The sequence below is a fragment of the Leopardus geoffroyi genome, chromosome C1, assembly GCF_018350155.1.
Source record: "Leopardus geoffroyi isolate Oge1 chromosome C1, O.geoffroyi_Oge1_pat1.0, whole genome shotgun sequence".
NCBI classification, from domain to species: Eukaryota; Metazoa; Chordata; class Mammalia; order Carnivora; family Felidae; genus Leopardus; species Leopardus geoffroyi.
In genome coordinates this window covers 57,348,893-58,502,325 of record NC_059328.1, presented here as the reverse complement: position 1 = coordinate 58,502,325, position 1,153,433 = coordinate 57,348,893, and the positions used below count along the sequence as shown (strand labels likewise).

At 35.6% G+C, this 1,153,433-nt stretch overlaps 5 protein-coding genes, 2 long non-coding RNA genes, 2 other non-coding genes and 3 pseudogenes across 32 annotated transcripts; 7 read left to right on the top strand and 5 right to left on the bottom strand.

Annotated features, from left to right (window-relative positions):
• Positions 1-26,947: 26,947 nt before the first annotated feature.
• Positions 26,948-27,054, top strand: LOC123600136. Its single transcript, XR_006713515.1, has one exon. It is a non-coding gene; the product is annotated as a U6 spliceosomal RNA (small nuclear RNA).
• A 2,135-nt stretch (positions 27,055-29,189) lies between these two features.
• Positions 29,190-31,037, bottom strand: LOC123596809 (annotated as a pseudogene).
• Positions 31,038-31,582: 545 nt separating this feature from the next.
• Positions 31,583-45,409, bottom strand: LOC123598056. Its single transcript, XR_006712372.1, has 2 exons — positions 45,348-45,409; positions 31,583-31,675 (listed from the first exon to the last, which is right to left on the bottom strand). It is a non-coding gene; the product is annotated as an uncharacterized LOC123598056 (long non-coding RNA).
• A 50,105-nt stretch (positions 45,410-95,514) lies between these two features.
• On the bottom strand, positions 95,515-119,641 carry CTH (cystathionine gamma-lyase). Its single transcript, XM_045477833.1, has 12 exons — positions 119,273-119,641; positions 116,150-116,231; positions 113,486-113,581; positions 111,653-111,762; positions 109,493-109,624; positions 105,204-105,261; positions 104,670-104,747; positions 102,975-103,127; positions 101,758-101,879; positions 100,299-100,351; positions 96,560-96,698; positions 95,515-96,092 (listed from the first exon to the last, which is right to left on the bottom strand). The coding sequence occupies exons 1-12, from the start codon at positions 119,438-119,440 to the stop codon at positions 96,066-96,068; spliced, it is 1,218 nt and encodes a 405-aa protein (XP_045333789.1). The 5' UTR covers positions 119,441-119,641; the 3' UTR covers positions 95,515-96,065.
• Positions 119,642-155,604: 35,963 nt separating this feature from the next.
• On the top strand, positions 155,605-277,580 carry ANKRD13C (ankyrin repeat domain 13C). Of its 3 annotated transcripts, none has more exons than XM_045477822.1 (13): positions 155,605-156,377; positions 179,056-179,097; positions 196,996-197,100; positions 202,841-202,926; positions 204,103-204,148; positions 208,212-208,278; positions 213,133-213,277; positions 218,994-219,125; positions 222,241-222,402; positions 232,606-232,685; positions 234,364-234,462; positions 239,610-239,710; positions 277,549-277,580. In XM_045477822.1, the coding sequence occupies exons 1-13, from the start codon at positions 155,933-155,935 to the stop codon at positions 277,563-277,565; spliced, it is 1,527 nt and encodes a 508-aa protein (XP_045333778.1). In that variant the 5' UTR covers positions 155,605-155,932; the 3' UTR covers positions 277,566-277,580. The 3 variants fall into 3 exon arrangements, with proteins under 3 accessions (XP_045333778.1, XP_045333776.1, XP_045333777.1); XM_045477820.1 differs by lacking the exon at positions 277,549-277,580 and adding an exon at positions 244,672-247,300; XM_045477821.1 differs by lacking the exons at positions 234,364-234,462; positions 277,549-277,580 and adding an exon at positions 244,672-247,300 and having other exon boundaries at positions 155,610-156,377.
• Positions 252,144-297,769, bottom strand: SRSF11 (serine and arginine rich splicing factor 11). 9 transcript variants are annotated; one of them, XM_045477824.1, is made up of 13 exons: positions 297,663-297,769; positions 280,836-281,060; positions 274,246-274,379; positions 270,384-270,493; positions 268,343-268,435; positions 267,563-267,612; positions 266,041-266,168; positions 263,928-264,009; positions 259,468-259,599; positions 256,924-257,013; positions 254,177-254,293; positions 253,643-253,781; positions 252,144-253,537 (listed from the first exon to the last, which is right to left on the bottom strand). In XM_045477824.1, exons 2-13 carry the CDS (start codon positions 281,033-281,035, stop codon positions 253,340-253,342), a joined length of 1,473 nt encoding a protein of 490 aa, XP_045333780.1. In that variant the 5' UTR covers positions 281,036-281,060; positions 297,663-297,769; the 3' UTR covers positions 252,144-253,339. The 9 variants fall into 9 exon arrangements, with proteins under 9 accessions (XP_045333780.1, XP_045333785.1, XP_045333788.1 ...); XM_045477829.1 differs by having other exon boundaries at positions 254,177-254,272; XM_045477832.1 differs by having other exon boundaries at positions 252,144-253,534; positions 254,177-254,272.
• On the top strand, positions 277,330-277,429 carry LOC123600156 (annotated as a pseudogene).
• Positions 297,770-297,791: 22 nt separating the features above from the next.
• On the top strand, positions 297,792-348,863 carry LRRC40 (leucine rich repeat containing 40). 2 transcript variants are annotated; one of them, XM_045477818.1, is made up of 15 exons: positions 297,792-298,052; positions 308,819-309,000; positions 310,406-310,479; positions 312,247-312,376; positions 315,562-315,685; positions 319,325-319,467; positions 320,708-320,880; positions 322,861-322,948; positions 323,065-323,110; positions 329,595-329,703; positions 332,365-332,472; positions 335,831-335,941; positions 337,996-338,073; positions 340,617-340,802; positions 343,014-348,863. In XM_045477818.1, exons 1-15 carry the CDS (start codon positions 297,902-297,904, stop codon positions 343,117-343,119), a joined length of 1,809 nt encoding a protein of 602 aa, XP_045333774.1. In that variant the 5' UTR covers positions 297,792-297,901; the 3' UTR covers positions 343,120-348,863. The 2 variants fall into 2 exon arrangements, with proteins under 2 accessions (XP_045333774.1, XP_045333775.1); XM_045477819.1 differs by having other exon boundaries at positions 297,848-298,052; positions 340,617-340,783.
• Positions 348,864-363,033: 14,170 nt separating this feature from the next.
• LRRC7 (leucine rich repeat containing 7) lies at positions 363,034-915,062 on the bottom strand. Of its 13 annotated transcripts, none has more exons than XM_045477806.1 (27): positions 914,133-915,062; positions 809,161-809,258; positions 718,921-719,123; positions 672,106-672,223; positions 649,910-649,988; positions 640,579-640,668; positions 634,283-634,339; positions 568,575-568,638; positions 513,038-513,112; positions 506,921-507,065; positions 501,774-501,846; positions 482,667-482,796; positions 481,548-481,663; positions 476,391-476,460; positions 474,330-474,429; positions 472,291-472,415; positions 470,038-470,286; positions 464,939-465,139; positions 456,924-457,035; positions 456,531-456,711; positions 453,050-454,730; positions 448,960-449,100; positions 439,770-439,889; positions 408,781-409,002; positions 395,185-395,277; positions 380,261-380,335; positions 363,034-364,197 (listed from the first exon to the last, which is right to left on the bottom strand). In XM_045477806.1, coding segments are annotated over exons 1-27 (4,728 nt in total). In that variant the 5' UTR covers positions 914,135-915,062; the 3' UTR covers positions 363,034-364,089. The 13 variants fall into 13 exon arrangements, 10 of the variants coding, with proteins under 10 accessions (XP_045333762.1, XP_045333763.1, XP_045333766.1 ...); XM_045477807.1 differs by lacking the exon at positions 914,133-915,062 and adding an exon at positions 772,497-772,572 and having other exon boundaries at positions 809,161-809,238; XM_045477811.1 differs by having other exon boundaries at positions 364,087-364,197; positions 380,261-380,318.
• On the top strand, positions 367,059-367,188 carry LOC123600251. The gene has a single exon (XR_006713610.1). It is a non-coding gene; the product is annotated as a small nucleolar RNA SNORA51 (small nucleolar RNA).
• LOC123598054 lies at positions 404,111-409,219 on the top strand. The gene is made up of 2 exons (XR_006712371.1): positions 404,111-404,390; positions 408,606-409,219. It is a non-coding gene; the product is annotated as an uncharacterized LOC123598054 (long non-coding RNA).
• Positions 868,730-870,530, top strand: LOC123598053 (annotated as a pseudogene).
• Positions 915,063-1,153,433: the final 238,371 nt, after the last annotated feature.

The window sequence follows — 1,153,433 nt, the reverse complement described above, 5'->3', positions numbered from 1 at the left end:
TCCAGAAGTTAAAAATTGTTGGATGTGTATTATCTATCAAGTTATTTAAAAACAAAAAACAACAAACAAAACCTCACCCTACTTTGCAGTGTTAAATTAATTGGACAAGCAGGCCATTAGCTTGAGATGGTTCTTTTTTTCCCTTTAAAAAAAAAAAAACAAAAACGGAGATCATTCTACTGCCTTGGCAAATTACATAAGCAAACCCAGATCTAGCCTGTAAATACTTCAAGGTTAAGAAATCAAAACTTAAAGACAACTGATTGCAAATAGCTAATGAGGCTTTCCAAATAAGGCAACCATTTAAACTATAACCAATCAAATAATTTCCTTGCTTTCCTTCCATGTCTTCTCTATAAAAGTCTTACCCCTAGCTCCTGTCAGTAGAGCACTACGAACCACTTCCAGTTTGGTGCTGCCTGATTCAAACTGACATTTGATCAAATAAACTCTTAATGTGTTTAACATGCCTCAGTTTATCTTTCAATAGCAGTATGTCTCACATTTTAATACAGAAATAAATCTAGAAGTCATCCAAGACACCTACATCTCCCTTGCATCTAGCCTCCCTCTTAATTCATCACCACATCAATTGGTTTTTATTTTTAAAGTTTATTTATTTATTTTGAGAGAGACAGAGAGCATGAGTGGGAAAGGAGCAGTGAGAGAGGGACAGAGAGAGAACCGCAAGCAGGTTCCACATTGTCAGCATGGAGCCCACATAGAGCTCGAGCCCACAAACCATGAGAGCATGACCTAGAGCTGAAATCAAGAGTCCTACACTTAATCCACTAAGCCACTCATGCACCCCAACTGTTCCTTGATAAATGTGCCAAATATATTCACTTCTCTTTCTCTCCATGGTCATTATTCTATCCAGGGCAAGACCAAGATATTTATACATCCTATAATAGTTAATAATTTGGTGCCACTCAAAAATTATTCTTGGGGCACCTGGGAGGCTCAATTGGTTGAGTGACTGGTTTCAGCTCAGGTCATAATCTCACAATTCCTGGAATCAAGCCCCATGTCAGGCTCTGCACTGGCAGCTCAGAGCCCACTTGGGGTTGTCTTTCTCCCTTTGTCCCTCCCCTGCTCTCTCTCTCTCTGACAAAATAAATAAACTTAAAAAATATAAAATGCATGATGTGGTATATATATATGATGGAATAGTACAGAGCCTTAAAAAAGAATGAAATCTTGCCAGTTGCAACAACATGGATGGATCTAGAGACTATAGCGCTAAGTGAAATAAGTCCATCAGAGAAAGACAAATACCATATGATTTCACTCATATGTGGGATTTAAGAAATAAAACAAATGAAAAAGGCAACCACTCAGAGAAACAGTGCAGCTTTATCTACTAGAGTGGAAGATGTCCATTTCTATGATTTAATGATTCTACTCTAAAGTGGTGAATATAGTACGACATTGTGTGCACATGTACTCTGAGTGCTAGGTACAAGGATACTTTATATCAGTAATATGCAGGATAGTAAAAAATTGGAAATGACAAAAATGTTCACTGACACTACAGCAGTTAAATAAATATGGCATATTCATACAATGGAGAATTACACAACATTGCAAATGAACAGATAACAACTACACGCAACATGAATTCCACAAACAATACTGAGTGAAAGACACCAGATACCAAATAAAACATTTTGTATGATTTCATTTACATTAAATTTGAAAGAGGCAGAATAATCCATAATGCTAGAAGTAAAGATAATTGTTACTTTAAGGGATAGAAGACTGATTGAGCACTCATGAAATGTTCTAATATAGTGGCAGCGTTTTATTTCTTGACCAATATTTACTGAGTATTCATGGTTGTGTTCCTGAAACATTCTAAATTTCATTTGTGAACTGGAATTATGTCTATCTCAAGAGGTCATTGCAAGGATTAAATAGTAATGTATGTAAAAGACGCACATTGTACCTGATACCTGCTCAGACAGTTGTAATTGTCATTGCTGTTATTAACAATGCTGTGCATACAATAAATTTGAAAACTTAAATAGTTAAAAAAAAAAGAAATAAAACAAATTAACAAAGAAAAAAGAGGCAAACAAAAAAACCCCAGACTCTTAAATACAGATGGTTGCTAGAGAGTTGGTGGCTTAGCGAGATGAATGAAATAGATAATAAGCAATTAAAAGTACACTTATCTTGATGAGTATTGAGTAATGTATAGAATTGTTAAATCATTATATTGTCCACTTGAAACTAATATAACACTGTATGCTAATACCCTGCGACCCACCAATTGCACTGCTAGGTATTTATCCAAAGGACGCAGGTGTGCTGTTTCGAACGGGCACATACACTCCAATGTTTATAGCAGCACTATCAACAATAACCAAAGTATGCAAAGAATCCAAATGTCCATCAACAGATGAATATATAAAGAAGATGTGGTGTATATATATACAATGGAGTATTGTCAATCAAAAGGAATAAAATCTTGCCATTTCCAACAACATGGGTGGAACTAGAGTGTATTATGCTAAGTGAAATTAGTCAGAGAAAGACAAATATCATATGACTTCACTCCTATGTGTAATTTAAGATACAAAACAGATGAACATAAGGGAAAAGAAGCAAAAATAATATAAAAACAGGGAGGGGGGAAACATAAGAGACTCTTAAATATAGAAAACAAACTGAGAGTCACTGAAGGGGTTGTCAGTGGGGGATAGACTAAATGGGCAAGGGGCATTAAGGAGGACACTTATAGGAATGAGCACTGGGTGTTACATGTAGGGTATGAATCACTGGATTTTACTCTTGAAAGCATCATTGCACTATATGCTAACTAACTTGGATATAAACTAAAAATAAATAAATAACAAAAAGAAGGAAAGAGAGAGAGAGAAAGAAAGAAAGAAAGAAAGAAAGAAAGAAAGAAAGAAAGAAAAAAGAAAGAAAGAAAAGAAAGAAGAAAGAGATAGAGGGGAGAGAAAAAAAGAAAGAAAAACAAAAACTGAACCAAAACTGTTCCCTATACTTCACTCTCAAAAGTGTTTCTAGATTTTCCTTAGGCCCTTTACATAATTTCATCACTGTGAAAATAAATGAATGAAAATGGTTTGTAAAACTTAAGTCACATCAAAAAGAGATCAAATACTATTTTGCTAATTAGCAAAGTTGAAAAAAACACTGTATGTTCATTGTACTTCAATAAAAAATGTGTAATTAAAAAATCTCTTAATAAACTAAATGTATGCTTTACCTAATAAATTAGAAAGAATAAAGGAAAAGTCCAGACTACATAAAGACTCCCTTTGACAGTGGGGTGTGTGGGACAGGGAGAGGAAGAAGAGAAGAGACAGTGAAAGCAAGAAGGCTACATGCTTTCGTCCCCTAAAAATGAGCCCTTGGAGTCTTGGGAGTTGGAAGCAGAGCAACCCTGGAATCTGAGAGGAGAGGGGGGTCTGTATTCTCTGAGAAGATTTGACAGCTATGTTCTCCTTCTTCAGCATAGTAGGAGAGTAGTAGACAGAATATTTGCAAGGTTTGTCAAGTTGGAGACATTCCCTGTTCATCACTGTGGTCCAGGCACAGAACCAGAGGTTTCTTATATACTACATGGGGCTCACAGGCCATGTGATTCAGACACATATGTCTCAATGAACACGTAAGTGACACACATGAAAATAGAATTACCCTATGGTCCAGCAATTGCACTATTAGGTATTTACCCAAAGGATACAAAAATACAGATTTGAAGGGGTACATGCACCCCAATGTTTATAGCAGCACTATCAACAATAACTAAACTATGAAAAGAGCCCAAATGTCCATTGACTGATGAGTGAATTAAGAAGATGGGGGAAGGTAAGAGAGGGAAACAAACCACGAGAGCCTCTTAATGATAGAGAACAAACTATGGGTTGACAGAAGGAGATAGGTGGGAAATGGGCTAGATGGGTGATGGGTACTAAGGAGGGCACTTGTTATGATGGGTGTTGTATGTAAATGATGAATAACTGAATTCTACACCTGAAACCAATATTGCACTGTATGTTAACTAAAATTTAAATTTAAAAAAGTGACACAGATGGACTGATTACTAAAAGTGAGAAAATTAATGTAGATCTCAGCTAATAATCATAGTGGATACATGACAATAACCAAGGATGAGAAAAAACACTCCCAGAGCCCCCATAAGTCCTCTAGAACTTAGATACAATACAGGGGAAATATGTAGGAGGGACGGTACCCCGGAAATGATTAAATTAAGATTTGATCTTCACCAGCAGGCAGTATAGGGGTTCAAAATCTGAATTGGTATAAAAAAAAAATAAGAAATTTTTTTATTTGTTCTTGTACTTCATGGCCTGAAGTCTGCACTTCCTAGGCCTGCATATCTAAAACAATCAATTTTAAGGATACATTTACTGTGATTCATCATTTAGGGGGAAAAAAGGGAAAATTATGTGTTCTTTTATATTCCTTGCCAGAGTCTCCTGAATTTTTCAGCTCTCATTATTGATGGATTCCCAGAACTGCAGTGAGATTGAAATCATGATGGAGTCCACCTGACATTATTTCTACAGCAAAGACAATTTTAAAAATTACATCTAGCTAAACAACTGAGAGTCATATAAATAATGGAAACTATTCTCCACCTCACTCTACCCTCTGGTGACTATTACTACTTTGCAGACACAGGGAATTGGCAATTTCAACTTGATATACATTTCCTCTGTATAAGTGGATAAAAGAAATTTTATTTACAAGAGTGTCAATTTCACATGTAAAATTAATGCCTATACCATATTACTCAGAGCCTGAAGAAATTTAAGATTGTGTATTTTCCAAATCTCTCTGCATTCTTTCAAAACTGTAACTTAAGGGGTCCATCTTTATCCCAATATATTTTGAAAACAAAAATGTTAAGTGAAACTAGAAAACTAGAAAATTTACAGTCTTCTGTGAAGCTTTTTCTTCTAGAAAAAAATAATCAGTTTTTATAACAACCAAGCAGCAATTCCAAAGACTAAATTATTGGAGGGTGGGGGTGGGGAAGGTGTTTGGTAACAGTAAATATTTATTTAGATAAGCCAAAGGTTAAGTTAATTTTAAAGTTTCTACCAAACCTGGACATGCTAAAGAGGTTACTTATTTAGTTAAGTCCATAAAGGAACTGAAGGTGACAAGAACAAAAGAGAGAAAAATTATATGATTTAAAATAGAGCTTGAATTCCTAGGTACCTCAGTCAGTTAAGCGTCCAACTCTTGATTTCAGCTCAGGTCATGATGTAACGGTTATGAGATCAAGTCCCACTTTGGGTTCAGCTCTGGGTATGAAGTCTGCTTAAGATTCTCTCTCTCGCTCTCCCCCTCTCTCAAAAAGATAAACAGATACGAATAAAAAAATAAAAGAGAACTTGACATAAAGCAGTAACCAATCCCCAGGTAAAGCTTCTACTTGAGAGACAAATGTGTAGAGTAAAATTTTACTTCCCCTACACAAATCTTTCACAAACCTGCTTTGTATAATATGAACCTCTTTCCCCAATATCTATGGTATTCCTGTATTATAGTAATGTTGTAATGATCTATGAAATGCTCTCTACTGTTGTTGTCCCCCATTTCTGCCCTTCTTTTCATTCATGTATAAATCTTCTAATAATCTCTTAAGTCCTAATCACACACACACACACACACACACACACACACACACACACACACACACATCACACACACATCTCCAGTGGCCCTAACGAATATCTCCCCACTGATAAACCCAAAAGACATCTATAGCTCTTGTTGCCAGACCAGTAACACCTTTCTCATCCTCCAATTCATTTATGCCTGACCTATCCAATGGATCTTGATGTTATTTGAGGGTTGAAAATATGACTACTATAGTTTTCTTATTCCCCAAACACTCCAACCCCTTGTTGAGACTCCATAATTGAAGCAACTCTGAAAAATCTTCCAGAGTTTAATAAAAATTAAATTCCTCAATTCTACTGAGAAAGTATTGCAATCTTCTGGAAAGCAGAATTTACTAGAAGAATGACCCCAGTTTATATCAATTTCACATAGTGGCTAACTTGAAGAGATGCCCAAACATACCAATTACAACTTTGGATTTAGGGCTTTTGGACTCGATTTCCAATGCTTTTCCTTAAGAAAGTTAAAAGAAAACTGAATTTAGCTGCTCCTGAAGCCCTCTATTTCAGAGATTATGTTGCAAATAAAATAGTTAGTTGGCTAGTAAAGTGGAAATAAACCAGAAACAGATGGTTGATATTTCCTTCAAATCAGACATAATTTTAAAAGTTTAGGACAAAGGTGATTTGCAAAACAACAATAGCAACAACAAAAACATGATTCTGAGTTTAATACCTTCCAGAAACTTGTATAAGCTATCTTGATAGTACAAAATCATTTGGATTCATCCATCCATGACAAAGAGTACGTAAATATAGCCTGTAATATCTTCTTTATTAGCCTTCAAGATATATTTCTCCTTGAGTAAATTCACATCCCTTACTTCTAATCTAATCTCTCCAATTCTTTCCCAATTGTACATTTCTTGTGCTTAGCATCGTGATATCTTGGTAACCAGTTATACAGAGCAAAGAAATAAAAGTTTTTAAAAAGACAGAGATTTATTTTTCTTACAATGAAGAAACAAACAAGAAAAACCTCACACACGCAAAACTATGCATGAAGTTCAAATCAATACACCTAACCTTATTCTGACTTCAGTTTTCAGGTAAAAGGGCTTATTTGTTGCCTAACACTTTTAAAATACATACATTACAAGTATCAACAGGCATTTATGTTCACTGAAAATTATGTTAAGAATTATTCTCATCTTGGTAAAACACTTCAAGTGTAAACATGTTAATGAAACAAACAAATAATGCTAAAACCCTATAATGATGGTGATGATAATGATAATGATATGATGGAATGTTAAAGACCAGGTTTCATATCTAAGCACCTCTATATACCATCTGTGTAACCCTAGGCTAGTTACTTAAATTCTGAGTCTTAGTTTCCTTATTTTTGAAATGCTCTTATAAGGGTTAAATAAAATAATATATGTGAAGCTCCTTCTAGAGAACCATCTGTGAATGTTAGTTTCCTTCAGTATCAGTTATATTACTTGCAGTCATATGTTACAATTATCGTGGATCTACCCAAGTAGGGGTTTATTTTTATCACATAACAAGAAGACTAGAGGCACAAAGTCCAGGGCTGGTGCAGTGCTTAAGAAAGTCATCCAATGGCCAACAGGCACATGAAAAGATGTTCAGCGTCGCTCCTTATCAGGGAAATACAAATCAAAACCACACTCAGATATCACCTCACGCCAGTCAGAGTGGCCAAAATGAACAAATCAGGAGACTATAGATGCTGGCGAGGATGTGGAGAAACGGGAACCCTCTTGCACTGTTGGTGGGAATGCAAATTGGTGCAGCCGCTCTGGAAAGCAGTGTGGAGGTTCCTCAGAAAATTAAAAATAGACCTACCCTATGACCCAGCAATAGCACTGCTAGGAATTTATCCAAGGGATACAGGAGTACTGATGCATAGGGGCACTTGTACCCCAATGTTCATAGCAGCACTCTCAACCATAGCCAAATTATGGAAAGAGCCTAAATGTCCATCAATTGATGAATGGATAAAGAAATTGTGGTTTATATACACAATGGAATACTACGTGGCAATGAGAAAAAATGAAATATGGCCTTTTGTAGCAACGTGGATGGAACTGGAGAGTGTGATGCTAAGTGAAATAAGCCATACAGAGAAAGACAGATACCATATGGTTTCACTCTTATGTGGATCCTGAGAAACCTAACAGGAACCCATGGGGGAGGGGGAGGAAAAAAGAAAAAAAAAAAAAAAAAAAAAGAGGTTAGAGTGGGAGAGAGCCAAAGCATAAGAGACTGTTAAAAACTGAGAACAAACTGAGGGTTGATGGGGGGTGGGAGGGAGGGGAGGGTGGGTGATGGGTATTGAGGAGGGCACCTTTTGGGATGAGCACTGGGTGTTTTATGGAAACCAATTTGACAATAAATTTCATATATTATAAAAAAAAAAAAAGAATTAAAGGGTATATACAAAAAAAAAAAAAAAAAGAACTGGAATATGGTAAAAAAAAAAAAAAAAAAATAAGAAAGTCATCCAAGACCCAGGTTCCTTGCTGATCTCTGGTTGACCCACTTTAACAAGTGGCTTTAACCTTATGACCACAAGATTGCTGCTCTACTTCCGGACAACACTTCTGATTTATATTAGCATACAATCTTTTTACCTTTAAGTGAGTTCCTTATAGACAATATAGTTGGGTCAAGTCTTTTGAATGTATACCCAGAAGATAGATTTCTGGGTCATATGATAATTCTACGTTTAGTTTTTTGAGGAACCTCCATACAGTGTTGTATGGTGTCTGTACCAGTTGGCATTCCCACCAACAGTGTAGAAGTGTACCCATTTATTCACATCCTTGTCAACACTTACCTTTTTTATACGCAATGGCCCTTGTACCTTGGGTGAGGAGATACTTCATTGTGGTTTTGCTTTGCATTTCCCTGATGATTAGTGACGCTGAGCATCTTTTTATTACCCATTGGCCATTTGTATATCTTTTTTGGAAAAATGTCTGTTCAATTCCTTTGCCCATTTTTAAATCAGGTTATTTGTGAGTTTTTTTTGTTTTTTGTTTTTTGCTGTTGAGTTGCAGGAAGTCCTTGTTTATATTGGATATTAACTCCTTATCATAAGATATATGATTTGCAAACATTTTCTCCGAATCCATAAATTGCCTTTTTATTTTGTTGATTGTTTCTTTTGCTGCACAGAAGTATTGTAGTTGATGTAGTCACACTTTATTTTTCTTTTTGTTACTTGTGTTTTTGATGTCATATCCAAGAAATCTCTGACAAGACAATGTTAAAAAGCTTGTTCCATAAGTGTTCTTCTGAAAGCTTTCAAGTTTCTGGTCTTACGTTTAAATCTTTAATTCATTCTGAGTTTACTTTTGTGTATGATGTAAGGTAAGAATCCAATTTCATTATTTTATGTGGATATACAGTTTTCTGAGCACCATTTGTTGAAGATACTATCCTTTTCCCATTGTATATTATTGACTCCTTTGTCAAAGATCAAGAATGTATATGCATGAATTTATTTCTGGGGACTCTAAAATGTTCCAGTGGTCTATTTTATTTATTTTTTAATTTTTTAACGTTTATTACTGAGAGACAGAGCATGAGCAGAGTAAGAGCAGAGAAAGGGGGAGACACAGAATCCAAAGCAGGCTCCAGGCTCTGAGCTGTCAGCACAGAGCCCGATGTGGGGCTCAAACTCACAGTGGCTCAAACTCACAAACCACGAGATCATGACCTGAGCTGAAGTCAGAGGCTTAACTGACTGAGCCACCCAGGCACCCCTCCAGTGGTCTAAATGTCTATCTTTATGGCAACACCATACTGTTTTAGCTACTGCAGCTTTGTAATATATTTTGAAATGAGGAAGTGTGATGCCTCCAGTTTTAACCTTCTTAAGATTTCTTTGGCTCTTTGAAGTCATTCCATATGATCTCAAGTGATTCCATATGGATTTTAGGATTTCTTTTTCTATTTCTGTTAAAAATGCCATTGTTGGGGCGCCTGGGTGGCTCAGTCAATTGAACATCTGACTCTTGATTTCAGCCACACTGCTAGAGCAGAGCCTGCTTGGGATTCACTCTCTCCCTCTCTCTCTCTGTCCCTCACTGCTCTCTCTAGCTCTCTCTCTCTCAGAATAAATAAATAAACTTTAAATAAATAAACACATACATACATACATACATACATACATACATACATACATAAAATTTTGATAAGAGTCACATTGAATCTGTAGATCACTTTGGGTAGTACGGACATTTGGACAATACTAAGTCTTCCAGTCTGTAAACATAAGATGCCTTTCCATTTATTTGTGTCTTTAATTTCATTCAGCAATGTTTTATAGTTTTCAGTACACAAGTCTTCTACTTTCTTGGTTAAGTTTAAAGTATTTTGTTCTTTTTGAAGTTATTGTGAAAGATTATTTTCTTAATTTCATTTTTGGATAGTTCATTGTTGATGTATAGAAATGAAGCATTTTTGTATGTTGATTTTTGTAGCCTACAACTATACTAAATTTGTTTATTTTTAATAGATTTATTGTGTAGTCTTTAGGGTTTTCTACATATCGGTTCATGTTATCTGCAAACAAAGAAAATTTTACTTTTTCCTTTCTGATTTTTGTGACTTTTATATCTTTTTCTTGCCTAATTGCTCCAATAAGGACTTTCAGTACTATATCGAATAAAATTGGTGAAAGTGTGCATTCTTGTCTTCTTTCTGATTTTGGAGGAAAAGCTTTCAGTTATTCACTGTTGAGTATAATGATATTGTGGGCTTTCCACATTTGACTTTTATGACATTGTGGTAAATTACTTTTAAAACTATACCATGGAGAGTTTGTATCATGAAAGGATGTTGAATTTTGACAAATGATTTTTCTATATCTATTGAGAGGACCAGGAGACTTTTATCTTTCAGTTAATATGGTGTATGAAATTAATTTATTTTCCTATGTTGAACCATCCTTTCCTCCCAGGGATAAATACCACTTGATCATGGTGTATGATCCTTTTAATGTGCTGTTGAATTTGGTTCTCTATTGTTTCGTTTGCAATTTTTGCATCTATCTTCATTGGAAATATTGGCCTAGAGTTTTCTTCTCATGTGGTGTCTTTGTGAAGCTTTGGCATTAGTAATGCTGGCCTCATAAAATGAGTTTGAAGCTGTACTTTCTTCTTCAAATTTTTGGAAGAGATTGATAAGAATTGGTGTCATTTCTTAAAATGTTTGGTGTAATTCACCAGTGAAGCCATCTGATCCTGGGGTTTTCTTTTTAGAATCTTTTTTATTACTGATTCAAACTACTTATTTGTTATTAGTCTGCTCAGGTTTTCTGTTTCCTGTAGAGTTCAGTCTTGGTAGGTTATATGTTTCTGAGAATTTATTCATTTCTTCTAGGTCATCCAATTTATTGGTACATAATTGTGTATAATTGTTTATTATGATCCTTTTTTTAAACTGACTTAAACTGTAATGTCTCCTCTTTCATTTCTGATTTTGAATCTTCTCTCCTTTTTCTTAAATAGTATAGCTAAGGGTCTGTCAGTTTTGTTTACCTTTTCCAAAAATCAGCTCTTAGTTTCATCAGTGTATTTCTAGGTTTCTATTCTCTATTTCATTTATTTCTACTCTGATTTTATTATTTTTTTCCTTCTGATAACTTTGGGCTTAATTTGTTCTTTTTCTAGAAACTTGAGGTATAAAGTTATACTGTTATTTGAAATCTTTCTTCTTATAAATGTAGGCATTTATCACTATAAATGTTCCTCTTAGTACTGTTTTTGCTACATCCCAAAAGTTTTGGTATGTTGTGTTTTTATTTTCATTTATCTTGAGATATTGTGTAATGTCTAGTTTTTCTTTTCATTTCTTCTTTGAGCAAATAGATTGTCAAGAGTGTGTTTTTAATATCTGTGGCTTTTCCAGTTTTCCTTCTTTATTAATTTCTAGTTTCATTCCACTGTAGTCAGAAAAGATATTTGGTATAATTTCAACCTTCTTAAAATTTGTTTTGTGACCTAACCTGTGATTTATTCTGAAATATATTCTGCATGTGCTTAAACAGAACATGTATTCTCTTGTTGGTTACCATGTTTTGTATATGTGTGTTAGGTTCCTTTGGTCTATAGTGTTGTGGAAGTCCACTGTTCCCTTATTGATTTCCTGTTTTAATGTTCTGCCCCGTATTGAAAGTAGGATATCGAAGTGTCCTACTATTACTAAATTGCTATAATTTCTCCCTTCAGATCTGTCAATTTATTTTTGTTTTATATATTTAGGTGGTCTGATGTTGGGTCCGTATATGTTTATAATTATGATATATTCCTGATGAATTGACCATTTTATCATTATATAATGATTTTTTGTGACAGCTTTTAACTTAAAGACAGTTTTGTCTAATATAAGTACAGCCACCCTGCTTTCTTTTGGGTATCATTCCAATGGAATATCCTTTTCCAACTTTTTACTTTTAGCTTGTATGTGTCCTTAAATCTAAAGTGAGTCTCAGGGCACCTGGTGGCTCACTCAGTTAAGTGTCCAACTTCAGCTCAGGTCATGATTTCGCAGTTGGTGAATTCAACTTCCGCATCAGGCTCTGTGCTGACAGTTCAGAGCCTGGAGCCTACTTTGGATTCTAGGTCTCCCTCTCTCTCTGTTCCTTCTCCGCTTGTGCTTTCTCTCTCTCTCTCTCTCTTTCTCTCTCTCTCTCTCTCCCTCTCTCTCTCTCTGTCTCAAAAGTAAAGAAACATTAAAAAAATAAAAATAAAATAAAGTGGGTCTCTTATAGACAGCATATAATTAGATGTTATTTTTTAAATTCATCTGCCATTCTATGTCCTTTGATTGAGGAGTGTTTGTGCCCTACCCCCACCCCAAATTTGAATCTTGAAATCCTAACTTCCAAAGGTGATGATATTAGTAGGTGGGGCCTTTGGGAACTGATCAGGTCTTGAAGGGGTAGCCCTCATGAATGGGATTAGTGTTCTTGTAGAAGAGACCCCACAGAGCTTCCTAGACCCTTCCCCATGTGAGGATACCATGAGAAGTCTGCAACCCAGAAAAGAACCTTCACCCAAACATGCTGGTACCCTGATCTTGGACTTCCAGCGTCCAGAACTATAAGAAACAAATTTCTGTTGTAAGCTACTCAGTCTGTGGTACTTTATTATAGCAGCCCCAAGGGACTCAGACTGCTTCTTTAAAATGATTATTTTTACTTCTTTATCAGAAGATTCATATATCTCAATTTCTTTAGGGTCAATTGCTAGAGATTTATTTTATTCCTTAGGATGTATCATGTTTTCCTAATTCTTCATGTTCCAGTAGCCTTAGGTTGATATCTGCACATTTGAAGAAACCATCACTTCTACCAGACTTTTTGAACTGGCTTTGACTGGGAAAGACTTTCACCAATCAACCTAGCTAGATTCTGGCCTTTGTGCCTAGCTGTGCCAGGCATTCAATCTTTTATCTTTCTTTCCTTTTCTTTTCTTTCTTTCTTTCTTTCTTTCTTTCTTTCTTTCTTTCTTTCTTCGTTCTTTCTTTCTTTCTTTTTGCTGGAACCCATAATCTCTTGCTCCCTCTGGCGTCTGACTATATTGGTTCCTTTGGCATTTATTGTGAACAATCAACAGTAACTGGCCTCCAGGGAGTGCACTAAAGCACTGGAGATGTTAGAGACATGTTCTATTTCTCTCCCTCAGTTCTGAGTCTTTTCCCAATCTCTCAGAGCTGGGCCAGATGCAGAAAGCCACCTTCCCACTTTACTTTGTTCTTAGCTGCCTCAAAAGTCCAGAAGTGCCAGTATCTTCAGCTCTCCAAGGCAGGACAGAAACCAGGCCTTCAGGAAATGCACTGAAACACTAGGGACATTGGAGGCACACTCCATTCCTTTCCTTCTCTACCCGGGGAGAAGCCTCAGTTCTGTGCCTTTTCCCAATCTTGCAGATCTATGCTGGCCTCAGGGAGATTCCCTCCCTTTTTCCTTTCTGGTACCTGTTCAAGGCATCCAGACAATGTCAGTTATTTCAGCACTCAGAGAGAGGTAAGATGGAAAACCAGTCCTTTGGGGTGCAACTAAAAGAGAAGGAGGTCAAGTGCATGCTTCACTCTCCTCACCCTCAACACACAACTGAGAAGTCACAGGCTGACCTCACCTCTCTTGGCACTGAGCTGTGCCAGTTTGGGGGAGGGGGTGCTAACACAGATAAAATGAAATTGCTCTTCTTACCCATTTCAGTGCAGCTGTTTTCAGTTTTATGTTTGTCTGAGGTGCTGCAACTTCTTCATTAGATTCTTGACTTCTCATAAAGATAGGCTGGGACCACCTATTCCACCATCTTCCTGACATCGCTCAGAAAAATCAGGCAAAATTAGTTTCATTTATTCCAATATATCCAAAATCTTACTTCAACTTATAATCAACATGAAGAAGTATTAATTAGATATTTTATATTCTTTTTACATACTAAGTCTTTGGGACCTAGTGTATAATCTACATTTATAGCACATCTCGATTTTGGTAATGACCACAGTCACTTCGTTGATAGCACAACTCTAGATCTTCTGCCTACCCATGGCCATCCACAGAGTTTAATTCTTTTCCAAGGGGGGGCATTCTCTTCATCTATCACCCTCCAGGGCTATAAATGAGGTGAACATTATAGAGAATGTCTTTCCTGGAGTTGCATGGTTTTCACCACCCCCTTGTATCTTATGTATGTTTGGAAGGTCTACTGATAACCTTAGAGGTTGAGTAATTGTAGTCTGTTGCTTGTTAAGTTTGTGTATCTTTGGCAGTAGAATTCACTCAAAAAATAAGTATTGCTTCTGTTCAGTTCTTTATAAAGCAATCATAATCAAAGATCTTGTGTAGACAGTTTCTTAGGATGTCTTAGGAGAGACCTGAACTTAGAAGAGAAGTAGGGCCTCAGTATGATGCTTGCATTGGCTTTGGTGACAGACATTGAAGCAGTTGGCATTTTTAACCTATCAGTCAATATAGATTGCAGGCTGAGATAAAGAGTATCTCCCATATTAAAGATGGACTTCCTTCTACCTTTGTTTGCAGTAAGGTGGCCCACCATCTGGTTTGCCTAAGACTAAGAGGGCTCCTAGAATGCAGAGCTTTCCATTTTAAGACTGAAATAGTCCCAGGCAAACACTAGTTTGCAGATAAGTCAAATCTAGACTTAGGTTGTCTCTGTTGGGATTTTTTTCCCCAAAGTCCCATCCCCACTGTATTTTAGGATTTGTATTTATAGCAATCACTTCCAGGTTTTAGATGCTTTATTGGTTACACATTGTATTTGAATGCATACAATCAGAAACTTAATTACAGAAGTTTAACTAAATAGAAGACTATTTTTCTCAATAACTAGCAGTATGAAAGCAGATAGACCAAGTCTGCCATGGCAACTCCATAAAACTATAAAAGACTCAGGTTCACTCTTTTTCCCACTTAACTTGAGCATTTGGCTTCAGTCCTTATTATCACAAAATGACTGCTCCATCTTCAGGACCTGCATATGTATTTTAGGCAGGAAGTAAATTTAAGGTAAAGTACCAAAAAAAATAAAAAAAGAAAAAGAAGGAGAAGGAGAAGGAGAAGAAGAAGAAAAAGAAAGAAGAAGAAGAAGCGTGCCAACTGAGGCTGTGCTATTAACCAAAAAAATTTTTAGAAGTCTTTCTCAGAAGCCCCATCTAGTTGAATTCTACATATATCTCATAGAGCTACTCCAAGCTGCAAAGAAGTCCGGAAGATGAGTAGTTTTCAGTTTCATTGATGCTTCAAAAAACTACATCTTCTGTTAGTAAAGGAGAACTGCATAGTTAGTAAAGAATACTGCATAAAGGATAAAGAATAAAGGACAAGGATAAAGGATAAATCAACTGATTTATAACTAAATTAATACCCTGCTATATAATAAAGGTAAAATTTATCTTATCTTATTTATCTTATTAAATTCAAAAGAAAAATACATAAACTTTTTAAAGATAAAGTAACAATGGAAGGGCCTACTTTTGCACATAATTCTTCACAAATGAATTTGTTCAGTGATTCAATTAAATTCATGAGTTTTATGTGAAAAACTTCAAAGAAATGCGGGTGACCCTAAAGGAATTAGACTGAATCCAAGGGAATTTTGGGAACTTGAGTCCTTGTTCTTTTTAATTAATTCTACCAAGTCGGTGACTACTCCAAAGCCAAAGTCATAAACTCTGTCACCAGAGCGGTAACACAAATTAGTGAAAAATATTGGTATAAGACACATATTTTGATTGCTTGTTAAAAATTGCTTAATATTCTTGACAGCTAGAGAAAAATGTATTTTCTTCCATTTTTCTTGAAGCACAATGACCTTTAGGTCTATTTTTCATTTTCCCACTTGTAAGACATAGTACAGAGAAATAGTTCTCTACTGTGAGAAAATAACAGTGCAAGCACAATGGTAAATGACAACTGGCATTTGGTCTAGATTTGGAAGGCCAATTATGCAGGTTTGTGTCTGGCAAATAGGAGAGAACCTACCCTATGTAAAGGGGGACGTACTACCAAGAGCTAGGCATTCTTACCTATAGAAGTTCAGATCTAGAACATGCTGTCAGATTATGTTTAGGATCCAGATGTTTTCTATCAAATTTCCTGAGTCTTAACTATTGGTTCAAAAAACATAAAAATAATGGACAAAGTAGATAGACCAGTTCTGTAAATCAGATTTGGATTATGAACCATCAGCTGAATACTTTTGCTCTCCAGAAAACCTCAGAAATTTTCCAAAATCCTACATCTTTGGAAAGCAGTACAAGGACATTAGGTGTTCAGACATGGGGCAGAGAAAATAAAACTGGTAGACCAGAGTTGGAAAAGAGGAAAAACAGAGTTCACACATTTTATGTTCTGATGTCATAAAGATGTAATAGATGCTTTAATTATATTTTGCAAGGACTCTATGTATAGACTTCAGACTGATTTTAATCACTTTTCAAGTAATGGTAGTAATTAATGCACTTCAATGAAAACAGGGCTGGCCAAAGTGGTCAGCACCAATAAATATTAACGAGGGTCAGTAAATGTTTTGCAGACAAAGGGCTAAGTCTTAAATTTTGAACTACAAAAGTCTGCAAGGCTGTATATGAAATAGGAGCAGGAATGTTTGGGAGAAAGAAAAGGAAACTACAAGCTGGATAAATAAAAACTTAAACAGTACAGCAGCATGGTTTAAAAAAATAGGCTTTGGAATCAGGCAGATCTGGTTTAAAAGCTAGGTCTTGGCACCTATAGTTCTATGAAATGTAATAATTACCTTACTTCTTCAAGTATCAATTTTCTCATGTACAAAATCTCACTAATGATAATCCCTATCTTAAGCATTGCTGTAATGCTTAAATTAGTGTTTAGGCAATATATGTAAAGCACTTAGCAAATTACCCAGCACAGACTGAGAACTGCTATACCTGATATTTACATTCTCCGAGGATATGCACATCTTCTTGTATATTTTTATATATACTATTCAAGAAAGCAATCACATGCAATGAAATTCCACCAGTTTTTACCAGTTTGCATTATTTTTCCTTGAAGATTCTAAGTATTTATAGCATATTCATTTTGTAGCATTTAGTTTAATAGGAGCATATTGATTTAATATATGTTTTCCCTGGTTTCACCAGCCATTTTTTTTTCTTAAGAAGAAAAAATATGTGCCCTAAAAAACAGGGTAAGTTTTACTGTTCTTTAGCTACAATCTCATTTTTACATGGTCTCAACAAACCAGGGTGCTTTTCTTTCAAGCAAAAGATGAGAGTCTGAATGACAGCATTTGATAAGTATCATGTGAAATGCCTAGAAATCATTTGATAAGTATCATGTGAAATGCCTAGAAATCAATTAACCATGTTTCTCTCATTGAGCAATGCAGACAAGACAGAACATGCCTGTCATCACAGGCCTCCCCTTGGGGTTCTTTTAAGTGTAGAGGAAAAGAGTACCACGTTAGTAATCATTTTTTGCAATCTCAGAAATTGCCTTTTAGTGGAACACTGTGTTCCCTCAAAAACCCTTTACAAAGTTTTTCCCAGCATTGTCCAGGCAAGACAAACTTTGTGTTATTCACAGTTATATTCCATAATATATGGAAAGTGCTCACCAAGCATTCGTGTGAATGAACTAAACTCTTTCTATGTTGATAATTCTCCTGGCAGACAAAAGAAAAGTTAAAATGTCCAAAATAGCACTTAAAGTTTGCACCATTGTTTTGAATGATTGATGACTCTACTCATGTCAGTTTTGAGTGACATAAGCAGTCATTTTTTATGTTTTCTTCTCCTCTCAACAACAAGCACATATTAGATGTTTAATAAATATCTACTAGACTAAACTAATATTTTCCATTTCCTTTTAACAATGACTAGGGGCACCTGGGTGGCTCAGTCAGTTAAGCATCCAACTTGGGCTCAGGTCATAGTCTCGCAGTCTGTGAGTTCCAGCCCTGCATCAGGCTCTGGGCTAACAGCTCAGAGCCTGGAGCCTGCTTCAGATTCTCTCTCTCTCTCTCTCTCTCTCTCTCTCTCTCTCTCTCAAAAAAAGAATAAACATAGGGACGCCTGGGTGGCTCAGTCTGTTGACAGCTCAGAGCCTGGAGCCTGCTTCAGGTTCTGCGTCTCCCTCTCTCTCTGCCCCTCCCCCACTCATGCTCCGTCTCTCTCTGTCTCAGAAATAAATAAATATTAAAAAATTTTTTTAAAGAATAAACATTTTAAAAAATTAAAAACAATGACTAGCAGTGCAAATTTTATACTAATGTAATCCAAGCTGTACACAGCTTGTTCTTGAAAATAAAATGACAATGTAATGAATTCATGAGATTGGAAATCTATAACCACAAAATCAGACATAATTCTATTAAAAGAAGTAGAGTACAAGTTTTGAGTTGAGAAACAATAAAACCTTCTTATTCTAGACTAATACTAATGTTTCCTTAACTATGAGGATGTTGAAGAAATAAAGTAATGAGCCCATCTGGTTTAAAGTTCAAAATGATTGTGTTAAATAAGAACACCAGGATATTCTATGACTGCAAACCTCATTTGGTTACCTGTTATAGCAACCTATTTTGAGCAATTTGAACAAGGCAATTGAGGTTTCATAGGAGAAAATGACAGCAATTCCAGTTACATAAAAGTAAGTAATTCAATAAAATAGAATTTCTTCCCTAGAATTTATTAGCATAGCAAATAGATGAAATCAGTCTATACACAGTTCCCATTAGTAACCTCCCTGATAATAAAACAGATGGCATCATTCTGAATAATGTAAAAGGCAAGGCTCCTTAAAAAGACAGATGTAGCTGCAAAATATTAAGGTACAACTAAACAAAACCTGAGCCCTGAAATTTTAGGAAAACTTTTTTCTGATTTATTGAGTGCTTTCCACCAATTCTTACATGTATGTCTGAAATACTGCATATATGTTTCAACTCGTACTAGGTAGGAATTTGGTTTTTGCCATTTACACTTTCTACTCCACTTCTCTGTGAGGAATGCGTAACTGTTTTTCCCTTAAATATGTATATCTACATTTATATTTAATTTTGTCTAACATATTTTGCTTTGAATTTGTAGTGGGATGAGCAAACTTGAGAAAATGCATTAGAAAATGTATTTATTTCCTAAACCATGTGAATTCCAAAGAGGAAAATATTTCTTTATTTCTTCTAATGTAAACTAACAATAAAAAGTAAGGAAAGGAAGACATTTGTGTGATTAAATAACATGACAACAGAGAAAAAGTTCATTGGAAAATTCTAAAATTCTCCTCTTTGAATGAATGCCTCTTCCTTCTTTGTCTCTATGAGAGAGCAATCATGAGAGAACATTTCACATACACCAAATTTTGTAAATACAGCCTAAATCTTAATAAACTTCTTGATCCTCTGTTTCTGTTTCTTATTTTATTCATTTCTCTTATCTTTCTTATTTCCTTTCATCAATTTTCTTTAGCTTTTCAAGTCCTTCCTTAAATAATTCGAGCTATTTTCAAATTGAGCTGTAAATGAACTTCTACGCACTTTTCTTAGCAACTTGGATGAATAGAACTTTCATTGTCACTCAATTCTAAATAGATTGTAATTTTCATTTTGATTTCCCCTTAATTTCTTATGCAGTCTTACTTTTTTGGTTTATAAATCTATAGAGTTTTTCTAAATAGTTTTTTATTCTTGATTCCTAATTTAATGTACTGTGTTCAGAAGACACGTTCCAACCTTACTGGAACTTCTTTTGACAACTAATACCTGACCAATGTTTATTACTGTTTCATGTATCCTTAAAAAGAATGTATATTTTCTATTTTGGGGTGTAGATCAAGCTATTTATTCAAAATCATTACTTTTTTATCTACTTGATCTATCAATTCCTTGTAAGTTTTATTAAAAACCTCCTAGTGTATTTGTGAATTTGTCAGATTTACTGTATAATTGTGTCAGCTTTATATTTTGAGACAATGTTATGTACACAGAAGTTCATAATTTTTATATCTTCTTGCTAAATTCTTCCCTTTTTATTCTGTGATAACCTTTATCTCTACTAATGCTTTTTGTCTTGGTTTCTACTTTGTACTATTTTGTTTTGCTAACTTTCTTTTAATTATAGTTTTCTTAATATGTATTTTAATAACCCTTTTATTTTTTTCATCTTTCTGTGTGGTTTAATTCCAGATTTGACTCTTGGATACATCATATAGCTAGATTTTGTAATGTTTACCCAATCTAATTATCTCTCCTTTAATAGTGAAGATTAATCAACACACATTTATTGAATCTTCATATGTACTATCACACTAGTCATAGTTTTATCATTTTCTTTTTTGTCTTCACTTTTTCTCCTTTGCCACATTCTACTGAATTGATAGTTTTGTATAATTATAATGACAGCTAAAATTGATGAGCATTTAGTATAGACTAGTTACAGTAAGGGCTTTGCATGTATGAATTCATTTAACCTTCACAATAACTCAGTAAGGGAGGAACTGTTAATATCTCCACCTTACATTTGAGGAACTTAAGGCACAGACAGGCTAAGTAACATGTTCCACATCATACGGCCAGTAAGAGGTGAAGTTGGATCTGAACTTGGCAGCCAGGTTCCAAAGTTGCTCTCTGAACCACCATGTGTATTCTTCTTATAGTACCTTTTACAATGATTTTTAAATGATTTTTTGGTTTCAGAAAAAACCTACACTTACATCTACAATAATATCCAAACTGTGAATGTTTTAGAATCTAACATCAACAGTGGAAAATAAGCAAATGTTTTCTGAAAACCTGGTATAATGTTACTCTTCTATTGATTGCCTGAAACTGGGAGAAATAGGGGAGAAAACTCAACACATAGCCTTATGATTGTTTTAAGTTACATTTTCAAAGTCCAAACCATTTACAAATTAAATCCAAAGGAAATTTATTTTCAAAGGAAAATTATAATTTATAAATCAAAGGAAAATTATATGGAGCAAATGATGATCTTGAACTTCATAGCCTAGGCTTTAAGAAGGTCCAGCAGCTTCTGCTTCATGCTCTTTGGTCCCGGAGGTGGCATGTAAGAAGGTTAAGCAACTAGAGAAAGTGGCCCTGAGGATGAGATGCAATTTGGAGCAAAAGTCGCATGAAGAAGATCAAGTGCCAGAGATATGAATGAAGAAGCCGTCCTCAATATTCCAGCCCCCAGCCGTTCCAAGCATCCCAGCTGGAGCCCCAGACGTTGTGGAGATTAAACAAACCATCCCCATGTGCCTTGCCCAAACTCTTGACAGAATTATGAGAAACATTTAAGTTATTGTTGCTTTAAACCACCTTTTCCTCCTTTCTCATTTCCACATCAAGTCCCACACTTTGCATATGATCGCTGAAGCCAATGTCACATGCCTGTGGCAGCAGCAAGGATGTCCACTAATCTGCATCCTGACTCTTCCATTAGAGGTGGGACACAACAACAAGATTTCTCCAGTACATGAAAAGATAGTAGCACCCATGAATAAGACACATGAGTACTACACATACCTTATAGCCATGATACAAAAAATATGAGCAGTTAACCATGGATCATGCATAAATTAGATGCAACTTGACGGCAGAGACTTTATCTGCCAAACTCACCTAGAAAAGAGCCTAGCAAATGTATAGTAGACACTATTTGTTAAAAATTACAGAATTATGGAAATATACATTTAGCATATCTCTCATTCCAATAGATATTAATATGTCTTTCTTGTTGACAAGAAGTTTCCTATACATTTTTTTCTTTTTGATGACTGTCACAGGGTAGGGATGGGATAAGTAGTAACAGCTTCTGGGACTCTTTGATTAAATTGTTTAAGGGAAAATGGACATAGAATAATTAATAAAACCCAGTTGAGTTATTGAATTTCAAAGACAAAGAAATAATACTTTACTTACCCAAAGGAGAAAACACATTTGATGGGTAATTTTATGTGTCAACTTAACTAGGCCATGGAGTGTCCAGACATTTGGTCATACCTGATTCTGGATTGTCTGTGAGGTGTTTCTGGATGAGATTAACATTTGAATCAGTAGACTGAGTAAACAAACTGTTCTCTTTAATATGGATGGAACTTATCCAATCAATTGAAGACCCGAATAGAACAAAATGACTGAGTGAGAGGGAACTTTTCCTTCCTGTTGAGCTGGGACATCAGCTTTGTCCTGCCCTCAGTAAATTTACAACCCATCACCTCAAAATCTACCAATTTTTAAATATTACACAGTAACTCTTAACCCAATTCTAATCAAGCCCCTACACTGAAAGTCCAGGCTTAACCTGGACTTCAAAACTCTCATAAATATCCCAACTTTGTCCTCCCTCTAAGATGTGAAGACATTGTCAACACAGTACTCTCCCTAACCATGGTAAGAATAAATTCAGTGTTTCCTTCTCAATGAGTTGTTTAGGTGACATTTTGAGCAAGCCAGTATTTAACAAAAATAATGACTAAATAAGAAAAACAACATAAATCATCTAGGCAAGAAAGTAATTACAAACAAGAAAATTCAATGATACCTCAGAAGGTCAGGATGGGGATGAGGAGGAATGAAGTACATAAGAGCTAGAGGCAAATAAGACTACCAAGGACAAGATTCCCTAACAAAGGTCTGAGGTGGGTTTAACTTCTTTAAAAATAGAGTTTTAAAGGTAGCTGTTGTATTCCTTCTTGGGAGGCTGAGGGAACAAAGATCAATATAACACCTTTGCCTTCTGTCTCAAGCAGTATTTATCAGAAATGTGAGTCATGGACTGCCTACCTCAGAATCATCTGGAATGCTTGATAGAAATGCATTCTCCTAGGTCTTATCAGGTTCTGAAAGAAGGCCTTGAAACTGGCAGGTTTAATAAGCACTGCACTTTGGTAAACTCTCACACCAAATTAGAAAGTCACTGAACTAAAGGGTACAATTATCACATTAAAATCACTCTTTCCAACATTACCATTTATTATGGGAGGTATGACTCTTTAATTAAAACTGCTGAGGGACACCTGGGTAGCTCATTCAGTTGAGCATCCTACTCTTGACTTCAGCTCAGGTCATGATCCCAGGGTGGTGGGATCAAGCCCCACATTGGACTCCGCACTGAGCATGGAGCCTGCTTAGATTCTCTCTCTCTCTCTTTCTCTCTCTCTCTCTCTCTCTGTCTCTCCCTCTGTGCACTCTCCCACCCTCACACTCTCTCTCTCTGTTTAAAATAATAAAAAATAAAAAATAATTAAAAAAAATAATTTAAAAAAACAGCTGAGAACTTCTGGACAGAATAAGTAGTAGTAAGGTAACGTTCAACAAATCACATGGCTAAACTTTCTCTCCCTTAACCAAACTCCCTTCTCACTTCCATGTACCACACCCCTGACTAAGTGTTGACTTATTGGGAAAAAAAGTCATTTACTAGTAACACTACAGCAACTTGACTTCTTTGGAGTAATATCATGATTCCATTCTTTTTATTGTTCAACTATTTGTTTAAAGTTTGTTTGCTGGATAGTAATCTCTATAAGAACAGAGAAAATTTGCCTGATACCCAGACATTTTTAAAACAAAACTTATTCATGATACTTGTTAAAGAATAGTAAGGCAGATTTATTCAAGAGAACTATCATGATAGTGCTGGAGAGCACAGCAATAGAGTTTTACAGTAGGACAGAGTGATTGGACTCAACTCTAAATATAACAAGGAAAATGGAAATTTATAGCAAAGGAGTGGAGTGAGAGATGGAGGGGAGTCAATAAAATGGAAAATTACTAAGAGGAAATAGCAGGCATAAGGGAAATTCTGGCTAAACTGTCCTACTGGGATTCTTGCTGAATGTAGATCATGGTAATCAGACATCACTTGAGGGATGATGCAAGATGAAGGAGCCAGTCAAGTATACCCCCAGAATACCCCAACAAGAATGGGGGATTCTGGTTAAACTGATACAGCAGTGTTCTTGCTAAAACTGGACAATGCAGAGATTAACACAAAAATCAAAAAGTCAAAGCCTAGTTGAAAAAATCTCAAAAGAACCTGACAAGAATTTGATCAAGGGAAAAATCTTTGAACAAAAAAGAGAGGGGGAAGAATTTTTGTCACTATGTCTCCAGATCCTAGCAGAGTGCTTTGCACATGGTAGATCTTCAATAAATATTTGTTAAACTAATTAGCATAATAATGAAAATGTTGGTCAAATGCATTGATTTCCGTTTTAGTGGAATCAATGGTTAGATAGTCTTTCAAACAGTAATTTGTCAACAAGTTATATTATTACGTAGGATCACTCCTCATTTGTGACAATAAAACAGTAAAAAAGATCAAATCTGAGAAGAATCAGTGCAATGAAAAGATTAATAGTTTTTGAATCTTATAAGAACTTTTTAAAATCCAAGATAATACATTTATTCTCTGTGTGACGTAGGCAAGTTATTAAACTTTTCTGAGATTCCAGTTATCTGTGGAAATTGGTGGTTGTATTAACTAGGTCACTTACCTATGAGCTAGAAGTGTTGACAAATGATAATTTATGGGCCAAATCTGGGTTTTACAGTCCAATCTTGTTCAGTCTGGGAACAAAGAATGGTTTTCACATTGAATAGAAAAAGGAGAAGGAGGATAGACTCTATGTCGCCCACAAAGCCCAAAATATTTACTATCTGGGCCTTTAGAGAAACAATTTGCTAATCCCTGTATGATAATTAAATTTATGTGTCAACTTGAATGGGCCAAGGAATGCCCAGATTAAACCTTATTATGGGGTGTGTCTGTGAGGGTGATTCTGGATAGCTTAGCATTTGAATCAGTGGACTTGATAAAGTAGATTGCCTTCCCCAATATGTGTGGGCTTCATTTGATCTATTGACAGCCTTCAAAAAGAACAAAATAGAACAAAAAGGCAAAGGAATGAGAAATTTGTTCTTTTGTGTTTCCTACCTGGCAGCCTGCTGAGTTGAGACATCAGTCTTCTGCCCTTGGAATGAAATGTACACAGTGGGCTCCCTGGTTCTCAGGTCTTCAGATGTAGACTAGGATCACACCACCAGCTTTTCTGGGTCTCCAGCTGGCAAGTAGCAGATCTTGGGACTTCTCAACCTCCAAAATTGTGTGAGCTAATTCCTCATAATAAATCTCTTCCTATATTCTATGTATCCAATTGGTTTTTTATGTGAAGAACCTTGGTAATACACCCTAATAATGGTAAAATGCTAGAGAGTTGATACAGATAGTTGAGGTAGGATAATAAAGGGGTTGAGTCAAAGCAAATTGGTTTTGTTAACAATTTTATTAATTAGTATAGAGAAAAAAAGCATTCAATAGGTCAATAATTACCAAATGCCAGAAGGTGTATTGATTTTCTCCAGTGACAAATTTCATCTGTAAAGGGAGCTGCTGGATTCACTACCAGATTAAGTTTACAGTAATCCACTTTCATTCTCCAAGATCTGCCTGTCTTCCAAACAGACCAAACAGTGAATTGAATCAAACCGTGGTTGAAATGATTATTTCTGCATCTTCCAAGTCCTTGCAGGCTCTAATTTCTGCAATCAAGTAAACGCTGTCATAGAACACTTTAGTGAATATAAACTCTTCCTGGTTTGCCTGGGACTTTCCTAGTTTGGGCATTCTAGGATTCCTCTCAGTCCTGAACAAATCAGGAGTTTAATAGAGTGTTTTGGTTGGTTCTGAGTGACCTGGACAACTAGGGGAAAGAAAATTGTAAACTCAGAGTTTTAAATTCCCCACTCAAAGCCTTGTTCAGGACCCAAAATTCTATAACTGCCCTGAAAGGAGCCTCTGCCTTACATAGGGATTGGATTATAAGTGTCTATTGCTGACAGTTTAAGTACTATTTCGCCACTGCATGTCATGAAAAACAAGTGCTCTTTTTACCAATGGAAACAAGGTTATTACTGCCTTTAAATCTAATCACACTTGGGGCGCCTGGGTGGCGCAGTCGGTTAAGCGTCCAACTTCAGCCAGGTCACGATCTCGCGGTCCGGGAGTTCGAGCCCCGCGTCGGGCTCTGGGCTGATGGCTCAGAGCTTGGAGCCTGTTTCCGATTCTGTGTCTCCCTCTCTCTCAGCCCCTCCCCCGTTCGTGCTCTGTCTCTCTGTGTCCCAAAAATAAATAAACGTTGAAAGAAAAAAAATCTAATCACACCCAAGAACCAATTCCAAAAAACATCCAGAGCCAATTCATGATACCAATCCTTAAGGTTCTCTTCTTCTGGAACCGCATCCAACATCAACTTCTATAATAGGGTTCAATCAGAGAAAAACAACTGCCGTGACTGATACAGAAAAAGGAATTTATTAAGAGATTAGACCTTGCAGTATTCTGGGAGTTGGTGGTGCTGAGAGCTGTATTTGAAAACGGGAAACAAAATTTTACTACTTTAAGAGTAAATTCAGGGACACCTGGGTGGCTCAGTTGGTTAAGTGGCCGGCTCTTGGTTTTAGCTCATGTCATGATCTCACAGTTCATGAGTTCAAGCCCTGCATCAGGCTCTGTGCTGACAATGCAGAGTCTGGTTGGGATTCTCTCCTCTCCCTCTCTTTAAGCCCTCACCCCCACCCCATTCGCTCTCTCTTAAAATAAATAAACTGTTTTTAAAATATAGTTTAAAAAAAAAAGAGTAAATTCAGCCATTCCAGGTTAAATTCAACCAATTTAGAATTTGTCATCTCTGCTTTTCTCAGAGAAATAGCATGTAAGTTCCCAAAGAAGGGTCATCATAAGAAGCAGGAGTAGGAATGCTTGCTTTGGCAGCATGTATACTAAAACTGGAACCATACAGAGAAGACTCGCCTGGCCCCTGCCCAAAGATGACACACAAATGCATGAGGCCTTCCATATTTTTATCCTGTTATATGCCCTGTGTCTGTTTTCCAATAAAAATAAATAAATAAAAAAGAAAGAAAAGAAACTGAAGGAAAAATAAAAAGAAGCAAGGGTGGGAAGTAGGAGCTCAGAGGTGAAGGGAAGGTAGCTGATTCTCCCCTATAGATCCTGGGTCCTACACTCTGCTGCCATCTAGTGAGATTCCAGTCCCAGTCAATGCTCAGATGTGTCTTCAGTCCACACTGGCATTCGCTGAGGCAGCCAACTTCCCACTTGGTCTTTGATTTTATGGTCCACACTTCTTTCCTCTGTAGTGTCCCTCATCAAGGATATGAGACTTTCTCAGATCTATCAAGTCTCTCTCTCTCTCTCTCTCTCTCCCTCTCACAGCTAACAGCTGTCCTCCTTAAGAATATGGAGAAAAATTAGCACACTATGCCACCCCAGTACCACTAGAGTTCCGTTAAACCCTCTGCCCCTAACTCTATTTTATGGCATTCCTGACATGGTGACATGGGGACTCCATGATACTGAGAAGTGGCCTTCTTGTGTGACTCCAGGCAGGAAGTGAGAGAGAAAACAGACACTCATACTTCCTGGGGAGTCCATCCTCCCTCCTTCTCAGAGACCTTTTCAGAGACCTTCACACCCGTTCAGCATTACCATTATCTCCTCAACTCATCTCCTTTTTCTAGCCCACAGAAGGTGCATCATTCCTGTTTTGACTGGGTTTATTTTCATTTGTGCGGGATTTATGTTTTACAACTTTAATAAAATATTTTAAATATTTCATACACATTGAAAACCCTACAGTACGTTACAAATGTGTGTAAGGCAAGGCATTCTCTACATGCCCGGTGATGATGCTGATGTTCTACTAGTGCCCTGCCAACAGACTGCTGCCATACATTTGAACATTCGGCACGTCAACCGAGAAACAGATTGTACCAAATCCAGGGCTTTCAAAGCAAAGTAAAATAGAGCAGTTGAGAAATGAAAGTATTACTGATAAAACAAGAATTTAAATTTATGGTTCAAAATGAGAAATTTATACTTTCTATTCTAAGCTTCTCAACACTAGTTGAGAAATAAAAAAAAAAAACTAATAAAACCTGACTCTTGGTTGCAGCCCATTTAATTTTTAACTGCAAAATCCAGCCTGTATATTATGAAAACAATTCTTCTCCTTCAATAGCTATTGGCAAGAAGATGAAGATTTTCTGCACAGACCCCTCACAATGATTAATAGACACCATTTCCTTCTGGACCAAGTTACCAGACCTTTGGTCACAAACATAGCTTCATAAATCTTGAAGATAAGCAATAGCCTAAGTGAAAGTGCCTACAAACAAGATTTTAATATATATGAGGATGAACCCACAAAGAAGCACACAAAAGCCAGTGTACCCTCTTTCCCCCACTCACCCCATTCTCTGAAAAATTCAAACTGTGCAGTGTGAAAATGTAAGAAGAACATGAATTTACTCAACTTGGCTTGTCTGGCTGGTTAGCATAAATACACATATGAAGTGGTTTTTACATGAAGCAGGTTTTAGTTGCTGGAAAGAAAATGTGGAATTTTTCTAAAGAAGCAAAGAATAAATTCTTTTGCTGGAGTGTTACAAAAGATTCTAAGAACCTCTGAACCACACTAGCATACTATCATCCCTATTTGTCTAGTGACCATTCCAACACTACGGTCTCCCCTGCCATGCCCAACCTCAATGTGGTTTCTATTAGGTCCTCCCTCAGTGCAGGGCCTGAAAAGATCACCTATGTTGGTACCCAAGCCCCTAGAAAGTGCTGTAAGAGCTTTATTTCTATTTCTGATAACATTTCAGTGACAAGCAAACTTTTAAAAGGAGGAAGGAAGTTAAAATGAAAACCATTGAGTCGTAAAGAAGTTATTTGTAAACACTGTCAATAAGAATTATTGTAGCAATGACTGAATCCCCGCCTACTGAGCCTGGTGCCCTGACATATCCATTACCTGTTCAAGCTTCACAATAGTGTACTTGCTTCTTCCTGCTGCATGCATTCAGTGGGTTGGGTAGCTTTTTTTTCTAGAAATGTATGAAAGGTACACAGTCAAAAAATTACAATCAGGGTCAACTTCAGCATTATCCAACTTTTCCTCCTTCCTCTTTCTATAACCTATTCTTCTCCTTTCTCACCTTCCTCAAACTTATCAGTATGTCTATGGCTTCCCCAGAAAAGTAATACACAGTATGTGGAACCATGTTTTCCAGAAGTGTCTAGTTTCAAAATCCAATGTTAATGTGAATTCTGAACCTTCGTTCAATGACTCTTCATCTCCAGATGCTATCTGTAGGCTGAAGAAGTTAATTTTTAAAAAAATGAATCACTCCAGAGTTGTTCAGTAATTGTTCTAACAGTGCCTAGACACCATGTTTCTGTTTTTCTGATTGTTTTAACTGTAACAATTTTCCTTTTTAGCAATTTTATAATCAGTATTACACCCAGCTGTCAACTATTTCAGGGCCTTTAAAACAAAAATGTTCTGCCTTATCTGGGTCTGATTTTATCTTGTAAGTTTTTGTCAGAACTTTCTTGGTAAAGTAGTCACTGGGTTCCACGTGGAAATCTAAAACAAGACACAGCTCAACCAGATCTGAAAATTCTACCCTGCAGGTTGTTCAAGATTTGTTCATCGTATTTCTGTGCTAATTCACTTACCTACCTAGAGGTTGGAGAATATATCTAGAGCAGGGAAACCAGAACTTTGAAATTCATTTGGGATCTGGGTTTCCTACTGTTGCTGCTTTTACTTCTGGTTTGACTTGTTTATTTTTCAGAACTGTTTCAGATTGTTTGAGCCACTATAACAAAATATCAGAGACTGGGTGAATTATATGCAACAAACATTTATTTCTTATAGTTCTGGAAGCCTCAAAGTCCAAGATCAGGATGCCACCACACTTGGGTTCTGGTGAGAGCCCTCTTCTGGGTTGTAGACTGCCAACTGCTCACTATGTTCTCACATGGTGAATGACTGCACTAGATCTCTGGAGTTTCTTTCATAAGAGTACTAATCCTATTTGAGTGCCCCCCTTCATGACCTCATCATCTCCCAAAGGCCCCAGCTTCTAATGCCATTAATTCAGGGTTTAAGATTTCAACATATAAATATTGAGAGGCCATAAACATTCAGACCATAGCAAGGACTCCAGCCAATTTATTCTCTACATCATTTTCACTGTTCCAGTCTACCTCTGCTTCTAGAAGTTCAACATTACCACAGAAATTTTTTTTTCCCTTGCCAAGGAAAGATTGGGTTTAATGCTGCATACTTTATTTCTAAGTATAATTTCTTCATAGATCTTGGTTTCCAGATGAGCACATTTCACCTGAAGGTATCTCAGGGCATTGGTCTTCTTACTGCTTAGGTAGAGTTTCAATGTCGCTTAAAGGAATGAAAAGATGATTTTAAGTTGTTCTCAAAAAAAAATCCCAAAACGTGAAGATCCTGCATCACCAGGATTTTCATCTAATTTACACTAGATTTTCTTTATTATCTTGCATTTTTAGCAGCTTCTAAGAAATCCAAAGGAACATCATTAGTTGTCAGAATGCTTTTAGCCCTCATGACTCTTCCAACAGGGCAGCACCGTGGCTGTGCTCACTCTTTGGGCATGGCCCCCAGTGACATGCTCGTGTGCAAGGGAGAGATTTTAAACACCTATTTGTCACATTAACCTAGCTTACAATCTCCCAAAATATAATTTATATACCCATGAGAGGTGCTTTTTTTTTCACTTAAAAGCAATAATATTCATATACATTTATTCATGTGTACCTGTGTTCTGTTTTCAAGGGGCAATGGGGTTCTCAAAGGCCTCAAATCTAGTAGTACATGGGGAAGAATCCTGCACTTAAAAGGAGTGATTTGGGTGGAAAGGGGGACATATGCAGTCATGCTTTACAGTATCATCCCACCATACGACCTACAGTCCGGTGTCCTTTGTCCACAAGGCAGTCCATGTTCCGACCCCTGCCAAGGATTCCATCCTTATATCCTGTCACTCCTAACCCTTCCCTTCACACATGTACAAACCTGTGCCCCTACAGTACATCATCTACAGATCATCACACTCTAAGACCAGGATGTACTCTTGTTTTCTCTTCTCCACTAGAGTCTTTAAGAGGAAGGTTGATAAAGTAAGTACCCCCTCTATCTAATAATACATATAATAAGTACTCAGTAAATATAAATGAATTAATAAAACAAACGAACATTACTATCTCATACAGGATTTATATTAATTATTGTTTTAAAATTTTTTAATGTTTATTTATTTTTTGAGAGAGAGAGAGAGACAGAGTGCGAGCAGGGGAGGGGCAGAGAGAGAGGGAGACACAGAATCCAAAGCAGGCCCCAGGCTCTGAGCTGTCAGCACAGAGCCCGATGCAGGGCTTGAACCCACGAATCGTGAGATCATGAGACCACAACCGGAGCCAAAGTTGGATGCTCAACCAACTGAGCCACCCAGGCACCCCAGGATTTATTTTAATTATTGATTACTTACCTTACCTTGTCATTTGACAAATAGATGTCTGCTCACTTCCACCATGGCCACTGTCCAGCCTCCACTTCTATTATCACCACTTAATTGTGGGGTCTTTGGGGACAAGAAAACATGTCATTAGCTAGTGTCCTCTGAAGCACATATCACACTGCCTGGCACAAAATTAGTATTTTAACTGCACTCACAGTATTATCTCAAGCTTGCTTTTACACTTTGTATGTCACTAAATGGACACCACTTGTATCTTCCATAACAGGCTTTAAAATGCATTTTACAGTCTTCTCACTTTATCTCCTAAGATTTATTGCAAATGGAAGTCACTGTGAGTGATTCAACACTTATCATCAAGATATTATGAAGATTCCAAAATGCTTTAAAATTGATTCAGCAGTTAAATAATTCTCCATTGCTCCTTGGAGAGGCTCTAAAAGTCTTCCTCTTTTCCTTCTCCCTGTGACTTTATCTTCTTTTGATTTCTAAACATGTTTTCAGGACATTAAAACAAACCACTGAGAAAAATCTATGAGGCAGTTTAAATGAATTGGAATTTGTAAGAACTTTCCTTTTAAATCTGGGACCTCTAGGGACTAGTAAAGGCAACATTTTGCTCTTGGAATTAAATTCACTCTGTCTTTTTCTTTAGAAGCAATAGAGATTCCAGTATCATGGTTCATTATTTCAGCTTCCATAAGAGTTTAAATACATCTGAAAAGGTGGCTAGCTTTGTGAGGAATGAGATATGAAGAACTAGGAAATCCATGACATAAAGTTGGAATTGAAGATACAAATTAAAGATAGAAATCTGATAGTCAGATAACACCCTTTTGGAAAACTACTAGAATTTAGTCAGTGATGGGGTTCAGTGTTATATTAAAAACATAATTCTTGGGGTAACTGGGTGGCCCAGTTGGTTGAGCATCCAACTCTTGGTTTTGGCTCAGGCTATGACCTCACAATTCATGAGGTCAAGCCCTGAGTTGGGCTTTGTGCTGATAGCGTGGAGTCTGCTTGGGATTCTCTCTCTCTCCCTCTCTCTCTGCCCCTCTCCCACTCACTGTCTCTCTCTCTCTCAAAATAAATAAATAAACTTTTTAAAAATGAAGACGTAATGCTTGCACAAAGGTCAAAAACTACTGTTCTTTGTTTTTTGTCCTCTCCTCCAATCTTGTTAATTTCCTCACATGGCATTTGGGTTCATTACCAAAATATACCATGACGTGGATAGGCTTCCAGAACCTTCTAACTACCAGCAGTGGCAATGAGATATTCGACTTGAAAGTACCCCCAAGAAATCAAATAACTTTAATTTGTTACTAAGGACTTCAGATTCTTAATATATAATAGCATTTCAATACTCTATGCAAGAGCTATATCAGAAATTTAGTGTAGATATTTTGTTTTCTGAAGTAAAAAAAAAAAGTTAAATAAGAAGATGTGAGGAACAAAATCAACTTTAATTTATCATGTTGTAGGGTTGGGGGATGAGTGAATAGGTGATGGGAATTAAGGAATGCGCTTGCTGTGACAAGCATTGGGTGTTGTACGGAAGTGTTGAATCACTATGCTGTAAGTTGAAACTAACAAAACACTGTACACAAACTACCTGAAATTAAAATAAAAACTTAAACAAAATAAGTTTACAAACACTTAGAAAAAAACTTACTGTGTCCTAAAGAAAAAATTACCACTGTATAATAAAAGTTACACCTCCCTCTTCTTTTACAACCAAGTCACATCTCACTAATAGGAATTTGATATTCAAACAATGTGAAAAATCAGATTGTCAAATTTTGTTGAAGAAGTAAGCACTGAAAACGTAGCTGAGGGGCACCTGGGTGGCTGAGTTGGTTGAGTGCCTGACTTTGGCTCAGGTCATGGTCTCTCGGTTTGTGAGTTCGAGCCCCACTTCAGGCTCTGTGCTGACAGCTCCAAGCCCAGAGCCTGCTTTGGATTCTGTGTCTCCCTCTCTTGTTGCTCCTCTCCCACTCACGCTCTCTCTCTCAAAATAATAAACATTTTTTTTAAAAAAAGAAAGAAAATGTAGCTGAACCTTTTGGATTCAACTAAAGTGAAAAGTTCTACTGCTTTATTTTATTTATCAAAAAATCATATATTAGACCGTATTTGGGAATTACCTCTCAAGTTAAGCAAACATAAAACTTGTAACACAAACACAGAAGAACTTTTATGAAAGGATTCCAGCAGAAGCAGGAAGACATTGGTACCATTACTTAACTAAAAGAAAAAGGAAGTTGCAAGGTTTCAAGCCAAATGTTTGTGGCACCCAATGTTTGAAGCTAGAGTAAACTTCTTTGTCCACCAGAGTTAACCATTTACCTTATTCCCAAAGACTCAAGTGAATCACAGCAACACAGACATCCGAGCAATATCCTTCTGGGAGATAAAAGGAATAAAAGAAAGCAAATACTAATCTTTGGGATCCAGATTCCTTCAAGCACAGAGTAATGTGTGTTGTGTTCCAAATTTGCAAAGTCCTGGTGTAAATATTAAGAATCTTAGGGAATATTCACTGCTTTGTATCCCCTTTGATTTTTGTTATTTCCATTATGTATCATCAGAAAAAAATAATAAAGTTTATCATTCCATAAAACTAACTTATTAAATAGTCACAAAAGATTATAAAATTAACTTTCTCTGAAGTAGATCATTAATTTTTACATCAATCAATTAAAACGTGGTGCTGAAATACACACGACATTCGGGGGGACTTGGATCAAGCCTGAAACAGCACTTTAAGACCCAAGAACTGAGAAGTCTACGAACTCAAAATGAGTGACAGTGAGCATCAAATGACACATTTATGCACCTCTTGAATCTCTGATAGTCTAGTCATCTATGTTCCCTTTAATGACACTTGTCACTAAAGTTTCTGTACATAAGAACCTGAAAGATATAATTGTGTGATTTTTATAAATATTCAATTAATGTGTATTTCATAATTTTGAAAGTTTTGTGACCAAATAAGGACTCTTATCTTGCAACAATTGTTTGGTCTACCCTTTTCTTTCTTTAAGAATACAATACCAGCTTGCTTTAAAAAAGAAAAAAAAAAAAAAAAAAGCACCGTCATGGAATGAAAACACCAAAAAAGAAACACTTTTGGAGGTTGGTATAACAGAATAGAAATTCTTAATATTAGAGATTAGAAATTCTCTCAATTTATCATTTTTCTCCTCTTATTCACGGGAAAAAATCCTCAATCCCAAGAACCAGTTTTAGTTTATCAAGTAGATAAACAAAAGAATCCATAATTTATAATGTAAGAATGATAATAAATTAGAATGCCATCATGTATATTCCCTGTGGCATTTTTTTATCTAGCAGCTGTCTCCTCTGTCTCTGCTAATTCTCAAAAACAACTAAACCTAGATAGTCCCCTAATAAATTGTGATATATTTCTGGGAACATTAGAAAATCCTCAGCTACACTGCAATTGTGTCACACTATATATAGTAAGAAAATTATTACATTTTTGTTAACTTCCTGGTAACTGTTGGAATTAAGTCAGGCTTTTATGAAAAAGCACCAAAGAAACTTTTCTAATTATGGATTTGTCAATTGAGTAACTGATCATAAATTCTATTTTTTCCAGTATCCTATTAATTTTTTCTAAATATTAACCGTGTTGTTGGATAACAATAAAGGCATTTTGTAGTGCTTAGGAAAATGCCTGATACAAAATAGACAGTTAATAAATATTTTTTTAATAAATGACAGAAAGGTTACTCCTAATTTTATTATCTGCCTTCATGTCAACCAAAGTTGTATTTTCTTTGGTTACTGTAATACACAAATATAAAACGTTCCATCTGATATGAACCTAACCCTACCTTAAAATAATCTGAAACTTTAAATTTAGCCAGTGCAATTTATCCAGATCCACTATGTTCTTAGTGGACACAGACCATGCAGGGGAAAAAAAAACAAAACAAAACAAAACTGGAGGGATATAACAGTCAGCCCCCTCCCCCTGCAGAGCATGCAAAATAGGAAGGACAACATGTACATTAATAACTATAAGACTAGGGAAAATGTAAGCATCAGAAGACAAGGGAATATACAACAGTTTAGCAGGGACCTCAGAAAAGGTGTCATGGAAAAGGTGACATTTGAAATAAATTATGAAAAAAGGTCACAAGTCTTTGGCATATGACATTATGCCTTGGGATATCTCAAGCAAAGAAAGCACAATGTACTTTTTCAGGTCTATTCAAGGAACTATGACTAACCCACTTGTACTGGAACAAATGGTCAATGTAGGAATAAAGAACAAGAGGAGCCTGAAAGTTGATGTTCAGCTTGGGGCTGGGGAGTCTATACTTACTGTAGTAGGTAATGGTTTAGGGTTTGTATCAGACAGAGTCTAAAGCAAATAGCACATTCCAGTGGTATCAATGGGTACAGTGGGATGAAGACAATATCTACAAAGGGTGTGGGCTGAGTAAGGGACACCAACAAGGGATGGGAACAACATCCTGCCACAACAGCACGGTCAGCAGCACTAGTCCCAAAGGGGGAAGTGGAAGGAAATATTACTAGAACCTGCAGAGAGAAACTATAACCATAAGAAAATGCCTCCTGACATGAAGCAAGGCCTTCTGTGGAGGTGGGCAAGCAACCTATAGCTGAGCAAGGAGAAAACCAGGGGAATAAATACCCTAACTTCCTGTTTGCTCCTTCCAATCTGCTGCTAGTGCCCCCTACTGGCTAACCCCAAATGGAAGCCAGAGGCAAGAAAGCTCACTGATGCAGTCCAAATAGGTCCTCCTCCCAGGGCAGAGAAGGGAATGGATCTGGAGGGGCAGAAGGGAAATATCCAGCACAAAGTTTCTGAGCATAACTCTTCTTAGAAAAATTAATCCAACAGTACTGGTATTAATGCAATAGAATCAATGGATGTGCAGATTAAGAAACTAAGAATATAATAGAGAAGACTAGTAAAGACAGTCAGAAATTGGGCCATGGCAGTGGAAAAAGAAGTGAAAAATTGTCTCTGAGAAATATTACGGTGATAGATTTGGGGGCTTCTAAAGGATTAAATGTATGGGGAAAGGAAAATTAGAGGGTCAAAATTTTCAATCTCAGTTCTTGGGAGAACAGGCCATTGTTAGAAACATAAAAATTAAGTGCTGGATTTTAGAGTAAAATAGGTAGAGTTACTAAGTCCTTCTCATGGGAATGGGGTAAACGGGAGAATGTGTGCTAAGAGTAGTATCTTAGAAATCAGGCACAACCCAGGGTCATGTCAAAAAGCACAAGAGAAAGAATCCAAATCAATTTTGGGCCTAATATCATATACCCTTCATGAAAAAGCTGCTTTAAAACCTAATACTGCTGGAGGGCCTGGGTGGCTCAGTCAGTTAAGTGACCAACTCCTGATTTTGGTTCAGGTCAAGATCTCACAGTTCATGGGATTGGGTCCCGTGTGGGGCTCTGCACTGACAGGATGGAGCCTGCTTGGGATTCTCTCTCTCCCTCTCTCTCTGTCCCTCTCATGATTGTGCTCTCTCTCAAAATAAATAAACTTAAAAATAAAAATGAATACTGCTGATTCCTCTCCCAAAAAATATTCCAAAAACCATGTAAATGGGAGGACAAGTGGGAAGTACTAACATAGAATGAAAGGCAAACAACTGTACTGATTGTGGTTATAAAACAGATGGCACAGTCAAAACTCTTGAAAGGCTGCATAAAGTAAAATCAGTAATTTGGCAATAAAACAAATAAAAATCCAAGAAAATACCAACCAAAGCAAAGAGTAGAAGGACGAGAAGAAACATGACTGTCAGCAATTAAAACAGTGTGGTAGTGTCACAGGACTAAGCAAACAGATAAAGAGAAAAGAATGATGCATCTGGAAAAGGTATGTGTGCATATAAGAACTGGAACATGATTAAAATCTATTTAAATTAGGGAAAGGGAATATGGATTACTTGATAAATTGTTTGGAAACAGCCAATCTTTAAGAAAAGATGCACATGAGATTTGGTATCATTTAGGAATGACGTCATGTGCAAGTAGCCAAAATCCCAACTAACAGTTGCTTAAATAATTTAGGCAGGGGGTGGTTACATGGTTGGCCAACAAGAACTCTGGGGATAGGCATTTCAGATCTGACAATGACTTAACAATATCACCAAGAACCAGGTTGTTTCTCTTGCCCACTCCACCATCACTACTCTGCTGGCTTTTGTTTTCATCCATGTTGGCTGAACCTCATGACCTCAGGCCTGTGTCCCAGGCAAGCAGAAAGGGGAAAGGCAAAGAGCAAAATGGCCATACCAGTGGCACATGCACCCAAATCTTACTGTTGGTGACATCTGTAACTGGAAGATTTTATGATTGGTTTCTTTGCTTAATCTGAATCTTTCCAAATGATCATGCATTGAATTTTGCCAGAAATTCATGAACCTGTTACTATTTTGCAGAAAGATTAATTAATCAAGGAAATCATAAACTTCTTCCTAATTCAGCAAGCTTCCACTGTTCTGTGATTCTCAGTATTTTGATTCATCTTAAATTTTATTTTTAGCATAGACCATTTACTAGATTTCTTCTTCTGGAAAATGAGCTGCAGTGAAAATTTACTTTTATGTACCAAACCCTTGGGAGCACAAAAATTATAGGTTGTCTTAGAAATAATGCTGAGTCTCTAAGAACTTTATTTAATGCATTTAGATAAGCTGTGTATTTCCAAGTATCTAATTGCAACTTTTAAAAATCATTCCCAGCATGATCCTCCCAGAAGGGGAAGATCTGGGAATGAGAAGAGAAAAATCAACCTACAATGAACTTTTCAATACTTCTCTCCATTTTCCTATTTTGTTTAAATATTCTGTTCTGCCATAGAATATTTCATATGCCATAGAATATAGAAATATAAATTTATTTTTACCACACAGATGAATATAACTTTTAAGAATCCAATAATATCATATAGTACCAAAAAGATTGCTAGAATTTGGAAAGAACAGAAATGTCTGTGCTTGAATTAGAAATACACTCTCACTGTCCCCTAAACTAAAATGGTTCTTGTGATTAATTTACATGATATAGTGAGGATTTAAATCAGGTTAATTATCTCATATGTGTAGGTTAATCATACTAACATTGGTGGCAGGAAAGCAGTTAAAGTCCAAAAGAAGAAAATGGTATTTAATTTGGGGTGACAGATTTTTCTTTCTTCCTTATCTTCAAATAACTCAAGAAAATCATTTTCCACATACCATTTCTTTTCCATATGCAGTCCTTTAATAACCACTTTGGTCTTCCAGTTAGGAATTTCTAGAAGTGGTGGAGAGAATGGACATCTGACCAGGCTGCTTTTCAACCCTAGCATGCCACTCAGTCATTTCTTGTAAACAGAAAGAAGTTGGGAACTGGCATGTTATGTTCTCTTTTTTAAAAACATTTTATTTGACATTTGTTTTTATTTTTGGGAGAGAGAGCATGAATGGGTCAGGGGACAGAGAGAGAGGGAGACAGTATCTGAAGCAGGCTCTGTGCTGAGAGCCGAGAGCCAGTTGTGGGGTTCAAATTCACAAACCATGAGATCATGACCTGAGCTGAAGTCAGAGGCTTAACCAATTGAGCCACCCAGGTGCCCCATGATGTTTTATATTCTCTTTATCCTCTTCTCCATCAGTGGGATTCTGTCTGATTCATGGAAAAGGGTCGATTGCTACATTGACCAAAGCTATTTCTGATATCACTGTAATGTTAGTGTGAATCCTAGCTCTCCACTAAGGAGGTTCCTGATCTTTAACAAGTCAGTTAATAACTTTGGCTCTCAGTTTCCTCACCAGTAAAATAGGTGCCACTGGAAAGATTAAGAAAGATCATGTTTCAACAGTGCCTTGCACATAATAACCATTTAATATGTTTTAGCTGTAATATATATTATTTTATGTTATATTGCATTATATTATTAAAATCCTATCCATTTTCAATACTCTTACATTCATGTCCAGCTTTCTCAATGAAACCATCACCCCTATAAGGTAGTCTAAACAATCTGCCCTTACTGATTTTTGTAAGACATAGTATCTTCCCTATTTGAGAATTTAATTACATCCTGTCTTATAAGTCACTCCCCAATTTTCTCATGTTGTCCCAGAAGGAGACCTTGATCCTACAGGGTCTGATGTCTTGTCCTAATCCTGACCAAAGTAGGAGAAACACACACTGTCGTCCAATATCTTTCTGGAATAATTCTATGCCCTATACTTCATGCAAATGGATGAGCTCCATTCAATTTGCTTGTTAATTAAACAGATTTTCCTTCTTATTCAGATTTCCTTGCATGTAAGATCAGGTGTCCAGAGCCTGGCATCTTTTCTTAAACCCATTCTCCTTTGTTTGTATCTCTTACTATTTCCTGCCAATCTTCTCCCCCAAAAAGGAGTGAGGCTATTTATTTCTGCTTCCTGCTTCCATCTTCCAGTCATAGGTAAGGATTATGTTAAAAATATCGATCACATAAGGTCGGTATAATTATGCTAGCAATGCCTATTCAAGCTTTCTTCGGTTTCTAAATTCTCTTTGTCATCTCTCCCATCCTCCCTGTGAGTTCATCAACATGACTTTGATTATGGCTTATTTAACTTGTCCACACTCCCACGTGAGGCCAGACCTGCAGCTTGACAGATTCTGTGACAAAATGATTGAGATTGTCCAGACCCTTAAGGAGAAGTAAACAAGCTTATACTTTGTCATAATGAGAAGCCCTTGAGGGTTTTAAAAAGGGAAGTAACAGGATAAAATATGCCTTTTAGGAAGATCTGTCCGAGCACAGTGTGAAGACATCTGGATGATATCTTTTTATTATAAACATCAAGCCAGTTATGAAAGGAAGGAAAAACCTGGAGGACAAGAAGGCCCAAAGAGGGTGAAAGGAAAAGGTCTGGTGTTAGAAAGTGGTGTGCAGGTGGAGAGAAAAGGAAGGAAATGTTACAGATGTTGAATCAACAGAATTTGATGACTATTTGAATATGTCATAGGGTAAGAGAAATGAGAAAAATGAAATAACTTGCTTAAGGTTGAATATCACATGCATGTTTCTTGCCTCATCAACTACGACAGGAATGATCTCAAATGTTTTCATACACACTTCAGTGCCCAGTAAACATGTGTTCAGTTAACCAACAAAGAACCAATCAATCTGCCTATGTTATCTGCAGCAAGCCTTGTCTATGAGGAATTGTCTTATCGAAATCCGGAATGTAAGCTGCAAAGCAATTGTAGCCAGTTTTTCCAAGTTTGCACTGGAAAACAGTGCTGACAAAAAATTGCAGAGATGCCTGGAAACTAGAATATCAATTCACTCATTGTTTTAGAGGTAATATGCTGACCCGAGCCTTCTCAATGTGATTAATAATCATTAGAATAAATTTGGATAGGTGCTAATTAAGTTTATCTCATTTAAACTAAACTTAGGTTATCTAATTTAAGATACACCAGTGGTCCTCAAACTGCAGTGAGCATCAAAACCATCTGGAAGGCTTTGCTTTCCTTTTAATTAAAAAATCAGTTTCTGATTAAGTTGCTTTAGAATAGTATCCAAGAAATCACTTTGAGAACCACTGCCTTAGTACAGTGTTTCCAAAACTTCGATTATGAAAAACGCCTACAGTACTTATTAAAAATAAAGTGCCCCAGTATCTCCTTGGATCACCTCTGAATCAGAGAGTTCAGGCGAGGTGTTCAGGTATCTGATTTTTTGTTAAATGCTTCATATGATTTTTAGAATCAGCCAAGTTTTTGAAACACTGCCTTAATGCAGCCCTGAGGTAGATTCTATTACTATTCATATTGTACAAAACAAAAAGCAGAGGATTAGCAAGCTATAATACCAATAAATGGCAAAGTTCTTAACCCTTCCAATAGAGAGCCTAAACCACTGTTCATGATCAAATACAAAAAGTTTCTTATAGGGAAGTACTATGAACACTTTGATAAAAGGAATTTTATCTTATTTATCTTGGTATTCTAAAACCTGGCAAGGTAGATGGATACTGAATGGTTGGTTAGAGCCAAGCCCTATAAAATAACGCTATGCTGATACAAAATTTAAAACACAGAGCAGGGGTGCCTGGGTGGTTCAGTCGGTTAAGCATCTGACCCTTGGCTTCACCTCAGGTCATGATCTCACAGTTCATGAGTTCAAGCCCCATACTGGGCTCCTCGCTGACAGCACAGAGCTTGCTTGGGATTCTTTCTCTCCCACTCTCTCTCTGCCCCTCCCCCACTCACTGTCTCTGTCTCTCTCTCTCTCTCAAAATAAATAAACTTAAAAAACAACAGAGCAGCTAACAACAAACAGACAAAGAAAAAAAAAAACTCAGCTCAAACAACGAGTGAAATTCAGGAAAGCAGAATCAAGTCTTCATTTGAATGAATTGACCGAAAACTTAAAATTCTCAACTCAGTAACTCTTAGTAAGCAGAGAAAAGAACCATATATTGACTTTGATGCCATAATAAATGTATTTTATTAAGCATTTTATAAATGGCTTGATATTTACAATAAAAAGATATTTATTACCCAGATGTTAAAAGCCTTAAAAGTGACTTCTAGGGGTGCCTAGGTGGCTCAATCAGTTAAGCAGCCAACTTTTGATTTTGGGTCAGGTCCTGATCTCACAGTCATGAGTTCAAACCTTGCATCAGGCTCCACACTGGACAAGGAGCATGCTTAAGATTCTCTCCCTCCCTCACCCTGTGCCCCTCCCTCCCTTTAAAAAAAAGCGGGGGTTGTGCGCCTGGGTGACTCAGTAAGTTGAGCATCTGATTCTTGATTTCCGCTGAGGTCATGATCTCATGATCGTGAGATCAAGCCCCAAGTCGGGCTCTGCTGAGCGTGGAAACTGCTTGGAATTCTCTCTCTTCTTCTCTCTCTCTGCCCCTCTCCTGTATGCTATCTCTCTCTCTCTCAAACTAAATAAATAAGCATTTTTTTAAAAACACCTTACACATTTTTTACTAGATATTTCAGGATTTTCAGAAAATGAAATATCACTGTTTGCCACAGTGGTTTACATGCGCCAACTATCCAAAAAAATTTTTCCTCTGAAATGTTCCACAATTTGATTGAATGACTTATCTTTTATTATTATTTTTAGAGAAAGAGAGAGAGTGAGAGTGAGGGAGAGGGGCAGAGGGAAAGAGAGAATCTTAAGCAGGCTCCATGCTCAGAGCAGAACCCAATGTGAGGCTCCATCCCACAACCCTGGAATCACGACTTGAGCCAAAATCAAGAGTCAAATGGTTAACCGATTGAGCCACCCAGGCACCCCAGATTACGTGACTTAAAAAAAAATTTTTTTTTATGTTTATTCATTTTTGAAAGACAGAGAGAGACAGGGCACCAGCAGGGGTGGAGCGGAGAGAGAGAGGGACACAGAGTCTGAAGCAGGCTCCAGTCTCTGAGCTGTCAGCACCAGAGCCCGACGCAGGGCTCGAACTCACGGAGGTGAAATCATGACCTGAGCCGAAGTCGGATGCTCAACCGACTGAGCCACCCAGGTGCCCCAGATCAAGTGACTTTTAAAATATTTAGGATTTTATATTATTTGACTATAAACTTATGTAAATAATAACAGCTAATATTGATTATACTCTATGTCTTTTAACACATTTAGTTCTCACAAGTATTTGAAGCATGTATTATTATTTTCATCATTTACAGATGAGGAAACACAGGCCCAGAGAGGTCTGAGGCTGCCCATGGTTCGCTTAGCCAGAAAGTGGTGGAGCCAGGCAATAAAACCAGGCCGTCTGGGTCTAGAGTTCACATGCTGTTCGACCATGATGTTATGCCGTCGCCTATATTTGGAATAAAGAACAGATATCCTCATTTCACTTACTTTCTGAATTTGTATCTCCCGGTGTCATTATTTGCAATAATAGAAGTATATTAGAGATGAAATGGGGACAATAAATAAACAATAATAAAGAATCATCTCTCAAAAAAAAAAGTGCTTAATCTGGGCCACACCTAAAAAGACAAAGAAGGAATTAGTAGCCAATACAGTTATAGGGATTAGAACACTAGCGGCCAATTATTTTTTCAAAGAGCAGCTCTACAGGGACAAGCAAATTCTGCCAAAACATTTTGAAAATTTCTTAACACAGCCTTGCTACAATGCTTTCCTAGAGGATCTAGTCAAAGAATCATGCTCCAGGTGGCTTGACAGATGCTGATTTTTGGTGTTCAGTCCCACATTCACCCTCTGGGGTTATGGGATGGCAGTGTAAGCCAAAATCCCTGCCTTTCAGAATTGCAGTGGAAATTTTGAACAGATCCAGACAATTGAGAAACCTAAATCCCCAAACCCATTGTGCTTCTCTCGCCGGTAAAAGCAGAACTCCCTGCCATCTCCCTTCTCCTGCCCGAAGATCCTGAAATGACCCCATTGAGAGAATTCCAGTTCTTCTCAATTTCTGATTTCCTGACTGAAAACACACTGACATAGCAGAGTCACATTTTAGACATAATGGCAATAAATTTCATTAGTTTTACAATGCAAGGTACACAGCACATGCATAATGAATATTTGTTGAGTGGAAAGTTAGACAAAGTCCTAAGCAAGCCCATCTACACTATCAAATTCTAGACTTTGATGAGGCATATTACAGTAAAAATCTAGTAGGCTCCAATATTTTCTTCCTAAGCTTATTTTTCTAAGTCCAATCTGATGAAAAGGAAGATAATTATACTAAATTTATAAATGTTGAATCTCCTTTCTGAACAAAAGAGCCCTTAACTTTCAATTAATAAAAATAAGAACAAAGACTGATTTTCCTAATAGAAGAAAAGCTTAAGGTAAAATTTATTAATTTTACCTACAGTGGCTTTTTATTTTCTAAAATATTTTTTTATTTTTATCAAAGTAATACATGAATACAGTTCAGAAATAAAATAAGATCAAAAGACTTATAAGGAAAAACAATTGTCTTCTATGTTACCCCCTCCACCTATCCATTTTACTTTCTAAGGGGAAACACTTCTGTTTTGTTTTGTTTTTTTTTTCTAAATTTTATTTTAAATAGGTTCCACACCCAATGTGGGCTTGAACTCACAACCCTGAAATTAAGAGTCCCGTGCTTTACCGACTGAGCCAGCCAGACACCCCAGGAGAAACATTTCTGAAGTCCTTTCAGTATTTATTTTGGCAGTTAGTGTCAAATCTCCAAATATTTTTAGGTTGCTGTTCGTTGTTTAGCTATTCTAGATTTTATTTATCCACTACTATAATGTATGCATATTTAAATTCTCCCACCCTCTGTCTATTCTCCATCTTTCTCCCAACACAGTTATATAAAGTTTTAGTTAAAATTGCTAAGCTCTGTTTATAATTTTAGGAATTTGTGAAGCCAAGAACTTTACAGTGATTATATTTCCTTTCCTGAACAGATTTCCTGGAGTTTCTCAGTGTTTTTCTTCTCTTCATAAAATTTATTTTTTATACTAATCTCTCTCTCTGTTTTTAAGTTTCAATGGAGCAGATCCTCTGTGTAATCTCTATTTGTCCAGAGACCTCCTCCCTGGAGTCTTCTGTCTTCCTGCTGCCAACCAGGCTGTTTCTCAGATTTATTTCATGACTATCATCCCAATGATTTTTGCAGACTGAGCTTCTGGATCCCACTCTGCCTCATGTTGGTTTACTTCTCTATTTTACTAGGATATATTTTCATAGAATTCTACTGAGAAATAAAAGTCATTCAGGTAAGATACTCTTCCATACCTAAAAATGCATTTGAGCTGCCCTCCACTTGAGTTACAGTTTGAATAAAGAACACTTAGTTAAAAATCACTTTTCTTCTGGGGCGCCTGGGTGGGGTAGTCGGTTGAGCGTCCGACTTCAGCCAGGTCACGATCTCGCGGTCCGTGTCCGTGAGTTCGAGCCCCGCGTCGGGCTCTGGGCTGATGGCTCAGAGCCTGGAGCCTGTTTCCGATTCTGTGTCTCCCTCTCTCTCTGCCCCTCCCCCATTCATGCTCTGTCTCTCTCTGTCCCAAAAATAAATAAAACGTTGAAAAAAAAATTAAAAAAAAAAATATCACTTTTCTTCTGAAAACTGTACCAGTGCTATACCCCCAGAACCTCCTAGAACAATTCCTAGTGCATATTTGGCACTCAATAAGTATTTGTTAAATGGGTGAATGAATGAATGTGATGCTTGTTCAAAGCTCCTTTTAATTCTCTTCTGTTTCCTGCCATGTTTCTTATTTTTCATTGCTCAAGATTCTCTCCCCAAAATACAGTGATCCTTCTTTGTCTATGCATATTTAAGAAAAAAAGCTCTGAAGAACTGATTGAGAGTGCTATCCACATGAGTGGTTCTCAAAATATGCTCTTCAGCTTTACCTGGAAACTTGTTAAAAGGAAAATTCTCTAGCTTCATCCCAAACTTAGTGAATCAGAAACTCCAAAGTTGAGACCAAGAAGTCTGAGTTTTAATAAGCCCTCCAACTGATCCCAATGCACACAAATGTTTGAGAACCATGTAGGTAGGACCACTGCTTTTGGGTTATCTGGGGAGGAGTGAGCATTCATATAGGGAGATCTTTTATATAGGATTGCTAAGTTCTTCAGGGAAGAAATCTTGGGTTTCTCGCCCACAAGCTAAATATCTAACTGCTAGTGTTTTGCTGGATGGTTGAGAGTGGGACACAATGACTCACTCCTCTGATATGATGACAAGATGGACAAAGTGACTCTTGGATCCTTAGCACTGCTGTAACTTTTCTACAAAGAGCCATCGTTCCAATTCTCTAAGATAACTGTCATTTGGACCACTAATTCAGTTTCCTGTACCTCCTTTTTTGGACCCTATCTTTTCCATAAACTGTACCCACTTGAGGTAATTGAGTATGTCTCTGCTCTTGCCACTTGCAAGAACATGACAAACATAGTTGAAAATTATAAATACTTGTCAGTATATGTACTATTTGAATTTCTTGCAACTCAAAAAATTTGTGTTGGGAAACAACAAAATAATTCCAGCTCTTCACTTTATTATAAAGTACATTTCACATATTTCTGAGAAAGACCACTAGGTGGCACTTTCTGCTCTTCTTATATTCACAATTTTCTCCTTTCCTTTAGGGTAAACTTTTTATGGAGTTCCTTTGCCTCTTGTGGCACCTCCTCAAGATCTCCTGAAAGAAGGGTTGCACTTTGGTGACTCAATTAGTCTTTGGTGACTCATTCAATTAGTTCTGCTGCATCAGTAAAGAGTCAAGTAATGTCTTCTAATTGTTCACCACCCTGTCACAAGTCGCGTGTATTTTTACCTTGCCTGGTGGGAAATCTGAACACTAAACCCCCAATTCAACAAACTACAAAACAATTGCCTCCATCTGAAATGTAAAATGTTAGTAAGCTTATCACTCTGAGGATATTTCTGTCCTTGCAATAGGGTCCAACCAAATGAAGTTCAAAAGGGAAAAAATGGTTCCAACAAATAAACACGAGTTCCTTACACAGAGTGGTAACAATGATCCTTTGCCTTTTATAAAAATTTTTGTCTTACAAGTTTAAACAATGTGTAAATCAATATTTCATTGATCATCAGTGGATTTTTTTTCTTATTTGAGAGGATTTCCTAAAGATTTTTCTTCAAATTTTTCCTATGTATTTAATGCTACTCATCCTTTAAGAATCTGCTCATTTGGGGTGCCTGGGTGGCGCAGTCGGTTAAGCGTCCGACTTCAGCCAGGTCACGATCTCGCGGTCCGTGAGTTCGAGCCCCGCGTCAGGCTCTGGGCTGATGGCTCAGAGCCTGGAGCCTGTTTCCGATTCTGTGTCTCCCTCTCTCGTTGACCCTCCCCCGTTCATGCTCTGTCTCTCTCTGTCCCAAAAATAAATAAACGTTGAAAAAAAAAATTAAAAAAAAAAAAAGTATCTGCTCATTTGATCACGTCTGACAAATCTTTACCAAAATCTTGCTCTGTTTGAAGCTGAATTAGGGGTCCCATCTCAGTGCTCTGCATACCTCTACATGGCACTTCCCACATTGTCTTAGAATTGTCTTTTTGTGAGTTAGACCCCCTTAAAGTGCAGGGCTGTATGAGAATCATTTCGATATCCTATTTCTATGGTGCACATTGCCATAGTGCACAGTAGGGTGTCTAGTTAGATTTTCATTTGAAAAGCAAGATAGGTCCTTAATTATTTGATGAGAATCTTTTAGTGTTCACTCATTTTCTTAGAAGTCAGCAATCCAGTTAATTAGCGAAGCATATTACAAAGCAATACCAGCTAACATAAAGTGAGATTGGGAAAGAAAAAATGAGATTACCGAAATGGTAGAGATGACCAGAAGGAGACGTGTATCTTGTGCAAGTGACAGGTTATTTGGTTGTGTCCTCTTCTCTAAAATGCCATGGGGTGTTAAAATATGTGAGTTCGGTCCTTTGAGGTCTTTCCTTAAAACCCTCACCTTAGGTCACTTTATGTCTTACTAAATGACATATTTTTCATAAACATGAAGCAGTGCAAAACAGTCATCCAGTTGCTCCAAGTTTCCCCAAAAGTTCAGCAGCATTCAAAGGTGAAACATACAAATTATAGTCACTGGCATACAAATTATCACCTGCTGGCAGTTTCACAAAGTAAAATATAAATGTGCTTCCTCTGAACTTCAGCAGGTTATCTATTATTGGATTTGAGGGATTTTAGTTATTTTTAGGGAAATGGATAGGGACATTCTAAACAGGGGTAGTAAAATGTGGTTTCAGTAGAATAAATGAATTTTACCATGAATGATTTGTTTTTAATTTTTGAATGTTTATTTATCTTTGAGAGAAAGAGAGAGTGTGCAACTGGAGCAGGGGCAGAGAGAGAGGGAGACAGAAAATCCAAAGTAGGTACTTTTCTGTCAGTGCCAAGCCCAACATGGGGCTTGAACCCAAAGTCAGACACTCACAGCTGAGCCACCCAGGCACCCCACCATCAATGATTTTTTAACATCTCAGGGGATGAACTGTGAAAACAAACTGACCAGATGACTAAATATAAGAGAAAATATTATTTATGACTCCTTCTATGTCTTGTCAGCTGAAAAATGCTGAGCCTTTCCAAAGAGATACTAAGGGAAGACAAGACAGTAACCAGTCTTCTTCCTCCGCCAGAAAAAATCCCTGCTTTCAGTGTATAAAAATGTGTGAAACTGACCCAGAAAAGACCCTCTCGCTGGAACATAGCCCAGCTTTCCGCCTCTTGTGCTGGCTTCCAGGCAGCCTGACACTGAGACTAGACAAGAACCAGAACTGAGTTAGGGAGAAGAGAAAATGAAGAATGTGAGTGACCAAGACTTTACTTTTGTTTATGTGAAACTTCTCTTCATCAAGCTCTTCTCAACAGTTTTGTTTAAGATGAACCTACAAAGAGTAAAACTGTACAAAATAAACTCCTTATTTGGTTTCAATCATATATCATCTCTAAGAGGCTTAAATAGGCAGATTTAAATATAATTTTATTTCATTTTCCTGCACTGTGTTGTTTGGAGAGGAAGCAATGGACTGTGTAATCCCCATTCTGGGATGCATTGCGGTCTTCTGAATGATAGGGAACAACTTGTCTTTTAGTTTTAAGAGTCAGAAAGCTCAGAGGCCATGGATTCAAGTCCTGGTGCAGACATGACTTTGAGACTTGGGCAAGTCATTCTATGAGCTCTGATATCTCCTAAAATAGCAATGATGGGAATAATTACTTCATATGACTTCTGCATGAGTCAGAAAAGGTAATACTAATAACCACCAAAATTTATCATCTTGGAATAAATTTCTAAAGGGTAATTGTGCATTGAGAGGTAGAATTATAGACTGCTCTATTGTAGTCAGGAGGACTCTGACAACAGCCTTTCTTTTTGGAGAACAGACAAAAAAAAAAAAAACGGAAGAAAGAAGCTTAATTAAAATCAGTAATAAATCTAACTAGTGTACCCAAGAAAAGGTAGGCATAGCTTGCCCACAAAAATCACTCGGGGAGGGATATACAGATCTGGGCTTTCTATTCAAAATGTTATGCCATTGGGTATGCATTCCTGAAACCTGGCTTATAGGTTTCCTCCAAAAAGTCTTGAGCCTATAGTCACCCTATAGTCACATACACTATTCAGTTTACTTAACCTCCTACTGTGAGCAGAAGTGGCTCAGTTATTTCTACTGTCACCTGCCAGAGGATTAAATTCAGAGTAGAGCTAAGGACCCCTGAAGCTTGAGCAATTTTTCTCCTCAGTATGACCTAAATGATACATCTTCACCATAAGAAATTATAATGCTATACAGATGAAATAAAAAACTCTCACCATTTTCAAATGTTTCAGTTTTATACAAGCATCCAAAGAACAATTTTTTCAGTTTATTTCTTTGAGGGAGAGAGAGAGAGAGAGAGAGAGCACATGCAATTGGGGGAGGGGCAGAGAGAGTGGGAGAGAGAGAATCCCAAGCAGGTTCCACTGTCAGCACAGAGCCCAACTCAGGGCTTGAACTCAAGAACCATGAAATCTTGACCTGAGCTGAAATCAAGAGTTCGATACTTAACCCACTGAGCCACCCAGGTGCCCCCATCCAAAGAACAATTTTAAAATAACAGTTAATCCCTTTGTAGAAGCCTTTCCACAAGTACTATTTCAATTTACTACTGATGGACTTTAACGAAAAAGAAATGTCACAAGAAATCTCAGTCAGTGTGCCTATGCAATGAAATCTCCATTAAAAACCCTGAACAATGGGGTTCAGAGAGCTTCCAGTTTGGTGAACACATGGAGGGACTGGGAGAGTAATATGTCCAGAGAGGGCACCCAACCAGCCTCTCCACATCTTGCCCTATACATCTCTTCCATTTGACCGTTACTTTGTTGTATCCTTTTATAACAAACTGGTAATAGTAAGTAGTGCCTTGCTGAGTTCTATGAGCCATTTTAACAAATTATCAAATCTGAGGAGGGGGTGGGAACCTATAATTTGTAGGTCGTCATTGCGGTGGGGACTTGTGAATGGCATCTAAATTGGGAACGGTCCTGTGGGGCTGAGATCTTAACTCATGGGACCTGAAGCTAATTCCAGAGAGGTAGTGTCAGAATTGAATTGTGGGCACCCAGTTGGTGTCTGGAGAAATGGAGGATTGGTTGATATGAGAAAAAAAAACCCCACACATTTGGTATCACAAATGATATAAGTAAAAATAGCTTAAGTATTAAGAAAATTTTGAAAGGAAAAAAATTTTAATATGTTAGAGCTGAAAAATAAATAAAATGAAAATTTATGTTCACGTGGAATGTTTATAACACATGAATGTTTATAACAGCTTTATTTGTAAGAGCAAAGTACTGGAAGCACAAATGTCCATCAATGGTCAAATTGTTCAATAAACTTTACATATTGTAAAGTACATATTGTACATATAGTACAATAGAGTACTATTTATCAATAAAAAAGAAAGAGCTATATATAGATACCCATGACAACCTAGGAGGTCCTCAAGGGCATTGTGCAGAGTGAAAAACAAGTCAATTTCAAAAAGTTGTATTCTGTATGATTCCATTTCCATAATTTTCTCAAAATACCAAGACTATGGCAATGGAGAACAGATTAGCAGTTTGCAGAGGGCAGGAGTGTCAATGGGGGGTATCAAATACAAAGAAGTAGCGTGATGAAATTCTTTTGCGATGGAATAGTTCTGTATCTTAACTGTGGTGATGTTGCATGAATCTATACATGGGATTAAATTGCACAGAGCTACACACACAAAAGAATGCAGGTTAAAATTGGTGATGGGCAAATGAAGTCTGGTTTATTTAACCAGACTACTTAATATTCTGCTTACTAGCCTAGTTCATTTTAATAGTTTAGTTAACAGCAATTTTAATAGTTAAGATTTAACAGCCTAGTTAACAGTAATGTACCAATGTCAATTTCCTGGTTTTAATATTGTACTATAGCAATATAAGATGAAACCACTGGAGGAAGCTGGGGGAAGGGTACATGTGTGAGATTCTGTGCTATTTTGTAACTTTCCGTAAGTCTATAATTATTTCAAAATACACAGTTAAAATATAAAAAATAATAGTTAAAATAATACTTATATTAGGTTGTTGCTAACATTTGCTTTGAATTTCATTAATTTTTAAGAAAACAGGAATTTTTTCCCAATGTGTTAAACAAATGTCACTGTCTTCCCTTGGGCCATTTCTGATTTCACTTCATTCTGACCTGAAAGTCAGATTCAGCATTCTACTGACCCCCCCCCATTAAAAAAAAAAAATCCATTTCAGGAGGCATTGATGAACAATACAGATTTTATTAAAAATTTTATATAGGAGGGGCGCCTGGGTGGATCAGTCGGTTAAGCATCTGATTTCAGCTCAGGTCATGATTTCACGGTTCGTGAGTTCAAACCCCACATCAGGCTCTGGGCTGGCAGCTCAGAGCCTGGAGCCTGCTTCGGATTCTGTGTCTCCCTCTCTCTCTGCCCCTCCCCTGCTCGTGCTCTGTCTCTCTCTCAAAAATAAAATAAACATTAAAAAAAAATGTTTATATAGGAAACATTGCATAATGCACAATATTAAGTTCCCAGTTAGAAAATATAGAAGGATCCTATTCACAATTGCAATAAAACCCATAAAATTAATAGGAAAAATGTAACAAAAAATGTATAAAACCTATACCAACAAAATTATAAAATCTTCTAAAAGATATAATTGAAAATTTAATAAATTGACAGAAAAATATAAAAGTTCCAGATGGGAGAAGATAAAGCCAGAAAGATGCACTTCTACTGTAATAATCTTCAAAGCCAAAGTAATTACAATAAAAAATCATGAAGATTTTTTAGAAAATTCAATAAGTTTGTTATAAAGTTGATATGGAAAAGAAGGTGCATAATAATAAAAACAATGGCTAAAATCTCCGATTACTTAATATTCTCCATGTCACAAATTATCTTATAATCCTTATTGCAAGGATCATAAATCATCATTACAAATGAGGAAATTGGGTTTTAAGGAAGCTAAATCACTTGTCTGTTATCACCAAATGAATGAGATGAAGCATTACCTCTGACCCCAGCTGGTTTGACCCAGAGTCTCTGCTTTTAGCCACTAGATTCTTCTTCCTCAGAAGATAGGAGTCAACAAATTCCTCTTTTTTTTTTTTTGAGTAAACAAATTCTTTTATTTTTTAAAATGTTTATATTGAGAGAAAGAGAGAAAGAGATAGTGCAGAGAGGCAGAGAGAGAGAATCACAGTCTCCGTGCTGTCAGTGCAGAGCCTGACATGGGACTCCACCTCACAAAGTGAGATCATGACCTGAGCAAAAACCAAGAGTTGGATGCTCAACCAACTGAGCCACCCAGGCGCCCCTGAGTCAACAAATTCTTAAAAAGAACAAAAATGGAGCTCCTGGGTGGCTCAGTCAGTTAAGCATCACTTCAGCTCAGGTCATGATCTCGTGGTCTGTAGGTTCCAGCCCCATGTCAGGCTGTGTGCTGACATCTTGGAGCCTGGAGCCTGCTTTGGATTCTATGTCTCCCTCTCTCTCTCTCTGCCTCTCCCCCACTCATGCTCTGTCTCTCTGTCAAAAATAAATAAACGTTAAAAAAAAAGAAGAAAAATGAGGAACGTGGAATGGTAATAGTTACAATTAATTAAATAATGTGTATATACAAAAATAAACAATAGAAAATAGAGCCCAAGAAAGGATCAGTAGTGATATAGATGAAAACTTAGCTTATAACAAAGGTCGCATTTCATATTAGTGGAGAAAAGATGGCCTAGTTGGTAAATGGTGTTAGTATAATTGGAAAATATAGAGTTTCAGAGAAAGTTTGGAAATCAATGTTTGGTTAAAAAAAAAAAAATACTAGCCCTACCTCATGACACACAGTAAATGCATTAAAGATATGAATGTATTAAAAATCATAGCAATACCTAAATATCTATAAAAGAATATTTTCTTTTTCTTTTTTTTTTTTTAACGTTTATTTATTTTTGAGACAGAGAGAGAGAGACAGAGCATGAACGGGGGAGGAGCAGAGAGAGAGGGAGACACAGAATCGGAAGCAGGCTCCAGGCTCTGAGCCATCAGCCCAGAGCCCGACACGGGCCCGAACCCACGGACCACGAGATCGTGACCTGAGCTGAAGTCGGACGCTCAACCGACTGAGCCACCCAGGCGCCCCTCTATAAAAGAATATTTTCAAATATTCAGGTAGAAAGAAACATCTTATATAAGGCATAACTCCATAAAACATAAATAAAAAATAAACTGATTTGTCCTAATAAAAATTCAGAACTTGTGTGACAGAAGAAACCATTAACTAAATTGAAATGCATGTGACAGATAAGAGATTTGTAAAATATATAATAACCATCAATAGCCAGTTTCTGTAAAGTATTTTTTAAATAAGAAAATCCAACATGCTCATAAAAAATGTGTGTGTATGGATGTATGTTGTACATGGAAAGATAGAAAGTAGATAGAAGTTTCAGGCAATTCACATAAAAATATTATTTTCCATTAAAATTTTAAAAAGATGTTTAACCTCATCATTAATCAGAGAAAACCAAATCAAAAACAAAAATGAAATATTATTTTGGCCAATCTGAATGGCAAATTTATTACAGATTGATAATAACAAGTAATACTTTAAGAAAATGACCATTTTTTTTTTTTTGGAGGTGAAAAAGAAAGGAATTTATTTCCATGAGGCCAACACCAGAAAGACAGCTGACTAACATCTCAAAGACTGCCTCCAAAGTGCTGAAAATACTTCTAGGTTTATATAAGGAAAATGTGGGACAAGGGTGGGGGGGTACCTGCAGTTGGGCAATAGAGGTCAGGTTGGTCATTGTCTTGGGGTCAATCACACCGGGTCTTGCTAGCGTCAGAGCGGTCCCTATTGCTTGAGGGGGTAGTTTCAGTTCCCATTATGGGATGCTTTGCCAGCTGGGTCTTTTGCTTGAGTTAAAAGGTAAGCTGGGGCTCCTGTGGGGAAATCTGAAGTGGGCGGTTTAAGTCCAGGAGAGCCCCTAAGTCCCTTCAAGATGATTTAGGAGGTGCTTCATTTTGAACCTCATAAGGAGGTAGCCCAACAGCTTGGGGTGCTTTTTTGCTCCTCAGTAGTGAGGGTAGGGGGCGCAGGAGCAGATGGTGGCAGAGGCACTGAGGATGATTTAGGAGTTGGCTACCAAAAGTGAGCATTCTTTTTTTTTTTTTTTAAGTATTATTTATTTATTTTGAAAGAGAAAGAGTCATGGAAGGGCAGAGAGAGTGGGAGGGAGAATCCCAAGCAGGCTCCATGCTGCAGAGCCCGATGGAGGGTTCAAACCCCTGAACAGTGAGATGAACCTGAGCTGAAGTTGGACACTTAACCAACTGAGCCACTAGGTGACCCGAAAGTGAACATTCTTAAGCAGTATAATTCCAGAATAAATTGAAGATGTCTTTCAAAAATACATTTTTGGCAATATCTTTTCAACTTTTTCAAGCTTCTGTTCTCTGCCCAAGCAACCTCACTGTTAGAAATGTTTCCTAAAAAGAAATACTTTCACTTGTGCCCTAAGACCTATGCACAGGTATGTTTGATGCAACAATATGAAGCATGAAAAATTTAGAAACAGATGTGTAAATATAAGGTATTTACATAAGGTGTTTACAAAAGCATCCCTCAGAAGAGTCACTTTATAATTGGCTTCCCACCTATTCAAATTTACATTTCTCTGTGCCTTTTCAATCACATTCTTTTGAACAGCCAAATAATGTTTAAAGACGTATTAGCGTAACAAACTCTAATCAGTTAGAAAGACTGAGAGAAAGAAAGATTTAACACAGCTGTTGTAATTATTCCCTCAAGTATGACTCACAATTAGAAGTGTTGGATATCCCAATTAACAAGCCTTTTAAAGACTTTTAAAAAATAATTCACTAAAGTAGGTTATGCAGAGGAATAATAAAAAATGCAGCTGTCCTACCATTATGCTGATATTATGTGCTTTCAGTTTGGCTGGGTACTCAATTTCAAATAATGGCATCACAAACAGGTTTAAAAAAATAAGTGAAATCTTAGCATAGAAATGAAGATGTTTTGCTTTAGAAAAGTGTCAAATGAGTCAAAAAGTGGTTCAATGATAGATAAGGATAACAAGGCAACATTAGAAGAGTTTGGATTCAATTGTTTTAGGGGCGCTTGAGTGTTTCAGTTGGTTGATCATCCAATTCTTGATTTTGGCTCATGTCATGATCCCCAGGGTCATGAGACTGAGCCTGGCATAGGGCTCCGTACTGAGCGTGGAGCCTGCTTAAGATTCTCTCTCTATCCCTCTGCCCTTTACCCCAGCTCATGCTCTCTCTCTCTCCTTTTTTCTAAAATAAATAAATAAATAAATAGTTTCATAATAATATAATAATGACCAAAATCAGCTACTAAGTTAATATCCTAGAAATATGCATGATATTAAGTATTTGCAATAACTAAATTAGTATTACAAGTATTTCTCACTTCATCTTTACCTTGAAGGTTTATGTATTCACTATGACCAAAAGAAATGGGGGTTCTCATTACAAGAATGAGAGGAGTTGCTTTATTTGGAGAGTCACCCTACTTTAGGGTAATAATTGCCCAGCAGTAAGAGAGTCATTAAATAAACTATATCCAAACCATTAGTAGAATAAAATGCAAACGTTACAAAGAATGTTAGACCTACATGATGTGACATGGAAATTTTTCCAAGAGAGTTAAAAATAAAACAAAACACAGTTGACCCTGGAACAAAGAGGTTTGAACTGCATAGATTCACTTACATGCAGATTTTTTTCAATAAATACAGCACAATGGGGCACCTGCATGGCTCAGTTGATTAAACATCCTACTTCAGCTCAGGTCATGATCTCACAATCCATGAGTTCAAAGTCCCTCATCAGGCTCTGTGCTGATAGCTCAGAGCCTGGAGCTTGCTTCAGATTCTGTCTCCATCTCTCTCTGCCCCTCCCCCACCTATGCTCTATCTGTGTGTGTGTGTGTGTGTGTGTGTGTGTGTGTGTGTGTGTCTTTTAAAAATAAATAAACATGGGGGCGCCTGGGTGGCGCAGTCGGTTAAGCGTCCGACTTCAGCCAGGTCACGATCTCGCGGTCCGTGAGTTCGAGCCCCGCGTCGGGCTCTGGGCTGATGGCTCAGAGCCTGGAGCCTGCTTCCAATTCTGTGTCTCCCTCTCTCTCTGCCCCTCCCCCGTTCATGCTCTGTCTCTCTCTGTCTCAAAAATGAATAAAACATTAAAAAAAAAATTTAAAAAAAAATAAATAAATAAAAATAAACATTAAAAAATAAATAAATGAATAAATAAATGACAACACAGTGCTGTAAATGCATTTTCTCTTCCTTATAATTTTCTTAATATTTTTCTTAAGCTTTCTTTATTGTAAAAATACAGTATATAATATAAATAATGTACAAAAACATGTGTTATTGTTTGTTATCAATAAGGCTTCTGGTCAACAGCAGGCTATTAGTAGTTAAGTTTTTAGAGAGTCAAAGTTGTACTTAGATTTTAGATTGTATGGGGGTCAGTGCACCTAACCCCCACGTTGTTCAAGGGTCAACTGCACTTGCTTTGTGTGTTCATTTAAATGACTCTAGAAAGATGTACATGACATTGTCAGCAGTTACATCTGGAAAATGAGAGTGGGTAAAGAGGGACCTTAACAGTTTGCTCATACTTTTTTTATTCTACGAATCTTACAAAAACTATATTTGTGTGCTTCTTATGTAAATTTTAACAGAAAAAAAGGAAACTGATATAGATATAATGACATGGAAATATGGCAAAGATAAGTTGCTAACTTTTTCAATGTGATGGAATAATGTTTATGAAATCATGAGTATATGTATATGCATGTATAGATATATATTCCTCAAAGGTGTGTGTGTGTGTGTATGTGTGTGTGTGTGTGTGTGTGTGTGTGTGTGCGTGTCCAAACAGATTAGCATGATTACCTCTAAAAAAAGAGGATGGGGTAGTAGGTTTTGGAAAATGGAAGTGACAGTCAATATTACAGTTTTGCTTAAATTTTTCTGATATGTATATATTATTTGGTAATTTAAAAGTTTAAGATAAAACTTTTTGCCTATAATTCACAACCCTCTCTAATTGGCCTTAAACCACATGTCCAAGCTTTTCTTTCACATCTAAAACTTGTATGTATAGTCCTTCACTCAGCTCAAAACTGCTATTTACATAAAGCCATATGTAACCACCCCAAGCCAAGACTGCAAGGTGCAGTTATACAGGATGTACAGGATGTGCCCTGTACAAGAGCATCTAGTCAATGGAGTAAGTGGGGACCCACCAAGGGGGTGAGGAGCTCATGCTCACCAATTCTGCCATAGGCCTGACAACCTCCCTGACCTCAGCTAAGAGTGAACTTGCTCTCCTATGAATTCTTATGACTCAGTCACCATCCTTTATAGAACATCCATTTGTTAACTTTCTTTTCCCCCCTATTACACAGTGAAAATTCCTGAGGATGAGAAAGTGCATTTTACTATCCTTCCAAGTAGAAGGATAGTAAAGGATGTGTTCTATCCGAGAACACATACAATTTGGCAAGAAATTTCTGCTAAATGATGAATGTATTTATAAATGTGCCATTATACACCAAAGTAGCATGAACCTTTCAGTATATGAATTGATATATAAACTTTTACTATAACTGAGGATTTATATATTGCAGCAATATCATACTGCCAAAACTTTGAGCTAAGTAGGTCATGAAAAATGGCATAAGGCAATATCCAACTTATAAAAGAGCAAAATGGCATAGTTTAACTCCCAGCTGAGACCAAAATATAATTAGTTATTTATTAAAACATAGAATACTGGGGCTCCTGGATGGCTCAGTTGGTTGAACGTTCAATTCTTGATTTCGGCTCGAGTCACGATCCTACAGTCATGGGATGGAGCCTGGTGTCAGGCTCTATGCTGTGCGGAACCTGCTTAAGATTCTCTCTCTCTCTCTCCCTCTGTCCCTCTCCCCTGTTCTCTCTCTCTCTAAATTAAAAAATTAAAACACACACACACAAAACACTTTGCCCCTTGAATATATAAGTGAGCCAGATAAGAGAAATAAGACTTCTAAACAAGTAACAATGCAGGATTGGAGAAAATCAAAGGGAAAAAATTATAATTTACATATGAAGGCAAATTAATTCCATAAAGTATGCCACAAATATGATGGCATTCAAACATGTTATGTGAACTAAATAAAGATACTTAACCCAACTCAGTAATTGGGCTCTGTTAATAGGTTATTCTCCTGGAGCTCTTATGCTATGATTCAGATCAACAAGTATCATGAAGCAGGAACATGCTCCAATCTGTAGTCTACATTCAAACCAGGATGTGTTCATTTAGCTCCAAAGATTGGACTACAGGGAGCTATATAGTTAATAATCTCCAGGGATCCTTTTTCAGTATCTCGGCCAATTTAATTAATGTCTTTAGGTGCCAGCTTCCTTATACAATGTGTTTGTGCATTTCTGGTACATTAATCACACTAGATAGACCTGGATGCTTGATCTTAACTTTAGAGCTCTGGGATTTAATACCAGGATATCAGGGGATTATATAGTGGATGAAATGAAAATTATTTGAATAGAAATTAAATCATCCTGCTATTCCTTAGCCAAAATGCCCATGTTGATTACTTATAATATATTGGTAATGATTAGAATCTTACTCGATTGCCAGTGAACTTTATTCCTTATTGGCAAGATTGCCTAGGAAATGTGCTGAAATTTACAGATAATTTTATTTGGTCTCCATAGTTTAGGCCCAAGAACTAGCTTGAACTCAGGTGCACAAAGCTAAATACCTAGTCTGCATCATAAAAGTAATTCATTGAGATTAAAGTCCCTTAAGGTGTTTCATATTAATTTCATTATATTTCAAAGCAAATAAGCATATAAGACAAATAATTTTATAAACAGAAATAGAAAACTTCCTGCAGAGGATACAGCTGGGCCCATGGACTCAATTTCTTGATGTATGCCAGTCTGATATAAGGGGGTGATCAATGGCTCATGGAGTCCTGTCATACCCATAAGAGAAGTAGATGGAGTATCTCTATTATCCTTACCTCATTGCTACAATTTCTCAATTTCTGCCCTCTCCAAAGATCCATCTTTTCTTAAATATCTGGATTTTGATGCTTGATATTTTTTAGGACATGGAACATTCAATCGAGGAACTAATTCACATTAAAGTACTCATTACTCAAACATTTTATATTCTTTCTCTGTCATCACCCTGATTCCAATTTTAACATCGATGATACTTGAACCTTTTGCTGATGCCACATCTTTCCCAGTATATCTGTGTTCCTTAAGACTCATTCTCGTGAACACTTTACTCTCCAATTCCTAGTATTAGGAGAATCTCCACATCGCCTCATACAATTCGTTCTTTCTTTCAGTTCTACACTTACTTAAATGTGGTAGTCAGCCATTTTTCCTTGTTTTGTTAGAAGGCATTTCTTATATAGCAGACATTACTGAAGGTTCGGGAAATGCATAAGGTCTATGTCAATGCAACATAAATGACCTAAAATTAAATGTTAGACTTACCTGTACTTAAAAATAGTTCCTCAATTTGTTTCTACCTACTTAAACTGCAATTTTCAATACTGCTACTCTGTTGGTTTGCTAATCCCCAAGCCCCATTACTCCTGCTTGATTGGTGTAGGCAAATTCCTCTGTCTTCAAAGCCAGGAATGTCATCTCTCTCTCTGACCCTACTTCTGTTTTCTGCTGTCATGTCACTCTGACCATAGCCTCTTCCTAGCTCAAGGTCGTTATCCTTAATCACAATGTCAAAGTCCTTTTGGCCAAGTAAGGTAACCTATTCACAAATTCTGGGCATTAGGACATAAACATCTTTATAGTGTGTGTGGTGCAATCAGTGGACACTTTTCAGGTGTATGTGGTGCTGGAAGTGGCACTATTTGTGCCTACCAAACTGCCCATTCATTTGTAGCCTTGGCATTCTTATATACAGTTAGCAGAACTTGGCAAGTTCATTTTAGAGGTTGGTTTCAAATATATCAAAATTAAATATGTACATTCTCTTTGACTGCATATACCTCCATATCTATGAAATTTATGCCACAGAAATATTTATTTATTTATTTATTTATTTATTTATTCAACAAATAATTATTATAAGTATATTATATGCCAGGTATTCTTCTAGTTTCTAAGAATAAAGAGAAAGCCCTTGATCTCAAACCACTAGTGGAAGAAGGCAAAAAACAAACAAGCATGTATTATACAAAAGGGTGATAGATGCTTTTTTTAACTGATGAGAACAAAAGCTTTAATCTTTCTTAATTCTTCTCCTTTCCATACAAACCAACACATCTTAGTGGTTCTATCTTCAAAACATGTAAGAATCTGACCATGTTCTGTTCACAAATATGTATTTACAAAAATATTTCCCAAAATAAACCAACACATTATTACCAGATTATAGGAGAGCAAACATTGGGTAGGATACAAACAAGCGTTTACCACGATATCTTATCCACATATCCAAATGTGTATAACACAAAGTCTAGCCGAGTAATTTGCAGTTATGGCACACTGGCATATCATGAAGTCTTCACAGCTATCTATCAAATTTTTATTATTGCATAGATATTTTTATACCCTACCTTCTGAAGATACATTCTACTATGACGATATCTGTTGAACAGATCATTGAGCTAAATGAGTGATATAAAGCAGTACTTTACCACATACAAATTGCTGTAAGTAAAAGCTAGAGTGATAATTCAGTATTAGGATAGCATCAAAGTTAGATTTCACATTTTCTAGAACATATGAGAACCTTGTTTCTTAAACATGGAAGCAAATCCAGTCAAGACCATAACCCGCATATTGGCAAATTTTTCTATAACAAGGTATTAAATATTTTAGGCATTGCAAGGACAAGTCATTTGGAATCTGCCACAACCACTGGGCTCTACTGTTAGAGCACAAAAGTAGCCACAGATAATACATAAAAAATTGACCATGGCTATGTTCTTTTTTTTTTTTTTTAAGCTTATTTATTTATTTTGAGAGAGAGAGAAAGAACAGGAGAGGGACAGAGAGAGAAGGAGAGACAGAATCCCAATCAGGCACTGAACCACCAGCACAGAGACCATCTTGGGGCTTGAACTCATGAGCCATGAGATCATGACCTGAGCCAAAGTCAGTTGCTTAACCAACTGAGCCACCTACCTACCATGGCTATGTTCTGATAAAATACCCAAGTGTCATATAATTTTATTATCAAAAGGTTAGTATTAATATCTAAAAGAACCTCACTTTTAAAAACATAACAATGTTTTTGGCAGTTGATGGGCCAGGCTATAGTGTAAAGATCCTTGCCATAACCAGTTCTGTTCAAATAACATAATATTGAAAGACATGAAAGTACATAGCCCAATAAATATCAATTAAGTGCAATTTAATTACATCAAGTATGCCTAAAACATTCCTATGTTTAAAAGTGTGCTATTAAAAAATAAAAAACAAAAGTGTGCTATGAATACGGTTGAGAACCACCCAAGTTCCCATTTGCCCCTGCTAGATGTGACTAAGTGCTTGCTGCTATGATTCAGAACAGTAAGTGTCATAAGGTAAGAGCAGGCTCTAATCCTTGGTCTATATTCAGAACAAAAATACCTTGACTCTTCTCAAAAGAGCATCTTATTTGAAGCTCAGTAGTCAGGGAACTTCAGGGTACTCTATTTTAGTATAAGTGCCCAGCTAATTAATACTCTTAGCTGACATTTCAAAAAGGTTTGAAAATAAGTGCACTAATCCTTCCAGTATCTGTACTCCTGATCTTCCCTTCAAAGAAGCAGGATTTAATACCTAGATATAATGAGGTTTAAGTAATGGCTGTAGGGCACACCAGAGCATTTAAAAATCACTTGGACAGAAACTGACTTTTCAGTTGACTCAATAGCTGAGACTTATTTACTATGATCTATTAATTCTATCCAGACCATTTTGGCTGTCATCATTTTTGGCTGTAAAATTATTTTTCTTCAGTGACAGGATTGCTAAGTGAATGAACTCAGAAATTTTATTGACCACAATTTTAGCTTAAGAGCCAGTTCAAACAGTTGCACAAAGCTACATTACACAATTTAAATCATTAAAATAGTTGGATGAGGATCAAACTTTCTAAAGACATTCCACATGGATTTCATTTTACTTAAAGCACATTTTACAGCAAACAAGCATCAAAAGTTAAGTATCTTATTAGATGATAATTGCACTTTTCTGCAAATGTCATTGCTAGGCCCTCAGATTCAGTGGTCTGTCTCTTTCTAACATGAAATAAAGTAGAGGCCAAAGACCCAGGGAGCACCACATTTGAAAGAAAATCTCTCTTTTATAAGCCTCTTTCAAGTATTGTATACCCCTTTCTCAGAAATACCTGTGCCCCTTCCTACAGCTCTTTTTCCTCATGGGTACCTACAGGCATTAATGTTGCCCAGGACCCTTACCCCTTGCTTAACAGAATTAAGCCTCTGATAAAACTGTTTCCAACAAAACAGTAGTGACTTAAATACATTAGCTTCATCCTCCTTTTTGACACAACCAATACTAATTTTAACTCACATGTCATATATCCAGCCTCCAGTGGAATCCTTGATCCTTTCTCTCAGGATTATTGAGCATTCCTGTGATTAACCCTCTCCTGTCACCACTAATGCGTTTGTTCCTGAGTCCTTCATTATCGCCTTCCTTGACTGAGGTGTTCCATCATGTGAAACTCAGATTTATTTTCTTGTTTTCTGCAAACAGAAAAAGAGGAAAATGAAAAAGAAATCATTTGTGTGATAGCCTTTTGTGAAGATATAAGGACAATAAATGAGGTTAGGTAGCAGTGACACACACAGTTCAATATTATCCCCACCAACTTTGAGAGAAGCATCTTCTCATGTTGCTCACCTCTCTCTTTCCCTCTTTACAAACACCAGCATTTCAAAAATACCACCTCTGGGTTTCCTTTTATATATCCAAAGACTCTTCCATATGCTCTGGTAAATCATAGTCATTTTGTCTGAATCTAACTTTTCTCTCCAACTCCCCAGTCTCTAAAAGCAAGAGAGCTGAATGGAGATTTAGTCACTGATATGAATTATCAGTGAACCCTCTACATTGTAGGGCCAGCTAGCATTAATTTTTATTCTAAATAACCACTATTTCATTCTGTAACATTATATATCCTTGCTACTGGGTTCAGTGTTTCTCCTCGTAATGTGTTTAAACTATCTGTTTGGGTCTCTCTTCCCTCTTGGCACTATGAGCTTTTCAAAGTCAGGAACCAAGTCTTACTGTTTTGTTCTTAACTGTTTATCATGCAAAATAGTCTAATGAACCCATCTTCATTAGTACTCATCACCCAACTTCACCAGTTATCAATTTACGGCCAATTTGGCCATTTTTAGAAAAATTTTTGTTTTTACATGTATTTATTTTTGAGAGACAGAGAGAGTTAGAGTGTGAACGGGGGAGGGGCAGAGAGGGAAGGAGACACAGAATCTGAAGGAGGCTCCAGGCTCTGAGCTGTCAGCACAGAGCCCGACGTGGGGCTTGAACCCACAAACCACAAGATCATGACCTGAGCCAAAGTCGGGCACTCAACCGACTGAGCCACCCAGGTGCCCCCCGATCTGGCCATTTATACCTTGTCCCTTGCTCTCCCCAATATATAATTTTGAAGAAAATCCAGTTATCATATAATTTTACCTGTAAATCTTTTAGTATGGGTCTCTTAAAGATTCAATAAAAACAATACAAAAAAACAATAAAAAAAAAACATGACCATAATGACACTATCATAAAAATATTAAAAATAATGGTTTCATGGGGCATTTGGTTGGCTCAGTTGGTAGAGCATGCAACTCTCAATCATGAGGGGGTGAGCTCAAGCCCCATGTTGGGCATGGAGCCAACTTAAAAAAAATTAAAAAACAAAACCATTGCTTCATTTAATCATGGTTTGCTTTCTAAGTTTCCATTCCTACACAACACAACATGGAAGTGCTCAACTACTGTCTCTTGAAATATTGAGCTCTCAGGAAATTTTGAGGATGCAATACTCAGTCTCTCCTTTTTTCCCCAATAGATTCTGCGAACATTTCAAAATTCAACCCAATATTACCTTTTCTATGAAGACGTCCCTAATTCTCCCAAATACAGTTAATCACTTCCTCTTGAGGGCTTTTGTAATTCATCATTCATATTATTTGTATGTATTTCAATACTATGTATTGTAATTATACATTTACTTGTCTGTGTTCTTGAATTCCGGCATTCTTTTAAGGCAATAATTGTACCTTGTTTATCACAGTAACCTCAACTTCCAGAGAGCCTGGTTATAAGAGAGATTATCTAAGTATTTGAAGAAAACAAGGAAGGGAGGGAGGACATAAGAAGCTGGGGCTCAGTTATGCTGCCTGTCATAAGAAGTCTGTGGGAGCATTTGCATGGCCCCCACATACCCTGACTTCACTCCTAAGTAAGCAATAAGGCAGAGGTGTTTGTCTGTTTTACTTATTGTTTTATCTCTAGCACCTGGAGTAATACCTAGTAAGAGTTTAATAAATATTGGAGGAAGGAAGGAAGGAAGGAAGGAAGGAAGGAAGGAAGGAAGGAAGGGAGGAGGGAGGAAAGGCCCTACATAAAAGATTGATGAGTTAAATGTGCACTTGTAAATTAAAATAAAATATCTATTATATTAACATTTTTAATGATTTCCAGCTTTCACAAACCTTTTGAATAAACCAGATATTTATACAAGTGTCCACCACTTGTGTTCAAACCAGGATGTATTCCTCTCAGATGAAGTATATATTATTTATTGTCTTAAACAATGCCTACCTAACAATCAGTGACCTGCTAGGAACTTGATTTCAATGTGAAAGCCACCAACATAATCAATGCCCTTGATTGCCAGATCCAATGGTAGATGGTATTTCTGGGTGTACTGATCTTAATGCAAATGGCAACTCAACAAACAGAATTCTTGCTTCTTCCTTCAGGGTAACTGGATCCATTACCCAGATCTGGCAGGCAGAGCAGAGTAGTTGGCAGACTGATCTAGATGATTTAATTTACTGAGATAAAAATTACATTCTCCTTTGTTTCCTTGGCTCAGGAGTGCAGTTTGATTTACTTTGACCTGGAGATATTATTTGTATACTTGTTTGGCTGTCAGTGAGCTTTGGGCAATGGAGTCAAAAACCTTTTATGAATCCTATTGGTCTCCCTTTTCCCAGCCTAATAGTCAATAGCTTCGAGTGGTCACATGCAAATCACCTGATTTACCATTTAAAAAGACAAATATCCTTAACTTCCAAGATAACATCTCTAAGTTCCCATCATATTTGGGTACTTAGCCCTCCAGCTATTAATTATTTGGCACCTGCCAGCCTGAAAGAAAAGAAATACAGAATAGTGAGGGGCAAAATGTCAGAATGAAATCTGTGAGATTTTTGTCAACCCCCATCCTCTTTTAAACACTCTTCCCACATGGCCCAGCTACCTTTCTTTCAGTAGCCTTTCTTTCCTAGAGTGCTTCAAGTTTTGACTTTTTTTTATATTGTATCCTGGAGTAAAATAATCTGATAAACAAATTTATGCCAAGATTTTCACGACATCCTACTTTATTCTACACACACACACACACACACACACTTTTTTTTTTTTTTTAACCAGGGGACTTCCAATTCATCCTTCAATTTTCAGTTCAGTAATTATTTCTCTGAGCTACTCATCACTGAATAAATGCCCCTTCTCATTAGAATTAAAATGATCTCAATAGCAAAATGGAAAGGTGAGCCACAAATATTTGCAAATTACGTATCTTGTAATGGACTTACATCTAGACTGTATAAGAAACTCTCAAAATGCAATAATAAGAAAACAACTAACTCAATAAAAAAAATAGACAAAAGATTTGAACCAATACTTCACTAAAGAAAATACAGAGGTGGAAAACAAGTACCTGAAAAGATGCTCATCATTATTAATAATTAACAAAGGAAATTAATACCATAATAAGATGCTTCCACGTACTTATTAGATCGCCTAAAGTTAAAAATTCAGACTATACCAAATGTTAGCAAAGATATAGAGTGAGTGGAATTCTCATATACTGGTGGTAGGAAAGTAAAATGGTATAATGGCTTTGGAAATCAGTTTGGCAGTTTTTTAAAAAGTGTAATATTACCTACCATATGACCCAGCCATTCCATACCTAGGTATTTACCCAAGAAAAAAATGAAAAAATATTATTTACATAAATACTTATACATGAACCATCATAACAGCTTTATTTATAATAGCCCCAAAGTGAAAACAACCCAAATGTCCATCAATGAATAAACAGATAAATTGAGGATTAGCTTTGCAATTGTATACTTCTAGCAATAAAAAAAGACTACTGATACACACAGAAACATGAATAAATCTCAAAGTAATTATGCCAAGCAAGAGAAGCCAAGCAAAATGAAATACATACAATATTCCCGTTTATATAAAATTTTTAAAAATACAGAGTAAACTACAGTGACAGAAAACAGACCAGTAGTTGTTTGGGGCAGGGGGAAGAAAAGATAAAGGGGAGAGATTACAAAGAAACACAAGGATATTTGGGGGAGTGATGGTTGCAATCACTGATTGCAGTGATGGTTTCATGGTTGTCAAAACTTCTAATTGTATATTTTAGATATATGGGATTTCTTTTAAGTTCAATTACACTTCCATAGATGCGTTAAAACAATTTATTTCTTTCATGATAGGGACAAAATATTAATTATATTTGTATCCTTGAGTTCTGGATGCTGCCTGCCCTTGGTACATAGTAAGCAGACTATACACAACAATTCGTAGCAATTGGCAAATGAGATAAGACGGGGATGGTGTCCAGCTCCTATGGAGAAACCTCACAGTACTGTGGTCATGTAGATTGCTTCTAAGCAAATAGACTCATCTCAGTTTCTGCAAGTGGTTACAGAACATTTATGGTGAAGCCTGTTTCATGGGAATACTTTTGGTTTTTAATAAATGTTTAAAAAGGATTTACTATCAGAAATATCACTATCATTCTTTGGGTGGAACCTTAGTACTGTTTTCTGTTATTAATTTCAGATTTTCATTGTCTTTTAGCCAACTCTTCATTCAGATCAATAGAAAAGAAAAATATCTCAGTTACAAAGTATGAAAAGAAGGAAGAAAAAGCAAAACTATTTTATCTATTTTATCTTTAATTAGAACTTGATGGTGAGTAAAATTATAAAATGTTTAAACTCCATTAAAAACATTCGGCAATACATATAGTAGGGAACAATTCTGTCACTTTACAGCACAAAAAGAAATAACTATGAAATAGAATACATTCATTTAATCTAGGTTAAAATTTTATAATAAAAATGTAAATCATCCATATGGTAAAATTCACTCTTTGGCACTTCCATCTTTAAAAAAATCACCTGACTCTATAAATCTATGTTTATTGTTAATGTTGGATTTGAATATAGAGTGATAAGAATGCTATCAGTTGAACTGAAATCTTTGCCAAGGCATTTCTCATCCAGAAGTAAAATGGGAAAGACAAAGAGTTGGTAGAAAAGAAAATACAAATGACTCTTAAATATATGAAAAGATGTTCACTAAATGTAAATTAAAACTATAATGAGACATCATTTTTCGTGCATCAGATATTAGCAAGGATAAAAAGATCTGATAACTTCCTATGTTGGCAAGTGTTGGGGAAAGAGGCACTTTTATTCCTCTCTGTGAGCCAGCAAATTAATGCACAACACCCATGGATGACAATCTATCAAAATTAAGAAGCACATATCCATTGGTCTAGCTGATATGTACAGTCTGCTCAGTATAGTACTTCAAATTTATGTTCTGGGAATAAATGCCAGTCATACAAGTATCCTTTTTCTTAATATATTATTTACTGTTAATGTAATTGCATGAATAGAAGAGAGCCCATCTAAAATAAAATTTAAACTATGATATAGATTGTCTTGGTTAAAGTTTCTACATCATAACTTTTCCCACTTGGTCTATAAATTCTCACCAAATGTGTCTTTTTTTCCCCCTAAATGACCTAGCAACACTATTTGAAAAACAGAGACAGTACATCCCCATAGCTACACAATATTGGACCCCAAATGTCTATTTTATCTTCGTTCCTGCTGTGCCTAGCACAAGCACAGCACATCTGAAGATTTCATTACAGATTTGTTAAATTAATCCAGAGACTGGAGGGATTTAAGAAACACTAAGGAACTTTTGCTAGCAAGGAATTTTTAATCTTACAACATCCGTGATTTTGCATAGGGACAGGAGAGGCCTATTTTTGATTCAGAGTCTAAGCAGAATTTGCCAAAGCAAATTTAAAACACACCCCCTACAAACACGGAACTATAACATGAAGAAGTCATTTTTATATACTAGTGCAAATAAGAAGACAGCTAGTGGTTTGAGGAAACATATTAGAGGAAAGCATACCCTTTTGTAAAAAGACTATTAATAAGGGCTTGATCCTTAAAGACTGTACTTTAAGTAAGTACATAATCAAAGGCTGGTTTTGTAATAAGAGCCTTAAAGGAAGAAACTGACAGATCATATTTGTAGGATAAGATCCATATGGGACATACTCAACAGAATAAAGATAGGACCAGAATGGAAACTATTTCTCTGCCACAATAGATAAGGGATGTCACTAGATTCTTAGCAAAGAGAATTGAGGATTATTTCTGAAACAACTAAGAATCCTTTAAGGTGTGTTATATGTAAGTACATAAGGTAAACATTTCTTCTTACAAAGTCTGTTTATTTATTCCCAACAAATCATTTTATTAAGTCTCCAGTTAGAGATAACAGAGTAGTGCAAGACTCCTGACCATGTTGCAAATCAAGGAATAGCCTGCACTGAAAAATTGTAATGAAGCCTATTTCGATCTTAAAAGGTAAAAGGTATTACAAATTTAGATTTTTCCAGACTGTATTTTTTGAAAAATTAGACATGGCTGATGCTCCCTGGTTTTGGGGTGAAGGAGAGAGGGCCAAGAGAGTGAACTGAGCATAAGTTCCTTAGTTCAAAAATGCTTACTATAGACCTCTTTTGGAAATTGATAAAGTACGCTAGCTTATGAATGGTGGAGAATGGCTGCACTAAAGAAACGTCTTTAACTTTAACATAACTTTCTCAAAGTTTGTTTTTTTTTTTTACATATATTCAATAATACACAGAAAGATCTACTATTTCACAAGACAAGCTTTGGAAGAGCTTTGTGATAACTAGAGATGGGAGTAAGGTGCCTAGAATATAATTAGGCCCCAATAAATGGGAACTGTTTTCTCCCATACCAAATTATAAATTTGTTAAAAACAAAGACTGATGGTTTAATAACTAATATCCAAGAACATGAGTATGATTTGAAATATCTTGGATAGAATGACTTCTTGGGGAGTCTGTGTTCAAGAGTTTGGTCAGAGAGGGGCACCTGGGTGGCTCAGTCACTTAAGCGTCTGACTTTGGCTCAGGTCATGATCTCGTGGTTCATGAGTTCAAGCCCCATGTCAGGCTCTGTGCTGACAGCTCAGAGCCTGGAGCCTGCTGTGAATTCTGTGTCTCACCCTCTCTCTGCCTCTCTCCTGCTCACACTATGTCTCTCTCTCTTTCTTTCAAAAATAAAAAAAGAAAAAGAAAAAAGAAAGAAAAGTCTCAGGATACAAAAAAAAAAAAAAATGAGTTTGGGTAGGGAGAAACACTGCTAGACTGTATTGCTTAACAAATTGTAGGCGTAGGGTAGAGTGTAACGACTCATAAAAAGGAACAAGTCATAAGACATCTAATGTGGTTTTGGAAAGCACAATCTAAGTAAAAAGGCTTTAAAGGGAGAGAAGTTGTTCAAGCCCCAGTAGGAAATTTCCTGAGATAAGAAAGTTTAAAGGTTAAGAATTATGGTTAGGAGATCATTGGAGAAATTAATTCTAGTTTACAAATATATGTTGACAGAGGAGGAGCCAACATGGAGGAACAGCATGGAAGTTTTTTGTGTCTCCCGTCCATGAAATACAGCCAGACCAATACTAAACCATCCTACACACCTAAAAAACTGACTGGAGGATTAACACAACAATCTGCACAACCTGAACCACAGAATTCAGAAGGTAAGCAGCGGGGAGAAGTGAACTTGGGGAGTGAGAGGTGCAGGAAGGGAGGTGCTTTTGTGAGGGGAGAGAGGATGGAGACTGGGGAGGGGGAGAATATGGAAAAGCACCCCTCCCCAAAAGCATCTGGAGAGAAAGTGGAAAATTGGAAATAGCTGCAGGGACTAAACTAAAAAGGTAGAAAGGAGAAAGGAGGGAGTTTAAATTCCATTAAAACTGTAAACAAGGGGAGCGAAGTCTGCAACTCCACAGCTCCATACCTGGTGGTGCTCTGGTGGGAAGGGCAAAAACCCAGGAACAGAGTGGGGTCCAGGAGGATCTCGGGCCACACGGGGAAAAGTGGTTCCACTGCTGGAAGGTCATTTGGTAGAGACTGTTGAAGCCACCTGGTCCCAGCAGACTCCAGAAAGCGGCCACATTCACTGGGGCTAGAACAAGGTCATTCATTAAGGGTGAAGCCTGGTGCCAGATGTGTGTTGTGATCATCCATAATCCCTGAAACGCTGCTGATACACTGTCTCGTGAACTTTTTGGGGGGGCGGGCTGGCACCTGGCCACAGTCTCTGGGCACCTGCAGCAGCAGGGTCCAGCAAACATTCCTGGGTGCAGCTGACATTCAGCCATTGCTCTTTAGGCCATTGCTCAGTGAGACCCTCCCGCAGAGGAGCAGAATGGGTCAAAGCCGCAGTCCTTCAGAAGTAAGGGGCCGGGAAAAGCAGCCGCATCTGAGACAAAACTCTGGAGAGAGGTACTGCCTGGGGCCTGGTCACAGAGAGTGAAAAAGCAGGCAGTGGACGAAAGCTGGAGACAGAGGATGGGTGCACGATTGCTGATCCCGGAGAACAGACTGGGTAGCTGGGTACGCGAGTTTCACCGCTCCCGCGCATGCGCATACGCACCTACAGGCGCCACAACACTCCACCTCAGTAAGCTAGCAGCGCCATCTAGTGGAAAGCAGAACTGTTACACTGAGCCCCACCCAACTGGGCCAACCTGGCTCTTCAAGAACACAAGTCTCACTGCCGTCTTAGTTTATGGAATATAAAGTGCTTCATAGAATGACTTCTAGGGGAAAACAATTTCAGTCCTACTTCAATCTAGTCCGTCTATTGAATTTGGACCTTCTAGCAGGTCCATCTATTCAATTTTCTTTCTTTTTTTTTCTCTTTTACACTTCTTTTTCTTGAATACAGAAAGAGAAAAAATTCATTTTTACCTTCAATTTCTATTAAAAATATTTTTCTTTAAGTTTTTTACTATATTTTTTGCTTTTATGTAAATTTTTTTAAATTCTATTTTACTTCCATCATTTTATTTTAGTCTACTACAGTGTATTCGCTTTTTCAAATTTTCAAACGATTTCGTTTTTTCCTTTTTTTTCTTCTTTTTTCTCTTTTTTGTTTCTTTTCTTTTTGTTGAATATAGAAAAAGAAAAATTCATTTTTATTTTTAATTTTTAATAAAAATATTTTCTTTAGTTTTTTCTACTGTATTCTTTACTTCTGTGTATATTTTTTCAAATTCTATTTTACCTCCATCATCTCATTTTAGTCTACTTCAGTGTATTCATTTTTTTCAAATTCTCAAACGACTTCCTTTTTTTTTCTTCTCTCCCTCTTTTTTTTCCTCTAATCTGTCAAACCACTTTCAACACCCAGACCAAAACACACCTAGGATCTAGCATAATTTATTCGGTTTGTGTGTGTGTGTGTGTTTAATTTTTTTTTTTTCAACGTTTATTTATTTTTGGGACAGAGAGAGACAGAGCATGAACGGGGGAGGGGCAGAGAGAGAGGGAGACACAGAATCGGAAACAGGCTCCAGGCTCTGAGCCATCAGCCCAGAGCCCGACGCGGGGCTCGAACTCACGGACCGCGAGATCGTGACCTGGCTGAAGTCGGACGCTTAACCGACTGCGCCACCCAGGCGCCCCAATGTGTGTGTTTAATTTTTTAATTTTAATTTTTTTTTAATTTTAATTTTTTTAATTTTAATTTTTCTACCTCATTAATTCCTTTTCTCCCCTTCAAAATGATAAAACGAAGGAATTCACCCCAAAAGAAAGAGCACAAAGAAACGACAGCCAGGGATTTAACCAACACAGAAACAAGCAAGATGTCTGAACCAGAATTTAGAATCACGATAATAAGAATACTAGTTGGAGTCAAAAATAGATTAGAATCCCTTTCTGTGGAGATAAAAGAAGTAAAAAATCGCCAGAATGAAATTAAAAATGTTGTAATTTAGCTGCAATCACAAATGGATGCAGTGGCAGCAAGAATGGATGAGGCAGAACAGAGAATCAGCGATATAGAGGACAAACTTATAGAGAATAATGAAACAGAAAAAAAGGAGATTAAGGAAAAAGGAGATTAAGGCAAAAGAGCTCGATTTAAGAATTAGAGAAATCAGTGACTCATTAAAAAGGAATAACATCAGAATCATAGGGGTCCCAGAAGAGGAAGAGAGAGAAATAGGGGTAGAAATGTTATGTGAGCAAATCATAGTGGAAAACTTTCCTAACCTGGGAAAAGACACACACATCAAAATCCAGGAAGCACAGAAGACCCCCATTAGATTCAACAAAAACTGACCAAAAACAAGGAATACCATAGTCAAATTCACAGAATACTCAGGCAAGGAGACAATCATGAAAGCAGCAAGGGAAAAAAAGTCCATAACCTTCAAGGGAAGACAGATCAGTTTTGAGCAAACCTATCCACAGAAACTTGGCAGTCCAGAAAGGAGTGGCAGGATAAATTCAGTGTGCTGAATCAGAAAAATATGCAGCCAAGAATTCTTTATCCAGGAAGGCTGTCATTCAAAATAGGAGACATAAAAAGTTTCCCAGACAAACAAAAATTAAAGGAACTTGTGACCACTAAACCAGCCCTGCAAGAAATTTTAAGAGAGACTCTCTGAGGGGGAAAAGATGAAAATATATATATAAATAAATACCAAAAGCAACAAAGATTAGAAAGGACCAGAGAACACCACCAGAAACTCCAACTCTACAAACATCATAATGGCAATAAATTCATATCTTTCAGTACTCATTCTAAACATCAATGGACTCAATGCTCCAATCAAAAGACATAGGGTAACAGAATGGATAAGAAAACAAGATCCATGGGGCGCCTGAGTGGCCCAGTCGGTTGAGCATCCAACTTTGGCTCAGGTCATGATCTCACAGTTCGTGGGTTCAAGCCCTACATCGGGCTCTGTGCTGACCCCTTGCTCAGAGCCTGGAGCCTCCTTCAGATTCTGTGTCTCCTTCTCTCTCTGCCCCTCCCCCGCTCACACTTTGTCTAACTCTGTTTCTCAAAAATAAATAAATGTAAAAAAAAAAAAAAAGAAGAAGAAAAGAAAAGAAAACAAGATTCATCTCTATGCTATTTACAAGAGACACACTTTAGACCTAAAGACACCTTCAGACTGAAAATAAGGGTATGGAGAACCATCTATCATGCTAATGGTCAACAAAAGAAAGCCGGAGTAGCCATACTGATATCAGACAATCTAGACTTTAAAATAAACATTGAATCAAGAGATGCAGAAGGGCCTCATATCATAATCAAGGGGTCTATCCACCAAGAAGAACTAACAATTGTAAATATTTATGTGCCAAATGTGAAAGCACCCAAATATATAAATCAATTAATCACAAACATCAAGAAACTCATGGATAGTAATACCATAATAGTAGGAGACTTCAACACCCCACTCACAGCAATGGACAGATCATCTAATCAAAAAATCAACGAGGAAACAATGGCTTTGAATGACACACTGGACCAGATGGGCTTAACAGATATATTCAGAACATTTCATTCTAAAGCAGCAGAATATACATTCTTCTCCAGTGCACATGGAACGTTCTCCAGAATAGACCATATACTGGGACACAAATCAGCCCTAAGTAAGTACAAAAAGATCGAGATCATACCATGCATATTTTCAGACCACAATGCTATGAGAAATCAACCACAAGAAAAAATTTGTAAAGGTAACGAATACTTGGAGACTGAAGAACATCCTACTAAAGAATGAATGGGCTAACCAAGAAGTTAAAGAAGAAATTAAAAAGTGTATGGAAGTCAATGAAAATGATAACACCACAACCCAAAACCTCTGGGACGCAGCAAATGCAGTTCTAAGAGGAAAGTACATAGCAATCCAGGCCTTCCTAAAGAAGGACGAAAGATCTCAGATACACAACCTAACCTTATGCCTTACAGAGCTGGAAAAAGAACAGCAAATAAAACTCCAAATCAGCAGAAGACAGGACATAATAAAGATTAGAGCAGAAATTAATGCTATTGAAACCAAAAAAAAAAAACCACAAAAAAACAACAAAAAACAACAACAGTAGAACAGATCAATGAAACCAGAAGCTGGTTCTTTGAAAGAATTAACAAAATTGATAAACCCCTAGCCAGTCTGATAAAAAAAGAAAAAGGAGGGGCGCCTGGGTGGCTCAGTTGGTTGAGCGTCCCGACTTCGGCTCAGGTCACGATGTCACAGTCTGTGGGTTCGAGCCCCGCGTCAGGCTCTGTGCTGACAGCTCAGAGCCTGGAGCCTGTTTCCAGTCCTGTGTCTCCCTCTCTCTCTGCCCCTCCCCCAGTCTCACTTTGTCTCACTCTGTCTCTCAAAAATAAATAAATATTTAAAAAAAAAAAAAAGAAAGAAAAAGGAAAGGACCCAAATAAATAAAATCAAGACTGAAAGAGGAGAGATCACAACCAACACAGCAAAAATAAAAACAGTAATAAGAGAATATTATGAGCAATTATATGCCAATAAAATGGGCTGGGCAATATGGAAGAAATGGACAAATTCCTAGAAACATATACATTACCGAAACTGAAACAGGAAGAAATAGAAAATTTGAACAGACCCATAACCAGTAAGGAAATCAAATTAGTATTCAAAAATCTGCCAAAAAACAGGAGTCCAGGGCCAGATGGCTTTCCAGGGGAATTCAACCAAACATTTAAGGAAGAGTTAACACCTATTCTCTTGAAGCTGTTCCAAAAATTAGAAACGGAAGGAAACTTCCAAACTCTTTCTATGAAGCCCCCATTACCTTGATTCCAAAACCAGACAGAGACCCCACTAAAAAGGAAAACTATAGACCAATTTCCCTGATGAACATGGATGCAAAAATCCTCAACAAGATATTAGCCAACCGGGTCCAGCAATACATCAAAAAAATTATTCACCACGACCAAGTGGGATTTATACCTGGGCTGGTTCAATATCCACAAAACAGTTAACGTGATTCATCACATCAATAAAAGAAAGGACAAGAACCATATGATCCTCTCAATAGATGCAGAGAAAGCATTTGACAAAATACAGCATCCTTTCTTGATAAAAACCCTCAAGAAAGTAGGGATAGAAGGAGCATACCTCAAGATCATAAAAGCCATATATGAACAACTCAACGCTAATATCATCCTCAATGGGGAAAAACTGACAGCTTTCCCCCTAAGGTCAGCAAAAGACAAGGATGTCCACTCTCACCACTGTTATTCAACAAACTATTGGAAATCTTAGCCTCTGCAATCAGACAACACAAAGAAATAAAAGGTTGGGGCGCCTGGGTGGCTCAGTCAGTTGAGCGTCCAACTTCGGCTCAGGTCACGATCTCACGTTTCGTGAGTTCGAGCCCCATGTCAGGCTCTGGGCTAATGGCTCAGAGCCTGGAGCCTGCTTCCGATTCTGTGTCTCCCTCTCTCTCTGCCCCTCCCCCATTCATGCTCTGTCTCTCTCTGTCTCAAAAATAAGCATTAAAAACAAATTTTAAAAATAAATAAATAAATAAATAAATAAAAGGCATCCAAATCAGCCAGGAGGAGATCAAACTTTCACTCTTCGCAGATGACATGATACTCTATATGGAAAACCCTAAAGATTCCACCAAAAACTTCTAGGATTGATTCATGAATTCAGCAAAGTTGCAGGATATAAAATCAATGCACAGAAATCAGTTGCATTCCTATACACCAACAATGAAGCAGCAGAAAGAGGAATCAAGGAATCAATCCCATTTACAGTTGCACAAAAAAACCATAAAATACCTAGGAATAAATCTAAGCAAAGAGGTGAAAAATCTATACACTGAAAACTGTAGAAAGCTTATGAAAGAAATTGAAGAAGACACAAAAAAATGGAAAAATATTACATGCTCCTGGATAGGAAGAACAAATATTGTTAAAATGTTGATACTACCCAAAGCAAACCACATATTCAATGCGATCCCTATCAAAATAACACCAGCATTCTTCACAGAGCTAGAACACATAATCCTAAAATTTGGATGGAACCAGACAAGACCCCAAATAGCCAAAGCGATCTTGAAAAAGAAAACCAAAGCAGAAGGCATCACAATCCCAGACTTCAAGCTATACTACAAAGCTGTAATCATCAAGACAGTATGGTACTGGCACAACAACAGACACTCAGATCAATGGAACAGAATAGAGAACCCAGAAATGGACCCACAAACGTATGGCCAACTAATCTTTGACAATGCAGGAAAGAATATCCAATGGAATAAAGACAGTCTCTTCAGCAAGTGGTGCTGGGAGAACTGGACAGCGACATGCAGAAGAATGAACCTAGACCACTTTCTTACACCATACACAAAAATAAACTCAAAATGGATGAAAGAACTCAATGTAAGATAGGAAGCCATCAAATCCTCAAGGAGAAAGCAGGCAAAAACCTCTTTGATCATGGCCGCAGCAACTTCTTACTCAACGTGTCTCCACAGGTAAGGGAAATAAAGCAAAAATGAACTACTGGGACCTCATCAAAATAAAAAGCTTCTGCACAGCGAAGGAAACAATCAGCAAAACTAAAAGGCAACCGACAGAATGGGAGAAGATATTTGTAAATGACATATCAGATAAAGGGTTAGTATCCAAAATCTACAAAGAACTTATCAAACTCAACACCCAAAAAACAAATAATCCAGTGAATAAATGGACAAAAGACATGAATAGACACTTCTCCAAGGAAGACATCCAGATGGCCAACTGACACATGAAAAAATGCTCAACATCACTCATCATCAGGGAAATACAAATCAAAACCACAATGAGATACTACCTCACACCTGTCAGAATGGCTAACATGAACAACTCAGGCAACAACAGATGTTGGTGAGGATGTGGAGAAAGAGGATCTCTTTTGCTTTGTTGGTGGGAATGCAAGCTGGTGCAGCCACTCTGGAAAACAGTATGGAGGTTCCTCAAAAAACTAAAAATAGAACTACCCTACGATCCAGCAATTGCACTACTAGGCATTTATCCACGGGATACAGGTGTGCTGTTTCAAAGGGACACATACCCCCATGTTTATAGCAGCACTATAGACAATAGCCAAAGTATGGAAAGAACCCAATTGTCCATTGACAGGTGAATGGATAAAGAAGATGTAGTGTGTATACATCTATGTATGCACACAATGTATGGTATATATATATAGTATATATGTATACTCAGTTACTCAGCAATCAAAAAGAATGAAATGCTGCCATTTGCAACTACGTGGATGGAACTGGAGGGTATTATGCTAAGTGAAATTAGCCAGTCAGAGAAAGACAAAAATCATATGACTTCACTCATATGAGGACTTTAAGAGACAAAACAGATGAACATAAGGGAAGGGAAACAAAAATAATATAAAAACAGGGAGGGGGACAAAACAGAAGAGACTCATAAATATGGAGAACAAACTGAGGGTTACTGGAGGGGTTGTGGGAGGGGGGATGGGCTAAATGGGTATGGGGCACTAAGGAATCTACTCCTGAAATCATTGTTGAACTATATGCTAACTAATTTGGATGTAAATTTTTAAAAATAAAAAATAGAACTCAAAAAAGAATATATATGTTGACAAACTGACCTTATGTCGTAATTTGTAATTTACACCTATTGTCTCAGCAGGACAAGTAAAAGCATTCACTTTTGCTCTCAAAGGTGTTTCAATTTGGGTACAAATTATATGGAGACCCCTTATCTATTGAACAGCTGCTATGTGCCAGTTGCACTAAGCAGTAATAAATTACCAAAAAAAACTAAAACAATAAAAAAAGGCAGGTTCCTTGCATCAAAGAAGTGAACAACCTCATTACAGAGGCAAGAACAGCATGTCTGAAACAAAGTGTAAACAAGAACAGGTTTTCTAATTTAAGGTTAGTGTTTAGTACAGCAAAGATAGTACAAAAAAAAAAAGCAGCAAGGAGAGAGGGTATAATGTACTCAAGGTGTTGAGGAAGGTTGATGGACAGGCTGGACCCTGGAACCCACACCTGAATCACTGTGCCCTAAGTGGAAAAAGGGTGCACACAGACATAACCCACTGACTCCACACAATGACCTTCAGGATGCCTTTCCTGCAGCAAGCAAACTAAGACTACATTCTCAAAGGAGGCTCAATTATTAAACCAGTTTCTTTGGATTAGGTCAGATACTGCTTCTACAGTAAATGCACCCCAACTATAAACAAGGACTTTCTCTTGTCTCCTTCAGACCATGAATATACCAAATTGGGAATTCTATTTATTTCCCCCAAGAACCTTTTAACTTCCAGAAAAGGGCACATTTTTGATATCCGGAAACCAAACCGTAGGACTGTTTTGCTCTCAGAACCTTTTCCATGTCTGGGGAGCCTCTGGTTCTTGATCTCATCATTTTCCACTATGTCAGTAGTCCCTTGCTGAGTGTCAGCTCCTAAATTAGATCTTGCCCCCCATGGCCTTGTGGGTTGAACCATGCCATTTTTCTAAAAAGTACATTTTCATTTTAACAGGTCTTATTTCTGAGTAGAGCCACAGAAGAACACAGCCATAGCTCATAAAAAGCAGACTTATATATTTTATGAACTTGGGTGGTTTAGGAAGAAGACACCTGCTGAGCGTGGCACAGAAGTCCACGGTTTTCACAGGGAAAGATGAATGAGGACATGTAATCATCCCCTCTGCAAGCAGCAGACCTGATGAAGAAAAGAGCCCTCTCATGTGGGTGCTTCCTAATGCTTTTTGCTGACTTCACACAGCAACTTCAAAGCCCTCCTCTGCCAAGAGTAATTCTCCAATTTGAAGAGCAACACACAGTCTTTTCACAGATCCACAGTCCCCTTCAGACCTCAGGCCATCTGGATGTGGATACTGGATAGCACTTCATTCCTAGTAAAGGAAACAAGTTCCTCATTCAGCCAATGCAGGAGGAAGGGGAATATTTTCAATTAAACATTTCCCAAAGAGTTATGTCCTTGGTGTTGGCCTGCTACTCACAGTGGTCCAAGAGCCCAAGTTAGTACAACTTGAAATTAAAAGAAAGTATTAATTCTTGGATCACTGAAACAGAATCCTGGTGTGTGGGGCAACTCTTATATGAGCAAATCAATCCTAATGCTATATAAGACACAATAAACTAACTAATAAAATGAACAAAATGCTGATTTGTGCAACCTTAATTTAGTCCCTCAATAGTACTATTGTGTAAAAAAACCACTTGATTCTTCAAACAATTACTGTCTGTGAAACAAAATATAATTCACATTTTCTTCAAAGGCAGTAGAAATTTCTTCAACATGTGATATTTTTTTACTAATTTTTTTAATGTTTATTTATTTTTTTTGGGGGGGGGAGGGCAGAGAGAGAGGAAGACACAGAATCTGAAGCAGGCTCCAGGCTCCAACCTGTCATTACAGAGCCCCATACAGGGCTCGAACTCACGAATAGCGAGATCATGACCTGAGCAGAAGTCGGACGCTTAACTAACTGAGCCACCCAGGTGCCCCTCAACATGTGATATTTTTAAAGAACAAATGATAAAATATGAAAGGATTTTGGGATCCCAAATTGTTCTAATGTGCAATCTTTTGCATAGGGATTTTGATCATTTTAGTGCATCTTGCTAAAAGATACGAAAAGTGTGTGAAGGCTGTTACCCATTGTGAATTAACTTTCCTAGGGTCCCATGCTTTTTTTTTTTTTTTTTTAACATTTATTTATTTTTGAGAGAAAGCGAGCAAGCGGGAAGGGGCAGCGGGTCAGGGGAACAGAGTATCTGAAGTGGGCTCTGTGTCAACAGAAGAGAATCCAATGCGAGGCTGGAACTCACAAACCATGAGATCATGACCTGAGCCAAGGTCGGATGTTGAACCGACTGAGCCACCCAGGTATCCCAGATTTCATGTTTTTAATTATTCACTAGTGGTACCTTTACATCTAAATTCTAGAAATAATTGCTAAATTTCTACTAGCATTTCTTTTATGTGGAACTGATTTGAAACCAGCAAGAATCAGCTATGCACAGAACCTTTTCCCAACACATTGTTTTAATTAATTCTAATTTTTAATCAAAGTATTATATTTGAAGCATTTTTTTCTGGTATTGAAATGCCGTGATGATTAGCCTTGAAAAAAGTGTGTCATTATTTCTTGTGCTGGAAATTTAGTGGGCTTTTCCAATCTGGAGTCATAAGTCTTTCAATTCTGGGAAATTTTCCAGTATAGTATCTAATTGAAAATGTATTCATTTCTGTTTATTCTCTCTTGCTGGGACTTATCTCAGTAGGATGTTAAGCCTTCAGAAATAAGGTTATCTTTACTTTCTTATTTTCTTATCTTTTCCCTCTTATTATCTATCTCTTTGTCTTTTTTATTTTTCTAGGGATTTTCTTTTTTTATGTTTATTCATTTTTGAGAGAAACAGAGAATGTGTGGGGAAGGGGCAGAGAGAGGGAGAGAGAGGGAGACACAGAATCCAAAGCAGGACCCAGGCTCCAAGCTGTCAGTACAGAGCCCAACACGGGGCACAGGGGCATGAACCTACCAACCGTGAGATCATGACCTGAGCCGAGATTAGACGCTTAACTAATTGAGCTACCCAGGTGTCCCTTAGGGATTTTCTTAGATTTATCCATTGATTCTCTTTTGAGTTTGTTTTTATTCAGCTTATCTTAATTTCCTGGAATCCTTCCATATTCTGATTGTACCTTTTTTATTGTATTCTGTTCTTGATTAATGGATGTCATACATTTATTATCTCTCTAAGGATAATGACTTTAGTTCCTTTGATGTTTCCTTCTGCTGTCTGCATCATCTCTGCTTCCTCCAATGATTTCATTTTTTAGGTTGATTTGTTTCGATATCTAGTGCTCCTTAACTATCAGGGTCAGCCCTAGGGCTAAACGTATCCCACAGCATGTTTTTGTAAATACACTTGGTTTCACTTTCTCTAAAGACTAAGTCTCTAGTCTTCTGTAGGAATGAAGAGGGTTAGTAACCTAATTAGCCAGTAAAGGGGAGAAGACAGGATCAATCTAACTCCTTCTTTTACAAACTCTTAAATAATCCCCTATCTTGGGGCCCCTTTAATACCACTTATGCCTACATTATGAATTATATTTCCAATTTTTGACGTTTCTCAGGGTTCTGCAGGGCAAATTAATTGGCTCATCCAAAGGGAAATTGCTATCCCTTCTGGAAGTAAGACATTCATTCAATACACAAGGTCATCTTCTTGGTCTTTGAAGAGCCTAAGGAAATGTCACCTATAAAACAGAGAGCTGGATTGTGTGCTAAAATTACTATATTGAGGAACCCAACTCAGGATCAATACATTCTGTGATGCAAAGATTTCCTAGAGGCATAATTGTTTACTGCAGACAGAACCCCATAAGGATGAATAGGGGTAAAGAAATAAAAATTGAAACATAACCAGAATGAAACCATCTGGTAGTGATGTTGCCAAATACAATCTAGAGTGTAATTGGACATCTGCTTAATGACCTTTGAGAGCTCCAGGGAATGTCTTTTAGCCACTGAGCCAAGGATGTCACTAACCACATTGCAAGCAGCCCAGAGTATGTCCAGAGGAATGATTTTCTAGTTAAGCAGAGACCTCTTGAGCTTTCACACTAAATTAGACTGACACTAGAGTGGGTATGGTAATGGAAATCTTTGAAAATAGATAGAATACTTAATCCAATTTTGCAAAGACTGATTTGTTCTTAACAAATCCCATGTTCTGCTCTTAAAATACTCTTGAGCTCAGAAACGCTGGCTTCACAGCATGTAAAGCATTTTGTCCTAATTTTAATTCCAACTAGCCATGAAACAGAGGAAAGAAATTGAGAGAAGAGGGACAGGCACAGAGGCAGAGACAGAGAAAAACAGAGTAAGAGAGACAGAATAATAAACTGTAATAAAAGATGACTCCCATGAATAAAACAATCATACACCTCCATTCAAAGATAGTTTATATAATAGAAGAATAAGACAAACCCCTTGCTCACATGAAGACTAGATCCTAGTATAAAGACATAAGATGTATATATCAGAAATATGGGATCACAGAAGCTTTTTATCTTCATGAGGTCTCAATAGTTCATTTTTGCTTTTATTTCCCTTGCCTTCAGAAACATGTCAAGTAAGAAGTTGCTGCGGCCGAGGTCAAAGAGATTGTTGCCTGTTTTCTCTCTAGGGTTTTGATGGTTTCCTGTCTCACATTTAGGCCTTTCATCTATTTTGAGTTTATTTTTGTGTATGGTGTAAGAAAGTGGTCCAGTTTCATTCCTACATGTTGCTGTCCAATTCTCCCGACACCATTTGCTAAAGAGACTGTCTTTTTTCCATCGGATACTCTTTCCTGCTTTGTCAAAGATTAGTTGGCCATACATTTGTGGGTCCAATTGTGGGTTCTCTCTTCTATTCCACTGGTCTCTGTGTCTGTTTTTGTGCCAATACCATACTGTCTTGATGATTACAGCTTTGGAGTAGAGGCTAAAGTTTGGGATTGTGATGCCTCCCACTTTGGTTTTCTTTTTCAACATTACTTTGCCTTTTCGGAGTCTTTTGTGGTTCCATACAAATTTTAGGATTATTTGTTCTAGTTTTGAGAAGAATGCTGGTGCAATTTTGATTGGGATTGCATTGAATGTGTAGACTGCTTTGGGTAGTATTGACATTTTAACAATATTTGTTCTTCTAATCCATGAGCATGGAATCTTTTTCCATTTCTTTGTGTCTTCTTCAATTTATTTCATAAGACTTCTATAGTTTTCAGCATGCAGATCTTTTACATCTTTGTTAGGTTTATTCCTAGGTATTTTATGGTTCTTGGTGCAATTGCAAATTGGATTTATAATTTTATAAGTTATTTGTTTGTTTGTCCCCTTGTATGTTTAAAATATTATCTCCTAAAATTAATTATCTGAGAGAACGACTAAAAGAAGGAAGAAGGAAAAAGAAAAAAGAAGGAAATTCCTAAAATAATCTCTCTTGACAAGTGTGGATGTGCTTCTCTAGAAACAAATTTATTGACAATATAATCTTGCTGAATATGTTTGCTGCAAACTTCAGTGAAATACATCTCATCAGTGGGTTACTTTGTCTGAAGTTTAGGTACTTTTGGTTGGGGATTCCCCTCAACCCTCTATGAGCTGACTGTAGTTTGCTGTTTCTGACACTGTTAATAAAACTCTGGGCACCAGACCAGATGTTCTTGAAGATCTACCAAGGATTAGTAATACAGTAAGTCTTTTTGTAAACAAAGAACCAAGGAAACACGTTATCAAAATACCCAGCAACTTTAAAAACATTACCAGTTTGAAAAAGTGAAAAGTCAGAAGAGAGGGGGATTTTGAAGTGTCTTTTGTAACAGCAAAGCAAAAATGTAGTCAAATTTGGTTATAACTGATTTGAGGCATAGAGAGAAAAGATAAATACTTCTCTCCTACAGATTTTTCCCTAAGATGAGGAGAAAAAATATCACCCAACATCGCCGCATACACAGGCTATGTGGAGATTCAGAAACAAGAGCATGGATTAGGGTGCAGGCAGGAAATGACCTCTGATCTTGGATCCACCATAATTGGCCATGTAACCACTTTCAAGCTCCTTCTCAATACCCTCGAGATAATAACAGTGCTCTTTCAACAATAAGTTCTCATATATATGTCAGACACTGTGCTAAGCACTTTACAAGTATTCAATCAGTTATGGTTCAAAATAATCCAGAAAAGTAGGTGACATTATCATCCCTGTTTTAGAAATAAGGAAACAGAGAGGAGAATAAGTAATTTGCTGACAGTCCCATGAAAGGTAAAAACAGAATTCAAATTCAGGACATTTGGCTCCAGAGTCCATACTTGCAATCCCATTTTGTATTTGAAAAAAAGTATGATGTATTCTAGAGACAGTATGTGATGTATAATATTGAAGTATATTTCACAGTGTTGCAAAATACGTGGTATTACAAGTTAAAATGTTAATCTTTTAAGTTAAAATTGTATTTCATACAATTTATGTTAAAACAATACTTTGCACAATTTTCCCCTTCTCTACTTCTGATAATACATTTTCTTGAAGACTGGTGAGTGGGGCAGTAGAGGGACATCTAGATATGAATTCAGGAAATCTGGCCTCTGGTATCCAGGTGAAAGAATCAAGCTTATTGTTTCAGATTCGTTATCCCTCACCAAAATGGGGATGTTTTTCTAAATGACCTTGCTCCTACCTACCACCCGGTTAGATTCAGCCCAATACAGAGGGTAGGCCCTGGTTTTGTAGGTCTGAGGAGCAAGGAGAAATCAACTAAGAGTTGAGAAAGATTTTTTGTTTTTTGAGAGAGAGTTCAAGAAAGTGCATGAGCAGAGGAAGGGCAGAGGGAGAAAGGGGAGAGAGAATCTTAAGCAGGCTTTATGCCCAGCACAGAGCACTATGTGGGGCTCGATCTCAGGATCATAAGACCATGACCTAAGCCAAAATCAAGAGGTGGATGCTTAACTGACTGAGCCACCAGGCACCCTAGAGTTGAAGACTTTAAGACTCAGTCAACCTTGAACCTGACCTGGAAGTAGGAAGGAAGCAGTGTTGGAGATCATTACCCCAATTTTGGTGAGGGATAAACAATATAAAAACATAATCCCCTTGATTCTGAACCTGAAGTCCAGATGCCAGGCTAGAGAATACACATGCAGGTTGTAAACTTTTCCAGAATAACCTGAATATATAACACCTTGGATTATCCAAGTGAGCCCAATCTAATCATATGAGCTTTTAAAAGTGGAAAATCTTTCCCAGCTGAGTCAGAGAGATGAGCCGGAAAAAGAAGAGATTCAAAGCATGAGAGGCACTCAAACCACTTTTTCTGGCTTTGAAGATGGAGGGAAGGAAGCCCTGTGCCAAGGCATGTGGTGGCCTGCAGAAGCTGGGAACAACCTACAGATGACAGCCAGCAAGAAAACGGGGATCTTATTCCTACTATTACAAGAAGCTGAACAATGAAATGAATTCTCCCCTGGAGCCTCCAGAGAGGAACACAGCTTGGCTGATAATACCTTGATTTTAGTGCAGTGAGACCTGTCAGTCAGACTTCTAAACTTCCTAACTGTAAAACAATAAGTGTGTGTTATTTAAGCTGGTAATTTTGTGGTAATTTGTTATGGTAGTGATATAAAACTAACACAGAAGCGATCTTAGTGATGTTTTAGCTTAGTCCTTAATTTTAACCGGTGAGAAAACTGTGTCCTAGCTATGCTGTAGAATGTTCTTCCAATCCTGTTCATCTGGCTAATACCTACTCTGCTCTCAAGATTCAACTTGGACATCTTTCGTTCCAGGTGTTTTCCCTGGCTTCAGGACTTTGGTTAGACATTCCTGCTGTATGGTGTCATGACACTCCATGCATGATTTAGCACATCTACTTCCCAGAAGTCCCACTAAATTTTTAAGAACTAGGACTTTGTCTTACTTAACGTGGTATCTCCTAAACATAACGTATTTCTAGCAGTTATAGCTCAAAAACACTGAATGAAAAAAAGACATTTTGTCTCCTGATTACCAATCCCAGACTCTTTCTCCCATGCTGCCAGAGTATTCTACTAAAAAGGATGAAAGCATGGCAAACAAATTGGTAATCTTGAAGTAGCAATATGGCTTGTTTGTTAAGAGCATGGCCTTTAGGAATCATACAAACCAGGTTCATGTCCTGGCTCTACCATCTACTAGATGGCCTAGGCAAGTTTTTTAAAGGTTAGTTTCCCTTAGTGTTAGTTCCTCATTTATAAAAAGAAGACAGTGATAGCATCTGCTCAAATAATTGTATGAGAATTCATTGAAATGATGCTTGTAAAAAGCTTAGTCAAGTACCTAGCACATAGGAAAAGCTAAATGAAAATTGGCCATTACTACTAGATATCTGTGATAGTTAATTTTATAGGTTTATTTGGCTGGGCCACACTGCCCAGATATTTGATCAAACATTATTCTGGATGTTTCTGAGGGTGTTTTGGATGAGATTAAAATTGAAATTGGTGTACTTTCAGTGAAGCAGATTGCTGTCTATAACACGAGTGGCCTCATCCAATCAGTTGAAGGCCAGAATAGAACAAAAGACTGACTTTCTTCAAAAAGAAAGAATTCTTCAGCAGATGGACTTCAGACTTGAACAGAAACACTGACTTTCCCTGCATCTCCATTCTGGCAACACACACACACACACACACACACACACACACACACTCTCACATCCTACTGGTTCTGTTTCTCTTGAGAACTCTAATATAATATCAAATCTGTAAATATAATATTATTATGTACAACCTGTAAAAATAAAAATATGAAGATAAGTAAGATTCCCATTATCCTTTGTAAATAAATATTTCCTTCATTCCAATATCAGAGGGGGTTATTTCTGTTCAGAAAATCAGTAACAAGATAACAAAAGAGAAAGTAGCCTAACCAAAAAAAAAAAAAAAAAAAAAAAAAAAAAAAAAGAGGAAAAGAAGGTTAAATGGATGCCAGGCAGTCAAAAACAAAAGGCAGCCACTCTAACTGCTTAACAAAATCACTCTTTGCAATTTTGGTTATTCTGTCTTTTACAAAAGCTATTTGATTTTTGAGAGCCAAAACCACAAGAGAATATCTGGCACTAAATAATTTTAAATCTTCCATGCTGTAAACTCATCCAACATAGAAAATTTTTAACAATGAATTTCCTTTCTTGGCACCTTCAAAACAAGAGCAACTTCAGGGATGTCTGGGTGGTTCAGCTGGTTAAGCGTCCAACTTCGGCTCAGGTCATGATCTCAGAGTTTGTGAGTTCAAGCCTCGCATTGGGCTTTGTGCTGACAGCTCAGAACCTGGAGGCTGCTTCAGACTCTGTATCTCCCTCTCTCCCTGCCCCTCCTCTGTGCTCTCTCTCTCTCTCTCTTTCTCTCTCTCAATAATACAATAAAACATTAAAAAAAAATTAAACAAGAACAACTTCAAACCTTTCCGCAATATTACAGTGAACATTATTGCTATTTGGTGATGATTAAGCTTTTAATCTTGCTTTGTATTTCAAAATACTCTGTTATAATTTGTATTAGCCACCACATATGGGTTAGCCAGATCCTCTGACATTTCTTTCTGCAATATTTAACTAAAAACGAAGAGGAAGAAGAAGGAGGAGGAGGAGGAGGAGAAAGAGGAGGAGAGGGGGAAGGAGAGGGAGAAGAATTCCCCCACACCAGTTGGTTGGAAGCAGCATGTGGCTAAACTAAAATGAAAAAAAACCTCCCCGCTTCTCCCTCCAACCAGAATAACCAGTCTGTAACTTAATAACAAAGTGTTGTAAATCTAAACTGCAACAGGAGTTGAACCACAGTTTTTATTTGCCATGACTCCACTATTCAAAACAGTCTATAAAAGAACTTGAAGGTGTACACACAGAAATTTTACGATGGTTATAACTAAGCCAAGGGATAGCTAACGATGACTGAGGACCTACCACACGTGCTTTACATTTATTATGTCAGTTGATTCTCATAACAACTCTATGAAGCAAACATTGTTATTATCTCCATTTTACTTACAAGGACAGACAGTGATGCTTCAAGCATTTAAATAAGCTGCTCAAAACAAGGTCAAGTAGCTGGTAAACACATGAGCTGGGGTTTTGAACAGTCTGATTTCCACTTTTCATAATGGAAGCCTTTTTTTTTTTTTTTTAATGTTTAGAGAGTGAGTGTGTGTGCACATGCTAGTGGGAGAAGAGCAGAGAGAGAGGGGGACTGAGGATCTGAAGCTGGCTCTGCTCTGGCAGCAAAGAGCCCAATGTGGAGCTCGAACTTGCAAACTGTGAGATTATGACCTGAGCTGAAGCCAGACACTTAAACAACTGGGCGCCCCTGGAAGCCTATTTTTTTTTTTAATTGCCTTTATGGTGTTGGGGAACAAGAATTTCCTGTCCTTTTCAAGGTCCTTTTAGTTGGACTAAGAGTCAAATTGACATGAGACAGATAAACAGGAGAAAATAAAATTTAATTTCGTTCATATGGGGAATTTACACAGACATGGACATTCCAAAGACAGTCTGGAAAATATATAAAATTATATATATATGATATATATATATATGTATATATATATATGATATATATATATGTCTTTCTGACATATTATTATTATATATATATGATATATATATATGTATATATATATATGATATATATATATATGTCTTTCTGAACTAAGGAAAAGGGGTAGGAGTCTGGAACTTTAAAGTGAAAACATGCAATTCACAGGAAGATGAAAAAGAGTAAATGTTTGGCAAACAAATATTTCCTGGACCAAAAGGAAACAATGGGGTATAGAGGGTTTTGGTCAAACAGGCCTTACTAGGTTCTTCCTTGTCTAGCACTCCTAGTTTATAGCATAATGTAGTTATCTATGGTGATAACTCTTTTCCTAGAGCAGGTCCTCTATCTAAATTGGGGGGGGGGGGTCAAAACCTTTTTCTGAAGCTGCTGAGTTTTGATTGCTTTATTATTTTTATTTATTTTTAATTATTTTCATGTTTATTTATTTTGAGAGAGAGAGAGAGAATGAGCAGCAGAGGGGCAGAGAGAGAGGGAGAGAGAGAGAATCCCAAGCAGGTTCCATGATGTCAGCACAGAGCCCAACTGGGGGCTCAATTTCATGAACCACGAGATCATGACCAGGGCCGAAATCAAGAGCCGGATGCTTAACCAACCAAGCCACCCAGAGGTTCCTGATTGCTTTTGTTTTTTTAAGATTTTTTAAAAAGTTTATTTATTTATTTTGAGAGAGAAAGAGCAAAGGAGGAGAAGAGACAGAGGAGAGAGAGAATCCTGAGCAAGCTTCGCACTGTCTGTGAGCTCAGAGCCCTCCATCAGGCTCCAACCCATGAATGGTGAGATCATGACCTGAGCCGAAATCAAGAGCCGGATGTTTAACCAACTGAGCCACCCAGGCGTGTATCCTTGATTGCTTTTTAACTAAAAAATAATCTTCATGCCAAAGTGGCCCATCTGGAGGTCGCCTATCCCTGGCCTCTGTATCTATAACTCCCTAAACTCTATAGAACAAATCCTTTTGCCAAAAGAGAAAAAAAAAAATACTATGGGAAGGAGAAATTTTATCATATTCCAATAATCACATCACAGCCTCAGTAACTTTTTTAAATTTTTTTTTTTTCAACGTTTATTTATTTCTGGGACAGAGAGAGACAGAGCAGGAACGGGGGAGGGGCAGAGAGAGAGGGAGACACAATCGGAAACAGGCTCCAGGCTCTGAGCCATCAGCCCAGAGCCCGACGCGGGCTCGAACTCACGGACCGGACCGAGAGATGGTGACCTGGCTGAAGTCAGACGCTTAACCGACTGCGCCACCCAGGCGCCCCAGTAACTTTTTTAGACTAGCTTGGAGGTTGTCAGATATAAATGGACAAGGAATAACTTAACACTTGTAGTGGATACTCTAATATCCAGTGGATAGCCTCTACCATACCAGGGCACCCATCCACCCGTCTCCAAAGAATTGCCTTGTGCTGGCTGGAGTCACTTCAGCAGGGAAGTTACCCAAACCCTCTCCCACCACCACCACCTTCCCTGTCCCCTCTCCATCCCCAGTTCATAATTAATGACTGAATAATACAGGACTGTAAAAGGCCAGTCCTCTTTCCCCATTTCTGTAGGGCATTTATTTCAGAGACCAACCCTTAAGAAGCAGTCCAAGGCTAGACTTTGCTAGACTCTTATTCAAAATAAAATAAACTGTACGAATCAAATACATGTCTTAGAGAGTTCCCACCCTATTCTCTTCCCCCACCAGAAACTAGGGTTTTCCTTATAATGACTTGATCACATAATAACAACTTTCACAATTTCAAGAGTGGTTTGCTAATCTGTTTAGGAATTCTCTTATGCTGGACTAAGGAATGGTGTCCTAGAACAATGAAATGAGGTCAGAAGACCAGAGTTCCAGCCCTGGTTCTGCTATATGATAAGGATCACAAGACCACTCCGAATCTTCCTTTGCTTCTCTGTAGAAAATGGATTATACTTGTACCTTCCAATTTAACAGGGAAGTGTGAGAACAAGAGAGCTAATAAATGAAAACAAAAACCCATCAAACAATCAGGCCTGAGCATTTTTCTAATTGAAGAAATTGAGATATAACGTTTAGTAAAAATAATAATGAAGTAAGTAATCTCTAATTCCTAGTACTATATACTACATGTGTTCTGTCAGAGGCATTTTACTCAAAAGATGGGGAATGTTTGCAATTTCAACAGTTCCAGTGGGAACAAATTTATTTATTTATTTTAATTTATATTTTACCATACTTTCTTCAAATTTATTTACTTTGAAAGAGAGACAGTTCGAGTTGGGGAGGGGCAGAGAGAGGGAGAGAAAGAATCCCAAGTAGGCACCACACTGCCAGGGCGGAGCCCAATGCGGGGCTCGAACTCACAAACCTGAGATCATGAGCTAAGCTGAAATCTAGCAGAGTCAGACACTTAACCAACTGAGCCACCCAGGCCCCCCCTTGTGGGAAAAAATTTGAATTGACTCTGTGACCAATAAGTCAAAATTGAATCAAAGGTGAATCTTAAAAAAATAATAATACAGAAATCCTTTTCTCAACTCATCTTTAATTTCTAACCCAAAGCAATTATATTTTTCATTATACTTTTTTTTTTTTTTCTAAGTTCACATTTGGATCATGAAGCAAATGGAATCAGGGTTTCTTTTATTGTGGAGATGGAAATTCTTTTTTTTTTCTTGTTTATCTTTGGGTAGTTCCTAAGAGAATTTCCCTTATTTTGAATAATACTACTTTTGTAGTATTTCTCTCTCTCTTTTTTTTTTTGCTATTGGCCTGAGGGTTTTCTTATAAAGCATTTATGTTGTTTTTCTAAAGTGCATTACAAGCTTTATTTCCTTTGCCCTAAAATTTTCTTTAGGTCCACCTGAGTAATTAAGTGACATTATTTTCATTTTGTAAAAATACAGGATATTAGATTCCCATTTTTGTTAAAATAAATGTATAGTTCCCAAGTGTTTCCTGGCTTCTCTGTGGAATTCAGGTCATTTAAGTCTACTCTTGTTAAAAAGGATGTCTTGATTTTTAAAAAATGTTCCAGATTTCATGGTTACTTTTTATTTACTCCTCACATCTCAGAGCTGGTAGTCTTTGGCACAAAATTCCAAAATCATGGACCACCTTACCAACCTTACCTATAATAGAAATCTCTAAAAAACTAAGAAAACCTACAAGAACACCTAGAGGAAGGGTAAGTGCCATTTCTTTTGTTATGTAATAGAAAGCAGCCAGAAGCCAGCTATGAATAAGCTCTCAGGTACAAATATATGACTAAACTGAGTCATAAGCAAAAGAAATGAGCTTGTTATACTCTGTAATATTTTCTCTTAAATGTCATCTAGCTGAATATAATAAACATACTGCTGTATGCCTACTTAAGATAGTACCCACTGGCTTTGGTGTAAGATACTAATTTCATTCAGAATTCCAACAGTGAATGTAGTAAACACGAGGGTAGAATGGTATTTTGGATAAAGTGCCCTATAAAGCAACTCAGTGAAAACAGTGTTCTGGCAGCCTGACTTCAGCTAACCCAACCAGAAGGTGACTGTCTAAGTATTATTTCCTTCTTACAAGGCCAGTTGTATTATGAAAGGGGGTGGAAGGTGGAGGGTGCAGTGTTTAAATACTAAGTCACTGCCTCAGTGTAAACTATATTAATGGAGAAAGATATGCTTGCAGACAACCAAAAGTTGTAGATAAACCTCATAAACCCTAATAAACATAATGGTGACTTCTCAGGCAGTAAGTAAGGAACAGTGCCTAGGACGTGTTTGTGATGGTTAATCATGCGTCAACTTGACTATGCTTATGGTGCCCACTGTTTGGTCAAACACCAGTTTAGATGTTATTGGGAAGATAACTTTTAGATGTGATTAGCATTAAATTAGTAGATTTTGAGTAAGGAGACCAGTCTCTATGTTGGGGGCCTTCACCCAGTCAAAAGCAAAGCATTTAACATAAAACTAAGCCTCAAGCCTGCAACACAGAAACCCTGCCTGAGACTGCAGATTCTGGACTCAAGACAGCAACAACTCTTAATGAATCTCTAGCTGGACCCACAGATTTCAGACCGGCCAGCCCGAGTAACATTAGCCAATTACTTAAAATTAATCTCTTTCTCTTTCTCTCTCTGTTCTGTTCCTCTAAAGAACCCTAATACAAGGGTAGTTACTGCTCACGAGAAGCTCTGAGAGACTGAATACACAAATGGACCACGGATAGACCTTATACAAACATGGAACTTTGACCTACAATCTGCAGCAATCTCTGCAGAAAACCAAACCCTTTATCTACAAACAAGAAACAACTGAGGAAGCCAGCCAGCTAGAAGTCAGACCTGCTATCTCTAGTGACAATCCAGGAAGCTAAATATTAACTTCTGTAACAATCATCCCCAAATGGCCAGCACTTGATTAGTAAGTGACAAAGTGACAGCTCCCCTAAGTTTGTCTGTTTTAAACTGAAGACCAAACCTAGAAAACCACATATGCACCCCTAACCAATGGCATTGGACATCCCACTTCAAATTAGGTTGCCTACAGCTTCCCCATGCCAACAGCCCGCAACCACGGCATACTGAAACCTTCACTTTTTCACACTATAAAGCTTTTCCACTCCTGTCAGCCATAATTTTTCAGCTTTTTTTTTTTTTTTAACATTTCTGACAGTGGCTTAATGTTTTCCATTTAAAAGTCTTCTGAGTTTAAAAAAAATTTTTTTAGTGTCTATTCATTTTTGAGAGAGAGACTGAGTGTGATTGGGGTAGGGGCAGAGAGAGACACACAGAATCTGAAACAGGGTTCCAGGTTCTGAGCTGTCAGCACAGGGCCCGATGCAGGGCTCGAACTCATGAACCACCAGATCATGACCTGAGCCAAAGTCAGATGCTTAACCGAATGAGCCACCCAGGTGCCCCTGCTTTTTTAATAATATATTTTAAAAAGAGTAAGTAAGTGGGGGGCAGGGGCAGGAGAGAGAGAATCTCAAGCAGACTCCATGCTCAGTGCAGAACCCAACCCCACGACCCTGGGATTACGACTTGAGCCGAAATAGAGTCAGATGCTCAACCGACTGAGTCACCCAGGGGGCCCTTCTGACAGTTTTAAATATGGAAATCTTAGTTTCTCATCCACATCAACAGATACTAAATTTTCTACAATTCTCTTTGTTGTTAAGTAAGCTTCATGCCTAGCACAGAGCCCAACATGGGGTTTAAACCCACAACCCTGAGATCAAGACCTGAGCTGAGACCAAGCTTCGGATACACACTTAACCGACAGAGCAATCCAGGCACCTCTAAAATTCTACAATTCTTTTTTTTTTTCAAGTTTATTTATTTATTTTGAAAGAGGGAGGCTAAGAGAGAGAGAGAGAACATGAACAGGGGAGAGGCAGAGAGAGAGGGAAAGAAAGAAAATCCCAAGCTCCGTGCTGGCAGGGCAGTGCCCAGTGAGGGGGTTGAACTCATAAACTGTGAGATCATGATCTAAGCCAAAATCAAGTCAGATGCTTAACTGACTGAGCCACCCAGGTACCCCCTAAATTTCTACAATTCTTTATGCTCTGCTTGCCTTTGAGTCTCTGTCAAAACACAAGTGACAGTACCTGACTCCCTTGTAAGCTTAGTATAAATAGTCCTTGCTTTTCTGATTTGGTTGGTTGTTGTGATTTCCACAGCCCTAAGGTACTAAGATAGGACCTGCCTCAAAATGCTGCTGCCTACAGAGTCAGAATTTCCAGACTTTTATCATGTAATTCAGAATATGCACAACATATAATATGTATTCTTGTGTATTCGCCGCCTACCTGGCATTATTAATCAAGTTCAACAATATGCTTTTTTAAGGTGAAACAAATGGCAAGAGCAGACAAATGACTAAAAGCCTTTAATATAAAAGCAATTTAAAACATCTAATTATTTGATTTATGGCTTCTTGACAATAACTTGCTGACAATGCACTTAATTCTATAAGATTCTTTTTTAAGCATTTCTTTAGACTCAGTAAATTTACCATTACAGATAAAAATATAAATAGTATGTCTCTCTATAAAAGTGGCTTTTGACCTCCCCTGCTAGAATCTATAACGAATCTGCAAACACTAAGATTTGGACATGACAGTTACACAATTGAATTTACAAAAATTACTGTAAGTGGCTGAGACCTTTAATGCTGAGGATTAAAAGGGCCCAGGAATCCAAGTTAATGCCACATAATATAGGAATATCACAATAGGATGCATTTGATAATTAGATTTATTTATTTTTTTAAATAGTAAGTACAACGTTAAATCAGCAGAATTTCACAGTAGGCTTCTCAAGTATTTGATTTTTGGCTTATGGTAATTAAGTGTAAACCATTGCTTTAAGTGCTGTTTTCAACAATATGCAAAAATCACACTTGATTTAAGAACATTCATTTAATAATTTAAATTCTTCAGAAAAACCTCAAAAATGAATTATCACTATATTGTAAACATGATCAATATAAACCTTAAGCTATGAAAAAAAGATCACAATCCCAAAAAGCAGCACAAATCTCACCTCCTTCAGAGGGAAATGCATACCAAAATTATCAAAAAGAGAATAACAGAATTGACCTGTCAATTACAACAAGAGAAAGAGGAAACTTTTTAACAAGGATGATCCCTGTAAGGTTACAGCTGTGAAAGGTAATGAGGTGCCTTAAAATTTTCACTTGAAAATCCTGCAAAGGCTCTTTAATTGTCCATCTGATTACGCAGAGTTGACCTTCTCAGGAAGCAACTTCTACTAGCAGTCCTGGAATGCTAGTTATGACCTGCGTTTGGAGGGTGCTGTATTAAAAGTGCACAAGAAAAATGTTATTAGACCCACAGGCAGAGACTTCACTTCTTCTAAGGACTCTTTTCTGAATACTACCATTTTTTTTTTTAATTTTTTAATGTTTATTTTATTTTTGAGAGAGAGAGAGAAAGACAGAGCGCTAGTGGGGAAGAGACCGAGAGATAGGGAGACACAGAATCCAAAGCAGGCTCCAGGCTCTGAGCTGTCAGTACAGAACCCGATGCGGGACTGGAACCTGTGAACTGCGAGATCATGACCTGAGCCAAAGTCGGTCGTCTAACCAACTGAGCCACCCAGGCGCCCTGAATACTACCATTTTTTAAATCTGCCCTTCTACTGAGTTCCCTGTCTATTGTAGGAAGAGAAGAAACCTTTAGAGTTTACAGTGAGGCCACTCTAGAAAACAGTGACCACCCCCTCCAAGATGAGGCATACAAACACCCCAAAATCAACTTACTGCTGCCTTCAAAGCTTGATCTAGATCTTCAAGTATGTCTTTTTTATCCTCTAAGCCCACAGAGAGGCGAATCAGTGTGTCACTAATTCCAAGGGCATCTCTATCGCTCTTAGGCACTGATGCATGGGTCATGATTGCCCTAAAAGAAAGAATAAGCAAATTTTAGATCACTATATGGTATCTTATTAACAAATTACAATTATCTTCCACTTTTTTCTACTCTAGATGCCAAATTCTTCATATGTCTATAATTTTTCACAGGCAAAAAAAAAAAATTTGTGAAAATTATCTTTTCTAGTCATTAAGTGAAAACGAAGATCTTTTATTGTTTTTACACCATCAGTGTTCTCAATCCAGACACTGAAGGTGCCAATCAAGCACTCCCATGCAGGAGGGAAAAACAGCCTCCTGTGTATGCGTTTTAACACCTGCCTGAATGAGGCTTTGGCCAAGTCATAAATCCCATGACCAAGCAGCTAGACTTATGGAGGGTCCACTGGACTGAGAGCCAGCCAGAATTAATTCCCTCTGAATCAATGGATTAATCCAGAATGGCACCTTATGAGGCTGATCAGGGAAAGTCAACCCAGGAACACCAGCAGTGGCCAGCAGTGAGCATTAGGAATTCCAGCACATATCCTATGAATGTAGAGGCTTGAAAGGATTTTCAAAACTACCTAGCAACCCATCATCATCAACATGTGTAAAGGTAAAGCACCTACCTAAAGGTCAGGCACTATAATAAGAATTGGGAAACCAAAAAAAGGAGATATTTTCTCCACTCTAGCTAACAAAGCAGAAGCTAAAGATGATGACAATTCATGGAACAGAATAGTCTGCAGCAAATGCCAAACAAGTATGGACAGTAAGGATTGCCAGAATTCAGAGGAGGGAGAAACCTGTGGGCAGAGGCATCATGGAGGAGAGAGGCTTGTAGCCTTGCTGAGCCCTACATACATACGCTGTCACCAATACTCATCCTTTCCCTACAAAAAAATGCTTCTACCCGCAAAATCAATGCCTTAGTTGCTTTGTCCTGTCTCACTTCAGATCCATGGATAGAAAATCTCAGACGTGGTCAACGTAAATGAGTATCTTCTTTTATCACTCTACTGAAGGTCTACATGCAAACACCCTTCTTAAAATGTTGACTTTTCAGGCTTTTAATTCCTTAAAAGAGAGTATACACATAAAAATAAGCACTTAGGCCTCTGAGACCAACAGACCTATGCATGAATCAGTCCCTCCACACACTGGCTGAGTGGGCTTGTAAAAGTTACTTGTCCTCAGCATCGATGTCCTTATCTAAAATAATAATAGCTATCACTTATTATATGCTTACCATAAGGCAGGTACTCTATGAGGTCATTTGTGTGCATTAACTCATTTTTAAAAAGTGAATACACATTGGATATAACACCTATTTCAAAGTTTGGCACAGTCATTAATAGAATAAACACATATAAAGCATTTACAAGTGTAAATGTACAAAAGTATGGAGTGTATTAGATGCCTAATAAAAAATAGTAATTCCTGGTAATAGGTGACATTTATGGGGCACCTGCTATGAATCAAGGCATTGGGTTTGGGATATTTTTTTCCCCATATTTCCATAACAACCCTAAGAGCTGAGTACAGTGCTATCTACATTTCACAACTCAGGACAGGAGAGATTAAGAGAGCATCGGTAACTTTTCTGAGGCCATGGAGTGAATATGTGTTGTCAGGCTGGCAGACCAAGGCTGTGCACATTGGCTTCACTTCCTCCCTCCCTTTTTGCAATGCTGTAGTCATTGCAGTGATTGGGAGTCACAGAAGGAGGGGGATAGAACAGACAAGCCCTGACCTAAATTCACTCATCCACTGGCAGGCATTGAGGTTATGGCGTAGCTGGAATATCTGAGGGCCAAGCAACTTTAAACCAAATCCCCAAATAAATCAAGAGGGCTCTATTTTTAAGAGAGACCTAAAGTAATACACATTTCTTTACTATGAAAAATAACCCAATTTCATATGCGGAGTGTGCCCTCTTGTGCATCCAGACTTACTAGCAGGCATCTTCGTGAAGACTCACAAAAACCTATTTTTGTTATCTTAATTATTTGAACAATTATTTGGGCATCATAGATTTTTTTTTTTTAACTTTCTGTGAAACTGCCTGACTCTTCCCAGAAACTGTAAACTACTTACTGTGAGAGGGCAGGGCAGCAAATGTGCCTAATTTTGGCAATCCCTGACACTCCTCAACACAGTGCTTCCAGAACATTGTTATTCCAGAAATGTTTATGAAAATTGAAACACAGAAACATACCAGGGACATTTAGTACACTTGATAACTATTAGGTAATGATGGTGAATTACCACTGCAATAATTACAATCTGTGGGCAGAGTGACACATAATAAACTCAGGACACAGCTCAGGAAGGCTAGGAGGGACAGGTAATCAATAAATGGCAATTATTATTTTAATTATCAATCACATTTTATGGATGAAAAACACTGAAAGCTTAGAGGTGAAGTAATTGGTGGGGCAAATCTCAAACCCAGATCCAGGCTGCTTTTACCTCCTCTCACTGTTTCCATGGGAAGTTTCAAGAGTGAAGTTGCTAACATTTTCCCATGTTAGGAGTAATCAGCAAAACTTGCTGAATCTTTGTTTCCTTGTCTATAAAATAAGTTGTTGGACTGATGGATCTCAGGCTGCACATTCTAACATCCTCTAGTGCTTTGATAAAATTAAGATGAATTGACTGGATCAAGAACACCAAGTTAAATATGGGGTCTGTCTTGCAAATAACAGGAAGTCATTCAGGGTTTACCCAGAGGAACAGAAAATAATAGTATCTAGTAGGGCCCTCCTCTGACCATCGAGGGCATGGAGGTACTTTATCAGAGACACAGTTCCCATTTCAACATTTCAAGGAGATTTGAAATCTGACCTTTTTTTTTTTAAATATATTCTTTTTTTTAAAGTTTATTTATTTTGAGAGAGAGAGAGGGAGAGAGTGAGGGGCAGAAGGAGAGGGAGAGAGAATCCCAAGCGGGTTCTGTACTATCAGTGCAGAGTCTGACATGGGGCTCGATCCCATGAACCATGAGATCATGATCCCAGCTGAAAACAAGAGTCAGATGCTTAAATGACTGAGCCACCCAGGCGCCCCTGAAATCAGCCCTTCCAATACAAAGTCTCCAACCTCCCTTCTAGAGTGGAGTGGGATAGAACAGTCAGAGCTCAGAGGTCCTAAGATACAAGTCCCCTGGAATTGCCTTCAGGCTGAAGGGGGAAAGAAGCAACATTGGGCGCGGGCGGGGATACATATAGCTCACTGAGATTTTATCAGGGTCTCCATTCTATTGGGTTAAGAGTCCATTCTGATTAGATACCAAGATGCTGTTCTTATTGTTCAGTATCTTTTTAAAAAAAATTTTTTTTTACTGTTTATTTATTTTTGAGAAAGAGCACGCACACAAGCAGCAGAGGGGAAGAGAGGGAGACACAGAATCCAAAGCAAGCTGCAGGATCTGAGCTGTCAGCACAGAGACCGACATGGGGCTCGAACCCACGAACTGCAACATCATGACCTGAGCTGAAGTCGGATGCTTAATCAACTGAGCCACCCAGGCACCCCTTATTGTTCAATATGTTGAATTATTCCTGATTTTACCACACTCTTTTTCTAAACAATTGTTAAAGCTGACATCAAAGTTGAAACACGGAGAAAACAGAAATATACTCACGGAAGCTCAGCAAGACTTTCGTATCCTCCCAAGCTCTCAGCCAGAGTAAATAACTATGGCAAAGAAAACATTCGTTTAGATCTTTCACTAAAATAAAACTACAAAACTAAATATTTTTAATAGAATGGCCCTGGACAGACAGTGAAAAATGGGGATTATGAAGAAAACACCAGTCGGGCAAGAAACCCAGAGAAAAAAATGAAAATAAAATCCGTAACACTGATTTCACCCATTAGACATATTATGTGCAAACTTATAAAACATTAGAAGTTGAGGAAAGTGAATTTCCCATACCTTCCTAATTTGGTCCTATACTTAAGTAATAATTAACATGAGCCCTAAAACCTCAGAATTATTGCATTTGAGACCTAGTTCTGTGGTTACTCTTAAATAAAACCTCTATAGGTCTACCAAGTTACATACGTTTACTTGTTAGTATATATCACTTACTAAATTAATACATCCATTTAACTGCCTCCTGGAGTAGAAGGGAAAAAAACCTGTTTTTGTATTTATTTAGTGTTATAGTGTCATAGAATTTTACAAATATTTTAAAATTACTCTCATAACCGTATTTAATTAAATATATGCTATCTTTCTGCTTTTAGTACAACTGTTAGTTACCAGTAGGCTTTGACTAATCTGGCAGCAGCCTATTCATTGACTTGCAGTATTTAAAACTCAGAGTCTGCTGCATGAGCTCTGTAAGCCCAGTGTATGTAGTTACATACACCTCTCTCCCAGGGCCCCTGAGAGCCCCCTGCTACCATGAAAATTAGACAAAGGCCTCCCTTCCTTCACCACAGGCAGATGCAGCCGGGAGGCACAGGGTTTAGAAAGCCCTTCGTAGGCTGGATTTCAGAATAGCCTTTATGCAGTGCCCTGACCACACATTAATTTGAAGTTTCATGTACTATTTCACTTGAAAGTGAATTTTTAAAGTGAATTTTTAAAATAAATTTGAAAAACCAATGCATCAGAACATTCTGTCTCTCTCAAGTTCATGGCTATGACTCGAGAGTTAAGTAAATAAACATATTCAGATGTCTGCTACTGAGCCAAAGTCATTTTCCAACCCAATGCATTTCATGATAAGGAGGTTTGTGGGTGTGACTTGCAGGTACAAAAATATTAATCCGAGTTGGGTGGAAATGACAGATAATGAACTGCTGTAATTTATCTCTATTACTTATTTACTTTTAAATGTTTATTTATTTTGAGAGAATGAGAGAGCATGCATGTGCAAGCAGGGGAGGAGTAAAGAGAGAGAGAGAGGGGGGGAGAGAGAGAGAGAATCCCAAGCAGGCTCCACACCGCCAGTGCAAAGCCCAATGCGGGGCTTGATACCACTAACCATAAGATCATGACCTGAGCCAAAATCAAGAGTCGGACACTCAACCAACTGAGCCACCCAGGAGCCCCTACCTCTATGATTTAAATATCTCTTTTGAAAGTTTACCTTTAGGTTCTTGAGAAAAGTCTCAGCATGTTGAAGAGTGCCCTTAATATAAAAGGTGATCATCCCTGGACAGCCTGTGCACTGACGCTTTGCCAGCTCATGCTGGGGATGAGAGGGCAGTCCTATAATCATGAGGCATAATAAAAGTCTTATTTATAGTCAAACATGTAATTTCAGAACAAAAAAAAAATCACTGTTTGCCAAAGCAAACTGCAAATAAGCCTAATAATGAGCTTTATGCCATGGTCACATCTGACGACTTGTTCTGGCCCCTGTCTCTATGTCTCTGGCTTCATTTTGACCTATCTTTTCTACCCTCTCCATGCTGGAGCTACATTGGCCTTCTTTACATTGATTACCCCAGCCACTCTGTTACTTATATCATTCTTTAATTTCTTGCTTAACATCTGTCTTATCCACCAGACTAGCTCCGTGTGGAGAAATCCATTTCTTTTGTTAATAATTGGATCCCAGTTCCTAGTACAAAGCTTGGTCCGTAGTTGGCAATTGATAAGCATTCACTGAATGAATCTGAATGCCTGTTCATGCCCTTCTAACAAGTGCTACCCATTCTTCAAGACACAGCTCAAAACTTTTCTCCCTCCTTCCATTTAAAATATACACCAGTCAACAGCTCTTTACCTAGGGTACATATGTAGTTCTGTCTTGGCTTACCTAAGCTCCTTGAGGGCAGGGATCAGGCTTAATTCTCCTGTCCACCCAGACTATATGGCAAATACCTCAAAGGGTTTAAAATAACTATTTACTTAAGACCACCACAATTTAAGTAAAATAAATTCAAAGAGTAATACAGAAGTCTGCTAACTCCACATGAGCATTCTAGATGTTGCCAGAGGTAAAAAATTCAAAAAGCAAGAGAGCTTCGGGGGAACTTTGGTACGTAAGTATCAAGTCTGAATTTGACGAATATCAAGTCCCAACCTAAATCAGATAAAAGTTAGAGCTAATGCAAAATAGTTGACTGACAAGACTATAAGCAAATCAACTGAAAAGTAAAATGGTGTAATCTTGGAATAAACACAAACTTCCAAGCTAAAGGCCATCACAGGAACATCTAACACATAAAATCAATTTCCTAACATCCAAGCAGCCACTAGACTATATTCAACACAAGGCCACAGATCAGGTCTATCTTCTTCGCCACCAGACCCACCACAGAGCCTGCCCATGAAACCCTAGGAGTCTCATTAACGTACCAGGATAAATAACCTTTTCTACCCTAGGATTAGATTCCAGAAACCGAGCAACTGCCATCCCATTTTCGAAATGCTTCTCCATTCGGACCTGTAGAGTCTTCAGACCTCGATTGCAGAGGTAACAGTCAACAGGAGATGGAACTGCTCCAAGAGCTGGAAAATGAACATATTCTGGGTTAGTCTGAAAGGTGGGAGAGACCCAGAAGATTCTCTCACTTTTTTTCATCATTGTGACTCTGAGAAGCCAGCTACAAAGGCCAATGTTTGACTTCTCAGGGGGGAATTAATATATCCAATCAGAAGCATGAGAATGAAGTATAAATTATGCTTAAAGAGGAGCATCAGGGTGGCTCTGTTGGTTAAGTGTCCAACTTCGGCTCAGATCACGATCTCACCATTTGTGAGCTCAAGCCCCGTGTCAGGCTCTGTGCTGACAACTCTGAGCCTGGAGCCTGCTTTGGATTCTATGTCTCCCTGTCTCTCCGCCCCTCCCCTGCTCATGCTCTTTCTTTCAAAAAAAAATAAACATTAAAAAAAAACTATGCTCAAAGAAATGGGCTTTTAAAATTTTTTTAACATTTATTCATTTTTGAGAGTTGGAGAGAGACAGAGCATGAGTGGGGGAGAGGCAGAAAGAAAGGGAGACACAGAATCTGAAGCAGGCTCCAGACTCTGAGCTGTGAGCACAGAGCCCAACATGGGACTTGAACCCACAGACCTTGAGATCATGACCTGAGCTGAAGTTGAATGTTTAGCTGACTGAGCCACCCAGGTGGCCCAGAAACGGGCTTTAAAATGAGAGGGGAAATGAATATCCTCCAAACTACACATGAATACAATATGAACTTTTCAAATATGAAGTAAATAATCCTATGGCTTTGATTAAATGACATAGTGCACATAGTTTAACCTCACATTTCTTTGAAAAAGTAGAGAAAAATAGCAGTTCAGCTCCTATTGTTACTGAATGTTCTTCTAGCATTCTATTTAGCTTTTGTCTAAAGCAGCCTAGGAGTTAATATGCCTCCAGGGTACATAACTTGCCTCTACTTTATATAAATGAAAGGAATTTATCAAGCAATAAGTTTTGCTTTTCCTCCTTGGTGCTTCCTTGTTTTACTTTAATACTTACTTCCTAGGGAGGCATTTTTATTCCTAATTATGTTTCTCTCTTATCTGTCAAATTGCAATGGTTAACGAAGTGTCTTCAAATAAACCCTTACCTATACTTGAGATAACTAAACTATCTAAACAGGACGTGTTTAGACATCTGTTGAAAAATATAAATTCACATATTAAGTGCTATTTAAAATTAACCACCATTCTAGATATAAAAGGCATAGTATAAGAAAGCCATTATTCCAAAGGTTTTATTTAAAAACAAATCTAGTAAGTTTGAAAATGAAAAATTCATGTAGGCTTTACCCAATCACAGTCAAAATTAACATGGATTTGAAAAATAACAAAATTGATCCCTTGAGTCATGTTATAAAGCCCTGCTATGATCTCTCTAACTATATTTTTATATCCCAATTTTTCTACTTTCCTTTAAAACTCAGAATCTTTCTCCCCCACATCTCATTTCTTCCTAATTTAGTAGAAAGCTATCACTTCTCAACATTTAGTGGAAATACAAATTATCAAATGTAGTCCCTCTGAGGGGTTAAGGGGAATTCTGGACTTTTCAGTACTTACAATTTTGTAAGAAGCGGAGCCTATCATGGAGGCTCTCAGAATTAAGAGACACTAAGCCCATTACAACATCACTGTGGCCTAAAACAAAACAAAAACCTTTAAGTTAAAAACAATGCACGTCTATTCTTCATTCTGGAATTTCTAAAATAAGACTTTCACTTGAAAAAACTCTTTTGGAAAATGATAGAATAAGTTTAAATAAACTGTATTTAATTTGATAGTACCAAAAGCTATACCTATAATAATAAAATAAAAATCATATAAAAATTAAATGTTTCTTTTTAAGCTGTCAGTAGGATAAAAATGTAACTTTTTTTAGTAAATTTCAATCCTCTGTTCATAAGTCATGAGCATAGTTTTGTCTGCTATAAAATGGAATCCCATATTTAACCAAAGTATAATTTTTTACTTTCTACATGAGTCACAGAGAAAACCAGAATAATAGAAGAAAAAAATATCAAAATATCAAACCCTATGGTATTATCATGTATCCATGGAAAGGAACACTCAAAGTGTAGACTATGTATGTCTTACCATTCATGTATTTTGTTGCTGAATACATACAAATATCAGCTCCCAGAGCCAAAGGCCGCTGAAAGGAACAAAAGATTTTCATTTTCAATGGTAAAGCACTTGAAAATATGCTTCATTACATGCTTATTTGCTATTGTAAATTTCATTCCTAGTCTAACTTTTCAAAAACACATGCGTCTTAAAATTTTCCAGGATCTCTGATGCTATCTTTTCCCTTTCTCCCCCCACCAAATAAAAATACAAAGTATTGGACCCAGTATTCAATCCAAAAAGCACACATTTTCTGGAAATAGCAGATAAACTCAGGTCAACTGGTCTCCTGAACTTGTTTCTTTAGAGCAGTTGCTAGCTGGCCCTAAGTGTATTACTAAATTTACAATGCAGAGATGCTGGCATTTTATGACTCAGTAAACACAAAAGTAGTTGACATAAACATTCAGCAACTGTTTCATCAAGTGAGTATAAAACTAATATGCTTAGATCTTTGATCATTAAAACCTTATAATGTATGCTGTAATTATTCACTTGATGTGCCATGATCTTGACTCTTAATTACTCTTTTATTGTACCAGTTGTGCCAAGTGTAAAGTCACTTAGTAAGAAAGTTGTTTGGATTGTTTTCCCTCACCCAACTTTCCTGCAAATCAATCCTTTAGTCTTAAAATGTCTTTGTTTATAGTGAGAGTTAAAGTTATAATCAACTTATTCACTAAACAATATATTATCAGCATCTTTCCATTTATACATTCTCTCTTTTTTTTTTTTTTTTTTTAAAGTAAGCTCTATGCCCACTGTGGGGCTTGAGCTCACAACCCTGACATCAAGAGTCACATGCTCTACTGACTCAGCCAGCCAGAAGCCTATTCACATTCACATTTTCTGTAAAAGAAAGTGTGGGCGTGTGTGTGTGTGTGTGTGTGTGTGTGTGTGTGTGTGTGTGTATTAATTAACCTCACCAGTTGTTTAGTCTTTGGAAGGTGTTACTATAAGGGGCCATAGGGCTTTTTCATTTGAGGTATTTCAAAAACAGGATATTTTAAATCTGGTATTACTCAAAGCACTCTCTACATAGGTGCTTGCTCATCTTCAAAGTGATGGAGTCAAACTAGATGATGGTCTCTTCCAATGCTAACATTCTGTAAACTCTGGCCAAAAGGAAAGGAAAAATGAAGACCAATAACTAACACCTGTTGAGCTTAATATGTGCTAAGAACTATGTTAAATACTTTACCTATCCCAGGGAAGCACAGTACAAAATATTTTACCCGGCTCAATAAAATCAGTACCTTAAGATTCTAATTGTACAGATGAGGAAAAAGGACTGAGAAAAACAAAATAGATCACTCAGATTAAAAAGCTGGGAGAGCTGGCACTCACACCCCGACTACATGAATCTAGAGGTTCTATCCTGAAACACTGAAACTTTATGCTGGTATGTCCATTTTGCCTTTTGTGACGTTTATAGAAGATCCAGAAGACAAAAAGTAGGGAAGAAGGAGAATGTATCCAGTTTTCAGGAGGGCAAAATAATGAGAGGACCTCTTCAGAAGATTTGATTTATGGAATTAAGACATGCAGTTCTTTATGGACAACATGATTCTGATTAACTGAACTGGAATGAATCCAGGTTGAAATGGAGCCAACTGTAGTCCCTGGCATGAGGAAATGTGATGTGGGCTTCAGAAAGGTAGAAAGACTGGACCTATTTTAGTGACAGTAATAGCGAAAAAAAGGGCCAGGCGTGATGAGTAATCTGGGCAGGCCCAGGCTAAAACAATTCATGTAGTCTCCATGGGAATATACAGGACTTAATGTGACTCAGCTAGAGCAATGCTATGCTGTGTTAACTGGCCTAGTGTAAGTAGTATATGGGGTAAGAAGTTGGGATAAAGAATCCAAGAGTGAAAATCACCTGGGACAAATAGAGAACTCCAGGAGCTTTTCACTTGGAAACAGACTGTTTTACCTGATACAAGAAGAAGCTAAAGATATATTGTGAGCCAAATGTAGGTGGCCCATGAAGCTATCCAATCAATGTAGCCAGTAAACATGTTTGAGGAAAAGAAAAGAAAATATGGTAGTGCCTTCTCACTAAAACAGAAGAAGGTGAAGAACAGGTTTATATAAACTCCCAGGAAATTGGCCAGTCACATGAAGGCAGCAGCCTGCGCCAACTTCAGGGACCCAGAAAAAAAGGGGGCAAGTATAAACAATTGGCTATAAACATCTGCCTAATTTAAGAGTAGCAGAAAATGAGCTGGGCTTTCAGAAACTCTGCAGGAAGTGCTTTAAGAATGAGCATAAGGTACAAGCAGGAAGGAAAGAGCAAGGAGAAGGTAAGCTCCTAATAAGGAAAGGAAACAGATTGGGCTACTCCAAGGAAAGAGAGAGAACATGTGGGAAAAGGGCAGACAACTAGTCAATTGTAAGGAGATCCCTAGATGATCTACCAAAAGGAGCAAAACAGAAAGAAGAATATGGAAAAAAGTAGGAAGAAAAAGAAAAGGAATGGAGGGTGAATGGGAGGGCTTGAAGTGGGTGGGGTAGGAAAAGAGATAGCTTAAAAGGAGCACTGCTGGGATGCCTGGCTGGCTCAGTCAGTTAAGTGTCTAACTCTTGATTTTGGCTCAGGTCATGATCTCAATAGTTCATGAGATTAAACCCTAAGTCAGGCTCAGTGCTGGGTGTAGGGCCTCCTTGGGGTTCTCTCTCTCCCTCTCTCTCTGCCCCTCACTTGCTCATGTGTGTACGTACACACACTCTCCCTCTCTCCAAAAAAAAAAAAATTTAATTTAAAAAAATAAAGAAATTCATAATATAAATAAGGTAAAGCTATAAAGAGCTGGACACTGAGGCACTGAAAGAAGAGAAACTAGAAAGGAGGAAAGTGGAGAAATAATATGTGTGACATATGAGATGTCATGGAGTGTAGCCTGTGTTTTCCATTTATTTGGAAGGTTAGCCAGGTTTAATTATATAATGCATTTTATATATATATATATATATATATATATATATATATATATATATAATGTAGTACATTTAAATATACATTAAATTATATAGCTTAAGATTTAATTATATATTTTAATAATATATTAAAAAATAAACACATAATACATACATTAAATATATAACATATCTGTTTTTCAGTCACACCATACATATAAAAAATAATATAACTGACTTGTAACCAGCACATAAACATTGAAGTCCCTACTATTTATAAAGCACTGACAAAAAAAAAAAAAAAAAAAAAAAAATTAAAAAAAAAAAAAAAAAATAAGAAGGGGCGCCTGGGTGGCGCAGTCGGTTAAGCGTCCGACTTCAGCCAGGTCACGATCTCGCGGTCCGTGAGTTCGAGCCCCGCGTCAGGCTCTGGGCTGATGGCTCAGGGCCTGGAGCCGGTTTCCGATTCTGTGTCTCCCTCTCTCTCTGACCCTCCCCCGTTCATGCTCTGTCTCTCTCTGTCCCAAAAATAAATAAATGTTGAAAAAAAAAAATTTAAAAAAAAAAAAAAAAAAAAAAAAAGCACTGACAGATAAAATCACATAAGGTCAGCTCTTCAGAGAGTTTACACATCCTAAGAGAACTTAAAAGCTTTAATTAAGACATTTAAAACACACAAAGTCCCATACCACATATTAACCTCGGTTTCAAAAGATATTAACTAATGGCAGAAGGGTCCAATTAAAAAAAATTTTTTTTAATCTTCATTTTTGAGAGAGAGACAGAGTGTGGGCAGGGGAGGAGCAGAGAGAGGGAGACACAGAATCCGAAGCAGGCTCCAGGCTCCGAGGCATCAGCCCAGAGCCCGACACGGGGCTCAAACTCACGAACCATGAGATCATGACCTGGGACGAAGTCGGACGCTCAACCGACTGAGCCACCCAGGCGTCCCTAGAAGGGTCCAATTTTAATTTTTTGTGTAATCAAGAACTATGATTATATTCCATGAGTTTGATAATGATTTTTTTTTTAATTTTTTTTTTTTTTAACCTTTATTTTTGAGACAGAGAGAGACAGAGCATGAACGGGGGAGGGGCAGAGAGAGAGGGAGACACAGAATCAGAAACAGGCTCCAGGCTCTGAGCCATCAGCCCAGAGCCCGACGCGGGGCTCGAACTCACGGACCACGAGATCGTGACCTAAGCCGAAGTCGGATGCTTAACCGACTGAGCCACCCAGGCACCCCTGATAATGATTTTAATGGAAGCAAGTCTTTCCTTTCCTAGTTACAGGTATCTGTGTGGTCTACTAATAATGCCAAAAAATTTATTTTCATTTACCTGGAAATATGCCGACATGAAAGTGTTATCCACAACCAAAATTATGTCGCCGTGTTTATGGACGGTATGTGCACAGGCTTCAATGTCAATCATCTTCAAGTTAGGGTTTGTGGGGGTTTCAATCCAAACAAGCTAAAACAATTCAATAAATGACAATAGTTTATAACAATCCACTGCACAAACATACATCTCATATATTGTAACCATCTGGCAGACTACAGTGGAAGAGTGTGGGTGATGAAGTTGCAAGGTTTGAATCTGAAATCTAGGCCCCATTAATTTCTGAAAAGTCATAGCTAAGTAACTTACCCTCCATATTCCTCAAATTTTACATCTGTACAATGGGGTTGATAATATTTATCTTATGGAGTTGTTATAAAGATCAAATGAGATCATGTTACATAGAAGCAGAAAAGTGCTCAAGTTAATTATTGTAATTACTTTCCATTATAAAGAGGATGAATTTCAAAGACATAGTTCAGTGTCTAGGAATTTTGTTCTCAAAGGTAAATAACACAGAACACTAAGATTATTACAGCCTAGAATTTTCATTAAGGAGAACTACCCCTAAGCTATCAAACATCTTCTAAATATTAACTTAAAAAGTGCCATATGCATTAGAAACTGTAAAATAAGTATCCAGAACTTGAACAGCATGGGTTTTAAAGTAAAGGAGAGAAGTTACACACAACAGAAAACCTGCTCACAGCTCATTTAAGAGACAGTATCATACCCCAAAACTTAGGACAATTCAGGCACTGAATAGTGGATGCTTGATAGTGATTGAAAAGACCAAAGAAAAGAATTGTTTATTAAACAAGATGCCATTGCATTAAATGACATTACCTATAGCTTTCTTTTTAAAGGGGTTAATGATTCTTTATTACTATGTAAATGAGCAAGATATCTAGTTCAGTATTCTTCTGAGTCAAGAGTTTTACCATGGAAAAGATAAGGGAGTTAATGCATATTCTATAAGAATTGAATTATTTTAAAAATAAAAAAATACTTTGGGTAAGAATTTATTACTCCCATTCACAATAAAAAATTAGTTAAAATAAAAATAAGTAAATAAATACCAAGTTGATTTTACAGGGACTTGAAAAATCTACTTCATATGACGAAGCAGATATTTCAGGGGGGAAAATGTATTAATTCAAGTCAGTAAAGAGCCACTACATAAAGTTCTGTTGACAAGAATTAACATACTCACAATTTGCTTTCCTCCCTTAGAAAGACTCAGACCAGCTATTTTAATAAGTATCTTTTCTCCTAAGCAAGATAAAAAACAAGTTCCTTTGAAAACAAACCTTAATCACTCAAAGCTCACCCCTGTGTTAATCTTCAAAGTAATACTTTGTGTGAGAAAAGGTTTTCGTTTTTTAGCATTCACCACAACATAATCTTAGATACAATTGAAACCTTTTAATCATTAGCAAAATGTTGGAAAAGGCTGACTTATAAAAGACACTGGTCCTTCTTTTACCCATGCAGAATTTAAATGAGGCCCCAAGAAAGAATATCACATATGCCATTCACTCAGGCACAAAACACCTTCCGGTGGCATACAAGATTCCCAGGACAGAGGCTGAAGATTGTTTGTGGCCTATTCTCTACTTGTAACTATTATTTTGCTGAAGTATCACTTAGAATTCTTAAAAAGCCAGTATGCTGAGGGTTTGGGTCTGGCAAGCTTCCTTTTCTGCAATCCAATCTCTGTGATGACTGTTACCAGTACCAGCTTGATAATGCAGTACAGAATTGTATGCTTTTGCTAACAAATCTTTTTCACAGTTTTTATGTGTTAGATACAATCCTAAGCATTTCATAAGCCTTACTTCATCTACTTTACACAACCACCTTTCTATAAAGCAGGTGCAATTATCCCCATTTTGGAAATGAAGAAATTGAGACTTTGCTTAAATAATTTGCCCCTGATAATACGCCAACTATGATACAGAGTTAGAACTTGAACCCTGCTATGGAATTCATGTTCCTGAACATCACGAGAAGCCAGACCTATCTTAATCTTGTTGATGGTTTCCAATGGCTTCTAATAAAATATGTTGTGCAAATTTAAATTATGTCCTCTAGTAAACAAAATTATAAAAACACAACATCACACAGAAAACAGACAAAACTGAAAACTAACTAAGTTACCTTGGTTTCGGGTGTAATGGCTGCCTCTAGCAACTTGGTTTTGGAACAATCAACAAAAGAAATCTTTAATCCAAATTCAGCTGCCACCTGCCTGAAGTACCTGTTTGTACCTGAGGCAGAAGAGAATCAGACAAAATGGAAAGGACACTGTACTGAGAAATGTTTATTCCTTATAGGTATAAATACTTTAAAAATATAAGGAAGTGTCAATCACCAATAAAAACAAAATCAACAATTCTACTTTGGTCAAATAATTTAGCTATCTTGTATAATAAAGAAGATAAGGCTTGGATTTTAAACTAAGAGTTAAAGGGTCAAATTAAACACACTTGATATCTGCACCAAGAACATGAAGTGAAGCAGAAAATATTTCTGAAAACATACAATCTCTGCTCTTTAAACATTAAGTGGCATGCATGCATCAGTATCTTTTTAACAATTTTTTCGTAGTAATCAAATTTAAAATGACTGAACCACTGTCAGTAAAACGTTCAAAATAAATTTTCAGTCTGATTATGCTTTGATAATAGAAAAAAACAGGTTATTATTTTTTGTACTTTCTCAATCTTTTTGTTATGTGGTTCTAAAAGCTTTAATGATAAATGAGGCAAAAAAATCAAACTACTAGCTTATAGTTTTACAGTGAAAGAGAGAAGTCATTCAACCTAGAATAATTTCTTTCATAAACACTGTTCTGGATTTGATTTTTACATATGCAAATTTAAAGGAAAAATTTCTATTATTGCTAGTCAAGAAAAAAAAAAATACTCTATGACCAAAGATATACTGAACTTTGATGTTATAAAGACCAACCCTAAGTAACGTAAGATTGAAAAAGAATGTAAAGAATTGTTAAAAATCAACAGCAATTTTCAAGATTTTATACCTAAGTGTGCCATGAGGTTTTTATAATGCATTATAAAAGCAACTAAGTGTTTGCTATTTTTATAATTTCTATTCAACAAACTATCATAGGGAACAACCATAAATACCAAGCAGTTGGCAAATTTCTAGGAGGGTTAAATGATTATTAAAAGTAAGATTTAACTTTTTGTTAATAGGAGATAGATAAAATAATATTCTAGAAGTTTCATTTTAATTATCTGGAAGCATGTGGAATATATATATATATTTACAACATTTTTGCTATTGTTTTGAACACAAAATCAGTCTTGCTTACAGGGCAACCTGTCTCCTTTACCTTCCTGTCCACCACTTTAAATAACTTGCATTTATTTATTTATTTTTAAGTTACTCGCATTGAAATTGTTTAAAATTTGAAGTTCTTAAATTTGGATCCATGATGGACTTCAAGAGGTAAGACTTCTTGACCCTAAATTTAAAATGATAAACATTGGGTGTAATCTTAAGTACACTTTTTGGGGGAAAGGGGCCCATAGTTTTCGATAGATTCTTAAAAGGTTAAGTGTGTGGCAGGGATACAGGGGTGGGTAGAGGTAAACTCTTGAGGGGTTATAGCTCATTCTAATTACAGGTAAAAATCCTAAATAACACTAGAATACTCTCTCTTTAAACACTATCTTCTCTGTAGTAGAATATATGTAGAAGGTAAATCAGGTCCAACATCCTCATTCTAGCAGTTTAAATAAAATTATTATTAAGCAATCTCTCTTATAAGCAGTTCCAGAGCATGGATCCTAAATGTTTACACTCTTCCTTTACCAGGTCTGGGCCAGCATGGAGGTGTCCCTCACACCTTTAAAAGACAATAAATAATCAATAAGCCTGGTAACATTGTTCATATAATTCTGGACCTACTTTATTGTCTTTAACATATCAGTTGACACAACATGAATGAGAGAGGTCACCTACCTCCATATACATCATCCATACAAATAATTTGGTCTCCTGCTTTTAAGAGATGGGTAATAGTCACAGTGGCTGCTAAACCTGAAGCAAAGGCCAAACCTAAAATAAAAGCCAAGTTAGAGTAAGCCAAAAAGTTAAACCTAAAAGTTGAAAAACACCTAGAGTATTTACTTGCTTTACTTTATGTACCTCTCTCTGCTGTTAAGGACAGCCGTTACTACTGAGTCACCAGAAGTCCTCCAGTTAATAAAATTGCCACATTCCCTTGCTGCTTAGGATAAAGTATCTTTTTTTTTTTTTTTTAAGTTTATTTCTTTCTTTTGAGAGAGACAGAGAGAGACAGAAAGAGAGACAGAGAGAAGGGCAGAGAGAGAGAATCCCAAGAGGGTTCCACACTGTCAGCATGGAACCAGAGTCCAAGTCAGGGCTCCATCCCACGAAGCCTGAGATCAGGACCTGAGCCAAAATCAAGCACTGGATGCTTAGCCAATTGAGCCACAGAGGTGCCCCAAAGATAAAATATCTTTAACATCAAAATGTATAATTCGGCTTTCATTATAAAATTTAAACATTTCAAAGAAATAATTCTTTACAAAATTCTGAGATTAAAGGCCAATTGCCAATTAAGTTACGGTTTAAAAATAACTCTAAAAAAATTTCAAGCCTGAAGAACAGAGCTAAGATAGGATCACTCATTAACTATATGGATATCTCAAAATCAGACTTGAGATGTATCTGGTAAATTCTAAAAATATGAGTTTTTGAAGATTTTTTAATGTGGAATCTCTTTTAAACAAATATGATCCTGAAATCTCATATAGAACAAAAATAATGAAAACAACTTAAAAACAAAACCTGGCATTGTATACATTAAACACTGTAAAAGAAAATATCCTGACAAAATGTCAATACATCACTGTGATGATAAAAATCACTATATGGTAGAAAGGATAATTCAATAACTTGAAAAACTAGTTATTATAAAATCTTCTCATAAGTGTTTAGGTTGGGATTACAGTTCTCTTCTCAGCAGACCTGTGATCCAGCAATGAATTCATATAGAAGGCTAAACTTTAAGCCCAGTTAAAAACAACCATGTTTTCTATATCCCACTTGAAAAACTTGTTGGCAAAACATATATAAATACTCAGCCTTTATACCTCTGACAGGAGGAAATAATGTTCCCCATACAGTACTAAAGTATAGTACAAGTTTAGTGTTTAAAAAGAACTCCCCTAATGCTAACTAGTGCAGCCACTCTGGAAAACAGTCTGGAGGTTCCTCAAAAAATCAAAAGTAGAACTATTCTACACCCCAGCAATTGCACTACTAGGTATTTAACCAAAAGATATAGGAGTGTTGTTTCGAAGGGGCACATGAACCTCAATGTTTATAACAGTGTGTCGACAATAGCCAAAGTATGGAAAGAGCCCAAATGTCCATCAACTGATGAATGGATAAAGAAGATGTGGTATGTATATATATATATATATGTATATGTATATATACATATATATATATACACATATATATATATATATATATAGTGAGAGAGAGAGAGAGAATAGAATACTACTTGGTGATCAAAAAGAACGAAATCTCACCATTTGCAACAACATGGATGGAACTAGAGTATACTATGCTAAGCGAAATAAGTCAGAGAAAAACAAATATCATATGACTTCTCTCATATGTGGAATTTAAGATACAAAACAGATGAACGTAGGGAAGGGAAGCAAAAATACTATAAAAACAGGGAGGGGGACAAACCATAAGACTTTTAAATACAGAGGACAAAACAGAGGTTTTGTCTTTTAAATACAGAGGTTGCTGGAGGGTTTGTGGGTGGGGGAGATGGGCTAAATGGGTAAGGGGCATTAAGGAAGAGACTCGGAATGACCACTGGCTGTTATACACTGGGGATTAATCACTGGAATCTACTCCTGAAATTATTGCATTATATGCTAGCTAACCTGGATGTAAATTTAAAAAATTAATAATAAAAAAAACCTCCCCTCATCCAAAACAAAAGGAAATCCCCCCAAAAAATCCCAACAGCTCTTATTAAGATTTCTAACCCCTACACTCTTGCAATGAGAAAACTCAGAAGACTCTTATTTTCTATTCACTATTCTGCCCTCATTTAGTAACATTTATATAAAAAGTACAAAGATGATTTAACGGTAATCCACTCCTCTCATGAAAAAAAAAAGATTCAAGGAGTTAATCCCTCATCTCTGAGGTCACATTATCAAGGGTACCTGGGTATTGCAAATGTTCCCCGATGTTATTCTCAAGCATTATCAGGTGACTGAACCAGAGTATAAGAAAGTTTATATTCTCAGAGGCAGTGTTATAAAACTCAGTTAATATTTATCTATTTACACTGACAGCTCCAGATGGAGAGTGTATTTACACAAATACTAGATGGCAAATTCTGCCATTTTGCCTCTAATCATATTTATTTTTATCTAATAATTACACATATGCATATCATGCCATCTGTGGGAACTTAGACAAAAAAATTCAATGTCTTAGTAAAATAAAAGTTTTTAAGTAGCTAATCCTTACTTCTTTCCAATTTAAAATTCTGTGTCTCTTTGATTTTGTCTACACAGAGAAGACTGGGTTCTAGGCTTCACAAACTTTGAAATGGAAATCACTTACTGTACTTGGCCCCATCTAGTGCTGCCACTGCTTTTTCCAAGCAATTCCTGGTGGGGTTTCCAGAACGACTATATTCAAAACCCTGAAGAAAAAGAAATGAGAGTTAATCCTAAGAGATTTAAGTTTAGTTATCAGTGTCCTAACACAGCCACCTCCACAACTACAGGTTCATCCTACCATAATGAACTTCTATTATTTAGTTATGACATGTCTTGCCATTAAACAGGAACAATACTGTGGCTGCAGCCAGTGTGATTAGAATTAGGTATCTGCCGCTTATGAGCTGTATGCCAAGTAGGTAAGTTACTTAACGTTTCCTAGAGTGAGCTCAGTACCTATAAAATGGGAATAAAACACAGAAAAATAATTCGTAAAACTGTTGTGATGATAAAACTATGTAATGTATAATACATTTGCTCCATGGTGACTGGCACATGCTAACTACTAGAAAAGTGGTTGTTTTTATTAGTAGTAGTATTACTATGTTAGACTCACCTTTACCCGTTCACCTGGGGGCATCAGGAAAAGGGAATGACCAGAGCAAACAGACTAAACTTACTTCTACCCTATATTTCATTTTCTAAGAAATCAGTGGTACAAGTCCTGTTTAGCAACCTACAAGAAACTATCAACAGATCCCACAAATGCTCAAAGTTCAGATCTTGGCTCTCCAGAGCAACTTGAAAATATGGAGAGTAATTCTTGGCAAAGTAGCTACATATAATTTTTTTAATTTGCTCCTTTTACATGCACCGTACTAGCTATGTTCATCTAGTCATTTCATTTAATCCTCGTGCTCTGCTTTTACAAAAGTGAAGCCAAAGACCATGGAGAACATCAGAGCCAGTATTCAAACCCAGGATGTAAACATTGACTAAAAATATAATTTTCTCCCCAGGCCTCATATACCACATGACAAAACACATGGTTTCTGATTTGGGAGCCCAGGTATTAATAATATACACATATATATATATTTTGAAGTTCTGTTGCTTTGTCTGTTTCCTTGTTTTTGACAAACTGAGTTGGCCTATTTTATAGGGTTCCAAGATAACCTCCACCCTCCCTCCCATCACCTCCTTGATGTCACCTGCAGCTGTACTCCCCAGACAAAAAAATGTTTGGATTCATGTGGCCACTGCCACAGAAAGGCACCCCATGTTTCCATAATTATTCACTGCAGAGATTTAACTTTTTTTGCGGGGGGGAGGGAAGGAGAAGTATATCTCAGTGGCAAATTCCCACCCTCTCACCCATTCTATGGCTTTCCAAATGGAACAGGAGAAATAGATGCTTCTCATTCAGCTCCTCAGATTGTCTTTAGCGCTCTCAACTGAGTTTTTAAAGGTATTAACAGGATTTTACCTGGATTTTACCATCCCTGCTGGATCTCTGAAAATACTTAATTATTAATATCTAGTTAAATGGTTAATTTTCCACCAAGAGCTCAAAATTGGGCAGCCACACATTCACAAAATCCTACATCAGCAACAGACTGCATGCTTGGAAAACAGATTGTATAACACGTTTTGATTCCAAAATACAGTAGCTAGAAGTATCCTAAACCAACTGTAGAAATGCTCTTTCAATTCTATCTCACAGGGGCTCAGTAGGTTAAGTGTCCAACTTCGCCTCAGATCATGATCTCACGGTTCCTGGGTTTGAGCCCTCCTTTGGGCTCTGTGCTGACAGCTCCGGGCCTGGAGCCTCCTTCTCACACTCTTCACTCTCTCTCAAAAATAAATAAACTTTAAAAAAAAAAAAAAAAAAAAAAAAAAAAAAAGGTTTTTTTGAAAAGAATTCTACCTCACAAAACAAAGAGTTAAGTTTAAAATAATTTTTCTAGATTTATATAACATAACACAATAAAGAGGTTTTTGAAATATAATCAAGGCTTTGGACCTAGCAAGGTTTATTTAATCAATTTCCTTAAAAGCTCAGCAATTTTAAATACTTCAAGATCGCGTCAATGTGTTATCAAAAGGGAGTAACAAAAAGAATCCTCCTTCAGAGCCTTGTAAGTCATTTATCTCTAACTCTGGGTCAGTTCCTTCTGTATAAAACTTGTATAATACCTGTCCTGCCCTCTGACCTGGGGGAAGTGTGAATGTGAACACCGTGAAATACCCACCTACTGAACAATTATAATGTACGATAAAGCTTAACTTATGTATCAACAATTCATGTGGTAAATACTATTATTAACCCATTTACTCAGGATCAACCTGAGGCTTGGATAGGTTAAGCAACTTGCTCAAGGTCACCCAGATCAGAAGAAGTGGTGTTAGAATTCAAACCTAGCTCCTCTGACCAGGTGATTTGTGCTCTTAATCACTAAGCCTCATTGCATAAATGATGCAATGGGTTAGATTATTACTAGTATTATTGGAGTAGAGCAGAGTGTAGCCTAATGTCTAAAAGCAGGGTTCTAGAGCAGAGTTGGAATCCTAGCTCCACCACTTACTAGCCATGTGGCCTTAAGCAATAGTTACTTAACACTTTTAAATCTGTTTCTTCCTGAGAAAAATGAATACCTAGTTCACACTAGGGCTGTTGTGAGAATTATCCCAGAGCATACCTGAAATACATATGATATACGATGTGTAAGTCTGTATCTAGCCCATAGCGAGTACTCAATAACTATTAATAACAATACAGCCATTGGGCATGATCTTGATTCTAGGTGAGTTATCAGATCCCGAGTTGTTTTTTGGTTTTTTTTTTTTTTTTTGGTTGACTCCCTAGTATGTCTTTATAATTTCTGCTGCTGAAAGTAATTCAACAAAGTTATGACCCTCAGTTTTGAAGTGCAAATTTCCCCAAATTACATGAATTTCAGTTTAAATCTACATGGCAAGTTGGACATACTGTTCCTTCCAGTCCTGCTTTATCAAAAGAAATGTGATCACTTGACCATCAAATACAAAGATTTAATGCAAGGAAGATTACAGGTGTGGTAAACATCTTTTGGGGGATGCAAAGTGGCTACACACAATATTTTTTTTAATTTGTATAAGTCATCTTATAAATTATTTACATGCCTTTTTATGTATAAGCCATCTCTCATTTCCCGCCCAACCCTTGACCCCCATCAACCCACCTCCCCAGCCAGACCCAGCTCACCGAGTGATGGCCGGGAGCCTCTTGCTTGAACGTGGTGGACAGTGAAATGGGGGGCACCACAGCATGGGAGGTCCATTGCTCGGGTTCCTGGCCCACATGGATGGCCTGCGTGGCGAAATGTTGGAAGCGAGGCTGGAAACCGTACGGGGAGGCGTCTTTTTCCTGCATCCTGAGCTGCGCGGGAGGGAAAGAGAAAGAAGGCGAGGAAGATAAAACTAGACAACTGGTACGACGGGCCTGAAAGAGACACAAGACTAGACGAACGAGAGCCAAAGAAACGGCGGGTGAACCACCGCGAGCGCACAAAAACCGGGCTCCCCGATTCAGTGCCTGACACTTTAGTAGCCGGCCGGGAGCTTTGCGTTCACCGCAGGCGGAACCAGAGAGACCCAATGAGCTAAGGCCCCGACGCGACCCCTGTTCCTCATTGGCCGGAAGCGGAGGCGTTGCCTGGAGCGTCGTTGGGACCGCCTTTCCCGGTGCTGAAAGTGGAGTGAAGCGGGAGTCAGTGTGTCCACGTGGTGTTAGTCCCTGCGGGCGAAATTCCTGAGTCCGGCCCTGCGGGAGGCTGCCATACTGGCTCCAGAGAGCCACCGAGGCGTCTGTGTGACCTGAGGGCAGAGGTTCGCCGGAGACCGGGAGAAAGGCTGGCTCAGTTTGAAACCGAGTAACCTGTAAACAGGCCACACAAATAGCTTCCCCTTACTGTGCAGCCAGTGTCCCTGACCCCATCCCCAACCCCCTTTGCCCTAGGGCGATGCTGACCTGACGCTAGCAACCAAGTGGAGATTCCAACGAAAACCGCGGCGCAATCTGCCATATCTACAGCTTGGATTCTCATTAACTTCGGCAGCCTGCCTTTTTAAAGTACACTGAACTTTGTAATGACACAGTACTTGCAATGATGGAAACATGAGTGAGGGTCATATTTTTCTTGAAGGCAAAGCTGCTGTAGTGAGGATCTCTAATCAGAATTTTGGCAGCTTAATTTGAGCTTAAAATTAAAAGCTTAAAAGCCGAATTTGAGTTTTTTTCGAGCATCATTTTCTTCTTTTCAAGACCCGGAGAAACTCTCCCTGATGAAAAAGAGTGTGTGGCTTCAAAAAACTTATTGGAGCCTGAAATCCTTACACAAAATGACTTCACTGTTGCACAACTGACAGCCACATCCTGGTAGGAAAAAGGAAGCAATCCCCTGTGGCGATTTACTACTCACCTGCACCCAGAGTCCTACTCTCAAGGATCACTCATTTAAAAGAAACAACAAAAATCTCCTTGTTCCCTAAACAATACAGATTTGACCTACTTACTATTGTGACTGTTTTCTAGGATTGGGGAATTTAGGAATATTTCTGTTCCCACAAAATATTAGCTAAAGATCTGAAAACTTTATTAAGCCATCAAGAAAGAGGAGATTACAGAATAAACAGTACTTAAAATTTTACTGGAAAGACCAAGGCAATTTGCTTTTCAAATAAGCTTCAGGGACACTCAGCCATTAAACACTAGAGGAGCAGTGTGAGAGGGTCTGAAAACTTTTAGAGGCCTACCAAAATGTGTATGCCTGGGAGAAAAAAATGGATGGACTCCAAAACACTAATAGATATTAATATCTATTTAATTAATATTTTCTATTTAAAATATAGCATGTCAACTCAAGAGGTATACGTAACTATACATGGGTATGTTTTTATGTGATATGCTTAGGGACCGGGAGGTTCCAAATAGTCCTCATTAGTTTACCTCCTAATATTTATGAGCAAAACCTGAATTGTATAAATTTGGATTTTTTTTTTAGTGTTACTGTAAGAAAGGATTCTTTAAAAGATAGCACCAATATAAATGTTCTATGTTATGCCTTCTTTTACTCTTATAAACTGAGGAGACTGGGGGTGCCTGGAGCGGCTCAGTCAGTTAAGCGTCCAACTTTGGTTCAAGTCATGATCTTTCAGGTTCGAGCCCCACAAGTTGGAGCCCTGCGTCTGGCACTGTGCTGACAGCCCAGAGCCCGGAGCCCGCTTTGGATTCTGTGTCTCCCTCTCTCTGCCCCTCTCCTACTCAAGCTCTGTCTCTCTCAAAAATAAGTAAACATTAAAAAAATTTTTTTAAAACATTAAAAAAATAAAATTAAAAAATTGTTTAATAAATAAATTGAGGAGACTTTCTTCGATGATCGTTTAGTATTCTGTATCAGGGATTCTTATGACTCATGAATTGTAGGAATTTATCTTTCATATGTATTCCTACATGTGTGTGAAGATGAGCCAGGACGTTCTTTATACCTGTTTTTTGCCATTTTTAATATCAAAAGAATAGAAAACAGCTTAGCTTCCAACCATAGGAGACTGGTCAGTCAGTTATGGCATAGTTCTGTGATAGGTACAGTTTGGCAGAGAAGCAGGAGATGAGATGAGGTAGTATGATGTGATCTCTAATTTCTGAGACAGCAAAGCAAAGTATATGTTATGCTTCCACTTTTGTCAAAAGAGTATATAACGTGCTGCATTATTTTTAGACAGATATATATGATTTAATGTGTATAAAAATCGTTCTGGTAGTAGAGACCATGGATCTGTAGTAGAAAGAGAACGTTCTTTACGTTTTATTTGCTCTGGTGTTCAAGTTTTATGCCATGGGCATATTTTACCTTTTCAACAATAATAATACCAAAAGTCCTAAGTTTGAAATTGTAGTTAAGCAAGTTATTTAGCAAAAAAGTTTTTAAATAAATATAAAAGCTAGCCGCTTTATAGTAGATGCTACATAGTTTGGGGTGTATGCTCATTTTTCATGTAAATTAGCTTGTAAACAACAAAATAGCATCAACATACCTACTGAAATACTATTAATTCCTCCTGAGACTGAGATTCAGCATGGGCATATATTTTAGAGGAAATGGGAGACTTCTCATTGTTTACATGTTTTCACTCTTTAATCGTTTTATGTAACACAAAGTTCATTACTACTTTTATAGTATATACTTTGTAAAAACTATGAAAATGTCACTGTGCTTCTTGCATATATACACAGAGACCTCAACTACTCTCATTAAAGGCAGGCTGTAAATAAAATACTGTGACTGAATAGCAAAAACAGCACAGTAAGGACCCTGGAGGGATGTTCACATACTACGTTATTGTCAGTATACATATGGGAAATGATTAGATCTATTTTGTTTTACCTCAAAGGAAGAAAAGTTTTGCTCTTCCTTAGGCTTTTGCCAATGAAATTATTAGAAGGGAATTTAGGGCATGGGGAGAAATCCTGAGGAACAGTGCACAAGTCCTTAATTTGTGGGTTTGTAGATCACTGCAGCCGGCCAAAGCCCTCCAGGTGACACCCACTTTCACTTGCTGGTGAGAACAACTTTTTTTTTTTTTTTTAACATTTATTTATATATTTTTTGAGACAGAGAGAGACACAGCACGAACGGGGGAGGGGCAGAGAGAGAGGGAGACACAGAATCGGAAGCAGGCTCCAGGCTCTGAGCCATCAGCCCAGAGCCCGACGCGGGGTTCGAACACCCAGACCGCGAGATCGTGACCTGAGCTGAAGTCGGACGCCCAACCGACTGAGCCACCCAGGCGCCCCGAGAACAACTTTTAAAAATAACATCAAAAGGAAGCAATCTGGTTTTGATATGACATAACTGAAAGTGATGTATCTTGAGAATGAAAGATTTAATACTGTTGATGGGATTACTAAATGTAATATCAAGAGAGACATTGGACAGTGAGTTTCTAACACAGTTGCTTTGTTTGAATGATGAGATGCAGAAAACAGAAGTGACATGCTCATGCTAACATATACAGTGAATATCTAATCTTAGAATAGAACAGAACTTCATTGGGATAAGAAGAAAAAAAAACACAGAAATCATTAGAATGCATTCAACAATGATATAAATGTTGCCAAAAATGACTGAAAACATAATGAAGTACTGACTCAGGCACTTTTGACTAACACTAAAGCAGCTGAGTTTTGGAGTCAGAATGCTTGGGTTTGAAACTCAGCTCTAGTACCCTAGTACCTACTATCTCGGTGACCTTGAGGAGTCAATTTACTTAACCACTGTCAGTCTCAGTTTCCTCCTCTGTAAAATGAGGAAACTATTAATACTTGACAGTTCTCAAAAAAAAAAAAAAAAAAGTCCTTAGAAGCTCACGGCAGGGCAGAGATAGGGTAAGGGCAAATAGACTGAGTGAATAGCACATAGGTCAGAAAGCCACTTTTTTATATTTTTAATATTTCAATATCTTTGCAAAAGAATACTATTCTTAGGCCATGTGGTCCGATGGAGAAAGTGGGTGAGGTCTTTTTGCACAGCTCATAAACCACCACAGAGATAAAATATAAGACATAAGATAAGGTGACTTGAACTATCCAGACATGCAGAAGTCTTATTCAACTGGTGATACAACAATTGAAAAGCTCTTGACTTTCTTGCTGACAATTTTATATCACAGAGAAAACATTTTAAAAGAAGAGAGAAAGGGAAAACACTTAAATTCTCCGTGTTTCAGGACTGTCTGGCTTACTGCAGAGCAGTTAACCTTCCTGGTGGCCAGTGGCACACCCCCACGTTATTTCATCAACCCCAGCTGAGAACCATGGCGCTTGGAACTAAAAGACTGCTCTGAAGTTAGTCTTTCCAACAAAAAAATGGGTTGGTAATGGATAAAATGGAGAACTCTGCCTCTAGGAATATCTGTACAAAACAAACATTTCTGTGGCCAAACGCATTTGGAAAACACCACGTAATCAGCCATGTTTAGATTCCTAATGCCTGCTATTGGCATGACAAAAGGTCAGAGAAGTCTAAGAGCAGGAAACCAAGTAAGAAATATTTAAAAAGGGAAAACTCTTTTTTTCCATACGCCTCTTAAAGATGTACTCTTCCTATGGCCCCTTTCCCATTTCTGCTGTAACTGTGTTCGGTTAGCAATTTAAAATGAGCTTCTCTGCAGTTTTTAAAATATTTAAGAAAAAGTATAAAATAATTCTAGTGTAAAAGAAGACAGATCAAGGGGCACCTCCGTGGCTCAGTTTGTTAAGCATCCGACTTCAGCTCAGGTCATGATCTAACAGTTTGTGGGTTTGAGCCCCGTGTCAGGCTCTGTGCTGACAGCTCAGAGCCTGGAACCTACTTCAGATTCTGTGTCTCCCTCTCTCTGCCTCTCCCCCACTCAATCTCCATCTCTCTCTCTCTCTCTCTCTGTCTCTCTTTCTCCCTCAAAAATAAATAAACATTAAAAATAATTTTTCTTTAAGAGAAAAGAAGTCAAGAAAGTAGTAGAGGAACTCCAACTCTTCCACTATTTTTTTTTTTTAATGCAAAAGGAATGTAGTATTTTAAGATTCTTTCCTCTGATTCTTTAAACCAATCACAAATTCCCTGGGATGTCCACAATTGGTCAGTTTATTTTCTGAATGGCCACTACAGCTACAGTAGGCTTTCACCACTCTTTTTCAAACCCCTACCCCAAGACTCTCTTCCTTCTTCTCTTCTTCATATCTTCACAGAAAAGTGTGAGCTCACTTAAATTTCCTTTCTGTGCCCCAGCTTTTTTTTTTTTTTTTTTTTTTTTTTAAATTTTTTTTTTCAACGTTTATTTATTTTTGGGACAGAGAGAGACAGAGCATGAACGGGGGAGGGTCAGAGAGAGAGGGAGACACAGAATCGGAAACAGGCTCCAGGCTCTGAGCCATCAGCCCAGAGCCTGACGCGGGGCTCGAACTCACGGACCGCAAGATCGTGACCTGGCTGAAGTCGGACGCTTAACCGACTGCGCCACCCAGGCGCCCCTCTGTGCCCCAGCTTTTATCACCCCTTTATTGTACTTGTCTTATCTGAAAGTCACACTCTTATAATAATAATAGTTATAATAACTACCTTTTGTTGAATGCCTTGCTTATTCTAAGGACTCTGCATAATTACAGTTGAACTTTGAGCAATGCAAATTTTAGGGTGGCTAATACTCCCCACTCCATGCTGTCAAAAATCTGCATATAACTTTTGACTCCCCCAAAACTGAACTACTAATAGCCTACTGTTGACTAGAAGCCTTGCTGATAAGATAAAGTCGATTAACACGTATTTTGTACATTATATGGACTATATATTGTATTCCTACAATAAAGTAAGCTAGAGAAAAGAAAATGTTATCAAGAAAATCGTAGAAAAGAAGATGCATTTACATTACTGTAGTACACAAAAACCACATATAGGGGCACCTGGGTAGCTCCGTTGGTTAAGCGAACCACTTTGGCTCAGGTCATGATTGGCTCAGGTTGGTGAGTTAGGGCACCACATGGGGCTCTATGCTGGCATTGCAGAGCCTGCTTGGGATTCTCTCTCTCTCTCCCTTTCTTTCTGCCCCGTCCCTATGCATACTCTCTCTCCCTCTCAAAAATAAGTAAACTTAAAAAAAAAAAAAGCCACATGTAAGTGGACCCATGCAGTTCAAACACATGTTGTTCAAGGACCAGCTATAATTTCTAATCCTTAGAACAGTTTCAGAGGGTGGAAATTACCTCAATTTTATAAATGAGTAAACTGAAGTTCAAAGAGGTTATATAACTAGCTCCAGTCATAGAGTCAGTGGATGAAGATTCTAAGACTCCAGATCCTATCCTTACCTTCTTCTCCTACATTTTATTATATCCTTCCATCCAACTCCTTACCCTCAGGGTGCAACCATGCTCAAACTCCTCCTGTTTAAAAAAAAAAAAAAAATCCTGAATCTCTTCATCCTTCTCTAGCAACAACCCTAATTCCCTTAATCTTTTCATAATCAATGCATCTTTTAAATGTTTTTGTGTTTTAAATGTTTTTTGTGCCCATTGCAGCATTCTTGATCAGGTTCTACTGTGTACTTCACTCTGTTCCCTTTTCAGTTGACATTGCACATTATGGGCAGAATCATTTTTCTAAAGTGCAGTTTTGATCATGTCAGCACTCTCGAGTCGCTTCTCCTAAGAAAGGACTTTGTGGGGCACCTGGGTGACTCAGTCAGTTAAGAGTTTGACTCTTGATTTTTGCTTTGGTCATGATCTCACAGTTTGTGAGATCAAGACCCTTATTGGGCTCCATGCTGATGGCAGGGAGCCTACTTGGGATTCTCTCTCTCTCCTTCTCCCTCTCTCTCTCGCTCTCTCTCGCTCTCTCTCTGCTCCTCCTCTGCCCATGCTCTCTAAATAAATAAATAAATAAATAAATAAATAAATAAATAAACTTAAAAAAAAAAAAAAAAGGACTTTACCCCTAGAGCTATATATGCATGTTTGGCAACTACCAACATTAACCTATATTCATTCTTTGTTAATTTATTCATTCAATAAACGACTATTCAATGCCAATTATGTGCAATCACAATGCTTTGTCTTGTCTTAAGTCTTTTACCTGTCACCTGGACTATTTGTAATGCTTCCATTCAACCAGAAAGAACATTAAAAGTTAAGGTACAAAACTTCATGGCCTGTCCTGCCTAGAAAAAGTTTAAATTCCTTTATCTGGTGTCCCAGAACCTTGGTTATCTTGCCCATCTTGTTGGGGAATGTCATTGAAAAGACATGACTGCCAGTTGAGTTGTGAGTTGGATCCCAGCACTTGCACACTTGCAGGCTCCTTACTCCCTGCCCTGTTCTTGGAATGTGGGTTCTGCTTGTCCTTCCCACTCCCAGAGCCTGCTCCAAGAACACAGCCTTGAGCTAGAGATGTGGTGTTGAGAACACCTACACAGTGTATGTGACTAAACCCAGTTAAGGCCTCTATAAACTTTAAAGATTTGGTGGGTGGGTCCAGGGATCTATTTGTCTTGTCGCCTCCTGAGACAAGCCTCATATGTAAGTTCTCTCTGCTTATTAAAATTGCCACTACCAACCTCTAGTGGCCTGCCTCTTTCTTCTGGTCTCTCCCTGTCCTCTGAATATAGGGTCCAGTTTCATATTACAACAGAGAAGATTCTTAGAGGGTTGCAAACCAACACATCCCTACTCTTCTCCAGCCACACCAAGCTATATCTATTTGAATATGCCAATGTCCTTTCATGATTATGGGTCTATATTGTTATCCTGGGATTTTCTTCCCCCTTCTTCACCAGGTGAACTAACTCATATATATCTCAGGTCAAGCTTTTCCTCTTCTGGCAAAATTTATCTGAAGCTGCTATCCCTAGAGTTAGTTCCTTCCCACAGACGTGGGTTCCATAACAGTTCTTAGTGTTTTTAATAGAAATTTCTTGTCTAAATGTCTTTTGCTAAATTATATATTCCTGGAAGGAAGGGAGCAATATTTTGTCTTAGTATCACCAGCACCTACATCTGTTTCTGGCATAAAAAATGTTCAGTAAACTTTTATTAAATGACAGAATAAACACTAGGCAATCAAGGGAATACCAGCACGTAGTCTTTGCCCACAAAAAGTCTAAAAAGTAAATAGTGGAAGCACACCAGTATTGCCACACTATTTACTGTGTTTTTTTACTTGTTTTAAATAAAACTAACTTCTTTATAAAGGAACTTTGTTCCCAAGTGAATTATAAAGAGCTGATTATAAGACAGCTGTAGATATATCCATAGATCTTTGGTTGTCTGTACGAGTGATTCTTCTGAAGTACAAATCTGACCATAGAAAGAAATTAATGTGAAAATATAGGGAGAGTTGTTAAGAAGCAATGGAAAATGGGAGAATAGGAAAAAAGTAAGCTAGCAGATTAAACTGTTCTTCCGATGGTTGTAGTTCAAGAAAAAGGAGGAGAAAAGATAAGCATAATATCTGCTGTTGCTCTTAAGTCTTCTGTCATCAAGTTATCACTCATATACTTTGTCTTCTACATGACTCTTATCTAATCATCAACAAAACAAATTAGTCAACCTGAAAGACCATTGGGTAATTTTATTCAATAACATTGGAGCACTGTTGAATTCCTCATACCGTTGTGTTTATTCTAAATGGGCAGAAAGTCATGGTCCTCCATTTATAAATCCATGGTTATTTATTAAAAAATTCCTTTAACCTTTGCAGAAAATTTTTCATGACAAGATATATTCCCTGAGATACCATAAACAGAAATTCTAAGTCCATTTATTTGTGCTAAATGTTCACTTATTAACAGAAACTTAAGCAAAAGATTGAGTCACAACTATTAGGGTTGATAATATCACCATCCAGTCATTCATTGAACATTATTTATTGAATTCAAACTATGTGCCAAGTACTGTGCAAGATGCTGGGTACATATAGATCCAGTGATAAGCAGAATACACGTAGTCCCCAACCTCAAAGACCAAACAAATAATCTTAACATGTTTCTTAACACAGAAAGTCATTTTTAAAAGACATTCTTATTTGTTATGTCATCACCCAACTGATATTATGAACGATCCTTCCATTTTAACCATTAAAGACACAAGTATTTCCACTGCCTTTCACCACTGTCTCTCTGATGGATTACTGTCTTGGCCTCCCTTTTCCAGCTTACACTCCATACAACACAGCAGCTTGAGTGATCATTTCAATATATAAGCTAAAACACGTCCTTCCTCCTTAATACTTTTACTCTTAACACTCAGGGTAAAAGCCAAAGTTCTTAAATTGTCCTACAAGACCTTAAGTTGCTCTCATCTCCTACTCTTCTGCCCTCCATTCACAGTGGTCTTCTTGTTGTTCTTTGAACAAGCCAGACATGCTCCTGCCTTAGGGCCTCTGCACCAACTATTCCCTCATTCGGTGTACCTAAAGGAACCTTCCTCCAAATAGTCCATGGATGATAACTTTATCATCTTCAGGTCTTTGCTCAAATGCCACCTTATCCTCAGTAAGATTACCCTGACCACACTATTTATTTAGTGTTTAAAAAAATTTTTAATGTTTATTTATTTTTGAAAGACAGAGCATAATTGGGGGAAGAGCAGAGAGAGAGGAAGACAGAATCCAAAGCAGGCTCCAGGCTCTGAGCTGTCAGCACAGAGCCTGATGCAGGGCTCGAACCCATGAAACATGAGATCATGACCTGAGCCAAAGCCAGACGCTTAATCTACTGAGCCACCCAGGTGCTCCTGACTATACTATTTAAAATCTTGGGGCGCCTGGGTGGCGCAGTCGGTTAAGTGTCCGACTTCAGCCAGGTCACGATCTTGCGGTTCGTGAGTTCGAGCCCCGCGTCAGGCTATGGGCTGATGGCTCAGAGCCTGGAGCCTGTTTCCGATTCTGTGTCTCCCTCTCTCTCTGCCCCTCCCCCGTTCATGCTCTGTCTCTCTCTGTCCCAAAAATAAATAAATAAATGTTGAAAAATAAATAAATAAATAAATAAAAATAAATAAATAAATAAATAAAAATTACCCCCCCCCAAAAAAAATAAAATAAAATCTCAACCATTTTCTCCCCCAACTCTGATCTCCTTTATTTTGCCCTAAATTTACCATAGCATTTGTTGTCTTCTAGCAGACTACATAAATTCCTTATTTATTATGTTTATTAGATATCATCTTTCTCCTCACTAGAATTAAAATCTTTGGGACAACACTTTTTATCTTGTTTACTCACATATATCAGCAGCTAGTACAGTATCTAGTAGATACTAGGTATGCTATACCTATTTATTGAATAAATAAACATAGAAAAACTACTGCATTCCAGTTAGATAAAAGGCAGACTACTTTTTACTTGTATATTGATTCAGCCAAATTTATTAAGCATAAGTCATGACTTAGACACTCAAAGTAGAAGGTGAAGATGAATAGAACCAGGTTCTTTCCATGCAAGTGTTCATATACACACTAGTGGGGGAAACACATAATTTCGTTTTGTCAGGTTAAGTATCACAATAGAGGATACCATATGAGCACAGAAGTCAGAGTAGCTAAGTTTTGGAGATGCTCATAGGATGCAGAGAGATAATTTCAGCTCATAATAATTGCACTCATTGTATGGCTGTTTGTGGGGGGTGGTAGGAATCTTGCTCTAAGGAGGCTGGATGTATAAAATAGTGGTTGAGTTACTGAGGTCTGGAATTAACATGCTTGAATTAAAATTCTAGTTCTACTCCGTGAGAGTTCTGTGATGTTGGGAATAACATCAAATATATCTTACAAGCACTATTATTACTTATCTTGACACAAGAGGTGCTATAACAAACACTCTTACATATCGATTTAAAATAAAGAACTCATCAAAGCAATAGATTTGCTTCACCTTTATGGACAAAAGGAAAAGAATAAATTCTAAGGCCCTTCTGTCTAAAATACCAAGCTGATCAATTTTTATACCTTTAGAAATCAGAGGTGTTCATCTGAGTACTATTACTGGAGACAACCAGTTAACAAGTGAAACAGGCAATACAATAAGCAAAGCTCTTTAGAGAATAAAGGATGCATTTCATATAATCTTTGAAGCTTATGTATATTAAATAACTTATTTTCCTGCTAATATCAAAAGGGTATTTTTAAAATAACAGAAAAGTGAACAGGATGGTTATAAATATAAATTTTCTATTGTGTCTATATATTAGACAAAGACAGGTATTCTTGAAATGTTCTCAAGTTGATGCCTTTATAAGGAGCTTAAACTAGCTTCACTGTTCAGAATTCTGTCTACAGAAATTCTGCAGCCTCAGAAAGAACAATTTCCTTTTCTTTACTTCTATAAATTCCTTTCACTTATGGTTGTTCACTAGGATGCCTTGCATTTTTAAAGGCCAAGTACAGGGATTACTTTTGTTAGTATAAAGAAAATGAAAACTTATTTAAAATTGCAAAATGTATGCATTTTTAAAAACTGGAATATGTGACATGGAACACTCTGCTTCTTCGTCTAGTTTTGGGGGATATTAAGTGAATTAATGCAGTAACATTTTTCTTTTTTAATTTTTGTTTATTTATTTTATTTGAGAGAGAGAGAGAAAGTGCAAGTGGGGGAGGTGGGGAGGGGGAGAGAGAAAGAGAGAGAGAGAGAGAGAGAGAGAGAGAGAGAGAGAGAGAGAATCTTAAGCAGGCTCCGTGCTCAGAGCTGAGCATCACATGGGACTTGAACCTATGACCCGGGATCATGACCTGAGCCAAAATCAAGAGTTGGATGCTCAACTGACTGAGCCACCCAGACACCCCACAAGTAAAGTTTCTAGAACAGTAACTGGCACACAGTAAATGCTCAATAAATGTTATCTATTATAATCATGCATAGTCTGTTTGCCAAAAAATGTACTCCCAAAGAGGTAGAAAAATGCTAACAAGTCCATTAAAAGTGTTGTGAAGAAATCTCATGTGTTGATTCACTCTGATTTTTAAAACCAAATCAAGACAAAAATATTTATTGAGTACCTACTATATACAGAACACTATACTTTGCCCTATGTTTGTAAGTTATTATCAGTTTCATATTTGGCTTCTAATTTCGCCACAGATCCTTAGGGAGAGGTCCTAGAAATCTTAACATGCTAGAACAGCAGTTTAACAATGACAAAACAAAAACTACAATAATAAGTACATGCATGTTTAAAAAAAAATTAGTTTCCAAATACTTATTTCACCTTCCCCTCCTCCCATATATCTTTTGCCCTTCTCTTTTGAATTTCAGTGAACTTCTATAAGAAATTTTGATAATCGAATTAAAAGATACAATTTCATTAAAATATCTGAAATCTGGAAATTTTTGATTATTTGTATTAAAAGGATTTTAAAAATTAAAAGAATAGGGGTACCTGGCAGACCCAATCAGTAAATAGAGCATGCAGCTCTTGATTTTGGGGTTGTGAGTTCAAGCTCCACGTTGGTAACAGAGTTTGCTTTAAGAAAATAAAATAAAGTAATAAAATAAAATAAAATAAAATAAAATAAAATAAAATAAAACAAAACAAAACAGTAAGATCTTGGAGAGGCGCCTGGGTGGCTCAGTCAGTTAAGTGTCTGACTTCGGCTCAGGTCATGATCTCCTCACAGTTTTGTTTTTTGTTTTTTTTTTTTAATTTTTAATGTTTATTTAGTTTTTGAGAGAGAAAGAGAGAGAGAGAGACAGAGTGTGAGTGGGGGAGGGGCAGAGAGAGAGAGGGAGACACAGAATCTGAAGCAGGCTCCAGACTCTGAGCTGTCAGCACAGAGCCCGACGTGGGGCTCAAACCCACAAGCTGTGAGATCATGACCTGAGCCCAAGTCAGATGCCTAACTGACTGAGCCACCCAGACGCCTCTCCTCACAGTTTTTGAGTTCAAACCTCATGTCAGGCTCTGTGCTGACTGCTCTGAGCACGGAGCCTGGTTCAGATTTTGTGTCTCCCTCTCTCTGCCCTTCCCCTGCTCACACTCTCTCTGTCTCTTTCAAAAATAAATAAACATTAAAACAAATTTTTAAATAAATAAGTAAATAAGTAAATAAATAAATAAATAAATAAATAAATAAATAAAATAAATGAGTAGGATCTTGGAAATCTGCTGCCCTGAATGAGGTTTCTTGACCTCTACACATAATTTCCATCCTTATGCTTCTTCCTTGCCAAATGATGACATAGGGCCTATAGGAAGCTTGAAGCAGACAGGAATCAACATGAGTGCCCTAGTAGGAGTGGGAGTGCCTGGTCCTCATGACCTTCCTGTGGCTGGGAGAGTATGGGGAGATAAGGGCACATAGAGGCAGCAAAGCCTCATGAGGGACTGGCAGACAACCACCAGCCCATGCAGGGAAAGATAGAATTGCCTTCGTCCACCTGCAGTACTATCATATCTCAGCTACCATTACAACCAGACTTAAAACTCAAAGCTGACAAAGGAAAATACAGTTCATTCAAGGGACCATGGTATACCAGTTTCCCCTAGAAACGGTTTCTGCAACTCTAAGATTCATGTGTTGGGGTGGGGGGAGGGGTAGTGAAGATTCCAGGTAGCAACAGCTGTGATGTAAGAGAAAACTGTGCAGAAGGAAAAGTTGAACTGCTGTGCCGTTGCAACAGAGGCTCCAGTAGTAACTATTGGGCACTCAGCACCTGGAATAGACCTTCAACGTTGTCCTGCCTTGAGGCAAGATGGATGGACTTGCCCCCTCGTGTACCAGTGGCTAGATATAGACTATCCCCAGGGAGGGGGTACATTGTTGGGTGAGGTGACTCTCTTCAGCTGTGGGCAATTCCTTGAGGGAGATTCAGTAGTGACTCATTGGTCACCAACATTCAAAGCAGCTGGGAGAATGAGTGTGTTCTGTAGGGAGATCTGAGTGGCATACCATGGCATCCACCCAACTTTAGCCTGGGACCTAAACAGAGTGAGATCAATCTGGTCAAAGAGGATAAACATGCAGTGAAAGAGAACTGATGCCATCTTTAGTTCTCTCTTGGCTGTCGAATGTACTTAGTCTTGGTAGTCGTCCAAATGCTAACTCTCTTGTGGGAACCTTTCATGACCACCTCTAACACACATTATTAAGGATTATCCCTTATAGGTCCCTGATACAGACTTGTAACTTGTAACTTCTCAGTCTAATGGTTTCTGGTGATACACCTGGCACATAGACTCTCTCTCATCCCTCCAGATAGATTTCTTGGGTAGTTTTCTTATTATAGCTTTTTCTGTGAGGACCACATCATGCTCTGAGAAATAATTACCTTTGCCCATCTATGGCAGGACTGCAATACTTCTACAATGGGAAGTAGCAAGTGAAAGGGAAACAAGTGCAGGACCCAGAGGAACAATGGTAAAGACCAACCATGCTGCCTCTCTACCTTCTCAGTTCCAAGCTTGAGTTAGGCATAAGCTTGGGATAAGCAAGGTTATTTATCAACATTTGAATGAAAATGACAAAACAATCTGGCTCTATTGCATCTGACTGAGATTTCATGGACATGGAGGTGAGAGGCAGAAAAACCATTTGACATAATGGGTTTAAAAGTACAGAGATGATGCAACTACGTGAATGGAACTAGAGGGTAATTATGCTAAGCAGAATTAGTCAGAGAAAGACAAATATCATATGACTTCACTCATATGAGGACTTTAAGAGACAAAACAGATGAACATAAGGGAAGGGAAGCAAAAATAATATAAACACAGGGAGGGGGACAAAACATAAGAGACTCTTAAATATAGAGAATAAACAGAGGGTTGCTGGAGGGGTTGTGGGAGGGGGGATGGGCTAAATGGGTAAGGGCATTAAGGAATCTACTCCTGAAATCATTGTTGCACTATATGCTAACTAAATTGGATGTAGATTAAAAAAATAAATTAAATAAAAATACCATAAAATAAAAATAAAAAATAAATGTACAGAAATGAGAATAATGTTGCTTCTGCTTGTACCCTATTAATTCTAGTTCTTTCAATTAACTGCTTTCATGATTTCATAGATATGGTACTAGAATAGGAGTAAAAGGAACAGTGAGCAGAAGTGAGAAAAAAAATTACATCCATGGTAAAACGATGGATCACTTAGTAAATTTTGCTGCAGTATAATCTAGGAAACTGCAAGGACAGGCCTGGAGTTAGAGAGCTCACCACTGATAACCTTGAAACTCAGAAACAAAAACCATGTTTGATTCTATAAAAAATAAAAGATTTTGGTATGACAAAAGAAACCCTGGGGTGCCTGGGTGACTCAGTAGATTAAGTGTCTGACATTGTCTCAGGTCATGATCTCACAGTTCGTGGCTTCAAGCTCCGCATGGGGCTCTGTGCTGACAGCTCAGAGCCTGGAGCCTGCTTAGCATTCTGTGTCTCCCTCTCTCTCTACCCCTCCTCCACTCATGCTCTGTCTCTCTCTGTCTCAAAAATAAATAAACATTAAAAAAAATTTTTTTAAAAAACTGACAAGAGATAACTGCTGTGGATATTGACTACTTATTTTATTTAGGCCCTACTCTATATAATTTGTATGAATTGGCTCATGTAATCCTACAACCCCATGATGAAAGTATTAGTATTATCCTTAAGAATAAGACAACCTAGCCACAGAGAATTGGAAGAAATTGACATTGTTTATCCAGATAGTAAATAGCAGAGGAAAGACTCACACTTTAGCAGCTAACCCCAGTATGAACCTTGCTTCCCACTACACTATTTTATCTCTCTGGAGTGTGGGAAAGTGTACCCCACACATTACTGATGATATGATGACAGCCTTTGGAAAACCATCTGACAACATCCATTAAAAGTATATGTGTGTGTGTGTGTGTGTGTGTGTGTGTGTGTGTGTCTGTGTGTGGCTATTGAACCTATAATTCCAAACCTGGGAATCTAGCCCATATAAGTAAAACAATCAGCACATAAAAATAAATGTATAAGAAATGGGGAATGATGAATTAAATGATGAGATATCCAGAGAATGGAATACTATGATCACAACAAAAAAGAATGAAGTAAACTAAATTGACTAAAAATTTTCTTTAAGGTATTACTGAATGAAAAAAGCAAGATGAAAATAATTGTACATATAATCCCACACTTATAAAATTGACCAAAAAAACTTTGTGTGTGTGTGTGTGTGTGTGTGTGTGTATGATAGAATTACAGAAGCCTGGAGAAAAATAAAGAACTAAAGAAAACTATAAACAGTCATAAAATAATGGTTAGGAGCTTCAGTTTAGAGTCAAACTTTACAGGTTCAGACATGAGATGCACCACTTAATGACTATGTTACTTTAGACAAGTCACTTAACCTCTTAGTTCCTAAGTTTCTTTATCTACAAAATGGAGATGATTCCAGTATAGACATCATACAGTTGTTAGGATGAATAAACCAGTTAATGTACATGAAGTAAATACATGTACATGAAGATAGTGCCCAACACATAGTTCTCACTAGAGGTTATTTATTATTATTATTATTATTATTATTATTATTATTATTATTGAGAAATGGGAGGAGTCAAGTAAAAAGGAATTTTTAGATGACCTGATGAAAGTATTTTACAATTGCATTTACATAAAATTATGTCCATATATGTCTACATATTTTAATAGACTTTATTTTTTAGAGCGGTTTTAGGTTTACAGCAAAACTGAGTTGAAGTTCTAGAGATTTCCACATAGCCCTTGCCCTTGCTTATGCATTGCCTCACCCATTATCAGCATCCCTCACCAGAATGTCACATTTTTACATTTGAGGAACGTGCATTGACACATCAAAATCAACCAAAGTTCACAGTTTACATTAAGTTTCACTCCTGCTATTGTACGTATTTTGGGCTTGAACAAATGTATAATGATGTGTATTCACGGTAGTATCCTAGAGTAGCTTTGCTTCCCTGAAGATTCTCTGTGCTTCACCTATTCATCTGTCCCTTCCCCTAACTCCTGGCAACCACTGATCTTTTTACCGTCTCCATGGCTTTTGCCTTTTCCAGAATGTCATATAGTTTGAATTATACAGAGTTTATCCTTTTCCAATTGATTTCTTTTACTTAGTAATATACATTTTAAGTTTCTATCATGTCTTTTCATGGCTTGATAGCTCATTTCTTTTTAACACTGAAATATATATTGCATTGTCTGCATGTTCACAGTTTATCCAGTCACCTACTGAAGGATGTCATGGTTGCTTACAGGTTTTGGGATTATTAATAAAACTGCTGTAAATATCCACATACAGGTTTTTATGTGAACATAAGATTACAACTCCTTTGGATAAATACCAAGGACAGAGATTGCAGGCTTTTATAGTATGTTTCTTTTTATTATTTTTTTAATGTTTATTTATTTTTAAGAGAGAGACAGAGCATGAGCAGTGGAGGGGCAGACAGAGAGGGAGACACAGAACTGGAAGTGGGTTCCAGGGTCCAGGCTGTCAGCACAGAGCTCGACACGGGGCTTGAACTCACAAACTGTGAGATCATAACCTGAGCCGAAGTCAGAGGCTTAACTGACTGAACCACCCAGGCGCCCGGAGTATGTTTCTTTTTGTAAGACACTGTCAAACTGTTTTCCAAAGTGACTGCACCGTTTTACATTCCCACAAGCAATGTTTGAAAATCCCTGTTACTCCGAATTTTTATCATCATTTGGTGTTGTCAATGTTCTGGATTTTGGCCATTCTAATAGGTATGTAAGTGTATCTCATTGTTATATTTTGCAATTTTCTGGTAACATCTGGTAAGATGCAGCATCTTTTTGTATTCTTATTTGTCATCTGTATATCTCCTTTGTGAAATGTCTGTTGAGATCTTGGCCTATTTTTAAATTAGACTGTATTCTTGGTTTGAGTTTTAAGAGTTCTTTGTATATTTTGGATAATAGTCCCTTATCAAATGTGTTGTTTGCAAAGATTTTCTTTCAGTCTGTGGTTTGTCTTCTGATTGACATTGTCTTTCACCGAACAAAAGTTTTAAATTTTAGTAAAGTCCAGCTTATCAATAATTTATTTCATGGATTCTGCCTTTGAATTTTTTTTTTTTAACGTTTTATTTATTTTTGAGACAGAGAGAGACAGAGCATGAATGGGGGAGGGGCAGAGAGAGAGGGAGACACAGAATCGGAAGCAGGCTCCAGGCTCTGAGCCGTCAGCCCAGAGCCCGACGTGGGGCTCGAACTCACGGACCGCGAGATCGTGACCTGAGCTGAAGTCGGACGCTTAACCGACTGAGCCACCCAGGCGCCCCGGATTCTGCCTTTGGTGTAGCAACTAAATAGTCATTGTCATATGCAGGATCATCTAGGTTTTCCCATATGTTATTCCCTAGGAGTTTTGTAATTTTTGTGTTTTATGTTTAGGTCTATGATTTATTTTCAGTTAGTTTTTGTAAAGGGTATAAGATCTGTGTCTAGATTTTTTTTTTTTTTTTTTTTTTGCATGTGGATGTTGGGTTGCTCCTGTACTATTTGTTGGAAAGATTATCTTTGCTTCATTGTATTGCCTTTGCTCCTTTGTCAAAGATCAGTTGGCTAATTAACAACTCAGGCAACAACAGATGTTGGTGAGGATGCTGAGAAAGAGGATTTCTTTTGCATTGTTGGTGGGAATACAAGTTGGTGCAGCCACTCTGGAAAACAGTATGGAGGTTCCTCAAAAAACTAAAAATAGAACTACCCTATGACTCAGCAATTGCACTACTAGGCATTTATCCACGGAATACATGTGTGCTGTTTCGAAGGGACACATGCACCCCCATGTTTATAGCAGCACTATCACCAATAGCCAAAGTATGGAAAGAGCCCAAATGTCCATCAATGGAGAAATGAATAAAGAATAAGTGGTATATATATACAATGGAGTGTTATTCGGCAATCAAAAAAGAATGAAATGTTGCCATTTGCAACTACGTGGATGGAACTAGAGGGTATTTTGCTAAGTGAAATTAGTCAGTCAGAGAAAGACAAACATCATATGACGTCACTCATATGAGGATTTTAAGAGACAAAACAGATGAACATAATGGAAGGGAAGCAAAAATAATATAAACACAGGGAGGGGGACAAAACAGAAGAGACTCATAAATATGGAGAACAAACAGAGGGTTACTGGAGGGTTTGTGGGAGGGGGGGATGGGCTAAATGGGTAAGGGGCACTAAGGAATCTATTCCTGAAATCATTATTGCATTATATGCTAACTAATTTGAATGTAAATTTAAAAAATAAAATAAAATTTAAACAAACAAACAAAGTCTCTTCTGGTTTGCCTGCTGCCTTGTTTTTATCTTATTTTTCCTTTCCTTCCCCTATGTTCATCTGTTTTGTTTCTTAAATTCCACATATGACTAAAATCATGTGATATTTTTCTTTCTCTATAATAATCCCTTTAAGGAGGATTCAACAATGTGTTCCACAATAATAAAATAAACAACTATCTGAAATATAAAAATTAAATGAAAAGTTGATCCCTCTTTCTTTTTTTAAGTTTATTTATTTATTTTGAGAGAGAGAGAGAGAAAGAGAGCACAAGCAGGGGAAGGGCAGAGAGGGTAAGAGGGAACCCCAAGTAGGCTCCGTGCTGTCAGCACAGAGCCTGACGCCGGGCTCAATCTTGTGAACTGTAAGATCATGACCTGAGCTGAGACCAAGAGTCAGAGGCTTAACCTACTGACCACCCAAGTGCCCCTGATCCTCATCTTCTGATAAATAAGACCTTAAGAAGTACTTTAGATGACGCTACTCAGTGAATTATAAATAAGATTCTGATATGACTTACAAAGTAACCAATATTTGTATTAGACCAGATCCAGTAATATCACATGACATCATCTCAAAAAGTAGGGTGGTTTATTGATTATGAACCGGAACACTGAAGCCAGTCTGCATGGGCTCACGATAATGCACTTTAGGCAAGTTATTTGATCCCTTTCTATGCTTCAATTTCCTTATTTATAAAATAAGGGTTATAATAGTTTATATCTCAATGTTTATTATGAGGATTAAAGAGTGAATGCATGTGAAACACTTAGAACAGTGCCTTGCAAATAATTATTCAGTAGGTGTTAATTATTGTAATTTCTGAGGGGGAAAACCCATTTTGCAAAAAACTCAAATCTGTATGAAAAATGCATATTTGCAAGTTCCATTAAGTTGACACATGAAACTTTGTTTTTTAAAAGGGCTTCAGCCTAATAATCAGGCTTTGGGTATGAGTTCCCTTGAATTATACAATGAAATTCCATCTCCTGACCAAGAATCAATTCATTAACAACCTAAATCATGTGACTCCAACTGGTGATTTTTGAGGAAGGAGATTTTGGCAGTGCCGGGAGGAAGGAGGAATGTGGTATGGTTATTGCAACCCTGCATAGTATTTGGTAAAAAAAAAAAAAAAAAAAAATACAACGCCTTATCCAACAAATTCCGGTTCTGACTCAGTGGATAACAAACTGCCACCCCTAATTCCAATACTAATGGTCAACTGAGTATAAGTGTAATTTTTAAAGCCGTTGGTATGCCCTTCAAAGGTTTCCCTGTTAGGAGGTTTTTCTCCATCTTGGAGAAACAGCAATCCTGTTAAATCAAAGCAATCCTTCATTTACATTGTCTTCACACCAGCATTTTTACTCTATTGCTTTTTGGCATATTTATTATTCCCTAAAGTAGCCTCCAAACACATTGGGCTGCCTGACTGTGTTGTTCAAAGTTTCTTCTGAAGCACCAACTATTTTCTTGATACCATTCTGGCCATAGGGTTGCATAGGTTTTGAGTGGTCTGCTTCAACCCAATGTTGTTATTTTTATTGCATAATATTGCAGATTGTGAGGGTTGTAGTGGCATATATATGATACATAAGGTATGGCATAACCCCAACATCTTGAATAATCATCATCCCAAACTTATTGTTATCATTCCAAGTTTAGCATTTTCATCATCATAAACATTTGTATGGTCACAGCACTAGACTAGTAGTTTCGAATAAAGATGATACAAAAGTTATACAAAAAATAATTCCTGCCAATAAGATATCTGAAATCAATAAGGGAGAGAGAATATATACATTAAAAAGACAAATAGCAAAGTATACTTAAGTATAAATTTAACAAAATATGTACAAGATCTATAAAAGGAAAACTAAAACTCTGATGAAAGATATCAAAGAACAATGAGATAAAAGGAGAGATTCCATGTTAAAGGCTAGGAAGACTAAATATTGTTAAGATAGAAGTTCCTCCCAACTTGATCTATAGATTTAATACAATCCCAACCTAAGTATTTCATTTTTGGGTGTGCTTCCATAAATAATGTTGTATTTTCTTTCTTTCTTTCTTTCTTTCTTTCTTTCTTTCTTTCTTTCTTTCTTTCTTTCTTTTTTTCTTTCTTTCTTTCTTTCTTTTTCTTGCTTGCTTGCTTTTAAATTCTATTTATTTATTTATTCATTTAATTAATTAGTTAATTAATTTAAAGAACAAGGGAATAGGGAAGGAGCAGAGAGAGAGGGAGAGAGAATCTTTTTTTTTTTTTTTTTAATCCAAGTTAGTTAACATATAGTGTAATAATGGTTTCAGGAATAGAATTTAGTGATTCATCACTTACATATAACACCCAGTGCTCATCCCAACAAGTGCCCTCCTTAATGACCATTACCCATTTAACCCATCCCCCCACCCAACACCCCTTCAGCAACCCTCAGTTTGTTCTCTGTATTTAATCTTATCTTATTTTTTATCCTATTTTTTATTTTATTTTTCTTTCCCTTCCCCTGTGTTCATCTGTCTTATTTCTTAAATTCCACATGTAAGTGAAATCATATGACATTTATCTTTCTCTGGCTGACTTATTTCACTTAGCATAATACATTGTAGTTACATCCACATTGTTGCAAATGGCAAGATTTCATTCTTTTTTTTTTTTTTAATTTTTTTTTTTTTTAACGTTTATTTATTTTTGAGACAGAGAGAGACAGAGCATGAACAGGGGAGGGGCAGAGAGAGAGGGAGACACAGAATCGGAAACAGGCTCCAGGCTCTGAGCCATCAGCCCAGAGCCTGACGCGGGGCTCGAACTCACGGACCGCGAGATCGTGACCTGGCTGAAGTCGGACGCTTAACCGACTGCGCCACCCAGGCGCCCCAAGATTTCATTCTTTTTGATTGCCAAGTAATATTTCATCATGTATATACCATATCTTCTCTATCCATTCATCAGCTGGTGGACATTTGGAGTCTTTTGGTAATTTGGATATTGTTGATAGTGCTGTTATAAACACTGGGATCCACGTGCCCCTTCAAATAAGCATTTTTGTATCCTTCGGATAAACACCTAGTAGTGTAACTGCTGGGTCATAAGGTAGTTCTATCTTTAATTTTTTGAGGAAATGGTGTTATGTTTTCAATTTCCAGTTCCATTTGTTAATTACTGGTATATTAAAAAGTGATTAACTTTTATATGTGTACATATAAATTTAAGAATGTCAGACACAGTGTTTAAGGACAAAAGAGTCACGCTAAAGGGATTCCCAGCCACCAGGGATTCTGGACCCAGGCCCAGAATTGTGATGCCTCCAGCTTTGGTCTTCTTTCTCAACATTACTTTGGCTATTTGGGAGTCTTTTTCTGGATCCCATACAAATTTTAGAATTGCTTGTTCTAGCTCTGTGAAGAATGCTGGTGTTATTTTGATAGGGATTGCATTAAATGTGTAGATTGCTTTGAATGGTATAGACATTTTAACAATAGTTGTTCTTCCTAACCATGAGCATGGAGTGCTTTTCCATTTCTTTGTGTCATCTTCAATTTCTTTCATCAGTGTATTATAGTTTTTAGAGTACAAGTCTTTCACCTGTTTGGTTGGGTTTCTTCCTAGGTATTTTATGGGTTTTGATGCAATTATAAATGGGATTGATTTCTCTTTCTGCTGCTTCATTATTTGTGTATAAAAGGCAACAGATTTCTGTATGTTGATTTTGTATCTTGAGACTTTAGGGAATCTGTGTATTAGTTCTAGCAGTTTTGTTTTGTTTTGTTTTGTTGTGGAGTCTTGGATTTTCTACATAAAGTATCATGTCATCAGCAAATAGTGACAGTTTCATTTCTTCAATGCTGATTTGAATGCCCATTATTTCTTTTTGTTGTTTGATTGCTGAGGCTAAGGCTTCTAGTACTATGTTAAATAACAGTGGTGAGAGTGGACTTCTCTGTCCTGTTCTTGACCATAGAGAAAGAGGTCTCAGTTTTTCCCATTAAAGAGGGTTTTTATCAAGAATGGATATTCTACTTTGCCAAATGCTTTTTCTACATCTATTGAGAGGATCATATGGTTCTTATCTTTTCTTTTATTAATGTGGTGTATCACATTGATTGATTTGTGAATATTGAACTACCCTTGCAACCCCAGAATAAATCCCACTTGATCATGGTGAATGAATTTTTTAATGTATTTTTGCACTTGGTTTGCTGGTATTGTATTGAGAATTTTTGCATCCGTGTTCATCAGAGATATTGGCCTGTTGTTCTGTTTTTCAGTGGAGTCTTTATCCTGTTTTAGTATCAGGATAATGCTGGCCTCATAGAATGAATTAGGAATTTTTCTTCCTGTTTCTGTTTCGGAATAGTTTGAGAAGAATAGGTATATATTTTAATTTTTTTAACATACTGTATACTGTGTATACGGAATGCCTTAATTACTAATTAGCAAATGTGTAATAACAACAATAAAAAAGATTATTATAATTGTATGAATGAAATATACCCAATCAACAGGTTTTAATTACAAAGGGGTCATTCAGAGAATATATGTGCTTGATAAGATCTGTGAGTAAAGGATCTTGGGGAAGAAAGAAAGAAATGCTGAAGTAACATATCTTGGATATGAAAAAAATACAGGTATAGCAAAACAACATGTATGATGAACAGCCATGGCATCAAACAAACTGAAATTATATTCAAAATTCAAGGGGTACCTGGGAAGCTTAGTCAGTTGAGCATCCTGAGTCGGTTTGGCTCAGGTCATGACCTCGCTGTCTGTGAGTTTAAGCCCCGCATAAAGCTCTGTGCGGACAGCTCAGAGCCTGGAGCCTGTTTCAGATTCTGTGTCTCCCTCTCTCTGCTCCTCCCCCACTCATGCTCTGTCTCTGTCTCTGTCTCTCTCTCTCTGTCAAAAATAAACATTAAACATTTTTTTAAAAAATTCAAAATGAATTAATTTTGTATAATGAATAGTAGAACATTGAAAGGAACAAAAGCATATATGTAGGACTTGTTGAAAATTCAGGAAAGAGAATGATAGGAAATGCCTGCATTATGAAGGGGCACTTGGATGTTTAAAAATTAGAGATTGATTTATCAAAATGAAGCTGTACATATGTCCTAATATGTTTTGTTTAAAATTAATCTGAATATGTTTCTTCTTTTTTTCCTTCCACTTCCCCTCCCCCCTCCCCCCTCTTCCTCTTTATATTATTCATGGTTATTTAAGAACTAATTAGAAAAGCTTTGAGAAATAAGAATAATTGTCCTGTATTTTGTGTGTGTGTGTGTGTGTGTGTGTGTGTGTGTGTTTTGCACACAGGTACCCGTGTACATGTAAAAGGGTTGTTTAAAAAGTTTAACAAATATTTCAATTAGTACATCACATTTGTTAGTAATTTTCCTAATTCCTACTTCCTGAGATGAAATATTAAAAATATTTTTGCTTTTTATTTTATGTGTTAACAGTATATGGACACACCATTGAAAAGCCTCCCCAAAACATAAAAATAAGGGAATAAATAGTTACTTGAATTAAAATTTGAAATGATCACAGCATAATATATAGACTTGTTGAATCACTATGTTGTATGCTGAAACTAGTGTAACATTGTGTCTCAACTACGCTTTAATAAAAAAAAAATACCTTATTAAAAGATACAATTAAATATAATTATCTAAAGTAAAAAAAATTGGAATCATCACATAATACATATGAGTAGAGATGTGCAAAGTCATCTAAAGAAATATAATGGCTTTCTGGATTGGACTGGACAATAATCACAGGGAATGTTTGTTTTTGTGTTTGTTTCTCTATTGAAGTATAGTTGACACAGAATGTTATATTAGTTTCAGGTGTACAACACAGTGATTTGACAACTCTCTTTTTTTTTTATTTTAGAGAGAGAGAGAGAGAGAGAGAGAGAGCATGCAACTAGGGGAGAGGGGAGAATCTTAAGCAGGCTCCACTCTCAGCACAGAGCCCAACACAGGGTTCAATTCCACGACCATTGGATCATGACCTGAACCAAAATCAACAGTGATGCTCAACCAAATGAGCCACCCAGGTGTCCCGATTTGACAACTCTAAACCTTGTGCTATCCTCACCCCAAGTGTAGCTACCATCTATCAATGTACAATGCTATTACACTACCATTTACTATATTTTCTGTGCTGTTCCTTTCTTTCTGGTGATTTAGTCATTCCATAATTGAAAGCCTGTATCTCCCACTCCCTTTCACCCATTTTGCCTATACCCCTACTTACTCCATCCCCTCTAGCAACCACCAGTGTGTTTTCTGTAATTATGGGTCTGTTTCTGCTTTTTTTGTTTGTTTGTTCATTTGTTTTGTTTTTTAGATTCCACATGTAAGTGAAATCATAACGTATTTGTCTTTCTCTAAGGTATTACATTTAGCATAATACTCTCTAGGTCCATCCATGTTATTGCAAATGGCAAGACCTCACTCTTTTATATGGCTGAGTAATATTCCAATGTGTGTGTGTGTGTGTGTGTGTGTGTGTGTGTGCACATTTTTATACATTCATTTATTGATGGGCACAGGTTGCTTCTATATCTTAGCTATTATGTAATACTACAATAAATGTAGAGATGCACATATCTTTTCAAATTAGTGTTTTTGTTTTATTTGAACACCCAGTAGTGGAATTACTGGATAGTGTGGTATTTCCAATTTTTAATATTTTGAGGCACGTCCATCCTATTTTCCACAGTGGCTGCACTAATTTATATTCCCACCAATAGTATACATAGATTCCCTCACATCCTCTCCAAAGACTTGTTATTTATTGTCTTTTTGATACTAGCTATCCTGACAGGTGTAAGATGGCATCTCACTGTGGTTTTGATTTGCATTTTCCTGATGATTAGTAATGTTGTGCATCTTTTCATATCCCTGTTTGGCCATCTGTATGTCTTCTTTAGAAACATGTTTAATCAGGTTCTCTGCTCATTTTTTTTTAAATCAAATCGTTTTGTTTTGTTTTGGTTTGGTTTGGTTTGGTTTGGTTTGGTTTGGTTTTGAGTTGTATAAATTCTTTGTATATTTTGGACATTAACCTCTTATTGAATATATCATTTGCAAATACCTTCTCCAATTCAGTAGGTTGCCTTTTGTTTTGTTGGCGGTTTCTTTTGCTCTACAAAAGCTTTTTATTTTGGTGTAGTCCCAATAGTTTAATTTTGCTTCTGTTTTCCTTGCCTTAGGAACCATATCAAGAAATATGTTGCTAAGGCCCATGTCAAAGAGGTTACTGCCTATGTTTTCTTCTAGGAGTTTTATGGTTTGAGGTCTCATGGAATGTTTTAATATATCTAAAGAAAAAAGAAGCAACATGTAGATGCATATGAGATTGGGGATGGAAGTGTTAGTAAGAAAAATGAGTCACAGAGGCACAAGTTGGCCCTGGCCATCAAAGCATGGTATGCTGGTGAGGAGTGGGTTATTTCTTCTTAGGTCTTGTGAGTGTCCATATGCCTCACAGACTGAATTTCATTCTTGTGGAAGTGTGCACATCAGGCTTTCAGAATGCAATGCCATTAAAAATTAGAATCAAACACCTGACCCCTCTTATTCTGATTCCATGCTCACTAAGCAGCCTTCTGCTTATTTGGCTTTGTATGCAGTTTGTCTACAGGGGGGTGTGCTGATGGATAATTCTAGTGTACTCAATGATTAATTTTAGATTAGAATTCTGATACATTATTCTGTTATCCTTGGTGATCTCAATTCCATCCCTAGAAAATGGACTCACTCTCAGAAAGCTGACAAAATTAAATTTCTTTACTTGTCACCCTGAAGACAAGCTCACAGACTATGGTGAATCCAACATAGTAAGTGCAACTAAAGAATGCTCTTGACTCTTAGCCAATATTCTGCAAACAATAGCTCTTTGCATTCCCTGGGCCAAACGTTTCTAACAGTCAAGGAACCACAGTAGGTTTAAATTTTAGCAACAGGGGTCCTCAGTAATTATATGATTGCTTAGTTTATTTTTCTTATTTTTTTCTACTCTTGATTTTGTCCCCAAATGACCCAGGTAATATTATTTTGGAAGCCACAAAGGTAGAATGTGAAGATAGGAGTTACCTGAGTAACTGGAATTAGAGTGCTGGAATTAGAAAGCCTGAGAAATGGAAATAAACAGGGTGCCGTTGGAGTAAAGACGGCATCCTTATGATACTGTACTTATGACATCAGTTTCACATATTGTTTTATCCTGTTCAGCATGTTCCAGACTCTTCACCGGTATCTGTCTTTTCTTCCGTTAATGAGAATGAGGGAATGTTAAGGAGCAAGATTCTAAGAAGCATCTTAAAATCAGGTAAAGTTCCTCTGCTATTTGAAGGAAGTGTTGTAAAGTTAATAATGGTGTCTAGAAAACTGATGAACAAGAAGGAGAAAGCTCGAGGAAGCAAACCCAAGGAAGTAAAGGAAAGTTTTATTCTTTTAGTAAGGTAGCAATGCATTGATGTTTACACATGGGATTAGGAGCTGTTAGTACATCACAATCTTTAGGTAGCACATGGACTTTAAGGGAAATGAAGGGAATTTAAGGGAAAAGAGCAGACTGAGAAGAAAATACAGGTAACAATAAAATTTTCAATAGAGCCCATAAATGCAAGTGGAAAGTATCAATGCATAATACCTATTGTATAATGTAATAATACCTACTATATTGACCAAATTTGGATTTATAGATACACAAAGTACTTTTCAGAAATGTAATATGTAAGTCTAAATGTGGTTTGTATAACCCTAGGAACACTTGCTATGGGTTTATTCTAAACAACAAAAGCGAGACCTAGTTTAGGTGACAGGTGATATTGAAACCAAACTTTGCAATATAAATGACAGAAGAGAACTTTATTCCAGGTAATGACTTCTAACCCGCATATTGTGAGGTGGCAACCTTTATGTTTACATCTAGATACTGATTATAAAATGGGGTTCATATTAAAGTAAAATTATAACACACCTCAAGAATGTTAAATAAACCAGCCATGAGTGTTAACTAACTAATTCATTCCTAAAGAAAATATTTATTGATGGTCCATTAGTGCCAGGCACTGGGTGGGGGCCATAGGTGTTAGGATGAGTTCAACACAGTCACTGTATTTTTAGAGTTTATATTCTAATGGGAGATACAGAGAAATAAGTCAGCATTTACACTTGGTGAAAATAAATGGGAAGCGGTGGTAAAAGTGCTGGTTTCCCTGGAAGAACATAGAAGTACCTAAGCCAGATAGAGATGAGGTGCCAGTGAAGTACTAATAACTAACTTAAAATTTAGGGACAAGAGCAAGAAGGGTGGGGCTAAGTTCTTGAAAGAGGGAATAGAATGGATGCTCTTTCGAGGGAAATTGTTCAGGACAAACAGACTGTTGCGTAAAGAACTAGAAGTGCCAAGATTAGAGAGGTAAACAGAGTCAGTGAAACCATGGTGATGTTTGTAAACCATGTTCAGTTCTTTGGACTTCATTTACACGGCTGCTAAAGATTTTTAAAATATATTTTATATATTTGACACACACAAAAAGCATAGTACTATAAAAAATCTGTGTATACATTACTAAGCTTAAGAAATGAATCATAAATACTCTTTAAAAAGGGAATAAAACCCCCAAAACAAAAATTAGATATACATGCTTAACACAAATACACCTATGATCGAATTTCCATATGGAAATGGCACATTTTCCCTTCATGCTCCACAGAAACCACTATCTTGAATTTGCTGTTGTTATTCCTACACTTTTGGATTTGTATTTTAACTACATATGTAACTCTAAATAGCACAAATGGTTGAGAGGTGGGTAAGTTTGCCAGATAAAATACAAGATTAGTTAAATGTGAGTTTCAGATAAACAATAAATAATCTTTTAGTATAAGTATGTTTCAAATATTGAATGAATATTTTCAATGCTTGCAATGTTGTCCAATGCAATATGTGGGACATACTTATACCAAAAATAGTTTACCTGAAATTCAAATTTAACTGGACGTCTTGTAATTTTACTTGGTAAATCTGGCACTCCAAGGGGTAAATGGATGTAGGCTTCTGCATATGCATGTACAAGTGGGAAATGGAAGCTGGAGACACAGCGATTTGGAGGCAGTTTCAAGTGGTAGCTGCCTGAACCCAAGGATGGCCACTGTAAAATCAAGAGAAATGGTTCAACTTTAGAGCTATGTGAAAAGTATAAAGGTCAAGATTTGGTAACTGCTTGAATGTGGAGCTGAGAGAGAGGGAGGAATTTAGGATAGTGGAAATTATACACAATTTTGGCCAGTGGGATTGCTGATGGAAATCAGCTCTACTTTGGACATGTTGGAGTTGGTTGTTCTCTTGAGGAACATTTAGGTTAATTGATACAGCATGTAGTTGAATGTACTTTAGGCAATAAAACAGAACCAGGAAGCCATGGACACAAATAACTGACCCTTATCCATCTATTCCACTTAATCTCTTACATATCTACTTACTGTATCTTAACCTCTTTCACTGAAAAATCCACTCATATCCCTATTCTATCTCTTGTTCCAAGTCTTTGTTGGTAATCTAAAAATAATTTCACTTATAAATGTTGCAATGTATCTTTTCATATTCATCTCATATTGGCTTATTTTCTCATTATGCTCCTGGCATCTTTCCTCTCTCTCCCCTGCATAAATCTGTGTGTTTTATCTGTCTCAGAGGAATTCCTTCCCTCGTTCTGGAACTTCACAGCTATTGGCTCTGGTTTCCTTGGCAACCTCTGCCTCTCTGATTTTTTTCTGATTATTTAAAAGAAATCTGACTAAATCACTGATAGTCACTGATCAGAAATAGTAGAAAAAAAGGAAAGTGCCCAACATTGCCTCAGAGAAAGGAATTGGGAAGATTGAGAGGAAACAGAAAAATACTGAGACCTAGAGAGATGGATGTAAAATGTGTGATGAAGGTATTGATCTACATGGTTTGTTATTTTCATTTTCAGTGCACTGTTAGGAATATTGTCAGGGGATGCTCACGATGATAACCTCATTAGTCAGGCAGCTGTATCATCTATCCAAACAAAATTCTCCTAGACCTAGCTCAACCAATATGGAGTGCAGGAAATAATATTTCAGATTATTGTGAAAATATGAAATACAAGCTTTTAGAGAAAGAGGAAAAAAAGATGTAAACTGAACTTGCTTTAATTTTTCTATTAGAAATGTGTTTCTCGAGTAAGATTAGTAACTACCAATTTTAATTGTAGGTCTCTTGACGTATTTATAAAATATAACCAGTGAGATATTAGTTTTTTTAACGTTTATTTATTTTTGAGACAGAGAGAGACAGAGCATGAACGGGGGAGGGTCAGAGAGAGGGAGATACAGAATCCGAAACAGGCTCCAGGCTCCGAGCTGTCAGCACAGAGCCTGATGCGGGGCTCGAATTCACGGACTGAGAGATCGTGACCTGAGCCGAAGTCGGCGGCTCAACCGACTGAGCCACCCAGGCGCCCCAAGTGAGATACTATTAATGTGTACAGTACATTCTGTGTTTCAGACTGTGATACGATTGCTCTCATTAAACCAGACAATGGGGATTAGGTGCTTTGTCTAAAGCTAAAACAGATACATACATTTCCAAAAAAAATTCAGAAATATGGATTCTTAGCTACACCAGGGGGGAGATTAAGGACTAGATTATTACCTAGTAAGCTCAATAGTTGAGTTATACAGTTCACTGTTGTATTGAATTCTGTCTTGGTAATATTTGAATAAAAAGTAAATTTGTTGTTGGATGGTGTAGTTATTCACCTGTTTATGTAATTGATAATCACAATGTATTTCATCATATTGAATTCAAGACACAAGTTTTTTTTTCCCAAGTAAAATCTCATTTTACATCTGAATGTAGTACTTTTGCTGACTGCTCTTGTCTGTCTCCTTTTCATCTTTCCCACCTATTTCCCATTATGACATAGTTTTTATAGTTTGTGAGTGTTTATCCCCAACTTGCCCAGTTCAGAAATGAGTGCTGATTGGCAAAACTAATCAGTAACCACCTCCCCCCCAGGGAGTTGTTTAGGTAACGCAGGCCTGAGCCAATCAGCACTCTCCTAGCTACAGGGATTGGACAGGGTCCTTTTATGAATGTCAAGCACCACACTTCTATGGTCATGGGCCCTGTTTCAGGAACTGAAGGAGGGAACACATGGCCCCTGTTAACTGCTGGCAGGCATCTTCTTCCCTGAGGGAAACTGGCCTTTCAGGGGGGACATGCCAAACAGGGAGAGGCATACTAAGAGTCACCTAGAAACTGACATGTAGTTTGGATCAGGCCCCTCTTGAAGACATATCTTTGCCCCTTTCTGTAGTATAAGTTGATAAATCAACTTAATTTAAGCCAGTTTTCATTGAATTTGTTGTTATTTGTAAATGAAAAAACAATCCAAGATGAAATATTTTCTCTTGGGTCTCACATAAGAATCCAAGAGAGTAGTAGTCAACTTCAATGTAGTCAGACTGGGATTATTTGTTTATTTAGCATCTCATCACTTAGTTTACAATTGTCTTGGTACATTGTAGATACTTTGGGGTTTTATGTTCTAATTGATTGGTTAATCCAACAACTGTTAATTATTAATATTAAGCATTCACTATTTCACTATCTGAAAGGCACTGTGCATACAGAAATGATAAACATAGTTCTGGGACTCAGAGAGCTCAAAGGACTAGTTGAGGAAGCAGACAAGATATAACTTGCAAAAATTAAAATGGGAAATCAGAAAGAAGGCAAAGGAAGGACACCTAATTCAGAATGGTGGCATGTTGGATAGGAGGAGAGAGGAGGTGTCATTAGAGACTCCTAAAAAGGAGTAACTTAAAAAATTTTTTTTTTTATTATTTAAGTGTAGATGACATGCAATGTTATACTAGTTTCAGGTGTACAATGTAGTGATGCAACAGTCCTATGCATTACTCAGGGTTCACCATAGTAAGTGTAGTCATCATTTGTCATGCAACGCTATTATGTTATTGACTATATTCCCAGGCTGTGCTTTTCATCTCTCTGACTTATTTATTTTACAAGTGGAAGTTTGCACTAACTTTTGTTTTCGTGCCAAGAACCTCTTTGGCAGTATGGTGAAGCCTAGAGAGCCATTTTCAGAACAATGTTTTTAAATGCATAAAATACTTTGGGTTACAAAAGGAAATAGCTAATGAAATAAAACAAATCAAATCAAAATAAAACAAATCAAATAGCTTTTGAAATCAAATAAAAATGTGATATAGTAATTAATGTGCTTTATTAACTCATTAAAAAACAAGATCAAGTAGTGGACATATTAATTAATGCAAGTTTGAGATAGTGATGAGCGTAAATGGTATTTTGGGATATCTGTAACAACTGTAATGTGGCCCAAAAATGTGTTTTCTTGTGATTGCAAAGGCACAAGTGCTGCCAATACTATTGTGGTTTGTGACCTACATTCATAATAGAAAGCCATGGTAAAATGAATTTTATTTAGAGGTTTAGTTCAATGTAATTTCCTGGACCCCTGAATTCTATGTCAAGTTAAAAAAAAACAAAAAACCTTGTGCTAAGAAGAGAGAAAATTTAAACTAATTTTGACAGACTGAAGGAGGTATCTAGGTGAATGAAATAGAAATGGGTTTAGGACATATGGAACGGCATGTGCAAAGGCATGGAAACATGAGAGAGGATCAGGGACTGCCAGCAGATTGTTTTGGTTAGAATGAGGAATGAATCTGGAAATGTGGGAGGAGGCGAAGCTGGAAAGTTTGGCAGAATCTCCTATTTTTGGAAGATGGGTTGATTATACATTATGGTGATTACATGTGGTCCTGTCTTTACTGTGTTTGAAATCTTTTGCAAACTCTCCACTGCCTAGTATATACCATCCAAGTGTCTTACGGTTGCTCTTTATAACCTATCTCCTGCTTTGTTTTCTAGTCTTATTTACGACCACATTTCCTGTCACATACTATGCTCCAATGGTTCTAAAATATAATGCTGCATTTATACCTACTATTTTTTCACCTCTACTAATCAGCTGGATGATCATTTCCTGTGCCTCAGTTGCCTCATCTGTAAAATGGGGACAGTAAGTACCTCATAGAGTTGTTGTGTGATTAAATCAAACAGTTATTGAAACTTGCTTGGAACAATGCCTAATACATGGTAAGCTCTCAGTAAATGATAGCTGTTATTATTATAATTATTGTTATTACCTATCTTTTTCCCCTTGCCCAGTTGGCCAACTCTATACATTCTTTAAAACCTAATTCAGACTATTATCTCCTTCAGAAAGACTTGCTAATCACTTGACTTTCATTTCCTTCAAATAGAATTAATAACTTCTGTATTATATCAGGATCTCATATAATTTCTTGTACTTTTCACAATGTGTTGCAATCTTATATTTCTACACCACTTTTCACTATTATATTGTTGAACCCTTAAAAATAAGGGCTGAATATTACTTTTGATGTCTGCAGTGTTTGATTTTACTAGAGGGACACAGGAATTTTCATTTCTATCTACAAATGGCAGTCACTAATAAGGTACTTTTAAATTCTAGATCTAGTGATAAGATACTTCTTAGCTATGATGGTAGACTATTTGGTGTAGGTTTTTGATTACAATGGGATATTGGCCACTCTTTTTATACACAAGCTTTACATATTGGTATTTTATTCTAGACTGGACCTTAATTTCTCACACTATGCACTACACACTGTTCCTTGGGGGAATTCAAAGACTTCTGTGGCATCAATTACTGTGTAATGATAACTCCTGAATCTTAACCCTGATCTCTGTCTTCTAGGGTAATTTCAAAATATCCAAAATGTAAACCATCTTACTTCTCCTGGTTGAGCAACAAGAAGCTTCAAATCAATATGCCAAAAGTGAACAAAAAAATTTTTTTAACTCTTGCACCTTCTCTAGCATCACTCTTACTAATTTGGTTCATGCTCTCATAATTTCTTACCATCTGAATTACTGCAAACTTCTTTAAAAATTAATTAATTGTTTCTGAAATAAAAACTAATCCTTTCCCTTTGTAAATAAACATTCAAGCAATGTAGGAAATATGTGCTTTGGCAATCCCATCTTCCAAAGCTAACCACTGTTCACTCTGTGTGATAGGTATATTCTGCCATACTTCTACATGCATTTACTAACACATTTATTTTTTGATTTATGCAGTAGTCTGTCAGTTTCTTTGTCTCTAGAGTAGCCTCCTTGTAGTCTATTCTTGATACATGTTTTTCTAAAGTATGAGTGAGTGAATGGCTCTTCTAAAAGGCAAATCTCATCATCCTATTCCCCTATTCAATGTCTCCAAAGGGCTGTCCATTTCCTGTGGGCTAAAGTCTAAACTTTGAAGAAGACATACAAAATCCTGCATGATCTGGCTCCTTCCTAACTCTCTAGCTCTAGAATCAGGCCGCATTGTGCTGCATCCCAGCTTTGAAGCATTGGGCAAGTTTTTTCAACTGTCCAGTGAAGATTAAAAATAATATCACAAGGAGATAACAGCATATAAAGTGGCAAGCATATTGGCTGCCTTAGAGTTAATAAATATTGGCTATTGTGGAAGAACAAAGTGTTTTTGTATGTATGTGTTCAGTATCTCTTGCTTTATGACTAGGATAGGATCCTTTGAGATGTTGATTAGGTAATGGTTGAAGATAATTGGAACAACCTTCATCCCCCTCCCCCCTCCCCCCCCGCCCCCTCTAAAAAAAGAAAAGAAAGCAGGGTAGAAATAAATCGATTTGACTAGATGTGGAAGAAGATGGGAGGTGAAAACCTGAATGGCAGGGAAGGATAAAGAGATCCCAGCTCCCACAGGTATTTATTTATTTGCCGAGGAATGGAGGTGGCAATAAAGTTTAAGAAAGAAGAGATTTGAGAGAAGCAGCTGTCAGTGTAAACGGGACTTCGAAAAGATAAAACGAGTGAAGGAAGACTTCGAGGATGTTTTTGCTAACTACCCCACTTCAAGTTCCCCACAACTTTAGTTATTTGGTCCAGACTTCAGATTTACGTTTCTTCAGAATTTGACGATGGGTCGAGTTTGGCCATGAACTAGTCCAAGGATATTCCATTTACACAATTATTATTTGCCATCCTTTAGCGTCCATTCCATGTTTGAAACTCTGACACCTGTTTGTAACTCATTTATCTAACAAAAATCTGACTTCCCTTCACCCCGTTTGCCGAATAGCCTGTTTTCCAAGGTCAGCCCCTAAACTGTTGTCTTTTCTGACACCCCAACGCGAAAATTTTTCTCTTATTTGTTTAGTTTTTTGTTTTCAACCCAGCTCCCAATTGTTTATCGTCCCCCCGCCCCCCCTCCGCGTTGATCTCTTTGGAGCCAGGAGTGGCGTCTTGGAAATCTAGTAGCTCAGTGTATGATACAAAGTAGATGCTTAGTAAATGTTGATTGAATGAGTATCTTGTGCAACATCATACTGACATCACATCCTGTGTGCAGTGGCGTCAGTTTGCATTACTCTGCTGGAGACCCAGAGGTCTGAGGGTTTCAGTCATTGTTTACAAACTGCATCGAATATCTCAAACACAAGTTAAGGTTTTACACCGCCCATCAGAAGCGCCAATTGTCAGGTCCTAAACTAGGGGCGGAGCTCGGTTACTCACCGGGACTAGACGGTGCGAGGGAGGGAGCGGCCAGTTCACTTATCGCGGTGTTTCCTCCCTCCTCCCGAGGGAGCTCTCGCGAGAGAAGTCAGGGTAAGATGGCCGTGCCCTGTTTTCCGGCGTGAGGTAGTGGCGGCGGCTGCGGCAGCGGGGACAGGGATCCTGGTGTCGTGGGCACCTGAGCTCTAGCTCCCCCCAGCGAGCGCGCGTCCCTTCGTGCCTAGGCGAGAGCCGGCGCTTCTCCCTCCAGGAGATGCGTTTGTCCCGGGCTCGGGGGCGCCCTGAGAGTTCATGCTGCGCTGGAGGATCCTGGCCACCGCTCTAATCGCCTTGCGCCGCCGCAGCGCCAGCTCCGTCGCGGGCGGTGAGCCTCCCGGATCCCCTCTCTGCCCCTGGCGGCGATGACCGGGGAGAAGATCCGCTCACTGCGGAGAGACCACAAGCCCAGCAAAGAAGAGGGGGACCTGCTGGAACCCGGGGATGAGGAAGCGGCGGCTACCCTAGGCGGCACCTTTACGGGAGGCAGGCTTGGGACAGGCGGCGGCGGCAAGGGCGGCAAAGCCTGTCATAAGATCTTCAGTAACCATCACCGCCGGCTGCAGCTGAAGACAGCTCCGGCCTCCTCCAACCCCCCTGGCGTCCCGGCCCTGCCGCTGCACGGTTCCTCCGTGACTACCACCTCCCAGTCCCCGGCTCTTCTAGCGGGCACCAACCCCATTGCTGTCGTCGCAGATGGAGGCAGTTGTCCCGCACACTACCCGGTACACGAGTGCGTCTTCAAGGGGGATGTGAGGAGACTGTCCTCTCTCATCCGCACGCACAATATCGGGCAGAAAGATAATCACGGTGAGGAGTGCTCGTCCCTCTCCACCTCTCCTTTCCCGAACGTAGGGTGTGCCTTCCCAGGCCTCTGGAATCCTAGGCTCCTCTCCAACAGACCTTTCTTTCCTCTCCTTTGCTCGTCATCCGGGCCAAATGCCTGTAAATCATGACCGTTTCAGTAATAGCATGCCAGTGGTCAGGGGATTGATGCTTGTGGGTGCAAAGGAATGTTTCCTCCTTGCCCACTTCAAAGTTTCCTCTGAGAAGCTGTTTTGTTTATTTTTGAGACAGGCCTTCAATGTATTGATTTTTTACAAAGAAATTGAAAATTGCCCCATGTCCAACCTGGCCTTCCTATGTTTATGTAACTGTGTTTCTTTTCTTTCTCTCCCCTTCTCTCACCTGGGGATCTCGAATTTTGTACATATAAAATGGCCCACCTCCCTTTCATTATTCAGGTACAGATCCCAACTTGACTGCAACTGGTTGTGATTTCTACCTGCCCTCAGATTGTCTGTTTCTTTTTCTCTGCTTTCAGGAAACTTAGTTTGATACAAAGTGTCTACACTTTGCATTTAAGATGGGATATAGAATGCTTTGATTTCTAACAGCCAAAATGTAGAAAGTTGTTGGCATTTGATACCTAGAGTGAGTAAAGTGACTTAAGTAGCTAAAATTTTGGAGTAGAGTTTTGAGTGTTTTGCTTGTTTTACATAATTGCTAATAATGTTTCATCTTGATGACTGTGACTAAAAATAGTACTACAGTTTTTCATAGTAACTTCATCATAACCTATATGGCAAAATAGAGTATCATTTATTATTCAAGGACTGTATTTCTACTTTCTGTCGTTAACTCATCAGCTGAACTTTTTGTTTTTTTAATTTCAAAAATGTGATGTAATTGAGTTGACTTCCAAGCAGCAATACATTTATTAATGAAAACACGTCAACACTGACATTTTCAACATTTAATAAGCCATTTTAAATTGAGTAGTTGACAAATACTATTTATAGCTCTGCTTTTAACTGAACATGACTATTGTATACATTCATTTAAGACACACTCAACTCTGTTCAAAATAATATATAACACATTAATGAAATGCTTGCCTGAGGAATAAGCTCCCTTAATTCCAGTGGACTCTAGGCTTCTTATGTGAAATTAGGGCAAAAATTTAGATTAAAAAAATAAGATTTCTATTGGTTGTATAATTCTCTAGCAATTGCACTTGTATCTGAATTTCCAGTATTGTTTTTTTTTTTTAAATAGTTGCCTTTTTTAAAATGTTTATTTTTGAGAGAGAGACAGTGCGGGGCAGAGGCAGAGAGAGAGGGAGACGCAGAACCCGAAGTAGGCTCCAGGCTCTGAGCTGTCAGCATAGAGCCGGATTTGGGGCTTGAACTCATGAACGGCAACATCATGACCTGAGCCGAAGTCGGATGCATCACCAACTGAGCCACCCAGGCGCCCCTGAATTTCCAATATTGTAATAATATCACTGTCATTGATCATAATTCAAATCCTCAAAAAAGTACCTGAAAGCTGCACCCGGTTTTTCATTCCTACATTTATTTAATCATTTCACTGTTATTGCAACAAGCATAATATTGTTTGTTGTTGGTAATGAAGTAATTAGAATCGTAAATCCCTTATACTCTTGTCCTTAGCCTACTGAACTTCTCTTTTTACATTGCTTTGATGTACCAAATGTTTGCAGTGAACTTAGCTGCCCTTGTATTGTTGGTATTTCTGATGACTGTAACCAGTGGTTCACATATCTATAGAAAGTGTAATTTTTCCCCCTTCAATACATATTTTCATCTCTCACCATGAAGTCAACTAGGAAGAGTAGCTTATATTTAATGTGCTACTTCTTTAGTCCCTTTTCTTTCTGTAGCTGCATAATTTCCCCATTACATTACATTACATGACTTTTATTCCTGATATTTTACTAACCTGGATACTTATATAGATTTTAAGGATATATTTTCCTTCACATTACAAAAGATAAATGCTTTTAAAATCACCAAACAAATGCAAGCTGTATATTATATTTGGATTGTTGTAACATGATAAGTGCATAGCAGTTTCATACACTCATGCAGGTGCATAGCAGAGCCATGCAGTCATACCACATCATACCACATAGTTAGTTTTATATTCACCAGAGAGATACCTTCTACAACATGATGATGATGATGATGATGATGATGATGATTATCATCATCATAGATACAATTTACTGAGTGTGTCAGCACTATGCTAAATGCTACCTATATTATCACATTTAATTTGCACAATCACCTTGCAAAGCAGATTCTTTTATCCTTATTTTAAAGGTGAAAAAAGTGAAGCCTAGAGATACAAGGAAACTTTGCTAAAGTTGCATACTTGGTATAAATTGCAAAGCTGGGAACTGAACTAATAGCTAGGACTCCAGAGTCCGTGGTCAGCCTCGGTAAATATTTCTGTTAGTCAGGACCCACTATACTGTACAGAAGTAAATTCTAGTAATGTGTAATGTGGAAATTTACAACAAAGTTCTTTAATATGTATTTTCTCATTTAGTCCTTATAGTAGGCTTATGGAAAGATTTTGCCATTGGACAAATTTCAGAGTTGCTATAGAGCCCAAACCGGTCACTCTTGTTTGTTCCGTTTCCTTTTTATGTAATAGCACAAATAAATGGGCTACCTCATCCACATGATAGCCCTTTAGATCTTTGACAAGAGGTGTCATGTTCTTATCTTTAAGTTAAACATTCCTAACTTCTGCATCCATTCTTCATTTGGCATGGATCATAAAGTGCTTAGATGGTCCCTGAAACATTAAATACTAGATATGTGTGTTAAATAAGTAAATGAAAGTCTTAATCATTGTCTTTTAGTGAAACTCAGTTTGTTGATTCTTCCCTTTGAGGATGGTGCTAAGAACTAACCTTAGTGTTAGAGCTATAGTAGCCTCATAAGCAAAGACAAAAAGGAGAGCATATTCGTTGCTTTAAGCAATGTATGTTTAGAGCTGAACAGTGTGCCAATGTGTACTAAAAAACACACATTAAGTAATGCAGTGCAAGAGTATGTTAAATTTTTAATATTGCTTTTTCTCAAGTGATTGGCTGTCTCTCCATGCTGTCCCTTCTTACAGTTATTTTTTTAACCTAAAATAGGACTTTACATTTATTAAATCATACTTTGTTCGTTTTGATCCTTTATTCTATCTAGCTGGAAAGCTTACTGTGCCCTAATCTGGTCATTTAGCTCACTGTTCGTTAGCTCTTTCAGTTTCCAGTGATGTCTTATTCGATAAACTTTTTAAAATGTGTTTTTGTGTATTTTTGTGTGTTTACAAATTACTGACTTGAATAGGAGCAAGGATTGAACTTTTTCTTTTGTGATAAAATGTTCATTGAGTATGAGTTGCTTTTTCTGAGTCATCAGTTATCTTGAGGAATACTGTCTTTGGATCCAAACAAATCTTTGGAAATATAAGTTAAATACAGTAATAGCTATAACATCGTGAGTATACTGTGTTCACATATGCCAAATGATTGTGACTCATTGTATATTTAGTAAAGTTTTGGGGGGGTGGGAAAAAAGATACACTACATTAAATGTTCACAAATTTATTTTTATTAATTTTTTTTAAGTTTATATATTTATTTTGAGAGAGAGAGAAAGTGCAAGTGGGAGACGGGCAGAGAGAGACGAATGTAAGAATCCCAAGCAGGCTCTGTGCTGTCAGTGCAGAGCCCAATGTGTCGCTTGATCTCACAAACCATGAGATCATGACCTGAGCCGAAATCAAAAGTTGGACACTTAACTGACTGAGCCATCCAGGCGCCCCTAATATACACAAATTTATTAAATTTTATATCCTTAGTATATCTTTAGTTATGTACTATTTTTTCTTTAGTATGGAATAAAGTTTAAGTCTAAGCCTCTCTTCACATTGTAAAAAATTTTCTGAATTACTTTTTGACATTGGTAGTTAAAGCATCATGGTGAAATGCTATTTTTTAGTTGATGGTAATGATTTTTACTTCTTTAGCACTTTCAGAATTGAGAATGCTTATGAAGCATATAGAAGACTTTCTTGATTTTTGACTGCACTTCTCATTTGTTAAACTTGTAATTTTGTTTTTTCCCTTGAGTTAAATATCCTCAGACATAAATTATTTTTCTTTGGACATTAATCAGAAGCTCTTAGGTACCAGAGTGATTGAAATCCTTGATATACGAATTGATTAAACCAGCTTTTCCTAGATGTGAAAAATTCCTGATATATTCTGAGAAATTTGGCAGTTTCTGCTGCCTGTAATTACATTGCCTGGCATGTGACAAGCCATCTTCTGTATACAGTTAATTTTCATTTAAAAAAAATTTTTTTTTTTTTAACGTTTATTTATTTTTGAGACAGAGACAGAGCATGAACGGGGGAGGGTCAGAGAGAGGGAGACACAGACTCTGAAACAGGCTCCAGGCTCCGAGCTGTCAGCAAGAGCCCGACGCGGGGCTCAAACTCACGGACCTCGAGATCATGACCTGAGCTGAAGTCGGCCGCTCAACCGACTGAGCCACCCAGGTGCCCCTTAATTTTCATTTTTAATGAGTTGTAATGTAATCTTTGTGTAGCTATTACACACAGTGATTGGAGATTTCAAATGCAAGTTAAATCTCTACTGAGAGTATTGCTGCCAATGCTGGAAACTCAAAGGAATGGTAATGAAGTGGTTAACATGTGTAACCTCTCTGCCCAGTGGCTGGCAGATTTCTTCAGACAGGGATTTTATTTATTTATATTTTTACTTCTTTTTTTTTAATTTTATTTTTTATTTTTTAAAATTTACATCCAAATTAGCATATAGTGAAACAATGATTTCAGGAGTAGATTCCTTAATACCCCTTATCCATTTAGCCCATCCCCCCTCCCACAACCCCTTTAGTAACCCTGTTTGTTCTCCATATTAATGAGTCTCTTCTGTTTTGTCCCCCTCCCTGTTTTTATATTATTTTTGTTTCCCCTCCCTTATGTTCATCTGTTTTGTCTCTTAAAGTCCTCATATGAATAAAGTCATATGATTTTTGTCTTTCTCTGACTAATTTCACTTAGCATAATACCCTCCAGTTCCATCCACATAGTTGCAAATGGCAACATTTAATTCTTTTTGATTGCCGAGTAATACTCCATTGTATATATATATACCACTTCTTTATCCATTCATCCATCGATGGACATTTGGGTTCTTTCCATACTTTGGAAAGTAGTTGATAGTTGAAAGATTGTTGATTAGTGCTGCTATAAACATGGGGGTGCATGTGTCCCTTTGAAACAGCACACCTGTATCCCATGGATAAATGCCTAGTAGTGCAATTGCTGGGTTGTAGGGTAGTTCTACTTTTAGCTTTTTGAGGAACCTCCATACTGTTTTCCAGGGTGGTTGCACCAGCTTGCATTCCCACCAACAATGCAAAAGAGATCCTCTTTCTCCGCATCCTCGCCAACATCTGTTGTTGCCTAAGTTGTTAATGTTAGCCATTCTGACAGGTGTGAGGTGGTATCTCACTGTGGTTTTGATTTGTATTTCCCTGATGATGAGTGACGTTGAGCATTTTTTTGTGTCGGTTGGCCATCTGGATGTCTTTGGAGAAGTGTCTATTCATCAGACAGGGATTTTAAAACATCAGAAAGATTAAAAACATGTTTGGGAATTGAGGCAATAGGATAATTTGATGCCTGTATGGTATGTTTGTTTTGGCTTATTCTATATAAATCTTTAAATTTCATTTTGATATTATTTTCTCTGCTTTGTTTTTGTCACTAAAATCTTTATGATGGGTGATGCAAGAAAATACTGCATTTTATGTCTGTTTGAGAAGAGGTGACTATAAAGCTACACTTTGCTTTCAAAAAAATTTTAGAATTAAGTGTTAGATGAACAGTTTTAGCCAGGAAGGTTAAAATGCTGGCACATCTTTAAAAGAACAGCAATAACTTTGTATTTTTCTCCTGTGTTTTGTGGTGTTTTCTGGACTTTGTTTTTGAAAGGCAGACCTCAGTGTCTCTTAGAAAAAAAAAGTGAAGTACTTTTTGGAGGCCCAAGATAATCCATTAAAGCGTCATGTACCTTCACTTGGCATGAAGGTGGATTGGCAGTGAAATCTGTCATTTCACTGATCTGTCAGGGTTGATTCAGTTGATCTTCATGTCTATGTGAATATGACCTTCCTCTTACCTCTCTTCCCCCATATGCATCTCCCAACAGAGTAGGACTGTCCTTGGGTTAAGTGGCTATGTTTGTTGATGGCATTGTTATAAGTATTAGAATGTGACTTGACACTTAGAATTGTTACGTGAACACATCTGCAGAGCTACCTCATAAGAGGTTAGAACGAGTCCTCTTCTCCCCTTTCCTGTACTGAACTGTAATAGGCGCAGGAATCCCTGACCTTTCAGCTTTGGCAAAAAAAAAGGAAGCAGAAATGAGCAGTTATTTCATGTTGTGTCCTTTGCATCCTCAATAAGGCAGGAGAATTCTGGAGGAGTCCTTGAAGAATTGAATTCTAGGCAGTCTGTCCCAAGTTAATGTCGTTCTTAAGTCATAGAAATCTAATGTGGAGTATAGTATAATTGTCAGGATGCTTTGGATTCTAGAAAATGAACATAGTTCTTCAAAAATTGAGTGAGGGCTGGGTAGTCAAACAACATGTTCCTGTTCATATACTATTTATTTCATTGGGGGACAGATGGAACCTTAGTTTTATTAGAGCAAGACTGATATTGCTGAGGGTAGGAAAAAGAAAAAAGGTCTTCTTTCTGTTTGAAGATTATGAATGGTGTTTGTTATCAGGATATATTAGGTTTAACTGTATGGCTTGGTTGAATTTCATCTGTTCTTGAGCCTGTCACTCTTGTTGAAACCTCAAAGATGATCTGCAAAACTAGGAGGCCATCTCTATATTTGGAATTAGATCTTAGTTTGAGGCCACACTTCTCTACAAAGAGGTTTTTATGAAATTCTATTTGCTTGACTACTGAAATAAGAAGATACAATAATATCTACCCCTTGGGGGTACTGTAGTCTTGAATGGGAGACTGCATTTGAAACTGTTTTTAACTCTGAAGGCTCATTTAATAGTAATACCCATTGATACCAATATCTTATTCTCGGTTTTCATGTTAAGTGTCTTCCAGCAGAAGACATTCTTGTTTCTGAGGTTTAGATAGTACTTCAGTTGAGGTTTTTATCTGATACTTGAATTTATACTGTCAGTCTTCTAAAGGGTTAGGTTTATTTGACTCTCATAGAAGTCATCTTTGATCTACTGGTGTAGTGTGTTTTGATTCTTGGCTGTAAGTATTTATCAGGCATGTTAATGCATGTGCTCTCTTACTCAGTACTATACTGAATTCTGTAAAACCATCTATATGCTGTGTTGAATATCCTCTTTAGCACATATATCCTTTGATTGGCTTTCATAGAGAATCATGTGGAAACCTGCATTGTTCTGTGATTGAATGCTTTTTGGAAAGTTAAAAACAGATTTTAACACCATTCTTTTTTTTTTTAATTTTTAACGTTTATTCATTTATGAGAGACAGAGAGCACAAGCAGGGTAGGGGCAGAGAGAGAGGGAAACACAGAATTGAAGCAGGCTCCAGGCTCTGAGCTGTCAGCACAGAGCCCAACACGGGGCTCGAACTCACAAGCTGTGAGATCATGACCTGAGCTGAAGTTGGATGCCCAACCGACTGAGCCACCCAGGTGCCCCAATTTTAGCACCATTCTAATGATTCTTTATAATTATTTATTTTTTCTTCTCTTTGTTCATTCTTTCCTTCATTTAACAGATACATACTGAGCTCCTACTATGTGACAGTATTTTAGGTGCAGGGGTTGCAGCAGTACCTAAAGAAAATTAGGGAGCAGATATCTGGCAGAACAGTTTCAGATCGAGAATAACAAACATAAAAGCCCCATGTTCAAAGGGGTAGAAGGAAGGCCAACTGTGACTGGTACAGGGGAGAGTGGTAGGAGATAGGAGACTTGAGAGGTAGTAGAGGGGGTTAAGCCTGTGGAGCTTTTGTAGACCAAAAGGATTTTGGCTTTTACTCTGAGTAAATAGGAAGTGAGGATTTTGAGCAGAGAAGTAACACAATCTGATTTGAAAAGGCTCCATCTGCTGCTATATGAAGCAAAGCTTGGATGGGCAAGGGTTTAACATGCTATTGTAACTAGGGGTAGCTGTGGAAATAAGGAAAAAGTAGACCTGGTTTGGAGTCTAATATTATGTGTGTGTGAGTTTTAGTAGTATAGTACTGTTTATGAGAGAAAATACAGGAATTCTCCCTTTTTAATGCTTGCTTGGATGGGATTTGAAGGTGTCTAGAAGCTGGAGCTTCCTGTTTTCTCCCTAATTAGGGAGCGGGTGAAATCAAAACTATTTTTGTAATAAAACAAAGTCATTGCTTGCCTTTTTCACTGTGCTGACACTTTTGCTGATGTCACAAAAGCAGTGGTGGGTAAAGTTATCAGAACCTGAGTATGAATCAAAGACCAAACTTGCTGGTATTTACTGTGTAGTCACATAATGAGTATGCCACATATTCGAGTTAAAAAAAAAAAAAAGCCAGTTTCACTTAATGTCTTTGTTGAAGCTGTAGAAATGATTAATCAAGTCTTAATCTTGAGTGCATATCTTTTTGATATTCTTTGTGACATAATACAGATTTTTCATGATGCTCTTCTGCATACTGAAGAGAAAATAAGGGAAAACATTTGTATAGTTCTTTGAGTTGTAAGCCAAACTAGCAGCTTTTGTCATAGAACACCATTTTTACTTGAAAGAACAGCTTCCAGACAAACTATGGTTTTTCCAATTTAGATACTTGGCAGACATTTTTCTGGAAAGTGAATGACTTCACAGAAGACAATTGGTAGTATTTATTGCCAATGAAGAAATTCAGACTTTGGATCAAAAATTACAATTTGGGAAACTTGTCTTTGTCACTTTAAGTTTGACAGTTTTCCAGGATCCAAAGACTTTTTTGGTTGGATTGATGGTATTTTGATTTTTTTTTTCTTTGTATAATGAAATATGTTGATATTTGGAAGATCTGCGTAACTCAATCAACTGGTATTTTTCAGATGATCAGAGCATGATGTTTCAAAATCATGTAAAAGATCCATTTAAAGTACAAGAGAAACCAATGGGTTTCAGTATAACTCAATGCAAAAAGTTTATTGATACAGTTTTAGATTTCACATTGCAGCTAACCTTTAAGACATGACTACTTACTGGGGTGTCTGGGTGGCTCAGTTGGTAAAGCATCCGACTTTGGCTTAGGTCATGATCTCACAGTTTGTGAGTTTGAGGCCCGCATTGGGCTCTGTGCTGACAGCTCAGAGCCTGGAGCCTGTTTTGGATTCTGTGTCTCCCTATCTCTCTGTCCCTCCCCTGCTCTTGCTCTGTCTCTCTCTCTCTATCTCAAAAATAAATATTAAAAAAAAAAAAAAAAAAAAGAAATGACCACTGAGTTTTGGTATAGTAGCAAAGAGCACCTCCAATTATTCAACTGCGTAGCTTCTGAATGTAGGTTTTCTTCAGACCAAAGCAAAATTTACACATTATTGAATGCAGAAATAATTATAAAAATCTAGTGTCTTCTATTAAGCCAGACATTAAAGAAATTGATTTTAATTTTTAATTAAAGAGTTTAAAATAGCACCATTCCTGTCATTTATTTTTTGTTTTGTTTTGGAAAATGTAATTATTTTTCTCATAAAAAATTTTATTAGTTTGTAATAGAGTGATTGTAATTTTAAAATTAATAAAATTCTACATTTAATTTTAATTTCTAATATGGTAAATATCGATAGTTTTGTCCATATAAATAATCCACATAAAAGATCTTTTTTAAAAAAAAGATCTTCAATAATTCTTTTTTTTTAATAAGATTTCATTTTAAGTTATTTATTTTGAGAGAGAGTGAGCGAGCAAGGGATGGGCAGAGAGAGGGAAAGAGAGCGAACCCCAAGCAAGATCCACACTGTCAGTGCAGAGCCCGATGCGGGGCTTGAACTCATGAACCAAGACATCATCACCTGAATGAAATCAAGAGTAGGATGCTTAACTGACTGAGCCACCCAGGTGCCCCAAGATCTTTAAGAGTATAAATGGGATCTTGAGACAAAAAGTTTGAAAACTGTTCGTTCAGTAAAAAATTAACATACAGATTTCAGAGTCATGACTCATACAATTTCTAGATATATAATTTTAGGAAATTATCTAACTACTGTTAGCTTTATTCTTTACCTGCAAAATAGGAATAATATTTGTCTCACAGAGTATTGGGGTAAGATAAGGTTTATGAAGTATATATAGTACAGTACTGGGCACATACAATAGATGCCCTGTAAATCTAGCCTTTTGGTTGATAATTTGCATACTTTAGCACTGCAGTGGTCTTAATGTTACTGGAATATTTTTTATTCATTTGACAGAACAGAATTCAGTTTATTTACCAAGTTAGAACCACAGCATCTGATTTCAGATTTAAAAACTACATTGTGGAAAATTGGCAGAAGGTTATTTTAAGTTTTTAGTATCTTTTATGTAACAAATTAGCTTAAGCAGCAGGTTGAGGTCTTAGAAAACTGAAGGGATAGTCGATGAAGCTTAACTAGGACATTTGAGCACTTAGTTTCATGGCATACTTGGCCAATAAAGCAAATCCAGTGTTGGCTAGAGAAGGAGTATGATGAAAAAATGATGATGATTTGCTTTTAAAATATTGAAGTCAAAGCATGATGTTTGGTATCTTTAATTAGAATATATTATTTCTGATTATGTACTTACCTATAAAATGAGAGGGATTGGATAGTTGAATGCAAAGTCATTTCTAGTTCATAAATCTTCTAAAAATGTGATTAATTTAAACTTGTTACAGTAATTTTAATTTGTAAGCATCAGTAGGTACTGATGCTTTTGCCCTTTCACCTTTATTTTCCTTGAAAGCTTAAGAAAATAGAGTAATAATGTAGGTGCATAAAGGCCTGCTTTCTTTACCTAGGTGCTCTGTCTAGACTCTGGTAAGTTCTCCTTAATTTGTGTAGTTTCTTGAATAGTTATTACATTCACATGCTACAAAATTATAAAAAGATGTAAAAGATACATTGTAAAAATAGTTTGCCTCCCACTCATCTTTACCCACTCAAGTTACCCTTCTTAACAGCAACTGGTGTTATCAGTGCCTTGTTTTCTTCTTGTCACCATTTAGAACATGGTCCTTTGTTTTTTCTCCTGGAAGATAGAGAAGTGAAGAAAGATAACTATTATTACCTTTTATACTATTAGGGCAAAAGTGGATATTCACAAATTTCTTATGTTTGATTTTAAATGTCTCTTTTTTTACTGTCAAATTTGCATATACCTCCAATCTAGACTTCTTGGAGTTCCCATATTTTATAATTATCTCCACTTGGGAATCTCAGAGATACTTCAAAATTCATTTGTCAAAATGTTATTATTATTTTCCACCTTATCCCCTCCTACTTGGCCATCCAGTCCTTTATTAAATCACATCATTAATTATCTGGGTGCTCAAGCCTCAATTATTGGGATCATTCTTTGTCTCACCTCCTCCTCCTATCCACGCATATCTAATTAACAACTTATTTTGCATCATTCTACTTTCTGTCTCCATTGCCACCATTTTAAACACAATTTTTATTTTTTTTCCCTTGGAATGCTACACAGGACTCATATCTGGTCCCATGTCCCCCTTCCTTCACAAGAGTGATCTTGGAATGTCATTTTTATCATGTCATGTCCCTGTTCAAGATTCTTAGTGCCTTCTCCACTAAAAAGTAAGTTCATATTTCTTACCATAGTTATAGAGCTTCACATGATCTGGCCCTTGCCTGCTTCTCTGATATAATCTTTTGTACAAATGTCTCTTTTTTTTCTTTTCTGGCAATACTTGTTTTCTTTTAGTTCCTTGAACATGCTAGGTTATTCCTGGTCTCTGACTGTAATGCTTTTCTTCTTATTCTTTGATTTCTTAGTTTCTACTCCTCTTTAAGATCTCATTTTAAACATTGTCTCATTAGAGAGGTTTTCCTGCCTGAAGAATCAGAAAGTTATGTATCCCTTTATTAATTTTTGTCTTAGCTCTTTGTTATTTTTCTGAACACCTATCATAATCTGTTTTGTCTCATTTTCTGTTTTTCTGCTCTCTTTTGTTAACATAAGCTCCTTGAGTACAAGAATTATTTCTAATCCTAGTGGTTGACTCTTTAATATCTAGCACTATGCCTAGAACATAGTAATGCTCAGTAAATCTTAAGTGAAGATGAATGGATTTTATCTCTGGGTAAAATGTTGGGAAAAATAACAGAACCTTTGAACTTCTAATTTACATTAAACTATAATAATGACTCTAGAATCAAGTAAACTAGATTATGAGAAAAAATTTTAATAATAGTAATATGTGATTATATATAGAAATTATATTGACTGACAGGTGTTCTATCCTGGAAGCAATGCAATATGACATGAAACCCTTGCTGATCGGAGCAGGGGTCTGCATACATAATTAAAGGGCAAGATAGTTATACAGTTGTTGAATCACTCTGTTATATACCTGAAACATTGTGTGTGAACTATACTTCCATTAAAATTTTTTTTTTTTAAAGTGCAAGATAGTAAATATAGGCTTGCAGGCCTTACCATCTGTTGTGTGAAAGTAGCCATCAACAATGAGAAAGAATGAAATCTTGCCATTTGCAACAACATGGATGGAACTGGAGGGTATTATGCTACATGAAATAAGTTAGTCAGAGAAAGATAGATATCATATGTTTTCACTCATATGTGGAATTTGAAAAACTTAGGAGAAGACCATGGGGTAAGGGAAGGGGAAAAAATAGTTTCAAACAGAGAGGGAGGCAAATCAGAAGAGATTCTTAAATACAGAGAACAAACTGAGGGTTGATGGAGGGGGGTGAGGGAGAGGAGAAAATGGGTGATGGACATTGAGGAGGGAACTTGTTGGGGTGAGCACTGGGTGTTGTACGTAAGCGATGAACCATGGGAATCTACTCCTGAAGCCAAGAGCACACTGTATACGGTGTATGTATACATTGACAATAACTTGATAATAAATTATATTAAATTTTTTTTCAATTTAAAAAAGAGAGAGTAGCTATCAACAATTCATAAACAATCAGCAGGTGGTTATATTCTAACAAAACTTTATTTATGTCATATCCCTGAATTAGAGGATGAGAATGTATCTATATGGGAAACAGATGGCAAGTTTGTGCCCTACAATAAGCCTACCCCTTCTTTTTGCCTTCATTTATTGCTATCCTTAGGATTATAGCAGTAGAAAAATAATAAAGCTATTTCTAGTATCTTAGAAATATTCACATCAAAGAAGCAAGTGGGCAAGTAAGCTTATTTTAGTCAGGCAACATACCTGGGTGATGATTCTTTAGGTAAAATAAGATGTCCAGTACAAAGGCTTTTGTAAGGAAGACTTTTGCTTTTAAAATCGTTAGGGACATGAATAAATATTTGCTGCAATTCTAGCAACCTTACTTATCCCCCATTTATCTTCTATTTATTTTTAAGCAGCATATTGTAATATTATTCACATACCATACATTTGAACCATTTAAATTATACAGTTAAATGGTTTTTGTTGCATTCAAAGTTCTGTAGCCATCACCACAATTTGAGAACATTTTCATTCCCTAAGAAGTCCTGTACTCTTGACCTTTTACGTCCTCCTCCCCCCACCATTTGCCTCAGCCCTAGATAGCCACTAATCTGCATTCTCTATAGATTTGATTATTCTAGACATTTCATATAAATGGAATCACAATATATGGTCTTTATGACTGGCTTCTTTCACTTAGCACATTGTTTTCAAGGTTCATCCATGTTATAGCATGTATCAGAACTTTATTCCTTTCTGTTGCCAAATAATATTCCATTGCATAGATGTACCTCATTTTATTTATAGTTAATGGGCATTTGAGTTGTTTCTACTTTTTGACTATTATGAATAACACCGCTATCAACATTTGTATGGAAGTTTTTGTGTGAACATGTTTTCATTTTCTTGGATATATACCTTTGGCTGGGCCATGTGGTAACTGTGTTTTTCAAAGTATTTTACTTTGTATGAGGATTTAGTTCAATTTCTCCTCCTTGCCAATACTTGTGTTATGTCTTTTTGATTATAACCATCCTAGTGAATGTAAAGTTGTATCTCATTTTAATGGCTAATGATTTTGAGCATCTTTTCATGTGCTTATTGGCCATTTGTGTATCTTCTTTAGAGAAACAGCTATTCAGATCCTTTCCTGTTTTTAAATTGGGGTTTTTTAATTATTTAGTTGTAAGAGTTCTTTATATATCTGGATACTATCAAACTTATAATTTGCAAAATATTTTCCTCTCTAGGTTCTCTTTTCACTTTCTTGATGCCATTCTTTGGAGCAAAAAACATTTTAATTTTGATGAAAGCCAATTTATTTTTGCTTTTGTGCTGTGCTTTTGATGTATCTGAGAAGTCATTACCTAATTCAAGGTCACAAAGATTTACTCCTTTGTTTTGTTTTGTTTTCCAAGGGTTTTAATAGTTTTAGCTCTTATAGTTAGGTCCATGATCTATTTTTTTTAATTAATTTTAAAAAATGTTTATTTATTTATTTTTGGGACAGAGAGAGAGAGAGAGAGTAAGTAGAGGAGAGGCAGAGAGAGAGAGAGAGAGAGAGAGAGAGAGAGACACACACACACAGACAGAATACCAAGCAGGCTCCTTGCTGTCAACACAGAACTCAACGTGGGGCTCAAACTCACTAACCAGGAGATCATGACCTGAGCCAAAACCAAGAGTTGGACGCTTAACCAACTGAGCCACCCAGGTGCCCCTAAATTTAGTTTTGAGAGAGAGAGAGAGACACACAGAGAAATGCATGCAGGGGAGGGGCAGAGAGAGAAGGAGAAAGAGAATCCTAAGCAGGCTTTGTGCTGTCTTGTGGAGCCCTACATAGTGCTCAAACTAATGAACCATGAGATCATATGACCTGAGCCTAAATCATGAGTCGGACGCTTAACTGACTGACACCCAGGTGCTGCCTGTCCATGATCTATTTTGAATTAATTTTTGTGTATGGTATGATTGATCTGTTGATATTTAGGAGTGTCTTTATGCAAGTACATACTGTTTTGGTTACTGTGGTTTTGTAGTAAGTTTTGAAATTTGTAAGCCTTCCAACTTTGATGTTCTTTCTCAAGATTGTTTTATATATTCTGGGTACTCTGAATTTTTATATGAACTTTAGGATCAGCTTGTCAGTTTCTTCAAAAAAGCCAGTTGGGATTTTGATGGAGATCGTTTTAAAATTATAGACCAATTTGGGGAGTATTGTCATTTTACCAGTATTTAAATCCATGACTTCAGGATGTCTTTCTGCTTATTTAGGTATTATTTAATTCCTTTCATCGATATTTTATAGTTTTAGGAATATGTCTTGCACTGTTATTTTTATCTTTGATTTCTATGTAACAACTCCTCTGTCTCTCAACTATCTGATACTCTTTGTTTTATCTAGAGTATTAGAATAGAGTGTCACAGGAAAATGCTTAGATATCAGCTTGTTCATTTAGCTTCAGAGTTTAGAAAGCATTTTTTACTTTGGTTCATTTTTTGAATGAGAGGAAAGTGGGGGAAGTCTGATTGTCTTTTCCCATACTAGATTTGAATAAATCTTCATTCCAGGATGGATGAGCAGGAAAAAAAAAGTCATTTGGTAGTCTTTGAAAAATACTCATTTAAAAGAAGTGTCATCAAAGTATCCTGAAGATACTGTTAAGTAAAGGCTTGACAGTATAGAAAATTAAATGAATGATGTAAAAAAAAATAATTTGAAAACAGACTGTAGAGGAAAAAGAAAAATTAATGAGGGATAAGTTATAAATACAGAGTTATACCTCTATAGATTTCACTTGATGAGTAATATGTATTTTCAGATAATAAAACAGAATAACTAGAACAGAGGCAATACTCGAAGCTATAAGTAAAGAAGAAAAACATTTTTTGATCTAAAATTGGTTCAGACTCCAAAGTTACAACTCATAGAAAATTAATGAATAGGGATTCTGTATATTTTGGTGATATTTTAAATTTTAATGAAGAGTTCTATACATATATAAGTAAAGAGCACAGATTGCTATTGAACAAATGAATATCAGTTTGGCCTCAGACCTCTGCAATATTAGATCATACTTGCTGTAACATCCTCTAACTGTAGAATTCTTTCTAGTCAGGTATTCATTTGTGAAAGCAAGAATAACATTCTAGAAAATAGATTAACCACCATGCTATCATTCCTGAAAAGTATTATTCAAAGAAATATCCCAAATCATAAGAGATGAAGTTACATGATTAACCCAAGAAAGGAGGAGTTGTGTCAGAAAAGCGTTGATAGTGAACATTGAAACCACTTAAATGTACCATAGATGAAATCTAATAATCATAGTAAATATGATTACAATCTTGACAGCAAATTTCCAAAAAAAAAAAAATCTTTTGCTTCAAAATTTAAGACATACATTCTATAAAGGGTAAGAAAAAGGTTTATAACTATTGATTAAATTAGTGAAATAAAAATGGAGATGAGAAATAAAAGCATTAATTTCTTCATTTTTTGTAAAAGGGAATCAAATGTATGGTTTATTTTTTGACTGTTAGATAAATGTTAAGTTTAAAAGTATTTTCTAAAAAGGTGTAAATTTTACTGCAAATAGAATTTAAAATCTGTCTATATTCTGTGTTACTGCAGAAAATAAATGCCATTTTATTTATTTATTTTTTAATGTGTTTTTATTTTTGAGAGAGAGAGACAGAGCGTGAGTGAGAGAGGGAGACACAGAATCTGAAGCAGCTCCAGGCTCTGAGACGTCAGCACAAGAGCCCAAATTGGGCTTGAACTCATAAACCACGATATCATGACCTGAGCCAAAGTCGAATGCTCAACTGACTGAGCCACCCAGGCGCCCCCCATTTTAAAAGCCCAGATAAAGACAGAATAAAAAGCAAAAGCACTTTTAAAAAATAGAAATTTCCCAAACTGTGATTATGGCAAATAAGGCTTTATATTCTTTTATTGTATTAGTAATGGTTTTTGCCATTGCAAGTGAAACTCACTGCAAACTAGATTAAGCCCAAAGGTATTTATTGATTCGTATAACTGAAAGTGATAGAGTAAGAGCTAATCTTGGGTTTGTATGTATCCGGATCTCCTGCAGTGTTGTGAGGACTTTTAAAAATTTTTTTTCTTTTTCTAATAATCTCTTAGCTTTGCTATTAGGTAAAGCTCCATTTTTTCCTTTTGCAGTTGGGCTTTATCTATTTCAGTTTTTTAGCCTCTGCTCTTGACATTTTGTGCCAGAGAATTATTTGTGGGATGAAATTGTCCAGTGCATTGTAAGGTATTTAGCAGTATCCTTGGCCTCTACTTTCTAGATGCCATTAGCACCCTCACTCCTCAATTTTGACAAGAAATGTGCCAGACATTGCCAACTGTTCCCTTGGCATAAAATTGTCCCTGATTTAGAACCAGTAACTGAGGTGGTAGAGAATATGAGAACCACCTTAAAACATTGTGGTTCCAGCAGCAAAAGACAGTCTTCCCAGCCAGTTCTAGCACCAAAATAAAAATGCAGAAAATAATTTTCTAGTACAGAAAGAAAGCAAGAAAGAAAGAAAGAAAGAAAGAAAGAAAAGTCAGTCAGTCCCAGGTGGGAATTGTGCCTTTCCCTGAAATAGTATTCTAGCTGGGTCTAAAAATAGTAGCTATGGCATCTACTAAAAGGAAGGGAAAAGACTTTTACAGACACATCTAAAGGAGATTGGAAAAAATGGAAAATTTATGGCTGAGTCAATGGCAAAGACTATGAATGGAAAGATTAGTTACTGATAAAATTGAACTTGAGATAAGAATGATTTAAAAGTACTAAGAATAATTATATTTTGATTGAAGTTATGATCATTAGTGCTCATAAAATTATCTCATTTTTATGCATTAATAGTACCAAAGAATAGAAGGCATAGTATTACAGATATGGAGAAAAGTTAAGAAATAAAATTGAAGTATCATTTCTGCCTTAGTAATGATGGACTAGATTAGGATTAGTCTTCCTTAGAAACAAATAAGAATCAAATATTTAACTTAAGGTTATTGGAAATCTAACAAGGTAGGAAGTAATTACTGGGCCAAGTTCTGGCAGAAGATGGAAATCCAAAGATTTAAGCCTCCCATTTTAGGTTATTTTGCCCCAGTAGCTTTTGTAAAGCCAAAAGAAGTAGTTAAGAGGCTGAGCAGCACTTTTGATGGCCTCACTGAGGTAAGAGGACAAGAGGTGGAGGCCAGTGCCTACTAAGTGTGAATATCTCTTTAGTACTCTGCTCTTTTAGCATGTAACTTGAAGAACTGCACCTTAGGAATAAGGGTGAACTGAAAGTAAATCAACTCTGATGGAGGCTGAAGCACAACTTTGTGTCATTATGAGGGCCAGAAAAAATGTTAGCCCCTGGATTAATGAAGTCTAGTAGTTCCGGCCACATGTGAAAAGCAAATGAAAGTATCTGGGTGGTTTGTTTCTTATGCTTCAAATTTTTATAGAGAGAGCTCATTAAATACTATATCCAGTATATTATTAGAGATGCCTGGGTGGCTCAGTTGGTTGAGCTTCAAACTCTTGATTTCAGCTCAGGTCATGATCCCAAGCTTGTGGGATCAATGCCTGCGTTGGGCTCCATGCTGAGTGTGGAGCCCTCTTAGGATGCTCGCTCTCTCTCTCTCTCTGTCTCTGTCTCTGTTTCTCTCTGCCCCTCTCTCCCACTCATGCTCCCTCTAAAATAAAAAAATAAAAAATTAAAATCATTTATAATTAAAGATGACCAACATTATAAGGAAACTGAACAACATGATGAAAACTGGGGTTCCGGGGGGGAGGAATTAAAAGAAGCCCATCAGAACTTCATTTATTGTAAGTATTATTAGAGGCTTTAAATAACAACATTTATTATGTTCTTGGGGGATAAGAGATCAGTTTGAATATTTTAGCAGAGAACTGGAAACTATAAAAATTGAAATCACATATTTGAGCCAGCGGCGCCTGGGTGGCTCGGTTGGGCGGCTGACTACAGCTCAGGTCATGATCTCGCGGTCTGTGAGTTCTAGCCCTGCATCAGGCTCTGTCCTGAGAACTCAGAGCCTGGAGCCTGCTTCCGATTCTGTGTCTCCCTCTCTTTCTGCCCGTTCCTGCTTGCTCTCTTTCTCTCTCTCTCAAACATAAACAATAAAAAAATTAAAAAAGAAAGAAAATGAGCTAAATAAAAATTCTCAAATGGAAAAATATAATAACTGGAATTTAAAACTATATAAATAGGCTTACTAACAGTTTTAGACCCTGAAAAAGAATTCGTGATGTTGGAAATAGGTTAGAAGAAAATATCTTTAATGAAAAATGGAAAGGGAAAGAAGTTTTTAAAAAAATAGAAAGGGTAAGGGGTGCCTGGGTGGCTCAGTCAGTTGAGCATCTGACTTCGGCTCAGGTCATGATCTCACAGTTTGTGGGTTTGAGTCTCCCGTCGGGCTCTGTACTGACAGCTCAGAGCCTGGAGCCCACTTCGGATTCTGTGTCTCCCCCTCTCTCTGCCCCTCCCCTGCTCATGCTCTGTCTCTCTCTGTCTCAAAAATAAATAGAAACATTAAAAAAAACTTTTTTTTTAAATAGAAAGGGTAAGAAGTTTTACATTAATTGAACCCCAAGAGAGAAGAGAGGAAATGGAACTAAAGCAATATTTGGAAAGATACTTGCTAAGAATTTTACAAAGTTTGTGAAAGACACAGATTCAGGTATTCAATGAGTCCAACCCAAGTAGAATAAACAAAGGAATCCACACTGGAGTGAAAAGGCTGATTAATTTGAAAAACAAAACAAAACATACACATAAGTGCAGCCAGAAATGTCACATTACTTTCAAAGGAGCAGTAGAAAGTTCTATGGCTGGCTTCTCAACAAAAAAGGAAACCATAAGACCACGTAGAATGTGAGGAAAAAATAGCATCCAATCAATAATTATATACTCAGTATAATATCCTTTTAAGATTGAAGTTGAATACACATTTACAAACAAAAACCTGAGGGAAATCACTTATCAAACTATCACTAAAGGTAATCCTGAAGGATATGTTTTGAGTAGAAGAAAAATTCTAATGGAAGGTTGGAGATGAAGGAAGGAATGAAGAGCAGCAAAAATGGTAAGTAAATCTAAATGAATATTGACTCAATAAGATAAAAATAAAACCTCATAGGACTAGATAATAGCATAAAAGAAAATTGCTAGCTCCCTAAAAGGTCTGGAATTTTTGGAGAACTGGTTTGTTTTTTTGGAAAATAGCCTATGCCAGTAACTTGGCAACTCATAAAGTTTACTTCTTAAATAGTGTTGTGAGCAAAACTTCTTATCTGGGGACATGCTTCAGTGTATGATTATTAACAATGTGGGGCACCTGGGTGGCTCAGTAGGTTGGGCATCCGACTTCAGCTCAGGTTGTGATCCCATGGTTGTTTGGTTCAAGCCCGACATTGGGCTCTGTTCTGACAGTGCAGACAGAGCCTGCTTGAGATTCTCTCTCCTTCTCTCTACCCCTACCTGACTCACTCTTTTTTGAAATAAATAAATAAACTTAAAAAAAAAAACGTGTATTATAGAGGTTTCCATATCTCAAGTAAAATTAGTTATGAGGTATGAAAACTGGGGAGTAGATTGCCTAGTTGCTAGTGGAAATTTTATTTTGGGAAAATATAATGTGAATTATGTCCCCAAATCTGTCTTTTTGTTGTTGTTGTTGTTCCTAATAGTGAAGACTAAGAAATTTACTGTAGTCCAGGTTTTTGTTTTGTAAAATTACTTACAGAGAAAATTTAAGTTTATTGAATTTATTAAACCTATAAATTTTGCGCAAAATACTATCTGGCTATCTTTACAGACAGTTCTTATTCCACTGTGCTTTTATTCAGCAAAAGATTGTGTATGTGTGTCTGTGTGTGTCTGTGTCTTAACCATCTGGACAGGTTTTGTCAAACTAAGAATGGGATAGATCATATACAAGGTTTTAAAATTTTTTTGGGGGGGGGAGCCTGAGTGGCTCACTTGGTTGAACATCCAACTTTTGATTTTGGCTCAGGTCATGATCTCCTGGTTTGTAGGATAGGGCCCCGCATTGGGCTCTGTGCTGGCAGCACGGAGCCTGCTTAGGGTTCCCTCTCACTCTCTCTCCTCTGCCTCTCCCCTGCTTGTGCGTGTGTGTGTTCTCTCTGTCTCTCAAAATGAATAAGAAAGATTTTTTCTTTTGGATAGAGAGAGAGCACATGTGTGCATGCGTGATGGTCAAGCAGGGGAGGGGCAGAGGGAGTAGGAGACAGAATCTCAGGCAGGTTCCACACCCAGTGTGGAGCCCATCCCTGGTGCTCCATCTCATTACTATGAGATCATGACCTGAGCCAAAATCAAGAGTCAGACACCTAACCTACTGAGCCACCCAGGTGCCTTAGATCATATATAAGGTTTTTAGAACAAGTAGTTAAATCTTGTTTTATGCTGTATATGATTTCTTGATAAGTGTGCAGCTCATTTTATAGGCAAAAACTGTTCATGTGATGCCTTCTGTAAAAATGCTAATACTGAATCTGAAAATTAGTATACACAAATTTATTTAGTAACTTTATTTGCAAATATTACTATAGGTTTTCTTTCTTTTATAATCAAGAGGTTTTTAGGCTACTAGTGTGGCTTAGGGTATCATTTTGAAATTAAATTAGTCATTGTATAACATCAACTAAAAGGATATATTCCAAACTTCATAGTGTAGCCTTTTGCTTATCTTACCAATTTCATTATTTACTATTCTCTTTACCCCCACTGGCCATAAACATTTTTTGTTGTTTTTGTTGTTTGCGAAGTATGAACTGTTCTTGCATTTGAATGTAATTTGGGGGAATTGTTTTTAATTTTTAAATTGTTTTTAACACAGTATAATAGTGAGTTGCTTTATTTGCCTATAAATTTTTAACCCATTCAAGACTTGTTTCAACATGGTCCCTCTTTAATAGTTAATTGTTTGCACAGACAAAATTAGGAGCTCTGTTCTTTATTCCATTATCATGCTATACTCTCTTTTATTCTAATAAATAATAGCAATTATTTATTTTCCTATCAGTCTCTAACAGAAGACTTCTCAACGACTTGAGGGATTGGGTATTTTTGATATCTGTCCCCAAAGATGAGTATATAGTAGGTATTTAAATTGTTTGCTGAATGAACAAAGAATGATATGATACAGAAATTAGCAGAAAGGAATCTGTGAAATCTCTTGGGAGAAGAAATCTCAAAAGCAAACTGGGTATCCTTTTTTTTTGGTGGGGGTTGGTTTAGAATGCATTGTGTTTAGAAATCATGGCATCCTCTGACTTTGAATTTGCCATGTAAACAGGGTCATTTTGCAGTCACATTTTACTTAAATCTGTCAGTGAAATTTCTGAAGGAGCTAAAACCACTTTTAAATAACAATTTTCTATGTTTTTACACTAATTTAATTTTTTTTTAATTTTAGGAAACACTCCTTTACACCTTGCTGTGATGTTAGGAAATAAAGGTTAGTAAATATTTCCTTTCTTATGTTTAACTTCATTCATGTATTTTCACATTTAGTTAAAGCTTTTTAAGATGAATTTTGTCTTTTGAGTTTTTCGAAATTAACCTGATTATTTTATTTGCTAATTGAGTTAAGAATCAATATATTAAAAATAATAACATTTTCTCATTTTCTGTAGTTCACCTCAAGAATTAGTGGAAATCCTGTACTAACTTTATGCTTTTTGAAACTGTGTGTTTTTTCTTATTTGGTTATTTTATCAAGGAAGTATTTATAATTTCCAAATATTAAGATATGTTAACTTTTATAATACTTTTAATATTCAGAGAGTTTTATAAGATTCTTTAATATGGACTGTTTTATATATCTAAATGCAGAAGTCTACACCTTTTGTATATTAGATGTTTGTAAAATCTTAATATTTACTTATTCTTTAAAACAAAAACTTCATAGATGATTTAAAAGATGTACTTTGAGAGAGAGTAAGACAGAGTGTGAGCAGGATAGGGGCAGAGAGAAAGGGGAGACACAGAATCGGAAACAGGCTCTGGGCTCTGAGCTGTCAGCACAGAGCCTGATGGGGGGGCTTGAACTCACGAACGGTGAGATTATGACCTGAGCTGAAGTCAGACGCTTAACCAACTGAGCCAGCCAGGCGCCCCTGAAATATTTACTTTTTAAGGTTATTCCTAGAAGTGATAAAATCTTTGTTATCTGGCTTCCCAATAATCCTGGAGAGTGAGGATTTCAGATAGCTGATTAGTAACATTTTGAGTGCTGGATTTTTAAATTTTAGATGTGTTTGATAAAAACCTTTTAAAAACATAATCTTAAATTTTTAAACAGGCTAATGAATTTTTGTTAACATTTTTTCTTTCTGATAACCTAGAAGTATAATTTTGGGACAACTATTATTGATACAAAGTATAATACAGTTAGTGTAAACATTTGATCTGAATGTATGCAGATCCCAGGGGTGTTATCAGTACTTGCTTTGTTGAAAAACAAAAATTTTTTGTCAGTTTGGTTTTTCAGTTTATATGCTTAAGCACATGATCTGTAGGATAATTTAATATTGACTTTAATTCTGTATAAATTGGTGACTCGTATTTTGTTTTCATTTTTAAATTTATTTTATGCTGTTTTTTTTTTACCTTCTTGCAAGAAATATGAGTAACTTCAAAGTTAAGAGAGATTTATTAAGAGGCTACATATTGTAGAAACTCAAGAAATGGGGACTACCTATGTCTCAGGAAGAGAAGTAACTGAGATCATTTGGGAAATCAGCCATTCTCCCCCCACTCTGTCTGTGTACCTACTTACCCACCATCTGTCTATCTCTTCTGGTGTGTCTGCTGTTCTTTATGTATATGTAAATTATAGATATAATATTTATAACACTAAGAGGAGACAAAGCAAATATGATAAAATGTTAACAACTATTGAACCTAGGTAGAGAGTATTTAAATGTTCATTGAGATCATCTGTTTTTCTGTATGTTTGAAATTTTTTATAGTATTGAAAGAGAAACAGAAATGGTATTGTTATGCTTTATCATAGGTTTACATTTTTGTTGTTGTTGACATTTATTCATTTTTGAGAGACAGAGCATGAGCGGGGAAGGGGCAGAGAGAGAGGGAGACACAGAATCGGAAGCAGGCTTAGGCTCTGAGCTGTCAGTACAGAGCCCGACATGGGGCTTGAACTCTCAAATTGCGAGATCATGACCAGAGCCAAAGTCGGACGCTCAACCGACTGAACCACCCAGGTGCCCCTATCATAGGTTTATATTAGCATGTCTAAATTATGTTTCACAGAACATTAGTTTTATGGCATACTAATAATATTTAGGGGAAAATAATATTTCCAGGTCAAATCGATTTGGAAAATAGTGGGTTTAATAACTATTAAGCAGTTTTCTTTATTATGGACTTTCTTAGAACTTTGATACGCTTATATGCACTGTGACCTTCTGAGTTGGGGCAAGTGTTGGATATAGAGTCATTATTCCCCAAAGTTATCTGATTTTTTTCCACATGTATCCTGAGAGATTAGAGTTCGGTGGAAGGTATTTTGGGGAAACATTTTGGTTAAGTGATTCAGGATCTGCACATGATGTCAATATTTGCTTTTTCTGAGTCCTTTTCATATAAGGTAGGTCCAACCATTAATAATACTGATCCATTTTACATTAAAACAATTTTTTTAATGTTTATTTATTTTTGAGAGAAAGAGAGACAGAGCATGAGTGGGGGAGGAATAGAGAGAGACAGAGACACAGAATCCAAAGCAGGCTCCAGGCTCTGAGCTGTCAGCACAGAGCCTGACGCAGAGCTTGAACTCATGAGCTGTGTGATCATGACCTGAGCCAAAGTCAGATGCTTAACTGCCTGAGCCACCCAGGCACCCCCCATTTACGTTTTTTTACTTGTATATTCTTTTTTGCTTTTTTCTTTATGACCTTTAAACATTTTTGAAATTTGATTACACAGGAGTGTTATTGAAATGTGTAGTGGAAGATAAAACATCTACCTTATTGGGGTGCCTGGGTGGCTCACTTGGTTAAGCATCTGACTTCAGCTCGGGTCATGATCTCATGGTTCATGACTTTGAGCCCCACATCAGGCTCTCTGCTGTCAGCACAGCACCCGCTTTGGATCCTCTGTCACCCACTCTCTCTGCCCTCCCCCACTCATTCTCTCTCTCTCTCTCTCTCTCTCTCTCTCTCTCTCTCTCAAAAATAAACATTAAAAAAATATATAAGGGTTCCTGGGTGGTTCAGTTGGTTAAGTCCAACTCTTGGTTTCGCTCAGGTCATGATCTCATGGTTTTGTGACTTCAAGTCCGGTGTCAGGCTCTGTACTGATGGTACAGAACCGGCTTGGGATTCTCTGCCTCCCTGTCGCTCTGCCCTGCCCTCTCCAACTCTCATTGTCTCTGTCCCTCTTAAGATAAATAAACTTAAAAAAAAAATATATATATATATTATATATACATATATATATACACACATGTATATACATATATATATATATATATATATATATAAATCTACCTTATTAATTCTGTAATTTAATTTTGCATGGTACCATTGTTCAGTCTATGCCACTCCATTTCATCTTCTTCTTTAGAGAGAAATGTACTGTACCTTTACTGATTCATTGTTGAAGGAGCACTTGCTGTTTGTATACTTATTTGTAAACACAGTAAAAATACCCAAACAATATTTGTTGATTGATTTAAAGAGAAGTACCCCAGGACTTTTGCACTTTTATTTACTTCTGTCATTCATCTTAACTTAATAACTGTTCCTTTCACCATTGAAATCTGATTTTTTTCTGTATTTCTGGGTCTATTGACTATGTTGGCCTTTGAGGCTGGGAAGTTGTTGAACTATAGATTTGAACTGAAATGGAAAGAACATCATACTTAAAGAAGGTTTCAGGAATCTTTAGAAGAAGAAATAGAAAAGAAATCTTTTCTTATCATTTTGGTTAGACATCATAAAAAGGTTCTTCAGATCAGTTGCTTCAACTTTTTTTTTTTTTTTTAATTTTTTTTTTTAACGTTTATTTATTTTTGAGACAGAGAGAGACAGAGCATGAACGGGGGAGGGTCAGAGAGAGAGGGAGACACAGAATCCGAAACAGGCTCCAGGCTCCGAGCAGTCAGCACAGAGCCCGACGCGGGGCTCGAACTCATAGACCGCGAGATCATGACCTGAGCCGAAGTCGGACGCTCAACCGACTGAGCCACCCAGGTGCCCCCAGTTGCTTCAACTTTTAATTCATTCTTTTGGATCTGCAGTTTTAAATTTTTTGTCTGAAATAACTGTAGGGTTATTATGATTTCTCACTCTCATAAGAGTGTGTCTGGATGTTCTCTTTTGTTTGCACTGTCCTATTTATCTTATTCTCTCTCTTTGTATTTTATTACCTTTATAAATCTTGCTTATTTATATGTGATTTCTGTTCCTCATAATTTCATTTTATCCATATTCCTTAAGGCCCAGCTTCTTTGTTGCATTTATATATTTTCTTTAAAAAATAATTTATTGTCATGTTGGCTAACATACAGTGTATATAGTGTAGTTTTGGCTTCAGGAGTAGATTTCTGTGATTCATCACTTACATACAACACCCAATGCTCATCCCAACAAATGCCCTCCTCAATACCCATTTCCCATCTTCCCTTCTCCCCCAAGCTCCCTCCCCCATCAACTATTAGTTCTCTGTCTTTAGAAGTATGTTATGGTTTGCCTCCCTCTCTGTAATTTGTTTTTCTTCCCTTCCCCTATGGTCTTCTGCTAAGTTTCTCAAATTCCACATATAAATGAAAACATACAATATCTGTATTTTTCTGACTGGTTTATTTCACTTAGCATAATACCATCCAGTTCCATCCACGTTGTTGCAAATGGCAAGGTTTCATTCTTTTACATTGCTGAGTACTATTCCATTGTATAAATATACCACATCTTCTTTACCCATTCATCAGTTTATGGACATTTGGTTCTTTCCATAATTTGGCTATTGTTGATGGCACTGCTATATATAAACATTGGGGTTCATGTGCCCCTATGAATCACTCCTGTATCCTTTGGATAAATTCTAGTAGTGCTATTGCTGGGTCATAGGGTAATTCTATTTTAATTTTTTGAGGAATCTCCACGTTGTTTTCCAGAGTGGCCGCATCAGTTTGCATTCCTACCAACAGTGCAAGAGGGTTCCCATTTCTCCACATCCTCGCCATCATCTGTTGTTTCCTGAGTCGTTAATTTTAGCCACTCTGACTGGTGTGAGATGGATCTCAATGTGGTTTTGATTGTATTTCCCTGATGACGTGGGATGTTGAGCATCTTTTCATGTGTCTGTTAGCCATCTGCGTATCTTCTTTGGAAAAGTGTCTTTTCATGTCTTCTGCCCATTTCTTCACTGGATTATTTGTTTTTCAGGTGTTGAGTTTGGTAAGTTTTGATACTAACCCTTTATCTGATAGGTCATTTGCAAATACCTTCTCCTATTCTGTTGGTTGACTTTTAGTTTTGTTGATTTCTTTCCTTTGCCGTGTAGAAGCTTTTTATCCTGATGAAGTGCCAATAGTTCATTTTTGCTTTTATTTCACTTGCTGTCAGAGACCTGTCAAGTAAGAAGTTGCTGCGGCCGAGGTCAAAGAGATTGTTGCCTGTTTTCTCTCTAGGGTTTTGATGGTTTCCTGTCTCACATTTAGGCCTTTCATCCATTTTGAGTTTATTTTTGTGTATGGTGTAAGAAAGTGGTCCAGTTTCATTCCTACATGTTGCTGTCCAATTCTCCCGACACCATTTGCTAAAGAGACTTTTTTCCATCGGTTATTCTTTCCTGCTTTGTCAAAGATTAGTTGGCCATACATTTGTGGGTCTAGTTGTGGGTTCTCTCTTCTATTCCATTGGTCTGTGTGTCTGTTTTTGTGCCGATACCATACTGTCTTGATGATTACAGCTTTGGAGTAGAGGCTAAAGTTTGGGATTTAGTGATGCCTCCCACTTTGGTTTTCTTTTTCAACATCACTTTGTCTGTTCAGAGTCCTTTGTAGTTCCATACAAATTTCAGGATTATTTGTTCTAGCTTTGAGAAGAATGCTGGTGTAATTTTGATTGGGATTGCATTGAATGTATAGATTGGGAAGTGTTGACATTTTAACAATATTTGTTCTTCCGATCCATGAGCATGGAATGTTTTTCCATTTCTTCGTGTCTTCTTCAATTTCTTTCATAAACTTACTATAGTTTTCAGCATATAGATCTTTTACCTCTTTGCTTAGGTTTATTCCTAGGTATTTTATGATTCTTGGTGTAATTGTAAATGGGATCGATTCCTTGATGTCTCTTTCTGTTGCTTTATTATTGGTATGTAGAAATGCAACCAATTTCTGTACATTGATTTTATATCCTGAAACTTTGCTAAATTCATGTATCTGTTCTACCAGTGTTTTGGTGGAGTCTTTCAGGTTTTCCATGTAGTGTATCATGTCATCTGTGAAAAGTGAAAGTTTGACTTCTCCTTTGCCAGTTTAGATGCCTTTTACTTCATTTTGTTGTCTGATTGCTGAGGCTAGGACTTCTAACACTATGTTAAACAACAGTGGTGAGAATGGACGTCTCTCTCTCTCTCTCTCTCTCTCTCTCTCTCTCCTTGCCCCTCCCATACACACACACTTTCTCTCAAAATAAATACATAAGCTTAAAAAAAAATAGCCTAGTGGGTATCCTTGCACATCTTCCTTCTTTTTTATATAACAGAGGGGATTAGTTTGTTTTTAATGAAGTTAAATCACTATATACAGTACTATGCTATATTTTTGTTTTCATTCAAAAGTTTATCATGAAATAGTTGTGCAAGTTCATAGATCTTTATGAATGTTTATGTTCCTCTAACTTCTTTATATGTACACACATACACACTTATTTGCATAAAACTTGATGGTAGGTTTCTTGAAGGGAGAATCCATTTTACTTACTTACTTGTTTATTTATTTATAAAATTCTTTTTAACTGAAAAAAAATTCTTTCTTTTCAGTTTTTTCCAAGTTTTTATTTATTCTGGTTAACATACAGTATAATATTTGTTTCAGGTATAGAATTTAGTGGTTTATCACTTACATACAATACCCAGTGCTCATCAGAGCAACTGCCCTCCTCAATACCCATCACCCATTTAACCTATCCCACTGTCCAGTAACCCTCAGTTTGTTCTCCTTGGTTGAGAGTCTGTTTTGTGATTTGCCTCTCTCTTGTTTTCCCCCTATTGTTCGTCTCTTTTGTTTCTTAAATTCCACATATGAGTGAAATCATATGGTATTTGTCTTTCTCTGACTGACTTATGTCATTTATTGTAATAGTCTCTGGCTCTATCTATCCCTATCATTGCAAATGGCAAGATTAAATTCTTTCTGATGACTAATATTCCCATTGTGTGTGTGTGTGTGTGTATACATACACATAATTACACACCACATCTCCTTTATCCATTTATCAGTCGATGGGCATTTGGGTTTTTTTCCAGAATTTGGTTATTGATAATGCTGCTATAAACATTGATGTGCATGTATACCTTTGAATTAGTATTTTTGTATCCTTTGAGTAAATATCTAGTCTTGCAATTGCTGGATCATAGGGTAGTTCTAGTTTTAACTTTTTGAGGAAACTCCATATTGTTTTCCACAGTGGCTGCACCATTTTGCATTCTTACCTACAGTGTAGGAGGGTTCCCTGTTTTCCACATCCTTGTCAACATCCGTTGTCTCCTGTGTTGTTAATTTTAGCCATTCTGACAGGTGTGAAGTAGTATCTCATCATAGTTTTGATTTGTATTTTCCTAATGATGAATGATGTTGAGCATCTTTTCATGTGTCTGTTGGCCATCTGGATGTCTTCTTTGGAAAAATGTCTATTCATGTCTTTTGCCCGCTTCTTAACTGGATTGTTTGTTTTTTGGGTGTTGAGTTTAATAAGTTCTTCATAGATTTTTGGATATAACCCTTTATAAGATATGACATTTATAGATATCTTCTCCCATTCTATAATTTTCCTGATTGATTCCTTTGCTGTGCAGAAGCATCTTATCTTGATGAGGTCCCAGTAGTTCATTTCTGCTTTTGTTTCCCTTGCTTCTGGAGACATGTCTAGTAAGATGTTGCTGTGGCTGATGTCAAAGAGGTTTCTGCCTGCATTCTTCTCTAGGATTTTGATGGTTTCTTGTGTCACATTTGGTTCTTTCATCTATTTTGAATTTATTTTTGTGTATGGTGTAAGTAAGTAGTCTAGTTTCATTCTTTTGCATATTGCTGTCCAGTTTTCCCAACACCATTTCTTAAAGAGACTGTCTTTTTTCCATTAGGTATTTTTTCCTGCTTTGTGAAAGATTAGTTGACCATATAGTTGTGGGTCTTTTTATGGGGTTTCTGTTCATTCCATTGATCCATGTGTCTGTTTTTGTGCCAGTACCATACTGTCTTGATTACTGCAGCTTTGTAACATAACTTGAGGTCTAGAATTGTGATGCCTCCAGCTTTGCTTTTCTTTTTCAAATTGCTTTAACTCTTTGAGGTCTTTTGTGGTTCCATACAAATTTTAGGATTGTTTGTTCTAGCTCTGTGAAAAATGCTGGTGGTAGTTAGATAGGGGTTGCTAAAAATGTGTAGATTGCTTTGGGTGGTATAGACAATTTAACAATATTTGTTCTTCCTGTCCGTGAGCATGGAATGTCTTTCCATTTCTTTGTGTTATTTTCAATTTCTTTCATCAGTGTTTTATAGATTCAGAGTACAGATCTTTTACCATTTTGGTAATGTTTATTCCTAGGTATCTTACGGTTTTTGGTGCAATTGTAAATGGGATTGATTCCTTGATTTCTCTTTGTGCTGCTTCATTATTGGTATACAGAAATGGAACAGATTTCTCTATGTTGATTTTGTATCCTGTGACTTAATTCATGTGTCAGTTCTAGCGGTTTTTGGTGGAGTCTTTTGGGTTTTCTATATAGAGTATCATGTCATCAGCAAATAGTGAAAGTTTGACTTCTTCCTTGCCAGTTTAGATGCCTTTTATTTCTTTTTGTTATCTGATTGCTGAGGTGAGTACTTCCAGTATTATGTTAAATAACCGTGGTGAGAGTGGGCCTCCCTGTCTTGTTCCTGGCCCTAGAGGGAGAGCTCTCAGGTTTCCCCATTGAGGCTGATACTAGCTATTTTCATATATGGCTTTTACTATGTTGAGATATGTTCCCTTTATCTCTACTTTGCTGAAGGTTTTTATCATGAATGGATATTGTACTTTGCCAAATGCTTTTTCTACATCTAATGAGAGGATCATATGTTTCTTATCCTTACTTTTATTAATGTATCACAGTGATTGATTTGTGAAAATTGAGCTACTCTTACAGGCCAGGAATAAATCCCACTTGATCATGGTGATTGATTCTTTTAATGTACTGTTGGATATGATTTGCTGGTATCTTTTTGAGAATTTTTGCATCCATGTTCATCAGAGATATTGGCCTGTAGTTCTTTTTTTAGTGGAGTCTGGTTTTGGAATCAGGGTAATTCTGGCCTCATCAAATGAGTTTGGAAGTTTTCCTTCCATTTCTATTTTTTGGAATAGTTTGAGAAGAATAGGTATTAACTCTTTAAATGTTTGGTAGTATTCCCCTGTGAATTCCTTCTGGCCCTGGACTTTGGTTTGTTGGGTGATTTTTGACTACTGATTCAATTTCTTTCCTTTTTATCAGTTTGTTCAAATTTTCTATTTCTTCCTGTTTTAGTTTTAGTAGTTTATATGTTTCTAAGACTTTCCATTTCTTCCAGATAGTCTGATTTGTTGGCATATAATTTTTCATAATATTCTCTTATAATTGTATTACTGTGGTGTTGGTTGTTATTTCTCTTCTCTCTTTTGTTATTTTATTCATTTGGGTCCTTTTTCTTTTCTTTTTGATAAGTCTGGCAAGATTTTATTAATTTTTATTAATATTTTTATTAATTTTATTAATTTTTTAAGAGAACCAACTCCTGGTTTAATTGATTTGTTCTGCTTTTTTGTTTGTTTCTATATCATTTATTTCTGCTCTAATTTTTATTATTTCCCTTTTTCTGCTGGTAGGTTTTGTTTGTTGTTCTTTTTATAGCTCTGTTAGTAAGGCTAGGTTGTTTGAGATTTTTCTTGCTTTTTGACATAGACCTGTATTGCTATATATAGTTCTCTCTTATGACTGTTTTACTATATCCCAAAGGTTTTAGATGACTGTGTTTTCATTTTTATGAGTTTCCATGTATTTTTTAATTTCTTCTTTAATTTTCTGGTTGACCCTTCATTCTTTAGTAGCATGTTCTTTAACCTCCATGTAGTTGTGGTTTTTCCACTTTTTTCTTATGGTTGACTTCAAGTTTCATAGCTTTGTTGTCAGAAAAGATACATGGTATGATCTCAATTTTTTTGTATTTATTGAGGTCTGATTTGTGACCCAGTATGTGATCTATTCTGGAGAATGGTCCATGTGCATTTGAAAAAAAATGTGTATCATTTAAAGCTAGTTTTTTATTTAAAACTAGTATTTCCTTGTTTTTCTGTTTAAGATGATCTGTCCATTGATGTAAGTGGGGTATTAAAGTTGCTTACTATTATTGTATTATTATCAATGAGTTCTTTTATGTTTTTTTTTATTTTAAGTTTATGTATTTTGAGAGAGACAGCAGACGTGTGAGCTGGGGAGGGGCAGAGAGAAAGAGAGAGAAAGAATCCCAAGCAATTCCACACTGTCAGTGCATAGTCTGACTTGGGGCTCAAGCCCTGGAACTGTGAGATCATGACCTGAGCTGAAATCAAGGGTTGATCACTTAACCACTTGAACCACCCAAGCACCTCTTTTGTTTGTTATTGTTTTATCTGTTTGGGTGTTGCCAATTTGAGGGCATAAATATTTCAATTGTTGCATCTTTTTGTTGGATAGTCCCTTTATTATGATATAGTGCCCTTCTTCATCTCTTGTTAGAGTCTTTGTTTTGGAATGTAGCTTGTCTGGGAGTACCTGTGTGACTCAGTCAGTTGAGCGTCCAACTCCTGATTTCAGATCAAGTCCTGATCTCATGTTCATGAATTTGATCCCTGCTTTGAGCTCTGTGCTGGGAGCACAGATCCTGCTTGGAATTCTCTCTCCCTCTCTCTGCCCCTCACCCACATTCTCTCTTTCTCTCTGTCTCACTCTGTCTCTCTCAAAATAAATAAAACGTAAAAAATGTAGTTTGATATAAGTATTGTAACTCTTGCTTTCTTTTGACAACCATTTGCATGATAAATATTTATCCTCTCATTTTTGATCTGCAGGTGTCTTTAGGTCTAAAATGATTCTCTTGTAGGCAGCATATAGATGGTTGCTTTTTATTTTTTTTTACCCATTTTGACACCCTGTGTCTTTTGATTGGAGCATTTAGTCCATTAATTTCAGAGTAATTATTGATATGTGTTAGTGCTGATTTATTACCTGTTTTGTCATGATTCCTGGAGATTTTTTCTGTTCCTTTCTAGTCTTGTGTGACTTTTGGTCTTTCCATCCCACTCAAAGAATCCCCTTTAACATTTCTTGTAGGGCTGATTTAGTGTTCATGAACTCCTTTGGTTTTTGTTTGTATGGGAAACTCTTTATCTCTCCTTCTATCTGAATGAGTATTCTTCTTTGCAGATTTTTCTCATTTAGCATGTTGAATATATTATGCCACTCCCTTCTGGTTTGCCAAGTATCTGTGGAAAGATATGCTACTAACCTTATGGGTCTTACCTTGTGAGTTAGGGATTTCCTTTGTCTAGATGCTTTTAGGATTTTTTCTTTATCACTAGATTTTGCAGATTTAACTATAATATGTCTTCGTGTTAGCCTGCTTTTTATTGATTTTGATGGGAGTTCTCTCTACCTCCTGGATTTGGATGCCTGTTTTTTGCCCCAGATTAATAAGTTTTCAGCTGTTATTTCCTCCAGTAAACCTGCTCCCTTTTCATTCTCTTCTTTTTCTGGGACTCCTATGATAAGGATGTTACTAAGTTTGATGGAGTCACTGAGTTCCCTAAGTCTATTCCTGTGATACATCATTCTTCTTTCTCTTTTGTTGAGCTTCATTATTTTACATGATTCCATTTCTGTATCACTTGTTCATTCCTGTGCTGCTTCTATCCTTGTGGTCATTACAACCAATTAGTTTTGAATCTCAGATACTGCATTTTTTTCATTTTTGCCTACTTGTTTTTTAGCTCTTTTATGTCTGTGGTAAGTCATGTGCCTGATGTCTTCCATGCTTTTCTCAAGTCCAGTTAGTATCCTTATGACTGTTGCTTTAAATTTTGCATCAGGCATATTATATGTGTTTCAATTTAATCTTTGGCTATGACCTTTTCTTGTTCTTTCTTTTGGGATGAATTCCTCTGGCTTGGCATTTTGTCTTGGTCTCTGTCTTCTCTCTGTGTTAGAAAATCCTGTTTTGGGGCGCCTGGGTGGCATAGTCGGTTAAGCGTCCGACTTCAGCTCAGGTCACGATCTCGCGGTCCGTGAGTTTGAGCCCCGCGTCGGGCTCTGGGCTGGTGGCTCAGAGCCTGGAGCCTGCTTCTGATTCTGTGTCTCCCTCTCTCTCTGCCCCTCCCCCATTCATGCTCTGTCTCTCTCTGTCTCAAAAATAAATAAAACGTTAAAAAAAAAAAAAAAGAAAATCCTGTTTTGTTTCCTGTTCCTGTGTTTAATGGCTTTATGAAGAAGAGATCATTTAATGTCCAGGGCCTGGTGCTTCAGGAAGTGTCTCTGGTGTTTGCTGTGTGCACTCTGCTGCTGTATTTTGGCTGCTCTCTCCCTTAGGTCAGTCATCTGCAGAGGCTCTCCTTGCCTGCAATAAACAGTGTTTGGATCTTGGCCAGAGTTTTAATAGGTGTGTTGTGGTCTGCCTGTTAAGTGAGACCTGATGCTATTTCCACTAGAACTGAAGCTTTGCGGAACTCTTTGGTCAATAGATGAGGTGCATGCAAGGGTTTGTGCTGGTCTCGTGGAGAAGGGGCCTGCTGCTGTGGTCCTTAGGCACATTTGCCCAAGAAAAGCAGCACCAGCAGAACAGAGGGGCTGGGGACCTGTTGTAATCAGGTTAAGCAGACAGTGTTGACACTGTGCTATTTACTGAAGTTGGTTTATGCTGAGGGTTGGGGAGGAGGGTGGGGGAGAATGGCACCAGCCAGCACCTTTTTCCCTAGAGAGGGGATCCCATGCTTGCTGTCCTCAGGATAGCCCTCCCAGTAGAGTGCATTATTTCCCCTCATGCATCCTAGGTGTTTTTCAGATTGCTGTTTTCACACTGTCTCCAGGTTGCTTGCTTGCTTGTCTGGAACAGTGCTGTGCACTTTGGGCTCTATCACAGCCAAACTTGCTGACTTTTAAAACTCCAAACTTTAGGTACCTGGTGTGGCAGGGCCTGTATTGGTCTTCCGGGTGAGGGTCTCACTGTGCTGGGACAGATGCAGGTTTGACCCAGAAGGGTAGTCACGACAGCATGCAGCGGCATGGGATTTGGACCGAAGCAGGCTAAACAGCCATTTTCCTAGTTAGCCACCCTCAGTAGGTGCCTCTGCACTTATGCTGAGGGATGGAGGAGTGAAATGACACTCACTAACTCCTTTGTTCACAGAGAGGCAATGGCACCTATCACAGATACCTCCACGAAGAGGGAACAGTCTCCCTCCATGTGCTCTAGGCAATCCTCAGATTGCACTGTCTGCCCTGGGGTTTCTTGCCTGACTTCTTTCCAGAAGTAGGGCAGTGCCCTCAGGTCTCTATCCCAGCCAAGCCCACAGGGCTCCAAAACTCCAGTCTTTGAGCCCTGCTGTTTGCAAAAACTCATGAAAATCAGCCCCTTTTGTTTTCCCAGCCAATGGCTTTGGGGAAGTATTCTCCTTGTGCTTATTCCTGTTCACTCCACTCTCTTGTCTTTCTCTATGACCAGGGCTCCCTCCCTTCCCCAGCACCTGCAGTCCTTTTCAACCCCAAACCACTTCTCTGGGCTTCCTACCTTCCTCAGTATGCCCCCTCTCCCCCAGTTGTGCAGTGTTTTCTTTCAGTCCTCAGGTAAATTTCTTGGGTATTTAGAATGATTTGATAGTTATCTAGTTGTGTTTGAGGGACGAGGCAAATCTAAGTTCCTCCCACTATACTGCCATCTTAGCTTCTGCCCCTCTTACCTCTCTTCTTTCAGTAAACATGTTAGCAATCTGCTGGATATTCTTCCGTACTTTCCCCCATGTTTATTATTACATATAAAAGTGTATGTGAATCTAAACACATACTTACAAAGGTAATTAAGTTATTTTCTAAAAAATGGGATCATAATACACTTCTGTGTGAGCAGATTTGTGATATCATTCAGCAGTACAACGTGGACATTCTTTTATATCTGTTGGGATGGCTTAAATTCATTCTTTTTTTTTGTTTGTTTGTTTTTTTTTTTCAACGTTTATTTATTTTTGGGACAGAGAGAGACAGAGCATGAACGGGGGAGGGGCAGAGAGAGAGGGAGACACAGAATCGGAAACAGGCTCCAGGCTCTGAGCCATCAGCCCAGAGCCCGACGCGGGGCTCGAACTCACGGACCGCGAGATCGTGACCTGGCTGAAGTCGGACGCTCAACTGACTGCGCCACCCAGGCGCCCCTAAATTCATTCTTTTTATTTTATTTTTTTTTAAATTTTTTTTTTCAACGTTTATTCATTTTTGGGACAGAGAGAGACATAGCATGAACGGGGGAGGGGCAGAGAGAGAGGGAGACACAGAATCGGAAACAGGCTCCAGGCTCTGAGCCATCAGCCCAGAGCCTGATGTGGGGCTCGAACTCACGGACCGCGAGATCGTGACCTGGCTGAAGTCGGACGCCTAACCGACTGCGCCACCCAGGCGCCCCTAAATTCATTCTTTTTAAACATGTGTCTTTTGGGGTACCTGGCTGGCTCATTTAGTAGAGCATGTGACTTCTGATCTCAGGGTCATGAGTTCAAGCTTTACGTTGGGTGTAAAGCTTACTTAAAAAGTTAAACAAAATAAAAATTTGTCTTGTTTCCATTCTTTTTTCTTTCAGTGCTTCATTATGAAAAATTACATATATTCAGAAAAACAGAAATCTGATCACAATGAACATTCAGATACTCTGTACCTAGCTTCAGTGTTTGATAACATTTTGTCAGATTTGCTTTGTCTTTCTCTTAGTGTTATATATATTATTTTTTCTGTTTCGTTTGAAAGTTTCACATAGACATCATGACATTTTACCTCCAAATACTTTAGCATGCATCTCTAAGAATAAGGACATTCTCTTTCATAACCACAATATTCTTATCACTTAAGAAAATTAATATTATTATAATCTCTGATATCTAATCCATATTTAAATTTTTCCAGTTGTTCCAAAAATGTCCTTTATATGTCCTTTATATTGAGTCAAAACTCAATTAATTGAGGTTAGTCATTGCATTTGGTTGTTATATCACATTATTTTAATATAGAAAAGTTTGCCTACTTTTTTTTCTTCCTTTATACCTTACTTTTTGAATTGCATGCCCAATTTGTAGAATGTCCTTCATCTCAGATTTGCGTGATTATTTTCTCATGATGTGATTTTACTTATTCCTTGTATCTTTCTTCAAATTGAAAATTAGCTATCAAGATTTGATTAGATTCAAGTTAAACATTTCTGGACAAAATACTACATAGGTGACATTTTGAACTTTATATTGAATCACATTAGGAACACAAACCTGGTTGCTTTTCCTTTAATATGACACTATACTTAAAAAATGGCTGTATAACTCTCAACAATAGCCAAATTATGGAAAGAGCCTAAATGTCCATCAACTGATGAATGGATAAAGAAATTGTGGTTTATATACACAATGGAGTACTACGTGGCAATGAGAAAGAGTGAAATATGGCCCTTTGTAGCAACATTGATGGAACTGGAGAGTGTGATGCTAAGTGAAATAAGCCATACAGAGAAAGACAGATACCATATGGTTTCACTCTTATGTGGATCCTGAGAAACTTAACAGAAACCCATGGGGGAGGGGAAGGAAAAAAAAAAAAGAGGTTAGAGTGGGAGAGAGCCAAAGCATAAGAGACTCTTAAAAACTGAGAACAAACTGAGGGCTGATGGAGGGTGGGAGGGAGGGGAGGGTGGGTGATGGGTATTGAGGAGGGCACCTTTTGGGATGAGCACTGGGTGTTGTATGGAAACCAATTTGACAATAAATTTCATATATTGAAAAAAAAAAAAAAAGGATTCCGGACCTCAGTTTCCCCAACTGTAAAACAGGGATAATGATGGTACTTACTTCATAGGGTTAGTAAAGATTAATGAATTAATAGAAATAAAGTGCTTAGTAGCTGGCATGCTGTAGGTGTTCAGTAAACACCAGCAACTGTTAGTTGTCTCCTTATGTGAACCAATAAAGCCCAAATGGACAAAAAAAAAAAAAAAAAAAAAAAAAAATGGCTGTATATTACTCTAGTGGTGTAGATACATCCTATTAATCAGTCATTCTCCCATGATGGATATTCACTTAGTTTCCAGTGTATTTTCCATTATAAACTGCTAAAATAAACATTCTTATACATGTATTCTTATACACTGCTACAGATGTTCCTAAGTACCTCTGTGAAATTTCTATTTTACTTTATCTTAATAAAATTTAGTATAGTTATTCCTAGTGCTGTGTGCTAATATAGTTATTCCTTCTATGACTAGGAATCACATTCTTCTTCCACCTCAGTTAACCTACATCACACTATCATAACACTCTTATTTCCTTCAGAGCACTTACCATTTACTGAGATATATATATATATATATATATTTCTTAATAGTTTACTTATTTTCTTCTAACAAAGGATGTAAGCTCTGTCTCTCTCTTTTTAAAATTTATTTATTTATTTTGAGAGAGACAGAGAGAGTACTAGCAGGAGAGGGCCAGAGAGAGAGAGGGAGAATCTCAAGCAGGTACCACTCTGCCAATGCAGAGCCCAATGCAAAGCTCAAATTCACAAAACCGTGAGATCATGACACAAGCCAAAATTGAGTTGAACACTCAACTGACTAAACCACCCAGGCACCCCAAGATGTAAGCTTTCTGATAGCAAATCCTTATCTTTTTTCTCACTGCTTATATCCAGGACTTAGTGCTTAGAAATGGCATATAACAGGGACTTAGTTAATATTTGTTGAATGATGGATTGAATGAATGAATTGTTCATTTAGGAAATTTAGAATGGATAGCCATCCTAAATTTCCCATGAGCCTTAGTTTTGAATTTTTTGCCTGTTAATATACTTCTTATTTCTACTTTTTAAGAAGCATATCCTCAACCTATAGAAAGGATTATACCTTAGACTTACTTTGACTACTGGAAGGACTGTCCAGGGGTACCTGGGTGGCTCAGTTGGTTAAATGTCAGACTTCAGCTCAGGTCATGATCTCAGGGTTCGTGAGTTCGAGTCCCAGGTCAGGCTTTGCGCTGATAGTGTGGAACCTGCTTCAGATTCTCTGTCTCTTTCTCTCAAAAATATATAAACATTAAAAAAAAAAAAAGACTGTCCATATTTGTTCTTGTAATCATAAACAGATGTGTTCCTCTTTTGGGTTTTATTCTTGAAGTAAAAGAATCGTAACATTTGAAAAGAAGTGTTTATGGAAACATTACTGGTCCTTTTTGAAAGCACATTTTTTTTCTGAAATAAATTAGGAAGTTTCCATTTGACATTCCATACATACACGTCCCCTTTTGATCTTGATTAATAGATAATTTGATTTAAATTACTTTTGGGGATCTTGTTATCTTTTAGACTATGAAAATATTTTCAGAATATTCTTGGGAACAATTATTAAGGAACATAATACTTCCTTGTAGAGAGATCCAATTTATTTTTAAGTAATAGCATGGAGACTCCTTGAATCTGAGATCTAAGGTTTTGAAATAATCTTGTTTAGATATTTTGGCTTTTAAAAATTATTTTTCTCCATAATACAGTGTTTATTTTATAGATCTATTTATGCTAAAATTTGTTTGTTTCTTTCTTTGAGAGAGAGACAGAGACAGAGCGTGAGTGGGAGGGGCAGAGAGAGAGGGAGACACAGAATCCCAAGTAGGCTTCAGGCTCTGAGCTGTCAGTACAGAGTCCAATGTGGGGCTTGAACTCACAAACCATGAGATCATGACCTGAGCTGAAGTTGTATGCCCAACCAACTGAGCCACCCACGCGCCCCTTAAATTTGTTTCTTAAATTCTTAAATGATTTTTATATTTAGAGATTCTAAAAATTGCATGATTTTTGATATTATTACCACTTTATGTTTCAGAATGTGCTCATTTACTTTTGGCTCATAATGCTCCAGTAAAGGTGAAAAATGCTCAGGGATGGAGCCCGCTGGCGGAAGCCATCAGCTATGGAGATAGACAGATGAGTAAGCAACATAAATTATGTTGTTGATATATATGCTAAAAATATGAAGTGATTTCATTTGACATAATTTTCATTTAGGGTAACTTTCCATAGTATGAAAGGTTTGTAGTTATTTGTAAACTTGTATGTGAATTGTTCATGACTTAGGAACTTGAACATTGGGTAGTACACAAAAAGAATTGAGGAATCGTGTTTAAAAGTATGTTATTATTTTTTCTTCTTTTACAGTATTCTGCTCTTGATATTTTTCCATTGTTTTACTTATTCAATATGAAGTATTTTTAAAAACACTGAGACCCAACTGTCTTTTTTGGCAACTAAGTTATATGGGAACATTAATTGGAACTGAAAATAATCACAGTGTGTTATAACAGTTATCTTTTTGCTTTAATTGCTGGGTATAGGCTGTGCTGAAAGTGAGAAGCAAATCTCTTTGTTTTAGTCTTTGAGAATTAAAAAAAAGTCACGTATTTTCTCACAGTATACGGAGTGTTCAGTTACTCTACCTCCCCTATTCCTAAGTTTTCTTTTTTCAACTTATACAGGTCTTATTTATGTCAAGCACATCTCAATAGTTGAAAATTCTATAAAATTTCAATCTGGATGAATAAGAATATTATTTTTCTGGTAATATCTTTTTATAATTTGAGGCTGAAAATAATTAAATCTAGCCTTGTGGAAGGAACGGTAAAAAAAAATTGGGCAGTTTATTAAAGTGTATAACATTGAACATTCTCAGAATGTTACCATGGATTTGGTTCTATTTGATGCTACATTTTGGGCTCTTATGCTTTAGCTTTTATGTAATCCACATAGTACATGTTTGTGGACTTTCTGAACACTTTGAGCAACTTTTAATGGTGAAGTTACATTTGGGCTTAAGATGTAATGAGATAAAATAGTGATGATTTAACAATTATATAGTATATATATTTTTTGTTATTTATTGTCCTTTCTGGACAAACATCAAGAAGGCCTTATGAAAGTAAGAAACCATACTAATTCTAGAATTATGTCAGGGAAAAGATGAAAATATACAGATCTAGTAAACTAAGAATAAAGTCAGAGTTGCAGCAACCAGTCTGAAGAAACTTTCTCTGATGTTTCTAAGCCATTAGCAGAATGGAGAGGAAACCGGATAGATTCCTGGGCTTCTGACTTACACTGAGACTTTTGTGGCTTTCACATAACTTTTTTGTTTTGCACTTGATCTTAGCCAAAAGGCTGAGAAGTGATAACTTTTCTTTTTATGTTTGTATTTATTTATTTTGAGAGAGAGAGAGCAAGTGAGCATGTGAGTGAGCGGGGGAGGGGCCAAAGAGGTAGAGGAGAGAGAGGATCCTAAGCAGACTCCGTGCTGTCACCATAGAGCCCATTGAAGGGCTTCATCTCATGAACCGTGAGGTCATGACCTGAGCTGAAATCAAGCCACCCAGGCATCCCAATAACTTTTATTTAGAGTCAGTGAATTTTTAATGAGTCCTTACTATAAAGCATGTATATAGGGTAAGATGTAGAGAATGAAAACATGGCCTCTGCTCTTGAGGAATTATAGTCTATTGGGTAGCCCAAGAAATAGTTTTCCTGGAAAATCAGTTACTGGATTTTAATTTAAAAGATTGAGCCCCATAGTAGTTGAGGTTTGCTTTTAAAGTGATTTTCTTCTATAGAGTGATGGCTTGGATACACATTCTGAATAGTATTCCATTGTCAATCATTGAATAATTATATATCCATAATTCTTCAGTGGTTTTAAAAAATCATTTCCCATCACATGAAATGGAAATATTTAACTGCTAACTTAAAGGATAATAAACGTAACAACTCTTATGCTACTCTTAAGTATTTAGAAATATTAATATATAACTCTTAAGTACTTAGAAATATTAGTATAAAAATATGAATGTGTTTATAATGGTGTTAAATTGGTCTTTACTTTGAGATTGTTTTAAGTATTATGATTTAAGTTTTTGATAGCTTGTGTTACATTAAAACATTCTGGGCATAGAAAGTTACATTATTTGAAAAATCAGAGATAATCTAATATTATAAATTATTACCGAAATATCTAATTAGCAAAATATAATCTAATATTATACATTATTAGAAAAAACTGTGATCTGTTTCTTTTTTGGTCTAATTTCTGCTAAAGTTTTTGTGCTACAGAACAGTGAGATAATGCTAAACTATTCATCTGAGACTTTTTAGAATTATTTCACTTGAGGGGCACCTAGCTGGCTTAGTCAGAAGAGCATGCAACTCTTGATCTCAGGGTCATGAGTTCAAACCCCATGTTGGGTGTAGTGATTACTAAAAAAAAAAAAAAAAAAAAAAAATTAAAAAAGGAATTATTTTATTTTAAAATTAATTTAGGATTATGTTGCTTTCCAGCTTTATGCTGGTTGCAGTGGTGAACAGTGATCAGTGCAGGCCAGTGTTACAGATCAGTCTGGGATTTAATTAATTTGATGTTAGATTTGTTGAGTTTGAGTTATCTGTGGTATATCTAGGTAGAACTAAGAAATGGGAAATAATTATTCTGGAGCATAGAAAGAAGTAGAGGGCAGAAAGATCCAGATTTAGGTGTACTGAATACTTAAAAAATACTTTATATGGGAAAACAAGGAAAGAGAAAGATAAGTTGTAGTTTATTGGAGTTCTTCATTGGAGTCTTTGTGTGAATTCTAATATTATTTAAATCCTCTAAAACTAATTTTATCTTTATTATCAGTCATCACTAATGAGATTCTTCTAATATGGGAGTACACATACTGATTCCCCCTGAAAGATTGGTCATTTTTTATAATTGCATTTTGAATGTATGTTTCTAAGAAGGTTTGAATTGATATTTTATTTTATTTTATTTTATTTTATTTTATTTTATTTTATTTTATTTTATTTTATTTTTTAAAATTTATTTATTTATTTTGAGAGAGAGAGAGAGAGAGAGAGGAAGAGAGAATCCTAAGCAGGCAGCATGCTGCTAGAGTACAGCGCGAATCAGGGCTCGAAACCATGAATCTCGAGATCATGACCTGAGCCGAAATCAAGAGTCAGATGTTTAACCAACTGAGCCACACAGGTGCCACCACAGTGTTATTTTTTAATGTGAAGTTTCATAGAACAAGAATCTCTTTGTCACTATCTTTTTAATAATGTTTGGGCATTCTAATCTAATTATTATTTAGTGCATGCCTTTAGTCAGTTCAGTATATTTACCTGGTGAAAAATATGTGGCTTCTGCTTTTCATTAAGCTATCTTTTCTATCTACAAATTGAATTCTTTCCATTTTTTACATTCACAGAGGTTTGTTTGAATTTGAAGGCAAATTGCCTTCCTTGAAGGCAAGGAAGATTAAAGTATTTGAGCTTAGTATTAAAGTATTAAAGTATTTGAGTGGAGAAGAATTATAAAAAGAATTCTACTAGGGGTGTTTGGGTGGCTCAGTCGGTTAGGCATCAGACTCTTGATTTCGGCTCAGGTCATGATCTCTTGGTTGGTGAGATCCTGCCCCGTGGGGGGCTCTGCGCTGACAGAGCCTGGCATGGGACTCCCAACTCAGGAATTAGAAATCATGACCTGAGCCAAAGTTGGATGCTCAACTGGCTGAGTCACCTAGCCACCGTTAGCATCTAAGAGCTTTAAAAAAGAGAATTACTTTCTTCTGTGATCACCATTTCATTTAAAAAAGACATTTTGAAACAAAAAATGGTATAAAGATTAGTCCTTAAATTGAAAAAAAAGTATATAACTTATAAATAAAGAAGAAACACCAACCTGATTCCAAGTCTTTTTCATTTTGCTGCACATCACTGGAAAGTTGAGAGTTTGGCACTGAAATGTAGACTTGTATTTGGAAACTACTAACCTAGGTCACAGAGCTAGTGTATAACTGAGATGAGGTCCCGTGTTCCTTGGCTTCTAGGTCTCAGCCTCTTCTCTTGTTCCAAAAGACCTTGAGTAATTGAAATGTGCTCTTTGAATTTTTTTTTTTTTTTCAACGTTTATTTATTTTTGGGACAGAGAGAGACAGAGCATGAACGGGGGAAGGGCAGAGAGAGAGGGAGACACAGAATCGGAAACAGGCTCCAGGCTCTGAGCCATCAGCCCAGAGCCCGACGCGGGGCTTGAACCCACGGACGGCGAGATCGTGACCTGGCTGAAGTCGGACGCCCAACCGACTGCGCCACCCAGGCGCCCCTGAAATGTGCTCTTTGATTTTTGCCTTTTTGAATACAGTGGGGGTATGGTTAGACCTGTGGTTAAAAGTAAGAATAGATTACACTAATTTTCAGATTCTTCTCTGGGCTTTTCCTAATTTGGCCAGTGTGGACAGAACAAATCTCGTCCAAGCTTTCACTGCTGTCTTCTTTCCTTTTACTTAAAAAAAAAAAAAAATTTTTTTTTCAATGTTTATTTTTGAGAGAGAGAGCAAGCGAGTGCTGGGGAGGGGCAGAGAGAGGGAGACACAGAATCTGAAGTAGGCTCCAAGCTCTGAGCTGTCAGCTCAGAGCCTGATGTGGGGCTTGAACCCATGATCTCTGAAATCCTGACCTGAGCTGAAGTTGGATGCTTAACCGACTGAGCGACCCTTTTTACTTTTTTTTTTTTAACCTTTTGCTTCTGTATTCCACATAAAGGTTTAAGTAGCTTATAAGAATACATACTATAAAATAGTAAAAACTAACATTTTTTAATGTATATGAATGTATACATGTACATATACATATGTATATACATAATGTATGAAAATATGTCAGGACTAGGAGGAAATCAGCATGTAATGATACATACATTTTTTTCCCCAATGCATATTTTCCATCTTCTCATCTTCTGTAAGGTTTATTTCATTTAAGTATAATATTTTCCCTTATTTCAATACATGTTAGGGATTGATTGGTTTTTGCAAGTCAGTTTTAGACCTTCATTCTAGTAGCTAAAAATTATATTTACTTAATTACAGGCATAGTAGTAACCAATTTATATTGAGCCTTTATATAAATTCCACATGGATTTTATTTTATTTTTACTTAACAAGTGAAAAAAAAAAAGAAACTGAAATTATGGGAAATTAAGTAACTTGTTCACATTTACATATAGCTAATAAGTAGTGAAGCTGGAGTTGCACTTCGGCATTGTAGCTAAATCTCAATCTGAACTATTAAGAAAATACTATGGAGGGCTTCAGGTTTTCTTAGATTCAGAAACGCTTTTCACAGATAAAATAGGATCCATTTTTATATTTTTTTCTGCTATGTGGGGATGTGGAGATGTTTTTTCTGCTATGTGGGGATGTAGAGATCTCACAGTCTCTAGTGAGAAAAGAACAGATACACCCAGTAACAATTACAAATAATTACATTTTTATATAAGTGATATCCAGTGGGATCTTTGAGATCTTCTTTTAGATCAGTGTTACAATAGGACATTGTATCATCTGACTGAGATTGATAAATCTTGGCTCACTCACGTAAATACTTACTGATAATTAAAAACTAGGAAAACTAGTGTGAATATAAGTTCATGTTGAGGTGTCTCTTCTCAATTTTCCTTGGGGTTCATAACAGTTTTATTAAACTTATTAATATAGTATTTATATCTATATATATCTTTGTATAATAAGTAAGTGATGTTTTCTAGCATGATAAAAATTTTTTTTGTATAAGTCTTTTTAATTGGGCTATAATTAACAGTCTAGCATGGTGAAAGTTATTTCAAATTGAAACTTTTTAAATTTTAGTTACAGCTCTTTTAAGGAAGCTTAAGCAGCAATCCAGGGAAAGTGTTGAAGAAAAACGACCTCGATTATTAAAAGCCCTGAAAGAGGTAGGCTATATCTCTTTGCTGATCTTTACCTAAAGAGTAATTGTAAGTGTACTTTAAGGCATTTTTAAAAATGCAGTCTAATGCTTACTGATTATTAAGAGTTAAGAAATGGTTTGTCAAAATCCTGTTTGAATTAAGCAATAATGATAAAACAAAATACTCTGATTATAAGGTATAAATTTAATTTTAGGGAAGCACCATTTACTTTGAACTAGGAAGGTAGATAAAGAATTACTGTTTTCAGCAAATTAGATAAGAGATCCAAGAATAAGGGGGTAAGCCATAATTAATGGCAATAAAAGATTCCCTAAGAGCTGAAGCCACTACCTGCTAGCGGGAACAGCATCTTCTTTATCTAACAAAACTCTTATTATCTTCATAATGGTAGGAGCTGGGTGTGTTGGCTCAAAAAAGGAAGAGAGCTTTGTTTTCTCTTATTCTCTTACACTGTAGTTTTGATGTCTGAAATAACTGTGGGAGAAAGATAGACCTATCATGATAACTGTCTCCTCTTAAGTATGCCTTTTTTTTTTTTTTTTTTTTTTTTTAATCTCAAGCGATAGATTTTTTTTGGGAATATTTGATCACAGTAGTTTCCTTAACAGTTATAGGCTTTGGTTTTTAACTTCTACTTTGTAAAATTCAGACTTTTACTATACATCTCATAAGATGACATATTATTTTAGATTTAGTAAACTTGTGTTACCATTTTATAGAAAAAAGTTTCTATTTCAGCGTGTGATTTTCGTAATCCGTTATGAGGCTGCACAAATAGTCATTTTGGAAGTTGTATTTTTTAACACATCTAAAGTTATGAGCTATTTTTACAACGATAGTTACTGTTATTTTGGCCATGCTGGGAAAATGGACTGTTTATTGATGCAAATTTAAATGCCTGTCAGTTTCAGATACTCCTGTGTGGTTAAAATGGTCTTGTAAAATCCGTAGTTGGTGCATATTTTCCTTTGTAGTTAAGTATAATAATATGTGCTATTGTAATGTTTTAAGTTATTTAATCATATGTTTTTGTTCTTTCAACTCCAAACTTTTAAACTACTTTCTATTTCTGTCTATAGACCTTTAATGATGGTAGATTTTTTTTTTTTAAGTAAAATATTCAGTAAATATAAGGACTGCTTATTAAGGTGCATTCAGTAATTGTATTTTGTTTCTCAGCTAGGTGACTTTTATCTGGAACTTCACTGGGATTTTCAAAGCTGGGGTAAGAGTGTACTATGTTTTACTATAAAATATGTGCACTTGCAAAAATGCAAGTGCAAAAATAGCTATTATATGGAAATGTTAACACAACAAATTTGTTACTTGCCCTAAGGAAAATTAAATATTTCTCATCACATTGAATGTAATAGTTATAAAGCCCTGTAGTAATAGTTATCCGAACTTGATTAGTAACTTTTAAGATTCTTATTTTTAAGATTGAAAATTACCTTTTTTTAACCAAATGAAATTAAATATTACATTAATTAAATATAAGCAATTCTCAAAGAGAAGAGAGTAATAATTATGGGATTATTAGATTACTGAATTTAAGGAAGTTTGAAATATAGTACTCGGATCCTGAATGAGAAGAATTTGGTTAACATTATTTGATTTTGTATATTTTGTCAACTTTCAATAATTTTTACCATTTTTATTGTGTACTTTATAGCTACTCTCTTAACATATTTTTTGGTTGTGCACTGTTTCAATTTTTCAATTATTTATAAAACCTTAATCCCTAGATATTTTGCAGTCATTTAATGGTTTATCTTGGCAAGGTAAGTTTCTCTCCTCCCCATTTTAAACCTGAGTCCATTTAGGGAGAAAACCTTCATGTCTAAGTAGGAAGTTTGATCCTAGTGACCTTTACTAATTAAACAACTACTAAAGCAACTAAATTTAGGTTTTTTTTTTTTCTTGAAGATTTAAAACCAATGTAATCTGTATATAGATTTGAATATAATGAGCTTACATGTGTTTTTTTAAGCATCTGCATTAATTTTTGTGATGTAAAGATATTTGAATGCTCAGTGATAATTATAAAACTAATCAGATTTGACAACTATAAAAATCACTGTTAATGTTTCACGAGAATGCTTTCACATCCTTTTCAAAGTTTACACAGCATATGTGTGAATACATATATATGTGTGTATATATCCTCAGAATTAGTTGTTTTTTTTATGGGATCATGCCATTATATCATTATGCAATTTGTCATTTTTACTTAATGTATCATTAGGCATTAATTCCATATTAGTTCATGACGAAGTACTTCAACCGTTGCATAATAATGTATATAGAATCAATGATTAAAGTTTTCCTAGTGTGTTTATTCTCTACATGTAAAGTTTTGATGTGTGAAATAATCAGTTCTTTCCAACATTGTTACAACTCTAGCAAATCAGGTTAGTTTGGGCTCTATCAAAACCACACATGATTTTGTTACTTTGTAGGCCTACCTTGCCTTTATGCTTTATATATCATTCAGAAGCCCAGCTGTCTTAGAACACTGAGGGAAAAAGGTTTGTAGTAGCTTTGTATAATAAAAGAACTCCAAGTTAGATTGGTTTAAAGCCTGATTACTGTTTTTTTACCCAGTTTGTTTGTTTTTTTTAACATCTTTAGAAACCCTAGTCCTGCTTGGTAAGCTTATATTCAAGGTTGTCCCTTGAGTATATTGGCTTTTTAACTGATTCTCTTAGAAACTGTTAGTGGTGTAAATTTAAAATAGTCAATTTATCTTGCTGAGCAAATGTTTTAAAATATTTTAATACTTTTTTTAAGTTTATATATTTATTTTGAGAGAGACAGCGCAAGCAGGGGAGGACTAAAGGGAGAGAATCCCAAGCAGGCTCTGTGCAGAGCCCGACATGGGGCTCAAACTAATGAAACAGTGAGATCATGCTCTGAGCAGAAATCAAGAATCAGACACTTAACCAACTGAGCCACCCAGGCACCCCTGTTTTAAAATATTTTATTTTATTTTATTTTATTTTATTTTATTTTATTTTATTTATTTATTTTTTTTTAAATTTTTTTTTTAATGTTTATTTATTTTTTGAGAGAGAGAGACACAGCAGGAGCAGGGGAGGGGCACAGAGAGGGGGAGACAGAATCTGAAACAGGCTCCAGGCTCTGAGCTGTCAGCACAGAGCCTGACGCGGGGCTCGAACTCACAAACTGTGAGATCATGACCTGAGCCGAAGTCGGATGCCCAACCGACTGAGCCACCTGGGCGCCCCTAAAATATTTTAAAAGTAACATTTCAGTTATATGAAGCAATGGAAATGGATGTAATCACTGCTGAAATTGTGCAAATATCTGTAGTTATAAATATATTTATAAATGTTGCGTAATCAAATTCATGATGTAACCATTGAGGTATTTGTTAAAAGTACTGCTTCTTTGAGGATTGATAGAAAAAAGTCAGCACATCTGTTTCATTGTTGATAAAAGATTTTACTGCTTTCATGTCAAAACTATTAGCACCTGATGGTTAGATGGCATGTATAATTCTAAAAACTAAACTCATTGGCTACATTTAATTTAGACACTTGGGGTTAAAAAGCTCTGAATGATCCCTATTGTTAGATTTGATTAGTAAGCTTTTTTCTAGAGTTTAGGCATGATTCTTTCCATTGTCAAAACTCCTAATATCAAGGTATGTGGCTGGCTTGGTTGGTAGAGCATGTGACTCTTAATCTCAGGGTTGTGAGTTCAAGCCCCACACTGGGCGTGGAGCCTACTTAAAAAAAAAAAAAAAAAATGAAGAAGGGAGAACTTATAAATTCCCTTTTCAAACATAAAATGCTAAATAAACATGACAGTTTTTTTTTTTTTAAACTCTAATACTAAAAAAAAAAAAAGGCAACCCAGAAATAAGAGGAAGTTAAGAAATATTGAGCTCCAGGATTAGGTTTAATTTAGAGGTAGTGGAGCATGCACACCCTTTCTCATACTGTTGTATTTAGTGTTTGGCTGAAAATAGCCTCAGACTTGGTTAACAGCAAATCTGAAGGCAACTAAACTATTCCACCTTAGGTTTTTAGATATAGAAAACCTTTAAATTGGAATCAGAAGTCATGGCTCCTATTTGATGTGGCAAATCACATGTCTTTCATGGGCCTCAGTTTCTTTATTTTATTTTAAGTTTATTTATTTATTTTGAGAGAGAGAGATGGAGAGAGAGCATGCGCACGCTCACAAGCTTGAACGGGGAAGGGGCAGAGAGAGAATCCTAAGCAGGCTCCATGCTATTGGGCAAGGAGCCTGATATAGGGGTTGATCTCACAACTGTAAGATCATGACCTGAGCTGAAACCGAGTCATGCTTCATTGACTGAGCCACTCAGGGACCCCCTTCAGTGTCTTCATTTTTACATGGGAATAATAACTGCCCCAGATATTACAAACTTTGTTTATGTGTGGATGAAGTGAAATTATTTTTTGAAGGAAGTCCTTTATATACCGTAAAAGCGTTAAGTAATTTATAGTATCATAATCATGACTTCAAGTTTAGCATCACGTATATAGCACTTTTCAACAGAAAAACTAGTAGTTTTTAAAGTTTCTTTATCTCATAATCTACAAAATATCCATTTTTGAGACTGTTATTTGTATATTATAAATGGAAAACTTTAGGTTTAGAAACTTTTCTTAAGATCAAGGAGTAAATGACAGCAAAACCAAAATTAAAATGTACAGACTGTTCATTGTTAAGTTCAGTGAATTATGCTACTTTTGGAGTGCTGTGTTAAACTCTCAGATTATGCTGTGATAATTTAAGATATAGAGAACTTGATTGTTCAGTTTACATGAGGGAGGAAAAGTCATCGTAGAATTGGAAAATGCAAATTGCTCTATTGCTCTCCTGCTATTTAATGAAATTGTATTTATAGGAGTAGATAGGATCCAGGTCCATCAGGTTACCCATTCCTGATGGTTTAGTTGCCATAGGGCACTGTTTTCTCATCTATGATAATGTCCTACAATATGTACCCCAAAGTGGCATTGTATTGACTCTGCTACTTTGTGTGTGTTGATGGGTGGATGCATGGGCAGAATGGTGAACTACACAGCAATTACAATTGAATAGTAGATATTTGAAGTTGCTCAAAATTGCCTTATATGCTATTTTAAATGGAAAAAACGATTTTAAAGGAAAATTGTTACAATTTTAGTGAAATAGTAGAATATTTACATTACTCTTTTTCTAATTAAGAAATTTGTAGTGTCTCAGAACTTCAGGTAGTTATTTTTTATCTTTTCTTTTTAAAAATACAGTGCCTTTACTTTCCCGAATTCTGCCTTCTGATGCATGTAAGATATACAAACAAGGTATCAATATCAGGTAAGGTGATTTGATTTTTTTCTGAGTAACAGAAAATTGAGATTTATAGGAAGCTTTTCTTTCTGTAGTAATAGGTTACATTTGAATGTAATATTTTATAACTTAAACATGCTGTTATATATTTACACTATTTTATCTTATTTGAGACATCCTACAGATAAGGAACCAAAGACATAAAATCTTGACTAAAACAAAGGTATTAATTCTAATTCAACTACAGACTAGCTAGCAGGGAAACAGTGAATATCATGGTATAATACTGAGAAGATTTAAGATGGTTATCTCTCTGATCCTGACTTTTTTTAAAGAATAAGTGACCCATAAGGAAGACACAACTCTTGTCCTTTTTTTCCCAACCCTCTCATACCCTTCCCTCCTGTATCCATCCATTCATCTAATCATCTGTTCCTTCTAGTAAAAACTTGAAGGCTAATTTTAATTTTCTTCTTTTTAAAATTAATATTGACTTTTCGATCTAATGGGAAATTTTTTATTTTACTCCTTTCAAAATTTACTTTTATCATTCTTTATGTCTTTATATTAATACAGGTATGTTTATAAATTATACATATGTAAATATATAAAACTGGCAAATATGCCAACTTATATATATATATACATATTTTAGTATATTTATAAATTATATATAATTTTGTATATCTATCCCTATAATTTTGCATATCTCTAGAATATTAATTTGGACATGTTAGGGTCTAGAACTGGAAGTATCTTGAAAGATCATTTCATATAAACTCTTTATTTTATAGATGAGAAAATTCAGAGAGGTGATGTGATTTTTATAGGAGCATGTTGCGAATTAATGGCTGGGCCAGGACCTCTGACTTCATGTTTGTTCTTACCATGTCACAAGGCAGAAGTTTTAGAGTCAACTCTGAGATTTATTATGAGATATATTGAATTTTAGTGAAGAGATAATCTTTAGTTGAAAGTAAGTTCTAGGGTATTTGTTCTCAAGAAATAGAATTTGAGTAAGGTAGAAGTTTCAGGTTTTTGTTTTTAAAAAATAACCTCTAATGATGTTTCTTATTATGAAAGTGCTTATGTACATTAAATTCATGGTCATTATTAGAAACCTTGCAAAATGCAGAAAAACATGGAAAAAAAAAGTAGGAAAGGATTTGATAATTATGTAGATTTACTTAAGCAACCTATTAACGATATATATGATTTTGTCAAAAATTACTCATCAATTTAGAAATGTTTACTATAGGTGCTTGCCAAAGGTAGCAGATAATTTGGGAGAATATTATTATATTCCTTGTGCTACTTTAAAAAATGTTAGTGTTAGTTCTATTTGATTCCTAGAAAAAAAAGGAGGCTTTAAAAAATTATTTCACATTTATATATGACTTTTTTTTTTTTTTTTAATTTTTTTTTTCTTTTTTTTTTCAACGTTTATTTTTGGGACAGAGAGAGACAGAGCATGAATGGGGGAGGGGCAGAGAGAGAGGGAGACATAGAATCGGAAACAGGCTCCAGGCTCCCAGAGCCCGACGCGGGGCTCGAACTCACAGACCGCGAGATCGTGACCTGGCTGAAGTCGACGCTTAACCGACTGCGCCACCCAGGCGCCCCATATTTATATATGACTTTTAAAAGTAAATGATATGATGCATATTACATAATAAATACAGGTAGTAAAGCTGCAAATGGTTAAAATAGAGACATAAGAATAAAAGCCTGAAGGAGAATAATTGTGTCAGAGAATAGATTAAAAGGAAGTTACTATAATTTAGGGGTGCCTGGGTGGCTCAGTCAGTTAAGCATCTGAATCTTGATTTCATGTTCTCACAGTTGGTAAATTCAATCCCCTCACCAGCCTCTGTGCTGACAGCATGGAATCTGCTTTGGATTATCTCTCCCTCTTTCTCTGCCCCTCCTCCACTAGTACTATCTGTCTGTCTGTCTGTCTGTCTCTCTTCCTCTCTCAAAATAAATAAATAAATTTAGAAAAAAAAGAGGAAGCTCCTGTAATTTAGCAAGATACTCAGACCTGGGACTTAAAGCAGCTGAGGATAAAGGAGAGATGTGATAGGTTCTAAAGCTGTCGTTACTGAAGTTTACCAGGTTAATGGAGAGGCTGGCTTTTAGGACATATTGCAAAAGTTTTTTGCATAGATGAGAAGAATCTAATGAAAAATAATCCATTAACATTAAATAAAAACCTTCAAATGTAAACATCATGAGATGATTAGTTTTTATTTATAATTTTTTTTAATGTTTATTTTTGAGCGAGACAGAGCATGAGCAGGGTAGGGGCAGAGAGAGAAGGAGACACAGAATCTGAAGCAGGCTCCAGGCTCTGAGCTGAAAGCACAGAGCCCGATGCAGGGCTTGAACCCGTGAACTCTGAGATTATGACCTGCGCTGAAGTCAGATGCTTAAACCAACTGAGCCACCGAGGCACGTCCGATTAGTTTTTTTTAAACATCACTTCAAATGAAACTGAATTTTAAAGTCTGTTCACAGAAATCTTTAAAGTTTACTTTTATTTCATGACAGCCATGTGATCATTTAAAATACCTTTTCTGATACCAAGGAGAAATTAATACTTTAGTGGAAGTAGGAAAGTATGAGCAACTTTATTGTTGAGAATATTAACATTTTCACTATTAATAATTATGAGGTAATCTTATGAGCGCTGACTGAAATGATTAGAGCAAAGTTTGCAAACTTTGCCTCATTTCAGGCTTTTCTTGTCTCAAGGCAAACCTCTATTATGTCCTTTTGCAGTGTTATTTGGCATTCTCCAAGCTTTTATCTTAAAAACAACATTTTCTATTGATTGTTTTGAACATTTTTAGTTCCAATCTTTGCATTTGTATAATTATATATTTTTAATGGCTAATTACATGGTAAAAATAGAATATATTTAGACTCATAGGCTTAAAGCAAGGACTAGTTAATAATTTAAAATACCATCATGACAAGTTATGTCATTATAAGGCATGTGTAATAAAGCTTAGTAGATCATCTAATATGTCAGGGATATTGTAGAAGATGCATTAGACTGTCTTCTTTCAGTTGCAAATTATAAAAACAAATGAAATAAAAATTGACTATGACTCATTTTAGGTCGAGCTAGATCTAAGGTTTCAAATGTCACCATGTCAGTCTGTCTTTGTCTTTCTGTCTCTGTCTCTGTGTATCTCTCCCTTCACTACGCTTACATCCACTACCAACCCACTACCACTCTCATCCAGGATGGGCAAGAAGGAAATGGATGCAGAAGATTGTTCTGTTTCATTTCGTCTTTTATGTGAGGTATAGAGTTTTCTGGTAGCTGCAGCTTGAAGTCCACATAGATCACTGATATAAAATTATCTGTTCCTTTTTGATATTCAGTAGCCCACATCTTACAGAGGTAGGGGATGAGCCTCTTTTACTGGCAATTATTTTCTTACGCCACATGTACAAGTAGTAACAGGATGTGTTCAGTAGTACAGGCTGGCCCCTGGAGGTGAACCAGGAGCTAGAATTCAGCTATAAAGCAGCAGGCAGGATTCACTCCTACAGGAGTTGGTGACTTGCTTTTTTTAGGGCTTCTTGATTTCATTCTGAGGGGTGTATATATTTTATATGGCTCAGAAAGGAGGCCCTTATACATAAGGTAACCATACTTCCTTGTTTGCTGTTGATTCATCGCTATTGTCCTGGCAAAATTATTAATGGTATCACCTTCACTTTTAAAAGGTACTAGTTTTGTTGATAAATTATATCTGACCCTAGTTACTCTTTTTGATGCAGCATATAAGATATGTTCCAGTTCTCAGATTTTTTTCTGTGTAGGGAAACCAAGAATGCTCATTCCCTTTGCCTAGTCTAGCATGAGAATTGAATAACTTACAAGGTAATGAATTCTTAGAAACTCAGCAGCCAGGGTGTGATCAGCATCTCTTAACTGCTTTGTCAACCCATTTTTTCAATTAAGGACTATATTTTGAGCAACCAGTAAGAGAGATCCTAATGGGATCTCCTACAAAGTTTGGTACAAGATTGAAACATTTTAGGGTACTTGTGAAGTTTTCCATTCTAGTATTCTCCCTAATTTCAGCAAACAGTGGTTTGTGGAATTTATTTGAGACCGATCCATTGAGCTAGACCATGCCAGGTCTTGGTTACTAAAGACTACGATAAACATACAAGTATGTTAAGTCCGTGAATCTTTGATACAGTAATGATCCATAAATTTTTAGGCTGTGGAGATGTTGGGAAAGAATGCTAATCTGAATCAGAGAGTCAAACAGGACAAGAATTTGGAGTAAGTTAAATGATTTATCTAGTTGAAGGATGAAGCAAGGTTTGGTATCAGATGGCTCAGCATAAGGCATAGATGTAGTAGATCAAAAGAGCAAGATTGGAAACACAGTCCTTAATCTAAGAATGTGGTCCAGCCATTTCTGTACCCTTTCTATATACTCTGCTGAGCTAGCAGCATGGTCTTATTGGGATCAAAGAATGTTAGACAAGTTTACTTTCCTTTTATGCCCTTCACAGTTGAAGTAACTTTTATGGAGTAGCTGCAGTAAGGGAAATGGTAGGGAACAAGGGTATAGTTAGGGAAATACTTGAACAATATGGAAACAATATATTTTTTTTTTTTTTTTGCTGGATTAATGAAGGATTTATTCAGAAAATGAACTATAGGAAAAATGGAATATTATTTAAATATTCTTTCAGTGTTTTTAAATAAAATACTTTAGCCTTAACAGTAAATTTGACTTTGAAGTATGGTATTAGTACCTTGGTAGAAGCAATGAAGCTTGTTTAATTATTATGGAGTTTTATCAAAATTTTATTTGTCAGGATTTCTCATCTACCCATCTTTCACAGGCTTGACACTACTCTCATAGACTTTACTGACATGAAGTGCCAACGAGGGGATTTAAGCTTCATTTTCAATGGGGATGCGGCACCCTCTGAATCTTTTGTAGTATTAGACAATGAACAAAAAGTTTATCAGCGAATACACCATGAGGTGAGCATGTCGTCTTATCAGTGTTCCTCTAAATGCTTTTGTAAAAATGTATGTATGCAACCAAGCCTCAGTGTAATTGTTTTAAAAGGCATAAAGTATAGGTGAGATGGTTCATTCCCAAAGCTTTCATTTCTTTACTACTAGCTTTAAATTTTTTTTTTTTTTTTTTAATTTTCTGGTCTTCATCCTGAGCATTCCAATGAGATTGTTTCTTCATAATTCACTGATGATCTCCTGGTTAAAGGATCTCCAACTTCTCTTAGTTCTCATTTGTAGCTCTCATTTGTTGAACTTGTGCTGGCCCTTTTACCATTTATTATCTTGCTACCTTAGCTTCTTTTAATTTTGCTGACAATCTCTGTTTCCTTAATAGCAACACCTCTTTTGGCTGTCTGTCACTCTTTTTGTACTCTTTTACTATCCCTAACTCTGGCTACTTTTCTCTATCTTTTCCATCTTAGAATACAAAATTATCTTCCTTCTGTCACATCATATTTCCCTGTTGGTATTGTTTCCACAACCACCGTTGAAAAACATATATACATTATTTTTATCCTTTGTTCCCTGGATGGCCATTTCCCTACTATAAACCAAGAAAAAGCTTTTCCTGTATCTTTGTATCATTGATAGCCTGAAAAATGTTTTTAAGTTACCATCTTATTTTGCCACTGTTGCTTTTCTTTTGTTTTTATTTTTCAACACTTCATTTCCCCATGTTGTCATTCATCATATCTTGTGGCTCCTTTCTTAATATCTCTTAGATTAGACCTTCCTACTACCATATGTATTCATGAGACCTTAATTATCTTATTAAGGTATCTATAATTATCTTATATGCATTTATATTAAATATTATTATTCAATACTGACATAGTTTCCTAACTGGCAGTGAGCAATGAAAATTTAGATTGGTAGAGGGAAGAAAAAGGAGGTATTCCTTATGGAAGAAAAGCGATAAATAAATTCAGGGAAATGGGAATGAGAATGGTCTGTTTGAGGAAAGAGATCTGACTGCGGTGAAGATCTCTTATTGAGCATGGGAGTGTGGTTTATGAAACGCTTTAAAAGCCACATACTAGGATCTGCTGTAGTTGGCAACAGAGAGTCATATTCTTTTTTTTTTAAGATTTAAAAAAAATTATTTATTATTTATTTTGAGAGACAGAGTGTGGGAGGGTCATAAAGTTAAGGAGATAGAATTTCAAGCAGGCTCTGCACTGCCAGCATGGAGCCTGATGCGGGGCTCGAAATCACTAACTGTGAGGTTGTGACCTGAGCAGAAACCAAGAGTCAGATGCTTGACCAACTGAGCCATCCAGGCAACCCCAGAGAGTCATATATATGTTTTTTAACATTTATTTATTTTTGAGAGACAGAGTGTGAGCGGTGAGGGGGGGGGGGTGCAGAGAGAGAGAGGGAGACACAGAATTCGAAGCAGGCTGCAGGCTCCGAGCTGTCAGTGCAGAGCCCGATGTGGGGCCAAAACTCATAAACCGTGAGATCATGATCTGAGCCGAAGTCGGACGCTTAACCGACTGAGCCACCTAGTCACCCCACATATATTTTTTTTAATGTTTATTTTTGAGAGAGAGAAAGAGAATGCATGGGGGAGCGGCAGAGAGAAAGGGAGACACAGAATCTGAAGAGGCTCCAGGCTCTGAACTGCCAGCACAGAGCCTGATGCGGGGTTCGAACTCACAAGCCCTGAGATCATGACCTGAGCTGAAGCCGGATCCTTAACTGACTGAGCCACCCAGGAGCCCCCAGAGAGTCATATTGTTGATTTGATCCACAAGTAATTTAAGTGCTTTGCAGCTTTACTCATTAAATGTTTAAAATAACCTATCAGAGCAAATGGTTTTATTTTCCCCATTTTACAGATTAGAAAATTAAGATTTATAGATGTTAAATGACATTTCCAAGATCACACAACTAGTATGTAAGATGGATTGGAAAAGGGAGACATTGGAGGCAGGGAATTTATGGAAGACATTTTTACAGTTCTACAGGTGAGAAGTGGTAAGGATCTTGACCAGGATGGTACAGTGAATACTTAAGACAGAGATTATGACATACATTTCCCAGAATGAAAGACTATGACTTGCTAGTAGTTTGAGTGTAGTGAATTAAGAATTGGAAAGATTTAAGGGTGAGTGTAGTGCTTCTATCTTGAAGAGTAGAATCATGGTGGTGCCAAGGTTAGAATTAGGAGATCTGGAAATGGAAATAGGTTTGGGGTTTTACATGATGTTTGTTTGCTATAATCAGTGTACTTGCTTCAACCATCTATTGAACTTCTTTGAAGTATTTGCTATGATTGGTAACTCAGTTCTTAAAATTTTCATTTTCTTAGGATTTGACTTTGGTCGGTGGTTCTTTTCCCTTCTCTTCTTATCCTTTTTTCCTATTCCCTTTTCTCTGCCACCTCTTGCATCCTCAATATGGTTCTCATTCCCTGCTATAAGTAATGATTCACAAATATATATTTCTACCAGGTAGATCTCTAAATGGAGATCTGTCTACTTAAATTCCCCATGGATATCATGTAGGTCTCCCAGGTACCTCAAAATTCAGCTCATCTAAAAGTAAATTCCTTTTTTCCTCTCCAAACTCCAAACCTGCTCTTTCTCCCATTGTCCTTGTTTTGGTGAATGATACCATTTTCTATTCAACCAGAAAACGGAGTTATTTTTGAAATATTTGCTTATATTCCATGTTCTAATTAGAGAACATGTGTGGTCCTTTCTGTCTCCCTAATGTCTTATTATTACCTCTTTTTAATCATACCATTATTGACACAATCCAGATATTTATTATTTCTCAACTGGACCATTGCAAAAGTCTCCTACATGATCTTCCTGTCCCCCTTCTTGTCTGCTTCTAAATTATCTCACATATTGGAGATAGATTGAACATTGAAAGCAAATTCATGAAATCTGCCTTCCTTAAAGGTACTTTAAAAGATCTCTATTTTGGGGTACCTGGGTGGCTCAGTTGGCTAAGCATCCAACTCTTGATTTTGACTCAAGGTCATGATGTCTCAGTTTGTGGGATTGAACCCCAGATCAAGCTCTGTGCTGACAGTGTGGATTCTGCTTGGATTCTCTCTCTCTCTTTGCCCCCGACCCCCAAATAAGTAAACTTCTACAAAAAATCTTAAAAAAAATAAATAAATAAATAAAAGGTCTTTATTTCCTAAAGAATGAAATCCAAATTCCTTGGCCTGGCATGGAACCTTCTGTGATGTGGCTTTTGCTCACTTTTCTGCCCTGTTTTTACCTTGCTATCTTAGATACCCTTACTACTGAGCTGTTTACAGTTTTTCAGATGTGCCAGGCTATATTGTACTTCATTCCATTGTTCACAGTTTCTGCTTCCTGGAATGCTCTTCTTGCACCACTTCCACACTTGTGGGACACCTACTTAGTGTCACTTCTTCCCTTGCCAGGAGACCATTATATTCTTTATGCTCCCACTAAATCTGGTATCATAGAGCTTCTAATGCTATATTCATTTATATGTCTTTCTTACTCTGTTCCCTGTGGTTCTTTTCGTTGTATTCTCTGGTTCCTAATATTTTGCATCAGTGCATTCTAGGCTAGAGTTTGGCAAACTCTTTCTGTAAAGGGGAAAACAGTAAATGTTTCAGATATTTAGATATATTTTTGGACCAGATGGTCTCTGTCACAACTATTGACAGTATTTAAATGAGTATGGCTAGACTCCGATAAAATTTTATTTATAGAAACAGGTGGTACACTGGATTTGCCCTACTGGCCGTAGTTTACCAGCCTTTATTCTAGACTCTCGGATAATTTGTTAAATAATTTGAGCTCTTGCATGTTAAAGACAACAGGATAGCTAACTAGGCAACAAATGAGCTAGAAACATGGTATTGAAATAGAAGCCAGAGATTAAGGCTATTTATATAAGTATTAGCTAATGTTATAGTATCAATGAGATCACTAAAGGATTGGTATTTAGGGTATGTGTGTGTGTGTTTTATGCCTAAAAAAATACAGCAAAGCTAGATTTTAAACATTAATCCTCAAACAGGGAGTAGTTGTTTATACTAATATACATAAATAATAGCTGTTCAATAAATGTTTGTTGAATGAATGAATCAACAATTGGTCTTTTTCAATGATGTGGTTAGGAGATGGTCAGTCTATGATTTTATAGAAGAGTTCTGTTCCAAAAGTTTATTTGAAAAGAGGGTTTTCAAAAGTTAAGGCACGTTTCTTCATAGATAGTGTTATTTATCTAAAGTGTTGTTCGCAAGCTAATACATAAAATCCTAATTGATTTATAACACATTTGAAACAATGTTTAACAGTTAGTTCTATGCAACCTATGACAGCCAAAGTTTTTCTTTAGAAAATTGTGTTCAGAATTAGTTTGTTCACTGGGACTACGTTTTTACCTCTTTAGCTTTAGCATTAATATCAAGATTTTTCATTTTTCTCTTGTAAGTGTGCAGGAAATGGTACTATTGCAGTCCCAAGGTATTGCTGTTTTTTTCTGTAGTTCCATAGATTCAGAAATGGACTAAATCTGGGTGAAGTTTGGTGGGGAAGAATAGAAAACAGACCTCTCAGGAAGTTAGAAATCAGGATGTAAATCCTATGGACAATTCTCATTCCCCAGTTTCTGCCTTTTCTCTCTTCCTTCCCCCCCCCCCCCCCCCCCCCCCCAGGACACTGTAGTCTTAAAGTATCAGAGATTCTCTCTCTTGGCCTGTTACAGGACAGAACCTCATTTTATACCTACTCATTTACTGTCCCATACCTGATCAGTAAGTCTTCTGCCTCTGAAGCAAGCACAAATCTTTTTTTTTCTCTTTTAAAACAATAATAATCAGGGGTGCCTGGGTGGCTCAGTCGGTTAAGTGTTTGACTTCGGCTCAGGTCATGATCTCTGTTAATGAGTTCAAGCCCTACTTCAGGCTCTGGGCTGACAGCTCGGAGCCTGGATGGAGCCTGCTTTGGATTCTGTTTTTTCCCTTTCTCTCTGCCCCTCCCCAGCTAATGCTCTGTCTCTCTCTCTCAAAAATAAAAAATAAACAACAACAAAAAAATCAGTTATTATATGCCAGCCCTGGGGAATATGTAGAGGATAAACTTGAAATAAGACTACTTACTAAGTTTAGAAACCATGGGTTGATATTTTCAGATTCCATTTCTTTCTATAAGGAATATAGAGAAAGTTTCCTTCCTTTCTTCTCTCCTTCTCTCCTCATCTCCCCTTTCCTTCCATTTTATAGCTATTAGGAAAGAAAGGCTCAAATGACAGTGGTGGGTCTTTGGATGAAAAAAGAATTAAGATTCATCTGTATTAAAAAAAAACCTTTATATGGGAATTTTGTCTCAGACCTGTCAACTTAATTCTTAATCTTTTAAAATTGCTCTACATACTCTATATTTCTGTAATGGATAAGTCAGTATTGTTTCCATGACATATTTTGAACACAAAGTATTGTATTTCATGTACCCTGTATATATAGACTTATAATTAATCATAATTCTAACTTAGTTAGATATATGGAGTTTAAACTTCTGTAATTGGTTTTTAGGATAAGTAGTACTTCACATTTTTTAGAATCTGACCTTTTGTTTTTTGAAATCTGTAACATTTTAATTATTGATTATTTTCATATGTAGTACTAATAACCTTTGAAAACATAGATTTTTATATTTAACTTTTGTTCCCACTGCAGGAATCAGAGATGGAAACAGAAGAAGAGGTTGACATCTTAATGAGTAGTGATATTTACTCTGCAACTTTATCAACCAAATCAATTTCTTTCACACGTGCCCAAACAGGATGGCTTTTTCGGGAAGATAAAACAGTATGTGCCAATCTTGATTTTTCAGTTTAAAAAATTGTTTATTTTTTAATGTTGCCAAAATAATGTGGTGGAGGTGTAGGAAGCTTACTGACTTATTTTCCAGTAGTTTGTTCTCTCCTCCTTGAATCAAAGATAGGGAATTATAATGGTTGTTTACAGAGTTGGAAGTTATTTTTACAGAAGCCAGGAGAGAAAGTTTAGCTCATTTGAATTTTATGTTGGGAAAGATTCTTGATGTCAACTGCCTTGTTATTTACAGGGAACAGTGTCTTCACATGGTTCTATTATATTTCTAATGCTTTTATTCTTTAAGAAGACCATTAAGAGGGATACACTTTTGAATTCATTTCCCTGGACCTTTTTATTGTTTCCACATTGACTTCAAAACTATTTACTCACTCAGAATCTGTTTCTCAGTAGTCCATATATATGACTAAAATTAAATAAGCTTACATTTCTATAACACTGTCATTAAATTAAATTTCCATGGAGATTCCCTCATTAGTGAATTGTAAATTCTTTCCATAATTCCCATTTCACCTGCCAGCAAGAGGTTATATAAGACTATTCAAAATATGTTAAAAATGTTTAATTAGACATATGAAGAAGCATTTGGTAAAGTTTTAAAGTTAAGAATAAATCATCATATAGATGAAGGCCAAGATTTATTGCTTTTAAAAATTATGTATTAAAAATTATGTTTTATTACACATGGTAGAAATGGACATATTCTTCCTGGAAAAATAAAAACAGCTTGTATTAGAGTTCTCTGAGGAAATCAGTAGATCTCTGTCTGTATCTCTATGTAGATATATGTATATCTCTATATAAATCTATGGATATAGAGAGAGAAGGAGGGAGGAGTATGGAAGAGATTGATTTATTTAAGGGAATTGACTTATGTGAATATAGGTGATGGCCACTCTGAAATCTGTAGAGCACTCTAGCAGGTCAGAAATTCAGGTAAGAGTTGATGTGGCCTTGAGTCTAAAATCTACAGGCTAGAATCTTTGGCAGGGTTTCTGTGTCACAGCCTTGGGGCAGAATTTCTTTTCCTTTGGGAAATTTTAGTCTTTGCTCTTAAGGTTGGCAGTTGTTTGAATGAAGCCTACCCACATTGTGGAGGGTAATCTACTTTATTCTAAGTCTAGTGATTTAACTGTTAATTACATCTAAAAAATACCTCCATAGCAACATGGAGACATGTTAAGCCAGACAGCTGGGCACCATAGTCTAGCCAAGTTGATACAAAATTAATCACCATACAACCTTATACATAAAGTTATAAAGTACCCCTTTACGAGTACTCAGTCCCCAGAGCCCTTTGTAAAGGATTATCCATTAGTATACTCAACTTTTTTTTTTATGTTCTGCATTCATAAATATGTATCCCTAGTAATATGTAGCTTTAGTTGTTGATATTTCTTTATTTTTTTCTAGTGTTATATCTACTGGTTTGGACCTTTTTTTCCCACTTTTTAGTTTGTTTAGAAGCTTTTTCTTATCAGTAGTGCCACTTCATTCTTTTTAACAACTGCATAGTATTCCATAGTATGGATTGTAGTTTATTTATCCAGTCTCTTATTTATGGACATTTTGATGAATAACACACATTTGTGTCCAGTTTTCTGCCATCATAAATGATGTTGTGTTTATCATCCATTTACATGCCCTTTCATTGTCTATTATAGACAGCAAGAAATGGAATGGCTGGATTATGAAGAATATACACTTAAAATTTTTATTGATATGATAATTTACTTTTAATAAATTCTTTCTCATTAGAAGATTTCAAAAAGTGAGAATTATCACCTGAGTATTTCTCAGCCACAGAAAAATTCTCACTTTTAGATATAGGCTCCTCAACTTTCTTCTCTAAGCCTGTTTGGCAACAAATAGTATTATAGGTTCCTATTTGTGAGCTCCTACACTGCAATCCCTTTGTTGGCTTGAAGTCTTATTTGTTTGTACTCTGTTCTTCTGGACAGCATTAGAGGATCACCTCAAGAGAAGATAAAAATTGAAGCTGCTATTCATCTAGTACTACTGCTAAGCAGCTCAAAGCTCTTGAACAGCGTCTAGGTGATCTTCTTAAATCTTTGACAGGTAAGGAGGGAGTCAGTAATACTTATGGTTCCCATTTTGTAGGTAGAAACAGGTGCAGAATGCCTTACTTTTTGGTGACTGGTAAGGAGGCCACCAAAAACAAGGTGGACATGGAAATAACTCTAAACACATAGTTTTGGAATGCCAGGAAACATCAGAAGATGGAGACCAAGTGATTTGCATGCAGGTAGAAATGAGAAGCTTGTTTTCAGTAAGTTATTGATCATGTTTTTTGTAGTAAGCTGTTTGAAACTGACCACCCATGGGTCTGAAAAAGGTGAAGGTTAATGTTGAAGAAGGACTTCATTGAAAGGAAATAATTCTTTTCTTGATATCATTTATATCACTTGAGTTTCCCTATCCCTAATCCATAATGTAAGCACTTAATTGTAATTGTATTGGTGAGCAAAACTATTCTGTTGTTCTCTCTTCTTTATTGAAAGCAGCAAGCAGCTGTAACTTGAAGTTTGATCCTGTTAGAGAATAGAGTATTGGAACAGGTAATTAATTCTAGTTATGCTAGAGATTCTTATGTAATTTAGATTATTTCTTTTTATTCCACTTTTTTTTTCTATCTATAAAATGGGAACAGTAATTATCCCTGACCCCTCCTTGTTACTCATGGTGTTTGACTATCAGCTAAATAAAGTTTTCAGATAGCTTTGTGCTACTTGGGAGTAGATTTTAAAGGAATACTATGTGGTATTTCTATTTAGATTTAATTCATTTGCAGATTAACTACCATACATCTTGGGTGTTTTAAATTTTCCTTTACAAATTTTAAATGTGTAATTGTATATATATTCTTAAATTTAATAAAATGTATAAAATAATTTGTTAAGTTCAAGTACCAAGTGAATATTTATTTTCATCTAAATGTTACATGTTTATGGAAAAACATTGTGTATTACTTTGAAACTTTCTTTTTGATCTAAGATAAACTTAATTTGTTTTCTTATTCTGAAATATTTGAATGTTTTATTATTTTGATTATTTAATTTTGTTTTAGGAAAGAGTAGGAAACTTTTTGGCAGACTTTTATCTGGTGAATGGACTTGTTTTAGAATCAAGAAAAAGAAGAGAGCATCTTAGTGAAGAAGATATTCTTCGAAATAAGGCCATTATGGAGAGTTTGAGTAAAGGTGGAAACATAATGGAACAGAATTTTGAGGTATAATATTTCTAATTTACAATTTTCTAAAGAGAGAAGGGGTAGACTTCATTCCTGGCGCTCAGTGAGTTTATAGAAGAACATTCATAGATTTGTTTGTTTGTTTGTTACTATGTATCACCTTTTATTTTTCTGTGGTAGGGCCTTTGGTGACTTTTTTGTGAATTTATTCTTGGTCTTTGAGTCTTCATTAACAGATTAAACTCATTTTATAAGCATGAAACCCAGTGTTAATTTTTAATCTGTGTCCCTTTGCATATGTTTTTCCTACTTCATCAACTGAAATCTGTTGCTCTGAAGGCCCAGCTCCTTAATGAAGTCATTTCTAATCTATACTTTCCCATAAGTTTTTTATTCAGCATGTGTATATTGAGAGCATGCTTTCTGTAAAGAATAGGAAAGGTGCCAGTAAGGAAAGGGGAGGGGAAATTAGGAAATACTAAGGTACATGGGACATCATCATTGCCTCTGCAATCTTATTCCCTAATCAGATGAATTGGATGGGTTCCTAAATTTATTTTTCATTTTGACAATTTTAGATTTACAAAAACCAACTAAAACAGTACAAAGAATTCCTGGATGCTCTTCATCAAGATTCCCCAAATGTTAACATTTTACTACATTTGTATAGCAGTGTTTTTCAAATCGAAGGCACCATAGGGACCCCTTAGTAGTTTATGAAATCAATTTAGTAGGCTGTGATCACCCTTTTTAAAAGAGAAAAAAACTAGAATCTAAATAATGATGTTAGAGTAAAACCAGAGGACATCACATGTAGTATAGGTCATTATTTCTTTATGAAACCAAGTTTCAGGGGTGTATGTGTTTGTAAATATGTATATGTGTGAGTGCTGGTTTGAAGTGTAAAATGTGTCACAATAGCAAAAAGTTTAAAGGCTATTTTGAGGAGGCTTGAATTCCTTGAACATTTAGTCTCTCCTATGGTGTCAGATTATGTTTTAGCAATAGATAACCACTTCAGATTAGTATGCCAGGTTCCAGCTAATTCATGGTAATGCTGTGCGTGCCAGGAAAATATTTTAATGTTTAGAAAGTTCATGTGTTTAAGTGAATCAGCCATAGTTTAGTTAAATAAGTACAGGATATGAAGTATTTAACAATCCTCATTAAATGTTAAAGTAGTGATTATGCCAGTGTAGTGTGGTCCTGTCCCCTTTCTGCCAGATCCTCTTGTACTTACTTTCTTTGGGCCATGGGATAGAGCCTCACAGGGTTTCATTTTCTGGAAGCCTTCGGGTATTTACTGATCTCTTGAGCAGTAGGACATGATATGCTTAGGAAATAGATATGGAGAAGATGAACTGAGAGAGGGAATGCTGAGCTCCATCTTTAACAAAGCTGCTACCCTCTCCCATTATTGACCAGATAAAAGGCCATTTCTTTGGACTTGCCTTGTGATTTAAATTTTATTGGGCTTGTTAAAAATTCTGAATAGGTATATAATAGAACAAAATAATATGAAATAAATTAACTAATTAGCTTTTGACTTCTGGTCAGAAATCAAAGGAAACACTTCCTGTGTGAATCATAGCCCCTTGAACTGTATAGTTCTTGATGAATATTTAGATTCAGTTTTCCAATTTGTATAAAAGAAAAAAAACTTGATGGGATTTTGATAGGATGATGTTGAATCTGTAGATCAATCAATTTTTACATAAATGCCTGCTTGATTTTTCTTAATTTGACTTTTCATTTTGAGATAATTGTAGGTTCACATACACAGTTGTAAGAAATAATACAGAGAGATTCTATATATGCCTCACCCAGTTTCCTCCAGTGTTAACATCTTGCAAAACAGTAATATCATCACAAGCAGGGTATTTGCATTTATAGGCAGGATATAGAACATGGCCATCACCACAAGATCCCTCCTTCCCCTTGTATAGGCACACCTACCTTTTTGCCCCTTTGCCCCTTCCCTGTCCATTATCCCTGGCAACCATTAATCTGTTTCTCCATTTTTAAAATTTTGTCATTTCATGGATGTTGTATATAACCTTTTGATTCTGGCTTTTTTCCTCCTTCACTAGGCTTAATTCCCTGGTAGTTTTTCCAGGTGTGTATATCAGTAGTTTGTTCCTTTTACTACTGAGTAGTAGTCCATGGTTTGAATGTACCATAGTTTGCTTAACTATTCACCTGTTGAAGGACATTTGGGTTTCCAGTTTGGGGCCATTTATGAGTAAAGATGTCATAAACATTCACATATAGGTTTTTGTATGGACATAAGTCTTTATTTCTTTGGTAAATAAATGTTCTAAATGGTCTCTTTGGGAATGCATGAAGCTGGCTGTTTTTGTGTGTGCATGAGTGGTAAATGGGCAAGGGGGACCCTTAAGGAGTGGGCCCTAGGACTCTGTGTGCCCCACTGCCCTGATGGCTCTGGACAATGGTTCATGCTAGTTGTTTGATGTATCTACTCTGTGTACTGTTCATACTGTAACTGGGGCCCATGGGTGCAAGAGCACTTGGCTCTGATGATCCCAAACAGAGTAGGTTAGGCCACTTGCCACTGACAAAATCCAAAGGCAGAGAGACAAGTGGTGGTGAAACAAGAAAGGAATTTATTTCAGTGAGGCCAACACTGGGAACACAGCTAACTGATGTCTCAAAGACTATCCAAAGTGCTGACAGTACTTCTGGGTTTATGCAAGGAAAATGTGGGACAGAGGTCAGTGAGTACGTGCAGCTGGACAGTAAAGGTCAAGTTGATCATTGTCTTGAGGTCAGTCACACAGGGTCTTGCTGGTGTCTTGGCAGTTTTTATTGCTGAAAGGAATAGTTTGAGTTTCTATCAAGGGATGCTTTGCATGTAGGGTTTTTGCCCAAGTTAAAAGATAACTGGAAAGAAGAACTGAATCAATTAGAAAGTATAGACGGAGGTTGAATGGAGGTATTTGAAGTCCTCTCTCAATACTTCTCTCTAGAATGCCCAGACCTTGTTCTTGCTCTGGTCCATTCAAAACTCCCTCCATAGTGAAGAGTTCATATTCCTCCCCTCCACACACACACAAAGACTACAGTCAGGTCCAGGTGCAATTGCTGGGTTTTGTGGTAGTTGAATGTCTTTTCATGTACTTATTTGCTATAAAATATACAGATTTATATCCTCTTTGATAAAATGTTTCTTCATGTCTTCCCATTGTCTAATTGGATTGTTTCTTTACTGTTGAGTTTTCAAAGTTCTTTATATATTCTAGATACTAGTTCTTTGTCATATGTGTGTACAGGTATTTTTTTCCTACTCTGTAGCTTATCTTTTCATCCTATTAAATGGGTCTTTTGAAAGGAAAAGTTTTTAATTTTGATGAGGACCAGTTTATCAGTTTTTGTTTTATTGCTTCCACCAAGTCTAAAAACTCTATGCTTATCTGCAAGTCCCTAAGATTTTCTTCTATATGTTTTTGATAAAGTCTTATATTTCTACCTTTTACATTTAAGTCCATGAATTAGTTAATTTTGTATAAGGTGTAATGTCTTTTTACTTCTTTCTTTCTTCTTTTCTTTCTTTTCCTTCCTTCCTTCCTTCCTTCCTTCCTTCCTTCCTTCCTTCCTTCCTTCCTTCCTTCCATATTTTATTTGCCTTTGATGGCCAGTTGATTTAACACCATTAAAATAAAAAGAGCTATGCTTCCTCCATTGAATAACCTGCTGGAATTTTTATTGAGGTACTGTTGAATCTGTAAATTAAAGTCTGGAGACTTGATATCTTAAAAATATTGAATCTTGTATTTCATGAACATGGTATGTCTCTCCATTTATTTAGGTCTTTTATAGTTTATCTCAGAAGTGTTTTGTAGTTTTTAGTATACAAGTCTTACACATTATTTTACTAAATTTATCTGTCAAGCACTTAGTATGGTAATGTGTTTGGATTTCATTTTCCAGTGGTTCCTTGATAGTATATAGGAATATATATGATATTTATATATTAGTTATATCGTTTTTATAGATTCCTTAGGGTTTTTTACGGATGACCATATCATCAGGTAATAAAGGTTTACTTTTTCCTTGGTAATCTTTTTGCCTTTGTTTGTTTTCCTTACCTTATTATACTGGGAAGTAACACTACAATATAATGTTGAATAAAAGTCCTGAGAGCAGGTGCCATGCCTTTTACCTGACCTTAGAAGGGATTTTTTTATATCAGTGTGAATTTTAAAAAATCATTATACTAATTTGCAACCTGGCAGAAGTAATTTATTAAGAATTACTAAGAGCCATGACTATATTGTTATTTGTTAGCTTTATAATCCTTATAAGATTATATTTTTAATTGTTTTAGAATGAAGGAAGTATGTATCTCATATGTAGTTTGGACTTTTGATAGGGAAGAACTGAAGAATTACATTTGAGAATTTTTTGGAGTTCAATTATAAATATTTAGAAGAAATTTAAAGAAAATAGTAATTCTGTCAGATACTCATCTATACATATAATTTGATTTGGCTGAATCAGGTAAGGTACAGGATGCAAGAACATCAAAATAGTATTGATAAGTCTAATTATAAAAAAGATACAAAAAGCTGTGTTTGTGTGTGTATGTATGTTTGTGTGTGTGTGTGTGTGTTTGTGTGTGCGTGTATTTTCTTAGATAGAATTTGCTAACACATGAAAAGCAGCATGAAATTGATACCAGTTTATATTCAATAGTGGGAATTAAAAGAGGAGAGAAATATTTGAATGCATTTTGTAGGTAATTTTAGGAATATAGTTCTTTTAAACCTACATGAGCTTTTTAGGAAAGGTATATATAAATTAACATGCAAAAGTTTAAAAATTTGGGTTAAAAAAGAGTAAAGGGAGGGATCTGTTGAGTTTTAATGATGAACTATGTTTATAATCTTAACAGAGTTTAAAAAAACATATACAGGAGTTTAAAAAAACATAGGACCCTTAACCCAGGCTGTTCTTGCTTTAAGTATATTCCTTTCCAGTCTGCCTTGGTCGTAGTTGCTTCTTTCTGTATATTCAGATGTTTAACATGTCTTAGAATTTCTTTCAAAATATTGGGAAGCTGAAGTTGGAAGAGGAGTGGCAGAATCTTAAGATACCATCCTGGAGAGATGCTGTTGGTAAATGTAGTAAAAAAAAAAAATCAGTATTGTGGTATTTAAAAAATTATGTTCATAAAAGGCATATTAGTAAAAAATATGTTTGGCTTTGGAGCATTATTGAAAATTTCAAGAACCTAGAAAATAAATATAATTATTATTTTAAAAAACATGAAAATAATATTTTAAGCCACATTTTAATAGAAATTCAGTTTTTAAAAATAAATGTCTAATTTTTTTCAGAATAAATTTATATTCTTTGTTGTAAATGAATAGCTTTGAGTTTCTTCTTTTTTTTTTAGGCAAATATTTTTTCTAATTTCCGTAAGAAATAACTTACAGATAGCATTTAAGAGGAATTGTTTGCCATTTAACTAGTTTGCCATGCCTCTTCTTCCTCTCCTTCCTTTCCAGATATGTTTTTCATATTTAGTGTATATTTTTGATACACAGAGGATCTGAAGTGGGCTCTCTGTTGACTGCAGACAGCCTGATGCAGGGCTCGAACTCATGAACTGCGAGATCATAACCTGATTCACAGTCAGACACTTAACCGACTGAGCCACCCAGGCAGGCGCCCCTTGACAGTTTTTTTTATAGGAAAACTTAAGTGCTCAGAAATTCTTAAGTCATGGGTACTTGCTCCTATGTTTTTGGTGCTTTTTTCCCTTTTTGTTCTAACCAGTTATTGTTGGAGGAGGGAACAATTCTCCATTTATACCTTAGATACAGAGTCATTGGTAAAAGCATTTATTGTGTACAAACTATGTATATATTATGTGTGTGTATATAATTTATATATTATATATTTAAATATATAAATTTTTAAAATATAATATTGAGTTAAAGTCTATTACTATTTATGTATTTTTTAAGTATATAAAATCTAAATAGGAATACATAGATATAAAATAAATGAACGTCTTAAACTTCCAGAAGCCTTTGCTATATAATAGAATAGTGGCAAACCTAGCAATAAATTTAAAAATATTTTTTATATGCTTCAAGGAAAACAGGCATTTGAATTTTTGCATTTAATCATGAAGAAAGGTTTGATAACATTTCAGTTACAGAACCTGCTGACCTGGGGAAATAACATTAGAAAACCATCTGGTATTCTGTGGCAGCCTTCATGTCTTCCTGTTTCATTAGATAGCTATGGTAGCAGTGCTGAGGGAACACTAAAGGATGTAGCTACAAGTGTCAGTTTGTCACAAAGGATCAATTAGAATAAACAAACTAGGAAAGACCTTATTAAAATATAATAATTGATATCATGATGAGGTAAAGTACTCAATAAAAGGTTAAATTAGATTTATTACAGTCTCTTTATAAGATGGTAATGTACAATGTACAGTTTAGGAAGAATTTTATTAGAAACAGTAGGAACTGCCTAGAGAAGTTTATTACCTGAAAAAATATACTTAACTGACATGCCACATTATCTAATCATGCCTGGCAAATGAGTCTTTATTATGATAATATGTATATATGTATGATAATACATGTATATATACAAGTATAAAACCAGTTATAGTCAAATATACATAAGTATTAACCAGACTGGAAGCAAGAGTAGACAAATTTGAAGCAGTGTTCAAAGAGAAATTGATTATAGCCTACTTAGTTAGAGATTTAGATGGAGGTGAGATTAGCTTTTGCTGTTTTTTCTGTGTTGGAGCAGCAGTCTTAAGTTTTTCTAGCCTTTTCCCCCAGAATTACAGGTTCTGTTAGTTAACATATATCTGTCTGTCTTTTGCAATGCTACAAGATACTATTTTACCTCATATCACAATATTTATGAGGGTCATTAACTACCTTTTAAGCCTGCTTGTCATTGTACTAAGCCATTGCCACATACCACAGCTTTGTGTGTAGTGTCCTACTTCATGTATTAAATTGGTATTGATTACTTTTTTCTTCTGTAAATATCTGAGTTTGTGTGGTTTCTCTGCTCTGTGGGTTAATCTCAGACCTACTCTTTTTTTGTCTTATTTCTTTGCTATTCTTAGATGTGACTCTCATCCACATGGTTTAAGATTATTTATTATGTATTTAGTATTGCAGCTAGCAGGAATAGTAGTAATTCCTAATAATAGTTTGGAATAGTTTGGAAGGAGAGGACTTGCCTGTTTTGTTTGAGGACCCAATCAGAAGTTGCACACATCACTCTGCTCACATCCCATTGGTTAGAACTTAGTAACATGGTAACACTTGGCTAGGATGGCTAGAAAAAATAAGTCTTTAATCTAGTAAGTCATATGTGTAGTGAAAAATTTGAATGGGAGTTTTGTTTGTTTATATATTTAATTTATGTATGTATGTATTTATTTATTTTACAATAAAGAATGGGAGAATAGACACTAGGTAGACAACTAGTGGTCTCTAATGTCTCATTGGTTGGATACATATCTGATGATGCTTCTGTTATCATTTAAACACTGGTAACTCTCACCCAAAATATACTTTGGACTGTGACTTTTCTCCTAATCACCAGATCTTTAGTGCTTTCCATCAGCTCCATTTGGATAAACATAAGTATCTAAAATTTAGTATATTTAAATCTGATCAAACAATTTTGTTCTTCCTGCCCGTCTTCTCTGTCTTGAGTGATGGCACCATTATCACTACCATTACCCAAGCCAGCAACATGAAATTTGTCCTTAGACTTCTTTTAGCATTCCTTACCCTTGTGTCTGATCAATACAAAATGTTGAAGATTTCTTGAATCTATTTTTCTCCTTCCATTTTGAAACAGCAGGCTGTTGTCATTTCTCATTTGGATTACGGAGATAGCTTTGTAACTTACACACAGCTCCCAGAGTGCTCTGCCTGAAATAGATTGAACTTTGTAATGCCTGTGCTCAATAGCTAAAATGTATAGAGTAATTACTACGTGTCAGGCACTGTTTTAAGTACTTTATATTTAGCCAGCCTTTTCTATCCTCACAACAACCTTGTGAGGTTATATAGTTGACTAAACTGAGACAAAAGAGGTTGAATAATTTGTCCAAACCCAGTTGGTAATTGGTGAAGACAGGGTTTAATCAGTCTGGCTCCAAAATGTGTGTGTTTAAAAAAAAAAAAAAAACACATTATATTGTTCAAAATATTTGTCTGTTGCTTCCTGAGAAAAATACAGATCTACTCAGTGCACAAAACCCTTACAAACTAATTTTTCTCATTTCTGTCTTGCTCCCTTATCCCTGTTTCTTACTAGTTTCTCTTCACATACTTTACTCCCACTAAGTACACACACTACACTTGCAGTTTTCCAGTACACTGCATTTTTCTCACCATTGTGCTTTCCTCAGTCTCCTTCAACTGGTGATTTCGTTCTCTTTCTTTTCGACTCAACTGCTCAGGAACCATGATTGCTGGCACTTACCTTTGGCCACTCCAGTCTAAGTCAGAAACACCTCTGTGAGTTTATGTCCTCCTTTAGATCCCTAAATCATAGCCCCCATTATTCTGGATGATAACCTACTTTCTGTGTGTGTCTCTTGTAAGCTTTTCACAGATGGAAAAGCTTTCATACTGCCTATGTTCAGACACTGTTAGTTTCCTTTTTAACGACATCCTTTGATGCTATTCAGAGATCTCAATGACTTCTGACCAACAAAATGTATGGCCCCTTTTCAGGCTTCTTTCTCTTTAAAAGTCTTTGTATCATTGTATTTAACAGTCTTTTGGCCTCTCTGACAAGTTGATGCTCTGATTTTTCTTTTTTCTGTATTGATTAATATTTGGCTTCTTTCTGTCTCTCCCACCACCCCCCAAAACCACCAATGCATGTTATTTTTAGGACTTAGTCATCAACCCTCTGTTTTCTCATATATATATATATATATATATATATATATATATATTTTTTTTTTTTTTTTTTTTTAATCTAGTCAGAGAATTCCCATATCTTTAACTCTGATTTCTTCCCTTTTCTTTTTGTAACTGCCCTCTAGAAACTTCCCTGGATATAACTGTTACTGTTATTTACTGAATATTCTGTTCTAGGCAGTGTGCTCTTTCTATACATTAACTCCTTGAATTCTTAACTATAAGATAGGTGGTCATCTCCCATTTTGCAGGTGAGTTAAATTGACATAAGAGAATGTAACTGGCCCAAATTTCTACAACTACCAGTGGAGCTGGGATTCCAACCCAGTTTGCTGTCTTCAAAATTCTTGATTTTAACAGCTCTAATATCCTACCTATTAACATCTAATGCTCATAATATCCAGAAAGAAAGGTACTTCTCTGATTGGGGCCCTCTCCCAGTGTCAACTCTTTATCTTGTTATTTATATCCGTCTTTCATTGATTGTCCTTTGCTCCATGAGTTTGTCTTGGCAGTTTTCAGTTGCTGCGGCCACTCCTTTAGTCCTTATTGCAAATCCATCCTGTGGTAATACAAATTGATATTTAACAAAGACAACATGTAAGTTTTAAAAACTGATATGATCTTTATCACTATTGATACTCTCTCTTCTGAACTTCCCTTTTCAGTTCAAATACATCAACTACTTTTTTTTTTTTTACCATTAATTCTTCTTGTCTAAAATATACTTTTTATTTTGTTTTCATTTAAATCTGAGCGTCCATCTCCTAGTCTCAATTTATTGTCCATAGAAGGTTGTTCTTTTTTCTGAACTTCAGTACTACTCAGTTTTTTGTAAGTTCATTTGGCCTTTAATCATGTAATATTTTATAATTCTGACTGTTATGTCTGTATGTTTGTTTTTTTTTTTTCTTTCCAACTCTGAATTGTAAATTCCTTGAAGTCCGGGTTAGTTTTTATATTTCTCTTTTGTTCCCATGTTCAACATCTGGCATAATATCAGGAATATTTTAGATGATTAAACCATTGAATGAATGGATTTTATTACTTTGATACTTGTCTTATTTGAGATTTAGGAAAAAAAATAATCTTACTGATGGAGCTTAAATCACCATGGAACTATCTCAGAAGTACTTCCTAAAGCATTATATTGAAGAGATTTAATTTAAGTACGTTAGCAATTTAAATAGTTTATTTTATGTTTTTATTTTATATTTTTAAAAATAACACATTTTTCTTTCTTCTCTCCCTCTCTTTGTCTCTTCTTTCTTTGTTTCTTTTTATTTTTTGGCAGCCGGTTCGAAGACAGTCCCTTACCCCTCCTCCTCAGAACACTATTACATGGGAAGAATATATATCTGCTGAAAATGGAAAGTAAGTTTTTTTTTATTTTATTTTAGAAAGTAAGGGTTGTTGTTTTTTTTTTCTTTTGGTTTTATTTTGTTCATTGGTTTTTAGAAAGAACAATTTGGAAAAACATGATGTAAAATTATCTTAGAAAGAATTACTATTATGGTTTTGTCTGAAGCAATTCTTTTTTCTTTTAAAAATACGATTAAGTGTGATCAGAATGGAATGGTTGTTTTTCATATTGCCTGATGCTCAAACACTGTTTCCTTTTGTCCCACATCTTTCTGATGCCATTCAAAGAAAATATAATGTGAGGAATTTCCCACTGCAGTTGCTTATTTGAGTGTTTCTATTATGTGTGAACTTTTATATTCTGTTACTGTGCTGAGACTTTACATGGTGGGAAAAGCCGTGCACCGCTTTTCTACTTTTTAGCTTTCTAAGCTCATCTCCTATCATTTATCTCTTTGTTTTAGCCTGTGCCAGACTTCTTCTCATCATCCTTACAAAAGACTTTGCTTAATGTTTTGTTACTGATCCTGGGGCACCTGGGTGGCTAAGTTGGTTGAGCACCCGACTTTGGTTCAGGTCATCATCTTGTGGTTTGCCAGTTCGTGTTCCACATTGGGCTCCCACTTCGGATCCTCTGTACCCTCTGCCTCCGCCCCTCCCCTGCCTGTGCTCACTTTCTCTCTTTCTCTCTCTCTCTCAAAAATAAAATAAACATTAAAGAAAATTATTTACAAAATGTTATATTACTGATCCTTACTAGAATACCAATTACATGGTTTGTATATTGTAGATATTTATTGAATAAAAGGATGATGAGTGAATAAATGATTTTATTTTTTTCTAAAGTTTATTTTGAGAGAGAGAGAGCGCATGCAAGCTGGGGAGGGGCAGAGAGAGAAGGAGAGAGAGAATCTCAAGGAGGCCCTTTGCTGTCAGCTGCTGTCGGCGTGGAGCCTGACTTGGGGATCTATCTCAGGAACCGTGAAATTGTGAACTAAGCTGAAATCAAGAGTCGGATGCTTAACTGCCACCCAGGTGCCCTAAAGTGGTTTATTTTAAATGAATAAGTAAAAAGGTTTTTTTTTTTCTGGCCAACTGTGTCAAAGAAGGTACAGTTGTTTATAGAAAATATTATTCCTTTGGTGGAGAAAATAAAATATTGCCTACTTCCACGATTAGGAAGAAGTTGTCATGACAATTTTTTTTTTTCTATTTAGGGTTTTTTATTATACTTTTCTAACTTCTCCAAAATGTTTCCATCTTATAATAGTCTATAGTTAATATAAAATTCTTTATTTTTTTCTTCTTATTGGTCAGTGCTAAGAAGTGTACACAGTAAAAGAGATTCAATTGGATAAGTGATTTTAAGATATACAATACTTTTAAAGTTTATTTTTTCTAGTGATTTGATTTATTCCTAAAAATAGTGGTTATTGAAATTATATTCAATATAAAATTTGTTGAGTTTGATCATTTTTCTGAACTTTTCACTATGCTAGTTTCTTCTTTTTTTTACCCTTGTCTCATTTCTTGTATATGTCTTAAATCCTTTTAACATAATTTAAATTGATTTCTACACAGAGTAAGAAAAATTAAAATATTAATGATGTCCTTAGAAGATGACAGATTCTTTATAGAAAGATGATAACATGTAGAAAAGGTTTTCCTAATTTTTTTCCCCCCATTTTAGAGCTCCTCATCTGGGTAGAGAACTGGTGTGCAAAGAGAGTAAGAAAACGTTTAAAGCTACAATAGCCATGAGCCAGGAATTTCCCTTGGGAATTGAGTCGTAAGTGTGTTACAAACTATAAACGTTTATGAAAGAAACTGTGAAACCCTAAAGATTGTAATGATATTTGCATCTGAGTGTTGCATTTGATGCCTTTGAAATGAAAAAGCAAATAGCCATTGCTTTGATACTATGTCACCCTTATATACATTTTCTGGTTCACAAATTATTAACATTTTTACTACTTTAACCAGATACATTTTCAAATTGTTTTTAAATTATAAAAGTAGCAAATGAATATATGTTTATTGTAAAAAATCGAAGAGCGTGGAAGTTTATAGAATAAAAATAACAGTTTACTTCTACTTCACTAATAGTTAATTGGTGAATAACTAGAGTATTTTTGTCTAGATTTTTCTGCGTGTTTTTGCATTCTTTATAAGCTTGAGGGATAGTTTACATTTTGTTCTGTGAGTTTTGCTTTTTAATTTATTTTTTCTTTTTTTCTTTTAAAAAATTTTTTTTAATGTTTAGTTTTGAAAGAGAGACTGAGTGTGAGGGAGGGAGGCACAGAGGGAGAGGGAGACACAGAATCAGAAGCAGGCTCCAGGCTCTGTCAGCACAGAGCCCAACGTAGGGTTTGAACTCATGAAGTGTGAGATCATGACCTGAGCCAAAGTCAGACGCTTAACCGATTGAGCCACCCAGGCGCCCCAGTTTTGTTTGTTTGTTTGTTTATTTTATTTAAATCTTGTATTTATTTTTGAGAGAGAGAGAGAGAGACAGAGTGCAAGCAGGGGAGGAACAGAGAGAGAGGGAGACAGAATCAGAAGCAGGCTCCAGGTTCTGAGCTGTCAGCACAGAGCCCAACACAGGGCTCAAACCCATGAACCATGAGATCATGACCTGGGCCAAAGTCGGACGCTTAACAGACTGAGCCACCCAGGCACCCCTTGTTTTTTCTTTTAAAAATGAGTGTACACTAGGCAAGTTTAGAAGGGGGAAGGAACTAAGAAGGAAAAAAAAAAAAATAGCCTGGGGCTTCAATTCATTCCTTACTACAAAGCTGTAATCAAGACAGTATGGTATTGGCACAAAAACGGACACACAGACCAATGGAATAGAATAGAGAACCCAGAATTGGACCCACAAATGTATGGCCAAATAATCTTTGACAAAGCAGGAAGGAATGTCCAATGGAAAAAAGATGGTCTCTTTAGCAAATGATGCTGGGAGAATTGGACAGCAACATGCAGAAGATTGAAACTGGACCACTTTCTTATATCATATACAAAAGTAAACTCAAAATGGATGAAAGACCTAAATGTGAGACAGGAAATCATCAACACCCTAGAGGAGAAAACGGACTAACAGCCTCTGACCTCAGCTGTAGCAGTTTCTTGCTTGACATGTCTCCAAAGGCAAGGGAAATAAAAGCAAAAATGAACTATTGGGACCTCATCAGGTTAAAAAGCTTCTGCACAGCAAAGGAAAGAATCAACACAACTGAAAGGCAACCAACAGAATGGGAGAAGGTATTTGCAAATGACCTATCAGATAAAGGGTTAGTATCAGAACCTACCAGTCTCAACACCTGAAAAACAAATAATCCAGTGAAGAAATGGGCAGAAGACATGAATAGACACTTTTCCAATGAAGATACCCAGATGGCTAACAGACACATGAAAAGATGCTCAACATCCCGCATCATCAGGGAAATACAAATCACAACCACTTTGAGATCCATCTCACACCGGTCAGAGTGGCTAAAATTAATGACTCAGGAAACAACAGATGTTGGCAAGGATGTGGAGAAACGGGAACCCTCTTGCACTGTTGGTAGGAATGCAAACTGGTGCAGCCACTCTAGAAAACAACGTGGAGATTCCTCAAAAAATTAAAAATAGAATTACCCTATGACCCAGCAATAGCAGTACTAGAATTTATCCAGAGGATACAGGAGTGCTGATTCATAGGGGCACCCTAATGTTTATAGCAGCGCTATCAACAATAGCCAAGTAATTTGAAAGAGCCAGATGTCCATAAACTGATGAATGGGTAAAGAAGATGTGGTATATGTACACATACATATCTATCTATACACACACACACACATACACACACACACACACATATACACACATATATACACACACATATATGTATGTGTCTATACACACACACACACACACACACACACACACACACACACAAAACGGATCACTACTCGGTGGTGAAAAAGAATGAAATCTTGCCATTTGCAACAATGTGGATGAAACTAGAGCGTATTATACTAAGTGAAATAAGGCAGTCAGAAAAAGATACATGTTTTCACTCATATGTGGGATTTGAGAAACTTAACAGAAGACCATAGGGGAAGGGAAGGAAAAATAAGTTACAAACGGAGAGGGAGGCAAACCATAAGAGGCTCTTAAATACAGAGAACAAACTGAGGGTTCATGGGGGTAGGGGGTTGGGGGAACGGGGAAAATGGGAGATGGGCATTAAGGAGGGCACTTATTGCGATGAACACTGGGTATTGTATGCAAGTGATGAATCATGGGAATCTACTCCCAAAGCCAGGAGCACACTGTATACACTATATATTAGCTAACTTGACAATGAATTATATTAAATAAATAATAAATAAAAATGAGTGTATGTCAGTATTTGCACAATAATTACATTTTTATGTCTTTTTCTTCTTTCCTTGGTATTTTGTAGTATTGATGTACTATCCTTTATTTTATTGTACCCCTACTGATAAACATTTTGATTGTAGTTTTTCACCATTGTAAACAATACTGCAATGAACATCTTGACTATGTCCTTTCAAACCTGTACTTATCAGATGCTCATTTAAAAAAAAAAAAATCAGTTTGGAGAGATGGGTGGAATGGGAGAGGTGGGTCGATAGAGCTGACTGACAGAACTATAGCTTTAGCCTCCTCTCTAAAGTAAGGGGTAAGTTGAAGCCGCAGGCTATTTTTTCCTTCTTACTTCCTTCCCCTTCTAAACTGGCCTAGTTTATTAAAAAATAATTCTGATAGAAGAAAGAAAAAGTCATATTTTTTTACCAAGGATATACATGCCTCATACTCCTCAATAACCCAAATATAGAAAAATAGGATGAGCTATGTATAGCCCTCAATCTATAGATCAGAGAGGGAGATTGATAGTTCCCAGATGTGGCAAGGGCATTAGCCATGCATACAAATCTGCATAATTCATCCTGTCTTGGATCCAGTTGACCCATAAAACTGGATACACCAGTTTTATGTTCTAATAAGGAAGAAAATGTGGCTAATTGTAATATGCTATCAATTTTAGGAGTTATCCCAATTTCACTGTTAATATGTGAAAAAAAACAGGTACATTAGTATTTATAAAATGTGGTCATTATAACCATTCCTTCTGAAAAAAAGAAACATAGCATATAAAAGCCAGACAAAAAATTCATTCTAGAATATAACATAGGTCAAAGAACAGAAGAAAATTCCTTATAAATGCTATAGAAAAACATAAAAGGTACCTGGGTGGCTCAGTTGGTTGAGTGACTGACTTCGGCTCAGGTCATGATCTCACAGTTTGTGAGTTTGAGCCCTACGTCGGGCTCAGTGCTGACAGCTCGGAGCCTGGAGCCTGCTTCTGATTCTATGTCTCCCTCACTCTCTGCCCCTCCCCCACTCATGCTCTGTCTCTCTCTGTCTCAGAAATAAATAAACATAAAAGAAATTAAAAAGAAAAACGTAAAAGGAATGTGAAATCAGTGAAATGGATCATTCTAAGATGAGATGATAATAGAATGAAATAAAAAGACTATAAAGCTAAGGAAATAATTAAGCACTAATAACACTGTTGCAAAATAAATACATTAGAAACAACAGTGAACACAATAGATGTGGCTGGAAAATAAAATTCGATAGTTCGTAATGAATTTATGAAAAGAGATTAAAGGAATTGGCGTTTATGGAGGATAAAGTAGCGCTTATGGAGGATAAAGAGGGTTCAACATAAGGATTATTGGTGATCCACTTATATAGAGAGCCTCCAAAATGTAAACAAAATAGTATTCAATATAGGATAAAAGACGTTTTTTCTGTAAGGAAACCCTGAGTTTGTAACATAATATTATGTTCTAATGAGAAAAATCAGTAATGATTGTAACAATAATTATCCCAATTAGACTATTGGACTTCAGTTGTTGACAAATCCAAAAAAGAGGTTAAAAACCTGGCTTTACATTTTTTCACATCTCTGGCATTTCGGAGACAAAGAAAGTGTGATCAGGTAGTGTATCTGGCTAAGATGTCATTTACATATCAAGGCAGTTGAAGAAAACACAGAAGAATTCAAGAAATATAGCAGCCATGGGTCCACTTTGAAAGAAAAACACTATTACTAGGGGCCCCTGGGTGGCTCAGTCAGTTGGTTAAGCATCCGACTTCAGCTCAGGTCATGATTTCACCATTTGTGAGTTCAAGCCCCACAATGGGCTCTGTGTTGACAGCTCAGAGCCTGGAGCCTCATTTGGATTTTGTGTGTCTCTCTCTCTGCCTCTCCCCCACTCACACTCTGTCTCTCAAAAATAAAAATAAACATTAAAAAAAAATTTAAAAAGGAAAACACTACTACTTAAAAATGAAATCCATCCAACCAAAAGATGAAAAGAGAAGTTCTAGTTAATGACTAGTGTAATACTGAATCCTGGGAGACATCATGAAATTGTAATTCAGAGGGAAAGAAGCATAAGCTGAAATTTTATGCCAGCTAGATTGCCCTCTAGCAAAACAGAACACTCATTTATGAAATCTGCAAGAAATCAAGGAATACTAAGCACATAAGAGCCCATCACACATAAAGAATTGACTGTGAAATACAGCCACTCAAACAGTGAGGTTAAGTAAAGAACTCAGGAAAGTGTAGACTTCAGAAAGAACATGGGTGTAAGCCTTGAGTTCATTTAAGTATAGATCTAAAGTCAAACAAGTGTGGAAATTGTGGCTTCACATTCAAATGTAAAAGTTGTGAACTTTGACAGTAAAAAGAATAATAAAGAGTCATGAGGATGAAGGAGGTGACATTTCCTCATCCTTAACATCTAGAAGTTAATACTGTCTGAGTTTGATGCATATAGTTATAAAACAACATAAGGACACAAATCAATTTGAAAAATGATAACATTTTTTTCTCCTTCCATTTTTCAGATTATTGAATGTTTTGGAAGTAATAGCTCCCTTCAAGCACTTTAACAAGCTTAGAGAATTTGTTCAGATGAAGCTTCCTCCAGGCTTTCCTGTAAAACTAGGTAAGAGAAAAATTTACATTTCCTAATAGGTAATTTCATTGCCTATTAGAAACATGGAACTGTTTACTAACATTTAATAAGAAATGTGCTTTTCAAGGAAAATGATTTCCTAGTTGCTTATGTTTTTATAGTTTTTCTGTTATTATATGGATTGAGATTCATGTTTTCAACTATATAAAGTGCCCAATGCATTTCTAATTCTACTGGATTTAACTTAAATATAAGGGATATGCGAATATTTTGTACAGTGGGGTGCAGGTGAACTTAAAATGCACTGTGATAATGTTTTTAACGTGGAAATAGGGAGACCGGATTTTAGCCCTAAGTTTTAGCAGACTCTTGAGTTTCTGAACAGTGGGGATGTTTCTGGGATCAGCAGTCAGTATTCATGGGTAAAGTAATCCTCATTTTTCAGTGTTAAATGTTTAAACTTAATTTCATCTTAAGCATGATCTTTAAAAATAGTAAACTCCCATTTTGTGCATATTTATTAACTAAAGTATATCAGAAAACTGGGAACAAGAGACTATTAAAAGTTTCTTTAGGAGTTTAGACTTATATTTAGCATTAAGCTTCAGGAGAACCTTTCATACCACCCATTTTATGTTTGGATGGCATTAATATGCCAGCAGATATTTAATCAGTGCTTGCTATGTGCCAGATGCTTTTCTAGGGGTTAGAGACAGCAAAGTCTCTCTTAGTGTTTGCATTCCAATGGGAGAGAAAAATAATATATAGTAAATATAACCTTTATATAATCCCTCAGATATATTTTATTTTTTTATTCAACATTACTGAAACCACATTTCACAATAATTAGGCCAAAATGCTTTTCTCTCAGAAATAATGCTTTAATTCCTAAAATTAAACATAATTTCTTCTCAACTTTCCCAACCTGGAAGTAAGCATTTTGAGGGTTAAAATGGATTTTAAAATATGTTTTCAAAATGTCATTATGATTCCCTTTGTGATGAAAAATCACTGGGAACCCAGTATCTACTTGAAGAAACCAGTGATAAGACCTTAGGCAGAAATGATTTGAAAATTAAAGTGATCAAGAGAAGTGTGTTTGAGCTGTGGGTAGGGATCATTATGTGAGCATTTCTGCTTAAAATCCCACTGTAATTTTCTATAGCCAGAAAATAGTTGAAGCAATGGACTCCCTTGTAAGTGCTGTATTTAAAGAGGCACAGTGACAAACTAAAGTAGTGGGCAGGGATTGAATATATGACAGTTTCAAACTATCCCTGCATTCACATCTATTTAAGTCCCAAACCCCAAATGCCCACAATACAATATAGACTTGTATGCAAAAGAAAAATCTGATTATGTGAAAAGGAAAAAAGAGTCTGCAATACTTCTTTGCAGGCATTTCTGTGTTTAAAACCACATTCTTAACAAGGAATTGACAGTCTTTTACTTGTATACTTAAAGTTTTCAGGAATTTGTTTACCTTTCTCTCTTTTGTCTTTTTGTCCCTCTTTTGCATTAATCCTATAAAACTCTGGTCCTGGGTCTGGGTCCACCATTTCTGTTTCTGTGTTCAGTCTAAAAAATACAATTGAGGGGGAAAATTATAAAAAATTTAGAAATTGTTGTTAAGACAATTGTATGTTTTCAAAATCAGCCAAAGCTTTAAATCTCTTTTTATTCTCCTTCCATTTTGCTCAAAGGCTAAATTTGAACCTCTTTTCACCAGTTCCATTCTTCTTCCACTATTTCCTCCCACAGTCTAAGCAGATGATTTTTGCTTCCTTTGTTCCAAAAAAAGACAATCACGGGGGCACCTGGGTGGCTCAGTCCATTGAGCATCCAACTCTTGATTTCGACTCAGGTCATGATGCCAGGATTGTGAGATCGAGCCCCACATCAGGCTCCACACTGAGCATGGAGCCTACTTAAGATTCTCTCTCCCTCTGCCCCTCTCCCCGACTCGCATTCTCTCTCTTTGTCTCTAAAATAATAATAATAATAGAAAGAAGCTTGCTTCAAAAAAACATGATCTGAAACAATACCTCCCTATTACTCACCACTCCCCATACAGACTTTTTTTTTTTTGCTGCAAGTCCCATCTTTTCCTTTATCTTTCCTGTCTCAGTGGAAGTGGTGCCTCTCTTTTTAACTTGAATAATCTCTCCATTTGTACTATGGATCTGTTTTCCTCCCATCTCTTTTAAAAAGCTTCCTCTATCAATTTCCCCCTATTTCTCTTTTATAGTCAGACTCTCCTCTTTACTGCTTTTTCTCTCTTAGCTGTTAGACTTTGTTCAGATCTATCTCCTTTTAAGATTCAACCAACTGGGGCACCTGGGTGGCATAATAGGTTAGGCATCGGACTTCAGCTCAGGTCATGATCTCACGGTTTGTGAGTTCGAGTCCCACATCGGGTGAGCACTTTGAGCCCAGCTTCAGGCTCCGTGCTTGGGATTCTCTCTCTCTCTCTCTCTCTCTGCCCCTTGCTCATTTGTGCCATTTCTCTCTCTCAAAAATAAATTAATAACAGAAAAGAGAAAAGAAAAGAAAAAAAATTTCAACCAACTAAGTAAAATATAAAACAAACCTTTGAACTCTGTCGTACCCAGCACTTGCCTTTAATCTTTGCTTTTAATAGCCAGGCTACTTGAAAGTCTACTTTTTATCTCCATGGTTACTTTCTACTTATATTGTAAATGGGAGAAGGTGAAGGGACATAAAGGGAGGCAAAGTTTTTCTACTTCACTTGAACTGCTAAAATGATGACACCAGAAGACTATGATAAGTTAATTATATATAATCAGTACCTGGCTGAAGAAGCCATATACAAAGAGAAGAATCACCTCAGTCTTTTTCTTCATCTTCACACGAATGTTCTTGCTGTATGTCTTCACACTTTCCCATGTTGTAAGGATACTTGCCATATTGGATTCGGGACCACTCTAATGACTTTTAACTTGATTACCTCTGCAAATTGTAGACCTTGTCTCCAAAAATGGTCACATTCTGAGATAGTAGGAGTTAGGACTGGAACACAGATTTTTGGGGGGAAAGAATTCAATGCACAGCAATAGCCAAAGCAATTTTGAAAAGAATAAAGTATGAGTAATTAGTCTACTCAATTTCAATATTTATTATATAGCTATAGTAACCAAGACTGTGTTGTATTGGCTGAGGGATAAATATATAAATCAACTTAACAGCACAAAGAATCCAGAGACAGACCCTCATAAATATGCACAACTGATTTTTTATAAAGATGCAATAGCAGTTCAATGGAGGAAAGCTATCCTTCTCAACAAATGATGCAGGAGCAATTGGACATCCAAAGGAAAAACGGAAACCTCCACCTGAGTCCTGTAGTTATATAAAAATTAACTGAAAATGGACCAGAGATTGAATTAAAATGTAAAATGTAAAACTGTAAAACTGTAAAACTTCTGGGAAATAAACAGAAAACACCTTACAGATATAGGTTTAAACAAAGAGGTCTTAGACTTCATACCACAAGTATGAGCCATAGAAAGAAAAATCAATGAATTGGACTTTATCAAAAGTAAAGCCTGTTTGCTCTGTGAAATACCCAGTTAAAAGAAAGAAAACACAAGAACTTTTAAGATTCATCAGTAACAAGCCAATTACAAAAGGGCAAAAGACACAGACATTTCATCCAAGAGGATATATGAACGGAAAACAAGTGCATGAACAACGTTCAGTATTATTAGCCATTGGGGAAATGCAAATTAAAATTAAGTATCACTTTACATACCTAACAGAATGGCTAAAATAAAACATGTGACAACACCAAATGTTTGTGCAGAGGTGGAAAAGCTGGATCACTCCTTACGGGTTGAATTGATCGTAAAAGCCCCAACTAGAAACAACCCGGCAGCTCATTGCAGGTTTTTTTTTTATCTCTTCCACTCTATGTTTATTATTGATATTTATATTGTTAAATCTAGTGGATGCTTTTCTGTTATCCTTCTTAATCTCTCCAGGATCTGTAGCGTTCTATTTTTGTAGAGTCCTGTCTGAATGAATGATAGTTTTTCTTCAGATTTCCTCTGACTTGATAGAATTCTCTCTTGATTTTCTTCCTGCCTGTCTGGCTGCTGCTTCTGGAGCACATCTCTCATTTTACTCTTGTCACCTTACATTATATTCTCATTGCATCTGCTAAAACATAAGCCAAAGCACGTTACTACTCTGTTGACAAACTTTCATTGGTTTCCCATTTCATGGAGAGTAAAAGCCAAAGACTTTTTCTGGACCTCAAACCCACTTGATCTAGGTCCCTGTTTCTCCTCTAACCTCATCCCCTCCTTATCTTCCCCTTATTGGTCTCTTAGCTGTTCCCAGGATACACCAGACACTTTCTTTTTTAGGGCTTTTGGGCTTGTTCCCTCTACTTGGGATTTTTCCCCCTCCAGACAACTAACTGTATGGTTCATACCTCAGGTCTTTGGTGAAAGGTCTAGAACTCTTACCCCAATTATTCCAATTCTGATGGGATTTTTTTTATCACATATATTTAAGTGATGGATTGTAGTTAGTATTTTAAAACAAAAGGGACTAATGTATTTCTTTTGTATTAGAATAATAAATCAGCTCAGATTAAGAATAGCATCTGTGCTATAATAAGAAGAAAAGATGCCAGAATGCAAAAAGTCCAAATGTTTCTGTCTCTGTGCCCCAAGTAAAAGATAAAAAGACCAGTGGAGTCTGGCATTACAGTTTTAAGACTGGGAAGCAATGGGAACTTGTGTTTTTGGTGTGATTCTTGATGCCTTGGTGTGTTTCTCTTTTCACCAATAGAAACCCTTCTCCAAACTAGACACACTCACTATTAGACATATTTTAGGATTTATCAGTTCCTTGAATAATGCTTTTTTACATTTGAAGGAGTATGGATATCGCTAATAGTATTTACGATGTATAAATAGATGATCACTTTATTTTACGATGTTATCATTGATCGTCCTCTCTAGATATTCCCGTGTTTCCTACGATCACAGCCACTGTGACTTTTCAGGAGTTTCGATATGATGAATTTGATGGCTCCATCTTTACTATACCTGATGACTATAAGGAAGACCCAAGCCGTTTTCCTGATCTTTAACTGACATGGAAAATGATGTCATCTGACCAAGGAAAGCAAGAGAATACAGAGACCCCAGAAGTGAATCCAAATAGAAGGGACAGATATTCAGCGGAGAAAAGGGAATTACATTGAATCGACACATCAGTAAAATGATATGATGAAATGGGCCTTTAAAAAGAATTTCAGCAAGTTTCCTGATGTGCCATTTTCAGTCTTTTTAAAAATATACATATTATAAGTGTAATAGTTTGACACCTTAATGACCCTGAGTACTTCTTATGTAAAACAGCTCTAAGTGCTGTGATTTGTTTTTAAAGATTTTTACACTTCTTGTTGAAATATATATGCATATAAATATATCTATATCTAAAACACTCCTGGACCATTAACATAAATTAAATGTCTTAAGAGATATGAAGCCCTTTTAAACTTGTCATCTTATATTCAAGGTGATATTTATAAATACTCCTTCAAGCTTTGTTTTCATAAAATGTAAACTATGTAACATTATGTATAGTTCAGTAATTTGAATGTTTGTTCAATATAATGAACTAGAAGGAATGCAGTTTTCTGTAGATGAATGAACCAAATGGTAACCATTAAACAATTGCATTTATATGTTGCAATACATTTCAGAAGGAGCGTTCACTCTGCAGGGAATAAGGTACCTCCTTTAGCACCTTAGTGCAATTCATCGTGGTGCTATTTGTTTTTACCTGAATTCTTTCTTCAATGGAAAATGTTTGTTACTAATCTTCCTTTCATAGAACCTCAATTTTTTTTTTCTAAACTTGAGTTTAAAAGTCCTTTTTGTGTTCATGATAAGGTGTGGTTAGCATGCTTAAAGATACTCCTCTTCCAAATCTCAGCACTTTAAAAATACTCCACAAATTTTTAAACTTGCTTCCTAATAACTGCACATCATTCTGATTATTTTGTTTTTAATGGAACATGGATGCATTCGTGTCAGTTTTAAAAAAACAACCCACATATTTTGGACGTCCCTACATATTTAATGCTTTCAAAGTAAGGTAAAAACATTTTATATGCTAACAATATTTGTTACAAGCTAAATTCCAGAAATGTACACAGGATCGACAATTCCTACTGTTTATTTTTTTAAGTCACAAGAAAATATTTATTGATTTTAATTAATCTCCGAAGTGAAATCATGCGTTACTCATTTTTGCATTTAAAATTTTTCATATTTATTCCAAGATGGTTTGAAGGTCCAAGAATGAAAATAAATTAGGGAGAATAATGTATTACAGTCATAAAATGTTATGCTGTATTAAAGAGCTTAAAGAAATGTTTTTTAAATGTGTACTGATAAATGTGTCAGAATGCATCTGTCAAATTTTGTAGAATGACCAAATAGTTTAAACTTTTTCCAGGATTTTAACTAATTTGAATGAATTTAGAGACTTTTATTGAAGAGGTGATTTATTTAAAAATCCAAAGCATCAACCATAAGAAAATTTTATAATAAACATCTTTAAAGCTGCATCTTCCATGCTGAAACATACTACATTGCATATGTTGACATTTTATTAAATACATTTTATAATGAAGTAATCATAGTTAAAAATTCAAAGACCAATTACTACCTTGTGTGGGTCTGTTGAATTTTGTGGAAAAAGTTGGTAAACCCAGATTAGGTTTATTGAATAGAAGTTGATCCCTATTATTTTGGGAATGCTTGTTGATCAAGTGACTTGGAGATTGAATTATCCTGTCGGTGATTATATGAGGTGTGAGACACTGAACAGCAGTGGACACTGTTGCTTTTAGGCTCCCTCGCTTTGTGGGAATATGGTATGCTTCAGGAGTAGACTGCAGATTTTTTCATACGTACAGACAATTTAGTGGATAAGAAACATGGTAAATTGCAGCTTGGGATTTATCAAGCTCCTAAAAGCTGTGAATATTTTGCTGGGGTACACTGGAGGTAGGAAGACTACTGAAAACTTTTGCACTTGGATTTTGTTTTTAACTCTTATCTTCTTCTTTCATAAAGAATAGTAGATTATCCATTCCAAATTTTTTTTTTTTTTTACTCTCTCATAGAAGCTTATTTAAAAGTTCAGTGGGTGATGGGCACCCATATTAAGGAGAGCACTTGTTGTGATGAACACTGGATGTTATATATGTGATAAATCACTAAATTCTCCTTCTGAAACCAATACTACACTGTATGTTAACTAACATGAATTTAAATAAAAATAAAATTTAAAAGTTCAAATTTAATGAAGCAATCAGGAAAGACTTTGTTTAAGAATTCTTCAGTCTTTGTTAAGAATCCCCAGTCTTTCAGGGATCAGCCCCTCTGGGTTGATCCAGGTTTTAAAAGGGCAACCTCCTATCTCCCATTCTGGGTGGGATACAAGCCTACATATCTGTATTATGTACTATCACTCCACCAAAATGTCTTTTATCTGATCACAGAGGGCAAGCAAATGTATCTCTTATGATGGTGAAAACAAGGAGTTAATGCAAATAAACTTTTCACAATATTAGACTTTTCAAAATGTGCCTTTTAATCCAGTTAATGAAGCTATGTATGCTGTGTTTCAAATAACTAGATCAAAAAACCATATATTTTGATAATCTCATGTGAAAATCTAGATTTTGTGTTGATTTGTTTATTTAAGTCTATAAAATTCTATATGCCTTCCAACTGTGACTGAAGAAACTGTTTAAACTTGGGAGACTGTAAAATGGTCACCTGACATGGCCCTTTACAAGTGCTCCTTGTAAAGTGCTTTACATGGCCCTTTACAAGTGCTCCTGCCACCTAGTACAGAATCAAAGGAGATAGGATTCTTGTCTTCAAGAAAATTTTTCCCTAGAGACAATTTGCCTCTGTGTGTAGTCATTTGTATACAGAGAATTGTCACACGTCACAAAAGGGAAGCATAAAGCAGATGCTGTGATTATGGGGAGGCAGGTCCATACAGTGGTCTGGAAATGAACGCATTTTCAAAAAAGCCGATAGCAGCTGTAGCCAAAGAACTACCAACGGCTGACCCTTGACACACAGGGGTTAGCGGTGTCAACCTCCCCCCACCCCTGAAGTCAAAAATCCATGTAACTTTTGATCCCCCCCGTCCCCCCCCCCCCCCCGCATTTAATTACTAACAGCCTACTGTTGACTGGAAGGCTTACTGACAAAGAGGTGACTAACAAATATTTTGTTCATTATCTATTTTATATATTCTTGAAACAAAGCTAGAGAAAAACATTAAGAAAATGATGAGAAAATATACAGTACTGTGCTATATTTATCAAAAAATCTGCATATAAGTGCAGCTGTCCAGTTCACACCCATGTTAAGTGTCAACTATAGTTTCTTTCTCCTGCTTAGAACTGGTGTTGTGCCCCACTCACTCAAAAATGGGTTTTCCTGGTGGTGTTCATGTACAGTTTGTTATTCACACCTTGGGGGATGGTGGTAAATGATTGTTTTAGTGAGCCTAGTCTTTCAAATTGAGAATTAGTGAGTAGCATGGGGCACAGTATGTCTCTACTGTTAACTCTAGCAAAAGGTACCTTAACCATGTTTTCAGAATCAACAAAATGCATCCTTACCAAACTTGTTATATTTGAAATTAGGAAGTTTCAAAGACGACTGATGGTGAAACTTGCCCCAGAGATAATTGGACAGGAAGTGTTAAACCACTTGTAAAGACAACAAAATTCAACTTGGTAAAAGCCCATCATTTGTATACTATGAATTAGCAGAAACTACCTTTGCAAAGCATTTTATGTCAGAAATCTGTGGCAATAGTATGTCCTAGTCAAACCATCTCAAGTATTAACATATTTTTCGGATCATGTGATCCTTCTTACAGTACTATCCAGTGATGAACTTTAAAAAAAATTTTTTAAAGGGTATCACATTGTAACTGTGTGCGTGTGTGTGTGTGTGTGTGTGTGTGTGTAATGTTTGTTTTGAGACAGGGAACAGGGGAGGTGCCGAAAGAGAGAAAGAGAATCCCAAGCAGGCTCCGTGCTGTCAGTGCTGAGCCCAACGTGGAGCTTGAACTCATGAACCATGAGATCATGACCTGAGCTGAAATCAAGAGCTGTTGGCTCAACCGAGCCACCCAGCCATCCCTCCAATGATGAACTTTTAAAACTGTTACAGCTCAGTTTAGAATAGTGCTTTCAGCCACAATGGCACCTATGGTACACAAAATTAGAATTTCATGCTGGCCACAACACCTATAAATACTGAAATAAAATCTCTTAAAGGCTTTAAAGAAAGGTACTTGGCAATCCTTCCTGAATTTGATCATGCTTTGCAGGTGAAAACAAGGTAGAAGCTGAGTGTAATGTAAAAACAAACCATCACTTATATCATCTGTACCTCTCATAGAGTTCTTGGTCACTAATGGTGGCTAACAATGACTGGCTTTAGTATTTTAATGAATGTGGGTGGCGTGGGAATTTCAGAGGACAGGACAGAAGCAGAAATTCCGTAGTTTATATACATTGTGGCTTCTCAGCTGGCCCCTTTGGGATGATGAGGCAGTAGCTGGACCTACAATTGCCTCACCTTCCCCTAGATCCTCCTTCAGCTTCTCAGACTATCAGCCAGGACAGTGAAGGGTCCTAGTTTCTGCAGGACACCCCTGCCACTGAGGTCAGAAGCAAACAAGACCTGATGGACCTAAGTTTCAGCCCACCCTTGTGGGCTCTGGCTCCTGTGTGTGGTTCCATCTTACTCCTACTCCTCCCGACTATCCAGCTTCCACTGTAGACTGCCAGTGGGGCTTTAATCTCCAGCATTGCAAAGACAACAAACACCTTTGAGACTCCTTAACCAGCCCTCAAAATTAAGGTCAAATCTCCGTAAGAAAGGTTGCTTCCAGTGATTCTGCTCCTCTGAACACTGATAAGAAAAACATTCTTAACCTATATGATACTTGTCTTCTGAAACTTGATACTTAAGCAAATTTTAACTTTTCACAGTGAATGAAAAAAGGCAGTTTTTACACCTGGCATATTGATAGCATTGTATCCTAACTGAAAAGTAATTATTAAGCATCATTTGGATCATCCCATTCTTTGTGACCCTAGACCTTTAATTTCTATGTACAAATCATACATTAGCTAACCAGCTTTTTAAAAAAGGACATCCTTTTAAAAAGGACTAATTTTAATGACGTGACCTGGGAAAATAACCTTCACAACAGAAGACTTTTAAAAGAACGTGAACATCACTTCCCCGATTTTTGTAAGGACAGAATTAAAAAAAAAATTAGTTCTATCAGATCCTTTCTCTGTGAATTCTTTGATTACCAATTAACATCTACTATTACACTTTAAGTATATTCTTTAGAATATTCCCACTGGTAAATTAGCATGGTTCACATATGAATTATTTTGCTAAAGAATGTCTAAATGTATTTCACATAGACTTCGACATAAAATGAAAACGGCATTCAAAATAAAACTGAATAAAGCAATCTCAAACATCTACAACTCCAGATTAGTCTCATTTAGAAAAGCTGCTTGTGTCAATAAAGCCTTAGTGATAGACATACTCTGAAAAGTACCAGTAACATTTGTCACATTGATTGTTAGCTAAAATAAACACAATTATTGTACCTGATCACAGAGAAGTATTTTAGAACAGGGATGAAATTCATTAGCTTAGATTTGAGGCAAAAGGAACAGAAATCTTAATTCCAGCTTGAAAGGCCTATCTTCAAACAGCATGCCCTCCCACCACATCCCAAGTACATAATCTGGCGCCCAACTGGAGAAACTGGTATTGGTTTTGCTAGAGGGAAAGTTGGCTTGTGCCTGCTGATACTCACCACAGAACCTTGGTCAATTCTAAGATGCAACACCAAGGTTAAAGAAAATTAGTTTACTGTTCCAGTGAAAGCCTAGTTTGATTTCCCCAAGTACCTAACATTTTCCTATGCTCCACATAATAGGTTATTGCTACCAGGAAGGTGATCCAAAATCCGGTCACAAAAAGAAAAACATAGCCTTCTCAAAGCCTTATCTCCACACAATTTATCTTAGAGCTTCTGCTAAAACATTATCCCAAACTAATTATTGTATAGTTTTGAAAAGCTCCATAATCAAATGGCAGGTACCATTTACTGACCCAGGCATATTTTTTTTCTAACTACCAAAATGCATGGCAAAAACCCTCATTTTAGACAGGAAAATTAAGAAACAGGTCTCCCACCTGGTGAATGAAACCAAAGTAAGAATGGACTCTCATATAGCCTACTACTTCTCATTCACTCCTGAAGGATTGAAGTAAATAAATAGGACAAACATTTTTCTAACAAAACCACCTTTATTTTTAAATCATTTTTACTACCAAATACAGAACATAACTCAGCGTGGAGGCAGTATTCACTTGATTTCAACTGATTATGTGGTAAAGGGTTGTGTCCCCAGTGCAACCCTACCTTTGTGCATAAAATGTTCACTGAATAACCTAGAAGTGTGGATTCCCTTCACTGTTAGATTCTTAAGTCAATGGCACTATTTTAAAGCCAAAAATTTCTTAACTGCTTTTGAAAAGTTAGTATATTTGTTTTTATTCAGAGATTACAAGTGAGGAAACAGGTTTTACTATTAGGTTTAACCACATGAGAATGCCAATATTTTACTTGTTTTTTGACTTACAAAAATGGCAATGTCATATGGTTCAACCCTTACTAAAAAAGTTTTTGAAAGTTTAAACAAATGTCATTTGTCTTCAACTCTGTGTTTAAAAAACGCAATGGGACCATTACTAGAACTTTTTACTCACTATAGACAAAATTCCTTTGATAAAATCTTTAAAAAGTTACTTACTACAAACTGTAAAAACAATGCTGCTTTTCTATATGGCATTTTAAAAGTTAAAAAAAATTATACTCAAACTTGCATAAAAGCTACAATTCCAAGTCTCATTTTCTCCTTAATGCCAGCCAAACACTACTCATTTCATAACTGAATAAATATACTATTTAGTATTTTACAGTAGATACATACCATTGACAGTTTCTATACTATTCCAGAAAAGGCAAATATTTATATTTCACTGAAAATATAAATTTACTAGATATAGGTGGGATCATTTATCCTAAAGTTAACTGCTTTACTCAACCCCATTCCTACGCCCAGAATATGAGAAAGAAAATTACACTGTTTTAGATAGAAATAAAACCAACTTTGACAATTCTGATGGCAACTAATCGCTACACTGACGGATTTCATCTCATTACTGTATTTCAATATGTGGACTGAAAGGGGAAAGAACTTGATTTGTAAAATGAATGAGGTAAATGTCATACATTCAACAGTGTAAATAAATACAAATACAGTTTTACAGGAACATGAACATGAGTTTAAGGGTTTTATTATCAAAGTCTTGTAAAACAATTTCAGAAACTGTACATCAACATGGCACAGACTGTAGCCTACTTTTGTTTTTACTGCACAAAAGTGAAGCTTGAAACTCCTGTAACTAAGAAAACAGTTGCCTAACTACTTTGCATTTAACATGGAATCACTGTGTGCATAAGATTACTACTGCAGTAACAGTAACACAAATTTATTGGTTTTATACAACTTGAGATCAAATAAAAAGTACATTATCAAGTAGATTTGTCTTATTTTAAAAGCGTATGAAGGTCAATTTAAAATGCACTACCCTCTTTTTCCAACACTGAGATTAAAACAAATTAATAAAAGAGTGGAAAATTGAAAATCAGGACAAGAGAGAACTTTTCTCTTACAGATGGACTCAGGATAGGCAGAAGCTTTCACTGATGTAGACGTGGAATAAATTATTTCAGGAAAAAAAAATTCCCAAACACCTTATGAAAAAGTATACAACTCTACTTCAAAATATGCTATTTACTCACTGCCAAAGACAGTTTCATTTGAAATCTTGTTTCTGTAATTAAAGCCTAATCAGCCATCAAAAAAGGTTAGTGCATATATAACCTTTCAAAGTTAAACAAAAGCCACAAAAATTTAGCCGCAAGGCTTAAAGGATTATCTATTTCAAATGTTCATTTTCAGGTGTAACTGTAAGAATGTTAATTTGTCATGTCAACAAACAAGACCATAAGTAGATCCATCATGTTGGAGGATTTTAATGACATTTAGGATATTCCTGCCACAATAACATGCAATCAGTGCATTCCCTACATGGCTCTATTACGGCAATGAATCAAATTCTAGAAATACTATAAGTGAACTTACTTATAATAAAGGAGATCATACAACATAAACAATCCATGCCTGCTGTAGATGCATGCAGCTTTTCACTTTTGTTATGAAGCAGCACCAGAATAGTAAAACTGCTTGGATACTCAATCGGATTTCACCATGTCAAGAACTGGTTACTCATGTGTCATTTTCTAAAAGCTTTTGGATGTAAATAACTAATATCAATATCAGGAGCTTTATAACCATTTATAACTCAGAGCTGTATACATCTAGGTTTGAGATGAACAAATACAGCATTAAGAAATCACACAAAGGAATGACACTGATGCATGTATACAGTTGGACTCCCATGGAGGCAATATTCAGTCACTCATATCCATGTCTTCTTCATGATGATCATCCCCATTCACTTTGGATTCTCTTAGTGAATCACCAGTTCCCTTTTCCACAGAACATTCTTTTGTTTTAGGGGAACTTGGTTCTGTTGGCTTCTTCTCCTCTTTTTTCTCTTTCTCGCTGTCATACCCTTGTTCCTCTTCATCGTAATCCCGTGTAACCTGCTTTGCCAAGGAGAATAAAAAAAGTAAACGTCTTCACAGAAAAACCACTTCTTAAAATTACCAGCACTACCCTAAGTATCAAAGTAAATTAGTTTGGAAACATACTTTCACATCTTTATCACTCTCTGATTTTCTTTCCCGATCCTTTTCCTTATCTTTACTTTTCTTCTTCTTGCTTGTTGAACGTTCTCTTTCATCTCTGCTTCTTTCTTTGTCTTTATCTTTCTTCTTCTCCTTTTTATGTCTAGGATGACAGTAAAAAATTCTGAAAAAAGATGCTTTAAAGGAACCACTCAAGAAGTTTCACCCTTAAGTGTAGCAGTAAGTTTAAACTTCTTCAGATAGTGAGCCTGACCCAAATTCATACGACACGAAGAACAAAGATCCAATTTCAAAATACCGGATACAAGCTGTGCACAAATAATACAGGCAAGAGGACTGGAAGCGGGTTACAGGTCTAAACGCTCACTCCCAAACACTGTTTATTAGAACACAGTCTCAAGCATGGAGGGAATGAATATATCAGCATGTTCTTAAGCACTTTAATTCCTGAAAAGGAAGGAAAAGTCTAGAATTTTAAAAATAAAAACAGTTTCTGAAATATAGAGAAGTACAGATCCCTATGACTAATATTCTTACCTCCTAGGGGATGGTGAGCGAGACAATTTTCTTTTAGGTGACCTAGGCTTTTTAGGAGATCTTGTGCCACTCCTACTTCGTCGTCGTCGTCTCTCTCTAGAAACACACATGTGCAAACTAGACTTTAAAATACAGTATTATCTAAAATATGCAGACACATCATAGCAGATGTGCCCATGAGAGAGCTCCACTATGAACTCCTACAAGTTTCTGGTAATGAAAAATCCATTTATTTTCTTTTAGTTTTTTTTTTCTTTTTTTAAAGATTTTTAGTAGTAATCTCTATACCCAATGTGGGGTTCAGACTGACAGCCCCAACTTCAAGAGTCGCATGCTCCGCAGACTGAGCCAGTCAGGCGCCTCCAAAAGACCCATTTTCAAATACTGTTTTGAGTTGAAGAATCAAACGAATAATAACAGCTGCAATGTTTTTGCAAACTGTGTACTTTCCCTTTAATGTCCTCAAGAAAACCTTAAGTTTTCTTAAAGACAAAAGTTCTAATGCGTGAGGAAAAATTCTGAAGTAAATGTTCAGAAACTGGTTTTAAACTCAGTGGCTAGAACAGGTATATAAAAGTATGTTGTGATATGAAAGTCAATTGCTAATAAACTCTAGGACAATTTTTTTTTTTTAGGTAAAATTCGAGGAGTAGAGTTAGTAATAACAGAGATCAAACTAACTCCCCACATTCCAACAAATCATGTTGCCGTCAACCCTGCTTTGAGCAATTGTTTTTAAGATGTATATAGCCTTTCCCATCTTTAAAACTGTGGGTTTTTCTTTTCAAATATTCTGCCTGCCATTGTTCTGAAAATTTTTAAGACTTATAAGATGACCGTTATTATAATTTAGGCACAAAAAATAATCAAAATCCCACATTTTCGGTTGTCTTTTTTTAAATTTTTTTTTTTTTTTTCAACGTTTATTTATTTTTGGGACAGAGAGAGACAGAGCATGAACGGGGGAGGGGCAGAGAGAGAGGGAGACACAGAATCGTAAACAGGCTCCAGGCTCTGAGCCATCAGCCCAGAGCCCGACGCGGGGCTCGAACTCACGGACCGCGAGATCGTGACCTGGCTGAAGTCGGATGCTTAACCGACTGCGCCACCCAGGCGCCCCTCGGTTGTCTTTTTTTAAAAAAAAGCTTTTTGACTCTTACAGCCCTGGGACCTCTACCACCAGAAACATTACACACAACTTTTCATTCATCAAATATTTACTAAGCTTGTCAAGTCTGTATACCTCATTCTTTTTGCTACTGCTCTGTGTAATTGAAACTCCAAATACCCTAGACAGAACAGATGTTTTGTATTTGTCACATAGTATGTATGCAACAAAAATTTAACATCTATCAGGTACATTTTCTTTTTACTGCTGAATAATATTCCATTGTATGAGCATACCATTTTGTTTACCCATGTTAGTTAATGGGCACTGGGGTTAACTTTTGGCTTATTATGAACAATGCTATTATAAATATTCATGCAAAAGTTTTTGTGTGGAAATTAGGTTTTCATTCCTTTTTAGTACATCCCTAGGAATGAAACTGCTATGTCAAGAAATTCAAACTTTTTAAGGAATTGCTAAACAGTTTTCCAAAGTATCTGCCCCATTTTAAAAATATTTATTTATTTTTAGGAGAGTACAAGTCGGGGAGGGGCAGAGAGGGGACGGAGGAGCTGAAGCAGGCTCTGCGCTGACAGGTTGACAGCAGCGAGCCTGATGTGGGCTCATGAACTTGAACTCATGAACTGTGAGATCATGACCTGAGCTGAAGTCAGAAGCTCAACCAACTGAACCACCCAGGTGCATTTTACATTCATATCAGCAATGTTCAGAGTTCCAGTTTCTCCACATCCTCACCAACCACTAGTTACCATCTGGTTTTTAAAATACGACTATCCTAGTGGGTGTGAAGTGTTTTTAGTTTGCATTTCCTTGATGACTCCTGTTGAACATCTTTTTATGCACTTATTGGACACCTGCTTACCTTCTTTGGAGAATTGTCAATTCAGATTCTTTGCCAAATTTAAATCTGGTTATTTGACTTTCTATGATTCTGCACATGTATTTCTGTACATCCTCTCTATGATTTCTGAACAAATCATATGGCCTCTCATTTTATCAATAAACCACTATGTATGTGGATATTTTAAGTATGACTTACTATAATAAAATGAACTTAATGTAGCAATTCAGCATACATTAACATTAAAACTTAACTGTTAGAAAAAGAACACAAGCAAACCAAATCAGGATGTGAAATGTATATGGCAAACATAAAAACTGACCTTTATAACTGAATTTCATGTCATTTCAAATGTAACACCATAAAACGTAAACAGAACTTTAGGTTACTCTTCAAAATTGCCTTAAAAAAACTTCAACGCTGAAGTATGTACTGATGTACTAGAAATATTTAATGCTCACAGTCTACTATTCTTGCAAACAAAGTTTTATTTTATTTATTTATTTATTTATTTTTTTTTAAATTTTTTTTTCAATGTTTATTTATTTTTTTGGGACAGAGAGAGACAGAGCATGAACGGGGGAGGGGCAGAGAGAGAGGGAGACACAGAATCGGAAACAGGCTCCAGGCCATCAGCCCAGAGCCTGACGCGGGGCTCGAACTCACGGACCGCGAGATCGTGACCTGGCTGAAGTCGGACGCTTAACCGACTGCGCCACCCAGGCGCCCCGCAAACAAAGTTTTAAAAGGTGCCAAGAACTCCTAATGTCACCTTACCTGCTTGCACTTCTGGAACGTCTGGCTGTGCTATAACTTTTTGGTGGTGTTTTGGAACGTTTCTTTTCTTTATCTTCTTTCTTTTTTTCTCTAATAGATGAACACAATTTATGAATGCATAAGAAGAGTCAGCTAATATAAACTAATATAGCACTACAAAAAGCACAATGAAATCTAATCTCATTCCTGAAAAATGAATGGTATTCTTATAGAAACAGTATGGGAATAATAGCTCAAGTGGCATATTTGTAGGAAATAAATTTTAAAAAATCCCATTTTCCTGGTATTACACATAAAACTCTCCAACAAAGCAAAACAGACTGTATGATGAGAAAATAATAAAGGATGATGGCCAATTTCTTGGTATATACTCTGGCAATAAACACCAATAGTTTTAATAACTGCTTCTAGGCTCTTCAAACCTCTTCTCTCAGCTGAGTACCAGTTTCCCAACCCACCATGGCTCTATGTCCTCTACTCTCAAGCCAAACCCCACAATGTGCCACTGGATTTAATCGTCAACATTACCAATATTCTAAAGCACATACTCTATGTTGTTAGTTAATTTCACCATGGACCAAGCCAACCTTCTACTTTTGTTTCCTGCTACATATTCTGGGCTTCAGTGCTATCAAAATAATTCCCATCATAATGGACTGTTGCTACAACCATACCTCAACTTCTCCAAGACTCTGGGCAAAAGGTAACCGATGTCTTTGTTGAATGAGAAGTCCTTTAACCCCATAAACGTATACATACCCATCCTCAACTATTCTATAATTTTAGACATTAAAGTATCTCATTTTTTCCCCCCCTAAGCTAATTGCCCTATGCTACAGTTTCTATTTCACTCCTTTCCTTCTCTGGTCACCCTGCTTCCTTGAGTTACCTCCTCTCTTCATTCAAGTCTTTACCATCTAATTTCCAATTACTCTAACAGTCCCTTAAGGAGACCCAGTCATGTTTCCACAAGCTGATCCTTTATCAGAAATCTTTTCAAAGTACAAATCTGAAAATAATAGCTCCTGATTCCATTAACTTTTCCATCTGGAGACACTGCCTCCTGGATCAGGTGTGTCTAAGTGTGAATAACACAGCCTTCCGTGTGTCACCTGTCTCCTTACACTTTTCCGACCGCATTTCCTAGTTCCTCTACACCAAAATACTTGTTTTCCTAAGAATGTATGCTAACTTTGTAAACTACGTTCTATACCTGAAACCATGTTCTTAAATCCAGTCAAATCTTTCAGATTTTTTTTTAATCTGAGAGAGAGAGAGAGAGAGAGAGAGAGAGAGAGAGAGAGAGAGAAAGTGAGCATAAGAACGTGGGAAATAGGCAGAAGGAGTGAGAGAATCCTAAGCAAGCTCTACATTCAGTGTAGACCGTGACATAGGACTCGATCCCACAACTCTGGGATCATGATCTGAGCCTAAATCAAGAGTTAGATGCCCAACTGACTGAGCCACCCCAGGTGCCCGTCAAATCTATCAGAATTCAATACTCAGTCCCTTCTCAAGTCAATGATACTTCCTTGGTAATCACATTAATCTCTCTTATATAAGAAAAGTTCCTTGAGGAAAAGAATGCCCAATTCCTCTTTGTATAATAAAGGTTTCATTACACAAGTTTGTTTGATTGACTGCATTAAGATGACTCACTCTGTAAAATATAGTAACAAAGCCTCCTTTCCCAGTTGAGTTATATGCTCACCAAAAATAAATTCTTCTGGATACCAGTTGTCTTTATTATTGTAATTACATAATTGTACAAATGGGTAACAGTCTAAAATAAAAGGTCTGCTTCTACAAATTTAGGCAAATATTATAGAAAGTGATAAGAAAAGTTGCTAAAAAAACATTGTGAAACTATGTGACAACTAAAATTTGAGAAGAAAAATGTGATAGTTCTCTTGTCACCTTAAAGGTGGCTGAAATGAAAAAACAAAAACAATGATTTGGTAGATGTTACTCAGGACTACATATTAACTTAAAAGGGTCTGGCCCTAAGTGAAAAAGACTACTGAATGGATGCTTGTTTAAGTCCAAATAAAATGTTAAGGTAGGATGTTTAATGAATCCTTCAACTTTAGCCTTCTGCTGGTTCCAAATCTTGGGATGAGACACTCTAAGTATGGTTCAGCAGTTCTTAAAAAATATTTATAAGGTGCTGACAATGAGATTTGTAAAGATGAATTAAGGCATGGCTGTTTACCATGAACTCTTTAGCAGACCAAAGGAATGGCTGGTAGCACCATATGCTTAGCAGGGTTGAGTGAAAAGAAGGAAATGAAAGAAGGCAGTGGGATAGCTAAGAAATTTTATTACAAAGAAATTATTATCTAGGTTTTCAGCTATAAGGAGAAGCCTCAAGTTTGCCAAAGGGCACAAGAAAACAAATGTCAGTCTCCTCAAACTTTAAAGAATCTCTTCTCCAGTCTAGCCCTATCCCCTTTCACCACCTCTTTTGTCATTAAGTAGCACTGTATTTAAGTCTTGGAAACTCTAAAATTTGTCTTCCCACTCAATGTCAATGGTCTACTGTACCTGGTTTTTGATGTGCTCCTTGACCTTCTACCTCTCTCTCTGGAATGAGATCTTCTCCGTCTTGGACTTTTGGATCGTCGCCTACTTCTTGACTTAGAATGTGATCTCCTTCTTGATCTGCTTCTTGATCGCCTAATAATGCAAAAAGAAAGCCAATACACATATATAAATGTAGAAAGACTAGCTCTGTGACTGTTTCATTTAGCATCAAATGATTCAGACATATGGGTTAACCATCAATAAGTATGGGTAATTTTCTGTCAGTTGCTGATACTATTAATTTAGTCCATAAATAAAACATCTTTGATACACTAGAAATTAATACTTTTTTTTTTAACACCTGGAATTTCTCACCTTACCTGTCAAAATAGTCCTCCTATGCCCTACAAGTCTGAGCCTAAAAATAGTGCTAGACAATGAAGGAAAATAGAAAGTTATCTGATTCATTTGCATCATCTTCCACAATTACACAGAATTTTATCATGTATCTTATATGAATCCTCACTACTGCAGGTTAAATCTATGTATCTATTACCAAATACTTACATACTCTTACCATGTGCCTTACAAATACTCGTTCTCACAATAAGCCTGTTGAGTATGTACCATTCTTATTTGCATTTTTTAAATGTAATCCACTTAATGTGTTCTTGCCATCTATGATTTCTAATTGTTCTCTGAGATATTATTTCACTTGATTTACAACTTGAGATATCCGAGCAATGCAGATTTATATAAAAATATGCAACTCAGCACAAACTGTCTCTTTGACTCTCATTTCCCGTCAACATGATCATTATCTCTAAGTGATCACCCCTTTCCAGTCCTGTAACAGAAGTATTTCTCTCTGTGTCCTCTCCTCCTTTACCCCCAATCCTATATACTTTCTCTTCCAGAACTTAAGCACAATTAACTTTTTGATGTTGTCAATGATCCTCTTTCTTATATTTTGTCTTCTTTTATAAATAATTAAAAATAAGTTGTATCGTTTGCTTAAGACTTTTTTTTTTTAAGTAGGCCTCATGCCCAGCACACAGCCCAATGTGAGGCTTGAACTCACAACCCTGAGATCAAGACCTGAGCTGAGATCCAGAGTTGGATCCTTATCGACTGAAGCACCCAGGCGCCCCAAGACTTTTGTCATTTAACTTATAGGGACCATTCAACTTGTTTCTAGGGAAAATTTCTAGTATAGTCTAAACTTTTTGCATTCACTTCTTCAAGTTGTCCAGAGGATAGACACTTTAGAAATGAGAAAGATTTTTGTGTTCAAATCTCAATTATAAGGCAACACATCTAAAACATTCTCTGAGCCCATTGTTTGAACATGGAAAAACAACAGCACCTATATTACAAGTACTCGTCATTTAAAATGAAATTAAAGGGGCGCCTGGGTGGCGCAGTCGGTTAAGCGTCCGACTTCAGCCAGGTCACGATCTCGCGGTCCGTGAGTTCGAGCCCCGCGTCGGGCTCTGGGCTGATGGCTCAGAGCCTGGAGCCTGTTTCCGATTCTGTGTCTCCCTCTCTCTCTGCCCCTCCCCCGTTCATGCTCTGTCTCTCTCTGTCCCAAAAATAAATAAACGTTGAAAAAAAAAAAAAAAATTTAAAATAAAAAAAAAAATTAAAAAAAAAAAAAAAAATGAAATTAAAAAGTTCAGCTCTGCGGCGGGGCAGGTTGCCTGGTAGCTCAGTGGGTTGTATGTCCAACTCTTGATTTTGGCTCAGGTCATGATCCCAAGGCCGTGGGACTGAGCCCCGTGTTGGGCTCTGTGCTGGCATGGAGCCTGCTTGAGATTCTCTCTCTCCCCCCTTCCCTACTCACATGCTCTCTTTCTTAAAAGAAAAAAAATAAAAAAAAGGAATTCATGGGCACTTGAGTGGTTCAGTCAGTTAAGCTTGTAACTTAGGCTCAGTTCATGATCTCACAGCTTGTGAGTTCAAGCCCCGCATCAGGATCTCTGCCTAACAGCTCAGAGCCTAGAGCCTGCTTCGGATTCTGTGTTTCTCTCTGCCCCTTTCCTGCTTGTGCTCTCTCTCTTAAAGATAAAAATTTTAAAAAATACAAAAAATAAAATTCAGCTCAGTGCCTTAGTGTAGGTGTATGTAAGAAATACTGACTGCCTTCTTTCCTCTTACTAATGTGCTAAGATGGCTTCTTTTGTCTCATTATCTCAAACTGGTGTTTCAAAACCTATCACTAGTGTCTTACCAAATTCAATAAATTTTTGTAATTAAAAATTGTGATAAAAAAAAAAAATCACTTTTTTTTTTTTTTAACTGTATTTGGAAACTACTATGAACAATCCTTCTCAATACATGTCTATAGCCTAGGAAATGTTCATGTAATACTTACGTACCTTTCTGTAAGCTTAATAAAAATGGAGAATATATACATGTCTACCTTATTCAACACTCTACTCTTTTTTTTTAAAAAAAATTTTTTTTTTTTTTTCAACGTTTATTTATTTTTGGGACAGAGAGAGACAGAGCATGAACGGGGTAGGGGCAGAGAGAGAGGGAGACACAGAATCGGAAACAGGCTCCAGGTTCTGAGCCATCAGCCCAGAGCCCGACGCGGGGCTCGAACTCCCGCACCGCGAGATCGTGACCTGGCTGAAGTCGGACGCTTAACCGACTGCGCCACCCAGGCGCCCCTCAACACTCTACTCTTAACAACTACTATGTTGCCTAACTTCAGTAAAGGGAAATAATAGTATATTTTGGGTGACATGGAATACAAAATATCAGAATAATCACTTTCTTCTTGAAGGTTAAAAAAAATTCTGGAAAATAAAAATTGATGTTACTAGAATTAAGCACTACTCATCTTTTGAGGACTCTGGCTTTAAGAAAACTTAAAGCCAGAAAACTTATTGGTCGATAACCACTTAGCTAAACTGAGTTATTAACTCCTTTTTCCTGCCTTTAATGTATACAGAAAAATTATAGATGTAGAAAAAATCATAAGCACATTCTTAGTTTCTTTCTAAACAAAAGTGATTAATAATACAAAATATCTTAAAAAATTCTAATAAGCAGGGGTACCACACCCATAAATTTACTAAGGTCCTGAAACAGCTATTTTTTTTTTAAGAGTGATGTGCTGTAGAGCCACTTTAACACACTAGCTTATATGAGCTCTTAAAAAAGAAATCAGAAAAATATACATAGCAGCATATTAAAAGTTTGTTAAAAGTAACTGGTCATTTTACAGATCAACATGCTTAAGATACTACAACCCATAATAATTCTGTTATGAGGTGTTGTTTATTACAAGTGTCCAAAAACACTCTGTTCAAGGAAATACATGTTTCATTGTAAATATTTCCCACTGGTCATATTAAAATAATTCAAATTAAAATCTGAGAACGCTACTATGTAGTTTGGTATATACAGAAGAAAAAAAACTTAGGTTCTCCTTTTTACTGTAAACTAAGCTAGAATAGCATGGTCCTGGAAGATGAGGATTATAAGTAGGACCAATATTTCATATCAGAGTAAAATTTTAGCTGATCCTGAACAAACAAAAACGAGTTCCTCAGGTGCAGGTGAAGATGTAGTAAAGATCATTAGGCAGAAAGGAACATTATAAGCAAAAACATGGAGGTACACAGAAAATGTGGCTCCTTGAATACTAGTGACATAGTACTGAGTACTAAATATTAAATCTAGTCCCTTAAGCAATGTTCTGTCCAATGAATGCAAAAATCACTTCTCATACTTATTAAAAGGCCAATGGCTGTTATCAAAGTAACTGTCATGACTGAGTTGTGAATGTAACTAACTGCTTTTCCCCTGAACTATCACCTTTACCTGGAAGAATATGTCTGACAAACTATGTTTGTTCAGACTAGGTACTGGCAGACATTCTCTTGAAAAAATGAACAAAGGCTATCATTTCACGAAAAACAAACTTGTCGCTGATGACAACATCTGAACTTTCAAGAGAAAATTAAATTTTGGAACACTTGGAACCCACTACAGTGAACATGACAGATTCTTAAAAGGGTTTTCAGACGAGATGTATGGTGGTATTACCAAAAGAATAGAAAATCATTTGCAAATATTCATGCATTAGATGGGTAATCAGTCTGTAGGTTGAGTGATGACCTTCCAACTTATGAGTGTTAAGAGTCTAGTGAGAAATCAGAACTAGAATTCAAGTCAAAAGTTTCAAGTCTAGTGTTTTTTCCATAGTTCTAACTCTGTTCAGTGCTCCAATCCCAGTACCTTCCTCCCATCCCTGGATTTTTTAGAGTTTTAAAGTACCGATCATCTATTTAGCCCATACCTTTTCTTCATGTACACATATGTGAACTCACACACTGTACTAAAGCGAAGTTACTAAAACACACTTTAACCAAGAGCTAAGTAAGTTAAAAGGTAGTAAATGAAGAAGGATGTGAGGTATAGAAATTATCTTTGTCTGTGGTACAGTGAACTATCATAAACAATCTAACCTGTGCCTAGAAGATGAGGGAGTCCTCCTCCTTCTAGAACGCGATCTTGATCTTGAGTGCCTTCGTTTTTCTTCTTTCTTATCTACATTTTAAAAAAAGGAATCTGTATTTAGAAATCATCAAATAGGAAGATTATTCCCGTTCGTGAGTTATTCTAAGAATTTATTAATTTTCAGATTTCATATATCATCCTTAAATGTTATGTGATCATTTTATCCAGGCTTTTGGTAGATACAAATTAGGCTTCTGATTTTCTGCTAGCCAAAAGTTCCTTTCACTATTTCATTTTCACCAGACTTGGAAGGCTGTGAATGTAATGTCCATAAGCAATTGATGAAAAGGCAATTGATGAAAAGGATTAAACCTTCTCATTCTTTATAGAGAATCTTCTATATGAGGATCCTTTCTCATCCTCTAAATGAGGAGTCCCTTTTTCCATTCCTAGGTTTACTTTCCCAAATATAGCCATAATTCACCCAGATTGAAATTATTTTCACGTGTTATATATTAACAACACCTCCCAACCAGCACTTAACTACAAGGTACATATTTTTAATAGATTTATAATAGAAATAGAAACATTTTTAGTTCTTAGTCCATTAAGATATTCCTTCTTTACCACTTAGGCCTAAGCTCCTCTGCTAAACAAATTCCAGTTAAAGTGGTTGATAAACAGGTTCAATATTTGGCCTTTGATTCCAAAAAGTCATGATTCGTTCACTGTTCTCACTATACTCCAAGATAGAACTGGGTTTTAGTAAGCAAGCTGTCTTAATCTGTTTGATCCCTCCTCTTTGCCACCAATTTTCAACTGTGTAAGTGTAGGAGACAGATCTAGAATGATTTGACTCCCATTTCCTCGATTTTAAATAGTACACATAAGCAATTCCTTTAACTTGGGACTTAATAGAAATAAAGCTATTGCATTCTTCATACATGGTTTGTATGAAAGTGAGATTGAAGACTTCTTTCACACTTAGACCATTTCATTAATAGAATTCAATTTACTGCAAATGTCAATATTAATAACAAAATCCTTGGGGGGATTCATAAGTAAACTATTTTTAGTAATTCTAGTTACTAATTTTCAATGAGCACAGAAAGTTACAGCATGGTATTCTAGCTTTGTAGTCCTAGATCCAGTTATGTCTACAGCTTGCCTTGTGGCCTTGGATTAATTAACAGTCTGTTGATTAAATAACTGACATAAAGCGCTTGGTATTAATTTACCCAACATTATACTTATAACTATTTTCCTAATCCCGTACACATGTAAAATCTTCCATTAAGAAGAGTGAAAAATGAATAAATAGCTACTTAAAGGGGGGAAAAAAATCAGGACCAAACATCCAGTCTATATAGACAGACAATACGATAACCATTTTATCTCAAAAAGACAATCTGCAAAGAATAAGGTACTATTTTTAGGTATTTGCTTTTCTTTAAACAAATGTCACAATAGAAGCATCTTTAGTAGGTTCTTTTGGTCAAATTAAAGACTAAAATCAACTGGGCTATCCCAGCACAGGCAAACATAAATCTAGGCACTATTATTTCAGAATGCATCATTCTTTGAGGGATGGGGTATGGTGCTTGTCCGGCAGGATGTAGGATTGTAGGATGTTTAGTAACAATCTGACTCTCTACCCACCAGCATGACAATTAGGTATCCCCAGGTATTCTCAAATATGTCAAGGTGACACGTCCCCTCCCCTTGCCTAGGATCACTCCACTACATGATCTTTAAAAAAAATTTTTTTTTTTTCAACGTTTATTTATTTTTGGGACAGAGAGAGACAGAGCATGAACGGGGGAGGGGCAGAGAGAGAGGGAGACACAGAATCGGAAACAGGCTCCAGGCTCTGAGCCATCAGCCCCGAGCCTGATGCGGGGCTCGAACTCACGGACCGCGAGATCGTGACCTGGCTGAAGTCGGACGCTTAACCGACTGCGCCACCCAGGCGCCCCTCCACTACATGATCTTTCATCAGAATTTGGAAAATTAAAAAAAAAAAAATGACTATAGTATTACTCAATAAATTTCCAAGCTTATGCAAGAATCATTTTCACAAACAATCATATATTTTCAACACAAATGCCTACAATACTTTACCTGGTTCTATAGCAGCAGATATTAGGGACTGTGCTTCTCGTACTCTCTTCATGGCTTCCTCTATTTCTTTACTAGAGGTATCTGATTTCAGACTTGGTGAAACAAGACCAGCAGCTACATGATTCAACCTGAAACAGAACCAAGAATTGAGATCTGAAGGATTTTAAAATGCATAACAGTATTTCAAATAAATGTACAAATGTTTTATATATCATCATTCTAGGAAAATACTACTTGAAAAAGAGGAGAGAATTTCATAATAATTTTGGTAAAACCACGTACAATATAGTATCCTTTTCAATACTGACAATGGCACCTGCATTTTAAAGATTCAGAGACCTCTGGAATATGAAAAAATACCTGCTTAATTTTGCTGAACACCCATTAACTTTCCATAAGCACATGTTGAGAAATGCTAGTACATGGGAATACGCAGATGCTGTAGATTTTTGATTGTAGATTAAGATTTCGATTTTTCATGATTTAAAAACTTTCTACAGCAGCAAAATTTTGCTGGGGAAGAGCATTACTTGTTAAGGTTGAGGACAGACAGAAAATGAGGCAGAGGCCAATGGCACACCAAAGTTACTCATGGAATTGCTGACTGGAAAGATGGACCTCTAGGGTTTACACACACGTGAGAAAAAAAATTAGAAACAAATGTAGGACAGTAGTAATTATTTGTGGAGAGAGGGAAATGTAAACAAGAATGGGTACACAAGAAATTTCAACAGTACTGGTTATAAGCTGGGTGGTAGGTACATGCTAAGATTTTATCTAATAAGTTTTAAGAAAAAAGGCAACTACCCTAGTCAAATGATTCTGTTCTCCCTCACTCCATGCTCTCCCACTTGCTGATAGTGAAAATTCACTAAGTAGGAAAAGCATTAAGTTCAATTTAACATAAGAAATTATCTATTAAAATACCTCAGGACTTTGCCACATATCAACTAGAGAATGTACACTTATAGCACAAAGAGAACTTGCAAAGCACCTAAGAAAAGATGTTGGCATTATGTGACATTAACTACTCTTCTGCTCTGGGATACTGTTTCCTTCACTGCTGTCTCCCTATCTACTATTCATGCCCCAGGCTCAGCCTCTCTGATCTTAATATGAAGTTCTCCCCACAGCACCTGTGTACTTCCTCTTGTTGGATGCACATACTTTTACTATATTTAAATGTCTCCCTTTCTGACTACAGTATAAATGCTATGAAGGTACAGACTTATAGCAGGTACTCAGTATACATCTTTCAAAAGAATTAACTAAAGGTAACATGTAGCTCTTTTCTGGTCATCCTGGCAGAAAGTATTTACAATTGTTCAGAAAGACTCAAATTATATGAACACAAAACCCTTTACAGATGGGCTTACTTCTGAATTTTTCTCCTTGTTTCTAGAAAACAGAATTATGTATTGTACAACTTGAGATAACTTTCTAACTATCAAAAAGTAACTTCTCCAGACATTCACATACTATATCCATTATCACCAATGGAAATACAGACAAAAATCCTTACTTGGGATCAACAGTACTCATAAGCTTCAGCAACTGATCTGCAGCAAGAGACTGCAAAAACAAAAATATAACAGTGAGAATACATAAAATAAGTGATTGCTTTTTTTTTTTTTTCTTCTCAGTATGTTGAATGTCTTAGAATGGTCTGGCCAACCTCCAAAAAGTAACATTATTTTAGGCACAATCACTGGTAACCAACAGAAATATAATGTCAGTGAAACATGTCACATTAAGTTGAGCTGCTTTACCAAGTTAAATATGAATATCATAATGCTGAACAGTCTAGGTTTTATAAAACAATTACTTCCTGCTTATTTTAAGACTTTCTGAGGAGGTAACATTTCAAAGAAAAATGTAAAACAGAACTCCAAGTGCTTAGGCAGTGTAATGCAAGATTTCCACAATGTAAGGACTTTAGAAAAAAGCTTAGCCAAATTAAAGTGAGAGAAAACAAACTTTCCAAAGGAGTAAATAACAAGAACATGAATTATGAATCTATGTTCCCATCCTTTCATGACTACTCTGACTCTGTAACATAATGATGTACTGGCTTCTTGTGAAACTACTCTGAACTATATAAAACGAGAAATTCTCTAATGGTTAAGCGGCTATTAGTGCAGTAACCTTTTAAACCTTTCATTCACAAGTTTATATAAAAGACAGTAACACTACACTACAGCAATCAGTTTTTTCCTGTTCTGGAAACGCAAACATAACAGTTAGTGGAACAAATTCTTTAATTATAAAAATGAGCTCAAAATTGAAGGCTTTTAAGTTGTACCTGCGAGTTCAAGTTTGCTCCAGGAAGCCCAAGTGCAGCAAGGGCAGGATCAAGAGTAGGAGCTCCCAAAGCAGCCAGTGGAACAGCGCCAATCTGTAAAATTTCAAATTTTATTTATTTAAAATTTAATTTTTGTATCTTACGCGAGGGATCAACTGTTTCCCCCCTCTTTTAAAGGACAATGTAGTAACTAATTTAAGTCCGTAGCTATGTGGGCTCTGTTGCAACTACTCAGCTATGCCACTGTAGCTTCAAAACAAAGATAATAATAAACAAATGGGCATGGTTGTGTTCCAATAAAAATTAACAAAAATGGGGGTCTTGCCCAAAGGCTGTAGTTTGCCTACCCCCGCAATATACAGTAGCCTCAATTTTCACTTATTACGGCACACTTATCCCTATGGCCAGAAGTTAGAAGAGTATTTTAAAAAATGTAATATATTCTTGTGCTAACAATTCTAAATATTTACTGCTTCTCAGCTCCAAATCCACTGTCCTTGCCCTGTCTTGTGATAATGGAAGTAGCACCCTTATAAATATTTCTCTCTTGACATCTGGCATGATGTTAAGCTTTACCTGTAGGGGGACCTAGAAAGACACTGTGGAAGGGGTTTCTCTTCCTAGTTCCTATGTCCCCTTTCTGATTGTTACTGCAGGGGGATGCCCAGTGGTTGGTTTTCATCCTTTTAGTGAGTTCTGGTGCCATCTTCTTGGGCACCTTCTTATAAGTTCTGTGGGCACCCCAGAGAATTTCTGTGTTATGCATCCTTTCTGAAGGAGGTGTGAAACTTAGCCTTAAGAGAGAGGAAGAATACCCTCATCTAATGTGTTTGCGTTCTTTCTTCCTCAGCTCTAGAAGTAACGGTTGCTTCTTAAACCTGTGGTTACTGTATTCATTGGGGTTGCACTAAATAATCTCCTGTTACTAGTAACTCTTTATATTAAACTTCTTCTATTCAAATTACTATGTGCTTTTCTCTCTTGCCTGACATGATTCTAATCAATAATAGATGCAAACCACGCAAAGTCCTGTAGCTCTACAGGCAGTATGACTTTCTTTGTAAGAACTTTGCAAAAAGCTCTCCTAGCTTCTAGTAATATTTAATAAATAAAAGGTACCAAACTGTCTGTACTTTAACTGTTTATAGAGAACAATTAAAATATAGCTATTACTATAAAAACATCTGCCTTAGTTATTACCTAATTTTATATATCGAAGATATCTACCTACAAGTTACCCAGATCCTCATTTTGTAAGTAAAAAATTAGGAGCTAAGTGACAACGTCATACTCAAAAAGATGGGAATTCCTAATGTCATCCTTTTCTGGTACCATACCAGTCACTTAATAGTTAACTGAACTCTTTAGACAGGTAAAATAACAGAAAAAATGCTATTATTTATAAAATTCTAGTTGAAGCTCACTGTTCACTATTACCTGTGAAACCACTCACTGACCAGTTATAATCTCTGAATAAGAACACATGCAATTTGAAGTGCTTTCAGTCCTAAAATGAGATACTTCTTACAGTATCCAATCACGATGAGAAACATTACCTACCAAAAATTTTCTCCAACTTTATTTCATCTTCCCCATGTTAAAAATCTCCATCAAGAATTCATCTTTATTTCAAGCCATGTACTTAATTCAAACCCCATAAGAGTAAAAGATCAAAAGGGCACTGAGAATGAACAAAATAGTCTGAATTTCACCTTTCCTTCTGGGTCCAAATGAACATACTATTTTTAATAGCATGTTCAACAGAAGTCTTATGCCCCATGAGGTTCCCCCCCACCCCCAATTGTTCCTTATGAGTTATTCTGAGAGTGGCAAAACCAAATATAACAGATTTGTGATTTTCAGAATGTTCTTAAAATGTAAATTTTCAAGATGTTCTCCCTAGTATCTACGATTACATTATAGGCTTTACAATACTGTGCACTGATCGTAACAGCACTTAAAAAGCTCAAATACAATCGATTAGGTTTATCCACAATTCCATGTTCCTTTCTATCCTTTAAGAATTCAATGAAACTAGTACCTGGGTAAGTGGGTTAGGGGTAGGCAGGAGTCCACCACCAGGCAGAAGACCTGCCACTGCATTAGCTGGTGCCAACAGAGACAAAGCCTTAGTCTCATCAGGAATAACTCCTGCAGAGAAACATCCTTGCATTAGAACACACTCTTTTGCAAGACAGAAAACACACAAAAACACCCAGAAAATGTCTCCCTGATACACCACCTGAGTTTGTTGAAAAGTACTTATGTTCGCTAAAATATAAAGCTTGACTTCTATGATTATTTATCATTAATTTTATGTCAGAATGAAACTTCAATGTGTGAAAATTTGTTTCCTTTTTCTCTACAAATGGTTAAGTTTCTAGAGTAAAAAAAAAATAGCACAATACACACTACTTTTTTGTTAACACTGCCAAGATTTCATCACCTGTACTCGATTTTTAAGTCATGAACCAAACGTAAGCAAGCACAGTCGGTTCTCCAGGGGTGTGCTCTCAACTTTCAAAAGCTGTTTTATGAACAACGACTCGTGTCGGCTGCTTCACTATAAAGCACACAGAAAAATCAAGATACACAAGACAAAAAAAGTTTGATTTAGGGGTTAATAATATGGTACAGTTACTATGATTTTCTTTTACACCTACCATACAAATTTTGTAAAAATTAAGAGAAGAAAAGTATGTAAAGGAAATATTCTGTTGGAATCAAGCGTAGGGCTTTTGCTGACTCATGAAAATGAATATGAATGTTTCTGAAGGTCTCTGAATACACACAGGATGTGTGTGAAAGTGAGTAAGAGAGAGAGAGAATAGGTAAAACAACATGGCACATTCCTTACCTGTATAGTAAAATGCTTTATGTTCCAACATGTGCCATGCTAACCATACCAAAAATGCTGCTACATGAGTGTCAGTTCAAAAGCTAACTTAGCCAAACTCCTAAAGCCAAAAACAACATGTATGTCTGTTTTTAAAGCCTAATCTGTGTATTCAGATAAAATCTAAGGGTCCTAAGACAAATATTTATGTAGACAATTTAAATTCTATCCAACAGCAAAAGCCCTATACAGATGGATTAATCTGTTAATGTGCCCAAGCCCCCAAAATGAGAGTTCAATAATACAATTAAACTACATATTTGCAAATACCAGTAGTATTTCTGTAATACATATTAAGAAACTGCATCTCATCATAAAACATACAATATGTACAGGGCACTTAAGAGAAACTGGATAAGCTGCAGAAGAAAACTGTTGGGTGGTATTTTCAGCAGGGCCTGGTATATAGTTCAGGCTGAACCAGGGAAAAGAACTGTAAAACACAACAACAAAAAAGAAAAACCACTGTTAAATAAAGGTAATGGTTCCTTCCACCTATACTGAGAAGTGCCGATAATATAAACAAATGTATACTACACAGCACTGTTATCTTGCTTGTGTCAGAGCTGTCATCAATTTAGATACCAAGAGTTATGGAGGGGTGGGGGGAGAAGATCATTTAGATATAGGGCATTAATGCATCAATATTAACAAACCTACAAAGATTATGGGATAATTTTGCATGCAAAATTATGTCTCAAGAGGATAATATTAAGTATCAACATCTTACTCAAATTAGTGCATTTGCAACATATTTCTGGCAAACTAACATCCTCTTGAATATATTGTGAGACACCTGATAGAAGATCTGCATCCATTAAAAAAAAAGTCATGCATCTGATCCTCTGATTTAAAAAAGACTATTTAAAAATAAAACTACAATTTAAAAATAGCAATGAGGCCCCTCACCAGTTAATTTTCATGCGTCAAGAGTATTTTTTTTACTGCTGCTTTGATAGAACCATGAAATACTGCATGAATGTGTAGAAATGAAAGAAAAAGAAACAGACAAAAGAAACAAACATTAACCAAGGAACCTAAATAACCCCCAAATCCATTACTATTAAGAGTTCCTTCCATATCCAGCTATCTCAGTTTTTACCAATTAAGACTATTCCTTACCGTAGACTTTGTGTCTATTGTTTTAAAACACTGACCAAGAGCCAACACCAAAGTGTAAGAGCTAAAACTAGGGTGAATGGTGACAAAGGGATTGAGTACATCAGTTATTTAACGGTGGCAACATTAATACAGCATATCATACCAAGAAATACACCAAAAACAGATACTGGAACTAAATACTTCTGTAATTCTATATACACTCCTAAACATTTCATTTTCATAACAGATACTAGAAAGTTTACTATGGCCTAACAATATTTAAGAAAGCCAGTTATATGATATACTGTATTATGTTCAGGACTTGGGAACTATGATACTTAGACAATAAGAATTCTTTAAATTTAAAGCCTAACTATAGTTTTGCACATTACTCACATGATTTGAACCTTGTTTCAAAAACTGCATTTTACTTATCCTAAATCTGAATTCTGGAAATTTTCTCTTGGTGTTAAGTCTTACCCTACAATAGGCACACTGATATAAGAGAAATTGCTTAATCAAAACACACTAAACTCAAACGTTTATCAGTACATATATAATTTAAAACCTTAAAATAGGGTTCACACACTTTAATATCATGGAGATAGATGTACTATTATTATATAACATGCCTTAATCCATCTAAGAATGCAATTTAATTTCTTTAGAAAACCACAAAGGCAATTCTTCTAAATTTTAAGGAGTAGACAGTTCACAACTTTTACAAGGTATGGTGTAAATGTTCACACTGGTATTCAAGATCTAAGATAGCATCTAAAGTTAACAATATCAAGATTCTGCTTCCACTGACCAGTTCATTAAGGGGAAAGCATTTAAATTCTGATCAGTATATATGTTAAATTATTAGCCTAAAATCCAGTAATTTTATCATATTTCAGTGATTTCTTTGATCAAAATTTATAGTAACAAAAAGCAAATAAAGTAGCAGTACATTGGGAACAAACTGATTATAAAAGGTCTCAGAAAATTTTACAAAATGGAATTAAAATAGTGCTGTCTTGTCACAGTGGCTTTTTTAGATCCAAAAACCCTGCTCATTATTTTTCTGTCAAATTACGTTAACAGCCTAAAATGTAAAAAGAGAGAAAATGTAGTTAACAAATGGTTACACCAGGAAAACACTTGGGGGACTTGAGTGCTTGCTGGCCTTTAGTTAATGTCTAGAATCCCCTGTAGCTGCAGAGGACCCACTGTTTTTCAGTCATCTGGAAGAGTTTTGCATTTGCCTTCTCCACTACAAAAATCACACACACAAATAACAGAGAGAAGAATTTATTATTTAGAGATATCTAGAAAATATAGCAAGAATGAACAAGAAAATCTGGCATAAAAACAATTCACCCAGTGCCCAGCTGGCACCTAAGCTATAGGAAATCTTGAACTTTCATAAAAACCAAAATCATTGCAACCCTTGGTATACTGGAATTCAATGTGGGATTTTTTTTTTAAGTTATCTGTGAGAAGAAGTACTACATAAATAATACTAACCTAGTCATATTCAAAACAGAAATAACATCATGCATTTATTTGAAGGTTTCTACATAAATGTGCATGGAGCGAACCATTCACCTTCAGGACTTTTTCATAAAACTCAACATTAACTAAGTAGATATATCTTAAGGAATTACAGTAGGGATATGGTTTTAATGAACTTAAAATGTTTTAAAAGAATGCAAAAAGTTAAATATCTTATAAAAACAGGCCTGATTTCTAATTTTTAGAATTAAAAAAATCTGCAAGTAAAAATATAGACTGCAGTATAACAAGGGTTTCAAAATGTTAAAAGCTTAAATTTCTAACATGCTACTAACGCTCACTCTACAACTATACTGAGGTAGATGGTCATCATAGGATGCCCTCATAGGTAGTTAAACAAAGCACAAACCTTCTGCATATGGTACGACTATCAAAGCTCTGTCAACGAATACAGTGTTTGTCAGATGCTGTGCCACAACTGCTGAATCCGGATCATGGAACTTAACAAAGCAGACACGGGAAGAGACTGGCAAAGGTGAATCACTAAAAAATAAGCAAATAACATAAAAAAAGAGAAAAAGAATATAAGCTAAAACACAAATGTATGACTCACAAACATTCCAAAAGTAAAATAGGCAGATAAAAATACATACCACCGTATGTATTACTTTATTTAATCACTTCAAAAGAAAATGACGTTTCAAATAAGGTACCGCCCACTGAGCTCCTAGCAAATTGCATGTAGAGAAAAACAATCACTATTTAAAGTTACAGTGTGTCAAGTTAAAAAACAGTTTGTAACTATAATCTCAAGAGTCTGAGCAGACCACAAAACTGTCAACATTCTTTTCCATTAATACCATACCACCCACTTTTTAATTACAGGTAAAAATAATTACTTTTGGTTTAGAAAAATTTTCATTACTGGTAACTTTTCAGAGTAAAAAACACAAAAAATTTCCACTTCAGGGATAAAAGAATATTGCAAGAAGGTACATCTTTTTGATAATCAAGCAGTTTCTTGACCTGACTACTAAATGCCGTCTTCTTTCACCTACAGCATGTTAAAACTCCTAGGCACTATAAATAATTAAGGCTGCCTTACTCAGACCACCTTCAGAAAAACACACAAAAAATGTGTACACTTCTACAGTACTCCAACCCCAAGTATTATACAAATATTCAAAAATTCCCTCAGTTAATTGTTTTTATAGGTGTAACAAGTGAAGTGCAACTTATGGCAGGGTAACAAAGATTAGAGGAGGATTTTTCTCTTAACCCCACACCAAAAGTTATTTGAGAACCAATGCCCTAAAGCAGTAGTAATCACCAGTGGGGTAAAACACAACAAAACAAAACAACCCAGGTTCCCCACTCTACACAAATTAAATCAAGATCTTTGAAGTACTGAATGCCTCCTCCTTCTTTAATTCTCCGTGACGATTTTAACACGCACCCAGAGTAAAGCACGACTGCTTTATTATAACAGCCAATTGCATTTTAAGACTCAATAATGAAAAGGTAAATCCTAAAATATATTGGAATGCTACTAGAATGGGGCTTGCTGCTAACTTTTCTAGTAAATTAGATTTTCGTGTGTACATAAAAATGTAATTACATCAGGTTTGGCTACACTAGGTATTTCAGATAAGCATTTGTTGTGGCAAGGATTTTCCTCATAATTTAAGCACTAACATGAAGATATAATAGCTCAAGAACTCAAACCCATTAGAACTTTTAATGTTTCCTGAAAGGCATTGCCCATGTACTAAGCACATACCCAAATTTAGGTTCAAAGCACAGCGGATAAGGTACATCCAAAGGGAATTTAAGCTATCTTATTACAGAAGCTTAATGCCAAATGTTTTTGAAAGGATACAGTGTTTTTAATGTGCACACGGTGTTTTATCTTTTTAATGTGAAGCACTACTGGTCTATAATTTAACAATGCTGCATAGTAGTGGAAAGAATGTCCTTTCAACAATTTTAGAAATAGCATCACTTTTAGAAAGTGTATCACTTTGTATTTCTTACATATCCACCTTTTTAGCACAAAATTAAAAAGTTCTTTAAATTATGCTATCATTTCATTCTTAACACCTACCACGATGGCTTGGGAAGTAGTAGACACTTAAATTGCTGGAAAAGTGATCTCTACTATTTCTCTGACACTGTCATCTGACTAAAGGAGAAAATGACTATATAATAAGCTGTTAAAAAACATCAACCCAGTGAACAGTTCTTTTTATAAGAAAATTAGGAAATACTGCCTACGTGTTCACAGTGTATTTCCATTAATTCAGCAATTAAAATGCTTCGTATTTTTTCTATCCATTCATGTCATTGCAATGTTACAGCTATTGCTTGCAGCTATTATTTAGCTACATCACACTTGTAAGTGGTGGGAAGCTAAAAACATGAATAATTAAATACTATGGAAAAGAGAGTCGTAAGTCACAGTAAGACAACACAGAAGGGCAAATAATCCATCTCCCTCCACTTCAAAAGATCTTTTTTAAAACCATTACTATTTGGACCCACGGGTACACTTCTCTATGTTCACTTAGAATTTATTAATAAAAGACACATACTAATAAGATAGCATGTTAGTTTCAGACTGATGCCTGAAATTAATTTTAAATTCTTTTTATGTTTGAGACAAAAAGAGAGAGAGCATGCGTGTTGCACGAGCAGGGGAGGGGCAGAGAGACAGACACAGAATCTGAAGTGGGCTCCAGGGTCTGAGCTGCCAGCAGAGACCGACGCAGAGCTCGAACTCACGAGATGACCTGAGCCAATGCTTAACTGACTGAGCCACCTAGGCACCCCTGAAATTAATTTTCATACCTTAGAATTTTGTGCAAGTACCACTTCCAAAAATATAATCGTGTAAGAATTAATATAGACGAAGCAGGGCTGTTGAAAAGAACTGAGAAGCAAGATAGGAAAAATTGAGCCCTGTATGATGCTTTTGCCTTTAGGTACAGAGTGGTAGTATTTTTCCACTGTTTTTTAAAGTGTCCTCTAAGGGTTGTTTCCAAATCTTTTGTGATGCACAAAGAAAATTCAGATTTCTGTTTTTCATCAAGCCTAATGAATCTGAGAATCCCTTTTGTAGGAGGGCTTTGATTCATAAGACCCACTGTTAATATACATGCCAACTAAAGTATGATAACTAGTTTAGGCCACCGATAACACTTTTTCAACTCCCACTTTAATACTGTTAACCAAACCACTTCTGGGTGGAAAATTTTGAGCATACAATCATAAACAAAGGCATCTCTTAGGCTCCCAAAACAACAGGTCAGTGACAATGTTAACATTCACCTGAAAATATGACTCTCTTGCCCTAATATGCCCTCTCCTTGTGTCCTAATTCAGTTATAAAGAAATACAGTAAAATGTTGCATTCAGTTAAAAAAAAAAGTTTTTAAAGATAGCGTTACCAAACTATTCTGTTGCTTATACTTATTACCCGATATACTTATTTTTGGTGCTCACTTCCACAGCACATATACTAAAATTGGAATGATAGAAGATTAGCATAGCCCCTGTGCAATGACACTCAAATTCATGACATGTACCATACTTTTAATTTTTTCTAATATATTTTTTGTTACAAGGTTTGCAAACTTTTCCTCAGAAATTTAACGTATTACGATTTTTTTTTTTTTTGCTGTGAAAGAAAACTAATTTTATTTTTGTTTTCCAGTTGGGATAAGCAAATGAGTTCCATGTGAGTTTGTGAATAGTGAATTAACTTTCAGCGACTTGAAATATCAAATATATACTACATCAGAGTCTGCTATAGTTATGGAGCTGGGTCTACTTGGCTATGCCTTCACTTGAAAATAAAGTCTTTTGGTAACTATAGAAAAATAATCTATTTTTGGTTATTTAAGTTACTGATGTGAACCTTCAACTTAATGTGTAACTTTGACACATGCTTCCCTGGGATCATTAACCCAATGAACTCTCTGGTTACATTCTCCATTCTGAAATACACTAAAACCACACATCTAAAGAATACCTACTAACTGTAAAAGAATGATTCCACCCATAAGTTGCTTGGCTAAATAATGGAAATCCTTATCAAGCAAAGCAGTGAAGGACAATCACAACACTGGGGTTGAAATGCTAGTTCTGACACTGGTAGAGTAGTTTGGGAGTGCAAAACAAACTATGTGAATTTCAGTTCACTCTTCGTAAAACAGGCTCAGATAAAATAGGAAAGCATCTAGCATATACTAGACATTCAGACAATGTTGAGTTTCCAATATGCAATTTAGGAACAAACAGAATCAAATGAACTATTTTCCTTTAAAAGAGAGTGAGAGAACACCGACAGAAGCTTCTCAAATAGCTGTATGGCTGTCATACCAAAGAAAGGGTTAGAATATTATTTTTTTATGAAACATTATTATCACTGGGTAAAATTATAGGCCGGTAATTTTCTTAAAAGAACCAAGAGGGGGACTCAATAATGAAACAAAGGGAGAAACCTTCTTGAGGAGATTGTCACTGAAATGTTTGGCATAATCCCAGGTCCTAGAATCTCCCTAGCCCCTGCCAATAGGCATTTATAAATCAGCATGTCAGCAGTGGTGGGTTAGGGCTGTCATGCTCCCGAGGTGATGCTGGTGACACAAGATGCCACATATTCTAAAAGAGGGAAGAAGCTAAACCTAACCTGTCAGTTGGTAATTAGGGCTTTAGAGAAAAACAAAGCAGTTAAGTTGAACAGAGAAAGCAGGAAGCAGCAGTGTTTTATTTCTATACAGGGTGATCAGGGAAAGTTTCTCTGATTAGGTGACATCTGAGTAACAAAAGGAAATAAGCATGTCATAGGTATACCTCTAGGTGAAAAGAGTTCAGGGTGAATATAAATGCCTTTCGAGGAAAATAGAAAATACATATACCTCCTTAAAAAAGTGGCAAATGTGTTTACGATAGATTTTATATATTCTGAACCATTCAATATTATTCTCTAAGTAAAAAAGTAGAGTTTTTGAATATTTTGGAATGATGAACCTTTCTGGAGTTCTATGTCAGATTCCATACCACATTATCCCTGGCAAGCTACCGCTGAAAACTGTAGTAAGCTTACAGAAACTGTCCATAAAGTATTTCCAAATTATGCAGGTCAGATTAGCAACTGAGACTTACATTAACAACATTAAATCAACATAAGTAGGAATCTACATCCATACTATTCAAATCACAAAGGCCACTAAGGTAATATTAGCATCTACTATATTGTAACCTTACAGTTTCAGACGAGAAAATTATATGTAGAAATATATATGAAGGGATCAAAGAGCAAAAATGTGTCAATATTTATCTGCTCTCTTCCCCCAACAGGGAAAAGAGTTCTTAATGCACAGCACTCCAGATCATGTTATCTGATGCACATCAGTTATTCTGTTTCTGATCAAACTACTCCTTTGATAATAAAGCAAAAAAGTCAGACTCTGGTCCATCATGATTCTACGATGTTGATCATTCATTAGGTAAAAGAGGAACCAGTAAACAGCCAATACCTCTGTCATCTGTTTATAAACGCATCATAAGAACAGCATTTTCAAAACTAACAAAACATTCTAAAGTCAGCAACTGTAACGATATTCTTAATAACTTGTCAGACTGGAAAGAATTACTTCATAATCAATCCAGTATGTCAAATACTTCAAGAAATAACATGATTACAAAAATCACATCTGTCATTCTCATTTTCTGCCTTTTTACTGTTTATTAATTTCACTAACAACTTGATAAATGGTTATGTCGTGGGAAAATGGAATAAAATATTTTTGTATGCTCATATTATGAAAGCTATTTGCCCTCCATTACCAAAGGTAGTCAAGTTTCCATTCAAAATAACAAAATGTTCCCCGAATTCTACACTTCGTGAAAATCAAGCATCTCTCTGCATGAATATTTCCTGAAAATTAAACACACCAATCTGAAAACACTAAGAAATCATTTGAAAACATTTTAAGCAGAAAGTGATGAAATATGCGAAATACTTAATACTGCAGTATAATCAACCTGTTATTTTAGAGTAAAAATCTACTTAATGATTTATTACAGCCACAGCAGTGGATTCCTTGAGGACTCCAATTTCCTGTTTAGTACTTAAGTGACATCATAAAACTCTCAATGTACAGCGGGTACCCTGCGTTCATTAGACAGTAATATTTGAATTTTCACTCTTCACAAAGAGCACACCATTTTATTTCAAATGTTGGTTCTAGTATTTATCATGTAGCTTACTTCACAGCTTTATTTTTTCTTTGCAATTAATCCACTCATTTAATATTTTCGCAATGAGACAACAGAATAAAAACAAAAAGCCATCAATCGAAATTCAAAAATTTAACATTCTATTAAATTCCTCTCAAGAACAATTGTGATACATAAAGGTGTACGTTTTTTAAACAAAAGAAAACCTTACGTTTCGGCTATAACCCATTTTTGTCATTAAAAAAATTAAGTATTAAGGCTCACTGAATTGTCAAAGAATATTAACTCAAATATATTCACTGCGCCAGAATCAGTTAACGGCAATACATAACAGTTAAGTGAACTGACAACAAACTTCATTATCAAATTAACACAGGAATGAATAATTTTGTTACTTTTCAAAGAACTCAAACATCTGACTTAAAAAAAAAAAAACAACAAACTATATACAAAATTCATAAAATTTAGTTTGCCTTCCTCTCTCTCAATGCTCAAAGAACGACCACGTTGGCACAATTTAAGAAAAAACCCCAAATCCTGAGATTTTAAAAGGCTGTGCCTCTTTAATCCCCAAAACACTGTCTTCGCTTCTTTGCGTTATGCCTAATACGCAGTTTCTTTCACAAGAAAATCAACTGCCTGCCTCAACTAAAGCAACCTGGTCCAAGGGAGCGTCGACAAGGGCCTAGGAAATGGTGTAGTTAGGCCCCGAACGGGGAGGAGTTAGTAAAAACGGTGATGGTGGACGATACTCACTCTGGCGGGAAGAGGCGCAGTTCGTCGATCTTGCCTAGGAAACCGAAGAGGGTCCGCATCTGCTCAGAGCTAGCGCTCGGGGAGACATTAGTCACCTGGATTACCTCGGTGCCGCCGCCTCCGCCGCCACCGCCGCCGCCACCGGGCCCGCCGCTGGGGCCCGGGCCCGCAGTACTGGGGACGACGGTAGTGTTGCTCATGGCGCTGCTCGCGTTCTCGCTCCTGCTTTAACACATCAAACACACAACAAACAGTGAGAGGGAGGGGGAAGAGGAACCGGTTCGCCGGAGAGGAGACAGACGTGTGTCCGCTGTTACAGCCGCTGCTGCCACCGCCGCCGTTCCTCCACCCCGCCGCTTGTCGGGGGTCGGGGGGGGGGGGGGCGAGAGCGCGCGAGTTCGAGACCACGAGAAAACAAACGGCCGCCCCCACCTCGCTTTCCAACCACCTCACTCGCGGGCCCGAGCTCCCCACAATGCCTTGCGGCGCAAGGGCGCGTCACCGTCGACCCCGCCTCGCGCAGGCCCAGCAAGCCTCGTCCGTAGCCAGAAAAATGCGAGGCACCGCGGTCTAATGGAGGTCGTCGTCCCTCTTCGCTACCCCCACCTTTTTTTTTTTTTTTTCTTTCTAAGAAGGAAGCGGAAGGCATTAACTTTAAAAAATAACCATTCACTCCTCTGCAAAAAACTGCACACCTTAGCAACTATTCTTATTAGGAATGACCACGATATTTATTTCTTCACACAGAAGAGCTACAGATGTGTCCAGTTACTACGGAAATTTCCTCGCTAGTTACCAAATTTTCCTCCCCATCACTATACAGTTATAAACCTTTACATACATTTTGGAAACATTAAATTTTTAACCAATTTGCGTTGCAACTAAAACCCTGAAAAGAGATTTCAGTGTTTTACTTTAGCGCTTAACACACATTTTATTTCACAAGTTGACTTTTTAGAAGCACACTTTATAGTACCTAAATATATTCAAGTATATGATCTGAAATTTCTACAGAAAAACTTGATTTACATACATATTATCTTGCTTAAAATAATTTTGAAGCTTTGACGATGAAAAATTGTCTAATAATCAACTTCATCTGAACTACTCACCCATTTTATCCAAACACGTGCAGTTCCCCAAACCTGACAAAATCTTTCATTTCACTGTGCCTTTATACATATTATTAATGCCTTCCCTCATTTTTTCTGCCATCCTCTGTGGGGCCTTCCTTCCCTCACACAACTTCTGCAAGCTGACTTAGGGCTTCCTCTTCTCTGCTCAACAACAGAGGATACATATACTGTATTTGTTATGTTGACATGTATCTCCTCCCAAAGCCTTTGAGTTTTCTGAGTCAGTTTAAGACTCAGGGAAATGTCTGTCACACAGTGAATGTCCAATAAATGTATTAAACACATGAATAAATATGCCTTAATGACAGAGCCATTTACTCTAAGACGATTGTTAAATATTTTACTTGCCCCTAAATATTTTTGGAGGCTAACACCTGAAGCTAAAACCTGAGGTCTTACAGGATATTTTTGTTCGTTAATACATCTATGCAATAAAGAAGAGTGTGATTTGTGAGAGATTAGAACACAAAGTTATTGAGATTTGGATGTAGAGGCAATTAGCTAGGTTTATGCACTAAGTCCCTTCTACTAGTTCTTATAAAAACAAGGGATAGGTTGGTTGCATGTAAGCCTCAGTAAAATTACAAATTAGAACTAATGGCATGTCACTCATTGGTGTGTACTTGTGAATATAAAAAATGTCTGATAATTTATTTTCTCACTTTGAAGCTAATACATGTAACTGCCAATTACAGACTCTTAATTTGTTAAAGTTAATTTGTATCAGGACACACAAAACTGAGGCTGCCCTAGTGGCCTGGCCCAAGTCATAAATCTAAACCTAAGTCAGCCTGCACCTACGGGAAACACCTACCTCAAGAAACCTAACTTACACCAATCACAGTCCTCTAACTCAGCTTTTAGTTAACTTATCTTATCTAGAAAACAGGGCCTGCTAGCTTTATAAGAAAATCCCTCAACCTCCTGGCCAATCATGTCCTATTTCTGTGCTGTTTCTCCTAATCTTCTCTAGAACACGCTCTTGTCCAAAATCTTTTGGGAAGGGTGTTTAACAGTTTGTGAGGCACCGTAATCCCCCAATCCATGGATTGTCTTCCCTGGAATAAAGGACATCAAACTCATTACCAAATTGTTTTTTGCTTTGCTTTGTCATATGAAAAGTTCAACACTTACTAGAAGTACCTATCATGTGCCAATCCTGCTACATTGTTCTATGATAAAAGGACAACACAAAGGCAGGGTTCATACCTGCCTTTTTTTTTTTTTCTTTAATGTTAGCATCTTTTTATTCTTTATTGGTGGATACACAGAAATCTTTTATGTTACTCTACATATATCTGACATATTTCATAATTAAAATTATACATTCAAACCAAAGAGAGTTTTGTGGTAAGATAAAATCTTTTAAACCATCAGAAGCCAGTTTATGTATAATGACTCACTGAATATGCCAATAGATGGTGCTTCCAAATGGAGAAACAATGTGGCAAAAAAGAATCTTATTATAATAAACAGGATTTTTGAGTATTTTCAAGTCATCTGATAGGTAGAAAAAACACTAGATCTAGAGCCAGAAGAGTGGTCAGAATACCACCCTATCATTTATAAAGTGTGATCTGAAGAAATTTCACTTCAAGAGTCTACTTCAATCAGGACCTGAATCATAATCATGAAAATCTTTGTAGGTCTAACAAGTAGATTAAATAATTAACTACCTTTAGTTATTGTTATATGATGCCCATAGAAATAACTAAAAGCAAATAAATATATCAAAGTAAATAACAAGTATATCTATTTTTATATCTATTTTTTATGTTTATTTATTTTTGAGAGAGACACAGAATCTGAAGCAGGCTCCGAGCTGGCAGCATAGAATTCGACATGGGGCTTGAACTCACAAACAGCAAGATCCTGACCTGAGCCGAAGTCAGACACTTAACTGACTGAGCCACCCAGGTGCCCTGAATCTATAGTAGTTTTAAATCACTTCAGATTTGTTTAGGCTCCTGATTAAACATAACTATAATATAGAATCTGAAGATGGATATAACGGTCATCTTAATTTACTTTAACCTCCATATCATAAATGTTGTTAAAAACTTACAAATTCCTTCAAGTATTATGCACCTGTTATGTTCCAGGATTTTCCTAGACACTAGGAATACAGTAGAGAAAAGATAGTCAATGTCCCTGATCTCATATAACTTAGTCTGACAAACTTTCAACGAATAAACACAAAGATGTATGTGAATAATATGCCATGATGAAAATAAACCAGGATAAAACATAGGGGAGAAAGTGTTATCAAGCTGAGACTTTAATAAAAGAAGGAAGCAAGCCTTTTGAATTTCTGGGGGAAGAGCAATCCAAACATGAGAAATAGCAAATTAAAAAGATCCCGAGGGCAAGAATAAGTTTGAAGCTTTCAAGAAAAGTTGGAAGATCATTGTTTATATTTCAGAGAGACTTATAAGGAGATCCTGTCAGTATCATGCGGAAAGTGAAGTGAAAGAAATATGTAAAGGGAAGGGTCAAAGCTGATCTTTGGGAGTAGATTGGGAAGGCTTCCAGCTATATCTGAATGAGAAATATTACCAGTGTAACCAAGATTTAATGCTATTTCTAATCCAAAGCAAAAAGTAATCTGTCATTTTGGCCTATATACCAGTCATATTATGGCTTATATAGTCATATAATTGTTTTTGGCCTATATACGCATGTTATAGTGCATGATTTCTGAAAGGCTTTTGGAATATAGAAAATAACTTATAGGTTCCCCATAATGAAGTCCTATTACTTACAGGTGGGGAACAGCCATTATCACACTGCTAAGATATTGGCAGGAATATGTTGATATTATGTAAAAGAATATTAGAAAGTAATACTTTACACAAATCTTCAGAAATAATACCAAGCTTCTTAGTCCTAATGAACAAGCTTTAGTACTTTCCAATTTAAAACTTCTACAAAGATCTCGTGTTTAAAAGAATGAAACTAGATCTCTATCTTACACCACTCACAAAAATGAACTCAAATGGATTAAAAACCTGAAACTATACAACTTCTAGGCAAAAAAAAAAAAAACCAAACAAACAAAAAACAAAAACAAACAAAAAACAAAAACAAAGCAAAAAAAAAAAACCCCACACACACCCAACAACAACAGGGAAAAAGCTCCCTGACATGGGACTTGGCAATAATTTTTTGGACACAAAAAGCACAAACAACAAAATCAAGAACAAATGACTGGGACTACATCGAGCTAAGAAGCTTCTGCATAGCAAAGGAAACCATCAACAAAATGAATGAAAGTACAGATGGGAAAAATATTTTTGCAAACCCATAGATCTGATAAGGGGTTAGTATCCAAAATATACAAGGAACTCCTACAACTCAATAGCAAAAATAAATAAATAAACAAACAAACAAACAAACAAATCCAATTTAAAAATGGGCAAAAGACCTAAATAGACATTTGTCTAACAGTTATATGAAGTGATGCTCAGTGTCACTAATAATCGATTAGGGAATTGTAAATCAAAACTATAATATCACCTCACACCTATCAGAATGGCTAGCATCAAAAAGGGAAGAGACAACAAATGCTGGGGAGGGTGTGGAGAAAAGGGAACCTTTGAGCATTGTTGGTGGTACTGTAAATTGGTACAGCTAGTAAGGAAAACAGTATAGAGGTCTCTCAAATATTAAAAATAGAACTACATATAATCCAACAATCTCACTTCTGAGACTGTATCTGAAGGAAACAAAAACACTATGTTGAAGAGATATATAAACCCCATATTCACTGCAGCATTATTTGTAATATCCAAGACATAGAAAAAACCGAAGTGTCCACTGACGAATGAATAAAGAAGTTGTGGTACGTATATGTATGTGTATATATATACACAATTGTATTATCATTCAGCCATAAAAAACAAGGAAATCCGTTCATTTCTGACAATATGGGTGGGACTTTAGGGCATTATGGTCCCTGAAATAAGTCAGACCAAGACAAATATGGTACAATCTCACTTATATGTGAAATCTAACCTCTCCCCTCTACTGCCCAAACTCATAGAAAAAGAGATCAGATCTGTGGTTACTAGATGTAGGGGTGAGGGTAGGGGGAATTGGAAGAAAGTGGTCAACAGGTACAAATTTCCAGTAATAAATAAGCATTAGAGATGTAAAACAAAATGACTATTTAAAAAAATACATTTTTTCCTTTCTATTATCTATATGAGATGATGGGTATTAGCAAAACTTATTGTGATAATTCACAATACATTTAGATCAAATCATTATGCTGTACACCTTAAACTTATACAGTGCTGTGTGCCAATTATATCTGAATAAGACTAGGAAAAGAATACTTATAAAGATACTTCCAATGCAAAAAACAAATCTCATAATTTCAGCTGGAATTTCTTCAATTAAAAGATAGAATAGGCACAGGTATGTATTATCACTCTACCCACTGGATACCATGTTCCCAGTTGGATAAGTCAAGCAAGTCACCTGTTACTGTTAAGATACGCTTGTGCACACTAATAGAAAAGGCCTCCAAATTGACACAATTTTGCGAATCTGCAAAAGCAACAGAGTTTTAATCAAATTAGTTAAGCAGCAATTTCTCTGTAGCAAATAACACTTTTTGAGGACAGGGAAGACAATGTATTTATTTGTCTTTGTGTTTCCTGATGCCCAACAATATACTAGAACAAAGTCAGTATTTGACAAAATTTAGGAAGTATCATTTATGTGCTAGAAACTTCACAAATGCCTCACTCACATAATCCACTCACCAAAGGCTTGCTGAATGAAGACAGGAATGTACTTGTTAGATTTACAAGGAAATCTGGTTGAGATAAACTTTCCAAGTATTTGGCTATACATTTTTTTCTCTATGGCTATAGAAAGTAGTAAGAAAAAATAGGAAATAAACTGCTGCTTACAGATCCTCAACTTTAAAAAAACTTATCTGCAGATCTATCTTAATTTGAATTTCATTAAAAAAAGTTTTTTAAGGTTTTTTTAAAAATAAAATCTACACCCAACATGGGGCTCAAGCTCACAACCCTGAGACCAAGAGCTGCACACTCCACCAACTGAGCCAGCCAGATGCCCCTTAATTTGAATTTCTAATTTACAATTAGAGAATTATATTTCTAATTCTATAAATTAGATAATTCTATAAATATTAATATCTATTTTAATATCAAAATTGTAAATCTCACGCTCCCCTTTCTTCTTCTCCATCTAAATGAAGAGGAGAAGCTAAAGGATAGTTAGCATTATGCGACCAACAGATAGATGGATGAATGGACACACATACTAGGACAGAAAAAAAGTCTACTTAAATTTATTTCCAAATACTAGTTTTGTATTAATTTGTACTGTCTACCAGTAGCAGGAATATCTATGCTTTTCAATTGGACAGCACAGGGTCTATTAATACCTTGAATATTAACATAGAGGAAAAAAGTAGTAGTTGGAGCATTAAAATGCTGTTGCCTATATATACATATGCACAGTATTCACAGCCATAATGCATATGTATTACTTGGAAAATCACAACTTACTTCTACAGATTTGTTTGGCTTTTTGGATTGAAGAGGGTCAACATAAATACTTGGATGGAGAAGCTCCAGATACAACTCAATACTATCCTCTATGTTATAGAAGGTTCTTTTGGAGTTTCAACTGAGAAAAGGCCATTTGAGGGGCTGCTTCACAATCGTTAAAAAAATTCAGTAGAGTTACACGTATCTTTATTCTAAGTAAGCAGTTTCAAGCATTTTAATATTAAAGTTATCCTTAATCAAGGAATTAGGCATCTGCACCATTTGAGCACTTATTTTTTTCCTATGGTATAAAATTTTCTGTTTATGAAGGGAAATTATTTCTAAGGTCTGATAAAACTGGGAAAAAAAGAAAGTGTGTTCAACTCAGTAAAAAGAGGACCTACATTGGAATGCTTTTAGAACGCCTTTTAATCCTGGCAACACTTAAGGTGATTATGAATGCAGACCTAGAGTTAAACTAAAGGGGCTCTACCACCAATGAAGGGAATTGTGACCTTTGGCTCACTACTTTATGCTTCACATTCCTCATCTGAAAAATAAGGATAAGAGTGGGTTGTTATGAGGATGAAAATACTAATACAAATGCTTAGAAAAGAAAATATTAACTTCTATTATTATCCTTACTCTACAAATTAAAAATCTTCCATTTTGAAAAATGAATAGTTACCTCAACTGGGTTCCATTTTATTTACACTATCACTATATTTTAGGCTAGTACTGTGCCTTAGACATCATTCACATGAAAGATATTAATCAGAAAAGCTAATATATATAGAAGAGTTTCTTAAGATCTCACTTTAAGTTTGTTTGTTTGTTTTTGAGACAGAGAAAGAGCACTGATGGGGGAGGGGCAAGAGACAGGGAGGGAGAGAGAATCCCAAGCAGGCTCCACACTGTCAGCACAGAGCCCGATGCGGGGCTTCAACCCATGAACTGTGAGATCATGACCTGAGCCAAAGTCAGATGCTAAACCGACTGAGCCACCCAGCTGCCCCAAGACTTCACATTTTTTTTTTTTTTTTTTTTATCGATAGGTTTCTTTTTATTTTTTTTATTTTTTTTATTTTTAATTTTTTTTTTTCAACATTTATTTATTTTTGGGACAGAGAGAGACAGAGCATGAACGGGGGAGGGGCAGAGAGAGAGGGAGACACAGAATCGGAAACCGGCTCCAGGCCCTGAGCCATCAGCCCAGAGCCCGACGCGGGGCTCGAACTCACGGACCGCGAGATCGTGACCTGGCTGAAGTCGGACGCTTAACCGACTGCGCCACCCAGGCGCCCCAAGACTTCACATTTTAACATAGGTTTTGTTTTTGGCCTATTTAAAAATTATAAAGTAATAAATGCCAAATGTTAAATACTAAAACTATTTAAGTGTTAAAAAGTCCAAGTCCCCCATTCCACTCCTCTGTGCATGTTCTCAACCTTTATAATAGGGGCTGCCTATAATTAGCCATGTGAGCCCTAATTCCCTTATGTGAAAAATGAGGACAAAAGTACCAGAGTTTTTAAGATTAAAAATAATATGAATATGAATCACCTAGCATAGTGTCCAGAACATAGGCACTCAATGAATGGTATCTATCATTACAGGAAAGTCTGTGTTCACCTTATCTTTTCAATGTCTTCCCTCAGAGCATTATTGTCAAACGTGAAAATATTTTGGTAGTAAACATGTAAAACTAATTACTAGGTGTCCTTTCTTCTTTAAGAGGTTGCTACAACAGAAAAATTACACCAACAGATTTCAAATTTTCATACTCATTTTGATCCTAATACAAACAGCATGCACAAATAATTGATAATGGCTAAACAAAGCATCCCTTTTTTGGTAAAATGCAAATGTTTCATGGAAAAATCTTTCTAGGAAGGCTTCAATTACTTTTCTACATTTTTAGAGCAAGAGTATTAGTATTCTTGTTTTTAAAAGACATAAGCAATTGCATATATGCTTGATTAATCTTAAAAGTACTATGACATGGGTTAGAGCAACAGACCATCAAATGACCAAAGCACAGAAAAAAAAAAAAAAGGAAAATATTACTAAGTACACGAGACCATCTGAATTCCTGACAAACAATAAGCTAAAGACCATAATGCTTTTTCCCAAATGCCATTCCAGTCACTTGAAACTGTAACTATGAACTGCAATTAGCTCACATTAAGGTCTAAAAACACAGAGATGTTGATCAAATAATTATTTTGGATAGAAGAGATGGTGGAAAAGTAACTTTCTTGGAAATGAATTAAAAACAAAAAAGGTCCATCTCTCTAAAATGGAAAATAATCAAAGCCATATTAACTACGTAAATTCAGTAATGAGGGCAAAACATGTATCTCCAGAATGATGAAGAACAAAGCTGGGTTCACAGATTTGCCTTGTAGGGACCAGATATGTATGTATGTACATAGGTATGTATTTATTTTTTCAAAAAGTTTATTTACTTATTTTGAGAGAGAGAAAGAGCTAAAGTGGGAGAGGGACAGAGAGAGAGGGAAAGAGAGAAACCCAATTAGGCTCTGTGCTGTTAGCACACATCCCAACACAGGGCTCGATCTCGTGATCCATGAGATTGTGACCTGAGCCGAAATCAAGAGTCAGATGCTTAACTGGCTGAGTCACCTAGGCACCCCAGGACCAGGTATTTAGATGTTCACTAGTATTTGAATATCCCAATGATGGTAACTTTCAAATTATTGAAGTATACGTAACTGTGATATTTTAAATGATGGGGGAAAAAAAACAATGGGGAAAAAATTGTGGACAGTCTTAAAGGTTCTTAAAGTTAAACTAGTGTTTATCTTAATTTCAGTTGTGAGTATAAATATTCTGTCTTGAAATCTGAGTATCAAATTTTTAAATAAAAATCTATTGATTGTGATTATCAACAAACTATCAAATCATCCTTATATTTCTTTCTTATCAACTTAAGTTGACACTAAGAAAAAAGTCTCAGTGACCATATATCTTTTTTTTTTTTTTTTTTTTTTTGGGTTGGAACTCTTCTTTTTTTTTTTTTTTTTTTTAATATATGAAATTTATTGTCAAATTGGTTTCCATACAACGCCCAGTGCTCATCCCAAAAGGTGCCCTCCTCAATACCCATCACCCACCCTCCCCTCCCTCCCACCCCCCATCAGCCCTCAGTTTGTTCTCAGTTTTTAACAGTCTCTTATGCTTTGGCTCTCTCCCACTCTAACCTCTTTTTTTTTTTTTTTCCCCTTCCCCTCCCCCATGGGTTCCTGTTAAGTTTCCCAGGATCCACATAAGAGTGAAACCATATGGTATCTGTCTTTCTCTGTATGGCTTATTTCACTTAGCATCACACTCTCCAGTTCCATCCACGTTGCTACAAAAGGCCATATTTCATTTTTTCTCCTTGCCACATAGTATTCCATTGTGTATATAAATCACAATTTCTTTATCCATTCATCAGTTGATGGACATTTAGGCTCTTTCCATAATTTGGCTATTGTTGAGAGTGCTGCTATAAACATTGGGGTACAAGTGCCCCTATGCATCAGTACTCCTGTATCCCTTGGATAAATTCCTAGCAGTGCTATTGCTGGGTCATAGGGTAGGTCTATTTTTAATTTTCTGAGGAACCTCCACACTGCTTTCCAGAGCGGCTGTACCAATTTGCATTCCCACCAACAGTGCAAGAGGGTTCCCGTTTCTCCACATCCTCTCCAGCATCTATAGTCTCCTGATTTGTTCATTTTGGCCATTCTGACTGGCTTGAGGTGATATCTGAGTGTGGTTTTGATTTGTATTTCCCTGATAAGGAGCGACGTTGAACATCTTTTCATGTGCCTGTTGGCCATCCGGATTCAGTGACCATATATCTTGACCATATACATGACAATATACGTCATGTATAATCATGTAATTTTACTCCTTTTTTTTTTCTTAAAGTATTGAGCAAATGAAGCTGCAAGGTGAATTCAACGGAACAAAATTGTCAGCAGGGGTGATATAAAGTCATATTTTAAAACAGTGGATTTTTACTAAAACCAATTTTTAGGGGTTGGGCCTGGGTGGCTCAGTTGGTTAAGCGTCCGACTTCGGCTCCGGTCATGATCTCATGGTTCGTGGGTTTAAGCCCCAGGTCAGGCTCTGTGCTGACCGCTCAGAGCCTAGGGGCTGCTTCATATTCTGTGTCTCCCTCTCTCTCTGCCCCTCCCCTGCCACACTCTGTCTCTCTCTCTCCAAAATAAACATTGGGAAAAAAAACCAACCATGTTTAAACAGATTTATTTAGTAGTGCTTTTGTATGTTTTAATATAATTAAAGATAGAATGATATTATAAAGCACACTCTAGGATTTGGTGCCCTAATTTTCTCTTTGTATTACTTTACTACTTTAAAGCAGACAAATTCCTAAGCCCTATAAAATTAATATTTTCAGTCAGAGAAACATTAATCTTGGAAAAATGAGCAAGAAAATAGCTATTAAAGGTTAGGAGTAGGAATCACTGGGAATAATGGGAAACAATCTCAGCCGATTTTAGAAAAAACAATAAACAATACCATAGTGCCTTTTTTTTAATGACAGAAAAAGACTGCTTTATAACCACCCATTCAGCTGTTTTTCAATAGAAATGAAATAAACCAAAAAATAAAACTAATAGTAATTAGGATTTTAAAAAATGTATTTTTTAATTAGTTCCTCCACTTTTCTTCACAGGAAAAACACTAGCATGTAAAAGCCCTTTTAAAAGATGAAAATGATAGTTTCCTAAAGCTGGTGGACCAAAATTCTCTTGTATTGAAAGTAGAGAGAAATATAAGACCCAACACTTGAATCAAATATTAAACTACCTAGAACAAGCTCACTGCTTTATGACTCAAAAGTGAAAAAGCACAGGGAACATACAAATGAATTTCCTAAAATAAAATGCACTCTCTCCATCAGAAAAAATTACCAAAAATTTTGTTGTTATTACAACAAGATACAATTCAAATCCAGATTTAAACCTATGAATAAAAATGCAAAATATGTACTGTCTTCAATGAAATAGTATAGAATGTTTAAAAGTTGGTAGTTATAGGCATAAATGGAAAACAAATGTGAAACTGCAAAATGAAATTTTTAAAGAAAACTGAAAGACGTGGGTAACGAACATCTGAAAAGTTGAATATTTAAAACATGGAGAGCCCCTGTCCTATATAATTTGCTCTCAATTTTGATCATTTAAAATAACTTACTGATGGGGCACCTGGGTTGCTCAGTAGGTTAAGTGTCTGACTCTTGATTTGGGCTCAGGTCAAGATCTCATGGCTAGTGAGATTGAGCCCCACATCGGGCTCAGTGCTTACAGTGTGGAGCCTGCTTGGGATTCTCTCTCTCCCCCCTCTCTGCCTCTCTCTCTCTCTCTTTCTCAAAATAAATAAATAAAGACTTTAAAAACATAAAAAGAAATAACTTACTGACAGAGGAAGGGACAAACATAGAAAAAATTTGAGTAGTAAGTATATAAAAATGTAAAAAATTCAACTTAAGAAAACATTTAATAAGCAATATATGTTAGGTTCAACAATTCCAATCAGTAACAACAGTGTTAAAAAGCAAAATGCTCTCTCAATAACTTTACAATAAGATAGCAGTTCTCACTGATTAGGCAATATTCTGAAAGATAAACAATACTAATTCAAAGTAGGCTACATCTAAATCTCTTAATTTACACACACACACACACACACACACACACACACACACACACACCCTTCCTAGAAATGTCTGAAAAGCAAATTCACTTTGCTCTTAGTTGGTAATATTTTTTAAAGAAATGTGCTTAAAAATTTTGCAGAAATTAATGCCATTTTCCTTTACTACAGTTTCTCTTTTGCCTCAGTAAATCCATCTTAACTACAGTACCTTTCAGCTTTGAAAAAAATCTAACAAGTCAGAGTGGCCAAAATGAACAAATCAGGAGACTATAGATGCTGGAGGATGTGGACAAACAGGAACCCTCTTGCACTGTTGGTGGGAATGCAAACTGGTGCAGCCACTCTGGAAAACAGTGTGGAGGTTCCTCAAAAAATTAAAAATAGACCTACCCTATGACCCAGCAGTAGCATTGCTAGGAATTTACCCAAGGGATACAGGAGTACTGATGCATAGGGGCACTTGTACCCCAATGTTTATAGCAGCACTCTCAACAATAGCCAAATTATGGAAAGAGCCTAAATATCCATCAACTGATGAATGGATAAAGAAATTGTGGTTTATATACACAATGGAGTACTACATGGCAATGAGAAAGAATGAAATATGGCCCTTTGTAGGAACGTGGATGGAACTGGAGAGTGTGATGCTAAGTGAAATAAGCCATACAGAGAAAGACAGATACCATATGGTTTCACTCTTAGGTGGATCCTGAGAAACTTAACAGGAACCCATGGGGGAGGGGAAAGAAAAAAAAAAACAAACAAACAGGTGAGAGTAGGAGAGAGCCAAAGCATAAGAGACTGTTAAAAACTGAGAACAAACTGAGGGCTGATGGGGGGTGGGAGGGAGGGGAGGGTGGGTGATGGGTATTGAGGAGGGCACCTGTTGGGATGAGCACTGGGCATTGTATGGAAACCAATTTGATAATAAATTTCATATATTTAAAAAAAATGTAAAGAAAAAAAAGAAAGAGTAGAAAGGCTTCCATTTTAAAATCAAATTAACTATGGAAGGATAGTGGTTATTCTTGATGCCTTCCTTTTGTTACCTTCTACATCAAATATGTAATCCTCACCCACTCTTGTTAATCTTGCCTCCTTTACATCCTTCGAACTCCTAGATAGTCCTCTTGATCAAAACAGGAACAATCCAGTGTCATCTCTCATTTGTATTCATGCATCATCTTCCTAGGGAGATACCTCCCGTCTTCATACATGCTCTTTCTTCCCTGGGTTCATCCCCAAAGTTAACTTCTGGAAGAAAAAACTTACCTTGTCTCTCTCCTGATTAAAAATTCAGTGTCTCCTATAATGGTTAATTTATGGGTCAACTTGGCTTGGCTATAGTGCTCAGTTGTTTGATAAAATAATACTCTAGATGTTGCTGTAAAAATATTTTTTTAAGTTGTAATTAACATTCAAATCAGTAGATTTTGAGTGAAGCACTTTATCTTCTGCAATGTGTGTGGGCTTCATCCAGTTGGTTGAAGGCCTTAAAAGCAAAGACAGATTTTGCGAAGAAAAAGGAATTCTCTTCAAGATTTAAACATAGAAACCTTGCCTGCATTAGTTTTCAGCTTTCTCTTTATCTCTAGTTTGATGGATTAGATAAACAGATGGATAGATACATACATACATACATATGTACGTAGATAATAGATGACAGATAGATAATAGATAGAGATAATAGGTATAGAGACATAGATATAGGTAAAAAAAAAAAGAAAAAATCTAACATGTAGCAATGTTCATAAGAGTAATATGGATATGTCTGAAAATGTCTTATTACATTTTAATGGTAGAGACATGCCACTCTATCTTACTTTGATAATAGTTTACTTTCTGTTACGAAACATAACAGCATTTTTGGCTGGTGTACTTTTTTAATAAAGTTTATCCATTTATTTTGAGAGGGAGAGAGAGAAGAGAGAGAGCAACTGTGCATGTGTGCACAAGCAGGGGAGGGGCAGGGGAAAAGGAGAGAGAATCCTAAGGAGGCCCTATGCTCAGTACAGAGTCACATGCTGGGCTCAATCCCACAGAACATGAAATCATGACCTGAGCCGAAATCAGGAGTCAGACGCTTAACCAAATGAACCACTTAGGCATCTCTGGCTGATGTAATTCTTAGGCTCCTATATTTTTTGTTTCTTCACTTTCTTTTTTCATTTGGCAAAGAAGATAATCACTTTCTTTCTTTCTTTTTTTTTTTTTTTTTCATCTGGCAAACAAAATAGAAGACAGAAACTTTCCATTACCTTATTAAGATGAATATAATAAGTGCAGCCTGGCAAATTCTGTTTCAAAAGGTAATTATTCAGTAGATGCCTGCCCCTGCACAGGAGACATCCATTTCATATTATTTTAAAAATCCATTTTTTTTTAAGTAAATGCTTTTGCTGAAATGCTCAAGTTGAAAAAGGATTGGCTTTTTTGTTTGTAATGCATTCTTCCAAAAGTAATACAACTGCTATAAATTGCTAAGTCCCATGAATCTAAACACATACATACATATATGTATGTACATAAAACTATACTCTCTCATAAAGGAGCTCAATTCAAGTTGATAAGCTTTCAGTTTCTATCAATTTGAGATAAAATATGTAACTTTTCTGTGTGAGGTAATAATTTTCACCCTCACTTACTTAATCTGCACTTGGTACACAGTACAATATACAGTTTACTATAGATACATACTAGTAAAATGTTTACCTCTGTCAGTTTATAGCTATTGAAGTTTACCACAAGTATATGGTCACTTGGAGTTTTCAGAATTACTTTGCCATTAAGCAGAATTACGCTCTTCTTATACAAAGTGCAGCAATGTTTATTATAATTATACGTCAATAATGAAATATTTAACTTCACATAGAAGCACAATAAATGAAAATATTATACCTTGCCCATTCTTTTAAAAAATATTGAAAAAAAAATCTATGGTAGGGAGAGGTGGTTACTGTAAACTTTTATACTTGAGTAATTCACCCTCCAAAGGCTGTTAAATCCTATGAAAAAGTGTTTTCTCTAATATAAAAAGCCTCCTTTAAAACATAACTGAAGTGTCCCTTAAAATGGTTCTAGGATAAAGGTGTTGAAAATGATTAAATAAAAGCCAATAGGCAAGTCATAATGATAAACAAGAAAGATTTTGGAGAGAGAACTAGGTTCACGTTCTTGACCATACCACTTACAGAAACTTGTGACCTCCAGCAAGTTTCTTAATCCCTTTTAGCCTCAATTTCTTCACCTGCAAAAATAGTTATTGTGCTAAATAAGAGCAAAGGAGATATTATTAGCACTGTGACTGGCACTTAGTAAGGTGACAATCATCATTACTGTCAAGATAAACTTGGGCTGCAGAGGAGGCGCATTACGATCCTTGCATTAATACCCACTCTCCTTCGTTGGTAGTGTAACTACTGGTACCTCGCTGTTACTCACTTTCAGTGTAAAGGACTCCAAAGAACTAAGAAGAATACAGAGCGAGAGGGGATTAAAAACCGAATTTTATAGGTAGCAAGAACCTGGACTCTGGCTGCAGAATTTGTCAGTGGGCCGTCATCGCACTTTTCAAAATTCTCCTGGTTCGCAGCCGAGTTGATGGAGGGTTTGGAGATTTCCCGGTATGTGCATGCTTTTTAGAACAAAATCACTTCAGCCAAAAGAAAAGTCTAGCACCCAGCACAGGACTGAAGATGATGACTTCCTTATTATTTGTTGACTCAATCAATACAGGTGTACATTTCAGGGAAAAACTATCCAGGAAAACCGACTTATTGAATAAAATGTTTATCTTCTATCCTGGAGTCCCTTTCCTCACCAAACGCTCAATATTTAAAGTTCTATCTTCACTTAATTATTTAAAAAAAAACGAATGAGAGAGGAATTATCCCTAAATTCATGAGAAAGGAGTAAACTTTAAACTGCCTACAGTTACCCAGCTGGTAAGCTACAGAAGCAGCTCCATTCGAACTCACATCTCCTGCGCTTCAAAGTCCAAGCTGTTTTCAATACACTAAAGGTTGCGCCTCCGCTTATCTCCGTAAACTGTCCAGTAGAGAGAACATTTATCATTGATCTTTCTTTTTCCTTGTCTGATGCCAGCCCTTCCATTTCACGCTACCTCCTATGCTGGGCTATAAACTAAATACAACAACAGGCAAGCTGCACGAATTCTAGAATCGCGGTATATGCGCGAAGAACAGAAATCTGTTTTATCTTCTACGCCAGACGGATGTCCGGCGCCACCACTACAAACGACAAACACAGGCTAGGGTCCAGAGAGGCTGCAGACCGCGCCCAGGTCTCAAGTTTTGGTCAAGGCCCACGTTCAGGCCAGGCGAGGAGAGAAGGTTATCCTTCCCCGACACCCTGGCCAAGGCGGGAGCCCAGAAGAGTAGGTTGGAGTCGCAGTAACAGAACAAACAATAAAGCCCAAAGTCCCTCTTCAGTCCGTTAAGCGCACTTACTTGAGCAAAGTAATTCCAAGACACAAGGCCGGCACCGGCAACGGGAAGGGCTCCTCTACCCTCCAGCCCAAGCGCTGGCGGTGACGACATCGGGGCCGCGCCGGCGAGAGCTAAGGCCCAGCTCAAGGCCACGAGCACAGCGCGCGGAGCGCGCGCTCTCGACAGGGGCGGGGTGACACGCGGGCGCCACCTTTAAGCGTCACGCGCGGGGCTCTGCCTCTGGACTTGAGGGTTTGAACATGTCGCGCCTGAAGGGAGTGGCCGGGCGGGATCCCCGAGTGGGTTTCAGAGCTGAGAGGAGAGACTGCGGTGCCTCGGTTCCCCAGGGGCTTTTAAAGGCAGCGAGGAAGAGCGGCCAGTTAAACCTGTCGGGTCGGAATCTCAGTGAAGGTAAGATCCAGAGGTACCACCCGATTGTGCTGTTAGAAAGCATTTGCCCCTGTCTGGCACCCTTTCCTTGGCCTGCTTTTGGCCACTGCCACAGTCTCCTAGCAAGGACTCCCAGGCTCTCATCACAGTTACACTGGTTCGGTCAGTACGGTTCGGTTCCTACTTTCCCTCAAGGAATAGTGAGCATATTTCCTAAATTGAGGATCAAGATAGATGTCACGCAAAGTGAATTTGGAACCATCCTGAAAAACCTAGTAAAGATCAACAAGCACAGATTTGGACACCATGAATAATAGCCAAATGCTCTTTTTATTGTCTGTTGTGTAAAGGAGGGACTGGGAAGTGGGGAGAGAGAATATAGCATTCTTCCCATAGTGTTTTTCTCTTTTATTCAGATTTTAGGCGATCCGAGATTGAAACCTTCCATTTTTCATCTAATGATTGCTTTTTCATTGTGCCATGTATAGAGCAGATGAAGCAAATACTTGCTGAACGAATGAAAGGGTATATGACATAAAATCTCTGCTCTATCTGGAAAAGCTTTTAATCAGTGGGAACATAAATATTTTAAACCTACAGATATACATACACATTTGCTTTTCTCAGAGCCTGGAACAGTTTCCTTGATACCTGACTAGGGGTTACTTGCTTCCTGTAGGACTCTGCTCAGAGGTCACACCTCTCAGAGGCCCTTCCTAAGTACTCTATCTACAAACACCATTGCTAACACTGTTTTCTTGCTCGATTTTTTAATAACATTTGTCATTATCAGAATTTATTATGTATTTGTTTATAGTCTTCCCTGCCTTCTCAATAGAATGTTATTTTCAAGAAGTCAGGGAGCTTTGTTTTATTCGTTGTTGTTATTACTAACAACCCAAAATAGTACTTGGTACATGATAGATTCTTATTAAATAAATATTTGTGGAAGGAATAAGTAAATGAATGAATATTTGCAAATACTAAGTGGTATACTGGAATGTACTTTTTGATTGGACCCAGATGATTTTGTCTAGTAAGTATAAGGGAGCAAATGAATTTTGGCTCTGAACTCCATGAATGACATGATCAGGGCCGTTTAGGTTATCATTGTATAAACAGAACCTAACAAAATTACTGGCACATATTAGGTACTCCATAAATTATGTTGAATAAATGGATGTATAGTATTTCATAGGGGAGAAAAATATAAATGGGAGAAGCACATGGTATTTGTAGTTTATTATCAAAAAGAAATCCTTGTTACCATAATGTAGAAGGTGTTTAACTGTAGCCTTCAACTTCTCTTGCCATTCAATCTTTGCCACCCAAACCACTGTAATTCTGAACTATGTAAAGTCCCTTATGGGGCCATGCTCTTTATCTCCATATCTTTGCTCATGTAACTTTGAGATGCTTAATCTTACTGTGCCTTATTTTCTCATTTATAATGTGTTTGTGATAATAGAACCTACTAAGGTTTAAATGAGATAATACAAAGTATCTGGTACTAAAAAGTACACAGTAAAAATGATTATTACTGTTATTACTATTAACATTGTAATAACTTTCTAAGTGCTTTCCTGGATTTCTTTAAATCTCACCCTCTAAATCAGTGTCATCATCAAGATATCCTTTTAAAAGGATTTATCTTTGACAAATGCCTAATGTCATGTATCCACCATTAGGGTATCATAATGAACAGTTTTACTGCCCTAAAAATCCTCCGAGCTCTACTTATTCATTCCTTATCTGCTTCCCCTGAGGCCTGGCAGTCACCAGTCTTCCTGTTCCTGTAGTTTTGCCTTTCCCAAAATGTCATATAATTGAAGTCATATGTAGCTTTTTCAGATTGGCTTTTTTCACTAAGCAATATGCCTTTAAGGTTCCTCCATGTCTTTTTGTGCCTTGATAACTCATTTGTTTTTATTTCTAAATAATATTCTATGGTATAGATGTATGTACCATTTTATCCATTTACTTTTTGAAGGACAACTTTGTTGCTTCCAGTTATTGGCAGTTTTGAATGAAGCTGTAAGTTGTGTTCAGGTTTTTGTGTGGACCTAAATTTTCAACTAATTGGATGTTAACCTAGGAGTGCCATTTCTAGATCACATAGTAAGACTGTGCTTAGCTTTGTAGGAAATTGCCAGACTGTCTTCCAGAATGCATGTACCATCTTGCATTCCTTCCAGCAATGAATGAAAGTTCCTGTTGCTCCATATCCTTGCCACTTTGAGTATTATCAGGTTTTTGGAGTTTAGCCATTCCAATGAGTGTGTAGTCCTATCTCAATGTTTTAGATATGATGTGCAACGTCTTTTCATAAGCTTGGTTGCCGTCTGTATATCTTCTTTGGTGAGATGCCCGTTCAGATCTTTTGTTCATTTTTTTTTAAGTTTATTTATTTTGAGAGAGGCAGAGACAGGGTGAGTGGGGGAGGGCAGAGAGAGGGAGAGAGAATTCCAAGCAGGCTCCACACCATCGGCACAGAGCTCGATGCGGGGCTCGAACTCATGAGCCGTGAGATCATGACCTGAGCTGAAACCACGAGTCGGACCCTTAACTGACAGAGCCACCCAGGCACCCCTGTTCATTTTTTAATTGGGTTGTTTTCTTACTGTTGAGCATGGTTGTCCTTTATTTGTCTTTTCATGCAACATGTCTCTGTTCAGTAACTCAGGATTCAATGAATAAGTGATATATAGAAGAAGGCCAGTGGCCTGTTAGTCAGGATTTTTTGAAGTCAATATTATATGAAGAGTAGATAAAATCAATATAAGTATTGGTTTTTTTTGACCAAGTAATTGCAGAAAAATGATTACTACTCTTTTCTGATAAACTTTTACTAACTCGTCCCTTTTACTGGCCTACACATTGTTATACTTTTCAAAAATATACTCCTTTTTTAAAAAGTCTTCTCATTTATATTATCTCCAAATTTATATTATCTCTTCTCATTAAATTATCTCCAAATGTTATTACCTAAAATTATGTATTATGTTCAAAATGATTATCACACTTAGCTTCTTTCAGATTGTTATCAATATGTATGAGATATCATGAGATATTTATATGACAGATATGAGCATATGAAAGTGTTTGAATGCTACAGACAGATACTTATTTACATTGCATTTGTTATATACCTGTTATGTATGTTTTCTCCAGCTATTGTGCTGAAGAAGCAAATTGACACTTCAGATAATTTATAGTCACATAAGCATTTTGGTATGTTTTATTCAAATTTGTTTATTAAAAATTGCACTTGTTAAATAACAATTTTTTTGTGTTGTATTCCAGGTCTTTCTTCCCTTCTTATTTATGCAGTAATGCATAGGTACATTTGTAATGTACCATCATGTCCATAATTTCTACATTGGAAAAATAGAACCTAGCCTTTAATTTTGAGGTATATAACCCCAAACAGTTAACAGTCTGTTTATTTTTTCTCTTAGATGGTGGCCTCCTTGAATTGATTCTTCTTAGCAGAAGCTCTAAGAACAATGGGACACTTTATTTCCCTGATAGGGTGTTATCTGATACCCAGTACAGATTAATTTTTGTGTGTAACTGAAATCTGAGTATTCTTGGGGATTTTTAGTACCCTTTCTTTTTATAGGCTGTAGTTCTTTTATGGAAATACCCATTTATTATTTTCTTCTTTATAAAGCATTGTATCTATGACAGAAAAACTACTATCTATAGAAAGCATAAAAAGTGAAAATAACCATTCAGGGTTAATCATGTTGATATTTTGAAGGTTTTTCTTCTATAGTTTTCTGTGTGAATGTGATGTATAATTTGCCTTTTATTTTTTTATTTTTAACAAATTAAGAATTGTACTGAGTCCTCTTTTCTGAATTTTGTTTGTACATTTTTTGGTGTTACTTACATAATCTGATTATTTTTAATGACCATAATATTTCATCTTATGACTACAATAATATTCTTTAAACATCTGAATGTTATTGGTAGTTTTAAAATTACCATTCATGAGTGTCAGTTTTATAAGTTACTCACAAAGTTATGCCTGAACAAAATAACTGTTAATAACCAACTTCAAAGAGAACATTAGAAATATTCTGGAAATTTTAAATGACTGCTCTTTTTTTCTGAGCAAGTACACAAAAATATATCATTGTTTGCTTTAGTATAGATATTGCAGCTTTTTCATTGGACCAGATAAAATAAAGATGGAGTTGAAAAGGAGGTATTGATTGTTGCCTTGTGGTTGCCTGCCATTGGTAGAACAATAGTATAGAACATGTTTTTGGGTGATTCATCAAAAACTCAATGGAAGAAAAAGGTGCCAGAGTTTGGAACAAAAGAATGCTGTAAATTTTAAAGAAACCACATTGTTGAACTGACAAGAAAATTGGTAGGTGGATAATTCATTAAACAAACCAATTATGTTTATTCAAAAACCATATTATTTGAAAGGGAAATAAAGGTATAAGGCTATCCTGCCTTACCTTTCAAAGAGCAGTTTGGTTAGTTTCCATTTGTGGAATTAAGTAAATAGGTCTAGGGCTTCTAGGCCTCCAGATGTCATGTCGTCTATTTTGAGGTAGTGAGAACTTGTCTTATTCAGTATGTAGAGTTTGTTATGACACTATAAAAAGTGTAACATAAACCGTATACTTCCCAAGTTTTAAATAACCACCCTTACATTCGTATTAACCATGTTCTGCTTTATTATTTACCTTGACTCTGTATTTTGACTACTGGTTGTCTTCATGGAATTTACTATAATATTCTAAACAGCTAATAAGAATTAACCAAAGTATCAGATTTTAACAACAAATAATTCCAGAAAGAAACTATATTTCCAGATGAGTAGATCATTAAAACAAGCTAATTCTTGAACATTTCTTAGAAAAAAAGCAAAAGGAAAGTGTTTTAATCTGTATATGATGGCAGAATCTTGAGGTAAACATTTAATTTTTAGCATACTGAAATCCAGGGAAGTCTGGAACAAGGAATTAGATAATTAATTAAAAGTTCCATTCCTATTTCTTGATCTGTTAGAATAATTCTAAACTTTAGTGTCTCAAACTCTTGATGTGTATTTCAAGTTATTGTCAGTGACAAAATTTGCTTAATAAATGAGTGCAGACTTAAATTTATCTCTATATTAATGTCATGTTCATTAACTTGCATTGTAATGTTTTCTTGAGTAAGAGAGTTAAGTGAATGCCATCTGTCATATATTGTCACAGGAAAAAAAATTGGGAAGAATGGAATTACAGTTTCAGTGAGACTTATGTTCACTATAAAGCTGAATGTACTCTCAAGTGAAAGTAATAAATTCAAGCATATTTTTCTCTTAAAGTGATGGGTAAAAATGTTTTCTTTTTTATATGTTAAACATTGTTTCATTTTTTCTTATAGTATCCTGCTGGACTTCAAGAGTACCATTCTCTTCATGTATTCTAACGTAACAATGACTCAGGTGCTCTAAAGCACAAAGATACATCTCTGTGTCAATCTCAAACTGCAACTGAGTTAATACCTTCTATGTAACTATAATTTTATTCTGGGGTGTGTGTGTGTGTGTATGCGTGTATTTTTTTCTTATTAAGCTTTAAAGATAGTCTGAAAGTGACATAGTATTGTAGATTGTCGATATGGGATTCTTTCTTTAGTGTAGTGAGCCCATTGGTTGTCATGAATAAACTACTGTGGAGAAATTTGGAATGTTTATCAATGGAGCTTTTCCTAATCTTTTACATAGTGTTGGACTTACTGGTTTATATTCAATTCTCATAATTTTTAAAAAATGCTCATAATGGGGTAGACAGTTTACTGAATGGCATTTGTAGGATAAGCTGTTATTAAAATATTATTCTGCACCTAGCAAAAGCCTTTTTGTACTACTGTTGTTGGATCCTAGCATTTAAATTATGATGGAGCCCTCTCATTTAATCAACAAAGAAATTGGTAACCAGAGATATTAGATGAGATATTAATTGACAATCAGTTGGATTAGTTGCACCGAATCTTAGTTCCCTGACTCTTTGGTCAGAGATACACCCATTATGTCCTATTGTGTATCATAGTTTAATATATTTACAGCCTTTTAGAAGATGGAATCTACATAGACTAGGATATAGACCTTAATGGGAATGATTATGGTTTTCTACTTAAGGAAACATCGTATGTTTATATCTATGAAACTGTTTAAAACGGTCAAAAAAGACCTTTAAATCTCATATGATCTGTTGCTCCTATGGTTTGCTGGCTACACATTCTTTTATCTCTCCATGTAAACACGATTTTAATCATTTTTTTTTTTATTTCTTCTCTGTTTCTTCCCTTACTCACTTCTAAGTATCTTCCCCATATTATACAGTTCTCTACCATCAGCCCATCTGTATTCCTCCTTTTTCTTTTTTTTTTTTAATGTTTATTTATTTTTGAGAGAGACAGACACAGAATGCGAGTGGGTTGGGGCAGAGAGAGATGGAGGCACAGAATCTGAAGCAGGCTCCAGGCTCCGAGCTGTCAGCACAGAGCCTGACGCGGGGCTCGAACTCACAAGCTGTGAGATCATGACCTGAGCTGAAGTTGGGCGCTCAACCGACTGAGCTACCCAGGCGCCCCTCCCCATTTCTATAATTAACTATTGTAAGTGGAAGAAAGAGTAATATGCCAAAAAAAACATGTAAAGAAATCTTTTCTCAGTCTTTGTTAAGGGCCATGCTGTCCAGTGTTGAAGCCTTAGTCACCTATGGCTATTTAAATTTTAATTAACCAAAATTAAATAAAATTAAAAATCATGTTCTACAGTCACTTTAGCCACATTTTAATAAGCGTTCAATAACTGTATGCAGCTAGTGGCCATCATATAGTGCAGCATATAGGAAATTTTCATCATTGAAAAAGTTGTATTGGGTACTGCTCTTCAAGGCAATTATTATCTTGAGAGAAATATATATATGTGTGTGTGTGTATGTGTGTGTAGTATACCAGTGTGTATATATCTATGTGTATTTATACATGTATATACCTCAATTTGTTTATTCATTCACTTGTTGATACATATATACATAAATGAATAAATGTGTATATGTTAATGATTATCTTGATATAGTACATCATCTGTATTTTTATTTTGCATTAACCTTATTGGAGTATAATTTACAAACAATGTATGCATAATTTTTTTAATTAATTTTTTTAATGTTTATTTATTTTTGAGAGAGAGAGACAGAGTATAAGTGGGGGAGGGGCAGAGAGAGAGAGAGAGAGAGAGAGACACAGAATCTGAAGCAGGCTCCAGGCTCTGAGGTGTCAGCACAGAGCCTGATACGGGGCTCGAACCCACGAACCGCAAGATCATGACCTGAGCCAAAGTCAGATGCCCAACTGACTGAGCCACCCAGGTGCCCTGTATGCATCCATTTTAAGTGTATCATTTAGTAAGTTTTGACATACACACACACACACATTTGTGTAATCACTACCACAATCAAAATGTAGAACACCTTCAATATTCAGAAATTACCTTTTAAGCCCCTTTTCTGGCAGTCAATCCCTACTGCTAGTTCTACACAACCAATGATCTGCTTTTTGTCAATATAGATTAGTCTCTTCTAGAATTTTATTTACATGGAATTACACATTTGCAATTCTGATTTCTTTTGCTTTAGCCTTCCCTTGCTTAGTATGTTTTCTGAGGTTCATCCATGTTGTTTATATCAGTAGTTTATTTTTTTTATTGTTGAGTAAGTCTATTGTATATACCTCAATTTGTTTATCCAATCACTTGTTGATATACATTTGAGTTGCTTCTAGTTATTTTTTTTTTTTTAAGTTTATTTATTTATCTTGAGAGAGAGAGAGAGAGCAAGCAGGGGAGGGGCAGAGAGAGAGTGAGAGAGAGAGAATCCCAAGCACTAAGGTGCAGAGCCTGATGCAGGACTCAAACTCACTAACCACGAGATCACGACCTGACCCGAAATCAAGAGTCGGATGCTTAACCGACTGAACCACCCAGGCACCTCAAATTGCTTGTAGTTTTTGACTATTATGAATAAAACTGCCATGATCTTTCAAATACAGTCTTTGTGTAGACATACATTATCGTTCCTATTGAGTTACATATCTAAGAGTAGAATTTGTGGACATACAGTGATAAATAAATGTACATTTAACTGTTTAAGAATTTACCAAGCTGTTTGCTCCTAGTAACATGAGTGAATCAGTTGCTGCACGTCATTACCAACATTTTCTATTGTCAGCCTTTTTAACATTAGCCACTCTTGGGATCGTGTTGCAGTATGTCCTTATGCTTTTATTTACATTTCCTTAATGCGTCATGTTGTTGAGCATCTTTTCAACTGCTCATTAACCATTTGTGTATCTGCCAAGTGTTCATAATCTTTGTCTATTTTTAAATTGAACTATTTGTCTTAAGTTATGAGACCTTTTCTATTTTGGGGATAGGAGTACTTCTCAGATATCTATCTCTATTGATAATCTATTATATCTTCTTAGTCTGAGGATTAATGATTTCTTTAGAAGAACATAAGGTTTTAATTTTGATGAAGTCCAGTTTATCATTTTTTTTTTTCTTTTGGGTTTTGTACTTTTTCTGAACTAAGAAATTTTCTCCATCCAAAGGCTGTGAAGATTTTCTCCTCTGCTTTCTTTTAGAATTTTTATAGTTTTAACTATAATATTTAAGTCTATGATCTATTTTGAGTTAATTTCAGAGTATGTCATAAGGTAAATGTTGAGGTTCCTTTTTTCATCCATATGAATTTACAGTTCCAGTGTGATTTGTTGAAAAGACTCTCTTTCTCATTAAATTGGCACCTTTATTGAAAATCAATGGATAATATATTATTGTGTAGAATTTTCCTTAACTTTTCTTTTCTATTGATTAATATATCCTTATGCTAATACCACAGTGTCTTGACAGGCTTTATGGTAAGACCTGTAATCAAGTACTGTTAAGTTCTAGAACTTTATTCTGTTTCAAAAAATTATTTAACTTATTTCAGTTCTTTTGCATTTTGATAATACATTTTAGAATCAGTTTGTTAATTTCTATAGAAATGCCTTCTGAGATTTTGATTAGGATTATGCTGAAGCTGTAAGTCACCTTAGGGAGAGGTGACATCTTAATAATTAGTTTGTAATGTGGCATATTTCTCTACTTACCCAGATCTTCTCTAAGTTTTCATATTTTATATTTACATACCACAGGACTTGCATATATTTGTTAAGCTGAACCCTGAATATTTCATGGTTTTAGATTGTGTGTCTTATAAATCTTTAAACATATAAAGAATATTTTCATTTATCAATTGCTAATACATGGAAACACAGGTGAGTTTTGTATATTAATCCTGAATTCTGTGCACTTTCTAAACTCGTTACATATAATTTTTTTTTTATAGATTCCTTAGGATTTTCTGTATAGATGATCATGTTGTCTCTTAAAGAGACAGTTTTACTTTTTCCTTTCTAACCTGAACATCTTTTATTTCTTTTGTTTTATTGCATTGGTCAGGATCCATAGTAAAATTCTAAAGTAGTGAGAATGTGCATCAAGAAAACACTAAGAGAAAGCCCTTAGTCTTTCACCTTTATGTATAATGTCAGCTGTACCTTTTTCTTAGAAACCTTTTTTTTAGTGTGTATAAGTCGCATAGATTTAAGGAGATTTGCTTTGCTTCCATAAATCCACTGTATCAGCCTAGTAAACCTGAATTGTACTTCAGTATCCTGAACTTGAAACTTTGCACTTTTTCATTTAGTATCATTCTGTAATCGTAGTCAATGACTGCAGGGTATAACTGATTGTTGCCTTGATTAATAACGCTCAAAGTTCTAAATCAGACTGATGTGTAGTCCTACTTATATGATGGAATGAAGGACTCTTTAAAATAGTTTTGCTACAATGCTATAGCAAGTTAGTACCTTCTTGAGGTTTCAGTTTTTATAGTGGTGAACCTCGACTCTCCATGTTCAACTTACAGTCTTATTTGCTGTGTTACAGGAGTTGCGATATTTGTTCCAATGGGATTCACACAATGTTGTGTGATGGGGTAAGAAATAAAATTGTATGTTAGGTAAAATAGAGAGCAGCTACCAGAGTCAGTTATGCTTTCCAAATATCCACCGAGAGTCAAGACAGTAGTATAACTTTACAGGTGTTTGAGTCCCATTTCTGCTCCTTACTGGCTGTGTAGCCCTGGGTAAATTATACATTCTCTCTGTGCCCCGTTTTTCTTGTCTATAAAACGAGAATAGTAACAATACCTATCTCGCAGAGTTGTTACGAGGTTTAAATAGTATATTAGAAAATTGCCTGGTATTTGTAAGTGTTAGCTATTATCATTAGCTATTATTAACATCAGTGTTTTCTCAGACAGTATATACTAATGTTATAAAATTATGACATCACCTTATAAATGTTGATTTCCGTGCCTTCTCCCTATTCTATTAGTGCAATGGTAGAGTCCTTTCTTTATTTGCATTATATGTCGACTGCAATGTGCTGTGCAGAGTATGTATATAGTAAATATAGTTGAATGAAGATAAAAGATTTAATATGTAAAATACATATCATATTCTGTTTTTGAATAAAATCAACTTTAGTTGTAATTCATTGTTCGTTTGAATTGTTTTTAAGTATTTTTTTTTAATGTTTCAGAAATTACTTTCCAATAGATGAACTGCATGGCTATTATAAAAATATGCCACTTAGTATCTCACTTCTTGTTTTCTTTCTTTTCCTTTTTTTCTTTTTGGTGTGGTGGTGATGGAAATAGTACCTCAGTGTGTCTGGAGAATAAATGTGGATATCCCTGAGGAAGCTAATCAGAATCTTTCATTCAGTGCTACTGAGCGATGGTGGGAGCAGACGGATTTGACCAAACTAATCATATCCAACAATAAACTTCAGTCACTTACAGATGATCTCCGACTGCTGCCTGCACTCACTGTTCTTGATGTAAGTTGACTGATTCTAAATCTGTCATTAGTTGCGACTCTAAGAGACTCTAAGGCTAAATTTAGGCTTCATAAGCAGAAAAAAGTAGAAAACCCATGTTTAATTGGTAGACTGTAGGAAGAATAACAAATTATTGGTGGGTATAGCATGATAATTAAGAGTGTACATACAGAACATCAGGCTTCAGTTTCTGACTGTGCCACTTGATAGCTGTGTAACCTTGCAAAGTAACTTCATTGTGCCTCAGTTTCCACTTTTATAAACCAGGACTGACACTACTACCTATTTTTAAAACTTGTTCTTAGAATTATTTTTTTTTTATTTTTATTTTTTAAATTTTTTATTTTTAACTTTTATTTACTTTTGAGACAGAGAGAGAGACAGAGCATGAACTGGGCAGGAGCAGAGAGAGAGGGAGACACAGAATCTGAAACAGGCTCCAGGCTCTGAGCTGTCAGCACAGAGCCCGACGTGGGGCTCGAACTCACAGACCGTGAGATCATGACCTGAGCCGAAGTCGGACACCCAACCAACCAAGCCACCCAGGCGGCCCAAAACTTGTTCTTAGAATTAAATGCATTATTGCATGCAAACAGAATCAGCATTTAACAGGTGGTTGCTGCTGCTTATCCGTTTTCATTGCTATTATTTTTCTCATCATTATTCTAGACATGAAAGCAGCACTTAAAATTAATTTATTCTAAACTTGTCTTCAACACTGACTTAAACTATTGAACTTAAATTTTTGTGTGTATATTAAGAGACTGTTTTTAGTCTCTAGGTGCCATGTGTTGTGAAGTAAAGCATGAGTAGTTTGTTTCACAATCTACAGAGTTCTGATGTACTTTATGTAGGAACATCAGAAATCTTCTAATTCATGTTTGAAAAAGTTGGATCTGGTGAAATTTCTAGATATGTTTTTATTTTCTTCATTTGTAAAATGAATGGATTGGCTTTAGGTGTTCTCTCAGGTTTCTCGTACTTTCAAAATAATATGGTTCTGTGAGAACATGAGAGAGGTTCCCCCTACCCTTTCTCTCTCTCTCTCTTTTTTTTTTTTTTTGCTATATGTTGACATAAATTATACCATCAAAGTGCTATTAGTTTCTAAAGCTCTCATCTCTCATTTCAGATTGAAATTCCACTCAATGAGATAAAGTTATTTTTTTAATTGTAATATTTAAAATTGATGACTTTATCACTTCACGGTTTCTGAACAGCATTGTGGTCAACTTCAAATTCCTTTTCCTCTTCTGTACATGGAATAAATTACCAAACTCCAACTCAGTACTGTTGAATTACAGTAACAAAATTATTGTGGAAGAATTCAGTACAGTGACAAACTCATGCTCATGTATTATTAATTATAAGACTAAGATATTGACTGTCTTTTAATAACTTTTAGATACATGATAATCAGCTGACATCCCTTCCTTCTGCTATAAGAGAGTTAGAAAATCTTCAGAAACTTAATGTCAGGTAAAATTTAAGCTTATTTAATTTCAGTATTGCTAATATAATGGTATAAATCTAATATTTTAAAAATATTTTTTAACATTAGAAAATATTTTTGTATGATCTCAGAAAGTGGTAAAAGCAGAGTAAGAGTTTTAAGTTTTCTCAGATTATTTATTTTTGTTTTAGAATTAATTGCCCACATGTTTTTCTGATTTTACAAATGTTGTCCAGTTGATTTTTCTTAAAGTACTTTTTGTTTTATTTTTATATAACAGTTTTTAGTGGTTATTTTAGAAAACCTTTTTGCTAATATCTCAGGTTTTAAGTTACTTTGATATTCTTTAAAATATCCAGGTCAAGCAAAGGAAGAAATTTGAAACAGTTATTTCATTAGTGATGAAAAATGTCATGGCTTTAGTATTAGTAGCTTTTAAACTTTTCTGAGGACTCTGTGGATATGGTTCTGATACTCGTTAGGTATGTGGGAAGCCAGGTGGCTAAAGCTCTCACTAACTTTGTTTGCCCTTCAATCTATACCTCTAGACTTTTACGAAATAACAACCTTATATGCTATATATGCACAGGTTAGGGGAAAAGGGATTTGGGAAGATTTCATTTAGTAGATAAAAAGGTCTAAGTGTTCAAAACATAGTTTGAAAAACTGTGGTTTATAAAATAGGTACGGTTACAGATCTATCTAACATAGCATAGTCAAGTCTCTGTGTTCTGGAGGTAAGTTCATTGCTTTGAGGGAAAATGGTTCCTTAATTTACAGCCCTCATCTGGTGAAAAACTTAAAATTACCACAAAAGCAAAAATAGCTACACACAAAAGGTGCTAATTGTTTAGAGCTACATCAGAACCTCTTCTCCATACAAGTCAAAGGCATGGGTATGGCCTGTAAAGGCAAGAGCCAAAATCTAGAGTCAAAGTCTAGACTCAGATGAGCCACCTAGGAGCCCCAATAGTAACCAATTTTTGACAGTTTTTTAGTGTTTCTTATTTTAGAATGCATCTTTTGGCATTTTTGTTCTAACTAGTTTTATTTTTATATAATTTAAGGTTATTTTTACCCTGTTATATTTCTCATTTCACCCTGTTACTTGTTAAGTAATTATATATAGTGTGAAAGTAGAATGGATTCCTAAGTAAATAGTTAAGATAAATCTGGGAACAGGTTAAGTCAGGTCATCTCTTAATTATCAAGGAATATATCATGCTCAGTGACTTGGGACTTCTAAAACAATAAACCAAGTATCTCTACAGAGGAACTGAGTAGAAAAGTTAAGACTAAGTACAAAGAAGAGTGGAGTCACATATTGCATTCAGCTGGACATGCCAGGCTCTTAAAAAGAGCTATTTTTGTCTTGAGTGCTAGCTTAAAAACATAATCCCCATATGAGCTGTGACTCCCATTATAATGTATGTGTGCCCATGTCTCTTGTCAAAATTCTAAAATTCAGACATAGTATGAAAAATTGTCCAGTATATCCTTTCACATTGCATATAAAATCAAGAGTAGGTTATAAGGAAACAATTAAAAGTTCATAAATTATTTGGTTAAAAACCTGTATTTCTTTGTTTTCTTTGAAACTCTCTATTTGATTGCTTTAGCTTACTGTAATTTTAATGAGTTAACATCATTAGCATGTGAAGTTTGAGAAGTCCTTAAAATTAGTCACCATATTTTATTTTTTAAAATGAGCCCATGTAGTTAGCAAAAATACCTTTACAATTATGTATTGTGTTGTGACCAAATTACTCAGCATTTATTTTATCAATCAATAGCCATAACAAACTGCAAATACTCCCTGAAGAAATTACAAATCTGAGAAACCTGAAGGGCCTCTATCTCCAGCATAATGAACTAACTTGCATACCAGAGGGATTTGAACAACTTATCAACCTAGAAGACTTGGTAAGTTGTGATTTTCCAATTTTTATGTAATTTGGGGCAGGTGGGATTTTTCACCAGGCTTAGAAATTGAATGTATGATTGAAATGATGAGAACATGGACAGCTGATTACATGACTGGATTATCAGAAACTGCATTTCAATTAGATTGCTAAATTAGGTATTATAAAATCAGTTTTTCTTATTTTTTCTTATGAAATCAACTTAGGTTTGAATTTAGGAAGAGTGTGTGGGAGAGGGGTGACAAGGATGACTTATTCAGAGGATTTTTACGGTTTTGCAAAATAGAGCACGGGTGTCTGTAGCATATACCAGTTCTCTTTTGTATACCCATCCTCCTTTATTGCCTCTATGACCCTCCTGTCCTATGAGTGTCTAGATAATCCCTTTAAGGCCTGCCTTTTCGTCCCCATTTTTCAAAATGTCCACATTACCTCACAAAATTTTCATTTTATCTGTCATATTCTAAATAGAAATAACTTAAAGCAATACGATATTATTTTAAGAATAATAGAAACAGTAGGCACTTGGCTTTTTGCTTTACCTATAGCAAGGTACATAGTTTTATCCCCTAGAATAGATACAGAATTACGGTTTATAAAAACAAAACAAAACAAAAAACATCTCATCTGAAGTCACATAACTAATAAGTAAGGAATTTAGGATTTTAACATAAGTCAATTTGACTCCAAAATGTATCCCTTTTTTTCTTCCATTATACCCCTGAAGGAGTAAGATTCCACTGTAAAATCTGCAATCTGAAAGACTTTAGCTAGATTAGATGGAGATTAGTTTTCCAATATATACTCTCTATTGTATATGGTTAATTCCTCTTATATTCTTGTTCTTTTCCCCATTACATACTTTGAAGAACTTATTTATATCACTTTAGTCTTAAAGTTTATTTCCCACTAAAGGAAAAAGTAATTCTTTTACCTCTGTTTTTTTACTTTTAAGTACATCTTCCTTGATATTTCCCTGATCTGCTGTAGTGTTTGAAATCAATGTATATACTGTCCTCAGACATTCCTTCAGTATCTGTCAATATCCAATCTGATCAAATAGGATATAAGGTTTGGAAAGCAAAAAGCATAGGTAGATAAAATGAATGGCTAAGGAGGGAGCCATCAGATTTTCTTATAAAGTTTAATGGTAAAAGATAGCAATTGATGAAAAAAAAGAAGAGTATTTAGATTAGAAAGGAAACGTAATAACCTGTAGCAGTTCCCAGTTGTTTTTATGGGTTCCCAGATAGGCATATGCATAATGAAAGGATATTTCAGTTGAGAATTGTGTTCTTAAGGACTCATTTATCATATCATAAATGTGAGCACTAATATATTACAACATTAGAAATATAAGCATATTAGGGGAGCTTGGGTGGCTCAGTCGGTTGAGCACCTGACTCTTGATTTTGGTTCAGGTCATGATCCCAAGGTTGTGGGATTGAGCCCTGCATCACACTCCCCGCTGAGTATGGAGCCTTCTTAAGATTCTCTCCCTCTCTCTCCCAGCACAGAGTCTGACACAGGGCTCAAACTCACGAACTCACAAACTGTGAGATCATGACCTGAGCTGAAGTCAGAAACTTAACTGACTCAGCCACCCAGGCGTCCCAAGCTAGTAGTATTTCTTAAACGTATATAAAAACTGCTTAGCAATGGTACTAAATAAATATTTACTGAAGGAATGACAGCATAAATATGGATTTATTTATATATAATGTATTTAATGATATATAAAGTAGATGCATTAAACTAGATACAATGCTTTATATCTAATACAATTATTAACTGCAATAATGTTTAATTTCTTAGTAAATTTTGTTGATTTGGGTTATTCAAAATGTCTTAAGAATTTGTGAATTAATATCTCTTCTGTATCAAAACCCTTTTTATTTAAGCTTTTTATTTTGAAATAATTTTAGATTTACAAAAATGTAAAGATAGTACAGAGAGTTCTTATATATTCTTCACCCAGCTTTCCTTAATGTTGACAATTTACATACTCATGGCACATTTGAAAACTAAGAAATTAACATTGGTACAATATTACTGACTATACTATAGATTTTAAGATTTTCCCAGTTTTTCCACTAATGTCCTTTTTTTTTGTTCCAGGATCCAATCCAGAATACCACATTGCATTTATTGTCAGTAACTTTTGATATTAACAAAATATTTATTTATTAGTAATCTCTTAGTATATAGAGTATTAGAGTTGTAGATTGTTGTTTCCTATTGTAGTTTATGATATGCTGTGTTATTTATGATAGTAACAGTGTGTTTTATAAAAAATAACTGATCTAGCATTTTTACCTTTTTCTATCATCTTAATTGATTTAGGGTTACAAATGCAACGTTTAATGTTAGACTAAATGAAAGTCTTCAGAGAACAAGTTACCTTAAGTCATTTTTTTCTTATCTATTGTTGCAATTGTCCCTATCTAACAGTTTGCTGTTAGCTAGTGAAGTACTTACACCTAATTCAACTGTCATTAAGTATTATCTGATTGTCTTTTAAGTGCAGTTTCAAAAAAAATGTTCTCTCATAACTGTTTATGCTTTAATGAAAAAATAGAAACAATGATTTAAAGAAACAGGTATAGACATTAATTAGGCAAGCTTGAATGAAGGAAAAATAGAGAGCAAACTTCTGGACTCTATTAAAGCAGATTTGCTGAGATCAGCAGAAGAATGGAGGGACTATTTTTCCCTTAAAAATTAAAATGTCCATTTTCTCAGCTTTATTTTTTTTCTTTGAAGAATTTTTCTTTCTTGCAAATAAATTTTTCATTTCATATTACAATTTACCTATATGGTTTGCCTAATTTATCATAGGTAGTCAATAAATACTGGATGAACAAATGGGTTTTTAAATTAAAAACATGATGCATGATATGACTTAGTAGTAACAGAAACCTTTATGTAAAATATTTCTGAAGTCAGAATTCATTCTGATTTCTTCCTGCTACATTATCAGGCACATAGTGGTCCTGTAGAATACTGAGGTAATGAATGACAACTTGTGAAATTGTGAATGGGGGCTACAAAACATACCACCTCTGAAATAGTCTTGTTTTAGGTTGCAATCTCCTCAAACTTCTGAAATCCCTTTTAGGGATCATTTGTTTGTTTGTTTGTTTATTTATTTATTTATTCATTCATTCTTTCTTTCTCTTTCTAAAGGATCTTTCCAATAATCGTCTTACAACTGTTCCTGCTAGTTTTTGTTCTCTGTCCAGTCTGGTGCGACTCAATCTTTCCAGTAATCAACTGAAGAGTTTGCCAGCAGAAATAAGTGGAATGAAAAGTAAATTTCTATTTTAAAAAATACATAAATTTGAAGTTGGTGCAACTTATATTTAGAAAAATAAATTTTAATATAGTTAGTTACAGAGAAATAAAATAATAAATTTTTTTTTTCAACGTTTATTTATTTTTGGGACAGAGAGAGACAGAGCATGAACGGGGGAGGGGCAGAGAGAGAGGGAGACACAGAATCAGAAACAGGCTCCAGGCTCTGAGCCATCAGCCCAGAGCCCGACGCGGGGCTCGAACTCACGGACCGCGAGATCGTGACCTGGCTGAAGTCGGACGCTTAACCGACTGCGCCACCCAGGCGCCCTGAGAAATAAAATAATAGATTTTATACTGGCAAAGCAAACAATAGCAAGTAGTCAGATTTTCTTCGGAGCATTATTGTCTAGCTTAACTTCCTAAACAGCTACTACTAAAAACATATTTTGGCATATCAAAAAGAGGAAAATAAAATATGATTATGAACTATGGTAAAATTATATATCTGAGATATTGATTAGGGTTTTGAGCTATGCTATCTCCTCATTCATTCATTCATTCATTCATTCATTCAACATTCAACATTCACTAAGAGGTTATTCCCCTCCCGTAGGTGATTCTGTTTACGTGGTTACATTATAGCTGTAGTTCCTCATGGCCCAGAAATAATGATGTCAGGGATGGTCTAGTTTTGTCCAAATGGCCAATCATTTTTTTAAAAAAAGGGTAAAATAGTGGTTCTATTGAAGTTTACCATTGAACCATTATATTTAATGTATTCTAGAACTAATAATATTAAGTGATAAAAAAATAGAAGGCAGATTTCAGTACCTTTTAAATAATTATACTTAATCATCTTAGAATTCTTGATTTAGAGGCCACAATCTTGGTAATTTTTGTTGTTGTTGTTGTTTAAAGGCAAACTATTATTATTTCTTGGTTAATGAGCACACTGTGTGTGTCGGCCTTACACTGTTTAACTTATATAGTCTTTTCTGCTAATCATATGTAAGCCCTCTTCATTTCTTTAAACCTCCCTTTTGTGGAAGTTATGGAAGTGATTTTGTGCAGTTGATTACAGATCATTTTGAGATAAATTTGTAAAATTATGCTGTTTTAGTTTAGATTAATAGTCATTTGTAATAGGAATGCATAAGTTAAATCTGCCATAAATCAAGTTGATATTCTAGGGGAGCCTTTGCTTGGGTTACGAGTAATTAAGACTTTGCTTGTCTTTGCCATTTTTCAGTAAACATATTAGTAGAGCTAAACATAAAATATGTTATCTCTAGTTAGTATGTAAGAAGCATGGATTTTTTTTTCCATAAATTAGATGGACCTATCTTGAGAGATGGGAAAAGATAGAGAAATCAATAGAAAAATACTTTGAATTTATGGCAAATTTTCCAATATGCAGCATAATTCATGATTAGATACTTTCTCCCTTTAGCCATGACAGTGATACTTTTAAATTATCACCAGTAGTACATTTGGTTATTATTTCACTATTAATGACTGGATCCTAAGAACAATATTCTAACATTTGTGTGATTCTTTGTAACGAATACTTTTACATATGTTGTTTTGCCATTACAGAGGTTCTGTACTTTAGGGGGATGTGTATTTTTTACATTTTAAAGATTCATAAACCTAGACTTAGAAATTATCTTATAAATTGTAAAGCCAAGGATCCTATAAGAGCTTGAATCCTCTTACTCCATCCCCATTGCTCTTTCCACTGCACACTGCTTGTATTCTCAGTCAGTGCTCTTAAATGCAAACAATTGTGAAAACTGTAGTCTCTAACTTTTATTATTATTTTTTAATGTTTATTTATTTATTTTGAGAGAGAGAGAGAGAGCATGTGTGTGTGAGAGTGGGGGCAGGACAGAGAGAGGGAGGTAGAGAAAGAATCCCAAGCAGGGTCCACGTTCAGCATGGAGCCTGACGCTGGTCTAGATTCCATGACCCTGTGAGTCATAACCTGAGCCAAAATCAGGAGTTGGACGCTTAACCCACTGAGCCACCAGGGGTCCCTATAATAGGTCTGTAGCTTTTAAAACCAACTTTTCTTCATAGAATTTACTGGATTTGGGGTGGATCACATTGTGACATTTTTAAAAATGCTGTAGCCAAATAATACGTAAATTACTACATTATTTGTTGAAAGTAGTACATTTCTTTTGAAAATCAACTTCTTTAAATACTTAAAGAGGCAGTTTAAGGCAATGTATCAACTCAGTCTTGCATTATGTTAAAATTGGTAGGCTCAAAATATAGCAAAAAATGTATATCACCTATTCAAACTAAACAGTTGAGACTGAATTGTGGAAAATATGTGGTGTGGTGGCCATTGCAAGTTGAAGAATCTGTGATATGGATTGGGGGAGTACTGCTTATTGAATTCTTAATGGAAAGAAGACCTTTACTTTTATCCATTTTGTTTTTGATTTGCGTTTTAAGAAAGAAAGATCCAGGAGGTAAGAGAGAGATGCTGCAAGTAAGAACATCCTTCTTGAGCTATATAGTATGCATTCTTGTCCATAGTATTAGCTAAGATGTTAGAAAAAACATGTAATTTAAACAAAAATAGAAAAAGAAAGGAAAGAACACAGGGAGAGAAAAGTAGTGTGGATGGATGGAAGAATAGGAAGGCATACATAGAAATCCGAGGCTTTTTGACAGAAAGTCAACTTGCCTAATTTAAATATATATGTCTGAGCTACTACTAGTCACAGTTGTTTAATATCCATTCATACAGCTAGTATGCGTGCGTCTTTATATGTCTTTAACTACCTTAAGCTTTTTTTTAAGGATGTATAATTACTGAGGGAAATAATATCTCATAGTATGTAGTTTATGTATTTTAGAATATCTTAACAGAGTACTGGAGTACTTTGGTTTTTACCATTACAAAGATTACTTGGACTATTATTATTATTTTTTTAAACCACTTTATTGATGAATGATTGACACAAAAAGCTATACATATTTAATGTGCACAACTTGGTGAGTTTAAGATGTGGCTGGTTTTTTTTTGTTGTTGTTTTTTTAAAATTTACATCCAAGTTCGTTAGCATGTAGTGCAACGATGATTTCAGAAGTAGATTCCTTAATGCCTCTTACCCGTTTAGCCCTTTCCCCCCTCCCACAACCCTTCCAGCAGCCCTCTGTTTGTTCTCCATATTTAAGAGTCTCTTATGTTTTTTCCCCCTTCCTGTTTTTATATAGTTTTTGCTTCCCTTCCCTATGTCCATCTGTTTTATATCTTAAAGTCCTCATATGAGTGAAGTCATATGATATTTGTCTTTCTCTGACTAATTTTGCTTAGCATAATACCCTCCAGTTCCATCCATGTAGTTGCAAATGGCAAGATTTCATTCTTTTTGATTGCCAAGTAATATGATGACTTGGACTTTTATTAAACATTATTTTTAATATCAGTTCTCTTTAATTATAATTAAATGTAAAACAAATCTTACTTTACGTTTAATTCTAGGATTCTTGATTATTATATCAGTATTGCATGAGTTTATAAGTCCTCATGATGATCCTCATGATGATGTACACATTCTTTGAATGTATATATAATTATAGACTACTAATTTTCTTTATTAAGATATTTTTGTTTTTCACTTACTATGTATTGCAGGATTAAAGCATTTGGATTGTAATTCAAATTTCTTAGAAACTATACCTCCTGAATTGGCTAACATGGAGTCACTAGAATTGCTCTATTTGCGGAGGAATAAATTACGTTTTCTACCAGAATTTCCTTCTTGTAGGTTATTAAAGGTAATATTTACTTGATTACTAAATAACTATGTATTTTCTGAAAGTTAATTATGAAAATGAAAATTTTAATCTTGATTTACCTTGGGAATATGTATTAGTTATAGGTGCTATGTTTTTCCTATATTTTTCAGAATTTTAATATGACTAAATACATTCATGGTATTGCTAGTAATAGATTTTTTTTTAAAGAAATAGTCAACTTAAAAATAGGAATTTGTCTCTTTCATCTGGAGAGTAGTATACAACTGGAGAAGTAGGTGTTGAGACTAACGTCATAAGTTGGAGCCATACTGTAGGAGACCTGGAATACTAGGGAGGAATATGTGTCTAATTCTGTAAGTTGCCACCTCTCATGTTTACCTGATCATAATTGGGTCTCTTTAAAATTAATTACTTTCTTATGGTTTTAAGTATATAGTGTTAACATTGTCTTTTAAATTTGTCATGTTTTGTTTTTCTTCATGTATACTGTTATGTATTAGAGTTAAAAGAGTTTTACTTATTTGTTGTTTAGTTTTTAAAGTTTTATGTTGAGATAGAAAGTGTGAGTGGAAGAGGGCAGAGAGAGAGGGGGAGAGAGAATCCACAGCAGGCTCTGCACTGACTGTGGGGAAAGGTTCGACATGGGGCTTAAACCCATGACTGTGACCTCATGACTCCAGCCAGCCGAAGTCGGAAGCTTAACCCACTGAGACACCAGGTGCTCCAAAAGGGTTTCTTTTAAACAGAATGGTGGCAGTGATAAAAGGAACTGAAAATGTTATTGTTTAAAGATTAATTATACATCTAATATTTGTAGATTCTGTTAATGGGAAATCAGTATATATAATAATCACTAATGAAAATGTTGAATAACAAACTGTGATATAAATAACTTTTTAAGCTTATTCTGATTTGTTTTAAAACTTTACTTTTTTTTATTAGTATAGTTCTTAGATTTTTATTTTTATTCTATAAATGTTAACTACTAAATAATTTCTGTGGTTTGGTTTTACACATTTTGAGCTTCTGCCAGGTTAAATCTGTAATTATTTTTAAATTTCCAGAAAATCCTTGAAAGTGTTCTGTTTTTGCCATTTTTAGCTGTAAGATAGCTTACTTGTAATTGAAAATTTAAGCACCTTAGTAATTAGAAACATGTTTTTCCATGTGTTTTTCAGTGATTAGATTTCAATATTATTTTTATTATCTAATAAAAATTGAATACAGAAATACATGTGATTGATCTTTGGTTTTGTAGGAATTACATGTAGGTGAAAACCAGATTGAAATGTTAGGGCCAGAACATCTTAAGCATCTGAATTCTATCCTTGTGCTAGACCTGCGGGATAATAAGTTAAAATCTGTTCCAGATGAAATTACACTACTACAGTCTTTGGAAAGGCTTGACCTAAGCAACAATGATATCAGTAGGTAAGTTTAAAGATCAAATGAATAAGAAATCATGCCTGCATTTGCTTATAATTCAGAAGTTAATATTAATAAGTTAACAATATTTGAGAAAAACATGTGGAGATCTTTTTTTTTTCTAAATTGAATTCAGTAAATATTTAGTAAACAAGTATCATGTACAGACCTACAAAGAATAGTTAGATTTGGTCCTTGACAGCAAGCTTAAAATACTAATAGAATCAGATCTATTTTACAAGTTACTCTAATCCACTAGAACGTAAACTAAGAAGTCAGGATATTTATCTGTTTTGTTCACTGCTCTCTCTCTAACTCCTAGATCAGTGCCTTGGTATATAGAAGGTGCCTGATAAATATTTCTTGAATTTATCAAATGAATGTAAAGACATGGGAGAGATATAAAGTGCTTTGGGGGCTTAAAAGAGATACAGGAACCAGCCATTTATTGAGAGGAATCAGGGCAGACTATGTAGAAGAAATGTTTTTAGATGATCGTTAGGACTTAGACTAGTGTGAAGCAAGTTAAGTGTTTAAGAGCACAAAATTTAAGATCATACCTACTTTCAGGGTCATGCCTCACTTTAGTCCCACCACGTGATCTTTAAAGGATGACTGCGATTTTTAAGTACACATGTAAGGTGATTAGAATGATTGCCTTGGTAGGATGAAACTGTACAAAGAAAGCTTTGAAAGTTCAGGAAATTGTAGGGATATATTTAGAGAACAGCAAGGAATCAAGTTTACCTGGTAAATAAGGTACATTAAGGGAGACTGTGGGAATTTAGGACTTGTAAGTTAAGGCCATGTGGTCTGTAAAATGCTTGTGAAGAGTCAGTGTTCATTCGTTAAGAGATGGGAAGCTACTGAAAGATTAAGAGCAGAACCAGTTTGGTTATATTCTCATTAAAAAATAAATTGGTGGGGTGCCTGGGTGGCTCAGTTGGTTGAGTGTCCAACTTCAGCTCAGGTTGTGATCTCATGGTTCTTGAGCTTGAGCCCTGCGTCGGGCTCTGGGTTTACAGCTCGGAGCTCAGAACCTGCAGCTTTCAGATTCTGTGTTTCTTGCTCTCTATGCTCCTCCCTGGCTTGTGCTCTGTCTCTCAAAAATAAATAAACTTGGGGCACCTCGGTGGCTCAGTTGGTTAAACGTCTGACTTCAGCTCAGGTTATGATCTTGCAGCTTGTGGGTTCGAGCCCTATGCTCAAGCTCTGTGCTGACAGCTCAGAGCCAGTGCCTGCTTCGGATTCTGTGTCTCTGGTCTCTCTGTCCCACCCCCCCTCACTCCCTCTCTCTCTCCCTCTCTCAAAAAATGAATAAACATTAAAAAAAATAATAAACATGGGGTGCCTGGGTGGCTCAGTCAGTTAAACATCTGACTTCAATTCAGGTCATGATCTCACAGTCTGTGAGTTTGAGCCCTGTGTTGAGCTCTGTGCTGACAGCTCAGAGCCTGGAGCCAGTTCTCCCTCTCTCTCTGCCCCTCCCCACTCATGCTCTGTCTCTCTTGCTCTCAAAAATAAATAAAACATTAAAAAAATTAAAAAAAAATAAACATTAAAAAATTAAAAAAAAATTGGCGATTATGGGTTGAATACATGGGATAGGAGTGGTTTTGCATATGGGAAATCTCAGTAAACTATTAGATCATTAGGGAAGAATTTTCTTTGCTTACTTGAAGGGCAAAATCGAAACATTTAATATTAATGAGTATGGCTATCCTGAATCACTGATTCTTTCAGATTTGCTTTTTATGGTTTTTATTTAGCAAATGTTTTAAAGGTCACATTTTTTTAGCAATCACAATATGACAATTTCAAAATAAATCTGTTTTTTCTTTTACATGTTAAACATTTATCAAAGGGATTTATTTTAGGCCTATGTTACTTGGGCTGTTTTTGACATGGTTATATGATATAGTTTGTCAAATGTTACTAGTTTTATAGCCAACTATTTGGTTGAATTATGTTTAATCTTTTTTGTAGTCTACCCTGTTCATTGGGAAAACTTCATTTGAAATTTCTGGCACTAGAAGGAAATCCTTTGAGAACGATTCGAAGAGAAATTATAAATGTAAGCATATTTGGAACTCAGCTATGTTTTTAAATTTGAAATTCAAACATGCATGTTGATCTATGAAACTGCAAAGTATGTTTTGGTGAATATGTATCTTCTCTCCATGTTTTCAGAAAGGAACCCAAGAAGTCTTAAAATATCTGCGAAGCAAGATTAAAGGTACTTTTCTATATTTTCCTGTATTTTGAAGGAAAATGTGAAAGGTAGTGAAGTGCTAACAATACATAAATTTACATGTATTTGGGGTATAAATAATTAGAGGAAATGGTCCATGGCAGGTGTGGTTCTAATTCTGAAATCAAATAGGCCATACATATGCTGAAATTATAAAAACATCCTTAAATTCACAATAATAATGTTTTATCCTTAATTTATTTGGTTTGCGCTACATTGTACCAACTGGAAAATATAACAAAGATTCAATAAGTACTCTAGTGCTTTAACTTGCAAAAAAAAGCAAAACTTGGCTTTTATGGTAAATGAATTCTATTGACTGGTGGTATATTAATAGTATTTGAATATCTGCTTCATGCATAGTTTTGCTAAGTTCTAACAGATATAAAGATAAAACACATTTTTCAGGATATGTTAATTTAGTATGAATATGCACCCAAAGAGAAAGTGATACTATACATTTGATTTTGTTTTTAAATTTTTATGTTTATTTATTTATTTTGAGAGAGAGAGAAAGTACTAGCAGGAGAAGCCAGAAAAGAGGGAGAGAAAGAATCTCAAGTGGGCTCCGCACTGATATGCATATGTGAAATCTCAGTAAACTATTAGATTACTAAGCCCGATGTGGGGCTCAAACTCACAAACCATGAGATCATGACCTGACCCGAGACCAAGTGTTAGACGCATAATAGACTGAGCCACCCAGGTGCCCCACTATACATTTAATTTTTAATGCTATACTAGAATTGTGCTATATCCCAATTTTTATTTTATGTATGTCATTGTAGGATACACTAGAGCATTTAGAAAAAATCAGTTGTACCAGTGTATTGCTGCGTAACAAACACTCTACAACTTAGTGGCTAGATACAGCAACTGTTAATTTAGCTCACAACTCTGTTGGTTATGCACAGCCTAGCCTAGCACCATATTGCCCATATGTATGTTAAATGAATAACAGGGGCACCTGAGTGGCTCAGTTGGTTGAGAGACCAACTCTTGATTTCGTCTCAGGTCATGATCTCATGGTTTCTGGGATCGAGCCCCACTCTTTGCTAACAGCGTGGAAACTGCTTGGGATTTTCTCTCTCTCTCGGTCTCTGTCTTTCTCTCTCTCTCTTTGTTCTTTTCCTGCTCGCACTTGAGCACTCTCTTTCTCAAAATACATAAATAAAACATTAAAAAAAAATGAATAAGGTAATTGAATGCTTCAGCAATTTCCATTTTCCACCTTGACCTTCCAATAAATTAACATAATTTTGTAAGACTTTCATTTCCTGCCAATTTCTAGGTATGCTTTCTCCCCCAGAAAAATGTAATTCTGAAATAATCAGTTAGGTGTCATATCAGAATAATCCAAACATTTTTTAAAAACTAAATTTTTTAGGGTAGTTTTAGGTTTACAGCAAAATTGAGAGGAAGGTACAGATATTCCCCTATATCCTCTGCCCCACACATATGCATAGCTTCCCCCATTATCAACATCCCTTACCTAAATGGTACATTTGTTTTTTTTTTTTTTACTAAGGATGAACCTACATTGACACGTAATCATCCCAAGTCCATAGTTACCTTAGAGCTCACTCTTGGTGTAGTGTATTCTACGGATTTGGACAACTGTTATATATCTACCATTATAATATACAAAGTATTTTTACTGCCCTAAAAATCTTCTGTGATCTGCCTGTTTATCCTGTCATCCCCTCTTATCACCCATCTCTGATCTTTTCCCTGTTTCCGTAATTTTGCCTTTTTCAGAATGTCATGTAATTAGAATCTTTCAGATTTGCTTCTTTCACTTTGTAGCATGCATTTATGCATCCACCATGCCTTTTCATGGCATGACAGTTCTTTTCTTTAAGCACTGAATAATATTTCCATTGTCTGGATGTAGTACAGTTTATTTATTTACCCTACTAAAGGATACGTTGGTTGCTTCCAAATTTTGGCAATTATGAATAAATCTACTCTTTTTTGCACATGGATCTTCTGATGTTTCAGCACCACTGTGGAAGAGGCCATCTTTGCCCCATTGTTTTTATAGCTTTTGCTGCTTTGTCAAAGATGAATTGAGTGTGTTAATGGAGGTCTATTTATAGGCTCTCTGTTCTGTTCTATCGATCTCTTTGTTCTTTTGTCAATTTCACACTATCTTGATTACTGTAGCTTTATTGTAAGTCTTCCAATTGGATAATGTCAGTCCTCCAACTTTGTTCTTCTCCATCAATACTGTGCTGGCTCTTTTGAGTCTTTTGCAGCTCTATATAAACATCTTGCCAATATTGAGTCCTTTTATCCATGAACGTGGAATATCTCTCTTAAGTTAGTTCTTTGATTACATTCATCATAGTTTTGTAGTTTTCCTCATAGAATTCATATACATATTTTGTTAGATTTATATGTAACCATTTCATTTCGTTTGATGCTAATGTAATTGTAATTGGTATTGTGTTTTTAATTTCAGATTTTACTTGTTCATTATTGATATAAAAGAAAGCAATTTACTTTTGTATATTAACCTTGTATCCTGCAACCTTATTATAATCACTTACCAGTTTCAGGGGGTTTTTCTTGTCACATCTTTTGGATTTTCTACCTAGATCATGTCATCTGTGGACAAAGAATATTTTATGCCCTCCTTCCCAGTTTATATTCTTTTTATTTCATTTACTTACCTATTGCATTACCAAGGACTTCCAGTATAATGTTCAAAAGGAGTGGTGAGAGGGGGCTTCCTTACCTTGTACCTAATCTTAGGGGGAAAGCTTCAAGTTTCTCACCAAGTTATGATGTGAGTTGTAGGTTTTTTGTAGATATTCTTAAGTTGAGAAGGCTCTCCTCTATTCCTAGTTTACTGAGAGTTTTTGTCATAAATGGGTGTTGGCATTTGTCAGATTTTTTTTATGTATTTATTGATATGACCGTGTAATTTTTCTTTTTTAGCCTGTTGATGTGAAGCATTGCATTGATTGATTTTTGAGTGTTGGACTAGACTTGTATATCTGGGTCAAATCCCACTTGGTCACAGTGTATAATTTTTTAAATACTTTTTAAAATTCAATTTGCTATTATTTTGTTGAGGAATTTTACATGTATATTCATGAGAGATAATGCTTTCTAGTTTCTTGTCATATCTTTTCTGGTTTTGGTTTTAGGATAACTGTTGGCCTTGTAGAATAAGTTAGGAAGTATTCCCTCTGTTTCTAGCTTGTGAAAGAGATTGAAAAATTGATATAATTTCTTCCTTAAATGTTAGGTAGAATTCACCAGTGAACCCATCTGGACCTGTTGCTTTCTGTTTTGGAAGGTTATTAAATATTGGTTGAATTTCTTTTATAGATACAGGCCCATTCAGGTTGTATGTTTCTTTTGTGTGGGTTTTGGCAGATTGTGTCTTTCAAGAAATTGGTGTTTTTCATCTAGGTTACTAAATTTGTGGGCACAGAGTTGTCAATTTTAGAACATTTCATTACCTCAAAAAGAATTTCCATACCCTTTGGCTATTATGGATAATGCTGTGATACACACTTATTTACAAGTTTCAGTGTGAGCGTGTGTTTTCATTTCTCTTGTGTATATATCTAGGAGTGGAATTGCTAGATCAATGGTAATTTTATGTTTAGTCATTTCAGGAACTGCCAGACTATTTTACAAAGCAGCTGCACCAGTTTCCATTCTTATCAGCATTGCATGAGGGTTCTGATTCTTTCACATCCTCACCAGCACTTGTTGTTTTCTGACTTTCTGATTCTAGATGCACTGGTGGGTGTGAAGTGGTATCTCACTCTAGATTTGATGTGCATTTCCCTGATGACTAATGATGTTGAATATCTTTTCGTGTACTTATTGGCCGTTTGTACATCTTTGAAGAAATGTCTGTTCAGATCCTTTGCCCAATTTTTAATTTTTTTTTTTTAAAGTTTTTTTATTTTGAAGGAGAGAGAGAGAGAGGGAGGGAGGAAGGGAGGGAATCCCAAGTAAGCTCCACAGTGTCAGCACAGAGCCCAATGCAGGGCTTGATCTCACGAACTGTGAGATCATGGAAGAGTCAGATGTTTAACCAACTGAGCCATCCAGGTGCCCCCAATTTTTAATTTTTTATCTTTTTATTATTGAGTTGTAGTAGTTCTTTTGTATCTTCTGTCAGATATATGATTTGCATATATCTAGTCCTCTGTGGGTTTGGTTTTTCATTTTTTGGTACTGTCCTTTGAAACAAATTTTTATTTTTGTTTTATTATTTTGATAAAGTTAATTTATCTGTTTTTGTTTCTTTTTTGCTTATGCTTTTGGTTTCACATCTGAAAATCCTTTGCAAAAATCTTTTTTGTGAAAACTATTTCCTTTGTGTTTTTTTTGAAGTTTTGATTTTATATTGAAGTATTTGACTCATTTTTTATACTGAAGTATTTGATTCGAGTTAATTTTTATATATGATATGAGATAAGATTCCAATTTATTTCTTCTCCATGTGGTTATTTAGTTTCCTTGCACCATTTGTTGAAAATACTATTTTTTCCTTATTGAATGGTTTTGTCATTTTTGTTGAAAATCAGTTGACCATAAATACAGGGTTCATTCTGGACTGTCAGTTTTATTGCATGGATCTGTATGTCTATACTGTGCCAGTACCACAATATCTTGATTACCATTGATTTGTAGGAAGTTTTGAAATCGGGAAATATAAATTCTTTATTCTTTTTTTCTCAGGCTTGTTTTAGCTATTGTGGGTTTCTTGCAATCCCACATGAATTTTAGAATCATTTTTTTGATTTCTACAAAGAAATCAGCTGGGATTCTGATAGGGATTACATTGACTCTGTAGATCAATTAAGGGAATATTGCCATCTTAGGTTTTTTAGTTAAAAGGTCAGTAAATGCTGATGATAAAAATTCAACCAACATACAAAAATATATAATGAGAAGAAAATCCATCTTTTTCATAGTCCCTTCCCAAAGGATAATAGTTTTCCTCTTTACATTCTCCTTGGTGCTGATTATTAAAAATAGCTCAGGGAGTCCTGGGTGGCTCAGTTGGTTAAGCGTCCGACTTCGGCTCAGGTCATGATCTCGCGGTCCGTGAGTTCGAGCCCCGCATTGGGCTCTGTGCTGACAGCTCAGAGCCTGGAGCCTGTTTCAGATTCTGCGTCTCCCTCTCTCTCTGACCCTCCCCCGTTCATGCTCTATCTCTCTCTGTCTCAAAAATAAACGTTAATAAAATAAATAAATAAAAATAGCTCATTGGAAAGTGTTGAGAATACTCTTAGTATGCAATCATGCTAGTGTACATGTATATGTAAAAAATAATGCTGGGTTTTGTTGCTGGTTTGATGTTTTCTATCTGCTGGTATAATATGGCAATATATATATTACATACTCTTTAAAGTGACATAACCAAACTGCCAGGGTACTTCTAAATACCAAAGCATTTACTTAATGCTAATATTTATCTTGATGTCTTCTATTTCTATTTGATACTGTCTTTTATTTTGTGCTACTTCTATAAATAAAATATCCATATATTTGCATAAGAAATACTAGTTTAATGATTGTTGATTAGTGAATAACTGATGAACGCAATGCAAGAGAAATGTACTTTATAGTATTCAACAAATGTTCTTAATTTCCCAGGGATACTACTATTTTTTTTTTTATATTCTTTTGGTATCCCTTCTTGTCTTTACATATGAATGCTAAGACTATTTTATTTTTTTCATGTTGTTGAAAATTGTCTTTTTTACTCTTGTCTAGATTGCTGTGGTCTCTTGTCAAAAAATCGTAAAGCCATTTCTTTTTAAAATGTATGATTTATGTTTGTTTTGCTCTTTCTACCATATGATGGCAGTGTTAAACAGTGTCTGGAGACTAGTGAGGGGGTTGATTGTGTTAATGTGTGAGTATGCATATATGTTAGAAAACATCTATTGAAAATAAAATCTTGCATTTGCTAAGAAAAACTCTTAACATAAATAACGTACCAACAGCTTACTTGATTATGTAAATTGCCAGGTTTTAAGTGATTGAGAATAATCAGTTTACTTGTGTCCTAAACTGAGAAGATAGGCATATGCATATTTGGTAGACATGTGTGGGAAATAATACTTTTCCTTTGTTAACAAATTCCTTATAATAGACCATATTATTCTTCTTAAGAAGGAAGTTTAGTGTCATTGTTTGTTCTGAGAGATTGTTGTTATTCTTTGAAGGTTCTTTCCTACTCCTAAATTTCCTTATGGTAAGATTTATTAAAAGATTTTAAAGCCTTATAGTAGTAGTGTTATCTACTTTCTATTAATTAAATATTAAGTTCTAGACCCAGATTTGAGTCATTGGAAATACAGTATATGACTAAAGACATTCTCACCAATAATAATTTAGAAATCACACATACCATTTTTACATATTTTTGAAAATTTAAAAATGACTTTGTACTATGAATATTGATTTTTTATAATTTGTTTCTTGCCAGATGATGAACCTAGCCAAAGTGATCCTGTTACTGAGACTGCCATGACACTACCAAGTGAATCCAGAGTCAATGTACACGCTATCGTCACATTAAAAACACTAGACTATAGGTATGTAATTTTCTTAAATACTGCATAACACATAGGAAACTTTGAGAAATAATCCTTCAGATAAAAGGACAGTTGGTAAGGGAGAATTCATCAGAGTGCGTTAGTACTTAAAGTAATAGCATTTGTAAAATCAGTGATGAGATAAAAGCATATTAAAAGTACAGTGAACTTAAATGCCCATTCCTTAGGTGCTTTGTGTTTATTACACTTAAAAGGTATATAGATGGTTATTAATATTGAAATTATTATAATAAAGAATATTTTATTATTATCAAAAATAAAAGAGTGACAGTACTGATTGGTAATAAATTTCGACTCAGTAACCAGCATCAAGAGAGAATTTTATATTGCAGGGGTCTGTGTTAGTAAGTAAGTATCATTTAGTTAATGAAGACTTCAAGCAGGCAGAGCTTGAGAGATTGTACCCCATTAATAAATCTAATATTATAGAGCATATAAATCTAATATACTGGAGCCTAATATTATGCTCTAGTATACATATATTAAACCTGAAACAATTGTAATACTTTATATAAATTGAGACAAAAGCCTAACCATTTTTATATTATGGAAGTTTATTCAACTGGGAAAGAAGATACCTATGTACAGGTTGGAAGGGGTTGGCAATTCTTTTTTCAATACTATCTAGGCAACAATGATAAAAACTAATCAATATTGTCAAAGCTCCTACAGTGATTGGCTTGTGTCTGGGTATTATAACGGTAATACAAAAGAATACAGACTCAGATTCAAGTCAGGTGACTAGATTTATTTATTTAGTTACCTAACAGCCAGCATCAGTGTCTAGCCTCTTTGCCTTACTGTATCAGTAGGAACCATCTTCTCAGCAGTCAGGATACAATTTCTATTTCAGATCTGTTGTTTCATTAAAGTTTTTACCTCTAGTCTGACACTCTTCTGTGTATGTAGAAATCACTGCTCTAAACCAACTTCCTTTTTTGACACTATAACACAAGATAGTACTCTTCCATACTTAACTTTGTATCCTTCTTCTCTCATAGCATAGCATGGAGACTTAGCATGTCTTATATTACACATAATATATCCATTTATTCAATAGATATTTTCGAACCTAATAGGTATCAAATCCTATGCTAGGTGTCATAATACACCAAATGATGATAAGACAGACTTGATTCCTCCTTAGAATTTCTTTTTTCTCTGCCTTTATTCCCTCCACCATTCCTTCAATCCAATAAATGGGTACCATTTATTGAGTCCCTATTCTATGCTGAGCACTGTACTAGATATTTTACAGATGCTGTTGCTTTTAATCCTGCAAACTGTCTATGAAGTAATACTGAGACAATTTTATTTAAGATAACCATTCCCACTTTTTAAAGTCACGGATATCACAAAAGTGTTATAAAGATAGCAGTGAAGACCATACATCTTAGATTGTTTTGATTCTAAATTTATTGTAATTTATTTTCCTCAGAGACTTTAATTGGAAAGGAGTATTCCATTTAAAATATAAATGAAGTCCCAATCTCAAGGCATAAATGCCTTGAACTAAATTTTTTAAGAGTGTGAATCTTCAGCATTTGATTAAATCAGTTCCCTGTGACTTGAGCATTTCTGATGGAAAAGATAAAAATGCTACAACTGCACAATAGAAAATAGGGCCCGAAAGCAGAAGTCGAAGGCGTAAAAACTGAAATTTTGGCTGTCTTTTTATCTATCTGTATTACAATGCCTTTCTTATAAGTTCCTCCATGTTACACATTATATGTAATAATTGTTTTCTTGTCCATATAGTCATTAATTTAGCATTCCATCAACAATTATTTTAAGTGGATGGCATATTAGGCATTGAAAATTGTAAAAGAAGAATGTAAATGGCTAATTATAACAACAAATTAGTAAATCTGCAAATGTCAGAGTACTACTATATTTCATTTAAGATTAAATGTATGCTTAATTGAAAAGGAAATTTATTTACAGTATACATTATACATTTGCAAAACTTCTGGCACACATAACAATGAATAACTCTTTAGATTCAATTTCACAGAACTGAGGCTAAGAGAAAGTAAATTACAAAGCTCCCTTAATGGTAAGACCAGAGATAGTTTAGTCGAAGGCCACTATCCTGTCTACTTTGTCACATGCTAACGGAGGGAGAAATTGCTTGAGGTTATGAGAAAACAGTTTAGTATAATGTTGAACTTTTAAAAAATTATTGTTACCTTGCAGTTAACTGTACACCACATAAAATTGGCAAATAGTCCCTGTTAGAGATTTTTAGAAAAGGGATGACAACAGTTTTAAAATTATATAGCTTTAGTTCTATTCTGAGGTAGAGTAATCCATTTACTGATTACTGTCCGTTTACTATATGGCTTCTAAGCATCTTAGACTCTGAAGATATATCTGTTTTTATTCACATGGAGTATGCGAATGCTCAGAAGGTATGATACAATGTATTATGATACAACATGTTGTCTGAATTCTTAATGGTGAACATTTTGTGAGTTGGCAGGTTTTTGTGGCATTCTTTACAGAACTTCAAAATGTTCTTCATAGCCAACTGCCTTGAAAAATCTTATAAAATCTTTAAAGTCCTTTAAAAGTGAAAAGTAATAATCATATCTTCCTGGACTGTTAAGAATGATGCATTTTAAACCATTTTCCATTTAGTGATAAACAAACAACTTTGATTCCTGATGAAGTATTTGACGCAGTAAAAAGCAACATTGTCACTTCTGTTAACTTCAGTAAGAATCAGCTATGTGAAATTCCTAAAAGGTGAGAATTGCTCATCATGTCATTTCTATTAAGTTGTGACTCATTCTCAGTGGTTTTTGCACCTCAGTGCCAAGAATTATTATTTTTCACAGTTTTTTAACTTGAAAGTATATGTATAGTTTTCTTCATTAATGTGTCTTGAAGGATTTAGCAAAATTCACCTAAGTATTCTCTGAGACATATTAACATTTGTCCTGAGAGGTGTACAGGTATAGGTATTAGAATTTTAGGTATTAGAATTACTGATAAGTATTAGATATAATATAAATAGGTATTAGAATTATTATATCTATAATATAATATACCTATAAGTAGTCATTAGAATTATTAAAAGTATAAGTTACTTTTTCCATGTAATGAAATATTAGAGAATATTTTTAAGATACCGTCCAAAGCCAGGTCCGTGTGGCTTAATAGGAATTTTCATTTTGAGCTTCATGTTAATGAATTACCAAGCCACTGAATTTTTCCATTGATAGTAAAAGCAAAACAGATTGAATCCTATTAATATTTTCCTCCCAAAAAAGAATTCTTGACTTCCGAATATTAGTGCATGTGCATTGTACTTTGTATTATTCAGTGTATCTTTGTTGATATTAATTATAGCAAAATCTTTAAGTTATGAGAGAAAATTAGTTTACTATAATGTTGAACTTTTAATTTTTATATATATATGTTTTTTAATGTTTATTTTTGAGAGAGAGAGAGAGAGAGAGAGAAAGTGCGAGCAGGGAGGAGCAGGGAGGAAGGAAGACACAGAATCCTAAGCGGGCTCCTTGCTATCAAAGCAGAGCCTGATGCAGTGCTCAAACTCATTGTGTGAGATCATGAAACCAAGAGTCGGACTCTCAACTGACTGAGCCACCCAGGCACCCTTATGATATTGAACTTTTAAAATGATTGTTAGCTTACAGTAATCTGTATACCCAAAGAAAGTTGACAAGTAACCTTGCAATGAAAACAAAAATATGGGAGACAGAATGGTGAAATGATAAAGAACTTGGACAGTGGAGTCATTGCATATATCTGTATCCCAGATCTGTGAGCTGTGTGGCTTTGAACAGGTTAACTAGCTGCTCTTAGTTTTCCTACCTGTGAAGACATAAAGTCCCTGTTTTATAAGAATTAAATGACATAATCCCCACAAAGCATTTAACCAGTACCTACCACTTAGTAAGCACTTAGGTATTAGGAAAAAAAAAAAAAGAGTGGGAAAATAAAATGGCTTTCATCTGACTGCCAAAAAAAATTTTTAGATGTTCAAAATTTTTAAAGTCAGACAAAGTATAACTTGCTTTCTATTTTACAGACCATAGTTTGAAAAATGCAGATTTTTTTTTAAGTTTATTTTTGAGAGAGAGAGAGAGAGAGATATCACAAGCAGGGGAGGGGCAGAGAGAGAGGGAGAGAGAGAATCCCAAGCAGGTTCTGCACTGTCAGCACAGAGCCTGACACGAGGCTTGAACTCACAAACCATGAGCTCATGACCTGAGCTGAAACCAAAAGTTGGATGCTTAACCAACTGAGCCATGAGGCACCCCGGAGAACACAGATCTTAAAAGACAATTAACTTTGAGATTCTGTTGCAAAAGGAGAACTAGTTCATCTCTTGTTTAAAGGGCTCAGAGTGTATTTGACAGAATAACTAAGCACTTAGATTTGCTCTCAGGATGTTTGCCTTGGAGATCCTGGATCAAAACTGGGAATGAAGACGGAAGGAGTTAAAAGATATCACCTTATAACTTACTTTTTCGTTTTACCTGACAATCTGGTTGTTCGTATGCACAACAGTATGGTTTTCTGTTACCTCTGTTATTTCCTCATATTTTTTTTTTTAGCAATTTAGAGGGCCAAGGAAGAAAGATAGTAGAGACATACCTTGATCTAGAGTTTCTGAGTCATTTTCCCTCTTTCTTAAATTTTTATTTCACAAGTCATAGTTTTCACTATATTATTTCCTGATTGTGAAAATAATACTTATTCATAAACATTTGAACTAAATGAAGGGACAGGTCATTTCTATTTATTGATTTATTCTGATTTATTCTATTCATGGCATGTTTTATTTCAAGCTATTTCCCATTTAGATTTATATATACCATTTGTATCCCAGCTGGTTTATATGTCATAAGTGTTTCCCTATGTTGTAAACAATACTTTTAAATCTAATTTATCTGTGGACACTTGGGTGGCTCAGTCAGTTGAGCGTCAGACTTTGATTTCAGCTTGGGTCATGATCCCAGGGTTGTGGGATTGAGCCCTGTGTCAAGCTCCATGGTGAATGTGGAGCCTGCTTGGGATTCCCTCTCTCTGTCTCTCTTGTCTCTCTGTTTGTCTCTCTCTCTCCTTCTCTCTCTCTCTGCCCTTTTACCCTGTTCACACTCTGTATTGCTCTCTAAAAATAATAATAATAAAAATAAAATCTAATTCATCTATATACCATAGGTTAATTATGGCAATAAGTAAAGCAAAACATTCTGTTTCTTTAGGCCAGGTTTCCAGGAGAATTCCTAAAAGGGGTATGACTCTCAATTCAAATATCCAAAAACTTTCCAAAATTTTCTTATCAGTTACTTATCCAAACTCATCTTTCTTTAGCAGCTGATAACTCTTTCTTTCTTCAGTTTGCTAATACGATAGAAAAAAATGATTTATAGTTATAGCTTAACTTACATTTCTAAGCAAATTGTATATAACATTTTTTTGTTCTTATAGTTAGTAGCATGCTTTAAAATGACTAATGTTGATTAGGCTTGCTTAGAAACATTTAAGTCTTTGACTTAAATTGCTTAGTTGTGACACCAAACCTAGGAATTAACTTAATGTTTTCTTCCATTCATGATTAATGATAATTTGGACAAAAAATACTATACTTGAAAATGTTGACATATCATAGAAAAGATTGTGAAGTACTCAGATACTGAGAATATTGTATTATGCAGTCTAAAAAGAAAACTACTATAATGCAGAATACACATCTAAACTGAAATTTTGTGAGAAAAGTAAAAGTTACGGAAAATCTTTTTATTTTATTTTTATAATTTTTAATGTATTTATTTTTGAGAGAGTGAGACAGCATGAGTGGGAGAGGGCAGAGAGAAAGGGAGACACAGAATCTGAAGCAGTCTCCAGGCTCTGAGCTATCAGCACAGAGCCCAATGCAGGGCTTGAACTCATGAGCCGTAACATCATGACCTGAGCCAAAGTCAGACAATAACGAACTGAGCCACCCAGGCGCCCCTAGAAAATCTTAATTAGCAAAAGTTATATCAGAGTTTCCCCCCTATGGTCTGCTTATAGTTTTGAAGTTCTGACAGTAAATTCAAGGGCTAAAATTTTAAAATGTTTTTTGTTTCAGGATTGTGGAACTGAAGGAAATGGTTTCTGATGTCAATCTCAGTTTTAATAGGCTTTCCTCCATATCCTTGGATTTATGCATGCTTCAAAAATTGACTTTTTTAGATCTCAGGTATTTATTGATACTATTGCTTCACTTTTTCATTATAATGTGTCTTTGAGTTTTGCCTAACATTTGCCCTTTCTCTCATATTTCCTAACCAATCGTGGAAATTGGTCTTTAGGTAATTAATAACATTTTAGGACAAGTCTAAAATTAAGCATTTAGGAAATAATTTAATCAAACATCTATCATTTGTAGGCAGTTTATAAGTTAAATAAGAAATAATGATTTGAAAAATTAGAAAATATGAACACATTCTTTAAATTCCTACGTAAGCAAAGTTACAAATAACACATGGAAAGTGTTTGTTTCACACTGTTCCTTTCCTGAAAGTAAATTAAAACTGTCAAAATCCTCTGCTGGCACAGCAGCTAGGATGGCTTCTCTTAAAAAGAACCTTTGTGGTTTCAAATATTATGTTAAATGTGCAAGGCCAGAAATAAAGAAAAAGAACAGCCTGAGTGGCAACAAAAGGAAAGAAACTATTTAAAGCCCTGCAGTGGTAATAAGAAGTTTAATTTAAATGTGTCCTAAATTGAAGAGACAGCATCAGAATTGTCACAGTTCTTTGAGGGTAATAATAAATGGCTCAGGGGTAGATAGTCATTTATTTGTTTGGGCTTTAAGTCTTTATTTGTAAGCTATATCTCTATTTTCTAGGCTTCCTACTCCTATACTGTTACTGGGCGTGCTTTTAGTTTATTTAAGGCATAGCTCCTCTTATTCTGCTCAAATAATAGGCTAATAACAAGCTAAGTTATATCTGTTTGAGAATTTATTCTCTATTCTTTCTATAGAGACATTTTTTATTTTTTCTTATGGAATTAAAGCAAATCTACTAATACTCTGCTCATATTAAATGTAGAATTGCTTGTTTTGAGTTGGTAGTTACTCTGGCAAAGTAGTGTAAAACCATATTTTAGTTTAGTATTAATGGAGAATTAATGAATTCAGAGAGAATGAATTCATGTACTCATTCTTGCTATCTATACTTTTGTCTCATTCTTGTGTGTGTGTGTGTGTGTGTGTGTGTGTGTATGCCATTGTCTATAATTATACCTTTAGGTTTCTAATTAAGTGACTAATATACACTTTTATATCTGATATCAGTAGGTATTTATGACTCTAGGAAAAGGATAGAAATCACCAGTGAGTTATTCAGTACAACTTAATAATAACTGTCTTTATAACTGGAGAAAGGTACGGAGAAAAGAAAAAACATAGGTGTAGAAAGTATGACTTAACATATTAGGCTTGACTTTGGAATGCAAAGAAATTTAGAAAAAATTCAGCTAATAGGTAGCCATCTAGTTGGATATAATTTTCTCACAAATATTTTCTATTATTAGTAATTATATAGTTTCTAGAATCCTTCTACCTTCTTATTAGCCTTTCTTTTAACATTGTTCCCAGATCCTTCCAACAATAAATGCGATTCTGTTTACTGCCATGTTTCATCATAAGATTCTAAAAAAAAAACATATGCATTGTGCAAATTGAAATTATAAACTTAGAGTTGAAATGGACTTGCTTAATGCCTATGTGGTAGAAAGCTCCAAATTTCTAAATTCATAGAATCTCATTACTTTTCCCTTCTTTTCTTTTTTTTTTTTTTTTCATATAATTTTACACTTCTGCTTGGAGTAGAATTTCATGTCTGTGTGCAAGATATAGGTATTAAACACCAATCAAATATTTGTGGAATCAAATAATGTGATATTCATAGGCATGATCTCAAGGGCCCTATCTGTGAGAAGTATTGATGAGCTCAGTTTAAAGGTGATAAGGGATTAGTTTACAGTGTTGCCCTGTTAAATCTATTATTAAAGACTTGGTTGTTTTATCAATTGGTTGCATATTGGTATTAGGATTTGGCATACAAATCAAATACCTGAGACAGCTGACTAATTCAGAATTCTTAGGACTTAGCTTTAATTAGATAGATCAAGGACTGAGAAACCAAGCTACGTAATTTTTTTGTCTGATCAACACTTTAATTATAAATTAAAGTTGTACAGATTTTCAAACTTTGTAAATCATCTTTTTTTTTTTTTCCAATTTAGGAACAATTTTTTAAATTCTTTGCCTGAAGAAATGGAATCACTGATAAGACTACAAACAATTAATCTTTCCTTTAACAGGTGAGAGACAGAACCGACCAATCCATGACTAAGGATTTTTCTGTGGAGAATTTGTAGGTTTTACTAGAGAATACAGCTAAAAGAACCAAATAAAACAGCCCCATGTGTTTACTTTATTTAAATATTCAGGTCTATTTTCACTTTATTCTACTTAGAATTAAAAAGTGATATTGCTTTCTTAGAATTTTCACAGCTGATGTCTAGTATACATTTTGTTCCTTTTAACAATTTTAAGAAACTGAAACTTACAGCCCAGTAGGAAGACAGATATGCAAATAAATAATTATAATTGTTATAGGGAAAACACAGTGCATAGGTAAATGTATTTCTTGAGATTGCTTGAAGGTGGAGGAGACAGCATTGAAAGTAAGACTTGAAAATTAGATGTTGGCCAGACACACAGGGATAGGGCATCCAAGGTGGAGTAAATAACATGTGCTAAGGCACAAAAATGTGAGAACACTTTGTGTTTGGGACATGTCAAGCAGTTTGATATGGATCAGGCCATAAAGTAAGGGGCTAGAGAAGTAGAAGTAACAAATGAAGTTGGCATATAAGCAGTAGCAGGCCCTCTGAGGGATTTATATACTAAATAATAGATTTTATTCTGCAAACACTATAAAGATACTGCTAATAATTAAGAGTAGCTAATATTGGGGCACATAGGTAGCTCAGTCATTTAAGCCTCCAACTTTGGATTTAGGCTTAGTTCATGATCTCATGGTTTGTGGGTTCGAGCCCCTCATCAGGCTGTACATTGATAGCAGAGAGCCTGCTTGGGATTCTCTCTCTCCCTCTCTCTCTGCTCCTTCCCCACTTGCACACTCTTCTCTCTCTCTGTGTGTCTCTCTAAATAAATAAATAAAGTCATTTAAAAAAGAAGAGAAACTAATATTTAATGGGAACTTATTCTGCTGATAGAGGACTAAGTACATACATCTCATTTAATCCTCAGAAAAGGTGGTTTCTGTCATTATAGTTCTGTATTACTATGTTCACTTAAAAATCAAGGATTAGAAGTTAAGTAACTCACCTAAGGTTCACATAAATAGTAAATAATAGATCTGGGGTTTGAGCCCAGGTGGTTTGCCTCCACGAGTTGGGCTCTTAACAACTATGTCATAGTGTTTCCTATGATGAAAGTGTTTCTGCTAACAATCTAAATATTAATAGCTAACATTTACTTACTGTATTCCAGCTGAAATAGAATTATTCAGTCCTTATAACAAGGGTGTAAGTTTAGTACTATTATTACTCCTCATTTGCAGTTGACGAGGCTAAGGCACAGTGATGTAACTAAAATACTGCCTCTTTAAATTTTTGTCCTGTCTGCTTCATTATTGCTCATGCTTTCTCATGTGTAGGTCAACAATGATATCATTATTGTCATTATTTAAAAATATATCCACTTCTTGGATCTCTGCTAATTTTTATTTGTGAATCAAACTATCAGTTCTCTATTAAGTTTCCTAATGAGCTGTCAATCACACTGTCAAGTAACGTCTGTGGGGAGATGGCAAAAGCTAACCTAACTTCTGTGTGAACAGGTGAGCTACACCTTTTTAAATTAGCTTCTTCATGCATTGGTGTGGAAAAAGAGGAAGGACCGCTTAGGGGCTGTTCAGTCCATCTGTGCTCCTAGTTATTCACTCGCCAGTCCCTCTGGAACTTCAGAGCTGCCTTGAGTTTACCTTTGCTAGTCTTTCTCTTCTTTTCTTTCCTTTTCTCATCTTTTCTTTCTTCCTCTCTCCCTTCCCCCCTTTCCTCTCTCCCTCCCTCCATCTCTCTCTTCTTTTCTTTTCTCTTTCTTTCTTTCTTTCTTTCTTTCTTTCTTTCTCTCTTTCTACATCAAGGCAGCAAAAGAAGGCCTGTATGTGGAAGTAAAAAGGCCACAACTATAAAACTGTCCTTCAGCCCATCCCTTGTCATTTCTAGTCCATGACACAGTTTATCTCACACTGAAACCAAACCAGCCACTGTCCCCCAAAAGATCCTCATTAATGTTGCATTAATTGCTGAGAGCTGTCAGCCTTCCCTTCTTTCTTGTGGCATCTTCAGTGTTGCTTTGGATGAGGAAGCAGCAGGCTATGTTAGTCTGTTATCTTTTGAAGAACCAAGAATACACTCATTTGGAAGCTTCATCAAAGCAAATCTCTAACATTTACTTAAAACATTGGCAGTAATTCTGTCTCATAAGAAGTAAAAATGAGCTAAGGAATAATACCTACATGGAGACATTTTATAGAGAATCTCAGAAGGATTTCCTGGTTTCTTAAATGTGAAGAGAAAAACATGGGAGAAAAACATTGTTGGATTTACACAATAAGTAGAAAGTGTTACAAGTCTGTCCACTTAACATATATTTCAAGGTTTCCAAAATCAGTTCATTTTCTTGAAAATTGGGATAGAGGACTTATACCAAATACAAAATAAATTACACTAAAGAAAACTACATCATGATAACAGACTTAAGATAATCTATTTGAAAGAATGCTTTTGCCCTCATCCCAATATATTTAGGTGTTCTGTTCATATTTTAATAGGTTCAAAATACTACCTGAAGTTCTGTATCACATCCCCACACTTGAAACAATTTTGATTAGTAACAATCAGGTTGGATCTGTGGACCCTCAGAAAATGAAGGCAATGGAAAAGCTGATCACATTGGACCTTCAAAATAATGACCTACTTCAGATTCCACCAGAGCTTGGTAATTGTGTGAACTTAAGGTAGCTACACCATTCTACTAGAGTTTTCCATTGATTTTATTGATTTGTAAGGATTTTTTTTTCTCTCTTATTGAGGTACTTTTGCAGGACAGTTGAAGTAAAAAAAATTGATGTTGTATTAAAAACAACAGGTAACAAAATCCAGAATACCAATTGTGCTTTTCAGGTTTTAGCAAATATATTTTTTTTTAGCTTTGCTTATATGGTATAATATAGTGTAGTAACTGTTTTCTGATACTTTTGTCATCACTATATATATGTATAACTTGAAACTCCACTGTGTAAAAATGTCAGTTGTGCATGTAAGGTTTTTCAGAATCTGTTACAGACTGTCACCATGTATTTCAAGCCCAGCATGGTTTTCCTTATTCTTTGTGTTAGCTGTTACCTTAGTCTCAAATGCCTTTACCCTGCTTTTATCAGCAATCAACCTAAGTATCATCTTTGAAAACTTTCTCGCTTCTCCAAGCAGTTAGTCCCTCCTCTGATTTTCCATCCTGATTTGTTTGGATTCATTTATACCATTTCTTTTACCTCCTTTAGAAAAGAGTTGTCCCAGTGCCTAGAACACAGTAAGCACCCAATAAGTGCTGGTTAAATAAATAGAAAGTGAGTTTGAGATGTCAACAGAAAGCGAAGTGCTTAAGCAGAATGTTTCAGAAGTAATTTATTGAAACTGATGATGGCTTGGCATATTTTACTAGGACGCACTGGCATCTGCTTTGGTACCTCGTATTAGTGAATGTAAGAGTAAAATACTGTTGGTTCTCGTCATTTGCTGTAGTTTGTATTCTATAAAGTCTCTGTGAACACCAAATTCATGAATACTGAGCCATTTCTGCTGGGGAAGTATCGAGTTAGGTTCTTTTGAGCCTCTGGTCACATTTTCATGAACCAGTCAATACATAACCTTGTTCTCTGTGTGTTTCTGTATTTCATGTTATTTATTCATTAACATTTAACTATGGCCAAATAATACTATAATTCATGCCTGAATGAAGCTTTTCTGACATATGTATTTTCTCTGTAAGGCACACGATAATCTTCTTGTGTTTAGGGAAACTAGACAACACTTGAGTCCTTACTTGGCAGGCCAATTTTAAACAGTGAGATCACCAACACAAAGTACAAAAATGCAAAAAATGTTGTACTAAGTAGACTACAGAAAGGACACTTGATTACAGTATGAGAACTGACACAAGAAGGGAGAACATCACCTGTTTAACCTCAGCTGAGAATGTGCTTATTGATTGACTCAAATTTTTTGCTGCCCTGTGCAATATCCAAAAATGACCTCGAAAGTGCCATGAGTATTGATTTGGGGTTACTAATAAATTTTGATGATAGGCAAGTTAGTGCATAAGGAGTCTGTGAATAAGGAGGATTGACTGTAATGAACTCCTTTTTATAAATTAAGAAAACAGCCTTTAAAAGAATCCCCATGGACCATAGAAATACTGAAGATGTAATTTAGATCTACTGTATAATATGGTGTGAATCGTTTGACTTTATTTACACACCTAAGTTTGAAAATTAAAATAAAAGTCTCTTTATTTTATAATTTATTTCATTAATTATATAAAGAAACAAATCAAACAGCACTCAAATCTCAAATTAAACCTCATTTCAGAACATGTGAATAGATTTTGTATGTGTATCTGGTCAAGGGAGGTGGAGAGCAGACACGTGTTAATGTTTCTCAGGGTGGAAGTGGGATATGTGGATTATATTATAGTCCTTGGTATGTGTACTTGTCAGTATGCTCATTCTAATGTGTAAATATAATTGAACCATGTTGTATATGATCATTATAAGATTGAGAAGAGGATGGGTAAAATGGGGGTTCCTGTCACAGATCCTCTGTTTAGTAGCTGAATGATCTTGGACATGTCTTTCTTACTCCTCAGGATTTATGCTTCCTTATCTATTAGATAGGAATATTAATGCTGTCTAGATCATAGGGTTGTAAGGTGATTAAGAGAGTCAGTGAATATAAATTACTCAACACAATACCTTTCATATAATAAGTGTTCAGTTAATGTTGTTTGGGTTATTATTGTAGTTCTAATTCCAGCTATTGAAATGCTTAGATTTGAAAAGGGACAAGTAGAAAATAATACACACATTTTATTTATAAAGTTGCAAATGAAGTTAGAATAAAAGCCTTCCTAATGGAAAATGTTGAAATTCTTAATTCTCTCTTTTGTTTAGAACATTACTGCTAGATGGAAATCCATTCCGTGTTCCTCGAGCAGCCATATTAATGAAAGGAACAGCTGCTATTCTGGAATATTTGAGAGACCGGATTCCTACTTAAATTGGAGTTGTTTTATAATCTTGCTCATGTTCATTCTTAGACTTCTTAACATTGATAAGTAATGTTTTTCTAAGGTATCGTGTGCATTTATAATGGTGATAACCACATACAGTGTTAATGCATTTATTCTGATTGTTTTGCATAAGATTTATCTTACTTTCATTCCTTATAAGATAGCAGTTTCTTCAGATGTGAATTTTTATTTAATGTAGTTTAATATTTTTATAATGATAAAGCATTTTTGTAGAAGTGGGTTTTTTCTCCCCATTTCTCATTGTGTTACATATAATGTGACCAATGAATTTGAATATGACCATCTAATTTCTACCTTTTTGTTAGATATAAAATTGGATTGAATTTTATTCAAAACTGTTCTTTGGTGTTTAAAAAAATAAGACTTTTTCCTACCCATGATAAGACTTAAGACATGTGATACGGTTAGTCTTGGTATAAATTTTAAATTAATATACACTGTCTTGTTTTTGTTTTAATCTAGTTGAAATGTTTCTTTTCTAGCCTTTTCCCCATATCTTATGAAACCATTTTGTCAGAAATGCTACATGAAGTGTAGTTACTGGTAGAGAAAACAGTAAAAGTGTTATAATTTTTCTCACAATTTTGAATTTAAACCTTGCAATGAAATGCATGTATTAATATACAATATGTCTATTACTCTGTACTAATATAATCTAGTACTTCTGGATTCAAAAAATTTAAAGAGATTGGATCTGCATATTTTTATCTCCCAAGTATGAGTGTTTAAAAATAACTTTTGTTCTTTTTAAAGTCCTGAAGACCTTATTTTATTAATTCTATAGTTATCAGCAGCAGAAAATAACTAACAACATATACTGCAATGAAATCTTGACCTGTACTTTCTTAAATACTTACTTAGGTATTTGTACACATAACCTACTCTTTTGGTGTGTTCTAACCCAACCTTGTGCATTTTTTTTTATTTCTAGAGCCTTACTTTTCAAATTTGCTTCTAATCTTCATAAGACTGAACCTATAGTTAATGTGGTAATTTTCTGAAAGGGAATTTGTTATAGGTTAACTTGATTTAGTAAAAAATAAAATATAAACATTTTTATTTACACCAAAAATACCAGAAGTAGGCTGATCAGTCATTATGAAACTTACCATGTGAATCTATTAAGTAGCCAATCAACAGAATGTCTATTAATTTATATAGACAGGTAGGTAGGTAGCTAGCTAGCTTTTGAGTGATTGTGGCATGCTCATATTATGGGAAACAAAACAAAACAAAACATTGCCAATAAGGATAAATAGCTACATGTCCGTAATAAAAGCTACATTTTTCAAATATTGCTTATAATGATTATGTTTTTGGTTTAAAAGAAACATGCCTTTTTCACACTACAACTCTGTGGCTAAGAAATCAGCTTTGATATTAAACAAAAGACACTTTACAATAAGGTGACATTTTATTATTTATACAATAAAGAGACTTTTATGTTATTCAAAACACGTTTTTAAATACTGAAAAAGTTGAGTACACCAAAGCCGAAAAATGGCTCTGCTATACACTGCACAGCATTATTTTAGTCCCTGTATTTTGTATCTGTACAGAAAGCATCTTCAAAATGCATTCTAATCACATTGTACACCTTTACCAATTAGTGTCAGTACATAAAATAAACTGGAGAATACAGCTTGCATTTGCAAATTAACTGACAAAGTAATTAATTTCACTGATTCAGTAAATTTAAAATATAGATTCATAGGACTCCTTTGCACATAAAATGAAGCAGCTTTCAAGGTCATTATGGTCTTATACTGCAAAAGAAAAAAACCATTAAGTACATTCACAATCTATGTTAATAAAGTAGTAAATATGTCTTCATTCAGTTTTTATTTACATCAATATGTAGTTCAACTAAAAAGTACTGTTAATTGTGATACAGTTTGTTAACACATACAAAAATGACAACTTTTTATATATAATTTAAGCTCAAAATCACAATTATCTCAAAATATTAATTACAATACAGCCATTTCAATTAAACATGTCATGATTTAATTGTTTTTTATAAAATGGTAAAATTTGTTATTAAAGTAAGCAATTTGTTTTGAATTGGCTACAGTTCACCCATGTAGAAAACCTTAAATGTTAAGAGGTGTTTCCTGCCCCTCCCACCCGAATTTGTATACAGCCACCTAGCCTAGCAAAGAGACAGAAAAGGCCCCAATTTATAAAGATTAAGCCTCTTTTGCTATACTGCTGTGGCTTGTTGCTTCTTCCATAAAAGCTTTACAAGGGGAGTGTTAATAAACTATGCAATGAAATGCATGCATTAATATACAATATGTCTATGTAAAATGTTAGTGTTTACCAGTGCACATTAAAATGTTCACAAAGACTGCAAAAGAAGTCATAAAGAAGCATTTATAAAGATCTACCAGTTGCAAACTGTGAACTTGAAAACTACTTGATAACGTAATGAAATTTCTTTGAAAACAGATCCCAATTCTCTGGCTAAAGGAATTCTAGTTACTTGGCCTTAAGATGTCACTGTTGTGCTGCACATATGGTAGTGAAGTCAGATGTTGAAAAAGAATGAGTCTAGAGACTGTCTTCCTCTTACTAAAATAGTGGCCCAGTGTTGCATCACTGCATAGGAATTTTTCTTAAACCTACGGAAGAGTGAAATATTTCACTAGCTGATTATATGCTCTCAAAGGAAAAATGGACAGTTTATATGTGTGTGCATGTGTTTAGCATATGGAAAAATATTAATATAAATAGGTGGAATTAGAACTTTTTTATATAGTAATAAAAGGATTGTGTCCCTCCAAGTAACTAAGGTCCAAAGTAATCAATTGTCAAGTAGTTTAGGAATGAAAGAATAATTTTCATGGGTACTTAAAATTCTAAAAACCTGCATCTAGTATCCTTTTACTTATAATTCTTTACAGACCAATTAAAAGTCTAGCACTGTCTATTTAGAATTGCTGCTGTTAATATTTCTTTTCTGAGTAGAAAGAGACCATAGTTCACCTTATGTTTTACTTATATGCAGCTGGGTGGGGAGGGTGCCCTTAGGTGGTTATACAGTGGGAAAATGAAACTATAGTACTTGCAGCCTTACTTTTGCAAGGTTATTTGAGATGGTCTTTGAAATTTGCAAACAATTTGGTAGATTCACCTCTGATTTTTTAACTAGGAAAAAATTGCTCTTTTATATGAGGACAGTGCCATTGTCCTTAAGCTTCCTTTAGTCCCTTCTCTATGCTGAGTACAAAGAGAAACTTGACTGGCTTTGAGACAAAAATATCCAGCTTATCTGCCTATCAATTATCTTTCAAACAGAAAACAGTAAGGCTTGTTTTCAAGGAGAAAAATGTAGTTGAAGGTGTTAAAGGGAAATACCTAAACATCATAAAGTGGTATAAAACATTTATTGCATTCCATTGACACTAGGTGTCATCAAAGCTAAAACCAAATTACCAGAGTAAAACTTAACAGACAACACTACTCACTGCCCTGAACAGATGCCTTTTCCACATTCAAGACCAGTAAGAGTCCTCTGCAAGGAAAGACTACAAGTATTGAATATGGAATTGATTCTGGCACTACATTCTGAAAACTAATGATCATTCTAACAAATATGGAACTGTTTTATGTTCTATCTGCCTGAGACTTGCAACTTGGTTTTCCTGTGGACTTTCCAAAAAATTACATAAGATTTCCTGACTAAATAAGAGATGTTCTTTAGTAGAGTGCTGGGGAAGGGGAAGAGAGATGGAAAGATACAAAGAGTTATAATATGATTGCTTTTGTCCATTCATCAAACACCTTCATTAATCTAGCTATCATAAAAGTCAGTTGACCTGCATACCTGGGCATTAATCTCATTGCTTGACCTGTGCAAAACAAGTGTGCAAAGAAAAACACCTACATATGTGTGTCTATACAAAGACACAAAACCTGAGTCACAATAAAAAGTTTTTAATGTAAGAAAACTTTTCTTAATGTAGGAAAATAACCTTTAAAGGGCCAAAAATACCTTTGTACAATATTATCAGCTGACTTGAAAACTTCAATGTGCTTAAGTATCACATATTTTATAAGACCCAACGAAAAAAGAGATCACTTACATTTGATAATTTTCTTAAGTATAGATACCCACATTTTTACTTCTAACATCTATTTTCATTCCCCTGAATTCATTAACTTTTCAAAAAATAAATAAAAAGCACATTCAGCATGAGGACTGTTTAATTTCTGATGAACAGTTCCTGATTTTTTTCTAAATATTGAGGACATAGGAGATTTGGGGTTGTTAGGCGTATAACTAACTGCCAAGCCACAATGGAATTCTAAAATTCAAAACAAAATATAATCTGTTATTAAGAGAAACATTACTTGGAAAAATATTTTGTAGATGCAGTTGGGCCAAAGTCTGCGTAAAGCTATTCTCTCATTTGCAGGCTCCCTCCCTTTCTGCAGACAGCTCAAAAACTCCTTTTTTCTCTATGCTCCATTTCCTTATCTTTCAATGGTTTTCTTACCTTTTCCCTACTCGAACCCTGAATTGTGCCAGCTGAAGCTCCCTTGCCCACATTCAGCCACCAGTTACAATGTTTTCTTTACTCATCTACATCTTTGTTATCTCTTCCTCTTCCTCAGGAGCTCCGTTCTCTGGGATGACTCCTTGGCTTCCCTTCATGTGCCACTAACTAGTCAGTTAGGAGAAAATCTGTTTAAATGTCCCCATCCCTAACATTAGACACTGACCTAAGGCTCGATTCAGGACATACTTATTCCCTGGTCTGTATACATCTTAGATGCATACTGAGGATATTTTTTAGAAAAATGAGTGCAAGTTGCTTCTCCCATGTTGCCTCCAAATGGCCACTGCCATCAACTATACATTTATGTCAGTTAAATTACTGGCACTTAGAAGAGGAAGCCATCTGAACAAAAGGTTCAATCCTTGCATCTGTAGTTGGTTGGGGGGGGGTGCTTTGAATACTCGTATCAAAAGGTGAAGGGATTCTGGGCCGTGGGTCTGGTTTGGGGATAGGTGGGAAATAAATGCAGTAGGGTAAGGGATTAGAGGCATTAGCCTAGGGAACTGTAGTCTCTTCCTGCCTTTTAGTATGACACTTGCCCAAGGATCACTAGAAGGATTTTGTATTGTGTGGAAGGCTAAAAGCAGAGTCACACTTTCTCTGCCAATAGACTCGTTACCATGGGAACTAATGCAGAAAAATGAAAATATGACAAGGAGCCGAGGATTAAATGTGGAGAAAATTGATAGGGAGTTGGTTTCTACATGGCAATTTGAGCACTGGGGATTTAAAGAAACAGGACGTTCCTCGGGTGGCCAGACCAATGAAAATGGACAAAATGCCTTGTTGGTAGCTGATCCTGGAGGCTGAGATGTGGGGAATGCGGGGGAGAAGGCAGTAAGCATGTTGTAGTTTGGACAAGGGGGACTCAAATCCAGTCCCATCCCTGGTGAGGTTAAACTCGTCAGTCCAAATGTCAAGTTAACCATATGATCAAAGCTGCCCTCATGCTTAACCTGAAAAATAAAAGCAGACTGCCATAACAATTTTCTTCTTGCCTTTCCAAAGCCAGGACAATCTACCTGACGAAAGTATTGCACACCTAATATATTATTGCTTGAAACACATTCCTGAATATTAAAAAAAAAAAAAAATCACAACTTTAAATTTGTGGTTGCCATCCCCCAACAAGCAGCTACTGTAACCTAGAATTTAAATTAGTTTTTCATTAAGGAAATAATTATTTCACTTCACCCGATACAAGTCCTCTCTATGTATATGCCTCTGTCATTCTGGAGTTGATCATAAACTGATCAAACCAGACTCTAGGATTCCAGGGCAATCTTCAACCAGGACTTGAAGCATCCACCTAATCTGAGGAAGGCAGACGTACACATTGTACTTTCAGAGGTTCTAGGGAAACTGCACCATTGTGTCCCTTAAGCTTCCCAAAAGGCTATTTTCTGAAATCCAACGATTAATGCCTCTTTCCTGTGACTTAAGCTTTTGGCCCATATTTAAATGCAGTTGTCCTGAGGAGATGAGGGAAAGTCACAGTGTAGATGACTCGATTGGATCCTTCCCGGAAAGCTAATTTTCAAGTGGTAGTGACACCCTTCCCCTGACCCGCCCTCCCAACACACACACATTAAAAACTAGAAACACCATCCAGGAAGTAGGAGACAAGCCATTGTTGGATAGCTGTCTTTAGGGTACATCTAATTGCAAATGGTCTGGATAAAATATGATCTTTGCACAGTGCTAAGTACACTGGAGATAGATTTCACTAGAAATGTTTATTTATTTACTAATGATTTACTGTTCTGTGTGAGTTTCTTACTGAAGCCTCTGATAATCTCAGCAATGGGTTCTTGAAATGCCAAAAGCCCATTAATTTCTGTTTTCTCAAGAGTTCTTGGAGAATTCTGAAATCCAATAAAATGCCTGAATTTTCCTCCACTTGCAGAGTTGGAGGCAAACTTGATAAACAGAGATTTGAGTACAGTGATCTTGCTTACGCTAAAATAATTTCTGATATAAATATTCCAGTGAATTTCAGGATTGGAGACATCTATGGTTGGTTCTTGCAGGGAGGGGGCATCACAATGACCTGACACAGGACTAATCTTTACAGTCACATGCAGGACTGCTTTGTACGAGGGACAGACAGGTAAGCACATCTCTTTCTGAGGTGAACAAAGCATAACAGGGCCTTCACAAGCAGCTATGCCTTTGAATTTGACATGTCATAAATACGACACTGCTTCTTTTCATTTCTAATATGGTCTCTGAAATCAGGCAGCAGATGCCTGGAGGAATACTAACTGTTCTGGATTAAACTAAAACGATTAGCTTTTTCTGTGACTTTGTACTGATTGTCTCACTGGGAGATCTTATCTTAGACAAACTTCAGCTCCTCCAGGCTGGGAGGCCACCTCTGACACTCTTGTATTTAATAGTTTTACCACATCCATTCATTCTTCAGCCAATTTAAAAAACTGTCCTAACAAATGTCATGATGTATTGAGAATTTAAATTTGATGCCTTCAAATATTTTAATCAGTTTGGTTTTTCCTCTCCATTTTCTTTGAGGTTGTGTAAGTGATTCCCTGCTCTATCACGAACGCTAAGGAGTTAGAGACACAACTTTTACAGAGTTTCCTCTAGTTTTGCATACAGTTGAATATACAGTTCACAAAAGAACCACTCTTGCCAATATTAGGACTTGCATTGCTTTCGTCTCTCAAAAACAGTTTGGAAATATAAAAGCTGTCTTATGGGTGGAATGATGATATTTGCATAGTAGGAATGTGAGGAATAAGTCTAGAGTACAGCATGCGGACTGTAGCTGATAAAATCATACTAAATACTGGAGATCACCTAAAGGGTAGATTTCAGGGGCTCTCACCAGACACACACAAAAAAGGTAGCTATGTGAGGAGATGAGTCAATTAGCTTGACTGTAGTATAATTCGCTAACGTATTTGTATATTGAATCATCATGTTGTACACCTTAAATATACAATTTTTATTAAAAACAAAAAAAACTAAAAAAGAAGAGCATCACACTCCATAGCTGTTAAATAAATAAACAGTTCAATTTAATAGTGAAAAAAAATGTGGCTTTTTTCATGTTGGCCACTGAATATATGTGGATACCGGCCTTTTTCCAATACTTTTCAAACTTCATCTCCAGCACTATGTCCAAAGTGGTACTTGAGGATCAGAAGCCCACTGACTAAGTATTGAAGACACACTAACTCATAGCTGTAAGCATGCTTCACAATCCATTGCATAGTTTTAATAAACTTATATTTTCTAAGTCGGTGCACAAAGACACTAAATTGCTCTAAGGTAAAACCCACCACTTCGTCTCCAAATGGCAACTAATTTTCCAGACCATGGTTGAACTCATATACTTTTTGAACCCACCTTGATTATATAGTTGCTGTTCTACCTCTAGGCTCAATCCAACCAGAGTAAAATAAATAAAAGCCTTCACGTTAACCTCAAAGAACAAACAAAAACGCTGGGATTTTGTTGGATGTAAAACCGTATCTCTCTTTCTCTTGCCAATGTAGTAGTCACTGACAAGATTTTTCCCTCAGGATATAACTTACGGGAATTTAGATGGCTGCCACAGCTGAGTGCTTAGAGATGTTGCCAGGTGAAATTGCCGATGCTGAAGGACCTTAGAGAAGGGTCTGGGGATGGGCCCCATAGCACCTCAGCTGTCTATCTCTCTGGACAGCGCGCATCTGTATCTGCTAGTCACTCTGTCCAGCCACTCTCTGGTTTTTTGCTTCCTAGAAAATTTCATTATAGGTGCTCTTCAAGTTGCTTTTCGTACTGAATTCTAATGAGTCCTGTTCTGTTCCTAAACACAAAGCATCCCCCTAATGGTGAGGTGTTTGCTAATAGTAAAGAGTGTGATCTTTTCCTTTATGTAAGTATATAAATATTTAGACTATGCAAGTCTACCAGAATTAATTGTGTTTAAAATACAAATGAGGGGCGCCTGGGTGGCGCAGTCGGTTAAGCGTCCGACTTCAGCCAGGTCACGATCTCGCGGTCCGTGAGTTCGAGCCCCGCGTCAGGCTCTGGGCTGATGGCTCAGAGCTTGGAGCCTGTTTCCGATTCTGTGTCTCCCTCTCTCTCTGCCCCTCCCCCGTTCATGCTCTGTCTCTCTCTGTCCCAAAAATAAATAAACGTTGAAAAAAAAAATTAAAATACAAATGAAATACTTTAAAGCAAAATTTCAAGAGACAGCAAATGTTCACCATTCTATTCTCTCCTTTCTTCAGACTGATCTCTTCAAGCAGCACATTAGGCCTTTGTTGCCAAGCTTCAGTACTCTCTCTCTCCAGGAAAGAGGAGCTGCCATTGAGTCCTTCAGCCCCTCTGACTTTGGCCCTTAAGGGACAACCCCTTGGAAGGACAAAGCCAAGTGAAAGTGGAAAGCCAGAACTCAGCTAGCCTAGAGACTATCCCTCCCTGATATGGTTCATTCAAGAGGAGGACTACAGTTATTTCCATTAACCTGAGACATTGTCCTTTTTTGGAAGAGGGTATCTATGAGGGACAGGAGCCTGCCTTCTTCCTAAGGAAATAGAAAAATATTCCTCATTCATATTATGTTAAAACAAAAAGGTGAAAGGAAGCATTCGCCATCTTATTAGAGGAGGAGAGAAGGTGATAATACACTGTGCTCCGTTCTCCCCTCATGTTTTATACCTACACAGTACCATTTATTAGACTTTCTGTGTCTGTTTCCCCACTACACTGTTTCTTGAGAGGGGGCACTGTGGCTTATTTATATCTCCCATTGTCCTCAAAATCCTTTGCTCATCAATATTTGTTGATTAAATTGAATGTATAGCAAGACAAACTTTTAATTACTGATAACTTTTTTAAAAGAATAAACACATAGATTGTCCAGAGACCAAATCTTAGGGTGGTCCAGAGGAAGACTTAGAGAAAAATGCTTTAACAGCTCTTGAAGCTAGATCTGTTCCAATCCATACACAGACCTGGGTGAATGCTCTAAATATGGGTATATATTGTGAGGGTGTAGGTGAAGATGCTGTAGATATTTATGGAAAGTTTAAAAAATAAAAAGTTATAGTATTTTACCTTTGAGTGGTTTATGATGATTTGGGTCCCTAGATCACAGGGATAGTAAATATCATTTTTCAGAAATAAGTGAAAACCTAAAAAATGATTGACGTGTGTGTGTATGTGTGTGTGTGTGCACACGCGTGTGAGACACAGAGTCCCAAGTTTAAATTTCCCTGGGAAATGGCCACAAACCTATATCTATAATGTTTGCCAGCAGCCTTCATGGTTTTATAAAGAACATATCATAGAGATGGCCTGCTAGAGAAATCTGTCTTGATCATAACAAGGCTGTGTGATTCTATCAAGTGCAAAATACTTATTGCTAAGTTGAATGACACCACAAGTATGGCTGAAGAATTGTATTCAAAGACTAGTCCCCAAAGAAGGTTGAATGAATTCCCTAAGAGTGCACTGTATTAGTGGTTCCCGATCAGGGGGCCAGAAGGAAATGGTTTCCTTTGGAGGAAAACACCAGAGGATTTAAGTAGTTTTACACAGACTTCGGGAAAGAAGAACTTGTTTTCCTTCTATTTTTGCTTGGGGTTGGAAGAAGAAAAGATTAAATGGTTTTAAGAGAAACCATGAACCCACAAATAAATAGGACCAATGGAATTAGCAAAGGAGAGTCCCATACAAGGGTGCTGGCTAAGTTGTGAGGGTGAGGATATAATTAGCTTAGAAGCAGTAAACAGAAATATTTGGGTTTTAAAACTATGATCGAGCCATCAGACACTCTGAAGTTCCAAATATTTAAGAATCAAAACAGCTTGAGGACAATGTCACCCAAACTGCCAGAGGCTCTCTGTCTTCAATACCCAGACATTCTGACTGAAAGAAGGGAGGTGGGGGAGATTTTAAACTACCTTTGGAATCTGATTATCACTTAATGAGAAATCTTTGAAATACATTCCTTATTCCCTTTATAATAAGGTACAATCTGATTATATTATGCTAATTACACAGATAAGTTAGGAGTTTATATTAGATGCCTAGCTACTGCCAGATATCAGCTGGAAATAAAGCCATACACAGATACACACATATTTGGGTTGAACTAGTTGTAGAACTGTGTAAGGAAGGCTAGGCTAGGCACATTTACTTCTTGATGTTTAAGTTTTAGACAGCTCATTTAAAAACATGTATTTTAAATAATTTGTGGCAAATATCTTTCTACATATTTAGAATGAGCACATTGTAAGGAAGCTTCTTATAATAATGGCAGATAGGCACAAAATATTTGGAAATCACAATGAGATTAGAGAATAACTATTAAAAAAGTGGATGTAATAATTAAACTGAACAATTGGGAATATCAAAACTTCACACATTCACTGAGGCTTAGAGAGAGCCCTATGATTGGGTCTCTTTATGATTGGGATACAAGCAGAAAGGTTTAGTAAAAAATATAGAAACTACTTAAAATAAACCCAAAGCTCTTCATTTGTTTTCTTATATTGTTTAAATTTAAAGCATTGTTTCAAATTAATTGTCTCAAAAGAGTATAGAAATGGGTGTTAAAAGTTTCATCAACAATTTATTAACACTTACTTATTCACAGGTACATCAGCATAACAGGTATGAAAATGGACTGTCGAGAGTGTTTGGTAATCCAAACTAGAGAATTGCCAGGATTTGGATATAGAATATAGATATAAGGGCTCCATCTAGTGGCAGCTCTTCCTAACTGCAGACATGTTCCTAAAATGTATGTGGATCTGTGCAACTACAGATGAGGACAGTATATGTCAGATTTGAATCCAGCAATTTAAACGGAGGGTCTTATTGGGATGAAACATATGTTTTGTTTCCTTTGCAGGGTGGGTTACTGAGGAAAGTGGTAGCCTGTTCTCTGGAGGAATTTAAAAAAGCATTAATTCTTCCCAGAAGGTAGACAGATTAACCAGATCTTCTCAAGGTCCTTTTCTATCTTCTGATTGGACAATAATTTCCCTTGTTTTCCCTCAGAATTTACTTATGGATATATTGTTTGATATTAGGTTTTATTTCAGAAAATTTCCCTGTTATTTTTTTTAAGGAGATAACTTTTGGTGATTTTCTTTATACTGAGAAGTTGCTTGTCCAAAAAATTATCCACTACATTATGAAAGTGGTTTCTAGAAACAAATAGCAATTAAATGAAATATAATTCTAATACACGCCTCAGTTTTTCATTTTGAATTCTTTCTACTTCTATAAGAGTGGGAGGGAGGCCAGAAACCAAGGAGAGCTGAAAGATCACTCTACCAGCCAGGAGAGAGGGTAGGGAGGGGTAGGGAATTCTGGAACTGTCTGAAGGAGGGGCTTTGTCACCAACAGACTGGAGAGTGTGTCTGAATCTGAATGTGATTTCTGTCATCCAGTTTCTCTCTGTTCTTCTCTATCACTCTGTTACCTCCCTTCTTTCCCTTTTTTTCTCATTCTTACTTCCCTAATGTACTAATTTCTCTCCAACCAGCTCTCACACTTGCTTTCACTCTTATTATTCTAAAATACTCTTACTTAAAATACTTCAATTACTGTTACTATTCTGAAATATTCTTACCACTCTAAAATGTTATTCTATCAACTAATAATTTACTTTTCATTTTTCACTTCAATTGGTTCAAACAGACATTGGCATTCTTTTCCTCTATAAATATAGAAACACTGGGCTACAAGAGCAAAGCGTAGGTCTCTGGTGAGTTTGAGGCACCATACTCTTAAAGGAAATGATGATGAGAGTTTCCTTCAATGTATATTTATGGTTTCTAGAATTTAAAAAATCCTGAAAAGAAGCCATCATCAGCCAGCTAGCAAGTTCTCCTCATATAATGAGGAGGTAGCAAGTTCCCCTCACACAAAGAGATTAAAAGACAGGCAGATGGAGTAATTAATATTATGTGTATAAGCAAAATAGTAGATGAGAAATGGATTTAACTTTGGGAAGATTTCACTCAATTCTGTAGTCAGTTTGTGTTGAAACTCAAATAGAAAAAGATGGGAAATAGTTCTGAGAGAAAGCTAAGAAAGAAATGCTTTACTTAGAAGGAAATCGAGATCCTATGAGGTAATGAAGGAAATGTGGTTAGGAGCTTACCAACCTAGGGCTTTCCTCTCTTAGATGCTGTTTTTCTTTTTAGGGGCTACATTATGCTTCCCCTCAAACCCTTAGATGAGGGAAGTATCTAATGAAGCTGATGCTAATGGCAGTATAAATAATTTTCTCTCTACTCTGATATCAACAGACCAGATTCTGACCTCTATAAAAGTTTGGCATGGGGCACGTGATTTTATCAAGTAATGCAGATTGTCTGTGATCTATCTAAATAGTTCATCATGTTAATGCTATAGCTTTTGTGGCTTTTTTTGATAATTTTGGCTGGAGTATATGACATTTTCACTTTAGGGATACAGGTGTTGGAATCTGTCCATGAAATGATGCCAAAATGCAATGTGTAAACATTGTCAGAGTGAACTATGGTCAAAGGCCTCTGGACAGGCTCTTCCTTATTCTAGAATGGACAGCATGAGGCAGAAGTTAAATTTTAGAGCTAAAATAGGGTTGGGGACTCCCTCTTCCTAACTACCTTTTCCTAATCCCATTCCCAGCCCAACTCTTTACCATTCCCCATGCCTCCAAATTTTAAAAGTAGCTTGAGCAAAGTAATCTACCAAGTCATAATGTACAGGGAGAAGAGCCTTAAAAGGGGGTCTAAAACCAGATCCAGCCATCTGTTTGTCTACTCAGTTCACAGTCACATCACCTCTCTAGGACTTTGGGCCTCTGATAAAATGAGGAAACAGGACTTGATTATCTCTAAGATGTCTGTAAGGCCAAAACCATGGCTCTGTAAGTTCAACCTCATGCACTCATTTCTCTGAAATACTGGAATCTGTATGCATGACTTCTCCAAGATGAGAAAAAAAAAACCCAAATAAATCAAAAGGATAGATGTTATATATTCCAATTCAATGAACAAAACAAAAGCCACTTCTTAAACTTTTTGGACAATGTTAAGGTCCTTAGAACACAAATAAGGGAAATTAAACACAATTGCTAACACGTGGAAGAGGAGCTTAAAAGGTCTTAGGAGAGGATCTGGAGGATTGGAGGGGAGGAAGATTAGATTAAAAGGGGGAATTAAAAAAACGCTAGAAACAAAAGACTAAGAATGGTGAATGAACTGAGAGTTAAGATTGTGTAAACTGGACATAAACTTCCCACTTAATTTAAAAATCCTGTCATCCATTTAATTATTGTATAAACATTTATTGAGCATCTACTATGCTTCTGAGTCTATGACAGGCACGAATGATCCATGGTAAGCACAACCAGATGTGCCGTCTGGAAGCTCTTCTGTCTAGAATGCCTCTTTTAAGTATTGTCTGATCCTTTCAAGGAGTTGATAGGAGAGAACGAACAAATACCAAATAGCTATGTGATAAGTGCTATAGATAGAACAGAATGTGGTAAGTACTATAAAATATGCAAAAAAATTAATAAGACCTTATTATCATAGGGAAGAGAAATTTCTTCCAGTTAAGATCAGGTAATGTTTTATGATGGTGGTGATGCTTGAGCTGGATATAATTTCGATAATTTAGAAAGGGAATGGGAAGAGGAAGACATCACAGTGGAGGGACCAGTGTGGGTAAAGGCAGAGGTTGAAAATCACAGGGAATACTCAGGGAAAGGTAAGGATTTCTAGGTGTCTACATCACTGGTTATGTATAGTTAAGGTGAAGAAAAAACCAACAATTCTTAGATTCAGAGGAATCAGATTTCCTTGGAAGAATAAATAGATGTCTATGATATGTAAATATGTATGATCTAACCTCATGCAAAGTCATGGGGTGGAATGAACAGCCTTCAGCGAAAATGTCCCTCACCCCACTGAAGGAAGTGAAGTGAACAAACAGGAAATGCAGCTGCTGAATGAATATTCACTTCATTGCATTTCTGAGTGCATCATTCTAACATTGGATAATCAGGACTCCCATGCTTCCTAATAGTCGGTAAGGGGCAGTGGTCATAGGAGCAACACTTTGGGGACACAACACAGAAGAAACTCTTCAATCCAACAGTCCATGTCTTTTAAAGTACTGGCTTCCATCTCCTTCCCCCAACATGTCAGGGGCCTATAGACACAGTGCTGTTGAGGAGCACCATCTTTCACTATGTTCTCTCTCTTCTTTAGAACGAACAAACTGGCAAAATTCTCTTCCATGGATTCAAGGGACTCTGGTTGCTACTTATCTTGTCCAGTAAGGTCTCTTCTCTTGTCACTTCTAGCCTATCAAATCTTGCCCTAAATCTTGGCAAACATTGATAATGGCCTCCCAAAGGCCATAAGACCCGGTAGGGAGACCTATGTGTAGCTCCAAATGGAACAACCATGCTCAAACACAAGAGAGATTTGACTAGATAAAGATGCTACTTCCTTTTGCTATACACAGGTTGAGGGCAGGGACAAAGGGACTCACCACATTGCCTTGTACTGTCTTTTTTTCTGGAAGCTCTCTCATCTTCCCACTTGGTTGTGAGACTCTGTGCAGAGGAGACCATGTTGTATCCCTTGCAGAGCCTGGTCTATAGTTGATGCTCCACAAATAGTTGTAAACATTGCACTTAATGTTTTCATTATATTCTCCAATAAAATGCCCATATTTTGAATTTTGAATGACATACCTTAAACTTCTGAGATTCAGCTATAGTAATTGTTTTCCTGTGGAGGAAATATGGATTTTTCTGATGAAAATAAGTCTGTGTAAGATATTTTACTCCAGGTATAGAGATACCTGACTATACACTGCTTACACATGTTAAAGATGGGGGAAAAAAAAAACTAGCACAAATAATACAATTGTGCAACAGTGATAGTTTAAGAATATATATATATATATATATATATATATATATATACCTTTCAAACTAGAGAAAGATTGGATCACTTATTTAACTTTTACTCAACACTCGTTCCCACACTCATTGAAAATTATGGTAGGTTTGAAGATAATATTTGTAAAAATTTGACCCATGTCTTTTTCTTTGGGTCAGGCCTACATTGGTTGTGATACCAGACTATTAAGAGTCACAGGATTTCAGTGCTTTCTACATAAACACTGTCAGGATTTCACAATCTTCCACTCTTTATGTACTGCAATTAATAATATTAGGCAAAAAAAAAAAACCAAAAAAACAAAAAAAACGTTTTGTAGCATAATTTGGGGAAATACTGGTACAGCTTCAGAGATATCCTTATCTGTGCCTGTCTTACATCTGGTTCCATTTCTTATCTTGCTTAGTGCTCAGTGAGTTGTTACCAAGTGTGAGCTTACTGTCCTACAACAAAATCCAGCAAGGGAAACTAGCAGATGAAGTAATGCTTCTAAAGTTGGAACCAGTGTATTATTTCCCTTCCCTTTCAGTTTTCTCTCTTTACTTCCCCTGGAACTGCTCTTTGGGAAGATTATGACAATCACGTTGTTAAAAGTCCAGGGGAGTCGATATTCCTAGATTTTCACTTATTCCTTTTAATCAAACATCAGAAATCTCTGGCTTCTCCAAAATAGAAGGCTTGCAATCTATATCCTCACAAGAGAATGTTTCCAAACCATTCTCTTGCAGAGAGTGTCAAAGGTGAGGAAGATTGGAACCTGTCCCACTAGCAGTCAGCTGGCAGGCTTAGATAGAGTCCTCAATATGGTAAAATTCAACACTTAAAAAACAGAAGTGGAAACACGGTTCTATTAAGGCATTGTCACCCTCGCTCTTGAACACACAGTTTGTTGTCAGAGACAGAAGTGTTCCACCTTTGCACCTTGGTTAATGCTACTAATCCAGGTTCCTCGATCATCCAAGAAAGTTCTTCCCAAGCTGGAAGCTGGAACCATCAGTAGATACTCAAGTGTCTCCAATTAGAACTCTAAGGGGCCCTCTTAGTCTTGTGTCAACAGGATAGAAGCAGCCGGCCACTGCCTTTGGAACATCATGGGGAGTTAGAGGGATGAATCTATAGCAGCAATAGCAGCAATGAAGAGAGGTCAGTTTTACATACTAGAAACAGAAATGACCCCGAAAGTTTCCAAATATAACTAGAAAACTTGACTGCATCTGATTTGACTTTTGTAGAGTGTGATGTTTCAGAAAATACATTCTCTGAAATGTTTAGATCAAATGAAGCTGAAAGGCTGCATTGGAGAGCTGACACCCAGGATCTCCTATAATATTAACCCACACGCTTTCTATGCACAACCTTTTTTCCACAGCCCATATCTATTATCTTTCTATAATGTATACTTGGGTGATGGTCTTACTGAGTGATGGGGAAACATTCTGGGCCAAGGCAAGATGCTTTTCTTAGTGGAAAGCAGTTGTATTGCTTGGGAAAAAAGGTTCATGCAGGTGATCTCACATCTGAAGATTTCCCCCCAATAACCAGATGACCAGATAACTACAACCATAAGATGCACATCACCAACCCAGTGTTTGAACATTTTATTGAGCCTCACAAAGATTTAGCATTGCTGTGAGAGGAATTTTACTGGAAACTCAGCCCTGCTCTTCTTGATACTACGTAAAGGACCCATCTTCCTAACTTATTGAATTTCATTATTTGCATAACTTTTTACTGACCTAGTGTTTTAATAAACCTGCTCTTTGGTCAGTATATCAGGAGTCAGTCAAACATATTGTCTGATTGAATTCACCAAAGGCTTAGAGTAATAGTCTTGTACCAACATGCCGACATGGTGGTTTATCTGGTTATGTTGTATTGTTGCCTCTTGATAACAGTGTCGCCATCAGAGTAGACATTCTTGATCTGTGTGCCAATGAGGGGCAGAAATTGACTGAGGACGGCATTAACAGCCAATGAAAAGACAAGTTAGGAAACACACTATGTTTTCTAAATATTTAAATTTTGGTGGAGATATTAAATAGATTTTATGATTTATAGTAAAATGTTTTTTTTCTGGCTTCCTTCATCTAGTCATTTTGGCATATTCAAATACTTTTCACTTAATATTTGAATGTATAAATCTAATTTCTTCATTTTCTTTCATCTGAGTACACTTTCTCTTCAGTTCACCTGGTGAAATATATTTCAGTACTACTTTTTAAGCAAGCAATTTTATTAGTAATATGTGTGCAGCCATCTTTAGGATTAAAAACAAATTAATGTTGATTTGTCATCCTCTCTTTAAAACTGCCTTTTTCATATTGAAAGTGGTAACCCCATGGAAGACCCGGAAGTGACTGGGATTGTTAGATGTATATAATTAACAGTTCTAATTAACGGGGACGCATGTATTTTACAGGTTTCAATGAGTGATAAATCAGCACGATGTAAATATTAGCATGTTATACTGATTTTGAATATTCTTTGCCAAAAATCCACTCATATTTTGAAATTACTATGTCTAGATGACTTATGTCTGAAGGTGGAAATTATCATAAGGGAGATTTTGTGACAATGTATTATAAGCCATGTAAGTTGGTTTTTAAAAGTTGTCCATTAATGTCTATTTGGCTTGCAAATCTGTAGGAATTCTACCAGTATTTTTCAGGGCTTGTTCTTTGCACCTCTGATCCTTCTCATTCCCCTTCATTGTGTCTTACTGATCCACCAGATATAGACATCTGCCTCAGGAAAAAGATCTCAATAAAAATCAAAGACCAAGAGGTGAGTCTATTGGAGTCATCATGAATTCCACTCCTTTGTTGTTGTCAATCTTCTTTTTTTAAAGGCACACCTTTAACTTTTTGGGGGAGGAGTGGGGTTGGTGAGGGGCAGTTAATACAAACCAGATTCTAAATTCAGGCAGCAAAAGCAGTTATTCCAAAAAAAGTCAATACTCAAATTAATGTATTATTGGTTTTGGTCATGTATGGAATAAATTAGATTTTTTAACCCCCTTAAGTAATTAGTGATTTTATTCAATCTAAAAAAAAAAATGCTTCTTTTCATTATTACCTGCCTTTTCTCAGTATGCAGCATGGCAGTACAAGTGACAATGAGGTGCTTTGGCACATCACATTTCTTTTCCATTTGGTTAGGGATCCCTTTTCACTTTTTCTCACTTCCTATGGAAGAGGAAGGATTAAAGCATTGGCCCAGGACAACGTTGTCACATCAGGAGTGGCAGAGGTGTTTACTATGATCCTCTCAGCTTTGTGCCTCAGAAGCATCTCCTGAAACCCTGGGTTTGATGTGGAAGCCTGACATAAGAAGAGACTTGGGAAGTCCTGTATCTGGCTCTTCTCTCACCTCTCCTGTTAAAGATTAAACAAAACTGATGGGATGACTTGAGATGCTTCATTGCCACCAAACTATACCCATGAGTTTGTTTTTCCTTTACGTGATCTTGTGAGGCCAGTGGCGGGGTGGGGGGCATCTATCTTGATTCATGACGATCATTCTATACTAGGAGCTGGAAACAGTGGTACCATGGTTTGGTGTGAGTGTTTGACAAAGAAAATTAGGCTCTGAAAGACATTTCTCATCAGAAACTGTCAATATATTAAAATGCATTTAAAAGTTACTTCTGGGAAACATATTAAATAGGCCAATCATTTAATCATTTGCTAAATGTCAAACCCTATAAAATCATGGTATAATGTCACCCTGACATAAAGCAACATCAAAATTAGTGCATCATCTATAAAGTGAAGTATCATTTGCCTTCAAGTGACAAATTCTATTGCCAAAAAATACCACTGTACTTCTAATAAGTGACACTCATTTTAATAGACCCTACAAAAATACAGTATTTTCAATGTCCCCATAAAACAGTTAACTTACAAATATTACTCTCAGAGCTTTGGTGACATGAATATGTGATACTATTGTGAAAATCCTTATAGAATACTTGAAACGCTAGCATATAAACTAAATTCATTATATATATTTAACATATATATAATGTGGAACTATGAGGGGGAACATGCATACAACCAACTCTGGGAAATTATTCTGGAATTTCAAATGAACATTTTAATCAAATTAATGACTAATATATAAAAGAAATATTTTTAAAGGATTATAAAATGAATTTTGATCATTTATAGAGGAAAACAATTCTAATGTAAAAAATAACTAGTTCTATAGTAACTATGCTTGTCTTTCTCTCCAGTAAGACAGACTCAGGATTTTATATACTTTGAAACTTTTTTGGAAAAAAAGTATTTTCTCTATTTTTGCCCACAAAAACAGGCACTGAAATTAATATTACAGGTAGACCACAGCTCTGAGAAATTATATTTGCAGTTTCATATTTAAATACTAAAGTTTTTTAATCATCCACCATAACTTTCTAACAACAGTCTTTCTTAATGATAAATTTTATCAATCTCCAAAACTCATTTTAAATGATTTAAAAGTAGCAAATTAGATAAAGCAACACACAAATAAATTCCACATTTACAAGTAAATAAATCACAGGGGCTACATTTTATAATCAACATAAATTTGAAAGAAATAAAGCAATATCTTTCCTGCCACCCATCATTCACTGCTTAAATTAGTGGTGAAAAAGATTTATCTATAATGACCTTTAGTCTGTATCTTAACTCTGTGTGTATTGTAATTAGCTAAAGGCATTGAACAAATTAGTTTGTCCTATTTTTATTCAGGTCCCAGAGATAAATGGCTAATTTATGAAATATTTCACTCTGTGTTATGAGAATTTAGCAAATGAATATGGAACCAAATATAAACACTTTATACCATATGTACAGTTACTTTCATAAGGCATTATCATGTAATTTTTATTGAAAAAGATTCAATATAGTAAAGTCTTATTTTAAGATATAGTTTCTTTCTCAATCCGAGATGTTTAGTTTATGAAAATATTATTTTTCTCTATATTCTTTTTGTATATATGCCAACATATACCTGTGCTAGAAATATTTTATGGGAATTACAATTCTTTATATTTGTATTTTCTATATAAAGGCATATACAACTTTGAGGCAGTGTTTCTGATGGAGAGCAGAATTCGTAAAGAGCTTGTATGTGCTTCCGTGCTCTGAAATTATATGAAATCCACTTCGAGAAGAAACTTATTTGATTAAAAAAACAAACCAAAAACAAAAACAAAACTGCACCAATGCACAGCCAGAGGCTGACAATTAAAACTAATACATAACCACATGAACATCATATTTATATAGTTAACATTTTTAAGGATGATCAGTGCTAACATATAGTATTATACATTTGGCACTAATGTTTGCCATTGGTCCAGCAATTGGCAAAATTTGTTTCTATGTATAAATTTATTTTTTGAACATTAGGTCTGGCTAGACGTATCTTCACTATTTATAAAAAATATTTAGACGGTAAGCTCACGTTGAATAACTAGGTCTACTGTGTTCTGGAAACTCTTCAGTAGTAATACAGCTTTTTCATGTTCCATATGTACAAAACTATGTCCATTTGCCTGTAAACACACAAATAAAACAGGGCAATCAATGCAAGATACTTGTATGTCACTTCACCATTGTTTCTCATCATAAGAGTCAAGGGAGTATTGAGCAACCACAAGTTATCAGTTTTTAAAATTCACAGAATTGTAACTATGGAAACAACGAATTAATTTCATCCAGATTGACTCAATTATTAATTCAACAAATATACTTATGAAGCATCCAGTATGTCCTATCTGGGACTGTCCTGGCCACTGTGCTAATCATGGAGATACACTGGTGAATAAGAGCCAAATGTGTTTGAAATATGGTACTTGTTCTGTGGTTGTTCTTTTGATTTGCTTGTTTTTTGCAGGAACTTAGTTGAGATGTTTTGGAAGTGCCCACAGGACCATTGCCTTCTTGCCATTTAATTTCTGATAGAATAAATCCATCAGCAAGGTCGAATATTTCACTCATGACACACATGATTGTGCACTCATAGTCTTATTAAATCTTATTTTGCCTTACTGAAAAGTTCTTAGTTTATGCATTTTTATATGAAAGAGATCATTTTTATTTCTCCCATTGCTAAATGCAAGTATATTCATTATTTATACCAGTGGTTCTCAAGGATGCCATCTAATATACCTAAGAGATCGATCCCTCAGAGGTAAAGCACATTGACATTAGTAACAGTGAAGATGCTTGCCACCTTCTAGTTAAGAATCATCAATCTATGCATTCAAAATCCATTTTTGAAAGTTTATTTATTTATTTTGAAGGAGAGAGAGAGTGTGTGCAAGAGTGGGGGAGGGGCAGAGAGAGGGAGAGAGAGAATCCCAAGCAGGGGCTCCACACTGTCAGTGTGTAGCCCAATGTGGGGCTCTATCCTCTGAACGCTGAGATCATGACCTAAGTCGAAGTCAAGAGTCAGATGCTTAACTTACTGAGCCACCCAGGTGCCCCCAAGTCCACTGTAAACATAATTAGCCTAAGGTTTCAATTTTGGGATTCCAACTGACTATTATTTAACATTTCAAAAATTTTCTGTAGTGACTGCTCATGGTTCTTTTTTCTTTTTTTTTAATTTTTCTTCTCTACATTAAATTACAGATTCTCTTGATTGGAATGATTTTTATTATTAATTATACAAAAGTGGATCCCATAAACCTTCACTGTCATGACGGACAAAATAAAACCCAATCTTACTGGAATTTGGTAGGAATAAATCTTGGAAACTTAATAGGTAACAATTATGTAACTGTTTTCCTTATAGGCTGGGACGCCACTGATTTGGAAGAGTCAGCCAAATTGACTACTTGGCAAAGTATGGACAATAGAGCCAGTTAATTGGTTGAGTTTTTCAATTTTCAATTTGCTGAAACTAATTTTGGGAATCCATTGCCTTTTTTGTTTTATTTTTTAAATGCTTTCTTAAAATATGATTAATATTTCACATAACCACTCAAGATATTTCACTGCTTTTGACTTTTTAAAATTTATAAGAGGGGGTACCTGGATGGCTCAGTTGGGTAAGCCTCCCACTTTTGATTTCAGCTCAGGTTATGATCTATCTCACAGTTCTGAAATGGAGCCCCATGTTGGCTCTGCGCTGACAGCAGGGAGCCTGCGTGGGATTCTCTTTCTCCTCTCTCTCTGCCTCTCCCCTGCTCATATTCTCTCTCTCCCTCTCAAAATAAATAAATAACACTTAAAAAAATAAATAAGATTGAAAACAGCAGCTTTCTAGCATTACTGGATAGTCTATATCATAGATGAAAATCGTGGGACACAATATATGTTATCACTAGTTTGTTAAAATTGGTTGGCCAATGATGTGATAAAAAAGAAAGTCCTAAAATATTGCATTTTTTAAACCAAAGTACATCTAACAAATAAGGAAAATACTAGGACACAAAAATGTAAACCCATGAAAACCCATATAACTAGAAGTTTAAATTTATTTTGAATTAAAGAATCTCCCTTTCTCCCTCCCTCCCTCCTTCCTTCCCTCATTCTCTCTTTCCTTACTCTTTTCATCTCTCTCTCTCTCTCTCTCTCTCTCTCTATATATATATATATATATATATATATATATATATATAAATCTGTACCTATCATCTATCTATATCTCCTTTAATATGTATAATAACATTTAGTTAATTGAAATGCCTATCAGGGTTGGCATTGGCTGTTGCAGTGGCAGGAAACAGTAATTGGGTAGAACTTTGGGTTTGTTACACAGCCCAAATTTCTTGCTTTAAGTTATAGTTAAAAGCAGACAACTGGGTTCTGTGTGATGTTATTTCTGGTTAGACGGTGATGTGGAATAGAGAGCACAGCATATGGTACATTCTTTTTATTCTCAATCTGTATCTGACATGAGGAAAATAGCAAACTTGGGGGAAAGGTATGTTTATTTTTGAGGAATAATCTAACTACCTTAATGCTTCAGTTTGACCAAAAGGCATACCTTAATTGTGAAATAAATTTAACTTTATTTATTTATTTACTTACTTATCTTAAGTAAGCTCCATGTCCAATATGGGGTTGGAACTCACAACCCTCAGATCAAGAATCACATGTTCTACGGAATGAGCCAGCCAAGTGCTTCTAAATTTAACTTTAACCATGGAGTCCTTGAATGTTAAATATTGTTAATAACTTTGTGAGTGCTCAGATTTCCTCTATCAGAAGACTCAGAACCTGGAAATTGGAATGAACTCAAACCCACCAAGAATTTTCAGAGCATTGTTTGAAATTTAAATATCTTGGTGTTTCAGGGAAAAGGAATGTTTTGGGATTTGGAGGCCATCAATGGTATATTGTCCACCATTAGACTTCACCATTCCTGGTTTTAGCAACGACTAGTCTCAAAATAATGTCAATTTTGAGCCTCCTGGTGCTTACCACAGGCTGTGTTCTTATACTGACTGTACAGAAAGAGGAGGCAGAGTAAATCCACCCATATACACCCCAGCCCAGTGCTTTGCCTCGTCTGTGTTGGGAATGGGGGGACACGGAGTTGAGGTTTTGAATCTGACTTGTTCCCTATTCTCCAGGCAAAGAATAGAAATGGAGAGAGCTGAGGCTGTAGCTTTGAGACATAGCAACTGGGCAGGGAGGGACTGTGGCTGACTCTTCAAAAAAAAAAAAATAATATCAATTTTAAGGGCATAAGTGACACAGAACCCAGATAGCAAATTAATCATAGCTGTTAATTTTTAGTGATACTTTTATCAAAAGTTCTTCAAAAAAGGTTGCTCTGTTTCCACCATTTTTTCAATCAAACATAAATCTTTACGTGTTAACTGTTCCCAAGGCATTGTGCTTGGCACTGGGGATAGGAAGTGAGAAAGAGATGAGACAGGGACGCTCCCATCAAAGAGGTGACCATATGGAAGGGGAATTTAGCCATGGACACAACTAAAAACAATGTAGAAAATGCCTTACCTGTAGTAAGGACTCAGCAGTTGCTGAGTTGAATTAATATCAGAAGAGATAAATAAAGTACTGGAGTAGCTCAGTGGAAGGAAAAGAGAGAGGTTAGATTTCCAGAGAAGTTGTTTCTCTGAGGAACATAAGAAGTTTCTCTGGTAGTCACATCTGGCAAGAATGTGATTAGTGAAGGGCCACAATCAATGTTTTGTCTCAAGGCTGGGGTTCTCTCCAGCCTTAGACACATGAACAATTGGCTCTTTCAAGTAAATTTTTCAACAATCGATGCAGGGAAAAGAGTTTTTATATGATCCAGGTATGTAATCATTTTAATGAGAATTTAAAAATAAAAATACCAGTGAGTTGAGATCTTAGACTTTAGCATAAGAAGCAACCATAAGATTAAACTAATGTGGAGGGGCTTGATAGGATGTGGGGTTAGTTCATAGATTCCTTTCTTCAAAATGAAAAGAGATAGTTCAGTATGTGAAACATTTAAACAGAACTTTTCTGGAGAGACAGAGAGAGGGAATGAGAGAGAAAACGTGAGAGTGAGAGCAAGCATGATCTAAGCTAATCCTGTTATTTTATAAATGAAAGAGTTATATCTCAGAGAGACCAGCTAAGTGACTGAGGCCACACAGCCAGGGCTGAATAATCTGATACCATAATATTTCTTCTCATTATTTCTCTCAATACTTCACTGAAATAATAAGACTACAATTGCTTCCATCGATTTGAGCTGGCATTTCACTGATTATGCTAAAATAATGAACATTTTCCCCTTGAAATTATTGCTATATCACCTCCTGACATAATTTTGTTCTTCACTGCAAAACCTAACTTCTCATTCAGATTCCTATCAGGATTAACTTAATTCATTCTAAAAATACTTGTAGAAATAACATTTAATCCTAAATTAGCATCTCCAGAAATGCTGAATCTCTCATTCTTATTATAGTATTAACTCTGGCTTAATTGGGTTCTTGTAGCCATATGTGAGCTTTCGCTCTCAAAAGTGGAAAGACTAAGTCAGGCTATCTGCTAGGACAGTGCCAGGAAACTTGAGGGGAAATGGATTAAAAAAGGAGAAAAATTTTAGGGTAAAATCTATAAATTTGGCATCTCATTGAACATGGGTATAAGAAACAAGAATCAAACTGTGATATGATTAATGAAAAATGGAAATGAAAATGGAGTTTGAGGCCATGGCAATGTGTGCAAGGGAAACATTGATCATATATTTAGAAACAAAAGAGTAGAGTTCAGGAAGGAGGTCAGAATGGCAGTATTAGCAACAGAGGTTAGGTTTTACTGCAGTTTGGTATTCACCACATGGAAGGCTGAGAGATTTATCGGAAAATAAGTTTAAAAGGGAACACTGTGAAAGAAGGAAAATCTAACCAGGGGAGTATGAGGGGGCTGCAGCTTGGGACATGGAGAGCAGAGCTGAGAGATAGTGTTTGCTGTTGACCTTGGCATCTAAGAAAACCTGTCTGAATTAAGGACGGGGAAGGTAAAGCCGAGCATAATCCTTCCTGCCCAGGGATGGCAGAACTAAAGAACAGAGATCCCCATGGGACCAATGCATGAAGGGGAGAGAATAGGAAAGCTGGGTTCCTGAGAGATCCCGGGAGGAGAATAACTGGGAAGAGTTGTCATGAAGGGGGATCAAGGTACTGTGCTCATAAAGTAGCAGGAAATCCAAGAAAGTAAAATCTTTTCCAGTGGCCCCAGTGAACCCTAGTTTTCTGCAGCAGAGTAAAAAAGCAGGGAAAAGGAATAGCTAGATGAAGTCTGGCCTTGTATCTGGGTCTGTTTCCAAAAAACAGGCTTCAAGATGTTCCGAATCACAGTCCGGGTTCTAATTCAAGGCCAGAAAGATCCCATGTATAAATGAGCTTTTAATATCACTTTAAATATCAGCTTTTTGTTTTCACGCTTTGTAAGTGAAAAATGAGAGTTATGTGGTTGGAAACTCAAATACAGGGCTGATTTTCCAGAAGGAAATAAGCAGATTGATAACTTAGATCACCAAGTTAAATAAACACTAGGACTCTACATGCCATTTTAGTACCCAGACATGTTTTGGATCTAAAACCCAAGCTTTGGTGAACCTCAAGAGGACTGTTCAAAATGCCACAACTAAGGACTGCCTGGGAATGGCTTCACAATACCAGGAGGACTCTGAAAGATCAGAAAGTACATTATTTTAGAAAGTTCACTAAAGATTAAATGAGTTAATATATGTCAGGTGCTTAAGCCTGGCAAACTAGAAATCAATCAAATGTTAGCTACTACTATTAATATTACGTCACTATTATTTTCTTGAATTTTCATGGAGTCACAAATAGAAGGACAAAATGTCAGAGGAACTTTTCTTTTTTCTTTTTAGTTAACCTTAATTTTTTTTAAAGATGAAGATGTGAGGAGGATCGGAGACAGTACATGAAATATCCAAGCTTGGAGTGCTAGTGACTAGGTGGGAATTTATGTCACAGATGTCAACTCTGCATCTTGTCATAATTCGTCCCATTGGATGTTGTGAGGTTGGTAATGACTGTTTTAGGTTCATTACATGAATTCAATATTTAATATTAATTGAACCATTTCTTGATATGGAACATTATGTTAGACCTGATGCTGGGGGATACAATGATGGAAAGGGTTGGAAGAGGGGTTTGAATACTTATGGTTGTCTTATGTGTCTGACTAGAAAAAGAGCTGAGGAAATAAAGGACAGTACTATGCAATATTAATTGCAAGGTATAAATCCAATGATGCTTTGAAAGTGATGCATATAACCTACATTTGTGCATTTCATAATCTGGATATACATAATGGAAATGCAAAAGATGGTTGGAAGACTATATGTTAAATTAATGAAATTTTTATTTATTAGAGAAATTTTAATGTTTATTTATTTATTTTGAGAGGGAGAGAGCAAGAGAGAGAGAGAGAGCGTGTGTGCATAAGTGCGGGAGGGGCAGAGAGAAGGAGAGAAAGAATCCCAAGCAGGCTCTGTGCTGCCAGTGTGGAGCCCGATGTGGGGCTTTAACCTACAAGCCGAGGGCACACCACTGGCCCGTCCCGCCCACCACGCCGGGGAGGTGGAGCATGAGCGCACATGTTGGGACCCGAAAGATGGTGAACTATGCCTGGGCAGGGCGAAGCCAGAGGAAACTCTGGATGGATCATGACCTGAGCTGAAATTCAGAGTTGGATGCTTAACTGACTGAGCCACCCAAGTGCCCCAGCTAAATTAATAAAATTTTAAAATACATTGCCACATTTGGCCACATACATGTTTATATAAACACAGTGTCTATTGTGTATTATAATAAAATGTGTGCACTTTAGAGGAAATAGCAATTTAATGAAAAAATGAGAAATAAATGAAATGGCTTATTAAGTTAAAATGAAGTCAATAAAAAAAAATTTAGGAATGAAAAGATACTCTGAAAATTTTATGCTTCCAGAATATATGGCTAATGGATATCTGGCTTTAGCCGATTTGAAAGTATAAAGGAACATTTTACTGTATAATCTTTATATTGTTTCCAGAAGATTTCCTACCTTTTAAAAATTCCATTTGATATCTGTGCCATAAAATGATTTTTAATTGCCCCTTTGCATGATTTAGATATGGAAAGATGGAGGGTTAATGAAAAACAATATTTACAATAACAACAAAAAGTAGAGCTTTGCAATTATGGTAATCAATTTACTATAAAACATACTTGGTTTCTGGATTTCATCCTTTTTTTCCTTCCAAGATCTATCTTTGATTTCCTTCTGGTAAATGCTTTGTTAAATGGATAAATTATGGATGTTTATACTATAGAACTTCTACAGAGGATTCTGTAATTCAAGATTCAGGAATTTTGTTGTACCCTTATTATTCAAAGCTTTAAATTTAAAAACTAATTGCGAAGCAGTCTTGGCCGAAAGATAGGTGGTATTATCCAATAAGACGGACAGCATGACTCTTTTAGGATACAAAAGAGAAATGGAATTAGAGACTCAGATGTGTGATTTTTGGTTGATTGAAACTCACCTTCAAGGACAAATATTTAAAGGGTCAGCATAGATGCAGTTTTAATTAAAAATTTTTTTTAATGTTTATTTTTGAGAGAGAGACAGAGAAACAGAGAGAGACAGAGAGACAAGTGTGAGCAGGGGAGGGGCAGAGAGAGAGGGAGACACAGAATCTGAAGCAGGCTCCAGGCTCTGAGCTGTCAGCACAGAGCCCAACATGGGGTTTGAACTTGGAAACCGCGAGATCATGACCTGAGCCAAAGTCGAATGCTTAACAGACTGGGCCACCCAGTCACCCCATATGCATGTATTTCGTATATTAGGTATACATTAGTACATTAATATCTTTGAATGCCTAGGCTCTTGGAATGAGGGAAAACTTAAAAAAAAAAATACAGCAACCATATTAGAGTTATAAGGGCAAGCCTTCATGGTGTTTAATCCTGACAGCCAGACATTATGAGAAACAGTAGAAATCTTAAATAATTATAATTATGTTTCACATTAGCTACCTGGAATTAATTCTCATTTCAAAATTTTAATCTGATAGAGTGCTCTCATTAAATATTGGCATATATTTGGAATTGAATATACTGCATAATCAATACTACACTGACTTTATGCCAAGTCATTTGGAAACTTTTCCTTTCTATCAAAAATCTGAACTATAGATCCTAAATTCTGGGAGAGTTCCTATGAAAAGTTTACACAGAGCTTTTTAAATGTGAGAAGTCTGAAGTCTTAATGGCTTTTACTTTAGTATTAAAAACTCTTTATAGAATAAAACATAGATAAGAATTTCTCTTCTATCTGAAGTGCACACATGTATTGCTGCTTGAATATTTCATGAATTCAGGCTCAAAAAAGACATGTTAAGATAGAATAGACTCAACTAAACTAAATACTTTGTCAAGTTTTGGTTTACAAATTTGGGCATGGAGGGCACCTGGGTGGCTCAGTTGGTTAAGTGTCTACTATTGATTTCGGCTCAGGTCATGATCTCATGGTATTTGAGTTCAAGCCCTGCATTGGGTTCTGTGCTGACAGTGTGGAGCCTACTTGGGATTCTGCCCCCTCCCCCTCAAAATAAATAAATAAACTTAAGAAAAAAAATTTTTTTTTAATTTTTTTTTTCAACGTTTATTTATTTTGGGGACAGAGAGAGACAGAGCATGAATGGGGGAGGGGCAGAGAGAGAGGGAGACACAGAATCGGAAACAGGCTCCAGGCTCTAGCCATCAGCCCAGAGCCTGACGCGGGGCTCGAACTCACGGACCGCGAGATCGTGACCTGGCTGAAGTCGGACGCCCAACCGACTGTGCCACCCAGGAGCCCCAAGAAAAATTTTTAACAAAAAAAAGTTTAAAAAATTTGGGCATGGAACTGATAATAGTCATCTTGAAGACATTTACTTATTTATCTGATTTTAGAATGCTGTTTTCTTCTTATCAAACATCTTAAATGAGCATCTCTAACAAATGGGTTCCCTACCTTGGTTTGCAGAGCAGTTCCCTGATAAGATAGATGTTATTTATTTTAAAAGAAATAGAAACTGAGAAGTGAACCGAACTGCAAAATCAACTTCTCATTTTCAGGGGCTCATTGTAGCCATGTTGGTTTCCATTTGGTAAAACATTTTCTCTTAAAAGAAGACAGACTGGGAGCTGATTTTATTAAATCTTTAAAGTCCCCTTCTATCTATCTTCTCTTCCTTCTTCGTTTTCTGCTCAGGTAATTTTGGGCATGTCTGCTTCCTGGGCTAGGTTGTATGAAGCCAGGGACTTAGTTACATTTTTTATTACATTGTTCACATTGCTTGGCACAATACTTTGTACACAGTGGGCGTTTAATACATATTTTCCAAATATATAAATAGCAAATGTGATGAATATGATGCTATCAGTAAAATTTGTTGCAGTAAAGCCAGTATTGTATAATGGAAGAAGGTCAAATAAGTTATTTAACCTCTGTCAGCAGTAGATACTTTGCAGGGTTGTCTTGTGATATAAAAGATACAATGGAGGTACTTAATTGTTATTTTTATTTCAGCCAAATTATGGAGGTTAAAGGCAGACTAATGAGCTTACCTTGTTTTTGTTGGTTTACCTGTTTTCCTTATCTCTTATTTTTTTGATGTGCAATAAGTATTTACTCAATCTTTTATTAGCTGACTGTACTGAACTTCATAAATGGAATGAGATATGGAGTGAAACTCTGGCATATAAAATCATAAACAATTTTGAAAATAATTTTTTGTTGTCTTCTAATCAAATTGTATCAAAAAATCTCATTCTTTGAATGTATCACATCATTATAAGCAATAGTTTCTCTAAACACTAAGAATGACATGACATGATTACTGACCCCCTCCCCCACCTTTCCCTCCAGCCTCTCTTATGTTTTTGATTTTCAATCACCAAATAAAATCATAAAGAAAAGCATTAACTCATTTGACCTTGCTGGGAAATGCTTTAGTGAAATTTCCAAATACCTTAAATTTATTTTTTTTGAGTCTCATACTTCCTTTTAACCATAATGAAAATTTCTCACTCTACTTTTTGTAGCCTTTTTGGGAGAAATTTTTAAAAATTCAGAGACATGAATATACTCTAACCCATTCTGAATGACTCATGATGATAATTATGAACATGAACTCTCTGTGGGATAAAGCTGTGGGTCCAGTTAGATGCTTCTATAAGAAACATTTCCTAAAGTGTGTTCTGTGGAGGTAGTTAATTGATGTTGTTATTAAGAGGGATGTATGGTTAAATATGTTGGGAAATATAAGTTTGAAAGATTTTTCAGGGTCTGAAATGCTTAATACATTGTGCAATACTGAAGCAAGGGATAGAATCTGAGGTGGCTCAGATAATTTAAGGGATGCCATTGGGAAACACCTTATAGTCTATACTTAACGACTCTGCTGTACTTTTTGAATTTTGTTTCTGTCTTTTAAAAGAAGTTTCTCGAAGAACGAAATATGGCCCTTTGTAGCAACGTGGATGGAACTGGAGAGTGTGATGCTAAGTGAAGTAAGCCATACAGAGAAAGACAGATACCATATGGTTTCACTCTTATGTGGATCCCGAGAAACTTAACAGAAACCCATGGGGGAGGGCAAGAAAAAAAAAAAAAAAGAGGTTAGAGTGGGAGAGAGCCAAAGCGTAAGAGACTCTTAAAAACTGAGAACAAACTGAGGGTTGATGGGGGGTGGGAGGGAGGGGAGGGTGGGGGATGGGTATTGAGGAGGGCACCTTTTGGGATGAGTACTGGGTGTTGTATGGAAACCAATTTGACAATAAATTTCATATACTGAAAAAAAAATAAAAAAAAATAAATAAAAGAAGTTTCTTTCCCTTCCTGCACAGTGAAACTGTCAGCTATGACTTCCTGCTTCTGACGATGTGCCTGAATCCAGAGAGTTTCTCCTTGGTGGTCTGGAAAGGTAGGCAAAAGATTCCAAGCATCCAAGTATGAAATCGGGTCTTATGAGTAAAAGGCATGATATTTAGTGCATGGGCTTTGTGACATTAATTATGGCTTCTCAGAAGCACTTTGTTTTGAGGTTGTTGAAGAAATAATGCTAAGTAAGATAACACTGTTAGCAGCTAACCACACCTACTGGTCATTCAAAGATGCAGAAAACTTCCATTCAGACAAGGAAGGTTTGATCCGGTGGTCAGATACAGATACAACACTATATATCTGTATATGACAGATTCAGGCATCTGTAGACATTTCATTTAGACTTTTGGGAAGTCTAAACTTTTTTTCTCACATTCTGAGCCTTGAAAGCTGTATCTCACCACCTCCTCCCCATTCTAAGCCCCCTTCGTGTTTCAGTTCTCCAACTCAGTACAAAATCTTAAAATTCTAGGATTTTCTTTCTTTAAGCCTGCAATTTCTCTCTCCAGTATTCTCTCTTTGAACTCCACACTCACTCATTCTGAATTGAGTCTCTCACCTCTCCTCCTTAACAGTGTTGCCAGGCTAGCCCTATTCCTCCTGCTACTTATACTCCTTTCTCCTCCCTATTAAGCTTGGGGTAACTCCTGATCACTCTCTTTCTCTCTCTCTATTTTTTTTTTTTTTTTTTTTTGATAGAGAGAGAGAGAGAATCCCACGCAAGCTCCATGCTGCTAGCACAGAGCCTGATGCGGAGCTCCATCTCATGAACTGTGAGATCAGATGCTTAACTGACTGAGCCATTCAAGGCACCCAACTCCTGCTCAATCAAGAGTAAATTCTCTTGATAAGTCACTCCAAGCCAAACAACCTACTGACAGCTAGCTGAAACTTGATAGACTTGTTTGTTGAGAGTGGGTTCTTGAATTGTCTATATGAATTGTACAACCAGAGTTTCTTATGACTAGAAAACAAGGGGGAAATATCTTATTTTTTTGAATTATCATATCTTTTGATTATTTTATTTTGGTATCTTAGAGATATAGCCATAGACCAGGAATATATTTTGGGAAACTCTTAAAATTATGGTAAGGTAGAAGAGAGTATGAAATGATCTGCAATTATGTATCAAATTAGTATACCTTATATGAGAAAAATCTGTTTTGATGACTGGTAAAATTTGGATGTCATTAATAAGTATTTATAAATCATTTAATTTCTTTTCTCCTGCCAAAGTTAGGCACTTGTGTGTGGACTAGGGGTGGACAGACAAATGAAGAGAATATTTTGACTACGGTCATATAGTAGAATATTATACTTATAAATATAATATGTAATATAATATGTAATATACTTACTTAAATGAGCATTATGCTATAACTGTGAACCATGTTAACTATCAAGTACAATATATTATTTTCTCTAGTCTATTCATTTTTCAACAGAATAACTATAATTAATAGATTTTCTATAGTTAAAAATTTTTTAACGTTTTTATTTATTTTTGATAGAGAGAGAGAGAGAGAGAGAGAGAGAGAGAGAGACAGAGCACAAACAGGGGAGGAGCAGAGAGAGAGGGAGACACAGAATCCAAGGCAGGCTCCAGGCTCTGAGCTGTCAGCACAGAGCCCAATGTGGACCTCTAACCCACAAACCGCGAGGTCATGACCTGAGCCAAAGTTGGATGCTTAACCAACTGACCCACCCAGAGACCCCTACATTTTCTACATTTTAACATATTTTACATTTAAAATGTATAATAAGTTAGATTGAAATTTTTTTTAACTGGAAAGAACGTCACAAAAAAAAGAAACTATGATGTTAAACCAACAAAATCACTACTTCAAAAATGGTCAAATATTGGCAAATTCACATGGTTCAATCTAATAATTTTTTTGTGATGAATGTGCTTTTATTGTTCTCTCTCACTCCTGTAGGATTTGACTTTATGTAGGAAGATGAGGCTGGGAGGGTTCAAGTCTCCCAGCATGGCGCTAGCTTCTCATCTAACAGGGTCATAAAGCAACATGACTCACTAAACACAGTAGGTCATTTGAATATGCTCATTAATTATAGTGTATTTATTCTGGGAAAATGAACAGTGAAATGTCGGAAACATCATGCAAGTATATTTTAATTAAGATCATCCTCTCATGCACACCTCTTCATGTAATTCCTATGACATGTTCCTGATCCCATAGCAGAGTAAGAAGAGAATAGTGGGTAAAATAAGTTCTAGACAAAGAAAGGGACAGCTCTTATATAATAAATTTGGGGTTTGGCAGAGATTTAGGAAAGGTATATCTTTTTTGCTACTTAATATCTCTTTTGTTATTTGCTATTGGGTTAGATCAAACCCAATAACTCCCATCACTTAGGGAGCTCATTTGTTGATTTTTGTTTATTTCTTTGTTCCTTTTACCTTGATTTTCTAGGCTGTTACATTGGTAACAAGGCTTGTAAATAAATTTGCTCCAGTAAGGAGCAAAGATCCTCCTATTTCTTTCTGAAAGTATAACCCACGTCTGCTTTTTAACTAGTATGAGTAAAACTGTGAATATAGTAATTCATTTGATTAAGGTCTATGTGCATTTTTCTTTTGCTGAAAATGAATTTTGATTTTATTGTACTTGATACAAATGAGTTCCAAAGCAAAAAATAAAATGTTACATCTTTCGCAGTCATTTGTGGAGAGAAGAGCTAACCTGGGTGCAGCTCTTCTGCAGATTTTTGGCTTTTAACAGATTGGGTTTATGATTCCTTCCTACTTCTTGCATTAGGAAATGATCCCTTAGTGCACTTTGCTGTTGCTGTATACCTCTTAAGGACTAGAAATACTAAACTCCCATGTTCCTACATATAAGCCTTCTAGAATTGCACAGCTAGAAAAGAGTATTCTAACCCTGAGACTAGACACTAACTGATTTCTCATTTCCCTTATTCAGTATATCTGTATTCATCTATACTGATTATCCATCTATCTACCATCATCATCTATCACCTACCTATAGATATATGGATATGTAATATTTTAGCATGTAACATAAACATATATTATGCATTATATCTGGATTCTCCTGAATCCAGAGAGAAAAATCTTTCTTTTGCTACCTCTGTCATGGATGAAGACAACTCTTCGCCTTATCTCAAGTTATGGAAGACTTCTCTAAGCAGCCTGGCATTCCAAAGATCAGAGATCTGAGATTAACTGCCTAAATTTTTTTCAGGCCCAGATATTCAAAATAATTGTTTGAAATTCAGTAGAGAAAAACAAAACAAAACAAAACAAAACAAAACTAGCCCTTTCCTTTGCTAAACAGTAGCACTTACCAAGTGTTAGGAAATTACATTGTTAATTTATTCTTGACTGTTTTTCATCGAAATTTATAAAATCATTGAAGAGTTGAATATTTAAGCTGAGAGGACCTTAGATATAACATAAACCACAGTTCATTCTACACATACTTGTGAGTCCCATAGATATGATATAAAATGCTTAAGATCAAAGGGCTAGTTAGGAAATCCAAAAATATAGAACTTACAGAACAAAATGGCAAAAATAAATTTAGGTTATTTTATGTGTCTATTTTGTTTCAATATTTTAACTCTAGAGATAACTGCTGGCTTGGTCTTCTGCCTGCATGGACTGGACTCAAACCTGTTGGATGCTGTTTCTACTGTGACAATGCTACAGGTCGGAGCAACCCATAGTCTTTTCAGAGAACTATGATTTTTGAAAACTTGAGTTTTCACGATCCTGCTAGTTAGTTTAAAATATTTCTGAGCAGGGACCTGGTTGGCTCACTCAGTTAAGCACCCAACTTCAGCTCAGGTCATGATATCAAGGTTTGTGAGTTCGAGCTCTTCATCAGGCTCTGTGCTTTCAGCGCGGAGCCTGCTTCGGATCCCATCTCCCTCTCTCTCTGCTCCTCCCTCACTCAAGCTCTCTCTCAAAAATAAGTAAACATCAAAAAAAAATATATTTCTGGGGTACCTGGGTGGCGCAATTGGTTAAGCATCTGACTTTTGATCTCTGCTCAGGTCAAGATCTCACAGTTGGTGAGTTCGAGTCCCACGTCGGGTTCTGCACTGATCGTGTGGAGCCTGCTTGGGATTCTGTCTTTCCTTCTCTCTGCCCCTCCCCTGCTTGTGCTTTCTCTCTCTCTCTCAAAATAAATAAACTTAAAAAATAAAAAAAAATAAAAATATTTCTGGGAATAAAATATTAAAATATATGTATATATAGTTATATAGGGTTTCTACTTTCCTATAACTTTTTGAGAGTGTTTGGTAAATAGATAGAAGATCTCCTCAGAGCTGAGTGGTATTGGGCCCTTGCATTGTTGTAAATGTTTGCAGAGCCAATCTAGAAGGATCCTTTCTGACATGTCTTTTCTTCCCAGTGTCCTGATAGATTATGTTGAACCATTTCATAATTGCTCCAAATGCTTAAATATCTGTGATGAAAGATACTTCCGTCTAGTGATACAGCGAGAAATTTCTGGGGTCATAAGTCAAAATACTGAAGCTTAAATAAACTGATGATACTTAAGTCCCTTTCTTTGCAATGTAGGAAATAATTAAGCAGAAGTGAATTCAGAGAGAGGAACAAAGAAAGCAAAATGGTTATACCAAACATTTACTTAGCTGTTTACTGGAGTGACCCTTTTCTGTTCCACAGAGCTTTAAGTTAGAGAAAAAGTCCTTTCTCTCAGACAGTACATTTTAATAAGTCATCTTATATATAGGTGCTTGTTCAAGCATCTGAGAAGGGGGAGGAGGGAGATATAACCATGTGTTTCACAGTTTTCAAACAGTAATAAGCTTACTGTTGAGAATTAAATATGGACGAGTCCCTTCTTCCTCACCCAAAGTCACATAGATACCCTATTTTGGTAACTCATGACTCATATTTGATACCTATGCATAGATTCTTGTATGTCTCAATTCTTCTTCCATTACCAAATAACAGTATTCATATAAACAAAAATATGCAGACCATCTACCATATGCCAAATCGTGGAACGTAAAGAATTATATGAGATTGAATTTGTTTCTGACTTGCCTCTCAACCCCCGCCCCCCAATAAAGGCAAATAAAAAATGTGAGAAGGACTTATTGCCAATCATTTAATTCAAGTCATTCAACTTAATAACATGGATACATATTTGTTTTATGTTGTCATTTGAAAACAACGCTTTTTATCTCTCTTACCTGAAGGATCTTATCACCAGGCTGCAGCAGATTGGATGCTGGTCCATCAGGCTGAACCCTAGTAACAAAGATACCCTATAAGTCAGAAGTAACAGAGGTTAGGATTATTATCAAGAACTAGCCCTAGTTAAAAAAAATTTTTTCATTCACATAGAAACAATGAAAACAGACTAGAAAAAGTTTACATATGTAAGCTTCAAAGATTATTACAGCATTTTAAGCAAGGTACCACTCTTCAAGTCAAGTTTGAGAGAAGCAACATCTTATTTGGATAACAAAGGTTTATCTTGTTTTTAAAATACACTTATAATTTATAAATTAATCTCATAGCATAGTCTTAACCGCTTTCTTAAATAGTTTGAAATATGGTACTAAGCCATTCTCCATATAATTCTGAAATTGTCCTAAGGTATTCTTCATTGAAAATGTATTCTATTTGATAGGTTGTAAATTCAGTGTACACTTTAAAAACCTTATCAGAATTACATGTAAATATTGGTTTATTTAATCAGTATTATTTTGTACGTTACTGGGAATTTTAATATAAAATGTGTATGAACAAATTAAGCATAAAAAAAATCCAAGCATAAAGTTTCTACCCACATAGTTACAAAACCCCTAAATTGATTAATTTAGTTTATAAAAAATCAAAATAATTTTCTTGATCATGTGTATAAAGCAAGCATTATTGAATGTCTACCATATGCTAGGTTTCGATTGCTAGTGTTATAGTGATACACAGAATATAATTTTTGGCTTCAATGAACTCACAATATAGTAAAAGTCAAGAAAACAAGAATTATAAAAAAATTAAAAATATAAATAATTTATATAAAAATATGTATTAACGTATAAAAATTATCTTAATACCGTTATTATTTTTTTTGTTCCTAAGAAGTATTAATAGAATAGAAGATAATATTTTAATGTCATTGCCTGTTATTCAGTAAATCATCTTATTTGTTGATTTGTAAACTTGATGACTCTCCCTTAAGCCCATTAGCTTTATATGCGTGTGTGATGGTTTAACAAAAAGACCCAAATTGAAATACGTCTTTGTGTGTTTTTATTTAGCATTTCAGATCTTTATGAATTATTCATTTAAAGCATTTGAGTGGTTTTTATCTTTCTGATTTTAAGCAGTTTTCCTTCCCATTTAAAGATGGAACTACAGGGGTGCCTGGGTGGCTCAGTTGGTTGGGCAGCTGACTTTGGCTCAGGTCATGATCTCACAGTTTGTGAGTTCAAGCCCTGCGTTGGGCTCTGTGCTGGCAGCTTGGAGCCTGGAGCCTACCTCGGATTCTGTGTCTCCCTCTCTCTCTCTACCCCTCCCCTGCTCACACTCTGTGTCTCTCTGTCTCTCAATAATAAACAAATGTTAAAGAAAAAAAAAATTAAAGATGGAACGACAGACAGTCATCAAGATCTTTAGAAAACTGCATAACTTTTAACCAATAATTCAACTTCTAGAACTTATCTTAAGGAAGTAATTGGACAAGTGGCAACATTCATTTACTAATACATTAATCATAGAATTATCTGTAATAATAAAAATACCAACCACACATAAAAGTCTAATAACAGGGAACTGATTAAATTACAGTAAACTCATACAGTAGTATGATATGTGGTCATTAAAAATGAAGTCCTAAATGGCAGGCATAGAAGTTCACTAGTGCTTAGTGAAACAAGCGGGCAATAAAACATTATACTGTGTGATGCTATTCTTATGCTATGATACTGTCTTTGCTGAAACATGTTTATATACATATTTATGTGGGAAATATCTGGAAGGATATATTCCTAAACATTAACAGTGGTTGTTACTGGGTAATGACACTTCATATATGTATATAATGTATATTTTTTTCCTTTTTTGCTTCTCTGTGTTTTCTAATTTTTCTATAATGATTATGTCCTACATGTAACATTAAGAAAATAATAATAAAACTTAAAAAAAATAGGTTAATAATGTCACTGTTCAGAGTGACAGAGTGCTCAGCTTCAGTTGTACAGATGGTCAATTCAAAAGGAATAAGAAAACTGGTTGAAAAGGACAGTAAAATAAGGCATGATGGTTAATCCACCCGACCAGTGAATGGCACTGGTCATGAAAATAAATATAATTTTTACAGCCCTGTACACATTGGGCATATAGCACTCATGCCATCAGTCCAGGACACTGTATGTGCAATTGGTCCCTTTGGTAGTCCCCCTCGTTGCCATCGGGGTCTCTGTGCAACAGGCAGATTGTCACTGTTACCCAAAATAAGCCACTACATCTCTGGGTGCCAGAGGTGAGGTTGTTTTGAATATTACTTTATCCCAGCAGTCAAAGTCTGGGCTCCTAGTTAATTTTGATTGCCTTTCTTCAGCTTATTCTATGGGAGCCATTTTTAATAATGTTTGCATGAATCCAGACCATAAGAGCTAAATTATGGGCATTGTATCTGCAATGTTGGGAGGAATAGTAATGCTCCACAACCTGACTGCTGAAAGAATACAAGTGTAATGTACGTGGCAGGTTTAATTTCATCCATCACAAAGCTCTGTGGGACTCAATCGCTGTTCTGAAGACTTGCTTTGAAGCTTACTCTTATGGTGGCCTGAGTCTTCCAAAGCATTTATTGCCGCTTTCTAAAGCTTTAATATTTCTTTTTTTAAATCATTTTATTTTTTACCTTTTTCAAAAATTAAAAAGAATTGTCTACATTTATTTATTTTTGAGAGACAGAGAGAGATAGAGCATAAGTGGGGGAGGGACAGAGAGAGAGAGGGAGACCCAGAATCTGAAGCAGGCTCCAGGCTCTGAGCTGTCAGCACAGAGCCCGAGGCAGGGCTCGAACTCACAAACTGTGAGATCATGACCTGAGCCAAAGTCAGATGCTTAACCGACGGAGCCACCCAGGTGCCCCTCCCTTTTAAAACATTTAAATCAACATTAGTTTCTTAGTTGATGAAATTTATTGATTGACTAAATTCTACCCCTGAAACCATTACTACACTGTATGTTAACTGTTAGTGCCCACTGGTATAGTATTTTTTTTTCCTTTATATATACATACATGTCTGATCAGGCTGCATACTGCCACATTAGTTGAAACAGATAGCAATGAGTGTTATCTTTGATAATGCTCTGTGGCATTCATTATTTGTGTAAGTGGAATGTTTCCAAAAAGATTGCCTGCAAAGGCCAGTGCCCTGATTTTTCACTCTATTTATGTACATAAATACAGCCATAGGAAAAAAAAAATAACTCTGAACCCATTTTGTGGCCTCTGCTATGATGAATATTGATGACTTTAATGCAGTTTTGGGAAATCTCATTATAGTAATGTGTCATTCATCTTTTCAACAAATTCATTTTATCTGAGACTTCAAAGAATACTTTGGCACTGATAGAATTTGGTAAGGAATCAAACTATTTGTATTCTAAATGTTAGAGTAATAACTTCCTACTGTTTGGTAAAAAACCATCATGTACTTATCAAAGATCCATATCATGGCATTATCTATTTTATAACTCTGCTGCAAGATTTAAAGTATGTCCAGTTTCTTTTCTTTTCTTTTTTTTTTTTTTTAGTTTATTTATTCATTTTGATAGAGGCAGAGAGTGCAAGCCGAGGGGGGAATGTAGAGAGAGAGGAGAGAGAGAGAGAATCCCATGTAGGCTCTGTACTGTTAGCGCAGAGCCCCACATGGGTTCGGACTCAATGAAACTTAGTTGAAATCAAGAGTTGGACTCTTTTTTTTTTTTTTTAAACTTTTTAAATGTTTATTTATTTTTGGGACAGAGAGAGACAGAGCATGAACGGGGGAGGGGCAGAGAGAGAGGGAGACACAGAATCGGAAACAGGCTCCAGGCTCCGAGCCGTCAGCCCAGAGCCCGACGCGGGGCTCGAACTCACGGACCGCGAAATCGTGACCTGGCTGAAGTCGGACGCTTAACCGACTGCGCCACCCAGGCGCCCCAAGAGTTGGACTCTTAACTGACTGAGCCACCTGGGTGCCCCAAGTATGTTTAGCTTCTTGTAATATTTGGTTGAATGATAAATGTGGGACAAACTATCATGTAATACATTCAAAACAAGTGAAACAACCTATATACCTAAGGTTATAGCAAGACAATTTTGCCCAAGGAAGGAAAATGCCTCACTAACTCTTTTTCAACAAGGTTGTATATATTAGTATTTTTGCTGCTGCTGTCAAGTTAACACAAACTTAGTGGCTTAAAATATCACAATTTTATTATCTTACAGCTCTGTAGGTTAGAAGTCCAAAACAGGTCTTAATGGGGCTAAGACAAAGGTTTTGGCACAACTGCATTATTTTCTGGAATATCTAGGGGAGAAGCTGTTTCCTTGCCTTTTCCAGCTTCTAGTAAATGAACACATTTCTTGGCACACTGTCCCGGTTTCCATCCTCAAAGTCAGCAATTGTTCATCTCTCTGACCATTTATCTATGTTCATATGTCCCTCTGACCACAGCCAAGGAAGATTCTCTCACCTACATGATTAGACTGGGCCCACCTGGATCCAGGATAATCTCCTTACCTCAAGGTCCAGAATTTAAACTCACCTGCAAAGTCCTTTTGCCATGTAATGTAACATATTTACAGGTTCTAGGAATTAGGATGTGGCTATCTTTAGGGGGCCATTTTTTTTTTCTGCCTTCCCCATAGTGTAAGAAGTGAGTAAGAGCATAGCTCTAGAGTTAGCCTATGTTTACCATTCATTAATTGGTGACTTTGGGCAAGTTAATTAACTTTTGTGTACTTAACTTTTCCTCATCAGTAAAATGGGCATGGTAATGGCACATACCTCATAGTTATTAGATTGAGTAAATTCATGCAAACATACTTAGAATAGTGCATGGCACTCAGTGTAGCATCAATAAATGTTATTATAATTATTGAAAGTCTGAAATCTGAGCTACAATCCAAGGTCTTTATAGCCAGTAAAACCCATATTGAGAGTTTCTGAGTCTATAATTGTACTAGATTGATTGTCTGAAAATTCTTCTTTACCCTCAATTGGGAGTATATTAAAAGGCCAACATTTGTTATCTTTCTCTTGAATGCCCATCAGATAAAAGGATTTGCATCTCCTGTTTAGAGAAGAGGACAGGAAGAGAACTGGGAAGTCTCTGCTATCTCATCTGTGGTTTCCTAGTGGTGGCTCTCAGTGATAATGGCTCTAATTATTGTCCACTCTCAGTAGTGGACATGGGTGCCAACTAGAGGGCTTTCCGATGGTTCTTAGTAACTTTCAGGTGCTGCTTCCTTTCATAGCTCCAAGTCAGGAGTGTTAGCTCTTTGTAGTAACAGCTGTTAGAGTCTAGTTACTGGCTTATGGCATTTCTGAGTGTGTTGTTCTAATGTGTAACATCTCCTGACCAGCATAATGACTTTCCCCTCTAGACAGCATCTCACAACAGAGCCACCAAATATGTGCTGCAGCCCTTTCTGAAGAATATATGTTTGCTTTCCTCAGACACCAATATCTGGGTGTGCTTGAGTCAGACACAGCCTCCCTGGACTCATGCATCACAGAGGGACCCCCACAGGTTTGAACCAGAGCTAATCTAGAGAGGGCTGGCCAGATGCTACTAATAGGTGAACCTGTTGCCGTTTCATTTTTCTTCCCCATTTTTTTAAAAATCACTCTTTGTGGAAGTCATAAATCGTTTTTTTTTTTCTAAAAGTACCCAGAATGGGTTTTTAAAAAAGTTTTACTTTTCACAAGTAATTTTGAAAAGTCGCGAGTATGGGAAGTTCTTCATGGAGTTAAAATCAGACCTTGTCTTACTGGTTACCTAGTCTATATACCTCTGGACATAAACTTTAATGGACTCAGAAAGTTAGTCTACAAGGTGAACATTGAACGTTCTAACTTTAGAGGAGAAAGGAACTTTATATGGCTTTTTAATGATGAAGGTGAATGACTGTGACAGTCTCAGCGATTGTAAATGTAGACCCCAAAATAGAACTTGTCTTAAGGGAACTGTAACTTCAATTTATGAAATATGTTTTTCTTTAAAATTCTGAAAAATCTTGGCTCTAGCTGACAGTAAGAAATTGGTTTCTAGGAAGGCCATATCTCAAATAAAAATTGCATACTATTACCATTACAATTCAGAACACCTTGGTTAAATATTATAGAATATAGTATTTTATGCTCTCATATACTTAAGATAGTTCAAAAAGTATTTTTGGAGGAAAAAGTGACTCAGAACAAACACAGCTATAGATTCAATAGCTTTTAAAGTTTTTTTGTTTTTGTTTTTTTTTGCAAAAAAAGGGCAAATAATTTTTTTTTCATGGGTTGGACCAAGTTAATATGAAGCTGGGATGTGGCTCATAGAAACAGCATTACACATATAAAATAGACTAAATTTAACCCCTGTGATTAGTGGAAGACGTGCCACATCAAGGATAAAGGTATTATTATCAATAGTTTTCCTCAGTATGAATCAAGAATGTGATCATAAAATATTTTAAGACTAACTGCTGAGTATCAAATCTTTGGCTTTGAGCAGTTTGCTACCTTAACAACTGAGGAATCTATATGTACCAAGACAAGAAATGTATACCATGGTCATTAGAAACTGAAGGAGAGTGGGAAGGGTGAGAGGAAGAAAAAGAGGCATTAGCAGCTGAATATGATGCTTCAGTGTACGAATGAACTTACGTCAACAAAACAATGAAATATAAAATCCATAAAAGATAAACAGAAATCATTGTTTAGAAGCCTAGAAAACTTGAGCCTCAAAAAAACAGATATAAATATGCTACAACTGACCAAAGTCCACTAAAAATTTCACAAAAATATTCTGCACAGATGTTTAAAGGAACACCAAACTCCTTTTCACAAGTTTTTAAATAAACATTAACAAGGAAATCACTTGACTTCATTTGTAAAAAAATTACTAATAATTCATTGGAGCAACACAGAGACTGGTAAAACCAATAGAAATTAACTACATGATTACAAACATCCTGGTGGCACTATAATGGAGAGGAAGAACTACACATTGTTTGCTCTTTAGACTTGTATCCTTCTTTGAGGTCATTTTAAGGGTTTGTTTAGTAGCCAAAATTTTTTTAAAAATCTGTATTATATATACTAAATATACATAAATACCACTATAGATGGTATATAAGTATATATTCTAAATATATATGCTTAATAGCCAAATAACATATATATACATAATATACGTATTTATATTATAGCCATATATATATATATTTTTCAAGATACTGCTTTTCTGATTTGCTAAAAGCATCCAAAATAACTTATTTATTCCCCTTTACTTGAGATTCCTTAAGAAATGACAAATTAACTACTAGAATCTTTTTATGGTTTGATGCTGATCATCATGAAGTATTCTTTTCTGAATATATGGGTTAAAATTATATTTGGCTTTAATTACCTTATAATTATAATTTTACTCTTTAAAAATTTTTTTTTAGTTTTTATTTTTCAGAGAGACAGTGTGTGAGCAGGGGAGGGACAGAGAGAGAGAGAGGGAGACACAGAATCCGAAGCAGGTTCCAAGGCTCTGAGCTGTCAGCACAGAGCCTGACGTGGGGCTCGAACTCATGAGCTGTGAGATCATGACCTGAGCCAAACTTGGTCGCCCAACTGACCGAGCCACCCTGGCACCCCTAATTTTCCATTTATTAATTGTTCCAGTATTCCAATTATTAACTAACAGTGAAACATCTCTGGGCTGTCTGTCCATGGTGACTGAAAGTACCTTTGCTTCCTGCTTATTTCTTGGTGAAATTCCTGAGCTTAAAAAAGTTTTCTCTCATCTGATTTTCATATTTTCTCTTAAAGACAAATCATGACACTCCTTTACACACTGTGTTTGCAGATTTTGCCTCTTTGGAAAAAATAAAAACATGTTTTCATTTCTTTTCTTTTATGAATTCTTTAAAGTCTATATTTAATAAACCACCTCAACTGCTACTGAATATTTGGGTTGCTGAGCTTCCTACAGTTTACTGATTCTGTCAGGACCTCTTGTGGCTTCTATTTCCAGCTTCCCATATGGCATAAAATAGTAGAAACTATTAAAAATAGGAGTAGGTTACTGTAGGTGCCTGTGGATTCTTCTTTGAAGCAATTCCTAAAATAGTATCGGTAATCAGCTTTCTGATTATCATCACTGCAGACTTCCTCAAAGCCCCTTCGATGGTATAATTTTGACACTATCTGTCCATTTCAAAATAATGAAGTGAGAAGTGAAGAATTCAGTGAAAACTTTTTCTGTCATTTATGCTAAAATAACATTTTTTAAGTGAAAAATTATTTTGTAAGCTATATTCAGTCAAACTATGATTCTGTTAGACTTAATTTGGCTTTATATAATGGCTAACACATCGTTGTATAGTTAGACCTTGCTAGAAGTGTTGTTCAGAGATGGCAGTGAACTCAGGAGGTCAAAAAGGCCAGTGGTAAATGTCTGGAAGGCATACAGTTGTAAATTCCTGACACACTGACTGATGAAGTGGCCAAGGCTGTGCATTGACAGTATAGCGTGGAGTGACAAGGAAGGTTTTTGTATTTGTTTTTGTTTTTCTTGTCTCTTGATATTGCTATATTATTTGAAATTATATATGTTAATGTTTTCATTTGTTATCTGTGTAACTTTTTAGAAAGTGTACGTTAAAGAAAAAGGGCTTTGCAGTTGCACACATTTGAAACCAAGAATGTATTATGTTTTGTTTTATTCTATTTTATTTTATTTTATTTTATTTTATTTTATTTTATTTTATTTTTTGGGGGGAGAGCACATGCAAGGGACGGGCAGAGAGATGAGGACAGAGGTTCCAAAGCAGGCTCTGCACTGACAGGCTGATATCAGCAAGCCTGATGTGGGGCTTAAACTCACAAACCGCAAGATCATGACCTGAGCCGAAGTTGGACGCTTAACCAACCGAGCCACTCAGGTGCCCCTTTATATGCAGTCTAATATTTATGTAGCAAATATAAATCACATGCTATGTGGAGTTCTAGACAAATGTGTTTGCTATTCTTGATTTTTATATCTGTGAAGAATACATGACAAGAAATAGACATATGGCATGTACCTTTTTCATAGGCCAAGAACGTATCTTTTGAATCTTTTTGTTTACCAATTACCCAATGCCATGAATCTAAGCAAACCTGGAAAATTATTCTTGTGCATTTTCTAACTTGCCACTGCCCAGTGTGCCTCTGAGTATTATTATTCCTGAGTAAAGGTATCAAGTAAATGCTTTGATTCTGCTCATAGAATACATCTTCTCTTAATATTTATCATATAAAAACTTTCATTTGATGTAGTACTCATCTCCACACAAAGAAAAAATCCCATTGTTTTTCTAGGTGTTGAAGGAAGAGTGTAAAGTTGAGTCCTGTTGCAGGCTGTTTTGGCATCTGGAGTCAATCTTTTAGAAGTGACGTAGGATAGAATATAATAACTTATTCTGAAATTCCAGAACATTTATTTAGGGTTTCTTGGCAATTATATTTCACATTTGCCATGTTTACAATATTTTTCTTGGGCTTGGGACTTCACCTGTACTGTAGACCAATTAAGGCATTTTTAAATTTTTCATTTTTTCATTTCTGTGTCTACATACAGATTGCCCAAATCCGTGGAAATATGGGTGGACTCTATGGCATCAATTGAATGTGGGTATTATGATAAAATGGTGGAGAATAAGTGATTCTTTGGTCCCAGTGCCCCAGTATGTGTATTTCCTGATATCAAGCATTTTGAGGATATCCACAATATAGCTTTCATTTTGATACTATGACTAGATGATTGTTCATGGGACTGTTCAGTACTATACTTTTAGAATATACAGAAAAAGTGACTAAGAGTTTTCTTTAATATCTTTAAACTTTATGTGTATTTCCTGATATCAAGTATTTCGAGGATATCCATAATATAGCTTTCATTTTGACACTATGACTAGATGATTGTTCGTGGGACTGTTCAGTACTATACTTTTAGAACATATAGAAAAAGTGACTAAGAGTTTTCTTTAATATCTTTAAACTTTAGGAGCTTAATCCTTCCTCCTTAAATAAGGCAAGGAGGGATAGCAGTCTCTGAATGATGAACTATGTGAACGCATCATTTAAAATTCACTCATCTACAGAGTCTTGGGCTGACTTACGAAATCACTACAACAATACAGTATCAGTCATCCATTAATCCATTCTCTTCTTTCTAACAACATCCAGTGGAAACTGTATTGGTCAATTATTTGAATTTTGCATCATGAGTTATTATCCCATGTACATTTAAAAATAGGCAGAGATTATTGTGGTTTGTTCCACTGGCAGAATCACCACTCTAATGATACCTTAGTGCAAAAGTTATATAATTGCTTAGCAATCCACTGTGTACAGTCTGCTTCTAATTATCTAGGTTCAATGGAGAATACATGCTGACTTCCAAGGACTTGTTGAAGCAAATATCTAGACTTGACTAATTAAAGGATTTTGTAATACTTTCAATATTAGAATATCATATTAGTCTCAACTCTACAGGGTATAAATTTGTCATATGGCTCTTCTGCTAAGTGGCATTTGCAGAGTGTGGCATGCATCATAGTGCTTATTAAGAGAAAAGGATTTGGAGTCAGATCAATTTGTGTTCAAATCTTGTCTGCCACATATTACCCAAATGACCTTGGACAAGTTAATTAACACCTCTGGGCCTCAGCAAAATGACAGATAATAATACTCAACTAACACAAGTTGTTAGGAAGATCAGATAAGTGCATGTACATAAAGAGCCTAACAGAGTGACCAGTACATTGTAGATACTCAATTAAAGGCTATTATTCTTATTCCTTTTATTATTATCATCAGATTTGTTAGATCAAAATCTTTCATCTCTCTGCAGCATATGGCTATCCTGACAGCAATGTTTCTCTATGATAAGAGACCAGATCATGGCTTCCATCCACTTACTGGGAGGACAGAGGCAAGCATTATATAGGGCCATTTTCATCTGGTTTTCTCTTTCCAAGTATGTAAAAGCATTTTTCACCTGGCAGTGAGCCCAAAATAATGAACTCCATGATAAGTGAATTGGTCTGTTCAGTTATTAAACCTTGTTCTGACAATGACACAAGCTGTAGGACTAACAGTACTCCATCCATTTAGCCCCAGGAGACTATATTTGATTAGGACTACCTTGCGCTCTTTGAGAGGAGTTAAGTTTATAAGACCAGGTGCTGTCTGAAGCTCTCAAAGTCCAGTACAAAATAGTCCCCATATCTGGATTAATCCTGAATTCCCCCTAAAACCTCAGTTAGCTTTTGGAATGTCTTAGGTATTTTCTGCATAAACTCATGCAACCCCAGAATTTAAATTGGAACTTCTACCAGACTGAACAACACAGTTCACTCTTGCCCTATTCTCATACTTCCAGAGTTTTGGGATGATTACTTCACACTTCATGCTTTCCTTATCTGGCTATATATAGGCAATCCGTTTGGATCCTGTCTCACAATAGACCTTGATATTTGGCTGAAACAGTGGTTCCCATTAATCATAATGAAGAGAATGGAACAAATCTACTGGCTACTTTATACAGAAAGTTCTCAATGCCTTGAAGACATCCAGGCATCTTGGATATTTAGAATTTTGAGTGTCATTACAAGACAGTCATACATTCATTCATCAACAGTAAGTAAAATAATACAGTGTGCTTTGGAGAATATTTCTTTTTGTTAATAAAATTTTTATTTTATTATTATTATTATTATTATTTTTAACATTTATTCATCTTTGAGAGACAGAGAAAGACAGAGCGTGAGTGAGGCACAGAGAGAGAGGGAGACACAGAATCTGAAGCAGGCTCCAGGCTCTGAACTGTCAGCACAGAGCCTGATACGGGGCTTGAATTCACTGACTGCAAGATCATGACTGGAGCCGAAGTCAGACGCTCAACTGACTGAGCCACCCAAGCGCCCCTGGAGAATATTTCTAATCCATGAGTTGTTTATTGAAAGTGAATATGTATCATATTAAAGTTTAAGCTTTTGCTTAACTTTGACTAGGACTCCTTACAAAGCATCCACCCTGACTCAGGTAGTATCTGTTGAATTTAAGCATCTGTTTAATTTGGTTCTCCTCACCCTCAGCTGTAAATTAGCCACCTGATGAAAAAACAGTCTGTTTTTCAGCAGTGAAGAGAGGAGTATTTTTAAAGTTCATTTTCATTTTCTTACTGTTTGGCATTTTTAGTTTAGTTTAGTTTAAGTTTAGTTTAGCTTAGTATAGTTTAGTTTAATTTAGGCATTGGGTTCTACTCTAAATTTTATGCAACCACTATAAGAATGGGACATGGGGCTAAAGAGATGCAACTGAATTTCCAAGAGATTAATCCCTTTCCCTGTGAGCGAACTAAATTCTTGTAATAATTGTCAGAGCCAATATCTTTGATCCTCTGGACACTTCTTTTTTTTTTTTTTTTTTTTTTTTTTAAATCAACGTTTATTTATTTTTGGGACAGAGAGAGACAGAGCATGAACAGGGGAGGGGCAGAGAGAGAGGGAGACACAGAATCGGAAACAGGCTCCAGGCTCTGAGCCATCAGCCCAGAGCCTGACGCGGGGCTCGAACTCACGGACCGCGAGATCGTGACCTGGCTGAAGTCGGACGCTTAACCGACTGCGCCACCCAGGCGCCCCGATCCTCTGGACACTTCTAACTAAATATCCACCATATGTTTGGTGTGACATCAAAAGTGGTCAATAAATCAAGAGCAGTCTTGACAGTCTTCTGCAGATTTGGAAGTTTTAATTACTCCCACCAATTTTGCAATAATAGAGATTCACTTTTCAGATTCTGAAGTGTTTTAGAGAGGAATCAGGTGAATAAAAGTGCTTTTTAGGGGAAATCTTTCAGTGGACACAGTATCAATTCAAGCTTTATATCCGTTGTATTTAACCACAAGAGCACATTATAATGTCATAGAAATAGTTCAGTCTCACTAGAGACATCAAAATGTCATAAATGTGAAATTAAATTAATAGTTATAAAGTGTTCATATTTGTCACAGTGAAAGAATTACAGGAATAATTTTAAAGTCTCACATTTACTGTCTCTTTCACTTGAAAATCACAGCAGAAAATCAACAGCATTCAGACCTCTTGACTACTTAGCAATCTGTTCATCCTTAATTTAAAAACATTTATTACCCTTTACCTTCCAAAAATATAATAAAAAATGTACATGCTCTTGAGAAAGGAGTGAAAAACATGTCTTTTGGATTTTAACTGTCTTAAGAATGATAAGATTATTAACTTCTCATCGGAAGAATTTAGGGAGAAGATGTGAAACCAGAGGCAAAGAGAAGGGTTAAGATGAATAAAACATAATGATTTGAGTTTTTAAAAATACCACCATATGTTTCTGATAACTGTGAACTTTCATAATTTTTTTGTCTTAAGATATATTGATAATTTATCAAAATTAAATAAACACTTGGTCCTGCTAAACCATGAGTATTTTAGTTCTATATCAATGGTTATCCTCAACATCATTTCAAAATAGAAAGGCAGTAGTTAATGATGCACAGACATTTCTCACTGGCATTCCCCTAATTACATAAGGCTGCCTCATATACATTACTTACATATGAATAGCTGCTCCAACCAGTTGACCAAAGGAACGCTTATCTATAGCCACTGGGGAATTCTTTATAGTCCCTTCCATCTTAATATGTTGGGTGTGAATAATTCTACCTTATAGTCTACCTCTTCCTCTCTTCTTCTCCAGAAAGGAAACAAAGAAGGGCACAAACAATATTTGAAAACAAGAAGATGAAAGAAGTAGAGGAAATTAAGAGATAAAATCCTGTTTCAGGCTATAGAAATCTCCAGAGCAGGGGCATCCATGGTTTTTCAGAAGCAGGTTTTAGGATCAGAAATTGACGTATGGTTTTTTTGTTTTTTTGTTTTTTTGTTTTTTTTTTAAATAATAGTGATAAGTGGAAAGAATCTGTCCCGGGTTGTGACTCAGAGGTAAACCGAGACCTTGTGGAAGTTTCATTCATATCTAATTTCTGTCTGTTTTCATCATCCTAAAGTTTTAAGCCACTTAAATGCAATTAAATTTGATGAGGTCAAAAGCAAATAGTTTCAATTATCATCAATTATAATATAATTATAATTACTGATTGATTCAAAGTTGAGAGCATTAAACTCTGATGCCAGCAGGGTAGCTCAGGGTAACTTTTCCAAAATAAAAAAAAATCAGGTGGTCCAGGTCCACAAAGGGATCATACAGGCCAGATATGAATTTGGACAGCATGTTCGGTGTTCAGCATTGAGGCAGTGGTGAACTTTTACTCATGGTGTGACAAACAGGGCTAAGCATAAGAGGAGGCCCTGATTTTTCTGCCATGGCTAACTTTAATTTTCCCACAGAATATTTATTTTCGGTGGTCTTTCAGTCCATACTTCTATTAGTGAAATACATTATGACCATGATAACTTAAAGAGATTTCAGTCAGCTGGCCCTGGCCATGAAGCATTATTTAATCATTCTGTTACTATGAGAAAACATTTTCCCAAATAAGTGATCTACAAGTAAACTTTTGGAAACAACTTGTTATAAATTGCCTGTATAGTTTTCTTTGAAAATATATACAAATGTAAGCAAAACAAAACACAAAAAAACAAAAAACCTTTTCTTTCAAAGAGAATGCTTAATTTTCTCCCTATTCTTAGGATTTGTCAAGCACTGCAGTGAATTCCGTTTCCCTTGTGCTGAAAAAGTGCGTAATTGGATTAATAATTAGCTAGTTTATTAAAGCCCAGTAGGTTTTTTCTGACATTTTTTTTTCTTTGGTAGAAGACAGTGTTTTCCTAATTAAAACTGTCAATAAGAAATTCACTTCTTACCTTGTCAGAAGGTTTAAATGGATTTCCTTGTCCGCTAATTCCACCACTGATACTAAATCCAAGGCCAGGATTCTTTTCTATTCTCACACAAAACTATGTAAAAAAGATATAAAAAAAAAAGTGATCAACTATATATCAAGGCTAAATATCTTCAAATAACTGCATCACAGTAGAGAGATTCACATTTCACTTAAGTTGTCAGGGTTAGCCTATATTAACTTAGTACAGAAAAGACAAACTATTTAGTGCTCCTATAGGCATAAGTTATCATTGAAACTAGCTTGAAATTACCTGGTAAAGCAGATATTAGTAAGAATTTACTCATTACTATGTGTAGGAATACATTTTGACAAACAGTTTTTAAAAATTAGGATTTATAACAATAACAAGATTGTGCATTATTTCAGTTACCTACTTTAAATCCACATATATTCTGATCAATTTAGAAGAGACTGTATGAATAAGTGAAAGAAAATTTGCAAGTGTACATTTGGGGAAAATATGGTTATTTAATTAAGTTGCCACTACTTTCCAGGAGAGTAGTTCAATTCATCTCCTTGGTAGATGGTTCTATTGTTTAGAAATATAGGGCTTTTATTTTGGAAAAGAGTAGAACTTTTGACCATAGTCTGAGTGTATGTGGAACAGAGGAAGAATGAAATACTCAGTAATAAATATTTTGGGTTTGGCACCAGCTCCTGGAGGGACAGTTAGAGCCCTTGGAAGACAGAGGACACTGGAAAAGAAAGAGGTCAAGGATATGGAGAAACGGTGATAGGCAATAGTCGATGAGTATTTAGGAACGTGAAGGATAATCTTCTAGTATTCTGTGCTTTATTATCTTCCTAAGCCCAAATGAAAGTCTGTTAAACACAAGAGCCTTGTGCTTTGAGACCTATGGGGAAAAGATGGCACCAGGAATAGGTCCAAATCATGCTAAGGCTGTAGTAAAGATGTTAGCTATTGTAAGAGTGTATGCAAAATGTAGATCAAGAACCCAGCAGAAGGAAAATCATTGCCATGAATGACCTAGAGGAATTATAGCAAACCTAGGAATTCTTGATGATTCTGAGCTAGGATATGTATGAGGACCATGGTGAAAAAGCTAATTTTTCATGAAAAGTGGGATGGAGTGACCCTAGGTGATTGAAAGACTTGGGACCCCAGAGGTAGCATACACTTTGGTTACATAAAGAAAGAAAGAAAAAAACCCACACTTTTATTATAACTTCTAAGCACAGAACAAGTGCTGGAACTAGGTGAACCAAGTGTTACTAGAGATTGGGAAGCAAAAGATTAATAAGGAATTAAGAAGAAAACCTAAAGAAATACATTAGCATATATTTTGTATTTATATAAATATATACTGGGAAAGTTCCTAAAGATGATTGGAAATGTTTGCTTTCTTAAGTAGCTTACTATTTTCCCTAGCAATCCTGCTTAGCCCATTGATTTGCTTATGTACAAATGCACATGCCCAAATGCTCTCTATATTTTTATTTTCAAGGTATCTTTAATCTCTACCTCTTAGATAGATCAAGGCAAACTTGAGTACTGTGCCTGGCTTAATTAGCATATATTATGAGTTGCTGGGAACTGGATTAATTAGGTTTGGCTGTTTAACGAGACTACCCTTAATTTACTATCGTATTTCATAATAATAAATATAATGTTAAACTATTACAGAGTTCACTTGCAACACAAGGGCAAAGAACTATCCACTAATGTGATTTTTATGGTAGAGTCTTTAATGAATAGTTTCTAAATTATGGGTAACTGCAATTACCATAAGTACTTTCCCATATTTTTATTTTAAAGATATGTTTAATTATAACTTTTCCTCTAATTGAGCTAGATTTGTTAAAACTAGTTATCATAGGGTATTAGCAACTACAGTTTATAATAGCTTTGTATTTATATGGCTCACCATCTGTGGATATGAACATATAATAGCTTGATGTAGCTTGAAGGAATATTTTTGCTTTATTCAATATACCGGTTTACCTTGTAGTCCTTTTTTGTTATTAGTGGTTAATTAGAAAATAGGAAGAAAGAAACTAATATAATTTAAACATTTTATCTTTGTGTTTTCCCATATATCTGTGCATTTCCAATTAAATTATTTGAGATTTGGGTTACATCTTTCTCATGTGAACATTTTATATTGTACAATGAACTATGTGGAAGGTATATACACTTTTGGCTTTCCCCAGGCCACTATAAAACCTGAAAGGAAACATATGCAACACATTTTATTTACAAAGTAAATTGCTGAGAGTACTTTCCAGTCGTTCTCTTTCAATGTACCAACTGTATCTATTTTATATTATTGTCAATCTGGAAGGCACTAAAAATCTAAGGGAAACAAATTTCATATGTGCCAACTATATGAAGAACTGCCTCAATAAATTTTTTAATAATAGAAATAATAAAGATGACACTGTGGTTTTATAAATGTGACAAACAGCCATAAATTTTGATCTGAAGCTAGACTGCCCTTGGGCATGCTGTGGTATGGCTAATAGGCTGTGTTGTGACGGTTGTGTCCCATAAAGCATGTCAGAGAGAGTATCATCTCAAATATAAGGAGTTCCACCTGCCTGGTAACAGGGTCATAAAATGTAAGACGAGACGATACCTCACAGCCAAGAAGCAGTCTGAAACGAAAGAGGATTATCAAAGCAGAAACGTGGTTTTCTAGCAAAAGGTCAGAACTAAGAGGCTAATAAATAGCTTATTTAATGAAAATAGCATTTCAATTTTCTATTAATATATTGATATCAATGAATTAAATTTCTGGCTGAAAATATAAACATCAGCCTGGAAGTCAAGGGTGTATTTGCTTCTTTTAAAGGCTGCTTCCATCACTTGATGCGTCTGGGTCTCTGTCAATTTTGCTCTAATTAAAATATCGGGTCTTAATTTAGAGATGTTTATGATAAAATGAATTGTTAATGTGGCAGTGAGGCCCTGTGAGGTCATAGTCTATAATCTCTAGAAGGTTGTAATCTGATTTGGCCTTGCAATGCTCTACAACCTAGTGCCAAGAACAAAGGAAATGGTAGCACTTGTGTATACACATGACATAAAAACAACACGTGTGTGTGTGTGTGTGTGTGTGTGTGTGTGTGTGTTGGGAGGTGTCATTCAGGTTTAGGGAGTTGCATTACAGAAGGATATTTGGTGATGTTGTAAGAACCGGTTTACTATGATATGTTCTAATTACCATTCTCTTTCCTAGCAGTATGTATAAAAGCTTTCAATGGATACCTATTGCTTTTGCTGCTCAAGATCCATTCATCCTAATTCTGGTAGCTATAACCTTAATTTCTCTTTGAATAATCACCCACTTTCCTATTCTCAGCCTATATGCTTTCGACGGATCATGTTATGTAGGCCTAAAACAAAGCACCATATCCCCTAGAAATATGATGTGTGACAAAAGATACTTTCAAATATGCATTGTCAAAAGTATATAATGGTTCCTTCTTAAAACATGTGATCAGCTATTAGTAAGTATGCTAGTTATTCAAAGGAATGCTTCAATTAATAAATTACCTGCTTGGTAAAACCATTATAGCTTTGAAAATAAAAATTGTAGAAATCATGATTCATGCCTTTATTCCACAAATAGTTATTGATTTCCTACTAAGTGCCAGGTATCTTGTCAGACAGAAGAAATATCCTTACCCTCATGGAACTTACATTCTAGTGGGGAAGACAGATAGTAAGCATGTAAACAATAAACAATTTTGGATAGTGAGATGAGCTGTGAGAAAAATAAAGCAGGGAAGGTAGTAGAGAGTGATGGAACAGGAGTGCGGAGCTATTTTAGGTAGAACAGCCAAGAAATTACATTTCAAATGCCCAAGTGACATTTTAGCAGAAGTATGAATAATGTAAAAGATGAAGCAACAAACAAAAAGAAAAATGGCAAAACTGCCAGCCTCCAACTCAGTTATTTTAAATGCCCTAAAGACAGATGGGTATTTATAAAATCAAGAAACAACAAGATGGCACAAGGATAAAATTGGGAGTCCAGAAACAAAACCTACTATTTATGGTCAGCTGATTTTCAACAAAAGGTCCAAGGTGATTCAGTGAGAAAAGAATAGTATTTTCAAAAAATGGCACAGAGACAATGTACCATTATCCCATACAATGGGATATCCACGTACAAAATAATGATTTTTACCCTTACCTCACACCACATGCAAAAATTAACTCAAACTAAATCCAGAGACTGAAATGTCAGAGCTAAAACTATAAAACTCTAAGAGTAAATCTCCATGATCTTCAATTAGGCAATGATTTCTTAGATATGAAGCCCAATGTGATAAAAGATATGATTGACTTTATAAAAATTAAAAACTTTGGTGCTCCAAAGGAGACCACCAAGAAAATGAAAAGACAACCCACAGAATGGGAGAAAATATTTGCAAATCATATATATGATTAGGGTCTTATATCCAGATTATATGGACAACCCTTACAGTTCAGGAATTGAAAGAGCCAAATAACCTAATTAAAAATGGTCAAAGAATTTTAATAGACATTTATTCAGAGAAGACATATGAATGGCTAATAAATGCATGAAAAGACACTCAACATCATTAGTCATTAAAGAAATGTATACTGAAATCATAATGACATACTATTTCAGAGTGTAGCTATAATAAAAAGATAGATATATCTATATTTTTTATTTTATATATAATAATCATCATATATAATATATCATATATGTAATAAATATACATATAAATATAATAAATAATAGTGAGAAAGTGGAGAAATTAGAATACTCATTCATTGCTGGTGGGAATGTAGTTTGTGGTAGCCACTATACACAAGAGTTTAGAAACTTCTCAAAATGACAATTACCATTTTGTGAAACTGAGCAATTTTATTCCTAAGTAACTGCCCCCCCCAAAATGAAAACATACATCCACACACAGACTTAGAAATGAATGTTCTTAGCAATATTATTTATAACGGCCCCAAAGTGAAAATAATCTAAATGTCCATGAACTGATGGATAATTTGTGGTGTATCCATGTAATGGAATATCATTTGGCAATACAAAAAGGGATGAATTAGTAATACATTCTACACTTAGCACATTATGCTAATTGAAATTAGTCAGTCACAAAACTCCCACATATTGTATGATCTCACTTACATTAAATACCCAGGGTAGGGAAATGTATAGAGACACAAAGTAGATGAGTGATTGTCTAGGGCTGGGAGGAAATGAAGGGGAGGCCGTATGGAAAGTGACTGTTAATGGGTACAAAGTTTCTTTTTGGAATGATGAAAATGTTTAAAAATTACATTATGGTGATGGTTGCACAATTTTATAAACATAGGAAACCCACTGACTTGTACACTTGAAACAGGTGAACTTCAAGGTGTGTAAATTATATCAATAAAGCTGTAACAACAACAGGTTCAGCATGACTAGAGAAAGAATAGTGGAAGGAAAGCGAAAGAGACTGGCAGGGGCCAGGATATATATAATTCCAGAAATTTCAAAGCCACTAGGGCTTTTTAAGCAGAAGTGTTACATGATATGATTTATATAATGACATGATCTGATATTACGTGATGCATAATATATTAATATACTATATATAATTATATGCTGTAATAATTATATGATAATATGTGATAATTATATAATATAATCAAATATATAAATGTTAATATTCAAGAATAGTTAAATTTTTTATTCTTCTATGTTCATACCTTTTTTTGTTGTGAATTAGAGATGTAAGTCCAACTCAAAGTGCTAATTAAATCTTTTGAAAAGACATACTAAATAAAGATTAATGAGTAAAGTCCTCTGATGTACCATTTTCTAGATCTTCCAGAAAAAAAGGAGCCGACTCTGTGTGTATCTAAGAAATAGAAACTCAAATGCTTAACTCACTAAAATTTAAATAAAAATAAAAAAAGAAACTCAAATGTTTTTTTGTCTGTAAATAAATTATAAAGGTCATTCACTTCATTTCCTTCACTTGAGGAAAGAAACCAAGGAAATCAAACATATATTTAGTAGAACACTGACAGAGGCCTTCTGTTCCTACTGCAGTGTTTACTGAACTCTACTTTGTAGAATTTGTGGTGTTGAGTTACACATTATTTGTTTCAAACTGTGGATTATAACTTCAGAGTTGCAGTATTATTTTGGTTACTGAAGAATAAAATTCTAGAGGAAAAATAGAAATAGGAATACTTTAAGTGGAATAGAATGAGGTATGGGATGTCCCTGAAACAAACTGAGTAAATAACATATATTAAAACCATTTTAATACCTATTTTCTAACCATCTTCATCAAATTATTACCTTTTAATTTAAAAATCCATTATTTAAATAAAATTTTCCAAGTTATTATTCTTATATCAAACACTCAGAATAATGTTTTCTTCACTTGGCCTCAACAAATGAAAGGCTCACCCTTATGAGCTCTTTAGGCAGCTGATCAGAGCATCTAAAGAAATGTCTGAAATATTATCTTTTCACCAACTGTTTAATATTAAATATTAAATATTAAATATTAAAATGATTTCTTCCAAGGTAGACTGGGGTGGTTTTGGAATTTGTTTTGTTTCTTTTCCCTTGAATATGAGGGATGCAGATCACTTTGTATAACTCACAGAAGTTAATTCTAATGTAATTCGAAGGTAGTAAGTTCTCTTTCAGGGACAAACTTTAGTTTGAATGTATACTCATGGGAACTGGCAAGAGACATCTATGGAACTCCTGCCATCCTTGTATGTTAGGTCGATTAGTGGGTGTGTCCTCTTGTCTGGGGCAGACATGGACTCAGGGATTTATTTTTCCATAGTTTACTGTTTCCATGTGGGCTTGCTCTTGATCTCTGTGTTTGGCTATAGTGCAGCAGGCTGCAGCATATAATGTGTTTGACTCAAGAAACTGGATTTTAATACCAGCTTAGTTTCTAAATGGTTGTGTGACCACAGGCAAGACATTAACTTCTCTGAATCTTACTTTTCTAGTTAATAAAACAGAAAGTGCTCTACCTCTATCAGATCGTTATTAATTGGATTAAATAAGTTAATACATGAAAGGGTTTTGAGATGTTTGAAGCATCATGTTGATGTTTTTCTTTCCTATTTCTCCTTTGATATCTGTATGTTCCACATATATATAAATATACTTTGCCTTGGATTATACATTTGCAAAAAAGAAAAACCAAGTTAATGTTAGTTCCTTTTAAAAATATTCAGCAAATTATGGACAATGTATGTATCAAATTAGTGACAATAATGTAATTACCCAGCAGTAAATTGTTGAGTTATACAATATCTAAAGTATTGGCTCTTAGCCTTGGCCACACAACAGAATTCATTTGGGGAGTTTCAAAAGTTCCCATTAACCAGGTCACATCTAGACTAATGAAATTAGTTTCTTTGGGAAGGAGGCCAAGGTGTCAGTTTTAAAGCTCCTGAACAGATTCTAATGTACAGCTGAGGTTGAGAACAACCAATATACAATATTGTATGGTACAGGGGATGGTAAGGCTAGGATCCTCACTAGGATTGGGAAACAAAGGGAAGAGCTGAGACTCTTCCACTGCTTAATGTAACTCTGACTCAAATCCTCTGTTATGTTTGTCAAGAGTCAAGATGGCTTATGCATTGAAATCTCTTTTCTAAGTAAAATCCCCTGAAAATGAACTTCAAGTAATATGCACATGGTTTTGTGTTGTAAATAATTTGTTAAAAAGAACATCCATTATGAAATCAGATTTATATTCTATAGAAATTAATAGACTTGAATCTGGGTAGCACTTTATGGTTTAAAATTTACTTCCATATATTTTATTTAATTTAATCCTAGAGTTGAAAACAGACTTGATTTTCAACACCTCTGAAAAATAAATATGTAAATATAAGTGCATTAAATTAGAATTGTTGGACATTTTGCCCTGTTTTGTTGTGGCAGGTGGTTTGAAAGTTGAGATGTTTCATCATTGAGGAGGAACGTCAAAGTTTACTAAGTGCTTTTCTATGGTTAAACAAGGTTAAGAGTTCTGGCCAGGTAAAAAATGACATTCATTTTAATTCATTCAATGTCCTCAGTGGTGGCATTTATTATATATGCTTATTGCTATATGGAATTTATTCTAATAAAATTAGAAATGCATTAGTTCTTTAGGTCACATTAAGGGATGCAGAGCTATGTTTTTGTTAATAATAAAACTTTCCATTTATTCAGTACTTTTTGATTTTCAAAGCATTGGAAGTGCTCATGTGAGTTCAAGTCAACACTCCATCTGCATAAGGCAGTTCTGTAAGTCTGAATTGTAGCTGAAGCAGATTTAATTAATATTATTTGACAGAAGAGGACACTGAGGCCACAGCGGGCAAGTGTCTGAGGTCATGTGGTTAATTGAATTGGGACACAGAACTTCGGTTTTGAGTCAGACAAACCTAGGTTAAAATTCCAACTTGACCAATTATACCTTTGACAAGTTACTTATTTTCTCCGTGCCTTGGTTTCTTCATATACAACAAAGAAGAAAAGGTTGTTGTGATGATTAGGTAAAACATTATGTGTAAGCAGGACCCGCTATATACTTAGTGGTGCAAAATGAAAATGTGAGTCTCCTTGTTCAATGATTATTACTAATGACACAATGGCAACAGAAGAGCATTAAACCAAGTGTGAGGTACTTCTAAGTGCAAGACTTTGTGTAACTGCACTGGTCACACACCCCTGAAGCCCTGCCTGTGTTTAAGATACATAACATAGGGGCACCTGGGTGGCTCCGTCGGCTAAGCATCTGACTTTGGCTCAGATCATGATCTCACGGTTTGTGAGGTCGAGCCCCGCGTCAGCTGTCTGCTGTCAGGGCAGAGCCTGCTTTGAATCTTCTGTCTTCCTCTCTCTCTCTGCCCTTCCCCTGTTCATTCTCTCTCTCAAAAATAAACATTAAAAAAATATACATAGTATATATGACATATATACAATACAGTAGTCCCTCCTTATCTGCAATTTTGCTTTTCATGGTTTCATTTATCCGTAGTGAACTGTGGTCTGGAATCAGATGATCCTCCTTCTGACTAATCCTCAGCAGGTTGATAATAGCCTAACGCTATGTCACAATGTCTACATCATTCACCTCACTTCATCTCATCATGTGGGCCTTGTATCATCTCACATCATCACGAGAAGAGTGAGTACAATATAAGGTATTTTGAGAGAGACAGAGGCCACATTAACATAGCTTTTATTACAGTTTATTGTTATAATTATTCTATTTTATTATTAGTCATTATTGTTAATCTCTTATTGTGCTTAATTTATAAATTAAACTTTATCATAGATTTGTATGTATGGGAAAAACAGCATATACAGGGCTCGATATTATCCATGGTTTCAGGCATTCACTGTAGGAATATATCCCATATGAATAAGGGGGGGGCTACTGTATATAGTATATTTAGCATAGCAGACACTCAATGTATGGTAACTGTTGTCACTTCTTTTCCTATTTTCATTCAGATTTCTTTTCCTTAAATTAAAAAATTTGTGTTCATTGTAATTGGATTTTTTTCAACTATAGCATTGTAATAAGTGATTATTTAAAAAAATTTTTTTAAACTTTTTTTAGAGAGAGAGCAAGAGCAGGGAGAGGGGTGGAGGGGGAGACAGAGAGAGAGAGAGAGAGAGAGAGAGAGAGAGAGAGAATCTTAAGCAGGCTTCATGCTCAGTGTGGAGTCCAAGGCGGAGCCTCTACCATGACCCTGGGATCATGACCTGATCCAATATCAAGAGTTGAATGCTCAACAATTTGAGCCACTGAGGCACCCCCACCCCTTTTTTATTTTTATTTTTTAAAATGATTAGTTTTTTTTTAAATGTAAAATCTCCAAACTTTAATAGAAATTATGGTGCTTCATCATGCTGTGTAGTCTTTCTATACTATGTTTATAATGTCTCCTTGCACTTAAAAATTATGAATGATTTAGGTTTTTTCCATACTGTACAGATCTTCCTCGACTTACAAGGGGATTATATCCAAATACATCCATCATAAGTTGAAAATATTATAAGTCATAAAATGCATTTAATACACCTAACCTACTGAACATCATAGCTTAGCCTAGCCTGCCTACTTTATATGTGCTCAGAACACTTACACTAGCCAACAGCTGGGCAAAACCATCTATTACAAAGCCTATTTTATAATAAAGTATTAAATATCTCATGAAATTTATTGAATACCCTACTAAAAAAGAGAACAGAGCAGTTGCACAGGTACAGGACGGTTATAAGTGCATCAGTGTTTACCCTCGTAATGGGTGACTGACTGGGGCCTGCAGCTCACTGCCACTGCCCAGCCTCAGGGGACAGTACTGTCCTGCATATTGCTGGTCCAGGAATAGATCACAGTTCAAAATTTAAAGTACAGTTTTTACTGAATGAGTATTGCTTTTGCACCATCATAAAGTTGAAAAATCGTTAAGTCAATCTATTGTAAGCTGGGAGATGTCTGTACTTGGCCAAACTAACATTGTTGTCATCACTTAAGAAAACTCTGTTTTTCTCTTTATGGCTTTTTAATTGCACCACTAGAAATGCGTTATTAAAATAGAGTGTCTTGATTTATATGACTGAAACCCACATTAGAAATTTTCAGTTACTTCCTTGATCTTTGCATTTCAATCACTACTCTATAGTTTTCATGTGAAACTATATAGCTTTAAAATATTTCAGGGGCGCCTGGGTGGCTCAGTCGGTTAAGCGTCCGACTTCGGCTCAGGTCATGATCTTGGGGTCCGTGAGTTCGAGCCCCGCGTCGGGCTCTGTGCTGACAGCTCAGAGCCTGGAGCCTGTTTCAGATTCTGTGTCTCCCTCTCTCTGCCCCTCCCCCGTTCATGCTCTGTCTCTCTCTGTCTCAAAAATAAATAAATGTTAAAAAAAATTTAAAAAATATTTTAAATCTTTTTCTCGCTTTTTTTCCCTTGTTAAATATGGGATAAAAGTCGTTAAAGCATGCGCGCTCGCACACACACACACACATACACACACACACACACACACATTGGAGAGGTCTGAGTTTTCAAAGGAATTATAACCCAGAAAAGTAAAAAATACATGTAATATTTTCATTATGAGAGTGATATACATAAGCTTTTTCAGCCTCTTTGTCTCTGTCTCTCCTTTTGGTTTTATTTTGCTTTATTTGATTTTCTGTTTGTAGATTAGGGAGTTTGGGACTGATATCATGAAGTGCCCTCCAATATTTTAATTCTTAAAATGTATTTCTACCTCTTCTATTTCCTATTTCTGTACTCTCAGTGCCAGGCTAACTATGTGTGTATGTGTGTGTAGAATTGTATCATTTGACTCTTACAAAAATCTTCGAACATTGTTTGTGGGTGGTAATGTTCTCATTTTATAAGGAGGAAAACAGAACCTCAGAAAGAGTTAATGACTTGGCCAGGGTCACACAACTAATAAGCATTAATATGAGACTCAACTCCAAATTCTGAGACCCACCCCTAGTATTTGCTTTCCTGAATGCTATGGGGTTAGGTGAAGAGGTGGAGAAGTTAGGGGGAAAAAAAGAGATGAAAGAAAACAGTATAGTACTTGGTGGTGTGCTGGAAAATGTTTACAAGCTGGCTGAGGGTAAGGGATAGCCTGATTTGTAGTGTTCATTAATTTCCCTGGTGTAATTATGCCCATAGTTTCATCCTATGGTGTGATGTCACTGAAGGAGGAGTTTGGAAGTAACGATCCAGTATGAATCTAGCATACCACCGGTGGTAGGTAAAATGTTACAGTGAATTGTGAAAAAAGTTTTGAGAAAATGTCAGATTTATAGCTCAGGGGAATGGGGAGCATAGTTTGGGGACTAGTGCTCATTATTTAAAGACTCCTTAGGCTTCTCATGGTCAATCCAAAGTTTAATCTCAGCATTCCAAACCATTTCAGTCTGAAACCAATGCAGAAAAAATTGGGAAGCTGAGAGGAATTTGCTTAAGTCCCTTTCTTAACAAAGCCATTGAATGTTTCAGTTTTTACCTCTCAGTTTGAAAGGCACCTGGATGAAAACATTGGCAAGCAACTACAAATACCTTCTCTAAAAGAATCATGATGTTTTAAATGTAATTAGTATATAATTGTAGAATTTAGTAAACCTCTCATTGGTCAAACTATACAATTTATGTATTTTTGAGAAATAAGGTAAAAAAGTCTTTAAAATTACAGTGCTCACTAAACCTATTATTCAAAGTAGGTAAAAAAGGGCATTGATCTCAGTGAATTTTTAAATGCGCTGATTCTAGGTGAAAAAAGATCATGTAGCTGCTAATAGAAATAACTAAATCAGAGAACTGGGTTAGGTTATGATATTTGTGGGAGAGGAAATATGAATAATTTTTAACCTTCTAGGTGCCTGTAAATAAGGCATAATTAAAACTTTATCAATGTTTAAGAATCTCTGGAGAATTAAAAACATCATATTATAACCTGATTAAAGGCACCTTTCTGGTTTATTTTCCTTATTACCTTAAATCCAACACTTGACCTAGATCAAGGCAGGATAGGAAGAAAATTATCTTTAAAAAAAAAGCCAATGATTCTGAGAATGATTAAGACATAATCTCAGCTTCAAGAAGGATTTTAAGAAATAGAGGCAATGTCTAGAGCAGCTGGGATCCAAATAATGAATGGCTATTAACAGTGTAAAAGAAAAAACTGGAGAACGAAGGTAATGTCTGAGATGTTCAGAAAATAAGGTAGGGTAATGTGTGAAGCTTAGAGTAGGCAGTAATACAATGAAATCCTTATATACCATATTAAGGAGTTGGTGAAGTCAAGGAGCTTTGCCAAGTTATCTGAAGAATGAAATAAGAGAAATTAATTTTATGGGAGTATTAAGATCTTAATGTCTTGCTTTCTAAGTGTAATATAATTTAATAGATAAGATCCTATTCAGTTTTCTGGTTCTAAGGAAGAAAAACAGATTCTGTAATGGAAAAGTAAATCCTAATTTTAGATACGTCAAAGGAGAAGCAATTTTTGTGCTACTTGGTATTTGTCAGTAGTTTTTGGAGCATTTCAGAAATGTTTCCATTCAAACTGCTCTTTATCATTTTCTTCAGAGCAAAGCTTTATCTTTGTCTTATTCAACAATCAGAAGATAGGACTTTCAAAAAAGGTTCCCACTGTCCCACAGTTTTACACTGTCAGTTTCACCAGAGGCCTTGGTAAATACACTTAATCCCCTGACTCTAATATTCAAAAGCCATGTAATAGAGCTAAATTGGAGTTGAAATTGAGTAGATGGTGTAGGATAAACAAGAAAAACTTTCAGTTCATCAGATTTTCCTTATGTGAAAAGGACATTTTATCAACAATCAATTTTTATGTGTTGTAGTGTTTAACCACTGAAAATAATGAGAAAACCCCTACAAAGAATCCTCCACTCCATTCAACATGGTGACAGCATTAATTTGTCCCAGACTACATAAATGAGAGAAGATAAACCATGGATTCATTGGACTGCCCTGAACATTCCCTGAAACTTCATCAATTATAAAAACTCTTCTCACCTGCTCTGGATATCCATCCATACTCCTTTGCCCTTTAGTTTGAATTAAGCACCGTCCAGGCTGAGGTCCCCGGGTGGCCTGTGAAGAGGGGATCTGAATAGGCAATGGTGACTGAAATTGCTGGATGGTCACTTTGTTTATATTTCCTTCATATGGCTGCTGCTCCCGGCTCCGATGCTGAAGGCTTTGGGACCCCATCAAAGTCTGGATGTGGCTTCCTGCCTGTGGAGAAGATAATTTGTCAGACGAAGATTCATGGTGTTGAAAGGATGTGATTAAAGTAGAAAACACGTACAGAATACCTCTCTGGTAAAGTGGCATCATTTGGGCTCTCAGCCACTGCTGGAAAGGATAATGAAAAAACAGTAAGGGTCTGCCTACTGTGGTTTGTGAAAATGTTAATATTGGAGCAAGGTTGCAATAAATACATTCATAGTCATATGATGTCTTGCCACAGATTATTTTGCCCCTGATTTTAAGGGAGCAAAATTCTCCCTGAAAAATTTCAAGAAGAAAAAGAAGTCACAACTTAAAAATAAAGTGGAGTCCTATCTGGCATTTTATTTTATTTAAAAAAATTTTTTTTACATTTATTTATTTTTGAGAGACAGAGCACAAGTGGGGGATAGGCAGAGAGAGAAGGAGACACAGAATCCAAAGCAGGCTCCAGGCTCCGAGCTGTCAGCACAGAGCCGGACGCGGGCTCGAACTCACTGCAAGATCATGACCTGAGCTGAAGTCGGACATTCAACTGACTGAGCCACCCAGGCGCCCCTCTGGCATTTTATTTTGAATAACAGCAGGGAGAGAGATATGGTATAGGAAACATCAGGGGGAGAATGACAGAACCCAGTTCCTAATTCTGTAGCAAAAGAATTGAAGTGTATATATTCCTTTGTGCCACAGTGCATAGTGAGCTTGTTCAGGTGAGTTTAATCAGTATTTATTCATTTTCTGCATTATTAAATCAAGAATATGGTTTTGGGAATCTTTAAGTCACATTGAAAATGAATGATATGATAAATTCTTGTGAGTATCTGTAACTCATGGAGGCACTAGATATGGAAAGGTCTTCAAAGTGAGCTCTGCATGCATATCATCCCATTGTGAGTTTTAGAGAGATTATTAGTACCTCATGTAAAGCAATCTGCTTTTTTTTAATGTTTGTTTATTTTTCAGAGACAGAGTGCAAATGGGAGAGGGGCAGAGAGAGGGAGGGAGACACAGAATTGGAAGCAGGCTCCAGGCCCTGAGCTGTCAGCACAGAGCCCAACGTGGGGCTCAAACTCATGAGCATGACAGCATGACCTAAGCTGAAGTTGGACACTTAACCAACTGAGCCAACCAATTGTCCCAGTAATGATCATTTCTCACTTCTTAAGGGTGGCTGTTGGAGGGAGAAGACATGTTCACTTGGTCTCCAATCTTCAAATGATACGGTGCATACCACTGTTCTGTGCTCACTTTGATTTTCTCGCCTTTGTTCTAGCATTGGTTCCTTGAATCGTTCTTTCTGAAACTTTTTCCACCAAGCAAGCAGTTCTGCTTGTGGGCTGGTAACCTAGCATACGCCTTTCAAAATTATGTATGGTTTAACATGGAGGTCTAACATGGAAAGTGAATGCTTATCATTAATAGTTTTAAACATATGTTTTACTGTTGTGCTTGGTACATCACCTATTACTATGGAAAACATCTGAGGGGTTACTTCCTGAATTAGTTTTTTTTTTGATCTTTTAAGGGTAGATAATTTGGAATTCAAAAGTGAATTTTACCTTAGAATTCATTAGCTAGGAAAGGCTGTGAATTTTGCTATTAGTAACAAATTTGTAATTCTTTAGCTAGGAAAGTCTGACTAATCAAGATTTTTGATTAAGAAATCAGATTGGAGGAATAAAGGAAACATTATTAAACATGTATTCAAGGAAGAGATTAATTTGAATTTTTAAAAATTCTTAAAAAAAGAGCAATGTGAGACATAGAAAATAGTGATCATGGAATATCATTTGGAGAAGATGGGAGGCATATTGCTTGGTTCCAAACAAAAGGTGATTTCAGTAAAAAAATTCTCAAAGTTATTATTTCACAATATGAATGGCAAAGTAAACAACCATTTGAATATATATTTAGACCCCAACTGGTTAGCTTATTATCATGTACAATTTTTTACATTCAGAAACACTAAACATATATCAGTCATGAAAAATTGGAAGAAAAGATGCAAAAAAAGTGTCAGGCAAAACAAGCACAATGTGAAAATAATTACCAATCCAACGTTATCCAACACAACTAACCAAGAATGGCAAAACTATAACATCATAAACACAACTAAGATAGCTTTATAAAGGGCAAAAATATATTTCTTTATTGCACCTATTCCCTTCTCAGAAATCTAAATGAAAGGAGATGTTGCAACTTTGAGATCTATTCTAGATGACTGAACACCCTCCTGGTCAAATTTTTGTCTTTAGTTTAATTCTCTCCTACCTCTAAAGAATTTCATATTCTCTTGTTCAGTAGGAGAGAAAAGCCATGATAAGCTGTGTGACATTTTGAGCTGCTATACTCTGAATGAACTCACTGGCATGCTAAGCTATGCTAAGTTACATAGCTAGACATTGATTTCCTGGAGTTAGAGGAGCTGATGATGTAGGCCAACTGAAGCTGTACAACTTGGCTATGGAATAATAAATTGATTTTACACTTATACCTGCTTGTCACCTCCACTGTCATAATTCATGGGTCTTCAGTCAGTGCTTGAGCCAGTGGAAAAGAGGAACACCATCAGTTTAAATGAAAGTGATCACATAGACAAGCAAAGAATTGTTAACACCCAGAAAAACTTAGAGGGATCTAGAGGGGCAGAGATGGTGGAATAGCATGGAAGTTTTTTTGCATCTCTCGTCCCTGAAATGTAACCATCCTGCACACCTAGAAAACTGATTTGAGGATTAACACAACAATCTGTACAACCTGAACCAGAGAACTCAGCAGGTATGCAGTGCAAAGAGGTGACCTGGCAGGGGAGAGGAGGAGCTGTGAAGGGCAGGGAGCTGTTTTTGCTTGTGGAGAGAGGACGGCGAGGGGGAGAGAATACAGAAAGCACCTCCAATGCCCAAAAACAGCTAGAGAGAAAAGAAAGTGTACACAAAGGACTGAACAAAAAAGGGAGAAATTAGAAAGGAGAGGGTTTAAATTCCATCAAGATTCTATAAACAGGGGGAGTGCAGAGTCTGAAACCCTGCAGCTTGATACCTGGTGGTGCTCTGGTGGGAAGGGCGAATCCCCAGAAGCAGAGAGAAAGAGGTCTTCAGGGTCCTCAGGCCACATGGAGAGAGGCGGTTCCCCTGCTGACAGGGAACTTGGTAGAGGCTGTGCGGCCTCTCCACAGGCAAAGGTCCCAAATGGTCCCCAGAGACAATCACATTCGCTGGTGCTGAAACAAGGATGTTAAGGGGGAAAGCCTGGCACCAGATGTGTGTTGTGATTTTCCATAATCACTGAAATGCTGCTGTTACATGATTGCATGATTTTTTTCTGGGGCAGGCTGGCACCCAGCTACAGTCTCTGGGCATCGGCCGCAGCGTGGTCTCCCAAACAGTCCTGAGGGTGGGCTGGCATCTGGCCATTGCTTTGTGAGACCCTCACCCAGAAGGTCTGAGTAGGTCAAAGCTGCAGTCCCTCAGAAGTGAGGGGTTGGGAAACACAGTCACATATGAGATAAAACTCAGGAGAGAGGTGCTGCCTGGCAACCTGATGGCTTGGTCACAGTGTAAAAGCGGGAAGTGGACAGAAGCCAGAGACAAAGGAGGGATGCACAATTGCTGGTTAGGGAGAGCACAGAGTTCTGATACTAGAGATTGGGTGGCTGGGTGACGCCAATTTCACCTCTCCCACGCATGTGCATACACACCTACATGTGCCACAACAATCCACCCCAGTAAGCTAAACAGCACTATCTAGTGCAGAATGGAGCCCAGCCCAACTGGGCCAAACTCACTCTTCAGGAACAACACAAGTCTCTCCGCCTACTTAGTTTATGGACTATAAAGTGTTTCATAGTTCAACTTCTAAGGGAAACCAATGTAATTTTAATCACACTTCAGTCTGTTTGCTGGTCCATCTATTCATTTTTTTTCTGTTTTTATTCTTGAATGCAAAAAGAGGAAAAAAATTATTGTTATTCTCTATTTCTATTAAAATATTTTTCTTTAATTTTTTCTACTCTATTTTTTACTTATTTATAAAACTTTCAAATTCTTTTTTTTCCTTCCATCATTTCATCTTATTGTATTCATTTTTTCAAATTTTCAAACATTTTCCTTTTTTATCCTTTTTTTCCTTATCTTTTCCTTCTTTCTCTAATCTATCAAGCTCCTTTCAACAACCAGACCAGAACACACCTAGGATCTAGCATCCTTTATTTGATTTTTTTTGTACTGTTTTTAAGTTTTTAATTTTAATGTTTTTTACTTTATTAATTCCTTTCTTCCTTCAAAATGATGAAATGAAGGAATTCATCCCAAAAGAAAGAAAATGACGAAATGACAGCCATGGACTTAATCAACACAGATACAAGCAAGATGTCTGAACTAGAATTTAGAATCATGATAATAAGAATACTAGCTGGGTTGAAAACAGATTAGACTCTCTTTATGTGAAGATAAAAGCTAGTCAGGATGAAATAAAAAATGTTATAACTGAGCTGCAATCTCAAATGGTGGCCACAGTGGCAAGGATGGATGAGACAGAGCAGTGAATCAGTGATTTAGAGAACAAACTTATGGAGAAAAGTGAAGCAGAAAAAAAGAGGGAGACTAAGGCAAAAGAGCACAATTTAATAATTAGAGAAATCAGTGACTCATTAAAAAGGAACAACATCAGAATCAGAGGGGTCCCAGAAGATGAAGAGAGAGAAAAAGGGATAGAAGGGTTATGTGAGCAAATCATAGCAGAAAACTTTCCTAACCTGGGGAAAGACACAGACATCAAAATCCAGGAAGCACAGAGGACTCCCATCAGATTCAGCAAAAACAAACCATCAACAAGACATATCATAGTCAAATTCACAAAATTCTCAGGCAAGGAAAGAATCATGAAAGCAGCAAGGGAAAAAAGGTCCTTACCAACAAGGGAAGACAGATCAGGTTTCCAGCAGACCTATCCAAGGAAACTTGGCAGGCCAGAAAGGAATGGCAGGATACATTCAATGTGCTGTATCAGAAAAACATGCAGCCAAGAATTCTTTATACAGCAAGGTTGTCATTCAAAATAGAAGGAGAGATAGAAAGGTTCCCAGACAAACAAAAATTAAAGGAGTTCATGATCACTAAACCAGCCCTGCAAGAAATTTTAAGAGGGACTCTCTGAGGGGAGAAAAGATGGAAAAAAAAAAAAACGACCACAAGCAACAAAGACTAGAAAGGACCAGAGAACACCACCAGAAACTCCAACTCTACAGGCAATGTAATGGCAATAAATTCATATCTTTCAGTACTCATTCTAAACATCAATAGACTAAATGCTCCAATTAAAAAGACAGAGGGTAACAGAATGGGTAAGAAAACAAGATCCATCTGTATGCTGTTTACAAGGGACTCACTTTAGACCTAAAGACACCTTCAGATTGAAAATAAGGGGATGGAGAACCATCTATCATGCTAACAGTCACCAAAACAAAGCCAGAGTAGCCATACTTACATCAGACAATGTATACTTTAAAATAAAGACAATAACAAGAGATGAAGAAGGACATTATATAATAATTAAGGGGTCTATCCACCAAGAAGATCTAACAGTTGTAAACATTTATGCTCCAAATGTGGAACACCCAAATATATAAATCAATGAATTATAAACATAAAGAAACTCATTGATAATAATACCATAGGGGACTTCAACACCCCAGTTACAACAATGGACAGATCATCTAAACAGAAAATCAACAAGGAAATAACGGCTGTGAATGAGACATTGGACCAGATGGACTTAATGGATATATTCAGAACATTTCATCCTACAGCAGTGGAATACACATTCGTCTCCAGTGCACATGGAATGTTGTTCAGAATAGATCACATACTGGGACACAAATCAGCTCTCAACAAGAACAAAAAGATCGAGATCATACCATACTTATTTTCAGACCACAGTGCTTTGAAACTCAAAATCAACCACTAGAAAAAATGTGGAAAGATAACAAATACTTGGAGACTAAAGACCATCCTACTAAAGAATGAATGGGCTAACCAAGAAGTTAAAGAGGAAATTAAAAAGTACATGGAAGCCAATGCAAATGATAACACCACAGCCCAAAACCTCTGGGGTGCAGCAAGGCAGTCATAGGAGGGAAGTATATAGCAATCCAGGCCTTCCTAAAGAAGGAAGAAAGGTCACAGATACACAACCTAACCTCACACCTTAAAGATCTGGAAAAAGAACAGCAGATAAAACCCCAAACCAGTAGAATACAGGAAATAATAAAGATTAGAGCAGAAATTAATGTTATAGAAACCAAAAAAACCAGTAGAATGAATCAATGAAACTAGAAGCTGGTTTTTTGAAAGAATTAACAAAATTGATAAACACCTAGCCAGTTTGATCAAAAAGAAAAAGGAAAGGACCCAAATAAATAAAATCAAGAATGAAAGAGGAGAGATCACAACCCACACAGCAGAAATACAAACAATAAGAAGAGAATATTATGAGCAATTATATGCCAATAATTGGGCAATCTGGAAGAAATGGGAAAATTCCTAGAAAAATATAAACTACCAAAACTAAAACAGGAAGAAATAGAAAATTTTAACAGACCCATAACCAGTAAAGAAATCGAATTAGTAATAAAAATTTCCCCAAAACAGGAGTCCGGGGCCAGATGGCTTTCCAGGGGAATTCTACCAAACATTTAGAGAAGAGGGACCTCCTATTCTTTTGAAGCTGTTCCAAAAAATTGAAATGGGAGGAAAACTTCCAAACTCTTTCTATGAAGCCAGCATTACCTTGATTCCAAAACCAGACAAAGCCCCCACTAAAAAGGAGAACTATAGACCAATTTCCCTGATGAACATGGATGCAAAAATCCTCAAAAAGATACTAGCCAACCAGATCCAACCATACATTAAAAAAATTATTCACCATGGCCAAGTGGGATTTACACCTGGGATGCTGGGTTGGTTCAATATCAGCAAATCAATCAATGTGATACAGCACACCAATAAAAGAAAGGACAAGAACCACATGATCCTCTCAACAGACGCAGAGAAAGCATTTGACAAAATACAGCATCCTTTCTTGATAAAAACCCTCAAAAAAGTAGGGATAGAAGGATCATACCTCAAGATTGTAAAAGTCATATATGAAAAACCCACCGTTAATATCATCCTCAAAACTGAGAGCTTTCCCCCTATGGTCAGGAAGGAGACAGGGATGTCCACTCTCGCCACTCTTATTCAACATAGTATTGGATGTCTTAACTTGAGCAATCAGACAACACAAAGAAATAAAAGGCATCCAAATCGGCCAGGAGGAGGCTTACTTTCACTCTTTGCAGATGACATGATACTCTTTATGGAAAACCCAAAATATTCCACCAAAAAACTGCTAGAACTGATCCATGAATTCAGCAAAGTCGCAGGATATAAAATCAATGCACAGAAATGGGTTGCATTCCTATACACCCAATAATGTAGCAACAGAAAGCGAAACCAAGGAATCAATCCCATTTACAATTGCACCAAAAATCATAAAATACCTAGGAATAAATCTAACCAAAGAGGTGAAAAATCTATACACTGAAAACTATAGAAAGTTTATGAAAGAAATTAAAGAAGACACACACAAAAAAGGAAAAATATTCCTTGCTCCTGGATAGGAAGAACAAATATTGTTAAAATGTCAATACTACTCAAAGCAATCTACGTATTCAATGCAATACCTATCAAAATAACACCAGCATTCTTCATAGAGCTAGAACAAACAACTCTGAAATTTGTTTGGAATGATAAAAGACCCCGAGTAGGCAAAGCAATCTTGAAAAAGAAAACCAAAGCTGGAGGCATCACAATCCCACACTTGAAGCTGTATTACAACTTGTAATCATCAAGACAGTATGGTACTGGCACAAAAACAGACACTCAGATCAAAAGAACAGAATAGAGAACCCAGAAATGGACCCACAAACATATGGCCAACTAATCATTGACAAAGCAGGAACGAATATCCGATGGAATAAAGACAGTCTCTTCAGCAAATAGTGCTGGGAAAACTGGACAGTGACATGCAGAAAAATGAACCGTGACATGCAGAAAAATGAACCTGGACCACTTTCTTACACCATACACAAAAATAAACTCAAAATGGATGAAAGAGCTCAGGGTAAGACAAGAAGCCATCAAAATGCTTGAGGAGAAAGCAGACAGAAACCTCTTTGACCTTGGGGGTGCCTGGGTGGCTCAGTCAGTAAGTGTCTGACTTTGGCTCAGGTCATGGTCTCACGGTTTGTGAGTTTGAGCCCCGAGTCGGGCTCTGTGCTGACAGCTCAGAGCCTGGAGTCTGCTTTCAGATTCTGTGTCTCCCCCTCTCTCTGCCCCTCTCATGCTCATGCTCTGTCTCTCTCTCTCTGTCTCTCAATAATAAATAAACATTAAAAAAAAAACCCTCTTTGACCTTGGACGCAGTAACTTCTTACTCAACCTGTCTCTGGAAGCAAGGGAAACCAAATCAAAATGAACTATTGGAACCTCATGAAAATAAAAAGCTTCTGTGTACCAGAGGAAACAATCAGCATAACTAAAATGCAACCAACAGAATGGAGGAAGATATTTGCAAATGACATATCAAATAAAGCATTAGTATCCAAAATCTATAAAGAACTTATCAAAGTCAACACCCAAAAAACAAATAATCCAGTGAAGAAATGGGCAAAAGACATGAATAGACACTTCTTCAAAGAAGACATCCAGATGGCCAATTGACACATGAAAAAATGCTCAATATCACTCATCATCAGAGAAATACAAATCAAAACCACATTGAGATATCACCTCACACCTGTCAGAATGGCTAACAATAACAACCCAGGCAACAACAGATGTTGGCGAGGATGCAGAGAAAGAGGATCTTTTTTGCATTGTTGGTGGGAATGCAAACTAGTGCCATGACTCTGGAAAACAGTATGGAGGTTCCTCAAAATATTAAAAATAGAACTATCCTGTGACCTAGGAATTGCACTACTAGGTATTTATCCAAGAGATACAGGTATGCTGTTTTGAAGGGGCACATGAACCCCAATGTTTATAGCAGCACTATCAACAATAGCCAAAGTATGGAAAGAGCCCATATGTCCGTCAATGGATATATGGATAAAGAAGAAGTGGTATGTATATGCAATGGAGTATTATTCAGCAATCAAAAAGAATGAAATCTTGCCATTTGCAACTACGTGGATGGAACTAGAGGGTATTATGCTAAGCAAAATTAGCCAGCCAGAGAAAGACAAATGCCATATGACTTCACTCATAAGTGGATTTTAAGATATAGAACACATGAACTTAAGGGAAGGGAAGCAAAAATAATATAAAAACGTGAACTGAGGGCTGATGGGGGGTGGGAGGGCGGGGATGGTGGGTGATGGGTAATGAGGAGGGCACCTTTTGGGATGAGCACTGGGTGTTGTATGGAAACAAATTTGACAATAAACTAAAAAATAAATAAATTAATTAAAAAAATAAAAAAAATAAAAATGGTATCTAAGAAAAAAAATAATATAAAAACATGGAGAGGGACAAAACATAAGAGACTCTTGAATATAGAGACAAACAGAGGGTTGCTGGAGGGGTTGTGGGAGGGAGGATGGGCTAAATGGGTAAGGGGCTTAAGGAATCTACTGCTGAAATCATTGTTGCCTCATGTGCTAATTAACTTGGATGTAAATTATAAAAAATAAGTAAATTATAGAAAAAAAAAAGAAAAACTTAGAGGGGTCTAGAACATTAAACACATGGATGCATAATCTACATGAAAACATCGATAAAGACTGCTTAACAACCCCTTCATTGATTAGAATATTCTTGTAATTGTCTATCCAAGGGTGAAAAGCTGATTGCATATGTTATATAATAGCCTGTAGAATTATTTTTCTGGTTTATTTTTACCTTCTCATGGGATAGGTGCAGCCCAGGACTATGCTTTGATTTGGAACTCCTTGAAGGCAAGCTCTATATCCTACTTATCATCTTTAATGACTTGCACAGTAACTGGCATTTAATAAATAATGACTACTATCCAAACACTGGGTGCTAAACAATGCACTAAAACTTACCTTATACATATTATCTCCTTTAGTCCTTATAACAGCATTAGAGATTAATTATTATGAATTAATATTACCCAATATTGCTAAGGAGGAAACTAAGTCTTGGGGAGGTTAAGTAGCTTTCCCAAGTAATTTGCACTAGTGGTAAACTGACAGGATCAGGATTTGAACCAAGGCTGTCTGACTATTAAAGTTCATTCTCTTAAACACAAAACTATACTGCAATCTCCTTACCCCCAAATTGACTTTTCTGTTCTGAAAAGGAACAAAAGGATCAGGTTTAGGATATATTAAATTTCTTTAGCAGCTCTTTAATTTGCCAAAGGGCCATTCCTACTTATTGAATTAGGTCTGTTATCTATTTTAGATCCTATGGATGTGACAGATTGTTATAGTTAGGCAAATAAGTGTATTTAGCAATCTTTCCATAATTATGAAGTAATGAAGCTCATGTTCTCACATGGTTTGGTAAAACATCAAATGGGCATGAAAAGAATGTGCTGTAAAATGATTATGTTTGCATCAGTACTGTTCTTTCATTCCCTATTGGGGATACAGGCTGCAGTGAATGGGGAGAGGGAGATATAGAAGAAAGCCAGGAGTTAACACTACATTTTGTGTGAAGTTAAGCAAACATAAATGACATAAGATATCTAATGGGACAATTACAGTGTTGGAGGGACTGTAAAGAGGGTTTTTTCTGACTGGCACAAAGGCTTGAGAAAGGTAATGAGGATGCTTATGATGAAGTACAAAGGGCTAATGAAAATGTAGAAAATGTCAGAGGCTCGATTTGTTCAAGCAGAGGGTTAGTCTTGAGAACACTGACTCATACTGAAGGGGAATTTGAACATGAAGCTTTCTGTAAAGACTGTGCTACACATTTTGAATGATAAAAAGAAATAGAGTAGATCTGACATTTGTTTTGAACTTTCAAGGGGAGGTTGGACAAAATAACATGTATTTGAGGAGAATAGTGATGAAACATAGTATTTTCAAGTTGACCCAAAACCATACTGTCAGAATTTACAGGGAAAAAGTCCAATATCCATAGAACCCAAGAAAACGTTTATGTCAACATCACAGGAAAGAAATGTTGATTTGATACCAAATGGCACTGTTCATACAAAATTCTGTCCACAGCCAAACCAGCTTATTACATACAAATTTTAAGTGTTTGGGAGGCTTTATAGGATATAAAAGAAATGACTTTCTCACTACAACGCTGCTTTAGTTCACACTATTCTCTAAGTGAAGAATGCTAGACTGAGAAGTATATTACCCAATTCATCTGTCATCTGTTTTACTAGCCACCTTGGCTCTTGAACCACTTAGGATTGCTTCCAAAAATCAAACAGCCTCGAAAGATGACAGTTTATGCCGCTGAGAATATTCAAATGGACACAATTCATTCTCTCACATTAAGTCCAAAAGAGTTCAAAAATGTTTGGGAGCAGTGTCAACAACACAGAATCATCTAAAAAGGATAATTCAGTAACTAATTTCAAGGAACCAGTGATGCTCATTTAAATGAGTCAGTTACAATAATTTTGTAAAACGACAAAAACCACAAAACAGTCCTAATCACTTTCCATTTATACCATATGTTCTGTAGTGACTTTTTTTAGTAAGCAGGTTAAGTTTAAAAAATATAGACAATTGGACTTCTGCTTCCAGTTAGATGAAGTAGACTGACTTTTCCCTGTTCCCTTTAAGAACAATTAAAACCTTGGACATAATAAAGAAACTTGGACATATAACATAAAACAAATATATAAACAATATATATATATATATATATATATATATATATATATATAATTATATAAACAAATATAAGGGAACTCTGGAAAGAAGACAGAATAATGCAGATCAATTATGGATCTGGAGACCAAGCAACAACATGGCACTGAATCTCTTGGGTTTTACTTTTGTGAGAGTCAGGACCTTCTCTATCATTCAATGAGGCTACTCCCACTGAGGTATTAGTGGAGACCCTCTGTGGAGCTGGAAATTCCATCCTCATCTAGCAATAACAAGAAGACTTTGCCTCAAGTGTCAACAGAGACTGAATGGGAAAATTGGACTTCTCCCTACCTGGCCTGAATGAGGCAGTGCCCCATTCTTCTCCAGTTGGAGTGGTTTCAAGGAAAGATAGCTAAAACATAAGGTTTAAGTACAATCCAGAGTTTTATAACATTCTACAAAATTTCTAGGTTTAAATCATACCAAGAACCAGGAAAATGTCAAACTAAATGGAAAAAGATAATCACTAAATGCCAACACTGAGAGAACGGAGATATTAGCATTATCTGACAAAAATTTTAAGGTAGCTAATTAAAAACATGTATCAATGACCAATTATGCATATGCTTAAACAAAATGAAAAAAAAAACCCAGTGAAAAAATATAAAATTTCAGCAAATAAATAGAAGATATTAAGAAGAAACAAATGGAATTTTTAGAGCTGGAAAATACAATGACTGAAAAGCTCAATGGATGGGCTTAAAAGCAGATATAGAAAACAAAGAAAAGAAACAGTAAAGTAGAAGCCAGGGCAATAGAAATGATCCAATCTGAATAAAAAAAACACACTGGAACAAATGACCAGAGTGTTAGGGACCTAACAATCATATTATCGAAAGGAAAGGAGGAAGAGAATGGGGCTGAAAATTAAATGAGGAAATAACTGCTGAAAAATTCTGATATTTGTCAAAAGACAAAAACCTACAGATCTGAGAAGCAGAATATCACACAGATTAAACTCAAAGAAAACCATGCATTGACACCTTATAATTAAACTTCTGAAAACTTAAGACAAAGAAAAATGTCCTAAGGCAGCCTGAGAAAAGTGACATCTCACCAGAGACTAAAAACAAATCAAATGGCAGTGGATGTCTCATCAAAAACCAAAGTGAAAGGAAAGAAGTGGCACAATATTTTTCAATTGCTGAAGGAATAGAACTGTCAACCTAACATTTTATACCAGTGAAAATGTTCTTCAGGAATGAAAGAGAAATTGAGACATTCTCAGCTGAAGGACAAATGAAGAAAATTTGTCACCACCAGGCCTATCCTAAAATAATGGCTAAAGAAAGTTCTCTAAATAAAAAAGGAAATTATAAAAGAGGAAACCTTGGAACATTAGAAAGAAAGAAATAACATAGCAAACAAATATATGGATACATAAAATGAGCCTTCTTTATCTTCTTGAATTTTCAAAGTAATGTTTGATGACTGAAGTAAAACTATGTCATTATCTGAGGTGGTTCTATATGTGTGTAGAGGAAATGTTTGAGACAGCTATAAGCAGAGGAGGGTGAAGTGACAGAAAGACAGGTAAAGTTTCTGCACTTTATTTGAACTGTTAGGTGATGACACTAGCAGACTCTCGTAATTTATGTATATAGAATATAATAACCAGAGCAACCATTTAAAAAGCTACACAAAGAGGTTTACTAAACACTGTAGATAAATAAAATAAAAATTCTAAAAAATGTCCAGATAACACACAGGAAGCAGGCAAAAAAAAAAAAAAAAAAGACAAAACAGAGAAGCAAAGAGAGAGAGAGAGAGAGAGAGAAAACAACAAACAAAAAATCACATTAAATCTTTAAACCTTAATGTGTCAGTTCTTAAACTCAAAGAGACTAAATGCACAAATTAAAAGACAGATCTTGGCAGAAGGGATTAAGGAACATTACTCAACTATATGCAGACTATAAAAACTACATGCAGACATTACTGCAAATATAACAATATAGGAGGATAAAAAGTAAAAGCATTAAAAACATATATCATGCAGATATTAGTTAAAGGAAAAGAGAAGGGGCTGTATCAATACTAGATAAGGTAGATTTCAGAGCAGAGCAAATACACTCAATATAGAGAGGGATCTTATGTTATGAAAAAAGAGTCAGTCCACTGAGGGGACATAGCAATCCTAAATGCATACATAGCTCCAATAACAAAGCTGCAAATACGTGACCAAAATTGATAGAATTTAAAGAGAAATAAACAAATACACAATTAGAGTTGGAGATTTCAACACTCTTCTCTCAACAATTGATAGAACTACGCTGAAAATGACCAAGAATACAGAAGAACTCAACAATACCATCAACTAACCAGATCTAATTGTCATTTATTGAACATTCCACCTGACGTCATTCGAATACACAGTATTTTCAAGTTTTCATAGAAAAATTACTAAGATAGAATATATCCTGAACCAGAAAACAAATCTCAGCAAATTTAAACGAAATAAAATAACACAGAATGTATTCTCCAACCACAGTAGAATCAAACTAAAAATTTATGACAAAAAGATAAAACTATCTAAACACTTGTAAACTACACAAAGCAGTTTGAAATAATGTGTGGGTTACAGAGGTCTCAAAAGAAATAAAATAATATATTGAACTGAACATAAATGAAAATGCAGCACATAAAAATTTGTGGAACACAGCTAAAACAGTGCTAAGAGAGAAATTTATGACCCTAAATGTAGGTACTAGAAAAGAAGAAGCCTCAAATTAATAATTAAGATCCTACATCAAGAGCCTAGGGAAAGAAGGGCTAAATAAACCCAAAGCAAGTTGGTTTTTATTAAGTTATATAATAATATAGTTATATAGTTATTATTATATTATAGGTTTTATTATCATAAAAAGAGAAGAAAAAAAGCAGAAATCAGTGAAATGGAAAGTGACTAACAGATAAAATAGATGAAACAAAGAGCTGGTTCTTTGAAAAGATAAAAAAATTGACACATTTCTAGTAAGACTTAAAAAGAAAAAAGAAAGAAGACATAAATTACCAAAATTAGGAATGAAGAAGGGAGTATCATTTCAGTCCTATAAACATCATAAGGCTAATGAGGTAATACTAAAAATAACTCTACACATAAATTTGACAATTCATATGAAATGGGCCACTTTCTTGAAAAACCCAAACTACCATATTTCATCCAATATGAAATAGATAATTTCAATAGCCCTGTAACTATCAAGATTGGAATCTGTAATTTAAAATCTTCCAGGAAAGAAATCTCCAGGTCCAGATGGTTACATTGGAGAATTCTAACAAACATTTAAATAAGAATTAACGTCAATTCCACACACTCTTTTCCAGAAGAGGAAGTAACATTCCCAATATATTCTATAAAACTAGTATTGTCCCAATAACAAAACCAGACAAAGACAGTACCAAAAAAAAAAAAAAAGAGGAAGTAAAAGAAAACTACAAACCTCCTTCATAGATGAATGCAAAAATCCTTAACAAAATATTGACAAATAGAATTCAGCAATATATATATATATATATATATATATATATATATAAAAGAATTATGTACCATGACCAAGTAGGGTTTATTCCAGTGATTCAAAGCTTGCTCAATATTTCAAAATCAACCAATGCAATGCACCATATTAATGGACTACAGAAGTAAAATCATGTGATCCTATCAATGGAAGCCTAGGACATTTGACAAAATTCAGCTCCCATTCATAACAAAAATTCTGAGATATATAGGAATGGAGGGGAACTTACCCAACTTGATAATGAACATTTCCAAAAAACTTAAAGCTAACGTTATACTTAATGTTGCAAACTGAATACTTCCTCCCTAAGATGAAGTACAGGCACAGATGTCCACACTCACCACTCTTTTTAAACACAGTACTGGAAGTTCTAGTCAATAGACTAAGGCAAGAAAAGGAAATAAAAGGCATACAGATTGAAGAGGAAGAAATTAACTGTCCTTATTTGCATATGACATGACTGTCTACATTGAAAATCAAAAGAATCAACAAAAATATATTCCTAGAACTAACAAGTGAGTCGAGCAAGTTTGCAGGATACATCAAATGTATTTATGTACGTTAGCAACAAACATGTGCACATCGAAATTTCAAGCAACAGCATATACAATCACACACACAAAAAAGTGAAATATTTAGGTGTAAATCAAACAAAGCTTGCACAGGACTTATACGCTGAAAACTACACAATGCTGATGAAAGATATCAAAGATTTAAATAAATGAAGACATATTTATAGATTGGAAGACTTAACATAGTAAGGACGTAATTCTCTCCAAATTGATACACAGGTTTAACAAATTCCCATAAAAATCCCAGCATGATTTTTTAATGGATATATATAAGATTATTCTAAAATTTATATTGAAAGGCAGCAAAAATAGAATAACTATAATGATTTTGAAAAAGAAGAAGAAAACAGGAAGAATAAGCCTATCTGATTTCAAGATTATTATAATTACAGTAATCAGGACTGTGTGATATTGGCAGAGGGACAGACAGATAAATGGAACAGTTCAGAGAACCCACAAATAGATTCACACAAATCTGCCCAAATGACTTTTTGTCAAAGGTGCAAAAGCAATTCAATGGAAAAAAGATAGCTTTTTCAACAAACGGTGCTGGCACCATTAGACATCCATAGGCAAAATAAATGAGACCTGACCTATGTCTCATACTTTGTATGTATATAAATTAGCTCAAAATAGATCACAGACTTAAATGTAAAACGTTGAGAATGAAAATCAAACTACAGAATTCGAGAAAAGATTAGCAAATCAAGAATGGGATCAAGAACAAAGAACACTCAAAATGCAAAAGTAAGAAACTAAATAATCCATTTGGAATAATGTTGAAAGATGTGAAGAAACATTTCACCAAAGATTATACAGATGGCAGCAAATAAGCACATGAAAAGATGTTCAAAATCATTAGCTATTGGAGAAATTCAAATTAAAACCACAGTGAGATATCACTACACATGTATCAGACTGACTAAGTAAACCATAGTGACAACAACAAATGCTGACAAAGATGAGGAGAAACTCAGAGGCTGCTGCTGCTTGAAATGTAAAATGGTAAGAGCTGTTCTGGAAACATTTAACAGTTTCTTAAAAAACTAAACATGTCGGGGCGCCTGGGTGACGCAGTCGGTTAAGCGTCCGACTTCAGCCAGGTCATGATCTCGCGGTCCGTGAGTTCGAGCCCCGCATCAGGCTCTGGGCTGATGGCTCAGAGCCTGGGGCCTGTTTCCGATTCTGTGTCTCCCTCTCTCTCTGCCCCTCCCCCATTCATGCTCTGTCTCTCTCTGTCCCAAAAATAAATGTTGAAAAAAAAAATTAAAAAACTAAACATGCAAGGAGTACCATATGATGCAGCAGTAATATTCCTGGGCATTTATCCTAGAGACTTAAGACCAACATTCATACACAAACCTGTCCATGAATGTTTAGAACAACTTTCTTCATAACAGCCCCAAACTAGAAACAATCCAAGTTTCTTTCAGTGGGTGACTGGTCAAACAAACAGATGTGTCCTTACCATAATATACAAAACAACAATAAAAAGTAAGAAACTATTAACACACACACACACAACGATATGAATGAATCTTCAGAGAATTATGCTGAGTAAAAAAGCTAAGCCCAAAAGATGACATACTATAGGATTCCATTTGTATGACATTCTTCAAACAACAAAATTATAGAAATGGAGGGTTGTAGAAATGCCAGGAGTTAATTTAAAAAATAAGAGGCAGTACAGATAACACAGTCTTTGAAGGTAGATGACTCTGGGTTTTATTTCTTGCTTTTAGTTGTGCAATCGTATACAAGCTACCTAAGCCCTCTGCTTATCATATGAAAACTGTAGATATAATAAGTGCTTCATAGAATATTGTGAGGAATAAAGAAGACAATGTATTGAATTGAGCAAATTTCTTGGTACCTAGTAAGTACTCAATAATTGCAATGAGAATAAAAAGTTCTCTGCTGCTTAAAGATCTGATTGCTCTTTGGACATAGCAATAGATAATCACCCAAAAGAACTGTTTTTAAACCTGTGGCAATTAATCAATGTCAACTTGCTTTATAAACTGCTCCTGAAAGTTAGCTAATCAGCAAGAGTCTCACTCAAATAACCATGCTTCCCCAGTTCAAGGTCAATTAACCCCTAAATATTCCAACTTCTGAAAATCCATCAATTCTTGAACTCCATGCTTCCTCAGACTGTGGTTTTACTCAGAGATTGTACCTTACAAGTTATTTGTTAGCAAGCAGTAAATTATGTTTTGTTTCAGATATTGAAAAATGGCTTCTTTATGGAGGGATACTGCATATACAAATTTAAAAAACACAATTCTGGGGCTACTGCGTGGCTCAGTCATTTAAGAGTCCAACTTTGGCTCAGGTCATGATCTCGTGGTTCGTGGGTTGGAGCCGCGCATCAGGCTCTGTGCTGACAGCTCAGAGCCTGGAGCCTGCTTCAGATTCTGTCTCTCTTGCTCTCTGCCCCTCCCCCACTCACGCTCTTCCTGTCTGTCTGTCTCTCTCTCAAAAATAAACATTAAAAAAATGTAAAAAACACAATTCTGTCATAAGTGGAGATGATGCTACTCACTCTTCACTAATACAGCTAATATTTTAAGTTGCAGTGATTCACCTTCATTTTTTTTCCCATAGACACTTCCATCCCCATTATTTATATGATTTCATAAAACTGTCCAGATGAAGAGTACAGCCAGTGTTAATGTATAAGTAATTCAAAAGAGACACTAACTCATGACCTTGGTCTCATTAACAGCCTGCTGTTAGGAACACCGCTAAATGAAAATTTAGCTTGTCCCTAATTAACAGATTTTTATCCAAAATAATATTATAACAGCTACCAATAATTAAACACTTATATGACAGACATTGTGATAAATATTTTACATCATGGTGTTAATTTTTAGAACCACTCTATAAGGTATGCATCACTGTGCTCTTTCCCCCATTTTGGAAATTCAACAGCAAAGCTTAATATGCGCAAGGGCCAACCAAAGATAAAGTTCAAGTTCATAATTTCTCTTGCACTCCTGCTTAAAAGAAAAAAAAAGAACACGATCTTAAGAACTAATAAAAAATTGAGATTTTTTCCCTGCAGCTTTAGTGCATTATTTAGTTTTTATGTTTTAGTATAATTGTCATTTTGCAGGGATTAATTCAATATTCAGTGCAGTTTCATCACGTTTACCAGTGGTTTTGGTGACAGGATTTAGGTTATTTTGTGGAAAATGGAGAGAGTGTTAAATAGGGGGTGGTAGTTGGAATCTTAGGTGATATAATCAGGAAGTTTGATGAGCTAAATTATTGAGAAACAAAATTAACAAAATGAACTAAATTCAATACTATAGAAGAATCTGTAGGTAGGTTTCAGTCATGCCCAGAGCTCCTACATCTGTTCCTTCTGGATTCACAAAAGTAAGTAAAGAACTTGCAAATGTTTTGGATGAAAGAAAATGAAGGTTTAGGGGAAAAAAGTGCATTTAAGATCTAAACTCGATTTGTGTAGGATTGGGAAGAACAAGTTGAAGAGGACTCAAAAATTATTTTTAAGTACATGACTGGTGCCAGGGTTTCTTTCTCTCTTCTGAACATGGAAGAGAAGAAACAATACCAAGTTGTGGCAAAAAGTTCTAGCTAACTACATATCAAATATATTGCTGATATTGAGGGTTATTTACTATTACAACAGGTCTATGCTATAATGTTTTCTGAAAGTTTTTGGTTGAGTGGGGTGGGAGGGATACAATACCTTAGTAGTATAACACCAGGTTGTAGAAGCAGACATTACTAGGCTCCAATCCTGTGTTCCTCAATTCCATGCCTCTGGCTCCCTGTCCCATAAGATTGTTGTGAAGATGATACGAGAGTGTCTATGTTAAACAACTTAGTACAGTCCTACTCTGTATTGTAGAAATTGTTTTATAATTATGTTAACCAAACTAGTAAGCATTATTTCTTCTTCTTCTTCTTCTTCTTCTTCTTCTTCTTCTTCTTCTTCTTCTTCTCTCTCTGTATTTTAAATATTCAGCTGGGGCAGTTTTGATGCCAAAAATCTATGTTCTCCCATTTGGGCATTAGAGGACAATTAAGCACAGATACTTGGAAGGGAGCTCTGAAGCTTAAAAGAGAGGGGGCAGGAAGATGTTCTTTCTCCTGTCCTGAGGACTGGGTGACATTGCATTCTGCTGACATAGTGCAATATTTTTAGAGGGGGTTATTCAAAATACTTGTTGACTTCAATTTTTTAAGAGTTAAAAACTGGTGATATACTTCAATGCCCCAAATGACAGTTAAAAGGGTGAGGCAATAGGCCCTTTCCCTTCAGTGCATACGCCTTAGGATGACAGCTGGCTGATATGTGCAGACGGTTTTTTCCGGCTTATTGAATCTCATAAGCATATTCTCTTATGATTAAATGTCAACTTATAAAACACAGCTATGGAACTGGAAATTATTAACCAAATGAAAAAAACAATAAAGGATCCACAGTAGCGAAAATGATGAAATTAGAGCTAAGTCTATACTCTTCAACCTACAATTTGTTTTGTGATGATGCTAACTTACTACATTCCTGAAATAAAATAAAAAGATGTTAACAGTAACAACAAAAATTTGACAATTATTCCTTTCACCCTTAAGATTTATTAGAGCCTTTAGATAGCCAGATAAAGTCAGATAAAAATCAAGTGGCAAGACATGGGATCTTACTCTTGTGATATCTTCTATTCGGCAACAATCCTTGATCATCTGCCAGTTGCCATGTTGTTTACATCTTCAAATTACATACTCGGTCATGGACATTTTTATTTCACTGGATTAATTTTTCATTTTCCTTTTGCTTTTATATTTCTTCCAAAATGAAGATAGTATAAATGTTATTGAGTTATTTCAATTTCCCTAGGCAGAATAGTCATTTGTTTTAAGGAACAACAAGAATTGATGGAATAAGTAGTTTTAATCTGCCACTTTATTGTTTTAATCTGTGGCAAGTTTTTTTTTTTTTTAACCTCTGACTTAACAGTCATTTGATAGACATTCTTTGGGTTTGCACTCTCACTGAGGAAATAATTTAGAGTCAGTCCAGATGAGAGCAATCTCCTGATTTTATAACAGCGATGGCTTTCACTACTGGACACAGCTGTATTGTTGTACTTATATTAGGAGATAAAGGGATGTAATCTGGAAATTAAAGAATTAGTGTTGTATTAAGTAAAAAAAAATAATTAAAAATAGCAAGCATGAAACTAAACAGGGTTTTACTCAACTGCCACTTTTGCTTCAAGTTAGAGATTTTTTTCACTCACATTTCTACAAACTCCTATCCACATTAATAATAGTACATCAATCGATTAAAAATATATCATTCTAGCTGGTCAGATTAACAAAATAAATCTTTGCAATGGATCATTAAATAGAGGAAATTACTTCATTGATTTCTTCAAACGCTTCTTCCTGATTCAGCTACTATTACCGAGGACGTGGAACTGCCCCCGAAGGGGCCCCTTTCCATGAAAGTTTTGACTTCCTACAGGCCATGTACTCTTGCTTTGGCAATTAATTCTTATTTAACAAGCAAGTCTTACTATTTACTCAGGCTTCTCTCTCTTATTTCAATAATTTGCAATTATGGGGGGCATTGAATCTAATTGGATGCATTCATTCTTATTTCTCTAGTATAGTGAAAGACATGGCTGCACTGATTTACTGGAATAGATAACATGGCAATCAATCAGGAAGCTGTGTTTTAAAAGCATACATTTAATTCATCTGAATAATGGTTCTGATACTGGTAACATAAAAGGAGTGCAACTTGAAATTCTCAAGACTAGATTTGAGCCCTTAGCTTACGATTCCTACAATTATTCTTTGGATTATTGTATGTATTTTAACATCTAGCAGTGCATTTTTATCCTGTTCTAGAACAATAACTGATATTTATGCCATAAAGACCATGCTGAGGCTACTCTAGTAGATATAAAAGCATATATTTGTTAGGCAGGGGACATTAGTGCATGTCTTAATGTAGTCACTAAACATAAGCATCAGAAATTTCAAAGAGCCTCCAATGGATATTTGGTGGATGCCTAACAATATTAGCAATAATTGATACTTAACCATAAATCATATAAGATAGAGTTTTCACCTACTTCCCTCTCCTACTCTTGACCCCTCCTAACCTGGAAGGAGATTTGTATGACGGTGGGTATGCTTGCTTCCCAGGCAACTCGTGTGTTGCTTAACACTCCTTTTTTTGGGTGCTGGGGTGGCTCAGTCGGTTAAGTCTCTGACTCTTGATTTCAGCTTAGGTCCTGATCTCATGGTTTGTGGGTTCAAGCTCCACGTGGGGCTCTCCGCTCACAGCGCAGGGCCTGCTTCAGATCCTCTGTCACCCACCCTCTGCCCCTCTCCCAGTCATGCTAGCTCTCCCTCTGAAAATTAAATGAACGTTAAAAAAAAAACCCTCCTTTTTCAATCTAAGGGCAAAATTAAGGAGTGGGTACTTACTATGCACACAAATAATCAATTTCAGATTATTTCTGGATACCAAAACCCTACTTTCCAGGATATCAAAGAAAAGTATAGTTGCATTATTGTAGATCCAGAAAGTTGTCTTCAAAATCCTGCTAGGGATTAAGGTTCATGCATTCGCTATCTTCCCACTGTTCCCCTGTCCTTTTTAAACTTTAGTTCCCTGAAAAAAGTGGCTTTTGGTCAAGAGAAAAATTGCATATATTAGTGTAGGAAATGTCTCTCTGGGGGCAACTGATTGTGCCAAGAGTTTTTTTTTTTTTTTAATTTAAAAATCCATAATTGTATGACGTCATCAATTTGCCCTTTCACTGACTCATTTCTTCATTTTTGGGCAGAGTTCCCTGACAGTGAATGAGTTTGGCTGGTCTTTCTTCTTGAAGCTCAGCAGCCTCAGTGGAATATGCTGTCACCGTGGATATCAATGTGGTCTCAATAGTGCTCAATTCAGAGTCCTAAGTGACACCACCGTGAGTGAGAGTGACAGGAAGAGGATGAGGGAAACAGGGAGAATCTCAGTCTACCAAGTGACTCAGAAAAATCTTTTCCTAATGTTTAGAAAAAATGTTTGGAGCTTAAAATGACTATATAAAGGATTCCAACCTGTTTTTGATTTTCAGGGATGGCCCAGTCTACCAGAAAAATTAAAGAAATATTTACTCTGGCCAGTGCAAAATGTGCCCCTATCAGAGGAGAAAAATGAGGCCCGGAAAAGAGAAGCAGAAAAGCAGGAGCCAGGATTGTGCTTGGCATTACTCACAGTGATAGGGAAAGTTGTTCTCATTTGCTTATGGACTGACAAAGTCGAGGCATTTATTCCTTGTGGTTCTTTACTGTTAATAATGTGCATTGCTTTGGGAGGGAAAAATACAAAGCCTCAGGCAAAACCTACTATACCTGACATATTTCTTTCTGTACAAAAGGAGAGGTTAGCTACAGAATTGACAATTACTAAGTTTCAGAATATTTTTTTTATTTCACTTTTATTTTAAGCTGGAACTTGACTCTGATGTAGTTGATGGAAATGAGAAACATACCTATTTCCCTGTATCTTACCTCCTATATGCAAGGTTTACTGGGTTGATTTTCCTATCTGCTTTTTCCATATATTGACTTGCTCTCTTATAGCCTCAAGATCTACTCTACTTTTGCCATCCTTACTTTTTCCAGTATTTAAATATTCATCTCTCTTTCTTACCTGTTCTAGACTTTCCACTATTTCCATATAAGCAAGCTATATTTACCCGCCTCCCTGCCTTTGATACAAGGGATTCCAACAGCACTATTGCTGTGTCTCAGCTAAATTACAAAAGTCGTGAATTATTGTTATTTTTATTTCAGTTCCACATACATACAGTACGTATAGCAGTATTTGCTCTTAATGGAAAAGGGTTTGGAAAAAGTTACTTTTCAATGGCTATAACTTAATAATCACGTATTTTAAATACTTTTTTTTTTAATGTTAGAGAGAGGAGTGACAGTGAGGGAAAGGGGCAGCGGGGAGAGACAGAATCTCAACTTCCCCTGCCTAACAAATATATGCTTCTTTAACAGAGAATCTTAAGCAGGCCCCACGTTCAGCATGGAGCCTGATGTGGGGCTCTATCTCATGGCCATGGTTCATGACCTGAGTTGAAATCAAGAGTTGATGCTCAACCAACTGAGCCATCTCTAATGATTATATATTTTAGATAAGATATCTATGGCAGAATAGTAAAATGCTTTTTATTTAAACAACTAAATATGCAGGTTAATTTTCATCTGTCACACTTTTAAATATCTACTTTTTATTTAAAAATGATCTCACTTTTTTGGAAAGTTCTACAATAGATGGACTTTTATTACCAAGTGGAAAACCAATTCTAGTAAAAATTTGATTCACTTGTTTTAAAATAAAATGATATCTTGACCATATGGTCAGCAGCAAGGCAACATAAGATTTTCAGAAGGTATTTTAGATCTTATCTTTCTAAGTATGTATAGAAAGAAATGGTAAAATGCATTATACTAAGATACATGAGAAATGCCAAAATTAAAATAAGGAATGAATATTCCTTCCCAGGAACTTAATTAAAAAAACTTTTAATACTTCATATGATTTGAAAAAGCAAAAATTCTAATTTGGTTCCTGGGAAAGAAAGGATAAAAAGACAATGAAAATGATTAAAAAAAACCCACATAATTTTTCTTAAATTTCTTTAAGTTTCTCCTAATGAGTTCATGGGCATGCCTCACAGATGACAAGCATCTGGCAATCACGAAGCCCTTAATGGCTGAGCTGGCTTTGTAGATGTGAGAAAATCCTGGGCAAATTCAGCATCAGGGACAAGTTTATGAGCCAAGACTAAATTAGCTGCATTTTTATACTTTTCTTCTCAACTGTGTCCATCTTGATGTTGACCCTTGGTACCTATCTTTATTATTCTAGCTGCCAACTCATTATGCACTTAACCTAGAAAAACAGACACTTGGGGAGGGAAGAGTTGCTAATGCTGAAAGAGACCTTTGAATGTCTAGTCTTTACATATTAAAAGATTTTCAGATTTAATATCACTAGGATTTTAAAGTTTCTTGGTTACCCTTTCCAGAAAGGGAATGTTTTAAGTTTCATTTGTTTTAATATGCCACTTTAGCCTTTTTGCCACAATGCTTTTCTGCTCCAACATTGCAACATGTCCTTACGGGCTTTATCCTTCAATTTTAAACCTCCTCAAGGATATGCAACCTTAAGACTCTCAAAATTTTTTTTAAGACTCTCAATATTCTTAAAAGAGTTTGTCATTTCAGAAGTAGGGAAAAACAGCCTTGTCATTCCTATGGAAGGAGTCTACCAAATCAGAGTATAATATCTGGCTTTAAAATGAAAAAATTTTCACATAAGAAAGGAAAAACAAAATTTCACTATGAACTTCCTACTATTTTCTCTTAAGTATAGGAATGTAATCTAAAATATGTAGTCACCTGTGAAATCTTGGTGAGTAATCTAACTTAAACCCCACATCTCTCGGAAGAAACTGTTTCTTTTCCAGACAGCAGATAAAAATAATAAAAAAATAATGAAAATAATAGTACTTACCTGATATGGTTGTCATGGGGATTAGATGAAGAAATACATTATGACATTTAGCACAATACCTGACACAGAGTAATATTTAATATATGGTACATAATAGTTCTTACCAGAGTGACTTTAGCATAATCCAACAGATGACAGCTGTGAAAGCAGAGATGTGACAGCAGTCTAACGTACAAATATTCCTGAAACCATGTTGTTTTCAGGCATTCAAAAGTTTTTAATAGCAATTCTTAAAGTGCTTGTGTAGTAATGTTTGGAATTCAGGGGGAGGTTTACATAGCTGTGACATGTTCTTCCAGCAATGACCCCCAGACTCTGCATTGACGGATATTTAGAATTTGAGATTTTGGACACTGACATAGCAAGAGAGAACTGAAAACTACCACCTACTATTACACCATTAAAAGAAAAAAAAAGTCAGTTAAATCCCACCTCTTGCCACTCAGAAAAAAAGAAAGCAAAAAAACAAGTCGGGATTTAACACCCTCAAATTTTGCCATGGATTAGCCACTCTCGGGTACTCAGGACAGAAATAGTAGATAAAGAACAAAATCCTTTCTGATCGATGAGCACTTTTTGTCTATTTTATGTGTCTGAAATATTTGATGTGTTGGAGGGTACCCAAATTTGTTCTCCTATAGTGTTTGCAGTACTCACAGGCATATCCGTGAGTACTACCAATATTAGTTCAACCAAAGAGCTATGATAGCCAGAACGGAGAGCCACAGTTCAATCAAAGGCTTTCTGAAACTGTGTCTCCCCCTGAATCTCTGAAGCACCACAGGGTTTCTGATCATGGTAGTATCACAGCACTAAATACCACACAGTTGAAGTATCACAGTAGTAACATAGGAGTAACTCTAAGAATAATAATAAGATTGTTTAAAAACTCTAATACAGAGATTTCAAGAAATACACTGAAATGGAGCTGGCTACGACTTCATCATTTATTCTCCTTTGATTCCCCATTCCATTTGTAGTCCAATTCTTAATTTTCCATTCTCACTCTGTCTACCCTGACTACTTACTTCAACTGCAAAAGTAATATTGATTTTTAAAAACATTCACTGTATAATGAAATATAAACACAATAAATAGTAGTATTTTTTTCATATTTATTTCAGTGAATCCTGAAGCCCAGGTTAATAATCCCATTACCATTTTCATTTCCTTAAATTGATTCTCACTGAATATTAACTTAATATATTCATTTAGAATATAATAAACTAAATTTGGATATTTAGAGCATCTTTTAATCTCTCTACTCTGTGAGATAATAGGTAGACACATCTATACGTTCTAAAATCCCAGATTTTAGGCAAATTTCAGGTAATCTGAAAATGCATATCATGATAGTAGGAAGAAGATACAAATGAGTTTACACATGAAAGACATACTACATTATTTCACATTTGAAAAGAAGTATCAAAGGTTATGAAGTTTTCACATAGATGAAATAATTATTTTAGTCTTAAATAAGACCAACTACCTTACTAATGTTTAATCAATACAGGATTGCCTGGGGTTCTTAAAAAAAAGTAGAGAAGCAAGCAAATGATTATCATGATTTTTACTGATGATATGATTATGGAGCTTGAAAATAGATTTCAGGTAAAGTGCATACATGGATGGTTAATGTAAACACCTCTTAATTCCATTTAGAATAATAAGTGAATAAAGCTTTTTCTTTCATGGGAAAATTATAGTAGCTTTTGCAACTATGTGAGTGGATATGGTTCCCCCCTTGGGTAGGCAACCTCCCCTTGGCTCTGATAGGTATTCCTTCAACTTCCTGTCATCACATTCATCCTCTTATCTTTCCTCAAAAAGAAGTAGATCCCCCTTCTTTCTTCGCTGAGATTTTCAACTTTCTCTTCACCGGTAACTTCTCATCAGCCTTCAGATATGATCAGGTGTCTGCCACTTTAAAAATTCCTTCTGTCTTCCTTATATCCCTTTTTATATTCTACCATAATTCTTTCATTCCTTATGAAGAAGCTCCTTTCTTGATATTCTAGGTTTCTATGTTTACCTACTCCTTAATGTAGGTTCCAATGAATTACACTCCATCAAGTAGGTATTAAACTGCTTTTGCCAAGACCACCAATGATCTGTTTCTAAATCCAGAGAGCCTTTAGTCATACTTATTTTGCTTGAATTTTTTTTTTTGGCAACACATGACACTGTTGACCACTACTTCCTTAAAACATTTTTTTCCATCTAGTTTTTTATTGGTCACTGGAGTTGAGAGCCCTATCTATTCTACTCCAACTGATTAGTCAAAGCTAATCATATAATTCCATTCATCTTGCTAGGGGTGGGAAGTCCTTCACTATTTTGGATCAATGAGATCTAAGAAGACATTGGTATTTAGGGTTGAAAAGTTTTGCTTGAAGTTTTGAAAAGTTTTGCTAAGAAGAGGTAGGGATTTAGGATTGAAAAGTTTTGCTTGTAACAGACTGCTTTTGGAAACTTGGCTCTTTCCCTTGATGGATTTGGAAGAGGAAGCTTGTATCTCTAATTGTCACTGGCACACAACTTAAATAATGAGAGGAACCAATTTTGGGATAAAGCCAACAATATGGATAGAAGAATGGAGAGGGAGAAAAACCCTAAGTATTTAAAATAATATAACTGAAGACTAAATCTGAGGCTTACTCTAGATCTTGATAATCAGCTAGATATTTACTTAATATTCAAGGCTGTTTCCCTTGAAGTTTCTATAACTTGTGGTAGACCCTATTGATAAAATCTATGGTTATTCCTTCTCTGTTCTTCTTCCTAAGAACATCCCTAAATGTTGGTGTCCCATGGAGCTCTGTGTCATCCATCTGCCTCACAGCTCAATTATGACATATATTTTGATGATTGCTAAGTCTGTATCTTTAGCTAAGATTTCTCTCCTGAACTTCAGATAAATATCTCTAAATATCCACTAACCGTTACCACTTAGATACCCTAAAGATACCTCAAGTCAACATATTAAAATGTAAACTAGGCTTGCCTCCTCCACTTCCAACCATTAACTCTTCTTGTGCTTCCAGTCTCAGTGAATGGCACATCAGTCCCTTGTCCAAACGAGAAACCTGTGTCTCAACCATGGAACTTATATCTATCTCCTATACCCTATGTCCAGTCAATCCCAACATCATGTTGGCTCACCTTTTAAGAAGATTGAATCTATGCATTTCGCTCCACCACCCATTGCTTCCACTTACTCTCCCCTGTATTACAGTAGAAGCTTTTTAACTGGTCCAGTTGCCTTCAGTCTTTCTTCTCTATAATTCATTCTCTGAAAAGCTATCAGAATGTTCTTTAAATGAAAATTTAATCTTTGCTTTCTCATGTTTAAAACATTTCAAAACTCCCCTTCTCATTTCCTTCAGAATAAAGTACAGCACGATCAACCTTCTGTTTACCTTCCAGCCTTATTTTACACCACTCCTCTCAACTTTAGTTTCTTTACTAAACAGGTGCCCTTTCCAGAAAATCTCATAACCCTGTATCCCAACTTCAAAGCACTAATCACACATTATGTTTATCTGCTGTGTTAAATATTGCCCAACAGGCAGATTAATAACATGTGTAACACCTGTAATCAGGGCATTAACAGCTATTTGAGGTAAAATAATTTGATATTTAATATATATATATATATATATATATATATATATATCTTTTAAAAAGCACTGAAGTAGTCATCAAGAGGAAAATCATCACCTAAATTACAAAGAAAGTATGTGATTATGTAGTATATATGTAAGCTATGAAGCATAATTATAAAATTCAACCTAAGAAATAAAACAGTAGCAAGAATAGTACAAATTTCCTCCATGATCTTACCCCAGTTTCCTCTTTAGAGATACCTCTAATCATAAATTTTGCTAACCATTCCCTTTTAACAATAGTTTTCTGACTCATGTACTTATGCCTAAACAATATATTTTAGTTTTTTTTATTTTTGAGAATTATAAATTTGATAGGTTTGATGTGTTCCATCTTCTGAAACTTGTTTTTTACTAAAATTATGTTTCTAAGGTTTATACATATTATCATAATTACTGATTAACTAATTTTCATTGCTTTAAAATATCCTTTTGTGTGAATAACAGAATTTATTTACATACTTTTCTGGTGGTAGGTTTTTCCAGTTTCCTACCATTGTAAACATTAAAAGTGTCTTGAATAACATCTTAGGAGGACAATTTTTAGAATATAAGGTACACTCATGGTCATCTTTATAAGATAATTTGATTCCAAAATGGCTGTTTTTATTCCTACAGGAACTATGAAAAGGTTTCCATTGCTCTTATACTAGCAAACAATTTACATTTTTCAGACTTAATTTTTGTGGACTAGTAGGCATAAAGTAGTATCTGTTTGGTTTTTTTTTTTGCATTTTTGATTGACAAAAATATTCTGCTTTTTAAAATGTTTATTTACTCTCCTAATTCTCTTTGTATTTTACCATTCTTTTGTATTGTGTTGTATGTCTTTTCTTATTGACTATATGAGTTTTAAAAAATATATTCTGGAATAGCAATCCCTTGTCTCTCATATATGTTGTAATTATCTTTTCCTGGGTTGTGGCTTTCTTCTTATTCCCTTTATGGTAATTTAACATGTAGCATTATAATTACTTACTTACCACTTAGGCTACCTCACTAGACTAAAAGATCTTCAAGTTAAGACACCATATCTTACTTTTGTTCCCCAGAATCTAAAAACTGCTCAACACATAGATGAGCACAGTTGCTCAGTAAGTATTTATTGAGTGAATGATTAGATGAATGAACTGGTATGACTTTACAAATGGTAAATCAATCTTTTTAGTTGAATTTCATTTTACACAAATTGGCTACACCATACTGCTAAACTCAAGAGGGTCAGAAGTATATATTACACACAATCCTGTACTTGCACTTCAAAGGTGGGTATCAGACACTAGTAAGAGGTGATAGTATCCATAGAGATGGCAGGATATTGTTTATAAAAATTTGTTACCAACTCTGAACATTTGGCAGTGTTCGTTTTTCATTCTTTTCATGCACTTATGGTTAACTAAACTCCTTATAGTGGGAAAATATTTAGTCTAAATTTATTACAAAATTAGAAATGAGGTTATGACATAAAATATGGATTACATATTACAATGGATGCACAAGGTTCATGGTTTGTGTCATTAATTTGAAACCGGTTACCTTTTTAGTAATGGTGTCCGGAGGTACATCCCGCCTCCCAAGAGGATAAGGATTCCATTGGCCACTAGGAGATACATCTTCTTGTCCATTGTCTAAAATGTTGCTTTGCTGGGACGGGGTCTATTGCAAAAATGGTATGGCATTCTTTAGTGATGTAATAGAAGTTTATCATAGTTTTCTGAAAAGAGTCCCTAGTGACTGTAAGATTAATTGTGTTTAATCGCAGAAAAACAAATATTCTGAACTGGAAGTATTATTATTCACTATTTACTTAATAAGAATTCTGAATTGACAGGTTTTTGGAAGCAATGAGAAATTCAATGAAAATAACCACTTTAGAGTTATTTACTGAATTTTAAAGAAAAGTTTAGATTATTTACAATACCTGAATAAAAAATAATCCGAATAACATTAACCAGTTGTTAAAAACCACAACATTTAAAAATTGCTTAATTCATTTCTTTACTATAATCTTACCGTTTAGACTATAAACTGAAACCATATAATACATAGTATATAACTTTCAATATTCCAAACCTAAAACAAATTTTATAAGGCTGTACTGATTCTGGGAGAACATGCGTTGCACTAATCCAAAATAGTGTTAATAATAGCATAGTGTAAGACTTACGGTACTATGACATTATCTACAGATAGCTTTTAGGGAAATATGAAAGCAACATCAAAAACGTTGTGCTGTTAGAATCACAGCATAAAATAAATCTGACTGTTGTGTTTCTAAATTTATTTATATAGATCATTTGTGCTTTAAGTTTAAACACCTCATATATTTTTAGCTGATTTACTGCTTATTATTTTTAACAAATAATAATACCCCTGTATTTATTATTATTAGTATTTGATATGGGAGAGAGTTCTATAGTTTGACCTGAGCAGGTAATTACAACCATCAGAAAGATGGGCTCCCATAGAGGGATAGAGTAGTGGTATATTTTTCCTGTGGAATGAGATTAACTTTTCTCAATGACTTTTCTCCTTCTCTAACCTACCACATATGCAGCTACTCCTTGATTTGCTGGGGAATTCTTCTGTGGATGAGAAATTATGCTGTTTCGTACACCGTTTTCTGTATATGTTTTGAAGTATCCCTATGGATAAATCAAGCCTAGTTAGAGGGTGCATGTGCAGCTCTATTCTGTGTGAGGAAGTGTCCAACCCCAGGGTGGGAGAACTGGGCCATTCTCTTCACAATGTTGCACAGATGGGCGGCTTGGCAGCTCTCATCTGGTTATACAGAGTGGTCCTTGTTGGTTTTTAAAAAAACAATTATATAACCATCCAATCTGCATGCTGATTGCATGCGTTTTTTAAAAAGGATTGCTTGGAACTATTTTAAAACAGGGTTATGATACCAGATGGAGTTTTCCTAAGGTATAATGGATATAATGAAAAGTAAGGAGGTAACTCAATTTTCTTATGTACTTTGGCCATGTGAATTCCTTTTTCAGGAGTCTATCAGAAACTATGAACAAAGAGAAAAACCATCCTGAACTGAAGCTTCTGGGTTAGCTAGGAATGCATTCACTTGTGGTTGTTTGAAAATTCGCATGTAGGTAACACATTTAAAGTACATATTACTTGAAAAAAACCAGATTGCTACTAAATCCCTGTCTGTCTGTTTTCAAGCATTAATTTTCCTTTATTTCCTAATATTTCCTTTATAATATTTCCATTATAGTCTTTTCCTTTTTCAGATTAACACGTTTGCATATGCCCCCCCACAGTTTTTCTATATATTAAAATACAACAAATCAAGTTATTAAAATTAAGCAGTTAAAATATAAGTATTCAGGGTAAGCACTCCTAGCTGGTGTTTTTTTGTTTCTTTTTGGTTTAAATTAATATCCATGTCTTTCTGGCTTGATTTCTTTGCCAGTGAAATGGGATAAAAAATGTGTTCATCTGGCTAGGTGTTTGCAAAATACACTTTTAAGAAGTGGCCAGAATATATAACACACATATCCCTTTTTTCCCCCCCTCTATATTATGTCCATCTCCTTCTCTATTTCCTCTACGAGTCCTGCTTCAGCTTCCCAGACAGGACTCTTTGTCACAGAGAGCAACTGAGAATTGCAGAATTTTTCTTGGTGTTAAAAAAAGGTGAAAACCCTTTAGTCGACAACCTAATATCGTAATGGTGTAGGTTCTTCATTCATTTAGGAATCTCTCTCTCTTTTTAAAATTAGAATTAGCAACCACATCGATTCTACATTACAGGGGTCAAAGAAAACATAAACATGCAGACACGTGAAAAAAAATACTTTCACTAGACACGGAAATTAAAGGAATTTCCTGAAAGCAATTTCCTTTATTCATTTCAAGAATGCTCTGGCCTTTTTTGTTTTTCTTAAGTGAGACATCCTGGGAGGAAGGGGAGTTTAAGTTTGGAGAAGTAGAAAGACCATGAAAACAGCTTATCAATGTTGGGGGAGGGGCGGGGATTATACAGTGGGTTCACATTCTGTGCCTAAGGTGTACAGCTATTTAATAAAAAAATTATACTTTTCACAAACTGCTACTGAATTGTATATAAATGCAGTTGCTGAGTTGTGAAAATTCTAACAAAGTTTAAAAGGAGCAACTGAAAAACATTTAAAAAAGTAATGAAGCTATCAATGTTGAAATTTGTTATTTTAGAGAAAATAACCAAATTGAGATTCAGTTACTTATTCAATTATTTCTAATACTACATTCTAGATGTTTTCTTTAGATACTTTAAAAAAGTAGGAATGAATCTTCTTTTCCTCAGCATATGTAACCAATTAAATATAGAAGACATTGAAAATCACCATATTGCACCATTTTCTCAGCGTCTAAATTCTGTAGATCTTTAATATTTCAAAATATAGACAAAATGGTCATTATGATTTAGTGAAAAATCAGAAATTATATTTGTTAAGAAATACTCCAATGCTAGGAGTTTTGCTGATGGGACTCTGTCCCAAAAATGACCATGGACATTTATAGATTTAACATTTATGTTTTTGACTACTGTGAATGAGCACAAGTGTGTACTGGAAGAAGTAATTTCTAATTTGGCTGAGACATAAATATGCATGAAAATGTGTGATACATATGTGCATGTATATAAATGTGTGCATGCATGTGTTTACATGTGCCTATGTGAGTATGTGTATATATGCAGGATTCACGTATATGAATAAATGAGCTTAGCTGACCCAGTAGTTTTACTTGGGTTAGCTAATTAATGGATACACTGAATGCTTGACAAATTATACTTACTGCATTTAGCTGGAGAAATTATATGAGAGTGGTATTAGCATTTGGCACTTTGCAAATGTCTCAGGATGTGTGCCTTAAGATCTCAAGGATCTATTTTGCTTAGTAATTAGCCTATAGTTCACAAAGGCATTACCATAGATTCAAAAATGTTTTAAAAACAATTTTCCCAAAAGTATTTCCAGTGAAAATTGGAATATAATTTATTTTCCACATATATTTAAAAAATAGGCATTACAAAGACAAATATACGCCAAGTTACAATATGAATGATTTTGATTTCAAGGGGTTCAATCTGAAGGTGGTAATGTAATGTTCAGATGATTTTTAAACCAGCATTTCATTATTATGGTTAGGAAGTGTATGTATGAGTACTAACATTATTATGTTGGTAATGTTAGTCATTGTCCATGAGGATTTATGTGGATTTACAGGCTGGAGGTTTTTTTCATAATTAGAAAGATAAGTGAATCTTCCTTGAGTGATAGATAGCCAATAATAAATCCAGCAGAATCAATAGAAACTATAGGCAATAGAAACTATAGCCCCAAGGTGCTACATAAATCTTGCTTTGCTTTCAGCAGAAAAAAACGGGATTAAGTAACCCATGAGAGTAGGGTGAATAAATGCATATCAAATGTTGGTACTATTTGATCCTGAATCATGTGCATAGATCCAGTAAGAAAGGACATTAGAAATTTAAAAAATAATTTTAAATAGGTGCAAACATTTCTATCTAAATTTCTCTAATTCAAAAGATAGTAGGATGAGTATCAAGTAATAAAACAGATAGCAAGGCCATCTTCTTCCAGGCAAAATTTTATGAAAAGATTATTTAATACATATATTTCCATCATTTCAACTTCCCTTCCTCTGAAATTGTAATTTATATTAGTGTCTGTTTCAATAAGGCACTAAGTAGTGGGTGCTACGGTATAATATGGTGGTAGAAGTTGAAAAGAAAGGAACAAGACAAAAGAGTATCAGTTTCTTCAATGTGGAAGAGATCATGCTATATCCCAGCCACACACCTGCAGAGGTGTAATTAGAAGAGGCCAGTGATTTATTCCCCAGTCCCACTTGTCTCTGGGGCTGCAGTAGCAGGAATGATTAACTTGTGATTTTGGGGGGTTCACAATCTTTGGCCTTTCCCTGCCATCAAGCATATTTCCTGGTGATACTGAGTGCCCAGGAAATGGGTGAGCATGAGGTAACTTTAAGCGGTTACTTTAAGGTAAAGGTAAGGTAAGGTTACTTAAGGTAACATTAAACATTTACTAAATTCTGCTAAGAGAGCCCTGTGTCTGTAGCACAGAGGGAATGATTTGGGTCATGATAGGTTTTGGATTAGTTAATATATTCGACTTGTGTATTCTCTTCTCCATTCCATAATATCTATTTTTCTGGATTATTGTGAAGATGATGTGAGATCATAATGTATATGAACAAACTTTATCAACTATTTTGAGTTATGTTCTCTGAAAATGCCAGGTTTTATAAATATTTGAGAAGGCTTCATTGTACAGTAAAAACAGCAGGGACCAGGGTGCCAAGCGGAGTCAGATTCAAATTTTGCCTACTACCATGTTAAGTGCAAGTGCCAGGGTTACAGTAGTAAAACAGAATTGAGGTAAGTTCCTTTGTGTGACACGTGAGCCTCAGTTTCCTCATTTGTACAATGAGATAAATACTTCCTTTGTGGATTTATGAGGGTAGTGTGAAAAAACATATTTAAGGTACCTAATGGTACCAGGTACACAGTAGATTCTTAATAAATCCTAGTCTTTATTCTCTTGTTGAAATTATTATTCTACCATTAATCTGGATAATAAAAATGGCATTTTGAACTGACATTTTACAATATTAGATTTCTCTCTAATAACATAAAATTTCAAGACAATAGCTAAGCTCAATTACAACAGAACACATCCAAAGAAGCACATGGAACCATTAATAATGTCATAGAAAGTTGCTTTGAATGCTTTTTGGAGAGGCAGTAAATAAATGATAAATGGATAAATTAATGAATGAATAAATAAATAAATGAATAGATAGAAAATATTAATAATTTTATAATTTAATAGCTGATTTATATAGGTTAAGTGTTCTGGTTATAAGTACTATTGATTTTTTTAGGAAATTAAAGTAAATATCAATGAATAAAAACATTAAAGAATATTAAATATTAAAATAATTTTGGGGCACCTGGGTGGCTCAGTCAGCTGAGCGTCCGACTTCAGCTCAGGTCATGATCTCATGGTTTGTGAGTTTGAGACCTGCATTGAGCTTGCTGCTGTCAGCACAGAGCCCGCTTTGGATCCTGGGCCCCACCACTCTGTTCCCCTGCCCTGCTGATGCTCTCTCTCTCTCAAAAAGAAATAAAACATTTAAAAAATAATAAAATAATTTTGTTGTATTTATTAACATTCTGTTAATATCTTAACAGATGTCATAAAATTACCATAGAATATGTAATTTACTGTTCATAGTATGGAGCCTATATGTGGCTTGTAATTCATGAAAAATGTTTAATACTTGACCTGGCATGTAATAAATATGAACAAATTAGAAATATTCAACGCACAGCAAAATCTGGGAAAGTCTTTTCTTTTCATCTACATAAATATTCACTTTTAAAATAGAAGTATAGATTCTTTGATCTTCATTCACAAATAGCTATATCCTTTAAATAATTTATTACAAATTTGTTTAAAAATTTGAAAAAAACCTAGATATTTTTGGTAACTTAAATAGAAACTCAAACCAAAAAACAAATAATACACTGAGTCAGCACCTCAGTTAGCACAAATAGTGACTTTCTGTCAATTACCAAAATGGAGGTCGGGGGAGGTCAGAAGCACTGAAAGGTGCCCTCTCTGGGCAACCTGCAAAAAGATAGTCTCAGTGTGACAGAGAAAATACAAACAGTGCTCCTTTCTCTTAATTGAGAGAGGCTAAGGCTTGAAAACAGAGTATGGGGAAAGAGTGTGGATTTCAGCCCTGAATGTTCCCCGGGTAGGGCACTACCTACACAAAAGTAGCTGCAACTCGAATTCCAGTGCTTACATGGTAATGCATGAAAATGTTAATTTAGATTCCTTCGACATTCAGAGTCATTTACCACAGCACCTAACTAAGGATTGCCAGGATTGTCATTTAGGAATTTTATAAATAAAAAGAGCTCAGTATTTCCACGGGAACATGAACAGTTTTGTCAATTTTATCTACTGAAAATGTTTGTTTATAAATTGCTCTTACTCTATATTTTCAATGAAATTCTCGTGGCTCACAAGCATTTAGAGACTGAAAAGAAATCTTAAATTACTGACATTAATTTTTATTATCTTAAGTAGTGAAAGGTTTTTATGCAAAGGAAAATAATTTTTGCCTGTCTCCTCTCCTGGTGAGAAGGGTTCAGGGAAATTAAGCCTCAAACATAGGATCTGTTAGCAATGGCCAGTGGAGCCAAGAAAGGAAAATTTTAAGAGAGGCTGTCTCTAAAACTTGGCAGAGAAACCAAAGAAATTTTCAAATTAAAGAAGCTCTGTGGAAGAGATGTGCCTGAGCACAAAGATAACGGGGCAGAGACAGACTGGAATCCATGGAAGTAGGGTCTGGAGTATTATTGAGATATCGAGCACTCAGTGCCCATACCTAATAAAGTTCCTGCACTGGCAGCAGGTAGGAAAGTTGTCCCAGATGTCTAAAGCTCAAAGTTTATAGGCCTTAAACTGATAATTTAGGGTCATAAAATCTTTTAGGGGTAATGGAGTAGTTGCCCTGTCCGTATTCTTTATTCCCTCCCTTGCCTTCTCTCTCTCTCTCTCTCTCTGGTGTGGATAATAACATATTGATGATAATTCGTTTTGAGATGGAATATTTCAATACTTGAATTATTCTTGGTTTGCAGTTTAATGCAGCTCCCAAAGAGAATTCCTTTAGCTCATCTCTGTACCTAACTGAGGAAGGTTGAAAAATCTCCAAATATGATAACTCTGTAATATTTCCGATATAAATGATCTTAGAGCTATAGAAACAGTTAATGAATGCATTTTCTAGGCTACCCCACACAAGATCAGAAAATTAATACAGCAACACAGAGGTACTGAATTTATATCTGGGGAACACCGCAGACATTGAGAAATATATATTTCAAGTATAGCCCCATTTTTCAGAATATATTTATGTCATTCTATAGATGGATAAGCAAATAGGACTAAACATTAAACAAAATAAGGGGTTTTCCATATAATTTGAGGGGGTTCAAGCAATAGCTCCCTTCCTATCAACATGTCTCCAATCTGCTCACTGAATTTTGAAATTCCACCCTCTTAGTTTAAGGGTTTGATTTCTACCAAGTGCCAAGCCCTCCAGGGGAGAGACCTATTTCAGTTGTGATGTCTCATTTACTCCTTAGTGCAAACACATTTCAGGGTCTTTTGAATGCTGGTTTGTGAGGGCAGAAGATGAGAACCCTGGGCATCTGAGGGGACATGAAGAAAAGGTTCCATTAAAGTAGAGGCTGCCATAGAAAGGGTCTTGCTGATAGTGTGCTGGAGCTGACTTGTACTAGCTCGTGAGAGCTAACTGGACTCATGTCCCAGTTCTGTGTTCAGCGATGTTAAGTTAGTACCTTGAATTTGGCCATAGAGGGAGTGGTTACATCACAGACATTAGCAAACACCACAAACCAGGGTTTGTTCTTCTCCCTGGAAGGAAAGTTACCTACACACCCCTTGTCCTGCCACAGGAGACTGAGGACAGGAAAAACAACATTCAAAAGTTCTTAATTTAGTCTTTTTTTTTTCTTTCCAAAATAATTGTGGGTGAGGAAAAAGCTGTGAATATAAATGTCTCTTTGGTTTTATTCCTCTATTCACAGTAGGAAGCAAACTATCCAGAGTCCGGGATTGTTATGAAGACTAATTTGACAATAAAACATGGATTCAAGGTCTTTTGACCCTCATTTTGCTGGGATGGGTTTTTTTTTTCCTTATGTTCATCAATTTTATTATGAGAGAAGTGTTTGGAGGCTACTGTCATTCTGTTATCCCTACTTTGCATTGCTTTTTTCATAAAACTTACTAGGTTAATGACTATATTAATAACATAGTCATAATGACATATTGTGTGAAAATGACTCATTAGCCTCCATCAAAATGTAACTAAGACAGAGGCATTAATCCATTTCAACAGGTAAAATGTGCATTCTCAGTTTTGCCTGAATAAAACAGCAGAAATGTTCTTTTGACAATGGAAATGTTTCCTCTTCCAGTATATTTCATTTCAAATTAGCCCACAATTTCACTTAAGGCCATGTTAACGTGCTCCTTTCCCACTAGTCTAGGGTGAGTAACAATTTGCTAGCTAAACCACAACTTGCTCCTCACGTTTTATGTCTGTGTAATATTTCCCACAAAGACAATGGGCTGAAGGAGCATCGAGAAGTGCCAAACACTTCATTTCCATTCTAATTTAGGTCTCTATGTCGTTTCCAAAGGAATCAACTGAAATCCAACAATAATTTCTAGCTCTGTTCTCAGAATGTGTCAGCAAGGGAACATAGGGCTATCTCCGAAAAGGCTTAAAAATATATGTTTATATATCTACACACACACGAAAGAAAGGAAAACAACGAAGAAAAGAAAAAGAAATGGGTAATAAGAAAATGAGCCTTAGAGCAACTCAAAAAGCCATGTGCCTGCTCAATCCAAAAAGCAAAGCTATTAAGCAGGAACCTGCGAATCGTTCTAGCTCCAAAGATTCATTTAGCAGCTAAGAGTTTGGGCTCCACATCATTTGCCCTTGTGCTTTTTGAACTCAGGAGAGTCTATAAGCAGGGTTGTATGTACAGCCTAAACACATTAAGTGAACAAACAACATTAATTGGCTTTGGTATGCTGACACATGTAAGGCAGTCCATACTTACTTTCTGAAGAGGTAGTTCTTGTAGATCAAATTTAGACTTAGTCTGCAAGTTTAAAGTCATGCTTCTGCCTGCATGCATTGCTGAAATACCTCCATAGGGCAGCATGCCAAGGTTAACTGTGTTGTGTTTGTAAGCAGCATTCTGAGTAGAGGAAATAATCATGTGACAGGGTGTGAACACATGCTCAACAAACTGATTATTACATGAACATGTTTAAATTTATAACATTTAACTTTAAGCGGGCAAACAGTAACTTCCTTTTAAACATGCACTTGATCAGACAGAAGCATACAGTAAACAGTGTTAGTTATGCACATAATGAGTACCATCCAAAACTACAGAAAAGACAAAAAAGCAAGGATACATTCTGTTTTACATTTGCTGCTAACTCAAAGGCATAAAACCTATCTCTTCTATATCATGATAGTAGTGACTTTGGACAAATGTTGTTCATCTGTGGTAGTCTATTGATTCAAAAATTTCAAACAGTGCGATCTTAATCAAATTCTGCCAGCTGCAAATCTCATGGTCTCTTTCACATTGTGAGATAAACACATACAAAAGACAAATGCCAGCTTCTAATGCTGCCTTAAAATGAATGTACTACAATGTTAAAGCCAAAATCAGTGTCCTTTATTTCTGTCTATAGACATAATTACAGCAACTCAGAAAAAGATCTGGTCAAAAATCATTCAATCTGACTATTGGCTAACTGAATTTACTGATTAATTTAGTAAAACCAGTCAAATAACTTGTATGTGGATCTGAGGATTCTAAGGTTTTTTTTTGTTGCTTAAAAATTACATTTTAAAATGGAGAAATTTCATAATGAATCTATAGGAATTTTGAACTATTAATGCTATGTATCGATTTTAGTATATGTGCTGCCAAAGCAAGCATAGTGCTATGTATCAAAAATACCTAACTATCTAGAGCACTCTGGTGATATCTGCATCGTGGTTATCCTTCAATCGGTGCATCTAAAGTTATCCCAAGTGTCTGATAGCTAGTTAATTTTTTTCTACAGAACGTCATTTAAATTAAAACATTTTGTAGGCCCTGTCATCAAATAGCTTCCATTAGTACAATCTCCACTTTCCAACTCTCATAAAAATGTAATAATTAACAGTATTTGGCCCTTTTAAGTAGTTCTCTTATTTTGGATTAAAAAAAAACTACACAAATTAACTTAGTACACTTTTTAAAGACTGAATGTTCTTGAACAATAACAGCAAACAGCTATTCTATTCTGAGGGCGTTGTTTGCAAAGTAATGACTTTTAGCATCAGTTTTACTGAACTCAGTTGAAAGACTATACTCCTGATGGTGTGTGCTTGTCTACCAATCACATTTGTTATGGATCCTTGATTATTTCATCCAGAGATTTTTCATTGTCACCATGCCAAAGTTGAAAAGGACACTGAACATTTCAATCTAGCACCTGAATGATTCCTTAAGGTTTAAAATTACTTCAGTCTAGTGCCTTCTTAGTTCCTGCAGAAGAGTAGCAATCTCGGACATAGGGGTTCAGGTTTTAAATTCTCTCAGTCACAGTGGGACTCTGTAGTGGAAGCATGAGCCTTGAGGTTAAACTACAGGAGAAAGCAGCATCTTTTATCTGTAGCTGCCTCTCCAAGGTCAACACCGGGCAAGATCCTTAACCAACACCATTTTGGGCTGTTAAGCTTATCCAATGTCCAGGCCTCTAGGCAGTTCTGTCTTACGAAGAATGGACAAAGATCTTATGGTTTCTAACATAACTATTTGATATCCGGATTGAAATCTTCACCTAAATTTCACTGGGAAAGAAACACACCAAATCTCCGGTGCAGTCTGACTTTGAACAGTATGTGAAGTAGCACAGCTATGTCTAAACTAGTTTTATATAACGAGACTGTGCTTCAGTACCCTGAATTCATGTTTGTGAATAGCTGGAAAGTTTTAAGTAAGATACAGCCTGAAAAGCTCAATAACTCCATTGAGGGGGGGAAGAAATGTTACGTGGAGGAAACAAGAAAAAGAACTTTCAGAACTCAGTGGCTTGAAGCAATACTCTCAGGTAACTTAATTTCTTGGAATAAAATAAGAAGCTATTGCACATACATTGAAGTTGATCTGAGGAATGAAAGACAGACTGAGGGAATTATAAACATACAGGGGAAACGTGGAAGCTAATTAAAAAGGAAGGTGTGGGCACAGCAATAGGAAACACGCATGAGTTTACTTTTAATTATCTGGATCTGGGATTGGCAGGAGGCTTCCAAACTTCTGCTGATCCAAATCCCCCTCCCCCAGACCTATTTTCTTCTTTCCAAATTCCTGCTCCAGCTAGCGGAGTAGCTCTGATCAAAGGAGAGGAACTGTTTATCTGAGAAACCAGTAAATAAATGATGGTACCAAATGCTTAGAATTTTGTCTTCTTTCTCATGCTTTGTTCTCACTCACTCTTCTCTTGCCTCAAATTACTAGCCATTGCACATATGCTCCGAAAAGCTTCTTATAACCTTTCTTGACTAGTTCATCTTACCCTGTTACGTATGGTCGTGTCTACACGAGGCCAGAGTTCCCAAACTGTACTGTATTATTTGGCCCCAAATATTTTCGCCCTCCAAGTTATCTGTCTACATGGAGGGTAAAAGTTGAGGTAAGGCATGGTGACAACTGACCAGGTGTCTCCCACTGACAGCCAGTCATGAGGCTTTGATGAGGCTCCCTTCAATGGGACTGAGCACACCTATTTGAAACAGACATTCTGATGAAATATTTTGCAAGGCAGAACCAATTTCCACATTGAAAAACTAACACCCACACCCCCATTTATCAGTTCACTTTTCCCTAAAAATAATTGTGTTCTTGTCATGTAGACACGACCTCCAAACAATATAATTACTTAAAAAGAGTATACCTGAAAACATAAAATTCAATATTAAAGAAATATATAATAAATGCAGTGACCTGTGTTTTTAACAGGACACCAAATAAAATAATAAAACTATTGAGCAAAACTTTCTAATGGTATATTATTAATTATTACCCAGAGCCCCAATTTACACTAAGTTTTTCAACCCTAGGAAATGAGAACAAAGGCTCTATTTTTACAAGAGACCTGAGGATTCTAAGGTCAATGCAGAGTACGCAAAGCCCTCTACACCAAAGCCATGAAGTATACTCACTGATAATGGTCAATTGATCATAGTTCTACAAAATGGAATACCAGATTTTTCTTAGAGAGATAGATATGAACAGGCAACAAAAAGTCATTCTCAGCTTTAAAACAGTACATATATATATATTTTTTTTACTCTCCTCAATCACTATTCATTCCATGCTTTATTATGACTCAGTTTGTAACTGAATTGGGATTAATTTCCTTTTGCATTGTTGTTGCAATATTCACACTAATTTGTACCTTTGTAGTCTTCATAAAGACATCAGCTATTTTTGTTGCCTATAGTATGATTTGAATTTAAACATTTATTTCTTTATAAAAGCCAACATTTGAAATGGCAGGATTTTTTATTTAATAAAGTAATGTGTAGGAGGGCATTTAATCTCTGCTTATTTTATCTTTCTGTTTCTTGCTGGGAAGATTATTGCTCATTAGAAGTAATAAGTTTACGAGTCCCATAGCAGTAACTGTATGCAAATTTTATAAACAAATTAGGCTTGACTTTATTATAAGTGAGTCTGTGCATTAAGGGGCAAAATACTCACTTTTTATAGATTCAATAAAAATTGTACTCCTTAGGTCACTAGAGAACAGTTCTGTGTCCTAGGAGAGGCATTCTGCCTTAATGGCCAGAAAGCAATTGAAGCACCGTCCCATATAATAGAGTCAAATTCTTTCTTACTAACAATATTTAGGCTAGATTTGATAAATCATTCACCTACAGGTTATGGACTCTCGAAGAGCAGTAAACAATATCCATGAGAAACTATTATGATCGATTTCCCCACAATATAGAGATAAATAAAATGCTGATCATCTATTCATTCATGTAGTTCATGCTTCACTACATGTGCTTAGAAATGCCAATAAAGTAAAACTAAAGGCAGGAGGGATATTCTTACAGAGAAATGCCAGACATACCCTGTCTAACCTTCTAGCTTCTATATGTCTAAGCAGCTGTTGTCTCCAGTCTGCAGGCATTTTACCACAGCTCTCCTCTCCCTTCACAGGAGTAGGCCTCGTCTTTATATCACTGTTATCTGATGGCTTGTCACCATAGTTACCCAAGTTATAGTCAGATGGTATTTTTTCCAAAAGAGCTGCCATAGTAGGCCTAGCTGAAACTGGCCTGGTTTGGGAGGCACCGTAACTCTCTGTACTGTAGCTTCTTGCAGACAGTGGCCTCCTCTGGGTAAGGTTTTTAACTGGAAAACTTCCCGCCTGAGCTTTCACTTCTTGATATGAAGGGTGTTCATCTTCATACCTGCCATTCCTTTTCAGGAACTGGGACTCAGTCACTGAAACGCTGCTTTGGCGATCCAGACCTCCCCTATATGGAGGTCTGCCGTACCTATCACTCGGAGGCAGCTCATGAGGTTCACTGACCCTTCTAAACATGGCCATTTCTGTGGAGCTCGCCAGGGAGTCAGCTCTTCTCAAGAAGCCTGCCCTGGCACCTTGGCTTGCAAACTGGGCATTCACCACAGCATCCTCATTAACAGATGGCTGAGAAAATGAGAACATTTGCTCCATTGGTGGGTATCCTCTGTAAGCTCTAGGACTAACCAAATCCTTGGCGATGTTTTTGCTGGGCTGTTGCACGTACTCAGAATTGTGTTGAAAGGGGGGTGGTATCCTCTTTTCGGCTTTAACTTCCACTGCTCCTTGGGGATTGAAGCTTTGGTCAAACTGATAGACTTTTTTTGTCATGGAAGCCTTCTGTTGTTGTGGCCCTTTACTACTTCCATAAGTGAGCATCTCATCATCCAGCATTGGGACTGACTGGCTTCGAGACATACTGGACATACCATGCTCTGGTCCCAACATTTTATCTGGTCGTTCATGGCTTCCTAAGTGATCACTCCCAGAAGCATAGTTTTCTAATGGTATATTATAAACCTTGTACGTACCAATGTCAATCTCATCGATACTCTGTGACTTTTTGAATTTATTGGACTTGATATCTTTCATTAGTGGGGAAAGCCTCTCTGTGCTTTTGCTAATGGAAATAACACCTTTAGAAGATTCTGGGCGGCAGTGGATTTGAGAAAAGACATTGCTAAGACTCCTGTTGGGATTGGAATCGTGATACTCCCATGGTACTCCTGGAGAAAAAGGACTAGGTATTTCAACAGATTCTTTTATATGTTCTTTCCTTTCAGGCAATGGGCTGGTGGTGGGGGTTGTCTCTAATTTGGAAGGGAAAGCGGTCCTGTCTTCAAAAGGACTAGGGGTTCTGGTCCAATTCTGCCAAGGATTGGAAGGAGGCACTTCTGTTTCTGGTGTGTGTCTGTGTGTAGACTGCTCAAGTTCCAGGGGAACACCAACAATCCTATCCTGCCTAATCAAAGGTCTGCGTCCGTGAGAAGATGTGCTTCTAGATTTCGAACTTAAGAGAGGATTGTTGTTGGCATTCTCGCCTGTGGTCTCCTCTGCAACAAACCCTGTGTTATCATAATGTGAACCATCAGTCCAGTTGTCAGTGAAGGCATCACTCATTGGCAGCCGGTCAGGACGCTGTGGTAGATTCCCTGGGGGAACAGCCTCCCGCTGGCTGAGTAATGGCTTTGAATCAAGAGGCTGTGGGAAAGATGGTGCAATCCTGTGAAGACAGTGGGAAGAAGAAACATGAAAATGAGGAAGAGCTGGGTCTTTGTCAGAAAGAGAAGCATCATCCAAAAATGCCACAATCCTTTGTTAACGGATCATCCAACCACACCTCACTTATGACTAAGATAGCATTATTATTTCATATCTACCCCTATATCTTTCTCTGACTTTTATTTCCTCCTTGTAATTATCACCTTCTAACATATCATGTAATTTACTTACCTATTTTATTTATCGCGTTTTGTCGTGTGTCCTTTGCTAGAATGTAAACTCATGAGGGCAGAAATTTTTTTTTCTCTTCAAGCCTAGCATCGTAGGCACATAGTAGGTGTTTGTTGGATGATTAAATGAGTGAGAGAAATGGATGGGTCTTCAGTAATGGTCCTGAAACTTGTCCCATAATTAGAATCCCCTGATTCCTTCCTGATCCTCATCCTGGAATTTCTGATTCTTACATTTCCAAACTATTGTTTGAGAGTACCTTTCTTATAAATACTTGATATGTCTAATGAACCCAGACTATCTTCAAATAGCATATATTTGAAGGTCAGGTATTGAAGACGTTAAATCCATTGTATAGAGAACACATTTTCTTAGAATGTAAATTATATTATATTATATTATATTATATTATATTATATTATATTTTTTGGTCATTGGCCTGTTTACACTAGTGACCAAAGTATCTCTAGAAGATGTTCATTTTTCTAGGTTTATTGTAAATGATTTGCACAGTTATAACATTGAATTATATATTTTTTTATCAGTGAGAGATTTTTGTTTTTGCTAATATTTTCATCACGGGCATTGAATATTTTCATCACGGGCATTGAAAGGTAGAAATAGTTATTCATTAATTACCAAAGAATATCTTGCTAACAGTACTGATGTTATCAATAAAATATGAGTCAAAATCAGTGACTACCTATATCATATGATGATTTGTATTTGCTGTTTATTGCATAAAACATAGCAGCAAGTTACAAAACAAAGAATCAGAACTGGGTGAGTACTACCTCATGGAGTCACTCTATCGTGCTCTTTGTCTTTTAATTTTTCATCTGTAAAATGGAAATAATATAGTAGGAACTATTTTGGAAAGATTAAATATTTTTACTTACATCCTAACTTTTCCAGCTGATGATAAATTGATGATGATGATAATGATGATGATGATGATGATGATGATGATAGCATTGAAAATTTTATTATTTACTTCACACTAGGCAATAAGTGCTTTCCATGCATCTTACTTTAACCCATTTTGGATAGCGAAATGAGCACATGCGTCATAAATAAGTATTGGGCAAACAGGGCTTTTGGTTTCTGATTTATAAGGGATGCCTGGATGACTCAGTCAGTTAAGCCTCTGACTCTTGATTTCGGCTCAGGTCATGATCTCACAGTTTGTGAGATGGAGCCTGCTTTGGGTTCTATGCTGACAGTGAGGAGTCTGCTTGGGATTCTCTCTCTCCCTCTCTCTCTGTTCCACCCCCACTTGCATGTGCACATGCTCTCTCTCTCTCAAAAAAATTTTTTAAAAAAAAATTACAAAAAAATACAATTTCTTGTCCTATCATCTCAACCTGTCTCTCCCTTAAACAATGGTTTTGCTGCTTGAAACCATTCATCCTCTCCTGGAAGTCCCAGGGGAACTGTTTTTGCTTACCTGCCCGTTCTGTCTTCTACGCCACTCATGTGCTGAATACAATTCAAAAATTAAGATTTGATTTTTTTTAAAGTTGCTGAAAGAAAGCACTTGGGAACAGAAAAAAGGGAATTCTAAACACACCTGTTACCCCACAAAGAATTATGTACTGCATCTTTAGCTGTTGTCTGCAAGGACCCCACTTTAACCCGGGTGTTAGAGGATCCTGAGGAAGCCTGGGAAGGTGAGTAGTCTGAGTAAGTGCCTGAGGAAACACTGTTATTCAGACAGTGAGTTTTGTCAACTTCAGACTCATCAGTTGATTCTGAAATGTAAAGGGGAAAATGTTATAATGCTATGCACATTGACAAGAATAAACACAGAAAAGCAAGTATGAAAAACAGATAGCATAACAATGTTAGGAATATATATTTGTAAAATATTTCTACAGACTATGGTGTATCATCATTTACAACTGGTGATTCATCATGCACATGCATTTGTGGCATATTTTCCACATCAGGTTCACAATGTTACCTTTTTTGTCCTTCCCTAGCAGAACAAGTTTGGGTGGGTACAGAGGGGTCTCAGCTAATGAAGGGTGAAGTTCCCCAATCCTCATTTCATTAGCTGGATGAACAAAAGAATCCTGAGAGATATAATAATATAGGACAAGGAAAGTAAACATTTAAACATTGGTTAACCAAGATGGCAATATCTTTATTTGGCTCAGATTTAAAGATTGGGGCTCTAGAATTTAAGTCACTATGGAGCACTAGGAGAAGTGCATATGTTTCTCTGAGCTAAGTACTAAAATATTTTGCTTTTCTAATTTAAATGAGTCCATTTATTCATCAGATATTTTTTGAATGCCTGTTTATATGCCTGGCACTGTGCAAAGAACTGTGGACTTTCCAAAGAAAGATAAAATGTCACCCATGGCCCCTGGAAATTTATAATCTAATTGGGGAGATAAGCTATATCTCATTACAACACAGGACTGACTTATGATAAGCTGTATGTGAATATATGATATATACATATAGATATATGTACATACATGTGTGTATATATATATACATATATATATACACACACACATATGTATATATGGTATATACACATGTAAAGGGAGAACTTCCTTAAGAGTTCTAAGAGGAAAGTCTATCACTGACCAACTATTTTTTTTCATCCTTAGTCATATTTATGCACAAGTGCTATTTAACAAGTGGTCTTATCTTCAATTTCTTCATGACTTCTTTCTTCATGAGTTTTATCATGACTTCTTCCTAACATTTCTAGTTTTCTCATGATTAATCTAGCCTGCTGAATCTTCATTCTAAATCCGTTCATTGAGTGTAATGACCAACATTGGTACAAGAAAAAACTTTATAAAGACAAATGAACATGTTAAAAAAAGTATGAATTTAAACTTCTATAATTAAAATTATTATTGCCAGTTAAACAGATAGTGAGACGGCATTGGGGAAAGTAAAATACCAAAGTCTCATTTTCTTCCACATATAAAAATGTCTTGTCTATACCCATGGGGAGGTAGCAATATAAATTTATGCACAGCAGTTATCTTCATTTCTTTTTTTCTTAAATCTTAATTTCAATTAGAAAGATAATTTTTAGTATTTTTCAGTTTTCTCATTCATTAGTACTTGTTAGTTTGAAATAATAATGTAACATTTAGAAATATTTTGTTAAGTCAAAGAAAGCATATACTTGAACACAAAAATGTAGTAAGTGAAATGTGTTCTGTCTTACACCTAATTGGTAATAGTCAGAAACTCTTATTATACATTTTATTGCCCGACATAGTGACAGGCTCAAGTATTTGGGTATTGCAAAGAAACATCCATTTCTTTAACTTGAGGCTTAAGTTTTGTTTTTGGGGTTACTTTTGGTTAGGTTTGTAAGAGAATATTTGCCTGTGAAAAACCTGGGTATATCTGATATGTGTTAATTATTTAAAAAAACATTTCTAGTCAAATTCTTTCATTTTCTGCAAGTGGGTTTTGAGACTCAGTGAGGTCCATGCTTACAGAGATAATTAGACCAAGATCCAACATAGAGGCAGGATTCTGGGGTTCCAGTCTTATGATCTTCCCTTATATTGTGCTGCCTCCTAGTGTGCTCAGCTGTGAGCACATCTGAGACTTAAAATCCAGCTCCAGAGTTGAAGAGGGATAGGAAAGAGAGTAGGATTGATGGAAATTCTGGAGATGAAGAGGGAAACCTATGTTCTCATGGATTTTGAAAACGATTTCAAAGGCTTAGCATAAGAAATTCATGATAAAATTTTAAGGTGACAGAATAGAGAGTAAAGCCTTTACACATCTTTGTAGAAATTTATAACTACAGGAGACCCAAGTTTGAGAAATTGTACCATGGAAAGGTATAAAATATGTTAAGTTTTGTCAAAACTATTTCAGTTGCAAGGTGGCATATTTCTATTCTATTCCTGCTTTATCATTTATTAATCGGGTTATCTTGCACAAGTCAGTGTACTTCTGTGTACCTTACTCATTTCACCAGTCAAATGAAGGTAATAGATGAAAGGAATTAATGTTATTTTCTGTCTAGTACTAACACTCTATGAATCTAAATATAACTTATAGTTACATTGAAATAATATTTTGAAACAGTATTTTAAAAAGGAAATATTCTTATGACACCTGATAGAGAACTACAGGAATTTTGTTTTAGTCAATAAAACAACCCAAAGGTTGTACAAACATAGAAATGTAAATAAAATTAAGGGTTTCATTACTTTTTTCCCTTATGCCTTACACATTTAGTATGCAAGTTATACTGCATGTATAGGTCAAATTTTCAAATTTGTGTCCTAATTTTGTGGCTGGAGCTTGGCATGGTGGCTATGATGTGACTCACTTCTTAAGAATTTCTATTTTGAATCAAAAAGAGCCATAGTGACTAGGGAGTATGGTAGTAGCTAATCATGAACTGCCTCCTTTCTCCAGAGTTCTGTGAGACCCTCCACCTAGGAGGACTAACACTGAAGCAAGAACAATGGATTTGCACTTATCCAGTTAGACTCAATTATCTTTATGAACAAAATGATAATGATGATGATGATGATGATGATGAAGATGATGATGCCATCAGTTATGGAGAATCTATTACATGGCTGCTACTGTGCTACTATGCTAAACACTTCATCTGTACTATTAATTATTTAATAGACAACTGTGTTTTTCACTGTTATTTGTTATTTTGAGTTATTTATTATCATCATCTTTGTTTTGCAGTTAAGAAGATGAAAGCTTAGAGAGGTAAAGTCATAATTCCAAGTCACAATTTCAGTGAATGGTAGAGCCAAGATTTGAACTTGGATCTGTCTTACTGGAAGGTCTTCTCTGTAATATTATGTATTGTGTACCCAGAGAAAAGTTCACCTACCAAATGGACTTCACAGAAAAGACAAGTTAACTGTCCAACAAAGGAAATTAAGCATCAACTTTGTCTCTATCAATTCTTTTATAAAGAGGCTGGAGGAATCAGGTTCATGTTGGAAAAGTGGGTGAAGCTTTTGGGACTACTTCTATGGTGAAGACAGTGGAGGCTATTGGTAGGGAATCAAATATAATGAAGGTCCTATTTTAAGCACATTGAGCCGTATTTGCTTCTGAGGAGACAGAAGAGGGAGAGAAAGAAAAGGTAGAATCTCTTTGTTCTTTAACTCCATTGATCTTGTGCCATTCAAACTAAATCTCCACTGCTATGGCTGTAGTGAAAGGGAGCTGAAGACAGAAGTGAGAGGTGGGGAAAAGCTTGTGTCTGAGCTTTCAAGAGTCCAGGCCTAGTATTAATAAAAGCATTTAAGGACATTTTCAATGGTAATTGACTACTTATTACCAGGAGAAAGATGTGTTTTCTCTATATAAAGAAATTAGGTGGAGTCTCCTAACAAAGGAAAAAGTCCAAAACCTTTCTGAACATGGTGGACATGGTGAACAGGTATCCAGTGAGAAGTTTTCTGTAATGCAAGATAGTGGCCCGCAAAAGGATTAAAGGGGGTTGGGCAAGATTAGCACATGATTCTCTTGTGGAAGGGAAGGGAATTATCACTTGTTGTAACTTTTCTCTGTGCCAAGAACTGTGCTTGCAGTTGTATAAAAGTATTTGCTTTTGTCTGATTTCATCTCCACAAAAACTAAGCATTATTGGTATCTGTATTTCTAAGATAAAGAAAGCAAAGCTTAGGAAGTTTTCAATGACTTGTCAAGGTCACAAAATTGGTAACAAGGTAGATTCAAGATGTGAATTAATGTCTCCTGGACTTGAAAGCACTTCTCCTTGTTCCTAAACTGTGCTCCAAGGTACCTGTGATGCTGTTGTTAATTCACAGGGTTACATGGGTTGTTTTAAATATTGGAGGGAAACAAAGCAATACTTGACATCAGTCAGATATTGTGTGAACTGGTGGCTCTCAGTTTCAACATTAGATTGCACTTTCCTTTGATGACAGTCTTTGTGAAGATTTGGCTTTTTGGTGGTTGCTATGATTAAAAATCAAGTGTCATCCAAAAATCAATATGAAACAGAATTGTAGTGACTGATGTGATTCCAAGGTTTGAGAAGATAAGTGGTGTCCAACAGGTACACACATTTCATCAAGTACTTTTGTTATTTAAGCATGAAATAAAACTATTATCTCCCCTTTTAGTGTATGTGTATTATTTTTCAAATGGCCACTAGGCAGGGCATAAATATTTAATAAATTGTTCAGAACTAACTACTTAATAAATGGAACTGTTAGGTACTTCTTTTGGACTATGTCCTTGTAACAAAATTACTAAGATACTAATGGCATTTGTATGCCAAGGGTTTTGGAACCCCCAGATTTTACTTATTTTACATCATAGCTTTATTTACCATACTGTTCTTCTTTCCTTCCCTGATTTTCTCACTCTCCCAATATTTCATCATGATAGTTTGCCTTTACTCATAATATTATTAGTGTATTAATATAGCAAATTGTTATTGTTAAAATACATGTTATTCAACACATAGGTGACAAAATATAAATAATTGTTGCAGTCAATACTTAATTCATTATGAATGTGACAAAAACCCAAGAGAAATTGTTCTTGCCCTCAATTAACTTCTATTGGATGTAGAGACACACATGTTATCAGATAAGAGTCATTCATATACTCAACAGGTAGTTACTGTGCCCAATTCTGTACTAGGCATTGTGCTAGACCCCAGAAAGGCAATGGAGACAAGACATACCTGACCTCGTGAAACTCACAGCCTGTAGTTAATAAACAAAATAATTAGAAATATTTTTATTATATGTAACACAAATAAACAGGATAATGTGATAGAGAAAATCAGAGGTTCTACTTATCATGGTGATCAGGGAAAGCCTTCCTGTTGAGGTAATCTTTAAGCTGAAGGTTGGAAAAATATGGAAGTGTTAGCTATATAATTGGACCTGGGTGCTACAGACTGAATGTTTGTGTCCCCTCAAAATTCATAAGTTGAAACCTGTATGATGATATTTGGGATCTTTGGGAGGTGATTAGGTCATGAGGGTAGAACCCTCATGAATGAAATTAGTGCCACTATAAAAGAGACCCCACAAAGCTCCCCATCTCCTTCTACCTTGTGAGGATATAGAGAGAAGATGGCCATCTATGAACCAGAAAGTAGGCCCTTACTAGACACTGAATCTCTTCGTGCCTTAATCTTGGACTTCTTAGCCTCCTGAACTGTGATAAATAAATTTTTTTTTTTGTTTATAAACCATGCAGTCTATGGTATTATGTTATAGCAGCCTGAATGGATGAAGACACTGGTAAAAAGCAAATGTAAACTTTATAAAAGGAATTTGGAAGTAGAAGAGAACCTTCATACCTCCCCATCCTCCTTGTTCATATGACTCTCCCAGCTGTATTCTCTGTCTAGCATAACATATATTAAAAGTCTTGGTATAGGTTTGGCAAACAAAGTGATCAATAAATGTTGATTTATTTCCTTTTGCTGAATTTGTAATCTGTTTACCTTGTTTTTTCTTACTGTTTTCTGCTTCTGGTTCTGCCTACCTCTATTCTTTTTTTTCCTTCATTTTCCATATTCAACCACACAGATAAATGCGTCATGCAGTGAGTGATATTCTCTTCCACATTCTTGAGAATATGAACTAAATAATGACTCAAAATAGCAAACAAGTGCAAAACATACAAGAAAATATTATACACTTAATATAATATACATTGATCAGCTAGACACTCGGTTGTCTGTATTAATTATATCTGAAAGTTGAAAATATGGAGCATGGCCCCTTAATCTGGGTGAGTAATTTGATAAAGAATTGGTTTCTCTTTGCTCTAGGATGGCTAAAAGTTGGGTAAAGAAGATCTAGAATTTAAATTTTAGAAAAAGTATTGCACTTACCAGTGAGAATTCTACTCAACATAAAGGGCCAGGAGAAGAAAACTTAAGAAAGGTGGGGTGAATCACTGAAATAATTATAAAGACTAAGACTGAGCTTCAATTAAATAGGCAATAAGAAGCCACTGTAGTGTTTTTAAACAGAGAAAGTTAAATTTGTTTTTAAAAGATCATTAACAGAGTAATGAGGGGGCTGAGGACAATGTAAGTCAAGAAGTTGACAGGTTTTATAGAAATGCAGGACAGAGTTGAGGGCCTGAAGAGGTCAAGGAGATACACTTAGATGAAAATGTATAAGCTTAGGTGATTGTTTGGAAGGGGCAGTGAATGCAGAGAAAGAAGGAATAAGAAATCAGGATATCTCCCAAATTTCTACCTTGAGTGGACTAGTAAAATAATGGTACAAGCTGAGATCAAGATCGGGCATATAAGAGCAGAAGCAAAACTGGGGAAGAAACATCCGATTTAATTTTGGATTTTTCATTTGAAGTGTTTATGGGATAATTTTAAGATTTTTTTTTCTCTACTAGGGTTATTATTAAATTCATGACCAAAGCCATCTTTTCCTTGCTTCACCTATCCCAACCCTGAATTAAGAAATTTTAGAATCTTCTTATTTTGTAGTAAAATTACTGTTTATGGTTTATCATGACCTCACAGTTATTTGGATGTTAAACTGTGACTACATGAGATTTAAATACAAAGTGTCTCCAGTGTGTACCTGCTAAACATTGGCTTTCTTTTTTTTTATATTATTGAAATATCTTAGAGATAAAAGCCTGTTATCAGACAATATCAGACAATAATACTGATTTTATAAGTAAATGGAAAAAAACCCCAAAATGAGTACTTAAATTTTCCTCCCTAGATATCCAGCTATATTCTTCTCTTCTGGGGCAGGCTGGTACCTCCACTGGCAGATGTTCACACCATGCTTATTCTTGCTCAAGCTTTTTCCTTTGTCTGGAATGACTTCCTCTCTTTCCACTTTAGATGAATCACCCAAATATCAATATGCGGTTCAACTTTAAACTGTTTCACATAACTTTTTAATTGATTGGCTGTGATTGTATCTCTCTCCAACTTCTTAAAGTATTATATTTGCCATCACTCAACAAATCATGTGACTGTATTTTATATAATATGCTCTCTAATCACCTTATCTGTGGTAATTTTACCTAGATAGGCTCTAAATTATTTGAGGACTATGTGCACATTTTATATTTCTTTTCTCTCTCTCACAGTGTTTAGCACAGTGCTAAATATACAGTTGGTGTTTTATCAATGCAACAAATTGATGCTGTGAAATGCAGATTTGTAAAAGAGTTTCATGAATCTAGATTTTTGAGAAGTGCGTATAGTAACTTCTAGATGTACTCATACCAGTTATGTTTCTAATGAAGATAAAAAGGTGATAACCAAATTGGCTGAAGAGTTGATGAGATAGTACAGAGGTGGCATAAATGTAGTTGAATTCTTTTCAGACCACACAAATTGATAAGGATGAATATCTAGTTTATTCTAAAATATAGGAATTAAGCTTCACATGACTAGATCCAGAAAAGCTAAATTTCAAAGTTATCTCCTGTTTTTCACTTATAGTAGCGTTTCCTATAATGGTTTTAACCCAAACCCTAAAACAAACAAACAAAAAATTGGCTCTAAATCTGATCCAGAATTTTACTGAGATATGCAGAGTAAAAAAACAAAACAAAACAAAACAAAACAAAACAAAAAACCCCCACAAAAACGCACACACAAAAAAAACCCAACTTCATTTAGTCTTTTCTAATGACTCATACAATAAAAGTTTGGATAGCCAAAACAGTATCATGAAAATGGTATAATACACTTACTGGCCAGACCTCGCTAGGTGAGCAAGTACTCCTTCTGTGTGTATTGGAACTTTTGGAGTCGTATAATAATTTTAGGCCATGAGGGTGTCATTTACCTGTAATTCAGTAAATGCAACTCTCATAGGTTGAAAAAGTAGAGAAACTCATTTATATCTTAGGGAAAAAAATGCACTTGTCAGAGATCTAATCCGTTTAAAAAAAAACATAGAATTTAGTAATTCCAAAAAATCCAAACCACACTGGCAATTACCAATAACCTTGAAATACCTCCACTGTAATCTCCTTTGGGGCTACAGGCCACTTGTGTTCATACTTTTCTTTCACAGTTTGCTCCGTGTTAGCAGTTGGGTTTGAATTCTCAACACGCACTCCATGGCTTGGCTTACCCACCAGATTTTGAACAGATTTTACCATATTCTTTAAATCCTCTGGGTAAGGAGTTGGATATCGTTTTAGGTTTATTTCAACCTAGAAGTTTATAAAAAGAAATTTCACATAAAAATACCTTCGGCAAACATGTTCACAAAACTACTCCATTTTATGTGCAGTAGTGAAACCAAATGCAATATAGTGAGTGTTGAGCTGGCTGAGAAACTGTACGGTTGCTGTCAGTGGTGTTCTTTCCATATTCTGCCCTCATGGGGCTTCTTCCCGCCACGCCCACCTTCTAGATTAAAAATAATTTGGGGATTATATCCTAGCTTTAGACCTACCCTGAGGATCATTGAAATAGGAGTAGGTCAAACATAGAAGTGACTAGCAATCTGAAGATTTTAAGCAAATTACTGTCAGCTGCTTTTATACTTTAGAGGCTGTTCCTTACCTATCTTAGTTATTTATAAGTAATTATTTTCATGTTAAAAATATCTTTGGAACATTAATATAGATGATAGGAGGAGACCCCAAAAGATTTACAAGTAGAGTTTATCATGTCTTTAAAAAATGGGGAATTGACAGTATCTGCTACCAAATATGCATCAGCTCAATGTTAATTAATTAGCATGTTATATCAAAAGGTAGGGTAGCTAATTCTTGTTAATACCTAAAAAAAATGCTTCAGGTGGCTTTTATATTTAGTTTTTACCCTAATAAAGTAACATTGTAGGTACTGCCTTAAAATACTTACAATCTTAAAATACTCCTTTGTAGGTAATGTCTTAAAATAAAAAATTAAAAATTGAGGAGATGTTCTAAGATATTCTATGTAAACACATAAATGTTGGCTTATATTTACCCAGATATCTATTCCCCTTTCTTGAATTCATTTTTGGTGTTTCAATCTGCTTTTAGGGAATATATATTAATGATCGTTCTTCACATTTAATTTAGAGGGAGAAAATATGAGACACTTCCTTATGGAATATCCCATTATCAGAGTATTTAAAATATACCTAAATTGGAATAAATCCAATTTATTCATGCCAATTAAAAGGGAGTGGGAAGAAATACAAGGAGCAGATTTATTTGGCCTGGCTTATTCCAGTAGTCATAACTTTTTGCATCTGAGTAGAACCAACTTTACAAAATGGAATGGTTTATGTGATTGTAGTGAGTATGTGTCTGTGGAAAGTGTGTGTGAGGGTAGGTGGGAAGGAACGGAGAAGGGGAAAGCAAAGCTGAAGAAGGAAAGAGTGGGAATGAGAGACGAAAGGAGAAAGTGGGGGGCACATGCACCCCCACCTGCCCACACCATGGAACTCATGGGATGTAAGAAACTATGACGGTGGTATAGATCTGAGGATTGTAAATATGAATTCAAACACTTTTGCTCATCTGCAGATTTAGAAAATCCACCAACTTTGTCATATTCATCGTCCTCGTGGCTCATTTTCCATATCAAATGCTGGGATTGGACTCCACTGGATGATTTCTAACATTTCTTTTAAGACTAAAAATACAAAATTATTTTTCCAATACATTTTTGAAAGGCTGATGAAAAACCAGATAATTCTGCTAGTATAAATATTGTTTAAATGTAATTTTGTCTTTTACACTCCCAAACAAATAAGAATGAACTTAATAATATAAAGAAATAAAGCTACAAAAATATAACCCAAGGAAAATTTAGACTTCTCAGAAAAAAAGTTTAAGTTGTTAGAATGTAATATAAATATAGCTCAGGGTACTTAATTTATAATGCATTCTTAAGTAAACATAAAGAGAATGATATCCATGCTAGACAAAGTCCATTGGGATGCATGCATTCTTGGATCTGCTGTTTAAGCTGGTATTAGAAATGTTCATCACAAATTAAATCTAAGTTTTAAATGATATTGTTGAACTCATTTAAAAGTACTTGATATCAAAGGGCTAAAAGTCAAAAAACTACATTTAAAAATATAGATTGTAGAGTGGTATGACTATTATGCCAATTAAGAACATCTTTTAATTTTTAATAACCAATGGTATATGAATGAAAAATAATTTTCAGGTAGAGAATTAAAATCCTATGTACCTTAAAAAATTCTCAATGCTAAAATTATACTCCTAAATTGAATCAAAAGGAAAAAAAAGTGTGAAATGTTCTTCTTTAATTGAATTAGATTCTTCATTGAATAATGTAATCTGTTTTTTATAGATGCTATGTCTCATCTGACAAAATTAGATGACTATTTACTAATGGCCATGGTGCCAATATTTTCTGGTTATTTTATAAACAAGTTAATATGATATTTTGGTCACATCACCAGAATATGTTTGGGTACTTTATCTTTGAAAAATATTTAAATTTAGAAACAGAAACAGATTTGTCATGAATTTAATGAAGCTTCAGTTTTAGAGCCTGTCACTTGCACAGCCTCTTTCTAAAGCCTTGTGAGGGGCCCTACTTATGTATTTAAATGGTTATTTTATATCCTTTTCCTTAAAAGAGGCCCCTCTCCAAACTGTGGGAGTTTCAGGTCTCATACAACTTGGATTTGTTTCACCTAGCCAATAAGTTCCTTGTTTCCCACTTGTTGGACCTGGAGTCAGAAGATCTAAATTTAAGCCACAGATTTACCTCAAACAAGCTATCAGCCACTAACCTTTCTGTCCAGTTTCCACTTGTGTAAAATGTGAATGATAATATCTTTGGTGAATATATGACTAAAATGAGATAATACCTGTGACAGTCTTTTGAAAATGTGTAAATTCTATTCAGAGATTAAATACTATCTAAAATCAGATTCTACTTAGGTATTTTTAAAATCTCAATTCTTTTGGCAGTTTAGATTCTACTATATATACTATATACTCATATATGTATATATACACACACACATATGTATATACATATAAACACCATACTACCTGTAACTATCTGGATTTTTTCAGATTGTATGCAGCAGCAACCATTATTTATTCAGTATCTGCCATTTGCCAGGCACATGCAATATGTTTATAAAGATATTTAATTTATTATTATCTATACGATAAATAATACTTATCTATATGATAAATAATACTTATTTTATTATTTATCATATAGATTTAAATATAAATAAACACTGACTAATTATAATTAACAATAATTAAATAATTATAATTAAACATAGTTTAAATTGCATAACTCATTATAGCATCTGTTCCCATTCTACCAAAAGGGAACAGTGTTGGTCCAAAGTCATACAGCTATAGGTAGCAATGCCCAAATTCAAACTCAGGTCTTTGACTCCAAAGCCTATGCTATGGAAGTGTTACTTGGTTCAGAGCTATTGTCTGATGGAAGCGAAGCACATTATTTGTACAATCTTGTGAAAAAATGGTGTTTGTAAATCTATAATGTAAATTTTACTGAGTTAAATAACAAGATGATTTCAACTTTTAAAAACATAAAGCTAACAATTTTTTATAATTCCTCTTAAAATTTAAATAACGCTGTAATATTTTATAATTGTTATGTTTGTAAGTTCTGTAAAAACATATTTTATATCCTTTTACAGATTGTTTTGCCTTCCTACTTTTTTTTTATGCCTTCCAACTTTTTAACTCATGTGTGCACTGCTTTAGAAATGAATAAACATGCTCATAAACACAATTTTATTAATAGTTCAGTAATGCCCCAATACAAAAGCAGTTTCTTTATATTTCTAAATATATAGGCTAGAAATATTCCCTTATTCTAATATGGGATGGAAAAACAAATAGGTGGGAAAAATTGTCATTTATGTTCTTACCAAAATGTTGTATATATCACTCACCATAAAGTATTTGTTCATTTTACATATACATTTTATGAAAATGCAAGATTTTGTACTGCAATGTTATTTCACTTTAATTTTAGAAAAATAGCAATGTTTCACAACATTCTGTATATCTCAGATCTAAAACAAGTGCAGTAAATGCAAATAGCAGCTGCAAGATGTTGGAGACTCCCAAAAGTTTAGCAATGGAAGAAAGAATTAACATAAATAGCTAGGCATTAGAGATGATATCTTGAATTCACAAAGAAAACCGTGGTTTTCTTATGTAATGATTAAATTCTAATTTGGTTTGGCTGTAAATTCCGGTAAGAGAAATAATAGTGAATGCCTTGATTATTGATTGTTAAATATCTTATTCTGGGATTTAATTAGGACATTTTACACAGAAAGGAAACCTATAGCAGTTTCAGTGAGGATTCTCAGCTGGCCTTATATTGTGCATAGAATATAAGACACAGAATAAGAATCTAGTCCATTACATGTGGATGGTAAAGCTTACCAAAAATGTAGTGTTCTTTCACATCCCATTAAGACATTTTTTTAAATGAAACTTTTAAACACCCAACCCACTGAGATAAGGAAGCCCTATTTGCCACAACTCCTAAACCAATCTTCTCTTACAGGAATTCTCATCATCTGTGCCTTCAAATTAGAGGGAAATCGATACTTTTCAACAAAGGTCCATCTTTGTACTCAAAGTCCACTCTCAGCAAATCCCAATTCAAATCTCATGCTATTTTATTAATCAATTTTTAGTTATTTAATCTCCCTCAGAATTGACATTATACAAAAATGCATGTATGTATGGGGACAATTTAGATGTTATCAACAGTGTCATCAACATTCTGCCCGACTATTGGTATTCCCACACTTTAAATTAAAGAAAAAAATATTTAAAAATGAAAACATAAATGAAAATGAAGCACCCAACTAAAAAATCATGCCATATATCCCACCATTAGGCACCTCATTATTAATGTTCCCTCCCCTGACTTGGTTCTCTCCACCCCATTGCCAATGTCAATGAACAAAAACTTAAATTGGTATCGAACACTGGCAACTGGATGGTTTCTATAGGATCGACATTCCTTACCCCAAATCATGCAGAACATACCCCATAAACCACTGTTCCAAGGTTGCCTCTACATGGGGGGTTCTCCTACCCCAAACACCTAGGCCTACCTGTCTGCCACTTAGAGAGGGAAGAGTGGTGGATTGTGCTGCAACTGGCAATGGAGTACACATGCTCCTTTCCTGCTGGAGGCCACTTATACAACCCCATGCCAGCTGTGGGTCATTCTGGGGGACGGGCATATCTTGGATCTGCTGATCACACCTGGCCCATGGTGTGCAGCAATCGCCAGACAGTCTGGCAGGTTGGAGAGTAATCCCACGCTGGCCCCTTTCCCAGGGGGCTTGGCAAGAGTGATCCTGTGGGAGAAGGAATCTCCATTTTCTGGGAGAAAGAGGAGCACTGTAGCAATACTTTCACTTTATCATTTTTCTACTCTTGATTTTTTTTTCACTCTGGGTAATGCATTTAAAACAACCACAGAAAATTAGTTCAAACTCTCTAACAAAATGGTACCAATATCAAATGAAGCTAAAGGGTCACCGCTTCTTCACACAATGCAGCAGTTATACTACACTGTACACTCTATAAGTAGGGCATTATACTCTAGTCCATTTGGAAGTTGATGGCATAGGTCAGTGGTTCCTTTTTAGACTTTATGTAAATGAAAGGTAAAATGGTGCTAAATTTAATGTATATGTAATGAACCAAAACCGTGTGATTAATTTACTATAAGATTTCCATACATTCCATTCATCATACTTCCATGATGATTTATTTAGAAGTTTGTTTGTGTTCTAATTTGCCCAATAGCCAATGGCATTGGAAATGTTCAAATTAGTCAAAACCAAGTGTTTGAGATTTTTGAAACACATATTGTTTCGCCAAAATATAGATAAATCAAACATAAATAAGCATAAAGAAAATGCAATCTAAAGTATAATGAGCCTACTCTGATTAGAAACAAACCTGATCACATAACACACAAACAGGGCTTCTAAATAACGGTTTGCATTTACCATATTTTATGTTTTCATTGACACATATACCAGAGTATATTAAACGTACTATTTTCTTGTTGGATCCTTTGAATATGGATTTTTAGGAATAAGTATGTAGTTTTTGACATTCAATGAAGAAAAAGAATGAATCAGAGGTCCAGTATAGAATGCATCATCCATTGGTTCTATATTTAACGTACGAAATCTTAAAAGAAGAACTGAGATGTTGTAAGGGTCTTTGTTTACTTTTAGTTTGGCATTGTTTTTTCCAGGAATTCACAAGTTAAAAAAATGTTTCTTTGGTTATTAGATAGCATTAACCAAGCATCCAGAAACATTTTTTTCAAAGCCAAATCTTTAACAAAGCTATCATTTTGATTTGGGAGTCCGTTTTGGGTTCTCCACAATGATGTAGAGGTAGGCCTTGTCAATTACCTTACTGTCTAAATCTAGTAAGGTTCCAGAGTGTGTTGGTTTAAGAAAGAAGTTTAGAAAATGTGGGAATGAGGGGAAAGAAAAGAAGAACACATTACACAATCTATATCTATTAACAGGATGCACATAACAATTACTTAGGCAATTAGTCACTCAGAGTGAGAGCTGTTAGTATCCATGATGGAAAAAGTACACAAATAATACTATAAAAATTGTGAGAGATTCAAGATGTTGCCATGATGTTAATATGAAGATCTGATGTTGAGAAGAACTATATCACTTCTGATATCTTCAAGCTTAAATACTTAAAAATATAGGTTGTAAAATTTCACCTTGTTACTTGACTTAAATTAGTTCCAATGAAGAATTTTAAAAATATATGTTTGAGGTGAAAAACTGAATATCCCCTGGTATTCTTGCCTCCTTTAAAACTTGTTTTCATATTTAAGAAAACTCAGAAAATTTTCTCAGATACCCCAGGGACATTGAATCTTTCAGAGATTTTAATGCCAATGTAATATATTAATCTGTTGGTTTTTCCTTAAATGTGTACTTGGGTCTCATATGGCCTGCCTGATGCCTTGCTTGGCGATTAAAAGAAAACCATTTCAGTGTTTCAAAAATACAATAAGATGCTCAGCCAGATTTGTTTGTTTGTTTTGGCTTTCTCTCACCTTGAATCTCTTTCATGTTGTTACTCTGTAAGATGGGTATTAAATTTGCTCAGAGACATTAGTCTCATTCTGAAGCACACCAATGCTTCTCAAATTACCATCCTGCTATAATGAAAGGTACCACCAGAACACTTGAAGATATATCTGACCTTCAAGCAGAGGTCACTCAATTTGTCCCTAAGTCTATTGTATTAATAACAATGGACAAACAAAGATTAAGAGAAGAAAGAAGAAACAAAATTAAAAGTTTCACCTTAACTTTCCCAGCATTTTCGTCATCTTCCTTTTTTTCTTCAAATTCAAAGGCAACAGTCATGCGTTGTTGTCTCTGCTCTTCCCACAGTGTTGGGTTAAAGCTGTCACTGTCTGACTGGAAATCTACAGTTAGATTCCAAAGTATTATTGCTTTTTTTTACATGAAGTGTTATTAATAGAACTTAGTACACTATGCAAAAAAATGGCAATAGGTACTATAAACAAGTACAAAATCAAAAAAAAAAAAAAAGGAAAAATAAAGAGAAAGAAAGAAAGAAATAAAGAAGAAAGGAAAGAAAAAGAGAGGAAAGGTCCTTTGATATTTGTTACATGGTCTTTTACATCTTAATTCAAATTCAGCTTTCCTAAGTACATATTAGTTACATATTGGGATTGGGAAGTTTTCTAGTGCAGAGAATGGGCTCTCCAAATACTATTACTAATGATAATACATGAGAGCTGGGATATACCTTTTAAAATATTAATTTTTAAATCTTCACACCAGCACACTATGGGTAGTACTAATATATCCTCAATTTGTTAATGAGAAAACTATAGTTTTCTCTGGGCCAGTGCAGGATTCTATTCCATGTCTGTGTGATTACACAGCCCATACCCATATTTGTAGCCACTAAACTCTATCAGGATTTTATAAAAGGTACTACATAACATTGGTTTTTCAGTAAAGTGTGTAAGATTGAAAGCTTTATTTATTTATTTTTTTTTTGCTGTGTGTATGTGGTTGGGAGGAAATGGAGGGGAGCTTGTTTTTAGGGTTATGAACATATGGAAATTCAGTCTTTAACATTACAGTCTCAACTAGTCTAAATATATTCCCAATTAATAAGGAAAATAAGTGGCTTATAAATATTTAATTTATATCAAAATACAGACTAATAGTAATATCTTCCTTGCCAACATTAATTGTGAAGATCACATGAAAATGCAGTACAAGTACTTCGTTCAGGCTAAATTCTTTCCCAAAGGACAACACTTATCATATATGTACTTGTTTGTTGCAAGGGATTCTGAAAATTCATTTATTATACTTCTGCCTGAAAAGCCAAAGGGTGACTTGCTTAAAGTTCAAAAAATTTTTCTATTACCAACTCTTCTTTCCTCAAAAGAGAGCAAAACAAAACAAAACCTGGCTAATTCCTTAACATCACACTTTGTCTAACTAGATCTACCTCACTCCCTAAAATAAATTAGGGATTCAATCTGTGCAACCATATCTCAGAAATGACCAGAAAATCTGAGATTCTTTTCACTTTTCCCTTTATTTTTTAAATGAAATATTTTGATAATCTAGGGACTAATATGAAAATATAAGTAAAGTTTAGGTTTTTCAACACGTATATCTATCATAGCTACTGACATCATTTAGAGAAACTCAACTTGAAAGAGAAAGAATGGTCATTATTTTCAAGTTATCTCTTTATGGTCGACTCTTAACATGAAATAATTTGGGGCCTGGGATCACCAGACTAAATGTTTAAATTGTGTTCATGAAATTAGTGAACACAGGAAATAAACCAGTTCACTGAACCTTCCTTAAGATCTGACCCTTCTTAGCTCATTTCAGTGAGCTGGGTACTACATTTAGTTAACTAGTCCTATGTCTTAGAATCCACCAAGAGAAGTTGCTCCCAAAAATCAACACTTTCATATAAGATATGAAGAGGGAGAGTTACATTTTTGGGATCTTATTTAAAATAGTATAGTGTACATTGATTTTGTAACCTGCAACTTTACTGAATTCATTTATCAGTTCTCCCAGTTTTTTGGTGGAGTCTTTCAGGTTTTCTATATGGAGTATCATGTCATCGGCAAATAGTGAAGGTTTTACTTCTTCCGGGCTGATTGTGGAAGATAAGATTCATGTTTAGGGTTAACCCCTGGATGACTTATATGTGTCATCTAATTATTTTCATAGCCTTGCCATGTGTCAGTATTCCTGGCCAGATATCGGAATAAAATTATTCCCTTTTATCCATAATTATATAAGTATAGGAGAAATTTTTACTGATAATTTACCTTCATCACCACGAGGTTGCTGGGGAAACATGTAGTTAGTCAATACTCTTTGCTTTGTTTCTGGATGGGCTTCAGTTTGTAAAGGGATAAGGGCTTTTGACTAGACGCAAAGAACATACAAAATAGATTAATAAGATAGTGAATATGAAGAATATTACTTTTATATAAGACATGGTCAATAGTTTGGCCTCACTGAGCTGAATGAACAATTAAAAGAAAGGCAAGGAAAAAAGTAATAAAATAATTAAGGATTACATAAAAGACTATTGCTGAAGAATATTCTTAAATTCTAAGGTCTTCATACCGAGAGTTTCTTTTTCTGTAGGATACTTTTTTACAAAACCTATCATCTTCACTGAGCAATGTCAGTTTTAGTCTTAAAGAGACCAAGATGTATTAAATTATTCAACTAAGTAAGCTTTTGGTGTGGTTCTATATGCTCATTCATTTTCACAAACTGCTGCCCTAAAAAGACAAATGGGATTTGCTATCAAATCCATGCTACTGCAAGATCATCTATGAATTTAATTAGGTTAAAACAGAAGCATTTTTTGAGAGATATTTTTGTAACCAAAGACAGAGTCCACATAAAAATAAGCAACTATTCTTGTTGTACCTGATGTATCAGTATATTTCTTGTGGATGGTAATATTTAATTCTTTATTATTAATTTGATTTTACAAATACAATTTCTGAAGGGTATTGTAGAACTCTGATATTAAATTTTATATATATATATATATATATATATATATATATATATATATATATATATACCTTATTGGAAATGATGATATCTAATGTTTAAAAAATCCACTAGTTTCATGACATTTATTAATAGGAGTGAAACACAAAGTGGATTTGGCATATCAACTTGTCTCATGCAACTGAGTCAGAAACACATTAAATCACTGTTATAAATAAAAGTTAAATGATACAGTCATTGTTCAGTTCAGTCTCCCACAAGAATAATAAATCATGATATTAGCAGATGTTTTTTCACAATGAAAGACTGTAGAATAGATTGTTCCATTAGCATAACTCACATTGAATCCAGAAATTATTTATTTATAATGATATATTAATGCCTTGAAAAATCTATAGTTCATTGATAAGATTTGGATTTGAATCTAATTTCTCTACTCAGCAGATGGAAGCAAGTACTATAATGACTGTAGGGACACAAACATTATTCTTACACTTACATTTTATGTTTTGTAGAGATTTAATTTTTTCACAGAAGTAGCCCAATACTTAGAAATCTGGTCAATTCATTTACCTGTAATGCTGCGTTTATGCTCAGGAGATAATGATAACAAACTAAATTCAAGATGATTTGTTTTCATTTGGCTATTCATATTTGCAAAAAGGTGTTTCAAAATTTTGGGATTATGAGAAAAAAGTAAAGATTAATAAGCCATGTCAAAATTGTCCACCACCATTTTTTTTTCTGGTGGCAAATCAGATGTCTTCAACTATTTCTTGCTATTTTCCAGTTATTAAAGTTATTCATTAACACTCAATTACTGATTTGAATATAATCTATTTTCGTGATTATAAAAAATAATGTCAAACCAATTTCACAGAAAATACTGATAATAGTCACAAAATATATCTGAAAATTCCTTGTATAAAATTTTAGAATTAAGTTGATTATAATTGAAAGTATTTTAAAAAGGAATACATTGGATAATAATTCCCTCTGTGATTTTTTATTCCTTACCTTCAGAGATATAATTAAAGAACATCCCCTAAGGACACAGAGGTACCTTTTAGAAGTACAAAGCTATAAAAATGATCGTTTTGTGTGTTTGATACATGAGAATGAAGTCGATGCTAAATCAAAGTATTTAAAGAGGGTGGAGGTTATAGTACTGTATTATCTGTAGCAATGAAATACACACTTGAACTGCTATCTTTACAAAAATCTTTCAGAAGATAAAGGGATCTATATTTTGTAGTATATGCCGAAGGTAGCTACTGGGAATAAGTTAGTAATTCAAAGCTTAAATTATAGTTCATCTTAATAAACAAAATAAATCAGGTAATAACGGTTTTTACCTGATTGTCAGAAAGCCACAAAGCTGCAAGTTCTTTAAGTTTGGTAAATGAGAATGGTAAATTCTTCAACCTGCGAAAACAAGAAAATTCTAATAGCGTGGGTGAAGATGGATATAGTTCATTTTTACGAAGAAATATTTAAAATACTGTAACTTATTGATTTCATTCTTTTCTCTAATTCTTTCCCTTCAGTAGTCTGAGCAATCATTAAAAAGTGAAAATCCCCATTTGCAATCCTCCAAATGCTTTCTATCACATCTAGAAAAAAATCCAAAATTGTTACCATGCCTTGTCAGATCTTACAAGATCTGGCCCTCCAAGCCCCTCCAGAAACTTCTGCTACTCTTTTCCTGGCTTAGTCCCACCAGCACCACTTACTGCCCTTTTATCAGCCCACTACAAGGAGTAGCCAAACTCTTATCTGTCTGGAATATTCTTTCTCCACAACTTCACTTAACTAATTCTCACATGTCTTTTAGCTCTTAAATGCCATTTTCTCAAAGAGGCTTTTCCTGCCTCCTTATTTAAATAACTTTCCCCAGTGTAGTCTCTAAGTACCTTATACTTTCTTTGATGGAACACATCATAGTTTGTAATTATATATTTATTTTTGTGATTACAGTTTTGCTGGCTGAACTCCCCACAGAACTGTAGACTCCATGATGGGAAGGGGTCATGTCTGTCATACTATTAAAGGAATCTACAGATCCTATAGATGACTCCCGAGAGCATGTCCTTTTGTTCTGTCACCTTTTTGTATTCCAAGAGGGAATTTTTAAAAATGCATTTTGAGGTATGTGAAGTTTGGCATCAGCTATGATATTCAATTGAAATGATCTATTTAGTATTGGCTTTAGCCTTTGGAGGACCAAATTGCCAAATGCCTACTTCAACATACTATCTGACATCCCTGAAATTGTGTATGATGCATAAATTGTGATTGCATAGGCATATATGTGATTGCCATCATAGTTACTCAGCAAAGTGGTAATATAAACAAAGCCTGCCACTGGATTCATTGTTAATTTATGCATATTCACTTTTGAATAGAGGTACGCATTTTAGATAGAACTTGGAATGAAAATTTCCTTAAGTCTTTAATATGTTGGAATTATTTCAGCCAATCCGTGAATACATATATTTTGACAATGGAAATGGAAAATATTACAATAATTAATAAGGATTGTGGAAATAGTTTATATTATATGCAAAAGGAGTGACAACTTCAAATGATTTAGTAAATTTGAAAAGATATTGATAGCCAATACAAATAGCAACAGTGTGCATTAGCCAGATAACTTTAGGAAGAATATAATAACCTCTCTGAGCTCATAAATATTTATAAAACATAAATAAGCATATAAAGAGTAATGGAGACTGATTTATATCATAGTTCTCTTTTTATGAAATTATTTGTTATACTAGTATTTATAACATGAAACTAAATTACGTAAAAACTGTTTGTAGTTTTTGGTTATTTAATTTCATTGAAGCCAGGAATTATGAAGTAAGGTGCTATGGGAAGAATTTTTCCACATCATATGGAGATGAATTGAAAGTAGAATATCAATTCTGCCACATCGAAATTATGTGAGGGGGAAACTCTCCGGAATCATACAACAAAATGCATGACAAATCATCATCAACCCAGTCATAAATGTGGAGTGTAAGGAAAAGAGACTGTTAGAGGAGGACAAGTTACACTCAATTCTCCTTAGTCCCCCAGTAACGTATGTTAAAAGTGAGCTTCTATTTAGTATCACAAATGTGCAATAAATTGACCATAGGAACAATCTTGCAGTTGACAGTGCATGGGAATAATTTTTCCTAAACTATAATACCAAAATTTTTAAAATGCATTCTATTATAAATGTGAAATTGTGATAGTCATGACATTTGGATGACATTTCATATTTAATCTTTTATCCAAGCATTTCATATTTAATCTTTTATCCAGTTTTTTCTCTGATAGTAATGTTAAATTTGGCCTCAGATTTGGTTGAATATTGATTTTATTTGCAAGTTAAGTCATTGATTAATTCATTAACTAAGAAATATTAGTTGGCTCTATACTATGTTCTAGTCACTGTAGTAGGAGAAAAATTAAGCTTATATAACTGACCTGACGAAATAAGTTCCTGGATATTGTGAGATTCTCAATGACTTATTCATATCTTTTGCCCTACCATCTAGCAATATGTCTGTCCCATTGTGGTTACTGAATTATCCTCTATTTGTTGAATAAATAACTTCATTAGCAGCCTTTCTACTTTCTTACACCATACACAAAAATAAACTCAAAATTGATCAATGACTTAAATGTGAGGCCTAAAACCATAAAACTCCTAGAAGAAAGCAGGCAGTAATTTCCTTGACATAGGCCATAGAAATATTTTTCTAAATATGTCTCCTCAGGCAAGGGAAACAAAAGCAAAATTAAACTATTGGGACTATACAAAAAAAAAAAAAAAAAAAAAGAACAACTTCTGCACAGTGAAGGAAACCAGTAACAAAACCAAAAAGCAATCTACTGAATGGGAGAAGATATTTACAAATGATATATCTGTTAAGGGGCTAATATCCAAAATATATAAAAAAACTTATACAACTCAACACCAAACAAAAAATAAGCCAATTTAAAAATGGGCAGAGGACCTGAATAGTCATTTTTTTTTTCCAAAGAAGACATACAAATGGTCAACAGACACATGAAAAGGTGCTCAACATCATTAATCATCAGGGAAACGCAAATCAAAACCACAATGAGATATTACCTTATACCTGTCAGAATAGCTAGAATCAAAAAGACAAGAAATAACAAGTGTTGGTGAGGATGTGGAGAAAAAGGAACCTTGCTGCACTGTTGGTGGGACTGTAAATTGGTGCAGCCACTATGGAAAACAGTATGGAGGTTCCTTAAAAAATTAAAAATGGAAATATTATACTATCAAGTAACTCTACTACTGGGTATCTACCTAAGGTACAGAAAATCAAAGCTGTAATTCAAAATGATATATGCACCCCTACACTTATTGTAGCATTATTTACAATATCCAAGGTATGGAAACAACCCAAGTGTCCATCCATAAATTGATGGATAAAATGTGATATATAGATATTTATGTCTCTATCTATAAATATATATTACTCAGCCACAAAAAAGAATGAGATCTTGCTATTTTCCAGGTCAAACAAGGATGGACCTAGAGGGTATACTGTTAAGTGAAGTCAAGTTAGACAAAGACAAATACCATATGATCTCACTCATGTGGAATTTAAGAAACAAAACAAGACAAGAAACAAACAAAAAAAGACATTTAAATACAGAGAAGAAACTTGTGGTTGCAAGAGGGGAAGTGGGTTAGGGGATGGCTGAAAGCGATAAAGGAGATTAAGAGTACACTTATAGTGATGAGCATTGAGTAATGTTTGGAATTATTGAATCATTATATTGTACACCTGACATTAATGTAATACTATATGTTAATTATGCCTCAATAAAAATAGTCAAAAAACAACTTTATTAGTTCTAATTATGGGTCATTTTAAATATTTGATAAGCATATTTTCTATATCATCATGCAGATTATTACTGAATAAAAGTTGAGCAGACCAAGAATTTAAGAGAGAAAACCCCTCTCCAAGTTACAACAGTAATGGAGCTCAGTTCCATTGGGGACTGTAATGGAATCTACTGAGAATCCATCTTCCTATTATATCTACATTATCATATTTCCTAATCTTATTCATAAGAATATAATTAGAAAATTTTGAAAAATATTTTGCTGAAAGTCATGTAGAACATTCAAAGCATTTCTCTCATTTTCCTGTCTGGTAACCCAGTCCAAACAGGAGAATGAGATTGATTGATTGGACTTACTCTTGTACCAAGGTATGAAGCTTCCTTGTCATCTTGATTTTAAAACTTAAATCCCAAACCTTTTAATAAAATGCCTTATTCTCTTATATGGAATATTATTGAATTACTAAGTGAATGTGATTTTTGAAAATCCCATTATTATTATTTTCTTCAAACCAACAAACAAATGAGAACTCGTACATCCATCTTGAAACTTACAGATCTGAACATTCTTTTTTTTTTTTTTTTTTTTTTTTTCAACGTTTATTTATTTTTGGGACAGAGAGAGACAGAGCATGAACGGGGGAGGGGCAGAGAGAGAGGGAGACACAGAATCGGAAACAGGCTCCAGGCTCTGAGCCATCAGCCCAGAGCCCGACGCGGGGCTCGAACTCACAGACCGCGAGATCGTGACCTGGCCGAAGTCGGACGCTTAACCGACCGCACCACCCAGGCGCCCCACAGATCTGAACATTCTTAATGATTCCATCTTTGACAGTTTCATTGCAATCTCTGTTTCTCATTCTATCACTTGTCTGACTGAAATTTATTTCATATGTTCTATTCTACAATCATTTTATCTACTGAGTAGTTATCATCAGTCGATATTTATTTTTATCCTTTCCTATTGGAGGGCAATTGTGGTGGAAACAAAGATGAATTGCAGTTTTGCTTTTATGTTTTTGCGTATCCACCACTATAACAACTCTGTCACAAGAAGAGCACCTATCTTTTCTTTTTTTGCCTTGCTCTGAACATGACTAAATAGCCATTTGGTTGTCTTTACCATAATGTACAAGCTTTATGGCTTTTGATATTAGCTAATTGGCAATATTCTTTCAGCATTTTGATGGTGTCGACAAGACACACATTGTCCAGTTAATTTACTGGAGACATAAATATGTACACAAAAATATATACATATGCATACATACATATATACTTATAAACATATTTTAAGTAATAAATTTTGTAGCTTTTTATTATAATTTTTTCATGTTTTCATAATATTATGATTTCTGAATATAGGAGGGTTTTAGTATATAAATTTGGGTGTACACATTTTATGTAATTTAAACATATAATAAATATATGATCTGAAATTAATCAAATGCAAAAATTTAGAAATATCAGTTTAAAAATAATTTAGCTTCTGCCATTTTCTCAATAAAACATGGATATCTACATTCTATAAACCTCATAAGACAGAAAATGTTTTTTAAATCATTAACAAGATATAATAATAATTTACTTTTAGTAAATAGCTAATATGTGATTGTGAAATGTTGCAGAAATACCTGTTGTCACTCAAATTTAAGACTCTTAGTTTCTGCATCTGTCCAATCTCTTCAGGAAGAAATTCCAGTTTATTGGAACGTAGAGACATAACTGTTACATTCTTACAGCTTCCAATCTATGGGTAACAAAAGAAAATAAAGAAATACACTGTAAACCATTTTATATTAATTTTTAATTTTAAAATAATCAATTTACAGATTTCCTTGTCACTTTTAAGACTCCCTTAATATGTCTATTGTTTTATTTTTTATAATCCCACTCTTTAAAATATGTGTATATATAATATATATTCCTCTAGGTATTAAGGCAACATATATCTCATATTCTTTTGCACATTAGGAAGGAATAATTTTCTTTATAATTTTGTTATTTAGAATGCTCATTAACGTCATCGTTTTAATAAGTTACATTGTTTTTATTGTCCATCCAAGTGAGTGCTAACACATCTATGTTTCTAATAGATCATACATACTCAAAAGATGTTGACATTGCCTTGACAAAGTTTTATTTCATGTTGCAATGGTACTTGTTATTTCTATTCATAACTTTTGGTTTTAAAATAATAGCATATTAATTATTGTTCCTTCATTATGAAAATGTTTAGTATAAAATGTTAAATTGAAAATATACCCCACATTTTTTTCTTGACATTAATAAATAAAAATCCCACTTAGAAAGAAAAACCAACAGAACCTCCTGGTGAATTCTAAAATAAAAATAATATTATTATGCCACATGATACTTAGAAAAACTATTTACATTAAAAATCTTTCACTTCAGAAATGGAAATGTAATGATCCCAGAATGCTATTTATCATTATTCTTAAGAGCAAAATATTTAAATTATCTAAAACTGCATTCCTTAGCATTGAGTAACTTACAATATTTTATTACTTTTCTTTGCAAGTAGTGTTCGAGTCAAATGCATTTTCTGAGTCAAATATAAGCACTTATCACATATTACTTAAAGGATAATAATCAATAAATACTTATACAGATAACTCCTATATACATTGACAGCTCAACTCATGAATCTACATTGTTACTGCACCAGTTAAGACTTAATCCCAAAACATATTCATTAAAAGTTAGTTAACAAAAACAAGTTTATTTCTCACTTCTCTGGGTAATTCTGGAAGGAAATTCTCATCGACTGCTAACGTTCGAAGACTATGAAGGTAGCCGATAGTAGAAGGTAGAGACTCCAATTCATTACAGCTACAGTCAAATTCTTCTAATAAAGATAAACTGAAAAGTTAAATACATTAGTTAGACATTTTAAAAGGTAAAATGGCAAAAGAGCTTTTAAAAGGCCACATATCCAAGTTCACTGAACAAAAAAAAGTTATTCATTTATGACTACAATGGTATCATATAAATTGTTTTATCAGTTCAGCCAAATGGTTCAACCAATGCTATTTAATAAGTAGCTCAATTTATGGGGCACCTGGGTGGTTTGGTTGGTTAAGCATCCTACTCTTGGTTTGGGTCAGGTCATGATCTCACGTTTCATGAGTTTGAGCCTCGCTTTGGGCTCTGCGCTGACCATGCAGAGACTGCTTGGGATTCTCTCTCTCTCTGTCTCTCTCTGTCTGCCTCTCTGCCCCTCCCCCACTTATGCTCTCTGATTCTCTCCAAAATAGGTAAACTCTAAAAAAAATTAAAAAAAAAAGAAAATGACACAAGGTTTTGTTTGTTTGTTTTATACAACTTAAGTGTCATTTATAGCTTGATATTCATAATGTATATCCTTGGAGTGGATGCATATAAGTGGCATGGGATAGGTAGAAGGGTGTGAAGGGCAGGTCCACAAAGGAATAGTAAGGGGGGCAAAACATTAACAACAAATCACTGATTAAATTTTAGGTTTACTAAGCACTTTAAAGATAAAAATAATCTTTACCTTATAACAACTCTATAAGATAGCTATTATTTTTAAACCCATTTTACAGATAAGGAAATTGAGGCTGAAAGAAGCTAAGTAATTTGCCCAGGGCCACACAAAGTAGGAAATCTGGGAGCTTAAATGCACACAGTATGCCTCTGCTGTATTTTCTTGCCTCTTAGCCAGTGCATCTGTAGCCAAGTAGCCAAGAGTACAGAGAGGGCTCATTTCAGCCTGCAGATATGTTCAGTTTGGTTTACATAGTATTTTAAAATGTGGTAAACTCTACATAATGATCGAGATTCTTGGTACCTCTTGAAAGAGGAAGATCTGGCAATACTGAGTTGATATTTCTCCATGACAGGCAATAGAAACAGAGTAATGGCTGCTGCCTTCACATGAACACAGTTCTTTAGTTTATCACAATCCCTACTACCCCATATATAGCCAGTTTTGACCCAGATCTACAGAAAGAAATTCTATAAATTCACATTCAAGTTATCACCAGGGAACAAGAAATTTCAATATCTGGTTTGAGATAGCTGGGAAAGAAAGATGGGCTGTCACTAGGGAAGCACTATCTGTATTTAAGTTGTCACTGATGTTGTTGTTAATATTATTACACTATTATTACCATTCATAACATCATTATTACTGTGATAGGAAGGAACCCCCAAGAGCAAGGATCTTGCTGTTATAAAGCGAAGGATGAATTAGAGTTAGTTGGATTTAAAGTTGTATAATCAGCTTCCATCAGCTGACTTGAATGCAATTTACTCCCATCATTTAGTTAATGAGTAAACACAGAAATTAAACATATAGGTTTTAAGTCAGTCAGAATGGATTTGTGCCCAAGCTCTGTCACTTACTAGATGTGTTATCTTGGGTACCAAACAATAAAACAAAGACCACAGTTCAAACACCAAAGCTGATTTTATTTACCTGCCAGGCAAAGGAACATACCAGGGAAGAAATTCACAGAGTAGTGCTCTGATGGGGAAAAGTCAGTGCCCAAAGGGGGTGGGTAACAGTGGGATATGCTCATTAAAGATCAAAATTTGCATTATGGAGAGGGTGGAATGAGTTCACAAGCCTGTGTACTGTTACATAAATCAAGTCCTGTTAACCACGGGTCAGGAAAGAATAATTTGGTAGGTTAAGTCTGACCCCAAACCGAGGTAACTCATGATTCATAGCCCTTAACAGTTTCAGCTACTTAGAACCACGTGTAGTGAAACACAGCATTCAGCTTTGAATAATATCTCATAAGCAAGTGCTGCTTAAGTGAACAATTTTCCTTTTTCTCTGAGCCTTAGTTTCTTCACATTTGCAAAGAGAATACTAGCAATTCCTGCCTCATGCAGTTGCTCTGAGTATTTTATGAAATATTGTAAGTAAAGGATTTAGCACCTTTGCTAAATCCTGCCATAAAAATACATGCTCAGGAAATGTTTTCTCTTTGTATTAGTGAACCCTGATAAATTCATTTCTAAAACCTTTGAGGCCGCACATGCAGGGGTGGTTATGTTGCTGGGTACCAGGTGTGTGTGTGTGTGTGTGTGTGTGTGTGTGTGTGTGTGTGTGTTGGTGGGGGCAGGAATTAATGTATGTGGGAAACCCTATAACAGTTTTTTTCTTTAAAAAAAGTCTAGCATAGTGCCTTACATAGTGTACTTAGTGTACTTAAGTACATAGTGTACTTAATATATTTGGTAGAATTGAATAAACCATGTATGGATGATTCAGGGTTATGTACTCAGCAAGTGACCAGTCATAAAAGTGCCAGAGGCTTTCAAAAATAAAAATTTCAGATGTACCTTCAGAGAAGAAGTCAAAGACTTAAACAGTTCAAAGTATAATTAACGTTTTTCGTTTTTCTTTTCTTTTATAAAAACATGTTTTAAGGGGCGCCTGGGTGGCTCAGTCGGTTAAGCATCCGACTTCGGCTCAGGTCATGATTTGTGGTGTGTGAGTTCAAGCCCGGGTAGGCTCTGTGCTGACAGCTCGGAGCCTGGAGCCTGCTTCCGATTCTGTGTCTCCCTCTATCTCTGTCCCTCCCCCACTTGTGCTCTGTCTCTCTCTCAGAAATAAATAGACATTAAAAAAAATTAAAAAAAAACCCAAAAACCCCCATGTTTTGAGTTTAGTCTTGAGTCACAGTAAGGCAGCCCTTTGTGCGGTTCTGATATGAACAAATTTCAATCATCATGGTTTCATTAAATAACACTGTACCCCCACAACATGGCTCAAACATCAGTATACTTACTAACTGTGAGAAACTGCATAAAGTATAAACTTCGCTCTTAACTCTTGGGTCCACAAATCACAATGTAAATAACAGATGGGCATCATGACTAGTCACATCACTTCCTTCAAAGTCTGTCAGTGATTTGTCTCTGAACGTCCGTCATTCAGTTCACACACAAACAGTACATCATGTAGTTGCATTGCCTTCTTGTCAATCAGCGGTAGATAGATACCATAGGTATAATAATTCAATATTTATAGCACTATTACTGTTGAAAAATCTCTTGGTCTCCCTAATGCTCTTGGTGAATTAAATGAAAATGTGAAAACTTGCTTTTGATCACCAAGAGCAAATTCACTAATCCAGCCAATGGACCAAGGAGTTATTTCAACTTTGAAAGCCTATTATCTTACACAGACTTTGCAATAAGCCATCAATGCTACAACTGGAGATCATGAAATTTATTTAGCTGAGTTTTGGAAGAAATATGACATAAAGCATACAAATGAAAGTATTTAAGCATCATGGCAGGAAGTAACAGCAAGTAGTACACGTGCATTACAGTAGGAACTTTTAACATAATGTGCGAACAAGCTTGGAGGACTTGAATCAAACATAACTGGAGTTGTAGAAGAAAGAGGGTCACCTGGGTGGCTCAGTCTGTTAAGCATCCAACTCTTGATTTTGGCTCAGGTCATGATTTCACAGGTTTGTGAGTGTGAGCCCCACTTCGGGCTCTGTGCTGGCAGTGCGGAGCCTACTTGGGAGTCTTTCTCTCTCACTCTCTGCCCCTCCCATGCTCTGACTTTTTCTCTCTCTCTTTTTTTCTCTCAAAATAAATAAATAAACTTAAAAAACAATAAGAAATAGCGGACTGTGGGGATAATGCCTGTCACTATTCAAGGTACTGTAAATATGCTGCCAGAGGAACTTGATAAACTCATTGACATAAAAGGAAAGCGGTTGTAATGAAAAGGATGAAGACATCCTAGAGGAAGCCATGCTGGTAATAAACTTCACAGTAAAGGAACTCTCAGAGAGGTTTCATGACACAAAAGCACAAAGGACAGAAGTTTGGAAGACAATTCAAGCTTAAAACGTCACTTCACTGATGCATAGAAAAGACATTCACTGTGAGCTATAATTTACATGATGAAAAGGCAAGTGATGTTCAAACTAATTTTGATAACTTTTTTTTTACAAAAAATATCACTTTAATTCTTGATGTTCCTACTGTTTACAAAGACAGCAAACAAGATAAATATTACTTTTACTATTTTTCCATTTCCCTATACAATTATAACCAACCGTAACAGTATTTAATGTTCTGAAAAAGGTTTTAAAGACCTCAGGTGGTACTATCATGGTTTTCCCTCATTGATTATTAAGACCATTGCATGGTTTCAGCTTCCATGGCCATTTCCATAATCCTCCGCTACTGTGCAAGGTGAGAACTTCCTGCATTAAAAAGACAACATTTGACTGCACTAAGGGCTGTACTGAATTAATAATTTATAGTCGAAGTATTTTACATCTCTGGGTTAGAGAGAAAGCTAGTGGTGCAAAACACACACTCTTCAATGATCTCTGACATTTAAAAGATTTAAACTCATAACATTCCAGCTGACTTTGCTGATGGTTACCTTGTTAGAAATCACTTAAGGTATTCTAATACAGGCTCCTCTCTGAAAAGAGTTATATCACATTTACTCAGATTATCACTGGCTTTCAAAAGATAGATCAAAATAAGTGAAATAGGTCACTAGAAAAAGACAAATAATGTCTTATCTCACTTATATGTGGAACCTAAAACAAAACAAAACTGAGCCCATAGATTCGGAGAACAGATTGGTGCTGGCCAGAAATGAGGGTAAGGGATGGGAGAAATGAATGAGTGTGGTCAAAAGGTACAAACTTCCAAAATACTTCATGGGGATATAATGTACAGCCTGGTGACTATAGTTAACAGCACGGTATTGCATATTTTAAAGTTGTTAAGAAAATAGATCTTAAAAGTTCTCATCACAAGAAAAAAAATTTTTGTAACTATGTTTGGTGATGACTATTAACTAGACTTTGTGGTGGTCATTTCACAATATATACAAATATTGAATCATTATGTTGTACACCTGAAACTAATGAAATGTTATATCAGTTATATCTTAGTAAAAAACATATTCGTTATACTTTTTGCAAGAGAAAGACCAAAAGTTCCCTTTTTTTAGAATTGTTATCTATAGTCTATAATTGGACACACTAAAAGGACAAATCAACAGCAAGGAAAGTGTAAAGTAGTGCTTCCCAAACTTCAGTGTGCCTATGAATCACCAGCCAAACTTATTAAAATGCAGATTCAGATTCAGTGGTTGGGATGAGCCCAGATTCTGCATTTGTAACAAGCTCATAGGTGATGTAAATGCCCCTAGTCCTAGGGCCACACACTGGGTTTGTTGTAAAGCTTTAAATAAATAAAGCTCTTACAAATATTTCCAGAGTTACACTTAAACACACACACACACACACACACACACACACACACACACACACCAGACATACTCATAAAAGATAAAATCTCCATAACTATTACAAGAGTTGTGTTCTGTAAAGCTTTGCCTTAGTTCACACATGACTACTACTACTGAAGTATGCTACTGAAGGTAGTAATGCTTGAAATGAAACAATAATGGTATTGACTTCATTTTCTAAAATTACCCTCTCTGTTTTTCTCTAGTTTGGTTTTCATGAACTAGTTTTGACTGGGAAGTTATTACTGTAACATTAACCTTCAAGTACCTAGCTAAATGATAAGACTGTGAATATATTATGTAGATAATCTATAATTTCGCTTTAACATCATTCAGGACCACTAGAAACCATTAGATACTATTAAATCTTCTATTAATGTAGATGGTAAAAAACATAAAAATAAATAGGTTTGGGCTTCACTTTCCTTGTTCAGTTTTCACTCATTAGAAATAATGTAATTCAGTAGAAAATATTCAGACAGGCATGGGTTCTAATTCTAGTGTGGCCACTTAATAGCTGAGTACTTTTGTCTACTATTACTTCCTGTTTTCTCATCTATAAAATTGGTTGGTAATGCTTACTATATAGAGTTTCAAAGAGGATTAAATGTATGCTAAGCCCCTGGTATAGATATGGCACTCCATTAAAATGGCCAAGATGGGGAGCACCCTAAAAAAAATCTTGAACAATGTTTCTGAAATACATAAAAGTTATCCTGTGTTAATTCAGTTTTTAAAATGAGTTTTTTCATATAAACAAAACCTTCTAGTAGACAAAATGTAAAACTACCTGAAATTGATTAGTAAGGCATGGGAGCTAGACAAATTTAAGGTGATATGAAAGAAATTAAATTACATTTAATTTAATTGTATTTGCGAAGATTTAGTAGAAATGGATATATAGGCATAACATGGAGATATTGTGGGTTTGGTTCCAGACTGTCAAAATAAAGTGGATGTCGCAATAAAGTGAGTCAAATGAATATTTTGGTTTTCCTATTATATATTGGTGCATGTAAAAGTTATGTTTACATTATACTATAGTCTATTAAGTGTACAAATAGCATTAGGTATAAAAAATATACATACCATAATTAAAAATGTTTTTTGCTAAAAAACGCTAACCATCATCTGAGCTTTCAGAGAGTTGTAATCCTTTTGCTGGTGGAGGCTCCTGCCTTGATGTTGATGGCAGCTAACTGATCAGGGTGGTGGTTGCTGAAGGTTTTCATAAAATTTCTTAAAATAAGACAACAGTCAAGTCTGCCATATCAATTGACTCTGCCTTTCATGAACAATGCTCTGTGACGTGACGTTGTTTGATACCATTTTGCATACAGTAGAACTTCTTTCAAAACAGGAGTCAATCTTCTCAAACCCTGCTGCTGCTTTATCAACTAAGTTTATGTAATATCCTAAGTCCTGTGTTGTCATTTCAACAATCTTCACAGCATCTTCACCAGGAGTAGATTCCATCTCACGAAACCACCATCTTTGCTCATCCATAAGAAGAAACTCCTCATCCATTAATGTTTCATCATGAGATTGTAGAAATTCAGTCACATCTTCAGGCCCCACTTCTAATTCCAGTTCTCCTGTTGTTTCCACCCCATCTGCAGGTATGTCCTGCACTGAAGTCTTGAACCCCTCAAAGTCATCCATGAGGGTTGGAATCAACTTCTTCCAATTTCCCTTTAATCTTAATATTTTGACCTCTTCCCATGGATTATGAATGTTCTTCATGACATCTAGAAGAATGAATCCTTTCTAGGAGGCTTTCAATTTACTTTTCCCAGATCCATTTAAGGCATCACTATCTATGCAGTTATAGCCTTACAAATTGTATGTTTTTTAAAAGTTTATTTATTTATTTTAAGAGAGAGAGAGAGAGAGAGAAAGAGAGAGAGAGCCAGCAGGGGAGTGGGAGAGAGAGAGAGGGAGAGAGAGAAAGAATCCCAAGCAGGCTCACGGAGAGCCTGATGTGGGGCTCAAGTCCACGAACCATGAGATCATGACCTGAGTGGAAGTCAAAAGTCAGGATTTTAACTGACTGAGCCACCCAGGTGCCCCAATTCAAATTATATTTCTTAAATGATAAGACTTGGAAGTGAAAATGACTTGGATCCATGGACTGCAAAATGGATGTTGTGTACAACATCAGTCTCATTCTACATCTCCATCAGAGCTCCTGAATGATAGGTGCATTTTCAATGAACAGTAATATTTTGAAAGGAATCTTTTTTTCTGAACAGTAGGTCTCAATAGTGGGCTTAAAATATTCAGTAAATCATTTTGTAAATAGATGTCCTGTCATCCAGGTTTGTTGTTCCATTTATAGAGCACAGGCAGAGGAGATATAGTGAAACTCTTAAGGGCCCTAAGATTTTTGGAATGGTAAATGAGCATTGGCATCTTGCTTAAAATCACCAGCTGCATTAGCCTCTTGAAAGGCATTAGCCTTTCAAAACAGCCTGTGTTTTGAAACTCCAAAGCCATACATTAACTTCTTCTCTCTAGCTATTAAAGTCCTAGATGATATCTTCTTCCAATAGGTGGCTGTTTCATCTACATTGAAAATCTATTGTTTAGTGTTGCTACTTTCAGGAATTATTATGGTTAGATCTTCTGGATAATGTGCTGCAGCCTGTACCTCAGCACTTGCTGCTTCACCTGGCACTTTTATCTTATGGAAACAGCTTCTTTCCTTAAGCTTCCTATACCAACCTCTGCTAGCTTCAGACTTTTCTTCTGCAGCCTCCTCACCTCTCTCAGCCTTCAAAGAATTGGAAGAGATTCTTGCTCTGGATTAGGCATTGTTGGGGCAGGGAATATTGGGGCTGGTTTGATCTTCTGTCCAGACCATAAAACTTTCTCCATATCAGCAACAAGACCGTCTTGTTTTTCTTATTATTTGTGTGTTCACTGGAATAGCAGTCTTAGTTTCCTTGAAGAACTTTTCCTGTGCATTCACAGCTTGGCTGTTTGGCACCAGAGGCCTAGATTTAGGCCTATTTTGGATTTTGACATGACTTCCTCACTAAGCTAAATCATTTCTAGCTTTTGATTTAAAGTGTGAGTTATGCAACTCTTTCTTTCACTTGAACACTTAGAGGCTGCTGTAAGGTTAGTAATTGGTCTATTTTCAATATTATTCTTTCTCAGCAAATAAACAAGGCTGAGGAGAGGGAGGTTGATGGGGTAATGCCTGGTTGATAGACAATTTAGAACACAAACGACATTTACCAATGAAGTTCACCATCTTGCATGAGTGCAGTTCATGGTGCCCCCAAACAATTACAATAGTAACATCAAAGATCACTGATCACAGATCAATCACCAAAGCAAATATAATAATAATGAAAAAGTTTGAGTTACGGTGATAATTGCCAAAATGTGACACAGAGACATGACATGAGTAAATGATGTTGGAAAAATGGCACTGATAGTGTTGCTTAATGCAAACCTTCAATTTGTAAAAAAATGCAGTATCTGTGAAGTGCAATAAAATGAGGTATATCTGTAATAACTAAAGGGAGAGATATAAAACTTGTTTGGAGAACATTTAGAATGGGCACATAGTGAATGCTAAGTAACGTTTGCCATTATCCTTATTTTCATATATTGTAAAATAAATTTCATTTAATTTAGGCCAAGAATCAAGTTTTAGACTCTACCCTTAATTTTCTCATTAATATTTGGTAAGTCACTTGTGCTACTTCTAAATAATGCAAGAAATTAACAGAAATGAAACTAATTCTTTTCTATGGTGTTCATTAAATGAAACTCACCCAGTTTTTATACTAAATCCTACAGTCTAAGATGAAATCAGTCAAACTGTGGTGGAAACAGCATTTGTTAGGAGTAGTCAATCATTTAGAGATTTTACCCGTGAAACATCTATGTTAACTGATTTTGAACAGTTACCATCATCATCAAGAGAATATACTTTTCATTTGACCCAATTTTCCCATTTTTCCAAAGTCATCACTGATCTTTCCCTTCCTTTGGACCCTTTAGGAAGTTAATTAAGTTGATTGAAAAGAAAATCTATAATTTTTTTTATTATAGGAGAAAAGTACCACCCAAATGTAAAATTCTATTTAAAAGTATTGTTTTAAGTGAACGTATCTATAACCCATGAGTAGAAAATAGCTTTGCCATTGAAGAAGACCACTAAAAAAAGATTCTATATGTGTTGCTTGGGTGGCTGAGTTGGTTAAGTGTCTGACTCGATTTTGGCTCAGGTCATGATTTCGTGGTTCATGGGATTGACCCCCTGTCGGGTTCAATTCTGACAGCACAGAGCCTGCTTAGGATCTCTCTCTTTCTCTACCCTTCCTCTGCTTGCATGTACGCTCTCTTTCTCTCAATATAATACATAAATAAACTAAAAAAAAAAAAAGATTCTATATGCTTCAAGATAGGATACTGAAAGATTTTTTAACCAACAAAAAAGTAGAAACATTTCATTTATGCTGCATTTAGAATTTGGCGACAGCCCATAAATGGTCACAATCCTAAAATATTAGGACAGGGAGTGAAGGAGAAACTAGGCAGTAGAGGACAATGGCTCTTAAATGGAAATCATTGCTGGTTTTGTCCCTTAACTGGAATCTTATACAATCATAAATGAAATTCCATTTGATCATTTCTCTGTACTTTTCTCAATAACTTTTAGTTTTTCTGTAAGGATAACTCGACCACTTCAGGAAATACATTATAATCTTTTTCTTTTGTGTCTTAAATTTCTCTCTCTAGTTCCTTAGACTTTTCAACCAAATACTATGATTCTAAAAGCTTATCTTTGAGGACTCTGCTAAAAAGCATAGAATAATTTCAAACACTGCTTTTCTTTTCTTTTCTTTCTTTTCTTTTTTAATGTTTTTCTTTATTTTTTTGAGAGAGAGAGAGAAACAGAGTGTGAATAGGGCGGGGCAGAAACAGAGGGAGACATAGAATCGGAAGCAGGCTCCAGGCTCTGAGCTGTCAGCACAGAGGCCCATGCAGGGCTCAAACCCATGAACGGCAAGACCATGACCTGAGTGGAAGTTGGACGCTTAACCGACTGAGCCACCCAGGCACCCCTAAAACACTGCTTTTCTTTTTTTTTTTTTTTTAATTTTTTTTTTTCAACGTTTATTTATTTTTGGGACAGAGAGAGACAGAGCATGAACGGGGGAGGGGCAGAGAGAGAGGGAGACACAGAATCGGAAACAGGCTCCAGGCTCTGAGCCGTCAGCCCAGAGCCTGAGGCGGGGCTCGAACTCCCGGACCGCGAGATCGTGACCTGGCTGAAGTCGGACGCTTAACCGACTGCGCCACCCAGGCACCCCTAAAACACTGCTTTTCTTGAGAGTATATTTTATAAGTTCAAATATGTATGTCATGGACTGAATGTTTTTGTCCCATTTCCCAAATCATATTTTAAAGTCTTAACCTCCAGTGTGATAGTGTTTAGATGTGAGCCTTTGGGAAGTAAATCAGAGTTAGATGATGTCTTTGAGGATGGGGCCCTCATAATGGGATCGGTGCCCTTATAAGAAGAGATGCTAGAGAACCAGCCTCTCTCCCTCTTTCTCTGTTTTTCTTTTTGTGCATCACAAAGAAAAGGTTGTGTGAGCACACTGAAAGACGGTAGCTGCTTGTAAGCCAAAAGAGGAGACCTCAAAATGAAACCTATCTTGCCAACACTTTGATTCTGGACTTCCCAGCCTCCAGAACTGTGATACATAAATTTATGTCGTTTAAGCCACCTAGTCTGTGATATTTTATTATGGTAGCCTGAGAGACTACGACAATATATTATTATATTTGCAAATCAGTATAAAACATTTTTCTAAGAACTTGATGTTATCATGTTATTAATCATCACACAAATGAACATAAACAGCAGTAAATAAATGTCTTTTTGATTATTACTATTAAAGCCTATTATAATTTATTGAAGGCTATCTAACAACCTCTGAGATGTCTCACAACAACCTCTGAGATGAATTATTATTTCCATTTCTCAGATGAAACAATTGCAGTTCTGAGATGTGAAGTGACACGTCCAAGGTCAATTAGTTTAATCAGTGGAGAAGCCAGGATTGGAATCTGTCTAGTTCCAAGGCTTGCAAACATGCCCCTCTGCCATACTGCTTAGGTACAATGAAGGAGATTAAATATTCTCAAAACATGATCTCAGACCTTAAGGAGCCTATATTCCAGTTGGTAGGACGTGGCAAAATAATGGAAAAGTTTAAATCATGATACAAAAGATAAATAAAGAACTTATATAACAAATGAAAAAATATCACAAGTTAAGAGTGTTCTCTACCTTATATATATAGTTCCCAAAACTTATCTGTCCATGAAACTTATCTTTGTGTCATACCTATTAAAATTCCCAATAATAACTGTTTTGAGTAACATAATTCAGAAAATGCTGGTCTACTTTGTAGGTGTACTAGAGCTTTTGATTTAGAAGAGGAAGCTGTAGCAGTCTGGGTGGGCAGAAGAAATAAGAATTAAGCTGTAAAAACAGTAAACGTATTTCTTGAATCCAAAACCCGGAAATGCAAATTAAATAAGTCAGTAATTTTTTACTTTATCAAACTATTTTTTGAAAACATTTATTGAATATGTGCACTTTCTATTTATTAATACATTTAATCCTCACAACATTCTTATGAGGTAGGCATTATTATTATGATTTCTATTTATAAGGAGGAATCTAAGGCTTTGTTGCCCAATAACGAATCAAAGAGCCTGGTTTTGAACCCAGAAGGTCTGGCTCCAGAACCAAAGCTATCAACACTATGGTAAACTTCCTCTCTAAGGCAGCTTCATTTTAAACTGGCACTTCAGGTAATTCTGATGCAGGCACTACAGATTCAGGTTTGAGAAGATAGTTAGCTGATAACTGTAAGCTGAATCTAGATAGTTGTTCTCAAACTTTAGCATATCATAATCCCCTAAAGGTCTTGTTTACACAGAGATTGAGGGCGCAACGCCCAAAGTTTCTCATTCTGTAGACCTGGGTTTGTCTCAGAATGTGCATTTCTAACAAATTCCCAGTTGAGGCTGATACTGCTGACCAGACAACCACATGTTGAAAACCACCAGTTTAGACCATGTAAAAACTTGAATATTTATGTAAATGGATTTCAGTTTCATCCAGTGAAGTGTGCATGTGTATGTGTGTGTGTGTGTGTGTGTGTGTTTTGTCTTTAATTAAAAAAAAATTTTTTAACATTTATTTATTTTTGAGACAGAGAGAGAGCAAGAGTGGGGGAGGGGCAGAGAGAGAGAGAGAGACACAGAATCTGAAACAGGCTCCAGGCTCTGAGCTGTCAGCACAGAGCCCGATGTGGGGAACAAATTCACAGACCATGAGATCATGACCTGAGCTGAAGTCAGATGCTCAACTGACTGAGCTACCCAGGTGCCCCTGTCTTTAATTTTTTGACTAGAATAACATTACATAATGGAAAAGTCAAGAACTACAGAGTATTTGATAAAATCAAGTCTCCTTATTTTTCTCTATTCACCAGCTCCCGCATTCTCCTCCCCAAACTGGTGTACATTTCTAGTTTCTTATGTATCCGTCTATGAAACAGGAAAACAGAAGGAAGAATGTTTTTAGTGTTCAGGTACCTAGAATAAAGCTCACTTATTTTCTTGTGATAACAGTATAGTAAATAGACTACTGGAATTTACTATCTGGGGTATTGATATCATAAGCTAAACATCGGGATCAAAGAACTAGAGAATTTTAGATGCAGGTAGAAATTATAAGTGAGGAAACTAAGCCACAGAAAGGTTAAATAACTTGTCCAAGTTCACACAGTAAGTGGCATAGCCAATATTCACATCCATGATGTTTGATTCCACAGGCAGTGCTCCTTGCACTATCCCTTAGGAATCTGAGGCCCATCAAGAAGAAAGGTCTTACTCAGCTTTGCTAAGTTACATAGATTGTCTGGTTTCTAGTCCAGAAATATTTGTTTGACCATACACTGTGAGGGAATGACATTTTAAAATTTCCACTCACATTTTTGAGTTTTTATTGCTTTTTTTTAATTGTTAAAAATGTTTATTGATTTTTGAGAGAGAGAGAGAGAGCGCACACAAATGGGGGAAGGGCAGAGAGAGAAGGAGACACAGAATCTGAAGCAGGCTCCAGGCTCTGAGCTGTCAGCACAGAGCCTGACACGGAGCTCAAACCCACAAACTGTGAGATCATGACCTGAGCCAAAGTTGGAAGCTCAGCCAACTGAGCCACCAAGGCACCCCAACTTTTTATGACTTTTGACCAAGACAATGGAGCTAAGAAAGAGAGGGCTTAGTATGCAGTTTTTCTTACTATGGAAAATCCTTTGCCTCTACAGCAGTGTGACCCATTAAATTACCAAATACTATGAAATGTAGGATACAATTATCATATATAGTATTAAGAGGCATCATAGGTCAATTGACAGCTTAGCTATGAAATCTATTGACTTCTCTCAGCCTCAGTCTCTAACTGTTGATGGGAAGATAATAATATACATAGAATAGTGTTAATGGGGACTTTAACTAAATAAGAATTGGGGTAAAGCACAAAACATGGTATCTGGTGCCATGTGAGTAAAAAAAAAGTTATTTATTATTATTTTCATTGTATATTTGACTCTTCGAGTGGCTGGAACTCCTAGGTACAATTTAATGCTGGACAACAAAAATAATCAATTTTACAAGTCATTTCACACAAAAGTCATGGAATCTTTTTCAACTGTGAAAAATGTTGAAAAATTAATTCTTCCAGCACTTTTTACTAGTTGGACTATTAAAAATGACCAAAGAGGAGCACTTAGGTGGCTCAGTTGGCTGAGTGTCCAACTCTCGATTTCAGTTCAGGTCGTGATCCCAGGGTCGTGGGACTGAGCCCCATGTCAGGTCCACCTGCACTGGGCATGGAGCCTGCTTGAGATTCTCACTCTCTCTCCGTGTGCCCTTTCCCCCACTAGCATGCTTTCTCCCTCTCTAAAATAAAAATAAAAATGAACAAAGATAAGTCTAACATATTGAAACACTCTAAGTGTAGAATGAGATTAACACTACAGCTGGTCATAACATTTCCAGGATTTTGGAGAGTTCTAGGTAGAATGTTTAATAATAAACTGCTGACTATTCTTTTCACAAAACACTTTTTGCATGTGATCTGGGATGCCATTAAATAACATCATAATCAAATTTCACCTCTAGCCTTTGCACTGAACCTCTGATGTATCAATTCTGAATTCCCTAAGAAAAATAAAACTATTATTATTATTGCTATTATTATTTTTACTTCATACAGATTGCTTATTAAAGTATATTATAAAATTTTAGATATATATTTTTTGCCATACATGCAAATTCAAATTATATATATGCAAGTGCTACATTGAAGTGAGAATATAAGTTAGAAAATGGTCTTGTAATTTTACTATACAAACCATGATGTGATATAAAACAGATACCTTCAAACTTGTTGGTCTTCATAGTCTTAAAAATTATTGATAACCCTAAAAACTTGCGTTTATATTTTTTATATCTATTGGTATCTACTATATAATAAATTAAAACAAGAATTTTAAAAATAATTATTATGTAAAATAATAATAAACCTATAACATGTTAAGATAAATAACATATTTTTATTCAAAGTAATGATATTTTTCTAAACAAAAACATTTAGTGAAAAAGGTAACATTGTTTTTATTTTTCCAAATCTCTTCAATGTTGGGTTTAATAGATGATATTAGATTCTCCTATCTGCTTATGTATTCAATTTGTTGTGATATATTGTTTTGACTGAATTGTGCATAAAAATATCCAGCCTCACACACATGCATAGTTGGAAAAGGGAGGAGTATTTCAATAGTCTTTTTGGATAATTGTGATTATTCTTTGATACTACACCAAAACTCGCCAAGTGGCTGTTTTTTAAGGGATAACTGCAATGTAGAATCTGAAACTATATCAATGAACTTTTCTTATTCCTCATACCAATACATTAAAATCAACTGGCCTATTCTGCATTTTGAATGGGTCTTTTACTCATGCCTGATCTTGTAACTCATGCGTTGGTTATTTGGAAAGCGTTGCTTCACTGAGTTGCACAGGTTTTCCAGATGTTGACACATTTCATAATACACTATCAACAAATTATGTTAATTTATATCATACTAGTCTTATCAGAAAAGCCTATAAGTATTGGGAAGCTGTCAAGCTCACAGTGGCAGATAGGAATTTTCCAAAATTCCAATTTTTGCTTGACAGCTCAAATTTTATTGTCAGTCACAAATTCTGTCAGTTGTTTTCCTTGAAGTGATGAGCTCATTTTGTTCATTTTTGACAAAATGTCTGGCAAAAACCCAAGTTTAAATAACCAGTTTGTCAGTCATTCTCCTTTTTGTTGAAGACTATGTCTTAGGTTCACAGCAAAAGTGAATAGGAGGTATAGAGATTTCCCACACACTTCCCAGTGGCTTCTTTTTGTTTGTTTGTTTTTTCACCTTTTTTTTTCAGTCCATGTCTCTAATACTTTCCTTTTATTTTCCTTGAAACAATAATCAAATTAAGATAATGACACTTAAAATAACTAAAAAAAATGAGCTTCTATGATAAAATTCTTAACCTTTATCCCTCTAAACCAGTAATCAACTTCTGAGTTAAATAGGCCCATTTATCTTTGATGAATATTTTTTCATACCTTCAAAGGCAAATAATTATTAATTTTTAAAAATTAAAATGCTTAAAAGAAGACTAAGTATGGAAATAACCTAGCATCCAAATTCACAGCTAATCTAGCATCCGAATTCACACCAAATTTACACCAAAAGTTGCATACTAAAAAAGCAACTTTTCTTTGTGTATTTTTAGATTATCCACCCTTTTTAATTTGTCTTCACAGAGCTAGGGTAATTAATTTATATATTTATATAAAATTATGTGAACATGAGTGGTAAAATATCAAGCATGATCTTGGTAGGCGTAAATGGATTTGAATTCAGTTTCTCCTGAGTATTGACCTAAAGAAGAAAATTAGTGCCTAAGAATATAATTATATAGGAAGAGTTGTTTTTTTTTTTTAAGCATCAGGCTGATAAAGAGGATTACTTTTGTGTACCCCAAAGGAAAGTTAATTTCTCTCTATATTGGAGACAATGTGAATAAATGCAGAGAGAAATATATTGCATGGTATTAACATTAAAATATTAAAAATAGATGAGATTTTTAAAAATAGCTGAAATTTTCACTACTTTCTAAAGTTTGGATATTGGTATTTGAATTTAGTCAAATTGTTCTACTCTTGGATTTTCCATATCCATTTTCCATATCCATTTTCCATTTCAGTGGTTACTTGCCAACTTGGGGTGAAGAGGCGAGAGAGAGAGAAAAGGGGACAAGAAACGTTTGGGATTGAAGAATATGTTTATCATCTTGATTGTGGTGATGGTTTCATGGCTTTCGATCTATGTCAAAACCCATCATATTGTAGATTTTAAATATGTGCAGTTTATTACATGTCAATTACACACATTAAATATTACTTAAAAAAATTAATGTTTAGTTTTTTGAGAGAGAGAGAGATCAAACAGGGGAGGGGCAGAGAGAGAGGGAGAGACAGGCTGGAGCAGGCTCTAGGCTTTGAGTTGTCAGCACAGAGCCTGATGTAGGGCTTGAACTTACAAGCCATGAGTTCATGACCTGAACTGAAGTCAGGTGCTTAACTGACTGAGCCACCCAGGTGCCCCAAATCTCACTTTAAAAAATGGCCACTCTTCCCTCACTCCCCAAATACACCCAAATCTGTTAAATTATGGATTTCTGTAATTCTTCATACTGATGTGTGAGGCAAGATTCCTATACAATGAACTTACATAATTTTAGAATGAAGAGAGCCTATCAATTCCTCACTTCACACAAGTTATAAACAAAAGCACTTTCAGCGAAACATTGATAACAATACATATTTCTTAAAGAATCGTGAACCAAATGTTAATGGCAACATAAAATTAGGAAGAGATTGCTCTCAAATAAATGGAATATATTTTACCCTTAAAAGGCAATTATGAGGTCATCATCTTGAAGCTTTCAAAAATGCAAGCTAATAGAGACTATAATGCTAGATGAAATAAGTCAGAAAAAGACAAATACCATATGATTTCACTTGTGTGGAATTTAAGAAGCAAGAAAAAAAAAGCAAGCAAAGGAAAAAAGAGAGAGAGAGAGACAGAGAGACAGAGAAACTAAGAACCAGATTCTTAACTATAGAGAACACACTGATGGTAACCAGAGGGTAGAAGGGTGGGGAGATGGCTGAAATAGGTGATGGGGATTTAAAGAGCGCATTTGTGTGATGATTGCTGGGAGATGTATGGAATTGCTGAATCACTATATTGTACACCTGAAACGAATATAGCACTGTATGTCAACTATACTGGAATTGAAATAAAAACTGAATTAAAAAATTCAAGAATAACCACATTAAAATTTGTAATAAAAATTTAAGAGAAATGCAATATAATTTACTACAAACTATAAAAATTCAATTGAACAAGCTCTGCACTTCCATTTGATTATTTAGTATTTCATATTTATTTTTTCTTTCTTTATATTTTCTTTCAAATTTTTATTTAAAATCTAAGTGTTGAATCACTAAATTCTACTCCTGAGGTAGAATATTGTTCTAGATTTTAGTGATTCATCACTTACTTATAACACCCGGTGCTCAACACAAGTGCCTTCCTTAATACCCATCACCCATTAGTATTTAATATTTAATGCTAGCATTGAAATAATAAAATTGGCATATGCCATTTAAAAAATGCATGTTAAACAGGTGTCTATCTCTTTAGCTTCTAAAAATACATTGAACTTCTATAAATATCAATTGGTAATACAACTTTATTATATTATTATAAGTAACCTTTACAGTATTATTATATGGCACTATTGCTATAAAACAATTACTAATATAATATATAAATCATTTAGGGGCGCCTGGGTGACGCAGTCGGTTAAGCGTCCGACTTCAGCCAGGTCACGATCTCGCGGTCTGTGAGTTCGAGCCCCGCGTCAGGCTCTGGGCTGATGGCTCAGAGCCTGGAGCCTGTTTCCGATTCTGTGTCTCCCTCTCTCTCTGCCCCTCCCCCGTTCATGCTCTGTCTCTCTCTGTCCCAAAAATAAATAAACGTTGAAAAAAAAATTTAAATCATTTATAGTGTAATGGTAATATAGACTACAGAGTTTATACAAATTGATTTGATTTTGTAAGACATATCCAAGTGAATTTAGAGCTTCTACTCAGTCAAAAACATCAAGCTAATAGTATCTGGGAAATTATAGGCAATAACATAATTGAAGATCTAGGTAATCCCTTTGCTTAAGAAAAAGTCATAGTTATTTCTTGTGATATTATATAGTTAAATGTCAATGCAATGTTCACATATAAAAGTAAATTAAGATAGTAGAAAATGTTTTGAAGTAAAAAATCTAACATATCGTTTTGTTTCTGGCTTAGAGGGGCTGACTGGTATGAAACTTTGGCACTTACTTTCCGATTGTATTGGGTAGTATTGTAAGTTGATTGTCATCTACTTTGAGAGTAGTTAGTTTTTTCAAAAGACCTAAAACAGAGAAGAAGTTTTATTAATACATAAGAACAGATCTCTAACAGAAAATACAATATGAAAGAAAAGGAATCACTTGTGAGGAATATTTGTCATGCCAATAGGCTGCACTCTGTTCATATAAACCTACAAATAAACCTACAAATTTGCATGTGCTCTAGTTTTGACTGTCCAGTTGCAAAAACTTTACCTACATCAGTGGGAGTTCAAGTACATCAAAGCAGACAAATAAACAAAATATAAGGCTCCATAGAAACTTAAGTTGACAGCAATACTACCACATTTCCCTTATCTATTTTGCTGCAAATGGACCAGATGAAAAATTTTAAGCCAGCTGTGATTTAATGTATAATTAATTCATAAGCACTAAAAAATAACATTTTTTATTTGTGATACAAATTAAAAACAAATCTGAATTAAGCCTAATGATCAACAAATGGGCACTGAGGTATTGTGATGCAGTGATTATAATTACGGACTTGGAAAATTACAACATATGACCTCATACTCTTTTTGTTACCATAAATCCTTGAACTTGGATCAGCAGAAAGTACACAAACTTGCAATTTTAATATATCGAGTAGAAGTGGCCAAGAATTGAAGTTTCAACTATTTATATTTCACTGTCAGATTTATGCCTTCCATACCCTTTCTGCCTACTCTATTCCCAGGGTTCTAAGGAGTAATAGCCACAGAGTAATTGAAGTACAGCTTCCTTTACCCAGCCATAATTTAATCTTTGGTATCAATATGGCTTAAATAGCCAAAGTCCAAGGGCAAAGCATGGTTAATTTTTGTTTTACATTGGAAATATGCATATAAGCTGTAGGCTACTTGTTTTGCAGAAAACTAGTTTTGATGGATATGGTAGGTTCCATGGTAAAATGTGTTTGGGAATTACTAAATTAAACAACATTAAACATATTTCTTAAATGAAGTTTTCCTAGGAGCTTTTAATATATTAATGTAGCAATGTGACTCTCCAAAGTTATTGCAGAATGCGTGTAAGTGTGCAGGGTCTTGTTCAGCTAGTGTTTGATGAATGTGCTTTGAAAAGCATCGCTGTAGATCATGCCCATCCACCCCAAATATTCTGAGGATTCCTTAAAAGCATAAAGTCAGAATATATTTGAAATAAAAACCAGTTATTACACTTAAAATTGGAGTACCCTCAGTTACATATTCTGTAGAAGCACTCAGAATCTCTAGTGAAGAGAAAGGGTCTCACTGTCAAACTGCTGTGAGAAAATATCTACAAAATATAAAAACTTAATACATCAGCTTGTGCCCCCAGGATACACTGCTGAAGATAGCAGCACCTGGGAAAGACGACAATTCTCACTGGGGTAATTTGTCTCTGAAGTTTGCACACCCACTGCCATATTTATCTGTGTTTAAAGGGTGAGTGAATCACTTCAGCTTCTCTAGTGTGTATGTAAAAAATGTCAACCTTGGAAATATGAAAGAACTCCTAAGCTTGTTCATCAACTGTGAAAAGAAAACAGGGGACGATGAATTACAGCTAAATTTTTTATGACTTGGTAGCCCTAATCAAACGACTGCACCTGCCCACCAATGGAGCTAGAAGGTGGTTGACAGTCTCCACATCACTTGACTGGGTCATAAGAAGTTTTGAGCTGGGTCACAAATGGCTGTGCAAACACCATGAAGCCAGGTTGCAAGGTATCCTTTAAGAAAATGACAGTACTTAAGTCTAAAAGTAGTGGTGAAAAAATCTTAAAGCATGTTAGGGACTAAAACCAAAAGGTTGATGCAACAAAGTTTTTTGAAGAATGGAGTAGAGGCTCTGACAGCTGATAGAAGCTTCTGCAGCTTTAAAGGTGGAAGCAAGTTAGGTCTCTTTGCTTAGTTCCATGTCTGTGGATTTAAAGGAATCTCACTCATTTGTGATGTGGCAACTTTGTCACTCACATATTCTATCTAAGAGGATGCTCTTTGGACAGATTCTGGAGCTTCTATAGGAATATGGTTGTCTGTAGAGCAGAAATAGAGCATCAACCTTACCTTCATTGCTCATGACTTCCTCAGGCAGATAATTTCTTTACTGCATTTCTATATCATATCTTCTTGGGCTTTCTTCTTCTACTCTACAGGAATCAAAGGCATTCTATCTTGTTCCTTCCCTCTATTTGGGTTTTTCCCTAATTCCCCACCTCTTTATCCTACACTCCCAACTAAGAAGTATTGAAGAGAAAGAAAGAGGAGGCCTTTTACTATGGTTTTAACTACTTATATATAAATATATAATAAGCAGCAATGTTTTAAACATTAATATGATTTGTTATCAAAATAGCTAATATTTACACGACAGTTACAGATATGTAATAAAACTTTGAAAAACCAAATAGCTGTGTGCTCATCAAATCTGAGATTATAATAATTATCATATTATTATAATAGCTAATACAAGCACTTACTATGTGCCAGTTACTATCCTAAGCAATTCTATATATATGAATTCACTTATTGCTGAAAATAATCCCATGATGCAGGTACTACTACTGCCCCACTTAATAGATGAAGAAACTGAGCGCAGAGAGATTAAGTAGCTGGTCTAAGATCACAAAGCTAGTAAGATAGAAAAGCCAGAATTTGAACTCAGGTAACTTGACTATGAAGTCTGTGTCCTTAACCATTAAGTAAAAAAGATAAATTATTTTGGAAAGTAAAAAAAAAATTAATTAAAGCTCTCTCTAGAGGAGCAAAAGAGCCCCCTTCATTTTCCCTGGAACCAGACAAGGAAAGGGATTCAGCATGCAGGGGTTGTTGAGTAAATCACTCCATTCAAATACCTCATGGCTGTAGAACTAAAATAGATGTGAAGGAAATAAAGATTTTAATTTTAGTTGCTATTTTCCTTTATTGGTACTATGGAATTTCTTATCTTTTGTTCTTTTAAATGTTGGTAGCCCAATAATGTCAAAATAAAAAAGACAAGATGCAATTTCCCATCAGAATCAATCCCAATCAGAATCTATGAATTCTTTTAGGGCCTGAGGACATAGCTCTCAGTCTCCTATCTCAGATACTTCTCTTGATCAAGAAGGGGATTTTTGGAGGGAAGTCAGCTATTGTACGTGTATAATCAGGGACCCTGGCAACTCTGCAGATGCATAAATGTAATCTTCCCTGAAAGGTCAATAGAGTTTAAAGATCTTGTCTGAGGCGTAAGCTACTATAACAAAGTTACTTTCCTAATTTGAGAACCATTCAGATTCTTAATTAAGGTATTAAAATACATAGTATCACCTGTCTATCCTAGTTGGCTTTATGTCAGCCAAGTATCCAATCTGATGTTTTCTATCACCTATCCATGCTGTCTTCCCCAGACCAGAAAGCTACTTTCCTGGTCTTCTTTCTTAAAGGAAGATATTTTAAACAAATAATTATATCATCTTTTGTTCTATTATGTGCCATTTTTATTTCCAGGATTTCTAATTTTTTAAAAAAACCACCTATTCTTAGTAAGAGTTCTTATTTTTGTTTTATTAGTTATTATTTTTATGAATGTCATTCTAACTTTTGTGTATTTGACAATCTACACATACTTAAAAATCATTTTTTACATTTCTTGGTGACTTCGGTTTCTCCTGGGTAAATTTTCCTATTTGTTTGAGTTTTTGGTTGTGGTTATAACATTAGTTTTCCTTTAAAATTTTCATTTGCATGCTCATTTGTGAAAGTGAATGTTTTCTCTTTACCGATGCTCACCCCTCCCTGCCTGATAGTTTTGTAGTTACCTCTCCTGACTCCCAAGTTTCTGGAGTGGGAGTATAAGGCATGTATTTTGACTAGGTGGTTATCTTGACTAGATGATCATCGCTGTCATCTTAATTAAAGGATGCTGTTTTAAACCATTACACTTCCTCACTTTCTACAACATAAAAGAGTATTTTCTAAACTTATTTAATTATAAGTTTCATCTAGGATGTTTAATAAAAACAAATTAGAGGGCCTACCACAAACTTACTGAATCAGAATTTTCAGAGAAACAGCCTGGAAATGTGTAAGTGCCTAATAAAACTGTCAGATAAGTCTTACAATGGAATGAGTTGGAAAAATACTGTTATAGTACAGTATGTGATTATATAAATCAAAAAGTTATTAAATCTAGACAGAAAGAAATTCTAGCCTGTTTTTCAAAACTAGTATCCTCTATTAGCCTGAAGGAATATGAAAATGGAAGCAATCAAATAGTGAAGAAAAATTTGGAAAACTGCTTTATCTTCTAGCTTCCTTCTAATTAGAGTACCTAGGTGTAACTTAATTTTCAGAAGCTTTAATAAGTTCAAGAATATATGACACATTGTATTCAAAGAGTGTTTAAAAACTAACACCCAAAGTTAGGTAATTTGCTGATTATCCTCCTAAGTCCTCTCATAAATAATAGTAAGATATGTACACAAAACAGTTTACTTATTATTAAATTAGATTCTTTAGTTACCTTACTCATATAAAAATTTGTAACAAAAATGGATTGGGTGCTTGATAAATACTAACAGACATTCTCTGCTGTCATGAATCTTAACAGCATATAAAAGAAAATGCATCTTTTTTTAAATAATAGAACTACAAAGAGATTTTATATTTATTATATATTTATGTTATTTTCAGATTATAGCAGTATTATAACAGTATTGAAAATAGGATATAGCAACACTCTGTGGATAGAAGCTATTGTAATTTTATGGTGATAAAAGATGATATACATGGTTATCAAATTACTCTAAATCTAAGAAATCTACTTTTTACAGTAACATTTTACAACTTAAAAGATTTGAATTGAAAAATATATCAATTTGGTAGGATCATGTATTTTAATAGTAGAGCCTTCTTGAGTTTGACAATTATTTACCATTTCATTTTAAGATATTGGTAAAATACTATTATACCAGTAATAATGAACTTTGAATAATGAAGTTTGTAATTCATTATTATCAGTCAGGCTAACAGTATATTCCCTATATCTACTGATAAACTAAGACTACGCCAAAAAAGAAAGTTTCATATATTTCATATAAACATTCATGACACAATAGAATATTCTTACCTATAGAGTCAGGCAACTGTTGCAACATATTGGATGACAGTAAGAGGTCCTCAAGGGCTTCACATCCAGAAATTTCCATGTCAACCGTTTCTATTCTGTTTTTTGACATATCCAGGTATACCAACATCTTTAACTTCCCTATAGACTTGATAACATTGCGTAAACTCAGGATTAGTTGAGAAACTTTCACAAGACATTTGAAAGTTGTAAAAACCACAATACTGTAAAACTAATTTTAAAAGCAACTACAACAATAATATGTGTTGGTAAGAATGTCGAGAAATTATAATCCTTGTACATTGCTAGCAGGAATTTAAAATTGTGCAGCCACTTTGAAAAACAGTTTGGCCATACCTCAAAATGTTATACATAGAGTTTCCATATCACCCAGCAGTCCCTAGGTGTATACTCCAGGATGCAATATATGTCCACACAAAAACACAAACTTTAAAGCAGTATTATTCACAAGAGCCAAAAAATGGAAACAACCTAAATGCCTATCAGTTGATGAATGGATAAACAGCATGTGTTATATCCATATGTTGTACTATTATTTTGCAATACATGCAAATATATATTACAAAATGGATGAACCTTGAAAATATATGCAGTGAAAAATGCCAGTAAAAAAAAAAAAAAACAGCTGTTGCATGATTCTATTTGTATGAAATGTCCAGAATAGGCAAATCTATACAGATGGAGAGTAGATTAGGGTTTCTAGAGGTTGGGGGTAAGGGGACATGGGAATGACTTCTAATGGCTTCAGGGATTTTTTTTGGAGATAGTGCAAATGTTCTAAAATTAGATTGTGGTGATGGCTACTCAACCCGTGAGTATTATAAAAGCCACGGAATTGTATATTATAAATGGGTGAATTTTATGGTATGTGAATTATATCTCAGTACAACAGTTAAAACAAAACACAACAATCTCAAAGGTGCCACTGAATTAAATAAATTAATTAATAATAAAAAAATAAATAACAATTGTCACCCAAACAGCATATGTTGACATATTGATTCTTACACTTTCAAAAGCATAAGAAAGGGTTTAAATCCTACCAGATTCAACATTCTGTTATTCAACAGTTCTTTTTGAGAGTCTACTATGTAACAGGGCTTGTGTTATACATGGGAGACCAATCATGAATAAGTCAACTAAGTATGAGGAGAAACTTGTCATGATACAGACACAATCTGTATCCTTATGGAGCTCACAGTAGTGGAGGAAACTGTCAAACAAATAATTACAATACCCTATAATATATGCAATTAAAAAAACATGTAGAGAATGTCATAGAAGCACAGGGCTGCAAATGCCTGGAAGACACAGCTTGTCAAGGAAAGGAGAACATGGACCTAAAAGAGAAAATGACGTATACTGTTCATAGTAAAATGTGAAAAATCATGGCATGTTTGAGGAAGAGTGGGACATTTGATTTATAAGATTATAAGAAGACATGTGTTAAAAGGCCTTACGTATTATATGAGGAGATGTAAATTCTACCTTTTAAGGAAGGAAAGCTATTCAAGAGGTTTTTGTTTGTTGGTTTTGTTTTGTTGAAAAAGAGAGCATGCATGTGTGCCCCAGCGTGCCTGTGAGCACAGTGGGAGTAGGGGAGGAGCACAGATAGAGGGGAGAGAAAGAATCCCAAGCAGAATCTGTTCTGTCAGCACAGAGCCCAATGAGTGGCTCAACACCAGGAACCACGAGATCATGACCTGAGCCGAAATCAAAAGTTGGACCCTTAACTGAGTGAGGCATCCAGGTGTCTGTATTCAAGGGTTTTAAGACAAAGAATGACATGATCAGATTTGTGCTTTAAAAATCCAGCTTCAGGGAACTACAAAGGAGAGATTCTTTGATGAGAGTTGCAAAGACCCATCACAAGGATCTGGAAACAGTTTTTTTTTAAGTTTATTTATTTATTTTGAGACAGAGAGAGATAGTGTGCAAGCAGGGGAGGGCAGAGAGGGAGAGAGAATCCCAAGCAGAGTCTTCACTGACAGCCTGATGCCAGGCTTGAACTCACAAACCATGAGATCATAACCTGAGCCAAAGTCGGACACTTAACTAACTGAGCCACTCAAGTGCCCCTAGAAACAATTTAGTTGAGGAGATAAGGGCCTGAATTAAGGCAGTGGAAGTGAGGAAGAAGAAGGGATGGGCTCAAAAAAAATCAGAAGTGGAATAATTAAACTAGTAACTAGTTGCTGAGGACAGGGAAGGAACAAAGTCATACTGTGAACAGGAGTAACAGGGACCGCTTAGCTGGGACATGGAGCACAGGAGTCAGGACAAGATAAAAGTCCTCACTTTCAGTTTCTTTCAGGGCATATTTTGCAAATAAATACCCTACACATAACTGTGTTCAGTGGATCATCTGTCTGTTTAATCCACCCGTATCCATTTTAATATATTGTCTCTACTTATTTGACAGAATATAAATAAAAAAATAAATAAACTTATTACACACACAAGTACACACTTGGCACTGTGCCAAGTACTTTGGCTATATTATTTGATTTAATACTTCATATCTTTGCTTCTCAAAATGTGTTTTGCAGACCAGCAGCATTGGTACCACCTGGAAGCCTGTCAGGAACATACAGTCTTAGATCTCAGACGCACTCTGGACCTACTGAATCAGAATCTGCACTTCAACGCACAATGAAATTTCATAATTAATGTCACACAATGGGAAGCAGAGACAAGGAGAAGTTTATGAAAGAGTGTTCTTAGGATCAATACCAGTGGGAAGACAGAGAGGAGAAAGGAGGCACGGCTAGGCAGATGAAGCAGCTGAGCTGGAATGAAATCTTGAGGAACTCCTTGGGTGGCCCTTTAAGAGTCACTGAGTTGGATTGCCTGGCAGTAGTAGGGTGAGTCTAAGTAAGGATGAGGAGCCAGGCCTTTATCACTGGTCATTGGGTACAGGTCTCCCAGACTAGAGATGTGACCCTGGGTAAGGAGGTTCTTTTCAGCTGGAGCAAATCCTGAAGAAGGTGGAAAGCTGCAAACAGTATTCCCAGAAGCTCCAGGAATAGAGAGTAAGTTCTTCATTCCAGGAGGATGATTCATGACAGCAATTATTACAAATAACATTCCAAGGTTACCCCATTAATGAGGGGTGGAGCTAAAACTCAAATCACTTTTCTCAGATTACAGACCACAAAGCCTATTGATTATATCAGCAGTCACTGACCTCTAACTCCCTAATTAACCCAGCATATATCTCTAGGTCTGTGACCTCACGCCCCATGGAGGCACAGAATGTGCGAAGTCTTGGAATAGATGAATAGTTGCTAGACTAGGAACTGAGTACTTTGGGTGAGTGAAGCCAGAGGGCTGAATTCTCCCTACACCTGGAAATATGTCACTTGGAAAAATACTGTCACTTTACTTATAGATTCCCACCCTAAGGAGCTATTATGATACCATAACCATTCTTCTCTTCTGGTGAGCAAGGAAGGAATGATGTGTGTGTGTGTTGGGGGGGGGCTCTTTTTTGTTCTTTCATCATGAGGAAATTTCTTTACTCTTTGAAGCCCCCTTCATTGTTATTTCCAGCACAACTCAATATTTTGGTGTGAAGTTTCTAAACATCATTTTTAGAAGCAAAACAACGCTTTGGTGTTTATTTTTGAGTCTTTCTAAACCCTCACTTTCAAACACCTTATAAAAGCAATAGTAGCCTGCGGTGATAAAGACCTTTGAAGTCTAATGTCTCAGAATCCTTGGGGATATTGAATGTTGCTCCAACATCTCTCGATACAGAGGGCTCTATAAGTGAGCAGTAGATAGTAAAAGAAAAAAGTAAAAGCCATCACAAAAGAAGATACTGGAGTTTGTTTAAAAATAAATACTGATTCAATGCATTGTTTAGTCACATTTTGGTTGATTGATCTTAGAGTGACAGTGAACAAGATAGCTATGTAGAAGACTAACTTCTGATCATTATCTCCTTTCTTCTCTGATTTATGAAAAATGGAGTAGTAAAATGATAGCTCAGGCTTCCAAAAGTATTTTAAAAGTATGTTACTTTAATGTACAATGATACATGAACTAATAATAAGATGATCTTGCTTTTTTCCCTGGGTCTTATAACACTAAATATTTAGGATTAATCATTCTGTGAAACTGATAGACTGGCTAGTTTAAGGCTACATTCAAGATTAGTCTCTCAAAGACATGTGTTTCTAGGTCCTTGCATAACAACTATTTGCCAGCACAGACATTCAGAAAGCCATGCCTCTTTATGGCAGGGAGGTGGGGGTATTCCCACAAGGAATAAAATAAAATATAAAAACTCAAGTGTACTAAAGTGAGAAATCTACGTAAAGCAGTATATAAGAAAAATCTATTCTCACAACACTTATCTGTTCACAGACGGTTTCAACACTACTTTTCCATTTAGATAAAAAGCTTACTAAACAATATGAGGTCTGAATTGATTGTTAAGGTTGGATTTTGGAAATGTAATGACTATGAAAAATAAGATGAACCTAATTCTCATCTGTGCCCTTTGTCGATTCTCTAAGCAGCAGGATTTTGGAGCTTGAGAATGAACAACAGCCCCTGGTGTTGGTTTGAATTACACTTCCACTATTTACTGGCTGCGTGACCTTGGGCCAGTTTCTTATTCTTTCTGTTTCAGTTTATCATCTGTAACATGGGGATAGTAGGAAACCCTACTTCATAGGCTTATTATGAGGACTCAAGGAGTATCTATTTGTAAAACATCTAGCATTTATCATGAGTTAGGCATTATCTAGGTGTTTTTGAATTAGTAAATATATTGAAGAAGCGGGTATAGACTTTTCTGATTAGATATACATTCCAATTTCTCAATCTCTGCACAGGGAATTGGTGAGTGTCTTACCTGTGTTGCCCCAGGATTTGTACATACTTTGGCTATGGCACAAATTGGGCTCTATTACATGTAGTGGAATCTAGATCTGTCTCTCCTGTTATGTGTGAGCTCCTCAAACAAATGTATTCAAGGTCATTGAATATATTATCTTTGTAGCTCTAACATTAGCATGGTTTCTGGTTCATAGAGGTGTATTTGTAAACGGTTTTTGAATAAATCAATATATAAAAGATGTGCATGCTTTTTTGTTTTGTGTCTATGATGATAGTATAAATGTATTCTTTTGATAACAGAAGAAAGTATTTTTTTCCTTAATCTTTTGCCAGATTTTCTCTTTTATGTGGTCTCATGCTTGTTCAAAAGAGAAACACTTCTTGTTCTTGTTGCTTTTGCAATTATTTTAAGGAATTTTTAATGTCAAGTCAAAAGAAGAATAAAATTGGCTTTGGGAACACACATCAAAATCTCAGTGGCTGAAGAGTTATTATAAATCCAGCTGCCCTGGCTACTCAGCCCAATTGTGGTTGACGTGTGTGTGTGTGTGTGTGTGTGTGTGTGTGTACTTGCTTATTTGACTGCATGTGTTATGAGTGGCAAGAGGCAATGTTTTTATTGGAAGCCACTATTTCACTGAGTGGGAAAGGCTAAATACTCAAACTCAATGAGTTAACTGGTAAACCTACTACTTTGGAGATATTACTGGATTGTCTGTGTGTTAGTAGAAAAAAAATGGACTCTAGTTGAACTTTCTATTTTTAACACCTGATAATTTGCCATTTACCATTTCGAAAATTCAAATGGGTTCTAATGGAAATCACCCAAACTGAGAGAAAGATTTTTATTTTGCGGAAAAGCTCTAACATAAGCAGAAACTATTATCTAGTTACCTATACGAATAAGTTTGATTTTGCAAAAATAAGACTTGGTATTATATGTAGCATTTTCTTTTTCAGTATATAACAATATAACTTTCTCAGTTTTAAAAATCGGTATGTGGAGATATGAAAAATATAATCCTAAGAGAACAAGAGAATCTTTCATACATTTCGTATACCTATACTATTTACAAAAGGTATGTGAAATACAAAAAATAAACAAACAAACTAGTGAAAAAACACTTGGTAACCAACAAATGGTTTATTGTGAAAGGCAAACACTGATATTTATATAATAAGATTATTATTCATTACCATTAATATATAGCACAGATGCTAGACAATGTGGCATAATAAAAACTTACATACCCCAGGTAGCACTTGTAATGCATTATTATCCATCCATAACTCCCTTAAATTTTGTATTTGATCCAGAACTTCAGGCTAGAAGAGAGGTAGGGAGAAAGACAACACAATTAGTCTTTTCTTAGCACAATAGAAGTGTAATTTCTTGAATCTGGAAACTTTATTTGGGAATCTAATGTTAATCCTTTAAGAAGTTCTAAGTTTAACAGACTTTCATCAAAACTGAGAGTCCCTCGTATAGCTAACTTAGAACTCATCTGGAAACAATCAGAACAACAGTAATAAAAATTAAAATCTATAACTCTCTCTTAACACCTTACAATGATCCTTTGTAGCATTTATTACACTCTAATTACTCAATGTGTCTGTCTTCTTCACTAAAATATAAGCTTTTGAAGGGCAGAGCAATGTTTGTTTTTTTCATCTTTATTGTTTTTTTAATTTTAATTTTTGTTTTTTTTTAATTTTATATTTTATTTTTTAAAATTTACATCCAAATTAGCATATAGTGCAACAATGATTTCGGGAGTAGATTCCTTAGTGCCCCTTACCCATTTAGTCCATCCCCCCTCCCACAACCCCTCCAGTAACCCTCAGTTTGTTCTCGTATTTATGAATCTCTTCTGTTTTGTCCCCCTCCCTGTTTTTATATTATTTTTGTTTCCCTTCCCGTATGTTCATCTGTTTTGTCTCTTAAAGTCCTGATATGAGTGAAGTCATATGATTTTTGTCTTTCTTTGATTGACTAATTTCACTTAGCATAATACCCTCCAGTTCCATCCATGTAGTTGCAAATGGCAAGATTTCATTCTTTGTGATTGCTGAGTAATACTCCATTATGTATATATATATACATATACATACATATATATATACACACACCTCATCTTCTTTATCCATTATCCATATATATATATATACACACACCTCATCTTCTTTATCCATTCATCCATCGATGGACATTTGGGCTCTTTCCATACTTTGGCTATTGCTGATTAGTGCTGCTATAAACATGGAGGTGCATGTGTCCCTTCAAAACAGCACACCTGTATCCCGTGGATAAATGCCTAGTAGTACAATTTCTGGGTCATAGGGTAGTTCTATTTTTAGTTTTTTGAGGAACCTCCATCTGTTTTCCAGAGTGGCTGCACCAGCTTGCATTCCCATGTTTATTTTTTATCACTATTCCTCACATCCCCATTGCTTGCCATGGTACTTGACACACAATAGGTTTTTATCATGAGTATGTGTTAGAGCCTTACACACAATTGCCCCCTCCCCCACTGTCCCAGGCATTGCATTACTGAGATATGATGATAGTATGAATCAGACCCACTCATTTCTTATCTCTTCATTTACTCAGCAAATTTTGATTTGTTGAACAGTGGGGATGCCTACTATGGTAAGGCACAGTGTACGATCCACAGTTATTCAAACTCAGTTACTGCCTTGAAGTAACTGATGATCTAATTGAGCAGACAAATGCATATAAATAGCAGAAACAGAAGGTAGCATATGGGAGAAAAGAATAATGTAGAGAAGTTCAGAGAAAGGAGAGAGAGAATATGATCAAGGTGTAACACATAGTGCATAATGAAATTTCAATTCCCAAATTGAAGCATTCTCTAAATTGTACCTCATGGGCAGCAGACTATATGGAAAGGTTAGAGGCTGCTATTGCTACCATCATCATCTTTTTATTCGTGATGACCTTTTTCTGATTTCTCTCTAGAAATTATCCTATTTAGGCCACCAGCTTCCCTTGAAGTTGATTCCTTCCAGGAGGGAAGTGAGGAAGGCCTAAGCTAATTGGTGCATAGTATTCACCTGGCCACAGGGTTGGCTGGAGGATGGGAACATGATCCATTCAGAGCAGTTGAGAAACAATGTTTCTTTCACTGAGGCTTCAGGGGAAAAGAGTTGCTCTTCCCTGCTGGATTAGAAACTGGAAGGGGACAGCCCTGGGAGCTTCAGGTGTGAAGAAAAGGGGAAGGCTGTTTCAGTTAAGAGATGGATCCTGATGACATCATATTAGGCCAAAATTAAGCCACACCTGAAATCAGATGTTTTGTCTTTTTCAACTGAAAAAAAAATTATCACTGAAACAAAGTACAACCATAGTTCAGTAAACTTTGAGACCTACTTAGGAAAATTAGTGTATTTTATAGAATAATAGTGTGAAAGAATGGAATTGTATATATGTTAAGATGAGAATATTGGTAATCGTGGGCAAGCAGAAGTTATGTACACACATCTTTGACACATTAGAAGGGCTTCAGAAACTGCTAGGACTAGTTTGGAAAGAGGCTCTGATACCTTTAGCTTGCAATTGCAATTAAACATGGTACTATTCCTTGGAGAAATTCCATTTACAACAAAGATCAAAATCTAAAGTTAGAGAGTGGCATTCAGCTGTGGACTCAGAGGCATGTGTGAATAAGTGTGGGGGATTTTTTTTGTGTAGGAAAATATTCCTACTTTTACTAACACCAATAGCAGACAGGCAGTGAACTACTCCAACTGTATAATAAGCTGGGCAAGGATGGAAAACATAAATCAAGTCGTAGGAAGCACACTCTGATGCGCAGAGACTTTGAAGCAGAGGGCTGGCTAGGAATAGTCAGGACAGTTGGAAAACATCAGTCATATGGTGCAGATTTTCCTACACCCAGGCACCATGCAGACTTTATGAAAAGAGATAAGAGTTGCGTACTGGAAACTTCAATACATCCTTATGTATGTGATAAGATGGAGATTAATTTATAAACTTCGAATGGTGAACATTACTCAAGATAAACTCTATTGTGCTGTGGTAACAAATTAATCCCCAAATCTCAGTGGTTTAACACCACAGGCTTACTTCCCACTCTCACTACATCCAGTGTCATGGGTTGCCACCATCTCAAGACTTCCAGAAGAGCCAAAGCAGAGAAGACAGTATAGAAAACTAGTCATTGCTCTTAAAGATCTCAGACTAGAAGGGACATATATCACTTCTGATTATATCTAATTATCTAGACTATTTCTATGGCCTCAAGTTTAAGAAAGCCTAAGAAATATAAGAGAAATTCATGAATTATTTGGTGAACACTACTGTCCCTGCTACATGGTGACACCATATATATAAAAAAAAAGAATGGCAAGAATGGATACATAGTACTTCAATAAGTCAGTTATCCCTTCATTCAGTAAGTACTTATTAAACATCACCTAAGTTCTAGGCATTACACTAGAGTCATAATGCATGGTGTGGTCTCTGTCCTCAAGAAAGTCATGGTCTATTTCTGCAGCAAATACGCAAAAAGCAAATACATGGCATTATGGGAAAATGAAGAAAGGGGAACCTATATGCCCTTGTAATGAGGAAGCCACAAAACTATTCATGGAGCTCAGATGAGAAGGAGTTGGTCAGTAAAGAGGAGAGAAGAGGAAGCACATTTTAGCCAGAAGCAGAGAGATGAGAAATAGCATGATGTATGAATGGCAACAGGCGCTTTGCTTTACTGGGCTGTTAAGTTTGAAATAGAGTGAGTAGTAGAAAATGAGGCTAACAAAAGAGGGTGGGGTCTGTGAAGGTCTCATGTTTTGTTAGGGAGGTAGAACTTTATTACATGGGTGAAGGAACATCACTAAAAGATTTTTAATAGGAAGTGATTGTGGCAGATAGGTGTTATATATATATAACTATCCTGTTGGAAAAAGGAAAAGAAAACAAAAACAGGAAATCCTAATAGGGCTAGTTACGAAAGAGATAATGAGGACTAAAGATAAAAAAGTTGAATTCAAAAAACACTTAGACAATGAAAACAATAGGATTTGGTGACTTAATATAGGAGTGAGAGTGAGGGTCATGCACGTCCCCCAGTTTCCCAGCACCGGTAGTTGCCACCAATGGAGATGCAGAATATCGGGCTGGAAACATATGAGAGAGACTGAATTTAGTGTTTTTTTTTCTCAAAGATTTTATTTAAGTTAAAGTTAGTTAACATATAGCGTAGTATTGGTTTCAAGAGTAGAATTTAGTGATTCATCACTTACATACAACACCTAGTGCTTATTATAACAAGTGCCCTCCTTAATGCCCACCACCCATTTAGCCCATCCCCTGACTTATTTTCCCTCCGGTAACCCTGTTTGTTCTCTATATTTAAGAGTCTTTTATAGTTTGACTCCCTCTCTGTTTTTATCTCATTTTATTTTTCATTCCATTCCCCTGTGTTCATCTGTTTTGTTTCCTAAATTCCACTGAGTGAAATCATATGGTATTTGTCTGTCTCTAACTGACTTATTTCACTTAGCATAATACACTCTAGCTCTGTCTACTTCATTGCATATATATACATACACATTACATCTTCTTTATTCATTCATCAGTTTGTGGACATTTGGGTTTTTTTCCATACTTTCGTTGTTGTTGATAGTGCTACTATAAACAATGGGGTGCATGTGCCCCCTTTGAGTCAGAATTTTTGTATCCTTTGGAGAAATACCTAGTGGTGCAATTGCTGGGTTGTAGGGTAGGTCCAGTTTTAGCTTTTTGAGGAACTGCCATACTATTTTCCAGAGTGGCTGCACCAGTTTGCATTCCTACCAACATTGTAAGAAGGTTCCATTCCTTTTCTGTGCAAACTTGCAAACATCTGTTGTTTCCTGAATTGTTAATTTTAGCCATTCTGACAGGTGTGAGGTGGTATCTCATTGTGGTTTTGATTTGTATTTCCCTGATGATGAGTGATGTTGAACATTTTTATGTGTCTGTTAGCCATTTGGTATGTTTTCTTCTGAGAAATGTCTGCTTATCTTCTGCCCATTTCTTAACTGGATTAATTCTTTTTAGGGTGTTAAATTTGATAAGTTCTTTGTAAATTTTGGATTCTAGTCCTTTATCCGACATGTCATTTGCAAATATCTTCTCCCATTCCATAGATTGCCTTTTAGTTTTGTTGATTGTTTCCTTCACTGTGCAGAAGGTTTTTAACTTGACGATGTCTCAATAGTTCATTTTTGCTTTTGTTTCCCTTGCCTTCAGAGACATGTCTAGTAAGAAGTTGTTGTGGCTGAGGTCAAAAAGGTTGCTGCTGGTGTTCTCCTTTAGGATTCTGATGGCTTCCTGTCTCACATTTAGGTCTTGCATCCATGTTGTCTTTATTTTTGTGCATGGTGTAAGAAAATGGTCCAGGTTCATTCTTCTGAATGTAACTGTCCCGTTTTCCCAACACCATTTGTTGAAGAGACTGTCTTTTTTTTCCATTGGATATTCTTTCCTGCTTTGTTGAAGATTAGTTGACCATACATTTGTGGGTCCATTTCTGGGTTCTCTATTCTGTTTCATTGATCTATGTGTCTGTTTTGGTGCCAGTACCATACTGTCTTGATGATTACAACTTTGTAATACAGCTTGAAGTCCAGAATTATGATGCCTCCCACTTTGCTTTTCTTTTTCAACATTACTTTGGCTGTTTGGGGTCTTTTCTGGTTCCATACAAATTTTAGAATTGTTGGCTCTAGTTCTGTGAAAACTGCTGGTGTTACTTTGATAGGGATTGCACTGAATGTGCAGATTGCTTTGGGTAGTATAGGCATTTTAACAATATTTGCTCTTCCAACCCATGAGCATGGAATGTTTTTTCACTTCTTTGTGTCTTCAATTTTGTTAATAAGTGTTCTATAGTTTTCAGAGTACAGATCTTTTACCTCTTTGGTTAGGCTTATTCCTAGGTATCTTACGGTTTTTGGTGCAATTGTAAATGGGATCGATTCCTTGATTTCTCTTTCTGTGGCTTCATTTTTGGTGTATAAAAATGCAACAGCTTTCTGTAGATTGATTTTATATCCTAAGACTTTTCTGAATTCATGTATCAGTTTTAGCAAAAAAATTTTTTGTAGTCTTTTGGGTTTACAACATAGAGAACTATGTCGTCTATGAATAATGAAAGTTTAACTTCCTTGCCAGTTTGGATGCCTTTAATTTATTTTTGTTGTTTGATTACTGAGGCTAGGACTTCCAGTACTATGCTGAACAACAGTGGTCAGAGTGGACATCCTTGTTGCGTTCCTGACCTTAGGGGAAAAGCTGTCTTTTTCCCCATTGAGGATGATACTAGCTGTGGGCCTTTTGTATATGGTCTTTGTGATGTTGAGGTATGCTCCTTCTAGCCCTACTTTCTTGATTTTTTTTTTGTATCAAGAAAGGCTGCTGTATTTTGTCAAATGCTTTGTCTCCATCTATTGAAAGATTCATAAGGTTCTTATCCTTTCTTTCATTAATGTGATGTATCATGTTGATTGATTTGCAGATATTGAACCACCCTTGCAGCCCAGAAATAAATCCCACTTGATCATGGCAAATAATTATTTTAATGTACTGTTGGATTTGATTTGCTAGTATCTTTTTGAGAATTTTTGCATTGGTGTTCATCAGGGATATTGGTCTGTAATTCTCCTTTTTAGTGGGGTCTTTGGTTTTGGAATCAAGGTAATTCTGGCCTCATAGAGTGAGTTTGGAAGTTTTCCTCTCAATCTTATTTTCTTGGGCAGTTTCAGAATAGGTATCAACTCTTCTTTAAATGTCTGGCATGGGAAGCCATCTGGTCCTGTACTCTTGTCTGTTGGGAGATTTTTGATTACTGATTCAATTTCTTTGCTGGTTATGGGTCTGTTCAAATTTTCCATTTTTTCCTGTTTAATTTTGGTAGTTTACATGTTTCTAGGAATTTATCCATTTTTTCCAGAATGCACAATCTGTTGGCATATAATTAATTGCTCATAATAGTCTCTTATAATTGTTTATATTTCTTTATATTTTTGTGGTGTTGGTTGTAATCTCTCCTTTTTCATTCTTGATTTTATTTATTTGGATCCTTTCTCTTTTTTTTTTTGATAAGTCTGGCTAAAGATTTATCAATTTTGTTAATTCTTTCAAAGAAGCAACTCCTAGCTTTGTTGATTTGTTCTGTTTTTTTTTTTTTAATTTCTATATCATTTATTTCTGCTCTGATCTTTATTAATTCCTTTATGCTCATTTTAGGTTTTATTTTCTGTCCTTTTCCAACTCCTAAAAGTGTAAAATTAGGTTGTGTATTTGAGACTTTTCTTGCTTCTTAATAAATGCCTATATTGCTACATACTTCCCTCTTATGACTGCCTTTACTGCATCCTAAAGGTTTTGGACTGTGGTGTTTTCATTTTCATTTGCTTCCATGTATTTGTAAATTCCTTCTTTATTTCCTTTTAAATGTTTATTTATTTATATTGAGGAGGGAGGGGCAGAAGAGAGGGAGAGAGAGAATCCAAGCAGACTTTGTTTTGTCAGCACAGAGCCCAAAGTGGGGCCCAAACCCATGAATCATGAGATCATGACCTGAGCTGAAATCAAGAGTTGTATGCTTAACTGACTGAGCCACCCAGGCACCCCTAATTTCTTCTTTAATTTTCTGGTTAACCTATTCATTCTTTAGTAGGATGTTCTTTAACCTCCACGTGTTTGTGGTCTTTCCACATTTTTTCTTGTGGTTGACTTTGTTTCATAGCATTGTGGTCTGATAATATGTGTGGTATGATCTCAACCTTTTTGTACTGGTTGAAGGCTGATTTGTGACCCAGTATGTGATCTCTTCTGGAGAACATTACATGTGCACTTGAAAAGAATGTGCATTCTACTGCTTTAGGATAAAATGTTCTGAATGTATCTGTTAAGTCCATCCAGTCCAGAATGTCATTCAAAGCTACTGTTTCCTTGTTGATTTCCTGCTTAGATGATCTGTCCATTGTTGTAAGTGGGGTGTTAAAGTCTCCTGTTACTATTGTATTATTATCAATGAATTTCAAGTTTGTTATTAATTGATTTACACATTTGGCCTCTTTCAAGTTGGGGGCATAAATACTTAATAGTGTTAGATCTACTTTTTTTTTTGAGAAAGAGAGAAAGCAGGGAAGGGGCCAAGGAAGAGGGAGAGAGAAAATCTTAAGCAGGCTTTATGCCCAGTGTGGAGCCTGATGCAGGGTTCAATCTCATGACCATGAGACCTGAACCAAAATCAAGAGTGGATACTTAACTGACTGTGCCACCCAGGCACCGCTAAATCTTCTTGTTCAATAGACCCCTTTATTATCATATAGTGCTCTCCTTCATCTCTTACTATAGTCTTTTGTTTAAAATCTAGTTTGTCTGATATAAATATGGTTACTCCAGCTTTCTTTTGATGTCTATTAGCATGTCCTCACTTTCAAACTGGAGGTGTCTTTGGGTCTAAAACCAATCTCTTAGGGGGTGCCTGGGTGGCTCAGTCAGTTGGGCATCTGACTTCAGCTCATGATCTCATAGTTTGTGGATTCGAGCCCCATGACGGGCTCTGTGCTGACAGCTCGGAGCCTGGACCCTGCTTCAGATTCTGTGTCTCCCTCTCTCTCTCGCTGCCTCTCCCCTGCTCCCACTATGTCTACCAAGAAAATAAACATTAAAAAAAAAAATGAATCTCCTGTAAGCAGCCTATCAATAGGTCTTGTTTTTTTTTTTTTTTTTCATCAATTCTGACACCTTGTCCTTTGATTATTTAGTCCATTTGTATTCAGAGTTGTTATTGATAGATCATGGAAACTCTATCTCTCTTTCTATTCTTAATGACAGCCTTGCTGGATAAAGTATTCTTCACTGCATATTTTTCCCATTTAGTACATTGAATGTATCATGCCTGCCAAGTTTCTGTGGCCTGCCAAGTTTCTGTGGACAGGTCTGCTGCTAACCCTATGTCTCAACCCTTGTAGATTAAGGACCTTTTGTCCTTAACTTCTTTCATAATTATCTCTTTATCTTTTTATTTCTCAAGTTTCACTATGATGTCTTGATGTTGACCTGTTTGGTTTTTTTAATTTTTTATTTTGAGGGGAGTTCTCTGTGCCTCTTGAACTTGGATGCCTGTTTCCTTCCCCATATTAGGGAGGTTCTCAGCTATATTTTATTGAAGTAAACCTTCTGCCCCTTTTTCTTGCTCTTCTTCTGGGACTCCTATAATATGGATATTATTGCATTTAATGGAATCATAGAGTTCTCTAAGTTTATATTCATGATCTAATAGTTTTATTTCCCTCTTCTTTTCAGCTTCATTATTTTCCATAATTTTTTCTTCTATATCACTTATTAGCTCCTCTGATTCTTCCATCTTCATTGTGATTAAAACTAGTCAGTTCTGCATCTCAGTTATGGTATGGCATTTTTTATTTTAGCCTGCCTAGTTTTCAGGTCTTTTATCTCTGCAGCAAGTTTTCTTTGATGTCTTCTATGCTGCTTTCAAGCCCAGCGAGTATTCTTATGATTGCTGTTCTGAATTCTTGTTCAGATGTATTGATTGTATCTCTTTTGAGTAAATCCCTGGCTATGATTTCTTCTTGATTTTCTTTTGGGGAGAATTCCTCTGTCTTTTCATTTTGTCTAGGTTTCTGTCTTTTACATGTTATGAAAGCTTGTTATATTTCCTGCTCTTGAGAGTACTGCTATGTTAAGAAGGTGTCATACACTATCCAGGGCCTGTTACTTCAGGAAGTGTTTCTGGTGTATGCTGTATGCACTCTGCTGTTGTGTTTTGGCTGCTCTTTCCCACAGGCCAGTCCTCTGCAGAGCTCCTCCTTGCTTGCAGTGTGGAGTGTTTGGACTTTTAACGAGGTGCGCTTTTATTTGTTTGTTACAATATGCCTGATTAAAAATTATAAAGAATACAATAAAAAAAAAAGAAAAAAGCCTGATCCTAGAAAGAGAAAAGGAAAAGAAACTAAACAAAGAATTAAATTAAAAAAACTGTAAGCCTGGTTCTAAAGGAAAATAAAGTTAAAAAAGAAGACTGATCCAAAAAAAGAGAAAAGGCAATGAATAAACAAACAAAAAACTATAAGCCTGATTCCAAAGAAGAAGAAAAAGAAGAAAAAGAAAAAGAAAAAAAAAAGCCTGGTACTATTTCACCAGAACCGAAGCTGATGCTTTGGAATACTCTATAATCAGTAGACTTGGTGAATGGCGTGGGGTGGGGAGAGCTGTGCTGGTCCTCTAAGGGAGAGGCTCACAATCAGACTTGCCCTAGCAAAGATGTCTCTGAAGAACACAGGGGGGCAGGGTTTGGTGTACGTGGCTTCAGTCTCTACTGGAGGCACTGTGTTGCTCACTGAAGTCCCACCCTGCTGGTGAATGGTGTCACCCTGCTCTCTTATCCCTGGAGATGGAAGCTCATGACTGTCACTGGTCGGGAAGCCCATCCAAAAAAGCAAACAATCTCTCCCTCTTGTGTCCCAGGCTTCTGTCGGATTCCAGCCCTCACCATCTGCCCTGGCTATTGGCATGCCCAGTGCCACAGTTCTCGTGTGCTTTATCTCTGGTGTGCAGCTGGGATTCAAAACTCCAAATATTAAAGAATGTGGCATGGTGCACACCTGCTCCTCTCCTCTAGAGGAGAGCTTCACTTTGCTGTATCTGGTGCCATTTTGTCCCAGAAAAGCAGTCGCAGGGCTACACAGGTGCGTGGAGTTTATGGTGAATCACAATGAAAAGCTTCAAACAGATTATCTGCCCTCTGCATGTGCTTCCGTCCCTTGCTGCTGAATGTCTGCTCAATGGTGCCCACTGGGTCTTTTGTCTTTAGAGAAGCAATATATCCTCTTCCAAATGTACTCCAGGAAGGGTAGTATTCTCTCCCAGTGCGACCTAGTGGATCCCTACACCAAGCTGTCTGCTCCCTGGCCTCTGCCCTCCTTTCCAGGAGTACTGCTGCCCACCTGGCTTGACTCTGGTGAATGGCATGGACTTTGAAAACCTCAGAATTTAGGGGTGCCTGAGTGGTTCAGTCATTTGGGTGACCAATTTCGGCTCAGGTCATGATCTCATGGTTAGTGGGTTCAAGCCCTGCACTGCACCCTGTGCTGACAGCTCAGAGCCTGGAGCCTGCTTTGGATTCTGTATCTCCCTCTCTCTCTGCCCTTCCCCATTTGCTTTGTCTCTCTCTCTCTCTCTCTCAAAAATAGATAAACATTAAAAATAAATTTTAAAAAACCTCAGAATTGAACTCCATTGTTTGCAAAGACTTGCGATAATCAGTTCCTCTTGATTCCTCAATCAATGGTTTTGGAAAGATGTTTTTCTTGTATGAACCCAATGCGCGGCTCTCTCTCCTCTTCCCCTTTCTTCTCTCTCTTCTCTGTCCATGGAAAGGGCTCCCTCCCTTCTGCGGCACCACAGCTTCCCCCCACCCCCCCCCCACCCTAATTCACATCTCTGTACCTCATAACCACCATATTTTCTCTCTCTAATTTTGCAGATTTTTCTCTTAATCCTCAAATCAATTCCCTAGGTGTGCAAAGTGATTTGATGTTAATCTACTTGTGTTCAAGGGACAAGGCAAGCCCAGGGTCCCCCCACTATTCTGCCATCTTAACTCTCTCCTCTGAAATAAGTTTTGACCATGATTAGATTTAGGTTACTGTGAGATACTGTTGGAGATGTCCAGGAATCAGTTAACTACTAAAATCTGAAGGTTGGGGAATAGGTCTGAGCAAGTATAAATACATGTGGATGAGTTCCCTATGGGAGAATGTGAGGAAACCAGAGGTACAGCTGACTGAGAGAAGAACCTTGGGTAACATTAACACTCGAGAGCTGAAAACAGGAAGAGCAAACTCAAAAGAAGGCAAGAGGGCATAGAGTCCAGGAGAGAAAGAGGTTACTAAAATCCAATGAATTGAGTTGTGTTAAGGAATAAGGAAGTGTGAATAAAAGTATCATTTACAGGAGAGATGTCCAGTGAAATAAGAGACTGAAACTGTCCACTTAATTTTGGAAATAGTAGTATAATGGTAACCTTAGTGATAGAGAGAAATTGAGGGGCTATGAAGAAATTGAAGAAGTCAAGGGGAAAGAAAGCTGATAAGAAGATACTAGTAAAGACAGGCAGATTAAAGACAGATAAGATGGTATAAAATTAATTAAGTAAATTCTAAAAGGTGGCAAATAAGTGAAATTGATAACAGAAGAGGAGAAGCTGGCCTTGAATAGAAGTAGGACATCTCTTTCACTGAGACTCCAGGGAAGATGGTAAAGGTGGTGTGGTTGTAGGTGGGCTTGACTGGGGAAAGGCTGAAAGTGGAAATAGGGCATGTGTGAAAGTCTCAAAGTTTCTTGATGAAGTAGAGAGAAAAGTAACCTGTTGAGCAGGAGGGGTCAAGCAATTTGTACACATACAGCATTTGGGGAGAATGGTACACACTGGCATAGTTTGAGGGGAGTCAAAGAGGAAGGTAAGGGCAATCAAAAGAGTCCTGTCAATGATAATTATTTTAACTTTTTTGGGGGCCATGTGGGGGCTGAAGTCTAAAAAAATAAAAGAAGAAGCAAGAGACTTCAGATTTCCAATGAGGTCAGTGAGGAATGTAGTAGAAATGACGCATTGAGAGAAATAGGAGGATAAAAAATTGGAATGAGAGCAGGAGTTAGGAGTTTAAGATTTCTCAAGTGGTTCCAGGCAATGATAGACTTGAAGCTGGAACTTTGGGTAGTATGAAATCTTGATGTGTAGGCAGGGGAGGATGCTGTGGGAGCATAAGGCCTTGCATGGTCTCTAAAACTTTGGGTAGGCTTTGATGCACTGTATAACTTGGTCCCTTGGCTGTGTCAGATAAAGTGGCAGATAAAGCTGACCAATTATACCTCTAAAATATCTCTCACACTGGGCTCTACTGGGAACCCGAGGCATCTATGACTACTTGGAAAAGGATATCTAATGTCAATCTATATTTCTACTTTATTTCAAAGGTCCTCATTTAATTTATTTAATAACATAATAAGATAATCATAGTCCTACTTTATGGATGAAGAATCCAATAATCATTTCCTGAGGAAAATGAGAATGATTTTATGAGGACTGCATAACTATAGCTGGGATTGTTCCTCAGGTCTTCTAGCTCCAAAGATGACATCATGTTACCACTTAAAACTGAAATCCTGAAATAATGAAGCATGCTGGTGATCACAGATACCAATAAAGAAAGTAAAGCATATGCTGGATTAAAAAAATATATAATATTTTTATTACTGGATGTTATAATAACATATGCTACAGAAGAAATTTCAGCTAGTTCCTAATAATAGCAGAGAGAAAATATATTTAGTAGATCTCTACATGACTTTGCTGAAACAAAAGCCATAACATGAAGATGATGCAATGGCATTTCATGATCAATCAATAATTTTAAGTGGCTCTTGGAATGAAACTATGTGGCTTACACTCAACCTTACACATAAACTGCCTTTTTAAAAACACTATAGATTTCCCAGACTTGTGATGGGGTTACATCCTGATAAGCCCATCAGAAGTTGAAACTATTATATGTCAAAAATGCATTTAATACACCTAATCTATTGAGCTTCATAACTTAGCCTATCCTGCTTTCATGCTCAGAACACTTACATTAGCCTACAGTTGGGCAAAACCATTTAACAAAGACTGTTTTATAATAAAATGTTAAATGTCTCATGTGATTTATTGAATACTGTAGGGGAAGTAAGAAATGGAATGGTTGTGTGGGTACAAAATGGTTATAAATGTATTGGCCGTTTACCTTTGTGGTCCTCTGGCTGCCTGGGAGCCGTGGCTCACTCTTGCTGCCCCACATCACAAGAGAGCATCCCAGCACATATTGCTAGTGATATGATCAAAATTCAAAATTTGAAATCTGGTTTCTACGAAATGAGTATCATTTCTGCATCATTTTAACGTTGAAAATTGTGTGGAACCAATGTGAAGTCAAGGAATATCTGTACTTAATGTCATATCAAAGTTAGTTGTTTCCATTAAAAATGAATGAATTTACTCAAGAATGGCTTAGTGTATTCAATGCTGGTGAAGGTGTGTGAGCTGAGCACTCACATAAAGTGCTCTGAAGATTACAAATTAGCATAGCCTTCTAAGGAAAACATTTTCAAATATGTTTCTAATGTCTCAAAAATGTTTATATCTGCTTTCAGGCAACTATTCTACTGAGATGCACTGAAATATAGAAAAATCTTATTGTAGAAAAACATCGTTGCAGAGTAATTGATAATATTAAAAAGTTGGTTAGAATCTAAGTAAACAATAGCCTAAGGGAACAGAATACCAAATTATGATAAAATCATATGTTGGTATAGTACACAACAATGAAAGTGAATTATCTATATTTTTAAGTATGCTGATGGATAGAGCTTGCAGACATATTGAGTGAAAAAATAGGCATAAAAATTCATACACCACCAATATATACATGCAGTTAAAATAGGAATATATGGAATAGAAGCACACCAAATTCAAAGTTGAAATTGTGCTGGGATAGGAACAAGACTAGGAGGGAGAACATAAAAGACTTCCATTTGATCTATAATGTTTTATTTCTTTGAAAAAAAGATTGATCTGAAACACAAAAAGTAGTTAACATGTGTTTATTTGGGTTGGTAGAAGTTTGACCTATTACTTTAAATTTTTATATTTTAGGGGCGCTTGGTGGCTCAGTTGGTTAAGTGTCTGACTTCGCCTCGGGTCATGATCTCACAGTTTGTGAGTTTGAGCCCCCCATGGGACTCTGGGCTGATAGTTCAGAGCCTGGAGCCTGCTTCCAATTCTCTGTTTCCCTCTCTCTCTGCCCCTCCCCCACTCATGCTCTGTCTCTTTCTCTCTCTTTCAAAAATAAACATTAGAAAATTAAAATTTTTACATTTTATAAAGACATATTTTATTTAAATATTTATATACTTTATAAAAAAATACTTTTTTATATGTTTTTACTTTTTTTAAAGGTAGAAAGGGGCACGTGGGTGGCCCAGTTGGTTAAATCTCACTCTTTTTTTTTTTTTTTTTAATTTTTTTTTTTTCAACGTTTATTTATTTTTGGGACAGAGAGAGACAGAGCATGAACGGGGGAGGGGCAGAGAGAGAGGGAGACACAGAATCGGAAGCAGGCTCCAGGCTCTGAGCCATCAGCCCAGAGCCTGACGCGGGGCTCGAACTCACGGACCGCGAGATTGTGACCTGGCTGAAGTCGGACACTTAACCGACTGCGCCACCCAGGCGCCCCTAAATCCCACTCTTAATGTCAGCTCAGGTCATAATCTCACAGGTTCCTGAGTTCGTGCCCCACATTGGGTTCTGCACTGAACAGCTCCGAGCCTGATTGGGATTCTTTTTCTCCCTTTCTCTGCCCTTCCTCTGCTCTCTCTCTCTCTCTCAAAATAAATAAAAAATGAATTAAAAAATAAAATAAAAGAAAAAATACCAGAAGAAACTATGTCAAAATATTAATTTAAAAAATATCAGTGGTGGGATTACGCGTGATTAAAAATTTCCTTCTTTTACATTTTTTCTATATTTTGCAAATTTCCTACAGCATGTAGGTATTACATTTAATAATAAAAATATTAGAGAACATTTTAGGCTTCTAAATTTATACCCACTTAAACCACTTTAGGATTCTTTTTGTAGTGACCTTACTTTGGTTACTTAAAATAAGCTAAGAAAACTATCACATCAGTATTAACATAAATGGAACATATATTTTGTAATACTGCAACAAATTGCAATAACTCCCATCATGTATATACAATTGTCTATTGTTCTATTTATTTGAATATATGTAATACTTTTATTCCAATAATTTGCATAATAGAGTTAGTTTGTATTCATTTTTATATCTATTAAATTTTTACTTCAATGAGACTAAGAGAAATACTAACGGAAAAACATATTAACTGACATTTATCTAATTTTGTTAAAATTAAACTAAGAAAATTAAAAATCTTAAATTTTAGGAAAAGGACCTTAAACTTTAACTGCCTTAAAGTTGATTAGATGATCTGGTGATATAGCAACTTGTTACTCCCAGAAAATATGTATAATGAAAAGACAGTAAGATAGAATCTACATTTTGAAATAGACTGCAGATAAATAAAAAGGTGTTTTCTCAAACCAACAAGTGTAAAGTACTAAATGCAAATTTGAAAAATTATATTCTCTAACAAAGTGACATAAATTATGATATTTAACTGAGATATTTCAGTTACTACATTTTTTGAAATTTTAAGATCAATACTTCAAATTATTATTTTTATTTAATTTTTTCTACATTTACCATTTTTGTAAATGTAAAAAATGATAATCTTTAGTGTTTGCAAATTGCCAAGGAAGAAAAATTACATTTTAAGAAACTTTCTCCCATTTTTCTTTAAATCTTTTATTTAATAATATGCTTGGAATATTACTAGCCCTTTAGTCTCATAACTGGAAAATTTTTCATTCACACATTTAATAGTGTACAGTTGAAACCCTTTCTGATACACAAAATTGGATGATTAAAATTGTTCTGCTCTGATGACAAGCATATGTGTTCATTCTCTCAATTGTTTTCTCCTATATGCCTTGAGACCATTTAACTTCTTCAGTTAATTTCTTTGGTGATGAAAAGTTTAGCTGTATAGGGTCTCAACCTATCTCCACTTTACGTTAGTTCTCAACTTTATTTCAGATGTCATTCCCACTACAGTGTTTTTATTTTAAAGCCATGTTTTTAATTCAATTACTGTAATTAGTTAATATTTAAGAATATATTTGTATATTCCATAAGTTGTTGAATGAATAAATAAATAGATATTCTTAACAGTAATTAATAATAAAATCTACTGCTGAGAAAATGTGATTAATTTATAATTAATTGAAACATTTTCAGCCATAAAGTTTAATGAATATTTTAATATGAATATGAATGTAATATAATCCATTTAAATACTCAGATGAGTATACTAATGGCACACAGTAAAAAAAAAAAATCTGATGACATGATGCTGGGGGGAGAAACAATACATGAAATGACTGAATTAGTATCCAAAACGATCTGAAAATGTTGGAAGACTGGATAGCTCTAATTATGTGCAGTTCAATAGGGAGAAATGTAAAATCCTGCCATATGTCTCAAACCAATTATACACATAAAAATTAGAAGAAGAAGTACCTATGAAGAAAACAGGATTTAAGTCGAAATTAAGCTCTGTGTTGGTGAATTCATTTGTTTATAGGTGCATTCATTCAGTGAAGAAATACTATCTGCCCCATGCAAAGAAGGCACTATAATGATCTCTGGGAATATACTTCAGACTGTGAAGGGCTGTGTTAAGATCCTTTCTGTTAATGCCCCATTGTATATGCAACCATCAACCCACAGAAGGACTACAGAATTCTATCCCCTCTAGGTGCCCAAGTGTAAAGGTATCTTCAACAAACCAGAGTTTACTCAAAATTTCTGGAAACCATGCCATAGGAGAAATGGCTGAAATGACGTGAACTGGTTAGGTTGGAGAATGGAAGATGTAGGCATAAAAGACACCTGTCTTTGAATATCTGAGGGCTGTTGTATGCAGAGAGGTTGGATTTGTCGTATCTTCCTCCCTGGTTCAGAACTTGAATCAGTGAGGAAAGTTGCAGGAAGGTAGATGTAAGTAAGCATTGCAAAAGGAGTGACTTTCTCCCAACTAGATCTGTTTAAAATGAAATAATCTAATTTTCTGTAGTAGAGAGTGACTCTTCTATCAAATGAACACATAGTTTCCCAAGAAGATATAAATAATAAGAATAAAAAAATAACAACAAAAGCTAACTTCTATTGGGTACTGACTACAGTAAAGCACTTTTCAAAGTGCTTTTACATAAATTATTCTTTTTAAAAATTTTATTTATATTCAAGTTAGTTAACATACAGTGTAGTCTCGGTTTTAAGGGTAGAACCCAGTGATTCATCTCTTACATATGACACCCAGTGCTCATCCTGAAAAGTGCCCTCCTTTTTTTTTTTTTTTTTTTTAATGTTTATTTATTCTTGAGACAGAGACAGAGTGTGAACAGGGGAGGGGCAGAGAGAGAGGGAGACACAGAATCTGAAACAGGCTCCAGGCTCTGAGCTGTCAGCACAGAGCCCGACACAGGGCCTGAACCCACGAACCGTGAGATCATGACCTAAGCCGAAGTTGGAGGCCTAACTGACTGAGCCACCCAGGCGCCCCACGAAAAGTGCCCTCCTTAATGCCTGTCACTCATTTAACCCTCCCCGCCCCCCACAACAATACCCTCCTCCAGCAACCCTCAGTTTGTTCTCTGTATTTAAGAGTCTCTTAAGGTTTGCCTCCATTTCTGTTTTTATCTTATTTTTCCTTCCCTTACCCTATGCCCAACTGTTGAATTTCTCAAATTCCACATATGAGTGAAATCATATATCTGTCTTTTTCTGACTGACTTATTTCACTTAGTATAATACCCTTCAGTTCCATCCACGTTACTGAATCTCAACAACTATCTGATGAGGGAGGTATGATTATTGGACAGGTAGTAAGCAGGGTGGTCAAGAGCAAGGTTTCAGGAGCTAAACTGAGTTCAGCTCAAGGTTTTGTTGATTATATGCTGTAAAATCTTGGTTTGGGTTCCTTATCTCTACTAGGTGAATGGCAGTGGCACTTTAATGAGGATTAACTGTATTAAAATATTTAAACTGCTTGGAACACTGGTTTTAAGTGTTTGTGCATAATGCTCAATGAGTATTATCTATTATCCCTACCTTACAGACAAGGGGATTTAGGCATAAAGAAGCAAATCACCGTGCTCAAAGTTTTATGGCTAATATATAGGGAAGGCAAGAGCCTGATCTTGAAGTTTTGTTAGATGGTGAGTAAGGTTCAAAAGGAGAGGGGTATCCCAGAGAAAAGGACTAAGTGGTTCATACCTAGTATGATGCTACTGGGCAGGTAGGTTTAAAATGAAGGTACCAAAGCAGGAGATCAGATGCTAATCAGAGACTTTATTTCACTCAATGTATTCAATTAGTATTTATTCAGAGTCTATTTTGAACTGGGCACTGGAGGAACAGTAGTGAACAAAACAAGCCTTCATGGAGATTACATTCTGGTGTTTCCTGTTTCCTAATGTCCCATAACACATTAACAATTAGATAAGGGAAGCAATTCTGATTACATAATTTCCATTTTAATATGCTACCCACTACCCCACAGAGATTACAAGTTTTGATGATCTTGACTAAATCCAAATTTAAGAGTGAAAAGTGTATAACACATACATTCTCATCTCATAATTCAAACTGGTCTTCTAGTGTTCTTTCTCCAAAAAACTGCATCCACTTCCTTCCTCCATTCTTTATCTACACTGCAGCCAGTAGGGCATTTCATTATGTCTGCTTTTGCTTGAAACAAAGCTTTCCTACCATCCAAAGAATACACATCTCAGATACCTTTACATATAATACAAAACAACTGTCATCTGACATTTTTCTTTCCCTACATCCTCATTCAAACTGGAGCCTCAAAGAAAACCTAACTCTGCTGTTCCCAAGGCATCATGCTTTATCTCACGATCAGGCCTTTGCAAATATTGTTCTCTAAGCCTATTGATCTGATCATGGATTGCATTAGGTATGCTTCCTTCCGTGTTGGAATTCCTACTGGAGCACTTTGCATATTATACTGTGAGCTCCTTGAAGCAGGGAACTGGTTATTTACCTTTGTATCTTTAACACTTTCCATGGTAACTTGTGTATGCTAATGTTTCACACATTCTATCTGAATTGAACAAAATAAACAATCCGCATTCGTAATCAATCTTTTCCTCGACTCTGTTTCAGTAACTCACTCCCAATATCCCACTTAAACTGTCAACACAAGTATCTGTACCAACTCTGAAATCTCAATTGCAAATATCCCACTGACTGACCATCAGCTCCTATATTGCCAGTCCACTTGCTTCAGTAACATAGAACTCCCCTGGAGCAGTTACTGGTACGACTGACATGCCAAATCTACCTTTATTCATCTATCTTTCCTTCTTTACTCAGCTGAGAGTCATGATAAACCCTACATCATTATAAATGGTTTCTTGAAAACATCATTTGGCTAATCTGTCCTCTTTCCTTTCGTCACATTCACCTAACTGAACTTAACCTGGGTCCAAGCCAACTTTCTGCTTTTTTTTTTACTGCACTAAACTTTGTTGGAAGAAGTCACAAGGTGGCTGTTTGTCTCACTTTAAATTCATGACAAATACCTGAAACGAGGACTGAATACTGCTAGACAACCATATTACTTTTCCTCAAGAAGTCTTTTTTCAATTCTCTGAGACTATTTCAGAGTTCTTCAGTCTTGTTAAAGATTGCATGCTCCTCTTAACTCCAGTTCCTAACCTACTCTATTGTTCACTGAAACAAACAAACAAATAAGCAAACAAACAATCAGAAGTGGAATCACTCCAGAGGTAATGAAGCTTAGACTTCAGGCCTCTCACATACATGTTGAGACAAATTTTCAAAGGAATACACTGTAGAGACAATCGGTTAAGATTGCTGTGGTTTGCTACACAGACTTTCCCTCCATCATACTTCCTTGGGCATAATGTGGCACGTTCAGGATCTGGCTTAGTTGAAATTGAGTTGGGGATGCATTTAGCTTGGATTTAGCACAACATGTTTATGTGTTTTGTAGTCACCTCTATGGTTCTCTTTCATTAACCACCTCTGGCCCTTCCAAATGCATATCCTCTTCCTGTCCATTTGAGCTCTAGATCGTGTCTCTTCCATGTCTTGTCTTTGCAGGGATCTGGACTTGGAGTTATCCCTTTCTCACATGCATCAATCTGTGTGTCTACTAGGTCATACAAACATGCTTTAGTTTCTCTCATCATTAAAGAAAACCCCAAAAAACAAAAAAATAAAACTATTTTCATTGCCTCTATGGCCTCTTCCAGCTACTTTCCCATTTGCTGCTCTTCTTCAGAGACATCTTAGAAAAAGTTTTGTCACTATTTGCCTTGGCTTCCTTATTTGCCATTCACCCTTAAGACACTCTGAGGTATCACTGAAAACTGCTCTTGTGAAAGTCATTATTACTTCTACTTTGTAGGGGGGTCCCTAATATACAACTACATACATCAGACTTCGTGCTTAGCCGCTAAAGTCAGATAGTACAGGGTAAATAGCAAATCATGGGGGAAAATATTAAATGTAGAAATGAAGAAATTACATTAAAGTCCAATTAACTAAAGGAAATATTATGGTTGTAAGTATTTTCATGGGAGAAAAAAATTAGCAGTTGCTAATGAAATTTTAAATTCTAGAATCTTCAGGTGATGTATGGATATTAATTAATGCAAATTATAATTATATTAAACTGTATAATTTCTATGTTATGCCTATTTTCCCAATGTCTTATTAATGTTTGAAATGTTGCAAATATATACATATAGTTATATTCCATAATTTACAAATTTCTATGAGCTAATCTGAAAATACCTAAAACTGTTTTGTAGCAGGTATCTTTCCAATATAGATATCTGAGTCACTATTTTTTATTTACCACCATTGATCAATCCCCTGACATGGATTAATTTATAATAGCAGTGAGAAATGTTTTTAATGAAATTGATGAGATGTACATAAGAATCTATTATAGCATTAGTCTGATTTTCTATAGGTACTGGAAAACTTTTTGTCTTGGTACTTCTTGATATCATTATTGGATTTCACTTAAATATGGTGAATATTAGTGTATCCAGCAAGCCAATAACCTGAAATTTCTTTAACTTTCAGTTTTACTGAAAGTTCACTATTTTGAACTAACTTCTGGAGCATATCTTGCATCTCTGAATCCCTAACACTGAGCAGTGTGCCTGTTGCAAAAAATGCCAGCAATGACCCTTGAAGGTCATAGAGGTGTACTGCAAAACTGAAGTACTCTTGAATCTAAGACTACTTCTATTCAGAGTGATTTCAATGAAATTCAGGATTTAAATTTTTTGAAAGTCAGTAATCAATAAGTGGTATATATGATAATTAGTTCTCCATAAACCACAGAATGCCCAATTACTTGAACAGAAAATAACAAAGAAATTTCCACTAATCTGCTAAACAGTAAGAATTGTAGCAAATAAGAAGCTGAACTGTCAAGTGTGTGTGCATTAACTTTTCTGCCTGAAAGTCTGTCAACAATAAGGCAGATAATTACATTTTATGTCAGTATCTTAGGTTTGTTCAGTGGAAGTGAGGACCTATATTAAAAATTGTAAATCTTTCCATGTGAAGACCATTTTGTTGTGTTTGGTAGTTCATTAAAGGCAGGCAAGAAAGGATTCAGACAAGCCCCATTTATATTTGAATTCCAAAGCCATTCTGTCTTTAATTTGTAGCAGTTAGGAAATTCTAATACTGAGTCATAACCATTGTATCTTTACCACCTAGCCTAGTGGATGTTTAATAAATATTTGTTAAATGGAAAAAGAAAAATATTACTATTATGAGTAGAAGCCTTTAATCTTGCTGTGCTTTAATTTTCCCATTAGAAAAGTGGAAACCCTTATATTTATCCTATTTTAATTCACTATATAGTAATGTTCTACACATCAAAAAATTTTTGCGGGGCGCCTGGGTGGCGCAGTCGGTTAAGCGTCCGACTTCAGCCAGGTCACGATCTCGCGGTCCGTGAGTTCGAGCGCCGCATCAGGCTCTGGGCTGATGGCTCAGAGCCTGGAGCCTGTTTCCGATTCTGTGTCTCCCTCTCTCTCTGCCCCTCCCCCGTTCATGCTCTGTCTCTCTCTGTCCCAAAAATAAATAAATGTTGAAAAAAAAATTAAAAAAAAAAAAATTTTGCATGTTATACATCATGGGATTTTAAACTACATTTTGAGGACATAAATATTTATAAACATTATTAGTTTTATGGGCTATTTTAAGTAGAATTTGAGTTATTTATTTTGCATATTATTCTTTTATTATTACTTAATATATTTTTGTTTATTGTTCCTGCATATGTCATCTTCATTTGTGCATATGTCATATGTCATACTTTTATAATATATTCTTACTCTCCAGTTATGCACATTATTATATTATGCACATTATTGTTATTATGTTATGCAGTTATTAGTTAAGAATCAGATCAAAACACAAATGGTGGAAGGATTGCTGGATATTTCTTATATTTTTTCCATATCCCTAATAAACAATATAAAGTGGTAAGGAAAATTTATAACATTCCACAACATCTATCCCTAAACCTGGTTACTGTAATACTTATTATCTAAATAATAATAATTAATAATAATAATAATAATAATAAACTAAACCTAACAGCTTATACTACCTCTCATTATTAGTATTAAAATATACACTATTTATTTATAAATAGTATAACTGGTCACTTCTGAAGATTTCGTAAGTACTTACTAAGCACTAACTTCATATCCAGCACTGTGTTAAGGGATATAAGTGCACGTGCATGTTGGGGAGGGAAAACTCAAGTATTGTAATACAATCTCAGACAAAACGTCGATACAGGTTAATGGAGAGAGGCATAGGATCGAGAGCTAACTATTGTAGTGGAAATTATAGTAGTATACAAGGCCAAAGAAAAACAAAATGAATTGGGGAAAATAATATTAGTCTACCTGACCAAATACCTTATAGTAACTAGGGAGAAAATAAATTCAATTGTGTCTTCAGTCAGGTTTTAACATTTCATTTTTTCCACATTTGCTTTAAAGCTCTTTAAAAGTCTTAGCTTTACTTTTCCTGCACAAATTCTATTATGTGAACTACACAATTAAATATATATATTTTTTATTAGTTTTATACAACAGTTGAATGAGTTGTTTGCCAGGGTATATTAAACTGTCAATATAGTTCCACATCAGTACACCCAAATTATTCTTATGGTACTGTGTTGATTCCTTTATTAACCCCCATTTGTGAGCTAATTGCCAATATGTAATTTAGTAAAATTATAATATTTATTGGTGCAATCTACAAAGATCAAGGCTATGTAATTTGAAATTACATGCTTGATTGTTTTGCTCATCTCTGTAAAAAATTGTATGTTTTATTGGACAACTTTTTTTATATTACAAATGAGCAATGAGTTTCAAGATTATAACTGGAAACAGTTTGTATTATGTCAACTTTAAATTTTTTTTTTTTTCAACGTTTATTTATTTTTGGGACAGAGAGAGACAGAGCATGAACGGGGGAGGGGCAGAGAGAGAGGGAGACACAGAATCAGAAACAGGCTCCAGGCTCTGAGCCATCAGCCCAGAGCCCGACACGGGGCTCGAACTCACGGACCGCGAGATCGTGACCTGGCTGAAGTCGGACGCTTAACCGACTGCGCCACCCAGGCGCCCCTGTATTATGTCAACTTTAAATGAGATATTCCATTATCTATATAACCTTGGATAATATTTATAATTCCAGAACTCTTTAAGAGTTGTCTTAATACACTTTCACCTTACCTACCTCCTCCTTCTCCTTGTCTGGTTAATTGTACTCATCCTTTAGATTTCATTTCAAGATCACTTCTTCAGGAAAGTCTTTGGCCACATTCCTTTCTAGACTCCTCAACACTTACCATAGCTGGAATTTTATATTTGTGAGGGTATTTGATTAATATTTGTTTCCCTCACTAGACTATAAACTCCATGAGGGCAGGGACTATCTTTGTTTTCACTTTACTTTTGTATATGAGAGTTTGACAGAGTGATCAATAAATATATTCAACCAAAATATACTAGTGTGTGGGATGAAGCAGAGAACCAAGTAAACTCATACAGCTACATCCATTCATCCAAGGATGAATGGATAAAGGAATGAGGGACAATTTGTTGAAACAAATGATTCCATATCTGCCTTCCATGTAATGATGAATCTTTTAGTTTGGATCTTACACATGGTGCTTTATGATTAACATTGTGTGTTCAGTGCCTTGCAAGTAGTAGATTGCTAACGACTATTTGCCAGATTAGTGAAGGAATTAATTTCTAAGTGGATTAATTTTAGATGTACAGGTGATGCCAGCTGTGTTATAAGACCAAAGGAATATATTTTAACTGAAAATTTATTACCCTTTTAATAACAAGTTCATTTCTTCTTCATGTGTGAACAGAATGTTTTTTTTTTAAATTTTGCTTTATCATTACTATGGTTATTAATATTCAAATTCACATGAACACATCAATAAGGGATTTTGCTAAAAATGTGAATTCCAGCCAACGTAATATGAAAAAAAAGTTGTCCATACTTCAACTTGAAACATATGCTTTAGTCTATTTTTTTCTTTTTAATACGGAGTTGTGAACAGATGCTTGGGCAGGTTAATTCTGTATTAAATCTTGTACTTCTACACGTGCCATGGAGGTGGATGCTTGCCAAGTCTGCACTGTAGCTCCCTTGTCGGTCATTAATCACATCAAAACCACTTATTTTTGCTTTTATTAAATTAAGATGAAAATGAGAATTCTGCTAACAAAGGTTTATTTTTTAGAGTGGGGAAGCAGCCTCATCTCTCACTCCTCTGCCTAAGAAACTTTGCTTTTGTTAAATTAATCTAATCATCAACCCTCAGCATGTTTGTGTTTTGTCCTCTGCATTCATTCCTATGATCTTGTCAATCCCCTGGCTGGGATGCTCTCTTCCCTCCCCACCTATCCAAATCCAGCTCATTCTTTGAAGCCCAGCAAATCCTGTTTCTTATGGAAAACTTCTTAAAATTACACCAGTCATCAGTAATCCCATTAACATACATCAATCCCACAGAGTCTGAGAATCTACTATTTTCCAATAGCTAGGCCATAGACGGGAAAAACACAAAAATTAAGTCTTTCCCTTATGAGGCTATGGTTTAAGAGAGAGAGAAAAAAAGTCAGCATTAATTTAACAAAAACTTATTAACTGGTAGCCATTTTCAAATTTACTGTGGATAAGAATCATTTTGGATGTTTGATAAAATGTAGATTCCTAGGATTCACATGAAACCCACTGAATCAGAATTTCTAAAAGTATGACCCAGAAGTCTCAACTTAAAAATTTTTAAGTGTTGATGGTAATTTAAGGATGTTTCCTTAATACACATTGCTTGTACATAGGGGTTGCTAAGATGAATATACAGATTCTCTGCCCTCAAGGAACCCACATCCTAGTTAGGGCAGGTGGTTGGTAACAAAACAAATCAAATATTATGTAACTATTACATTAAAAAATAGAATAGGCTTGAGAAATGATTTCAGGAATCATAGAGGATAGAAAGAGTCAATAGCCCTGGATGCACTGAAACCACAAGTTAGCCTCACTGACTTCTGAGGGATTGAAATCCTTTTATGGATGAAATCTGCCAAGCATTTGGAGGGAGAAGGGAAGGTTGTGTATTGTGATCATGTACCTACATAGATAGGAACAGTTGTAACATCAGGAGGGAAGTAATGGGTACAGTAGAGATTGCTTTATAGAGAAATTTACACAAGGGGAAGATAATTTCCAGCTAGTAACATCAGAGAATTTTTGAGGAGGTGCTGCATTTGGGCTGAACCTTGATGATGGATAAGATTTATAAACTATAATATAGAGATGAGGAAAGGCAAGGATATTCCAGAAGGAAGAATTAATACAGTCAAGGACACAGAAGCAGGAAAACAAGCTACATGTATGGAGAATAGCAAACAGTTCGGTGTGGGCTAGTGAAAGGCATAAGAAGGACAATTTTTATTTTTCTTATAGTTTTAGATTTAGGGAAACACTTTAGAAAGGCCAACTGGACCAGATCTCAGAAAACTTCGAGTACTAGAATTCAGAGTAACATTTATTCCTTGGACAGCTCATTTGACACTTAATATATTCTACTTTTTATGCCTTGTCTCCCCAGCAAGCTTATACTTTTCTTGGAGAAAGGGAAATGTTTCATACTTCTTAATAAGTCCTTCAGAATGCAGTGCAATGTCTGGCACACAGCAGGAGTTCAAAAAATTTTCTTGAATGATTAAGAGGGATTGCTTTTGTTTCCACAAGGAAGGCTTCCATACCACGCAGGAAGGCCATGAACCACTGGGGTTTTCTCTACTCTGTTGGCACCACATATGAGAAGACTATCACTGTCAACAATCACAGGGGTCATGCTCTGAGTAGGTTGGAAGTGTCAGAAAATGAATAATGCAATTCCAGCCCACTGGGAACTTTACTACAGAGGCACACTCCTTTTTTGTTTTCTTCACATCAACTATAAATATTTTCTTAAATTTGTATCTGTCTTATTAGCATAATATAAACATGGGTACTTGGGATGGAAAAAAATAGTAACTGTTTTATACAACAAACTGTTCTAACATTTAAAAAATAATAACTGATTGTTGTAGTTTTATTTGGGCTACACATTTAAGGAAGACATGTTTTGTTTTGTTTTGTTTTGTTTGGAGATTTTTTTTTTCAAAGTTATAGAACTGGCTCTCAAACTCTTCATAGATTTGTGACCGTTGAAGAGCCATGATCCCTAACCCACCCTATAACAAACACGTATAACACATTCAATAAATACATCCAGACAAGGTAAGAAATATCTACTGAAAACCTACCCCTTATTTGAAAATGTTTTAGGTTCTTGGAAATGCTGGTAAACAAGGGAAACAAAATCTCTGATTTTGTGAAACTTAAATTCTGATAAGATCTAGTACTTTGGTTAAATTGTTTCAGCAACAGCAACAATAATAGCAAAAACAGTAATTAGTTATATTGTCTAATATCTTAAATTTGTAAAACTTTCATTTGCTTTGTTATTTTCCACAACACCCTTCCCTTCTGATTGTATACATTTTTCCTTTATTTTTAAAAAATTGACTCATTTTGCTCCTCTCCATCCCTTGCACATCTGGCAACTACCAATTTATTCTTTGCATTGAGGAGTATGGGTTTGGTGTGGTTTGGTTTTTTGGATTTCACATATAAGTAAGTAAAGTCACACACTATTTTTCTCCGACTTATTTTACTTAGCATAATACTCTCTGGCTTCTCATTTAGTTACAACTAAAAGCAACATACCTGATTCTTTTCACCCAATCCCTTTCTGCTAGTTCTTTATGTCCCGAATCCAACATTTTGTTCCCCCTCATTTCTCCTGTCTTCATTTCTTAGTTCTGTCTATATAATCTGTTTCCTAAACTATTACAATAACTTTTGCTTATCACTGTATTTAATCCATTCCTATTAAAGTTCTAGTTGCTACTGCAATTTCTGACACGTAGTAGGTTATCCATAAAATATTCATTGGGTGATTAATTCATCCTTCATCTCAGAGGTAAATTTTAAAATGTAGACTTGCATATTTTATTTTTCTGTTCAACGATTTTCAGGCTCTTTGTCGTTCATGGGATAAATACCAGATTCTTAGCATGACATTCAAAGCCTCTGATGCTCTTACTTTAGTTCATTTTTCTAATCTCACCTCCCTTTATCCTACAACAGAATCTATACTCCAGCCATATCTAACCACTTCAAGCTTTCCAAGGCTACTCTTCTAATTTCTACTCTTTTGAAACCTCATGAGCTCCATGAGTTCTGTCTCCTCTACTTATCTTTTAAGTCTTTCTTCACCTTGAACCTCTCAAGTCTTTCCTCCCAAAGTCACTCTTCGGTTCTCCTATTTTATAATCCGTTTCTCCAACTACCTTTTATTTGCTAATTGTGGTGCTATCATTTGCATTTTCAAAATTTCTGAAAGGTAAATTTATGTTTTATTCATCTTTGTATTCTCAGTGCTTGCAGTGACTGCATAAATACAGAGCAAATGTATGGTGAATGAATAAACAGCAAGTTGATTCAGATGTCAAAGTGGGTTTTATCTCCCATCTCTCTCCGAGTTCCATTAAGAGGACAAAACAGAAACAAAATTCAAAACAAACAAAAGGGGAAAAAAAAAAAAACAGTGCTGCAAGTGAACAGGAAAGGGTAAAATTAAGAAGCCAGAAACTTAGAGAGTTTTTTAGAAGATACTAAGTAGATTCCATTATATTTTTTAAAAATTCAATGCTAATCACCTGTGACTTACTACAAACCAAAAGGGGTCTCTCTGGGAAGTCGGAATTGTTTGGTTTCTCTAATGAGTTCCAAAAGTTTGTGTATATTATTACGGCTTTCGAGAGGGAAAATGTGCAGGACCCACTAAAACAAAACATGTGTAACAGACAATCCAGCAATTCTCCTCTAAGAAGCCTTTCTTTGCAAATATTTGCATGTATATGGAAAAACTGGTCATCGCCTTATTAAAATAGCAAAATATTGGAAACAACATAGATGTTCATCAATAGTCTACAGAATAAATAATGTCATGCCCACTATAGAAAACCATATGTAACTTTTAAAACAGAATAAAAGATGTACAGTGTCCATTTTATGTTCTCCAGTGGAAAAAAATGCATATGCACAGGCACCTTTGTAATTGCATAGAAAAAGAAGAGGCATGAAGACATTAAACTTTGTTTACCTCTGATGAGTGAGACCAGGAAGTTGCTGAGGGGGATTTTTTCTCTTTTTCCTTTTTATACCTCTGTATTAAAATCACTTTTGTAACTAAAGTGCCATATAAACAGTTTAACAATTTAAACAAAGAAAATTTCCAGATGTGAAATAGCAGGGGCTGAGAGCAAAATAGGCCATGGTCAGCCCATAAGGAGCAATTGAAGGACTTCTAGATAGTTGGGGATTAGTACTTCGGGCTATTTCACTAGCTGGAACTGCTCATTAAAGATCTGCCCACTGGCTTCTAATATGAGTGGTAGGGTCAAATAGAGAAGGAGGCAGTATTCCAGCTAACTTCAGGCTGGCACAATCAAAGCAACAGTGAAATTCTATAATGTGTTTATCCTCAACAGTAATTATTCCTCCACATCTTGCTAGCAAGTGCAGCTGTAGCCCCTAAGAATCCCCTGACAATGGCTAGACAAAATGATGGGTTGAGGACTGCTCTGAGGACCTGCAACCTAACTAGAGTGTCTCCTTACAGGTGGCTGACCACAGCATTAATTATCTAGGCATGGGCAGCAGGCTTTGCATTGGAGGTTTCTCATGTAAAGAAGGGCCCTCTGCTGCCATCTACCTTTCTTGCAGGCCCCAAATGACATCTGCTTGCTGGTCTACCTACTTGCTCACTTACCATAGCCAATATGTAGTACCCTGCTTGGGGACCCAGGGAGAGTGAAATAGGGAAAGGGAAACCGAACTAAGCAATTATTTTACAGTAGAAGTGCTGCAGCTCTATGCTTATCTCTCAGGGAAGACTATAAGTCTAGCACCGACCCTTGGCTGAGATAAGGGCAATGAGCTAATTAATAATTTATAATGTACTATTTAAAGTTTGAAACTCCCCTGGTGATACCCAGCACTGATCTGTTTATTGGGGCTTATGCCTGGCATCACCAGTTAGATAGCCTGGTCTAGCTGTGTGTACAGAAGGGCACAAAAGGCATGAAAGGTATAACTTTTAGGAGCTCTCTTGAAACTAAGATTTATCATTCAAATTGTGGTGGTTTTATTTACAGATGAAGCACATACTTGTGTGAATGTGAAGGATCTTGGGAAGCTGCACTTGGAAGGTTCTCGGTCCCCTGATGTTTGACCGCATTCTTTCTACTGCTCTACTGTATCATTTGCCTTTATTGAAAGTCTTATGTGAGTATGCTCTGTGGAGACTTGCAAATCCTTTCAATTATCCAACATGTTGTAATCTTTGCAAAAACAATGAGTACAACATAGTGTATTAGTTTTTCAATGCTGCATAACAAGTTACTGAAAACTTAGCCGCTTAAAGCAACGTTCACTTATTAGTTGTCAGTCTTTAGGTCAGAAATCAGGACATGGTATGGTTGTGTTTTCTGCTGAGGGTCTCAAAAAGCTAAAATCACGGTAATGGCTAGCTTGCATTATCATCTGGAGCTTGGAGTTCTCTTTCAAGCTTAGGTGGATGTGGCAAGATTCAGTTCCTTAGGGTTGCAAGAGAAAGGTCCCTGTTTCCTTGCTTGCTGTCAGCTATTTCCTTGCTGGGGTCACTCTCTGGTCGCAGAAGCTAGCTACATTCCTTGAAATATGGCTTCTTCCCCTGGCCATCTCACACTTCCAATCTCTTTAATTAAAAAGAATCCATTCCCTTTTAACAATAACCTCATTAGGTAAGATCCACCCAGGATAATCTTTCTATTTAAAGTCAGCTGACTTGGAACTTTAATTACATCGGCAACATTGCTTCCTAGCAGTACTTGTATTAATGTTTGATTGAACAACTGGGAGAAGACTTCTGTATTCCAGAAGGTACAGATCTTGGGGGTCATTTTAGAATTCTGTCTTTCATAATGGTTTCAATTTGTTAATTGAGCCTATGAATACAAACCATAGAATTGCATTTTGTGGAGCTAGAGAAAGTAGAAGACTATTTGGTACCAGACCCCTCTCTCATTTTACCAGAGTGACTCTACTTTTATCTATTATACACAATTTTGGTCTGTATAAATTGTTGTTATTACATTTTGTTCATACCCCTTCTTTTGGTAATCACATCTAGTCTCATGATTTTAAATTACACACATGCACACACACACATATATGTACATATATACATATGTATATATATATACACACATATATGTGTATCTGTACATGCATAGATAGACATATATATGTATATATATACATGTCTATCTCTGCATGTATATATATGTGTGTGTGAATACGTACATACATATATAGATATATATTGTGTGTATATATATATATACATGTATGTGTATATATATATATATATGTCTATCTATGCATGTATATATATGTGCATATATATATGTGACAATATATATATATTATCTGGCCTGAACTTCTGCCCAGATTCATAATTAATGGACTTTTTGAATTCTCTACTTGGATTTGTAATAGGCATATTAAACTTCAGATTTCTAGAAAAGAACTCCTGATCTCCCCCTTTAAAACTACACTTCTTGTAACCCAAATCTCTAGCTGGGCTAATTGATGAAGGTCTTCCCCTTTACAAAACTAATCTGTAAAAAATGGGGAAAGGTAGGTGGTTTTGTTCAGACACCAAAACAAAGTGTCATGGAACATTGAGAAACAGGGAATATAGCCAAAACAAAGGAACAAAATAAATTTCCTAAAATCAATGCTAATAAATGGAAATATATTAATTAACTGACAAAGAATTCAAAATAGACATCATAAAAATTCTCAATGAACTTATGAAAACTATATATGAGCAAAATAAATATTTCAGTAGAGAAAATATAAATATATTAAATATTTATTTAATATTTAAATATATATTGAATATACATATTTAAAAAACCAGATATTTGGGAGCTAAAGAACACAGTAACTGGGGTGCCTGGGTGGCTCAGTAGGTTGAGTGTCCAACTTTGGCTCAGGTCATTATCTTGTGGCTCATGGGTTTGAGCCTTGCGTTGGGCTCTGTGCTGGCAACTGGGAGCTTGGATCCTGCTTTGGGTTCTGCGTTTCTGGGTCTCTCTGCCCCTGCCCCACTGATGCTCTGTCTCTGTTTCTCTCTCTCTCTCTCTTTTCTCTCTCAAAAATAAGTAAACATTTAAAAAATTAAAAAAAAAAAAAGAATACAGTAACTAAACTGAAAAATTCACGATAGGGTTTGGACAGCAGACTTGATCAAGCAGAAGAAAGCAGATTTGATCAAGGAGAAGAAACTATAAGTCATTTGAAATTATCCAGTCAGAAAAGAAAAAAGAAAAAAAAAGAGTGAAAGCTGTGAAAAGAGCTTAAGGAACTGGGGTGCCTGGGTGGCTCAATTGGTTAAGCATCTGACTCTTGATTTCAGTTCAGGTCGATCTCACTGTTTGTGGGATCAAGCACTGTGTTGCTCTGGCACTGGCAGAGTGGAGCCTGCTTGAGATTCTCTCTCTCCGTCTCTCTGCCCCTCCCCTACTCATGCTCTCTCTCTCTCTCTCTCTCAATAAATAAATTTTAAAAACTTAAAAAAAAGCTTAAAGGACTTATGGGATGCCATAAAATGTATTAATGTGTGCATTATGGATATCCCAGAAAAAGACTAAGAGAGAGGTAGGGCAGAAAGTATATTTAAAGAAATAATGGCTGAAAACTTCCTAAATCTGGGGAAAGAAGTGATCATCTAAGTTAAAGAAGACTGTAAATGTCCAAGTAGGATGAACTCAAAGAAATCAACACCTAGGCATCTTGTAATCAAAGTATCAAGTCAAAGACAAAGAGAATTTTGAAAATAGCAAGAAAGTCACTTGTCTCATACAAGAGAACATCCATAAGACTCTTATTGGATTTCTCAGCAGAAACCTTACAGGCCAGAATAATGTGTGATGGTATATCCAAAGTGATAAAAGAAAAGAACTGCCAACCAAGAATACTATATCTGGCAAAACTATGCTTCAAAAATAAAGGAGAAATAAAGACTTAAAAAAAAGTTGAGAGAGTTCAATACCTGCCTTACAAGAATCCTAAAAAGAATCCTTCAAGTTGAAATGAAAAGATGCCAAACAGGAACATGAAGCATACAAAAGTATAAACCTTGCTGGTAAATATAAATACAGAAACACATGCAGAATAGTACAATTCTGTAACAGTAGTACACAAATTACTGTCAATTCTGATATAGAAGTTAAATGTATAGAAGTACAAAAAGTAATTAACTATAAAAATAAATTAATAGACAATATAAAAGATGTAATACACTTCAATAAAGTGTAGAGGGAGAAATAAAAGTATAGCTTTTGTATATAATTGAAATTAAGTTGTTATTAGTTTAAAATAAATTCTCATAAGATGTTTAAATAAATAAACATAAATAAATAAAATAAATTCTCATTCTTATAAGATGTTTTATGTAAGCTTCATAGTAAAAAAAAGAAAAGAAAAGAAAAAACATCTATAGTACACACACACACATACACACACACAAGAAAGGAAACAAAATATGTCCCCACAAAAATAATTAACAAAACAGAAAGAAGACAAGAGGAAAAGGACAGAAAAGCTACAAAGCAGACACAAAACAATTGACAAAATGGTAATGGTAAGTCAATCCCGATCAATAATTACTTTAATGTAAGTGGATTAAACTCCCCAGTCAAAAGACACAGAGTCATGGCCTTTTGGTTTGTTTTTGTTTTGTTTTGTTTTTTGGCTGAATGGATTAAAAAAATAAGACACAGCTATATGCTGTCTACATGGGATTTACTTTAGATTTAAAGACACACACAGGCTGAATGTGAACAAGTGGGATAAGTATATATGCACCCAGAAAATATCAGAAAATCCAAACATGTAAAGAAAAAATTTGAAAGAACTAAAGGCAGAAATATATGGCAATGTAATAATAGTAGAGGATTTTACAACCCCACTTTCACTAATGGATAGAACATTCAGACAGAAGATCAATAAAGAAAAAGAAATTTGAATCACACTATAGACCAAATGGACCTAATAGGCATATACAAACCATTTCACACAGTAGCAGCAGAACACACATTCTTCTCAAATGCACATGCAACATTTTCTGGGATAGACCACATGTTAGGTCAAAAACAAGTCTTAAGAAATTTAGGAAGATTAAAAAATACCAAGTGTAGTTTATGATCACATGGAATGAAACTAGAAATTGATAGCAAGAGGAATATTGAAAATTCACAAATATGTGTAAATTAAATAACACACTCCTGAACAAGCAATGGACCAAAGAAGAAATTAAAAGGGAAATTAGAAAATATCTGGAGACAAGAGAAAATGAAAACATAACATAATAAAAACTGATGGGGGGCGGCTGGGTGGCTCAGTTGGTTGAGCGTCTGACTTCAGCTCAGGTCATGATATCCTGTTCGGTGAGTTTAAGCCCCATGTAGGGCTCTGTGCTGACAGCTCAGAGCCTGGAGCCTTCTTTGGATCCTATCTCCCTCTCTGTCTGTCCCTCCTCAGCTCAAGCTCTGTTCTCTCGGTCTGTCAAAAATGAATAAATGTTAAAAAAAAAAAAAACAAAAAAACAAAACTCATGGGATGCAGCACAAGCAGTAATATGAGAAAAGCTTCTAGTAGTAAATGCCCATATTAAAAAAGACGGAAGATCTCAAATGAACAGCCTAACTTCACACAACAAGGAACTAGAAAAAAGAAAACAAAGCCCTGATTTAGCAAAAAGAAAGAATAAGAAGAATTAGAACAAAAATGAAATAGAGTAGAGAACAACAATAAGAAAAAACTCAATGAAACTAAAAGTTGTGTTTATGAAAGGATCAACAAATGGACATCTGTTTGGCTAGACTAAAAAAAAAAGAGAGAGAAAACTCAAAAAAATGAACTAGAAATAAAAGAGGAGACATTACAACTAATGTCACAGAAATAAAAACAATTATAAGAGACTACTGTGAACAATTAGACACCAACATTTGGACAATTCCTAGAGGAAATGGATAAATTCCTAGAAATACACGATGTTCCAAGACTGAATTGTGAAGAAAAAGAAAACCTGAACAGATGAATAAACAAATAAGGAGATGGAATCAGTAATCAAAACCTCCCAAGAAAGAAAATCTAGGACCAGAGAGTTTTGCTGGTTAATTCTACCAAACTTGTTTTGGAAGAATTAAAGCCAATCCTTTTCAATCTTTCCAAAAGACTAGGGAAAAGGGAACACTTCCAAACTCATTTATGAAACCAGCATTACCCCAATGCCCAAATCAGGCAAAGTATACTACAAGAAAAGAGAATCACAGGCCACTAGCCCTGACAAACATAATTGAAAAACATCCTCAACAAAATACTAGCTAACAGAATTCAATAGCACATTAAAAGGATGAACCACCAAAACCATATGAGATTTATTCAGAAGATGCAAGAATGTTTTAACATAAGAAAATCAACCAGTGGGATACACCACTTTAGCATAAGAAAGAATAAAATAACATGATCATCTCAATAGATTCAGAAAAGGCACTGACAAAATTCAACATTCTTTTATGATAAAAGCACTCAAGAAATTAGGAATAAAAATAAAGTATCTCAACAAAATAAAAGCCATATATGAAAAGCCCACAGCTAACATTATACTCAATGGTGAAAAACTGAAACTCATGACTGAGGCAAGGATGCCTGCTCTCACCGCTTCTATTTAACACAGTACTAGAAATCTTAGAACATATAGGCAAGAGTAAATAAGATATACATAGCATTCAAATAGGAAAGGAAGAAGTAAAAGTATCTGTTTTCAGATGAGATGGTTTAAATGTAGTAAATCTTGACTCCACCAAAAAAAAAAAAAAAGACTCATTATAACTAATAAAAAAATTTGACAAAGTTGTAGATACAAAATCAAGATTCAAAAAGAATCTGCATTTCTTTACACTTTCAATAAAATATCTGAAAATTAATCCCACTTACAATAGAATCAAAATAAATAAAATACTTAGAAATAAACTTAACCAAATGTGATGAAACACTTCTTTATTGAAAACTACAAAACAATGATGAAGGAAATTGAAGAAGACATAAATAAATGGAAAGATGTCTTAGGTTCATGGATAGCAAGACACAATATTTTTTAAATGCCCATACTAACCAAAGCGATCTACAGATTCAATGCAATCACCATGAAAATCCCAATGACATTTTTTTTTCACAGATATATGGAAAGCAATCCTAAAATTTCTACAGAATCACAAAGGATCCCAAATTACCAAAAGAATCTTAAGAAAGAAGAACAAAGGCATAGGTTTCATACTTCCTGATTTCAAAACATTATGAAGCTACAGTAATTAAAACAGTAAGGTAATGGCGTAAAGAGAGACATATAGACCAAGGGAACAGAATAGAAAGCCCAGAAATAAATCCACTCAAAAATGATCTTCAAAAGGGTTTAATGATACACAATGTACAAAGGATAGTCTCTTCAACAAATGATGCTGGGAAAACAGGATATCTCCATGTAGAAGACAGCAACTAAACCTTTATCTTACACTATACATAAAAATCAACTCAAAATGGATTAAAGACTTAAATATTAGCCCTGAAACAATGAAATGCCTGGAAGAAAACATCGGAGAAAAACTTCATGACATGGATTTTGGCAATGATTTCTTGGATATAATATCAAAAGCATAGAAAACAAAGCAGAAATAGGCGAGAGGGACTACATCAAACTAACTGCACAGCTAAGGAAATAACAAAGTAAAAAGGCAACCAAAGGAATGAGAATAAATATTCACAAATCACATATCTGATAAAGGATTACTATTCAGACTATAGAAGCAACTCCTACAAGGGGCGCCTGGGTGGCTCAGTTGGTTAAGCGTCCGACTTTGGCTCAGGTCATCACCTCACAGTTCGTGAGTTTGAGCCCCCCATCGGGCTCTGTGCTGACAGCTTAGAGCCTGGAGCCTGTTTCAGATTCTGTGTCTCCCTCTCTCTTTCTGCTCCTCCCCCACTCATGCTCTGTCTTTCCTTCAAAAATAAATAAAAAATCGCTAAAAAAACAAAACAAAAAAAAGAAGCAACTCCTACAAGATGGAATAAAGACTCAATTAAAATATGGACAGAAAATTTGAGTAGACGTTTCTCCAAAGAAGACTTTTAAATATCCAGCAAGTATATAAAAAGATGTTCAACATCACTAATCATGAGGGAAATGCAAATCAAAACCATAAGGAGATCATCTCCTATGTATTAGGATAGCCATTATCAACAAAACAAAAAAATCACAAGTGTTGAAAAGAATGTGGAGAAAGTAGAACTCTCATGCACTGTTGGTAGGAATGTAAAATGGTGAAGCAACTATGGAAAGCAGTATACAGGTGTCTTAAAAAATCTCACATCTGGATATACATCAAATTGAACTGAGATCAGTATCTCAAAGATTTATTTGCATTCCCATGTTCATTTCAGCTCTACTCACATGGCCAAAATGTGGAAATAAATGTCCACGGACAGATGAATGAATAAAGGAAATGTGATACACACACACACACACACACACACACACACATATATATATATACTCATATGTATATATGTATATATATATATATATACACATATGAGTGTGTATATATATATATACTCATATGTATACACACATATATTTATATATAGACACACATATATATGGAATATTATTCAGCTTTAAAAAAAGAAATTCTGTAACATGTGACAAAAGGGATGAACTTTGGGGACATTATGCTAAGTGAAACATGTCAGTCACAGAAGGACAAATGCTACATGATTGCACTTATGCGAGGTACCTGAAGTATTCAAACCCATAGAAGCAGAAAGTAGAATAGTGGCTTCCAGGGGGAGGGGTTTATGGGGAGCTGTTCTTCACTGGGTGTAAAGCTTCAGTTATGCAAGATAAAAATGTTCTAGAGATCTGCTGTACAGCACTGTGCTCATAGTTAATACTGTACTGTACACTTAAAAATTTGTTAAGAGGGTAGCTAACGTTATGTGCTTCCCCCCCCCCAAAACAAAAAAGAATTGAAAAAATAAACAACAATCTTGCATCTGGTAGGGTAGTCTACCCAGAAATAGAAATTTCCACCGACAATGTAAGAGAAAACTGATGCAGCCACTCTGGAAAACAGTATGGAGGTTCCTCAAAAAAGTTAAAAACCTACAACCTAGTAATTGCCCTACTAGGTATTTACCCAAAGGCTACAAAAATATAGATTTGAAGGGGCACATGCACACTGATGTTAATAGCAGCATTATCAACAATAGCCAAACTATGAAAAGAGCCCAAATGGCCCTGGACTAATGAATGGATAAAGAAGATGTGGTATATATATGGGTAAAAAAGATGTGGTTTATATATGGGGTACCTGGGTGTCTCAGTTGAGCATCTGACTCTTGATTTCTGCTCAGGTCATGATCCCAATGTGGTGGGATTTAGCCCCGCATCCGGCTCCATCCTAGGCATGGAGCCTGCTTGGGATTCTCTCTCTCTCCATGCCCCTCTCCCTTGCTTGCACTCTCTCTCTCAAATAAAAAATATTTAAAAAAGAAGATGTGATACACACACACACACACACACACACACACACACACACACCCCAGAATATCACTCAGCTATCAAAAGGAATGAAATCTTGCCACTTGCAATGATGTGGATGGAGCTAGAGTATATTATGCTAAGCAAAATAAGTTAGAGAAAGACAAATACCATATGACTTCACTCATATGTGGAATTTGAGAAACAAAACAGATGAACATATGGGAAGGGAAAAAAAGCAAAAGAGAGAGGGAAACAAACCATAAGAGACTTTTAACTATAGAGAACAGAAGGGATGATGGATGGAGGTGAGTGGGTGATGGGCTAAATGAGTGGTGGGTATTAAGGATGGCACTTGTTGTGATGAGCGTCGGGTGTTATATGTAAGTGAATAATCATTAAATTCTACACCTGAAACCAATTTTACCATATTTGTTGACGTTAGTTTAGTTATATATAACTATAGTTATATAGTTATATAATTTAAAAACTTGAAAAAAAGTAGAAAATTTATCTTTTAGTTGCTTAGGTCTCAACTCATGAAGTCATTATTAACTATTCTCCCTCTCATTCCTGACATCCAATCTGTCAATAAATCCTGTTGCTTCTACCTAGAGGCAGGTGTACTTTAAATTTAATGAGGCTCAAACTTTCAGGACCTTATTTGCATGAACTCCTTGCCAGATCCTGGGAGGAAGTCTGGCAGTGTGTTTACATGGCCATGTTGTGTGCAATTTGCAAAACTAAGCTTGTTTTCTTTTTTAAGCTTGTTTTCTTTTTTAAGATTAAAAAAAATAGAAATATAATTCACATACCATAAGTTTTACCTTCTTAGAATATAGAGTTTAGTGACTTTTAGTATACTTACAAAGTTATGCAATCGTAACAACCATCTAATTGTAGATCATTTTCATCACCTCCCCCAGAATACATCACCTCCCTCCACCATACTCAGTCTCTCCTCTCTCCCCTTCCCCTAATACCCTGGAAAGTATAAATCTATTTTCTGTCACAGTGGATTTGTCTATTCTGGAAACTTCATATAGATGCGATTGTACAATACATAGTCTTTTATTTCTGTCTTCTTTCATATACCATACTGTTTTTAAGGTTCACCTATATCAGTCCTTCACTATCTTTTTATTGCCAAATATTCTACTGTATGGGTATACTACATCACACTTATCCATTTATTAGTTAATGGACATTTGGATTTTTTCCACTTTTTAGCTATTATGAATATGCTGCTATAAATATGCATGTATAAGATTTGGTGTGGACATATACTTTAAATTTTGGGGGGGTAACATGGTAAAGTGAATAATGGCTCCTGATAGTTGTGCACATCCTAATGTCCAGAAACTGAGTATGTTACCTCACATGGAAAAGGAGAATAGAGGTATTATTATTTCAAAGGTCTTGAGATGGAGAAGAGAGATTATTCTGGATTATACAAGTGTCCTAATGTAGTCACAACTGTCCTTATAAGTGGGGGCTGGAAAGTCAGAGAAGGCAAAAATGGAGATATGATGACAGAAACAGAAACTGAAGTGATGCAAGGAAGGGGCCATGGGATAAGGAAGGTAGGTGGCTTCTAGAAGCTACAAAAGAAGAGAAAATGAATAGTTCTCAGGAAGGAACACAGCTTTAATGACACTACAGAACTTTAAAATAATATATTTATGCTATGTTAAGCCACTAAATTTGTCATCATTTGTTATCATTTGACAATGGGAATTATATTTTGGAACTTGGAAGTGGGTTACTGCCATAATAAATACCTAAAAATGTAGAAGTGTCTTGGAATTAGGCAGGGGCTAGAAAAATTCTGGCTATAAATTTGTGAAAGAAAAAGCCTAGATTGCCTTGAACAGAGTATTAGCAGAAGTGTGGATGATAATGACCCTCTGCTAAGGAAGACTCTGAAGGAAGTGAAGAGCATGGTAAAGAAAATCTGTATCATCTTAGAGAATACCTAAATCATCATGAAAAGACTGCTGATAGCAACATGGATGCTAAAAGCACTACTTTTTTTTTAAATTTTTTGTAACGTTTATTTATTTTTGAGACAGAGAGAGACAGCATGAACAGGGGAGGGGCAGAGAGAGAAGGAGACACAGAATCCGAAGCAGGCTCCAGGCTCTGAGCTGTCAGCACAGACCCCGTCACGGGGCTCGAACTCACGGACCATGAGATCATGACCTGAGCTGAAGTAGGACGCTTAACTGACCAAGCCACCCAGGCGCCCCCTAAAAGCACTACTAATGAGAGCTCTGAAGGAAATGAAAAAACATGTTAACATGGAAAATAGAGGAAAAGGGGTCTTTGTTACGTAGTAGCTGAATTGTATCATACAATTATGTGGAAAGCAGAACTTTCAAGACATAAACTTAATATTTCGCTGAAAAGATTCCCAAGCAAAGTTTTGAAGGTGTGCCCTGGTTTCTAGTTGCTAATTACAATATAATTGCAAGAGGAAAGAGATACATTGAAAGAACGCTTAAGCAAAAAGAAACCAGGACTTGATGGGATCCTCATGCTATACAGATTAAAAAAAAAAAAAAAAAAAAAAAAAAAAAAAAAAAAAAGCTAAAATTAGGAGATTTTACTGCCAGCAAAGTGTGCTCCAGAAAGAAAGTCAAGGGTGTGTCTGGTCAGACTTTTGCCAGTGCCTTGTAAGTACTAAAAAGTCAGAGTATTCATTCATTCATTCACACAGAGGGTTCTGAAGCTATCAGGTAGGTGTCTCACGGAACCTGTCAGACATCTTAGAAGAAGCCAGGAATGGAGATGGGATCATCCAAGGAAGATTTGTGAAGGAACTTCTTGGGCAGTGGAGAAATTGTCAAGATATACAAGGGAGATCCACAAGGTTCTTAAGACTGCTGCAACAACAGAACTACTGCCAGCATGGACTGAAAGGGACAGAAAGAGTACAAAATGAAAGAATATTGAAGGGTTCCAAAATTCTAGAGGTAGAAAACAGGTTGTTCAATCTACTTGACTGCAAAAACTTGTGTTCCTTCCTGGAAAGGGAAGGGTGACTCTGAGGGTGGAGCCATAGGCACAGAGCAATAAATCTTGAACTACAGAAGTTATTCCCAAGCCTTGAAACCTAATGGGTTTTTTTCTGGTTGGATTCAGAAATTGTTTCTGAGTGTAGAATCCCTTTGTACTCCTATTCCCCATGCCCCCGCCCTATGACTGTTATCCCATGCCTATTCTGCAATTGTATTTTGGAAGCAGATACAAACTGTTTTCTAGGTTCACAGTCTACAGATAGGAAGGAATTTTGCTCCAGGATGGACTATACCCACAACTTTACCCATGCCTAATTTAGATGCTTTAGATGATCAAATTTGGGACTTCTGAGCTGATAAGATTTAGATGGAATTCTGCACTCGAGTCAATGTTATAATGGATGAAACTTCTGAGAAACTTGGGTTGGGGTGAGCATTTTCATGTGGGTCAGGCATGAATCTTTGGGAGTAGAGGCCCGACTATAGTAGGCTGAATAATGGACTTCCAATGATGCCCATGTCCTGATCTCCAGAACCTGTGAATATATTACCTTACATGGTAAAACAGAATTTGCACATATGATTAATTTAAGAGCCTCGACATAAGGAGATTTTCCTGGATTATTTGGGTGGTCCCGATGAAATCACAAAAGTTCTTACTAGAGAGAAGCAGGAGGGTCAGAGAAGACAGAGAAAGAAATATAATAATGGAAGCATTCAGAGTAGGAGATGTACTATCTGATACAGAGAATGAAGTGATGTGAGGAAGGGGCTGCTGGTGGAAGAATGTAGGCAATCTCGAGAAGCTAGAAAAGGCAAGGCACGTATTCTCCCATGAAGCCTCTGAAAGGAGCAAAGCCATGGTGATACCTTGATTTTAAGAATTGTGACCTCCAGAACTGTAAGATAATAAATTTGTATTTTTTTAAGCCACTGAGATTTTTACAATTCTGCAATAGGAAAGGGATATAGGTATATATCTAGTCCCAGAATGCTGGGTTAAAAGTAAGACATGTTAAAATGTTTCTATAATTTCTATCATGGCTTTCCCTATGTTGCAATTTCCCTCATGTCATGTAGTGATGGATTGGCCACAGACATTTTTGGGAGCTGGACACAAGGAATCTTCATGGCAATAGAGGTTTAGTGGAATATATTTTATGATTTGCAATCTTGCTTGCATATAGTTAACTTGTTACTAGCCAACTAGGATAGAAAAGACTTTCAGAAATACTCCTGCTCATTGTGCAAACTCCCCTGACCATCATGACATGAAAATGCAGGGCCAGAGGATATATTGGAAGATGAACATTCCTTTGGTTCCCAGCACCAGAAGTACGTAGGTGGTGGAGGAGAAACAGGCTTGAAATGTTTGGAGCCAGACATTTCCCCAAATATGGCAACAATCCTAAAATTTTACAAAGCATATCAGTGAAAAATTGTAAAGCTGAAATGAATGGTTCTGAATTATCAGTAATAAAAACCATGGTAGAGTAGAGATTGGATTATTTTTCTATTATTTTCATAGAAAATGGTATTACAAAATGTATGTCATGTGAAGACTGTCAAAGAGCATGAAGCCAAAATGTAGGGGGAAAGAGAACATTATAGATATGTGTCATTATGTTGTTTTCCTTGACTTAATGATGTCTATGTCATTTGATAATTTTTCAAAATTGTATTTTATTAACTTCAATTTGTAATTTAAAATTTACAGCTTCAAAACAATTCATAGTTTCTTTTTCCATCTTAAGTAGGCATTCACTTTTGTAACTAATTATGTATTCCTAATTTTTATATTGTTTATTGAAAGAGAGTATCTCCAAGTTACAAGTTCAGATTCTACTTCTGGCTATATCTTTCAAATTTACCCCAAAATTAAATCCTACTGTCTCCACTGCTAGCTACTACCTCAATCTAGGATACTACTATTCCTTGCCTATATTATTGCAATAGCTTTCTGACTGGTCTCTTTGACTTCACCTTGCCCCACTTTCTACTTACGTTCAACACAGCAGTCAAAGTGATCCTGGAAATGTAATGTAATGTAATGTAATGTAATGTAATGTAATGTAATGTAATGTAATTAATGTAACATGTAATGTAACATACTGTAATATAATGCAGTGTGATGTAATATAACTTAATATGTCAGACCACAGGTTCTATTTGTTCAAAACCTTCCAAAGGGCTTCCATTTTTCTCTGAATAAGATACAAAATCCTTAAAATGTCTTACAGGATTCTCTCTACCTCCACCTTCCCTCCAAAATTGACTTATCATCTACTCTTCCAACTTATTCTGTACCATCCCTTTTAGTCTTTCTTCCTGTTCACATGTCAGTCTTGCTTTCATATCAGATGTTTGTAATACCTGTTTCCTCTGTCTAGAACAATCTTACACCCAGATATTTGCATGGTTCACTCCTTCACCTTCTTTCTTTCTTTCTTTCTTTCTTTCTTTCTTTCTTTCTTTCTTCTTTCTTTCTTTCTTTCTTTCTTTCTTTCTTTCTTTGTTTATTTTTTGAGAGAGAGAGAGAGACAGACAGACAGAGTGTGAGCGGGGGGAGGGGCAGAGAGAGAGAGAGAGGGAGACAGAATCTGAAGCAGGCTCCAGGCTCTGAGCTGTCAGCACAGAGCCTGATGTGGGGCTCAAACCCACAAGCTGTAAGATCATGACCTGAGCCGAAGTCAGATGCTTAACTGAGCCACCCAGGTGCCCCACTCCACCTACTTCAGATTTTTACTAAAATGTCACCTTCTGAGTGAAGCTTCCCTAGCCACCCTAACTAATTACACCTTCTGTAAACACACAACTTTATCCGTCTTCTTCTTGATAGTTTTCATTGTCTTTTAGTTTTGGTTTACTGCGAAACCTGAAATCAAATACATCGTTTTCTATTACTTCTATTTCAGATAGTATGTCCAAATATTACTGCTGCAGTACATAAGTGAGGAAGATGTAAATTTTAATTTGATTACTTTCAATACAGTCTTTCTGTTATTTTTTGGATGATTCATAATCCCTATTCACAACTCAAGATTATTCTTTTGGGGTTATTCCATGATTGTATAATACTTCTATTTTCTTGGGAAAGCCTTGATTATAAATGTATACTCTTATTTGATGTAGTTTATCCTGCTTCAATTAGGGAGTATTTCTTTTTCCTTTAATTTCTCCGGTAGAAACTGTTGACAGAAACACGAGGACACTTGACTGCATTGAGATATATGCCATTCTTAGAAAAATCTATCTATGGAAAGGCAAACAGAGCTAATTAATTTCATTCATGGTATCCAGTCATGATATTGCAGTAATGAGAAATGGCTGGGGAAGGGAAAGTTTGAAAGGAAGAAAATGACTTTCTTTATTTGCATGTGTGACATTTGGGTTTGCTTATTAAAACCCCAGGTCAACAGATGTGGTATTTATAAAAATAGAGACCCCAATTTCATCATCTTATGAATAAAAAACCTCCACAATTATTTTCAGTCAGAAAATACATTTTAGTTGAATGATTCATCAAGGATTCCTTTCAAATTCAAGAGTTAGTGGAAATACAGTTTTATTTATTTATTGATCACAGCGGCAAATTGTGTACTTTAGGGTTTCATGGAGAAACTCATTTGGAAGTTTGTCTCAAAGTGAATTGAAATTGATTCCTCAAAGGATATCTAATTGTAGAATGATTGCTTTGCAGGTAAACTAAGGTAGTGCCTCCACCTCTATTATGGTTTAGTTTGAATTAAAAATTTCCAATTTACATAGGCACGATTTTGATGATGAGAATCGACTGAACTATTCACTTTAAAATTAAATGATTCATTCATTCATTCAAAAACATTTATCAAGTGCCAGTTGGGGACATGGAGCTCTGCTAAGTGTAGGGAAAGCTTTCTGGAGGAAATGATGTCAAAACTGAGTCCGCCAAAGCAAATATCCATTTTATTTTAAATGTGTAAGCTCTTGTCTTTTCAGCAGTGGGTCCACTTTTCTGTATTCTACTTTGCAATTCCGAGGTTAACAACATTTCTATTTTGACAGGTTGCTCGGTGTCAGGCACTGACAATTGGGTAGACTGGAGAGACTGGAGAGAGACTGGGAGGCTACAGGAAGAAGATGGGGTTTGCTCCTTCTAGTTCACTCCTGGTCATTTCAGTCTCAACAGCAACACTTCTCTTTGCAATGACATTAAACTTCAGCAACTGCAGCAGATTTCAGTTTGTAGTTTTTCCACACAACTAGAACCAACCTTATCATGCCCCCTCAGAGACCCCAGCACCAGCCTCTTTATGGGTCTAAGTCCCAGCTTTATTTATTTATTAAAAACTTTTTAATGTTTATTTATTTTTGAGAGAGAGACAGAGTGTGACAGCGTGGGGGGAGGGGTGGTGGGAGGCAGAGAGAGGGGGAGACATGGAATCTGAATTAGGCTCTAGGTTCTGAGCTGTCAGCACAGAGCCAGATGCTGGACTCAAACTCATGAGTCATGAGATTGTGACCTGAGCCAAAATCTGTCACTTAACCAGCTGAGCCACCCAGGCTCCCCTTGATTCCTAGCGTTAATTCTTTCTAGCTCCTTATACTACCTTCTTCCATTTGTTCTCTCCCCTAGAAGTGCGAGCTGGGTTATTACCTCTGTGATCCTTCCGTGTCCCCTTTCTGTAATTTCTGTTTTCTAATACATGAATAGCTGTTCTTTATATCAAATTTCCTTTGTTAAATCATGGATTTTGTTCCCACCCCCTGACTGGGCCTGGACTGATAAAGAAATTGATGTGCCTCTAATAATTTTTAAAATGTTTCATTTATCATGTTTCTCTTGATATGTTAATAACCTTTGGCAATGCTTGTGATATATATATCTATAATCAATGTCCACAGTAATTTTACAAATACAGGAAATGGAGGAGGTAATAATTAGGATCTCTCAAATATTTTCCCTAAAAACATGAGGCCAGTTATATGATTACAGATTGTATTTTACTATTTTGTTCTTTTTTTATAAGCTTTATCTGAAAAATAATTGACAAAATCTGATTAGTAGGTATGGCAAACCTATGTTATAATAACTCATAAAAGAAATTACCAGATATGTAAATATAGTGCTTGCCTTAGGTACACATACATCCTAGGTAATTAAAAATGAGAATACCTTGGGCAAACTAGGGAAGTGAAACCATTGGCAGCTATGCTTTTAGTAGAATGAGTTTAATTTAATTCTAATCAATTTAAATTACAAGTTAAAACATTAGCTAAAGTACTAGATTGTTTCAAATTTCTATGAAAAAACACTTGTGTAATTTATATAGCCCAAATAAATATTCTATTGTAGGAGCCAAGGGTAGGTAATACAAAAGGTACTACTTTGGCATACTGATTATTTTGAACTAAAAATTACTTAAGTGTAAGAACACTCTGACTCCTTTTCGTCTCTGGAAACGGGAAATAAATCAACCTTGTGAAAGGTACTCTCCCTGTACCAGCAGGGATAGGGAATTCAGAGCATAGAAAGCTATATAAACAAAGCTTATAGTTTTAGTAATTGACTATTCCAGCCCAGTCCAAATTCTGTTTAGAATTCCTTACTAATTGAAACCCCCGACATGAAGTTTTTTTGTCCCACCAACTTCACACAGATTTATTGTCTTTTTGTCTAAAAAGTATAAAAATTTCCTGTCTTGGTCATTTCTTTGGGTCTCAATTTCATTTTGGGGACTTCGTGCACACACATTAAACTTTTTCTTCCCCCTCCTGTTAATTTGTCTCATGTAAAATTAATTCTTAGATCAGCTGGAAGAATCTTGAAGGGTAAAGTAAAATCTTTCCACTCCAGCACTATGCAACTATTGGCATTTCTTCTCAGTGTCTCCATTTTTTATTTATCTATTTGACATTTTTATTTGACACTACGAATAAAGTGAAAAAAATCAACAAAACTATTTCAGTTTGAATACTGAGATTAGAAATTCTTGCTTATTGTGATCTGTAGACTTACTAAGCATTTAAAATGGTGATTTGTGGAATGCAGAATATTTTTTAAGCTTTTCGGAAAATAAGTTTTATGGAATATCAATCCTCTAATGTAGTTCACGGGTGGCTGAATTTATGAAATGTTCTTATAAAGACTGCTTAACATACTGTCTTAAATATTAGATAGTTAAATTGATAGTACTCATTTCCTGATGAATTCTCTGGACTTTAAAATACAACCCGTCTTTGCATTGTCTTTAAAAAATTAAAAGTTTTTGTTCATCATATGAAATATATATTTTTTACTGTTTAAATATTTTTGTTGCTGTAATTTAGGTGTTTGTTTTTAAAGTTTTTTAAGAAAAATATTTATTTATTGTTGAGAGAGAGAGACAGAGCATGAGTGGGAGAGGGGTAGAGCGAGAGAGGGACACAGAATCTGAAGCAGGCTCCAGGCTCTGAGTTAGCACGGAGCCTGACGTGGGGCTCAAACTCAAGAGCCATGAGATCGTGACCTGAGTCGAAGTTGAATGTTTAACTGATTGAGCCACCCAGGCGCCCCAGGTGTTTGTTTTTTAAATTCATGTTTTGTTCTTTAATATAGAATGAGTGGCCCATTATTTAGAGATGTCTCTGTCAGTAGCTTGTACATCAAATAGTTCAAAGAGTTGAAAGTACTCTTAAAATGTTATCACTATCATGTCTCAAATTCTGGAGAATTAACACTGGATAATTTTAGGTAGAGAGGCAGAAAGATTTTCTTTAAGGAGATGAAATAAACATTTTTAAAATTACCCCTTATCTGATTGCTTTTTCAAAGAAGACCTTACAAAATAATTATTAAAATAGCATTTGAAAATCACTTATGATATCATATTCATATCATATTTAGTCCAAAGTCCAGAAGGATATATGGAACACATAGACAAAAGGAAATATCTGAGGAGATAAGGTCTGATAATTTTCCAAAATTGATGAGAAACACAAACCCACAGATAGAGAAAGTACACAAGAATAATGTATACAAATCAAATGCATAAGCATTGATTTTTAAAAATCCCAGAAAGGATTAAATTAAATACAGTTTATATAGAAGGTCAGGATCATCAACATATTAGGATTATGTTGGATTTATTTCAGGAATGCAAAGGTAGTTTTACATTAGAAATCCTCTACATAAACAAAATTAAAAGGTAACCTATTAAACGGAAGAAGATATTTGCAAAGGACATATCTGATAAAGGGTTAGTATTCAAAGTATAGGAAGAATTGATACAAATGAACATACAAAAAACAAATAATCCAATTAAAATCCACTAAAATGTGAAAAATCTTTTTTGAAGAAAATCATAAAATTTCACTGAAAGATATTAAAATGGACAAATGGAGATATGTCACACATAAAGAGAGTCAATAACAGAAAAATATAAATTCATCATAAACCAATGAAAATTAATTTATAGATTCAATGCATTTCTAAACAAATTCCAATGATATTTTTCCATTTTAAGCAACTTGATAGACGAATTCTAAAATTTATATACAAACTAAATGTCCAGATGCCTAAGTTGTAGAGACTTATCCTATCAGATATTAAAAACTTATTATTTGTGCTAATTAAGACTGTGTGGTTTTGGTACCCAGAAAATAAACTAACCAATGAAGAAGGTAACCTATGAATATATGGATACCATATTTTGTTAAGAAGTTGCACTCATTCAGAGGAGAAGGAAGGACTGCTTAATAAATGTTGTTTGGAAAACTATCTGTTCAGAAAAAGAATAACATGTGCAATGTAAAATAATTAAGCCTAGATGGAAATACACCTGACTATAAGTAATGAAATTTTCAAACTTTTAGAATAAAAGATGGGTTTGACTTTGGGGAGGCAAGTTGTTCTTCTTCCCCTTCTTCTACTTCTAGAAAAAGAAGACACACTTTAGAGAGACACTGAATAAGAATGCATGAGGAGTGAGGAGGAGAGAAAGAATCTTAAGAAAACTCCACACTCAGTGCAGAGCCCAATGTGGCTCAATCCCATGACCCTGGGATCATGACCTCAGTCAAATCAAAAGAGTCAGATGCTCAACCGACTGAGCCACACAGGCACCTCAGGGAAGGCAAAGACTCCTTAAGCAAGACACAAAATATGCTAGGCATAAAAAAAGTATGCATTTGATTACATTACAATTAAGAACTTCAGGCCATCAAAAGACACCAAGAAGCAAGTAAAAAGAAAACTGCAGAGATTGGGAGAAGGTATCTGTGCTACATATAACCAACAAAAGGTTAGTATCTAGAATATATAAAAGTTCCCTGTAAGTCTACAAGAAAAAGGCATCCAATAGAAAAATGGGCAGAAATACATGAACAGGCATCTCACAGAAAAGGAAACACTATCAGCCACCAACATATGGAAAAAAAGCACCAATCTCGTGAAAGCTGAGGGATATTCAGATTCAGATAGTAATGAGATGACCCTGTCAGCCATTATAGAGGCAAAAAAAGCCTGATGATATCAAGTGTAGGTGAAGAGGTGGAAATGGGGGGTCTTATACAGTGCAGGTAAATGAGTACAACTATTTTGAAACAAAAAAAGAAAAGCATTATTTTTCAAGTTGAATATGTGCACAATTAATGACTAGGAAATTCTGCTTCTAAATATATGCTTTAGAAAAATTCTTGCACACATGCAGTTATAGGAATATTCATAGCAGCAATGTAATAAAAACTGGACAGAAATGACTATGAAGAAATAAGTATATAAGTTGTAATATAGTCATATTTTGGAAAGTCTGAGAACAAGCAAAGTGAAATAATATAACGTTTAGACATATATATACATTTAGAGAATGTTAAAATTCAGGATTGTAGTTATTTCTGGGAATGAGGCAGAATTAGGTAAGAGCAAATAGGTAGCTATACAGGACTGGTGATATTCTATTTCATAAAAATATGGTGGTGGGTACACAGGGATGCATTATATTATGTTTTGTAACTTAAACATATATTACATATATTGTTTTATATGCATCAAATATGATATTGTAAAATTTCAAGCCTCCCTGACTTTATTATTTTCTCTTAAGTTTAAATTTCAATTCACTACTTATATTTTGGCTATTATTTGACAGCCTTCCTAATTTAGTTGCAGAGAAAACTTCTAACTTATAATGTCTGTAAAGAATTTATTTGAATTTGATAATCATACAGTAATATAAAATAGAATGCAAACTGTAATTCCAATTTGGTAAACAGAAACATCTCTATAAAAGCACACATAAGCAGTATTATTATGTCACGGTTACAGTGAAATTTCAAATCTCACTTCTCTGACCTCCCTCCACTTGAAGAGCAAGAGATCAAGAAATCAGGCCTTTCCTGGGATCCTCCTCCCCTGTTACTGCTTGTAGGAGTTCCTTTTGTTGCAGGAAGGTGAGTGGAGACAAAGGAACCTCCCACATAACAGGAGATGCTCTTCCAATGACCTCTGTAATCCATGTTTTCCTTTTCTGCTGCGCACTGTCACTCATGCTGCAGTAGGAAGGTTGTTGCCTGTGCCACAGTCTGCCTCCATTACGTTGCTGTACTCTGAACCACGTACAGACCACTTAACAGTTTACTGTCTATCTCCTCTGGGCTCACCTCTTTTCTCTTTCTGGTTTGCAAAGAAGCATTCTTACTTTGTTTCTTAGAGCTGACTCTTGATGCAAGTTCCCATGGCAGAGTTGTTGGGGGCTCTTACTTATTACCAGGGCCTTCCTTCAATACAGGAAGGGGAAAGCTCAGGGAGTAGGAGACTGGGAGCTAGAAGCTGGGGCTAGATTGGGGGATGGTCAGCCATAGACTCACCCTGATTCTGGATCCACTGATCCAGGTTCTGCTCCAGGTTCTGCTGTTCAATCTGCTTCCTTTTCCAGTATTCTTCTCACTTATGGTGATTTGACTTTGGGGGCTCTGTTATTTCCACTACTAGTTCAGGATGAACAGGACTCTTATTTCATCAGATAGATCTATATACACCTGAAATATGGCTTCTGGGCCCCATTGCAGTTAATGAACCTGTTTTAGTGTCCCTGACTATTCTATGACTATGGGAAGTTCCTGATTGCTCTGTGGAAGTTAGAAGGCTGTTTGACCCAGAGTATATAGAGGAGCTTTAAGAATTGATGGTATCCAACACACCAACCTAATAGTGTCTCATTTCTGACCTGGCCCCAATAATACTCATCTGACCTCATTAAAAAAGAAAATAACGGTGGTGGGGGGAGAATATACCAAAACCACTAATCATGGTTTTATAAGGGGTTGAGATTATGGATGACTTTTGCTATCATTCTTACAATCCTCTTAACTTTATGAATTTTAAAAAATGGAGGGGTGCTTGGGTGGCTAAGTCAGTTAAATGTCTGACTCTTGCTTTTGGTTCAGGTCGTGATCTCATGGTTAATGGGATGGAGTCCCAAGTTGGGGTTTGTGCTGACAGAGCCAAGCCTGCTTGGAATTCTCTCTCTCCTCTCTCTCTCTGCTTCTCCCACTGTGTGCATTCTCTCTCTCAAAATGAATAAATATTAAAAAATTTAATGGAAATATATTAATTTTATACTGACAAAAATAAGCCATGAAAGAGACAACAACAACAAAACCTCTGAGAATCTATTATGTTCCTGGAACTTTGCCCAGTATTTCCTGGTGGCCACTGCTGTTAGAAACATAAAATAATTCCTTCTGTTTAGGGTTTTTGAAGTAGATATTTCTACTTCAAACCTCATTAGCATATTTACATTGAGTCTCAAACAAGCAAGCTTCTGTTCTTTTTATTAGACTTTCACATTGTAAGTTTTTTTTTTGTTGTTGTTGTTGTTGTTTTACTTATTATCATCTTCTCTCCATATCTGTCTCTTTACCATGCCACAAAAATGAATTCTCTAACAGTAATCTCCTACGTGAAAATACCTAGCTACAGAATGGAATTTATCACCTTGCCTGCACATGACATTGTACCTAGAGGCCTCTTATCAAAGCAAATTCTCTTATTTGCTCATTAAAAGTTGTTACATTCAGAGAAATAACAGCTAGTCCCACACATATGACTAATAAAAGTCAGACATTTGATTAAAAGTTAATGACATAAGAGATGTGAAGTTCCATAATTACACTCCCATCTCTTCCTCCCTCTGCCAAGTAACTGAGTATTATCAATAAATAAAGGGTCTTAAAACAAATGCAAAAGAAATTTTTTTAGAGAGATTTGTTTTGTGACTAACACGGAAGATTGGGAGTTCAAAATAAAAAAATGTTTCTGCTCAAGTGATAATTTCTTAGATACCATGAAGCATAAGTTACAATATGTTTCTAAGTGTACTTTTACTATGTCTACTTTCAAAAAAGTAAACACATTTTATTCATGTTTGTTGGTCCAAATATTTATAGTAACACACTGATTCCTAAACTATCCATGTGAAAGGCTTGCAAAATGATACACTTGACAGAATCAAAATTCATAGAAACATATATTGAATGCTTATTATAGATTCTCCTGCATAGAACTTTTCCCAAAAGCCTGTGAAATGGATGCCTTTGATGCCCTTATTTTATTGAAGAGGACACCAAGGATAGAGAGTGAGCTATACAGACTCAAAGGTACCCAACTAGCCAGTGATGGAAATGAGAGTGAAACCTTGGTTGTCTGAATCCATGGTTCATATTCTTTCAACTAGTAGGCCATGCTACATCTCTTCATGGAAGCATGGGCAGATTGTAACTTCTTAACAACTGATTTTTAAACTCCCAGTATAAAATAGTTTTGTCACTGCTATTCACCACCCTTACCAATCTCTCTTCCTACATTATTAGTAAGTATCTACTTTAGAAAAGCCTGGGGTACATTAGATTATGTACTGGGTCATTTTGCTCTAATATTTGTGTTGAGGTCACTTTGCAAGCTGTCCTATCACAAAGTTGAGTGTATCCCAAACAAAGCAAACTTGGTGGTGCAATGTAGCAGGCAGAAGGAGGCTCTGAAGTTTACTTTTTACAGAGGCTCTCTCAGTTTGCACATCAAGTGGACTCTCAGAGCCTGTACGCTCTTAATACTAGTATTAAAGCTGGTGAGGTATCTTCACAAAAGAAATCGGGGATGGACGGCCAAGCCTAATACTGGAGGGAAGACAGGGCAGAGACTAATATATCTACAGCCAATGAGAGCTGAGTGGTAGCAATGCAAACAAGGGAGAAATGGCCAGTGCTCAAAAGGAGTATTGCCTGAGCCTAGAAAATTGACTATGGCTTCAGAACGCTAGCTTTAACACAAGGGGCAGGGTCAGCTGCAGACATCAGCCCTGAGGCCAGCATGTCTGGCAGGACACTTCTGAAAAACAGCCTGAGACCAGAAAGTCCCTTTCCCTCAGGTCAGAAAGACATGTAGCCTTTGCACATACCCACGATCCATGTTATGAAGAGAAGCTGGGGAAGGTGAGAGGACACACGACAGAAAGAATTTTTATGTGAGGAAGATGACCACAGCCCACAGGAATCTTGTAACTTCTTAAATCAGATGAAACTTTTAATTGCAGAAGAATGAAAGTCAGCTTTTACCCTCAGTGAACAGCTGATAGAGGCTGGGATAATGGCCAGATTAGTTATGGTCAAAGCTAAACAAGCTAATTTCTTTGCACATTCAAGATGCAGTGCAAATCACACCCTGTAAACTGGCATTTACTGAGAATCCCTTTTTCCCATGCATTATCTCATTTAATTTTCACATAAGCCCTGCAAGGGAGGAGCCATTTTAATTTCCATTTTATAGAAAATGAAAAAGAGGCTTAGAGAGGTGAAGTGATTCGCACAAGGTCACATTGCTTGCAACACAGCTGGGAGAGAATAGTTGATTACTTAATTACATGTTTTAATTTAAAAATAGTTAAAATACATTTCAGATGAATTGCATTTTTGAAACTTGAAGATGTTCAAGTGGAGACTTCTGAATTAAAAAGAGTCTGCTTATAAAGGAGTATTTGCTTTCTAATTTGCATTTGAGATTCTGGTCTTCAGGCAAATTTTAAAGAAAACTTAAGTCCTGAAAGGAGAAGTCAGAATTTCTTTCAGTTTTGGTGGCAGTGAGATTGGAATATGTATTCATTAGAAAGACACTCTCAGTACAATTAGAAGTAGAAGGATTTTAACCACTCCTCTCCACTAAGCATCCCATCCCTAAAGGAAGAAGTCTTCAAGGTATGAGCTTTGAGTTAATCAAGTCTTGCTTTAATTCTTGTTCAATTACATAAAAGCTGTGCAAGCTGGTGACCACTTTGAGCTCATTTCCATAAAGTTAACATGGCAACATAACAAATAAGGGTTAAGTGAGATAACATAAGTGACACGCTGAACTTGGTGCCTGCTACATAACTGGTGCTCGAAATTGTCAATTTGCATCTGTTTACCTATTCCTCTCTCTCTTTTTAGCGCATCTAATATTATCCGGTAGTCTGTGGTTTTCTATACAGTCAAACAATCACTTTATTTCCCGGATTCCATTTTGTTGTTATATTTAGCAAATGCAAATGTGCAGTTGGATAATTTAATACCTGCAGTTACAGAGACAGAGCAAAATAAATAATCTCCTGGGGTGCATTTATCAAGTTTAGAAAATGCATTCGCTTACCAGCTCACTGAATTCATTATTGCCTAGGTCAAGTCTTTCCAACTGGGCCAGTTTGTGCATTGACCTATAACAGATGGAGAAAAATACTATTGTGAGACAGTCCGTGACACATTGCTCCAAAAGACATTCTACCCACCCTCTGTCAGATTTACCTGGTTTTATAGTGCACAGAAATTGGGGTATTTTATAGAGAGAAGCAAACTGTAAATATAAAACAATGTATGCAAACTGTCACCTGCTTATCATATTTCCAAATGCCCATTATTGTTGGGAATACAGAGCTGGCTGTTTAACATAAATCTGGGAAGCTTGTTTAATGTCTAGACTAGCATGTCCACAACAAATATATTTTTAAGAATCACCACAGGTTTAGGAACCAATGAATAAACACAATTCTGAGCAAAGCATTCTAATGCCCCACAAAATGGCCACAATTTCATCATCAGTATTCATTATCGACTTTGCTAAGTGAATTTCTGTTACAGACTGTTGTATTCATTGTCTCCTGAAGATATTGTCTGGGATTCTGGCACCACCCTATGAAACGGCAATGGTAAAACCTTGGGTAGAGTAGGTGCCAAAGGTCAGAAGTATCCTAGCCCATGACACATGCAGTCAGCATTTCTTAAGCCATTCTCAAGTACAGTATACGGTGTAAGAAAAGATCACATTTTTCTGAGTTCCAAGTTTTTATCTTCCCACTAACCAGAATGCTATACTTAAATCATGACTATACAGAAATTCTAGATGCTTCATTGGCTCAAATCTCAGAAATTTTAGTTCCTTTATCTTTAAAATGGCTACAGTAATGATCTCATTGCATTTTTTGAACATTAAAATACTACTGTAATCCAGACACTGTCAGGAACTCAGAAATGTAAAAATGCATGTACCCGTTTTCATTCAGCAGCTGTTATTGAAAGATGATGCACCAGGCAATCTTCTTGGGTCTGGAGTACAATAGTGAATAAAAGGGACAAAAAGTCTTGTCCACAGGCACTTTACATTGTAGTGGGGGGAGAATTACAATAAGTTAAATGATTAAGTAAAATATAATAATATATTAGAAGGTTATAAGTGCTATGTAGAAAACTTCAGCAGAGGAGGTAGTACGAAGAATAGACATAGGGGGATTACAACTTTTAATAGGGAGATCCAGATAAGGTCTTACCAGAAAATGAAATTTGAACCACGCTTAAAGGAAATGAAGGAGCATGCTAGTGGATGGACCCTAAAGCAGGGACATGTTGCTTGCTTGAAGACATCCTAAGAGACCATGTATCTGAAGCAGAGTGAGGGAGAAAGGATGTAAAGAGATAATAATGAGAAGTTAGATAATCTGAGGGCTTATAGCCCAATGTAAGATGTAGGCTTTGATTCTGTGTAAGATGGAGAGTCAGTAAAAGGTTTTGATCCAGAGTGTGACTGAAGTGACTTATTTTAAAAGGCTATTTGTGATGGCAGGCTTGTAAACAGACTGAGAAGGACAAAAGTAGAAGCCAGGAGATCAAGTAGGAGGCTAATGGAACAAACCAAATGAGAAGAAATGGCAGTTTTGGATCAGGGTGGTGGTAGTGAAGGCGGTGAGAAGTGGTTGGCTGCTGAACATATTTAAGATTAGAGTCAAATGTCTTGTTGCTGAAATATCTATGAGGAGTAAGAGAAAGTAGAGTCAAATGTAACTACAAGTGTGTTTCGGTCTGAGCAACTACAAGGGTGAAGTTATAATTGGTGGGTAAGGAAGACAGGGTAGAACAGGGTTTCAGGTAGTTCAGAGATTTGGTTTTACATGTTCTTAACCCCACCAACTCACCCACCCACCCCTGCAAAAAAGGTAAATATTTGAGGTGACGGATGTGTTAATTAACCGGATAGGGAGGACTCCCTTCATAATGCACATCAAATAATCACTATATACTCTGAATGTCTTACATTTTATTTGTCTATTATACCACAATAAAGTTGAAGGAAAAAAAAAAGATGTCAAATTTGAAATTTCTATTGTAAAGCCAACTAGAGATGTAAAACAGGCAGTTATATACACAAGCCTAGAGTTTAGAGAAGTCCAGGAAAGAGAGATAATTTAAGCATGGTTAGCAAAGAGACAGCATCAGATCTTGAGAACATGAGATCATTAAGGGACTGAGTGGAGATGAGAAGAGAATAAGTCTAAGATGACACGAGGAAGAGCCAACAAAAAAGCCTGAGAAGTGACAAGGGACAATAGGAAAAAAAAAGAGTATAAAGACGTGCGAGTCAAGTAAAGAAAGTGTTTCAAGATGATGGAAATGACAAATTGTGGCAAAAACTGCTGATAGGTCTGACAACTGATCACTTGATTTAATAACGTGAAGATTAGTGGTCACTCTGGGAAGATCAGTTTTATGTTTTAAGCCTTTGCTAACGCTCTTTCCCCCCCATTCAATATGTCATACCCATACACGTCTAAATATTACTTATTCAATAACATAAATATATTGATTTCCTATTATCTCTCAAGTTTTAGGGTTATCAATATGAAAGCTATGTTCATATTGCTAAGTAGTTCATAATCTTGAGATGTATAGCTAAGACAGTGGACAATGTTTACCAGTGAAGTAAATGTCATAGAAAATATATGTGTAAGTTTCTAAAGAGCACAGGGAGAAGTACTCTCTCAGTGTTGGGAGTAAAAGGCCTGACTGACATTTCATTCTGGAGCATTGATCAGACTATAGAGTCAGAGGATATGGTCTTTTTTGGAAGAAATGTCAAAGGGGTGGGTTGAAAGAGATCACGGCCCATTTCAAGGAATGGCAGGTTCATAAACATAATAAGAAATAATAAGAAATGAGAAAATTGGTACGAAATAAGAAATAATACGTAAGCAAGGGCCGTATTATAAGCTCATCCATATCAAATCAGGGAGTTTGAGTTTTAGCCTGAAGGAGATGGAAGCCTTTAGGATTTAGATCGGATTTGTATTTTAGAAAGCTCACTTTGGCAGCTTGGAACAGTGAGAGAAGTGGGGAGAGGATATGCTAGTAAAGAGACCTAATAAGACTGCTCTGAAATGCAGGTAGGATGTAACGTGGTCAGAAATAAGACAAAGGCAGTATGGACGATAGAGTGGGCAATGAGAGATGCTCTGGTGAAGAAATGACTTGGTGATGATGATGACTGATTGGGTGTGGGAGGTAAAGGAGAGGAAGGAATTTAAAATAGTTTCTGCATTGAATACCAGTGTGGGAATATTAGAATGGAATTAGAGAAAAGTATTACGTGTATGTATGTATGTGTGTGTGAGAGAGAGGAAGGAGGGGAGAGAGAGAGAGAGAGAGGGAGAGAGGCTGGAGCTCAGGTAAAAGGTCTTGACTGGAAATAAAAATTTGAAAAATAAATAAATGATGTTTTTTGTCTATTCCACCTGAAAATTATCCCCCTTTTTTAACTCACATACCATTTGCTTTCTTTTTTATTTTTTTAATGTTTATTTATTTTTTGAGAGAGAGAGACAGAGAATGTGGAAGGGAACAGAGAGAGGGAAACACAGAACTCGAAGCAGGCTCCAGGCTCTGAGCTGTCAGCACAGACCCCGATACGGGGCTCGAACTCACGAACTGTGAGATCATCACCTCAGCTGAAGTCAGATGCTTAACCGACTAAGCCACCCAGACACCCCCCACTTGCTTTCTTGAATTGTCAGTCTCTCACAAGCATATGCTTCCTTTTTCCACTTAGATCTTAAAATATGTTTCAAGATGTCCAGATGGGTCTGTGCAGGACCTCCATCAGTCCAAAGAAAGTTGTGAAACTGTGGCCAGCATTGTAAGAAGAACATCTTCCTCCCCTCTTGCCAAATGTATACCACTGAATAGGTGTTTCTAGGAAAGGGGGTGGTAATGGCTGTATCCCATGAAAAAAGAGTTAGATTTTCTTCTGAGCCTGGGAATATTGAGGAATGGTGAATTCTTGCAAATCTTGTTGCTCCACCAAAAGCCCAATAATTAAATGATGAGCACCAAAGCCTTGAGAGCCAAGGTGAAGGGCCAAGTGGCCAGATGTGGCAAATGAATGAAAAGTAATCACATGAGTAGCAGAGCCACATGTATTTGACTTCAGCATGGTGTAGCCTTGGGCAACAAATATTCTAGTGAAAACCACCATGAGCCTAAGACCAAAGGCCTTTGCACAATTTTCTGGATGCTGTGAACTCTATAGTTCTCACTGATCCCCAAGGAAATCATCACATAACCCTGAGAATAAGTATTTTTCCCAGCCTTAGTGGTGGAGAACCAAGACAAAATTAATTTTATTAAATGAAGAAATGGGGAGGTCTTTATACCCGAGTGTCCTAAGGCAAGTTTTATTAATTCTAGGATGTATCTTTTTTCTAGGCTAAATATTACTGACTTCTTTTTTTTTAAGTTTTAAAAATTAATTTATTTATTTTGAGAGAGAGAGAGAGAGAGAGAGAGAGAGAGAACGAACACATGCTTGGAGGGGCAGAGAATGAGGGAGAGAGAGATTCCCAAGCAGGCTCTGCACTGTCAGCACAAAGCCCAAAGTGGGGCTCTAGCTCAAGAACCATGAAATCATGACCTGAGCTGAAATCAAGAGTCAGACACTTAACTGATGAGCCACCCAGGTGCCCCTGAATATTAGTGACATTTTAAATCAATCCTTGTATGTTAGGATTTCCAGGCCCCTAAATACTCTGATTATCAATGTTTCTCTTCCAAAGCAGGGCCAGGTCCATATCTGGCAACTCTGCTTTTGTAAGTAAAGCTTTATTGGAGCACAGCCATGCCCATTTGTTAACATATTATCTATGGCTATTTTTCACCCCAACAGTGGAATTGAGTAGGTGTGACAGAGATCATATGGACCGCAGAACCCAAAACATTTCTTATCTTTGAGGGCCAGGTGATACTCAGAAATGAACACTATTCTGTAGATGTGGGCTGACCAAGAAAATGTACAAACTATTATCTCTTATGTGTATTCAGTGTAGTTTAAGTTTGATTGCTTTTGTGAGGGGATAGCTAGCCTCTATGTCATCTCTAAGCATTTTTCTCTCCCCATCCCAGTCTTGGGCTACTGCTTCTGAAACCCCTGGTTCATAAATTCATACCTAGAAATCATATTTTAAATATATAACATAGTCTCCTACCATTCCTTTGCCATTCTTCTGAATGGGCAATATTTTTTCTTTTGCTTGTTCTGGAACAATAAAAAAAAGGCTTTCCCATGAGGTTTTCTGAATGTTTCCTGAAGCTTATTTAAGTTCTGATACTTTAAAAATAGCATTTATTTTGTCTTAATTTTATCCATTTTATTTTTATGATCCTCCTTTCCATTAAAGTTTAATTACTGTCACCAAAGTTTCCTTCTGTCATTACATTCTTCTGTTTTCAAGTTGTCTTTCTAATATGATTTCTTACATTTTATAACTTTAAAATTATTACATTCTTATTTATGTTTTTTGAAGATGTCATTTAATATTATTTCTTACATTTTTACACCTTTAAAATTAACTGCCTTTACCCACAAGATTTTAGACGGTTCATAACACAGCCCACTGCTTTTCTTGTTCAGGTGCTAGTTAAACTATAATCGTTCTGTCAATTGTCCAAAAAATGTTCCTTTTAGCTGAATGTATGTAATAGGTTTTAAATTTCATCAGGATAGAAACAAGTAAGACTTTATGAGAAAAATAAAATAGAATCCATGGTATTTTGTGTTCGTAGTGTTCTTCGTGAGTACTCATTCATTCACTTAGTTTGCACTTTTTATGGCAGGCACCATGTGGGAATTGGAGTTACCAAGATTCCTGTGGAGTTACAAAGATTTCTGGGATTCAGGGTTTCTCAACTTGGCACTAATGACATTTTGGACAAATAAATTCTTTGATAGGAGCCTACTGTGGCATTGTTGAATGTTTAGCACATCTTACACAGTCTTTACTCGGAAAGACTTATTTTCTAAATGGGAATGACCTTTAAAAGAGTAATTACTTCCCAGGGTGATAAGTGCTAAGGTAAACATATGTATACATTGCCATTGGAATTCAGAAGAAGGAACATCTAACCGTTTAGTAATTAGGGAAAACTTTAAGAAGAGGTGACATTTCAGTTGGGTTTTGGAGAACCTTGCAATATTTACATATATGAAAAGAAGCAATGAAAATACAGAAAGAGTACATCTAAAGCTGAGGTTCTTCTGAGATTGTAGCTTAAGTCCAAAATTTTAACATGTGTCTGTGAAGGATGTGAAAGATTTTGGTCCCAAGTGAAGAAACTAAAAATTCCCATTGTAGTTTGTTGCAGGAAACCCTATTGTCCTACCATATAGCTGGGATACAGCTATCTTGTACACTGTGGGATGGTTAGCCGCATAACAGAAGCACTCTCTGCAGTCTTCATAACCAAAATATCTCCACACATTGTCAATTATCCCCTGGTTGGGGATGCAAAGTGGGGGTGGGGAGTGGAAATTATCTTTAGGTGAGATATACCTTGATAGAGGAATACTTCAGACCTTTATCTCCTCTCTTTACTGATTAGTAGGAGGGTGAGCATCTTATGTCCATTTGTTTATGTCCTTACTCCACCAGTGGGTTCCCATGTGGGCCGTCCTTATGCAGTTCACGCCAACCTGCTTGAGGGTTTCACTCATTTGACCATGCTCCTTATGTATGGTAAGCATATGTGGGTTTGGGGCCTATCTCTCCATCCCCACAGGGAAATCCAACTGGTGTGATTTCCCCTTACAAATGGCTGGCCTTGAAGACATGATCACCACCATAGGTCAGGGAGCAAATATTAGGACCTGGTCACAAATTTGGGCCACATTTTCTACCAGTAATGCTGACAATTTGATCTTCATCTGCCTGAACCAAGTATCTTGCTGATTATTTAGATTCATTTGTAAGTTTGTCTAGTAATTAGATGATGCAAGTTCCATAGTAATTGGTTGTATTAAATAATGTTTACCAACTATGGTCATATTATATACGTAAAAATTGTAGAAGTGTATAGTATTTCTATGATTTTCACTTTTATCATTGTTGTTTCTCTTGACTGTAATATTCTTCCCTTATATCTTCCAATAGCTGGCTGCTTTTCCTCAACTCTGCTGATAACATTTTCTCCTCATATAGTCCATCTCCATTACTCAAAATAAAACTTCTTTTGCACCTTCACCTTATATGTTCTTGTGTTTCATTTTATTCTTAATTCTTAACACTGGAAATATGTATTATTTAATTAAATATTTTATTTAATCAAATGTTTAATACTGAAAATTAAAATCATTTTCCTTTGCTTACTAATTATTTTTCCCATGCTAAACTAACACCCCATGAGAGCAAGTAAGTTGTTAGTCCTGTTCACAGTGTAAATAGGTTTTCAGTCAGTGTTGTTTAATGAAGACATTCACCTGTGCATGAATGAATGATTCTTTATCAGTGAGAAGTTTGCATCTAGAATATTTACAAAGACAAACCACTCAATTTTTATCAGGTATCTACAATTAATTAACAGTTGCCAAGGAAGCAGCTACAATTAATTAGCAGTTGCCAAGGAGATATCCTGATAGGGCTGTTTTAATGAATACTGTAATGAATATACATTAGCTCATTTATTATGAACTATGTATGATGATAAAAGCAGGTAAGTCTGAGGTTCACTAGTCTCTGGATATCTAAATCTTGTGTTAAGTTGACTTAATGATATTTCCAATAATAGGCTTTTAAAAAATTCAAATATTAAAAGAAATATTCTGTGACATATTTAAGTTAGGTTTTTGACTCTTTTGAATATCTGAAACATAACAACAAAACTATGAATGTGGAGTAGTTGAGGGCATGGACCCCAAATCTCCCCTCCAGAGCCTTATTCCTCTTACATGCTATGTCTACTTTTTGTTCCCAGTGAGATTGAGACACTATCTTTTTTTTTTTAATTAATTGTATCTCACCTTTTCCTGTGCTTTGGCCACAACATTCAGACTACCTGAGTCTGAATCCCTATTCTACCACTCACTAGCTGTTTGTTTTTTTTTTTAATTTTTAAAAAACCTTTATTTATTTATTGAGAGAGAGAGAGAGAGAGAGAAAGAGACAGAGAGAGAGGGAGCGAGAGCATCCCAAGCAGGCTCTGCCAAGTCAGTGCAGAGCCCAATGTGGGGCTTGAATTCATGAACCGTGAGATCATTACCGGAGCCGAAATCAAGAGTCAGACAGTTAACTGACTGAGCCACCCACACACCCCAGCTGTTTGATTTTGAACAAATTAAAGCACATATTTGCACCTCAATGTTCTTATTTGTAAGTGGGATGATAATAATAATCTGTACTTCATAGAGTTGTGTGATTAAAATAGTTAATTTAGGTAAAGCACATAAATAGTGCCTGATAAATGGTAAACGCTCTGTAAGAGTTAGCTATTAAAATAGGGAAGGTTTTCAGAGTTGGAAATAACTTCAGAGATTTTCTAGGTCAGAGTTTCCTAAAGTATTCTTAAGGATTTATAGGTATGGCATAATTTAAAAAAGATTTCAGATGGCCAGTGCATTTTGGCAAAGCTCGCTAAAAATGTTAAAGGCAGTATATCTTGAAATCTGGGACTGTGATACCTCCAAGTTTTTTTTTTAATAATTCCAGTATAATTAATGTACAGTTTTATATTAGTTTCAGTTGTACAATATCAACAATTCTATACATTACTCAGTGCTTAACAGGATAAGTGCACTTTTTTTTTCAGTTTATTTATTTATTTATTTTGAGAGACAGAGAGAGAGGGAAAGAGAAAGTGAGAGAACCAGCAGGGGTGGGGCAGAGAGAGAAGGGGACAGAGGATCTGAAGCAGGCTCTGTGCTAACAGCAGCAGGCCCAGTGCAGGGCTTGAACTCACACACCTTGAGGTCATGACCTAGGCCAAAGTCAGATGCTTAACCAACTAAGGCACCTGGGCGTCCCAGGATAAGTGTACTCTTAATCTCCTTCACCTATTTCAACCATCACCCCCCCCCAAACTCCTCCCCCCCCCCCACACACACACCTTTCCTTTGGTAACAATCAGTTTGTTCTCTATATTAAAAGTCTATTTTTTTATTTGCCTCTTTTTTTTTCTGTGTTTTGTTTCTTGAATTCCACATATGAGTGAAATCATACAGTATTTTTCTTTCTCTGACTGATTTATTTCACCGGTATCTCCAGTTTTGTTCTTCTTTTTTAAGATTGCTCTGGCTATTCAAGGTCTTTTGTGGTTCCTCACAAATTTTAAGATCATTTGTTCCAGTTCTATGAAAAATGCTATGGTATTTTGATAGGGATTGCTTTAAATCTATCGATTACTTTGGGTACTATGGACATTTTAACAATATTGGTTCTTCCAATCCATGAGCATGGAATATCTTTCTATTTGTCTCTGTCATCTTTAATTTATTTCATTAATATTTTACAGTTTTCAGAGTACAGATCTTTCACCTCCTTGATTGTTTATTTCTAAGTATTTTATTATTTTGGTGCAATGGGTTTGGTAAATGGGATTGTTTTATTAATTTCTCTTTCTGCTACTTCATTATTGGTGCATAGAAATGCAAAGATTTCTGTATATTTTGTATCCTGTGACCTTCCTGAAATCATTCATCAATTCTAGTAGTTTTTTGGAGTCTTTAGAGTTTTCTACATATAATATCATGTCATCTGCAAATAGGTAAAGTTTACTTCTTATTGGCAGTATTTCTCAAGTAAAATATATAAATGTTCATTTTGATTCTCTAACAGATGAAACTAAATTAGACTTTTTTCTTGTCTTTGTGACCAAGGGACATTTACTTTTTCTTTCCTATAGGACATTTCTCAGACTAGGAGCACACTCTGGAAAAATTTTGGAGATGAGGAAACCGAGTTCTTGTCCATGAAAACATAGGCCTAGGCATATTTAAATACTTCATTTGAATGTTTAACTTCGATCAGATCACCCTCATTTGTCTGCTTGAATTTCTGACCTTTTAGGCTCTGCATCTCAGCTCTCAATACTGACTTTAGATTCTCCTTGCGTTTATGACTGTTTTGAATGTAGTTCTCTGACCTTTCACATTTTCCTGAAAGACCATGCTATTTTTTGCCATTTGACCTTAGGCACCACAACCTCAGTAAAAGGAAATGCTCACTTCTTACTAGAGAAGAATTGGTGGCTTATTCAAGGTCACACAGAAAGTTAATAACAAGGTTAAGAATGGTAGACTCATTCTTTTCCCAGCACGGGCCAGCCATCTACCTCTGGCCTGAAATGTTTGGATTGATCATTGCTTAAATGTGAATGCTTTTATGAAAAGCATGTGCTCTATAGCTTACCATAGTCTATGCCAGGGGCCAGCAAACTTTATCTGCAAAGGGCCAGGTTGGAAGTGTTTCAGACTCTGTGGCTCATGGGATCTCTGACTCAACGACTCAATTCTGCTATTGTAGTGCAAGAGTAGCCACAAATGATATGTTAACACATGGACATGGCTTTGTTTCAGGAAAGCTTTATTTACAAAAAAACCCAGGGATGCCAGATTTGGATCATAAGCTATAGTTTCCCAACTCCTAGTCTACATCACTCCTTAAAATTTCACATCTAGATGGCTTTATGGGTTTGTGATTTAAGTCTGGTCCCTAAAAATACTTAAGTTTTCAAAACCTTGAATATAGATATGATAGATAAATTAAGAACCGAGAACATTATTAGGGAATTTCCACTAGATAGCTATTTATATTAATTAACTATTTGAAATTCTCATTTTTTAGGGTACAAGCTATTGAATTCCAGGGACATTTGTTTTTAATACTGTCATTTTGATTGTGTTTATGAAATTTGAGTCCTTACTAGCATGCTATTACTTTATAGAATTTTCAGTTGCAAATCTGGAATAAGATTCCAATGGGAGCAATGACAGAAAATGATGCAATATCTTGGTGCATCTGCATACAATGTATGGTTTTCTTTTTATCAGATGCAGGGACTTTATTTAAATGTACAATTATCCCTGAGGCCACATAAAGTTGGCAGAATTCATGTTTCCTCATAAATTCCCAGTGTAGTAACAGGATTGCTGACTCTCACAGGATTCTGCCAATTTTTGGCCTTGGTTTATGCATTCCAGCTTTTAACTTGTCTTTCAAATGTGCTCAAACACTCTCTAATTAGTGGCTATTCATGGCACAAGGAAAGGAAAACTCTCAGTTGTTAATGTCCGATATTTCTCTCTTATTGAGACTTAGGGAAAGAAAATATTACCTTTCCACTCTTCTTAATTTGTGTCTTATGTTTAATGAACATAAGTATTTTATAATTTAGACTTGTCAAGTTTGCCACATTATCATGTTCTTCTCTTGTTAATAATTTTTCAAATGACGCTCATATTATAAATTTTTGAAAAAAAAATCGTTCTTTACAGTGTAAGCAGTAAACACTAGAAGGCCCAAGACTCGACATTCTTTAAAAATGGAACTACTGGCACAACTTATTTTGAAGAGAGATAAACTTATTATCTTTACAAACCAGGAAAAATTAAAATATAGTGTCTGATGGCAGATATAGCATAACTTCTTTGATCAAATATTTTAATAAAAATTCTCCCTTGATTATTACTATATTTTAAACCCATGTCACAGCTACAATTTTTTATTCTTCATCTTTTCAATTCAACTTCCCCTAAGAACAAGAACAACAAAATGCTAAACTGGCTTCCTGGAATCTTCTAGATGGATATGTAGCCAAACTAAACATCTATTACTTTGTCAAAGAATATTGGGAAGACAATTTTTTAGACAAGTTTATTAATGTTTCTCAATTAAGATATTCTTCCCTGCAGTATTTAAGTTATTAGAATAAACATTTAAAATATATAATTTACATCAAGTTTTCACATATTTAGAGTATTTCCTTTGGAAATATATTTTCCTTTTAAACATTCAACATTTAAAGGTTTATGTTAATTTTATGATGTCTTACAGGAAAAATTCTCTTTCTTGTAATCATTTATCTCTACTTCAGGGCAGAACATGAAAGAAACATTCTGTATGAAGAAATAAACTCTCAAGTAGTCTCTCAAGAATACTCCTAGTTCACAGGGACGCCTGAGTGGCTCAGTTGGTTAAGTGTCCAACTTCGGATCAGGTCATGATCTCACTGTTTGTGAGTTCAAGCTCCGTGTCAGGCTCTGTGCTGACAGCTCAGAGCCTGGAGCCTGCTTCGGATTCTGTGTCTCCCTCTCTCTGTGCCCCTCTCCTGCTCGCACTCTGTCTCCCTTTGTCTCTCAAAAATAAACAAATATTAAAAGAAATTAAAAACAAATCATCTAAAAGAATACTTCTAGTTCATACAGTAAGGTATACTTGTCCAATGAAGTAAAGTGAAAAACGGAACCATAAGGACAGCAACTGGCTACAGGACAAATTCTGTACTGCTCCCTTTTTTTTTTTTTAAGTTTTAATTTATTTATTTTGAGAGAGACAGAACATAAGCAGAGGGTGAGGGGGTAGAGAAAGAGGGGAGAGAGAATCCCAGGCAGCCTCTATACTGCCAGTGCAGAGCCTGATGCGGGGTTCAAACCCACAAAGCTATGAGATCATGACCTGAGCCGAAACCAAGAGCCGGACACTTAACCAACTGAGCCACCTAGGCAGCCCCACACTGTTCCTTTTAATGAACGGTCTCCTTAGAGAAGAAGCCTGCATTTCATTCCATTTTCTACAGTCTACTTGGGTTTATAACAAGAACTAATCATTCATTCACTCTTTACATGAATTTTCCCACTGGCCAAAATTATTGTGCATTCCTAACTCATGACAATGCAGCAAAGATGTAATTATACTTGTAAGGCTTTTTGAGCTCTTCATAGGGGAAAGGTGCCATATAATCAGGAACTATGACAATTGTCTCTGTGTATGGCTACCTGCTTGAACTGACACTTCTGGCTTGCACGGCAGCAGTCTGATCAAAATGTTATTAAGAACAGAATCAGCTACGAAGATGCTCATTTTCATTACCACATATTGCAACCTACGTTATGAGGTTATGGAGATATTTTGAATGCTACTGAAAAAATAGGCAGGTTTAAGCTGTTTCAAAACTCCTATAGATAACTGAGCAGGGAACACTAATGACAAGTTCCTTTACCAAGAGATTCTTTTAACACATACATGCACTCGTGCACACACAGAGATACACACACAGACACACAGACACACACACATGAACTTGATTCAGGCTCATCGTTTCCTGGCTATACTTCATAGAAAACTTTATCACTGGTTACACTGGGCTTTCTAAATACTAATTCATGTACTTTTACATAGATTTGGCCTTAGATTATTGATACCCTAATTGATGTATAATATGGATCGATGCAATCCTGTTCCTAAGGTGCCAGAAGATTTGAACTTCAGAAGAAAAAAGCCTTTGTGATGCCTGGGTGGCTCAGTTGGTTGAGTGTCCAACATCAGCTCAGGTCATGATCTCAAGGTTCGTGAGTTCCAGCCTTGCATAGGACTTTGTGCTGACAGCTCAGAGCCTGGAGCCTGCTTCAGATTCTGTGTCTCCTTCTCTATCTGCCCCTCCCCTGCTTGTGTTCTCTCTCAAAAATAAATAAACATTAAAAGAGAGAGAGAGAAAAAAAACAAAAAAGAAGATAAAAGCCTTTGAAAATAATCAGCCAAGGCTGGCAACTGTTCCCAGACAACTGCCATTTTCCTCCCTCTTCTTCCTTGCAGCAGTATCCGCTTTGCATCAGGGACTGAAAAGCCAGATAACCCCTAGGCACACCTCCTTTGAAGTTAGGACATAAACTCATGACTCTATTTTGTCCACTAAAACAGGAAGAGGAGGAGGAGAAATTCTGGATTGATTGCTGAGGGAGATTTTGAAAAAAAATTTCCTCCTTAACTTAAAAGAGAGAGGTGGGGGCACGGGAATCCACCCCCCCCCCCCAACCCTGGCCCCTTTATTCCTCTTTCTCTTGTGATTGGATAAGAATGTGATGTCTAGAGTGGCAGCAGATGTTGTGTAACCATGAGGTAACAAGTCTAAGGATAAAAGCCAACATTCTGGGGATAGCAGTATAGAAAAGTGGAAAAAAACCCAGGCCTTTGATAAAATCATTAAGTTACTGAAACCAACTTTGGAACTGCTTACCTTGAGACTTTGTTATGAGCAACAAATGTACTTCCTATTCAGAGTCACTTTTACTCAGAATTCTGTTTCTTATAGCCAAAAACATTATTCCTACTACACTCATTCTACAATTCTAGTGTTTGGGGATCATGAGAGATAAAGTGCATTTTAAATAATTTTAAAAGAAACAAAATAAACAGGAAAATATTTGCACAGTTTTATGTGTTTATCATAAGGTTAAAAAAAACATTTCTACAAATCATTTAAGGTTTAGGATAGTTGATATTTTTCTTCCTGCATTTGACTTCAATATTCTAGTTTTCCATTTTGAGAATTCCATTTTCATAAATTATTCTGGTGTGATGCCTGATGTTTATAATTTCTGCTTGTCAGAAGCCATGACTGTGATTCTATATGTATTCTGTTTCTTTTACTTATCATTACTTTATAGTTTCAGGAGTCAGGTAAAGATGTTCATATTTTTCAAGTCTGTATTCCTCTTCCTGTTTATTTTTATTATATCTTCAAAGAGAATTACTCTACAAATCATTTTCTCTAGGTTCAATTTCTTCTTAAAATAATCTTTGTGTCAGACTCAACTAGATATTTTGTTTTAAAGTTATCCCTAGAGAGTCTTCCCTTACCATTTGAATGCTAAAACCTACACCACTGGCATATATTTAAAAAAATTTTTTTAATCTTTATTTTTGAGAGAGAGAGAGAGAGAGAGAGAGAGGGGTGGGGAGGAACAGAGAGAGGGAGACACAGAATCTGAAGCAGGCTGCAGGCTCTGAGCTGTCAGCACAGAGCCCAATGCGGGGCTTGAACCCATGAACCCTGAGATCATGACCTGAGCTGAAGTCTGACGCTTAACCGATTGAGACACCTAGGCGCCCCGAACTGGTATATTTTTTGATAGTGTCTATCAATACATGAAAATAAAACTGGATTTTATTTAATAATTGGAATGATACTTTGTATATGCTTTCAGCTGCATACATTCATTTCAAATAGCAATTTGAGAACAAATTTCACCTAGGATGAATTTCTGGTTGGCCTTAACCAGGACTAATTTTTTTCCCCCACGGATATAACTTGACATAAAGATTATCATGCTAAAATATGATTATAACAATCAGCACTTAGAAGTTGTGAAATACAATATAATAGGATACCTATCAGAAATAATGGAGTATACAATAGAAATAACAATGGGTAAGAAATCTACCCTAAATGAGACCACTGTGAAATGTGCCTCATAATGAAAAATCATTTCAATCTAGGAACTTTAAAAGACACTGAAGTCTAATTACATTACTTCTTATGGTTAATTATACTTATATAAAGTAAATCTTGCTTTAAAATAGTCATGAGTTCAACCAGTGCTTCCTGACATACTCTCAAGAAAAATTATATCTCTGAATCTGAATTTTATTAAGGAAAGACTAACTTTTTGTCAATGTGGCAAAACACTTAGCAAAGTGTCCAAATAGGAAGAAAGGCCTAAGTCTTCATATCATTGTTATCATTGTGGACCAAGTAGTAAGTTATTATCTAAAATCTTTACCTTTGTATTCTACTGATACTTCCTTTTATGAATTCTGTGTAAATTAAGATTTTAAATTCATTAACCAAATAATTCTTTCCTTAATGTAACAAACATCTATTGAAAACATATCAGATGTTAGCCTAAGGAAGCCTATGTTAGCCTAATATCATACTATGATATGATTGTTGCCTCAGGTACCTCACAACCCAATGGAATGATCATAAGAGCTTACAATTATTTACATTAGCTGTGTTATTACTAGCTACATTATTAGTTACACTATTAGTTACAATTAGTTGTGTTATTACTAACAATAATAATGAATACTGTTAGTTTTTTATTATGTGTGTGACAGTGATTCAGGGATTAACAAAACAGACACAATCACGGCCTTGATGGAGTTTCCATTCTGTTAGGAAATTCGGAAGTTAAATGATTATGTAATTAATGTATTAAGCCTGGGACTCATGCTACCTAGATATCAGAATGCTATAAGAACTTGTAATTTAGGGTCTGACCTAGAGATGGCTTCATGTCAGGTAATACTGGAATTGGGGTTTAAGAAATGAAGAGTTCACCAGATGGAGAAGGCAGATTCCAAGAAGGCAGAAGGAAATTCCAAGCAAAGAAGATGATGTATAAACCTAGGTGTTTAAAAAAATTAGACACGTTCTGAAATAGCAAAGTATATTCTAAATGAAATTCTTTGCAACATGGACGGAATCAGAGGAATTGCTTGTTTCCTTAACGTTAATGCCTAAAGAAGAGACAGAAAGTTCTTTTTCAAGAGCAATTTATTCATGGAGGAGACTGGTCTAGAGAAGTATTCGCCTGTCAGGCTACAGTAGGCTATGTTCTGAGGGTGAAATCATATTGGACCTTCCCACCGTGAACAGCACCTCATTCTTGGAGTAAACATCAGAGCCAAAATAAGAAGATATTTATTGTATATTGTATTCCTACAATAAAGTAAGCTAGAGAAAAGAAAATATTATTAAGAAAATCATAAGAAAGAAAAATACAGGTGCACCTGGGTGGCTTAGTTGGTGAAGCATCTGACTCTTGGCTTCAAGTCCTTATAAGGAGAGGAAGGATAGAGTGTCCCAATAAAGCAATGATAGAAAGAACTTACCTCTTACTTATCTCTTTCTTATTTTGGTGAATGTTACCACTATACTCCCTATAGCCTAAAATGGAAACTTGGAAGTCATTCAAAACATTTTTTCCTCCATTACTGTCCAAATTAGTCAGTTATGAGCACTTGTTTATGCCACCTCCATTATATGTCTTGAATGTTCTCTTTCAATCTCCTCTGCCTGACCCAGACATAGCTTCTTCATATCAGGTTATACTAGAATTAGGGTTTAGGAGATTAACAGTCTCTTAGCTCCTCTCACTTCCTAGTGTACTTACTTTTAATTAGGCACTTGTTACTATTTTAGATTAGCTCTTCTTACTTTCTGGACTATGGTAACCCCGGCCTTTCTAACAGCCTTTCACCAGTCTGCCTGTCTCCAATTTCAGCTCCTTCCAATCCATATTTATCATCGCTACCAGAATAACCCCTAAAATAATTTGGTGATGTCATATCTAGGTTCAGAAATCAAATTCTTTTAGGAATAGGTCTAAGTTTCTCCACACTGCATTCAAGGAACCTTATATAGTTGGCCTTTGAACAACATAGATTTGAACTATGCTGGTGCACTTATATGTGGACTTTCTGTTTTGATAAATACAACACAGCATTTTCACAGCAATGTATTTTTCTTTCTGTTTAAAATTTTTTTTAATTAATTAATTTATTTTTGAGAGAGAGAGACAGAGAGAGTGAGTTGGGGGGGGGCAGAGAGGGAGACAGAGAATTCCAAGCAGGCTCCACACTGTCAGCACAGAACCCAGTGTGGGGCTTGAACTCACAAACCATGAGATCATGACCTGACTTGAAGCCAAGAGTCAGATGCTTCACCAACTAAGCCACCCAGGTGCACCTGTATTTTTCTTTCTTATGATTTTCTTAACAATATTTTCTTTTCTCTAGCTTACTTTATTGTAGGAATACAATATACAATAAATATACAAAATATGTGTTAACTAACTGTTGGCTATCAGTAAGGCTTCCAGTCAACAGTAGGCTATAGTAAAGTTTTTGGGGAATCAAAAGCTATATGCAGATTTTCAATTGCCTGGGGTGATGGTACTCTAACCTGAACCTTATTCAAGGGTTAACTGTAATTTGACACCAGCTTTCCTTTCTGGTTTTATTGCCTGCAAATCCCCTCTACATATTATAAACTATAGCCATAATAAGCCAAATGGCACTAAAAGTTAGGTTTTCTAATGGAGCCATTCTCTGGTGAATTTCACTTTGGAGGTCATGAGACTAAGTTTGGCCCATTTAATGTATCTCAGAGGACTCTTCAGATTACAAAAAAAAAAAAAAAAAAAAAAAAAAAAAAAGAAATGCAATTGGGAATACAGTAAAACCTTGGTTTGTGAGCATAATTCGTTCTGGAAACATGCTTGTAATCCAAAACACTTGTATATCAGAGAAATTTCAAGAACCATTGGCTCACTTGTGATCATGTGATGTTCAGCTATTACTGAACTACTCATAAAACATTGCTTGTCTGCCAAGTTAAGATTTATTAGACATGTTTGCTCATCTTGCGAAACACTCGCAGAAAAATTACTCGCAATACAAGGTTTTACTGGGATTGCATTTCACAAAGAGGAATTTTTAGAGAAAGTATTGTTTTGACTTCACTTCTTGAAAGAACGTTGTTATTAAAAAAAAGTCATAATTTTTATAGATCACAAAAAAACTCCTAAAGCTTTTGGTTTGTATGCAACCAATACAAAGTGCCTCATGTGAAACTGACCAATAAGAAATGATCTTACCTAATCTACGTAAGGGATGTACTGCAATATAATGACTATAGTTAACAGTGCTACGTGATCTATATGCAAGTTGTTAAGGGAGTAAATCCTAAGAGTTCTCATTGCAAGGGAAAATGGTTTTCTTTCTTTTTCTTTTTATTGTATCTATAATCTTTGATGCATGCTAACTAAACCCACTGTAGTAATCACTTCATGATATATGTAAGTCAAACCATTATTCTATATACCTTAAACTTACACAGTGATCAATGTCAATTATATCTCAATAAAACTGAAATAAAACTGAAGAAAAGGAGCTATTATATTTATCATTATAAATATGAATGGTTCTATATTTAAATAAAAGTAAAGTAAACTTAAAAAAAATCTATGTAAAGAAGTCTGGCCTAGAACATCAATGAAACAGTAGGTAGAGTCTGTCAGAGCTCCTCCTCTCTCTGCCATGTGGGGACACAGCAAGAAGGAGGCACCTGCAAGCCAGGAAGAGGGTCCTTGCTGGCAAACAGAATCAGCCAGCACCTTGATCTTGGTTGGACCTCCCAGCTTCCAAAACTACGAGAAATAAATTCCTGTTGTTTAAGCCACTGTGTCTATGGTATTTTGTTATGGCAGCCCAAGCTGACTAATACAATACCTAATAGTTGGAAATTGTAGGCTTGAGTAATTTTTTAATTGGCAGCCCAGCATCGGGCGTTTTGGTAATTGATGCTTGAAGGGTCCTGGTGGGAGGCAAAGCTTACCTACTGAGAAAGGGAAAAGCAGCCCTGGCAGCTGACAGCTGGTAGATTGCTGGGTTGCTACTCCCTGGGCCCTGGTGTTTCCCCACTGATCACAAACAACTTCATAAAATATCAACCTCAGTTGAGGACTGTTTATGGTCACGATGGAACAAAACAAGAACAAGACAACTACCAGATCATACCTGAATGGAGATACAAAGGCCTGATGCCTCCTCTACTCTGAGGGGCTACTGCTTCTTCTCCAACAGCAGCTCCAGCTCCTCTCCGTTCCCCTGGTCTCATAGGTTAAAAATACTAGAATCTCCAATAACCAAATGTCCCACTTTCAGAGAATACCCAATCCAGAAAAGACAACCATGTTCTTGAAACTTCTCCAAAATACCTACAAAGTCCTCTCTAACTCCCTCTCTCTGACATGCTCCATGGTGCTCCAATGTATGCAGGCTCTCTTGGTGCAGCAATTAATACACCTAATGTTGGTGAGTAGGTATAATTGGTGGTCTTCACTTGCTAGTTATCAAAATCCCTTTTAGGATCCTTTTTTCAAGGCTCTCTGGCATTAGTGAATTGGGCACCTGGGGTACACAAGTCAGATGCATCAACTACTCCACAAAAGCCACTGACTGTGGAGTAATCACTACAGTTTAAGCAGCAGCAGCAGCAGCAGCAGCAAGAGCGGTGATAACAACAGAGACTGCAGCACAGGTCAGCACCCAGCTCTGGCAGGGGGCCAGAGCAAATGATGGCTTTCACAGTGGCATTTCACCACACTGTTCTTTTTAAAATTGCTTTTGCCAGTGTTCTAAGTTTTACCTATTGTCTTATGGTTGATTCTTTCATTTATTTAATGTCCTCTCACTAAAGTCTTTTTCAGCTTAAAGCATACAGAATTGGTTATTGTGTGATCAACTAAGAAGTCTTTGATATTGGAACAGTATTCTACATAATATTCTTGTGCAACTTCATGCATTCGATGACTGAAATATAACTCTCCAGTCACAGAGGCTCTTCTAAGTTCCAGGTCTACATTTTTTTAATTGTTTACTGAGAAGCTCCTTTGAATATACAACATAAATTTACAATTTATCATATTGAACACAAAACTAGTCATATTCCCAGGCTTCCTCTATTTATTTGTCTATGCAGTTGATATTATCTAAATCAGAAAGCCATGACTAATTATTCACCAAGCCCTATGGATTCTACTGTCTCTAAAATCTATTTCTTCTCATTTCTATAGTCACCTTTATAGCTCTAGTTCAAAGTTTTGTTTACCCATGGGTTATTTCCATGGTTTCATTAACTTGTTATCATGGTTGCAGTTGTGACCTCTATAATCCACTCTCCACATAGAAGCCACAGAAATCTTGTTAAAATGCAAGTCATATGATGTCATATAAAAGCTTTTTTTGGTTCCTTTTTGGAGAACAGAGTTGGTTCCAGAATAAAAATTCATTAGATACTGGAATGTCCAGAAATGCTTTTGAAATTTCCAAGGCATGTGCATGTCCAATTATGCTATATGAAATAGATTTTGGTGTTTATGTTTTTGTCTAATAGAGAGCCTTTTAGGTCTCTATTCTAAGAAGAGAGTCAGTCTGTTAAAAGGGATTTTTAAAAATCTTTGCCATCCCTGTAATACCACAGTGGCATATCACAGACTGATTCAACGAATATTTATTAAGTTTTTACTATGGATCAGGCTTTGTTCTAAGGTATAAGAATATAGCAGAAAGTAAAACAGATAAAGTCTCTGCCCTCATGGAGCTACCATTTTAGTGGGGAGAGATGTATAAGAAGGAAATAAGCATAAGTATATAATACAACATGTCGTGTTAAGTGCTATGAAGAAAATAAAGCAGGGTGAGAATGACTAAGCATATTTGGAGGGCAGCTATTTCATAATAAAGTGGTCAGAGAAAGTCACTCTGAAGAGCTAACATTTTATCAAAGTTCTGAAGAAAGTGTGGAAATGTAATGACATAAAGTAATATATAGCTTTTTGTGTTTAAATATATAGTATAAAAGTATAGTCTTTTGTATGTAGTATATATACAAAATATATGGTTATACTATATATATAGTTATAATATATTATATATTACATATATAATATATAGTATAAAAGTATACATAGACTAAACTTTTATACTATTCAGTATAGTCTTTTGTATATATATGTATATATATATACATACAATAGATACATGTATGTATATACATACATACATACATGTAGTATATATACAATATATATGTATATTATGTATATATGTATATATATACAAAATATATATATATATACAAAATATATGCTATAAATGTATATATAGTATATATACAAAATATATAGTTATATATAGTTTATTATACTAAATATATAGTATATATATTATATATATAATATATAGTATAAAAGTATATATACTTTTATATACCTTTTATATATATATTTATATACCTAAAGGTATATATTTATATACATTTTTTGTATATATATATAAACACAAAAGACTATACTGAATAAAATAATGAGTTCTGGAGTTAGACTGTCTGGGATCAACCATGAACTCTGTGATCCTGGACAAGATACTTATCTTCTCTGGGCCTTAACTTCCTGTTTGTGAAATGGAAACAATGTGAATACTTATACTGTTGGGTTGTGCATCTTAAATAAGTTAGTGGATGTAAAAGTTTCAGAGAACACAGTAAATATTCAATAATTGAAGTTATTACTATCTTGAAAAATGTATACTCAGAGAATTGAGGTTAGGAAGAAAATCTTTCAGTATCGCAGAATCTAATCAATAACTTGTAAACCGTAGGGGAAACAAAGCCTTTAGTAGAAACAAATGAAGATTCAGATGCTAAGCTTTGAGCAGCACATAAACAACCATTCATATCACTCATCCAAGTGTTCACTAAATACCTACCATGTACCAAGCACCACACCAGAAAATGGACGTGAAAGTGAGAAAGTTAGACATTATCTTTTTTTCCCAGAAAGTTTAAAGTGTAACAAGAAAGACATACAGTAATTATGAAAACAAGCAAGTAATTAAGACAACAAGCAATTATGATAGAAGGTATATAGATAATGATATAGGACATATAAGGATACTCTAGGGGTATATACCTGGAATAGTAGTAAGGGCTATGAAATAAAGAACAGACATGCCAAACAACATATAGGAAATCGTCTGGACTAAACCAAATAATTTCATTAGCTTCACTTTTATTTTAATAATGTACCTATAAAAGAATACATATCAGAAGTATAATGCTCACTAAATTTTTGTATCCTGAATTTGTTGCCCATGTAATCAACATCAGGATGAAGAAACAAAATATTCCAGAGTACAAAAGCAGCCCCCCTAGGTACCCACTTTTAATCACCACCTTACCTCTCAAAAGATAACCACTATTATAATTTCTGATAGCATAGACTAGTTTTGCCTCATGTTGTATTCTATGTAAATGAAAACATATATTATATATTCCTTGTGTCCAGCTTCTTTCCCTAAACATTTATACAGAGACTTGTTCATGAATGTTCATAGAAGCCTACTTGTAATAGTCAAAAGCTGGAAGAAAACCACCCATATATCCATAAAGGGGTGAAAAAATAAACTGGTATATTTATATAATGGAATACTATTCAGCAATAGAAATTGATAAACATTACAACATGGACAAATAAAATAATTATGCTCAGTGAAAGAATCCAGACCAAAAAAAAAAGAGAGACTATAGTTTATGATTGCATTTATATAAAATTCTATAACATTCAAACTAATCTGTAGTGACAGAAAGCACAACAGTATTTGTCTGGGTGAGAAGTGGGTGAGCAGTGCCATTGAGAGTGATGGAATGTTCATTGTCTTGATCATTGTGATGTTTTCACTGGTGCATATATTTCAAAACTTATCAAGTTGTCCACTTTATGTATAGTTTATCCGATGGCAATTATATTTAAATAAAGGTGTTTTTTTTTTAAAGGAGATTTGGGTAGTTTACTAACATATTTAAATAAAGGTGTTTTTTTTTTTAAAAGGAGATTTGGGTAGTTTACTAACAAGTATTAGCAAAATCTTCCTGAATTCAATATGTATTGAAACCTCTAAAAAAATATATCATCACATATCTTCAAAACACATATCTTCAAAATCCACTTTGGGTGGATTCTACTTGGCTGTGCCATGGTAATTAAAAATAAGGCTTCTGAGTCAGGCTGTCAGGGTTCAAATCCTTCCCCCTCACCTTACAGGCATTGTAACAACTAGGCAAAAATTATTTCTTTAGGTTTCAGTTTCCTCATTTATAATGGGCACAATAATAATACCTACTTGAAAGAGTTAATGTGAGGGCTATATGTGTTAACATATGTAAAGAATTTAGAACTCAATCAATATTAGCAATGGTATTACATAAAGAAGTGGAGATTCTGGTGCCTATATTAGGTAAAATTAAATGGGCAGTTTCCTTGCAAAATTGACTGAATTGGGCTTATTTTTTGTATTGATCTGACTCATATACTGGCACACAACACCTTCCCTGAATAAACTCTCTTCTATTTTCCAAGTCTCGTTTCTTGACGTGCACAAGTCAGTATGTCCTACCCAAATGAATCTCCTAGTACTTTACATAATTCATCAGTTTCTCTCCCATCTCTCTGCTTTTGCACATGACTTTTCTGTGGCTTAGAATATCTCTTCCAGAGAATCAAGAACTCATTAAGAAGACTGAATATATTTCTGAAATTCTCAACACATGGTGTAGTTCTCACCAAATTGTAAGTTTTCAACAAATGTTGGGCAAGTTTTCCCTGATTCCAATTTTCATTCTTTTATTGAGTTTTCTGTCACTAATGTTAAATACAGTTATTTCTTATCCTGTCCCTTAAGCTTGGTGTTAACTGAATGTACCATTTTGCACTTCTGTTAGAATTAGTAAATGACAAAACTGGGATGACAGTTTATAGATCTGCATCTCACTGTGTCCACATTTCCTACTCTTTTTTTAATCCTCTTTTTTCCCCAGTCTTCCTTTACAATTAATTATAGATGCCCACATAAGCCTGTTAATCCATAGCAGGCTGATAAAAATGATGTTCTTTTTAAAAAATGTTTTTAAGTGTTTATTTATTTTTGAAAGAGAGAGAGACTAAGCACAAGTGGGGGGGAGGGCAGAGAAAGAGGGAGACACAGAATCTGAGCTGTTAGCACAGAGCCTGATGCGGAGCTTGAACTCAAACCTTGAGATCATGATCTGAACCGAAGTCAGACACTTAACCAACTGAGCCACCCAAGAGCCCTAAGAATGATGTTCTTTTGCTTCTTCCTAAAATTTTATCCAGTTTCTCTGTTTTTTTTTTTTTTTTGCTAAATTACAAAATGCATACCTATGATCTGCATCACAGAAAATAAGAGCTTGTTTTTCAAGTATGAGAAATTTTATATTAAAAAGTAAATTTAGAAATGTTATAGAATGACAAATGCCTGGATATGAGAAGCTACATAGTTTCTATATATATTATATTAAGGAATATTGAAAGTACATTGTTCAGTAATTATTGTATAGAAACATTCAAAACTGCTTAACTGTGTTTTATGGTAATTATTGTACTAAAGCAATTATATTTCAACAAGTTTTACCAGTTAGTGTGAAATCCTTTTGCAAAGCATAAACTTATAATAAAAATTATAGTTCTAAACATTTGTCCTCAAGGAGAAACATAATATAGAATTAATAGACATCAATAAATAGTATAAGCTGACACAAAAATTAGTGTACTGCCTGTGGCACAAACAATATTATTTATATGATAGTAAATAACACTAAAGTTCCTATTAGCTGAAAGGGAAGTATTTTTTATGCCTTCCTTACCAGGCTAATGTATAGATCAAAAAAACATACTGTTAAAAGCATTTTTTAATAGGCTTTGAAAAATGTGCATGTTAGCCATATGAGGTATCGTTACCTTTATAATCTTGTATGTTAGGAAATGAAAAAAAAAGAAAACACCTTTATTTTAAAAGTTTGAAAAGATAAAATTGATAGTTAAGGATATTGAGCCATAAAACGGTGGTACAATAATTATCTTATATTATTAACAAATAAATTGACAGTCATAACCTTATGAAACTCACTGATCATCTCCTCAAGGTATCATGTGGACTGAGCAGTTGACTTATGATTCCAGAACAAAAAATGCACCCTGACATATATCTCAAGAGAATAAGCAATTCTTGTCATGTGTGACAAATGTCTGTAATCTAGTAGAGGTATTAGTATAGTTTGATTTCTAATCAAGTGCAGTGCTGTGGAGGTAAATCAATCAAATGAGCAATATCAGCATAAATAATTTAAATTGCTAAAAATATAATTAAAGCAGAACTATAATCTGTAAGCAAACAGTGAAGTTGATACACTATGGAATATTACAGATAGCAGTGGATTTGAATCCAGGTTCTCCCACTTTCTATCAGAGTGATCAGTTTTCCCATTGGTAAAAATGTGGTAACATATACCTTACACAGTTGTTACAAGCTTTAATGAAATCATGTTTGTGGGCAAAGATTCTTTCATATCCACTAAATAAATATTAGTTTCCCTTCATTGTCAAGAATACAAGCCCACTTGTAAACTAAATCAATTTTGTCTAGATTATTGTTTTAAAAAAATTCTTATGTTTATTTTTGAGAGCGAGAGAGACAGAGCACAAGTAGGGGAGGGGCAGAGAGAGAGGGAGACACAGAATCCGAAGCAGGGTCCAGGCTCTGCGCTGTCAGCGTGGAGCCCCATGTGGGGCGTGAACCCACGGACTGTGAGATCATGACCTGAGCAGAAGTCAGATGCTTAACTGACTGAGCCACCCAGGGGCCCCTGTCCAGATTATTCTTGTATCAGTAGGGAAGAAAAAGTTTGAGTTGTAATGCACATGCCTTCATGCATCTTCAGGTCTATAAAAGTGCCAGGATGCCCAGAAGAGATTTAAAAATAAGTAGAGTACTGTGTTTAAATATATCAACTGCTTTATTTATAGGATGTTGCACTAACAAGTATTTTCTCTTTTTTAAGTTTTTAACTTCTGACTTCAATACCAACTCTTCCTTGTTACTCATATAGTCAAGAATCCTTTAATATCTACCAATTAGCCAGATTCAAACTCCTCAATCTACCTTTATGCTTTTATTTCACCATTCCTATTAACTTATTTCAAGTATCAGCAAAATTAGGGCTTTCCTTATTCCATAGATATGCCCTTGGACTTTTCTCCACCTGTCATTTCCCCTGACTGCTTTCCCCCAATAGTTGAAATGTAACTTCCCTTTTAAAGACTAGTTCAAATGTTCTCAAATCTACCCTCTCTTCCTCCCAAACAGAAATAATTTTATTTTCTCTAAGTATTTTTTGGGGGGGGTAGGCGGTACTTTTCTTCCTTTCTATCTTTCTTTTCTTTCTTCTTCCTTAGCTATACACACCATATGCAAGCCTTTATGCTAGGTACCCTGGAGGATGAATAAAACACAATGCCTGTCCTTAAGAAACTTACAATTTGGAAAATACAGAAGGAAAGTGTGTAAATAAATGACTAAAATCTAGGTGGAATACAGAGGACCGAAGGATAGAAGTGTAGGCCTTCTACACAGGAAGAAGTCCCCCAGTGTGTACTTCTCATGGGTCATGTTCCCTCACCTCTGGCTTCTGCATGAAGCCCACAGGGGATTACAATTCTCCTCCTTTGATAACTTTTCTTTGAAAGAATCTTCCAGTGACTGTTGTCTTTTCTCCTCTCAGAAAATGGAGGTGGAGGAAGAAGCCAAGTGGGCAAAGTGGAAGAAAATATAAAAATGTCCATCTCATCACATTCCATTTTAATGTGTGTCTCTCTCTCCCCGAGTATGCAAATACTTGTCCAACATCTCTCTGGACATTTCACAAAGGAATAGCAACTTCTTATGATTTGAGTACATTAGAATTAGTAGTCAATCTCTTATCTTTCTAAGACAACAAGAGTTTGAGTTTTGTAGTTGATGAATGCTCCTTATTACTCTAAAATAAACCAAAAACACCAACACATAGGGTTCTAGATTTGTCTCATCCACCCAGGGTTAAGCCAGGAGACCTTAACTCTGTGGCTTGGGGATTTATTTCTATTCCTTACTCTGGGATGGCTCCGGAGGGTCACTGGCCAGAGCTGAGAAGTTGCTCATCACCTCCCAGAGACCACAGTTGCACCAAAGAGCCCCTCCAATACTGGGGCATCACAGAGCATTTCCAGCTTCCAGGGACACAAGGATGGGGTTCCAGGGACGGAGTTTTGTTGATAGGCCCTCTGGAGACCTGTCCTGGTGATTTTGTTCTGAGATTCCAACCTTGCCTGGTTCACTTGGTTCTTGGCCTGACGCCAATCATGACATTAAACCTGGAGATTTTTGTCAGGCTCTCCTACTGAGTTACCTCTTTGTTGCTGAACTTGTCCTTCCTGGTTTACTCAAATGGTAGGCATATTCCAGGCAGCATCCAGTCTTTTTATTCCATCGGCTGCACTGGAATCCTGTGATTTTTTTTTTTAAGTAACTAGTAATCTATACAAGTAACTCCAAAGCTTGTATTATCTTCAGTCCTACAGTATAGCCAGATCAGCAGGGCAGCCCTTCTAGCTAGTGAGGTAAAGTTTGAAGGTAAGCTCAGGGAATGTTCCAGAAGCCTTATCTTCTTTTGCAGAAAGAACTTTAATTTTTTCAATACTTGGGTAGCCTAATAATGCCACTGACATGCTTCTCCAACTGAACAAGAATTCCTAAACCAATCTTGCATTCTCTAAAAAATTGCAGTTCTAATCTCAGTGTAATGATCACATTGTCCCAAGTGGTTTTACAAGGAAAATACAGTTTGTTCTAGATTCACTTTTGAGCTTTTATACTTTAACTGCAGATGTCAGTCTGTCATGATTTCTTGGCTTTCTCTACAGCAATGCATTCTTCAGAGAGGTGATTTTAACTTAAGAAGATAACAAAGCTTGTGATATCTACAGATAGTAGCCACAAAAGTCCTATTTACAAATATTTACAATGTTTACAAATACCTATTACAAACTTTTAAGATGGGAATGAAATTGAAATTTGAGATTTAGTCTTCAGCAAATTTTATTAAAATATCTAGATATGTTTTCTTCTACTTTCACATTACTGTGCATTTCTGATTCTTCTACCCTCACTGAAATGTCTTTTTGTGCCATCCTATCCTCACCATCTTAGGTCCTCTGTCCTTCACACAGTGAAGGATATGCTTCACACAGTGGCCAGGCTCACAGGACATCCTTCTTCTACATCTTGTTTTCCTAGTATGCATTTTCTCGTTGGGAGTGGAATATTGCTGTTCTGTTTGTCTCCTAACAATCTGATAGAAACCTCAGAAACATTATGCCAAGTGAAAGAAGCCAGACAAAGAGACTACATGTATGATTTCACTTACATGAAATGCTCAGGAAAGGAAATTTATAAAGACAGAAAGCAGATTAGTTGTTCCTTGGGGCTGTTGTGGGAACTGATATAAAAATGAGGATAGATTGCAAATGAGCATAAGGAATTTTTGGTGGGTGTGATGGAAATGTTCAAAACTGCATTGTGGTGATGATCACAAAACTCTATAAATTTGCTCAAAACTATTGAATTATACATTTAAAATGGGTGAGCTTTATGCTGTGCAATATATACCTCAGTAAAGCTGTGAAAAAAAGAATCTGAGTGACTTTTTTCCTTAGTTTCCTTAGCTGGGAGGGTACATGAGAATTCTTACTTAAATTTTATCCCATCACTCACAAATCTAACTTACCATTTCTCTGTTCAAACCTGTTTCATTAAAACCTCATCATTGCCCACTAAATGAAGTCTAACCATGGCACATGATCCCCTCCATCATGGTTACTCTTTCCTCATGCGTACTATTTGCACATTTAAATACCTGTGATATGTTCCTCTTTAGCAACACTCCTTTTCCTCTGCCCACTGTTTAAATTACAATTTATTGTCCAAAAGAATCCTCCAACTTCATGTCCTTTGCAATTCCTACGTGGACTTTACCAATAGGATTAAGTATTTCTTTGCACTATTTCTGTTCATTCATCACACTTGTATAATCCCATGTAATATGCTGTATTGTATGTAATGCATTACTTCTCTATGTTCCTTACCTGACTGTCACCTGCCTAACACAAAGGCATCTGTTGTATTTAGTGTGTCTAATAATAGTCACAATGTTTAGCACACAGTAGGTCTTCAATTGAAAACATCAATTGAAGTGGACTGAACTAAAGATTTGTATTTGCTCCAAAATTTGCCCAAATGGTGACTAAGAGTTTGGATTTCAAATGTCATATCCATGTGTATCATACCTCTGAAACCAAAGAAATTTGTAGGTGGGGGGAGGAAGACACAATTACTGGTTTGACAGATTTTTACCTTAATGAGATTTTGAGCAACTTTGTAGTCTGTACATCCTCAGGCTGTTCTAACCTTCTTCTATTCTGAACCTGTCATTTTTACTGTACTGACATCCAGTTGCTGTACCTTTGTCCTACTAATATTTGATTTTTATGCTGATAAATAAATATAAATTATCTGTTTTTATTCAGTTTATGTTGATCACTAATGGCAGAAGCAAACAACATAAAATAAAACATACAACACCTAACATGGCTTCGTTACATTTTGTTTTTTACTAAAAACTGAAAAACTGATAGGACAATCATATACACATGTATATATATATATATATACACACATATATATATATATATGTATATATATATATATATATATATATATATATATATATATATATATGGGGTGTGTGTGTGTGTGACAAAATTTAGATGACCTGCTTGTTTTGTTCTAGGAAAAGCTGACTTGATTAAAAAAATACAAATTGGCAAAAATTTTGGCAAAATTTGATATGCACAGAAAAATAGGGATGGGAGAGTATATGAAATTCTTAATGAACTTGCAAGAAACTGTAACTTCTAAGAAACACAGGGAAGATTTATCCTATTTTCTGAGGCATTCCTAAGAATCATAAAAATTGGATTTTGCTTCATGAGATGTTAGTAAGATGGTAAGGGCAATTCAGTATGTTGCTTACATGGTGGCCCAGGTTTCTGGGAGTGACATTTATATCATGAGAGAGAAAAACTTCTGCTTGACTTGGTATCCTGGAGGATGGATAAGCATACATTGAGCTTCCCTCCTGTTAAGGGTTATTTTGTGTTTTAGTTTTGTTTTTTATCGAGTACATTTTGTTAAATTCTGGTTTAATATGCCAATCCCATTACCCATGAATTTATAATCAACATATTTCTAAAAGGCAGCACAATAGGTTATTATTATTATTTCAATAACTCCAAATGCAAAATACATTTTGTTCTCTTACCATTTCATCTAGTTAAAAATAGATCTAGAGGCTAAAAATTATGTAACTACAAAAAGAACACACTTAATATTTTTGTTAAATTGGTATGTGTGATTCCTCTTAGAATAAAATTAGAGTGATATAAACATTGTGAATGAATTTACCATAATTTATATTCGTTGGGACATTAACAGTGATGCATAACATCCACAGGGGTCAAAAATGAATCAAGTATTATATTCAATGGTATTAATTTAAATTTTACTTTTGTAATCACTTCTGCTGATGCAGTTTTAAACCATTCCAGTTTTGACAATAGTTATTCAAGTTAGTTGTTAATTTCTTCTCATTAAGAAAAGTTTCCTTGGGGCTCCTGGGTGGCTCAGTTGGTTAAGTGTCCGACTTCTGCTCAGGTCATGGTCTCATGGTTTGTGAGTTCAAGTCCCAAGTCAGGCTTTGTGCTGATAGCTCAGAGCCTGGAGATTGATTCGGATTCTATGTCTCCCTCTCTCTCTCTGCTCCTTCCCCTGCTCTCACTCTGTCTCTCTTGCTCTCTCAAAAATAAATAAATGTTGAAAAAAAACTTTTAAAAAGAAGTTTCCTTTATCTACAAATACAAGCTTTCAATTGTAATTATCATAAGACCAGAAACTCAAAATGGTTTACTGCAGTAAGATCATGCCAACAAAATAATTATCCACCAGAACTTCTGCACATTGCTACAGACTTAATTGCAGCTTTATAAGACTTTAAAACTTTAACAATGGAAAGTCCAGTTTCTCCCTTGGAACATAATAGAGGCAGAACAGCAGTATTTCCTTAAACCCCCTTTCATGCAGAATGTTTTAAATAATCTCTAAAATGGCATATGAAGGACATGGTGAGAACATACTATAAATTTACACTAAAATAGCCCAATTTATTTTAAAGCAGAGTCAGAGATTTACTTCTGTGTTCGTAGAATAGCAACAAACCCTTTAAAATACAGTTTCTAAAGATATAGGCAATGTATGTAAGAATGACAGAAATCAATTAACTTATGGCACACGCAGCTAAAAGTGATATTGTACAATTAAGTAGATTTATGGATTTTTACCTACAGATCTTCACAAGTACTCCCAAAAAATCAGCATTCACACAATTTTAACTAAAAAACCAACATAGTTTCTTATGTATATGTGCTTTTTACAAAGGGCTACGCATTTTAGGACATAATTTTATTATTTTATATAGTTCACATAATTAAAATACATTAAAACAGAATAGAAACATTCAGAAAAGTGCATTTCAACTCTGTAGTGTAGGTTTTGCAAAAAATGGCCATTTGTAACATCCTAAATGACAAAATGGAATAGAAATAAAACAAAACAAAAAGGAAGAGCTATTAAGCTCAATGTATACAATAAAACGAGGATAAATTCTTTGTATCTTGCTTTGTTCCAAAAAACAAGTTAAGATGGGGTAAAGGATGAATATGTCATACTGCACCACGATGAAGCCCTCTGTAAATTGAATTTCAAACTCTTCAAAGTTTCAGTATGAAACATACCCTACTTCCAAGTCCTATGTATACAGTGTTAAAAGTACATGTACCCACTATGTTGATCGTTATTTATTTTGCAAAAACATCATTACAAAGACTCATTTTACATGCAAATTGAAATGCTTTAAGTCATTGAACTGTACAGATAAAGCCAAGGTGGTTAATTAACAAATGTGTTTTATATAACTATTTCACAGTAAATCACATAAAATGCAAGTATACCTAAACCAATCAATCACTGGCTTTTCATATTTTGACTTGGGGCCATTCGGGAATAATCTATCACTTTGGAAAATAATTTCACAATGAAACATTATTTGAGAGTACAGCAGAAAAACTGGGCAACCATATTTTGTCTCTGAAGAATATAACTGACTGGAAAAATTCTCCTATTTCCTACGTTAGGATGACTTCTAAAATGAATTATTCTGATCTATTCAAAAATACTCATACAGAAATTATCTGTGACAGCAGCTTTATATTACAAATAATGAAATAAATTTGAGAATATATGGGTATTAATGTTTTTCTGGGACCGAGAAAATGTATTCATTGAAATTTAAGGCAACTGAACACACTTGTAACAAAAATCAGGTTTCTCAGTATTAGTCAGAAACGTCATTGTTAAACTTTAACAAAGACCAAACATTTTGCATAAATCTGGGGAGTAGGAAGGCAGCCCCCATCAGCAGGCAGCACACCAAAAATGTTTGGTTTCAATAATACAGTTTGGGAGAACTACCTCTACAAAGTCTACTCGTGCTGATGCTCCTGATGCTGCCATTTCTGACGCCCGAAAAGCTGCTGCCTCCACATCCTCTGTTGTAGGTGTCACTGTATAGTCTCAGGCGATTGGGCAAGGGGCACACTCTGGATCTTCAGATGCTAAGATGAGAAAAATCAATTTCAATGCCCAAAAGATGGAACTCCTAATGCAGAGGTGACTAAAATAATTACCTATTGGTCTACAGGACAGGGAAGTGGGATGTTTGTTCGTTTTTACGTAATTCCATAGAAATAGGTTTTAAACAAGATTGTTGTAAGGAGGTACAGCTCTAGGATTAGGAAGCATTTTAGACAAGATAGAAACAAAAGTACACTGAGTGGAATTGGACCAGATGACTAAAAACATGCATACTCCCTGAAAGGAGAAAGCAAAATATTCACATAAAGATCGTTGAGTGATATTTTCCCATGAAAATAATCTGCTTAAACTTCCATTTCCAAGGTGATTTCTGCTCATTTAAATTAATTCTCTACAATAACAAACATTATTGATGAATGCCGTTTAAGGCAAAATATGAATGGATCCATTGGTATTTTACTCTGAATTTCAGCATTCCATTTTCTCTCTGAAAATAACAGACTTTATTTTATGAATATCTTCTGTTATATGAAATTTTTATCTTAAATATATCAGTTCCCATCATACATAGAATAATTCAGCTTAATCTGTATAGTGTTTGAGAAAAAGCTTTTATATGAGAAGATATCACTGAAAGAAACCAGTAAGAGATGTATATGAAAGAGGACATACTGTAGAAAACTGCATTGTATAAAAAGAATTTTGATTGAAAGAATGTTTTGGGTTGTAAAAATTGATCATTGCTCCCATTTTTAAAATTAAATATTTAAACCTCAGCTTTTGCCCAGCATCTTCACATTGTAATAAAAATATGTGTAATCTGTATCTTGAAACATAATTTTTTATAAATCATTGACTTGAATGCAAAATGATAAATGCAAATGTTGGAACAAAACAATTTACAAAATATTTACCGGCTCTGGAAACACAGAAGTAGTGCAATTTAAAATACCATGGTTATTTTTAATTAAATCAGTAAAGTAACCATCTTTTTTATTTAAAAAATGGCATTCTTATGACAGTCATTTATACAGCTTATGCACCTGAATCCATTTTATTTGATATACTGTAAAGGGACAAATGATCACAAATTATACTGACAGATTCTTATTGAATATAATTTTTCAGCAGGAGCCATCCTGAATCAATTAATCATGCCATTACTCTAATTCTGCTCTCCATTTTTTCCAGAAAAGCCACCAATCACGTTTCACTTAATGACTTATACATATTTTATTTACAATTTTTGATGCACTACATTTTTTCAAATTCATTAAATGCTATAACTTTCCTGACATATAATGATTTAAAAATTGGATATGCTTAAAAACAAAGCAAATCATGGCTTCTCACATAAAAGCAATTATGGTTATACATAATATTAAATGATAATTGAATGCTTTAGCTATAATAGAAATTCTCTTTGGCCCATCTAAAGAGACTGCTATATTTTCAATTAAAAAATAAAAATGTATTTTTACATTACAATATTTTTGCATACAACTGAAATTAGTGCACATTAATCTTAAAGCATTTTCACAGAAGGCAAGAAATAGAGTCCTCAAACCATATATAATTATTAATTAAATTAGAAGAACTTGGCAGATTTTCTAAAAGTTGAACAATTCCAGGCTTATAAGAGGTACATTAAGAATGCACATAAACTATTTGAATAAAAATTACTTATCTGCATGTTTAATTGACAGGCGATACATAGATTCTTTGTGAGGATATTTTGCCTCACAGATATTGCTAGAATTTTAGTTTCATTATTTCTTGCTTCGTGTAATATGATGTAGTTATTTAAAAGAGATGTTTATTTACAAACTGACATAGCTATTTCACATCATTATTTTAATGATCCCAATATATAGTCCATATTCTTATTATCAATAATTAAATCCATATTCTTAACTTTAGTGAAATAAGGAAAATAACAGCACGTGCAAATATTACAAAAATATTAATTTTATATTTTATATATTCTACTGTATTTTATAAGTTAGATGTAGATAATACTATGTAGCTTCAGTTCAAATTCAAGTTGAATATAATTGTACACTTCGTGTATTTTTCTTGAATAATTTGAAATATGCAGTTGGATAGCTGCCAGACTCAAAATAATTAAATCTTAGAGTTTTGTCTCAGATCTCTCTGTCTTATCGTTTGACCTTCTCATAGGGCATATAGATTATTCAAGAATGAATTTGTCTAACGGAATAGTAATATAGCATTCAGTATTCTCATTCCAATATTGAACCAGTCAGAATTCAACAGCACCTGAAATCTTAAAGTATTACAGAATCCAATTTGTCTTTGAAGATAGGGCACAAGTACAAATCATTTGTTTAAACATCAAAGGCGATTAACAGATAAATCTTTATAATGGCAAGTAACATTTTATTCTTTAAATACATTGGATAAAATTCCCCAATCCATGTGTCATTTGCAGTTTAAGCTTATTAAAACTCAAGGAACAAAGAATGTGTTTTTATCAAAAAATGTAGTCATTTGACAAATAAGAAAATTTAGGCTATAAATATTATTTGTATATAAAAGGTTGAAGTAATAATAAATAATAAAATGCAATTATGTACCAGCTAAATCAACTTCTGAGATTCCTTTGCTCTAAAACATACCTTATAATATTTAAAAACGTTTTGTTGATATACTAAGGTATATCAAAGGAGTTTAATTTTTTTGTTTTTTGTTTTGTTTTTTGTTTTTGTTTTGTTTTGTTGTGTTTTTTTGCACGAGAGACAGAGCATGCGTGAAAGAATTGGGGAGGGGCAGAAGGAGAGGGAGACAAAGAATCTTAAGCAGGCTCCACAACTGTGACATCATGACCTGAGGTGAAATCACAAGTCAGATGCTTAACCAACTGAGCCACGTGGGCACCTCAGGAGTTTAATAAATAAGTGGAAGAGTGTTTCAACTATGGTAAGTCACTACAGAAGTAATGTGTTTAGAGGTATAAAAGAGAGGGAGTGACAAGATTCTGTTTGATGAATTAAAGAAATAATTCAGAGATAACCTATCATCTGAGTCTTTATTTTTTAATAAGAGATAAGCATAAAGAAGAAATTCTAGGCATATGGAATTGCATGTATAAACAATATTAAAAATTTGGAGCAAATGACTTCTAAATGGTCAGTATTCTTTTACAAAGGAGCTTAACATGGAAGGAGTTGTTGGGAAATGACGCAATTTATCACGTGTCCTTATACATTTATTTCTATACCCCATTCTTTTTGTTCAGCCTAAAAAAAATATTTCTTCACCTATTTCGGTCAAATTCTTACTTGTGCACTTAATCCCAGATCCTACCAATCTTTTCTGGGAAGGATCAGGCTTCTTAAGTTTTCCTCTCTTTCTTCTTCAGTGACATCCTCTCTACTGGTTCCTTACCTTTGGGCTGTGTGCAACCTACAAGTCAGCTATCTCCTCTTCTTCCCATAACATGTATACTTTATGCCTAGCTCGTGTTAACATTTATTTCTTATTCACTGAACTCAAATTCATTGAGCAGCTACTTTGTGCCAGGCAATGTATTGAACAATGGAGAGCAAGATGAGTTGGTCTCTGTCTTCCTTTCTCCTCTTCTGAAAAAGGCAGTCTATCTTCCTTCTTCATCAAATGTTCAGTCATCACCCCAATGCTCTCTAGATTTCTTGCCTCAATTTATTTTTTTAAATAATTTTTTTAAATTTTTATTTATTTTTGAGAGAGAGAGAGAGAGAGAGAGAGAGAGAGAGAGAGAGAGACAGAGTATGAGTGGGGGAGAGACAGAGAGAGAAGGAGACACAGAATCCAAAGCAGGCTCCAGGCTCCACACTGTCAGCACAGAGCCTGACGTGGGGCTCAAACTTACAAACCATGAGATCATGACCTGAGCTGAACTCAGACACTCAACCAGTTGAGCCACCCAGGTGCCCTTACCCCTCCAATTTAATGAAACTGCCTTGCTCTTAGGGAGTTAGTATCGCTAGTGGTGAGTCTGACAGTTTTGGTGAATAGAAAGCAATCTAGAACTGACACCCACATCTCCTGCTATCTGCTGACTTTAAGCTAGTTATTTGACTTTCCTTGAGTCATCATATTCTTAATGTATGAAACAGTCACAATGACACTTACCTCAGTTTACTGAGTGAAGCTCAAAATGAAATATAATGTATGCTTTATAGCTCTTTACCCAGGGCCTGGCACATAAAAGTTCAAGGAGTCGTTGTTAAGTATCAGTGTCCAAAAATCTTTCTGATTCCAAATCCTACTAACAGTTCTCGGTCTTTATCTTTTTGGGATTTCTTTGCTTTCTTTGCCTATTGATTATTCCCTTCATCAAAGCTCTTCCTTAAATTCTACACACAGTGATCTTGTGCTTCATCTCACACATTAGTGTCTCCTTGTCTACCTATTCTGCAAATGTTGGTTTTCTGTTCTAACTCCATAGCTCTCATCACTCAATACACAAAGATCTGCTCCCACAATCTAAAATAACATATGTACTAACGATGCTTACATCTATCCTTCCAACCAAATTTTCTTTGAGCTTCAGATTCCTATATTTAACTGTATTCCCGGTAAGAATTGAATCTTCTTAAATTGAATTCATTGTTTCCCCTTTAAACCAGCTGTTCTCTCTGGACTTTTTAAAAAAATATTCATTTACCTTCACTGATTTACATTCATTATTCTGAAGTACATCATGAGTTCTTACCTGGATTATTACAACTGCCTGTTAATCTGTTCCCTCTTCCTGAAATCCATATTCCACATGGTTACCAAAGGACATTTAATCACACCACCCTCTTATGAGCTGAATAGTCTCCCTTGCCCTCCAAATTCATATGTTGAAGTCTTAATTCCCAGTACTTCAGAATGTGACTGTATTTGGAAATAAGGTCTTTAAAGAGATAATTAATTTAAAATGAGGTCACTTGGGGGGACCTTAACCTAATATAACTGGTGTCTTTATAAGAAGAGGTGATTAGGATATAGATTCACAGAGGGAAGTGAAGACACAGAGAAAAGACAGCCATTCACAAATCAAGGAGAGAGACCTCAGAATAAACCAATTTTGCTGAAATTCTGATTTTGGACTGTTTGTTTCCAGATGTGAGAAAATAAACTTCTGTTGTTTAAGATGCTCAGTCTGTAATACTTTGTTATGGTAGCCTTAGCAAAAGAATATAATACCCTGTTATATTTCTTTAACAGTTGTTCAAAGTACATGAGATAGAATCTCAACATAATAAGCCTCCCTAGAGCTACCACACCTTTCTATTTAGCTTCCTTTCTGACCCTTGTGTGTCGTCATACTAAACTTAAAAGACCCTCCACTGCTTATAGTTCACTGCCCAACTGTATTCCTTACCTTTGTACTTCTGCTACTACTGTCCTTTTAACTGGGCTGATTTCTATCCAGTCCTTTAGATCAACCTAATTATTATATTTCCTAATTTGATTTTTAAGAAACGTACAAGTAAGAGCTGTAAAACATGGATACATAGAAAAATGGGGGAAATCACCATAACCTTTAACCCTAATATGACCACTATAACTCCTTAATCTTTTCCTTCTAGCTAATTAAGACTGATGTTTACACAACTGAAATTTTACTATATGAGCAATTTTGAATTCTGTGTTTATTTGATTTGATATTAGTCTTTAAGCATTTTTTTATTATTAAAAAACACACAATTAATGTAACCATTAATGACTCCATAATATATTTTACCATGTTGGTTTACCTTGATTAATCTAATCATTGTTCCACAACTAGAAATCTGTAAGTTTTCACTGAATGGGCTTAATAATGAATTGTGTGTTGTAATTCCCAAACTTTTAATTCTAGACTTCTTTCCTTGTCTTTGCATCTGTTTATGAGTTGGTCCTCATTACCAGAGCATTTTACCAAAACTTAGTCTAGAACAAACCTCAGTATTTCCAACTATTACATTCTCACCCGTCCCATATCTCCCAAACCTCTTTTCCACCTCTACCACAGTAATTCACCAAGTCTCCCAAACTAGCAGCCAGTGGGTCATCCTGACTTTTCTTTCTGTCAGCCTTTCCTATTTCAAATTCAATCATTCACTAAAATGTTTTGACTCTGTCTCCTAAGTAGATCTGTGTCTTTCCTCTCTGACTCTACTGTCATTGATATAAACTCTTTCACATGATCTCTAGGCCACTGAAATGACCCCTAAATCAACCCCCTCTGTCTCCAGATTCCTCAATTCTATCTTCCTCAAATTGCTTCATAACTTTCACCATAACTGTTAAAGATATAAATCCGATCATGTCAGTCCATAGCTTAATAGCTTCAGTGGATCACTGGATCCTTCAAAACCATGTCCTAACTGCGGTGTTGAATAAATAACTGAGTTATTTACTGAGATGTTACCTTTTTTAAATTTTACAATACTTGGAATTCAATGCAGTTTTTGTTTCCATGAGGATTAATTTGGAAAGGTTCTTAATGACATTCCACTGATTTCAGATTTTGCTTGAGGTTGGCTTTAATAAATTGTCTTGTACAATCCAAATTAAAACAAACCTATATTCCAACCATTTCTCATGGCACTGTAATAGGTGTTTTATATATATATATATATATATACATATACATATATATGTACACAATATATATAATATAATATTTATAAAATATTATATATTTATATATATACAACATACATTAATATATAATTATATATTGTAACTTATACATTAAATATATATTTTGCTATTCAATCCTTTTTGCAACCCCCTGAGGAAATCAGCCTGACTTTTCCATTTCATATTAGTGTTTCTTGAAAAACTATATTGTGACTTTACATAAGTGTCTGTGTGCCTGAATCCACCCCCAAACTGGGAACTTGGAAAAACAAAGTATAAAAAATAAAAATTATTAAAGAATTTAAATATCCGTGTCGGCAAAATCTTCACTGGAGGTTTGAGGTAGGAAGAATATTAAAAGAGAAAGAGGAGACTAAAAAATATCCTTGGGTAAAATCATAATCGGAACAGAAATAAAATATTTTTTCATTTCTAAATTCCTTTGGCATGGAGACATACAATAATTCTGTGAAGCTCTCCATAATGGAGCCTTTACTAAAGTAGTTTAGGGGTGCCTGGGTAGCTCAGTCGGTTGAGGGTCCAACTTTGGCTCAGGTCATGATCCCACGGTTCGTGAGTTCAAGCCCTGCATCAGACTCGCTGCTGTCAATGGAGAGCCTGCTTTGGATCTTCTGTCCCCCTCTCTCTCTGCCCCTCCCCTGCTTGTGTTTTCTCTCTCTCTCAAAAATAAATAAGCTTTAAATAAAAATAAAGTAGTATATTTATACCAGTGTCTCACAGGGCCTGAGAAAAATAAGACTTTGTACTCCTATTGTAAGTTTAAATATATATAAACTTCTCAAGGTTTAGTCAATTCACAAATGTTGGAAAAACAATAAACATATTGCTAAAAACATTATTACTCTAAGAATAACTCATTAAATCACACACAGTAATCAATAGAAGTACACATTCATCATTTCAAACATGGAAACTTAATGGAGGCTTGACAGTAAGCAATAATTACCAAAGAAACACTAATGTAGAATTGATATTCAACACTAACAAATTAATTTTGAAGCTAATTGAAAAGAAACTTTCTTTGAATAACACTACTATATTGTTATAATTTTTTATTATACTTTTAAAGAATGTTCTGATGCATTCATTATATGGGGCAGAAGTATAATAAGAAGTTTTGTGAACAAGAAATGGTAAGTAACCCTTGGAATCAGAAGGTACAAGTCTGAAAAGTCTGGATGCCATCAGATCCTAACCCTTAAAACTTATTTAAATGTACTTTGGGAGAATGAAAAGATATCTAGCCCTCTATAGTATGTCACACATTGCTGGTTCCACACATTCTCTCCATTTTTTGCTCATTTTGTGGAAATTAATAAAGGGAAGCCTCAGTAAAATGGAGCAGGAAGGATAGAAGGGGAGGCAACAGAGGGAGCTGTACCACTAAAGGCCAATTATGAGAAGAACTGTCAATTACCAGACCCCAGCAGAAGAATCATTGACAGGAAAGAATCATCAATTACAGCACCATCCATGCCTCCCCAGAAAGAAACATGTACATCGAATCTCTTATAAGAAATTGACTACCCACCCCTGCAACTCAGCCAATGAGAAACCATAGTCACCCATAATCACACAGGCTTTTCTCCAAAGGACTCATGCTCAAAACAACCCTACCAGCTTGCCCCTTCTTCTCCATAAAAAATGCTCCTTTCCTTTGTTTGTTGGACTTGCCTATGGTTTTGCCATAGCTTCCATGTCCCGAATTGAAATCCTCTGTTATTCCCAAGTAAACCCATTTTTACTGTAAAATAACTGTTTTTTTGTTTTGTTTTGTGTTGTTGTTGTTGTTAAGGTTAACAATGCCCAGACCCTACAGCTTTGGCACCTCTGGCAGCTCTGGCAAGGCAACCCTATCTGCTCTGAAAACCACATCTCCCATAAAGAACCTTTAGCTTTAGTGGACAGGAATTAAGGAGAACATTCTACTTTCTCTCTTTTTATCCACCTATTGTTTTCTTTGTTTCAGATGTAGTGACTTAAGAAAAATTTTAAAACACAACAAATCTACTTTTTCTATTAGAATTCTCACCCTTCTGGGCTCTATCATTCCAAAATTTGAGTGTTAAAAATAATAATCAAAAAGAATGAAATCTTGTCATTTGCAACAACATGGATGGAACTAGAGTGTATTAGGCTAAATGAAATAAGTTAGAGAAAGAGAAATATCATATGGTTTCACTCATATGTCGAATTTAAGAAACAAAACAGATGAACATAGGGGAAGGGAGGGAAAAATAAGGTAAAAACAGAGACGAAAACAAACCATGAGAGATTCTTAAATACAGAGAACAAACTGAGGGCTGCTGGAGGGGTGGTGGGTGGGGGGATGGGCTAAATGGGTGATGGGCATTAAGGAGGGCACTTGTTCGGATGAGAACTGGGTATTATATGTATGTGATGAACCACTGGGTCCTACTCCTGAAACCAGTAGTACACTGTATGTTAATTAACTTGAATTTAAACAAATAAATTAAAAAATAATAATAATACACTTAAAGCAAAAGCATCCTGTTGAATTTTATTTGGGTTTCTTTCTTTTGCCATTTGAGAATTTGCTATCTTGACCACTACAAATCTACTCATGATTAAAAGTTAGATGAGGTACATTTAGGCAAAGTTATTTTTTTCCAAGCATTCCATCCACCACTAAATATTCTTTTTCACTTGGCAATAGCACTTAAGAGCTATGTCTTCAATCATTACTGCTGGTGAATCTAAAGTTATCCTGGTCACAGGCTGATTTTCAGGTCACTCTTAAAGTGACTAGAACTTTGCTCAGTGGCTCTGTCTTTGTCGTTTATATAAAAGGAACTCTCTTTGGTGGTTCACTTATTCTGATGCTCTTCAGGACCTTAATCTTGGCTATTGGAATCTGGTGGCTATTAGTGTTGACATCAAAAGTTCACTATGGCTCCATTCCATCAGCTACCATTAGTTCTTCCTTCTGATAATTAGTTTTTGAAACATAGTAGTTATTTAATGAGTATTTGTTGAATACTGGACAGATGTCTTGCAGATTGTTACCTGGCATCTCTACTAGGACCATAGAAGGTATGTAAGTACTTGCATCGGTGCTTAGGTAATCCTTTTCAGGCAAAGGAAGTTATTTTTGCAGGTTTGTTGAGATTTGGGTAGAAGTAGTTCCCCTCTACTAGGATGTTCTCAAGTAGAACTAGAATCACCTCATATTTATACTTTTGGTTTATACTCATTCTATCTCTCATGGTTAACTGCAGCAAGGAACTTTCTGGCTGCAAAAAAGAAACCAGCTTATCTTTGTGCCCTCATATTCCTCTTTACTCGAAAAAATAGTCAACTTCCCTTGGACAGCAATAGTTGCCATATATTTATTAGTAAGTGTCAGCCTGCACTGTATTTATTTATTATTCTAAATATTCAAGCTTCCTTAACATATGATATGGTATTGCCTCCATGACTCTCTGTATCCAGTTTACAAAGATTGTAATCACACCTTTTCCTTTGTTACAAAGTTCCTCACTGTAGACTACAAGATGTTAAACCCTTTGTTTTAAGCAGTATTTCATCAGTGGTAGAAATCTTGGAAACCATCTTTCAATCTGATGATGTAATTGCCATGTTGCTTTATCTTCCAACACTTCAAATACAGGGCTCTAGAGAATTAATGTTCTTTTTTAAATATCAACAAACATGAAATAAAATTAGTGAATAAATTACTTACTGAGTATTGCCTGTCACAGTGTTTGGAATATCCCAAATGGGTTTCACTATCCTGTTCTGACCAGTATGTTTTTTTATACACATAATGTATATGTTTGAAGCTGTGTTGAATATCATCTTGGGCTTCTATTTTTAAGTTTGTCAAATGAATTCATCTATCCATTCATCCATCCAACAACCATCCTTCTATTTATTCTACACACTTACTACTGCTTTAGGTAATGTTGAAAGAAATATGAAAGACATTCTGCTATAAAGGAAATTATAGGCCTGTGAGGAAAACAGGCAAGTAGATAAACAATTATAGTATAACAAGGATATATATATTTTTTCTTTCTTTCTTTTTTTTTTTTTGAGTGAAAAAGAGAGCATGAGCAGAGGATGGGGGGAGGAGAGAGAGAGAGAGAGAGAGAGAGAGAGAGAGAGAGAATCTTAAGCAGGCTCCACACTCAGTGCCGAGCCCAATGTGGGGCTCAATCCCACCACCCTGAGATAATGACCTGCACTGAAATTAAGAGTTGGATACTCAATCAAATGAGCTGTGCCCCTATGTATTTTTTTAAATTTTATTTCTTTTTGCTATGAGAGGACAGAAAATGGATGGCTAGGACAATCTGAGTGGGTTCAGAAAAGGATTTCTATAGGAGCTTATCTCCAGTGAGTTATAAAGGATAAGTAAGTTAGTTAATCAAAGAGTAGGGAAAGATGTACTAGGCAGAAGAAACAATGTACATAAAGACCCAGAGATAAGAGTATATAATTCAGGATGACTGGAGCATGGAGTGTGAGAAGGAGGAAGAAGTGGTGATCAGAGAAAGGAGAGAGAGTTGAGGGGCAGGTCACAAAGAGCCATTACTTGAGGATAGATATTTTCTTCTTGAGGGTCATTGAAGGTATTAAGGATTTCAAGGTAGAAAATGACTTAAAATTTGCATTTCAACTTTGGAAAAAGAGAGTGGAGTGTGACAAGAGTGAGGCAGGAAAACGGGTGATTTTAATAGCTGAGGAATGAGATTAACAATAACCTGAATTAAAGCAATGGTAATGGAGATTAGAAGGGAAAACGTATTTAAAAGTAACTATTCAAAGCTGTAATTTTACACTGACTTATGTGAGTATTTGATTAGTAGCTGTCTCTTTTATTAAATATAAGCTCCCTGAGTCCAAAGATAGTGTTTCGTTTTGCCCCACCACCATATTTCCTATACATAACACAGTGCCTGACATACAAGTGCTTAATAAGTGTTTGTTGAATGAATTCTATAAATGAATAAATTCAAAAAGTACATTCATATTAAATGTATACTATGAACTAAACAATATACTGGGCAATGAGCATACAGTGATGAACAGACTAGGCAAGATTCTTATTCTCATGGAGAAATTTTAGAAAGATGAGACATAAGTAACAGAATTTGTGATAGTAATCAGTGTTATAAAGAAATTAAAATAAGGTTTTGGGGAAGTGATGGGGTGGGAGTGGCTACTTTAAATTGGAGGTTTATCAAATACTTTTGGGACAAGTGACATTTGATTTAAGATTTAGATGATAAAAAAGGAGGCAGCCACGGATGGATCTGGGAGCAGAGAGTTCCAGACAGAAGGAAATGAATAAGCGAATTAGACAGATTTGACAGAACTTGTTGACTGATTGGATGTGGGAGTAAGAAATAGGCTTAGGATGATTCACAGGATCTAGAAAATGTTATTTCCATTATTTCTAAATGAGCTTAGAGATACTGGAAAAATTATAGATAGTGATGTAAATGATAAGTTCATCGTTGGAACTGTTGACTTTATGGTACCTGTGATGCACTGAAATATATAGGTTATTCACTTTTAAGATTCTTCCTAAGAACAGAAAGGATATAGACTACAACTCTAAAGGATTGTTGCAATAGTGTTCTCTAGGTTAAGTTCTTATTTGACAATATCTTCAGTTGACTGCATTTGCTGAAACTCTTCCCAATACCTTCTGCTATTCAGGGCCAGTAGACACTCTCCTGTTCCAAAATTTTCTGTTAATGTGGTCATCTAAATACAGCATGACTATTAATTATCGGTAGGCTTGAGATAGGGCTATTTATTTCCAGGCAGAAATCTGGAATCTGGACTCTTCTACTGTGCTTTTCACTATAATGCTTCAGTACTCTTTTAATATCTGCTTTCTTATAAAAATAGATTCACTTCTGTTGAAAGAGGCCCAGATCTTTTGGGATCTCATCGTATACTTCTGTCCAGCAAAATAACCTATATGTCATATGTCAGGACTACTACCACTGTTTCATGTTCTACCTAGGGGGTTGAATTCAAATCTGTGTTTCCAATACTGTTTTGGGCTGTAGGTAGTTCCCACTGTGCAATAGATGAAAAGGGGGGAAATTAGACTTCTTTACTGAGGATACTTTTGGTTAATTTTGGAAGGTGTTGTATTGACTGATGACCATCCAAGGTACGAAGTGCTCTTTGCATCAGACGTACCAGAGGGTGCCCTTCTACATAAATGCACAGCTACTGCAACTTCACAATGAAATATGATCTCAATAGAGAAGGCTCAACCCCAAGGAATTGGACCTGATAAACCTGTCCTACTTGTCAGATAACTTTAAAAGTGCCAGAAAGCTAGACTGCCTCATATAAATTCTAAGATTGTTTTGTCCAATTGAAAACCTTTGGAATTACAAGGGAAGATGGGTTAAATAAATATTGAACTTTTTTTTTTAATTTTTTTTTAACGTTTATTTCTTTTTGAGACAGAGACAGAGCATGAACGCGGGAGGGTCAGAGAGAGGGAGACACAGAATCCGAAACAGGCTCCAGGCTCTGAGCTGTTAGCACAGAGCCCGACGCAGGGCTCAAACTCACGGACCACGAGACCATGACCTGAGCCGAAGTCGGCCGTTCAACCGACTGAGCCACCCAGGCGCCCCAATATTGAACTTTTTTAATGAGTAATTTGGGGAGAAATAATATTTTTATGACATTAATATTCTTATAAATGAAATGATATGTATTTCCATTCATTCAGATCTTCTTTTATGACTTTTGATTAGGAATTATAGTTTTTCTTCATAAGAAGTATGCCTTTCTTGTTAAATTTATTCCTAAATATTACTTAGTTCTGGTTTCTATTGGGAATGAAACATTTATTTCCATTTCTTTTATCTATTTTTTTTCTAGAATGGAAAAAATATCGATATTCATATATACTTATTTTGTCTCCAACCACGTGGAAAACACCTTAATCATTTTAGTAATATATTATGGCTTAGATTCACTAAATGTACGTAAGTATGATTGTATGGTCAGTAAGTAATATAACTGTCACTATCAGTTACTTCTACCTGATTCATTGAGAAGACAGCTTTATCCTTGAAACCTTATCTACTTTTAAGAGTTATACAATATTGGGCAAATTGTTCAACCTCTGTAAGGCTTATTTTCCTCATCTATAAAATGTAAACTGGTAATGGTATCTATGTCATTTGGATTAAATATATCGATAATACAAAACACATTTGTACAGTGCCTGGAAGGTATAAAACCCTGTGAAATGTTGGCCGTTATTATTACTATTCCTGCTGAGGAATTCACAGGCAGAAAATCAGTTTTAAGTAATAACTGTAAATTGTCCAGTAGTATGGCTTCCTAACAATATTTAAAAAGGAGAATAGATATAAGATTTTTAAATAGGCTAGCTATAAGGGCTTGGTTTCTTCTGGAGAACAAGAGGTTCTCCATGCAATATGGAAAAAAAAAATAACCCAAACAAAAAATACAAAGATATCTGATTATTTAGCAAAATACAATCCAACAAAGCATACATATTTCATCCAATAAGCCTTTTCAGATTAAAAAACAGTAACAGTTAAAAAAAACTCTTATCATAGAATTGATGTCTGCATAAAGAAAGAAAAATAGAAAGAGAACGGTGAATTAAATTTTGTGAATTGTGGGAACCAGTGGAAAAGAGAGAATTGAACTTATAAGTCATAACCACAGCAGAAATAAATATGTCCAGTATAAATGTCTGCTCACATCATTTAGTTCAATTTAACTTCTTAATAAAATAAAAGTAATAATTTCTTCAAAAAAACATATTGAAATGTAATTCTCAAGGAAAGTTTTTGTTGATTTAAAAAAGGATCAAAATTAACACATTTGTCGGCTTAAAGAAACTTTCCATACTGTTTTGAAGTCCTCATTCCTTTCTGAACTTTGCTAACTCTTAACAAAATCATTACATTCAGAGAAAGGTTGACAACACTTAAATTTTTATAATTTAGCTAAGAAAAGCTTCCGCAAAAGTGATTAATTTACACTTGTCAAAGGAAAGAGATTTAATATCAGAATCCATTAACCCTAACTGCCACCATTGAAAAATAAAAGGGAAGAAAAATTCTTGGCTCAATTTATAATAAAAACCTATACTAACTGAAAAGAGAAGACAGAATATTCGGGTTAGCTGTTTGTCAATAGAACATTGGATTTGGGGATCATAATCAATATAATAATGATAGTTTTGATAATACATATATAGTAAATCTATTATATAGGCATGTAATACTAATATAATACGTTAGAAAAGCTAAAGAATAAACTTTAATCTGAATAATGCAAGAATCACAATGCATGTGTTATCTGCACATTAAAAAGTGTTTAAATTTGTCTTCATCTAATTTTTGGAAATTATAAAATATCAATTCTGATACATTTATTAATGTAATCTTCCTACATACAGATGGTACAAAGTGAGCCACTCTCAGCAGAAACATGTCCATATTATGGGCCATGTATGAAGCAGTGTATTTGGGTTTGGGTTGACCTAGGAAAACTTTTTTGAGGGGAGCAGTGGAGCTTATTTTTGTTTGTAAATAGTGACATTTATTTCCTGATCAGTTACCTAGGTTTAAGAGTACACTTTATAGTTGCAAAAACCATTTCCTTAAACTTTATCCTTTATAGAGCTTTATAAAGTGTCTTTGATTGCCTCATTAATGCCATTTTCTATTAAACGCATGATTAGAATATAAATACAATCCAAGCTTTACCCTTCTTATTTCTGTGTAAAGGGGCTCTTTGTTGGACATCGACAGAAATTCAACTAACTGAGTTAAAAAATTTTTTTAATGTTTATTTTTGAGACAGTGAGAGAGCACGAGTAGGGGAGGGGCAGAGAGGGAGATACGAATCCAAAGCAAGCTCCAGGCTCTGAGCTGTCAGCACAGAGCCCATCACGGGGCTTGAACTCACAAATTGTGAGACGGTGACCTGAGCCGAAGCTGGATGCTTAACCAACTGAGCCACCCAGGCGCCCCCAACTAACTGAGTTTTATGCATACACCTATTGAAAAAAATTATAATCTTCCTTATAAAAAAACAACAGTAAGTTATCTTGCCTCTTCGAAGCTATATGGAGCAAGATTATCATTTTAATAACTATTCTGTCTGTGTCACAGAATCAGGAATAAGGACCTTTGCTAAATAGTTTCCTTAACACCAGCGATCCTCTATTGAAATTGCCTCATCAGAAGACTCACCAAGAAAACATTTGCAGTAGGAAAGAAATGAATAATTAAATCAAGTCAAACATCTAGAACTACTTTTTTTTTTTATTTTAGAGAGAGAGAAAAAGAGAAAGTGGGGGGGGGGTAGAGGAGAAGAGCACAGAGAGAGAGAGAGAGAGAGAGAATCTTGAGCAGAGCTCCATGCAGAGCTCCATCTCATGAACCTGGGATAATGACCTGAGCCAAAATCAAGAGTCTGCCGCTCAACCTATGAGGCACCCAAGTGTCCCTGTAGATCTACTTCTTAAATTTTCATTAATTTGAATGGGTTATTTTAGGCTGAGGTTTGTATTTTCTTTTTGTATTCTCTATAGGTTTTCTCATACTATAAATTATGGTATCATGCTTTGGACATATTAAAAGGTTCATGGCACATTAAAGAAGTCAGCAATAATTCAATGCAGTAGCTATGAGAGTGTAACAATATCACATTGTATTTATGAAAGCACCCATAACATTAAATTATTCCTTATTCATCCTTATTTACTTTTTGTCTGTTTGAATAATACTGTTTACTGCCTTTACCTGAATTAGAATATATTCAGGAGAAAAATTATCATTTGTTTCAATAGGCATGCCATCTTCTTTTGGTAGGGGCTGACTGACTCTGTATGCTCTGTTCTCTTATTTATGGAAGTCGTGTCCCTTTCCACCCACTGTCAGAGTCCCCACTCAGGACAGTATTCTGCCTGATGCTCACTGCCATAATAATATGGCTGTCCAATTAAAGCAAAAATAACATTTATATGTTAATTGCGTTTGGCTTGCTTTTGAAATGTTGATGAGGTTCTCATGTGCCACAGCATTCTGGCTAAGAACAACTTGTCTAAATTAAAATTAGCCAGATATAATTCTAAATAAAGGTTTTGAATTTATTTCTATAAGGCTTTCATAGTTATTCAAACATTTACATTGTATTTTTAAGAAAAGTTTGAAAACATGATAGATCTTAAGTCTTGCATAAAACGTGCTGTATTTACTATCAACTAAGCATGGAAATAACAAAGAAAGTTGAATACTTGATCTTAAAGTATTATAAAATGTATAAATATTAGCAATAGCATAAATATACAGACTTCATTATCCACTATGTGAAGCGAAAATAATAATTTGAAAATTTTCAAACATTGTTTCTATAAATAAACACATCTTTCTTGAGTCACATTAATGACCCATATATCTACTCAGGGATTTGATTCATGAGGTTTTTGCCTTGATTAAGTTTGCCAGATTTCAGCATGACCATATGAGACACATGATGTCTGATTTGGAGTATGGAGTGTAACGGTATATCTATAAATACTGTCTGGTTGCACTTATGCTATTGGTGTATCACCAGGACTTCTGGTTCCAAGTTAAAACATGCATCCTGTGAAAACTAATGACATGTCTTCATTTATTTAGCAATTTTTGGTCAATTATTCAACTCTGTGCAAGGAAGGATGCCAGGCATTTCAGAGGTTACTACAATCAATAAAAGGACTCAGAGAACAGTTCCTAAGGAACTACAAGTCAGATAACTCAGGAAATGCAAAGTGGGCACTTGTGCCATGGCAAGTTTAGTGCAAATATCTTTTGACTCACGGTTAGTGAGCCAGAGGGGGTGATTCTAATATCGGTACTTTGGCTTCCTGAGCAGTTGTTACCTGGCCCCTGCTGTGTAACTGCCACTCTGTGAGGTATAAAGCAGGAGCAGAATTGGCAGAATTGGTAAACTTGGAATCCAGAGGCCCTGTCAAAGTTTCCAACTCAAAGGATGAAAGGGAAAAGGAAAAAGAGAACACCAGGAGTGATTTGGCATGGTAATACTGGTGTAGTCTATGGGTATGGTCCCCTTCTTTCTGAATTTCTTTTTATCTTGAGCAAAGACTATTGCAATATCTGATTCTTTGTGAGAAGTTTCTCAGGGCTTCTTCTTTGTTCCCTCCTTCTGAAGCTTAAGACACACTTTCATTTATCATGCATCAACTATGTGCAAACACTACTGGGTATAATATACATACTATATTATCTATTATGCCTAAATTCATGATACATATAGGAAACTGAAGTGTGAAGAGGCTAAATTGTTCACGCTAAGGGACACAGATACGAAGTGGTGAAAGAGATTTGAAATCATGTTTGCCCACTTTAAAGTTTAAGTCCCTTCCACTTGGCCATTGTGCTTTTCCTGCTCCCGATGCAGGTTGAGTTAAGGAAAAAGAATCCAGATTTTATTTTGTAAACTTAAAAATATATATTATCAATAGAATTTTTGATATTTTAAAATACTGGTGTCCTTTGGAAATTTGCTTTGAATTTTAAAAGATTTTTAAATTTACTATTACACTGTTGGAACAACTCATCTAACTACTGTTGTTGTTGTTTTTTTTTTTTTTCAAAGCAATATTTATTTTTTATTGCATAGTTGTCAAGAAATAACTTTATTCTGTGTGAAATTACTAAGAATTTCTGGATTCCCATTATATCAGGTCATCCTAAATATGATGGTTAAAAAATACTTTATGATATACCAGAAAATTCATATTCCTGTTTTCTCTTCCTTGTCTAGTAATCACAGTGAAAAATAACAGTGTGTATTTCTATTTTAAGATACAGATGGAAAAAAGTAACAAACAATGGAAGTAACTTAGGGAACTTAATTATCCTTGTTACAATTATATCCAAGATCTCAATTTACAAACAGGCTAAAATTATGTTACAGTTATACTCAAAGTCTCAACTTACAAACAGGCTAGAGTTAAAACTATGTTGACTTACTTATTTAATACTTATTTTGCAGGTATAATAGGAATATCAAACATAATCAGTTTATTTGATGGAATTTTGTATCATCTATCCATAACCTTAAAAATGGAAGGTCTGCTAGATTTTATAAGGGAGTAAACTTTACTTGTGAACTAATATTGGATGTTAGTCACTATATTTGATAAGGAATATACAAAATATTATGTAAATTACTGAATTACAATTGAAGCAAGAATTTCAGTTTTCTTATTGTTATTGTAAACGGTAACAGCCATTCACTGCCCAAATCAACTGAGTTTATATTTCTCATCTACTTTCTTCCACTATTTGCTGAGTTTCAGTTCTGCCTTCATCTTGGATTACACTCTTTCAGCACACTTCTTATAACAATTCAAATATTTATTTTAAGCACAAAATTTTGTATCAGGAATTATATCTAAATGAAAAAATAAAAGGTGCTAATTTCTTAATAACTCAAGTAGAACACAATGCCATTAAAACATGGCTTATTTTACAATGTTAGGTGGTTCACAAACCACCAAATAATGGTTCCTTCAGTACAACAATGGAACACACTGTGTTTCATCTATTAGCGGTTTTTGTTCGCTTTATTGTTTTTCATGATAGCAGTCTCATCACGGAGATGGGCAGCAGGCAGTTTGGTCTGGTGGATGATTGGAAGACTTTGTAAACATTTCATTTAGGAAGCCACAGAAACTTTGGTAAAATATGTCTATAGCAAATTATAACTGCATTTTGGATATTCAGATACAAAGTGTTTTAAATGGTTTGCTTCCCTGGCAACAACATTTGACAGTCTAGAAGAGGCCATATTGCCTCACAATACACTGTGCCTTCATTATTTCTTTCTTTAGAACACATTTCCATTTTACATAATTCTATGGAAATTCATTCCATGAAAAAGTATTATAATAAATATTCTTATAAGGAAATATAATGCAATATATATAGTGCATATAACATATAAACAAAGAATATGTACAGAGTTGATATTTATTTTTTCAATTGAAACAATTAACGTATTAAATTAACTAATCCAAGAAAGTAAAGTCCATGTATAATTAATAGTGTCAGTTTAAGACATGCCTTTATATTGTCAACATTTAAAAAAAAAAATTAAAGACAGCAATACTAATTTGACATCTGTAATGCACTCTATTTCAGGCTAAGATTAAATGGAATGACCAAAAAGCATGCAATTATAATAAGAAAAAAAGAAAAACAATGTGCATTATGCTTGAGTTAAGTTTTAAAAAGTCAAGAACCAGCTGCAGTGGACAGATTATTTAATGAGAAAATATCAAGACGTTAAGTTTCTATTCATTTCTGATCCTTACAATCAATCAGATACCCACCAGGTACCCACCATGTGCCTGGCATTGTTCTAGGCACTGAAGCCCTTCTTTCTATACCGCACTGCCTGCCTTTATGCAGCAAATGCTCATTGAAAACTTTTCTTATGCCCCACATTGTTGTGAATATAAAGATAACAAATAAGACATAGTCCTTCTAATTAAAAATTTACAGTCTTGGGACATACTCTTAGACAACAAATCCAATATAATGTGATAAAGGCTATCAGAGAGGAATGTACACAATGCTACGGTAGCATAGAGTAAGGAATAATTACTTGTGCCTTAAGTGTCTAGAGACACTTTTATAGAGAAAGTGGTATAGGATTATATTTTAAAGATTAATTTTGATTGTATAGCAAAAAAGAGAGAAGAACAAATAGACATTCTTCCCTGACTGTTTCATATCCTCAATTACCTCCATTGTATAACTGAGATTCGATAGTCCCTGATCCCAGGCACTCTCCTGTACACAGCCTGAGCTCCCTCCACTGGGAATGCCTGGCAAAACCAAGCCAGCTGTTTTCTGCTGGGCCTACAGCAAAGTATCTGACTTTCTGAAGAAGAGGTCTCAACTTTGCTGAATGGATTCCCTTTAAATATATAACCTTAAATTTCAACTGGACAGTCAGCACTACCAGATGATACTATGACCGCACCCTTGTATATTCACTTCCCCTTCTATAAGACAACTTACTCTTTCACACTTTCTCACATCTCCAATCCAACATTTCTTATTTACTCTCAGTCAATGATTTTTCTTCATACTTCATAGAGAAAACCAAAGCAATTAATTGAGAATGTTCTTATTTTTCCACCCCCAAGCCAGCAATCTATGTTTATATCCATTTTCTTTAAGACCCTTATGTTTCCATGTTAGAAGAATTTTTTGCTTCTATAGCTACTTCTCTCACTTGTGCTTTGCACCCCATTCTCTCACCTCCTCAAGCATCTGGTCTTATAATTATTTCTCTTCTTCCTGCATTTTAATTTTCTCTGTTTCTACTAGATCATTCCCATCAGCTTGCAAATATGTTTTGAAATTATCCATTGTAAAAATCATTTCCCGGACACCATATCTCCATCCAGTTTCTGCTGGCTTTTCACTCTTCCATTCTGCAACTAAATTTCTTGAAAGAATTGTCTAAACTTGCATCTCCTTTTCCTAATCCCTATTCTCTTCTCAACCACTCCAACGAGGCTGCACATAATGCATTACTGAAATAGCTCTTATTAATTAACTATCTCTTGCTAATGCCAATGCTCAGTTTTCTATTCCAATTTTACTTGACTTCTAAGTGGAATTGATACAACTGACTCCTTTCTTCCTCTTTTTTTCTAGACTTCTGTGGTACTTCTCGCATTTGGTTTCCTTCTTAACTCTTTGGTTGCTCACTCTGGTTCTTTCACAGAGTCACCTTCCATACTTAATCTGTAAATGTTAAAGTTTTCCAGGTTCAATTCTGTGTTCTTGTCTCTTTTCCATATTCTCTCCCTTGATTACTTCAACCAGTGTCTGAATTCTAAATATCATCATTCAGTGAAGACTCTTAAAAATTTATCTCTATCTTCCTGAGCATATGAGTTATGTACACTTGACTGTCTGATAGGGATCTCAAACTTACCACTGCCAGTGTCAAATCTCTGATTATTTTCATCTACTCCTCTTCAAATTTTCTCTATGTGAGAAAATTTTGCCACTTTCCATCTTGCTAGTCAAACCCAATTTTGGAGAAAGTATTTGATTCCTATCTTTGGCTGTCATCACGAATTCTTTCCATCCACAAGGCTCTTCCTCCAAATGGATCCTAAATCTGACCACTCAACATTTACAAAAATACAATCCTAGACAAAGCCATCATCATTTCTTGTCATTACTATTGCAATCATCTCCTAAGTAGTGTTCTTTCATTTTGTCCACATAAAACCCCTTCTCTGTAGAAGTGCCATACTGATCTTTGTAAAGCTTCAATCAAATCATATGTCTTCTTTGCTCAAATCCTCAAATGTCTTTCAATTACAATCAGAATATAATCCTAATTTGCCATCATGGCCTACAAGGCACTTCATAATTTTACCCCACCTGATCTCTAATCACATCTCATACTCCTTCACTCTATGCTCACTAAGATCCAGCTACACTGGACTTTTTATTCCTGAGATACTGGTCTTACCCCCATCACAAGTGCTTTTACATCTAATGGTTTTTGTTGCTGTTGTTTTTGGTTTTCTTCTAGAATTTCAAATCATTTTCAATATTCAAATCTAAATGCAAATGCCACCTTTTTACAAAGGTCTCCCTGACCATCCCACTCCATAAACAAACAAAATAAAACCAAACAAAAAACTCCAAAAGCAGCAACCCACCAATTAAATATAAAAACCAAAAAAACCCAAACACTTTCTATAATATCATCCCATTTTCTTTTTTTTTTTTTTTCAACGTTTTTTTATTTATTTTTGGGACAGAGAGAGACAGAGCATGAACGGGGGAGGGGCAGAGAGAGAGGGAGACACAGAATCGGAAACAGGCTCCAGGCTCTGAGCCATCAGCCCAGAGCCCGACGCGGCGCTCGAACTCACGGACCGCGAGATCGTGACCTGGCTGAAGTCGGACGCTTAACTGACTGCGCCACCCAGGCACCCCATCATCCCATTTTCTTTAAAGCAATTTCTTATTTATTTGTGTTTATTGTCTGTCTCCCTCCATCAGACTTGAAAGTCATTGAAGAAGAGAGAATCTACCGTTCATTGTCTCTGTTACTCATTGTCATATCCTCTAGCACCTGGATTGGGTCTGACACATGTAACATTAAATAATTAAATAACTTTTAATTAAACTTTTAATAACTTTTTAATTAAATAACTTTAAATAATTAAAATTATTTTTAAACTGACTTGTTTGTTATATGAAGTGAGAACGTATCAGTAAATGTGCAGAGACACAAACCTGTAAGTCATATTTAGAGAATTCAGTGAGAGGTGGTTGGAGGGAAGGTAGGAGTCAGACTGTGAAGGGCCTTGAATGCTATATTTAGTGGTTTGCATGTTACTGTACAAGCTATGGAAAACCAAAGTTTTTAAATTATATATTCTCTCTTAAATAGTGCCTTCAGGTATGAGATCTTTCTTTTTATTATAAAAAATTAGGTATGTACTTCAAAATGTATATCCATTTAGTTGGATGTAATAATTAAAGAGATACTCGGGGCGCCTGGGTGGCGCAGTCGGTTAAGCGTCCGACTTCAGCCAGGTCACAATCTTGCGGTCCGTGAGTTCGAGCCCCGCGTCAGGCTCTGGGCTGATGGCTCAGAGCCTGGAGCCTGTTTCCGATTCTGTGTTTCCCTCTCTCTCTGCCCCTCCCCCGTTCATGCTCTGTCTTTCTCTGTCCCAAAAATAAATAAACGTTGAAAAAAAATTAAAAAAAAAAAAATTAAAGAGATACTCTTTATAATTCTATTTAGCATAAGAATTGTTTTTCTTTTGCTTCTGGAAATTTCATGAAACATTTCATCAAAATAAACTTTTTACTTTTAGAAATTTGTTTAATTTAGAAATGCTTCAATATAATCAGAAGAATCAATAGCCTTCATAGCATTTTAATGTAATTAAAACACAAAAGTAATTCATTTATCTAAATTGCCACTGAATATTTCTTAGTAGAAAATGTATTATTCTTACCTTTTAATTCATGTAGCATAATATTTTCTATCCCATGTTTTTAGAGCAAATATAAATCTGAATAGTTAATGCTTGATAAGTCATATCATTTCAATCTGATTTATTTTATTTCAATTCTTACTTATAAAATTAGAGTTTACTTTATATCTAGAAAAGATTGCTATTATATGCTAAATGTTAACATAGGTCTTTTTAACATATTGAATAAAGTTTAAATATAAAGAATAAATGGATGGAAAGACAATGCAGTTAGGAATAGGTTTGGGATCTTTTTGAGGATAAATAATATAAAACTAAACATAGTGGAATATGAAATTTGGGAAGGAAGAAATAATAACTTTTAAAAGCCATGAAAGGACACCTAAAATCTCACACTACTATAATAAAACAAAATATGCATTCAAGGAAAGTAATGTCATGAAGTTATTGACTTTTTACTTTTAAAATTGCTATGGCACTATCTGTCATAGAAACTGGAAAACATAGCAACTTAGAAACATTCCTCTTGTTCAGCAGAAAATCGAGCTTTTTTAGGATGTATTTTGCATATTAAAACACCTGAATTAACCCTGATTTGAGTAGAAAGGAGAGTGGAAACATAAAGAAAGCAAAAACATCTATAGAATTAGATACATTTCATCTGTTTTATTGGTCTTATTGAACCAACTATAGTTTGTTATTTATTCATATACTAGTCCTTTTTAAAAGTAAAAATCAAAAGATGGAAAACTTTTTAAATGCTGGAGAAAAACGTATCTCTTGAAGTTCAGTTTTCCTGCACTTACTAGAAGTTAAGTGCATTTATAGAATACTGTAAAAGGGCCCTAATGAAAATCAATTCACCAAATCTCTTCTGTGCCCACTGTTGCTGAGACTACGTACCATTACAAAATTTGTAATTGGGAAGGAAAAGCATACTGCTTGGCATTGCTTAGTTGATAGCTGGACTATGGAGCTGAAGCTTATTATAAGGTTTTTGAGTCAAACTATAATTAGAGCAAAATTCCTGTGAAAACTGCCTTGAAAAGTATCTAGGAGATTTCCTAAGCTACTACACTGAATGCAGAATCTATGGTTAATTTCACAGTGTAAGTAATGGGAAAATTAAGGGATGATTTGTTGTTTTTAGGACAGAAACAGGGAAGTTACCAAGAAATGCTTGTAAATACAAAGGTGCATCGTATATTAGATGTAGCAGAGAGATCCTGTGGGATATAATGTTGAGAGGTAATGGTACTAGAAATGGTGACTCCAAACTATGAAGGATCTTGACAGATTTGTCTTCTAAGATCTGTGAGCAGTCATTGTGAGCTTCCAATTTTTTTTAATGTTTATTTTTGAGAGAGACACAGAGGATGAGCCAGGGAGGGCAGAGAGAGAGGGAGACACAGAATCCAAAGTAGGCTCCAGGCTCTGAGCTGTCAGCACAGAGCCCAACTTGGGGCTCAAACTCATGAACCATGAGGTCACGACCTGAGCTGAAGTCAGAGGCTTAACCAACTGAGCCACTCAGGCGCCCCATGAGATTTTTAAATGGACATGTGTCATGGTGTGTTTTAGTAAGGAAGCTGTGACAATGACAGAAGATGAATTCCAATGGGGGGAGAGAAGAGGAAGAAGGAGTTACTGGACGTTAAGGCAAGTCATGTTAAGGACCTCAAGTCAGACAGTGACAGAAGGAAGGGAAGAGTGCTTGCATGTGACGTAAGTTGATGGCCAGGAGATTTGGGGGCAGTAGGACAGGAAAAGAGGATTGAAATTTCTAATTTCTGTAATAGGCGGATGGTACTGTCATTGGTAATATATATTTAGAAACCTGGGGTTTCTGTTTTGTTTTGGTTGGTTTGGTTTTGTTTTGCTACGGAGCGATGGTTGGAAGAGAGAGATAAAGATGATTTCAGTTTTGATACTGGTGAATATTCCATTTGAGATCTGGGTATTAGAATATAGAAATGGAATTCAGGTACATATTTGCAATTCACAACCACGGAAGTAATATCTGAGAACATAAGAATAGATCTGTTAACTAGGTCTTTTCTGTCTTTGTGTATTTTTTTTTGGCCCAAGACTCTGAGACCAAGATCAATATTTGGTCTATGATGTTCAGAAAATATCTTTAGTAAAGAGACTACATTTATTCATAAAAGAGAGCAATCATTCACACTAAATAACTTGAATTTGCAAATATGCAGGGAATGGATTTATAAAAGTACAGGAAGTCATAAATGGTGGATATGTTTCTTATGGTGCTTGTTGAGAGCTTTTATTTTTTAACATGTCTTTTAAAATTTGAGTTCAATCTACAGTTTATCATTTATAAAGTTTATTTATTTATTTTGAGAAAGACAGAGTGTGTGAGCAGGGGAAGGGCAAAGACAGAGACAGAGAGAATCCCAAGCAGGCTCTGCACGGCCAGCACAGAGCCTGATGTGGAGCTTGAACTCATGAACTGTGAGATCATGACCTGAAGTGAAATTGACAGTAGGATGCTTAACTGACTGAGCCATCCAGGAGCTCCTCAATTTACCCAATTTTAAAGATTTGCCAATCTTAAAATGGAAAAAAAAAACCAGCCTTTAAGAATTGATAAGTAGTTAAAGTTTTTATATACTTTTATTAAAGGGAGACAATCATTTATATTAGTTCTCATTACAACACTGCTTAAAAAATAAGAAGGGCATATTAGCATTGCACATTATTTTTAAGACTTTGTTGTAAAGTAAATAATAAAAAAAACACCATTCCCTTTCTAATAAAGAGATTTTTATGAGATAAAATGAAAAACATGATTCATGCGATTTTTAAACATACACTCGAGTTTTCTAAGTGCCAGAATTTAACAACTTTTGTTTAAATACTTCTCTAGTTTTAGATGATCACAAGATTCAATTCATCAACTCTTATCTAAAACGTATTTTCCAGTTTAATGGAAGTAATGACCACCGAGTATTCTTTAAAAATGATGACACTGAAGTTCAGAGAAGTTAAGTAAATCAATAACCAAGCAGCAAGGGCTTGAACACCAAACTAGGGTTGTCTAACAGCAAAGTATAAACTCATTCAAGTACATCACGGCACTTCTCAGGTGAAATAGAACTAAATACATGCTAATTGTCCTGTGAGAGACTAAGCCTTAAGCTCTTATGAAACTGAAGCCATAGCACTTTCAACCTCACTAGTATATAAGGCAGTTTTCATCTTTTGGAAAATTTACTCATAAGGGATCAGAGTGGCTATTAACTGAAATTCTCTGAAAAAAATTATTTGGTTCCACAGTTTTACTTGGCTTTTGTGCCCTCTCCTAATCTCTTGACTGGACTTGACATAACCTTATTAACCATAATATTCTAAGTCTTAATTTTATGTTAAAAACATAAAGCTGGAAAGAAGTACAATTAGTTCAGGAGTCAAGAGAACTCACAGCTTTTCCTTTGGAAAAGGAAGTATATGTTTGATACGTTTGACATGTTGGAAGGTATATGTTTGATATGTTAGAAGGGACTCTAATAATCACATTATTATAATGCATTATTATTTATAGCATGCTTTTAAGTATAGGATGCCATAAATATCATTTATTTCATTTTATTTTAAAATATAAGACCAGATGAGCAGAGGTAAAGAAAATACCTAGTTCTAAGTGCAACTCTCTGAAACCAGAGGTCACTAATATGATTAGTTGGTTAGTTAACATATCAATCATACTGTTGCTTTCAATAAAGATAACCCAGGATGGGATGGTACAACGTGTTTAACAAAACATTATTCCTTATAAATTGATATACCTTGGTAAAAGCATAAGGTAATATGATTATAAAAACACGTTGTATCCAATTATGTATTATAGTCACAAAAACAGAGTTAATAGAAACATCAAAAAGCTATTCTTGTAAGCTGTGCCTGACAATGGAATTTTTTTGTTACAATAGCACTAAGGAACCTATTGATGTATTTCATTGAAGTAACTTGTACAGTAATGCCAAATGAGATAATTCATTAATAGGATCCTGAAATGAGAATAGAAAATGACTTAGTCACACCTGTCCAGTTCAGATTGCATATTATTTTATGACTTTTTCTTCATTATTCTGACTATAACTGTAGTAAAATAGATAATAAAAGAAGAGAGGTTTTAAAAGAGAACACATGATGAGTACATTATATTTTTGTAAGTCTGCCTATAAAGCAATCTTATTTAAAAAGAAAAATGAACTGACATGAAAACTAAAAACATGTATTTGCAAATGAATAAAAATTTGAGTGATAATTATAGAGTATTTGTTAGCATTCAGGTAGGAAAATAATAAATCATATCTATATCTAGATTAGATATAGATGTATATAGATATGGATAAATATTTCACATAAGTAGAACCTTAATCCCTAAAATATTCACCTTTATAGCTATTTTAGTATGTAAATGAAACTCTCCCCTTATACTCTATATACATACATATTTCAGAAATGAAGCTGATCATTTTCTCCACAGTGATACTGTTTCTTTTTTTCAAAGATTTTATACTTTAAAACAGCTTTTAAAATAAAACTTTATATTAAAACAATCATAAAATTAAAAAGTTTCAAAGTGCCTTACAAATAACCGTTCTGAACTACTTGAGAGTAAACTGAAAACCTGGTACCCCATCAATTCCACACTTTAGTGTATATTTCCTACACACAAGAACATTCTCCAACCAAATCAAATACAACCATCCAAATTAGGAAATTTACATTGCTACATTGCAACCATCTAATTCTCAGAGTCCATGCAAGTGTTACCAGGTACCAATAATATTTTTAGAGAAAAAGAATCAATTCAGAATCACTGCTCATAGTTAAAATGTCTCTTTAGTGTTCTTCAATCAGAAATACCCCTCAGTCTTTTTTGACTTTCATAATATAGTGTCTATCATTAATAATGCATTAATGTAGCTCTGGTTTTAATTTATATTTATAATTCAAGGGATCTTTTTTTCTTAGAGAATGTCCAGATAAGGTATAATGTTTTGGCACCATCTATAAATAGTTATAGATGTGTTGTGTGCGGGCCCTTAGGCATTCTCACAAATATGGGGAATTTTTATTTATAAATAACTCACCATTATCACTATTTATATGCTGCTACATTACTTCCATGGAAACAACTGCTAAATTTCATTTTAAAAAACTGTTCTATCCTTTCATTTTTATCCTGACACATTTCTTGACTAAACGTATGATCTTTTAATGACAGAAGCAAAGAAATAAGTTATAGTATTTTGGGCATTTCTTTAGTTGTCAGATATTAATTTCCTTAACTTGACTTGAAATTATTTACTTCCCTTGTCATGCCTTAGCTATTATATGTAACTTAAAACCACTGAGGGACCATGTGTGTGCATATGTGTGTGTGTGTGTTCATGTATGTATTATATGTAGGTTTAAAAATCAAGCCTCAGCTATCAGCTATTGAGAGACTCATCTGGTTATAATATTTGATATTTCATATAATTTTCAATGGGGAAAAGTAATAAGGTGACACAAAATGTCCAGGTCACAGACCAGATATTTCTAATCGTGACTCAATGTATTAACATTCTTGTTTATTTAGTGAGTGCCAACTATTTGCCAGACACTGTTTTAGGCACTGAAAATACAGCAGTAGAAAGAGAGAAAAAAAGTCTTCTTAACAGAGCTTATGTTCTCCTAAGGAGATCATCTCCAAGTAAACAGAGTCAAAATAATTCAGAGAACCATAAATGGTATGAAGAAAATCAAAAAGAATAGTGAAATGGCACAGAGGCTAAGAAAGGACAATCTTGTGTGATGTAATCAGAGAAAGCCTCTGAGGAGACAACATCTGAAGAAAGATGTGACTCAGAAAGAAGATGTAGCCATGCAAGGTTTTGCGGGGAGAGTTCTAGATAGAGAAATAGCTGGTGCAAAAGCTCCAAAATGAGAGCAAACTCATTTTGTTGTACTTCCCCTCAAAAACATATAATTAAGAAGATACTTCTGCTATGAGGAAAATTGTACCATGAAACTTAAAAGTTTTCTTTTTGGTATCTACTTTTTTCAGATGTTCAACATCCTCAATTATTACATGTAATCAAGACCTACTATTTCAGGGATTTTTAAGCAAATGTGTATCTGTGGAATTAAATTTTTTTCTCACTTATTCATATTCCTAGAAGAATGATGATAAAGGAACATCATAAGAAAGTTTATAATACTAACTTGTATTTAGTAACAAAGAATTTGTCTTAGAATCTGCATCTATCAAAATGTCTTATGTACCAAATACTAGTTTACTTAAAGGATACACATTTTAATATATATTATATTTTAATTCTTATACATTTTTACATTTTGAACAGATTGATTTTTAAGACAAAATTAAAAGAAGAGAAAATCACTGAGCACCCAATAAAGACTTAGCATCTTATTTGTATCCTTGAGCTATCTTTTGTTGGAGTAACTGTTCTAAAACTAAAATTGCTTTTCCTAAAATTACATTTTTCCTTTATTTTCATTGAAAGTACAAAATAAAGGACAGTAGAAAGCTCTCATATATCTCTTAGTTACAGGTCTAGATTGGTGCTCAGAAGGTATTGTATAAAATACTTAGTGAAAAAGTTTGTTTTTATTCAAGATAAAACTTCATGCAATTCTCATTTTATAGACACCAAAGCTAAACTACAATTCTCACCACATTCTATGCATGCCCTTGGATCTTCAGATTTCTGTCTATAACTTAAAAAATAATACAGTAGACTGGACATAACTTTGAAAGTGATTTTTAAATGTAAAAATTATAACAGCTTTACAACATACATGCATAGCGGTCTGCCAAGGAGACTTAGTGTCATTTCTACGCATCTTTACAAGATTTTTTAATGCCAAACATAGTTAAATCCATGTTATCCTACTAATTTTCATTATGTTTGGTAGTGGGCCATACTCTGAAACCCTAAAGAATACCCCTGTGCTGATTATGAGCATCATTACTCATTACTCTGAACAGTTCACAGAGCTACATCAGATTTTAATTTGTATTTAAAATGTCTATTTAAAAATATATACTTAAAACCCTGACAATCTGTGTCAGATTTATGTTATATTTCACATCAACACCATTATTTGCAAACAGAAAGGATTTTCTGGAAAAAGGATTTTCATCCACATACTTAATATTTTCTCCTTGACCTAAAAGTATACATTTACACAAATGGGATAATTGCTCTTTCACTATGGTTTGGTTTCCACTGAGCCATATTTCCACTCTATTTTAAATGTAGACATTTATAGCATTAGGGATGGAGACATTAGGGATGGAAACTTTGGCAATTTGCATTAGCAGATTATTGTTAAACAAGTAACACTCCCAACCAAATTCCCATATTTCCATCTTTGTTTATGCCCCCAACCTGGGACATGGTGCCTCCATTAGACCTATGTATAATAATACATTAGCTTAGAGAAAAGCTACTCAAAATTGCATATGATGTCCATCTATAGAGACATTTCCTCTTTTTCATGTTTTCTCCCTGTCTTCCACATATGGAGGAATGAATAGATGTTTTATTTCTATGTATATATATTTTTAAATGGGATCATATCATTATTGAAACTTTTTATATTGCATTGACAGAATTTTCATACATAGTGTCATATATAAAATGTACTTGTAGGTATTATATTGATATATTGGTTTAAAAAATCAATGAAATTCAGTCTAGTTAGCTTAGGGAAAGAATTTAAAAAGTATAAAATAAAATTGAGGTTTGGTCCAGCAGAGGAAAGGTCTCAAAGTCTGACTGATATGTTGGAAAACTAATAATTGTATTCAATATTTTTCTCTAAGACCCCAGGAGGGTAATAATAGCAACACAGTACTTTCTTTTTTTTTTTTAATTTTTTTAAAAGTTTATTTATTTTGGGGAGAGAGAGAGACAGAGCATGAATGGGGGAGGGGCAGAGAGAGAGGGAGACACAGAATCTGAAACAGGCTCCAGGTTCTGAGCTGTCAGCACAGAGTCTGACGTGGGGCTGGAACCCACAAGCCATGAGATCATGACCTGAGCTGAAGTCGGATGCTTAACTGACTGAGCCACTCCAGCGCCCCAACAACAGTACTTTCTATAATTTAGTAGCAACATATGCAAGCCATATTGATTTATTTGTGCAAAAAATTACCCATTTTAAATAATTTTCGACTTTCAAAAATATTTTTTTCTGTAAATACAAAATTCTATTATTAGACATAAATATGGCAAGGCAGGACAAAAGAAGCATTTTATTAAACTAAACGCTGTGTAAAATTTAAGGGATTAGTTCTTGCATAAAGATATCCTATGCTTTTATATAAACCAAATTTTAAATAGACTAGTAGAAAGAAAGTTTTTGAAAGAATGTATAAAATTTCTGCCAAACCATTTTAGGATCTTTAGAAAAATTTTAATCATTTTTGCATATTCTTGATTTAAAAACTGAAAACTATCACCACCCATAAATTAACTTGAAGAATTAAGCAAATGATTAGGTTGAACATTTTGATTGTTTTGAGCTATAAAAATGTCAGTTTCATAAATTGTAATGAAGTAATTTCCTAGTGTGTGTGTTCAGCTATGAGAAGAACCTTAGATGGCTCTTCCCACATTGACTTGCAATCACACAGTTTTATAAACCAGTATACATTCTTAATGTGAATGTTTTATAGTTTACTGTACTGTTTTAGGATCTCAGAAGAAACTAGAAAAACAAACTCAATCTAAATGGCTATGCATAGCCAAAATAAAAATAGTCATTTTTTTCCTATTACTGAAAAACCACAATTCAAAATTTAGAAAAGACACAGTCACTTACTTTGGTAGAGTTTTCAAATGATTTTCTCTTAACTCCAAGATTCGCAATTTGACAAGTCTGGAGAAGTGAATAAAAAAATTGCTTCTTAATATTTCTCTATAAAATCCTATTCCTCTGATAGAATCAAATATCACTGTATTATCCAAACAACTATGTCTGGACATTACACATCATGGTTACAGATTTTAAAGAATTATACAAATCGGTTATAAGTAGAGTTGTATCAACATTGGACAATGACAAATATCATTTTACTAAAAATAAAGATTATTCAAAGATACCACTGGGTCCAAGTAATCTAAACTTCATGTTTTATAAAAATATATTCACTGTTATTTAATTGTATGTCACAGATTACTAAATATCTACTTAATACCAGGTGCTGTATTCACTGGAACATGGTAATACTGTCCCTCAAGAGACTATAAATGAACTTGTATAGCAAATAGCATAGTATAGTGGTTAAAAGTTTGAGTTTTGTGGTTAAATCTGGATGAAATCCAGACTCTTTTTTATGTTCTATCACTGTGACATTGGGTGCATTAATCAACCCTTCCTAACTTAAGTTTCCTCATCTATGAATCCTACATTTCCTACTTACCTACTTGCTAAGATCTATAGTGTGAGACACACTATTGTTAAAATGTCTATAACTGAGCTTTCTTTTTTTTTTTTTTTTTCAACGTTTATTTATTTTTGGGACAGAGAGAGACAGAGCATGAACGGGGGAGGGGCAGAGAGAGAGGGAGACACAGAATCGGAAACAGGCTCCAGGCTCCGAGCCATCAGCCCAGAGCCTGACGCGGGGCTCGAACTCACGGACCGCGAGATCGTGACCTGGCTGAAGTCGGACGCTTAACCGACTGCGCCACCCAGGCGCCCCTATAACTGAGCTTTCAAACGTACTTAGTTGAAGCTACTTTACAACAAATATTAATTGGATTCTCTGAATTCTTGGTGTTTTGGGAATATTTCACTATTTGAGCTATGTCTCTTACATTTACTGGGCTTTTAGATATTCATCTAGGTCTCTTCCTCTTTTCTTTGGGTTTTGACTCCTATCAAATTCTAATTTAATTTTAATTTTAAAACTCCTCATCACTATATGAAAAAAAGTGATTCAGTTATTCAGAGCACGGGTGTATCCTTTTAAGATTTCTTAAACATTTATATGTCTCAAATCTTCTCAATATTTGTACGAGTGTGAAGATATTTTGTGACTTCTTTTGCCTTTTAGGGGCACCAAATCTCAGGCTTTGGAAGGAAATTTTGTAATTCTTTTTTTTTTTTTTTTTTTAGTTTTATTTATCTATTTTGAAAGAGAGAGAGGGCAGGGGAGGGGAAGAGAAAGAGAGGGAGAGAGAGAATCCCAAGCAGGCTTTGCACTGTCAGCACAGAGCTTGATGTGGGGCTCGAACTCACTAACCATGAGATCATGACCTGAACTGAAATTAAGAGTAGGACGCTTAACCAATGGAGCCACCCAGGCGCTCCAAATTTAGTAATTCTTTTGTTACGCTATCCAGCTGAGGGTTAAACAACTGTTTAGATTACAATAATAAAGTAGAACATATTTTGGCAGACAATTTACACAAAATTAAATTCTAATTCTAAATGGTTTTGGATTTGGTATTACGTTTTCTGTTGGCCCAAATCTCTTCCTTCACATTAGGAGTACTAAAGAGAACTGAGAAAAATTTAACATATAAAAGTATGGTCTAGGGTGATAAATATTCTCTGATTTGATAAATTAAAAAAAGTGTAATTATAGTGCTGGAGTCAGTACCAGAGGACAGAGATAGTTATATGGACAAATTTTGAAATGTCAATTCATTAAAAACTAGGTAAATGCTCTTTTGAAGATCTGTGAATTTTAAAAACTGTCCAACTATATTGTGTTCGTAGGCGTATGATACCATGATCCGCAAAAGTAATGGAATTTGGGAAATGTTGATTTGCTCTCTGTATATAAAATGAGGCTATTACATGTTAAGGGACTTAAATAACAGTTCTTTAAAAAAATTTTCTTTTTTAATTTTATTTTTAAATTTTTTTAACGTTTATTTATTTTTGAGACAGAGAGAGACAGAGCATGAACGGGGGAGGGGTAGAGAGAGAGGGAGACACAGAACTGGAAGCAGGCTCCAGGGTCTGAGCCATCAGCCCAGAGCCCAACGTGGGGCTCGAACTCACGGACCGTGAGATCGTGACCTGAGCTGAAGTCGGACGCTTAACCGACTGAGCCACCCACGCGCCCCTAAAACATTTTTTTTAACATTTATTCATTTTTGAGGGACAGAGTGTGAGTGGGGGAGGGGCAGAGAGAGGGAGACACAGGATCCAAAGCAGGCTCCAGGCTCTGAGCTATCAGCACAGAGCTCAATGCAGGGCTCAAACCCACCAAACTGTGAGATCGTGACCTGAGCCGAAGTCAGATGCTCAACAGATTGAGCCACTGAGTCACCCCAACAGTTCTTTTTTTTAATGTTTACTTATTTACTTTTTGAAAGACACACACACACACACACACACACAGGGGGAGGGACAGAGAGAGGGGAAGACAGAGAATCCTAAGCAGGCTCTGCACTGTCAGCACAGAGTTTAACAAGGGGCTCGAACCCACTAATTGTGAGATCATGACCTGAGCTGAAATCAAGAGTCAGAGGCTTAACTGACTGAGCCACCCAAGTGCCTCTCTACTGAGTTCTTAACACCAACAGATAGGTGTTGAGTTATACTCAATTTATTATTTGAATAATTTCAAAAGTATCACTTAGAAAAATGCAGTTGATAATAAATGAAAAATATCTTAAGTTTTAAGATACATCTTTTATATATAAAAAATAGTTCATTATTGAACACTTGTAAAACATTGAAAAATATGAAAATTAAATTTATCCATAATTTCACTTCCAAGGAGCCAGTCTTTTAGCTCACTCATAATTTATATTGAAATTGGTTAAATATAGTTTATATATTTTATTATAATATACTCCTAAATATAACTTATCATAGGAATTAAAAGAACTATTTCCCTAAACCAGATTATCAATTGACATAGTATTGTCATACAGATGTGTCATAATATATTCAATTAATCTCCTAGACAGATGTGTGCCTTCACTTCTTTCATATTGTAAATAATGACAAATATCCTTGCCCATAACTCTCAGTGTGGTATCTGATGTGGATGTCATACATTTCCAGAAATAAATTACAAAGGCAGTAGTAGCAAATATTTTCAAATCTTTTAAAACACACTGGTGTGAAATTCATCATCCTTTCTTAATAAAAACCTCGAGAAAGTCGGGATAGAAGGAACATACTTAAACATCATAAAAGCCATTTATGAAAAGCCCACAGCTAATATCATCCTCAATGGGGAAAAACTGAGAGCTTTCCCCCTGAGATCAGGAACACGACAGGGATGTCCACTCTCACCGCTGTTGTTTAACATAGTGTTGGAAGTGTTAGCATCAGCAATCAGACAACAAAAGGAAATCAAAGGCATCAAAATTGGCAAAGATGAAGTCAAGATTTCACTTTTTGCAGATGACATGATATTATACATGGAAAATCCGATAGACTCCACCAAAAGTCTGCTAGAACTGATACACGAATTCAGCAAAGTTGCAGGATACAAAATCAATGTACAGAAATCAGTTGCATTCTTATACACTAATAATGAAGCAACAGAAAGACAAATAAAGAAACTGATCCCATTCACAATTGCACCAAGAAGCATAAAATACCTAGGAATAAATCTAACCAAAGATGTAAAAGATATGTATGCTGAAAACTATAGAAAGCTTATGAAGGAAATTGAAGAAGATAAAAAGAAATGGAAAAACATTCTGTGCTCATGGGTTGGAAGAATAAATGTGGTCAAAATGTCAATACTACCCAAAGCTATCTACATTTTCAATGCAATCCCAATCAAAATTGTACCAGCATTCTTCTCAAAGCTAGAACAAGCAATTCTAAAATTCATATGGAACCACAAAAGGCCCTGAATAGCCAAAGGAATTTTGAAGAAGACCAAAGCAGGAGGCATCACAATCCCAGACTTTAGCCTCTACTACAAAGCTGTCATCATCAAGATAGCATGGTATTGGCACAAAACAGACACATAGACCAATGGAATAGAATAGAAACCCCAGAACCAGACCCACAAAAGTATGGCCAACTAATCTTTGACAAAGCAGGAAAGAATATCCAATGGAAAAAAGACAGTCTCTTTAACAAATGGTGCTGGGAGAACTGGACAGCAATATGCGGAAGAGTGAAACTAGACCATTTTCTTACACCATTCACAAAAATAAACTCAAAATGGATAAAGGACCTGAATGTGAGACAGGAAACCATCAAAACCCTAGAGGAGAAAGCAGGAAAAGACCTCTCTGACCTCAGCCGTAGCAATCTCTTACTTGACACATCCCCAAAGGCAAGGGAATTAAAAGCAAAAATGAATTACTGGGACCTCATGAAGATAAAAAGCTTCTGCACAGCAAAGGAAACAACCAACAAAACGAAAAGGCAACCAACGGAATGGGAAAAGATATTTGCAAATGACATATCGGACAAAGGGCTAGTATCCAAAATCTATAAAGAGCTCACCAAACTCTACACCCGAAAAACAAATAATCCAGTGAAGAAACGGGCAGAAAACATGAATAGACACTTCTCTAAAGAAGACATCCGGATGGCCAACAGGCACATGAAAAGATGCTCAATGTCACGCCTCATCAGGGAAATACAAATCAAAACCACACTCAGATATCACCTCACGCCAGTCAGAGTGGCCAAAATGAACAAATCAGGAGACTATAGATGCTGGAGAGGATGTGGAGAAACGGGAACCCTCTTACACTGTTGGTGGGAATGCAAACTGGTGCAGCCACTCTGGAAAACAGTGTGGAGGTTCCTCAAAAAATTAAAAATAGACCTACCCTATGACCCAGCAGTAGCACTGCTAGGAATTTACCCAAGGGATACAGGAAACTGATGTACAGGGGCACTTGTACCCCAATGTTTATAGCAGCACTCTCAACAATAGACAAATTGTGGAAAAAGCCTAAATGTCTATCAACTGATGAATGGATAAAGAAATTGTGGTTTATATACACAATGGAGTACTACATGGCAATGAGAAAGAATGAAATATGGCCCTTTGTAGGAACGTGGATGGAACTGGAGAGTGTGATGCTAAGTGAAATAAGCCATACAGAGAAAGACGGATACCATATGTTTTCACTCTTATGTGGATCCTGAGAAACTTAACAGAAACCCATGGGGGAGGGGAAGGAAAAAAAAAAAAAAGAGGTTAGAGTGGGAGAGAGCCAAAGCATAAGAGACTCTTAAAAACTGAGAACAAACTGAGGGCTGATTGGGGGTGGGAAGGAGGGGAGGGGAGGTGATGGGCATTGAAGAGGGCATCTTTTGGGATGAGCACTGGCTGTTGTATGGAAACCAATTTGACAATAAATTTCATGTATTAAAAAATAAATTAATAAATACATAAATAAAAATAAAAAAATAAATAAAACACACTGGTCTGCATGAAGGTCATAACATTCTGCAATTCTATCAGCGGTATGTGAACTGATCTTTTTCCTTAAACTCTATAAACAGTTTTTATATGACAGAATACAAAGCTCTTTATTCTCATTTTAATTTGTATTATTTTTATTGTTTGTGAGGATAAACACTCCAATGTTCACTGGCAATTTGTACATTTAATTATAAATGGCTCATTCTGTCAATTACCCATTTTTTCCCCCTAATGAGCTCTTTGTCTTCATACGCATTTGTAAAATTCTTTATATGTTAATGATATAATTTGCTTTCCATATATAGTACAATGTTTTCTCAGTTTATTGTATTACTTTAATTTTAAAATACTTTCTGATATTATTTTATTTTAAATGTATTTATGTAGTCAAACCTATCCATTTATTATTTTTTCCTTTGTTTCTAAACTGTAGAGGTATTTCTCAGTCCAAGAGCCATAAATATTCATGTGTGTTTTTTGCCAGATAAGCTCTCATTGTATTTTTTTATATTTAACTCTTTAATTTCCCCAGAATTTATTTGATTTTTAATGATATGTAGAAACTTAATTTTACTTAATTTTGTACAAAATATTTCATTACTAACTTTGTCTCACTTAATGAATAATAATGAGTACTATGTTTAATCACAATTGTCACTTTTGAAGCCTCACCTACCGGTGCTGGTAACATACTTACTTATCTATGGTGAAATAAAATTTCATCATTTAAATTTCTTATTCTTACCTTCCAAAATTGGCTGGAAGAAATTCAAGAAAGGCGTCATTCAGGTAGAGCTGGGTCAGATTTAGAAGCTGCGTGAAGCCATCAGGGAGTCTAGAAAGGAGTTAAAGGTTTAGTCACTGCATGGATGTTGCCATAGAAACAGAACAAAAATATATATCTCTAAGGAGAGAAAATAGATGCGTAATACATTTTTCAACTCTCCTTTGGTATCATAGTAATGGAAGAATTTATTGAGCATGTTGTTACAGCTTGAAAATTTTGCTTGTTATTAAAATAAATGGCATTCACCCACCTCTACGCTGCCCTCCTATGCTGAGATTTATGTCACCATTATATGGTCTCTTCCTGTTGCCCTAACCTCACGCACACCAGTGAGATATTTTTTATAGAAATTTCAAGTTGTATGCCATGTTTTGCAATTTTAATTTTAATATTCTTTCTTAACAGAATATTCACATTTATAATCAGGCAAGGGTATCTCCTTACTCTTTCACTAAATCATTAACATGTGTGTCTACCTTATCGCAATGGTGACCAAAGTTGGCCAAAAGGACAGAAGAAGCATTCTGTCCCCCTAACTGATAATGTATGTGAATTGTAATTTAAATTTGTGCAATTAATTCTTAACAAAAATGACCAAGAAGATTGAAACTATAAATATACAGAATCCTAAAAGCTTTAAGAAGCATTAAAAAGGTTGAAGATATATCCTTTGTGAAAATTTACCATTTGGATGAAATAATCATTTGCAATATTTAAATATTTTTCACCAGAAATACTTAATTCAAGGATTTTCCTGGAGACTTTTTATTAGCAGATGATTTAATTTTTTTCCTATGATTAAATTTCTATTTAAAGATCTTTAATGACTTCATCAATGGTCTAGATAAGACTATGCTCTTTAATAAAATACTTCTCAATAGTGTTCACATTTGCCTTCCCCTCAGATTACAGCCTATCTCCCTCCTTGCATTTACTGACAAAATTATTTAAAGACCTGCCTATACTCACTGCTTGTTATTATTCCACAAGCCTTGGTTTTCTGGCATCTACCCCAACTCTATTTCTGCAACTGCACTTGCCAAAGCCTCCAATGACCTCTAAGTCTCAAGTCCATTAACTTCATTTCATTTTGTATCTAGCACTGCCTAGCAACAGTTGTCATTGATTGTTCTCTCCTTCTTGGCTTCTAGTACACCCTTTTCCTATTTCCCCTCCTCCTCTTTCTGGGATACTCTGGGTTTCATTCCATGGCTTCTCTTCCTCTGGCCAATCTTTTGTTATGAAAAGTTATGTATCCAGAACAATACGTATGCATCCACAACATCATTTAATAAATAGAACCTGTGCCTTTAAGAAACCCCTGAGTGCCCATCCCCACTACCTCATCCTCCTATTCGCCCCTCAAATTCCTGAATGATTCTTATTAATCTGCTTTCTAGTTTTACTCTACCTTCTTAAACCCTAAAAAAAAGTGTGGTTTTTGCATGTTTTTAAACATTATATAAATCAAATCAGGAATCAAATCAGTTTCAGGAATATTTTCCTGAAACTTTTAAAAGTCAGCATTAGTATGAAATTCACCCATTTTGATGTCAATAATGACTGATCACCATCATATACTATTCCACTGTATGCCTACTCCACAATTTATTTATTATTCCCTTTTTAATGAACATTAAAGATGTTTCTAGTTATTATATTATAAATATTGTTTATGTAAATATTTTTTTAACATATGTCCTGGTGATTACGTAAGTTATATCCCTCATCATAAGGGATTAATGTGCCACAGGAACAGCCCTCAACTAATGACTAGTAAGACTCAGCTCCTTCACCTATTATGTTTCACAACTCTGTGATATGTGTTTTATGCTGTTTCCCAGAGCCCCCTCAGAGAGATTAAGGTCCAGTTGTCCATACTAGTAAATAGTTTAATAACATACCCTCAACAAGTATTTCTTGAGACCAGTTCCTAAATATACTGTGTTAATTCTTTTCTAAACACCTGTTTCTGGGGAGTCCAAACTAAACACAATTAATATTTTTACATTACTTTGTAGGAATTATTTACACAGTTAGGGTACTATTTTTATATTGATTGTTTTTACTGCAAATATCTTGCTCCAGTTTTGTTTTTGTTTTTGTTTTTTGAGAGAGAGAGGGTGCAAGTGAGTAGGGACAGAGAGACAGACTGAGAGATGGGGAAAGAGAGAGAGAGAGAGAGAGAGAGAGAGAGAGAGAGAGAGAGAGAGAAGGGAGCTCACCAAAGTGGGGCTCAAGTTTTACCCAAAGTGGAGCTCTAGTTCATCCAAAGTGGGCCTGAAACTCACCTAAAGTGGGGCTCATGCTCACCTAAAGTGGGTCTTGAGCTGCTGAGTTGAGTTCAGATGCTTATTAACAACTGAGCCATCCAAGTGCCTGCCAGTTTGTATTTTGAAGTTGGACTGTTTTTATATGACTACATAGAGTTTGTTTCCATAAATTTTCCCTTAAAGAGAGGTAGGATTCATGAAAATAGAAAAGAAAGACAAAGAAGGCAGAGGAAGAGTAAGGGTTTTATAAATAGAGGTGAGAATTCACCTTAAAGGAGTGGCAAAGGGAAGATGAGTTCTAGAGAAAATACTTTATGTACAAGATATTAGGAGTGAAGATTTGAGAATGTCGGTAGGGGACAGGATTTAGAAGGTACTAAATGCTTAACTCAAAGGTTTGAGCCCTATCCTATAGGATTAAAAGGTATCTCAGGGAGATCACTGTTTTTCTCTAAGTTATCTTTTGTTGTAATACATTAGCTCATATCCTGATAGTATGGTAGTTTTTATGATAATGGTACAGATGTTCAATAGATTTCAATACACATTTAATTACTATCTTACTTTAATGTCCTTATGGCTCCTATACTTATTGGAAAGAAGGTATCATTTATGAATTTTTAAAAATGAAGATTAATACAGGTAAAGTGACAAGAATGTTAAAACCTTTGATCTAATAATTTACTTTAACATTCTAGTTACTAACACATAAAAAGGCTTTAAAATGCTAAATTTCTAGTTATAGGGACAGTTTGAACCATCCAGCTTCCCTTAGAGTACTATTCTGCATATGTATGTGCCCTAAATGGTATTACATTATACTATTCTTTGATCAAAAATGTATTTCTTTATTGCTGCTTCTCTGGCAAAGGTTTTTTTTTTTTTTTTTTTTTTTTTTTTTTTTATGCTGCAGGAAAATTTGGTTTCCTATATAGAACACTTCTTTAAGGATTTAAGAATTGACCACATTGTGCAGATTCGAATTGTAAGATTGGACTGCTAAAAATAAGTTACATCAAAAAACAGAATACAAAGTAAGATAGCTTATTTTCAGGCTGGTTATAAACAAACATGTGGTGCCATTTTATATTGAACCTTTATTTTTTAAAGAATGTAGAGTTCAAGTGTATATTTATACTTATCTTATTCAATACTATGTGTATTTTTATTTCAATTCACTTCAACAAGAATTTATTGAGTAGTTACTCTGTGCTTAGATTCAAAATTAATGTCTTCTTCCTCACTTTCTTGGAAGAATTACACTCATAGATTTAGCAAAATTCATACCAATTGCTTTATACCAAACTGCTTATAATAAATGCTTGTACTAATTGCTTTGCACAAGTGTTGGGCACTTTCTATTCCTGGGATAAATTCGTTGGGGACAATGAATTTTAAAATTTTCCTGAGTAAATCTAGTATTTCAGTTTGAAAACCTATTATTTGGAAAATATATAAAGTCAGTAGCTACGCTAAAGAAGACATTTAATTCTATTGATTTTTAATTTTATGTTACAATTTTGTAGCTTCTAATAGAGACAGTGGCCTCAGTTATCAATATTACCATTTACAGAGGAATGTACAATGATAAAGATGACAATCATGGATTGTCTTTATCCTTAATCCAAACTGATAGAACTTTTATCCAAGTGCTTCAATTAAATCTAACATTTTACACTAAGTTAGGGAGCTCACAATAATGAAATGCTTTTACTATCTAAAAGTAACTGATGATTTTCCACATTTGACTGATACAATGAATTCAAAGAAGAATGTCTGGGGCACCTGGGTGGCTCAGTCAGTTAAGCATGTGACTTCAGCTCAAGTCATGATCTCGCGCTCTGTGAGTTTAAGTCCCACGTAGGGCTCTGTGCTGACAGCTCAGAGCCTGCAGCCTGCTTCGGATTCTGTGTCTCCCTCTCTCTCTGCCCCTCTCTCACTCACACTCTGTCTCTCAAAAATGAATAAATGTTAGGGGCGCCTGGGTGGCTCAGTCAGTTGGGCCTCCGACTTCCGCTCATGTCATGATCTCGCAGTCCGTGAGTTTGAGCCCCGTATCGGGCTCTGTGCTGATAGTTCAGAGCCTGGAGCCTGTTTCGGATTCTGTGTCTCCCTCTCTCTCTGACCCTCCCCCGTTCATGCTCTGTCTCTCTCTGTCTCAAAAATAAATAAACGTAAAAAAATGAATAAATGTTCAAAAAAATTTTTAATAAAAAATTAAAAAACAAAGAAATGTTTTATATATATTGGCAAATAATTCTTTAGTAAAGAAGCACATTCGTTTTATTAATCACTTAAATTAAAAGTGACATATTGAAACTACAAAAAAGAAAGTTTAATACAGCAAACACCCATATAATTTAGTGGTTGAGCACATGGGCATTGATGTCAAAAGACCTAGGTTTGAATCACAGTTCTTTTAGTTGTTACCTCTGTGACCTTGTAAATCTTTGTAAGATTCAATTTCCTTATTTGTAAAATGATGATGCTACTATCCACTTCCAGAGTTGCTCTAGTGATTAAATGATTATCTGCCCCATAGTAAGAACTCACTAAATGAGATCAATTATATTACTTGTCCTTGGTATTACTTTTATTCTGATCTTTCAATATTAACTACAGTACTAATTTAAATACTTTTATTAATGCTATCTTTATTGTTAGAATAGGCAAATTAAGATTGGCCACCAACCTCCTTCTTCCAATACTTTTTTCTAATTACATTTACTTTAGAAGTTAAATGAAAACCTATTTGACCCCTGATAGAATAGTTCAATCAAATTACATTACAGGTTTTATAAACTGTGATTAAGAAGTCAATGTAAAATCTTCTCTAACTGAAAAGATACTTTATATCTAAATATTTTATTTTATACATTGTAAAATTATAAAATTAATATAACTATTTTACAGTATAATTTGGAATATATAGGGAAAAGAAAAAATTGCACATAAATCCACTTTCTTAACACAGCCATAATTACCATTTTAGGTATTCCTTTTTAAAATTTTTTATTATTTTTTAGTGTTTACTTGTTTTCGAGATGGAAGAGGGGGAGAGAGGGAGAATCAGAAGCAGACTTCAGGCTCTGAGCTATCAGCAAAGAGCCCAACGCAGGACTCAAACTCACAAACTGCGAGATCATGGCCTAAGCCAAAGTCAGACGCTTAACTGACTGAGCCACCCAGGTGGCACCATTTTAGGTATTTCTAATCTATTTTCCATGAAATGTTTTAACATCACTGAAAAATAGGATCATGATTTCTCCCTTTACTTTGTAATTATCTTTCGATTTTGCTATATAATCAGAATCACTACATAATCTATCTTTCAAACTAGGACATTTTTGAGAATTAAAAATGAGCTGTTATTAATCATGTCACATCAAGTGGTATAAACTAGGATGATTTGAGCAAACAGAGACATATGGTTACCCTATATATAATCTTTGTATCCATCCAGTAGATGTACCATAATTTATTAGCAATGTCCTTATTGTTATGCATTAAAATGTGTCAAAATTTTCAAAATGTAGCTTTTAATTTAAACCAAGATCAAATGTTTCTTCAGAATTGGTGAAATACAGCAAAAGAATCCCAAGCATCTAAATACTATCTTAATGTGTTTCTATCTGTAAAAGGGTATACAGATAATGTTTACCTATTTCATAAGGTTACTGAAAAGATGAAAATGAAATAATGTATCTAAAAGTATGAGACATGATGGACTCTCAATAAATGTTGGTCCATGCTTTTCTCATTAAGTAGTTTTTGTTTTCAATTTTTTCGTGGTAATTTTCACCAATGACTTGGTTAAGGCATTCAGACTATACTATAAAGTTCACATCTAAAACTAAAACTAAAACTAAGATAATAATACTGAAAACTGTAACTTTTATATTCCAGGGTCTTTATGACTTACTGCTTCATACAAATCTCGAGTCAAAGAAAATGAACAGAAAAGCAAGAGAGAAAAACCAATGAAACCCAAAAATGGTGTTTTGAAAAGAGCAACAAAATTGACAAATCTCTGGTCAGACTGATCAAGCAAAAAAAAAGAAAGACACAACTTATGGATTACAAGAATGGAAGAGAGAGCACCACTAGAGAACCTGTAGATATTTAAGGGCTGATAAAAGAACATTATAAAAATTAAGATGCCAATAAATTTGAAAACTTATATGAATGTACAATTCCTGAAAATCACAAACTATCAAAGATCACTCAAAAAAAAAAAAAAAACAGGTAATTTCAATAGTTATTATGGTATTGAAATTTATAATTAGAAAACTTCCCATTAAGAGAAGTCCAGGCTCAGATGGCTGTACTGGCAAATTCTACCAATATATGAGGAAGAAATAATTCTAATTCCGTACAAACTCTTATAGAAAATAGTAGAGAATGATTCCAAACTATTTTTATGAGGCCAGTTTTTACCCTGTTACCAAAGCCAGGCAAAGAAATTACAAGAAAAAAATTTCAGACTAATATGCTTCATGAATATAGATGGGAAAATCCTCTACAAAATATTAGCAAATCAGAGCCATTAATTTATAAAAAAGTAATACTTCCTAATCAATTAAGGTTTATTCCTGGGATGCAAATTTGGATCATCATTCAAAAAACATTCAATGTAATTCACTATATCATTAGACTGAAGAAGAAAAAACACATCATCATGTCAACATGTTTGAAAAAAAAAAGAGCTTTGACAAAATTCGATATCCAGTGATAATAAAAAGTCTCAGCAAACCAGATATCAAAGATGTGGTGGACAGATTCCAAGGTAGCCTCCATGACCCTCACTTCCTGATGTTCATGCTTTTGTATGATCTTCCTTAGAGTGTGATAAGAATTGTGACTTGCTTCTAATCAATGGAATATGGCATATATGATGAGATGTCACTCTCATAACTATATTATAATACTGTCTTGCTAGAAAATTAACTACTCAGCTGCTGGCCTTAAAGAAGCAAGCTGCTATGTTGTGGACTGCTTATGGAGAAGGTCAACATGGCTGGGAACTGTACAATAAATTCACTGAGCTATACATGCCGTATGTAAAATATATCTTAAAAATCTTTTACAATTAGTATACTACTTAAATTGATTTTTGTATTGAGTAATTTTTTATTAATTCCCAAATTACTTAATGCTTTTAGTGTTAGGCATTTTTTGATGAAGTAGGACATACTCATTCATCTTTTGAAAAGTTAAACATATGGAAGGAATTCAGAGACATAGTCAAACCACAGTCTTTAAGCTTCTTAAAGATATAAATTATCATCGGATTTCTACTCCCAAAGACATTATCATGATTCCTAAATAAGATGAGCTATTAGAATTAAAGATATAGAAGTCAAAACAATTCATCATCTGCCCTGGATTATAACTCAAGTCAAGGACTTGGTTGCAGTCTTGGTGTGAAAAGTTACTAATGCCTATTCTTTGTTGAGAAAATTGCATTCTGGTTTAAAAGTTTTGGAAAACACTTTTCACAGTTGTTTTTTTACTTCCATACTCTTTTTAAGGTAGAAAAGTTGTTATTTTTCAAACATATCTTACTTCTTGATGTTCCATACTTTCTACTAAAGGCCTTAAATTATTTTACAAACAATTCACTGTAAAGATCTCCATCTAAACTTCTATCTCCTTCTTTTATATTCTGTTCCTAGTCTTATCTACAGACTCTTTTCATGATCCATAAAGAAACCATCCTCATTACTACCTCTTCTTAACTGTATTGATAAAAAATCTCCCTTCACACTCCCTTTGATAAACTTCCTTTGGTCTTCTAAAAAACACTCCACTCATTAAATGCTTTTCTAGTGGGCTTCAGTTTTTCCTAGTCTCCCCAACTCCATACAGACAGAAGACTCAGGATTTTTTTTTCAAATTCTATTATCAGTTTTTGTATAATTATAATGTCAGTCTTACTCTGAGACTACTTATCTGTGTCCCATACCATTGAATTGTTTTAATCTCTCCCAAATATTGCTACTACTGTCTTTCCAGGTTTTATTTCTACTTTAACTGTTAAGTGACTTTAACATTCAGATTCATGATTTATCCAATCCATTCATTCCATGGTTTCTTGACCTATTTGATTGCACAGTACACTGTATCCCTATGACATAACATTAATTTGCCAACATTGACACATGCTGGCTCTCATCTTCCCATGGCATTTCTCTACTAACAGATCATAAGCCACAAATACCCATTTCTTTGTTTTAGATGATTTTCTTTTTCTCTTATGTTTATTTATTTATTTTGAGAGAGACAGAGAGTGCGAGTGGGGAAGGGACAAGAGAGAGGTGGAGAGAGAGAGAATCCCAAGCAGTCTCTGCAATGTCAGCACAGAGCTCAACATGGGGCTCTATCCCATGAACTCAACAGATCATGACCTGAGCTGAAATCAGGAGTCTGATGCTTAACTGACTAAACCACCCAGGCATTCCCACAAATATCCCATTTCTGATCACAGTATCTTTACCATCCAAGTCTTCCATTTTGTTATCGTCATAGAATTGTCTTTTTGCTCTTCCTGGTACACAAATACTCTCCTTATCTGGTCATACTTAATTCATTTTCCAGTCTGAACTACATGATCAACTATTTTCATGCACCTATCAATTTATTAACCTCTTGCACTCTCGTGAACTTTCATCACATCCTTAGTGTTAATTTTCCATCATGATCATAACTAATAACTGTTTCCTTAGTTTCAGTGCTCTTTCATGGAATGTTGCCTGAAAGGCACAGGAAAATGATGACATAGTCTGCTTCATAGTAATGCCATCTTGTGCCGATTAGGCCTTCATCATTATTCAGCAAAGCTTTTAATCATCTTTTGTTAAACTATTCTGATTTCATTATTTTCCCCCATCATTCTGTTAAATTGAATTTTAAATGCATGATTTAAAACTCATTTGTTATGTGAATTTCCTTTATATGGGTACATTATTATCCAATGGAAACATTAATATAAATAAAATGTAATCATTCATACTCACTTAGAAATGGGATTGACACTGGCTTCAATAATTGTTAAACACTTACAACATTTAATGTTTTCTGGAAATTCTTGTACACCTAAAATGTAAACAAATAAATAAATAAATAAAAAGGAACATGAAAATGTCCCAGCAAAAATTCTTCAAACTATAGTTCTAATATTGAGAATAATTAACTAAAATTATGAGTTAATATATAGTACAGATATAGTACAAATATACCATTAGGATAATCATTTAAATAAGTATAACAATGTAATAATATGTTAGTGTCTATAATATATACATACATTTAAAAAATAAAATTTAAATGTTAAATAATATTTTAGCACAATAATACTTGGAAATTGGTTATAAATTGAAGACAATTGTATGCTCAGCATAAGATAGATCTTGGGTTTTTACTAATTTAAAGCAATAAAAATAACTAGGTATTTGATTATTAAGTGCTACTACTGTAGTAAGGGGATATCAGCAGATATAAGAAAACAGAAAGGAAAACCTTGGCTTCTTTTACAAGATTGGAAGATTGAACATGTGAAAGATACATAGGGATATATCACAAAACCAATAGATATTCCCAAACTAATGTGGGTCTCTAATAAATTTTATGCAATTCTTCTTGTTGGCTGCACAGAATGTAGTTCTACATCTGCCTGAAAGGGTGAACAGGTGAACAACTCTTCATCGGGTCCTCTTTCCAGTCTCTGAGGCAGCCAGCCTGGCTCATCACCCTATCACTCTTAGAGAACTGCTCATCTGCTGTCAAAGTTGTGCTGTGGGCTATGTAACAGAAAAACAGGTCTTTCTACAAAACTGAAACTCAGTAAGCCACAAACCTAATCCATAAGTGTGAGGGTCAAAGAAATAAAAGATGTGGAGGATATTTCAGTTGATACAAATGAATCAAATATAGTAGGTTATACAAGAGATAGAAGAGAGGGCAGCAATATGAAGCTATTCCTATATGTCTACAGTACTACCAGCTCTAAATTTTTGAAATTATTAAGGGGGTAATATTCCTATAAAGTACTAGACCTACTCAGTATTTCATATTTGACAAGAGGATAAGGAACATTTTGTGGCAGGATTTTGTTGAACTTTTTAATGATGTACAGTCAAGAAAGAAAACCACCACCTTCCAAGATTCCATTGACCTACACCACCATGTCCACAGAACCTTGAAGCCCAGTGAAGCAGCAGGAGGACAGTCAAACCAAGACAGGTCATTTATCCACTGCAAAATAAGGGTACAAAAGAGGGTATGGAGACATTTCTCATGCTTTTTCTCCCTATGTGAAAGTTCATCAGAAACTATGCTGTCCTAAAGTTATTGCTGAGGTATCTTTGCTTCTTAGTTAAGAACCCAAGGAAGTGTAGGAGCTCTGTTACATACAAATTGAATGAGAAAAGCCAATTCTCTTTTTTGGAAAGGCCATAACATCTAGAGCCACCCTCATTAACTAGACCCGAATAAAATGGCAAAGAAGTCAATATGTCAATCCTTGAGATGTCCTCAATATTTCCCCTATGGTATTTATATTTCCTTTGGATATCTGCAACCAACAGGTGGGTAAGGCTTCCTTTATGACTTTAGCTTTTTTGTTCAGCAACCAGTTGGGGCTCATTGCATACTGGTATACCTGATGCCTTATCTCTACACGTGCCTGCCTTCTTAATTATGTGTGAACCAAGACATGGAAGCAGAATCAAATTAAAAAATAATTTTAAAGAAAAGATTGTATCTCTTTATCTTCTACTGAAAATGTAATTCCCTTCTGTGGTGAAAATACTACTAAATTATTTGTTTAAAAACATATTATGTTGTTTGTAGTTCAAACTTAAACTTGATCAGAGCTGAGTCTATTGGATTAAGATGGAATCCCAACTTCATCACTTACTGGTTCGGTAACCCATTTAAATGTTCAATGTCTACTATGAAAAATGCTGATTATATGAATGGTTTCAAAGACAGTTGTGGTGAGGATAGAGAGATAAAGCAGCAAAGCAATTGGCACAAGGTGCTGCATAAATGTTACCTATAATGATTAGAAATACAGAGGAAGGGCCAAGATGATGGAACAGCACGGAAAATTTTTTTGAGTCTCTCATCCTTGAAATATAGCCAGATCAACACTAAACCATCCTGCCCACCTAGAAAACTGATTTGAGGCTTAACACAACAATCTGCACAACCAGAATCACAGAACTCAGCAGGTATGTGGCACGGAGAGGTGAACTGAGGGAGAAAGCTGCAGAGGGCAAGGAGCTGTTTTTGCTTGCAGAGAGAGGACGGACACAGGGTGGGGAGAGAGTATGGAAAGCATCCCCCTTGCCCAAAAGCAGCTGGACAGAAAAGAAAGAGTACATGAGGAACTGAAAGAAAAAAAGGGAGAAAGAAGAAAGGAGAGGGTTTAAGTTCCATGAAGACTCTAAACAGGGGGAGAGTGGAGTCTGAAACTCCACAGCTCAATACCTGATGAAGCTATGGTGGTAAGAGCAAATCCCCAGGAGAAGAGAGTGAGGTCCAAGGGGTACAATGGCCACATAGAAAGAGGTAGTTCATCTGTTGGGAAGGCATTTGGTAGAGGCTGTGCGGCCACCCGACACTCAAAGGTCCCAACAGACACTGGAGAACAACCACATTCACTGGTGCTAGATCAAGGATGTTAATTAAATAGGAAGCCTGGTGCCAGATGTGTGTTGTGATTTACCATAATCCTTCAAAGGCTACTGCTACACAATTGCATAAACTTTTTCTGGGGCAGGCTGGCACTCATCCATGGTCTCTGGGTATAGGCAGCAGCATTGTCCCACAATCGTTCCTGGGGGCAGGTGGGCACCTGGCCACTGCTCAGTGAAACCCTCCCCCAGAGGGTCAGAACAGGTCAAAGCCGCAGTCCCTCAGAATGAGGGGTTGGGAAACACAGCCACATCTGAGATAAAACTCAGGAGGGAGGTGTCACCTGGCAACCTGATGGCTTGGTCACAGGCAGTGTAAAAGTGGGGAGTGGACAGACTCTGGAGACAAAGGAGAGGTGCACGACTGCTGGTCGGGACAGCACAGAGTTCCAATACTATAGACAGGGTAGCTGGGTGATACCATTTTCACCCCTCCTACGCATGAACATGCACACCTAGAGGCACTGCACAAACCACCCCAGTAAGCTAAGGAGCACCATCTAGTGGAGAATGGAGCCTTTACACTAAGCCCCGCACACGGGGCCAACCAGGCTCTTCAGGAACAACACAAGTCTCTCCACCTGCTTAGTTTATGGACTATAAAGTGCTTCATAGTTTGACTTCTAGGGGAAAAGGATGTAATTTCAATTGCACTTCAATCTATTTTCTGGTCCATCTATTCAGGTTTTTTTTTTTTCCTGTTCTTATTCTTAAATACAGAAAGAGAAAAAAATTATTTTTATTCTCCAATTCTATTACAAATATTCTTCGTTAATTTTTTCTACTATATTTCTTACTTTTTTGTAAATATATAAAATTCTATTTTTTTTACTTCCATCATTTTATTTTATTCTATTTCATTGTATTAACTTTTTCAAATTTTCAAACATTTTACTCTTTTTTCCTTTCCCCCCCCCTTTCTTATCTTTCCCTTTTTTCTCTAATCTATCAAGCTCCTTTCAACAACCAGACCAGGACAACCTAGGATCTAGCATTCTTTATTTGATTTTTTTGTGTTGTTTTTAAGTTTTTATTTTTAATTTTTTTTTTACCATGTTAATTCCTTTTCTTCCAAAAATGATGAAACGAAGGAATTCACCCCCCCCCCAAAAAAAAAAAACAGGAAGAAATGTCAGTCAGGGACTTAATCAACACAGACACAAGCAAAATGTCTGAACCAGAATTTAGAATCATGATAGTAAGTATATTAGCTACAGTTGCAAACAGATTAGAATCACTTTCTGTGGAGATAAAAATTAGTCAGGATGAAATAAAAAATGTTATAACTGAGATGCAATCTCAAATAGATGCCACAGCAGCAAGGATGGATGAGGCAGAGCAGTGAATCAATGGTATAGAGGACAAACTTATAGAGAACAATGAAGCAGAAAAAAAGAGAGACTAAGGCAAAAGAGCACGATTTAAAAATTAGAGAAATCAGTGACTCATTAAGGAACAACATCAGAATCATAGGGGGCCCAGAAGATGAAGAGAGAGAAAAAGGGGTAGAAGGATTATGTGATCAAATCATAGTGGAAAACTTTTTTAACCTTGGGAAAGATACAGACATGAAAATCCAGGAAGTACAGAAGACTCCCATTAGATTCAACAAAAACTCACCATCAACAAGGCATACCATAGTCAAATTCACAAAATATTCAGGCAAGGAAAGAATCATGAAAGCAGCAAGGGAAAAAAGTCCTTAACCCACAAGGGAAGACAGATCAGGTTTGCCGCAGACCTGTCCACAGAAACTTGGCAGGCCAGAAAGGAGTGGCAGGATATATTCAATGTGCTGAATCAGAAAAATATGCAGCCAAGAATTCTTTATCCAGCACACTGTCATTTAAAATAGAGAGATAAAAAGTTTCCAAGACAAACAAAAATTAAAGGAGTTTGTGACCACTAAGCCAGCCCTGCAAGAAATTTTAAGCAGGACTCTCTGAGGGGAGAAAAGATGGGGAAAAAAAAGACCAAAAACAACAAAGACTAGAAATGATCAAAGAACACCAACAGAAACTCCAACTCTATGGGCAACATAATGGCAATAAATTCATATCTTTCAGTATTCATTCTAAACATCAATAGGCTAAATGCTCCAATTAAAAGACATAGGGTAACAGAATGGGTAAGAAAACAAGATCCATTTAAATGATGTTTACAACAAACCCACTTTAGACCTAAAGACACCTTCAGATTGAAAGTAAGGGGATGGAGAACCATCATGCTAACAGTCACCAAAAGAAAGCCAGAGTAGCCATACTTATATCAGATAATGTATACTTTAAAATAAAGACCATAACAAGAGATGAAGAAGGACATTATATAATAATTAAGGGGTCTATCCACCAAAAAGATCTAACAATTGTAAACATTTATGCTCCAAATGTGGAACATCCAAATATATAAATCAGTGAATCACAAGCATAAAGGAACTCATTGGTAATGATACCATAATACTAAGGGACTTCAACACTTCACTTATAGCAATAGACAGATCATCTAACACAAAATCAAGAAGGAAACAATGGCTTTGAATGACACACCGAACCTGATGGACTTAACAGATATATGCAGAACATTTCATCCTAAAGCAGTGGGATATACATTCTTCTCCAGTGCACATGGAATGTTCTCCAGAATAGATCACATACTGGGACACAAATCAGCCCTCAACAAGTACAAAAAGATCAAGATCATACCATACATATTTTCAGACCATAACACTTTGTAACTTGAAATCAACCACAAGAAAAAATGTGGAAAGATAACAAATATTTGGATGAATGGATAAAAAAGATGTGGCATATATATATACAATGGAGTATTACTCAACAATCAAAAAGAATGAAACCTTGCCATTTGCAACTATGTGGATGGAACTGGAGGGTATGATGCTAAGCAAAATTAGTCAGAGAAAGACAAACATCATATGACTTCACTCATATGAGGACTTTAAGATACAAAACAGGTGAGCAAAAGGGAAGGGAAGCAAAAGTCATATAAAAACAGGTAGGGGGACAAAATATAACAGACTCTTAAATACAGAGAACAAACAAAGGGTTACTTGGAGAGGTTGTGGGAGGGGGGATGGGCTAAATGGGTAAGGGGCATTAAGGAATCTACTCCTGAAATCACTGTTTCACCTTTTGCTAACTAAAAAAATAAATTATTAAAAAAAAGGGAAATACAGTTGACCCCAGACCAACATGTGTTTGAACTACATGGGTCCACTTAAACATGGATTCTTTTTTGATAAATACATGCAGTACTGTAAATGCAGTCTCTCTTCTCTATGAATTTATTAACATTTTCTTTTCTCTAGTTTATGTGATTGTAAGAATATAGTATTTAATACATTTGTATGTGTTGATTGGCTGTGTGTAATTGATAAGGCTTCTGGTCAATAGTATGCTATTAATAGTTCAGTTTTGGGAGAGTAAAAAGTTTTATGTCGATTTTCAACTGTGTAGGAATTGGTGCCCAACCCCTGTATTGTTCAAGGGTCAACAGTAAATGGAAGAAGACTGTGTCAGTCAACAAAGGAACCAAATATCAAAATGGGCTGGCTTGAGGTAACACATTTGTAAAATTTATCCACCTAAGAGAACACAGCAAATAAATAGGAATTAGTGTGCTGAAGGATCCCTATAGCTAATCAATATAGTATCTGAGATAAATGTTCAAAGGTTTCCAGGGGGAACTTTACCATATATACTAATATATGGGCCCTAGAGTTTAAGTTCTAGAGCATAACTTTAACTTATAGTTCAACCTAAACATGAAGAGGTCATTTATCAAAGAGTTAAAAGTACAGGTTAGAATCGTAACTGTGCTGTCATATCTCAGTGCTGTCACTTAACTAGATATTATTTTATATAATATTTGAGCATCACTTATTCATTTTTTGTCTAATTCAAAGAGTTGATCTGAGTATTAGATAGTAGGAAGGTAAAGAAATTAGTATGGCACTAGATATAATTCATATATTAATAAGAATTAAGGTAACTTACTCGTCTCTATACTACTGTGTAAAATAACTTATCTTAATAGTCTTATGGGAAGATATATTAAGCAATATTATTTGCATTTTATGGATGACAAACCATACATTCACAAAGATTCAGTGTCTTATTTAAATACTAATGGGTGTTTACAGATGAGAATGTATAAGGTAGGATATAATTCAATTTTTTAACACTATATCTTTTATTCCTTTTTACTTCATTATGTTATTTCTTATTAAAATTACATTTGATTTGATTATAGAATCCACATCTTCATCAACCAGTCTTTGAAACTGATCTGTATGGTCCTCTGAAACACAGTGTTTTCAATTTAAAAAAATAAAAAATAAAAAAAAATAAAATAAAAAAAAGAAATAAATGTTTAATGTAATGGAATGATCAAAACTGCATTAACAGAATATTAATACCTTGAAGTAGAAAAGATATGATTGACTATTTTATCTGATTAATTGTGGGGTTTTGTTTTGTTTTGTTTTTCCCTTCCTTTAAAAAAATGGGTTCAAAAAGTTCCTGCTCAACTTTCAAAATTATTCAGGAACTTATGCCCTTTGTGGGTTATTCATTCTTGTCCTTTTTCCTGCTGCTTCTATCTCAGTCATTCTTCCAGAGGGGGTGCAGAAGAAGGGAAAGGGGAGAATTCTGAAATCAATCAAATACGGATCTTTCCTGTGTAGCACTATAGAAAATGAAAAGTCATTAAGTTTAGTATATATCTGGTTAATTGCTTTTATTTGGAGTATCTCATCTATAACTAATGCAGACATCTAAGTCTTGACAATGATCTTAAACCTATAAGTAATATAGTTTTCAGATTTATTTAATTATAAAAAAGATTATTGGTGTCAAAATAAAAATCAAAACTCAAGTGTTTTTAAAATCTTGGGTTAGGCTTTAAGTAGGTTCTAAGTTGGCAATAAAGTATGAAAGCAAATGTTTTTCCCCTGTAATAGATAAGTTTAGAGTCTAAATGTAGCAAACAATTTTGTCATTCTCACACATAGAGCCTAACAAGAGTAAGAGCAACATTGATCCTTATGATCATAAATGAAAGGCAAACCCGAGCGTAAGACATTTACATAACATATAAACTGTTTTTAAACCTTACTTTCTGAATATGTTTATTTAATGTGTTATAATTTTTACCTGTCCTCATCCACTCTCTCACCTAAATCTTCAGTCTAAATATTATCCATAAAAATACATTTATATTTAATGATCTGCATGATAATTTATTTAGCTATTTTAGCACATGTAGCTCTCTCTTCTTAATACCTAGCATTTTAGATTATATAATGTCTGAAATGAAATGATACTCAAAAAATAGTAAGACATGGTACTTGCTTGTAAGTTGAAGATTCACTGATTTACCATCTTATTGTATATTTGATATTCCCTGATATTTGAGTCGTTAACTATAATAATAAGGTCCCTGAGAGAAATGGGTCATTTCATATATTAGACAAATATTTGAATACTTATTCTGTTAAGAACTGTACTAAATATTGGGGATACAGGAGCTCCTGGGTGGCTCAGTCGGTTAAGCATCTGACTTCGGCTCAGGTCATGATCTCACAGTTTGTGAGTTCAAGCCCTGCATCAGACTCTGTGCCGACAGCTCAGTGCCTGGAGCCTGCTTCAGAATCTGTGTCTCCCTCTCTCTCTTCCTCGCCCCCACTCATTCTCTCTCTCTCTCTCTCTCTCTCTCTCAAAAATAAACATTAAAGAAATATTGGGGATATAGCATAAAAAAGAAGGACACATTCTCTTCATTTGTGGAGCTTATATATTCTATCAGAGAAATTTGTATAATAAAACAAAGATAATAGAAATATAAATGTATAAAATTATATAGTATCTTAGCAATGAGAAATGCTATGGGAAAAGATAATTATAGCAGAATGAAAAGGATCAGAAATACCTGGGAATGTCCAAGTTAACCAGGGTGATTAGGGTAAGCCTCATTGATTGGGAAGATGGCATTTGAGCAAGGACTTGAAACTGAGAGAGATAGAGACACATATGACTGGATGTCTGAGGGTGGAAAGTAAGAGCCTTTCAGGCACAGGGAATAAATAGTGAAAATTCTATAAGGCCTGAGTATGCCTGGTGTATTCTAGAAATAGCAAGGAGTCCAGAGTGGTTAAAACACAGCCAGGAAGAGTAAAGTAGCAAAACATTAAGTCAGAGGGATAATAAGGTTGTGTATGTGGGTGAGCAGATGAGGGTGTCAACCCATTTGGGGCTTCTGAAGCCATTGCAAGGACTTTGGTTCTTACTCTGAATGAAATAAAGTGACATTGAAGGACATGAGTGTATTATGATCTAATTTATAATTTAAGAGGATCACTTTGGTTCCTGAGTAAGGTGGCCTTTGTAAGAGGGAGGACAACTGGAGGCTGTATAGTAAAACATGAAAAGAGTTGATGGTGGTCTACTTCTGGGTGAAAGTAGTGGAAGGAGAGAGAAATGAATGGAGCCTGAATGTATTTTGAATGTAAGACCAATAGGATTTCCTGATAGATTAGATCTGGAGTATGGAAAAAAAAAAAAAAAAGGGAATCAAGGATGACTGTAGGCTTTTTTGCCTCAAGCATCTTGGATGAAGGGGTTGCCTTTAACTTAGATGAGAAAAAGCAATATGTGAAGTAGGCTTTGAAGAGAAGATAAACAGTTCATTTTTTGGACATGTGTAATTTGAGACTTCTAAGAGGAGATGTCAGGTAGTTGTTTTTTTATGAATCTAGAGTTTAGGAGAGAAGTCTAGACTGTAGGTCAAAAAACTGGGGATCCATGATTACATAGATAGTATTTAAACATGAGACAAAATATGAACACCAATGATGTGAGTGAGATAATGAAGAAAAGAGGACCAAGAACCAAACCATGAAGGACTCCAAAATGAGGATAGGGAGAAGAGGAAGAATCAACATAGGAGACTGAACAAGATCAATCTGACAGATGGGACAGATAATTAGTAAGTATTGACTTCTAAAAGCCAAATGAAATAAATGTATCAAGTGGGAAGAAGTGATCAGTTGTTTGAAATAATGCTGATAGGTCAAGTGAAATGATGACCAAAAACTGCCTGTAGATTTAGTAATGAAGAAATCAGGGTGATCTTGACTGGAATGATGTTGTTGGAGTAGTGGGCTTGAAGATAAGAGTGGTTTGAGAGAGGAAGAGGAACAAAATTGTAGATAGAGAATACAGACAACCCCACCTAGTCCTTTTGCTACAAGCAGGGGGAGGGGGAGTCATTCAGGAAAGAGGAGCTAAGAAGTTTTGTTTAGAATGGAAAAATAACAGCATGTGCATACACCAATTAGAGTAAACAAGCAGAAAAAAACCTTGATTATGTAGTAGAAAGCAAGAAGAATTATTGGAGTGATATTCATGGGTAGGCAAGAGAGGGTGGTTATTCAGTGGCTTCAGAGAGGAACAGGAATAGTTCATCTGTACTAATGGGCAGGAATCAGAGAATACGAGTGCAGATGCTTGTGGATGGGTAGATATGATGGTAAGTGTCTGGGGGAAGTTATCATCCGAGAGCTTTGATTTTCTCAGTGGAGTAGAATCAGTAGCCATAAAGATAGGAGAGAAAGTATGGGAGTTTGAAGAAAGAGTAAAACAAATGAAATAATCACAAGAAGAGGAGAGGCAATGGATTAAGGAAGTAAAACGTGACTTTGGAGAAGTGTTAAGGCTGCATTTCAGATTTTCGATCATGAATTTAATGTGATATCAGTGTGATTGAATGTTTTTTCCAGATCCTTTTAGCAATAGGTAGAGAGTTGGGTTCAACCAGGTTTGTAATTTTACTGAGCCAGCACAGTGATATAAAAGGAGGAAAGGTGTCAAGGGTATCATTTGACAAGTGACCACAGAATCCAAGCCATCTAAAGAGGGAAAAAGAAAATATATGAACAAAAAGGCAAAGTTGGAAAGATATGTCAGAATATTAATAGATTGGTGGTTCTGACAGGGCTAAATCATGTTTCGAGCTATAAGAGAAAGTCATCTGGAAAAATAGGAGGATGGAGTTAGAGAGTGAGATTCATCAGTTGACATGAATTTCTTAAAATTCCTGACAGTACCTAGATCAGACCTAGGAAAACAATGAAAAGTCAGTGTTTATTAAATTGGATCTAATTATATTTTCACATCAATACCTTGAAGCAATGAACTAAAATACTTTACAAATACGGAAAGAAACTTGATTTTAGTCAGAGGGTTTAGATTGAAAGGTATCTCTTTCTATTCAAACATAAAATTGGGGTGCCTGGGTGGCTTGTTAGTTAAGTGTCTGACTTCGGCTCAGGTTGTGATCTTGTGGCTCCTGAGTTTGGGCTCTACGTCTGTCTCTGTGCTGACAGCTCGGAGTCTGAAGCCTGCTTTGAGTTCTGTGTCGCCCTCTCTCTCTGCAATCCCCCACCCCCACTCATGCTATGTCTGTCTCTCTCTCTCTAAGATAAATATTTAGAAAAAAACATAAAAGACTTCCTACAAATACCAAATTTGGAATGATTTAGTGTTCTCTAATGCATTAAAATTTACGTTTATTACTGGGGTGCCTGGATGGCTCAGTCAGTTAAGCATCCGACTCTTCATTTTGGCTCAGGTCATGATCTCATGGTTTGTGAGATCGAGCCCTGCATTGGACTCTACATTAACAGTGTGGATGGAGACTGTTTGGGATTCTCTCTCTCCCTCTCTCTGTCCTGCTCACACTTGCTCATTCTTTCTCTCCCTCTCTCTCTCTCCCTCACTCTCTCTCCCTCTCTCTCAAAATAAATAAAATAAACTTTTTTTTTAAAAGAAGACCCTCTTTAATAACCAAATTTATTTTTGTTGCTTATAATTTTTGTATGAATTAGTATGCATGATAATAGTTGTGGATAGTGCATGTTGAAAAACTTGTTTACTGAATTTCACAGATATCAGCAGTCTAAATGGTTCACTATGTGATATAAGTGCCATATGCTGATAAAAGACAAAAACTTTAATATTATGTCTTGTATAAAATAAAGGAAGAAAATAAATTTAGAAAATTTTAATATTTTTATATGCTATTTTGTGATACCGATTTTTATAATTGCTATTTTGTTTTCAATTTTGAGAAGGCAGGCAGGCTATTTATATATCTAGTAAATTGGATTAGATTTAGGAGCAGATAAAAGTAGAATTTTTTGAGGACAAGTTTTGAGCACCTTGCTTTATTTCATATTTATAACAATTTTATAAAGTGGTTTATTACTCCCATTTAACTAATGAAGAAACTGAGGCTTGTGGGGGAAGCCAGGATTTGAAACAAGGCCAACCTTATTCCAAATACTATCAAATTTTATCTATGATAAGCTGCCTCCATCAAATTTAGGGTTTAAACTACTTTGGGGTATAAGTCTTAGCTACCCAAGATTCGTAAGGTAGCATTTATAACAAAGCACTATATATTGCATTTGTTCCATACGTACTGTCTACGTCAACTACAAACAAGCTAAACTTTCTGGAACTCTGAATTTAGTGCACATTCATGATTGACTACATAGCATTCTTACATGGTGGCATAGTAAACTGCATTTGTTGTATAATTACCTTCAGTCAAATTTCAGATGGTATCAACTTCCTGAAACTTTAAGTATAGTGCTCAAGAATAAAGTTCCTTATATCTGAATTTAACATATCTGCAACAAGTGCTATAAACCTAGTTCAGAATGTTTGTATTCCTTATATATCATTCAACTGACAGTTATTAGAAGGAACAAATAGGAAGGGGTGCCAATATGAATAAATTATAACTGATAATCTGATAATAGAAAAGATGATGGGAAAAACTACAAAATTAATAACAGAACTATTCAAGTCTATCATTCTTATCTTTCTTAGAGGCAAGCAGCTACACATATTAAAAATAAAAGTTCAATAAGACAGCCCATGATGAACTCAAATCAACCTGGAAAATTTAAATTGCATTAATTACACCAATTTAAAGAAGATAATGCAATATGAAACATCCTTGGAACAATTTCCAACCAGAATGATTAAATAAAATTAAATATTTTGATATATAGAAGGATAAATTATAATTTTATTTTGGAAAATTAGTTTGTATATAAACCCTCATTCCCCAAAGATATTTGGTAAATGAGGCAATACTCCACTGAGTAGGAAGCAATGATTATAGGGAGATTTCAGAGGGAGCAATCTACTGCATGAGAAAGGAAACACAGTCAGGAATTAGATTAGTAAACTTGTGAGAAACTGTATAGGCAAGTTACACCTTAAAAGAAAGAGAGAGAAAAAAATAAGAAGAATAAACAGACTGGAATGTTTTGCTTTACCTCTAACCACTCTGGTGAAGAGAATGGAGAACTCGGTAAGAAGGTAAGCAAGGATAATCAAAAAGTCTCCTGCAAGACTATGTCTATTTTAGTGGTATTATAAAGAGAAAAACCAAATGCAGGTACGCTAATGAATAATTCGAGACAGTCATGCAACTGATTCTGCCTTAGGGACATGTCTGGCAAACATTTTGAGAAGTCTCTGTGACCTTGACCAACAATGAGTTGATTCACAGAGGAATAAATCTGACATAGATAAAATGAGTTAAAGGGTGATACCTGATTCCCTCTCTCCCTTTCTCTATTTCAAAAATAAGCACATTGAAAAACAAACATTCATAACAGTGAAATGAACTGCTTCATAATCTAACTTCATAGTCGATCGATGAATTCTTCCTTCATTATCAATCAACCACTTCATTGAGCACTTACTGCCTGCACATTGATGTGGCCACTGAGGATGGAGAAGGAGTGTGTGGTATAGCAGTTATTGTTCTCAAGGAGTTTATACTGATGCGGGGAGGGAGTCAGAGTAGTAGAGAGAGGGCTCACATGCTTCATTATCAGTTCAATTTTTTTCTCTTACAATTTTCCAGGATTTACAAAGACACAGAAAACAGGTTAATCACTCAGCTCAGAAAAGGCTCTGCTGTTACTCAAGGAAAAGTTATCAGTTTAGGTGACAGAACAGACCTAAGAATGATAAGAAGGTGAGGGCAATTCCTTTTTAAAAATATATATTATATTACCCGATTGTAAACTCCATACCCCATGGAGTAAATCCAGATGATACACATAAGCATTGCTTGTTGATTTTATTTCCTGACGAAGACATCAGAAAAAGTTAAAAGTCCTGGCATCAGGCTGAGAAGGTGACAAGGACACAGGCCTGGTATTTGTTGCCATCATATTCTCTAATGGAAATACGGGGAGTCAATCCTCAGTTTATTTTAACACTGTAATCTTGCGTAGAAATGGGCTTTGTAGAAAGGAAACCTGTTTTAGAGTAAGGCAAGTGCTAGTGATTTTCAGATAAATAACACATTAAGAGTGTTGTGAGCGAGCCATTTAATAGGGCAAAATAATATGCTTTACTCTAAACAAATGGTCCAATGATTTGCCAAACACCAAAAAGCATATTTATTGTTAATTGAGAACTGCATGGTAACATATTCTCCCCAGCTCATAATAAAGCATCCCAAAATAGACTTCCCTAAGAATTTATACATACTTCTTGAATCTCTTTCTCTTATGCTGAAAATTTTAAAGATTTTTATCATATAATTGGCTGCTCCTTTCTTCTTTTTCTAGTGTGTTTGAGAGAAACTCACTCTCATAGAAAGTTGAGGATATTATTTGTCCTTAGTGTTTTGCATGCATTTAGGGAAAGGGTGGAATAATTGGCAAGTTAGTAAAACACATAATAATGCCTTCAACTCTGATTGCCTTTCATTTTAACTAACAATAGTGATTTTGCCCACTATGATGCTGTTCAAATCTCTTCTTGCATAGAAATAAGTTTTAGAGGATGAGAGAAAAATCACTTAATTGCTGCAGAATTAGGAAGGGCTTTCATGTTAATTCATTTTCATTAAAGTCGTTAAATTATAGCATCAGTCTCTCTGAAGCTATGATAAATCAACATCAGACTTAAAACTGAACCACTGCCTAATTAAACCTTATCATTCATTGTCTTGCTTTACCATATAAAACAATTTACTCCATTATGACCATGTATCAGCTCTACAAAAAGGCATAGACTATTTATTCAGAGATCACAATATCATAAAATGTGTTTATCTCTGATAAACAGGATTTTTATTTTACTACTGAATTAAGATCTAACGAATAAATAATAAAAAATCCATTGGCATGGAAAGCGATGCATTTACCCATGGATTGCTGCATGTAGTTTTGGTAACAAAAAGGCTTAAGAGAGGAAGGGTGATTTAAATGCAGCATGAATGTTTATTTACCTGTCTCTCTCCCCTCTCTGTGTCTTTATATATGTATCTATCTATATCTATATCTATATCTATATCTATATCTAATCATCTTATGTAATTATATTATTAGTAGATCCTTAGTGTGTACTCAATAACCAGAGAATATGTATTTTTTTAACGTTTATTTATTTTTTTAAGACAGAGAGAGACAGAGTGCAAGCAGGGGGAGGGGCAGAGAGAGAGGGAGTCACAGAATCCGAAGCAGGCTCTAGGATCTGAGCTGTCAGCAAAGAGCCCTATGTAGGGCTCGAACTCACAAGCCCAACCAACTGAGCCACCCTGGCACCCCAAATATGTATTTTTATTACAAACAAAAACAAATATTTAAAAAATTGACAATACACTTGGCCACAATGTGAAAGTCAGTAACGAGACATCAGTATCATCTAGACCATGTAGTCTGCAATATAGTTCAATAAGAATAATGTGATGACTAAAAAAGTCTCAAATATGTTAGAATACTGAAAATAACTGAGTAAATCCTAAGAAAGGAGGAGAATGATAAACATTGCTGCAGTTGGAAATAGAAAAGTAAAAATCAATGATGGAAAATAAACAAGCCAACCAATAGAGACACTAACATGCCAAAGAGTATTATTTGAAAAGTTAGTAAAGTAGAAAAACTTCTGGCAGGATGGATGATTAAAAAAAAAAAAAAAAGTAAAAGACATGGGACGCTTGGGTGGCTCAGTCAGTTAAGCATCAGACTTTGGCTCAGGTCATGATCTTGTGGTTTGTGAGTTCAGGCCCCGTTTCAGGCTCTGTGCTGACAGCTCAGAGCCTGGAGCCTGCTTTGGATTCTGTGTCTCTCCCTCTGTCTGCCCCTCCCATTCTCATGCTCTGTCTCTCTCTGTCTCTCAATAAATAAATGTATGTTTAATTTTTTTTTTAAAGTAAAAGATATCATGAGTAAACAGTATTAGAAATACAAAGGAACAAATGGCCACTGATACGGTAGAGATTTATGAAACACATAAGAGAAGCCTATGGGTGATGTTTGACAATAAAATTGAGTATCTAAATGATGGGATAGGTGATTTCCTTGGAAATTATAACTTATTAAAAAATGACTCAAAATATATAAACATATAAAGGGTGGGAAAGAAAAACCTGTCACATGCAGAAAATATAATTTTATACATAAAAAATTCAAAAGAATCTAGTGGTTATGTATGAGACTTACAATTCAACACCATTGCTGAATGTAAGATTAAAATATGAAAATTAATAATGTTTCCATATAACATGAACTAAAGTTGTAAAAATCACTTTTACAAAATGAATACAATATAAACTAGCAACTTAAACTGCTTAGAGATAACTCTTGACAAAATGTGTGAAAGTCTCTCTTGAAGGAAATCACAAAACCTTATTGAAAGACACAAAATAAGACTTAAATAAAGCTAAAGTTCCATAGTATGCTCATAGATTACAATAGTTACTGTCACAAACATATCAATTCTTCCCAAATTAATCTTTAATCCAAGGCAATTAAAAAATGCCAATAAATTGTTTAAAAATTTCAAGAAGTTAAAACTAAAATTCATATGGAAGAGTTGAATACCAAGAATAGCAAGACACTCTTGAAAAGGAAAAAAATGAGGTCTTGGATTATCAGATATTGAAACTTAATATTAGTTATAGTGATCATAAAAATGTGATATTGGCACAGGAACAGGCAAGTGGGCTGACAGGGCAGGAAAGAGTTTGGAAAAAAATGTCTTTCATATGTAAAAGAGGTTGAATTAAAAATTAATGAGGAAACAAGGGATGATGTAATAAATGTTGCTGGACCAATTAATCATCTTACTCATATGGAAAAAATAAATTTTGATTATATACAGCATAGGAAAATAAGTTGCAAATGGATTAAGGGCCTCAACGTGAAAAGAAAAACTAATACTTTTGGAAGAAAATATAGAGAAATATATTTATGATATTAAAGTAGGAAAGAAGTTCTTAAATAAGCTTTAAAAATACAGACTACAAAGGAAAGAGTGACACATTTTATTACATTGAAATTGGCAACTTCTCCATGACAAATGGCATCCTAAGCAAAGTGAAAAGACAAACCACAAATTGGGAGATAATATTTGTAGCCCATTTAACTAACAAGGAAAAAGTGTTCACAGTAAATAGATCTTTTGAATCACCAGGAACCTAACAGACAAACAATAAAAGAAATAAAATGGGCCAAAATGAAAATGTGCCAAAAAGACAATTTGTAAAGAAAGAATCTACACTTGCCAATAAAAAGAAATTTAAAAATGCCAACTTCACTGGTGATTATGGAAATACAAATGACCAACCTACCCTTATATATTCATCTGATTAGCCAACACTTAAAATATCTAATAATCCCAAATGTTGGCAAGCACATTAACAGTGGGAATATTGATACTTTAGCTACTATCATTACATGTACATTGATCATTTAAGGACAAATTTCAGAAACATGCGTGGAATGAAATACTTGTAGGCATTCAATGTAAAAATCCATTCTTTCATTCAACTCCCATATGCATTCAGTTACCAAATCTTGCAAATTATCTCCTCAATGCACATGGAGGAAACATGTCTGTTTCCTTCTCACCATTCCCATTGTTACAATCTTAATTTAGTCCCTTTGTCTCTTTGCTAGACTACTTAAGTAGCCTTCTAATTGGTCTCCCTATCCCCCCTATTCCCACCACCGTTACCAAACTCATCCTTCACAAAGTAGCATTAGCACTCTTTCTAAATTGCAGATATGGCTAGGTTATTCTCCTATTTAATGTACTTCAGTTGACATAGGCTACAATGTAGATTCTCTAATGTAACAGTGAAATTCTCACAGTGCAGGTTAGGGTAGATGACATTTGGTTTTAAATACAATGTTTTGAGTGTTTGTGAAACGTATTATGGCTATGTTCAGCCTGTAGTTGGCTATACCAGTCTGAAGCTCAAGGAAGAGACCAAAACTTGACACAAAGTAGTCATTATTCCAGAGAGCAAAGATATTAAATATATTATTACATGTCAGGTTAGTGCTGATTTTAGTAGTTATTCATTATGTATTACAGTGCCATTTCCATCTTTTCCAGCACTCAGTTACACTTAACAGTTCCCCAGGATAGCAGGTGGGGACCCTATTCTATGTAGGTCCCTAATGGAATATAATATAAATATGCAAGTGTATATTTGTTAAAAAATGCTTCTGTATAATGTTTATTTATTTGCCAAATATTTATTGAGCACCTGCCATGGTTGCTGGCCTTTGTTTTAGCAGCTCCAAATACAGAAATGAATAAGATAGTGCCTGATTTCAAGAGTTGCATAATATAATCATATATATATAAGGGTATACAGAAATTAAACAGTGAGATAAGTTCAAAATGAAAATATATACAAGGCATAAAGTTATCACAGACGAATGAACAATTAATTCTCTTTGTGTATAAAGATCAGGAATGTATCTCAGAATAAATCACATCTGAAATGTCTCTTAAAGGTGATGAGGACTCTGGTTGAGGAGTTACAGCAGTGGGAAGGAAGGAATATTTTGGGCAGACAAAATAGTATTGTTTCCTTGTGTCATGAGTAGCCAGCCTGATGCATTTGGGAACAACAATCTGGCATTACCTGAGTATGAAATGCAAGGGGATATGGGTCCTTTGGAGTTGTGGTTAGAGAGGTAGATGAAAGCTATTCACACAAATAGTGTAGATGTTTTCCATACACAATAGTTCACTTATCTAATGTTTTAATATAAAAGAGTAATTTTAAATTATGGAAGTTAAACAGTGAACAGGATTTCAAGTGGCAGAAATGGATGTGAAAAGTAAAGATTGGGGGCCACATGGACAATTAAAATCAGATTTAACCTCAGCCTCCGAGTGAATTAGTTTTGTCATAAAAGGTCACATATCAAATTCAAGCACATTTCAAGCAAATTTTTACCTAGATTGACTAGTACTTAAATGAGTCCCTGCCTCAAATTAATCATTCTACTGTCTGTACCTAAATGCAATGCAGATTATATTCTCTCATGCCTTGACTCTTCCACCAGGACTATTCCAACCTTGTCAACGGTGATGCTGACACTGCCCTTACTTTTTCCTATCTAGTTTTTCTTCCCTTGACAGATTCCCAAAGGATGAGTTATGGCTCTTAAGTAACTATCTAGATCTCTGCCACAGATTTCAGGGATAGCTTTTTTAGGTACAATTTTGTGAAAGTATTGATGTGTCAAAATCTTTTACTGTTTGTGTAACTTTTAGCAATGGCTGATATATCATCGTGTTCCTCAAACCTTTTGTGCTGCTAACTTTGCAGATTATTTTGCCATGTCTAGCATGTATTTTTGCATAAATATTTCCAGAACATAGAGACCATAAGTACAGCAAAAAGTCCCTAATAATATTCACAAGGACTTCTAAGGATGCTCACAGAGTTCTTTCTGAATTGAGGACATACAACTCTCAATTCACTTCCTGGCAACAAAAATGTCTTGATGCAAGAGGGCCACTAGGAGATAATTATAAAAATAACATATTTCTTAGGAATTTCATGTTTATATTTAGGAAAGTTTTTTTCTAATCCTCTTAAAAAATAAATAGATATTTATTTACTCAGAATACTCAGCTAAAGCTGACTGAAGACCAAGGGATGCATTATATTTGTCCATATAATATTTTTCATAAATTGTAATTTCAAAATAGAACTTGATGTGTTAATATATGTAAATATATAAGCAATATATATGTACCAAAATATCAATCCACACAAATATGTGGCCTATAAATCTATTCTTAATAAAGGTAGATGTAATGTTATCTTTCAATGGATCTAAATTTAGTTGCTATTCTAAGTCAACATGTGGTCCTTTTAGAATTGTCTTCCTGAAAACCCTCCAAGTGGTAAGTCAGGTTGGTGTAGAGAGATGTGTGTGTCCCCGTTTGCATACTGTTTTCTTCAAATGAAATGTTCTCACTTCCTCAATCCATAGCCTTTATTGAATAATTCCCTAATAATAAAATAGTCTTAATTTTCTAAGAATTTATCATTGTAACTTGTGCCATATACTTAAGCATCTCATTGTACAGCCTCATGATATTTATATATAGGTGTTAGTCCTGTTTCCCTAGTGACACTGTAAATGTCTCCATGACTCTTAGACTCATAGACTTGAAATCACTAGCAATTCACACTGGTACTATCAACAAGTGTTCCATGTTCCAAAAGGAACATTCATTCACGAATTCAATCAATAATATTTATCGAGCTTCTATAGTATGCCACACACTGTTTTAGGCAATAAAGATATACCAGTGACTAGAACAACAAAATTGGAACATTACTGAATTTAATTCTAGTAAATGGGACTCTAGACAATATATAAACGATTTAAATACGTAGTATGTCAGTTTCTCATAAATAGTATAAAGAAAATGAAACAGGGAAAGGAAATAGAGTGTGTATCTAGTGGATAATAACAGCAGGATCTTAATTTTAAATGGGATGTTCCAGAGTTTCTTAGGTATGCTATGTTTACATGTGATCAAGAGATTTTTCTGGTGGTCTTTAATGACACATTAAGATCCTTATGTACCTAGAATGTCAAACCAGTCTTACCTAGCTGCTGCTGCTTCTTCTTTTTTTTTAGTATGCTTGTTAGTTTTTCCTTTATTTTTTTGTTTCCTTTTTTTTAAAAAACACTTTATTGATGTATAACTGATACACAAAGAACTGCACATATTGAATATATATATAACATAATGACTTTGGACATATGCAAATACCAGTGATAACATCACCACAAACAAGGTAATAGATTTATCCAAAACATCTCAGAGTTTCCTTGTGTCTCCATATTTTTTGTGTGGCAACAACATTCAATATGAGATTTACCTTCTTAAAAATTTTTGAATTGCACAACATTGTTAACTATAAGCACCATGTTGTAAAGTGGATCTCTATAATTTACTCATCCAGCATAAATGAAATTTTACAGCTACTGAATAACAACTTCTATTTGTCCTGTCTGGGCTTAGGTATCATTTCTTAGGGTAACTTTCCGTAACCACACCAACTGGATTTATTCTACTAGTATACATGCCCTTCACATCCAACGTATCTTCACACTAATTGTTTATTTAATCATCCATAATTACTTGTCTAATGTCTAATGTATCCATTAAAATGTAAGCTTCATGAAGGGAGGGACTTGTTTTGTTTACGCCTGTTCCTTTGGCACCAAACATACTGCCTGAAAAAAAAAAAAAGCAACACGCACATGTACACACACACATACACACACACATACATGCACACACACAAGTTTAACCAACTTGTTTAATGATTGAGGGTAATGTTTCATATCCTCATAGTGCCTGGACATAACCCTTTTGACTAATCTTTCTTTTATTCTAGTAAAATAAGGAGCCAAGTTAATTTGGAAGATTTATGAATATATGAGAACACAGGAAATCCCACAAACATTTAAAGGAAAATGTCATCAACATGAACATCAACATTAGCATCAGCATTAACAACATCACCACACATGTGAGTTTGGCCAGAATATAACAAATACTACTAAGCACTTATTATTTCCCAGCCACTGCTCAAGACATCTGAGATAGATATATCAGTGACCAAAACAGAAAAATCCCTCCTGCCTAATAACAGAATTTACAATCTGAGGCAGGAAAAGATAGGCAGTAACGATAATAAGTAAGTGAATTCTACAATACTGAGAAGATGGTCAGTGTTACGTGGAAACATGGAGCAAAGTAAGGGAAATTGGGAGTTCAATTCCAAGTACAGTGAATAGGTACACCTCACTGAACATGTAGGAAAAAATTTTGCTCTGATTATGAGGAAAATAAATGGTGTAAAGATAGTAAAATGTTCTGCAAAAGATTAAATCACATATCTGAATACAAGGGGAGATAAAGCCTGAGTGAGCCAGAGATATTAATAAGTGGAGGGGAGAGAGGTTTTCTGTCTTTGATTTATAGTTTAAGATTTAACGTTTCAACAAAATTAACTTGGAGTTAAAACAAAATCAAATAAAAAGTGTTATATCATTTGCTAAGAGAAAACAAAGCATGTCTTCATATAAAAATTCAACTTATTTAGAGATAAGATGAGAATCTTACCATTTTTACTGATGTCGAGTTCTTTAAGATTAACTAAACTAGCAATAGTGGTTGGCAGATTTGAAAGATCATTATCAGGAATACTTAGTTTTCTTAGAGCTTGACAGTTGAACAATTGCTGTAAAAAAAATAATGATTAATTAGATTTCAATTTGGTTAAATCCATTCATACATAAACTCAGCAACAAAATTCAAAGCACCATCTTTATAAATGGGGTAATAAAAGGATCAGCTGCAAAAGTTTCACCTTCTTCCACACTCATATTCTCAATTCTTTTCAGAATGCTTCATTTTCCATCTCCATGTTAGTGCCTCACTATTCTCTGCTATCCAAATTCAAAACACAAGGGATTCTGTTTCTTCCCCTGCTGTTTACTATTAATGTTCAATTTGCCACTGATCCTATTGTTTTTTTTTTCTTTCAAATATGTTCTGGAGTTGTCCCTTCCTTTCTATTCCCACAGCTGCCAGGGTAACCTCGATTCTCTTTCTCTGCAACCACGTATTACTTCCATTTAACCATGTTTGACAGTAATGTTTATTTGGCATGCAAGTACTGTGATACAATTGAATACATGGGCTCATATTTCTCTGTGTCCCTCCACAGTGCTTCATAAACATCTAGCAAATAAAACATTTAACTTCTTTTTTTTTTATTTAAAAGATTTTTTTTAATGTTTACTCATTTTTTGAGAGACAGAGTGTGAGCAGGGGAGGGTCAGAGGCAGAGGGAGACACAGAATCTGAAGCAGGCTCCAGGCTCTGAGCTGTCAACATGGAGCCCAAAGTGGGGCTTGAACTCACGAACCGCAAGATCACGACCTGAGCCAAAGTTGGACGCTTAACCAACTGAGCCACCCACGTGCCCCAAAACATTTAACTTCTGATATTTAGCTAAAAAAATCACTAGTGATTGGTTCATATCTGCCATCAGTCCAAAGTACTACGTGGAGAAGAGTTAAGTGTTAAAGCAATGGTTCTTACATCCAGCATGGTTTTAATCACTGGTAAATCGAAGTGCTTGTTTCAAATGTGGATTCTTGGGCTTTACCCAAAGAAGTACTGACATGATGGGTCTGGGATGGGGATCAAAATCTGCATTAAACAAAATTTTTTTAATGTTTTTATTTATTTTTGAGACAGAGAGAGACAGAGCATGAGCAGGGGAGGGGCAGAGACAGAAGAAGACACAGAATCTGAAGCAGGCTCTAGGCTCTGAGCTGTCAGCACAGAGCCCAACGCGGGGCTCGAACTCACAGACCAGATCATGACCTGAGCTGAAGTTGGACACATAACCAACTGAGCCACCCAGGCGCCCCTGCATTTTTTTTTAAGTTTATTTATTTTTGACAGAGACAGGCTGTGAGCATGAGCTGGGGAGAAGCAGAGAGAGAGAGAGGGAGACACAGAATCCGAAGCAGGCTCCAGGCTCCAAGCTGTCAGCACAGAGCCTCATGTGGAGCTCAAAGTCATGAACTGTGAGATCATGACCTAGGCCGAAGTCAGACGCTTAACCGACTGAGCTACCCAGGTGCCCCTCAAAATCTGCATTTTTAAACAATACACTCCACTGATCTGATTATTTTGATGCGGGTGTTTCCAGTACCATATTTTGGGAAACAATGTTAGGTTTTTTAGCTCTGCCAATCTCATTTTGACTACTCAAGATATGAACAGTTGGGGCAGAATTTTTTATTCATTTCTGGAAGAATTATCTTAATGAGATTTTTTTCTATTTGACACTTCTAATTGTATTTTGCTGAGTTTCCACAGATAAAGTGTCTGGTATCCATGACTATGCAATTGGCCCACAGAGCATTTACCTAGTGCTTATTCTTTCATGGAATTAGTTATTTATAGGCAAAAACAATGTAATACATGGTTGTTATTTCTTAATTCATTAGTTTTTTAAAAATTAGATTGCACTGGTTTTTCCTTAAGATAAAACATACAGTTTCTTGCTTTTGGTTGGTCATTTTTGGCTCCTTATAAAGATTATTTCCAATACTTAACATAGTGCTAGAATTTCAAAATGCCATACAGAAGTGTCACTACCTCTTTTTATAAAACCTAAAAAAACAAAAAACCAAAGAGACAAAAACAAACAAAAAAAACTTTGATGGATTGTTTTTACTAATTACTAATTATCCCTTTAAAAAATAGAAACACAGATGTCTATACTCATGGTAGATGTTAATTTAAATTTTTGCACAGTCTCTATCATTCTGTTAGGACCATTAGGTCCACCCACATGCAATGTGGTTAGTTATACATATAAAGATTTTGGAAATTCAAATGCCTCATGATTGATGTTGGTAAGATGTACTAACTCTTTGATTACTATAACAATTTTATTCAAAATTCGGACAAATTATTTTCAAACAGCTTTTTTTTTTTAAATTCAAGTTTCATCATCACCACAATTCTCAATTTATCTCAAGAATTAATTAGAGGTCCTTGTTTTGTTGAAGATTAATGGACCATATAGTTGCGGGTTAATTTGAGTTTTCTATTCTGCTCTATCAATCTATGTCTGGTTTTATGCCAGTAACATACTGTCTTGATCACTACAGCCTTGTAATATAGCTTGAAGTCTGGAATTGTGATGCCTTCAGCTTTGCTTTTCTTTTTTAAGATTTTTTTGGCTATTTGGGGTCCTTTGTCGTTCCACAAAAATTTTAGGATTATTTTTCTCTACCTATGTGAAAAATGCTGGTGGTATTTTGATAGGAATTGCATTAAATGTGTAGATTACTTTGGATAATATTGACATTTTAATGATATTTGTTCTTCCAATCTGTGAGCACAGCATGTTTTTCCATTTCTTTGTGTCATCTTCAATTTCTTTCTTCAGCATTTTATAGTTTTCAGAGTATACATCATTTACCTCTTTGGTTAGGTCTATTCTTTAGAGTCTTAGGTTTTTGTTGCAGTTGTTAATGGGATTTATTCCTTGATTTCTCCTTCTGTTGCTTCATTATTGGTGTATAGAAATGCAACAGATTTCTGTATGCTGAATTTGTATCCTGCGACTTTATTCATGTATCAGTTCTGGCAATTTTGCGGGGGGGGGGGGGTGGGGGTTGGATTTTCTATAACGGAGAGAAGACAGTTTTTAACAAATGATGTTGGCAAAACTGGACAGCAACATGCACAACATGCAAAAGAATGAAACTGGACTACTTCCTTACATCATACACAAAAATAAATTCAAAATGGATAAAGACCTAAGTGTGAGATAGGAAACCATTAAAATCCTAGAGGAAAACACAGGCAATAACCTTTTTGACACTGGCCATAGCAACTACTTACTAGATATGTTTCCTGAGGCAAAGAAGATAAAAGAAAACATAAATATTGGGACTTCATCAAAAAAAAAACAATCAACAAAATTAAAAGGCAACCTTCTGAATAGAAGAAGATATTTCCAAATGACATATATGATAAAGGATTAGAATCTAAAATATGTAAAGAACTTAAAAAACTCAGTACCAAAACCCCAAATAATCTAGTTAAAAAATGGGCAGAAGACATAGATATTTTTCCAAAGAAGACATCCAGATGACTAACAGACACATGACAAGATGCTCATCATTCATCATCAGGGAAATACAAATAAAAACTAACAATGAGATATCACCTCACACCTGTTAGAATGGTTAAAATTAACAACATAGGACACAACAGGTGTTGGTGAGGATATGAAGAAAAGGGAACCCTTTAATACTGTTGGTGAAAAAATGCAAACTGGTGCAGCCACTCTGGAAAACAGTATGGAGGTTCCTCAAAAAGTTAAAAATCAGGGGCACCTGGGTGGCTCAGTTGGTTAAGTGTCTGACTTTGGCTCAGGTCATGATCTCATGGTTCTTAAGTTCAAACCCCATGTTGGGCTCTGTGCTGACAGAACAGAACTTGGAGCTTGCTTCAGATACTATGTTTCACTCTCTGTCCCTCTCCCATTTACACTGTCTCTCTCTCTCAAAAATAAATAAATATTAAAAATTTTTTTTAAAAAAAGTTAAAAATGAAACTATCCCTATGACCCAGCAATTGCACTACTGGGTATTTACCAAAAGGATACAAAAAATACTAATTTGAAGGGATACATGCACACCAGTGTTTATAGCAACATTATCAACAATAATCAAATTATGGAAAAAGCCCAAATGTCCATCGACTGATGAATGGATAAAGAAGAAGTGGTATATACATACAATACAATATTATTCAACCATAAAAAAAATTAAATCTTGCCATTTGCAATAATGTGGATGGAGCAAAGAGACTATTATACTAAGTGAAACAAGTCAGAGAGAGACAAATACCATATGATTTCACTCACACGTGGATATAAGCAACAAAACAAATGAACATGGGGGAAAAAGAGAGAGGCAAACCAAGAAACAGACTCTTAACTGTAGAGAACAAACTGATGATTACAGGGGAGGTGTGCAGGGGGATGGTTTAAATAGGTGGTGGCTATTATGGAGGGTAGTTGTGATGAGCATAGGGTGTTGTATAAAAGTGATCATCGTTAAGCTCTAAACCTGAAACTAATATTATACTGTATGTTAACTAACTGGAATTTAAATAAAAACTTGGAAAAAAATAAAATTAAAAAAATAATTAATAGAGGACACTATATTCTTCTTCACTTTTAAATGATCTATGTCCAGAGCATAGTTCTAAAAACTCCTAAACACCTTATTACATGGAGAATTGAAGACTCCTCTGGTATAGAGGTTAAAAGCATGGCATTTTGAATCAGCTTGATGTGGGTTTAATTCCCATGCATCTAGTTATTAGCTGTGTGATCTTAGGCAAGTTACCTAACATCTCTGAACTCTATCAATTTCCTAACTTGTAAAAATGGGAAAATAACATTACCTAACTTGAAGGGTTGTTGAGATATTTAAATGAGTTAATATATTTCATCAATTTTAAGTACTGCATTTTTTTACATAGTAACATCTTTGATATTTGTAATGAATTGTACAATCATGAGCAAGTTACAATTTTTAAGGAGTGTACCTTTCTTTGTGGCACAATGATGGCATACCTTATTGTATTGATTAATAGCCTTGGATTTAATGAAATGAATAACTTATGAAAATGTAAAAGTATTAGGCACATAGTAAGAGCTTGATAACTGTTAGACATTCTGAGTATTTACATATGCAGATACAGAGGCTTACCTATATAGTAATTGATTTCTTACTTTTCTATATGATGAGGTCTTTGAAGGCAAGAGTCTTGTTTAATTCATCTTGATATCAACTTGTTTCACCTTTGTATATGCCAAAGCAGCTAGCACAGTGTCTTGTACATAGTGTATGCTGAATAAATATCTTTGAAAGTACACTTAGATAAGCCAAGGGAAAAATGAGGAAAGTGGCAAATTCCAGCCGAGAGTGGTACTTCACTGAACTGGAAATTTCAGATAGGTAAACAATCTCAGTGGAATCTAAATTTCATGAACAAAGCAGTCAGCTTTGAACATGAGTCAAAATGTCTACAAGTTGGCAAAGAAATTAAGAAGGCATTTAGTGATTCTTGCAAGATTCAAGCTTTGAATGAAAATGAAATAATGATTATGAAATAGCTGTAATTCTTTCATACAGTATAAAAGAGAAAACATAATTAATAGTTAATAGAGTAAGCCTGTTAATGGTAATGGTTATCCTGGCTTTCATTTGTTAATGATATTTCACATTTCAAAAACAATAAAACTGTTTTGAGTCTTAGAATATTTTTGTAGTGAAGTGTTCTTGGGCTAAATGAAGCAGTTTAACTCTGACAAAAATTGGTTTGAGAAGAGTACACAATTTAAACTACTGACTCCGGAAAGCAATGGTTAGATTTTTAAAAATATTTTTTAATGTTTATTTATTTTTTAATTTTTTTTTTCCAACGTTTATTTATTTTTGGGACAGAGAGAGACAGAGCATGAAAAGGGGAGGGGCAGAGAGAGAGGGAGACACAGAATCGGAAACAGGCTCCAGGCTCTGAGCCATCAGCCCAGAGCCCGACGCGGGGCTCGAACTCACAGACCGCGAGATCGTGACCTGGCTGAAGTCGGACGCTTAACCGACTGCGCCACCCAGGCGCCCCAGTGTTTATTTATTTTTGAGAGAGAGACAGACAGACAGACATTGGAGAAGGGGCAGAGAGAGAGGGAGACACAGAATCCAAAGCAGGCTCCAGGCTCTGAGCTATTAGCACAGAGCCCAACGTGGGGCTCAAACTCATGGACTGTAATAACATGACCTGAGCCAAAGTGGGATGCTCAACTGACTGAGCCACCCAGGAGCCCCAATGGTTAGATATTTTTTAAGAGAGCTGATACAAAAGATAAAGGTCTGAGTGTTGAGATAAAACATATTTGGAGCCAAAAATGTATATTCTAAAAGGCATAATATTCATTTATTCATGGAAAGCCATTAACTGATACTTGTTACAAACTACATACTATGCTAAGTGAAAGGGTCACAAAGTGAGTAAGACACAGCAACTGTGATCAGATTACTTACAATTTAATATTTAAACAATAAATTAGATACAATGTGAATAAAAAGTCTGTCAAGATAAATATCAGGTGTGATGAAAACACAAAAGGAGAATATCTGCACCAAATTATGTTGATGATAGTGGTGGGGTTGACTCATGAGAGTACACCTGGACGGGGTGATGAGAAAATGGATCACCCAAGAGACAGCACAAGTTAGCCAGATGAAGGCTAAAGAGGAATAATAATGGGACTTTCTATAGCATTTAAAGATATTCCCACTCAAAGACTGTGTAACTGAAACTAGTTTCAGATAATTAGTTTCAAAGCATGAGGAGACTTGGATCTTTGAGTGGATGCTCTGAATCTACAACATTTACATGCATTTCAAATACATTTAGTGAATACCTATCATATGCTATGGTCTATGTTTAGCACTGAAAATAAAGACATGAAGTGATACTGTCAATTTCTGTTTTTAACAGTATGGTGGACTAACTATTCAAAGAAAAACATTGTAGTGAAGCAGAGCTACACACACACACACACACACACACACACACACACACAACTAAATTCTGGCTGTAAAGTACAAGAATTCCTCAATTTCCAGAATAACAAAGAAAATTATAATGCATAGAGTTAAATAGGTCTACATTTAACTTTTGCTCCAGTGATATCTGTTGGTCTCTGGTGCCTGAAGGCTGAGGTGTTTTTTGTTTTGTTTTATTTTGTTTTGTTTTGTTTTGTTTTTGTAAATAGAAGGATGGAAAACTGCTTGGGATCTGAACAGAGTGGGAGCTTGGCTTACAGACCACACCAGTTAGAGCTGGGATCTCCTAAGGGTGAATGAACTAGAAAAAACAGTCCTGCAAAGAGGGTTGGTGGGGAATGCATGCTTTTTTTCAGTTTGGCTCTGAGTGAAGTGAGAAGAAAGAAAGAAAAGAATAAGAAAGAAAGAAAGAAAGAAAGAAAGAAAGAAAGAAAGAAAGAAAGAGAAAGAAAGAAGAAATGAAAGGGAGAGAAAGAGAGAGAGGAAGGGGGAGGGGAGGGATTGAGGGAGACAGGAATGATGGAAGGAAGGGAAGGAAAGGAAAGGAAGAGACAGGAGGGAAAGAAAAAAATTGGAAAGGTAAAAAAAAAGAAACAACTAAGGAAAGGAAGGGAAAGAAGGAAAACTGGTACAAAAAAGGAATGGAAGGAGGGAGGAAAGGAAAGGAAAAAGGTAGGGAAAAAGAAAAGGAAAGGAAGAAATAAAAAAGACACAGAAAGAAAAACAAAAATTAGCCTTCTAGGGATTTCCAACCACAGCCTATCTTCCAGTGAGTTAGGGTGTGGAATTTACAGTATCTATAAATCTCCTTAAAACCCAATCCAGAGTTACAGGTGGTCTAGATTACTACTGCCCCCAAATTACTGGTAAAAGTAAATACAAGTCTCCTCTGAAGGAATGTACTTTAAATTCAGGCCTCAATGAATTCCCACAGATAAAGTTCCAAGAAACATGGGATCATTAAAAAAAAATCACTAAATATATAATTAAATAATCAACTGAATGAGATACTACAGAAAAATAATCTTGCCTCTAAATAATGCAAATATTAGAATTATAAAACACAAAATGCAATTTATACACAGAAATAAAAGTATGATTTGAAAGAAAGCATGATGATAAAACAGGACATTATCAAAAAGAGCTCACAGAACAGAAGAATAAACATGGCTGGAGAAAGTAATTGTGAACTAGATGTAAGAAGAAATGAACTGAATGAAAGACAAGGAGATAGAAAATAGAAAAGACTGGTTAGATGGCATGAAGAACACAGTAAGAAGAGCTTTTTGAAATGTACATAAAATTTAGTAGAGAAAAAGAGGATGAGGTTCTTAAGGAATTCCAGAATTGTTGAGAGACCCTCATCTTCAGGCTGAGGAAGCTCAACAAATTCTAAATAAGATAAATCAAAAATAACTATATGTAAACTTATATGAATCTGCAGAGTATCAAAGGCAGTAGATCTTAAAAATTACCAAAGAGGAAAGATTACCTTCTAAAGATTGAGAAAGAGAAAGACAGAAGATTTACCAATTAAAGCAATGATTCATTAGATGTTATTACTAAAATACTAAGAGTAAGTAATATAGTATTTACAGCTACTTTTTAGGAAAAGGACAACATGACAACATTTTTAGACAAAGACAAACTGAGTTTACTACCAAGACACTTTCACCAAAACAACCGTCAAAGAGTATCTTTTAGGAATAAGGCAAATGACTCTAGCAGAGAGGTCTCAGCTACAAGAAGTAATAGCATTAACATTTTTAAAAATTTAAAATACACAGTTGGTTAAATCTAAAGAAGCATTGGCTATATAAAAATAAAAATGGCAAAATTTTTAATTAAGGTTTAAAACATCAATATAAGGGGGCACCTGTGTGGATCAGTCAGTTAGGTGTCCAACTCTTGATCTTGGCTCAGGTCATGATCTCAAGGTTTATGGGATAGAGCCCTGCATCAGGCACTAATAGTGCAGAGCCTACTTGGGATTCTCTTTCACCTACTCTTCCCCTCCCCAGCTTGTCCATATGCCTTTTTTTTCTCTCTCTCTCTCAAAGTAAAGAGATAGGTAAATACATACATACATACGTACATACATACATACATACATAAATGTAACTGAAAACAGTTTGGTAGTGGCATAAAAACCGACATATAGATCAATGGAATAGAATTGAGAGCCCAGAAATAAACCTACTTATATACATTCAACTAATTTTTGACAAGGTAGCCAATAAATGAAAGGATAGTCTCTTCAGTAAATAGTGATGGGAAAACTGGATAACCACATGGGAAAAAATGAAATCAGACACCTATCTTATATCACTTACATAAATTAATTCAAAATGAGTTAAATACTTAAATGTAAAATGTGAAACTGTAGGACTACTAAAAGAAAATATAGGTAAAAAGCTCTTTGACATTGGTTTTAGCAAAGATTTTGGGGATGTGACATCAAAACCCAAACAACAAAAGCACAAATAAACAAGTGAGACTACATCAAACTAAAAAGTTTGTGCACACCAAAAGAAATGATCAGCAAAATAAAAAGGTAACCTATGGAATAAGAGAAAATATTTTTAAACCATTTATCAAATAAGGGGTTAATATCCATAATGTATAAGGAAATCATATGACTCAATACTAAAACAAAACAGAACAAAAAACAAAATGATCTTATCAAAAAATGGGCAAAGGACTTTTCCAAAGCAGACATACAAATGGTCAACAGGCACATGAAAATATGCTTGACATCGCTAATCATCAGGGAAATGTAAATCAAAACCACAATGACACATCACCTCCTACCTGTTAGAATGGCTATTACCAAAAAGACAAGAAACAACTATTGGCAAGGCTGTGGAGAAAAGGGGACCTTTGTGCTCTTTTGGTAGAAATGTAAACTCCTGCAGCCACCATTAAAAACAGTATGGAGTTTCCTCAGGAAATTAAAAATAGAACTACTACATGATTCAGCAATCCCACTTCTGGGTATATACACAAAGGAAATGAAAACACTTACTTCAAAGAGGTATCTCCACCTCCATATTCATTGCAGCATATGCACAATACCAAGACATAGAAATAACCTGTGTCCATCAACAGATGAAGGAAAAAAGAAGGTGTGGTGTGGGGTGCATGGGTGGTTCAGTTGTTTAAATGTCCGGCTCTCAATTTCAGCTCAAGTCATGATCTCATGGTTCATGAGTTCGAGCCCCACATTAGACTCTGCACTGACAGTGCAGACCCTGGGTGGGATTCTCTCTCTCCCTCTGCTTCTGCCTCTCTCCCTCTCTCTTTCAAAATAAATACATAAACTTATAAAAAAGAAGGTGATATATGTGTGTGTGTGTGTGTGTGTGTGTGTGTGTGTGTGTGTGTATCTCCGGGAACGCTATGCAACCATAAACAGAAGGATATCCTGCCTTTTGTGAAAACATGGATGGATCTTGATGGCTTTATGCTAGGTGAAAGAAATCAGAGAGAGAAAGCCAAATACTGTATGATCTCAATTATGTGCAGAATCTAAAAAATTTGAACTCATAGGAACAGAAAGTAGAATGGTGGTTGTCAGGGACTGTGGGATGGGAAAATTGGGAAGATATTGGTTAAAGGTTATAAATTCCAAGCTATAAGATAAATAAGATCTGGAGATCTAATGAACAGCATGGTGACTATAATTATCAATACTATATTATATAGTTGAAAGTTTTAAAGAAGGTGGATCTTAAATGTTATTACACACACACACATACACACAAATCATAATTATGTGAAGGGATGGAGATGTGGTAACTTACTGATAACTTAACATCTTATTGTGGTAATTATTTTGTAATATATACATGTATTTAATCATCACACTCTATACCTTAAATTTATATATGTTTCATGTCACTAATAGCTCAATAAAGCTGGAAAAATCTACATAGAACTAAAATTCTGAAGAAGAAAAGTATATGTATCAGGGGAAAGATAATCTGATTAAAAAAGTCTCAGATATTTGCTTTATGAGGAGGTTAAAGATACTGATTAACTTTAAGTTAATTTCTACAGTAACTAAAAAATTTCTAGGGTAACAACTAAAGCAATATTAATAAGGTGCATAATTTCCTACAGGGTAGAAGCAAGATAAATGGAATAAGATAAAAATAAAACATATGTATTTAGTAAATATAATGGAAAACAAGTAAATACTTAACAGAAGCAATATAGATAAAAATGAAGACTAGTACGGAATATATTAATGAAAATATACCCAGAGTAGCCTTCAATAAATATGGATGAGTTTCTCCAATTAAAAACAAAAACTATCATGTATATTAATATTAAAAATACTCAAGTGAGGGGCACCTGGGTGGCTCAGTCATTAAGTATCCAACTCTTGATTTTGGCTCAGGTCATGATCTTATAGTTCATGGGATCGAGCCCTGCATTCAGCTCTGTGCTAGCAGCACAGAGCCTGCATGGGATTCTGTCTCTCTGCCCCTCCCCAGCTCTGTTCACACACTCTCTCAAAATACATAAATAAACATTTAAAAGAAATCAAGCTATATCTTATTACTAGTGATCCACTGAAAACTTGATGGAAAAATAATAAAACTGGCATAATTAATCAAAAGAAAGTTTATGCAACAATAATGATTTGAAGCAAAATGTATTACTAGAGAGAGAGTGGCCATCTGCTAATAAATACCAGCTCATGAGGAATATATAACTCTAAACTTGTATGCACCTACTATCATTACCTTGAAAATATTTGAAGAAAAGTTTAACTTGCCTACATGGAGGTAACATGATAACAGGGTATTTTAACAAATATCTCTCAAAAATTTATTGAAAACAGACAAAAAGAACAGCCTGAGAAGGATAGGTATTTAACTCTGTTTAAATGTCTTGCAGAATTCCCCAGGGAAGCCATCTGGTCCAGGACTCTTATTTCCTGAGAGATTTTTGATAAATGATTCAATTTCTTCACTAGCTTTAGGTCTGCTTAAATTTTCTAATTCTTCCCATTTGAGTTTTGGTAGTGTGTAGGTGTCTAGAAATTTGTTCATTTCTTCCAGGTTGTCCAGTTTGTTGGCATATAATTTTTCACAGTATTTTCTGATAATTGCTTATATTTCTGAGGGATTGGTTGTGATAAAGCCATTTTCATTCATGATTATACCTATTTAAGTCCTCCCTCTTTTCTTTTTGAGAAGTCTGGCTATGAATTCACCAATTTTGTTCATTTTTTTCAAAAAACCAACTCTGTTTCATTGATCTGTTCTACTGTTTTTTAGTTTGGATTCTATATTATTTATTTCTGCTCTGATGTTTCTTATTTCTCTTTTTCTGCTGGGTTTGGGGTTTCTTTGTTGTTCTGCTTCTAGTTCCTTTAGGTATGCTGTTAGATTTTGTATTTGGAATTTTTCTTGTTTCTTGAGACAGGCCTGGATTGCAATGTATTTTCCTCTTAGTACTGCCTTTGCTGCATCCCAAAGGGGTTGGATTGTTGTGTTTTCATTTTCATTTGTTTCAATGCAATCCCAATCAAAATATCACCGGCATTCTTCTCAAAGCTAGAACAAAGAATCCTAAAATTTGTATGGAACCACAAAAGACCCCAAATAGCCAAAGTAATATTGAAGAAGAAAACCAAGGTGGGAGGTATCACAATCCCAGACTTTAGCCTCTACTACAAAGCTGTAATCATCAATACAGTATGGTACTGGTACAAAAACAGACACATAGACCAATGGAATAGAATAGAGAACCCAGAATTGGACCCACAAATGTCTGGCCAACTAATCTTTGACAAAGCAGGAAAAATCATCCAATGGAAAAAAAAAGTCTCTTTATCAAATGGTGGTGGGAGAACTGGACAGCAACATGCCAAAGAATGAAACTAGACCACTTTCTTACACCATACCCAAACATAAACTCAAAATGAATGAAAGGCCTAAATGTGAGACAGGGAAACCATCAAAACCCTAGAGGAGAAAGCAGACAACAACCTCTTTGACCTCAGCCACAGCAATTTCTTGCTTGACACATCTCCAAAGGCAAGGGAATTAAAAGCAAAATTGAACTATTGGGACCTCATCAAGATAAAAAGTTCTGTGCTGCAAAGGAAACAATCAACAAAACTAAAAGGCAACTGATTGAATGGGAAAAGATATTTGTAAATGACATATTGGATAAAGGTTAGTCAATTTTGGTTAGTATCCAAAATCTATAAAGAACTTACCAAACTCAACACCTGAAAAACAAATAATCCAGTGAAGAAATGGGCAAAAGACATGAATAGACATGTCTCTAAAGAAGACATCCAGGTGGCCAACAGACACATGAAAAGATGCTCAATGTCACTCTTCATCAGGGAAATACAAATCAAAGCCACACTGAGATACCACCTCACACTGGTCAGAGTGGCTAAAATGAACAAATCAGGAAACTACAGATGCTGGCAAGGATGTGGAGCAATGGGAACCCTCTTGCACTGTTGTTGGGAATGCAAACTGGTACAGCCACTCTGGAAAACGGTGTGGAGGTTCCTCAAAAAATTAAAAATAGAACTACCCTATGACCTAGCAATAGCACTACTAGGAATTTACCCAAGGGATACAGGAGTGCTAATACATAGAGGCACATGTACTTCAATGTTTATAGCAGTGCTTTAAACAATAGCCGAATTATGGAAAGAGCCTAAATGTCCATTAATTGATGAATGGATAAAGAAGATGTGGTTTATATATACAATGGAATACTACTTGGCAACAAGAAAGAATGAAATCATGCCATTTGCAGCAAGATGGATAGAACTGGAAGGTATTATGCTGAGTGAAATAAGTCAGTCAGAGAAGGACAGATACTGTATGTTTTCACTCATGTGTGGATCTTGAGAAATTTAACAGAAGACCATAGGAGAAGGGAAGGGAAAAACTCGTTACAAACAGAGAGGGATGGAGGCAAATCAAAAGACAGGGAAAATGGGTGATGGGCATTGAGGAGGGCCATTGTTGGGATGAGCACTGGGTGTTGTATGTAAGCAATTTGACAATAAATTATATTAAAAATAAAAATAAATAAAAAATAAATAAACAAAAAGAAAAGAAAAGATATAGAATTGATGGCCACTAGATTGAACTAGTGGACACATAGAGAACACTGAACTCAACCATTACATAGTAATTTTTTTTTTAAGTGCATATGAGGGGCACCTGGGTGGCTCAGTCAGTTGAGCATCTGACTTCAGCTCAGGTCATGATCTCATGGTTCGTGGGTTCAAACTGGGCTTTGGGCTCTATGCTGACAGCTCACAGCCTGGACTCTGCTTTGGATTCTGTGTCTCCTTTCTCTGTCCCTGCCCTGCTTACACTCTTTCTGTCTCTCTAAATAAATAAATAAATAAATAAATAAACAAACAAACAAACATTAAATAAATGTTTTTAAAGGTGCATATGAAAAACTTGTAATCAACCATGTACCAGATGTAAAGAAATTCTCAACAAACTTCAAAGAACTTGTAATAAAAAGACCAAATTCTTGGAACATAATTCAAGTTATACATTATTAACCAAAAGATAACTTTAAAAGTTTTGTAAAAATTTAAATTTAGGAACTCTTGAGTCAGAGGAGAAATCATATTGGACATTACAAAATATAAGTAAGTGATAATAAAACGTGTGGTAAGAATGGCAGGAGATAGCTCGAGAAATTGGGAGTGATTTGTTGCCTTCAAAGCTTACATTAGGAAAAATAGAAGGCTGAAATGAATGAGTTAAGTATGCAGCTTAAAAAGAGAGAAAAATGGTAACATAATATAGAAAAAAACAAAAATAAAGAAGAGTCCCTTAAGCAAAGGAACCATGTCTTTTCTGGGCCATTATATGTATCTTTATGATTCCTTTTCTCTTTGTAAGTTTTTTATTGTGAAATGTGCATATACAAGAGTTTATATAATCTGTATGTTCTTTTAAAAATTATGATGATAGGCATACTTGGGTGGCTCAGTCAGTTAAGCATCTGACTTCAGCTCAGGTCATGATCTCACTGTTCATGAGTTCGAGCCCCACATCAGGCTCTGTGCTGACATCTCAGAGACTGGAGCCTGCTTTGGATTCTGTGCCTCCCTCTCTCTCTGCCCCTCCCCTACTCATGCTCTGTCTCTTCCTCTCTCTTAAAAATAAATAAGTATTAAAAAATTAAAAATAAAAATTATGATGATACAACAAAAACCCATATTCCTCAATCCAGTTTAAAAAGCTACTTTCTGCCCCTCCCAGTCATGTCCTTTGTTTCCTACCTGACCCATCTTGAGGCAACCAGTTTCTGGAATTTTATTTTACTCATTTGCTCACTTTTATTTGTACTTTTACCACAAGTCTACTAATCCTAAAATACATATTGTTAAGATTAGTCCACTTATATTAACTGGAATAATACTGCATGGTTTCTTCTGCAACTTGCTTTCACTCAATATTATCAAAATTATTCCATGTTGATGTATATAATCTATTGATTCACTGTTACTACTTTGCACTTCATATAACACAATTTTCTTATATATTCTATTATTGACAGACTTTTGTCTTTTTTTCCTTTTTTTTCCTAATATAAAGCAATACTGCTAAGAATATTCTTATACATGTCTGCTAGTGCACATATACAGACATTTCTCTAAGGAGGTAGACATATGCTCAAATTTGCTAAGTTATAGAAATTTTTTTCCAATGTAGCTGTAACAATTTAAATTCTCACAAACAAGGATAAGAATTTTTTTAAAAAAAATATTTATTTATTTTGAGAGAAAGGGAGAGAGAGAGATCACAAGAGACTGCACAGGCGGGTTAGGGGAAGAGAGAGAGGGAGACAGAGAATCTCAAGCAGATTCTCTGTCAGCACAGAGCCCTACATGGGGCTCAATCTCATGAACCAATGGATCATGACCTGATCTGAAACCAAGAGTCAGATGCTTAACTGACTTAGCCACCCAGGTGCTCCAAGGATAAGAATTCTTGTTTCTTCATACTATTTCTGAAATTTGGTATTTTCAAAAGACTATATAATTTTTCCCAATCTGTGGGATAAACAATGGTAATACATTTTACCTAATAACTAATAAAATGGAACATATTTTTCTTGTTTTATTCATTTGAAAGAGTTCCATCACATATTCTGGATACTAATTCTTTGCCAGTTCTTTCAATACATGGCTCCTCTTCCCATTCTTTTTATGGTATCTTTTGATAAAAAGTCATTTACAGTAGTCAAATTTACCCCTCAGTTTTAATATGTACAGATGGTCTCCTATTTTCTTTTCTTCTAAAAGCTTTAATACTTTGACTTGACTCATTTGGAATTTATTTTTGAGAAGGATGTGAAGTAAGGTCCATTCTTTTCCCTTTATAGATGATCAGTTATTCTAGCACCATTTTTAAAACAGTCCATTATTTCTCCACCAATTTACAAGATAAGTTCTGTTGTATATCTGATTTCCACGTAAGTATGAGTTAGTCTCTGGACTTTCTATTTCTAGTACATTGGTCTATTTGTCTATCTCTTAGTACAGCTGGATCTTCAGAAATCTATGACTGTGACTTTGTCTTGTGCTAGAGAATAGCAGGGGAAAAATACCAGAGAATGCCTCAAGAAGGTAGAAACATTTCATCCAACTTTAAGAGAGGGATAGTTCTGTGAGCAGAAGGTGGGCTGGGGAGGTGGAGATAGACTGGGAAAAGCAGAGCAGTCTAGAAAGCTGTACTAGGAGGAAAGGCTCAGAGACATATTAGGAATGGTGGAAAGAAAAAAAAAGTGGCGACCATCTAAGTTTTGTGGAAGGCAACAGGAAATGAAGGTTTTAGCCAGAATGTGAGAGGGTCTAAGAGCCTAGGCTTTATCCTACAGGAAGCGCTTGGATGGTAATCTTTAATCATTTGTGTCAACTTTACAGTTGCTATCTCCAGAAACACACACACGCACGCACACACATGCACAAACATGCATATTTGCCGCCCATTTCAAGAACTTGCAAACCACCAGAAGCCCATGCTTGGATCTGTGGAGCAGGCTAAGAACCCTTGTAGTAGGTCATAACATGTTACTTCTGGAAAAGCAGATGTAATCAGGTCCATCCCTGCTTATGTTTTCATTGTCTTTCTACTCTCTTCTGAGCAGAGCCCAAATTCCTCAATGTGGCTTTCGATGCCTTTCACCTCTCCTGTTTCTCATCTTGTCATTCCCCTGTCCCATCTCTTCCTTACACCTTCCCTTCTACTGGCCTGCATTACCATATCTCCTGCCACACTCAGCAGCTCCAGTTTCTGTACCCACTTCACTCTGCCTTGTCTTTGCAAAGCCAGGTCTTCAGCTGAAGCTTTTCTCCATTCCACCCTATCCCACCTCCCTTCTACCCCATCTCCAAGATGAGGCCCTCCAGTCTTTCAGGTCACAGCTTAATATCAGTTTACTTGGCTCTACTCGTGTACACTCACAAAATTCGATATTTATCCCTATTGAAGCCTGGATGTCACTATTTGGAGATTGTTAGACTGTAAGTTTCTGTAGTTCCTGCAGCATCTGCAGGGTATCATGCCATGCTTGACACACTGTACTTTCTCAGTAAACCATTGTTCTTTCATGAATATTCTAATACAGGGGAATGGTAAATAACAAGATAGTCCTGGCGCCATTTCCCGAGTGTCTATTATATAGGTGCAAGCCACTAAGTTAGATTTTAAAATATATCGTCTCTATTTCTTACAACAATGTTGCAAGGAAGGTATTATTATCCCTACTTTGCAGATGAGAGAACTGGGGAGGTTAACTTTTACAGTATCAGACACCTGAGAAGTGTCAGAGCCACCATTCAAATTCGGTTCTGTCTGCTATAAAACCATTTCTACTGCAGCACGCTGCTCCCTCTGCGCCATCAGATCTGTGTTTTGGAAAGATAACAGTGACAACTGACAGAAGTTGGCAGCTGCCTAAGAGGGGAGAGTGAATAAGACAGTGGGAACCTTGAACCCTTCATTATGGTCCCAGGAAGATTAGGGAAGAAAACTCAGATTCAGGGACTATATTTAACAGCAAGGACCTAAATTAGAGTAAATGTGAGTATATGTTATAGCACTTTGCTAACCCTGAGGTGCTATACAAATGCAAGCTGTGATAACTTGGATTAACATTTTATTACCACCTTTAGACTCAGACTTGGAAAATTAAGGGCACAATAAAAATGTCATGAATGTGAATGACTATATCTCAAAACAGTTCCTTAGAAAAACTAAGATATAAGATGTTTATTTTTCCACCACAAACAAAAAATATTAGTTGCTTGTGAATTAAAAAATAAACACTTTTCCAGAAAAGTATCGTATAAGATTATAAATATTCAATGAGAGGTTTATTAATGCCATGTGTTGGCACAAGGGGATTCCAACAGGGAAAATGACTGTCTGATGAGTTGGCATTGCTGAATGGCTGGTTTCTTAGATGTTCTTCTTTTGAACCCCTTTAAAAGTGTTCAAGCAGTATGGTGTTTCCAAGTTCTTTTGAAAGCTGTTTAAAAAATAATAATTTTATGCACATTATAATAACAATTTGAAGATTCTTTAGTTTAATACAAATGTTAATTATTTTTAGTTAGAAAAAGCCAACTCAAAAATAATAGAGTAAAAAAATGAAATTGTAAGCTTCTAATTATGATGTTCATTTGCTTGTTTTTTTTCCTTCCTCTCTCCCTTCCCTTTTCTTTTCCTTCCCTCCTTCCATTTCTTCCTTACTTCTGCCCTTTTTCTCATTTCCCTTCCTTCCTGACTGCTTGCACTCAGGGAGCACCCTTGAACATCTACTCAGTAACAGACACAGTGACAGGACCCAAAGATAAATAACAAAATATCCCCTTCCTCAAGTATACAGTCAGCTAGTGGTTATAAATACAGAAAAAAAAATATAATGCAATGAAATAAATACTATAATAAAAAGAGGCCTTTGCAAAGTGCATTTTATTTCCAAAGAAACACTTCTAGACCTTGCTTTTAACCTAGAGAATTGGGATGTGTGGATTCACGTGCCTTTCAAACTGTTCTATACTGTTCCCATCCATTAATATTCACTCCTTAAGTGTTCATAATTGGGGGAAGTGACTGACTTAGGTTTTTTCTTTTTTGTTTTTTGAGAAACAACTGGCACCTGTGACCAGAAGCCGACAGGTGGGTGGTCAGAAAATAGCTGGGCTAAAAACAACAAGAGTCTTAGCTAAGGCACTGTCAGGAAGGGTGAGGAGGCAGACACACTGGGAGGAGAAATCCTTCAGACTTGATTTGAGGCAGTCAAGGAAGGGAGGGTTTTGGGGTACAAGAAACATTAAGATCCCCGGCAGCAGTGGAGTGATAGGTTGATGTAGGAGGTGTGGGCTTGGCAGTGCTGATGCATGAAATAAGACTGCAGCTCTAGGTAAAGGGGGCACTTAAAAACCCTTCTAGGGCATTTTAGTAATACTGAATGTGCTGCAGAGAAGAGCTCTTTTCTCCCTCACATAAAGATGACAACTACAAGAAATACCTAAACATTTTATCCCAGAAAACAATAAACATCACTGCTGTTGTTTTTAAAATATAGATCTTTTTCAGCAACAATTTGTACAAGGGTGTTGTTGAATCATTTCTTCCTTTAGAACAGCAAGGTTATTCTAGCATTTGTCATCGTCTTAGAAGGAAGGAGATATATCTATTTTATTGGAGTAACAGCTGTCAGTTTGAATATACAAGGCACAGCAACCTTGCCATAACCATTCTACTTGATAAAAACATGAGTTTGGAAGTTTTCAAATAAAAATGTTTTTAAACTCACATATACATAATTACTTCACTTGATGGTAGCAAGCTAGTAATACCAAAAAAGAAATAGAAAAAAAGTAAAAGCTGAATATAAAAGCAGCACTTTTTTATTTTTAAAAAATATGTATGTATGTATGTATGTATGTATGTATGTATGTGTGTATGTATTTTGAGACAGAGCAAGAACATGCATGAACAGTGGAGGGACATAGAGAGAGGGAGAGAGAGAATCCCAAGCAGGCTCCACACTGTCAGCACAGAGCCTGATGCAGTGCTCAGTCTCATGAACCATGGGATCATGACCTGAACTGAAATCAACAATCAGAGGCTTAACCGACTGAACCACCCAGGTGCCCCCAAAAGCAGCACTTTAAATGTTCTTAATTTTGAACTTGCTGCTAAGCATTTGGGGCAAATTCCTGGTATCTCTATAATATTTAAGACAAGTGATGCAATGGCATGCATATGCACGTATGTTTTGGTGTTGCTCGTGTGCCCACAGGTATACCTTGGGGGTTTCTTTTGTTGCCTTTTTAGTAACTAGTAGTTGGTAAAAAAAAAAAAAAACCTAGCTAATTGACATTTATAAAAGTCTTGGCTTTATCTATAGAGAGAGTAATCAATATGGTTTGTGAGCAATTGGGTTGAATGGCATTAATTTAGACATTCCTATATAGATAGCAAGGTTTTTTTCTATTTATGTTTTGATCAGTTACAGGTAACTAAAAATCCAACTTGTGCTGGATAGCCCTGCCAATCAGTAAATCAAACAAAAGATGGCTTATAGTATAGCTGGAGTCTCTTTTCCACTTGTAGTCATGGTAGAAAAGTTATAAACTTTGGAATCAAACACACCTAGATTTGAATTCTGATTCTACCCTAACTAGCCACCTGCTGTTGAGCAAGTTCATACATTTTCTCTAAGGCTCAATTTAGCATTCCAAAAGCCCAGTTGGATTGTGTTCTAGTATTACCTCTAACAATGCACTTCTGCCCAGCATAATTCCCTGACCCCCACCCCCACCCCCCGACCCCGCATCCCAGCAAAGCATGATTGGTTGTCTCTCTACTGTGGTTTCATATAATCTTGTGTATGCAGTTCTACAATCCACTTTTACAAAATCATATTCCAATTAATTATGCAACAAATATTTAGTGAGACCCTAACTGCGAACCAAACATTGTGTTTCCTGTTGAAACAAAGACTAAATAGACATAGTCCCATATCCTGATGCCTTTCTTCCTCAACCCTATTTCCTTAGAGTCCAGTAGGTATTCAACAAATGTGTATTGAACGAACAATTACCTTAGGTTTGGTAAGTGCCACTGCAGAACTATACACGTGGTAATATGGAGACACAGGGGAGAGTTAAATAATTGCCAGTGAGTGAGGAATGACGGTTGTGGGAGGAGGTGACAAGTGAGGTGACTCTTAAGGGGACCTATGAGGCAGAAGAAAGAGCTTAGAGGCAAGAAAGGGTTTTGTGTTTGAGGGACACTTCACATGAGAGCAAAGGTGAGAGGCTGGCAAGGTCAGCTGTAGCCAGACAATGCCTCACAGTAGCATGATAAGCTCAGTTGCGTGGTTTTGTTCTGTAAGTTAAAGAGGAAACAGGGAACAGTCTTAGTCTATGCTGTGGACTGGTCATATTTACATTTGGATATATCACTGTTGGCTGTGTGAAGAATAAATTGGGGCAAAAAAGAGCAGGCTTCAGGCCTATCAATAAGGAGAGTGTTCCATTAGTCCAGTAAGAGATGCTGAGGGCTCTGTTTACAGGGTGGAGAGGTGAGATTAGATTTAAGAAATATTTGGTAGCAAAATTGACATGACTGCTGTTGACTTGAGGTGGAAGGTAAATAAGGAGGGAAAGAATGACAGGGTCCTGCTATTGCTACTGAAAGGAGAGTCACCAACTGAGACAGAATATAGAACGGAAGGGTTTTAAAGGGAGGAAAGTAGACTTGTTGAGTGTGAATATTCAAGAAAATCCAGAAAGCACATATAAATCTGAAGACTGAGAGATAGGGCTGAGCAGGCAAAATAGATTTGTGTCTTCAGTACAGTAGCTAAGAGCACGAGAATGGATGAATGTGATAACCTAGAGAAAGTGGGAAGATGAAGAGCCTCAAGTTGTTATTGTAAAAGGCATAAATAAAACTGTATTGCCCAGTCTAACGAATTACCTAGTTTTCCCCTTGCATGGCATCCCCGTTCCTCGACAATTCCATCAGTCCCTCCTTAGAACTCCCCGCTCCCTAGTTCCCTTGGCTCTGTTCTTAACAGAGTTCGGAATTCCCTGTTAGCATCCCCCATGCCCTGCTCTTCTGTCCTGTACCCTGCTCCATTTCTCCAGAGAGTTAGAACTTCTGAGCAGGCTGCTGACAGTCCCTCCCTGGCAATGACAGAAAGAGCCATCGTTAATGTTAATGAGTAGATTCATGTGGTGAATGTATATTACAAGCTTTTATGTAGTCAATTCTTAATTGTTTAGAACAAAGAAGAGAACCTTTATTCCTATTAAAGGCCACTGACACAGACAAGGGACAATTGAGGGCCCTGAGAGTTAAATTGAACACAATTAACCTTTATCGCCACCTCAAAAAAGAGAACAAATGTTTAATTCATTTGCTTAAAATTTAAAGACAACAGAGTTAACTCTTTAGGCAATAAATAAACCCCCCCCACACACACACACACTCACGCACATGCAAATTCACTGAAGCCAAAATGAAAACTCAACAGTGAGTCTACTTGATACTAGGAAATCAAGCAAAACGTTTCTAAAGAGATACATAGAATATTGGCATTTCCTCTAATCCATGCTTAAGACTTAACTAATTTATTGCTGTTGTGGGTTCCTTACAGACACAGCAAACTACTTCTTGGTATAGAAAGGATAAATATCTCCAGGATTTTGTTAAAAACTAATTTTCACATAATTTCTGGAAGAATAGGTATCTACAAAAGATTTTCTTTTTTCATATCACTGTTAATTTAAAAAAGGAAATAACTTCCTTTCTGTAAAGTGGCTTATCATTTCTCATTTCACAGAAAAAAGTCAGCTTTCTGGTGTCCTTTATTGTCTAGCAGCTGCTAACAAATGAGGTTTTGCCAGGTCCCACACTCACACTTCACACGCATTGTTTTTAATCTATAACAACAAAGAATTACCACAAGGTCAATAAATGACAAACACAAGATGCTGGTAAAACAATCCTGGAAGGTAGAGGTTATCTCTTAAATACGGGAGAAACTGAGATGCAGGGCTTTCAGGAAGTCTGCAATTCAAATTCAAATCTGCCTGGTTCTAAAGCCCTACTGTTTTCCACTACACCAGACATTTCACTTCTAACTTCTCTTTGTCTCAGCAACTACAGGCTCTAGTGGAATTATGAAGCTGACCTTCCAAGTTAAATAATACCAGCTAGCAGGCAATAAGTGTGAGTTTACATTATTCACATCCTTTGCTTCTCTTATTTCCTATCATTTCTCAGCACCTGGGGAACAGTTCATTATCTCTGAAGTCTAGTTGAGGGTCTCAAACATTTCTGCCACGGTACAGTACCTCTAACAACAGAATACGGCGAACATGACTTGTTAACTTTGCAATGTAGATGAATTTTGTATTTGATTTTATAACGTATTCCTATTTCTCTCTTAGAAATCTTCTTAATTAGTTGCCATTCTGGAAAAACATAGCACATGTATACTATAGTAGATCCTAACTCACGGCCTCATATGTCTGTACTGAGTTTTGGAAGCAAATGTTCACATGGTGATTTTTACATATGACTAGAGGTAAATCTATGGAAGATCAGCCTCATAATCAGGTTGAAGGAATTTCATGCCCCAATCACAAGTTGGGAGTGGCCTGACTTTCCAGGAGTCCCTGGTCAAAAACTGGATCTCGAAGTGGTTCTAAATCAGAAAGGGCATTCTACTAATGCAGCAATTTGGACCCACTTCTGGAATGAAATCAGCCTTTAGGGAACTGATGGAGCATTATTTCTCTACAGTATAATAAAACATTTGATAGAGGAATTGTGCCCTAATTTCTCTAGAAATTTAGAGGATAAATGTATAAAAAAACCAAGCAAATAAGAAATGAAGCAACTTCATTTATACTCTAGGGAAATAATCCTCTATCAGTTCCCTAAAAGCTGATATCATTCTAGAAGTGAGTCCAAATTGCTTTTTTAGTAAAATGCCCCCTCTGCATTAGAACCACTTCACATAATAATGGCTGAGCCAGGAAACGAATAACATTCAAAACAAGTAATAATCAGCTAATAACTATTGTAAGAATTAATTAAAACAATAGATAGCAGATACTGACCCACCTTTGTACATTTACATTTTTACTTCTTATATCATTTAATTTTCTCAAATAATACTTTATAATTTACTTGAGCACTGGACATTTGCATTCACCACTGCATCTTACAGATCATTTTCAAAAGAAAGGACCACAATACGGTCAGATCCAGCAAGAGGTTAACCCCTGATTTTCTCTTCCAGCTCAAGTTTCTTTCTTTTAATTTTTTTTTAAATTAACATTTACCTTGATAAAAACATTACATCACTTCTTTGTCCTCTCATTTGCAACCTACAGTTCCTCTTATAGAAGTAGTTGTTTTCAACTTTTTAAGCTTTTATTTCTTATAATTTCTTCCATATTTCTAGAGATTACACATGTATTTCTTCTTCTTCTTTATTATTACTATATTTTTTATTTTTATTTTTGAGAGAGAGAGAGCATGAGCAGGAGAGGGGCAGAAAGAGAGGGAGACACAGAATCCAAAGCAGGCTGCAAGCTCTGAGCTGTCAGCATAGAGCCTGACATGGGGCTCAAACCCACAAACCATGAGATCATGACCGGAGCTGAAGTTGGATGCTTAACCAACTGAGCCACCCAGACACCCCTAAACGTCCTCTTTTATCAATTGTAGACATTGTCTATATATAGCTGACTCTTGAATAACAAGGGTTTAAATTGCACAGGACCACTTATCTGTGAGTGTCTATCAATACAGTTAAGTCTTATAAGTATATTTTCTCTTCTTTTTAATTTTAATATCGTTTCATTTTCTCTATTGTAATAATTCAGTATATAACACATATAGCACAAAATATGTTAACCAATTGTTATGTTATTGGTAAGGCTTCAGGTCAACCGTAGACTATCAGTAGTTAAGTTTTGGGGGAGTCAAAAGTTATATGTGGATTTTCGATTGTGCAGGGGTCGATGCCACTAACCCCTGTGTTGTTCAAGGACCAAGTGTATTTCATATTATGGCAGTTGAAAAATCATATCATTTCTCACCATCACTTCCTCTCTTTTTCCTCATCTTCCCATTATACATACATCCTAATTTGTTGTCAAATCAGTAGTTAATGCTAATATTAATAATGTTTATTGTACACTGTGTTTTTGTTTACTCAAAAAAGATTTTTTTCCTGAAGTTCCTTCAGGTTTTATTTGCTTGGTTTCCTATGCATCTATCCTTATTTTTTTCCCCCAAATGCTCAAACAGCTCTATCAAATGCCCAGCAATTATATTTTCAAATGCTAAAGCACATTAGATAAATTTCATCTTAATTGGATTCTGGAGGAACTCACTTCTGCATCCTGTGTAGCCAGCTCCAGTCTTGGCAGGTTGCTCTCTCAGTGTGATATGCACATGGTTTCCATAGTTACTCATTACCAGTCCCCTGAACTGGGGTCTGGTTTCCCAAATTCCATACTTTCTGTCTGTTGGTTTACACTCACATCCTCTTCTAGAAACCTGAGTCACCTGTCACTCATTTTACTTCTTCTTTTGAAATATAGATATAAAGCAGATGACCAAATCCAGTAAATTTTGCCTCCAAAAAGCATCTCCAATCTGTGTCCTTTGCTCCATCCTCAAGGGTCACCATCTGGGGCCAGACCATCATCACACCTCATAGATTTCTAGAAGATATGTCTAACTGGTCTCCTTGCTTCTGGGACTACTCTTTTATTTCTATTCTTAGTGTAGCTAGAACTTTCAAAACTATGTGATGATGCTATTACCAGATACACTCTCAAATAAATTTCCATATATTTCAGGATAAAATTCAAACTGCCAATCTTAGAGTAGATGGCCTTCATAACTCTCCAGCCTTGTTTCTCACCATCTTTCTTACACTGTGTATTTAAGCAATACTAAACTTCTTTCAGTTCCTTAAATATGCCTCATTTGCACTGTCTCTGGAAATACAGCTCTCTCCTCTTCTAGTGAACTTTTACTGTCGTTAAGTCTTAGTTGCAATGACATTACTCAGGAAGGATGCCCCACTACACGTTTCCAAAACACCCATTCCTTCTCCACCCATCATAATAAACAGTATACTTTATACAGTTATTTGTTCAATGTCTGACTTCCATGCTACAGAGTACATACATCTGTTCAACAGCTGCTTCTCAGTGACTAGAGAAGTATCAGGCACAAAGCAAAAGTGAATTATTTTTTCATGAAAAAAATAGTGAATATCTATATTAGGTTGCAAACTCCAATTTTCTATAGGAGCTAGACAGCCAACTTCAATGCTAGGGGACAGCCTGCATGGAATCTGTGGCAAACTAGATCTGCTATATCAAAAAAAGCCCAGCAAGTAGGGGAAGAGCCAAGATGGTGGAACAGCATGGAAGTTTTTTTGCATCTCATGTCCATGAAATACAGCAGATCAACACTAAACCATCCTGCCCACCTGGAAAACAGATTTGAGGATTAAAGCAACAATCTGCACAACCTGAACCACAGAACTCAGCAGGTACACAGCGAGGAGAGGTGAACTGGGGGAGAGAGAAGCTGCGGAGGGCAGGTAGCGGTTTTTGCTTGCAGAATGAGGATGGAGACTGGGGGAGAATACAAGAAAAGCACCCCCTACCCTGCCAAAAGCAGCTGGAAAGAAAGTGGAAAAGTGGAAACAGCCGTAAGGACTGAACTAAAAAGGGAGAAAGGAGAAAGGAGAGGGTTTAAATTCCATTAAGACTCTATAAACGGGGGGAGCACAGAGTCGGAAACTCCACGGCTCAATACCTGGTGGTGTTATGGTGGGAAGGGCAAATCCCCAGGATCAGAGTGAGGTCCAGGTGGTCTTTGGGCCACACAGGAAAGGCAGTTCCCCTGCTGGGAGGACATTTGGTAGAGGCTGTGTGGCCACCCCACAGGCAAAGGTCCTAGCTGACCCCAGAGAACAACCACATTCACTGGTGCTGGAACAAGGACGTTAAGGATGAAGCCTGGTGCCAGATGTGTGTTGTGATTTCCTATAATTCCTAAAACACTGCTGCTACATGATTGTGTGAACTTTTTCTGGGGCAGGCTGGCACCCAACTGCAGTCTCTGGGCATTAGCAGCAGCACGGTCCCACAACGTTCCTTGGTGTGGCCAGCACCTAGCCATTTCTTGGTGAGACCCTCCACCAGAATGTCTGAGCAGGTCAAAGCCACAGTCCCTCAGAAGTGAGGGATTGGGAAACACAGCTGCATCTGAGATAAAACTCAGGAGGGAAGTGCCTCCTGGCAATCTGACGGCTTGGTCATGGAGAATGTAAAAGCAGGGAGTGGATGGAAGCTGGAAGCAAAGGAGGGGTGCACAATTGTTTGTCAGGGAAAGCACAGAGTTCTGATATTAGAGATTGAATAGCTGGGTGGTACCATTTTCACCCCTCCTGGGCATGCACATACACAATTACAGGTGCCACAACAATCCACCACAGTAAGCTGAGTAGCACTGTCTAGTGGAGAACAGAGCCGTTACACTAAGCCCTGCCTGACAGGGCCAACCTGGTTCTTCAGGAACAATACAAGTCTCTCTGCCTGCTTAATGTACAGACTATAAAGTGCATCATAGTTTGACTTCTAGGGGAAAATGATGTAATTTCAATCATATTTCAGTCTGTTTTCTGGTCGAACTATTCAATATTCTTTTTTGTCTTTTTCATTTTTTTTCTTTTTCTTGAATACAGAAAGATAAAAAAATTATTTTTATTTTCAAATTTTATTAAAATATTTTAAATATTTTATTTTTTCTACTATACTTTTTACTTTTTTGTAAATTTTTCAAATTCCATTTTACTTCTATCTTTTCATTTTATTCTATTTCATTGTATTCATTTTTCAAATTTTTAAACGTTTTTCTTTCTTTTTTTACTCCCTTTTTTTTTCTAATCTATCAAGCTCCTTTCAACAACCAGACCAAAACACACCTAGGATCTAGGACCTTTTTTTGATTTGTTTTTATTTTATTTGTTTGTGTGTGTTGTTTTTAATTTTTTAGTTTAAAATTTTTTTTACCTTATTAATTCCTTTTCTTCCTTCAAAATGACAATACAAAGGAATTCACCCCAAAAGAAAGAGCAGGAAGAAACCACAGCCAGGGACTTAATCAACACAGATGAAAGCAAGGTGTCTGAACCAGAATTTAGAATCGTGGTAATAAGAATACAAACTGGGGTTGAAAATAGATTAGAATCCTTTTCTGTGGAGATACAAGAAGTAAAAGCTAGTCAGGATGAAATAAAAAATGCTACAACTGAGCTGCATTCTCGAATAGCAGCCACAGCAGCAAGAATGGATGAGGCAGAGCAGCAAATTAGTGATATAGAGGACAACTTGTGGAGAATAATGAAGCAGAAAAAAAGAGGGGACTAAAGCAAAAGAGCACAATTTAAGAATTAGAGAAATCAATGACTCATTAAAAAGGCACATCAGAATCATAGGGGTGCCAAAAGATGAAGAGAGAAAAATTGATAGAAGGGTTATGTGAGCAAATCATAGCAGAAAACTTTCCTAACCTGGGGAAAGACACAGACATCAAAATCCAGGAAGCAAAGAGGACTCCCATTAGATTCAACAAGAAAACGGCCATCAACAAGGCATATCATAGACAACTTCACAAAATACTCAGGCAAGGAAAGAATCATGAAAGTAGCAAGGGAAAAAAAGTCCTTAACCTACAAGGGAAGACAGATCAGGTTTGCAGCAGACCTATCCACAGAAACTTGGCAGGCCACAAAGGAGTGGCAGGATATATTCAATGTGCTGAATAAGAAAAATATGCAGCCAAGAATTCTTTATCCAGCAAGGTTGGCATTCAAAATAGGAGAGATAAAAAGTTTCCCAGACAAACAAAAATTAAAGGAGTTCATAACTATTAAACCAGCCCTGAAAGAGATTTTAAGGGAGACTCTCTGAGAGGAGAAAAGGTGGAAAAAAAAAAAAAAAAAAGAAAAGAAGACCAAAAGCAAGACTAGAAAGGACCAGAACACCACCAGAAACCCCAACTCTATGGGCAACATAATGCCAATAAATTCATATCTTACAGTACTCACTCTAAACATCAATGGACTAAATGCTCCAATCAAAAGACATAGGGTAACAGAATAGATAAGAAAATAAGATCCATTTATATGATGTTTAAAACAAACCCACCGGAGACCTAAAGACACCTTCAGATTGAAAGTATGGGGATGGAGAACCATCTATCATGCTAATGGTCAACAAAAGAAAGCTGGAGTGGTCATACTTACTTCATACAATCTAGACTAAAATAAAGACTGTAACAAGAGATGAAGAAGGGCATTATAGCATAATAAAAGGGTCTATCTACCAAGAATATGTAACAATTGTAAACATTTATGCTTGAAATGTGGAACATCCAAATATATAAATCAATGAATCATAAACATAAAGAAACTCATTGGTAATAATACCATAATACTAGGGGACTTTAACACCCCACTTACAACAATGGACAGATCATCTAAAAAGAAAATCAACAAGGAAACAACAGCTTTGAATGACACACTGGACCTGATGGACTTAACAGATATATGCAGAACATTTCATCCTAAAGCAGTGGAATATACATTCTTCTCCAGTGCACATGGAATGTTCTCCAGAATAGATCACATACTGGGACACAAATCAGCCCTCAACAAGTACAAAAAGATCGAGATCATACCATGCATATTTTCAGACCACAATACTTTGTAACTCAAAATCAACCACAAGAAAAACGTGGAAAGATAACAAATACTTGGAGACTAAAGACCATCCTACTAAAGAATGAATGGGCTACAGGGCACCTGGGTGGCTCAGTCGGTTGAGCGTCCGACTTCGGCTCAGGTCATGATCTCACAGTTTATGGGTTCAAGCCCTGCGTCAGGCTCTGTGCTGACTGCTTGCTCAGAGCCTGGAGCCTGCTTCAGATTCTGTGTCTCCTTCTCTCCCTGCCCCTCCCCCGCTCATGCTTTGTCTCACTCTGTTTCTCAAAAATAAATAAATATTAAAAATTAAAAAAAAAAAGAATGAATGGGCTAACCAAGAGTTAAAGAGGAAATTAAAAAATACATGGAAGCCCATGAAAATAACACTACAGCCCAAAACCTCTGGGATGCAGCTAAGGAGGACATAAGAGGGAAGTATATTGCAATCCAGGCCTTCCTAAAGAAGGAAGAAAGGTCACAGATATACAAACTAACTTTACACCTTAAAGAGCTGGATAAAGAACAGCAAATAAAACCAAAAACAGCAGAATAAAGGATAATAAAGATTAGAGCAGAAATCAATGCTATCAAAACCATAAAAAAAAAAAAAACAATAGAACAGATCAATGAAACCAGAAGCTTGTTCCTTGAAAGAATCAACAAAATTGATAAACACTTCTCCTTTGATCAAATAGAAAACGGAAAGGATCCAAAAAAATAAAATCAAGAATGAAAGAGGAGAGTTCACAACCAAAACAGCAGAAATAAAAACAATTATAAGGGAATATTATCAACAATTATACACCAATAAAACGGGCAATCTGGAAAAAATGGACAAATTCCTAGAAACAGAAGAAATAGAAAATTTGAACAGACCCATAACCAGTAAAGAAATAGAATTAGTAATCAAAAATCCCCCAGAAAACAAGAGTCTAGGACCAGATGGCCTTCCAGGGGAATTCTACTCAACATAAGGAAGAGTTAACACCTATTCTCTTAAAGGTGTTCCAAAAAATAGAAATGGAGGGAAAACTTCCAAACTCTTTCTATGAATCCAGCATTACCTTGATTCCAAAACCAGACAAAGACCCCACTAAAAAGAACTATAGAGCAGTTTCCCCGATGAACACGGATGCAAAAATCTTCCATGAGATACTAGCCAACTGGATCCAACAATATATTAAGAAAATTATTCATCACAACCAAGTGCGATTTATACCTGGGATGCAGGGCTGGTTCAATATCCGCAAAACAACCAATGTGATTCATCACATCAATAAAAGAAAGGACAAGAACCACATGAACTTCTCAATAGATGCAGAGAAAGCATTTGACAAAATACAGCATCCTTTCTGCTAAAAACCCTCAAGAAAGTAGAGATAGGAGAATCATACCTCGAGATCATAAAAGTCATATATGAAAGACCCACTGTTAATATCATCCTCAATGGGGAAAAACAGAGCTTCCCCCCTACGGTCAGGAACAAGACAGGGATGTTCACTCTGGCCACTGTCATTCAACACAGTATTGGAAGTCTTAGCCTCAGCAGTCAGACAACACAAAGAAATAAAAGGCATCCAAATTGGCCAGGAGGAGGTCAAACTTCTCTCTTCACAGATGACATGATACTCTATCATGGAAAACCCAAAAGATTCCACAAAAGAAAACTGCTAGAACTGATCCATGAATTCAGCAAAGTTGCAGGATATAAAATCAATGCACAGAAGTCAGTTGCATTCCTACACCAATAATGAAGCAACAGAAAGAGAAATCAAGGAGTTGATCCCATTTACAATTGCACCAAAAACCATTAAATACCTAGGAATAAGTCTAACCAAAGACATGAAAAATCTATACACTGAAAACTATAGAAATCTTATGAAGGAAATTGAAGAAGATATAAAAAAAAATGGAAAAATATTCCATGCTCTTGGATAGGAAGAGCAAATATCATTAAAATGTCAATACTACCCAAAGCAATCTACATAATCAATGCAATACCTCTCAAGATACCACCAGTATTCTTCAAAGAGTGAGAAAAGAACAATCCTAAAATTTGTATGGAACCACAAAAGACCAGAAATAGCCAAAGCAATCTTGAAAAATAAAATCAAAGCAGGTGGCATCACAATCCCAGACTTCAAGCGGTATTACCAAGCTATAATTCTCAAGACAGTATGGTACTGGCACAAGAACAGACACTCAGATCAATGGAACAGAATAGAGCACCCAGAAATGTACCCAGAAACGTATGGCCAACTGATTTTTGACAAAGCAGGAAAGAATATCCAATGGAATAAAAACAATCTCTTCAGCAAGTGGTGCTGGGAAAACTGGACAGCGACATGCAGAAAAATGAACCTGGACCACTTTCTTACACCATACACAAAGATAAACTCAAAATGGGTGAAAGACCTAAACGTAGGACAGGAAGCCATCAAAATCCTCAAGGGGAAAGCAGGAAAAAATCTCTTTGACCTCGGCCTCAGCAGCTTCTTACTCAACACTTTTCCGGAGGCAAGGGAAACAAAAGCAAAAATGAACTACTGGGACCTCATCAAAATAAAAAGCTTCTGCACAGGGAAGGAAACAATCAACAAAACTAAAAGGCAACCAACAGAATGGGAGAAGATATTTGCAAATGACATATCAGATAAAGGGTCAGTATCCAAAACCTATAGAGAACTTATCAAAACTCAACACTCAAAAACAAATAATCCAGAGAAGAAATAGGCAAAAGGCATGAATAGACACTTCTCCAAAGAAGACATCCAGATGGCCAACCGACACATAAAAACATGCTCAACATCACTCATCAGCAAGGAAATACAAATCAAAACCACATTGAGATAACACCTCACACCTGTCAGAATGGCTAACATTAGCAACTCAGGCAACAACAGATGTTGGCGAGGATGTGGAGAAAGAGGATCTCTTTTGCACTGCTGGTGGGAATGCAAATTGGTGCAGCCACTTTGGAACACAGTATGGAGGTTCCTCAAAAAATTAAAAATAGAACCACCCTATGACCCAGCAATTGCACTACTAGGTATTTATCCAAGGGATTCAGGTGTGCTGTTTCAAAGGGGCACAGGCACCCCAACGTTTAGAGCAGCACTATCGACAATAGACAAAGTATGGAAAGAGCCCAAATGTCCGTCAATGGATAAGTGGATAAAGAAGGTGTGGTATATGTATACAATGGTGTATTACTCGGCAATCAAAAGGAATGAAATCTTGCCACTTGCAACTACATGGATAGAACTAGAGAGTATTATGCTAAGCAAAATTAGTCAGAGAAAGACAAATATCGTATGACTTCACTCATATGAGGACTTTAAGAGATGAACATAAGGGAAGGGAAGCAAAAATAATATAAAAACAGGGAGGGGGATGAAACAGAAGAGACTCATAAATATGGAGAACAAACAGAGGGTTACTGGAGAGGGTGTGGGAGGGGGGATGGGCTAATTGGGTAAGGGGCATTAAAAAATCTACTCCTGAAATCATTGTTGCACTATATGCTAACTAACTTGTATGTAAATAAAAAAATTAATTAAATAAAATATCATTTTCAACGGGGGTGGGGGGGTGGGGAAAGAGCCCAGTAATACTCAATACTCAATTCTACCTATTTTTTACCAATTAGGAATATGGACTCCACCAGATCTACCCTTTTTGTTGTTGTTGTTAAAGACAAGCCAGCAATGTGGACTTTTCAGTAAAATCTGATGTTTTATAATTTGAGCACTAACTCATTAAAAACAAAAGAAAACAAAACAAAAGGATAGACAGGCCTAACAAAACATGGCTTCCTGTTTCAGTCCTGTGGGTGAAGAATAGATATGTATTGCTAGTATTGATCTGATGAGGCCGTTTCTGATCTATCATGATCTTCTAGTATCTTTTTGAGAATTTTTGCTAATATCAAATATTATACATCAAAACACAATTTGTCATGTTTTTCTACATAATATCCTCTTCCAATATATTTTTCAATAGTGTTATTTCCTAGTTCTCTAGGATGAAAATCTTATCATCTTTAATCCCTCCTTGTTCATCCCTGAGTCTACTAAATGCCAAACTCTTAAAGGTCTTCCCTTGGATTAGCGAAGCGAAAAGAACATGAGATTTGGAGTGCTATAGGCCAATTCATTATTTCAAATTCTTCAACCCATTTTGCTTCAGTGCCTTTACATTTAAAATGAAGAAAACAAACTTATCTGTTAGGGTTGCTCTGAAGACAAAAGAGCTATTGCATGTGAAGAGCCTAGTACACAGTAGGTGCTCAATAAATACCCATTGCACTTCCTGCCTTCTCTTTACTTGCCCTGTCACCTGTTTTATTCTTTTCTGATTCGACAGCTAACACACTGGTCCAGGCACGTAAGCTAATGTAATTTTAACTTGCCTCTTGCATGTGTTTCTTGGCTACCGACCATGTCAAGAAAGAAACATTACATAATATAGCTACTTTATACAGTTAAGGTTCTCAATTTTCTTTGTAAATTATAATCCTCTGTAATCCTAAACTTCATGCACCCATGTTTTCACCCTGTCAGCTCACGTAAAGATTGACACTTCGTATCCTTTCAGTTCAATGGCTCCAGCATTTCTTTAACACATGGAGACCCTTACCATTTGAACCAAATGTCAATATTCATCATGTCCCTCAAGTCATACAAACCATCATCATCTGTATCCATATTTTCTTTTTTCTCTCTTATTAAAATGGAGGAAGCATGTCTGTTTCTCTCAAAGGCAACACCTTCATGCATTCTGTGAATTCTCTGTCCTTTTACTTTCAAGACTTGGAATTATTTTCTTCTAATTTCTTCTCATTAGTGTACAAATGTGCTCTAATGTCATTGATCTTAAAACAAACAAAATACTTATCTTGACCTCAAACTTCTCTCTAGTTTGTCTCATTTCTCAGCCTTTCCTCACAGTATAACCTTTTAAGAAAGATGTGTATCTCCATTTTCTTTTCAATCCACTTCACTGGGTTTCCATGCTACTCCTCGTATCAGGGTCACTAATTACTTCCACATTAGCAAATACAATGGTCCCTCCTCTGTCATTTTAGTCAGTCTCTTGGTTTGCCACTCCCTCTTCTTAGATCACTTTCTGTTCTTTTCTAGCTTTTAAGACAATACCTGATTTCCTCCTCCTATACCCACAGCAGTCCTTTCTGTCCTTGTTCTCTTTCTAAATCTTTCACCAGGTCCTTATCTCTTATCTCTCAAATCCACACCCTTAGCAAATCCTATTAACTTTACCTACAAAACTTAGTTTGAAATGTTTCTCTTTTTCTTCACTTCTATCAAACTAGTTGAAGCTACTAACTTCTCACCTGAATAACTACCATAGCCTCTAATCTCCTCACCTTCACTCTCCACTAGTCACAATGTATTCCCACACTTCAGCCAGAGTGGTATTTTTTAAAATAACGTTATTTCACATCACCTGTCTTCTTTAAAATCCATCAGTGGCCCCTCATCTCACTTAAAATATAAAATCTGAAGTTCTTCCCTGGCTTACTTGACCTTGCATTATTTAGCCTTACTAAGTACCTACCTCTCCTCCTACATCTTGTACCCCTCTTCCCCTTACTCAATACACCTCCACCTTCTTTCTGTTCATTGAACATGCTACATTCATTCTTGCCTTAGAGTATTCCTTCTGCCTGGAATGCTCTTGTCAGAACTGCATAGTTGACTCTTCTCTGTCACCCAAAACACAACGTAATTCCTCTGCTTTATTTCCATCATGGCACTCACTGTTACCTAACATTTTCTTTTAAAAATCACTTGCATTCTCTCTTTGCAGCAATGTAGATTTTGTGAAAATCAGAACTTGTAGGTCTTGCTCAATAATGTATCTCTGGTACCTAGTCTATATACATAATTGGTACTCAAGAAATGTTTGCTGGATGAATTAACAAATCAATGAATATATTTTGCCTAAAATGTGTTTTTTTATACCATTTCCAAAAATATTGGCAGTAAAAGTCAGCAAATGGGTTGCTTAATCAGATTTCAACAAGATTTGATATTGGGTAAAGGTAAGAAATAAATGATAGGCTAAGTAAGACTTCAGTTAGAAGATTGTGAAACAGTTCAAAAAATGACTGGGCTACTACGGATGCCCTAGTTTCTCACTGATACATAAATAAGAGAAATTGATACTATAGACATTCAAACAGCAAAATATTTTAAACAAAAATATAAAGCAGAGTATGATAACAATGATCTAAAATCTTCCACATATAAAATATGTTTTTCACAAATTTTTTCATCTCACTGTCCCTTGAGCCCCTACAGAATCCATCTACATCTTTATTTACTGAAAAAAAAAAAAAAAGGTACACATTTGAATGCCAAAATAATTGTAATAAACTAACATATTTGGAGAAAGATGCTTCAGGCAAGAGATTAAACAAAGTCAAATTTTGATTACGTATGCATCACTCATGTGAAAGTGTCATTCTGGAGGTGGTTTTATATATTCAGATAAATTCCATACCTCTGGCACTGGAGGAGGGAGTGATGCACCATGAATATCTTTGAGGGAGTGATAGAATCAAAAAGGTCTTTTTTCCCCCCTTTTATTTAAACCCAGGATCTTAGAAGAACCCTCCATAGATATATGTGAGGCTATTTATTCATGTAAAATGCCAAGGTTATGGGTAATTCTTTGTGTCTGAAAGATAAATACTTAAGGAATTATTTGTTAACGTGCAGTTCAAAAACTGAGGCAACTTTATTAAACAAGTGGTAGTTTTCATGTTCGCCATTTGTAAATTTAGGCCATGTTTAATCTAGGGCAAGGCTTTTCATATTTCTCAATCGTCACAATTGTTTAATCAGCAACTAGAGTCATACAAGTAGTGCCTTCCATTTTGAAAGATTCCTTGGAGTAGAAGAAAAAAGGATCAATCATCATCCAAGTTTTGAGAAACTAAAGTTAGAATCATGAACTAGCATTTTGAAATTTGTATGCCCTAAAATATTTCTTCTGTGGCTCCTTTGATCTCATTAGATTTCTCACAACATAAGCAAGTGCCCTTGATTTCAAAGGCCTCAGGAAAACATGCCCTCAGACTGCTGAATCCTGGTTAGCAAATATCAGTGAATAAAAAGAAAAAAAGAATCAATTAAATTGAAGATATATGATACGTAAAACATTGGAGGATACTATTTTTTTGCTTGTCCAGCATCCACTCTCCTCTTTTTCCATTAGAACCTTGACGTTCCTTTCAAGGGCATCTCTCTTTGTATATTACTTGGGGAGGAATGTGGAATTTGTATCTTGGACAAGCATCATGATTACACGGGGGTGTTTGGAGGTTGCGTTCCTCACAAAAGCAGCAGTGCGTGACCCATGCTGCTACCGTGCTGCGGATTCTGTGCAGCAATCCAGAGCTCTCTTGGTTCTTATCCTTTTCCCAGGTAAAGTTCTCCAGGCTCCTATTAAGTTAATGAGCCCCTGATATATTTCCAATAAATGTTCATCTTTACCTAAACTGGACAGTTGGTTTTGTGGCCTATAATTCAAAAAACAAAAACAAAAACAAAAAAAACTGAGACAACTATAAATCCATATTCAAAGAAAATCCCCGTCATTTGTTTACCAATTAAATTTTTTGTGTGTGATTGTGCCACTGGATTTGTCTAAATTTCTATTAATGAAAAAATCAACTTTATCAAATATGTGCCCTTTCTTACCACACTAAGTCATTTCTGTTTACTCAAGAGTTATTTTTCATTTTACTGTTACTCTCATAGAGCTTTCAGATACTTTATGTTATTGGATCCTCACCACACTCCTCAGAAATGAACAAGAACAAATTTGTTTGTACCTACTGGGAATGAAGAAGCTAAGGTTCAAAGGGGTTAAATAATATGTCTGAAGGTACATAGCTAACTAGTATCAGAACTTGTGTTTAAACCTAGGCCCGCTTTCTCTAGACTTCTTTACATTGTTCCATTATTATGTGATAATAACCGGTGATTACAGTCACTATTCTGTTTGTCAGAACACTTTCTTCTATTGCTTATCATTGTTATCTATTTAAAAGGAATTTCAACTGAGTGAATCACAAAACATTAAGTTTGAAAGAAATTAAGTTTAGAGGATTTATTCCTCCTCCATCCCCATATATGTGAATGTGCACTCCATGACATCCCTCTGTGGACTGTTTTAGAGTCAGAGAACACATTCCTTAATCTTCCTTAATTTGAGAAAATATTGTGACAGATTTACTTTATATGGTTAAAGTACATAATGGAAAACATTATGCTCAGTGAAAAAAAAGCCAGTCACCAAAGGCCCTATGTTGTATGATTACACTTAGATGAGATGTCCGAAATAGGCACAACCCTAGAGTTGTGAGAGTAAAACAAAAAATGGAGACTGCAGGGTATTAGGTCGTGAATTATGGAGAAGCCACAAAAATTACCGTACCTCATTTCAACTCCCAGAATCAGCATCAAAAATTAAACAAACAAACCACCATTAAATGAGTTTTATTTTCTGTGTCCTAGGTTGATATGCTCTAATTTTTCCTGTCCTTCCTCACCTCTGGCCACCATCAAAGGTCATACTCTTTGATAAAATAACTAACAACTAGTAGTTGTAGCAATAACTATTTTATGTCTAAACTAACAGACATATCAGAGGAAGCTATCTATGCTGATGTTTTATTACGATGATTAAGTATTTAGGCAGTATCTTAATACTGGTTAACACAACTGAAATGTACAAAAACTCGAGAGATGTAACTAAGTCTTAAATTTTGTTGGAAGGATCAAGTGGTGGTGGTAGTGGTGGCAGGTGTTGTTATTTCATAGAAGGTCAAAACTTCTTTGGTAAGGTGATGTCTGAACACAGACCTGAAGGAAATGAAGGCACAGGCCATGTGGAATGCTGGCAAAGGGAGGAGCAGGGGCCGTGTCTCTAAGCAGAGGGCTCCTTGGCTTTAACGTGCAGGCTCAGGACAAACAGCTCCAACACAGTTGTCATAGCTCATTTGCCGGTCATTAACTTTGAGCTCTATTTTACCTGCTGGCTGCTGGCACAATTCAGGAGCATTTTTGTTGCTTGTTTATTTTCTGTAGAGTCAGTGAGGATTTTTGCTATTCATGGCCCAGTGACTGGAGCCACGCCATGACAAAATTTCCATCCGTCTAAAATATCCCTCTTTGATAAATTCCTGACTGCTTCAGGTTGTAGGATCAATGTTTCAGCTGCACAGCCCTGCGTGAGTGACCAACGTGGAGCAGTGGGCACCAAGCAATGTTTTTTTGTAATTTTTATTTATTTTTTATTATTAAAAAACATTTTTTAATGTTTATTTATTTTTGAGAAAGAGAGAGAGAGAGAGAGAGCTGGGGAAAGGCAGAGAGAGAGGGAGACAGAGGATCCAAAGCAGGCTCTGCGCTGTCAACATTCAGCCCATGTGGGGCTCCACCTCTCCTACTGTGAGATCATGACCTGAGCCAAAGTCAGAGGTTCAACTGACTGAGTCGCCCAGGCACCCCCACCAAACAATGTTTTTTAATGTAGCCCTTGCCTGGTCCCTGGATCCCAAGCATCTGTCTGTTTCCCTGGAGAAGCAACTGATAGATATGTAGGCATTTTTTCTAGGATCTGTCAGCTTACTGACAATACTGTATATTAGATGTATATTGTTAAGAGCTTACTTTCATTTTTATTATATACCTTTGGGAACTTGAATTTAAGCAACTGCTTCATTGAAAACAAAATACTGAGGTAGTTGGATACTGGAGCTCAACTTCATGTATACTATGGATTATAAAGCTCAAAACTGATGTATTTGTATTGGGAAAATAATTACACACTTAGATTACGGAAAAATAACACTGTTAGCAATTTGCCTGCATTTCACAAAGTGTCTATATCTAATTTTTAAAAGTGGTATGTGGTATATCTATGCAAAGGGATACTATTTGGCAATAAAAAGGGATGAAGTACTGGCACATGCTACAAGGTCAATGAAACTAGAAAACATTATGCTCAGCGAAAAAAGCCAGTCACAAAAGGCCCTATGTTGTATGATTACACTTAGATGAGATGTCCAAAATAGGCACAACCATAAAGAAATTTCCAGGGACTAGGGGAAGCAAAGAATGAGGAGTGACTGCTAACAGGTAGAGTGCGTTTTGAGGGGATGATTAATATTTTCTAGGATTAGACAGTGGTGATGGTATTACAATTCTGCGAATATAATAAAAGCACTAAATTGTATATTTTGGGAGGGCGAATTTGATAGGTATGTAAATTATATCTCAATAAAACTGCTTTTTTTTTTTTAAGAGTGTAGGTTTACTGCCTACCTTTTCTTGTGAAAGAATGCCATTTATTCTGTGTTTATGAATGTTTTCCACTTTGGCTGTGAAAGCATTCTTTTACAGTAAAATAATAAAAGTCTTGTATGAGACTTTAAAATGTTTATTTAGCAAGAAAGAGAATGTCAGTTGCCATGCTTTGCTGGATTTTGAAATCCAGAAGTGAGGAATCAACTGATGTGGGTCAGGCTGGGGAAACAGAGGCTGCATGGAGACATTGTCAATATGCCTCCAGATAATCAGCAAGGTTTAAGAATGTAAAGTTTAATATTCAAATGAATATTTGTTTCTTTGGTCTTCTTGCTAATTATTTTATAATAGTTGTATCATTAAATGTTGTATGATGATAACTGTTTTGTGACCTTCTGAATATTTTATGGCATTTTGATGGAAAGCTAGAACCTATCCTTTCTCGTATTTAAATCTCATATTTTCTAAGTAAAATGCTCATGACCTTCAATTTCAAATGTCTTGGAAGACTGGAAATTTCCAGAATTAGCTTTGATAGTACTACACAATTAGGGCTATCCTTATCTTCTATTCATTATGAACCAATAGTTTTTTGTAAGCTATAGAAACCTAGATCAAGATTAATTCAGATGTCATATTCCTCTTATCCATGGAGGTTTTATTTTTTTTTATTTTTATTTATTTATTTATTTTTACCTACATGAGCATAATAAAATTTCCTTATTTTATCCTTGTAGATACAGTTGCCATGACTACTGGGGGGAAACCAAGGTTAAGTTCTAGGCAAGTCCTCTGGTAGTTTTGTACTATCATTTTGTTTTTAAAATTTTAATTATTTGTTTCTCAGCAATCAGGGACATGATCTTGTCTTCTGGTTCTAATTCTCAACTCTAGGTAGATGACTCTTAAATCCATCTCCAACTCTGACCTCTCTCCTGAGTTCTTTCACATTTTGTTTATTCCTCTGTGGAATATTTCCACACGGACAGATATTTTTTTAATTGATGTATCAATGTCTAAAGCCAAGCTAATAATTAGAATGTGTCCAGAATATTGCAACCAAGATGGTGAAGCACTTAGAAAGCATGTCTTTGAAAAATGTCAAAGAAATTTGGAAACTTGCCTTGGAAAAATAGAACTCTAAGGCAAAGCATATGAATGCCTTTCAAATATTTGAAGGCCCAAGCATAGTTCCTTGTCCAGAGAAGGCATGCCTTAATAATCTTTGTATCACACCAAGTACCTCACCCAGTTTTAGATGGATGAATATGGGTAAACATCATTAACATATTGTTGAACATTCTAATAACCAGAACTTTCTAATAATACACTAATTTGCTTCTTAATTTAATGATTTCTTTCACTAATAGAAATGTTCATGAAGAGGTTGGAAGCGTGTTGCAAAAGCAACAAAAAGTTAACATTTCTGCACTGGGTGGAAAGTTAGACTAGTTGACTGGATACCTAAAGGGCAGTGCTTCCTTCCAACACTCACTGGACACCAAGAAAAACTTTTGTTCATTTGTGCACTGAACTTTTGACTTGTTGTTACTGCAGCATAACCTATTCTACCCTAATGAATACACAGTATTTGGTAATAGTTTTGACAGGAATCTAACATCCTATGTGGGCTAAGAGAAGTTAATTAACTTTCCTGGCCTGGATTTGCTTATTAGTAATAATTGAGGGCTAAATAAAATAATCTCCAAGGTTGCTCCTACTTAAAAATAATACAACATTGTGATTCTGTGAATCAAAGACATTTTCTGGGAAAACAGTGATGCTATCACAAACCTGCTGGTGCAGCTGGTAGAGTCAAAAACCTATCACCCATTGTAGTCAGGGAATTGTTTTCCTAGAAGCTGTCTTCGGAACTTTCAGGCAGAAATAAAGTCATGCCACAACAGTTTTTGTTAGAGAGCCAATGCCCAGAACTACCTTGAGATGTTACAAAATCTTACTTTTCTTTTACTCAGGGTAATTAACATGGGAATTTTCCTTCATCTGTGAGAGGAGAATAAGGAATACCGATTATTGAATATTTTTCTATTCAAGGTGTTCCACATACATTATCTCACCAAAACTCATCTATTTATCTACCTGTTATCTGTCATCTATCTCACTACTAGTAACCTCTATTATTTTCCCAGTTTTGCTAAAGATGAAACTGAGACTCCCAGAAAATAAAATATCTTCTCAACCAAAAAGCAGTGCTACGATCTAATCCCAGGTGTGTCTGGGTCCAAAGGTCAGGTTCATAACCTGTAAAATATTTCAAGAGTAGGTTGTAAGTTTTAATATGAAGAAAATTTTGTAGGTAGGGTGCTTCAGATTTAGTTCCATCCTCTTTTATATATGGTTAAATTGACCTCACCTACCAAAATCACTCTCTATATCTTTCAATTTTGGTTACATATTAACTTTTCCAAAATTATTTTTTTTCTCTTTTTTAGAGTTCTCCTTCAGTTTCAAGAAGTTTCTCAGCAGTTTTTCTCCTTATTGTTTTTTTTTTTTTTTTTTACTTTTGCCTTCCCATACTACTTTGCATATAATATACACCTGTTATAGGGGCGCCTGGGTGGCGCAGTCGGTTGAGTGTCCGACTTCAGCCAGGTCACGATCTCGCGGTCCGGGGAGTTCGAGCCCCATGTCAGGCTCTGGGCTGATGGCTCAGAGCCTGGAGCCTGTTTCCGATTCTGTGTCTCCCTCTCTCTCTGCCCCTCCCCCGTTCATGCTCTGTCTCTCTCTGTCCCAAAAATAAATAAACGTTGAAAAAAAATATACACCTGTTATGGTCTATCACTCTGTCTATAATTTTAAGTTCCTGGTTCAAAATAGAAAGCAAAACAGTACTAAATTATAAGCTGTGTGGGTTTTCTATCACTGTGTGAAAGACATGTCATTTTGTATTTTTACCTTTTACTACAGAAAATTAAGTAACACAGATTGAACTATTCTTAATCAAAAAACTTCCTGTTCTTTCACTTCTATTTTTGCACTTTTCTGACAGTTTTGACATACCTTTTTCTAATGTCATTAACATTGACACTGTTCTATACCTGTTGTATAACATCTTACAATAGAAATTCTTGGCCAGCTAGAAAATTCTCAGTATAAAATATCAGAAAGAAAAAAAATTTAAAACATTTGTAAAAGGTAATTCTTACCATAATGTAAAATCAAAAATACAAATAGCTATCTCATTTACTCAACAAATTTGAAGTCGCCATGGTAACAATGCCAAGGAAACACAAAGAAAACCATAAAATAAGATGGCAGACAAATAGGGTTTCATTTCATTTAACTTTGAGGATTAAACTCCCTAGAGACTCACTACTTTGTTTACAAATCCTTAAAAACTTTGTAAATTGTCTGATTAACAGCAACTTTTCCTCACGAAGCAATGACTGCATAGCATTTTGTTTGAAGTGTGCATTGTGGTAATCTCCCTAGAGTCCTTGCATCCCTTCCCTTTTTGCTTCGTGTTTCAGCCGGCAATCACAAATCCACAGAGGTGGCTCATCATTGTTTAACTCAATCAAAGTAATCTCATTTTTCTTGCCATAGTGGATTTCACAGCAAAGGGATTTGATCAGCAATGAACATGTAACACAGTTAAGGCCAATGAGACCTAAGAACAAATAAGGACTTTCTTGCTCTTCTCAGAGAGAGTTTTTATTTCTTAACTTCTTATTTTTCTAATATGCACAAATATATCCATGTACTATTATGATCATATCTCAATGTCAGATAATTTAGAACATATCTCAATATCAAACACATTAGAAGAAAGTAACACAGGACTGTTTTAGCAACAACTTTGAATTCGGAAACTCAAAGAAACCTTGAGAGATTATGTGAAAAATATTTGAAATATATAAAGCATACCAACAATTTTTCCTCAATTCAATACACTGGGAAATTACATTGAGTCTTTGGTTCACTTGTATTATTATTTTTTGTTTATTTATTTATCTTGAGAGAGAAAGAGCACAAGAAGGTAAGTGGCAGAGACAGAGGGAAAGAGAGAGAGAATCCCAAGCAGGCTCTGCACCATTGGCTGCAGAGCCCAATGTGGGGCTCGAACTCATGAACTGTAAGATCATGACCTGAGCCAAAATCAAAAGCCAGACACTTAATCAACTTAGCCACCCAATTTATATGTATTGTTAATCCAAGCTCACTTAGGCTCCTAGTTACTTACTTGATATGTAAGCTCTCTAATGACATTATCTGCCTAATGCATCAAGTCAAACAATGCTGTGCAACTCTCAAGACCTTTCCTAATCTGGGTCTTCCCTGCTCTCTCTCTTCTACCTACATATTGTTGACACTCCCTCACATGTAACTGCAGCTCTAGACTCATCACAGTTCTGCTGTTACTCTCGTCTCCCTCTCCATATATACCATCTCAATTTTTGCATCTATACCTTTTGGTCAAGCCCTCTCACTCCACCTGCAAGGATGAAACTCCTCTACCACGGTATTTGGCTCCTTGGCTCTGATTACACGCTATCATGCTTGCTTCTAATGCTTCAGTTTTCTCTGTAATTAGGTTGTTAGATCCTTGAGAGTAAGGATTGAGATTTATGTCTGTTCTATCCCCCTATAGCCTCAAACACTGTGTAATAAGTATAGACACTAAATAAATACTTGCTTGATTAACAAACCATGTCTTGGGGCACCTGGGTGGCTCAGTAGGAGAAACATCTGACTTCAGCTCAGGTCATGATCTCACGGTTTGTGAGTTCAAGCCCTGGAGCCTGCTTGAGATTCTCTCTCTCCCTCTTTCTCTCTGCCTCTCCCCCCCCCCCACCCCTTCTCAAAATAAATAAATAAACTTAAAAAAAAGTAACCATGCTTTTACTATTTGTCTTATGGAAACTGTTGCATGGATCTAGAAAATGATTTTAAATAACTAGTTGGCTTAGGGGTGTCAAGATTTAACAAACAAAAATACAGGATGCCAAGATAAATAACCCTTTTTTTTTAGTATATCGAATGCAATATTTAGAACATAATTATACCACAAATTTTCTGATTTTTAATTAAAAATTCAAATTTCATGGGATGTCCTTTACTTAATCTGACAATCTTATATTAGCCCACTCTAAAAAAAACACTTGTACTTATTTTTCTAAATTCAAGCTAAATGTCACATTTATGAATCATTTAAACCTTACATAGTTTTGCTAATCAAGTTCTGTAATACACAAAGTTCTCTGCATTGTTTTACCTAGCGGCAACAACAAAGAGATTGAATATCCATTATGTGAAAGTCACCATGCATGCTCCTGTACAGGGAGGCAAAGATGAATAAGGTGCCATCTCTGTTCTCAAGAAGTTCATATTCTTTGGGAGAAAAAGCTCAGCTCATGCCAGTCTCTATTCGATGTGCATGTACATGCTAATCTGTATAGTTAAAACTTCCTTTAGGACTGACCCACACCTTCTGACCAAAGATCCAAGACAACACTATATACTTTGATTGTCAAAAATGAAGTATTTTGGTTTTGAAGTACACATTAAATAGTTCCGGTCTCTGAAGTATTATATAAATACCATAATTCATAATCCTAAGTGGAAACAACTAATCATAATTTGTTTTGATCAGCATATTATTCTTAGAATTTGATAATGAAGCTAGCTTTTATTATGGAAGGTTCTTTTTCTGGTTTCTAGGTATTTAATATGCATTTTTTAAGCATAAGCAATGGAAATGTATTGCAAGACATTTTTTTGTTTCCCTTTGAGCCATGGTGTAAATCCTTCACAGATAAATGCCATACCAACTACTTAATATGAGTCACTTATTTAGATGATCATTAATATACAATGATTTAGATTTTGAAACTCTCTGCTGTGCAGTTTTGGTCTGCGTTAGCTACTCTCTTATCATCCAATCTTTTCTCCGGTAGAGAACAAGGACATTTTCTTCGCATAGCATAATGTCATAATGGCAATGTGTATGTATGTGTGTGTGCACAAAGTTTGATATTAGTTAAAATTTTTAGCTACACTGTGCTTATACTTGTATGTCATATAAATCCAGTAATGTCTATAATAATCAAAGATTCAAAATTCTGGAAACAACAGCATGGTTTTCATAATAGTAGTGTGTGTGTGTGTGTGTGTGTGTGTGTGTGTGTGTGTATGTGTGCGTGTGTATGTGTGTAAAAGTATTTCCTAGACTTAGAACATACAATTCAAAGTTTTAAAACAATGTTACCTTAATATACAACATATAAATTATAGTTCTAGAATGGAGTGTCATGTTTCTCCTTTCTTTTCCAAACCTAACTATTGATCTCAATGCACCAATATTGATCTAAATGCATAATTCATAAAATGATGATTTCCATGGAGTTCAATTGGTTATAAGCATATCACGTGAAATGACAAATGGAGTGGTATTAAAAGGTAAAAAGAATATTGGGGAAAGTTATATCAGTTTGAACAATTTGTCAATTTTCCAGATAGAAGGCTATAGTTAACATCATTAGTAAAGTCTTTGAAATTATGAAATACTCATTTACAGTATATATACTTTAGGTTTTGTCAAAAATTACCTTAGGTAGTTCTTCAATTTGATTGGCATCTAGATAAAGCTCCTCTAATGTCCGCTCAAAGTTAAAGACCTCCTTTGGCACCTGCTGAAGGCTGCAGTGGGAGTAGTCTAAAACTGAGATGATTTCTTCTTCACCTCGGAAACATCGGCACGGCACCAGTCGGCCGATGATTTTCCGTTTGGTGGTCATCTCCAGGCACTGCACTAGAGAAAAAGAGAAAAACAATCTGCTTAGTTGTCTTCCTTTGAAGAGAATTCCTGTAATATTTAAAGCCTTAGAAATTTACTTTTAATATAAATTTCATAATTATGTGATGCTTTAAAATTTATATAGAAAGTGCGCATTATATTATTAACACTTGAACAGCCCTGTATGGTATGTAAGCTATAGGTTTTACTCCCATTTAACGACAGATGGAATTCACAGAAGTTAAGAGATTTCCCATCATCACACAGCTTTGGAATGGCAGAATCTAGTCAGAACACAATCCTGACTCTGTGCAATGCAATCACCATACTTACATTCTCATTTGACACACGAATCTGTATTTTTTAATTTTATGCATATTACACTACAGAACACAAACATCTGTAATTTGTTGAAAAAAACTATATTTTTTCCATTTCCACCAAAATATTCAAGTTTCATTCCTAAGGTTTATGATAACCTCTTTTTTACCCACAAATTCATTCCATTAGTGAACAAACATTTATTAAATAACCACTATGTTCCAGGCATTGATGTAGTTAGTGGGATAGAGTGATAAACTGAACAAAGTCCCTGTTTTCATGAAGCTTTTATTGTACTGGAACTACAGATTAGAGTTAGATTGGTTATTTGCTTCAGAATGAGAACCTAGCTTTATGAATCCTATGATTTCACTGGGAGAAAACAGGTTACAATCATGGCAGGAATTCCTGTAACATCTTTGTCTAGATTAAACTGGCCAAATGCCATAAAATCTTGCACAGGCCTGTGCCATTTATAACATGCCATTATAACACTTTATCAAATTTATTAACTTTCATGTCATTCTTCTAGAATGTAAGTCTCTTGAGAGTAGAACAGTGTTTTATTTGTTTTGTATTTGTCTTGATGCTTGACATATGGTAGATGAATTTATTCGATAATAAATGTAGAATAAACAAATGAATTCATGAATGAATAAATGAATATATTTAGGACCCCCCTCCCTCCCGCCCAACCACCATCAGCTATCGATAATTTGCTTGCAGCACGTCTCATTCTGACTAAAAGGTCACTATCTCTGTGAATGTCTCTCCAGGAAGAATGATTACAGTCTTCCTCTGAGTTCTCAGAGCACTAATCATATTTCTTCCCAATTACATGTTCTATTTCCCCACTAGGTGAGTTCTCTGAGGAGAAGTTCTTGTCTTACTCATCTTTGAATTCACGGACACAGTACAGTTTGCCAGCTGCAGAGTAATACTAAATGAACATTAACTTGAAACATGCAAAGTTTGGTTCATTTATTTGACTTACCAGCATAAGTTTATTGCTAGAAAGTAGTGATAGTTTATAAAAACAATATAGAATTTTGCTTTTTATTTAAGTTTATTTATTTATTTTGAGAGACAGAGAGAGAGGCAGAGAGAGAGAGGGAGAGAGAGAATCCCAAGCAGGCACTGCCCTGTGGGCACAGAGTCCAATGTGGGGCTCAAATTCATGAACTGTGAGATCATGACCTGAGCTGAAGTTGGACACTTAGCCAACAGTCACCCAGGTGCCCCAGAATTTTGCTTTTTAAATTGCTCAGGTTAAATCCTATTTGGAGGAAAATGAGTAGAAAATGTTTAGGAGATGTTGGACATTCAGCCCAAGTTTTAACTTATGAAATTAATAAAATGAAATTTAGGGGACAGGTTTATGAGTTAGAATTTACAGATGGTTATCTGCCTTTGGTATTGTGTAGAAGGCCAACTACAAACATTAAAAAAAAATGACCTTTCTTTTTTTTTTCCAATATATGAAATTTATTGCCAAATTGGTTTCCATACAATACCCAGTGCTCATCCCAAAAGGTGCCCTCCTCAATACCCATCACCCACCCTCCCTTCCCTCCCACCCCCCATCAACCCTCAGTTTGTTCTCAGTTTTTAAGAGTCTCTTATGCTTTGGCTCTCTCCCACTCTAACCTGTTTTTTTTTTTCCTTCCCCTCCCCCATGGGTTTCTGTTAAGTTTCTCAGGATCCACATAAGAGTGAAAACATATGGTATCTGTCTTTCTCTGTATGGCTTATTTCACTTAGCATAACACTCTCCAGTTCCATCCACGTTCCTACAAAGGGCCATATTTCATTCTTTCTCATTGCCATGTAGTACTCCATTGTGTATATAAACCACAATTTCTTTATCCATTCATCAGTTGATGGACATTTAGGCTCTTTCCATAATTTGGCTATTGTTGAGAGTGCTGCTATAAACATCGGGGTACAAGTGCCCCTATGCATCAGTACTCCTGTATCCCTTGGGTAAATTCCTAGCAGTGCTACTGCTGGGTCATAGGGTAGGTCTATTTTTAATTTTTTGAGGAACCTCCACACTGTTTTCCAGAGTGGCTGCACCAATTTGCATTCCCACCAACAGTGCAAGAGGGTTCCCGTTTCTCCACATCCTCTCCAGCATCTAGAGTCTCCTGATTTGTTCATTTTGGCCACTCTGACTGGCGTGAGGTGATAACTGAGTGTGGTTTTGATTTCTATTTCCCTGATGAGGAGCGACGTTGAGCATCTTTTCATGTGCCTGTTGGCCATCTGGATGTCTTCTTTAGAGAAGTGTCTATTCATGCTTTCTGCCCATTTCTTCACTGGGTTATTTGTTTTTCGGGTGTAGAGTTTGGTGAGCTCTTTATAGATTTTGGATACTAGTCCTTTGTCTGATATGTCATTTGCAAATATCTTTTCCCATTCCGTTGGTTGCCTTTTAGTAAAAAATGACCTTTCTTCTTCATTACTTTCTATCTCTTGAACTCCTAAATTTTACATTTCTAGGAACCTGAATCAGAAAGTTTTGGGGCGCCTGGGTGGCGCAGTCGGTTAAGCGTCCGACTTCGGCCAGGTCACGATCTCGCGGTCCGTGAGTTCGAGCCCCGCGTCGGGCTCTGGGCTGATGGCTCAGAGCCTGGAGCCTGTTTCCGATTCTGTGTCTCCCTCTCTCTCTGCCCCTCCCCCGTTCATGCTCTGTCTCTCTCTGTCCCAAAAATAAATAAACGTTGGAAAAAAAAAAAAAAAAAAAAGAAAGTTTTGTAACTGTTATTTTACTTGACACTTGAAATCCCTGATTGTCAGTTGGTGCCTTCCATGTCTCTACCTGGGCTTTAGCACATATTAGGCAGCCAGTAAATGCATCTAGTAAATATCTGACACATATTAGGCACCTAGTAAATGTTTGTTGAAGTTATTACAGTTATAAAGGTAAGTGATGATGGCTTTGACTATGAGAATGAAAGCAAGGATAGAGAGAAGTGACGGATTAGGAAGACATTTTGGAAACAGAATCCAATGTGTTGGTGATACATTAAATGAGAGATGGAAGGGGAGACTGTGGAGGGAGGGATGGAGAGGTCTTGAAAGATTCACAGATTTTTAATTTGAGTCACTAGTACTCACACCAACCACCCAGCTGTTCTGTCATAGAGCTAACTCAGGGTATATACATGCCCTTGTCTGCCTCTCTGACCCACAGATGAATGTGGAATCAATTGTCCCTGCCTGTGTTGTCCAGTGACTTCACTCACTCTGTTGTGTTGAACCATGTGACTATGTCTTGATACTTGTCTGCTGTTGCCACTGCAAATTTTTTATTATAAACCAAGAGGAAAAAGAATATTCAGGCCTGCACCTAAACCATTTGGTCAGAGGATCCACTGTCCACCAAGACTTTAGGAACTCAGTTCACTAAGACTTCTTTCCCTTTCACTTCCCCAAAATGGAGTCTCTGTTGGTCATCCTCTGTATCCCTTCTCTCATCCCCACAATATACTGAAGTTTTCCCCTGGCCCAATTTCTCTCTTCTCTATTCCCTGTGCACATGGAGAATGTGCCTTATATCATGATCAAAAACTTCATTGAGCCTTGCCCTCTTCACTGAATGCTCTCTCAGTCTCAACTAAAACTTGGTTCACTTGAAGCCTTTAAAAGTAGGGCATGCTGACATTCTCATGCCTTAAATACTTCAGGGCTGGAAAGTGGAATTGCTTTCCCCCTTGCTCTCTAAAAATGATTACTTTTCTCACATCCTATAAAACCCCTGTTCCTTTGATAGTCTTATTACCTAGCAGTAACATCCTTCCTCTGTTCCTCATGCAATTCATTTACTATCTCTTGAACACTCCTCTTCACCCTTTGATGACTTTGGTATCTCATTACCTGGACTATTTCTTAATCATAACTGCTTCCATTCCTGATTTATACTCCCTATATCTAATAACTTTCAATTTTTTAGCTTTTCTTCATTCTAAATTTCTAAATAACTTGATTATAGTTTCCCTCCTTTATTTTTCAATACTGTTTTTTTTTTTAATGTTTATTTATTTTGAGAGAGAGTGAGAGAGTGAGAGAGCCTGAGCAGTGACTAGGGGAAGGGCAGAGAGAGAATCCAAGCAGACTCCATGTTCTCAGTGCTGAGGCCTGATGTGGGCTCAATCCCACAAACCATGAGATCATGATCTGAGCCGAAATCAAGAGCCAGACGCTTAACTGACTGAGCCACTCAGCCACCCCTTGCAGGTTTCGAACATGTAATGTGCTGGTTTAACTTTCTTCTAATAAATTCCAACACACTTTTATTCTAACCAAGCAAAAATACAGAAATTTTGTTTCAAATCAATAGGATTTATTTTATTATGACTATACACTATTGTAATTCAATCACATTTTAATTTTTTTTAATTTCCTTATTTTTTCCTTTGCTTGATTTTTCTGTGTACCTTTTATTAATTCGATTTTCTGACTATCTCCACTTAGTATAGTCAAATAAGTGTAATCTGTCATTTTTTCCTCTGAAATAATCCTCTTGTTTATTTTTGTTTGTTTGTATTTTCTTGTTCCTATCTTGAATGTCTGTTTTTTTTCTAGATCTGATATATATATTTTCCTGAAATGTCTCTTCACTATCATTCTGTGAATTTTCCATTTCTTTTTTTTTTTTTTTTAATTTTTCAACGTTTATTTATTTTTTTGGGACAGAGAGAGACAGAGCATGAACGGGGGAGGGGCAGAGAGAGAGGGAGACACAGAATCGGAAACAGGCTCCAGGCTCTGAGCCATCAGCCCAGAGCCCGACGCGGGGCTCGAACTCACGGACCGCGAGATCGTGACCTGGCTGAAGTCGGACGCTTAACCGACTGCGCCACCCAGGCGCCCCTCCATTTCTTTCTCATGTTATGTCTTCTATTTTCTGAATCCTGTGTCTTTTTTTTCTTTCTGGATTTATTGGAATATAACTTCCAAAGTAGAACATAACGTCTAGTAACTTCCTGAGAAAGGATCTCAGGTAGATACATTTTTGAGAGCTTTGCATGTCTGAAAATGGTTTAACTTCACCAAAAACAATTGAAAGTTTGACAGGATATATATTTACAGGTCAGAAGTAATTTTCCTTCATAAATTTGAAGACATCTTTTTTATTTTACAGCTTTTAAAGTTGTTGCCCCAAAATCCAGTTCCATTACTATTCAAAAATCCTGTTTTATACCCACCTTTCTCTTCCATGAGAACATTTTAGGATTTTTATCTTATCCTTAGTGTTTTGAAATTTCATGATAATGTGCTTTGATGTGTTTTTTAATCCACTGTACTGGGTACTTGACAGACCCTTTCACTTTGGAAGCACTTATCTTTTAATTCTGTTAAATTTTCTATTTTTATTTGTTAATTTTATCATCTTCTTTGTTTTTATTTTCTCTTTTTCTTCAATCTTGATCAGCTGGATATAAGACCTATCTCCTAGATTTATCCTGTAATTCAATTATTTATTTTTTTCTTTTGTAATTTCTTTGTCTTTGTCTTATTATTCTATTTTCTGAGAGATTTTTCTGAACTTTATCTTCTAAATGATCTTTTATCTGATGGCATAGTTTTACTGTCAAAAGTTATTTGTTGCTTCCTGAATGCTATTTTTACATAGTATCCTGTTTGTATTTCAGGGTGCAATATTTTTTTCATTTCTTTCAGAAGATATTAACTATAGACTTTTTGTCTTTGTCCCCTGCTTCTTATGTTATTTCTGAGTTCTATTTTTCTGTTTGTTTCTTTTGATCATTGTCTTTTGTAATAGGGGTTTTCTATAAATATCTGGTGATTCGTGACTGTCCTTTAGTATCGAAGAGTGAAGCTCTAAGAAGTTAATTGGAAGTTTGGTATGCAGGATAGGTTTCACTGCAGGATGATCTGGCAGTAAGCCAAAGAATATTCTGGTCTTCTGTCTGGGACATAGTGATGTAGCTTTAAATAGAGAGTAGTTCAGTCAATTTTCCTATTTTCAGTACTAAGTATCTTCAGTTCCTTGCCTGGTATTTGCTATCTCCCAGACTCTAAGGAGGTCTATGCAGTAAATCAGTTTTCATATCCCTTTGTGCGTACTTTATATTGTAGCTAACAGTGTATTTTGTATGTAGATGATATTAACTACATCTTCTTTCACTTTTATCTCAAAATTTGTTGAAATTTAGTATTTCCTGATACCTTCTCTTCTATTTTCTCTGCCCTTGTGAGTATATGTATTTTAAATTTTCTTTTAGTTTAATGGAATAATTTGGGTTGTAAGACTAGATAAATAAGGATGGTGAGGGATTAACTTCCATGTTTAAAATAAAGTTTTATTTTAATCCTTGTCATACTTTTTTTTTCTTTTTTATCTAACCTATTAGGAGCACTGGGCAGGGAACTACATCCTTCTTTTGGGAATGCTCTCTTCCTTTGGCTCTCCTGACATCATTCTCTTCTGACATTTATCCTTCCACTTCGGTTCTTCCATTTAAGTCTTTTGAGAAGGTGCCATCCTCTCTAATAAACCCTGAGATTTATATTAGATATGCCCCCACGTCCTCAGGCTTGGTACCCTTCTAACTGTAAAGAGAGTTCTTCCTTTACAATCTCATTCACCTTTCTCAACTCTGACCTCATTTAACTTTGACAATAGGTGGCTGTGAAATTTCTTTTTATATCTACTCAGACTTATTTCCCTCATCATTTCCACTTTATATTTTAGGGGCATCTCAAACATAACATGTTCAAAATTGACATGATGCTCTTGAAAGGTATAGAGCCCATCATCACAGTCAAGAGCTTGGACGCTGGAGCCAAAACTCCCTGGCTGTGTGACGAGGCACATTATTTTATCCCTATGTTTAGTCCCTCATCAAATAACAGAGTGCATACAAAGCACTTAGAATTGTGTCTTCATATTTTAAGCATTCACTAAGTGCTAGCAATTACTGTTCTGCCTAAATCTCTTCCCCCTCCCGTGTTCTCCGTCTCTGTGAGCAGCAATACGATTCACCCAGTGTTGCAAGATAGAAACCTTGGCATTGTTCTTGACTCCTCTAGTACCTACACTCCACATCTAACAATCACCAAGTAGTAATGATTAAATAGCCTACATATTTCTTCAATGAAGCCTATTTTTCTTCACTTCTGGTGCCCAGCAACCTAGCTCAGACTATTATCTCTTACATGTATACTTGTCTCTGTCTTTCTTTTGTTCTCCCTCCACAGTACAGCAGGAGTGACCTTTATAAAACAAATATTATATCACCTTCTTGCTGCAAATACTTCACTGAGTCCTCTCTGCCCTCTAGGCAAAGTCAAAAATTTTTACTGGCCTGTTGAGAATAATAGAGTCCTATAGGTCTAACTCCTACCTTCCACACTCACACCTAGCCCCCTTGCAGCCTGGCCAGGTTCCACTTTTCTGATTGTTTTCTGAGCTCTTTGCATTCACTATTTCTTTCACATTACTAAGACTAATTTTTTTTTTTTTTTTTTTTTTTTTTTTAGCTAGGGCCTTCAGAAATAGGGCTGTCTCTATATAGCACAATTTCCCTTGCCTTTAAAAAAATAATATTAAGGGAAAATGGCCTCTATTCATCAAGGCAGGCTATGACTTCTAAGAATATGTTCCAACTATATGCTGCAATTCCCTTTTCTCACACTTTAATAATTTAATCAATATTGATAGTGTTCACTAAATTAAAAGTTCTGTGAAGAGAGGTACCATGTTTAGTCTGTTCAACAAAGCATATTTCCAGTAACTTGTCTAGTATCTGGTTCAGAGTACTTTAAAAATATTACTATTATGGGGCGCCTGGGTGGCTCAGTAAGTTAAGCATCCAACTTCAGCTCAGGTCACAATCTAACAGTTTGTGGGTTCAAGCCCTACATTGGGCTCTGTGCTGACAGCTCAGAGGCTGAAGCCTGTTTCAGATTCTGTGTGTGTGTGTGTCTCTCTCTCTTTCTCTGCCCCTCCCCAGTTCATGCTCTGTCTCTCTCTCTCAAAAATAAATAAACCTTAAAAAAATTTTTTTAAATATTAACTATTAAATGAAAATTGGGGGCTAAACATGATTATATGACTTTTATTTGTACAGGTTTTTGAAATTTTCAAACCAGTTTACAATTTATCACCTTGGTTTTTTTCACAAGAAATAAGTATTCATATGTTATTTTCCTTATTTTATTTGTAATGTTTATTTATTTTCAAAAGAGAGAGACACACACACACAGTGCGAGTGAGGAAGGGGCAGAGAGAGAGGGAGACAGAATCCAAAGCAGGCCCCAGGCTCTGAGCTGTCAGGACAGAGCCCGATTCAGGGCTTGAACCCACAAACTGTGAGATCATGACCTTAGCTGAAGTCGGACGCTTAACCAACTGAGCCACCCAGGCACCCCATATTTTCCATACTTTAATCATAATCTGAAGTTAGTGAGTCTGTGATGTATATATCACACACAAAATAAGTAGTATACCTGAAATTAGATCTCATATCTCCTTACTCTAAAGCCATTGATTTTTTTTTCCTTTTGCAGACTATGTATTACATTAGCAGTCATGTATATAGATTAACATATAAGAATTTACTAAGACATTAATTTACCAGTAATTCTATCTCTCTCTCTTTCACACACACACACACACACACACACTTGACAGTGATTTACACATAGAATATTTCATAGGTACAATATCATTGTTACATAGGTACAAATAACATTGTTCTCCTAACTAGCAATCAGTATTAAAGACTTTTTTGAATGTCAAAGGAAGGGGAATGTAGTAAGTTAGAATGGAGAAAGTGTTTCAAGAATTGAGAAGAGCACAAAACACAAGAAAGCGCATACATGTTACATACATGATATACAGAAGTACATATTTGCTTTTCTCTGAAACACAACCAGTGCCCAGTATACCACAGAAGCTCCACATCCAATATTTGTACTTTAACTCAGAAGCAGTCTGACTTCCTTTGCACAGATCCTTAGCACATATCCAAAAAAAGTAATTCTTAGATTTTTTGTTTTTTCAAAGGGATTTAAAACTCAATCATATATATATATATATATATATATATATATATATGAATTGCTAAAGAAGATTTTTCTTCTTCCATACCACTGTGCAATCAATAGTCTCCCTTTCAAGCACTCTCCCAAAGTCAAATGCATTTATACAGCAGGGCTTGCTAACCTGAACTAATACAGGTGAAGTAACAAAAAGACTTATCTTGCTACTTTCTTCAAATCCTTCTCTATTGATTAAATGAAAGATAATTTCAACCACTTGAGAATTATACCTGTGGTAGTTGACTCAAACAATAAGAATATGTGTATCAAAACACCTGGACTTATACCATTGCATTCCCTAGGCTTTTAGGTCTGTGTTTGTCCCGTTATCCTTATCTAATATTCCATACCTGGAAAGATAAAAGGACAAAGGAAAGTTCAAACTTTCTAAGATTTGTGATAAATACTCTGGCTGTCCTCATTAGCTGGCACAGTCTTACATTTTTCAAATGACAAATGTTTCTAATTTATTCACTGAGAAACCCTTTGCTTTACTAAGTATGCCACAGGGATATGGAAACCTGCCAAACTCTCTCCATGCCCTACTTCAAGAAACATCTTTAAAGCCATTACCTAACCTTAAGTATGTCTCTGAAACCTCCTTATCCAGACAAGATACACGGTGATTCTGGGACTCCAAGTGGAACATCTGAGGCTTCTTTCTTTGTTTTTTGACTGTTGAAATAATTATATTTAAAAAAATACTCAGATTTCATGGGTTTGTTTTCATTTTATCATTATAATATCTGCAAGCCTGCAACTGTTATACATGGTTTGATTTGCTATCAACATAAGGAAACCAGTTTATCTTCATGAAGATCAATGAACTGTTATTAGGACAAACCCCCTTGTGGTTTTTAATGCTGATGCTATCATGCCAGCAATCAAAACAAGAAATCAAGAAGGAAAGCATGGTGCTTGGTACTGAGAAGGAGCATATTAAAAATATTTCTAAGTTCTGCTTTTAGACAAGTTACTTATTTTAAGAACGGTAATGCTCTGTCTCTCTCTGCACATTCTTCCCAGGAATTTTCATCTACTGACTTCAAAGAGACTTCAAAGAGTTTCTATGAATGATTTCTAATATAAACCATTATCCCCGATTTAGTTTCTAACTGCTTAATGAGCTACCACTCACTCTTTAATTAAAACTCAACTTGTGTAACGCAGAATTTGGAAATATTTACTAAGCTCCTACTCTGTACCAGACACTGTGCTCTCTTTCTTGATTTTTTGTTTTGATTGTGTTTTCATTCTCTCAAGTCTGTACCTTGGCATTATCTTTTATTGCTCCTTTTTTTTCTTCTGTATTAAACATTTTACATCTTCCCCTTCCTTTCTTTACCATGCACTCAATCTAGTTCAGACGCTTGCCATCTCCTAGTAGCATTGCTAAAAGTACTACTGAATAAAAGTATACTATTTTCAGATATCTTTCCTCTACAATCATTTATTCAACAGATATTTATTAAATGTCTACTATGCGCTAGATACGGGTTTATATGCTAGGAAAAAAAACAGTGAGTAAAATAACTCTGGTCACTGCTCTAATGAATTCACTGGACTGTGAGGGAGATGAATATTAAATAAAGAGATTTTCAAATAAATCTATAATTGCACATGATGATAATTACTATAAAAGAAAATATTAATGCTTTATCATTTTATATATGGACATGTACATTAAATATCTTGATTAGTTTTATAAAATGATCTCCATTCCCCTGTTCTAGAAGCTTCACTGAGTCTACATTTTCAACAGTAATATGTCCCAGCCCATGTTCCTGGGTTATATTCTCCTCCAAGAAATAAGCAGTGTACATTAGCATATAAAGGGCTCAGAGAGGTCTTGTGATAAAGAAATATGCTTATCTTTATTCAAAGCAGTGTTGCCTAAGGCACTTAAAAAAAACTTAAAAGCTAAAAACTTTAAGTTCATCACTCTAATTAGGAATTAGCATTCTGGGTGTGTCGGTATGGCTCAGTCAGTTAAGTGTTTGACTCTTGATTTCAGCTCAGGTTGATCTCATGGTTCATGATTTCAGGCCGTGTGCTCTTGCCCCTCCCTGCCCTTGTGCACAACTGCTTGCTCTCTCTCTCTCTCTCTCTCTCTCTCAAAAATAAATTGGGACACTTGGGTGGCTCAGTCGGTTAAGCGTCTAAGTCTTGGTTTTGGCTCAGGTCATGATCTCATGGTTTCAGAGTTTGAGCCCAGCCTCGGGCTTCACACTGACAGCATGGAGCCTGCCTGGGATTCTCTCTCTCCCTCTCTCTCTGACCCTCCTCTGCTCTCTCTGTCTCTCAAAATAAATAAACTTAAAAAAAATAAACCAAGGGGCGCCTGGGTGGCGCAGTCGGTTAAGCGTCCGACTTCAGCCAGGTCACGATCTCACGGTCCGTGAGTTCGAGCCCCGCGTCAGGCTCTGGGCTGATGGCTCAGAGCCTGGAGCCTGTTTCCGATTCTGTGTCTCCCTCTCTCTCTGCCCCTCCCCCGTTCATGCTCTGTCTCTCTCTGTCCCCCAAAAAATAAATAAACGTTGAAAAAAAAAATAAAAATAAACCATTAAATGAATAAATAAATAAATACATAAATAAATATTTTTGAAAAGAATTAGTGTTCTAAATCACACATTTTAGGAAAGGCTAGTCTACAAATTTCTTTAGCTTGGCATTCAAGCTATCTTCAACCTAATTTTTCATCCATTTTACTTGTAGGAACATATTTTTCCAGTTCTATGCTCTAGCTTGCACCACTCCTAATACCTAATGTCTCTTATTCATTTTCTTCTTCTATACTCATCCAACCAATCTATGATAAAATGCTTAAATATTTATAAATCATATTGAGTGATTTCTTTTGTTGGCTATTATAATTGGTTTGCAGGTCTTAAAACATCACAGTACCAGATGTTACAAAACTCTGTGGAATGGAACTTCTTGGAATAATAAATGGAATATTTTTTTTCACTCTACTTATTTTCTCACCTACTGGTCACAGTATGTGCTGTTAGAAAAAATCCACTTGAGTCTGGATCACTTATGGAAGCTTAAATTCTTCTTTACAAAGTCTTGTCTAAGTATTCTAGACTATAAATAGTGCTGCTTTCCTTGTCTTCCTTCTCCTCATCATTTATATTGTCATCATAACACTAACTACCCTAAAGAACATCAACCTAAGGATTATAGAATCAATCTGGAAAAAAAATCTCTTGAGAGAAGATCTGTAATAAGTAATGACATATACTTACTCAAAATTTCTCCTTATTGTACCACATAGATTAATAACAATATTTTAATACTTCTTTTTCTGTCCATACATCCTGTCTTAAAATTTTTATCTGCTGATTTACTTAAAGGTGAAAATATAGCTATAGAAGACAGTAGAGAACAAACTTCAAGATTAGATTAAAAATAGCTCAAGTTCAGGAAAAAGTTCTACTTCTTTTTTAAAAAAAAACTGTTACAGTTATATTTTTTGAAGAATATTGCTCTCAGGCAAGTTGTGAACCTCAGCCAGCCAAGAGTAGCACGAAGAAACCAATTACAAACCACTAGGACACTTTCAAGGATCTAACTTTAATAAGGTAAAACCTAAAATAATGTCTCTGAAATAGTTTCTGAAGGCTTGTTTAGACAGAGATACAGAATAAGGTAGTAGCCTGGAAGTAGTCAGATATAAGCTATTTAATTACTAGAAACATAAGTTTGCTTGGAAGTTTAGCCTAATCACTTATCTCATCCTTGAATAAGCTACTCAGATGACGGTTTTATACTCTGATATCTCCTGACATATTTTTATACTGTGGTATAAGACAATGGTTTATGTTCTTAATGATGGCTGAGTTACTAGGAAAAGATCAGTTATTCAGCAGGATTTATTGAAGAGCTAGAGATATGTATAGTATATTTAGATGTAGTTTAATCAAATACTTTATTTTCTTTTAGATTTATTTATTTATTTACAGTGAGCATGAGCAGGGAAGGGGCAAAGAGAGAGGGAGAGAGAATTCTAAGCAGGCTCTGCACTGTCAGCATGGAGCCCAGTGCAAGGCTTGAACCCATGAAAGAAATTTGGAGATCATGACTAGCCAAATTCAAGAGTTGGATACTGAACAGACTAAGCCACCCAGGTGTCCTGGTCAAATATTTTATTTAATGAAAATCTAGTTATATGATGACCAATATTTATTTTTGTAAAAAGTCCTTTTACGTGAAACATTTCATACTTTCTTGAGTAGGAGCTTTAGTAAAAGCTATTAAGAAAGTATTTTCCATGTAGTTCTCTCATCTCAGGGATTCCTTGCCTTTTGTGATGTTGACACAATGTCAATATAGTGCCTTTCACAAGACATGATAAAAGACCTATGCTTTCAATCTGACATAAGCAGATTGAACAAAGGATTTTTAAATGGTATTTCTTGCTGCTTTATATTCATTCTTCAATCATAACTATAGATAACTTCTAAAACTGTCTATGTTTATTAATATTTTAATTAATGCTGATGATGGTGGTACTTGTGCCTTCAGGTTAGAGCAAATGTTGCCATTTTGAAACAACTAAATAAACAGAGCTTGTAGTGATGATCTTTTAATCAATTAAGTTGCTTTGGGTATAAATCTAGGCAGTTACTTTATAATTGGAAAGATTTTAAGAGATTATGAAACATATAAGCCTACTTGATGTCACCTTCAGGCTGAAAAAAGAGTTAAAATAAAAGAAAAATTAATTTAAGAAGCTTTCTGCTAGGAAGTTAAAGGCATGTCATAATACACTTAGAGATTTAATAATTGTTAAATGAAATGTTCATGAAAGTTACCATGGCAGAATCAGAGGCTCATATTTTAAAAATGTTTATTTACTTATTTTGAGAGAGAGAGGGGGGGGGAGAGAGAGAGAGAGAATGAATGAATGGGGGAGGGGCAGAGAGAGGGAGACAGAGAGTCCCAAGCAGGACCTGTGGTATCAACGCAGAGACTGATGCGGGGCTCAAAATCACAAACTATGAGATCATGACCTAAGCTGAAATTGAGTCAGATGCTTAACCGATTGAGCCACCCAGGCTCAACTTTAAAAGGACTCATTTTAAAAGGAACTACTTTGTAATAATTCTTAGATGGTTTTCATTGTTAGTGTCTGATATGAGTAAAAGTACAATTTCACATAACAAATTAAAGCATCTTCAGTATTTAAATGCTTATCTTTATTCATTTTGTAAGTAACAAAAGCTACATATAGAATATTTGTTGTTTGCTTAAATTCTTACTGAATTAAAGTGCTTAGGAAATGGTAAAAGGCAATAGAATTTGAAAGAATTAAGAGAATGAAACCAGGAAAAACCGTTTAGCAAAGAGGATTGGAAAAAGCTTTAAAAAGGTAGGAGAGCTCTTGGGATGAAAAGAGCACACCTAAACAATGGGGTCCTTTTGGTGGACAGAATGTACTTCATAAAGATCACAGTGCTACCAGAGTAAACATTTCTAAAATTAAAATCTAAACACATGTAAAATTCTTCACAGCTCCCTGCTACCTTCACTATCAATCCTATTTTTCGAAGCACAGAATTTAAGCCTCTGCCAAGGCTACAGTCTCCCTAGCAAACCACACTTTTGCCTTGTATTCCATGCTTTTGTGCCTTTGTATTTCCTGTTCTCCTGAACTATCTTGCTTGATCATCTCTTTTGGAATACTCTTCCTTACTGTTTTTAACTAGACTCAGGGATTATCCTTGTAGAAAAATTTCCTCTACTATCCCTGTTATAGTTGAATTATATCCTCCTAAAATTCATGTGTTGAAGTTCTAACTTACCGTATCTCAGAATTTGAAAATAGGGTTGTTGCAGGTGTAACTAGTTCATATGGGGTCATAACAGAGTAGGATGGGACCCCACTCTAATATAAATGACATTCTTATAAAAAGAAGACATGTTGGGGGCGCTTGGGTGGCTCAGTCAGTTAAGTGGCTCAGGTCATGATCTCATAGTTCATGAGTTTGGGCCCTGTCAGGCTCTGCACTGACAGCTCAGAGCCTGGAGACTGCTTCGGATTCTGCCTCTCCCTCTCTCTGTCCCTACCCAACTCATGCTCTCTCTCTCTCTCTCTCTCTCTCTCTCTCAAAAATAAACATTAAAAAAAGAAAAGAAGACATGTAAAGAGAGATGCGCACAGAGAGATGTGAAAAGACATGGAGAAGACATCCATCTATAAGCCAAGGAGACAGTTCTGGAACAGATCCATCCATCACAGTCTTCCAAAGGAATCAATACTAACAATGCTTTGATTTAGGATTTCTAGACTTCAGAATTATGAGACAAAGAATTTCTGGTGTCTGAGCTATCTAGTTGGTGGTCTTTGTTATAGCAGCCCTAACAAACTAACTCAACCCTCTTTATCAGCTTCCATTCAAAAGTTAGGTGGCCCCTAACCAGCATCTATAAAACTCAGGGCCCAATATGGCAAAGACTTATTTACAATTGTTTTCTTGTCAGTCTCCTGAAGTAGTGTGAGTTCCTTCTTTTTATTTTTTTTAAGTTTATTTATTTATCTTAAGGGAGAGAGAGTGCACTCACCTATGAGCCAGGGAGGTACAGACAGAGAGAGAGGGAGAGAGAGAGACAGAGGGAAAATCTCAAGCAGGCTCTGCACTGGTGGCATGGAGCTCAATGCGGGGCTTGATCTGAGCTGAAATCAAGAGTCAGACGTTTAACCAACTGAGCCACCCAGGCACTCCATGGTAGTGTGAGTTCTTAATTAGACCATAAGCTCTGTCCTTTGTTTTTGATGTTGTTCTCCTAATCCAAGATAGCCATGCAATGTGAAATTCTCTTTTGTACAGATTAATGAAGACAGGCAAAGATGGAACTTTTGTTTTGCCTTAAATTCACCAACTGTTTGAAGTAAATTTAAAACTTCAGTTTCAGTTACAGACAAAATTGCCCAACAAAAGTATAAAATTAGGCACTCCGCTATGTGTGACATAGCAGAAAGAACAAAATGGATAGGTTACCTCCTTATTCTCAGAAATAAACATCCTGGAAAAGAAATGACTGTCAGTGTTTTTCATGAATACACATAGTGACTATAATAAACTACTCTAACATAAAAATTTAACCCAAAGACTTAAATAAAGATTTCAGAAGTGTCTTGAAAAATGGATATGGTAGTTATCATGCAAAAATGATGGGCATATCTTGTTTAGAAGGAACAGTTCTAATAGAAAAGAGATAGCACTATATGTCAATATGTACATCCTAAACTGATAATGGAAGTAAATTAAAGAACACTTGAAAGAGAATAAAAATAGAAATTATGTTACCTTGAAAGTGTGGAGAATAAGCTTGGGAATTGCACTGCACTGATGGGCTAACAAGGCATAAAGAATTAGAAAGCCACAGGATGAACACACCCAAGTTTGGGTAAATAAGATTAGGTACACAGGGCAAAGTCCCCAGTATAGGACAAAGGCATAGAATAGAAAAGCCTCAGGATGAAAGCATCAAAAATGACATAGACAAGATTAGGTATTCAGGGAGGAAATGTTCCCCAATTTAGTATAATAGCACAAAGCTGCTTTCACAGGAAGGAAGGACCAAAATAGGTAAACAGGTAAACAGGGCTATAGACCACAGCAGGGAGAAGTTGCCCAGAGGGGAGTTAACTAGCAAAGGAAAGTTGCCTTGTTGACCCTGAAGCAGCATGCTCTGTCTTTCATGTCTCCTAGGCTAGTTTAAGTAAACAGAGGTGGTGCCTTACATCTGCTGTAAACAACCTTCCATCCAGCACCAGACTTTTGTTTTGTATTGACCCAAATCCCTAACACCACATATCTTTGAAACCCCCTTTCCTCCATGCCCATGAGTTAATGTTCATGGTTTCATTTTCTCTTTGTGCATGTCCATCACGCTTGTAAGCCTTCTAATCGTAATAAGAATGGAGCAAGCACCCATACTCAGGGCTCTTGTCTCTTCCTGGACATTAGCCTCTCTCACATTTCAACCCTGCATCCACTCTCTTGCTGGACAAGAAAGAACTCTAGATCTGGAGTCTACGACATGAAAGTATGCTATTAACCACCAGATCATGTGAAATACATCTGAAGGATACTTTTCTAATGAATATTATTGTACTGACAGAGAAAAAAATAAGAATAATGAGAGAAGAGTTGTTTAGACATGGTGGGCACATAGTTCAGTTCAATCAAAATATCGCTACTTAAAATCTCATTTGTTATTTTCTCCAGAATATAAAAGTGATACATATTTATTATTAAGAACTTAGAAAATATAGAAAAGTGTAATAAAAGAAAATTCACCACATTCTTATCCAGATATAAAGCACTATAAACATAGTGGAGTATTTTCTATCATTCACTTAATGTTGTACTCTAGGTACATGCATACAGACACATACACACAGGCACAAACATGCAACACACATGCATATCATTAAAATTAAATATATTGTTCTGTGTTGTACTTTTCTACTTAGCATTATACTATAAACATTTTCTCATATCGTTAAACATTCCTAGAAACATACTTTTTGAAGATGACGAAATCTTCTGTTGTGAATATGTCTACCAATTTATGTGACCAATCTTTCTTCTATGCTTTAAATTTATATGTTTGCCATTTTCTCCAATTATAACTAATACCTTGATAAACAATTTCAAATACAAGTTCTTGTGCATTTACTAGGTGAGAAGGATTTAAACGCTTTTGTCCTTCTTGGTAAATATTACAAAACTGCCCAATTGCTAATGCCCAGAATATTATATATGAATATCTATTCCCTTGAATAATATATGTTATCAGTTTATTTTCAGTCATTGTAAGTTTGATAGAGGAAAGTATAATTTGAAGTGTTTTCAATCCTTTGTTTGCTCCTTCTTTGTGCTTATAAAATCAGTTTGCTGAATGGACTTAACTCAGTGGCTTCAAATAGGAAACATTTTATTTTCATCAGTTAGTCTCAGTCTCGGTGTGTGAATAATCCAGATATTTTTGTAGGTTTACTATTGGTCATAGTTTTTGAGCAGGTGTGTCCAAGAGAACAACATAAATGACCATACAAAGGATGTATCCTTATAGGTGAAGAGGTAATAGAATTTAATCCTTCGTTTGATTGTGTTTCATGTAAGTGTTATATACAATAATGTGAATAAATGGGGAAAAATTATAAGATTTTGTTCTCCACTGTCATAGATCCTTTCAAATGGAAATGCCTCTTGATAGCACTTATGTTGATTGACCTTGAAATTTTGCATCAAACTTTAAATCAAGAATACTTATTTTTCTTACTTATACAGGATGCCACAGAGCAAATAATTTTTATAGTAATATAAATTCTGTTTTTCCTTTGTTTCATGAACCCAGTTAGAGGGCAACCTACCTCTGCCAATTATAGTGAGATAAACATATAAATGCTGTCAGAACAAGTTTTCTTTCTATTTCACATTTTCTAGATATATGTAGAACAAAACAAGGTACAGAGATAAGCATCAATGGACAAAAAATGCACCTAATTTCTCAGTAAGTAGCAACAACAGTCTTCCTAGACAGGCTAAGAACCAAGGGCCAACTGTAATCTAAAGCAAAAAAGTAACATAATGTCATTATTCTCCTAGAACATCTTCTTAGTTTTTAATAATATTAGAAAGGAACTCATTAAATGAATTTATATGCATCATGTTTGTGTGTTTGTATGTGTATGCTGAGGTTAAGAGCATGTAGAGCTCAGAGCAGGGAAAAAGCTGGACACTGAGATAAATGAATATACCTGGTTATTAAAGTAATCTTTTTATCTTCTTAGAATAAACATTTCATTTATATTTTTAAAAATATTTTCCCCATAGTAAAGGGGATATATTTAGAATAATTATTTTTTTTTTTCTGCTTGTCTCACAGTTATCATGAGTATTGTGGTATGTTTTGTAAAGATTATAATAGATATAATTGGGCAGAGTATAGAAATTAAAGAGCAGGTAATCATATATTTTAGACATTTTCCACTTTTAAATAGAAATAGAGTAAATATATACAGCCATACTACCTCAATAATTATTTTTTTCTTCTTAAAAGTTTACATTTCAGCTCATCCTAAAACACCAGAATATGCATTATTTATAAGTGCATATGGAACATTCTCCAGAATAGATCACATATTAGGCTACAAAACAAGTCTCAATAAATTTTTAAAAAATAAAATCATTCTATATATCTTTTGTGACTTTTGTGACTACAACATTATGAAACCAGAAATCAACCACAAGAAAAAATCTGGAAAGAGCACAAATACATGGAGGTTAAATAACATGCTACTAAACATTGAATGCATCAAACAAGAAATCAAAGAGGAAATTAAAAAAAGTACAACAAAGAGACAAGTGAAAAGAAAAACATAGTGGTACAAATCTTTGGGATGCAGTAAAAGTTCTAAGAGGGAAGTTTATAGCAATACAGGACTACTTCAAGAAGGAAGAAAAAATATTGAATAAACAACTAATCTTACATCTAAAGGAGCTAGAAGAGTTAAGAATAAACAAAACAAAAAACTAGCAGAAGGAAGGAAATAATGAAGATTAGAGCAAAAATAAATGAAACAAAAAGTTAAAAAGCGATAAAAAAGAACAATGAAACCAGGAGCTGGTTTTTTGAAAAGATCAAAGAAATTGATAAACCTTTAGTTAGAATCATCCAAAAAAAAAAAAAAGAGAGAGAGAGAGAGAGAGAAAGTGAGAGAGGACTTAATAAAATTAGAAATGAAAGAGGAGAAATAACAGCTGACACCACAGATACACAAAGCATTATAAAAGACTATTATGACAAATTATATGCCAAAATATTGGACAACCTAGAAGAAATGAATAAATTCCCAGAAACATATAATATTCCAAAGCTGAATCAGGAAGAAAAAGAAAATCTGAACAGACTGATTACCAGCAATGAAATTGAATCAATAACCAAAAACTCCCAACAAACAAAAGTTCAGGATGAGATGGCTTCACAGGTGAATTCTACCAAACATTAAAGGAAAATGTAATACCTGTTCTTCACAAACTATTCAAAAAAATAGAAGAGGAAGGAAATCTTCCAAATTCATTCTATGAGGCCAGCATTAACCTGACAGGAAAACCAGATAAAGGACTGCAAACAAAAGAGAACTACAGGCTAATATCTCTGATGAACATAAATGCAAAAATCCTCAACAAAATATCAGCAAACCAGGAGTGCCTGCGTGGCTCAGTCGGTTAAGCATTTGACTCTTGATTTCAGCTCAGGTCATGATTTCACGGTTCATGAAATTGAGCGTGAGTCAAGACTCATGCTAACAGCATAGAGCCTGCTTGGGATTATGTCTCTCCCTCTCTCTCTGCCCCTTCTGCACTTGTGCTCTCTCTCTCTCAAAAATAAATAAATTAATTAAAAAAAAATCAACAAACCAAATCCAACAATATATTTAAAAAATTATTCACCACAATCAAGTGGAGTTTGTTCCTGGGATGCAAGGGTGGTACAGTATTCACAAATAAATAAAAATGATACATCACATCAGCAAGAGAAAGGATAAAATCCTTAGGATCATTTCAATAAATGCAAAAAAAAAAAAAAACATTTAATAAAGTACAACACCCATTCATGATAAAAGCATGCAACAAAGTAGGTTTAGAGGGAACATACCTCAACATAATAAAGGCCATATATGAAAAACCTACAGCTAACATCGTACTCCATGGTGAAATACTTAGAGTTTTTACCCTAACCTCAGGAAAAAGAGTTGAATATGGAGTTTCACCACGTTTATTCAACATAGTACTGGAAGTTCTCATCCCAGCAATCAGACCGAAAAGGAATAAAAGACAACCTAATTGGCAAGGTTAGAAGGAAAACTTTTCACCATTTGCAGATGACATGATACTCTATGTAGAAAACCTTAAGGAGACCACCAAAAAACTACTAGAATTGATAGATAAATAAATTCAGTAAGGCTGCAGAATACAAAGTGAAGGTACAGAAATCTGTGGCATTTTTATACACTAATAACAAAGCAACAGAAAGAAATTAAGAAATCAATCCCCTTTACAACTGTACCAAAGAGAATAAAATACCTAACAATAAACTTAACCAAAGAGATGAAAGACCTATACTCTGAAAACTATAAAACATTGATGAAAGAAACTGAAGTCAACACAAACAAATAGAAAGATATTCCATGCTCATGGATTGGAAGAACAAATACTGTGAAAATGTCCATAATATCCAAAGCAATCTAAAGATTTAAATCAATCCCTATTAAAATACCAACAGTAATTTTCATATAAGTAGAATAAATAATCTTAAAATTTGGATGGAACCACAAAAGAACCCAAATAACCAAAACAATCTTGAAAAAGAAAAACAAAGCTGGAGGTATGACACTTGAGATTTCAAGTTCTACTACAAAGTTCTAGTAATGGAAACAGTATAGTGTTGGCACAAAAATAGACAAATCAATAGAACAAGATAGAAAGCTCAGAAACAAATCCATGATTACGGTCAATTAATCTTCGGCAGAAGAGGCATTAATATGCAATAGGAAAAAGAAAGTCTCTTCAATGAATGATGCTGGGAAAACGGGACAGCTTCATGCAAAAGAATGAAATTGGGTCACTTTCTTACAACATACACAAAAACAAATTCATAATGGATAAAAGACTTAAATGTGAGACACAGAACCATAATAATCCTAGAGAGGAACACAGACAGCAACCTCTTTTGACCTCAGTCATAACAGCTTCTTACTAGACACATCTTCAGAGACAAGGTAAGTAAAAGCAAAAATGAACTATTGGGACTTCATCAAAATGAAAAGCTTCTGCACAGTGAAGAAAACAATCAATAAAGCTAAAAGGTAGCCTTCAGAGTGGAAGATATTTGCAAATGATACATCTGATAAAGAGTTAGTATCCAAAATATAGAAATAACTTCTCAAACTCAACACTCCAAAAACAAATAATCCTGTGAAGAAATGGGCAGAAGACATGAATAAAAAATTTTTCCAAAGAAGACATTCAGATGGCCAATAGACACATGAAAAGATGCTCAATATCACTCATCATCAAAGATATAAAAATCAAAACCACAATGTGTTATCACCTCACACCTGTCAGAATGGATACATTGAACAACACAGGAAACAACAGAGATGCAGGGAAAGGGGAACCTTCTTGTACTGTTGATGGGAATGCAAACTGGTGCAGCCACTCTGGAAAGCAGTATGGAGATTCCTCAAAAAGTTAAAAATGGAACTACCCTATGATCCAGCAAGTGAACTATTAAATATTTACCCAAATAATACAAAAACACTAATTTTAAAGAATATATTCACACCTATGTTTACTTCAACATTATTTACAATAGGCAAATTATGGAAGCAGCCCAAGTGTCCATTGATAGATAAATAGATAAAGAAGAAATAGTATGTGTGTATATACATATATATGTGTGTGTGTGCATATATATATATATATATATATATATATACACACACATATCAAGTGGTCCATTGATAGATAAAGAAGAAATGGTACATATATATATAATATATAAATCATATGTATAATAAATATAAAAAATATATAAAATATAATATATATGAAATTTATATATATATACTATATATGTGAAAGAAATGGTATATATATGTGTGTGTATGTGTGTGTGCGTAATTTTGCCAATTGCAATACGGATGGAGCTGGAGAGTATAATGCTAAGTGAAATAAGTCTGTCAGAGGAAGACAAATACCATATAATTTTACTCATATGTATAATTTAAAAAACAAGACACACAAAAAAGAGAGCAAAACAAGAAACAGACTCTTTTTCTTTTCAAATTTTATTTAAATTCTAGTTAATTAACATATAGTGTAATATTGGTTTCAGGATTAGAATTTAGTGATTCATCACTTACGTACAACACCCAGTGCTCATCATAACAAATGCCCTCCTTATTACCCATCACCCATTTAGCCCACCCCCCTCCCATCCCCCTCTTCAACCTTCAGTTTGTTCTCTGTAGTTAAGAGTCTCTTATGGGGTGCATCCCTATCCCTTTTTTTCAAAAAAAAATTCCCTCCCATATGTTCATCTGTTTTGTTTCTTAAATTCAAGATATTAGTGAAATTACACGGTATTTGTTTTTCTCTGACTGACTTAATTTTGCTTAGCATAATACACTATAGCTAGATCCACAATGTTGCAAATGGCAAGATTTCATTATTTTGATGGCTAAGTAATATTCCATTGTGTATATATACCACATCTTCTTTACCCATTCATCAGGTAATGGACATTTGTGCTCTTTCCGTAATTTGGCTATTGTTGATAATGCTGCCATAAACATCAGGATGTATGTACCCCTTTGAATCTATATTGTTGTATCCTTTGGGTAAATACCTAGTAGTGCAATTGCTGGGTTATAGGGTAGTTCCATTTTTAACTTTTGGAGGAACCTCCATACTGTTTTACAGAGTGGCTGCACCAGTTTGCATTTCCCACCAACAATGTAAAAGGGTTCCCTTTTTCTCATATCCTTGCCAACACCTGCTGTTTCCTATGTTGCTAATTTTAGCCATTCTGACTGGTGTGAGGTGATATATCATTGTAGTTTTGATTTGTATTTCCCTAATAATGAGTGATGCTGAACATCTTTTCATGTGTCTGTTGGCTGTCTGAATGTCTTCTTTGGAAAAATGTCTGTTCATGTCTTCTTCCCATTTCTTCACTGGTTCATTTGTTTTTGGAGTGTTGAATTTGGGAAGTTATTTTTATATTTTGGATATTAACCCTTTATCAAACATGCCATTTGCAAATATAATCTCCCATTCTGAAGGCTGTCTTTTAATTTTATTGATTGTTTTCTTCACTGTGCAGAGCTTTTTATTTTGATGAAGTCCCAATAGTTCATTTTTCCTTTTACTTCTCTTATCTCTGAAGATGTGTCTAACAAGAAGTTGCCATAGCCAAGTTTGAAGAGGTTGTTGTCTGTGTTCTCTTCTACGATTTTTATGGTTTCGTGTCTCACATTTAAGTCTTTCATCCATTATGAATTTATTTTTGTGTGTGTTGTAAGAAAGTGGTCCAATTTCATTCTTCTGCATGTTGCTTGCTGTCCAGTTTTCTCAACACATTTGTTGAAGACACTATCTTTTTTCCACTGGATATTCCTTCCTTCTTTGTCAAAGATTAACTGACCATATAGTTGTGGGTCCATTTCTGGGTTTTCTATTTTGTCCCCTTGATCTATGTGCCTGTTTTTGTGGCAGTACCATACTATCTTGATGACTACAGTCTTGTAATATTGCTTGAAGTCCAGAATTGCTATACCTCTAGGTTTGTTTTTCTTTTTCAGGACTGCTTTGGCTATTCATGGTCTTTTGTGGTTCCATACATATTTTAGGATTGTTACTTCTAGCTCTGTGAAAAATGCTGGTGGTATCTTGATAGGGATTGTATTAAATGTATAGATTACTTTGGGTAGTATACACATTATAACAATGTCTGTTCTTCCAATCCATGAGCATGGAATGTTTTTCTATTTCTTTGTTTCCTTTTCAATCATAAGCATTCTATAGTTTTCAGAGAACGAATCTTTTACCTCTTTGGTTAGGTTTATTTCTAGGTATATCATTGTTTTCATTGCAGTTGTAATTGGGATAGAATCCTTAATTTCTTTTTCTACTGCTTCATTATTGGCGTATAGCAGGGGGTGCCTGTGTGGCTCAGTTTGTTAAGCATCCAACTTCAGCTCATATCATGATCTCACAGTTCATGACTTCAAGTCCCTCATTGGACTCTGTGCTGATAGTGTGGAGCCTGCTTCAGATCCTCTGTCTCCCTCTCTATCTACCCCTGCCCCACTTGTGCTCTCTGTCCCCAAAATAAATAAACATTAAAAAAGAGAAATGCAACAGATTTCTGTACATTGATTTTTATATCTGGCTATTTTGCTGAATTCATGTATTTGTTCTAGCAAGCCTTTGGTGCAGTCTTTCAGGTTTTCTACATAGAAAATCATGCCATCTGCAAATAGTGAAAGTATGACTTATTCCTTGCCAGTTTGGATGCATTTTTTCTTTTTGTTTGATTCCTGAGTCTAAGACTTTAAGTACTCTGTTAAATAGTAATGGTTAAGAGTGGACATCCCTGTCTTGTTCCTGACCTTGGAGGAAATGGTTTTTCCCTATGGAAGATGATATTAGTTGTGTGTGGGTCTTTTTTTATATGGTCGTTATGATGTTGAGGTATGTTCCATCTATCCCGACTTTCTTGAGAGTTTTTATCAAGAAAGGATGCTATATTTTGTCAAATGCTTTTCCTCTGTCTATTGAGAGGATCATATGGATCTTATTCCTTCTCTTATTAATGTGGTGTATCATGTTGATTGATTTGCCAATATCAAACCACCCCTATAGCCCAGGAATAAATCCCACTGGACTATGGTGAATAATTCTTTTAATGTACTGTTGAATTCAATTTTCTAGTATCTTGGTGAGACTATTTGCATCCATGTTCATTAGGGATATTGGCCTATATATCTCCTTTCTAGTGGAGTGTTTGTATGGTTTTGGAATCAAGGTAATGCTGGTCTCGTAGTATGAGTTTGGAAGTTTTCCTTCCATTTCTATTTTTTGGAACACTTTGAGAAGGATAGGTATTAACTCTTCCTTATTTATTTAATTTTTAAATGTTTATTTATTTTGAGAGACATAGAGCACTCATGCAAGCAGAAGGGCAGACAGAGAGGGAGAGAAAGAATCCCAAGCAGGCTTCACACTCAGCATAGAGCCCCATACAGAGCTCAATATCATGACCATGAGATCATGACCTGAACTGAAATCAAGAGTAAGATGCTTAACAAACTGAGCCACCCAGGCACCCCTAACTCTTTTCTGAGTGTCTGGTAGAAATCTCCTGGGAAGCCACCTGAACCTGGACTTTTGTTGGTTCAGTGATTTTTTATGAGTGATCAATTTATTTGTTGGTTATGGGTCTATTCAAATTTTCTATTTCTTCCAGTTTCAGTTTTGATAGTTTGTATGTGTCTAACAATTTGTCCATTTCTTCCAGATTGCCTGATTTGTTGGCATATGATTTTTCATAACACTCTTATGATTTTTTGTATTTCTGTGGTGTTGGTTGTGATTTCTCCTCTTTCATTCATGATTTTATTTATTTGGGTGCTTTCTCTTTTCTTTTTGGTAAGTCTGGCTAGGGGGTTATCAATTTTACTAATTCTTTCAAGGAATCAGCTCTTAGTTTCATTGATCTATTCTACTCTTTTATTGTTGTTGTTGTTGTTGTTTCTATATTGCTTGTTTTTCTTTACTTTTTATTGTTTCCCTTCTTCTGCTGGACTTAGGCTTTATTTGCTGTTCCTTTTCTAGCTCCTTTAGATGTAAGGTTAGGTTGTGTATTTGAGACTTTTCCTGCTTCTTGAGGAAGGGATATCCTTTCCTTTTGGACCACCTTTGCTGCATCCCAAAGGTTTTGGACTGTCATGTTTTCATTTTCATTGACTTCCATTTATTATTTTTTATTTCTTCTTTAATTTCCTGTTTAACCATTCTTTAGCAGGATGTTCTTTAACCTCCATGTATGTGGTCTCTCCAAATTTTCTACTGTGGTTGACTTCAAGTTTCGTAGTGTTGTGATCTGAAAATAAGCATGATATATTCTCAAACTTTTGTACTGGTTGAGGACTGATTTGTGACTCGGTATGTGAACTACTTTGGAGAATGTTCCAGGTGCACCAAAAGAATGTGTATTCTGTTGCTTAGGATGAAATATTCTGAGTATATCTGTGAAATCCATCCGTTCCAATGTGTCATTCAAAGCCATTGTTTCCTTGTTGATTTTCTGCTTAGATGATCTGTCCATTGCTGTGAGTAGGGTGTTAAAGTCCCCTACTATTATTATACTGTTATCAATGATTTGCTTTTTGTTATTAATTGATTTACATATTTGGGTACATCCAAGCTGGGGGCATAAATATTAACCATTGTAAGATCTTGATGGATGGACCCCTCAATTATGATATGGTGCCCTATATCACCTCTTATTACAGTCTTTAAAATGCAGTTTGGTTTAAAATGTAGTTTGTCTGACATACGTATGGCTATGTCAGCTTTCTTTTGATGTCCATTGTAGTTTCTTGCAGGCAGCATACTGATGAGTCTTATTTTTTTTACCCATTCTGATACCGTATGTCTTTTGAGGAGCATTTAGTCCATTTAAGTTCAGAGTGATTATGATAGACGTGAATTTAATACCATTGTATTACCTGTTTCTGGAGATTTCCTCTGTTCCTGTCTAGTCTTTGTTGCTTTTCATCTTTCTTTCATATTTAATATTCTTTCATCTTTAATATTTCTTGCAGGACTGATATGGTGGTCATAAATAAACTCCTTTAGTTTTAGTTTGTCTGGGAAACTCTTTATCTTTCCTTCTATTCTGAATGACAGCCTTACTGGATGAAGTATTCTTGGCTATATATTTTTCCCATTCAGCATGTTGAATATATCATGCCAGTGCCTTCTGGCCTGTGACATTTCCGTGGACAGATCTGCAAAACTAATCTATCTTCCCTTGTAGATTAAATACCTCTTTCCCTTGTTGCTTTCAGGATTATTTCCTTGTCTGTGTATTTTGTGAATCTGACTACAATATGTCTGGGTGTGGGCTGGTTTTTGTTGAATTTGATGGCAGTCCTCTGTGCCTCTTGGATTTTGATGTCTGTGCCTTTCCCCAGATTAGGAAAATTTTCAGCTATAATTTGCTCTCCTTTCCCCCTCTCTTCTTCCTCTGGGACTCTTGTGATTTGAATGTTATGCTTTAAGGAGTCACTGAGTTCCCTGAGTCTACATTCATAATCCAATACTTTTCATTCCATCTTTTTTCAGCTTCATTATTTTCCATAATTTTATCCTCTATATCCTTTTCTATATCTTCTATATCTTCTATATCTTTTATCTTCTATATCCTTTGCTTTATCCATCCTTGATATCATTGTACCAAGTTGGTTTTACATCTCAGTTATAGCATTTTTTTATTTTGGCCTGACTAGTTTTTAGTTCTTTTAGCTTTGTAATAAAAGACTCTCTCTTCTATAGTTTTTCTCAAGCCCAGCTAGTGTCTTTATGATTGCTGTTTTAAATTCTGGTTCAGGCATCTTATATCTATTTTTGATTAAATCACTGGCCATTACTTCTTCCTGTTCTTTCTTTTGGGGTGAATTCCTCAGTCTTGTCATTTTCTCTAGGTCACTGGGGTTTGTGTGTGTGTGTGTGTGTGTGTGTGTGTGTGATTGTTAGGAAAGCCTGTTAAATTCCTGCTCCTGACAGTAATGGCTATATTAAGAAGAGTTCTGATACTCTCTTGGGCCTGGTGATTCAGGAAATATTTCAGAGTGTGCATCCTGCTTCTGTGTTTTGTCTGCTCCTTCCATCAGGTCAATCTTCTGCAGAGTTTTTCCCTGCCTCCAGTGGGGGGGGGGGGGTGATTGGACCTTGTCCAATCTGTGGCAAGTTTTAAATAGGTGTGTTTTTGTCTGCTTGTTAAAAAAATAAAATAAAATTTAAAAAAGGCTAGATCCTATTTCCCCTAGAGCTGAAGCTTTGCAGCACTCTATGATCAGTAGACTTGGTGTGTGCAAGAGGTTTGTGTTGGTCTCCTGGGAGAGGGGTCTGCTATGTTGGCTCCTAGGCTGACTTGTTAGGAAAGATGCACCTGCAGTGCACAGAAGGGGTGGGATTTAGGGTAAATGGCTCCAGCCTCCACTGGGGTGTGCTCTGTTGTCACTGAAGTTGGTTAGTGCTGTTGGGTGGGGGCAGAATGGTGTTATCCTACTCTCTCATCCCTGGAGTGGGAAGTTCACACCTGCCACTCTTCAGGAAGCCCTCACAAAAGAGGAAACAATCTCCCTTTTTCTGTTCGTGGTTTGCATCAGATCTCTGCTTTCACCCTGTCTGTGACCAAGCTGTCTGCCCACCAGGCAACACAGTACTCCTGTGTTTTATCTCAGGCATATGGCTAAGTTTCAGAACCCCAAATTTTAGGGACTCGGTACAGTGTGGACATGCACTGATCCTCTGGGGGGAGGTCTTGCCATGTTGTCGCCAGTGCTGGTTTGTCCCAGAAAAGCACTGCATGACAACACAGGGGTTTAGAGTTTATGGAAAGGACAGCAAAAATATGGCACGAATTTTGCTGCTCTCAGTAGGTGTCTATGTTCCTATGCCAGTGAACAGGGCAGTACATTGGCACATGACAGCTCTTTTGTCCCCGGAGAGGCCATGTCACCACTTCCAAATGCACTCCAAGAAGGGGAGGTATTTCTCTTTGTGTGGCCTAGAGAATTCTCAGACCATGTTGCCTGCTCCTGGACCTCTACCCTCTTTCCCCACAGAATCACCGCTAAGCCCTGCTAAACTCCCCAGGCATGATGGCGCAGATTTCTAAAACTTTAGACTTTGAGCTCCGCTGCTTATAAAAACTTGTGGTAGTCAGCCCCTCTTCTTTTCCCTGTGAATGGTTTTGGGAAAGAGATTTCCTTTGCAATCTCCTGCATGCCATTTTCACTCTTTTTCGCTCTTTCCCTCTCACTTCTCTCTCCATGATTAGGGCTCCCTTCCCTCTGCAGCACTCACAATTCTTCTCTCCCAAATCAACTCTCTGCACCTCCTATCTCCCATGATGTAGCCATTTTTCTACCTCTAGATGTGCAGTTTGTTCTCTCAGTCCTCAGATCGATTTTTTGGGTGTTCAGAATGATTTTATATTTATCTAGCTGTGTTTGAGGGGTGAGGCAAGCTTAGGGTCCCCCTACTCCTCCACAATCTTAACTCACCCATAAGAAACAGACTCTGAACTATAGAAAACAAACTGGTGGTTACCAGAGGGGAGGTGGTTGGGGGGAAGTGTGAAATTGGTGATGGGGATTAAAGAGTACATTTATCAGATGAGCACTGAGAAACATATACAATTGTTTATTATCTTATACACCAGAAACTAATATAACACTGTATGTTAACTATACTGGAATTAAATTCAAAACTTAATACAATTTTTTAGAGAAGTTTACATTTCAGATAAATATCTCAGATTGTTTTTCCTAGTAAATTTCTGCCCCTGTACAGATTCTCTAATTGACAACTACTATCACTGTCCTCTGAACTGATGCTGTTATTATTTTTCCCCCAAATCTGACCTTCTTAGTGTACTGCCATCTTGCAGTTAATGAATTAACACTCATCCAGTCTCCTAAACTAAACATTCAGAACCATCCCCCACTCTATATTTTCTACCATTATTCTCTTTCAATGTCACAAATGAGTCAGGTTTTCAAATGTGGCTCCTCTCTGTAATCATTGCAGGAATGTTAGATTATGTTGCTTCTCCTCTTCCTGTGATTTCTTAAATAACTTTCTAGTTGGTTTGTACATAGCCTACCCTATAAATGCTGTCAACTTTTTCCACCCAACACATCCATGATGCCTCTGCATTCTTCCATGCTTTTGGAAATGCTTTTCTCTGCCAGGAATGATCTTCACTCCTTTTTTTTTTTTTTTTTTTTTTTTTTTTTTTAATTTGTAGAAATCTTAATCATTCATCCTCATGACAGCTCAAATGTCACTCCCTCTTCAAATCATTTCCAACTTCCTTAGAATCTAAGATATCTTCTTCTTTTGCCCTTAGACCTCCTTCTGCATTGATTGTGGTAAATTGTCAAAGCTCATTCTAAAGAATTATCACAACCCAAACCTACTCAGTCTTGATCAAGACAATTCCAGAATTCTTTATTTTACAAGTGTCCATCCTTAACCAGCTAACAATTCAAATTTCTTTTTAAATTTCATCAGAAAGGTGAGTCACAGCACTTTCATCCTTTATTAGACGTTATATATGGGTGACATCTAAGTGATGAATCATACTTCTTATGAAATGTCTTCTATAATAACATTTATGTTCTAAAGAATACCCTGGCAGGTTATAATAAACAAGACCAACCCTGATTTCTTCAACAATAGGATATCTTATATACTTAGTAATTCTGCTTTAAGCATAAAACAATGCATATGTTTTTAAAATTCTTTGTCATTTATACATTACAATTATGCCCTGTAAACAATAGGAAAATGGTTGACAAAATTGAAAGCATTAATATATTTTAGTCCCAAAGATTTTTTTTTCTTTTCTTTTTTTTTTTTTCAACGTTTATTTTTTTTGGGACAGAGAGAGACAGAGCATGAACGGGGGAGGGGCAGAGAGAGAGGGAGACACAGAATCGGAAACAGGCTCCAGGCTCTGAGCCATCAGCCCAGAGCCCGACGCGGGGCTCGAACTCACGGACCGCGAGATCGTGACCTGGCTGAAGTCGGACGCTCAACCGACTGCGCCACCCAGGCGCCCCCCAAAGATTTAAAATAATGAAGGACTATGACATATCTTTGTGAAATAACAATCATCTAATTTTTCTGATTTAATTTGAGATTGATTGACCATGCTAAGTGCTGAAACTGGTTGGTAAAAATATTATTAAATAGATGGGTCTTATATCTCCCAATTATTCATTATATATTCAGCCATTACTGAAATATCTTATAATATTTACACACACACACACACACAACTATACCCACAAACACACATATGTAAATATCTTCTAATGACTATAATCTGAAGACACTAAACACACCCAAAACAAAATATATAAAATGACATAAAATTATTTTACTCACAAAAATATTGTGCCTTCAGAATTACTATTGGTTTAGAAATACTTTCACTGGAAATATTCTCTATTAGTTGGTTATACATAAATTATACAAAGTAGCATTGTTAAAGTATATTGTATTCAAATATTAAGCAATACGAATTCTAAATAGTTCAAACCAGTAAGTTTAAACTACTTCATGTTTAGTTCTTCATAAGTCAAATAATAATTTTTTACTGGAATTTCTCAGACCTTTAGCAAAACTAATAGCTTATAATTCTAACTATTTGCATATAACTAGCTCTGTTTTATTTTATTTAGAGTCTGTAAGAATTTTAGACAGTTTTCCTTTTGAGTTTTTGTGTCACATAATTTACATTAACACATACACACATATCATTTTTATGTTTTGTTCTTGCTCTTTCAAAATTATGCCCAAATCTCCATTAGCTTTTAAATCTTAGCATCATTTTCTGAATAATTTGTATTAGCTTAAACAAGATGAAAGTTCATCTTGAAATGTCCTGAGTGTTCTAAGTGGAAAGGATCTGATCAGATCTTCATTTCTATCTTGCTAAAGAATAATTTGAAGAAGGTTAGGAAAGCTATCAGTAAGTTCTGTGGCCAAAAAAGAGACAGAGAAAAGAGAAGTAAACATGGTAATAGATGAAACAAATAGATAAATTACAGTTATAATCAGCAAAACTTGGTGATTGACTGGTCATGGTTGGTAAATCTCCTTTAGCTTGCTCCTGTACAGAATACCTTTGGGGGCTAGTAGAATTTGGTTATTATTTCTTCTATCTCCTCCTCATACATTCCTCTGTTCTTTACTCTGCTTCCCAAACGCCTGCTTCCCTCCACTAATTCTCTCTACTTGGCATTTTGGTGATTTCTACACTCACAACTGATCTCTAGCATTGTTCTTTTGCCAGGATTCTTCTTGCTTTTTTTTTTTTTTTTTTTTTTTTTTTTTTGGTTTCCTATTCTTTTCCTAGTCTTATTCATTCCCTCAGGTCTTAGGTTATATGTTACCTCTGTGGAGCCTTCCTGATACTCCTGGATTGTAGAGTTGCCAGATTTAGCAAACAAAATAATAATAATAATAATAAATAATAATAATAATGGCAAACAACAGGCACAACCAAAAAAAAGATGCCCAATTAAATTTAAAATTCAAATAAACAATGGATAGTATAAGTATGTCCCATGCAATATCTGGGACAGTTATTTGAAATTCAAATCTAATTGGGCATTCTGTATTTTATCTGGCAAGAGAGAATTGCTGCTAGATGCTACATAGCTCAATGAATTTGGCACTTTCTACCTAATATACTTTAGTTGTTTGAATGGTTCCCTTCACCACTAATCTACAGAGTAAGATCTCTAAGTCTCCTTTTCCTTACTGCAGTTCCTCCAGTGCCCAGTGTAGTGTCTGGCACATAGTGGATATTTCATGGATATTTGGTGTATACATTTAAGGATGGATATTTCTATTAACTTTCTCTGGTTTGGGGTTTGGCAATACTATGGAGCGAACTGTGTCCCCTTAAAATTCATAGGTTGAAACCTTAATTTAAATGTTACTCTTTTTGGAGAGAGGGACTTTATAGAGGTAATTAAGGATAAATGAAATCATAAGAATGGGCCCCAATCCAATAAGGACTGGTATCTTTATAAGAAAAGGAATAGACACCAGGGACATACAAACACAGAGAAAAGGTCGTGTGAGGACAGAGCAAGAAGGTGGCTATCTGTGGGCCAAGGAGGGAAGCTTCATGAGAAAGTAAGCCTGCCAGCACCTTGATCTTGGACTTCCAGCCTCTAGAACCATGAGAAAATAAATTCTTTCTATTTAAGCCACATAGTATGTGATATTTTGTTATGGCCACCCTAGGGGATGAATATAGCAATCTTTGGTATGCATAGCCATCATCAATCAATATGCTTTTTCCCTTCTATTAGAAAGCTGACCAATCATACAATAGAGCCCATAACCACTCATCTCTTGTTTATTTTCTCCATTTGGTTGCTCTTTGTATTTGTATTTTTGATATTACTCATATTGTGAATGCGGGGTAGTTATGAAACCACATTGTGACTGACAGATGACAAAGGCTTTTTTTATTGTAAACTTTTCAGATGAATTCAATTTACCTAATGATAGTTCTTTGTTTAATAGCATAAACCAGGAGCCAGTTTCTCCTCTGATGATTGACATCTTGAAAATTCAGACTTATAGCCACCATTGTACAAAAATTAAACTTTGTTTTGGCAAAATAGGACTATATCTTCGTTAGCTAGTTTTTCATTAAATTAAATGCGGTATAAATTCTCTAGCATAGTTAACCAGTAAATTGCCTCGTAAATCACCAAATAGCCTGCTTCCTCTGATAATAAAAATATAAATATTCAGAGCAATTGAAAAGAAAAAGAACACACAGGCCTACAGTCAAATCAATTAACTTTCTAAAAGTACGCTCCCAATCTTATTTTACTCTTGTGCTCTCTCATGTTGTATCCATTCTGAGACTGTACAGTTTAATCGTCCCATGTCTCCTAAGCAGTCTTGGCAGTAAAAAGATGGCCTCAAGCCATCCTGATCTTTGTGAGTTGAAAGCATTCATTCTTCTATATTCCTGGGCTTAGAATGGACATGCTGCAAGCCCACAGCTCTAGGCCAGCACCTTTAATTACCATGCTTACCCTTATCTTGGCCTGCCTTCTGTTAGCCCCAGTGAGGGCAGGGGAAACTATATAATTTAAATTATGATATTTCCTAGCTAGTCCCTATCCCTCTATCTTTTCTTTTCCAAGTTAGAAAAGAATAGATGGGGAAAACAACCTGATTTGCTTTCTCTATGGCCCTTATACATAAGCTCAACATAATCTCAGCAGTGTACTCTCCCATCAGCATCATTTCACCTCTGGTTACCATAGTGACCAGCTACTGCTATCTTGCTTTTAGTCAAGTCTCTCAAACCCTCTTTATTGTTCAATATAAGAATTTTGCATTATACCCCGTAACCTAAAAACTGCAGTTTGGGGTATAATTATAGTTTGTTTTTCCTCTCTAAGGAATTTCTCACTTGGCCATTTTTTTTAGGTCCTGTTTGTTTCCAAGCTGTTAAGAGTCTCCCAAGGACTTACTCCTGCCTATCTACTTTTTACTGAGTCTCCAGGGTCCACTTAAGTTTTTTTTTTTCTTTTCAAGCTGCCAAGAGTCATATTTGTAATTCCTGATAGTTTATTAAGTAAAGCAGTCTAGCTCATTCCGTGTCTCATATCTCTCACATAAACTACCCCTGGGGGGCCTTGCCTTTTACAACTAACAGATCCATCAGTGTGTTGTTTTTGAATAAAAATAGGCTTTTTTTCTCTCTCTCTCAAAGGAGTACTATTCAATATTTCTCAGCAATTGGCTCAAACAGCAGCCTACTATTACACTAACACTTTGTATAACAAGAAAAACACATTAAGGCAGTTTTTTAAAAGTAGGCCTTTTGTTTTAGAGTTCCAGGTTTCCATTTTAGAAGACATTTGATGAACTGACCAAAAAAAAAAGTAAAAAAAGGCAGAAAAAACAATTTTTAAATAGGTTTATATCACTATCAGAGGTCCCAAAAGACACTCAATTGCAGATCAGTATTAGCTCGAGAGTAGGGAAAGCAGAAAGCAGAATGAGAGGTCAAGAACATGGACCATGAAATTATAAGATCAAGGTTCAAATTCACAGCTTTACCAGTTACTAGCTCTATAATCACAGTTAACTTTCCCACTAAAATAGAGATGCCCCCTTCTAAATAGGACAGAGTAAAATAAATAGTGCAAAATTCCTTATTAGATCTCAATACGTTTCCCATCTTCCATGGTCTCATTGAGCCGAAGATGGCTTTCCTCAAACAATTCAGCCCTCATTTGGCACCCAAAAAGGTTCTCAGTAAGCCCAGACAAGACATTTTTCCCTCTGGAATAAAATGAGGCAGTTACTGCCAAACATAGTCATATTCCCTGTTGGACAAGTGCAATGTGAGCCTACAGTCAAATTCCCTTGGGTGAGGGTGTGAAATAAATGCAGCCAAAAGCTCTTTTCCTTCCCGCCTATCCTAAAAAAAGCAAGAATAAATTCCAGACCTACTATTTATTAAAAGACTCAGCTTCATAATCTTTGATCCAAAACTCCAGTATAGACTGTGGGAAGTTTAAATATATTAGGGCTGATCAAGGGAAAGACATATCAGAATAAAGCAGTATTTTAAAAGCTTTACTGCGTAGCACATGGACAGGTTTGCAAGAGTTCTGGGAATTCTCTCTGGAAAGGAGACCTTCCAGAGACAGTGGGGTGAGATCAGCACTCAGAAGAGGAAAGGGGCAATGGGGAGGGGGCTTTTATGTGTAGAGTATGTTGCTCAGCAGCAAAACAGGGAGTCTCTGAGTTGGAGAGGTGCCAAGGTTAACAGCCATTTGAGGTCTTTGTAGCCATAAGGTTTGCCTTATCTATAGGTAGCATAATGGGCTCAGTTTTGTGGGGCATGCAAAGCAGGCAGACTTGAAATCGCTTTAAAAAAATACTTATTTGGACTCTTTTTAAAGCAATTGGATACATAAGAATTTGAGTTTGGCTCTGGCAGGCTTTGAGCCAGCAGTCTTAGCTTGCTGTGAAGAAATAAATATAGGGGCCAATACACAGAGGTCATCTTTAACTAATTTATATAACCAAGACTCATACTTTCAGAACCTTTGTTTACAACTTTATTGTCTCCACTCAAGTCAGGGGCTGATAATATCAAATAAAGACAATGATGATGATATTAATAATCATGATGGCTCCCTTAATTAGGTGAGGGCCTATAATGAATCTCCTAAGAAAGAGTTGGCAGCTTTAATCCCTTTATACTGCAAATAAGGAGACTAAGTCCCAAAGCAGTGAATGCGTGGAGATTCAAACACATGAAATCTGTTTAAGTACAAAATCTGTATTTGTGTTCTATATACATTCTCTTCTTATCATGAGAATGAAGTTTTGTATGAAAATTAACCCAGATTTTCTGCAACTTTCTAAATAGCAATTCTGTTTTAGAAGATGTTCTGTTCCTCTGAAAGACCATTACTTAACTTATTCACACACACTAATGAGGTATTTTTGAAAATGTCTCATTGTCATTGAAATACTACTGGATTTTGTTAAATATGAAGAAAACATTAAGTAATTTTTATTTGTGTAAAAAATTAAAAATAGAGAAACAGTAACTATATATAAAGTCTCTTATTTCCTAAGAGGTGAAGATACAGCAAAGTGACTTAGCAAATGTTCAAATATTAAATATCATAGAGTTCCTGAATAAGTTAGTAATTGTCTATTCTCAATTGTCTATTTAGAAGAAGTAATCAGTCAGAAAAAGTAATCAAATCTTTTGGGGATTAAAAAAGCAAGCTATATAACACTTTTCCTGTAGTGTTTAATCTCACAAATTCCAAATGTCATTTTTCAAAATAGAAAATTGTGAAATAATTAATTTCAACATATGTCACAGTGAGACTTGCAGAAAAGCGGCAAAAATTTTACTTTAAAAAGAAGAGAGCAATGCCAGTGTCAACAAATGTATATATTTTCCAAGCACCAAATTCTGAGCATTTTACCAGAAAAAGTGAGCTAGACTTACAATTAAATTTCTATTGCTTTTACTGAACTTACAAAATTCATTGAATTAAAAATAAATTCATGAGTCCCTCGTGAAGAAAGAGAGATAGATGAAAAAGGGAACTTTTTATAAGAATGCTAAGTACAACGTAGAAAAATGATAGAACGTAACCATTTTGCAATCCTAAATGGGAATTCAGTTAAGGATCATCAGTGGATGCTAAAACTATTGGGTAAAAAAATTGTTGGAGTTAGGCTGTTCATAAGCTTTCAAATCCCACACAGAAATTACCAATCACAAACGCAAAAATGTATAATGGAGGGATTTGACACCACCTCAATGATGTGGTCAAATTTAGGACCATCAGTTGTGGGAAAAAATGATATTATATGCTTCCTGATGTGACAAAAAGCATACAGCACCAACAATCTGGTAGTCTTGTCCAGAGGGGTTACCTAAATATAAAAATGAGGAAACGATTGACAAATTCAGTATCTCAGACATTTAAAAAGATGACTGGCTAAGACTTTCTAAAAGTTTTAGGTGGTCATAAATGGAGGAGTAAAGCTAAATGCCTTTGAAGAAAATGACAATTTTAGCAAAGACGGTATTTCTCTGCATTAAAAAACAAAACAACAAAAAACACGTGCAGTGTTAAGAAATCTGTGCAAGAGGTTTTTCGTCTTAGCCAAGAATGGTTTGATAGCTTAAAGAAGAGAAATGTTGGTCATGACATATAACACCAAAATTCAGGGAAAACCTGCAAAAATTGATGTGAGAGGCACCAATATACAACAATTTTTTCCACCATTATTCAGAAATAAAATTAAAAATAAATTGGGAGTCACTTGTACCTAATATAGATGAATCAGGTACTTCATTAATGCAAATAAGGAAACATGAGCAGAAAATAAATAATCAAATCATGTTATTATCCCTGTTTTCTGTACAACTTAAATCAAATTACTTCACTGGCTTAATTTGCACACTCTTCTCTCTGTCCCTGGGTGAATAATGTGTCATCTTATGGAATCTGAGGAAAGGCATGTTCACAGAGAAGTGGAACAAGGACCAATTATAAGCTTAATTGCGTGTCTAACAGGGAACATCAAGTATCATCAGGAATCTTGCCAGAATTCCACTAAAAAGCTTTGGATTAAGAGTCAGGAGACCTGAATTCTAGTCCCAGTTCTGCCATTAAGTAGCCACATGATCTGAATCAAATCACCTTTTACTTTTTAAGTGTTCTTATCTATAAATAGAGTACCCTGGTCCCCATTACTATAATTTTCTAACTTTACCATGTCTTAAATAGATAAGAAAATACATGTTCCAGTTAATTTTTCTTTACTTGTATTTTCTATGCAAACCCATCTAGATCTCTTCCTACACTGAGATCTCCCTTAGGAATTAGCTATTGCTTTCACATCCAGCTGTACAGAGGTACAGAGCCTCTGGATCAATTCTGGAGCCACTGACTGATTTCTACTTTCTCAGGAATGTATGGAGCCCTTTTAACCATAAAAATGCTTCATTTCTAAGGTGTTAAAGTGGATTACACTATAGAAATAATTTGGCAAACATGTATGTTCAAAATTTAGAGTCAAAATATTGCCAAGTACATATTAAGCTCAATTGAGCATTGAAGAATTTTTTTGTATCTTCTTCAAGAGATGGCTGTATCTTCTTCATTATCATATTTACTTAAATCTCACTTTTCTCTAGATCATTGTCCTTGTTTCTCAATGTCAAACAATCTTTATTACATTCCCTTACAACAGAATGTTAATGAACAGAGCTTTAAAATAACTGCTGTTTCACAGTTCCTGAATTTGGATGAGATATTTAGATTCTTTACTTCTAAGTTTTTAAGTTTACCTTTTTTAATTGACTAGAAGTTTTGGGATTTCTCAGTGATTGCATATTTTAGTCATAATTGTATGCATCTTCTTTTGAACAGTTAGCTACATATATGTTTCCTATCTTTCATTAGATTGCACAACACCGTCTGATTTTTTTTTAAAACTACAAACAACCTTCAAAAATTGATTTTCCTTTATAAAAACATAAATGTTTCCTTTATTTAAAAAAAAAACTCCTCTTTTTTTCCTGAAGTTATGATTCAGATCTTTTTAAAGGAAGTCATTATTTTAAAAATTAGCTAAGTATTAATATTACTAAATTGGAATTTTTTGCAAGTTTAATACATTTTTAATTGAAAGACTGTTTTTGTATTTTATTACATTTTCTAAGTATTAAATGGTTTGAAGAGTAGTTCCATAATTTGTATAAAAGAAATCAAATAAAATTCTTTGTCTAGTATTTTTTTAAACTAAATTAACTAGTTAGCAATAAAAGTGTTCATTTTTCTGTAAAGTGAGAAAACTTAGGGATAGTATAAAGGACATTTTCACATTTCAGCTGGAAATATCAAGCAATAACTTCTTATTACTAATAAGCAAGATCTTTTAATAATGTCACTTCTAATCATAATTCTATTGCTTATAACTGCTCAGAACATTTGATGTTATTATCTTATCTTCAAAATGTATCAATAGAGAATCCTTAGATAGACTTGATAACATTCACAGATGGAAACCACTTTCAATAATTTTAGCATTGAATATTTTGTTCCAGATGCAGTTTTCCAATGTGTTATTCGACAAGAAGGTGAACACCTTTCAATATTACAATCCAAGTAAAAATTCACCTTGTAAAGGGTGTCTAAATACTTTGTTTTTTCTTTTTTGCCAGAGGTAAGTCAAGTGTGTTTTGTTTTATGTTACCATCCTCCAAATGTATCTTATACATTTGTGTATAATGTGATGTTTCCGTGTTTTGGTAAAACAATAGCAAACACAGACAACTGGCATTACCTAGCTTATAAAGCATACCTTTTAGAAATGTGTTCCTTTCCCCTGGGCATAGCTGCAAAACTATACATCAAAGTTTACTTCTTTCATGTGTCAAATTCCTTGATTGCAAATAAAAAAGTTGTGGGGTTTTTTTTTTCCTAGTAGAAAAAGTAGATCTGTTTCCTTAAAATGAAGGAAATGTAATTAATTTTCACAATTCTTTGGCTATTGATGATGGAAGAAGCTGGAATTTAGAATCCAGTGTTCTCTTTCCAATTCTCTTATTCTCCACAATGGCAGATATTTGATGTAGCAAGAAATAACCAATCTGTCTTGTTCACAAGGAGGGCCCCACACAGTAGGTGCAGCCAGTGAACTGCAGGATGGCTTTATCCCTTTTTCCCTTGCTGCATATTTTATTGCCTTTAATGTGTAGCTTCATCCCTTGTTAAATGCATACTCCAGGCAATTTGACAGATGGGATGGATTTTTTTTTTTTTTTTGGTGTTTATATGGTATTTTCAAAGCAAGAACAAATCTGCCTTTTCAAATAGTCTCTAGTTAGAACTCCATAAAACTGCACATGATTCTGTTTTGTGGGGGGAGAGGGGAGGGGTGTTTTTTGATTAAATGGGAATTCAATATATTAGAACTTCATAGTTTCCCCCCGCCGAAAGAAAACCCAGCCAATACATCACAAATATCAAACTATTCTATTGATAATTTAAAAAGATAAATAAAAATATGGCCCTATATATTCTGAAAAAAGTAATAAAGCTGCCAGTAAATATATATCCCAGGTGACTGCCAGAGGCAGTTGATAATGCATTAAGCACCACAGGAACGTAAGGATGCAGGATGATTAAAAAGTGGTTGACATAATGATATATCGCATGTTGACTTAAATTCCTCCTGGGAACTATTTTTATACTGTCCTTACATCAGAGCTGCCATAAATTAATAATCATCAAATTGATTAACAGCTTTTATTTAACCTTTTCTGTATTCATGAGCGTGAAATTATAGTAAGAGTTCATATTTATAATTGTAGAGTCTGTTTATTTAGTGTCTTCCAAGGAAATATAAAGCCCCACATGAAATATGTAAAACCAGACTCTTCAATACGGGGTCTTACAGTGATACATCAAGTCTTGGTTTGTAATTTCCAAACTCCTTAACTTAGAGCTTCCATGGAAAACCTCCTTTGTAATGGTAATTGATCTAGAAAAAGCAATTCTGTAAAATATGGTTATTTTTCACATAACAGGTATTAATGGACGTGCTATAAGGATCCTCTAAACGTACTCCTGCTCATATGGTACAGGATAGACCAAGAGTAACAGTGAAGAACAGTGAAAGAAAAGAGAGCCACTTAATTGAAGGCCATGTGAGTAAATGAAACATCTAAGAAGAAAACCTGGCAATAAAGGAGTTAGCTGGCAAGAAGATGGTGGCGGGAAAGAAAAAGGAAGAGAGCATTAATGGCTGAAATAATAAAAATCTCTTAGAAAAAAGTATTAAAAATAGAAACTTAGGGGCACCTGGGTGGCTCAGTCAGTTGAGCGTCCAACTTCGGCTCAGGTCATGATCTCAAGGTTCGTGGGTTTGAGCCCCGTGTCGGGCTCTGTGCTGACAGCTCAGAGCCTGGAGCCTGCTTCCGATTCTGTCTCCTTCTCTCTCTCTCTGCCCCTTCCCTGCTCTTGCTCTCTCTCTCTCTCAAAAATAAATAATAAACATTTAAAAAATAAAATAAAATAGAAGCTTAGCACTTCCTATTCCTTTCCCCACTCTCTTCTCCGATGCTGTGAGGTGGCTGCCCAACCCAGATCCGGTTGTGGATGGAACCATTCATTCTCCCAGCTGCTGGAAGGCTGCCTGTTAATGGCTCACAGGTGCATTCCTCTCTGGCACTGCCTTTTACTGAAGTGGATTATCTTGCCCAGGTTATACTCCTCTGATAACTGGTGCATGCTGGTTTAAAAACCCAGCCACCTTTTCTCACTTTGGCATAATTATGAAGGGCTTCCCCAGCTCCAGTGCTACAAATAGGCTCTGTCGAAGCCTCTGTTACTACCTCAATTTAGTTAATTTCTCTTTCTACTCAACACTCTCCAATAATCCTTATCCTTATCCTTAGATCCCATTTCCAAGGAGCCCAATCTATGACACATTTGATTCCTTATTCTACAGAATTATAAAGTCCTCCACAGGTCCTCAACACTATCTTAACCGCCAGATTCCATGAACCCTTAAACCTTGTAGTTTTTATCTAACTGTTGATCATTGTCTTTCCCTTAGCATTCTTTATACTCTTGCATACATGTAACTGCTTTACCCTGGTTATCTTCCTACTGCTTTAAGCATTTTCCATTTTTGCTTTTGGTTTTAACTCAAGTTTTTCTTTCAGTACTCCTCTTACTTTGCTTTGTACTTTTTCTTGGGAAATCTCATGTACACTCTTGGCTTTAGTCCCCATCTTCATAGTAAAACCTTCTGAATCCAAATATTTAGCTCAGATCTCTGTCCTATATTTCAGAAACCCACTAGGTATTGGTCCCTGTATATTGTATGGCTGCTCCCAATAGACATTCTTCTACCTCCATGATCCCTACCAGTTTACCCTTCACACTATGACCAGAGGTACCACATTCAATGCTTCAATGCTTACTGCCACTGTCATTGTCCCATTGTTGTTGCTTTAAGAAGGACTTGTTCCATTTCTATTTCATAAACCTATGACTCTACATAGTTTTATAATGGTTATAAAATTTTATGATGTTCTCTCCATCCAATTTCTCTCATGCAAACTTTCTTGCTGGCAATACAGTAGAAAGGGAATGGTCCTTTGAGTCATATAGAAATAGACTGTGATGCTGATTATCCCTTTAGTTAACTGTGGTAACCGTGAAAAGTCACTTAACTAACTTCTCTGCAGCTCAGTTCCTCAACTCTCTTATAGAGATATCATGAGGGCTAAGTGAGAAAATGTGTGTATAAATGTACTTGGACTACATAAAAGTTACTCAATAAATGTCATGTTCTCTCCCTTCTGCCCTTCCTCTTCTCTCTAGGTTTATTGCTCCAGCTATGCTTTAAACAACTCAACTCAGTTTCTAAATTCCAGCTAAAAAGTGCTCAACCAGACCACAGGTAGGAAGTGGGCTCTTCGTTCAGCACAGATAATTAGGAATAAAGTCAGATAGACATGGTAGCACTGGGAACTCATTCACCTGGCATCAGAACACCTCAGGGTGCAGAAGCCAGTTGCTGGTTCATGCAGAGATCCCCAGAGCAGCACACATCTGGCCAGGAGCCTGGGGTATGCACCTGGTCATAGTCTCTCTCTGCTTATCATGGCCTTGACAGTCAAGTACGATTTGTATCAACTTCACTGCTTCCCTATAGTTTCCCTCTCCTACGATCACTATTTTGTGGCTTACCCCAGCATTTAGTGACTTCTTTCCTCTCATAATATTCAAAACCTTTTGACATCTAAGTTATATACAGATATTATAGGATTTAAAGAATGATGGCATCAATTTCATCCTTTATATTTTAAATATCTGTCCCTATAGATGCCACCTGTAATCTGTAACAGCTGGTTTTCAATTTTAGGTTATTCTCAAATAAACCATATTAAATTATTTTAAATTTCTAGCAAATATGACTGATACACTTTCCATAAGATATTGACTTGGAGGTGGTTTAGGTTAGTTTTTTGTTTTTTGTTTTTTGTTTTTTGTTTTTTTTTTTGTAGTATAGGCTTACTACATTTTTAAGGGAACCAAATATATAAACCAAATAAAGGAATACATAATTATTTGTGAAAACAGTTGAAGAGGATTTATTTAAAAATAGCAAATCCTCATTGTACATTGAAATGATTTTATTTACAAAAATTCAGTAACATTATTGTATAAGTTTTGTAAGTCTCCCTGCCATTTATAAGTATAGACCTCTGACTTCTCACCTCAAAAGAGACATGGCCTCTTGAGTGATTCCTACATCTCCTGTTTCTCCCTATTCCAATCCATATGTTGCACAATTCTCAGGATTTGTCTTCCAAATTCATAGGCTTAAACGATCACTCCTTTGTGCAAGACGCACACACTCAAGAGAATGTGGATTTCATATTTTATTTATTGCTGTAACCCCAGCACTTAGAATAGGGTTAAGCTTGTAGTATATGCTCAATAAATATTGGTTGAATAAATAAATCCTATTTAAAAATAACATAAATTTGTCCTTTTTGGGGTATAATTTTCTAATGTTATATTTTCCTTTACAAACTATAAATGAAAACTTTTTCAAAATAGTTTAGAATAGGTTAAGTTTTGAATACAAATTCTGCTTTAAATATGCTTTCCTTTGAAATAAATTTGTTTAATTTGGTTTATATTTATTGACTCAAACACTTATGTTATTTTATTTTTGTTTTATTTTTATTTTGTTATTTATTGATTTTGGGGGGTTTTTAATTCAAGTATAATTAATATACAATGTTATACTAGTTTCATTCAATATAATGACTCAACAATTCTACTCATTACTCAGTGCTCATCACAATAAGTGTACTCAATCTCCTTCACCAATTTTACCCATCCTCTTACCCACCTTCCCTCTGGCAACCACCAGTTTGTTCTCCATATTTAAGTCTGTTTCTTCTGTTTGTTTCTTTTTTTCTTTATTTGCATATTATGTGCTTGCTATGCGTCATGTATTCTGTTGCTTCTTATGCCAATCTATTTCTTATACTGTTCTCAAATTTAAATTTTACATGAATAGCTCAAAATTCCTCATTTATAAGGAATGGGTTCTGTCATTTTCATTTGCTGCTTCATTCCCAACACCTAGGCAATCTTATGAGGCAAATGCAATTATTATGTCTTTTTTTTCAAATGAGGAAACAGAAACAATGGAAAATTAAAGAATGTGCTCTATTTTATACAGCTTTAAGTGGAAGTGCTGGATTTTAAAGTAGATAATTCAACTCCAGAACATGGACTTCAGCCACTAGACCCTGCAGCCTTCATGGAGTAGACATCTTTGTTACCCCTTGGTGCATATCTAACACCGTAACTTGAAAAGAACAGGGGACTCTAAATATCACATAAGATGAATAATGATAAGAAGAAAGCTTTAATTCCCAGTGATCTTCCTAAAACTTTGTGGCAACTAGCCAATAAAACATGGAGATAAGTAAGAGAGAACCCAAGGACTTTTGGCAACTTATTTAGTGTCAAAAACTGAAACAAAAAACACCAATACTCTTCTCCCCATCTTGGCATTTTGTGGTACTTTTTTTCTGTTAACCCAGTAAGTCTCAGATGAGGTTTACTATCTCTCACTTATTTGACATCTCTTATCTATAAAATAACATTTTCAGGATAGCTGCTATAAAAGTATGAAATCATCTTTACGGGTGCTTGGGTGGCTTAGTCTGTTGTGTGTCCAACTCTTGATTTCGGCTCAGGTCATGATCCCAGGTCATGGGATTGAACCATGCACTGAGCTCTGCACTGAATGTAGAGCCTGCTTAAGATTCTCTCTGTCTCTCTGTCTCTCTGTCTCTCTCTCTGTCTCTCTCTCTCTTTCTGTCTCTCTCTCTCCCTCTGCCCCTCCCTCCAGCTTGCACTTGCTCTCTGCATATAAAATAAAAACAAATTTTTAAGTCTGAAATCATCTTTGTATTCCACATTAAAAATAAAATGTTCCATAATTGTAAAACTCTTTCATTATCACAAGTGAATTAAGATTAAAATAATAAAATAATTCAAGAAGACAGACTTCCTGTCATAATCTATAAGAAATTCCCAACTGCTTCTAAAAAAATAAATACCAACATAAATTATCTATAGAAGTATTATAGCAAAAAAGAATTAATTCTACCAACAAAGAAAAAATGTATTTTCCCCATACACTAAAATCACACCTCAGGTGATGAAAATATTTGCAATACATATGAAAGAAAAAAGGGCTCGTATATATAATATAAAAAGATCAGTTACAAAGTGATAAGAAAAAGCCAACACAATACAAAGGTAGGCAAAAATCTCAATATACAAATTGCAGAGGAGCATGTGACTAATATACATATGAAACAATGGTTCATCTCTCTAGTAGTCAGGAAAGTATAACCTGAGGTAATTCAGATATTACTTTATATCCAGTAGAATGAGAAAAATAAGAAAACAGTGATTATGACTTATTTCTGAGTAGCAATGTGGGAAAGGATGTTAACATATCTGTGACACTACAAATCACTGTAGCTTTGAGTACAATATTCACCTATTAAATATAGAAAGTCATGTGCACCACATTATGGATAATGGTAAAAACTGGAATAAGCCCTATGCAGGTCAATTTTACAAATTCTACCAAAATTACAAAAAGGCATGACATTGTATATAGCAATTCCACTCTTCTTATGATAAGCTTGCATACATGCAAAATAAGCTATGCATATGATCATTTAGAGTAGCTTTTTGTGATAGCAAAAGACTGGGAGTTATATAAATCCACACAATGTTCTATTTAGGAGTTTGTAAAAAAATGAAAATAAAATAAGCAAGTTTTCTAAAAACAAATATGAAATTATGTCTGATATTTTCTCCTTACTGGGGAAAAAATGCCATAATCTAAGGAAAAAGAAAAAATATGTATGTGTGTATACATAGGCTTATTATATATTGGAGAGATATCTCTGGAAGTCTATATAAGAAACTGACAATACCAGTTACCTTGATGTACAACAATGCTAATGTACTTAGTGCCAAGTGAACTGTATACTTAAACATGGTAAATTTTATGTTATGTGTATGTTATGTGTATTTTATCACAATGAAATGATTTAAAATATATGTCCTATATAAAAGAAAATAATATAATTTAAAAATTATATATGTACAAATTTACAAATGTAAAGTGTATTTATGTCCTACCAAGCTTATATCTGGGTATGTTCCCCCTTGGAAACACAAGTAAATAAATGGGGATATATTCAAGTTAGCTCATATACCATTATACTAAGAGGGAAAAACTAGAAATAGAGTAAATCATCCCTGAGTAGGGGATTGTTTAATAAAATGTACCCAGATATTATAGAATCTAATACAACTGTTAAATAAATACATTATGAATGGATAAATAAACTACAGTACATCTGTACAATGAAATATTATTCAGTGCTAGAAAAAATAATCTATCAAGCCACAAAAAGATATTAAGGAAATATAAATGCATATTATTAAGTGAAAGAAGCCAATCTGAAAAGGCTACATACTGTTTGATTTCAACTATATGACATTCTAAAAAAGGCAAAACTGTAGTTATGTAAAAAAGGTCAGCAGTTGTCAGGGATTAGGAGGGATGCAGGACAGAGGATTTTTAGGGGAGTGAAACTATTCTGTGTAATACTATAATGATGAATGTCATCATACATTTGTCCAAATCCACAGATGTACAGCAGGAGTGAAGCCTAATGTAAATTATGGACTTTGGATGATAATAATATGTCAACATCGAATGTAACAAATGTACCACTCTGGTGAGGCGTGTTGATGGTATGGGGGGCTATGCATGTGCAGGGTCAGATGATATATGGGAATTCTCTGTAGTTTCCACTTAATTTTGCTGTAAACCTAAAACTGCTCTAAAAAAGTCAAAAGTCTACTTTAGAAAGAATTCTAACAGAAAAAAGAGGAAGAAATGAAAAAAGACATTAATCTATGCTAGTTGACATGTAAAAGTTTCCATGATACACAAAAACAAGGCACACAAAGTGTTTTTTGGCAGCATCAATGCTTCTAGAGAGAGAAACTGGAAAAGCCATGTAAATGTAAACATCTGCTTTAATGATTCAAAGAGCTGAGGAAGCAACAAAGCTAGTTACTTGGGTAAGTTTTCAAAGTGGGGAGAACCAAAAAGAAAGGAGATTTTGATGCCCAGCTCATCTCCTTTCTCTGGAAGCATTTGCCAATTCTATGATAGAATTTAGAGTCTGATAATCTGGGTTTAGTTTGATCAGAGGGCCACAACTGGGGAAAGACAGATAACAGCTTTGGGTGGTCTGGAAAGCCTAATGTAAACATTGGAGAATTGAAGAACCTTAAATGTATACTCCCCTTTGAGAGAGAGTCATTGGTATATTTTGATGCTTCGTGACAAAGAACACTAGAGTTTTAGATTAAAATGTCTAAAACACAGAGCAAAATGTCCTGCCTTATCAGCAAATTCATGAGGGGCAAGAATCATAGTAAACACTCCAAGATTTCAGTTGAAAATCCTAGAGGGCTATGCTTCAGAAAAGGAAGCAACCAGAGACAGACTGAAGCATTCAGCCTCTACTCATTTTAATCCCTGAAAAAAATTAGGTGGAATATTTTTTTCTGCTTTACTTGCCAGGATATAATCACCTGGTGACTCTAAAAGTTTTCATACTCTGTGTCTGGCATTTAATAAAAAATTACTTAAAAAGGTAGGTTCATAATGGCCAAAGTATAAGGGAATAAACAGACACTAAAAATAGATGTGCAGGTGATTATGGTATTATGGACAAGAACTTCAGAATAACTACAATTGATATGTTCATGAACACAGTGGAAAAGATGGACATGATAGATCAGATGAATAGAAATAGAATTTCTCCAGATAATTAGAATTTATAAAAACGGATCCAATAGATGTTCTGTAATTGAAAAACATAATCTCTGAAGTTCAGAATTTAACAAATATTTTAAAAATCATATTAGAGGGCGCCTGGGTGGCTCAGTCGGTTGAGCATCCGACTTCGGCTCAGGTCATGATCTCACAGGTAGTGAGTTCGAGCCCTGTGACAGGCTGTGTGCTGACAGTTTGGAGCCTGGAGCCTGCTTCCGATTCTGTGTCTCCCTCTCTAGCTGTCCCTCTCCCCCTCATGCTCTGTCTCTTTCTCTCAAAAATAAATAAACATTAAAAAATTTAAAAAAATCATATTAGAAATTGGATAATGAGCCGGAAAACAGATCAATAGACAGTACCCAATTAGAGAGAAAAAGAATATAAAATAAAAGATAGAGTACAAGAGAAATGTGGGCACAGTGGAGAGACCTATGTAACTAAAGTCCCAAAAAGAAGAGAGAAAGAATGAGATTGGAACAGTACTTACAAAGATGATGACTAAGTATATTCCAAATTTGATGAAAAGCTCTAGCCCAGGAAAATCTGTAAACTATGGGAAAATGACTGAAAAGAAAACCACCCCTGGGTGTATCATAATCAAATTGCTGTAAATAAAAAAAAAATGAAGAGAAAATCTTAAAAGGCTATAACAACAACCAAAACCAGCTCAATTAAAAATTAGGCAAAGGATTTGAACTGACATTTATCCAAAGATGTACAAAAGGTAATAAGCACATGAAAAGATGCTCATTAGAGCACTCATTAAAGGATAAATGGAAATTGAAACTACAATAAGATATCATTTCATATCCATTAAAATTGGCTACCATCACACGCACACACAGGCACACTCACACACACTCACACACAAACAGGTGTTAGCTCAGATGTGGAAAAACTGGCTTGCTTTTTGCACCATTGGTGGGAATGCAAAATGGTGCAGCCACTATGGAAAACAATATGGCAGTTCCTCAGAAAACTAAGAACAGAATTATCATATAATCCAGCAATTCCACTTCTGGATATATACCCAAAAGTATTGAAGGTTTGGGTTTAAAGAGATATTTGCACACCTATGTTCATAGCAGCAATAATCACAATAGTCAAAAAGTGGAAGCAACCCAAGTATTCATCAACAGATGAATGGGTAAACAATATGTGGTATATACATGAAATGGAATATTACTCCATCCTAAAAGGAAGAGGATTCTGCCATATGCTACATGTGCAAAACTGAAGGACATTAATGTTGAATGAAATAAGCCAATCACAAAAGTGCAAATACCATAGGATCCCACTTATATGAAGTTTCTAGAGTAGTCAAATTCAGATAAAGTAGAATGGTGGCTTCCAGGGGCTACAAGACATGTAGGAAGAAATGAAAGACAGACATGTTAGAATTGTTGTGAGAACGGCAGTCATGTGAGAGCAAAGAAGGAACACAGGAGAAGGACTGGGCTTTTCCCAACAGTGGCAAATGAAGTATTTGTCAGCCTACTATGGGAAATCATTTATGAGATTACTACATGAAATAATAATGGGCCATATATAATTGATAGGATTACCCTGTAAGAAAGAGTTCTTCAACCAAAATACATTAAGTTGAATTAGCTATTCAAATCAGAAGTTTCAGGGAGTTATGATGATATTCTGAGAATAAGCAATCTGAGTTAAAAATATGAAACTATGCAAAACAAATCCGAAAAACATAATTCTATTATTGGGATTGATATATGAAGGACATAAGGTAAAGAATAAAGGTGCTATATTGGAAAGGATTCACAAATTCATCTGGCCTCCAAAGTATCTCCATGGGGTTCCTAAGCACTGACAGATATCTAAAAGTTTTTTCTCATTCAGTCATCCTCCTCCAAGGCATCTCAGCAGCGTTTGACATGGCTAACCTCTATGAATATTTCTGCTTTTGTTTCTTTAAAAAACAGAACAAAATACTGGAAGCCAGTTTTCCTCTTACTGCTGACCACTGCTCAGTTTTTGTGGCTGATTCCTCTTTCTCTAAGCAGAATTTTGGTGACTGAATATTGATCCTAGGAACTATACCTATGGTAATATTCCCCTTCCACTGTGTACATGTTTTCTGCCTGGTGAAGTCCTGGTGGCTTCAACCACTGAGTCTATTCAGAGAAATCTTCTAGTCCTACCTCCAGTTCTGCATTTCCACCAACCCTGAGATGTCCCCATTTTGCTATATGCTCCAGGCACCTGAACTTCACATTCTGAACTAAAGTTACCATTTTAACATCCTCTACTGAAGGTAAACTCCTCTTCTCTTAATGCTCCAGATTTCAAATAATGGGGCCACTATGCATCCAAATGAAGTTCCTATAGAATCCAGTGAAGAAGGTATCGTTTCAAATCAAAGTCCTCCCCTCTCTCTCTCTAATACCATCACTTTAGTTTGAGTCCTAAGTTCCCCAGCAAGTGTCATTTTCCTGGGCTCCCACCACCAGACCCTCTCATCTTCCAGATGTTTTTCTTTTTAAAAATAATTCTTCTTTTAAGTTCTTTAATTCCTTTTAAATTATAGTCTTCTTCATTTCCTTCTGAGCTGAAATTGATGCCAACTATTACCAAGGCATTTCTAAACCCATTTTCAGAATTTTCTCTCCTTTAATACAAAGACAGCCCAACTGAACTATTTAAAAGTCTGAATTTTGAATTTCAAAATTCTTACACCTTATAGTGTAAGCTTGTATCACTGTATGACATCCTAAGATAAAAAGTCTAAGTTTATAAACCAGATTCATTAGGCTTTCATTCATGCTTTTTATCGCTGAAGTGTTTTTTGACTTATTGTTTAGCATTCTTCTTATCAAAATATGTGGTTTCAATTGTATAAACATTTGATATAATTTGTATGTGAGGTGTTTATCAACCATTATTTATCATGTATAAAGCCTTAACAAAAAGACTGAAAGGGAAGAAACTTTTTTTGGCTTATATAATTCTTTAGGAATCTGTACTGTTAAGCATTGAAATATAATTTTAAATGATGTCTATAATTATAGAAATTACTACTATAGGATTTTAAATTAAAATACATATATAATTTCTAAAAGTTTCGATTGTGGATACTGCCATAATTTCTTATAGATTTTTCTTTGCAGACATATCTTAATCACCATCCATTGAAAAATATCTGTTAAATTAAGAACTAATTATATTATTATCCTAAAAAATACATGTATATTATGTATATATGTGCATATAAATATGTTTATGTGTGTGTATATGTGTAATTTTAACATGTAAAATCAGTTTCTAAGTGCAGACTTAGTTCCTTAATCCATACCAATGAAAGACTTGATGCAAATACTTTCTAAAATAAGTTTAGTTTTAACATTTTGATTCTATTACAATCTCCAAGATGCATTTCAGGAGAAAGAATCAGCTTCAAACACTTTAATATGGAACAATGAGATTTTCAAAGATTCTTGTTGCCATTCAAATAATCTTATTTACCCTTTCCACATTCTTAAGTCTTTTTTAAAATCCATTCATCCAAACATTACATGCTTTTATCATTGAACCTCCTATTTCATTTCTTGAAAATGTCAGTGAGTACTGATGAAGGGAAAGTTCCTGCTTTATGTCTGGATTTCATTTGATATCACCTTGAAATTTTAAAATGTAACCTTCAAAAGTGAATGTAACTTCATTCTCTTTCTTAGAAGCATGATTGTATTATAATTCCTATTAATGGTTTAGGAGAGGAATTAATACATTTATACAGTGGTTGAATGTGTTGCAAGATACAGGGAGATTATCACTCTTTTCAGAAAGGAATATATTGTTGAATTAGGTCTCTAAAAATAAGACCTAGGAAAAGATACAATATTTAAACTCATCTTTTTGACCAAAATCACTTCATTATTATTGACCAAAAATCTATTTCCTGAAATCCATAGTTACCAATTTTCTTCCTAACTATTTTTGTGATGTAATATAGTTAACACAAATACTACTAAATATGAATTTAAAATTACAAGGCTATTTGTAATTATAGAGTAAAATTCCCAGAACACTACTGAATTCTATATACTTAAGCATAGTAAAACAACATAGTATCTACTTGCTAGTTATTCCTGTCTCTGCAGACTTCTAGGTTGTGACCACTTTGACTTGCATTTTTTTCATGTAGCGGGATCCTTTAAAAAAAAAAAAAAGAAAATTTAAAAAATTTTAATTAAGTGTACTTATAAATTGACAAATGCATCTAAATGAACATAATAAGCAAGAATGGAATGTGAAGAGCTTAATCAGATGTTTTTCTAATTGTCAGATTACACATCTTAATCAGAATAATTCCACAAACACTACCATTTTAAATATTTGAGCTTTGAATATATAAATTCAGTGTGGAACAAAGAATGATAATATTGTCCAATATTCCTTCTAAAAACAATTCTGTTTTTGCGAGGAAAATTCTTTGTATAGTGATTTTCTTCCTTGTGTGTTTGATTTCTAATAACTACATAATAAATGTGAAATGTTATTTTTACCTTGTTTTTAAAAATTACAGAAACAGAATTTCTTTTAAAATATTTCATAATTTAGATTCTTACAGGTAAGAGTTGCCTTTCCTCTAATTATTTTGAATGAATAAAGTTTTATGTTCTCACTATTACACCTTCAACCCTGATTTGGTAATTCCCAGTGATCATTAAAACAAAGTGCTTTGACACTGGCACTTATTACGTGAGTGGATACTCATAGCTTAATGTGTTTGATATAGTACATTGAAAATAACCCAGCCTAGAATATCCATATGCATTTGTAATAATCAAATTTATTTTTTTAAAGTGACTTTAATGAGATTAATGCACATAACGCACATTTATTTAGTATTGTAGTTTGCACTCGATATGTTACAACCTATGGTTGACAGGGGAAATAAATAAGAAAATGACACCTTGAAATTATTTGTTTGAATACTTAATGTAAAGGCTTCATATTTATAAAACCCAAGAATTTCGATATAATTATTAAATGTGTAAGTCAGGACTATAAGGTGATGAGGGAACCTAGGGCAAGCTGAAAGGCCTCAAAGGCTCTACCCCTTACCCCCAGGTGGGATGTGTGTGATATTCCTGGCTGCTCAAGAACAAAGGAAAGGAGAAAAACAAATGGCTAAGTGGTAGAGATCATAGTCCTGCAGGACCTAAGTCTCCATCACCCCTCCATAGTGATGTGGGAAACCAAAGTAGAAGGAAATGGCAGACAAAACGAAATTTCCTTCTAACCTGCAGCCCATTGACAAACACTTGAGGCTGGCAGAATAAAACATTTCTCCTGGAACTCCCTACGGTCTTAATGCTAATACTTTGCTAGAGGGAAAAATAACCCTAAGCTAGACAATAGCTAAGCCTCCACTATACAGGGAGTCTTGTTTAGCATATGAAAATCTCACTGAAAACTTCCCCTGGACTTTACCTCCCCCAACAACCAGTGTCTCCTCATGGTCCCAGGGCAGCTCTTCCAACTTACAGGTCCTACCCCCGTGCTTCCATAAAATCACCTTTTTGCACCAATGACATCTTCAAGAATTCTTTCTTGGCTGTCAGCTCCAGACCCCATGAACCCCACAAACCCCACTGTCACCCCAAAAACCTCATCATATGGAACCTCCATTTATCAGTGGAACAGAGAAGGATTTAGTCGACACAGAGTCAGGCAGAGCCTGGTGTGTTTTAAGAGTCATAAAAGAAAGCTTTATTGATATTATTTAGTACAATTATCTAATAAAAAATTTGAAAAGGGGCATTAAAGGACTAAGAAAATATTCAAGATCTGCTTAATAAAGCCAATTGTACATGGTGACATTCAGGTACCAAAAAAATCTCTTCTTGAAATTAACACTCTAAAAGATATTTCGGAAGATAAAAACTGTAATGAAATATATAAATAGCAATTAAAATGCTGGAGATTATGTTTATTTAATTGATGCAATTATTTACTTGTATAAAATGCATGGTTTTAAAATAAGGCTTAGCAAACCATATGTTTAGGCTAAAGTAATTTTCTGATTACAAATGTAATATTAAAATGAAATAGAAATTAACAATTTTTGTAGTTATTCTTAATACTTTTGTCTTTTCATTTATACTAAAATTAAAAATGATTTACCTACCACCATTACAGGTTACATAATGAAATGCTTACAGCCTGCAATATAGTATACTGAATTCTGTAGAACTATACAGATGCAGTCTGATTCAATACCATTTAACATAGTCTAGAGTCTAGACTAGAAAACTAGAATCATCTATTGTAACTTCTTTATCTGTATAGCGGCGATAATGATTAACCTTAAGTGTCTCACAAATAGTTTTTTAAAAAATAATATAAAGTAAAGTAAGTTTTTAGTAGCTAAGCATACAACTTAGGAGATCTGTCTTTGCTATTATTTTGTGTTATTGTAACAAGTAAAATTATAAGCTTAAAATATACTATTCTAGTGCCTAAAAAAGTGATATATACTTTAAAATAAATTATTATATTATTGTTTTCTGTTTCCTTCTTGCTACTTTGTTGGAAATAAAAATTGTCCCTCTACTTCAGGCAGATTCCCATTCAATATAATGAAAAAAATGTCTGAATTATTAATATTATTATTACAGTTATATTATTATACTATATGATCCCATAGTATAGTATACTATACTATACTATACTATTATAATAGTTATATCATTATATTATTATAGTATAATATATAGTTACGTTATTTTGAGAATGAGTAGATTTGCTTTTGTTATTTGCAAATCACTGGAATTGGGCCTTGCCATGGCTAGCTGGGCATGCACACTCAGCAGGAAATGGAAACAATGTTAGGAGGACACATACTCTTTTAAACACAGTATTTTATTTTACTTCTATAAATGACCTAATATACTTAGTTGCAGATAAAACCACATTTTTAAAGCTGATGTTGAAGGGGAAAAAAGGAACTCTTTGGTTATAATAGAGACTAGCATACCAGCCTTGATGGCAACCTTTTACTGAATAACTTAAAATGCTTAAAAGAGAAAGAATTTTCCAGTGTGTGTGTGTGTGTGTGTGTGTGTGTGTGTGTGTGTTTTGTTTTTTGTTTTCTGTTTGTTTGTCTTTTTCCCAGCACTACCACTGTCCCAGTTGGTGCATTGTATGTTTGGCTAAGTGCCTGAGCCCCAGGTTAAAGTCCATTTTAAAAGACTTAGTGCAAGAGCTTACATATGGAAGCATTGTGTGCAAGTCTTTTGGAAGGTTTCTTGCTTCAGGGTACACTCATTTTGCGGTATTTCTGGTTTCCGGTTTTTCAGTCAACAGTCTTGCAATATAACCTACTCACTCAGTGCCTAAACTGTATGTAAATGATGACAAAAACAATCCATGTTATGCATTAAATGGATGCTAATTATCACTAGCTAGTGCTCCTTATTACACCCCTTTTCTTCCCAAACTGTCCATATCTTTTGATAGTCTGAGCTGCACTAACCCCAATTTGACCTGCATCTTCAACTTGCTACTCAAAAGTACAAAGTGCATATGAAAAGTCCTTGAAGTATGGGTTACTACTTAAAATACAGCCTGGGGGGTGGGGGGCAAGTCTATATTCAGTTATGCTCTAGCCAGTGCGTCTCACTCCGTAGAGGCTGTAATATTTAACAAGTACTGGTACAGCCTTTGAGCTATGACTACGCAGTAAACAGGCCAGATTTGGATGCTAAGCACTACAACTCCCAGCTTCACATTTCAATTATATTTAAATGATATTGCCTAATATAAGTGTTTAAATGTTCATTAAAATTAACCTTTCGTATCGAGAGGGCACAGTGGGTATTCTTGACAACACTAAAATTTTAGACATAGGTTTCCAACTACTACTGGATAAATGAAAATTCAGAGGGTTTGAAATGTCAAGAATGCTGTGAAATAGATACTGAATTGGCTAAGAAGTTTAACTCTGTCTCATGGTTAATGTTCTCTTAGTGTTTCTGTGATGTGATTACTAATAGTCATTAACTATTTAATGCCAGTAATGTTCTCAGAGCTAATGAGGTACAGACTCTGCTTATCACAGAAACTTGATAATATCAACCCAGGAAAGACTTATGGTAGGGAACATACTTAGGTTGAATTACAAGGTTAAAACAAATTTGAAATACCCACAGTCTGTTTCAGGAGGAATTTCATCACAGCCCTCCTTAGCAAGTGAAGGTATTTTGAAGGTCATCAGTATCTTTAGCAAACTCAGGATTTGTTGTCACATCTTGCAAGTATCAACCTATAAGAATTCTAGGGGGAAGGCTTTCCAGAAAGCATGAGGCCATACACATAAAACGATTTGTGAGACCTGGGTGGAGCAAAGGATGTCTTAGTAGTGGCACTGTGCGTCATTTGACTTTAAAGAAGAGCCTGCAAGTTCAGATATGAAGGCTTTTCAGAAACCAGAGGGCAAAACAGAATTTCCAGTATGAGACGAAGGCCTTCTAGATATCCTGCCTGTGTAGGCTCTCAGATAAATTATGAATAAACCCTAGAAGAGCTGATCATCGAGGGGCAGTGATCCAAAGCAGATTTAAGTATAAACTGAGACAGGATATGTTAGAAGTGCACACATTTTGCTACGGGAGCTGGGGTGGCGGGGCACTCGACAAAATCTGGAAATTTCTGGAAGGCTCTGACTCGGTGATCAGTCAGTGACTTAGATGCCCTGAGCATTTTATACATTTGATTAGATTTTAATTGAATTTCAATTTATAAAACCAAGATTCTTTAAGTTTCTTCCCTGTATATGTATTACTTTGAAGGCCAATAAAAAGACCAAATACGAAAGAGCCTTGTGAATCACTATAAACCTTTGTGTTCCTTTTATATTTACTCCCCTCTTCAAATCCCTTAAACTCTTCAGGGAGGAGGAGGAATAGACAAGCATAGAACTGCTGATATTTGGGGTTTAATTTGTTACCATAGTATGGTCTGTTCTTCCTTTCTCATATAATATAAAATTTCACAGGTGAGACAGACAGTAGACAATGGAATACAAAAAGCCAAAATTGCTTGGAAGGCAATAAACCGAGCACTTTAAACTGGAATAAAAAGAGAAGACCTTTTGCAGTATATTGGATCATAAGTATTTAGATGTGTTCCCTTCCCACCCCTCTTATTTCCATGGGAGGAATAAACCACCGATGCTGGGTTCGGCTCTGTGACTTGCTCTAGTCAATAGAACAGGTGCAAGTAATGGTGGACTAGTTCTGATTCTAGGCCTTAAAAGGCCTTATGTGTTTCTGTTCATACTGTTACACCTCTGCCATGTATAAAAACTATAAAATGAACATGTTCAGATTAGCCCACTGGTCCCAGGAGGAAAATGAGAAATATATGGAGCACAGTTGTAGAGCAGAAGCATCATAGAGATCAGCTGACTTCCATCTGACCTCCAGGCATGAACAAATCAGCAGAGGCACTGAGTGAAGCCCAGGCTGCCTTGACAGATCCCCAACCAACCCCCAGACACTTGGGCTAAAAAAAAATGTTCATTATTGCATGCCACTGAGATTTTGTTGTTTGTTATGCAGTATTACTGTAGTAATAGCTAACTGATACATCTCAGATAAGGTAGTCAAGGAAGGCCTCACTGAGAAGGTGACAATTAAGCAGACACCTAAGGAATGAGAGAGACCTATTTATCTAAACAGCTGATAATTAAATTCCAGGAAGAAAGATCAACATTAAAAAAGACACTAATGCATGTGGCATACTTTGAGGAACTAAATAATGGCCAGTATGCCTGAGCCTAATCAGCATGAAGGAGAGTAAACCAAGAATAGATTGAGACATAAGGAGGCGACAGGTCAGATGTTGTATGCCCTGGTAGGAAATTAATTTTTAAAAATTTCAAGAGCCAATAGGATCTTTAGGTTATCTGTTTAAGGCTTGCTTAGAAGTGGAAAATGAGTTAGAAGAGAAGACAAGAAATACTTGAAAATGTACTTACAAAAAAAAAAAAAAAGAAAAGAAAATGTACTTACATACCAAGCACATTGGTTTTACTTTAATTTTATGCATTATATGCACAGTTGATCCTAGAACAACATGCATTTGAACTGTGTGGGTCCACTTACATGAGGCTTTTTAACAGTACAGTACTCTAAATGTATTTTCTCTTCCTTATGATTTTCTAGTAATATTTTCTTTTCTCTAGCTTCCTTGTTGGGAGAATACAGTCTATAACACATATAAAACACAAATAAGTGTTCATCAACTATTTATGTTATTTTTTTTTAAAAATTTAATGTTTATTTTTGAGAGAGAGAGAGAGAGAAAGAGAGACAGAGTGTAGGGGAGGAGGGGCAGAGAGAGGGAGACACAGAATCCGAAGCAGTCTCCAGGCTTTGAGCTGTCAGCACAGAGCCCGAGGTGGGGCCCAAACTCACAAGCCATGAGATCATGACCTGAGCCGAAGTCGGACGCTTAACTGAGCTACCCAGGCACCCCTATTAATGTTATTGATAAGGGTTCAATTCAACAGTAGGCTACAGTAGTTAGGTTTTTGCAGAGTCAAAAGTTATATGCAGAGTTTTGACTGCATGGGAGTGGGGAGTTGGTGTCCCTAATCCCCACACTGCTGAAGGGTCAACTGTATATATAGCAGCTTTGAGTGCTGATGGAGATCAGAGGTCCTTTCACATTTCCACTGCTACTGCTACCTGACAAGCCTAGTATGACAGATAATCTCGGACCAATCTTATAGAATGCTTTGCTGATCTCTCAGCCTACTTTTATTGGCCTAAAGTGTGTGTGTGTGTGTGTGTGTGTGTGTGTGTGTATATATATATATATATATATATATATATATTTTTTTTTTTTTTTTTTTTACCCAGTGGTATCTTTATGGCACCACTACTGTCTTATAATATTCCATTGAACCACGTAGTCCAGCAGAGTATATAATGTGCAGTAAAGAATACAAAAGAATATAAACAGGCCATTGTAACTACATTTTACTGGCATCTCACATTGTCCTGACTGGGGTTTTATTGCTTTTTGTCAGCCCTAAAGCTGTTGTCCGCTTCTTCACTGGTTTCTAGGACTGTAGCTTTAGCTACCTCCAAAACAATAATAAAGTCTAGAGATGACTTTCTAAAACATTTCATCATGCATGCTTGACTTGGTGGAACAAGGGTGAGGAAACGGAGAACTAGCATTTACTGAGTACATATTCTGTTACAGATATTATCCTAAGTGGCTAGAGACGATATTTCTCTCAGATTGGTCTCCCCCTGCAGCAGATTCTGCATAAGGCATAGATTAGAGAATAAATGCTTTATTTAGGAGGCAATCCTATGAAACACCAGTTTAAGAGTAAAGAAGTGAAACAAGGAAGGGAAGAAAGCCAATAAGTGGTGTTTAATGAAGCCAGTGCCACTCTGGGCAACTTAAGCCGTATCTGTATGGAATATATGTCAGGTGGGTATGGGGTGGGTGGTGAGGAAGGTAAGCTATTTATTCCCTCACTCCCATCTGTGAATGACTGAATCTGCACCGGGAGGCATCCACTCCTATGTACTTCCAGGCTGCACTGAACACTTGCTGGAAGAATGTTCTCAAGAGGATTCAACAGTGTTTGCACTTAGATACCATGGGCACACAGCAGAATGTTAAGGATCAAGAGGACATGGATGGGTCCCCCGCAGCTACAGAACCTTTTTCTTGTTTATTCTTATTTTTTTTTAATTTTTAAAGTTTATTTAAATCCAAGTTAGTTAACATATTGTATACTAATAATTTCAGGAATAGAATTCAGTATACCCAGTGCTCATCCCAACAAGTGCCCTCCTTAATGCCCATCACCCATTTAGCCCATCCCCCCACCCACCCCCCTCCAGCAACCCTCAGTTTGTTCTCTGTATTTAGGAGACTCTTATGGTTTGCTTCCCTTTCTTTTTCTATCTTTATCTTACTTTTCTTTCCCTTCCCCTATGTTCATCTGTTTTGTTTCTTAAATTCCACATATGAATTATGTCACCATTTTACAGAGGCTTTTCCTGATCACTTAATTTAAAAATACAAACCCCAGTTCTCTGTCATTTGTTCCTTTCCTTCTAAGCCTATATCACAATTGTTCACTATTTTTTCTTAAACTAAAATCAAATGATTACAACTTTAATGTTTATTTATTTTTGAGAAAGAGAGAGAGAGACAGAACGTGAGCAGGGGAGGGGCAGAGAGAGAGGGAGACACAAAATCTGAAGCAGGCTCCAGGCTCTGAGCTGTCAGCACAGAGCCCAACGTGGGGCTCGAACCCACTAACCAACCGTGAGATCATGTCCTGAGCTGAAGTTGGATGCTTAATCAACTGAGCCACCCAGGAGACCCACAATATATTTCTGTATTTGTCCCTAGTATGTGAGCATAACAAGGTCAATAATGGAGTTCGTTTTTTGTTCAAAGACATCTAGTACAAAGTAGGAACACAGTATTTGCTGAATCTATTATTGAATGACAGCTCTATGAAGTAGGTAGTGTGATCTTCATTACTGACTGGGAATACTAGGGCCATATTGGTGGTGACAGTATTCCAATCCAGGATGGTCTGACATAAAATCCCGTACTGTGATAATGATACCATGCTGTTTTTCTATTTCTTGCCTCAGAAAATTCAATTATTTCCTATTTCCTGCATCATTAAATTTAAATTCCTCTGCCTAACTTTCAATTCCTTCTATAATCTGGCTAGTTAGATTATTCGTGCGTCTTAAAAAAAATTGTGCATAAATACATTATAGGATGAATGAAATGTTGCTTAAAGCCACATGTAAAAATGACTTACAGGCTGCTTATTGTCAATAACTAGCTTAATATGAGAAAACAGTGTGATCTGGCCTCCAGAAAGTCAAATATAAAAGGTTAAATGAGAGGTGCCTGGATGGCTCAGTTGGTTAAGCGTCCCACTCTTGATTTCAGCTCAAGTCATGATCGGAGCATTGTGGGATCAAGCCTCATTGGGTTCTATACTAGGCATGGGGCCTACTTAGGATTCTCTCTTCCTCTCCCTCTACCCCTTACTCATTTGCACACACACGCTCTCTCTCTCTCTCTGTCTCTCTCTCTCTCTAAAAAAAAAAATACAGGCTCAGTGAATGTAAATATAATATTTAGAGCAGCCAAAGGAAGGGTGTGAGTGCTGGTGGAATGCAACACTGTTTCTGAGGCCAAAATGACTGGAACTCAAAGTAACTAATGATAGAAAAGCAAATTCCTTTTATCCATGCATAGGTAAGCGATTTTGCTTTAGATAGTTGGGCCTGAACGAAAACCATACAACTATACAAGCAAAACAGAAACAGGAAGGATGAAGCCAAAAAATAAGAGAATAAAAAAAATACCCACAATGTATTCCTACTTATATTTGCTAAGAATGTATAGATGCTTTCATTTGCATGATCTCATTTAAGCCTTAGGACAAGGTCATCAATATGGCTGTAAGACCTGACAAAAGCAAGAAAATAATTTAACATTCAGTCTTGCAGTAAAGAAGCAACTGAGCACTAAAGTAAAAATTCATATAAGAAATAACTAGGTGATAATATAACTAATTTTTTTTTCGAGGAAAGATGTTGTAGAATGCATTGATTGATCAAAATATGTGAAGCATTTTCCCATGCTATCAGGCTCCTCCTGTAGGTGCGTCCTCTCATGGGAGGATTATAGCTCCTGCCCCAGCAATGTTAGCCCAGGCCGTGTGACTCACTTTGGCTAATAGAATATAAGCCATGGGAAAGCTTTACACCAGCTTGTGCTACTACTCGTGCTATGTGCTGTCTGTGGCAAACCCTAGCTACAAGCTCCATTTTTCTTTCTAGATTCTGGAACAAAGAGAAGGCAGAGCTGAGCCCCAGCCAATATGTAGCCAACGTGTAATGGTAGTGAAAAATAAATTTTTGCTATTTTAAACACTAAGGTTTGGGGTTATTACTGGAATGGTAAAAGTTGTGTAAGAAGAAGTGGGTAAAAGTGTCCTTCTAATTCTGGGAAAATTTACAAATTAAAAATTGAGATCATGAAGAAAACCACTTTCTATTCATAATTTTGAGTTCAACGTAGGAAAAATTTATAAATGACATTAAAAGTGCTTATAATATTTAAAAAAATTGACATATGAGGGCATAAGAACATGTGATTCCAAACAAAATGAGAAATGAATTTTTGAGTTGTAATGTGATGGGGAACAGAATATGCCACTTTGGCATGTTAATGATTTTGAATTAACGTTACTTCAGAACAGCTGGTACAAAAAAGACGCTCGGACTCTCCTTTGTCTCCCGAAAGCAGGAAATAAATTTTCCCATGTGAAAGGTACCCTCACTGGACCAGAAGAGTGGAAGGTCTTCTTACACCCAAAAATAGGGAATTATAGGGCTCAGGAGGCAGTACAAACAAATCTTGTTACTTCTTCACTAATTTACTACCCTAAGCCCAAACCTCTTTGTCAGTTCTTTACAAATGTATTCTTTGTCTATCCTTTCTTTTGTCTACAAAATTAAATTCATTTTTCCCCTGTTAATTTGTCTATGTCAATTTAATTACTAGGCCAGACAAAGCACTTGCAGGGGAAGAAAGGGAAAGTTTCCTGCCCCTATAGATGTTTATTTGAAATGTGTAGGAGAATTTTATTTACTTGGTTAACAATAGTACTGTGATGCCTAAAAGAACTTAAAATATACTACATTTATACGTTTAATTGATTACATTTGCAAGAGTGGTTTAAGTGCTTAGGGAGGTTTTGCATGTTACATCACAGCTTGAAGAACATAATTGAGGAACATAAAATGTATTAGATTTATGAAGAAAACAAAAATATTTTAAAAATTTAATAGATTTTAAATAATAAAATTTTAAACTAATTGTTAAAATGTACCCGATTTATAAATAGAGGAAGATTTGTATGTTTAGCTTTAAAAAAAAGTACTGAAAAGCCAGGTTTAAATGTAAAAAAATTTAACTTATAAAATAAAAATTAATTTAAAATTGCAAATAGCCATAAATAGTCTTGACTGTGCAGAAAAGTCTTCCTATAATATTAAAACCTCACAATAACAGAAGTCACTATGAAGCAGTACCATATTTCCCATTTTATAGATGAGGAAATAGAGGCATACAGGAATTAAAGTTGCCCAAAGCCAAAATTATGGTAATTTACTCGATTTAATAATTCCACAAATTGCAAAATAGCTTTCAAAGGCTTCCTAAAATGTACTTTGTTCTTTTTTGTACCTTTAAAATATTAATGCGTGTTTACTTATAAAAGTTTTCTAAACTATCAGGTTTAAATGAAGTTCTAGCTATTACAGATATTTGCATATTGGAAGAAAATTATTCTGTCTGATTTTTCTGTTGACAATTAAAAAAAGTAAAAAAAGAGAGAAAACATAAAAAGGAAAAGAAAGAAAAAACTTCTTAAAAGACTGGCATTGAATGAATCTTTTTGCTTCCTGGAAGAAAGGCAACAGTGGAAAAGCACAAGCTACAAATTTTGGTAGTCAGTTTCAAGGAAGCTCATTAATTCTGATCCTAAATTCTTAAAGGGGGTTAATTTGTTGATTTATGTACCTTTTAACCAAGAATACCTCTAAATAAGAACATAACCAAATCCTTTACTTTTTCAAGTTTAAGAAGAAATGGAAGAACTTTTGATAAATCAAACAAAAGTGATTGTCAGATGCATGATTACCTCTATACTTTTATATTGATAGCCTTTTGTGATAAATCAGTGTCATTAAAGAACAAGTCTCACAATGAAGTTTATTTTACCATATGCGTTATACACGTGAAACATAGGCACACATACACACAAACACATTTATACCATCTTGAGGATCTGAAACATTTACATAATCTGTTGTATGATTTCCCTTATATCAGAAATTTCAATTTATTCTTATATAGGTATATAAATATGTAACTAGTGTGCTATCATAAAAGACTCTAAAGTTATGGTATCCTTGGGTAAACAAGCTAAGAAGTGCAAATTTAAGATTAAAAAATAACCTTCTCAATTCTCGTATTTCCATATAAAATTTGTCTAGATTTAACATTGAAATTTTAAAATACAGCACCAATTTTATGAAACAAAGGAAAATAAGATTTATTTGCTTTTGTTTTGAAGCATTAAACAACTAGAAAAAGTAATTATGTGGTCTTAACCATGTGTAATCTTTTTAAAATAAATATATATTTTAAAATTTTATTTAAGAGAGACAGAGAGCACATGCACAAGTGGCGGGGAGGGGCTGAGAAAGAGAGAGACAGAGACAGAGAATCTCAAGCAGGCTCCACCCTCAGCTAAGAGCCCTATGTGGTGCTCCATCCCACAACCTTGGGATCATGACCTAAACCAAAGTCAAGAGTCAGACGCTCAACTGATTGAGCCACCAAGGTGCCCAACCATGTGTAATCTTTAAAAATGATGCGAGGAGAGACTCATTTCACTGAGATTTTACAAGATAAAATAAATCAGGACAAGGTAAAAATAAAATGGGGTTGGTAAATCTAAGGTATTATTCATTTAAAACTTTTGGTATTTTCTCTTCAGAATCTTGCAGGGTCTCACAAGCACTAAAAAGCATTAAATAGGGGCGCCTGGGTGGCTCAGTCGGTTAATCGTCCGACTTCAGCTCAGGTCACGATCTCATGGTCTGTGAGTTCGAGCCCCGCGTCGGGCTCTGGGCTGATGGCTCAGAGCCTGGAGCCTGCTTCCGATTCTGTGTCTCCCTCTCTCTCTGCCCCTCCCCCGTTCATGCTCTGTCTCTCTCTGTCTCAAAAATAAATAAACGTTAAAAAAAAAATTAAAAAAAAATAAAAAGCATTAAATAATTGAAGGCTGGATTGGATGGATCCAATCGCAGATGGATCAGTGAACCAGGGATTGGCCACCTCATGAACTTTGCTTAATGATGGTGTAGGTAATACATAACTAGAAATATAAATTATGTCTATGCAATAACCATTGCAATTGATCCTAGGAGTAAAAGAAAAACATGTCTGGATAATGCTAGCCATAAAGCTGCTCACCCTTTCCTCACTGTTAGTGAATTTTTTTAATACAAAGGTCATTATGGCTATTAAGTACATATTATACTATGCCGAGAATACTGCCTGCATTTCACATATCATCAGAAATATTCATCTCAATAATAAGTTTCCCAAGTGATATAATTATTTGTTTAATGAAAAATCTTTTTTTTGCATTATTTATAATCTTTAAGTTCACCTCTCTATCATACTCAGTCTTGATATCCTTCGATATGCACTGCAGTTCTTAAAAATTGGTAAATATAGCCTTTGAGCCAAGAATGAAAAAGTGAGCTTGTAATAGTCACTTTTCCATTTTTCCTCTTTCCAATTAATTTTATAACAAGTTTAGTTAAGAGTTTGCCTGAAGGAGAAAAAAAGCCTGAAAAACTAAAAGCCTTAGAAAAAGCTTAAAAATCATTCTGTGGCCAATGATGCAGGAACTATTTATTGTTCCACCATAGATTATCCTTGGTAATACTGTCTAGCCAAAGTATTATTAATAACAGGATGCCAGCAGAAATGTTGCTGATCACAAAAGCTGTCATATTCACTGTCATCTGCAGTGCTTGGCTCCATAAGAGAGCAGTAAGAATTAATGCCCATTTTGACATGTTCTATCTTGCCTGACAGTAAACTGATAGGCATGTGACATGTCAAATACCAGAGGTGAAAATATATTCTTGATTAAACATGGTGTGTGATGACCCATGAATACATAGGTAACATTAGTCACTCTTCAGGATGCAGCCAAATGGCAGAACTAGTCACATATATTTACACATTGAAAATTAAGAAGGAAGTATTTAGCTTTGGTCTTGATGTTCGAACTCACACAAACTAAAGCAACACGATGCCTGGTTTGGGGGCATTTGTTATAAAAAAATGTAAATTAACTTAAAAACAGAATTTAGAGCAAGACTTTCTGCACTTTGTACCATATGGACACACCATCAGTTCAAGTAGTTAAAATATGCAAAATGTCATCCTTCTTTTGGCCTGTACAATACTGAGGATGCCATTTTAGAATCTTTAAGTACAGATACCCTCTGTGTACCAATTTGAAAATAAATTAAGCCAACTCTTTCTAAAATAGCATGCTCTAATTAAACCTTTTTCTTTAATAGAACCAGAGAATCTTCCAAAGGGACTAGAATACATTCCTTGGTTTCAGAACCTTTATTTAATAGAAACAATTACTTATTCTACATATAAAAACAGCCTCATGTGGATCAGAGTTTTAGAGGTTATGGGTCCATCAACAAACTCCAAGGAACATGAATTCATATATATTCCACTGGCTTTAACATGCTATCAATGTAATGACTTTCTTTTTCATTTTAGCATGGGAGATAGATGAAACAACAAAAATTGAAGTGTGTGTATTTTTTTTAATGCAGATTTATTCTGCTATTCATTAATTAATTCATTTAATGAGTAAGTTTATAGCAAGCATCCCCATGTGCCAGGCACTAGGCTGAGCACTGGTGATGCAGATGCAATGGAGACACCATCTCTATCTCCACAGAACTAAGAATCTAGTGAAGCAAACTTCACAACACAACATTCTATCCAAAGCATTTCTGCTGTTGGTGGGTATTTTACACTAAGTGTATTCCAATAAACCTGAAACATTTAAACTGCATTGGTTTTCTAACTGACAGGTTATTCTCTTAATATATACTTCTTGGTTCCTTTTTTTTAATTTTTTTTTAATGTTTATTTATTTTTGAGACAGAGTGAGACAGAACATGAATGGGGGAGGGGCAGAGAGAGAGAGGGAGACACAGAATTTGAAACAGGCTCCAGGCTCCGAGCTGCCAGCACAGAGCTCGACGCGGGGCTCAAACTCACGCATCGCCAGATCATGACCTGAGCCAAAGTCGGACTCTTAACCGACTGAGCCACCCAGGCTCCCCTTCTTGGTTCCTTTCAATGCAACATTTGATTTGACAGTTTAGAGAAGAAGTTTCTGGAGGCTTTGTCTACACTTTTATCCATGATTTTAAAGCCGAAAGTACAATTAAAAAATAATAATTTGAACCAAATGCAAATCACCTGTCATTTTGCAGCTAGGGCTGCAATGGGTCAGAAGTCAAGGATGCCAGACATTAATAATAGAGAGGTAGCCAAAATGGGACATAGAAAAGTCGTGAGCTCCAAACTGCAGTGGATACCTCCTGGGAATCATTTGACCAGTGAAAATTCTTTCTCTCTGGTAATGGCTTTAGTACACAATGCAGCATGACCCTGGACTTGGGGGACAGAGAATTGACTCAAATTGACTGGTCGTATCATTTCGCTGCTTACAAATAAAACATGAAATGGGGGAGATGGTGATTTTTAATCTTTGGATCTGAGTCACATTAATGCTGTCACTTGAGAGAGAATAGCCATGAATCCTAACTGAATTCCCTAGAATTTTGTAGGTCCCTGTCTTTTCTTTGTTTTGTTTTGTTTTTTCCTCTTCTTTCTTTTTTACTTGAGTGAGGAAGTTGAATGTATCATCAAGTTACTAGATGATTTCCCCCCCTGGGGCTAGCACTGCTATTCTATGAAGTAATGGAACCAACCTCATAGTAGGTAGAAATCTCTCATGGCCTCACTGCTTTACTCTGGTTTTCCATCCAATGGTGTGGGGAAGGACATGAAGATGCCAGGTTAATGTGGGTTTCTGTTAGCCAGCAGAAAAATGGGAAGTACTCACAAGTATAACAAGATGTTCAAATACAGAATTCAGCAGAGGCAGAAAGATATGATAAACACGATATTCCAAAGCCAAATCTGTGTACAGAATTTACAAAAGAATAATAATAGCAAATCATTATATAGTGTTTACTGTATGCCAGCAATTGTTCTAAGAACTTTATATATGTTAACTAATTTATTTATTTTTTTTTTAATTTTTTTTCAACGTTTATTTATTTTTGGGACAGAGAGAGACAGAGCATGAACGGGGGAGGGGCAGAGAGAGAGGGAGACACAGAATCGGAAACAGGCTCCAGGCTCTGAGCCATCAGCCCAGAGCCCGACGCGGGGCTCGAATTCACGGACCGCGAGATCGAGACCTGGCTGAAGTCGGACGCTTAACCGACTGCGCCACCCAGGCGCCCCATATGTTAACTAATTTAATCCTTACCATTGTCTTCAATGAACAAAGTGAGGGACAGAGAGATTAAGTAATTTCCCTGAGTCACACATCTAGTTAAGCAGTAAAGCTGTTACTGAACACAGGCAGCTTGGCTACAGGATCTGTATTGTAAACTACTCCCAATTGTTCTATGCTACCTAATTTCAGGTTCTGCAACTTTTGGATTTCCCAGCCAAATCAATAATTTATAAGGGATCAAAATATTGAAAGAGAAGGAGTTTATGAAAAGATTTCTTTGGAGAAGCTACTGGCATTTATGAATACTTTCCCCTCCCAGAGGTAAGGAATTCTTGATGTTCCTTCCATCACTTCAGGCTTGCTGAGTGAAGCATCCACGGAACCGTTCAGAGAGCTTGAAATATAGTCTCTGCAGTTGGAAACACACAAGACTGGTATTTGACTCATGCTCAGAGTGAGAACGCAGCATGTACAGCAGTTTATGGGAGGCTACATGGCTACCTCAGGATCTGTATGCATGCCTAACTTTTGAGCAAGAGATGTGTAAGTGTACCTGTCCATTGAAGTAGGGCACACAAAAGAGAGAACTCAGGTGAGGTCATCTTTGTTTATGTCCAATATGACTGCCTAGAAGGACAGATGAACCCTGAGGCAATAACCTGGAAGCAAATTCTGGATTCCTAGGAATTGCAGAAGATGTTGCAAAGACATCCAGAAAAGAGATGTTTCTGCAAAGACTAGGGAGAAGTTCTGCCAGTGAAGCGATTTGCCAAAGAAAAACCATGGAAATAACTACCCAAATAGTTATTTTTAACATCTCTAGCCAAGCAAGATCTTCCATGTCACTTAAAGTTTCTCCACTTCCTTTTTTGGTCTTAAGAGGTTCTGACCACACCCACTTGCCTAAAGTCAAAAAACAGCTACAAATGGACTGGGATGTGAGGGAAGAAAAATCTTAAACTTGAATGAAGATTAAAGCATTAATCAATAATTTGTACTGACATAGTCTAATGACAAAATTGAGGTTGTGATTTGTGACTTAAAGCAATTACAATGCTGTCTATTCCCTAAGAGTGGATCAATACCATTAGGGCCCGAAGATGGCTATCCCCTTTTAGAAGGACACAGGGAGACAAAAAATATAGTTGCATCTCAATTATGTCATGAAATGTGGTTGCTCAACATATTGATTATATAGGGATGTCTAGAACAAAAGTAGAATGCAACATATTTGGTTGTAGGGATACGAGAGGATTCTAGAAATTTTGTGCACTTTTCTATATGTTCCTGGAGAGTAGCTTTAATAAAAGGAGAGTCAGGTTGGATTCTCAAATTATGGGAGGCTTCTTGTTGATTTATTTAATGGCAGCTTTGGATAGAGTCTTTGCTTTCTGGGGCATGGTTTTGAAGTCATTCTGGGTCAAGTATTTTGGCAGGAGGTCAATTTTGTCAGGTACCAGAGAGGTGGCATCAACCTAAGAAGTATGGGGGTTGAAAACTAAATTTAACTAATATAGGAAAATCTGTATGGTGTTATGGTACCTCATGGATGGGTAAGTCTTATCAGGAGAAGCTTTCTGGGTTGGCTTTTCATTCTGAAGCAAGTGTTCTAAGTATTGGCATGCATCATGGCAGACTGAATGGGGATAACTTCTGCCAGAGACAGTTCATGGTTATAAGTGACATAGGAGTGTAGTAGGAGAGGAGAGACTTATTGTTTACTTCTCAGATTCCATTTTTCCTAAACTTTCCTAAACTTCCTAGGCACTTGCCTCATTCTCTCTTTTCCATGAATGTAGAGGGTTCTTTCTTCAGAAAGAGCATAGATGCAGAGCTCGGATCCTTACCCTTTCTTCCTCCTAGAGCCTGCCTGTGAAAATTTGGTTTTACCCTCCAAGGCCTCAGCTGTACTACAGTAGGCCACATGAGATGAGGTTACATGGGTTAATTCTCAGACTGTAGCCACGTACTTGAACCACATCCTACAATGTCAGTTTTGTCAGCAATAAACATAAATAGACAAAAAGTAGATTTGGGTGATTTAAATTATACCTGGAGAAGTTTTTGATGGGACCAGGGCATATGACTATGGGCTTTCAGCTTTAACAAGTGAGCCATGCAGGATTTGATTTAGGCACTTGTTATAGTTCACAGCAGTTTTATTCCCAAGGAAGTGGTTGTTTTTGTACAGGTGGAACTATTTTATCAACACTGTACTGGCCCTGCTGACGTTAGTGGATAGTAGCAACAGGGCTTGTGTTACTAATGTATGACCTGAGCTTTGGGTTGAATAAGCACATAAGCACTGTCCATGGTCTTATAATTCAGAGAACACTCATTGTGGAGGAGCTCACAGTAGAATGATGAATCTGATTAGTAAACAAATAAAAAGTAAAATGGAGCCCTTAGAATAATGAGCATATGCCCTTTCCTAGGTGGAATTGAAAAAGATAACAAGTCAGTGAAATTATTGCATACCTAATGGATATACAAAGAAATAATAAAGCCTGCATTTGGAGCACATAGCCTTTAAGAAGTGAGTTTGTGTAGGGTATCCAGAATGAATTGCAGTGATGTGAAAAGAGTCTTCAGTTTTATTATCAGAATAGAAGCAACAACAAAAAAATAAAAACAAAATACAGGAAAACTAGCTTATTCCTTTGGAGAAAAAGAGATTTCCTTAGGAGAAATACTGAAATCATATGGGATAGATTAGACAGATATGAAGCAGAAAATGGTATCTTGAAGGCTGAGAGAAACAAATATTAAAAGGAAATGGGCAGGGGTGCCTGGGTGGCTCAGTCGGTTGGGCAGTTGACTTCAGCTCAGGTCATGATCTCACAGTTTGTAGGTTGTGAGTTCAAGCTCCACCTTGGGCTCTGTGCTGACAGCTCAGAGCCTGGAGACTGCTTCAGACTCTGTGTCTCCCTCTCTCTCTGCTCCTCCTCCACTCATGCTCTGTCTCTCTCTCTCTCCTCCCCAAAATAAACGTTAATTTTTTTTAAAAAAAAAGGAAATGGGCAGACCCAGCTCTGACTAATCTTAAAAAGCCAAGTAGAAAAGTAGATGTTTCAGCTGTATAAATCAAACAATTGTGACTGGATCCTAAAGAAATCTAACCAAAGCAGGGTGACAGAATTTGAGAGAGCAACCTAGAATGAATCCTTGAGATAGGGCAGGATCAGAGGAACTGAGGATGTGGCCTTTTAAATGTGTGGATTAAAAGTCCAGAGTGACAACTATTGGGAATTACAACTTGAAGAATAGAGAACTATACCAAGGGTCCAGAAAACCTGGACAAATTTAAGGGTAGGAGGCAAAAAACCAACACAAAATATTTAAAGCATTCTTGGAGGAGTTTCAAAGTGATACAACCATTAGAGGTAATGGTACAGGTAATGCCTTGCCCTTGGGTAACATTCCAGAAATTTAAAGAATCAGCATTTTAAAGAAAGATCCAACAAAGGGGTGCCTGGGTGGCACCTTGATTAGGTAACACCCAGGCACCTCTTTTTTTTAATTAAAAAAAAATTTTCTTTGATAGAGAGAGTGTGCACATACATGAGTGGGGCGGGCAGAGAAAAAGGGGGACAGAGAATCCAAAGCGGTCTCTGTGCTGACAGCAAAGAGCTGGACATGGGGCTTGAACTCAGGATCCATGAGATCATCACCTGAGATAAAGTCTGATGCTTAACCAACTAAGCCTCTCAGGCACCCCAAATGTCCAATTCTTGATTTCAGCTCAGGTCATAATCTCACAGTAGTGGGATGGAGCCCAGTCTGGGGCTCTGTGCTGGCTGTGTAAGCCTGCTTGAGATTTTCTCTCTCCCTCTGCCTTTGCCCCTCCCCCACTCATGCTCATGTGCACCCACAGGTGCTCTCTCTCTCTAAAAAGAAAGAAAGAAAGAGGCAAAGAAAGGCAGAAAGAAAGAAAGAGAGAGACAAAGAGAGAAAGGAAGGAAATATCCAGCAAAGAAAGACAAGACATATTAAAGAGGACATATTATAGGAAAAGGCATGCAGAATAATAAGAGCTCAAGTCCAGGCTTTAGCCTGATTTTACTTCATGGGAATCTTCCTGGGTGGGATTATCCAACTCAGGAAGGAGGTCATGGATATGATTTGTTTAAAGAGTGAAGGCTTTGAAAGACTCAGCACTTACTGATTTCATATCTCATATGGGAGACCTCACAAGACAATATTTAAAAAATATATTAGAAAAATATATATTTGCATCCAAAAGCAATGAAAAACAAAACAGAACAAAAGGTACCAATAAGTAGTACTAGTTTTACACTGTTAAAGAAAGAAATGGATCAACTAAAGGCACAACTTAAACTCTTAGAAACTCAACTGAGGCCCCCTGAAAGTTGCCAGATTTAGCACACAAAAATAAAGGACATTCTGATGGTTAATTTTGTGTTAACCTGACCATCAACCTAGCCACAGTACCCAGATATGTGGTCAAACATTATTCTGGATGTTTCTGTGAGGGTGTTTTTAGATGAGATTGACATGTAAATTACTGGACATTAAGTGAAGCAGATTGTCACCCATAATATGAGAGACCCTCATCTAATCAGCTGAAGCCTTTTATAGAAAAAGATTGATCTCTGAGAAAAAACAAATTCTGTTACCAGATGGTTTTTAGACTTGTCTTGCAACATTGGCCCCACCTTGGGTCTCTTGCCTACCAAGCTACCCTACAGATTTTGGACTAGCTAGACTCCATAAGCATGTGAGCCAATTCTTTAGTAAATCATACACACACACACACACACACACACACACACACAAACACACATACATACACACAGGGAGATCTATAGACAGAGATCTATCTGTATCTACAGATATAGATATCTATGCCTATGCCTACAATTAGATATAGTGTTAAAAATGAAATAACAAGCCCCAAATGGAGTCATTTGCCCCCGCAATAGCACACCAAGACTTAATTACAGTTTCAACCTCTCCCAGGAATGTGAGCTTTTACCAATCAATCTAAAATCTCCAGAACAGCTCTAATGAGGTGTGATAAAAACCCTGCCATCCTTTCCCCCTACAAAAAGATGTGACAATCCTTTCTTGTCTTTTGCTAATAACCTCTTGCCCCACACTTCTTATATAAACCTCTTTTGTACAGTTCCTCAGAACATCTCTCTACTTGCTGGATGGGATGCTGCCCAATTCATGAATCACTTAACAAAGCCAATTAGATCTTCAAATTTACTTGGTTGACTTTTTTTTTTTAACAATAGATAGATGGATATATTATTGTTTCTGGTTTTCTGGAAAACCCTAATTCAGACACTCAGTTACATCTCAGATTCAGATAAGAAATGAGTAATTGCTAGTATAAATGTGCCCTAAATACTGTCTGAGACATACACTAAAAAATTATTTATTACTTATCTGAATTCAAATTTAACCAGGTGTCTTGTATTTTATCTGTCAACCTTACTCTAAAAGGAATAGAACACTATGTGCCTATGTCACTTCTATCAAAAAGATACAGTAGAAAGAAACTCTACTCAAGATCTATCTGGAACAATATAATATGGAGGAAAGCAAGTTTCTCCAAAGAGGAGGCATTTACCCTCATGAGGTCTTCAGAGGCACACAATTCAGCCATAACAATGGCTGCTTTTGGTCAGGAACATGCTGAGGTTAATTCCCCACAAGAGACAGGCAAGAATGACAGTGGTTGTACAGGTCTAAGAAATTCCACAGCAATGCACATGGCAGTGGCCACTAGGCTTCCAGGATCAAAGACACTTGCTCACCAGACTGTAAAATACATGCCATTAGACAGATTCAAATTCAGTGCATTGCTGGCACTCAAAGAGTGCCAAAAATTAAAATTAAAAGTTTGGAAATATTTCATGGGAAAGAAAGGCACTCTGATGATTACGGTGTTCATCATTATAAATTTCTAAGTTTTGGAAAAAAACCCACTCTCTTAATAGCCTCTGAGAGAAGGTTATATATACAGGTGACATATCATAAATGCATCAAGCCAAAATTAATCTTTGGGGGTGTTCTCCCAGCTGAATTTAAATGCAGAAGTCATGGATTCTAGATAAGTAGTAGACTGGTGTGGCTAACAGCTTTACCTCCTTGCTTATATGACATCCTTTGTGTGAGGTTTATTCTATTCTCCCCACTTAAAATTGCCCTCAAATCTCTCTCTGGTCCTAACCCCCCATAACTTTGCTTATATTTTTCTACAAAATGAATCACCTTCTAATGAATTATTACTTATTTATTTTGGTTAATGTCTGTTTTCTCCAACTAGAATATAACTCTGTTGAGAATGGGAAAGTTTGCCTTTTTTGGTTTTTAAATTTTTGCTCACTATGTATCACAAACACCCAGAACAGGGTGAGAGGTGCAAGAGGTACTCAATCAATATGTGCTGAATAAATGAGTGAATTTAAGTGTATTGCAGAACCCTAGATAATCACATAGGACATTATTTGGGATGACAAGTAGAATATGAAATGAAGTGTCCAAGATTTTGTTTTAAAGTGGTCTTAGAGTGAAATTTATACTACTTCTCTCTGCCCCCAATGATCCCAAAAGGATCCACGGAAGAGTAGCACTTGATGTCTGGTTAGAGACTGCCCTAATAAATCCCCCCCCCCTCATTGTCTAAGGACCTAAAGTTTAAGCCCAGTAGCTTAAGAGATAAAAACCCTAGGAAACATTGTAAGTGGAGATTCTTCTTATGCACTCATCTAGTTTCTGGGTGCAGAAATTTCCCCAGCACCCTTGACCTTTATTTCTTTTCTAACTCTTGTTAGGAAGTGAAGCAATTTATGTAATTCATAAATTTTGAAGGGGAAGTAGACATGTGTAGCCCAGTTTGTTCCTCCATGTTTCTTTGAGATGAAGCTGCTTCAGGAGATAAGCTACATTGATCTGTTCCTCAATGCTATAAAGTTTTTAAGAGAAATTCCCCATAGAAAGAAGCCTGTGTTTTTTCCTTATTGCCGTGGCTGAGTCAGTACATATGCATACATCTGAAGTGTACTATGAAGTAGCAAATTGTTACCAAACATCTTAGCTATGTCCCCCTATCTATCATTAAAAATGATTCTTGATCTCTGACATTTTGTCAATATTTAAATTGGTTCCAAAATTTTTCTGGAATGCAGAAGTTATTTATTGGATGTCTTTAAACTCTAGTAGGTGTCATGACTGAATCAAATTGTAAGTTTCACAATTCATTCTTTTTTTGTAAATTTTTATTGGAGTAATGACTATATATCAAATATTGTGCTCAATGCTAGTAATAGATGAATAAGATGTGTCCGCTTGCCCTTAAGCCACTTATAATCCAATGGAGAGGAAATAGACATGCAAGCAACAGGATAAAATATTGTGCTCTAAGCACTGCATTCACAATCTGTACAAAGTGTTCCAGAGACAGATAGGAGGGAGGTACTGCCTTCTGCCAAGAAGAGAAGCTTTGGTAAGGAGGAATGAATTAGCAGGGTGGTTACTACTGAAATGAGAGGAAGGATGTAGAAAAGGCTGAAATTTTATGTGAAAAAGCTTTTCACCAGATAATAGAACCAACTCTTAGCAAAAATATGTAGCAAGTCAAATTTATTTGTCAAACTCCTCATCTATGTATTTTTCTTTTTTTGGAGAACTTTCCTTTTCTTCTTGGGCATCCAAATATGTCTTGATGCTTGATTCCTTCTAATTATTAAGGTCAGTGACCTAAAATTCCAGGAAATTATCATTATGGAATGACTTTCTTTATTATGTTTGATTTTGAACTTCTTTTAAATATAATTATAGTCCCTCTAGCTTTCATTTAAATAGTATGAGATATATATATATATATGTGTACACATATATATATATATATACTTTTTTATCCTTTTATATTTAATCATCTGTGTCTTTAAAGAGATTTTTTTTATAGGCAACACATGTTGTCTTTCCTTTTTATCCAATCTGACAAGCTCTACCTTTTTTTTTTTTTTTTTTTTAATTTGAGAGAGAGAGAGAGAGAAAGAGAACATGAGCAGGGGAGGGGCAGAGGTAGAGAGAAAGATAATCTTAAACAGGCCTCCAAGCTCAGCACAGAATTCAATGGTGGGCTCAATCCCATGACCCTGAGATCATGACCTAAGCCAAAATCAGGACTTGGAAGCTCAACTGACTGAGCCAACCAGGTGCTCCAACAAGCTCTGCCTTTTAATTGAAACATTTACACCATTTATAATTAATGTAATTATCGATATCATAAGGTTTAATGCTGCCATTTTATTATTTTTTGTTTGTTCCTTGGTTTTTCATTCCTCTGGCTTTTTTTTTCTTGCCTTCATATGGGTTATTTGGATATTTTTAGCTCAATTTTTTATTTATAATTTATTTTTATTTATTTATGATTTTTGAGTATATAATTTTGTATAATTTTCTTAGCGGTTGCTCTGGATAACATAACATAACTATGTAACTATCACAATTTACTGGATTTTCAATGTCATTACCACTTCGTGTGAAATAGAGATCCTTATTTACATTTAGGTCCCTTTACTCTCCCTACTTCATATATGTTCTTATGTTAATTAGTTCTTCTACATACGTTGTGCACTTTATCAAGTTCTGCTATAATTTTTACTTCAACAATAAAATATGACAGAAAAGAATGTCCTATTAAGTTTAGTTCTATTTTTACTCAATTTTGTTGTTCTTCTTTCACATCATTAGAATTTGTGTTCCTTTATAGGTAAAGGGCTAAGTCTTTGTTATTTCTCTCTGGTTCTAAGATTTTCTTCTTTATCTTTAGTTTTCGTAAGTTTAATTATGACAATCTTATTGGGGATTTTTAGGTTTTATCATTTTTAGAGTTCATCTAGCCTCTTGAATCTCTAAACTTATGTCTTTTACCAATTTGGGAAGTATAACCAATACTATTACAAATTCTTTTTTTTTAGATGCTCTTTCTCTTCTCTAAGACCCTATTATTTTTACAGAAATTCTAGAAGTTTTGTCCATTTTTGCTAAGTCTATTATTCTCTTTGTTGTTCAGATTGAGTAAATTTGAATAATTTGTCTTCCAGCTCACTTACCTTATTCTTTGCCATTTTCACTCTACTATTGAGTCTATTCAGCAATATTTTTATTTTGGTTATTAAACTTTTCAGTTATATGATTTCTATTTTTAATAACTTATTTCTTTGTTGAGATTTTCTATTTTTTTCACTTGTGTCAAGAGATTATGTAATTGTTTGTTGAAGCATTTTTGTAATGCCTGCTTCAATTCCTTGTCATATAATTTCAACATCTGATTCATCTTAGTACTGGTGTCAGATAATTGTGGTTTTCCTGGTTCTTGATATACTAGTATAATACCATTTTTACCTTACAAATATATAATAAATCCATTGGTATAATACAGTTTTCTTTTTTTTTTAATGTTTATTTATTTTTGAGAGACAGAGTGTGAGTGGAGGAGGTGCAGAGAGAGAGGAAGACAGCAGATCCAAAACTGGCTCCACACTGACAGCAGACAGCCTGATGCAGGGTTCTAACTCACGAACCATTAGAACATGGCCTGAGCTGGAGTTGGATGCTCAATCGACTGAGCCACCCAGGCACCCCAGAATAATACAATTTTCAATCCTATCTTGGACATTGCTGGTTGTTATGGTTGGAGACTCTTGAACCTGTAAGAATCTTCTACTTTTACCAGGCACTTATCCTACTTAGATTTAGCGTATAGATTCTGGACTACTTTTGTGGGTTTTAATTACAATGACAGTTTTCTAATCCCTTGTAATGCTAATGCTATTCTGGTCTGCTTTATTCTTCTGGCACTGTGGGCTATTGCTCACACACTACTGGTGACATCTGCCACAATGAAAGTGCCTTTCTGGGAACCCTAATGTTGCAGAGTACCTTTCTGGGAAGGCACAGAAACCACAGGGTCTGGGTCTACTTATGCCACTGGGTGGAAGGCAGGAAAACACAGGCTTTCACAGCCACTCTCCCCTGCTACCTGCTACTGAAGGTGGATTAAAGTGCCTGTCAGCTGGGATTTTAGAATGTTGGTTAGGGCTCTCTACAAGATATCTACTGGGCTTCTCTCCCATTCCTTTGGATTGGAAGAACAGGCTTTTCTTGCTTATTACTATGTGTTTGTTGTTGTTGTTGTTGTTATTCATGTCTTTTGACAGTGCCAGTTTGCAGTTATCTATGGTGTCCAGTCCAGGGATATATGGAAGATAAAAACAAAACAAAACAAAACTCAAAAAACACACAATGTTGTCTTTCATCAATTACTGAAGTCCCAGCCAGTTTTTCTTCTTCTTTTAAGCTTTCAGAGTCGTTTCACTGAATAATTTTCAGGGAAAATTAGAAGGGAAAATCAGGGAAAACTGAGTTCTTGGCATCTGTTTTAAAATGAAAAATTTGTCCTTCCATTCTTGCTCCCTCCCTTCCTTTCCTCCTTCCTCTTTTCCTTTGTTTCTCTCTTTCTTTCTCTCTTTCTTTGTCTTTGTCTGTTTCTAATTCTTTCTCTCCTCTTCCCCTCTCTTTCAAGGGGACTCTTATGGTACACTTTTATTTTAAAAGTTAAGTAATTAATTTCTTCACTTTTCTGAAATATTTGTTAAATATCTCCTAAGTTCGAGACACTACATTATGTGTGGCTGATATAATGGTAAATAAGACAGATATCTTGCTCTTCAAAGAGTTGATAGTGTGATTTTAAAAAGCTTATCAAGGGGCACCTGGGTGGCTCAGTTGGTTAAGCATCTGACTTTGGCTCAGGTAGTGATCTCCTGGTCTGTGAGTTCAAGCCCCATGTTGGGCTCTGTACTGACAGCTCAGAGCCTGGAGCCTGCTTTGGATTCTGTGTCTCCCTCTTTCTCTGTCCCTCTCCTACTCACACTCTGCCTCTCTCTCTCAAAAATAAATAACATTAAAAAATTTTAAATAAAAATATTTGTCTAGATGTTTCTGGAGGCAGATCTCATTTAAGTGACTGTATAGCATACTGTAAGAGATTTTAATATGTAGTCACATGTGTTTATTACCTGGAGAAGTATACTCAACTAAGTCTGATGACTTTTTCCTTTGAATCACTCTGATTTCTTTCTTAAAACAATTTGTAATTCTTAGGTTGGATTCTCATTTTTTATTTCTTCATATATTTGTCATTATTTCCCTTCATCTTTTTGGGGGGCATATTTCCCTTGTATTCATGGGTTTTCTATATTTGTTCTTCAAAGGTCTGATATTTTGGGGTGCTTGGATGGCTCAATTGGTTGAGCGTTTGACTCTTGATTTCAACTCAGGTCATGATACCAGGGTCATGGAATTGAGGCCCAATGTCAGGCTCTACGATTAGCGTGGAGCCTGCTTGAGATTCTCTCTCTGCCCCTTTCCCCCCCTGCTGGCGCTCTCTCTCTCTTTCTCTCTCTCTCTCAAAAATAAATAAGTAACAAATAAAAATTTTAAAAACATCTAACATTTTACAATGTCAAATTTTCTTTTATGGACTCCCATGAAGATTATGTCGAGTTTCTTCTAATACCTTTCCTCATCAGAGTTCATTTTTATTTCTGCTTTTTACTTGCCGAAAAAAAAAATTCTGCCTTTTCCTTATTTTTTACTTTGCAATGGGGCACCTGGGTGGCTCAGTTGGTTAAGTGTACTACTTCAGCCCAGATCATGATCTCGAGATTTGTGGGTTTGAGCCCTGCTTTGGGCTTTGTGCTGACAGCTCAAAGCCTGGAGCCTGTTTCAGATTCTGTGTCTCCCTCTCTCTCTATCCCTCCTCCACTTGTGCCCTGTCTCTCTCTGTCTCTCAAAAATAAATAAATGTTCAAAAAATCTCTTTATACCTTGCAGGTATTTAATAGAATATTTATATTTTTGTGATTATTAAAAAATTCATACTACTTTATTTTTTTTTCATTTCTACATTCAATATTTTTCAAAGGTATACTCTTCCTTTCCAAGGTAATTTTTGTTGTTGTTCTCTGATTCTATACCATTTAAAAATATATATATTCTGTCCCTCTATCACTGAATATGTTCAGGAATTAAAAGAACACCCATGTGGTTGAAATACAGAGAGTAAAGGGATAGAGTGTGAGATGAAGTTGAAGGGGTGGGTACAAGTTAGACTCTTGGAGGTCCTATAAACTATAGTAAGGCTTTTGTCTTTCTTGAATGAGCAATGGAAACCCATAGGATCATTTCAAAATGAAAGATTTTCAGAAGTGTATATAGGAGAACCACTTTTTGGAGTATCTGGTAGAATCTTAAAATCTTTGCAAAGGAAATGATTTGTGAGCAGATTCAAAATGTATTCAGAAGGCAAAATTAAGAAACCTTGAAATGGTGGCTATAGGAGGAAAGTGAGAAAAATGTATGAAAAAAATCACTTCTAGCTTTATGTCTTTTGAAACTGGACAGTTCAGAAGATACAACATGCAGACAAAAAAAAAAAACAGTGGAAGAAGCTCAGGTTTTGAGGTTAAGAGCACTGATTTTGAGACTTTGAGATATTTTTTTTAATTATGTTTATTTTTGAGAGAGAGAGAGAGAGAGAGAGAGAGAGAGAGAGAGAGAGAAACCGAGTATGAACCAGGTAGGGGCAGAGAGAGAGAGACGAAACACAGAATCCAAAGCAGGTTCCAGGCTCCAAGCTGTCAGCACAGAGCCTGACATGGGGTTCAAACTCATGAACTGTGAGATAATGACCCAAGAAGAAGTCAGACACCCAACCAACTGAGCCATCCACTTTGAGGTACTTTTAAGAAAACCAGGGAATGTGTCAAGTAGATATTCCGATATATGGAGAGAGGTCTGGGTTGGAGGTACCAATCTGTGAGGAATCTGATTATAGTAATATTTGATGCTGTGAGTGTAATTAGATTGTTCATGGAAAGAGTATTTTTGGAAGAAGAATTCAAACAGTCTTCAGAAATTTTAATATGTAATGGATGGAAATAGCAAGTTGAGCATGCAAAAAAGTAATCAGAGAGACGGACAAAAATCAGAAAAATATTGTATTATGGTAGTCAAAAAAATTTCTTTCAAAAGAGAATCAATAGCATTGATTTGTGCTAAGAAGTTAAATAAAAAGGACATTATAAAAGTTGTTCCCTGAATTTAGCAAGTGGTAGGCAGAATTCTAAGGTGGCCCCATGGTCATCATAACCCCAAGTTTAGAACCCCAAGTTCAAGCCCTATATAATTCCCTCCCCTTGGATACGGGTAGGATCTGTGATTTGTTTATAGCCAATATGTGGGGGATAAGCTTAGGAATGCCCTGGGCTTACACCAATGGGTTAACAAGGCATAAAGAAATACAAAGCCATAAAATGCTTACACTCAAGTTTGAGTAAACCAGATTGGCACCTCATGAATAGGGAGATGCAAAGGTACCAGGAATAGGGAGGTGCAAAGGCACCCCAAAATAGAGAGGAGGTCCAGGGCCCCCAGAATAGAAAGGGAGGGGCAAAGGCCCAAAATAGGAACGGGCACAAAGGTGCCCAATACATAGGTATATGAAATAAACAAGATTAGTTTTCATGGTGGAAGCACCCCTAATTTAGTACTATAGCATAAAGCTGCTTTCACAGGAGAATAGGGCCAAGTTCGGTAAATTGGTGAATTGGACTATGAAGCGCTCTGAACGGAGCCCAGAACGGAGATGGTTAACAAAAGAAAAGGTGCCTTGTCAACCCTGAGGTTATTTCCCCTACCTGTCTCATCCCCTAGATTAGCTAAGATAAACAGAGGTGCCACTTCATGCCCGCTGTAAACAACCTTCCTTCCAACTGCCCAGATCCCAGATTTTGTTTTGTATTAACCCAGACCCCTAATCCCAAGTATCTTCAAAACCCTCTTTTGCTCACGTCCACAAGTTAATGTTCACAGATTCATTGTCTCTTTGTGCACGTCCATCGCCATATTTGTAAGCCTTCTGATCTTAATAAAAATGGGCAAGGACCCTTGTTTGGGGCTCTTGTCTTTTACCAGACATTAGCCATCTCTTGCTTTAATCCTGCATCTGCTCTTTTGCTGGCCAAAAGAGAACTTTAGACTTAGAGTCTATGACACCAACAGAATATGGAAAAGGTGAAGGTGTAGTTAAAGTCCCAAATCAGTTCACTGTGAATTAAACAAAAGTGAGATTATCTTGGGTGAGCCTGGCTTAATCGGCTGTAAGCCCTTAAAAGATGGATAGGGCCTTCCCTGAGGACAGAGTCTCCTTGTTGTCTCAATGAAGTGAGCAGCCATACTGAGAACATACATGTAGCAAGGAACTGTAGGAGGTATCTAACACCTAAAGATGGCTTCCCGCTAGATGCCAGCAAAAAGCAGGGCTTTGGCCATACAACCACAAGGAAACAAATTCTTCCAACAACCTGAGCAAGCTCAGAAATGGATGTTTCCTCAACTGAGCTCCTGGTAAGATCCTGAAGCAGAGAACCTGGCTAAGCCCACCCTGGACTCCCAACCCACAGACACTGCAAGATAATAAATGATGTTTTAGCCACTAAGTTTGTGTAATCTGTTGCATGGCAATTAAAAACAAATAACAGCAACACAAAGCAATTATTGGTGGTCTGAATGAAAGCTATTTTAGTTGAGTGACTGGGTAGGACCCAGATTGCATGGGTTTGGACAACTGAGTGGGAAATAAGTAAATGGGGTGAGTATAGATGACTCTTTACAGAGGCTTACCTAGGAATAAAACAGAATGTAGTGCTGTAGCTGAATGGGGCTGTGGTTTGGCAGACAAATTTATATCTTTGTTTTTTTTAATAGGATGTAAGTTGAGCATATTTCAAAGCCTGTCTTTTACAGGGAGCAATTTATTTTTACTGAAAGTTTGCTTGACTATGCTAGATGTAAAATATCAAGATATAATTCACATGAAATAATTGGTTAAGAGCTATGTCTGGTGACCTAATGTTGATCTTCACTTGAAAATACTGCAGAAAAGTATAAAATATTATAAAAGAGAGCAGTATGAATTATGCTACTTAGCAAAACCTTCTGTATGCAATATCTCCAAATAAAAGAGACTTCTCCTTGCATCTAAAGGAGTCAATTTCTACTGCTCCTTCCAATTCAAAGGGGAAGCCACATTTAGCTTTCTATGATGGCTTTCTAAGGTGGCAGCTTTCCATGGGAATTGACCCAGCAAGTCTTGGTCAAGATCCCATATGGAATTTGTAGAATAATAAAGAATGATGCTGCTGTGTGAGAAAATTACTACCTAACATGAATTACTATTTAACACTGCTGCAAGAATTTCAGATTTATGTCATTTGTTCACAAACTGTTGCTTGCTGTGCATTATTGTTTCTAAAGATAGTGGTGGTAATTTCTATTAATTTCCATTTCTGTGATCAGAAACACGCTTTATTATCTTCACACAGATGCTAAGTTTGAAATAAGAATAATAATAAGTGAAACAAAAGAGAGAAGAAAGAAAAGAAAACTATGTCCCAGGTTCTATACCAAGTACTTAATACAGGCATACCTCAATTTATTGCATGGCACTTGATTGTTTCACAGATAATTGTGTTTTTACAAACTAAAGGTTTGTGGCAACCCAGTGTTGAGCAAGTCTATCTGTATCATTTTTCAAACTGCATTTGCTCACTTCACATCTCTGTCACATTTCAGTTTTCTCACAATATGTCAAACTTTTTCACTACTATTATATTTGTTATGGTGATATCATGTGATCTTTGATGTTGCTATTACAATTGTTTTGGGGAGCCACAAACTATGCTCATGTAAGATGGCAAGTTTAATCAACAAATGTATGTGTTCTGTTTCACCACCTGCCATCTTTCTCCCTCTCCTAAAGCCTCTGTATCTTCTGAGACACAACAATATTGAAATAGGTCAATTACTAACCCTCTTAAGTGTTCAAGTGAAAGGAATAATCACATGTCTCTAATTTTAAATCAAAAGCTAGAGATGATTAAGCTCAGTGAGGACAGTTAAGCCAAAAGCCAAGACTCTTGTGCTAGTTAGCCAGGTTGTAAATGCAAAGGAAAAGTTCTTGAAGGAAATTAAATATGCTATTTCGGTGAACACATGAATGATAAGAAAGCAAAATACCCTTATTGCTAATCTGGATAAAGTTTGCATGGTCTGGATAGATCAAACTAGCCCCAACAGTCCGCTAAACCAAAGCCTAATCCTGAGCAGGGTCCTAACTCTCTTCAATTCTATGAAGGCTGAGAGAGGTGAGGAAGCTGCAGAAGAAAAGTCTGAAGCTAGTAGAGATTAGTTCATGAAATTTAAGGAAAGAAACCAACTCTAATAACACAAAAATGAAAGGTGAAGTAATAAGTGCAGATGTAGAAGCTGCAGCAAGTTATCCAGAAAAATCTAGCTACAATAATGAATGAAGATGGCTACACTAAACAACAGATTTTTAATGTGGATAAAACAGACTTCTATTGTTTGGAGATGTCATCTAGGACTTTCCTAGTTAGAAAGGAAAAATCAGTGCCTGGACAGGCTGACTCTCCTCTTAGGGGACTAGAGCTGCTGGTGACTTTATGTTGAAATCAGTGCTCAATGACCATTCCAAAACTCCTAGGGCCTTTAAGAATTATGCTAAATCATTGGTGCCTGGGTGGCTCAGTGGGTTAAGTGTCCAACTTTGGCTCAGGTCATGATCTCAAACCATGATCTCAAACCATGATCTGGTTTGTGAGTTCCAGCCCTGCATAGGGCTCTGTGCTTATGGGCTCTGTGCTGACAATTTGGAGCCTGGAGCCTGCTTCAGAATCTGTGTCTCCCTCTCTCTCTACCCCTCCCCCACTCATGCTCTGTCTCTCATTCTTAAAGATAAAATAAACACTAATTTTTTAAAAAAAATTAAAAAAAAAGAATTATGCTAAATCTACTCTGCCTATGCTCTATAAATGGAACAAAGCCTGGATGACAGCACATCTGTTTGTAGCACGGTTTACCAGATATTTTCAGTCCACTGTTGAGACCCACTGATTAGAAAAAAAGATTCCTTTCAAAATATTACTGCTTACTGACAATATATCTGGTCACTGAAGAGCTCTCATGAACATGTACAACAAGATTCATGTTGTCTTCCTGCCTATTAACCTAACCTCCATGCTGCAGTCCATGGATCAAGGAATCATTTAGACTTTCAAATTTTATTATTTAGGAAATACATTTTGTAAGATTATAGCTGCCATATACGGTGATTTCTCTGATGACTCTGGGCAAAGTCGATTGAAAACTCTGGAAAGAATTCACTATTCTACATTTGTGATTAAGGACATTTGTAATTCATGGGAAGAGGTCAAAATGTCAACATTAACAGAAGTTTGGAAGAAGTTGATTCCAACCTCCTGGATGACTTTGAGGGACTCAAGACTTCAGTGAAGGAAGTGGTTGCAGATGTGGGGGAACTAGCAAGAGAACTAGAATTAGAAGTGGAGCTTGAAGATGTGACTGAATTGCTGCAATTTCATGATCAAACCTTAACAGATAAGTTGTTTCTTATGGATGAGCAAAGAGAGTGGTTTTGTGAGATGGAAACTACTCCTGGTGAAGATGCTGTGAAGATTGTTAAAATGACAACAAACGATTGAGAATATTGCATAAAGTTAGTTGATAAAGCAGTGGCAGGGTTTGAGAGATTTGACTCCAATTTTGAAAGAAGTTCTACCATAGGTGAAATGGTATCAAACAGCATTACATATTACAGAGAAATTGTTCGTGAAAAGTAAATCAGTATAGCAAAATGTTTTGTTGTCTCATTTTAAGGAATCACCACAGCAATCCCAACCTTCAGCAACCACCACCCTCATCAGGCAGCAGGCATCAGCATTGAGGCAAGGTTCTCCACCAGCAAGAAGATTACAACTCACTGAAAGCTCAGATACAGTTTGCACTTTTTAGAAATAAAGTATTTTTTTATTTAGATTGTACATCACTTTGTTAACCATAATGTTATTGCAGACTTGACAGATCACAGTATAGTGTAAACATAACTTTTAATATGCACTGGGAAGCCAAAAAAATTCATTTGACTCATTTTATGGTGATATTCACTTTATGATATTCCCATTGTCTGGAACTGAACCCACAATATCTCCAAGGTATGCCTGTATAAATACCTTCCTTTAATTCTCAAAACAACACTATAAGGTAGACTCTATCACTATCCTCATTTTTCAGATTAGTAAATGGTGTCTTAGATTAAAAAAAATAATACCCAGATTCCTGCAGCTGGTCATACTAGTGTCACATTAGAGAATAAACTCTTCTGTGAGACTCTGAAGTTAATGTATTAATTAATTAATATGATATACTCCTTCCATTCTGAAAAAGAGGATTTCTTAGGGAATTAACACTGTTTGGTAACAAAGCAAGAAGAATTGTTCATTATACTAACAAGGGATAACGAAGACCTCTGTAGAAAAGAATAACATTTTATAAGTTTCTTACTTCTTAGTATGTCTTCCCATGTTCAATAACTTAGTCAACCCAACTGAGTTCCTGAGATGATATTTGAAAAATGCCCTGACTGCCACAATCCAATTGATGAGGACTTGCTTGTGAATACAAGCATCAGTTATGTTATATACCTTCCATAAGACGAGAATAAAACTTAACTCTAAAATATTCCTACCTTCATTAGTCTTTTGTATCCATGATGATTTACTATCATCTGCAGCCAGTCATTTGACTTAGCCTAGTGGTTTTCAAATTTAAGTTGGCATCAGAATGCTCTGCAGGGTTTCTTCTAAACACACAGATTACTGCACCCAACTCTCTGAGGTTTTGATTCAGTAGTTGTGGATCACAGCTCTTAAAATTTGCACTTCTAACAACTTCCCAGATGCTGCTACTGTGTTTGCTCTGGAGAGCATACTTTGAGAACCAATGGCCCAGATCTGGCTTTAGAAACCCTTTCCTGTAAAGAATCAGGTAAATACTTTTTGCTTTGTGAGCCATCTAATCTCTGTCATATTACTCAACTTTTCCTCTGTAGTGTGAAAGCAGCCATACACAATACCTAAAGAAACAGAGATGGCTATGTTTCAAAATTTTTTTTTTTTTTACAGAAACAAGTATCAGGCTGGATTTGGTCAATGGACTCAATGGTCAACCTCTGACCTAGACTAACTCAGAGTTTTGAAAAAACACTTTATATATGTTGAATAGCAATTCTGAGAGAATCATTGGTAGATTCATTCACAAAACTCTCTTATAAGTTTTAAAATAAAACTTATAGAGAACTAAGCTATTTGTGTTAAACCAGCATAGAGGAGAAACCCCAGAGCTTCCCTATGAACCCAATAAAAGAGCAGTACTTTTATGTAAGAGTCTGCTTCTTATAGTTTTAATTTTATCATGCCCAGAATTCAATTTTCATTTTCAAATTTTAGTTTTAATTGGATATTGTTATAGTGTTAAAAGCCATAAATCTATGAAATAAAAGAAAACTAACACTAAAAAAACTACCACTATCCTGAATGACATAGATGATAACCCAATCAGATTGTCTATTAACTTTACAATAAAACAAAATAGAATGAAAACACTCTACCTGCCATGAGTGTGCCCAGTTCTAATTATTCGGTCTTTACTCAGAACTGCATACTCGAAACTAATTTAAAATGCCAATATTATCTAAAAAGTCAATTAAACTACATATGCCAGTGAACCAACCACATTAGCTCTATCCTTATAAAATGTAAGTTTCTGTAAAAGGAAAAAAAATCGCATACATTTTGGTCATAATAGAATGTGTTTTAGTTCCCTGAAAATAATTATATGCAAATAGCAAGAGGAAAGTTAGTATTATTGGTCATCTTATAAACTTAAAATGCAAATATTATGTCAAATGTCTCCAACACTGCTACAGGCTAGAAATATTAAAATACAGTCTCCATAGACAATTCCATATTCTAATATTTACTAATCTGCAGATGGAATAAAATGATTTTATGGTAAGATATATGACTTCCATCTTTCAAAATATTTTCGTAAATTTGATTGTTTCCTTTTGATCAATGTTTTTGATCAAATGTTTCCTTTTGAGCAATGGTTTTGTTTACCATTAGATATTTATTCTTTAGTCTAATGCAATGGTTTTCAAGGGGTTCTCAGTTTTAAAAAACGTTGAAAGAGTGTTGTGGTCAAATGAAACCGGAAACTATTGATTTGAAACACATTTCAAAGTTTCTTTTACATCAGGACTCCTCAGAAACATTAATATTCATAGTATGAATATCTAAGAAAGACGTGGTAGACTATGCAGGCTTTTCCAATCTCATTTGAACATGGAATCCAATTATCAGTAGAATATCTTGATGTACAAGAGAAACAGTCAACAGAACAATATTCCTAGTGTCTGAATCAAGGCATCATATAGTCATACGGTTTTAAAAATAAATTCAATTTGATTCAATAAATATTTATTAAGTACTTCTATTATTTGACTAATCACTTAAAAGTTAATCTTTTATTGTAAATGCTACTCACCAAACTCTATCTAGAACATAACCCTATTAAACATACTTACACTCTTCTTCAGGCCTCTTCCTGAGTGCTGCACGAACTTCTTTACAAGGACTTCTCTGATATTGTGGGGGATTCCTTCCCCTTATTAGGTTCTCCATCCTATAAGAGAGAATCAAAACTAAATTTAATACCAAAATCTTTATAAATTTTGACTCTCCAAATGGTCTAAATCAAGAGTCAATAATTCAAGTATCTACTAAGGCTTGGTAGACAACACTATTAAGTGTCTGTCAAGGAATGAGACAGTAGGGAGTGGCAGGGACTGTGGCAAGTGGAGAGTGCTTAGCTTTTCCAAGGAGTTCTAAATTTAAAAAAAATTAAAAAACACCACGTAGACAAAATTCATATACCCACTCTCCAATTACAGGTTGCTATGAACTGAATGCCCCCCATCCCCAAATTTGTGCATTGAAATCCCCTATGTAACTTCTCAGCTACTAGCAATATATGATGCTGACAACTGGAGAATAACAATAAATGAATTAAATGTAAGTTGGATTAGCATATTTTATAGCACATACTTTGTGTTCAGTATTTTTTGGTTTCAGTAAACATAGTTTTGTGCCACCAGTACATAGTCTACTCATTTTGATAACACTAAAAAACTACTGAGAGTTCAGAATTTGAAAATTCAGAACAAAACCATCTATTATCACTTTGAAAATATAAACATAGCTTCTTAACATCTACAAGATTATTCTAATGGGATATCACTGGTTTTGATAACAGATGGCCAAAAGCATATATACCATTGAAAACAGCATGGCTATTACGGGCGATAGTGGTGTAGGGTCTCCTAGGGTTAGTGGCGCAGAAGATTATGTTTCTGGTGTCTAGGGGGCAAAATTAGGAGAGGACAATCCCATAAAAGCATTATTTAAAATTATGTAAAATGTGAGATAAATAATCTTTTGTGTGGGGTAGTAACATAACACTATTTCTATGGGAAATGGTCATTAGTCCTTAAAAACACTTTTCAATATACTTCCCGAAATTAATCCATTTGTTTGTAGGGGCTTCTGTGTGTGTGTATATGTGTGTCAATGTACGTTCAAATGTACATGCCTGTGTATATAAAGTACAAGAAAATGTTTCTTAGTATGTGATGGTAAGTTGGGCCTTAGTTTCACTTGAAGTTCATTTCAACTGAGAAAAAGAATTACTTCTCTTGAGGTTATAGCAATACAGTGACAGGGAACAAAGCAAAAACCTGAAGGGTTTAAGACATAATTTACTCTAGCACTGTTTATGAGAGGAAAATTAGCTTTCAGGCCTGTCCCTACAGTTTAACCATAAGGATTAGCTGTATAAACTAAATTATATAAAATTTTCTAGTTTCTGACTCTTGAATTAATTCAATGCACAATTTTGATTATATGTTTCAGCAAATATACAAATTACAATTAGATCTAATAATAACTTTAAGTGAACTAATAATTATTCACTAGTATTTACAAGCTCAAGACAGTAAAAAAAATAAACATAACCTGTACATACAAATGTCTGCATAAAATTGTGATGTGATTTTAGAAACCAATTTTACTCAGACAGCTTATTCTGATCAGAATCTATGTAAACCACTCTCTTGTATGGGTTATTATTTTTCCTTTTGTATCTCTGACTACTGAATATGTGAAATTGATTCCATATAATTATGGTGGTTTTTTTTTTATTTTTTTATTTTTTTATTTTTTTATTTTTATAGAACAAGTCAGGAAGCACTACTAGGGCTCCAGGAGAGTTTTACTCATATGGCTGCTATTGGACCCAAGAATCTCCAGGTCAATCTCCCCAGGAATCATGGTGACCAAAGCTTGTATTCTGAGAACATTCACAAGCAGATCTGCAGATTATGCAATATTAGCAATGGCTTAAATGTGTGAGCCTAGGTTCTGGGAATCAGACTGCCTAAGTTCAAACTTCCATTTTGTCTATGAAAGGATGATTTTAGAGAAAGATAACCTATTTTGCGCCTTATTTTTTCATCAGTAAATGGGGAACACAAGCCATTTCATAGGACTGTTGTGAGGATTAAATACATGTAAAACAGTTTACATTGTGTCCATCACACTTTGAGGGCTCAACAAATATAGCCATTATTTATCCTAACTATCCCAAGTAAAAATGAAATCATATACTAAAATTTTAAATGTCTAGTATGTTAGGAAAAGTATGAAAACTGGCCTTTATTTAACAAAGAAAAAGAGCAGATGGCAATGTTGAGGAAAAAAGAAATTCTGGCTAAATAAATGTTTTGATTATTAGCAAAACACAAAATATCCATGCATATGAATTGCCAATTTTCAGAAATAAAGAACTTAATAAAATATACTTCATTTTATTTAGTAAGATTTAAGATTTACTATATGATAATCTTTCAAGGATACTAAGATGGATAAAAGTGAGTTGCTATTCCCATAAATTAACTAAAGTGCTACATAATGTATTCTTAGAGAATTTATAAGATATTTCAGAATTGTACAGTGCCCTTTGACCTTAGCAACAAGTGAATTTATCTTATAATGTATTACCATTTATCGTTTATTCCATTTTGTCTTTACAACAACCTCCTGAAAGGTTATTTTATAATGAGGAAACTAAGGCTCAGAAATGTTCAGTAACCTGCTCATGGCCACACGTTAAGTAAAGGTTCAACTGAGATTTAATCAAGATTCTCTGACTTTTTATCTTTTTCTACTTGTTTCCTAATCCATTATTTCCATGAGTCTATGATTATTCATTATAATTCCACTAGGAAACTGATACTTGAGATTCTACTGTGTAATGAATAATTAGTGGCAACGTTCTTCTTAAACACAGCAATATTTACATTAATCTATGCCTGTATATAAATAGTATACATATTAGATATTTATATAAATATAACACTACACAAGTATATATATACATATATATTCGTATATAAGTTTATTTGCTAATTACATGTTCATTTTTGATCTTTCAGCTATTTTCACTAAAATGTTCCTTTCTATCAGTGACTATTTAATTACTTAATTTTTTTAATGCTTATTACTGATTTTTGAGAGAGACAGACAGAGTGTGAGCAGGAGAGGAGCAGAGAGAGAGAGGGAGACACAGATCTGAAGCAGGCTCCAGGCTCTGAGCTGTCAGCACAGAGCCCGAGGGGCTCAAACTCATTACATTTTAAGTTTTTGACAACCGCCAAAAAGATAACTGGAGCCAAGAAATTCACTATAAATGATATATACAACACACTAATAGATGAAAAAAATTGTAAAAAGCATTGAAAGTTCATTTTTTCTCTGGAATGCCAAATGTTATGCCCAGTAGAAAACACAATTTGAATTAAGTTAAAATTTTACAGAGCAATATTCATGTCCAAACTATTACATAACTGAGGCTTCCATCTTCCTGAGATTACACTCTTGGTTACATGAACTCTTCCACCGGTGTCATCTATGATCTACAGTTTGCATTAAATGGTCAGACAAAAAGACCAAAAATGAAGCTTTGGAGCACAGCCAGGACACAGCAAAGGAGCTTTTCTTGCTACTTTCAAACTTGGCAAGCCGCCAGTGGGAGTGTGTTAACAGTGCCAGCAAGGAGAGATTAAGTGTGATGACCACAGGCAAGACAGATGCTCTAACAACTCATTGAAGAGCTCTGAAAAGTGCAGCCTACATGTCAACTGCTGGGAAGAAATTGAGACAGCCACATTAATATTAAAGAGTGTGAAAAAGCAATCAGAGATTATGAGCAAAGGTGTCTACAGCTCTCTTGGTGTGTACCCCAAATTTAGGTCACAAAATCACCTGAGGAGCTTTAAACAAGTACACATTCCCCCATTCCCACTACTAAAGATTTTCATTCAGTAGGCAGGGGTCAGGTCCAAGTAGATGTATTTTTTAACATGAATCAAATACTTCTAAAGTAGCCTTACACTGATCCCAAAACTGGCTTTTGGGAAACCCTATAAATAAAAAATATACACTTGGGAGATACAGGGGAGGGAAGTTCAGTGAAGTCATTCCAGGATATAGCCATTTGCTGATACAAAGGTGAAAAGACTGCAGTTAGGACAGGTACTATCAAAAATGAGAAGATTAGCCCAAGAGATATTGTTAAAGGCTTGCCAAGTTCTCTGGTAGTCCACCAGATGAACCAGGAGGCTGCCCACTGATAAGGCTGATAATCTCAACAGTGAAATGATTTCCTCCAACAAGGTTTGGCAGACTCAGCTGGAACAGAGAACAATTTTGGATTAATTTAGAATTGTGGGTTGGATTGGGAGTATGACTAGTTGAAAAAGGAAGTGAAACTTGGGTATAAATATGGTTGAAATGAATTTGTACTGGATGGAGGAAGATGAGGGAGAACGACTGAGTCACTGGAAGACAAAGGTGTTTGGTTAAGAGAAGAGAACCGTTAGATGTAAGTATTTCCAAAATGTCCATTATGTGTCAGGTGCTATGTTAGGTTCTTTATATATGTATTATCTATGTCATCCTTATTTTATTCATGGTTAACCTGAATTTCAGACATGTTAAGTAACTTGCTTAGCATCATACAGTAAGTGCAACATTCAGGATTTAAATCTAGATATGTCTGACTCAAGAGCCCAGGCTATTAGCTACTATGTGAACTGTGCAATAGAAATTTCTGTGATGATGGAAATGTTCAATATCTGTGCTGAGACAGTAGCTGCTAGCCATATTCAATTATTGAGCACTGAATATGTGGCTAGTGTGACTGAGGAACTGAATTTGTGATTTGTGAAATTTTATTGAATTTAATTTATTTAAATTTCAATTTCAATAGCCACATGTGACTACTGTAGTAGATAGCACGACAGGCCTAGAAGTCCCCGTTTAGCACATGACTGGTAAAAATATAATTCTCCACTGAAGAATTCTGAATTAGTCAATAAGAGGGAAGTAAAATCTTTTTTTTAATGTTTATTTATTTTTGAGAGAGAGTGGAGGAGGGGCAGAGAGAGAGGGAGACACAGAATCCAAAGCAGGCTCCAGGCTCTGAGCTGTTAGCACAGAGCCCAATGTGGGGCTTGAACTCACGAACTGTGAGATCATGACCTGAGCTGAAGTTGGATCCTTAACCAACAGAGCCACCTGGGTGCCCCTGATAGGGAAGTAAGATCTTGGACAAGTATTCCACATGAAGGTCTTTAGAGACAAATGAACAACTGAACTCTTCTTCAACCTAGAATTGGTTCACAGTGACCTCTTAGGAGCCTCTTGGCAGAAACACACTTTTTCAGGGCACCTGGGTGGCTCAGTTGGTTGAGCGTCTGACTGTTGATTTTGGCTTAGATCATGATCTCACGGTTTATGAGATTGAGCCCTGAGTGGAAGTCCACACTGACAGCACAGCCTGCTTGGGATTCTCTCTCTCTCTCCTCTTTCTCTCTGCCCCTCCCCCATTCATATGAGCTCTCTCTCTCTCTCAAAATAAATAAACATTAAACAAAACACTTTTTCATGCAACTATGGTATTCAGCTATGGAACTCTGCCTGTAGTACATCTAAGTGCCTTCAATATGCACTTAAAACTCATTCCTATCTCTGGGCCTCTACATATAACACTAAATGAGTTCTTCTCCTATCTGAATAATGATTTTTTTAATGTTTATTTATTTATTTTGAGAGAAAGAAAGAAAGAGTGTGTGTGAGAGAGAGTGCGTGCATGCAGGGGAGGGGCAGAGAGAAAGGGAGAGAAAGAATCCAAGTGGTCTGATGTGTGGCTCAATCTCACGACCATAAGATCATGACCTGAGTTGAAATCAAATGTTGGATGCTTAACGAACTGAGCCACCCAGGCGGCCCTATCTGAAGAATTCTTAATCATCCTTCTAGTCTTCATTATAATATCACTTTTTGAGATAATAAGGGATCACTTTGACACCTTAATCTAATGAGATCCCAAAATATGGTTCCATCCTACAGCCTGAAGTTTTCCATCATAACAGTTATCACAAATTGCAATTATATATTAGTCTTCCAAAGTTTTTATTTAATGTCTGCTTTCCTCTTGGAGTATAAGCCCCATGAAGGCAGAGACGATGTTGATTTTATTTTCCACCTTACTGGTGGAGTGAAGAAATGGGCATGGTGTTTGGCATTCATGGATTATTTTCTGCTTGAATGAATGAATAAACCTGCCTTTCCTAATCCTTCCATGAGGGAAATTGTATGCTCTGGGATCACTGGGTATGACTCAGGTAGTTAAACTAGTGAGTGACCTCCTAAATATTGCTATTGTTCCCTTATCCCCAACCTATGTGCTTCCCCTCAGTCATTCAACAGCACCTCCTAACACTTTCCTACTAGGCCATCACCTTGCACTCAATAACTGCCTCTCAGCACTGCACTCTCCACCAGCTGCCAAGGCTAAGAGACATCAGAGAGCAGGTGGGACAATCCTGGATTCCCTTTGTTGCAGGGCTTAGGAATGAGAGGTGATGAGGGAGCTGCTCTCCTTAGTGTGATGCTGTTCTGTGGGAACTTTCACCGGCAGAACCGGGTGCCCCAACTGGTGTGTGTGTTGGGAGAGTGATTTAATCATGACATAAAGGAAATGGATTAAAAAGGAAAATCAACTTGTTTTGCTTACAAGATACAATATATACTGAGGCTAATTTTTCCCTTCTCACTGAAGCTTATTACTATATTTGCTGCTTTGTGAACACACCTCAAACTGGAGAAATATAGTGCTTAGTGGGTTTATTTGATGAATAGACAATTTAGATAAAGCCCTTAAATGAAGTTCAGCACACAAGCAATGAATTGAGTATTTGCAAGTCTCTTTGTTTGTGCTCTGTAGGCTCCCTAGGACTCCTGAAGGAATTTTTTAAATCAGTTAAGTACATATAAAATAAATTATAAAGAGTAAATATCCTTGACTTGGTTTCTAAAACAGTAAACATTTCAAGTATGTCTTAATAATTATTTTTAATTAAATAACCTTGAACAAATACAGACATTTAAAAAAATCAGACTTACTTTCCATTGAGCTTTTATTTGATTATAAGCAGAATTAGACACAATAAACTACATACCTATGAACACAACCCCTTATATTTAAAATAGCAATCAATATGAGTAGGAAGCTCAGTAAGATATATAGTAAAATATGGTAGCATTTGTTGCCTTCAAATTTAACAGTCATATACAAGGAGCATTTCTGTTAGAGTACAGAGCTATATATATGATATTGACTACAATCAGAAAATTTACCCAATAATTTTGTGGTAAAGAGCATACTACCTTTTAACTCATCAGAGTCCAAAGATTAAAATATATATCATGTGACAAAAGTCAAACATCTTTTTCTTTCCACAGGCACTCCATCTTCCATGGTATTCTTTAGCACAGTGCCTAGACTACAGTAAATACTCCATAAATACTTAACAAAAGATTGAATAAATAAATGGATGAATGAAGTCTGCTCCTTCCTAGCAGGAACATTTGGAAGATTCTTCTTTTCCATTACAAATTTTACCCATACCTTGAGCTCAATAACAGCCTCTCAGCACTGCACTCCCCACCAGCTGCCAAGGCTACATGACATCAGAGAGCGGGTTGGACAATCCTGGATTCCCTTCGTTGCAGGGCTTAGGAATGGTAGGTGATGAGGGAGCTGCTCTCCTTAGCATGACGTTGCTCTGTGGGAACTTTCACCAGCAGAACCAGGTGCCATCCCTGAAGGCCGATTTTTCAGTCCCAGTTCCACTCAGAAACAAATCCAACCACTTCAAATATATTCAGTGCTTGCCTTCTGAATTTTCCATATTATATCTATTAAATGTTGGAAGAGTAACCAGCAATTTTCAAGTTAGTATTAGTCTCCATTTCAGTTTTTGTGCCCTTTACTCATATAGATTCTAAACTATTTGAGAGCTTTGATATAGTGCACTGCGGTTGTTAAAATGTTTCCCCATATCTTATTTCATTTCATTTTCATGACAATTCTGAAACAGATATTAGTATGTCACTATTTTATAGATGAGACAATTGGAAGTCTGAGCTACCAAGTGACACGTGCAAAGTGACACAGAAAGGCCAGAGTTAGGACTTGAACTCTGTTCCTTTGACTTCTAAAAATCCCTCTTCATTTCACATGCCACCATGCATACAAAATATTTATTCTTTTTTTTTTTTTGCTAGGGTCTTGTACGGTAAGATTTTTACGAAGTGAGTCATAGATATTCAAAGATCTTAAAATATTGAATATTTACAAATAATTGTCACTTTAATTTATTCTTCTGTATGGCTGAGCACTCAACAAAAATATTCATAGTAAACTAAAATAAATACAAATAATGGGGATTAAAAAATTAAAGTGTGCTTAAGCATGCATACGGAAGAAGCAAGGATAAGATTTCTATTATTTTTGGAAATAATGATTTGTAGTTTGTCCTGCCCAAAGGAATCAAAGAATTAGGCAGCAGCATGCTGTGACTATCCAACCTCACCAAGTTCTAAAGCCAAGTGACCCCAAGTGAAGCCAAGTTTCAGAATTCCTTAATTGGCTTAGAATTCAAGAAAACAAGGGAAAAAGTTGAAGAAGCAATGGAAGTGCTCTTGCTCTATCACTGAACTGCTGTTTTCTTGTGAGTGAAGTTCAGCCCAAATTCAGCACAGTGAACCAAACCCCAGAATAAAACTATGCATGCACCTTGAGCAAACAATAGCCATTAAAAAGTCTCGAATGTTTATAAAGACCCAATTTGAACTGCAAATGACATAGCAAAGATAATCAATACCCAATTATCTCAGCCAAATGTGTTGAGATGATACTTAATAAGGACAAACTGAAGTTAAAGAGCAAGATTATTGTGAAAAGAAATCACTTCTTAACTACACTTAAACTGCTTGAAAAGAGATTGAAATGCTTAACAGAACAGAAAGAGACAGCACACTTTTGAGTTGGGAAAGTATCACATGTCTGAGTTCTAGGGCCAGTGATGATTTACCAAAACTGCAGGGATCATCAATAGTTTCAAAGAGTAGAAGCTTGTTTTTACATGGCCATTTAAGGGATGAAAAGTCTACAGTATATTGTTTCTACCTTTTGTAAACCACAAATCAGACCTGAAAAGTGGATGGTTACATATAGTTTACTTTATAGAGGTTACAGCAGACAATTGTCCCATAAAAATCTATGAAATTAATGGGAAGAACATGTGTTAGCAATGGGAAAAAAGTCAAGCTCCTCATAAATTCAGGAAAGCACACTATTGACAAAATTCTAGTTTTAAACTGATTTACTTCTTTCCTATTTAAGAAAAAATATTTTTGTTTTTTACCCATACACAGAATAATATTGTATCAGAAGTCTGTTATCTATATGAAGGTATTTTATTGACAAATTCAGTTGGTACAAGGTGTAGCAAGCTTCCCTTATGAAAGTCCTTACATAAATTAATAGTTACATGCAAGACTTAAGAGCATATTCATTGCCAAAATTACAAAAGGATAATCAATTAAGTTCACTAAACTCAGAGTTATTGAAAAAAAATTCCTTAAAATTATACAAATGAAGTGGCTAAATTAACAGAGACTTTCACCTACAAAAATGAATGACATTCACAGGATGACAAAAATGTGAAGAAGGCATAATAAAAAATAAAATCAATACATCCAAACCACTCTCAAGAGCAAAGACAGAGAGCTGGCAATGAGGAAGAAATATATCCATTAAAAAAAAAGGTAAGAATTCATAAAGTAGTCCTAAAGTTGAATCAACATAATTATGCAAAGAAAAAGATTCTAAAAGATACTGAAAATAATGCTAGGTTCTTCAGTAATATTACCACTCAGATTATGATAACATTACAAATTATATATGAATTATCCATCATTCTTAAAATTTAATAGCATATGGCAATTATTTCTCTAAAAAATTGTATTTTGAATAAGTTGAAATCCATAAATATAATTAAATTACCTGCCATCTAGGAATTATTACAATTTAATACATTTATAAGCCTTGGGGCGCCTGGGTGACTCAGTTGGTTGAGCACCTGAACTTGGCTCAGGTCATGATCTCACAGTTTGTGGGTTTGAGCCCCACATCGGGATCTGTGCTGACAGCTCAGAGCTTGGAGCCTGCTTTGGATTCTGTGGTCTCCTTCATTCTCTGCCCCTCCCCCGTTTGTGTGCGTGCTCTCTCTCTCAAAAATAAATAAATAAACATTAAGAAAATTTAAAAATACATTTATAAGCCTAAGTTTGATTCCTTTTCCACATTCTTTTCTTTCCACCCATCCTTTGACTTTAAAGAAGAGAAAGACACCTGAGTCAACATTTATGAAAGGAGAATACTAATGCCACCAGAATACAGAATCATCTCTCTTTTGAAAAGCCTTCTATGATTTTGCCCACTTCCCCAACTATCTTCTGTCTCTGTCCTATTAAGGGTCCTATGCATATATCTTATCACCCCAGCCTCCACTAACAATCCTTGAGGGCAGAATTGTCTCCTCTGTGAGGATCTAGCACAATTCATAGACTACAATGGAAATTAAATATTCCTTTCTAAGTGATTAAATGAATAAACGGTGTTAGAAATAAATGTATGTCCTCTACAGTTCTAATGTGATGTATGGTTATACAACATTTTCATATATTTATTTATTCCTTATAAAGAGCCTGCGAACTTAGTATTTTACAGATGAAGAAACTGAGACTCATTTACCCAAGGTCAGCACAAAGCCAGACTCATGTCCATATTTTTGGATTCCTGCTGATCTTCCCACCTCGGCACAGCTGCCTAAATGAAGGAACAGCTCTGCTCCTTTTAAGATGATTCCACTTTCACTAGGAGCCTTCTTAAGTCTCAGACGGGGGATTACTATCACATAAGGTAGTTGTTTAGATGCAGGAAAAAATGTATATGAAAGTTCTGTATTTATTTTGCAAGAAAAGAATGTATTCCTTTCTCAAAGTGAAATGGGGAGAGTTGGCAAATATGAATAAATATTATTCTTCTCAAAATGTGCATAAATATCTAACCATATAGTATAATATATAAATAGAATGGCATCAGTCTTTGTTTGCAATGTAGGGATGTGAAGACCATGTTCTTCCCTGTAGTTCTCTGTCTTCAGCCTGTTCTTCTGCATTCTGTTCCTGATGAATCTCTTTTAGTCACAGAAAAGGCCCACAGGTCAAAGGTTCACGGTCACTACACTGAGGTTTTTTTGAATATTAGGACAATGTTCTAGTAATTTCTCTAAAATTGTTGCATATGGTGCAGAGTCACAGAAGATATTCAAAATGTTCTTCAAATAAATGAACTGTTATGATTAATCAAGTGAGTACTGTTTGATGGCTATAATTCTTACTGACGACAAAAGCAGATGACATCATAATCAGAAACATATTTAAAATTTCTAGGATATTTTAAAGCATAAACACTTTCAATCTTTTATGGAATATGGAATATGTGGTATGTTTTACTAAGAAAGAGAAGTCAAGATGATTCATCTAGGAAGATAGATTTCTGGGAAAAACCCAATTAAGTTCCTATTTGAGGCTGAGTACCCAAACAGCCTGAACTACTCAGATGGACATCACATAATTATTTGCTATTTCTAGGAGCATTTAAAAAATCTTTCTGCTTTTTCTAAAAATTTATCGATCAAAGGAAGGATCATGTCACATGGTGCATGGCTATTTTACCTCAGAACCTCTCACCTGGCATTTCTTGTCACAATGTCTTCCCATTACCCTGCCAGAGGGATTTGCTTTTTTGTTTGTTTCCTTTTCCTTATCTTCTATTGCCTACTGTTGTACATATGTAAATACATTATTATCCATTAAAAGAATATTAGAGCAAACATTCACAGGGTCTGTGGTACAACCCTTGCTTCCCTATGGTCTATTTTCAATTTGGCACCCAACAAGTCTTTTTGAATTAGGAGTCAGATCTTGCACTGCACTGTTCCCAGCACTCTGAGGACTCAGATTTTACTCACATGAAAAGCCAAAGTCCTTAAGATGGCCTGTGGGGCCCTTTGTTATGGTGCCTCTCCTCATACCCCTTTCTCTCCCTCTTAGTCAATCCAATTGAGCATATACACTATGCTCCTGCCTTAGGCCCTTACTCTGGCAGTGTCCTCTGTGCAGAATCCCTTCACTTTGTCAATTCTTTATTCAGAGGTTACATTATTTCAATGATGTCTATCCTAACAACCACATTTAATACCATACTTTGAGCAACTCTCCCAATATTTCACTCATTCACCAATACTTCTGATCGCTCTTGCCCTGTTGTGCTTTTCCTTTACCCTAGGGCTTATCAACTGGCAACATAGTCTTTTAATCTACTTATTTGTAAAATTAATTGCTTATTGACTGTAAAGTCCATGTGTGCTTTGAAAAGAATGTATATTATCATTATCTAAGCATTGATGTTTTTTGTTTTTGCTTACATATATTAATTAGTGAGAAATGTATGACTACTTTCCCTGTATGGCTGGTGAATTTGTCTATTTCTCCTTGCACTTCTGTCATTTTTTTTTTGTTTTATACAATTTGAGTCTATATTACTGAGTATATAGAAGCTATAACTATAATATCCTGATGAATTGAATCTTCTGTCATTTTGTAGTGATCTTAAGATCTAATAAGGCTATTTACCTTACAATCTAATTATCTGATAATACAGTTGCAAGAACTCTCATGGATAGCAATTGCCTGGAATATCACTTTCCATACTTTTGGATTAAAATTTTTTGGGTCTTTATAAGTAAGTTCTGTTTCTTGGAAAGAAAATATTGTGTATTTTAAGTCTAGCTTTTTACAAATTCATTTTGAAATCAGAATGTTATATTTGCATTTGTCTGATTTTACTGAAAATAATTTGGATTTATTCCTGCAGTTTTATTTTGTGCTTTCTATTTATACAGATTGTCTATTTTCTTCTTTCAAATTGAGGGTTTTTTTTTCTATTTTCATTTTATTTTTGTGTTCTCATTTGGAAATTATGACCTCTATGTTTAGATATATTCATGTATTTAATATTGGTTTCATTATTCTTTTCCATCTCAGACATTCTCCCTTTGATAAGAATCCTTCTTCCTGAAGTTCATCCCTTAAAATTGCCTTCGAAGTGAGTCAGGAGATTTTAAACTTCTTGGTTGCTCATCTGAAAATGTCTACATTTTGTACCTCTTCTTAAGAGATATCTCTACAAGGTAAAGAATTAAATGTGGACAGAGAGCTTAGAGCTCATTGAAGGTGTTATTTCCAACTTACAGCCCCAGTGTTGCTGTAAAGAATTCCGGTATGATTTACTACTCTTCTTTGGGAATTAACCTTTCTTTCCTGTCTAGCTGATTTTAAGATCTTTCCTTTGTCTTTTCTGTTTTTCAGTTTCACTATGACATTGTCTATTTATAAATTTCTTTTTATATTGGCTTTGCTTTTTGATTTGAGATCTATTGTCTTTTAGCAATTCTGAAAAGTTTTTCATTGTACCTTTGATTATTGCTTGTTCTTGTTTTTTCTCTTTTTATAACTTTAAATGGCATTTAGGCCTTTGCACTCGATCTTAAACATCTCTTAACATCTTGTGTTGGAAATTCTTTCTTTGCCCCATTTCATCCACTCTGCTCTGCGTCCTGGGACACTAACCTCTATGTCATGTATCAATAAAGTCCCCCTGCCTTTGACATCCAGGTGTGTTTGACCAGTGAAAGGTATCATCAGGAAACTAAGTGTGAGAGAAGAGAGGCAGGGGTACTTATTTTCTCTGTTGCATTCTTCTACCAAAGTTTGCAGTTCCTTTCAGAAGATGCATTGCTATAGCTACCAAGACAGCTCTCTTAAGTTTCTCAAAATCTGTCTTTTTCCATGCTATTTTAGACACAGGTGTGAAAATGGCTCTTTGCTGTTGTTAGCCCCAGAATGCCTCATCATACATTGTTGATTTCTTTAGTTCTGCCAATTGTGATTTTATAAATCCACGTGATTATAGACTCCTGTTCTTTTCTCACATTTTCATTTCTTATTTCTTAAAACACATAAATTTAAGATAATTCTAATGTCTGAAAACTTTGTGATCTGATGATTTTGGTTCTTGTTTCTGCTGATACTGATTTATAGTGCCATGCTTCCTATGGTTTCTGGTTTCTTTATGCATTTTGTGACATTATAAGATGAGCTCATTTTTCTTGGAAATTTTATCTTTGAGGATTCTTTGAGGTCCTGATTGGAGTGTGTTTAGTCCAGAGAATATCTAAGATTTACTTCCTGACTGCCTGGCCATTTCCAGACACTAAAACAAGAGCTCATGTTTCCTACAGTTTAGCAGATGGCCTTAGGGTAAGTCTAGTTTCAATTCTTACCTATCTTCCATGGTCTTCTCCTTGATTTAGCTTTCGGCTACTTCCTTATTTTCTAGCCAGCTCAGCAATTCATTTAAAGAAATGTAGTTTATATTTCATCCAGATTTTTAAATTGCTTTCATGGGAAGTTTCTTTCAGGGTATGCAGTACTTCATGCTGACAATAACAGAAGTAACATTTTTTTTTTTTTTACAAAACAAACATATTCAATTACCATGATATATTTTGCTAAAGTGAAAACAAACTAATAGGAATTACTTAAAATATTACCACTGTATTCAAGATATGAGGAAATTGAGCCTTAGAAATGCTAAATATGTAAGCTATAGGATATGACACAGATAGGAAGTAGGAAAGAGTGGATTCAAATTCACATTTCTCTAATTTCAAAATCTCTATGTTATAAGACCTCTGTTAACCCTGGCTTCCTTGCATTGTATCAGAATAATATTGCTAAGAATATAAATAATTACTTTGAGATCAAGTAAGAGCCATTAAATTCTCATGGTACTAGTATAAAAGTGATGAGTTAAAAACAGCTGCTACAAGGTACACCAGAGAATATTAGCAAACTAGTATACAGATTTTTTTAACCAATGGATTTCCATCATTTACAATATTAATAAATCAATAAATATTTGTACTTGGTGAAAAACAGGAAATAAATGAACCTGCAAGATAGCATGATAAAAATCCAAAATTATTCCTAGACAAACATTTTAAATAGAAAAAAATTAATCTGCATTAGCCCTCAAATATATTTTTGTTCATTTCTCTCATTTCCCATGCTTTCTCCACTTTCTCCCAGTCTCTGCAGATCTGGGTAAGTCAACAACGTTTTATGGTGGATTCAATCAATATTACCCCTTAGAATATTTTATAAAGGAAAGATGTATCAGGCAAAAGAATATGTATGCATTTTACTTATGGTGGTTTAGAAACAGCACCTGGATGAAGGGGATCCTTGGGAATCTTTATAGTACTTTTCAAATTGGACAATATAGATATTGTCTATATTGTTTCCACATATGGTTCTATGTGTCATTCTGAACTAATTCTACCTATAAGAATTTTCTTGAAGCACTGATAATTCTTTACATAAAGTCATCTATGCAAAAGATAATGCCATTAAGAATCCAAGAGATTGGGGCCACCTGGGTGGCTCCACCAGTTAAGCATCTGACTCTTGATATTGGCTGGGTCATGATCGCACAGTTCAGAAGATCAAGCCCCATGTCAGGCTCTGCTCTGGCAGCCAGGAGTCTGCTTTGTGATTCTCTCTCTCCCTCTCTGCCCCACCTCCACTTGTGTGCTCTCTTTCTCTCTTGCTCTCAAAATAAATAAGTAAACATTAAAATAAAGAATCCAAGAAATTATTGTTTTAAACAAATAATAATAACGTTTTTGACTAGTCATTATACTTTACAAATATTATGTTTGGTCCTTCACATTAATCATATAGTAATAATATCTCAGGAACATTTATCACTACTATTAGGAAACACACAACTGTGAGTGAGAAATTAGGTCATGTGAATTTGGGTCAGTAAACAGTATCTCTTTCACATGCAGACAGACTCACAATGCAAGTATCTAATTTTGTGTTTATAATTGACTGTGGCTTTTTATACCTTAACAAACAACTATGATTTTGCTTCTAATCAAATATTTTTGTCTTCCTTTTTCCTTTTCTTTTTCTTTCTCTTTCTTTCTTTCATTTTTTAATAATTATGATGTAGTAAAGGATTATAGTAATTTCTTGATACTTTCCATTATATTGTCACTCTAATTTATTTCTACTATAATTAACATCATAGATATTTATCAGCATATAATCAGTCTTTAGGTTCTAAAAGTTCTGTTCAATGAAAAAGTTCTTTTGAAACTCTACTTTTTGTTTTGAGAGAAATGTTTGTATTACAAGTTATGTTAAATAACATGAAAAGTCTTGTTAGGAAACTAAAGCCAGAAGTGGATGACTTCACATTTTTTAACAAATATTCTTTCCTATTTATCAATTACCATATACTAAATAAGCTAAATGTCATTCTTTCAAATGTTACACAGCAACATTTTTTTATGTTTTAATTAGAAAATCACTAACATGTTCAGAAGAGATGCATTATTCTATACATAGATCTTTAATTAGTCCTCTTGATATTTACTGCCTCTCTTTTTCTCTGTTCTGTTTTCCTAGATTAGTGGTTCCCAAATTTTGGACTGTGGATGTCAAAAGCTTCACTAGGAAAATGAGAATAATAAGCAAAGTTTTGAACTCTGCATTGAGCAACGTTTTGGTGTTGAGATGTTCTTTTTCATATGATGGTGGTGAAAATAAGTGGTAAATTTATCATTATTCTAATAAAATGTCCAAACTATTAAAAAAAAATACCCCTGCTTTGCGAAATTCCAATGGCAAGGGACCAGTGAATTGCATAATCTTGGAGAGGATCTTTTGGGAAAACATGGCGTTCTTGACCAGCATGATAAGTTGGAGATTGGTAATACTCTAGCTTAAGGAAAAATAATACCAAAAAGCAAAAGGAAAACTTTACCTCTGTTCCTAGCACATGGTAAGCATTCAAAAAATAGCACCAGAGACCATGTCTAATGAAAGAAGGTACAATTGTAAATATAGGTGGATATATTTGAATGTGTTGCCCAGTGAGAAGTGTTGCACACTGAACTGATTTTGAGGGCTATGTGCCTGGCAGCACCATAATGATAAGCATATAATATGCACAAGTGAATAAGGAAACAAACACTAAAAGCCAATATAGAGCAGAAAAGCTCTTAATCAAGATTTATCTGAAAATGTAAGAGAGGAAAAAAAAAGAAAAAAATATTTTCCTTTATAAACCCAGCTCAATTTCAGTAGAAAATTTAAAAGGTAAAATGGCAACAAAGAAAACAGTCTTTCCTGAGTGTACTATCCTTTATACAAAAACATATTTTATCATTTTTAAAGCAATATTACTTTACATAGCAGTCTTTAAAAATAATCAATCAGACCCTATTTTGTTAGTATTGAATCAAAGTTGTGTTTGCTAGCATTGAATGGTACAAGTCCTAAATTTTTGATCTAGAATGCCATTTTCCCCTATGCTAGCCAGCATTATTAAATGGGCATTGGTAAAAAATAATGTTATATAAATAGATTATGGGGCACCTGGGTGGCTCAGTTTGTTGCGCATCCGACTTCAGCTCAGGTCATGATCTCATGGTTTATGAGTTCAAACCCCGCGTCAGGTTGACAGCTCAGAGCCTGGAGCCTACCTCAGATTCTGTGTCTCCCTCTTTCTGTGCCCCTCCCCCACTCACACTCTGTCTCTCTCTCTCTCTGTCTCTCTCTCTCTCTCAAAAATAAAGATTAAACAATTTTTTTTAAAAAGATGCATTAATGACATTATATGTCAATTTCGTTATCTAATCTGAAATGGCTCTCATCACAAAAACTAAGATTTTATTAGACCTTCTACTTAAATAAGTTGCCCTCTGTTTGTTAAAATAATAGCAAATTCTTGATCAGAAATCATGATGTATTACTACAACATGAAAAGATATATTATTTCATATTACTACTTATTTTGTGCATTTTAGCATTAAGTGTAATAATAAATAAGGAGGTATGGAAGAAAAATGATGTCTAAATAGATTGTATTATGGGCTCGACTAAAATTCATTGTGTTAAAGCCTTAATCCCCAATATGCCAGAATGTAACTCTATATGGAAATAAGGTCCTTAAAGAGATGCTTAAATTAAAATCAGGCATTAGGATGGGACTTAATCCAATCTTAATGGTATCCTTATAAGCAGAGGACCCTGGACATGTGAAGACATTCCAGTGACATGTACACTAAAAAAAAGACCATTGAAGGACAGAGTGAAAAGGTAGCAATTTATAAGCCAATGAGAGAAGTCTCAGAAGAAACCAAACCTGCTGTCACTTTGATCTTGGGCTTACAGCCTCCAGAACTGTGAGAAAATAAATTTCTTTTGTCTAAGGCATCCAGTAGTTTGTCATGACATCCTTAGCAAAATGACACAGATTGCATCTCTATCAGTCTTTTTTGTCAAAGGTTAATTGATGATTTTATTAACTCAGATTTTGTGGTCTTGGATTGAGATGAAGACACAATGACTTTATGGTGTGGGAATAGAACAGGATTTTTAAAAATAAGAATCCTGCATTAATACAAAAGCTTAACTCTTAAATTCTCTTCTATAAATTCTCTTCTCTTCTATAAATTTGGAATTCTTTATTGGCATTAAATAATTTTCTGTGGATGGGGATTTTTTACATGAAGTACTACCTTGGTTTATCATAATTTTTCCAAATACCAATGAGCACTAATTCTCAACAGGGAGTAAATCAAATAGCTACAGTTGTGGTGAGGGGTGGAGGTAACTTTCTAAGTCAGAATCATAGCTTGTCTTTCTGTGGGGATATACCTATCCTATAGAAAACACAGAGAAACATTAAGCTAGAATGCTTTTGTGAGCTTAGTAAGCAGTGTTCATTGCAAAGTACTAAAAATATTTATTTTTACTTATTTTCTATTATTAAAAATCCTCAACTATATAAATTGCAGCTGACACTATGCAAAGACACCAACAATAAAACAAAAATAAAATGAAACCTCTAAATTTCATAATAGCAAACTTTGTTCTGAGACTCAAGTAAGGTTATACATGTTAAATGCTTACATGAGTCCTTTGTGCTCAGTAAGTAATCAATAAATGTGAGATAATTTTACTGAAAATTAAAAATTGTAGTATGTCAATATTTGTAGTAATGGTATTTAAATATGAGGAAAAGTTTAAAATATATTTATTTTATTAACAAAGGCAAAGAAAAGTGCATAAAATGGCTAGGAAAATATCTATCAAATACTGTTGAATAAAATGGATGTTGAGCCTTAATAACTCAGAATCAAGTAATCAGCTAATAGCCAAAATGTATTGAGAATGTATGATTACAGGAATTACATAGCTCATTTATCCTCACAAGAACCCTACAAGGTCAACATTTCATAGAGAAGGACATTCCTTGCTCAAGGTCATTCACAGCTAGAAAACAGCAGAGACAAAATTTGAATTCAGGCAATGTGGCTCCAGAACCTACGCTGTTAATCAAAAGAACTGAACATTTCTTTTAAAACTAAAATTTATTGTACCTATAAAATGTCTATATGGAATCATATTTAATCCTCCAACCAACATTATAACATTTTTCCCTTTGAGAAAAATTCCATTTCCCAAATATGGTGGAAAAGTGAGAAGTTCTTGTAATACACATGTGAGTAACCTGAAGCCTTCTCTTTATAACAACCTGGGAGGAGGCATCTTTCACTTAGAGTGCAATGTGAATGATGGCCTGTGGAATTGTGGATCCTGGCAACCATGAGCTCAAACTGGCATTCACTAGGTCAGACTATCAACTCCTGAGAGCAGAAAGTAAACCATGTTCACTAGTATAGCCTCACTGTCAATGAAAGTGGTTGGGGTAGATCAGTAATCAATTTGATGAATATTAAATAAACAAATGCTGGCATAAATTTTTTTATTATAACATAAGACTTGGAGTTTTTTCAATTATAAAGCACTATTTAAGAGGGAGTGTCACCTGGTAATATATGAGTTAGGCATCAAGAAAAAGTTACCATTCAATATAAGGTGAATTAAACCAACTGTCACATTGTTGCAAAAAGCATTAGTCAGACCTAGTGTTATATAAGTTCATATAACAATTGTTATATAATACTTTCCTATTTGCAGGATACCTCATCAAGCCTTATTAACATTGAAACACTTGCAGTTTTGTTCATGTTACTACATAGAATATATATATTTTTAAGTATTTATTCATTTTGAGAGAGAGAGAGTGAGAGTGAGGGAGGGGCAGAGAAAGAGGGAGAGAGAATCCCAAGAAGGCTCTGCACTGTCAGCACAGAGTCCAATGTGGGGCTTGAACTCACAAATCATAAGATCATAACTTGAGCCAAAATCAACCATGAGATCATGACTTCAGCCAAAATTAAGAGTTGAACGCTTAACTGATTGAGCCATCCAGGTGCCCCTATATAGCTTATTATTATCACAAAAGACATCAGATCAATTTATGGCTTATATACAATCTCATAAATTTAAGAACTCATAATTATAGCAATTCTTAGATTAATATTTGTGGGTAAAATCTCAAAATTTGACAGATAAGCAAGAATGTTTCCATTTTGCTGGTTACTGTTCTTGGAATGCTTCAAATTCCTTTTTAATTATTATAAAAATTAATTACAGTATAATTAATATACACTGTTATATTACTTTCAGGTGTACACTATAGTAATTGAACAATTTTATACATTAGTCAGTGCTCATCATGGTTAAGTGTACTCTTAATCCCCTTCACCTATTTCACCCAACTCCCCACTCACCTCACCTCTGGTAACCATCAGTTTGTTCTCCATAGTTAAGAATCTGTTTCTTGGCTTGATTCTTTCTTTCTCTTTCTTCCTTTTGTTCATTTGTTTTGTTTCTTAAATTCCACATAAGGTTGAACTCGTATGGTATTTGTCTTTTTCTGACTGACTTATTTCACTTAGCATTATACTCTCTTCCACTGTGTATAATTATATCTATACCTATCACATATTCTTCATCCAGTCATCTATTTTTTTGAGAGAGAGAGGGAGAGAGAGAATACATATGAGCAGAGGAGGGGCAGATGGATAGGGGAACAGAGAATCTTAAGTAGGCTCCACATCCAGCACAGAGCTCAACATGGGGCTCCATCTCACAACTGTGAGATCATGACCTGAGCCGAAATCAAAAGTCAGATTCTTAACTGAGTTACCCAGACACCACTACCCATTTATTTATGGATGGACACTTGGGTTGCTTCCATAATTTGGCTTTTGAAAATGATGCTGCAATAAACATAGAAGTGCATATATCTTTTTGAATTCCTGTTTTCATATTCTTTGGGTAAATATCAGTAGTGAAATTACTGGATTATATGGTAATTCCATTTTTAATTTCTTGAGAAACTTCCCTACTGTTTTCCACAAGGGTTGTACCAGTTTACATTCCCACCATCAGTGCATGAAGGTTCTTTTTTTTGACACATTCTCACCAACACTTGTTCTTTCTTGTGTTTTGAATTTTACCAATTCTGACAGGTGTGAGGTGTTACCTCATTGTGGTTTCGATTTGCATTTCGCTGATTATTAGAGACGCTGAGCATCTTTCATTATGTCTCTTGGTTGTCTGGATGTCTTCTTTAGAGAAATATCTCTATGTTTTCTGTCCATTTTTAATTTAATGATTTATTTTTGGTGTTGAGTTATATAAATTCTTTGTTTCTTTTTTTTAATTTTTTTAAACGTTTATTTATTTTTGAGACAGAGAGAGACAGAGCATGAACGGGGGAGGGTCAGAGAGAGGGAGACACAGAATCTGAAACAGGCTCCAGGCTCTGAGCTGTCAGCACAGAGCCCAATGCGGGGCTTGAACTCACTGACCGTGAGATCATGACCTGAGCCGAAGTCGGCCACTTAACCCACTGAGCCACCCAGGCACCCCTCTTTGTTTCTTTTGAATACTAACCCTTTATTGGATATGTCATTTGCAAATATCTTCTCCCCATAAGCAGGCTGTTAGTTTTGTTGATTGTTTCTTTCTCTGTGCAGAAGCTCTTTATTTTGATGTAGTCCCAATGACTTTTTATTTATTTATTTATTTATTTATTTCCCTTGCCTTAGAAGACACACCTAAAAAATATTCCTATGACCAATGTCAGAGAAATTACTGCTTTTGCTCTTTTCTAAGATTTTTATGGTTTGAGGTCTCACACTTAGGTCTTTAATCCATTTGGAATTTATTTTTGTGTATGGTATAAGAAAGTGGCCTAGTTTCCTTGTTTTGCATGTTGGTGTCCAGTTTTCCCAATGTCATTTGTTGAAGAGTCTGTCTTTTTACCATTGCATATTCTTGCCTTCTTTGTCAAAGATTAATTGTGGGTTTATTTCTGGGGTTTCTATTCTTTTCCATTGATCTATTTGTCTATTTTCATGCCAGTGCCATGCTGTTTTGATTATTGTAGCTTTGTAGTGTATCTTGAAATCTGGGATTGTGATACCTCCAGTGTCGTTCTTTTTCAAGATTGCTTTGGTTATTTGGGTTCTTTTGTGACCCCATAGGATTGTTTGTTCTATCTATGTGAAAAATGTTGCTGGTATTTTGATAGGGATTGCATTAAATCTGAAGACTGCTTTGGGTAGTATGGACATTTTAATAATATTTGTTCTCCCAATCCATGAACATGGAATATCTTTCTTTCTTTTTTTTTTTTTTTTTGTATTTTCAATTCCTTTCATCAATGTTTTATGGTTTTAGTGTATAGGTATTTTACTTTCTTGTTTAAGTTTATTCTTAGGTATTTTAATAGTCATTATGCAATTGTAAAAGGGAGTGTTTTCATAATTTCTCTGTCTGTTCCTTTCTTATTAGTCTGTAAAAATACAAATAATTCTGTACATTGATTTTGTATCCTGCAACCTTAATGAATTCATTTTTCAGGTCTAGTATTTTTTGATGCATCTTTAAAGTTTTCTCCAATATCTCTAGTATCATGTCGTCTGCAAATAGTGAAAGTTTTACTTCTTCCTTGCCAATTAGGATAGCTTTTATTTATTTTTCTTGTCTCATTGCTGTGGCAAGAACTTCTAGTACCATGTTGAATAAAAGTGGTGAGAGTGGATATGGCTGTCTTGTTTCTGATCTTAGAGGCAAAGGTCTCAGTTTTTTCTGATCTTAAGAGGAAAAGCTCTCATCCTCATTAAGGATGATGTTATCTGTGGGTTTTTTCAGAGATGGCTTTAATTATGTTGAGGTATGGTCCCTCCAAACCTACTTTGTTGAAGGTTTTTATCATGAATGGATGTTCTACTTTGTCAAATGCCTTTTCTATATCTATTGAAATGATCCTATGGCTTTTATCATTTCTCTTGTTGAAGTGACATATTAATTTGATTGATTTGTGAATATTTAAGCACGCTTGTATCCCAGAAATAAATTCCACTTGATCGTAGTGAATAATTTTTTTTAATGTACTGTTAGGTTTGGTTCGTTCATATTTTTTTGAGGATTTTTGCATCAATGTTCATCAGAGATATTGGCCTATAGTTCTGTTTTGTTTGCAGTCTTTTGTCTGGTTTTGTTATCAGGATAATGCTGGCCTCATAGAATTAAGTTGAAGCTTTCCTTTCTCTTCTATTTTTTTAAAATAGTTTGAGAAAAATAGGTATTACCTTTTCTTTTAATGTTTGGTAGAATTCACTCATGAAGCCATCTCATCCTGAATTTTTGTTTGTTGGGAGTTTTTTGATTGTTCATTCCATTTCATTGCTGGCAATCATTCTGTTCAAATTTCTAATTCTTCTTGATTCCATTTTGGGAAGTATATGTTTTTAGGAATTTATCCATGTCTTCTAGGCTGTCCAACTTGTTGGTGTATAATTTTTCATAATATTCTCTTTTAATCCTTTTCTATCTGTGGGGTTTGTTGTTATTTCTTCTCTTTCATTTCTGATTTTGTTTATTTGAATCCTCTCTGTCTCTGTCTCTCTCTCTCTCTCTCTCTCTCTCTCTGTCTTTTATGAGTCTGGCTAAAGGCTTATCATTTTTTTTAAATCTTTTCAAAGAACCAGCTCTTGGTTTCATTATTCTGTCCTATTGCGTTTTTTTTTTTTTTTTTTTTAGTGTCTATGTCATTTATTTCTGCTCTAATTTTTATTATTTCCTTCCTTCTGCTGGTTTGGGGTTTTGTTTATTCTTTTTCTGGCTCCTTTAGGTGTAAGGTTAGGTTGTTTATTTGATGCTTTTCTTGCTTCTTGAGGTAGACCTGTATTGCTACAAACTTCCCTCTTAGAACAGTTTGTCCTTCATCCCAAAGGTTTTGGACTGTTGTGTTTTCATTTTCATTTGTTTCCATGTATCTTTTCATTTACTCTTTGATTTCTTGGTGGACCCATTGATTGTTTAGTAGCATGTCACTTAACCTCCATGTGTTTTTTCCAGATTTGTGTGTGCGTGTGCGTGTGTGTGTGTGTGTGTGTGTGTGTATGTGTGTCTGATTTCTAGTTTCATAGTGTTGTGATTGGAAAAGATAAATGGTAGGACTTTGCTCTTTTTGAGCATGTTCAGACTTGCTTTATGGTTTAATGTGGGATATATTCTGGAAAATGTTCCATGCATACTTGAAATGAATGTGTGTTCTACTATTTTGAGATGGAATGTTCTGACTGTATCTGTTAGATACATCTGGTCCAATGTGTCATTCAAAGCCACTGTTTCCTTGTGATATTTCTGTTTGTGTGATCTATCCATTGATGTAAGTGGAGTGTTAAAGTCCCCTACTATTACTGTATTACTATTCATTACTTCCTTTATGTTTGTTATTAGCTTCTTGAAGTATTTTGGGGCTTCCATGTTGGTGCATAAAAAATTATAATTGTTATATGTTCTTGTTAGATTATTCCCTTTATGATTATATAGTGTCCTTCTTTGTCTCTTATATAGTGTTTGTTTTAACATCTATTTTGTATGATATAAATATTGCTGCTCCCTAACTTTCTTTTCAATTCCATTTGCATGAATGCTTTTCCATCTCTTCACTTTCAATCTGCATATGTGTTTGGGTCTGAAATAAATCTCTTTTAAGTGAATGCTTCAAACTCTCAGAAGCATTCTGGTGATGTCCTCTACTCATTTCTCCCTTCTTTACTAATAGAGTCCCAATTTTGTTCAAGGTATTTGCTCCCTAAATACTAAAATCCTACATCTGCCAAACTCCTTTGTTTTGTTTTTTTTTTTTCAACGTTTATTTATTTTTGGGACAGAGAGAGACAGAGCATGAACGGGGGAGGGGCAGAGAAAGAGGGAGACACAGAATCGGAAACAGGCTCCAGGCTCTGAGCCATCAGCCCAGAGCCTGACGCGGGGCTCGAACTCATGGACCGCGAGATCGTGACCTGGCTGAAGTCGGACGCTTAACCGACTGCGCCACCCAGGCGCCCCAAACTCCTTTGAATCTAGGGGTGGCAATGTGACCTAATCAGGTTAAAGTTCTATAAGTCAAAGTCTAGGGGCTTTTGAGGAAACTGTTTAAAAGAGGCAAACACTGTTACCCTCTTCTCTATGTGTTGTCCTTTTATCCTGATTATCACATGGATATGATGTTAGCGATGGCACATGCAACATTCAGGCAATAAGCAGGACAAAAAGTATATGGCTGAGTAGACAGCTGGAAGAAGCTGGTGTTTTTGGCAACATCTCTGAGCTACTTCACCAGCCTGTTACTACTACTTACTAGTGGAGACAAGTATAGAAAAATAAAACATACTGGTTTAAGTCACAGTCAGTTTGGGGGGACTTGTTATACTAAAAATTGAATGTAATCCATAACCTGTACAAACATCTTTTAGTAATAAACGTATTCAAGCATATATATAAGGTCTGTGAGTTCTTGTAATTAATTTCATTAAATATTTATTAAGCAGAATTTTATTACAGAAATCTGAACAAGTTCATAGCTTTTTCAACCTGCCTAATTACTCCTGGGATTCATTTGCTTACTGGCCTGAGGAGACCAATTAGTTGTGAGATATGGATCTTATACCATCTTAGAAGAAAACCTTGATCATGATGAAAGGCAACAGGGTACACACACTGAAGCCAATAATTTTGAGATACTGGCCAGCATATCTGCTGTGGGTAATTCTGATAATTTTTCATCAAAATGTATATTTTTCTATTAATTTCATTTCTGAGAAGGGTAACCCATTTATGTTATTAAAACAATTTACCACTTATTAACGGTGAATAAGTGGCAGGCAAGTTGCCATATCCTCTTTTAACTTAACTTTCACTTGTTTGCAAACGATAACATGTACAGTTGCTCTTGTAGCCTAATAGCAGCTACCATCTTTTTAAAAATGCACCTAAAATTCATAAAATAAGTACATTGGGCAAGGATTCGGAAATAACTTATTAAAGTTGAAAAGTCAGATGCTCTGTCTTAAGAATGATAGCTTTGCTTTTTTACCTGGCATCATTACCTAAGTGCACTGGCAGGCAGGCATCGTAAGGTCTATGACACATACTCTGTGTGATAAGAGTGACTGCTTCAAGAATGATTGCTGTTTCTTCTTATCTCAACTCTTATTTGGGAAGCAAGTATCGATTAGGAATTTAAACTGGAATAAGCACAATTAAAATATATTTTTTCTTATCTAGATTGTTTTGAATGAAACAATCTGAAGTTTCTCATGCTGCTATATTTTGATATTTTATCCCGTTTCTAAGATAAACATAAGGTTCTTAGTATCATGTTTATGCTTTCCCTCTGCTTCTGACTTTTATGTAAACTACCCAGTTAATTTTATCTGCTACTGCCTTTTAAAATACCTCTAGTAGATGTTGTGAGGCAAAATAAATAATCTTTGAATTCACAGATGTAATTGGGTTTTCAAAATTTCATTATGACCAAAGAGGATACATAATTTGGTCTCGACTACAAAAAGAATTAAAATTACTTTCCTTGCAAATTTTAATGTTGTTTTTTTTTTAAATCAGTGTCATAGCTGATGTGTAAACTAGGTTAAACTTCCCTCAGCAAACAACTTTTGTAAGTGTATTTATTTCTTTAAATAGACTTGCACATTTGAAACTATATATGAACAATAGGAATAAAATATTTAAAAAGTTATAATTATTTATGTCTGTTAAGTTTATTCTAGAACTTAGTTATATTCAGGTTGTACCTTTGGCTTGTCACCTAATTAGAAAGAGTTGGCATTCATCACTTATTTTTATGAATCTAGATGTGCCAAACTGTCTCAGGGAATGATTTAGCTGGAGGCCTCAGTCCATAATTCTGGAATTGACATCTATACTTGTCATCACTGCTGTGACTTTCACATGAGGGTAGCCTTCCTATCTGTGGCAGCTATAATCGAGTGAAAAATGTGCTAAAATATACCCATTAAATTAGGTAAGCTATTGACAGTGCCAAAGTAATGATGCTTGCAATCTGCTCTCATGTTCTGCCAAAGTGTGTCTGCAAATTTGAAGCACTCAGAGTGCATTTAAGAAGAAAGAATAAAAATTTCTGATTATAAAAAACTGCACGTTACATCTTATTCAGAAGGAGTGGTTAGAAACACAAACTGAACACAAAGCTTACAGGCCTGCATGTAAAAGTCAGTCAAAGACTTCACAGACAACCCACCCACCCAATAGGTGGTTAATAAATATTTGCTTTGTGAATGAAACAATGTATTCCTCTATAACAAATGAGATATATGTTTGGCTTTTTATCCAAAAGTTTTTTGACAGTGCTCCAAAGCATTTTTTAAGAAGTAAATTTGTTCTTTTTTATGAGGAAGAAACAGAATTAACAGTAAGATGACACGGAAAGAATTGCCTTGAAGAAAAAAACACAAAATAAATAACAAAGTAATATTTCTACCATTGTGCTATGTCCTTGGTTTCATTAGCAGAGAGCCGCGCTTATTTTAATATTTTGTGTGGGATATACTGACGGATTTTCTTACTATATCTTATAATCTCTTATTGTATGCTTGCCTGTCACCATTCATAAGGAATTCATGCCTGTACTGAGATTAAACATCCTTGAGAAGAGAGCCCCATCCCCATGTGACTGTCATTGAAGGTCAAGTATTAGCCTATAAGGGTGTCTCATTTGATATCCACCTTATTCTTTATTCATTCTTAACTGCCTTTGCCAGGTCCTGGGTAAAGTCTAGAGGTGCTTGCTATGCAAACTGGGGCAGTTTGTTAACTGCACAAGGACTCTTGGCTTGGAAAGTCTGTTCACCAAACCATATGTTCTTTCATGATGCTCCATCTGCATGAAGGAAGGGGAGTCTCCTTTCAATTAGCGCAAAGGCACCATATGGGCTAGCAGTGTCTTTGTTGACATCTGTCCTGGAGGGTTTCTAGAGCTTTCTTATATTCCTCCCAGTCTCCACTCTCACCTCTTTCCAATTCTATTACCCAAAGGTATCAGAGGTTATTTTCTAAAAAAAATAATTATGAAACGATAGTTATAATTAACTATCCCCTTAAGTGTTGACAGTTCCTTATATTCCAGATATTTAATGAAACTTTATATGTCATGCAAGGTCCTTCAAAACCTTTTCAGCATCCAGTTCCATTTGCCATAGCCCTGCAAGTCTGCCTAAAGTCTAGGTTAGGTAAAGCAAATAAACTGTTCCCCATTTTCCAGAGCAAAAAGTAGTTTCCTGCCCCTTCACAACTGGCAAATAATAATAATAACTACTCACAATTTTAGAGTACTCCTTGTATGATAGGCATCATTCTAAGCTCTTTATGAGGCACAATAGAAGAGTTGCTATTACGATTTCTCATTTTACAAATAACTAAGCTAAGGCACAGAGAGGTAAAGTAACTTAACACAACATCAGGTAATAAGTAAGTGGTGGAACCGGGATTTGAAGACTACAGGGAGGGAGACAGAGAATCAAAGAATGTATGCTCACATTCCAGCAAAAATTGTCTCTGGAGAAACTGAAGATTTTGAAAAACCACAACTGAAGATTATTAATAAAAATTTACTTTTGTGTCAGCACACTATTATTTTCTCAAAATAATAATAATAATAATAATACATTCTCAACGTTTTCTGGTGGCTTTCCATAAGGCATAGAAAGAGTTTCACATACTCCGTGCTTCCTAGAACATGCCTGTGCTATCTACAACTCAGTCTCAGTTTTTTCCTGGTGTCTCATGGTGTAAACAAACCAACAAACAAAAACCACCTCAAGTTTTTATAACAGAGAGAAGTAAATGGAGAGAAGTTGGTTAAATGGGAGGTGGAGGAGCTGAGAAGCCCAACAGGGGAGGGAGATTAGCACTAGCAGGAAGCCACTGTCAAGGCTGGTGTGTAGTAAGAGAGGAGGAAGGTGTGTTTCTGAAGTCCACGGTATCCGGTTCATCTGGCACAAGCAGGAACTACAATAGGCTGGTCTAGCAGGACCCAGACTGAGATGTAGCTGCTAGTAGCTAAGCCCCTAAGCACAAAGTGGGAGAGAACTACTCTAGCTTCTCCCTCTCCCCTTTCTCTCTTCTCCACCCAGAATCTCCCCCTGGTTAGCTTCATTCAGAAACCAGCCAACAGGTCATCCCCTGGAGCAGGTAGAGGAAGAGCAAGGACTGACCTTAAGGGCACACAGGCTCAAGCCCCGCGCTTGGTGAATGCCTCATTCTTAGGCCTCCCTGAGGAACATTTCCCTGTTCCTCTTACATTCTCCCACCAAACCATACAATTCACTTCTCATAACACTTTGAGTATTATCCTTTTTTTTTTTTTCAACGTTTATTTATTTTTGGGACAGAGAGAGACAGAGCATGAACGGGGGAGGGGCAGAGAGAGAGGGAGACACAGAATCGGAAACAGGCTCCAGGCTCTGAGCCATCAGCCCAGAGCCTGACGCGGGGCTCGAACTCACGGACCACGAGATCGTGACCTGAGCTGAAGTCGGACGCTTAACCGACTGCGCCACACAGGCGCCCCGAGTATTATCTTTTAATAAAATGAACAATAGTTAACAATTTATGAGCGATGAAAATGGGACAGACACTAAATCCCATACAGATTCTCATTGAAACCTACCAACACTCATGACAAACAAATCTCCATTTTCTTTTACTGGGTAAGTTCCATGAGGGCAAGGTCCACGTCTACCTTGTTTTCTATTAGTAACCTAGCATTTAGCATAGATCCTAACATGTAGTAGGAAATCCTATTTTTTATTGAATTTTCAATAAAAAATTTATTCAATTTTTTATTGAATCATTAAATTTCCTTGAAATAAATCTGAAAAAAAAGGATTATGGGCTAAGCTTAAAATATTTTTCATATTAGTGAAACGTATTTTCATTTATATTCAAACTGACTCAAAGAATCACTGAATTTTACAACCTAACTTGTAACAAATTAGCATGCTAGATACTTAACAAATAGTCATGAATTCCCAGATGATAAAGCTATGTATTAACATTTGAGGATAAAAATTGTCAAAATGTATTTCTTTGATGAATATAATATGACTGTTTCGGAATCTTTCTGAAGTAAATTTTGTATGAAGTTTGTAACTAGTGGTTTTTATTCCTCTTTAGAATTTTTGGAATTTCTTCAAATGCTTAACTCATTTTTTACTATTAATACCTGCAAGTGTGCAAGGGAATAGTAAAATCATTTCATGAATACAGTTTTCTAAGTCTTAAACAGTTTTTCTTTTAGTAGGTTCTTATTTAACATAGAAAAAGAAAGTCACACCTCTTTTGATAATCAAAAAACCAAAGCACTGTGGGCCAGTAAGTATGGGAAAGCCTATCACTTGCCAATTTAGCAGTGATTCGCATTTTTTTAAAAACTAAACTCCAACTGGTTTGAGAAAGTGCTTGTGGAATTTAAGAAACAAAACAGATGAACATAGGGGAAGGAAAGGAAAAATAAAATAAGGTAAAAGCAAAGAGGGAAGCAAACTATAAGAGACTCTTAAAGACAGAACAAACTGAGGGTTGCTGGAGGGGAGGTGGATGGAGTCATGGGCTAAATGGGTGATGGGCATTAAGGAAGGCACTTGTGATTAGTACTGAGTGTTATATGTAAGTAACGAATCAGTAAAGTCTACTCCTGAAACCAGAAAGAGAGAGAGAGAGAGAGAGATGTTAGTTGAGAAAGAAAGGAAAGAAAGTGATGTGCTTATTCTCAGAATATGAAAAGCTTTTTAAAACAAATATGCGAATCCAATTCTTTCCCTGCTATACGTTTTCTGAGCCTCCTTAGATGTGAGCATGTGGACTGATTCTGGCCTATGGGTGGTAAGACTATTGAGAGATTTCTGGGAATGTTATTCCACCTCAAAGAAAGAAACATCTTCCTTCTTTTAGGGATGCTTGAGACTAAGGAATCCGTATGAGACCTAGATTCAGAAAGGCAAAGAGAATCATAGAGTTCTGAATATCATCAAGCTCTTAAAAACAAATGAATTGTAGAGTCTCCCACCCTCAGACCTCTTGCTAAGTTAGTTTGAGCCCTTGTTTGGTATCTCTGGCTAAATAAGAAGAATCCAAGTTACATATATCCTACCAACCAAATTCAGAATAATTTTTTAACCAGAAATGTATTTTCTTTTAAGAAAAAAAAAATAAAGGGACTAAGTATGTGATATATAGGAAAGAAAGGCCTGAAGTAGTATAACTCTATTCAATGTAAATTCAAACAGAAATAATGTTTGATAAATTTTTATTATAGAAACAAAACAAACTAATAAATCCTGCTTGATTAACAAAATATGTGAATTACAGTGACTACTGCCTTACAGTTTTTCATTATTTCATAAATATTTATTGGTAATATATTAGACACAATTCCTATTTATTTATTTGGATTTTCAGAGAGAGAGAGAGAGAGAGAATGCACATGCATGAGTGGGGGAGGGGAAGAGAAAGAAGGAGAGAATACCAAGCAGGCTATTCACTGTCAGCACAGAGCCTCACACACAGGGTTCGATCTCACAGACCTTGATGTCCCTTTTTAAAAATACTCTTAGTGGATGGAAAAAAGGATAAAGTAAAACAAATATATATGAGTCTCTAGAACTTTAACAGAAATTTTAAGTTACTGCTATAAAATACAAAAATAAAATAGAATCATATGGCATGTATGATCCATACTTCTCTAATGTTCAGGATGGAAAGCAACATAATTTTTACCTGTGTTTAACAATACTGGGCGCAGACACACCTTCCTGTCCCTATGTTAACCCAGAATGACAACGAACAACAATAAATTGTTACAGGAAATAGTTGGCATTATAAAATGAGATTGTGAACTAACTAAAATGAAAATAGTTTACCAAGATTAAAAAGAAAATAAAAATAGTTTATATATCAAGTCTATCAGCTTACTCATCAAGACTGATTCAAGACACTTGCCTAGCTGTGCCCAACAATTCAAAGCTATTATATCATAAACTGACCAACTCTAACCAATTCTCTACCTTGTAATTCACCTTAAAATTATACGGTCTGGTAATAGTTAGTCCGGACCTTTACTTCTGTTTGATGGCCTATATTGCAGTTTAGGATTAGAAATGAACAAAAGAATGTGACTAAAGACTACCATAAGTGTAATTTCTTGACACTGTGTTAAGAATAAGAGTAGGAGTATTTTCCTATATCTAAATTAACCAATGCTGAGATACTGCATAGTTTCCTGTCCTTATGTTAACATCAAGAACAAGCAAAATAAACTTGTTTTTTGTTCTAGTAAATACTTGTTTCTGAAAGATAATTCTGTGGATTAACCAAAAATTTTATTTGTCAACATTATATTTTACTGACACTCACTTCATTTTGCCCTTCAATCCCAATCCCATCTTATTCCTCTCCTTGCAGAACCTATCTGAAAATCTCTACTCTCTTAAACCCTGAAAGATCCCACCCTGACCTCCCTATTCTGACATACTACCAAGATTCTCTCAAGGTAGTATTTTATTACTTATTGTACTAGGCTTAAGAAAGTTAGCTTTGTTTGACCAAGACATATCTTTGGTTATCTTTTAAGAATTTCTTTGTCCTTTAGAAAATCAGCCACTGACATATTAAAATTATTCTATGAAATTAAGTATAAACACACAAAGCAAAAGAAATAGGCCAGGAAGTATGGTGGCTATAGGGAGTGGAATTATATAAGGTAGAGAAATTACAAAAGGTAATTTACAGACTTCAATCAGCTATAAAAGAGAAGAAAAAAGAAAAAGAAAACTAACATAATTGGTGATCCCTCTCTTAGAAGGAGTCTGACAATTTAAATAAATATTCTGATTTAAATCTCAGAATAACTTGGCCAATTTTCTAAATTTTTCAGTAAGGAAATAGAATTGATGAAGTTAAATATCTTGCCTAAGTCAGCATGTATAGTTAGTGACAGAGATGTGATAATACAAGTCAGGTCTTGTAACTACCAGTCCCATATTAGTATTTTCCTGCCTAATTCTGCAATACTGAACTATTTCTTTAGAAATAATGCCAAGACTATAAACAATATCGTTCTTTTAAACTTGAGAATGTAAAGGAATGTAAACAATTCCAGGAAGAATTACAAAATCTAAATTTATTTAGAATTATTAAAAACATCCACCCAGTAAAAATCAAACACAAAATCAGATACTACCACAAAACCCCTAAGCCTAGATGGTTTGGATAATCTACTTTACACAACCTATTCTAGATAAAGGAAAGAGAAGAAGAGAAAGTAAGGGAAAAGAGAGAGAAAAAGGGAAAGAACAGTGAGGAAGGAAGGGAAGAGAGACTATTGCTCAAATAATATGGAATCATCATATGTCAAAGGACAAGACAGGGCAATATGAAAAAAAATAGAGTCTAATTTAATTCATAAACATAGTTGAAATATTAATAAAATTAGCAAACTAAATCCATTCAGATATAAATATTTGAAACTTATTATTAATATAAGTTTATTCCCAGAATGCATAGTTGATTTAACTTTATTTTTTTTTACTTTTTGAGAGTTAGAGAGAGGCCACAAGTGAGTGAGAGGCAGAGAGAGAGAGACAGAATCCCAGGGAGTATGGGGGAGAGGGGGGTTAGAGAGAGAGAGAGAGAGAGAGAGAGAAAGAGAGAGAGAGAGAGAGAAAGAGAGAGAAAGAGAGAAGCAGGGCTCATCCTAAACAGGGTTCATGTTCACCCAAAGTGGAGCTTGTTGTCATCCAAAGCAGGGCATGAGCTCACCAGAAATGGGGCACGAGCTCACCTGATGTCAGACTCAAACTCATGAACTGTGAGATCATACCTGAGCTGAAGTCAGATGCTTAACAGACTGAGCCACTCACCAGAACTTATTCATCTTCCAATTGCAAATTCTTACTCTTTGACCAACATCTCCCTGGTTCCCCCATCTCCTAGGCACTGGTAACTACCATTCTACTTTCTATTTTTACAAGTTTGCCTTTATTTGATTGCACATATATGTGACATAATACAGTATTTGCCTTTCTCTCTGATTTATCTTATTTAGCATAATGCCCTCAAGATCCACCTATGTTGCTACAAATAGTAGTTTCTTTATTTTTCATGATTGAGTAATATTCCATTGCTCATGTGCATATGTGTGTGTGTGTGTGTGTGTGTGTACACACATATCTTCTTTATCAATGCATACATTGATGGACCTTTAGGTTGCTTCCTTGGCTGCTGTAAATAACTTGATCTATCAAGAAGACAAGAGATAAGCATCGGTGAGGATGTGGAGAAAAGGTAATTCTTGTGCACTGCTGGTGGGAATGGAAATTGGAGCAGCCACTATGGAAAACAATATAGAGGTTCCTCAAAAAATTAAAAATAGAACAACTGTATTATCCAGCAATCCCACCTCCAGGTATATATCCAAAGGAAATGGAAACAGTATTTTTAAATGACTGTCTCAAAGATCTTTGCATACCTCATAATAATTATGTAAGGTACTATCTAAAGTTTGCAAAATCAACATAAAACTACATGGAAATTAAGCACGGTGGTTAAAGCAGACTCTTCAGCCAGACCGCTTAGGTATACTTCCTAGCTCTTCTATTTTTCTATGCCTGTAATCTTAGCAAGTCACTTAGAATCTCTTTGTGTCTCAGTTTCTGTATCTGTAAAATGTATGTATTAATTAATGTATATATTATTAATATTGATCTGATTGGGCCATTATAAGAATGCATTACTAGATAAAAGTATTTAGAACAGTACAGAACACATTGTAAGTACCTCTAAATTATTAATTATTATTAAACATTGCCTTTTATGTCACTAAGTGTAAATAAGTTAAATCCTATCGGACTGCAAAGACTCTCACAGACTGGATCACAAGACAAAGTCCCGCTGTAAGTTATTTATCAGGATTTAACTCAAAGAAAAATGACAGAAAATGTTAAAATAAACTATTAGACAAAAATAGTGCCTGGGTGGCTCAGTTGGTTAAGCGCCTGACTTCAGCTCAGGACATGATCTCATGGTTTATGGGTTTGAGCCCTGAATTGGGCTCTGTGCTGATAGTGCAAGCCTGCTTGGGATTCTTTCTCTCTTTCTCTCTCTGCCCCTCCCCCACCCTCTCTCTCTCTCTCTCTCAAAATAAATAAACTTAAAAAAAAACTATTAAAAAAGCCCTATTTAACTCTTAAGCTAGAGAGAAAATTAAAATAGAAACTTCAAACTAGTTAAAATTATAGGCTTAAAATTAAGTATTTATTCATTAATCCTATATATATTCACTATTCTAGTCTCTGAGGTTGCCGTGATAAATAAGACAACACAGTCCTTGCTTGGATGGAGCTTATATTTTTGTTGGTGAGGAGAGAAAGGCACCTATTAACTCATTCAGCCACTAATTCAGTAAACCAGTAAGTTATCAAATAATCAAAGAGGGAAAAAACGCTGAGAAAAGCAAGAACAAAACATGGTGATTAATAAAACAGTGATTTGGAGTACCAAAAGATGTTAAAGTGAAAAATAAATATAAAATAACTTTTGAAAGAAAAAAGCAGTAGAGTGGCATTTTACATAGTAATTATGTAGAAAGACTAATCAAAAGCATGCAAAAGTAAGAACAAATCATGTAGAAAATTTTAAATGTATAAGGGGATACTTGGGACTTGGTTAATTAATTCTACAGATATTTATAGACTATATAATAGACTCCACGTACTGTTCTAGGTGTTGGGAATAAAATGGTGAACACAACGGTTTTATTTCTTTATATAGCACAAAGTCTGGTGTGGGGGCCACAAAAAGTATCCAAGGAAGAAAAATATAATGTGGTAAGTGTTAGTGTATGGAAAGAAGCAACGGATGCTATGGGCACAACTAAGAGTGGCCACTCACCCTGTCTTTGAGGTTCAAGAAAGGGTTACAGGAAATGCATGGTATCTTGGCCAGAAGGAGCAGCTTGTGAAAAGTCCATAAGGTTAGAGAGAACACATTTTATTAGATAATACAAACAAGATTCAGACTGCCTGGTGCAGAGAGAAGAAAAATATTCAGAAAGGGGGGAAAAAAAGGAAATAAGGGTCAATCAAAAAGTCTTGTAAGCCATGATAAGGGTTTTAGATTTTAACCTTAGGTCAACAGGGAGTCTGTGGAGTGACCTAAGTAGGAGATAGACATGATCAGATTTAAGATTAAGATGAACACAGTGGCTAGATACAGAGTTGAAAATAGATTGTGAACACACTGAGAGAAGGCTGCTGATCATTGGGTTGCATTTCTTTATCAAGCAGCAAGCCAGAGTGTAATAATATACAAAAATAGAGCTTAAAGTTTTAGGGGTAGGTGGTGGCAGATGGGAAAATACTTGTAATACATATTCATACATTACTAATACATCCTAGAAACATAAAGATAAAAGGCTAATGGGTAAACACAACTAATAGAAAAAGAAACAGCCAATGAATATTTGAGAAAGTACCAATATCATTAAAAAAAATTAAAGCAATTTAATATAACATTCACCTTTTAGATTAACCAAAATTAGTTATTAGTAACAAAGTAATGGTGGCAAATATAGGTAAATGGAACTGTTGATGTGTTGGTAATTGTTACGGATATTTTTGTGAGTCAATTTGGCAGCAACTATAGAGTCTTTAAACACTAAAATCCCATAGCCCATCAATAACAATCCTGTACCTCCACTCTACACAAATATCTGCTAATTTCACTATTGTCTGAATAGCACAATATTGAAAATAGTCCTCAGTGTGAAACTAGACTACCCTCTCAACAAGTGTTGTTATAAACAGGACAGAAATAGATGGTAGATAGAGTGGACACAAACCAAAGTAGTGGAGGATAATTTGTTTTTAGTTAAAGATACTTGTGGAAGTTTAAATGAGGAAGGAAATGAACAAGAGAGAGATGTTAAAATGCAAAGACATTACATAGGTAATGGATGGATGGAAGTAGAAGATAATGTAATCCTAAGCACGAGCAAAAGATTCACTTTATAAGAACTGTAGGAGGGAACAGAAGAGAATAGGTACATACGCCAGTGTGATTATGGATTTAGTGACAAGAGATTGAAAAGTTTCACATCTGACGATGTCTATATTCTCTCTGATTTAAAAGTAGTTTAGTTTCTGCAAGTTGGAGGAGATATAGTCAAGTTATATTTAGGGGAAGTAAAAAAGATAATAAAGAGCCAATGTATATATATTGAGGACAAGAGCATAATAATAAAATATAGAAATATTAATTCTAATGGCACCTATCCTTGGGGTTATTTACTTTCGTCAATAATTAAGTAAAAGCAGAGAGAAAACTCATCACTGACTAAGAAGGACAAAGAGAAAGGAATTGAAGAAACATTGTAAAGACAGTGGTTAAAGTGATGTAGTAAGGAGTCAAAACTAGGTCAAAACTGAGATGAAACAGAATCGATAAAAAGTGTAGAGTTGTCATGGTAATGGAATCTCAAAGCATTTGAAGAATGGTGATAGGATGATTGAGTTTAGAGAAGGCAGGTTACAGGGAATAAGAGGCCTAAGTAAGGTTACAAAGAGTTGGCATTTCTAGCTGATAACATCCGAGGTATGAATAACATGCTCCTTGAAGGAGCAATCAATCTTAATGTACAGTTTTATTTGAAGTTTATCAAAATTCTTATGCAACTAAAAATGCTTTCAAAGCGGTTATCATAATGACTTTTTGAGAAAAAAAAACAACAACAGATTTTTATTTAAATAGATTTTATTTCTTAGAGAAGTTTTAGGTTTAGAGCAAAACTGAGCAGAAAGTGCAGAGTCCCAGACACTCACTGCCCTGCTCTCACCCACAGTCTTCCCTACTATCCACATAGACACCAGAATGGAACATTTGTTACAACTGATGAACCTACATTGACACGTTGTGATCTTTTTCACCCAAAGTCCCTAATATACATTAGGATTCACTCTTGCAATCATACAACCAATGCGTTTTGATCAACAGATAATATACATAATATTATGTAGGCATTGTGTGTTATTACATAACTGTAAAACACAAAGGTATAACACATGTATGTATCCACCATTATAGTATCACACAGAATAGTTTCACTGCTCTAAAAATCCTGTGCTCTGCTTATTAATCCTTTCCTGCACTCTCTAAGGTCTGGCAATCACTGATCTTTTCACTGTTACCACAATTTTGCCTTTTTCAGAATGTCATACAGCTGGACTCATACAGTATGTAGCCTTTTCAGATTGGTTTCTTTTTTCAGCAATATTCATTTAAGTTTTCTCCACATCTATTCACAGCTTGATAGCTCACTCTTAGCATTGAATAATATTGCTTTGTCTGGGTGCACCACAGCTTATCCATTCATCTACTGAAGGACATCTTGGTTGCTTCCAAGTTGTGGCAATTATGAATAAGGCTGTCATAAACATCTGTGTGCAAGTTTGTGTGAATACACTGTTTTCCACAGCGGCTATAACATGTTGCATCCCTACTAGCAACCAAGGATAGTTCCTGTTGCTCCACAATTTCACCAATATTTGGTGCTATCAGTGTTTTAGATTTTTGCCTTTCTAGTAGATATATAGTGGTATCTTATTGTTGTTTTAATTTGCAATTTCCTAGTGATATATGGTATTGAGAATCTTTTATATGCCTTTTTGATTAGGTGTCTTTCTCAGGTCTTTTGCCCATTTGTGTTTTTTGGATAAAAGTCTTTTATCAGATACATCTTTTACGGATTTCTTCCATTCTGTGGCTCCTTCAAAATTGTGTTGGCTATTTTATACTTTAGAACCAATTTGTCAATATCCACAAAACAACTTGGCAAGATTTTATTGACATTATATTAAACCACAGTATTTGTGTATTCTTTCACCAATAGCACATTGTCTTGATTACCGTAGCCAATAAACATGGAATATATCTCCATTTATTTAATTTTCCTTGTATAGAACTTATACATTGTGGCTCACACACCTACATGTCAATTGCAGAACTATAAAACTCCTAGAAAATAATATAGAATAAAACCTAGATGACCTTGGATTTGATGATGACTTTTTAGGTGCATGACTAAAGACATGATGCATGAAAGAAATAATTGGTAGTCTGGACTTCATTAAAATTAAAAACCTCTATTTCCTTTCTGAATATTTTTTTTTTCTCTCTGCACCAGGCAACACTCACCACAATAAGTATAGTCACCATCTGTCACCATACAATGTTATTACAATATTAGTGACTATATTACCTATGCTATAGTTTTCATCTTTGCCATTCATTTATTTTATAACTGGAAGTTTATACCTCTTAATCCTTGTATCTGTTTAACCTATCCCTCCCATCTACCTGTCCTTTGCCAACCAGAAGTTTGTTCTCTAAGAGTCTGTTTGTTGGTTTGTATTTTTTTTGTTTTGTTTTTAATTCCAATATAAATGAAATCATATGGTTAAAAAAAATTCCAGATGTTTGGAAATCCATAATAAGTGTTCTAAAACAAACAAACAAACAAATGGATCAAAGAAGAAATCAAAGTGAAAATTAGAAAATATTTTAAAAAGAATGATAATAAAAATTCTACATGCCAAACTTGTGAAAAATTATAGATATACTTGTTTATATCTAAACTTTTTTTTTTTAATGTTTATTTATTTTTGAGACAGAGACAGACAGAGTATGAACAGGGGAGGGTCAGAGAGAGAAGGAGGCACAGAATCTGAAACAGGCTCCAGGCTCTGAGCTGTCAGCACAGAGCCCGACGCGGGGCTCGAACTCACGGACTGTGAGATCATGACCTGAGCCGAAGTCGGCCACTTAACCGACTGAGCCACCCAGGTGCCCCTATCTAAACTTTTTTATAGCCAAAACTGAAAAGAATTTATAGCCATCGACTAGTGTGTTAATTAAAAACAAAGACTGAAACCAATAATCAAGCATCCATTTACAGAAATTAGAAAAAGTAAAATATTAAACTTCTCAAAGTATAGAAGTTTGGAAATATTAAAGGGAATAGAAGGAATTATTAAAATATCGAATAAACACACAGATGAAAAAATTAACAATGTTGAAATGTGGTTCTTTGAAAAGACTGACAAAATTAATAAAGCTCATAACTGAGTCTGATTCAGAAAAAAATAGATAAAGCATATATAATACCAGAAAGAAAATGAATTCATCACTAGAGGTTCTATAACATTAAAAACTGAAGGCTATTATGAAAAAAATTATGCTCATAATTTAGAAAAAAAAGCACAATGTATAATAATTATGAAAGATAGTACAAATGTAGATGATACAAATCCCCCAAAATCTAAACATAAATGATTTTAATTAACATGAGAGTTTATTAAAGTTGCTGGATATAAATTAATAATCAACTTTATTTCCAAATATCAGAATTTTTTTCCTACCTTATGACAATATAAATACAACATAAGATATAAATAGTAACAGTGAGTACCTTTGTCTGGTTTTCAGGCAGAATAAACTTTCAATATTCCATCATTAAGTATGATAACTGATAAAAGTTTTTATAGATACTTTAATTAAAGAAATTCTTCACTATTCTTATGTTGTATATGCTTACAAAATCATCACATTGTATACCTTAATTATATGCAAACGTCAATTATTTCAATAAAATTTTCAATAAATTCTTTTAAAAAGTACCATTCATAATAGCATACAAATACATAAGAGTAGAATGAATTATGCATATAATATCTTACAAAATACCATGACACATTATTGGGGGGAAAGTAAAGCAGATCTATAGAGCTAGAGGATATATAGAGTGGAAGATACAACATTATTAAGATGCCGATTCTTCCTAGATTTATTTACAGACTTAATAATTCCTAATAAAAATCACAAGGTTGTTTTTTTAAAAGGACTTGGCAAATTGTTTCTAAAATGAATATGAAAATGGACCTAGTATAGTTTAGTATCATGTAATAGAAATAGGAGCCTACACAAGTATAGGAAATTATAGTCAACTATATAAAGCATATAACCAAGCCAGTATAGAATAGCAAGGAGGGAGGGCTATTCTCACAATTAGTATAATTATAAAGCCACAGTAATTAAAATATGTGGTAATGACTTAAGGATAGAGAAATAGGTCACTGGAAAAGAAGAGAGTCTAGGAACAAATGATGCATATGTGGCCATTTGAATAGTAATAACTGCTAGATGAACTAGGTAGCTATGATAGGAAAATTAAATAAAACTTGATTATTACTTTATACCACATATAAAATTAAATCTAAATGAATATAGATCAAAATATAAAAAGCAGAGATAAAACTTATAGACTGTAATATAAGAGAATATCTTCTATGTGACTGGGTGGCTCAGACGGTTGAGCATCTGACTTCGACTGAGGTCATGAACTCACGGTTCTTAAATTCGAGCCCCATGTCAGGCTCTGTGCTGACAGCTCAGAGCCTGGAGCCTGCTTCAGATCCTGTGTCTCCCTCTCTCTCTGCCCCTCCCCCCTCCCATTCTGTCTCATTCTCTCTCTCTGTCTCAAAAGTAAACATAAAAAAAAAGAAAAGAATATCTTCATGACTCTGGCAGCCACACGTTTCTTAAGGAGAACACCAAAAACATATCCTACCCAAAAAAGTCTGATACATTAGATATTAAAAATTCTAAAACCCTCTTTTATTAAAAGATAAACGGAAAAACAAACCACAGGGTGGGAGAAGATATTTAAATCACATATAATCAATACAAAACATTTATACAGAATGTTTAAAGAAATAATAAATAAGAAAAGGGTGACCGATAAAAAAGTACATGAGTCTTGAATAGGTACTTCATAAATAAACATCTCCAAATGGTTAATAAGCATATAAAAAGGTGCTCAACATCATTAGTCATTGGGAAAATGTTAATTTAAATCACAGTGAGATTCTATTACATGTCCACTGGAATGGCTAAAATTAAAAATGACTGACAGTACTGTGCATAGGGGCCAATGAATAACAACAGGAATTCTCTGCTGGAATGGCTGCAAATAGTTCAACAATTTTGAGAAACTCTTTGGCATTAGCTACTGAAGTTGAATATACATACATCTTATTACCAAGCCATTTGACTATAAGGTGTCTAATACTCAAAAGAAATGTGTGCACCTGTCCCACAGTTTTTCCTTTCTCAAAATTCCAAGGGGCAGCAAACCTGAACTGTGATTTATAGAGATTTTCTGAGCACTCTAAGGGATGGCAGACAAATTGTTTCCACCCTGAGCAGGCAGACCAGGAACCAAGAACTACTCAAGATGTAGCCTCGAGAAGGACCTGAGGCCAGTCTTGAGCCCATCATCTATTTAGAGCAATCACCTCTAATAGAGTTGTAAGCTTCCAATACTTGAGCATGTTTAGTATCTTTAGCTTTCACTTGCTAAACTGAATATAGGTTGGTCTCTGATATGTTATCAGGAATTATTGCAAAGAGCTTTCTTATACTTGGAAAAGCAACATATAAGATGAGAATACTGTTATTTTCCCTGAGGCACTGAGCCTCTTCAAAATCCATTATATAGCTCATTTTACCACCACTTCAAGGTGAGTTTCTGTACAGTGTTCCAGATTCTCTTCATTCTGAACATTACCCAAGGTCTTGGGTTTCAGTGAGAGCCAGTATTTCCTAGGAGTTATACACCTTTGGTATTAATATATAATAAAGTCCATAATCTCTTCTTCCAGTTATAGAAGAATCATGGGTTGTCCTAAAGTCCATATCAGAGATGCTAAGTCCAAACAGAATAATGAATTATCTTCAAGTTATAAGATGAAAAACAGATTTCATCTTTTCTTGACCTTTTTGACTAGATTAGCCTGTAGAAAATGGTCCTGAACTAATGAAAAGCCATATGTGAATAAACGTCATTTGATGAATAACTACAGCAAAAGAGTAATCCACACATGGATAAGAAAGTTTCCATCCAAAAACCAGTGCCAAGAAAATAATAATTTAAAAAATCATCTACTTTCTATGTGATGTTCATTTTCACATAATTTTCTGCTTATATTAATTAGTAAACTTAGAAGGATAAAAAGCATATTTACCTCCAGTTACACAAAATGAACAACTGTTATACATAAGGCATTATTAAGATAGAAGATGAGTAAGGCTGGATTTCTTTGTTCAAGGAAGTTATGAGTCTAATTTCAGAGTAAGCCAAGTACACAAACAGATAAGGTAAAATAAAACATAATAGTGGCTCTAAGAAAGATACAAATGAAACTGGGAGTTCAGAGAAGAGAAGTATTATATATAATAATCTGGTAAAGCTTTGTGTAAAGGTCAGAATTCAGAGAAATGTTGAAAAATCAAAAGGATTTAATTAGGTCTGAATAGGATGGAGAGGACTTCCTTGGTTGTTGTTGTTTTTTTTTTTTTTTTTTTTTTTTTTTTTTTTTAATGGAAGAAAAGGCATAGGCAGGTAAAGGGCTGAGAGAGTACAACACAAGTTAGAAAAAGAGTGGTCCAGTCCAATAAAGGCTTAGAGAAACTCCATGGCAGTAAGGGAAGAAGTGCCAAGGCATGGGAAGAGGCCTTGAATACATTCCAAGTTGGAATTTATACTTAATTCAGTAGACATTTGAGGGGCACTGAATGTTTGAAACTTGGGAGTGGTTCCACCAGTCAGTAATGAGTAGGAAGAGCTGGACAGAGAAAAATAGAAAAAAATGAGGAAAAGCAAGGTGAATTATGTAGCATATTTATTGCAACAGTTCTAGAGCATATTTATTGCATATTTATTCCAGAGATTGAACTTGCCAGAGTGGTTGCTACTAAACTAGTTAGAAAGTCTGGTACTAACATATCTTTACAAATAAAAATGATAGAACCTGACAAGGCAATTTGCAAGCTAACATTTCAAGAGTAGAAAAATAAATGCCATATTCTAGTAAAGAGATTGAGGGTAATTATTAAATGACAAAGGTATTTCAGCCAGGGTGTTTTCTAGTGAGAGGAAATCTCTTGTATGTGACATAAGAACATGTTCTGAATTAATTTCTAAAGATTTCCTAAAATTTTAAGGTTCCAGACAATGTGAGTTAGAGTAGAAAATCTATTAATACTAATATAATTTAATAGAAAATTAGAAGGCCAGGCTTTGATTTGGGACAGTCATTTTTCCATAATGGAATATAAGAAAGTGAAAAGAACAGAGACAATGCAGTTGGATAAATCTAGTTTGAAATCTGGTTCCAGAGGAGGTTGGCTAAGTTACCTTACCATTTTGCACCTAGATTTTCTCTTCTGCAAAATGGGGATATCCTTCCTCATGGAATTTTTTTGAGTATTACTTTAAATGTAAAAGTAAAGCACCTTGTCAAGATCAATTCATAGTGTAGCCTTGATAAATGATAATTACAGAAAAGAGGACACATATTTACAAAACAAATACCAAGTAGAAATGAATAGAGAAAGATGAGAACAATCCTTGTAAGGGGAGGAATATTGTCAAGAACTTTCTACTTGCAGGCACATTAAAAATAACTATAATTTCAAACACAAAAAAATATTGAGGAGAGTGACATTATTTGCAATATGCAAATTTATTTAATGCTGGCTTAATATAACTAGATTTTCATATCTAATTCTGTATATGAAAAAAAAATACCCTCACACAGACAAATAGTTGGAAAAGGCAAGTATGTTAAGATGATTTTGGATACTTCACAAAAGCTCCTGGTTTCTCAAACCTCATTACAATACAGAATCTGGGGGCACCTGGGTGGCTCAGTAGATTAAGTATCCAACTCTTGATTTTGGCTCAGGTTATGATTTAACAGTTTGTGGGATTGAGTTTTGCACTGGATTCTGTGCTGCTGGTGTGGGGCCTTCTTGGGATTCTCTCTCTCCCTCTTTCTTCCCCTTCCCCATTCGCACATGCACAGGATCTCTCTATCAAAATAAACTTTAAAAAAATACAGAATCTGAAACTATACCAGCAAACATTTAATATTCTGTTACATTAAAATCCATGGTTCTATGTTGCACTCTGAATGGACAGCTAACCAGTACATGATTTTTCACTAAGCAGTGGTCCTTTGGAAAACAATTGATCACCAAGTTGATCAATTTCTTCCAAATTATCTTCCAAATGTTGACACATATCATTATACAATATCAATATTACCACCAATCTCATCAGAAAAGTCTTAAACATTGGAGAAGCCTTTAAGCTCATAGCAGCACAAATTTCTAAATTTTTAAATTCTATATTCTAAATTTCTAAAATTCTGATTTTTACTTGAAACCTTGAATTTTACCATTTGTCACAAACCCTGACAATTGTTGTTCTTGAAATAGTTGACTCACTTTGTTAATCTTTGAGGATATTTCTACAAAATACCAAAGTCTGACTTGTCTGTTCTTTCAACCAGAAATAGTATTCCAGAAAAAAAGACAAGTTTAGCTTGAAACTCAAATAATAGAAAAAAACAATAGAAAAAGGGCTTTTTCTTGAGACAATCTGGTGTTCAACGTAAGTTGTTTTACGCATACAAACATTTCTTCATGCAGAATACAAAAGATTTGCACACAGGTGCCTGGGTGGCTCAGTGAGTTAAGTGTCTGACTCTTGGTTTCAGCTCAGGTCATGGTCTCATGATTCGGGACTTCAAGCCCCATGTACCGGCTCTCAGCTGGTGGTGCAGCCTGCTTGGGATTCTCTCTCCCTCTTCCTTTGCCCCTCCCCAGCTCACACTGTCTGTGTCTCTCTCAGAAATAAATAAATAAATAAACGTAACAAAAAAGATTTGCACTCAAACATCAAGATTTATTTAGATAATTATTCTTCCTTCATCAAGGACATTTTTAAGAAACTGATGACATTTTGACTGCAAGTGAGTCGCAGTGAAGAAGACAGGAGCTACTATTACATTTTGATGCCACTGCTTTGATTGGTGAAAAGGCACCAGCAGTGTTACCATTGTTTTTTTTTTTTTTTTTTACATCAGTACAAATGTCAACATACTGAAAAAGTCATATAATGTCCACAAGTTACTAAAAAAGAAAAAGAAAAAGTTTGGCCTTATAGGACACCACCTCCCTACAAAGGTCCATGGACCATAATTTGAGAACTGTTGGTCTAGGAGTCACAGGGTCACAGATAACTGGGGCAGGGATTGCTGAGGCACTAAAGTAGAGCCCGTCAACATGCCGACCCCTCCACTCAACATAGAGCTACATTGAACTGTGACATGAGTAAGAAATAAACTTTTATTGCTTAAGCCACTCAATGTTGAGATTGCAGCAGTGAGCTTCTCTGAATATAGAAATTGGTACTTTGAAGTTGGGTGCTACCATAACAAAAACTGAGACAGAGGGCATTAAGCTAATGCAGGCATGTGGGCCATAGATGGCAAGGAATCAGAAGTTTCAAGGCTGGAAAGCCCTATTCTGTTTTTCAAACATTTGGTAAAACTATCAAGAGTTTGGAAATCAGGCACATGCTCACAGAGCCTATAGCTCTAAGGAAAGTAATGAGAAAGAATCCACATGTCTAAGTGGTGGATGCTATTGTTGTTTTCAGCAGAATCTTGAGAGAAAGAGATGAGCTTAAGCAAAAATGGGCAGGGTTGTTAGCAGAAGTGATAGTTAAGAGAAAGCCCACAAATTTGAGGGCTTGAAGGAATTCTGAAGACAACTACTTCTAGGCTTCAAGCAATAGGAAATAATTTGTCTCTGGGATCTCTGGGATTCAAAGGCCTAAGTGTTAGCCTTTATGGCAAAGATCAGATTCAGGATACAACCTCTCCATCCATGTCTGATGGCCTAAAGTAGCCACCATCCAATGGAGAGAGACTGGCATGTACAAGAAAGAACTTTGGATATAGCTACTGACATAGAATTAACTAGAATCAAATAGATCAAAGCCCAATAAGTTTTCAAGGAAATTTTATGGCTAAAGAAACCAGGAGCCTAAAATTATTTGATATTTAAAATAGCTCTTTGGTCCCAATACTTGCATTTGCCAGCGATAAGCTGTGAATATGGGGCAGCAACCAAGGTAGGTATACAACCAGTGCTCACACCACATCTGGCCATGGAAGCTAATGGAAGAGGAAAAACTTCTTAGAGTCTGGAGCCAGGGGTCTTAGCAAAAAATGGATCAATGTGTTCTTAGCAGAACTGAAGTCTAATTAAGGAATATCCCTCTCAATTGCACTACAGTGGGGGTCTTCACATCCTGTCTAGTCATACTTCATAATTTTTATGGACGAGTGTCTTCTGCTCTTTCTCTACAAACAAGTTTCCTCTGTGTTATTTTTATTAAGCTCAGTCACTGCATATTATTACATATGAGAGTGTGGATTACTCTTCCTGTCAGTTCTTAGGCTACTGGCCCACAAGGAACAACATCCAGATCCTACAAAGATTGCTTATCACCCAAGTACTGTCCTTGTGCTTTGACCTGGATCCAGTGACTAAATGTGATTTTGGTTTGTCTCTCTGGAGGAGAAAGGAGTATATTCTATGCATGGGAAAAGAGTTAAACAGTGATGTTCAGAAAAGAGGACTATGACAGACACCACTAGTGCTGACCAATTTACATGTTCTCCCCTTGTTCCTGAGCAAAGTGAGAGTACATTTTCCATACCCTTTAAGCGTGGCCTTGCGACTTATTTTCAAACAATGGAATGTGAATGGAAGTGATGTGTACCAATTTCTGAGTACATAAATACCTCTTTGTCTTTCTTCATCTATTGGCTGATGGAGAAAAATCTAAAGATTTAGAGGAAATACTTGTAAAAACAAATAGAAGGACCCTGGATCTTTGGATGACTGCTTGTATAGAGTGCACATTATGCACTCTATTGGACATTCTATTGCAGTCTATTGGATTGCATTGGACATTCAAAAGAATATGAGATAAAGCTTTTATTATAATTATCTGCTGACATTTGGGGAGGTTTTTTGTTTTTTGTTTTGTTTTGTTGTGTTTTTTTTTATAGCAGTCAGCTACCCTGACTATAAACGCTGAGCTGCTGAGTTCTTCAGACAAAATAATTTCTTCCATTTGTGGACTTAAGCCCCACCATACCAGCTCTCAGAGTATTTTTGATTTTTTATCTAAGCATATAACGCATCTTTCATCTTACGAAGATTTTTGCACCACATCCTATCCTTGTTGCTAAGTGTTCTTCTTATAAATCATACTCTCAAGATATTTCTGATCTTGTTTTTTTTTTTTTTTTTAACTGGAGAGTCAATAACTATCAATTGGGAACCTACCATGTGCCAGGCATTGTTGTAGGTACTGGTGATACAATGGTAAGCAAATCAGATGTGATCTCTTTCCATCATAAAAACAATATGCTGGCTTTTGCTGACTTATTTGCATTTGACTTATAGCCTCTTGCTTTTATGTTAGATGCCATCCTACTCCTTTCTGGAGTGAACTTTAATCTCTAGCTGCTCCTACCCATATTCCAATGTAATGAGGACATCCATTCAAATATCACAGCTGTGAGTAAATGTATTTAAAAAAAGGAGTGCTAACAATGAAACTTGCCACCAGACAATTTGCTGGTTGTGTTACTGATTAGAAATTGAATTTCTTTGTCATGTAGCTTGAAATAGATGGAGGATTAAAAATGCAAATACAATATGGAAATTAAATTCTTCTCAAAGAACAATGAATAATTTTGATGTCCAACATTTAAATATTCTAGTGGTTTAAAGTTAAGTTCAGGAACACATGTTCCTCTCACTTTCCTGCAGTACATTCTGAATACGGATGTTTCATTGAGTATTAAGTAGTTCATTAGACAACAATGCTTCAATCGGTCTTATTGCTCCCACTCTAGCCTATCCTTTGCCTAGTCTAAATGTGTCCCTTTCACTTTGAAATACAGGTCATCTCATTTCTCTGAAAACCTGCTAAGGCTAACATTTTTGACAACATATCTTTAAGGTTGAAGCCAGACTGACCTTCGTTATTCATTAGCAATTTGAAATATGTTAAGTGAAATTTATTTTCGGTTGGTCTTTCTAGGCTTTAGATTATTATTTTTCCTTATCATAAAGCCCATGAATGTATTAAGTCATCAAGCCTTTGAAAATTTCCCATTGAATTGTCTAAATCATAATAATGATAACTCTAAATAAAAGATTGGTAAGCTAATTGAGGAATCAAACACACAGGACTTTGAGGCTTTAGTACAGTATAGAGTATTTTTATGTTATTAAAAACTTGCCGGGGTGCCTGGGTGGCTCAGTCGGTTAAGTGTTCGACTTCGGCTCAGGTCATGATCTCGCGGTCGGTGAGTTCGAGCCCCGCGTCGGGCTCTGTGCTGACAGCTCAGAGCCTGGAGCCTGCTTCAGATTCTGTGTCTCCCTCTCTCTCTGCCCCTCCCCCGTTCATGCTCTGTCTCTCTCTGTCTCAAAAATAAATAAACATTAAAAAAATTAAAAAAAAAAACTTGCCTATGAGGGGGTACTCTGGATTTATATGTGGTATTAGTACTACTAAAGAATTTATTTTAACAGAGAATAATTGACCTATTAATTATTTTAGAATGTGAGTACAAAAGGTAGGCATACTTTTTTACAATAACAAAAAGGATTTTCTTACTAATAAAAAATTAATACTTTTACTAATTTAATTCTCTTGCAAATAAAAATTTTACTGGATTTTACTAATAAAAATCCACTTTCTAGGTAGCTGAAATTGACATTAAATTTTATTTATTGCACCATGATTACATTAAAGGTTATTTTAAATACATTCAATACTTTCTGCAAGCTTCTTAACAGCAGATATTAAGAATCATGCTTTTTTGTTAAAGGTTGCAATGCTAGCACAGCACTGCTTTCACAGATGACACTTGAGAAATATTTATTGAATTCCTTTGATAATCACATTTCAATTTTGCCTTGTCTTTTAAATTACAGTAAATTGATAGTTTCATTAATAGGAATCTTGGCAATACACAATCAGTGGTTAAGACTTACCCTCTGACAAGCCCCAAGAGAGTTAAAATTCTTACCTTTTCTGTGGTGAATGTGCATTCTGTTCTCAATGCAGTATGTGGTTATAACAGTATAAGTTTTTTAAATCTTTATAATTATACTATTTCTGCTAAAATAGTGATTTTCATTAACCTCATCGCAACATGAACCAAAATTTCATAAATTATTTTTACCTTTTCTGTTATTTTTACCTTTTCTTACCTTTTCTGTGGTGAATGTGCATTCTGTTCTCAATGCAGTATGTGGTTATAACAGTATAAGTTTTTTAAATCTTTATAATTATACTATTTCTGCTAAAATAGTGATTTTCATTAACCTCATCGCAACATGAACCAAAATTTCATAAATTAAATATCTCTGCACCCCCCTTCTTAAATTGCTTGCTTCACTAACATATATATGCATATATATAGTATTGCATGTACATTTATACTCTTTTCTCATTTCAGGAATGTGTTTAGCTTACAACAAATCCACTTAGAGTGATTTAAATAAATAAAGGCTTATTTTTCTTCACATGGTTAGAATTTTGAAAGTAGGAATCTGGTGGTATAGATTTCATAGCTCAACAAAGTCAACTCCTTGTTCTCTCTTATAATTTTGTCTTTTTTTCAAGATGGCTACTGCAGATTTCTTTCAATGTGATAAGAAGGGAGAAGGAACAGTATCAGTAGCCTCTGCTTCTTTTACCATTTCAAGAACCTCCCCCAGTAATCTGCTGTTTCACTGACAAGAACTATTATTACAAGGCTAACCCTAGCTGCAAGGGAGGCTGGGGAAAGGAGAAATTATATTTTTAGCCTCGGTAAACTCAAGTGGCGAGAGAGAGGGGAAATAAGAATGTTTCTTGCAAAAGTGCTCATAAATTCTTTACAAAAGGGATTAAAATGTTGATAAAACCTAACAGATGATTTTAGAGCGGGAAGAGCAATTACATGGATCTATATAGCCCAGCATATTTATATTTAATCTGGATATCTGATGCCAAATATTTGGCTAAAAATAAGGAAAAGTGGGAGAAAACTACCCTAGGCTCCTGCAAAGACACAAATAGAGTGTATCTAAGCTAGTTCTTATCCTACCCAGTGGGGTACATTGTGGAGATACTTCTATGTTACACTGAGAGACATTTTATACAGCCTATATGTAGTCTCCAAATTTGTGGCAAATTGTTTCTAGTAATTCTAGTAATTAGAGTTGCCTGGTATTATTAGGAATTCTGTTCATTTCCACAGTAAGTAGATTAGTTGCATTTTACAAATGAGATAGATCACACAAATTGTTAAATTTCTGTATCCCTCAAGTCACACAGAAGTTAATAGGAGAGCCAAGATAAGTAATCAGTGCCAAGAAAGGGAACATGAATGAAGACAATGAAAGTTGCCTAAGGGTGATTTAAATTGCTCCTGTTCCTTCCTGCACAAAAGAACACAGCCCAAATTGGTGTTTGGTCAGTGATATCAACATGCCACAGAGGCCAGGACAAATGAGTTTTATCTGCCTACAGCGCTGATAGGTAAAAACAAACATATTCCCTAGCTGGTTTGCATTCAGTTTTAGTGGCACAGAAAAGAGTGACACACAGTTATCACATACTCCAGGGTTGTATTCCAATTGTATTTAATATTGTTTGAAATATGTTAACAATGGAATTGGGCTTGGAAATTGTTTGTTATAATGAACAGTTTATTATTATGCTCTTGGGTGTCTGTCTTAACAAGTTTCTGAGAAGAGGATCTGTGTCTGTTACAGTCACTTCATGTTGGTGTGCCTCTCATGTGCTCCTTCAAGCACAAAAATGATTAACAAATACTCTTTTAATTTTTTTTATTATTTTTATTTTTTAATTTTTTCCTAACATTTATTTATTATTGAGAGAAAGAGAGACACAGAGCATGAGCAGGGGAGGGGTAGAGAGAGGGGGCGACATAGAATCCAAAGTAGGCTCCAGGCTCTGAGCTGTCAGCACAGAGCCCGACGCGGGGCTCGAACTCACAAACTGCGAGATCGTGACCTGGGCCGAAGTCGGTCGCTTAACCAACTGAGCCACCCAGGCGCCCCACTCTTTTAATTTTTTAAATGTTTATTTACTTTTGAGAAAGAGAGAGACAGAGTGTGAGTGGGGAAGGGGCAGCGAAAGAGGGAGACACAAAATCTGAAGCAGGTTCCAGCACAGAGCCTGATGTGGGGCTCGAACCCACAAACCGTGAGAGCATGACCTGAGCCGAAGCTGGAAGCTTAACTGACTGAGCCACCAGGCACCCCACAAATACAAATGTAAGTAAACCAATAAAATTTTACAATAAAGAGTTCATGTATAAATATGACATATTCATGGATATATCTTAATTAATATGAAATAAAAAATGAACTGGTTTGTCAAGAAAAGAGCGATTGTATATGTGATGAGATGAATGTTTTCTAATTGCTAATGCGTTATGAATGATAATATTGTGTTCTTACAATCGTATGTCAGGTAAGTATTTTTATACATTAGTTTTTACTGTTTTCCAGGCCTTTTTAAATATTTTTTTGTTTTAATCTTTATTTATTTTTGAGAGAGAGACAGACAGAGTGCAAGTGGGGGAGGAACAGAGAGAGAGGGAGATACAGAATCCAAAGCAGGCTCCAGACTCTGAACTATCAGTACAGAACCCTATAGGGGGCTTGAAACCACAAACCACAAGTTCATGACCTGAGCCGAAATCAGAAGCTTAATGACTAAGCCACCCAGGCACCCCTGTTGTCCAGCCTTTTAATGAAAAGCCATAATTATTTTTTTATTATCCTTTCCTCTTGGAATTATATATACACCTTGGAATATATATATATATATATATATATATATATATATACACACACACACATTTATATTTATACTCTGTCATTTAACTGCAAGTATAACTTAATGACACTACAAAAACACCTTTCCAGGATAATTCCTCTTCTCTAGCTTTCTCTCATAAATCAATTATAATAGCATCAGGAAATTAACCATCTCAAAAGTTACAAAATGCTTACATTTGCTGAATCTAGAAACAGGTTGCTTTGTTCAACATTTGTAAATATACCTTTATTTAAGCAGCAAAAAATTCAAATCAAATGGGCTCACTATATGCTAGTCAGTATGCTAGGGACTGAGAATACAACAATGAACAAGACAGATTCCCTGATTGCACATACAAGTAGGAAAAGCAGCAAACATAATACAATGTAGTCAATATCAACAGAAATGTGTTGAGCGTTTCCTGCCTCTACTTGAGAGACACCTCCCACAGACTGGAAAGTAGGGCCTGCACTGAAAACTGAAAGACGAGGGAAGGAAAACTGAAGGATGAGTCAAAGTTCATTAAGTGAAGATGGTGGGGGAAGATAAGATTGAGGAAAAGGAACTAGCATATGGAAAGGACAAAAAGTGAGAAAGAATGTTCCAAATTACAGAACGTGAAATTGTTTAATATAGCTAGAGCTGACAGTGCACAGGGTGAAAAGATGAGCCTTGGTGTTAGCATCTACTTGCTATGTAATCTTGGACAAGTTAGTTGATTTGGGTAAATTCTTTAAGCCCCCAAGCCTCGCCCGTTTCCTCATTTGTATGGTAAAAATAATGATATGTTTAATACAGAGTTGTAAAAATGCCTATGTGTGCGTGCATATATTTATTTTACTTAATTAAGTTAAAAACATTAGAAACGTTTCAGGTAGATTACATTACCTGGTATAAAATACACAAACCAATTTAAGAAAACAGTTCCTCATACCAACACTTTAAAATTCCTGACGTGTTCCCTTCACCATTACGGGTATGCACTTAAGGCAAAAAGAAGCTTCTACATAAGTAACAAGAGTTTCAGAATAAAGCTAATCTTCTCATTAAGTATATTTCACAAGGGCTTATTTTCTTTTCTTTTTTTTTTTTTTTTTTTTTTTTTAACGTTTTATTTATTTTTGAGACAGAGAGAGACAGAGCATGAACGGGGGAGGGTCAGAGAGAGGGAGACACAGAATCTGAAACAGGCTCCAGGCTCTGAGCTGTCAGCACAGAGCCCGACGCGGGGCTCGAACTCACGGACCGCGAGATCGTGACCTGAGCCGAAGTCGGCCGCCCAACCGACTGAGCCACCCAGGCGTACAAGGGCTTATTTTCAAGCCAGGCTATGGCCACTTTCTAGTAATTAAACTCTGTATTAAAGCATATAGCAGAACAACCAATAACCAAATTCTTAAAAGTCTCACAAACTTAATTTACATGTACTTAAATATTTTTGAGGTGTTAGAATAGTAATTGCAATAAGAGAATACAGAAAGTTATATAAAATATAAGTGTTATTAATTGAAAAAAGGCATGAGTGATGATTTTTAATCTTCTCAGATCAAGGTCTGATGTAGTCATGTAGATTTTTAAATTCTTAAGAATCTATAGTACAGTATTTTATTGCAGAAAACACTGGTTTATATTATTTAAGTCACAGTTTGCTGAAATACAATTATTTACTTTTAGTGAAATGTATTCATCAACATTAAAGCATAATAGGAATTACTCAAAGACATCATTAAAATGTGGGTGACTTAAAAAAGCAAATTAAAAATCAGAAAGGAAATATGGTCAATCCTCAATATTTGGAGATTCTGAATTTATCAAGTAGCCTTTTCACAAAATTAAAAAAAATTTTTTTTAAGTTTAAAAATTTTTTTGTAACATAAATTTTTTTTTTGTAACATAAAAATGGCCATATTTTTTGGCCATTTGTGGTCAGGTGGATACATGGTGGCAAAAAAATGGAATAGCTCAATATAGACACTTCCAGCTGAGGTGGAATGCTTTGCCTTCTTGCTCCACCACTCATATTTTAAACAAGTGTCCTTTTTGTGGTCTTTAGGGTCACATTTTGGCATTTTTGTATTTTTTGTTGGAAATTTTTCTCTTTAAAATGTTCCCCAAGCATAATTGCTGAAATGCTGTCAGTGTTCCTAAGCATGAGAAGGCTGTCATGCATCTTATAGAGAAAATACATTAGATACGTTCTGTTCAAACATGTGTTAGAGTACTCTGGCCATGAATTCAATGTTAACGAATCAATAATGTATATTCAATTAGGTGCCTTTAAAGAGAACACACATAAAGCAAAGTTATATATAGATTGGTTAATAAAAACTTGACCAGAGCCTCACAGGAACCTAAATTTGTATTTCCACTAGGAGCAATGATTTAATATTCACTTATTCTGTGTTTGCAGCAACTTATTAACAATATAACTACTATGAAATAAAAAAAAAACTCTCCTGTCATATTTTATCTCATATAATTTAACAATTACTACATGGAGCACCTGGGTGGCTCAGTTTGTAAAGCATCTGACTTCCGCTCAGGTCATGACCTCATGGTTTGTGGGTTTGAGCCCTGCGTCTGGCTCTGTGCTGACAGCTCAGAGCCTGGAGCCTGCTTTGGATTCTGTGTCCTCCTTTCTGTCCGCTCTTCCCCCCACACGCGCTCTGTCTCTCTTTCTCTCAAAAATAAACATTAAAAAGTTTTTAAAAATTGCTATACATCTAAAGGAAGGTAAATAAGGTGAAAGGCAAATGACAATCTAGGAAAATATTCACAGTACTTAAGGCAGCAAACGTTTAGTATCAATAATATATTTAAAAAAATAGAAAAGGATGTGAAAATAAAACATATTAAGAGCTAAATGACTTAAATTTCACTTTTGCTAAAATTGTAAGTACAATCATTGGTCACAAATTTCAAGACTATTAATGAAAAACTTGAAGTAAAACATTAAAAAGCTATTGACACAAGTGTTTTCAGATTAAAAGCACCAAGTTATTCATTAACTTGTTGGAGAAAATTAGCAAATATATATGTACATTTTCCATAAATTTATACTCATTTTATATATTTTCATCATAAGTTGATTTCTTATCTAAGTATATTAAATAAGAGTAAAGATCTTTCCTATAGTCAGATTTAGTAAACATTCAAGAACTATTGCCATATGAATCTGAAAATGTTTGTCATGGAAAACTGTATTTAAAAGTAATATTCTGTGTATGGTGCACCTGGGTGGCTCAGTTGGTTAAGCTTCTGACTTTGGCTCAGGTCATGATCTCGCAGTTTGTGAGTTCCAGCTCCACATCGGGCTCCATTCTGACAGCTCGGAGCCTGGAGCCTGCTTTGGATTCTGTGTCTCCCTCTCTGTGTGCTCTCTCTGTGTGTCCTCTCTGTGTGCCCCTCCCCACTCACTCGCACGCGCACTCTCTCTCTCTCAAAAGTGAATGACCATTAAAAAAAATAAATAAAATAAAACGTTGAAAAAATGTTCTGTGTAGAAAATTGTGTTTTCCTTAAATTTATGAAATACTTTTGTCTTGAAGACTGAACAAATTCACCGGTCTTATAATCGTTTACCTACTATGTGTTATAAATTAAGGCAGTATATAAGAAAGGTTTCTATTAGATTAGAAACACTTTTAAAGCACTCTTAAAAATGTTTTATATAAAAAAAAATTTAAACATGTCTCTAGCCAGGTTACATTATAATACAACAAACGACTTGCTCATTTTTCCACAATGGCAAATAGTGCAATGAACAAAAGACCAAGAAACAATCTATTAAGACAGTTCAAAACGCCAATCAATAAGTATGTGAAAAAAAAAAAAACCTCGCTATCACTAGTAATCATAGAAATGAAAAACAATGAGTTACTAATTTTAGGCTATCAGATTGGGAAAAAATTAATAAAGAAGAAAGGGAAGGGAAAGGAAGTTAAGAAGGAACATCGACCAAAGGATATGTCCCTGAACCCAGTGAACAATCTTGTCATCGCTAAAAATGCAGCAACCTGAAATTGTATACTTCCTAATATGGTACACAGTACCATCAATAAAGTATTCTTGCAAAAAAAAAAATTAAACCTGAATCTCCTCAAGCTTTTAAATGTTCATTTTTGAGAAAGTTCACATACGCACGTGAGCTGGGAAGGGGAGAGAGAGGGGGATAGAGGATCCAAAACAGGCTCCATGCTGCAAGCAGAGCAGAACAGAGCAGAGCAGAGCAGAGAGCAGAAAAGCCTGATGCAGGGCTCCAACCCAGGAACCAGTCCCTGGGATAGTGACCTGAGCCAAAGTCTGGCACTTAACTGACTTAAGCCATCCAGATGCTTCTCCTCAAGCTTTTAGATCTAACCACCAGTTCATAGGAGGAGATAAGGTGGGAAAACAAAAAATAAAAGATGGGAAAATGAACAGGCTAAACAATATCACAATAGATTAGTCAAATCTATAGCATAGAAATTTGCTGAAGAAAAATGATGCTATTTCTTCAACACATAAATTGCAAGAAAGAAACAGAAAATCATTATAAACTTGAATTCCTTTTTTTTTTTTTAAAGTTTAGTTCTTATCTGCTGGAGATACACTCTGATGTACTTATGGGTAAAGTGATACATTATCTGAATTTTCTTTATAAATTATAGTAAATAAACATCAGTATAAAGGAAACAAAAGTCATAAAAGTGATCACTATTGAAGCTAGCTGATGGGATATTTGGGGTTCATTTTAATATTCCTTTTACTTTTTCTGTATATATGAACAAATTGTGGGAAATAATTGTGAAAGGTAGTTTATAAAATGTCAGTTGTACAAATTCTTTCATTTTTAGGCATTTTTATAAATAAAACAGTGGGCAAGATGTCCAGTGTTTACTGCAGCAATGTATAAAAAAATGTAACAATCTAACTATCCAAAAATGGAGTGTTGGTTAAATAAAATACACATACCCACACATACCACTCATTAGAAACCATAACATAAGAACAATTATTCACATTGGCTTGAAACAGGGCTTCGAAGTTGACAGGTTCAAATCATGTCTATGCCACTTACTATCTAAGCCTCATTGTGTAAGTCAACACAGCTAAGCCTCAATTTATTTATCCATAATAATAGTACTCATATTAGTGAGATATTTTTAAGATTAAGTGTTATTAGTGTTTTAAGTGTTGATTTTTTCCTTTCTTCCTTATAGTTTTAGGGTTTTTTTTTCTATTATATATATATTTATATATATATATATATATATATATATAAATACATATATATTACATATATATATGTAAAAATTAAGATAGGCTCATAAATTTATCCAATATTTTGATTTCATACAGTAAATTTTTTTCTTTAGCTAAGATTAGAATAATGTAAAGATTAACATATTGAATAATTTTCCATTATTGTTCTATGTAACTAATCATCTTTATGAATATGTATAAGTGGTTTAGCTTTGAATAATTAGAGGGTAAAATAAAATGCTATATGACTGAAATAGAGAATAGAAGCAATATTCTAACAATTGTAACAAAGCAAGGTCAAACTGTGAAATCCACAGTCTCCTTCCATTCTTCTTTGTCTGCTTTTATAGACTGGTTATTTCTCATCACAACTAGAAAGCCTAATGTTTTCATGCTGCCTCTGCTAATCATCAAATATCCCATTCATCTGGAAATTTTTTCTATGGAGAAATACCAATTTCATAAATATCATGTTGTTTTAAACTATATGAACATGTATTCTGATAAATTCTACTTTTTCTAGTATGTAAAGTTAAAGACATACATGGTGACTCAGAGAAAATAGCAGTTCTTATCTTAAAGCTATTTAAGCAAAACACGTGGTAGAATATATCACCTCTGAGGACAGGGTTCTTCTAAGTCTTGTTCACTTCTGTACTCCATCACCCAGCAAAATGTCTAGTATACTAAAAACATCTAACAAGTATTTACTGAATTTGTTGAAGAAGCTGAAAAGAAACTAAGTTAGGAACTGCATATGGCAAGGAAACTGGTCATGATATTTTTATTAAGTTATTTTAAGATGTGGTGGGACAGTGGCACAGAGGGACTCTCCCTGAGTGACTGGCAGTGCCTTCATGTCACAAGACCACATCCAGTGAGCCAATGGGTGAGTGCAGCAGAGAATTCCAAAGGTGGCCACAACAGCTGCATGAGACAGAAGATGGTGTCACAGTCTTTGAGGGTAAGGGGCATGCCAGCAGCCTCAAAGAACCTTGGGACTTGAGGAGGACGGCTGTGGCAGAGGTGGTGGCTAAAAAAAGATGGCCAAAGAGAGGTGCTTTAAAGTCTTTTCAGGTTAGTCTTGAAGATGTAAAGAGAGAAAAAAAGAATAATAATTTAATAGAGAGTGAGAAACACAAAATCATCTGTAGCTATGCTATATCAAATAATCACCAACATTTCTATATTGTTTAAAGATTATCTGAACTACAATAGAATGTAAGTTTTAGATTTGGAAAATGAAAGATCTGAAGTGAGAGAAGCCCAAGATATCACCTTACAGCTGAGAAAAAATGCTACTACCTTGAATGTCAGCTATTTGCTTGGAAAGAAAAACATATTTTGGAACAAAGAAAACCTGCTCAGGACCAATGAGTATGTCCTTTTGGAATGGATTCCAATAGTAATGATGACTCCAAAGACTTAAGGTGTTTATATCAAGTTCCTCCTCAGGAAGCTGACTTTCCAGAACAAGGAAAATCATTACAAATAGAAGAGCCAATACCTGCTATTGCTCAAAATAGACAATTTGATTTTGAATATACCAGTTCAGGTGAACATAATCTACTAACAATATCTTTTACAGAATTCTATCTATCCATCCATGGCACCTGGAAGAAAAGTTTTAATTATCTTAGTAACTTTAATAGCTTTGATGACTTTGAAATGAGTTACTTCCAGGGAAATCTTTTGAATTGAAAAGAATAACAGTTGCAGATCCTCTAGTAAACGTACACACTAGCTGAAAAGGTAGAACAAAACTCTGTCAATGTAACGACAAAATTATTACCAAGGCTGATTCACCTAGAAAGGATCACCAACACAAAAGAAGTTATCTTCAAGGCTAAATTTGAACAAATTAAAACTAAACTTAGAAATTCACAAGGAAGAAAAATAGAAAAGAAAAGCTAACAGAAGTAGAAAATCAATGTGTACATCAAAGTATAGAGGGAGCCTGGATGAAAATTTTAAAGAAAGAACTATTTCCAAGAAATATTTTGATGACACTATCAGTTCCAGTAATGCTTACAATTTTAATTTGATTTTATGTTACTCCTTTCTGACAAAACAAAATAAGAAATGATTCTAAAGACAAGAAAGAAGCAATGAGCCTGAAATGAGCACTAATGAATTAAGTCTAAGAGATTATTATAATTACTTCTATTTGCCTTCCAAAATGCTTGTGAATACCTCAAAATATTGCCAGTAAATCATATGGAGCCTGATCACCAGGCCTCCATCTAAAGAGACTAAAACATACCAGTGAAAAATAAACTAAGGATTCCAAACCAACACAAACTGTTATCTGTATGCCATCTGAAACTCTTCAATCACCTCATCTTATTCTGAAAGATATCATCAATGTTTATTTGTCTCCTTTAGTAAAAATCAGAAAATTAGATCTTTTTTCCAAAAAAAAGATCAAAGAATAAAGAAAGCCCTTGACTTTTCCTAAATGTAGGTACACATTCAGCATGAGCTACAAGACTCTAACTCACTTTGAAATTTAATAAAGGGAATTTATTTAGGTGTGTGTACACAAAAACCTACAACTCTAAAAAATATAAATCAAATACAATGGCACTTGAATTAGATGATTGTTGTTGAAATATGTCCTGTACCTCTTCCCTTTCTTTGCTCAAACAGAGAATCTGTAAGGTGGTACATCACTGGGTCAAACTGCCATGGGTCAAACTGTCATGGACTCTATAGATTATGAACCCTTCTTCAAAACTATACTGAAAATATGTTTTATCTTATGCCTTTAATAAAGTTAAGCTTGATTTTTAAATATACATAGCTGGAATTAAGTACTATTATAGGATTATAGCAGATTTCTTATACTGCCTGTAACCCTAATTATAGTCAAAATGTATATTATACTTCATCGGAAATCAATAAGATGTTTTCTTTATTTTTTTAATTTACTTTTTTATTTGAACATAGTTGACACACAATATAACATTAGTTTCAGGTATATAACATAGTGATTCTACAAGTTTTTGCATTATCCTACGTTCACCACAAGCGTACCTACCATCTATTACCAAATAATTTTAGCACAATATCATTGACTACATTCTTTATGCTTTGCCTTTTATTTCTATGATTTATTCATTCCATAACTAGAAGCCCGTAACTCCCTCTCCCCTTCACCCATTTTGCCAATCATCAGTTTGTTCCATGTTATCTACAGATATTTTAAATATTATGTTTGGCATCTTTATTTTTTCCTTAAGCAAGAGATGAAAGTGAATCATTTTTGAAGATAGGCAGAGGGGCTTTTGAAATTCCTTACAATAATATTTCAGTAAAGTAACTACTGGACATTCAGAGCATGCCTTAAGTTGCATGTAAATCCCTATACCACTATTGTACTTAATTTCTCAAATAAAATGTTTTTGAGATCATGATTAGAGAACTGACGATTTCTTAGGCTCAGGAACTAGGTAAGTGACTATCTCTGAATTAGTTCTAAAAATATGGTGCTTAAAGTGATGCTTCAGCAAAATCACAATACTAGTGTTGCAGACTTTCAGGATAACTCTTATTGAGTCAAAAATTTAAAACATTAAATGCATGAATGTCAAGGACATTTTCTACTTGCTTTATATAAAGTTTTTCATCAACCAATGAGAGGGAATTAGTTCAGTTCAGAAAGTTTGAGACCTATGTTCACACATATGTGTGTGTGTATATATATATATATATATATATATATATATATATATCTTTAGTTTTAAAGCAAGTGTAGTTTGTGCCTTTCAAAATATTTATAAGATAAAAACATAATTCTGAGTTTGATTTAAAATTTAATGTTTAGATTATTTTACTCTAAATCTTTGCCTAACATTAGGATCATTCTCTATACCTGGCACACTTATTTTTCCAGCCATAATTCTCAATGAGCCCTATATTCTAGTCAAAATAGATTTTAATTCTTCTTTGTTTATTTTTGAGAGAGAGAGAGAAAGAGAGAGAGAGAGAGAGAGAGAGAGAGAGAGAGAGAATCCAAAGCAGGCTCCAGGCTCTAAGCTGTCAGCACAGAGCCCAACATGGGGCTCAAACCCACGAACCATGATATCATGGCCTGAGCCGAAACTGGTCGCTTCGGCTTAACCGACTGAGCCACCCAGGCACCCCATAGATTTTCACTTCAGATAAACAAATAAGTAAATAAACAATAAAAATTCATGCCCTCCTACGTGTGTTTTTCTTTTTTTTTTCTTTTTTTTTAATTTACATCCAAATTACTTAACATATAGTGCAACAATGATTTCAGGAGTAGATTCCTTAGTGCCCCTTACCCATTTAGTCCATCTCCCCTCCCACACCCCCTCCAGGAACCCTCTGTTTGTTCTCCATATTTATGAGTCTCTTCTGTTTTGTCCTCCTCCTTGTTTTTATATTCTTTTTGTTTCCCTTCCCTTATGTTCATCTGTTTTGTCTCTTAAAGTCCTCATATGAGTGAAGTCATATGATATTTGTCTTTCTCTGACTGACTAATTTCACTTAGCTTAATACCCTCCAGTTCCATCCATGTAGTTGCAAATGGCAAGATTTCATTTTTTTTAATTACTGAGTAATATTCCATTGTATGTATATACCACAACTTCTTCATCCATTTATCCATCGATGGACATTTGGGCTCTTTCCATACTTTGGCTGTTGTTGATGGTGCTGCTATAAACATGGGGGTGCATGTGTCCCTTCAAAACAGCATACCTGTATCCCTTGGATAAATACCTAGTAGTGCAATTGCTGGGTCGTAGGGTAGTTCTATTTTTAATTTTTTGAGGAACTGCCATACTGTTTTCCAGAGTGGCTGCACCAGCTTGCATTGCCACCAACAATGCAAAAGGGATTCTCTTTCTCCACATCCTCGCCAACATCTGTTGTTGCCTGAGCTGTTCATGTTAGCCATTCTGACAGGTGTAAGGTTAGGTATCTCATTGTGGTTTTGATTTGTATTTCCCAGATGATGAGTGAAGTTGAGCATTTTTTCATGTGTCAGTTTGCCATCTGGATGTCTTCTTTGGAGAAGTGTCTATTCATGTCTTTTGCCCATTTCTTCACTGGATTATTTGTTTTTTGGGTGTTGAGTTTGATAAGTTCTTTATAGATTTTTGATACTAACCCTTTATCTGATATGTTGTTTGCAAATATCTTCTCCCATTCTGTCAGTTGCTTTTAGTTTTGCTGATTGTTTCCGTCACTGTGCAGAAGCTTTTTATTTTGATGAGTAGTTCATTTTTGCTTTTGTTTCCCTTGCCTTCAGAGACGTGTTGAGAAAGAAGTTGCTGGGGCTAAGATCAAAGAGGTTTTTGCCTGCTTTCTCCTCGAGGATTTTGATGGCTTCCTGTCTTACATTTAGGTCTTGCATCCATTTTGAGTTTATTTTTGTGTATGGTGTAAGAAAGTGGTCCAGATTCATTCTTCTGAATGCCGCTGTCCAGTTTTCTCAGCACCACTTGCTGAAGAGACTGTCTTTTTTCCATTGGATATTCTTTCCTGATTTGTCAAAGATTAGTTGGCCATACATTTGCGGGTCCATTTCTGGGTTCTCTATTCTGTTCCATTGATCTGAGTGTCTGTTCTTGTGCCAGTACCATACTGTCTTGATGATTACAGCTTTGTAGTATAGCTTGAAGTCCAGGATTGTGATGCCTCCTGCTTTGGTTTTCTTTTTCAAGATTGCTTTGGGTATTCGGGGTCTTTTCTGGTTCCATACAAGTTTTAGGATTATTTGTTCTAGCTCTGTGAAGAATGCTGGTGTTATTTTGATAGGGATTGCATTGGGTAGTATGTAGATTGCTTTGGGTAGTATCGACATTTTAACAATATTTGTTTTTCCTATCCAGGAGCATGGAATCTTTTTCCATTGTTTTTGTGTCTTCTTCAATTTCTTTCATAAGCTTTCTATAGGTTTCAGTGTATAGATTTTTCACCTCTTTGGTTAGACTTATTCCTAGGTATTTTATGGTTTTTGGTGCAATTGTAAATGGGATCAATTCCTTGACTTTTCTTTCTGTTGCTTCTACGTGTGTTTTTCATACCATATCTTTATCTCATCTTAAACTACTGAAATATTTTCCATCTTTCAGGACTTAAATCAAATATTCTCTTTACCAGGGATTATCCTGGAGTACCTGAGCCAGTAGTTGCATCTATCTAATCAGAACTATAGTCACATAACACTTATCTATATACCTCAATTGACATTAACAGTATACAAATTGCATGTCCCTAATAGGCCTAAATACTTCTAAAGAAGACATTTTGTCTGATTAATTTTGGCATCCTCTATGGCATGTATCAATTACCTTGCACAAAACAAGTTGTCAGTAGCTTTGTTGAATGCATTCTATATATTTAATAAAACAGTCCAGTTCTATCAGGACAATCAGCCTCACTGAGCTGAGAACACACCTGCTTACCTAGCCAATCACTCAGATGTCCAGTGGGGTGCCATATGTCAAAACCAGATTGCTCTCACAGATTTCCTGAATGACTTATTTGTAATATTTTGTTATTAAAATATTTGTTATCACATAAATGAGGTGTCTTTTCTACCTTCTTGTGTAATAGCAAGAATAGTAAATAGTTTAACTTTCTTTTACAGAGTACACACTTACTGATTTGTATTATCACTCAAATCCTAAATGGCAGGAAGTTTCTTAGAGCTACCCTAATGCTGCCTGTGATAAAAATGTCAGTAGATTTAAAACTACTTATAAAATAATTATAGCAAAACACATGAAACAATAAAAAGTTATGCCAAAGACATCATAGTACTTCAAAACCTAATCTATCTTGTATATAATTCTGTTCTCTAGTAGAAGTAATCCAACAAACCAAATCACTAAATCAAGTTAAGGTATTATTGACTCAATATTTTTCTAGTTCCACATAACATCTTAATCTTAACAGAAGACTTCTGTAACTCATCTGCTTCTCACTAATCAAGAGGATTATTTGGGGATTTTACAAGTTTTAAATTATTTGAAAAGGTCAATACAAAACTGATTATTTCTATTTGACAATTAAAATTAAAAATCATATTGTTATGAAAATAAAAAAAAATTGCAGTATTTAGCTCTGTGGGCTAGGTTCAAATCTGGAATGACTTGGCCAAGTAAAATAAAATCAAAAACTTTATAATTTTTTAGCAGTTTGAGGTTTTAGATCTTGAATTTGAAAACAGCATATCTACCTACGTAAAGTCTTAAAAAGAACAGAGAGGTCATAATTTTCCTTCCAAAATGTCCCAGATATAAAATTTGCTTCCCCAGGTCCAAAGAAAAGAAAAAAGATTCTAAAATATTCAAGAGCTTGATAACGAAAGACAGCAATAACAACAATAACAACAACAAAAACCCCAAAACACCAAAAAACAAAAACCCAAACAATTCATAAGGTTGATATAAATTGAATTATTTTACACTGTTAATATGTTTCAATATAGTCCATTTATTTTTAACCAAATTTTTGGGAATGAAACCAAACTACTAAGGATGCAGAAAAAAAAAGGCATAAGCAAAGCAACTACAAAGGAGAGTAGTTACTGTGCCTCCTACCTTGTCACCTACATTCTGATATTCTAAAGAATATATAGTAAATTTAAATTTAAAAATGAGTCAGAAATTTGAATATTATTAACGAGATATAGCATAAAAATAAAATAATTTTAGCCTTCTGATATCAAATATCTAGGCCCTAGAATCTAAAAAGCAATACATGAAACAAAAATTTCTACTTATTTTTTCCTTAAAAACTTCTGTTTCCATGAGTCCTTGGATTAAGATATTAGTCAAACAGAAATTATAATGTGTAGAGAATATCTGGTAAAGTGGTGTTTCAGTAATGAACCATAACATGACTTACACTAAATGTAGGAGTTACAGTTTTATGAAATGAAAAGTTATAAAATATAATTACTATTACATTTCAAGTTATTTTCAGCATACTTAAGTTCTTTTCCTAACAATCAAGGGAGCTCTTCCATTTATCACATCCATCATCAGCATTACCAAATTTCACCAGGCTCAGATAATGAACAAAATTTATTGATGTTATTCTGAGTCACCTGAATTCTACTATTTAAGCTATGTACCTATATTAGACTGAATACTGGCTTCAAAAAGATAGGTCCAAGTCGTAAACTTTGATACCCATGAATGTGATCCTATGTGAAGACAGGGTCTTTGGATTTCAAGATGATGCAAATTTAGGGTAGGCTTTGCAGCCAACCATGAGTGTCCATAGAACAGAGACAGAAAAAGAGAAAAGAGACACAAGGGAAAAGCCAGGTAAAGATGGAGTTAGATACTGGGGTAATACATGTATAAATCAGAGAGCTCAAGACTGCTGGAGTCTCAGCCACCAGAATGTACAAAAGAGGCATGGAATAGACTGATTTTTCCTCAGAGCCACCAGAAGGAACCACTTCTGCTAACACTTGGATTTCAGACTTCATAGTCTCCAACAATAAGAGAATAAATTTATGTTATTTTAAGTCACCCACTTTGTGGTAATTTCTTAAGGTAGTGCCAGGAAACTAATATACCATATAGAACAAGGGTAAAAAATGATAATGAAACCAATAATTTTTAAGAAATTTTATTTATTTTACCAAAATTCTTATTTAAAATTTTCCATTATAAGACCTCATAAAATTCAGATATATAATGAAATATGTACCATGTCATCTAGGCATATAACACTTGAGGAATCATTGGTTTATTTCAAAGTGCATTTTTTCTCTTACAGCTTATTTTGTGTACAATATTATAAGTATTAAGCATTATGGTCAATGCCGCACTGCTGATTAGGAATATTGCTTATGTTATTTATTTTATTTATTATTCATTCACTTATTTTATAGCAAGATTTTAATTTTTTTAATTTTTAAACAAATGTTTATTTATTTATTTTGAGAGAGAGAGAGAGAGAGAGAGAGAGAGAGAGAATCCCAAACAGGCTACACACTGTCAGCTGAGAGGGCCCCATGTGGGGCTTGATCTCAAGAAACTGAGACAATGACCTGAGCCAATATCACAAGTTGGACACTTAACTCACTGAGCCACCCAGGGACCCCTAAGCAGGATTGCTTTTTAATTTTTTTTAAGTTTATTTATTTATTTTTAGAGAGACATAGACAGCAAGAGAGAGAGCCCGACGTGGGTCTCATACTCATGACACCATGAGATCATGACCTGAGTCAAAACCAAGAGTAGGATGCTTAGCCAGCTGAACTACCTAGGCACCTCTAAGTAGGATTTTTTTTTAAGATTTAATTTCTTTAAATAATCTCTATACCCAACGTGGGGCTCGAATACACAACTTCCAGATCAAGAGTTGCACGCTCTAAAGACTGAGCCAGCTAAGTGCCCCTACTTATGCAATCTAGTAACATCAAGAAATTATAAAAATGTAAAAAAAAATAGTGTATGTATTAAAATGAATCCATTTGCTTATGACAGAAAAATGCTGTCAAAATTATAATTGAACAGGGAGACAGAGATCTGGGTTTTGTTTCTTTGGCATTTTAAGGTCATATGATCATGAAATTAACTAAATCTCACTTTCTTTATCTGTAAAGTAAAACTGACAAAACTTGCCTATATAACTCCTTGAGATTCTCTCTGAAATAAACTGAAATGTATATGAACATATTTTATACATTATTAGGGTTGCATACTTCAGTTTTCTTATTTAAGTAATGTTTATCATAAAACTGCAAAGAAAAACTATATATGTGTGAACCAGTCAAAGTAACTTTATAAAACCGAATCCAGCTGTTGAAACTGTGGCTTCTTCTAAAGGTGCAAAAGCAATACTTTACCAAATTTTAACATGAAAATCATTTGAGCCTCAAGACAAGTATACTCATGTCATTATTGTTAAATGAAAAAAGACAATACAAAAGAAGTGGATAGCATAACCTAATATTTATTTATTTATTTATTTATTTATTTATTTATTTATTTAAGAGAGAGAGCATAAGTGGCGAAGAGGGGCAGAAGAAGAGAGAGAGAATCTTAAGCAGGCTCCAGACTCAGTGGACCTAACCACACTGAGTGTGGAGCCAGACGCAGGGCTCCCTTCCACAACCCTGGGATCATGATCTGAGCAGAAAGCAAAAGTCAGATGCTCAACTGACTAAACCACCCTGGTGTTCCTTCCCCAGTATCTTTATTTTCTCACGTGGAGCTGGGAAAAGTTTTGTGTACTGATACTTGTTTTAAGATATTATTCATGAACAATTTGAAGATTACATTGTTGTATGTTTTGTATGATAAAAATGACTACATTGGCATATATATAGTGGTGTTGAACAATGGACAGTGAATGGTAGAAATCAGGTTTCTTATTGTTGCAATAGGGGATCTCAGAGAAACAAGAGGTGGAGGATAGAATGATCCATGTGGTAATGGGCTAGAAACCGTAAGAATTCATGTTTAAATTAATACAGATACATGGTTACACATAGAAATATTTCTGGATATGTATATATACACATATTAGTATGCACACATACATTTCCTTGCTCTGTCAGCTGAGAAGGCCTAGAAGCAGTAATACCCTAGTAGCAATACCACAGCTAGCACTCTCATTTTCTTTTCTACTACATTCTTTACAAAATGTACCAGAGCTTCTTGAGAAATGTTTCTAGGACTGGGACAGAAAATATACAAGATGACTGCGGAAGCATCTTGTAGGGACACAAAGTAAAGAAGTGATAAAAAGTATGTCAAAGGATGGGGTACCTGGGTGGTTCAGTCGGTGTCGGGATTTGACTTCAGCTCAGTTCATGATCTCTCAGTTTGTGGGTTCTAGTCCTGTGTCAGGCTCTGTGCTGACAGCTCAGAGCCTGGAGCCTGCTTTGGATTGTGTCTCCCTCTCTCTCTGCCCCTCCCTCGCTCACATTCTGTCTCTCTCCCTCTCAAAAATAAATAAACATTAAACAAATTTTAGAGGCGCCTGGGTGGCTCAGGCAGTTAAGTGTCCAACTTTGGCTCAGGTCATGATCTCACAGTTCGTGGGTTCAAGACTTCTGTGCTGCCAGGTTGGAGCCTGGAGCCTGCTTCAGATTCTATGTCTCCCTCTCTCTCTCTGCCCCTACTCCACTTGCCCTCTGTCTCTCTCAAAAATAAATAAACATTTAAAAAAAATTTTTTTTTTAATTTTTTTTTCAACGTTTATTTATTTTTGGGACAGAGAGAGACACAGCATGAACGGGGGAGGGGCAGAGAGAGAGGGAGACACAGAATCGGAAACAGGCTCCAGGCTCTGAGCCATCAGCCCAGAGCCCCATGCGGGGCTCAAACTCACGGACCGTGAGATCGTGACCTGGCTGAAGTCGGACGCTTAACCGACTGCGCCACCCAGGCGCCCCTAAAAAATTTTTTTTAATTAAAAAAAAAAAGTATGTCAAAGGAACATAGGAGTCCAATAAAAGAGTACCTAATGGTTAAAGCTGAAGCAATTTGAACAATAAAATAAAGTTGTATTGGATTATAACTTCAAGTATAAAACAAACATCCATGAGTCCATACTGGTACTATATCTCTGTGTTCTTCCTCCCAAAATCCTATAGCCCTAGACTAATCATAAGAAAAAACAACACAAGTCTCAGTGGAGGGACTTCTAGAAAATACCTGACCAGCATATCTCAGAATTGTCAAGATCATCAAAAATAAGGAAAATGTGAAAAAGTGTCACAGCCAAAAGAATCTTGGGAGATATGATGACTGAATACAATGTGGTATTCAGGATGATATTCTGGAACAGAAAAAGACATTAGGTAAAAACTATGAAAATAGGAATTAAGTATGGTATTTAATTAAAAATAATTATAAGTCAATATCAATATTGACTTATTAATGGTGACAAATGTACCATACTAATGTAACATAATAAAGGGGAAAGTGGGCATGGCGGTATATGGGAGCCCTCTGTAATGTAATACTTACACTTACTTTCAAGACAGTAAAAAAAAAAAAAAAAAAAGATTATATTAATGGAAGAAGCGGGCTTAATAAGTCCCCCATTCCAATGACCTTAGCTTATGTGGGAAACTGAAATACACATTGGCTCATGCTCACAAAAGTTATTAAATGAAATAAACTGAGAGTTGTACTTAGTTCAATGTATTGTCCACTATACTACAATATCAATCTATTTCTGAAGACAAATATAAAACTCACGGCTTTAGTTTTCTGTTACTCGTTGATCCCATTTCAATTGACCCTGGACATAATTCAATAATACTTTATCTATGTGGCATCATTTCAACGGAGTTCACAGTGATTTGTTACCGGTAGATTTAATTGGAAAATATTGAGTAGCACTTAGAAAATATCATATTGTACATTTTACTTTTTAGTTAACAGAATATACTAAATATCTTTTCTGAACACCATATATTTGGCTTTTCTCTAATACAGTGATTCCCTGAGTGTAAGTATGTGTGCTTTGCCTGCAATTCTAAACTTGGTTTTTGCAATCACATGGTGGTAATCAGCTATCTCTACCTCCATGACCATATTTCTAGTTTTCATTTTGTCATATACTTTGCCACCCTTCAACAGCCAGTTCCCTTCCTCAATTCTGTTACTTCTGGGAAGTCTGCTACACTGTATTAAAAAGAACACAAGCAACAGAGTTGGAAGTCTTGGGTCCTGCCACTTGTTCACAATTTTATAATTTGAAACAAATCTGTAACATTTTTTGAGCTTCTAAGGATTGTATAAGGATACAATGAGACATATGCTAAAGTCTATATATAGTTATTTTATTTGTTTTCTCCTGGAAGTGCAAGTAGGTAACTAAGCTTTATAAGAAAAAAAATTTTTTTCAACGTTTATTTATTTTTGGGACAGAGAGAGACAGAGCATGAACGGGGGAGGGGCAGAGAGAGAGGGAGACACAGAATCAGAAACAGTCTCCAGGCTCTGAGCCATCAGCCCAGAGCCTGACGCGGGGCTCGAACTCACGGACTGCGAGATCGTGACCTGGCTGAAATCAGACGCTTAACCGACTGCGCCACCCAGGCGCCCCTATAAGAAAAATTTTGAAACAAAAAATACTTAGAGTAGAAATTAACAGTATAAATAGTCAATAAACACTTATTTGAGGATCAGCCTTTATTTAAAGCTTAGAATGCATAAAATGAGCATAGAGCATAAGATGTCCAGCACTATATTAAAGTGCATAATATCCATTATTATACTAAATCCTTATGTAGTAGACTTATTACCATTTCCTTTGACAGATAAGGAAATTGAGCCCCAGAGAGCTTAAATGTCTTGCCCATATGAGCTTTGGTGCTGAAATTTGGGGGGCATTATTTTTCAACTTGGAGTGATATTTTATTGATTTTTTTAATTAATTCTTTACATTTTAATTTTTATAGGTCTCATAAACAACAGCAAAAGGAAAAAGTAGAGAAAAAAGATGCAAGACTCAGCATCACTCCAAAGAAGGTGCTGTTTCTTCTTCATTAAAGTCAATTGTATCATTTAGAATGGATTTGACTGAAAGTAATAGAAAACTTGGCTTCTTTGGCTCAAACAATAAAGAATACTGTTTTAACTTGACATATAAGGTAAATCTTAGAGTGGCTCTAGACTTAGTCTGAGCAGTGTCTTGGAAGTGTCACCAAAGAACTGGGAGGCTTCTATCTCCCTATTTTGTCAACTCCTAAATTATATTAATTCTAAGACAGGCTAGTTTTTTGGTTAAATATGGGTGCATCAATTTCAGATATAATATCCAAATAAGAAAATATGCAAAAGAATAAAAAGGGCAGTTTATTTGTGTGTGTGTGTGTATCTTCTTCAGAGTGAGGATTTTTTTTTTTTTTTTTTTTTTTTTTTTTTTTTTTTTTTTTTTGCAGACCTCCTTTCATGTCTTGTTGGCCAGAACTGGGTCTAACCAATCCTTGATCAATAGATTGAAATGGTCATAACTGGGCTAGACTAGTTATAGTTTACCCTAGAGATGGAAAGAGATAGCTCCTCCTAAGACTTGTGTGGGAGGGCAGATACCTGAAAAAAAAAATACCCAAATAAAATAAGGGTTCTGGCAGCAAGGCAGAAAAAGGTACTGGATGTCACATACATAAGTAGTTATGTCTGCTGCCATACCACAATCAAGTAAATGAAAGAACCAAGGCTTTAAAAAATCCCAGGTTCCAACTACCGCTCCTTTTCATTTGTAGTATGTTGCTTCAATTTATCAGATGTGACTTCCTGATGAATGAAATATTATTTTCTTTTTTTTTTTTTTCAATGTTTATTTATTTTTGGGACAGAGAGAGACAGAGCATGAACGGGGTAGGAGCAGAGAGAGAGGGAGACACAGAATCGGAAACAGGCTCCAGGCTCTGAGCCATCAGCCCAGAGCCTGACGCGGGGCTCCAACTCCCGGACCGCGAGATCGTGACCTGGCTGAAGTCGGAGGCTCAACCGACTGCGCCACCCAGGCGCCCCTGAAATATTATTTTCTAAGGCTTATGTAATCAAAAGTCTTATATGGGGCACCTGGATGGCTCAGTCGGTTGAGCGTCCGACTTCGGCTCAGGTCATGATCTCACAGTCTGTGAGTTCGAGCCCCACGTCGGGCTCTGTGATGACAGCTCAGAGCCTGAAGCCTGTTTCAGATTCTGTGTTTCCCTCTCTCTCTGCCCCTCCCCCACTCATGCCCTGTCTCTCTCTCTCTCTCTGTCAAAAATAAATAAACATTAAAAAAATAAATAAAAAGTCTTATAGTTTTATTGTACTTAATTTAAAAAAGACAGATAACTTACAACATGGCTAAGGATGCAGACTGGAGTTCATTCCATATTCTGCCTAGTTCCCTGCTATAATTTATATAAATTATTTCATGAGAATAGAAGGTCCAAAGCAATGCAGTAAAGTGTCTCGTGAAAATTTAGCCTGTGCATGTGCTTACAGATTAGAGAAGCACTATAACAAGATAAATGATGCAGAAAGCTGCCAGTGTGCTTCTCCAGGTGTGCACAAGGATTCTTGGTAAATGTAGCAAAAGTAAAAGGACACATACACCCAAAAGAAATTAGTGTGAACCACATGTGCATTCTATTCGTGTGATCCTAGGCCTATGATTTACCCTCTCTGGTCCTTTGATTCCTCACTTGTAAGACTGAGATCATTTCTACCTCACACTTGAAAAGAGCAATACATCCTGCTTGTCTTTGTTTCTACTTTCTCTATAGAGACTCTTCCTAGAGCTTGAGGCACATTTGTGGCAATTATTATGTTTCATTTGCCATGCCAGGTCAGGTAAAAAAATAGTGTGTGAGCAAAGTATATGAAATCCATGGTGACTGTGAAATTGTCTGAAATATGCGAATAAGAGAGAGAGTGTGCACAAGTACTCCTGAATGGGGCCAAAGTTAATAACGTCCAGCAGAAATACTAAAGAATGCAAAATTTGTAAACAATGTTGGATCACTGACTTTGATAATGGCATCCTTCACTTAACCATTACATCCAATATCTTTTAGTACATTTTGGCTGAAAACACCTTGGTATTTGTGATAGTAAATTTTATGTATGAACTTGGCTGGGTTACAGTGACCAGGTATTTGTTCAAACATTATTCTGGATGTTTCTGTGAAGGTGTTTTTTAGGATGAGGTTAATTAATATTTAAATTAGTAGACTTTGCATAAATATATCACCCTCCATAATGTGGGTGGACCTCATTCAATCAGTTGAAGACCTTAATAGAAAAAAGACTGACCTCCTCCCCAAGTAAGAAGGAATTCTGTTAGAAACTCCCTTTGGACTTAAAACATGGCTAAATAGCTCTACACCCTTCTCTCGAAACACTTCTCTGAGTCTCCAGCCTGCTGGCCTACCCCATAGGATTCTGAACTCACCAAACTTCCACAATATTCATGTGAGTGAATTCCTGAAATCAATCCTCTCTGTCTCTGTCTGTCTGTCTCTCTCTCTCTCTACACACACACACACAAATACATATACACATACATTATCTATCCATCTATCTATCTATCTATCTATCTCCTGTTGGTTCTTTCTCTAGAGAACTCTAATAGAATATGTATACTGAGCCTGCCTTAAACATTTCTTGACATAATGGAAAGACACATATAATGAGAACAGAAGACTCAATTTCAATTAGAGTTCTGTTATTTCCCAATTCTTGGTAAGTTTCTTTGATTTCTTCTTAGTTGCTTTACTCCCCTGGGCTTCTATTTTCTCTATTTAGTATATGGTGGTAATCACATCTACCTTACAAGATAGCTATAAATATCAACGCATGTGAAACTCCATTTGGTTTTTGGGAACAGTCCCTCATAGAACATTCCCTAGTGTTGTTTTTCCTGACAAGTACTCCTTTCTTTCTTTCTCCCTATTTTCTATGACTATGATTGAAATGAGCTCAATGAGTCACAAAAGTATTCTATTTGCAAAAGTGGTAATTATAAGGAAAGCAATCACATTGCTACATGTTTTTTATATATCATTTTATTTAATATGCTAGCAGTCTACATTGAAGTTAAAGGCAAATGAACATCATCTGAAATAGTTAAGTCAGTCTAGCAGATTGCTTCTCACACATTTCTTCTTAGTATCTTTTCTGCACTCACTCACTTTGGGGTTTCAAGTCAATAACCACTTTTCAGTCCACAGTAATTTACTGAACATTTATTATGGATCTGGTATTTTCCTAGGTGCTAGACACACTGTGCTTGATGCTGGGGTTTGAATTAAACCTGGAAGATTCATTACTTAAATTATATCAGTCTCATTTAATGGAAATTTATATTTATACTATATGGTAGAAGGGGACAGACAGGCTAGAAAAGGTAGGAAAAACAGTAAATTTTCCTACCTTCTAAAGGCTCTAAGAACCCAAACCCTTTAAATGATAATGGATCCTAATAGTTTAGAAAATCAAATACAATCTTTGTGGTCTCTGGACTTTTGTACATGATTTCTTCCCCTTAATCCATGACTGTCTCTCCAGCTTTTTCCCCTTCTCATCCCAAAATGTAAATGTCACTTCCACTCAGATCTACCCTCGTTTTGAATCTTGGTTACATGAGTATGTTCCTGTCTGATGTCACCATGTAATTTCCCCATCATAAAATTATAATGCTTGTCTTGGTTTTATTTGTCTCTCCCACAAAACTGTTAACATTCTGACAGTAGAGGCCATGCATTTCTTGACTGATATTTATCTCTAGGGCCAACAGTAATATTTAATAATTATTTTTCAGATAAATAAGTGATTGGATCGGTTACACCACAATCGATAGAGAAATTACACATCCATTCCCCAAATCTAATGATCTTCATGTCTCTACCTCATTCATTCTTTCATGTATTCATTCAGAAATTCTGTGTTAAGCTTCAAGGCTGTATATCAAAATCAGAATTAAATACTCAACATGTTCTGCTTAAGAAAGCATATCTGGATATGAATTAGTTAATTAACTAGGTCATCAGTTATTGATATTGAAATACTTGTTATTTCCAATATACTCTATAAAGTACTTATTTTTTAGATTCATCACAGTAACACGTCTTATGCCATACCCCCCAACTAGAATATAAGCCATGAGGACAGGGATTTTTGATGATTTTGTTCAGTGCTTTACCCTGAGTTCTTAGAATAGTCCTGGCACATACTAATTACTCAATACATATTTGTTGCATGAATGAAATAAATTAATGCACGTACCATAGAAAGAACTCTGCTTTACAGATTAAAGCCCCAGATTTTGTTAACCCCATCCCAACTTGGCTGGGAATCTCTGATAATACAAACCACACAGAGTTCTGTGAGGGTTAAGTAAGATAATATTTATGAAAGCAAATTGGGAAATACTGACCAAGTGCCGGGTAGTATCAGTAATACTGAATCAGAAAAACATCCTTTTATAATAATACTGATAAAAGATAACAGTATTTATTGGTTTCTATTTCTCAGTTTTATAAGGTAGCGAATGAAAATTTGAATTAATTTTTGAAGCTAATCTGCCTGCTTCACCAACACACCAAGTGACGCCACTGGCCTGTTCCCAAACCAGCTCAGTGTAAATTACGTGCAGCTCTTACACCAGTCAAAGAGGGGAAGGAAATGCTGCTTACGTTATAACCACATACTTCATAACTGAGTCGAAAGGTACATTTGTGGGTGAACTCCATTTCTGTGCTCAAAATAGGCGCGAGGAGATGCTTAAAAGTAAGCTTTAACTCCAAATGAGAATATGTGTTCCAGGTTTTAGCTAAACCTAGTAACAAATTTCCCACAGATCCAAATGCCTGATATCCTGTTCACTGAGATGGAAGAAGAAAGTTTATTTTTATTCCAAGTAAAGCTGAGAATGTATTTATAAGCACTATTTAGTTATAAAACAGGTTATCTTTCTGAGACACTTCAACAGATACTGCTGTTTCTATCCATTGGTTTATCTCCGTAATACAAAGCATCCATTATGTGCCAGTTTGCTTGTGCCTTGGTTAAGCTCTGTGAAGCAGTAAGTATGGTTAGATTTCTATGCAGAAATCTAGGCACAGAGACATTCTACCAGACAGTTGTTGCACAGTGGTTAACAATAAGGTCTCTAGAATCAAATGGTCAGAGTTTTTGTTCTGGTTTCTCCATTTAATGTGCTGTGTGGTCTTAAGCAAGTTACTTAACTTCTCTAGGTTTTTAATTTTATAGCTAAAAATGATACTGACACTAGCTTTGCTGTGAAGAGCAAAGGGGGCAATCCTAGTACAGTAGTTAGAATAATGCGTGGCACAGACTAAGTGCTCTTATTATGACGAAACACTGGACTCAGAACAGAAAAAAAAAAGTGTTTGCTTTAAGGTACCTGGCCAGTCCTTCTCTTACAGATGTAGACCCACAGGTACGACCATCCACGTGTGCGTGATTGAGGACACGTTCTTCTTACTTAGAAGAGTCAAGTAAAAGGCAAGTAAAGCCTCATGTCAAATCACACCATACAAGCTACTCTACGAGACAGTTTAATATCCTAAGAGTAGGCAATCACTTACTGAATACATTATTAAATATATTTTCAGAATAACAACATGTGCTTTATTATAAAAGCTAATCAAGTTAAAGAAAATTTACTGAAAAGTCAAATAGTATATTGTAGCTCAATATTTTCAAAAGAAGCAAAGGATGGGATATCTATACAGATTTCATAATATGTCATCATATCATATAATATTGAAGTGCCATCTGGAAGAGTTATTGTTGTTGGAATGAATAACATGATACCCATTTTCACCACATCCGACATGCAGTAAAGCCAGAATAGGTTGAAATTTACCATGTGTGGTAGTGTCTACTGCACCATTAGAGCAAGGAAACCAAGGTAGGGAGAATAATGCTCTAAAGTTAGCAGCTGCAATAATTACTATTGAAAAAGATACAAGCTGTCAGGCAGCTGTCTGCCCTGTACTGGTTAAAAGCCAGACTTCCTGGGTTTGAAACTCACCCAATCCACTACCAGCTACAGACTTTGGGCAAGTTACTTAAGCTTCATATACCTCACTTTCTTCATCTGAAAAATGGACACAATGATAGTACCTATCTTACGAAGCAGTTGTGAGGTTTAAATGAATAAATCCATGTGAAATGTTTAAAATAGTGCCTGATACATGACAACTATCACAAAAATTAACACTGATCATTTTTATAAAATTCTCTTTAGGCTCAGTGACATCATCTTCTATGTATGTTGATATTAAAAGAGAATGATGTAAGACTCCTTCTCATCTTTTAAGATAGTTTAAATAACACCTCCTCCAGGTTGAGTAGGAGTTAGCCAGGCAAACTGGTAGCAAAGTCACTGAGGAGAGAAGCAACATAATGAATGAAAAATAAATGCAGGATTTGACCAGATTCTGCTGGCACTAGAGACTATGACTTAGTGCAAGGGGGTGGGGGGATAGGGGTGGCAGAGAGACCAGGTAAAATGCTATCAGAATATGTCAGGCCAGAGATTATGAGGATCTAGACTAGGGCATTGACAATAAGCAGAGAAAAACATGGGCGAGCATGAAAATCTGTATGGAGAGTATGGACAGGACTTAGTAATGAATAAGATATAGGATGCTGAGGAGAGGGAGAATTCAATATCTAGTCCTGAGAAGCAAGTAATAAGAGTAATTCCAAAGGCATTTCAGGACCGTTAGGGGCCATAACAGAATTGTTAGCATCAGAATAGAGCCTTCCTAAGGGTTCCTTTGAAGAAGAGTATACAATTGCATTTATTGTTAGTGTTTGTATTCTGGAACACTTGCCAAATAAAACTGGTCACAGTAAGCGCCCAACATTAGTATAATCCATTTGGAAAACAATTTGATGGTACGTATAAAGAGTCATAAAACCGTTCATAATCAACCATATAAGAATTTCACTTCCAATAAACGATTTCAATGAGTTCAGTCAATACAGGGATAAAAAACTGTGTCCACAAAGATGTACTTTGAACATAACTGACATTAGAGAAAATGTTTGCATGGCCTGAATGACCTTCAGGAAGAGACTAGTCATGTTGTATATCAAGTTCATAGAATGTTATACAGACAACAAGAATTATAGATTGTAATAACTCCTACCGCTTTCTGAGTTATTGTACTTACACATAGTATAGTACACTTTCTAGATTATTTAACTATCATAATTCTCAACAGTCAGTCTTTTTTTAAAGTTTATTTATTTTGAGAGAGAGAGAGAGCAAGTGTGAGTGCAGGAGGGGCAGAGAGAGAGGGAGAGAGGATCCCAAGTAGGCTCTGTACTGTCAGCGTGGAGCCCGAAGGGGGCTTGAACTCAAGAATCATGAGATCATGACCTGAGCAGAAAACCAGGAATTGACGCTTAACCAACTGAGCCACCCAGGCCCCAGTAAGTACTGTTATTCTCATTTTGCAAATTAAAAAATTAGGCTTCGTAGAAATTAAGAAAATTTCCCAAGTTCACCTAGCTAATGAGTGGCAAAGGGACTGGAGATGGGGGCTGTGGATAGCTTGTGTTAAGGGATAGGGCCAGCTGTATGTGCTCATGGCTGTAAGAAGTTCACAGTCTCCACTTCCACAGATGAAAACCAGAACAAGGATTTAAGGTCAGGTCCGGTTCACCTGACTACAAAACCTGTGCTCTGAACACCAGGCTTACCAAGTTGTGTTTAAATAAGAAGAGATGAACGCCATGTGCGGTCTATGTAAAATGTGCATGCCTGAAAGGTAAATAGCAAAAGGAGACAGGAGAAATGAGAACTGTTGTGTTTTGTTAAGTTTTAAAATGTCCTTAGGTTGCAATTTGGTTTTACTCTGAAAGGACATTTAAAAATATGTGGATATTAGAGTTAAGAAAAATATATTGTATATTCTATTTTACACACCAAGTCTCTTGATGACATCTCAAATTGTCAGCACACTTGAAAAAATCAAAGAATAGCTATTCAATGGCTACTATTTCCTTAAGAATATATATGAAAAATTCATTAACTACCTATGGATTGGTTCTAAAAGCAGAACAATACAAAACAAGTACTATATATCCAAATATAGTTTTGTTATTATTAAAACCACTTGGATTCTACTGTGGTCATGAACTTACATTACTTTTCACCAATTTGCTTAAAACAGAATATGATTCTTTCTCAACCAAAATTCTAAGAATAATCAACTTTTTAAATGATCCAAATTATAGAATTCTCATTTTCTATGCTTCATTTACTCAGCCTTTCTTACATGCTACATACTACAAACCTAAATAAACTCCATTCTCTGAAAAAGCTGATTTTTTGAAAAACCTGTACACAGAATAAAATGAGATATTAATTAAAAATATTATGTAAAAATTAAAAAAAACTGAAATTTTTATGAGGCATTAAGAGGTAGCATTTAAGTGTCAGGATTCCTGGTTTGGATTTTAGCTCCGCCTCATAAGACCCTGAGAAAATCACTATCCTATCCAATCACACATCTACACTCTCCTCATTAGTAAAACTGGGAAGATAAAATTCCCTTTCTTCTAGAGATGTTGGCAAACTTAAGTACATGTTGGTCATTACTAACATATGCCTGATAAATGAAAATATTAGCTGTTATTTTTAAATCTAAAAGTAGGATTCTTGGCATTTCTATTTCCAATATAAGTTCTTAAATTTCTACAGTGCTCCCTAAATGCTCACTGCCATAAATTCAGTCATGAAGTCAAATCAGGCAATCTTTGCCCTTTAGATAGAAAATTGACAGTGGTGTAGGCTAGCATTCAGTACTTACAATGGGATGACTTAAAACTCAAAAGTTATGAAAACGATCAAGTGTTGCCAAAAAGTCAGCTTTTCTGGGAGAAAATATTGCTTATTCTGTCTTTCTTTTCTCTTGTTATTCCTTTGTTAGGAATGAAATATAATTGCTCTAAATTTGTTATTCTTGATCCTTTTCAAGTGATGTTCTTATGTTCTTTTGAATCAGTAGATTTTACATAATGATTTAATTTCATTTAAAACTTTCATTAAATTGGAACATCTGTTCTTTTTAAATTTTTTTTAATGTTTATTTATTTTTTGAGAGAAAGAGAGACAGAGTGTGAGCCAAGAAGGGGCAAAGAGAGAGGGGAGACACAGAATCTGAAGCAGGCTCTAGGCTCTGAGCTGTCAGCACAGAGCCCGACACAGAGCTCGAACCCACAAGCCATGAGATCATGACCTGAGCCAAAGTCTGGCACTTAACCGACTAAGCCACCCAGGCGCCCACATCTGTTCCTGTTTAAAGACTGAAGAGAAATGGTATGAGGGTTGGTTTGTGTGTTGTGTGTTGGGGGGTGTGTGTGTGTGTGTGTGTGTGTGTGTGTGTGAGGGAGGGAGGAAGACAGGGAAGGAGGAAAGAGAAAGGAAGAGCATATGAGGCAAGATAAACTATACCACCCTATCATAGCACGTGGTGCAAAGTAACATAATTGCCTTTACTCCTCTGGACAGTAAAGTGTTTAACAGTAGAAATTAAGGCCATCCCCAGCACTTGACATGGTTCCTTGTACATAGGGAACATGGTTAGATTAATATATTTTTAAATAAGTGTTTACAGGACAAGAGACAGAAAAGATAAAGGGGGAAATAAAAGGAGGACTGCCAACACAAAGATATGAGGAAAGCTTGTGTATTACTGAGGGAAAATGGTAGATAAACCTTACAGAAATATCATACAGATAGATAGGATAAATTTGCTAATGTCTTATTAATAAAAATAAAAAATGTCCATTCCTTCTTTATCTAATTTTTCTTTGTTCTAATTGGATGAAGAAATGGATAGTTAAGTACCACTTGATCATCCATCCTGAATCACAGATTAGATTTCTGGTGGATTTCCAGTTAATATAGAAAAATAAAGAATATTTATCTTTGTGATACCAAGTTATGAAAAACCGTGAAATCAGAGGGAGTTGTCAAAATACTAAAGATCAGATTTATAAATGTCCATAGAGCAAATCCATCATGGAAGCTATTGTTTTTATTATACTTTTCTATAGGGAGATTATTTGAGGATCATATAGCTTTACTTCAAAGCATGTATGATTTATGTTTGCTGGGTAGAGAGATTTTTCCTCTTGACATCTATGAGAAAACAACTGTTCTGCCAAATAGCTCTTAACCCCATCCTTTTTATGTGGCAGCAACATAAAATGCTCCTAACATTAGATACTGGCATAAAGAAAGAACTAAAATGTATGTAAAGTGATCTTCCGTGTTAATTGAACACGCTATCTTTTTTTGTCATTGATTATCACTGTTTTTTGGTTCTGCCCATTTATTTTGAGGAAATCTCGAAAATTGCAAGGAGGAAAGCAATGGAAGTCCTATAACTGCTGACCACAGCCTCTGGTATGCTATCCACAATCAAAGATCAAAGATTCTATCCTGCTATTTTCATAGGATTTCTTACAGTTTATTTCCCATTTCAATTAATGATTATCATCTTTGTCTGACGAAAATTAAACTTCAGTTTATGTATGGCTAAGATTTTCTACTTGTAAGCAAAATACCTATAGTTTCTAACCACTACTTCTTCACATAATAATATTAATAAATGATTATCTATGATATTTTACTGCATCTTATATTTTAAAGTGTTTTCTTATTTATTTTCTTTCCAATTTTTGCATCTCTGTAAAAGTAACAGAATTAAAAGAGATTAAATTTCTACAAAGATCATATCTTTTATATATTTTTGATATTAGCTCATATTTGATATTAGGCCAGGATTAATGAGCTGCTTAGGACTGCACATGCTAAGAGCTGAACAGAACATCTGTGGGCAGATGCAATACCATAGTTGGCATTGTCAGGATTAACTGGATAGACCATCAAGTTAGAAACCTGGAACATAAGATCCACTACTTCCTAAATGCTCCAAAGACATATCTTCACATGACATCCCAGTCAATTTCATACTAGTGTATCACTTATTGTGGTAGTGACTTCCAGGAAAAACTTTCCAAAGCCCATTGTTGCCAACAATTTTGGGGGTAAAGTAGGCTTCTTTTGTGCAAAATATCATGTTTTCTAAAGCTTTGTAACACTTGCAAAAGTCCACCATAGCTGGCTGATAAAGCAACAATTGTTAGTACTGCATCATTGCTAATGTTATTAGACTTTGCTAATTCTGACCGCTGATTAGCTCTGTTAAGAGCTACGGAAGAATACAAGATGAAAGAAAGAGTAGAGCGCTAACTTTATTGAGCACCTACCACATGCTAGGAATTAACTGGGTGCTCTACAGATATTATCACATTTAATGCTCACAGTAACTTGACAGGGTAGGCATTATTATACCCAGTTTGTAGATAAAGAAAGTTAAGCATAGCTTTGTCTTCAATTTCTGATCTACTTGGGGATACAGAACAGACAGAACAAACAAATTTGTTACTTTACTTTTTTGAGGAAATTGTCGGATATAATTGGTGGTTTATTTTAAAGAAACAGAATCTAAATTGCACAGACTAATAATATTACGACCATGTAATATTTGGAGATGCTTTATGGATAATACTCTTTCCTACATTCCCTGTCTACAACCTCCTATTTCCCCTGCAACTGTGGAGCCACTGGCCTTCATTTTAGGGGGAGAGAATGAATATGGCTGAAAACAAAGAAGTTATTGCTCAGCCTTAAATTTCAAAATAGAGTGTTCAAAGCCCTTATCTGGCACAATAGAAAGCCAAATACCTGTTGAGATAAAGGTTTTTCTTGGAATTTCAAAATCTGGACATTAACTATCAAGAATAAGCTAGGAGAAAGGGCAAAGATTGTAACTGTCAGCCACAGAATACCAACAAGTATTTGATGACTTAATACCTGACTTCCTATCCCAAAGGAAACAGGCATTTACCATATAAGACAGAACGATTCAAAGTGAACAAAACTGGAGTATGGATACCATGGGTGGGTAATGATCAGCCATTATTCGGATCAAAATCTCAGGTGGAAGGGACAGAAATATCCAAATGGCATTAATGGCATCTCTTCAGGGCTTGTGCTTATCTTCCCAAAAATATAACCCTAGAAGTTTACAAGCCTCTTAAAACATCCCAAATCTACACGGCGCCTGGGTGGCTCAGTCAGTTAAGCATCCGACTCTGGATTTTGGCTCAAGTCATGATCTCACAGTTTGTGAGTTTGAGCCCCACATCTACCTCTGTGCTGACAACATGGAGCCGCTTGGGATTCTCTCTCCCTCTCTCACTGCCCCTCCCCCCACAAAATAAATAAATAAACTTTAAAAAACTACCCCAAATCTACAATTGGTATCTGAGCAAAAACTGAGGAGATCTCTATAGACATGGGGCCAAGAGCCACCTCACAGAGTTCTTCATACCCCATAGTTCTTTGTGAAAGTTTGTGAACTAAAACTCTCTGAGGTAAGCATGAAGTGCTGAAAAGATGGGCATCTTTAGGGATGCAGAGTTGAGATAATGAGAACATAAAATACTATGACATTTGAGCTAAAGTAACAACATACAGAAAGTAACAATATACAGAAATGTTAAGGGTGATAGAGGCAATGGTGATGGTGGCTAACCCAGTGGTTGGATACCTCAGCTCAGCAGAGGCCAGAGAGCAAAGGAAAAGAAGGGCATAAAGGATAAGGTATCCCACACCCAATGTATGTGACACACACACACTCACACATACACACACACACACACGCACACACACAGCAGTGTAGAGAAGGAAAGACAAAGACTATTTTAGACAAAAAGTGACTTGATAAATTTGTCAAGGAAATATACATTTAACAAGAACAAAATGAGACCTTGGGAGATACTTTGACATTAGGTAAAAGTAGATTTTTAGAGTTACATTTTGGCACATCAGAGTTTGTGAGTGTGACTATAAATTTAAACCTACCAAAATATTAAATTAAAAACATCTAGTCTCTAATAGTTTATAAAACATTTCAATATATTTGTCTCATTTGATTCTATGGACAGATGGTGAGGTAGACATTAATATTTTTAGTTTCTTTACACAGATTAAAAAAACAGACCATTGGAAAAATTATGTAGCCTGTTCCAAATTTCCTAGTTATTTCTTGGAAAGCCAGAACTCAAATTCTAAGTTCTACAAATGATAAAGCTCAGGCTTTCTCCACTACTCTATATGGCTTCATTTTACTTAATATTGATATACTCAATTTAGGAAACTAAATGCTTAGTATATTCTTTAATCAGCATCTAATGACAAGAATAAAAAGGTAATTTAGAATGCAGACTTGATCACATTATCCCTGAAATAATTAGCAGTGAGTACATAGGTTAGTTGTCAATTTCTTATCAAGTTCATTTATACTTTTACTATTCATTTATTCCTCAAATATTTATTGTATAGGTACTGTGTGCTAAGAGCTGGGTGTATCAAAAAATAAAAAAAAGAATAAGATGCTAGTTCTAATATCACAATGGTCTTCCTAGTGGAAAGGACACATAAACAATTAAAATACAACAGAATTAGTCTTTTGATAGAGATGCACGCAAATTACTTTCAAAACAGAGGAAAAGCCACTAATTTACTCTGGAATGCTAGGAGAAAGGTTATAGAAGGCCTTCATGGAGAAAGTAACATTTGGAATTAGAATATAAAAAATAAGTAGAAGAAGTTTGCCAGTATTTCTGGTACATGCCATGGCTTGGCACAAAAGCTGGGTACATTTTTGGAACTTCTAGTAGCTCAATATGGCCAAAATATTAAAGGCATATGGGAGCAGAGTTGGAGCAGAAGTTTCTGTGTGTATATGCCATCCATGTCAAGGAGTTTGAGCACAGTCAGGGATGGTTTTTAACCAGAACTGTCCTGGTAGACCTATTTTTCACAAAGTCCCAAGGCCATAGAGTCCAATAGAGGTTGGATTGGAGGAAGAACACTATAGAGGAAGTCAGGGGCCACTACAGTAGGGCCTAAGGAGGCCTTGAACTAGGAGAGGAGTAGTCGAACCAATAAGGGAAAAGGAATTTGAAAACTGTTTAGGAATTAGAAATCATACAACTAAAAGAAAAAGCTTATGTTGATAAGGGAGGGGAAAAGTAAGGTATGTCAAGTTTGGGTCACTGAGGAAGGAAGAGAAACAACAATCAGAGAGAAGTGATTTAAGGAAGAAGACATTTTCTATAGCAGTAAAGTACTCGATGATATTGTACAATATTTTAACATATGAAAACTTAAAATATTCCTAATAACAGACATCTAGGTATACAAACACATACAATATATTTCTTCAGGTAAATACGTTAAAGCCAAGAAAATAATACCTCCTAACAAATGACATTTTTTAGGTACAATTGTGAGAAGGGCATGAATATGTTAGGAGTTATTAGAATCACTCACTTTCCATTTTGTTCCTCAGAATTCAGAAAACAGTAAAACTAAGGTGTAACAATGAATGGGATTTCTTAAGACCTTAGATTTTGTTGCTTAGTAATGGACAAAGAACTGTATTTTAGAGAAATAAAAAAACAAGTATTTATGAAATGTGAATTAAAGCCTTAAGTAACACTTGAAATGCCAAGAATAACAGGCAGGTAAAAATGCTTTTTTACATTAATGGCTTGATTTTAAAAATCTACATTGGCATCTATGAAACAAAAGACTTGTTTTTCAATTACAATAAAAATACATAACATTTATCAAGACTTACTGAAATTATTTTAGGTAAATGACATGCATTGTCTCATTAATCCTCCCTCAATACACTATCGGAACAGGAATACTTTGCATATTTTAGACATCAAAAATGAGAGACTAATCTGTCCACAGTCCCCCAGATGAAAAGAAGCAACACTAGAACCTGTTCCAGACCAGCTGAAGCTGGAACTCTTGCTCCTGACCACAAAATCGACACAATCTCTCTTCTCATTTTGTCTTCATAATCAAAAACATGCATTTCACTGTGACCTTGAGTAATTCACTGGTACTTCTGGGGAATATATGAACTCAGTAAAGCAAGTGGTATGAGATCTAGCATTTATTAAGCCTCAACTAGCAGTGCTGGCTCTTCACATGTTGCTCTGTATCTATTATCCTATGTAACTTTAAAACATTCCTATGAGGGTGCGTGTAATTATTATTGCAGAGTTGTTCCCATTTGAAAGAGGAGGAAACCCAATCAGAGGGGAATGGAGAAAGCTTTGGACTCACAAAGCTCACAGCTTACTGGCAGAGTAGAATGGAGACCCATGCAACTCCTCACCATGTCTCCTTGAGGGAACATACTTTGGAGAACCCAGCTCAGTTTAAACAGGGTGGAATATTTGTAGAAAGAAGAAGCAGAGTGTTTGAGAAACCTGTAAGCGGAATGTTAAGGCCGGTGAGCTTCAGCTTAAGAAATTAAGACTTTTTATAAGCAGTGGAAAACTCCTAAAGGTCTCCCAGAGGAAAATTAATTTTGTAAGGAAGGCATTCATAAAGAATGGATTAATTTGACGGATGGGTGAGGGACACTAAAGTCAGAAAGACCAATTACAATAATACATTAAATTCTTACACATAAGAAAATAGGCAGACAGAATGAAAAAAAAAAAAAAAAAAACAACAAAACTTCTCAGTGTGTAAATATTTTAAACTGACAAAAACTTACATTTATTTTTGGAATTTTTTGGCTTACCATCTAACATAACTGGATCCAGTAAGCCTGGCTGAGTGTCAGATCAGTTCTTAGTACCTCCACTACACGGCAATAGTAGAGTTAAGTCCACAATAACCCTCTATTCTCTACAGATTCATATAAGAATCCACAGTCCTTCCATTGTAAGAATAAGTTTTTGTACACAAAGATTTTTATCTAGTTGATATTATCCATATTTGTGGTATAAAGGAATCAAAGGCAACATCTTGTAAAACATATAAGATAAATAATGGAACAGTTTGCTAACTAAAAATTTTAGAGGGATATATTTCCTGGTAATAATGTAGTTCTTTCCGAATTCCCTGGTGGCTGGCTGTGTCATCCTGACAAGGTCAGTGGCCCTCATTTAACTGGCTGAAAGTGTTTTATCACATATTCTACTTCTAAGAAATGTTTACTGTGATGGCCCACAACTTATTCTTGACATCTGCAGCCTCTTTCAAACCTTCTCTTTTTGTTTTTATGATGCAAATAAGTATTGATATCATAGATACTTCCATATGTAATGGGAGTATTTTTATAATAGTGACTTCATTTATAAATATATAAATTATGCACAAGATATAGACCATCATCTTTTCAAAAGCTTTATATTTCATTTAGTCTGATCTATGCAAGTGGTGTAAATGTATCCTTGGGGGGAAAAAAGCTACAACATGAAATTTTCTTTATGTAATAAAACTTTCCTGTAACTCTCTAGCTTTTCAACAAGAGACAAAATACTTTTTGGCCTTTATCTTAAAAGAAATGAATCAATAGAAATCAATAAACTATTTTCAATGTGTAGGAGATAAAGTAATCTTGATTTGAATGTCCAGAGTACGCTGAGACAGTAGTGAAATGAGTATTATTATGTTCATTTCCAGGATTAGTAAATTATGAAGTAGTGAGTTAAAAATAATTTTCCTAAGATCACCTAGCAAGAAAGCACCATAAGAAACTTTAAACCCATGTATTTGCTCTACCTGCAGTTCAACTATACATGTCACCAAACTACAGATGCCAGCAAAATAAAATTTTGACAGCTATATAATAAAATAAAAATTTCAAGTCCAGGGTAGCAGAAGGTAAGAGATTATTATGGGTTAGCCAACGAAGGTAATAAGAATTCCGTGTCTTCTGAAATAGAAGACCTCAAAATACCCTCAAATATTTCGGTCATATGTAAAAACAGAGAAATGAAATTCTGAGGAAATAATCACTCTGTCTACCTTTGCCTCTGAAGTTCTTTTTTGCTGATCAGCCTGGGGTCCACTTTCATAAAAACTGAAACCTGCTTCAATAGGATATTTAGGATGACAGAAGTGATCCCAAGGCCTCACAACTAGAAACACTAAAACCATCCTAATGAGCTGTATTCAGCAAAATGAGTCTTTTCATCTGCCTCAGATTATCCCAGAGTTGTGTTTTCTCTACCATTTTGCTTATTTAGCTGGGCACAGAAGATATTCATTAAGAAGCAGAACTGACATTGCCAAATACCTTTCTGTCTTGAAGAAGCCTCGAATACACACTGATAATTGGCGTGATAAAGTGAAACCCTCTGGAGAGTTTTTGTGTGGATAATATCACCCTCTGTCAATTGAAGAAAAAAAAATGAAGAACTAACACAACACAACCCTATTCATACTCCTTGAACAATTCAAATGACTTTGCTCAGCTCTAAATCTGCTGGTAGCCTGTAGCAGAAAATAAATAATGCCTACATTTTCTTATAGTTTCCTCATTTGGGGTAAAAAAAAAATTTCTGTTAAAATAGGATGTGAGAAATTATAAAATAATTATACTGTGGCATGATGGTTCTTGAATATAAAACACACTGATTTCCAACACAGCAGTCTTACTTGTCTTTGTTTTATGCATTGGGGTTGTTTGTGATATTTCACTTGCTAAAACGGTTCCACAATTACAAAAATGTTTGAAAAGCATTCATCTACTGGTGATGAATCCAAAGTCTGAGTACAAGTGGTTTCAAAAGAACACCAAAGGAGGTTAAACATGAATGATTTAATCTATTTACTTCTGAAGCATTTTAATTAGAAATATTATCAATTTTAATGATTCTACATGTTAATATGACAAAACAAAAATTAAAATTTTCTTTGTGAAAATACGGTTCATGCAACAAACAACGGTTACATTTCAAAGTGATAGCTAAAGTAGACGTGAACAAAAGTAAAATATATAAGGTTTCAACATTAAACGGAATTTCAGATTATACCTTTATCAACTAACAGTCATCTTGAAAACTCCAAAGTATATCTATTCTTAAAATCTGAATCATTCCACAGATCCTCAAAATTTTCATTAAAAAGTAAAATTTTGTTTCTTAACTAAGCTTCAGTGCTTTAAAAGAAATTCTGTTTTCCCAAGCTAAAAACAAATTACTATTAATCTTAATTTCAAGATGAATGTTATTTTTTTTCCAAGTGCCCCATGCTAGGAAAATAGTTGTGCTAGGGAAATAGCAGGGCATAACAAAAGTAATTTATTAGAGAAATTTATAAAATACATTTCAATTCAATCAAAGAAAAACAAAATATATTCACAAGTATTACTATATTAAACGGCTTTGCATTCTGGCTAGGATTAAAAGAAGAAGAAAGGAGAAAGAAGGAAGAAGAAGGAGAAGAAGAAGAAGAAAAAGAACAAGAACAAGAAGAACAAGAAGCAGGAGAATAAAAAGAAGAAGAAAGAGAAGAAGAAGAGAGAGACTGGAGAATTGCAGTTGATAACCATTGTTGTTATTATCTTTGGTGCCAGTCCACTTGAAGGCAATTATGTTAAGGTAGAAAAACTCAGAGTATAAATGCTAAGAATAGTACCCATAAGGTGGATGATGATTTGAAAAGAGTCAGAGTTCCTGATGGCATCACTGAGCCGTAATGCCAGTGTGGATGCTTACCCATCTATTCTCTTGCCATGCCACTCTTGGTTATGTGACTTGCTACGGCCAAGGGAATATGAGTGGACACAAAATATGTTATATGTGAGTGGAAACTTTCATTGAATGGGTCAGTGAGGCCTCTTCTCCCTGCCCTCTACCAGGGGAACAACACATCTCAGATAAGGGCTACTCCTCCAGCCTGGATGCTGGAGTTAGAAGACTGGTAAATACAGCCAAGCAGAATTCTGACTACCTCACAGATCTGTAAGTGAGAAATAAATCTCTGTGGTTGTAAGCCAAGGAGATGTTTGGGGATTGTTAGTGCCCACTGCAAATGCTAACTGGAAGAAGGGGTAAAATCACTATCTTAATGCAGCCACTAATTGTTGGTTACTTGCAGCTGAACACATTCCTAAAGAATGTACCGATGATATGTACATGAATGAATGAGTATCACTTTACCTATATATGCACTCTCTGGGCAGCAATTTACAGTGTATCTTAACTGACAAAACTTAATGCCAGGAAATTAAAATGGTGAAAGGTTCTAGGAAAGGGACTACACACACAGGATAAGTTGCAAATATGTGTGGCCTTGCCCAGAGAAGTCCACAGTATGGATACCTGGGTAGCTACAGAGTTACAAGGTGCTACAAAGTACTTGAGATGAGTTGTTTCAACAAACTCCACCAGTAGTTAACATCCTTCTGCACATCTCAGGCAACCAAATATAGAAGGACCAGGAGTAGATTGTTCTTTTAAAACTTTAAAGCATGATGGAGAAAGATGGAAGAAATTAGTATTCAGAAGGAATGGATATCTATTCATGTTTCCTCTTCATGCCAAAGAACAATTAGAAAAAAAAAAAAACCATGATAGCAATATAAGTGAGTCACTCTAATGCATACTCAAAAATCATTTATTTGAAAGAATCTGTTTTCTTAAAAAGAAGCTCTAATTGTTATCCCCACAGACTTATTCACTACATTTCCAGTAATTTTATATAGGGATGTTTAGTCTTATAAATTGATGCTCTGATTCATGTTTCCTCAATATGTCAGCCAGTTATTCAGTTTCCTTCTATTAGTGTCAATATTCTGGTTATACGTGAATAGATTAGCTCCCTCTCCAGGTTTCCCCAGACAAGAAATTGTACCTGCATGTATCCAGTTGTTCCTGTCAGAAATCTTGCAATAATTCTTGATACTACACTTTTACTCACTAGCTGTCTCCCTATACCAATTCAGCAATGAATCTAATAGGTTGTACAAAGCATATCTCAGCTCTATCCACATTGTTCCATTTCCACTACCAAAATCCTAGTCCAAGACACCTCAATGTCTTGCCCAACCTTCTGTAAACATCTCCTAATTTATAAAGCCCTACTACTACTCTTGGCTTCTAACACATTGTAAACACAGCAGCCCAAGTGATCATTTAAAATATCAATCAGTTTGTACTATCCTTCCTTTTAAAAATGTTTAATGACTTCACATAGAATATAGAATAAAAATCTTAATTTTTTAACCTGGTCAATAACCCCCCGAGGTGATCTGACTCATGCTTTTGTCATATTGTGCCAATCTTCCTCTGATCCCTAACATCCAGCTACACCAACCTCTTTCCAACCACTCTTCCCTCCAGTGCACCATCTTCTCCTGTCTTAAAGTCTTTGCATATAGGGGCGCCTGGGTGGCGCAGTCGGTTAAGCGTCCGACTTCAGCCAGGTCACGATCTCGCGGTCCGTGAGTTCGAGCCCCGCGTCAGGCTCTGGGCTGATGGCTCAGAGCCTGGAGCCTGTTTCTGATTCTGTGTCTCCCTCTCTCTCTGCCCCTCCCCCGTTCATGCTCTGTCTCTCTCTGTCCCAAAAATAAATAAACGTTGAAAAAAAAAATTAAAAAAAAAAAAAGTCTTTGCATATATTATTTGCCTGGCCTAAAATTCTCCCGATTCCTCCCTTTTATTGGCTAAGTTCTATCATCTTAGATGTCTTATTTAAATATCAGTTCCTCAAAGATGCTACTTCTTCTGCTCAGACCCTCATTATATTCATTCTCAGTTCCTTGATCTTATCCTTCTTATCTCTTATCATAACATGAAGTTATTATATCCCTAGAGTGATTATTTATTTATTGTCTGCCTATCCCATTAGTGCCATGGAAACAGGGGTCACATTTGTAATCAGCCTTGCCTAACACAGGCCCTGGCACAGAGTAACAGCAAAATAGATATTTAGAATGAATGAATGAATACATACTCTTGAATAAAATGTATTAAACTGAGAAAATTTTACAGATTCTAGTAGATATGTTAGATTCTTTATTACATATATTGTCCTACCCATCTATAGAATGGGAAAATATGTATCAAATAGGAAGATGTTTCATTTGTTTACTAATCAGAGGAGCTGTTATTACATTGTGCAAGAACAATAGCAGAGTTCTTAGACCTTCAGTGTATCAAAAATATGAGTGCACACTAAATTACAAATTGAGAAAGTCAAAGTGCTTAAAACTTATCAAATTTTCTCAAGCAGACTGATCTTTGTTTTTTTTTTTTTATATGAAATTTATTGTCAAATTGGTTTCCATACAACACCCAGTGCTCATCCCAACAGGTGTCCTCCTCAATGCCCATCACCCACCATCCCCACCCTCCCACCCCCCCATCAACCCTCAGTTTATTCTGTTTTTAAGAGTCTCTTATGGTTTGGCTCTCTCCCTCTATAACTTTTTTTTTTCCTTCCCTTCCCCCATGGTCTTCTGTTAAGTTTATCAGGATCCACATAAGAGTGAAAACATATGGTATCTGTCTTTCTCTGATGACTTATTTCACTTAGCATAACACTCTCCAGTTCCATCCACATTGCTACAAAAGGCCAGATTTCATTCTTTCTCATTTCCAAGTGATATTCCAGTGTGTATATAAACCAAAATTTCTTTATCCATTCATTAGTTGATGGACATTTAGGCTTTTTCCATATTTTGGCAATTGTTGACAGTGCAAGCAGATTGATCTTTGTACGAACTTGTGAACTATGAGATCGTGACCTAAGCCAAAGTCTGATGCTTAACCGACTGAGCCACCCACGTGCCACCTTTCTTTTTAAAATTTATTTTTGAGAGAGAGAGAGACAGATCATGAGTGGGGGAGGAGCAGAGAGAGAGAGAGAGAGAGAGAGATAAAGAATCTGAAGCAGGCTCTAGGCTCTGAGATGTTAGCACAGAGCCCAATACAGGACTCAAACCCATGAGCTACGAGATCATGACCTGAGTCGAAGACAGACACTTAACTGACTGAGCCACCTAGGCACCCCTGATCTTTGTATCTTTTAAAAATACCTATGTTAATTATTATAATTTTAATCAGTCATTAAATAAAATACATTTTTGTATTAAAATCAGAGACATATGTAAATAACATCCCTTTAATTGTCACACCATATACTGGACATTAGGACTCCACTTTCACTAGAATTTCACTCAGGGAATGAGTGAAAGGCTAGGTTATCTTCAGTAACAAACAATACCCTCATTCCCAAAATCTTAATAGTTTTCTTTCTCATGCTACATGTTGAATGCATGTGTGCAGAGATGACTTTATTTAGTGTTGTCGTTCAGGGACCAGGCTGATGGAGGACGTATCATGACACACATTTCTAGAGTTGCTTCATCAGGGAAAAAGCAAAGTGCGTACTAGGTCATAAATATTTCTATTCAAAAGAGACACTTCTCACTTTTTGCTCCTATCGCATTGGCCAAAGTAAGTCACATACCATGCCTCACACTGAAGATAAACTGAGGAGTATAATGGTGTTCTTAGAAAGGAAAGAGAAGAAGAAATTGAAGGGAATACTAATGGCTACAAGAGTCACTTAGAAGCATTCAGAAGCATTGATGTAACGTGCATTTTTCAATATGCTGTGAGCTAATTTGCTAGGGATAAAAAAATCAAGTAAACCACTATATATGTACTGGTTTTGGAGAATGGAGACAGTCGTTCAAGCAATTACTTAATGCTAGGAATGATGTGTATTCACATACTGCATTATCCAGAAAAGACCAAGTTACAGTCATCTTTGATCACACAAATTATACAATTTTTTAAAAGAAGGATCATTTTAAAAAGGTTAATCAAGGAACTCTAAAGTTTCAGTACACTACATTCACATTCTACATATTTTCCATTCAAACAATCACTCTAAAAAGAACTTAACAACTTTACAGTGATCTTTACTCAGCTTAAGGGTAGATTTCTGACTTGACTCAGACCCAGAAGAGACTGCAAAATCCTTCAAGTAGTCTATCAAGTAGCATCATAGAGTTTTTTGTTACCTTCCTTTTTGGTGTAAATACCAGAAGCCATCATATTAGTTTTATAATGTGAGCATCAGACTATAATCCTTGGCTCCCAATAAAATATTCTACCTTCTATACCCCAAATACACTATTTCGTCCATTGGTAAGCAATAATATTAAAAATATTAGGTGACATTTACAACAAGAAATTATTCATTCATATTCCCCAAATCCAAGTTCAACTTTCTGTTTTCTGCATTCCCATTTTTCACACATGTTCACACAAAGACATTCTATAGGAAGGGGCACCTGGGTGGCTCAGTCGATTAAGTGTCTGACTTTGGCTCAGGTCATGATCTCACAGTTAGCCTGCTTCAGATTCTGTGTCTCCCTCTCTCTCTGCCCCTCCCCCTGCTCGTGCTCTGTCTCTCTCTCAAAAATAAGTGTTAAAAACCCTGGGTGGTGCAGTCGGTTAAGCGTCCGACTTCAGCCAGGTCACGATCTCCCGGTCCGTGAGTTCGAGCCCCGCGTCAGGCTCTGGGCTGATGGCTCAGAGCCTGGAGCCTGTTTCCGATTCTGTGTCTCCCTCTCTCTCTGCCCCTCCCCCGTTCATGCTCTGTCTCTCTCTGTCCCAAAAATAAATAAACGTTGAAAAAAAAAATTTTTTTTTAAAAATTTTTTTAAAAATAAAAGAAACTATGTAGGAAGAAAGGGGAATAAGATTAAGAACACATTACATTTGTAAAATTACGGATAATTTTACACATGCAAAGAAGGCATGCACCTGTGAGGTTTGGGGCTGTCGTGGTCACATGCAGAGTCAAAAAGAGTGACAAGTGCATCCTCAAGACTGATCACAGACACTGGTATGTTATTTTGTTAGCAGCCACTGCTACACCATGTCTTCAGGGCTGAATTCACGTTAATTAATAAGTGTTAGAGAAAGTATATACCTAATAACTGCTACAAGTGTCTACGAAGACAAGTACCCTTGGCCTGGCTCGGAAACTATCTTTGGGTAGATCTACAAAGAGTGCACCTGGGACTAAGATCTTGACATATGTATAATTATATCTAGGAAAAGCAGACATTAAATACTGTTTATACAAACCATCTTCTAACTTTTTTATTTACCAGCACATTTTAGACTTTAAGATAGATGATTCTCAATTACCCATTGTCTTCCTAGTCTTTCCAATGTATTTTTCTTAAATAGCATGTACCTTATCTCAGTATGGAATGTGATCCTGTTAATCCATATATTTATTAACTATTAATAAAACTTATTTTCTTTATGATTTTTATATATGTGCCTTACAGTTCTAGTAGTTTCTTCCTGTTCCAAAGTACAAAAGTACATCACTTTTGTACCTCTCCTCCTTTGTTCATATCCTACTTTAGTGTTTGTCTACTGTGTTTGAGTTTTAGCGGCTTGCTGATTATCTGCAGCAAGTGAACCTTAGCTATGTCGAGATAGAAAAGGCAAGAGAGCAAGTAAGGGAGCAAACACAAACACTCATACTCCTTGTATTACCTGTCTAAATATCTCTTTAAATAAAATTAGATACTTTGAAAGATAAAATGGTATTATTATGGAGATAATTCGAATCCCGAACTGGCAAAGGTTGACATCTTGTCTTATCTTTAACACCGAGTTTTAGGACATTCAGATTTTGTCATGTAAAACGGTGTGTGGGATTATATTCACAGATACAGAAATATGTTCCGTTCTATCACACCCACGAGTCCCAGAACAGTACACTGAAAGCTGGCATGAATAGGAAACATTCTACAAATGAAAAGCATAGCTAATCTGCTGATATGTAATGAACTAATTTAGTCATCATGGTTTTTCTTCCATTTTAAACACCAGCGCTGCACTAAAATGTTCCATTTTCCCTTTGAAAGAGGATTCTTAGATGTAACTATGTAGGTATGTCTTGTTAAATCAATACTTTTGTTTGTAAATATTTCTATATGTCATTGCTTATAAATTAAATGCATATTTTAAGAGATGTACATCATAATTTTAAAAGTGCTTTATAATTGTTGTAAATATGTTTTGGCAGTAGGTTAAAAAATAAAAAAAAATCATCCTGCTCTAAGTTTCCTAGTAACCAAACTTCTTGATAAAGTGAACTCGGAATTTTAGCATTAGAAAAAACATTAAATGGTAAAAATTTATTTCAAATTTGTCTCATGAAAAAAGAGAGAATTAAGCCATAACAGATATATAAACAATTACTTAGCAGTTAGAGAAAACTTGTTGAAGGACCCTTCAAAATGTAACTTTGTAATGCAAAAAAAAAAAAATCATACAAATGAATATGTTTCACAAATTCCAACTGCATCACCTTTTCTTCTTTTTTTTTTCAGAGCAAGAGAGCATGCAAGCTGGGGAAAGAGGTAGAGGGGGAGAGAGAGAGAGACAGAAAAGAGAGAGAGAGAGAGAGAGAGAGAGAATTGTAAGCAGGCTCCATGCTCAGCCAGAGCCCTGCTAGATTCCAGGACCCTGGGATCATGATCTGAGCTGAAATCAAGAGTCATATGCAACACTTATGCAACTGAACCACCCAGGCACCCTTCACATTTTATTTTCTTGATTAAAATGTTTTCTTAATAAAAATCTAAGGCAATATTATGTAGAAAGGCCTAATCTCAATTTAAATCATTCTCATTTTTTGGTAAGATACCTGAATGATTGATCCTTAATTAAATTAGCAAATTTAGAGGATAATTCATTTATTTGAAATGAATTAAACATTTCTTCATCATCCAACACTAATTTAGTGGGTATTATACTAAAAAAGACCAGTAATTTAAAAGAATATTTTAATATTCATTAAAAAGGATATAGTATCCAAATTTTGGATATTTTATATGAGTGAAATTAAGTCCATATTTCCTAAATAAAAGTATCCTTTAAAAAATAAAATACTTAATAGATGTTAAATTTATAGTATTAAACTGCCTAAGCCACCAAATCACAATGGAAAGATAACATAATTATCAAAAAAACTTAGACCAAAATTCAGGCCAAAAATGACATGAGAAATAGATGTATTTTGGATAAAGTCATCATGTTGGTTGGCTTCATTAACTGGATTTATAGGATTAAGCTTCTTTTTCCTATTTCCCTTTCCTTAAAGGTAAAGGACTCCAATAGTTCCAAGGGTATGGTTTTATTGGCAGAGGTTGGGAGCCAAGAAATCTGGTTCTACTTCTGTTTCTCTCACTAACAGCTATGTGCCTCTGAGCAAGAAAACAAACAGTGGGGCTCAGTTTCCTCTTGTGTAAAGTAAGACCCTATAGAGTCCTTACCATCTCCAAAGTGTTATAAACTCATGAAATCGTAAGGTTATAGCTGTGTGTGTGTGTGTGTGTGTGTGTGTGTGTGTGTTACAAAATGGAGCAATTATAGCGTGTATGTACATGTGTGTGGTATGCCCAATGTTCAATATGGTATTACCCTAAGGACATTGCTAATATTTAACAATCACTCAGAGTTTAAATAGGTATTTGATTTAATTACAATAGCTTTTATAATTGTCTTAAGAAATTAATCACACTTGAAGTGGGGAAGAAATTTTTTTCATGTCTTGAATTATACCATCTCAGAATAACACCAGAGTAAATATCCAATGTGGTATCAGTGTTCACAATATGTAGTCTGAGGTGCACCTGCATCCTACATGACTCTAAGACTGCTCATGGTAAGAGCTAAAATGTTGAATACCTTAGATGCAGAATACTTAAATAGTTACTACTCAAGAAGTCTAATTGTTTGCACTTTTAAATTATTTTAGTTACAGGATGTCTGGCTGGCTCAGTCAGTCAAGCATCAGACTCTTGATTTCAGCTCAGGTCATGATTTCATGGCTGAGGAGATCAAGCCCCACGTCAGGCTCTGCACTGACAGCATGTAGCCTGCCTGGGATTCTTTCTCTCCTCTCTCTGGTCCAACCCCGCACATGTCTGTCTGTCTGTCTGTTTCTCAAAATAAATAAATAAACTTAAAAAAATAAATTATTTTAGTTACACCATTTATGTGACATTAATTCTTTAAATTTAGTTAAAATAGTTTAGGTTTGTGCCCATTGCTCACCTTTTTGGTGCAACAAATGTCTTCCTAACACTTAGACCCTATCTCAGAAAAGCTCATTTCCTGCCTTTCTATTACCAATTAATTTGATAATGCAACCAGCCATCTATAAAATATTTTCTATAACTGAATTAAAACATATAGCATGTGTTTACTTCCTGGATAGCACAAAATTTAATTCTCTTCATCAGAACACACACACACACACACACACAGGCACATGCAAATTCTACAATTCCATTGTTCTTAACAAATTTGTTACCTTGGGCATGGTATCTGTTAAATATGTTCTCAAACTTACTGAACTTCATGTGGAGCAAAAATACCCTGGCACAACTGAAGAAACTACATCTTTAAGAAGCCAATAAATGAGTTCTTTCAACAATGTAATTATTCCATTGTTAAAATATTTAAGCAGATCATGTCAATGCTAATTTAAATTTCAATACTTCATCTCTGGTGACTGTTGCTTTCATGTGCATTAAAGTAAAATAATATTTTTGTATAGAGATTTTAAGTAATTTTTCAAACAAGGAACAATGTAATGAAAATGAGTATATGCAGGAATTCCTGTGGGTCATTAAATTTATTTAATATTTTTTCCATGTGTCATTGAAAAACAAATGATAATGTTCTATTATGATTAACAACTTAAATAGCACATATGATACCTCTCCAGAGGTTTATATATCAAATATATCATAATAGTTTCGAAGTAGACATGACAGCTCTTGACTCAAACTTGCTTTATTGAAAGTCTCCTTAACGTACATTTATATGACAGATTCTAATAGCTTATTAAATGTTTCTGTCATGAATTAATTACCAGAAAGATAAGCAGTATCTCTGTGCCAATATTAAATTACGGTCACAAAACTAATATGGTGCATTATTGCCAAATATGTAAATAACTTTGAAAAGCTGGTTTGAGATATTAAATTTTCTTTATTCATTAAGAAATAATTCTAAGGGCGCCTGGGTGGCTCAGTTACTGAAGTGTCTGACTCTTGGTTTCAGCTCAGGTCATGATCTCAAGGGTTGTTAGTTTGAGCCCTGTGTAGGGCTCTGTGCAGACAGTGTGGAGCCTGCTTGGGATTCTCTCTCTCTCTCTCTCTCTCTCTCTCTCCCCACTCTGTGCCCCTCCCCTCCACATGCTGTGTCTGTCTCTCTCAAAACAAATAAACTTAAAAAAAAGATATAATTCTATGATCTACAGATCTCAGTCATTTAACAAGTATTAATTTATACCTATGAGGGAGAGGGCATGGTATGAAACAAAAAAAATCATAGGAGCCAAATCTGGGTTTAAATCTTTACCACTTTCTAGCTATGTCACATGGACTTGTCATTTCTGTCACTGAACCCCAATTTTCTAATCTTTCACATGGTGAGAATAAGCTTCTGGCAAGACTATTTTGAAGTGAAGCATCTGAATCATGATAGGTGTTTAGTAACTGGTGGCTGCTATTATAATTATGATTATAGTTCATGCACTATGGTAAGGGAAGCAAGATGACAAGGGATGACTCCCGATCATGAAAGCTCATGGATTTCTGAGCATAATCACTGAATTCCAATATAGAAGACAGATATGTGTAACTATTTCAATACCTTAAAAATATACTACTATGCCATCACTATACACAGCATCCCCCCACCACCCACATGACTAGAAAAATTGGTTTGTATCACAAATTTTTATGTCCCACTCCTCTAAAGTATTCAAACCACTTTTCATGTACCATTTTGTCTTATTTGCTATGCACTAGAATTATAAACTAGCAATTATTACTACCTTTATTTTATAGCATTAAAAGAGGCTAACTTATATTACCAAAGATCACATGTTAATTCTGGAAGTAGGAAAAGTAGAAAACCATAGAAAACTAAGGTTTTCTTACTCCTCTTTCACTACGTCAGGATAATTCACTAGAGTATTTTCTATAAAGCATTACTACTTATAATGATTCAAATTTGTTTAACCAAACATGGCTAAAAACTTCATAAAGGAAAAATATTATTGGTTTTAGGGTCATCATCTTCTGAACATTGTTGATTCATATATAGTGCCACTTGTAATTTTGAGTTTTCCTTGACAATTCACAATTCAGTATTTCAACACATATGTAAAATTTACCATCTATGCATCGCCTCTCTGCTTTTGTGTTTCCTCAGAATACAATTTAATTGCTATACTACACGGTCAAATTGTTATTTTAATATTAAGATTCCATTTTTTTAAACCTGAGGTATTAAAACCTCTCCACTGAATAGTGATATGACCCCTAGATTTAAGAGAGTCAATGTGAAAAACAAAAACAAAAACACAAAACAACTTCAGGGTTCTCAGAAGATCCTAGGGTCATCTCCAAGTCATTTCCTTGGAAATATGAACTAGTTAGTGACCATTTGCCTTGGCACAAACTAAAAGATCTGTCCTGTGTCACAGATTTGAATTAATGGTCTCCCCAGAGTCATATTGCAAATTCACATGACTGACTAGACTCAGCCAAAAAAGAATATGGGTAACACTATAGAGCAGTCATTGTTACTGAAGAACAAAATGTTCCAAATAATGTCTTTTATTGATGGTGTGGTTGTTACAACTGTTATACTCAATGAATTACATATATTCTTTAAATGAAGAATTTTCTGAAAATTATGAAATAATTTATGTGAAATAAGAAAATGTAAGAAGAATCCAGAAATAACTTGGATGGTAATTCATCACTAGTTTGTTACTCTTTGTGTACTCTGTTAATTTGGATATACAATGAACTTATAATACCATGGAAAGTGTGATCTATCCTTATGTTAAGACCAAGTCATCTGAAGATAAAATTATAGTATAAACAGGTGTAATTTCGATACATCGATTATTAAGTTATCAATTAATCAAGGTAAAATATAACATCTGCAAATTTTCAACTGTTCTAGAGTGGACATTTTAAGACATGATTAAACAGACCAAGTTTGTCTATCAAGTATTACCACACACTATGAACTGCAAATAAGAGAGCTGTAAGAAATAGCCCTGGGAATTAACTCCATGTGGGTAAGATAATTATTTAATGACTTTCATAAGTGATAAAAATTCATAGTGATAGTCACTTGTATCTGCACATTTAAAAACAAATCCAAAGCAAACAAAAATACAGATACACAAAAACTTAAAGCTATGTTCTGTATTTTACAGAGGAAACAGAAACATTGAAAGCCTACAAAAGAAAGTGGAATAATATTTCAATTAAGAAAATTTTAATGCTAGCCTAAAACAGTGCTAAAATTCTGAATAAAACATGGCTACTGCCACTGGACCAGGTTTATTTCTTTAAGAAGTTGTTTCTAATTCTGAAGCTGCATATGTGCAGGCACATGTGACAGAGAATGTAAGGGTTGCCATGGTAAGTACACATCTTTTCTTGGACAGTGAAGTATAAAAAAAATGTCTAAAGAACTCTCACTTCATAATATGTCATGGAATTTGAGTCTGCTTTCCCTACCACAGCATATTATGTGATGCAATGCAGTATAGTACAGAAATAGCCCACATTTTTAAAACTTCAGCCCATTAAGATGGCTAATAAAAAACAAGGAGTGAAAAATGAAATAAGAAAACTCCAGGTCAGATAACTCTATTTAAATGGCGAGACTAGAACACGTTCTACATCCATTAAATTTATAAATAATCACACCTTGGGACATTCCACAGGCCTGAGATACCTCCCAGGGAGTCCAAATGCAAATATGGCTAAACCACCCCTTTAAATACACTTGAGTCCTAGGACTCTTATTTTTAAGGAAAAATAAAATCATTCGAACATCCCTGCTTCTTCATTCTTGCCCCGGTGCGATGAATGATTTTCAGGAAGCAGGGATTTGACCCTCCTCTACTGTCTTTTGCAAAAAGATCTCCTGGTGGTTCTCTTAGAGTAGGTGAAGTCAGCTCAAGACGCCTGGATGGAGGCGTGACACGGGCTGGGGAGGTGACGGAATCTGTTGCGAATAGCAGCAGCAGGTCCTGAGGCGCTGAAGAACTCACGTGTGCAGGGGCTGAAGAACTTTTCTGCCACGTCTCCCGGAAGGAATGCCTCACTTTTAAATAGGAGACTAGCTGGGGCGAGGGGTGGGGCGGGAAGTGGGAGGTAAAAAAGAGAAGTGGGCGGCAGGGGAGAAGATCCAAGCCCTCCACCGGTATCTACCTGTGCTTCTCCACCTCCTACTCTCGCCCCTGGTCAACTTTATTATTTTACCTTCTAATAGGAGGACTTAAGCAACCGGATGCTGAGCATCTCATAGGCTCAGCCTGGAACAAAGAAAATCGAGTTCCTAATACTGTATCTCTCCCGTCGGAGAGATCACGTGTCCTGCTTTCGCTGGAATGCACTCTTCTCGCCCACGCTATAAAAATCTCTATTGTGCTTAGAAATTTTGCCAAGGTTAAAATATGCTGTCATGCGAATTGCTTTTCATCTATCAAAAGAGCTACATTTCAGTGTATACAGGTACACATATTTACGTGCTGACCCAGTTACCACTGCAGGTAAATTCAGTGTGTTGAAAGTGTGATGGGAAAGTAATCGAAAAGCGCAGGTGGAGAACCTTTATGTCTCACTGACCCCTCCCCCATCATTTCTAATCCCCTTTGAAGGAGAACTTCGAAAGGAACGTGGGAGTCGCAGATGGTTGCATTCTGAAGCCGATTCCCGGGAGTTGTGAAAGTGACCCCTTCCCTTTTCTGCCTGGCGCTGTGCCCTCTCGCCCAGCCCGTTCGCTTTGTGACTTGGTGGGGAGGAGACAGTGAGGGAGAGGGCGGAGGCGGGTCCTTTATTCAGCCCTGATGGCCAAGAAGTAGTATAATGAAGCAGTTTTGCAGCCATCTCCGTTATGAAGTCACACTATTTTAAAAGGCATTTTGTTCAACCCCTATCCCCTCACCCGCATTCTTGAGTCTGCAAACTGTGAGACTAGAGACCTTCGGGAACCAATCTAATTGTCCATGAGCTAGGATGCCATGATTACCGTAATGTTAATGTGCTTCCCTCCCTCTTTCAATGTAGGATCCGAAACTAGTCCTGCATCCTTAATGACTCTAAGAGGAGGAGGCAAGATGCTGAAGGGGGCCCAGCTCTGGGACTGGGAATCGTGCAGGTTCACCAGCTTCGCCTTGCAACACAAAGGAGATGTGTGGGTAGGAGTTGTCTAGCTTAAGGGGAGAGAGGCATCATTCTCCCTGACTCCCTGGAAAAGCTTTCACTCCATTGCTACCCACTTCTTTCTGTCCTCCAATCTGTCATACTCCTCTTCCCCTCCAGCCCCCCCCAACAAACCCCACCCTTTCCCTTCAATTCCAAAGGCATAAAAATTTTCTAATTGCATTTGCCAAACAAACGAACACCAAACAGTAATACTACACCTTCCAAGATAAAGGGACAAATGCGACCTTCCACAAGTGTGTGTGTGTGTGTGTGTGCGTGCGCGCGCGCGTGTGTGTGTGCGTGTGTGACACGATCAAACGGGCGCTTCATCCCTCAAACACCTCCAAGAAAAAGCTTACAGGAGATACCCAAGATAATAAAGAGGAGCTAAGACTAACCTCAGCTGCACCAATGGTCCCAGCACCAGCGTCCAACACTGGCTCTTTACCTTTCCTTTTCGCAGTATGTAACCCTTTAGGGTCTCCCGCCAGCCCAGGCCACTCGGTGCTCCCATGCACCCACACAGCCAGCACCCATTTCCAAATGCCCCGCAACCTACCACATCCCCGCCGCCTCCGCGGGCCACCTCTCGAGCAGCTCCCTGAGAGCGCTGAAGACTCGTGTTCTCCCCCCACACCCCTCCCCCCGCGGGGGCTTATGTCCCACACCTCGGGCGCTCACGGTCGCCGAGGCCAAAAACCGCGAGGCCCCCGCAGCCCCCACTGGCCACGAAACAAGAGTGTTCTACTCACATCGCCGGCGGGAGAAACTGCCCATGAGGTTCCAGAGAGAGTGAATCGTGCAGCTGCCAAGGCTTATTCCTTAAAGTGTTCGGGGGTCCGCAGTGGAGTGGGCACGAGGGTCCTCGGAGGAAGAGAGGAGGGTGGAGTAGGAGGAGGAAGACGAGGAGAAAGGGGATTCCAGCCAGGTGCCGCGTTAGACCATGATGCCGGTGCCCTTCAGGTGGACGGCTGGAGAGGTTCCGGCGGGAAGCGGCTGAGGGGAAGCCCAAAGCGTCGGCCAGGGAGGCAGGAGCGCATTCACTCCCTTGCCTCCGCCTGCCCTGCGCGCCGCGCTAGCGACCGCAGCAGCAGCAGCAGCAGCGGCGGCGGCGGCGGCAGCGGTGGCGGAGGCGCAGCTACCTCCCCACCCCCAGAAGGCTCCACAGACAATAAATCCCGGGCGGAGAAGAGGCGAGCAGAGAAGGCGAATCGTGCACCCAACTCTAACACACCCTGCCTGCCGCTGGGCAAGAATCCCCGAGGACCCGGCGCAGTGGCGGCTCTAAGGGGCCGAGCGCTCCCGCGTCTGCAGGCGACAGCGGCGGTCCGAGAGGGCGGTTGCAGGTCCCTCCGGCGAGAACCCGCTGCCCAGGGGCTGGGTGTCCGTGGTTTCAAGCCCGAGGTTCTCCTGGAGTGGGGTCCTCCTCCGTGCAGTGGCTCGGCGCACAGGTGCCAGGCTTGGCAGGCGAGGAGGCGCCGCTCGTGGCTCTTGGCTGTGTCTCCCGGCTCTCCCCGCCCCCTCTCTTTTTTCCCACCCCCTTTTCCGACGACACCAGCTGCAGCTGCCTCAAAGTGTGAAAAATGTCAAGGAGATTTTCCAGTGATAAGAGGGGGTGCCCACTTTCACAGCCCTCGGCCCCTTTTTGTGGATCCTCGCCTGCCTCTCTGACCTCTACACACGGGCTCCCCCAAATTGAGAAGAAAAATCCCAGTCCGGCGGAGAACTGAGATGCTCGCCTTCTCCGGGCTTGCTCACAAGCTGCTTTTAGAGAACGGGACAAAAGGCCGAGATCTCTGGGTTCCTCCCGTAGCTCGCGGTGGGCTAGGCAGGTGCTCAAGGAACCGTGCAGGGCAGCGCTCCGCCAACGGCTCCTCCTGCTGCCGGACTGGCCCGTGGCGCTCGAGTGGCGCGGCGCGGCGCGGCGTCCTGCAGCGCGGGCGACTCCGATGCTGTAGCGGCTCCGGGCCTCTGCGCCTCCCTGAGCGCCCCTGCACCCGCACCAGCTCAGTGACGCTGCGCTCGTGGCTCCGCAGGCTGCTGCTCCTGCTATCTCAGCAAAGAGGCGGCCAGGAGCGCCTCCTCGGGGTTTCCTCCCCCGCCCGCCTTTCCTGCTGCAGGTTGTTGGCTGCCAAGGAGAAAAGTCTCTGCTTGCGGGTCGGTCACTTCACATCAGTCAAGGCAGCGACCTTTGTGCCTGCTCTGACATTTCCTTCTCATTCTGTGGCCAGGGCTGCTACCCTGGGAGTGCGCAAAAAGAGAAGGGGTTTCCCAACTACCCTTCATGGTTTCACCGCCACTCCTCCTGCCATGAGCATACACTCTCACACACACTCCTAGCTCCTTCACATAAAGGCACACACAGACACTTTATTCTCACACACTTCTCTTTAAACTCTTATAAGCAGCAATATGTTAAGAAACATACTGATGAAGTTAGTACTATTTTTAGACTTCTATTTTATTCTTTAAACCCATCTGATGAATTCTCTTTGAAACTGGATTTGTTATCCTGGAATCATTCTTTTGTGCAATATAGGCTATAGGGTTGTTTTTTTTTTTTTTTTGTTTCCCCCACATGGAAGAGAAAGAATCTCCATTTCCTAAGAATACAGTCAGGCTGCATGGCATTCAATTGCCACTCTGGGGTGGATGTAAACTCAGAGTTTGCTAAAAAGAAAATGCACTTGCTTATATTCTTAGATTTGCAATGCTAAAATCTTCAAGGTCAAAAACCTTCCTGGCTGCTGGGATTACCTAGGAAGATACTTCGGAGATTGACATCTAATCTGCAGAGTACCAAGAATAAGGATTATTTCCCACTTTACCTGGGCCATGAAGGTGGGCTGACTTTTAAGCACACCTTGCCAGTATTTGCTATCATTTGCATGTGGAAGAGAGAATATGTTTTAAAAAGTCAGATCATTTTTAAAATGTATTATAAACCACCACAGAGAAACGGTTCTGAAATGGCAAGGAGATGGAAAAAGAATGTTAAAATGACAAATTTTTGAATCGACATCTGTGGAGCTCTATTCTTTTCCACCCATAGTTTTGTCCTTGTAAACGTATTACCACATCTCAGTGTCTCAGCTGGATGCAGTGAGATGAAAAATTTTAGGTACTGATTGAAAATATAAAAAACTAACCTCACACAACAATTATACAATTGTGCAGTCTTTTATAAACTTCCAGGTTTTTTTTTTTTTTTTTGATATAGTTTACACAGAATTTTCACTTTCCTAAAAGTACTTGGTGGATAATGTTATCTACACTTACAGGAAGGGTACAAAGGCTCAACTCAGAAAGGTCCCCAGGTGCCTTGTATTTGAACTCAGAATTTCTTATTTTTCCTCTAGGATTCATTCTCTTGTACCAAAACATTTGACAAAAATCATTCTACTTAAAATCATAATTGACTATAAGTAACTGCTTACATACCCACCAATAAAGTTACCTCCCTTGTGTTACGTGGAACTGTGTCCCTAACTCAAAACAAACTTGTTCCTTCCCAATAGAGAGACAGATGTTTTGAAACTCCAAATTAAAAATTGATGATGTCCTTTTAATATACTTCAAACTATATGTCCTCCTTTTCCTTTTATTTTATCCTCGAACCTTGATTTCAGGTTATAAAGACCCAAATGGATAAAAGTTTTTATATATGTACAGATGGGATGTAGTACCTATGGTTTTTAACAAACATAATTTTAGCATTTAAAAAAAGAAAAGGAGGGAGATGAATATTTTCTGTAGAAGAGGCTTTGGATACTATGGCCTATTTTTTTTTCTAAGATTTATGAATCTTGAACAAAATGTGGCTACCTTCACTATTTAAACAATGAGGCACACTGAAGAGATGTCAATGCTTTCATAGAATTATGGAACTATTGAAATGCAAATACAGGTGCTGTCTTTAAACTCCAAGTTGTTCTGTCATCAACCCTCTGGAAATGCAGATGACTGTGTGATAATTGGAGAAAGATGAATGAATACCCTTAGGCTGTCACTCAAGCAGAGGTCTAAAAGCAGAAATAACAACAATTTCAAAAATTAGATTGAGGTAGTTTTACCAGATTAGCCGTTCAGATTACATCTATGAATGGCTAGACATCACCCCTATAAAATTTTGTAAATTGTTAACCAATCCCTTTTACTCACACTACTACAATTTTTGAAATGATAATCTATTCCCAGGATTAAATTCCTAGAGAATAAAGACATATTGTGATGTTAAACAATCAAGTGCCAACTATCTTCCTAATATTTCTCTTTGGAGGCCTGAAATGTCACCCTTGTCTTAAAAGATTTCCTCTCTGGCAATTCCTCATTAAAGTATGGGAAGCACAACACTTTTAGCTTTACCAACTGTTAATAGCTTAGTTAGATACTGGTCGTTGGGAAAATAGACAAACATGTTTAAAATTTGAAACAGCTGGAGGAGTTTGGTAGTTATTTTTACTTTTTTACTATCATTTATGAGAGTCTCCCTTGAACCACATCTCGGTAGTTCTTGGTATTATCAGATATTTTCACGTTCTTTAGTCTTAGGGTTGTGAAATGGTTATTTCATTATGCTTTAAATGCAGAATTTCCTGGTTACTTAATAGATTGAGCACCTTTTCATAGGTTTATTAATAATAATGATCAGTATCAGTGGGGTACAAGAAGGATAGGAAGTGCTGCATTGTTGTGGTTAGCTTTTGAAAAGCTGGGGAGAAGCTCTGAATAGGAAGTAGGAATCATTAAAATTCTTCCTCAAATTAGTTACATGGCCTTTACTGTGAAACTAATCTCTCAGATTAACAACCTGTTCTAGCTAAAGCAAATGCTTCTTTGTTGTGGTTTTTAATCTATCTGGATAATTATTTTTAAACATTAATTTGCATATTTAAGGTATACAAAATACAATGAACACTGATGTACTTACGACACACCTGAAGTGGGAAAAAGTGAAGCTTCCTCTCTCATTCTTCTATTTCTGCCTCTTCACCCCTCAGAGGTAACCTCATTCCTAAATTTTGTGTTTATTTATACCTTTGCACATAAATAAATCTCACCCACTTTTACTGCTAATGATGTTTTTGCATTGCTTTGGAAATTTAATCCTTATATAAATAATATAATGTAGTGTGCATTCTTTTGCAACTTGCTTTTGATATTTTAAAATATGTTGTGTTTCTAAGAATAATTGATCTTCATAGGTGTCACTCTAGTTCACTAATTTTTACTGCTGTATGATAGTTGATTGGATAAATTTATCATATTCACATTCTGATGACAATTTTTGCTTTTATAAGTGATGTGAACATGTTTGTTTTTATCTCTTTTTATCTCTTTATGTATGTGTATGAGAGTTTTTCTAGTTTACATGTCACCTACAAGTAGACTTCTTGGGTTGTAGAGTATATTCAATATTAAATTCTTTTCAGTTTACTTCTTTACTATCATTTATGAGAGTCTCCCTTGAACCACATCTCTTTAGTTCTTGGTATTATCAGATATTTTCACATTCTCTAGTCTTAGGGTTGTGAAATGGTTATTTCATTATGGTTTAAATGCATAATTTCCTGGTTACTTAATAGATTGAACACCTTTTCATAGGTTTATTAATAATCCACTTTTCCAGTTTGAATTTCTTGGTTTATATACCTCACTCATTTCAATTTTGGGGGAGTGTGTGTGTGTGTGTGTGTGTGTGTGTGTGTGACCTGCTTTCTAATCCTTTGTCAGTTATTTTTCACCTTTAATTATCACTCTTAATATGGTTAATATGTTTTTTATGTTATTTATTTTATTCATTTTGAGAGAGAGAGAGAGAGAGCATGTGAGCACAAGGGAGGGGAAGAGAGAGGGAGAGCAGAGAAAGGGAGAGAGAGAGAGAGAGAGAGAGAGAGAGAGAGAGAGAGAGAGAGAAGGGTAAAGACAGTCCCAAACAGGCTCCATGCTATCGGTGCAGAACCTGATGCGGGGCATGATCCTTCAGATGATGACCTGAACTAAGATCATGACCTGAGCTGAGATCAAGAGTTGGATGCTTAACCAACTGAGCCATGCAGGTGCCCTTAACATGATGTTTTTATGAAAAGAAGTTTTAACTTATCAGCATTATTAACTTTATCAGCATTTTCCTTTATGATATATGCTGTGCATTTAATTTAACAAAACCTTTGCTATCCCAACATTAAAAATACCTTTTTTCTATACTATATTCCAAAAGCTTCATAATTTTAATGTTTTACTTTCAGACTTTAAACCATCTGAAATTGATTGTGTATATGGTGTGAGGTAAGGGATCAATCTTTGTTTCCATTTTTTTCCTCATGAGAAACTGACGCCTCCTCTATCATATACCAGCTTATTGGTCAATTTTTGGCCTGTGCATTTGGTCCCATCTGTCTTGCTATACTGTCTCAATTAAAAGCTGTTCTAAATTGCTGTCATTTCATAATCGATACTGATATATAGGAAGAACATGGCATCTCGTCTTGTTCTTCTTTAAAATGTCTTTGACTTTTCTTCATCCTTTCTTTTGGGATATTGATTTATAAGCATGGTATAGATCCATGAGAGCTTCTTTAATGTTTTTCACACCACAGATATCTTGATAACAGATGTGAAAGCCCAAGACCTTGCTCTGTCTAGTGCTGTATAAAATTGGCAATTCTCTCTCATAAGCAGTTCAGACTAAATGTATCATGCCAGTCTGACAGGAAGGTTATCTTAGATAACATGTGAGGAAAAAGACCAACTGACAGGAATAAAATCTCTTTTTAAAAGCAATGCATGTGAGTTATCTAACATATTAGGCATAAAAATTTATTGAGAACATCTTTGTTATCTCTAGGTAGTTTCATATCTATGTACAAAATTTAAAATACACTTTTCATTCTAACATTTATATTTGTAGTTGAAGCATCCTAAAGGGCTTTATGATTCTACAATTGTATAGTCGTATGTTCTTAAATTTTAATATAGTACATTATTATTAATTGAAGAAAGAATTATAAAAACAGGTAGGAAATTGATGTTCTTCCCAGCAAAGTTTTTTTTTTAATACAACTATAAGCTACTGAAGAACTTCCAGTGGTTTGCAAATATAGGAATTCAAACTGCATAACCAGCCAGAGTTCAGAAGATTACATGTACACACAATCCAGATCATATATAACACTCTACTTCCCTTAAGATGATATAATCCTTTAATCTAAGGAATCTGTGCAATGCTAATTTTTTTTCTATGCTAAACCAGGTTTTCTATGTAGAAATGCTAATTATCTTTCCTTAGAAGTTAGGACAAAAAAAATTCATTGTTCTTTTTCTGCTTTGTGCTTTGTCCTATCTTCAGATGGATAACTGAAAAATTAGCTACCATTAAGTTTTTTCAAGTTTTCCATCAAATACCTGCTAGAATAGTGCCTTGCTATGGTCAATATTATGAAGTCATATTGGCCCATCTGTAATTGTTTTCTTATATAACACAAGTCTTGGACTTCAATTATAGTATCATGAATTTGCTCTGGTCCAGAAAAATAATTCCTAGGAAAGAACAGTTTTCCATTCAATGATGAGAAAATAGACATAGCCAGAAAAAAATATTATGAGTATGTTTTTGTTATGTAAGATAACATCTAAAGAGAGATGGAAATGTTGAAGGTAAATTTAAATAGAATTAAATCCTAATTTAATTATAGAAAGATATATCAAGCTGTGACAACTTTGGTAATTTTGTTTTATAAGTTTTTTTCTCTTTTTCAGTCTGCACAATCTTGTCAGTCTATTTGCCTGAGAAAATAGTCAAATGGTGGTGCCAAACAATTTGATGAGTTGATTAAATTACTTATTTTTAGTAAAAGCAGCATGGAATGGGTGAGACATCTTATGTAGTCAGGAGCCAAGCATTTTTTGGTTAGGTCTCACTATTTTGTTTACTTCAAGGCCAAAGAAATGCCTTTCAGTACATAAATCATACTAGACTATTTCAGTATGTTTCAGAATGGTAATATTTAGCATGGAATATAGCCAAAGTTCAAAATAGAGTCTTGATACTATTGATTAATAAGAATAACTTCCTATTGTATGGATTTTATTTGATAACATTTTATTTCAGTGAATTTTTCTCCCTAACAGTTTTCACCTGATATCTTACAATATGTAATTATAAAAACTCAAATTCCAAAATTTTATGTTAGATTAAAATCTTTCTTACACCTTATTTTTCAATAATAATCTAACTAGTGTACAATTCAAAGTTGATGGTTATTATTCCTCAGTATTTTGTAGATATTACTTCATGGGTTTTGGTGTTCATTGTTGCTGCTGAAATATTTGCCCTCAATATAACTGCCATTTATTTGTAGCCAATCATTTCTTTCATTCTTGCTAATAGATATTTTCTTTTTGTCTGTGAGTACTGATGTTTTTAGGAATGGTTTCCTTTCTTTTATTTCCTAGATTTTATCTAATGCTATTTCCTTTATTATTTTTTATGCTGCTATGAATTAAAAATTCATTTTGGAAAAAAATGAAGCCTTTCTCTGGATATATTTTGCCTCTCCATCCTTGCCTATCCTGTTTCCTTATCTTCCATGTCTCTTAACCACTCTTTAACATTTTTTCCTTTCATCTGTCTGTGCTACATTTTGTGTAAATTTGTGTGCTTTTCCTCCCAGTTGACTAATTCTTCAATTATCTAATGTAATATTTAACCCATGATTATGTTTTTAATCTCACTAACTATATTTGTATTTCAAAATCTATTTTATGTATCAAAATTTTCTGATCTTTTCTGAAAGTGTCATGTTTCTTACTGTTTTTGATTCCTTCTTTTATATTACATTCTGTGTCTACTTGTTTTAATATCTGAAGTTCAAGGGGTCTAATTTGGGGTGCTGACTTATTTTCTTGTTCAGGGTGGTATATCACCTTGGATTCTGAGCTCATTTTCAGTTAGATGTTACATGTGGAAATAATGTGAACCTTGGGCTGAAGATGTTTTCCTCCAAGAAGGATCTATATTTGTTTTTTCAGGTGCCCTGAAGAGCTAGCTACCCAAATAACTTCTATGGGTTTCCCAGGCCACCCAAATAAGTCCCAAGTGATCAAAAGGAGATGGCTGTGATGATAAATTCTCAGAGAAAGACTTTCTTCTCCACTCAGAGTCAAGAGTGAAGCAGATAATGTACCTTGTAATCCCTGTTTACCAGGGGTAGATAATTTTAAATTAACCTTTTAGTAAAAATGTAGGTCTTCATGTGTTTCCCACCTTCTAAATAGAGGTCTCAGTGAACTCCCATCTTTCTCTTTTTTAAATTTTTTTAAAATGTTTATTTAGTATTAAGAGACAGAGCGTGAATAGGGGAGGGGCAGAGAGAGAAGGAGACACAGAATCCCAGGCAGGTGCCAGGCTCTGAGCAGTCAGCACAGAGCTGGATGCAGGGTTTGAACTCACAAACCACAAGATCATGACCTGAACCAAAGTCAGACGCTTAACCAACTAAGCCACCCAAGTGCCCATAACTCCCATCTTTCTTAAGCAAAAGGTCTAGTATCCTATTTAGCTGCCTGTTAATAGGCACATTCTAGATTACTTCAGAGGAGTTAAATATTTAATGCTTCTTCTTCTTTTTTCTTTTTTTTTTTAACGTTTATTTATTTTTGAGACAGAGAGAGACAGAGAGAGACAGAGCATGAACAGGGGAGGAGCAGAGAGAGAGGGAGACACAGAATCTGAAACAGGCTCCAGGCTCTGAGCTGTCAGCACAGAGCCTGACGCGGGGCTCGAACTCACAGACCGTGAGATCATGACCTGAGCCGAAGTCGGACGCTTAACCGACCGAGCCACCCAGGCGCCCCATCTTTTTTTTAAAGTAATCTGTACACCTAATGTGGTGCTTGAACTCAGAACCACAGGATCAAGAGTCATATGCTCTACCAACCAAGCCAACCAGGCAACATACCCTCTCAACTTTTTTCTTTTTTTTTTAATTAAATGCTTCTTATCACTATAATTTTCTGTTTTCTCTTAATTTTTGACCTCTAAGAAATTATCTTATTTTTGGAATTTCTCTGTCCGCAAAATAATAAATAAAAGCAGTTTGTTATTTTGCTCCAGCATTTCTAGATATTTTGTTCAAGTATTTTCATGATATTTAGGCTGCCATACTTTGGAAGTGTAACTAATTTATCTGTTTACAGGACAATTTTTGAGGTGATATTTTCATTGTCAAAATGTTGAAGTTAGCTGAAATAGCATTTGTTTACTTCTTTTTTGTAGAGCATGCTATTATAAGTGGTAGCAGTGGGTATGAGCTTTGCCACCATGATGTTACAGATGATAGTGTGGTGACACTACTGACAGATTTTAAGTAAAATAAACAAAAACACATTTAGTTATTTTTTGATTTCCCTAATATATCTTCAGGGTCAGTGTAGGCACAAATCTCTTTCAATACCAGTTATCTTCATCAGTTAGATAGTGAACACGTTCTACTAAATGAAATTTATTATTATTATTATTATTATTATTATTATTATTATTACAGGTCCAACTATGAGATAGCATTCAGTTATTATTTGATTAAAGCCAACTCCCCTGATAGCAGTATCACAAACAACTTGAATCACGAACAGTGTTTATCTACCAATTAAAAGTTTAAATATGAGACGTAAAAGAAAAAAAAAACATGCAAATTTAGCCCCGTTTGAAATACATGGACTCTTTGATAAAGATATAGCAGTGAATTCAGTAATCTAGAAAATTATGGAAGAAAAAGAGACTAGCAACAACATAGCATTGTTAAAGAAAAGAACATGTTAAATATTACCTAATTGTTTCTCTGACAGACATTTTTATATTTTCATTCTTTTCTGATCATAGAAGAAATATATATTTATTGTTAAAATCCCAGGAAATGCAGAAGTTTTATGAAGTAAAATATTAAAATGCTCTATAACCTCTTCCCTTGAAATAACTACATTTATTTATTACAATGGTGTATCCTTCTGAATTTTTCTCAGCATATAGTAATATACAGCTATATTATTAATTTTATCCTGCAGAAAGGTATTCTTACTATGTATGTTGCCTTATAACATGCTCTTTGCTGAATAACATATAGTGAAATATCCTTCTATTTCAATTTCAATATAGTAATCTCCTTTTCTCTTAGGATTTATAGAATTCCACTCCATGTATATACCATAATTTATGCAACCTCTTTCCTATTAATGCTATTGGTGACTTGTAATTTTTTCACCATTGTAACAATTTTGTAATGCATTTCCATGTACACATGTATTTGTATTCTTATGTGAGAATATATAGCATATATTTTTTTAAATATTGATAAACTAAACAATTTATAATAATATAAATATATATTAATAATAATATAAAATATAGTCATATTGTAATTGTTATAGTATTACTGAAAATGATAATATGTAAAAATTGATAGATGGTACCAAAATCCCTCTCAAAAATGTTAAACTAATTCATGTTGTCATAAATTGTGCATCACAATTCTTGTTTTTTCACACCACTGTTGATCTTGGGTATCAGTCATCTTTTAAACCTTCCCAATCTAATAGACAAGCACATTTCATTACTTGCATATCTGCAATAATTATTAAATTGAGGTTAAGCATGTCTTCTTATGAAATTTGAAATGCAGAGGGTTTACCTTATTACTTGTAAGTGGATAAGATGGTCTCATTTCATCCTATCTTCTACCTGTGGCAAGAAAATAACCAGGAATAAGATAACAGTACAGAAATCAAAATCTTCCCTACAGAAAATCAGTTTTTAGTTAAATCCCATGAGACTTTAGGGGTAAAAGGAAAAGTGTTGAAGTTCTTTCAATTCATTACATATCCCCACAATCCCAACCCCCAGCTCCTTCTCATTTCTCTACCAAGAAAAAGGTCACAGATCTGAGAATGTCTGATATCCTCCTGGATTTAAACCACATCAATAAACTAACCTTCACCTAGTTGACTGAAAGGAATGTTTTAGTGTTCAGACAGGAATTTGGCCATTACATAGATATTGCCAAAGGGTTTTTGATAACCTTATTCTTCCTACCAGACACTGACAGTTCACATTGTGTAATCTTCAAGCTCAATAGCATTTTCCTAGTTTCATTGTCTGAAAATGCCATAGACTGCTATCTCTGAGCATGGATCACTTAGTGTATTTGTTCCTGCATAGGAAGAGAAAATTAGATATAACTCACTGTCAGTCATTTTGTCTTAAGCTTGATATTTCAAATAAAAATGAGTAGCATTTGTTTCTATACAGTTTCTTTATGTACAAGGCATTTAAAAAACACGTAAGAATTTGGGAAGGTTGAGAATAAATAGATAGTATGAAAATCATTATGAATATAATTTGTTTATAGTATTAAACCTGCAACGGTGTGTTTTGTTTTGTTTACTTTCATTATGTAAATGATTTTGGATGAGTATACTATCTTCTAAAGCCTAATAAAGTATTATAATGTTAAATGCATATCTAAAATAACCAGGAAGATTTTACCATTGCTATTTAACCTTTATGTATTGTATTCTTTAAATATGTCAAGATAATATTCCTGTTTCTCTAAAGTACACACCTGGATAACTTAAGATTTCTATGCTTATGCTAACATTAAATTTAAAGAGATTATTTTACTTCCCTGGAAATAACTCAACATTTTACATAGGTAGCAGAGTTATTACATTAAAAACTCCTTAATTTAAAATTGAAGTTGCTGGCTTATACTATCCACAATGTGTGCTTAAGTATCTTTGTAATTACAATCTGTACCAAAATTATTTAACAAAAAAATTCCTTTTTATACTTTCACCATATTTATGCCCTCTAATACATCTATTTTTTTTGGAAATTATATTGTTAGCTGATTTTCATAAAAACGGCCATGAAATTAAAACTTTGAATTCTGTTTCCAAATTCTACTTCATACTAAAGGTATGGTTAATTGTGTAAAATGATGTTCAACACATTTAATGCAAAACGCTTTAAGTGTTTTAAGGAGAATATAAATGACGGTATCACGGCTCCCGGATCAGCATGGACATTTGAGTCTCTCAGAGAATAGGAAGAAGGTAAAAATGGCTATTCAATTAATGAGGTTTATTCAACAATGTGTACAGTTGATACCAGTATCTGTTACCTTGCCCCATTATGATGCCGAGAATTTGCAACCAGAAGGTAGACTCCATTTTAAAGTTTTTGTTTTCCAGGAAGGAGTCTATTATTTGCACCTCCAGCCAGCTGCTCTGTGATGCACCACCTCCAGACACCTTTTCTCTGATGATGCCACCTGAAGAGCTTAAAGATATTTTTCCCCATAAATTGCATAACTTCTCTCTCAGGCAGAGTAAATCAAAGTGCAACACAGATAAGGTTTGAAACATATGCAAAGCAACAATAACAACAAACAAACAAACATGGGCAGAACATGTGCATATACCTTCGCTCTTCCTCCTTCCCATCTTTGTCCTACTTTCCTCATGACATAGCAGGGCAGTCATGCAAGTTTTTTTCTTTTATAAACTACATCCATTATGGATGTGTCTATCAATTCCTGCCTCTAAATTCTCATGACCTTTCACAATGAAGATGAAATAGACCAAGGCTCTGGCTTCTAAGAGCTTAAAGTCCAATAAGTTCACATAGATGGTATTTGAAAAACTCCTAACTAAAATGGACTACTGGATTCTCTCCTTTCCAGTAACATAAAACTGAATAAATAATACACCCCTTTCCAGAAGCATTGGAGATAAGGAAATCTTTTTTTTATTAATTTACTTTATCTGATGGTCTATTCTATTTAAGCAAACTAAATAATATTTAATACAGTGTTTACCCAGTGCAAGGGTCTATGGATAACATAGAAAAGTAGAGTGAAATCCTTTGACATGTATTCACACATACACACAAACACACACATATGTATATATATACATATCTATATAAGTTATTTATAATTCTTATTATTTTCTAGGATGTGATGATTCATAACAACTGAATAAATGTATTATTATTGTTATTTTTCTGAGGTATTGGAGCTGGGTATAAGAGCTGAGTGTAGAAGCTCATACTGAATACATTATTCTGCAAGTAAAGTGGGCAGTGGCAGTGTTGACAACGGATAGAAAGGGGAAATCAAAGAAGGTAGAGGCTAGGATATTGGCCACCATTTGGAGTAGGATTATAGAAGATATACCAGGGAATGAGATAGTTTGGGGAAGAAAATCAGATGGTGAGGTTATGGGAGTCAAATGCCAACATATGAGTCAGCTACATGACTCCATCAAATCTTCACAAATGGGGCTAGATTGAGGAAATGCTGATTGTATTTAGATTTCTCATAACAAGCAATGGGGGAATCTACTTCTGGAGAGGGGAAAAGTGTCATATCAGCCTATGAGGATGACCCTCTTACATTTGAAAATGTAAGTAATAATTTATGAAAGAACACAACAACTTCTGAAAGAATACATCAACAGGAAGTATTTTATGACTTCAGACAAGGGTGGTCAGGAAATTCTTCATATAGAAGGGAAGATTTCTAAGCCTTTGCAAATTTATGTCGAAAACCACCCACTGCTAAATAGTTATCCAAGCAACAGTTTCCTACATACCTCACAAATCTCAGGAGATCTTAAAGCTCCTTAGGAGAGCAGCCTTGTGTGCACCTGTAGAGAATATACATAACAGAATTTATGTTCTGGAGAATATGAGAATATGTTCCAGCCCTGTTCTTAGCCTAGGCAGTAGAGACTAATTATGATTATTGTACATGGGGACAAGTGTCTATCATAGAAATCATTATTAACCTCTCAAACTCTGGCATCAAGCATTTCCTTTAAAGGTTTTGGCACCTCTCTGTCTATATTATGCGACAGAGAAGAAAACTGAGTCTTTTCTTTTTTTCTTTTGGAGTTCTCAGAAAGATATGTTATGAGCTTAAGACATGGTCTCTTAAATTACATTCTTATAATTGATCCAAGCAACCACAAAATATTTATAAAGGAATATGGAAACAGCTTGAAATAACAGCTAAGTTTATTAGGTACTATCCTCACTAAAGTATTACTTAAGTATGAAGTATTATCCTTACTAAAATTTAATATTCTTGGACTATATTTGTATAGTCCTGGGTCCTACTAATACTCTTTGTTGCCCTCTTGAACTATGATTATTCACATACCCATTTTCAATATCTTGGTAACTTGAATGTTTTTATAGTCCTGCACATTCTACACAAGCTGAAATAAGACAAATTTCAAGGAACCCAAACTTCTCCTCTGCCATACAAAATTAATTAACAAATAAAAAATTCCTGATGATACACTAGAGAAAGTTACCAAATGGAAGTAACTGGTTATGAGGTTAAGAATAAGACATTGAAGTCAGGCAACTCTATGTTCTGCTTCTGGTTCTGCTAATTATTGCCCAAATTTTGGCATTAAAAAAATGCCAGTGCCTCAATGTCTCCCTTTATAAAATGAAAATGATATCTAATTGTCTATATTATATGAATATTAAATAAAACCATACCTAAAAAGGGCTTAGTGGCTGCATGAGATAGGGATTTATAAATTATTATTTATTTATCATTAACTTACATATATAAATGTTAATTCAGTGTAGGAGTAAAATTAATTCTTTTTGTACAAGAAGCATTATAACTACAAATAATGACTGCCTTTCCCATTAGAGTATAAGTGTTATGCAGGCAGGATGTTTATCATATTTACGATCCCATACCTATAAGTCTTAGAGCATGGATGTCATTGAACTGTACATGTTTACTTATTGGGTGCATATGTATCATCTGGGGAATTTTTATGGAACTTTTAATGGTCCCAAACCAAATTTGGAAAACCGCTTATCTACAGAAGGTCAATCAGATATTCAGACTATGACTAAACAAATTTGTGAAATTTCACTGAATCCTGCTTTGGTTCATATGAAGGAGGAGCCAAGTTTGTGGCCATCTGTTCATGATAAAAATACTAATGGAAGTCAACTCAGTGATTTGGATTTATTCTCTTATTTTTATGAGCAGTGATTTGCTCATTGTAAATGATAAGATTTAATCTTGTGATCTAATAGAGAATAAAAGCATTGATACAAGGAAAAGAATGATAAGGACCATTAAAGAAGTACCATTAAGAAAGTACCATCAAAATGTACTGTGAATGCTCAAGTGGGGAAATATTTAATTATTAATTATAAAAAGTAATTACTAATAACTGATTAATACATTTGGTAAATAAATCCTTATATGATCTACACATTTGTTCTCCCATGATCTCTTGATTTTATTCTCGACTTACTATCCTTTCTGACAATTCTGTGTTGTAGATAGAATTATTTTTAGGTAGAAGAATCACTGAAAACTTCTTATGAGAGCCAGAACTTGAATAAGATTTAGAAGCAAGAGAAGGATATCTGGAGAATAAGATAAAAAAGACTACATTTCACAATTAAAAATACTCTTTAAGAATTCTTATGGATTTCACCATATAATTAGAAATATTATCTATATGATTGTGATTATTATTTGGATAGTTCAGGTGTATTTTTCATTCATTTGTGCTTGCAATTCTCTAACTTCTGCTCCATGAGCATGTGACATCACAAATAGTCCTGAATGCACTTTGCATGACTTTTTCCTCTTCCAAACTTTTCCTTCAGCTTCTCTATTGCCTGAATGATTTCTTAACAGTAAAGTAGTATATAGCTCTGATTTTAAAGTAAATCAGTTTCATATGTTCAAATTGTATTTAAAATATTCCAAGAAAAATAATAACCAGAGAGTGCTATGAAGGAGTGATCAGTCATGTTAGGCACCAGTGTTACCTGTTTTAAAAATCAAAATCAAGTTTTCAAATGTGATTAAATAGGTTTCACTGTACTGTGAGCTCCTTGAGATCACAAGCTTTTATCTTTCCATTGCCTGGCATGTAGTACATCCTTATTCAATCTTTGCTTGATGAATATTTGTAGAGTTAATACAGATTAATTACTGAGTAGTAGAAAATGGAGAAGTTGACGTTGAATAAGGTTATGAATTCTTTCATTTATTCCTTCAACAAAAACTAGCTCAGTTCTAACAATTGTTCAAGAATTGTTCCTGGTACTGGAGATAAAATAGTGAATAGCAGGCTCTGACTGTCCTCAAGGAGATTCCAGGCCAGCGGGAAAAAAGCACATTGAGCTACCATTTAACACTTCTTGTGGCAAGTGCTATGAAGGAGAAAGCACCAGAAGCAAATGACAGGAGGATGTTTCTGATTGTAAAGCTGACATTAAAGTTAAACTTTTTCTTTTTTAATGCTTATTCATTTTTGAAAGACAGAGAGAGACAGAGCACAGCAGGGGTGGGGCAGAGAGAGAGAGAGGAAGACACAGAATCTGAAGCAGGCTCCAGGCTCCAAAGCACAAAGCCTGATGCCGGGCTCGAACTCACAAAACGTGAGATCATGACCTGAGCCGAAGTCAGATGCTTAACTGACTAAGCCACCCAGGAGCCCCTAAAGTTAAACTTTTTAAAATGTTCTTCTAAATATAGCAAAGAATATAAATATAGCTTATTGTAAGAACTAAGAGCAGACTCAGAATAAATACAAAAAATTTAAACAGGAAACTTAAGCTGAACAGTTTCTCCTTTTCCCTGATAAGATTTAGGTAAGATTTTTAATATTTGAAGGAACATGTTTTAAAACTAAGGGAACCTGAAGAATTGGGGAATGAGGAGGGTAATGAAATGGACTGGTTCTGGACATCATTATATTCCTAAAGCATGTGGCACTATGCTTTACATCCAATATATGCTCAAAAAAGTGTTAAGATACTAAATTAATTAATTGATCTATAAGAGTAAGGCAAGATGATGGATTAAAAGACATGTAGAAGAGACTACCAAAGTTGGATTATTTTAATTAGGGACTAGGAGGGAATTTAGAAAGAAATGATATGATAATGACTTGGACAAAGGGATTTGTATTTCTTTTAAATCTTGTTTTTTAACACCTCAGTTTGTTCAGATATTACTTCTAATGTGTCCTTAGCTAACTTAAGCTAGATGAGGCTGAGGATTAGTGCTGGGCCAGAAGGATATTAAAAAAATATAAAAATAAAAATAAACTCTACTTATCTACCTATTATCAATGTAGATTACAACTGAACTACTCTTCATTAGAACTCTCATTTGCGATTAGGCATTTTTTAAATTTTTAAGTGAAAATGTCATTAAAAAAAAAAATATATATATATATATATATATATACATTACTTGTTAAATCACAAAGTGTCGAATTCACTGGATTAGGTCACCTTTTTTATTATAGGTGACTCATTTGTAGAGACACTGATTTTCCTGCTACTCCTCTCCCCTCCCTTGGTTTGTGTTAACAGCCTGCTTGTCTTCTGAAGTAAGTGAAACAAGTCTGATTTTCCAGAGGTAAGTTGTAGGTTTTGGTGGGAGTAAAGTTGTTTAGAAGAAAAAGGGCTAAATTGTATCTCATTTAGGAGATGGAAAGGTATAGATATTGTTGGTTTCCTATGCTCAGCCATTATCTTCTTCCACTTATTAACCCAGATGATCTGAAGCCACTTTTAGTTGTGCATTGTCTAACCTGAAATCAAAATCATTCTAACTGATTAATGGGGAGTTAGTGTGGATCTGGTGTAAAAGAAATTATGCAGTTAGTTTATATTTTAATCTATTGGTATAGTATTCTTGTCACACAATGAATATTATATAGAAAACATAGTATACATTTTGAATAAAATAGTAACATCCTTGGATAGCCATCAATATAATACTTAGTTTGATATAATATTATTCTCAAAGTTCTCAAAAGTGCTGAGAAGATAAATTTGTTTAAGCACTAGCAATTGTAGTTAAAAAGCAAATCTGTTGGTGCAGCATCATAAATTATTATTGCTATAAAAAACATAAAGCCAAAGTTTGAAAAGACTTTGTCTGAGGCCTGAATCAATCAGCCAAATAGGTGGGGACGGTGTTCTAGACAATTGGAAGAACATGAACATCGGTTGCCCTGCAAATTATTCCTCATGGCAAGAAAGCAACAGATGAAGGTCAAAAATCTATAACATTCTACTTAATGGGAAGTTTAAGAATAAAATATAGCTATCTTATTGCACTTAGAATGCTTTTGGCTACAGAGATCAGAAAGTAGGACTCCAATTAGTTTAAACAATAAGGAAAGTAATTTGCTCAGATATGAACTCCAGATGGAGAGAAGTTCTCAGGGGTGGTTGGCCTAATATGTCAAGAGCCTTACCAAAAACCCAGGTTCTTTCTATATCCTTACTCATAGGCACCCTAGATGACTGGGTGTTTGCCAGTGGTTACTGAAGCTATATTCTTTCTTGTCCATATGCAGACATGGGATGAGAGGAATAAAGGCTTTTTGTGACTCTGTTTTAAATGTTAGGAATCATTTTTTCTAGAAACTACTTCCAAACTTCTCTCTGGTTCTTACTGGCTTGACTTGAATCTCTTGCCCATTCTTCATAACTCTAGACAAGGGGGAATGGGACTCTTAAAATAATCAGGACTATCCCAGACCTAGGAGGTAAGGACATTTTTTTCTGAGCCATGTGAGCTGCTGGGAAGGGCTATTATACCCGAATAAAAGTGAGGCTCTAAGAGGAAGAAAGAAGAGATAGATGGGTTAGACTAAGCAACAAAGAAGCCAATTACTTTTTATTCACCAAAAGTCTACTACATTCAGGTGTAGTAGTACAAATGTTTATTCAGTAAATTATTTAATTAGTATATTACCTACAAATCAAAATGGTATTCTATGAGGGGAAAAGTAGTTTTTTTCAGCTCATAACTTAAACAATTATATAAGTCCTTTTCTTGATACACATACATTTTATTGTTATGCAGAAGTATTCTGGAATACTTCATATTTTTGTCACACAGAATATACTTTAAAAAGTATATTTAAAGGTTGGGATTTATTTCAATAATTTTTATTACTTTATCAATAATGGCCTTAAGTAAAACTGCAATTATTATTATTTTTAAGAGTCTGAGTACTATTTTTAATTATTATTTAATGTAAGTGTGGTTAAATACAACAACTGACAGTACAGTTTGGTGCCACTGTCCTGATTCTCGCTACGAAGTAGGCAATTTTACCCACCATTCTCTTTGCACCGTCAGTGTAAATTTTAACATAGTGAATAAATAGTGAATAGATCAAATAATGTCTTCTTATTATTATAAAAATATTTCTGTCCTAATGGATTCCTTATAAAAGCTTTAAGGCTATCCAGAGGTCTACAGACCCGTCTAAGAATCACTGGTCTGTAGAAACATTGTAAAGTCAGCCAATTAAGTTACAAGTTCAGCTTAGTTTTTAAAAAAATCGCAACCTTGCTCTCTTCTTGGCACCATGGTAGGTGTTAGGGCAGAAAAGGGTGTGTAGTGTAATGTTCCTACTCTTAAGAAGCAGACACATTGAAGCATGATTCTAGGCCTGGGAGCAGAATTGTGCACAGATAACTGCCTTTCTTTCTCACTCATCTTCACTCTTCGGGCTAGTCAGGGGTTGCTTTTTATTAAAAACACAACAACAAGAACAACAACAAACAACAAAACCTACTTTAAATTTTCAAAGATTACCTAGTTGTAACAGATTTTAGCTTAAGTTAGTCCCTTACTGATAAATGCTGTTTTTCATACTTTTGCATCCTTCCTTTGGTCTTCCCCAAAATGGCAATTGGAATTCTAGGGGAGAATACTGTGTCCTTGTGGTGCTACCGGTACAGAAAAGGTGCTTCATATCCATTGGGTAATGGGGTGTCTTTTTTGGACTCTGTACTGATTATTTCCTTGTCTATTTAGTCATTGCTTTTTTAACTGACATTGTGACCAAGTGGAAATTATGTTTTCCCTGAGCTTAACTAAGGGCCTCTTGTCCTCCCTGATAATGTGGTCCCACGTGAGTCTTCACTGGCACTTGAACTTTGGATACAACCCAATTAAACCCTAATCTACAGCTTTGGACTTACTTTCTTCTATTGCAGCAGTCTCTATACTAAACTCACCAGCAAGCTACTTTCTGTAACCCCTGCAGGCACTTGGGAATGTCTAGATGCCGGCCAAACCACAGGGCACTCTGGGCATTGACACACTTGGTGAGTAGCTAGTTAACATCTGTCCACACTGTGTCACTGCCCTTATTTTGTTTAATAGGTTTGCCTCTGGTGTGCAGAATCATTCTGCAGAAGGGTAACTTCACCAACACTAGTTAAGGAATAGCTTTCACCCCCAGAATTGACTCTCATTTATATAGCAAACAGCCCTTCTTTACTCTGGAAATGAAACATTGGGACACACAGGTCCTATCGCCTAATTCCTTGACTTCAGGATTTCTCCACCTTCCCAACATTCATCTGAGGTCAGAACAGGCAAAATTTCCACTTACCCCAGATTTCACTAGTATTTTCCCTAAATCATTCTATACTCCTTCTGGGAAAGTCATTCATTCTATTCTCCCTTCCCAAGGCCATACTAGTGGAAAGAATACAATGGGCACAATTTATATGACAGTAAAGTATATCCTCTGACGTTTTAATATACAATGTAGGAGGAACTGCAGGAAAGAGATGTGTCGTGTTTTTTTTTTCTTTCTTTTGTAAACTTAGTCACAAAACTTTAATAAAAAGAGTATTTCAAGAGATAAATTTTCTTGAAAATTTGGGAAACATTGGAGATTTTCTTTTTTTAATTTTAAAAAATATTTTCATTTATTGCTGAGAGAGAGAGACAGAGAGAGACAGAGAGAGACAGAGAGAGACAGAGCATGACCCCCTGGTCATGGGACGGGGGGGGGGGGGGGGAGGGGGGCGGTGCGGAGAGAGAGGGAGACGCAGAATCCGAAGCAGACTCTAGGCTCTGACCTGTCAGCACAGAGCCAGACATGGGGCTCAAACTCGTGGACTGCAAGATCATGACCTAAGCAAAAGTCGGATGCTTAACTGACTGAGCCACACAGGTGTCCCCCTCCTTTTTTAATTTTTAAAAATATTTTTATTTATTTTTGAGAGAGAGGCAGACCGACAGACTGACAGAGCATGTGTGGGGGAGGGGCAGAGAAACATTAGAGTTTTTCAAAAAGGAATAAATGAGCCACAAGATCAGATACAGGAGAAAATTTCAGAAAGTTGAAGACTTGGGATACACTGCTAAGTGATTAATGGGGAATTTCTTGGAGATGTTAAGAAGCTTTTGTTTACTTTTTTAAACAATTTTTTAAATGATTTATTATTTATTTTTGAGGGGGGGGTGCCAAGAGAGAGGGAGACACAGAATCCAAAGCAGGTTCCAGGCTCTGAGCTGTCAGCACAGAGCCTGACGCAAGGCTCAAACTCATTAGCTGTGAGATCATGACCCCAAAGTTGGACGCTTAACCAACTGAGCCACCCAGGTGCCCCACTTTTGTTTACTTTTTAAATGAGATTGTAGAGAGCTGAGAAATAAGCAGGAGATAAGAATATGGCAATGAGTGACACTATGTTTTCCAGGGAGTTTGGTTGAGAAGTGAGTAAATTAGGGCAGTGGCTAGAGGGGAGTCTCTTCATAAAGAATACTTCTTTTTTGGTGGTTGAAGCATAAGCATGTCTACACTAAGGATAATGAGCTACTCAGAGAAAGTTATTGGAGATTTAGGAGAAAGGAGAATGGAGCAAGGTCCAAAAAGCCATAAAGATGATTCAGATAAGGATGACAAACAGAGGGTTACTCTGGAAACAAGATGAGGGCCATATGTGCCCTGGAGGCAGGTAGGATGGAACAGTGCATGTATATAAAGTCCAAATGTTTCTACACAGAGAGAAGAGAAGATGATGGTGGTTCAGGCCAGACTGCCTTACATTTTGTTAAAGATATTTGCTGGGAGTAATTAGCGTAAGAGGTTTGAAGAAAACTGGGAGGAAAATAGTGGAGGTCTGAAAAGTTCTGTAAAGAAAGTGACTAAAATAGTAGCTGAATATAAAAAGTAATTAGGTGCTGATACTGGAACCCGTGAATTTAGTGGCAACAATGTGCATGGTCATAAAATTTTTATCAAGCAGCACTCAGTAAGAAAAGGCCACTGTGAAAGTGATCCAGAGTTGAGATTTTGCTACGTGGACAACACAAAAGAACATGAATTTGAAGGATCTGAGCATGATGGCAAGAGAGTAGTTCATGTAATCAACAGAAAAATCCAGGTAAGAAATTGAGGTCAGAAAGGGACAAATAAAATGGATATCAGAAATAGAAGGACCAAGTTCCTCATTGTATTCAGAAAGAGGTATATTGTAGGCAAATAATAATAATTATAATAAAATAAAATAAAATAAAATATAAAAAAAATTCCAAGTTGCAGGAACACTGGGTGTGATCTAGAGTGAGAACAACTGAAATGTGTTCTAGGTGACTATTCCTGGAAATTAGAAGAAATAACAATAGTTCATTATTGTCCCAATGTATAGCCAGTTTTCCCAATGCCATGCCTTGATCATTTGGTCTTTACCCTGCTGATTTGCAGTATTTATGATAAATCAAGTTCCCCTATACATGTGAGTCCAATTCTGTTCCATTCTCGTGAATGACTCTCAATCAAATGAGTCTATAATAAAATATATATAGTGGGTTTTAATATCTGGTTAGACAAGTTCCCCTTCAATATATTTCAAAGTATTCTTGGCTCCTCTGGTCTAGTCACTAACATAAATATAATTTTTTGGTTAAGCTTTTCAAAATCATTGAATAACCCTGGTGAAATTTTCATTGGAATATCATTGAATGTACAGATTAAATTGAGACAGTTTACCTTTTAGCAAGAGCAAGTCTATCCATTCATGAATATGTTAGTTTGTTAGATTTATACAGATATTCTTTCACGTTCTTTATGATCTTGCTCATCACTAAGATTTATTCTTGTTTTTTTTCTACAGATTATTTTAATATTATGAATACCACTATTGAAAACTTATTATCCAACTGATGTTGATATTGAATGGAAATTATTACTGCTCTTTTTTGAGTCTGGGGTTGTTTATTATACAGCAATAGATACCTAGCACGGTGACGTGTTGTTTTGTTTTTTTTTTTTTTTAATTGTTCTATTCTCAAATTAGTTAACATACAGTGTAGTCTTGGCTTCAGGAGTGGAACTCGATGATTCACCTCTTATATATGACACCCTTTTAGACAGTGATCTTATATTCTTACTGATTAATATTTAGCTATTAGACTTTAGTTATTAGTTCTCAGAACTTGTTGAATCTGCTAGTCTCATATTCACTCATATCAGTGAGGAATAGTATATTATTTTTTCCACCCAAATACCTACACTGATCAGTTGGAAGGAACATTTGGGGAAAGAATAAACATAGGAAGCAAGTGGTATAGGTATTTGGGGGAGGAGCATTCTAGAAAAGTGGGTTTTGTTTTACAGTATATTATTATTATTATTTTTTTTTTACTTTAATTTTGAGAGAGAGAGTGAGCATCTGTGGGGGAGGGGCAGAGAAGGAAACAGTTCATGCTTCATGCTGGGCTTCATGCTGACAGCAGTGAACCCAATGCAGGGCTTGAACTCACGAATCACAAGATCATGACCTGAGCCGAAATTGGATGCTCAACCAACTGAGCCACCCAGGTGCCCCTCTAATATTATTATTTTTATAGTCCATTTTCTTTCCAAATATACTGTCTCTCTCTTCCCTCTCTTTTCCTAAGCCTAGCTCATTGTCAACTTTGTTATTTTCTTGTTGTTTATAAAGATCTAGTTTTGCTTTCACTGATTCTATTAATTTATGTTCCCTATTCAATAATTTTTTATATACATCATCATTATCACCTTTCTCTTATTTCCATTTGCTTTGTTCTTTTTATAATTTCTTGAATTAACCTGTTAGCTCATTAATTTTCAATCTTTTTACTTTCTTAATGCCATTGATTTCCCAAGATATCTCATAAGTTTTGATTTTTTTTTTAAATTTTTTTTTTTTAATTTTTTTTTTTTCAACGTTTATTTATTTTTGGGACAGAGAGAGACAGAGCATGAACGGGGGAGGGGCAGAGAGAGAGGGAGACACAGAATCAGAAACAGGCTCCAGGCTCTGAGCCATCAGCCCAGAGCCTGACGCGGGGCTCGAACTCACGGACCGCGAGATCGTGACCTGGCTGAAGTCGGACGCTTAACCGACTGCGCCACCCAGGCGCCCCTATAAGTTTTGATTTTTAATGTCTTTATTGTCAAATTCTTAACATTATGCAACTTTCATTGTGATTTCTTCTTTGAGACATTTTATAAGATAATTGAATTTATATTTTTTTTATATATTTTTGGATATTTTCTTTCTAGTAGATGATCATATTTTGAGGAAGTTTTATATGTGCTTCAGGAGAATACAAATTCTCTACTCAATGAATTCTATGTTAAATTTAATAAATATGTAGCTCAAGTCATCTATTATGTCACTAATTTTTTCTATACTCAATTCATCAGTTACTAAATAAGTATATTAAAATGTATTTTGATTATAGATTAATCATTATCTTTTATGTAATTTTGTAATTTTGCTTTATGTATTTTGAAGCTATGTTATTCCATGTATTTACATTTAGAATTATAGTATCTTCAGGATGAATGTTATCATTTCTTAGAAACTTCTTTTTCCCAAATAATTTTTTTTTTTGCCATTATTTCACTTTGGTCTGATATTAATGGAACCACACCATCTTCCTATTAGCATTTGCCTAGCATATTATTTTCCCATGCCTTTATTTCCAATTTTTGTCAATCTTTAGGTGTTCAGTGTATGCTTGAAGCAGCAGATGTCCTATTAAGAAGCATATATTGGATTTTAATATTTTCAATACAGACTGAAACTATCTTTTAATGAGTTTATTACAGATACATACATTGTTATAACCAATATATTTTGACTTCCATTGGACATCTTACTTGTGTTTTCTTCTTATCATACTTTTAGCTTTTTTTCCTCCTTTCCTGCTTTGTATTAGATTGTTCCAGCAGTTTTCATAACCATTTGATTTTCCTCTCTTTAGCTGATTTGAAGTTTGTACATTACACATTTATTCTTTAGGTGAATACTTGACTTAATGAAGTTTATTCTTAATCCATATTTCTGGCTTACAACAGAAGACTATAGAGATCCAACAGCATTTAAACTCACTTCCTCATACTCCATGCTAATATCCAGTATTTAGCTCCAACTTGATCTTATACCTCAAATTAGCCATCATCATTATTATTGGTTTTATACAATTGATACTTATTTAGATTTGACAATACTAATTACTATGCTTGTCAAATTTCTTTTATCACATTCTTTCTTTCTGGATTTGAATATCTCCATAGTAAAGTGTTGACTTTAGTGGTGATTTCAAACAGGGTCTGTGAGTGGCCTAGTCTGTTAGACTTTGTCTGACATGTGCTTGTTTTCATTCTTCAAAAAAAAAATGTTTATTCATTTATTTATTTTGAGATTGAGAGAGAGAGGGTGAAAGAGTGTGCATGCGAACAGGGGAGGGGCAGAGAGGGAGAGAGGGAGAGAGGGAGAGGGAATCCCAAGCAGACTCTGAGCTGTCAGCATAGTGCCCAACCTGGGGCTTGATCTCACAAACCATGAAATCATGACCTGAGCCAATATCATGAGTCAGATGCTTAACCAACTCAGCCACTCAGGTGACCCATTGATTCACAATTTATATGGGAACAGATTTTCAATTACTTTTCAGTAGCATTTTGAATATTCCAATATTTTTCTGTCTTTACGACTATTGCTATTATTGTTGTCTGCCTAAATACCATTCTTTAAAGGTAATCTGTCTTTTAAGTTGTACATGAAACTGTAAACATTAAATATCTAATAGCATATACAACAAGTAGAAGAGAGTATGACACGTAGTAAGTTCAAAATTAATCTTCGTCACTGTTGTTACTACTTTAAACATGCATATTTTTTCACTTGACGTTTTCTTTATCTCAGGTTTTTAAGTTGCTGATTCTTTTGTTTATATTTTCTACTCTCCCTTATGAGGAATTGTTTCCTTACATGGTAGTGGTTTATCAGTTTAATTTTTTTTTTTTTTAGAGGAGAATGTATGTGCAGAAGATGACTGTATCCATTTCCCAGTGGGAGCTTCCAGAACTAGTTTGTTTTTGTTTTGTTTTCATTTTTCTATTGACTTATATTTGACATAAAATATTTTGTAAGTTTAAGGTGTAAAACATATTTATTTGATACATTTATACTGCAATATGATTGCCATGATAGCCTTAGCCAACAACTTTATTGTGTCATATAGTTATCACTTCTTCTAGTGTTGGGAACAATTAAAATCTAGTCTCTTAACAAGTTCAACCTTTATAATACGGTTTTGCTGCCATAGTCACTATACTGTGAATTAGGTCTCCAGGATTTATTTATCTACCAGTTGCAAGTATGTACCCTTAAACAACATCTCTCCCACCACCACACCCCCTAAGACCCAACCCCTGGTAACTACCATTTTACTCTTTGCTTTTATGATTTCATCTTTTTTAGATTACACATATAAGAGGTATCACATGGTATCTGCCTTTCTCTGTCTGACTTATCTCATTCAGTATAATGTCCTCAAGCTCCATCCATAACGTTCCAAAGAACAAGATTTCCTCCTTTATCATGACTGAATAATAATACAGTGAGTGTGTGTGTGTGTGTGTATCTTTTTTCATTCATTGATAGACTCTTAAGTTGTTTCCATATTTTGGCTATTGTGAATAATGCTGCAGTAAACATGGGAGTTCATAAGTTTCTTTGGTAATCTGTTTACATTTCTTTTGGGCATATATACAGAAATGGGATTGTTGGATCTTCTGGTAGTTTTATTTTTAACTTTCTGAAAAATCTCCATACTGTTCTCCACAGTAGCTGAACCAGTTTACAATCCCACCAACAGTGCCCAAGACTTCCTTTTTCTCCACATCCTCACCAACACTTATCTGTCATCCTCTTAATGACTGCCATTCTTAAAATGTGAGGTGACATATCATCTTGTTTTTGATTTGCATTTCCCTGATTATTAGCGATGTTAAGCACCTTTTCATGTACCTGTTGGCCATTTGAATGTCTTCTTTGGAAAAATGCTTATTTAGCTCCTCTGCCCATTTTAAAATTTTTTTAACGTTTATTTATTATTGAGAGAGATAGAGAGAGACAGAGACAAAATATGAGCATGGGAGGGGCAGAGAGAGGGGGAGACACAGAATCTGAAGCAGGCTCCAGGCTCTGAGCTGTCAGCACACAGCCTGATGCAGGGCTAACTCACAAATGATATCATGACCTGAGCCGAAGTCGGATGCTTAACCGACTGAGCCACTAAGGTGCCCCTCTTCTGCCCATTTTAAAATCAGATTTGTGTTGCTGTTGTTAAATCAGATTGAATTGTGATGAATTCTTTATAAATTTCAGATATTAGCCCCTTATCAGATACATGGTTTGCAAAACTTTCTTCCATTCTGTAGGTTGCCTTTTTCATTTTGGTTATTCCTTTGCTGTGCAGAAGCTTTTAAGTTTGATACAGTTTCACATGTTGATGTTTCATTTTGGTGTGTGTGTGTGTGTGTGTTTAGTGTTATATTAAAAAAATCATTGCCAAGACTATGTGAAGAAATTTCTTCCTTATTTTTTTCCTAAGAGTTTTATGATTTCAAGTCTAAGTCTTTGATTGATTTAGAGTTCATTTTTGTGAGTTGTGTAAGGTAAGGATTTAATTTCAAGGTTTATCAGTTTTGTTTTGCTTTTTTTCTGTACTCACCCCCCCCCCCCCGGAGGTTTTATTTGTTTGTTGTTTTGGTGTGTGTGTGTGTGTATCTTTTCTGTGAGCATCCCATGAGTCCTAGATTCTCAAACTTTGCATAATGCAAACTTTTGCTTTTTGTTGGACTCCCTAGAGTTTTCCTGTGTTGGGCCAATATTTACACTTAATATCTTGGAATTCCTATAACATATGAGTAGTGTCAACATGAACCCCAAACTATGTAAGACACAGTGTAAGATGGGAGTCTTTCTTTTCCTTATTTTAGAGCCAAGATAACCTCTTCCAGGATATCACCTTAGTATAAGTATCTAGGTTTCAGATCCTCACTGTACTCTGGTCCAAGGTTTCATCTCCTATTCCCTGTTGTTTGTTAAAATCACAACCCCTAGGAATTATATCTGGCTCAATGTCTTTCTAAATTGCCCTTCTTTTCAGTCACATGGAATTTTTCATCTCTTCCATTTGAGGTTGATTATGTATTTAAAAATTGCTATATTTCATTAAGTATTTCTATATATTTGAGCAGGAGTCTTCTCCATGCCAACCCAGTCTGCCATAATATTGGAATTTATTTCTTTATATCTTGACACATAATACATGGTCAATTAACCCCAGTTTTCTGTTTCACTATTGAGCAGCTGGGTGGATATAGGGATCTAGTGCTTAAGAGAGAGATCTGATTCATTTACTATATTCATTTACTAAGAAGATAATACATTTTTGGCTTATTAGGTACTTCATAACAACAACCCTGTCTGACAAGTATTGTCCTTATCTTCTTTTTATAGATAAGGAAACCAAAGATGAGATTAAATGAATTACCCAGAAGTAACAGTTACAACCAAGATGATTATTCAAGATACTAACTCCAAATACAGATTTCTTTTATATCTAAGGCTGCTTGTAAGTGTAGGTGAAACTTTCCAGACAACATGACTATTATTCTATGTAATGAAAATTTGAGGCATTATCTCAATGAGAGATTATAGAATATGAAAGCCATATCAGAAAGAGGCCAGAATTTCTATCAATATTTTATGTGCTGTGCCTATTTTACCTATCCTGAGATCTAAAATGTGGTCAAAGTCTTTGGGTCGAGGTAAGTTCATGATAAGTGACTACTTTCATAAGAACTACATAGGAGAAAACAAAAACAATGTGTAATGGTTTTGTACTCTATATCAAGAAGTTAAACTTACTTTTTCTTTAAAATTGACTTGAATTGGGGTGCCTGGGTAGCTCAGTCAGTTAAGCATACACTCTTGGTCATTGCTTAGGTCATGATCTCATGGTTCATGAGTTCGAGCCCTGCATTGGGCTCTGCTCTGACAGTGCAGAGGCTGTTTGGGATTCTCTCTCCCTCCCTCTCTTTCTGATCCTCCCTTGCTCATGCTGTCTTTGTGTCTCTCAAAATAAATAAATAAATAAACTTAAAAAAATAATTGAGATTCAAAATTTTATACCTATCTTATCTTACTTCTTTTTAGAATACTGGTAAAAAAATTTGGGTTTTTTTTTTTTTTGTTTGTTTGTTTGTTTTTGTTTTTGTTTTAGAGAGCAAGAGAGAGCATGAGTAAGAGAGAGGGGCAGAGGGACAGAGAGAATCCTAGAGATTCTCCCCAGAGATTCTGAGATAGAGAAAGCAATTGTTTAATTAATACATCAATACATTATCAGAAACAGCATGTGTGTGTGTGTGTGTGTGTGTATGCAAACACATAGACATGCATACATACACAGTATATATATAAACATGTATAAACGTTTGTTTTAGATCCTTTTGACTTTATAATATAATCATGTTTTAATTTCATACAAAGCTAAGCTGTGGGGACTAAACATTTTTAAGATATTTTATCAGTTTTCTATTTATGAATGGAAGAGCTAGAAGCAAAATTAGAGATAATTTAGTTCTCTCTTCTTATTTCAAAGATGAAATAATATCAAAACAGAACCAAAACTAAAATGCTAGTTTTATTATCTTTCAAATATGTTATGATTCTTATCAATGTACTAAAGTGTAAAGGGTAAAGTAATTTAACAAAATAAAATGTTTATTTTATTCATTTTAAACCTGGGTGTTTAAAACATCCATTACCACTGAATTCATTTATTCTGTACTTTATAAGATCAAGGTACATCTATTTAGACAACAGAATTGATTTGTTTGAAAATTCCTTATTTTTAATGTGGCTGCTTGACGTGGTGAAATCAATAGTCAATGTTACAAAACTCACAGTAAAATATTAAAAAATGCTATATCTAGCATTTTGCTTCGATGTTTGTTACTGGATTTGAAATTAGAGACAACACAAATATTGACTTATTCCCATAATAATTCTTTTGAAATAAAAAAAATAAACAAAAATAATGAAATGGGTAGCAGTTTTCCACTGGCATAGCAGTTAGAATTACAGACTCTGGAGTGAGACTGTCTGGCTTCAATTCTGGGTCAGTTATTTAACCTTTTTGTGCCTCAGTTCCATCCACAGAATGGAGTTCCAAACACCATTGTGAGAATGACATGTGTTAAGTATGTACAGTGTTTAGAAGAGTACTTCATGCAGAGTTAATAGTGAATGAGTCAGCTATTATTGCTTTTGCTGGTGACTGTGTTATTTTTGATTATTTTATTTTGGTAAGAACACTTAGCATGAGATCTATATCCATAACAAATTTCTAAGTGTAAAATAATGTTGTACAATAGATTTCTAGAGCTTATTCATCTTGCTTAAATGAAACTTTAAGCCCATTGATAAATAATTCTGTATGTCCTCCTTCATTTCTTCCTCTCTCCAGCCCCCAGGAATCACGATTCCATGCTTGAAACCTATGATTTTGACTATTAGTTTTTACTACCAGTGTAATAACTCTGACAGTAGAGAATCTTCAAGGTAGCTAAGAACATCTGATAAATTGGAGAAGAAAATGTATGTTGAATTATTTAGATCACTAAGGTTTATGGGGATTTATAAGGATTTAGACTAATGTGGAATTTAGTTACCCAAAACAAATGAGCCATTTCCAAATGGAAATTTAGATCCTGGACAAGAACAGTATTGCAAAATTGTGATTCCAGGTGATCTAAGACTTTTTTCATTTTCTGGATTTGTGTTAACCGTGGTTGTCTACATTTAACGGGGGCTAACATAATCAAAGATAATATCACTACTACAGATCAGTCTTAAACTTGAGTATTTGGTAAGGCCCACAGTGAACAATATAATCAAAGAGAGTATAACCAGGATAGACTGAGACTTACTAAGACAGCCTTCTCTGAAATATTGTCTAATTCACCTGTAAATTATAATAAATTATTTACATAAAATATTATATACGATTAGACCCTTATTTTCTTTTCTCATTCTTCTATATGTGACTCTGTGTACCAACCAAAGAAAACATGCAGAATTGGCAACTGGAGAATTAGCAATTTTCATGGACTATATATATATATATATACATATAGTCACAATTTGGCTTATATCTGGTCATATTTACAAAGGAAGCCATAGGTCTATGGGTTGAAAGTAATTTTTAGACCACGGAGTGGTATTTGTAACAGACATGACTTGTCTTGCTAGTATCTATTTTACTTCTTTCCCATTTGTGGCCACCAAGCCAGTTCAGTGATTTTGACCACCCCATGTGCAACAGTTGGGTTAAAACAATCAGGGAAATTCTGTTTCCTGCCACAGTTAATAGTTTAGGAATAGGTACATAACTCAGGTCCAAGCCATCTGGTATAGGATATTCTCCTGATCATAGTAAATGTGACTAAAGTTATTTTATTAAAAGGGAGCTTAGCACATTATTGGCAATGAATGAATGAAAGAAGCCCTCTTTTCCTCCTGGATGTTATCACGAAGGCACTAAGCTGCTGTTTTCCTACCACGAGAAAAGCAACCTGACGACGCACCTAGTCCGTAATGATGGCTAAGTTGAGAGAATCAAAGAGAAATGTAGCTGTAAAGAAATGTAGATGCATGTTAAAGATATTTGCTCTTTAAAAAAAAGTTCCCAGCAAATCCTTTGACTCTATCTTTAAAATATATTTGGGATCTGACCAACTTGCACATCTATCGTTATGGCCTAGTCCAAGCCACCTACATTTCTTACTTGGCTTGTTACAATAGCTTTCTAACTGGTTTCCCTGCATCTACCCTTGCCCCTAATCAATTATCAGCACTGTAGCCAAGAGACTTGTTAAAATGTGTGATCTGGCCAGTTCTCTGCTGAGTGTCCCCTAAGACATTCCCATCTCATTCAGAGTAAAATCTAAGCTTCTTACAATAGCCCTTAAGGTTCTATGAACACTGTTTATTTTCTTGCTGTTTCTTTTCTTTCATTGCTCTCTACCTAACTTTCCCTCACTCTGTTCAGACCCAAATGGCCTCCTTTCTGCTTCTTAGCATCCCAGGCAAACTCCTACCTGAGGCTCTTTCACTACTTATTTCCTCTGCCTGGAATGCCTTCCTCCTAGATATTCTTATGGATCACTTCTGCATTTTGTCCAGGTCTTTATTCAGACATTACTTTTTAGGTGAAACCTTTTAAGACCACACTATTATTACAAGCCCCACCGTCTACCACATACACCCACCACAACTCTGCTTGCTTCCTTCTCAGCATTTTTTCCTTTATCATCTTTATCATCATATAATTGCTATTCATTTTACTCATTAATTTTGACTTTTTTTTTGTCTTTGTCTTCTCTTAATTGAATATAAGTTCTAGGAATGTTTCTGTTTGGTTTGCTGTTATATCTCCAAAACAGAGTACATTTCCTGGCACAGAGTTGGCATTTAATGAAAACTTTGTTGTTGAGTGACTCATGAATCTCTGAAAGAAATTTTGCCTACAGTCTGATCTCTCTTTGAATTTTTTATTTACATAAAGCAATACATTCCTTTTATTATGTAAGTAAATTTAAGTTGAACTATCTTTTCTTTGCAAGTGACAGCGTTGTAACTGAGACAGTAATTAAATATTTGATGGACAGAATGAGCCTGCCAGAAGCAAACCTTGAGATGAGAATTCATGTGAAAGTGATTTATTAGGACAAACTTTGTTATGGGTTGAGTTGTGCCTCCCCCACCAAAGATGTTGAAGTCCTAACCCCCAGTACATATGAATTTGTCTTATTTGAAAATAAGTCATTACAGATGTACTTAGGTAAGGTGAGGTCATACTGGAATAAGGTGGGATCTTAATCCATAATGACTGGTGTTGTTATAAAAAGGGGAAATTTGGACATAGCCACCAACACAGGGAGAACACCATGTGAACCTGAAAGCCAAGATCAGATGATGCTTATCCAAGTCAAGGAACAAAAATTGTCAATAAACCACCAAAAGCTAGATGAGAGGCATAAAACAGATTCTTTCATAGCCCCTCAGAAAGAAGTAACCTTACTAATACCTTGATCCTGAACTTCTAGCTTCCAGGACTGTGAGATAATAAAGTCCCACCCAGTTTGTGGTAGTTTGTTATAACAGCCCTAGGAAACAAATACAAGTCGTTGGGGGCATTTAGGAAGAGGAATTGAGATGGGAAGGAAGACAGACAAACAAGGATATAAAGGTCCACAAAGGTGACTTTGGTTCAATCTCAAGAAGTCTGTGAACACTGTAAGTACCACCTCTCAATTGTTCTAGTCAGAGGCAGGAGGGCAGGAGCTGTTGAACTCCTACACACAACGGTTATTGATTAGGGGAACTGCATGGTACTGGGTAGATGGAAGGGGCACCTCTGGTTTCCCTGTGCTCTCTATATGCAAGAATCCACTGTCTTTCCTACTGTACTCAAGTCAAGATTGCATTTTTGTTTTCAATTGTGACTCTTCTTTAAAACATTATTCATTTCTTGCAGGTAGTTACTTTAATACATTTGATCAAATCCATGAACTATCTGACTCAAAATTCTGACTGTAATATTCACACAAATAAAGGTTTTGTATTGCATTGTTTTATTTCTTAGTATTATACTAATCTTGTATATAATGAGCACAATAAATATTTGCTTTTTTATTATTTTGGAAGACTTCATTAGTGGCTTATCCAACAACCATTTATCCCTTCCTCCTTGCTAGTAAAACCATAATTTTGTTCAATGTGTCTGACTACATAGAGGAATCAACATTTGTCCAGGCCTATCATAATTTGTTTGAACAATCCCATTCATCTTAGTCAGTTACTGTTTTGACCAATGAAATGCAAACATCTATGGAAGGACTTCTGGGAAATATTTTTCTCCCTGGTAGAAACTCACAAAAGAGAGAAAGAAGAACGCTTCCCTCTCATCCTCATTTAGACCCTTGTGACCTTGAGAAAATAAGTTAATTACAAGAAGCCAGCAAGGCACATATGCTTGAGAGGAAGAATTGAAAAGAAAAAAAAAAAAAAAGAAAGAAAAAGAAACAAAACTTGGGATCTTAACAATGTTGTTAAGCTTCTATAAACAAATTTGGGACCACTGACTTCTAATTTTGTTAGCAAATACAAAATGTCCCGTATGAGTTACTATTGTTCATGCCTTCTTTTACTTAGTTCTAGCTGAGACAATTTTTCTGCATACATATCATGTGTTTGTCTAAAGATTTTTTTTACCTTGATATCTAAACATGAAGTTTGTGCACTTGTGTTTCTTATTTTCCAATATTCTGGCTATAAGTTATTCCTTGATGTCACACATTTGTGACATGTGTAATCGTCATATCATTTTCCCACACGTAGTCTCTCTGTTTTTGCTTACCTCCTAAACCTGTTTTGTTGGTCTTCATTCAACATGATACAATAATGTAGGGTTCGTGAGTTAGACAAAGTTGAGTTCAAGCCCTTATTGTGCCAATTAATAGCTGTGTTAAGTTAATCAAGGCACTTAATCTCTCCTAGGCTTCAATTTTCTCATCTGTAAAATGAGGAAACCAATGGCATCTTCATTATCTTTTATTCTGATGATTAAACAAGTTCTCGGTCAATAACCAGCAATGATGCTTATAAAGATAACACTTCTGCCCTACACACATGCATTCACCATAATCTGGTGTGCTTATTTGTTTGCCAATGGACTCAGTTACATGAGGACAGAAGTGTTGTTTGTTTGCTTTCACTGCTGTAGCTCTAGTACCTTGAATAGTTCTTGAAACATAGCAGGCACTCAATAAATATGTTGAATGATTGAATGGATTTAGTTAATGACCATGATTTTGGCAGTTCTATAATCTATGGTTAACAGTCTTAGAGAAAATTGCACAGTACCATGGGAAATAATTTACCTATATAACAGCATTGATATACAACAGGCATTGTTGCAAAGAAATCTGAAGATCAGGATTTGCCTACCTGCTGGATCTGGCTGACAGACAAGTTTTGTATGTCTTATATACGTTTCAACATTTTTTTAATTAGTTGTCAAAAAAATTTTTAAGAGTCTACATGAAATTAGTTTCTCTTTGAAACTGGAAGATTTTAAATCAGCTGCATGACAAACAGCTGAAACATAGTAGCTGTTGGCTTTAGTTTATTTATTTATTTTGAGAGAGACAGAGAGAGAGAGAGAGCAGGGTGCCCTGTGCACAAGCGGGGGAGGGGCAGAGAGGAGAGACAGAATCTCAAGCATCAGCCATCAGCACACAGCCTCTGTAGCTGTTTGCTTTAGATAGTTCAGGTTCTCAGAATTCTTGCCCCTCACTTCCTTTTCTGACGTGGTTGCCATTGCTCAGTATGTTTGCACTGCAGTGTTTTTGTTTTTTCTTAAGCTTTACTGAGGCATAACTGACAGATAAATTTGTAACATATTTAAAATGTAAATTCATGGTACTGTAATGATTTGCTATATGTATACATTGTAGAAAGATTTCCTTTATCTAATTAATTAACACATCCATCAACTCACATATTTATCTTTCGGGGAAGGTAGGAATTGCACCACAGTTTCTGTTTAGGTTACCCTCCTTCATGTATGCCTATTGTTTGTCTGGTTCTGGTAGGCATTTGAGTTTGTAACTTTTGCAGATCAGACCCTTGAAATTTACCTAAGGCTTGCTGCTTCATGATATGTATCATTTTCAAGTCTTTCTTTATCAGGAAACTTGACTAAAAAGACTCAGGATTACAAGATACTTAGTTTATACTGTGGAGTCTCATAATTTTTCCTTTTTAAAGAAAAATTAACCTTGATTTTTGATCCAATTAAAAATGCATATAGTTCAAAAAATAGTACTAAAAAGGTATGCAATAGGATAATAAAATTAAATGTCTTTTTTAGTTTTATTCGATGACCAAAGGCCAAGAATAAAGAAATCATTACCAAATAGCCCTGTATTCTGAATTGAGGTGCTACACTTATGCTGTATAGGCTAACGAATTGTGGACCTGATTCTCCCAACTTTCATGATTCCCCAGAATAGAGCCAATAGAGGGGAGGCTAAAGACTTGGGAAAGAGAATTCCCAAAGAAGGCTCTCATGTACTGTATAGTTTTCACCTCTAGAAGGTGGAGGGCGAGGGATGCCTCCCTCTCATCTTAAAACGAATGAGAAGGGCCTTGAGAGGATCAGTCTGATTACTTGCATAGACTTCTTAGATTTTATGGGGACATAAATACACGTAACTGACTCACATCTAGGAAAATTAAAGTAAAAAGTAGTATGTAGAGTTGCCTGCCTGCAGCAGAGCGAACAGCACGTTTTTCCCATTTTCTCCTTGGGAGGAAGATGCATTTCCATTTTGCCTGGCAGGAATGTGACACTTTCCCATGAGTCTAGTGGACCCATAAGATGTACATGGTCTGCAGCCAAGTTAAAATAGTGTATCTTATAGGACGAAGGTATCACTGGATTCATAAATGGAGGGTATCAACCTAGGAGAGCAGGTTACCAGAGAGAGCCATTATATTCCAAAGCAAAAAAAGGGAGATTTTATTGGGGGAGTCCCAGAACAAGTAGCCCTGAGAAACACAAAAGTGCCACCACCCACAGGAGAAAAAAAAAGTCAGAGGGTAAGGGAAAAGGAAAAGCAATAAATAGAGAAGTCTTCCATTGTCTCCTGTCACTATTCCACAGCCCTGTCTGTAGGCCTCCCAGCCTATAACAGCCCTGAAGAATAGAGAAAGTTTTTTAAATGGGGAAGACTATACCTCTCTGCCCTTATCACCTGAACCCAGACAATGTAAATACTATGCTACGTCTAAAAATGACCAGAGAACATTTTATTGTCAATGAGTAACCTACAATAGCTATTTTATCTACAAGAAAATTTACCCAAGAGATAAAGAGACAGAAGATTGTATTTGAAAGAGCAGTGGAGGCATCAATTTGTTTTCTACTTGCACCTTATTGAATCCTGCTCATATATATAAAATAAAATTGTCACCCTTATATCAAAAAGGATCTGTGTCCAGAATGTCTTCTCTATTGTCATGCTTCCCAGAGGCAGCCACTTCTCAACCTTTTAGCTGCTTCCTCTGGTATTTACATCCATACTTCTACTCTGATTTCTCTTGGTTGATTAATTTTGACAGAATCCATTAAACTTTTCATTATAGCAGTTAAGAGTTTGGATGAGCTAACATTCTTTCTTTTATCTTCTCTGTACAAAGACAACTACATCATAATTTTTTGTGAAATTGTGAGTATTTAGAGTACTAGAATTAAGCAAATTGCTGAGCCTTGTCATGGACTCTGAATATATTTCTTTTTTGCAAAAACACGTTTAATTTTACCTAAGCTAATTATTGTCTCATTTTTATCCATTTGCTTAGTGTTACATGTACCAATTATTTATTTATTTTTTTCTAAATTCTCTCACAGGTCTGTCAAACACCTTACAGTAATGTTCATAAATACTGCTAAACATCAGATGATTTATCATTTCTATGTTTTTATTTTCATCTGTTTTCTCTCTGTCTCCCTCCTTTCTCTAGTTTTCCTTCATGCAATCCTTTGTTTTTTTCTGCTCCACTTTGAACAGATTTCTTTCTCAGCCTGATGAATAGCTGCTATCCAGGGACTTCCTTCACTTTTATTTTGGAAATCCCTTTGCTTAATTTCTTTGTTGCTTAGGTTTTTCTTTCTTTATTTCCTTATTCTTCTTAGATTCAACAATCATTGGTCCCCTAAGATAATGAATTAAATGTATTTTTACTCTTTACATGTATGAAAATTTTACCCTCATAATTGATTGAGATTTGGGTTGGATACATTATTTTAAGCCGGGACTAATTTTCCCTAAATATATTGAAAACACTGCTGATTGTTTCTAGTATCTGCAAGTGCTATTGAGAAGTTCAATACAATGTTTTCTAATTCCTTTGTATCTGACCTGTTTTTCTCATGCAAAGGTTTTCCGACTCTTCTTGGTACCCAGTGTTCCGACATTTTATAATGCTGCCTTGATATGTATCATTTTTATTCACTCTGTTAGATCCTTGCTGAGTTTTATCAATGGAAATAGTCAAATATTTTGGTTATGAAAATTGTATTTTATTAATTCTTTGCTAACTTCTCCCTTTTTCTCTATTCTTTCAAGAACTTCTATTATTCAGATATATATAACCTTCTACACTCTTTAATTTTCTATCTCTTCCTATTTTTGAGATCTTTGTCTTTTTATTTTCTTCCTAGGTGATGTTATTTTTCAACGCTTTGAACTATTCTTTTGAATATATTTATTTTGGTTATCATATTTCTCATTTTCAAAAACTTATTCTTCTCTGTTCCATTTTTATATAATTCCCTTTTATCAATGCAATATGTTATCTTTCTCATATTAATTACAGTTCTTCATTGCTTTTTTCAAAACCAATGGGCCATGGGGTATATATTAGGAATAGTTTCCTCAGCGATCATTTCTTGATGGCTGTACTTTAATTTGAAGTCTTTTTTTTTTTTTAAATTTTTTTTTCAACGTTTTTTTTTTTTTTTTTTTTTTTATTTTTGGGACAGAGAGAGACAGAGCATGAACGGGGGAGGGGCAGAGAGAGAGGGAGACACAGAATCGGAAACAGGCTCCAGGCTCTGAGCCATCAGCCCAGAGCCTGATGCGGGGCTCGAACTCACGGACCGCGAGATCGTGACCTGGCTGAAGTCGGACGCTTAACTGACTGCGCCACCCAGGCGCCCCTGAAGTCTTTTATTTTAAAATATAAATAAAACTTACCTGAATGTTAAATGTCTACTTGTTTCATTGTATTATTTTTTATTTAACTATAGGACTATTTATTATCAACAGACAATGTAAGTAGTAATACAAAATATCAGTTACTTATATCATTTAATAAATTATGAATTACTTATTCCATTTGCATATATAATGATTTGTAGATGATAGCTTTGGCATTCTGGTCACAAAACCACTATATTAATAAATTGCAATTAACATTTAAGTTTCATTCCATATTTATATTTGGGTCACTGATAATATAGGATAATCAAATTTTCTTGCAGATTAGTGTATGAGTGGAATTATTGAAACCCTCCATTTATAGACAATCACAACTGTTGCATAGTACTTATTTTTTGTGTTTTGTTGTTAACTTGGGGACCATACCTTCACCAAAAACCATGCAGTATTTCCCCTTTGGATAAAAGAGCAGCATATATTTGCCATTTGCTGTAGTCTGCTGGATGTCTGCAGTGGTTTGTGCCAAATGCATTGCAGACGCTGCGGCAGCAATAATGTATTCATGCTGTGTACAACTACATTTCAACAGGAACAGTTTCTAGATGTGTTTAGTCAAATTTTGGCCTTTGCAAGGAACATAAATATAGATTGCTTCATATACTATGCACATCCATCAAATTTGAAATAGAATGGACCCTTATAAATGGTAATATAAAAATCCATGAGTGTGATGCAGAATAAAGTAATAAAAGTTTTATTCATTATAATTTGAAATCTGACAGGTAACCTATGAAGTATTTGTTGTTTGGATGTAGAGTGTCTACTTAATTCATGCTACAGCCTATTAGTCAAGTAATTCAACAAGTCAAAAATGCTCCATATAGTATCTAAAGCTAAATATAATGAAAGGTGGGGTTAGCACTGCCTAAAGATCAATGTGATTCTTTAGATGGTTAATGGAACTCAAGTTTATATAGCATTCGAGCTTTAAACTGCGTAATAATGGATAGGTTTAAATTACTATAATCATAAATATTTTCTTCTTAAAAAGTGTAGTATAGACTTCCAGTTTCCCCTTGCATTTTTTTCTCTTTTCTCCCAAAGCAATAGAGACTTCAGCTAGGTAGAGTGCAATTCACATGAAGATTATACTTGCAAATCTCCATGGCAGCTAAGTTGTCCACATGACTAAGTTTTTAACCAATGGAGTGTAAGTAAACGTGGTATGTGTCATTTTCAAGTCTTGCCTAGGAAGAGATGATTCACATTATCCTCCATTTTCCCTTTTTGCTAACTGCAATGTCAGCACAGTGGTTAGATGTTTCATACCACTCAGGCAAGAACACTTTACAAACTATGGATCCCTTGATGAAGTCATTCAATACAGTCAACAAACAAACTTACACTTTTGCATAAATAGGAAATAAAACACTTCTGTTGAGGTCTTTCACACAATCTTGCTTGGTCTATCAGGTCAACTAATCTCTCCCATTCTTACAGTCACTTATCATGAAATTCGGGGACTTCTTGTTTTTTCATCTTATTCTGTTTGGAGTTGTTTTTTTTTTTTTATGTGTGTGTATTTGTTACCCTCATAACATTATGACACAGCCATAGATTTTCCTCTCTCAATGCCATCAAGAAATAACTAGTATACTATACTTTAGTACCACTGGATTCTTTGAACAAGCTAAGGATATTTTTTTTCTCCTAGCATCTTTGCATTTGTTATCCCCACTACCTTGAACACTATTGTCACAGAGATATTATATATCATATAAGATATTATGACTCATTTCTTTCTGGTCTCTGTTGAAATGTTACCTCTCCCAGATGTCTTCCCTTATCCTATTTCACATTAACTCCTTACTCTGCTGTGTGCAAGCAGCAAGGACATTAGACCAGAAACTGATGAACTACTGAGATAGAATATAGGGCATATCAGGGAGAGATCCCTGGAGGGAGGAGTGTTTTGGGGAAACCAAGCTCAGAGCACATGGATAGAAGTGGAGAAAAGAAGAATGTTAAGATGATCTCTGAGTAAGCTGTATTTGAAGCAGTTTAGGGATTGTCTCTTTATTTCCTCATGGTTGGCTGAATAGTTAGTAAATTGGGTTATTTGCCCGCATATTGTACAGGAGTGAGAGTGTACATTGAAACCAGAGAAACAGAGAATACCCGCAGTAGTTAACAACCCAAGTTTGGCACCCAACTGGTCTGGCACCTGGATGCCAAAGACAAACTTCTAGTCTACATATCCCCATATTCCATCACAAGCACCACAGGCAGGCAGGCAAGAAGAGAATCTCAACACAAATATGAGAAAATAGCCAAGAATCATTGACAATTCACAAAAAATTGATACCATAAAACAGATACCAAACTCAACATCAATACTAGTAAAACAGAAAAATAAATTTATATATTACTATATATTTTATATTATAAATATATTTATGAAGATATACTATAATGGAGAGTATTTCTGAGCCTACCATGTATAATTAAAAAAAAACAAACTAGAAATGCTGGATATCATAGAGAAGGCAGATACCGACTAGAACAAAGCAGGCAGGGAATTCATTGCTCAGTTTTAAGTTCCAAGATAGAGATTTAAATTCCAGGTCTGGGGGCACCTGGTTGGCTCCGTCGGTTAAGTGTCCAGCTTTGGCTCAGGTCATGATCTCACAGTTGGTAAGTTTGAGCCCCGCATTGGGCTATGTGCTGACAGCTTAGAGCCTGGAGCCTACTTCAGATTCTGTGTCTTCCTCTATCTCTGTCCCTCTCCCACTCATGCTCTGCCTCTCTCTCAAAAATAAATAAAACATTAAAAAAATTTAAAAAATCAATTTCAAGTATGGGAAAATGGTTTCATTTTTGTATTTAAAAGTTTTTTAATGTTTTTTTTTTTTTATTTTTGAGAGAGCAAGAGAGCACCAGTGGGGAAGGGGCAGAGAATGAGGGACCAGAGGATCCCAAGCAGGCTCTGCACTGACAGCAGAGACCCAGATGTGCAGTTTGGACTCACAAACCGTGAGATCATGAGCTGAGTCAAAGTTGGACACTTAACTGACTGAGCACACCTAGCACAAAGGTTTTAAAGTCAAACATATTTGATTTTAACGTTTATTTATTTTTGGGACAGAGAGAGACAGAGCATGAACGGGGGAGGGGCAGGGAGAGAGGGAGACACAGAATCGGAAACAGGCTCCAGGCTCTGAGCCATCAGCCCAGAGCCTGATGCGGGGCTCGAACTCACGGACCGCGAGATCGTGACCTGGCTGAAGTCGGACGCTTAACCGACTGCGCCACCCAGGCGCCCCAAACATATTTGATTTTAGTTGAAAGGGAAGATTGTCCTTTTTTTCATAAGCTGAGTTTTAACTATAAGAAGCAAACTGGGGAGGACTGAAAAAAAAAATTGCCTTAGAGCAAGACTATAGAAAGAGGAAGCTCATAAGGGAGAGATGTAGCGTTTATTTGCTGGTAAATTCCCAAGCTATCTCTATAGTACCTCCTGCAGGCCAAATCCCAATGTGCATGCAGGTGGATACATGGGTGTGTGTGTATTTGATAAAGATGATCCTTCTGCTCTGAGACCTCCCAAAACGTAATTATACAGATGGGCAGGGATTTGGCTTTGCACTTCCACATCCAGAGAGGATGCAAACTTCTTAGAGATGCCCAGTAAGACTAAAGAACAGTAGAGGGGAGTATGTGGTTAGACAGATCATCTGAAAAGAAATGTCCATTTGGTGAAAGCAAGCAGGCAAGTAGCTAAGAAATTCAGAGACCCCCTCCTTCTGACCGTCCCACCAGCATCAATGGTAGAGGGTCACAGATATTGAAAGGGCAAAGGAAGAGCATGCAGAGTCTGTGGAATATGGGACAAGAACTCAAGTGACACCAGCAGCTGATGCCAGTGCAGAGTGTGACCATATGTCTGGCAGTGAAGATTAGTAAAGAGGGAGGGTGGCATTCAGAGCAGACCGCACTTCCCTGACACACGTATATGCCTCTGTAACAGTTTTCATTTGTATAGCAGAAACTCCTCTAGTTTAAGCAGATTAAATTACATTCACATTCTGTTTTATAGCTGCAATTGTCATAGATATTAAAATTTAATTCTTAATTTAAATAGAATTATGAGTAAATATTTTATGAGAAAAATAAATGTAACATTTCACAAAAAAGTATTTTATTTTTTCCATGTTTTATTTTTATAATTTTACTATATAAATTCTTTTTGACTCATCTCCCACTTGACTATATGACTTCAAACAATTAAAAAAAATGATATGAAGGTGATGCTTGCAGAGTGCTGGTGTATTTTAATATGTATTTTTACTGCCAACACAGGCGGATGACAATCTGAACAGCTAAAGGTCCTGATTTGCCTCTTAGCCTTCAGCTTTGCACACTGCTCCATTGTCAACATCCGAAGTTGCTGAAGAGAAGTGTGAGGTAAATCTATTTCTTTTTCTTTGTAAGAGACCTGTTTATTTTAGCTGAATGTTTCTTAGATAAGCTAAATATAAAATTAACGACAAGTAGAATTTGTAACTCTGAAGCTTTGTAATTTTTTTTTCTGACAGGTAGACCTCAGTGAGTCCCTTGGAGGTGCAGATTTATGTCATCTTTTGTTTCAGGAAAGTATTCTTTCATTAATATTTTGATTTTTTTTTCTTGTTTACTAGCTCACTTCTCTTCTCTTGGCATACCAGTAATCTCTGTGTTGGATATGTGCTATCTTTTTCACCAATTACCTTTTATTTGCTTTCTAGGGTATTATGTGATTTCTGAAATCTCTACTGCATGCCATCGATTTGATCTGAAAGTAGACTGCATTCTTTCTGTACTTCGGTTTGTTTATAAGTTCTGTTCTATCTTTATTGTTCCCTTTTATTTTTCCCTTCTTCTGCTTTAGTCTATGTTATCTAATTTATTATCACAACTTCTATTTCATAAAATCTGGTTTCCTCAATGTCCTGAGTTGCAATATATTTCTTTTTAAATATATTTTGTCAATTTTTTTTGCTGAAGTCCTATTTTTTTCTGTTTACTTATGTTTAAGTAGGGTAAATTCTATTCACACCTATATGTCACAAAGTTACAAGTATAATCTCCTTGACTCTCTTAGTATTTATCTGTTCATTCAACGCACATACATTTATTGAGTGTCTACTCTGTACCAGGCACTATTGTTCACCCTGGAGGTATAAAGGTTAACAAGACAGACAACAGACCAGCCCCCCAGGAGGTTATATTATAGTGTGAAAACTTAGACAATAAGACAAATACATAGGATGATGTTTAACATCAGTAAACACTATGGAGAAAATGACATGTGGGAATGTAGTAAAGCATGACTATAAAACTGATGCATGTTTAGCTAATATTAGGTAAAGCTTTCCTGACGATGTTAGAAACTAAGTTATAAATTCAGTGTTTGGTATTTTGATTGCCTACTGAGGTCCCAAGGAGCTGGGACCCCAAGCAATGCACTGTGGTTTATCTGATTTTTTTTAAATCATTAGATTCATTCTATTAGACCAGGAATATGTCTTGTCCCATTCATGGTGAGTTACCTTGAAATTAAGATTCTCCTTTCTATTGTGACTGGCCTGGTTATTTTGCTGAAAACTAAAGTGAGAGAGAGACACATAATTAGTGAAACTTGTTTATATCATAGTCCAAATATTATTTATCTCCATATAGTTGTTTCTCATAACTGTACTTCTAGCTCTCATTTTTTTTTCTCATTAAAAGGCCAGGTTAGATAATAAATGTTCTTCTAGTCATGCCTGATTTGATGACTTAAAGAAGTATGGGTCTTTTATATCCTATCACAAAGCCCACTTTTATTTAACCTTCATCTATTGGAACCTAAAGGTAGAATTTTCTAATTTATTCCTCATAATACTGCTCCATGCTCATGAACAACTGAGCCAAGCCGTACATTGGTTACCAGCATCCTTCCTTAAGTTGGTTCAGAATTTTCGTATCAGGTGGGTTTTCACTAAAATTTGTGGCAGGCGGTTGAATTCTTCACTGGTTTTGGAATAGATAATATTTTTATCTCCAGTTGGACCTTTTTGTTGTTAAATTCCTTGGGTTTTAAAGAGGGTTATTTGCTAATATATACTTATTCCAAAAATTTTACCATGTTTGTTGAAAGTCCACCCTTTCAGTGCTCTTCATTGTGCACTTAGAATATTTGTTACTTTTTTATACTTTACATACATGTCACTTACATGTTACATATATCTGTTATATATGCTTTATACATGTTATTCTAATATTTACTTACCAAAGTCTATCTATTGCTCATATAAGAAGAAATAAAACACAACAGCATTGCCCTGCCTTTATAAAAAAAAACTGATTTATTTGTTCTATCTGTTTCAATATGCTACGGGAAAAAATAAAAAAAAAACTCAGAAGACATGAACATTTTATAGTAATATATTTAGTTCAGTAAATTCCCATCATCTTTCAACACTACTAAATATTAAAGTATACATACATATATGCATACTGTGAAAGAATTACAGCTCTCAATTGCTATATATTTTGCAGGGAGATATGAAGAAAGTATAAGGAGATACTGATTAGCAGAAAAAAGTATGTTTTGGTTTTCTTTACTCTTAGCACTGCAAAATTTGTCACACATACTTTAAATATAATGAGCAAACCCAAGATTCTTCACATTCCTCTTGTCTCTAGAAACTGGTTAACTTTCCACTATTAATAACACAGAAAATATTCTCTAGAGAATCCTGGTATGCTCGGACACTGTGAGAATATCACCTATATTATTTGGTCCTTTGTAATATTTCAAAGCAGTGATTTCGGGCAAAAAAAAAAGTGTTACTAAAACAGAAGAGTAAAAAGAGAACCCTAGTGTAACTACCCTTTGTTTACAATTGGCCATCATCAAATTGCAGAGCTTGCATCACAAGATGATCCATTGCAGCATAGAAATAATTTTTTAAAATCCATAATTATATATATTTTATGTTATACTCAAAAATTGTATATAGTTTGCTTATGTTCTTCATAAGAAGTTAATACAGTAGAACACACAGTTAATTTATGAATAATTAAATGAGTCCACAAGTCTTGGAGGTACATGGTCAGATATTTTTACTAACAGAGTGCATAATGAAGAGAAAAAATGGTTATCCCTGCATGCAGATCAAACTGCCTCTCCATCCTCCATTGAATTGCATTTACATCTTTGCAAAAATCATTTTGCTGTACTTGTGTGGGCCTATTATCAGTATCGCATTGTTCTGATCAATGTAGCCATATAATAGGCCTTAATATCAGATTTCTTCCACTTTATTATTTTAGCTATTCTAGAGATTGTATCTTTCCATATTCATTTTAGAATAAGCTTGTCTATGTCTACAAAATACCTTGCAAGGATTTTGATAAAAATTGCATTAAGCCTATAGATCAAGTAGGGGAGAATTGATGTCCTTAATATGAATATTCCAATCAATGAACACAATATTAATCTTTTTTCTCTCAAAAATTTTCCGTGAATGTTAGTGAAATAATATACTGAATTAATATGAGTATTATTCATATAATATGGTAACAAATAGAAACTTGGTCTTATTAATTTAGACTTCTATTTGTCTTTTCCCCCACTACTTTTTTCATCATTTCCCCTATTAGTTGTATCGAATTAATTTTGTTGTTTTTTTTTAAACCACCTATAACTGAGGTATAATTGACACAAAAAGCTGTACACAATTCATGAATATAGTTTAATGAGTTTGGAGATAAGTATACACCCATGAAACAATCACCACAATCTATGGAACTTTGTACACTTCGGCTATTACTCTTTATTCTTCCATACCCCCAACCTCTGGCAACCACCATATATTCTCTGCTTCTATGAGTCTATTTTACATTCTTTATATAATGGTATCATGTAGTATTTGCCCTTCTGTGTCTGGCTTATTTCACCTAGCATTATATCCTCCAGGTTCATCTGCATTTTCATAAATAGCAGGATTTTCTTCTGTAAGTCGGTATAATATAACATTGTATGCATCTATCACATTTTCTTTATCCATTCATCCACCAATGGACATTGAAGTTACCTCCATGTCTTGGCTATTGTAAATAACACTGCAATGAACATGAGAGTGCAGACATCTCTTTGAGAGTGTGACTTTAATTCTATTGGGTATATACTCAACAGTGAAATAGTTGGACTATATCGTAGTTCTACTTTTAAGTTTTTGAGGAATCTGCATACTGTTTTCCACGGTGGCTGCACTAATTTACATTTTACCAACAGCATACAAGGGTTTCCTTTCCTTCATATCCTTGTTAACATTTATCTTTATATTTTTCACATATATTTTACATATATGTAAAATATACATGTTTAATTTAGATATATTATATATAAAATTGATATTTACTATATATGTTTATATTATTATATATAGCCATTCTAACATGTGTGAGGTGATATCTCCTTGTGGTTTTGATTTGCATTTGCCTGATGATAAGTAATGTTGAGCACCTTTTCATATACTTGTTGGCCATTTGTAAGCCTTCTTTGGAGAAATGTCTATTAAGTTCCTTTATATGTTTTTAAATTGGATTATTTATTTTTTACTATTCAGTTGACAGAGTTCTTTGCATTTTTGGACATTAACCCTTTATTGGATATATGGTTTGCAAATATTTTCTCTCATTCTGTAGGTTGCCTTTCATTTTGTTGATGGTTTCCTTTGCTGTGTGGAAGCTTTCAAGTTTCACATAATTCTATTAGTCTATTTTTGCTTTTGTTATCTGTGCCTTTGGTGTTCTATCCAAAAAATTATTCCCAAGCCAGTGGTAAGGTTTTTCCCTATGTTTTCTTCAAAGAGTTTTATGGTTTTAGGTCTTATATCTAGGATTTTAATCCATTTTGAGAGGTCCCTGGGAGGCTTAGTTGGTTAAGCCTCCCATTCTTGATTTCAGCTCAGGTCACGATCTCATGCTATGTGAGAGTGAGCCCTGTGTCTGGTTCCACACTGACAGTGCAGAACCTGCTTGGGATTCTCTCTCCCTCCCTCTCTCTGTGCCCCTCCCTCCCCTCTCAAAATAGATAAATAAACTTAAAAAAAGTTTTATTCTATTTTGAGTTTATTTTTGTTTCTGGTGTAATAAAAGTCAATTTCACTCTTTTGCATGTGGATATCCAGTTTTTTTAAGATCACTTATTGAAGATACTGCCTTTCCCCAGTATGTATTCCTGGTACTCTTGTTGAAGTTCAGTTGATCACATAGGCATGGCTTTATTTCTGGGCTCTCTAGTTTGTTCCATTGCTCTATATACCTGTTTTTATAACTGTACCTGTTTTGGTTACTGTAGTTTTATAATATATTTGAAATTAGAAAGTGTCATGCTCAAATTGTTCTGACTATGCAGAGTATTTTTGTTTCCAAAAGAATTTTGGGATTTTTTTCCTGTAAAAAGTTCCTTTGTGGTTTTGATAGAGATTGTATTGCATCTCTAGATTGCTTTGGGTACAGTAGACATTTTAATGAATAATTCATCTAATCCAATAACACAGCATATTTTTCTAATTATTTCCCATTTAAAATGTCTTTCATCAATGTTTTACAATTTTTGTATGTAAATCTTTCACTTCCTTTGTTAAGTTTATTCCTAAGTATTTTATTCTTTTATATATTAATGTAAATAAAGTTTTTCCTTGATTTCCATTTCCAATTGTTCATTGCCAGTATGTATAAATGCAACTGCATTTTAATATATTGGTTCTATATCCTGTAACTTTTCTAAATTTATTATTTTTTTTGTGTGGAGTCTTAAGGTTTTCTACATAAAAGATCATGTCATCTGCAAACAAAGATGATTTGACTTCTTTCTTTCTTATTTGGATGACTTTTATTTATTTTTCTTGCCTAATTGCTCTGACTAGAACTCCCAATACTATGCTGAATACAAGTGGTGAGAGAGGGCATCCTTCCCTTGTTACAGATGTTAAAGAACAACAAAGTTTTTAATGACTGAGTATGATAGCTGTGGACTGTATTGTGTTGAGGTAAATTTCTCTATACCTTATTTGTTGAGAGTTTTTATCATGAAAGGGTGCTGAATTTTGTCAAATAGTTTTCTGCATATATAGATATTATAATGCTATTTTACCCTTTGTTCTGTTAATGCGGTATTATCACATTGATTATTCCATGTTGAGTGATGCTCCCATCCCAGGGAAAAATCTTACCGGAGTATGGGATACAATCCTTTTAACATGCTGTTGAATTTGGTTTGCTAGTATTTTGTTGAAATTTTTGCTTCTATGCTTACCAGGGAGATTGACCTATAGCTTTCTTTTCTTTCAGTGTCTCTGTAGCTTTGGTATCAGGGAATAATGGCCTCATAAAATGAGTTCAGATGTGTCTCCTTTTCTTTTTTTGTAAGAGTTTAAGAAATACTGGTAATCATTATTTAAATGTTTGGTAGAATTCATCTGTGGAACTGTCTGGTCCTGGGCTTTTCTTTGTTGAGAGGTTTTGATTACTGATTCAATCTTCTTATTTCTTACTGGTCTCTTCAAGCTTTTTATTTTTTCTTGATTCAGTCTTGGTACATTGTATGTTTCTAGGAAACTATCCATTTTTTCTAGATTGTTCAGTTTGTTGGCATATAATTGTTCATAAAAGTTTCTTATAATTTTCAAAAATTTCTAAGGCATCTGTTGAAATGTCTTCTTTTTCATTCCTGTTTCTATTTAGTTGAGTCTCCTTTTTCTTAGTCTTGCTAAGTTCTGTTTATTTGTTTATCTTTTAAAAAATCAACTCAGTTTCATACATTTTTTGTATTGTTTTGCAATTTTCCATTTCATTTCTTTCTTTTTTTAAATTTATTTTATTTTTTTATTTTATTTCATTTATTTCTGCTGTAATATTTATTATTGCCTCTCTTCTGCTTACTTTGGGGTTAGTTGGTTCTTCTTTTTCTTGTTCCTTGAGGTATGCATTTAGGTTGTTTATTTGAGATCTTCTTTTTAAATCTAGGTGTTTATTGCTGTGAACTTGCTTCTTATATGGCTTTTGCTACATCACATATGTTGGGTATGTTGTATTTTCATTTTAATTTGTTTGGAGATATTTTCTAATTTCAATTTTGATTTCTTCTTAGATTCAGTGGTTAAGAATGTGTTGTTTAATTGCCACATATTTGTGACTTTTCCACTATTCCTTCTATTGATTTCTAGTTTCATTCTATTGTGGTTAGAAAAGATACTTGGTATAATATCAGTATTCTTAAATTTATTAAGATTTGTCTTTTAACCTAGCATGGACCTATCCATGGAGAAGGTTACATGTTTGTTTGAGTGATGCTGTTGGGTCAAATACTCTGTTTGCTTCTCTTAGGTACATTTGGTCTAAGTGTTTTTCGAATCTACTGTCTTCTTATGATTTTCTGTTAGGATGTTCTATTCATTATTGAAAATGGGATATTAAAGACTCCTACTATTACTGTCTGTTTCTCCCTTTAGATTTGACACTTTTGCTCTGTATATGCTCGGATTTGGGGTACATACATATTTATAATTGTTGTATCTTCCTGTTCAATGAATTCTTTTAGCATATAGTGACCATCTTTGTCTCTTAATGACTGTTATTTATATAAATTCTACTTTGTCTGATATAAGTATAGCCAGCCCTGCTTCCTTTTAGACTATGCACATATAGTGTAGACTATACACTTTTAGACTATACACATACATACTTAAATCTAAAGTGAGTCTCTTGTAGAAAGCATATTGTTGCATCTTGTCTTGTTATAGCATTCAGCCACTCCATGTCTTTTGATTGTGAAGTTTAATCCATTTACATTAAAAGCAATTATTGATGGGTAAGGACTTACTATTCCCATTTCTTACATTGTTTTATGTTATGTAGCTATTTGGTTCCTCCTTTCCTCTTTTGCTGTCTTCCTTTGTGATTTGCTGGTTGTTTTGTATTGATATGGTTTGATTCCTTTCTATGTTTCTTTTGTGTATCTTCTTTAGTTTTTTTTTTTTTTTTTGTGGTTACCATGAGGCTTACATAAAACATCTGATACTTAGAACATTCTATTTTAAGCTTTCAAAAGATTTGGATACGTAATTCTCTAAGCACTCTCAAAGCCATGGGCACATCTTATTGTGCTTCCTGTCTCATTGTATTTACAGTCTTTGTTTATTTTATCATACCTTCATCTAGGCCTAGAGATTCTTAAAAGCAGAGCTTTTGCCTTGTTTTCTTCATCTCTCTAATGGCTGGCACATAAAATGCATTCAGTGTTTGTTGAATGTACAAGTTATTCCTTGCAATTAATGGGGATTTACAATGATATAAAATCCTTTTTACTTATTATCTTACTTGTTATCTCAATTACTATCTCATTCTTGCACTAATTGTAAGAACTATATTGCTTTATTCTAATATCATACGTAAGGGAACTGAAGTTCAGATAGTTTCAGTGCCTTGTTCATCGTCACAAAACTTACAATGATGTACTATTTTCCTAATCTAAGGCAATGCATTTTGTGTTCATATTTACTTTGAGACTAGAAAGATAGACAAATATTTTACAATTTGTACAATCTGGTTTTTCAACAAGAAGAAGGAAAAAGAGACTTAAATCAATTAGAAAACTCATATGATTAACATGCTTCCTGTACCCTACTTAATAGCCTCTATATGGAAAATGGGAACATTGGTAAAGAAAGCTGTCATCACCATTGCTAAATTATTTTCTATTCCCAATCCACTCTATCTAAAATGGAAAATCTCCTTGTGACAGAAAGAAAAAAAAAAACTGAAGTGTTGATTTATGTTATGCTGTCTTACTTAAGGTTGTGTCAATAAAATGCCACAGATAAAAGTAAAACACATATTTCATTTATATTCATAATTGGAATCAGTCTTCTGAATTCTGGTAAAGAACTGGATTGTCTATAACAACAGAACAGTTGGTGGACTGAAATATTAAGAAATCATAAGAAATTTAGTTTCTTTGATGAAAAATATGCTAAAACTGAATTGTTGTTTTGAGGTAGTATTTGCAATGTCCCAGGCTCATCCAAATTAACTGAATGTTTGACCTGAATCTGGGTGCTGACACAGCCTAAGTGGAATGAATGCGACTTGATTATGATGAAATCAAAGCAATGAGCTAAAGGTTTTTTAAAATCCTTTTTAGACAACATTTTAACTAAAACAAATATAACCCATTATATAATTTATGAAATTGTGGTCTGCAAGTGTTCCAGCAATAACCAAACTAAAATATCTTTCTATTGGGTAAAAGAACCCTACATTGAAACCAAACAAATCTTTGAATAAGCTGTAAATAGATATAAAAGGTATAAACATATTTAAAGTTAAAAGACTTGAACAGAAATAAACTATTATAGCTTTAACATTTTCAATTAATATCTTTCAAAATACTATATCTCTATCTGGGTTAAATTTCAACATAATAATAAAATCTTTTAATGATGTGTAAGAGAGCTACTATGAAGCACAGAATAGGTGTTTGCTATAATTAATGATTGAATAATTATCTTCATAAAATTTCTCAAAACTTCGTTAATGTGTATATTTAACTTTCATCTGAATGACTTTTATGATCTCATAATCCTTACTTGTTCTTAACTTTTTAAAAAAAAATAATATTTATTTTTGAGAGAGAGAGAGAGAGAAAGAGAGAGAGAGAGTGGGGGAGGGGTTAGTGAGAGGGAGACACAGAATCCGAAGCAAGCTCCAGGTTCTGAGCTGTCAGCACAGAGCCTAAGGCGGGGCTCCAACTCACAAATCGCCAGATCATGACCTGATCTGAAGCAGGATGCTCAACTGATTGAGTGACCTAGGTGCCCCTTTAATTTTTTTAATTTTTCTTTTAAGTCTGTTCACTTGCCATCATAGTCCAAAGTCAAGTTTCATTCCAAGTGTCTTCCTTTTTTTTTCTGTATTCCTTCTTAACTTCCAAGTACTAAACTAGCCTGATACTTCTCTATCACCAGGTTTCCTCTTAATCCAGATTCTTATCACCTCTTAGCTAAAATCTCACAATTGTCCATTCACCTGCCACTGCTCCTGCCCCCACCCAAGCAACTTCTATCCATTGCTTCTAAAAGTAGGATCCGTTGACCAGAGCACTGGATTCATATAGGGATGTTTTCATCTGGCTTCACAAAAAGATCTGTGTAGAAGTAGAACATGCCTGTCAAAACACTGCTGTGTCTTGAGATAAATAAAAGAAATTTATTGTGAATTAACAAAGTGCCAAGTCTTAGAACTCAATTGAGATTGTATGCATATATATATATATATATATAATTATATATTAGATAATATATAATTTATAATATTTAATAGTATATATATATTTATTATATATCATACTATTATATACCATGAATTATATATATATGGTTTTATTTATATTATATATATGATAATCTATACAAAACATATGAATATCATAACTGTGGCTGCATTGCAAATTGCCCCCAAGGGACAGGATGAACAATACATTGCAGCTTGGTGACTCGCAGTCCTGATTGTTAAATATGATATTTGTATGTTTTCTCTTTGCTGTCTGAATCTGATTTTTTTCTTTAAAGTCTGCTTGACTCAATACTTACAGCTCTTAAACTCTTACTCCACTTCTAACAAAGTAATAAATATTGCTTCTTTCAAAGAAAAGCAGCATATCATAGTACAGTAAAAATTTTAGCTTACAAGTCAGAAAGTAATCCAAACTTTTCAGCACTGAGTGCAGAACTCTTTCACTGTTCATTGTCTATACATTTCGTTTTAGGTCTGACCCATTTCAGTTCCTTTTACCACCTCCCCCTGGAGGCAGCTGGATTTGTAGAACAAAGTCAGTTAATAATAAAAGATACTGTTCTCTATAACAATGCCAAAATGAAAAGTAACTAAAGCCAAAATGTATGAGAAAGCAATTATTCCCTCTCTTTCCCAATCCATCCAGGATGTAAAATATCCAACTAGCCCCCTGGCTGGAAGTGGGCTGCTGTTTCAGTAATCTTTCTAAAACAATAGTTTTGCTTAGATATTGTAGGAGAGCAAGATTCAAATAAAACAAAACAAGAACAAGAACAAGAAGTGATAGGAAAGCATGACACATTTGGATTTCTAGACCTGGTTTTAAATTCTAAATCCTCAATTACACTTAAATGTTTCAAGTTACCTAAAATCTCTGAACCCAGATATGTTACTGATACAAATGGATTCAAAATATCTGCAGTTTGAGAAGTAATTAGTAATAACAGCAATAAAGCTAATATTTATTTACCATTTACCTCATATCCACATAATCTAAGTGCTTTACATACCTATTTCATTTCATCACTCATCAACTTTGCTGAGTAGCTTCTATAATTATCAAAATGAAGAAACTTAGTGTTATTTTGCATAAAATAACTTACACAAAAATTGGCAAGCAGGCAATTCAAATCTAGGACTGTCTGATTCTAGAACATGAGTGTCTACTATGATAAAACACTGCACAGGATTAAATGAAAATATGTGTGTGAATGTAAGTGATACATAACATGTGCCAATTATATGTCAGTTTCTTTCCCTTTTCCTCTATTTTAAATTTATGATATTTATAGCTAAACAATGAAATCATAGTAGTACTATTGTAATTTTACAAATCCAGGTATCAACAAGTCTAAAAAATTTTAACTATTTTCAGACTATAAAAAATGGAACACAAGGGGCACCTGGGCGGCTCAGGTGGTTAAGCATCTGACTTCAGCTCAGGTCATAAACTCATGGTTCGTGGGTTTGAGCCCCACATTGGGCTCTGTGCTGACAGCTCAGAGCCTGGAGCCTGGTCGGGATTCTGTGTCTCCCTCTCTATCTCTGCCCCTCCCCCACTTGCACTCTCTCAAAAATAAATATTAAAAAAATTAAAATAATGGAACACAAGATTACAAGAAATCCAGGAAAGCCTCTTGAAGAAGATAAAATATAAAATGACTTTAAAGGATATGGTACATATTGACCAAAAGGAGGGAAGTGAGAAGGTAATTTGCCTTCCATTGAGATCCACATGTAAAAGCTATTATTTTAAACAGAATTAGTTTTGTATTTTTTTTCATTGATTTTTCAGGGTCCTTGTTATAAAGTTCTTCATTTGCCAATAGAAGTTAAGTGTTTTATTTCCCCAATAAAATTGACTTTGAGTTGTAATGACCTAATTTAGTTCTATGAGCCATATTTCTGTGAACTCTTTAAATCTGAGTGTTCAGTTCTTCATTAACATCCTGATTTACATGTCCCTAGTGCTGCTACAGCTGCTTTAGTCAGCATAGGCCCATTATTGGAAATGCTTTGATGGAATCAGAGGCAAATATTCTCTTGCTTCACTGGGCATATGCTGAACAACCAGAGATATTCATAAGCAAAAAATGCTTAATAAGTAAAACAGAGGGAACAAAACTAGACATTCATAGATTTTTTTTTTTGGCAGAGATGATATATTGCTGTGAGGCCATTTACCAAATTAAGTGAATAGAACTTGATTTATTGCCATTTTATTAACTTGTTACTTATGAGTAGTTTTACTTGGGCTGGGTCCATGTACATAAATTTGTTGCACTTAGTCAAATAATAGGTTCATTTCCACCCATATACGGACATCACAAGTGTTTGAGTATGGACTCCATATGGAAATTCTCCATATAATTAAACCATAGTCAGCCACCATTTTGTTATGGGAATAGATTCGGCAAAACACCAGGTTAAACATTTATGCTTGTAAAGTGTTCCTGAAATCTGGATATAGATATGTCAATAACCATCAAGGAATCCAATTTTACTATATATTTATAAATAAAAATCCAATGTGTTCATACTTCAAAGTCAACAGAATCTATAAATGAATAAAAGGAATTCCTGAAAAGGGTAATTAATGGAATTGATGATTAGCATTAACATGGACCATGTATTGTGATAGGTGCTATGGGGGAGAGTTACAGTCTCCATTTTCCTCTTATTTCTTTTGGTATTAAATCCCAAACTCCAAAAAAGGCTGAGAAGTAGGCTGCTGCTAGAGACATGTGACAAAGTTTGGGCCAGTGGGATGGAAGTTGAAATAATGTGCACAATGTGTGCTAACTTCCTGACAACAAGCTCTCTACCCTGGACTTCCATGCTCTGTCATCACCCAGAACAGAAATGCAGATGTGGAGGTCAGCCAGCTTCAACCATGAGCACAACCATGCCATAGAATATGAGAAAATGTCAACATGGAAAGAACTAATGTCCCCGAAAGGCCTCGCAAAGCAGGACTCACTGACCCATCTTGATCTTTTCAGTGGCAAAGACGTATGTTCCTTTTTTTCAAATTCCTATAATTTTTGGTGTTTTTGTTATAGCACCTCAGCATATACTGTGAATAATAAATGGGCTTTATGTATTTCCGACCATTTGATCTTTCAACGTTTATTTATTTTTTGGGGGACAGAGAGAGACAGAGCATGAACGGGGGAGGGGCAGAGAGAGAGGGAGACACAGAATCAGAAGCAGGCTCCAGGCTCTGAGCCATCAGCCCAGAGCCCGACGCGGGGCTCGAACTCACGGACCGCGAGATCGTGACCTGGCTGAAGTCGGACGCTTAACTGACTGCGCCACCCAGGCGCCCCCGACCATTTGATCTTTAAAACAACCAGATGACATGGGCATTATCTCTGTGTTAATGTTCAAAATGCTAGGCTATGTAATGATCGAGTCTTTGGTTCACATAGAATGGAGAAAGTATTTGACTACACAACTCATGCCTTTTATTTATTTAAAAAAATTTTTTTTAATGTTTATTTTCAAGAGAAAAACAACAGAAACAGAGAGCAAGGGGGACGGGCAGAGAGAGAAGGAGACAGAAGCTGAAGCAGGCTCCAGGCTTCAAGCTGTCAGCACAGAGCCCGACGCGGGGCTTGAACTCACAAACCACAAGATCATGCCCTGAGTCAGTCGGACACTCAACCAACAGAGCCATCAAAGTGCCCCTAACCTATGCCTTTTAAACAAGCATTTGATTTTTTTTTCTGAATTCATATCTGTCTTCAATTCCCATGTAATTTGCGATTGAATGCCTTTGTCTCCTCTTTTCCTAGGTGTCTAGGTCCTCTGTGACTCCCCTGGTGCTGTCTTGCTACCTCAGCAGCTCTTTTCAGTCATTTCTGGGTTCAGCATTTCCCAGAACTGCAGTGTTTTGGTTTGCAATGTGTAAATTTTCAGGATACATAATTGAAAAACTATTGAAAAAATTCCATTTTTCATGAGTTCATGTAAACCAAAGAGAAATAAATCTGATTGCATTAAAAAGACCAATTCAATGAAATAAATATGCTCTGTTCCTTGTAGGCCTGGAGACTGAAATCTGGTTTACTGCACACATTTAAAACTTCCATTCCTGGCTCAGAATCACCTTCTTCCTCTCTTCTATCCTTAGTGACTTATGCATCAATGATGTCTACGGAAACTGGAATCTCAGTTTTTTGTTTTGTTTTGTTTTGTTTTTTTCTTTCCGCTTCCAAATGATGGTTTCTTCCACTCCATTTCAGCCATCTGTTCTTCTGGATGCACCTGGATGCTGTCATCAGAAACTGAGCCTTCTCTTAGATCTGAGTTTCAGACACACCAATATTTCGTCAAAACTTTCTCTATACCTCTAAGACATTTGCTATAGAACCACAGCTCCTTTAATTCAACTTCCTTGAGACCTAAAACATCGTACTTTGGCTTTTCTTGCTACCTCTTTGCCTCTTCCCTCTTGTCTTTACTACATTCCTTGTTCAGGTTAAATTCCCTAGTCTATAATTATAATCACACCTTGGCAAGTATCCTCAGCTTACCTGCTCCTCTCTCTCTCTCTCTCTGTTGTTGTCACCTGAGATAGCCTCCAACCTAGAGAAACCAAATTCCTTTCTCTTCTTTGCCTATACACAAGGAAATGAGTATTGCCAGACAAAACCATAGAGTGCTGGTTTCATTTTAGATTCATACCTACAAACCTCAAACAGGTCCCTGATTCTGCACATCCTTTCTGCTGTGTGTTCCTATAAAAAACATTCCTCACTCTGAAGTTATTATTTCACACATTATCCCATCTGTTCCTGTTTCCCCCAGTTATGGTGGATAAAGACTCCCTCCTCCTTGTTTTCCATATTCTGTCTTTCCCTTCTTGAGCAACTGACACCTTAGTGTAACTCTTAACCTTTCATTCATTACCCCTTTCCTTCTTTTTATCTCTACCTCAGTCAGGTAGAGAGATGCTCTGACAATAACCCCCCTTTTTCTGCATCATCATTTTTTTCTCTTTTTTATTGTGTACCAATCCCATCAGTATGTAAACCTACCAAAGTTATTCCCATCTTACGAAAGAAAATCTGCCCTTGATCCTACAGGTGTCCCCTTGTTTCTCTACATTTCTTTGTTTCTGTTCATATTTTGAAAGTCATCTACTCCCTTCATTTATTCACACCCTGTTATTTTGTTGACTTTTCTAATAAGTTTTCTATCCCCACCAGTGAACTGAAATTGCCATTTCCTATGCTTATCTTATCGGACCTTCTTTCTGAATAAGTCTTTTCTCAATCTTTATAACACTATGCTCTATTGGTTTTCTCACAAAGGTTTTAGCTGCTCTTTCTATATACAGCTATTAAAATTCTGTGCTAGAGCTCAGTTCTTGGTTCTTGTCTTTATGTTTTCTTGCTAGATGAGCTCATCCATTCCTATGACTTTGAAAATTATCTTTACACTGTCAACTTCCATACTTATACCCACAATCCTGACATTTTTTTCTGATATCTTGACTTCTGTAACTGAAGAAATATTTGACTTTGCCAGTATTTCACAAGCATCTTAGAGTTAACATATCCTCAAATAAAACTATTGCATTTCCCCCCAAACCTATCTCCACCAAACGCTTCCCCCATGTCACTAAAATTGAATCAGATGTTCAATTCAGAACCCTGAGTGTCATTCCTGATATCTCCATCTCTTGTAGATTACATAACCAATCCACCCCAGTTCCATTGGTTCTGTATAATGTATTTCAAATATGTCTGCTCCACTCCACCATCACTGTTGCTGCCCTTAAGTATCATCATGTCCAATCTGAATGATCTCTTAACTTGTCTCTACAGTTTCACTTTGCACCCTTACAATCTATTCATTAAACACTCAAATGAGCAAAATATTTTCTAACCTGCCTACGGGTATGCACTGTTGCTTGCCTACCCTCCAAACTCATATTGCATCAGTCTCCCTCTTGCTTCACTTCTGCACTTCAGCCAAATTCACTTTCTGATAGTCTCTGGTATATGCAAAGATCTTTCCTATCTCAGACTCTGCACTTCTCTTTTCCTATAACTAGAATCATCATCCTGGTATTCCTTGAAATCTGGCTTCTTCTCATAGTTTAGGTTTAAGTTTAAATATCTCTGAAAGTAACTGCATTTTCTACTTATTGATTTATGGAAAAAAAGTAAAAGAAGATTTTGTTGTTGTTAATGCACATCAGTGTAAGTTACCTTCATGGCATATAGCCTTTAATAAAGGCGAAGTATTATAGAATTTGCTGTTTTCAAAATATTTTACTAGGACAAGTGCTAATGAAGAAAAGACTTTATGGACTTTTTTTTTTTTTGATACATAAAACTTCTGTATAAGTATTCAAGGTGAAAGTTAATGCAAGGGGTTTTTTTTTTGATTATTCAGGTCATAGTCAAGTTGCTGTAGCTTGTGCTTCACTGTGAAATCGCAACAAAACAGTCTGTGTTACTACTATTCGATACTGTACTGTGCTGTTTATTCATTACATATTCTCACTCCAGATTTAATGCTTGAAAGAACCCTAGGGAACAGAGCTAAAGCCAATATGGATTAAGGTCCTTAGAAAACTATTCATGACACAGAGTACAGAATCAAGTATGTATTCTGCACAAATCACTCTTAAAAATTCAATGTGATTGATAATATGTGTTACTGAAGGCTATATTGGAATGGTGCTGCTCTTGTGATAGTAATTAAATGTCTACCTTGCTTTTACCAGACCTTTATAATTTGGTTGAAAGAATTGTCTAAAGGTGAGCCTGGACTCAGCAGCACTGTAATTTTATTTTACTACCTTTCAAAAAATACAGTTAGCTTTTGTTAAAAGTGTAAACAACACAGACATTGATGCTTCAGGTGCTGTCTTTAACTAAAGGAGTTTGCTTAAACCAATTTGGACATATCTTTGTGTAATAATGCCCCCCCTTGCACCATGCCTGATATTTGAAATTACATATTCTTACTAAAATTGGTTATGAATAAGCCATATGTTACAAGGTATCTGGAGATCTTATGAACCTTTTCCTGATTCTACCTCATAAGGACCTCATCTCTTTTTTAAAAATTTTTATTAAAATTTTCATGTTTATTTTTTATCTTTTAGAGAGAGAGACAAACAGACAGGGAGGGGTCAGAGAGAGAGGGAGGCACACAATCTGAAGCAGGCTCCAGGCTCCGAGATGTCAGCACAGAGCCCGATGTGAGTCTCAAACCCACGAACCATGAGATCGTGACCTGAGCTGAAACTGGATGCTTAACCGACTGATCCACCCAGGTGACCCAGGACCTCACCTCTTTGAAAGAAATTCTATGAATTCCATTCCTTACTGTCTATGATGTTTACTACCTACTAATTCAACATTAAATAATAACCGTGTTATGTCATCACAGCCTTTAATAGCTGCAGGTCTTACTCAAGACTCGTTTTTAGAAAGCTGTTTTGAAAAAGCAGTTTCTATAATTTGATTTTCTCTTTATGAAAAAGCAATACTAAATGAGTAATCTTAAATAATATAATGTGTCTTTTAACTAGAACATAAAAGCAGCTTTTATTCCTTTTATTTGTGAATGCACTAATACATGTTAAAATCTCAATTCTAAAATGATTTTGATTTTTTCAATGTTTATTTATATTTGAGAGACAGAGAAAGAGAGAGAGAGACAGAGTGCAAGTGTGGTGGAGCAGAGAGATGGAGACAGAATCTGAAGCAGGCTCCAGGTTCCAAGCTGCAAGCGCTCATGGGACTCGATCCCACAAGCAGGGAGATCATGGCCTGAGCCAAAGGCAGATGCTCAATCAACTGGGTCGCCCAGGTGCCCCTAAAATGATTTTCTATGTACCTGTCCCGACCAATACTTTACAAAATAAACACAAAGTTCATTTGCTCTTTGAACCCATATTTAATGAATGCTCACTGAACATTGTGCTAAGTGCAGATGTCATACACATGATTGTTTTTACATGATGCCAAACCCAAAACAATCTTGTCAAAAATTAAAGATGACCACAAAACCTTTGACATTCTTCCTATTGAAAATTCTGTGTAGGATAAATAACTGCTTTTATTGGTAGAATAATACGGAGATGATGTGGTACAAACTTCTGAGTACACACCCCAAAATTGACACAACCGTTGTGCCATTTCCTGCCCGCTGGTTTTCTTGCCTCTTCTTTCTCTTGATAGTTAGTCACCACGCTGTGTGGAAGCTCAAACAGGCATATGGAAAAACATAGGTAACAGCCAATACCAATATGCCATCTGTGGCAGCCAGTTTCTAAAGTGGCCCACAATGATCCCTACTTTCTGGTATTCATGGCCTTACATAATATCCACTCACACTGAATTAAGTTGAACTATGCTTGACCAATCGAATATTGCAGAAACAACATGGTGTGACTTTGTAAACTAAGTATTAAAAGCCATTGCAACTTCTGTCTTGCTCTTTCTCATATCACATTGGGGAAAGCCAGCTGCCATTTCATAAGGTCGTTCAAGCAGCCTTACAGAGAGGTCCACATGGTGAGGAACTAAGGTCTTCTGTCCATAGCCAATACCAACTAACCATCCATGTGAGTAGGCCATTTTAAAAACAGATTCTCCAGCCTCAATCAAGCCTTCAGATGACTGCAGTCCTAGTCAATGCCTGGCTAGCATGATGCATGATGCAGCATGAGAGACCCTGAGAAGAAATACTCAGCTAATTTTCTCTCAAAAATCTGCCCCACAGAAACTGTGTAGAAAAACAAAAGCACCCACAAATGCTTTTGTCTTTCTAAGCCACTAAATTTCAGTTAAATTTTTATGTACTAATAAATAACTAATATACCAGCCATTGATAAAAGCCGTCTTGGAAGTTGGTTTTCCTGCTCTGGTTCAGCCACTCCACTGATACTGTGTGGAACAAAGACAAACCATCTTTGCTGAGTCTTGTCCAGACGGTAGATGATTATTTTTGTTTTAAGCCACAAAGCTTTAGAGTCATTTGCTGTGCATCAACTAAAAACTGGAACATACAAGGATCCAGTAATATATATCCCCACTATAAGAGACTTAACTCAACAGAGGCAGATCTTAAATAAATTCACAAAAGTGTTAAAATGAGGTAATAAATTGTACCGTTGGAGCACAGAACAGGAGAACCTAACCTAGGCACAAGAGTAGAAATTTCGAGAAGGCTTCCCAGAGTACATAAGTCTTGTAAGTCTGAGTCTTGTAAGATAAGAAGTTTTTATTCTGATATTTGGAAATGTGGCACGCCCACATGAATGAGTATTATTTGCTTCCTCATTCCTCACTGTCCTTAGAAATCCAAGTTTACAGCCCTTTATAAAACTTGATGAATAATAATTACTTTAACAGAATACAATTCTATAAAATTGGTCATTATTATCATACAAAACATAAAGCCAGTATTTGTTAGGAACAAACATATTTAACATCTTTGATTAACTTTATATGCTAGCTCTAATTAACCATTATCATATTTGTAGAAAGGACAGTCCAGTCCTACCATCATCAAAACAAAATCTTTTCATGTTGTTGAAGGATCTGGATTAAGAATGTTTGTTTTTGGAATCTTAATTAAATCCTTACAAGTTCCACAGATCGTTTTCTGTCTGTCTTACTCTCACTGTCTCCTCTGGGCCATTCTAATCCCTCTGGTTGATAGTGATCAGCACAAGGAACGTAATCTAAGCAGAAAGATTCTACGACCATTTTGAACCCAAAGCAGCTTCCACAGGTTACCAAGAAAAAGGAATTGACACCATTTCTCAGATAAAGAGTTCTTTAAGACAGTGATTCCAATATGTAGAACTGGTGAGACCACATGAATATGCAACTATTAACTTATTTAAAAAAATTATTTTTAATGTTATTTATTTTTGAAGGAGAGAGAGAGAGAGAGAGAGAGAGAGAGAGAAAGCGTGAGCAGGGGAGGGACAAAGAGAGAGGGAACCACAGAATCCGAAGCAGGCTCCAGGCTCCAGGCTGTCAGCACAGAGCCCGATGTGGGGCTTGAACCCACAAACCATGAGATCATGACCTGAGCTGAAGTCGAACACTTAACCGACTGAGCCACCCGGGTGCCCCAACTATTTACTTATTATATACCCTAACTTTTAGCAAAGTCACTGGTAAAAACAGGTATGTCATTCATAAAAGATTTTTCAAGCACAAGTTCAAATTAAGCATTCTGCGTACAATTCAAGTTCTTTCACTCATGACCTTAGTTTTCGTGATGGCACCTATTCTGACATGGTGCTGATTAGACAACGTGTGGCTAGTTCTATCTCTAATCTACTTCATTTGCATATAATATTATTCACCATAATAGCATTACCATAGAGAAGTTCTCCTTCCAGGGCAATCAGGGGGAGTGCATGTGCAGCACAGCATATACTCAGTGAAAACCTGCTGTGTTGTTTACTTACTTCATTTTTGTGATATTAAGAGCACATAAACTTTGTGCAATTTTCTACTTCCCTTTTATTCTTCTACTTCTTTTTTTTTTCCTTTCCCAAACAGGCTTTAATCCATTGAACTAGAGCATTAATCCAAATGTAGTATTTTTTTTTTTCAGGATAAAAAGATACAACTTTTATTATTTTAGGATGAGCAATAGAAACATAATATACCAATTAAAAGTAACCATTTACAGAGCACCTGGATGGCTTGGTTGGTTAAGCAACTGACTTTGGCTCAGGTCACAATCTCACTGTTCTTGAGTTTGAGCCCTGTGTCGGGCTCTGTGCTGACAGCTCAGAACCTGGAGCCCACCTTGTATTCTGTGTTTCCCTCTCTTTCTGCAGCTCTCCCACCCCCTCTCTTTGTCTCTCTCTCCCTCAAAAATAAAGAAACATTAAAACAAATTTTTAAAAAGTAACCATTTATTGGGGCGTCTGGGTGGCTCAGTTGGTTGAGTGTCCGACTTCCACTCAGGTCATGATCTCACAGTTCGTGAGTTCGAGCCCCGCGGGGCTCTGTGCTGACAGCTCAGAGTCTGGAGCCTGCTTCGGTATCTAGATGTACTTTTTCGTTCATTACTTTCAACATTTTGGTGAAGTATACCCTTGGTATTAAATTCCAAAACCAAATCATCTTATTTAACCTAATTACCTTTGATTTTGTCCCCCTTCCTCTTTTTAACAGAATCCCCTCTTCGTTAATGCTGTCTGTGTTTAAGATATCTCTTTGGATGTTCTAACAAAGAAAAAGTAACATTGGTTTAAATAACATAGAGATATCATGCAAGAATACAAGTATAAAGAGTCCTGATCTTAAATGAAGGATCCATAATATCAGAGATTGCCATTATCATAGTGTGACTACTATATAGTCTAAGATTATAAGGGATACATTCCAGCCAATGGGAAAGAGATAAGGAGGAGCAGAGAACATGCTTCCTTCCTTTAGAGACTTAGCCTGGAAGTTGCGCATTTCACTTTCATTCACAACTAGAACGAATCCTAGCCTCACCTAGTTGCAAGGGACACTGAGAGACGCAGAACTTTCCTGGAATATGTGACATACCGAAACTTGGGAGTTCTGTTACTAAATAGCACGAAAGAAGTGATAACAGATGTCATCCAATTCTATGAAGAAGAAATACAAAATTGGTGTATTCTATTTCTAATTATGATTCCTGAGTAGATTTTTATTTATAATAGATGCTGCATAAATATTTTGAATAGCTATGTAGAATATATGTTAAGATATGACAACAAATAAACCATAATTATTCCTCTTTCTGAAGCAGAGACTCATGAAAACTCTTAAGCTTCTTCTGGTATCAAGGAACAGAGAGCCACTAAAACTCTCATGAGTCTTAGGTAAGAGTGAAAGTAGAAACTTTAAACTAGAAAACCAGGAGCTTACTCTGTATCTCTCAAGCACTGTATGGTCTGTCTGTACTCAGTTATGCTCCAGAGTTGGCTGCATTTATCTCCACCACCAGTCCCCACCATGCTCTGTCCTGATTAATGTATATACATTCATATATTCAGATAATGGCCACAATCTTCAGCTTTATGTCATGGCCTCCCAGTTGTAGCACATTTTATTAACAAAAAGTCTTTCAGGTTTCAACTTCCTGAAACTAGAATCAGATTGAGCCAAGTTCAATTTTCCAACAATTCACAAGTCACTGGCCAGCCTATATGTATTTTCTCTGAATCAGGTATCCACCCAGGGCTTGATAAAAATTGTCAGGTGTAATTTTGTTTGTTTGTGTCTTTTATTAAAAGAAAAAAAGGCTAAGTTGTAAAGGCCATGTTTGTCAAAGGGTAGCTATTATATCAAAATGAGGGAGGGTAGGGAAGATACTGATAACTGCCAGTAGTTCAGTCTGCAAGTCATTTGTCATTATTCATGATATCATCATCATCCTCATCATCATCACCATCATCATCTTCAACCATCGTCATCCTTATACACCTATGATTAACTTTACACTTTGCCAATAGACATTTACACTTCGTGAGAATCATAGAACTTTAGATAGAACTTTGAGACAAACACAAATGCAAATAGCAAAACAAATGAGTTTAATATCACTGAAAAGCTAAATACTGCTTAGTTTCAAGTGCTTGTAAAAAAAAAAAAAAAAGGGGCCTAAATAATACAATACGGGACAGGGAAGGGCAACATCAAACTTAAAACTCTACCAAGAAAAACAAAACAAAACAAAACAAAACAAAAATGAGAGCTATAATGAGAAAGGATAGTAATAAAAAAGAAAAAAATATGAGTTAGAGAGAAGAAAGGAATAATAACAAAATGGAAATGCATAAATTTCTGTTGAGAATTGGGTACAGGCATGTACTAAGAGATGTCTTTCAAAAATTTCAAAGATCAGCTTGAGCAATGCTTGCTGATATCACGAACATAAAGCCTGGGCTGAATGTTTAAGAATTATTTAAGGTTTTCATACAAGTGACATCAAATTTTCAATATGTTTGGCTTATGCCATCTCAAGAAGCAAGGAAGAATGCATGCTATTCATGGCCATCTTTCAATACGCATTTATCGTATGCATAGTATATGCCAACCACTACTGGCTTTCAAGTTGGGCTTCCCAATCAGCAGTTCTTTCAGTAAACTGGCATTGTGTGTGTCCAATATTAGTAATGTTCAAGGTGCTTGGAATGTAAAGCTATCTAGAGGAAGAGAATTTTTTCTGGAAATAGTCTCTCATACTCCCTTTGTATGTTTGTTAAGCAAAAATATAATTCTGTGACAAAGTTTTGACCTAACTTACAAATTGCTGAGAAAATGTCAGGGGTATATATATCTGAAGTACTGATAATAATGGGTTTATTATTTATTTAATAAATGTTTATTATTTATTATTATTTATTGTTTATTTAATAATTGTAGGCAGTCAATGAAATATTTTATATTTAGGAGGTCTTTTCTTACATGTTTATGATTTTGGGAAGAAAGCCTAAATTTTAAAAATCAATAGATTTTATAGATACTGTGATGGTTAATTTTTTTTTTTAAATTTTTTTTTCAACGTTTATTTATTTTTGGGACAGAGAGAGACAGAGCATGAACGGGGGAGGGGCAGAGAGAGAGGGAGACACAGAATCGGAAACAGGCTCCAGGCTCTGAGCCATCAGCCCAGAGCCTGACGCGGGGCTCGCACTCACGGACCGCGAGATCGTGACCTGGCTGAAGTCGGACGCTTAACCGACTGCGCCACCCAGGCGCCCCTGTGATGGTTAATTTTATGCGTCAACTTGGCTGGGCCATGGTGTTCAGATATGTGGTCGAACATTATTCAGGACGTTTCTGTGAGAGGGTTTTTGGATGAGATTAATATTTAAAACCATAGATATTCAGTAAAGCAAATTGCCCTTCACAATTTGAGTGGGTCTCATCTAATCAACTGAAGACCTTCATAGATAAAGACTACCTTCTCCCAGGCACAATGGAATTCTACCAGAGATTGCCATACTCGCTCTTTCTTGGTTCTCCAGGCTGAGGGCCTTTTGACTTGAACTGCAACAGCTCATCCTTGGTCTAAAGACCGCTTGACCACCCTGCAGATTCTAAACTTACATCCCCCATAAGCATGTAAGCCAATTCCTTCAAATAAATCTCCACTTATAAATCTCTTTCTAAGTTGGTGTAGGTATGTGTATGTATGTGTGTGTGTATGTGTGTGTGTATCCTACTGGTTTGTTTCTATGAAGAATACTGATTAATATAGATACAAACACACTTTCTACTGATATTTTTATCTCATTCACGTGATATATGTTTAAAAAGATAAGCATTGTGGCACCTGGGTGGCTCAGTCAGTTAAGTGTCTGACTTGGGCTCAGGTCATGATCTCAAGGTTTTTGGGTTTGAGCCCCGTGTTGGGCTCTGTGCTGACGGCTCAGAGCCTGGAGCCTGCTTCGGATTCTGTGTCTCCCTCTCTCTCTGACCCTCACCTGCTCACACTCTGTCTCTCTGTGTCTCAAAAGGAATAAATGTTAAAATTTTTTTTTAAATTAAAAAAAACAAATAAAAGATAAGCATTGTAAGTTTGAAACCTTCATTTCAAGTGTATTCATTTCTGAAGTATTTTTTTCAGTTTGTCTAAAGGATATTTTTTCTGATACCATTTCCAAAAGCAGGTATTTTGTCTTCCCATTGAATATTACACAAAAACTTTCAGGATAAAAAATGATGGCTTATATATTCCCTAGGTGAAAATACTGAAGTGTTTTTATGGTCCTTTCCAAAGAAGATAGTCTTGGAAAAATTCCTGTGAAACTGAACTGATATGAACCAAAGACAGATCTACATGTTAGATCTAGTACTTATACCTCAGTTTGGCTGATCTTTATTTCTTACTGAATTAAACAAATTAAGAATTAATTCCTTAAAAATTTTATTTACAGAATTAAGTAAATCAATGTTATTTTTACAAATTCATGAATCCTTACTGAAGAGATCTATGTATTTTCATTTTCTTTTGCTTTTAGCCTTACTATTATTATTGATTTCTTTCTTTAACAAATACTACCCTCCCAACATATTCACCATTGATTAGTTTTTAAATGTACTTATTTTTGTGTCTCTTGCATCTTTGGATCATAACATTATGAAGTATGTGGATAATAGGAATGGTTTGAAAAGACACATGAGGCTCCAAGTTCAACACAATAAAAAAGATGAGACTCAAGTCCCTTTATCATTCATTGGTATCTCTAGTAAAGTCTCCTTCTTCCCCATCTCTGCCACATTTATTATTCGTACTGTTACCCACTCTGTCGTCATGAGGTAGAAGTGTCACTGTTATTCTTCTAGATTCTAGTGGTGACCTGAAGTGCTTAATGTCTCTTATGAGGCTGATTTTTCTCAAAATTCTACCTGTGGTCCCTTTCCTCCACATTAGGCTCTTCCAAAGATGACCCCATTACTGCAATATTTTTGTCCTATTGTCATATCTTCTACTAAAGTTTCAGAAAGACTTGCTTTAAGCCCCCTGTTTCTTCTAGCACTTCTCATTTGAAGTACTTGGGGCAACTTCCAGGGAAATGAAAACAAAAGTACGTTTGTCTGACACCCACTTTCCCGTCAATAAATGTCCTTTACCACCAAGCAAACAAACTCTCAAGATATGTTCAAAAGTGCTTAAACTCCCTGAGCTTTAGAGAAATATTTATCTGCTTTGGGGATAGCCCTTTATATCCCATTTTATTAGAGGGTTTTAATCCAGATGTCTTGGATCCCATTGTCCTAATTCTGGAGCCCCTTGTCCAAACACTATGTCCATTTGGGCTGCTGGATTCCAGCAGAGATGGAAAATTTCCCTTAAGCAACTTTATTCTCCACTGCATTAACCCAGATACAGGTGCTGGTGGCACAAGACCTTTGTTAACTTCAAACCACTGAGGCTTCACAGGGCCTCTTAGACTCTCAAAACATTCCTATCATTAAGAGAAGACCAAAAACCAGTTTTTTCAGTTCTCAATCCCATTGTTTCCTATCACTCCACGTTAATACTACTGTCTAGTAAGATTTTGGTTGTATAGTAACCCCTCATTTTCCTTGAATGTTAGTGGATATTTTCTTCTATTTTGATATGGTTAATTATCAGAAAAGGTGTTGGCCAAAGAATAAATTGAGGCACAAAGAGGCTAAGGAGCTAGTCCATGCACAATGTTAAGTATTGGAATTGGGAGATTATTTTCCTTCATCATGCTGGCTATGTGCATGGTCCCACATTAGGTCCTAGGTATATGTAGGACAGAAAGGTAAGAATTGAAGGCACTTACAAAAGCACAAGGTACTATTGTTGAATACAGTAAAACCGTAATCTCACACACACACACACACACACACACACACACTCAACAGCAATGTGCTCCTTCACTTCTAGGGATGATTTTAAGACTTTGAAAGCCCTACTGTGAGATTATCTCTAAACAGATAAACAACAATGCAATTGTCTATAACCAAAACCAAAGAAAATATAAATGGAATATAAAGAATATTCTTCAATCCTGTCTCTTCTGGTGAAAGTGGCGGATCATTCACTGAGAATATGGTCTGCCAATTTAATGAGGAAAGCGTAGACTGCTGAACTGTGGTTTACGAAAGTTGTTTCCAATTGCTTGTCCTTTTTTGGAAGTAAAATTATAATTGCTGTCTTAGTCAACAGTTATCATCAAGTGAAATAAGCAAACAACAGAACAAACTGATTTAAAATCCCTTTCTCCAGGAAAGACACAGATCTAAACAGATTCATTTTTACTGTATCAATGTGCTCCAAATTTTAAAAATTATGAGTACTTCTACATATTACTTTCACACTTAAAATAATTTTGGTAATTTGATGTAACATTATATGGTTTGTGGTTATTTCTTAAAGTCATAAAACTTAATTTTTTAGAGTAGTTGTAGGTTCACAGGAAAATTGAATGAAAAATATGGGGAGTTCCCATATACCCATCTTCAGACACGCACAAATCTTTCCCACTATTGACATCCCACACTACGGTGGTACATTTGTTACACTTTATAAACCTACACTGATGGATCAGTATCACCTAAATTCCACAGCTTACATTAGGGGTCACTCAGAGTGTTGTATATTCTGTGGGTTTAGACAAATGTATAATGACATGCATTCACCATATACAGAAGAGTTTCACTGCCTTAAAAATCTTCTATGCCCTGCCTGTTTATCTTCTCATCACTTCCTATCCCCTGGCAACCACTGATCTTTTTACTGCTTTCACAGTTTTGGCTTTTCCACATAGATAGAGAGTTAGAATCATCATATGGGATGTAGCCTTTTGAGATATGTGTCTCTTTTTAAGAGCAAGAAAAACATGACCAGATATCTGTAGCACACCTCTGCTCATATGTCATCAGGCAGAATCAAGTCACATGGCTGCCCCATAACAAACCCATTGGACGTTATCCTGCTCAGTACTGACATGGACTATATGAAGATGAAATGACAAGTGAGGTGTCTTTGGATAATGTGACACTGAAATGAATAGGGGCTTTGAAATCACATTGGCTTGGATTTTAATCCTGAGTTGGCTATTTACTTGAGCCACATTTTTCTCCTTTCTAAAAAGCAGATATAAATACCTATAGGATCCTTGTAATGATTAAATAATCATGTAATGAAACTGATGTGGTGCCTGGCAAAGAGTTAGTGCTAAGTAAACATTTCTCACATACAATACTCTGCCTCTATACATACCACACTCACAGTACATGTAATTGAATACAACTGAGAATGGTGGGGCTCACCCTACCGATATGCTAATTCAACTAGTCATATCTATAGCAACAGATTTACATGCAGTTATAAAGAAAAATTAGTTGGATTATTTCAATTAAAAGGGGTAGTCACTAGATTGTTATTACTAGGTTTTTTTTAAGTAAAAAAAATGTTTTGTTTTTACAATTTTCTATTGGCAGCATTTATTTTTTATTTTTCTGCATGAAAAAAAATAATGCATGTGTCTATGGATATAAAAGTGGGATGATCTCATGCAGAGAAATGTCTTTTGACTTTTCTCCTTAATCTAAGTGGAGTATGCCCTGATACACACACTATTTTCTTTTATGCATGTTCTTTTATTTTCTGAACTCCATTGTATTTTGAACCAGGTTTGTGAAGCTTTGCTAAATTTTCCCTGTGAGAAAATGATTTTGAGCTTGTCAATCCATCAGCATGATGATTGGGAAATATTTTAAAGAAAATACAAATTGTATTTACCAAGAAGCTGAAAATATAAAGCAGTGTTTTCTACTTGTCACCGTAAAAGAGCATGACAAATTCATTGTTATCCTGACTTCACAGTCATCAGCTATTCTACACACAGTGGTCACATAGGCACTATGGTTGTCACTAGCAGTAGAGCTCGATATATCTTTACAAAAACATCAAACATCACTGCACTATCACGAAAGGAAATGCCCATTATTCCTGGTAAGACAAGGGTTACTGAAAGGTTTATGATTTATTCACTGTGGTTGGACAACTTCAGCAATGAGGTTAATTGTATTGTTTCGATAGGTATTGGAGGCAGATAGATTTGTTTCTTTCAATTTTCATCCTAGTTTCTTGTCAGTTGTCCTATAAATGTGTGCAGCTGGTTGACAAAGGGATCATATTAAAGAGCATTTATCAATTATCAAAGTAGAGGAGAAGAAAAATAAATTTTCCAGGGAGAGTACCATCTGCTAGGAACTGTGCAAAATGCTGGGGATACGCAGGTGGATGCAATAAGATCCTCATTTTCAAGATACTCACAATCTATGGGTTGGCAAAATTAAAGCTCTGATACAAGTGTGGTTTATGCTGGGATGGAGCTGCACACAGAGTGCTATGATAGCACAAAGAGGAGCGGCAGAGAGAGCACAAAGAGAACTTATTTGATGAGATAACTATTGGTGTATATAATGCAGGAGAAGCATGGTAGCAAAGGGCATTTTAGGCTAAGGGAGCAGCCAGCACAAGATCACAGAGGAGCTGGTGGTTCAATGGGAGTATAGTTTTCAGTGTGTGGGGGTGGGGGTGGGGGAGGCGGTCATGGCAAAAGATCATGCATATCCTGACGATAGGGAGAGGAGGAATCAGGTCAGGAAGATTCTCCATGCCACAAAGATCCCATATTTTACCCGGAAAATTACAAGGTGCCAGTATAAAGGCAATGAACATATTTGCAGAGTAGTTTTGTAGCAGCATGAAAAATAAATAGGATGGGAATAATATTAGAACTAAATTCCTTTGGTTAAGCACTGTAATACTGTTACTCAGCTTTTACTCCCCCAGAGTGATTCCTACAAATGCTGCAGGAGGAGGATGTTAAATTACACAGGAAAAGATCATCACTATTTCTGTAACCAAGGACAAATAATACAACTCTCAAAAGCAAGCAAGATTCATGTCTGCCTCCAGGGACACTTCTCATTAGATAAGGGCTATGCTATTATGGCACTCAATAGGATGGAAAAACCATCCTGCACATGAGGGCTCATGGTGGAAAGGTATTTCCAGCAGTTAGAGAACAGAGTACACAGAGCTATTTGAGCTGGAAATGCAGTCTCAGATGCTGCCAAGAAAAGCCTTCTGGCACTCTGTGGGCAAGGCCTCTGGTTATTACTTCTTGCTTCCAAGATGCTTGCCATTATCTTAAGCTCATATACTGCTTGAATTCAGACAAAATCAAAAAACAAAGTAGCCCATTAAATTATATGAAGGTGCTCTCAAGACATTCAAAGCGTTGGGTTTCAGGAGTCCCTGAAAATGATAAAATGTGGCAGAAAGACATTTAGAAATTACTAATATGATTCTAACCTTTAAACATCAATAATAATAATAAGTTTTCAATGGCTGGAAATATTTAGATTAGTATATGTTAGTCTGGGAATGGACTCTCATCTGTGAAGTTTTTTTTTTCTTTTTAAGATAATTTTTGTCTTATGAGGCAAAGTGAACCCACCCTGTAACCAACATTCAGTTCCAGAAAGAAAATATTATGTGATAAAGCTAAAATAAAAAAATAAAATATAAAAGTTATAATGACTTTTCCACAAAGTGAAATGTATTCAGTGAAAAGCCTTTCTTAACACTCAGACTGTGTCTCTTTCTCTTTCTTTCTTTCTTTCTTTCTTTCTATGTTTTTTTGTTTTTTTTTTTTTTTAATTTTTTTTTTTTTCAACGTTTATTTATTTTTGGGACAGAGAAAGACAGAGCATGAACGGGGGAGGGGCAGAGAGAGAGGGAGACACAGAATCGGAAACAGGCTCCAGGCTCCGAGCCATCAGCCCAGAGCCTGATGCGGGGCTCGAACTCATGGACCGTGAGATCGTGACCTGGCTGAAGTCGGACGCTTAACCGACTGCGCCACCCAGGCGCCCTCTTTCTTTCTATGTTAAGATACTCTTTCTCTCTTTCTATTGAGAAATGATATTTGTAGATATTAGGCTTTCTTGGTTGATATTTTTATTGTCTTCAACTTGACAAAATGATAAGGTATCAAAGCCAACACTGGCTTCCCTGGATACCTCTTGAAATGTCTATCTTTCAACAACCATGAAATCCCAGCGTATAGGGAACTATGTTAAAGAATGATAGAAAGGGTATTTGTTCATTGAATAGTGGAGGAATAAAATATATATAAAGTTTTTTTTCCAGTCTAAAAATAAAGCCAAATAAATACAATTTTCTCTTAAGAGTTAAAGGACTTTTTCCTGTATTTTTGTCTCATTTAAAAAAAAAAAAAGTTCTTTTTTACCTGTTTCTCTAGAAAAGAGTGGATCAAACGTACATATCCTTTAAAAAATTTTTAAATAAATTTGCCACAAAATTTGTCCTGTTTCTCAATATATCAACAGATTATGATATCCTTCATGTTATGTAGCTTATGGTTTCACATTAAAAAAAAAAACAACACTATGTGAAAATTCAGTTAGGACCTTTGTAGTTATTATTGAATAATCCTTACTTCTAAACTTAATTTAGCAAATATAATGGTTTTATGAGAAAATCAAGATATATTTTATGCTTCTAAGTAAAGGTATGCTTTAAACTTATCAAGAATTTTAAAAGGTATTTTATAGTGTACATTTTAAAGTGTATTGTGAAAACGATTTTTCCTAAAAACATCATTGATAACAATAAACTGCTCTGCCACAATTTCATCTTGTCCAGAAATTTTACAATACAAGAAAAGATCATTGCAAATTGGTTACTACTTCCAAAAAGGCAACTCAAAACCATATTACTGATGACAAGTTGGCTACATTATCTTTGCTTACAGAAAGATAGGAGTTTAGAGAATGATGGCTGAGCAGAACTGACTGTTTTTCCAATCAAAACTCTGGCTGACATGCTTTATCTAGAAGCCATGAATAATGTCTTCATTTTTCAAAACTCTGTCATTATGAGCCTGCTGAAGTCCAGGAATATAGTTGCGTTCATCTTTGTAGTTTGCTATAGATAAAGGAAAATCCTACCAATATAATTCTAGATAACAGATATGTAACTAATGAATCTATTATTTCTCATTGTGGTAAGATAGATCGGAATGAGGCATCCAGGAAAGAAGGATATTAGATATATGGTAAATGGTTTAAACACCATAAGCCACAATTTTGTACCATGTACAACTAAAGCCTCTGAAATGTTATTCAAAGACTAAAATTATTAAAAAAGAAAAGTAAAATGGTATTCAAGTTAATAAATATTTACTGAGTATATCTTATGTATTGGGTATTGTGCAAAATTATGAGAAGAATACAGGGGATAAACCACAATCACCTGGATAAATAGATTCATACGTTATTATAATTACAGGTATTAATCTAATCATAGGATATTAACCTAACTAACCTATTGACATGCAGTTTTTGAGATTACTCCCCACTCCCCAGATATAACACAATTTTTAACTTTGTAAGGGATCAAAGAGAATTCAAATTGAAATAAGGTGTTATGTATAATTATTAAGTCATATAAAATAAATTATTACAAAGGTCTTTAATGCTAGAGAACTAGAAAGAAAAATGCAGCAAGTACACATTGTAAGTGGTACTGCAGATTGGCACAATATATTTAAATTCATTCTGAAAAAATAATTCTTCAGAAAAAAAGCTATATAAACTTAGAGGTTAACTGCAAATTTTTTTAAAATGAGATCATCATAAATATAAAATAGGAGGACATTGAGAAAGTTATAGAAAACCAATTCAATGAAATATAATGGGATCATTAACATTTAGGTTATAAAAATATAGGCATACCTTGGAGATATTGTAGGCTCAGTTTCAGATGATTGCAATAACGCAAATATTGCAATAAAGCAAATATCGCAATAAAGCAAGTCAGTGCATATAGAAGTTATGTTTTCATTATACTATAGTCCATTAACTGTACAACAGCATTATCTCTAAAAAACAATGTGCATATCTTTTCTTAAATTTTTTTTTAATGTTTTTATTTATCTTTGAGACAGAGAGAGACAGAGCATGAACAGGGGAGGGGCAGAGAGAGAGAGACACACAGAATCTGAAGTAGGCTCCAGGCTCTGAGCACAAAGCCAACGCGGGGCTCAAACTCACAGACCGTAAGATCATGACCTGAGCTGAAGTCGGATGCTTAACTGACTGAGCCACCCAGGCGCTCCAACATACACATCTTAATTAAAAAATACTTTATTGTTAAAAGATGCTAACCATCATTTGAGCTTCCAACAAGTTTTAATCACTAATCACAGATCATCATAACAATAATAAAAATAATATTGGAAAAGTTTGAAATATTGCAAGAGTTATCAAAATGTGACACAGAGATACAAAGTGAGCAAATGCTATTGCAAAAATGTTGCTCATAGACTTGCTAGGTGCTGGGTTTCTACAAACTCTAATTTGTTAAAAAACATAAGACAGTAAAACCTTGGTTTGGGAGCATAATTCATTCCAGAAACAGGCTTGTATTCCAAAGCACTTGTATATCAAAATGAATTTCAAGAACCATTGGCTCAGTTGTGATCATGTGACATTCAGCGTCACATACTACTTGTATTGCAAGACATTGCTCTTTATGGAGTTAAAATTTATTAGGAATGTTTGCTCATCTTGTGGAACACTCACAGAACAAGTTACTTGGAATCCAAGGTTTTACTGTACCTGTGAAACACAATAAAGAGAAGCACAATAAAACAAGGTATGCCTGTAATTTAGTGATTTTTTAGAAATAATAATCCTATGGCCAACTAATCTTCGACAAAGCAGGAAAGAATATCCAATGGAATAAAGACAGTCTCTTCAGCAAGTGGTGCTGGGAAAACTGGACAGTGACACGCAGAAAAATGAACCTGGACCACTTTCTTACACCAGACACAAAAATAAATTCAAAATGGATGAAAGACCCAAACATAAGACAGGAAGCCATAAAAACCCTAAAGGAGAAAGCAGGAAAACCTCTTTGATCTCTGCCACAGCAGCAACTCAACATTCTCCAGAGGCAAGGGAAACAAAAGCAAAAATGAATTAAGTATTGGGACCTCATCAACATAAAAAGCTCCTGCACAGTGAAGGAAACAATCAGCAAAATTAAAAGGCAACTGACAGAATGGGAGAACATATTTGCAAACGACATATCAGATAAAGGGTTAGTATCCAAAATCTATAAAGAACTTATCAAATTCAACACCCAAAAAACAAATAATCCAGTGAAGAAATGGAAAAAGACATGAATAGACACTTCTCCAAAGAAGACATCCAGATGGTCAACAGACACATGAGAAAATGCTCATCACTCATCATCAGGGAAATACAAATCAAAACCACAATGAGATATCACCTTACACCTGTCAGAATGGCTAACATTAACAACTCAGGCATCAACAGATGTTGGCGACGATGTGGAGAAAGAGGATCTCTTTTGCATTGTTGGTGGGAATGCAAACTAATACAGCCACTTTGTAAAATAGTATGGAGGTTCCCCCCAAAATTAAAAATATAACTACCCTATGACCCAGAAATTACACTACTAGGTATTTATCCAAGGGATACAGGTATGCTGTTTTGAAGGGGCACATACACCCCAATTGTTTATAGCAGCACTATCAACAATAGCCAAAGTATGGAAAGAGCCCAAATGTCCATCGAAGATGAATGGATGAAGAAGATGTGGTGTATGTATACAATGGAGTATTACTCAGCAATCAAAAAGAATGAAGTCTTGCCATTTGCAACTACATGGATGGAACTGGAGGGTATTATGCTAAGTGAAATTAGTCAGTCAGAGAAAGACAAATATCATGTGACTTCACTCATATCAGGACTCTAAGACATATAACAGATCCACACAAGGGAAGGGAAGTAAAAATAATATAAAAACAGGAAGGGGGACAAAACATAAGAGACTCTTAAATATGGAGAACAAACAGAGGGTTACTGGAGGGGTTGTGGGAGGGGGGAAGGGCTAAATGGGTAAGGGGCATTAAGGGATCTACTCCTGAAATCACTGTTGCACTATATACTAACTAACTTGGATGTAAATTAAAAAAAATTAAAGACAAACAAAAGCAATACAAAAATAAACATTAACAAATTTAAAAAGCAAACAAACAAAAAGAAATAATAATTCAAGGTAAGTCTGCTGGCTATGATAGAGTATTATCTAGTAGACCAGTACTTTCACCTAGAATAATTAAAAAACAAAAAAATAATAACAACAAAACTCCACTAAAATCTTGATAAAGATATTAGAGAGCTTCTAAGTTACCAGGATGTGAGGGGCCATATCAAACAGAGAAGAGACCTTTACTAAAGTGTGCCCAACATTCTTCATGTTGTTTTTGCTCTGAGGATATTTGCTCATATTCTGCATAGGTAAAGAGACCAAAAGGCCAAGAAGCGTGCAGAATAGGCACTGGCAGAGAAGCCAGTAGAGTTTCAAGACCATCTCTTTAGGCTGGGAAGATAAAAGTTGAGTTTAGCGTCACCAAAGCAGGCTGAATTTGAAAGTTTAAAATCTCAGTGAGAAGAAGGGTGCAAATAAGTCACCTTGACACTGGGCACATGTTTACTCATGAATACACTTGCCATTTCAGCTGCACATAATGAGAAGATAAGAAATCAAGAAAAAATGATTGCAAAGCAGAGTAGAATTTTGGTAGTCTTCTGGTGTTGAGGTAAAGAAATGGAGTTTAGAAGCCCCCAAGAATGAGGGCTTTAAAATATAGCCCAGATTGTTAACTGGGACCCCTGGAGAGCTATACTATAGGAACATGGGCAAAAAAGAAAAAGTTTGAGCCTAACAGACACTAAAACCAGCTTTAAGTCAGTTCAATCTATGATTAGATCAAGCTGATATGCCTTCTGTTGTTCATCAGAGAATAGGGTAAACCATCTCTAAACGGACATAACATTATCCAAGTCCATAAACTTTCAGATGCAACATCTGACATTAAAAAATATATTTTTGATAAATGAAAAAATAGGATCAAGAAAAAGAATAGGCAATACAAACAAACCCAAAACCTTTACAGGAAAAGAAGCCAGAGTTACAAACACAATATTCACAATGTCTATCATGATACAAAAAAACAAAATGAAAAACAGGCAAATATTTCCCAATTGCAAGAGAAAAGACAAAATGGAGGCCATCTGCAAGAAGACCCGGATGTTGGAATTAGCCTTCCAGGATTTTATAGCAAGTATAGGGCTATTCTCGATGAAAAAGAAATACCACTGACCTGTGTGTGTGGCACACAGTTTATTCTGAACCCTTCCCACCTCATGGGTCTAAGTCCATGTACTGACTGGTGAGGAGATTCACTCAGTGCTGAGGAAGACCCCCTTGTGTGTGGTGTTAGTATAGGCATGACAGACTATTCCATGTCTGTTGTGGATGCTGGCTCCCCTATGCCTATGTGGATTATGTACACGAGAGGAGATGTAATTACCTTGGTTTGAAATGGTTCGAAATTGTTTGGTTTGAAATTGTTAAAAGAAGTCTTTCCAGTTGAAGGAAAATTACACCAGATAGGATTTTTTTAGGAGAAAATAAATAGCATTACAATTTGTTAAAAATCTGGGTGATTGTAAATATCTTATAATTCCTTTAAAATAAATGTGCCATTCTATCAACAATAGCCAAAGTATGGAAAGAGCCCAAATATCCATTGACTGATGAATGGATAAAGAAAGAAGACGTACATACATGTGTGTGTGTGTGTGTGTGTGTGTGTGTGTGTGTGTGTGTATAATGGGATATTACTCAACTATCAAAAAAATGAAATCTTGCCATTTGCAACAATGTGGATGGAATTAGAGTGTATTACGCTAAGTGAAATAAGTCAGAAAAAGACAAATACCATATGACTTCTCTCATACGTGGAATTTAAGATACAAAACATATGAACATAAGGGAAGGGAAGCAAAAATAATATAAAAACAAAGGGGGGGATAAACCATAAGAGACTTTTAAATACAAACTGAGGGCTGCTGGAGGGGTGCTGGGTGGGGAATCGGCTAAATGGGCAAGGAGTATTAAGGAGGACACTTGTTGGGATGGGCACTGGGTGTTATATGTAAGTAATGAATCACTAAATTCTATTTCTGAAATCATCATTACAGTATATGTTAACCAATTTGGATTTAAATTAAAATAAAAAAATAATAATAGTAATAATAATAAATGACATAATAAGCATTTAAAGAAGTGAGGAGATCTCTTCAACAAATGGTGTTGAGAAAACTGTTCAGCTACATGGAAAATAATGAAATTGGACCACTTTCTTACACCACACACAAAAATAAGTTCAAAATGGATTAAAGACCTAACTGTGATATAGGAAACTATCAAAATCTTAGAAAAGAATACAGACAGTAAGGTCTCGATACAGGCCATAACAACATTTTTCTAGATATGTCTCCTGAGGTAAGGGAAGTAAAAACAGAAATAAACTATGGGAACTACATCAAAATAAATAGCCTCTACACAGTGAAGGAAACAATTAACCAAACTAAAAGGCAACCTATTGAATGGTAGAAAATATTTGCAAATGACGTATTTGACAAGGGGTTAGTATCCAAAATATGTAAAGAACTTATACAAATCAATACTCCCCCCCAAAAAAACCCAAATAATCCAATTAAAAATGGGCAGAAGAAATGAACAGACATTTCTCCAAAGAAGACTTTCAGATGGCCAAAAGACACATGAAAAAATGCCCAACATCACTCTTTATCAGGGAAATGCAAATCAAAACTACAATGAGGTATCACCTCACCCCTGTCAGAATGGCTAAAATTAAGAACACAAGAAACAACAAGTGTTGGTGAGGATGTGGAAAAAGGGAACTGTATTGTACCTGTTGCAAGGTTGCACCTGCAAACAGGTGCAGCCACTTGTGGAAAACAGTACTGTGGTTTATCAAATGTTAAAAATAGAATTATACTATGATCTAGTAATCATACTATTGGGTATTTATCCCAAAATACAAAAACACTAATTAAAGGGGATACATGCACCTTTATGTTGATAGCAGCATTATTTATGATAGCTGAATTATGGAAGAAGCCCAAGTCCAAGTGTCTATCAATAAATGAATGGATGAAGAAAGTGTCATTTATATATACAATGGAATATCATTTAGCCGTAACACAAAGTGAAATTTTTCCATTTTCAATAACATGAATGGAGCTAGAGGTTATGATGCTAAGGGAAATATTCAGAGAAAGACATGATTTCACTCATATGTGGAATTTAAGAAACAAAACAAAACAAAAAACAGGCAAAGGAAAAGATAGAGAGAGAAAAACCAAGAAACATATTTTTAACTACAGAGAACAAACTGATGGTTACCAGAGGGGAGTAGGTGGGGAGATGAATGAAATAGGTCATAGGGATTAAGGAGAACACTTGCTGTGATGAGCATCAGTTGATGTATGTAAGTGTTGAATCACTATATTGTACACCTGAAACTAATATAACACTGTAAGTTAACTATACTGTAATTAAAATTAAAAAAGTAAATTAATAAATACAAAAATAGTGAAGTGAGGAGAAGTTAGGAGGGGGAGGCTAACGAATTGTGAGACAACTGGGAAAACCAACCTGAGTTGTGCAGTTCGAGCTCTGTGTTTCAGGGTAAATAAGAATGACGGTATTTACACACCTTAAAAACAAAATAAAATAAAATTAAATTAAATTAAAATAAAAGTTCCATTTAAAACCAAATTATGACATTTTCTGGTGGAGTATATAATATATGCTAGAAATGTTACATAACTATAGCACAAAGGATGGAGGGTAATAAATGAACCTACATGGTTACAAGGTTTCTACATTATTTTGTGTATTAATACAATATTAACTCTAAGACTGCATAATATTATGTATATATATTGAAATATCTTGAAAAACAACCAAAAATAACAACACAAAATTTATTGCTAAAATACCAACAGAGAAGTTAAAATGAAATTCTGAATACATTCAAATAGTCTAAAAGCAGGCAAGAAAGGACAAACAGAGACCAAAAACAGAGTAGGGAACAGTATCAAACAGCAAATGAAAAATAAAACATAAGGCCCAAATTCAATCACATTAATAATTGTATTAAAGTTTAATGTAGTAAGCACTCTAACTGTAAGTCAGAGATTATCAGAATGGATTTAAAAAAGCAAAACCAAGCTGTTTGTTGTCACAAGAGATATACTTTAAATATAAAGACAGAAATGAAGTTGAAAATAAATAGAAAAGATATATTGTACAAACAGCAAGCATAAAAAGTCTGGAATCCGTATATTAATATCAGATAAAATGGACTTCAACAAAAGTGTTACCAGAGATAAAGAAGAACACTTCACAGTGATAAGTCCAATTATAAGGATGAACTAAACATCATATATGTCTCTGCAGCTACTACCAAAATCTCAAAAAGCTGAAACAAAGGCTGACACAAATAAAGGGAGAAACAGACAATTCTGCATAGTTGAAGCTTTTTTCTTTTTTCTTTTTTCTGTTGGCAATTAATAGAATAGTATACAAAAAGACTCAGTAAAGATATAGATGATCTGAAGAATACTATCAGCCATGTTGACTTTATAAAACTCTATATCCAGCAATTGTACAGTACACTTTCAAGTGCATATTGTACGTTCATCAATATAGACTATTTTTTAAACCATAGAATAATTCTCAATAAATTAAAACATAATTAAAGTAATATCATATTTTCTGACCTTAGGGGAATTAAGTTAGAAACTAAGAGTTACTAGATAGCAGTAAGATACCTAGGGAAAACACAAATACTCAGAAATTAAATTACATACTGCTAAATAATGCATGGGTCAAAGAAGGAATCAAAGGGAAATTATAAAATATCTCCAACAAAGTGACAAGGAAAATCTAGTATATCAGAATATATGGGATGAAGCTAATGCAGTGCTTATGCAGTATTTAAGCTAAAGCAATATAGCATAAATAGAAAGATGTTTAAAATTAATGACCTAAGTTTCCAAATTAGGAAGGCAGAAAAAAAATTAAAGCCAAAGTAAGTAACAGGGAAGAAAATAACAAAGAAAAGGGAAGAATCAATGAAAGAGAAAACAAGCAATAGAGAAAATGAACAAAACTAGACTTGGCACAAAAGAGAGAATACAGACTCTCAATATCAAAAATGAAAAAAAGATTATCATTACAGATTGTACAGATCTTAAAAGTATTACAAGAGCATTTTATGGCCAAGTTTATCGTGACATATTTGTCAACTTAGATGAAAAAAATGAGTATGAAAAATGTAACTAGCCCAATTGACAAAATAACACATATATATATATATCTTTATACCTTTATATAGACATATAAAGGTATATATATATATATATATATATATATATATAGGTGTGTATATATATATATATATATACACACACACACACACACACAAACACACACACACACAAACACACACACACATATCTTTTAAAGATGGTGAAGTTCTTATCCAAAATATGCTATAGGCACTCCAGACTTACAGGCTCTCATTGGAAAATTCTCTCAAATATTTCATAAAGAAATATCATCAGTCTAAAATTTTTTTAGGAAATAAAATAGTAGGGAATAATTACCAAGTTATTTTACAAAGTCAGTATAGTCCTAATATTAAAATCTTACAAGGAGAGCACAAAAAAGAAAATTCAGCCCCCAAATCTTCATTCATATTGGTAAAAATACTACCAAAGTACTAGCAAATCAAATATAACAATATATCAAAAGGATACCACATCATGACTAAGTAGGTTTGTCCCAGAAATGTAAGGTTGATTTAAAAAATTGGAAATCGACCATTGTAATTTGCCATTTTAACATTCTAATAAAAAAGAAAAATATATGCTAAATTCAATGCTGTAGAAAAAGCATTGGCAAAATTCAACACATAATGATGTTAAAAAATAACTCAATGAGCTAAAAATAGAAAAGAACTCCCTCAATATGATAAAAATTATATGAAAAATATGATGTTCAATAATATAAAGTGAACACAATAACACTTCCTAAAATTGAGAATAAAGATTCGATTTTCATGACCTCTATTTAACATTGTACTAGAGAACCTAGCTGTAAGACAAAACAAGAAAAACAATAGGCACAGATCAGAAAGGAAGAAAAACATCTTCTTACAGATAACATGATTATATATGTGGAGAATACAATGAAATCTACAGAACAAATACAGAACTGAATATTGAATTTAGCAGCGTTGTAGGGATAGAAGATTAATACAGAAAAATCAATTTTATTTTTACATGCCAGTAGCAAACAATCAGACAATAAAATTTAAAAACCAATTACCTTTACCATAGCAACAAAAAACAAACTAAGTAGCAAATGTAATAAAATATGTACAATATTTCTTCTCTGAATATTTAAAAAAAACTTTTGAGCAAATTTTAAGAATTGAACTTAACAGACAACCCATCTCATTCATTGATTGGAAATTTGAAATTTTATATGGAAATGTAAAGGACAGAATATCCAAAGGTATATTGAAAAAGTACAAAGTGAGAGAACTTATACTATCTAACTTGAAGACTTACAAAAATCAAATCAGTGTGGTGCTGGATAAGGGATGATATAAATCAATGTAATAGAATAATCCACAAACAAATCCCCACTTTCAACAAAGGTATCAAATCCAATGAAGAAAGGAAACCCTTTTCAACAAATGGTGCTGAATAACACACATATATCTATATATGTGTGTGTGTGTGTGTGTGTGTGTATGTATGTATATACATGTATATGTATATATATATATGTATATGTATGTGCATATATATGTATATGTATATATATATATGGCAAAAAATAACCTTTTCCCGACCTTATACTACAAACACACATTACTTTAAGAGGTATTATAGACCTAAACATTAAAACTAAAAGGATAAAAATTTCAAAGGCAAATATAAGAGAATATATTTTTAACCAGTAGGTAGGTAGAAGTTCCTTAGACCAATCCCAAAAATTAGTGACCAAAAAGAAAATTTAATAAATTAGACTTTATTATTGCTAAACATTTCTGCTTATTGAGAGACATCATTAAGAAAATAAATAGGCAAGCCAAAGACTAGGAGAAAATATTTCTAAAACCATATATAACAAATAACTGGGATCCAGGATACATAAAGAACTCCCACAACTCAAAAACAGAATGGCAAACAATCTAATTAAAAATTGGGGTAAAGAACTGAACACTGCAAAAACTATACAAATGGCAAGAAATTCCTATTTGCAGTGTTTATTCAAAGTAGATATTTAAAAAACATGTCTTGAAAATCTCTGTATAAGAATATTTATAGAAACTTTATTCATAATACCCAACAAGTGGAATGAGTCAAATTTCCTTCACTAGAAAAATGGATAAACAAACTGTGGTATATTCAACAATGAAATATTACTCAGTAATAAAAAGAAACAAATTAACAATATCAGCAATGATATGAACGAACCTCTAGACAACACTCAATTTCATGAATTAGAAGTTTCAATATTATAGGGTTGCCTGGGAAGCTCAGTCAGTCAAGCATCAAACTCTTCATTTCAGCTCAGGTCTGTGGGCTCATGGTTTGTGGGATTGAATGCTTGGGATTTTCTCTCTTCCTCTCTCTGTCCCTTGCCCACTCATGTTCTCTCTCTCTCTCAAAATAAATAAATAAACATTTTAAAAAGTATGATTAAAAAAATAAGTTTCGGGGCGCCTGGGTGGCGCAGTCGGTTAAGCGTCCGACTTCAGCCAGGTCACGATCTCGCGGTCCATGAGTTCGAGTCCCGCGTCAGGCTCTGGGCTAATGGCTCAGAGCCTGGAGCCTGTTTCCGATTCTGTGTCTCCCTCTCTCTCTGCCCCTCCCCCGTTCATGCTCTGTCTCTCTCTGTCCCAAAAATAAATAAACATTGAAAAAAAATTAAAAAAAAATAAGTTTCAATATTATGAAAATATCAATTGTCTCCAAATTATTCTATAGGTTTACTGAAATCTCAATCAACATCACACTAGGATTTTATTTTTGTGGAAATGTCAAGTTATTTTAAAATACAATGAAAGTACAAGATCAAATAATAGCCAAGACAATCTTAAGGACAAAGCTTGAGGTCTACCACCAATCAAGGTTTAATATGAAGGCGACCGTCATAAATAGAGTACCTTGTTGCACAAGGAAAAACTAACAGACCCATGGAATAGAGTCCAAAAGCTGATTGACACATACATGCTTACAGAGATAACACTAGTAGTGGAGAAAGAACGTTTTTTAATAAATGGTGCTAGGCCATACGTATGGAAAACACTGAAGCTTGAATTCATCCTCAAATCTTACACAAAAACTTATTCAGAATGTACCGTTGATAAAAGCACTCTTGTGTTTTCTTTTCTTAGAGAGGGAGCGAGAGGCAGGGAAAGAGAGAGAGAGAGAGGGAGGGAGAGAGAGAATCTTATACAGGCTCCAATTGTGCTTTTATATCCTGCAGGCACCTCAAACTCTACTTCAAAACCAACCTTACCTTAATCATCTAGTTCTACCTTTTCCCCCTTTCACCCACCTGTGCTTCCTCTTGCATTTGCTATCCTGACCAAGTTATCATCATTTTGGAGGTTGGGTGTCATTCTTGCTTCCTCCCTTTTACATGGGGCAACATTATGTTAGTGACTGCTCCATTATTTCCAGCTTATTATAATTTCATACATATTCCTTTCTCTGTTGTTTCTGTGGTTGACTTGGTTCAAGTCTTTATTATTTTTCTCATGGACTATCAAAAAAGTCTTGTAACTGCTTACCTTATTGTGCCCTCCAACTAGCCCTCCATACTGTAAGCAAAATGATTGAAAAATTTTTTTTCAATGTCTATTTATTTTTGAAGGAGAGAGGCAGAGCATGAGTGGGGCAGGGGCAGAGAGAGAGGGAGACACAGATCCAAAGCAGGCTCCAGGCTCAGCGGTCAGCACAGAGCCTGATGAGGGGCTCAAACTCACAAACTGGGAGATGATGACCTGAGCCGAAGTTAGATGCTTAACTGACTGAGCGACCCAGGTGACCCAGCAAAATGATTTTTTTTAAATGCAAAGTGTATCACAATGCTCCTGTGGGTAAAAATTTTCAGTGGCATTCTATTGTCTACCACTGTATGAAGTCTAAAGCCCTTATATGTCATAACAGATTTTGCAAGCTGTGGCTATGACCCCTCTGGTTTAAATCGGATTTTTAATCTAGCCAAAGTAATAATAGTACCTACTATTTACAACACACAATGTGGAGACTGAATTCATTATCTCATGCAAGTTTTTTAACATTCCTTTATAGTGGGAATTGAGTAACATTTATAGATATATAATATATAATTCTCATGTATACCTCATAAGTAGTTAATATTTATAATTATTTTAGTTTTAGGGAAGAATATGTTGAGACTAAAAAAGTAAAGTTGTTAGCCCATTGTTACACAGCTAGTTAGTAACATAGCTGAGTAGAATTCAAATACAAGTCAGCCCACTGCTAGACTCCAGGATTCTATGTTCCACATAATGGCCACAAGTAACTACTTGAAGTGCTCTGAATGTGCTATGATTTTAAATCCAGACATTATTTACATTGGATTACTGTTTCCTTGCATTTATATAAACAAGAGAGAGTTGAATCACATTTCTTTTTAGTTTGCATAACTTATATTCAAAGGAAATTTAATTGTCACTCAACAATTTATCTAATTTTGGGCAGTAGCTCTAAATCCTAGAATGGGTGAGAAGTGAACTAGAAGGTCTTCTTTGCATTTTCATGATAATTAATGCTGGAAACCTTGAATATAAAGTTGTATTTTTCCTGACAATTAGTTGATGTTTTTTCAACCGTTACAATGAAATAAATAGTATCAGTTGCATTGTGAAGATTTTTTTTTCTTAAATAGATAAACTAAGGTGTGAAAGTTTTCAAGATGATAATTACAAAGTCATGACATTTCTTTATTTTGCTCCTGTGGAAGACAGACTCATTGCAAGCTTCTTGCATAGAAATAGAAAAACAATGTATTTTCTGTTAAAACTTGAAGGTGTTGGAGTGATTTCAAAATATGCACATAGCTAAGAGGTACATATTTATGCTGTTTAGAGGTTGCTCCATGTCATTTTGACAGGGAGACCAGACTTAAGAAGATACGATAAGAAATCACTATAAATTTTCCTCTGACAACTCCTGTAATTGCAATAGTTGTTCAAAGGCCTGTGTTCAATTTAGAGATGTGCACATACCTGCATGGGAAATTCTGAATTATATAAATGTTCATTTCCTAAATGTTTGTCCTATTTAGTACATACTAAAGCAACTTCCCTATGTTTTGTTCTTGATGAGATAAATGAATCCATAATCAGCTTTTGCACAGTGAAATGAGCAGTATGAAAAAAATTCTCAGTAAAGACTGTTCTGAATTATGTTGTTTTTCTAGCTCAGTACTGGAGACCTTCCTGTGTTTGATAACCTCATATGTATCTACCATTACTGCTAACATTTCTTTCTCTAGCCTCGGTGGTAAAGGTAGTTGTACTTCATGATCAGATGATATTTTAGCCCATTTTGAAAGTAATAAGTGGATCATTTTCATTGTGAGCATGGATAAGTGAATTAACCTAATTGACTTCACTTTGCTTCTATAACACGGAATCATAAAAGAAACTTCATGGGGGTGCCTGGCTGACCCATTCGGTTAAGGGTCTGACTCCTGATTTTGGTTTAGATCATGATCTCACAGTTTGTGATATCAAGCCCCACATAGGGTACTGTGCTGATAGCTCAGAGCCTGCTTGGGACTCTCTCTTTCTCTCTCTCTCTGCCCCTCTCCTGCTCTCTTTCTCTCTCTCTCAAAATAAATAACTATACATTTAAAAAAAGCAACTTCATGGGTTTGGTGAGTATCAAAGAGTTACTATTTTTGATGTATACACTGAAAAGTTGTGAATATTCATTATTCGTCACCTATGAATTATTCTTCCTAGCAGCCCATCCTAGAAAGACTTGTTAAAGGACAATTTTCTATGCTGAAAGAACTAAAATATTTGCAATTTTTAAAAATAGTTTAAAACTGTAAATTTGTTTAGTAGTAAGAAGACATTTCACATTATTTTTCCTTCCATAAAAAAGCAGATAATAACAATCCAAATTGTAGGATTCTTGTAGGAATTCAGTGAAAAAAATTACACTAAATTCCCTAAGAAGAACACATGGCATATGGTAAGCACTCACTAAATATATTGTTATTATTAATATTGCATAACTAAGTCCACAAGCAAATATTTGGAGGCAACAGGGACCGATATAGAAAATAATCTATTGTTCTCATTACATAAGGTTAGTTGGTTTTCTCCAGTGAACATGCCCCAAGATATTGGATATGAACATGGGCTGAAGATTGTGTAAAGAAAAATTTCCTCTTCTCCTTTTACTCTATTCACTCCATAAACACATTTTATAAATTTCTCAAACATGATGTTTGTTGGGTGTCAGCCCAGTGAGCTTGAATTTATTTAAAAAATGGATTTCTTAATTGAAAGAAGATAATTCATCAACTATGAGACCCAACAAAGACAAAGAATTGTGAGGATTATATATTTATACACTTAAGTACTTTTTCTTATGATCTATACATTATTCCAAATACTTTAACAATATTAACTAATTTAGTGATCATGATACATGATTGGATAGCCTCTATTACTATTTCCATTTACATATAGCAAAATTTAGCACATAAAGAGTAAGGAAAATTTTCAGGGTCACACTTTTAATAACTGGAGTTGATTGGAACACAAGTAGTCTAGGTTCACAGCCCTGGTTGTTAACTACCACATAGGCTTTTTCTGGAAAGTTTTGTTGCCCTTTCTAATACAGTTTCTTTCTTTGACCTTTTGCAAAAAGGTTAATAACCCACCTTTCGGCCTTTTGCCTTAATGAGCCATGGATTCAATCTTCATGTGAGAATGATAACTACATTTTATCATTGCTTGGCCAGGTAAGTGTGGTTAGTGAAAAGCACTCAGGTCTGAGAATAAAAACTTAGGTGTCATTTTCTTTGCTGGGTGAACTCTACTTAGGCTACTGTTTTCCATATACATATACATATATGTGTGTGTATATATACATACACGTATATTTGTGTATATTTGTATATGTCTACATATACATATACATTTATGTATACAGACATATATATATATGTATATATATACATGTATATATATGTGTGTGTGTGTATATATATATATATATATATATATAAATATACACACACACACATATATATGTAGTGTGTGTAACTGTGTGTGTACTTCACAAGGGAGATCTATGGTTAAGTAATGAGAAATGCTAGACTAAACAAACTTAGAATTTTTAAATCACAGGACTCCTCAAAAATTTTGATATTTCATGTATAGTGGGATTATTTACATAGAAATTAAGGAACAAAAAATATTTCACAAACGCATTTTGATTGGAACTCTTTTTATAAAGAAAATCTCAAAATCTCACACGACTACTACTTAATCTATCTCTGAGACAGTTTCTTATTTTTATGAAGTTTATTTTTTATGAGTTAAACTAAGCAAAAATCCTGTCATTCTGCAAAATAGGAAAGAAAAAGCTTGTACTTATTTTACTTTGATTCATTACTATGACTTGATGTAAAATCTGTTAAAATATCTAGAAAATTTCTTCCCTAGGGAGCTGGAAGATAAGTTAGAACACCAGAATGAAATTCATACTTAAACTAATACAGAGCATCTTCTTGTAAATTTATGTCTTGTTTCTTAATGTCAGGAAATCTATAGTACTCATCTTTTTATCCCCTGTGCCTAACACAGTTACTTGCACAAAACAGGTCTAGATGGAATGCCACTAACAGGGTAAGATTTTTCAAAGAAATTCCAAGTTGATATGACCACTGAGAGTGACATAAAATTTTTTTTCCCAGAAACATTGCAATACTTTTGTAATACAAAATATATACCTCTTAAATACAACAAAAACTTGACTATTGACATAGAAAAAAATAATTATGCTTATTGATAAATAGAAAAGAAGTATTTAAAATGAAGTATTTTCAATTTGTCATTTCGTTATGTATTCCTAGAGTTATAAAATAATTCCTATTTTAAAAATTATTTTTTTTAAATTTTCTCATAGTAGTGTGATAAGTTTTATACCTAAAATGTCTCTTGAAATCTAGGAACTAACTTCAGTCCACAATGCTTAACACTTTATATTTAATTTCTATAAGCATATATTCTATATTTAATTTAATATTTCTATATTTAATTTCTATTAAAGATTTATGTAACAAGCTTTATTGTCTACTGTGTAATCATTCACTCTCTTTTCTCTTACCAAAGTTCAATATTTTATAGATCCTAAAATTAGCAATAAACATCTTGACACCCAATTGTGTTAATTTAGACCATCAAACATAACTTTTGTAGGACATAGAAAGACACAGAACATTAATTGTATTCACATAAGTCATGTCATTGTGTAATTAACAGTATTGCCACCAAAAACATAAAGATCCCTCAATATCCTGGTCCACTGCCCCTACAGCCATATTGATATATGTCCAATGTAAATGTAAAAATTGAGACATCTGAGGTACTCTGGAGAAAAGAGTAGGTGTTAAAAGTATATAGCAGTGGTTCCAAGGTGAATCAACTCAGGCTGACAGTGCTGCTTATGAAAAGTGTTGCTTATCTACACCCACGGGAAGTATAGATATAGAACCAGAACACAGGAATAAAATACCTTCTTCCAGACTCAAATCTGAAGACCTCCCTGTTGCCTGTTAACATTCAGGCCTAAATACTTCTACTTTAATACCCTGTCTTCAGCATACTGAATTGTTCTGTTATATTTAGATATGACTGACATAAATATAACTCTCCCACAATGGTAGAATATGGAATTCATTGAAATATTTATCTTTTGTTATGTATCCTTTTCTTCTGTGTCTCTCCCCATCTTTATCTCTCTTTCTCTCCACAGCTGTTAAGGATTTTTTTTCTCCACAAGTATTTTTCAATATGCAATTCTCTGACTTTAAAATAATAAGTGATGATTTTAAAACAAACATGTACCCGGACTTTAAATATCTATCAGTGACCTATGTGTTACTGACTTAACAAATAACAAAATCTATAAAAATTTCAAATGCTTGGTAGATTTTTTTTCATTTTAATAGCAACTGTTAGACTTAAAATATAATTATCTGTTCTATATTTATATCATGAATGCCTCAGGCAAAGCAAACCTCTTCCAAGTGCAACCTACTTCCTTAATAAAGATGATATTTATTTGATATTCCTTTGGTACAGCCTTTCAAAATATACATTCCATGCACTCTTACATAGAAAGGTATTAGAAGATATCAAAATAAAAAAAATAAAGCCGATAATGAAAATATTGTGGTTTAAATAGTAACTTTATGGGGAGCCTGGGTGGCGCAGTCGGTTAAGCGTCCGACTTCAGTCAGGTCACGATCTCGCAGTCCGTGAGTTGGAGCCCCGCGTCGGGCTCTGGGCTGATGGCTCAGAGCCTGGAGCCTGTTTCCGATTCTGTGTCTCCCTCTCTCTCTGCCCCTCCCCCGTTCATGCTCTGTCTCTCTCTGTCCCAAAAATAAATAAACGTTGAAAAAAAAATTTTAAATAGTAACTTTATACATTTTAATTCCAGAAATATACCCCATAATAAAATACACATATCAAAAAGAAAAAACAATGTATACAAGTAAACTTTACTTTTCTTTAGATATAGAATTTTTACTTTATTTTGAAGGCAATGCAAAGATTAAAAAACACCAAAAAGCAAAGCAAGGTAGGAACTATAATTATTTCATACCATTTCTGATATTTAATCGCGAATTAACAGACATTTCAGGAAACAGAACCAAATGCCCCCTAAAAAATGTTTGCAACAGAAATAGACGCACACATGATGCAGATATTGGAGTAATGGGACATGGACATATGATTATTATTGATATGTTCATGGAAGTAGAAGAAATTGTTGCAAGAGAGCTGGTCTGTGTAAAAAACTAAAAGAGAGATTCACATAGAAATTCTTCATATAAGAAATATAATAATGGAAATAAAGAACTTGATAGATCTGTTATAACAACAAATTAGACCAGAAGAAAACAACAGCAAATTAAAGACAGAGTAATAAAATGTTTCCAAATTGTTACACAGAGATAAAAAGAAAGGATGGAAATATACAAAAGAGTGAAAGGGTCATGGTGAAAAGACTTAATATAAATATAATTGGAGTCATAAGGAGGAAAAAGGGGATTTGGATAAAAGTAATATTTGAAAAAATAGTAGTTAAGAATTTTCTAAAACTGAGTGAAGATATCAGTCAGTGTGATTCAAGGATTTCTATGAACCTAAGAAGACATTTCAAGCAGATCACTGTTAGGCACATAGTAGTAAAATCTACTTTAAACACACACACACATGCATACACACACACACACACACACACACACACACACACACACAGAGTTGAAAACCTTAAGAATAACCAGAGAAAAGGCACATCACTTTCAAAGAAACGAGACTAACAGCTAACTCATCAATAACATGATAAAGCCAAAGCCAACAAATTGCATTGTTAAAGTGCTGAAAAGAAGGTAACTTCAACTTCAGATTCTACACAAAGCAAAATTATTCATTAGCAGGTAATGTAAAATAAAGTATTTTTAGACAAAGATTGAGATAATTTATTGTCAGCAGACATGCAGTTTAAAAATACTGGAGTGCTCTTCAAAGAAAATTATTTGAGATGAAATCACAGAAATACAGAAAGGAATAAAGAGCACTAACAATGATAAACAATGGGAAGCACTACTGGAAATTAGAGTATATTAGTCAGGATCTAGACAGGAAACCAAACCAGTTATTAGAAGAGAGAAAGTTTAATATAAAAATTTGTTCATTAGTCAAAGACAGCTAACTATTTAAAAAGGTAAAGGGGGTCTATAAATAGAATGGGCAACAAAACAAAACAAAGAAAACCAGGTGTTATTTCTAGACTGAGGGAGAATGAAAAATAAAGGAATCGAGGGCTTAAGAGTCACTCCCTACTACCCCTGCTGCACCCTAAAGCTCAAATTCAGATTTAAAAAAAATTTTTTAACGTTTATTTATTTTTGAGACAGAGAGAGACAGAGCATGAACGGGGGAGGGGCAGAGAGAGAGGGAGACACAGAATCGGAAGCAGGCTCCAGGCTCTGAGCCATCAGCCCAGAGCCCGACACGGGGCTTGAACTCACGGACCTTGAGATTGTGACCTGAGCTGAAGTCAGACGCTTAACCGATTGAGCCACCCAGGTGCCCCCAAAATTCAGATTTTTAAAAAAGAGACCATGGCTCCCATAGGAGCAGGCTACCTCATAGTGGTGAAGACAGTTTCCAGGGGGCACAGGCCAGCACTGATCTTTATAAATGATCAGTCATGGCTGGAAAACAGGAGAAGGCTGAAGATGTTCTTTGGAGCTTAGCTTTCTATGATGGAAAAAGTTGCTTGAGATGCAACCATAGTTATCATGAAAGCAGCCCACTAGGGCTTCTCAGGAACAGCCATTGGGTGGGGAGAAATGAATCCAGACAGGGCTACCAAAAAAGCACAACAGGACCTCTGGGTGGGGAGAGCAGGGCTTGAGGGTGTGGTTGAAACTGGTCTGTGAGGGCTATAGGGCATCCATGCCGAAGGACCTGACCCAGAATGAAACTGTCTTTTTGCTGCTATTGACTTCCATTGTCACTAGAGTCCTCCAATGACAAAGTCTTACATTGATCCAGATGGCAAGAAGAATTGTTCAGATGATACATCCAAAGTATCACAAAGCAGGCAAAAAGGGTATATTTGGGGCCAACAACAATAACTTGATAATTGGGTCACTGATAATGTGTCTTGTATGGTTTAATAACACTGCAGTACATGTTAATAATAGCATAAAAATTGGGAGTGAGGTGAAAGGGTTATTTTTCTAAGATCTTTGGCATGTCTTAAAAAATGGAAAACATACTAATTTGAGGTAGAAAGTACCAAGTCAAGGATATTTATCCATATCTCTAAGGGACTGTTAAAATCAAATACAGATAGAGGCTAGCTTTGAAAATTCCCTAAGGAGATAAAACCAGTTTAGTTATACAAACAAAGCTTAGCTGAGATTATTTTGCAAGACTAACTTTCCCTGGGTCATTTCTTGCTTACATCCCTGAAAATTATAAACAAAACTTAAAACTGTTTTCCAAAATCGATATGAAGTAACCACTAACCAATTCCCTATCATCTAAAAATTCTGATATTGTAAGCAATCACTGTGAAGAATAAAAGGCCACTGTCTTCCCACTATATATTATATTATAACAATGTTTTATAATGTGCTATATACCCCTGAGCCTCATTCTGTGTTTTTGGATGAGTGCTTCTAGTTTGAAAACTGCCTTTTTGGTGTGTGCATAATAAACTTTTACTAATCACTACTTTGATAATTCATTGGTTTTACTTCTGTTATTCCTGAACTTTTGATAGAACTTACTAAAAGCATAACAAAAGACAGCATGACTAATAAGCTCAATACAGAAACAAACAGAATAATGAAACATAATTGATCCACAAATATAAGAAAACAAATAGAAACAAAAGAGATGGGACAAGAGCAAAAAAATAATATGGTAAGATTAAAACCCACGTAAATTAGCATTTATATATGGGTATAAGCTAAATGCCCAGTTAAAAAAAAATAGAACTGGGATGAAAAATATAAAGACAGACCAAGACTGAAAATAAAATGAAGAAAAAAGAGATACTATAAACTGTAAGTTAAAGAAAATAAAAAAGATACTATAAGAGTATATATAAAAAAAAAGATACTATAAAAACTGTAAATAAAAGAAAGCCAAACTATATAATAGACAACTTGAACTAAGGAATAGAAGATTTAGATATCTTGATTAATAAAATGTCCTAATTTATATGCTTAAAGCACAGCATCAACAAATGCAGAATACATTTTATATTCAAGTACACATGGAACACTTACTAAAATTGACCAATTATTGTGCCATAAAGCAAGTCTCATCATAATTCAGAGCATTTGCTGACCAGAGTACTTAAGCAAATACTCAGTAATAAAAAGATAACCAGTAAATCCCCAAATACTTTTAAGTTAAACTACGCATTTGTAAATAACCCATGGGATATTTCAAAATGAATGTTAGAATATATTTTGAATAAATTATATTAAAATGCTACTTATCAAAAGATGTGGGACAAGCTAAAGGGATCTGTTGAGATGTAAATCCATAAATTAGAAAATAAGAAAAGGTGAAAATAAATGATTATAATCATTCATCTTAAAAAAGCTAAAAAAAAAAAAAGAACAGCAGCAAATTATCCCCTAAATATGGGGAAAAGGAAATGACAATATGAGAAAAATTTAATGAAATAAACACAGATATACAATAGAGGAGGTCAAAAAAACACACAAGTTGATTCTTTATAAAAGAAAATAAAATTGTTCATCTTTTAGCAAGAGTGACCAAGAAAAAAAGAGAGAATGAATGAAGACTCAACTTCAGTAATAAAAAGGAGGATATAATCACATGTCCGAAAGATATTACAAAGTTTAAGAGAGGATATTATGAAAATTTTATGCAAACGAAATTGAAATTAAAAAAAATGGGAATTTCTTACAAAATAATTTAATAAAATTAAAGTAAGAAATCTTAATAATTTCATATTCATTAAAGAAATTCAATCCATAACTAAAACCTTCTAACAAAGAAAACTGCTAGAAAAAAAAACTCAAATTGCCTCAACAGTTAATGAAACCAATTCTTTCATTTATGATATAACAACAATCTTATATAAACTCTTTCAGTGTAGAAAAAGAGGTAAAACTTCACAAGCTGTTTTATGAAATCAGCATTATACTGAAAACAAAATAAAAGGGTGTTAAGAAAAATAAATTATAGAACATTTGCAAAATGCTAAGCAGAATATCAACAAATTCAACTTAACAATATATAATAGAGATTACACTCCATAACCAAGTTAAGTTACTTCCAGGAAGGCACGTATGTTTTGGCATCAAAGGAATTCACTGTGTTACCAAGATGGAGAAAAACCACATGATCATATCAGCAGATATAGCAAAAGCTGTTGATAAAATTCAAAACCCATTCATAAACACTGTTACCAAACTAAGGATAGGTAGGAATGTCCTTAATCTAATAATCTATTAAAAAATTCTTCAGCAAAAAATATCAAAAGTTTCTTGTGTGTAGAAACAAGATAAAGATGTTTCCTATCACAAGTTTTTCAATGTTGAACTGCAAAACAAGCCATTCCAATAAAATAAGAAACAAATAAAAAGTATAAAGTTTGGAAAAAAAGAAGTAAAACTTTTATTATTCACAGAAGCTTTGATTATGGATATAGAAAATCCAAAATAAACTACAAATAAATAACTGGAATTAGTGAATGAATTTAACAATGCCATCAGATACAAGGTCAATATAAAAAATCATTTGCATTTCTACACACTTCTAGTAAATTAGAACATGGAATTGAAAAAATATCTTTGAAAATAGTTTTATATGTTCTTGGAGAGAGGAAGATAGTGGTAGAGTAGGAGGAACTTAGGCTCACCTCATCCCACAAATACAAAATCATCTTAAATACCCTGGAAGTTGGCCTGAAGAGTGGCAGGACAAACTCCACAACTAATGGTAGAAAAGAAGCCATAATTAAGACAGGAGAAAATGCAGCAATGTGGTTTTAGAGAGAAATGGATCATGGCCACAGTGGTGGGAAAGGAGCTGAGGTCACGAAGAATGGTGAGAGACAAACTAACACACAGCATAGTGCACAGGGAAGATGAAGGGGGGCTGAATTTTGTGAGTTCTTGCAACTACCAGGGCTTAGAGCCTGGAGTATTAGTGTTCAGCATGCTTGCCTCTGGGAGAGCTCAGAGGACATTGAGGCTGCTCTTGGAGAGAAGGCACAGCAAATAGTCTGGGAATATACAGCATAGAAAGGGATCTGAAGTGTACCTGGGGCACATAGTTGGGAGAATAGTTGCCCATCTCAGAGCATGTCTCAAAGAAAGTGTTCACAGAGAGACCTCTCCAGGAACAAAGGAAATGGCAGGTGCCATTTCCCTCCCCAACCCCTCAGCATAAGCACAAGGCCACCTATGCGAACCAGTACAGCACCACACTCGCTACCTAACTTGCTTACACCAAGCCCTGCCCATCCCTCCCATGCTCAAGTGGAATCATCCCTCCCAGTCAATTTCTCCCAGAGAAATTTATTCCAGATAAAAGAACAGGACAAGGCCACAGTCAGAAATCTAAACAAAACAGAAGTGAAATGCCTGATAGATAATTTAAAATAATGATCATAAAGATACTCATTGGAATTGAGAAAAGAGTGGAAGACATGAGTTATAGCCTTAATGCAGAGATAAAGAAGAACATAGCAGAACTAAAGGGCTCAATAAACAAAATGAATAACATGCTTGATAGAATGAAGAGCAAGATGGAAGAAGAAGAGAACAAATTAATGACCTTGAAGACAAAGTAATGGAAAGTAATCAAGATGAACAAAATAGAAAAATAGAGTTATGCAAAATGAAAACAAACTCAGGGAACTCAGTGACTCCATCAAATGTAATAACATTCATTATCATAGGAGTCCCAGAAGAAGAATAAAGAGGGCAGAAAATTTATTTGAAAATTTATTTTAATAGCTGAAAACTTCCCTAATTTGGGGAAGGAAACAGATATCCAGATCCAGGAGGCACAGAGAACTCCTATCAAAATCAACAAAAACAGACCCACACCAAAACACATTGTGATTAAATTGGCAAAATATAGTGAGTGATAAAGAAAAAATTAAAGCAGCAAGATAAATAAAAACAATAACTTACAAGGGAAAACCCATAAGGCTAGAAGGAGATTTTTTCAAGAGAAACATTCCAAGCCAGATATATTCAAAGCGCTGAATGGGAAAAAATATGCAGCCAATGGTACTCTATGCAGCAAGGCTATCTTTCAGAATAGAAGGAGTGATAAAAATTCTCCCAGACAAACAAAAACTAAAGAAGTTCACGACCACTAAACTACCCTTGCAAGAAATATTAAAGGGGAATCTTTCAGTGGAAAAGAGAGGCAAAAAGTGACAGTATAAAGGTGGGAAAAACAAAGGCAATAAAAATTAATATTTCTGTGTAAAATCAGTCATGGAACTCAAAATAAAAGGATATAAAATATGACAGCATGCACCTAAAATGTGGGGAGGGAGGAGTAAGAATGTATTCAAAATTAAAATGACCATTAACTTAATCTAGACTGCTATATGCAAAAAGGGTTATATACAAACTTAATGATAACATATATCAAAAAACACTAATAGATATGCAAAGAGTAAAGAGAAAGAAATCCAAATATATTACTAAAGAATTTCAACCAATCAGAAGTTTATAGCAATAACAGGCCTACCTCAAGAAGCAAGAAAAATCTCACATAAACAACCTAATCTTACACCTAAAGGAGCTAGAAAAAGAACAATAAACAAAACGAAAAACAGCAGGAGGAAGGAAATAATAAGTACTAGAAAAGAAATAAATGATATGGAAAATAAAAAAATAATAGAACAGATCAGTGAAATCAAGAGCTGGTTCTCTGGAAAAAAATCATTAAAATTCATAAACCTCTAGCCAGACTTACCAAGAAAAAAAGAGAAAGGACTCAAATAAAGTCACAAATAATAGAGGAGAAATAACAACCAACAACACAGAAATACAAACAATTATAAGAGAATATTATGAAACACCATATGCCACCAAGTTGTACAACCAGAAGAAATTGATAAATTCCTAGGAACATATAAACTACCAAAAGTGAATCAGGAAGAAATAGAAAATTTGAACAGACTGATAACCATTAACAAAATTAAATTAGTAATCCAAACACTCCCAACAAACAAAAATGCAGGACCAGATGGCTTCACAAGTGAATCCTACCAAATATTTAAATACGACTTAGTATCTATTCTTCTCAAACTATTCCAAAAAAATAGACAAGGAAGGAAAACTTCCAAATTCATTCAATGAGGCTAGCATTGTTCTGACACCGAAACCAGATGAAGACACCGCAAAAAAAGAGAACTATAGGCCAATATTCCTAATAAACATAGATGCAAAATCCTCAAAACAATACTACCAAACCAAATTCAGCAATAAATTTAAAAAACTCATTTACCACAATCATGTGGGATTTGATCCTGGGTTACAAGTGTGGTTCAATATTTGCAAATCAATCAATGTGTTAGATAACATGAAAAAAAAAGGATAAGAATCATATTATCATTTGAATAGATGCAGAAAAAGTATTTGACAAAGTACAACACCCATTCATGATAAAAATTCTCAACAAAGTAGGTTTAAAAGGAACATACCTCAACTTAATAAAGTCCATATATGAAAAACCCACAGCTACCATCATCCTTACTGGGGAAAAGCTGAGAACTTTTCCCGTAAGGTCAGGAACAAGACAAGGATGTCCACTCTCAGCATTTTTATTCAACATAGTACTGGAAGTCTTTGTCACAGCAATCAGACTACAAAAAGAAGTAAATGACATACAAATTGGTAAAGAAGAAGTAAAACTTTTACTATTTGCAGATGACATGATACAATATATAGAAAACACAAAAGACTCCATTAAAAACTGCCAGAACTGATAAACAAATTCAGTAAATTTGCAGGATATAAAACCAATCTTCAGAAATCTGTTGCATTTCTATACACCAATGATGAAGTGGCAGAGAGAAATTAAGAAAACAATCCCACTTACAACTGCACCAAAAATAATAAGATACCTAGGAAGAAACCTAACCAAAGAGGTAAAAGACCTGTACTCTAAAAACTAGAAAACACTGATGAAAAAAACTGAAGATGACACAAAGAAATGGAAAGACATTCCATGCTCATGGATTGAAAGAACAAATATTGTTAAAATAACTATACTGCCCAAAGCCATCTACAGATTTAATGCCATCTCTATCAAAATACCCACAGAATCTTTCACAGAGCTAGAACAAGCAATCCTAAAATTTGTATGGGACCCTAAAAGGTCCCAAAAAACCAAAGCAATCTTGGACAAGAAAAGCAAGGGGAGGCATCACAATTCCAGACTTTAAGTTATATTGCTAAGTTGTAGTAATGAAAACAGTATGGTACTGGCACAAAAACAGACATAGATCAATGGAACAGAATGGAGAATCCAAAAATAAACTTACAACTGTATGATCAATTACTTTTTGACAAGTAGGAAAGAACCAATGGGAAAAAGACAGTCTCTTCAACAAATGGAGCTGGAAAAACTGGACAGCAACATGAAAAGAAAAGAAAAGAAAAGAAAAGAAAAGAAAAGAAAAGAAAAGAAAAGAAAAGAAAAGAAAAGAAAAGAAAAGGAAAAGAAAAGAAAAGAAAAGAAAAGAAAAGAAAAGAAAAGAAAAGAAAAAGAAGTGGACTACTTTCTTACACCATGCAAAAAATAAACTCAAAATGGATTAAAAACCTAAAACTTTCAGAAGAGTAACTTCTTTTTTTTTTTTTTTAATTTTTTTTTTTTAACGTTTATTTATTTTTGAGACAGAGAGAGACAGAGCATGAACAGGGGAGGGGCAGAGAGAGAGGGAGACACAGAATCGGAAGCAGGCTCCAGGCTCTGAGCCATCAGCCCAGAGCCCGATGCGGGGCTCGAACTCACAGACCGCGAGATCGTGACCTGAGCTTAAGTCGGACGCTTAACCGACTGCGCCACCCAGGCGCCCCAGAAGAGTAACTTCTTTGACATCATCCATAACAATTTTTTTTCTAGATATGTCTCCAAAGGCAAGGGAAACAAAACAAAAATAAACCATTGGAATGACTTCAAAATGAAAAGCTTCTGCACAGCAAAGAAAACAATCAACAAAACTAAAAAGCAACCTCTAGAAGGGTAGAAGATACTTGCAAATGATATATTTGATAAAGGGTTAGTATCAAAAATATATTTAAAAAAACCTTATAAAACTCAACACTCAAACCCCACATAATCCAATTAAAAATGGGCAGAAGCCATGAACAGACATTTTTCCAAAGAAGACTTTCAGATGGCCAAAAGACACATGAAAAGATGCTCATCATCACTTATCATCAGGGAAATGCAAATCAAAAGTACAATGAGATATCACCCCACACCTATCAGAATGACCAAAATCAACAATACAAGAAACAACAAGTGTTGGTGAGGATATGGAGAAAAAGGAACCCTCTTGCACTGTTGGTGGGAATCAGACTCTTGCAGCCACTGTGGAAAACAATATGGAGATTCCTCAAAAAGTTAAAAATAGAACTACCCTATGATCCAGCAACTGCACTACTAGGTATTTACCCAATGAATACAAACACTAATTCAAAGGGATATGTGCACCCCAATGCTTATAGAAGCATTGTTTTTAAAAAAAAATTACATTTGTTTATTTCTGAAAGTGAGAGAGACAAAGCATGAGTGGGGGAGGGGCAGTGAGAGAGGGAAATACAGAATCCAAAGCAGGCTCCAGGCCCTGAGCTGTCAGCACAGAGCCTGACACGGGGCTCGAACTCATGGACCATGAGATCGTGACCTGAGCCAAAGTTGGACATTTAACTGACTCAGCCACCCAGGCACCTCATACCAGCATTGTTTTTAAATATTTTATTTATTTATTTATTTTGAGAGGAGGAGAGAGAGTGAGTGTGAGCTGGGGGAGGGGCAGAGAGAGAGGTAAGAGAGAATCCCAAGGAGGCTCTGTGCTGTCAGCATGGAGCTCAGTGCAGAGCTTGATCCCACAAAACATAAGACTATGACCTGAGTGGAAATCAAGAACTGGACACTTAACTGAGCCACCCAGGCACCCTTATAGAAGCAGTATTTGTAATAGCCAAGATATGGAAGAAGCTCAAGGGTCCATCAATTGGTGAATGGATAAAGAAGATGTTATATAGATACAGATATAGATAGATGATATAGATATAGATAGATATAGATATAGATATAGATATAGATATATAAATATAGATACACACACATATATATACATATATATGTATATATATATATACACAACAGAATATTATCCAGCCATAAATAGAACGAAATCTTGCCATTTTCAAAGACATGGATGGAACTAGAGAGTATAATGCTAACAAAATAAGTCAGTCAGAGAAAGATAAATACCATTCAATTTCACACATATGTGGACTCTAAGAAACAAAACAAACAAATAAAAGGGAAAACAAAAAAGAAAAAAAAAAAAAGAGAGAGAGAGAGAGCCTGACAAATCAAGAAACAGACCCTTAACTATTGAGAACAAACTTATGGTTACTAGAAAGGAGGTAGGTGGGGGATGGGTGAAAGGTGATGGGAATTAAGGAATGCTCTTGTCATGATAATTACTGGGTGTTGTATGGAATTACTGAATTACTATATTATACACCTGAAACTAATATAACACTATGTTACCTGGAATTAAAATAAAAACTTAAAAAATTGTTTTTATAATATCTGATACCAAAAATAAACCTAATCAAAGACATCTACAGATAGAGCTACAAAATAGTGAGAAAAGCTAAAGACCTAAATAATTGAAAAGGTATTGTGTATCCAAGTATTGGTAAACCCAATGTTGTAAATATGATATTTCTTTCATAAATAATCTATAGATTCAATACAATCCCAGTTAAAATCCCAAAGGTGTTTTTTGTTTGTTTGTTTGTTTGTTTGTTTGTTTGAGAGGGAGGAGGGGTAGAAACTAAAAAGCCAAATAGAAGTGTTTATGGAAATCTAAAAAGCCAAGAATAACAAAGATAATATTAAAAATAAAATAGCTACTTGAGCATAAATTTATATATCAGGTATATAAACTTATTACAGAGCTACTCTAATAAAAATAGTATGATACTTATGCAAGGAGAAACGAATAGACTGATGAAGAGAAACAGTCCATAAACAAATGGGACACTGCTGTGCAATGGGGGAAGATGGTCTTTTAAGTAATTCATGCTGTGTTGATTGATGTAATTATAGGAAAAGCATGAACCTTAATCTCTAATTTATACATACAAATACAATTTTACATGGTTTGTAGACCTTACATGTGAAATTTAAAACAATAATCCTTCCAGAAGATGACACAAGAGAATATCTTTGTGGCCTTGAGATAGGCTTTTTTTTTTTTTTATTAGGAAACCAAAAACATTCATCACAAAGGCAAAGATTGACACTGAATTACATTAAAATAAAAAAAGCTCATCAAAAATTCCATTCATAAAATGAAACCCCAGGCACAGACTAGATAACAATATTTGCAGTACAGATATTTCACAAAAAACTCATATGTGGATTAAGCCATAAAAAAGGGACAAGTGGCACAATAGGAATATCAGCAAAAGATGAACAAATATGTTGGCTTGACTATAAGCATATTAAAATATATTCAATGTCATTAACTATCAGGAAAATACAAATTACACCTTAGATCAGATGCCATTCCACTTAAAATGGTTCAAAAATTCACAATACTCACCGTTGGTGCAGATGTGGATCAACTAATGCTTTCATACATGGCTAGTGGAAGTATAAATTGCATCAGTGATTTTGAAAATTGGTTTACAATATCAATTAAAGTTGAAAATATGTACCTTATGGTCCTACAATCCTAGGTTAAGTATAAACCCACCCAAACTGAGAACTAAGACATGTACAAGAATGTTTATAGCAGCCTTATTCGAAATAGTCCCAAAATAGAAATAAATGTTCAAATATTTAACAGGAGAATAGTTATTAAAATAGTTAACAAAAAATGAATAAAAATTTTTATACTGATGTAACCCAGAAATAAGAATGAAACAAATTGCTGCTTTAGGCAGAAACACAAAGAAGTCAGAAATATAGGGGCTCCTGCGTGGCTTAGTCGGGTTGGATAAGTGTCCGACTTTGGCTCAGGTCATGATCTCACGGTTCCTGGGTTTGAGTCCTGCATTGGGCTCTGTGCTGACAGTTCAGAGCCTGGAGTCTGCTTCAGAATCTGTCTTCCTCACTGTCTGCCCCTCCCCCACCCAAGCTCTGTTTCTGTCTCTCAAAAATAAATAAGAAACGTTAAAAAAATTAAAAAAAGAATTGAGAAAAGAAAGCCAGACACAAAAGAGTATGTATAATGTTATTCCATTGGTGTAAATTACCCAATCAAATACAAACTAATTGATGGTGATAGGAGTAAAAATATTGTTTCCTTAAGATAAGACTTGGATGAAGGCATGAGCAAGGATTTGGGGTACTGATGTCCTGTGCTTGTGTGGTTTCTACATGGCTCCTATACTCATTCACTTTATCAAGCTGTATACCAAAGATTTTTGAAATTTTCACTTTATATTTAATTAAAAACTTTATAAAAAGAATAACAAATATGACTATGATCTGCCAATCACTTATTCTAAGTTAAGGACACCAGATTTTAGGTCATTGTTTTACTTAACTCCCATATCAGTCCTACAAGATATTGTATTAATTTTGGTGATAACAAATTGACTCTAGAAAGGTTAAATAACATCCTTGTCAGTGTTAGAGCTGGGATTAAAACCCAGGTCTGCTGACTTCAGAGGGTAAGCTCTAAATCACTCCAAAATACTGTTCCCAAATGCTATGATCGATTGCATGCATTGAAGGTAACAGCTGCATGTTGAAGGTCTGTCTGTCTTAGTAGAGAGGATACAAATAAGGAGTGTGATAAAACATTTAGGTTAGAATGACTGAGTACCACTTGGGACACGATTGCTGCAATCAAGTTATGAAAGAAACCAGATAGCACTGGCAGAATTATTGCTATTGACTCTGATAAAATGAGGTCTGAAAGTGTCATTGGTTATTTTCTAATGTCAACTGGTCATGAGCACCATGCAAAGGGTATACTGAGTCACAATAAGCAGGGTAATCCAAAAGGTAGGAAAAATGAAAAGAGTCTGTAAGTATTAATGAAACATTTGCAGGCAGCACAAGGGTGGAAGTCGATGGGTTGTCTTCATCTTCTTAGAGCACTTATTTATCTCCCGTTCGTCCAGAGAATACCCAGGTAGATAGTGAAAAAGGCAGGAAATAGAGATTCTGACTTCAAAACCTTAAAATACTTATCCCACAACCATAAAAATCACCCTGATCCACTTAGTAAAACCAATAGAAGAGTTTATCTAATTCATAGGCTTCAAAAGAAATAATACGTTTCAGCGCATCTCAATCTTTCTCCTTAAATTATACCCTCAATGCTTAAGACAGTGAAGGCAAAACCCCCATGGTTCTGGATGAGCAGCACAAATTAGTTGAAGCAAGTATATTTCTTCAAAACTGGATGTTTCATTTTAATTTTTTTTTTTTGCATTTAATAAATAGCAGCTACTTGTATTACTTTCTGGCTTCATTTTTCCAAATTTTCTGAATCAGCATTGAATGTGACTGCAAACATTTACTCTGTTATTGATTATATCTAATCATTGAGTCATAATATACATATGTCTATAATTACTTAGCCATGAGTAGAATGGAATACCATCCTACTGTCAGTGCAGTAGCTAATATTGAGTAATTATTGAGGGAAAGCCTCAATGAAATGTGCTCTGGGGAGTAGGTATGGGAGATGCAGAGGTAAATAGGCACCTGTCCCCATGGACCTAAAGGTGCATTGCATGAAAAAAAAAAAAACAACAAAAAAACAATGATGCACTGCATGCAATAAACCATAGCTATATACAAATAAGGGAGAAAAACTGACTATCTTTTGTGAGTGCTCTCACAAAAGATAAAAATGTAAACTTGATCTTATTTAGGGAATAAGAGTTTAATGGAGGATGGTGTTTAAGTGGGGCATGGAAAGCTCAGCAGAATTTCAAACAACAGTGAGAATTGGATAAGCGTATTCTAGGTGGAGAAGACTGTGAGAAAAGGCACTTTCAAAGCAAGAAACTACAGAATATGCTTGTAGAATGATCAATTTTGGCCCAAATATTTTAGAATTTTCCCCCACTATCTGTGGATACTAAAAAAGCTAAACTAGTAGAAACAGCATAGGATGGTGCTTACCAGGGTTGGAGGGCAGAATAATTGTGGAGATGTTAAATAGATTTATCTTGAAACTAGAAGATGAATAAGTTCTGGAGATCTAATGTACAGCATAGTGAATGGAGTCAATAATACTGTATTATAAACTTCTAAGGCTGCTAAGAGACTAGATCTTAATTGTTCTCACTACAAAAAAAAAAGAAATGATAATTATGGGACATGATAGAACTGTTAACTAACACTACAGTGGTGACCATATTGCAAGATATATATATATATATACATATATATATATATATATGTATATATATATATATATACTGTGTATACCTTAAACTTACACAATGTTATATGCCAATTATACCTCAATAAAAAAAGAAGAAATTACTTCTAGAATGTTCAAGTGGTCCTGGTTTGTTTCTACTGGAGCCCAAAATGATGTGTGCTTTTGTATATGCTTAAATGAGAACTGAAGTTAGAAAAGTAAATTGGATGCAAAAATTAAAGAAGGAAAAAAAACAAGGAGGGCTAAAATTCAATGCTAAAGAATTTTAGGCTTTTTCTTTTCACAAGCAGTAGGAAATTTTGAATGTCTTTTTTAAGCAAAGGAATGGCAATAATGAATGTGAATTAAACATAACAAATATTATATATATATATATATATATATATATATATATATATATATATATATATAATGTATCAGCAACTGTGCTAGCCACTGGAGGTATAAAGGTAAATGAGACTTGAACCTTATCTTCACTGTTCTTAGAGTATAATAACAGAAACAGGCATACAAACAATAATTGCAAAAATAAAAGTATATATAAGTGTCAGAGACCTCGTTGATTAAAAAAGGCTAAACATTCTATCAGAAGTATGTATGTGTATGGCAGGTGCTCTCTGGGCTGATACAGTAAAATAAAGCCTACTAGGGAGGAGGAAGCATATACAAAAGAATGTAAGTAGGAATCAGTGAGTTGTGTTATGAGAACTACCAGCAGTTTTATATTTCTGATGCCTGAAGTGTGTGTGTGTGTGTGTGTGTGTGTGTGTGTGTGTGTGTGTGTGAGTTGTGAGCATGTGTGCACATGTGGAGAGGCTCAGCAAAGGTGAGAGAGAGAAGAGACAAGAGAGTAGTTAGGAATCCAGAGTATGAAGCTGAATTGGTACTATAAAGTGGATTAGGGAATTATACAATTTTAACATCATAGGCAGCATGGCATGGGTTGATAAATCCAGTTCTAACATTTATTAACTTGGTGCTTTTAAACAAGTTGTTTAACCTTTGTTTACCTCAGTTCTCATCTGTAAGATGGGGTACTAATAGTATCTGTTTCATAAGGTGCATATGAGGATTAATGAATTAATATTTTTAAAGTACTTTTTATTTTTAAAGCAATATTTGTTATACAGAAAATAGATAACTCATATTTCAATATGGAAGGTCTACCAGATTGGTACAATCAGTGATTCTTGATTAATCAGTGATTTTGGCCTATCTACAGAGAGAGAGAGTGAGAGAGAGACAGAGACAGAGAAGAAGGAAGGAAGGAAGGAAGGAAGGAAGGAAGGAAGGAAGGAAGGAAGGAAGGAAAGAATGAGACAGAAGTTATGGACAGAAGAGGAATGGTCAACAAAGACACACTGAGTCCAGAGAAGAGGCGAGGGAGGATTGGCCTTCATTGGTTGTCTAAATTAGCAAAATCACAGTAAGAGGAAGATCCACGTAGACCACTCTGAAACAAATATCTGTAACTGGATAGATCAGAAACCTCTCTAGATTCTTCTTTTAAACATATCTCTAAATTTGAAGAATCCTGTTGGAAAAACAAATTAACAAATACAAGTGTTGTGGAAAAGCATTTCCAGAGATGGCAGAAAGTACTTCATTGAGATTAGAAGATGGGATGAATGTAGAAGCCATTCTTCTGAAAGTGGCAGCAGCAGGAGTTCCAGCAATGCCTATTTCAAGTACTGCTTCCAGAAGTGGCAAAGGTGAGTGATTGACACTCAGCTCCTGCTAAGTACCAAAGAGGGCAGCTCAAGGAATATCAGCTATGTGTGAGCCTTGGGAGTCCTATGGAGTGATGATGACTTCCTAGGGTTCTTCAAACAAACTTTTTTGTTCCTCCAGTTCTTCCAACATTTTCATTATTTAATATCCTGAATTAAATTCCTGTATACTTTAAAAACCTTCAGTTGTTTCTTCTTTTCTCATTTGATGCTTTACTTAGGACGAATATCTTTAGGCCTTGGGTAGCCAGGCTTTTGTTTTATCCCACTGTTAAGCAGAAGGACATAGTGAGAGACTGAATACCTAGAACACTGGGGATATCACAGACTTTTTCATGGGTTATTGAATTACAACATAATTTAAATTCAGTTGTTCCATGTCCCTGATACTTTTTTCCAAGTTTTAATTTCAATTCCAGTTAGTTTAACATACAGTGTAATATTAGTTTTAGGTGTAGAATTTAATGTTTCAACACTTACATACAACACCTGGTGCTCCTCACAAGTGCCCTCCTTAATCCCCATCAGCCATGTCTGATATTAAGGCAACAACTATGAACAAGTGAGACCCTGAAGAAAGAGAATGGTTACACTTGGGTGGATGTGAATGATTCTGAAAACTTTGAACCCCCATTATATCATGAGCCTCACTTGAATGTAGGAGGAATCCTTTCTTTTCTATTTGGGGAGACTAGGCATTCTTGCTTTGAAGAACATCAATAACCCTATCTAATGATGTCTATTCTCCTCAAATTCCATCCCATAACCCGCATATCTATCTGTCTATAAAATACCCCAGATATACTCCAGTGGCATAAGAATAAAGTGTCAATGTGGAGGAGAAATCTATCTACTAATACGTTTTGCAAAATTTTGATTTATATCAGCAGAGACTGGGAAATATGTTCAGGAATGTTTGCTGTTCTAGATCAAGGAGAATGAAACCACATTACACTGGGATGATTTTATTGATATGGCTGCATTTACTTAACTGTTATGGACTGAATTGTGTGCCTTCTAAATATATGTGTTGAAGCCCAACCCCCCAGTACCTTAGAATATAACCATATTTGGAGATAGACCCTTTACAGGGGTAATTAAATTAAATGTTTTTATGTTTTTATTTATTTTTGAGAGAGAGACAGAGAGAGAGCAAGCAGGGTGAAGGACAGAGAGAGAGGGAGACACAGAATCCGAAGACAGGTTCCAGGCTCTGAGCTAGCTGTTAGCACAGAGCCCAATATGGGGCTTGAACTCATGAACCATGAGGTCATGACCTGAGCTGAAGTCAGTCGCTTAACTGACTGAGCCACCAGGAGCCCTGGTAATTAAAATTAAATAAGATCATTTGGGTATGCCCTAATCCATGTGACTATAGTTGGGGAAACAGCCTTCAAAAAGGTGACCAAGTAAACATGAGGTTATTAGGGTTGGAATTTAATGCAATATGATTGATGTTCTTGTAAGAAGAGGTACAGACACTAGAAATGGATGTGCAAAGGCCGTATGAGGATGCAGTGAGAAGGTACCCATCTGCAAGTCAAGGAGAGAATTCTCAGGAGAAAAAAAAGCTTTTCAACAGCTTGATCTTGGGTTTCTGGCCTGCAGAACTGTGCGAAAATGCATTTCTGTTGTTTGAGCTACCTAGTCTATGGTATTTTGTTATGGCAATCCTAGAAAATGAATACACTGACAATCAGTATTTAATGAGTTACTGTAAGCAGCCAGGAGTGGATCAAGCAGTTCTTTTGATTGATTTGAAACCTTTGAGCTCATTTGATACCTCAACTCAGTGATGACCTATATTCAATACCAGAATTTACCTCATATAATGTAGAATGATTATCCTTGGGAGTGCATACAAGAATCACCTGGAAGACTTGCTAAAACACAAATTTCTGGGTCCCACTCCCAAAGTTTCTAATTTAGTGAGTCTGGGTTGAAGGAAGAAAATATGTATTTTTAACAATTTCCCAAAGATGCTGAGCTTTTGGAACAAAGGACACAATCTGAGAATCACCTAGGCAAGAACACACCAGCATTTCGTTCACAAAGGAACTTCTCAATTCTTTGGTGAAGGGAGCATCTGCATCCATTAAAACCTTTAGAGTGAAGTTTCTCTGCATACCAGGAACGATGTCTGGGAGACAGTGGAAATAATAGGATGCTGGGGTAGTGAAGGCCTAGTGTCAGTGTTTAAAACACCAGATACAAGATGGGATATAGTTAACATAATAGGTAGTAAAGCTAAAGGGGAGTTAAATGTTTGACCCACAGAGAGTTGTAGAAGTGACTAATCAGTTTGCTCCTAAGAATGGAAGAGAGGGGCAACCTACTAAAATATTGTTTGATCTAAATAACATAAAAATAAAACTCTGTGTCTTATGGCCAAAACTCTGATCTGAGTTGTAACAAAGGCTTTTTCCCAGTTGCCATACCTAAGCCAACTCATAGATCAGGAGTCTTTTTTTTTTTTTTTAATTAAAGTTAATTAAGATATAGTGTGGTATTGGTTTTAGGAAAAAAAAATTAGTGGTTCATCACTTACAAATAACACCCAGTGTTCATTCCAACAAATACCTTCCTTAATGTCCAACACCTGTTTAGTCCATGCTCCACCCACCTCCCTTCAGAATCTCTTAGTCACTTTATTGAAGGAGAGGTAAAGTTCCCTTCTACTGATACAAGTAATGTTGTAAATCTTCAAAACTTTACTAAAGCAATTGAGGAAATGGAGGGAAATAGACTTGGGGAGGATCACTAAGCAATGGCTCAGGTTTGACACTAATCCCTAGGGACCTAAAATGATGTGGTCTAATAGTCTACCTAGGGGTTTATAGAAGTCAGGTATTAAATAAAATTCTGGTCTAAGACTTTCTCAAAGTGAGCCCCAGTGATTACAAAGATATAATCAGCTCCTGAAAGTATAGTTGAAACAGATATTTTTTGGCAACTAGTAAGACCCCACAATGGCTTCCTGACCTGTACAGTAAGATCTATTATATGAAACAACCAAATAGAAGTCACTAAAATATCAACAACAACCAAAATAGAAAATAAAATGCAATACTGCATCCCTAGGGGCATTTCAGAAAGGGAGCATGTTATTACCAAATATTTGGAAGATGCAAGGTAGTGATTCCTGTAACATCTTCATTTAATTTACCTTTTGAATTGTGAAGAAGACCAATGGTTCCTGGGGAATGACTATGCATTATCATAAATGTACCAGGTCATTACTCTAATAACTTCTGTTCCAGATTATCTCCTAATTGGAGTAATTCAGCACAGCCCCTGACATTTGATACAGAGTTATTGAGCTAAAAAATGCTTTCCTTATACTGTTTAGTAAGGACCATGATAAGTTGTTTGGTTTCATCTGAAGTGACAACTATACACCTTTACTTTACTGTGTCATCTGAGTTATGTTAGCTCTGTGGTTCTCTTGTCACAACCTAGACTATAGGAGTGTTGAACAGTTTTCATTTATAAAAATATCACACCATTCCCCTACCTTGATGACAGCATGCTATTTAAACATTATAGCAAGAAGTATTCTAAATGACTTCATAACACACAAAAATCCCAGTGTGGAAGATACATTTATGAGAACTAAGTGATACCTGGTAAAGATTCTTCGAATATAGTGATATGGGACATGAACAAATTGAAAGATGAATTTCACTTCCTACAGAGCCTACTACTAAGGAAGAGACACAATGCTTGGTGGGTCTATTTGGATTTTAGAAATAAATTATAATTACATTTATGGTTTCCTCCCTGATTCAATTACTAATTAACCCACATACTTAACAATTTTAAGAGGTAGTACTATAGTTTTCTCTAGAATAAGAGAAAAATTTGCAACAGATCCAGTATGCACTGAAAGTCCATATGATCCAATAGATTAGTTGATGTTAAAAGTATATGATAGAGATCACATTATATCTACATGGGGTGAATCACAAAGTTTGGGGAACAAAGCGAAGTCCTTTTTAGAAAACAACTATTCTCTTTTAGAACAACAGCACCTCACTTGCAATTAGCAAGTAATGTATAAACACTAGATGATGGGACAAGTGACAAGAATTGGGCTTATCTAACCCACCAACCCACTGAGTGCAGCAACATATCATCATCAAGGGGAAGTAACTAATATAAGATTGGGTTTGAGCAGATATTGAAGGCAAAAATAAACTGCATGATTTTAAACCATTATGGTAACTATACCGTTTACTCTCCTTCAATCAAATTTTTTTCTGTAAAGGCCTAGATAGTAAATATTTTAGGCTTTGTGAGCCTGAATGGCTGTGATCATATTTATTCAACACTGCCATTATAGTGTATAAGTAGTCGGAGATGACATGTAAACAAATGAATATGACTATTTTCATATGAAACTTTATTTATAAAAGTAGGATAGATTTAGCCCCTGGGCCATAGTTTGCCAATCCCTGTCCTAGGGAGTTAACATAAAAATAAACCAGAATAGTGGTTACAACAACTAGTTCTAGTTATAACTAGTTAACTAAAAGAGAAATATATTAAGCCTGGGCGTTCTAATCTTTCTGCACAATATGCTGGAATTAGCCAGAAGAGAACTGTAGCAACTTCATAGGCCTACTCAAGGAAAGTTCTGAAACATAGAAAATAGAGAATTATCCCAAAGAGCAGAAAGTCAAGCCATATATCTAACTGACACTTTATTTTAATAGAGAGATTATGGATCTATATTGTATATATCTGCACTCATTCATGGAGCATAATAACAATTTGGCCAGATGGTCAGGACTCGGAGAGAAAAAGATTGGCAAGTTGTTAACAAAAAGATATGCAGATAAGGTATGTGACAGACATTTTAGGACAGGCACAGATTGTGATGATATTTGTGTTCCATGTGAATAAGTAACAAAGGATGTTCAGAACAGAGGAATACCTCAATAGTCAGGGAGATAAAAATGAATCTTGTCGTGGTTAGTCAAGTTTAGTCAACCTCTTCTTTAACCTACTGTGCAGTGGGTTGAATTGTATCCTACAAAATGATATGCCCAAATCCTAGCCTCCCAGTACCTATAAATATATCCATATTTGGAAATAGGGTCTTTTCAAATACAATTAAACTAAAGATCTTGAGATAAGATCATCCTGTATTTAGGGTTGTCTCTAAATCCAATAATTGGCATCCTTATAAGAGAAAGAAGAGGAAGATCTAAGACACAGGAACATGCAGGAAAGAAGGCCACATGAAGACAGAAGCAGAGATTAGAGTTTTTTCCAAGAAACACCAAGGGTTTCTGGCAGCCTTCAAAAATAGAAAAGAGGCATGAAAAAAGTTTTTCCTCAAGGCTTCCAGTAGGAATCAACCTTGCCAACAACCTGATTTCGGACTTCTCACCTCCAGTACTGAAAGAGAATAAATGTCTGTTGTCTTAAGCTACCCAGTTTGAGATGTTTTGGTGGCCTTAGGAAACTAATATATGGTGACTGCTTAATGGAAAAGTGGACTTGGCATCAAGGATCGAAGGCTATGCATATGTACAACCATAGAGACTGATATGGTGACTGCCCATGCAGAGTTCCAGCCTGAACAACAAATGAAACCGGTGTTGAGCCCAGAACATAGCACCGTTTTGAGGGGAGATCAAGCTAGTCATCTAGTGACAGACTGATTACATTAGATGCGCTTCTCATGGAATGGGCAGTGGTTTATCTCAACTGGTTAGACCCTCATTCTTGGTATGAATATGCCTTACAACCATGCAATGCTTCCACATGAGAACTCATAGAATGCCTTATTTAGGGTCACAAAACATTGCTTCTGATCAATTAATTTTACATCAAAATAAGTATAGTAATGGCTTTAAACTATGGAATTCATGGTTTCTACATTATCCTGTTGCAGCTGGCCTTATAAGATATAGGAATGGCCCAATAACTAATCAGTTATGGTGCCACGTGGAAGGCAAAACCTTGTAAGGTTACAGTGTTGTCCTGTAAAATATGTAATATCTTATGTTTTAAAACATGCTTCTATTGCTTCCATGGCCATAATTGGACTTCCAAAAAGAGTTGAGGAAGGGGGTAAAAGAATTAAAGTTCACTAAGATTCTATAAAGAGGGATAGCATATGTTGGAAATGGTAAAATTTTATTTCAGCACATTTGCTCACAGACAATTTCACAGGGATTCTTGTATTTAAAAGAAAAACAGTCTTCCTATTTTTAAAGAGGTGGATAGCTAAGGTAATTAAAAAAAAAAAAAGAAACACTTTCAAAATTAAATTAGCATAATGAAGCAGAACAGGAGTACTAGTCTATCCAGCAGATGTCAATCCCTGTTAATGTAAATTTAGAGCTATTCCAATATCAACAGTTGTGTGAAAGTAATAGGCTGTTCTATTTTGGTTAAGTAATGAGGGCTTGGTAAAATAGTACACTAGAAATCATATGTACCAATAATGGCTTTTCAGTATTCTTACCTCGACTCCCAGTAGCACTATTCTTTTTATAGTTAAATTTAAATCGTATACAATTTTCTATGTCCTTCTCTTGATATTTTTATAAGCTACCACATTCTTAGAATATAGGAATTTGAGAAATTTTATTCTCTGGTTTTGTTTTTAATTTTTATCATGTACTCTATTCTCATTTTACAAGCATAGCCACCTCTATTCTTTAAGACAGTGACAGCTTAGATAGAGAATGATGAAGCACACATATTACCAACTGTAAATATCACTTTCAAAAAGCTATTGCATTAAATTGAATATCAAAGTGTTTCTAATCACATCTATAAATCTTAGGAATATGATTAGAATATACAAGCCCAAAATAATGATTTTCATAATATGCCTAGAATTGGAACATAATGAAACACTCAATTTATAAACTTACAGAACCTAAACATTCCAGTATTATATAGTAGAATTCAAGCCAAAGAACAATACCATTTTTTAAATGGTGCTTTAAAAATGAATGTATTGTATGCTGCCTTGTACAGCAATACCTCAATTAAGAAATACCCTGGAAAAAGAACTTTTTTAATGAGAATCATACAATTGAAAAAAAAATCATCAATCATGCTAAATAAAGCTGCCTAGGATTCTACCCTACACACAAAATTCCCCAGTGCACACATCTATATGTCAAGGCCCAACTGAAGGTAAGTGAAACAATTTTTAAAAACTCAGTATAACATTTGTATTAAGCTCTTTTATATTTTTTTTTTGTATTTCTCTCTCTGCCAATCCTGAGGGACTATTCCCAGAAATTGAGGTGCCTAATGCCTTGTATTTCCACCTATTAAAATCAATAAATTTCTTTTTTTTGAGTTAATTTTTTTTTCATTAAAAATAATTTTATTAGGGCTTGACCACTTCTCATGGAGATACGTAAAAATATCATTGTTTATGACTTGTTTTGTTTTTTATTTTTTTAAAATTTACATCCAAATTAGCATATAGTGCAACAATGATTTCAGGAAAAATTGATAAATTTCTGATAATTGATGACCTACTCTTGGCTCTTGGTGTATTGACTCATTCCTACAACTAAATCTCAATCATGATGCATTATTATCTTATTTAAGTATCTTCTTTTTCTTGTATTTTTAAAAAAATATATATATTTAAAAAAAATTTTTTTTAACGTTTTATTCATTTTTGAGACAGAGAGAGACAGAGCATGAACGGGGGAGGGTCAGAGAGAGGGAGACACAGAATCTGAAACAGGCTCCAGGCTCTGAGCTGTCAGCACAGAGCCCGACGCGGGGCTCGAACTCATGGACCGCGAGATCTTGACCTGAGCCGAAGTCGGCCGCTTAACCAACTGAGCCACCCAGGCGCCCCTATATTTATTTTTAAAGAGAGAGAATGGGGGGGGGGCAGATAGGGTGACAGAGAATCCCAAGCAGACTCCAGTGCTATCAGTGCAGAGTCAGACACAGGCCTTGATCTCATGAACTCTGAGATCATGACCTAAGCCAAAACCAAAAGCCAGACTTAGCTGAACCACCCAGGCACCCCTAAGTAATTTCCTTTTTTTCTAAGTAATTTCCTTTAGAAAATGTTTATTATTTTTGAGATACAGAGAGCATGAGCAGGGGAGGGGGCAGAAAAAGAGGAGGAGAGAGGATCCGAAGCGGGCTCTGAGTTGACAGCAGCAAGCCTGATGTGGGGCTTGAACTCACAGACTGTGAGATCATGACCTGAACTGAAGTCAGATGCTCAACCAACTGAGCCACAAGTCACCCCAAGTAATTTCCTTTTAACTCGAGTTTCTTCCAAGTTTGTTAAAGTAAAATGATTAGCACATTTCTTGGCCCATAGTAGAAACCCTACTCAGTGAATGATAGGTACTTCATTACTCCCTTCATCTCTCTGCATTTAATAGACTGTCATGAGGACTAAGGTTCTGATGGTTCTGAAAAAGAAACTATTGTAGAGGACCAGTGCATTTGGAAAAGAAGAAAACTATGACTTATCCATCTCTTTATCTGCTATTATGCTTTGATATATGGGGAGTGGGATGAGTAGGTGGGGGGTAACTGGACAGTTGAACAGAAAATGCCTTTCTTGCAGTTAGCTGTATCTTGGAAGGAGCTGTTAAGTGGGGGGTGGTCCAGGGTCCAGTGCCTACTTAAGCTCCCAATGCTTGCTTAAACTCAATGGTAAGCCAAAATCAAGGTCCTGGGGGAAGAAGAGAAGCCTGGCTACAGTTTAGTCAAATCAAATTAGCAGGCATTTTGTCCCGATTGGTCAGTAGAGGCAAACAAATTAACTAATAATTTATGAGACAGCTAATGAGAATTTGGAGGTTCCATGTTTGGCCTTGTTATAGATAAACAAGGAGGTTATCTGGGAGCCTTCTCTAAGTCATATGGGGAAGAGTGTCTCTTTGCAGTAAACCATTTCCTGGAATAAATAAAGAAAGGTAGGTAGGGGGATTTCTTAACCATTGTAACTTTCTAGGAACACAGGCCTCAGGTAAAGTTGAACAATGTCAGTCCTTAATATCTCCTGTAGGTGAAACAGTAAAATATTAGAAAGGAATCCAGCCCCTCTTTGAATGGCCACTCCATTGTGCAGACAAAACTTGACTACAAATCTCAAGTAAATCAACAAATCATCCACTCCCATGGGTAAGTGAATTGCACCAGCTCTAGCACACAGGAACTGTTTGGGATAGAGAATTCTATTTTCAGGCAAAGTTACCAACAGTTCCAGTGATACTTGGGTTATGCTGAATGGTGTTCAAAAGAGAATAAAGGGAAGGTGAAATCCTTTTTCACCTTCTATCTCTTCAATGTCTTATAATTTCTGCTTCATTGAAATTAAATAATCAAATAAACTGAAAATAGTTTTTAATTTTGTCAGGTGTTTTAAATTTAAAATTAATCGGGGCGCCTGGGTGGCTCAGTCGGTTAAGCGGCCGACTTCGGCTCAGGTCATGATCTCGCCGTCCGTGAGTTCGAGCCCCTCATCGGGCTCCGTGCTGACAGCTCAGAGCCTGGAGCCTGTTTCAGATTCTGTGTCTCCCTCTCTCTGACCCTCCCCCGTTCATGCTCTGTCTCTCTCTGTCTCAAAAATAAATAAATGTTAAAAAAAATAAATTTAAAATTAATAATATTTATCTATTGGCCTTATGAAGATTTGAGATAATATCCAATGATAGTAGTTCAGATAAGAGCAGAAAGCTGGTGGAGGAAATATTTTGTCATATAGAGGTGTTCTAAATCCTTAAACAATCCCAAATATGTGACGTTCTAACATTTACTAGTTTCTTCTTTCAGCCAGTAAATGCTTACTAAGCACCTAACATGTGTTAGGACCTGGATAATGGTAATTCAGAAATAATGGGATGCTTTTCCTGCTTGCCATGCCTTTATAGTCTAGTAGAGAACTAACATTTAGATTTTGCTTGTTACTTACTGCTGCAAATACAAATAGAGGCCAGTACAGAATCTTACTAAAACACAGAAGATTTAAATAACTGCCCTCTGAAAAAACTCTGAAATCTCCTCACATAAGAGTGATATTTGGGTGAAATGCTGAAAAATGAATGGAAATTAACAAGACACAAAGTGTGGAAGGACCTTCCAGGAAGAAGAAAGTAGTGGTTGTAGAGGGAAAAAGACATACAAAATATGTCATATTTGAAGACCCACCTGTTATATACGGTGGACAAAGAGTAGGGATAGTGGAGAAATGGCTATGGGCTACACAGCAGGATATTTCTTAAAAGGTGATCTCAGGAGCCCTGCATCAGAATTTCCTAGATTGACTGTTAAAAATCCAGATTTATGGTAGGTATGCATGTATGTAAGTATATATTTAGATTTATGGTCTTTATTTTTTTAATGTTTATTTGTTTTTGGGAGACAGAGAGCAAGCATGAGTTGGGGTGGGGACACAGAATCAGGAGCAGGCTCCAGGTTCTGAGTTGTTAGTACAACAGCCTGACGTGGGCTCAATTAAATTAAATTGTCAATTAAAATGAGAATTTTCATGGAGTAAGGATCTATAATCTGCATTTTTAATGAATATTCTAGGAGACTCTGATACACTCTGAAGTTTAATATTCATTGCTGTAGAAATTGGCAAATTTGAATGACAAAGTTCATATTTACTAAAATGTAGAGATTAAACTTTACCTCATAGGTATTTAAAGGTTTTAAAGATTTTTATTTTAAGTTTTTATTTTAATTTATTTTATTTTATTTTTTATAGTTTAACTAGCAGGGTATTTGTTGCTTTTTTTATAATTTTATTTTTTTAATTTACATCCAAATTAGTTAGCATATACTGCAACAATGATTTCAGGAGTAGATTCCTTAATCCCCTTACCCATTTAGCCCATCCCCCTCCCACCACCCCTCCAGTAACCCTCTGTTCTCAATATTTAATAGTCTCTTATGTTTTGTCCCCCTCCCTGTTTTTATATTATTTTTGCTTCCCTTCCCTTATGTTCATCTGTTCTGTGTCTTAAAGTCCTCATATGAGTGAAGTCATATGATATTTGTCTTTCTCTGACTAATTTTACTTAGCATAATACCCTCCAGTGCCATCCACGTAGTTGCAAATGGCAAGATTTCATTCTTTTTGATTGCTGAGTAATACTCCATTGTATATATACCACTTCTTCTTTATCCCTTCATCATCCATCGATGGATATTTGGGCTCTTTCCATACTTTGGCTATTGGTGATAGTGCTGCTATAAACATTGGGGTGCATGTGTCCCTTCAAAACAGCACACCTGTATCCCTTGGATAAATATCTCGTAGTACAATTACTGGGTCATAGGGTATTTCTATTTTTAATTTTTTGAGGAATCTCCATACTATTTTCCAGAGTAGCTGCACCAGCTTGCATTCCCACCAGCAATGCAAAAGAGATCCTCTTTCTCCACATCCTCGCCAACATCTGTTGTTGCCTGAGTTTTTCATGTTAGCCATTCTGACAGGTGTGAGGTGGTATCTCATTGTGGTTTTGATTTGTATTTCCCTGATGATGAGTGATGTGGAGCATTTTTTCATGTGTCGGTTGGCCATCTGTATGTCTTCTTTGGAGAAGTGTCTATTCATGTCTTTAGCCCATTTCTTCACTGGATTATTTGTTTTTTGAGTGTTGAGTCTGATAAATTCTTTATAGATTTTGGATTCTAACACTTTATCTGATATGTCGTTTGCAAATATCTTCTCCCATTCTGTCGGTTGTCTTTTAGTTTTTCTGATCATTTCCTTCGCTGTGCAAAAGCTTTTTATTTTGATGAGGTCCCAATAGTTCATTTTTGCTTTTGTTTCCCTTGCCTCTGGAGATGTGTTGAGTAAGAAGTTGCTGCGGCCAAGATCAAAGAGGTTTGTGCTTTTTCCTCCAGGATTTTGATGGCTTCCTGTCTTAGATTTAGGTCTTTCATCCATTTTGAGTTTATTTTTGTGTATGGTGTAAGAAAGTGGTCCAGGTTCATTCTTCTGCATGTCACTGTCCATTTTTCCCAGCACCACTTGCTGAAGAGACTGTTTTTATTCCATTGGATATTATTTCCTGCTTTGTCAAAGATTAGTTGGCCATACATTTGTGGGTCCATTTCTGGGTTCTCTATTCTGTTCCATTGATCTGAGTGTCTGTTTTTGTGCCAGTACCATACTGTCTTGATGATTACAGCTTTGTAGTATAGCATCCTTTCTTGATAAAAACCCTCAAGAAAGTAGGGATAGAAGGATCATACCTCAAGATCATAAAAGTCATATATGAAAGACCCAATGCTAATACCATCCTCAAATGGGGAAAAACTGAGAACTTTCCCCTTAAGGTAGGGAACAAGACAGGATGTCCACTCTTGCCACTGTTATTCAACATAGTATTAGAAGTCTTAGCCTCAGCAATCAGACAACACAAAGAAATTAAAGGCATCCAAATTGGCCAGGGAGAGGTCAAACTTTCACTCTTCGCAGATGACATGATACTCTATATGGAAAACCCAAAAGATTCCGCCAAAAAACTGCTAGAACTGATTCATGAATTCAAGAAAGTTGCAGGATATAAAATCAATACACAGAAATTGGTTGCATTCCTATACACCAACAATGAAGCAACAGAAAGAGAAATCGAGGAATTGATCCCATTTACAATTGCACCAAAAACCATAAAATACCTAGGAATAAATCTAACCAAACAGGTGAAAAATCTATACACTGAAAACATATAGAAAGCTTATGAAAGAAATTGAAGAAGATGCAAAAAAATGGAAAAATATTCCATGCTCCTGGATAGGAAGAACAAATATTGTTAAAATGTCGATACTACCCAAAGCAATCTACATATTCAATGCAATCCCTATCAAAATAACACCAGCATTCTTTACAGAGCTAGAACAAATAATCCTAAAATTTGTATAGAACCAGAAAAGACCCCAATTAGCCAAAGCATTCTTGAAAAAGAAAACCAAAGCAGGAGGCATCACAATCCCAGACTTCAAGCTATAACAAAGATTTTTAAAATGAAGTTTTTAACATTGAAGTTAGACCAATCATATTTTCCATATAATAAGATCACTGGCTGCATATTGGTGAAAAATGGGGAAGTGTGTGTGTGTGTGTGTGTGTGTGTGTGTGTGTGTATAACACAATAATAAAAATGAATTGAGATGTGATTACCCCATTCCAGGCAGGAGATATTTTTGTTGAGGATTTAAATTAAAGTAGATTAGGAGAAGATTTGAAGGATATTTAAAAGGCATAATTGGCCAAATTTTGTGAGCAATTAGATATGGAGGATGAACTGGAGGAAGGAGCCTGGAATGAAAGAAACCACTTTCTTCCTTTGGTGACTGCTCTTTCATAAAAGTGTATATACATTAATGCACACATTTGTGTGTGTTAAATACTTTACACACATCACCTTAATAATACTTTTAGGGGCACCTGGGTGGCTCAGTTGGTTAAGTGTCTGACTCTTGATTTCAGCTCAGATCATGATGTCATAGTTTGTGAGTTCAAGCCCCGTGTCAGGCTCTGTGCTGATTCTCTCTCTCCCCCTCTCTCTCTGCTCCTCCTCTGCTTGCATGCTCTCCCTCTCAAAAATAAAGAAATAAACATTAAAATAATAATACTCTTAATCATTCTGAGGGAAGCAGGATATTTACCTTTGTTTTATCTCCTTTACAGTTCATGAGACAGAGTCTTAGAAATGTGAGTAAACAAGTCCTAGATACTAGATTATATAACAATTAAGTACCATTGACAGGATTCAAATGCAGGTAAACTGAGTCCAAGTTCTACCACTGTATGCATGATTTCTCCATTGAATTAACCAAAACATTGTTTAGGAAGGGAGGGTTGCTATTGTTCTACTCTTATACATTTCACTGAACAATTCTCTAAAGAAGCCTGTAGTGTCCTGGCCAGATTATTAAACTAGTAACAACAATAATTTGTTTTTTTGTACACTCTAGTCTTTGCCTTGCTTCTATGTTAATAACATAGTTCTCTCTTTTATGAGGTTAAGATCTGAGAATTAAAGAATTGTTCTTTCTTTGAATAGCATACTACCAAACAAATTGCTCTGTTTAGAATCACAACATTGGCCACCACTTTCATCCCTATGGGGATAGCATAATTTCTTTTCATAGTAGATGATCTTTTATTCAACAAAATATTTCTGTTCCACAGTGGCTGAGTATTTAAGAACACATTGTCCAGTTCTATTGATTCCAGGGTTTAGAATACAGTTTAAGCTCTACCAATGAGGGACATTTGAGCATGACTTGAAAGGTGGAAGAAAGGGAAAACCACATTCTTTTTCTCTTTGGAAGTGAAAAGTGAATGCATGGGCTTTAGCAGATGCAAGATGTTATAGAGGTTTTGTTGTGATCATCAAGAACAGCTTTCTATAGTTTTCTGTCCTGGTTGGCAGAACCCAGTTGCCACCTGCTTTTCCACACTACACGTGTGGTGGTAAACCTGAAAGTGAGTGGACGTTCCCCTTGATGTTAGTATTGTCAGCCCTTCCAATAGTTTTGTAAGCAATTAAGTCCCTGTGTTAAATTCCTTTTTTGCTACAAATACTTAGTTATTTCTGTCTTGATGGAAACTTGGATTTGGAATTGATGATGTTGAACTTTATCTGAGCCCTGTATGCCTAGAAAATACTGATAGTTATGTATTACTCTTACTCTTTTGTTCTCAGCCACTCCTGGCCTTGCATATTCCAAAATAAGACCTTGCTTTGTCTTTTCTGAGGACTCCTACAAGACTGCAATGACTTCCTTGTTTACATGCCTCTGTTAAACCCAGATCCCCTCCTTCTCTATGAGACACTCTTTTTTTTTTTTTTAAATTTTTTTTTTTCAACGTTTATTTATTTTTGGGACAGAGAGAGACAGAGCATGAACGGGGAGGGGCAGAGAGAGAGGGAGACACAGAATCGGAAACAGGCTCCAGGCTCTGAGCCATCAGCCCAGAGCCCGACGCGGGGCTCGAACTCACGGACCGTGAGATCGTGACCTGGCTGAAGTCGGACGCTTAGCCGACTGCGCCACCCAGGCGCCCCGAGACACTCTTTTTTAACAAATGTTCTCCCTATTAACAAAATAACCTAAACAAAATTATCTTGGATTGTCTGATCCATTTTATCTTTTACAGAATCGTGCTTGTTAATATCACTCTACAGAAACACTACTTATATTGGGAATTCATAAGGGCTACATCAGCAATTCTTTCAAGATCAATGGATGAGAGTTTCTCATTTTCTATAATCCTCCTCAGACCTACAGTTTAAAGAAATTTCCTAACACCCAGATGTCATTTTGGGTTCAAATGACATGATAATTAAAAAGATACTGCAACTTATTCTAGGACAGTATTCTTACTCTGATCTTTAGTAGTAGTAGTAGTAATAAAAAATAAAATAATAACAACAACAACAATAACAACAACAACAACAATGGCCTACTATGCTAAAATTGACTTTTGGCAATCAGGAAGCAGATTGTAAAAATAAAAGCCGTTGTGATCTTGCCATCTTTGACAACCTGGATGGACCTGGAGAATATTTTTCTAAGTGAAATAAAGCAGACAGAGAAAGACAAATACCATATAATGTCACTTAGATGTGAATCTACAAAACAAAACAAATGAGCAAACAAACAAAAACTGAAACAAACTCAAACAGAGAACAAACTGGTGGTTGCCAGAGGGCAAGGGGTTGGGGGAATGGGTGAAATAGGTGAAGGGGATTAAGAGGTACAAACATTGTTATAAAATAAGTAACTCATAGGAATGGAAAGTACAGCATTGGGAATATGTCAATAATATTGTAATAATGCTATATGGTGACAGATGGTAATTGCCCTTATTGTGGTGAACATTGCATAATGTCTAGAATTACCAAGTCACTACATTGTACACCTGAAGTGAACATAACATTGTATGTCAACTAACATAAATAATAAAAAAATAAATAATCTAAACACATCAATTAAAAATCAGCAATTTTCAGAATGTATTAAAAATAAGAATTCTGCTATAAATCTGTCATAAAAAAGAAAAAAAGAATTGAAAGCTGCTATCTTTAAAAAATAACAAATAAAATAAAGGAAAATAAAACAAAAGCCATTCCAATAGAGTGGGTGGTATATTGTTTTAAAACTTCTATTACTTGCATTTGGGTCCTAGAGCTAAAAGAGCTAAAGTTTAGATCTTTTAAAAAAGAAAAATAATTTCTTGAAATTTTGTGATAATATATGACAAAAGTTGCACTCTTCTTTAGAAAGGTATATTACTATCTATTGTATATTAATATAAATTTCCTCTGTGGGAATGCATATCTAATAAAAATCTAGATTTTAACATAGAAAAGTTTACTTTTATAATCATAGCCTAAAACCCAAACTTTTTTATTAGTTGCATTCATCATCTTGTCTTTCTTTCAGAAATAATTCTCTAAATAAACAACATATGTCTACAGGAATTTGAGACTGTAGTACAACATTCATGGCATTTTACACTTAAAATAAGGTTAAATCTTTTCTTCTTTTAAAAAAAAAATTATTCTGTTATACCCCTATGTTTTCACTGTATAAGCCTATCTCCATATCTAATTCATAATAGCTAATTTTCCCCATCAATGATTTTATCTTCCTTTCATATGTGCATAAATTATGGCTGATGTTCAAGGAAGTGGCTGACAAGAAGTGTGATGCAAAGAATAGCAAGAAGTGAAACGCTATAGAGATTTTGTTATTAAACATATCTAGGCTTGCTAGATTGAAAAGAAAATAAAGGTACCATCAGTTAGAGTAGACTGGTTTATGTTGTGATAATAAATGACTCCAATTGTCAGTGTTTTAAATACCCACGGTTTTATTTCCTATTCATTATAAGTCATCAGGGAGCTATTTTCATCATCATGTCTCAGGGACCCAGAGGATGGAGGAGGTGCATCTCAAATGCAGTAAGTCCTCACACCAGAGTAAAAGAAAGACTCTCAAAGTCTCAGATGGTCAGTTAAGTGCTCTGGCTCTACACTGGCAGATGTCACTTTCACTTAAACTTATTGGTTAAAACTAGTCACTTGCCCGCCCCCCCCCCCCCAATCTCAAATTGTGGCTAGAGGGTAGATGGGAGAAAGCCAGAAGTATGTGGTATGGCACCAGTAATGACTACCACAGAAACTGAAGGAGGTGATCAATTCTATATGACTTTTATGAATGGTTATATGGGTTGTCCAGTCTGAGTCATACTTATATGTGGTATTTGGGTTATACCTACATGAAGCAATTTAGAGAACTTGACATTTTTTATTTGAGAGACGATCAACATACACAGCTAGTCTTTAATGATATTGCTTTTGCTTTTATAGCTATTATAACCTGTGACCTTCTCAGGTCCCATACATCCATGTATTTACCAAATATGTAGTATATATAAAGTACTCAGAGAATATGAAAATGAATCATCATGCATTGTGTATTCAGGGAATTTATATTGTACAAAAAAGATAAGACATATACATACAAATTACAGATATTATAAAATAATAAATGTGAGAGTTTGAAGGAGGAAAAGATTACTTTGGCCTATGCAAGGAAATGACAGTAGAAGAGATCACATTTTTTTGGATCTTGAAGATCCCACCTATTCCTCTCCTCCCTTCCCTTACTATAGACAATAGAGACAAAATTATAATCATTAAATTTGGGTGTATACAACATTAGGAGAGATGTAAAATATGTTTATTTCTCTCTAGAAAGGTCTCCTTTGACTCTTGGAAGAGGTTAAGTACCCAAGCTTCATATTTCTGTAACATGTCCCTCTCATAACAGTTAGCAAGGAGTTAATAGTGTATAACATTTGAATACTTATAGAAGGAGGAAGTAAGCATTATAGGGAAAGGAATGGTATGAGTGAAGGCAAGGTGGTAGAACATGGTAGTGTGGATGAGAAACAGAGTAGATCAGCAAAGAATATGTGGAGAGAAGAAGAGAGAATATTGGAAATGTAGTAAAAATATGGAAATAAAATAGATGAAATTAATTGCAAATATTATCTAGGAATTTCATCTGATAGCATATCAAATGTCATAAGGTTTGAGAAATGATATAGGGAATCTCAGGTAGGCTTAAAGATGAGCTAATATCCCTAAGGCAAGGGAAACAAAAGCAAAAATAAACTGTTGGGATTAAATAAAAATAAAAAGCTTTTTGCAGCAAAGGAAACCATCAACAAAATAAAAAGACAACCTACTGAATGAGAGAAAATATTTGCAAATGGCATATCCAATAAAGGGTTAATAGCCAAAATATATAAAAAACTCATACAACTCAACACCAGAGAAACCAAACATTACTATTAAGAAATGGGCAGAGGACCTGATAGACATTTTTCCAAAGAAGATATGCAGATAACCAACAGACACATGAAAGGATGCTGAATATCACTAATTATTAGGGAAATGCACATCAAAACTACAATGAGATAACACCTCATGCCAATCAGAGTACCTAAAATCAAGAAGGCAAGAAACAAGTGTTGGCAAGGATATGGAGAAAAAGGAACCCTCATGCACTGTTGTTGTGAACATAAATTGGTATAGCTACTGTAGAAAAACAGTATGGAGGTTCCTCAAAAATTAAAAACAGAAATACCATATGATCCAATTATTCTGCTGTTGAGGATTTACCCCAGGAAAATGAAAACATGAACTCAAAAAGATATATGCATCCCTATGTTTATTGCAGCATTATTTGCAAAAGCCAAGACATGGAAGAAACCTAAGTGTTCATCAATAGACAAGTGGATAAGGAAAATGTATATATACACAATGAAATATTACACAGCCATAAAAAGGATGAGATTATGACATTTGAAATAACATGGATGGACATAGAGGGTATTATCTAAGTGAAATAAGTCAGACTAAGAAATACCATATTTCCATTCCTAGGTGGAATCTAAAAAAGTGAATAAATAAACAAAAATCAGAATCAGAACTATAAATACAGAGAACAAACTGATGGTTGCCAGAGGAGAAGGGCATGTGGGGATGGACAAAATGGGTGAAGGGATGGGGATATGGGCTCTAGTTATAGAATGAATAAGTCACAAGAACAAAAAGCAGAGCTTAAGGAACACAATATTGTAATAACAATGTAGTAGGAGAGATGGCAGTTATACTTACAGTGAAAATGGTATAATGTATAAACTTGTCAAATCACTAAGTTGTAGACCTGAAACTAATGTAACATTATGTGTCAACTATGCTCAAATTAAAAAAAAAAAAGATGAAGTAATAACTCTTTTTTGACATGGCATTGAGGAAATTAAGAATTTAGCTGTGAATGAATTTTGAAAGAGCATTTTCAGAAAAAAAAGTTCAAAGTAATCTAAGAAAAGGTTAACTCTAGCATATTTAACATGTGTAACTTCCCAAAGGTAGTCACAATTAATTATTAGGTGGGACCAGAACTATAAAGTAGCGATATAAATCCACTAATCCATTCACTCACATATTCATTATTTCAGCAAGCACTCAAGAAACTCGAATGATATACCAGGCAACTAATTAAACGTTGATGTTATCTGTGGACAAAGAAGACTTTGAGTCTAGTGTGGAGACTTTATTTAAACAAATTCCAATAGTAAAATGAGATAACTATTATGAGAGGGACATGCTAGAGAAACATGTAGCCTGGGCACTTAATGTAAGAGTCAGAGTCAGCCTTTCTAGAGAGAATAAACACATTTTACATCTCTTCTAATGTTATTTACATCCAAGTTTAATAATTACAATTTTTTTCTCTATTGTCTCTAGCAAGGGAAGGCAGGAGAGATGTAAAATCTTAGAAAACAATTTTAATTTTACTATATATATATCAGTCAGGGTTCTTGACTACACACAATGGAAACCAAGTCTGGTTGATTAAAGCATAAAATGAATTCGATGGGAGGCATTCGAGTAACTCAAAAATCACCAGGTAGGCTATAAAATGAGGAGAAACAAGAGAGCCAAAGCCACAGCCAAAATCAGCTATAGTCGGATTAACAGCACCGCTGGCCCTACTGATAACCACAAATCTTAGCAGCATAGCTACCAAAACTTGATGCTGAGACTGCCTCTGACATAGCTGCCACTGGAGCCTGATGGGAGCCTGATGCTGCTACTACCATTACTAGTTAATCTAAAACAGATTCTTCACTCTCCCTGATTCTCCATGTTATCATTCCCCAATTTAAAGAACAGATGTGTCTGATTGATGATGCAGACAGACCCTAAGGTGGCTCCAACAATCCCTGCCTCCTGATAGTCATGCTTTTTGCGATACTGTCACCTTCAGTGTGGGTACAACCTGAGACTTGCTTGTAAGCAATAGAGTAGACAAAAGTGACATATGTATTGGTTACATGTGCATGGTTATGTTGTACAAGATCATAATACCCACTTTTCACGGGGATAATTTTCCTTGCTGGCTTTGAGGAACTGGCAGCCACACTGGAAAGGCCCACATGGTGAGGATTGAGGGTGACCTCCAGCTGACAGCCAGCAAGAAACTCAAGCTCTCAATCCAACAATCCACACAAAAATGGAATGCTGCCAATAACTGCACAAGCACAGAAGCAGATCCTACCTTAGTCAAGTCTCAGCTGAGATTGCAAGATATGGAGAAAAAGGAACCTTCATATACTGTTGATTGGAAAACAACAGCAATTTGTTCTCTAATTCTCTAAATGTTGGAGGCCAAAAGTCCGAGTATGAAACTCCCTCCAAAAAACTCTAGGGGAGAATTCTTTGGTTCTTCCAGCTTTTGGTGGCTTCTGGCATTCATTGGTTTATGGCAGCATAATCCTAATCCCTGTTTCTATCTTCAAATCACCTTCTTTTCTGTGTCTGTGTATCATATTCTGTGACTTATAAGATGACTCTCATTAAATTTAATGCCCACCCTAATCCAATATGACATTATATCAGACCTTACCTTAATTATATTCACACTAACTTTCCATAAACATAAAAGTGCTTCCTGACCATGAAGAAGTACTCCAGCAGCATTACCATGTGATTATTTTACTGTATCTTGATGTATCTGGCAAAAGTTGACCTGGCCAGGCCACTTTATTCAGTGTGATTTGAAATACTTGTTTATAATTCAATAAAAATACACTTTGAGGGGATTTAAGGGAGATTCAGCCCTGAAGGATAAAATGCTGTAGAGTCTAATACCAAACCCATGACTTTTCTGTCTTAAAATTCCCACCTTTGCTTCACCTATGCATGTATGTGAAGAAAGAATTCAGGTTGAAGCCCACTGCAATAAAGAATGGAGTGAAACTATACATTCATAGCACTGACAAGAAGACTCTGAAAAAAAATGCTCTGAATGAAAAAAAAAAGAATGGAAGATTTCTCTTTGAATAAGTTGTTTGGTTCTGAGGGTATTTCCTCTTGTCCTGTATACAACTTAAAAGGTAAAAAGTTTTGCTAGAGTTTTTTGATGTCAAATTCTTCTTCTGCTATAATCTTTTGATTATGGCCGTGAGGTAATATTTATTGTTTTAAATATTCAATCTAGATTCTGATAGTGAGCACTGATAAAGAACTTTCCATATTTTCTTCTGAATTTCTACATGCTCAGCAGGATTGATATCTAGGAGGCAGGGGTAGAGTTTATAAAGAAAAAGAAATAATTTTGAATGTGGTTTTCCTATAAGGCACAATAAGCCAATTTTTGTGATATACAACAATCAGTTTCAGAAATTCTACATAAAGTTTTATAAGAACCTGGGTATAAATTCAATAGTCATAGGTTGATCTTACAAAAAGATGTTAAAGATTGATATGACCAATTCCCAAACTGCTAGCTATATACCCTGCCACTTCTTAATGGCTATGTTTTCTACATCCCTCTGTATCTGAAGTTGGATATTATCTTCTGTTTATGTAACAGACTCACGAAAGCAATATTGATTTGCAGTGATTAAATGTCAATCTTCCTCCCACATGTAATGACTGATCCTCTGCTTTTTAAGCATTAAATTAAGAAATATTTTGTAGTGTCAGTCAGCATCATGCTGTAGTTTACTGGTAACAAACAGAATCATGATATAGCAGGGAGACTTTAGGAATACAATTTTGTATTTCTTGTAAATGTTTCAAGTTGTTAGTATATCCTACTATGTATACAGTAAGCTCTTAATGCACAAATTCAGAAGAAATATAATCTTGGATCACAGAAGACAAAACTGTCATTGGAATCTTCTAAACATTATAAAATCATGTAAGTATCAAATTTGAATATATTTGTCACTAATTGATGACCAAGTTTGATTTAGTATAAAATTCTAGTTCAAGGTAGAGAAACCAAACCCAAGATGCTATTTCAGTCACTGGATTTAAATATAGACATAATACTGACTTCCAAATCTATATTTGGACTGGTATGAAATGTTCTGATCACCAACGGGATTGTTCAAAATACATCTAATCAGTCAATTCAACAAAAACATAATATATTTCAGATAAGTTTCTTAGAAGTATGAATGTCTTTTCATTCATTCATTCATTCTTTCATTCATTCAAAAATATTTATTAATCTGCCACTATGGACCAGACCCTGTGATAGGCGTTTTTATCCTGTATTAGGTGTTTTATTGCCCTTATTCCTCATAATTCTTCAGAGTAGATGGCATTTTCTTCATTTTACAGATAAGTGAGAATCAGAGAGATTATATGGAATTCAACACCTAAATTATTTGACTTGCACCAAACATGCTAAGAACTTTTTATTTTTTGGTAGCAAGTAAACTAAAAGGGAATTAAGCAAGTTGAGATTTACTTTTGTCATATAATCAGTTATATGGAGATTTGCAAAAAGTTTCTGTTAATATTGATTCAATAGCTCAAATACATCAAAACCAGCATTTCTGAAATTCTCTTGATTTCTCCCCATCCAGCTTCCGATACAAGCTATCCAAGCTGGCATACAAGCTGTGATATAAGCCATCCCAGATACAACTATCATTAGTACCTTCTTGCACTAGTATAAGTCTAGCACCTTGGATGGAAAAAAATGAGTTAAAGAAATGTGTTGATTTGAGAAAAAACACAGAATTTTCTCCTGATGACTTCTATTGATATTTAGTTACATCTCATCACAACTTATAAGATTATCAGGAATCTTTACTAATGGTAAGTAGAATTCAGAGTTGCTGGATAACCTTATATAAAAATAGTTAAGTGAATTAATAGATTTTGAGGATAATAATTGGTAATGGGTCTATTAAAAATGTAAATGCCCATTTATAAACATCATTTTTTAGGGACAGCATCCCATCTCTTTCCTTTCCTAAATACCCTATGTTTGATATAAATTTAAAATGACTGTGATGTTTGAATTCTATGGAATAAGATCAACTATTAGACATAAGAGAAAGTGATTTTATTTTAAATAGTGTTTTTCAAATCAAAAGGTTTTTGTTAGGTTTTAGGAGGGATTTGTTTTAGGAGATAAAAATCCTCCAGCTTAATTAATCACTAAAGGTCAGTTTCATAATAAGATTTATGCATCATGAGCAAGAATTCCATAGTCTTTCTGTTACATATTGGTCTTATAGAAAATCCAGCTATCACCCTTTAGACCAAGATTCAGGAGGTATCAGTTACTTATTAAATATGTTACTCTGTTGCAATATACTGTTGACAGCTGCACTGTGCTCAGTAGAAGAGTCAATTACTATAATACTCTTGATATTGAACAACTACACATGGCCCTTCCTCAACAACAGCAGTTCAAATTGGATCTCATCCTATTAAACTAGCTCATTCTTTGATCTGTACTGATTGTTTGGCATTAAGCATATCAATAGCATTTCAGAGTTTGTGCTTCTGAAGCTCATACAGTATTGAGTGTAATATGATTACATGATAATTCTGTTGGGTTACCAAAACCAATAGGATGAAGTTGTGTCAGAGTGGAGAAAGTTAAATGACATAGTTCAGTTGGTGTCATGGTATGATATTTCTTCCCAATGGGTGGTGGGGGGGGCGTCACTAATGTCATAACAGAAAATTAAAAATCAGTTCTTTTGTTGAAAAAGTGAAATTATTTCCTATTACAGTTTATATAGGAAACAGAAGCAACTAGAGGAGAAATACACATATATACAGTGCTGGAAGGCACAGCAGGATGTCTGCAAAGCATTTTAAAGGAAAGTAAATATCAGTGCTAGTATTTGAAATATTTACCAAGGAGTTTTCTTCAGATGGTTTTGTACCCTTTGCACTTCCCTCTTTGGAGATACAATACAGCACAAAAGCATAAAACATCAATCATTTAGGATTACAAAAATCAAATCCTTAGCTTTTCAAAAGCCTAGACTTTAAAGAACTTCGATATATCAAGCCACAGATGATAGCTTTGAAGGAAAAAGTGAAGAAATAGACTACCCACCTCATCTCTCTCCAGACTAGATGGATGTTCTCTGGTAGGAAATGAGAACACAACAGACACAACAAACAACTTACTCCATGGTGCCTCCCCAAAAAGTAGATTTGTGCCTTCCCTTGCCTCACCACATACAGAACTCTTGAGGAAAGATATGGGAGAATATTCTAGATATATTTGGAGATCTAAGACCATAGAGGAATAGTAACCTTGTCCCCAGAGTAGAGACTAGAGTAACCACAGAACAAGCACACAGCTAGAGTAAAAGCCCAAACAAGTACTAAGCTAACATCCTTCCAAGTGTAAGTACAAAAGGTACCCATAGCCTGATGGGTTTATAGTTGGCAGAATCTATCATTTGTACACGGAAAGCAGTATGGTCATGGCATAGAGATTAGTGCCCTAAATTTGTAACAAGGAGAGACAGCAACATACTGGGTAAGTCTATGATGAGGTAGAAACACATGTGTGTAAATGGTTGCCAGAGTATATACATAATAATGTAGACTTATTGTGCCATCCTACTCTTAACATGGCAAGACCAGAGTGCTACATAATCCCCTCTTCCCACAGAATTTGAGCATAATCCCTGAGGAAGGATGGTGAGACTCCAAATTATCTAAACATATTTATGGAGGCATAAAAACACTATATAATCACGTACGGTAAAAAAAATTGACTTCTATTTCCACATCATGAGGTTGGTTATTCTTAATAAATCAGTTTGTCATCATGTGTCCTGAGATTAAGAACAATTTCAAGCACTGTTGAGGATAGGTCATTGACCAGTGGCCCCTCTCTGTAAAATTAATAATATACTTTACCAAACATACTTTATCAAGACTTCTTTCTTTTGCCGAAGACTAAATATCTTCTTTTTTTTTTTTTTTTTTGGCATAGATGTGGTACTTTGATTTAAATTTTTTGACATAGATGTAGTACCATCCTGGCCTTCTAATTTTACATGGATAGATTTAATTTTCCTTAAATCTTTATCAAGTACATATACGAAAACAAACAATTCATATGTCATTAAAAATGGCATTAATGTCCCATCTCCCATCAACCCTTCTTGAACCTTAATCTGTTTGAAAAAATATTTTGATACTTAACCTAGATTTCTCATGTAGAAGCCTGATTTTTCCTCAAGAACGTTAAGTGTGCAGCAGAGAGTGAAAGAAAAAAATTCAATGTTTACTTAATACACTGTTCCTCTTAGAAAATTAAATGTGTATCAGCGAAGGAGAAAAAAAATTTCAAAGTGAAAGAAATTAGAAGAATAGACTGAATCATCTCCATGTTTACCCCCAAGTAAAAGGATCTCAGTATAAACCAAATGATTTCCTCCACAGCACATGGCACACCTGATTAAACCAGGAATGTATTAACATAGGACTGGAGGGGTGATTGGAGGACTTAGCTGGAATATGCATAACTAGTTAAAAGAGATTATCTTTTTATTCTGAGTCCTAAAGTACAATTTTGAGATAGAGATAAACAATTCTGAACTAGTCCCATACTCAAGGTTTAAGTAAGTTATATTTGGAGAAACTTTTCAAAAAATTCTGAAACTTACTAAATAAAAGAGAATAGCATCTTCACATCTGTTGTTGTCCCTAGCGTGAATACACGATTTCAAAAATTTCCACCATCTAGAAACCTATTGAAATGTGTTTTGTTATTAAAGTTTGGTGTCAGAGTTTATTGACAGCTTCTACATTCTAGGGCAAGCAAGTGGGCCTCTGTTATGAATTCAATGTTTGTATCCCTCACCCAACTCCTAAATTCATATATTGAAGCCCTAACCCTGAATATAATGGCATTGGGAGAAAGGTCCTTTGGGAGGTAATTAGGATAGATGAAGCCATGAGGATTAAAATCTCATAATGGGATTGATGCCCTCATAACAAGAAACATCAGAGAGCTCACTCTTCGTCAGCAAGCACAAAGAAGACATCATATGAGCACATAGAGAGGTGGCCACTGTCTGCAAGTCATCAGGAGAGCTTCTACCACAACCTGACCATGCTCTCAGCCTGATTTCAGACTTCTAGTCTCAGAACTGTAAGAAAATAAATTTCTGTTGTTTAAACCACCCAGTCTATGCTATTTTGTTATGGAAGCCCCAGTTGACTGTTATAGGTTCTTAAGTAATGCATGGGATCAGAGTCCCAGAAGGTCAGGGGAAGGATAGAAAGTTTTTAGCCATAATTTCTGTGCTGTCCAGACCTACAAATCTCAGTCCTAGGGCTTCTACATGACCAACTCTTAATTTTTTTCCTAAAGGCCTCCTTCTCTTTTCATTTCATGACTTCTGGCTTCTGATCTTTGACTATAGCAAGCTATAAGTTTTCCCCTTTAACATTGTCACCTGTGTCTCTGAGAGCAAAGGTCCACTCTACTTTAGATCATGCAGCCATCTGCCCATTGTTATTTCACTGAAGAAGCAGGTAGGGATTTTAAGTGTTTAGTGTGAGCCTGGAAATGAGGGTGAGGGGATAGAAGAAAAAAAAGTAGACATTTATATTCTCAAATTACTGGGTGAGATGACAGAGGGAAATTGAGGAAAGACAAATTGCCTTTTAAGGATGATTTAAGAGGAGATAAATAAACAAGAGAGGTGCAACTGTAACACAGTCGAGGCTACTGCTAAGAGCTAACCACTTGGGTTCTAGGAATTGGGTTGAGTTGCCCATATTTTAGGAACATGACCTTGATATAATCTTAGGCAGATCACAGCAACTCTTTGGGCCTCAGTTTCCTCATTGGCAAGATTATAAATTTGCACCAGATGAATTCTAGGATTGCTTTCACATCTTTTTAGAATAAGATGCTTTTATTTTTGCTTTGAATTCTGTCAGGGAAAGTTTCTATTTCAAAAATAATATAGGTCACCTTTATTCATTTTTTTTCTGGTACCAGCTGAGCTGGTCTTTATATCAGAAACCCTGCAAGACAGAATCCTAGACTCTGAGTTCAAAGGGAGTTTAGGTCATACAGTCCATCTCACCCAATGTAGCCATACAAACATTGCAGTCTCAATATCTAATGAAGACTTGATAGACTTTTAATTAGCTTTCCTAGAAAATGTTCACAACTCATTTAGGAGAAATAAGTGTATTTTGTTGAACAAATCAAGGTCTTAGACATGCCTTCCAAATAGTGATTTGTATTTAATGTCCACCTATTGGTACCAGTCCATTAGTGAACACTAAATATGCTTCATTTCCACCTAATTAAATGTCCTTCATTTCTTTAGTCATTCCTCATATAACATGGCTTCAAGATCCCTCAGGCCTATGTCAAAATTGCTATAAAAATGTTCTGTTCTTGAAACTGATTTCTAATTAATTGGATAGTCTATGGTTGAGTGCTTGTGCCAGAATTCAAGAAACCATATAGTCAGTGGGAAGCCTAGGAAACTCATTCACATTGTAAGCCCAGGACATGCTGTCATTGGTTATGGTGCAGAAGACCATCATCTGCTAAAGAAACCATGACAAGGTTTTGGGGATTATAAAGCATATAAGTCTGGAGTTTGCTAAACAAAGAAAAAAAATGACCTCATTATAGCTGAATATATGGTACACTAAAATTCTGGGAGAAATGACATCCTTTGCAGTTAAAATAAGGGATAATTAGGGGGAAAAAAGGTTTTCCTAATTTGTACTTTAAGAAGCTGTCACAGATGCAGTATTGATGAGACACTTGCCTTATACCTGTAAGGCATAAATAAATATAAACATGCATTCATTTAGACATTCTTTCTTGACATAAAGGGGACAAAGCCAGTAATTTTTTAAAACATCAAAGAATTCCTCACAAATATTTCCAACCAAAAAAGTAAGTTCCAAAATGATTAATGAAGAATGATGTTTCTATTCTTCTTCAGAGGATCTTTCACCCCTGACAAGAAACTAAATCTCTTTGATATCATCAAGCCCATTCTATAGTATTCTTTTTTTTTTTTTCATTTTCTGAAGGGTGCTTTAATTCACACACAAAACAAAAGTCCTGTATTACTGTGACACAGTCTTTTCCATTAGGCATTTCTTGAACTTTGTCATTTTTTAAAAATGTGTAATTTCTCTGTGATTCCCCATTGCCTATGGAATACCCAGTTATTATCCTAACCTTAAAGTGCTACACATTTTCAATCTACCCTATTCTTTCCCCTTTACCTCCCAAGGTTACTAAGAGTCTCATTCCATAATAGCAGTAGATTACAATACAAAATCCCATCATCTTAATTATCTAAATAAGGTACCAGTGAGTAATCCATTAAGATGAAGGAAGGTTAATGGCAACAATTCCTCTCCATATCTGGATTTTTGAAACTAAGGAAACAAGTTATCTGCCCCCAACATTCCTAAAATATGATCAGGGTGCAGGAATATAACAATTATAGGCATTTCTGTTAAAAACAAAACAAAACAGGGGCGCCTGAGTGCCTCAGTCAGTTAAGCATCTGACTTCGGCTCAGGTCATGATCTCACAGTTCGTGGGTTCGAGCTCCGCATCAGGCTCTGTGCTGACAGCTCAGAGCCTGGAGCCTGCTTCAGATACTGTGTCTCCCTCTCTCTCTGTTCCTCCCCCACTCATGCTCTGTCTCTCTCTCTCCTTCAAAAATAAGTAAAAACATTAAAAAAATTTTAAAACAAAACAAAAAGCTGGGAAATGGAAAGTAAAACAGTCACTAGTCTAATGTAATTTTGACTCCAGCTGGGCAAAATCTAGCTAGACTTTCTTGATTAGTCTTGAAGGCCTAGGAACAATCCTCTGTGGCTCTCAGTTCTGCCTTCTGGGCACTTGGTAATACCTTTGAGCTCTTGGTTCTGCTCTCTGAGTCATCTCTTCTTTTTCATGACTAATAGCAAGTGTTTGCAGCTGAGAATTTTTATCAGCTTGCCAGTAGAATTTGGGGGGTTCAGGAGCCCCTTTAATTTCACACTCTGTTTCTTAGTCCAAGCTGGAGGTGTTTCTGCTGACATAATTTTCTCAAGAATCTTGTGGGTGGGCCTTATGTAGATTTCACAGGGATTCATTTCATTAGGCAAAACCACATCCACAGACTTTTAAGACAATGCCATGTCCACCCTGGCCTCCTGTTGAAGTGGCTTAGCAACAATGCTCAAGCTTCTTAGGGGCTTTCTGGTTTGAATGAGAGAATCTGTAAGGCACATCCTTAATCTCTTTTGAATGAATCTTCTGATCATTCTGAGGTTCAGCAAAAGACTGGAGAGTCACACCCTCAGCCTTTTCCCCAGAGTGTGCTTCCTAGACAGTGAATCTTTTAGCTAAATAGTTCTTCCCTCAATCTGTCTCCTCTCCCATTTTATTATAAGTAGCAAGAAGAAATAAGCCTGAACCTTCAAATCTTTGCTTGGAAATATCCTTAGCTATATATGCAGGTTCATCACTTACAAGTTCTGCCTTCCACATAACTAACTGTAGGACACAGTTTCTACTACCACATAACAAGGGTCCACCCCTCTTGCTCTGATTTCCAAAATGCATTCTTCACTTCCTTCTGAGCCTTCAGCAGCAGAGTTTTCAATGTCCATGTTTCCCCTATCATTCTGTTCAAGGTAATTTGGGCTTTCTCTCATGTGATCCTCAACATTCCCTTGAAACTTCTTCCAGTTTCTGCTCACGGCTCAGTTTCAAAACTATTCCACATTTTTAAGTATTTGTTATAGTAGCACCTCCCTTTCAGTTACCAGAAGCTATATTAGTTTGCTATGGTGATGAAACAAACCACCACAATTCAGCAGCTTAAGACAATACCCGTTTATGAACTCACAATTATGAAGGTCAGAAGTCTGGAAATGGCATGGCTAGAGTCTCACAAGGCTAAACACCAGGTTTGGGCTAGGCCTGCAGTTCTTACCTGTGGCTTGAGGTTCTCTTCCAAATGATCACTGGAAGAATTCAGTTCTTATTTATTATAGGCCCGAGATCCCCCTCTCCTTGCTAGTGGTCAGAAGGGGTCATTCTCAGCAACTTGAGGTCGTTCCTCTCCATAGACACCTCACAACATGGATATCTGCTTTCCTCCAGGATAGCATGGATGCATGTCTCTTGACAAATTCTGCTACCAGCCACAGAAAACTGTGTACTTTTAAATGGATTATATGATTATGTCAAATCACCTGTCAAATCAACTGTCCCATATGACATAACCTAAACACTGGAATAAAATATATTATCTTCATTACAGATACATAATTCAAAATCTCTGAGATTATACAGGACATGTACACTATAAGGGTGGGAAATTTTGCAGTTCTGCCTACTATCATAACAATATGTTAAATAATCTTAACAATTACAGCTAGCCCAAAGTCTGTCTCTAAAAGCCTAACATAAACCAGGTTTAATTATTTTTTACCATTGAGATATAATATGAAGGAGACAATAGTATTTACAAAGTTCCCAGAATTATTGTATTCTGAGCTTCATTTTAAGTAATACTTGAGAAATCCCAGTGAATTCTATAAGATTATAAGACCCAATTTACTAAATATAACAAAACCTAAATTATATATATATATATATATTCTTTCATTAAAAAAACTTCAGCACAGGTAAATCAATCTGTACTCAAAGATCAATTATCCTCTTCTCTTGTAAAAACTGAGCTTATAGAAATCTTTATGAAAAAAAAGTATGTTCTCACATTATATATGCCTGTATATTAATCTATATAAATATAACCACTGAGTACCAAATGGGAAAAATAGCTTTGTATATAGAGATGCAACTGAGAAAGACTTGGAGGCCCTTATATAGTAGTTTTCAATCTTGGCTGCCAAAATGAACCCAGGGAGACTGAAGAAAACAAATTTCTAGGTCCTGTCCCTAAAGACTCTAATTCAATTGCAGGTCATGGTCATAATAAATTTTATAAATGGCCCTAACTTGGGTCCTTAAGGAGTTGACATCTAAAGTGAGAAAAGACACTTCGAGAATCAGTTGCTTTCACCAAGGATGTAATGTTAACTTTTTTAAATTGAAGTTTAATATAGATAGACAAAAGTACAAAGTCACAAGTATATAGCTTAATGATCACAAAGAAACACACCCATATAATGCCCATTCATGTCGAGAAATACAAAAATAACAGAGATGAAGCCCCACTCATGACATTTCTAAAGTATGAAACACTTTCTTCCCAAGGGTAGCTGTGTGTGTGTGTGTGTGTGTGTGTGTGTGTGTGTGTGTGTGTTTTAATACAAAGATTGATTTTGCTTATTTTGAATTTCATACCTACAAAATGATAGAATATTTTAAGAAATCTATATGCTTTTATTTAATAGTCTGTTTTTGAGGTTCATCCATTCTATTATATATAGCAGACATTTGTTTTTTTCCTGAATTGTATAAATATAATCCAATTTGTTAATTCCTCCATTTCAGTTATTTTCCAGTTTAGAGCAATTATAAATAATGTGGCTGTAAACATTCTTGACTTATACATACATGTCTTTTGGTCTGGGATTTCTGGGCCATTAAGTATGCAGATATTCACTTTAATAGTCATTTCCTTGTAGTTTTCTTAGTGTAATTGTACCAGATTATATTTCTACCAGCAGCATGTGATAATTCTCATTGCTCCACAGTTGCTAACACTATTGTCGATGTTTTAAGTTTTTAGTTATTAAGGTAGCTGTGTAGTGATGCCTCATTTCAGTTTTATTTTTTATTTCATTCCATTTCCTTAATGATGGCAATTTGGATATTCTCCCATGTTAAGTGCCTGTTCAAGTCTTTTGCCCACCTTTCTACTGGGTTGCCTGGATTTTTCTTTTTGATTTGAAAAACCTTTTTTTATTATTTTTTTTAATGTTTATTTTTGAGAGAGAGAGAGAGAGAGAGTGAGCGGGGGGGAGGGGTGTTGGAGAGAGAGGGAGACACAGAATCTGAAGCAGGCTACAAGCTCTGAGCTGTCAGCACAGAGCCCGACACAGAGCTCGAACCCACAAACCATGAGATTATGACCTGAGCCAAAGTTGGGCGCTTAACTGAATGAACCAGTCAGGCGCCCCAATTTGCAAAAATTCTTTATATAATCTGGCCACAACTACATATTTGGGCATTTGTTTTACCAGTGTTAAAAACAGTGTAGATTGGTTTTGCCCTCTTTTAAGGATTTCTTTTGTTTAAAAGAAATTTTAATTTTAGTGCAAAGATGTTCTTCTGGATAGTTACCTGTAGATATGTTACATTCTGTACACTTTATTGTTTTGCCTTTCACTTTTAGCTTTATTAAATATTATTTTTATGTGTGTATCATGAAGTATCTTGTCATTATTTTTCTGTATGGACATCAAATTAACCCAGCACCACTGGTTGGAAAGATTAGATGAAATTTTCTAGAGAAAATTTCAGGTTTTAAATAATGCTATCTTATACTAGTGATTCACTTCTGTCACACCCTAAGTTAAGGGTATGCAATCTTAATGGAAAAAGGCATTAAGATCTGAAACCCTAGGAGGGCTAGTATATTTCAGATTGACCATTATTCCTAGATCATAAATTTTTGGTCTCCCAGTTTGGGATCCCTTACTCTTGGTAGGCTCTGACCTCTAACTTTTATTCCTCCAGGCTGTGAGTCTGCCAAAAGTTTCTTTCCCACTTTCTTAGCTTCTCAGCTACTACTTTCAAATTAGCACATGCTTTAAGGGGAAAAGTTGCCCTAAGTGTCAGGTCTACATTTCTGTGTTTTCTTCATTTTTGGGATCTTAGTCTGGTGAGTCTTATTTATTTGGTAGCTTATATATAATACTTATACACAGATCTTATTTGATTATAAGGATAGGTGGCTTAAAATAGTCTACATTATCTGAAATGAAAAGGCAACTGACAGAATGGGAGAAGATATTTGCAAATGACATATCATACAAAGGGTTAGTATCCAAAATCTACAAAGAACTCATCAAACTCAAAACCTGAAAAACAAATCATACAGTGAAGAAATGGGCTAAAGACATGAATAGACAGTTCTCCAAGGAAGACATCCAGATGGCCAACCGACACATGAAAAAATGCTCCACATCACTCATCATCAGGGAAATACAAATCAAAACCACAATGAGATACCACCTTATACCTGTCAGGATGGCTAACATTAACAACTCAGGCAACAACAGATGTTGGCGAGGATGCGGAGAAAGAGGATCTCTTTTCATTGTTGGTGGCAATGCAAGCTGGTGCAGCCACTCTGGAAAACAGTATGGCGGTTCCTCAAAAAACTAAAAATAGAACTACCCTATGACCCAGCAATTGCACTACTAGGCATTTATCCATGGGATACAGGTGTGCTGTTTCAAAGGGATACATGCACCCCCATGTTTATAGCAGCACTATCAATAATAGCCAAAGTATGGAAAGAGCCCAAATGTCCATCGATGGATGAATGGATAAAGAAGCTGTGGTATATATATACAATGGAGTATTACTCAGCAATCAAAAAGAATGACATCTTGCCATTTGCAACTACGTGGATGGAACTGGAGGGTTTTATGCTAAGTGAAATTAGTCACAGAAAGACAAAAATCATATGACTTCACTCATATGAGGACTTTAAGAGACAAAACAGAGGAACATAAGGGAAGGGAAACAAAAATAATATAAAAATAGGGTGGGGGACAAAACAGAAGAGACTCATAAATATGGAGAACAAACTGGGGGTTTCTAGAGGGGTTGTGGGATGGGAGATGGGCTAAATGGGTAAGGGGCATTAAGGAATCTGCTGCTGAAGTCATTGTTTCACTATATGCTAAATAATTTGGATGTAAATTTTAAAAAATAAAATTAAAAAAAAAAGAAACTTTAAAAATGTAATTTAGGGGTGCCTGGGTGGCTCAGTCGGTTAAGCGTCTGACTCTTGGTTTTGGCTCAAGTCATGATCTCGTGGTTTCCTGAGATGGAGCCCCATGTCCAGCTCTGTGCTGTCAGGATGGAACCTGCTTGGGATTCTCTTTCTCCCTCTCTCTGCCCCTCTCCCACTCACGCTGTCGCTGTCTCTCTCAAAATAGACAAAAATAAACTTAAAAATGTAATTAAAGCCTCTAATAGTTATAAAACTTACAAAAAGAAATAAGAAATCAGTAAATTTCTGTTTATTTGACTCCTCTTGATGTGGAGCAAAATATCTATTTAATTTAATTCATTATAAGTACTTAATGACTTCCAAATTCTATTTTAAAAGAGGCTATGTAGTGATAGGTCAGTGGAAGAAATACATTTTTGGCCAGAGAACCAAGTCCTTTAGGTACCTTTCAGATGATAACCCAGAGATAGACACTGCCTTTGTCTCTGGGAAAGCTCTCCTGGTAATGGGGATGGTAGAGGTTATCTGTATTTGTAATAGTGGTGTCTGGACCTAACAACACCTGTTGCTGGAGTATAATTTGTACAATGACAACTATGGCTCAGAATCTCGTTTGGGAAAAGAAAAGTACTGTGATATCCTTTCACATTTTGGTTTTCCTCCATTTATTGCTTTGTCCTAGGACTTTGATAACGATTAAAAGAAACAGGTTGTTTTTGGGGCCATCAGCTATTATGGTTAAGTGGAAGCCACAGGTCAGTGATGTTAGCTTACTTAGGCCAGAACAAAGATCAGTTTGGTCTGTGTTACTCTCTGTTTTCTCTCTCCATCTTTCTATTTACATTAAAGCCTTGAATATGTTTAGCCACATGATATTATGATGGTTAGGGCATTAGAATCTATCTTTACTTACTGGCACATTCATGTTTTCATCCCTTGTTTCACTCTAGATAACAATAATTATGCTGAAAATAGTGGAAGAGAAAAGCATATTCAGAATGCATACATTTATCCCAGGGATTTTCATATTTGATATTTTCAAAGACTACAGAGAACAATTTGGTACTTTTATTTCTTTTATGAACATTAGTGGTACTAAATAACTTAAAAGTACACAATGTACAAAAATTAAAAGGTTTCTGAAAGTGCACATGTTTCCACACATGACCTGAAGAGGGTCTGAGTGTCTATAGAACATTAAGTCCAAATCTCTGGAGAAGGGCCTAGTAATTGGCATCTAACAAGTTTTCTATGAAAACACAGTTCTTATACATAATAATTAATATTTACAGTGAGAAGATCTGTCAATACATTACCTCACAAAGCTTTCTAGAATGGGTATGATTATTTCCAATTTACTGAAGAAGAAACTAAGACACAGAGAGGTAAACCGCTGGAACAAATTCACATGAAAATTGAGCTGGCAGGCCACCCAGTTCTCCTGACACCAAGTTCAATGCTTGTCTTACTGTATCAACTTTACTCTCTAGAAAGAATCTCTGTCTTAGTAAAGAGATTTTTTTTCCCCACATATTGCTTCCTAAACTGCACAAGCTCAAACAGCCTAATACTTGCTCTATGATAGCAATTATTGAGATAGTGTATTATTAACAACTTTCAATACATACACTGGGCTTTTATTTTCAGAGTGCTTAATTTTGTCAAGGCACTTTAGTGCTCACTTGAGTGTTCTGAATATAAAAGCTCCGCCCTGGAGAGAGCAAGTTTATCACCTATGAGTGATAGTGCAACGTGAGGTTACCAGGAGCAGGGATGTTGCCACCGTTAGAGCAGATATAGATGGCTTCTAACAGCCTCTGATGAATGACTCAGCCTCAACTCCACAGAGGTGAAGCTCATCAAATCCACTTACAATTACCTTCTATAATGAACGAGAAAAAGTGACATTTTTTTAATCTCAGATCCTAAGCATTTTGTTGGCCAGCAAATAAGTTACTGATAAAGACTTAACTTCTATACTTTACTGGACTGACTGGAATCAGGGTTATTTTTTGTTTGCTTATTTATTCCCTCAAGCAGACATGTGAAGATAATCAGCATGGCCACTACTGAGAGCTATTGATATTCAACACTTACTAGGTGCCACAAAACTCAGCCGAGAGCTTCATATCATCTGCCTTACTTTGCTTATCACAAAAATTTATTACTTGATTTCATAAGAGGAAACTAAAAACTAGAGTAGCTAAGGAACGTGCCCATGGCCCCTTGGCTGGTAAATCCTTGTGTATCTGAATCTTAACCACTGTATTACATTTTCTTCCTTGATGTATTGAAGATCTATTTTTATAAGATGGAGATGTGTCATAATTTAAATCAAGTAAAGAGAAAAGACCATGGAAACATGTTTTATTTTTTTTTTCTTGTTGAGTGAGGGTCTTTCAGTAGTATAGTAACCAATGAGTATTCTCATTCAACCTACAAGGAATCGAGAGACAGGGGAAGAGCAGTCATTAGTAATTCTGCCCCTTTTTCATTCCTGAAAATCCAAGTAGCTTGAAATTGGATTAATTGGTCACTCAGACTAAAGAGATATATTAGGTAGTAATGGCCTGGTATATCTATCAGGGCAACTGGCTGCTAGAACAAGTAGAGTTTTAATAAGGTAGAAAAGACAAGGGAACTTAGAGGTTAAAGAGAAAGGATAAAGACCCTTACAAGTCCAAAGAAAAGAGCACAGCTTTGAGAGTGTGTGCCATTAAATTGAGGACAAAATGTCATGTATGGAATCTGAATCTTGCGTAGCTGAATCTAACTCTCAGATGCACAGAGCACAAAGAAAAAAGAAATTCAGTGAATGTAGTCCAGATAACAACAGCAATAAAAGAATTTCTTGGGAGTTTCCCAAATCTGTATTAGTAGGCAGAACCATATCTTCAGAGGGAATTAGTTATAATTTAGGAGCTACATTTCCTGAATGGCTCTGATTCAAACATGCAGAAAATCTTTGCAACCCTGACGGGCAGCAAGAAATTTTTTTCTTCCATAGTATTATTCTCTGAAGTTATATAAAACTGTCTATTTCATCATGTTATTTATATCCACACTCCCCTTTTTTCTCACTCCACAGTGACCACTATATCACTAGTCTCAGTTAATAGTTTTATACAATTATGCTCATTCATATTCTCTTTTCAGATAAGAAATTCAATTCGTTTAAATTCTTATCACTATAAATGATCAAATAGTTGAGCAAACTGGAGAGTAAAATGTCTTAAAATAAATATGGATACAGTATTACCTATTGGCACTGTACTCTTACTATTGGGGATTGTGCTCTCAGGGTATATAGCATCACCAAAAACTATCAATGAATGTAGCAGTTAGCTATGATAACTATTCCAGAGGTTAGCAAGTTAAATAACAACCTTTTATTTGTTCATGGTTTTGTGGTTGGCTGGGTAGTTTTTCTAGTGTGGGTTCACTTACATAACTACATTCATGTGATGGGTTTGCTGGGCCTCTCTTTTCTGTTACTGATTCATCTTCAAGGGAGACTAGTCTGGGCTTTTTTTTTTTAACTCTATATTCAAATTCCAGTTAGTTAAAATACAGTGCAATATTAGTTTCAGGTATACAATATAGTAATTCAGAACTTCCATACAACACCTGGTGCTCATCACAAGTGCCCTCCTTAATCCCTGTCACCTATTTAATCCATCCTCCCACCCACCTCCCCTCTGGTAACCATCAGTTTATTCTCTGTAGTTAAGAGTCTGGTTCTTGGTTAGCCCCTCTCTCTCATAGGTTAGGCTTCTCTACGTGCAGTTTCAGGAAGCACTGCCAGAGTATAATCCTCAATGCTTATTCAGCATCGACTGCATCCAGTTTGCCCTACTGGACAAGGCAAGTGAGGCCAAGCCCCATGTCAGTAGGGGAGGAGACTACACAAGGGTAATTCATTGGGGGCCTTTAACATAGCAATCTACCACAATCAATTACTCTTCTTTCTGACTTCATATGAGAGGTTTTAAGCTAGCACTTCCACCTAAAACTCCAGAGTAAGTCATGCTTGAGCACTGACTGCTGTCCAAATACAAAAGATAAAAGTCTCATGGCTGAGGCAAAAGTTACTTCATTTGTCAAACTATCACCTGATTATTCTTGCCTCCAATCCATTCCTCTATTCCTTTATCCACTTCCCTCCCACTGACTTATGTCTTGCTATAAACATCCTTTTCTCTGTCTTCTCTTTTAGCACTTTTATTAGTTAGAGATCAATCGGAGAGGCAGAACCAGTAGGAGATATATATATTAAAAGATTGACCACAAGACTCATGCTGATTGTGGGGGCTGGCTAGAAAAGTCAGGCAAGCTGGGACTCTGGGACATGAGATGAAGCTACACAGCCCACAGATGGAATTACTTCCTCAGGGAAACTTTAGCTCTTATTGAATCAAGCCCACCCAGATTATCTAAGTCAATCTCCCTTACATCAAATCAACTAATTAAAGACTTTAATCATCTCTGCAAAATACTTTCATAGCAACATTCAGATTTATGTTTGATTGAATCACAAGGAACTGCCATCTAGCCAAGGTGACACATCCAAAGACCACCATATCACTTTTCAATACTTGCTTTACAAAAGCAAATTCAAAATTTTGTGGGCCTTAGCCACCACTGTTTTTGTTTTTTTTCTGAAAATGGTATGTTCTCTATAAAGTCTACCCTGGCTGCCTGTGACTCACAATACCTATCTAATATTATATTCCTGTAACATTTTATTCTTACAGACTTAGGGGCAGAAGCTCATCATGTAAATTTCTAATTTTTAGGTTGCTTTACTGTTTTTTTCTTTTCTTTTTCTCTGTTTTTTTTTTCTTTTCCAGTTTTCTAATACCTACTAGTGTTCACTAGTGATCACTCTATAACTGATTCCCTACATAAAACACCCTGTGTTTAAATACCTGATATGTTTGATATAGTTTGCTTAACTATAGAGAACAAAATGATGGTTACCAGAGGGGAGGTGGGGGGGGGGTGGATTACATAGGTGATGGGGATTAAGGAGGCCACTAGTTGTGATGAGCACTAGGTGTTGTATGGAAGTGTTGAATCACTACATTGTACACCTGAAACTAATATTTCACTGTATGTTCGTATATATATGAATAGCTTGAGTGCAGTCTTGGTAATGCATATGTATATGTTCTTGTTTTTCTTCCCTCCATAGCTATCTTTCTATTGATGCATCAATCCATCTGCGCATCATTCTATTCTTCCCACAGAACCCAATCTACCATGGTCTTTATCATCTCTGTTAACAGCTACTTCATTTCTCTAGTTACTTAGGTCCAAACCCTGGGGTTAATCTTGACTCTTCTTTTCCTCTCAGACACCATACCCAATATGTCAGTAAATTCCATTGCTGTCCTTTCAAAATATTGGCACTTCTCAACACCTGTCCCATCACTACCTCAGTCTCAGCCACCTTCATTTTAATTCTTGAGAGGATATTGCTTGCGATGGTCATGGTAATCTTTTGTAAATGACTAAACAATAATATAAAACTTACATGTAAATGTGGCTTTTTTTTCCAGTGCCTTCTGGCATTTGCTTTTTCCTTCTGCCTAGAATGCTCTCTCCTGGAATTCACCTGGCTTATTTTAAAAATTCCTTGAGGTCATTACCAAAAGTCCACTTTTCAGTTTAGCCTTTCATAGGCTCCATCTCTTATATTTTGCACACCACTCATTTCCTCCTTTATTTTTTTCCTTTATTATTTTTCTTGTTTATTATCTGTATTCCCCTCATATAGCAAGTCAGCTTCATGAAGGCATATTTCTTGATGACTTTGTTCTTTGCAATATTCCCCAATTCCAGAACAGTTCCGGATATGGAATAGATACTCAAAATTATTTGTTGAATGAATGAATGAATGAATATTATTCAATTGATACAATGACACTGGATGACAATATTATTAAGAAAAAACAAAGAATAAAGACAGAAAACTATTCTAGTCAATGTATGCCAAAGTAAAAATGAAAAAGTATTAGCTTATTTTTCAGCTTTACAAAAATTTCAGAAGGTTTTCTCTCATTGCAAATAACTACCCTAAAATATTATGGGGCATTAGAAGGAAAAATGAAGTAAAATGTAGAACCATGAAAGAATATTTTCAATAATGGATAATAAGTTTCATAGACATGAAATTGAAAAACATGCTTCGGTAGTTAACAGAAGGGGTAGTTTTCAGTATTAATGTAGTATTTAAGATCTACTCTTTTCACAGAGTTCAGAGAAGCTTGAAAGATCTAAAGCTAAGAACTAAATTAGGAATTTGTGTGAATTTTAAGCGTGTTTTAAAATCCCTGAAATCCAACTAGGGACTATCCTTTGCACCACAAGTTAAAATCTGAGGAATGGAAAAAAATGCAAAACCCTATGTCTGTTCTTATCTAATTATGGAGATCAGTCCTAAAGCCATGAATAGTTAAGTAGCAAGGGGGAAACAAATGGATGAATGCATGAATGAATGAATGGATAATTGCATATATATATATATATATATATATATATATATATATACATATATATATACATATATATATATATACACACATATATATATGCGCATAGCTACAAAATTTCTAGAAGGAAATATACAGTTAATGGCTAAATGAAAGGAACTATATTAAGTGTTAGAAAACTAGGTACCAATTACACACAAAAAAGCAAATCTATGTATCAGTTGGTTGACCTATGAAATAAAATCCACCACATCAACATTAAGATTTAAAGGAAAATATACCCCAAACAGTACTTGACATCCATCCAAATTTCCTAGATATGACAGTTCTACTTTACTGCTATTTTGATATTGTTATATGTAGAATATATAAGGAGTGGCATGATAATAAATGAGCTACCTACCAATCCAGTATTTGGTTTTGAAGTAGTATGACATAGTGAAAATAATTTGAAGGAAAAAAAAAGAATCTAAGATTTAAATATTTTCTACCATTTGTTAAGTGTTTTCTTGGAAAAATCTTGACCTTTCTAAGCCTTGATTCCTCATATATAAAATGGGGATATTCTAGCTATTTATTGCTGTGTAACAAATTACTTTAAACTCAGTGGCTTACGACAAATACCATTAATTATTTTATTATATCTTATGCTTTCGTGTGTCATTAATTTGTACAGGGATCAGCTGGACAATTTCTCTGATGACTCTCACAGTGTTGACTGACATCACCCCTGGTATTGATTTTGAAAATAGTTTGGACTAGAGGGTCATAGATTGTGTCACTTCCTTGTCTGGCATTTTATGTGTGAGATGTTTAGACTCAGCTGGGATTAGTTGACTGGAGCACCTACTTGATGGTCTCTCTAGCATGACACCCTCAGAGAAACTGGATTTCATTGTGGCTTATGACTGGAGTGAAAGTTTTCTAAGGAAAGGTAATGGAATGCCTCAGCCTAAAAACTTGTTCCGCATCACCTGTGTGTTTTTTCCACTATGGCACTCACAGAGATGATCTACGTTCAAGGTGAGGACACAAAGGCTCCATCTCATGATGAAAGCATTATCAGAGGGTTTATGGCCATATTTTATCTGCTTCAGGGAATAATATTTCCTACCTCATTAGAGTTATTATCAGAGTTAAATAAAATTTAATATATATGAATCAGGTTTACTGAAATACTTGGAAAAGAAGCATGCTGCATGATTATCTCCCAACAACTGTTCCTACAAAGTGCCATCTTTTCTAGGGTCCATTTATCTCTAAATCTGTAAAAATTATCCATCATATATCATAAAACAGTGAGTCCTTCTTAGGTTTTCCAAGAATGCCTTCTTTTCCTGGGTTTTAAGAACAGATTAGTCCATAGGTATTTGAAACCCCAAATTTTCATTCAGTTAAAATATTTTCTTTCCCTTTATCTTTTGAGAGGGATGGGAAAGGAAGGCTTCCATTATTGTTCTTAGCTGATATTTTCTAATACCAGATAGTTATTTTGTGACATGATAGAAGGTAGGAAAGGTATAGGGCAAAGGAGGTCTTACTCGTAGTTGAATCTTTTAGTGATACTCATCAGATGTGGTGGATATCCAACGCCATTTCTTGTGTCACTTCTGTGGACCTCTTAAGTTACTCAATGCATGTGATAATCTCCAGTTGGCCACATCCATCCGCATTTAGCTTTTACCTCTAGCACCAATGGCCTCCTTATGCCAAAGAAAGCTTTGTCTTTGAAAAAAAGGAAATTGATTGGCCTAGAGTCATTTGCAAGACAACTTATAGCCATCTTCTTTCTGATACATGGAGATCACACAGGCGTCCTTGCTGAGGTGAACTCTGGAAGTATAGCTTATTTTCAGTGAAGCCTTTTTTAATTATTCTGCTATAGGCTACTTCAGCTAGTCAAAGCTGCTAACCTTTAGATGTTTTAGGCATGAGTCAGATAGCAGTCACTGCTTCCTTCAAATTCCAAGATGTGCATTCAGATTCTCCAAACTCTTATAATATCTCTTCCTCTCATGTGAGAGTAAAGTAATCTCCCATCCCCCATTTTTCACAGTGATTGACATGGAACAGTGGAATACAGGACGTTGACAGTTTCTTCAAAGCAATCCTAAGGTCTGCTTTCTCTAATTCCTCGCATCTTTTATTTTTATCCCTAAGTTTAATAAGGAGCTAAGAATTTCAATGTCATTTTTAGAATTTCTTCACGCATACCCTGCCTATGTGATCTGATATTTGGACTTTTTGAAAACATGGCACTAAAAATTTGATGCCCATTAAAAGGGGGGGTCATGTCATTTCCCCTTAAATATGAGAAGGTTTGATTAATGGAATATGGTGGAAGTAACATCATGTGGCTTTGATGCTGGGTCATAAAAGATGATAGAGCTTCAGCCTTGTTTGCTAAAATACTTGCACTGGAATTCCTGAGCTTCCATGTAAGTAAGTAGTCCAAATACCTTGAGGCAGCCAGACTGTACACCAAAGTCACATGGAGAGGCCACATGTAGGAATTCCAGTCTGCAATTCTAGTTTTTCAGTCCTCTCAGCTCAAGTGCCAGACATGTGTGTAAATGAGCCTCCAGATGATTTTGGCTCCTAATTTTGGAGTCATCCCTAGCCTCACAATCAGCTAAGATATATGTTGTATACAAATTCCTGACCCACAGAACATGTGAGCATAAGAAAATGGTATCTTATGCTTCTGAATTTTGGATTATTTTGTCAAAACTGCAGTAACTGGAACAAGTACCTTATGTATGTGTGTGTATGTGTTTTTCCCAGCTTTGGGATCTCAATCAAACCTGAGTAAGATAGAGTCCTATATTAATGTATTGTTACATAAAGCATTTGGAACCCAAGATGAACTTAATAAAAGATAGTTGTTATTCTTCTTGAATAACACAAGAAACAAAAACCTTACAAGATTCCTTTACTTTCAGTATGACAGGTTCCAAAAGTCCTTAAAGCCATTTTTTATAACACATGCCAGTAGGAATGAAAAGGGGCTACACACCCAGTCTATATCATTCCATGGTTTGCCAAAGCATTTGCTTGTTAGCGTGTCAGAATACAGCACCATTCATAGGACATGTGATCTGACCCATAACTAAGGATTATATGTACTTCTATATACAGTCAGTCAAATGCAGATGATGGCATCTGGGAGAAAGCTGAAGAACTCCATTCAAATAAATATTAGAAAATCTCATTAGATCAGAAACCAAAATGTCAAAAGTAAAGAAAATGCTTGAGCAGCCTTTGTTCCCACCAACAACTTCTAACTCACAGTGAGTCTGAAGAATCATGAAATCATGGGGAGCTCTGGGGGACTAGTATGGTACTTGATAAGAGTTGGTCAAGTCTTCAGACTTGGTAGAGGAAATTCACACACACCGAGAGGACTCATCTGTTTAAGAAATGCATCTTACTTTGTCAGTGATTTTGCTCCTGACAAGTTATAAACAAATGGACATTTTAAAAATATTGAATACACTAGGAGAGCACACTAGGTCAAGAAATATATTTTGCTTTAATCAAATGAAGGTTTTTGACAGTTTGATAAGCCCATATTTTAATGTACTTTAGTCCAAATTCCTCAATACTGTTTACTATATTGTAGCGGATATTTACAGAGTTGTTTGCTTACCCCTTATGTTATGCTGAAAGAGCTCCTTCTGTAGTCCTCATGGTGATATGCTTGCTAGACTTATATCAATCAAGCTTAAATTATCTCCATTCAAGAGACTAGCCAGGGAAAAAATTCTTATTGTCTTATCTTGGGCCAAGTGCCTATCTCTGCAACAATCAATTAGATATAAAAATGAATACTGGCGCCTACCATGTCAACTGTATAAGAAGTTATTTCAGTAACATGACAGGACTGAGCAAGCAACTTGAGTATCCACATGTGAAGCAAAGAAAGACAAAATTATAGCCTATCAAGTAGAGAACGTGTCAGCGGTGAGCATGGAGAATGAAGACAACAGAGAGAGGAGCAAACACAAATCATAAAGAGGAATCCTAATATAAGTTCTGAACTCCCTCCTTTCTTTAGGCTAAAGAGATCCTTGATCTTTGGTTCATGAGATATCACATTAGGTATATAATATATCCTTTCTTTACTTATTTAAGCTAAGAACAATATGTTTCTGCATGTTGCTCCAACAAAAATCCTAAAACACTGAAGCTTCATATTTTAACATTGTCTTTTCATATGCTGAAATTTAGCCATACAAATGTCTCCTAGATCCCTGAATTTCATATTCTCCTTCCCCTTGCTGGTTACTTGCAGACATTATTTGTCCTGCCTTTTCCCTTCCTACCTTGACTGGACTGACCCAGCTTATTCTTGAGTATACTCTAGATCTCAGCTTAAAAACAATTTATTTTGAAAGCTGTTCTTGATCCCTCACATCAGGCTTAAGTTCTCCTCAATAATCTCATAGTCCCAGTATATGTCCTACTATAGAAAGTATTTCACTAAATTTGTGTCTTCAAACAGATTGGTAGCTCTTGAAGATACAGAGACCTGGGCCATTGTTAGTAACCATCTTATCTCCAGGTCCTATAATATTGCCTGTCACATGAAGGTATTCAATAGCAATCCCTCAAATAAATGTACAGGTTTACATAAAGAAAACAATGCACACACACACACACTAAAGATATATAAATCACATTGGCTATAAGGGCAATGGACATAACAAAAATTTATTCTTTTTCATCTGAATAGTTTGTGCATGTCTCTCTTTCTAACCTTGACTTCCTTCTTTTCTTCCAACTAAGGTATTTCATTTGTTTGTTTATTTGTTTGTTTATGGATCTACCTTTACAAGTTTCTCATACTCAAGACTCTTTTTTTCCCTCTTTTTCCAGCAAAACTCAACAATTTTGTGTCTTATTCCTTCATATCCTTCTTATGGACAGGGCACTCATTGACATATTAGCACATTAGCCGTTGCTTACATGGCAATGAGCTTTCCTTTTTCAGTATATAAATAGTAAGAATGACTTCTAAAGAAAATGTCTTAATCAAAAACATGGCTTGCATCCTAAGAACTTCATTCAAAGGCAGCTCAAAAGGAAGGTAATATTTTTAAGTAAGTAAGACCCTATATTCCTTAAATCAAATAAATAGCTGCCTATCCCCTTTTTTGTAGGGTCAATCCTACCTACACATAATTTTCAGTATACCTCATATATGAAGAGATAATTAATTATCCTTAGTTATTTTTAAGTTTATTTATTTTGAGAGAGAGAGAGAGAGAGAGAGAGAGAGAGAGAGAGAATGAGTGGGGGAGGGGCAAGGAGAGAGGGAGAGAGAGAATCTCAAGCAGGCTCTGCACTTTGAGTGCAGAGGCCGAAGTGGGGCTCAATCCCAGGACCATGAGATCATCATCTAGGTCAAAATCAAAAGTTGGATACTTAACTGACTCAAACACCAAGGTGCCCCAATTATCTTTAGTTTTTTCAGCTCATGAGAATAAGTGCCTTGTAGACGATCAAACACAATAATATGTCACATAGATATATATGATGGCAATAAATAATAGAAACTAAATAATCCTCCCACTGATTCTGTTCTATTTAGTGAATTGCCCTTTCTTTCCAACATCCCGTAGTAGGTATCTTGCTCAAAGAAATATTGGGGGTAGGGAAGATACAGCCAATAAAAGTTACCACATCTAGCTGAAGAGAAATGAACAGTGGTTAGAACTCTTTCAGAATGGGTCATATTCTTTAATCTCTTTACTAAACACTTTGGGAATTTTCTTTGGTAAGTTTTAATGTTATCTCTGCTGCACTTTATTCATATCCTGTTATAGCATTTTACTATATTGTGCTATACTTTACTTCTCTGTTCTTGTCTCCTGTGGAATTGTTATTTATTCAAGAGACAGGGTCTTTGCTGTTTTGATTTTGTATACCCAGAGCTTGGTACTGTTTATGCAGTCACTAAGGCTGTGTGGTAAAACAAAAAGAATACATTCTCATATTACTATTTACATGGATGCTTTAATGACATGGAAAAACCTAGCCCTCAAATGATCTTTACTACTTCCCCTTTACTGTTTCCTTCTGAAGATGCTATGGCACATTAACCAGGGTTCTGTTACATACTATCCAGAAAGGAATTAGCATGCACACCTCACTTGTGTTAAAAAGCAAAGGCGTAGCTTTTCCACTTTCTTCCCAGCTATGAATATGTTTACTTCCACAATTTTTATTTACTCTCTTAGGGCTTCCATGAGATGGATATGTGCAAGTGTACATATCTGAAAATACATATATTGTTTAATTAAGAACGGTGCCTCTGCAAGACTTAAAAGTGTCAGACCCTTATGGCAGTTTGAAATTATGAAATTTTGAAACTTGTTCTCTAATTTAACCTGTTTTTATATACTTGTTTGCACTTTTATTTTGCAATATTCTTTACGATGAACCCCAACAGTTTTTCTACATATTTCCATGTATTTTATGTATGGTTATTTTAAGTTTTTGATTAATTTTAAATTAGCTCATATAATTCATCTTGATTATTATGTTCCACAGGCATATTTGTTCACCCACATTTTGTTCATTCACTCTTAAAAAATTTATTAAATGTATATTTTATAACAGGATTTTGGACTGGGTGTTAGAGATATAAAAAAACAAGATAGCAGTCCAGGAAATTACAGATTTGAAAAAACAAATAAATGCAGCTCAGTATTGATATATATATTGGGAGAGTTTTTTTGTTTGTTTTTTTGTCACAAAAGCTCAGCTTTAACTAGGATAAGCAAAAATAGGAACTACAAACTATGAGTGGCCCTTTCTGGATCATGTACCCACCCTGAACAAATGAACTGTGCCCATGTAGCAGCAAGTGGGTGAGAGCCTCTGGTCATAAATCACTCCATATCAACAAACTGTGGCCATCGGGTCATGTCAATATTGTGTGGAATGGCTACTTCCAAGGCAATCATATAACTGGGTAAGAAATAATTACTAGAAATGGGCACATGTACACAAAACTATTTTCCTAGCACAGTGTTTCAGTGATATTTTAGGAAACTGGGGTCACAATTAGGTTATATTTTAGGAGATGGAGTCGAGGGAGCTTCATAAATAAGGTATACCTAGATTTTAAGTCTTAATGATGCGTAGGTATTTGCTAGGTGGGTGGAGATTTAGAGTAGAAAACTACTCTGGGCAATGGAGCAGCCGGAACAAAGGCTTGAGAGTGAAAGAGCCTGATGAGTTAAGGGCACAGTGTGTGGTCAGAGCATAGCTTATATCTGTGAATGAGAGAAAGATGACTGCAGAGCGGGATTCAAGATGAGACACAGGTTGGAGGGGCAGAGGTGGCCAGTAGATTAGCTACTTTCAAAGTTTTAAGCGAGTAACGTTTCCTTATGAAATTAAAAGTTTACATGAAAATCTAATAAACAAAACAGATAAAACACTGGCTTATTCTGCTTGAAGCCAGAGAGGTGAGTACAGAGCAGAACTGGATCTACTTGCTGTCACCACCCTTTTAGATTCCACCATCATACCTCGAGAACTAATGAGGTGGGCGATGTGGTAGTAGGCAAAGGGCTGACAAAACTGTATTTTTGAAAGAGCACTTCATAAACAGTATGGTTGGTATGACTGAGACTCAAAATGAGGATATTAGTTTAAAAGTTCAGTCTTAGTTTTTGAATGAAAACTTTAAACTATTTAGAGCTAGAATAAAGGGAAAGAAGCATTGTAACACCATCCCTTGGAAATTACCTAGCATTCCAAGATTTCAGCATTCAAAGATTCACGGCAACATGAGTGAATCTCAAATACATGCTTAGCAAAATAAGCTAGACATAAAAATGTAAATACTGCAAAATTTCATTTATATGAAATTTTAGACAAGGCAAAACCAACCTCTAGGGACAGAAAACACATCAGGGATTGCCTAGGGCCGTGTCTGCTTGTGATGCGGGGAATTGTGTGCAAAGGGGCACAAAGGAATTTTTCGGGCTGATGTAAATGCTGCATATCTTGATTGTGGGGGGAGTTTCATGGAGGTATAAAAATTTTCAAAAATCATCAAATTATACACTTCAAACATGTGAATTGTACTGTTTACAAATTATACTCAATAAAGTTGATTTAAGAAAGAATAAACCCTCAATTCAGATTTGGGTCTATTACTAAATAACTGGGTGATACTAATAAATCCAGTATATCCTCTGAACCTCATTTGCTTAACTGCAGGAGAAGAATAATGAATAACACTGTCCAGTCTACCCAACAAGTTTGCTTATAAGCTAAAGTCAAATAGATAAAGGATACAAAAGTACTTTTTAAATGTAAATCACTATAGCATAAGTTATGAGATGTTATTATTGGATCAGAAAATTTTTAAATGGGATTATATTGTTCTTATAAAGGGTCTGGGATTAGGTATGTTTTAAAGGGCTCGGAAAGTGTTTGCCTACAAAGCCTGCCATAAACCCCTGCTCTTGGTTTAAAATCATACCAAAATTATTCTAATAATTTTTTAAAAAGCTAAAAAGATTAAGTAGTGAAAATATTCATTTTCCTCTAATTCAGCTACAGAATAAAATTATGAAAAGGTATAATTCATATATTATTCTTGTTAGAATAACTTTGTTTCGCCATTATCAAGAAGCATTTATAAGCCATTTACTATTCGGAAAGCCCTGTGTGCTTAAAAAGAAATATGAAATGTTTTAAGTTTAAGTCAAATTTCATGACTTACTGAAATGTTTTAATGAAAGCATTAATGATTTAATGTTAAAGCTACCATTGGGAAGCATTTGGGGGGCTAAATCTAAAATAATGAAATCGATAGCAAATACTGTCATTTTCATCTATCTAAAATACAGCATGAATATCCTACCTTGGAATAGTATGGACAATTAGAATTAGATTTCAGCACACTTGTACAAGAAAAGGATTTTTGACATAACTTTAAAAATCCAGTAGTTCAGATGAAATGGGTAAATAAATAGAATAGTACTTCTAGGAGCGATTCTCATATGCTCTTAGAAAAGTGAAAGTCATTGTAAGAAAGGAAAACAAGCGTACCTTTCATTCTACTTGTGGTCTTATACAATGTCTGGTTTTCTCGTTTCCTGTGGAAAGGTGTGTTCATTATCTGAGAAGAGGTATCACAGTCTGACATTGGTAAATTGTCCATTATCCAGGCAGTAACCATCACTGTTTACATTCTCAAAACTTGGTCTTATAAAGCAATCCAGAAGTGATATATTTTGTAGCAACAGATCCCTATAAAATGAGTTCAGAGTGATGAATGGAGCACGAAGAAAACCAATATTAAAGTTTATTATAAGAAGTATAACTACTGCAACAAAACAGGTAATAGGTGAACATTATCAGTACATTTCATCCAAAACATAATTAGAATCTCACTTGTTGGGCATGGGAATAGAATGAGAGTCATTGGAAGAACTAGAAGTGTAATAGCATCAGGCTAAAATAATTTGACATGACTGTGTAATAATAAGAATGGTCTTGCCAATGGGATAGAAACTAGAAGTACTACAAGGCCCCTTATTGAGGCCCCTCTATTCTGGCTAGTGCTTCAATGGGATGTACACTCTTGCCCTTGTGACTCTTCTTTTATCATTGTGCTGTGGCAGACCAATCCCTCGCCACTTCCAATTGATAGACTCTTTTTTATAATTAACATATCTGGTTAGATAACGTAGCATATGAATATTCTGAATCATGATATACCGGACCTTATAGATACTTTTTGGAGGGCAATCTTATTTCTATCATTTTTAAATTATTTATTTTCCTTACTTTTTAAAATTTTTTAAAAGTTTATTTATTTATTTATTTTGAAAGAGACAGAGAGAGCAAGAAGCAGGGGAGGCACAGAGAGGGAAAGAGAATACCAGACCATTAGTGTGGAGACTGATGCAGAGCTCACACTCACGAACTGTGAGATCATGTACTGAGCCAACGTCAAGAGTCAGCCACTTAACTGACTGAGCCACCCAGGCGCCCCAGATTTATTTTCTTTAAATTGACAACAATTACAGATTCTTTAGGGAAGAGGTTTTGTTGTTTTTGTCATCTCATCTCTCAGACTCTAGGGCAGAGTTCCACTCACAGAACTGACAGAATTATTGATTGACTTACCTGCAGGATTCAAAGTGAATTCTTTTTTTTTTTTAACTTTTTAAAAATGTTTATTCATTTTGAGAGAGAGAGAGAAAGACAGAGTGTGAGCTGAGGAGGGGCAGAGAGAGAAGGAGACAGAATCTGAAGCAGGCTCCAGGCTCTGAGCTGTCAGCACAGAGCCTGATGCAGGTCTCGAACCCACGAACTGTGAGATCATGACCTGAACCAAAGTCGGACACAACCGAGTGAGCCACCCAGGTGCCCCCAAAGTGAATTCTTATCAAATTTAAACTAGTATACATATGTTTAATATAGTGAATAATTACAAATAAATATATAAACACATAAATATTTCCTCAGTAAACATCTGTTTGCAGTCAATCTGGTGATATACTAGAAAACTCATTTCAGTTTTTCTTTTGCTCAAAAGAATAAAACATTTATTCCCTATTTGTATCAATCAAGGACCTGTTGCAGGTAGCATATAAGCAGAAAGTAAATGATGTACTAAAACAATTGTGGGAAGGGCTAGAGGACCAGATGTAGGCCAGGCATCTAGGATTACTTCTGGAACACCATCACCGAAGCCAAAAAGGAAGCTTCTGCCTGTCTAATCAGGAGGTCAAAGTCAGGGAGCCACTGCTCTAGCTCCTAGCTCCAGACTCAATCCAGCTTTGCTGAGATCTATAGATCAAGATGTTGCCACCAAACTCTCTAAGACACTATCAACTCAGCTCTAGATATGGAATACATAAGACATCACTCTAGCTACTAGCTTCAGAAGAACATTATTGCAGCTAAGTTCATGCCAGGAAAGTGGATGTTCTATGGATTCCCTGCATTCTCCCTCTACATGCCTGCAAATGTGAAGAATAGTTATTGAATCTTGTGATAAACCAAATAAGGAAAATCCAAACTTACCCTTGCTTACCAGTACACACAGAATACCCAGGGAGGGGGATTCTGCATCACTTTTACTTCCAAATCTCATAAGGGCACATTGGCTTAGAAGAACCTAGGTCACCTGTGAAACTGAGCTGTCAGGGAGTCTGAGAAGCCAGTATTGCAAGTAGGGTGGGGCAAAAGAGACATCCAGGGTACAATGTTCAAGGAAGCACTCATTCACCGGTGACAATCGTGACAAGCCTTAGCAGGAATTCATCCTTAAATTTGGGGGACTGGGCACCTCACTTGTCTCACTCTAGCCCTGGCCACGCTGAGAAGTCTTTAGTTTTCCAGCCTCCCAAATGGAGTTGGTTGGAAGAGTTCATACACCAACCTGCAGTACTGACCATAGCCTGCCACTTTCTCTTTAACATCCTTCTTCCCATAGTAAAACCACCAAAAAGCCTAAGACCACACAAAGCCACTACGTTTGCTTTTGTCTACCACAATGCAACTACCCCACAAATAAATGAAAATTTAACAGATTTTCTCCTTCTAAATAAAAGACAACTGTTATCACCTATAAGATAGTCAAAAGAAAAAAAAATGCACTGAGACCATAACATTCAGTAATCTGCTTGTTATTTTATTTCTTTGTTCAAGAATGCTAGTAGCCATAGAAACATGGTTCTGATCAATCTAATTCATGTTATAACTTGTAGTTACCCTATATATCATAACTAGGAAAGGAACTGTATTCTCCTGTAATTGAGAGTCATTATCTCATAGATGGAATGTCAAAAACAAACAAACAGACAAACATGATTCATTCTTTGTGCCCAGTAGGAGAAGACATAATCAGAAGAAATTGTTGCAGCTTCACAGATAAATAACGCCAGGTATTTGGATACTACTGAAAGTTTCTTGAAGTATTTTTTTTTCTTTTTACAAAGAACACTCAGATCGCCTAGGATAATAGTAAACACTTAAAATAGAAGACAGAGTCAAGTCAATTTGCTTCACAGTAATGTCTCAGTTGATTTATTTGTGAAAGCAGAGATGCCTACTCAAGGGGAAATTTTCCTTAATAAGAGATTAAAAAGAAAAACTATATAACATACTACCAATACATTTTAATAAAAAAAATGAGAAAGGAATACAGTAAGTGTCAGAGTAAGGGTGAGGATTGCAATTTTAGGTGAGGTATCCTGAGAATGCATTACTGAGAAAGGAGCTTTCTAGTAAAAACCCAAAGACTGAAGTAAGAAGAGGTTATCCATGCACATATCTTGGGAAAAGGGTAGAGAACTCACCAAAACTAAAGCACTGAAGTAGAAGGATGTCTGGAGTGTTGCAGGAATAAAAAGGATTTTACGTGGCTGGAGTTGTGCATGGGAATGAGGTAGTAAATGAGATAGAGATAATAGAGAACCAGATCATGTAAGGCTTTGGCTTTAACATTTGTAAGAACTAGTCTTAAAAAATCTGTTCAAGACTTAAAAACAAATAAATCAAAAAGACTGGAACTTCCTTAAGATGGAAGATTGGAACCTACAAAAATATCTAGAGCACATATTATATTTAAAGATGAAATGTTAGGGGTACCTGTGTGGCTCAGTCCAACTCTTGATTTCAGCTCAGGTCATGATCCTGGGGTCGTGGGATCAAGCCCCACATGCAGCACTGTGCTGAGCCTGAAGCCTGCTTAAGATTCTCGATCTCTCTCTCTCTCTCTCTCTCTCTCTCTCTCTCTCTCTCACTTTGCCCATCTTCCCTGCTTGCTCTCTCTCTGTCTAAAATAAAAATTAAAAAAAAGAAAACTATCAATATTGCAGATGATATGATTACTATTAAAAGTCACCAATGAATCCACAGAGAAAATATTAGAGTTAATAAGTGAATTTAGGAAGGATAATGGATATCAAACCAGTATACAAAATAAAAGCAATGATTGATTAAAAAAATGTAATTTAAAATAAACCACTTACTACATAAGGAAGAAAAAAATATGATGTCTAGGAATAAAAAAAATAGTGTAATGCTTTTATTAAAAAGATCATAACACTTATTTGAAGGTGTTATAGATTTAAACATGAAGAGATATCCGATTCTCCATTTAGGATGATTCACTGTAATAAAAATGTCACTTTTCACTAAACTAATTCTAATCCATATTTCTCCACAGTGGAAATGGGTGAAAGGAGTCAAAAGGTAAAAAAAAAAAATCTTCACAGGATCTTTGTAAAACTTTAAAACTAGTTTTAAAAATAACATGGAGTAATGGGCTCTCTTTCTTGGCTCTGCCTGCACAGGTGGCAGCCATGTCTTACCCAGCATCATGGCCACCCTCAGACCTCCGGTGAAGCCCAAGAGGATCAAGAAGTTCATCTGGTACCAGTCAGACCCATATCTCAAAATTAAGTGCAACTATGGAAACCCAGAGGCACTGGCAATAGGGTGAGCAGAAGATTCAAAGGCTGGATCTTGATGCCCAACATTGGTTATGGGAGCCACAAGAAGAAAAAGCACATGCTGCCCAGTGGCTTCCAGAAGTTCCTAGACCACAACATCAAGGACTTGAAGTGCTGCTGATGTGCAACAAATCTTACAGTACAGAGACTGTTCACAATGTTTCCCTCAAGAACTGCAGAGCCACCGTGGAAAGAGCAGCCTAGCTGCCTAGACAATCCCAATACCCAGTTGTGCAGTGATAACAATATATAGACAGACAGTTTATGTGCATGTCGTATTTGTGTTAATAAAACCATAAAACTACAAAAAAACTTATTTGGAGTAAAGGATCAAAAATAGCCCTGAAGAAGATTTTCTCTTCTATAACAAAAATTACTATGAAGCTATGATTATTTTAATAGAATGGTATTGGCTCAAACGTAGAATTCTAGACACATGTAAGAGAATAGAAAAACCATTAACATTCTATCTATATACGAAAATTTAATTTAATTTATGACATATTTGTCAATGCAGATAAGTGCATGTCAATTCAGATAAGCGAAAACAAATGATTTTAGATCATTGTTTATCCATTGAGGGGTGGGGGAATGACAAGTTAGCTTTCTACATCATTCAAAGAATCAATTCCAGATAGATTTAAATAGGAATAGAAACCTTTATAATTATTATAGGACACTCATGACCTCAGGACAGAAACAAAAACCAGAAAATGCAAATCATAAAACAAAAGATTGATAAAACATATTATTAGATTAAAATGAACAACTTCTGATCATCACAAGACTCCGTAAAGACCAAAAAATACAAGGTAAGAATTGAGAAAATTCTCAGTAACACATACGGCCAACAAAGGATTATTACCCTACCAATCAATCAGTAAAAAAAGGAAACACCCAATTAAAGTTGAACAAAAATCACAAAAACACATTTCATAGAAGAGGTACATGAATGACCTTTGAATACATGAAAAGATGTACAGACTCGTTAGCAAACCCACAAGTGCACTGATGTCTCAATAACTCCTCATTTTACAGCACAGTGTTGGCAAGAATGAGGAGCAATGAGAATATTCATCCACTGTTCATGAAGTGAATATTGTCGCAAACACTTTGGAAGAGAGTTTGCCAGTGTATAGTAAAGTTGAACAGGTACAGTTCTGCTTCTTGGTATACATACTAGAGAAAATCCTGCACAAGTACAAAAGAAGATAATTTATAAGGCAGCAATATTTGCAAAAGAAAATAAATGTTAGCATTTTAAATGTTGATAAATGGTAGAATAGATTAACAATTGTATTATATTGATACAGTATTATTCAGCAGTGAAAATAAATTTACTATAGCTGTAAACTGGGGTAACCCAATTCCCCAAATGTAATGTTTGTAGCAATATATCACAGAACCACCACAGTATGATTATATCATTTAAAAATTTAAAAATAGGAAATATCGGGGCGCCTGGGTGGCGCAGTCGGTTAAGCGTCCGACTTCAGCCAGGTCACGATCTCGCGGTCCGTGAGTTCGAGCCCCGCGTCGGGCTCTGGGCTGATGGCTCAGAGCCTGGAGCCTGTTTCCGATTCTGTGTCTCCCTCTCTCTCTGCCCCTCCCCCGTTCATGCTCTGTCTCTCTCTGTCCCAAAAAAATAAAATAAACGTTGAAAAAAAAAATTTAAAAAAAATAGGAAATATTAATTATATTTTCTTTAGAGTTACCTATATATATGACAAAAACCATAAAGAAATTTAAAGGGCTGATTAGCACAAAAATTAAAATGATGTTTTCTTCCTGAGGTGAATGAGGCCGGTGTGATTGAGAATAGACACACAAGTGGTACAGATGAAGCTTTCAAAATACTAATCATGTTATCTCCTAACTTGGGTTGTGAGTTCTAGTTATTTCTTTACTTAATTGTCTTTAAATTTGAATATATGTTTTAAAACACTCCAAACTTGAGGTATGTTTGGGGCACCTGGTGGCTCAGTCGGTTGAGCATCCGACTTCAGCTCAGGTCATGATCTCACAGTCTGTGAGTTCGAGCCCCGCATCGGGCTCTGTGCTGATGGCTCAGAGCCTGGAGCCTGCTTCCGATTCTGTGTCTCCCTCTCTCTCTGCCCCTTCCCTGCTCATGCTCTGTCTCTGTCTCAAAAATAAATAAAAAAACATTAAGAAAAAAAAATTTTAACTTGAGGTGTGTTTAATAGTAAAGTATTTTAAACAAAATAAATGGCATTTTTATTTATCCTTGTATAATAAAAAATCTGAAGTTTCTAAATTATCTCGGCATACACCTTTACATAAATATTTTTATGACATAGATTCACACATGTCTCCAGCCTTATTTGATTAATTTGCATGCCAAAATTTTTCATATTTCCTCAAAAATTTATATCCATGTACAGAGTTTAGTCTTCGGTCACTTAAACTCATCTGGTAGAGGAAAAGTCAAATGAAAGGAATTTTAGGCATGTAATTATCCTTAATTTTTTTCTATTTCAGCACAGAGTCTAAGAACTGCTGAATTCTGGATCAGATGCTCTGCCAGGCATTTATGAATAATATCTCAATTAATTCTCATGAATTTATGATGCATCTGCTATCACTTCTATTTTGCAGATAAAAACCAGTCTCAGCAATGATTAAGCAATTTACATATCACTACATAGCTAATAAAGGTTAAAAGAATTAATCCCTGGTTTTCAGATTATAAAGCCAAGGCTCTCCCCATTACATATGGCCATCCACAAGGACACTGGCATTGCCAGGTGCCAGAGACATCAAGCACAGAGGCTTCAATGGAAAAAGAGCTTAATAAATATTTGACAAATGAAGGGATAAATAAATGAGTTTCCTGCAAATATGGTTCTTAGTTGAACATTGATTATTTTGTTTCTAGTCTATGATTTTTCCCTCTTTTAGTTATGTCTCTGTAGAACCCTGGACTACAAGTTCAATAAATAATTGGAAATCACTTTCTCATAAGTGGGACATTTTAGACAACATGCTAAATAGACAACCTTACCATAATCCAATTATTTTAACGGTTTTTCTTCTTTCCTTTTTTAAATATTTTGTTGAAGAAAACAGGGATATAGCAATATACTTTACTAGTGGTAACTACCAATGATAAGCTCTGCTATGAAAATCTCACAGGGTAAAAGTTTCAAGTTATAAAAAATGAATTAGTTCTTTGTGTTACAAATTCTATAATTCCAGAATGCTGCAAAGTTATTTTATAAAAGTCCTATTGTACTATATGGAGGAAACTTTTTCTTCTTTTACTTTTTAACAAAAGATTTTCTCAAACTCAAACTATTCTTGTAAGCGTCTAGAGACTATCCCCCCCTTTCTACTGAAGAAGCTATGCATATTAAATAATCACTGTGCTTCAACAGCTTCTTAATTTCTAAGCACGATTAATTTGATAAGCAAGCATCTGTACTATTCCCCGAGACCTCTATCCACCAGCTTGGGAATATTTTGCTAATAGAATCACAGGGTTTTTATTGCAGAATTAGTGAATTGGAGAAGAACATTTATTTTCATGTCATACATGTAGTATTTTTTATGCCTACAGATAATGAAATAAAGTATTTAGATTTTGTCTGAAAATAATCTCTAGGTGGTACAAGGGAATTGGTGCTGAGAAAGAGCCTGCTTTTCAGCTTTGCTGATTGTTCTCATGTGTCATAAAATAGCTACAGATTATGTGTTTTCTGTGTTAAATAGTGAAGAAAGACTTTTCATTTTCTGGGTAATTTGTATTTAATGTTGATAAAATGATAAATCTGAACAATTTCATAATTATTTCTTTTCTTCCTCACTTTCTCTCTTTCCTTTCTTTCTCTCTCTCCTTTCACCCTCTTGCTTTTTATTCACTCTTATTTTTTTCCCTTCCTTTCATTCTATTCTAGATGAAGACAACAAAAGCAGAACTTTTAAACCCTATTATTGCAATAGGAAAAAAATCTCTGGATTTTTAAAGTTTTTAATAATTTTTTAAAGATTTATTTATTATTTTTGAGAGAGAGCACACAAGCAGAGAAGGGGCAGAGACACAGCAGAAAGAAGATCCAAAGTAGTGAGTCCCATGTGGGGCTCAGACTTACAAAATGTGGGATCATGACCTGTGCCAAAGTTGGTCGCTCAACTAAGACACCCAGGTGCCCCTCTGGATTTTTAATAGTGATGTAACTTTAACAAAAATTCAATCCTTAAAATAAACTGTTGTCTTAACTTGCTACAAAATTTACAGTTTGCAGTAACATACTCTGGAAATAATACAGAAAATTCAATGTAGGAGAAGACATCTAGACTAGGAAGTGGACCCAACCTCTAATGCTGGCCGTACACTCATCGTATCCTAGTTGTATAATTTTAGGCAGCTGATTCTTCTTCTATGATTCCTAGGCAGTTTCCTCTTCTGTGAAATAGAGTGTGTATTAAAGGAAACTCAAATGAGATTGCTCATGTCAAAGCAAGTTAAAAATGGCAAAGCTTCATATCATTGAGAGCAAGAGAATGTTTCCTTTCTACTCTTTAATGTTTGGAATTACAATGGCTGTAACATTTCCTGGATTTACTATAAATTCTATTTGGCTGTTTGGAGAAGAGGAGTAATTTGAAAATGGAAATCTTCCAAACTGGTCTTTTGATAACAAGTTGATATATTTGATGTTGGTGAGGGTTGGCAGGGGCAGGGGGGGGGGGGGACTCATGAGAATATCATTTTACCTAAGGCAAATCAGCAGAATTCTTTGCCTTATAGCAGTAATCCTATTCAGTATTCAACTTGTCAGCCATGTCACAATAGGGAATATTTTAAACTGATTTTATATTAAATTCAAATGCATAATGCAAAGTACATAAATATTTATCCAAGATATCAAATGAACCAAATTCTTAGAGTGACAGTAAATATATATGTATATATCTTAAAAGATTAAACCTATTCTGGTTTCACTTTTACTATGTTTCCATAATTCCCTCTCATCTAACTTCATTTGTTGGTCTGCATTTACAAGTATAAGCTTTAAGTCCTTGGCCTGCCCTCTCCAGACTGGCTGTAATCAAGACAAAAATTTTGCTTTGATTCTATTTCTTTTCACTCAATGGAAAGCAAGTGAAAATTCTGGGCCTAGAATGCATGGGCTCAAAGACACCGAAATGTTCACTTTGCAAATTTTACTTGCTAATTGAAGAAGATTGGGAAAACAAAAACAAAAACAAAATGGTCAGAGATGAGGTGTCAGAAAGGATTATGGAGATACTTAAGGCTTTATTGAGTGTGTCAAAACTAGTTCATTATTTGTCTACAAATATTACCCAGACGTTCATCATTGATGGTGTTTGTTTTGATTCGCATGTTGAAATACCATTTTCTCCCCTTGCTACCGATAGGCTCTTGTGGAGATTCTTATTTTTAGTTTTATCAGGTATTCCCATAAGATTAGGTGAATCCCCGGAAATTCAACTTTATCTATAAAATTATAATAACGTGAAGCATAGGAATGCTGAGAGGATTTTCATTGTTATATTTTTTGATTCCACATATAAGAAAGATTATACAGCATTTGTCATTCTCAAACTTATTTCTTTTAGTACAATGCCTTCAGGATCCATCCATATTGTGCAAATTGCAAGATTTCATTCTTTTTATGGCTAAATAGTATTCCAATATATATTTCTTTATCTATCCATCCATTGATGGACAGTTAGGTTGTTTCCAAATATTGACTGTTGTAAATAATGATGTAGTGAACACAGGGGTGCAAACATCTTTATAAATTAATGTTTTTGTTTTCTTCAGATAAATACCCAGAAGTGAAATTGCTGGAGAATATGGTAGTTCTATTTTTAATTTTTTTTGAGGAGCCTCTGTACTGTTTTCCATAGTAACATTCCAAAAATTTACATTCCCGCCAACAGTTCACAAGGGTTCCCTTTTCTCCATATCCTAACCAACACTTTTGTCTTTTTGATAATGGCCATTCTAACAAGTGTGAGGTGATATTTCATTGTAGTTTTGATTTGAATTTCCCTGATGATTAATGATGTTGAATATCTTTTCATGTACCTGTTGGCCATCTGTATGTCTTCTTTGGAAAAATGCCTATTTAGATCTTCTGCCCATTATTTAATTAGATTAATTATTTTTGGATTGACATATATGAGTTCTATATATATTTTGGGTACTAGTACCTTATCAAATACATGATATGCAAATATTTTCTCCCATTCAGTAGATTGATTTTTAATTTTTTTGTTAGTTTCCTTTGCTGTGAAGAAAATTTTTAGTTTGATGTGTTCTTACTTGTTTATTTTTGGCTTTGTAGCTTTTGGTTTTTGTGTCAGAGTCAAAAAATCATTGCCAAGACCTATGTCAAAAAGCTTACCAACTTTGTTTTTTTTCTAGAAGATTTATGGTTTCAGTTCTTACATTCAAGTCTTAATCCATTTTGAGTTCATTTTTGTGCATGATGTAAGATAGTGGTTGAATTTCATTCTTTTGCATATGGCTGTCTAGTATTCCCAACACAATTTACTGAAGAGACTGTCTTTTCCCATTGTATATTCTTGACTTCTTTGTTAAAAATTAATTGACTATATATGCATGAGTTTATCTCTGGCCTCTATTCTGTTCTATTGATCTATATGTCTATTGTCATGTCAATACCATGTTGTTTTAATTACTATAGCTTTGTAATATATTTTGAAATCAGGAACCGTGATGTCTCCAGCTTTGTCTTATCTGAAAACACTTCAGGTTTTTTAAATTATTTAAAAAATTTTTAATGTTTATTTATTTTTGAGAGAGAGAGAGAGCAGAGGAGGGACAGAGAGAGAGAGAGAGGGAGACAGAATCCAAAGCAGGCTCCAGCTCTGAGCTGACAGAGCCCAACACAAGCTCAAACCCATGAACTGTGAGATCATGACCTGAGCTGAAGTCTGACACTTAACTGACTGAGCCACCAGGTGCCCCTACAAACACTTCAGGTTAAAGAGATGAATAATTTGTGCTTAATGTATATTTAAACTTATTTTATTCTTATAAACAAGTTTCATTCCCAGAGAAAACATCAAAAACAGCGTGCTTCATTTATATGAACTACCATACAACTTTTTAAACCCTTTATAACTTGAACCAAGTGTGTAGTTCCTATTTGATTTATCCATGAAACAAAAGAGTGGCAAAACAATGATCTTGCTAGCACTCAGAGAAGACATGGATCAAGACTATAACATTTCTGGATTATTTTAAAAAATTATCTGTATTTATGACTGCCCATTTATCCTTGGTGTGGTAGCAAGAGGCTACTTTGTCACCACTTCTTCCAGAAGAGCTTTCAGTCATGGTGTGAAGTATGCCTCCTTCATGGGTTGGTCAATTAGAAATACTCCATTTACTTCAAATTCACCAGTTGAAGGTAGTGAGTGGGATGTAAGCTAGATAAAACAGAACTCCATGAAGACAGGCAATTAAAATATAACTAAACAGAATGAATTCTTATGCTCCATATTCATGTCTTCAGAAATTTTCCACTAGCCTCCATATCCTAGAGAAAATAGGAGAAGATTGAAAGAGATATCTGATAACAGTGGCCTCAAGAATGAAAAATCATGGTCACAGAAGACACTATTAGCAATTGTAATATTCCATTTGTAGCATTATGAAGCTTGATTTCCATGTCACATATGTTTCATTACATTAATTTCTTTGAAAGAACAAAATTAAATTCATTAAACAGAGAAATGTCTAAGCTGCTTGCCTCAAGATTTCCCAGGTTAGGGAAGTAGCCCTTGGCCTTGAAGTCATATGGGAAAAATAAAGAGCATCTACCACAAATGAGAAAGACAGGTGACTAGTTGTTGTTCTGAAATAGTAAATCCTTCTTTCAACACTCAGGGTGCCCAGGTGGAAGAGGAAGAACAATAGTTCATAACAAGTTAGCTAGAATTCTATATGCTTGGCAATTTCCATTCCAGAAACTAATGTCCTCAAACTCAAGCAATATCTTTTTTTTTTTTATTTTTTTTTCAACGTTTATTTATTTTTGGGACAGAGAGAGACAGAGCATGAACGGGGGAGGGGCAGAGAGAGAGGGAGACACAGAATCAGAAACAGGCTCCAGGCTCTGAGCCATCAGCCCAGAGCCTGACGGGGCTCGAACTCACAGACCGCGAGATCGTGACCTGGCCGAAGTCGGACGCTTAACCGACTGCGCCACCCAGGCGCCCCTCAAGCAATATCTTAATTCTTGTAGAGGGATTATCTTGGTTAGCTCCAGATTCATTCTTGGATTATGATAATAAAGAGAAGGAAAGAGGCCTGATCTTCTCTAACAGCAATCATCTTCCTCAGACAACCATCTCTTATATATTCCCAGCTTAAATCTGGGAGATATCTCTATCTACACTTTTTCTCATTAGTTGCTGGTTTTAAAGCTCACCTATATGCTGATGAAATTAAGCTGTTTAATTTCAGCCAATAAATGCTCCTTAAATTCCAGATTTGTGTATCCAATCTATATTCCCACCTGGTTGTTTAATATTATGTCTAAAAGAGAACTTCTGTTCTCCCAAATTTTCCTTTTCAAAGTAAATACCTCTCTGTTCATGCTTACAATTTGGAAAAATCATTTATTTACCCTTTTAAATCCATTAGTTCTATAGATTCTGTATCCAAAATTTTCTTCTATCTCACTGTGTCTCTCTCTCCCTCCCTCCGTGCCTCCCCCCACCTCTCTCTCTCTCTCTCTCTCTTACTCTGTGTCCCTCCCCCTCTCCCTCAAACATCATTACAATAAAGGGGACATCATCCTCATTATGTAGACTTTTGTAAGCTTTCCAATTGCTTCCATTCAAGCTAATTTTCTTCACACAGTCACCAGAGAGATTTTTTTCAATTATCTGATAAAATATAAATACCTTAAATTGGCATTCAGTGCCCTTAATAATTTACTTTCTTTCCTCTTTAACAAATATTAATTTTCTACATGACCTGTAATGTAGCCATAATAAAGAATACCCATTTCTGATAAAATCATATGCTCTTTCCATGTGCTAAAACTTTTGACAGATATTATCATCTCCTCACTTATTTCCTGATGGATTTCCATCTACCTTTTAGAACTCAACTCAAGCATCACTTCTTCTCTGAATTGACCTTAACCTATAGGAGCTGCCTCCTTTTAGTGCAATACCTTTCCACCTCAATTAGAGATATTTTCAACTTGGACTTTAACAATATGAGACAATAAGAAACTGTGTGTCTCCTCTCTCCTTCTTTTTCGATTATAAAGTCTTTGATGCTGAGGATTTTTTCTCTTCTTCTTCTTTTGTGTCTTGCTTATTTTTAATCAACAAGATTTATTGTTGTTTAAATCAACAAGAACCTTGCACAAAGTCTGGCAAAAATTGGTGTTCAACTAGTTTTTATGGAAGAAAAAGTGCTGCTACATAAAAAGCATGATTTTATCCATTTAATATAAATCACTTAAGAATTATTTAACGTAATTATGTTAAGTAATCTATTAGGTGTTGGCAGATATATTCCTCCATTAACACCATCTTCACCCTAAAATGTATAACAAGATTGCAATCTAGAATGTATTCTAGCTTTTACTTTGCTGTGGAGAAATGAAATAATTTATATGAAAGCTGCATTTAAATAGAGAATTATTAAATCTCTGGTATAGTTACAAGGTGTGATACCTGTATCTGTGGGTTGAGGTTTGAGTCATTTTTATAACAAGAAATTTGAAGTTTGAGTTTACAGTGGTATTACGAGGGGTATCCTTACAAGTAGCAAGATGTTTTAATCATCTACAGTTAAAGAGGAAAGCCCCTGAAATAAAAGAAAATAAGCATCTCTGACTTTACTTATATACAGGAATACCTCAGAGGTGTTGCAGGTTCAGCTCTAGATCACTATAATAAAGCAAATACTCAAAGCAAGTCAAATATTTTTTTTATTTCCCAGTGTATATTAAAGCTATGTTTACCCTATACTGTAGAGTATTTAGTATGTAATAGCACTGTATCTAAAAACATAACACATTTACCTCAATAAATACTTTATTGCTAAAAATGAGAGTTATCACCTGCGGTTTCAGGGAGTCATAACCTTTTTGCTGGTGGAAGGTCTTAATGTGATGGCCACTGCCTGATCAGGGTGATGGTTGCTGAAGGTGGGGTGGCCATGATAGTTTCTTAAAGTAAGACAACAATGAAGTTGTTGTGTTGATTGACTCTTCCTTTCATAGACAATTTCTCTGGAGCATGCTATGCTGTTTGATAGCATTTGATCTACAGTAGAACTCCTTTCAAGATGGGAGCCAATCCTCTCAAACCTGTTGCTGCTTTGTCAACTAACTTTATGTAATATCCTAAATCTTTTGTTGTCATTTCAGTAATCTTCATAGCATCTTCACCAGAAGTAGATTCCAGTTCAAGAGACCACTTTCTTTGCTCATCCATAAGAAGCAACTTCTCATCTGTTAAGGTCTGATCTTGAGATTATAGCAATTCAGTCACATCTTCAGGCTCCACTTTTTAAAAAAAAATGTTTTTATTTATTTTGAAAGAGAGACAGAGAGAGCAAGCAGGGAGGTTCAAAGAGAGAGGGAGAAAGAGAATTCCAAGCAGTCACCGTGCTGTCAGTATGGAGCCCAATGCAGGGCTTGAACCCACAAACCCTGAGATCACAACCTGAGATGAAACCAAGAGTCAGATGCTTAACCCACTGAGCCACCTAGGCACCCCGCCAGGCTCCACTTCCAATTCTAGTGCTCTTACTATTTTTTTTTTTTTACATCTGTAGTTACTTCCTCCAGTGAAGTCTTAAACCCCTCAAAGTCACCCATGAGGATTAGAATCAACTTCTTCCAAAGTTCTAGTAATGTTGATATTTTGACTGCTTCTTATGAGTCATACATGTTCTTAATGGCATCTAGAGTGATGATCCAAACTGTGGTTAATGTTGATATTTCGACCTCTTCTTATTAATCATGGAATATCCATGACATCTAGACATCTAGAATGACATCTAGAATGGAGACTCCCTTTCCAGAAAATTTTCAATTTACTTTACCATACCCATCAGAGGAATCCCTAACCATGGCAGCTATAGCCTTTATGAAATGTATTTCTTCAATATAAGACTTGAAAGTTGAAATTACTCCTTGTTCCATGGGCTGCGCAAAGGATGATGTGTTGGCAGGCATGAAAACAATGTTAATCTCATTTGTACATCTGCATAAGAGCTCTTAGGTGACAGGTCCATTGTCAATGAGCATTAATATTTTGAGAAGAATATTTTTTTTTTCTGAGCGATAGGTCTCAACAGTGGGATTAACATATTCAGTAAACCATGCTGCAAACAGATGTGCTGTCATCCAGGCTTTATTGTTCCATTTATACAGTACACACAGAGGAGATTTAGCATCATTCTTAAGGGCCAATTGATTTTCAGAATGGTTAATGAATGACAGCTTCAACTTAAAGTAACCAGCTGCATTAGCCTCTAACAAGAGAGGCAACCCGCCCTTTGAAGCTTTGAAGCCAGGCATTGACTTCTCCCTTCTAGCTGTGTAAGTCCTAGATGGCAACTTCTTCCAATAGAAGGCTTTTTCATCTGTTGGTTAGTGTAGCCACCTTCATCAATTATCTTAAGTAGATCTTCTGGATAACTTACTATATTTCTACATTAGCATTTGTTCCTTCACCTTGCACTGCTATGTTACAAAAACAGCTTCTTTCTGTAAATCTCATGTACCAACCTCTGCTAGCTTCAGACTTTTCTTCTGCAGCTTCTTTACCTCTCTGAGCCTTCACAGAATTGAAGAGAGTTAGAATCTTGTTCTGGATTAGGCTTTCGCTTAAGGGAATGTTGTGGCTGCTTTGATCTTATATCCACACTACCCAAACTTTCTCCGTATCAGCAATAAGGCTGTTTCATTTTCTTATCATTCATGTGTGTTCACTAGAGTAGCTCTTTTAATTTCCTTCAAGAACTTTTTCTTCGCCTTCAGAACTTGGCTAACTGGTGCAAGAGGCCTAGCTTTCAGCCTATGTTGGCTTTTGACATGCCTTCCTCACTAAGCTTAATAGTTTCTAGCTTTTGGTTTAAAGTGAGAAATGTGTGACTCTTTCACTTGAACACTTAAAGGACATTTTAGGGTTATTAATTGGCATAATTTCAATATTGCTGTGTTTCAGGGAATAGGTGAGGCCTCAGGATATGGAGGGAGAGGGGAGAATGGTGGTCAGTGGAACAATCAGAACACACAGAACATTTATTACTTAAGTTTGTCATCTTATATGGGTGTGGCTTGTGGCTCCCCAAAACAATGACAACAGTAAGATCACCAAAACAATTCTGAGATATAATTATGAGAATTACCAAAATGTGACACAGAAACTTAAAGTGAGCAAATTCTGTTAAAAGAAATGGTGCCGAGAGACTTGCTTGACAGAGTTGCCACAAACCTTCAATTTGTGAAGAACACAATGTTTGTGAAGTACAATAAAGCAAAGTGCAATAAAATGATATAGGCCCATAGTGATCATGATCCCTAAGCAAAATTAAAGGTGAGAAATATAAATCTGGAAGACATCCCCATGCTAAGAAAATATTTTAAAATATTAATAAGAAAAAGGAAAAAGCAATCTTTTTTTAAAGATTTTTTCTTTTTTCTTTCTTTTTTTTTTTTGAGAGAGACAGAGACAGTGTGAGTAGGGGAGGGGTGCAGAGAGAAGGAGGGAGAGAGATATCCCAAACAGGCTCTGTACTGTCAACACAGAGCCCAATGTGGGGCTCTAACTCACGAAAGTGTGAGATCATCACCTGAGATGAACCCAAGAGTCAGATGCTTAACCAACTCAGCCACCCAGGCTCCCCCAGGAAAAAGCAATCTTGAAAAAAGGAACATAAGGGTAGAATTCCGTATACCTGGAATCTTCACTTTGCCTACTGGGGGACCTCATGCAAAACCTCCGTTTGTCCTAATGGCCTAGATACAACCAGATATATCTGCCATCATTTTCCACCTCAGGATGAACAAAGGCTAGATTTAAGAAAGGAAAACCTTCTTCTAACTTAAGCAATTATTAGTATTAATAGCATTAATAATAGAAGCAAACAGATAAAAAAGAAAAGTAATATTAATAAAATAAAATGGTGATTGTGCTCAGGTTCAGGGAGAATCTGTCAATGGATACTCATTTTGAAGGGAAACTATATTTCTTACCTTTTCCACCCATTTATACTCTCATTTCTTCAAACTCAGATCAAGTTAGAGAACTGTAGAGCTACTGAGCATTTCAGAAGTCATTATCTAATTGCTCCTTTATTTAATAGCAAAGGAAGCACATAAAACCCAGAAAGGTTACATAATTTGCATTAAATTACCCTACTGGACAGTAGTAGCACCACCAGATCATATATTTGCCAACTATCAATTTGATATCATTTTTGCCCCATGAATTTTCCAGTCTACCTCCAGCATGAAGTCTGACCATTTGAACGCACACAACGGAAGACTGCAAGTAAGAATTAAATCCCATTTCTGTTACTGACTAATCTGACTTAGGCAAATCATGTCTGTGAGCATCAATTTTTTCATTTTTTAAGGAAGAATAATAATATATGGGAAGAAATATTTACAGAATACCAGATTCTGTCCTTGGTTCTGAAGACATAGAATTGACTGAAACACAGACCATACCTCCAAAGACCACACAACTTTTCAGTGCCACATTTTCTAAACTGTATTCTGTGGCATTCTCAGACTGTAGGAGGTTAATGATATTTGGATGGAAAAGTATGGGAAATGATTAATTTTATGTCATCTTTTGGAGATCTACAATGCACATTAGCATATTGAAGGCTTTCAAAAATTCTGCTTTAAATCAGTTTAGTATTAACAAATAAAGATCTGAGATAATATTTATGAAAGTGCCTTGTTAAGTATACAATAGAAGACAATCAATATTCATCATCCTTTTTTTTTCTCAAATTTTTATTAGTTTATCCTACTTGACTTTATTACTTCACTATTTTTTTTTCCTATCCTTACTTCATGTATCCTAAGTAGTTAGTCATTTATAGGTTTTAGAGGTAAATTCAGATTCAGCTAACATCATTTGCCAGGCACTGAGCTAAGCACATTCTCTATGCTTTCTAGCTTAGCATATAATAACCAGGGTAAAAATACAGACTGCCGTGAAGATGATGTTGAACTGCAGATTCCTCTGGTGACCCATGAGCTGGAGGGATGTTCATGGTATCAGGGATGAATCAGAGTAGTTACTCACCCCTCTCATCAGCTCTTAATGACATAGAATTAATCATTTCCCATACTTTTCCATCCAAACACCATTAACCTCCTACAGGATGAGTACTGAGCAATGTATAGAACTGTTGAATCATTATATAGTAAACTTGAAATGAATAAAACACTATATGTTAATTACACTTCAATTAACAAAAAATAAAAATAAACTGCTTCAGAACGTTTAGTAACAACTGCTGGTGTTAACCAAGTACCTCCACATGCAGGCTCTGCATTACACAGGAGATAATACAGATGTGTATATAACCATTTATTCCTCCTCATAACCCTATCAAGCAGATTGTTGTTGGTTTTGCCCATTTTTTCAGGCAACTATTGAGATGATCCTGTTTTGTAGGGTTTATCCCATTAATGTGGCAAATTAGATTTACTGATACTTAAATGTGAAACCAAAGTTGCATAAGTATAATAAAACCAAATTGTTCATGATGTATTTTTATTTATTTCTGGATTTGGATGGTTAATATATGTTAAGAAAATTCATAGCAGTGTTCATGAAGGATACTGGTTTGTATTTTTCTTTCCTTATGTTTTGCTTGGTTTTGGTATTGAAGATACGCTGGTTTTATAAACAAATTGGAAAGTGTTCCTGGTCTTTTATTTTCTAGAATAAATTATGAAGATTGTTATTTTTTCTCCCTTAAATATTTGATAGAATTCGCTAGAAAATCTTCTGGGCCTGAAGTGTTATTTGGTTTTGATAATGAATTCTTTTCACATATATTTGTTATTTGTATTCTCTATCTCAACACCTTGTGTCAGTTTTTTGAGTTCTGTGCTTCAAAAACTTTGTTCATTTCATTGAAGTTATCAAATTTATTAGATAATATTTTCTTATTATTCTTATTAGTATTTGCAGGATCAGTAGAGATAACCCATCTTTTATTCTTGATACTGGTAATTTAAGTTTTCTTCACTTTCATTATTTATTGATATAGCTAGGGTTTTAAAAATGGTATTGTATTTACCAAATAATCAACTTTGCCTTTGTTATTTTTCTCAATTATGTCTGTTTCCATGTCATTTATTTTTTGTTCTTTGTTTCCTTTTTCCTACTTCCACTTACTTTCACTTAAATTTTCATTGGTTTTTCTAGTCTCTTAAACTGGAAAATTATACTACTGAATTCAAACCCTTCTCCTTTGCTAATATAAGTGATCAGAGCTATAAATTTCCTTCTAAACACTGCTGTACTGGTGCTGTCTACCGCCAATTCTGATATGTTGTATTTTCATTATCATTCAGTTTGATATGTATTCTAATTTCCCTTTTCACTTCTCTTTTGATCCTTGGCTCATATAGTAGTATGTTGTTTACTTTCCAAGAAGATTTTTCAGATATCCCAGATATCTTATTCACTAATTACCAATTTAATTTAATGCTCTTATGGTCAAAGAAACTCCTATGCAAGAATTAGTGCTTTCAGAATAGTGAGAGATATTATATGGTCCAGCAGGTAATTTATCCAGGTGAATGTTTCATGTGTACTTAAAAAGAATGTGTATTCTGTAGTTCTTGGATTAAATATTATATATAAATTTGAATTCATTGGTTGATTTTAGTATAATTGTTCCATCTATTACTCAAAGAGAGGTGCTAAAATATCCAACCATGATTGTAGATGTTTTTCTCTATTTCTGCCTTTTATTTTTGCTTCATGTATTTTGAAGTATGTTTTACATATGTATGTGTGTACATATATATATATATAAAATATGAGAGAAAGAGACAAAAATATGTGAGTGCATATTTGAATATATATATACATATATGTGTGCATGTATATATACCTGTTTTCTTTGCATGGTATGTATTTTCTATTCATTTACTTATCTGTGATTTCATGTTTAAACTACATCTCTTATAGACAGCACATAGTTAGGTTATACATTTTTATTACATTTGATAATCTCTGACTTTTAATTAAAATGTTTAATTTATTTATATTTAAAGTATTTTTATATTGTTTAGTTCTAACAACTTTTTTTAAAGTTTATTCATTTTTGAGAGAAAGAAACAGAGCATGAGCAGGGGAGGGGCAGAGAGAGAGGGAGACATAGAATCCAAAGCAGGCTCCAGGTTCTGAGCTGTCAGCACAGACCCAGATGCGGGGCTTGAACTCACGAACCATGAGATAATGACCTGAGCCAAAGTCGGACACTCAACTGACCAAGCCACCCAGGCACCCCATAACATCTTGCAAAGTGTATTTTTTTTGTTCTGTATTTTTATATTCCTTTGTTTCTTCATTTTTATATTCTGTTCAATGACTGAATACTTTGAGTATTCTATTTTAGTTCTCCTAATGAATTTTTCATTTTCATTATTGCTGTATGTATTCCAATATGTATCTTTGACTTGTCAAGTCTTTCTCAGTTAATATTACATATATCACACTAAATTATAAAAAAAAACAATAAAATTATAACAATAAAACTCCATTTTATCCCCCATTCATTGCTCTGCTGTTGTCATATATTTTACTTTTGTAAATATAAACCTCACAAGAGAATGCTATTTTTTAAATTCAAAGTCAATTTTCCCAAAGAAATAAAAAAATATGGTAGTCCATTTTATTTACCCAATTACACTTCTTAGTGTTCGTTAATCCTGTTGGTTATAGGTTGAATTATGTCTTGTCAAATTTCATATGTTGAATTCCTAACTCCCAGTACCTGAAAATATAACCTTATTTGGAAATAGGGCTGTTGCAGATGTAATTAGTTTAGGTGAAATCTTAGGATGGGCCCTATTCCAACATTATTGGTGTCTTATAAAAAGAAATTTGGAACACACACACACACACACACACACGGAAAATACCATGTAAAGATGGAGGCAGAGATCAAGATGATGCTTCTACATATCAAGAAGTACTACAGATTGCCAGCAAACCACCAGAAGCTAGAAGTTAGGCATGAAACAGAAGTTAGGAGGAAGGAACCAATGGGCTGACATCTTGGTCTTGGATTTCTAGCATCCAGATAGCATGAGGTAATAATTTTTTAGCTTATTTTTATATATTTTGAGACAGAGTGTGTGTGCATGAGCAGGGTGGGGGTGGAGGGCAGAGAGAGAAAGAGAGAGAGAGAGAATCCCAAGCAGACTTGGCACTATCAGTACAGAGCCCTATGGGGGCTTGATCTCATGAACCATGAGATCATACCTGAGTTGAAATCAGGAGTTGGATGCTAAACTGACTGAGCAACCCAGGAGCCCCTAAATTTCTGTTTCTTATGCCACTCAGTTTATGGTACTTTGTTATAGCAGCGCTAGAAACTAATATACTGCTCACAGAACCAAGTCTCCATCTATAGATCTTCTTCAACTTATGATGGGGAATGCCCTGATAAACCCATCATAAGTTGAAAATACCTCAAGTCAAATTGCCTTTAATATAACTAACCTACCAAACATCACAGCTTAGCTTAGCCAACCAAAACATGCTCAGAACATTTGCATTTGCCTATAGTTGGGTAAAATCATCTAACACAAAGCCTATTTTACAATAAAATGTTGAGTAGCTCATTTTATCTATTGAATACTGAACTCAAAGTGAAAACAGAATGGTTACATGGGTACGGAAAGGTTGCAAGTGTATCTGTTGGTTACCATCATGATCTGGTCCCTGACTGGGAGCTGCAGCTCGCTACCACTGCCCAGCATTGTAAGACAGTATTATGCGGCGTATTGCTAGCCTGGGAAAAGATCAAAAGTCAAAATTCAAAATTCAAAATACAGTTTCTTCTCAATGTGTTATTACTTTTGCATCATTATATAGTAAATAGCTATAACCAAACCGTCGTTGGGGACTATCTGTAGTATCATTTTCCTTTAGCCTAAAAAAAAAATGTCCTTTAGCATTTCTTGTAGCATTGGTTTGCTGAGTCCAACACTACAAGCTGGGTCTCTCAGTTTTTATTTATCTGAAGATGTCTTTATATCACTCTTATTTTAGGAATATGTTCACTATATATAGGATTCTTGTGGATGATTTCATGGATGATATGTTGTAGAGATTCCAGATTATGATATCTTCCTTTAACTGATATGGAGTTTTCTTCTGGCAGATAATTAAATTGTTGGAAGATACTTTTGATTCCATCGAGCTTAGGCTTACGTTTTTTGGGGGAGGAAAACCTATTTCAGTTTTGTATTTTAGTCCTATGACATGACCATTATGCTAGAGGTTGGTCCTTACTCCTTCCTACCTACTGAATGTATTAGATGCCCAGCAAAGTGAGATCTGCCCTCACTGTCTAGTCCACAACCCCAATGTCTCCCAGCACTCTACTACTTTAGGTATCTCATTCAACTCTCAGCCCCATAGCGGTAACTCTGCCAGGCATCATAAGTCTTGCCCTGTTATGTGCTACTGCATGGTGCTCTCTTTTGACTTCTGGGGTTTCTTCCTTCCACAGCTACCTTTGCTGGTTCTCTGCCATGCGTATTAAAAGTGTTTCAGAAGCCTCAAGGTGCAGCCTGTGCCTTCTCCTGTGCTCTACTTTGGGTCCATCTCCAGTGCCCACTATCAGGAGAATGCCTCCAGGCAAAGAGCTTGGGTGAACAGAGGGCTCACCTACCTTATGGTTTATCTTATTTCAAGAAATCAGTTTTATACTGCCTGTTTTACATCGTCTGAAATCAATTGCCTTACATATTTTGTCCAGTGTTATAGTTGTTTACAGCAGGATGGCAATTTCAGTGTACTTACTCAATAGCTTCCTGTCATAGCTGGAAGCAAAAGTTCCATGATCATTTATATGTCACTTACCTAAACCTTGGCATTTTAAATTGATTCACAGAAAGTCAAGGGTAACAGTACACCCAAAGTATGCTATCCTAGCTTCTAAAATGGCAGATAATTAGAAAATCCAAATGATTTCAAATTTAATTAATTTCTGTTATTAACAATAGAAGAAAACCTGTTGGTTTAATTGCTGAACGTGTGACAGTGGAGTCATATTTTATAAAACAGATGGCTCAAACACGAAGTTATATACAAACTACAGGTTCTGATTGATAATTACACTAAAGAAGCCAGCTAGTTTTCTCAATTTGGCATATCCATCCTGGGTTTGGATTATGTGTTATCCTACAATGTTTCCATCAAAACATCTATACTTTGATTCATTCATTCTTCATTAAACCCATCTTCCATCATTCTTTTTGATTTATTTTTCAAAATCTCCCATTCCAACCAAATATTATCCCTTTTTATACCTGCATGCCCCTACTTTCCTCCCATGTTTTCTTGATTTTAAATCCACCCAATAATGTTGTTCCTATTTACCAGAATTGTATATAGAATATGCTTCTCTGGAATTATATTTCCATTTCTGTTTACAAATTGTACCCTGCCAACTCACACATTTACCCTTCTGGCTCAAAATACTCTAAGCTTACTCTCTGTATTTTCTGTAGGTTTATCCAGTTCTTTACAATTAGCAAAAGGCAAGTTTTCTCACTGTCCTTAATGTCCCAAACTTTACCCACTCCCTTTTCCCTATAGTTGTTTCTGATCTTTTTGGGACTATTCCTGATGTAAATAAGCTAATCCGTGAATGTTTAAGAAAGTCATCTCAGAAAACTGGCCAGAGCCGCAGTTTTAAATTAACCTTCTGAAAACTTATTTTACAGATGAATATTTAAATAAAGAAGTCCAAACTGGAGGAAATAAGCAATCTTCTGAAATGGGCTTTTGAAATGATGATAATAATAAAAATGACTTACGTTCCCTATTCCTTTATGTAGCATCCATGCAGGCATTGAAATTACTGCTGTTAACTTAGGGTACACATTAATTTTCAGAAATATTTCCTTTATAAAAAGGCAAGAAAAGTCCTGCTTCCTGATAAGTACTTCATATTTCCAGTTCAGGTGAGCATAAATTGAATGGAAATACAGTTCATAAAAAATGTAAGCTGAAAATAAGTAAGTTCCTGACATTCAGTAGAAATGGCAGCTTAGATGAGAGAAGAAAATTTTGTTCACACCCAGCATCAAATGCATCTGCAATATTATTGAGGAAGTAATGAGAATTTATCTCCTGAGGTCATATAATAGCTGTTACTAAAGGAGTTTCAATTACTTGTTCTGTGGGTACACACACACCAGAGTGTTTAGTGCATACACCAAAAGAAACACTGTAATTATCTGGACCATATTTTCTAAGCCTAACATCATGTCACATGGTCTGACAACAATATTTAATACTGCAATCAAGATTATTTTATAGAATGTAGAATGTTATGACCATTATTGCATACATATATATACCATATAGTATATATATAATAGAACTGAAATAGTAAACTAACATTAGTGGATATTTATTATTATACATTAGACATATTGTATACGGTTCTACTGATTTCTAACAACAGTGTTATTACTAGGTAAGAATTATTAGTCCTTTTTTAATACAAAAAATTAAGACAACTGATACAGGAAAAGATAACATATGAATCTAAGTCAGTCTGATTCCAACACCCATATATTTAAGAACCTTGCCTTTTAAGGAAATATTAATTAGGAAACCCAATGAACATTAAAATTAAGAACATGTAAATTGAAACATAGGCAGCAGTAACTGAAAATATGTTAGAATAATCATGAAACTAAAATTTATAGAATTTGGTTACTATTGTATGTTAGTAGATGAGGAAGAGGAAGAATTTAGAGAAGATTCTATGTCAACAGCTCTATTAGATCGCAAACTCCTCATATATAAAAATATTACTAACAATCCCGCCCTTGTTTATCATGAAATAAAATTTCTAGATACTTAAAAACTATGTGCATCCATTCATTAAACAAAATCAGCATAATCTTTTAGATGTAACATATAAAAGATAAATTAAAGAAAAACAATTTTAACATATACTTAAGTATATAAACCACAGCACAATTACTTTGGGAAGGTGTAATAAAGTCATCATGTCTTGAATGAATGAATGAATATGTGAATAAATGCAGTGTTTCTTCAGATGTTCACACCCATATGAATAATAACTTCAACTGCTACAGCTATAAATGAAGATATATGGGATGGTTGTGTATTGATGACTCAAACACCATGAGCTATGTTGCTAGCAGTGATATAATTTTCCATAATGGTGAAAAACTCTTGGCAGTGTTTGGGGAAAAGGACAATTTACATAGTGTATGAATTTCTGGAAATTCAATATATATTAAAGCTGCCAAAAATCCTTTCTGTTTAATGTGAAACAGAGTTGAATTCTAGGCTGAAAGGATTTTTTAAAATGTTTTTTTACCTATCTGAAAGTCTGGTAGAACATTTAAAATTCATTCAAGATATAGAACAATTTTGGGGGACATGACAGTCAGATCTACAGGATGTGTCACATCTCTAGCCTACATACTACACACTTAGTAGTACTAGCAAACTTGAATCCTAATACCAACCACAATCCAAAGGGCCCAATAAATACCCCAAATGCCTCCTCAGGAGAGTTTCTCTCCTTTTGAGAACCGCTACACTAAGATTTTGAGCCTTGGTGTTGGGGACTAGGTAGATGCCATTGATGAAGCCAGGAAACATGTAAAAAAGAGCATGTTTTGGAAGGGCAGATGATGAGATCATTTTTAGATATACTGAGATGGAATTAACGTAGTATATTCATGTAGGGCTACCTATGACATGGTGAAAATGTAGAACAAAAATTTAGAAGAGAGATTAGACAATAATTTGAAACTATAGGAATGATAGATAGTCAAGGGTGAGGATATAGAAATTAGAAGGAAAGGAGGGCCTGGGTGGCTCAGTAGGTTAAACAATCAACTTTTAATTTCTGCTCAGGTCTTGATCTCATGGTTCATGAGATGGGGCCCTGCATCAGGCTCTGCACAGACAGGACAGAGTCTGCTTGGGATTCTCTCTTACCCTCTTTCTCTCTCCCTTCCCTCACTCTCTCTTTCTCTCAAAATAAATAACTAAACTTTAAAAACAAAGGAGAGAAATATGAAGACAGATCTATTATAAATTACATTTAGCAGAAAGAAAATTGAATGGCAAATAGCAAATGAGACAAAGAAGATACAGAGGGATAACAGAAGTAGGATATATACATGTTAAGGAAAATAAAACGATTTAGAAAAAAAATAGTGATAGACGTTCTCAAATGCTTGAAAGAGGTCATAGAGAATGAGCTAAATAACTAAGTCAGTTGGGCAGGATTTGGTAGTATAATACAGCTAAAAGCCATATTTGCTAATGATTGAGAGGAATACAAAGTGAAGACAGGCAAACAGAAAGATGCATTGCTTTCTTTATCAGTTCTGCTTGGTGTCAGACTCTGGAAAATTTCAAGCTTAGTTTACGGCATGCAAATGCTGTGAAAATCTAGACCATTTAGGAAAAAAATTGGGTTGCCTGGCGGCTCCATTGGTTAAGAGTCCTACTCTTGATTTCTGCTCAGGTCATGGTTTGTGATCTCATGGTTTGTGACATCGAGCCCCATGTCAGGCTCCATGCAAAAAGCTTGGGATTCTCTCTCTCCCTCTTTCTGTCCTTCCCCTAGATCTCCCAAAATAAATAAATAAACATTTAAAAATAAATCAGGTAGTATAGTAGAGGCTGTATTTCCACTGGCATATGGATTTGGAATGCATCCTACTACCTTTGCAGTTTTCAGTGATGCACAGATGAGTTCAAGGAATAAAACTAGCAAGTGGTTTCCATATCATGTAGAGACAGGAACTCTTCCCTGACAGAGTCTGCCTGACAAAGTGTGCATACTCAGCTAGGCTCCTGTGAGTGGTTTCTGCTTCTGAAACCAGACCAGTTCCAAAAATTCCAGCACCCGAATAGAACCCTGGTTCCCACTGAGAAGACCTTGTGGTCCGTGGTCCCATGTGTCTGGATACAAGCATCACGACTACTTAAAGTTATCTTTGAAACACTGACAAAGCCACACCATCAGCACCTCTTCAGCTCTAGTTCCACATGCCCTTGTGGAAACTACATTTGAATGTCAGCATTACAGCCAGGATTCTAGCATCTTACTCTTCTCCAACAGTACTCATGTTCCAGTATATATGGGGGCCATGCCTTGCTGCATGAAGTCAGCTAAGGAACAAAGATGCCATGATACATAATAGCCATTGAAGAAATTTGGAGGTAAAAAGGAAATAACAGACTTTTTCTTCACATGTCATTGTGTATTAGCTAACTGAGAAGCCAAAAACTTAGATACTGAGTAAATGAAAACATGTTTTTTCAAATGAAAAGAGAGAGTGAGAGAGACAGAGGGATATCAGCCAAAAATTCAGAGTAAGATAATTCTTGGGAAGTTGTGGGGAGGGGGACACAACTGTGTAGTGTCATCAAAGGCAGTGGTCATGTTTTATTTCTTAAAATGGGTAGTATGTAGGGGCGCCTGAGTGGTTTGTTGAGCACCTGACTCTTGATTTAGGCTCAGGTCATGATCTCAGGGTCATGAGATCGAGCTTAAAATCCTCTCTCCCTCTCTCTTTGCCCCTCCATCTATCTTTAAAATAAAAAAATTAAAATAATTTAAAAAATGGGTGGTAGGTAGGTGTTTGTTTTATTATTATTTAAAATACATATATTGTTTGGGTGTATTTACTATCTCACACAAATACAAGGTTATTTTAATGGGGTAATAACAACTATAACATCATAAACAACAATGCAATCATTTGTTAATTGTAGATAGGGAAAAACAGACTATTTAGAAGAATGAAGGTAATTAATAAATCAAGTTCTTAGGTAGTAGGAGAGAATAGAGCAATCTCACCTCTTTTATAGTTTAGCCTAATATGTATTACAGTGCAGAACAGCTAATTTCTTTCCAGAACAATTTTTAAGCATTCTAGGCCCTTTGTAAAGCCAGAGGTTTCATGAGATACATCTGAAAGGCTCTACTTGGCACCAGGAATAAGCGTATTTTATCAGGTGTACTAGGAAGAATAGCAATGCATTTGCGGAGTCATATGCAAATGCTCAGTCAGACCATATTTTTCCTTTCTTCAAATATCATATTATACTCTATCCCACTAGGAGAAAGATGTACAGTTTTCAATATTTTAAACATCATTTATGAAACCAGTCTATGTAACAAACATGGGCTATAGATGGTTATTACCTGCACCTAAAAATATTTTAACCCAAAAAATTCTGCAAAAACTTTTAAAAAATTGGAGAGAGTTTCATGAAGTAATTTAAATATATGCTGGGGAATGCCAAGTGTCTATAGTAATCAGCAAATAAACTGGTTACTCACATCATGATGGCCATTTTAGAGGCAGTGTAACATAGTGGTTAATGATATGGGTCAGGAGCCAATGCACATAGCTTTGTGTCCCATTTCTGTCACTCACTAACTGTGTGACCATGGATATGTTACTTACTTCGTATTTATAAAATAAAAGGAGATAAAAAATGCAGCATAGTGAATATAGTCAATAATATTGTAATACTATTGTATGATGACAGAAGGTGAGTACACTTATCATGGTGAGCATTGCATAATGTACAGAATTGTCAAATCACTATGTCATGTTCCTAAAACTAATATAACACTGATTTTCAACTATGCTTCAATAATAAACTTTAAAAACAATAAGGATATTAATTTTGAGAATATAATATCTAAAATGCAGATAAAAATAAATATAAACATGTTTTCCCTTTGACAAATTCAACAAATACAATCCAGATGGTTTAACAACTCCAAAGATGACAGAAATTTTAAAATAAACAGTTTGAAAAGCACCACAGGCATAAAATTTTATATGGCTGATTATTGGTGGACATTAGCTACTTTACAAACTTAACTGTGACTTGATTATTCATAATAAAGGACAACACAGTTGTAAACAAATCATTATGTGGATTATTTGAGTGCTGGAATATTGATATTAATTTCATTACCTGAAGCTTTGCCTGTTAAAAATGTGTAAAACTCCTTCATACTTATTGATTCATTTGTTTTTTGAAAACCACTTACCAAATACTTTCTAAATTATTATGGCCCTAGATTAGGCAACTGAAATAGAGAAGTGAAGAGCATGGTACCTGCTCTAAAGACAAGTATACAACAAGTTATAATACAATGTGCTGCAGTATTGTATTGTATGTGTTATAAATAATGTGTGGTACGTGGTTGTATGTAGTTATAATACAAAGTGTTGTGTATCAGCACTTAAAATGAAATTTTCTGTACCGCATTAACTCTTTCTGGGGGCTTGCATCATTAGTACTGAGAAAATCTGATTCATCAACTCACTCAAAATCCATATCCAAATAAATATCATATTTCAAAGTGTGAATTACAGTAATGTTTAAAACCATTAAGTCAAACATTGTCCTTTATCATTGTAATTTACCAAAATCAGTATTAATCTACTTCGGTAGTTATTAGTCACTTATGGATGTAGAAATTCACTTCTAGATTGATTAGGAAAGTGATACCTGAAATTCTGAACTGAAATGAAGGAATAATACTTGTCTATAATTCACAGGTTTAAAATTTTTTTTCTAGCTCTTCACTTGGCAAGTAGATGTTTGGGAGCTTGACATAATCAGGATTAAATGCTGTAAAGTATAAAAGGATGAGCATATATTTGGATTTTTATGTCATTGACACTCCATGGGATAAGAGTACACAATCAATCAGTCATCATTTTGAGTTGGGAACAGATTTTGTGATTCAAATCTGAAAAAAAAAAATCACTGAATCATCACAAATATAGAAGTGATTTTGACTTTAATGACACTCAAAATTAGTGAGTTAAAAAAAATCTCAAAATCAAAATGCTCAAAAGCATTGCATCAGCTGGCATAGCTGTCTACCTATTTCAGAATTGTTTTTGCTTAGTATTTCAGAAGAATTCATAAGCTGCTATCTGCTGAGAACACTAATATAAACCTCTCTGGGTCTCTGCCAATCTTCTGGATGGACCTGAGCTGATTAGTATCCCTGAAAGTTGTAGCCAGAATAGCACACAGCTCAGAAGCAGTTCTGCTACCTTGAATATAGTTATGACAAATTCAAAGTGTTGTGAAAGTCAAAAACGAAAGGGAATCAAGAATTTTTGGTCACTAATGGACAAAATGTTTCACTAAAAAATAACACACAGTAATCTTGATAGCCAAATCTTCTACCATATCCTGTTTCTTCTCACATCATAATCAAGTTCCCATGTCTACGGTCCAAAGGAACTATGGCCAGAAGTAATTGACAGCTGTATTAACACACACACACACACACACACACACACACACACACACACACACATCAAGGAAGCTCCTTAGGAACAAATTTTATGACAGCATGAAAAAAAGTGGTTAACCTCAAACAACAAAAGTCTGTTTTTCTGTCTTCAAAGAAGGCTCTAGATTAGAGAAGATGATGATGATGAAGGTGAAAAAAGGCATTTATACAGTTCTAACTAGTTGAGAAGAACCATTTTAATATTTATACATTTTCATTTATTCCTCAAAAAAAACTTTTATAATGTTAGTATTATTTTTATCCCCACTTTAAAGATGTGAAAACTGAGGATCCTGGGAAGATGGCGGTGTAGGAGGACACTGGGCTCACCGCGCGTCCTGCTGATCATTTAGATTCCACCTACACCTGCCTAAATAACCCAGAAAACCACCAGAAGACTAGCAGAACGGAGTATCCGGAGCCAAGCGCAGACAAGAGGCCCACGGAAGAGGGTAGGAAGGGCGGAGAGGCGGTGAGCGCTACACGGACTGGTGGGAGGGAGCCGGGTTGGAGGGGTGGCCCGACAGCCAAGCAGAGCCCCCGAGTCTGGCTTGCAAAAGCAGAGGGGCCGGACAGAGTGTGTTCCAACAGCAAGCGGGACTTGACATCTGGAAGGTTATAAGCTAACAGTTCTGCTCGGAGAAAGGGAGGGCTGGAGGACAATGGGAGGAAGAGTTGTTGAGCCCGGGACGACAGAGCTCAGCTTGGCGGGGAACAAAGGTGCTCACCAGCGCCATCTCCCTCGCCCATCCCCCAGCCAAAATCCTAAGGGGAACCAGTTCCTGCCTGGGAACTTGCTTGCACCACGCAAACACCCAACGCTGTGCTTCTGTGGATCCATCCCTCCGACGGGTCTGACTCCCTCCGGGTGCCACAGGGCCTCTCCTGAAGTGGATCTCCGAAGAAAAAGTGAGCTGAGCCTGCCCCTCCCGCCCCTGTGCACCTTGCCGAGCCACCCCAGCTAATATGCCAGATCCCCAGCACCATAAGCCTGGCAGTATGCAAGTAGCCCAGATGGGCCACGCCACCCCACAGTGAATCCCGCCCCTAGGAGAGGGGACAAGAAGGCACACACCAGTCTGACTGTGGCCCCAGCTGTGGGCTGGGAGCAGATATCAGGTCTGACTGCGGCCCCGCCCACCAACGCAAGTTATTCCAGACAGCACAGGGGAAGTGCCCCGCAGTCCCGCACACTCCAGGGACAGAAGAATTCCCCTCAGAAAACGTCCAGAAAATAACAACAGCTAACGAACTGATCAAAAATGATTTAAACAATATAACAGAAAGTGAATTTAGAATAATAGTCATAAAATTAATTGCTGGGCTTGAAAACAGTATAAAGGACAGCAGAGAATCTCTTGCTACAGAGATCAAGGGACTAAGGAACAGCCAGAAGGAGCTAAAAAATGCTATCAATGAGTTGCAAAATAAAATGGAGACAACTACGGCTCGGATTGAAGAGGCAGAGAAGAGAATAGGTGAACTAGAAGATAAAATTATGGAAAAAGAAGAAGCTGAGAAAAAGAGAGATAAAAAAATCCAGGAGTATGAGGAGAAAATTAGAGAACTTAGTGATGCACTAAAGAGAAATAATATACGCATAATTGGTATTCCAGAGGAGGAAGAGAGAGGGAAAGGTGCTGAAGGTGTACTTGAAGAAATAATAGCTGAGAACTTCCCGGGTCTGGGGAAGGAAAAAGGCATTGAAATCCAAGAGGCACAGAGAACTCCCTTCAGACATCACTTGAATCGATCTTCTGCACGACATATCATAGTGAAACTGGCAAAATACAAGGATAAAGAGAAAATTCTGAAAGCCGCTAGGAATAAACGTGCTCTAACATATAAAGGGAGACCTATAAGATTTGAGACCGATCTCTCTATTGAAACTTGGCAGGCCAGAAAGGAATGGCAGGAGATCTTCAATGTGATGAACAGAAACAACATGCAGCTGAGAATCCTTTATCCAGGAAGTCTGTCATTTAGAATAGAAGGAGAGATAAAGGTCTTCCCAAACAAACAAAAACTGAAGGAATTCGTCACCACTAAACCAGCCCTACAAGAGATCCTAAGGGGGATCCTGTGAGACAAAGTACCAGAGACATCGCTGCAAGCATGAAACCTACGGACATCACAATGACTCTAAACCCATATCTTTCTATAATACACTGAATGTAAATGGACTAAATGCGCCAAGCAAAAGACATAGGGTATCAGAATGGATAAAAAAACAAGACCCATCTATTTGCTGTCCACAAGAGACTCATTTTAGACCTGAGGACACCTTCAGATTGAGAGTGAGGGGATGGAGAACTGTTTATCATGCCACTGGAAGTCAAAAGAAAGCTGGAGTAGCCATACTTATATCAGACAAACTAGACTTTAAATTAAAAGCTGTAACAAGAGATGAAGAAGGGCATTATATAATAATCACAGGGTCTATCCATCAGGAAGAGCTAACAATTATAAATGTCTATGCGCCGAATACGGGAGCCCCCAAATATATAAAACAATTACTCACAAACATAAGCAACCTTATTGATAAGAATGTGGTAATTGCAGGGGACTTTAACACTCCACTTACAGAAATGGATAGATCATCTAGACACACGGTCAATAAAGAAACAAGGGCCCTGAATGACAAATTGTATCAGATGGACTTGACATATCTATTTAGAACTCTGCATCCCAAAGCAACAGAATATACTTTCTTCTCGAGTGCACATGGAACATTCTTCAAGATAGATCACATACTGGGTCACAAAACAGCCCTTCATAAGTATACAAGAATTGAAATCATACCATGCATACTTTCAGACCACAATGCTATGAAGCTTGAAATCAACCACAAGAAAAAGTCTGGAAAACCTCCAAAAGCATGGAGGTTAAAGAACACCCTACTAACGAATGAGTGGGTCAACCAGGCAATTAGAGAAGAAATTTAAAAATATATGGAAACAAATGAAAATGAAAATACAACAATCCAAATGCTTTGGGACGCAGTGAAGGCAGTCCTGAGAGGAAAATACATTGCAATCCAGGTCTATCTCAAGAAACAAGAAAAATCCCAAATACAAAATCTAACAGCAAACCTAAAGGAAATAGAAGCAGAACAGCAAAGACAGCCTACATCCAGCAGAAGAAGAGAAATAATAAATATCAGAGCAGAAGTAAACAATATAGAATCTAAAAAAAAAATGTAGAGCAGATCAATGAAACCCAGAGTTGGTTTTTTGAAAAAATAAACAAAATTGATAAACCTCTAGCCAGGCTTCTCAAAAAGAAAAGGGAGATGACCCAAATAGATAAAATCACGAATGAAAATGGAATTATTACAACCAATCCCTGAGATACAAGCAATTAACAGGGAATACTATGAAAAATTATATGCCAACAAATTGGACAACCTGGAAGAAATGGGCAAATTCCTAAACACCCACACGCTTCCAAAACTCAATGAGGAGGAAATAGAAAGCTTGAACAGACCCATAACCAGAGAAGACACTGAATCAGTCATCAAAAATCTCCCAACAAATCAGTCCAGGACCAGATGGCTTCCCAGGGGAGTTCTACCAGACATTTAAAGCAGAGATAATACCTGTCCTTCTCAAGCTATTCCAAGAAATAGAAAGGGAAGGAAAACTTCCAGACTCATTCTATGAAGCCAGTATTACTTTGATTCCTAAACCAGACAGAGACCCAGTAAAAAAAGAGAACTACAGGCCAATATCCCTGATGAATATGGATGCAAAAATGCTCAATAAGATACTAGCAAACTGAATTCAACAGCATATAAAAAGAATTATTCACCATGATCAAGTGGGATTCATTCCTGGGATGCAGGGCTGGTTCAACATTTGCAAATCAATCAATGTGATACATCACATTAATAAAAGAAAGGTAAGAACCATATGATCCAGTCAATCGATGCAGAAAAAGCCTTTAACAAAACTCAGCAACCTTTCTTAATAAAAACCCTCAAGAAAGTTGGGATAGAAGGAACATACTTAAACATTATAAAAGCCATTTACGAAAAGCCCACAGCTAACATCATCCTCAATGGGGAAAAACTGAGAGCTTTTTCCCTGAGATCAGGAACACGACAGGGATGTCCACTCTCACCGCTGTTGTTTAACATAGTGTTGGAAGTTCTAGCATCAGCAATCAGACAACAAAAGGACATCAAAGGCATCAAAATTGGCAAAGATGAAGTTAAGCTTTCACTTTTTGCAGATGACATGATATTATACATGGAAAATCCGATAGACTCCACCAGAAGTCTGCTAGAACTGATACATGAATTTAGCAAAGTTGCAGGGTACAAAATCAATGTACAGAAACCAGTTGCATCCTTATACACTAATAATGAAGCAACAGAAAGACAAATAACCTGATCCCATTCACAATTGCACCAAGAAGCATAAAATACCTGGGAATAAATCTAACCAAGATGTAAAAGATCTGTATGCTGAAAACTATAGAAAGCTTATGAAGGTAATTGAAGAAGATACAAAGAAATGGAAAAACATTCCATGCTCATGGATTGGAAGAATAAATATGGTCAAAATGTCAATACTACCCAAAGCTATCTACACATTCAATGCAATCCCAATCAAAATTGCACCAGCATTCTTCTCGAAGCTAGAACAAGCAATCCTAAAATTCATATGGAACCACAAAAGGCCCCGAATAGCCAAAGTAATTTTGAATAAGAAGACCAAAGCAGGAGGCATCACAATCCCAGACTTTAGCCTCTACTACAAAGCTGTAATCATCAAGACAGCATGGTATTGGCACAAAAACAGACACATAGACCAATGGAATAGAATAGAAACCCCAGAACTAGACCCACAAACGTATGGCCAACTAATCTTTGACAAAGCAGGAAAGAGTATCCAATGGAAAAAAGACAGTCTCTTTAACAAATGGTGCTGGGAGAACTGGACAGCAACATGCAGAAGGTTGAAACTAGACCACTTTCTCACACCATTCACAAACATAAACTCAAAGTGGATAAAGGACCTGAATGTGAGACAGGAAACCATCAAAACCCTAGAGGAGAAAGCAGGAAAAGACCTCTCTGACCTCAGCCGTAGCAATCTCTTACTCAACACATCCCCAAAGGCAAGGGAATTAAAAGCAAAAATGAAATACTGGGACCCTATGAAGATAAAAAACTTCTGCACAGCAAAGGAAACAACCAACAAAACTAAAAGGCAACCAACGGAATGGGAAAAGATATTTGCAAATGACATATCGGACAAAGGGCTAGTATCCAAAATCTATAAAGAGCTCACCAGACTCCATACCCAAAAAACAAATAACCCAGTGAAGAAATGGGCAGAAAACATGAATAGACACTTCTCTAAAGAAGACATCCGGATGGCCAACAGGCACATGAAAAGATGCTCAACGTCGCTCCTCATCAGGGAAATACAAATCAAAACCACACTCAGATATCACCTCACGCCAGTCAGAGTGACCAAAATGAACAAATCAGGAGACTATAGATGCTGGCGAGGATGTGGAGAAATGGGAACCCTCTTGCACTGTTGGTGGGAATGCAAATTGGTGCAGCCACTCTGGAAAACAGTGTGGAGGGTCCTCAGAAAATTAAAAATAGACCTACCCTATGACCCAGCAATACCACTGCTAGGAATTGACCCAAGGGATTCAGGAGTACTGATGCATAGGGGCACTTGTACCCCAATGTTTATAGCAGCACTCTCAACAATAGCCAAATTATGGAAAGAGCCTAAATGTCCATCAACTGATGAATGGATAAAGAAATTGTGGTTTATATACACAATGGAGTACTAAGTGGCAATGAGAAAGAATGAAATATGGCCCTTTGTAGGAACGTGCATGGAACTGGAGAGTGTGATGCTAAGTGAAATAAGCCATACAGAGAAAGACAGATACCATATGGTTTCACTCTTATGTTGATCCTGAGAAACTTAACAGAAACCCATGGGGGAGGGGAAGGAAAAAAAAAGAGTTTAGAGTGGGAGAGAGCCAAAGCATAAGAGACTCTTAAAAACTGAGAACAAACTGAGGGTTGATGGGGGGTGGGAGGGAGGGGAGGGTGGGTGATGGGTATTGAGGAGGGCACCTTTTGGAATGAGCACTGGGTGTTGTATGGAAACCAAGTTGACAATAAACTTCATATATTGAAAAAAAAAAAGAAAAAAAAAAACGATGTGAAAACTGAAGCTCAGAAAGGCAAGTTAACTTTCCCAAGTTCACACAGCAGGTAAGTAACAGGGATCCCACCATGGAATTTGCTCTGTATCTCTACTCTAACTCCTCTGTCTTACCATCAATAAACACAGAGTGAGTGAATGGATATATTTTCAAATATTTCGAGTATTATGCCACAAAATATTTTAAGAGCCATGTGTGAGTGCACACAAACACACACACACACACAACACACACACACACACATACACACAACACACACACACACACACACACACACACATTCACAATATACACAGAAACCGATGCAGTTCTTCGCCCTGTCTTTCAGAGACCTGAACAGTGATAAGCACGCTATAATCCACATATTCCACAGAACCCAATTTCAAAAACAAGAGAGAAAACCTAAAGCCAATGAAACATTGCAAAACGTCATCAATAGCTTTGCAGCATTGTAATTACTAAAGGCAATTTTAAGGATCCATCCCAAATGTTTCTTCTCTAGGAAATAAACGTTCTCATTAGCGTTTTTCACTCGGCCTGTGAGACTGCTGAGATCCCTGCTCATCTTCACAGCTCTGCTTTCTTTGACTTTCAGCAGCTGTGAATCAGCCAATGTCTGCTGGGAAAAAGGCATGTTGGACTGCTCCGATCACCCTCTGGATTTTCTTTTTCTCTGAGATCTCAGTCTTCCAAGACTTGTGTCTTGGTGGCTCTCTGGTAATTGAAAATATAATTTCTTTTAAAATATTTTTTCACCTATTCCAACTCTTCTAAATGGGATGCTCAGTTCAATACAAGGCAAATTAGTCCACCCTTGTGACTAATTGGGCAACTACCTGCCCTCCTACTTTACTTTAAAGGGAGATTTTTCTCCCCTAGACAGAAAATAGAGACCTTCAATGGAATGCCATTTAGCCACAAAAAAAAAAAAAAAAAAAAGAATGAAACCTTGCCATTTGCAACTACATGGATAGAGCTAGAAAGTATAATAATGCTAAGTGGAAAAAGTCAGCCAGAGAAAGACAAATACCATATGATTTCACCCATCTGTGGAATTCAGGAAACAAAACAAATAAATAAAGGCGGGGGAGAAACAAACCAAAAAACAGACTCTAACTATAGAGAACAAATAGATGGTTACTGGAAGGGAGGTGGAGGGGAGGATGGTGATATAGGGGAAGGGGATTACAAGCACACATTTCTTGATGAGCACTGAACAATGTATAGAATTGCTGAATTACCATATTATACACCTGAAACTAATTTAACAGTGCATGTTAACTACATTGAAAATAAAATAAAAAAGGAAAAATAAAATAGAGACCTTCAATAGTTTGACCACTAGAACAATTTTCTGACTCTCAAATGTTCACAAGCCAGTCCTATGCAACTAAAGGCATGTACCCTGGAATACTACTCTAAATCATTTTTTCTTCTTTTCAATTAGGCATTTTTTGTGGCAGTTATTCTTTAGTGTTTATAGATTATGTTAATAGCTGCTTAACTCTGTTTGCCTGTTAGTCATGGAATTCCAGAACATAAAACCCAACATGAAAACCTTACAGGGGAAATAAACATCATTCAATGATGCTGAACTGGCAATCAGATGCAATAACTGCATGGGTCTTTGGTTATCTCCTTGTGGAGAAAGGGAGGGTATTTTTGGTTATAAAAGAAGTAATTCCATTTTACTATTTGTGAGCATTATTTAAATTGTAGGTTTGAGACCCTGTAGGTTGACCTGATAATTTATATTTGTTCCTTCTAGAACCGGTCTTCTGTGCCTCCTGCTATTAATTGAAAACAAAATTTTAATTGATAACACCTTTCCCCTATTCTCTCAGTTCAGGTAATAATGGTGTAGGTAGCTCTATACCTACCTACCAGCTCTAATGTGGACACAGGACCAAGCAAAGTAGAAAACCTTTTGGACATAGCAATTGATACAATAGCTGGAGTCAGAATCCACACATGTACCCTGTAAGCCAGACCCAGTACCTTTGCTAGAATTGTTAAAAAAAATAAGTACTCTGTCATTGCCAGAGCTAAGCTGGATGCTGTGAGTTTGAAACTATTGTGGGATACCACAAGAATGGAGCCTACCTGTGAGAGATGCAGTGTTAGAAAACAACATCCTGATGATTTGTGCACTTTCTGGTATCCGCTTATACCTAAAGAAAAAGGGAAATATTATTATATAAGGATCTTGGGGGTCAAAAAGAGCAGATTGCATACCATAAGAATTGATACATTTCCTTTATTTTTAATTTTTTGCTCAAGCTAGTTTGAATTGGATTTCTATAATTTTTATCTGAAAGAATCTTGATTAATACAGTTGACAAATATTTTCTGATTGCCTGGTGGAGAAGGATTTGCTAAGCAAAAAAGAAACGGAAGAAATTTCAAAGGAAAAGATGTAAAGATTACACTGATGTCAGTATATGAAAGCCATTGCAATGCTTCCCATAAAGACATTTGAAATGAGAAAAATAAGATTGCTTTGTGTGAATTAAACCAAGAAGTCAACACTCAATGAGTAAGAATTAAGATATGCAAAGTCACACTAAAGCTAGAATTTGGACTTTATTTTCGTGTGTAGTTTTCCAAATTAAAAAAGAGGTCTATGGCCTCCTCTTTGTCAGGTCTGGCATTATATAGGGTTAAACAGATTGCCACACAAAACATCTTCACAGGTGTTAGGTCCAAGGAATCAGGCCCAGGCCATTTGACTGAAACATCATACCAGTAGTCACATCCCTTTCACTTTTGTGTTTGTAAAGTGAGGCATTCAATTTGTAAAAGTCTGTGTAGAATGCAAAAATTCAGAGAAACAGAGAGAGAGATTCCTATAACATGTTGCAAATCACTAGGGCTCCAGGACCCACGTGAGGGGAAAAGAGGTTGAATAAGGTTATTTTCAGTGAGCTGAAAATGTTGTACTTTAATTATAAAATTGCAGGTTAAATAAGCTAACAAAAAGGAGGACAGGAAATTAAGATAGAGGCAGTTTGGGAACCAAGGGATTTCTTCAGTCGCTGTAGCAGATGCTGGATTTCCTGCTGAGTTCCCTCAGAGATGTCTGCATGCATAAAGTCAAATCTCTTGAATAAGTTCAGGAATTTCATCATATTTTTTTTAGGTACACACCAACACATAAAATGATTTGATTACATTCTTGAAAAACAAAAGTCAACTAAGCCAATCAAGCCTTTGGTCTATAAAAAATTAGTTTGATTGATTAGAAATGAAATATCACAATTTCAGTTTGTTATTTTGATGTCATATACAGTTAATATCTTTGGTCCTTAAATCACAGTGAATCAATACATTTTATAAACAAACAAAAAGTAAAAATGTCTCACAATCTTCCTACCCAAACTTAGCCTGCTTGCTTCACCAGATTTACAGTTATATGAAATTAACTAGTCCAGTAAGTCAAATGTTTTATTCGGTCATTTTGTGTCATGCTGCTAACTATTAAGATAAATGGTTACTGGGGTTCCTGGGTGGCTCAGTCAAGCAAGCGTCCAACTCTTGATTTTGGCTCAGGTCATCATCTCACAGTTCATAGGTTTGAGCCCTGTGTCAGGCTCTGTGATATGTCAGCATGGAGCCTGCTTGGAATTCTCTCTCCCTCTCTCTCTGCCCCTACCCCACTTGTACACCCTCTCTCTCTCTCAAAATAAATAAAGAAACTTAAACGAATAAATAGATATAAAAATACATGGTTATAGAAGAGCATTGAAATACAAATAATAACAATAAAAATTTTTCCTGGGAAAGAAAAATTCCAAGAAATGTCAACTATTAACTGCTTCTATTTCATAATGGAAAGATAAAAACAACCTAGATCACACAGAAAAGGATATATTTCTAGTCCATGTATATTATTACTCTGGATTTTTCAAAGTTTGTCACAGCTTTAATATGCTGGTTGAGAAACAACTTTTAGAACTTGCAAACAGAACAACTTTAGCTTCCATCAGACCCTCTTTGCTCTTTGAAGTCAACACAGTGGCCATATCAAGTGTCCACAGCATCAAGTTTGCAGTCTATTTTCTCTGACCCCTGGGAAATTTGCCATAATGACGTTGGCTCTTTGATTTCTATTCTCAATTTTTTTTTATCTTGAATGTAGAAGATAAAGGTACCTGCTTATTTCTAAAACCATTTCACACAAGAAGCCTGTATTCACCTGCTGTTTATTTACTTGAATGGTTTTGCTTTCTATTGAATCTTTTCTATTTACAAAATACAACAAAATCTAATAACTGTGTTATGATCTTTTGGTTTTCCTTTAGCACCCCAGTTAATTGGCCAGCCCCAACAGCAAGGTGTGTGTGCAGTGGGAGGTAAGGGTCCAGAGAGTAAAATCAAAGGACCTGCTTAGGCAAGAAATGTTAACAAAACAATATTCAAAACAGCATTTAGGTAGAAACCCAGCAGGAAACTGGCAGTTAGAGATGGCCCGGAAACTACATTAACGATCACCCAGTTTGAACTTGTGAGGGCTTTGTCAGCTACTTACTTCTGTACAGGCCAAGGATAGGCCACCCTCAAAAGTGCTTCTTTGGCATTTTGATTATTTTGAAATAAAAGATACCTAAGAAACAGCCAGTGCAAATGAAACACTCTGACCCCCCTTTGTCTTCAGAGAGCAGGAAATAAATCTCCCACGTGAAAGATATGTTCTCTATACCAGGAAGTAATGAAACATACTTATCACCTGAGATGGGGAATTCAAAGCCAAGAAAGCTGTATAAACAAACCTGTTACTTTTTACTAATTGATTACTCTAACCCAAATTCCATTTAGAATTCCTTACAAATTGAAGCTCCCAAAGTTAAGTTTTCTTTGTCATGCCAATTCCTCATAGTTTCATTGTCCCTTTGCCTAAACAGTATAAAAACTGTCTGCCTTGATAATTTCTCTAGGTCTCAGTTTTATTATTGGACATCCATGCACATATAGTTAAACTGTTTATTTTTTTCCTCCTGTTAATCTGTTTCATGTCAATTTATTTCTTAGAACAACTTGAAGAATCTTGAAGGATAGAGCAAAATTTTTCCTCCCCAGCACCTCTATCCTGCTCTGAGTAGATGGTTGCTCTACTGGGAAGAGCAAAATTTTTCCTCCCCAACACCTCTATCCTGCTCTGAGTAGATGGTTGCTCTACTGGGAAGTGTTTCAGAAACACTTGCCATAGGGGCTTAAGATTATTTGCAGAAAAGATCTAGAATTCAAGAAGATTTGAGATGTACTAAAAAAGAATAATATCCAAATGGTACAATCATGACCCTCATATAGAATGAACATGTATCCAAAATTTATTTCACTCAATAACTGATAAAGGACAAATATGATAGTCAAAGTAACTTGAAAGTTATTTTAGGAATTGGATATTTAAGTGACACTTTGTTAAAGAAATTTTAGAAAAGCTTACTATGTTAGATTTTTTTAACTGGTGAATATTATACAGTTCACCTCTAGGGTTGAGTTTTTTTACAAAAGAAATTATTCACATCTCCACAATATAAAAATTTCCGGGGCGCCTGGGTGGCGCAGTTGGTTAAGCGTCCGACTTCAGCCAGGTCACGATCTCGTGGTCCGTGAGCCCCGCGTCAGGCTCTGGGCTGATGGCTCAGAGCCTGGAGCCTGTTTCCGATTCTGTGTCTCCCTCTCTCTCTGCCCCTCCCCCGTTCATGCTCTGTCTCTCTCTGTCCCAAAAATAAATAAACGTTGAAAAAGAAAATTTAAAAATTTCCAAGTCCACATGTAATTTCACGGTCTAAACTCTTAATAAATAATAAATAACAATGTCAAACAGCCATACATTCTCCCATTCTCCTAAGAAATTTACTGCTAGATTATTACTTTAAGCAACACTTCAGTGTGACACTTCAGTGTGACACTAAACAGATATGCAGGAAATAATTCCTTCTGTTTATAACCAAGATGTGCCATTATCTTCTCAATGAGTAATAACCATAAATGATTAGTCTCTTCATTTTTCCTATTCTGTTAAATAATAATTTTAAAAGACTTTTTCTATTTATCACATATTTCTGGCCTAAAATATTTTATAGTTCTTTGAGAAGAACTAAGTTTTCTAATTTTGTAATATTTAAACATTTTAAAGCCACATGGATGAAATTGGTGCTAGAATATAAAAAATTGGACCATGTGATTTCAGATAAAAGATAAAGACATTAATTTTTTTCTCCTGCTCTGGTGACTGTAGAAGAAGGAACAAAAATTGAAGAAACACTGGAGAAGACTGTAACACTGAAACTCAAAAACTTGGTGAAATTTCTTTCTTTCAGTTAGATTTGGATTGAATATTATGACTTCTAATAGCTAATAAAATTTCCCAAGTTTCTGTGAGAAAAGTAGTCCCTGCTTTCTATCATTTTACTTTAGATCCTAATGGCCATGGCTAGTAAGAGAGAAATACAGGGACCAATTATATCCAGATACTGATTGACAATGTCTTGTGTAGCTGATTAATTTAAAGATTTTCTCAAGAAGTTATCAGTTTCACCTTTGAATCTCGCGAGGATTAAGCATGACAAGAAGCTTAACAATTTAATTCTTACTTAAAAAACAAAACAAACAAAAAATCACCCAGTAAACCTTGCTCTTATGCTATTGAAAACTATGCAAGTAGATGTGAATTTTGTCTTTATAAAGTTGACATTCAGGAGCCAATTGGTACAGGCAGAAATTTTCAAGGTCTGCACTTAACAAATATGCAAATAAAGACAATACTTGATTGTGTCTCTACAGGTAACCAATGAATTAGAATTTTACATATTGCTATGTAAAAGTGAATGTAAAGTTCTTTTACAAACGTGTTAGTCAATCACATCAAGAAAAAGGATAAAAACCATGTGATCATTTCAATAGATGCAGAAAAAGCATTTGACAAAGTACAACATCCATTCATGATAAAAGCCCTCAACAAAGTAGGTTTATGGAGGGAACATACCCCAACATAATAAAGGCTATATATAATAAACCCACAGCTAACATTATTCTCAATGGTGAAAAACTGAGAGCTTTTCCCCTAAGGTTAGAAACAACACAAGGATGTCCACTTTCACCACTTTTATTCAACATAGTCATAACCATAGCAATCAGACAACAAAATGAAATAAAAGGCAGCCAAATTGGTAAAGAAGAAGGAAAACTTTGACTATTTGTAGATGATATGATACTATATACAGAAAACCCTAAAGATTCCACCAAAAAACTACTAGAAATGATAAATGAATTCAATAAGGTTATAGGATATAAAATTGGCATACAGAAATCCATTGCTTTTCTTTATACTAATAATTAAGTAGCAGAAAGAGAAATTAAAAATCATCCCATTTGTAATTGCACCAAAAAGAATAAAATACCTAGGAATAAACTTAACCAAGGAGGTGAAAGACCTGTACTCTGAAAACAATAAAACATTGAAGAAAGAAATTGAAGACAACACAAACAAATGGAAAGATATGCCATGCTCATATCTTTGAATTTGATTTGAAGAACAAATATTATAAATGTCCCTATTACCCAAAGCAATCTACATATTTCATGTAATCCCTATCAAAATACCAATAGAATTTTTCACAGAATTAGACCAAATAACCCTAAAATTTTTATGGAACCACAAAAGACCCCAAGCAACCAAAGCAATCTTGAAAGAGAAAAACAAACTGGATTGAAATCCAAGATTTTGAGATATACTACAAAGCTATAGCAATCAAAACAGTATGGTATTGGCACAAAAACAGACACATAGGTCAATGGAAGAGAATGGAGAGTCCAGAAATAAGCCCGTGAGATCATGACTTGAGCTGAAGTAAAACACTTAACCGACTGAGCTATCCAGGCACCCCCAAAATATATAAAGAATTATACAACTCGACACCAAAAGCCAAATAATAATCAAATTTTTAAAAATGGGCAGAAGACATGACAGATATTTCTCCAAAGAAGACTTACAGATGGCCAACAGACACATGAAAAGATGCTCAACATTACTCATCATTAGGGAAATACAAATCAAAACCACAAAGAAATATCACCTCACACCTATCAGAATGGCTGAAATCAACAACATAAGAAACAACAAGTGTTGGTGAGGATGAAGAGAAAAGGTAACTCTTGTGTACTGTTGGTGGGAATGCAAAATGGTGTAGCCACTGTGGAAAACAGTATGTAAGGTCCTCAAAACTTAAACATAGAATTCCCATATGATACAGTAATTCCTCTACTATTTACCTAAAGAATAAAAAAACACCTATTTGAAAAGATATATGGATCTCTATGTTTATTGTAGCATTCTTTATTTTATGTATATATATATAATACTTTATTTATATATATTTACATATATTTATACTTTATTATATATATATATGGATATATATATATATATATATATATATATATATATATATGGATATCACTCAGTCATAAAAAAGAATGCAATCTTGGCATTTGCAAGAACACAGATGGAGCTAGAGAGTATAATGTTAAGTGAAACAGTCAGTCAGTGAAAGACAAATACCATATGATTGCACACCTATGTGGAATTTAAGAAGCAAAACAAATGAACAAAGGGACAAAGAAACAAATCAAAAACACACTCTTAACTACAGAGAGGAAACTGATGGTTACCAGAAGGGAGGTGGGTGGAGAATGGGGAAATAAGTAAAGGGGATTGAGAGTACATTTATCATGATGAGCACTAAGTACTGTATGGAATTGTTGAATCACTATATTGTACGTTTGAAACTGATATAATATTGTATGTTAACTATACTGGAATTAAAATTAAAAAAAATTTGTTACTGGAATATTAGAAACAAACAAAAATACATTCATTATTCACTTACATGAAGCAATATTTACTGTCTTAGAAGTAGTTTTTTGATCCTCAGCCTCTTCCAAGAAACAGTTTCTGTGTACAGTTGTATATTTCAAGTGTATGTGTGAAAAAGAAACAAAACTTCATTTTTTCTTTTGGAAGGTAAAAGTCAGCCTGGGTAAGGCCAGATTAGGAGAGCCAATTCAGTTTGAAATAATATCTGAGCACTGAGGTCACCGACCTGTGACCTATGCTCTAGAGGAGAGCCCCTCAAAGGAGTGTATGGCCGAATAATTCTCCAGTGAGAATGTAAAGCCTTGAGAAGCAGATGTGAAGAACTTAAACACAGAAGCAAGGTTTACTGCAGCTGGATTGCTATTATGCAGAGAAACTGAGTTTAACAGAGTATTTAGAGTACCAAGTATAAAGCTCAAAAAAATGGAAGAAAAACTTCAAAAGGTAACACAGAACAGTGTGAGTGAACCAGTATTTTTGCATGTAAACAGCAGACCTTTAAAAAATTCTGAAGGGGTCTGAGTAACTACTATAGCCAGAATCATTCTGGACTCCTCACAGCCAATCCCATGATAATAATCAGAATTCAAGGAGAAAAAAATATTCTAAATATCTGTTCATAAAGGCTGGAATGGACCTAAAAGAAGAACAGGCCATGTAGGCGACAGGATTGGACCAGTAATAGACAAAGATATGTGGGGTGACATGGTGTTGAAAGTGTAAAAGAAGAAACACAAACAGGAGGTGAAACCAATCAGTAGAATATGAGTAGACTTACAAATAAGCCATGTGAAATACAAGACCAAATGATGATGTCACCAATATAGGGATGGTCATAAATCCAGATACTACAGGAATTCTAGTGGAAGAGAGATCAATTGGGCTAAAATATTTGGAACGGGCTTATCATGGTGGATGCATCTTCAGGTTTTGAAAAGTGTTAGAACTTTACTAGGTTCAATAGGGGATCTGCTACAACATCTCTTTGCTTCTTTAAGTGTGCCTATTATAATTGCAGTGGGGTGTCCCTCAAAGATAAGAACTTTCCCAAATGTAAAAAAAAATCTTCTAATCTGATAGCTAAGTATGCCATAATTAATGCAAAGGAAGTTTTAGTCCAATAAAACAGATTTTAAAAAAGGAGATTCTGAGATTTGATCTAAATGATAGCTATACCCAGTGATTAGCCAAACAAGCCCAATCACACCTATCATTTTAGATTGTAGATTACTTGCCCTTCAAGGTGTTTTCACTTCACAGTGGTTATTTAAGACCTCTAAGAACTGTTAAGGCAACAGTAATGGTGAATGGTTAAATTTTAAAATTTTCATTGAGATTGAGGAAAACATTCAGCAAAGCTATGACAAGTCTGTTATGTGGAGCTTAAGTGTGTTAGAAAATAACACTTTTACTGCATAAAAGCCCTAATAAAGTGCTTGAATCTATTATGTTAACTAAATGGAAGAATAATTACTTAATGAAATTTTAGCTAGGGTTTTGAAAGAATTAAATATTGAGAATTAAAGTACACTCAGTGAATTCTAATTTCCAAAATTATACCCTTATAAATGAGAAAAATATGTAAACTAATACAAATAATTTATGACCCCTGTATGATATTATCATATTTCTACCTAGAAACTTTAGATTGAACAGAATTACCAGGAAAAATAAGGAAGAATAAGACAATTGGCGGGGGGGAGTGAGGGGCTCTTTTTTAAGTGAATTTTATTTCTTTTCATAGCCCTTGTTGGTATCTGTTAGTGTACTTTATGAAGAATGAAAAGCAAAGTTTATTTTCTCATTAGATTCATTCTTTTCCATTAGCAGACATCAATTCTCCCCCTTCCTGGACTCTCACTTCAGAAATACATAGACCTAATATGAATGTAGTAGGTTATATTACAGTGTAGGAGGGTTATTTTTGCCCATTAACTATCTGTTAAATTTCATGATTTGTCAATCAGACCAACTGAATGTCTATTTAAAGCTTTAAAAAATTTGTATGAGACAAAGTTGAATTCAAGGCAAACTGAATGATATAGAAAGTACCACTTTATAATTCACAAATCCACAATGAGGACATGGTTGTCATGAATATTTAAATATCATAGAACAAAAATACTGAAAGCCGTATCTTTAAGAAGTACACGAATAGATAGATAATAATATACAGAAATGTATTTCTTTTACTTCATGTTAGATTACACAGACAAAAATATAAGTAAGAATAGAAGGGATTTTAACAAAGGTATTGATAAAGTTGAATGGGTATAGATCTATAAATATATGTAGTAAAAAAGGAACTCATCCACAGAACAGTTATTAAGATGGACTATGTATTAAACTCAAAGAAAAAGTAATTTAATTTCAAATTTGAAATAGCACAGAGTGCATTATCAGATGATAATATAATTCAACTGAAAATCAAGAGCAAAAATAGAAACCATAAAAAATCTCCAACTGTCTTATCTTAGATGGGCTCTGCAGAGGCTGCCGTTCTAGGAATTGCACAGTATCTACATCCACACCTTGTTCCTGTTGGTAGGATCAGGAGTTCAAGGATTTCTATAGGTTTGGAATAGTCACAGACTATTATTGGACACATTTTTTGGCAACACAGTTTCCTTAAAATCCTAGAGGCATCAAGAATATTTGATTGTGGTCAATTCCATGAGAATGAGTAAACTATATACAAAGACAAAGATTTTAGCCTGAGAAATTTTATCTTTTGGTTACCGTTTTCTTTTCTCTCTCTCTCTCTCTCTCTCTCTCTCTCTCTCTCTCTCTCTTCCCATTTGTCAGTTTGGAAACACCACTTGTAATCTAGCCCTTGACTTATGTTGTACTCTTTTTGTTTGGCAAGGGCAGCTTAAAAAAAGATGTTTTGGGGAAATTTCTGGAACTTTAGTGTTATCAGTCCCATGCTTGCTAATTTTACTGCTTCAATACTGTCTAGAATAGATTAGGGTTCATACAACAGAAATCACTCCAGCTAAATTAAATAGAAAAGGATTTAACAGATGGAATTTGGTGCTTACACAATTGTTGGGAGAGCTAACGTCGAGTCTGACAGGCTCTAGGCTGAATTTCTAGGAATGACTCACAGAACAGCACTGCAGAACTGGCCCAAAAAGAGCTGCTACCTTTGCTGCAGTCGGGAAGCTGAGGGATTGGAAGCCATCATTACAGTAGTAGCTACAGGATCCTGCTGTTCAACCACAAACCAGCCTAGCCTTGGGTAGTTACTTGCCTCCCAACACTTAGAAAAAAACTAATTAAAGTAACATTATGCTGTATTTTTGATAAGTAGTTGTTGCATTCTAACTTAAATATCCCCTCTTCTGCCACCGTGAAGATTTAATTCTAAATAGTAGTCATGTAACCCTTACCAAAAGGCAAAATATTTCAATAACCAATAAGAAATTTAAAAGCATTGTTGCTTTGATTCATCATACTTTTATTTTTCTTGAGAGATGCTTTGCAGTTGTGTGGTTAAGCAACAGGCTTTCATGTCATACAACCTGTGTTCAAACTTCATTAACTAAATGTGAAAGCCTGAGGCAATTTAATCATGAGAAGCTTTAATTTCTTTATCTGTAAAACAGGAATGATAATAATAATGACTCTTCATAGAGTCATTATATAAATGAAGAAAAATGGTGTCCTGAAGTGCTTAAAACATCACCTGGCACAAAGTAAGACTTTAATGATAGTGAGACAGGTTCTATTATCACCATCTTATTATTTATTTGCTGTTCCCTCTTTTGTCAAGTACACCATCTCTTTAAATCATAATCTCACACCATCTCACATCATGCCACCATCATTCTAGAGGCAATTGACTTCCTACATACTGAAACCCATTGATCTTTTCTTAGTCCACATGATCTTGGATTCTCTCCTGACTTTGACATTGTTCATCATTTTTATCAACTCTCACCACTATTGCTGCTGATGGCATATACCAGTTTTCATTCTGCCCCCTGATATTCCACCCTGCATCCTCAATCTGTCAGAGTAACTTCAGCAATAGACATAGTCATCTTTTCCTTTTCCATCTATCATCCTAGTGCCAGCCCTCATTATCTTATGTCTGTGCAATTCTTTTTATTCACTTATTGATGGCTGACATTTTTTCATTATCTCTGCTTCAATTAATTTTGCATACCAACTGACAAATGAATATCTTTAAAATACTGATTATGTCATTCTCGTCCTCAGAAATTTTCAGTGACTTTTAATTGCTTTAAGTTCAAATACATTGTTCTGGTTTTCAAAATATTTCTCAATTTTTATCCTACCATGCCTTTCATCTTTGTATCCAATCATTTTCTGAAATGTGGTGCTCATCAAATATTATGCTTCTATCCAGGTCTTCCTTCATACAGAAATTTGCCTGGAATGCCCTCTCCCCAGCAATTTCTACCTCCTGAATTCTTATTTATCTTTCAAGGTCTAGTTAAAATGTTTTCTTCCCTAGGAAGATTTTTCTGATAACCCCAGTTAGGATCAATCTCTCCCTTTTCACAATCCTAAACATTTATATCCATCACCAGGTGCATCATATGCATCTTAGACACAATTTTTGGTAAGCATGACCTAACTTGCATATATACCAGGGTCAGAAAACTTCCTTAAAGCCCAGATAGTAAACATTTAAATATGGTTTAGGGACCATATAATCTTTATCACAACTACTCAACTCTGCCTTCTTAGTGAGAAAGCTGCTATAAAAATTAACAACTCAGGAAACAACAGATGTTGACAAGGGTATGGAGAAAGGGGAACCCCCTTGCACTGTTGGTGGGAATGCAAACTGGTGCAGCTACTCTGGAAAACGGTGTGGAGGTTCTTCAAAAAATTAAAAGTAGAATTACCCTATGACCCAGCAATAGCACTACTAGGAATTTATCCAAAGATTATAGGAGTGTTGATTCATAGGAGCACATGTACCCCAATGTTTATAGCAGCACTATCAACAATAGCCAAATTATGGAAAGAGCCCAAATTTCCATCAATTGATGAATGGATAAAGATTGTGTGTGCGCACGCTCACACACACACACACACACACACACACACACACACACACACTGGAATACTACTAGGCAATGAGAAAGAATGAAATCTTGCCATTTGTAACAATGGGGATGGAACTGGAGGGTATTATGCTAAGTGAAATAAGTCAGTCAAAAAAAGACAGATATTATATGTTCTCACTCATATGTGGAATTTGAGAAGCTTAATGGAAGACCATGGGGGAAAGGAAGGGAAGGGGAAAAAATAGTTACAAACTGAGAGGGAGTCAAACCATAAGAGACTCTTAAATACAGAGAATAAACTGAGGGTTGGCGGGGGAGGGAATACAGGTGATGGGCATTGAGGAGGGTACTTGTTGGGATGAGCACTGGGTGTTGTATGTAAGTGATGAATCATGGAAATCTACTCCTGAAGCCAAGAGCACACTGTATACTCTGTATGTTAGCTAATGTGACAATAAATTATATTTAAAAAAAAAAAAAGAAAGCAGCTGTGGACAATATGTAAACAAATAGGTATGGCCATTTTCCAATAACACTTTATAAAATAAAACACACAGTTGGCTAGCCCGTGTTGTAGTTTGCTGACCACTGCACTAGACCATCAGCTTCTGAAATGCTGAAATCATGCTATGCTTATTGAACTAATACAGCTTCTAATAAGTCATTCAGCACCTCTCTACAGTCTATGCCAGGCACTATGCAAGTGCTTTTATGCATACTTTTTATAATCACTGCAATGACTTTAAAAAGTATTTTTATGTTCCATTTGCAGATAAGGGAATTGAGGTGCTTATCATAATTGAAATTATTATTTTTATGTATTTGTTTACATGCTTTTAGTTGTCTCTTCCTCTAAGGGAAATTCTGCATAAAAAAAGAACAAGTCTGCCTCATTTGCTATTGTGTCTGGCACAGGATAAAATATTCAACAAGAGTTTATCTAATAAATTAATAGCTAATCCATTTTTTTTCAGGTTCGCACACAGTAAATGATAGAGCAGAAATTAAAGTTCACATTTTTCTTTTTAAAGCATTTCTTCGTTTTGCTCCTGAAAATATTTCTTGAGAACTTACCATATGCTATGGGTTATAAGCTTTCAACCATATAAAACTGTCTATCATGTTGTATACAATACAGTCAGTACTTATAGATTTCTGTTCTGAGTACTTTATACATTATACATTTGTACAGTTATACACATACTGAGTATTTTATTAACAACTCTAAACAGTAGGTGTTATTATTATCTTTACAGATAAAATTTAGACACAGAAAGCTTAAGCACCTCATCCAAGGTCAAATGTTTAGTAAATGGTATAATCCCGTGCTTTTAAAAAAGCATATTTTATTTCCTTTAAGAATTAGTTTCTAAATACTGATAAATATTTGTTTTATCCTTACCTCTTCTTTTGTCCTTGTTAACAGCTTATGTTTTATAATAAGCTGGCTAACATGGGACTAAGATCTATGTTTCCTAAGAACCATTCCTCCCTAAGGTTCAATTTTAATTCTGGTCATGCAGACCATCTCATTTTCACCCATTTGCTCAAATTGTTCCCCAATCCGGAATACCTTCCATTTTCTGCATGTCACCACAAACTCTCAAGGTGGAGAGATTTTAATAAATATTTTTTTAAGTTTAATAATGCCATCTCCTAAAAGGTGTAAAATATTCACTTAACATCTAAACTATACCTGTATTTAGTCAGTAAATCATCTTCCTAGAATGAATTAGCCTGTGGGTCATATGCTGATATTTGACATCTTAAATCAATGTCTCATTACACATAATGATGAGCTAGTAATATATACAGTAGTCTACATCCAAGTTTTGTCTCTTCACATGCTATTTGTCATGTTTCTCATTGGTGAGACATTAGCCATCATTTACTTTTCTTTTTAGTATTTAAATATGCCATTCCTCCATTTCTGGGCTGTAATTTGGCTAATAAAAGGAGCTGTGACTGACTCATGATGGTTTTTTATAGTGATCAATTGACAATTGTGAAGTGACTGAATGAATGTGTACACACATTAATACGTGAGCATCTACTTTATCTATTTATAATTAGAACTTATCTTATGTTTACCTTCTAAATACTTCTCAAACTTCTATTCCTGTCCTTATCACCACAACTGCTTTAGTTCAGGTCCCCAAAGCCTCTCACCAACGTTCTTATAATAGCAATGGGCCTGGCCTCCTTACGTTGCATTTCACCAAAGTTCTATCTGTTCTCTTCTTTGCTACTAAACTAGGAAATGTAGTTTCATTCATAGATTTTACACTCTTCAGTGTCTCCCCAGTCCCATACTATAGATGTGAATCAAAGCTCTTTAGAACTGCATATAAGACCCTCTTGTCAAGTTGTCCTGTCTCATTTTTCTGCTCACATGCATTCTGCACCTTAGTCACACTGAGTACAGGACTTGGTAGTTTCTGGAACATATCACACACTCTTCCACCCAACCCTAACTGTGGACATATATTTCCTTCTGTGCAGAATTCTCTTCCCCCTTATGTGGAATATACTTTCCTTCCTTCTTTCCTGATTTTACATTATGAAGGCTTACATTAAGAATGCTTTCTCTATGCCAAAAACTGAAATTCGTGCTCTCTCCACTGCTCCTGTAGCCCTCACCCCCCTTTTTTTTTCTGAATACCTTTATGTTGATTATAATTAGATTACATAGCTATTTTTCCTATAGAACTGGAATATATTGGAGGGTGGCAACCTTCAGACATCTGTAGCCTTATCACGATGCTTGCCATATAGCTGCCCCCCAACTATCTTTTAGTGAATAATTTAACCAAGTAATCAATGCATCTATACTGATATTAAAGAAGTTAAGATTGTACTATAAATATCATGATTCAAAACAAAATTTTGGAACTATAACATACATATAAAAAGATTTTGAGTATGTAGCATTAGTTAAAATCATGATATGTCGTTATATATTCATATTCATATACTTTACTTGGAAAGACAATTTCACATGTAGGGATTAAATTGCTTAAGCAAATAATATATGGCACTTAAAAATGGTCAATCTCCCAATTGCACTTTAAGAAGTCCCTAATCGTGGCGCCTGGGTGGCTCAGTCGGTTAAGCGGCTGACTTCGGCCCAGGTCATGATCTCGCGGTCCGTGAGTTCGAGCCCCGCGACGGGTTCTGTGCTGACAGCTCAGAGCCTGGAGCCTGTTTCAGATTCTGTTGTCTCCCTCTCTCTGACCCTCCCCCGTTCATGCTTTGTCTCTCTCTGTCTCAAAAATAAATAAACGTTAAAAAAAATAAAAAAAAAAGAAGTCCCTAATTAAAAAAAGGACACATAAAGGAAACTGGATAGATTTTTGATGGCTACAGTATAAAATTAATTATATAGTTATATTAAATATACCATGAATATATGAATTTTCCTAAATGATAACTTTTGGTTTCTAGTTTTCCTATTTAATTACTGCAAATTTCAAATTGGTAAGAATTTATTTTAGTTTTTGAAGACAATACCAGAAAACCTTCTTTCCAAAGAAAAAGCTACATTAAAATTGAAAGCATTCCTATTTTACTGATGGGACCAGTAGATGCTCCCCATCCAACCCCATTATCCACTCTAATAGAATGCTTGTTAAAGGAAACCGTAAGCCAATACATTATCTGCTTCTACCACCCAAAGCAAATAAATTCTCTGGTTTATTACCTGAGTCTTTGGAATTTGAGGCACCTCTAGGTTGTTCAGTGGGACATTTGACTAGAAGCAATCTTAGGAGACTATCATATTATCAATCTTTCCAGAAGGAAAAGTTTGACATAAGGGATGAGTAAAAATATCATTATACTAATCTTGGCAAACACATTTTTCCTCAAATGGATCCAGGACCTGTTATGAGTCCAAAATACCTCTGCTTTAGATAGTGGGGTTAGGGTTCATGCTGATGCACAATGTTTAAACAAGATAAAGAAAATACAGTCATACCAATAAATAAAGTCAAAAGCAATAGTAAAGTGAGGTACATTTTCCTAACAAGTGGTAAGTGTTCTATGAAAAAAAAAAATTAGAGCTAGGACTGAATGAATATTGCGACCCAAGGTATAAACACTTCTTGAAATAAAAGCACTCTTTTAAAAAGGAAAGGAAGACTCCTAATTGGAGAATATCATATTTTAGGATGGCGGAGTCATATCCAATAAATGTCAATTCATTTATCCAGTAGTCCCCAGTGAAGCTTCTTACAACTTTTAACCTACATGCTCTAAAGGACAAGAAAAAGAAAAAGGAGGAGGAGGAAGAAGAGGAGAAGGAAAGACAAAGATGAAGAAGACAAAGACAAGAAGCATAAGACATAAGACATAAGAAAGAGTCTGATTTCAGCAATCAATTGATGGTCAAAAGATACTTTATCTCATAAAAGAAAGCTCCTGTCCCTGCTTAAAATAGCATTGTAAAATAATGTTACAATCTGTTATAATCTACTTCTTTGATCAGAGAACCACAATATGTATAAACCTAACATTTTATAGCTGCCTTTCCACTTTGAAAAGGCTATTAGCTCCATGAAAACCAAGTGTAGTGTATTTATTTTAGTTCATCACTGCATTGGCAATAAGTAGAACAGTACCTGCTGTCCAGTTTTGTATTCAATAATTACATTTGAAATGAATGAGTTGTTGAATAGTATTTTTTTAGTATTATTTCTCCAATTTCAACTCCTCCCCTTCTCTATCTCCTACCCATCCATGTTTTTCTAGTCATTTGGATACTGTCCCTAAGGAACAACACATTTTGTTCTGCCACATGTGGACTCCAAAAAGAAATTTTGAAGAACCTTATTAGTATACATTAGAAAATGCAATTTTCTTCACATACCACCAATTCAGTGACATAGAGGCAGGCAAAAAGGCTGGGATAATATCTAATTTTAGGATGGCAGAGTTATGTTCAGTGAATGTCAACTAGACTACACATTTTGTACAAGGAAATGCATTTTCACCTATCCCCTACACAGTGGGATGCTGCATTAAACGGTGTTTACTATGCTGTGTTAAACAAGTTTAACAACAGGTTCTGGAGGTAGGGGGTAAGTTCTGATTTGTGGCCTTTGTTGATTTCTATGATGTATTTTAGGACCATATGACCTAATTTAGAGTTATGGAGCTGGCTCTGAAGATACTACTATCTCTAGGTACTTATGCCTCAATAACAAATATTTATATTTCAATAACATACAAAAAATAAAATACATATAATAGAGTAAATAGAATAAAATAAAATAATAAAAATAAATAATTCATTCATTCCTCACTATTTGCTAAGTACTATACAAGTTCTTTGTTTCCTATCTATATAATGTATTATAATATCATTTCTTATGCTTTATTAATTATGAAACAGTTACGTCAATGGCAATTTATGAGTTCCTTAAAATCAGAAAAAATAATTCAGCTACTTATTCAACAGACATTTATTGTTTGCAACTATGTGAATTTTCTGTAATAAAACACATAGTGGACTCACAATAGAGTTGAATTCAGAAAAGGTTATTTGATAAGCTAGGTTTTTCCGGGATTCTTTGTAGTCCTGTCAGCTTTCCAACTTCCTTCCTGACTGATAGGTCCTTGTGTCTCACGAATTCTCATGCAATATTTGTTGTCTGCACAACTCACATGTAATTTATTACATATGTATATATATGCATATATGTACGTGTGTATATATACACACGTACATATATGCATATATATACATATAAAATATACATATGAATATCCAAAGTGAAGTAAGCTTCTTCCAGACAGAGATTGTATCTTATTGTTCTGTATCTTTAGAAACCAGTCAAGGAATTTTTATGACCCCATAGTTCTTTTATACATCCTGTGGTTTCTAGCAGACAGATTAGATTCTCAATAAATATTGGTTGCATTTAGTGGAATGATTTTGTCAAACTCTCACATAATTCTTCATTCAATATTTTGGTGTAGATATAAAATTTATGTGAAGACTAAATATGTCACTATTTTAAAATATTGTATAAAAGCTATATTTACTCCTCCATTTTGAAAAATATATATCAAAAATATATTAATTTGGGGTATATATACTGTGATAAGATAAAATTTTCCTGACTATTTGAATTTAGATATAAATCATACCACATTGCCAAACATGAGAGAAAAAATATATCATATTAATAAATCATTGAAATGAGGTTGCTAGCCTTTCTGTTAAACATATTTCCATATTAACAGAAGATATTCATTGAACATCCAAATGTTCTTTTAATTAGGAACAAAATAACTGAGTCTAATAAAATCTTTCAGGTTACAAAAATATTAGCTCTATCTATATTTTGCTGAAATAACAAAAGGCCGTTAACTCAAGAATATAAGCAGAGTTGGAACTAAAGCATTTTTGACTTTTCATCCAGACATAAAATACTTTATAAACATAGCTACTCTTGAAGAGCATGTCTCTGTAGTATTTCTTTTAAATTGTGAAAAAACTGGAAAACGGAAAGGCAAGTGTAAATTGACTGTATGATAGATAATCTATTTTCTTTTCAATTCAATGAATAAAGAAGTAGACATGATCTTAAATTGACAATGACATAGTTCAATAAATAAACTCACAAGGGTATTCTATATCCTATTAAGCAGGAACTATAAAACTGCCTTTCTCTGAATGTCTTCAACGATTTATTAAATCTCACACTTAATGATATAAGGTGTGACTTTAGAATACTGCATTGGTATAGTATCTGAGTAAGGAAATTCACTTCCCTCTGTATTTATAATTATTCTATGGTTGCATATGTATATTTTCCTCTCTAATGAATTGATTTTTCATTTCCATGTACGTTGTATTTTTTTGAATAGGTGATATATTTACCTATTCAAAAACAACAACAACAGCACACACACAAGGATATACTGTAGAAAGTCTTTCTACTACTACTATCAGTTGTTCATGACCCATTTTCCTGCCTGGAGGCATTAAATGTTATAAATTTCTTATTCATCCTTCCCTATATATACACAAGCATTTTTTTAAATAAATGGGAAAAGGCCATTCAGGCCTCCTATACTATTTTTTTCAAAACTTAATAACATATATCTTGGGAATTGTTCCATATCAGTGCATACACCTTTTCCTTATATATGGTTTTTTTAATAACTCCATAATTTTCTATTGAATATCTGTTGCCATAATTTACTTACACAGGTGCCTACTGATGGCCTTTGAGGTTGTTTCAATTTCTTACTGATACAAACAATCCTGAAATGAATAACTTTGAACACACATCATTTTGTCCATGTGAGACTTTCTGAAAAATATATTCTTTGGAGTAGAGTTTCTGGGATAAGGAATATGTGCATTTTTAGTTTTGATATCTGATATGATAAAAATCACCTTCCATAGAGATTGTGCTAATTTACATTCATACCATCACTGCAAGAGAACATTTTTCTTCTTATTCCCTAGCCAAAATACTTTTTAATATTTCTGCCATTCTCCTAGGTGAAAAGCATTATCTTCACTTTTTAAAGTATGGCATATATACAGGAAAATGTACAAAATCATAAAAGGATCAATGAGTTTGTTTCACAAGTTGAACAATTCCATGTAACTTGCACCCAGATCAAGAAAAACAGAGAATCCCAGAATACCCCTTTAAGGCCCCAGGAACAATCACTTATCGCCACCCAAGGGTACCCTTCACCTGACTTCTAACACTACGGATTAGCTTTACTTGTTTTTGACTTTTATATAAACTGGATGAATAAGGTTTATGTCCGGGTTCTCTCAATCAACATCCTGTGTGTGGGGAATTCAGTCATACTTTAGCATATTGATGTAGTTTTCTCATTTTTATTGGTCTATTGTATTACGTTTTGTGATTACTCCACAGTTCATACTCTACTTTTGGTACAAACTGGGAAATTTCCACCTTGGGACTTTTACAAATAGAGATTTTATGAACATTTTCATTTATGTCTTTTGGTGGACCTATAGCTGTATCTCTGTTACATATAGATCTAGGAGGAAAATATCTGGGTAATAGAGCGTATATACACTCGGCTTTTGTAAATTCTGCTGCAGTTTTCCAAAGTGGTCTCACCAGTTTACACTCCTACCACCAGCATATAGGAATTTGAGTAGCTTTGCATCTTCATTCACACTTCAGATTGTGTCTTCCACATTTGCTATTCTCAGGGGTGCCTCTCAGTGTAGTTTTAATTTGAATTTCCCCAAATATGAATGGAATGAGCTTCTACCATATTAACTTACTTACCTTTATTTTTCTGAAATCTATGGCTCTGCCTTCAAAACACTTCAGACCTTCAGAATCACTTCTTACTACCTCTGCTACTACCACTCTGAACAGAGCCACTGGTATTTCTTATTTGGATAATAGTAAAGCCCTCCTGACTGGACCTGCTTCCATTTCTGCTCTCCTACACACTAATCCAAATATAATAGTCAGAGTGACCTTGTTAAGTAGTGAGTCAGATCATGTCACTATTCTGCACAGTCTTCAATGCTCATTTTACTCAGAAGTTTCTACATGATCTAACCCCCATTCCTTCTCAGACTTAATTACTAGCTACTCTCCTCACCTTTCTCTAGCTCAACTGATCTCTTGGTATTTTTTTCAAATATTCTAAGCATGTTCTTATCTTCAGATATTTACACTAGCTCTTCCTTATAATATTCTTAGGATATCCTTAAAATATTCTTATGTCTTCCTCAATGGCTTTAAAATTTTGTTCAAATGGCATCTACTCCATGAAGCTCATCTGACCACACTTACTCCTGACTCTGGCACTCCTCATATTGATTATTATGCTCTTATTCTTCCATAGAATTATCATCTTCCAATAGACTATGTAATTTACTGGTATCTTACATGTATTAATTGCTTTCTGCTGCCAGAATATAATCTGACAGTAGTGTCTTTAGTTCGTCAGCTCTTCTCAATTATCCCACTTATGTGCATCATCTACATCTTGCTGGGACTCTGACTACTACATAATTTTTACCTCTACTTATTGATTTATCAACTTCATATAGTATCTCTTGATCTTTTGTTAGTAAACATGAGGAAGTCAGCAGGTTTATATTCCCTTCCATCATCTCTCTTCCTTCCACTCCCAGTTTCCCCTTTTAAATGATATAATTTCTGGATTATCTCAGTTCAAACTACTTATATTCCACTTTATAAGCATGTATCTTCACTTACTTATTAGACCCACTGCCAAATAGATAAAGCACTCACTACCAGTTCATCTCCTATAATGTTCCAGTCATCCTTTGTTATGAAAATGTATTCTATGCTGCTCTTTTGTTTTAAAGAAAGAGTTATAAAAGCAATATCTCTGAATTCTTCTTTTATGTTGAAAACATTTATGTCTTCACACTTGAATGATTTTGGTTGAGTACAGAATTCCTAGGTCACATTTTCATTCCTTGAAAACTGTAGCACCCCCCTTTCACCCCCACCCTTATGCCCACAACACATATATTTATACATTTAATTCTCTTGTGAAGAAGATTAAGATCTCCACGTTGTTTCCTTACTTTTTTGGCATCTTAAACATTTTCTTATTTTTTAATTTATTTTTATTTTTTTAATTTTTTAAATAATTTTTTAATGTTTATTTATTTTTGAGAGAAAGACAGAGCATGAACTGGGAAGGGGCAGAGAGAGGGGGGCACAGAGTCCGATGCAGGCTTCAGGCTCTGAGATGTCAGCACAGAGCCCTGCACAGGGCGTGAACTCACAAACCATGAGATCATAACCTGAGCTGAAGTTGGACGCTTAACTGACTGAGCCATCCAGGTGCCCCTATTTTTAAATTTCTTTTAATGTTTATTTATTTTGAGAGAGAGAGAGAGTGCGTGAACAGGGGAGGGGCAGAGAGAGAAGGAGAGAGAGAAAGAATGCCATGCAGGCTCCGCCCACTCAGCACAGAAGCCCCCCCCACCCCCCAATCAGGTGTCCTGAGATCATGATCCGGAGCCAAAATCAAGAGTTGGAAGCTTAACTGGCTGAGCCACCTTGGAGGCCCACAGCGTAAACATTTTTTAAGAGGGCTATTTCTTTAGATTTGATGTTTAGCAGGATTAATAGAGCTCACAGTTTGGTACCAAATATTGCTAGGTAGGCCCTTTCAATCTTCTTTTATTTCTTGAATATTTCTTCTGTTCCATTGTTTTGTTTTTCTTTTTTGTGGACTCCTATAATGTATATTTCAAATCTTTTTAAAAAATTTCCCAGATCTATAATTTTCTCCATAATCTTTGTCAAATATTTATTATTCTCATTTTATTTTTTTCCAGTTTTATCATCCTTGCCTTCTGTGTTCTTTATGGTATTTTCAGCTCATTTCTCCTACTGTCCTCACCATCTCTTCCCTGAATGCTTATATGTCTGCCTTGTACTCTTTTTGTCTCATAACAACTATTGCATCATTAATTAAAAAAAATATATAGGCATATTTAAGCACAGTTTTGATCTGCTCCTTAATAATATCTTAAAGGTAGGTGATATTTATCTGGAATTGGTTTTTCTTCCTTCCTTCACTTTTTCTTGTAACAACAACTCATACCTTTTGGATTCTTTATATTTGAATACAAAGACATTGTTGGGTTTTTTCCACTCTCAACTAATTCTGGAAAAAAATTCATGTTGACAAGATGCCATGGCTGTATTTTGTATTAGCAGGAATTTTTCTTGGGATTTAGTGAATTCTTTTAGCTTTAACTGCTCTATGCTGGTGGATTTACATAGCTGTCAGGTTGCCCATAATGTAGTCTCTCCTTCCTACTCTGGTCCATAGAACCAAACCAGACAGATTCCATTTCCAGGCATACATCCTATTCCCTTCATTGTGCATATGAAATTTTGGTTTGGGGATTAAGAGTGTTTTCTTCCCCTTGGAGAGGTTTACTGTGAAGTTTTCTGAGATCCTTAGCCATTGTATTTTCTCTTTCTCTTGCTCACTGTGATAAAACACATATAACATAAACTTTACCATTTTAATTATTTTTTAAATGTATGATCAGTGGCATTAAGCACATTCACAGTATTATGAAACTATCACCACTACCCTTTTTTTTTAAACTTTTTTACTATCCCAAACAGAAATTCTAAACTCATAAAATAACTCCCTAATCTCTTATTCCCACCACCACCACTGGTGGATATTCTTTTTCTTTGTCTATAAATGTGCCTATTTTAGATACCTAACATAAGTGGAATCATATACTATTTTTATTTTTGCGTCTGGATTATGTCACTTGGCATGTTTTCAAGGTTCATCCATGTCATAGCATCTATCAGAATTTCATTCTTCTTATGGCTGAATATTCCATTGAATGTATACAACACATTGTCTTTATTCATTTAAGTGTTGATAAACAGATTGTTTCCAACTTTTGGCTATTTTGAATACTGGTGTACAAGTATCTGAGTATCTGATTTCAATTCTTTTAGAGTAGGAGTGGAATTGTTGGATTGACATTTTCTTTTTAAGCCTCCTTCACCTTTGTTGATGTTCACTGCTTGTGGCAATGCTTCCACATATTTTGTGGATTATCAGACTCCTCAGTTTTATTACAGAGAATGTTTATGTTTCCAGTTTTTATTTTTCTTGCTTATTTTGTATGGTATCTAACAAGAAAATGTGGGATAATGCTAATTTTATTCTATCACTTTGATTAGAAGTATTTAACCAACTTCCACCATCAACAAATTTGCCTAGAGATGACTGTAATATGGGTACTAAACTAAAGTTTATTTCTCTTTCTCATATATAAAAACTGATAATAAATTTTAATAGGTTAAAAGAAGAGCACCTAATATACTCAGGACTATGTGATTTAAAATTATATATAATTACTTAATTTATTTAATTTAATCATTTGAGTAAGCCCAATAAGGTATTTACTACTCCTATTTTATAGATTAAAATCTGTGACATAGAGCTTGAGTCATTTTTCAAAGTTATAGGTCTAGCAAGCTATCCAGCTAGGGGTGTACCCAGTTCTCCCTAACTGTGTAACTCATATTCTGTTCTCTATACTAAACTTCTAATAACTAAATTTGTATTTAGTAAAATCAAATATCTCAACCAAAAGCACCAACCACTATAAATGTCAACATTAAACAATTGGAGACTTTTAAAAGCAAGTGTTTAATCCATTTGGTCGAGTTCAGGATATATCTAAAAACTACTGATTGGGAAGAAGCAGAATTTTTGGTTTGGCCATTATATACTTATGTGTCATCTCAAGAAACCAAATTCCCACCTAAAATAAGACAAATATAACTTCCATAATTGCCTGGTAATTACTAATGAAAAGATTACCTCCATCTGCCATTCTTTCATTGGTTTTCTTTTCCTTTTTCCCTATTTTTTTATGTATATCACAGCAAAAGGCTGAATACTGACTTAAGTCTATAGCAAGGGCTAGCAATGTCCATATTTATGAATAGCACCTTTGCCATGAAGATCATGCTTTTCTTGGCTTAAGTAGAATTTTGTTACTTTCTTGCAGAAGGCTATTTATTAGTATGTCTAAGTAAAAATATGTTTTCAATTTCAAAATTACATTTACATGTTATATACTTGTGTGCACAATATGAACACAACTCAGTGAAACTTATGACTCTAACAATTAAGTTATAAACTACTAAGTTAATATTTACAAAGAAGTATAAAGAGAATTCTAATTTCAAATATTCTCATTGGTCTTATATATTAGTTCGTATTAATATTTCAGTGTTTGGCTAAGAATATATTATGTATTTATGTACTGTATTGTTTCAGAAGTGACTTAAAGCAATGTATAAGGGAAATGTAAAATAAAGTAAGAGGAAAAAACTAAGAGTAGGGGGCACCAAAGTAAAAAGAACTAGTGTGTGTGTGTGTGTGTGTGTGTGTGTGTGTTTTACAGGTCTTGGTATAATGAAGTACTTCTCCAGGAATAAAATCAAAGGTATACACTCACACACACACACACACACACATGCACACACACACGCACACATACACACACGCACACAAATTCTTGAGTTTAAATATATCACAGAAACTATTTAAATACCTCAAAATATTACATGTGGAATAAAATTTAAATAAAATAAGTTGAAAAATAATCATAGATAAAGCTGTCAAACACTTGTAGAAAGAAGGATAAATTAATAAGGCAGTTTTAGAAATTCCTAGATATCTGGCCCAATTGCTAGCTCTTAGTATTCTGATCTCATTTCACTTTATAATACAATTTTTCACATCACAGTTTGGCAAAGACTCAGAATTTTGAAAAATTGTATCATGTGAAGGTGTGTGATATTTTAGACAAAAACTAAAGAAAGCAAAAGTGGAAGCAAAGATTGATAAAATATTCCTCAAAAGAAATTTTAAATTATGTATGAGGGTAAAATTTGCAAGAAACATACAGATGTCTGAAAAAGAAAATACTATTAGACAAATAAATTATAGTAGGACTGGAGAGTAAGTTGCTATACAACCATTAAAACCTGTTGTCAATAACATTTAAACATAGGATGATATTATGATATATTGATAAGTGACTATCTGGTTAAAAGGAAGCGTAATTTAATTAAAAAACCTATATCATTGCCTTTTAGGAGATGTAGCCTTTCTGACCATTTTTTAAAAAGTAATCTTTATACCCAACATGGGGCTTGAACTCATGATCCTGAGATTATGAGTCACATGCTGTACGAGCTGAGCCAGCCAAGGGTCCCTAGATATATCCTTTATAATACAGTCTGTATGTTTACCTCATCACTGATCTAGCCTGATATTTTGGAATATCTGGGAAAGTGAATGGACTACTTACTTTGCATATAATTATTTATATATATTGTATCTCTCAAATGAACACTGACAAAATATTGTATTATAGTGAGTTCAAATTTATTTCACTACTGACAAGGTCCTAGTACACAAGTATTTTACACTACTAGTTACATAAAGACTTATCTGCCTTAAGATCTTTGGCAATAATGATAAACATCCATCTTGAAAATTGTCTGAAAATTTATCAGTAGGACAAGTTCTTTTCTCTAAAATATTTTGATTTCATTGTTGCACATCAGTAAGTAGACAAAATTAGATCTAAATTATGCTTCTTATTTCATTGCCATACTATAGTTATATGCTTCAAACAAAAGTTAGGCAATGCAAACTCACTGTCCCTGCCATCATTAGAAATATGCTCCAGAGTTAAAAAAAAAAGAAAAAAAAAAGGTCATTTGGTTTGTGGCCTTGCTTTTAACAACACAGTCAAAATTTTGAAGCTATTTCCTAAAAATATTAATTGTACCTGTAAAATGACTTATTTTAGCTCTGTTTTTTTGGTCACAATTATGCACCAGAACCCTCAAATACTCTGACCTAAACATGGCTACTACAATTGTCAGACATAACTCAAGATCAATATTGTCCTAACTTTAACATTAACTAGGCCATAAATGTCCCCAAATGTAAGAATGTCTTGATAACTAGTTAATAAAAAATGTTTATATACATTTGAACTGCTAGCAAAATTGACAGTATCAACTCAGGGGACAATAATAGCATAGATATTCCAGACTTCTACCAAAAATGGTCAGACAGCGAGGATATTAGTTAGAAATAGAGCTCATACTTATCATGAATGCATATTAAAATGTATTTGATAGTTTATCAATTTCTGTGAATTTAATCTTTGTACAAACTCGTAATATATTTTTCCCTTAACTAAAATAGGGTCACTGCTACTGTACATGTTAACTATAGTATAACAATAATCTTTACAAGCCACTGGATAGATTTAATTACTTTTCAAAGTATTATTGGCTTTCACCATTATCACTCAATCCATAACATTTGATTATATCATTCTTCATTTTATCAATTCAATTTATATCAAATGTTCTTTTCAGTAATGTTGCTATAGAAGTCAATTTACTTAATATGCTTAAATGACATTTAATACAATCTCTTCATTTTAAATACTGAGATCAAAATGGCTAAATGACTTGCCCATATTGACAAAGTTGTGACAACTTCTTAGTTCTCTTAACTCTCAATATAGTGCATATATTTCCCATAAAAGAAAATAAAACATTTCTATGCAAATTATTTACTTATGCATAAAGGCACATTTATAGGGATTTTTAAAATATTTACTGAGTCCCTGGGATACAAATATTCCATAAACTCATTTTTGAATAATTAAATTTTCTTTTTGTTTATAAATGGAAGAGAGGTATATCTTTTCATAAAAAGCAAATTTTAATAATGTGCTTCCAAGAGGAGGCAATTACTTGAAAGGGAGATAGTAGTCCTGAGAGATATCAGTGTAAGTTCATCACTTGGTCTCTCCTTAAAAAGTAGCCCTTGTAGGGGCTCCTGGGTGGCTTAGTCAATTAAGCGTCTGACTTGGGCTCAGCTCATGATCTCACATCCCTGGGTTCAAGCCCCACATCAGGCTCTGTGCTGACAGCTCAGAGCCTGGAGCCTGCTTTGGATTCTATGTCTCCCTCTCTCTCTGCCTCTCCCCCACTCACACTCTGTCTTTCTCTCTCTCCCTCTGAAAAAAGAAATAAGACATAATTTTTTTTAAGCCCTTGTAGGTATTAGGATTCTTAAAATTAGTTTTCCACATTGACTAAAGTGTTTAAATTGCCATCTTGTGACGATATCTTATGATATCTCTGTATCTGTCAGGTGACAGAGGGTGTGTATCCACACCAGAAGAGGTTTTCTTCTAAATTAAGGATGAATATGAATTTCAGCCAACAAATCAATCATTTTGAGGGACACGCAATATTGTTCAGCTTTTTTTTCACTTTTAAAACTCTTACTTTCACAAATTTTAGGAAGCATATTTTGGCAACAGGTAACTACTCAAATCCATCTTTATACGAAAGAAAAGTATATATAAAATTTTTCCCTTAGAATTTCAAATGGAATTTATGGAAAATGTGAGGATAAATTTTATATAATCTCTCTGAAAAAGCATTGGTTAAATCATTTTTAACTAAAGGCCAAATATAACGTGTGAGGCTCCAAGACGTAAACACTAAATTCCACGCACAGCAGCTGCTGGAGTATCTCCAACAATCTGAATTTACTTACTTAGCTTAAAAAACAGTTCCCTATATTCCTAACCACAGCTTTTCACAATCAAAACTGCCATATTCCTCACATAATTACATCTAAACACATCACTAACCCTCTAACAATTGTCTCCATGCTGTTTCTTTTAAGTTCTTACAATTGAAACCCATAACTTAACTCTAAATTTTTCTTTGTGCTCTGACATTTAAAAAGCAACATGCTGTATTTACCACTCTCCATTAACTTCTTTGACTACATGAATTCCCTCCATTCCTTTTTGTTCTCTGCTTGTTCCAGAGTTACCTTCAGTATTCTGTGCCAATTAATTTATGCCCAGAACATCCCATTAATTTTCGTGTCTTTCCTCTACTTTTTCTATCTATAATAGTTTCTGTCTTGTTTCACTCCTCACTTCTTCTTGCTGGCTTAATCCTTTGAAAACAACTCTTCCCATCATGGATCTTGTATTCTCTTCTTACATATGCTTAAGACCTAGAGGAGAAAGCAATACCTGGCAGCAACTTCTTATATAGCATCCTTCTAATATCCACTTGTTCACTGAATAAGCACCTATCTAGATAGATGGTAAATACAGATGTATATAATATTAATCCTTCCCCATGTAGAGGGCTAGTTTAATAAATAAAAACAATTGTAAATAAATAAGTGTAACAATATAGGCTTCAATTAATTAATGAATCCAATCTTTTACATGCATCTGATTGCAGGCCTATATGAGGCAGGCACTGTGCTAAGTTCTGAGAGGTGGTAGAAAACAAAATAAATATGGTCCTCTCCCTTGTGGAATTTATATTTCAATGAGGAGATAAAAATTGAATGGAGTCATTTAAATAGCACTTTGGAGACTACTAATTTATCACCTCTGTTTCTTTAGTGCTGGAACAACATTCTCATGCTTCATACTCTGAAGATAAATATGGCATTAAACAGAATGCTTTGACCTACATTTTATGTATATCAGGCTTCTGGTAATAATGGACTGAAATCACAATGATCATCTCTCTCTGGCTATTATTTGCAGCAGCTGCATCTGTGAGCTGAACTGGGTCACTAGGAGGCCTCCAATGGTAAGGCTATTTGGAACTGTCATTTATCTTCATTCTGCATGATAATATTTCACCTCACCCATATCCCCATATTTATAAAGCTTACAGGGACCATTTTTTTTCTTTGCTTATGTATCACTGGGCACTGGGCATATGAAAAAGAATTTTCATAATCAGTAGATAAGATACATCAAAGAAAATCAAGGATAATGGCAAAGTCTGATTTCCTAGAGCAAAGAAATCCCAGTGGCTTCACGCAGTGTTTTTCGTGAAAATTACGTAGAACTCTGAAGTAAAACCAGCTCATCAATTATAAACAAAACAATTTCGTATCTTCTTTGATTTTATGACCTTCATGTTATTGGGAGGAAACTGAATGTCTCCAGATCATTGCTAATAAGAGTCCTTCAGATCCCAAATTGAGGGCTCTTCTACTGCACACGGAGGGAAGAATGGAGAAGGGAGAATGTCTGCTTTGTCTCAGGAATGTGCTGGTGAATTTTGCATATTATCCCATTTAATTTCATGGGAGAAATAACAGAGGTCCAAAGATTACTAAGAAGCCATCTAAAGGAGGCTTATAGAATAGGAATATAAGAATTTCAAAGTAGATCCAAGTAGTAGGTAGGTCTGTTTGGTCCTGTGTCCATGTCTGTTCATGGCACTCAGAGACTTGCTGTGACTGAACCTCAAAATTTTGGTGTCTGTCTTACTGTAATGATGACAACGAACAAGAGATATACGTAGAAGACACTAGCCTGGCAAGAAGACCTAGGTTCTAGCTCCAGCTCCTCTACACATGTGTGTGTGCACAAAAACATACACATACTACTGGTTTTGTAACTTTGAATCTGAATAATTCAGGCTTCTTGGAATTTAGGTTTGCATAATCTCATAAATATTGTTATTTTTACTAGTAAGATTGTATTGACATTAGAGTAATCATAAGAAGTCTAAAGTCACTGACTCATTGGGTTCACCGACTTCTAAAAATAGTTTAACTGTCAGTGGCTAAAGAGTGGCTTACTTAGGGGTGAAAAAAATCATCTATAACAAAAAGCGAACATGTTTACTTTGTTTCCAACTCTGCATTCCTTTGAAGGCATATGGGCAACTTCTCATCCTGATGAAGTAATGGTCGTAGGGAAATCATTCCCTGGTGCCAACTCTTGTTGCTGGCTTTGCAATCCGTATAATTATATGCACGATTTTCCTCTTTGTTAGCAATAAAGCTAATGACTAGGCTGGCTTATCCATGGACAATTCAGCAGCATTCTAGGATTGCTGCCCCATTTTTACTACTGCAGAATTTTGTTTAAACACCAGACCAGTTACTTTAGCAGGATGCACTCATCAAATACTCGATAGAGCTGATGAAAAGCTTTTCAAATAAATACCATATCAAAACAATTCCACCAATTCAGCATAAAACTATAAGATGTTTTGATTTTATGGTAATTGCTGGTCAGAAGCTCACTATTGTTTTCCATGCAGAATTTCAAAATTGACATTGATCTTGCTGTCAGTGACATCCCACGATAATTTTCCCTTTGAGATAAAAAGAGCACTTTGAGTGGTGAACAGACACACTGCGGACCCTTTATTATAGCAGAGCCATATTGATATTTGAGCCTCAGTACATATACAACATTCTTCGTTATTCTTTATCTTTGTACCTGTTCTCCTTTCCCTTTTTAATATCTTGCTTTCATGGGCTTCCTTGATGGGGGAACAAGAGGATATTTTTCAAAGGATAAAGTATACAGGAGTTGTAACATCCTTTACACAGCAGGGAAGCCAAATAAATAAAAGTTTTCTTTTTTTCAGTATTGTGCATAACTGTGCTCTCAGGAATGTTAATTAATTGAGAAATACTGCCAGAAAGAGTTGCAGGCATCAGACTTTGGAAATGAACCTGGAGTCACATATGTATTTGTTAATGGATAAAAGAAGAAAAATGTTTTCAGTAGGGATTGCTGAGTTTTCATAAGGTGTTTTCAAGACAGTTTGAATGTAAAACGTTTATATCTACTGGGTACATTTTTCTTAGTTTTTGTTCAAAACAGCAGTTTTTGGAATGAATGACACCATCCTAAGATATTACATAATATGATATCCTAAAAATAAAATTTCTGAACATCAAATTTCCTCAGTGTCCTGAGGTTTCCAAGATGGGTGGAAAAAAGGCTTTGAAATAGGGCACAGGATTGAGAACTGTGGAAAGAAAGTTAAACATACAAAACAAGGGTATGGGAGCTTAGAAAGCACTTTTATCTGCTTATTTCATCCACTTTTCTGCTGGGAGTAGAGTTTCAATTAGCTAATCAATCTCCTTTCACTTTGATCTCTTAATGCAGTTGTCTTTTTAAAATTATTTAAAATATTGGTTTTCCTACATTTCATATTTCATCTTGGCATAGTGTTTGCAAACTCACAAGAGGTTTGTAGTTTCACGTCCTATTGAGGAAAGATTCTAAAGCCAGACATGTATATCTGTCAGTATCTCTTTTGTGCCATGAACTGAGCTCACACAGATTTAAGCCAGGATGTAAACTCATCCTGACTCCATTCATTTAACTCCTTTCATTCCAACTGGCTCTTCACTGCCAACCCCATCTTGTTGCCTGCCCCCATCCCTATATACTTGCCTTGATTACTTTCCTTATTTATATACTCCAACTATGTCGGTTTAAGATCCTGTGATGCTGTGTGTTGTAATTCCTGCCTTGTACAACAACTGTGTTTAACAAATATGAAAAAGAGGAAGTAAAGACATATAGTGTCTCAAATAATATCTCAGGTAGCAAAATCAATTTGTGACCTTTTTCTTTTGCTCAAGTTAGCTATTTCTTCAAGAATTCCTTCAAGATAGTGTGTTAACAGTAGCCATCCTGTAGTACAAGAATTCTGTTCATGTCGGAGGTAGAGTTTTGCAGGTTTTTTATTTTGTCATTTTTTTTTTTTTTTTTTTTCCTGATGCTGTCTCCCAGCACCACTAATCTTGAGTATCTGTAAGTAGTCCCTGCTATGGATGGTGGGGCAGGAAAGAAAACAAGTAACGGTACATTTTTCTCCTGTCATTTTCTCTTTTGCTTCCCCCATGTCTTTAGGGGCATCAGTCTAGGAGACCTGAATGTTGATGTCTTGTTTATAGAGCTTTCTTAATAAATCTCTCCTATTATCTCTCCATATCTCCCTTTTATTTCCCTGTATAGTACTTATCAAAAATTGTAAAACTATTTATTGGAAATTGGATGAGGAGAATTCCAAATAACAAATGTAGACACTCTCCCCTCCAGGAGGTGAAGCTTAATTCTCTTCCCTTGAATGTGGGCTGGGCTCAGTGACTCTTTCTAGTGAAGTATATAAGAAGGTAAAAATAGTCATTTCGCAGTCGAGAAACATGGCTCTACTTCTTGGCCAGGTGATCAAAGTTAGCATCACCAATGATAAGTCATGCTGATAGTATGTATTCCCTAATATAATGTGATGAAAGTGCACCTGACTTCTGTAGTATTCTTTCCCAAAACTCATAACCCCAGTCTAATCATGAGAAAAACATCATACAAGCTCAAATTGAGGGATATACTACAAAATCCCTTAACAGTACTTTCCAAAAGTATCTAGGTCATGAAAAGTAAGAAAAAAATGAGACATTGTTGCAGACTGAAGGAAACTAAGGAGGCATGATGATTAAATGCAATGTGGCATCCTAGATTGGATTTGGGAACAGAGAAAGGACATTAGTGGAAGAGCTGGTAAAATCCAAATAAATCTCTATCTTAGTCAATAATATTTACCAATGTTAATTTCTTTCTCTTGAGAAATGTACCATGGTTATAAAAGATGTTAGCTAGGGAGAACTGGGTAAAGAGTGTATAGGAACTCTCTGTATTCTCTCTTCTTCTTTTACGTAAATCTGAAATTCTTCCACAATAAAATGTTTACGAAGAGAGTAAAAATAAGTACTGAGTATAGATCTGTTTAATGCCCAACTCTCCCATGATACTGTAAGTCCCAAGAGGAGAGTGAACATGACTATATATCTCTTTATTCCTGAGGCCTAGAATTGTAAGAATTCCTGATAAGACTTCAGGAAATATTTGTTGACTAAATAAATATAATTGCTTACTGAGGGCTTTTCTGTGTCTGTTGTTTGCTAACTCTAACAGGATTTATACCCACACTGGAGCGAACTCAATTTACCAGAGGCACAATCTAAGACCCAATGAAGAAATTTTCTCAGAGGAAAAAATGTGTACCTTTTCTAATAGTTTCCATTGGTGACATTCCTTTATTTCTACTTCTAAGGAAAATTCCCCTGACATGTTGATGGGGTTCAGGATATGCTACCCCAAAAGATGGTACCTTGGCATACTATGTATTTCAACCTGGAGGAGTTTGAGAAATTTAATGAACAGAAAAGGCCTAAAAATTTTTTTTTAAATGCTTATTTTTCAGAGAAAGACAGAGCATAAGTGGGTGTGTGTGTGTGTGTGGGGGGGGTGGGCAGAGAGAGAGGGAGACACAGAATCCAAAGCAGGCTCCTGGCTCTGAGCCATCAGCACAGAGCCCGATGCGGGGCTCAAACTCACAAACCATGAGATCATGACCTGAGCCAAAGCCAGATGCCTAACAACTGAGCCAAAGCCAGATGCCTAACAACTGAGCCACCCAGATGCCCCATAGAAAGCAGATCATAAAACCCTCATGTGAGAGGTTGTTCTCCCTATATCAAGAAAAAAGGAACAATCTTATCTTTGAAGATGAAGGGACAAAGACATCTGAACAGACTTTGCTATGTTTCCCCCAGTTTACTACACTTAGCTCACCTTTGTCCTATCACGTCTTTCCACAACTTTCCACTTTTAACCAAATCTAGCATAAAAACACTCAAATTTAATCATTTCCTTATGAAGGCCTTCATTTCTTTATAAATCTCTTGTGCCTCATAAAACTTATATTAAACAAATTTGTATGTTTTTCTCTTGTTAATCTCTTTTCTTAAGAGGATCCCAGCTGAGAAGTTATAAAGGTAGAGGAAAAATTATTTTCCTACTCTACCTTGACTTGGTCCAATTACTAAAAGTGAGATCTGACAAGTCAGCCATTTGAAATCTTGGAATTTCAAAGCTAGAAATGAGCTCAAATTACCAATATCTAGGCTTACCTTTTTTCATGTTTTTTTTTGGTAGTGAACACTTATCTTTAAATAAAATCAATAAAACCATCAGTGAAACCCATGAAAGAAACAAAATGTCTTTTCTTGAAGTCCCACCCATGTGGCTTCCCTCTTGTACTTATAGACCTTTAATCAGAGGTATGGAGCTCTGTAGAATAGTTTGAAAACAAGAGCTGGGACACCTGGGTGGCTCAGTAGGTTAAGTGTCCAATTTCCGCTCAGGTCATGATCTCAGGTTTGTGAGTTCAAGACCCACATCAGGCTCTGTGCTGACAGCTCAGAGCCTGGTGCCTACTTCAGATTCTGTGTCTTCCTCTCTCTTTCTCTGCCCCTCCCCCACTTGTACTCTGTCTCTCTCTCTCTCAAAAATAATTTAACATTAAAAAGAAAAAAAAAGAAAAAAAGAGCCATCATTTCATTTCACTGACAAGGAATACTAAATCCTTGAGAGGAGAAATGATTTGATGATCAATAGATTTATGACAAGATCAGAAGAGCCAAACTTTCTTGAGGATCTTTCCTAATGAGTTTGTTATATGCAAGTTATGTATGTTCTCCAACACATTGAAATTCTTACTGATTATCTCTAAAAACGAAGTCATTTTTTGACTGGATAAAAAACATAGTACTCTCCACCTTTCTACCTTCCTTATGGTTTTGTTTCATGAGAATTTTTTTCTCCTCAGAGCCTACCAATATGTCTATGAGCTGAGTGAAATCAAGGCCTCTCATTTGAACTTGTAAATTATATTTTTCAAATCCTAGTCTTCATGGTGACTGTCATATTCAGATGAAGATGTATGAATTTGTCTAAAACTTGATCTAGTCTGTGCAATAAAGTGAAATGTTGAGAATGACATTTATATGAAGATTTGTGAATCTCTTTGAAACTAGATCTACCTAGTATATAATGAAATGTAATGGTAAGAATAAAACATTTACAGTGTATACTCAGCCTTACTAGATACCTCATTAAGAAATAAATCACTTCAGGGCATAAATTATGTAAATGGAGAGAATGTGATATGGTAGAAAACTTACTTGAGTTGGGGCATCAAGAAATGTGGGCTCTACTTCTGATTAGGTCATAAATTCCATATATTCATTTTGTAATTTCTATGGTTTGAAGGGGTGAACAGGAAGAGATAGCTTCCTTTTTGGAGTTCTGTCTACATCTGAAATTATAACATCTTTGCTGGTGGAAGCAGGATGCAAAAGGAAAGCTGTTTTTAGGAAGGCATTTCCTTTGCTCTTTCAGGAGACCAGGGAATACTTCATACATGTCTAAAGAGTTCTGACTTTACCTTCACACATTTCTCCTGCCAGTGCACCTTCCCTATACTAATGAGGCTTTTCAGTTAAGTCCTTTCCTGCTAATGATGTCTAAAAACTGAAGGCCAAGTAATGAGCAGATCAATAGCTCCCATTAAAGTCTCTTTGTAGAGCCTCTTCTAATTTTATCTCCGATGATTTGACCTCCAATTTGCATAAGAGAGATACTGCTTAAACTTACAGGCAGGATTGATTGACTGAACCTGACAAAGGTGGGAGAGCAATTGCTTAATTTAAAGCAGATCCAAAAGATAGTGAATGTGATTAAGAACTATGCTATAAATACTCTCATATTCCTTATTTCTGCTGGTTCTTAAAATTAACCCCCTCATGTATTTTCCTCAGGTCAGGAATTAAATACCACTAAGATAATTCTAGATCAAGGGGCAGTAAACAAGGAAGCAGGCATTTTTTTCAGGTACTAAAGGCAGAAGAATAAATGTCTTACCCTAAGACATTCGGCTGTCTAGTGTCAAACGTTTTACATTTTGGTTTGTAGCACCAGCACAGGAGCATTCTTATTAAATTTCCACAGTTAATTGTTTTACCGTGATAGTGTTGGCTTAAAAGATCCCTTTGCCCCATTCCCTTTCAGTTGCTCCCTGTTCTTATATCATCTTTTTAATGTTTTCTTTAGTGGTCAGGAACACATTTCTTCTTTTTCTTGGAGCCTCTTTTTCTAAATAATTATCCCATCCATATCTCTCTTTATGGAATGTGGCTGTTGTATAGCCTTCTACTTAATATGATCAGGAGATTCTAGAAATGTTTTATCTCAAGTGTTCCTATTCAATTTCTTTCTCAATTGTTCCTATTACCATTATTGAATGAATGTCCAAGGTTTCGAGAGAGTGCATTGGTGGGCAGAGCAGCATTAAACAGATATTTAAAAAATAATATCTAATATACAATGGGTGCTTATAGTATGTCTAGAATTGGGTTAAATGTTTATTTAAGTCATCTTACCTTAATTGTCATGACATCCTTATTAAGTAAACACCAAATTTGCGCCAATTTATGGATGAGGGAGCTAAGGTAAGGGAGTTTAAGTAGAAATGGATTTAAAACATGGATTTAGGTGCTTATATAATTCACTGAAAAGTGGGAAGATTGGGCTTTGAGTGGAGGCATCTGGGAACAATGTTTAACAAACATAACAGGACAGGTCTGACCTCCCAGGGGAAAGGTGGGGGGTCAGGAGGTCTCTGCTGAGCTATTGATTATAAGAACATACAGCTACAGCTGCAAGTGGAAGAAAGGACCAGGGAGCTTCTGAAGCCATCATGATCCCTTTTTTAAACTTACAAAGCTAGACACTAGTGCACTATTGCAGAAAAAGCCCTCATTTCTATATTTTTAAACAGAAAAAAAAAGTACAATGAAAATGAGGTCTACATGATCACTCTACCTTTTAAAACTTCTGAGTGCAATCTAACGGGTGATGCTAATTTGTCATTTGTCACTAGATCCTGCCACAAGGGAATATGGGAAATGTAGTTTTCATCCTGCCATCGTCAAGGGCAAAGGAAGGCATCCCAGAAGAGATGGGAATAGATATGGAATGTCGATCAAATAAGCTATATCTAACACAGAAAATAAGTGAGTGTGACATAATATGGAGTTAGCATTCATGCAGCTTAGAGTACAAATCAGGCTGACTTGTCTGCAAAGCCTAACATTTAACCACTATACTACACTGCCTATACATCAAGATGTTTCATATTTCCAAATGCAGCTTTTTGGAAACATTACTTTGTGTGTTTTTTTTTAATTCTTTTTAACGTTTATTTATTTTTGAGACAGAGAGAGAGCATGAACAGGGGAGGAGTAGGGAGAGAGGGAGACACAGAATCTGAAACAGGCTCCAGGCTCTGAGCTGTCAACACAGAGCATGACGCGGGGCTCGAACTCACAGACCGTGAGATCATGACCTGAGCCAAAGTCGGATGCTTAACCGACCAAGCCACCCAGGCACCCCTACTTTGTGTGTTTTAAAAGGAAAAATCTTCCCAATAACAAAGGACTAGAAAATGAAAACAACAAAAAACACACAAAACTTCGTAGACATCATCTTTCCTTTTTTAAAAAAGTTATTAGCTTATTACAGTAATTAATATGCTACCTACATTTGTTTTTAACTGGATATAAACATGGGTTGCTTACACTTACTTCATGTAAATTATGCCAAACCAGAGACTGTTGCTCCATTGATATATTCTGTGTTCAAATCCCACCATTCTGTGATCTAAAGAGAGGCTGATTCTTTTGATATTATTGTTATAATTTTATAGCCTTTGAAATCTATAATTTAAAAGCCTAAATATTTATTTCAAAAACTTCTGCTAGATTCTCTAGGTATCATTAAGGTTCTGGGATAGTCAGCCACAATTGCCAAAATGTATTTGACTTCACTACTCATGATATCCAGAGATGAAGGCCGATAGCATTCCTCTGCCAAAGGAAGTGTAGGGAACCAAAAGATGCCAAGAACAGGAGGCCTGTCTCCTCTGCCCTATGAATTGGATGTAGAGTGACAGATACCACTAATGCTAGCTCACCTGTCTTGTTTTCTTTAAGATATTTATGTATCTTACGTTTATGTACCTTTAAGATTCACAAAGCAATATTCTGAGACTGAAAACTTTTCTTTAGTCTTTAAAAAATGTTGTTATTGTTATTACCAGCTTCAATGACTCTTCTCTTCCATTGAGATGTCTGGGAAGGGTTCAATAATTGTGCATTCAAGGTATTCAGGAGAATAGGGCACACTGCTGGTAGTTATATTACCTGATTTCTCTACCTTTGACTTATTGTATGATTTTGACAAAGTCGCTCCACTTCTTTCAATCTGATGCATCCTCAAAAATACAGAAAACACATCAGTGGATATTCTTTGAATGGAATCAACATTCAAAAGAATCTCAAGATTTCTGTTTCAGGTACCTGCTTGACTACTTATTAAAAAAAAATGGGGGGCGCCTGGGTGGCGCAGTCGGTTAAGCATCCGACTTCAGCCAGGTCACGATCTCGCGGTCCGTGAGTTCAAGCCCCGCGTCAGGCTCTGGGCTGATGGCTCAGAGCCTGGAGCCTGTTTCCGATTCTGTGTCTCCCTCTCTCTCTGCCCCTCCCCCGTTCATGCTCTGTCTCTCTCTGTCCCAAAAATAAATAAACGTTGAAAAAAAAAATTTTTTTTAATAAAAAAATAAAAATAAAAAAAAATGGAAAAGTTTTTTTTTTTTATACATAGCTTTCTATCATGAGGATAAGAATAGAAAGTTAATGAAGCATTTTTCATATTCATTATATATTTTTCTTGGGGTTGCTCTTTGCCAATTTTTTTTTTGTATTATGTTTCAAGAAAAACAATTGCCTCCTTCCAGTAAGACAGGTAGCTTGAGTTTTCTGAGGAAACAAGAATAGTCATTCAAGTGGCAGAAACTAGTAAATTTGCTTGGAGAAAATGCAATTTATGTGTATGTGTGAAAACTGTAGTGTTAGAACACACATACACACACACACACACACACACACACACACACACACAGGCGCCTGGGTGGCTCAGTCAGTTAAGTGTCTGACTTTGGCTTAGGCCATGATCTTGCAATTAGTGAGTTTGAGCCCCAAGACAGACTCTGTGCTGACAGCTCAGAGCCTGTAGCCTGCTTTGGATTCTGTCTCCCATTCTCTCTGCCCCTCCCCCACTCACCTTCTGTGTCTCTGTCTTTCTGTCGGTCTCTCAAAAATCAAACATTAAAAAATATTAAACAGACACACACACACACAGACCCACACAGACACACACACACATACACACAGAAAAATTCCCATTCCTAGCTGCCACTTCTTTTAGGTTTTCACAATTGCAATGGCAGGGTAATAAACAGGCAACCAGAAAGTATATAAATATACCCTTTGGACAATTAGTCTTATGAAATAGGGTCAATTATTCAATAATGATCTATAAGCCCCATCATGTATAAGAAAAATGTATGATTTCTGGGGCCTTGTGGTCTCTTTTACTCTTTGTTATGCACTTTTTGAAGCAATGTAAGCAAAACCTTTGTATCTTTCTTATAGATAAGAAAAGGACCTTCTATCTTTTGGTTTGGGTGGCCCAGGACCTTTATTCTTTAAGTGGGTAGATATCTAAGGGAAAAATAACCAAGAGAAGTAATTAACAATAGAAAACATCCCTCCTAAGACTTACTTGGTAATTATGTAAGTTCAGTCAGTTGTGTCTATACTTGTCAAGCAAATTGGGAGTACTTCACAAATTTTCTGCAATGGATATGAAATTCTGCAACCTGGACTCCTCGAATTCATGGGTCAGCATGCATTTCTCTTTTTCATCTTTTGAGGCAAAGGCAATGTACTTGCGCCTCCTTGATTCACTTGCGGCATTCTGCCTTGTTCCTGTGGCCATTGCGTAGGGTGTGGTTCTAACAAAATAATAACCTCTTTGGTTGACAAAGCCTCCTGGGCTGATCTGCTCGAAAGGCAGGTTTTTTCTTTCTGCCTTGCATTGTTTTCTCTTCTTTCTTCTAGAAGTGGTGTAAGAGGGTGATCTTTCCAGATAGAGGAGTACTGTTCTTTGGCCAAGGGTATTTCTTTCTTTTCATCTCCCACTAGACTCATTGAAGCATGGAGCAGACACTCTGTCTTAGTAATCTTTTTATTTTCCTAAAGCTATATTTTCCTTACCTGTTTATACTATGAAACTGCAATAATCGATCACCTTTATCAAATCAATATTTTAAGTATGACATTTTTGTTTTGTTACGCCCTCCACCTAAAGGAAGCATGGCTTCTGTCCTCTTTCAAAAACAGGCAATGCTATAAAAAAATAGTTCTTGGCATTCTTCATAATATTTTCATTACTATTTCATCATTTTTATGCTATTTTATTTCTCATGGTATTTTGCCCAATTATGATCATATTTATGTGTGCCTTTTTTTCCCACTAGGTTACATTTCACAAGAGAGGGCCCATATCTCTTCCATTTACCATTCTATTATGATAGGAAAAAGATAGGATAAAATAGGCAGAGAGGGAAAGGGTATGACCTAAGGTCCCAGGGTAGGGAAAACACATATTTTGGAACAATGCTGGGAGTGTCTGACCACAGCAAACTGCCTCAGGTGTAAGGTTCCTCTTAAGAATGTAACAGACACCACCTACCCCCCCTCAGGT

Coding starts and splice junctions, on each gene's coding strand:
- LRRC40 (XM_045477818.1), top strand. CDS start 297,902: ATGTCGCGCCTGAAGGGAGTGGCCGGGCGGGATCCCCGAGTGGGTTTC. Junction 322,949..323,064: donor TTCGAAGAGAAATTATAAAT/GTAAGCATATTT, acceptor CCATGTTTTCAG/AAAGGAACCCAAGAAGTCTT. Junction 332,473..335,830: donor CTATGTGAAATTCCTAAAAG/GTGAGAATTGCT, acceptor TTTTTGTTTCAG/GATTGTGGAACTGAAGGAAA.
- SRSF11 (XM_045477824.1), bottom strand. CDS start 281,035: ATGAGCAACACTACCGTCGTCCCCAGTACTGCGGGCCCGGGCCCCAGC. Junction 266,169..267,562: donor ATGAGTACTGTTGATCCCAA/GTAAGGATTTTT, acceptor GTTCTGTTTCAG/GTTGAATCATGTAGCTGCTG. Junction 253,782..254,176: donor CGCTCACCATCCCCTAGGAG/GTAAGAATATTA, acceptor CTGTCATCCTAG/ACATAAAAAGGAGAAGAAGA.
- ANKRD13C (XM_045477820.1), top strand. CDS start 155,933: ATGACCGGGGAGAAGATCCGCTCACTGCGGAGAGACCACAAGCCCAGC. Junction 232,686..234,363: donor ATATCTGCTGAAAATGGAAA/GTAAGTTTTTTT, acceptor CCCCCATTTTAG/AGCTCCTCATCTGGGTAGAG. Junction 234,463..239,609: donor TTTCCCTTGGGAATTGAGTC/GTAAGTGTGTTA, acceptor TCCATTTTTCAG/ATTATTGAATGTTTTGGAAG.
- CTH (XM_045477833.1), bottom strand. CDS start 119,440: ATGCAGGAAAAAGACGCCTCCCCGTACGGTTTCCAGCCTCGCTTCCAA. Junction 116,232..119,272: donor AGGCTCCCGGCCATCACTCG/GTGAGCTGGGTC, acceptor CTTTTTCTTCAG/GGTTTTGAATATAGTCGTTC. Junction 103,128..104,669: donor GCTCCGCTTCTTACAAAATT/GTAAGTACTGAA, acceptor TTCATTTTCCAG/CTCTTGGAGCAGTTCCATCT.
- LRRC7 (XM_045477806.1), bottom strand. Junction 470,287..472,290: donor AAAATGCTGGGAAAGTTAAG/GTGAAACTTTTA, acceptor CTTCTCCCACAG/GATCACTCTTGCCAAGCCCC. Junction 395,278..408,780: donor TGGATGGATATCCAGAGCAG/GTGAGAAGAGTT, acceptor TTTTTTACATAG/TTTTGTGTGAGAATAGAAAA.